Source organism: Falco punctatus, assembly GCF_963210335.1.
Source record: "Falco punctatus genome assembly, chromosome: 3".
In the NCBI taxonomy this organism is placed as follows: Eukaryota; Metazoa; Chordata; class Aves; order Falconiformes; family Falconidae; genus Falco; species Falco punctatus.
Genome location: NC_137582.1, coordinates 9,115,710 through 10,269,142, shown reverse-complemented (window position 1 = coordinate 10,269,142; position 1,153,433 = coordinate 9,115,710). Strand labels below are relative to the sequence as shown.

The 1,153,433-nt window shown below is 37.1% G+C and overlaps 1 protein-coding gene and 2 long non-coding RNA genes across 17 annotated transcripts; 1 reads left to right on the top strand and 2 right to left on the bottom strand.

The window, feature by feature from the left end:
- Positions 1-293,441: 293,441 nt before the first annotated feature.
- On the bottom strand, positions 293,442-983,413 carry CDH18 (cadherin 18). 15 transcript variants are annotated; one of them, XM_080377755.1, is made up of 17 exons: positions 851,356-888,381; positions 722,913-723,009; positions 664,520-685,256; positions 620,758-620,842; positions 540,004-540,100; positions 494,992-497,442; positions 472,039-472,517; positions 436,185-436,479; positions 427,835-427,954; positions 364,978-365,145; positions 352,007-352,194; positions 345,235-345,488; positions 329,434-329,570; positions 316,717-316,838; positions 310,022-310,139; positions 296,948-297,199; positions 293,442-295,399 (listed from the first exon to the last, which is right to left on the bottom strand). In XM_080377755.1, the coding sequence occupies exons 7-17, from the start codon at positions 472,264-472,266 to the stop codon at positions 294,897-294,899; spliced, it is 2,385 nt and encodes a 794-aa protein (XP_080233881.1). In that variant the 5' UTR covers positions 472,267-472,517; positions 494,992-497,442; positions 540,004-540,100; positions 620,758-620,842; positions 664,520-685,256; positions 722,913-723,009; positions 851,356-888,381; the 3' UTR covers positions 293,442-294,896. The 15 variants fall into 15 exon arrangements, with proteins under 15 accessions (XP_080233881.1, XP_080233882.1, XP_080233884.1 ...); XM_080377756.1 differs by lacking the exon at positions 851,356-888,381 and adding an exon at positions 596,803-596,856 and having other exon boundaries at positions 540,004-545,638; positions 722,913-742,310; XM_080377758.1 differs by lacking the exon at positions 851,356-888,381 and adding an exon at positions 596,803-596,856 and having other exon boundaries at positions 722,913-742,310.
- Positions 983,414-1,070,568: 87,155 nt separating this feature from the next.
- LOC308059858 lies at positions 1,070,569-1,100,037 on the bottom strand. Its single transcript, XR_013926466.1, has 2 exons — positions 1,099,944-1,100,037; positions 1,070,569-1,077,799 (listed from the first exon to the last, which is right to left on the bottom strand). It is a non-coding gene; the product is annotated as an uncharacterized lncRNA (long non-coding RNA).
- Positions 1,100,038-1,120,554: 20,517 nt separating this feature from the next.
- LOC308060442 lies at positions 1,120,555-1,139,870 on the top strand. The gene is made up of 2 exons (XR_013926727.1): positions 1,120,555-1,128,916; positions 1,128,971-1,139,870. It is a non-coding gene; the product is annotated as an uncharacterized lncRNA (long non-coding RNA).
- The last annotated feature ends 13,563 nt before the right edge of the window (positions 1,139,871-1,153,433 follow it).

The following is a 1,153,433-nucleotide window of genomic DNA, read 5'->3' as shown; positions in this document are numbered from 1 at the left end:
TAAGGGGTTGCCACTTAAGTTAGCCATCAAGAAATGTTGTTGGTCCCTTAAGGTGCAGCATACTTATGCGTCAGCAGTTCTATGAGAAGACTGTCTGGTTTCAGTGCAATGCTGTTAGGGTCCTCTGGGACCTGGTTTCACAACTGTCTTGGGACTTCTGGGCTCCAGACTCCAGTCCTTCTCCAGGGAGTCTCAATGAACAGGCAGCTGTGACTTCAGATGGGATTATCAAAGGTTCCCAGAGCCCAGCTGCAGTGCAGAGAGATAAATTGCAGTTGCAAGTGGGTCTCTGCCTTTCAAGCTACAGCCTGAAGCCTAAAGCATCCAACCTAAAGCTTCAGCAAATCCAACCACTCAGTAACTGCAGAATCAGAAAACATTAATTCTGTGGCAGCGATGTCTTTAACCAAAAATCCACCCAGCATTTCCATGGATCCCCTTTCTTGCTTTGGGGAAAAATGTAGCTGGATAACTCAGTGAAACTGAAAGACTGAGATTATATGTTTATGATACCACAAAGATGACTTTCTGACATCAATCACTAGCTTTTTTGACAAATTTAATTCCCAGACTACTCGGTAATTTTTCTTACCTTCTTGTCCTAACAAGCATTACTTTTTGTTTGTTGTTCAGAGGTCAGAAATTATGTCTTGCTGATTTTTTTGAAGTACCATGGTGGAATATTTTGCTTGGAGTAGTATTATATTATTATTTAAAAGCAAAAAAAAAAAAAAAAAAAAAAAGCTTTCTTAATTACTCAAAAAAGTATACTGAAACAACATTCAAAATCCATGATAGCAGATATTTATACATAAAATATGCAAACAGTAATATTTGCTCCCGAGAGGTAATCACCTATAGTTGATTACATGGCAAATAAGAACTCAGCATTTTCAATAACGAGAAGTTGTTTATTATGAATACACATTACATTTCATCAGTGTTACTATTATTTCAGTCATATAACAAAGGAACATTCATTTGCTGGGTACAGTAGAAATGGAACCATTTATTCTTTTCTTGCTTTGTAACAGAGTGTTCTTCTGAGCTCCTCCTGTTTACTCTGACTTTTCCCAATGATGTTTTTTTGCTGAGGAATTGAGGTGTGTAAAGGACAGACATAAAAGGAAGAGTAACGATTACTTCAGAAGGGGTAGTATTCTGAGGAAATACTGAAGTTTCTTAAATGATTGAAGGTACTCTTTTCTGTGATATTCAAATTAATTTTACAAGACCAGTTTTGGAGTAGCCAACTGCCACTAAATGTGTATTGTGGCATATCTAAAACCTTAGGTTTGACTTTGTGTACCCTGTTTTGCTGAAGTTATATTCCTGCTGTGGTTTAAATTTAGGTGAAGAAGCAAATGTAGAATTCTTTTGATGTAGCATAACAATTGAAGGGGATGGTGTGTCCTGTTAAATTAAAGAAGGGTATAAAGTTCAACTGAATTGTGAATATGTAATTTTGATATTCCCCCAGTTGCAGCTGTAACTGTGCTTTTAATTAAAACTGTAAGCTGCAGGTACTCATTACCACAACTAACAGATGAAAGTGTGATTAGCATCAAATGAAGGCAAATTGCATTAATTCCTCCTGGGATAGTATGGTAAATCCAGCACACACTCATAGTCCCAAAACTTAGGATATTGGCTGTTGCACTGTAGGAGACACCTCTACAATGAAAGAAGATTTGGCAGAGGACTAGAAAGCCATGGGGGAACATCTAGATTTAACACTTAAAGAGTGCTTACAGTGCATAACACTTTAGCAAGCTCACAAATTCTTTTATGCTAATGACAGTAGGTGTGATGTTTTGCTCTGAAGGATCTGTTCATGACACCTCTGTTTAGCACAGCACAGAGAAGAAATTTCAGCAGGCTGCTCATAATGAGTCACTACGCATATCTGCTGATCAGAATGGTTTGTATGAGGTTGAAAATGTAGCTCGGGTGCAACTACTGTTACTTCACATGATTGAGGGCAGGGCTACACCAGCACAGAATCTGCTGGATAAATCCTTGCTTGTGTGAAGAAATGTGGCAATCCAGCTGGTAAGAGTTACATCCTGGCGTCATGCTATGATCTAGTTCTATGCCCAGCTAAGCACCTTACCTCCAAGCTGTGCACTGTCTTGGAGTGTCTCTTTCCTTTGGATCTCTGAGGCATGGGGTGCTCATCTTCTGCCTCTGAGCTACACAAGTTTTTGAGTCAGAAAAGCTGGCCACTTAGATGGCCAGTCAGACTGGTTGATAGGTTCATCTACTTAGATCTAAGTGAATAGCAAAAGCCTGGAGCCAAGTTCTAATTTGAGCCAATGTAACTCTGGTGTAACTTTGCTGTATCACTGTTGTTACTCTGTATTTACAAAAAGTAGCAGAACAGGATGAACGTCATTGTGTCAGGACTGAAACTTTGGTTGTGTTCTGACAGCTTTCAGTAGCTTTGTCTTAACGAGAAGGAAAATTCAATCACATAGTTGCAAATTATGTAGTTTGCCTTAGTAGCGTGTACTTTTACCTCTCTTCCTTAAAAAGTAAATAATGCAGTAGTCAGGCAACCTATGATGATTACTCAGGATGATCAGTTTTCCTTGACTGTCCTGTTATTTTTGTCTATAGAAAAAAGAAAAGGTGGAATAAAAATGTTTTCTGTTACAGATATTGTGATAATATCTGAACCTCTCCTTCACTTATGTTGACAGAAGTTGGACAGGCCATATGTAACTACTATTTAAAAACATTTACGTTTTCAAGCACATAGGATTTCTATACAAGTGACTGATTTAATTGGGTAATATCCAGGTGACTAAAGGAAAGTTTAATTTTTAGTTTAACATTTTTCTACCTCTGTCAGCTTGTTCTGAAATTAGAAGGCAGCAAATGTCAAACATACCTACTTGCCTGATACGTTGTCATGAAAGAGAACTGTGACTTACATTGCTGTCATTTTCCCATTGAGATTTTCTAGGGTTCTTCCAGTAAATGTGAAAATTAATCAACTATATGACAAATAATTCTAATGGATTTTTGTGGTATGCAAATATAAGTCAATTATCTTATTCTAAAACCAGTGGACAGCCCAGGGTATGTTGAGCTCTCCTGCAAAGCAGCAGGCAGCATAGCAGGATCTCCCCTTCATTAGGAATGTCTCTCAAGGTTACTCCTCGAGGCTGAGAGATTCCTTGCTGCAAAGGATTCTCAGTAACTGATTAACAGCATGCTAAACTTTGAAATCTTAGCTAAGTCATACAAAGGATTGGTTGCACATACATGACCCTTTAGACATAAAATGTTGACCAAGTTTGAGACTAGGATTGGATCCAACCACACCTAGACTCCTCTCTGAGAAGAGTTTAGAAAGCAATGGTGTCCTTTCTGAACCTCATGACATCACGGCAGGGCCTCCCTGACAGTTTTGTCTCACCCTGTCCTCTACGAAGTAAATAGTCAAGTGTACCTTGCCATAAAATCTTGTTAAACCACTGTTGCATTTACCATTGAACTTTGTTATCTCACTACTTTGTATTAATAGAGTATAATGTTGCTTGTCTGTTATAACTGCATGACTCCATCTGCAACAGTGTGATAGTATAACCCTGCATATCATTCTTTTGCTGTTCTATCTGCTGGTGTTCAATTGGTTTTTTATTTCTAGTTTCTGGTTGGTTTTCATAGACAAATCATGGCGGGTAAAGCTGCATGCAAGGCTGCTGAAAGAACCAGCTAATGTGCTGTCAGGGCTGTTCTCTATAATCTTTGAGATATGTGGATATCAGGGTACTCCTCAATGTATGAAGGCAAATGTTGCCCCCATCTTCAAAAAAAGGCCAAAAGGATGGTCTGGAGATCTGTGGAATGGTCAGCTTCACTTTAGCTCTTGGAAAATCATGGAGCAAGTCCTCTCGGGGCTCATTTTGGGGCATATGCAGAAGAGGAAAGCGAGTAGATACAGACAGCATTGTTTTACTAAGGGTAAATTATATATGACCCATTGTCTTCTTTACCTTGTTTTTAGCAAAGCTGTTCCAGTCTGGAGAACTAGACAAGGATGGGTAAAAGACTGGGTGGATAATTTGGCCCAGATAGTAGCGGTTAATGGCTCGTACTCAATATCTTCAACAAGTGGAGTGCTACAGGGGGTCTATGCTGGGACCTTTCCTGTTCGGTATGTTTGTCAATGGTCTAAAGAAGTTTACAGAGAGCATGTTCACCAAATTTGCAGATGACACCAAAATGGGGGACCTGCAGGCAGGGCTGCCATCCACAGGGACCTAGAAATGTCACAGGAATTGTCCAGAGAAAACCTAACGAAATTCATCAAGGACAACCACCAAGTGCTGCCCCTGGGCAGGAGGCACTGGTGCAAGAACATAAGCTGGAGCCTGCTGGCTGGGAGCAGCATTGCAGGAAGGGACCTGGGGGCCTGGCCTGGCTGCAGAGATGGCCAACAGCACCCTGGGCTATAGACACAAGGGTGGAGCCAGAAGACTGAAGGAAGATATTATTCTTCCCCTTGCTTGGCTGGACAGTTTTTCCTACTGTTTATTCCTGGTAGAAAGAAAGAAAGGGCACAACCTGAAGTTTCTTCAGTGCTGGCTTTCAATCATATGACATTTTTTTTCTTAGACTGAGTCAGCAAAACATTATCCCTCAGACTGTTCTGGCTTGGTAAGGATTGATTTTACTTTTTTTTTTTAAAAAAACAATTTAGCAGAATGTCACTGCACCAGAAGTGCTTCTATTGATAAAGTTGACTTCATGGGCCAGAGAACATTCACATTCTCAAGGACTAGTACCATCGCCAGCAAGCTTGGCAACTGATTTCAGAGACTAGTTTCATTGAAGACTATTAAGCTATGGCATCACACTAGTAGGAGGTGTCTCAAGACTCACAGGAAATACATGAAAGAATTAGGAAATCTAAATTGGATGTTTTGGTTGTGTTTTGCTTGACCCAGTATCCTTTTGAAGTCTAGTAGTCACATCCATAATTCAGTGGTTTTCAGTGAAGTTGGTGCTGTCATATAGGACATTCCAAAGAATGTAGGTGTGCTTCTTTTGCTCATGTTTATTTGTTAACTGACAATAAAATTACAAAGCTGTCAGCAAGATGAAATTGGTGTCAGCATCTGAGATTCCCAGCTGTGCAATGTGTCCAGACCTGCACCCTAGAGAAATTTTTAAATGGGAATACAATTTCCTTCTCTTCTGTTTTTTTCCTATTGATTAACTTGAAGATAAATTACTTTGCAGGTACAGTCTGTCAGTGCAGTGTGGTGAAAATGGAGCTGGTGCAGCCAGCTCCAGACATTTCTGAAATCAAAAAGATAAATTAGTTAACAAACAGAAGTTTTTATTTCTTTTCTGATTTTTCTAAGACAAAACTATATGAGAGAGTTTGACGAGATTTGAGTAAATTTAACAAAATTATTTTTCACTCCTAGGTTAACAGAGAAATAATCAGGAGATCTATCCATGCAAAATAAATTTGAGTTAAAATATTTTTTGTAGAGCAATCTTAGGCTATTTTTCTAACTTTATGTGAAAACTTATGGGACATTGATTTTGTGCTGTGTTCAACTACAAATACAGCAGCTACCCATTTCACATGTAATTTTCTTTACCTCACCCCTCCCCCTCCCTCACCCCCCACCCCCCACCCCCACCCACCCCCCAAATATCCAGATAGCAAAAAAAGAGATGCCTTTCCTTTAAGGAAGTCTCAATTTAAAGATCCTGTGGTTGTAAAAAAGATGGAAGGTATAGACAGACATTTGTTAATAAAACTCTGAGTCTATGTGCTCATATGAAATACGAGATGGTCATAGATATTATATCATATTCCTTCCACCGAAATAATATTTTATTTCCACTTCAGCTCTTCTATATGCTTATTTCTTGTTCTTTCGAAGATGAGTAGGGTGCTACCACTCTCTTCTTGTGGTATGATCATCCATTTCAATCACTATAAGGCTTCCTCACTACTCTAAAGCGTCCTTTTCTCAATTCATGAGATCTAAGCTGAACAAAAGCTATCTTAAACAGTTTGGTAGTGTATTAGCAAAATTGTTGCTCCCTCAGGTTCCATCCACTGACAATAAGCTTCTACTTTCAGTCTGTGAAATGTGTTCTTTTATTTTCCATCTCTACTTCTCCAACTTCTTCATTGTCCTTGAACTGTTTTACTGCAATAGTGTTTCAGATTGTTTCCCAAATCTGGAAGAAAAATGTCCAAAATAACTTTCACCACCCCTCTTTCAGAAGTATATTTTAGGAGTGGTAAGGCATGATCATCAGTTTGCAATAATGAATACTGTATCTTCTGTTGAGGCTGTTAATATCTTCCCTGTTTTTGTTAAGGGCCACATTATCTCTAGTTCTTACATGAGTAAGGAAGGATAGAAAGAACAAGGAATCTTTCTTCCCACTGCCTTGTGCATATGGGAACAATTGTTACTGTGATATGCTTATGTGTGCATTTCATGGTGTCATTATCTGCAGCCACTGGAGAACAGACCTGTGCTGCTTGACCATATTCACCCCTAATTTCAAAGGCATTGCTGGACAGAAGACTATGCTACATATTATATAGAAAAATACAAAGTCCCTTCCTGGATCAGATGAATTCTGCTTTGTTTCTCATTTAATTCATTGAAGCATTCATGCCTTCTCTTTCTATTTAATAACTCCTTTGCTTACTGTTTTTGAAGAAGCAACCTATGGCTACCTGTTAAACATTTACTAGTTAATTGTCATGGAGGGGTAGAAGGTTTTCCAGTAAGAAGATTGCTAACTCCTGATTTTCGTACATTGAAGTAAGGATCATGTCTCTCTTTTTCTTCGTCCTGGGCATTATTATCATTAAGTGAATGGAGTTCAAAGGAGATTATAAAACTTACCTTATTTGAACTTAGGCATCCTGAATTTCCTTCTTCTCCAACAATGCTGATGCACTGGATGAACATTGGATGCATGTGGTCTGGCAAGAAAACTCTTCTCCTAGTAGTGTATACATGTGAGAAATCTGAGCTTGACAGAGAGAAAAAATAAAGAGGTTTTTGGTATCATGTAGACTGCTAATTTCCTGACCCTGGCATGTGACTTTTTTTTGAGATCATTATTTTCTCAGTATGAACAATTTTTTACTGATTCACTGTTACACAAATAACAGATCATTTTTACTCCTCTTTTAGCTGCATCAGACATTGATTTATTCCTCACGAAAGAAAAGTGCCATTAAATAATCATAAGAAACTGGTATAATTTTGGATGTCTAAGGATGACCAAAACATCTGCATCAGGCTGGCAGAAATGACACAAGATTCCTGGAGACCTATACCCTTGTGGAAAAGCATCTGGAAGCTAGCTGCATACTTTAAGACTTTGCAAATGCCAATAGCTCCTTTTGTTTAAGTGGTTGAATCCCACTTAAAAATTTGACTCTTAAATAACTAAATGATCTGTCAAATGTTACTTTAGAAATACTGGTTTGAACCATTTATTTTTTCTGGTGGTTAAACTGTAATTCTAACTATTGAAAAAGCTAGAATACAGTTTTGCCGGTTTTGTGTGTCTGATCCAGCTCTGAGAGTAATTTTCTTTCTAGTAGAGGAATAAACTGAGGTGGTATCCTCTGATCTGCATACGAGATTTGTACCTGCCATGAGAAGCAAAAAGATGTTTGACATGAATCATTTCTACGTGGCTTCAAAGGATTTACTATTTAGTTTTCTTGGCTTACTATTTCATGTTTTCATAAACGTCATTAACATTGTCATGAAATACTAGTTCAATGCCAAATACAAAATAACAGTAGAAGTTATTGGTTCTTGCAGAAAGTGTTAAGTTCTCGAGGCCAGAATTTAGAGTTCTCACTCCTTTTGAATAGTGTTGTGCTCAACAGAACTATGCACTACTAACTTCAAAAGAAGTGGAAAATTCTAATCCAAACCTTGCAGGTTGTTTGGATAGGATAAGCTGATAGACTGTCACATATCTAATATTTGAAACAGAAATGCCACAAAGCAGCTTTTCTTAGGGTTAGTAGTGCTTCATGTACTTTCACAGTGGGATTCAGAATTTGCAGAAGCAGCTGAGAAATAATTAAATTACTAAGTTAATATTAGTTTGAACTTAATAAATGTATCTGTTCACTCACAGTGATAATGCAACAAAAATTCCAAAATACTGAGTAAAACCTAGCCAGCTGAGGTCATTGGCAGCTTTTAATAGGTTTAGAAATTCATCTTCTTCTCTTAATGTACTTTATCTGTAGGAGTATGATTTTTACAATCAACACAGAAATAAATTTTGTTTCTTTTAACATTAAAACTTAATTGCTTGCCAGTAAACTGTTGTATGCATGCCAAAAGAATGCCAGTTTCATGATCCGAAACATAAGATGGTTTTTCAAGAATGCTGTGTAGTAGACAGTTATTATGTACTCATAATTACTGTTCAGTAATTACAACTACAGTAATGCATTTGAGGAATGTTTTAGCAAATCATTCAAACGCATTCCCTTTCTCTTGAGAGCTTATAATTTCATGGCCATATTCCATTCTGTCATATCACTACTGGGTTTTTTTCACAGCTTATTGTTTAGAAGTTAGAATTGTTAGAAATTTATCTGATAAGGAGAATAATATTATCCAGTGTAAGATAAGAATGTTTTCTAATACAGAGCAAACATTTGAAAGCAGTTGAGGATCAGGAAGAGGCATGGAACTTTCAAAAGGGAAGGATAACATGCAGTTTATTGAATGAGATGAGTGAAGTTCTGAGAAGGGAAAAAACTTGCAACAGCACAGTATGACATGAGGAGAGAGAGTGAGAGAGAATGGCATCTACCAAAAAGTCAGTCATGTAAGCCCAAGAATATTATTGTTTTTTCTCTTTTTTTCAGCATTCTTCTCTACTTTTCAGCAGCTATACTGTGGTACCACAGTAGGTGGAAAGCTTTGTTTAATGGATGATTTTTAGGAAGGCAACGTGCCCTGGAACGTGCAAATAATATGCTGTTATGTGATAGGAAAAATGTAGAAAGGTAATTAAAACTTTTTTTTATGGAGATCAAAGCTTCAATAAAATTAAAAAAAAAAAGAAAAGAAAAGAAAAGAAAAAAAAAAACATTTGAGTTTGGTGAGCCATCCATCTTAGATTTTTTTTTCATATAGTGTGAAATAAAGTCAAAACCTTGCTGAAACTCTGTAACTGACTTGAAGATCTTCCTTTGAAAATAGCATTGAATTTTATGGGTTTAGTTCTAACTAAAACTAATCTGAAACAGATTCTGAAAATCCTGAAACATGAAGCAATTCCTCTTTATCACATAGTTTTTATTACAAGTATAAGAAGTGTGCTAATGGCATACTGATACTTCCCTAGGATGACATATTTTCTTAACATAATGTTAATATTTTATATGACTACTTATGCACTAATGGAAGACAGGCAGTAATATTTGTTACTGATACTTCACACTGACAGAATTGTGGTGTCAGTATATCAGTGAAAAATGAGATTGCCACCCAGAAAAATATAGCAATTTATAACTCATAGAAAAAGATGTAATGGTCAATAGGTGACAAACAAAGGACTATAAGAAATTTCAATAAGCAAATTGAATATGCAAGCTGCATTTTCTGTGCACATGTCCTGTTTTCTCCCACATTTGCCCACTCCATCAGCATAAAAATTTTGAAGATGCATTTATAAAGGATTTAGGTGCATAACTGGTGTACCCCTGGGATTATCTCACTACTCATTGCATAATTTTTGTGAATAATTGTATAAAACACGGTCAGTGACAATACTTGGAAATGGCACCACCCAATTCCCTAGAGACAATGGGGAGCAGGGAGGCAGATATTATTAGATTCAGGAGGAAAACAGAACAAAGAAGAAATTACTTCTTCAGATCTTTGTAATTAATTTGCTGTCAGATTTCTTTCCTGTGCAGTTAGAAACTGTGTAGGTATAATCAGAACTATAGGATTAATATAGTGATACCTTTCCTGATACGCTTCAAGGAGCAACTGTTTCTGTGCAGTTAAAGTCAAAATGTCTTCTCATTATTTTCCTCATTAGAAACTTACTCTGGCTAAAGAGGCTTGCCAACACTGCTTGCCTTTTGCTGCTATAGAGATTTCTAGAAGTGGTTTGCTTTCAAATTTATTTTGTCACCTTTTCCAATTTATCTAGTTTGTGTGGGAAATATTTGAGTGTTTCTACAGTCACTGTTGCAGACACATGCAACTTGTGCTTGCCTCTACCAAATATGATTTATATATGCATTTCTGTTTCAGTTAAATTCTACTTCATTGTACAAATAAACTTGCTTCCATCCTTATTAAATAATTTCTTCTCTCTGAAAATGACAGTCAATTTTAGTTATAGAGAACTTCCTGAGCATCTAATACTTTCAGTGTAACATACCCTATTCTCTTTATAATATATACCATATTGGTTCTCTTGATTTGATAGCTTAATTTAAACTATGCAACTCCACGGAGTTTTCAAGTTTATACTCCAGGTAAACCCAAACTCAGAGGACACTTTGGAATATCCAGTTATATTTCCCCGCTATTTCCTGATCTCCACATAAGCGAAGGCAGGGGTCAACATGAGAACAGGAGCCAGGGTACCCCAACAAGCAAGTGGAGATGGAATATACTAATTTTTATTTCAGGAACAATCCCCGTATAAAACTGAGCCATCTGTTCAGACTGGCAGGTCCTAGTTTTCTGGTGTTTAGAATCTAATCTTGTAATGCTTGAACCAATCTTCACTTTCCTGTTGTCATACAATTGAGTAATTTCATATCTAACTGAAAGTCTTATAAGCAGAAGTTTGGTTCATATATGTGGCAGCCAAACATTCACAGATATCACTGAACCAATGAGAATAAAAACAACCTATCAAACCCCAGAACAGAACAAATCAAAAGGGCAAAACAAAATTAAGAGAGCAAGCTTTAGGGGAAGGGGAGTTTTCATTGCCTTTAGATTTGGACTTGGGTCACACTTTATATTGTTTACATAGCAGGCAATTGAAACATACTTTAAATTGTTTACATAGCAGGCAATTGAAACATGCTTTAAACCAAACAAAAATAAAGGATGATGTCAGTTGTTCTTAATTTCATAGTTCTAGGACTTCGAGCTCAAACAAAAATAAGTATTGCAACTTTGTCACAACACAATGAGATCCGACTATCTTTTGAAATTCCACCTGATAGATCCACATATTCTTAAAAGTACCGAGTAAACCTTAGAATACATACATCGGTTAGACCAGCAACTCATGTATTAAGTTATTTTGGAAAGCTGAAATGAGAAGTCAAGGAGAGTTCAGACTGCAGTTCATGTGAAGATAAGCAAGGTAACTTAAGTCTTGGGAGCAATCAACCTATAGCAGTGTGACTGTATATAGGTGTATATATATATATATATATACATCTTGCCAAGGACGACTGGAGCACTGACTTAGGCTGTTGATGCATATTCAGAAAATCAAAATAATTTTTCACAACTTGTACCTTTTTTGCCTAATAATGCTTTATTTTAAAAATTAAAACCTTAACAAAACTGATTTGGATCAAACACATAAGGTTCATAAATCAGCATAGAAGAAGAAGCAGGATAGTAAGTTTTGCAAAAGAAAACTTTCTAATTCCTTATGCCTCTTTTCTTCTGAAATATACTGAATTATTGGCATTTCTGCAATATGCTGCGTGTTTTGCATATTTCTGTAATATGTAATTATTTTATTTTGCGTATTATAAGAATATCCAAAATGTAGCATGTTACAGAAATACAGTGTAAATTTCTGTAATGTTCTGAATTACGACTGTTGTACTAACAGAACTCATTTCAACCCAGGATTTTAGTATGTTTTGTGGTCATTCATGCATGAACAACTGTCAACCAGCAAATTTTAACACTGTAGAGCGTACCTGCAGCAAATGCAGCCTGCAGCACTGATACATCTATATTCCACAGAGATTAACATTCTCTTTGAGACATCAAAACAGTTTAACATAAAAAAGCTGCCAGTAAGTCATGACACTGCTGCTGATCTCTGACACTCTATTTTATTACCTGTTTGACCTTTCCTAACTGGAAGTATTGGAGCATCCTTAGTGTCATGAAGTTCTAACTTTTATTGATCTTTTTCATAGGGGAAATTCTGAACACCAGTTCAGTGGTTAAAGGGCTCCTATACTTGTATAAACCTTGGACAACCTAAAATTTTTTTGTTGCCCAGGAAAATTCTACAGCTTCAAGGGGAATTCTATTGTCACAGAACTAAAAAAATTTGAGTGTTCTGTCTTCTTCCTGCCCATGACCTGCAGACATATAAGTCTTGAAACTTACCATCCATAGGGCCTAGAAACCTTGTATTATTTCCCTCTTTATAACTGCTAGTTCATATGTAGAGGTGTTTGACTATGTCCTGACAAAACTAGTTTTTAGTGTGAATACTGGAAGCTGCTTTATCAGAACTGAGAGGTATTGTTGAAGCCATTAAAAAAAAAAAAAAAAAAAAAAATCAGTCAGATGAAATAATTTCATCATTTTGGAAGTGGGGTCCTAAGGAAATAAATCTAAAAATAAATCTAAATGGAAATTTTGAAAGGCTATAACTTTGCTGCCACAGGAAATATAACTTTACTAAATCTCTTCAGTGTAAATAAGTAGATCTGTTGACATGTTTGAAAGATCAACAAAGCTACTTGATTTATAAATTGTTTTTATAAAATTATGAATTAATTTATATTCAGTCCTAGTGCATAGATAACATTCTACATGTTAAGTCAAATTATTAATCTATAGCAGTTTTTACTGTTGAGATTGAAAATCTACCAACTCCTAAATTCACAGGATTCAGCTACAAGTAAGTGCAAGACAAATGTGTCTATTTGAATGCAGTGGCATTCCCCAGTTGCTGTAGACATTGTGAATACTAAAATTTATTCTATTATTCTGTCTTATTCCTAATGAAAACCATAATCTAATTTCTACCAATATTAAATATTAAGTCACATTACAAACGGAAGCCATATCTTAATTAGTTCATTTAATAGCTCATGTTATTGTTGCCAAAGAAGAGCACAATTCAGTGAGGTTAAGAAATAACAGTTACTTTCAGTTTGCAATATGTTGTACTGTTTTTAGTAAGTGGACTAAAGTTTGATGAACAATCATAAAGTTTCTCAACAAACCTTGAAGGACAGCACACCTATTGACAAGACAACTCCATTTTTATAGGCATCAAAGAAGATATTGAACTGTTTCTTTTGGACATTTTTTTTATTTTGCATAATTTTTCTCTTCATTTGAATTTTAGTGATTTTTCAAATTGATATCATCGAAGTCATACTGACACAGAAGAAAAAAATTCATGCCTAGGACAATTACACTGACTTTCACAGCTTTCCAACAGATATATTTGTGGTATTTTTTGCATTTATGAAATTTTTATCTCGACTCTGACTTGTATTACTTTTTTTTTTATATATAAACTATACTGAAATTTGCTAAAAAATTGGAAATAAGTCATAATTTCTGACATACTGGCATCAGTAAAATGACTCAGCCTTCCAAGGTAACATGTTTTCTTTGAAGAACATGTGAATGCCTACACAAAAAGAACCCACTTCATAGAAGTATAGTTGTTTACCTTTGAGAGTATCAAGTATGATTCAAATCAGCTACTAGACAATCTGTATTAACATAACTTCTAAACCTTTCCATAGCATGAATGTTTAACAGTTCTCTTTCTTAAAAAGCTCTTCTGCATTTCTCCAAGTGTTACTGGGGGGTGACCTATATAACAAAATTCTGTTCTGTTATATATCAGAGATTCTGGTAGTATGAAGTCTGATGGATTAACTCATGGTGTTATTGGTATGCTCTAATGTTGCATATCAAAACATTGAAAACATGAACAGTATTCAGACCTGTAAAAAGAAAATTAAAATGTTAAATCTTTGAAATTAGAACCAACTTAATATAAAATAATGTTAAAGAAATAAGAGCATTTAAGGAACTGAAAATCTTAAAAAAATATTTTTTTTTTTCAAGAACATTAGAGGCAGAACTAAAATGGTATAAAATGAAGAAGCCTAAAGTTTAAAAAGAATTACACTAAACACATGAAAAGTGCTCAAAACAATCTCAGGCTTAATTTAAATAATTTAAAAAATATTATGTATTAAAAAATCTAAAGATTAGTCATATTTAATCCCTTTGTTGAGTGCTTGTCTTCCATAGCATTCCCTCTACTGTCCTATCCTGAGCTGATGTTGTTTTGCAGTGTTATTCCATGATGACTTCAGTAGATTTATTCTGTTTTCATGTCATGGTAAATTAAATTGAAATCTGTCTCACACAGTATTTTCTCATTGCAAGTAAGGCTACCAAAGAAACACTGCTCCTTTGCAAGTTATTTTAAGTGTTTTATTTAGCATTTATTATGTATATCAGTAATTCTTTTCCCATCTCACTGTCAAATACAATTTTTATCTGTAAAAATAAATCAGGTATGTTTTGTATATTATTTTGTCATACAACTATTGAACTGGTTACATAAGATAAATATTGGCATCCATAACTTGTTGCTGTTTTTATTTTAAATAAATATTTCTTCTTCATGTTTCCTTATAGAATCTTTCTGTGCTAAAGAAAGAGCTGTTTTTATCAATCATATGTTTGGTAGATACAAAAAGAGAAAAAATAAAAAAGATGTATTGGAGGCAAGTATTATTTCCATGTTTTTCTTTTCTGATTATTTTGTATGCTGTTGCCACATTTGATGTCAGATTCAATAATCATAATGAACTAAGTAAATACTTACACCCAGTAGCAACCATGAATTACATTCTAATTGTACTCTGCATTTGTAAGACTTGTGAAGAATGTTAATGCATGCGATTTGCATTAGTATTGTTTTAACAGCAATGTCTCACCATGCAAATCAAGATACGATGGCAAAACAGCATTCTGTTTGCTTTGCATTGGAGGATTTATTTTGTTTAAATTCATGGCAAAGCTAAAATATATGAGAAATCCAGTTGAGTGTGCATAGAATGATTCCACATGGGAGACTGAGCAAATAACAGATTTCATTAAAAGAGTCACATTTGTGAAAATAAAGTATGTGATAAATTGAAATACCATGTATACATGGGTATAGGTATACTTCTGTATACTTCAAGCACAGTAATTGAATGCTGCTGATACCTTTCAAGATGCACTCAGTCTTCACCCAGTACAGCAGACAATGCTCTTCACTGGGGTGAATGTGTCACTGCATTAATTTTATTTAACCTATACAAATTCTCATGGGCTGGACACTAAAAGTAAGACCTGTTTATACTTTGCATAAGTGCAGTGAATCCTTCCATGAAATCACAGTAATTGCATGTAGCATTTTCGCATTTCCTACCACAGGAGTTTGCGCTGGACTCTGACCCCTGACAGCTGCCATTCACATACGGTCACTACAAGCAAGACTTTAGATGGTGCTGGCAATGTATTTGCCCATATGTTGCATAGATGAAAAGTGAGAACTGGTGTATTATAAGGGACAAAAGGCTTAGAAGTGTATGCCTTTCAGTCCAAAGGGTCTTGTAAGGATCTAATATTGTGGTAATCAGCATTTTTTTGCTTGCAGACAGAACACAATTTAACAAATATTTTTTACTTGAAATTGGCTTAGACTAGTCTGAGTTTTGCAGTTAATAATCAGAAAAAAAAATCTGGGTGCTTTCATTTAAGATCTCTAAAATTAGTTGTGCCCTTTGGATTCTTATATTTAAAATTAATCTTAAATTAATGATGAAATAATGCCCACAGTATTAATGATAGGACAGGCAGCACTATTTCAGTTTTAGTCTTTTCACTGGTTTTTTTTCTTGGTTGTTGGTTGGCTTCTTACTGTTTTTAAAGAAGCGAATCTTTTCTCTTCCCCCCACATGCACACTTCCTCTATATAGTCTTTGCAACATGACCCAATGAACGATGTGATGCATAGTTACAAACAGCTTTTATGTAATCCTCTTAGGAAGAGTGCTAGAGTCATAATGGCCTGAATTCAAGTGCGAATAATCCTTACTGAACTAGAAAGATGTCACAGGTCCTTGACTTAAAATTCTATGAAACATAGAAGGATTCATCATCAAGAATTGCCAAGATTTCCAGAGGCCTTTTCCAGGTTACTTTTGTGTCATGTTAAATGTTTAATTTTGTTTTCCATTGCAAGAAAATTTTGAACTTTAAGGTTTTAATAGTTACCAGAGGAGGTTGTTTTTTCATTATGCACAGATGTCTAGGTATGTTTTGGTTGCCCCAAGCAAAACATGAAAACATTGTTCTGTGGCTTCGAGCCTTTTTCCTTTTCCACTTTTTTTTTTTTTTTTTTTTTTTTTTAATATATTGAAACACTAGTGTTTGGCACAGGTAGAGCAGTACATAAAATCGACCAAGGTTCAGATATATGGCACATTATATCATGTGTGGGCTTTTCCCCTTTTTCCTGTCCAGAATTGTCATTTAGAAAAAGCCTGCATACTTTTTACATTTGTTCTGGCCTTCTGAACCCACAACAGCCTAGCTGGACTTGTGTGTTTAGTCTGAGCAGGAGTCTGACCTGCACAACCCACTTGGAAGTAATTCCAGTATTTGAGGATTTGGTTAGACATATTGAACAGGCAGTAATCAGTTACACAGTACATTTATATGAAATTTAAATGCACAGTACATTTATATGAATGACAGATCTATGTGTAACAGTCATATGCAAAGACAATCATGGGACAGTAGCAAGGTAGTCCTGGTAAAAGCAGCCCTAGTCTGGGCTTTCTCAAATGACCTTGCAGAGTCAGATCATTTTGACCTCTCTCTAACATGAGAATGAGAAAACAGCCTTGTAATATATACACTCTTTCACTCTTGTTTATTATATGTGAAGCTATGTTCCTTTTACTTAAGAAGAAAAGTTGGAAAATGGAACAAATCCATACTTCGCAAACACTTTTACACTACAGTTTCACTGATCAATGTTAATGGATGAAGTGTGTCAAAGACTTCATTCTTTTCATCTCAAACCTGAAGTATTAATAAGCAAAAGGATTACAGCTTTTTAACATTTTGATGCAGTTTTACCTGTATCAAAACATTATGAGAAAAAAGCTAGGATTATTCAAAAATCCTGAATTATAGAAAAAGTATGTGCATTTTCTTGTATGTTTAACATCAGAACTATGTTGAAGCAAAGGAAAAACATGCAAGAGCTATTGTGAAGTTCTTGTAATAGGTGAAATTTCTGAATCTACAGAAAAGAGCAAGTAGTAGAAGTCTGAATAATGTATTTTTATTTGTTTTTATCTGCATTACAGGCAGTTGTAGCTGTTTTCAATAAATAATTATGTTGCTTGTTTCATAAAACCTACATAAAAACATTCATCAGAATGTTAAATAATATCTTTGGAGAAATATTTATAAGCTATAAAGTAACACACGTATTTAAGTTGCAAAAGGCCCTTCTATTACATAGCAGAGAAGGAAGTGGATCACTTTAATAATGTAAACAGAAGATAAACACTATGCATCGAACAAAATTGCTTACTGAGAAATTTATGGCTTCACTCCAACAGTTGCACACAGCTTTAAGTCCCCTGTGAAGAGAGTGCCATTGAGAGATCATGGTACCAACAGTTAGATTTATAAGGTGTTTTTTCTTAGCCCCTGAGCAAAGATTTTATTTCATGAGATATTGCTGGAACATCATTCTATTTAGAGAAGGTATGATAAGTAAGTGGTTTTGCATTCTCCATATTCTGTCTACTTTAAGTTATTTAGAAAATACTAAGGTGAGTCAGCAAAAAATGAGATAATTGTGATGAAAATGCTTTGATGCCTCAATGCATGCTTAGTCTACTAATTTTAATGCTTGTTCACAGTCTAAACATGACATACCTTGAGTAAATTCTTGAAGCATAAATTATTTTTGTAGGGTTGGCATAGCCATTGATGTTCTTGGAGGATTTCTGAGAGTTGCTGAATGTTGGTTAGCTGTCTCTGCCAAAGGATTGAGAGTAAAATAAGTTGCACTAAGAATACGTACAATTATATGTATACACGCAGACACACAGAGACCCACACACAAACCCTTCTCATGCCTAGTAAGTCTTTTAGAAAGACAGACCTCTGCTTGTGTAATTACTCAAAAGAATAGGAATAGAAGCCTTTCAGAAAAACAGGTATGTTATTACTGATGTTGTCTTTCTTTTCACTGGAATCACTGTTGTCAAAAATATCACAAAATCTATCTGCTCCCCCATAATAATGCCTAAACATTCTCTGGGACTAGCTGACCTGGAACAAAAGGATCTCCACATTATTCAGTGATGTGCAGTTACAGTGGACTGTAATCCCCAGATGAAGGAGATTACCACTTGGTTTTCCTGTGAGTGTCCTTTTCTTTTACACATGAAGGCATCATATGGCTAGCTACTTACTTATGAGTAACACCTTGAATCTAACAAGTTAAAGAGATGCAATACACCTCAGTGTTTTTGTTTAAAGCTAAACACAGTTCCAGAGGTTGTATCAACTGTGTCAGCATTTGTTGCCCATTCTTGATAATCCTAATTTTACTCCCTTTGCAAGACAAGTTTCATAAATTTACACAGGTATTTGTATTCTGGCAAAGGTAAAAAAAAAACAATATGAACACCTGCAATTCCATATCGTGATTTACAGATGGCCAATGTAATTTAATTACTCCAATTGTGTAGTACACTGTCCTACTGTGTAGCTACCTGTTCTATGAAAGAAGAAGATTATTTTTTTCAAGTTTACTTTTATTACAGGTGCCATTCCTTCTAGAAATAAAGTGGTAGGGAAGCTGAATGGAACTTCTGTATTCCCCATGTGGTTTCCATACATCTTATCATTAAAAAAATATCATTTAGGATATTATTAGTTAGGCTCAACAGATCTTTTACTTGTCATTGTTTAATGCCAGCCAGCGACTGAGCACCACAAAACTGCTACTTATTTCCCCTGGTCGGGTTGGGGGGAGAGGATTGGAAGGGTAAAAGTGAGAAAACTCACACACTGAGACAGAGACAGATTAATGAGTAAAGCAAAAGCTGTGTGGACAAGCAAAGGAAAACAAGGAATTCATTCACCACTTCCCATCGGCAGGCAGGTGTTCGGCCATCCCCAAGGAGGCAGGGCTCCGTCACGTGTAACAGCTACTTGGGAAGACAAATGCAACAACTCTGAACTTCCTACCCTTCCTTCTTTTTCCTCACAACTTTATATGCTCAGCATGATGTCACATGTATGGAATATCCCTTTGGTCACTTGGGGTCAGCTGTCCTGGCTGTGTGTGCTGCCAAATTTCTGTGCACCCCCAGCCTACTCGCTGGTGGGGCGGTGTGAGAGGCAGAAAAAGTCTTGACTCTGTGTAAGCACTGCTCAGCCATAACAAAACATCCCTGTGTCATCAATGCTGTTTTCAGCACAAATCCAAAACACAGCCCATACTAGCTACCATGAAGAAAAGTAACTCTATCCCAGCCCAAATCAGTAAATTCTTCACCCATTATTCCATACCATTTATGTCATGCTCAGGTCACACGCTATCCAATACATCCTCATTAACCCACACCCACACATCCTTTGATATAATACACAGATATCACTCCCTTAGTCTATGGATGAATCCTGTAAAATGTCCATAAAATGTCCACAAATGTTCACAAAATGTCCATCGAGTTCATTTAGCCCATGAATTTGGGCTCCATCTGTTATGATGGTTACTCAGGCCAGGAAAGCAAACACCTTCACTTAAAATAGTTCCACAGTTACTGAACAGATTTATTTGTAAATTAGCTAAGATGTCTGGGTTTTTTTTTTTTTTCATAACAAAATCGTGTACTATATTCATAAATACTAAATAATGTCTGAAACATAAGAAACTATTCAAATAACACTTTAAAGCAGTAATTAATATACCAGGGATGTACTGACTATGGCAAGAAACCTGAAGCTCATAAGCTTGTATTAGAGAGAAATCTTTGAAAGTAGAAAGTGGTGACAGTTTTAATGATCATTTGTTAATGTATAGATAAAGTCTAAAGGTCCTTGGGGGTATACATATGTGGAACTGAAGAATGTGAAAGGTTAAGTAGGACTTGCCAAAGACGTTGGTTCTATACTTAAAAGACCATAATCCCAAAATCTATGAACAAAGTCTATAACATAAACAAAAAACCCTCTAGGCTGCAATTACAGATTTCTGTCTACTTTGAACTGAAGTTTAGTGAATTCAGGGGGGTTTATTTTGTTTATATCCTATTTTTATTACATCTATGAATCTGTGAATAAATTGTCATGTATTTTGGAGTCCTGGCTGCTTGTTCAAAATTTCACTAGTCTTCTCTAAGGTTCTTGTGTATCTTAAAAAAAAACCAAAACCATACAAACAAAACAAAAAAAAACAACCAAACAAAAAAACCACAAACAAACATACCCTTCCTGCTTCTGTATGTATCTACTTTGCTTGTTTATTTGTGTGGGTATCATTCTGACTTTGAACATGGAATACATGCTGAATTAATAATGGGAACCTCAGTTTGCTGCACAGGGCTCTAACCCTTATCAGCTTGTTCTGATTGCAGTTAAAACCCCAGACTGCCTCATTCAGTAGATCAATGTTAATGAGAAAATTATTGAGTTTTAAAAATACCCACTGTCCCATGACTCAGGTGATTCTTATTTTTCACAGGCTGTCAATAGTCAGATCAACTGCATTGCTGGCTTTCCATGGACTCATATTCTGTTCTCTCACATGTTACCAACTCATATTCCCAGAAGATAATTTATGGAGATATTAATTTGATTTTGTAGTTCTGCTAATCTTCTTAAAGGAGATTGATCAAGTTTTGTTTTCATTTGAGTTTATCTCAAAACGCAGTTCAGGTCTTGAGATAACTGAATTCTGGAAAGATCCTGCTTTGTCTGAAGTAGCCTAGAAACATGTTCCTCTGTATGCTGCATCCAGGTAAGATAGTAACAAACATACTCCAGATTTAAGTTCTGAAATTAATAACAAGTACCTTGACATATGCCTCACCATACATACATACAAAATGGAAAAGAGTAACACTGAAAGAGGGATTGATAACCTTGTCACCTTGTAAAACGAAAAATGTAATTAAAGGAACTTGAAAGTTTTCTGCTGGGTATACGTTCCTCCAATTTGATTTACTCCTGGAGATGAAAACTGCAAAAGGTCTTATTTCTAAAGTTGTATTATCTTTCTGAAACTCCCCTTAGATAAATTAAAGATAAATAAGATGCAATGCTGCACATTTAGTGTTTAATCATTACTTTTAAAACAGTCTTACATGTAGTAAGTATTTTACATAATATACAGAATAGTAAATAAAAATTACTTTGAGACTAAAGTCTGTAGGAAGTAAATTAACATATAGCATAATTTATAAATATTGCAAACAGTTTAAATCTATTTCTAGCATTAGTTTGGTCAAGTGTGAGTAAGAGATGAGTTTGGGTTTTTCAGATAAAAAGGTTAGAGGGAAATATTCAATGCCAATTTACTAAACAATATAATATTTAATTAATTTAGATTAAGATAGGTTTATTAACTGAGATAATAGAATAGGGATTTGATATCCTGAGAAAGCATTTTCCTTTCCTGGATTGTTCATTCCGAGTTCCCATCTGCATATGCCCAAAGCCTTCTAAAAATTTAGTTGTTGAAGTTGTAAGTTATGAAAGATTTTGTGTCCTGACAGATAATTTTTCTATTAATGTTTCCCTGAATCAAATTTTACTCTTGATTTAAAATTCATATTCACTTCTTGATTTTCATATTTTTGTTAATTTTCATTCCTTAGGCACATAATTATCATTTGCATACTTTTCATTTTGTTGTACTATGTTTGTCATGTCATATTAAGCTATTATTCATCTATTCTTTGTATTGTGTAATTGAATTTTTAAACGCATTGTTCTATTACCAGGAAAGCCTCAGTGCAGGTTCCTTACACTATTGCCATTTCTAAAGGAATATCTAGCTCTCAGGATAGGCCTCTGTTTTTTACTACTTCATGAAAAGCTCTTCTTTTGCATTATAAATGAGAAAATATCAGAGGACTTAGAAAGAAACCACTCAACATTGAATATAAATCAAACAACTGCACAGTTAACCAAAATTTACCCAAGTTATCCAAATACCTGCAAAACTGAAAATATCAAGAGAAGTTTAAACTTCTGTACCCTTTCCTGTACTTCAGTTCCATGTCTCCCTTGGACCATGCCTGCATTCCTGTATTTCTGCACATAAGACACTGCTTTGCTAGAGAAAAAGAAAGTTGTTTTGTGGGAAAACCAGCTAACTACTACAGGTAGTAATTAAAGATCCTTTGAATTATCTGATACTTCCTGTATCTGACATCACTACACCATCTCTGATTCAGCATGGCAGCTCTAAATTCTGTCTGATAGTTAGCTTTACATAATAAATACCAAAACCTTTTCAGCATTTTGAACATTTCTTCTTTTGAGCTTTGGATTAAAGTTATTAAACTTCAGGTTTTGTTAATTTAGGAAAACAGAAAGAGAAGTTCAGAGATGTAGTTTTGCTAATGCCTAAAGCTAATTCATGGCAATTTTCTGAACTGTTTTAACAAGTGTGTCTGCAGTACTGGAAAAGAGGTCTAGGAAAATGGTGACACATTCATAGATAGACAGCTATAAGTTTGATATATACGTGTATTGAGTCGTCTTAGTGCAAAGCAGTCTGTTATCTGAAAGCCTCAAACACAGTGGAAGGACAACATAGTGTCCATGCTTGATATTTGGTAATTAATTTGATATAATGAAGCTTTATACCTTCTGGGCTGTGGTGGCTGTGTGTGGCTGGCTACTAGGTGCCCACCCAGCTGCTCTTTCACTTTCCCTCCTCAGCAGGATGAGGGGAGAATAAGATGGAAAATATTTTGAGTGGAGATAAGGACAGGGAGATAGCTCACAATTACTGCCATGGGCAAAACAGCCTCAACTTGGGGAAGAGTATTTTAATTTATATCCAATTTGAAATGGAAATGAAAACAAAACCAAAAAACATCTTCCCTCCTGCCCCCCTTTTCTTCTCAGCCTCAACCTCACTCCTTTATTCACCACTCTTTTACCTCCTCTTCTCTGGGTGGTGCAGGGGAATGGGGAATAAGGGTTGCGTTCAGTCCATAAGGCTTCATCTCTGCTGCTCCTTCACTTTCATACTCTTCCCCTGCTCCAGCTTGTGGTCCCTCCCACAGGATATGGTCCTTCACAAACAGCTCCAACGTAAGTCCTTCCCATGAACTGCAGTTCTTCAAAAACTGCTCCATTCTGGGCCTTTCCTGTAGGGTACGGTCCTTCAGGAACTGACTACTCCAGTCTAGGTCCCCTATCAGACAGAGCTCCTGCCAGAAAGCCTGCTCCAATATAGGCTCTCCATGGGCTGCAGTTTCATTCAGGGCACATCCACCTGCTGTGGCATGGAGTCCTCCATGGGCTGCAATGTGGGTGTCTGCTCCAGTGTGGTCCTTCACTGGCTGCAAGGGGGCAACCTTCTTCATCATGGTCCTCTCCATGGGCTTCAGTGGAATCTCAGGTCTGGCACCTGGAGGCCCTCCTTCTTCACTAACCTTGGTTTCTGCATAGTTAGTTCTCTCATATTTTTTTCTCTTCTCTCACAGCTGCTGTGCATTGTTTTACACTCTTTCTTAAATACGTTATTATAGAGGTTCCACCATCTTTGCTGATGGCTTAGTTTTGGCCAGCAGTGGGTCTCTTTTGGAACCAGCTGAAAATGTCTTTGTCCAACATGGGGCCCTCTCCTGATCTCTTCTCACATAGGCCACACCTACTACCAAAACCTTGTCATGTATACCAAATACACAGGCCACTGTTAAAGATAATGTGGATATGGGTGTGGGTGTACATATGTATTATATAGATGAGATAGATGTAGATGTCATAGGGATAGGGATAGACAGATGACACAGATACAGATGATCTAGACATAGGTGATACAGATAGAAATAGGTATAAATATCAGTGTAGATGTTGATGTAGATCTTAGACATGAGAATGTTCATAGATTTCGTGTTAGCCTCCTGAGGGCAAAATCCTCAGCTCACTCGATGCAAGGACCCAAGAGGCAATGAAGAACAGAAAGTAAACTGCTTGTTCGGATCACCTCTGTTTTGCATGGTGTCACATACTGTAAAGGGAGTCTGGGAAAGCTGTTCTCACTGTCGTCTTTGTAAGAATCTTCACTTGTGACTTTTGAGTATCTCCCATACTGTTCAGCTTGACAATACTGACATGCATTACAGCTTCTACAGGTGCAGGGTAAATTTTCAATACTGAGTGTTATGCTGTCTTCACTGCAAAGCATTGAGATAATTGTCTTTTCTGTTTATTATCAAACTCAAACTTCATTCTCTTATTTAATTTATATTAACAGACTAAGTCACTAGATGTTTTGTTCCAGGATTTTACGTGTCAGTTATGATTAACTTTTACTTCACTTCAGATGAACTTTTACATAAACTAGGGAGCTGGCTATTATATGCCAAACAAACATGTAGCTACTTTTTATTTTAGTTTTTTATTCAACAAATAGTATGTGTAAAAATGTTTTAGGTAATTGCTTAGATAAATTGCAGATTAATTAGGAGTAAGGATGCTTACAATTTCACAGCAGGCAGCAAATATTTTTTTTTTAAAAAATTACTTTAGGACAGACCAGAACTACTATTGCTTAGCAACATTTATCACAAGGTTACTGTGATGTTGAATTCTTGTTAATAGAAGAATAACAGGGGAGAAATATCTGGATGTTGAAGTTTGGTTTTCTAGCGTTTTTTTAAAGTCTTGTAATTACATCTTTTTATGATGCATTAAAAAAACTAAAATCTTTTTAGGTACCTGAAAATGAAGACAGTATTTTAATAGTTACTTCCAAAAAATCACTTTTTAAAGTACTTATTAAAAACAGACTTTTAAATCCATCTATCTGTTCTACACCAATATTTATTTAATTTTCTTACTAAAATACAGATAAATAAAATAACAGGATGGCCATTCAAAGATATTAATTAAGTCAGCATGCATTCAAGCCAAATAATCTAGACAATTATAATATGGAAACATATAGTCCACTGATTTTAGAATATTTTCTGTTGCAAGCATAAAATATTAAACCTCTTACTTATGGAAATGTTTCTCTAACTGCCTTCTTAACTGCTGGCTTTGTTAAGACCATGTCCCTCTGTCTCCCCTCTTAGGCTCTTTCTTTGCTTCATGTTCACTATATAATCATATTACCCTTGCCTTTGAGTCCTTAATGTTTTGGCCCATGCCCTGCCTGTCAGATCAACCTGCATCATTAACCACTTCCCTTTTTTTCAGCAATTGATCCCAGCCTTCACCATACTCCCTCTAATCTATTTCCCCCCAAAACAGTATCTGCAAACCTGTAGCCTCCTCTAAATCTCGATCGTTTGTTTTTTTTCTTGCTGTGCTAACAACAACTTGCAGTCCTTAAAATTGTACTTTATTTGCCTTAGTGATTCTTCCTTCAAGATGCTCATGTTTTTCTTAAGTTGTCATTTGTTTTGTTATTTCGTTTGACATTCGTTCTCTGTCTTCCTATTTGATCTTCGTAGGTGATCTGTATTAAATACTATGATCTAAGCTATATGTTACTCTGTCCACAGCTTGGGCTTGCGATCTGGTTAGGGTTATTTACTTCTTCATGGGCCTGTAGCAAGTTGTTTGATTTCCTGTTTGCTTAATTTCTCACTCTGATTCTTTTTTCCTTTTTTTCCTCTTTTCCCTCCAGAAATAAAAGAGCAGTAATTGTCTTTCCCAGACCTTTCCCTGCCATTTGTCTTTCGCCTGTAAGCCAAAGTGAAAGGAACAGCCTTTCTCCAGCTGCTTTTTTATGCCATTTTGCAAAATGGATCTTGAGTCTTAATGATTTATTATTAAGTGATATCATTCAGCAAATACTCAGTTATTAGGTCATGTTGTAAAGAAATCTGTAGACTTCTTGAGAAAAGTAGCCTTCACCTTACTGCAAAATTCAAAAATGTCTAAAGGAACCAGACAGCAATGGGTACTGTAGCTCTTTACCCTTTCTAAATGTGAAGAATACAACACCAAATTTTGTCCTAAGTACTTCTTTAGAATAATATCTCTTTTATATTGTAATCATACAGTAAATATAATCTGCTATAGAGTGGTTTATTCCATAAGCAAAGAAGGAGAGGCATAATTTCCAGGGTAGTGCTTAGGCAGCCTCATTCAAAATTCACTGAAATTAAAGGTAATATTCCATTAACTTTAATTTTAGATCAAGATAGTGGAGAAAGAGAGAAAGGATCCTAAATACTCTGGAAAGAAAAGAGAAATCCAGAGTTTATTTAGCTTTGTTCATCATGGGAAAAATGGATTAATTGTAGCAGAAAGTTAGAAAGCCAAACATAATACCTGAGATATATAAGTATCATTAATCATGGTTATTATGTTACTGTCTAGGGACTAGACTGTACAATCTCATTGTAAAAACACAGCCCAATAACTTGCATTTGTATAGTAAGTTAGAGTGGTCTTAGCCATCACCTGCAACCTTTTTAAAGCTAATTCAAAGCTCTTGAACCCTCTGTTCCTTACAATGGGGAACTGAGATACAAAATGGTAATGTGTTATTTTTTTCTTCCAATGTTTAACTCCCTTTTTTACTCTAAAGCTTGTTGTACCTACTTCTTGACGTAGATTTTTCCACTAAAAGAACTGCTTTTATGTGCCAATTATCTTTTGGGAGTGCAGCTTCATTAAGAAAGCTAGATTTCTGTGCATGGAGGGAGCTTGTGAGTCCAGCTTCCAGTAATGGAAGGATGTTTCTAGACAACTGATCACTGTTACGGCTCTTCAGCAGCCCCTGATTGACAGCTCCAGCTGATTTCTGAGTTTAGTGGGTGGCTGGAAGCTCTGTGATTCAGAGACATAAGGTCTCACCTTCCCAGCACACAGTATCGGCCAACTCACTGTGACTCTATTGTAATTTAAACAAAAGGACATTATTTGACCAAGTAAATGAAGGTCATCTCTAGCCTCTACACTGTGCAGACAGTGCTGTGCAATGGAACAGACCTTAAATCTCACTCCCAGTGGCACTCATTGTGCAGGATCTGGGACACCTGGCCACCCTGGTAGGCAAGATCTCAATTCTCTATAGGGCTGTAACTGTTTGATCACACCCATCTTCAGCAGTTTCTGAGCTAGAAACTCCCGCTCCCTGGGGGCTGCTGAGCTCCAGCAGCCTGGGACAGCTACCTGATAATCTGTCGTCATTTCTTTGTTGTCTTTCTCATGGAAAATGGCTTTTTCTACCTCCCTCAGTTCTTTTCTTCCCAAGCTACAGGGCTGTTGAGCTCCCACAGAATCAGCCACAGAAGCAGAGTTATCTAGTTCATACCTAACACAGAATTTAAGCACTGCATAACAAAACCTAAGTGATATATCCTTCATCTTTGCTTCATCTTTGCATCTTTTTCCAAAAAAATTATTTGTGCAATGTGTGTAACATTCTTGATATCTTGTTCCTATGTGTGTCACAAGAATGAAAGAAAATGCATTTGTATGTTACAAGAAAAAAACAACAAACAAAAAACCAACCAAACAAACCCCAAACTTCTCCCGGCCCTGCTATTTAGCAAGTGAGAGAAAATGAGAAAGAAAACTCTTTGTCAGTGTCACCGAGTGTCTTTTGAGTGAAGATCCCTTACTGCAGAGGGAGCACAAGGAACTGCATAAGTCTTTGTGTCTATCTTGTGCATGGGGAAGAATAAAATAGTGCTATATCAAGGTGCTTTTTAATGTACTGACATGTAAAGTTTTTGATCTTAGCATTTACTTAAGAAATGTTTTATTTTCCTAAAAGTTTGCTCTGTGAAAGTCCCCAGAGCAGTGTGTTCCTTTCCTCTTGCCTCTTTCAAAACAACTACACTTGGTTCATGCTATTTTGAAATACATAACAGAACTGCACAGCATAATCAAAACTATTTTAGAAAATATTCTACCGTTGGGGATCAACTTTACCAGTTCTTTTCTCTTAGTAATTCATACATTTTACAACAGGCAATTGTTTGTGGAGTCTGCATACCAGAAAGACTACCAGTCCTTAAAGCTATGCCATTTCCATTGTCTTTTATTTTGTATTTCTCCTATTGCACCTTAAGTGCAGCTGCTACTCTGTCATAATTATAATCACTAGGTAAAATATGACTATATCAAATATTTTTGATGAAGTCAAGGGGGTAGAATGAAGACACATATCCAAAGAAATGCAAAGTAATAACTTAAAATTAACCAACTTTGAAAGTTTAAGTTTCTTTTTTACAGTCTGAAAAGAGTAAGCCCAAGGCACACATTTTTAATTTATAAAATTCATTGTGGCAGAAAGACATTCAACATGATTTCTCTCCTGACACCAAGGAATCTCCAGGTGCTCAGCTCCCTTCAAACTACAACTGCAAGGTTGCCTGTGTGCCGTGTGCCCCAGGCTTGGAAATATCTGAGTAAATTTAGCATCCTCTAGAGGTGAGCTAGCACATCAAGTTAACTGTAATGTTTCATTATTTAATTGTGCCTGACTTGTCTTTGCTCAATTGCTTCCCATGCCTTCAGCCTTCTTTTCAGCTCTCCAAAGAAGACATATTTATCTTTGGCCTTTTAAAATATATATTTTAATCTGGGGGGTGTGTGGGTGTGTGGGTGTGTGGGTGTGTGGGTGTGTGTGTCATTTAGGAATCAGTCCCTTGTTTGCAATATTGTTAAAAGGCAAGGGTGGGACATTTTACTAGAGATACTGTGGTGTGTTTTTTGCCTACATATAGGGAGGACAATGGCAAGAATAGGTACCCATCCCACAGAGTTCTCTTGTGCAATTGATGTACGTTTATGTACAACAAAGGTTTGACCTGTAGCCCTTTGTCAGTGGATGTGGCCATGGAGGGGCTTCTGTAGAACTGCACAGAAGGTTAAATAGTAGTTCAGTGGTTAAGGTATCAAATAAAAATGCTCTGGTTAGACACAACAGAAATGCAGGTTCAGACTGAGAGTCTGTTAAGCGCCAAATCATGTGAAAACAAAATCACATGCATACTCCTTCCCAGTAAAATAAACTGTAAAATTCATCTGTAGTCTAATGATCCAACTTAGTGAAGTGCTGAGCATCCTTGAATACGACTACCTTGTCTGAGCAGCTCATCAGATTCACATGGCTAAAGCATGCCAGCATTTGTAACCTGCAGCGTAGTACCATCGATATTTTCAGCATCATGCATGTGCTGCACTTGATTTTGAACTGACAAGGCATCACTCACATCAACAGCTGACTGCTAACCAAGATGGCAGGATTAGGTCTAGAAGTGTCCAGATTTCAGCTGGGATGGAGTTAATTTTCCTCTTAGTAGCTGGTGCAGGGCGGTGGTTTGGATTTGGTGTAAGAACAAGGTTGACAGTGCAATGATGTGTTGTCACACATCAATGTAAGTTGTAGCTGGATAATGTTTATATTTAGGACTTACACTTAGACCAGGACTTTTCAGTTTCTCAGGCCCTGCCAGTGAGAGGGCCAGAGGGGCACAGGAAATTGGCAGGGGACACAGCCAGGGCAGCCCTCCCAAACTAGCCAAAGGGGTATTCCATACCATATGATGTCATGCTGAGGATATATAGGCTGAGTGAAGAAGGAAGAGGGGGACATTTCACATTATGGTGTTTCTTCCAAAGTAACAACTAGGCATGATGGAGCCCTGCTTTTCTGGAGATGGCCAAACACTTGCCAGCTCATGAGAAGTGGTGAATGAATTCCTTGGTTTGCTCTGGTTGCATGCACAGCTTTTGCTTTGCCTATTAAGACTTTTCCCACAAGTTTTCTCACTTTTACTCTTCTGATCCTCTCTCCCATCCCACTGTGGGGGGAGTGAGCGACTGGCTGGGTAGTTGCTGGCTGGGGTTAAACAATAACAAGAAGAAACCAGATCATTTCGTCATACAAATGCTCACTTAACAAGTGGCCACAGATAGCACCATTGAGAAAAGCTACACAAAACTCACCTGTGATTAGATGGTAACTCTGAGATGAGGAAAAAAAAATTATACAAGTTGTTTAAATCTTTGGTGGATTCCTCATTTCACTTTCTGCCCTCTTTTTTTTTTTTTTTTTTTAGCTAAAAAATAGTTAAAGGTACAATAATTACAAAGCAAGATTTTCACATTTGCCATGCTTAAATACAGAAAAGACTATCTGGTCAATTAGCATTAACATGTTCCAGATTTGGCATAAATGCCTACAGTAGACTTAACCCACTGTGCAATTGCAGGTAACTCAGACAGCTTCACTTTGCTGCAACTACAGACCTAGGAAACCGCAGCCTGCTGTGGGGGCTGCTTGGTTGAGTTGCCAGGGGTATGGTGACACCAGCACTTAGACCAAGGCCTACACATGCTCCAAAATTTATACTTGGCAAATCTGCTGACCAAACATACCCTAACTGTTAACCCCAAATGCCAGCTGTATTTCACCCCTACTCAGGAATTTAGTTAAAGTGGAAAATGTGATATCTAATTTACAAGAATGCCATAAGTAGCAATTTATTTTCCTTGCCTCCTATGCTTTCTTTGTCACCAAGGAGATGGCTGTGTTACTGAATTTGTTGTTTCTTCTTTACCCCCTTATTCTTGTCAAATTCCAACTAAGAGCACTGGTAATGGAAGTTACTGCCATCCTAGCAAACATGGCTTTTTGATCCTCTGCTACTTGACTCAGTACATCAATATTTTAGAAACTTTTTTTTGTTTAATAAAAAGCATATTATCTTTATGTTTCCATTGCAAACACCCACACACCCCCTACCACTCCCTCCAGTCTGAAGCACCAAATCCTTAGGCTTGCAAAATTTGTTATTCCATTTTGAAGATAAGAGAATGATAGCACTCATTAACAACAAGTCGGTGAGCTGATAACAAATAGGACACCTGGCTGACATGACAGATGAAGAAATTCTTAAAAGGACATAAGGATGAATGTGAGCAGCAGCAGAGTAAGCAAAAGTGGAATTCCTTACATTATTATCTTATTCCATGATTATTTGAGCAAACAAACAATGCCTTCCTAACTTGATTTTTCATGTCATGTCACAAAGACCCACAGGAAGGAAAGAAAGGGATGGGAAAGGGCTCAGTAGACTTTACTGTCCTATGTCTTAAGAGATAGCCTTAAAATGCTTTCACAATACAACTCATTCCTATCGCCAGGTCTACATATTTCATTCATTTTGGAATCAGTAGGAAGTGGGAAGATTGCTTTTTCAACATAGTACTTTATTTTGATTCCCTTATATATATTTTATTGACTAGCAAATATTTTAATTTTTTTGGCTTTGGAGGAACAAGTCTATAACATTTTTTCTGGCTCAAAGTTTTTTTATTATTATTTTTGCAGTTTCATCAGTTCTGCAATTTGATTTAGTTTGTTAGGAATTTTTCTATTTGTCATCCATTCTTCATTTATCATTGTCTCCAACTTAATAACTGAGCTGTTAGATGTAAATTATTACTGTCCAATTCTAGTAAGAAACTGTGGCCTTGCTAAGAGGTCTTACTAAAGAACTAAAAAGATAAAATAGCACACACAGTCTGTGGATTAATGATACATTAGCACAAACTAATTATTACAGAAATTCATACAATAAAAAAACCCAACTTTAAACAACTCAAGGGTATTCAAAGATACACAGTTGGAGAGTTTAGTTCTTTCTTCTCTGATTACCATGAACCTTCTCCTGTGGTTGCCCAGGTCCTGGGAATCAGGGAAGTCTGTGCCTGGGGGTGGCATGTTTGCCCTTCGTTTAGGAGTGCAGACTGCATGTACAATATCTGAGGTTCTACCACAGAGAACAGAACCAGGCGCCATCTGTTCCTTCAAACACATCTCAGATTCCAAGAGCTCATAGCTTAGCAGACACATCTTGGTTAGTATGGGAACATAAATTTCCAGCAGCAGTATCCCAATAGTTGGTTTGCCTGTAGCGAACTGGTTAGCTATGTCTAGTAGCAGTCTGAGCTTGTGATTCTCCACTCTGTGATGGCTACCTATTCCTTTATCATTGATGTCCCCTGGCACTGATATTGGATGCTCCATGCAAGCTTTTTTGGTTAGTGGGTCTCCTTCATAAGGAAATTCTGTGTGATCATCATGTGCTTGCAGAAACAGCATATTCTGCTTCCATATGTTAGCTTTTCTAGCTGACAAATGGTACTTCGCAGTTATTGCTAGAAACAGAGAGTAATGGGAATCCATATCACTGGAAACTTACCGTACATGTTTTTGCTTCCACAACAGAAAGTCTGGCATTTTGTGTCTTTGACCATGCTGGATGTATAAACATTCCTTTTGGTTTCCATCCAAGAAGCCCTGAAGCAACCAAACACTCTCATGCTGCATTCCCAGTTACGTCATGCTGCTATGACCATTCCAAAATCAGCAGTGCAGCTTTGAAGGGACTCATGACTTGTGACTGGGATTTCAGGGGACAAAGAAGTATTAAATACTAACTCATTTCTAGAAAATGTCAACCCTGATAGCGTGCATATCTACATCTGGGAAATAGGATTCCAAACTGGACACATTTGACAAAGGCTACAGGATGCAGTAGAAATAGGGAGAAAGAAACATCTGGGTTTGGGTTTCTTTCAAGCGAGCTTGTGTCCACAGTTGGGATACACTAACTTATTTTTTTAAGACCACTGTTAATCCCCATTTTGTAACAAGCTGTGCTCGAGGTAGAGTTGTTTGAATTAAGACATATTCATTTCTGGTCCTTCCTTCATATCTCTGACCCTTAAAGAGGCTGAGACATGGAGAGAATTTTGTGAACGTATCTTTCCTTTCTACAGCATCCTACATTTAAATTGGAGAGGAGGCGTTATTATGTAATGGAAAATTTATGAAAGCAGTTATTTTTGTATTATAACAACTAGGTATACTTTTATTCTTTGTGTAGTGTCAGCATTAGTTGAAGGAATGAAATACATGAGATGAGCAAAATTTTCCCCAATAAAAACCTTCATACCTACAACAAAAGGAGAAAACAAGATGTATATAACTGATTAGTTTTTTGAAAATCATTACTGAGCATTACTAAGTTTTCTTCCTCTGCATACACTCTTCTTTAATTCTCAACCTTTTTGCAAATAATTTTGAAGTAGGTGGATGCAGGAGTAAAATAAGGTCGCATTTGACTGTATATGCCTACCAGCAGCAGGAAATTATTTAGTTAAGCTGACCTGCTAATTATTTGAAAAAAATTAACTTGATTTTAGGCCAATTATAGACTTATTAGCATTTGCCCTCAGTCTCACAAAATTAAGGTGATAGGATAAGAAGACAAAAGTAAGAGACAAAGTAAGCAGTAAAACCAGACAAGTTTCTCAGCCATTTGTTGGACTTTCTTTGTCAAATTATAATTAATCTCTGCCTTCTCCTTCATTTTCTCCCTGTCTCGCTCTTCAGTGAATCTGATAACTGGCGATTATTCCTGTGGGAAGTCTAGCAATGACAAAAATTAGTTACAAAACAACCTAGACCTTATGCACTAGCAGCAAAAGTAATACTATGTAATTACCATTATTTCCAACAGAATTGCTAAAAAACTTTTGCAAAGTTTCTAATAAAAAAATGAGAACTTTCCAGTATATATATATAACTGTGAGGAGGAGGTTATAAAGGAAGCATTTGATAAAAAAGAGACTACAAAGAACTACAAGAAAACAAAAAGTTTAGCTTAATGATAGTATTTTAGAAGAGGGTTTATTTCACTTTAGTTTTTTTGTCAGTTTGCAGGAATCATGTACCTGTCTTATGTGCTTAAGCCAACTGACTATCTGACTGTAGGCAGTGTCTGACAGGAATGATGTTTCAGTTCTTCTGACAGAGTAGCAAGTGAGATTTCTATTTGTATCTGAGCAGTAGTTGTACACTTTGTTCTTTCAAAATTTTTAAATTCAAATTATTATAAACTGATACTTTGCAAATACCTAAATATGAGTTACTTGAAAACTGCAGACATTTAGGCTGGCTTCAGCATTCCCATTAAAAAAGAACGTTATACAGTGTGCTACACAGGGACATAGTTTATGGAATGGTATGACGCCTAGAATCATATACAAAAGAAATTAAATTTCTATATAATTTATTTTCTAAAGTAGCTTGGCCTACCAAGCCAATTTTTATATGCTTTTTATTTTAACTCCTCACTTCTGTTTTTTTCCTGGCTTTATCCATGAATAAATAGACACTGATGCAATCCTGGATTCAATCTCTACACTATCATTTAAACCTATATTTGTGAAAGACTGTGAATAAGTGGCTACAAACGTGGCAGTGGGGGAGTGGTAGTAAAGTGTAACAACCTTGAGATTTTGTTAGCCTGTTCCATATGTCCTAAATACTTTCAGCTTTAGCCAGCGTTATGTGGCTTTTTTTACAACTTTCTGTCTGGGCTAGTCATACAAGCAACTACACTAATGCGGGCAGATGTGCACTAGTTTTTAACTGGCACTAGTAGAAAACTATCCACAAAGCCTGGCACAGATTAATGATGGAATACGTACCCAGTTTCTCCAGTAGGTTTTAACTTCTGCATTGATCTTCATGCGGCTACAGCCTATGAATGTAGCACAGACATAGAAAATTCAATCACACAGATTTCTGCAGAGTATCACCTGACAATCTTGCAGATGAGCATGTGGTGTGGACATTCTGACACAAGAATTGTTTCCTGTGATTCTAATTCCCTCTTAAAAATGGGCTGAACAATCTCAACTTTGTTATAATTGCATTGAGTCAACACCTATTAAGGGATGTTTATGTCTTGTTAAAAAATAAAAAAGCCCCACTGAATAAAAACACTGATTTCCAAACATGGTATATAGCTCAGCTGGACATAGAACAATCCAAACTGAACTACTGACACATAGTTTCATTTCAGTCTCTCAATCCAATGTAACATGTTCTTTTCCTTTGCAAGAAAAACACATTGAAAATTTAGGCCTGTTCAAAGAACAGTTAACTTTAAGGGATTTTTGATGTTCCAAAAATTTTTATTTGCATGCGGTTCTCTCTATACTGCCATGGTGCAAAATCTCATATTTCTAAGGAGATAAACCCCAAGAGATTTGCAAAACCAAACCTGTAGCAGAACCTTATATTTGCTTCAACCCTGGGGTGGGAGTGTGTGGGGGTTTGTGTGGATAAAAAGGTAGAACAGAACCACAGTTCAATAATAATAATAAAAAAAAAAATCATGTGTCACAGAATACTTCAGGTGGCAGCTCAGTAGATGACAACATAGTGTGCAAATAAATGATTTGTTTTACAAAGGTCTGCAAAAAAGAGATATACCTCAGCTGAAGTTTGGAAGCTCCCTCCATTTTTTATCTTTAAAAACACAATAAGGTTCACATTTTTCTCATGTACTGGCAGTAAATACTATTAAAAATGAAAAAAAAAACATATACCTTTACTCCATTTGGAATCAAAAGTAGACGGTTTTGTAACATAACCTTTTCACTAACCCTTAAAAGAAGCAAAAGTTAGTTGTTAATGAGCTTCCAGATGGAGAGTGACTTCAATACTTCCTCAGTCAGGATCTCATGAGTGATATCAATATAAGATTTTCAGTTGTGTTTCCTTAGATACTGGGTTGACTTAATGATTCACTCTTAAATCGCTTTTCCTGAAAAGTGAAAATTATTCTGCTCTTAGTCTTTTTAAGTCTACTGAATTCAAGCCATGACTGATAGAGCCTGTAGGGATGGGTAAGTACTTACAAACCGCTAGACAAGAATAATGTATGGGAAAATTGCTGTGGATGAAATAAGATATCCCTTAATCTGAAGCCATTCTTAATGGAAATCAAATTCAGCCATTTAAAGGAAAAAAATGTTCACATGTGTTTCATATATTTTGCCTTCCACATCCAGAAGAATTGAAATACTGTAAAAGAACAGCTCTTGCTTGTAGAGTTTCTATAAGTGAGCACTTCTCTTTCCTGAACATTCAGGAAAGCTAACCAGAATAGCAAACCTGGTTAGTTTAACAGCATTAACACCTTATTTGCAAAATTAGTTAATAAAGGTAAGTTAAAAACATTTTAATTTTAAATCAGTGTTCACACAAAGTTTTAGTGCAGATAACCAATCAATTTTAAATCCTTACCCAGCTTAGTTTGGATCAATTTTACTGAGTGTCCCTGAAGATAGCAGAGGTGTTATAAACTCTAGTAGAGAACCTGATCTTCTGATATTTTCTGGTTTTAGTGACAAAAGAGGTTCAGATAAAAATCTTGATGCATGTTATTGGGACTGAGATCTGAGTTAAAGCTTTAGAGGGTCAAAGCCTATTATCCTGTTTGAAAACCAAACCAAACCAAACAAACCCAAATTTTATAATGCTAGAAGAGATAAATTGAAACCATCAGAACAGATAGCTAGGTTGGTTTTGGTTTTTTGTTTTTTGTTGGTTTTGGGGTTTTTTTGTTTTGTTTTGTTTTTTGTTTTTTTTTAATGATCAGGAACTGCTGTCTTTTAACGCCATAGAAAATCAGTGGTGGCCTTTTTAAGAGAGGTCCTGAATGCTTACACTCACTTACTTGAGTTCTATGGACTACACATTGAAAATGAGACTTCAAGTATTAAGAAGTTTTACACTCAAGAGATCAACATTTACAGAAATATTCCTTTGCATATGACAATTATTTCAATTAGAAGTAACTGTCCTCACTATGATTTCTTATGTGCATTTTCCCTTCTTTTGAAAGATGGATATTTCAATCACATACTTTCATATAACAACAATAAATATTAAATACTATTTTCACATGGAACACAATCTTTTTCTTACTAGTATTAGAGCTTGGAGATGTGTAAAGGTAAGCTGCTAACTAGTAGATGTAACTGAAATTGAGGTTTCTTTTCTACTTTTGTACGTATGCTGTAATTCAATTATTTAAATATATGAACGGGAGACTGAGGCATATGACTATCTAGCTCAGGGTGAGATACAGAACACATAATACTAAGTTTAGCTGGTTTATGTGCCTTAATTGTCACCTTGCATCTTCTGTAGTGTATGATTTGATTTCCATTTATTTTAGGAAAGCAAGAGTTATTGTATCCAAGTATCAGAGGTGAAGCTAGAAGACACATGGATCAGCAAGAAGATGGAATAAGTAAGCTGTTCTATCAGGTATAATTTCATATTGGGGGAACAAAAAGGGATATGCCTTTAGAAAATATGCCTCAGAAATATAAGCTTTAACTATAAGTGCATAAATAAGTGTATGATATTGTCATTGAAGTCAAGGAGTTTCAGGAATGTGGCAGGGTTAGAAAAGTGAAAGGGAGACGAGAGAAATAAGACTAATTAAGTGTAGCCTTGCAGCATATTGTTTTTTTCATATCTCTAAACTTGCATCAAGTTAACAACAGACAATATAAACAAAGATATTGTCTCTATGTTATTACTGAAAATTAGTATGTTTGGTCACTTGATCTTCTTTGGTCAAAACCAGAAAGCATATAAATCTTTAAAGTAAACTCTAATCTTTACAAACTGTATTAAGTTAGAGAAAAATGAAGAGTCACTAATATAGGAAAATATTATCTCATAAGAACTATATTTTGATTTTAATACAAATCAGCAGAATTATTTACAATTAATAAAAATACTAAATTTTCCAAGTTTAAATTTATATCATTCCTGCTGAAGACATTTGTGAAGAATCAGAAAACACTTTGTAATGAAAAAATTTGAATCCAGTGAAAAATTCACAGTGAAATAACTCTAGAAAATAGAAAAGTTTCACCTGAATCTTAAAATGGATTTGAGCCATCATTGTTCCAACAGTAGAAGGATGTAAGAATCAGGAATTATTAAGGCTTGAATAAATGGTGTTTGCTGATGGCGATCTTTTTTCATTCTGCTATTTATGAACATTTCAACAGAAACCACTTTAATTTAAAAAGAAGGGTTTATATTCCTTTAGTTTTGCTTTACTAGAAGGGTGAAGGTCTCCAAACATTAAAGTAGTAGATAATAAAAAAGTGCTTTCTGCAACCATAGTAGCGTGCAGAAATAGCAGTAATCATTATGAATTCATAGTCCCTGTGTTCCAAGTGTATGAAATATGAATTTTATGTAGCAGAACTGTATTCACCTGAGTGGTATATAATCAGCTTTAGTGTCTGCCATAAACCTTGTATGAAATCACAATGCTTTTAAAAATGTAGAAGAATATATGAGCACTCTATAAGTTTCCCAATACTACTTTTGCATAAAGCTCAGAAAGATGAGAGGACTCTCCTAGCTTTGACCACAGGAATTGTATCAAATATAAGTTGTGTTTGTAGACTAAACCAAAAAGGACAAGAAAGCTTTTGCTTGCTCCTTCCTCTTCTTCTTGTTTCACTAAGGTCATATGCCTAGGTACATAACCAGTTAGAAGAAACCCTGTCACTGGTGTTTAAACTTATTTGCAATATTTGTTGAATTTATTCCAGCATCCAAGGCATTTATTATGTTGGGTGCTTCCGTAAATTGCCTGGCATGTACTCTGGCTTACATTGCTCCTTTTCTCCACTGATCCCCTCCAATTGCTTTGTAGAAAGCCAGCCTTATTGCACTGTGCGATGTCCATGGGGAGCTCCTTCAGCTGATCAGCCTTTGGCTTCTGAGGGTAAACCTTTGCCCTGGAAAGCAGACCCAGCATGTGATTTCCCTGCCCCATATTACCATCACAACTACAATAAATTAGCATACATGTTGCAAAGGCACATGGATTCAGCCTACACCACAGAGTGTTCACATTGCCATTTCCCAGAAGAACATGGTAACGAACTTGAAATTTCCATTCATTGAAAAGAGAATTTAATATCCTTGAGGTCTGCCTATGAAGAGACACACTGAGAATATTTGAGCTGGGGTTAGGGACTGGTAAAACCTCAGAAATTTTAGTGGATGATGATGGATGACTGAAAGATGTGGCATATGATCTGGATGTGTGAGCAGGGTAATGACTGATTGGAAAGGTCTCATACTTCATGCAAAAAGCAGTAATAGAGAACTAATCTCAGCGATGGATTATAATGGGCAGTCCACTGCTATTAAATCCATGCCATCTAGGATTTGCGTGATATCCTTGATTTCTAGAATGGCTTGCTCCACTTCCTTGTGGTGGTAAGGATTTATGACTCAATCTCCCAAAGAAGAAGCATTAAGTGATTGAGTATACCAACACCCAGGGCTGCACCAGCACCAAGCCTTGATACTTGGATTCCTAAAGCTGTTCATGAGCCATCTCACATTGCAAGGTCATACTCATTCATTTTCAGTTTATGCAAAAATGATGCAGATGTAATTTGCAAAATTGCTGTTGTGAAAGGAGTATAATTTTGTTACAATTATGAGATCTGGCCTCCACTTTCTGTAGAAATGTCCCAACATGACCACTGCTCTTCCTAGGGCCTGTGTGGTGGCTTGACCGGAGCTGGATGGCAGGTGCCCACCAATGCTGCTCTATCACTTCTCTCCTCAACCAGACAGGGGAAAGAAAATATAATGAAAAGCTCATGGGCTGAGATAAAGACAGCGACATCACTCAGCAATTACTGTCACAGGCAAAACAGATTTGACTTGGGGAAATTAGTTTATTCTATTACCGTTAAAATCAGAGTAGGATAATGACAACTAAAAATAATGCCTTAAAAACACATTCCCTCACCTCTCCCTTCTTCCTGGGTCCAACTTCAGCCCCAATTTCTCTATTCCCCACCCCACCCCAACCCCGGGCAGTGCAGAGTAATGGGGATGGGGGTTACGGTCAGTTCATTACATGTTGTTTCTGCTGCTCCTTCCTCCTCACTCTTTCCCTGCTCCAGCATGGGGTCCCTCCCACAGGAGACAGTTGTCCATGAACTTCTCCAGTGTGATTCCTTCCCACAGGTTGCACTTCTTCACACACTGCTCCAGTCTGTGTCCCTTCCATTGGGTCCTTCAGGAACAGACTGCTGCAGCATGGGTCCTCTGCGGGATCACAAGTCCTGCCAACAAACCTGCTTCAGCACAAGCTTCCCATGGGTCACAGCCTCCTTTAGGCATCCACCTACTCTGGCATGGGGTCCTCCAGGGGCTACAGCACTTTTAATCTCCATGGGCTGCAGGGGTAGAGCCTGCCTCACCATGGTCTTCATCATGGGCTGCAGGGGAATCTCTGCTGCAGTGCCTGTAGCAACTTCTCCCCATCCTTCTACACTGACCTGGATGTCTGCAGAGTTGTTGTCTCACATATTCTCAGTCGTCTCTTCCACTGCAGTTTGTTGCACTGATTCTTTCCTCCTCCTTAAATATGTTATCCCAGAGGTGTTACACCATTGCTGATGGGCTTGGCCTTGGCCAGCAGTGAGTCTGTCTTGGAGTGGGTAGACATTTGTTCTGTTGGGCATAGGGGAAGCTTCTAGCAGTTCCTCACAGAAGCCACCCCTGTAGCTCCCTGTTACCAAAACCTTGCCATGCAAACCCACTACAGCCTGCTAACACATAGCTTAAGCAAGTACAATTCAGTTGCCACCTCTCTGTCAACACAACTTCTGCGATCCGCTCACAGTCCACCATATCCCAGCACTCCAGAGACATTCACAAAACATTTTTTAATTGAAGGGAACATGCAACTGTTTGCTAGGATATCACAAAATGTGCAGGGTAAAACAGTTCTGGAAAGAACTATTCACAAGGTGCTACAACTCACCAACTCTCACGCTATCCTTCTGAAGGTAAGAGAAGCTGCTATTGTATAGTAGAAGAAACCAGCACGCATCATGGGCTTGAATTCTGGAAGTATGACAGCCCACCACTTACCATTCCCTCTGAAAATTATGATTCCAAATTCTTTCTTAAAAAGTTGTGTACAAATTTCTTCTTACCTCCAAAAGCCCATGTTCTCTAGGGCAGTAATGTGGACTGTAAGTTTCCCAATGATGCCAAAAAATAGTCTAGAGTGGCCATAGTGGAATACATGTAATGTGAAGTAACAATAAACAGGGTCAGACGGTTACAGAATGTGTAGAAGTTGCCAGTTTTCCATTTTGCCTATTTTTTTTTTTTTTTTGAACTAGGATGTAGGGGAATCTGGACACAAGTTTTCTTATCAAATACTTCCAGGGACCTGATATTTGGAGCATTAAAGATTAAAATAACGACATAGGGAAGAAAGGCCTCGAAAATTAGCTTATAGAAGGACTATTCAGAGCAGCTGCTAGGAAGCCAGAATTAAAAAATCCAAAATATAAACAAACCATTCTGGATCAAAGTTAGCTACACAACAATTCACAAATAAATGTCACCCAGAAAAGGTGTCTTATGGTGCCTTTTGAACAGAGATTTGCAAACTGGTAACTTCATTCATCCAGTCAGCCTGCAGCAAGTTTCTTCTTCATTTGTCTAATGTCTAATCTTCTAGGGGATTATTGTTATTAATAATACTATTTTTAGGATATATCTGGATTTGTTCAGGACTATGCCTAAAAGTGCTATACACATTTGGCATTAGGCTTTATATTTCAATACTTCCTTTATTATCCTTCTTTGTATCTTTTGGCCTATCACATTCGTAAATTGCTAACTCTTATCTTTTCCTTAATTCTGCTGAAACACAATTTCAGTTGCCTGTAAAAGTAAGACTCAACTGCTGTCCCGGAAAAGGACTAACAAGATCATTATCCCCACTGAATTAAATAAATTGGGTCACATGGAATGGGTCAAGGGGAGGTTTTTCTGCCTTCTTCCTACTTTTTTCCTTTAATAACAATGAAACTCTGCTCCTGTAAAGATTAGGACAGTACATAGAGGCAAATCAGGGTCCCTCTTTTGTAGATGACATCTGCTCTGTAAATCAGGGCTGTGAATCAATCCCTAGTTAAGTTTATTTCATTGAATGTTAAAGGGAGTACAAACTTCAAAGCGCTCTAGTGTTAGTCTAATATCCACTCCAGTTCATTAAATGCAGAACAAAACTGAGGAAAACCTAATGAAAATTGTTATAAGCATGAATATATGGTGGTAAACAAAACAAAGATCTTGCTATGAATAGCAGCATTTCAATTAGTGACAGATTTGACACTTTAGGATTGAAATGTTCAGCTGCTGCAAAGCCATTTCCTGAGTAACAAAACAAATATTTGCTCTTTTCCCATCTGGAAGGGAATAGCAATTGGTTACTCTGCTTTAGCTTATCTCATTGGATTAGTGTCCTGCATACCTCATTGGAAATAGTTAACTCTTTTAATCAAAGCTGTGCTAATATACTGGCCAGGGATTCAAATAGTTTGAGCTTTCCATAACTTTCTTACTCTCTTCTTCACACTAAATGAGCACATCTCTCACATTCTTAAATATTTGTTTTGCTCAGAGGTGATTATAGTCATGACAGCACTTAGACATCTTCTGGGATTTGGTACGACTGCCATCTGCCTCGGGTAACACAAGAACAGTTTCTGAGATTGTTCACAGCAGGAAGCCAGTTCCAGGTAAATATTTAGAGAAGGCAGCTAAAACAGTATGACTGTATTTCACTTGCTGATTTTGAGTGAAACAACAGGTATTTTAAAGAAGTAAATAGTTGAATTATGTCCAGATTGTTTGTAGTACTTTTATTGTTCTAAGAGAGCTTCCAAAACAATAGAAGTCTTCTGCTAGACTGGAATGTTATGATAAACAAATAATCTTTTCACAATGGTTTGGTTCTAAACTTGACTGAAAAAATGAAAGCTATTCTGAGTAACTGAACAGCTGAAAGTTAATCAGCAATTTCATCCACCATGTGAATCAAAATGTCAATCTGAATATACCTGAAGGTTAATTAGAATATAAAGGATAGAAGTACAAGAAGCAGGCACATAGGAATTGTTTAGAATGTCAGTTGTTGAAAATTAGGAATAGAGTAAGAGATATTTATGATAATCACATCTAACGAAAGATAATAAGTACTTTTTTTTTTTTTTTTATAGACTGGCAGAGATGAGTGTAGTTTAAGACTTCAGAAAGGTTTGTACAATTCAAAGGTGATATATTCCAGAAAACTAATTGTGATTTTTTTTAAGCATTGCTGAGACTGAGTGATCTCTAAAATCTGTATTTTCATTTTGTCAAATCAAACAGCCAACTTCACATAAAAATATAAAAATAATTACTTAATGATTAATATGAATCCATAATCTTTTTCTGTTTGGCCATTTATATGTTATCTGGCACAGTTCACATAAAGTAACAAGACTCACAGTTTGTGCAAGAGACATCTCGAATTCTGCAGCAGCATAAACTGAATTCTGAAGCTGTTTTAATAGATTAGGCAGCTGTGTGAAATGCTTATGAAGTCATGCATTATCATTCTGAAGCAATTCTAAAAGTATTACAAAATTTAAATATAGATTCATTGCCTTTTATTTGTATAGCGACTAACATCTGATGGGACTTAGGCTCATACAATGATGTACCTATAAAACCAACTTGAAAATAAGTGATATGAATAGCAGAAATTCCTGGTTTCTGTGGGAAGTTAGCAGAGCAAAAGGCAGCTGCTAATTCAGTACAAAGCTCCATTTTGGCTTTGTATCCCCATGGGTCAAGTTTTTAAATTTTATTTTATTTATTTGTTTTATTTGCTGTTACACAGCTCCTGAGTTGCCCCAGATTCCTGCCCAGTTCATAGGCTAGATTTCCAGGAGAGAAGTCTTGCATGTCTAGGAGCCTACATGTGAACCCACTGAAGATTTTACTACTCTCAGAGAGTATTTCAGTCCTTTTTGGTCCATTGATGCAATCTGCTTAGGCTGGGGTCTTACATGAGAAGATGGAACATTTCAGTGTTTGGGTACTAGTCTGGGATTTGGGAAACGAGCATTCAGTTTCTTCCTTAGTCCTGTTAATACCTGAAGCAAAGAAGTTAGTCTTCCTGTGACCCAGGGGTTAAATTAATCATTGGGCAACTATACTCTAATCCTTCCATATTTAAATACCTCAAAGAATTAAGTTAAGTTGTTAGGGTAATTCAGCATCAGATAGTAAGCATCTGATATTTCAGAAGAATTTGCTGACTGCCTGCAAATTTTTTTCTTCTCTGAGACAATACAGACTTCCTTTGTAACTCCTACCTTCTCCAATCCTTCTTCCTCTGGTGATAATCTTAAGAGAAGAGGTTGGGGAAATCCAATGTGAAGAGAGAAGACAAACTGGTGAACAGAAAACTTAATTTAGAAAAACAGCAAGAATTTTTATTTACTGCAAAACAATATAGAAAGAAATATTATTATGATAAGTCATACTTTGCAATAGACATCATGTGTACATTTTGTGGCAAGCTAATGATTAAAAAATGTATAAATTACCCACTTTATTTCAAGTTTTCTGAAATTATGGTCTTTGTGTAGAAGTCACACACACAAATGTGCAGGTACAAGAAAGAAGGCTTTTCTGAGAAAACAAGGTGGAAATCATATCCCAGACTACCTTCTCTCTACAAATGTATTTATTTCTTTGTCTTTTAACAGAGAAGAACAAGACATGAAATGTCACTCATGTTTCTGATGCTGTTGAATGACTTTATTTTATGATTGAGAAACAGCATAGCATATAACTCCTGTATAATATTTTTGCTCTCTGTGTTTCAGATACTATTCAGATAGTGCCATTTCATTATTTTTATTTAAAAGCGTATTACTAGAATTTATGGCAGATTAGGTTCTAGTCACAAAAAATAAATATCTTGGCACCATCACCAAACAAGACTGCTGCATTTTCCTACTGTCAGATTAAGGTGTTCGGCAGTAATAAAACTGAAAAGAATAAGAAGTGACCTGACAGAACTGTGCAATATAGCTACACATTTCATATGTTGCTAAAATTCATAAAGCTTTGATTCTATCAGCAGTCTAGTAGCCTGTTAGCTATTATCACTATTCTTGTGCAAGTTCATTTTTTCTAAATATTGCTTAATCCAATGGACTGAAATGAAATCCACAGAACAATATTTCTTAGTTTTATTCTCTATGACAGTTCAGCACTTGTATCATGGGCATTTTCTGTACAGCAAGCTGAGCAATGACTCAAAGTTGCATGTGAAACAGAGTACAACCTGGGATGACACATAACTGTATTTTTGCCAGATATGTATTTCTGTACTTCATAAGGTTACACAAACTGTCATAATCCACATAGCTCAAGTGCTCAATTAGCATATTAAAAAATTTGCACATCTAATATATGTTTCTGGACAAGCCTGAATATTAAAAATTAAAAACCATTACCTACATGTATTTTTGAAAACTCTGAATTACCTTAAAAGATAAAATACAGTAATGACAAAAGTGATGTTATCCCAGCAAGTTTTCTTACTGGGAAAGACACTTAAAAGTTCAGATCCCTTTCCCCTGCTGGCAGACGATCTGTTTGGGTCTGCAGTGATTTATCCCCTCAGCACGTGATCATCAGGTAAAATTTAAATTTGTGAACCTTTACCGCTCACTTAAGGCCACTCTCAATGAACATTAGCCAGAGCTATGAGCTGCTGCAAGCAGCTGGAAATCCCAAGCATGCTGTTTCATGAAATCCATCAAAGGCATCAGTTGTGTCTGATTGATTCACCCCTGTATTGGCAGTGAACAAGTTTAGGAGAATGCCACAAAGAAACATTTCCAGAGGTTACAAAAGCTCCAGTGTCTCTTTGGAAAGCAGATGGATTGTTTTGGCATCTTAAGCTTTTATATAAAAAGCCAGAAAGAAATATTGCTGTTCAACTAGCCAGGTTTATTGAACAAAGTCTAGCTAAGTATTTCCACTAGGTCATCTGGGTTGTGGCAGCTTTGACAAGATAATGTCTGTTAAACAAAGTTAGAGGCTCCCACCATGTTTCAAGTTTTTCTTATCTATTATTTTAATATAGTAACCTGGGACACAGACTGAATTTGTGATCTGCCTGGACAGAGAACATGTTTATGTTCTGGCATACATATAAGCATTGCCCAGCTTTTCATCACGAGGTGAGCTGCACTTTCCTGAATTATGGTACCTCTCTCTCTTCTAAAGTAATTTCACTACAGATCAGCTACATAACCAAACTGCAGAAGTTCCCATCATGTGATGGTAGTTTCATGCTATGTTGAGCCATTTTAAAAGAGAGAAGAAGAAAAAAAAAGGGAGGAAGTCTAAGCTTTAAAAGCAATCCACTTAGTGTGGCCACAGTCAAAATACTGTCCACTGCTGCACTGTGTACAGCTTGGTCACTACAGCTGTACACAGTACACTGGGTGATACTGTGGAGGGTAAATCTACCTTAGTCAGGTATGACTGATCACACCTTTTGTTGTCAAAATGCAAACTACCATTCAAAAATCTAGTATAAGTGGTGATAGTAAAGTAGCTGAAAGACCAAAGATCTCAACACAACCTGAAAACTCATCCTTGGGATCCTGAGCCATGCTCAAGTAACTTCTCCACATAAAGTTGTATGTTGTCATGTCCATACTGTTCCTTGGTACCTAGGCCAGCTAGTTTATAACTAACCTGAGTATGTCTCTGCTTTTTCCACATTGAAATAATGAGTCTGCTCGTTCAGAAAAAAACCCAATACCCTATGGATTGTCTGAAAATAAAGTTTTCGTTGATCCATGTCTCTATTCTCTTAGCACCCATAAATAAGTAGCGCTGCTAATAAGCAAAAATGATGTTATCAATATGTCATCTCTGTAGCACCCATGAAGAAGATTTTTCAAATCACTGTACTCTCTCAGGCTGCTCAAATATAAAAAATGAATGATTTGACAAAATACCCACTGCAAATTAGAGAATAAAACAAAATCTTCTGGTTTGAGTTCATTGGGGTTTTTTGTTGTTTTGGGGTGGGGGGTGGGGGGTGGGTTCAATTGTCATTCAATATATTTTCCTTTCAAATAAACAGAATCCACATTTTATATGTGGAGATAGGTCCAAAGACCAAATGAAAATAAGGTTTAAGTGATCACATATTCTTTACATTTGCACTGTTTGTTTTATTATCTGCTAGCTCCTTCTAATATTTTTTAAAATGTTTTGGCTAATTACTACCAAACCATAGAAAGATAAGAGGAAGAAAGGCATTAATCTTCTATTAAGTTTGTGGGAAGAGACAAAGGAAGAAGGGACATCCCACACTGCAGAAAAGTCTGTTTCAGGAATTTTGCCCTATTATATGTAAAGAAATCCACAGAGTTCATCCTTGAAACACAAATCCAGAGGGAAAAATGTTCACCTGGGTGCAACTGCTAATTTTAGCATTTATTTAAATGATTACTTTGCACCCCTTTGCAGATCACAGATATTTGCTGTGCAATATGCAGTCCCTTAGGATTCTATTATTTTAAAACATTACTCTTTAGCATGACTGTGATTTAAGCTTCATAATTGCAATTCTCTGTAGCATTTCATGTTCACCTGATATTTTTTTTAAAAGCACCATGTTCAGTAACAGATTGCAATGCAGAATGCACTGCTGCTCTACAGGCAGTTAAACACTGATTAGCTAAGAGCTGAAAGTCTTCAATAACTTGCACATTTTGTTATAGTGTAAGGTATTAATTTCAAGAATAAACTGTGTTCTCAACCTAGTTATTTGCTTTATTGCAAAATAACTATTGGTTTAGGAAGATTAATGCATTGGTTAATTTAAATATTACTTCATATTAACAACTCTATAAAATGACTAAGAGGCGTTACTTCAGGGGAAAAAAAAAAAAAAGATTGATGGGATGTATATTTTAAATCCTAGAAGAGCTTTGCTGGTGTTCCTAGGGTAACCTAACTTTATAAGCAACACCATGCCAAGCTATGCAAACCATAGGATGTCATCCATGTTAGCAATAAGAAATATTAATATTATTATATTCTTAGGATTTCAGAGTTTTGTTATTAATCATTGGTAACTGATATAGAAGCTTTTTTTTGTCATCTATGCACCTATGCCTATTTCTGTGATTTTTAGTTTCTACAAAACCACTTTTTGAGTGTATGTATGTTTCTGAATGCTAGGATGCAAGGTTCTGATCCTACAAATAAACATGCAACATTATACATGATTCTGCATGTAGTTTGAGATGGTTTTTCAAGTACATTCCATACTGTTAGTAGAATGAAAATTCAATGTGGCCTTAACCGTAGCCTAGGTTTTTTTTCAACCATTTAAAGCTCTTGTTCCTTCTGTAAGCACTGCTAGTTTGATACACGTGCCAATATATCATCTTGGGTTAAAAGGTGCCAGTGGTTTATTTAAACACAATACAGTTGTGAGCTTTGCATACAATTGCAGTAAAAGAAATGTATTAAAGTCTTTTAAAGGAACATATAGTTATGTTTATATTATATATATATATGTAAACATTTATAGAAGATTCAAACTTTCTGCAAAATCAAATAGTATCTACTGTTCTACACTTCAGCAATTACTTTTTCAGGGGACTCACAGCTGTGAAATTTTTTAAAAGAGGGGTACACTACACACTGAATGACAGTGAATTTCATCAGTATGGATATGAACCAAAGTTCTGTGGAATCCACAGAAAGTGGAACTCTATAGTCATGGTAAAAGTCCTGAGCTGAGGTGTAGGCCATATCAACATGGACAGCAATGTTCCCTGACACTTTCCCTAAATCCCTCCTTCTCCCAACACTCCCCCTTTCTTTTAGTTAAACCTGAAAATCGTCTGCCCTGCTCCTGGCTGGGGGAGTGGGACAGGCCTTGGCTGCCAGGCTCAGGTCCCCTGCCGGACCTGGGGAGCCCCCGGTAGTGCCAGTGGCTGTGTCCCAGGGAGTCCTGCAGTGCTGTGGAGCCACCAGACCTCCCAGCACCATGTCATCACCACCATGGCTCTCCAGCTACTCAGTGAGTATAGTATGAGCTCAGTTTTGTCCAAGAAATTGAATACATACAAAATTAATAAAAAAACTGTGGATTCTAAAGGTCTCACAAACAAAAACCTAAAATCATTCTGGAAATGAGATTCTTTCATAGTAGGAGTTTTAAACCACCCTACATAATAGGATGACAAGAATATCCCCCTCTCTCTTTTTTTTCTTTAAGTTGTTTAGAATTCTGCACAAGTTTGTCAGACTCCATTATATTTCATAGAAATTAGCTGTAAGAATCACCTTCACGGACTTTTCTTCTTCAATGTTTTTTAAGGGATGTCAGACGCATTCATTTGCATCTTGCTTTTCAATTATTTTCTATTTTATTTTTTTTTTTTTTTTTTAATCAGTGAATTCAGTGCTGGCTAGAACAGGTTTTGTCAGCTGTCAGAGTTTTTATTTTCTTTCTGGACTGTGAAGTGAGCTAATATTACACATCACCATAGGAAGAGAGTTGCTGGTACCCCAAAGGCCACATTTATGATCTTCTTAATATTTATTCTCCTTAACAAAAATAGAATTACTGGCAAATTTTTCTATGTTTAGCTTTCTTATTGGAAAGCTGACAGATAATTTCTAAGTAACTAAGGTGGCTGAGAAAGGATGAATGATATAGCCAAACATATTACTTTTGTGCAAATATCAATCTAAATTCTCTTTTCATTGTTACAGTTAATGATTTCAGAACACCACAGAATCAAATCCTCTTTTTCTTTTTTCCTTAGTTATCTTAAAGAGTACCTTTCAAACTCATGTTTATTGATACTTGTCTGAAACATTAACTGTGTTTTCTAGTATTAACATCACAGAAAATAAACCTGTTGCAATTTACATTTTATAAATAACATGAAGTTGTTTATATTAACATGTTCTGCAACAATAATGGATAAAATAAGACTTGAATTTCCAAGAACTATCAAAAGAAAGCAGGGCATCAAAGACTGCATAATTATCTAGTTTGTAGAAGCCATGACTACTTATCTAATCACTTCATGCTGCCTGGTACTATGTGCAGTATGAAGAAAAATGCAGTTGTTTTTTATAATCTCCCATTAGCAAAGTACCAAGACATATCTGTTTAGTCATATCTTACAGATCAGGAGGCTTGGAGGACAACTTGTGTTACAGTGTTTCTTACCTATATGTCCTCAGGATGATCTATCAGGGTATTAGCAGGAGATGAAATTACATATATTCTTCACAAAGACCCTTGTCCTGCAGACATCAGCATATTTGATTAACTTTACTATCCAATTGACTTCTGCAAACACTGATAGTAGGAATATGTTGTGTGTACTTAAAAACTTAGTTTCACTGTTTCCAGAAGTGTGACTGCTGTATGAGAAGGTGTATCTCCAGTAGCTTTAATCCTGCTAATTCCAGATACTGAGTGTAGTGGAATGGCAGCAGCCTGGACATTTTCTGCCAGCATCCTAGCCGGTGCCCTGTAGTTAGAGGCACAGGATGTGGTGGCTCACTTTCACTCCAGTGCTTAGGAATTAGGTTACTCAATACAGAAGAAATCTGAAATCAGCTTGTAAAGAGCTTATCCCTACAGAATATGAAACCATAGGCTTTTCCCAGAGTGTGAAGACACATCACTGAAATTGGCTTTAAGGCTCCTTATATAAATCAAAACCACCATGGTCCTGTATCACAAAGGGATGACCCAATATAAATCCACTTCACCAGTTCATATGAACATAGGTTATCTTTTGGTCAATCGGCTTACCTGGCTGGCAGGTAATCCCCCACCCAATTGCTCACTCACTTTTCCCCAGTGGGATGAAGAAGAGAATTAGAAGGTCAAAAGCAAGAAAAAGAAACAAAACAAAAAACCAAGATAGACACAGTTTAATAACAGAAGATAAAAAAGTAGAAGAAAGAAGTGATGCAAAGGTATTCACTAACTGCCAGCAGACTGATGCCCAACCAGCATTTGAGCAACTGCTACTCTGGAGAAACTCCCACTCAGTTTTTATTGTTGAGCACAGCACCATATGGTATAGAATATCTCTTTGGTCAATGGGGTCACCTATCCTGGCTGTGTCCACTCCCAATCTCTTGCATACCCTCAGCCTACTCATTAAGGAGCAGTGTGTGAAACAGAGAAGACCTTGATAGTATGCAAGCACTGTTTATCTACAGGCAAAACACTGGTGTTTCATCAACACTGCTTGGGTTACAAACCTAAAACACTGCACCATGCAGACTGCCATGAAGAAAACTAATTGCATCCCATCCAGAGTCAGTACAACTGGCAGACTTCATGCCAGTCCATACTACCCCACAGACATTTTTATCAGTCAATACATTATTCCCACTCTAACTGTAGGAAACCATTGCTGCCTTAAACTGTTTTGCTTTGTACCCACGCCAGAAAAGCTGGGTTGTTCCTACCTGTAGATTGCATCTGGCACTGAGCTTCTTCACTGACTATTTAACTTAGCTGCCCTGCATCACACTAAGCATCTTTGTTTGAACTTTTGCTCCAATTATGTCATTGTTTCTGACCAGGATGGTTGAAGTCAGTGTGTTAATATGTTTTTAAAGGACTGTATTCTGAGGTTTGCAAACTTTATTTGTTCACATTTTTGGTACTACCACTCTCTAAACAGAGTGAGTGCAATTGTGACATTAGTTAAAACATGAAATTATTTCAAAAGATATTTTCAAGCTTTAAAGTTCCTTTTAACAGGGGAAAAATCTTTATAATATTGACTGCAATTCAATTTCTACATAATATCATCAACCTATTCACAAAAAGCAGATAAAATAATCTAGTATCCAAGAGCATATAATACCAGTAGTTTCCAGAATATTGGATATATATCATGCATGTTCAACAAATGGCATGCAACATGGGCTACAGTGTAGTCCAGTTTCATAATGGCATTAGATTTCCCTTTTTACTTTACTAAGAAGACAGTGTCAAGAAATACAGAACCATTTTTTAGTTATTTATAAACTGAAAGATATCAGCATTTCTATTATTTCCTGCCAATTCTTCACATATCTAACTGTGGTCAACATTCTGACTGTCTCTGAGCTCAGATATGTTTCCTTGTCAGATGGACTCTGTAGACTTAGTTTGCTTTAAAGGTTTGGCTACACTTATTCATAAGTGAAAATGTTGCTCCATTTGAATGAAAAAGACCAAATAGTTATTGGATTGGATTCCACTGCTTCTTGAAAACCTTTCTGATACAATGATTGCCATAGATATTAGCATGCACATAAAAATCAATGCTCAAAATTCAATGCTAATCAAGTACAAAATTAAATGAATGGCTGCTTGTGACAAAGCAACACCCTAATAAAATTTCCATGTTAACTCCTCTGCAATAGTATTCAGGTGAATAATGTTAAGAAAAATGTTATAGTTTTTTAATACTGGAAGTCAGCAGGGAAATTCAGACACTTTCAATTTTATCTTTGCTGTTGTCCTCTGACTTAAAAATACCTCATTAATTCCTAATAAGGACTCTTTTCAGTATTAAGTGGTTTCAAAAACAGTAGTAACTTTTCAGTATTCAGTTGTCTCAAAAATAGTAGTAACTAGGAAGAACACTTAGAAAGTTTTTGTAATAAAGACTGTCTGTTATCTTCCTAAGGTGTCCTTCCAAAGTTTCAAGTTACTGATGGCTTGATTCTTTACCACAAGGGTGAGGGAAAAAAGACATTGCATCTTTTTGCAGGTGAGGTGCCAAAACATAGTCAACTGGTCAAAGACCTTCAGTACTATTTATTATTCCTTTGGCTATTAGGCACTGAGCTCCTAACAGTAATTGCTGAACATCCAGTCTTATGACACAGCATGAGTCCAAGACTAATGTAGAAAATTTCCATACAAAAGGTGACAGGTTTGGGTGAGATGCAGTAGAGTAAAAGTAGAATTGCCATTGCTGTTGCTGTTACACACAGGAATTGTTCTCACATGCAGGAATTCCTAGATGAAGAAATACCATCTTAAACACTGATGTTGAAAAGAAGTGTTCCCTGCCCCAGCTGTTTCACAGTCTGGGTAGGTTGGTATGGAGTTCTTTATTTCCTCTGTTATCTGAGCATGTTTGTTGTTTAAAAAGAATGTTATGATTTGTGTTAATTAAGAAAGCAAACGCACAGTCCATCTCAGTTGGACTTTTCCACTGCAGTATTCTTCAAAAAACTTCTCATGATTTCTGCTTGTTCCATAATAAAGTCTCAGATCTCAATCTAATTCACTAGCATTGTTTTAAATATGACTCCACTTTTCTATAAAATATCATAAGAATTGCATAACCAAGAGTGTATTTTAGCTCAACGTCCAATTACAGACAGTGGCTCATAGAACATATCCAGACACAAGACAAAAGAAATTGCTCAAGTCTCAACCTCTGAAAGTTACAGACCAGTTTAAATACTGCACTACAAGGTTTTCTTACCAGTTTGCTATGGTCATTAGCTGTGGTAAGACTAGATATTTTGGTAATTACCCTCAACATAAAATTTTCCCCGTTCCCATTTAAGTTTGTTACAATTTTATGTTGTAACTATTCCTTTTTATTAAAAGTAATAACTTTCTGTCATGCCAGCAGATGGAGACTGGAGGAAGTTCAAGACGACAATAGATTTCTTGAAATCCAGATCCTTTGTTAGCACCCAAACCCAAGCATTCTGTGCCAGGTCAAACCACAGAAAAAAATATCAAAAATAACAAGAAGGAAAGAACATCAGAGAAAACCGGACTTTATTTGTTTTCAAGAATAACAATTCTTTAGTCCTAGTTTTATGAAGTGTTAGATTTGTCATGCAGTGCCACTGAAGATTTTTTGCCAGCATAAAAAAAGCTTCATAGAAGTTTCATAATCATTTATACTCTAATCATTATGACAGCTAATTAAGAAAAAAAAAAAAAAGAAGAAAAAAAAAAAAGGAAGAAAAAAACTCCCTGTTGATAGCGTACATTTAGGAAATGAAATTAAGACCAAAAGTTTTTTCTGTTGTTTCATACCGCGTGGAGGATTTACCCTTTGATTCATGCAATAATTACTGTTGTCTGATACTACACTAGCTAGGCAACTCATCTCTTCCTTAACATGTTATGTTCCTATCAGAACACCAAATAAAAAGATGTGAGGAAAAAAAATGTGGCTGCTTTCTCTGAAATTCTATCACTTTTTGGAAGTGACATTCTCCATTAGGTTAGTACAATGAGTAATGACTCTGCATAGAACAAATCTGAGGAAACTAGAGAGCTGAAGGAAGTTGCATAAAGATGCCATGTATGAAAGAAAATTCTTTAAACACTCACATGAAATAAGTTTCTTGCAGCTCATCATAGGTCAAGAATCTTTTTCACAACACCAAATATTTTCTTAAATACTAGCACATTGATATCTCAGTTGCATTCATAAATTTAAGCAATATTACTCTCTCCCCTTTTCCTCCACGCTCTACCCTCACCCAATGATATGCACCTTTATTTTCTTGAGAAATAGAAGAGGAAAATGTACTACAACTTATGAGAACTTTGACATTCCAAATAGGTTTATATCACTTAATATGCTCTTCCTTCTTCCTTAAACATTCAGTACCAAAACCCATCGCTGAAAAGCAGTATATTTTGGTGTACATTTCAAGACTGCTATAAACGTGAGAACCTTGATTAAATATTATGACGCTCCTGTCATAAACCAAACACTCACTCAGTAATATGTATTGCTAGTAGACATTGCAAATGAACTTGAACCCCAAAATTGATTTAGAACTTCTTTGACTTCTTGAAATGTTTAGTCCCAGAAAGAAGAAACTTTCTGGCTTAGGCCAATGAGTAAAATTTTTTTTCACCGCATGGACAATTTCTAACATTCAAAATTTCTTGCAAATGAACATGCACTCTTGAAAGCATGTCGAATGTAATGAACATAAGGAACCTGTGGTGTTCTATTGAATTAGAATTTGTGAACCATCAGTTTAAACTGAAGAGTTCTTCACTTTCTTCCATCAGGGTATATTATTAAAAAGGAAAAGGAAGCCTATGAAAAGTGCCTTGACCTGAGTGACTATGATCTTTTGATCTCAGTGATCATCCCCTCCCATTTCTGAACTTCTGAGAGAACGCATCAGCTATGGCAGAGCCTGTATGGTAAGCTTTGGGATTAGAGACCTGTCACGTTGTATATGCAACACAGGAGAGCCCCACTCCTGACTAGGTGATATGCACACCATCAACACCAATAATTTGCAAGTAAAACTATTTGAGAAGACACCTCTGAGGGAACATCAACAGAAGCCAAAACCTTGTCCTTAGCAGAAAGAAGTTATTCTCCTGTCATGAAAATTGCTACAGTCTCCTGGAAAAACTATAGACTGTTTGGCCAATAAGCAGACAAAATTTGTATCAGCTATTTGGTTAATAATATCTGATGGATTAAAAATTAAGGGTGAAATTCTTCATAACTTATAATTTACAGTATAATTTCCACTGAACTTCAAATATTCAGCAATATAATATAGAGATGATCAGGTATTATTTCTCTAATGTGGTTATACCATTTGGAATTCCAGAAGTACTTTCAGCCTTGAAATGTTTATATGTGTCAATATGGGGGGGGAAGCAGAAATACAGTGACTAAATCTGTATGCAGAAGCAATGTAAAATGAGAGAAACTGCTGTTCATGGTATGTGAGTTCTGAGTATACGTTACTATGCAAAAAAAAAAAAAAAAAAAAGTAAAATAAATCATCATCTGAGGAGAACAATTTCAAAGAAGCAATAGGAAGTCATAGCTGGATAAAACAGAAAGGAGAAGCTGAGATACAGAAAATAAGAAAAACATTTAATCAGTTGCCAAACAATAAGCTCAGTTTCCAGAGTAATTTGCAAGTACTGGCTTAGGTAACTATTGCATAACTCAGCAACTATTAAATTGCAAATATAAGGATCAGAAAACAATTAGTAAAAACAAAGTAATATAAATTATACATATCAGACAATTAGACATCAATCCAATTGTCATAACCATGTGAACTGACAAGCATAAGAAGATAAAAGGTCAAAATAAGTCTCACAGTCTTCCACATTTTGTCAAGATAAAGTACATAACCTATTGCTGTTATTAAATTAAAATTGTAGAATTGCTAATTCAGCAACTATATATTTTTATAGTTTTAATATATATTTATTAAAAATACATACTGACATATCTTTCTGTATATATTTTAAAATCTCAAGTGAATATATAGATAATTTAAAAATAATATTTAAAGCAAAAAGGATTAAAAAATCAGGGAAATTTGCATTTAATATTTCTGTATGTATCCTTATTAAAGGATGGATGGACACACACACAGCCCCCGCATCTTTCTTAGCAGCACTTACAATAAGTCAGATTTCTACAACAGAATTAAATGTGTCCTTATTTAGACATGGCTAATTTCTCAATGCAAATGTTTCTATCCAATTTAATAATCTCAGGCTTTATTATTGCCAGTAGAAAGAGACAGACACTTCTAGGGGAAGTTCATCTTATCTGAAAAGAAATCTCTAAAATAAATCAGATGACTCGTACCTTAAAAACATATTTTTTTCTCTATGGGCTGTAATTTTTCCATGTAAGGAAGTCATAATCACTTTTTGTATTCCCTTTTTTATAGAACTGCCAAAGTCACATTATTCTGTTTTATGATCTCTTAGATATATATGCTTGGTCTCAGACTAGTAGCTACAACTTTAGCCCGGCTGTTAGGAACACATAGAAGCATTTATCCAGAAATCTTACTTCTAGAGATGTAAAAAAAAGAAGAAAAAAAAAAGAAAAAAACAGAAGGAAAAGCTTATTTACAACTAAGTAAGGTTCACATTTGTCAAATGGAAAGAAAAGAGAAGAAATTGTGCTACAGCCTGACAACATGAAATTCCTAGAAGCAAAGGTATTTTGCAGAAAAATTAAAAAAAAAATAATTCTTAGGCATTCTAATATATGTGTAGTACATTTACTATCATCCTGCTGCAATGATTTTATTTAAAATGTTGTTGGGTTTGATTTTCTATTTGTGTAATACATGAATTTTGTTAAAACAAAAGATCTTTTATAGACACTGTTATTTGGTATTGAGTAGTTTTATTGCAATTTTAAATAAAATTAAACATATGTAATGTGTGGATGCCTGTATGCAAAACTAAAGATGAAAGTAGTGGAATGACAAGTTGCAATGGTTTTCATCTAATGCAATCAACTTCACCAAAAATAGGTAAAGACAGTTTAGAATCTAGAATCTAGAATATATCTGTACTATGTAAAGGAGTATCATGATTTAACCCCAGCTGGTGACTAAATGCCACACAGCTGTTCTCTCACTCCCCCCTTAGCCAGAGGGATGGGAAGAAGAATTGGAAAGGAATGTAGAACTCCAGGGTTGAGATAAAAACAATTTAATAATGGAAATAAAATAATAGAAAATAAATTAAAATAAATACAATAACAACAAGTAATAATAACAACAACAACCACAACAGTTACAATGAAAAGGAGGAAGAAGGGGACAGGAATAAAATGCAAAGGGAAGTGAGGAAATAAAACAAATGATGCACAATGCAACTGCTCACCACCCACTGACTGGTGCCCAGTCAGTCCCCGAGCAGTGATCCCCAGGCCCCAGTCAACTCCCTAGTTTATATATCAAGCATGATTTTCTATGGAGTGGTATAGAATATCCTTTGGCCAGTTCAGGTCAAGTCTCCTGGCCGTGTCCCCTCCCAGTTTCTTGTGCCCCTTTAGCCTTCTCACTTGCAGGCCCTGAGAAACTGAAAAGTCCTTTACTTAGTATAAACATCACTTAACAACTAAAACACCAGTGTGTTATCAACATTGTTCTCATGCCAAATCCAAAACACAGCACAACTACTAAGAAAATTAATTCCATCCCAGCCAAAACCAGGACAAGGGGACACATACAACCTCATCCCTTCTGTGCTCCACTTATTTTTACAAACTTCCCTCTCCCAGGTTCCTTCATTCAACAGACAGCATTGCTGGATACTACTGACAGTTTTCATACTGCCTTTCATAGTCCAAAACTGATGGAACCATGTTAGTACAATGTCAAGCCTATAGCCAAGCACAACATACAGTATGCCCAAGCTTACGCAATGTTTCTTATTCCTACCACAAGACCATACTAAACACAGCTTGATTTTTTGTCTGGTCTAGGGCATACACAGGGCAAGATCTTATCTGTCTTTAGTTTTCCTTTGGTCATAATACTGATGGAATTTCATCCTTATGGGTCCCTTCCAACTTGAGATTTTCTGTTTCTATGATTCTATGACTTAATTGCCTGCATTCATCAATTATGAAAGAAGCCTGACTATGTCAAATTATATAGAAATCTTTTAAAAATAACTGTTGTGTTCTTTAATATTTATCATCAAAAGTTCATTCTTTTTGACTTAAGCTTTTCAAGCTTTTCCTATGATCATGAAGGCTAGAAATGTTTAGAAGAAAGCTATTATCACAGAAAGTGACAAATATTTCTGGTATTGAAAACCCTGTGACACCTGCTGCCAGTCTAACAGCAAACGGCTGGAGAAAGAGGACCTGCTAACCATGTTGGACTCCTCTCTAACCAAGGCAAAAGCATTAGCTTACAAGGAGCTACCCTAGAAGTGTCTGGGCAACGTTTGCGCATTGTCAGTGGCTGAGAAAATCATGTATCCCAGGACTTATTCTCTACTGGGGGATCTTGCCTACTGTTGACCCCAGGCATGAGTTGGGACTCAAATGATCGAAACATCAGTCCAAGAAATGCAAAGTATTTAATACAAAAATAACCTTTTGTCATCACAGAACACAGCAAACAAATAAAAATAATAAAACGGAAGTATGTAATGAAAGAAATACAAACACATTGTCTGCTTATTTGGTTGCTTTATTTTTTTGTGATGACTTAGACATAAAAGTAACTACAATTGAATTTTTAGTGAATTGTAAACTTGGATATGGCCAACCTGGTGGGGATCAATCTTGCTCAAGTTTCAAATGTTAAGTTGCAAGGAAGTGAAAGCCTTCTTACATGTCCAGGTGGGAATCACAAAATTAGCTTAAATTTATTATTAGAGGAACTAATCTCAGGACAGAGCCCTTCATTTATTTTCTAACCACATCAATTACAAGCATGATGGAATCCCAGTGCAAGACTTGCACTCCTAGAACTTGCTAAAAGATCTACAAGTCTTCAAAAATGCTTCCAAGATGCTCATGAATAATCTGGCTCAATGTATGTGTCAGCATTTTAACTGCCTGGCAGTGACTGAGCTGGTGGGTATTCTCAGACAACTGGTATTCCCTTTACAACAGAGGGTACAACAACCGGATTTGAACTGAACTCCCCAGTATGCTGTTTTCATGGAGGACAAATCTACTATTCTGTCCTTGATCTGACTCTTAAGATGCAGTATAGACAAGCCTTGTGAGTTCTGCTTGCCAGAAAATTGTATGAAAGTAAAGGTTGTGCTTGTAACACCAAGTGGTAGAATAGCAGCATTGGAAGCCAACTAAGCAATCTGGAAATGAGATATTCAAGTTGTCTAGAAAAAAAAAAAAAAAAAAAAACAGGTTAAAAAAAAAACTCACAGCAACAAGGCAAGAAGTAGAGCACAAAGGATAATATTAATGATTAACAAATGTCTTCCAATAGCACAGGCAGCAGAATAGAAATCAGCTTGTTTCTTCTGTTAGCGCTAATTTATTCTTTTTAATGGATCCTTAGGTTTTGCTTTGTTATTGGCCCTGCAACAAATTTGTAATATATATAAAAATTTCACAACTGCTAGGCCCTTTAAGACCACTGTTAAAAACATGGTGTCAGGTATTAGGCATCCCAATGTGATAAATGCGCCTCTATTTTTAGCACTTATGAAAAGATATTTCTAAGCATATTGCTCTCATCAAGATTATGTCTGAGAGCTATTTATGCTAAAGACAGGTAAACTGGTTTTTCTCAACTTCCTTCACAAGGTAAGAAGAACATTGGTGAATACTGGTGAAGTGAACAATTGAGCAAATACGCAAATACTTTAAAATATTTGTTTAGGTCCACCTGAACTAGCAGCAGAGCCTTCAGTGGTGAAAGTATATGTCTACTGTCACCGATGTCAACAGGAAGGCTCTGTGATTTGGTTGCACTTGTGAAATAAAATCTAAAGGCTCAGGATAAGAAGTCGATTCTATTATTCTTTTAAGACAAGATCCCAGTTATGAATTATTTAGAGGTGCCCTGGCATCTGAACTCCTCAGGGCATAGTTCTGCTTAACCTTTTTTAGTGCCGATATGCAGCCCATTAAAATTCCAGAAATGTATAGTATAACACCCACAGCACACAAACCTAAAACTCTATTACACTACTTCTTAGAGTACACACATTCTTTCCCAGTTGAAGGATATGGTGCCAGCGGTTCCAAAACAGATGGCAAATTGCATCCTGGGGTGCATCAAACACAGTGTAACCAGCTGGTCAAAAGAGGTGATTACCCTGCTGTATTCAGTGTTGGTGCAGCCTCACCTTAAATGTCATGTGCGGTTCTGGGCCCCACAATTTCAGAAAGATGTGAAGGCCCTTGAATGTGTCCAGAGGAAGGCAACAAAGTTGGTGAAATGGCTGGAAGGAATGTCCCATGAGGAGTGGCTAAGGATCTTTTGGCTTGTCTAGTTTGGAGAAAAGGAGGCTGAGGGGTGACCTCATTGCTCTCTACAGCTTCCTGAGGAGGGGAAGGGGAGAGAGAAGTGATCTCCCTGGTATCCAGTGACAGGACACAGGGAAATGGTTCAAAGCTGCATCCAAGAAGATTCAGGCTTGATATTGGGAAGCATGTCTTTGCCAAAAAGGTGATCAAACACTAGAACAGCCTTCCTAGAGAGGTGCCCCAGTCTGTCAGTATTTAAGAAGCATTTGGAAAATGTCCTTAATAATATGTTTTACCTTTTGGTCAGCCCTGAAGTGATCAGGCTCTTGGACTACATGATCGTTACACGTCCCTTCCAACTGTAATATTCAATTCTATAATAAAAAGGAATATAATGAGGTCATCAATTGTCACATGCTTTGGCACCTTTGACAAGAGTATTCATCTTCATCAATTAATTTACATTATGTACATGTAAATGTTATCAATATTATAGTTAGTGCTTACGTAGTAAAACACTGAATTTTCATCTTAGGCACACTAATCTCACATTTTCAGTAGATTTATGTCCTGGTTTCAGCTGCGATGGAATTAACTTTCTTCTTAGCAGCTGGTGCAGGGTTGTGTTTTGGCTCTGATGTGAGAACAATGTTGATAGTACACTGATGGTTGTGGTTGTTGCTGGATAATGTTTATACTCAGTCAAGGACTTCTTGGTTTCTTGGGCCCTTCTAGTGAGAGGGCTGGAGGGGCATGGGATGCTGCGGGGGGACACAGCCAGGACAAGTGACCTGAACCAGCCAAAGGGATATTCCACATCATGGTACATCATGCTTCATGTATAAGCTCGGGCATTAGCTGGGGCCTGGGGTTCATTGCTGGGGGACTGGCTGGGCATTGGCCAGCGGGTGGTGAATAGTTGTACTGTGCATCACTTGTTTTCCTGTCTCACTTTCCCTTTGGATTTTTTCCTTTCCCCCACGTTTCCATTATATGTTGCTATTCTTCTTCTTCTTGTTGTTGTTGTTCTTACCTTTTAATTATGTTTAAATTATTAATTTGTATTTATCTCAGCCCTCGAGTTTTACATTCCTGTGAGTGAGGGGGAGTGAGTGAGCAGCTGTGTGGTCCTTGGCTGCTGGCTGGGGTTAAACTGCTACAATTTGTAACATTAAACATAAATGTATTAAGGTAATCTCAGATTGTAAGTCTATACACAGTGCAGGTCTTTGTTCTTTGAAATGGTCTCAATATCTGGTTTCAGAGAGCTAAGGGGATTTTACTGTAATTAGGAGACAATGTAAGAGACTCATTGGTTAAAGGGAAAGACATACATTGGAGGGGGTATTGCATAATTAGAAAGAAGCCTGATATCAATGTTCCAAAGTCACTGGAAGTAACATGTCCTTGCTTTCATGAGGACAATGGTTCAGGACTTTTCTCTGAAAGACCATTCCAGATTTTTTGTATAAATTAGATGAAACCATCAAGCTTAAAAACAGTGTTCTCTCAAATCTGTTCAATTAGATAACAGATTGTCCTAGTTTCGCCTGGGATAGTGTTAATTTTCTTTGCAGTAGCTGATACAGTGTTTTGTTCTGGATTTACTATGAGAACAATGTTGATAACACATTGATTTTTTTAGTTGTTGCTAAGTAATATTTATACTTAGCCAAGGACTTTTCAGTTTCTCAGGCCCTGTGAGTGAGAAGGCTAAAGGGGCACAAGAAATTGGGAGGGAGCAAAGCCAGGAGAGCTGACCTGAACTAGCCAAAGGGATATTCCATACCATAGAATGTCAAGCTGAGTATATGAACTGAAGGAGTTGGCTGGGGCCTTGCAACGGCTGCTCGGGGACTCACTGGGCATCAGTCAGCAGGTGGTAAGCAATTGTATTGTGCATCACTTGGCTTTTTCTTTCCTTTTGGAATTTATTCCTTTCTTCCTCCCTCTCTCCTTTTCATTAAAATTGTTGTTATCGTTGTTGTTATTAATATATCTCGTTTTATTTCAATTTTTAAATTGTTCTTATCTCAGCCTATGAGTTTTTTTCCTGATTCTCCTCCCCATTCCATCGGGGGAGGGGGGGGCAGTGAGTGAGCAGCTGTGTGGTGCTTAGTTGTTGGCTGGGGTTAAACCACAGCAGAGATACAAAAAGTGTTTAAAGCAGATGGACGATCAGACAGATACACAGAATAGTTTCATTACCTTTGCTTCTGTAGAAAAATGGGAGAGATAATTTGTTTTATTATATGCAAAATGAAAAGCTAGCATATACAATATGATATAGTAACCTTTTATTATTTTTGCTGTACTACTCCCCATAGCAGTGTGAAGACATGTAAGATGAACGGCTGATGTCTTGATGACTGGAATGGGATGAATCACTTCCAGAGAATCTGCTCTGAAAGACACTAAAGAGATGTTCTTAGCCTTTCTTAATATCTATTTGTCACCATATGGAAATTTTCAGCAGCACTGTACCTTGACGATCAGCTATTGCAACCCTATTGCCTTCACCAGGATTACATGGCCAATACAGATTTGCATTTACTCCATTGTTTATTTCTTAGAATCTCCTGCCAGCAGACATGTACAAAATCCTTAAAGGGCCTTTTTTTCCCCAAAAATTATTTTCCTTTTCTTAAGGCTATTTTAAGAATACTTAAAATGTTATGAAAAACTTAAAATTAAATATTGCAATGATTATTTAGAATGTTTTATATTGCAGTGTATTTGTATTTCCCAAAGTGACTACATGCAATTTTTCTTACAGAGCTAAATTATACATATTTTTAGTGTCAAGTATTTTTTTCTTGCATTTTTTTTTGCAATTTCTTTGCAATTTCTTGCAAAAAAGCCTGGCAATTTTGCAAGTAATTTATTTGCTTGTTGCAATCAGAGAGGAAAGAAGAGAGCAAAACAGACACCATCTAGTAGAACCATTCTTTATCGGTGTATTCTTGTAGACCTACCCTGTGTAGACTATGAAATCTAATGTTATTATACAAAATGACAAATGAAAAACCTGGAATACTAACTCTAGAAGAGATTTTCTATTTTGTGGGAGTGGGAATGGTTAGGGCAGGAGAAAGGAGAGGAAAAAGGAGGGAGGGAATGTTGTAAGAGAGAAAGATAATTATAGCATGCAGATGGCCAAGGAAATGTCATGAGACATGCTATCAGCACAAGGTACAAATTGTAGTTTTCAAAAAAGCAGCATCCCTCTCTTTTCCCCCTTGGCTTATGATGAGTCCTGATTATGTTCTTAATATGGAAAGAAAAAAAATCAGATTTATATTCCTAATCTGCAAAGAAAAGAAGAGAAAAATTATATTCCCCTTCTAATTGAGAGATTAGGCAATGTTGGAAAGCAGAAATACAGCAGTCATGTTAGTACAGGAGATACAGGTTTACGCTGGTAAAAAAATTTACTTACAGCAAAGTTTAGAAAAAGTCTAGCAGGCTTGTTTCAAATGGGTTTTAGTGAATACTGTTTAGTTTATATCCATACAGGGATCCAATTCTCAATTTTTCACTCAAGTCATTACAATTAACATAACAAAACCAGCAGAATCTATCATTTTGACTTAAATCTGGAAGGTTCAGCTTGCCTTGAAAACAAACCATAACATAGTTTACTTCAGTATAAAAAAAGCAGACGACTCATCTGCATAAACAGATAACTCACTTCACATCTATGAGCCCAATTTGCCTAGTCAATGGACAACAGTTCAACTCATGTATGAATATAGCCTTCTTTTTGCAAGTAATTCACAGTTTTGAGTTACTTGATATAAGCATATTTGTAAAGTTGATAATGTGTACTTTCTAAATATGTAGGAGAGACAGCATGTGAAGTGTTGGCTAGTGATCTTTATTCATTCAGATAGTTTTTATGCCTTGATTGGATGTAGTGTGAAAAACTAGAAGGAAGTCAGAAGATCTCCAAAAAGCTCAAAATTATTAACTGTAAAGGAGAATATAATTCGAGAAATGCTTGTTTTCTTTTCTGGGCCACAAAGCAGAAAGGTCTGCTTCCCCTTCAGATACACTGAGCTGTTGTGAACTCACCTGAGTAGATGCATTTCACATCTTACCTACATTTGCAATGACCAAAGTGTCAGAGGACACAGGTGAGATCTGCTCCTCATGTGCCTTGCTGAGCTCTTAGAAACCGTTCTGCTAGACCCTATCCTTGTTTCAGTCAAATATGGCTTCATCGTACTTCAAATGATGAAAATCTCTACATTTTATCAAAACATTGACCTCTTTACTTTCAAAATTCATTTCCAAATTGTGTTTGTATTTGACTGTAGAATGGGCTTGGGAGTCTTTGATCATAGAAAGTATAGTAAATATATATGTACACAATTCATTCTGCAAATGTGAGGGTATGAATTGTGTACCACGTACATTTAGTGAACAGGCATGCAAAATGAGCTTATTGCTTCAAGGCTTATCTGAAAGTGTGATTATTAAATGCAAATTTTGTTTGCAGCAAAAACCTTGTTCTTCCTGAGTTATCTTTCTATACATATACTGACACATATACAAGGTACTCTGTACTACGTAAAATTTATTGGACTGCTATGTACACTGTGCTGACCAGGATCACATACTAAATTATGGCCCCATATTTGCAGCATTTTCAGTGTCTTTGAGTCACTTGAGGTGCAGTATTTTCAAAGATTTTGTTCAATGCAAGTACTGCAGTGAAGTGTCTCACCACTGCTTTTAAAAACTGGTCCAACCTTAACAGCAGGGAGGAATGAGCCTCAGTTTTGGACTCTCCTGCATGAGAGGAGAGGCAGTACTTAACTCTATGCTGGGTTATGCAGGCACAGGAGAAGATTTGTCTTCAGACCTGTGATGCCTCTTCCTGTTACACCTGCAACTTTCAGCTCATTGCCAAGCCATTCACAAGGAAAGAGATTTGGCTTTGGGGGTAAAATCTGCTTTCCAAAAACCTGCTCCAATTTCATCCAGAAAAACAACAGCCAGGTGGATGGGCTACAGCCTTCAAGTCATCCACTGGGTCTCACTTAAAAGATACCAGTCTCTGATGCTCAGCAAAATATTCTGGGTTTTTCAGAAATTAAGAAACAATGACATTCCTCCCAAAACCAGTCCTCCTTTATTGTCATGGTTCAAGTGCACAAAAATGAAATAATGTCCTACAAAATTAGGGAGGCATTGGAAGAAAATCACTACTGGTATCAGAAGAAATTCTGATATGAGCCTGTAAGTACTGTGATCAGAAGGACGACACTTTATAGAGGAAAGGGAAAGGAAAAAGTACATAAAAATAAAAATCTTACAGCATTCATGATCTCTGTAATGTTTATTACAAACAACTGCTCATGAACAGTCTTGCATACATAACCTATGAGAGAGACAAGGAAAAAAGTTATTGCCATTTCAATCAGATTTAGTTTGTCTATAATTATTCTGAAACCCACACAACTACGCTGAACTGTCTACTGGGTCAGCTTCTCTGGAAACTGCCCTCTCTGCCCTCCCATAGTACTGTACATGGGATTTATTTTTATACAAGGATTATTTTGAAAGCTGATTTGCAATGCTGGAATCGCAGGTTTGATTGCAAGAAGAGTTCATCGAGTCATAGAATGGTTTGGGTTGGAAGGGATGTTAGAGATCACCTAGTTCCACACACACCCCTGCCATGGGCAGGGACACCTCCCACTAGACCAGGTTGCTCAAAGCCCCGTCCAGCCTGGCCTGAATGCTTCCAGGGATGGGGCAGCCGCAGCTTCTCTGGGCAACCTGTTCCAGTGCCTCACCACCCTCACAGTAAAGAGTTTCTTCCTAATATCTAATTGAAAACTACCTTCTTTCAGTTTAAAGCCATTTACCCCTTGTCCTATCCCTACATGCCCTTGTAGAAAGTCTCTCTCCAGCTTTCTTACAGGATCCCTTGAGATACTGGAAGGGTACCCTAAGGTCTGCCCAGAGGCTTCTCTTCCCCAGGCTGAAACACCCCAACTCTCTCAGCCCGTCTTCATTGGAGAGGTGCTCCAGCCCACTGGCCATGTTCATGGTCCTTCTCTGTGCTTGTTCCAACAGCTCCATGCTCTACTTGCCTAAGCTGATCTCACAGACACTTCATCAGCTCTTGTGCTGTCCTTCACATCTTTGTTAAGGCAGTGGAAACCACAACCACAGAAATTATTTTCACAGCCATACCTGCTCACCTGTGATTTGCTTCAATTGTTTAAGAGAAGCAACTCCCAACATGACTAAAATGAAAAGATCTGGTACTGCTTTCATTTCCCTGTTTGAGCTATACTGAACTCAGCTTTCCTGTTTTGTGTTTTCAGGTTGCCGTGTGGATGCATTCCCTCTGGACAGGTGAGGCATGTATGCAAGGCAGAAGGCAAGTACGATAACTCCTCTATTACAATGATATTTACTGAGCACAGGCAGCTCATTCTGTACACATGTCAGTAAATAACCAAACTGACAACGGACCCATGACAAGGATATGCCTTTCTACCCTTTGCCTGTAATCTATTGTGTATATTAGAAATTTAAGGATACAGTTAGTGTTTACTAATCTAAACAGACTTCATGCACAGCCTTTACCACTCTGTAAGGGTGAGTGTTTCAGATTAAGTTCCCTAATTGAAACCCCATGGTCATTTGGACAGAGAAAATGTAATTTCACAGATGGTACATGCCAAACTTTGTTCTGATATATTTTGCAGCCCCATAATAGAAGATGGGCAAAGTAGCAGAATAGAACTTAGTCCACTATAAATGGCCTTTGTATAAAGGTTTATTTCTTAACTCCAACACTTTGTTATTTGAAAAAAAAGAAAAATAATAGCATGCAACGGACTAGCCAAACATCCACTGTTAAATCCAAATGGTTCATAATGGGCATATTCATATTTATTCCACAAATGAAATTGTGACATATACTGATGCAATACTTGAAAGAAAACTGCAGAAAAAAAATGTTTAATCCCACATATGCCCTTCAAATGCTGGCACTGAGGCCAGAAACCACTGCAGCAGCGACATTGCAGAGCAGCCTCCTATTTCCTGTTTTATAATATTTGCAAAGGACCTGTGTTTTTAATATATTTTTGGCTGGTATTTTTAGGGCTGCTGAATGCTAACAATGTGAGGAGTTACATCCAACTGTTGTCTTGCTTAGCCGGAGAATGTGTATTGCTCAGAGTGCACTACATTTGGCCAGCCTTCATAGTACACCGTTAGTATACCTAAAAATACTGCAGCTGCTAGAAAGATGTATTCTTGTTTCATTTCAGTACTGTATGTTTGTGACATTATTTAGTAATCTAAACTTGGAAACTTGCTTTTTGCATTTATTTTTTACCATATTTGCTGTATTATTGCAGGACTGTTATCCACTGTAGTGTGCCAAAGAGTCCTTTTCTTCTTGTTGTTCTGTATTTCTTTAACCTGATTTTGTTCCTGGCTCTATCTTGAAAGAGCTTGCTTTCAGAAATTCCTCATGAGACTTTGTTGCAGTAGCCTTTTCTTGCTCATACAGATAAGATGCAGGTGTCTGTACTGTCACTTCACTGTCACTGACATGCCAGTAGATACATACAGACCATTTTGATATTTCTTTGACAAGCAGGAGTAAAATCTGGAAAAGTAAAAGCAGGGTTTTTTTTCCTGTCTGCAGCAACTTGATTTCTTTAAATAACAGTGGGTTTTTTTTCCTTAGAAAATTTACTCAGTGACACCACCAAAATGAAAAGAATACAGAGAGACACCTAGCTAATACTAAAGGTTACACATACTGTCTGATATTTTTCTCTTTCTTCCCCCCCCCCCCCCCCCCCCCCGTAAATGCATTTGCAGTACACACAAGCTGTGAGACATTTAGCTTGCTGGTGGTAAACCATCCATACTTTGCTTGGCTGAACCAACCTATTTTTAGGAGTTTCTGTCCTCAAATACTTCTAGCATTCATCCCTGAGAATTCTGTGTTTAAACAAGGTTCTTCCATGTAACTTCGTGAACATATTTTTCTCCATAGATTTCACCTTAGGCATTTATTAATAGATAAATAGAAAAACAACTTTTCTATACAATCTTGACTATTTCCCTATATCCTATTTACTTTCTTTTGCAGTTAGATCTTGGGATAAATTATGCCTTTGAATTCCTAAAACCATTATTCTGCAATTAACCTATTCATTCATGATCCCTTTGAATACATCTGGGAAAATATTTTTGTGCTCTGTCTCTCCACAGGATCCTAAAGGCCTTAAACCACATTTATTACTATCTCTAAATACTAGCTGGACATATGAGTTAGACTTCTCTGAAATCCCAAGCCTTCAGAAGCTTTCAGAAATAGAACATTAAAGGCAAAAATCGCAGAAAACACAGCTAACTGTGAAAATACAGTCATATATACATTCTAATAAAAATCATGCTTAATTTCAAACTTTTTAAACAATGTTTCACAGGCATCACTGAATTTCATCTTGATACCTGACATATTAGTAGGGAAAGGAAAAAGCAGAATCATTCTTGGTGAAAAATCTTTTTCTGGCTGGAGGAAATGGGAATAAAGACTACTCCTAAGATTTCAAGTGGCCCTTTATCTTGCCTGAAGGCTGATCTTATTCTTTCTATATTGTAGTAGTCCCTAAAGCAGGTAAAATGTTTTAATACAGATCAAACATCCCTGTGCATGCCAGGTTGCAGATGAACCCCTGTGTCCCTGATAGGTGCTGCACAGAATCACACCGTGACGTCTAACTGCCTGTGCCTAAGCCTATGGCAATTGTGTGGAATCAGATAAAGCACAATCAGAAAAGCAACTTGAACCTGAGCAGTCATCCAATTATCTACTCCCACAGCACACTGTGATCTTTTCATAGCACTGTTAAGTCCTGAAAATACAATGGTATTTTTAAGCACATGTTTATTATTCCTGCAATGGAACGATACAACAGAGTGTGGGAGGCAAGGCTTGCAACAAATGAGGTTCCTTTTATCTAATAAGCAGCCACAGTCAGGCAAAAGAATGAGGGTTCAAAAGGTGAATCAAAACCGAGCAAACAATCAAACAAGACCAACCAGCCGAAAACAAAATGCACACACACTCACACACAAAAAACCCCAACAAGTAACCAAAAACAGGGAGTGTGGTGAGAAAGTATTATTAAGCCACTAAGATGTGGTTAGGATTCAGGCAGTCTTAGGCACAAATCACTAGAGACCAGCAAAGTATACTGGAGATATATCACTAGACATTTGTCCTGTTTCTCCTTCTTCAATAAGGTCCTCATTCTTCACAGGTGTCATAAGCTGAATAACAGGCTAGATGGACCTCTTCTCTAACTTACTAAGTTGCTACAGAATTGAGAAAAGAGACGTATACATCACAAATGGCACTTTGAATGGCAAACTGAGATTATTGTTTAATGAATGAAATCAGTGATAAATTAATGAATAGAATAAGGGATGTATAGTCACACTTCCTCTCATTGACATGTGCTGCAAGTCTCATTGTTATCTAATTCAGGTTGGATCCCAGGTTCTGGGTGAAGTTTTGGTGTAAGTTTTGTCCTTTACCTTTGAAACTACAATCCATACTATAGATTTCCTTCCCCCACAGCCGCCCCTTTTTTTCCCCCCTTACGGCTTCAAAGAGGAGAAATGAAGGACCACACTGTGTTAAGGTATCTTGCACACCATAATACAGGAAAAATAAAACACAATTTTGTTTTGATGGTAGACATATTTGGCAATAAAAACATCAGCTTTTTTTTTTTTTTTTTTCAAAGAGAATCCAGAATGTTTTTAAATTTTATTTTATTTTCCAAACTTGAATGTGTCAGTATTCATAGGCACTTTTAAACTTTTAAAACACCTGTTTACCTTGAGTTAAAATAATACAATAAGACAGAATTCGTAAAGACCATCCAGAGCATAGCATTTTCCATAGTTTTACACTCACTGAAAGACATTGCTTAATAGTTTAGACATTTTTCTTTTTGAAATACTGATTTAACTGAAGTAATTTCCTACAAGAGGAAATGTGGATTTAGAATTTCAGAAAACTTTAACTAATCAATTAGCTACTCAAACTGCAGAGTAATGCTCCCAAGAATTAAGATGATGTTATTCCCATCAGGTGTGACTGCATCTTCCCTTTAGTGTTGCCCTGTGCTACCTGCATATTCCATTCATGCAGTACTACAACAATTAGAGTTTTCCCAATCCTCAAAGGATGCTATGGGAATCTGAAAATATGTTAATAATTCAGACTTTCCTTGCTATTTTGTACAACTACTAGCTCTGCACATAATTGTTGCCTGGAGAGAGTATTCCCACGAGTTATAGAATTATTGTCCCAATAATTTATATGATTACAATGACTCCTTAAAGCCGCTTGTTAGTTGGACATTCAGCAAAAAGGTTTCCAATGGCAAGAGCAGATCCAATTCTCTTAAGAAACTCATTCATGAGGCCAGAGTATTAGGTAAAGTTCCACCAAGAATAACCTTTACTTGTCCTTGATACGAGGAAGTTAATGGGGCACTTCACAGGGCCAGACTTTCCAACTTCTGAAAGAACTGTTTAAAAAAGCTGGTGTTTTTAAAAGGAGAGTTGAGTGCTCTTACCACACTGTGAGTGGCTTTCCTCTGCCTACATTTGCACCTCTACCTTCTGCTTATCAGATCTCACATATGACAAATAGTGTCATATAAAGACGGTCACTGCCCTGAGCTGAGGTGCATTGCTTTCCATTTTTCTTTTTGTTAAAAGCAGAACTCCATCTTTCATATTCTTGTCAGTAATTTTTAGCTCATAAAAACTAACTGCTGCACAGAAGGGTTAGCATGTGGGAAGTTAGCTGTGAGGGGAATGAAGGAGAGATGCAAATGACTTTGTTGCAGAGGTATAATGGAAGAAGAGTAATACAAAAAGATCTAGAAAGCTTGGGAAATACTACAGTAAAAATAAATTAAAAGATTTAATCAAATGGGGGGGGGGGGGAGGTGGAAAGTGGGCTAGTGAAGAACACCTCTTCAAATATGTCTTTTTGTCACCAAAACTTCCTAGGGTACCTATTTATTTATATGCATCTCACAACATCTTTGGGGGTGGCTTCTTTCATTAATCAGTCATCAATGTACATAGATTTATATTCTTATATTCAATATAGTCAAAAGGATCAAATATCTAAATTGTTGGTGTAGATTTTTAGCAAACCAGTCTCATTGTAACCTCCAGCACATTAAAAGGAATGAGCAAAAGTTTTTGTGTTTTTTTTTTTCTTTTCCTCCATTGCGAAAAGAAAAAAATAATGCATATATATGTGCAAAGGACAAATTATTTTTGTCTGATAACTTGTTTCAGCATTAGTTTCACATTTGATGCCAAAGCTCCTCAGGATCCTCTGATCAGCTCATTCCTCCTCCCATGTTTTCCACATCCCTTAAAACCCTTTTGTAGGAACATTTGCTTGTGCAGTCATACAATGAGTGATACTGGAGAAACAGTAACTAGCCTAGCTGCAAAACAGCACCTCTATTTGCAGCAATATTTGCAACTGTATGAATTTGCTGAACTGTTCCATCATATCAGTAGTCATGCTGACACAGGACAGGGATTGTTTAAGCTAAGCCTATAGGAGAATCATGCATGGAACCACAGTTGTAAGACCCAAATTCTTTCGTATTTGCAACTCTAGCATAACTTTATGCGCTCAACACACCTGTTCCTATGCAATCAATAACAGGGGCTACAGATAATTTATAATGCTGATAGCAAAGCTGCCTGCAAGATTCTGTTCAGTTTTGTTGGGTTATTTTATTACTTTTGCATATTATATTTCTCCTATGCTTATTCCTATCACATTTCATTGCAGTACACTTTAAAAAGTTCAGTTTCAATTGTAACTGGTCTGTCTCTAGAATGTTTGGGGTTTTTTTATCCCTTGAGATAGTTGTTTGTCTAAAAAAAAAAAATATCCATCCTACCCAGGATTTGCAAAGAAACGAATAGATATTTTTATTTATAAGGAATTTATCATTGTAGCAGAAAAATCACTTGGAAACCTCAAATTCACAGAAAACCCTGAATCACAACTAAGCAACAGACAGATCTGTGATAACATTTATAACAAGTCACACCACTAGACAGGTAAGAATTGAAAAAAAATAAATATGAAAATTCATTAGGTACAATTTGTTGTCAATGATTACAGCAGGCTTTTCTCAACTGTGCAACCATTAGTTCATAGGCCAGGGATCATTAGGAAGCATTTTCGCTAGCTCAATAACCTAAACATGGTGCCACTGAACATATTCATGAGTGTTGTCTGCACAGGTATTGTACAAACAGCCCATTCTCCACAAGGACATGGGTCTTCTCTTGGCTGTATCTGCCAGCCCTCTAAGGATGTTTTCAGATAACCTAGAGAACCTAAAGGGACACTAAATGTCTGTGTTTGAGCAAAAGAATTGCTGTCCTCATGTTCATAAAGCATATCATAGATACGCTTTTCCAGCAGATGATAACATCTAATCACATTGACTGGATTTTCATTTTTCAGAAGCAGCAACATACACAGCAGCTGTGTTTACAGCAAATGAAACCCTCATCACATTAGCCTTAAATATGCTATACATTCTCAGAAACCTCCCATATTTTGGCTTAAGAGCTATTTTTCAGAGCCTGACTAAGGTTGCCTCAGGAAGCTCTACAGCCCCAGCTGCAGAAGGAATGGTCAGGAGCAGGGCACTGCCAGATGGCTGTTCCTTTTCTGTCTGCGTCTTCCCTTCCTGCCCTTGCAGAAGTCAGGCCCAGTAGTCACAACAAAGTTTAAGAAAATAACCGTTAATCAGTGGGAGCAAGGAAGTGTAGTGTGGGATGAGGGAGGAAGCAGCAAGTACCTGATAAGACAGATGGGAAAAGATGTCTGAAGATACAGAATTAATGGAGAGTTAGGAGAGCTAGTGGGTGTTTAATAAGGGAAAATCTGAGACAAGGAGTAAAATCTAGGGCTGAGAGGAGGCTGGAGGTTTGGAGGGAAATCAAACGGCTTGAGAGTCCAGTCAGAAGAGCCGAGTGCAAGATTTAGTGTGGAGGTGTTTAGAGCAGCTATGCTAATGGTTAGCATAGTGACATGGCTGTCCTACCTGGCTACCACATGTATTAGTGGATAAATTATTTTATGCTCTAACTTGCTTACAACCTGCTGGAAGAATTTCACAAAATAAAAGTCACCTGCGCAAAGGCAACCCAGTGAGGGAGGGTTGTTCTTCTCCCTGTGTTTCCATCATCAGTATTTCTTTCTTTCAGGTTCCCGTGTGGGCCAGCAGCCTTTTGGAGACTTTCTGTGTTGCAGGAGACATTACACAGACCTTTCTGCATCCCCAGGGAGTCTTTTTCATTGCATTACCTCTAATGCTTTGCTTGAATGCCTTACTCTTCTGAGCTTTTTCCTGTTCTCTGCTGTGCTGTTAGGTCAGTGCTGGCTGTGCTTCTTCACACACTTAATCTCCTTTTTTCATGAATGTCCTACCCTTATGGTCTGAAATCTTTTCTGTCCAAACATTTGTCCATTTTTCTCAGAAGCAAATTCTCCCTCCTTCATGTATTTACATCTGACTGTGTGCAGCTGGCTACCTGGAAACACAAAGGAACAACCTTTTTTAACAGAATAGAAGCTAGTACACATCATAAACCACACAGAAAGCAAGCAAATGTTTTCCAATACATTGGTTAAGGACTGGATGAATCTTTGGCTTTCTGTCGTGGCAAGTCTAACCTGAAATAATTTCTTTCCACAACTGTGTGTTCGCATATATGTGTCCAACTTTATGTTATTGATCCAATACAGCCTATTGCAAAAGGCTTGTGTAAACTTCTCTGCACCATTAAGCTTTCTATATCAAGGGATGGCTAACAGCTAATGGCATCAAAAATGAATATTTGCTTCCAGAAAGAACTGCTGGTACCTTATTAGTTCTTTTCCTTTAGAGACCATTATATTTTGAAACAGCTGTTCATTTAATATGACATTTTCTGTATGTTTCATTGTTCCTGGTCATTGCAAAATATGTGTGTATAAAAAGAGTTTATTTTTCTTGTGTTCATTTGCTTCTACTGCCTCATAATCGTAACAGAGCATAATCATAACAGAGGTAGTACAATATAAAAACATTGTTAGTAGGTAAAATAAATTTTTAAATCTCCCAAATGGTTTCAGTTGCTTCTTAATGTAAAATGATGAAACACAGATGAAGATCATTTTGTTGGCCATAGAAAAAGTATTCTCATTTTGGTGTGCAGCCTTTGGTGTTCTGAATTTCTGAATCTCAGTCTACAGGGTACAACTCATCTAGGAGATTAATTTCCATCACAGACCACACTGTGGTGTGTGCAAGACCCCTCAATTTGTGGGAACCTTCCTTAGCAGTACTGTGGAGACATGCATCATGCCAGCTGTACTTTCCCTGCCTTCCTGAGCAAAGACTTCCATCCCTTTTGTAACATTCCTCATAGCCTAAGAAGCTTTCTAAAGAGGAAAAGTGGCACAGAATCAGGTCCCAGTATGCTGAGATATTTGTTAGTAAAAGAGTTTTGTTAGCTTACTGCTGCTGGATCTGATGGCATCATGGCAAACTGATGCTTCAAATGTGAGGAGAAGGACAAGAAAAAAATCTGGGGCAGTTCATGAAATATTTTTGCAATCTACAAATCTGGACCAATTTTTTTTGCTGGAAGAAAGCCATAGTGTCACTGGTAATCTGTGACCATCTGTGTCTCAGAACTGGTTTGCATGTGAATCACAAAAAGAATGGATTTTTAAAAGCCAAAACTCTGGGTTCTGGGCCAGTTTTATCATTAGGAGTCAAGGACAAAATGAGCTGAAGAGGACCCCCTGCAAGATTGCTACATTGCTACTGAATTATTTTCCACAGCCAATGTCTCTTTGTTAATACCAGGCAAATCCTTGCTGCTGAACAGAGGTCATCTTTGTGGATGAATGGCTGGCTGTAATTACAGTTTTCAAAACATGAGAGCTGGAGTACAAAAGTGAGGTTGGAGATATGTGTCATGGTATGTGGACATAGTGTTGTTCTACATTAAAAGGAGCATCACAAGAAACTTTAGAAACCATTCCAGAATACATTGTCTTTTGCTAACTATTAGTAAGGATACTCCCCAGTTTTAATTTTATTCTAACACTGAAATGGTAAAGTGGTTAGCAGTTAAAATACTCCTGTTTCCAATCCTTAGAAAATTTTACTTCTCACATGCATTACACACTCTAGCAAAGGGTAGAAGATTTCCCTTATACCATGAATATAAAGAAGAAGCTCAGAGAATTGTACAGTTCTTTATATACCTACTTCTACAACACTAGTTGGAGTAACCAACCGCTTAATCTGCAGCTGCTGCTATAGATCAGCACAAACAGAGAGTCTTTTCTTGAGAGTGAGTTTTATCCATCCTAAAGCAAGAGTTTGAAGTTCTCATTGAGTGCAGGAAGAGTTCAATTCTCCTTTCCAGTTAGCCCTTTACTCCAGCCTTTCCATAAAAATATAAAGGTTCCAGTAGCTGTACCTGTAGTTCAGTCTTCCTTAGAAATAATCAATGACTTCTCAGGGAGTCTACTTTAAGTATTTATCACCTGTCACCCATGGTGCTTTTGCTTTTTGCAATAAAACCTTCATTGCCATTAGTTGCAGGCTTGGTAGTTACATAGATAGAATACTGGAGAATGAAAAGTCCACAGCATTTTCCTCTTACATGATTTATGCTTGCTGATCTGCAATTTGCAGAGGCTGTTCATCTTGGAAGTGATGAGAAAATGCCAGTCATTTTAATCAAGCAAACTGCCAAAAAGAGAAAAGAAATTTAACCTGTTTTTCTTGTCTGATCACGAGATAACCATAGACCATCACATTTCCAGTTATCTTATCACATTATTACAATCTTCTTGCATCAGATTGTTTGGGGATTCTTCTGAGTAACAGAAGTCAGTGACAGTACTGTAATTTAACTTGTTTTTCATCCAGAGAGTAGCTCATGCTTGGTTTGAGTAAATAGTATTGTCCATTGTTTCTCAGCCTATATAAAACGCAATAAAGCACATGCTGTTTGAGGGGAAAAAATAAAAATCAAAGATTGTCTACTAAAAGCTTCAATAAACATTTTCATTGCCAGACTGATGGGGTTTATCACTAAAAGTTTATTTTTATTTGCATATATCTTTCATGTTTGAAGTTAGGAATTTATGTATATGAAGGGGAATGAGGAATAGGGTTATTTGTGGTTTGGGGATTTTTGTTCATTTATTTGTTTGTTTTTCTTGGGGTATTTTTACCAACATGTTCATACTGATTTATAGACCATCAAAAGATGCTAAACCATAAGATAAGAAATCCTGGTGAGACATAAATCTGATTTGCATATTTATTATAATTATGTTGAATTGTGATAATTATAATGAATACTAGCTAATTTTCCTTCTTGTTCTTTGTTTCCTAATTGTATTTTTCTTCAGTGAATGTCATTATCAGTAAAGGCACAGCCAGTTCATCTGTTTAGTATCTTTCCACTCCAGTAAAAATACAAAGTATGATAAATTACACAGAATAAAAATATTTTGAGCTATGATTTACAGCCCATCATTTAAAATGTATGTAGAAATATGAAATAATTTGTGACAATTAAACAGCCATAATCTAGATTAAAATAAGGGACTAGATGATCACATTCATCCTCAGAGCCAAAATCTTCCTCACTATCCTCCTGAGCCTGGAAACGAGCCAGAAATCTCCCAAAGAACAGACTTGCCTTCAGACAGGGACAATGGAAGAGTGGGAGAGAAGGGAAAGTTCTACACACTCTCCTAGGTGAGTGAAGACCAATGGGTAAGGCAAACATTCCTCACATTTCAGTACTTCCACTTACTCTCACAGCGTAACTTGTAAACAAATACCAGCCAGTCTTCTGGGCCAAGCTTTGTGGGCGTGCTCAAGTGTTTCAACCAGAAAAAAAATCTGGTACAGAAGCTGTAGCAATACACAACTTCCATCATCAAGTATATTAGCAAACAACCGATTTTGAGAACGTGGGATTGTGTTGGCTGCAGGTGCCCAGGAGCTGGCGGCGGTGGCAGCAGCAGCAGGAGGCTGCAGCAGCCACGTGAGGCGGTGCCAGGGCTGTCCCCTGCTTGGCACAGCCGGTTTCAGCCGGTTCCAGCCGGCTCCAATGGCCCCAGCACTGGGCACAGCTGAGCGTGTCAAGAAAATGTTTAGCACAAACTTACTGATCAAGCTTAGAAATAACATAATTGATGAGCATGGGCAATCACAGAGAAGAAGGCTTTTCCAGTAGTTAGGGTGTTATTTGATTCCTCCTTGAAGCACATTACAAACTTCTACTAGCCAATTTTTACACGTTATCAAATTTATCTGGTCAGTGGGTGGTACTTTCTTTCTCATCTTTTAGGATTTAATAGGTTTCTATGAAAAACTCACTGCTCGAGTAGGCCTAAGTAGGCCACTTAGTAGCAGAAAGATCTGCATTTTGGCAACAAGGTGAGAGGGAGCCCTTTCTGTTCATCACAAGAGGGGGAGCAACAGTTAGCACAGACTGAGTTTGTATCTTCTATACTGTCATATTTCTTGATGAATAAAACATTTTAGAATAACTAGGCAAGTGTTTAAAACCTCTCTTTCTTTCCTGAAGGTTAAGACTGTGAGAAGTTTACTCAGTTTTGCCCAAAATGCAAGTAGTCAGTGACAGAACAGGCAGTCAGGCACTGTCCGCTGCGGGCTGTACAAAGCTGGCACATTAGGGCACAGCCTCATGTAACTCTTCTGGTTTTACTGCTGGTGGGTGACTGACGCTTGAGTGAGACCACAGGGCTTCTTTTCTTTTATATGAAGAGTCACAGCGACCATTTCCCACCAAAACAAAGTACTGTGCTGATACATGTCAGTTCCGCTGTTTAATAGTTCTTCCAAGTAAAGGATGGGGAACAGTCATCGAGATGGGTATTTAAATTGCCACTATCAAGTAGCTGAATTAACCCATTGCTTTCATGAAACAAACTGCTGATACTGCTGCTCAGGTGTGTTGTGGATTGCTGCATCTCTTACACTCTCCTTGAGTGGTTTCTTTGTAGCTGAAAGAGCTTAAGATGCTCTGTCTTTTTTTTTTTTTTTTTTTTTTTTTTTGAGGAAATGTAAGATGAGAATTGCAAGAATGCTGGTGAAGCACAAGCTGGTACACAAACATCAGCTGTTCCTGAACCCTGCTTCTGTTGCAGTACAGTTCTGCTTTACTTTGACCGCCAAATTTTTGGTTTACTATTTTTATGAGTTCTTTTACATATCCTGCTTGCTAGCAAGAGCTTCTTCTAATAGGAAAAATGCAAAGCATAAAGGAAGGATAAACATTTGTCAACTCCTGTTTGATAGTATAACTTTCACAATTAAATTTAAAATTATATTTTATAGCGATATTAAGCATTTTATATAAACATGCTACAGTCACACATATTCTATCCTAGTCTGTGTTTCAGAATATCTAAATATTTGCATTTACACTTTGCAGTTATCTGAATATATATATGAATCTTGACATAATGTTAGCTATTTCCAAGTCCACATGGGAATATCAATAAATCATTTTGAAAAAATAAAATTAAGATGGGATTTTTCTGGTAATGTCTACACTGTTTTGCCATTTTGTGCTTTCCAGATATTTATTCTCAGGATTATCTTGTAGGAGCTAATTTTCAAAAGCTGAATGTCTAAATAAAATGTATATATTTAAGTGAACAAAAGCCCATTTAATTATCCAGATTTAGCTTTATTTTCTAATTTATCTAAGTATGTACAGAAAATTATTCTAGTAACTCCTTCACTCCTTAGAAAAGCATGTTTGACACTGAAATTTGCTTAAAAAAAAATCATATTGGAAATCCTTTTAAAGCAGTAGAAATGACAACATACCCCTCTCATGATTTAAACTTGACTGCTAGCTAGTCCCCACCCAGCTGCAGCATTGTGGGGAAGAGAATCAGAAGAGTAAACGTGAGAAAACTCATGGGTTGAAATAAATACAATAATAAGTAAAGCAAAAGCTGCACATGTAAGCAAAGCAAAATGAGGAATTCCTTCACTACTTCACATGAGCAGGCAGATGTTCATCCATCTGTAGGAAAGCAGGGCTCCATTATACATAACAATTACTTCGGAAGACAAATGCCATAACCACAAATGCCCTCTCTTCATCCTTCCTTCCCCACATTTATTGCTGAGCATGATGTCATATGGTGTGGAATATCCCCTTGGTCAGTTGGGGTCAGCTGTCCCGGCTGTGTCCCCTCGCAGCCTCTTGTGCACCCTCAGCCTACTCAGTGGCAGGGCAGTGTGAGAAGAGAAAAGGCCTTGACTCTGTGTAAGCACTGCTCAGCAGTGGCTGAGACACACCTGTGCTATTAACACTGATGCAGTAGAAATCCAAAACATAGCCCCATACCAGCTACTACAAAAAAATCAACTATCCCAGCCAAAATTAGCACAGCCACAAAATTTTCACCTGAATGTACTGTACTCAGGTATGTAAAAGAAATTTTGGTTATAAAATAAAATGCAAAGTTTGATCATGTTTAACAGGCAGGACATAATTCGGCATTTTAAGAATTTCAAAACTTAATTCCAGCAGTTCTAGGTGTCTAACTTTGAGGGCTCTGTTTTTGTCAGCATATCGCACTTTACACTGAAAAGTCATGCACTTTGCAGAATGCTTAATGTACATATATAAACATTACCTGTCATCAGTGAAAATCATATTGCAAGTAGGATCACAAAAATGCTGACCAAACACAAGCCCAATTGCAACTACCAAAAATAAAAATGAAACTTGAGTGCTAGTTTTTGGTAGTGGTATTTTGGATTTATGTTTTGGGGTTGTTTTTTTTCTACAAAATCTACCTTTCAAGTCTCTTGGTGGAGGAAAAAAGGAAGGAAGATTAAGAAATATCAGCTTTGATGTTCCAAGGTCAGCTTCAGTAAAGCACATTCCCTAGTCAGAGTAATGCTTTTCTTATTCTTTATTCATACACAATCTCATTTATTTCAGTAAGTTTCCCTTTGTAAAGTAAGAGTCAAAAATAATTACAGTGCGAATGAGGACTGGTTGGTTTCACCTGTTGTGATTTTAATTATGATGTATATCAGGATCTGTGGTATAACATTTATTAACTGTTTGCAATATGCAGTTCACTCATTCACACAAACTCTGCAGTGGCATTGCAAATAGTATCTCCTTTTCAAAATGGAAAAAATGGACTTGACCATATAGAAAAAACCATCTTGACAGTATTTCCCTTGAAAAAACATCCCGATTATTTGTCAAAAAGGCAAATAGATATTTTTTTTGTTGAGATATAGAGATACAGATAATATATATCTATATATTTCTCTATAATATAGAGAAATAGATAATTTTTTCAATGTAAAATAAATACGCCAACTTACAATTGAGACCATAAATGTACATTCTCACTGGTCAAAATGTTGAGATACTAAGATTTGCTTTAGGTTCTCTTTTCATTAAATCTTATTTAGTGCTTTCTGGATTTTTAAACCTATTTAACAATGTGGAACGATATTTAAAGATCTTTAGTAAAACAATAAGCCTTATTCTCAGGAAAAAAATAATTGCAGTATATATTAAATCGGGGAATTTATTTCTGTAAAACACAAAGCAGGATTCTGTACTGAAAGGGTTATATTTCTTATGAAATAAAATGCAGCAGTTTCTTGTGTGTGCCTGTGTTGCAAATGAGAAATCATCTGAAGCAAAAATATTTTATAGACCTATAAATAATTAGAAAAAAAGCCCAATCACACCTTAGTCACAGCAAGTGTAAACTATTCTTCCCAAAATGAAATTCATATGTCAGGTTGCATCCAAATTGCTTTTCAATGCCTGAGATAGAAAACCTTAAAACAAGGTTTTATTATGGTAATGCATACATAGTTATACTCTGCGCTGCATTGATATGATCAATGTTTAAAGCTATAATTAATTTGCAAACAGAATAAAAAAGATACATTGCCTGTAAATGTGGCAAAATTCCAACCCATGCTCTCACATTTAAAGAGTAGTATCCTTCCTGGGCTGATGAACAGGGTAGATGAGGGGAAGCCAGCTTGTGGCTCTTGGTCTACTTGCATTTCATGAGCTCTAAGAGCAGCTACTTTACCAGGGCTACGGCATGTGCTGACAACCACAGGCTGTGCTGCATTATGAATGCTTTCTTATCCAAATCCTCAGTAAAAGTAAGGAAATGAAATTAATATTATAGGGAAGCCTTGGAGTCATGCTGATGGACCTATTCCTCAGTAAACAATTTAGCCCTTGAGTTTCTATCCATTGCTTCTGAATGCTTCCCAGGGATATGTTTTCCTGGGTCCTTCTCCAGGATATCTATTATGTTTTTATTCAATTATTTGTTCTGTTTTGCTTGCAGTAAAATGCTAAGTGTAGTGGTTTAACCTCAGCCAGCGACCAAGTACTGCACAGCTCAATCCCCCCCACCTAGAGGGGTGGGGAAGAGAATCCAAATGGAATGTAAAACTCAAGGGTTGAGATAAGAACAATTCAATAATTTAAACATAATATAAAGGAAATAATAATAATAACAACTGCATAAACAGTTATAATGGAAAGGTGGGGGAAAGGATAAAATCCAGAGGAAAAGGGAGAAAGGAAAACAAGTGATGCACAGTACAACTGCTCACCACCCGCTGGCCGATGCCCAGCCAGCCCCCAAGCAGTGATCCCCAGGCCCCAGCTAACGCCCGAGCTTATACACGAAGCATGACATCCCACGGTATGGAATATCCCTTTGGCTAGTTCAGGTCAGCTGCTCTGGCTGTGTCCCCTCCCAGTTTCCCGTACCCCTCCAGGCCTCTCACTGGCAGAGCCTGAGAAACCGAAAAGTCCTTGATTTAGTATAAACATCACCCAGCAACAACAAAAACTGTCAGCGTGCTGTCAACGTTGTTCTCACATCTGAACCAAAACACAGCACTATGATAGTTACTAAGAAGCAAATTAGCTCCACCCCATCCAAAACCAGGACAGTTAAGCTTTCAGTATGTGAGGCTGCCAGGCTCCAGAACAAAGGAAAACATCTAGGAAGGGACATTTTAGGAAGTTAAATATATCCATGGCGGATTCAGGGCAAACTCAAAACCAAAAAGAATAATCTACACAAAGCAAAATACAAGTGTTGCTTGACTCTAACCTGATCCAAAACAAATCTTTTCTTTGCAGATATCAGTTCAAACTCTGCTTCAGTGAACTTCTGACAAAACAGCACAGTGTAAGAAGGCAGCTGTTGCCAAGGGACTGTTACAATTCCTGAGTTTTCAGAATGGATCTCCTGCTCCCTGAACCCTGGCAAAGATTAAGGCTGGTTAAAGTGAAGTAAGCCAGTTTATCTCAGCAGAATCAGTACGAATAATATAAATGGTTAAGTCATAAAAATAATAGCAATAATCAAGAAAACCGCAGAGATTTTGGTTTTAAAAACACTACCATGTTAGTGCAATATTGCAAAATCAAGTCTTGTATGAAATTAGATTAATTCTGTAGGAGTTAGAACATTCCAATCCCCATGAAGTGCTGAACTAAATAGCTAGTTTTACTGTTATAGCATGCAGAACTTTTTTTCTATTACATTGATTAAATTACAGTTTAGATTAGCCAAATTATTAAAAAAAAAAACAAAACCCACAAACGAACAAACAACAAAAAAACCCCACAAAACACCAAACAAAGAAACATGGCATCCATAAAGGGCTGAGGAATAAAATGTTTTGGAATTTACCTTTAAAAGCAGGCTTTTCTCACAGCTGAAGTGTTTCTTGAACTACCTGTTGCTATGGCTTAATGCCTTCCTGTATAGGCACTGAAGGGAAAATGGTGATTAAAGGTGACTGAGAGATTTTTCAGTTCATTGTTTTCCTCAGAAAAAGGTTATCACAGATAACAGGTTCAGTCCCATGCTGACAGTCATGACCAAGCTGGAGCAGATGATCATTTCTAAAAAATCAATAAAAGTAGAAATGTGGGCATTGACTAGCCTAACATTGCAGGCTTGGCTTGCATTTCCTTTGGTATTTTCAGTCAATTTATTATCAGGTAATGACACTGTATTCTCTGCAGTTCTTCTAGAAATTTGACCATATCTCATCAATCAATCTGTCACTGCATTTTACAAATTCTACATATTTTTCATATGCTTGGCTTCACAACATAGTTGCTAGAACATTCATTGTCTTCCATTAAAGTCTAAGAATGTCATTAGGATCACTTCTGAAATCCTTCAAGATATTTGCTTTCAGATAACGACTATTAAATGCCAGCAGACATTCAACACATATTAAAAATTCTGGGATGTGGAAAGAATGCAGAGAGCATAATGTATTTTAGAAAATTATTCCTGTGAGCATTGTGCATTTTGTTAGCTTCTTATGAAAGAACACGAAGATAGATGAAACTATATTGTGTGGACTTAAATAGTTTGGTTAAAGACATATTTTAAAATATATTGACTCTGCCTGAGTCAAAATAGTTCTCTGAAACAAAGTAGAAAATGATGTTATTTTTTCTGAACTACTATTTGTAATTAAAGCTGAAGCTGAATTTTGACTGCATGATCTATTTGCTTCTGGTTTGTTTTGTTGGATTTTTTTTTTGGGGGGGGGAGTGGGAGAAAAACTAAATTAGTTTAGGCATTTTTAGACAAAGTTAATGGCGCCTTGGCTGCAGCTGATTCACATTCAAACAAGCAGGAAGCTCACACCTGCCCCTAATCAGTCTGCATAGCTGAATCAATACTTCCCAGCAATAAGCCCTATGTAAGACATCCTTTTCATGAATTATGAAGTCTGGCTTGCAGCACTCATGGATGCAGCCACAGCAGAGCAGACATGCTTTTGTTACTGCTCATACAAGTGTGGAAGCTGTATTTTCCCCTCAGAAATGACATCATAGCAATGCTGAGAAACACAGAGCAAATGATTTTTTATAAACGTGTATTTCAGATTAAAAGGGCCCAGAAAGTTAAAGATGTAACAAAATAATAAAGAATTAAGAACATTTTAATATCAAATAGATCTCATGTTATCCAGAGATCGAGGTGTTTGCTTTTTTGTTGGTTTTGGGGGGGTGTTTTTTGGGGGGGGTTGGTTGTTTTTTTTAAAAAAAATTAAATCCCATCTATTTATCACCTTCTTCATCTGCACCTTCTGATTCTGGAATAAAAATGGTAACTATACCTTTTTTTCCTCAAACTACTTTTATTGGCTTTAATTATCAATGGATAAATACTGTAGGGCTTTTTAACCCTTTATTTAAGTTGTGGACTTACCAGCATTGTCTGGCAGTTCAGAAAAATACACATTCAGGTATCCCAGAGATCAAACTAGCCCAGGAAGATTTTTTTTTTCCCAGTTAATAAATGGTTGTCTCTGCATCTTTCAGACACATGACCCCTGAAAACAAAACACATTTTGTAGAGGATGCTGTCCTTACTAGTTTGGTTTTTTTGGGTTTTTTTTAATGACTAAAATATGGCTTTCCTTGCTAAATGCAAACTCAGTGGTGAAAAGGCTCTGCTATCTTACAGAAAAGGGAGGGCAAGTCAGTTTTCATTTCAACTTGAAGTCTTGTTTTTTCTGTTATCATAATCTCCAACATTCCATATTTTAAAGGAGCTGCATGTTTTATTCAGGGCCAGGATGTATCTCTCGGACAGTTACCATTCCCTTTTTACTCAAACAGACTTCCCGGTGAAGGAGAGCAATGTGTTAAAAGGTCCATGAAACTTTACTGTCTTCAATAATGGCACCAGCCTGGCATGCCTTGAAAGCTAACTATTTTTTTCTTGGATGAAAACTACAAAGACTATAGAATTTTACTGAGGATAAACATATTCCTGCAAAGTCAAATACTGTCTTTAATAGGTCTGCAATATCTATGAGTTGAGCTATCTATGGGTTTTTTTTCTCTTTAGCTCAACATAACAAGTTCATTGATTGAACTGAAGTATTTGGGTACATCTACTGCTGCATGGGATCATTATCAATGATCTGGATGAGGGGATCGAGTGTACCCTGTGTAAGTTTGCAGACAACACCAAACTGGGTGGAGTGTTGATCTGCTTGAGGGTAGAATGGCTCTGCAGAGGGATCTGGACAGTCTGGATCGATGGGCCAATGCCAATTGTATGAGGTTAAACAAGGAGTACTGAGTCCTGCACTTGGGTCATGATAACCCAATGCAATGCTATGGGCTTGCGGAAGAGTGGCTGGAAAGCTGCCTGGAGGAAAAGGACCTGGGGGTGTTGGTCAACATACAGCTGAACATGAGCCAGCAGTGTGCCCAGGTGGCCAAGAAGGCCAAGAGCATCCTGGCTTGTATCAGTAGTGCAGCAGCAGGACAAGCGAAGTGATTGTCCCCCTGTACTCAGCACTGGTGAGGCTGCACCTTGAACACTGTGTCCAGTTTTGGGCCCCTCACTGCAAGAAAGACACTGAGGTGCTGGAGCATGTCCAGGCAAGGGCAACAAAGCTGTTGAAAGGTCTAGAAAACAAGCCTCATGAGGGAACTGGGGCTGTTTAGTCTGGAGAAAAGGAGGTTCAGGGGAGGCCTTATAGCTCTCAACAACTCCCTGAAAGGAGGTTGCAGGCAGGTGGATGTCAGTCTTTTCTCCCGGGTAATGATTTATAAGAGGAGAAGAAACAGCCTCAAGTTGCACCAGGGGAGGTTTAGAATGGACATTAGGAAAAATTTATTCACTGAAAGGGTTGTCAAGCACTGGAACAGGCTGCCCAGGGAGGTGTCACCATCCCTGAAGGTATTTAGAAGACACATAGATGTGACACTTAGGGACGTGGTTTAGTAGTGGACTTGATATTGCTATGTTAACCGTTGGACTCAATCATCTTAAGGGTCTTGTCTAATCTAAATAATTATATGATTTTATGATCATCTAGATATCAGTAGTATGTACTGTTGTTCATTTTTTCTAAAGAAGGGTACTTTGTCATTTTGTTATTAGAGTTACTATTGCTGGGAGGAAATAGAAGATTAGTCCATTAACGCAAGACAACAGTTACCCTCTACTTCAGTGGGAAAACTGCAGTATAACATCCTTCCATTACATCACATTCTAAAAAAAAATCTCACTTTCACAGGAATTAACATTAATGTAAAGAAAGTTATTACTGTAAAATTACTGTAAAGAAGAACATACTGTAATTATAATACAAAGCAACACAATGAACTCTCTGTGAAGCACAGTGAAATTGAGTGTCTGGAAGCTAAAGCTTGGCAAACGAATGTCTGAAAAAGGCAGGAAAATTTTTAATATTCTCTCAGACTTATTTTGAAATTAATGTTTTTCTAAGCATAGTGAATTCAATTATACCTGTATACTATAACACTTTGATATTTAGAGAAAAGTTAGATAACAGATATTGAAGAGCAATGCTCCCAAATTTAGGATCTGAATGCTTCCCATCCTGAAAAAACATATGTAAATAAAAGAAAACTTTAGTGCTTTGCACAAATAAATAAGCAAAAAAAACCAGATTGGTATCCAAGTATTATTAGAAATTAAAATAAATAAATAAACGGAAACACAGCTCTGTTCTCTGTTATTCAGATATACTAAAAGCACAGGTGGATTTTTCAGATACTTTAAGTGCTGCCTTTATCACTTGGATTCAGGAGTTTTGTGAGAATCTGATTCTGAATGATGTGTAGGATTCACAGAACTACTTGACTCAAATGGAAATAGTGGATTTTCAAGTACTTTTGAAAAACACGTCAATTAAAGGGAGTATACCTAAATAATAGGTATTAAAACTTTGTAGAGATGCACAGCTGAAAACTGTTCCTTCAAGTTCATATACATGAATTCATACCTTTCATGTATAACAAAGACAAAAGAAGCTACTTTTGTACAAAGAAAAATGAACTATTATAAGATCCCCTCAAAGCATAAATATTAGGAATCATACAGAAGCTCAACCATTAGTAAGAAGTTTACTTAGCAAACAAATTACCTGTTAAATTCCTCTTCAAGAATCTGGTAACAGGCCAGTTTTCAATTTTACGGGTCCATAATAATGCACTGACCTCATACACCACACAGGAATCTGGGGAAACTGATCGAAAATTTCTGGTGCTCAGTGAATTTATTTTCCCCTCTTAAAGCACAAATCAATTCATTTAATGAACAGCATTTCATTACAGAGTAAATATGAAACATTCAGTAACATATATTAACTGGGCAATATCTGATACCTAGTAAGTTATTTTCCTGAAGTTTTAGTATTTACAGCCCTCTTCTCTGACTTTTTTCATGAAACACCTGCTGCTGATTTCCAGTAGTAACAGCTTGCATGTAGGGGAGACTGACCTACTGAGACTCGGTGAAGTAGAAAGATAATTTAGAAAATAGCTCTCAGACTTGATGGTAAGGAAATACTGCTTCCTGCTCATAATTATACCTTATGGAAAATGTATGTGTTTCTAACTTACCTGTAAAAGAAAGCCTTATTAGAAGGCCCAGAACAGTCACTCTGTGAGTGCAATCACATCCAATCTCTTTCTCAAGCTGAAGAACATCCACTTTACCCATTGAGTTTTTGATTCTCCAATCTACTTTTGTGAACATCACATCAGTCTTCAGTTCAATTAATAAATTTAGCATTTGATATAATTCCAATTTTAGAACAGCCTGCAGAAGGAATTAAAAAGCTATAAAACAACAGGGATCTCTAATAAAATCTGTGTTGGTTGTGCCTTGAGAGGCACAAACATTCCTGAAATTTGAAAAATTGTGTAGACACATGGTCTGTATTTCAAAGTCCATTACAAAATTTTTAGCTTATGGACCATTGTGTCTGTCACCAAATTTTTAAGGTGAACAACCACCCAAGTACATTTAGGCTTACAGGCCTAATAATAAAAATACAGACAGTATGTATCTGCATCCAGCCAGCCACTCATTTTGAATAGTTCTCATGATCATGTGAGTCTGAGGGAATCAGCATACTGGTAAGTACTGAAAACATTAATGGTGACAGTCATCACACATCAGGAAAATAAATAGCATATTAGAGCAAGGCAGGAGGGCACTGACATTAACAGGGGATGACGTGAAGGGAGAGGATTCCCATGCTATAGAGAAGAGCACAAAACAAAATGCAACATGTTTCAGACACAGAAATTAGAACAGCTATTTTAAAATGAGCAAATCATCAGTAAAAGTATAAAGGAGAGTTCAGAAGTATCTGCCAAGGTTGGGAGTGATTATTGACACGGGCAGGGAGAAATGGGATGCCAAAGACTCGCTGATGAGTGTATAAGCATCCACCTGCCAAGAGCCAGGAAACTGACAAGTCATTTAAAGAACTAGGAAAAAAAAAAAAAATCAGGACTGAAAGCTGTCAGGCTCTAAGAAACATTTGAAAGGGTATTCACTCTTCATAGATCCTGTCTTTCTAAAGGTAATCTCACTGCACAAAAAAAATGTGAAGGATGTTTCTCTTTTCAAAGAACTTAGATTTGTCTCTTGCAACACAGACAGTACATGTGACTCCATATGGGAATTATTCACCATATTGTTCCATTTGCATAAGCCATTATTTTGTTTTGTTACAAGATCTCAGCTAATAGAGAGCTGCCTCTTTATAATCACTTTCTGGTTAATTTTGTACTTCACCATAAGAAAAATATTATGATCTTGTACAATTCCCAAGATAATGTATTTGAAATAAAAAGCAAACTTATTTTGAGACATGCAGCAAGAGCAATGTGTAGTTAGCAGGTGGTGTCAGTGTAGTGAGGCTGTATGTTCGCAAATGTTTAGTAAGCAGGGGAGCTCTGCCTTGATCCTGCTATATTTGATCTCATTATACTCACCAATGAATGCACTTTGTGTTGATTTTTATCTTTTCTTTGAGAAGAATCAGACTCCAGGGTTTTTTTATTATGGTAGGCATAAGGAATTACAATTTTTCCCCTGAGAAAAATTTCACATGTAATATTTATTTTCACATTTATTTTCATATTTCTGTGTATTTTTTTCTATAACTGAAATAATTATATATACATATTCTATACTTCTGATTTCATTGTAAATAATTTTGAGTAACAAATTAAGGAAAAGAATGTAAACTAAATAACATGAGTAACTATTCTCAACATCCAAATATTTACATGAAAAAACCTACTGGTTTTCAGGGATTTGTAAAACATTTATAGACACTTCTCAGAAATTAATTTAAGCTATACCAGTTGTAAGCCCTAGTTTTGGAAATGTTTCCTGAAATGGTCCAAGGCTAAATAATGTTTGATCACCTCCAATGACCCCTGTGCAAGATCTCCGTTGTGAATGTTTAAACTTCTTTTTCATGGTCAGTGGAAACCATCCAGGACTGCTTCTCTTATTTAGTTCCACTGCAAATGTTGAACCATGAAGATGCAAAAAGGGATGGTAAATGGCATCCATCTCTTAAAGTGGTGTAGATTAGTCTTTCCTCACTGAAGTAAAGAGTTCTTCAGATTTCTGTCAGTGAGAAGGTGGTGCAGTTTTCTCAGCTTGAACAGTAAGGAACTGAACAGATGATAGTGATTAAATACAAAACCTGAGTCATTCATTGACTCTTGATCTCTGATTTGTGGAGTAAAATAACGACTCAAAGCACTGGACATGAATGACTAGTAAAATAAAATGTAAAATGTTGCAAAATTGTATTTATTAAGCCCTCAACATGTCTTAGAAACTGCATAAGTACAAGAAACTCTTCATTAACTCTCTTCTCAGGAAAGTATAATTATTTTCACCATTTCTCTGAAAATACAGAATATTATTATTGGAAAATTAGTTGTTACAATCAATCCTTCCGTGACTTTTCAATCTTGAAGCTGATTGTGACCCTCAAGTAACAATAATATTTCACAAAGTATAATGTTTTATTATGTATTCATTTAATACTATTTATGAAAAATATTGTGGAAATGATACTATTAGGCTTTTTATTATTATTATTACATCCTTGGATTTCTGTAATAGATCTAATAGATTAGAATACTTGCCCTGTACCTGGATATCACATTTTGAAAATCCTCCTCATATCTTTTTGTGTTTTATATTACAATTGATCATGTCTGCTTATACTGGGCTACTGACGAACAAATGTTCATGAGTCAGGTGTCACTGACTCCAGTGTAATGAGACATGCATGACTTCAGAGGAGGATGCAGATGTGTTCCTGAATTTGGTGTAGGATTCTTCTCTCTTTCATAATGACTAACATAATAATTTGTTCCCACTTTTCTTCATGATTTCTGTGTGATATACTTTATTTATTTATAGAAAAGTATGACATACATCAGCAACTATAATAGATTCTATATTAGGTGTTCTGTGAAGTAAGAAAACACAGTGTTCTAGGCAACCTGACATCAACATTCAGAAAAGTTCTCAGAGCTCACACGTATCCTCGGAATTACAGACAATACAGAAAAAATCCTGATAATTGAAGTGCTACTCAGTTATCTTTAGAAATCTCCAAAACAAGCATTCTTTACAGGTGCATAGTGTTCCCTTCAAATTGACAGGTTATATTTATGTTGAAAAGCTGAAAATACTATTTGACAGTATCATTTCAAATTAAAATGTAAGAAAACTGGGAACAGGGCTGAGGCTGGGTAAAGGATCACATTCCAGAGTTTACAGCCATTTTGCTTTTAATTTAATGTGGGCTTCACACAACATCCTGAAACTAAAAGAAATATCAGTTCCAATGCTCCAAAATTCACAAGTCAAAGTTAGATATTTTCTGTAAACACAAATAGTGTTCTATTAAGAATCATGAATATAATAATTTTCTCTGTTTACCTCATAGAAGATTGACAATGAATGAGTAGGGAAGTTTTTCACAACATGATCTGCACATAGTAATTGTGCAGTTGGAGCATCAGATTTACCATGTTGTCTGTTGGTACACTTCTCAGAAGAGTGGATGCTTAAGAATAATGTTTCATGGGTATTTAAGAAAAACAGTAGTAAGAAAAGAGTCCATATATGGTCAGGTATTTAAAACGTTTCAATACTTGTTGAGAATTCTGTAAATGGGTATAGATCTCTTGTTTTATTTTCTGATAGGTGTTCGGCTGGTTCATATTTTAGCTTCAAACAAAAAATATTATTTGGATTACATTTATTTAAATACTTCTGTATCATGGAGCTTGCAATACCTGAGACTTATAAACGCTGTAAACTGATGTAAAATGTAACCTGCCTGAAGACTAGCAAAGTTCTAAACTTTATTTCTTTTATGGCCTTCTTCTTTAGAACTTGTTTTATTATTCATAAACACCACCATAAAAAAAAAAAAAAAAAAAAAAAAAAAATTAAAAAGACCAGGAAATTAACATGATTTTTAGCCAACAGAAACATTGCAGAATATATCATTTCATCATTTATCCTACTCTTTGTGCCTGGTCACTAAATAGAAGTTTTCCAGAGGTACTATCTTGTTCATCTTGCTGGACTGCTTGATATGCATTTCCATAGAGTTAATATGTGGGTTTTTGCCATGTTTGTCTGATTTTATATGTGGGGGGGATTTTTTTTTTTTTTGAGTTGGTTTTGTTCTGGATGTAAACAATAGTTAATGCATGCTTTTAAATCATGCTTTATATGAACTCTATCCTTTTAAACTGTATTAGGAGAGAGAAAGTGAGATAAGAGAAAGCTAGCAAAAGGACATAGGGAAAGGGATTTTTGAATACTTTTCAAATTATTTGCCCGACCCAGTTGGAATCTGTTTCTATTCAGGTGTGCTGACTCCTAATAAGACGAACGGTCTTTGTGATGGAAACACCACGGAAGAAGACTGTAGGTAGGAAAGCTCCACAGTTCCTTTTAATCTGAAGAGTCTGAATGACAACACTATGCCAGAACTCATAAACATGTTAGAGAACTGTGAGATCAAGAGGTTAGGAAGACACTGGTTTAAGACTAATTGTCAAATGAGGTTTTATCAAACTATCACAGAACGGTTGAGATTGGAAGACTCCTCTGGGGGTCATCTTGCCCAACCCTCCCTTCCACCTAGAAGCAGTTACCCAGGACCATGTCCAGATTTTTTTTTAACATGTTCAAGGATGGTGACTCCACAACCTCTCCCAGGCAGCCGGTGCCAGTGCTCAGTCACCCTCACAGTAGAAAATTGTTTCCTGATGTTCAGAACCCACTGAATGTCCCGATCACAAATATGAAACTGAAATTTGTGACTGGGACTTTGTGGTGTTGCATCTCAACCACTTCCCTGGGCTGCTCTACAACCTCAGAAATCTCTGTTAGGTCTTGGCATTTGAGTAATGGGTTGGACAGTTGGGCAGCCTTTGATCATACCAACAACTTTTGCATGACTAAGGTGGGGTGTGGTACTGCTCATACCAGGAATTCTTGTTGCCTGTCAAAGGTGGAAATGAAAAAGGTAATCAGTCATTGGGATGTTCCTGAGCTGAATCATAGCCCAAATGGAACAGTACCATTGTCACTGAAAAATGACCAACTCAGATAATGGCCAGAATGAAAATTTACAGATGACTAAAGCCGATCACCTAGAACCCTATAAATAACAGTCCAAGTCTGACTGAACTCTCCTGGACTGCAGCAGGCTGTGACCAGCATCTCCCTTTGAGTGGGATGCTACTCAGAGCTTCTGAACTCCTAAGTTTGTGATACCAGGGGGACCGTTGCCAAAAGCTGGTAACAGCACCTGAGCTGATACCCCTGCTTCTTGAGGCTAAACCCTTCACCTGTTGATAAACAAAAAGACATTCAACATGAGTATTTCACTGAACTCGAGGGGAACTTTTAGTATGTATACCTTTGTACATGTATTTCTATGCACCTATTCCTTTTTATATGTGTGCATGTGTGTGTGCACAAACTGATTTAGATACCTCATAACCAATACAGTATAATATACGTATATATATATATGTCAAAAATATACAGTTAGCATTTTGGATCAGTAATCAAATCACTTTTATAATTGAAGTAAATCCTATCAAATCACTTCATAAATGTTAAATTTATTGATGAGTAAGTGCTGCTACTATTTTGTCAACAACCTTATACTGTGTGTAAATCTTCACTCTCAATATATACCCTTAGATATAATCCATTTTCCAAGTCTGAGGCTAAGATTGGATCTAGCAGCACCTAGGCTCTAAAAAGAGTTTAGAAATTAAGGGGGCCCATTCTGAACCTCATGACTTAGCAGAAGGATCTCCTTTACTCTTTTGTCCTACTCTTTATATCTTTTCTTTATATAGACATAAACTGTTGACCAAATCTGAGACTAAGATTGGATCTAGCCACACCTAAACTCTGCCAACGAGTTCAGAAAGCAAGGGGGTGCTCTGTAAAACTTGTGACTCAATGGTAGCACCTCCCTTACACCTTGTGTCTTTGATCCCCCTGTAAATAATTTCGGTTTAATTTTTACTTGATTCTAAATTTGATTTTTATTTTAACTTGATTTTGAATTTGTTTTTTCTTTGTGTGTTCTATCCATGTAATAAGTAAGAGAGTCAACCTGGCTGTCAAACTTTGTGAAGTTGCACTCCACCGAACTTGTATTAAAACTATTTCACTCATATTTTTGATGGTGAATCTTTAAGCAACTTAATCTAAACCACTCATCTGCGACAGACTTTATGCAGTCCCAACTGCAAATACTCAGAAAGTTGCTCTTTTTTCATGTCCCTTTCCTAAGTGATCTTTAGTCAGCATATGTATACACACATATATATATATGTATATAAAAATAAGAATGTGTGTACGTATATATGTATGGGAGTGTGCATACGCATGTGTACTTATGCATAGATTTGTAAGTATGTTTATATGATTTATGCATATGCAAATGTGTGCATATATATGTATACGTGTGTGATCCAAAAGTCCGTGGCACTCTGAGGTTAACATAAAGGGGCAAACTGAAGACCAAGATACTGGAATTACGATCTGAAGGAGAATGTTTTTATATAAACGCTTGGTGACCCATACACATTTTATAGTAATCAATTTCTAAAAGTGCCAAGTCATTTCAAATGTATTTAATGATAATACAGTTAGGTAGAATATTTTGATGGTAATTGTTTGCAGGTGAATGGTAAAGTAGATGAAGACTCTTTAAAATCCTGTATTCATGTTAGCAGCAATTAAGAACCTGGACATAATCACAAAAAAAAAGGCAAGAAAAACTCATTGCTAAAATGCATCACTATTATTGCATTATACAATTTATTTAAGCTATTTTAATGATAGTTAAATGAATACAGTATAAATATGTCATCATAACTAAGAAAGTCTATAAAACTTAGTGGAATTATGTTAAGTGTTGTGCATTATTTTAATGTGTTTGCTTTGAGAGATGATCTATAAAATGTTTATGAAATCCATGAAAATATATAAAGGTGTACCTTGTGATGTAAACAACCCTAAATTGAGACAGGCTGTTGAAAATGTATGTATTTTAGCTTTATAACCCATCTTTATAAGAAGAAATTTAAAAAATCTATACTAAACATAATGTAGTTGCACTTTGTGATTAAACTTGTCACAATTTATTGCTCTAGTGGGACCCATATTTGTTAAAATGCAAACAAGAACCCATAATTATGATCTATTTAAATGAATGTTAATATATTATTCAAACTTGAGATTTCACTGTTTCTTCATTCAAATATTTTTGCATTTGTTGCTGTTATAAGTAGCAATATTTAATTCTCAAAAAGGAAACTTGTTTTTCTTCTATGCTATTAATGAGTTTGGTTTATGTCTTACTGCATATACAATAAACACCCAATAATTTTTTATGAAAAGTAGTCTCAGTAGGCACATTAAATGTGAGGCTAAAACAGATCATTAACCTTATCTAATTTTCCCAGCTATTTAATTCAGTCAGTTGCTAAATTATTTTTTATTTGTGTTTAGTGTCAACAACATGAAATGTGAAATTTAATCCAATTTCTATTTGATGTGAAAGAAAAAAAAAATCTCTAAATTTGCTGAAAATATCTAGAAAACTTGGTTGTCAAGGGGTCTGATTGCTGTATGAAAAACTCATTTGATTCACCAAAGACCCTGAGAAATATTGAGGTGTATTCAGAGTGAAGAATACCCTAAATGTGATGTTTCTAATCTACCATTAGTCCAACTCCATGACATTTTATAGATATCAAATCAATGCACTAGGCTGTTTCACAATAATCAAATTATACACATCATCTAAATTGTCAAAAACAATGTAAAAAGCAGGTGGAAATTTCTGAAATGAAAACCAGCACCCATATTTCTAAGCTTCTGAGCAGAATCTCAGGTATCTCTATTGGGTTGGGGTTCTGCAATTCAAAGATGCTTAGAATTCCCTTCTAAAGGGAATTTGTCTGAAAGCATCAACTCTTTGCTTCAAATTTCTTTAATGAATCTTAACTCCTAAATTTGACAGCTTTCTATAATGTAGAGAAGCTTTGCCAAATGTTTTTCTTGTATTGTTACTTTAAACAACATATTTAAAGTCAGACGTTTTAGAGTTTCTTACAGTACAGCAAAGCCTTGAGTACAACAGAGTCAAGGCTACTCAATAAACATGAAGTCCAAAAGCATACTGAGCATGATGACACAAACAGAAACAAAGATAATAGAAACTGAAAGCTTAACAAAACTGAATATTAAATAAAAACAGATGAAAATTTAAAGGCTTGGTCTTGTTCCCAGTTGACAGTATAAATGTTGTACTGTTTGATTTTGTTTAAGATTGCTTAATCTGTTGGTTTCATACAAGTGTAATTATGCAAATTTTGCTGCAACCTTTACTCATCTAATAGCTATGTATGTGAAACTTGAAGACCTAGTCTTGTAAGATGTTTACAGTTTCTGACTGCTGTCTGAGAAATCCCAGTATTATTTTTCTCAGTTCACCCTGTGTTGCAACCTGTTTTGCAGAGCTAGCAGGTAGTGCTGCTGTTCAGATTGAGTTCTAGGCCCTGCAAAGGTAGTCACAAAGATCTCTGATGTTGACTTAGTAAACGAGGATGTAGCATTTGCATTTAACCTAACTTATCAATAACATAAACTAGACTAAACCATATTGAAAACTGCAACAAGCATGAGGAAATGTGAAGGACTGTGCCACTGGCACACATGATAATGCTTCGGTTTGGATGGAAGAGAGTGGTTCTACATATCATCTCAAAACACAAGAGCAACTGGTGAGGGCAGGACAGCATTGTGGTAAACAAACAAGGAAGGTCTTGACCTAGAATCAAAGAATGGCAAAAGGACCAAACAACCTGTAATCAAACTCCTTTAACCATTGCTTTGCTCATTTTTAACATGTGCTGGAATAATTTTAATGAAAATTGTTTGTTGATTTTGAAATGATACATTGAATAATTGGTCAATAATTTGTCACTGTATTTTAAAGTGTCCATCACTTCAATGTTGGGATAGCTGTGCCCACATTGTAAGGGTTAGTCCAAGAACAGACTAAAGATATTCTCAGCTGATATGCAACAATGTTCAGGCAACAAGTGTGATTTGTGATCCTCGTACCTCATAATTTGTGAAAGTCTATAATTCATCATAGATCCATTTACTTGGTGACAAGTTACTCTCTTGAAAAGCAGTGGTCATTTATTTGGGTTTGAATGTCTTTTTCTGCTGAATGGTATTCTTTCTGAAGTTGGACTATAGCCATACAGCTGGGAATACACTTTGTATCAAAAACATAAGGACTACATGTAGGATCATATTGAAACTGCTTTAGATTTGACGGCAGTTTGCTGAACATGAAATACTTGAGTTATCTATACTATATTGCATTATTGAATGTCATATGAGGAAAGGTGGACAACTCCAGACACCAGTTACCTCCTAGTTTAAGCAATGTACTTTTGTTCACAAGCCTAGCAAGCTCCACTTCTATCCTAGTCAGGTGTTTTGAACCTACTGCTCCAAATTAAAAGCTCTTCCAAAGGTCAATTGTTCTACAGGTGGGGGAACTTCTGACCCCTAGATTAATTTTTTTCACATATATTACTCTTTTTTCTAATACCAATACTGGACTTTAATGTAAATAGGTCATGTTTTCCCTTCATAAATCCACTTTGGACAAATTCCAAAATCAAAACATACATAAATATAAGATCTCCTTTTTACATCAATTTTAGAAGACATACTTATGTAGACACTACAACAGTATTATAGAACGTTACTGAGAGGAAAATTGTTAACTTTTAACTTTTCAAGTTAAAATCTGAAGAAGAAGTGAATAAGGGTTTTCTTTCTACACACAGAAATTGGAACCAATGCTCATTTAAAAAAAAAAAAAAAAAAAAAAAAGGAAAAAGAAAAAAAAAGGAAAAAAAAGGGAAAAGAAAAAAAAGGGAAAAAAAAAAGGAAAAAAGAAAAAAAAAGGAAAAAAAAATTAAAGCATCTATCTTAGTGCCAAGTTCCCCTATCCAGCCAGGCTTTCCATCACAGTCTGTTTTAAAAACTCGTATTTCAGTACAAACCTCAAAAGGCTGAAAAATGCAATGCATGCTGCTATGAGAATGAACAAGGTAGCTTACTGATGTGTCACACACATGAGATAACATCATTAGTTTCCCAGTTATTGTTCTCCATGGACGCACAATTTGATGTATACTCAGTACAGCAGAAAGTGCTTGTTTACTTTGCTGTTTTGAAAAGTTGTGTATCCTTTCCATTAACTTATGTATCTCATATATATCTGCTTTGTCTTTTGGATTTGCCACCTCTTCCTTTTATGACTGTCCATTGTGGTTTCTCCTGTTCCAATATCTATGTGTTTTTGTGATCTTATGTTCTTTGTGGAACAAGGTATGCTTTTCAGAAACTTCTAAGGCAAGCCACTTTCAATTCTTTGTTGCAGACACTGTATGGTCTCTTCTATCGAAAACCAAATCTGACTAAGCATGGACAGCAGGAAATCACTAGAGCAGTTGATACTCAGCCTTTTTTCCTGTTATTCTGATTTGTCTAGGGAAAGGTGCTGAATTTTACTTGTCCTCTGATAAGTTTAGAAGCTGAACTGCGCAGCAAGAAGTTAGAGTCAGAGTCTTGCTTAACTAAAGAACAGAAATTATTGAAATGGCTCAAGTATATTGTTGCAGTTTAATCCTGTCCAGCAGCAATGCCCCATCCAGCCCCTTGCTCATTTCTGGCACATTAGGATGGTGGAAAGAATCAGAAGGGTAAAAGTGAGAAAACTCGTGGGTTGAGCTAAAGACAGTTTAAAAAGTTTGCTTAGTAAAGCAAAGAAAAACAAGGGATTAATTCACTACTTCCCATCGGCAGACAGGTGTTCAGCCATCTCCAGGAAAGCTGGGCTCCATCATGCTTAACAATTACTTAGGAAGACAAATACCATCACTCCAAACATCCTCCCCTTCCTTCTTCTTCCCCCTGCTTTATATGCTGATCGTGACAGCATATGGTATGGAATATCGTCTCGGTTAGTTGGGATCAGCTGTCCTTGCTGTGTCCCTTCCCAGCTTCTTCTACACCACCAGTCTACCCCTTGCTGGGGTGGTATGAGAAGCAGAAAAGGCCTCGGCTCTGTAAGGACTGCTCAGCAATAACAAAAACATCCCTGTATTCTCAATGCTGTTTTCAGCACAAATCCAAAACCTAGCCTCATAGAAGCCACTGAAGAAAATAAGCTTTATCCCAGCCAAATCCAGTACAGTATATTTATACTTTTCCTTCCTTTCAGCATCACTGTCTTTTCTGCAGTGACTCATGAGAAATGGAATATACTATGTCTGCAGGACAAGGCCTCAAGGACAAGAGTCCAAGTACTGTTAGCCTGATGAATAGAGACATGTTAGAACTTGTAGGGCCCAAGCTAACTGCAGACTCTTGAGCCGTTGCAGTTGAGATGGCAACCAGATGGACAAAGAGGAACAAGTAGCCAGATAAGGGAATGGATAGTGCCAATAAGGAACTTTATTAATTAAGAAAGTCACGTAGGAAGAAACCCCCTAATCTTAGAATCGAAATTGTTGCTATGACAAGGTAAACTAATCAGTTCCTATTGTTTTAACGGTGTGCCTTAAATGTCAACCAATCAGTGTTTTTTATGCTTAAGATTTAACCAATCAGTGTGTAATATGTAGAAGATAGAAATATATAAAATTGTAAGAAAATCACTAATAAACGGACAACTTGCTTGCATCAAGCTGCGTCCCGTCTCTTCATTCGCTGCAAATTGGTGACCCCCAACGTAATCCGGTGAAGGATCTGATGTGGAGCGGATCTGGAATCACCTATCTGAGCGACTTGCAGCGAATCCCACAGAACTTTGAATGATCCGCTGAAAGGAAGCAGGAGCCAGCCAGAAATCCCTCCGGAGTTGAGAGGTGAGCTGTGGGAAATCCGTAATGGGGAATCAGGCTTCGTCCCCAGAAAGAGACGTTTATGAGCTTATGAAAGGTCTTCTTAATAAACATAAGAAAAGTATTTCTGGGCAAGACCTTAAAGCAATGCTCAAATGGGTGCAAGTAAATATGCCCGCAGTGACTGCATCTACAAGTTTTACGCGGGAACTTTGGGATGACACAGGGGTGAAATTGTGGGATTCTGAGACAAAAGGCAATACTGAGTCCCACTGTCTGCTCTCTTCATGGAGAGTTATTTTTGAGACTATGAAAGCACAGGAAGAAAAGCCAGAGGAAGGAGAGGAGGAGGAATAGCAAGCTCCTATAGCTCTTTCCTTATCAGCCTCTAAGTCACAGTGCTGTAGACCCCTGGGTGTCAATGCAGTGGAGTATCTGCCAGAAGAAGATCCCTTTGACCCAGGACCGATAGACCCTGAAAAAGAACCTGATTTCTACCCTCCTGTATACCCTCCTGATCTACGTGATGTGTGGACAAAAATTAAGAAACAAGCCTTAAAGGAGGGGGATTTAGAAATGGCTAAAACTATAGTTGCTCCGGTCTTGTATACTCAGGGTCGGGCAGGGGGAGCACAATGAGAGGCTCTTTCTTTTTTGGTTGTTAAAGAACTGCGCCGCACAGTTACGGAACATGGTATTTCTTCTCCCTATTTTATAAGTCTGTTATCTTCTGTGTTTGATACTTATATCATGACTCCTCATGATTTGAAATCTTTAGCATGATTGCTACTAACCCCGCCTCAGTACACCTTATGGGAGTCGCATTGGAGAGGAGGACTTCAAACACTCCTGCTCACGCATGTTAATCATAATGATGCTGCATTAGCTGCACTAGCAATAGAACATCTTACAGGCACCGATGCACGTGCTGATCTGGTAGCACAGGCTCAAAACTGTGAAGAGGCAAAAAAGGCTTTTTTCCAGGTCCCTGACTTACAAAAGCCACAAAAAGCTTTTACTAACATCACTCAGGAATCTCAAGAACCTTATATGCAGTTTATTGACAGGCTAAAACAGGCTTTGGAACATCAAGTAGATAATGCGGAAGCTCGGGATATATTGCTAACAAAACTAGCTGTTGAAAGTGCTAATGTTGATTGTAAAAGGCTATTGAAGTCCCTTCCCATCCCGAACCCCACTCTGGTGGAACTGGTGGAAGCATGTAACCGAATCGGTACAGTTGACCATACGTTTGAAGCTATGGCTGCTGCTTTCGCAGCGATGCGTGGTGTGGGAAATTGCTGTGGTTGTGGTAAGCCTGGTCATCTAAAGAGAAATTGTCTTGCACGGGCTGCAGGGAATAAACAACAACCTTCTGGTCCTGGAGTTTTTCCGAAATGTCGGAAAGGGAGTCATTATGCTAATCAATGTCGATCTAAGTATGACTTCCAGGGACAACCGATACAGGGAAACCGACCACGGAGCATGAGGCAGCGACGCGCGCAGACACAAATGCCACAGCTGACATTTCAACAACCTCGGAGAGAAGTACCAACACCTCAAGTCTCTGTCCAGCAACCTCAGGCAGTGCTGGATTGGACCTGGCAACACAGTAACGTCGCTCGATTCCTCGGTTCATTTATTATCAACAAATGTCAAAGGACCATTACCCCCTGATACACAAGCTCTATTAATTGGTAGATCTTCCACAACATTGTCTGGTCTATTTGTTTTACCAGGTGTTATTGACTCTGACAGTGTGAACGAAATTAAAATTATGGCATGGACTCCATTTCCGCCTTGTACGATACCTCAGGGTAGTTGAATAGTGCAATTGATTCTGATTCCAGCAAGGGTAAGCTCTCTTACTACTGATCACCCTCCGCAGAGGAGAGGAGGTTTTGGATCCACAGGGTTACCTCATATTTTGTGGGTACAATCCATTTCTCCACAGCGACCTATGTATCAGTGTACCCTTATTTACAATGACCAACAAATAGCACTAAATGGGATCATTGACACTGGAGCTAATGTCACAGTAATTTCTCAAGCTAAATGGCCTCCGCAATGGCCACTGACTAATGTCTCTCAGACCCTGGCTGGGATAGGGGGGACTGGTAACAGTCGTCAGAGTTTGGAACTAATTCAAATTCAAGGACCAGAGGGACATGTTGCTTCTGTTAAACCTTTTGTACTGCCTGTCCCTATGGTTTTGTGGGGACGTGATGTATTGTCACAATGGGGAATGTCTATCCGTACACATTTTTAGATGGGGCCATTGAAGTATGCAACACCCTAAAAATAACCTGGAAAACGGATGTTCCTATTTGGGTGGATCAATGGCCCTTCCTTTGGAAAAACTTCGCGCACTTCAAAACTTAGTCTCAGAACAACTGTCCAAAGGACACATTGTACCTTCTACTAGCCCATGGAATTCACCTGTTTTTGTTATTAAAAAACAAACTGGCAAGTGGTGCTTGCTCCATGATCTCAGAAAAATTAATGATGCTATGGAAGATATGGGAGCCTTCCAACCCGGGCTCCTGTCCCCAACTATGATCCCTCAACATTGGCATCTAACTGTCATAGATCTTAAAGATTGTTTTTTCAGTATCCCGTTGCATCCAGATGATGCCCCAAAATTTGCTTTTTCAATTCCAAGCATCAACATGCAAGCTCCATTGCAGAGATATCAGTGGGTTGTACTGCCACAAGGTATGAAAAATAGTCCTACAATGTGTCAATGGTATGTTGCAAAAATACTCAGTCCTGTCTGAAATGCTATGCCTACTGTGTTATTGTATCATTATATGGATGACCTTTTAGTGGCAGCACAACATCACGAAGTCATGGAGAAAGCTGTAGCCCTTGTCACAGATGCTGTGAATTTGGCAGGTCTCTGTATAGCACCAGAAAAGGTCCAAAAGTTTCCCCCTTGGAAATATCTGGGCTGGCGAATAAGAGCACAAACTATTGTTCCTCAACCATTGCAGATCAATACCAATGTAAGAAACCTGCATGATGCACAAAAATTACTGGGAACAATAAATTGGGTTCGAACATTATTGGGAATTTCTAATACAGACTTGGGTCCTCTGTTTGAACTACTAAAAGGGGACACTAATCTTTGTTCTCCACGTAATCTTAACTCTGAAGCAGATACATCTTTACAAAAGGTTGCTTCAGCTATCGCTTCTCGACAGGCCCACCGATGGGCCCCTGAACTACCTTTTTACTTGATTATTTTAAACCCTGCATGACAGCCTCATGCCCTGTTATTTCAATGGGACCTTCAGAACTCAGACTCCTTGTTAATTATTCAGTGGATCTTTTTACCTAACCAGTCTACAAAAAACTATTTTGACACAACATGAAATGTTTGCCTCTGATTGTTAAAGCTAGATCACGCCTGTTAACCTTATCAGGGAAGGATTTTGTCTGTATTTGTCTACCAATAACAACAGTATACTTAACAATGGCTTTATCAGCAATCAGACACCTTTGTTATGGCACTTGCCGACCATACAGGTCAAATAACTTCCCATCCACCTTCACACAAACTGTTTAACATTGACTTTTGTCTGATGTTAAAACCCAAAAGAAGCTAACAACCCTTACAGGCACTTACTGTGTTTACAGATGGATCAGGCAAATCACATAAATCTGTTCTTCTATGGTGGGATGATCAACGGAGACGATGGGACTCGGACATAGAGACAGTCTCCGGTTCACCTCAAATAGTAGAACTGAATGCAGTTGTTCGCGTTTTCTGAAAATGGAATGTACCACTCAACCTTGTTACTGATTCTGCTTATGTTGCAGGTATTGTTACACGAGCCGAAGTTTCTGTGCTGCGGAATGTTTCACATTCACAACTTTTTACCCTGTTACAGGAACTTATTTTCCTTTTGAACTCTTGATCTGTGCCTTATTTTGTTATGCATATTAGGTCTCACACCCCACTACCTGGTTTTCTTGCAGAAGGCAATCGACGAGCTAATCTATTGACGTTACCAGTTCAAGTATTGCCAGACGACATTGCACAAGCTAAACTAAGTCACTCTTTTTTCCATCAAAATGCTGGAGCTCTTAAACGACAGTTTGACCTTACTTCTCAACAAGCGTCAAGTATTATTGCTGTCTGTTCTGATTGTCAAAAACATTCTTTCCCATCAATTGCTGCAGGAGTTAACCCTAGAGGATTACAAAGCCTACAATTATGGCAAACAGATGTTACACATCATTCTGAGTTTGGTAACTTTAAATATATCCACTCCTCCATTGACACATTTTCAGGTGCCTTGTTTGCCTCTTGTCATACAGGAGAAAAGGTAGACATTTAATGCGTGCTTTTCCTACTTTGGGTATTCCCTCAAAGATAAAGACAGATAATGGTCCAGCTTATGTTTCAACAACTATAAAAACCTTTTTTGCCCTATGGGGTATAACTCATATTACTGACATTCCTCATTCCCCCACCGGTCAATCTCTCATTGAACGGTCTCATCAGTCTCTAAAATGTCTATTACAACAACAAAAAGAGGGAATGGGAATGGCTATTCCGGAGGAAAGGTTACAGAAAGCATTGTATGTTTTTAATTTTTTAAATTGTTCTTTAATAGATAACAACCCACCGATAGTTCGACATTTTACTGCAAATACCTCCTTCGAGGCACGGGTTAAAGCCCCAGTATTGGTTCGAGATCCAGAAACAGGTAAAATTATGGGACCATATCCTCTTGTTACATGGGGAAAAGGTTATGCTTGTATCTCCACAGAAAAAGGACCCAGATGGATCCCAGCAAAGATTTTACGACCTTTCTGTGAACCTTTACCGCAGACACCTGATACCGACACTGACCCTACAGAATGAAATAAAAACTGCATGAGGATTTCTGTTTTGCATTAATGTCAGATACCCACATTCAGGATATAGAATCTAGATTTAACTTTTTACAGTGCTTAGAACGAACACTATCACCCTGGATCAAACCACTTAACAAAGGTAATAAGTTTGGACCAGACCAGATCCCCAATGCACTGACAGCACCGCTAGCAGATATTATCTTCCCTTACATCGACTTTCAACGACACCGTCATGAACCAGGTTGGACAGCGTCTCGATTTCTACAGTTATGTTGCTATGAACATGGACCATTCTGTCGACCGTGGATCAAGATTCATTGTGAACTCTGTGATCAGGATCGCTGGCGAGTTGTAAGACTAAGGGACAGATGGGGTCATTGGATGTGTTCTGGGTGTAACAATCAAATATTAAGGTTTAATCAGATACAGTGGGCTGAACGCTTTATGGGAAAACCTCTTTTGGAAATAGAGGGAGTTATAGGATTAGTTTCTGAGATTTTGCCAAACTTAGTTTTTGCAAATTTTTTATCATTGATTGAAAGCCTAGAAGTACGGGCTATTGCATGGTTGTTGTTTCAATATATTATATTAGCAAGAAGAATTTATATTATTAACAAGAACATTATTATAGGATTAGAGTGTGGGCAATCAATTGCAGTGCCTCAGTCGTGGACAGTATGACCAGAAGAATGGCTGGTTGTAAAATGACGATGGAAAAAGAAAAGGAGAAACAAGCGTTGTCATTAATATGGATAATGATGTTCACATCTGGACCTTGGCCTATTGAAGGTAGCTCTTATACCCCTTTTCTACCAAAGGTAAATGTTTGGGTTACGTTGGTGAACTTGACTGGTCAGGATACTCTGTGTCTTGCTATGGCTACTCTGGATCAGCCTTTTTCCACATGTCTTGTGGGCTTACCATTAGATGAATGGCCTATACCTAGAAACCTTCAAAGTCTTTTTCTACCCAAAAACGTATAAAAAAATGTGACAGACAATTGGGATGTATGGACACCCTGTCTCCCACTGTCACTTTGGAACCACAGGAAATTGAACTCCTTGGTTCTGTAAAAATGGATTTTTGCATAAAATTTAACTACACTGGAAAGAATCAATCTAGGGCATGGGACATTTCCCCTATTCATCCTGTTTTTAGAAATGCAAGTATCTGGTGTAATTACACTGCTAATAACTTGTCTAAATCTAGCAATGCTCCGCTCTCACTGCCTGCTGGAGTATTTTTTATTTGTGGGGATCAAGCATGGCCTGTCATTCCTTCTCATATAAAAGGAGGTCCATGTAGTTTAGGGCGACTTTCCGTCCTGACTCCTAACACATCTATGATTTTACAACATCGCTACTCTCGAAGGACAAAGCGTGGCACTCATGCATTTGCCCCCGATTGTGATGATAACATGCAATTTTGGTCCTTTGGCCAACGCTTTACTGCATCTCTTTTGTTGCCTGGAGCTGCTGCAGGAAATGCTCTGGCAACATTAGATAAGCTTGGCTGTTGGCTTGCCAAACAAACTAATGCCACAAGCAGTGCCCTGTCTGGTCTTTTATTAGATGTTGATAGTGTTTGCCACGCGACATTACAAAATAGAGCTGCAATAGATTTTTTGCTTCTGGCACAAGGTCATGGTTGTGAAGAGTTTGAAGCGATGTGTTGCATGAACCTTTCAGATCATTCGGAATCAATTCATGCTAGCATCCAAAGATTGAAGGATGGAGTTTCTCATCTTCAACAAAGTGATACTTGGGATTGGTTAGATAAACTGTTTAGTGGTTGGGGCATTTCAGGATGATTAAGAAGTTTAGTGAAGATGATTATATATGCTTTAGTTGCTTTTTTTTGTTTGTTTTATTACTTATACCTTGTCTTTTACAATGCTTACGAAAATTAACAACTCATTCGATTTCAAGGGTTCTTTTTGTGCAACAGGAAGGGGGAGATGCAGGACAAGGCCTCAAGGACAAGAGTCCAAGCACTGTTAGCCTGATGAATAGAGACATGTTAGAACTTGTAGGGCACAAGCTCTGGGAACAAAGGAGCAAGCTAACTGCAGACTCTTGAGCCGTTGCAGTTGAGATGGCAACCAGATGGACAGAGAGGAACAAGTAGCCAGATAAGGGAACGGATAGTGCCAATAAGGAACTTTATTAATTAAGAAAGTCACGTAGGAAGAAACCCCCTAATCTTAGAATCGAAATTGTTGCTATGACAAGGTAAACTAATCAGTTCCTATTGTTTTAACGGTGTGCCTTAAATGTCAACCAATCAGTGTTTTTTATGCTTAAGATTTAACCAATCAGTGTGTAATATGTAGAAGATAGAAACATATATAATTGTAAGAAAATCACTAATAAACGGACAACTTGCTTGCATCAAGCTTCATCCCGTCTCTTCATTCACCACATATGTCCAGTTTCTACAGTATCAGTGTGCAAGTCAAAAGCCTACACTCCTATTCAACAGTCTTGACAAAATCTGATAAAATACAAAAAGCTTAAAGATCAGCGGACTGTGTTTGTACTTTGAATTTATCCTGACAGAATTTGGGAATTCCTAATGAAAGTACCAGAAGTTTTAGGAAAAATAGCATGAATGATGAATTCTCCATTAATTTCTTGGAAGGAGATTCAATATTTCCCCATTTAAAATATTGCCTTTATTTGGTGAAGCAGTAAAAAAATGCATGTTACTTAGAAAAAAACAAAACTAAAAGAACTCAGAAAAAAAACCCAAGTTTTAGAAAATACAAAACAAAACAAGCAAATAGTAAAAAAAAAAAAAAATATTTATAAATGAGTAGTTCTTTAAGCAATTCATGAAATAACTACAGATAGTAAATGTGACCAAAGTGATCAAGATTCATTCCTGGATCATTTGGAAAAAAAAAAAAAAAAAAAAAAAAAAAAATCCTAGCTCATTTTCATAATCAAGTCTGGACTGTCGTTTCCATCCTTAAACCATAATTACAAATAAATATGAAGCAAAATATTTTATAAGCCCAGTGTAACATATTGCAGATTTTATCTGCTATCTAAAACATAGTCCATGTTTGAAGGGCAGCAAATTTATTCTTTCAATGACTATGAACCAAATAGTTTTTCTTAATTAATTTGGTGATTATTTTTTGAGAAAAAATAATTGCTGACATATTGCCTTTTCAGTTTGAACAACCTCATGTTTCAATTTTGAACCTTATTATGAAAGTAGAAGTTAAGGAATAGACAGCTATGTAAGTCATTGCCTTTCCCAAAACTGACCACCTTCTATGTGATTTCCATACATTTTATGGGTCAAGTATTAACATGGAGCTCTGCATCTACCTCATGTCAATACAGAGACTGTATTTTCCTTCAACCTTTGAAGAATAATAAGCAAAAGAAAAACAAAACTGGATATTCTCATAGTTTCAAGGAGAAAAATGTGCAAGAAGAGACAGGAAAATGCTTTCACTTTTCATCACATCATGCCTAAATGCAGTCAGAAGTTACCTGGTACAATGCAGCATGAGGCCACTAAAAAAAATATGAGCGCCTTTATCAGGTTCTGTGCTATTACAACTGGACTGCTTCTGATATTTAAGTGAGGCTGAATATTTCTGTTTTAAGGACCTATACATAAAAGAGATCCACCTTTCTTATCACAGCTTACGTATAACCTGAATCCTCACCTGTATCTCACACCTATGTACTCCAGAAATGAAGGCAGTTACTCTTCATGTGTAAAGATAAGCACTGTCATTTTCTACTTCTATTAAACTAATTAAATACATTTTCCTCAAAGCAATATGAAACTATGAGCAAAAATCATCAGAAATTGCAGCACGCTTTATATAAAATGTCCCCCTTCAGTTGCAGTATGCATCCATGCACTGTATAGGAGTCTCCATGGCTAATAGAGATAATGCAGCAGCCTTACAATCAACTGGACACGTGAAGTTGTTCTCCTCTGCTTACCTCTTATTTTCAGAAAAAAATCCAAACACTGCTTGGTTGATACCTTTTTTCATCATGATTTTCATCAATTAAAAAAAATTAATGGTAGGAGCTCAGACACAGATAAAATTGTACACACCAAGCTATGCCTGCACAAACACAGGTGCAGGGGGACTGTAGTCTAGGTCTGAGATACCACAAACTGCCTCCAGACTTTACTTGTTACTGTATGGAATGCAGCTCAGACAACAAATGCTTTCCATCATTAACATCATCTAATCTGTATTCCTTTCCTTTCTGCCTACATAGCAAATTGCCCATAAATCTGCTGGACAGTTCCTTTAAAGTGCAAGAAATATCATACAGATTTATCCAAACTGTTGTTAAATAAAAAGCATGTGGGGGAAAAAAAAAACCAAAAAGTTTCAATACAGTCTCCTCAAACAGGAGCAAAACTGGCAAGAAAAGCATCTTCCTTCACTGCCTACGCCTTGTGCTCAGGAGGGAGGAAAGACTACTGCAGTGGACGTGCTTTGCTTTCTGTCACTATTTTAACTTACTGCCAGTGAAAACTAGCACAGCCACTGCTTTCCTGACCGGACTTGTGTATCTAGAAATTATTATCAGAGGATGTTTCTGTTCTTGTTCACTATTTGAATCTTGAACTGTAAGCAGTGTTAAAATAGACACAATAAATTGTTTTCTTCAAGATTTGAATCTTTGATACATTTTTTGCCTGTTGATTTTTGGAAAATTGATTTTGAGAAGTAGAGCAATATTCTTCAACATTCTCAAATGTAGATGATTTAAGGCACAGTCAAAAGCATTTTTGATGTTTCTGAAAGATGCTTAAGCTGTTCAGGATATACAGTTACAAAGCTATGCTTTTTTCTTTTACATAATACTTCCTATGGAAACAAAGCTAAAAAGGAAAATAATCCATTATTTATTTTCTAAAATTAACAAGTTCTTAATTATTTCTTTTGTGTACCAAAATCAGTGTTTTCAGATCTTACAATCTTACCCTAAATCTTGTCATTCCAGCATTCCTCTTGAAAAGCAACATTCTGAATTCTTCAGATTAGCAGGCTCCCCTTTATTTTTTTATTTCACAATGGCCACATAAAAGGAAAAAAAGACAAAACTTTACGAAACCAACTATTTTGCTATTTTTCATTATGAAATGTAAATATTACTGTGCTTTCATGCCAAAGTTAGTGACTGACACTGTCTTTCTACTGAAGCTCTCTAAACATTCAGAGACATATAGTAAGGGGCACACCTTCTGAGAAAATTATGGTCCATTTTCACTAATTAATTGCTTGTAAATAGATTTTGCATTTGCATTTTTTCTTCTAGCTTCATTATCCCTGTTTTATTGTTAATGGCTTATTAATTATTTTCCTTTTAATGGTAAAAAATATTTCTGAAAGTATCTGGGAAGCAAATAGACATGACAATGAAATAAGTCAACACATTAATTCCGTGGGGGTTTTAATTTGTTTATTTATTTATTTATTTATTTATTTATTTATTTATTTATTTATTTTATGGAAATGTGTTTTCTTGATTTCCTATACATTTTTCACTAAAAGCATACTTCCCTAGCTCCCTGAAGTATCAGAAAGGATAATAAAATGCACCATCTGAAATAAACCTCACAGTTCTAGTTGAAAATATATTATCAGTGCATGTAACTCTTTTTTTAAAAAAAAAAAAAAATAATATATTTTTTCCACATCTCCCAGGTACACCTTTGAAAACTATTCTCAATAAATTTTGCATTCAGTGGATCATGGTTCACAAATAAATGAACAAATCTATATATGCACAATCCTGACACTTTGTTTAACAATTGATCTTACAGAAAAAGAGAGCAAACCAAGAAAATTCCACTTTGCCAATCAGCTTCTCATAAACATTTTCAACATGGCTATATCTTGCCTGATTGTTCAAAAGTAACAAATTATATCTTATACCTTCCTGACTAATTTATTTCTGAATTCATGATCTTGTTCCAAGATGCTAGTAAGAATACTTTCTTCAGTGTTATTTCTGGACCTGTGAATTTTAGGAGTTTTCTGCATATGCAGGCACACAAGGGCTTATGTTTGTGTAATACACATAGGCATCTCATTTTCCTTCTGTGAAGATTCTTGAGGAATAAAAAGGTCTGCTTGTGTGTGAAACCAGAGTGACAGCACATTTTGTCTATAGCTTTTCCAGTTATGTATTTGATTATCAATTTTTTATGGTGTCTCCTTAAACTGTAAGCTAGGAGCCACCAGTTAGTGTATTCTGTAGTGTCATGTATTGACAAGTGGGGTTTAATTGTCTTCTAGACAGTCTGTGATTGTGTTTACCCATTTTTTTGCATGTCTGGATACTCTCAATAATGACAGGGACCTGTCACTTTTTATACAGAGTGTGATATGTCCTTGCTAGTAAAAATTATAAATTTCCTCAAGTGCTATAAATCTTTACAGTATAAACCAGACACCAAGCTGACCTATTATTCCTGATATATCTTTATTTATTTATTTGGTGGTCTAAGTAACCTGATGTTTAAGGGGACAGAGTGAATAGTTCCACAGAAGAGTTATATGTTTTTGCCTTGCTGCTCCTGATGTTCTCAATGGGTTGGATTCCAAACCTTGGGAAAAGTAAGCTTTCTCATATACAGCAAATGATTAAAGTGAGGAAGCATTCCAGGGCTCTGAAGGCTGCAGTGTGATTTTTAGTGAAAATTAAAGTCACACTGCCCTGTGCAAGCTGTTTTAGCAAAATTCAAACTATTTTGAAAAAGGTAACGAGAAAAACAGCTCTTGCAGCTGTGGGGTTCTGTCTTCAGAAAGCCATTTTTTTGACTACTTCGTTCCCGTTGTCATTATTGTTATTACCGCAGCAAATTCATTAGTGAAAAAACATAGTTCTTACTTTCACAAAGGGAATTTTATCTTGTTCAATTATTTGGAGAGCTTGTTGAGCTTCTTGGGCTTTAATGATCCAAGAATGTAATTTTAGGACAGAGGTTGAAATCAGAAAATTAGAGCTCAATGAACTGTTTCAAAAAAATATGAGCTGATCTGAATAAACCACAATTAATTCAACTGAACCAAAACGTTATATCATTAATTTAAGTGTTCTGGTTTATAGTCCTGCAGTGTTCATGTCGCGTGCTAGCTGAGACAGTCAATCCCATCTCTCAGCTACACAATCACATTCCAGGCTGCAGAATGGCTGGCATGGCTGTTCCTCAGCTGCCACAGCTCATAGCTCAGCATATTAAGGTATGACATGAATGCAAGTGCAAGCTGATGTTGTGGATTGGGATTTGGGCTGTTTTGTCTCTTTGGCTAACATGGACAGCAGTATGTTGCAGAGGGTGGGCAGGAGGCGAAACATACTGCTTAGAAAGTAGAAAAGGATTGCCTGAGGTTGTGATTGAAAACCCTCAAGGGTTAACACTTACATTGTCACATCACAAGTACACCCTGGAAAGTTTTATCTGTCGCTAAAAGAAGCCTGTTCATTTAGGGAGGAAAACAGCCCAGGAAAGTCAACAGAGCCAGGAAGAATGTTGATACCTCTGCTGAGCAAGCAGCAGGTCTCCTCTGTATGTAGTTCAGTCTCCATTTAGAGCAGAAACTTGAAGATAACATAAACAAGATGTTTTATAATTTTAATTACTTCTTAAATACTTCGTAATACCATTGACCAAACCTAGAAGTGATCAATAAATATTTAAAGATAATTACGTTAGTTACTAAGTATTTCATAGAAAAGTACCTCATTCATTTTTGTTCCTCTCCCTGTAGTTTATACAGCATGTCACTAACTAAGCCTACTTAACTTCCCACTAGTGATTTAAGATGTGTTCCTAATAACAGAAACTTTTTTAAAAAAGGCTATTTTAACAGCTGTTTTTTCAGTTATAATCTTACATTTTGAGGAGTGTAATGAGATAAATACTTGCAGACTGTGTGAAAATAGCATAGAAGATCCCTTAGTATAGCAGCAAGAAAGTTAAAATGGGATGCTAGGGACATTGCCTTGTAAAATATGCCAAATTTAAAATTCAATTTAAAAATTAATTTTTAAATATGCTCATATTCAGTATGTAGAGTGTCAGTAAGGGGAGAGGGCTTCAGCTTCATCCATTCACAAAAGGAGTCTCTGTTGTTGGTATGATGCCGGAGCCTACATCATACTGTTACATAGAGCTGCATCTTCTATAATTTTGATATGTCTGGCTTTGGGCTTATGGTATTACAGCATGTTATCTTCAGTCCTTCTTAAATGGGGATCTGAAAGCCCATACACTAAGGAGGAACTGTCAGTAAATGGTGGATGCCTTCTGGGCATGTTTGAATTGTGGTAGGAATGTGATTCCTAATAGACAAGAATGCAAACATCTCACCATTAGCCATGACCCTTTCCCTGCAAAGGATTTAATTCAGCCTTGAAAAGTCCGCTAGAGCAACCAGTAAAAAGTGAACTACACACAAGAATCCTATCCTGTTTTCAAACATGCTAAATTATGAAATAAATACCCCTGATTTCACACTTCTGAAGGCACATTTTCTGAAATGAATTCATGCACCTCCCATGATTTGATTCTGCATAAGTTATGATTTATCGTAGATTCAAAACTTAATGCATTAAAATTTGGATAATTTTTTCAAAGGAAAATATTCGTGTACATTAACACTTCCATTAAATGCAGCTTCATAATGCACATAAATATAGTGAAATGTTTGTTTTATATTAACATAGTTGGCCTCTTGACAGGCTGTAAGTATAGATTTAATGTTACTATATTCTTAGGTTTATTTCTCATGCCAAACTGTGTCATCATAGCCTGTAAACGAAGAATAGGCTTTGGCCTTTGAAAAAGGTTTTTCTGTGTCTGTTGAAGCTCTAAGACATGCAGTTCACCAGCGGCTACAGGGAAAAATGTTGTTATGCTTTGCTCATACTTTCTTGCCTGCGGAGCACAGAAGCCTCTCAGACTGGTGTCAACAGAATGGCTTTCAAGTTAATTGAAAAGTAGGCTCAATCTTCTTGGGATTTCTATCACTCAGAGCAAAGGGAAGAAATGTATTTAACCAAGCCTTTGTAGTGTTTACGCATGATGTGTTCTAAGTGCCATGTCAGGCCCTAGATAAAAAGTAAACAGAAAGGTAAACAAATAAGAATCCCTTAGAAACGCTGCTAAAAAACAAGTTCATACAGAAAGCATTACCTGCAGTACCTTGACAATGCATTGATGGGATGAAGCCTTTTAGGGCTCCAGTTCAACAAATTCAGGAGCGCTCAGCTGACCCTGATGAAATTATTGTCGTGCTCAGACAGTTCCCTAGGCTGTTATTGACCCCAATGAAGTCATTTATAAGATTCAAAAATCTTACTGATCTCAATCAGTCCAAAAAAGTCATCCATCTTTAGCTTTTGGGGGGAACTTGAGGCTGCTGATACACAATTTTTAAGTTTTTTTTTTTCATGTGCAACAGACATTTTGAATGACAATGAGCAAGTCATCTGATCCAAGTAACTGCTGAGGTACACTGTACCTTTGCTTAATATTGTGTTATGAGTAGAGATCCTTTCATGTCTTTTTGAAGATCAGGTACTGCAGCTAGACATCCAAGAGTGCTTTGGTAAAATTTACCTAAAATCCAAAACTCTTAACCATTTTCTGGGGATGTATCTGTCCTATTTTAGCCTTTTTCTTTCCTATTTTCCATAATTAAAATGGTGAGTGTGATATTAAATAACATAATTTGAAATAATTATTTTACAGCCTTCCAATTTTAAGGATACTCTATTTTTCTTCTACTAAAGTATGAGGTGAAAAAGTTAATTTTACTAGATCATAACTTAATTTTCTGAGCTGTAATCAAAACTGCTTGTCTAGCTGTAGATGTATTTACCATTTAATTCCTATGTGATTCTTTTATAAGCAGGAATTAGGCTTTCATAAACTTTTATGAACTTTTTATGGATGCACACAGTCAGAATTCACCTCAGTAATGCTCCACCTGTGTGACAGCCCACTAAATCAAATTCTATAAACTGACGACTTGAATGGTCTTTGTGATGCCAATCAGTGTATGTACTGTTTTGCACATATTTTTTTTTATCGTGAGGCATATACACAAATAATTTAGCTTGTTCTTTTATTGTGGCCAGCAAAAATATTTATTTCTCTCATAAAATTTTAAATGCCTACTGCATAATTGGCTTCCTGTATTTTTTCCATTCTGCTGCGGTGAACACACTATATCTCAATCCTAAGTGAAAAGTAATGTTAGTTTAAGTAATTTTATGGAGAAACATAATACCTTCTAGGTCTATTTAAATAGCTGGAAATAGCCTACAGCATTTCTGGACACTATTACGTGGCAATTTTAAGACTTTGCATTTGCTAACACACATGAGAATGTGAGAAAAAATGTGCCTAAACTACAAACATAACTATGATGATTGCAGGTGCAAATATATCTTATCATAAATCAAATTATACGTCACATGTATGACAACAGGAGTATGATTGTACAATGGTGAAGGAAAAAATTGACTCATACATGTGTCCCTGAATAGTTTTAAAATATTGAAAACTCACATGGAAAGAACAGATAGCTAAAAAGGATTTGCTGTCTCCTCCCAAAACATGATAGATAGCATCTACTATGCACATTTTCTTTGAACTTCTGACAGCTGCAATACAAAGTTGGAATCACTGCTGTTATCTTTCTAAGGGAAAAAAAGATCACCTTCAGGCTGGCTTATACACTATACTCAAGGCAACAAGTAATGGGCTATGACACAGATTGACAAAGAACATTTTATTGCACTCACCAATTGCCCTACAGTACAGAAAGCTTTACCCAACAGAGAAGGATTATATAAAAATGGGCTTTGAAATACTGCTTCTCTGTATCTATATATATTCTTCTTTTTAATAAAATAATATTTTTTTTTTAATTGAACCTAAGACTAGAAGTGATATTTCTTATTCTGTGTGGTTATTCACAGCAGCTAAGGCAATTGGAAGTGCACTTTCTTACCTTCATCAAATTGAGAAATGGTATTGTCAAGGTAAAACATACATCATCCCCTTACCAGCATTTTTACATGTGCCTTGTTAACAAGTAGGTTTTACAGATTTTGCTAGCCAGGCAGTCTCCTTAGAATGACTTCAGGGTCTGTGAGGAAGAAATTTAGAAAAACAAAGCCTTACATACTGTTGCAAGGCTTCTGCCATGTGTCGAACAAAGCTAAACAAAATGAAAGAAGAAAATTTCTAATGTAACAGTTTAGATCGATACGGTTGTAAGCTTGTAAAATAAAAACAAGCATACATCCTGTATTGAGCTAAATATAAATGGTGTTAATGGCATTAGGACTGTCTAGTGAATATAATTCATGGAATTGAAATGATTCTTACTGGATTTGCAAACACCTCTCCATGGTACCTCTTTTCAAAATTTCATTTACAAGCTCCAAACAAGGGGTACTTCTACCAGACAAACAGGCATTGTATTCACAGGTGTGTAATATTTTATGTGTAAAAGACTTTATAGATTGCACATATTGACAGTAGTTAGCTGAACTATAGCATATTACTCTTTAATCAACAAGGCTTAGATGCTTGCCACAGTGCCTGAATAAATGAAGCTTAAATGCAATTGTAATGCTGACTTTATTAAAAATTTTACATGGGCATCACCATTCTTCTCACAGTCACAGCAGCTCAAGTTGCCAATAGAAAATAACATGATGAGCAAGGCTAATGTCAAACTAGGTAGGAAAACTGCCACAGTCAAGCAAAGATAAAACAATAAGATGATAAATTATGACATACGTTTAACTGTGTTTTTGTAGGAGAACCCAGGGTATTTCAGCTGAATTTCTTGCATAACTGAGTTAATAATATTTGCATTACCATAATCAAATCTAAAAGGATAAATGATCAAAAATAACAGTGGAATTTAATTTTAAAGATGCAAAGATGGTACTGTAAAGGCGCGCGCGCCTCTGTGTGTGTGTGTGCGTGCACACCCGCGCCCGCGCCTCTGTTAAACTTCTGGTCAGTCAATTTCAAGTATATTTGATAGAAAAAAAGCTTTCAAAGATTACCAAGTTTCTAAAAATTCCTTGAAAATTTTCTGTAAATAAAGGAAAGACCCATCTCTTGGAGCGTCACTTGATAGAGAGGCAATGATATGAGGGCATTCCTTGTTAGCTAGGTAACCCAGTCTGGAAGAGGAGCAGAAGAAAATGAGTTTGTAGAGAAAAAGAAAGACTCTTCAACACAGGGAACATTTATTTGGTACACATCAATTCTTAGACACTGAATTCCATGGATGGAATAACGATGGATAATGATGAATATGAATCAAGAGGAAACAAAGCTCCATTTATTCCAGTGCTCATGGACCTAGTTGTTTTTGGGGAAAAAAAATGTTCTCAGTATGTTGAATTATGTCTTCAACACAGTGGGATGGCAGAGGAAGGTATGGTTTGAGCTTAAGTCAAATTGGTTGAGATATTTCTAGTTGTTGTATTGTGGATTTGAAACTCAGAGCCTGGTTTGAGAAAAAGAAAACCACGTGAACTCCTCCCTTGGTAAGGATCAAATAGTAGCTCAGTGTTGAGAAACTTGGGAGACACTATGGACAGAGGTGAAGTTCACTCAGAAACATTGAGTTCAGCTATCTTGGGCACAATGAATTGTCACAGAAAGCTTGTAGGATTATACAGAAAAAATAATTAAGGTTGTCATCCTGCACTAGTATTATTCAGACAGTGGTTAATTTGAAAAATGGCCTTTTTGGAAATAAAGGCATTCTAAAAATGTGAAGTTAACCAGCACAAATCTTTCCTTTTCAGCTCTTCCAAGTTTCCAAGCATCATCAAAACTGTTTATAGATAGTTCTTCAAGGTGATGACCAATTCACCTTTTCTGATGTTAAGATAAATGTGGTTGTCTAAACTGTCTTCAAACACAGTGCAGTTTGAGTATGAAACGCATGAAGATAAATCTTAATAACTAAAACCAATCAGCAACTTTATCACTTTGCTGCTAGATTTCATGTGATTCCCTACTAATTCTTCAATAAAAAGAATTCTGAATTGCTTTAATGCAGTATTCTTCCTTGAAAAGCAAAGATTTTCCCGAATTTATAAAAATCCAGTTTCAATACGTTGTTTACATTCTACCTTCACATTTACAAACTTGTTACCAATAATTGCCCTACTCACAGCATTTTTGATGCCCTCTATAGAACTCCAGCATTTCAGTGTAATAATGAGGAGTTTTAAAAGAACTGGTTTATATATGAAATCTTGGTATATATTTTAGTCTTTTTCAGTATGTTTTGTTTTCTGTGTCCTTCAGAATAAAAATTATTGTATGAAGAGAAAAAAATTCCTCTTCCTAAATAAGCAGTTCAATAGTTCTTTGGTTGTGGTGAGAAGAACTCTGCAAAGGGATGTATTATTTCTCAAATATTCCTTATGACTCTTGAAGTATGTTTCATAACAGATGGCAGTAAAATTTTGTATATAAGCATGCTTTAATTTTTTTCAAGCAATTCAATGCTACAGCACATCACTTATAATCTAGATAATACGGTCTTTGTTCAAAAAGATGAGGACAGTTCAAGACAGCTTCAATAAATTAGCTTTGCCTCACACATCTCAGCTTTTGGCTCTAGGGCAACAGTTGGAATACTAGTAGATGAAATTATCATTGCTTGTCTTGCATTTAGGTATCATAACTACATCCATCACATATTATAATGGTGACAGTCCTACTAGGATTTGACCAAATCTATTAATATTACATTGTGTTGAGGAATGTTCTACAAAAGCTACTATACTACCAGGGTTTTGGTTTTGGTTTGGTTTGATTTGGGTTTTTTTTCTGAAAAATGTCATGGTAATACTAATTTTAGAAGTCTCCATGTAGTTATTTGCATTTTGTTTAAGACTTATTTAGTTCAATAGAACATATTTTAAAGCTTGTAAAGTAAGACTTTTTTTTTTCTTTTTTTTTTCTTTTTTTTTTTTTTTTGACTTGCGCTTGCATTAAGGAAGGAAGGAAGGAAGGAAGGAAGGAAGGAAGGAAGGAAGGAAGGAAGGAAGGAAGGAGAGTCAAGAAACAAGATCTAGTAAAAAGCAGAATGATAGCTAACAGTCCCCTGAGATCTGGGAGATGCACATATAGGCATCCATAGATGCATATTTATCAAGGTAGCAGAAACCCTTCTGTCCTCAGGCTCCTTCTCCTGTGTCTGCCCTTCCTAGCTGTAACTCAGATCTCTGTGATTTCTCACCACCTCCTCCAACACCAAGAAGATGTGACAATTTATAGCAGCAGGTATATGTACATGTGTGTGATATTTTTTTTTTTTTTTCTGTCTGTCTCAATGCCTGTCCAGACATGACTCGGAGCTGGCGGAGGGGAGGCTCCTGAGGAAGAGATCTGTTATCGTCAAGTTATCATCCAGCTCTGGGAACCTGCTTAGGTCATTTTAATCTGACATCAGTCGCCTCAGTTGCCAGATGATTGGTTACCCTTAGCCGAGTCTGTTGGCATGCTTCTCTTGTTTAATTTGTAGTTCTGTTTTAAGTCAAATACTCATGACCAGCTTTTATTGTAGTAGAAAAATGCATGTAAAACACTGAAGGAAAAGGATGGATGAAATGGGTAGAAGGATCTCTACAACACTTGTCTGGCTTGTGGCTCTTAAAAAAAGGCCCTGTTTCTAAACTTGTTCCAGAGGTAAGTATGGAACATACTTTCCTGTCACATTGTCTACTTTAGCAAATGTTCCCATGGTAACTGAGTCTCTTAGAAGCTTTTGATTTGTCTTCAGTTTTCTTGTATATCTTATTTAGCACTTTGCCTTATTCAGTCAGCTTTATACCTTCTTTCTTCTATTTGCTTAGTTTTGGTGGTGTTTACTTGCTGTTTTCCTTTGTTGAATCTTTCCCACTGCTCTTTTATGCCCACATGTTCTCATGTTGTGCTTTCCTGCTGCCACTGAGTTGGAAGGCAAAGGAGAGCAAAAGATATTATCAATGATTCTGTTACCAAAGGAGTATGAACAAATACAGTTTAATACCTTCTTCATTGTAGTTAAGTTTTCCATCGTTGTTCAAAGAGTAAACTTCCTTGCCTAATGCCACAAACCAACAACCAGCACTTCCTTCCCAACATCAAAGAGCTCCATCAACATTTTTAGAATAACAGTTAGAAGCTCCAGTTTTGACATGTTGTGCCTTTTTCAGAAGGAATGGCTCTGGGGTGGTCTGTAGTTGGCCTGCTTGCCCTGGCCTGGCCAGCAGCAAATATAAACTAATTGTAGTTTTTTCTCAGATAAGGTGGATGCCAATCAGCTCTAACTAGGTTACATAAAAGAGTACAAATGCAGGATGGCTGAGAAAAATATAATTTGCCTGCAGCTCAGGGGCAGAACACAGCTGCTACTGCATCTGAATATAAGGACAACTGACTTGTACAGGAGGAATGGGAACTGCTGCTTTTTTTGTTGTTCCTCCTAAATGTTCAGAACATCATAACCTACATTGTCTGCTGAATGATACTTCCCTTGTCAGATGAATTCTGTTTTATTGCCTCGGGTGCTATCCATAGTCTTCAGGGAACACACTCAACTAGCAAAGGACAGTAATCTTATATTTGGGAAAAGTATAGCGCAGTACAAAAGTATCTTGAAGAGAACTGTGAAATAAAAGACTGTGAAGGAAGAATTCTTTCTGATTTACATTGCAAATGAGCCAATGAAATGAAACTAAATGAAGAGGAAGTACAAAACATAATGAGACCCAAGACATTAGCTGGTTATAACTTTTAATTGTTGATTCTAGAAAACCCTGGATCCATCATGCAGTTAGTCAAACATTACTGTCATTGTTTCCATTAAAGACTAAATGAAAATACTGTAAGATGTTTTTAAAAACCCAGAATTCTCTGTAAATCTTCACTAAAAACTCAGAATAATAAAATGGTTTGGGTTGGAAGGGACTTTAAAGATCATCTAGTTCCACCCCTGCTGTCATGGGCAGGGACACCTTCCACTAGACCAGGCTGCTCAAAGCCCCGTCCAGCCTGGCCTGAACACTTCCAGGGATGGGGTGTCTACAACGTCTTGGGCAACCTGGTCTGGTGCCTCCCCATCCTCACAGTAAAGCATTTTTTTCAATTGCTAATATAAATCTACCCTCTTCCAGTTTAAAACCATTACCCTGTAGGCCCCCTTTAAGTACTGGAAGGCTGCTGTAAGGTCTCCCAGGAGCCCTCTCTTGTCTAGGCTGAACAACCTGAACTCTCTCAGTCTGTCCTCATAGGGGAGGGAGGTGCTCCACGTTCCTGGCCACGTTCATGGTCCTCCCCTGGACCTGCTCAAGCAGGTCCATGTCTTTTTTATGCTGGGGACCCAGAGCTGAAGACAGTACTCCAGGTAGGGTCTCATGACAGTGGAGTAGAGAGGGAAAATCACCTCCCTCAACCTGCTGGCTATGCTACATGATCATCATCATCAGGTCTTCAACAAATGAGCAATTCAAACATATCATGTTTTCCCATATTTTGTCTTGAAAGTAATTTTTGTGATTACATTATTATTTATAATAATCCCATACTGACTTCTAATTTTTCTGCCTTTGATTCCTAATCTGAAAAATGAAAAAATCATTAAGGGCAGAGTAACTTTTTTAAAGTTCATAAAGAGAACTCTGATTATCAGCATAAATCAAGTGAAGGAGTGTAATGTTTGAATTTCATTCCTGTTCAGCAGTTCTTTATAAAGTGTATGTATTCCTCCCACCTAGCAGTGCTCTATAAGCAGCAGTTTATGGAAGGATCATGCTAAAATCCTTTTCATGAAAAATTTATTTTTCAGTCTTCCTATCTAAGTCTTAAACCTTATTCAAGGAACAAAAAGAAAGTGAGTGATGGCAAATTTGAAGAGGAAATGGAGGCAGTAGCTATGCAGTTTAAACTTTCTGGTAAAGCTAAAACAATTCTGGATTTTGCAGACTTGGTCCTAACTTCTTCCTTTTTCACTCAGCCAGCCTGTAAACGATTTTAGCCAGTTGAGAGTGAGATAATATTTTCTCTTTAATGTATTCTTTTTTAGACTACATTTAATGGATAGAAGAAGAGATTTTAAGGCAAATCCTCTGAAAAATAAAGTAAGTAACATATAGAAGACAACCATCTACTATTTATATCTCAAATTTTATCCTTCATGTAGCATGCTTTCCTAGATAGGTAGGAAATATTATTTTCATTTTAAGATATAATACATTAGACTTTCTCAATTATTTCAATTCTCAATCTGCAGTTTCATATCTCCACATTTTTGTTTCACCTCTTTGGAATGATCCTCCCTTGTTATGGAGACAGGAATTTTACCTTCACTATATCCCCTATTAAGATTGTCTCTATTATTTTCCTCATAAAACATGCTTGTGGTGCCGTATATCAAGAACAGCATACAAAATAAATTTTTATAACATCATGTGAAGATATGCTATGTCAATCTTTAATATTAGTTTCTACACAAATAAATTTATGTTGCACAACTCCTTGTAGCAAACAGCCGATAAAGTATGGGCAACAGAAATTGACAGGTTCATGTAATAATACTAAGTCAAAATTCAAGGAAATGGCAGAATATGCAGTCAAGAATTTTACATTAAAAAATACCCAAAACAACTAGCAATGCAAAACATTGCAGTAGAGCAAAAAAAATGGTTTTCAATATTCAGGCAGGCAATGGTTGCTGTAATTGCAACACATTTATTTATGCACATGTAAATAATAAGCCTGAGGTCTATGTTGAAAAAGTAGTTCTTATAATACAGTCATAGAAAATATTTTTTTAAGAACTAAAATGCAACAAAATAAAAAGAAAGTTATTATGAGATGAAGAATATGCATACTCCTGCATTCATTCTATACTAAATGTTGCAACTGTGTAAAAATTCCAAAGTGACTCTAAAACAATAAGGATTCAAACTCATAACGTAAAGCTCTCCAAAAATTGAGACCTTCATTTTTCATTGCACTGGATTACATTGCAGTTTGCCTTGAAGGGAAAAGGATTATTTGCCTGGGGATTCTTGAAGATGTCAAAATATTAAAAGTGTCAAATCTTTTGCCTTCAATAAGGTTTGTTATAATTGGTACAAAGCCAAAAGCATCATTAACTTTTGCAATACACAAGGATGCCACCAATATCCCACTGAAATACTTTGTTTAACTAATTCATTAACTTTCCCTGAAATCAATTGACATTGAGATATCCTTGTTTTTTCACGGACATGATAATATGTAATCATTCCTTTAGACATTTGAAATGCTGCTATGTAGATAAAGAAGATTATTAGTCCTCGGGAATGTAATTAAATTCTATATGAAATTATAATGTCCTATTAGTGCCATCACACACACACACAAAAATCCAATTTCTGTAATTTTTCACCTAGTTTTGAAAAGTGTTAATGGGGTAAAAGATGCATTAGAATATAAGGTTGTTATCCAACAAAGTCATACATAAAATATATCATCATTGAAGTTCATAGCAAAATTTCTCTTTATTTGTTTCTGGTTTCAGTTGTGGATTGTTTTTTTGGTTTTGGTTTTGGTTGTTTTTTTGTTGTTTTTTTTTTTTTTAATGAAGCAGAAGCAATGAGGTTTATTTGGATGATCAGATCCTGAAAGTTTCAAGTAACAAGTTCCCATATCCTATGAATGTTACAATTAAAGACTGAATTAATAAATTAATGAATAAATAAATAATGAGAGAAAGAAAGCTGCATAGAAACACAGGGTTTCTATACAAGCAAACAACTGTCACTCTAGATATCTAGGAAAAAATACTCTCATCATATAAGTTGCGGAACTCAAATGCAAATTATGTCAGGCTGCTCTGTACTTGAAATGACTACAGAATACCCAGTACAGTTTCCCAGTGTAGATAGGATATCTGCAATGCAGATCAGAGGAATGAAACTGCCTACTTTACTATATATAAGCCAATGCATGTTTATGTATTACTTACATGCCTGTTTGCACACAGAGTAGATTCTGCATAAATACAGTATTTATTTTTTTTATCTACACTCAAAAAAATAAAAATGGTTGTTACTTTGGCACGTGCCCACGACTATAAAATCTCTGCTAACAATTTCTGTTCTTAGGTATATAAAGGACAGGGAGCAGAAACAGCGTGCATCCTTCCACAAAGCCTGCTCTTTGAGGGGGAGACACAGCCCTTCACAGCTTCCTCTCTTCACTAGCTATTTTGGTGATAGCTAACTCTCTCTCCCTCTCCCTCTCTATCTACCCATTTTTCTATCTGCTTTAGCTTTCATATATGTAGAATTAGTATATTCAAAATTACTATTCACTTGCCTTACCACAAGGCTTCAAAGCTAAGGTGCCAGACAGTTATTTAAGTTCATTGAACACAGCTATGCAAAATGAATGGTGCCAAGTAGTAGAGTAGGTTTCAGGGTGAGTCAAGGTCTAGGTCTGATTTAGATTCAATTTCAATAGTTTTCATTAAAAGAATGGGCTGGGGAAAAAAATGCACATTTCACAAGCTTACCTTTTTCCCTCCAGACTTTCTATTCTCTTACAGCAAATTAAGAAAGGAATGGCTCTTCCTGAAACATTAGAACCACTCAAACACGAGAAAAAGCAACTTTTATTTTGGATTGCACCCAAAGTAAAAGCTACAACACAGGTCCAGCAATCTTTCAAGGCTGCTGTGTCAGGCTGTGTTTTTTCCTTCTGATTGGAGACTGACTGCAGTGTCAGCCTGAAGATGCTGCCTCTCAGAGGAAAAGGAATCCAAGTATCTTAATTGCTGTACTTTGCGTCTGGGTGAGGCAGCAGCTCCCAGGTTTTTTGCTGAGTTTGGACCTCAGTGGAAATCAGGAAAACCAACTATTTCTCATAGATGCCACTTATGCTTTGTGATGGACCTCCTGGTTTTCATTTAAAAATCTGCCTCAGACAAATCCCTCTGTGCTGCCTTTGGCACTTACACTGCCTGTCAGCAGACCCCGCTACATCAGCTGCTTGAAATCTTTCTTACCTGTATACTCAAAGGCACTTAATGAACTTTGTATCAGCACCTCTTTCTTGTCGCTGCCATTTTCTGATCCTCTGATGCTATTATTATAATATGGCTGGTAAAGGGAGGTTGTGGCATGAAAAGCACAGATTAGGAAATTCAAATTGTTATTGGTTAGTGTTCTATATTTCCTAATCATTCATTTCTCCAGTAGCCTCGTTCCCTAAAACCATCTTTTTTCTCCCTTGCACAAGGTTCCTTTCCATTTCTCCTTACATTTAATGGGAAAAATGCTGCAAGTATCTTGATTAGGTAGCTTTTTACTTCATTCTGGAAGAAACACAGATCAGAGTTACAACAGATTTTCCTTCACTAATGTCTCTCTACTCAGTCACCAATTTTTGTTGAATTAATAGTAATAGAATACCCTTAACAACTTTACTCTCAGCCAGATTTAGCTGAAATGACCAACAGATTTTAAAGTTATTAGGAGACATTTACAAATATACAGATGGAGACAGTATGGCTGCATACATATCATTTCTTCAAGATGCTAGGCTGAAAATGTTTCATTAAAACAGTTTGGTATTACAGACGATTTACAAACCTCTGCTCCAAACCCTGTTCATGTGGTTGTCTGATGAAAACTTACTGGAAATAGTGGATCAGAACAACAATGAAATTTAAAATTTATACACCTATACTAATTTGTGAACTCACATTCCCAATTGAGAAGTGTGCCTTGGCCCTTTATTTCTAATAGCATTAAAACTCTCCAGAAAGAAATTAAAGGATCAAAATATTTTCTCTATGGCTTTTTTTAAAGTCCTTTTTTTCTCTTTCTTTACTTTTTTATCTAGATTCATTTATACTGTGTGCTTTACAAAGGTTAACTAACTAAAGATCTCTTCAGATAAAAAAAAAAAAGTCAGAGAGCTGTATGAGAGGAAGTAGAGAACATCATGGAAAATCTGGTCTTTTTGTAGATTTATGTACAATTGGTGGTGATGGCAGCAGCTGAAAAGTCTGACTGGACATTGGTATAGGCTATACATATGCTAGGAAACTAAACAATCCCAGGTACTGTTCCAAGTATAGTAAATCAATTGTTTCTGTTTTTAAGTTATCAAAATGGTCAATGGTGTGCCTGTGGTCCATTCCAATTGCTGCCCTTGCAGGAAATACCTGATTGTGGCTGCAGAGTTAGCACAGGCCAGAAATAGTTAGGGACAGAATTTTTTTGGTCTTTTTTTAGGACCTGTTGCAATAGGACAAGGGGTAATGGGTTCAATTGTTTCTGTTTTTAAGTAATCAAAATGGTCAATGGTGTGCCTGTGGTCCATTCCAATTGCAGCCCTTGCAGGAAATACCTGATTGTGGCTGCAGAGTTAGCACAGGCCAGAAATAGTTAGGGACAGAATTTTTTTGGTCTTTTTTTAGGACCTGTTGCAATAGGACAAGGGGTAATGGGTTTAAACTAGAAAATGGTAGATTGAGACTAGATAAAAGGAATAAGTTGTTTACAATGAAGGTGGTAAAACACTGGAACAGGTTACCAGAGAGGTGGTAGATGTCCCATCCCTGGGAACATTCAAGGTCAGGTTGGATGGGGCTCTGAGCAACCTGATCTAGTTGAAGATGCCCCTGCTCATTGTAAGGTGGGGTTTTGGACTAGATGACCTTTAAAAGTGCCTTCCAACCCAAACCATTCTATGAGGCTATGATTCTATGCATCTGGTAAAACAGAAATAAAGCATTCTTTCCTATCCACAAAGAAAAAAAAATACAGAAACGGAGGTTTGGGTATGAGTTCTAACACTTGCTCAGTGGAATAAAATAGAACAAACTTGACATATATAATGACTGAAGGATCCAAACACCGGAAAAGTTGTTGGTAGAAGAAACCATTGACATAACTATGGGGTCTGAGTATGCTAAAGTTGTATAAAATGAAAGTGGCAGCAGTTATGAAATTAAAATGGCAGTAGATCTGGGAAATTACTACTGACCTTTGAATGAGACAATATCACCTCTCCCAACCTTTTTTAACGGAAATCTTTGGAGTGAAGGATATTTGATTTAATTATTTCTCCTCTTAAGAGTGTGAAATGATGATTTAGGAAAGAAGAGAGGGTGCAATATAAAGCTGATATCTGGGATTACACCTTTTAAGAGATGTTACTCATAGAAATAATAGCCTCCTGGCAAAAAAATAAATCATTAACAACAGGTAATATATTTGCAGCCACCCTCTTCAAAGGAAAAGAGAACTAATTGTATAGATATGGGCCATTCTGTGCCAGACATTGTCATATTGTATACATATACCATTATTGATTTGGTATCAATATCAAGGAAGTAAAGTTTTACTCGTTGAAATGTATTCATAAGATTCTAACAGTCTTCAGAATTAGAGTCTGCAGAAATTACCAGTCTCCTTGTTAACCTTCTGCATGTATTATTCTATATGGAGCAGCACATGAAAATTAATAAAACCTGGAAAAATTGAATGTAGCATCTCAGTTGGTTATTAGAGTTGTGAATACATTAAATCAGCTGTTCCTTTGCTTACTGTTATTCTGTAGCTATCTACATTCAGATCAAGATGCTGTTTTGACCTTTATGACTATACGCTCATGAGATAATGTTGTGAGGAGCAGGCTCTTTCCCACCACCATTCTCCCCCAGTTCAGAACAATAGAAAAAATCAACTTTGAATAAATAGGAGTAAGCAGCAATTAAGGATTCATTGTGAGGCAGTGTGCCTCCCCCCTGTCCCACTCCTGTCCTTTATTTCCGTTACACAATGTTGAAGTGGTGGCCACCACGGCTGCATCAGATCATGAAGGCTGTATCCCACTCAAATTGGATTCAGGGAAGGCAGATAATGACACAATAGCCAAAGGCTAATTTGAATAATGTGCCCACCTAACAGTGTTGGTAAAGGTCTGACTCAAGCCAAGTTTCAAAGAAACTAACTTCTTTAGTCAGTATGCAAATATGATCATGGTCAATTACCTTACTCCATAAATAGTGGACAGCCCAGAGCCTGTTGAGCTCTCCTGCATGGCAGCAGGCTGCATGCCAGGATGTCCCCTTGACTAGGAGCATCTCTCAAGGTTACTCCTTGAGGTTGAGAGATTCCTTGCAGCAACAGATTCTCAGTAAGTGATTAAGCTTTGAAATCTTAGCTAAGTGGTACAAAGGTTTGATTGTGCACATATGATTTAAACCGTTGACCAAGTCTGAGACTAAGTCTGTATATAGCTGTTTACCTAAACTCTTCTCTGAGGAGTTTAGAATGCAAGGGGGTCCTTTCTGAACCTTGCAAGTCAACAGTTTTGTCTGACCCTGTCCTCTGCATTAAATAATCAGATGTACCTTGCCATCAAATCTTGTTAAACCATTGTTGCGTTTACTATCAAACTTTGTTAAATTACTGGTTTATACCAATAAACATATTGCTGCTTTTCTCTTACCAGTGAAGTGTATCAATCCATCTGTGATGTGTCATCATGTGTCTATCTTCATTCAAAATAGCTGAAATCTGACTCCTTTGGGTGATATTGTATAATCTTTGTCATCTTATGATGTGAAAAGAGGGGAGAAAAAGTGTATTTATAAGGTTTTTAAAGGTTTAAAGGTGTATTGATACCAATTTCAGAAAAAAACCAACATTATAACACCAATATTAATGTGCACCAATGATGCACAAACTTTTTTGTTTTTCTAGATTCTGATAGATCTTACAACAGTCTCTTATAATAATGAAAAAATGCCTTCCTAGTACAGGAAGTCACACAGGCCTAGCTATCATATTAAAAATAAAACATAAGTAATATACCCACCTTCCATAGAAGAGCAGATTTCATGTGCAAAGAGGTTAAAGGAAATCAATAGTATGTTACTGAAATCAAACAAAATTGGAGAGAATGGCCTTGAGTTGATGCCTACGCCTAAGTTGGTCTTTATCTTTAAAGAGAAAACAGTGTTGCTTTGGCTTTGAAACTGAAGGTGCCATAGTTGTTAAGTGTGACTCAAAGAAAAAGAAGTTACAAAAAAGGTGTATTTTTTTTTTTTAGTAAGTGACAGGTCAGTTTAAACAATTTTAAATGGAGCATCTGGTGTTCAAGGAACCTAAAACACTAACCATTAGATTTACTCCCTAGGTTATTTTCCTAAGGAAAGTAACTTACAGTGAGAAGTTAAGACCTTAAAGACAATATGACAATAACATTGCTTAGTAAGCCAGATTTAGTACTTAAAAATAAGCCTGTAGGAAATAAAACCTCATTAGATCTGCTGTTTGGGGAGCAATTTGTCTTTCATATTGTTATGAACCGGACTCAGTTATAAAACTGAAGTATACATGTGAGAAATCAGTTGGTTTGTTAACCTTCATTATAGCCATCTGGGCATGGAAATCCAGATGGAGGGCACCATCCCCCTTCTCAGGGATTTTGGTGAGTTATTATTCTTACTGTTACATGGTGGGTGCTGGCAAGTACAACAAATACTGGGAGAAGTACATTTCAATTGCTTTATCCGATAAAAAGCTGTTTATAGAATACATATATAAACAAACAAACAAAAAAAAGGGCTGGCTGGATTAGTGTTGTCACTATGAACAGCTGAAAGTTGTATTTCATACTCTACATGGAGAGTACACCATGTTAAATAAGGTCCCTTTATGATTGCTCACAAATCAGTGGATTATTTTTTTTTTTTTAATATAGCACATGCATGATATATAAGATTCCAGTTTGCTTCCTAAATGCTTCTGTATTTATCACAACACTTTTTAATATGAAATTTTAAACAAGGGATTTCAAAAATTTCAACTATTCAACACAGGATTTTCATCTGCTGTTTAGCAGTGCTTCCACATAATCTAACCCTGCTTGTTGAAGTAATGAGGACTCTGCTTACAGTCTCTGTATATAAAAACTCTGTCTCTAAGAAAGCAATTTTATATTAATAATCATTAGTTTTAGCACTCATTTGATCAATGCATTCTGTCCACGAATCAGGAACCTATGATACATGAGACCTTTCAGGATCATAGCCCAGTATTTCTGACAGTGTAATATACTATTACTTTTATGAGAAATTATATAAATATGAAATAATGGATACAGATACATACTGGTGAAGTCAGTGAGTGGTTTCCTATTAAACAACAGGCTGAGCATTAAATGCCATGATCTTGCCTAAGAACTGCACTGACTGAAATCCTAAAATTAAATTAAATCCTAAACCAAAATAGAAATCCCAGAAACTGATTAGTCATGCTCCACTCAGTGTAAAGAAATTGTTACAGGTGGCTCAAAACAGCCATACAAAGTTTCACAAACTTATTTTTCAGCTGGTACCACAAGATTTTGATTAATTTTTTATTTTGGGTGGATTAATTATTTTATTTTTGTTGAGCCAAAAGTTTTATTTTTATTAAAAAGAGAACAGAATTTCTCTTCTACAAGATTATATTAGGAGATTTAAGCAGTGACATTTTTGGTAAAGACTGTAGTTTCTAGATGCTTTTACCAATTGAACAAAGATCGAAAATAAATGAATTAGTTTATAACAGAAGTAACTGTTGAATGTTTAATACGACTTTTCCTCCAGAGTGATGTCATTCTAAGAACACTGACTGCAAGCCATTTAATTAGCCTTAAGTTGAAATGAAACATAACTTTGTGCTTATTAAATATTCATGCATACCACTTATTTGTATTTGTTTGTTTAATTATTTTAGAAAGGCATCTATTAATGTTGCAAATTGGTACCTCATATTCAATTTAAAAACTTACTACTAAGAATGCATCTTGTACATGGGCAAGTTTGTAATCTAGTGGAATAAAATTAATTGTTTTTCCACTATAGGACTGGGGTGAGAGTAGAATGCAAGAGAAAAGCAAGAAGGGGAAGTGTCATAAAACAGTTTGCCTTAAATCCTCCTGAAAACCAGCACGGTGGCTGAAAGAGAGATATTATTGTATACTGCAGCAGGAAAATATTTTTTCATCTTCTTTCCCAAACTAATGTTTCAATGCTACAGAGTCTGCTACAACTTGACTCCTGATTATGTCTTACCAAAAAGTAAAGATACCTTTAAACACAGTTTTGAAGTGTGCTCTAAAATATATCATTTTGGCTCACTCAGCCAATCAGGCTAAGCAGGTTCTATAGAAAAAGTGGGTTTAAATAAATGATAGATGGATGCTATCTACTTAGAAGAAAAGTGTTGTTCATAATTTTTACAAAAATAACTTCAAGGATCTGATGACAGGGATGCCAATGACCCTCTAAAGTGCAGACTGTCACTTAGTTTTCAAAGGAAACTGCAAACTAGGGAAAGTGATTTGTTCAGGACCATTGGGAATTGGCCAGGAATGTATGCAACCCACCAAATAATCTACAAAAACCTCCCAAAGAATATTGCATCACATAGGCTCTAGCCACTCTCTTAACTATACAAAATTACCACCAGCAAAATAAGTAAAAGGTAACATATCTGCCAATGGTGCAGCAAACCTATTGAAGAAGGTGAAGCTTTTTTCTTTTTTTTTTTAGGCACAGCTGGAAAGGTTGAACTGGAGCTTGAACATTTTTTTTGGAATCTGGTCTTAAAATGGAAGATAATATTCAGAATATGCCTAGTGGCTGAGAACCATTATTTTACTTTTAATTAATATTAGCCTGTCATTGCAGTAATTTCTTAAGATTTCCATTAGAGTTTTAACTCCATTTTGTGTCACCATTTATTATTAACATAGAAAGACCAAAGGAGAAAATAAAGTTCTCTCGTTTAAGAGTAAATTCTCTGTAACCTTGTGTTAGCTATCTTTTAAAAAATACGTTTGTATAAACCAAAGCAAATTGTACAGAGATTTGCTTAACCACTTCAAGCAGCATATGTAAATACCCCTTAGACACAAGTACAAACTTTAATGACTATTATCATTACTACAGACACCCAAGAGTTCTGTGTTTGTAAGAGTTTTGTTCTCACACTGAGTACACATTGGGGATTCCTTCTATGAATCTCCGTAAGCAAAGCAAGAGAGAACTTTGTAGTTTTGATCAAAAATACAAACAGAAGAACAAGCCAATTTTTAATGCCATATTGAAATTTCACCATGGTGCACAGAAAAAATCTATGTACAGTATATATGATAATATCTGTAAGCAGCAACTAACACACAAAGAGATGCTCTACAATTTCCAAAGCTTCACACTGCCAGCATGCTTTTCACTGGCAATTAACTGCAAGAAATGATACCTTAACAAGTGTCAAGGGGAAACAGAGACTTTGATGATGCACAAGCTGTTTTTAAAAGAGTTTGATAATATTCAGGAAAGCCTTTTTCTTTTCCCATTTTCAATACTATTATGTTTTAACACCTTTCTGGTTTGCAACTGTGTCCTGCCACCTTCAAAAAGCTAAATAAATCTATTACATGGTATATACCACAATTCAAAGCTAAAAACATTTCCATCAGAAAAAAAATTTAGTAGTTGCATTCCCCAAACACTAGAAATGTGCCTTCAGAAGGAACTTAATGTTATCTAGGGCCCAAAAAATCTTAACCATTTTCCCTAAATCTCAGGAACAGGGCACTTAACAGTCAACAACATTTCAAAATCAGTGGTTAGCCCAGAGAAGTTTCTCACTATGACTATTCACCATGAAGGTCTTCCAGATTCTAAAATGTTCATTCTGGGCTTACTTCTACAGTTCTTTCTCCGACAAACAGCTCTACCTACATGTGGAAATAGCAAGCTATATAAGAATTTGAAATATATGTAAAATTGATTTTCTACTCAGTTTGTACACCACCATAATCACTACTTAATGTGATTCACCTGTATAAGATCAGAATAATCTAATTTAAGATAGCTAATTATGCATATCCTATGGCTGTAGGACATTATAATTCTCTTCAAAAATCACAAACCTGCTTTACCTATTCACTGCTATACATCTTTATAGCTATAGGCTCCTATTGACTTCACTGTCTAGTAAAAAAGGGCGACCCTTTGTCTATGTCTAGGGAGACTAAGTTAGGAAGGAAATAAAGGAAAAGAAAGAAAATAAAGACGAGTAAAAATACAAGGGAATGAAAGAAAATAAACGTAAAAAGGCAAGGCAGGGAATCAAATAGCATATGTGGTCCCACCATACAGTATGATTGCAACACTCACATATGTGATAACTATTTTCTGTCACATCCCTGAGTGGGAATCACAAGGCTTCTGGAAGAGAGGAACAGGCCATGGGCTGTGATCTGTCAGAATAGTTTTTTCATCCTGTAACCCCATCTGGAGGATCATGAGGCAAGAGACATCAGGGATAGCCAGTGTTTAATTGCATTCCTTTAGAAGAAGTTTCTTTGGAATTTATAATCAAATTCCAAAAATGACATATCTATGGCCCTATCATGATTTTTATGGTAATGTCCCCCCTTCAGCAGAAAGGTCCTGAAGCTTGCAGCCCATATTTCGCAGCATGTTGATTCTGAACATACCATCATTAAACTGAGTACCACATTTTAAGGAATTTTATAGAACTGAAAAACTCTGTAATTAGTAATGGTCATGTGTTTTGAGCATCTTCGTTCTTCACTGTTTATAAAGACCTTTTTACTCCTTCCCAAGAATGAATGGACTAAAGCATATTGTAAAAGTTTAGTGGCAACATATATATTCCTTTTTCAGTTTTAATCACGGAAGCAAAAGTTATGCTAGGGCTAGTCAATTTGTTGTCTGTTTTTTTTATAGAAGTAATTCTGATCAACATAATCAAGAACTTAAAAAAGCAATAAATTAGTATGTCTGCTTTTTCCCTTTGTTTTTAAGACACATGGGGATAATCACATGGATCAGTGGTAATAGGAAAACAATCATCTTTTTAAGGGTGCAAATTAAAGAGTTGTGAAAGAACAGAATAGTGAAAACTTTTTTCTGCTTTCCTTGTTGAATAAATCTTTGTTTCACAAATGCCTTGTATAAACTTAAATTTAAAAAAAAAAACTATTAGATGGCAGCATGCTCTGTTCCTTTTATCTTTAATGATATGTTTTGATTACAAAGGAATAAAAATAAAAATTACAGAGATTAGTTTAAAAATAGGAAAGAATATTCTTCAGAGAAAATTCTCACAACATATTTTTTCCCAGATGTTGTAGAGAGGGAAGATGAGAAAAAAGAAAACAGAAACTATTCATATTGATAAGGATGAACAGGGGAACAGGCTGACAAAAAACTTACTAAGTGCTGGCACTTATCCCTGAACAGAAAGAAAACTCTAGATTCTTATTTTGGTTTGTCAGTGAAACTGCCAGTGGCAATGGAAGGACAAAATCAAACCAAAACCACAGGACAATAAATCTATTTGAATTTAGACACTTATAGTCTGACTAAGCAACCTCTGTGGGCCAGCCTCATTGCCAAAATATGGAACTTGCTGCCTGTTAAGAGACTGCAAATGTTTTCCTGCATATACAGTAATTACAGTGGACAGCTGGGCATAATACACAGAATTCAGTTTTGAACGACTTACTAGTTTTTTATCCAAGTCTCCCTTGTACTGCAGCAAAGCGTTACGTATAGATTCAACCAAGAGCCAAGAAGGGATTACCATGCTAAACTACAAGTGAATACAAGAATGCAGGATCTGTTTCACTTCTTCAACTAACCTCCCAAATTTACATAAAAAAAGAAACTGGATAACAAGGCAAGTGTAAACACTATTTCTTAATCTGTACACTGGTCATGGTTAAAGGTGTATCTCAAGAGTGATTCTAACATTAGAAGAGTTAACAAATTCTGTAGTTCAGAAAAAAAACTTTGAAAATTTCAGTCTGCTGTTCAATTTACAAAAGGATTATGAGTCATAGTAGGTATAACTTTCCCTGTTCTCTATGCAGCAGAAGAAACTAAGTCATAGCAATCCTATACAAGTAGTTTTTAAATCTCACGTGAAAACATTTTCTGATTTTGCAGCCAGTGGTTTTGTGGGATGTGTTTTCTAATTTTTAAATCTTGGGGAAAGTCTTTCCATACATAAATCTTGACGTATTTCAGATGGAAATAGTCTCACATGCATAAGGTGAGGATACCACACCTTTCATTTGCACCTCATGGGGAACACAATTAGCCAGGGTTCCTCCCTTGCACAATACCACTAAACCCAGGACTATTAACTGTAGAGGAATGAAGGTGGGTTAATTAACATTGATAATATACAGCTGTGGGCTGGCTTGGGGTGGGGGTGGGGGGGGGTTGGCTGTTATAGATAAGGTGCAGCTGTGGCTGGTTCTGTTAAGTGGTTAGGCAGCCAAGGAAGAGAGAGGGGGAAGAAACAGAGAGAGTGAGCATATGTGTGTCCTGGTTGAGGAGAGACTAGGAGAAGGCAGCAGAGGGACTGGTGTGAAAAGTATGGTGGTATGTGATGGTAAAAGACCTTGTTGCAGCTTGATAGTTTGGAGAGTGCTGGAGCAATTAACAACCTTTCTTTTCTTTGCTAAAGTCTCCTGCTCCGTTTTTCTCTTGGGAGTTGCTGGAAACTCCCTCTGTACCAGTTCTTTTTAGCATCTTTTGTGACTTGTTTTCTCCCTGTTTTGCACATCATAAAGTCTAGTCATAATGGAGAGATGTGATGTACACACATGATCCAGGAAGGAAATTCATATTCCTCTCGGTCTCCAATTTACTTCTGTACTCTTCTTTCCCCCAGAAGTTAGTAGAAATTACCTCTTTGACTCCTCTCACTTTTTTCTTCCTTTCTACCTGCTACTCTGAAGCATGGTAGCCTGATAAAAAGTTTCTCCATCATATCCGTCTGTGATAAAACTGTAAGCTTCTCTTTCCAAAGCACTTTCAAATGCAGCCTGTACCTTTCAAAGTACCCAGTAGGACCCTGTGATTCCTCTGCGTACATTCTTCTGTATATAACTAGGGCTTTTAAGAGATACAGGCATCAACGTGCCAGAAGGTTTAGCTGATTTGTACCTTATAAGTGCTCGAGTTTTAAAGTTCTTAGTCTTGTGTTGGCAGTGCAAGAAACAGTTAGAAACCCACTATAAGTGTCTTTGTTTTGTAATGAATAAAACTCCAAGCTACAGGAGGTTTTAAAAAACTTCATTTTTCAGATCCAGGAATGCACCTGCAGTGCTGTCAAATATAATGATTTTTACATTGCATTTCTAATGAGTCTTAGGTGCTTGCTACATGGAAACATGGTTAAAGGCTAGGTATGTGAGATTTTTCCCTTATTCAAAATGGATTTCATGTTCTATTAATATTGATAAGATTGAAGGTAACTGGATAAATGCCATTTCAAATTTCTTCTTGTGGAAGTGCAGCTGCTAATAAGAAAGGTGCAAGACCTCCTGGGTGTTTTTAAAGGTACAGTTACCTTGGCCACAAGTAACAGCATTTCCAGTTTAGAGTGCAATGATATGGATAAAAATATACCTGTAAAAAGACCATGAGAGCCATATGCAGAACAAGGAGATGCACAAAAACAGCAACAGAATGGATTGAAGATTATACAGTGGCAGAGGACAGCAGATATAGAAGCAGTACAGAAGCACTCAGCTCTTGAAGCAGTTTGGGACACAGTCCATTATTTTCAAATCTGGATTTGGTCTTCAATGTCCAGTTTTGAGTGAATAACTTTCTTTAAGAAGCTTTGATGTAAATATAATATTTTGCACATATATTTTGCTTTCAGGACAGTTTAAGGAAAATCCTGGAATTTTTTGAGATTAAGTTTGAGACTGCAGATTGCATTGGGCTCATGTTCTCCAGTTGACAGAATGCAAGAAAATGCTAAAACAGTGCAAAATAGATTTTACCATTTCTCTACAGGAAGGACTAAAATCTCTTCCCATCTTCTTTTTCCAGAGTATCTTTGTAGTTTCTAAGCTTACTTTCATCTCATACCAAAGTAGATGTTCTCTGTTCTTTCAACTGAGCCCTATAGATAAACACAAAGGGAATATGAGACAACAAAAAATGCACCCCTTATAATAAGACAAAATTTGTATGGGATGAATATTACCTGAAGGAGAAATGACAGCTTTCTGACAGCCTGAGCTGTGCCAGCATGAAAATTAATTACACTTATAATTTCCAGAAACAAAGAAGGTATCCAGAACATACAGCCGGTATAATAGGAAGTGCTTCTTCAATCCCCTTTAGCCTTATGTTCAGATACCTCCATAACAACCAAATGGATTTTTATAAAACTTTTTAAGCACTTCACCTCTGGATTGAACACAAGTCTTAGAAATTTTCTTCCAGGAGTTAATGGCTTGGAAAGTTATAAGCAGCAGAAATTAAGCTCTTAAAATGGAAAGAACATCTTAACCATGACTATTAAGCCTGTACCTTTGTCACCTCAAGCTGTGAGATCAGATCTCAAAAGTTACGTGGCATCAGGTTGACTCAGTGCTCAGATGAGAGCCCTTTAGGGAACACTGAAGTAGAAATTCAGAACAGCACTGTTCCCACTGAGCTGCTAATGAAGTAGTACCCATGCCAGATGTTTAAGGATATCCAAGACAAGGCAGAATTATTGTCTTATCTGACTAGTGATATAGTTACTCTGACAGTATAGATGTGAACTCCAGTGTCCTGGTCTGAGACCAATTTACATAGTTTCTTTCTATCATCCCTCAGCCTCATTTGGGTATGCAGTTCCCTGCTTCTTGCTCTGGAAGTATCATAGTTTATAAGCAATAATTGTGTGCCATCAGGAGCTAGACATTCAGTAGTCTTCACTGTCATTTTGTAACTGTAGTGGGAGACTACTAACCACAGAGGTACTGCTCGGACCTTGCCTGTGTCCCTGGAGAAACCACACCAAATAGAGCTTTTACCCTGGTATGTGGAAAGCTAGGATTTTAAACAGGGCACTCTATCCTAATTGTCCGGTGTCTTTGACTGAAACAGAAAGGCAGCTCTGTCTCCTTTTAAAAGAACTCATTTGCTCAATGAGGAGTTAAATTGAAGCATCAGTAAGCAAATGGTAGTGCTGAACTTCAGTCAACCTCTCTAATATCCTTCACCCTATTAAGATGCCACAAAAATATTTTCTAGTCTCAAATTTATGTTTTGATTTAATAACTGTATGGATCCTTAAAGGTGTTAGACTGTGAGAATTACTATGTATCTTGCATATGTAGAATAGCTGGTAAAGTTTGAAAAAGACCTTATGATCTATTTACATGGAATTTATATTGCAAACAAGCATTTGTCATTCTAACAAATAAAAGGAGTAAAGGATGTTCATAGAGCTTTATTTCCCAATACACAATTTCATCTGAAGTTAGCAGGAATTGCTAGTGATTTATTGCTTTGAAAATTCCAACTTTGAACATTTAATCCTGTCATTTTACCACTCCAAAACAGGAATTAATAAACTCAGTGTAAGTTCAGGCAGGAGCCTTTGTGCTCTTCCCACATGCCTTGTCATTTGTTCCAGCATTTTTTTTATATTTTTTTTTTTGTACCTGTTTTGTCTGTCCCCTGGGTCATACTAGTTCAGAATAACACCTCACAGAAAGAAATTTAATGGCCCTTGTCAAGTAGTTTGTTCTGCAGACACAGGTACTCTCTTAACATGAAGAACTCATCCTCCTGCTAAAACTATTGGCTAGCATGCCCCTTAAATATCTGCAGACTTCCTTTTACTCTGGTTTCCTGAGAAAATGAAACTTATGCATTTGCATTGTTTATTTATCCATCTATCTATTCACCCTATGCCTGCTGCCTACTCTTTATTTAATTTATTGGCCAGACTCAACCAAACTTGGCAAGAGGAAAAGCCATTTCAAATATAAATAGATTTCTGAGAATATAAACATTAGTCAGTGAGCAGAGCTGCAGTTACTGCAGTGAGAGATGAAGTCATTGTTTTCCTCTTCTGCTAGAGAGAACAATGGGTGCAATTTACACACCCCACAAGGATGGGCATGCCCCACCTTCATCCTCTATGTGTCCAGCAGCTGGAGAGAGATTGAGTTCACCAGGTCAATAGAAATATATTTTTGATAGAAACTTAATCTGAACCTATTCTTTCTCCAGCATTTTCACTTTTATTCCAAGTTTAGTTCTGGGTCATCAGGCAAATCAAAAGTGCTTTTTTGCCATTTAGAATCCAGAAAAGTGTTTTCTTCCTTCCATTTAGAATCCAGAAAAGTGCTATTTTGTATGCCATTATTTCATGAAAATCTGTGGAATTAAGATTTGTTGTTTTCCATTTTTACCAGTATTTCAGTTATCATCTACATAATATCATATAGATCATATGCATATAATACATAAAACCTGGGTGGGAGCAGACACAGCTCAAGTTATAGTGTGTGCCAGGAACAGCATGTTCCCAAAGGTTAGGTTTAGATGTAGCCACTCCATTTAAAAGAAAAAACAAGAACTGTAGTCATACAGACACAAACGTTAATATGCCATGTGGTGTGTCATGGTCATAGAACACACCTTGGCATTTTGTTTTTATAAATAGAGGAACAGCCTTAGGAGCTAAAAGATATTTCCTAAAGTATTTAATATATAATGAAACACACATTCACACACCTTTTCTTAAAAAAAAAAAACAACCAAAAAAACCACAACCCAGTGCCTTTAGTCTTTGGACACAATAATAACAGGGAATCAGATGAGCAGGAATATTTTCATATTTGCCAGCTGTTCACATACCAATTGATTTAACACTTTGTCAAATTACTGTAATGATGCAGGCACTGGACAATAATGAATTATTCTCTTGCAAGTATACTGAAAAATCTGTTGTTTTGTATGGCATATGAAGTCATTCACATATCATTAGAATAAATACCAAAAAAATGAGCAGTGTTAAGGATATTTAGATTGTATTAGTTTTGGAATATCTTGATTTAGAAATAAATTTTAACAGTGTTCACTGAAACAGGTATTTACTGTTAGCATCTGAATTTTATTCATCAAGAAAATATTTTTTCCTCTATGCAAAACAAAAGAAATGAAGTTCAGTTTCAGAATGGAATTTTGTTAATACTGAACATATGGATGACAAACTTATTATTTTACTCATCAGTGTTAAAGAAATACATTATTGAGTAGAAGGAAAAATACTGCAGTGCAGTAACTTTCAGCAATATTCATGCTCATCAGCTTCCTACTTTGTTGTTTTGAAATATTTATACATGCGTGCAACAGGGACCAAATCATCAGGGGTGAAATTCAACATAGTTTTATTGAAAATAAAACTGTATTGTCTCTGAGGTTGAGCAATTTGTGTACCTACGCAAGAAAAGTATTTAAATTTTACTGAGAAGCTCCCATTCCACGCTGTAAACAAAACTACCTTTCCATGTGAAAACGGGGACAGAGGAGGACCTTTCCCTTTAATCTGCTACAATTCCCCTGTGGTGCTCCTTAAGGCAGAGCTGTATAACCAGAGTCCAGAATAAATGCCCGTTCATAAGAGATTGGGTCTGAACTAGTATCCCTGATTCAAAGCCTGTTTGCAGATATGTGTAATAGACTCTAGCCTCCAAACTCCACAAAATAGGGACTGAACTGTAGGGAATCAACTGTAAAGAGCCCTACACTTATTCCTGCCTCCTGACAGGGCAAGTCTTACTCTGCTCTGCTTGAGTTCTGTGTGTGTTTTGCTCACAATGCTCACCATGTTTTTATTCCCAAACAGAACTGCACAGTGCTAAGTACCATCTGGAACCAGGGTGGCCTTTGTCCTGTACATGGAACCTTTACAGGGAAACATACATTAAAACTTCAGTGCCCCACAGAGGTTACATCTCCAGAGTATACTAATAGGGTAATCATTAGTAACCACCAGTGACAACTCCTCTTATATGTAGGATGGAGAACATGCAGAATGAGTTTTGATATACCTCATTACATGTGCCACTTAAGCAAGTATAGGATGTGGAGAACGTAAACAGCCAAAACCAGGACCAGCACCCACAGCCGGGATCCACCATCATACTTCTTTTGCCAGGGAAGCTCCTATGGCAATAATGGTATGTATTCACACATTCTTCACGGCCAGCTGATACCCACATCTAAATAACCAAAGCCATAATCAGTCAATTCATATACAAAACTTATAAAAAACAAACAAACAAAACAAAACAAAACAAAACAAAACAAAACAAAACAAAACAAACAAACAAAAAAAAAAAACCCAGAACCACCAGAGACATTCAGAAGGGTAATCATTACAAATTATTTGGCAAGCTCAGAGAAAGCACTGTGGTTCACAGCCTGTATGTCTGAGCCATATGACTTATTTTTGTGCATTCTGAGGAAGAAAGCAGTATAGAATTAAAATTGCAGAGCTGTTGTTACCAGGATTTTAACACACCAAGTAGTCTCAGGATTTCAGTTTCATCAAATGTTAAACTGATTTAAAAATTGCTTTTATGACTTATGAAATCATTGCCCAATTTGGGATATTTATGTATATTTATTTGGTATATTTATCTTTAGTTCTGTCTCTGAACTCTGCTGTTGGCCATTCCCAGTTAAAGGAGCACATACTTGTCTTTGCCATGTATACTGACAAAAGCACTGATTTCTGGCTTTAGGATGAAATGCTCACTGAAGCACAATATAAATCTATATCTATATTACCTTTTGATGTTAACTATTTTGTGTATAGCAGGATTTTTATGTTTTCATATTTAACTCTTCTGATGTTGCTAAATGATAGATGCTGTGAAACAGCATTTTATTACATGTGTTCAAAAAATAAGGTTGTATAATGAAAGGAAAAGGAAGGGAGGAAAGGGAGGAAGGAAGGAAGGGAGAGGGGAGGGGGAAGGGATGAAGGAAAGAAGGGAGGAAGGAAGGGAGGAAGGAAGGAAGCAAGGAAGGAAAGGAGGAAGGAAGGAAGATCAAAGTTTTTACCCCCGCTTCTTGTTACCCATACTTCCTCCCAATAAAGTTCATGACCTTGATGTAGTACAAGGAAAATTAAGACAATGTGGAGTTCTTGTGAAAATCTCATTCAAAGAAAATATAAGTCCAGGACCTCCCCAACTAGTACTAGCAAGCTTTCAGACAGAGATATTCCAAGTTATCTAAAAAACAAGAAATTTGATGTGCACAGGACTGGTTTGGACTATTAGGGTAATGGTTTATTACTCCCGTGCTGTGCAGAGTTCTTTTTCATATTGATAGAAAGGTTCATGATAATTAGAAGTTAATCTTGGAATCTCAGCATTTTCTGATCATCTTCCTGAAAGCAGGCATGCCAGATAGAGGAAAGAAAGCTATCTGTAAACATCATAGTCTTAATTTGTAAAATAGAGCCTATACATCAATAAAATTAATTTAGCAGTGCTGTTCCAAGAAGAGTAAGCAAAAACCTTAGCCTGTGTCTCAAACTATTTTTTTTCTTCCTAATACTTGAGACAAATGAGTGAAATTCAAGGTGCACTCAGGAAAAACATTAAGGCAATTGGAAAGTTTGGAAATCGCTACATAGGTACCAAAAGACACAACAATTACTGTCAGTAAAATATGATTTTCAGAATGCTAAAAATTTTGCAAAAAATTCTCAACTGCAGAAACAAACTGTCTTAGGTGAATAAAAGGCATAGGGGTTTGCACACATCTGGGAACAAGAATGAATGATAGGATTTGACACAGTATCAAAACTGACACATTCACATAAGAAATTTTAATAGTTGCAGTCTAATAAGCAATTTGGCATGGATTCAGACATGAAGAATAAAATTACCTAAATGCTGTAGTGATTGCCCAAAATGAATACTAAAAAGATTGCATGTGCCTGAAATTACTTATAAGATGGAGAATTTTGGGAAAAAAAAGTCATTTTAAAACTGTGTTCCAATGTAAATAATATGAGTTATATTAAAGCAAGTACACTAGCTGTTTCCAAAGTAATTCTGGAGATATCTGTCAGGAACACATTTCTACTAATTATGTAGAAAAATGGCAATAATAGTAATATCAATAGACCCTGAAACTAAATATGTTACTGCATTCAGGTTCTATTTTCCTTCAGAAGCGATAGACCTCACAACAAAAATTTTAAACATTTTATTAAAATTTACTTGTGACTTGTTAAATCATGACATTTACATGTAGCTTGGAGGCTGAGTGTTGCAGGGGAAAAAAATCGAGATCAAAATATCATGTGATTTTTATCTTTTCATTACAGCTCAAGTTTTGAAAGAGGAATTACTCTTACATTTAATTCATGGTAATTCCATAGAAGTCACTGTCACAAGAAATTTTGAAAGTTATAATCTTAGCCTAGATAATCATCAAAAAGGATTAGAAACCTATGAGAAATACTCATAGAACCACTAGAAATGATGAAAATTTAGGCATGTAAGTATTCGCAAATCAAATCAACCTGCTTTATGAATGCCAGAAAACTGGGATTAGATGGGTATTCCCTCAGTGTCAGAATATTCCATAACTGTTAGGATACAATACGGATATCATACTCTTTAGAAGGATTCGGTACTGTCCACATATTATGAACCAATTAGATTGAATCGTTGTGACTATCTCTTAAATGAAGCAAAAGTGGTGTCTCCTGCTCAGAAAACATTTCAAATAGGAGATATCACAGGTGGCCTTTAATTGTTTGTTCTCAGTTTCTGTATGTCCAAGTTTTAAGACCCAAATTTGTTTTCACAGGGGCAATCAATACTGAAGGGCAAACAAATTGACTTGAAGTTGGAACAATGTAGAAAAATCGGGCTTCTGAAAAGCCAAGCCAAGATTTTGAAGCTGAGAACTCAAATTAGGTAATACTTGCAGAGGCAAACATCCTTTGTGCCTTGCTGTCTTCTCTGCAAAATGGGGATAATTCAGCTGCCCAGTCTGATAATCATCACCAATAATGTTTGTGATTCACTCTACTATTTGAGTTAGAGTAGATTAAAATTGCTAAGGAAAGAGTTTAATTATGGTATGTTTTGATGATGATAAACAAACACTTAGGACTGCATAGTAAATGAGGAAGATGAAAGAAATATTGAATTAATTCACTGAATTAAGCAATGAGGCATAATCATACCTATGCCTAGAGTTAAAATGGCATAGCCAGATTGCATTTGTAGTTTTAAACTGGGCTGCCTAAGAAAATTATGGAATATCATGGTGGGTTAACCTGCTGGCTGCCAGGTGTCCACCAAGCTACACTCTCACTCCCACTCTTGAGTGGGACAGCCTGCCTCACCATGGTTTTCTCTGTGGGCTGCAGGGGAATCTGCTTTGATGCCTGGAGCAGGGCTCCAGCACATGGAGCACCTCCTCCCCCTCCTTCTTCACTGACCTTGCTGTCTGCAGGGCTGTTTCTTTCCCATTTTTCCCATTCCTCACTCTCATAACTGCTGTGCAGAGTTTTTTACCCTTTCTTACACACGTTATAATAGAGACTCCACCAGCTGTGCTAATGGTTTGGCCAGCAGCAGGTCCAGTTGCAGCTGACTGGAACTGGCTCTGTCCAACATGGGGGTGGCTGCCCCTTCTCGTAGAAGCCACCACTGCAGCCCTCTCACTACCAAAACTTTACTGCATAGAACCAGTGCAAAGATCCATCATTCAGGTTTTTAAATAACATTTTATGAAGAACATGTATCATCCATCATCCTCAATTATGATGCAGACAGATAGCAGAAGGTCCGTGGCAATGTCCTGTCTCAAAAAAAAGGAAACATTTCACAGGCAGACTGCTAGAAATAGAAACAAACTCATTTTCTCATGAGGAACCTACATAAAGCAGACACAATTGTTTCATTGTATCAACGAAGTACCTCAAGACTGAGAAGACATCAGAGAACAGCAATAAAGAGAAGTATTTATTCAGGCTGGTCACTCTGCCTTTCTATCTCCTTGGAGGCCAAGGTGGCTACAGTTCTTCCCTACGCATGGCTCCACAAAGTTTCCTAAGTTGTGGAATTCTCTGTAGGTTATACTATAACATCTTTCTCTATTTCCTGTTTCAAAATTAAGGGGATAAAATATGCATCGGTACTTGTCACTAAGGTTTACTGCTTACTGCTTAAATTATATTGGATGGAAGATGACAGCCAGTACGACAGGGTCTATGATTTTAGGTATATTGCAATGGGTGGCCATATAATTCAGTGTAATTCACAGCTAACTCCTATGGAGTCATGAGGCAGTTTATACAGGAGACTGCTTACACAGCTTTCATTTTAACTAACTGTAAGAACAGCCCCCGAAAAGGTATCATACTTGCCTATTTTTTAAAGATGTTGAAGGACAACTACGGGTCAGAAATAGAAATTAAAAAAAAAAAAAAAAAAAAAAAAAAAAAAGTGTGATCATGTGGAGTATTAACACAACAGGGGGTGATTACTGAGGTGGCTTAATTCCAGCAACAATACACACATTCAAGTTATTCTTAACACTGTATGATGCTATTTAGCACATTTAAATATAGATGTACATTATAGTCAACATTGGGAAAGCAATACAGATTAAGATAATGCAGAATCTAGTATATTAGAACAACTGCTCAGTGTATCATATTAGTCTCATAAAGTCAGTTATAAACCCATGAAAGTTTCAAGCCTTTTTCTAGCCCCTGAAGACCTGTCTTATCAGAAAATCAGGGCCTAGATTCCACATCACTGAAGCAAATAGAAAAATGCCTATTGACTTTGATGGTATTTGTATGAATATTTCAAAATACTGGTTTAAGGTTCCTGAAGTTCAACTTTTCTAAGTGACACCAACATTAGTGTTAAGAAATTTTGTCTCAGAAGGGCTTATTATTATATTAGCCTTGAAGAACAGGAATCTTCATGACCTCTTACAGCTGAGCATGGATCAATGATGTTAATCACACTCAAAATGAATATTTCCAATACTTGGATTCTGCTTTGCTCCTTTGATGTAAGCTTGATGACTGATAGTGGGTAGCTTAAGTCTTTTTGGTACTACTCGTCCACAATTCCTCAGCTAAATATCTTTGCCTAAGTATGGGGTATTTTTATTCTTCCATGTAAATATTTGGAGCAGAAGATGGAGTTATATTTACAAATACATTAAGGATTCCTGTAATATGAGTCCATTGCATTTCAAATATATATTAATATTTCATATCTGAGGGTAGTCCTGGTGGCAAAAGTATGTATAATAACAATTCACAATAGTATTTGCAATGTCAGCTCCATTTTTGTTGGGTGCAGGAAGTGGAGGGAATGGGAGAAAGAAGAGCTGTGTAACTGCATCATTTTACTTCTGTCATGCAATGCAGTAAGAGGAGAAGATTGCCATTAATATGATTCACCTCACTCTTCAGTTTCACTTCCAGTAAATCAATCTCAATAAGTTACATAAACCATAATAAGTGCTAGGATTTTTACAAGTAGAAAGGACAGTGATTGTCTCAGAGTACTTACTTCCTACTGTGCTTATTTTGACTGAAGAAGAAAAATGTATGTAAAAAACCAACCTTGGATAATAGAAGAAAGAAGGAGAAACAAATACGAAGAAGAAAACATTTTTAAAGTCAGGAAGATATATGGGGAGAGCAAAGGAAATTGTAAAAGAAATATGTAATCAGTATGTAAGGAATAATTATTATCCTTTCCCTAATGACAACAAATGAGACAAACCTGCTTGGATCTCAGAATTTGTCCAAGTAGTAGAGGCTGGAGAGCTACTGTGGAAGCAGTGTCCTCTATTGTATCTTCTGCTCTTTGTAAGTGTTGTTCTGAGGCTTCCCCTAGCTGGTGTTTTCTTCAACACCATGTACACAAATTACGTCCCACATAGCATCTGGGTGTTTTGCAGTCTTATATGTATCTGTTTTCACGAGGCCACCTCATCATCTTACAGGTAGGAAGCAAAGTGCAACAAAGCCGCTGATTATAGTACCAAAAAGTTGGAAAATTGTACCCTTAAGATTGGCTGTCCTCATTATCTAGGCTCAGGGGAACCAGCAGGGAAATATACTTCCAGATGGTTGCCTGAGTACCTTCCACACAGAGTTGAAAAGAGTGAGGTGGGAGGAGGAATGGCAAGCACAGAGATGTTGGCAGCAGGGTGTATAGTAAAGCTCAGATCTTTTGGTTAGCTGTACACCTATTGCCCACGTGGGTCTCCCATGCTGAATTGCAGACTCCTGGATTTTGGTATTGTTATTGTAAACAGACCAAGGGCACACCTTTATTTTCAAGTCAGAGAGGAATGTTTGTGAAGTGCTTAGTTCTCTTGAAGCAATATTCAAGGAGGTATCTGAATTTCTAGTGATGCAATTTTCTGAGGACAATTTGGACTGGCTGCTTTTGGAAGCAAGGTAGACTCCAAAAGCCTCTGCTGGGGGCAGGATGAGAAAATAATACTCATGGGAGGTACGTTTCCCTCCATTTTTATGATTTAGCCTAGGGAAAAAAAAAAAAAAGAAAAAATATATAAATATATATATAATAAATATAAATAATAAGGCTTAGGAAAACTAGGAAAAGCAAACCATTATTCACCTCATTCTTTATGAGCTGCTATTGTGCTAGCAAGAGATACCATGCAATAAGCCACAAAGCAATAACAGTTTCATTTCCCTCTTCCAAATTCTTCTCTTTTTGGCTACAGAAGTTATTTCTGAACAACAAAATCCATTCTGTGATCTTAATAACATATGCTTCTATGCCAGCATGATATTATGAAAATGATTTACAGTTTCAGTAGGAGCTGGAAGCATGCAGCACCTCTGAAAATCCATCTGTTTTTTAACCTTAAAAAGGAGAAAGTGCCCACTGCTAAGCTATTGCAAATCAAATATAACCAGTTAATTAATTAAGAATCTATCTTCTTTAAAGTACAAAATTAGGGACTCTATGTGCTATAAAAACACTATCAAATTTACTTAGTTTCACTGTACAAGACCGTTATCATGAGTAAAACTATTATGGGTGAGGCTTGCATTCTGAATCAGTAACACACACACACACCTTTTTCACACACTAGTCACAGGGAGGACCATCAAAGGAGGAAAACTATGAATATTTTTATTTGAGAGAGAAGGCAAAGACTAACATAACCTATTTATTTTCAGTGGGGAGGAGGTATTCATGACACAGTCACCTTAGAATATTATTCAGAGTATAAAGGTGATGACCTGGGTTTTTTTGAATAGTTAGTGGAAACACATGTTCCCGGGGAGGATTCAGAGCACCTGTGGTATAAGCCCAAGGCTGACCTTATGAGCATTTGTCCACTCCCAACTCCCCACACACTTTAACCTCGTCCAGTTTCCAAAGAGGAAGCAACTAAAAAGCTAAAACCACTATTAGCAATAGGAGCATATCAGTCATCATGGCTTAATGCTGGATAATTCAGACCATTCATTAAAAGGTCTCCTAGAATACCTATAAAACTGTTGGGAATTGTGTCTTTAAAGGCTTGGGTACTGTCATGAAGTGCAAAAACTGCTGTGCTGCACAGTGCCAATCAAATAGAAATCCTTTGTTAGTGTTAACAAAGGTGTTTTATGTCATCATCTGGCTATGGAGTTATTTCCAATAATTCAAGCAGGATTTGAACTAAAAAGCTTAAAAATAAGTAGCCAAGCTACAGATCCATTTTTAATGTAGGATTTCAACAACCAAGTCACACAAAAGGGTTTCAAAATCTTAATGGCTTTTAGCACAGCATATATCCTATACTGCCCTAAGAGACTCAGAAAATAACTGCCCCAGTCACTCACACACACAGTTAGAACCTGGCAAACAGCCAGACCTCAGAAATCAAAAGCAATGGTTCAGTCCTTTCAAATCCCAAAACAAGTCAAATTGTAACAGCCCATATTTCTTTTCTGTTTAAAATAACACTGATTTTGCCTCCAGAGATAAAATTAATGTTGAAAAATGTAATCTATCACTCCTTAGGAAAAGAAATGCTCCAGCCTCTGAATCTGATCCTCATTTTCAGCACTCTGGCAGAGAAACAATAATATTTACCTTGAATATATTTTCATAATTGTATTGGGTTTTGGTGGCAGGGAAGCTACAGGATAGCTACAGCTTCTGTGAGTTGTCAGAAGCTTCCCCCATGTCCAACAGAGCCAATGCCAGCCAGCTGCAAGGTGGACCTGCTGCTGGTCAAGGCCGAGCAAATCAGCAACAGTGGTAGTGCCTCTGGGATAATGTATGTAAGGGGAAAAACCTGGTGCACAGCAGTAGCCAAGAGAAAAACAGATTTGTGGACACCAAGGCCAGTGTAGAAGGAGGTGCTCCAGACAATGGAGCAGAGATTCTCCTGCAGCCCATGATGAAGCCCATGGTGAGGCAGGCTGTGCCCCTCAGCCCATGGAGGTTCATGGTGGAGCAGATATCCACCTGCAGCCCATGGAGGACCCCATGCTGGGTTAGATGGGCATACTTAAAGGAGTCTGTGACCCTGCGGAGAGCCTACACTGGAGCAGGCTCCTGGTAGGACCTGTGACACTATGGAGAGAGAGTGTTAGCATAGCTTTACTGAATATATACAGTCTTTACACAGGTAATTTTAACTTATTTCTATGTCTGGTGGGTTGCAGAGTTTTTTTAACGTGCCATGCTAATCCAAATCTGGTCAGTTCTCTGCCAAACTTCTGTTCCTTTATCCTGGAGGCATCAGTACTCTGTGAACGGTACACGAATTCACCTTTTGTGAAGACTCAATTATTATTTTTTCTTGTTGAGAAGCCAAGAAATGTCAGTCATGATAGCATTTTTAGTAAGATGTCAACATCTCAGACCAAGTCCTACATGTACTGAAGTCAGGGTTCAATGCGGAAAGAACTGGTCACTTGTCTCACAGGCAGTGATGCATTCCCTTACAGTCTTAATTGGTTTAAGGGGAATTACACAAAATTACAGCAGCTAATGACTGTGCAGTGTTTTTTATTATCATTTTTTGGAGATCCCCTTTGATATGATGTTGTTGCATTTTAGAAGTTCACAATTAATATTGGAGATATGATAGACTTCTCCTGGAAGTAGACTTCACATCTATTCAAAGACATAGTTTCCTTGGAATTTGTCAATACTAGTTTTTCCATTTTTATAATTTTATTTTGAGTGAAAAAAAAAATCTTGGTTTATTTTCACTCTATGAATTTATATCACTTTAAAACAGTAATGTCACATACCATTTAGGAACTGTCATTTTTATCACAGAAAAAAATTATTTATAACTCTTTATAACTCAGCTGTTAAGAGCTGACAGTTTTAGAACTTTGAAGTCTAAAAGGCCTCTTAGACAAACACACCCATCTTTCACACATTTCAGTCACATTTATATTGGTAAAGAAACAGCATTCCAGCAATACAGAAAACATAACTTAGAAAACATAGCAAAGAATTATTGATCTTGGTCCAGGGGTTTCTAGCCTTTATTGCTGGATAAGCCATGGTGCCATGCACAGCATAAAGAAAGTAGAATCATATCAACAAAATATACTTGTCTTCAAAAAAGTTTGAGTTTTATCAAATGCGTGGCTGCAGACTGAGAAACACTTCAATAAATTTTCTCTCTTGCATTACATACCAGTGAAGATGAGAAGCTGGCAACTCAAAACTACTATTTAAAAACAAATCTCTTTAAGGAGACTTTCTCATTGTTGCTGGGAGAGGAAAGGTGGTGAGTGGTAAAAAAAAATAAATCAGTAACTATTTTTTTAAACTAACTGGCACAAGCTGTAAATATACCCCCATAAACCTAAGTGTCTTATTCAAACCGATCGTGAGCTGAGGATCTTTACACAGAGAACATCACAAGTAACAGAAGCACATATCATAAACAGCCTGATGCAAGACTGTTGCAGGTATTTTGATGATAGTTTTAAACATAAACAGGCATAAAACTGCACCTAAGAACTCTGCAGCTGTTTACTTCGTCCCATTGGTTTTAGAAACACAAACATGTTTTTTTACTGCAAAATGTTTCCAACATGTTTTGATAGCTGTAGCTGTGTTTCCTTTCTTTACAGAAATATAAAAATTCCAGACAAGCAAGATGTCACAAAGAACCCTACTCTGAAAACTTAGAGCTTAATATCTGTTTAAAAAAAAAAAAAAAAAAGGCAAGCAGGATTTCTCTCAATTTACAGAAGGCAAATGAAGATGAAGCAGAAAAGGAACATGTTTTCAACATATGGAAAGAGGATGTAATGGGATAGGGCAACTACCAACACATCGAAACTGAATCCAGATCTCTACAGTCGTAGACATTGTTCATTATAAGCTGCATTTCTGAGCAGTTATTTTGTGGCAGCTTTAAACAACCATATTCTTTTAACTTAAATGTTGGAAATCAAGCATTTAAAGGAAAAAAGGACTTCAAACATTGACTTTATTACTGCAACATAGCATTTCAGTGGAAACCAGTCTATTTGAGGGAAGGTTCTCTTGTTTCTCTTAGTCATCACAATGACTTTGTCATAGCAACCCCTTGTTCACAGATTTGTTTGTTGGTTTACTGTAAACCAACAGTGAATGGCTGAATACAGATGAGGAAGCTGCTGTTCTCCAGTAAATTGGAATTAGGACTCATAATTTTAAACAAAGAAACCGTGTTCTGGATTTTCCCCTAGGTATGAAAGTACCTTCATCTATGGCATGATACAGATCTTCTAACTAAAGTATGGGAAGAATGAGAATTATTAGCACCAGTTTTCTGCTGTTACAGTAAAGGAGTAGAATGTATGACTGAGTAGGCTTTCATATTGAACTCTATGGTCTGATTTTCTCTTTAAATTCAAACTACTCCTAGTGCTATCTGTCATACAGTATTCATGGGTTCAAATGCACTACTATGCTTTGCTTTGTGTAGAAGTATAACACTAGAGAAACTTCTTGGATGAAGTCCTGATACCCCATTGATTACAGTATGCTAGAGGTCACATTTGTTAGAGATCATTCAACACAGCTTAATAAAGATGATGGAAAATATAGTTCAATTTCAGGAGTAACTACTGCCTTTAAGAATGGGTCTCAAGCCCACTAAACATGTCTTAGCAGGGTAAGATGATTTTTTTTCCACATTTTTTCCTACAAAGTGAAATAGAAATAGAACAACCCAGTTTGTTTGTTTGTTTGACTCTCTCTCTACAAGCAGTGTCAGGTTTCTTCCAGTTAAATCTAAACCACTAGTATGGCTTTCCAATTTCAGTTGGAGATTGACATGATTTTATAAATACAACATTTTAAAGTAATTCCCTTGACAATCCAATTGCCCCTTTTATTTGGTCTTTTTTTGAATTCAAAGCCCTTGGAATGTTTGTGGAAGTTTAATTTTAAAGTTCTGGTAAACATCCAATTTCAAGCTTATATTAAAAAAGTCTAATACCTATTCCATATGTCATAAAAAAACTACAATAGCATGATTTCATTTGGCCAATCAGGACTAACCATTATAAATTAACTGGAATAAGTATTTAAAAACTATTTCAGTCATCTGTAGTATGTGGCAATTTTCTATAGAGATGGAAACAAATATATACCATAGAATCATTTAGGTTAGAAAATGACCTTTAAGATCACCAAGTCAAACCATCAACCCAGGACTGTCAAGTCCATCACTAAGCCATATCGCTGCACACTGCATCTGTGTGATTCCAGCACGTCCCTGGGCAGCCTGTTTCAATGCTTGACCACCCTTTCAGTGATTTTTTTTTCCTAATATCCAATCTAAACGTCCCCTGGTGCAACTTGAGGCCATTTCCTCTTGTCCTGTCGCTACTTATCTGGGAGAAGAGACCTACCACCACCTGCCTACAACCTCCTTTCAGGGAGCTGCTGAGAACAATAAGATCCCCGCTGAGTCTCGTCCTCTTCAGGGTGAACAACCCCAGTTTCCCCAGCTGCTTCTCATAAGACAGCTCCATTGCCCTTCTCTGGACATGCTCCAGCACCCCAGCGTTCGTCCTGAAGTGAGGGGCGCAAAACTGAACTCTGTGTTCAAGGTGTAGTATTCAATATATTGATGTTAATTTTTAATTCCTTGTTAATTTCTCTGTGGTAAATAAGCATAGACCAATACAATCATCATAGGCATCACAGTATGTAGTTTATTCTTCGTATACAAAAAAAAAAAAAAAAAAATGTGCAACTTAAAAACTATGAAAGAAGGGGGGAGGGGTTAGAGAGGGGGTGCTGAAGGTTCTCATCAGCAGAAGAATGTATCTGCTTTTCCAGCAAACCGAGGGAGCCTCTGCTGCAGTCACACAGTAACCCTTGTTAAGAAGTAATACAGTTGTTGATCTGCTAAGACAACATGTGTTAAAGGAAATCAACAAATAATGCAACCTGTCTACTAAATTATTAAGACTAATACTTAAATTGCTTTTAATGATTAAAAGGTAGCAAAGTGTACCAAAAAACTGTTTCAACAGAAGACTAAACAAGCTAAACTAAATCTGCAGTAAAACCAACTCAACACACTAGCTAATATAAATCAAGTGTTATATTGCTTATTTCTGCAGTACACTAAAGTTAATTGGTAAATTGGTAGAAATGTATCTGTTTTCAACAGGTGTTAATACAGAAAGTTACAAGTAGTAATGTTAACATCAGTCTTGAGCCCCATATTGTTATCTCATAAAATGCTGTTAATGCAGTTATTTGAGAAAACGATGACCAAAAGCAGAAGAGTTGCATTTCAGCAACACATTTGTATTTTTTTAATACAAAATTTTAAAAAGACATCTGCCATCTATTACAAGAGAAATGAATCTAAATTGTCACCAGCTCTTAAAGTTCCTTCCACAGTTTTCCAGTTCAAAACCAACCTTCACAATGCCCTCAGTAGTCAAACGTGTGCTCAGAACCATACCTTGACAATTATCAGACCTGAGCTATTCTAAGTCTGGGGTGAATGTTTATCCCGGGCATTCTTGCAGAAATCATTGTACTGCCTGCTTGCCTCTAAATCAGAGAATCATTTCGCTCAGATACTCCACATATTACGCCAATAGCATCATGACATCAGGTTTCCACCAGTTTAGAAAAGAAACTCAAAGTAATTAATTACAATCAACCCAGAAGTCCAACCAAACATGGCATATTAAAGAAGTAACTGATGTCCTAAAAAAAAGAATGCCAAATTGGACATCACTAGCTGTTTTATTTATAGGACCATCTTTTGAGTGGTTTCAGAGCAAAAAGAGGAAGGCAGAGAGGAAAAGGTAAGGGGCCAGAAATGCAAGTCATGGTTTTACTTTCCTTGCATATCTACTTACATGCTTTCAAAAGAGAGAAAAAGGAGAACAAATGATGACAGGGAAAACAGGTGCCATTTGCCTAGACTGAAAGCATCCCTTAATTCCAGGAATCAGCACATTTGGTCACCAAAAGGTCCAAACAGTCCTAGCAGTTCTTATATAATCTAAATGAATAAAATATGCCACTCTATCACTTCTATAATTCTGGTGTTAAAATGTTCTGTTTTACACTCAAAATAAAGCAAATATCACTAGCCTGCAAATGACCATGGAAATATAGACTATAATATTTATTCCCTTTGTGATTTGCACAGATTAAACAATTCCTGACTTTACATGACATTTAATTTGATTAGCACTATATATTTAAAAGCAGTACCTCCGTGATAAAGAGAAAATATTCCTCTACAACATCACAGTGAAAACTAATACTGTCCTGAGCATGACTTTCAACATAAAGTATTTCAGTAATGTCATGTCATCTATATTACTCTGCTGCCTGTTTTTTTTAATTTTTATTATATTCAAACCTGATCCAGAAGCTGAATAATTGCATGTTTCACTATAGGCAAGGTAATGATACAATGTATTATTATTAGTCTTTGACCAAACTGAAGAAAATGCAATGTGGAGATTTTAAAATGAAAGGGGCGGGCGGGGGGTGGGAGCGGACCTTTGCCATATTATAAAATAAGATCCAATAAATATGAAACTTTAGAAAAACGAAATTATTATAGTTTATAGTTTATGAATTACAATAAGTTGAATAAAACAACAGGGGGAAAAAAGCAAACCCCTTTGGTTATGTTAGTGTTGAAAAAAGAAAGAAGTTATTTGCTTCAGCTAAATTTAATATAGCTATCTTCAGTGCTGCTAACAATTCAGCCAAGGGAGTATTAGAGAATAGCATAGCTTCCCAAGGACTTATCCAGGACATTGGACGGATTTTACATATCACTTGGAATCCCCCACTGCCATAAAATACTATTAAAATTCCTTGATGTAGTTCGCTTAACATTGTCACACATATCTATATAAACTTCAGTTACACCTTTAGATTTCATTGTATTTATATTTAGAGTCTGATTTTTTTAGACATGTCTAATATTTCCCAAAAGACATTTCATAGACCCATCTGTTTCCAAGTATGTACAGTTTCACTGCATATCTGTTCTTCGCCTGAGCTTTTGCCTTGGCTTAATAAGCTGGTAGGCTACTGTTGATCTGCAAAAATAAGTTCAAGTCAGGCATGGTCCTCCCCTGGGGGTGGCACAAAGCAGACTTAGCTGTAAAACAGTGATACTTGTCACGTCCCAACTGAAAATAGCACAAGCTCTTATCCACCAGATTTCCCCAGTGCAGAGTCCTCAAGTTGTTGAAGATCATGTCTGACTAAGCTCTGAAACACAAGTATTCATACAGCCAATGCCAGCCCACTCAGAAGCAGTAGCTACCCACACCCTTTTTCAGCTTTCAAGCCTGACTCTCATCTTGTAACTTGTCCTGCAAAAGGCTTAGGCTGGGGTGCTATCAGGACTATGAAAGCAGAAGTCAAGAGTTTAATTTGTGTATGCATGACAAATCTAGCCTCAATTTCTAGCTCATGCAAGAACCTGTCTAGCAATACAAACACGTCAAATGTTGTCCAATACATGTAATAGTTTAATGCCAGACATTTCAATGTCGAGTTATGCTATAGCTCAACTACTGAGACTTCTGTATTGCAGAACAGGCCAAGGACAGCCAAAAATTTAAATCCCTCCTGTTTCATAGCACTGCTTTTATACACACTTAGGTGCATGAACCTTTTCTTACTAGGGGCTGGGGCAGCAGTTCACCCAGCCATAGAAGACCTATTTTTCAGGTGGGTTTTTTTCATTCCTTTACAGCAAAATATTATATTCTTACTGTTTCCTACCTGTTGTCATTTTTTAGGCTAGCAGTACCATGACCATCAGGCTCTGGTTTCAACAGAGACATCCATAAGATGCCTTGACTTAACTCACTGCTCATTCTCAGTCTAAAGCTACATTGCTTGCAACATTTTTGTTAAAAGAAGTAAAAATCAAGTAACTCTTTCCCTTAGCTTCAAACCAGTTCTAACAAAACTCCAACACAAAACCTCAGCCCCATTCACTAGGGCTCTGATGTACTGTTGAAAATCTCAGTTCAAACTCCTGTTCAATGTTCAATGCAGAATTTTTCATGACTCACTGACCTTTCAAAAGAGCCCAGAATCAAATGTGATTCTCTTCACACATTATTATCAAAAACATCCACAGTTCACAACTTTGCATGTCTTAGACATGAAACAAAAGGAACACTTGTTTAGAGGTTTGTTTTGCCTGTAAGCGTATGATTATATTCCAATCAAAGCAGAACTCACAGTTTGCAAGTCCATGTAGATCAAAACTGACAAAAGATTTGCATGGACTCGTAGGATGTAGGACTGCAGTGTTTTGCATATCGGGTTCACAGGGTGTCACAGTATGACTCATCAGGATGACATGAAGACAACAGGCTTCCTCAGCTGCTGCAGCAGCTCTTTAGAAGTGACAAGCTGACTGAATAATGAAAGCTGCTGAAACCATAGCCTACTTGGAGGAGGACCTAATACTTCAAACTAACTGGCAGGGTGAGTTTGGTGGGTTTTGTTATGTTTTTGTGGAAAGCGTTGTCTCTTTACATAAGCCAAAGACACTCCACTGCTTTCCTTGCTTTGGGGCTTTTGACAGGAGACCTCTTACAATGAATCAGGAAGTTGGCTGGAACTCGAACAAAAAACCCATTTTGAGTTTTTCTTCCTAGACTAATAGTTGAACATAAAACATTATTTGAACCTATACTGCCTAATCATGCAGTAACTTCTACAAGGAAGATCCATCGTATGAAGGTAAGAATAACAAACTTTGATCAACGGCAATACTTCTCTATATTGTAGCATTGTCTGACTAAGTTGGATAAGGTACATTTTAATTGTAAAAGCTAGACAGATTAGTTGAACTAAATCTGAACTGAAAAACAGTTTGAGAAGGCCTTTTTCTTTTCTTAAAACACAGCTGACTGTGAGCTATTATTTTGAGGCATTTTTTAATTTAAACCAGATATGAATCAAAAAGAATGCATCATTGCTAGTAAATCATAACAATTATATGGAAACATCTTACCCTCCCTGGCAAAGGACGTATCCATAAGGGGACTCTTACTGTGTCTACATTACAAAGTAATGCAGAACAGTAAATGCTTATCTGTGACTGAACAGCTGTCACTGACAAGTTGACATTGACACTGTGCATGCTCTAAATGATTAAAACCTATTTCAGCCTAGACCTGTGGACAAACAGCCCCACAGCAGTAGGAGCTCACTGGGCACATTCCCAGGACTCATCTGCCAGTTTAGGCAAGTTTCCACAAAGGGAATCAAGGCTATGGTCTTGACGTATTTTTCATGATTTTGCCCTAAGTGTGGTTCACAGGAGTAACTGGGATATTTACTTCTCCCAGTCCTAACTATACTGCTACTGTAGGTGCACCCACTACTTGCTAAGGTCTGCCTCCAGTGTTTTGGCTGTTCCCTCTGCTCTCCTTTGGCAATGTTCCACTAGCATTTCCACACTACCACCATGAATACTCACTTCTAAAACATGAAGCAGACCTGAAACGAAATGTAAATATTCAGTAAGGGGGCATTGTACACACCTGAAGTAAACCTGAATTAAATTTCCTTTAAGAAATGGAGACTAGGGGAAAGATAGCGACTACATCTTTAATTCTGTCTTCTCTGTGATAGAAAACATGGCATTGCTGCTGGCAGCTGGGTCTTGGAAGCACCCATTGGAACCATTAGCGTGTTCTTTCCTGTCTCTCCACTGATAGACTGCACTGCAAATAAATTTCTGCATGTGCATTTCTGCTCCTTCTTTCATGTGCATAAAATTTGGCTGAGTGGGTTTGGTCTAACCTCCCTTTCCACTGAAATCTCCTCCTTGCACTGTGAAAGCAGCATTTTAGCTCATCTTCCTCTCTGTGTCACGTGCCCTGGAGAGCTGAAGAGAAGTGGAAGTGGTGAGGCAGAGGCACAAGTATCAGTGCTGCTCCTACAGGAAAGCAGGGCTACAGTCTTTTCCTAGCTGTAACTCCATGCTGATGGACCTTTCCCTCTCTTAATGCACTGTTTCCCAGCATGAGTCACATACTGCATTGGGTATGGCAAAATAAATAGATATGGATTCAAATTCTTTCTCAGACAAGTTGGTATGTACTTGACAGCAATGGAGCTGAGAGAAATAATTTGCTAAGTGAGGTAGATTGGAATATCATTATATATTTAATATTCAGCAGTGTACTTGTTAAAGTACAAAATAGCAGCACAAAATAAACTTTGATTACATGCAATTAATTTGCCTTCCTGCAGGCAGTTAATGCAATAAATAAACTAAATAATTTCTTATTAGGGCCTTAAACTTACAGTGAGGTTTTTATTCATTTGATTAATACTTAACAAATAGCCTGCAGTTAGGTAAATCACGTCAGTACCAACTGGCATTTATTAATCTATTTTCTGATGCTTACTTAACATCTTTAAAATGATTTTGTAGAACAAAATGGTTAACATAACCATATTTTCTGGCTGTTCTGATTTATCAGAAATTTTGATTCAGGTGTCCTACCCAGATCCTTCTTTCAATATGTCTTCCTATTGGAAACATCTCAGTTCTGTTCTACCTGGCCACTGCTAGATTTGGTACCAGTTTTACAAAGTCAAAAAATCTTTCAAATATTTGTAGCAGATAGATTATATTTTGTATGATTATTTATTATAATTTCCTAGAGAAATTAGTTTTCAGTTGCCTGACTCTTTTTAAAGAGTAGGCAGCTTGACTGGCTTTTTGTTTTTCATTATTTTTCATTAAGGAGAAAAAAAACCCCAACTATTAAAACTGATTTATTTTGTCCTTAACATCATATTCCTGTAATGAATTAATACTTAGCCCATACATTTATATGTTGCAACTGACTATCTCCTGTCTGTTTCACAGAGACCAAAATTTTCTGCAGCAAATTGGTTAGCAAGGCACATTTATTACCCAGAAATAATATTACCATAAGTGATGAAAGCTTGTAGGAAGAAACAACTAGTTCCTGTACTAAAAAACCTGCCTTAGTTAAAAAAAAAAAAAAACACAAACTTTTATATGCTTATGGGGTCCAGGGAAGTAGTTTGTTCTGCTTAAAGTAAAAGCGGTAAAAGCAATTTCAGCATGTCAGAAAGGTTTGTTGTTTGGGTTTTTTTTTCCCTCCCTAAATGATGTACAGTTTATCTTCATTGAGTTAAGAGATGAAAAAAGTGTGTGCTTGACTCAGCATATGCATAGCAGTACATTAGAGAGTGAGGGAGGAAAACTGAAATCTATTTGGTGGATTTCCCTCCCTGTCAGAGGCAGTGTGTTGCATTAAAATGATTCAAGAAAGAAATGATGGTCTGCATTTTGGGCCAGTGTACCCAAGGTACAGAGAAACACTAATGTACAGAAAACACAGTTTGGGGACAGTATGTAATATATTCAGACCAGTGTCCATAGGCTGAGTATCTAAATAAGTTAATTTTTTTTAATACGATATAAGTATCTGTAACCAGGTATCAGTAATGTTCTATATGTTTCCACTAGAAACAGTCCTGCCAGTTGAAGAAAATCTGTGGTCTCATACACAGCTTATTATGAATATGGACAGCAGAATCAAGCCTTTAATAATTATTTCTTTCTAAGCGTACTGTGGAACTGAACAGAATTTATTCTGCATGTAATATGCATATATATGCATATGTATGTGCAGCTATATATCTATCTCTACAGAAATTCAGGGATTGAGACACCTGATGGAAAATATTGGGAAGCTAATTCAAGAATGTACTGTATCCCAGTTAAGAAAAACTGCACCTACAGAAGTGTGCACTTGCATTCCTCTCTGTCTGAAGTAAGCACCCGCTTTTTGCTCAATGTTTTACCAGTCTTCTTGTGATTTACTTCAATCATCTAAGAATTATTTGGATCCATCTAAATATGTATTGAAATTACTTCTATGCCATTACGTGTATACATCCAGTTTTAGGTATCTTACACCATAATTAAGACTTATTTGGTGAGTTTTTCTTGGTAAAATATGATGTGTACAGTAAAAGCTTAGGCAGCTGCATTGTAGCTGTTCAACTGAATAGGATTGCTTCAGGGTGAAGATAGATGTTTTCTTTTTCTTCCTCTCCCCTCCCCCCACAAACTTGTTTTCTCTAATTTTGCTATACATTTTCATGCACTTTTTATTTAGCGTGATGAGAACAGGAAAGGCTGAACCTATGGGATAAAAAAGCTCCACTTATCTCCAGTACTAGTGTACTGAAAGAATCCCCTGTTAGTAGTATGGCAAGTGTTCAAGAGAAATACCTACTCAAATGCTATGATTTATCTTTTATTATAATTGTTCATTGGTCTAAAAGATTTATGCAAAGGAATATTCAGAAAGATATCATTCTAATGCAGCATGAGACAAATTGCACCAGTGGACATTGATATGCCATGCAGCCCTGTGTTCAGTGTATTCATGCCTAGTAGACCTACACCAGCAATCTAGCAGGGACACCTCTGTCACTTTGCACAGACCTAGTATGGGAGCAGGAGAAGGAAAGGCTGGGGGTGGTTTCACCCTGGCACTCTTCTGCAGTGTTTCCAGTGCCTCTGCCTGTCTCCATGCCAGACTCCTATCTAAAAGAGTCATGATAGTGTAGTGCCTTTTGAAAGGACAAAATGCAACAGAGATGAGCAATACAGTTCCATACATATTTTAATGAGAGGTATATTACTTCCAGCAGAAAAAAAAAAAAATACTGTATTTTTTCATCAAGTGCATAAAAGATGCTTATGCGACAAAACAATGCAATTTCTAGACAGATCTGTTGATTTATCTGTGTTCTCTCTTCGGGTAGTGGAAAACTTGCAGTCCATTTTAGTGGATGGACTGGTACTAAACACACTGAAAACTTTAAAACTTGTTCCCTTCCCTCAGTCACTTAATCTCAGATAATCATTCAAATGCCTGGTTCGTCACATTCTGTGCAGATGGCACACATGAAGACACCACAACACCTCACTTACCTGTAAATGATTAGTACGTAGTAATCTATCAGAAAAGAAGATGCCCAGGAAAAAGATGGCAGTAATATCATGTTATTTAAATAATCATTTTCAGTCAAGTCACATTTTTTAGCATCAGGAAGAACAACTTTTTAACAGGAATTTTGCAGAAAGAGAAATGTGGGAAATTAATTTACCGTTCAAGCATTATTTCATATCTCTATTTTTAAATCATTATTTTAAGGTGGTTTTGTTAGAAATGCTACTTCTCATTTTGATAATCCAGTTTTTAGTCATGTTAATAAAGCCATGTAATTCTGTTCTTCTTTTCACCTTGCCTAAGCAATTACTCATGTTGACACAAATAGGAAAATAATTCACCAATAAATTTAATTCAAAACACAGAATATGGGTTCATTTCCTGTTTATAGATATTGCAACATATTTGGTATGTAAACAGAAAATACTTGTCATGCTTAAGGAAATAGAGACTATCACTGTGAAAACGTAACTATTATTAGGATAAACATTTATCTTTAGTGGCAGACTTGTGTATTTATTTACTTGCTAATGTTATCTGCTGAAATTTCTGTTGGGAAATTAGACATAGGACTACATGGTACATGCAAGCTTTAAAAAACACAGTATCATTTTGATAGTGAAGTCACTAAGCAATTAGAATTGCCTAAACTACGTTTTTCAGATCAAAAAGAGTGTGGACTACACATCCATTTTCTGTAACTAAACCTCAATTTTTAAGACTCTCTGTTTTTAGGTTCAGTTATCATTAGGATGTGAAATATTTGAATAATGACTTTTCATTCACTTTTCCACTTTTCTCCAGGGAAAAAAATCAAACATAGTTGAATCCTACAATCTTATCAATATTGTCAATAAATAGATGAAGTGGGGAAAAAAACATGTTTTCTATAGATGTGAATCCATTGTGGTGACCTTTCACAAGTCTGCTTCTGCAAAGCTTAAAACATCTCTCTGAACTGGAAAGGTTATCTAGGTTTACAGGAGACCTGCAGTTTGTATGCTTCATACATACATTTCCAACAAGTTTTGTAAAATGGAAGAGATAACCACGATCACATCAATAAATGAAAAATATTTCGTTGTGTTCATTTATTCTAATTATCACCCTCAAATGACAGGATCTAATTCTGCCTTTAGTTTTAAACATGAGCTCACTTCTGACATGAGCAATAGAAGTTGGATGTAGGTCAAAGAGTAAAGATGGACAAAGGCTTTCTGTGCAAACAAGGATATGGCAAAGGCAAGAAGAACCGCACTGAGAGTGTGAGCAATTTTAGCTGCAACAAAAGCAGCTATGAAGAAAGTCTTGACTTACTTCATTACATTTTGTACTAAATACACAAATAAGCATCTTGGATGCTCTCTCATCATGAAGAACCAGCAAGATCGGCAAACAGGACTTCAAAGAGATAATTGGTTTTCCCTTTTCTTTTTCTGATTCTTGGACAACTACTTCTATTGCCTGAGCTTCTAATTACTTGCAAGAGAGGAAATTACACACTTTTCAAGTGTGGTTTGGATAACTACCATATTTTGAAATACAACAATTCTTTGAAGACAAATAGCCATGAATAGGTGGATCAAATGTTTACATCGTTAGAGCTGCTCTAATGGAGAAAATGATCTGTAGGTTCTACAAGGTATGCCAAGAAGGAAGTCAAGGCCATATAAATCATTTGATATATGTAAGGGAGATGTCGTGACTTAACTCATTAAGAGTTTATGCAGCACTGTGTGGTATTCAACATTTTCTGAAACTATTTTAAGTATCTAGATTAAAAGACATGATGCAAAGGTATGACCAAGGGCCACAGTATAATTTTTAATAGTAAATCAAACTAATTGACAAAGAAATTACAATTAGTTATGTGAAATATACATGAAATATGCATGTATACCCAAGCACCAGCTTATAAAACCACCAATTCTAAAATGTAAAATGAGATGCTTTTATCCTTCCTAATCTAAAAGAACTTAAATTGTATCCTAAGAAGGGATGTATGCATGCATGGTGGGTGGACAGAGTTGCCTACCTGAAGAATTCAGATCCTCAAAAGAGCTGAAATTTCTGTCATATCAAAGGATATCGGTCCCTGTGTTAATTGTTATGCATACCTGTAAAAGCTTCCTATTTAAATAAAACACAACAGCCACCACCACCAGAGGTGAAAACTTATCCTGAAATCATACTCTGATACAAATATATTTTAGAATTAAATTAGAGACATACTTAAATTCTTCTGGTTTACTTCTTTGCACCCATCATGGATTAGACTACAGGATTCTTAGTAAGGACAAGCAGCCACCATCAAGAAATAGAGTTTGTTAGAGCGGTGTTGGGAAGCCTTCTTTTTCCTCACTTTTTCACATAACCTCATTGATGTTGCTAAATTCTATTGACAGAGTAAGACACATTCATTCATATCAATAAATTTAGATAAATTGGTCCCAAAATATCCTTGATTTTTTGTTTGTTTGCTTGCTTGTTATGTAAATAAGATAAAAGCATCTCAGGAACACTCTTGGCTAAAAAGTCTCATGTGAATTAACAGTGTCTTCTTTCCCTGACTACTTTTTATTGCCATGGAAAACTTCTTTTGAAAGTACGCTTTGGCTGCTTGACCTTAAAGACAGGCACACATGAAAAAAATTATTAGAGTCGATTTGGTGTTTACATTATCTGTAATAAATTATCTCCAGATTTCAAAACATTAATGACAATACATTAAAATACTAAAAGTTCAAACAACAGGTCCTTTTACATTCTGCATGTATAATAACATACACATATCCATTTGATGGCTAGATCCACCAAAACATTACTTCAGTTACTTTAATTTATATTAATGATACAAAGTAGTTGTAAAATTGATTTCTTCAGTCCAGAAAGAAACACTGAACCTGGGGCATATCTAAAACTGTCTCATTGCAGACATGCAAATGGAGAAAGAATGACTCTGTCATTATTTTGTTATAAAAAGGAATGTTATTTATGAACATTTTACTAATGTAGAAGGCACAGACTGGAAAAGACATCCCACAGGTTGGTTGTATTCTTAGGGGAAGCTGAGAGGAACATACTTGCTACTTGTTAAGTGAGGGAGGATGGGAAGACAGAAGCATAACACATATTCTCTCTGTGGTTAATGAAAGCGATTCAGTAGAGGTCCTTAGACTTATCGTGAAAGTTCAACAGACTGAACTGACAGCACTTATAACAATATCACCAAATACCCTGTCTGGATATTCAATCAATTATGTGGCAATTTCAAAACAAATATAAGGAGAAAAGGAGTAAGATTTCATTTTGCTTCTTCCCCTCCATCCACCCTTCTCCCATATCCTTTCTTTTAAATTCAACACTTGTGCAGAGCAAACTGAAAGAAACTGAGAAAGAGAACACAAAAAAATGGAAAGGGAGGTGAACACAGGATACTATCAGACAGACATCAAATACCTGAACTTTTTAAGAAGAGTTATGTTTTAGAAGATGATTAATAAGCTGAAAAGTAATTGAGAATAAAATGGATGGAAAAAAGTATCAAGCTTATTTTTAATGGAAACCTGAGTTTTCAACTAAACAAGATTTTCACCAAAAAAACCCTCCGCTTTCTGATCAAAGTTTAGCTTTCCCAATGCAAAGCCAACTCTTTTAAACTGAAAATACTCCCAGGGTACCTTATGGCTGTAATTTATTTTCTAAGTCCATGAAACACTGTGTGTGGTGACTGCCATAACAAACTCTTTCTCTTATCAAAGGAAGAGATGATGTTGCTTCAGTGTGATTTCAACAAAGACCTCAGACCAAAGAAGAAAAATGGGAGCACATCTGCCTGAAAATGCCTTCAGGGCATCAAAGAAGCACTTCCAAATCATAACACTCAATTTTCCTGCTGAGGTTATAGTGAAAAGTTCTTAGCTTTGATAAAAGAAAATTTTGTAGGAAAAAAGTATTCATTTTAAGTGTGAGATTATGAAGAAAGGATGCTCAAAGTAGGAAATGCTCTAAAGTAAAACTACAGTTCTCAAATCTTTAAACATCTTGTTATTACTTTTTTATTCTTATTTTTTACATAATTGACTACGGTGAGTTATTATCACAACTCCAAAGAAACTCTTCTAAAGGTAGCATGTTGCACCCTTACAGGTGATTGCACTATAGACCCTTACCAGAGAAAGGAAGACGTTTCTGTGAAAGACAGGAAGCAGAGAAGAGGAATGAGCATAGACTTTGAAAGGGCAAACCTAGAAGAATTTTCAAGATAAAGACATATTCTTGTGCACCAGGAGAACGCTGAAATTATTTAAAGGAATGAAATTTCAGCACTTTCCAGCATGAAACATTATCAAGGTCTTCTTATGTTTTTGTTAGAAGATTTATATAACATGGATAGAATTTTTATAGCAACTGAAACACTAGGCAGTAAGAAGCATCTAGAAACATCTAGCAAGCTCAGAGCTTAAAAAGCAAAATGTGTATTTCTTAGAATGCTAGTAGAAACATACCAGAAGTTACACCTTTAATTCTGTGTTAAACCCCAAAAATTGTTTTATAAAATAAAAATAGTTTTCAGCAATATCTTGTAAAAAGACAGAACATTACGGGCTAGAGGTTTGGAGCATTCTGACAGTAAAGATGCAGCTCACACAATGATGCTGAAAAGACAACGCATTAATAGTCACTCCTGTTGTAATGTGTGAATGATTATTGTTTGCAAAGGACTTCTGTCTCCTCCTTCCATCTCATCTTCACAAATATGTCCTGAAAGTCTACCTCCTCAGACCGCTATGTCCACCTATGTGTGATGAAATGACTGAGCACTAAAGCTACAACAGCAGGTTTTGCTCCACTGGCAGTGCCATCTTAAAATTGTACGACTGAAGGGGTTACTCACCCAGGCCAGCTGCCTCCCACCTCTCATGGCTATTCATAGAAGGAAGGCTGAATGGCTTATGAAGCAGCTCCTGAATCATCACAGTTTTCTTGTAGATCACAAGATACAAATAAGGATCCATTAGTGATAGTGCACCCCGCTGAAAATAGTGTTCATTCAGGAACTATTACAGGTTTTCCCTGGTCAATGCCACAAAGCAGAAGAGAAAACACCCATGAGTGGTAGCTCTTTAAAAAACTGATTTTTATTCCTCACTGCATCTATCAGAGCTTTCTAAGAGCTGCTTAAATAGGTATTCTCAGTGACTTCAGAGTTCAGTAAGGCACAAGCTTATGTACCTTGCTGTTATGTCAGACTATTTATTCCACCTGTAAACTAGCTGGCAATTTTGCATATACCTTTATGATTTATTGACTGCAATCACTTACTGTGCTTTCAGAAATCAGTGTTGTTTACTCTGTGGGTACTTTTGGGTTTGTTATGAGCATTAGAAGACCTTTTTCCTCCAGTGTGAAATGCTACTCTTTTTTTTGTGCATGGTTTCAGTAGAACTGAAAAAGAGTATGTGTTCTCTGTGTAGACCTAGGATTGAATTAAGGACATCAGGATAAGATTTTGCTGTCTGCCTTTAATACATGGGAAAGCCAGCTTTAAAAGTGCTTGTCTTGCTAATAGCTTTAAGAAAATGCATTACTAATGTTTCATATTGTTGAATTTTATTTATCAAGTTCTTCCAAGTTTAACATTTTGTTGCCTTGTCAGCATTCTGTCTGGTTTTCTACAACTGCTAAGTCTATAAAAATTAGGATTTGATTGATATTAAGCTGTGGTATAATATTGTTAAGCCCCTCTATATATCAATTAAAACAAAAAATCACTTATAAATTAACTGGAGCTTCAGCAATGTTTCATTGGAGCAAACTACATGGTCTTTAGCACAAAAAAAATTAAAAAAAAATATTGTTTGACTGCTAGTATTTTTTACCTGACTAATAGCTTATTTGCAGAAAGGGAAAAAAAAGAGTATCAGTTTCTGTGGTTCTCTTGCTCTTCTGCTGGCAATTCCCTACATGCAGATAATTATCACTTCTAGATAATGGCTTAGTGTTACTGTAGACATGATCAGCTTCTGGTTTGGAGTTATACACTTCAGAAAATGCAAAATGAACCAATTTACCATTATATTTTAGACTGCAACACCTTTCTTGGTGATATAATATTTTATTTTATGGTGTTATTAGCAGAAGCAATATTAATCAAGCCTTTATGCTACAGCAGTTGAACTCAAAGACAGAACGCTGAGTCCATGCAGTTTTCAGAAGGCTGTATTGGCTGATTAGTCTTTTACACACATTAGTAGCAATAGCACAATTGACTATGTATCGTGTTGGAAAGAGGGAAAAGGACTTTGGACAGCTTTCTTATGGTTCACATTTTTAATGACTTTCAAATTAGGCATATAAACTAAATTTTCTCCTTTTCTCTTCTCTTCTCTTTCTCTTTTCTCTTTTCTCTCTTCTCACTTCTCTACTCTTCTCTTCTCATTTCTCCAGTCAGACTTTGAAGTGTGCTTTTCCAGATTCCAGAGAACTTGAAACAGAGTTTGTTGTGAAAACTTAGCCTCTGTTAACATAGACAGCATTGATTGCTGGTGTTCCCAGTTGTAATAATCTCAGAAATAAATCAGTGCTTATGAAACTACATCTGTCAACAGGGAAAGATTTTCTTATTTTCCTGGACATATGCAAAGGGAAAAAAAAAGGGTTTTTTTGTTTTGTTGTTGTTTTTTTTTTTGCCAGTGATTAACACAAATTGACTTGACATGGGCTTTTATTTCAGTTTCAAAGAAGATCATTGTTTCTGTGATTAGAAAATCCTCCTAGGAGTACTTAGGTCCAGAATTTAAGTATAATGAAGGCCTTCTTCAAAAAGATTGATTGTTAGTTCAATGTCTGGCACAGAAGTATTTTGAAATTGTGCAGATATTAGCAGTTTCAAACCATCAGTTCTGTAGCTGAATAAATGACCTCACTGGAGGCAATGGGACAGGCCCTATCTGACAGGGCGCCTGCTCTGCAAGCCTGGAGATCCCTAGTAGCTTCCAGCCTGTAGGGAACAGCCAACCCTTGCAGCATCCTGACATTGAATCAAAGAACTACTGTTACTATTAATTTCCAGTATTTTTTTCACTATTAATATTATAAAGTTCAGCATTATTTTCCAGTATGATTTAGCAGCAGTCCAACATCATTTGCTTGCTCTTTTCAAGGAAACTTGACAGCGTCACAGAAACTTGGCACTGAATTCTTGGCATCTTTCTGAGCAATCAAACATAGCATCTAAGAAGTAATTTTTCAGAGATGTTTAAGAGCATTTAGCTTAGCAGCTACTAATGGCTTTATCTCCCAAGGTGCATACCCTAACACCTGTTCTGGGCTCTGAACATTTGTCCTTAATAATATTTAGGTTATGTTTTATGCTAAGAGCTCCCAGAGTAAATGCCTGTATAAAGGATAGACTCTATTCATTTCATCAGCCATAACTGGGTATGTAGCGTGCATATTTAGAAATTGGATATGCTTTGTAAATTTGCAACAGGACTGGCAGAATGTGCAACTGTGGCTTCAGGAGTGACATTGATTAATCTGTTGTATTTCCATTATGGAGCAGATCTTCACATATCTGAGAATATTACCTTATTTTTCTCATCTGTTTTTCAAAACCCCAAGACAACATCAGCTCAGTCCACAGAAGTGTATCTGCACTCTGAAGAAACTGAATCACTACCAACAAGGCAGGTAGTATTTGCCTGGTTAAGGAAAATTACTATAGTAGTAATCATGCCTCTTGATTCTTGCTGTATAGGAGCTAAGTTTTCAATAGTTCATTCCACTTTTTCTAAAACATATGACCCTTTCTGAACCTGAGGTATCATGGTGCCCAAGTTTAGAGTAGTATGTCTAACTACAGAACTGACTGTGTTACAGAATGTAGAGTTGCCAGAGAAAAGCATGAAAGTGGTTATTATTCTGTTCTATCATTAGTAATGGGATTATTTAAATTTTTTTTTGAAGCTATGAACAGCATTTTAATCACCTAAAAGACACATACAAGGGCTGCATGATAAAACTGAAAGCAAATATTTGAAGCCAGTGCTGGTGAAGTAAATCAATGTGCTTCAGAGGTATCTATGACTGTCTTCTAAAACAGCTACCCAGAATTCATTGCCCTATGGTTACTTTTCTGCCCAGAAAATGGAAGAATCTGGCATCTTTGGTATAACACCCTTTTTAAAAAATAATACCTAAAATCCTCTGGAACCTAGCAAGAGGAAACTATATTTTTGCTAACAAGTCCAAGCTCCTTTCAACTTGCACTTGACAGGTTTTTCATGTCTAGCTTTTTCTCTTTCTCAGCTGTGCTGCTGGAAATTCAGACATTTCCCTGATACTTTCTCAGGTGCTTTTTCTTTCATTTCATGGAATAGTTACAAAAATACTGGCCAACAAAAGGATATTTTTTCCTTTAGATTCACTGTTAGATAATGACCTGCACTTCTCTTTGGAGCAGGGTCATCAGGCTCTGTTAGTTTCTTACAGTTGTCATAAATGAAGAACAGTAATCCCACTCAATCCATAAGCAGTCCTCTTAAATCATGAACATTTTTGAATGTCACTAAGAACAAAAACTTGCAATAAAGAAAAGGCAATGTTGCTGACACTGTTGTTTTCTCAGACTAAATTTATGCAAAATATTATCACAAAAGAAGGCCAGACATAAAGCACTGACTTTCATAGCCATCTTTACTGAAAATTCATCTGTCTCACTAAAAGAGTTTGCTCATCTCTTGGCTGGTTGCATGCACGTTGTAGATGGGTAATAATTTGGCATGATGGAGAGCTTCACACAGCATTGAATTTAGCAGTATTCTATAAATTATTCAATAAGAATACTGACAAGAATTATTTTGTCTGACTTGCTGATGTTGAGGAGTCCTATAAGGAGATTAAATAGAGGAAGAGAAAAGCCATAGATCAATCTACAGAAGTGAAGATTTGACTGATTAATATCAGATTAATTCAGTAGGAAACAAAGACAAGCTCTGTGTACAAGAATGAAGCAAAAGCTTGTTCATTTTATCTTCACAGTTACTTTGTGTCTTACCATCTGAGCATCTTGATGACCCAGACACTAATGCATTTATCCTCACAAAACCCCAGAGACCCGTAGACAATGCTTTGGAAGCCATACCTCATATAGCTATAAATATAATGTAGAAAGTCTATGGCAAAAGCAGAGGAACTAACATCCCAGTGGAGTAACATAAAGGTATCCTTATAATCACATAAAAATAACAAGCAATTATCATTCATATAAAGACTGAATTGCTTAAACGATGCAACCTATCTTTACACCTGTATTGTATAAATACTGAGTATAAATATTTATTTTCTTCCCACATATTTCATTCCCACTGACAGTATATTTAATATTTTTTTTTTCTTTCATTTCTGGTCTTCATTAAAATGACTGCCTCCCCATATCCTTGTTTACATCCACATATGAATTAAAACACATTGGACTGAGTATTTGTTTCATAACTGATGGACAAGACATTAAACTTGTCTGTTGTTTTCCATGGACAAGTATATAAGCAATCATATAAGCAAGTGAAATAGTTTTGAAATCCTTTGTTTTTTTCCTGTTTGCTTTTAGAGTAGTCTGTAACAGTTATTTTATAAAAAAAAAATTGTAGAGAATTTATTTTTTAATAAATATTTTAATTGAAAAATCTGAAGTGCTGTTCTAGCCTTGAAATAAAGAACTGCAAATCTTCGTGGGTATCAGCTTCACTGTCAGGCTTATTATTGGAAAAATTAGCATTTGAATGGCCTTGCAATGCAGAATAATTTGTTTCTTCCTTGCGAAATTATTCAGCTTTGACAGACTTACCACAGCTGCTGCTTCACAACCATTGGAGATGGATCAGTTAATCAATGGCTTCCAAATTGTGAATGTTCTCATTCTTCTGCTAGTTGTCAAGTCCAATGTATTCTCATATCTATAGATTTAAACACTACAGAAAAAAAAAACACCTACTATTTCCAACAGACTTTCTTCACAGGACCAGGACCTGATATAGACATGGCTATTTATCAGCAAAGTGAACTCTTCTAAATCTAAACAATTGCCACCTGATTATTTAACTATCCTAAACAAAAACTGTGTTCATGTGCACCAATGGTTGTATGAACAGCTCTATAAGCAGTACTGTACTGGGTCAATTGGTAGAAATCAGCAGAAGAAAGCAGGAGAAAGGCAGTAGGGATATCAAGCAAGCTACTTGTTAACATAAACATTTTAGACTATAATACTATTAGATAAAAACAAGACAGTGTGATAATCTATCTCTTTACTGCATTCTTCCCTCTTAAACAGCTAAAATTAAGTAATTATAGGAGATGCTTGTTCCACGAGAGGAAAAAAAAAAAAAAAGAAAAAAAAAAAAACAAGCAAGAAAACCCGCAGAATACTTAATACACTATTCTTAAAAACAAACAAACCAGCAAATCAAATCTGCCAGCAACATCTAATATTCACAACTTCTTTGGCTGGGAATGAACATGAAACAGAATAATACCAAAGATCTCATAATCCAAAAATATATAAAAAACCAAACAAACCCACCATCTGAAACAGGCTCAGCTCTTCAGTTTATATTTTCATTCATGGTCATGTGTGCACCTAATAAACTTGGTACACATTTCTTTTCAACATTCGCAGAAGCACTTCAGTCACTTGATATATCCATTTGAACTCACAACTATCTCAAAGCATGTGATGTGAATGCAGCCCATCTTTACAAATGTTTTCTAAGGCATGTCATTACTAAAAAGTTTACATTGCCCACTGTATGAACTTTCCTGTCTAAGGGTTGCACACATTAAGAACTGCATGATTTTATTATCCCTGTGGTGAAATAATGCTTTCTCTTTGAGGTAAAATATTTTGTTCTATTTATTTCCAAATAAGAAATAGGTAAGGATCCTAATCAGCAAAACCTCTCAAGAACATGCTTCCTTTTCACTTGCTGTCAAGGTGCTGGCAGATCCAGGGGGTCCCCGGGTGGGCAGTGGCAGGGGCTGGCCTCCATCTCACCCCCAGCCAGTAGCAGGGCAGCCGGGGGGCACCGGGGCAGCCCCAGCCCCTGCACCGGGCACCTCCCTGGGGATGGGGCCAGGCCAAGGCTGGACTGGGACATGGACCCACGGGTGGGCCCAGCTCAGTGGGACCCATGGCCGGGCAGGGCAGCGCTGTGGGCAGCTGGAGACCAGCCCCGCTGTGGGGTCAGGGGCTGGTGGATCTAGGGGGCTGACATGGGGTCCCGGTCTGTGGGAAAAATGGGGGAACCGCATGACGTGGGCAGGGACAGTCAGGGCTGGCAGTGCCCTTAGGGCCATGACACTCATCTAAGTAGTAACTTCAATATCCTGCATACACTTAAAGTACACTTAAAAATTCAGTGGCCCCACAGGCACGGTGCTGACCTAGATCCAAGTATGGCAGGGGTTTAGCCTGGAGGCCTTTGGGTGGAGGAAGCTTTCTGAGAGGTGCATTAAAAAGGGCTTAAGACACTTGATCAGAATTTGTATACAAGTAGTAACTAGGCCACTGACAGGATGAAGTGCTGTGCAAAATGACCCCTTCCAGGGCATGGTCTGTGAATCTGGTGTGACCAGAGAGCATTAGGTACAGGCTACTGACCTGCACGAGGGCCGGTGTGGTGTCACAGACAGCCTGCAGCACAACTGTCTTACTGGGCGCGCACAGCAAAACCTCCGCAGCAAACCTCTGCTGTGCCGCCTCTGTTCTCCGCGGAACAGAATGCAACCCCAGACTGAGGCTGAGCAGCATAAAAAGGTATGACAAAATAGTCACAGCCATTGGATTTTCATGGCTGAGAGGAAATCCTTAATAAAAAGAGACACCAACAGGAATAAATATGGCCTGTGCCCTGTCGTCTCATCAAAAATAGTTAACAGTGTCAAGAGGAGTCACAGAGAAGAGATTTTACTTCACAGGAAGACAGCTGACTGAAAGGAGGAAAGCTACTTTCTGAGGTGTAGGAAATGAAGGACATTTTAATACCAACCAGCAACAGAAAATGGAAAATCATAGCCACTAGAGTAGGAGTTAAGTCACAGAGCCAAACTGTGACAATATTCTACAGATGGACCCTTCTGTCAGGTGCTGCAGTTAAGCCTGAAACAATACTTGCTGGAGAGCCAGATGGCAAGCTTGAGTATACAGGAAGAGTATACCCTCATTTCAGGACCCAATGAATCAAGAGCAGCACAGTGGCAATCACCAGATAAACTGCTTTGAAACCATCGACACCCCATTTAGCTAAGCCTTCCAGCTTGGTTCACTTGTTCTCAAAGGGCCTTGGCCCTCTTGAAAGATTTCTTCAACACACACAAGAATACTCAGAAACCTTAACTAGAGAAGCAAAGGTCTTTCTCATTGACTTACTTGAAATAATACAACAATCTCACTTTATTCTATCAAATATTCAATATCCTAAGCAGCATATTCTAGCTCTAGTTCCAGTTTAAAACAGTAATGCATATGAGAAGATCCTTTTGATGGCTTCTAGTTCTACAGTTCTTTGTGCTTTCACTTAGTCAGAAAGAGACTGCTGGTTTTTAGAAATTCTGATACATCATTAAGGTTTGTAATTAATTTCTGTTTTAAGGTAGAAAATCCAGTTTCAGTATCATCCATGTCGATAGCTCCAATTAAAGCTACAGCTCAGTTTCAAATATAACCATAGCTGGAACTATTTACTGTAATTTTTTATTTTTTTTTTTTAGTAATAAAAACCCTATCTACAAGAAAGTAAACTGTAGCACAAGTTAAAACCAGTTAAGTTACAGAAAGCACAATCGTGTCAAGATTAGAGATGTGTCTTTTTTTTTTTTGTTATTTTTTCATTTCAGAGTGACTAGGATGTGATGGCATCTGCTTATCAGATTTACTGACATGATAGCTATTAACATATTATATCATGCAGAACTAGAAAAAAAACTGAATCAAAACCACATATCCAGGACACTAAATCCAAATACTCAGAATTTTAGTGGAAATTTAATTCAAATTTCTCAATACAAATTCTTCTTTTTGCTTTCAATTATGGGTCAGATAGTCTATCATCAGAAGTCTAAACATCATCCAAAGCCAAATGTCAATTCTTCAGTTAATCTCAGCTTATAACAAAATAAACACATTTGATATTAAAATATATGAAATGCTTTAAATCTCAAATTTCACATCAATATGCACCTTTCATCAGAATGTACATTTCACTCTTGCCTATAAGTCAGTGGATATATAAATAATTTACAGAACAGTAGGGGAAAATCAGCATCTCAGTGACAATGGAGATCATTACTTGTTAACTGAGAATTTTATCAGCAGTCTCAATTTTTGCTTTGACTCACTTACTAATCCCACCAAAATATTTTAGTCAAGACTCCATGGCACTTTGAAAAAGTTGTTTTCCTTGACTCTGTTTTCAAGAGAAAAAGAGGAATCTTTGAACAAAATTATTTTCTTGTCCTGATTGTTCATGTATAGGGTTAGATTTAAGTAAGTTTTAATGTTGTAAAAGAAAGTCATGGATCTCATTCAGTAAGCTCAATGATGATTGTTGTGTTAGACAAGAACTTTTGTGGTTCTGCTTACTTCCTGTTAAGCAATTAGATCTGTGAACATTCTTTCTATTATGAATCTTAAAAAATCAAATTGTATTAATGCTGTGTCAGATAAAGAGGAAGTGACTTAATGCATCTGGACATCTAAAAGACAAAGATGATTCAAAAAGAAGTAATGAAAGTCAAATTTATACATCTTGCTTAATATATTTTCTGTATATTTTGTACTCAGACAAATAATATAAGCTATTTGCATATCAAATTATATATATGCACACAAAAACACCTGACCATTTGGAACATAAAGTTTGTATTAACTGCTTAATTGCTGTAAAGTCCCATTTATAGACTTGTAATTTCTCTCCCAATCAAAGTCTGAAGCATTTGAATCCAAATATTGCTATAACCTTGTAAGAATTGAAAGGATAGATTTTGTTATAATTTAAGTCCATTGGTTAAGAAGGACACTGTGTAGTTTCAGTGACTCTGAGAGGAGAAAGGTAGAAGTTGACAAAATTACAAGCCCACATTTAGACAAACATCAGTTTTGGAGGCATCCATATTCTGATATGAATGCAGAGGTTAAAAGCACATTTGCTTTCTAATTTGGCAATAGGACCTGGAGGAGAGATGCCATTCATTCCTGTTTGTATCTCTTGAATGCTGAAGACACTCTATCTCACAAAGGGATCTCTGGTCTTTTATAGTCGCTGTCCTGGAATGGTCTTTTTTCCAACTCACTAGGAGGCAGTGTTAGTGCCACAGAGAAATGGTCAGAGGACAAGCCAAAATGCAAACCAAAAAATCACCAGCTTCCACAAGCTCAACCACTGCTCTCTGGTCACTGAAGACAGACTTCAGTGACAGCATCTTGACTTCCCACCACCAGAAATTGTCAGCCTGCTCTTCTCCTGAGGTAGTCCAAAATTGTCTTCTGTTCCCCTTTTCAGTCTTTCAATATCTAAATGCGGTAGTGAGAACAGCAGGACAACGATGTTTAAGAGACACAGAACTACTCCATAGTTTCCTGGCTACTGTGGAAACCATATACACCATCATACAACTAAAATGGAACCCTGAAAACTGAAATAATAATAAAGACCAAAAAGCACATTTGAAACTGGTATTTGAATTTTGAAACACATTGAATAGTTTTGATTAAAAGATTCACAGGTTATTTAACTATTCATGAGCTCTGCAAATGAAAAAAATATGGAAAAATTTTAAAAGATCACAAAATAAAGGAATAATCTTAATTATTTTAATTATTGATTATTTTTATTAATAATTATTTTAATTCTAGCACCCTGCAACTTGAGAATATTTTGCAGAAATCCAGTCATTTCCTCTTTGTGCTATGTGGTTTAGGGGACTGCTGATCTGAAAGGTTGTAAAGTGAATGCCCTCCCTTTCCCCCTGATTGTCCTTGCACTTCTGTATTTCACCCTTCATATTTAAGCCCTCAGTACTTCTGGTGTAAAGATTAACAGAGAACGCGGTGATAACAACAGTCAGAGGATTAAACACCTCTTATTGGATTTGGTCGTGATTAGTATTTTCTAATTAATATGTTCCTATCCCTGTTGACATCATAAATGTCTGCCCTAAGCACTCCTTGGCTAAATGGGTTCTGATTCTTTTGTTTCCAGAAACAAAACAAGACAATTAAATATGAGACATTGCTATTAAATTACATATATACATTTCAGGTAGGAGCAACCTGACAGATGGAGCAAGTGACTCACTGAGCATCCCTGGCCCAGTTTTCTCAGGAACTCAGGCTTCAGAGTTTCTGGCTGAATTTCTTAAGCTTATTTTTTTCCTAAACTCAATTTATCTCATTTCTACCAAATAACTTTCAAAATCTCCTTCACTCTCCCCAGTAGTTCAGCACATAATAAAGTATCCTGTTAGGGGATGGAAACTTTTTCTGTTTATAAGTAACTGAGACAAATTTCTGAGGAACTCCAGTCATGCCCCCTATCTAGAAAAGGCCAGATGCTCACAGTAGGTGCTGGATTGTTATCTTGTTTGAAAGACCTAACCTATATGCAGACTTCCCTGGACTTTTGCAATAGGACATAGTAATGCCCAAGGTGACAAATATTTTCTGTTTGCATAGCCATTAACCAGTTTTCTTGCAATTTTTGTTCTCTGCTTGTCATTTCTGTACTTCACCTGGAGAATCTTATCTTTAAAACACAAAGTCACAAATATATAGCTGTATCAATGGGGTTTGCTTCAGGGATGATGCTGGGATAACGTAAAAAGACAGTACTACCACCCTTTTAAAGTTTTATGTTTGCTTTTTTGTTAAACTGCTGTGCTAGAATGTATATAGAAAAAAGAGATATAATTAAAGGTTGCTGACTAACATTGCAAAATAAATTTGATTTCTTGATTTTACTTTCTCTGTTTATTTGATACAAAACAGAGTAAATCTTTTCAAATAAGGAGTTAGTTGTCACTTGTCAGGAATTAGTTGTTTAATTTCTACCCTTCAGTGACCTTTTAAATAAAATAATAAAATCTTAAATGCAATTATTTCAATCTTTTTTTAAGTCTAAATTTAAGTCTAAATACATTTTATACAGAACTTAGGAACATAAACCTTGACTAGGACAAGCATTTAATGAAAAGGCAAGCAAAATCATTTTTAGTTAGCAAGAGTTGGAATATTTGACTCAACCAATCATTAATTCAATAATAAAGATCAATCTAACAGATGTAGCACATCAATTCTACATCACTGTGCTTTAGGTTACAGCATAGAATGACTTAGATAAGGAGGCAAATTACTAGAAAAATCAGTAATATTTGATATATGGGTTCAGTTGTCTGCAAAGACAGCACTGCTTAGCATGTGTTTGCATCCATATTTGTTGTCTTAATAGTTATTTAATATTTTTAAGGTTGTGTTTACCAATTGGTCACATGCAATATCTTTAAAATTCTTTGGAATTTCTGCTTCACAATTACTCCCTTTGGAACCTGAGCATCAAGTTAATTAAATAAGACCACATTATTTTTTAAGTGCATTTCAGGCCAAGCGTTTCTCCACTTTATTAACAAAGTACCATTCCTACCTGATAAACAATTTAATATTCACAATTCTATTTTTTGCTCCTGATTCCATCACTCCATTAAAAAATAGCATGTTTCCATCAAGTGGAAGAAACTCAGTACAATATGAATTACTGCTATAGCTGGGAGCCTACAAGAGTTACTCTTCTCTTTAAAACTAGCAGAAAAGGTTTGAGGAGAGGAACAGACATTCTTTTACTTCAATGTCCTACATTTTATCTCGAATTTATTTTATATCATTTACATTTTGAAACGCCTTGATTGGAAGGGTGGGGTGGGGGTTGTTGCTGGCGTTTGTTTTTACTGTTACTCAGTAACAGTGCATTCCTACTCAATGGACTGGAAATAAAAATTGGGCAGGTGACAGAAATAGTACTTCAAGTGGAAGAATTGCTTTGCTCTAAAATCAGTCTTTATTCCAAACTGAAAAAAGTCCGTGATCATTTCAAAATTCATGGTGGATTTTTTTTTTTTCTTTTATAGAGAAATTGATTTTGATAATCAATACTTTAACTTTCATTAAAAAAAAAAAATCCACATTCTAAAATCAATTACAGTGGGATTGAGTGCACCATCAGCAAGTTTACCAACGACACCAAGCTGTGAGGTATGGCTGACACACTGGAGGGAAGGGATGCCATCCAGAGGGACCTTGACAGGCTAGAGAGGTGGGCCTGTGCAAACCTCATGAAGTTCAACAAGGCCAAGTGCAAGGTCCTGCATATGCGTTAGGGTAATCCCAAGCACAAATGCAGGCTGGATGATGAGTGGACTGATAACAGCTCTGCAGAGAATGACTTAGGGGTACTGGTGGATGAAAACCTCAATACAAGCCAGCAATGTGCATTTGCAGCCCTTAAAGTCAACTGTGCCCTGGGCTGCATCAAAAGAAGCATGACTAGCAGGTTGAGGGAGGCGATTCTACCCCTCTATTCTGCTCTTGTGACACCCTACCTGGAGTACTGTGTTCAGCTCTGGGATCCCAGCATAAGAACATGGACCTACCTGCCTGAGAAGGTCCAGAGCAGGGCCATGAACATGATGAGGGGGCCAGAGCACCTCCCCTATGAGGACAGACTGAGAGACTTCAGGTTGTTCAGCCTAGAGAAGAGAAGGCTCCCGGGAGACCTTATAGCAGCCTCCCAGTACTTAAAGGGGGCCTACAGGGAAGGTGGAGAGAGACTATTTAACAGGATGTGTAGTGATAGGATGAAGAGTAACGTTTTTGAATTAAAAGAGGGTAGATTTAGATTAGCTATTAGGAAGAAATTCTTTACTGTGAGGGTCGTGAGGCACCAGACCAAGTTTCCTAGAGAAGCTGTGGATGCTCTGACCCTGGAAATGTTCATGCCAGGTTGGACGGGTCTAGTGGAACGTGTCCCTGCCCATGGCAGGGGGGGTGGAACCACATGATCTTTAAGGTCTCTTCCAACCCAAACCATTCTGTTATTCTGTAATTCGAGTGTCTTAGCAGTTCCCTCCATTTTTTTCAGAAAAAGTAACAACAGTGATCACTTGAAGCATAAGTCAAATACAATGTCAACCTATGTGTTTGGTATGAATGGAGTGATTAAGACATTTGCACTCAAGTAATAGTTTTTGGGATTCTCCAAACTTGCTTTCCAAAATTAGCTGCTGATATCTGAGAATGTTACTTGTTGAACTGAAAACTATTGTTTATATAAGCATAAAAATAAAACAAAGAATGCAGTTAAGAAAATGGGGTGCTAAACCTCTTAATTATCTTTGTGGCAAAAGGAATATAAAGCCTCTATAATTATCTCAATACTTTCCTCTAAGTGAGCACAAAGAAGAGGTAGAGGTACATAAAATATGCCATATACTTTTTACTATGGTGGTCATTAGTGTTCCAAGCTTAATGCATACTTCATTATCTAGAAATTCATGACATTTGCATTTTAACAGGATTTTATTTGATTTTACCCCGTCCCTGCTCATCCTATAATATTCAACAGCTAAAGCAAGACAGTGAACAAGGATTATAGAAATCAAATCTATTCATTCAAATAAATTTCTTACTTCTTCTTAGACAACGCGTATTCTAACACACCAAGAACATCAGATGACACGATACTGATACAGATCATTATTTTATCTGCAAAATTATTTTTATTAATTGACAGGCAAATTTCTTCATTTATACTATTGATTTAAAATCTGTTCTGAGAGTACCCTCTACAGAATTGAAATTTCTTATTCTCATTTGTATGCTAGCTGCAAAGAGTACACACCAATCACATATTATCTTAAGCTTTTTGCATATTTTTATAATAGACCTCAAGTACTCTACCAAATACATTCATTAATGTATTACAAAGCTTTGTGAAACTGATATATAGAGCAACATTGCATTACTTAGTGTCAGCATTCACATTTCTGCTGAGAGGAAAACTATTAGAAGGAAAAGAGTGCTTTTAACAGAACCTCAATCTTCTGTACTCTAACCCATTGCAAGGTTTTTTCTGTTACTCTTAAATCGGTATGTACTCTTGTATAACTTATTAATCTGCAATACCCATTTCTAATACCCATAATCTGAGTTACAAAAGAAATCCAAAATCTTCACTTTATACCTCTGGGCATCAAATTCTATAATTACAAGAGCTATCTCAGTATATGACTATTTTTATTTTTAAAAAATCTGAAGGGAATGTATACTGCTATATCAAAAATATGTTTCATTAATACAAGAGAGATCTTATCTTAAAAGTATCATCTCTATTTTAATCTGGTATCTTCTCTATTAATATACAGTGGTGCTCATTAAAAATATAACTTTATAACAATGCTGAAAATGGGGGGTTATAAGACAAATATCTCCGTCTTAACTGTTAAATATTAATGGTCTTTCTTATCTACCCATGGCCCTTCATGATAAAGAGGCAGCAAGGATTATCTATTAAGGGAGTTATTGTACTCTTTAAAAAGTTATATTAATTTAGCACTGTGTTTTATATAATCAGTCAACACTGGTTATTGCCACCATGAACTTGTCAGACATTTTTCATTAAATAATCCTAAATATATATGAAGAAAATTAATCAACACTGAACATTCAAAATGGGTAAGTCTACAAAAGGTACTTTATTGTTTTCTATTTCTTCTTTCATATTTTGAGTGAACATTAGAAGGATTTTTCATGTTTCTTCTACATCAAACAATGTTTTGATGACTCATTTCACACATTTCTTTGTGGATCCTTCAACATTTTCCCCTTCCTTGAAGAAGTACACTAATTTCTAAGGTATGAAATGAAAGCACGTATTTGGGTGAATAATTTGAAAGTGCAGGATCATCTCCTTTCTCCAAGCATCTGTAGCTTGCAACCTTGTGTCAGCTTCCTACCTGCTTGAACTCACTTTGGAGAAATTTTTTTTTTTTTTTTTTTTTAATCGAACAGAATAAAGGCAGTGTTTTTGTCATCCTGTCAAACTAATGGTCACCTTATATACATTACACCTTAGTAGCCTTGAAAAAAGTGAACAAAACCTAACTCATGAAGGAATAAAGAAGGAGTAAAGTAATACATTTCTGCTTCTTGTTCTCTGTTACATTTCAAGACTGTTTTCCTAATGCAAATTCTTCTAGGTTTTCTAACTGAAACCACCTCTAACATACAAAGGGAAATAATTAAAGCTATAAAAAAACAATTGCAGATAAGCTCTACATAAATGGTTTTTATGGATGCCTATTCAGCCTAAAATGCAAGTTAATATATATTCTTCAAGGTTTGTATTTTCCTACCTTGGCACATGATGTAAACATTTTCAATATTTGCATTCTCAATTCCCTAAGCGGCACACCAGCACCACTAAATACCTTCTAAAACAGCAATAACTTATATATGGTATTAAAATCTGTGTTATTAACACTGATTCAGTAATAACTAAGGTTTTCATATTTTTATTTTGGGTGCTGGACAGAAGCCGGAACTGATGCTTCTGAGAGATTATGCGACAGCAAAAAGGATTCCTCATATATAAAAAATATTATTGTTGATATTATTATTGTTATTGTTATTATACCAGATTTTTTTGAAGCTGATATGCAAAAAAGGAGCAGTCAAAACCTCTCTCACATCTAAACATTAGCTTTTATGGGAGCACACCATGAAACGTGCCAGGTTATTACCATTTTTCAAAAGAAAGCTTTATCTAAAAATCAGTTCATTCAACTGAAATGGCAAATCCTAGAAATAGCTTATTTTTAAAGTATTTTGAATGATAGAACAACCTTAATTCTTAACTGTTCTGAGATAAAATTTGAAAAACTTAAGACCTTAAAACATTTGGGAGGTACAAGAGGTAGTCTGAAGGGAGAAAAAAAAATATTTTAAAAGGATATGAAAGACAGTGGGGGTTGGGGTAAATTTTTTAATATCAAATATCACACCAGTGATCACATCAGTTCTGATTATACTGTATGCTAACTTTTTAATAAGACCAGGATTCATCAATATTTTATTAACATTAAAGTAGGTTTTGAATTTCACCCACTGCCTGTAGCCAGTTTTGAATGGCAGAACTCCTTTTGGGAGAAACCCAGAAAAAAGAATGAAGCAAAATCATGCAGAAAGCAAGGCGTATTGTACTAGATCATGGGGATTTTTTGGCAGTCACTTCTAATTGAAATGTTAAATTTTTATTCTTATTATTGTTCTTTTTGACAACAGTAAACATCATTAGAACAATCCACAACATTCAACCTGTTAGTTTCAAAAAATAACTTCCCCAGAAAGCTCAGTTTGAAAACACATGCTGCATGGTGTTTTATGTCAAAAGCTATTGAATGCTTGTTCTTCACAGAACTTAAAAGTGAAGAATATTGCCAGATAACTCAGAAGAGCTTTCTGAAACTCACAGATAGAAGGATTAAAACATATTCCTTAATATGTATACTTTATGAGAAGCTAGCAGCATGACTGTTCTGAGGAACAATCTATTTCTGCAGTAAATTTTCTTATTAAGAGATATGCACTACTCAGGTCCTCATTTTTACAAGTTATAACATTAAAATCTTGTCCATGGGCAAGTTTAAATACATTTACGTAAGTTTACATCTGAACTTCAAACATGATCTCTTTATGTTGTATGTCATTCTTCACTGTTTAACATATGATACACAGATTCATTCACATATATGCTTCTGTTTAATAAAAACTCTGACCTCTATACCTCAGCACCAAGGAGACACGCCTTGAATAGGAATTGACCATACGGCAATGTCTGACTGTGGAAATGTACCTCATCTACTTATATTCTCACTCATAGAATTTTCTTTTAAAAATAACAAGCTAAAAGTAAATAAAACATGGACAATGGGATAAGCCATATGTGAAGTTTAACACATGAAAAGTTTCCAGAGATTTAGATGGAAATAGTCAGAATAGTAAAAAGCATTTTAAATTAACAGCCACAGTATACTACTTAAAGGTTTTTAACAGAGGACGATCAATTTAATACAATGGTCTGTCATAGTGATTCTCCTGTTTCCAGAGCTGCAAAGCCTAATCTTACAAAGTAGGTTAAGAAAAAAATAAGAACCCTTCCAGCCTGAAAGAATGGTTGAAAACTATGACTGTGGTTTGCTTTGCTTTCCTGGGGCCTCATTCAGATTTTATGGTTCCCTTGCTCTCTTAGTTGCCTTCTTTTCCTGTTGACTGAAACTGCACTCAATATATTAAAGAAACAATTCATGCATGAGAACTTATGCTGCGTGCATAAACCAAACCTGGGCAGAGCCCTGTACCCTGCTTTAGCTCTTCATCACCCCCAGTATGACTGTGGGTGGCAGGGGGAACATTGACTTATGCAGACAACTGTACCTAAGGATGGCAGTTGTACCGCAGCCAAAAAGCAGACATGGAAGTGATTCTGAGATGATGTCAAGCCAGAGCAGCATCACTGCCCAGGCACAGCACTTGGGAGCCCTCTCAGAGACAACTGGATTTTCAGCTGCTTGCCCCATCTTCCCCTCTACTGCCCATGCACAACACAGCCCTTCTGTTTAACTGTGATTGCTAACTATAGACTTCTTTCTGGCCTCTTGAGTTGCTTCTTGCCACCTCATTTTACCTTTTATCAGCACAGCTTCTTTTTACTCTTGCATGTTTTTCCCTTTCCTCTTTGAGGAGTGCAAAGCAGCAGCTACTTATTTTCTTCAGCAGGTGGCTGTAAGGACATGAAGAACCAGAGTCTCTAACTGCGAGCTCTCCCTTAGGATTTGTGACCCACAGGTTCAGAACAGGGATTTAACTCTTGATCTTCCCCTAACTTATACAAGTACCCTGAAAATGAGTCTGTCAATGCAATAGCTGTTGGGATTTTTTTCTTGTGGCTTTTCTCAATGGCAAGAGGAATTGACTGCTTACATTTTGTAGTCACGTAGGTTTATTATGAATTTGCACAGTGTTGTGAAAAGCTACATTTATTTGATTTAGCTATAGTTTTGCTTCCCAGTTTCTAAGATCAGTCTTACCACAGACAAAGATCTGGATGCTGCAGTTGTAGTTTGTAGCAGTGCATGATTTATTTTTTGAAAACACCTACATGCTGAAAAAATAAACACAAAGCTGCAATAAGTTAAATTACTACAGTCATATGTGGAAATCCAACACATGAGCAAAATGAGATTGGTTCCTTACAAATATAGATGAAAAATAATTATATTATCAATATAATTTGATTATCACTGTCTGTACAAAGAAAAGAGAATACTATAGAAAATTAAGTCTATGCCAGAAAGCATGCATTTGAATTCTAAATACAAATCACTTACTAAGAATTTTAATAGGCATAGTTCAACTAATCATTTATCAGATTTTTTAGGAAAATTTGCCCAAAAGACCTAGAAATGTAGTCCTTACATATTTCTTTCTGTGCTATTCAAATTGTAAATTTAAGATTTTTCTGACAGCAACTCAATAAGCTTGAATTTTGCAAATACTCTGATACCCTGATAAAAATGCAGAAATTGCTAAAGGCAATTATTTAGCAATTGCTAAATAATTCAATATTTAATAATCACATAATTACGATATTAATTCAAATAGGCAATAATAATTCAAATAATTTTAGCAATTGCTAAAATTTTACACTTTTTTAAACATTCAGACATCGGACAGAATTACACAGACCTACTGAAAATCAAGATACTACCATGTTACATGAGGTATTGAGATACATGTTTTGCTCTTTTCTGTAAGAGTAGCTGTTATTTGGTTCTTCAGAATAAAATGAACTTCATAAAATAAATGTTCTATGTAGCAGTGGGAGACAAGGGGAGTTTTCTAAAACTTTATGGATAACCACTTGTGCTCATTTATTGGGCAAGGGAGGAGAGAAGGAAGAAAGGAAATGGTAGAGCTACAGACACCCTACCTTTTAACTTGCAATGCAGTATGTACAGACGGCTACAGACTCTAAATTGTAGTTTAGCATCAGCTGAATACACTGACTTGTGTTTCCCTGGGTTACATTGAGACTGTTCTGAATAATGTACCAGGATGTCTCCAAAAGAATCCTAGACATGGTTAAATACCATAAGCCCTGAAGTTGTAATAGATCACAGGAAAAGACAAAGGCACCACTTTTCCTAGGTCTTTCCAGTGTTGAAGATTTGTCAAGTAACATGCCCAGATGTCTCAATGCCTTTTTACTTCTTTTTTTTTTTTTTCAAATCACTTTTCACCACACAGAAATCATGACACATTTTTGCCTTTTATCTCTTTACCAGAAAAAATCAGTGCTAATTCCTGTGAAGAATAAATGGAAGCTCCTTTACTGGAGGCCAAGACACCCAGATCAAGATCTATTTCTAAAAATTGAGTCACTTGTTTGTTAGATCAGTAATAGAATTCTCCCAGACTTATTGTTTTTCCTCCTTTTTCTCATATAATTTTCACAGTATGAGTTAAAAGAGTTTAATAAATCTAAAGTACAAAAAGGCTTATAATGAACCTGTCAAGGGGCTTGCTTGCAATTTGCCTGAAAGGATATTATTTCCTGAGAATGTGATTCTGTCTTCATATAATTCTTCCTGAGATGCCCGATGCAGAACCCTGAAAATGGATGTTGACAATTTTGAGTAACATCCACTGGTAGTTGCTATACTAATATACTGACTGAAATGCCTCAGAGTAAAGATCAGCTATAAATCAACTTCACCTTGCAAAGGAAAGTGATGATTATTTTTTTTTTTCTGAAGTAATTCTTTTCTTCTGAAATGGTTGAACCTAGCAATGTATAAATGTATCTTTCTCCTTGTTAACATGCTTTTAACACAGTTTAACCACTACTGTTCAGGTTAATGCTATCAGCATTTAACTGGTTTTGTTGGGATATTCATCACAATAGTAGCAGCAGTGTAAAAGCAGAGTTGAACAAATACTGTATACCACAATTCATTTTACACAGGCAGGTATTCAGCTGGTGTGTGACTCAGGAATTACTCTTCACTATCTCTTTCAGTGCAGAACTTTGTTCAGCACACTTTGTGCAGAGTTTCTGGGAGTGAGTGAGGCTGGTGCTTCTCTCCCTAATGGCCTATGCAGGGAGCAGGATCATGGGGAGATCTGATTTAGTGCAGCAGCCCTTATATTTTGTAAATCCCAGCTTGTACTCAGCAAGAAACAGAACATGGCTGCTTGCCCTTGAAAGCATAGCAGGAAAGATCCCTCTCTGTTTTCCTCTTGTTTCAAAAAGAGTAGAAGAATACAATACTTTTTTTCTGTAGTACTTCCCTCTGCCAGATATGCTGTAGGCCAAACCTGGTTCTACCTGCCTGCAACTACTTAGTTCTGGAAACACTGGGACACTCCGTGCCTGTACTGTTTCTTCAACCATTTCTCAACTGTGCCTACAACTGCTTTTGAAACTAGGTCTAAACAGCCATTCTAGGATCTTGTAGCCATCCTTTCATGAACAGCCAAATCAGACCCATAACACAGGCCCATATAACCAAAAATAAAAAATTCTCATCTTCAGTAATACAATTAACCTCTTTCCCTTTTAAACCATATAACCTCACTACTATTAAAGTATAGCTTAAAAACACAATTCTTGGAAGTAATAATACATGCTATTTTGTGAATTTAGACATTGATTTTTCAGGCATTTTGATGTTCCACCGTTCCTTGCATATTAACTTAATTTACTCTTTACAAGCTTGGTGTGGGGTGTTTGTGCACCCATATACCAATAAATGTTGCAAAAGTTATTCCTCATAGGATGTATTGGGATTTAATTTGGATTTAACCTATAGGACAAAATCAGCAGATCTAGTCCATACTTAAATGCTTATAATATAGTTCAGCTTCAAATGTGATGTCAGCAATATGAGTATATTTTCTTCGTGTAATACATTTTTTCTGTTCTAAATTTTCTTGATTACATGAAAAGAGATCTTATGAAATATTTTTTTGATGGCTTAGTGCTTTTTTTGAAAATCACTACCACTGAAAAATGGTTGCCTCATTTTCTATTCTCTAGACACTGAGCAATTCAAAGCAATCCAATTATTACACTGTAACTATCCCTGTTTATTACTAATATAACTCTGAGATTTCATTTAGTATCTCATATGGAATAGCAGAGTATGAGATTATGACTAATAGTACACTAATAAACAAAGCTCATTTCAGCTCATAATCAAAATTAGACTGTTGATCTGATCTGGAGCAAGATTTTTCAATATTTGGGGAAGATTTTTATCTCATGTTCTTATTCAGAAACATGTATGGAGAATCATAGAAACACAGAATATAATATATTGATTTCTTCAATGACGTTTACTCTGCTATTCATGTACAAGTTTTCCATGTTGCTTGCCAGGCTCCTGGAAAGCTATCCAACATTAACTGCAATATATCTGTCCTGACAGAGTGAAATATTTCTACAAGATATGTTGTCTGCTTACTTTTTTCATGGTATCATCAAAGGTTTGTCAACCAGTGATACAAAACACACAAATGTGTCTGGACATTAATGACTGAGCCTCTGGCAAAGTTATATTCTTTCTTTACAGGAGCCTTGATGGGTGCTTCAGTTCAGACAAGATATCAAACATTATTCCTGAATGCTGAACCAACTCTGCTGAGGTCAGAACATGTCTGAGACTACTTGGAAAACAGTTCAGAACCTCCTATGCAGTCAGAAAGGAAATGATTGTATGGGATAATATAGGTCTTCTCAAAAATAGTCTTGTAGTTTTAATTTTCTTTACTTAGAAGATAGGTAATTATGAAAGTTTATTTCTCAGACACCTTCTTGGAAAATAAAGTCACATAACTAAAACTATTACTGAACTCGAAAGAATGTTATACTGTGCATTGATGTAATCTTTCAAGTAGGATTTTTGTCTCTTGGGTTGCCAATTTTTCAAAAAATGTAGTGAAACAGTGCGAAAAAGAAAGCCTTAAAATATGTTATGAACAAATTCACTTTTCTGGGCAATATACTTTCTCAGGCAACTGTAGCATTCACTCCATTATCATACACTATTTCTTTCAATACCAAGTCATTCTCCATGAAGGCAACTTTACAGGTCTATTAACTAAATGGCTGATTTCTTTGTTCTCCAAAACAAAGAAAATTTTCTCTCTTGTTTTTTTTCCACCTTTATTCAGCCAACTGACGGAAGCTATTCTTGTCTTCCCAGCCCTCCTCTTCTGCTTCAGCTAGATATCTGCTGATCAGGAGAGAGGCCTGACAGCCAGATCTTTTTGCTAATTACAGCCTTTGCTGGGGTAATCTTGCTGTTTCCTAATCCTGATCCAAATAAAAATGACTAGCAAGCCTGGCTCACCTGTAATCTCTCCTTAAGAAAGAAAAAGGCAGTTATCAAGTCACCTGGACTGGCCTGTCTACTTCCTTCTACCAAATGACTCAAAGACTTACGTCCATTTCCAGAAAGTGGTAGTACTACAGTTGTCTGGTTTCTTTTGCCGGTGGGCCCTGCTATTATTGTTAAGAGCTACTACCACCATCTTTTTAATATTATATAAAGAATAGTTAAACAGTTTATAGCTGAGTAGTTTGCCAAGCTACTAATTATAAGTGATTGGAATAATAACACAGAAAAGCTTATAACTTTTTTTGGACATTGTTACATCCAGAGCATTCATTTCATCGTTTCTGATACTACTGCTTACCACTGGAAATAACTGTGTTGTTTACAACACTCATCTTTTCAAGTTATCAAAAGCAAATGGAATTTTTTTAGAGTTCCACATGTATATCTAATTTGAGAGGCCAAGAAGCCCTCTTGTATCCCACCTATCAGCAAAAGATTACAATTATCTAAAAATCCATAGTTCTTATAAACCATTCAAAATACACATAAACATCTTCTAATTTGTACAAATTTTGCAATATTTTAGTTCTTTACTCAGAACTAGGTTAACCAACCACCAAGTAGATCTGGATTACAACCTAGCCCAACCGAAAATATACACTTCACATTGCTGAATGTAGCATTTTAATCTATTTCTACAGTAGCATAGGAATATAAAGAATACAAATGTCTTTCTACACATACTACAGAGTACGTGCTTTACTCTAACAGAAAAGCTCTTCTCAGTAACATTTGCTCTGCAAGACACTGCCACAGTTATTATTAGCAGTAATAGCTGATCAGTACCATGAAAGATAAGGCCAATAAGAGAAATGTGTGCTGGAATAAAGTGTGCATCTTTTCTGGCTGGTAGTTGCACTTGTGAAAGTCAAACTACAGAGTGTATATAACACTTTAGCTGCATATACGTGTTCCTCAGTATCCGAAAGAAGGCATTAAAAAAACTTATTTCTCCTCTACTTTCTGTGATTACTTTGTCTGTTTCCTTCTGTTCCCTATTTTTCCTCCCAAATAAGGTATTTTGTCTTTCACTTTCTTCCACCAAAACCCACCCTCAGTCTGTCCAGGTCCATCCCCAGGCCTATCTCTGTTTCTCCCCTTTCTCTTTTTGTAATGTGAGGAGCAGCAAGAGCAGCAGCAGAACCCTACTGACAAGGGCACCTGCACAAGCAAGAGATAGTCACATGCTCAGGTGTGCCAATACCAGAACTAAAACTCTCCCACAGGGCTTTTGATTGCCTTTTAGCACATACATGATTGTTTTGAAAGCCTGAATATTGAAGTGTGTCATAATCTTTTTGAGGCTGTGGATAATGGAGTGATTAATGATAGCATGGATTCTAAAGCAGATAAGGTAGCAAATGCTTTCATCATTTTTACTGTGGCAAAACCCCTGGAGCAAAAATATATATTAAGACCCAGTGAAACACACTTTGTTTAAACACAGATGAGATTGTTGCCTCAATTGGGGATCTAGAAAAAATATATTCAGACAGGAGAGATATATGTAAAGCAAGACAAAACTGCCATGCATTTTTAACACCTAGTTCCTGTATTTGCTTTGTATTTCCAATACAATATGACTGTGGGTAGAAAAGGAAAAATGGTAAAGATACCTGCTAGTGAAATTGTCAGACATCACAAGTGGCTTGCTTTTAAACTGTATTCAACCAAAGAGGGAGAGAGAAGAATCATTGTTAGATAAAGACAGATCATGCCTCACCCAGTAGCATAAGAGAGTTGAGGTTGCTGCCACTCCATGTCCCCAGGTCCAAGTAGTAGGCAAGGCTGAAGATGTATTTCCAGTAGGCACACACACATAAGCGCATATATTACACCACATATATACATATATTCATGTCCAGCCACATAGATTGTAGACAGACACTGAGTTAAAAATACAAGTGCTGTTAAAAATACAGATTTTTTTACAAATAGAAAAATATTGAGACTCTCACTTAAAATCATATCTCCACAATGTATCTGCATGTTAAAATAGTTTACGTGAATCTGGGCCAGTTATCATGTTCCTGACAAGTTCTTAATGTAAGATTAATTCAATAGCAGTACTTTGTATTGTTACATTGGTTTTGCCATTTGTTCAGTTATTTTTATAAACTTGGAAGTAAATGCCTGTCAGTTACATTTGATTAATATTTATTATCTTAATTAGGTCATAGAAATCATTGGTTCATTTCAATAATGTATTTTTCCTAGAGTTTTCAATGAGAAGATTATAATTTGACTTGTAAGGTTCAGACCTTACCCAATTATGCAACTCAAACCTTAAACTATAAATTCTTCTCTAAGTAAGAACTTTGATTTAGTCAGTCCTGCTCTATATCACCCTGTATTATTTAGGCTGCTAAATTACTACAGAAATCTCTAGAGAAGATGTTATGCAGGTTGTAGCTTTTCCGTCCACCTTTGTAAGATGGCTTTTCTCTGAATGTTCATACGTCTACTAACTGTGACATTCCTAAGAGGTGAAAGGGTGACATCTGAATTATGTCAGATAGTGTTTCAGCTGAATAGAAGTAAATCTTGCAGGATCATTCTGTTGTCTTCTCATTACTTTCTTAGAAATTTAAGTGTCTTCTGTAGAAGAATATGCATTCACTATAACACAGGATAAATCCTTACCAGTTGCTTGTCATTAATTAAAGGTTTATTTTTTTTTTATTCCAGCTGAATTACATGCATTTTTTTAAGTTGTGCTGAACATGCCAGAACATACCATCTTAGATTTAATTTACCTTGTATTGTAAGTGGACCTAAAAAGTTTGAAGAACTTCATGCATTTGACTTGCATTTTGGGCAAGACAGATAGACATATGTGTTCAGGGTCATGTGATGAAAATGTCCAAAACATGTTGGAACATTGATCAGGGACTTCTCCAAAGGACTCTTCTTCCTCAGAATGGATCTTTCACTTGAAAATTTCTTGCTTCTTGTGACCATGTCAGAAAGGCTGAAAAAGAGTATGTAAAAAACATGGCAAATTTTGTTTGGCGCTACATGCCTAACAGGTTGATATTTTGCCAATTTTTTGTGAAAATGGTTCAGTCATTTCAGAGAACAACACTAAGGGAAATCAGAAGAAATTATTTCATTTCGCCTGAGTCCATTTTTTGAAAAAAAAAAAAAAAATGGAAAAATCTATTGCTATCTGTTCAAGTTAAAAATCATAACCTCAGTAAATATAAAAAAGGACTCTTGAAGCTAGAAACTTAAATTTTCCTCTCGGTCTTGGCCATACTTCAACTCATAGCCAGAGATTTATTTATTTTTTTTAATGTCATTGTGAGCTGGTGCTATAGTTTACAGAGGTTTCAGGATGTTGATCTGACAGTAGGCATCCATCTTTCCTGTATTGCTAAGGACAACTTTGGGCGCTAAAGCAGAACAAACACTGTATTAGACAGGAAAAAAAAACCAGAAAAATAAAAGGTAGGTTTGGATGTGGGTATGGGTTTGAAGGGCAAGGAAGGGTAGGAGTGTTTCATGGGGACTTTATCTAGCAATATCTGTAATACATGTTTCTCTAGCTCAGGAAATCCCCGAAGAGCTGACTGTCAGAAATACAGAGAATAAGAAAGATCATTTTAATAAGCCCTTCTGTTGTACTCTTTCTAATTATCTGATACTGGTTATTCTTCAACAGCTACAGGAGTGAAATAAGGACTGGTTCAGTAGGGCTTTGTTAGGGTTTTCCTGATATAGCCCTGTCCCTAGTGGCTGTCCCTAGGACCTGGAGCCTGCACCCTGACTTTGGCCTCAGCCCTGCTTTACTGTTTGGAGCATGGTGAGACTGTACCCCACCAGGGAAGGGCAGGGCATGTTCCTACCACCTGAGCCCACCTCCCACCCTTGCCTAGCTCTTAGGGCAAAATGGGATCATACTTGAAGAGGTAGGGAAGAAGCATTTGTGTCTAACAAAGCATAATTCTGGCCAGAAAATGTCCTGCTCCAAATCCTGCGGTTCTGAACAAATTCAATGAAAGCTATAAGCAAAACATTGCTTTTGGTCCTGCTTTTGTTCTGGTCTCCATAAAAGCTATCCACTTACTTCTGTTATCCAGTACCTTATTAGGCCAAGTAACAACATCTTGCATGGTGCAAAGGGTTATAACATTGCTAATAACCTGGTAAGTATCAATACAATATTACAAAATGAAAACTGTTTTCTCAGTGTGAGTTTCCTAGGAAATTGCACACAAATTGTTAATACTGTAACAATAAGTACTCAGAAGTTAAGAAATACAAGATCTAATCTCCTATGTAATCTTTATTCAGATGCTTAGTACATATGCATCTTGATTCAGTCTTAATTATATGATTGCAATAGTCTGTTCCCCTGTGTTTAATTCTGTGCTCTGGCAGGATGATGTTTAGTTAGAGAACAGCTGCTCAATATTTTGTCTCGGCCTTGTGCAGTATGTTACTCTATATTGCATTTTCTGTACACTTTTCAATCCCTCTATGAACTCAGAGTTATTTATTTACTTCCAGGGTTTTTTATAGCACTCATCATTACACAGTATTAAAGTGCTTCACATTTATTAAGAATTTTCACAACATCCCTGGGAGAGGAAAGCATAGTATTTATTATCTCATTGTTACAGATGGGACAGATAATTTAATATCAAAACGCCTATTTTTTCCTGGAGACCTGTCTGAGACACTTTGCATGTGATCTCCTAAAGTACCCTTCCTTTTTACAGCACTTAACACATTCAAAGCATCCCCCACTGACTTCAGTTGGGAGTTCTAGGCATTTTTATGAAATTCCAGTCAGGCGTTTAGAAATGAGGAATTTTTTTCCTGTGATAAAAACTATTTTAAGTAGACTGCGCATCAATGCAAAGGAATCCTATGACAGTCTTAAGAAAACTAGTTTCTTAGGGCAAGAAACCTTAACAAACTTATTACATAAGCTCACCTTCTGAAAATGTCCTTTTGCTACACAGATCTACATTTATCTCCAGAGAAATGGATTCTGTACAATGAAGAAAACACTTTCCATCATCGTCCCACTGCAGGTGGGGTGGTGGTGGTGGAGTGGGGTGAATGAGGTAACTTGTAGCTGTAGGAACAAATTTAGGTCCTGATTTTCAGGGTTTGGGTGCTCATTCAGGTGCTTAAAATCTCGTACTTTCATTATTTTAGTTTGTGTATGTGGTATCTGTTCATATTTTATATCGCTTTATATCTAGAAAGGTGCAGATAGATATTTTAGGTAGAAACAAAAAGGTCCAGTTTCAAACTGGAGAAACTGACATTTTATTATGGATGAGTTCATGTCATCCAATCTATGAAAGATTTGAAGGTTAAAAGGCGAATTCCATTCCTTAGAAATTACTCACAGGGGATATTGCTACATGAATTCACTACATTAATTTCAAATTATGGATTTTTCCAGTGAGTGCACCTGCCTGCATGGAGATGGAATATTGGAGACAGGGTTGCAATCACCTGTGAAAAAAGCAAGTGGACCATCACTGCTCCCAAATGCTCAGGAAAACTTTAGTGATGAAGGGCAACCTTTTAGAGGTACTCTTGACTCTTGGGTTTGGAGCATGTCTCCCATATCTGCCCATCCGTCAAACATTCTGCTGATCTTTTCAGTAGATTAACTTCTGCAGGAGCTATACCCCCAGTTGCTTGCCATCCCTGGCTCCCAGGCCATCAGATAAGGAATCTATCCACAGCACTCTCCCTGCCACCTCCTATCTCACTCTAGTCTGATGACAGGAAGGAGTTTCTTGGAAAAGGTTATTCAAGCAACGCTATTCCACCCTTGTGAGGTATATGTAAATACATTCTTCTTGCTTGGGGCAAAACTTACTCTCCACTGAGTGGGAGGGGAAAGGACAGCCAAAGTCACAAAGGTGCCAAGGGAGAACAAAAGAAAAAAAGAGGCGCAAGTTTTGGAGGGAGGAGACAAAGATGTCAGAGAGTAAAGCAAAAAGAGCAAGGAGGGAGTCTTTGACAGTTCTTTTAAAAGTACTTTAATAGTATATAATAGTTTCCTAAGGTGATTTAAGATTACACAGAAGAGAAACAGAGAATAGAGAAGTGGTAGTGTGAGGGTTACAAATTCTTATACAGGTGATAGGCCAAATTTATGCAGCCTGTATATAAACGTCCCGCTCCTGCTTTCACATTTCTATCCATATGCTGATAAAGGAAGCACATTGTGTCTCTGGTTGTCAGGAATGAAAGTTTTTCTCCAGAAACAGAGGCGTAAAGAAAGAAGTCATTCACACATATCAGTAAAAATCATCTTTATTTTGTTGCTGACAGCTTGGAAGTTCGTGGTTTTGTGACTGATCTCACATCCTTGGTACATTAGGAGGCAGGAAAGGAGACAATTTATAAGAATTACTTTGAAGCACGACACTGAATGAAACGCCATGCTAAAATATGGAAGGTGTTACAGTGGATCAGAGTGGTGAAGGCACTATTCACATCTACGCAAGCATGTCTCCCCTAAGTGCTGACCCTCATGCCAAATAAAAATTCTTGGTGCTTTTGATAAATTCTTAGTACATTAATAATTCGTGGTAAAGTATGATCAACACTATATGTGATCTTGTTGGAAGATTTAAAAGAATGCTTCATTTTCTCCACTAATGATTATTAAAAATCATAAAAGCATATAATTTCTGCCTGATCCAATGGCTGATTAAACTACTTGGTATTGCCAGTCTATACAGCATAAAGGCTTTCACCTCTTTGTATCTAAAGTTAGGTACTACACACCACTACTAAACAACACCTGAAAGGGTTTGAATTCTGCTCCAGAATTTTTCCTCATTTAGTTAGTCAAGACAGAGGTTTATGTTTACAGATCTTTCTTTGAAAGCATCTTGCCTCTTGATTTCATCCAGTTGAGACTTGAAGGATAGCTGAGGAAACAAAAGAAATAGCATGGAACACAAACTCCCAGCTAATTTAAGGAACACATAATAAAAAAAAATCAGGAGACAGGCTTACCTTTCGAAAAGAAAACAAACAGATACATTAAGGGGGAGGGGGAAAGTGGTCAGCCAAAACCAACCCAAATAAAGAAGGTTAAATAGTATTACCAATAGAAAAACAGATTTATAAATGTAACCAGTATTAAATTGTAGCAAAGATTAAATGAGAACATAAAGATCAAAGTGTATAAAAACACAGTACTGTGTTTTGTTTCTTCTCATTCTAATATGTAGATAGGTAGTGGCTACATATGTGTGGCAGCTGATGACTATACAATGATGTTAATCTATCAGAATGACTTATTAGGAGCTCATATCTTTTATATATATACATATATATATATGTATATTGCTATGGATAATGCCTAACCTCGGAATATAATCTGACTTATAGTTGCATACATTGTAGAATTATGCAGTCCATTTCATGAAAAATACAGTTAACATAGATCTAGTCCTGCAGTTTAAGCATAAAACTGCACTGAGACCTGAATTTATCCCCAGGAAGAAAAGGACTGGAGAATAAATGGAGTGATCAGCCTTGCTTCTATCATGGCTGTTACATTACCCAGCAAATTATACAGCAGCAACTTTCATGTACTACAACCTTGATGCAACACCAGGCCTGCAATCCCTAAGAGGGTTGATAGCATCATTCCTTTCACATCATTAAGCTGTAATCCTCTTTTCACATTCAGGATATATATCAAAGTCCTCTTCATTTGTTTTGTTTTGCTTTGTTTTGTAAATGTATGCAGATGTCATTTAGTCATATAACTTACCCTCCCACCTTTGTGTCATTTTTTGTTACCCTTCTCCTTCATTTCTGCAATTAGTATTCTTGAGTTAGTAGGCTCTGAAATCATCTGATATTACTCATGCTGAGACTTTTGAGGAAGTGTAACTCATTTCATGCATTCAAACTTTTCATTATATAAATGGGAGTAGATGGTTTTGGGTCTCTAAACAACTTATCATCTGAGTAAAAGTATATTTAGCCCACTGTCTTGCTACCTTACATTTTCCTTCGATACATTTTAGACCACTTCCTATTCAATTTCTATTTATGCCATATATTTCCATCCCCACCAAAGTACAATGTAAATGGGAGGGTGCCTATTGCATTGTTTTGCATATTCAATACCTTTGTCACTCATGGTAGTCTCTGAAAATATAAACATATTTAATTGATAAAGTAAGGCAATCAGCCCTAAAGAAAGTCACAAAGTTGGATATATATTTGTCACTTGCATGAGAGAAAGCAACAATGGCAACCGAGTCTTGAGGATATACAATCTATTTAAAAATACGTATTTTACTTTGCTACAGAAGATTAGCAGATAAACATTCATAGTTAGTTACTGTTGCTAAATGCTGACAATATGGCCATCGCTTGACTTTTGCCCTTAAAGTGACTCAGTGTTAGACCAACATTGTAATTGTAACAATGCAATTAGTAGAATATGACTGGTAATTCAAGTTTAGCATGAGATTGTCTGTGAAGATCTATTCCATTTTTTGAAGGATCAGTGCCATATATAACCAACCTGTCTCAGGACAAAATCCAAACAAATTTTGCTATCATAAATATTGTGGAAGTTTGCAAAGAGGACATTGTTCTAGGTAGATAAAGGATAAGATGTCAGCATATTCAGAAATAATACGGTATTGTCATGGGTTTATAGGACTTATAAAACTGGTTCTGTTGTATGCCAGGGTTTTGGTTTTTTTTCACGATAGTTCTTCACAAATCAGAAAAAGTTTTAAATTCAGATGTTTTAGTGTCTATAGGTTTACTTCTGTGTATGTCACACCTGTGCCTTTTTCAAAAACTTACCAAAAGACAATGATGGTGTTCTATTCACCCTTTTCACAAGTCTGTATGACTACAGGAAATGTATTCCATGATGAAACAGTCCTAGTGTATTTGATGCGACAGTATAGTCCCAATATCCTTCCTCTACACATACCCTGTAGTCACACACCTCTGTGTTTTTCACATGTCAAGAGAAGACACTTATTTAGGTGGAACTGTAAACATAACAAATACTAAGCACACGTTGCAGCATCAGAGTATCTGAGCACTCCTGACTATGCAAACTAAAGGAGCATAACTTTTGATGCATGGCAGGCGTTGCATTTTCAGAGAACTGTCATCATCACATTTTGTAAAATACATTAACTTTCAAAAATTACTTAATATTTTCTGAATACTTTACTGACCCTAATTAACGTAAAATTAATCATTTTGAACCCAGTCACATTAAAGATGTTAAGAGTCTCAGAAAACACAATACTGCCTGCAGCTGAAAGAACACAAAAAAGAGCTGTCAGGTAGAAATAGTCTAATTTGAAATGAAATTTAAAAAACAATAGCCAACTCAAAAGTGGTAATTTTTAGTGAATACTATTGAAATATTTTTTTCACTGTGAGAACAAGTAGTTTTATGGTATCTCAGCAAATAACTCTCTTGTGGCCCTTTATAAGAAATATATATATATATATACTTAGAAGGAGAGAGATATGGGACTTTTCCTTAGTAATCTGTTTTTTACTAAAGAGATAAACAACTTTATCCATAATTTACAAACGTATAGTGAGACACAATGATTTGTCTCCTGTTTAAGACCTGTCTCTGCCTTTAAATATATCTGTGAGATAAATTGTTCATCTTGTGAAATTTTAATGAAAACATATTCACTATGCAAATCGCCACGCAAGTAGATACCTGACTTCAAAAAATGTCTGTTTCCAGTGGAGTTTTCTGTAAGAACATCTATATTAATGGCAATGTCAGGTAATTATACTAAGTACTGAAGGCAAATATATACTTCTAACCTTTTAAGAATACTTCAAATTCTACATCACAAAGACTATAGTTAACATGTTAATCACTTAACTGTATGAAAACTGGGTTATCTTTCAGCCTCTGGCATTTTTTAAGTTCATTAATTTTCTTACCTGTCTTTTTCTTATGTCTTCTTTTTATTGAGAAACTCTAAATATAGTAGCATCATAAAGACTCAGCCCAACAAAGAGGTGAGTAAGGAACAGCATTTACTGAAATGGCATACACCATTTTATATTGCATGCATATAATCATTGTTTAGCCATTCAATTCTTTTCTTTTCCTTTTTTGCTGCTACTTATAGCCAGTTTGAAAATGACAGACACTACTGTAACCTGATACTTCTAAACTGATAAAAGGCAGGGATTATTACAATAAATTATTAAATACTTATTTAATATTCATTAAAGAAAAATAATAATACTTTGAAATATGACAGTATCAGATTTAAATAATAAAACATCCAAGGATTCAGTCAACTGGTAAAACTATACAACAAAGAGACTTATTCTCCCTTTTTAATAGCCCGTGCTGCTAAGCAAGTTGAGAGTGACTCAGAATTAACCAGTTTTAATGAGCACCTTACAAACATCCCACATTCATGTCAGTTATTGCATGAAGCATAACATAAAAGAGCATCTACTCTGAAATATTTTCATTCTCTAGAAATTTCTGAATGAGAGTGCTATGTAACTCCCTTCTACAGTCTTTAACTCAAATTCCCTTTCACCAGTAGTAAGAAAATACTTCAAGGTTAACATGACTTGCTGAGAAGCAGTGGAAACTTGTGAGGTGAGAAATTTATACACCGACAAAATAGTGTCTGCAGTCTCTGCTAATTGGTATCTGTGATCCATCTGCAGAGCTACATATGAACAGTATGCATACTGCTGGTCACAGTATAGGAGGGCAATTTTAAAGCGAGCCCATTGGATGTCCTTCTGCACACAACGTCCTGCATGACCTGGAAGATATATATAGGCTGTACCTGGGGCTGTGCTCACAGTTTCAAAGCTTGGATAGCTGCAAGGCTCATCATCTGGGCAGACTCAGGACATAACATACTAACAGAGTAGGTAGGGGTATGCACTTGAACAGGAGCATGGGGGGGGTTGCCTCTTGACAGCAAGGAAGGCAGCCATGAGATTAAAGTGCAATAAAACATGTTCAGCAGCTGGCATGGAACTAAAGCCTGCTCAGTGCCAAACATATTTCTGTTATTAATTATGTATGTCAATGATGTGTGTGTTTACCAATGCCCTGGCAAGTTCTACTTCCAGTGTTGATAAATGGAAAATATACTTTACACCTTCAAAAAAAGTAATTTAAGCCATTTTAAAGGTTGCATATTAATCATCTGTAGGGAATGCAAAGCAAGTGTTGCTTTAACCTATAATTTAGTTCACCTTTTCTTTACACTTTGATATAGTTGAGTTTGGATCTGGCCACACGTATTGATAAAAGCTGGTTTTCCAGCTGCATACTCAACAGCTGGAATATAAAACCTAATAGTATGTGCTTTCCAAGGAAAATTCAGAGCTAATAAATTAACAAACAGGTAAGAACAAACACGAGACTGCCAAAAGACGTAAAATTCACTATTATGCCTCAAGACAACCTATCGAGCAGTAGCATGTCCCACATTAAAACACAATTATTGATTTTCAGTGTTACTGAGTTTAAATCTGTTCCCTGAAAGACCTCTGAGTTAAATGGCTTTCATATTAACATGTGTCCTGATTGAGTCTCTACCTGAATTTCTGTCTCTTTTATGATCCTATCATTGTAAGAGTTTAGCTGCAGCTCAGCATTAAGATAAGGCATCACAGCTGAAACTTTATCTCTGTCTCTGTTGATGATAGAACTGACTCATTTTGCTTGAAAGTTTATTTTTATATGTTTATTTCTGTGCATAACTTGGTCTGCCCAAGCAACTTGCTATAAAACCTAAAGTAACAGCAGACAGATCACAGGAAAACACTGTCCAATTTATAGCTGTATATTCTATATATATAGTTCTGTATATTATATTCATATATTTACTTTAAAATATTTGATATTGTTTTAACCCTTTGCAAAAAAGTAACAGTAACTGTACTGTAGAGGCAGAGAGAAGAATAGAACCTGGTTTAATATTCCATAATGTTATCATGCATTTTGTTGCTATAAGACTTACAACAGATGAGAGCAAATAGTATTGGCAGCTGAGAACATCCAGCATTGGAAGAGGGAATCCTTAAAGTTGTTTTTTAATCATGCATTAATTAGAAGGATAATTCAATGGTTAGATTTCACAATGGCTATAAAGATTATGGACCGCAAATATGACACAGGGTTTTACTGATTCAAGTGGGCTTGAATTGCTATATTAAATTAAAACAATAAAAAGAATTAAAAAAACCCTAACACAGTCAAAACACAATTATATAGTGTTTTCAGTGCCACAGGTTGCAACACTTTTCTGCATATGTCCTGGGTTGCATGGAACAAGTCATCTAGCCTACCTGTAAAAAAAATGCTGTGAACTTTTAGAGATTATGACATTTCCAAAAGGTAGGAAGATTGGTCTGCCGAGAACAGCTTTTAGTAGCAGAAATTCCTACTGCTGAATCAATGAAACTTAGGATGTGCTATTTTAGTTCAAAAAGATATGCCTTCTCAATCTATTTGCTCAATAAACTTTTAAATTAAAGAAAATGAAGAATGCTAAAACTGGTACTAGACATAAAAGTTTCTGTTTATTTTCTTGTTTTCTATTCAGATCATGGCATTACTGGTGAAGAACCTAAGTTGGTATTCTGTTTAAATCGACACTGAGTGTTTAATTTTTGAGCAAATATGCCTTGTTATTAATTATTCATTTATACAAACATTTCAGATTTCAGTAATTAAAAAAATCATTTTAATAGTCATTATTCATATAAAGGTGATGGGACTGATGTTGATTAAAGTTATCTTTTATTTATGTTAAAAATTAATTTATTTTTGAGAACCTGGAATAGTTTCTATGTTTTCCCTATTTTTAGAATCCAGTGGAAGATTATTTGTTGACACTTCTGGGGATATCTGGCATAGTTTCCTGGTAACAGCATTGCTGATGTTTCCGATGTGTGAACGCAACATCGACAATTATGAAAAAAGCTTCATGATATTTGTGTGACAGCATGTGTTCACCTTCAGTGATACTTTTGACAAAATAACCGATTCTTAAGCATTTTATTTTGGAAATATCACCAGAGTGTATCCAATATAATTGAAATAGTACAAACATAGACTATTGTTACATTCGTTCCCCAAGTCAATGAGAAATCTGCTGACAAAGTAAGACTGGCGTCAACTAAGTTACACAATTCACTACATTGTCCTCAGGGAGTAGTATTGATCCAAGCATAAGCAAGTGGATTGTGAAAGAAACTGTTCACAGCAGTAGGCAGAAACTTCTTGAGGTCTCAAGACTGACTGCTTTTGCAGTAATGTTTGCCTGTCATAAAGGTCTTCTGCTCCCATGTCACACAAGGACTGTTCACTGTAGAGCCGTTATTGTAGGGAATGTAGGCAAAATTTAGATAGGAATATGGTTGGTATAGGGCTAATTCCTCACAAAGTGGTCTGCAGCTGAATAAGAGTTGCACAGATTCACACTAATATTTCAGCCAGTAGAACTCATAGAGAGAGGGAAAAAGCAGTCAGAAGAATAATGAGAAAAGCTTTCCTTGATGTATTGTATCAACCTAATAATTCAAAACCAAGCATATGTGCATTTGTGTGCGTGACTGCATCATACTTATTATTTTCAGAAAAAGGTGATTCGGGACAGAGAAACTTTACCATATTTGCCAAATAGTTTGAATCTACCCCAAATCAACTCCTCCTTAAGAATAAATTAATATGACACTTGTTTTTCTGGTTTTTGTTTGGGTTTTTTTTAGATGAATAGGACTGTGTGCCTAAGTGTTTCACAGGATGAAGAAAAAGGGAGGGTTTTTTAACTCCTGCTTCTGCCCAATAGCTCTGGAGACCTCTCTTCTTGGAGGATTTTTTTTCCCTTGTAGGGAACAGCAAAGGTAATCTGCTCAGAGAGGAAAAGGGAACCAGGAGCTGAGTCTCCACACAAGGCTGGTGAGACAGGGCCAGTCTCATGGTAACTGAGCAGGGTGAGCAGAACCATTCTGCTCACAGTAGTCAGGTTCATCCAAGAGTCTAGATCGCCGGGCACACCCATCACAGTGAGGCAGCTTCAAGGTTAGCCAGGAACCACAGTCAGCAAGTCAGGGTCAGGGTGTACACATCTATCTGAAGGAGCACAGCTTTTCACATAGGCAGTGGTGAAGCATTACTGCTGCAGCTCTGTCTTTGTTTGCCTGAACATCAAGATCACAACTCTCAGATGAAAACAGAAGATGCCAGGGTCAATGAAACAAAAGAATGAATCTTCAGTCTGCATCTCTATTACCTTTTGACAGCCTCCTCTGGGGTGCACTTGCCAAGTCTCCTGCCCTCATATAACCTCTTTATTTTCAAGCCCCTGAACACCAATCTGCAAAAGCTGCAGCTGAAAGGTAGGGAAAAAAATCTTGTGGATACCCATCTGTTGAGATACTCTCCAGTTTACCGTCTTTACAGTATCTGTTTATGCCATAGTCTTTGTGTTATGTGTTATCCTTAAGCCCACAGGATGGCAGAATCACATTTTGGCTGTACAGTGAGTTCATAGGCAAGACTCTGCATCTCCTGCTGCCAGCTGATACTTGCCAGGACAGAGCTCTTTCCTTGCTAGTGGGAATCCTGTCTTCAGCTGCTGTTATTAGGGAAACCTGCAACATGGACCACCTACTGCCTTGCCACCATAAACACATAAACGAGCTGGCAGACATAATTTACATTTTCCATTTCTAACGTGGCTTGTAAATTTTTAATAATATTGTCAGCCAGTCCCAGATTTGTTAGTAGACCCAGGTCTTCCCAGAAGCCCACCAGTTCACAATCTGGGACAACAGCATCCAGTTACATGTAGATGGCCAGTTTGCACATATGCAAATGACTGATGTAATTTTATGCTTCAGCACTCACTGCTCACAGCTCTTACTCTGCATGACTTCCTCACACACACACACACTCTCCTCTATCGAGCAGAGAGGCCGTCTTAACTAGCTATGCCATTTTTGGACAGGAAAATGTACAAACACAATCAGTATATACACAAACAAGCATAAAACCCAGACTGAACTAGTGTTCTTTGCCTAAAAAGCATTCCCCAGACTGCATGGATTCATTTTTGTTACTAGCATCCAAGCAAACAGCAACAAATGTTAAAGAGATGATGGATGGAGCCTATGACATGTACCTGCACTTTGTTTTACAATGTGAGTAAGAGGTAGCCTGTTCTGCTTTCCATTTAGGCAGGTCAAGGCTTTGGATCCAGTGATACCAGCTCCAATCTATGGGGACTGATAAACCCTAGAGCAAATAGGTCTAATAGCTCACTATTGAATGCTTTTTTGAAGTTCCTCCAAATTCAAAATTGTCTCTTTTCCCCTACCTTTTGCTGCAGCATTCTGGGATATAGTAGAGTCACACAGTGTCCTGTATATAGTACTGCATGTGACATCCACAGTACTGGGCTGAGTGGCAGGCAAGCATTGCTGCAAGAGCAAAAATATGGTGAAGGTCTGCTTTGGAAAAGATGTTATGATGGTCCAGGACGCCTCAACATGAAAGACTCTGGAGCATGCCAAAGATTCAAAAACATTCAGTGGGAAGAACAAGTTCAGATTTGTCCTTTAAAATATTTACACCAGGCCAGGACCACTTCAGTACAGACAGGTTCAGTTAGCAGATACACGAATTTATAACCTGAAAACAATTTATTCTGTGTGCAGAAGCTGGTTAGGTAAAACATGCATTGCTCGTGGATGTTGCACTTTTAGCAATGAACTCATTGTGAACTGGTCAGCCTATTTTTGCAGACCTCTATGATTGGAATAATTGAATAACACACTAGCTGCTTATCTGCGGAATACCAAATCCTTAGAAGTTTGCTAAGGTCTGATTCATTATGAAATCCCTGATTACAAATATGCTTTAGCAAATCATAAAATATTGTTGCATTCTAGTCCAAAGAACTTAGGACTCAGCACCCAGCACTTTATAGTCTGTGATTAGTATACCAGTTTCATTACTGCTATTGAGGAGGAAAAACTATGATTTAAAATACAACAGTACAAAAAAAAAGAGAAACATTTTTTTCCAATGGTGTATGATTACAAGATTCTCAAGTACCTTGAGACTGAAATCATGCAGTTTTCTAAAACTTAATTATGTGAAAGTCCAAGTGGTGAAAGAAAACCTGAGTGGATAAATGATCTTTACATTGCACCCTGCAATGTTAGCATACAGTTTCTTAAATATTAGCATTCGGTGTTGGTATGTGTGCTGAAGAGGAGAAAATGGAGATAAACTTCAACGAATTTGCCTTCACCTATAAAAGCTAACTATATAAAACTTCCATAACCTCAGCTGATTTTTCTGTGCAACCAGTACTTTTCCGCTATGATTTATTTTCTTAATAAAACATAGCTACTATTCTATATTCTCTGTGTGGTAGATTTAAATAACATGAACTGTACAACAGAGGTGGGGAAAAATTATTAAAAAGAAAGAAAATTACTTTTCCCTTTAAGTTCTAGCGGTCCATAAGGTTTGCATTTCAATCTCCAATAGGAAAAATTGACTTCCTATCCCTAAGGGAAATGAGAAAAACCATTATCTTTGCTAGAAAATAGGAATTGTTTAATCTTTTTCCATTTTAGAGCCAAGTGGTTCATTCTGATTGCTAAGCAGCACGTTGTACAGCCCATTGTTCTCAAAGTTTTCTATCAGTCTACAGTTTTGATATTTCATACTGTCAGATTTATGCTAGTGACAGAGCATATATCTTCTCATTTTCATCTCAAAATGTGGAAATACTAGATAACAGGATAGTAGCCACAACTCTGATGGTATGTCTGGCCAATTAGTTGGTTTGGGCATTGCTAATTTTAAAATCCTTGTAATTACACAGTCATCTCTATGTACTTTATTTTGTTACAACTTGGTACCTTTTTTTTTTTTTTTCTGTTCCACTTTTTCATTTAATACTAGTCACTGTGTCATCCTGTGGGTTTTATATGTATTGAATATAATCTAATTTAAAAGCCTTTAAAAAATACAGACACTGGCCTTTTATGGTTGTTTTTGTCCCTTCTGTACAATTTGTGACATTGAAAAAGTGACCCATGTGGTTCAAACATGTACTTCAATCTATGCCAGAGAGTGTTGCATGTCATCAGCTGTCACTGAAAGACATTTCAACTTTACCCAATCCTCTTGCAATCAATCTTTGCCCCCAGCTGATGCAGGTAAAATTGAGAGTTCTTCTGCTACCTTCTGGAGGTTTAGAAATGTGAAGAAAAGCACTTGGGGCATTTCATGGGGTGCTCCAGCATAGGGTCAGCACTTGTGGCTGAGGAGGATATTGGTGTTTTCCAGTTCCCTTCACTTAACACAAGTTAAGATAAATATACAAATGCAAAATTTTATTAAAAGCATCCAAACTAGGCAATGCATTTCTAAATGTTTAGGAACATCTAGGTATAAATGACTGAAAATCTATACCTAATCTACTTACAATAGGGTCATATATTGAAAGTTTTCTCTTATCTGTGGAATATGACAGATTTAACAAGTAATTTCTCCTTCCACATCATTAGTTTATTCTTCTAAACTCTAACTCATTTTATTCTTTTTGTACTTAACAGGCAGCCTGGTCACCCACCTAACTAGTTCAAAGTAATTTCCTTTGATAGCTACATGAAGTCTTTTTGTTACATTAGAAGTGATCTCCTGCACTTTAATAGCTAGCAAATAATGATTTGCTTCAATGAATTTTAAAACTCTTGTTCTCCCTTTTTGTTGCCTGTTTAGCATGTTTTAGTGAGAAAAGGATCTTTTACTGATCGTTTTATGTTAAGCTGTATATTACAGCAAGATCCAATACAAACATTTCCTAATTTTATGTACATTACAATTCTTGACTGAGATGAGCCTTGACAGCAATCAACCACTTGGAGTAAACACAAAATGATGATAACATACTTAAGGTGTCTGCTTCCAATCTCTTTCTCTCACATATCTATGACAACATAATCTCACTAAAAATTTTCCTGTTACACACATTATAGTTATACATAAAGCCATAGCATCTAGCCAGAGAAATATTTTACTCATTTATCTAAAGAAATGGAATTTGCATCAGAATAGAGAAGATCCTAGGCTATAAATGCAAGAATGACATCTGTATTCAGAGCACTTGCAGTGAGATAAGAAGAGGGCAGCAGTGCTGGCCTGTGTTAAGCCTCCTGCTCCAATTCCATGCTGGCCAAGGACTTCCAGCTAATATGCACATTTATCAGAAGGACCTGGTGGTACTTGAGGACAAGCGTATTTCTTCCACCCGCCTTGTTGGGTACAGAGAGGGAGCAAATCAAGACCTTCACTCATTCTACCTAAAGGAAGAAACACCACATAGAGCTATCCACCCGTGTGTTATTGAGGACCGTTAACTGATTAACTCCTAGTGTCTAATATATACAAACGTATGTGAGCAATATGAACAAATACAGCCAAGCATTGTAAGTGGAGTTGTGAGAAGAAGGAAATTGGCTGTATGCCTACAATGTTACTGGTTACAACTGTAACTTTGACTTTCCAGGCAACTCTTACTTGTAATACAGTAATATCGTTATTGAATATAGAGGCGGTACTTCTAGGATGAGGCTATATTCTATCTGTGAAGCAGATATTGTCTCCCATACACATACATATAGTGCCCATATAGACAAGAAGTAACGCTATCAGTCATTTGTTAGGTCTGGCACCTTCTAAATGAAGGAAAGTAGAGCATTTTTTGAGGTGGAGACCAGGAATAACAGCAGCAGTAAAAGGCACCATTATGAAAGATTTCCATCCAGTGAAGATAACCACACCGGATAATGCTAAACACAGGCTTCTTCTTTGCTTTTATTTCAGATGATTGTTTTTCACAGATTTTAAACATGAGAAGGAAAGATGTCCATGTGTCTCTGTGGTACATCTTTCACATGGGTTCACTACTTTTCTTATTACAGTGGATACACCATATCAGCTAGATTTATGAGGACTAGAGGAAGAGTGCATAATTATTAATGCAATACTAATTAAATAAACACTTGCCTTGCAACTCACTGAGACCACTTTCTTCATTTTCTTTTCTTAATATTTTCATTTTCTTAAATTAGTTTAAAATTCTTCTAATTTCTTGCTGTTGTTCAGTGGTTAACTTCCTAAAAAAATCTCACCCTTTTGTATAGTTTATCTTTTCTTCATCCTTTTGTTCTCTGCTTTATATCTATCGTCTAATGTTGACCTTCATTTACAGTCTGTACTGTTAGGTCTTTCCCTTACAAATAGTGCCGAGAAGTGGATTTTAACAAAGGAAAGTATTTCCTTCACAGCAATCCATTAGCTTTTTACAAAGGACATGAAAAGCTGCATATACTAATGAATGTCACTGAAGAGATAAAAAAGGAAAATACTTTTCTTTTGATTCAGAACATGTGTAGCTTTGTCATCTCAAGGTCGCTAATCAAGTTTCTGTCAGAGATACAAAAAAGGTAATTGTTCCAAAATGAAAAATGACAGGAAAAACACCTTTTAGAAAGATGGCTTCTCTAAGAATTGGTATTGGGATACTTGCATGACAATGTGCTAATGAGGTGGTATCATTTAATATCAAATTAATGTTGTATGTCAGATCTTTCAATCATAAAATCAGAGAATCAGAATTTTTTGTGTTGGCAAATATCTTTAAGATCATCAAGTCCAACTATTAACCTAATGCTGCCAAGTTTACCACTAAACCATGTCCCTAAGCACCACATCTAAGCATCTTTTAAATACTTCCAGAGATGGTGACTCAACCACTTCCCCGGGCAGCTTGTTCCAGTGCTTGGCAACCTTTTTGGTGAAGAAATTTTTCCTAGTATCCAATCTAAACCTCCCCTGGTGAGATTTGAGGCCATTTCCTTTTGTCCCACCACTTGTTGCTTGGGAGAAGAGATCAGCCCACCTTGCTACAACTTCCTTTCAGGTAGTTGCAGAGACTAATGAGGTCTCTTCCAAGTATGAAGAAAACACATGAAATTGTGTTCTTTTCTCTGTCCAATCTGATATAAGGAAGATTAGAAGCTACACAAGATATATTGAATTGCAGTTTAGATTTTTTACCTTGCTTATCCATAATCAATAACTTTCAATATAAACATTGGTACAGTGAAGTGTATGTGGTATATGTTATATAAGGAGTTAAGGAATATTTATTTTTCAGATATGCACACAAAAATTGCTTTTCAGGAAAAAATTACAAATGTAATGAGTTTGGAGAATGAACGCTTATTCATACTAGAGATGAAATTTAGTTCTCCAATGCTGTATCTTAATGACCTACCAAAAAAGATGAGTATGCATCTATTAAGACAATAGCCATAAGACAAAAGTAAATAAGTCTGTAACACCACACACTTTTCTTCAAGTAAATAGTTATGTCCTGAGTCACTGAGAACATTTTGTTTTAAGGTGGCCTGGCGTCTAAGTTGTCAGACAAACCTGTGTTATCTTCCAGATCCTTCATTCCTGAGAAGGCTGAAAACATGGAATGCCTTTTTGGGTATGGAGGACATAGAAAAGTATGATTACCACAGTCGTCACATTATAAGAGAACAAAGTATGTTTTCCATAAGCAAAAACCTACATCTGTATCAAGCAATTCCTAGAGTTCTTACCATCATGGAAAATCTGATCATAACATACTGGATGTTGCAATTCTTTCTGATGCACTGAACTTCTAAAACTGCCTTAGGAAAGCCTGTGTTGATGCAGACTCCAGGGCTCCCAAATTAATACTATCAGTTCTGGGATAATGAGGACTATTTTTATAACAAAATGCTCTGTAAAAATGAAATATTTTTTCGGAGTGTGGCTGAAAAAACATTAATGAGAAATTACTTGTGCTCAAAATATCCACCCAAAAGATAAACCAGGTTTGATGATTGTCTAGCACAGAACGGAAGATAGCAACTTGATTTTCTTCTCCCTGAAGACGGATTCTCCCTCTATTACCTTCAATGGTACAAAGGCTAGATTATTTAAAACTGCTTGGACTCCTCAGGTTTCTGGGTTACTGACAGTTAACTTGTCAAGTGTTATGAGAATAATCGGTCTTCTAGGTACAGAATGCACACCCAGGACCACTTTTTTCTTGGTCTAGAAGCTGCTTTTTTTCAACAGAGCAAAACGCTTGGTGTTTCTTACAACCCATTGTCCTATGATACTGCTTTGACATGAAATATTAAGAGCAATAGTAATTTCATTTTGTGGCTTAGTCGTCTAGACTGCTCTGTTCATCCTAGATACAAGATCCTTGAATTTTAGCCACCACGAAGTATGGAGAAACTCAGTCACAGATATCAGCACTCTAAACAAGTTAAATATTTGTCTTTTCCTTATGAGTTCACTTTCTCTGATAGCGTATACAGAACATAAGATTTTTAAACTGTTAATCTAAGTCCATCTGTCCCTTGAATTTACTCTAAATTATACGGATTTATTTACTAGCTTAAGAAGCAAATGGAATGAGAAATCATAAGAACTGTTGCATGTTGTGTTAGTGTCGTTCACTGGCATTATAACTGAATTTTACCTAAACACTCAGTCTTACTAAAGACAGCTTCCTAATCTCATTAATTCAGTCTTACTTTATGTCACCTCTTGTAGTCTTTTACAAGGAAACATCTCCCGAATTTCCATCCAAAATATTTCAGATTCATATAGAGTAGTAGATCTAGGTAAATAATGGAGAATATATAATATATTATTATTTTCATGAAATATATTCTGTCTTATTTTCCTCATCATCAAAATCTTCCCAGACCTTGAATTTATAGATGTCCTCAATTCAGCAGAGTAGATAAATTAATTCTTCTCTTCAAGAAGATCAGTATACTAACTGGGATAAAACTTGGAAAGCTGTAAAAGACACTGTGAAATTTCAATATTTAAAAAAGATAGATGAAAAATTGCATTTTTCAAGTTACCTGCTGGAATTTTTATTCCAAGGCTTAGTATTAAGTGACCAGAAAAATCCTATTGATTAATAAATACAGATAAACTTAGTTGAAGCTGCTTGCTCTATCAGACCCGATAGCCTCACCTCCCCCATCAGTACTGCAAGAAATTTCTATTGCATTATGAGGATATTTTTAAAATTCTGAGGGAATTCTATAAAGCACAGAACTTGAAATACACAGGCAATATAACAGAAGTTACGTAACTTTCAAAGTGTGGTCTTTGTTAAGAAACCTAATGGCGTGTTTCATGAGCTCTAGAAATAACAAAGTCTAGTTTCAATGAAATTATGAAGTTAAGTGTTAGCCATATTAGCATGACAGATTTACATGGCAAGAGTTTGGTAGCAGGAGAGCTACAGGGGTGGATTCTGTGAGAAGATACCAGAAGCTTCCCCCATATCCAACAAAGCCAACACCTATCATAGCACCCTCAAATCGAGCCAGCTGCAACAGCGCTTTTACCATCCCATAGCAGGTTAACTTCAATAAGTAGCTCCCATGCCTTGCCCCAGCACAGCCACCAACCCCCCACAAGGTTTCAGAAGTTCATCTACTGTCCATGCTATTTCTTCATCCTCTTCAGGCCAGTCCACCCTGTTCCTTCTCTCTGCTGCATCCCCAGGGCCCTACCTTCGCTTTCCTACAACCAGGGTACTCTCTCTCCTCTCCCTGCTTCTTCCACATCTCTCTTCATCCCCTACCCCTTAGAGCTATTTAACTACTTAGCAGGAACCAGCCACAGCTGCACATTGTCCATGTCAGCCAACCCACCGCCCCTGAAGCCAGCCCACAGCTGTATATTATCAATGCTTCATTCCTCTACAATTCCTCTACAACTGCCAGCTGGCTATAATATGGACCTGCCACTGGCCAAGTCCACTCATCAGCAACAGTGGTAGTGCCTCTGGATCGCATATTTAAGAAGGAGTGGGAGAGTGTGGGAGGTAACCCTGCAGCAGAAGAGAGGGATGAGGCTATATGATGGCAACAATTTGGCAGACACCAAGGTCAGTGCAGACAGAGGACAGGAGGTGCTCCAGGCACCAGAGCAGAGATTCCCCTGCAGCCTGTGATGAAGCCCATGGTGAGGCAGGCTGTGCCCCTGCAGCCCATGGAGGTCTGTGGTGGAGCAGATATCCACCCCGTGGATATCTCAGGGATATGGATGCTCATGGCAGTTCATGGAGCAGGTGGATGCCCAAAGGAGGCTGCAGCCCAAGGGAAGTCCATGCTGAAAGAGGTTTGCTGGCAGGACTTGTGATCTCATTGGGAAGCCATGGTGGAGCAGTCTATTCCTGAAGGACAGCACCCTGTGGAGAGGGCTCATGCTGAAGCAGTGTGTGAAGAACTGCAGCCCGTGGGAAGGATTCACGTTGGAGAAGTTAATGAAGAACTCTCTCCCGTGGGAAAGACCCTATGCTGGAGCAGGGAAGAGTGTGAGGAGGAAGGAGTGGCAGAAACAGTGTGTGATGCACTAACCGTAACCCCCACTCTCTGTCCCCTTGCGCCACTCAGAGGGGGAAGGTAGAGAAATTGGGAATTAAGTTAAACCTGGGAAGAAGGGAGGGTTTGGGGGAAGGTGTTTTTCTAATTTGAAAGGTAATCCATTAAACTAATTACCCCAAGTGGTGTTTGTTTTGCCTGTGACAGTAATGGCTGAGTGATCTCCCTGTCCTTATCTCAACCCACGAGCATTTAATTATATTTTCTCTCCCCTGTCTGGTTGAGGAGAGCAGTGACAGAGCAGTTTTGGTAAGCACCTGGCATTCATCCAGGGTCAAACCACCACAATTAGCTAGAGCACCATATGAACTCCAGATGAAAAATCCTTTTTGAGCTCCTGCTATCTCTTAACTCTTTTTTTTAATCTCCTAACTGTGAGGGGTAAAAGAGATGGCAAGTATTGCAGCTAGTTTTAAGTAGTACAAAAATCATAATCTGATCAACACCCATTTTGACTAGGCACTTGGCAGGAAAAGCTGAACAAGTACTTGTATAAGCCTTAAATTGGATCTTTCATTTATACGAGCCTGCTATTTTCAAAAAAGGTACAGGAACATCCAATGCTTATGATTTCTAACTATCTGTCAAATCTGTGTTAAACTGATGAGTGGGCTCACATGTACTGAGAAATAACTACCAAACATAGAAGGATGAATGGTAAAAATCACATTCACATTAGCTGCTTCTGATGGGAAATTAGACTGACTGAGAGAAGTGCAATGTCTTAGACGCATCTTCTTTCAGAAAAAAGAAGCAAACCCCACCCAAATATAAGAACTTATTAGGATTTTTCTTATAAATTTAAAATATTATAACTCAAAAATAATCAGTATTATCCTAAAGAGTAGCCTAAAATCACATAGCCAATCTATATTTCTTTCATGATGAAAAGAGGGAAACAACTGAATTTTCATTGGGGAATTAAAACAAAAAAAAGTCTGACAGCGTATGTTTCTACTGAATTCTCAACTTGTGTCTGTTTCAGACAGTTCTCTTTCATAGGATGTGACATGCACTAATCCCTTGCTTTAATTTCTTCCAGTGCCTTAGCTGCTGTTACAAATATTTTTGGGTGTGTAAAAATTCTATGATGACATCCTCAGTTGTTACACGCTGTACCCTGTGTGTTCTTGAAAACTACATTCATAGCATTAAGGTATCCACATTAAGTTTGTATAGAAAGATGTTGCAGATGGAGAGTCAACACCATTCTTTGTTCTGTTGCTCAATTGTTCTCTGCACAATACACTAAGAAATGCAGAGGGGACTCTGCTGGACCGGCATCATTACACTAACACAGTATATAGTTAAAATCCATAGCTAAACATTTAGGATGTTTACTGGCAGGTACACGGAAAGGTTCTAGTAATAAGACTTTCAGCATCTTTTACTGAGTATAAAGGCACAGGTCCGTGTATACCACTAACAGCGTACATCTTTACATGTAGCAGAAGCATAGGGCAGTGCTGCCTGTGGAAGAAGTACTCAGCTTTACAAGAAAACCACATTCAACACTTTTCACAAACACTTTAGTTCTGGACTTTTTTTAACGTCTTTTTGAATAGTGAACCAGACAGTGGGAGATAACTCGATTCTCAAAGAACAGAGGAGCAGCAGGGTGTATAATAAAAACTGTGAATGTAATAAAGCACCTCACCACCTAAGGATGCTGTTCAAAAATTAGGTTGAAAAAGCAGCATGATCCTTACTGAGATTAGATGTTTGCAGGAAGGGAGGCTGTGATTCTTACTGATATTGAGACCTCACTGTTTGGTGGTATTGCAGTGCCATCACTTCTTTACACTTTATTCTGTTGGGAATTGTCCCAGCCTTTGTGTGTGTCATGAAATGAGTGGTTTAGGTTAGGTAGCTTAAAGAATCACCATCAAAGGTATGTGTGAAATAGTTTTAATATGGATTTGTAGGAATGTGTCTTCACCAAGTTCCATGGCAAGGTTCACTTTATTACTTATTATATGGATGGAATACATAAAGAAACATCAAATTAAATTCAAGTTAGAATCGAACCAAAATGGTTTACATAGAGATCAAAGACATTAAAGGGTAAAGGAGGTGCTCCCACTGAGCCACAAAGTTTAGAGTAGACCCCCTTGTTTTCTAAATGCTTGGTAGACTGTAGGTGCAGCTAGGTCAAGCCTTAGTCTCAGACTTGGTCAATGGTTTACGTTTAATGGAAGAGATGTAAAGAATAGGACAAAAGAGTAAGAGAGACCCATTGAGTCACAAGGCTTAAGATAAACCCCCTTGCTTTCTAAACTCTTCATAGAGTTTATGTGCGGCTAGATCTAATCTTAGTCCCAGACTTGGACAACAAGTTTTAGATCAAAAGAAGCATAAAGTGTAAAAGGTATCCTGTCACTGAGTCACAAGGTTCAGAACAGATGTCCTTACACTCTAAATTCTTAATAGAGTTTATGTGTGTCTAGGTCAAATCTTATTCTCACACCTGGATAGATAATGGTTTATATCTAAGGAGTGTATGTATAGAGAGAGGTTGTTCACAATTCCAGATTTTTCATAGGGGTTTTAGCAGCATTTAATTTATGATTGTTCTATCATATACAAAGTAAATCAATAGGATTTGTTTAAATTAGAAGATTTGAGATTGTAATCCTTACACTATACTTATAATAATGTATCTAAATCAATTGATGCACATATACATACAAGCACAGGAGTGATAGATATATAGGGATTGTCACTTGAAGATTGGGAGGGAGGGCAACGGGGAGGGGAATCCTCTCAGCCCCGGGTGTTTGATCTGTCTATTAGCGCCCCAGGAAAGCTGAGACCCTTGTGCCCAACCAGTCTGTCAGTGTCCCATTACAGGGACCCTTCTCTGAACAGTCCCACTGCATCAGAGGGCGATTTGACTGCCTTGTTCAGGGAAACACACCAAGAGCATCGGGAGGACCCCTCAGCAGGTCTTCCCATTTTATCTGAATGTTACCCTCTGCCGGCAACTGCTAGCACCCACAGAGGATTCACACTAACAATTTACAGAAAAACACTGTTTAATAATATAAAATTATGACAAATTAAGGTTCATGATAGCCAGTGATATGGACTGTCTGCAAAAACAAGCTTGAAATAATATACAACTAAACTACACACAACAAATTATAATCACTGGTAACAGCTAGCATGAGTTAGTTATTTAGCACACATAAGACAAAGTTCTTATCGAATAGGCATCCCTATGGGGGAGAAGCCTGTTGACTGCTCCCAAGAGTTATGGTGGAATCTTCACTAACTTCTCATCTGTCCACTTTTTATACTTCATAGTAACTTGAATATTGATTCATCATACACAGGATTGGTTACAAGTTTCTCGTTTCTAATGCAAATTAACGTGCATCCTCAGATAGTTCTACTGAAGTTCTCTACTAACTACACATGGTCCTCAGGTGGGTTTTTTCCCTCTTCTGTAGGACAGGGAAAGGGCTTCAGGATGATTTTCAGCTCATCCAGCTAAAGTCATGTTTTAGTTGGGATTGAAATATAATGTATTTGATCTCTTGAAGATACAAATAGGCTCCAAATGAGGAATTAAAGAGGAAAGGCCTATTGAACTCTCTGAACAATCTGTTCCACCATACAGCTTCAGTTCAGAGGGACAACGTCACTGGAACTGATAGTGGGGATAGCAATTTCCTTCTCGTCTATCCCTTCATCTTAAGATTCATAGCAGGAGAAGGGGAGTTCCAGTACAGCTGAGAGCAAGCTGGAAGTGAACTATTTAGTGGGATGATAACGTTAATTTCCGTAGGTCTCTGCAATCTATAAACTATTCACAGTCACTCTCTGGAAAGAATGACATGGAGAGCAGGTGAAAATATAGTGTGAGACAATAAGCAGCACCTTCCTATTCCTCCCTTATAGAGAAGTAAAGACTGAAGCTTTTCCTGAAGTCCTGACTCTGAGGGTTAACAATCAAATCTCACACTTGAGAGCTCCAAGTAGTTTTCTAAAAGGTTGAAAAAGAAATGCTTTTATTCACAGAATCTTAACTGAGTGGGTAAAGGCGAGGGGCTTTTCACTTTCTCTTGAGGTATCACATGGATATCTACAGGTAGAAGCAGGACATTGAGGAAGGCAGAACTGTTTTTCTGGTGATGATCATTAAGTGCTGTTTCTTCACAAGCCAAAATGTTGGAAAACAGATAAAAAGTTACTATAGCATCAAGAACCAGACCTAACTTGTTTCTTCTTGGAAATATTTTTTTTTTGAGGGCACTAATTACAAAAGTAATTTGCAAAAAAGGCAGGTTTATATGGAAACATAGATTCATAGAATCGTCTAGGTTGAAAAAGGCCTTTAAGATCATTGAGTCCAACCTTTAACACAGCACTGCCAAGCCCACCACTAAACCATGTTCCTAAGCACCACATCTACACGTCTTTTAAATACCTCCAGAGATGGTGACCTCCCCTGGGCAGCTTGTTCCAGTGCTTGACAACCCTTTTGGTGAAGAATTTTTTCCATATAGCCAATGTGAACCTTCCCTGGCACAGCCTGAGGACTTTCCCTCTTGCCCTGTTGATTGTTACTTGGGAGAAGAGACCAACACCCACCTCACTACAACCTCCTTTCAGGTAGTAGTAGAGAGCAATAAGGTCTCCCCTAAGCCTTTTTTTCTCTAGGCTAAATAACCCCAGTTTCTGGGCTCTTCATAAGACTTGTTCTTTAGACAAGTCAGCTTTGTTGTCCTTCTTTGCACACACTCCAGCACCTCAATGTTTCTTGTAGGAAGGGGCCCAAAACTGTCCTGCTGCCAAAACTCCTATGCAGTAGAACACCATTGTTGCATCTTCAAAGAATTGTGGAAAAATGTATCAAAGGCATCAGATATATGACCATGTTTTGATCTCTCCTCAGGGAAAAAGGTAAATGAGATGATTTGTGAAGACCAGTTAATGTGCCCTGAACACTGTGCCATACTCTTAAGGAAGTTTCCACCAAAACTGTAGTCATTAGGCATGCTGTATTCAAGGCTGTGAGAAGCAATTATGTAAGCAGATGTTTACTGAATTCCTATTAACCCCCAAATGTCAACAAATTCCAAAAGATTTTAAATAAATAATTTGCATCATGCTAGGCATCTTAGACAAAATAATAAAATTATATATATTTTATATATATATTATATATATATTATATATATAATATAAAAATAAATGTATGCCATTTGCAAATGCAGTTCTTACACAGCTAGGCTTCTCTATTTCAAAATCCTAAGTAGTCCAATAGAAACTGTTTTTTTCTGATAATATTCTATTCCTCCTGTAGAAACAAATTTCCCAAGACAGTCAAACAATGATCCATACAGGTAATTGGGGGGTGGGGGATCTTATTTATTTTCATTTTCCTGATAATGTATTTCATTCAATTGATTTTGGTTTGCTGTCTGTTTATAGTTTCCTTGTTAATATAACAAAACGGTGCGAGTCATTCCCTTATCCACTAGTAACTTTTTTTATTTGGCTGAAGTATGGATAATTTTCTTATTTTCTTCATTAGAACATATTTTTTCCAAGACAGAACATCAGCCTTTTTTCTTTGTCTCTCTCATAATTACTCCTAGAGCTAATGAGCTTATTTTGTAAGAGGAGCCCAAACTATTCATACCCAAAGGAAACTGAATTTCCTGCACACTTATAGAAATATATATGTACACGTTTCTGGCATTTATTAGCGGTCTAGGGGGAGTTTTCCTAGCTGAACATCCACCTGTCTCCTACAATTCCCTTGTCTTATTTTCTGATTTGTTATGTACTAACTCAACTAAGAATACCAGGACAATGTGGTGATTATCCTATTTTCATCAAATGACAGATGTTCCAAATGCTCAGCCCTGTCCTGCAGGGGTTGGACCTGGGAAAATGCATCTGTTGCAATGCGACTGCAGTTAGGCAGCAAAGATGAGTATTGCTTTGGTAGGAAACAAAAAATCTTGCTTCAATTTCTACACTTCCTTTTTAATACAACTTCTCTTTATAGGATTTTATCACTATAAACAGATATTTCAATTGGAACTTTAAGATCTTACTTATACTTGCTTTTGAGACAGGGTACTTCAAAAAATAATTTTGTCCATCTTTCCAGGAAAACCTTTTGACAACGTTCAAGGTAAACAACTGCAGTGCCTATAATTCCTGAAGATGAGCTATTTGCTTGTCCTGTCAGGTGTAGAACTGTATTGCGATGTTCTTACATTTTATATTCTGTGGCTCCTCACTGGTAGAGTTGTGTCATTAATAAAAGTCCAACTCCAGTCACAGAAAGCATAGAGGAAGTTATTCTAGCTCAAAGATAGTCTGCCACCTTTGCTCAGTAAAGTAAACCACTCCATGCCCTCAGGGAGAGGCAGATTCCTCTGCAGATTTGATGGCTCCCATGTGGCCTTTCTCTATAGGATAAACCCAGTCATTTATGCTGACCACTTGCTAATTTTGCACTAGGAACACAGACCAATCCCCATGAGCCTCACAGTCCTGCAGCAATTTTGCACTGTTCTCTGTGATGCTAGAAGAAAGTTCTCACACTTTAATTGGAAAAGATACCATATAAAGCCGCTCAGTTTACTGCAGGGCAAAGTACCATAGGATATATCCACACAATCACAACAGCAGATAAATCTTACAGCTCAGCAAAACCATGGATTTTCGTATGACTACTTGTATCCAGGCTAGATAAACTTAGTTACCAGAACTGTATGTGAATGAACATGTTTAGGTTCCTTTTGTGTACTCATTGCATTCACAGAACAATCTAACATAAACCAAATTTATTCATTACAGACCATTTGTATGAGCACAACCTGGCTAGCAGTTTTAATATTACCTATTACTGGAGTAGTGTGACACAACCAGCTAATTTTTAGAACCTATTTTTAGTCCAGTTTCAGTGTCTGTTTGGGCAACTCTTGTTTTATAAGTATGAACTTTTACTTTGTGGTTTAAGCAAACATATTATGCAGTCAGGAAAGACAGAAAAACTTGGTACCTTCAGTTTGACATTTGGCTCACAAATTCAGCATATGTCTCTTAAAGAATCTGCAAAGTACATGTAGCCAGCCACTGTTAGAAGCGTCTAACTCATGAATACAGGAAAATTCTTCTGTTAGACTCTATTAATGGACCAAACAATTGTAATGCAAACCCTCCTTCTTGTCCTCTATTTTTAATGTGCTACTGATGGACAGAATTGACTTTCATTATAATCATCTTTCAGGTAACAGTACATGCCTAAATAGGTTCACATATGTTGTTGCCTGGAGAGATTTTCACTCAATGAAATACTTAGTCTTCTGGTGCATATTTTCCCACTGGAGCGTTCTTAAAGGGAAAATATGAGTGTTGGAATTCAGTAAGAACATTTAAGTACCTAATTGTTATACATAATTAATCTTATGATTTACCACCTCGCTATCTACTGAGGGAGCAATGTGATGTAACATGAGCAATCCAGGAGATTTCTGGACACTGTCAAAGACAACTGATGATGATTAATGAACCAATGAATTGTTGATTGCCGGGTCAACTAAGGGAGATGCTCATTGTTGGACTGGTTATTCATAAATGAAGAAAAATGGATAGATGTTGTGGAGGTCAATGGCAACCTTAGCAGCAGTAACTATGAGACAGTAGAGTTTAAGATTCTGAGAAAAGTGAGAAAGACAGATGGTAGTCACAGTCTTGGACTTCAGGATACCAGATCTGGGCTTATTTAGGGATATACTCGGGAAAAACAATGGGAGAAGTCCTAGAGGGCAATGGGGCCAGGAGAGCTGACCTCTTCAGAGCGCAGAAACAGACCATACTTTGAAATCAGACTTTCTGGTATTGATTCTATTCCTGAATCAGTCCTCTACACATGCTTCATTTTTCATTACATACCAACACTATAATCCCATTCTACTTTAGCATTTCTATCCCTTCCTAAAAAAAAAAAAAATATAATACATCAGTCTTACATATATGCTCATCTTTTTTATTCGAAAGAACAGATGCAAAAAAATTATTTAATTTTCAGACTTTATCTTTCAGTCTTTCCTGTCCTGTACAATTTCTGCTACATAGCTCACTAAAAAAATGCCTTACTTACCTTCTTATGTACTTTTAACAGTATTGAGGTCAATTCTGTTTATCTTTATCAATGAACTGGTGAGGGGATCGAGCGTACTCTCAATAAGTCGGCAGTCAACAGCAGGTTGATTGGGAATGTTGATCTGCTAGAGGGTGGGAAAACCCTACAGAGGGATCTGATTAGGCTAGATTAATGGGCTGAGACCAACTGTATGAGATCCAACAAGGCTAGGTGCTGGGTCCTGCACTTGGGTCACAACAACCCCACATAATGCTACAGGTTTGGGGAAGAGCAGCTGGAAAGCTGCCTGGCGGAAAAGGACCTGGGGGTGTTAGTCAACAGCTGGCTGAATATGAGCCAGCGATGTATTCACGCAGCAAAGGAGGCCAACAGCATCCTGGCTTGTAACAGAAACTGTGTGGCCAGCACCACAAGGGAAGTGACTGTCCCCCTGTACTTGGAACTGGTGAGGCCGCACCTCAAATAGTGTGTTCAGGTTTGGGCCCCTCACTACAAGACAGACATGGAGGTGCTGGAGTGTGTCCAGGGAAGGGCAACAAAGCTGGTGAAGGCTCTAGAGCATGGGTCTCATGAGGAGTGGCTGAGCAAACTGGGATTGTTTAACCTGGAGAAAAGGAGGTTCAGGGGAGACCTTATCACTCTCTACAACTACCTGAAAAGAGGTTGTAGCAAAGTGGCTGCCAGTATCTTCTCCCAGCAGCAAGTTATAGGGCAAGAGGACACCGCTTCACATTGAGCCAGGGGAGGTTTAGATCGGTTATGTGGAAAAATTTCTTCACCAGAAGGGTTGTCAAGCACTGGAACAGGCTGCCCAGGAGAAGTGGTTGTCACCACCACCTAAGGTGTTTAAAAGACATATAGATGTGGCACTTAGGGACACAGTTTAGTGGTGGACAGTGGTGTTAGGTTAACAGTTGGACTCAACCTTAAATGTCTTTCCTAATCTAAATGATTCTATGGTTCTAAGATGAGATGACTGTTTGAGCAAGAAGAGAGCAGTGGATGTTGGTCACCTTAACTTTAAGAAGGTTTTTGACACAATCTCTCAATTTATCTTTACCACCAGATTGATAACTGACTGGAGACTAGAGGTATGAGGAAAATTGGCTGGACCACTGGGCTCAGAAACTATGCCTAGCAGACGCCAAATGTTTCTTTTTGTGGTATTCATCAGGGCTTGATACTGGCACTGATACTATTTAATATCTGTATTAATAGCCTGATATAAAAGAATGCAACCTCATTAAATATAAAGGTGAATCCAAACTCGTGCTAGTGGATGATATGCTGGAAAGTAAAGCTGTCATTCAGAAAGCCCTTAGAAGCTGAGGGTTTGTCATCTTAAAAGTGAGTTTGTTACCCAGTGTGCAAAATCAAAGAAAAAATCTGGGAATATGAGACACTGCTTTTAATACAAAGTTGCTCAAGTTTGGGTGCTAGGTTAAGAAGCACACCTTGGAAGTATACAATCACCCTTCAGCAAACTGTTATATCCTTGGTCCTATGGCATAGCTTTTGATGTTCAGAATCAACACATCTGCTCCAGTATGAGTGTCTCCATAAGTTGTAATAATTCTCTCAGAACTGGAGCATTCCAATTACATATTACATATTACAATTACAATACATTGCCCACTAGGTGTAATTCACCAGCCATCTTTATTCTTCTTGCACTCCAATAGTTTGGCCAATTTATCTTCCTTTGCTGGATGCTTGGGTGCAGGCATTGTTAATTGAGGAGCAGGAATTAGCACCCAGATCTTCTTAAATGATACTCATTTGGCTGCTTCATCTGCCCTTCAATTTCCTCAGGCAATGTTTGGCTGACCAGGTTGATGAGTTTTATAATGCATCACTGCCACCTCCTTTGGTTCATTAATCTGATCAATTCCCAATCTCCTTTGTCCCTTTGAAATTTCAAATCCAAGGTAAGTCACTGTTTACTTTATTAATTGTGCCTTGGTTTGAGATACTCCATAGCCTGCAAGTCCTAGGAAATTCAACAAACTTACTTATCATTGTTTCTTTATGCTGTTATTCAATTCCAGTTTCTATGAGTAGGTCATCCACATATCGTAACAAAGTAATTGAAGGATTCTTACTCTGCCAGTCTTATAATTCTTTGGCTAAGACATTACCAAATAGGGTTGGACTGTTCCTAAATCTTTGAGGCAACATGGTCCAGCGTAACTGCATCTTCCTTCCTGTAATCTAACTTTCTACAAAGAAAAACTACTCTTGGCTCTTAGTTTTCCATGGGATACAGAAGAAAGCATCTTTCCAGTCCAAAACTAAAATAAATGTAATTTTTCTGAGACATTAGACAACAACCTATATGGATTAGGAACCACTAGGTGTACATCCTCAATTTGTGTGATTGCTCGTAAATCTTGAACCAATCTGTATTCCTGTGAATGATGCTTCTCCACTGGGAGGACTGGGGTATTACATTCAGAACTACATTCACATAACAATAAGAAATTATTTATCAGTGGTTCAAGACCAGTTCTAACTTCTAGTCTTACAGGATACTGTTTATTTCTTACCAGTTTTGAATTGGAGTTACAGTCTTAGCTCTTCTAGGTTGTTCAGTGGCCCATATCATGGGAAACGCTGCATCCAGAATTTCCTCAGGTATTTCTTCGCTCATCTCACTGACAGCATTCTGCAGTAAACATAACTGTGCTTTCCAAGAATTTGAATCTTATTTTTGACAAAGGTTATTTTAGCTCCCAATTTGCTTAATAAGTCTTGACCTAGGAGTGGCATGGGATATGCTGGCATATATAAAAATTCATGTGTTAAAATTCTATTTCCAATTTTACATTTCATAGGAAGTAAGAAAGGCTTTACCTGATGCTTTCCCGCATCCCAATCACTGATATATGGAATTTACTTAATGGTCCTTTAGAACTTGTTACTACAATAATTACTCATGTGCCTACCAAAAAATTCATAGTCTCGTTCCCCAGCTGAACTGGATCCAGGGAATCTGCTGGGGAGATACCTGTTCTATCCCCTGGTCCCCTTCACTCTGAATTGTAAAGTCGCATCATCAAGAAATCAGCCTCGGGCACCTCTCTCTAAGGTGTTTGAAAAGTCCTTCGCCCTAATTTTGGACATTCCTTTTTAAGCACATTGATTTGGGCCTATGGATCAGAGGTTAGTACTCACGAATTAGAAACACACATGCCTCTTTTTCTTCATCCCAGAACACTTTTTTCTGTTGTTTTTTATACAAGCTTTCTGCCATTACCAAAACACCTCCTTCACCCAACAATTTACATGTATTCCTAATCACAGGATCATCCTGTAGAGAGAAAAACAAATCTACATATAGAACTTCATCTTGTCTGCCCTGTCATCTACAGAACAACATTAACTGCAATATAGAATTATAATTCAGAATTCCATTTTCTGACCATTTTTCAATATCAGCCAATTTATACATTGGTCACAACTGATTACAGTATTGTTTCAATTTATCTTTTGTCAAAGGATCCCCACCAAATTTATTCCAATGTTTTAGGATGCATCCCAAAGAACAGCAAGGGGGAATCTTGACAGAGGTACCTGTACCCATATTACCTTGGAAAAATTGTCATAACCAATGTATCATATATTAAGCCTGAGGTTTCTCATGATGTGTTTTTCACTGAAAGATGTACACCAAGATTTTTCTTAACATCTTATCCAAACTAACAAAGACACAACAGCTTTTTCGCAATGTGATCCACATACCAAGATATTTCTTAACAAATTTTCCAAAATAAAAAAGAAAAAATCACAATCAATTACTACCCAAAATACAATAAACGTATTTTCTAAATATTCCTCTGTCAAAAGAAAATCTACCTTAGCCTATATATCTTGATTCTTTTTTTCACCATGATGTTGCCTGCTTACCACCGAGCAGAGGAGAGGAACTGATGGAATCCCCGAAGAATCAGTTTGGTGCTCACTGGGGTCCTGTCGGTCCATTCCCTCCACTGGCTGAAGCAAGTTGATCTGGGCAGCATGCTTTCAGCACAGTCCCATTTGGGTCACCAAAACTGTTGTCTCAGAAGTGAGTTTTTTAAATACTGTGCAAAATCAATGAAAAAGTCTAAGAATATGAGATAATGCTTTTAATACAAAGTTGTTCAAGTATGGGTGCTAGGTGAACTAGCACACCTTGGTAAGTTCCACAATCAGATTTATACGCAATTACATGGATATTAATTAGTCAGCTTCTAGCCCTTTAACACTGATTGGGTGGTAATCTGCGTAACGGCTACACAATCTCACTGGTTAACTATGCATGTTCATTGAGAAAGGGTCTCTTTGCGGACGGGGGTATCTGATGTAGGGGGTGTGATTTTTAGTATTACAGTGAAAGCACTTCATCTAAGGATGAACCTCTTTGGCTTGTCCACCTTGCCCAACAAGTATCAGATACATCTTAATTGCAAGACTCTTGTGTTGCCAACTTTCCAGGATGTAACTGTTCTTCAAAGTCACCTCATCCTAAGAAGCAATTACTTCAGTTAATCATCCTTGAGAGTTCTTTGAGTGGGACATCCTGAGTTGAAATAATGTGCGTGCTCTGTTTCTATACATTCTGGTTACAAAATCTGATAACAGGTTGAATGTTAGTGAGACAAGCTAACAAACCTCCCAGAGCAGAGGACAGTATTTCACTCATGGTGACCTTTTTCGTTTCAATAATTACCAATTTTATTTTTCTTCAGCACCTGACCAAAACAAAATTCTGAGTTACTGTTCTTCATGTCTTCATGATAGTTTTCCTCATAAAGAACCCATTTTGTTTCTGTGAGATGTAGAAAAATAGAAAAACATTGTCTGGGTACACACCCTGACATTTGCCCAACTGAACAAAACAGAAAAAACTTGAAATATGTGATGACTGAAGGTTCCCAGCACTGGAAAACTTATTGGAAGAAGAAATCATTGACATAACTGGAGTGGCAGTATGATAAAATTGTGTAAAATCAAAGTGGCAACAGTTATGAAATTAAAATAGCAGTAGCTTTGGAAAATTATTACTGATCTTTGGATGAGCCAATATCACCTCTGCCAATTTCTTCTAATGGAAATCTCTGGAGTGAAGATTATTTGATTTAACCATAATATTTCTCCTCTTAAGAGAGTTAAATGATAATTTATGAAAGAAGAGGAGGCACAATGTAAAGCTGATGCCTGGGATTAAACCTTTTAAGAGATGTTACTCTTAAAAATAAAAGCATCAAAAACCAAACAAACAAAATATCAGAGTTCTGAAACCACTTATTATTTTTCCAGCACACAGCAACATTGTTCTTTTCATCCTTAACATGGATAATTTTCCTTTACATGGTCAAATTCTTTGCTCTGATGAGAACAAACTTTCCTGGTTATGGTCTACTATATATGAACTAGCACCTATGAAAACTACTTGCAAATATCAGACACTTTTTTCAGATTAAATGAAAGGACAGCTTGATTCAAGAAAACCACAGAAGTCTTTAAGCTCTGCTAATTCCAGTATCCTTAGTCCTTGGTAATTTAATTATTACTCATGAGGGGATTCATCCTTTTTTTTTTTTTTTTTTTTTTTTTTTTTAACTGGAATTCTTGGTTCAGTGGGCAATTGCAGGCTAAAAGCTGCATCTGCAGCTTCATTCTGGCAAATGCCTACCCTTGCCGTGCACCCGTAATGAAGCATGCTTATACCACCTTAGAGACACGGCAGCTATGAAGATGGGAGTAACAGATGTTTTCAGAAGGGCCTGGGGACCAGTAAAAAGAGCCAGATGGAATTAGGGACTTTGAAGGAGGAAAGCAGAAGGGAGAACCTCTATTTTTAAAGTTTTGTTTCAAAATAAATACCAAGGCCAGTACTTAATTAAATACTGTGGGGCTTGCCCCTCCCTCTACCCCTGTCCCAAGATATTTAATATCATCTTAGCTGATGAGGTGACCACTGCTTGTGATAACAAAATATTTGCAACGAAACAATAGTCAAGAATAGGATCTGAGAAACCAGAATATTTGATTGCTTTTCATTAAAATGTTCCCAGCTTTCTCCATCTCAAAACTTAACTTTTACTGGTTTGAATTAGTTCTCAACTATAATGTTTGAGGCAGCCTATGGGAAAGGCTAGGAGATATATTCAGATCACATAATGGAGCACAGGATTTCATTTAAAGCTCCTCTTGCCTGGACTGGTGCAGGATTATCAATGTGTAAAATATCAGGGGAAATTTATTAATATGAGGCAAACTTAGAAGCATACTTGTCATATTCTCAAACATTCCCTAGCAAACCTATCAGGAATACTTCTGTGCTGAATTCAAGTTCGGTTGGCATTAGGAAATTCACACTGGTGCAGTTTAGTTGTTATTGCTGCCCAATGAACCTACACTGATATACTTTAATCATGCTTACCTAAGGCTTTCAGTCTTGTTTAACTCCCTCAAAACAGTATCAGAGCAGATTTCCTTAAAGATAATAACAATAAAGGCCATCCTAAGCAGAATAACATAACCGTCAGGAAAAAAAAAAAATAACCCACTATGAAAATCCAGATGTTTACTGAATGAGATACAAAAGCATGCTCATGATTCTGTCATTTTTCTTTATTTGTCCATTTCCAATAGACTGTGGCAACCCTAATATCCTGTAGAGGGATGTGTTGTCACTCTGAAGGAAATGATCTAATTTTAGATGTCCTGAATACTCTCTTAGCAGAGTACATATAGTCAAGTGCTGGAAAAAAGTCAACGATGGCTGTGGACAGCTCACATGATTTGTTCTGACAATGCGGCATCCTAATCACACACATGGGACAAGGTACTATCCTGGGTACTGTGAACACAACCGGCTCTAAAAGAGAAAGAGCTCTAAACTGCATGAACACAAACTTTTCCAGTTCATCTGGCTTGCAGGCAACAGAAGCAGTCACATAGGTGAGTTTCTCTCCTCATGCAGACATAATTTATATCTTTGCTGCATTTGCAGATGTCTTTTTGGACTAAGATAGCTAACTCATCATCACTTTTCATGAAATATTCTTGAAGGTATGGAGCATGGATCTTTTACTTTGATGTGGCTAGATGAAGAGAACACTGGATGAGATGTGACATTGAAAGAAACACAATTAACTGTCTCTAGAGAGATAAAACCAGATATGCTTCCAATAGCACTTCACATCAAGGAAATTATAGCAACATAAATAAAACATATTTACAGTGAATATGAATAATTTCAAATTATTCTTTAATTAAAGTTTAGATTCTGAAGGACAAAAGAATAGAAACCCACTAGAAAAAAGTATCAGGAAGGGAAGCTGTTGTGAAGCGGTACAATTCCATACCTGCTTGAAATCTTATGAACAAAAGGCCCATTAGGAAATGTCAGGCCAGCAACCCCTTAGTGGCAGGTGAGACGTATGACCTCTGGGCAATTTCAGTGGCAATCCTGGGCTGTAAATATTCCCTTCCAACTTTCTTGTAAAGATAACTGAATTAGAACAAACCTGTAACATCTTCACCATGTATCTCAAGAGTGAATGACAAAAAGATTAATTAGTATCTACAACAATACTGACAAAAGGGAAGTAAATGGCTCTAAATGATGTGCATGACTTTCTGCTTCTCCATTAGGTTGCAAATTATAATTGTGTTTGGATATGGTTATGATATATTAGCATGTTAGTATGACTTTGCAAGGTTTCCAAGTAAAGCATAAGAGACTGAGTCCCAGGGAACAATTCTTTATCTGCTCAGTATTGCAGTGACAGAACTGGAAGGAAATACAGCAATAGCACTGAAGACATCATATTGCTTTTGATATAGATATGGACCTAGAGGTAAACAGGCTGAGGAAACAGGCCTCCAACTTTTAATAGCAAGTTTTTAAATTTAGTAGTATGCAACTATCCTCCAGGAAATCCCACTGCAAGTTAAAAATTTGGAAGCATAGCTGGTACTGTTAGGCTGTTTTTTTCTACTCAATAAAAAGAGTAGTGTTTCTTAAACCATTTTTAAAAGCCTCTTCTAATTTTCACATGCGGCTTTCCTCTGCTCTGGATGGTCTTGTGCTTGACTTGCCAGAGTCACTTTGCCCCAAGCTTGGTTTGTACACGTTGAAATGACTTGCACTGATATTCGCTGATAAGATAATGCAGATTCTGGACTCCCTCTTCAGTGAGCAGTATGCTAGTGCTGCTTTGGCAACAGATGGAAGGATGCCTCTTGGACAGTTGCCTAGCTGCCTTCCCATGCTTCTTTTGCACTACACATATTCAAAGCATTTAACCAGGCCTTTTGCCTAAGTGCTCTTTAGTGATTGTTCTGGTTTGGGCTAGGGAAGAGTTAATTTTCTTCATAGTAACAGGTATGGGGCTATGTTTTGGGTTTGTGCTGAAAACACCGTTGATAACACAGGGCTGATTTAGTTATTGCTGAGCAGTGCTTACACAGACTCAAGGTCTTTTCTGCTTCTCACACCAACCCACCAGCAAGTAGGCTGGGGGTGCACAAGATGCTGGGAGAGGACACAGGTAGGACAGCTGACCCCAGCTGACCAAACTGATATTCCATACCATATGTCAGGGGTCCTCAAACTACAGCCTGTGGGCCAGATACGGCCCCCCAAGGTCCTCAGTCTGGCCCCCGGTATTCACAGAACCCCCCCACCCCCAGGACCCCTGCCATATGTTGTCATGCTCGGCATTTAAAGCTGGGGGAAGCAGAAGGAAAGAGGGGAATTTCAGAGTTACGGCATTTGTCTTCCCAAGTAACCATTCTACGTGATGGAGCCCTGCTTCCCTGGGGATGGCCGAACACCTGCCTGCCCATGGGGAGTGGTGAATGAATTCCTTGCTTTGCTTTGCTTGCATGTACAGCTTTTGCTTTGCTTATTGAACTGTCTTTTTCTCAACCCATGGGTTTTCTCACTTTTACCCTTCTGATTCTCTCCCCCATTCCACCAGGGCAGAGAGTGAGCGAATGGCTGGGTGGTGCTTAGTTGCCATCTGGGGTTAAACCATGACAGTGATGTGAAGTCATGTTGCCTGGAAGTCACCTCCTCATTCAGATGCTAGTCTCAGTCAAGTTTGGTCAGTTGGCTGTTGTACTCATCCATAGTCTATATCTATATGATGAACTGTGTTACTACACCAGTGTAGGGGAACGAAGACAGTGGGTCATAGGCTGTGGCCTTTGATGATGTGCAGCTGTGATCCTACAGCAAAGTGTTTAAATAGCTCTGAGGAGTGTGGGAGAAAAAAACTGGATGAAGCAGAGACAAGGAGCAGTGTGGTCTGGCCTCTGGAGGATGGAGAAACAGCACAGACAGTAGAGTTTGACCAATGGTAAACTTTTTTGCTGCTTACTATTTTATTTGTGTTGTGTTATTTCCTGACTGCTGTAACTCCATCGCAACACACCAGACCAATTACATTCTGTTGAAGCTGTTGGGAGATTGTGAATCTCCTGGTCAGTCTAGAAAATCACTGGGGGGGGGGGGAAGAAACAAACAAACAAACAAACAAAATCCTACTCTTTACAATACAGGTATTTCAATAATTTGCTAAAGGGAGAAAAATGTGAGAAAATGAAATAGTAAAAGTGTCTCTTTTACTGTCACTGGTATTAATTATCATGAGGGCCCAGTTAAGCCCCAGTAGCTGTAAATAATTGAAAATATCTAATGATTTCATTTTGACAAGTACATTATAGCAGGCATAAATAGAATTTTAGATATTTACTTTGATCATCACTTTTTTTGAAGTTACAGGCAGAAAATTGTCATGCAACTTATTCCACAACAGGTAGTTTTGCTTTTGCTTCTAAGAAACAATGCTGTTCTTCAAAAAAAGTCCAGTTTGGGGTTTTGGGGTCTTTTGGGGGTTTTTGTTTGGTTTTTTTTTTTTCTTTCTGGTACATGGGAGGCACCCTCAAAGTAAGGGCTTCCAACAGAATATGATCTGAAATTTTATGTTTTGTTAGTTCCATATTTGTCTACCTTAGTTTTGAGTTTGTTTAATATTTATACCTTTTCCTTTAAAACAATATTTATACCTGTTTACACTTGGATTTGAGGGGAAAGTTAAGAAACAGGCTTATTCAGCTATCACAAAAATATTATTAAAATAAAAAATCCAATATATTAAAACATATTAAAAAAATACAGACCCAATGAATTATAGATATTTTAAAGTATGTAAGCTTAGAATTAAATTGTATATACTTAAACCAACAGAAGATAGGACATACTTACCATACTTTTAAATGATAAATCAATAGTCTTGATATATTTCTTGACATTTTCATACAATTGTAAGAAACGTTAAGTATATATTCCATGTCATGTGAGTCGAGAAAAGTAGTAAGGGCTGTTATCTTTGGAACACAAGGTTTTCAATGTTCATCACTATGGGCATTGCCGTTTTAAGGAGAATGTCTGTCTTGCTCATAGCAATCAGAAAATATCTGAAAGACTTTCTGATTGATAAGCCTTAATTAGGTTATTTTTCTGGTTTGCAGTTACTGTAAAAAAAAAAAAAAAAAAAAAAAAAAAAGTCCTACCAAATATTGACATATAAATAGCAGCATATCTAGAAATACTGCCACATACTGGAAGAGTTATTTCCAAAGCAACTGGTATATGTTACCCTCTTGTCATGAAAACTATAGACAGGGCATCTGCCAATACTGACAGCAGAACTACTACAAATGTTGCTCAGGAGGGTGAAGGTCCAGCTTGCAAAGCATAACAAGCCTGGCATTCAGATGGTTTTTGGCATGTAACCCTGCAAAGCACTGCATATTTGAAGTAACCTATTCCGTAGCACAGAACAATAGTTTTATCCTTTCTGGCTGGTAATAGCTATAAATGGAGCCACTTGGCCAAAGCGAGAGGCACAACAGGATATTTGGAAAAAAGAATCTTGGCGCTTGACCTCTGGTGCCAGAACGGCTATTGCTTGAAGCTGGTTCTCATTTTTTTTATCACAAAATGTGCTGTGGGAAAAATCCCACAGTGCACAGAACCAGTGTTAAGGCAAAAAAGGATAAAATAGCTGCCCGTGAGGCTCATCAAGAGAAAACCTTGCTGTGATTTTGAGAGCAGTGTGAGCTGGCTGTCCAAGTCGGCACATTTATGGCTCATTTACCAGGTAATGGACCATCATGTGATATGATGAAGTTCCTTCTTCCTGTCAACTCTGCACAAAGTGAAGAAGTCTTATAAAATGTTTTGTTTCCTGATGCTTTTTCCCCCCTTTTCTAAAGTTACTTTTCTTTGAAACATTACCTACTCAGCAGCACAAGCATATCCTATGTTAAACATGGTTACGCTATTCATATAATGAACCTTGCACAGACTGCTGCCATAGAAATCATATATTTGGAATCAAAATTACTGCAATCAGATTGTACTGTCGTTTTAAATGCAACTGAAGATAGATACATTTTCCTCCTACTCCTCAAAAACAGAATTCACCACAGAAAAAAGCTATCTCTGTGAATCACCACATTGTTAAATGTAGAGGACAAGTAAGATTTTTGGAAATAACACACTTAATTTCCCTTCAAAATCCAGTTGCAAATGTTGCTTTCTGTGATGGATGCCATCTATTTTGCTCACAGTTAATCTTTTCTGTTGAAGAGCATGGCTGGGCAGAGGAGCACTCCTGTTTTCCTTGTTCTGTGTGCTAACCTTGGCAGCTAGCAGGAACCCAGCAGGGAGCAGGGGGAGAGAAGTCCACAGAGCACCAATGAGACTGCTCAAGTGAGCGATGCTCCTGACATACAGGGGAACAGGCAGTGACCGAAAAAGGGCATAAGAAAGTGTAAGAGCATAAGAAACGTTCTGGAGAACAGTGGAACAAATAAATACACAAATGTCATAAGTGACAGAATGATAAAAGATGATATGTTAGTGATCCAGAAAAAGGGTGTGGCACTTGCTGAAACTCAGAAAAATTGCTGAACTGAATGTAGGACTAGTAAAAAAGACCTTTCTATCAAGAATACAGCAAGCAGGCAGAACAGTTATTTTCAACTCATTTTATTGTTAGTTTTCCCATCAATTGATCTATGAGTCTCTGTTTATAAAACTGAAATCCTTCTAGTCCTTTCCAACAAAACTTCAGCTTTGGAGACGCAAAGTCTTTATGGTACATTCAGTTTCTGGAAATATGTATGAAAATTTTCTTACAAACTCTGGCACAATTCTACAACTATAAAATTTAATAAAGGCCTATCCCTGACATTTAGAAAATGAAAAGCTAAGATTATCAAAATCGGTTCTTCCTCAAAGGAAAGGGTGGGTGTAAATGCTAATCTTGTTGCTATCATATAAGCACACCGGGAATAATTCATTTGTTTATGCTGGAATAGTCTCCCTGTCTGCTAGAGAGGACAAGTATCCAATTCATTATCAAAACAATTAAAGTCTCTGACAGTAATTTGTAGGAAGTCACCTTAATACTGTGTCTTTTTGTTCAGCTCAAGAGTTGTAACTTGTCCATGTGCATCAAAATGTAGGAAAAAGTGTCTTATTTAGTCCGCTACAGTCCTAGCCAGGGGAATTTCTTGTGATAGCATCTCACAGGTTACCAACACAATTATCCAGTTCAACCCGAGGAAAATGAATGGTAGAAATCTTGTGTACAGTATTGTTTGCCAGACTTGCACTACTAGCAAGAACAGAAGGCCAGACAGTGACAGAACATATAGAAAGGTATTTATGTATAAAACTTTCCATATTATTTACCATTCATGATGTAAAATGCAGGATTTAAAAAAAAAAAAAAAAAAAAAAACCAAAAAAACCCAACCAACCAAAAAAAAAAAAAAAACCCCACAAAAAATAAACAACAAATTTCCATGCTATTTTACTTCCAATTTTGTTCAATATTTCAAAGTTACTTTTCAGTTCATGGAGTGAATTACAGCAAATGCATGCTGGCAAAGTGAATTGAAAATACAAAGCTTTTACTTCATACTGTTGCGGCTCATTATATGAGCTCTGAAGGCTTGTGTCTCTACACCCTGCCCTTCAGCTAAGGTAATGACTGTGGGATCAGCTTTGTATAAATACAAATTGAGGAAGTGCTTTAAAGAGACAGGTAAAAGGTCAGTAACAGGTTTTAGAGATTAAACTGGTGGCACAAATGGCTCCGAAACCCTCATCTCTACTTTTAATTTCCATGTCTTATTCACTAGACCAGATCTCTAAGTCCCCTATCAGTAACCTTTAATGGAAAGTAACCAAAAAGTATTGTTAGTTTCCAAGGAGCTGAAAAAAATATGTGTTTTAATCTAAATTGGCTTTTCAAAGAATCAGGAGTCTTCAGCTACTTCTAGCATCTGGGGAAAAAAATAAAAGAAAGAAATATACAAACACCAACTGGGAATCATAAATGTGATTAATAGTCTGCATCTTGAATTTCAGGTGTTACGTCTGTACACACCACCCAAAACTCAGAAGAAAAACATTTGAAAATTACATGTAGACTATACCTTTTTTAAAAAAATGAGCATGAAGTATGCTAAGACATCCAGTTACTTCACCTCTGCAAAGCTAAAGACAAGCTTCTCAGCATGCAAAATTTTTTGTGAAAGTGACTTACACATCATTAAACAGAGATGATTTTCAATTGAATGACATTAAAAGAGGTTCCATGCTTTTAATAATTAAGGAATAGAGACTACATTCCCAGGCTTCGGTCAGCATGCTGATAAAATTCAATTTTATGTAAAATATGGGCTCCAGTACACACTATAATGAAATATAATGGAATAATGAAAAGTAAATGGGTTTATAAATGAGATCTGAACTGGTCTAAAAGGTGACATACATATTTAAAATGAAACAGTTTCCTCTGTTATTTTGTACCTTGTACAACCATTACACTTATTACAAAGAAGGTAGCACAGAACCCAAAACATCGGAAAGATAACTCTGCTTATTGTCTCAATCCTTTCTGTATCACTGTATTTGAAGATGCAGTTCAATGAGATTGGGTTTGGCAGCATGTTCACCTTAAGAGTTTCTCTTTTATTCCTCTGCTTGCTTATGTGTACCATTAAATTTCCCCTCATTTTGTCAAGACAACTGTTTGAAGGACTGTCATGGTTCAAGCAGACACTGAATTATCTTGTTTAAAAAACAAACTCTGAAGAACAAAGTCACGGGAAGGGTTAATATTACCGTGGTAAGCTCATTGTAATCTTGATGTTCCCTAGGTATCCCTTTGGCCTTTGCCAGGAAAAGGCAGAGGGGAGGCAAACTCCAGTGCAGGGACAGGATGAGGGTTGGTGAGAATTTCTTTAGTTAGTCTTACTGCCAAGGTCCATGGCTCATCAAACTACACCCGGAGAGAGGAATCCTGGGATGCTTGTGTTGCACTTTGTGAAGTCTTGAACAGGGCAACACTGCTGAAATTCAGTATAGTTCACAGTGTGGTCATGTAACACACTTTCTCATCCTGTCCTGCAGTGACTGATGGCACAAATCAGAGTGGGGGATTATACACAGAAACATTTAGACTAATCTGAATTTTGTAGGGGGAGAGAATGCTTCATTTCCCTCATGTCATCTTATAAGTAGCTTGATACTTTTAAGTAGAGTTAATTCAGTCTGATCCATGATTTATTTCCAGCCAAACATCTGCACTAATAAAACCCCATATGTATACAGCAATGCTGTGTAACCATGATTAATGGAGTGACTGCTTTCTTTGTTTCTTACAGAAAAAAAAAAAAAAAAAAAACCAAAAACAAACCAACCAAAACAAAAAACTGTACAAAGGTTTTTTTATATCACTATATCCATGCAGGGGAAGAGAAGATTATGTCACTTACTTGTATCACAGTTCTGTGCAGCTTTCTGACAGCAAACCCAAAGGCCTCAGCATCCCACAAAACCTTTTTACACAAATGAAGTTCCTTCAACTTCCTCTGAACTACTTTTTCTGCCCTCTTGATGAGCAAAGATCTATTTCAGAGTGGCTTTCTTTGCCCCTCCATTCTTTTCTTTTTAAAAAAAGGTTTGGTGTGACTGGCCTTGGCAACTTGCCTTATGTCCTTTATCCTTCTGTAGGCAAATCAGGCTCCAGGCAGGCTCTGCCAGCTGTTCCACTTGGGAAGGTGAATAAATTGGCATCTTACCTGCCTTGGAAGAGGTTATGAGCAGTTAATTATACAAGATCCTATGCATGGAAGGCACAGTACATGTGTAAATTATTAGCCTAATTGCAGCAACAGAACAGTAAACGGTAATCAGCAATGAGGAAGCTGCTGCATAGATGTCTAATTGCTTGTATGCAACAGCTGTTGTAATTGAAATTGTGACAAGACCCTGGCATTAATGCAATAATTCTAATAGCTGGACACACAAATGAAACATAAATGAGGAGTTCCCTCTGGCAGGACAAAGTGAAACAGAAACTGCGATTAAGTAACACACCAACAAACAGGAAAGTACACAACATGACGGCACCATAAAAGAGCAAGTTTTGCTAGCAGTATCCTCAAATATTAGACTTTTCTTCCTCCTGTCTTCTGAGATTCAGAGTGCCCTCCCATTCTTCTGAATGAGAAAATATATTATATTCCTCAGTGTTACAGTTCCAGCAAAACCTGAAAATGGTAAGCAGAACTCTAACTTCTGGGGCTATTCTCAGAAGAGGCTCAGTCGAGTGCTAGTTATGTGGATTCACTTAACCTCAGCCATCTGAATGGAGAGGCGATCAATAGTTCCTTGTTATGAAACGTACTTCGTAGCTAACTTTCAGAACACTTAGTTTCACTACTTATTTTCTTGATACCATTGCTATAATGAGACCTTAGGTTATTTTGAATAAAAATTCTGAAAGCCGTAACTGGATTGTAAGTAAAATTAACTGTACATACTGTTAATAAAGATATATTATCTGATGTTCAGATTGTGCTTCGAAAGGAACACATTTCTATGACCTCATCATAATTAGGACTGTATTTTTTTAACATAAAAGAAAAGAGGGATTCAATGAAATGCAAATATGTATCAGTGGAAGTGAATGATCTGGAGCTTCCTTCCACAGATAACACCTTATTTGCAGTTAATTCATAAAAATGCTAAGTATTAATTGTCATGGATTTCATTAAGAAGTTTGTGATATTCATCTGTAATTTTACTTTGGTGCTTGATTTGCTTCATTGTAATATTTTGCTTTATTTTCAGACAGTATCAATGTCACAGAGTATATCTTATATGCTTAAAAGAAAACAGCAAGCCATACTATCCCCAAAATTAAATTATATAAATATGTAGTTTTAACAGTAGCTTCAATATAATACTTCATTTCTAATTTTCTAAGAAATAATATCTATTATTTCACCATTTTCTGTGCATATGCTTTATCAATACTTACACAATAATGCTAGCTTTGCCATTTCCTCTAGTAGGAGGGTATGTAGAGAATACCTTGGTGCAGCCTAAGCTGGGAACTCACCCATGGCGCAGTAATGAAATCACTCTACCAGCTAGCAGTACTGCTGCTGCACTTATATAGGAGTCCTAGTTTTCCCAGATTCTCTCCAAAGTGCTGTGTCTGCCATCTATTTTATCATGACAATACAAACCTCACTGCAGCAAATATATTTTTGATTACCTAGCCTGTTTGCCTGCCAGTGAGTAATTAATACTGTTATCACCTAATCAACTGTTGTTTAAATGCAGAATGTAAACTATGTCCTTGGCTTTGTTCTTTTCACTCTGAACACTGGTAAAAACAATAGGCTCTTCAATAAAGTTTCCTGTAGCTCAGCCTTTTGAAATGTTGGTGCACAGATATTAAAAAGCAGCTGTATTGCAAGAATTTACATATTGCTGTACCGAGAGAATTAAACACTTCAGTACTCTATTTTAGACATTTCCAAACTTGTGGGTTTTTTTAAGATGAGTAAGCATTATTGTTTTCATACATATTTTATTTGCTGATTAAGACTCTTTATAACACCAAATTGTTTCAGTAGACCACTGAGGGACCATTCGGCTCTTGTCAGGAGACTGAATGTCCTCTAACATCATGCACTTGACTTTTAGTATATGTTACAATCTTCTCAGTTATTTCACAGGACTTCAGTGAGGTCCTAACAGACAGATGAGCCATTCCTGTGCCTTTTCTAGAGCAAAGCTCAGGGCTACACAAAGCCACAGCCAAGAGGTCGGTAGTAACTGACAGCAGCATCATTGCTGGGAAAGCACACCCCAAACCCCACACTGGGCTGTGGCGGTACCCTGAAAGTATCTCATCTGCAGGCTTAAACAGCAGCTATAAGCTGCCTATGCAGCTTGCAGCAACACTGGACTGGTTTTTCACTGTGGATCATTCTCTTGTGCTCTAAAAAGTTTTTACACACTCCTGATATAAAAATTGGTAGACAACACAAGACTGTTCTTTTTTTCTTTCTTTCTTTTTTGTTTTTCCCCTAGAGACAGAGAAACAATACTCCTACAACAAGGACTCCTAGGTGAGATGCAGAAGACTCCGAGGGAAGATCATATTCTGAGGTGCTCCCACATTTCAGCTGAGTCTCTTATCTATTGGATAATAAGAAGTAGGTGATTCTCAGTCTCTCCTGATATAAAACAAAATAATGAAAGCCACCTTTGTCATCTGAGAAATTCTGCACCAGAACTTAGAACTTGCAAGAACCACATTAACTAGCAAATCTTCATGCCTAACAGATACTCCATCTCTCTCTCTCACCTCCATCCATTTCATTCTGCACAATCTATTGACTGGTTCCAATCAAGACTCCTCAGAGGAACGCCTGCCAGGGGCCTTTTCACCATCAAGCATCCAGATGGTTACTGCTGGGAGCCTCAGATCAGATCTCTATCTGGATTTCTGTGCTGCAGAGGTCTTTGACAGCTTTTCACAGTAATATGTACTTTACCTCATGTTCAAAACCCTACCATGAACTTTAGAAGTGGTATCTTAGAAGGTCAGCCACCAGAAACAGGGTAAACTTTATTATGCCTGACTATAGGAGATGACAGTAAGAGCTGTAAGTGAATAGCACCAAAGTCCAGATTTAACTACTTAAGTTTATGTAATTAAAATACTTAAGCTGGGGTTTTTAGACACCACAGACCTCCAGAAAACAGACAGGAGCATATTTCTATTTTCCTTCATTATTTACAGTGAAAAGAGTTTTGATTTAGCTATACAAGTTAAGTATCTAAAATCAGAAATATAATCCCTGCATCTCATAATACTGTGAAGCAAAAGATACTTTCACTTCCCTATGTTTATAGAAGTAATGAGTAGACTTAAAAATATTAGAAAAATCAGAACAATTCAAGCACTGCAGACTCCCACAGCTTAAACAAAGCTGTTATAATGGCATTGACTAAAAGGTCAGTTTGAGAACCTTTCTGGAACCCTATCTCATATAATTTTCAGTGAATTCACTATTTTTATTGTCAGATACACAATTAGGAGAGTTCCTGGTGTTTTACTGTTTTGGGTCCTGAAAGAAAAAAGAATTTAAAGACTAATTTCTCTATGCACGTATAAAAGTGTATCAAGTTAAGCTTCGGTTAATACATTACAACACAAACATATACATAGGTTGGTATTTCTGACAGTGCTTGCCTTCTTTGAAGGGTTGGTACATGTTTAAACATTTCTTTTGGAAAATGAAAATTATTCTTGGAAATAAATGAAAGTTATTCTTGATGTTTTACTTGTCTTCTTAGAGCAAATTTGAATGAACACTTCTTAATCTATTGCATTACAGCAACACAAAAATAAATATAGTTAATAAGTAGGTCAATGTTATGTGGTATTTGGTAAAATGTAAGTTCTATAAAACATCCTACTATCTGTTAAAAAAAGCCACACATTAATATCTATAATGATAAATGAAATGTGGCACTAGAATGATGTCATATAAAAGATTTCTTTAAAGTGCAGTCTACACTCCACTAGCTCTTCCCAACATTATCTTTGCTTTCCTGAAAGAGCTTATCCACAAATAAAGTTATTAATGTTTTACTAATGACAATCCATGACCATTTAAGATGATCACAGGGACATTGAAGATTTACCCAGTTCCGCAAGTCTAAGTCAAAACTTCTGATGAAATAACAGAGCAGGTATAAATATTTCCAACCTTTGTTTACCAAGTTCTTCAAAATACCTAAGGTGCCCACGACCCCAGATGCTGTTTCCTACTCATGTTGACACTGACAGGAGGCTGCAGTCATGCTGTTGCCACTTCAAAAGTACCTTTCAAAAAAATATTAGAACAGCAACTTTTTTCCTTCTAAGACATCACACACAGTGAATATAGGAAACCTAACTGAAAGTAAACAGTCTGATCTAAATCTGAGAAACAGAGTGACTGACAAGGATGCCTCCCAAATTAAAGTTTAATAAGCAATGACAAATACGAAAGGAATCAATACTGCAAAAAAGCTGTTTTTCTTGTAACAGAATATAGTAATTACATGCTGTATGTAGTTTCTCTGTGTCCTGGTGGAACAGCATATATTGGATCTATCTGAATTCTAGTGATGCAGAAGATAAGTAATGAATTAGCTTTTGTCAATCTTCTCCATAATATGCTATTATATTTAACTTAAAGTTTTAGAAATCCCAATTTTATGAAAAATGTCTGGGAGAAAGGCAATATATTCACTTCACTAACTGAACAGTAAATAAATTATTAGTGAATCAGACTATTTACAAGCCGCAGCTTACTATTATCACAGTATGTCGAGATGAAAATACTGTTAAAAAAAAAAGAAACAGTCCACTTAAAAGTTGGGGGGGTTTAATAATTGTCAAAGTTATCATTTTGTTTGGGTTTCAGCTGACATGAGCTGTGGAGCTTCCATATGCTGGGCTCCAACCATGGATCTCCTCTGCACAGATGCAAAGTAAATAACTTTACATTCTTGGGGTGTCATGAAGCAGAGCACTCTGCCATATCTGCGTGAGAATTGATGGGAACTACTGCAGTACAGAATGTGTTTCCAGATCCACAGTGTCACCTATCCAAAACATGCTGAATAGATTTGTTGAATGCAGGTGTCAGTTAGCATGTTCAGGTGTCTTACAGGAATCGTAGGTTTTTCAATCTTGAAACTATTTAATTGCAATCCAGCCTGACACTGGTTGCTTCACATTAGACTTAGCTTTACATCATTTACATCTTTTCTAGGTACACATTTGAAGCTGGAGATGTACCAACATTTGGGAGTTCCTGATTTCCAAAACTGGGTAAGAAATGAAAATACAAATATAGTAGCGTTAAATAAGAACTCCTGTTAGATTCACAAGATCAAATGCAACAAAAATTTCCATGCTATACTTGTCCTTTCAACTATCCTCAGAAAATTCCAATAGTGCCATGGAACACTCACAACTTCATTTTTGTAGAATAAACCAACATTTTTTTTTATGTCAAAAGACAGGGAGAGACAGAATTGTTTAAATAATACGATATATAATTGATTAAACTAATATATGCTGCAAAAGACAGACCATCCTAATTTGAAGGTCTAACTAGATGCTACTGCCTTTTCTTTAACTGTACTCCCTCAGTGTTAATCAATAAACTTGCTTTTTAAAGCTTCTTTGGTCACGAATTACAATAAAATGGGAGCAAGAAATCTGGGTAGTATGTTTTAGCAAAAGAGTTGCAGCTTTATTGCACTTTGGATTCAGTTTTCCAAGCATACATAACAGGTGGCTTTGCTAATGATACTATTTGGCTAAATTGCTCTTAAACAGATCTGGCCTAATGTCAGTGCTCAGTTACTGAATGAGAAAGTTTTAACAAACCTCCTAAGCAACAAACTGGTGGACAAAGAAATAACCTCATCCTCCCTCCACTTTTTTTTTTTTTTTTAATTAGGCTTAAAAATTAGTCTAGTATTCAGTGCCTGGTGCCCATTAATAAGGTTGACCCTATTAACAGTCTCCTCATCATAAGTATATTTGCTTCACACAGAGTTGCAAAATTACTGTGTTTGAAGAAAGTGTCATGGCAAAGTTCAACTTCTTGGCTTCTTAATTTTGCTCCAGGGAAGAAGTGACGTGTGCCAGACTCCTATCAGTCTTGACTGCTTCCCTTGGTCAGCATGCTGGGCTGTTTTGCTGGTGTGTTTGCCAGTGGTTATAGAAACAAGCAGTTCTATGAGTAGCAGGACTAATGAAGCCTGGCTTCATTAAGATTTATGGTTCAAAGGATTCTCCTGCACTTACAACATCTCTCCTCTATAGAGTCTTCCTGCCTATCATGAAATGGCCTTATGCTGCAGTATTACTTTTCAGTGAGAGAGGAGGGATTATTTCTGGCGGGGTGGGGGGGGAGACCTTAGCTCTAATAAGGTCCCCTCTTTTGTCTAGATGATGCTAGATGATAAAGGAATTTCTAACCCTTTGTATTCAATTGTCAAATTTGGGTAAAAGTTATTACTCAGTTCTCTGAAGCTGGCATGAAAATCATTGAGGCAGGGAAATATGCATAAACACATATCGCATGTGAGGAGTGCAGCCTCACTAGCCTTGCCTTCTTAGAAAGCCATGGTAAGCGGGCTCTGAGTGCTTCTTGTTTTGCCTGGTCTTGGCACAAAAGCTGTTAACTGTAGGAAGCTTTAGCTTTCTTCTTGTTCTTCTGTGCGCGGCAGCACAGGCGGCTTTTGTGGGGAGTAACACAGTCCCCAGGCAGGCAATGACTTTGCTTGAAACTACTGAAAACACCTGCATGATAACTGGGCAGGTTACTGAAGAACAGGATGCACACATGACTTTGAGTGAAGGTCTATTTGTAGATTACTTTGTCAGTGGACAACAAATCATCCTGGTTCTGAAGAATCTTCCAAAGCATCTTAGTTTTGTTACTTATTTTGGTAAGTCCAGCCTCTTCGCTGTTTAATATAACTGTTCACTGTTACATCACTGAATGAGTAGTGATGTCTCTCAGAATCAGCAAAAGGCTCATTAAATTATCCCTCCCTATTTTGATTACATTATCTTGTTCTTTATTTAAAAAATAAAGGGGGGAGGGAACCCCAAACCTTTGCTGCTTCTTGCAGCATGGTTGGGGTTTTTTTTTCATATTTGCCCTTCCTTTTATTTTCTTTTCCTTCTGTTCTTACTGTTCTCATTCAGCTTAAAGTTTTGAGGTTTTCGCATCTTGCTTCACTAGAATGAGGCTTTGACTTTCACTACCTAGGAATGACAAGACATCTAATGGGATACACAAATATTACCTTTCTAGAATAACCTTCAAACTTTTCCCTATCTGTAAATTTAATTTTGAAATATAAATATACTGCTTTATCTTGTATATTTTCTTTTGAGTCCTTATCCAAAGTTTTTCTGGAGCTGAAGAAAGGAATAATAAATCTTCCAGATCCCTGAGTCAAAGATTTTTACACTGTTAAATGGATCAAGTAATATTCCAGTAATTCATTAAGCCAAATTAATGATAAACATCAGATCTAACAATTCAAGATCTAACTTCCTTATTGTGGCATTCAGAAAGACAAGCAATCATATTGATTCCCTTGAAGCTCATTTCAATACCTGCTATTATATTGTAAAGTACTGGTTTTCAGCTGAATAATAAAATAGAACACATATATAGACACTTAGTTTTAATTGCAAATTTAACTACAGATTTTGCAGTGTATGCACTGAGCAGCAGGCCCTGAGCCAAAGTTGACCTCTAGATGAACCTGCTAACTGAATGTTATATATATGTATATTCAGTGTCCAATCATTAGCAGAATATGCATGATCATTAGTGAAAGATGTAGCTTAGACAGAATATAATCATTAGCAAAGATACAGAGCATCCTTCCTTGCTTAGAGACAGGTAGTCAAGGCTATGAAACCAGATATACTGCCTTGTTTGTAAACTGGTGGTTAAAATCAAGTAGATAAGGGAAACTCCCTTGGTTCCTCCCTGAGCCCTGGCTAGGTTTTGATGGGATTTAAGAGGAGAATGAAACCAGATGTTTCTGCATTTGAAATTAGGTGAGCTTTTTATTCCACAGTACAAAAGCTGGGCCCTCTTACAGTGACTTTGGAGACCTCATCTACAAGTGAATGTGCTGTGTAGGACCTCCCAGTTACCAGGGAATGTTCTCCAAATCTTTGCTGTAAATGGATTTTCCCAGCAACTGCAGATCTAGGTGATGGTGAAGTATTAGGGCAACTGGTGATGTATCTTTCTTAACCATTATAGCTTGTCACATGTAGTGATTAGGTGTGTTATCTTGTCTGATTTTGTTCTTGCTGTATTATTTAATTTACTGTTTATTTCACAGGCTATTCTATTGCTTTAAATGTAAGTAAAGATAAATTCACTTCTTTAACTAGGTGTCTGTGACCTTTGTGCTGACCCTGTCTATTGGCAAAATGATACTTAATAACACTTCATCTGCAAAACAATCTCAGAGACAGAAAAATGAAGGAAAATTCTAGAGCTAGCTGTTGCTGGCTGGTTAGACTGTTGTTCATTTTTAGTATGCTAGATATCAGCTGTTGGTTTGTGTCCAAGATATCCAGATATCTTACAATGCAAAACACAGATTCTGACACCTTCATGTAGAACATTGGCTTACGCTATGTCCCACTCATTTCACCAGAAGAATTTATAAGTCAGGTACTATTTGATATAAATGAATCAAACTCAAGTCCTTTATCCCCAGCACCTCATCCTCTTTAAGAAATAAAATTTGTACTAAAGAATGTTGTATCAACCATTCTAAGAAATATATATCAGATTAGGCAGCATGGATTGCTCTGACAGTTTCTGGCCCTAAATGACAAACAAACAAAAAAAATCAGAACAAAACCAGCATCAATTGATTTTAAAACAAAAGGTTCTGATTTAGAACTGGAAATTCCAGTTCCAAAACAGGAGTATTTCCAATACTCCTGTGACTAGATTGCCTCAAATGCTGTTAGTATTCAAGAGTTTTTTGCAGAGGGGATAATCCATTTAAATCCCTAATTTTGGGTTGTTTTTTGTTGGGTTTTTTTAATGCTGTTCTTGGGTTCTGCGTTTTCCTTCTTACAAGCAGTAGTCTTGGATGGATGTCAGTGAATACCCTCAGTTCTTTAAATGATTTTTTTAAATCTTTTTTTTACAACAGAAGACAAGATAATTTCACATCCTCAGCTTATTTTCTTTTCAAATGTTTCTCAGACTTTCCTTACTGGAGAGCTTGCGGACAGCTTTTCTGAAGAACTGGAACTTAACCTTTTTTGAAAAATACTACAACCCAAAAGAAATGTTGTAAAACACAATCTTAAGTTTTATTGTGGCAGAGCACAATAAAAATGTTAGATTTGGGAAAAAGAAATTCACACCACAGTACCTCTTCCACAGGCAGAATAAGAAAACTGTTTTTTGAAAGGCTAAGCTATTTGGCCAACTAAAATTTTTGGTAATACTCTTCTGCATGTGCATAAAAGCTCTCCTTCCCATTCCACCCAATAAGTAGCCACAAGGAAGAATATGTAACTCATTTAAATTTAAAATGCAGACAGTATTTCTCAATGTCCCTTAATCATTTTTGCCTCATAACAAAGGATGTTGTGAAGCTCAGAAATATAAAGGTATCCCGAAATGGACTAGCCACGCTCATGAAGAAAACAGGTAAATTGTCATCTCTTGTGGGGGTGTGGGGTGTGCAGGCGTTATGTGGGGAGAGGGTGAGACAGATAAAATGAGGGGAGAAACAAAGTTGAGTGGATTTTCCTACAACACCTATTTCCCCTGCAATATAATCCCCTAATAAAGCTGTCTTAGTGTTTTAGACCTATTGTTCTAGTTGGTATAATAATAATTATTATAAATACTAATGCAGAATATTTTAGAATTCTAGAATTTAATGATTTGCTTATAAAGTATTACAAATGTTTCACTTCTTTCCCTAGAAACATCTGACATAAGGTTTAAGAGTTATTTGATTTTTAACGTGTCTGTTCTAATCTGTATTTCCTCAAGAATGCTTACAAAGCCAAATTTACCAAAAGATTATTTTATTTCAAGTTATAATTGCGAACTCTTGAGTAAATATTATTCTCTGTTATGCACCTAACAAAATGTATTCTTACAAAATGTTAATAGACTCAGGTTTCATTCCAATACATAATTTGGGTGTGTTCTACCAAAGCTTTCTTATTTGTGAAAATAGCTTGTTAGTTGTGTCTGAAATACCTTCTTTGCTTATTTAGCTGCAACATTTTGCTGTCAGTGACATTGTAAATGTAGAATGAAAGTTCTAAAATAAAAAGGAGAGAAAACAAATATTTTTTCCCCGTTTTTGTAATTTTGTGCTTACTTGAATATGTATAATGCAAGAGAAGGTATTTGGTTTCACTTGTATAGCGAGTATGTTGCATATGAAAAGCTCTGTGTGATCAGATCATAAGTTGCATCTAGCCCAACTTTATGTCTGTAAAAGTGGATAATTATTGTTGGTTAGAGAAAGAGCTTTCTCCTGCTTTACCCACTTCACTTCTAATTTAGGGTCTTCTAGAGCTCTGAATTTCACTTATATTTTTATTTGTAATTGTCACTGCTTGATCTCCATGTATTTGTTTAGTACCTTTTCAAACCTATTTAGACTAAGCCTCTTAACATGGAAATAAAATTTACTGATCTTTTGTGGTTTTTTTCTGATGTGCTAATAAAGCATTCCTTGCTGAACTTCATTATGATGTTGCATTTTTTTATTAATGTCTACCAAATACTCCAACATTCATGCTGGAGATGTAGTCAGTCTAAGGTTTTCCTTAAAGAAAAGGTGCTACACATTTTATTAATTTTATTACTTCCCTTTTTCATGCAGCATTACAATGAACATATATGATCAGGGAATTCACATGCACGTCATCAGTAACCCCTTGATTCTCTAGCTGAATGCTCTCTGAAGCCAGCATTATTACAATGAATTCTTGGTTGTTTCTTGCTCCTGCAACACCACAACATGCTGCTGTGCTCCAGCAGCCATGACAGCCATGTAAGGCCTACTGTTTCACTGTTGTCTTCATTTAATATTTGTACAGTAGCAGCACCAGAAATGTGACAAGAGCTGTCCCCAGAAAAGGAAGACTGTCCTTCCTCAAAGAGTTTACAGAAAAATGAAAGGCAACAACAACATCAACTAGCTAGGAAAAAAAGTAATTGTTATCAGCTTAAAGAAATATTGGAAGACACAATTATTAGAAGACACTTCTCAAATGCTTAGTGTAGTGTGAGCATCATGTCAATAGACAGTTATACTAGTAAGCAAAAGGAAGACAAGAATCTGGCTCACAGACTATCTGCCACAGTGGGTTTTTTTTCTTGTCTATTGGGTGGTACATGGGAAAGTGCAATGGTGCTGTAGAAAAAAAAAAAATCTTAAAAAATGTTACAGACTGCCTCAAAGATACTGTTAACCCAATGTAGCTGTTGATTATTGTCTGGTCTCAAGGGTCAGAATAAGCTACAGTCATTTTTCTTGTTTAGCTGTTTGTATGACATACGAAATGATACCTTATGGTATTGATTCAATAAATAGAACCACTTCATAAGAAGATGCATTAAGGGATGTATCATTTGACCACTAGGAATTTAAGTGGTTGTTAAATGGTTGCTCAACTTTCAAGCTGACCTTGCTTTGAATGGGGATTTAGAACAGAGATGACACCTCCAAGCTAAATTGTTTTGTGACAGTACAGAAGACAACTGTTTGGCCAAGCTTGCACTGGCAAAAATATTATTCCACTACTTCCCAATTAAGTCAGGAGGTTGTTAGTTTAGTTTAATGTTTCCCAGACCCCTGCTCTGAATGAATAGGAATGTGTAAATTTCAGAGACTACATCTGCATAGCTGTACGTGAGACGAAAAAGGACTATCATACGTTCTCTGTCAACCAAAATAGTTTTGTTTTTTTTTAAACCAGGCTGCTTTCACAGAGAAATAACCTAGCAGCCATAGGGTATAGAATCCCTGCACAGGTGGACTGGGAATGGATCTACTCAAATAAATATGAGAAAAAATGATCTTTCAGATCTGGTTTTGGTATAAATAGATTAAAGTATGGTTTTCTTTCATTTCAGTTAACAGCTGTGGTTTTGGATTATAACTTTTGTACTTGGCTGTCAAAAAAAAGCTAAAAAGCTAGACACCCTTGAATTTGTTCAGCACATTCTAGCTGCTGCTTCAGCCTGTGACAAAACCAACCTTTAAGGGATGTACAGGATATCTGCAGGTCAACATTATGTGTAAAAACACAGAAAACTAAGACTGTAACATACTCTATGCAAAGAGATAGTATGGCAGGGTGAGAAAAACTTTCAAAGGACAACAGTTGCTAGAGGCTTCCGATTAGACAAAACAATGATAAAAAAAAAATCAAGAGAAACTGCCAATGCAGATTGGGAATGGAAGTGTTGATAAATGTAATGCTATCAACAACAGCTACATCTTTCAGGCTGCTACAGTGAAAATACATCAATGCAATATACTGCAGGCAACTTGAACTCTTTCTGCTCACATTCAGAACGATGGGACACAAACCCATTCAGGTTCTGAATGTGATAAGGCACTCACGTTAACATACCTTGCCTCTCAGCAAGATTGCCTTAGATTTAATGCCAATCTATGTGGGTTTTGAAACTTGCAGAGATTTTGTTCAGACATTTTCATAATACAGCATTTGCACATATTCTTCATATCCATCTCCTAAGTGAGCGGCAAAGCAAAAAGAAGAGCCATGTTAGCAAGGAAAGGGCTATAGTAAAACAATCAAAAGTGAAGAAAAAGCTAAGGATTGTAACATACTTGATAAGTGACAATGAAATATGAGACATAACACAGAAAGTCTCTAATGGGATTACAGTGGGATTCCATTTCCAGTAGGGGACAGCAGCAGACGGCATAGAGGGCAGTGGACAGGTAGACACTGCAGGTAGGCAGCTAGAGGACAAGTTGCCCAGAAAGACAGCTTCCCTTAACTGCTTGTTAGTTAACTTTACCTTAACTGGTAAAATCTCATCTTACAAGGCCTACATAGTTCTTTTTCTAAACATTTGGAAATTTGTTAAAAATTTTGTTATACCTGGTCAACGTGTACACCCCTGGTAGCAATTCCTGTCATACAATCAGACAGGGAGGAGCAGAGAAGATCTTCCCCTGGGATGTAAAACCTTGTTACTGTCCCTAGATCCTGGCATAGCCCTATGCCGAGAGGTGAACAGTGCACATCTCTTCCATGTGCTTGCTCCTGCGTAAGCCTTTCCCCTTCCCCTCAATGTGCCAGTTGTACAGTGTTTCTGTAGTACACAGAGTAGGTGAACCATGGTCTGGGAAGTGGGATAGGAGTGGTACTTTGGGAGAGAAGATATTTTGTGGCTTGAGTTGAAGGAGTGAGTGTTGCAATCAGGTGGAAAAAATACACAAGAAGGATAGAAAAAAAATGGAGAATATGGTGTTATTGGAATAATTGGTTAATGCTAGTAGTAGTATGAAAGGTCATTAAATTCCAAATTTGGTTGCAGTTTATGAGTAGCAAAAGTGCACCAAAATGTTTGTTGTGCTAAATTGCACAGTACTATTTTTGAAAGTGACACGATGTTCTTTATACACAGAGGATATTCAGGGATCCTACATATATCATTGCCCACCACGGTCATTCTTGTTCAGATGACGTATCACTGTAACGAGTTAAACCGTAACAACCTGTGTTATTGGCAGGTGGGACTCTGATCTGCAATATTCCTGGTAGTGATGTAGACACATCTTTAGTTTCTCTGCCATAGAAAGTGTGGAAACTGCCTAGAAGGAGAAATAGCGTTCCTGTTTCAACACCTATATTGAGCATCTTGTACAGGGATCTAGTGTTACATAGATCCTTCCATTCCAAGCATGACCCCATAACCCTCTCTCCTGTCTTGAACCAAGACCCCCTTGACACATATTCTGCCAAAGCAGAGGCCTGTTACACGCAACGCAAGTGGTAATCAATATTTGCTTGCCTGAAACTCCAACAAGCACACTAAAATAGTGTAACTGGAAATAGTATATAAGCTTTTTGTAACACTCTAGAACCACTAATAGCATTTTGTAACAGTATTAAGTTTAAATATAGAAATAACATCCATTACTGCAAAGGGAGCAAACGAAAACTTCTGGTATGGTTGCACAAACAAGTGGGAAATATAAGGGAAAACATGAGCAAAACAAGGGAAAATATAAGCAGAGTAAAATCTGCAAGATAAGACCTGAGGATATAGAACAGGCCAGGAAAATGTCTCTTTACACCAAAGTAAGCCTCAGAGCAGGCGGAAAAGGAATCTGATGGAACCAGAATAAGCTTTAGCATAGGTAAGAGACATGCTTGGTGAAATCAGAGCAAGTCCTCATCCTGAAAATACATCAGAAGCAGATAAGATCACCCTCTTTCCTTTTAAGGAGGGTGAGGAACATTAAAAACAAACAATGAATGAAAAACATGGGAAAGGTGGAAGGCACTCCATTTTATTTCTACCTTCCCTCATCAAAGCTCTCTTGGGACTTGTCACTTCAGGACCTTGGTGCCTAACACTGTTAAGGACAACAGACATGACTGAGAACTGAACTGTATCTCTTCCTTTCTTCTGTGTGCTTAGTCAGACAGAGTTTGTTTCTACCTCTGACCATGTGAAGGCTATAGGACTTCATATTGGAACCTGTAATACAGAAACTGTTCAGTCAGTATCTTTTATATTTATCATATCATTTAGGGAGTCCAGACTTAAAAGGAAAAGAATGTGGAAAATAACATTCCTGTGTGATTTTGTAAGTTCTGTAAACAATTCTAAACATAATGAAGTATGGTTGTTCCTCTTGCTACTAAGCAGTAAAAATGACCAGTATGTATATATAAATGCTATGACTATGATTTTACTGTCATATGAAAGATGGAAAGCATTCGTAATTTATATTGTGTTATGTTTTAAGATGTTATGTGAAGCCTTGATGAACTTACATTAGTAAATGCCACCTAATAATTACCTACTTCTGATCCAAACACCGATTTTATAAATTGGAGCCATCAGTCAAGCTAGAATACTTTCATCTGTAGTAAAGTCTTCTGTTATTTCATTGTAAAAAAGAATCACTATGTTTCTATTAGAAACATGACAATAATTTATTTTGAATGAAGTAGCCACAGCTCTGGGTTTGCAAGAGGTGATTATGACTTGCATAAGTACAGAAGAGAAGATATTCCTCCAGCACCCATTAACAGTCACTTTAACATCTCTGGAAAAGAGTTTATATTCTGTTTCATTTTTCAAATTTGCTTTTGGAATTCTGTCAGAGGTTTGGCTTCATCCCACCTGCCAGACAGACCAAACCAAACCAGAGACTTTTAAGGAGTTTCTAGTGAAAGAGTTCAACTAGTCTTTCAGGATGTCGTGTAATGAGTAAAACAACCTGAAATTGGTGTTTTGCTATTATGCTGCAATAGAAGGACAACTATAATATAGCATAGTAAATGTGGAATTTCAGGATGTTCCCTGCTTTTCTCAGCTTGAGCGAGTTTTCTCACTCTTGCCTTCTTACCTATTGTATGCTATATACTAGATAGTACAAGGGCATTCTCCCATTCCACCTTATTATTTTTATTACGTCACTGCATCCAAGACCCTCCTTAACATTCAAATGATAAGAAAATGTATAGACATACATGAAAATAATGCAAAAGGAGCCTAATCCCATTTTACATCTTCCTACAGTTACAGTTTACCACACTAGCCAAAATATAGTATCATGCAGTTGGAAGTTTCCCTATGAGGAGTTTTAGAAAGATTATAAAGAAAAATATTAATAAACCAAGAAAGATAGAAAGCAACAGGATGACTCAGAACATCTCTGAAGTCTTGGTTACTCTTGCTTGGTTACAAACACGAGTTTGGCCCAAGTTGCCAGCTTATAAGGGAACACAGGGGTATTTGGAAGACATTACCTTCAGACAAATGAACCAAGAGCTACTGAGAAAAAAACCAGGGTTACATTTGTGGTGTCAATACTGGTGCCTTATTCACTGTGTTGCCTGCTCATGTGTTAAATTAAGAATAGGTAATCCATGCTTTATAGGTTTTCTTCTCTATCAGGTAAATACAGAACATCAGTGAAGTCACATTTACTCTGTTGTTGCTGAATCTTCTGAGCAGAAGGAGCAGTTTGAACTAGACTTCTTTTTTTTATTGTTCAAATTGCACCATAAGAGCAAGCCTCCATCTACTGTTTCACATTTTGTATAGCTTTGAGCGTACCATCAGTATTTACAAAAGCCTTCCAAAAAGAGTGTTTCAACAACACATTACAGTTTTACCACTTAGTTTGAAAACATTTGGTGCAAAATTTTTCATTCTTTAATGCATCTATCCTTTCCACTTCTATTAGTGTTATGCCTCTGCCTCTAAGCACTGCAAGACAAGGGAATTAGGTAGTTTGTGATAGTAATGATAATAAATGTTTTTTCTTCTTTTCTCCCCCAACCTTAACATTATGACTAACTAGATCAAATTTGCCTATTTCTAGCTGATGTAATCTTATTTGTGAACTTTCTTCACCGATATTCATCCCTATAAAGAAACAAAATCATCACAGGAGAGAAGCAACCTTTCTGCTTTCATTAATTACAGCTGAGCATCCCTTTTTGAAATCCCAGGAGGAAGAACATCAGTCCTATAAGGTATACAAAGTATCATATTATTCAAAGAAGGTTTTTTTTTTTACATACTGACTATGTTTGTTCCAGATTAGCATGAAGAATAAACGAATGAGTACAAAATTTCAAGTCAGGAAAAAATTCTAGAGTTGTATCTATATAGAAAGTGGAACACTACAAAGTTCTTCATGTTAATATATTTCATGTATTGCTTAATATTTTACCAATAAAATACTATTAAAAAGCATATTATGCCTATGCACCAAGATATTTTCCATTAGTAAGACATAATATTAATATTTTGTGCAATTATTTAGGATTTAATTGAGTGATGAATTACAGTCTTTCAGTATTCTGTGCCAACCTCATTGTCAAAATAACTGGTTGACCTTCCTGGTAAATTAACAGAGAAAATATGATTATATACATTTGTAATCTCACCTGTAAAAAAGTCCCCACTCTTCCTACTTTCCTCTGCAACTTTTCTCTCACAATAGTCTCAGACTTCTGGCCTTAGCAGTAACAGGATACAGATTTCCCTTTTTTGACAAACCTGCATCCTCTTTCTACCTTGCAATAGTCATATGAGTTACAAGAGTGAAAAAAACAAACAAACAAAAAAACCCCAAAAACCCCACCCAGACAAAATAACATCTTGTTTACATTACATGTATAATATTAGTAGTATAAGTATATTTATTAATAGCAATTACCTTTGTAAGTGATTTCACAGCTCAGATATATTTACTAACAGTGTAATAACCTAAAAGAACAACCAGAAACTCTCTTGGTTTCAACAAATGTGCAGAATTTCTGATTGTTCTTTCAGGTTATTACACTTTGAAACAGCAACAGGTTTAATATACAGATACTATTTCCTTCAGCTCCAGAGGTGCAGTCCTCAGGTACCCTGAGTTGAGGTTTGAAAGCATTAAATGGAAGAGGAAAATTATGATTTTCAGTGATTGTTATGTTACTGATTTCAGTTTTCAATAATCATCCCTTAAGCAATGGCTAGTTTAGACAGAAGGCAACTTTAATGTGTTCCTGGCAGCACCAACTGCTTACTACTCTGTGATCCATCTACTGTTTTAACTTAGGCATCATTACTATTTTTCTTCTCACTCCACAAATCAGCTACCAAAATTGTATGTGTTGTTTTTTATGACACATATATTCAATGAAGACATTCCTTTTCAGAAGTTACAAAAAGTTTACAGTTGGAGTCTTTGCCTTCTTGCATCATATTTAAGAATTTTACCACTAGTCTATCTACCTTGAGTTCAGTAGCAAAATGTTGACATAAAACAGAGGCACAAACCTGATGATCCAGACCATTGCTTGTCAGGTTATTTGTAGCAGACAGACAGTTATCAATTGCATAATTTCATTTTAAAACATGTATTATCTGATGTTTCCCCTAGTGGCTTTTTTGGGAAAATGTTTCACAAGCAAGACCATGTAGCAAAACAAAGCTAAAACAGGAACTGCAGATGAAGAACAGATCTGTCAGATAAAGTCATGGTCCCAGGAGATTAATTTAGATCTATATAAGCATCAAGAATCTAGCACGAGAAAGCACTTACTAATCAAGCAGCCTTTTTTTTTTTTTTTTTTTTAATAGTCTTCTGAACTATGAATTTATTTATCTAATGAGAGATGACAGATACAGAATCCATTATCTTCTCATAGCTACTTTTCTACAGCAGAGCCACTGGAGAGAATCTACCTGGGGGTCCCAGCTTCCAGTGGGAAGTGTAAACTAACAAGATTTATGTTGTTGCAAAATTAAGATTTCGACTCAACATGGAAATCTGAGTAAGTGGGTGTTCTATATACTTACTGACTGCAGAAAGTATTCCGTTTTTCCCCTCTGGAAGACTGTATTTGATGCAGCTGACAAGAATGAGATGCAGCCACCCAAAAAAACCATTGTTGCATATTTTAGCATCGGTTGCAAAAATAATGTGAAAAAAATCATACTTTCCATGAATTAAACTCATGCCTTATCACCACTTTCCATTCCACCCTCTGAAGTGTAGTGTTAGAGCCTTAATCATGTGAGAGACTCCAGCTTGGAGACTGTCAGCTGCAGGGTGTAACCAACTGGCATCCTCTGTGAGCCCCACAGAAAAGACCTGGATCACACCTGCTGATGGGCTACCTCTACTCCTTACAGACTGTGCAAAATGGCATTTGACAGGAACATACTGAAAGATCAGAGAAGTGAAATCCCAGCAGAGCAAAAAGCCACATTCACGTTGAACTGGAGATTTTTCTCTGTAGTCTGAATCTTTACCATCTTTGAATATCTTCTAAATATATAATAATTCACCTGAATCTTTACCATCTTTGAATATCTTCTAAATATATAATAATTCACCTTTCCTGGCAAAAGAAAGCTCCTTTCAGAATAGAGGTACATGACATTTTCTGTGCAGACTAAGAATGCACCATGAAGGGGAGAATTTCAAGATCTAGGGGCTGGATAAAATAATATACCATCATGAAAAAAATTATTAAGAATAGTATTTCACATTAAAAAAAAAAAAAGGATATTTCATCAAGCTGGGTTTTTTTTAACTTTGCTTACTTTGAAGACAGCTAGTTCCTTTCTTAGGCCCTTGCCAGCCTGTCCTTCTGACTATACAGGTCAGCATAGAGAATGATCAGGAAAAAAAGAACAAATGTGAATTGTGATGGTAGGAAAATTTTAATAGTAGCAATAAGGTTGCTTAAATGAATATTATTTGCTTTAACCTATCTGCCCAACCATTATGCAGCTGCTGCTGGAGGTTTCCCACTGAGCTAGCTGTACTGAATAAAATATTTCTAGAGCCTTTTAGATCACAGAGGAAAGATTTCTTCATTTATATGCCTTCAAGTGGTGCAGCAAAGCCTGTATCTGCCTCTCTGTCTAGTTATAATAAAAAGTCAGCTGTATGTTTTTGCTGCCTTCTTATTTGAGATATCACATGTCCCAAGGCACTCATATATACAGTTCTAAAAATCTACAGATTGCAATTCTACTTGGCTGCTATTTACAGGCTTATCTTGCTCCTTTTTGCCTGACCGTGGTTCCTGCAGAGTAGCAACTAGAACCCGGGCTGTAATTACTCAGCCACCTGCAGATGCGTAGATGAAAACAAGAAAATCAACACTAGTACACAGACAGAGTACAGGCACTTCTGAGTCAAGAGGAATTCAGCATATAGAATCAGGTATACAAAAGATCAAGGTCAGGAAACTTAAGTTGTGTATAACTGGGCCATAAGTGTTGGTCAGCTGTCTTCAAGACGTCTACTTTAAGAATGTCTGAACTCTTCTGTCTATGACTTATCAATCTAAATTTATCAAAGGTAATACATGAACAACACTATAAAAATCCTTTATATTACCCTTAGAAATGCTAGCAAATATTAAGATCTACTTTTTTTTTTTTTTTTTCATTCACTTGTGTTCATTCACTGGTGCAGTGAACCTGTTCCCTTTTCCTTTGCATTAATACATTTTCTGCTTGCTGTGTAACAGTAGTTCATCCTGCTGCATAAATTAAGGCATCAGGAAAGCATAACAACCCAGCCAATTAATATGCCTAGTGGCTAGTCTGTCTGGGACCTATGTATAAACAAGAGAAAGAGCATCATCTAGTGAATGATTTGGGACACATAACTGGCTCCTATGTGAAATTACTCCGTGGTGGAGGCTCTCTGCCTTCCAGCAGAATGTGTGCACGCTAGCCTCTGATCAAAAAGTGCTTAAAGCTAGGTGGTATGAAACTCCCCAGTGTTTTATAACAATGCATGAAAAGGAAATCTTCTGCAGTCTCAATTCTGCATTTCAATTTCAAAACTATACTTTCTGATTTTTGATTAGTAACACCCTAGGTTTAAGAATGGGGCAGGGGAGTTGTTTTTGGAAATTTTGTACAGCAACTGCTGTAGTATGGCCTGGTGGTTAAATAATGCTGATAGGCCCAATGGTAATCAAATGTTATCAGTAGTATAACCTCCATGTTAAACTGCACAAAACCTCTGGTAGCAAACCCTACACTTCTAGAGGCAATATCTAAAGAATCAGCTCTGAAGCAGACTTGCACTTAACCTGTTTCTGAGGCCTCCACCCACCCAGGCCTTTAACCTATCATTACCAGAGCTATTTATAATGCTCTAAAGGCCTGATGAGCTTCAGGTCATGGCTATTTAATTATTGAAGAACTGTTTCAAGCAGTGACAGAGAAATGTTGCCTTCTTCCTTGATGTACTATGGTCATATTGTGGCCTCATACAGAAAATGAGACGGTCCATAGAAGTATTTATATAAGCCAGGTAAAATTATGCAGGCACAGTGATGATGTGGGGTTTTTTACCTGTCTCCTTTTGTTGTTATTGTTTTCTATCTATGCTTTTAGCCCGTTCTCTTGATTCTTCTGAATAATTGATCTTATGGTCTCATATCACAACAAGCGCATCTTCATTTCTTGTTTCTCTGTTTATATGCATTCTTATTTTTGTTGTTTTCTTTCTAAAATGCTAGAAGTCTTTTGCTTGCTTGTTTTTTCCTACTGTTGTTAGTACTAACCAAAGCATCACATGGACTGCCCAGGGATGCTGGGGGTAGGAAGAAGAAGAAAATAAAGCTGTGAAGAAAGAGGAGAAAAATTCATTTTAATTGTCTGGCTTCTGTAAAGTTTTGCTTCTACTGCTCACATTTAATGCTCCACAGGCAAATGTGTTTTATGCCCAGGATCTTTGCAAGTGTCTCCATACCCCCTAAACCTTCTGTCAATCATTCCCTAGTGTCTGGCCCTTCCAAACTAGTATGTAAACAATAATTTCATAAATTAAGCTACTTCTCAGCCTAATTGCTTGAACGTGTTTTGCAGAGCATGGGAAGAAAGTGTTCTATCTCTGCCCCTTCATTGTGGACTTGGTTTATTTTAGATGTGAGTGTTTTGCTGTTACCAATAGGTAAACAAAACTGAGGTAGTGCTCTGCGTTTGTGGGTCAGACCAATTACTTCTACATGTAGCCTTATCATGTGATAATCATTTTAATGCCTGAGAGTCTCCGGCAGTGCATTAAGCAATGTAAAAGGGTCTGTCACGTTTGTCCTCTCAGCTTCAAGAGTCTGTTAGTTGAAATATTGCATAATGGGGCAAAAGCATAGGTTTGATTTTTTTTTGTATAGAAGGGACTGGTTTGGAGGTTTTTTTGTTTGCTTGATTGTGTTTGGGGTTTTTTTGGTTTTGTTTTGTTTGTTTTTTTTTTTTTTTTTAATGAAGTATCCTAAATAATAATACTTAAAATCTTTTAGCCTGACTGGATCAGTCAGCCTAAATTTTGTCTACTACATATTTTTATCCTTGCAGAAGTCCATTGGGTTAGTCAAGCAAAACTGTTGGACAGATTTCTCATCTAGTCTTTCTGGATAATGTCAGGCCAGGCTAAACAGAATTTAGATATAAATTGCATATAGAAGTAATTTCCAAGGAAGGCCCATTCACAGAATATTAAGATTGTGTTGTTCATCTCTAAGAAAGGAAATGAGACCTTTTGTGTCTTTTCACCGGTTTCTGAAGAATATATTGTCACGTGTGCATCTGTGTTTTGCCCATAGGAGTTCAGAACTTACTTAATGCTGCCCTAAACCAGAAAGCTCATGGAAAATGTATTGTATATTATTTATTTTTCCTGTTTGTAAAGTAGGATGATATCTCTTTATTCAGGTACATGTCATGCAGCTCAAGTGACTCTCTTAGGCTTTGCATAACTAATGGATAATAGTCCAAGTGATTAATTACTAAACACATCACAAGCCAATATTTGCAACTCTGTCTAGGCCCCATCTGCATGTTTAGGTGCTCTCGCCTACCTAGACATTTGAAAATGAGACTTTGACTCCTGTGTCAATCACATGTTTTTGTGTAATTTGCCCTAAATATTTTAAAATCCTTTGCTTAGAAGCAGTTGTGGAAGTGCAGAGCTCTTATAAAATATACAATTTTTTAAACTTCTGTCGTTAATATTTGAATATACTTAGACATACTAAAATAATAGTGAATTTCTTTAAAATGTAAATTATTTACAAGAAATCTGTGTTCATTACTTTACATAGAAGGATTATGTAGTTTTGTCAGTAATTGCTGACATTTTTCATAATTCATATCTGACAGTGTGCTAAAAGAGGTTTTTTATATAACTATTTTGTCATGTCTGCTAATGAGGGTGAGCATGAATGCTGTTTACCCATTAAAATGAAGAGAAAATAATATAGTCATGTATTGTCCCTGATCATTCTTTTAGTCTATACATTGAGGTTTTAGGTACCGTCCTAAGTGGAAGAGTTGTAACGGTGTCACAAAATGAGCATAAATTTTCTGTTTAGCAGATCATATTTTCCTGCTTTAGGAAAAGCAATGGGATACACAGGCAAGACACCGGCAGGCTTTTATGTTAATTGCAGGATGCCACAAGGTTTACTGACAGAAACACGTAGACAGACATTACATTAACACGTCCAGGTGAAAAAATGATCTTTATAAACTCTAAGAAATGTTAGTATGTGATACCTTACTGCTGATTGTGAAAGTAAAGGATGCGAACTCACCAAGAGAAAAAGACCCATTCCTAACTCATGAACTTTTCAGTGCCTTAAAGTAGGATCATAGTTTTTCATTCATGATAGAATAACAGACTCTATTTCCTTCTCAGTTCCACTAAATACTTCAGCTTCACAAGACAAGACTGATAAAAATCAATTACTAATATTACATAAATTAATACTTAATATACCTCTAAAGAATTATATTTTTTTAAAAAAGAAAGGTGAAACTTAAAATGAAGGCATATATATTTAAAAAAAAAACAGCAAATCACAATCTTTCTGAGTTTGGATTTGTAAAGTAAGAAAAAATGTATTAATGTTTTACTGATGGTAAATAATCTAGTTGAATCCAGGAAAAAAACCCACAGAAAATAATTGTTTTACTTGTTACAAATGCCTACCAAATTAAAGGATTTATAATCTACAAGAGATGAAACTTCCAGAAAGAAAAGAAGCTAATTATAGTGGAGTTTTTTCCATTTGGAAATCTTCTCAAGAGTCAAAACAATGCATCAAGTTTCTGAGTTATAACTGGGTTGCATAGTAAAAGGTACAACTGAATCCTGGGACATAGAAACACAGGTATTTGTAGCTACAGCCCTAGGGAGATTTTTTTTTAAGGTTTATACAGTGGTATTGATCTTTCTGGAGTTTCTTCACTGCATCATAGTATTGAAACAAAAGATTTTATATTAATTTAGATGTAGTATGACACCACAGAAAGCTGGTTTCCCAAATCTAGTACTTTCATAGGAAGTCATATATCTTTATAAAGAAAACAAAGGTTCAGTTTTGGTAGCCAGTACTCATGACAAAATTAAAACACTAAAGGATTTTAGGGTCAGGCTTTCCCTTAAACGTATTTTTTCCTTGGTCCTGTTTGATCTGCCTCTACTAGTGCATTAATTTACAGGTGGTTATATGATGCAGGTGTATCTGTTATATACCTCATAATGAGAGCTTCATATTTATTTCTTTTTGGATCTGTGCATCTAACCATGGCTGACATCAAGGCAAGTTAGTTCCTTTTATCACTTCATCTTCTTACTTAGAACCAGGACTTGCAAGGCCATGAGAGGTACCCAGCTGGTGCATATGAATAGCGGTGAGAACGCTGTCACTGTCACTTCCAATATTCCTGTAAGGCAAGGACTGCACTTCTGAACAGAGACTGTGGTCTAGCAGAAAGCCAGTCCAGAAGGAAAGGCAAAACGAAACCTCTACTGCCAGCCAGCACAAAGATTTTGTTAACATGCTCGGTGTGAGTCAAACCTATTAAATGATAGCAGTAAATGCAGAAACATTTGGCTAGAACATTGCTATGGTACTAGATGACACAGTCACCTCTCAATTTAAGTCTCTCCTTAAAATAAGTCTGATAAAGGCAGTCACACAACTGAGTAAGGCTAAATTATGAGCTACATCAGTGTTCATCATTAGCAAATCTGTCCATTCATTTTTTTCATTACCAGCCATAGCTTACAGGTTTGTATATTTTTGGAAATCTTCTGTCTAGAAGCATATGTGATTCTTTCCATATATGTATGTATATGTGTATACGTATATATAATATGTGTATGTATGTTTGTAGTAAATTAATCTGAAAAAATGACAAAATTGTTAGTAAAAGCTTGTAAGAACAATGTAGAAAGTAATATATGGAACCATTTTTAATAACTAGAGAAAGCACAGGAAACAAGTGTTTCAGTTGTTCAAAGTAGCCCTAATATGATAAAGAACAGACATTCTTTTTTTAAGCAGAAGAATATAGCAAAAGAGAAGCAAGTATCCTCCAGCACTTTTTAAATACACTTAGAACCAGTGCACAAACCTTGGAACAGATGGTTTTTAGGACAAAATCTAAACAAAACATGAAAACCATAGCCTCAAGTAGGCGATAACCCTAATACCATCTTTGACAGAAATCCTAAGCAGGAGAACATTCCCAGCTACTCTGTGTTTCTTTATGTGGAAAATATCACATTTAAAATACCTTGGGTCATGGGGAGTGTTGAACTTTGCATCTTTCTCTCAGCAAGATAAGAAGAATAAAGACCAGAATAAGATTGTTTTATATTAGCCTACACAGGTAAAAATATAGAGTGCAATATTCATGTCTGATTTCTGAAAATTCAGATATTTAAGGGGGCTTAGGTCAATTCTGCTAGGCAACTTGGAAGAAGCATCTCATCTTCTCCTCATCCTAGTCCTTTGAGGTATTCTGGATCTTAAAAACACTAGGTGTAACCTGCATACTCCCTGATGTTATGTTCAGAAGTTTGTTATGAGCAAAAAGGAAATATACCTCATACAGAGAACCATGAAATTACTAGTGATACTGGTGGTATCATTATGGCTCATATTGATACAGCAGAAGGCACTGCTATTCCAGGTAAAATCACACTCACACAGCGCACCAATAATAAAAAATGCTCAACAAAAATAAAAGGGGTGATGAAAGCAATCATGCAATTAAATCTTTAATATTCTACCTCACAGCTGCCAGTCTGAACTTCTTTCTCAATGTTCTGGTCACGCATGCTTCCCTGGTCCCTGCCTGCCTCCCTTAGGCAAGTGCAGTGGAATGGTAGCTATACTGGTCTGTTAACTCAGTGTTTATGGTTGGACGTTCTTCTGCAGGTCATTTGCAAAATTTTGCAAACTTTTGCATTTTCCTGCAGCTCTTTTTATGTTGATGTTTTTCAGGGTGCTTCTTTTCCATTTGGTCTGCTATTCTATACTTTAAAAATGGTTTTCTTATCATTGTATGCTGGATATTTGATATAAATGAAATAGGGAAGTACCATCGGATAAAGGATAGGTAAGTATTAGCTCAAACCATTAAGCATTAGATTGAAGAGTTTAGTAAAAACAGTTTGAATAAATGCAGAGATTAACAGTAGTGAACAAGGCCTGTAGTTTAGCAAAAACCACCATCTGATTTTGCTGGCAGATTTTAGCCACTGGACTGTTTCATGGCTAGTACAATAAACAATTTAAGATGAATCAAGACCAGACATGGTGCTATACTGACATCCTGCTGAGCTATAAGTGCTATAAAAGAATAGAGGAACCAAATGAAAGAAAAAACTCTCTTAGCGTATTCATGACAAAGGGAAAGTACAATGTCTGGGGTCTTCTTTCCATGCCAATACTGCTATAAATTCACTCAGTGGAGCAACAGCAAGAGCTTAAATGAACTTAAAATCCAACCTCTAGTTTTATTTGAATATGTTTGGCACTTTCTCATAAGAATGCAGAGTTACAGGGAAAGAGTTAAATTTCAGCTCACTTGGGCTTGTGTTCTGCTAGTAATACTTGATATTCTGTCTTCAGAATTAAAAATAACTGGATGAAACTGTGCAAAGGAACCAAGATTTACCTGTTGTCTTTGCAGGGAACTAACATTACAAAGAACCATAAGTGTTCTGGAACGTTTCTGCAAATATTTCATTTGGGTGTCATGTATTGTATCCTAGATTGGACTTTAGTAATAATACTATCAAATGAACACTTTTTTAAAAAAATCCACCACCATCTGGTGATTAATATTGCTTCACAACACAGTGATTTTTCTTGTCAAGCGAGTCTTTTCTAAATCAATATCACTTTAGAAGCCCCATCTATTATAAATAACAACCTTTTACTTATTCAGTGTTTTCATTCCCCTGAGTTTGTTGCAACTTTACTTACCATTCCAGCAAACCTGGTCTGACATCCCTAACATCCTAACCAGTACATGTATAATTAACAGTAAGCAAACAGCGTCAGGAAAATTAATAGTGACAGTCAAAGCACCACGACCTATTCCTCATCTCTTGCCCACAAATATCCAGAAATGTCTCTTACAGTCTGATGTAGATATTACATAGCATCTGAGAATCTCAGAAAATTAGACCTATTTCCAGGAGAAGGTAATATTGAAAAGACTTAATGGAAAAATTAGATTTATCTATAAAGTACCTTAGATTTATCTATACAAGTTGCAGGTCTGGAATAATTTAAATTTTTACTTTTGAAATATGATCTTTCTCTGTCTTTCTAGCTCTTAGAATGTAGTTATTGTAAAGATATGCATTTCTTGTTTCCTGAAAATCTGCAATTCTCTAGAATTTCCACTTTTTTAATATATATATTTAATATTAAAGGCTGTATCTTTAGTTCAAAAAGCAGTCAAGAGATGGAAGACAAAATAAGGACAAGAAACATTCCCCAAACTCTGAAACTGTTGCCTAACTGCTTCAGACTTTCTTATGGAGGCTATAACCCAAGCAATCTTCATAACAACTGTTCATATGACAAAATGCAAAATGTATCTGGGTCTTTGGAAAACAGTTTTGTAAAACATAAGAGGACAGATGACTGATAAGCCATGAAGTATCAGGCATCCAGGGCAGATCAGTAAGCAAGCACACTGGAGGCAGAGAACCTTTAAAGGGACGAGTAATGAAGAAGGATAAGTGAGAAGTACAGAAGGGTAACAACACTTTCCTATTGGTGAGCTACCACCTGAGCCTTTTCACTGATTTTTACATTGAAATGAGATGACTCCTAAAGAAGGAATGGTGTCAGCAATGCCTGCAGTTCTGTCTCTAGATTCTCATTGCCAACAGGTTCAAGTCATCCTTCAGTTAATAATACCAACACAGGCATGATTTCATAGATTAGAACACTAATCTTTAGTGAATATATGTAAATTGGTGCTTTATATTTTATTATGATTAATGAACTACAACAATATTTAAGCTAACATATTTCACTCACCAGTGTAGTCCTAGGGAAGAAGAGATGACTCGCAAATTCAGAACCTTAACATTTCAGAAGTATGCTGCATTGTGTATAAAATTACAATGTTTGTATTCACAAACAGTTCTTGAAAGTGACAAGACTGACATATAGCCTGTATACTTATATGTGCACATATTTTATATCTGATATTCATACCTTTAGATAACAGTCTGAAAAGCTCTTTGCGATCTTGAAGCAGAACAGATAACAAAACATTCACAACTATGGACTCTTAAGAGAACTCCTGGGATAAAACACTTGCACTGAAACCTCCATCTATTCAGGCGGTTGGTTTGTTCATCATTCTTGAAAGAAACAACAAATTTCAGGCTTGATTTGAACAGCCAAGTGAACATTTTGAGAATTTCCAGGAAAAATTACTTCTTACTATATTGCTTTAGAAATGATTACAACTAGTGTGCATTTAATTAATTTTGAAGAAATTAAGGACAGCAAACCAATCCATGGCCAGTAATAGCTGAAGCAGTGGAAGTGTCCACCAGAGAAAGAAGTCATGTGGGCAAAGTTAAAGACTGCAAAAGGGTCAGTCATCAAAGTGCCTTCAATCTACCTGTGGCAATCCAAGAAGAGGGAAGACAGCTGGTAGACCACAATCAGGGTGAGAAATAGGAGGGGAGGATGCCTTGTCAAGGGAGAAGCAGAATCATATTAAGAAATCACAGAAGATACAATCTTTTGATGGAAAATAGGTAAAGGATGAGAGTTGTTATTATTTTCCACATGTCAAGCAAACGTTCATTATGCAACAAACCTTTCAAGAGAAGCTAGCCATCCAGGAGGTTGAGTGAATTAATTGTATAGCTGTGAGGGAAATGAAAGAGAGCTACCTACGCTTGTTCCCCATGTTTTTCCTCTCCACTGGAGGGTCTGGTTTGGGGAAGGTCTAGCAAGGGTTTTGTTTAGTGTTTGCTCAACCACCGGAGCTTTAATTTGATTTGTTTATGCTTGTTTTGCATAACTGTGCAAAGTATCACTTGCACATCATTTTGCTCCTCCTTAGCTGATGGTTAAAACAGAAATTAATAGGATAAAAAAGGATTTATAGAGCACTAATACAAAGTCTAGCTGTTTCAGTTGGTTTTACTTTAATAATACCACTAACCAGTAGAGACAGGAAATCACTAAAGTTGAAAAGGAACTGCATGAGTTTTGATTTTCTTCTATAAGACAAAATAAACAGGCATCTATCATAAGTAGCAAAAAAAAGATATAGGCAAGGAATTTTGTAAAATAGAAGAGATGAGAGGATGAATGATATATTACAAAGATGTCAGTCACATGCATTCCTCTGTTGCACTACAATTATGTAAGTTTCAATTGAAGTAGGTCCTGTTATGTAAAGTATTTCAAGAGGTAAATTCAATACATACAGGTCCTACAAGGCGTTTGGTTACCCATGCATTACAGCATACTAAATATAAAAGCTAAGTTTCTGTAAAGCATCTAAATAATTAAAAAAAAACCCCAAAACTATCAATTCATCCATGCTGCACAAACACCTAATTTTGGCATCTACAAAAAATGTGACCCATTATTTTTTCAACATGGAAGGTGAAATGAGAATTCTCTGCCTACCTGCATGCGAAATTCAGTTTTCAGATAATAATCTGAGTTTCAGAAGTGTGACTGCTTTTATGGAAGAGATCTATTCCATCTAATTTGGTAATGTGTTTCTGTATACCTGCTGTTTTGTTCTTTTGGATGCAAACAGAAGTGCTAACAATACAGTGGTGGTGGGAATGGATCACTCAAAAATCTGCCTATGTTCAATCAAGAAGTTCATAGTTTTCTGAGCTCATACTATTTCCTTATCCTGAGATATAAAATAGCACTATTATTTTGTATATATACAATTTTATTACAATATGTTGTTGTAAAATGCATATATACATATGTTTAATCTGATATGGGAAGGCATCCTGTAGTGGTATACGCACCTTCATGCTTTTTTAATACCAAAGACTAGAAACAGCTAAAGAAAACCAGTCACATACCAGGAATAAACCTGGCAATCAACAAAGACTTCAGAAATAGTTATTCATTTTATAACTTACAGAATAATTTAAAATTTAAATATTTGACTTATGACATGTCAGCTAGTCTGCTAACCATCTTGAACTTATCAAGTGAACATCACCTTTTAATTTTAATCTTTGAAGTTTAAAGATACTTTTATAATTTGTCTTGGAATCAACCACAATTAAGATTTTCAGTAGCAATTACCTAGATTTAGTCTGTTACATTCAGTCTCTGAGGATGCATTCACTTTATGGCATTCTGAACATCCTCCCTATCTGTGTAAAAGAAGCTGGTACTCCAGATATAAAATTGTCTTGTCGGGAAGTAAGAGTGGAAACAGGCTTAGAGTTTTGAAAAACTACAGGAAAATATTGCATAAGATACCAGAGTTACCACTGAAATCATAAAAAGTGAGCAGTGCTGGAACAGATGTTTAATCCTCTCTCAATTATGTTTCTTTCCAAGACATCTTAAATGTTAATCTGCATCTCAATAAAATTGAAGAATGAAACCCTTTTCTACTAAGTCAACGGCAAAAATTTAGCTGATACCTTTTCATATTAAAATCAAGGATCACATCCTCTCAGTGTCGTTTAAATGTATTATAATTGTATATTGTGAATACGACATTAATATAAATGCTATAGGCCTATATACCTAGCATTTAATTGCTTTTCTGCATCAAAACATGCAAAACGTAAGAAAAGCAGTACTCTGCCTTTCATTGCAATGGTCTATAGCAATAAACAGTAGATCTGCAGCTGTACAATGGTATCTTATGCCATGCTTAAGATACCAGTACACAAATGGCATAATGTAATAGAAAATGACACATCATAGGTTATTACTAGCTCACTGACTCAAAGGAAAAAAGAGATCATATTGATTAAAATCAGTGATGGTTTGGAGAGAAGAGCTGCAGAGGAGGGAAGAAGAGATCTTCTGTCCAAAAGGTCTATCATTAGAAGTGATTCCCTTCTGCGTCTAAAGAGAAAGTCTGGTCTGTGACAAGGACAGTCCATTAACTGATGTGACCTGATTAGGCTTATTAATGCTGCTGGCTGTATTATTCAGACAAACAAAAGGTAAAGAAGCGAGGACTCTAAGGCAAACGGATCCCACCTGGGTGGGTGCTCCAGCTTAATTCTTTTTACACTGCATGAGTAAACCAAATGTCCAAGTAACCAAATGTCCATGAGTAAACCAAAGTTCAAGAGAGACAGTCAAGCAAATGATGGGATTATAGTTCAGGATGAAAAGATGTGGGAGGGTAGGGAGGAATGATAAATGCTCTTTCACCAGAGGAATTATAAACAAATTTAATCTTTCTTAATAAAGTATTTAATTCTCCTCCCTGTGTCAAATCATTCAACACATACTTACATGGTAAAAAAAAATATCTTTTTTCAAAATTACAGTTCTTACCTCATAATTTAAAGTATGTGTCAAAACAGTTACTGCGTTTATTACATTTTCCCCAATACATGAAGAAGTATTTTTATTTTGAAACAAGTTACAGAAACAAGTGGAGGAAAATGCAATCTATATTTCTCTATGATAGCAAAGGAAAACAGAATAAGAATATAGAAAAGTTGTAATTGCTAATTTTTCTAATTAATGATGCCCAGACTAAAAACAAATATTCAAAATATGATGCAAATATTACATGAATTCCCGTAACAATCAAATGAGACTGTTGCTTTATGCCATTTAGTGACAGAGACAAGCCAGAAAAAAAAAAAAAAAAAAATCACAGAGGCCATTGCTGTCAGTTTATTCATTGAAAGCAAGAGAGAAGAATCAGTGCATTTGGTTTATGTTGTGAGGTTTTGGTAGCTGGGGGCACTAAAAGGGGTGATTGCTTCTGTGAGAAGAGACCAGGAGCTGCTGCCATGTCAGACAGAGCCAGCTCCAGTGGCTCCAGAACAGACCCTCCGCTGGCCAAAGCTGAGCCCATCAGCACTGCTGGTGGCACCTCTTTGATAAAGGTGTGAAAGGGTAAAACCCACTGCACAACAGCTTTGAGAAAGAGGAGCAAGAAAAATGTGAGAGACGGTCCAACAGACACCAAGGTCTGTGAAGAAAGATGGAGAGGAGGTGCTCCACGTGGTGGAGCAGAGACTCCCCTGCAGCCCATGAACAAGACCATGGTGAAGCGCATTGTCCCTCTACAGCCCATGGAAGACCACAATGGAGCAAATATCCACCCTGCAGCCTGTGGAGGCTACACAGCACCAGGTGGATGTGTCCTGAAGGAACCTGCAGCCCATGGAGAGCCCGTGCTGGAGCAAGCTCCTGGCAGGGACTGCAACCCATGGAGAGGAACCCATGCAGGAGTAGGTTTTCTGGGAGGAGCTGTGGCTTGTGCGGGACCCATGGAGCAATATGTTCCTGAAGGATGGTACCCTGTGGAAAGGACCCATGCTGGAGCAGCTCTTGAAAACCTACAGCCCATGGGAACAGCCCACATAGGAACAGTTCATGGGGGACTGTACTTCACGGGAAGGACCATGCACTGGAACAAGGGAACAGAATGAGAAGGAAGGAGGGGCAGAGAGGAGCTGCTCTGAACTGTTCTGAACTCTAAGCCCCATTACTCATCCCCTTTAGTCACTCAGGGGCAGAAAAGGTAGAAAAGTTGGGAATGAATGAGTGAAGTTGAGTGTGGGAAGAAGGAGGCTGTGGAGAGGATGTTTTTAGTTTTGTTTTTGTTTCTCACTATCCTACTTTATTTTTTGATTAGCAATAAGTTAAATTAATTTTCCCCTTTGATTCTGTTTTGCCTGTGATGGTAATTGTTGAGCAATCTCCCTGTCCTTGTCTTGACCACATACTTACTTTCTGCCAGTGTTGCCAAGGAGGGAGTGAGAGAGCAGCTTGGTGGACACCCAGCAGCCAGCCAAGATCAACCCACCAAGGTCAGACATAGCAGATACAGACTATAATCTCATCCTACGGTTTATATTACTTAAATGTTTAGGGGGTTCTGTCAAACAACTTCTGCTTTTTTGCAGAGAGGTGATCATGCACTAGGACTTATACATAGTACAAGACCTGTTTAGTGAATGCTTAATTAAATGAATGTGTATGCTTAAGTAAAAAGAAATGCAGCTGAAAATTTTGAAGGTTATCTTCTGCAGATCTGCAGATTAGCAAGACAGGTGGAAATGAAAGTATGGTGGAAATGATTTTTTTTTTTTTTTTTTTGGGGGGGGAGGGGATTGGAGTTGGTTTTTTGGTTGGTTGGTTGGTTTTGTCAACCAGCTTTTAAAATACAGCCACTCCTAATGTCACCCCCTAAATGAGTATCTTAACAGATACAGCATTGTAAGCATGTTAAAGAGAGTGACTGCATGCAAAAACAAACCACACAATAACTATATTAATTAGAAAAGGCAGATGATCCTACCATTCCTAAAGATTTTAAAGGTAGCTCAAGCACAAAATGGTGCTTGCTAAGATCAGGACTCAAGAAGCATACTTTTGCTAAGGACACAACGCAGAAATTGATATGTGTACAAGCATGCATCAGATTTGATTACATGCATATTCCGAATTAGGATATTATTTGGCCCCTTCCACATATAAAGGTGATTGCTTTCTAGTCATATGGATAGCATGCATGAAATCAAGAATATGGAGACAGAAATGTCCATGAGCCTGCAAAGATATACTTTCCCCTGTCCAGCTTATATCTGCATAATACAACAGTGTGTAGAGACACAAGTTTGGTCAGAGCTGCGTTTGTATGTTGCCAGGGTTGCACTCATCAGAAGAACTAATTTACTATGTCTTATTACTGTTATTCTTCTGTTTCTAATATAGCTTCATTAGCACTATTTTGTGGGGCCTTACCACATATTTCTTGCCCTGAGCAGGGTTACACTTGCCGTTTTGCAAAACAAGAAAATATGGAGAAAACCAAAATTATGGGCAAGTATGGAGAGGCAGAAAAGGAAAAGAGGGGAGATAAATTATGAGAGAATAATCAATATCAGCAAAGTTAAAAATCAACAAGTAGAGAAAGTGCATGAAAATGTGTAAGGAACCTAAACAGTTGTAGCTCTTGGACCGTGCCTTGCAGAGTATGGCATATTGCCTTACGCAAGAACTGTAAACTTGGCTTACTGGTATAAGATTGCAAAGCACAGAGAAATGTCTGCACAAGGAGGAAGTAATGGTATCCTGGATCAGGACTATCTGCAATGAAGATAACAAGAAGAAAGCTAGTAAACTGGTCCACTTAACATGTTAGACTAGCAAGCATACAACAAGGTGCAACCTATTATGAAGAAAAAAGAAAAAAGAGCATCTGTACACCTTAATACATAGCCAAAATTATAACCTAACTCATTCAGCCTTAGACTGGTGGCATAAATCACATGACTGGACTATTATTCTAAAGAATACCGATTTCTCAAATTCGTAAGATAGGAAAATAAATACCAGCCAAAGGGGGATATATTTCAGGGATACATCCTTCTGCTCAAAGGTCAAGAATATAGAGGAAGATAGACTTTCTGTAAGGTTCTGGGTCATGGTAGATCACCTTCCTTCCTCAGAAGGAACACACCTGGTCTAAAGTAAAAAATTATCAGAAACAACCAAGAATTTCTTAAAGAAACTGTATTAAAAGCACAGATTCAAAATTCCTATTTTGGAAGAAGATGGGAACCCCTAGTGAGAGACCAAGATGTCTGTACCATAAGTTTGTTTCAGAAACCTCACTTGAATACAGACAACAAAGTAGATATTGAATTCTGAATTATAACATGCATGTTAGGACCAAAAATCAAAGTAATATCTTCATTCTCTTTACTCACTAGAAAATTCAGTAGGAAAGTCACTAACTACTTTTATAAGAAAGGGTCAAAGCCCTTCCACTAGTTTCTATTATCCATTAGTATCTATTATCCATTAGTATCCATTAGTTTCTATTTTGAAAATTAATGAAAGATACATAATGTCTCAGAAAACTGGAATTTCTTGGCCTGTCTGAAAGAAAGAAACAAAAAAGACTCAAAATACTATGTATCATTCAATTGAGGCCCAATTTTTAGCAGAACTTTGAAGCAAATAATACTACATACTAGTTGAAAACATCTTAAAAATATTTAAAAAAATGTTGACTATCAGTCACCACCTTGTCAGTGAAGACATTTCTCTGCCTAATCCAATTTCCATCTTGGGCAATGCATTGCCTTTAATGAACAAAGAATAGGTTTCACATATTTAGACACTAGTAAAGTCTGGGATACTATTTTATGTGACATTCCAGGGCAAGTTAGGGGAACATAACCTGGGTGAAAACTCAATCAAATGGATGCAGAACTGGTCAAGAAACTGTTCAGTGAACAGCAGCTGAAGGTCACAGTCAAAACTGAAAAAAATGTGTTGAATACTTTTCTGTGGGAATTGGACCACAATCTTTTGCTATTCAGTATTTTCAAGCTCAGTAATGCCGGACTATCGGGGCACTTATGAAGCAGACATACTGCACCAAACAAGGAGATATTGCAAACTGTGTTCAACAGTATCATTTTCATTTGGTTGTTTACATGGTTGTTAGATGCTCTGCATAGCACTCTGCTTCTAACCCCATCAATCAATGCTTTGTACACAGCCATGCTATGGCCAGCAGTCTGCAGACCATAACTCCTCTGTTTTCCCTTGTGCTTTATTCATTGAATGTTCTTTCCATGTAAGTACCATACAGATAACCTGTCACTCTGGTTCTGTCTTCAGGAGGGAGTGATATGGCATGCTGCAAATCATTGTATGAGCTTTTCTTTCAGTAAATATCGTTAGATTTTTTTTTCTCTGGCTTTTTTTATTCAAAGCCTTTAATATGGATTAGTCTTTAACTAAAATCCACTCTCAGTCACTGTTTCTTTTTTACCTGCACTCCTTTATTAAAAAAAAAAAAAAAAAAAAAAAAGAATACAAATTATAGAGCTACCACATAAGCATGAAATATATATTAAAGTACTAGTATATGCATGAGAATTCTGTAATCATACAAAGGAAAAAGAAACACTAAAGCCTTTTAAAAGAGATCAGCATTAATTCTGATTGGGTTTAGTATTTGGTTATTCAAGGAGCTGGGTAATTACCAACAACACATAGCAAAAAAACCCAAAAAACAACAACAACCCTGGTGACCTGCTAATAAACCCTAAATCCTAAAATCAATGCCAGGCAAAGGGTCACTCTCTAATCAACTAAAGGATTTTAAAGCTGTCAGCTACTTTCAGCTACAAGAGGCCAACAAGTGCACAGAAACAGTTTCAACTTTATTGGCATAATAAGCAAAACCACTGTGTCTGTCTTAAGTAAACACAGTAGTGAAAAAACAAGGAAATTGTGTTGTATCAACACAGAAACATGATTTAAGCAGCTGTAATTTTCCAAGTGTTTTGTGTGTCTATCTGATATATAATCAGTTCACAGAACCAAAGATGAATATAGCAGGACAGCCATTGTTTCTCCAACTCAGCTCTGCAAATTGGTACAATTAATTATCTTATCAGCTGAATTTGACCTATTTTTACTCTTAAAATCAGTGGATTTATGAAAGTGGCTACGCTTCCCAGAACTTGAGATATTACTTTTGTTAGGAAAACTGTCTAGGGAATCAAGCAAGTTTTGAACTTCTGTAGCACGTTAATTCATTTTTTTAAATTATTTTTTTTTAACAGGACTAGATGTATAATCAAGGCAATTCTTTCTAATCTACTTTTGTCTTTAAACCTGTTTCATTTGTAGTGGTCTTTTGAACAGAGACGGACAAAGTAGCAAAAAAGAGCAATTAAATTCACAAAAACCTAATTACATTCTAAAAGCAAAAGTTTAAAATAAAATTGCTGTCATTGAAACAGCAGGTGCACCTTAACACATTTCACTTTTAAGTATTACATCGGTATGGTACTTGAACACTTGAGCAGTAAAGAATTTCCATTTTCCCAGGAGGATACACAGAGTTATCCTAATGTCTTGCTATTGAGCAGGGTTAGATACCTATTTGCCCAGAGTTTGTTCAGGCACAAAGAATGAAAAAGAACTGAGTATGGGTGCCTTCCTTAAAATGCCTAGCTGATATGGTCTGAATATGTATAATTGTCAGTGTTTTTTCAAGGGAGCTAACAGAACTACTAGTGCCAACTTGGAAAGACCACCCATAATCTGAACAATTGCATTCCTTTGACAGCTGCAAGAATAGACGTCATTAGATGGCATTCAGTAGTTCATTTTAATGAGATTCCAACGATTGGTATTAGTCTTCATTTCTTTATCATTCACAGTTGCCTAAGTGTATGAGGATGAAGGAGGGTAATACCTGCTGAATTAGGTTTAGAGTTAGAGGGGAGGAAAAATGTGTGCATGATAAACGGATGCATTTAGACGTCACATTGCTGTGTCTCTCAGATACAATGTTCTGAAAGTGGTTTCCTCTAGGGCAGCGGGACAACCCTCTGAGTGATGATTTAAGGTACACAAAAGCAGCCTACATGTTTGGGGCTTTTCTATTCAGCAAACCTACATACTAAAATTGAACTGATACTGACTGAAATCCTTATCAAACTAAGTCAGCTGCTGTAGTTTTTTTAAACGAAAGTCAGAGAACTTAACTTGAAATCTGAATTTCATTGCTTGCGGAGACGTTTTACTATGCATCATTGAGTCTTGACAGTGTTAACATATAAAGCCTTTTCCCTTCAGTGCAATACTTGAATTTTATTTTTGACAGTGTTAACATAGAAAGCCTTTTCCCTTCAGTGCAATACCTGAATTTTATTCAAAGATTATATTTTTTATTTATGAATCTTGTTCAGGGGAAAAAAATGGATTTTTAATTCAAGCTTCAAATGTGCTGCATGACTACATAGCTAACAAAACACATGGGAATAGCAATTTCTATCAAGTGAAGCAAAAACGACTGAAACTATCTGAAATGTGTTACAAGAGTTTTTTTGAGAGGCTTGATCACTGCTGTGGATAATGAGAGGTAAAGGAGGCAATGTTTAAAATAAAGTAAAGAAAGAATTTCTAGTTACATCTAAAATGTTTCTAGTTGTTCTCTGCACAATTCTACCTGGAGTTTTATAGAACATTCTAAGCAACTAGATTTAAAGGACAAAGAGAATATCTTTTGCCATGCCTGAAATAAAAAGTACGTTGTCTTATAGCAAACACCATTATGAGTGGTGATATCTAGTACCAACTTACTCAGGAAGTAGTTAATGTACTATGCTCTCAATATATGTTATGTAGTATAGATGGCTTAGATGGATGGACCACTTGGTGGATGAGGATATTGGCTGGATGGTCACATTCAAAGAGTCGTGTTCAACAGCTTGATACCCAAGTGGAGAACAGTGACAAGTGGTACTCCTCAGGGTTCTGTACTGGGACCAGAGTGGTTCAACATCTTTGTTGGTAACATGGACACTGGGATTGAGTGCACCCTCAGCAAGTTTAGTCCACCAGCTGGATGGAAGTGATGCCATCCAGAGGGATCTTGACAGGCTGGAGAGGTGGGCCTGTGTGAACTTCATGAAGTTCAACAAGGCCAAGTGCAAGGCCTTGCACATGGGTCAGGGCAATCCTAAGTACAAGTACAGGCTGGATGGAGAATGGATTGAAAGCAGCCCTGAGGAGAAAGACCTGTGGGTGTTGGTGGGTGGGAATATCAACATGGCCTGGCAATATGCACTTGCAGCCCAGAAAGCCAAACATATCCTGGGCTGTATAAAAAGAAGCCTGAGCAGCAGGTCGAGTGAGGTAATTTTCCTCCTCTACTCCACCCTTGTGAGACCCCACTTGGTGTACTGTGTTCAGCTCTGGGGCCCCCAACATAAGAGGAACATGGACCTGTTAAAGTGAGTCCAGAGGAGGGCCATGAAGATGATCAGAGGGCTGGAGCACCTCTCCTATGAAGACAGGCTGAGGAAGTTGGGGTTGTTCAGCTTAGAGAAGAGAAGGCTCTGGGGAGAGATTAGTGCAGCCTTCCAGTACCTCAAGTGGGACAAGAAGAAAGCTGGACATGGACTTTTTACAAGGTTGTGCAGTGACAGGACAAGGGGGAATGGCTTTAAACTAAAAGAGGGTAAATTAGATCATATAGAAGGAAGAAATTCTTTGCTATGAAGAGTGGTGAGGCTCTGGAACAAGCTGCCCAGAGAAGCTGTGGATGCCCCGTCCCTGGAAGTGTTCAGGCCAGGCTGGATGGGGCTTTGAGCAACCTGGTCTAGTGGAAGGTGTCCCTGCCTATGGCAGGGGTTAGAACTAGATGATCTTTAAGGCCCCTTCCAACTCCAACCATTATGTGATTTTATCATTCTTCCACAGTACTGCTGTAACACTGGGCAAGCCTTAGGGGGTCACTGTTTCAGTACAGAGAGATGCGTTATTCTTGTGTGCATAGTAGCTTTTTTTCATGTCAAGTTATGTTTTAGATGTTCCTCTATCTTTATTCCCACCGAGAAATTGCTAACACTTCTGTTTGTGCTTCTTCAGATTTAGTTTGAGGTTCATAGGAATGGCAAAATCTAGTGGTGTGGAGGCAATGCAAGATTTTTCAGCTGTGCAGTCCTGTTTGGTATCTTGGCTTTGTTACCAAGCAAAAAACCAACATATTCTCTGAGCTAGATGTATTAAATCACATCAGCTGACCTCAAGCTCTATTTAAAGCAACAAAATAAGAATAATTAGGTAAACACTGCATCGTCAGAGAGCACTTATTGTCTGGCTGCTAGATGTGAGATGATATTATACGACTACAAGTTGTAGGCACAGTTTGTTCAAAGCCCAGTCCAAAGGGCAGTAACGCTCCTATTGACATTTGTAGAGGTTAGATTGAATAAGTTATGGCTGAGATTAGGGAAAAAAGGAAAAAAAAAAAAAAAAAGTCTTTTGGAAATCATGCAGGATCCAGTGTAACAGAAAAGTCAGTGATTTGTATTAAAAACACAGCCATACTGGGTCCTGCTGTCCAGGTTTTGATAGCAATGGGGTCTGTGGTGGCAGCCCCTGTGAGGTGGTGCCGGGGCTGCCCCGTGCCGGGCACAGCCGGTTCCAGCCGGTTCCAGGCGGCTCCACCGGCCCCAGCGCAGGGCACAGCTGAGCCCCGCAGCCACGGGCGGGCGCCTCGGGGAAAGCCGGGCTGAGAAAGGGCAAAACGGTGCCCGGCAGCCAGGGCTGAGGGCAACGGGGTGAGAAACAGCCCGGCCAGCCCCGAGGGGGGAGCGGGAGGGGGCAGGGGGCTCCGGGCACCCCCGCGGGCCCGGGGCAGAGGAAAAGTGTGAGGAGAACGGAGTGGCAGAGAGGAACTGAGATGGACCGACTGGACCCTGCTTTTGTTTTTGTTTCTCACCATCCTTCACAATTTTTGATTGACAATACATTAAATTAATTTTCCCCAAGTTGTGTAGGTTTTGCCTGTGGCAGCAACTGGTCAGTGATCTCCTTGTCTTTATCTTGCCCCACAAGTTTTTCTGTCGTATTTCTTCCCCCAGTCCTGTTAAGGAGGAAGAATGAGAGCGGCTGTATGGGTGTCTGGCTGCTGGGCCAGGTCAACCTACCACAGCGGTCTGCCAAGAACTAAGGACAGACTGGACAGGAAAACGAATTTAAAGAAGGGACTTGGTAAGTCTATGAAAAAGATCATAATCCACTCATTGATCTAAAAGGACTCTTCAGGTGCTGAGAGGCACGGGGTGGGTGATGGCGGGGCCTGGCAGCCACAGCCCGTTCTACTCCCCAGCCAGGATAAGGGCAGTCAGGGGGGGCACTGGGGCAGCCCCAGTCCTGGGCATCAGGCACCTCCCTGGGGACAGGGACAGGACGGGGACCGGATGGGTGTGGGCCTACAAGCGGGCCTGGCTTGGAGAGGCCCATGGCCATTAAGGCCAGGGCTGTGGGCATTTGGAGACTGGCCCCGCTACAGTGTTACTGGGATAGGGGCTGACCCCAGCGCATCGTCAAGTTTAAAGAACGCATTCACATAAATCATTAGCTGTCTGCCCAAACTATATAGCAAAAATTAATCATGAGAACTTTTAAAGCATCTTAGTTGCTAGTGATTTATTTTGCACTAACTGAAGAATGTAAGAAAAACAGAGAAGTTAAAAAATCATTTTTCTGCTCTAAATTTCCTATTTACTTCTATTTCTGCCATGTCTGAGAGCAAAATCAGAAAATGCAATAGGTTTAAATTTACTTACAAATAAAAAACAAATAATAAAACTAGCCAGTGGAATCGCATAAGGGGAACCTGGACTTGTCCCCTTAGTCTTGAGGCCAAGAAATAAAAAAAAAGCCTCCTGTTAGACAGAATTCTAAGTACCAGACAACCTAAATGAATCTTTAACTCCCAGGTGTAGTGATAAGGAGAAGGCTGCTGAAAGCAGAGCTCCTGATTTCCTCATGCATATGTTCCCGCCATGAAACATGATAAGAAGTTAACAGCCATAACTCCCAAGTGTTGCATTGGGTGACTTCTTTTTGTCATCATACAAAACCCCCTTTCTTATTGTTGTATATCTGGCAACAGTGTGAACACATGGCAGTTGGATATGTGACTAAGAGCAAAAATTCATTTATAAAGCCCTGCTGGGAAGCAGTTTTGCTCCATCCAGCAATACACAAAAGATAGCTCATCATGCCCATCCACAGAAAATATAGGCTTCAGGAACAGCAAGATCCTGATGTAGGTCAGCTTGCCACTGTGTTTTTGCAGGACAGAAGGAAAAAACCCATCATTATCTCTTCTAATACCACAGCCTTGATTTATAGACAGTTACCTGCATTTTGGCTTATCTGCAGTGGTTAGAATAGGAAATTTTTGAATACAAGACACTTGAATTTCACCCATCACTCATATTTTTCCTATACATAATATTCCATAATGCTCTGTAAGGGTCTTTAATAATGTAGAGGCATCAGTCATGGTTAAAACATAGATTGGAACAGTATCTGTTAAAAAAGAAAAATAAATGCCTCTAGCACATACCACCCGCTGTCATTTCTTTCCTAATCTGCTCCCTACATCTTGGAATGCAAAACAGTTTTCCCCCAGGAAGACTATCAGGACAGCATCTTTGAACTGAGAGACAATCTGAGCCTATTATTTCAAATGGAAGTAGCAGAGCCGGTGAGCCATCCAAGAATGAAGTGGTCCCTTCAGTCCTGCAGTTCATGCAAGAATGCTAAAAAACAGACAGAGATACGTGAATATAAATACATCACACAGAAATCTGGCTCCAATGTCACCCCAAATGACTTAGAATTAATATCCCAGTCAGTATAGATCACCAAACACAAAGCTTGCTTTGTTTGTTTGTTTGTTTGTTTTTTTCTCTCCCCAGTTTGATGCAACAGAAGTCCTTGGTTCTACCAAATAAACACAATAGTAAAGATGATGTATTGAAGCTTTTCAGCAGAAGGATAAAAGCTGTGTAAATTTGATACAACCGTACAGAATTTGTTGCTATGCTATGACTTTTGGCTTCTCTCTTTAAAATACTGTTTCTCAGTAGTTTAAACTCTTAATTCAAATCAAGTTATTAATTTTACCATACATTTAATTTTTTTTAAATGGAACAGTATATGAAGGGTGTTTATGTGTGGTGTGAGTCTGTGGAAGGTGTTGATCTGCTTTACTGAATAAAATTGGATCTATAATCAGAACCTTGCAATATAAGGCTTTTATTTTTCTGGTGTTCCTAGAATATTCTAAATAAAATAGGCAAAGGTATTTATTTTTATGAGCAAAATTTTCTCTTGCATTTTGTGCAGAAGCAAATTAAATGCCCGTGACTAAACTGGATTATATGACTATTGTGACCAGTATATTGTTGCAAGTTCGTCATAAATAAGTTGCTAACCATAGGTGGTACCTGTCCCATTTGCAAGTGACATTGACTGAACTAATAAAATGCTTTAAGTTAGACATAAGCTGGTGTATCCTGATAAAATTTAAATACAAGAAACAAATGTTCCACATATCAAGTAGGAAGGAATACAGAGCTCACTGCAACAAAATCAGTCCCCCACAAAATCTCAGTGTGTTATCAATAAACTCTAAGTATGCATGAAATGCAGTCTTCATTCTGCAAAAGGAAGAATTATAAGATACAAGGTATTTACTTTATATGTATATATAGTTACACATATGTATACATAAAGATTTTCAGAGACTTTTATAATCCAAGTACCATACATATATTTTATTATAATCATACTGATTATGCTATGTTCTGTTGAATTGCATGTATGACTTTTTTCCTCAGTAAGCAGCATTTGATATTTTTTTTTTTTAATGCAAAGCAGTCTATTATTACATAGACAGTATAAAATATTATCAGGTAATATGAGTAGTTAACAAATTTAGGTACTGGAAAAAAGAGGAGTAATTCAATAAAACCACTCACTAATTTACAAGTAAGAAGCAAATTCCTATTCTTACACATAATATGAATAATTTATTACCTTATTACATGGGTAATGTAAAAATTCTAAGTTTGTATGCTTAAAATTTGAATTTCCTTTCTTGCAAATTATCACAACAAAATATGTGATAGCTCAATGCGTTCTTCTCAATTACCACTTCAACAATAGATGGATTTAAACAGTTGTCTAGGTTTGCTTTGAATTTCTGAAGTTTTAACATATATAGTAGCGATCTTTAATGTAAAAGTTTTCTTTGAATTACCCTGATAGGGAACAAAGCACATAGCAAAGTTACGTACCAGGTACTTTGTTAGCTACAATCTCAAGCATAATATGAAAGAACCCTATGCATGTCAGAGGAGATGTGATTAGTAGTTGAGAAATATAATGGTTCACATTTCTATTTCTCTTTAAAACTGATTCTCTGAATATTTTATATCATTGCTCTCTAATTTCAGCTCTCAGTAATTTAGTTAAGTAATGACTCACTTCAGAACATGCTGAATAGGATAATAGGTGATTGTGGGTAGTATAAGGATGAGTAGAGGCCAGCAGTTCTTTGACTTCAGTTTCATAATTCATTGGGTTTTAAATGGACTTGCAGGTTCATTTTCATGACCGGTGTTATCTACAGATGAACCAAGACAGCTGAAGAAGGTTCATGAACTACATCTGTAACTGTGTGACAGGCAAATTTTAAAGATACAGGAGGGGATGGAGGTAAGTATTATAGGGTTGGAAATTATTCAATGGTTTCTTCATATTCCAAAGCATTAGGCATGGAATACTGGAACCGGTTTTACCCCTATAGTCATTTGGTCTTATTTTTAGTATCTCTTTCCTTTGCCAGAATCCAGGTTCTTTTTCCATTGCCACTAGGCAAAATTTCTTTGGGTTGAAGGAGTTTTTAAAAACAACCCTAGGAGGGAAGTGCAGGCAGAAACACTGTACCTAACAAGAAATTGCAGCTGTGTGACTTTCAAAGCCACATCTGGTGTAGAAAAGATCATCTCTGTATCCACAACATGACTTTTATCACTCAGTTCTATACCATGTGGAAAAGTATCTACTTTTGTTTATTCTAAATCTGTTAACTAAGAGCTCATTTTATGGTTCCTAGTTGTTCAATTGTGAAAAAGTAGTAATAGTAATTTTTTTTATTTCCTGCGTGACAGTTCTATTATAATTTATTTTCATAATTTGTTATTCTCATCAGTAATTTCTTTTTCATATTGAAGAGTCCTAACTTTTAAAATTTGAGATGAGTGCTATTCCATATCTTTGAACATTGTTCTTGATTTCTGCGTGCTTTCTCTAGTTTTCCTATGGGACCAGATTGTTTTACTGAGTAGTTGAAATGTGGAATCACTCTGGGTTTCCAAAGTAGCATAAATGACATTTTCTAATTGGCTTTCTACTTCTGCTTAGTAATTCTTAACATCAGATTTATTTATATTGCTTTTGATGAATGCTTAGCAGATATTTAGATTAAAAAAAATAGCTCAAAATATCCTCCCTGAGTAATAGCAATTTATTATGAGCTCATGATGCAGGTGCATTTTGGGTAGGTTTTGCCTTTGCTCATTAACTTGCATTTATTTCAGTTTTATCCACTTCAGTACATGCACTAAGTAACCATTGATTACTTTGCAAGTCTTCACAGTTTGCTTTTCTAGACTACCTTTGACTCTATCAAGCAATTCCAGTCTTAGCGTAGTGCCTAACAGCACTCTTTACAGTGAGAAACCTTACAAAGTACTCCTGTACCTTGTTTCTTGTTATTAAATCGGTTTTCAAGATCATGTCGTTCCCTAACAGGTTTGATGAAGGACCTTGTCAAAAGCTTATTGGAAATCCAAGTGTGCTATGTCAATCAGATTATTCTTATTCAAAGGCTTATTGATGCCTTCAAGAAATTCTAGTAGATTAGCCTTCCACATAAACTAGATTTACTTTTCCCTCACTTATCCTACGAATTGCTGTGTGTACTTGATTTTGTTGTTTGTGACAGTTTCTAGACACCTTTTAGGAACACATTAAGAATAAAACAGGAAGAATTTGATTTTTTCTAGCACTTCCATCCTAAGTTCTTAAAGCACTTAGCAAAAAGGGATTTTCAAAACTGGACATTAAATTTGAGCGCCTAAATCACCTAGTTTTACGTTCCAGAATATTAGTAGAAGTCATCACCAGGATGCTTCAGCACCTTTCATTTTAGCATCTTCTATTTCGTGTATATTGATATGGAAATAATTGATTTCAGGCAAGCAAATCTGAACAGTCAGGACTAATTAGTTACACACTGGAAGAAATACAAGTAAGTTGCTTGCCAATAGGCATATATTAGGTTATTTGCTTAAGGACAGATAGGGAATCAATGGCAGAGACAGGAAAAGATTATTTGTTTACATTTCTTTTCCATGGAATAGAATTTCACTTTTATTATACTAAGCTCAAGGAACAAGTTTTCTTCCATTGTTACATTTCTTACTAACAAAATATTTGGCCTTGATTCTACATCATTATATATACAAAGTACTTTCTTATCACTAAATGAACTAAAGTTTCATGTCCATTATTAATGGATCCCATATGGTTATTCCTCTTTCCTGTGTGTATTGTGAAGTCATCCTTTATCATGTTTCAAAAAAACTGTATCAAGGACTTCTGCTCACCCCTAAGTTTTCCATTGTAGATAGCTAGAAATATTCTATCACTCAGATTCATCAAGTTATTTATCCTATTTCTCTTGGAAATTACTCAGTCTTATCTTCCCCTTAGTTATGCTGTCTCTTGACCTTCAAGTATAAAACAGGACCAATTATTCTTTAGTCCATTCATGTTGTTTCTGTCATTAGCTGGATGACAGCTCTTTTCAGCCTTGTGTAGATGCTAGGGTCCCTGAGGTAGCAAATCTCAGCTGGTGTTTATTCAACACTAAGAAGATCACATCCTGATCATCCAGAAATTCTTTAGGTGATACTACCATATAAATAAAAAATGTTCTGGGAATTTCCCATTTAACAAAGCCATTCTCATTCGAGGCCTTTAGAGTACACAAAAGTCCTGTATGCTGAGGATCCAGCAGCATGATTTGTTCACAGTTTTTTCTACAACAGAGCTATAATAATTCTTATTACCAGTGACCATTCAGAAGCCACTGAACAATCCTCTACATAAAAAAACACCAAAACTTTTCTACCATTTGCTCCTTATTCATTACATGACTGATAATATTGTCACCATATTTTTATATTATTTGGCCATTTTCTTTGATTTTTAATTGTGAAATGTCTTGGTTCAGGTTCTACTTCACAATAGTGGAAGCAACATTGCTAAACTTTAATTGCATGATGAGAGGAGCTGACATTTTAAGCTGTATTTTACATAAATCAAACAGACAAAAATAGAGTTACATTATATATTCGGACAGAACAAGTTTACTTTTTGATGAACTCTGTAGAAAGATGTATTCAGATATTGATAGCTGCCAAGGCATGACAGTGTCCCACTCCAGCGTGGAAACACCACCAGTGATGTAGTTAGGGTGGAGGCTAGAGATGTAACACTGTGCTGAATACAGCCACAGTGTTATTATTTGAAAATTGGATAGGTTTGTTTACAGCAACACTTGTCAAATCCTCAAAGTCAAAAAAGAAACTCAGAATAAGGAGTAGACAGGAATATGGTGATCAGACTATCTCTTTGGCAATGTTATCGTGCAGGTTTTCTGTGCTAACACTAAAGTGAGATTTACAAACAAATTTCATGTAAAGCAGCAGTCATTTGGTGATAATCATGTTTGCATTTCTCATTTCCATTTCAAATAGGAACTAGTGACCTTGAACTGAAGTGTTCAGTATTTCATGGTAATTTTTTTAACCAAATAAATTTACCGTCATACTTTTAATAAAAGTCTGTCAAGAATGGGATGCTCCTTAGCAATACGAAGAACCATACAGACTGCACCATCAACAGCAGCTGCAGAAGGTGCAAAGAGACAGATTGACCATCACAAGCTCTTGCATTCAGGATGAATCCTTTCAAGTTGCAGTAATTTCTGACATAAAACACCTTGCAAACAAGGAAAAGTTTTTTACTTTCAGAGGGCAAATATTTTCTTTTCCACTGGAACAAATCATAGCACCATCTTCTTGGCTATCAGAATCATGTAAAAACTCTACGAGACACCAAGTACCCCTTCCACACACTTAAATTGGTATGTTTCTATCATCTGACTCATCCTCTCGTAAGGTGTTCTTCCCTTCTAAAATATAACTTGGCAAGAAGCAGCCTGAGTTCAAGTCTGCTGTCCAAAGTAACTTACTTTTCAGGTGAGATGCTGCACCTTTGTACATACACGTTAAAATTATCATTGCAAAGACATGACAGTTGAGAAGCCAATGTAGAAGTTGAAGGTCCAAACTAGCCAAAGACTTTGCCCCTTCTCACTTTCTTCTTGTAGGGATAAAGCTTTGACAGGAAGCTGAATATAGCATAAGGTGAAAATATTGTGCATTTATGTTCCATGTTTTAAATTATGTCTGTATTCTTTGGACTTTTTTCTACACAAGCTAAAAAAGTATGATCAAAAAAATCATATTAAACTCACGTAATCTAAAATTTGGTTAGACATGAAAGAGCTGGAAAAGATTCAGAGGTTTTATGTACATCATGACAGAAGCTTTCTTCAATGCCTTGTGCACTCTGCCAATATTTTGTGTGGATGCAAGTCAGGCAAAAAGTAATACATTCCTGTAAGTAGACACACGACCATTTTCACCAGCAGCCCTCTGTGTGGCTACAGTCACTGTTCTTGCCATGTGAAATCTTTATCAGAAAAATTAAAATTCTGCTCCAGAAGTAAAAAAATGAAGTAGTTTTCCATTACAAAAGTACAGTCCAAAGCTTCCAGCAGAACAAACTAAATATTTTCAAAATCCATATGTAAAATCAGCAAGCGAAAAGCCTAAGCATACCAGTGGGAATCTGCATGTACCTGACTAATGCAGCGATGTGGGGTACTTACAATATCAGCAATACAAATTAGTGTATATACAAATTAGCTGAATAGTGGAAAGAAACAGAAATAAACATTTAAATGTCTTTTTCCACTGTATTTTTTCTGAATTCATGATCTATCCCCATTACATATCACATGATTTGTTTTTATTATTTATGACTATGCCATAAATCTTGCAGTAAGTGTCAAAATATTGTAGTATTAATTCATGAAGCCTTACAATAATAATTGTAATACATTACTGAAAGATCTGTCCTGTGTCACTACGTATTTTATTGATTGTATGACTAATCTCGGATTGTTTCACTGTCACAGCGCTCTCCAAACTATCAAGCTGCAACAAGGTCTTTTACCATCTCATACTAACACGCTCTTCATGTCAGTCCTTCTGCTGCCTTCACCTCATCCAGGGCTCGCTCTCTCTGCTCTTGTTTCTTCCTCGGCTGCTCTCCCTTCACTGGCTCTCAACCACTTAACAGAACCAGCCACAGCTGCACCTTATCTACATCAACCAACCCACCACCCCTGATGCCAACCCACAGTTGTACATTATCAATGCTAATTAACCCAGCTTCATTCCTCTACAACATCCCCCCCCCCCTTTTTTTTTTTTTAAACATTGCATACCTTACACTTTTAACAGTCATTACAACCTTTTTACAAATAAATTTTTATATAGTCCTCTATAGTTCCCCCCTTTTCCTTTTTAACGTTTCATACGTTAGGTATTTAACAATCATCATAACCTTTTTAAAAATAAACTTTTCATGCAGTCTGGACAACTTGTCCCTGAATTTTTTTTTTTTCTTCTTAACATTTCATAACTCATGTTTTTACCAACCACCACAAACTCTTTACAAATAAGCTTTTCATATAGTTTGGACAACTTGTCCCTGAACTCACACTCATATTCCTTCTTCACTTTTATCTTGGGCTTTTCGTCTTCTGCAGGTTGATCACCTTTCTTCTTACCGGCTTTTGTAGCATCTGGGAATTTGATTTTTTCAGAGGGTGGTTCTGATGAACTTATAGTGCCTTGTCCTATCACCTCTTGGGTCACACTGGACAGTAAACTGAGTGAGCTTTCAGAAACAGCAGAGCTAGAATACAGTACCAACACATCATTCTGTGGCCCAAAAAACTTCTTAACATCCTTGTGGTCGCCCACTTCTACAAGTGGAGACACCTTCAACAGGCACACAAACACCAGCAAGAATACCACCAGGCCAAGCAGCAGCAGCAACACTGGGAGCCACCTGTGGCATAACACTGCTCCTTCCCCCAGCACAGCCATCCCCACTGTCTAGCTGGACCTGCTCTGGACCTGCTGCCGCTGGACCATCTGGCCGTGTACTCTGTCACTATTGCCTGTTACCCTCAGTCTCTTAACTCCACAGCAGTCAGGCTTCCTTCTCTTTGATCCCAACAGCTCACCTCTACTGGTGTCTAATCCAGATCCCCAGGCTCTTCCCACCTATCTCAATGTGATCTGGATCCCAGGCTGTCCCTACCTGTCTCTGCTACATTGAGCACCGCTGTTACTATTCAAAACTTCAAACATCTCCCAGCACAACCACCACTGCTGTCACTTAGTCTCATAACCTGAACACCTCACACAGGGCACCAATTGTCACAGCACTCTCCAAACTATCAAGCTGCAACAAGGTCTTTTACCATCTCATACCAACACACTCTTCATACAGTCCCTCTGCTGCCTTCTCCTCACCTCATCCAGGGCTCTCTCTCTCTCTCTGCTCTTGTTTCTTCCTCAGCTACTCTCCAAACTATCAAGCTGCAACAAGGTCTTTTACCATCTCATACCAACACACTCTTCATACAGTCCCTCTGCTGCCTTCTCCTCACCTCATCCAGGGCTCTCTCTCTCTCTCTGCTCTTGTTTCTTCCTCAGCTACTCTCCCTTCACTGGCTCTCAACCACTTAACAGAACCAGCCACAGCTGCACCTTATCTACATCAACCAACCCACCACCCCTGATGCCAGCCCACAGCTGTATATTACCAATGCTAATTAACCCAGCTTCATCCCTCTACTTTTCACCAGTAATTGTATCTGCCCTTTGATACTTGCTATCATCTACTCTATTGTCCTACCACTGCTCTTCGTGCTTCTTACAATCCTTTCCTCCCTTACAAATCTTTGCTTTGGAACACTGGATTCAGAAAACTTGCCTTTTAAGCCAGAAATGCTTTACACAACTAATGTCATTTTCTATGTGACCTAGGACACTAGGGTCTTGCCCAATATAAATGGTTAATAACACCAAGATTGTTTAAATTATCACAGAAACTGATTTGAATGTTGTATTATTATGCACAGGGAAAAGGTAAGGAATTGGGCTATGTAATGTTCCATTAAAATGTTTGCCCCAGAGTAAAAAAATGAAGATTAGTACATTTCGCATCACATAACACTGATAAATGTTTCCATTTTTCAGGGAGATTAAGTTTTATTCCTAGATTCCCCTGACATTCTTAAGATAAATTACTATACTACAGTGCTTCAAGCATCCAGCACAAAGAGGGGGCCATTGGGGGTAGAAAAGAAAGAAAACAACATGAAAGAATAAAGGGGGATATAAAGTGAACAATACATAATTCACGTTTTCAGGATCACTCAGCCCCACAGAGCTTGACAGAAAAGAAGAATGCTGTTTTACTGAAAAATACTGATTAAGAAATCAGTAAAAATTCCATTAAATTTGTGATGTGGGATTATGATAAAGGGATAATTGAACTGGGAGATTCCCATCTAACACTCTGCTCTGAAGCCAATCTTCCACATCCAGGATAACGTGCTTTGACCACTCTTATTGATTAGTCCTTGCAGATTTTCATGAGAAGCTCGACTTTGTCAGAGAACAGTCCTTCTGACAGACTTCCCATCAAGTTCAACAGAAGTAACTTCTTAATTTTCTGAGGAAATTAGAAGAAAATTTCTCACAAAAATTTAGTGAGTCTTACTGAAGCGATAAAATACTATTGAAAAAAGCATGACAGAGCCACAAGAAATATTCATTTGGAAAATCAAGACACAATATGAAGTGATTGCTATAGAGGGGTATTTTCATTTTTTAATAATGCTACTACATAGGATACAATATGCTTATGGGATGGTGGTTTCAGATCTGCCTGAAGAGTCTAAATTTGTTTTCCTCATACAAGATTTAAGATTTAGTTTGCCTTTCATCTCATTCTCTCAGAAAAATCTTGTATTTGCGGTTATATAACTAAATTAGTTAATGCTTGAAAAGATACTTTGGCATTCTACATTAAAAGAATTCTCTGTATGAAACAATTTTTTAAAAAAATCTGTCTTGGGATGGACAAAACAGAACTAACAGACACCTCATTCAAAGAGATGTTCTGTTTATATGTCAAGTTTGAAACATTTTAGAGACATACAATAGAAGAAATGGCACCACAATTTCTAATTTGGTGCTTTATGATAAAAACAAGTAAGAAAGAAGAAGAACACTGTTAATTTTATTATTAGCATCATCATGTTCAAGTGACTTGCTTTTCAGAGCTGATAATCCAATTTCTTTCATAAATACAGTAGTTTTCAATTTCAGTCTTTTTTAATAGTTATAGCAGCTAGAGATCAAGAAGATTTTAATCTCTGAATCCCTCATCCATTTCCCAGTTGAAAATTTATGTAGCACAAAGTATTGAAACTAACTAGGAAATACAGGTTTGAACAAAAAGAGTGAGTTCAAAGTGTTGCAAATAGTACAGATTGTGAGCTTTACTTCTTTTTTAAGAAAACCAAACATAGTCTTCGTGTCATAATCAGGAGGTGTATATTTTCATGTACCTTTACACTTTCAGCAGTTTTAAATCAGTAAGACCAAAATAACAAAAAATTAGTTTGCTTAGTATGAGTGAACTTTTTGTACACAACCAGTATTTGATTAGTGCCCAACCCAAATCCTATCATGACGTTTGTTGTTAGATATGCTCTGCATGACAGTTCAAAGCAGGGCTGAATTTTTCTTAAAGGTTCTTTGTCTCCAAATCAATTCTGAAGACACAGGAAAGCATTACTTCTAAAGAACATGGATATTAATTCAGAGTTTAAGTAAACAATGTACAATGTTCAGAAAAAAGTGAAGAGCAATGTAATTTGTTTCCAAAAAGTTAATGTGACAGGTAAAGGTGTATATTAGAATGGCAGCATGCCTCAAAATTGTGTTCACACTGTAAGGCTGACAAACTGATCCATTCCTATCCACAACTCTAGCAGAAGATGTGGCAGCTCAGATATTTGAACAGTTCATTTATTTACATGAACCTTTATTGGGCTTTCCCTCAAGCTCACTAGCTATTTGGACATTGAACATACATGATGGCAAGAACCAACATGGACCCAGATTTTGTTCAGTCCTGGCTAGGAATCTAACACCTTTCAAGCTCTGTGTGCCCTATAATCCTCTAAAAGTCCTAATCCCACTGTCCTTTTTCCCCTTTGAAGGTTGCCTTGCTGGATGAGAATGTTTCTGCTGGTACCAACCGCCCACTAGCTATAATATGCTCTACTGCATGTACTTCCAGAACAAACCAAATTTAGAGGCAGCTAGTGTGGAAGGAGTTTCTTGGCTCTTCAGGGCCTTCTTGATTAAATTAAAGGTTGAGTTGCGTTAATGTATTTGTGAGGAGTTACACAACACAAAAACGCTAAACAGAATTGCGAAGCCCACAGAAAACATCTACTAAATACATAAGCAAAACTTTCTAGCTTTTGAAGACTCTCTGTAGCTATGTTTACCATGCATAGAAGGAGTAGTATGGACTTCAAGCAACCTAAAATTTAATTTAACAATAATATACGAAGATAGTAAGCTTTGTAAAAACCAAACAACAACCAACCAACCAAAAAACCAAACCAAACCAAACCAAAAAAAACAACAAAAAACCACCCCAACAAACCAAAAGAAACTTCAATGAATCTTAGATGAATAATATCTTAGTGTTTCTTTAGAAAGAAACACTGCATATGAGGACAAAAAACTCCCCCACAAAACCACTAGCTCCTCCTCTGAACTTGCACTGAGATTCACACTGACAATATTTGTCTTGTAAATACTATTTTACCATATTTTTTTTTTTCCTGGGGATGTGGTGAGGCTTATACAGGAATTGCACAGTATGATGGCACACAATATAAACCGGCCTGCAGGCAATAAAGAGGAGCGAGTAAGGTGCTATAACAAAATTGCACTTTCATCTCCTGTCAGCCTTAGCTTTATTTTTGAATTTTATGTCAGTCTGGGAAAGAAGCTTTTGCATGCAACAAGTTCCTTGTGAACCGTAATCCCTGTATTTTCCAAAATGTAAGTTGTTGGTAAAGCCTGTCAATTCTTTTGAGAAATTATGAATGATTCCTGTGCATGCCTGAGCTTCATCATTGTGAATGTCCTTGCCTGCTTTTCCCCTTCTATTCTGTGTCTACTTCAGATAACAACTCCGGTTGTTAACACCAATCTGGATTCATAGATGTGCAATTCCCTAACTCACTCATGTGGATAATGTATTCATCCTATAATGATGTATCTTAGTTTTAGGAGAGTGATGGCTGGAGTGGAATAGGTGCCACAAGTAAAAATAACGAACCATTTAGCAGTTATAGTGCAGTCTGTTGCAGGGTATCTCTTGGTGTCTCTCTCTCCCCCTACCCATCTGTAGCAATAATAATGTAGAACAGTCTTTGAAATAGTGACACAACTGAGTGACTATACCAGGTGTTAAAATGTAGTTAGTTACCATACCATTTCTGACATTGACCTCATTAATACTGCTGTATCAGATCTGATTCTTAAAGGACAGAGTTCTTTGGTGAGTATAACATACAGGAGTGAAGAGAAAATAACCCATTCTAGCTGTGATGAGGAATACAATAACCCATCACCGTAGCAAAGACCATATTTTATTTGAAAAATACAAATAAAGGATTTTGTCCCTTTTGTTTATTAAAACAAAACGTAACAATTACTTGCATAAGGAGGTATACTTTACATTACTCTTTTGTTAAAAAAAATATAAGTATTTTTGGAGACTTTGGAAAAATAAGGATGGCCCAATATGCTCCTAATGTTCCTTAGAATGCACTGTGCCATTTATATGTACTGCAAGTACAAGGTCTCAGAACTTTATAATCCATAAAGTAACCCTAGGCAGCATAATTCCATATTCTTCTCTGCATTTAGAATATTTCCTTTGTTAACCTTTGTGTAAGTCTATGAGTTTGGTTAATTCCAGACTGGTCCAATAGTTAGGTTTTCTAAAGGATGATTTTACAAAGCCTTAGATCACAGAAAATTTTGTAATTGCTTTTAAATACCAGTGATAATATTTTCACATAGACATTTTCTTGCAGTATTCACAAATTAAACAACTGCTTCAGAATTCAAAATAAAAATTGTTTACAATTATTTTGGTTTTCTAAGAAGAATGCAAAAACAAAGTGCATAACAGAGTGAAATTACTTTCAACTTTTACAGTCTTCTATGTGTATGTAATAAATGGTAAGACTGATAACCAAATTAATTTGTTTTCAATATATGAGTCTTAATCTAATGCCAGTTGAATTCAAGCTCTTTCTTGTCTTTGAAGTGTATTAATTGAAGTTTTTGACTGGTGTTAAGTTGACAACATATTTTCACATTTTAAAATACAGGCAATTTTCCCAGATGATGTGTCAAGATTACAGCGTACTGAGTGCCCTCACCATTACAAGAAAGAGGGTTTGTTTGAAGAATGCAACTAATTAATTTGGTGTAAATGTACAATTAGTTGGATAGTTGTTGCAGAAATAAAATGGTAAATCAGAAAGCCCTTAAGCACCACTTTATGTGTATGTGCCATTTAACTGTACTCTGTATCTTCCAGTGTAAGTAAAACTGGCAGTTTTCAGCATTTAGTTGTTAAGCGGCATTTAGGCTAAGAGGAAAATATTTGGGAATATGAGTACACAAAAGATCCATGAAAGCTTTAAGCAAAGTCTATACAATCAAATGTAACTATAAACTAGGAAAGAGTTTCCCACCATACTTTCACTGAATGTATACTTTGTTTAAATCAGCAATGCTACAAAATGATCATGCCCTCCATGGCATACAGTGTTATTTTTCTTCTAGTTTAATCAATGTTAATGTAGAAATTCTCAAATACAGCTTACATTTGTTTCTAGGATACAAAGGACCAAAGGAAAAATTTGTGGGATCAGGAAAAGAAATCTGTAAACCTGTTCTTTCTGCACCGTGAGGCCTTTTTCTATGGCCCTGAAGATTTAATATTCTGCTATTTGTCATGCAAACAACACGGCACTGTGATGTGTATTTGAGTAAAAAACAGTAAGCATAGCAAGCATGCAGACGTATCATGATAGAAAAGCACATTTGGTGATCACTGTGGATAGGACATACCAAACAGTACACACCGCAGTATCACTGAAGCAGCGTCTCAATAACCCTGCAGAGTTTTAAAGGATTCAGAATTCCTGGGGCTGTGGTTATGATGCGCGTGCTGTACAGCAGGAAAGGGCACCAGGAATGGTGAAAAGGAGATTCTTGTTTCTCTGAGATATGACCTCCTTCACTCATTAACTTAAAAAGGTCGTGAGCATAAGGAGTGGTTATTTGCTTACATCACTGCACTTCTGTTGGCTTTAAGCCTGGATGTTCTCTGATGCAAATAAAAATAAAACAATGGTGGGAACACTGCTTAAAGCACAAAACACAACTCATTTTCCCTGCTTCGGTGTAGGGCCAGAGGGAAGAGACATAAAGAAAACTAATACCTGGCTCTCAAAATTACAATACAACAATGAATGCAGTTTTCATGCAGATGTGGTACAAAGTATTATGGCCCATGGTACTACTAATGCTGAAAGATTTTCTTCTTAGCACTCTATTCATACAATATAAAGATTCACATGTTGGCATAAAGCGAGAGCATTCTAAATCAAAAGAAAATTTCTCCTCATAAAATCCTGCACTAGTAGTTGCTTCATTTGGGACAAAACTGAAACATATCCTAATTCTACCCCCCAAAAATACAATACATAAACCATTATCAGCTTGAGTATAACACTTACTACATTAATGTATCTGTTTAACTTTAGTCTACAATGAGAATGCCTCCATAAATGCATTTCTAGAAGATTTTGTATTTGGTGAAAATAAAATAAATAAATACTTAAATAAATCTGAACACAGATTATTAAACTACTTTTAAACCATCAGCAGGACATTTTAGGGTCTGGGTTATTTTCCTCTCTAAATTGCCTTGTGGGTTCAGATGTTGACAAAAAGGGAAACATTACCATTTTCAAGTTGCAAACAAAACAGTATAGTAAAAACAAATTCTGAAACTATAGTGCAACTAATACTTTTTAGAGTTTGAAAAGTTTCTTACAAAGCTACTTGCTAGTTTCTCCAGAAGGCTGTTTAAACCAAAAGCATCTCAGGACAGAGTTCATAAAAAAAAAATAAAAAAAATTAAAAATCCTGAAAGTATAACTGATCAGAAATTTCAGTCACATCTAGGACCTACTCAACCACACAGTGAAGAAGGGAAGGCTTCTGGTTCACCTGTGTGGCCTACAGTAGGTCAGCAATAAATACAGACCCTTCTCTACTAAGCTGAAGGTAAGTGGCACCTAAAATGTATAGGAAGGAATCCAGTGGAGTGTACAGATCTGTATCACTGTCCACACCAGCCCAGGGACTGAAAAAACAGTACACAGCTTCTGCTCTGCACAGTTCCCCCTAAGATGCATACTGCAAGAAGTCCACTTTCCTAAGTGAGGCTTCAATTTTCTTAGAAGCAGAAGACTGCCATAGATGGTGAGCCTTATAGGTCATAACCTTTCTTGGGATATTTTTTTATTATGAGCTCCTGGTCCTCTCATAGTACTATCACAAGAAAGACAAACAAAAGGTTAAAGTTTGAAACAAAACAGAGGAAAACCTAAGAATTTGCTGGATTAGGTCTTAAACAGCCTGAAGTGCTAGGCAGAACTGTTTAGCAGTTCTGCAATGCTAAAAAGTTACTAACATAAGAAAGCAATTTACTTAATCCATAGGAACCACAATAATGACACACTTTCATTTTTTTTCTTACTCCACTGACTTAAAATGTTCCCAAGCTCCCATGATGCTTCAAATAGGGAGAAAAAAGCTTGCTCTTAGCTGGAAATTACTCTAGGGAAAATTAAATACCACTAGATTGAACTAAAATGAAAAAAAGCATCATCATCTTATTCTCTTTGTTTTATTTTTTGCTATCCCAGTATCTTACTAGTAGTTCTATTTTGCTTTTAGTTACACAGGGAATAGAAAGACATTATGATTAAGAACTCTGTTTTAAACTGACTGTTGTAGCTTCTGGACTCAGACCAGAAAAAGTCTTGAAAAGCTTCATCTACTGACGTAAGTGAAGCACAGTGAACCAAACAACTGTATAGTTTAATGGTGCTGCCATTGTTGTTTTTATTGAAAGAGCCTATGCTTCATCTGCTTTGCTGCATAAAGAGTACGTTGGACCCATTCCATTTAAATGAATGATGTTCCCGTGAAAAGACAAAACCAAAAAAACACAACACTGGAAACAGCAGTTCCTCTAGCACGCAGTAACAGAGCAGGTCTGGTGTTATAGTCTAGAGCCATGTTTGAGCTAACAGCTAATGATGCCTCCCCTCTGTTAGCTGGTTATGGATGAAAAGATTATGAAGGGCGTAATGAAATGACACCATCTCAAGGCAACCTGATTATTCAATAAGATTAAATCATCACAGGACCGTTTATTTAAGAGGACAGTATTGGCTGATCCCTTCTGTAAAGCAAACAGACTGTTAGCGCTTCTCACACTGGTAGTAAACTCCACTGGCTACCTCACATTGGGATCACAAGGCCTAGAGCGTAGCTAGAAATGCAAAATCACAACCACCTGCAAGAGAATTGCTCCCCCGTTAGCTATCTTCCTAAACAGGCATGACCATAAATTTACTGTAGCTTGGAGATGGTAAGCATATTGCAATAAAAATGTCATTGCTTGGCTTTACTTTAGGTATTGTTACAGATACGGTACCACAGACTTCATTGAGCAATTAAAAAATATACACAAGGGACAATAGCTTCTTTTTTTCTGTATTTTTCAAAATTTGACCTTCTTCCAATTGGAGAACCCAGTTTCACATACGAAAAGGGCACTTGTTCTACAGTAACTGCATACAACTTGCTCAGTTCCAAGTACTGTATTCATTTTTTGTTATCGTTGCTGTCATTTTATCTCCAGTTGTTTAGGGACTTCTCTGTTCCGGGAATTACAACTAAGTTGTTCTTTCTGATTCTATTTCCCCATAGAGTTCAGCCAGCTTCTTGAACTCAGGTCCCCAGTCTCCAAGGTAATTGTAATCCTGGTCAGAGTGTGTTGTGGCTGAATCCAGAGAGCTGATAGATCCAGCTTCTGATCTATGACCCTCATAGGCATATGTCTGTAAGGAGTCATACGGGGGCACGCTGGGGTCCAGATCAGCCTCTGCCAGTCTTTGTTTAATGAACTCCTGAACATCTATACTGTCAAGACTCGAGGAGGGATGATGCCTGGGCACAGGCTTCACTTCAGGACGAATATCCCTCCGGTATTTTAGCTCCTCAGCAGCTGATGGATTCCGCAGTGCTGTGATGTCAAATGCTTCTGTGTCTTCTTCTCCACCACCCTCATCATCATATGTCACAACATTTTCCCGAACATCTTCTTCTGAAATGATCAGAGGCTCCTTCTTGCTGCGTCTTAGGGTGATGAAAAGGACCACAATTGCTAAAGAGAAAACTGCAGATATTAGAGTAGGTTTAAAGTTTACATCTGATGTAAGTAGATATACACTGAAGAAAAAGCAGGCACTAAGTCACAAATACAGTGTGTGACTGTAATATTTTCAGGCTAATATTGGTATTTGGAACCATTTACATCAGGCATATGTCTGTAACAAAGGGTCACCAAACTTATCCAACCTGGAAAAGAGCGTACTTATATTCCTAAGTGAGCAATGCCTTTGTTTTGTAATGTGTCACCTGAACATAATTACTGTATGCCTGGAAAGAATCCCATGAAATCCATGCACAGCAACATGCCAAAGTGCAACAGGCTGAGACCACACAACTAAGGGGAAAATTAATAATGCTGTACTGCAACTACGAACTTCCGATACAGCCTGGTCTCCCAAAGGGTCAGTAAAGAGCACTCTTCTACAGTGTATTTTCTTTGTGGGTATTGCTGGGGTTTCTTGAGCCAATAATGGAATCCACTAGTTGGATCATTAGGGGTCTCAAAAAGGACATAAAAGGGGACAACATTTTTTCAGTTAAAGGAGAAATTAGTAACTAGAGCTGACATTTTTCAAAAGCGTTGTTAAGGGCTTTCAGGCTTCATTAAAAACAGTATTTAGCATATGCACTGAACTGAAATATAAAAGGTTTATTTTTTATTTTAGGAATAGTCAAACTTGTATGATAAAATATAAGACTATAAAACTAAATGCGGTACTATAAATTTTAAAACAGCTTTCTGACGAGGAAGTTCTGATATAAGCTGTAAGGAAAGTGGTCCTTAGAGAACGTAGAGCCTTTGGGAAAAAAATGTCCTCAAATTTTCCAATGTGGGTCACACTGTAATTCCCATTATTTCTTGACATCTCTGTAAGAATGCAGAAAACACGAGTAGTACAGAGATATGTACCCAGCAAGTTATGCCTCTGCCAGAAAAAAAACAGAAAGTATATTAACTAATGGGTAACACTCAAACTGGCCTGGGCAAAAAAATGAAAAAGAACTCAAGAGAAAATGCACTTGCAATGGCATTTATCTAATGGAGTCATCTTATAGTCTCATATGTCCCTTGCCCCTGTGGATTATGGTGTGCATTCCTATCGGCTTATCCCACAAAGGTAATTAAGAAATGGCTTTTGTACAGTGCTAATGGTGCTTCTTACAGTGTAATGCGTTTTAAAAAAAAAGCTTTCCTCATCTATTTTCTATCATTTTTTCACACTGTTTTAAGACATGGAATTAGAGCCAGTGGCTTTTTGAGATCGTTCCAAATTACAGAAAAAAGACCTGCAGTGCTAATTATTTGATAACCTCTGAAAAAATTTCCAGTGTTCCTAGTGGATTCTAAATATTCACAAATGTACTTTAAAGGCATTTTTTCCTATTAATTTTATCTAAACCTCTTCCCTGTAATCACAGCTATATACTTCTAATTACCTACTACTACCAGCCAGCCTCTGGTTCAGAAACGGGTCGTATTAAAAATTTCTGCCCTGTCACATTCAGAAAGCCAGTGGAAGGATAGCATTACTTAATAATAAAAGTGGCTTACCAAGAAGAATGATGACACAGAGCAGGATTGCGATTAAAGCTCCTGTGCTCAAGCCAGTTGAGGAGAGGAAAGCTTCAGCATGGCAAGTTCTTACTCTTCCATCTCTTTCACACACACAAACCCTAATTGTGAGAGTACTGCTGCTGCTGAGAGGGGGCACTCCACCATCAGAAATCAACACTGGGAGGTAATAGATATCTTGAGTGGTTCGACTGTATCTCCTTCGTCTTGTCAGGATACTGGCTGTATTATCTACGAATATCAAAACCAGAATATCATTTTAATGAAGAAAAAAACAAATAATGTTATGGACCGTACGTTTCCTGTTGAGTAGAAGCATAGGGCATCTTAAAACTAGGCAGTCCTAATCTGTAAAAATGCACAATCTAGAATTAAAATTTGTCAGGAAGCATATGTGGCCAATGAGGAAAAAGAAGAGGCAGGAGAAAGTAATTAGTATTACATAAATAGGATTATTTAAGCTCATGTACTTTTCTTAGAGTCAAAATGAACTTTGGCAAACATTTTAGGCCCAGTCTGCAAGTGTTTTAATCCCATGTTATGCTGTTGGTAGAATATGGACCCTTGTAAATGTGAATACCTGGAATTCTGAGGATATCTGTATAATTAATCCACAACATATAATTTAATAACATCCCCTTGATTCTTAGAAGAATTTTAAAAAGTCTTTAGTAAAAGTTAAACTTTCCTGTTTTACTGTTTCTGATAGGCTTTATAGATCAAGTGAGCTTTCAAAAAACATCGGAAAGGACAGTGGCCAAAGACTCATGCTGTGGAGAGGTCAGGAAGAAGGGCAAGGGCAGGGAAGGGGGATGGAGGAAGGGAAGGAAAGAGGAAAAAAGGAGATATTACATGTTCTGAACTGGTAGAGGTTAAAGATAAGTAAGCAAAGGGGAGACAGTGATGTAAGATGTTGTCACCATAATGTTACCCACAGGTTCATATGGCATATATTACAGTCAATGAGAATTGTAATGTTATTACACACAAATTGCAAGAGCATTTATAGACACTAATTAGAATAGTAAGCTGCCACCTGTATTCCTTTAAGTCCAAGAATTCAAGGGGCATAAAGAGAGTGCGTGGGAAGAAATGCTACAATAATGTATAGTTAAATCTTATTTTCATATGTCTAAAATTTAATTCCAGTCTGTTGCCACCACTTTAACAGTACTGACCTCTGAATAAGAGCCTACAGATAAATCAAGAATTGAGACAGTGAGAAATCAGACATGAGCAGTTGTGGAGAAAGAGAGAGATGGGGACTGAGGAATGGAAGACACATTGGAAGAAATGTATCTGTAATGCTTGTCCATGATTAACAGCTACACAGTTAAATTGTGGGGTTGTGGGTTTGGAGTTTTTTAGCAAACAGCACAGGGATGGTAAATGCAGAATTACATCTGCTGGGTTTCTCTTCCTTTTACAAACCAGACTATTTCTTCTATTTCCTTACCACTGTAGGTACAGCATTAAATGGATTTATCATAATCTATGGAAAAAATTATGTCTGTGGCACTTTGTGAAAATCTAGTGCAACAACACAGATAGTGTGGCATATTTTAGCCCATAGGACTGATAACTTGCATATTTGAATGGAGGAGTGGGTTTTGTTTAAACTGGATACTGTTTACTAGGTGACTACTCTTCACGCCACATCTTCTATCAAGCTCTGTGCCAAATTTTAAAATTCATTTTAACTCACTTCTCTCAACATTTTGCTTCTGCGTATCATCTGACAGTGATACTGAGAAAAACTGGTGGTATAGCCCCGTATCAGCATAATATCATAACGTAATATATTTAGCAACAGGTTTCACACAAGAAATCCATATGAGGTGGGAAGTGATACCCTTGCTGCTGAGCCAAGAACATCAGGTTCCACTGCACGGAAGTTCATTAGCTTTTATTCTCCACTCCCCTAACTTATATTCTTGGAAATGTCTAGCATGCTGTTTTTTATAAACTCATTAAGTTTTTTTCTTGCTTGCAGGGGGTGCAAAATATTACTTCTATTTATGTATTTATTTATCTATTTATTCTCAGCAGGCCTTGAAGTTCTCTTCCACTTGTTCATGTCAAGGTATACTTTTTATGACTGAACCCCAAGATTCATGCCAACTTCCTCTTTAGAGGCATGACACCAGCCACTTTATATTAATTCTGTTTACAGACCCTTTTTGGAACTGTATTGAGATCAACATATAATTCTTTCATCTGAAAAAATCTACACAGAGTAAGATCATTACACTGTGGAAATTATATTTCCATAGAGATTATAAAATACCTATGGCAAAATATACTGTTTTCCTTACAAAGCTATCACACAGACACACACACAGAGACACAGACACACACACAGACACAGACACAGACACACACAAAAGTGTTTTCAATAACCTGCAGAAGAACCCGAACACAGAGCTGATTAAAAGATGTCCAGTAAACCAGTATTTTCCTTTGGTGTAGGGTTCTGGAAATAATTCCTATATACCTATAGAATATGACATGCACAAATATTTCTACCATTTTTACAAAAACTGCAGAACTTTAGCTGTTCTCGTAGTATTGCTTATTCTGGGCTTGTGAAACCTTATAAAAACATACTGTAGTATTCTCATTCATGCTGCTTTTTTTCATTATCTTATTGTTAAGAAATCAATTATTTCCACATTTTCTGCAATTAGACTAGGGAACAAAGTGTTCTGTGACAGAATTGAGTCAATTCACTGAAGAAATCAAGCTTGATAATCACTGAAATTCAGATTGCTTTTATCGTAGAAAGAAAACTCTCCCCTAAAGCAGAGTGAGCAGTGGCCTTATGACCATAATTACAGAATATGCCCACCCATGGAAGCCCTACTAGGCTTTGCCAGTCTAATTCTAAAATTAAAAAATTCTAAAAACCCCCAGAAAACTCCAAGTCTTGTTTTAAAAATTTGGACCAGCTTGCTCTTTAATACATGTCTGGCCTTCCACTTTTAATTAAATGCAGTACACAAACAATAGCTCAGTGATCTATTTCAAAATACTCCTATAACAAGCAAATAATCTTATGGAACATGGATTACAGAGGTACAGATTAAACAGATGTAGATTGCCTGCAAGTCTTTTAATTTTTGAATACATAATTGGTATAATCAGGGGGCAAAGTAAGCAGCTGTTTTATCTTTCTGCTACACAATGTCACATAAAAATCTTTTGCTTGCTTTTTTTAACAATATCTTGCCCATTTCTTTGTGCTAGACTGTCACTCTCAACTTCCCTAATATTGCTGGAAGACACAGATAAAATCTTCAGTGTTTCAAATAGGGAAACCACCATAGAATACAAAATAACCTGCTGGTCTGCCTGTCTGCTGCCAAAGCAATGGCAGATTGAGCTCTAGATACAGCCCAAAAGCAGAAAAAACCCTCACATATCTGTGATTAGTATGGAATTTCAAATGAATACGTATTTTCCATAAAAAGGAGTTAATGTTAGCAGTATATATATATGAGGTGATGTCTGCTGCTTCTGCCTTTCTACATTAGGAAACAAGCTTCATCATCACTTCCTCCATATGCATGAAAAACTCCACTGACTTTCTAGCTGTTCAGAATCCAGTGTATGATTGCTTTCCTTCCTTGAAATGCAACTTATTACAGATTATTAGCAGGGCTCTTCTCTAACAATTTCTCTTTTTATCTTCTGCAGTTGCAGGTTGTTAAACAAAACAAGGCTGGGGAGCAAGCATGATCCCTGGAACACCAACTGTTCACACTGCTGAAGTTTAGCACTCTCCTTGGTATTTTGTTGGTCTGAGCCAACTAGGACTCTCTCACGTAACACTCAACCGCAGTCAGAGTTAACGACATACACCAAGACCCTTCCCAGCAGGCAGCATGGACAAGAGTGCACCAGATTTGTCTCCCTCTATTTTACACAGTGCTTCAACATCATTCGAACAGCCTGTAGATCCTTTAACGTCCCTAAATGACCTTGTGCGCTACACACTCTGCAGCCCATAACTTCCTTTTGTGACATGCTAACCCTGCTCTTTTGGGTTGCAATACAACTTCAACATTATTTCATAAATTCAGAAGAGAAAAAAAAAATTTATAATAAAAGCTGAGCTCCATTGGGTACTACACAGGGTCCAGAGGAGGTACAAGGCCAAGTGCTATGTAACGTACACAGCCTGGGTTATTGAGCTTCATTGCAAGAGAACAGTCATAGTCCTGTTTTACTTTGTGGATTGCTGTTCTTTTTTCTCAGCAACAATACTGCCACAATAAACAAGTCTGTGTGGTCACCTAAAAATCCCATTGAAGTCATTAGAGAAGTACAACACTGCCCATATGCACTTTTTGGCACAGAAAGAGAAAGCAATTTCGAAGAAGTGACAGTTTTAAGGAGAATTATATTTCAAGGTACAACAAATGAGATGATGACAATCACACAACAAAGTTATCCAGAAATAATACCTTAAAAACTGAAGGATATGTTGAAGAACTCAGCTTGAAATGTAACTCCCTGTTGGTAGTAACACTATCTCCATGAGCAAAGCATTAGTATTAAAAACTCTCATGTCTCCATCCCAAAGGAAAAACATCACAGATCTTATACTGCTAAATTCAAAAGGTGACATGAAGTGTTATTACTAATAATCAGAACAGTCTTTCACTTCTGCTTAATACTCTATTTTCTGTTAGTGTCTAGAAGCCCCAAACTCTTCAGTTCGGGTACTTTGTTCATGTAAGTAAGAAAATCCTACAAAACTTTGTCCACGTGAATCTTCCTGGGCTTATACCCAAAGAAGACCCAGTACTCAAATCTGAGCAGGAATGAGTAACTTCTTCCTTTCATTCTCTGGCATAAACCTAAAAAAGAGTGAAGGATCCAGTATCACCATACAGCTACAGAAGCAGCGATGAAAATGCTGGCTGAAAAGAAAAGCATCAGAGACCAAATATAATGAAGACAAACTGAGGATTCCTGAGCAGTAACCTAGCAGTAATGAAATGATTTAAGCACAGACTACTGGTGAAGATGTAAAGGAAAGAGCATTGACATGTGAGCATGTCTGCTATAAGGCTAACTGTGGACAGATGGGGGAAAAATTGTAAGGATGATGAATAAACACTGTGAGAAAAATACAAAGAAAATACCAAAATGACAACACGGACAAACTAAATAATTCAAATGTTCCAGTAAAAAAAAAAAAAAAAAAAATAATCAGAAGAGCTATAATTAAACCACACTTCTCTGGGGTGGAAGGTCTTGCCAGACAACAAACTGACATTTTTATACCACACAAAATAAATACAGATTGAAAAAACAGGCATTTTTTTATTTTAGTATTGTATTTGTTTATTTAACATTAAATTGTTTTTCTTATATCTTTAACATCATAAAACTAAATATTAGTATAAGGCATAATTTTAGGCAAAGAAGAAGCCAGATTCAAATTTTTAATTTCAAAAATTTGCCACGGTGAATTTATGTTGGTTGTATTCTCTTGAGTAGTAAATAGATTTCTGTAGAAACAGATGTTACATGACACATAGCAGGAGATTCTCTAACAACATACGCAATTATAAGCATTCTCAAAAAAAAAAAAAAAAAAAAAAAAAAAAGCTTTTCCTTCAATGCAATTTCAGAAATTTGAATGAAAATAAAAAGTATGACCATAATTCTTTTAAGACACTGACATGGAATTTTTTAGTTCCCAATAGCATCAGAGGTTTTAATTCTCACTACTACTTTCACTATTAGAGTCAGATACAGTAACTCTTTGTGTATGCCTGTGTGTACATATAAGTCAGTCACTGGAAAGTAACTCAGCCCTCAAGTACTACTCTTTTTCATTGAGTTGTAATATTTTACAACTTAGATCTCTAACATTTTAACAGAGAAGGAAACTGTGTCTAAGAAGTGATTTTCCAAAGATCACTGAGAATCAAGGATTGTGGAAGATGATCAGAGCTAATGACATCGGCATAATACAGAAATCATGTCTCTAATGTTCTAGTCAGAGCTCTATTCTTGAGGATAAATGTATGTAAAGGTTCAACAAAATGGGTAATAAAAATTTAGCCAATATACAGTACTAACTGCATCCTCACAGCTGTTCTGATGTTCTAAGCCTCCATGTTTTTATTGTTTACATTCCTTATCAAAAACTATTGGAGGACCCATTGAGAGAGAAGCTAAAAAGGCGGAACTTTTAAGAGAAGGACCTTAGTATGAAACCAAAAAATCCCAGAAACTGTAAAAGCTACAGGCAGTCAAGTATGAAGACTGATGCTGATGATGTACGAAAGCGTTTACTGAGGAGGTGGGAAAGTTAAAGCAATAAAACTAGATTGAAAGGGAGGACAGGGGTCATGGATTGAGAAACTCCTTTGATACCTGAAAACAGATACAGCAGATAGACAGGGAAGACAAGTGTATAGGACAGCAGCAGTAGCACTAGGATGATGAAAACAACAAATCTGACTCTTCTAGACCTGGAAGGCAAGGCCTTTTTATCTCAAAATATTTAAACTGTAAACTTCACCTCTGAGAAATACGATAAGAACTAGGACTCGCTGGAGATGAAAGGGCTGACTGCTAAGGGAAATTAACAGCTCCAGCATAGGGAAAGAAAATTTATCCAGTTCCTTGTGGCACACATTGCCCCATTTCATGATCTAAACTTTCTCATATTTGGGCTGTGCTTTGCAAATACGGCAATTAGAACTTCAGATTCATCTCAAGTGAATTTGAGGTTACACATGGGAAATTCTGCACAGCTCTAACACAGCAGCTCTTCACACTCCGAAGATGTAGTTTATTAAGCCAGACTGCATGCTTTATACAAGGCTTTATCACATTCCTCTTTCTGTCATCTCTGCCTTTTTTACATAGCTTTGTAACAAAAGAGGGCATAGGAAAATCAAGACAGCTGAGATACAATGAAAACACCATGGAAGGTGACTACCGGAGCACTCTGGAGGATACTCATTTATTATTCACAATTTGAGAATTCCTTTGACATTTTATGCATTACAGGTAGACACAAGAGAAATGGAAGCAAAAAACAGAGTAAAAACCTTTTTATAGCTCAAGAGGTCTTAATTTTCAGCTCTGCTCATATCAGCAGTTCAACTTCTATAAATTTTCTGAGAAGTCATAACTAACTAAACCCAATGAAAGTACACTGGAATGATTTGCATTTCTTATACTTCTAAAGTCAGACCAGTTTATTTGTTTATGTGGCACTATATTGATAGGCATATCTGTTTAATTTCTTTACCGATAACTCTTGTAAATTATTTTCTTTTGTGCTAATTTCAAAGCTATTGCCAACGGGCAAAAAGCTCTTGCCAATTTCTAGTTCAGTGAGTAGCAAAAATTAAAAGCAACATAGAAGACTTTTTGGTCTGAAACACAGTTATTTGCTTATGCACTTGTTTGTAAAACACCAGCAGGTAACAGCACTGAAAAGAAATGCATGAAGAACCTATACGCTATGCTGTAACTTAACTATCAGATCAATCTTTTTTAAATGATAGAACTTTCTCCAATGAAAAAATGATCAAAAGATGTTGCAGAGGTCTGAGGAAGAAAAATGCCTCCCTCTATGGTAGCTAGTCACGGTTTCATATCCTTTGTACTCATGGTACAATTCCTTTTTTATCTTCATACGCTGATTATGTGATAAAACCTGCTCAGGCATTCAACCCGTTTAGAGTAACAGCATTTCTATGGACTGTACTTACAGTCACCATGCATAATGCTAACTTTGCGCTTTCTCAGATACCATTTTTCCCAACTTACAACTTGTAGTCTTTACAGGATGAAATTTCATGGAAGGGCAGTAGTAACTTGCAATACTACATAACCAGAGCCAGGATGCCACTCTGATGTAAATGAAGGCACGAAAATATGTAGTTGTTTCCTGCTCATGTTGGGCTGCAAACCAGGGGGTTTCAACGTGATCTTTTTTTGACACCACCAGACACTCTAAAGGAACTTAGACGTTGTCACGATCTGGTATGTTTATTTGCCACTTTAAAGCCCAGAAGTCTGGCCTGCTACAGATGTCTTCTGCAATATTGTTGGAGAGAATTTTGCACATGTCAGGGAAGACAGTTAAACAGAAACTTCTGCAAGGGAATTCATGCTGGGTGAAATACTCTCTGGATGTTGGTCTCTTCCTAAATAACAGCAATGCCAAGTAAAATTGATTTTGGTTTTACTCATTTTTGATCTGTGACACAAGAAAAACGTTAATTTGCATCACAGGCATGGGTGGATGAATACATTACAAATTTCATTTTATACAGATGCCATTGAACTAATTGTGCTCCAGATTTTACAGTAAACTAGGTCTCTACTTCTGTGGGTATTAAAGTATCTTGTGGCTTAACATTAAGAAAAAGGAATATCCAAAAGGATAGTATCAGAAAAATGTCCTACCTTTGTTCCAACTCCACAACATTCTCCATCAATGGGTAATTTTCAAAGGGCCAGATCTTTGAGAAAAGCGAGCAGAGGGAAAAAATAAAACTGCAAATATTTTTGTGAAATGAAACCTCTGTCCTGAAGAAATAAAAGGAGAGGAGAAAAAATGCTAAGCGTTTTCTAGGGAGTTGTTCTTCCTTGCAAGTAAAGGTAAACTCTGTCTACTTTTAGAAGTTGACAGTCTCAATTTATTACAGTTTGAGAATGTACAAATCGTATTGGGGCTGTTGAGTGAATGTGCACAGTCTCTGCACAAATACTTACGGTCCAGGAAATTTACAATACCCAATGGAGCATCCACGGTATACTGTACATCGTGTGACAAAAAATACCAGTGGAAAAACAGTGCTTTACAGTGCATACAATTCATAAATGTTCTCCTGCACCTACGTGCACTATTCTCTAAGGGTTCAGTCTTTTGCCAGGTCCCTGAAAATTGCTGTGTAACATCTGAAAGAGGTCTTTAATAGGGAACTAAACAGGCAGAAAGAGGCAATGAATTTTTTAAACTCACAGAGAAATAGCCTATGCAAATATGTGTATCTATATATAAACGGTTGGGGATATCATAACAATGACATATACTCACATGCATTTTCATCAAGCTAACAAATTTTGACAAATATATTGATTCTTTAAGGATCTGGAAAACTATTATGATTCTTTCAGGATAAAAATGTCTAATTTTAAAAACTCAGTACTCAGAGGCAGCTCTATTGGGAAGTTCTTTCATTTTTCCTCTGATTCCCCAACAGAAGGTGGTTTTAGTTTCATATTGCCCTGGCAAGTTTTTAATAAAACATCCAAAAGAACATATTTCTGATTAGACAAAAAAATGTAAATTTGAGATATTTCACAAAAGTGAAAAAAGCATTAAAAAATTATCTATGATAACATCCTAAAAAACAAAGTAAGAACACAGATAACAATGAGCTGAGTTACTTAGCATGTGAAATGCAACATAAGAGAATCTCCAGATAAAAAAAAAAGTGTTTGGCTTCTCAGGTTTTAATAGAAATTGCAACATTCTTCTGGATAGAATAAATTGCAAACAGCCCTGTTTTCAATGAAAAGCCTTCATAAGTAAAAATCCCAAAACAAAAAGGCTTTTTCCCTGGGTTTGCCTTCTAAAATTGCAGGAAATTATTACAACTTAACGTGTCTTCCTTGTATAGGAAAGAAATTCTATTGCAGCTCTTCCGTCTTGCTTACATGTGTACAGATAGTGCATCATTTTGTTGGCTGTGCTCTCTTGTTCATACTCTTTAAGTATTTAGTCCCTCTGAATAGTACTTTGTCATATAAAAGAAAACCTCAAATAACAATAATCTACTGTAGCTTAAGAATCTAGTCAGTAGGAAAAAAAGTATCATAGTCTGTTTTTTTTCTGTTTTTGTTTTTTAAATGAAAAAATGTAAATACCAGCAGAATACAGAAGGTGATCCAAGCAGCAGGTTCTGCTGGACTGTGTATTTCATATAGCCCGGTGGCTGTCTCCTGACCTACATTTCCCTGAGGGTTTTAAGCTCTGCATTATGAGGGTACACATTCAAAGGCTGGAGCTTTAACATTGTGGATTGTTACCGAGTAAAAGCAAAAGCTGAGGCCCAGGAGATAAAAAGTTTCACTTGTCATATGATCAACTATCTGGACTGATGCTTTAATAGCTGTTTCCTCTGCTGAAGATATAGAATTTTATTAACCTGAATCATACACATGCTGAGATTGTGTATTGCTGCAGTCTATACAGGTAGGTATGGACAAATTACAGAATCTTCTGCAAGTTCTCTAGATTTCAGTCAAAGTGCATAGATATAAATGTTAATATTTAAAGACCCAATTCACTGTTGTAGAGTCTTTTGATCTTGTCGCTCTATTGATGATCATGGAGTAAGGGAACATTCACATAACAGTGTATTTGGGCTCAAAGAGCAGAATTCTGTTGTTCTCAGTTATGAAAACAAGGGAAGAAAATACCTACTGAGATTTTTGTGAAATTAATCCATTTTCCTGAAGAAATAAAGGGAGAGGATGACTAGATACAAAAATGACTGCAAGAGAAATTTAGCTTTGCAGTGACAGGTACAGCTACCACTGACTACCACTTTCAACATGACATCAAGATTTTTATCATTCTGCAAAACATTATTGAAAACTCTCTTAAGGCAACTGCTGTATTTTTTTTTTCTTTAAAGAAACATAACAAATAACTGTAACCCTCCAAGAATACCAGCCTTCACAGAATTATTAAATTCAAAGGTAAAAATAGTGGCTGTCTTGTGTTAAGGGCATTCTGATTATTTTAACAGCTAACGGTCAAACCCATGAGTTTTCAAAAGTGCAAACTTGTCACAGACATAAGAAAAGCCTCTTCTGTCCACCATCTCTCAGATATTTTCTAGAACAAAAATTAACAGAAATTCCATTTCTGAATAGAAATAGATGATAATGATGAAAGTTGTAAATGCTAGAGAACTGGATATTGTGAATGCACTTTATAAGTGTCCCATTGATATTTTACATATAGATGGTATCACAAAGAAAAGTTCCCAACAAAGGGCTTTCTTTAAACAGTACAATCAAACAGTCATGTGTCGAGCAAAACAGTGACAATGCTTTGCTTTTTAAGATAAATTTCTTGTTATGATTTGAGTTAAACTTGTATTAATTGCATGGGCAAATTTGAAGCTGTGTTTCTGAAGTCTCTGTATGTGTAGAAGTTTTATGCAAGATGCTACTGGAAATGCATACTTAATTTTTTTATCTCCTTAGGTGAAATAAAAACATAATGCACAACAGGCCTCTACCTTAAAAGAACACCTTTCCCAGTTCCTTCCCCTACCTTCTGCTGCCAAATCCAACTCAGGATAGTCCAAACACTGTCTTCTGCTGTTGGTGGTAAAGTCACTGCTCACTGCTCTCAGGGGGGTAATAAGAAAGCAGCAAGCATTTACTGCTGCATACTTATATCCAAAGTCTGACACTGCCACATAAGAGAGTTATGAAAAGTTCTCACCCTCCTATAAAGCTGTGTAAGTAGATAACTTATGCTGACATGCAGTCCTTAAATTATAAAACTAAATTTTCCACTTGTTATAAACACATATAGTATAGATCCCAATTAAAACATGTTCAAAACCATAAAATATCTACTTCATCATGAACCATGATTTTAATAAAAATTATTCAAAAGCATGTCTTGATGTAAGTTTCTTCTATTGAGATGAATGTGGCCATGGTCTCCCGCATGAGACCACTGCCCAGTACTCCATGAGTTTATCTTACTCTTAGACGCAAATACAAAAATACACAACAGTACACTTCCTTTATTTCAGGAAAAATCCTCTGGCTTTTGCTATAACACTCCATCATGATCTGAATGGAATTGATATAGTAATCTGGGAAAGTGCTGGAGTCATCACTTAAAGAATATTTTTAATATGTTAATACGTTAAATTTTGATACATATTGGACTGATCACTTTTGGAACCAGAATATGAAGGCCATGAATCTAGTCTGAATAAATAGCATGACTTGATTTTTTTTTCTGCTGTTAGTTAAACATTGGAACAGATTCTTTAGGAAGATTATGCAGTCACCTTCCCTGAAAGGTTTTATAAACAGATAAAAAATATTTGTGAAGAATACTTTACTTAACCCTGTATGTACCATATGTACCAACGATGGAGTTAATGCTTTTCAGCCATTACAGATGAGTAGTGATCTGTAAGAATTCAGAATGCTTTCCACGGCATTAGTGCAAAAAACCAACTGTAAAACAAAGCCAAGCCCTGGCACTTCCACACATGCACACAAACAAAACCACAACACAGACACACACAAAAGGTCAGGCGAAAAGCTACAGATAAGCAGTAAAAAGTTTACTCTCGTTTTCATCAGGCTGCAAAATGGAAACCATGAAACAATACTCAACGAAGAGTAAGGCTGATCTGTTTTTTTTTTTTTTTTTGAAAGGCTGGGTGGTTCTTTGATTCAAGAAATGTTCAAAACCACTTGGCTGGGTGACTCTAAAGGCCCTTTTCGTTCTGGGCCTATCTGCTATGAATTTCCGATAGTATTTTTTATGCACACTTTATTAGGAAGGGCATGAAATGATAGACTATCATCCAGGAAGCAATGATGCTCTTGGTATCATGTCTGTAAAAGTAAGCATGAAATTCAACTTTTTTTATGCCCCTTAAATTCTTACTTTCTCCTTTAAGCAATAACCGGCAACAACCTTGACACTACCCACTCAGTGCTATTCACCTAGAAACAGATCAAATTGCCAACATCTTTTTTCATGAATCCACTTTTTAAAAACATTCCTGAATGTATGAAGTATACATTCTGAAATAAAATGCAATATAAAAATAAAATGCAGTATCTGATTACTCATAGTTTGCAATATATGTTATACACCATGTCCTTGATATAAGCCTGTTCTATGGTGACAGATACTTTTCCCCTTCTTCTGAGGAACGTATGGAAATAGTACTGTTCGAAGAGACATCCCAGATGAAACAGAGACCCATTTCTTTGAGTTTTGTGAGTTTGATTTACCTTCATTGTCCCTTAGAGTAAAGTTGGGATTCAAAGAAAGCCCTTCATCAAGGGAAAAATGGAATCTTGCCCCATTTGCAGAGTTATCTTTGTCAGTTGCAGTGATAGTCTGAATTACCTGAAATAAAAATTAACAGTGAATGTGTTGAAATTTGAAGTTGACCCAAATAGTGCCTGACCTCAGCAGGATGTTCAAACTTGGCTTATTTCAATTTTCTACTTGACTGCTGCTAAATTCGACCAATGACTGGGCCATTACCCTGATTTCTCTAGCATGGAACACTTTCGCAACCACACTTCAGAGCCTGGTAGAAGCATCTAAAGCATCTATACTTTCTGACATTCTGGTATGGTCAGGACTTGGTACGGAGATTTTCACCATCTGTGTGGCATCCTGGTGGCTTTCACAATTACAGTTTCACCTACATATCTGTTTCTACAGAGCGACAATTCAGCCTGAACCAGGATTGTCTATGAGGAGCATCACCTGCTTGCCATCCTGATAATTGGATACACTTCAGTATCGGTTAGCAAAAATAAACGTTTAACCAAAAGTGGAAGGTGTATAATACCAGCTCTCTGTTTAAAACTCCTGCTATGAATCAGTTTTAAATAGCTGCAGAACAGAAGAGGAAGAACAGCAGCCACTCCTGGGTTTAGTTTTGTTTGGTCAAAAGGAACAGAATTAGGTGTAGCAACCATGTATAGCAGAGGAATTTCGAAAGGTGGGACCTTTGCATTCAAAAGCCCTAGTGGTTTTTAAAATTTACTTTCTACTAAAACTGAGCTAAGCTTTTGGAATGTGTGACCAAGCAATAATTCTACCTCTGCTTTCATTTTCATGCTGGGTCTGGAAGCTCAAGTGCTATAGTAGAATTTCATAAAAAGTCGTTCTTGTGATATAGGCAGTGAAGCCCACACAGACTGCTGCACAGAGCTGATAGATATCCTGAGGGAAACGCAAAAGGCAGAGGGAAAGTGCTTTTTTCATGAGAATTTTTCTGTGCAGTGTTGAGCTGCAGTCTGTCTGGACTGAAACTTAAGCATAAACAGTGTGGGCTCAAGTTGTTTGGTCTGTTTTAAAAGACAGCACACAGTTCTCTACCTCCATTCACATAAAAGAGGCAAAACAAATACATTTTAAAGCCAATAGAGTACAGTGCTTGTTCCATTGTCTTTATACAATACAGAACTTTATATTGACTATACACACCTGAGAGAATTAACAATACTGATGAATAATTGCAGAGAATATTTTAAAAATCTGTTGTAATACTTTTTTGCTGAACTGAAGCAGAGTAAGATAAACCTGAAACATCTATAATCACGTACTTTATCAGTCATGGCAATATGGGTGAAAGAGTTCGGCAAAAGCTACTTGTTCTTTAATGGATTTTGGAAAGGTGTTATATCTGTTATTAAAACAACTGCCATATAAAACAGAAATATAAGATTACCTTAGCTATAGATTACTTAATAATGTTGAAATGCTATGAGGCAAAGTAACATAAAAAAAAAAAAAAAAGTTGATGGAAGAGTATTTTCAAAAGATTGTTTCTATAATTACTCAAATATTAAAAATACTGTGAAATACTGTGCATAACTGCAAAAAATTCACATAAGACATTTAAAAATATACTAATGTATTAAATATTGTTTACAAATCCACAGTGCTGTTTATCAAATATAACATTGTGCCATGCATCTTCAGCTTTTATTTGACAGCCTAGTAGATAAAACTTCTGTCCTGTTGCTGTCTTGTTGCCCTCTTACATAAAACATTTCACAGAATCTTGCTTCAAGAACATGCCATTTTGCAACAAAAATACCTTTGATCAAGGCCTCAGTGCCACAAGACTGGTTTGAGATTTATTTGGTTTTAAAACTAATTTTAAATCTTAACAAAATACACTGTTAATAATATAATTATAATATATATTATATATATATTATATATAATATATATTATATATATTATATATATATATATAAATATATATATATATAATATATATTATATTAAAATATAATAACTGTTATAATTCTACATCCCCTGAATTCATCAACGTATGTAAAAAGTATAGCACCAGATGGTACAGAAATCATAGTTTTCCATGTGGAAAATAGACACTGTATGTGTAATAGCACAGGTCAAAATATTTTTGACAGATACATCTTTAAACAAAGTTCACACTCCTTCAGAAAAGGCTCTTGCTTTCTAAGGAAAAGATTTCTAAAAGACATTCATTCAGAGGTGAGGAACAAGTGTGTCCTCTTGACACCCAAATGTACTGTTAACACCTTTCTAACTAATAGGTTAACTAATTAATGGTCTATCAGCAGACATTAACATGCACCTTACCAAAGCTGTTTAAAATAAAAATTTAAACATAGCACCTCAGCTGCTGTAAAGCTCAGTCCACAGCACTGAAGCAATGAAACTAAAGGATTACGCTATTATTTAAAGGGAAGAGTTAGTAAGAAAAGAGAGAATTTCAAGAACAGAGGAGAGCTAATTGAAGCCGATAGACAGCAGGTGCTAAATTCTACTCAGATCCTTTTCAGAAGTGAATCAATAAACAAGTAAATATACACACAAAAAGCTTATAGCAGAGGCATTCCCTGCCAGCTAACATTGATTTCCTTTGACTATCAGAAATAACAGCATCCAGAGTGAGGTAGCTCATGTTGGAAGCGCAATATTTATACACCCTGATTCTACAAAAGTTGTTTGTGTGTGTGTGTGTGTGTGCGTGTGCATGTGTGTACAGTGTGTACACATATACACACCTGTGTGTTAATTTACAGTGATGGATAGTGTCAGAAAAATGACATTTCACCGCTATCACAACTTCTTCTATTACTCCTCTGAAAAACACCCAGAAAAAATGTTATCTTTGGAGAGATATAGTGACTATGGCTAACAGTTATAGTCAGATTTTAATCTAACCTATTTTAATACATTTATACTCTGCCAGGACAAACACTGAAACATTCAGAAAACTGTCAATGATTCACTCCTTCGCTTTCCAGAACAAAGCATTTAAAGAAGTTGCATTTCAAGAAAAGGAAAATTTAATTTACAAGTTCATTTTGTGGAAGATGGCAGAATTTTATTTTCCTACATTGGCTAAATTTCACAATCATTCACAAAATCAGTACATTTCTAGAAGTCAAGAGTTCTCCATGTCTGAATGCCATCTGAGATCAAATCACAGCTGCTTTATCTACTTTAATATACAGTATCTACCAGGCAATCACCTGGAAGCTGCTGGAGACACTTAGTGTATCTTCTCAACAAGTTGACTGCTACGGGAGTAAAGCTGTCACTGCAGTGTGGAAATTACCATCTTCTCACAAGCATTTTCTGTTCGACATTCCTTAGAGGGGTTCCTTTAAGCACTTAGTTCCTTAAGTTTTATTGTTTTTTGTTGGGTTTTCTTGGGTTTTTTAAAGTAAATAAATTGAGCTGCGGAGGTAAAAAGAAGCAGGAGATAGAGGCTGTGCAATTAAATGATACTGTAATTTCTTTCCATAGAAGCCTCTTCTGAAAACAAACAAGCAAACACAAAAAAAGTCTTCCAATGAGGAAGTATTGGTTAGTTTATCTTGCATACAATTAATTCAAAACAGATGTGCTGAGGAATGAAGTACGTACTCCTACAAGCCATGCAGGGCTAGATCCCAGTCTCAAAGCACTAGTCAAGCAGAAGTGCCTGGCAGTATCTGACAGAACTTGTTCTTTAGTGATAAATCTTATGAATCATTCTCACAAGATGACAGATAACTCAGGCTAAATACTGCCTTTTCAGTGATTCAAAACCATCCAGCTGGGCCTGCTTTTTAGAATATGGAACACTTGTCTTGTTCTGTAATCCTTGTTTATTTGTCCCTCCTTAATATTTGTTGAACATTGTAATTTTCTTTTTTAAACTAGATAGTAAGATCTTCTGAGTAAGTGCCATGTACTTTTGTGTTTTGTTTTTAGTTTTGCTTTTTTGTACAGTGCAATGGTACCACAATCTTTTCTGAAGCCTTGTTGTGCAATGCAAATAAAAATTAGTGTATTTCATGTATGGAAGGGAGTCCTGTTAGTTTAAGAATACAACAGCATGCTGATCCAGCCTTCCACATTAAACTGCTGCTTGTAGAGTCCTTCATGCTAGTGGTAATCTTGGCTGTTAAACTGCAATGCTAGAGGCCAGGAGTCATTCACTTGCAGCAGTAGCTCAGAGAGAAATACAACACTGACCCAAATCAGGAGCAAATGCTTTTACAGTAAAATTTTTTTATCCTTTAAATATCTCACGCAAATTCCATTTGGAGAGCTATTACTGGAGAGTTAAAACTTTCCTAATAACATTAGCTACTCACCAACAGCAACAGCCCCATCAAACAGAGAATTTCTGTGCTAGCTCCACTGCATGCTTTAGCTTATTATTAATTATAACATTTTAACAATGACTGTTAAATCATGTAATTTTAAAAATATCAGATTATGTTGAAAGCAATCGCAAATCGCAATAAATGCTTAAGAGATGTTATTTTTTTTTATTAGTCCTTTAGAAGTTTTAATTCTTCTGTATTTGGCTTGATTTGAGGTGTTCAGAACATTATTTTTCGTTTAATAAGCTTGTTAATTAGAGATATTCAGTTGATAGACAGACCTACTTAGATTTTCAAAAGCTTTGAGTAAGGTGTCTCACTAAGAGCACTGAGGAAAACTATGCAGTCATGAGATAAGAGGGAAGGTCCCAGCACAGGTAATTGCTCAAAAGACAGAAAACAGGGTCTCTCCTGTAAATGGTCTATTCCACCCGAAGAGGAAGTCACAGAGATTTCCTGTTCCACACAGATTTATGCTAGGCCACTTGCTGGTCAGTGTAACAATTAGCAACTTATAAAGACTGTGAATAATCAGGCCACCAAATTGACTTATGGTACTGAGTTGTTCAAGGAAGAAAAGAGGAAGAGCTGGCACTAAAGACCTTCCAATACTCAGTAGCCAGGCAATAAAAAACCAGGTGAAATTCAAAATACATAGACATAAAGTCTTAACTTCACATACATGATGATGATCATGAGCTGACCATTACTTCTAATGATACTGGTGTTATGGCAGGCAGTTTTTTTGTGTTCAGTGCTTACTAGTGGTTAAAAAGCAAAGCCACTGTTAGAAATTTCTAGGAAAGGAATAGAGAACAAAGCAGAGATCCTCATATACTGTGAAGCATGAACTATGATAAGAATTATAAACCACGGCATACCTGCATCCTGAATCATGATTCCCCATCTCAAGGTGAATAGAGAGGAGTTGGAGAAAGTTTAGAGGAGAGGAAGATAAATGATCAAAAGTCTAAAAGGGCTTTCACAGCTTGTCCAAGTTAAGTAGGACTTTTCAGTCTGGACAAGAGATGGCTGAGGAGCAATGTGCTAGAGATTTATGAATGGCACAGAGATAATAAATGGGGATCAACTGCTCCCTATCTCTCTCTCTCCCTCCGCCCACGCCCCAACACAAGAACTGGTAAATATTGATTGAAGAGAGCATGGGAAGATCAAAAAAAAAGTGGAAAAAAAGAAAGAAGATGCTAGGTCTTTCTGAAACATGGAATTAAACTGCAAAATTCCTTGATGCATGAGGTAGTATACATCAAAAGTTTATGTTTGTTAGGAAAAGTTAGACAGATTCATATGTGATGGTTATTAAAGGATTATTAAAACCAGAAACCATGTTTGGATAGGAAACAATCTGTGCAAGTACTTGGGGTAAGTATCAAACATGTTTGCCATGTTCTCATACTCTCAGGTGTCAGCTTTTGGCCACTGTTAGAGAAGATAATTTTGGTCAGCCTGCAGTCCAACAAAGAACAGCATTTATATAGTCTCAACACTAAAACCAGAAATATGCCACTATGCATTTATGTACACTGCTTTTACATATTTGCTGAGAAAACTTTACTACTAGTAATATATTCCTCAGGGAAGATATGAGCTCACAACTGCACCTTACAACCTAACAACACAAAACCAGCACAGAATGCTGGGTAAAAGCTCAATCTATGAACATAGATTTTTATTTTTATTTTTTTTTGCTAAAGCAAAAGAACTTGGTAAAATTGTCAAACCATGGACTGCAATGAAGTTTACTGATCACAGGAGCAGTCGCTGGAATGTGATTCAGCTATTCAGTCTCAGTTCTGACCCTCCCCATCTTAATAGTTGTGAAAAACCTATCCAACATCTTTTCCATAATGACACTGTACAGACAAGGGCAATCACCAAGTAGAGCGAGGATGGCAGCTATGTTAACCAGACATTGTAGTGAGTGTGTTTGAAACCTTGCTACCATGTGGCACTTAGATGAGAGATGTTAAATCTGCTTCATACATTTTGTTCATAATAGTGGTTTGTCAAACTCCATCACTTATCTGACAAAATTAAAGTTTTGCCTGTCTACTAAAGATAGTTTGGATATTTTTTTTGCAGCAACAAGAGAGATATATTGAACAAATTTCCAAATCCTCTTCCTTCAGCCTAATTCAATTAAAAAGTTGAATAAAACATGAAATACAAAAATGAGATCAGGAGGAATTATGACATGTGTTCCCTGAATCAAACTTCTTTCATATGTGGCATTAACAAATGAAGTAATAATTGTTTCTCACTGGGAGAATGATAGGTGTGAAAGTTACCTGACCAGGCTTTGCATTCTCACAGACCACTACGTCATACTCTCTGGCAAGTTCTGGAGGGTTGTCATTGACATCCAGGATTCTAACACCAACTGGAACATGGCTCACTAGCCCAGGATTGTCTGCAAAATACACAGGGGGTATTAAGCCTTTTGAAACACTCAATATTCCGCAACATCCTCAATTTAAACATGGTTTCTTAGCACAATAACTGTGTAAGAATTAGACACACCTGCCAAAATTCAGGTAGCAAGAGGTTGTTCGCTGTCGTTCATTAACCATATCCAAAAATAAATAAAAAGTTGGTGGAAAGTATGGAATGAGTCTTGAAGTCACTGTTATATCAACATAAATGCAAGCTACTCTGGAACTGAAGTAGGAGAAAGTGGTTGGAGTTATTGCATACTGTCACTCTGTGTGCTAAGAAACGGTCAATTTCTTTGTTATGAATGTGAAAGTGTCATCACAATATTGAATAAAATCTGATATGGAAAATAGTAAGAGCTTTTTATCAGTCCCTTAAAGAGTTTTGGGAATAAAATACCAAAATAATAAGAAAATATGAATTCATAGGCACATATAAACCTTTCCCAAGCTTGAGTTCCACTTCCTTAGAAGTTATTATGCTGTTACACAAAGCAGTTAATGAGTCTTGCTTTAGCAGTGACATACCAGTAAGAAAACAATGTTGAAGTAACAGTGTCTTAAGCTATGATCTATACTTTCATGAGAGCTCACCCTCAAAAAGCACAAGAAATAGAATCCTTTCAATGAGAATACACTTTGCATGATAAAATGGGGAAAAAAAACATTTTATTTTATTTTTTTAATCCGTAACTCCCTTGTTCTTATTACTAAGAAAATTTATTTTTGTTGAAATAATTATATATTCAAACTTTTTTATAATCAGCTAACATACACCTTCTGAAGTCTGTAGAAGAATGAATCGGTTATATGACAAACTTAATTTTACTTTCACCAATTAAATGAAACTACCAGTAGAAGATGGCAAAGTCACTCCTTGAAATGCAACAAGATAACAAGATGGAGCAATGGGGTTACATTCCTTACAGACTGACATTTTAAAACTGCGTGTCCCTGGGTGTGCTCATTCAAAGAAAAAAATTTCCCTTGGTTATTTTGCTCTTAATTAATCCACATCATGTTTCTGTCAAAAAGGGTCATCTGTAAAATGCCTCAGATTTGTCACACCTTTAATGGCCTCTGCTTAGAATTCTGAAAAACTCATGTTTGTCTTCAAAGTCACCAGTAATGCAGCCTCCCACTGAAAGAATATTTGAGAATGTTGAAGTTTCTTTTGATAAAGTGAGAGATTTATCCTTCTCGATTTTCATCAGGTATACTAGTCAAAGAGCCTGGGGTTTAGAAGTTCTCTTCAGATTTTTCACATTCTCTTTTTAACTAATATGTCTAAGTTCACCTCATGCTTTTAATTCATTTTTGGAACTTAGTCAATTATTCTCATAAAATGGGAACAGAAAGATTAAAAAACCCAATAGAAAAGGGAGACTTAAGGTAGATAATAAAGGAACCTCTATTCCCAATTAACATTAGTGTTAGAAGAACACACTCAGAAAACATTTATAGACTTCAAAATTCATTCTCTTGATGAATTTTTCCTTGACCATTGATATTTTCCATTTTACTCCAAAACACGAATATCTTTATAACTACTGAACTAAGGGACTACAGTAGGCTTTCTTAATTGTGTTCACGCAAGACTGAGGCTTTCCATTGCTATCCAGAAAACATTTTTAGGGAAAACTTTGAGGAATGTTAAAATGCTAAGAATATATAAAGTGAAGGTGAGGAAGAATGACAGCTGGCGGTTCACTAAGCAGTTGGGAGAAAGGAACCATTCCTCTACCTTTACTTTTATTACTGAAGAAAGCAATCTCCTCTGCACGAGACCCTTTGCAGTATGAGCAAACATAGAAAGATGTTTGGTCCTCCCCTGGATGTAGCTCATGAGATTGTGCAGACCAGCACAAGCAGTCGAGACTGAATATTTCTTACTGCTCACTGGAACACAGCTTACAAACTCATTTAGGTAACCTCCTCAGACAATCCAATTCCAAAACTCCTCTACTTACAATTACCGAACATGATACCTAGCAATAGTTGATCTAGAGATGACCTGTGGTTCAAAGGAGCTTTGTTCTCAAGGCTCTGTTCGGGAGGCCCTCACATAGTTTGTGAGGTACATGACCTAGGAAGTGGTATAAGTTAAAGGAAGGACACAAAGCAGATAAAGAGAGAGCACACAAAAGCATAAAAAGGAGACAGAAGGCAGAGATCACAGTAAAGGGTTAAGGATGAATAAATCCATTTGGGCACAGCTTCATAAACTGTAGTGAAGGAACTGAAGATTTTAATACTTGAGAAGACCCAAAGAAACTTTTGCCAGGAAAAAAAAAAAAAAAAAAAGTTGTGATTATCAGATAATTACAGGATCACTGAAAAATCTTAGTTGAAAGGGGCTTCTGGAGGTCACTGGTCCAGTCTCCTCTCAAAGAAGGGCCACCTTCAAAGCTGTAAGGGAGCATAATACATCTGAGAGGAACGGAGCGGAATAACAGGAAGAGCACAGGGCAGAGGATACCTGAGAGAACTGTTCTATAGGTCCGGCATGTTTGGAATAGCTACTGGGGAAGGAAAAGCAAATGCTTTAGTCCAATGTGTGGCAAAAAAACTGGTACATGTTTCAGTACAGTGTATCAGACCTCTGCCCCACCTTGAATGTGTCCTCTTGTATGCCTGTCACTACCACCCAATGCATTCTTGCTCTTTAGTCTGTTAAATTTGCATTAATTTCACAGAGATTTTATGGAGATTCAGAGAATTTACCTTCATGTGTTCTGCAGCTGCTTTGCAGTACAAAGAATTCATAAATACTTTTCCAGTTCAAAAGAGTTCTTAGTGCATTACTAACTGGAAGCGGTTACCTTAGGATCATTGACATTTACAGGCAAATTTCCATATGGACAGCCTACTTACTACAAAATGCTAACAGAGAAGGTATTAACACCACTTGCCAAAACAGTCTTGAAGTTTGTCAAATTGCGTAAACTACACGGATTCACATGCAAGACAATAGCATGGTTTATAATGGGGGGAGAGAATGAGAATGAATTAAGAAGGGCTTTATAAATTGGGGGTTTTTAGGCTCGGTTTTCTTGTTTTATTATAAAATAAATATAAGTTCCAATCTTTTTCGGGTGTACAACTAACTTGCAATCTCCAAACCACTCAAATACCTGGTCCTTTTAGTAGTACGTTTTTGTTAATTAGGCAAATTTCTTGCAGCAGTTTGGCAGATTTCCATTTTTAAGATAACCAGTGCTGACATGCAGTTCAGGCCTGTGCATTATAAAACAGCCAGATACGTTCTGTGTCCCATCAGCATTGTGCCTCAAAAGTAGGTTTTTCAGAGTGAATGCTCACTGTTTTAAGGGGCAACTGAAGCAGAAATATGGCTCCAATTCACCTACACAAGGGACTTGCTTTCTTATGTTTGAGATTTTTCCCAGAATAAATTGTTCTTTTGCAAGTATACTAAATATCTGTAAAGTGAATCGATTTCACTATCAACCCCTCCACCAGCAAGTTCTCTGCAAACTTACAGAAGTCCCTATCAACAGGCAGCCTAAGGTCTTGAATCTACTCTTCCATTAATTTCTGTGAGCAAATTTTTAAAACCCCTATTTAAGAAGAAAGCTTTTTAATAGCAACTGTTGTCTGAGAATTCCTTTTTGTATTAACAAAATTCCCATGGGCTTTATGAAAAAAAATTGACATAAATTCTAAATGACATTCAGAATAACATTCCTGACATCAACACTTTTGTGGTTTTGGTTTTTTGCTTTTTGTTTGTTTGTTGAGTTGGGTTTTTTGTTTGTATGTTTGTTTGGTTGGTTTTTAAGTTAGAATGGAATAGTTAAACTATTATGAAAACTGAGTTAATAATTTAACCCAGAGACAGCTTGAATTACTTTTAGAGAGAAGGATTTTAGAAAAAAAAAAAAGAGTCATTTTACACGGTTTTGTGACCTAGAATAAAATATTCACCTAGTGTAGGATTACAACGAATGTCTGTGCTTTTGCATCATCAATATTAAACATTGATCTTAATTAATACAATAACAACTTTTTTTTTTTCTTATTTTGACATCTTTTTGAGACCTAATAAGGCAAGGCAATACTTAGGAAGTTAAGTCATCTATCTATTCCAGTATTTTTTAAAAGAGAAGCAGAAGCACTCATCACGCTTCTCTAATAATGACTAGTTTTGACACATTAGAAGACTAAACATAGGTCTAGGAAGAATAAAATATACTATATAAACAGAACTAAAATGAGGAAAGAATTTCTAGTATGTAAATGAGAGCAGTAATATTCAGAAAATACTAAGTTTAATTCAGAATGGTGTATATGAAATAAACTGGCAAGGAGAAGATTATGCGGACTCTTGTAATAACTGTAATGTTCTATTCTGCTTTATTAAGGTAGCGGGTACTTTTAAATATTGTTACCTGAAGTCGGCTAGAAATTGTTTCATTTTTTCTTACAGCAAAAATCTGACTTCTCACTGATGAACACAGACCTGAAGGCACTGATCACTTCTCTTGAATCATGCTAGTAGTGGTAGCAGCAGTAGCAACAGGAGCAATAGTAATAATAGCACTGCAGCAGACTTAAAACAGATCTAGCACTCTCAAGCTGGCAACGCCCTCTGCCTTAATGCAAGCAAAATTCTGCAGCTCATAGACAACACTGGTGCTCAACTCCTGAGTAGATCAAGGCACCACAAAATATACTAATTCTGTGGCCAGAAATATCTGTTTTGAGATTCTGGTACTGATTGACAAAGCCCAGAACAGGGAAATGTTACATGATCCCAAAGACTGTCTCTTCTTTGGGGACCCACCTTGATTGACAGGCGGAGCTATACCCTACACCATCTTCAGATGACAACGCAGGATTATCTTCATCATACCCTTCCTCTAAGATATAGAAGATAAGAAAATCCATCATGCCTAGAAGCCAATGACTAAATAAAAATAAACAGGAAAATAAACATTGAACCTGGAATTAGAAGCATCACTTCTTGAGCAGGATGGAGAACTAACTGTGTTTTGACAACTGGGATTTTTTGAGATAGTTTTAGCAATAAAGCAATAGTTTTTCCTTATTGCATTGATACGTACGTTTACAAGAACAGCAGATTCTGCTAAAAATCATATTATTCTACCTTTATGGTCCATTAGAAGGCAATTTGCAAAAGCTGAAAATAAACTGCATTATTGGAAAGTTTGGACAGGGTACCAGTACTGTGTCTAGCTCTCACCATTAAAAAGATATCAGATATTCAGTTTGTCATTACTCCATGATCAAAACAGTCTTAAAACTCAGACCCTGTAGTTTTTAAGGTCTTCTATAATCTGGCCCACTTTTAGAGAACTACTTTTGTGGAAGATTCTGTTTCTTGGAAGAATAAAGTAGTTGTTTCCAACACCAAAACTTTCTGAAACTGAGCTAGCAGACAGAGTGCAAGTGAGGTCAAAGATGAAGAACGAGTGTGATTTTTTTCTTGGTGGGGACTGGGTTTAAGGTAACACTTTTATGTCTGTTTCTGTAATGTACCTACAGAGATAATCATAAATGTAGAAAGCAATACATATGACAGAATTTCCCTGTACTGATGTTAAAAAAAAAATGAGTGGATTTCATTTTTCAAGTGTACTCTGAATTGTTTAAAAAAAAAACAAACTAGTTTTGAGAAAAAATTATAGACAGAAAATCAGTATAAGGAAATTTTCTATTAATTGTAAGAAAAAAATCACTTCAAGGAAAAACTAAGACACAAAGATAGAAACAAACTCAATGGTATTAAACAATCATCCTGGTGTCCACCAGATACAGAGGGTTACGAGACTGCAACACTATAACAGCATTTTGTTGATTTAGATTACTTTCTTTTAGATCTTGAAAAGGGTTCCTTTTTCTGAAAATTATTTGACACAAGGCATTAAAGTTACTCTTGATTATGGGAAAAAAAAATGAAATGAGAAAATAAATTGTTGTTCTTTTCTAATTCTTTCAATGCTGTACACCACCAGGTAGTACTACTCCATAGACTTATTTCCTTCAGGCAACGTGTATGTTGGTTTTGTTCATTTTAAAATAAACAGAAATAAATTATGCATTTTTGTCTTTTGATTATTATTATTTTTTTTAAATAAATCACTGTGCCTCTTAATGGCATGAACAGGTTTATTGTTTACTTTACAAACTCCACTCTTATCTTCAGTTCTCATTCTCCACGACAGTCATGTAGTGCTATCGAAAGTAACATATATTTTAATCTCCAACCAAAATCTTAGGAATGTCTTTTCTCCTGCAATGGAACCATAAAACATGAACAAGAACTGACAAAGTCTTCTCATAATTAGCTCTTCACTAATGGCAGTATGAGGTGGCAATATCCCTGTGCATCTAAATTAAAGATATAACTGCAGTTCACTATAATTATATACTTAATCTGTTTTTTTTTTTTAATGTAATAATAGAGCTTTCATTATTTATTCAAAATATCAGGAGATTTTATATGTCACTGCTGAAAATTATTATTTCTCTGTGCATCTTGTTTTTCTCCGAGTTATATAACTATATCTCTCTGTTACTGTTTCTGTTCCTAACAAAACTTACTGATGAAAAAAATGCTTATCATATAATTAGAACATGGAATTTTTAAATTTTTTACCCTAATTCTTGAAAACTACATCAAACTATTATTCTTATAAACTGTCCTGCCTTTTCACATATTTAAATTCTGAATAGGGCTTATTTGCCCTCTGTGAAAATACCTCTGAAAGTTAATTCTTTGTCTATTTTTTGTAATGACTGTATTTTCCTGGGATATTTTCAATACCACGTTACTGGGTATTGCATATTTTGTCAGTGAAGGGTTGCTTTAATTCAACACTTTCGTATCTTATCCCCTGCTGAAGATAGCATGAGGAATATGCATGGCAAAGCAAATAAAGAAGACATATAAACAACGACAAATATCTTTGGTTTTTATTCCAATATCTGATTGAGTCTGATAGCCTTAGAGATTTTTGGTTTTTTTCTGTAAAATCAATTGCATAATGATGTCTCTTAAGTGTTTTGATTTCTAATACATGGTGGTATCAAGGCTCTGTACATGTGGTATCCTTCCATATGGTCATTTTTTAGTGTCTCTTGCTATAATTTCTTTAAGTTTAGGAGGCCTGACAGAATCTGGCATGAACCCTATTATTTCAGTTTTCCTGTTCTGCACAGCCTCTCCATGGCTTTACGGATTAGGAATGCTTTAGGGACCCTTCAAAGACAGTTTGTGCATTCATTGTATTCAAGTTGGTCCTTTAGGTAAATAGTGGGAAATTATCTGGTTTTTCATTCTCAGCCATCGCAGAACATTTTGAACATGCACAGGAACATCACAACTTCACCCAAACAGAACAATGTGCTAGTAAACCCAGAAAGCTATTTTACACACTGGTATACTTACCACTCGCATAAGAGTAGTATGTCAAAAATTCCCAATAGAAACTATCTTCTAAATGTCTGAATATGAACTTTTAGATCTGCCCTGAAATATAAGCACTTCCCTTGCTTTCAAAAAATCATGTTTCTTAATATAACCACAGATGTTCTTATTATCCACCTAAATGTCCAGTACTTTATGAATCCCAGTAATCTCTTGATGTTAACATCATCTGAACACCACATCTAGAAATGGTTTGCTGTGTCTACTGAGCAGATATTGAACACAGTCGGTTCAGATGGTAGAAGAAATACCTAAAAGGAGTTTCCTGACACAGTCCTCCTTGCTATATTTCTAACTAGAAATTTCTAGTGAAAGCTATAATCCTCACTTTGATTCTCAAACCAAGCCATTCTCTGATTCCTTCAATTGTCAGTGTTTATACCACCCCGCAGCTTTCATTCCTTCTTATTGAGCGTAAAGACTTCAAGGATACTATTTTTCCTATTTGCAGCACTGCTTTGAAAACTTGGAAGAACATGTTTATTTTTCTAACTGAAATTGGCTTTCGAACAGGCAGAAGGCCATCCATTTTTTAGTGCCACCTTTCTCTTACAGGGGCTGTGATTTGAGATTTTGCTATTATTGTTGCTTTTGCCTCTGTTATCAGCACTACTATATGCTAGAGAGAAACCTTAATTGAATCACACACACTTACTTTTACAGTCACCTATTTTCTTTGAGAATACATCACAATTTGTGAGAAGTAGTTGTCCTTTTTCTTCCCCACATTCCACACATAGCTCCCAATATCACAAAAATCACAGAATCCTTGAGGTTGGCAGGCACCTCCATAGATGAGCAAGCCCAACTCCCCTGGTCAAACTGGGTCAGCTAGTGTACATCGCTCTGGGCCATGTCCAGTTGGGTTTTCAGTATCTCCAAGAACAGAGACTCTATAACCTCTTTAGGTGACCTGTCCCAATTTTTGACTAATCCCACGGTAATAACATTTTCTTATGCTTAAATGGAATCTGCTGTATTTCAATTAATGCACATTGCCTCCTGTCATCTCACTGGGTAATACTCAGATGAGTCTTCTCATCTTTACTAATCTTCTTTACTAACCCCTATCAGGTACTTAAACATATGATAAACTCCTTCTGGGCCTTCTCATCTCCAAACTGAACAGTCCCAACTCTTTCAGCCTCTCCTCATATGACAGATGCTCCAGTTCTTAATGATTTCATGCCCCTTCACTGGACTTAGTCCAGTTGCTCCATGCCCTTCTCATACTGGGGTACCAAATCTGGACCCAGCATTCATGTGTGGTCTCACCAGTGCTGCTGAAGGATCACCTCCCTCACCCTGTTGGCAATACCCTTCCTCACACAGTGCAGGACACCGTGAGCCACCTTTGCCACAAGGGCACATAGCTGGTTCATGTCCAGCTTGCATCCACCAGGACCTCCATCCGAGTACTTTTTTTTGAAAAAGCTGCTCTCCGGTCAGTTGGCGCTGCATGTGTCCTGGGGCACGGGATCATTCCTCTCCAGGTGCTGAACTTTGCATTTCCTATTACTGAACTTCAAAGGGTTCCTGTTCACCCATTTCTCCAGCCTGCTGAGATCCCCCTGGATGGCAGCATGACCCTCTGGTGTATCAGCCACTACTTTCACTTTGTGTCATTTGCAAACTGCGTAGTGATTGATTGGCCTCCAGCTGCGCTTTGGTCTGCTGATCAAACCCTTTGAGCCTGCCATTTCAGACAGTTTTCAATCCTCTTCACTATCCATTTATCTAGCCCATACTTCCATGTGTCTTGTTCCTACATGAGTATCTCTCACTCTTCCTTCATTTTTAGCAGCCGGGGAGGTTATTTGGGAATCTGAATCACTTCCTATCATTGTGTGCTATCATTACAAAGTATTCTAATTGACAGATCCTACACCAGCCCTTAAAACAGCTCAGCCATAACTTCTTCCACTCCCAAAGGAAACAACCAGTTACTATGACTGTATTCCTTTCCTCTAAATCAGTCTTTGTTCTGTTATAGAACTTTGTGCACCGGCACTGTACTTTCCCATTTCCATTACACTTGTCCAAAAACCTGGTCAAAAGCCTTTAATAGTGTTAAATTCTATCTCCTTCCTCTTCTAAAAACTCTCTCATAAACTTTTTCAAAGACGTCTAACAAGCTAATGAAGTGTGAATAATTCCATGTGAAACTGTATTTTACAATCTTATTACCATCAATTTGTAGTTCTTCCCCCTGCCCCAAACATGGTCTGTAGATCCTTCAGTATAACACATAATATTATTTTATCACTTTTCTTATTCCCTAATGCCACAAGGAGTTTTCAGGAAGTACTAGTACTGAAACAATCAAAGCAGTAGCTTCAGTGCTGTGCCCTAGACACCAAAATCCTATTCTTCCTCATTGTATACTACTGTTAAAGAAGAGTGCACGTTAAAAAAAAAAAAAAGGATTGCCTGACCTGTTCTCATGGCAATGAACTCTGGTGTGCTTTAGGAAGTAGCTGCATAATCAGAAAAAATCACTCATCATTACATCAACATTACTCTCACGGAGGGGAGTGGTAGAACTTCCACTGATTGCAGAGGGGACATTGGATCAGTGCAGAGTATATATCACATACGGAGACTAAAAATGAAAGTAAATGCCTTATGAAAGGTTCAGAAACAATAAGGCTGAAGCATGAGGATATTGTACATTCGAGGGTAGAAACAGAATGTTCACTCAAATTTTTTTTTTTGCACAAAATAAACACAGCTACAAAGACCTGCCCAAAGGATGATCTCTAGGAACAACTGTGTCAGCAAAGCAGGCATGAAGTCAACAGAGGAAAACACTTCAAGAAACTAACTATAACCATAATAATACTTCAGCAGAGCACCTCTTTCTGTTGACACAGTACAGTCTTTCTGGGCTGCGCAGATTCTGCTATATTCCTGGCTTAAGCAAATGGTGCCAGAAGCTACAAATACCTTCTACCATGTCACATGAACCTGAAGACTGCCACGCTCACAGCTAAATAATAATTTGGTTATAGCCTTTCACCTAGTTGTCAGCTTTAGTCTAAGTTGTGGAATTCCTTGTGCACGGACCTGAAAGTGAATGCCATCAAAGGCTGTAGATACGGGATAGGTAGCATCTAACATAAGAGTTCTGGCCTTGCTCTATACAGAACACATGCTCCATTTTGCATTGCAGAACCAATTACTGATTTTACAGTGATTTTAGAAGAGTACAGCAGTGTTGCAATTTTCAAATTACTATAGGCAAGAAAATGGCCAGAGAAGTAAACAAAAGGACAGGCTGCCCATGATTTAGGCTGCCTGTCAGTCTGCCTGCCATCCATCTCTTCTTTGCTGCTGCCTCTTCCTTTTATTCATAACCCACATTATAGATTTACTTATCTTTCCAACCCCAACTTTAAAAGTAAGAAAGGCAAAGTGAGGGAGAAAAAAAAAATAATCTCTGTTTTCCTGTAAAAAACTGCACCTGGAATGGAGAATTCTAAGCAGGCTGTCTTAAAAATAAAAGGAATTTCATCCTCATTATTCATTCCATTCTCTTTCAGTTATAAACATAATCCTTCTCCCCTTTCCATTCTATTCTTTCAGCATGGTATGTACTACCACTCATTTGATTATGCGAAATAAACAATGTGTAGAAATCTACACTGAAGTTTAATGCTCTTGAAATTTATTTCTGCAAAATATTTACAATTGGATGGCTTCCAAAAAAGACTAGTGACTACTCCTTTTTTCAGTATCTCCCAATGCGGCTTTTAAATCTTAATGCAAATTAACACTTACTAAGCACCTGCTTATGCTAAGGCTTCAATTATATTTTATTTCATCCTGCACTGAAATAACACGGTATATACAAAGACACTTAAGCACACTGAAGTGTCAGTGGTTACCTTTTTTAAAGCACTAACCATAAGACTAAGATTTTACTATTTAAAATAGAGAATTACTTAGTTCAAAACATCAAGTTAGTTGTGAAATCAGGCAAACTAATAAGAAACAATCTGTTGTCCTTATAAAGTATATACATGATGTAAATTCTGTAACATGTGTTAGTGATGTAGCAGCAGAACAGATTCCATTTTAACCTGGAGATGAAACAGAGGTGAAACCCGGAGGTAAAAGCAGAGGGCGCTCAATAATGTCAGTGGCACCTCGTACAGGTAAAACCTGTATTATGTCATCTGGCAATGACAGAATACACACACAAAAAAAAGATAAAAAAGAAAACATAACGGAATATATATAAAGATTCACAGTTTTGATCAAAATCACTGCCACTGAAAGAGTGTCGTGAAGAGTTAGCAGAACTAGATCTATTGATCCAGGTTGGGGTTTTTTTTTCCATTTCCTTTGTTGAGTTTAACTTTGAAACTTTAAAAAATTCCAAAAAAAAAGACCCTGTAATAAAAAGGTAACTGAAATGTTCTTTAAATTGTCCTTGCCTCATGCAAAAATATTTATCTGGGACTACTCAGTCAGACATTCTTGACTGCTCTTCACTTGGCTTATCCGAGGCAATGGAAATTCATCAGATTTTGAGGCATTTCAAATGCACAGGCAAGTATTTATTGTATCTTTATTTGGCAATTTGCCTATTAAAAGTCCAGAGGTATACCCCCATAATCAGCAGCTACTAGGCACCTGCCAGATATAAATTAATATTAGCATATTTAACATGCAATTCGCTAAAACAGGTTAACAGCAGAATCAAGGAGGGATATATTTCTCACACAGTACTACATAGCGTTATCTTCTAAGATACGTGAAATACGAAACAAAATGGAACAAGCTGTTGATTTTAGGACACTGACGCTTGGAACTGTTCCTGGGTAACTGACAGCCTTTTATCACATACAGAAAAACATGGTAAATTTGCACAGGTGGAACCACACAGGCATGGGGGGGTGGGGGGGGCGGGTTTGTTTATTTGTTTTGTGGAATTAGGGAATTTATGCACACAGAGAAAACTCCCCTTTATCCAAATTCACTAAAAATCCAATGGTGTTAAGAAGAACATCTGAGGACAGTGTTTCTTAAACACTGAAAATTATTATTATCGCTTTTTTAAAAAAAAATTAATACTATGTGCCAAATACATTATTTACCTATCTCAGAAGCAGCCACTGTGATGTTGTACCAAGGCGTCTCCTCTCTGTCAAAGATCTTGGCAGTCTTAATGGTCCCAGTACTGGCATCAATGGTGAAATACCTATCTTCTTCTGTGTTATGATCAATGAAATACCTATGAAGAAATACAACAATAAATATATACTCATTGTAGTATGTATAATCCAAAGCATCAGAAAGCTACATGAAAATATTACTTCCAAGTTTTTAAAATCATAGACATTTTTAAAAACACCCCAAAAAAGCTCTACATTATGGAGACACCTGAAGTAACATGATAGCTCATTTCTTTCATAATTTTACAAGGTTTTTTATACATAGTAAGTTTTCCACCATGAATCACAAAGATATGAATTGCTAACAGGTGATATTTTACACAGCAGTATACAATCCTGTCAAAGGTAAGTTACACATATAAAATCATAAGCTGGAAAAGCAGAAAAAAACCCAGAACGATATTAAGATATTATTCTTCTGCTTGTTTGCTTGTCACTGCAAACCAGCGTGCTTAGTCCTAGTACCTGTCGTGAAGCACGTCTCTCTGACATGAAGTTGATGCCATGATGACACAAGCCGTTTCGAACGGAGCCATTAGAGACTAGTAGCTAAACCAGCTGATTCCCAGAGCTGCAGGTGACACCAGCCTACAGGCAGAACTAAGCAGCCCCACTTATCTCCCTTAGCTCCCGGGCACTTTGCCTAGCAGGGACAGTAAAAGCCTTGAAATGGGTAATGGAAGCGGAGGGAGGGAATACAGGAGGAGAGATTTATAAGGCATTTATTTCTCAAAGCTGGAGACATTTACAACAAGTTTTAACAAATGAAGCAATTACAGACCCTATCAAGCCTTCTTCACTAACTTCAGACTTGATGAAACAAATAAGGAAAAAGATTCTAAGTCTTTTATATACTGTATTTGCTTTTACCTGATAATTTGTCAGCCCTGCTTTCATTCTGTGAAGTTTTTAACATATGGATGCTCTATATAGGTCAAAATGATTTATTTGTCCCATCCAATTGCTCTTATTTTTACATCACCAAAAGTGTAACTGCCAACTAATAAAAAGAGCGGTACACATAAAAGCTGTCAGGCTCAAAAAAGTTAAAAATAACTTCAGTTTTACTTCTCTCACAATGTACTTAGGAAGACTGTTTGTGGAAAGCAAAAACAAGCAAACAAACTTTTCATTGAATGACTTATTGAAGTAAGATATGACATGTGAAAAAGCAAAAGAAATAAAGCACCAGAGGAGAAGGCAGCAATTTAACTGAGGCATCTTAACTGGTCAAAAGTTAAGGACACTCAGTGGAAAAGCCAGCTAGGACTTCATGGCTTAGGTTAGGAGGTTGTTGTTGGTTCCTTCTTGGAGAGAACCTGAATCCGCTTCCCCCCCCTCTGCAAGAAGTATTGTAGATCTGCCTTACAATACGCTATTTTGGCTTGTGGCGTGCAAGTATTTCTTTTCATGCTTCTAGTGTTTTCAGCAATTAAAGAACTGTAGGTCACGCGCTGGAAATTAAAGCAGCCCAAACTAGGCTAGCTCATCTTTCCTTCTGGCTTGCTCTCTGTGTTTCCATTCAACATTGTGAAGAGTGAAGCTGTTCACATATGACTGTGGCAGCTGTTGGAGAGACAGCAGACCTCAGTTCCCACCCATTTTATGTTTCCCTAGAGTAAGGATTTAACTTGTTGTTCCCTATCTGAGCTACAGTGAGAACCTACGTTCAGGTCATTAACTACCAGCACCTGAGAATACTCCGCTTTAAAATACACCAGAAGTGCTCAATAAAGACACTTTGGATGTGCAAGATGGCAGCTGAAGTTGCTTCGGACAAGTAACAGATTACAACTGTCTCCATACTGAAAACAGACTGGCAAGATCTTGATTATGCAGGGGATGGGGCAACCATTTTTAAAAATTTAATTCAGGAAATATTTTTTCAGAGGACGTTATTTAATCAGCATGTCCCAAATTGGATGGAAAAAAAAAAAATCAAAACAATTATGTTGCCAGAGAAAAAACAACAAAAAATTGCTGAATTTCTAAGTGCTGAATCGCAGTGGGCATGCAGGCACCCTTACAAAAGTTGGTATGCTTCTTAGTGTTCAGTAAACTAAGGAGATGAATTAAGAAAGCACTCTTGATCAACATTCATCAGTCACTGACAGTCACAAACTGAATGTTACAGTTGTCCAAGAAAAATTACGTTGCTTTAGAGGAATATTGGAATACTCTGAGGACCCATTACAAAACAAACAAACAAACAAGGACCACACAACTATCTTGCTGGCATTATTTTATGTGCCAGTATTGGCCCAGGCTAGCCACACATCTTTATTTGGGAATCAGGACCTGCATTTCAATGTCAAAGCAATTCATTTTTCCAGTCTCTGCAGGTCTCAGTCTTCCATGAAGCACAGATTTTCAGCTTCTCCAAGTGTATTTGTCATGGAAATGTTCTGAAAGATTGTGCCAATATTTGCAGAAAAGTTGTATCTGATGTGCACCACTAGCCTTACCTTTTATTAGTTACAAAAACTTTGGAGACAGTGCTATCAACCTCTAAAAGTCCATAAAGTTGCCATGCTTGCCATGGAGTTATGTTGAGATTTGAACTTTTTACAGAAGATACATGCATCAGGTGAAGAAATCTCCCCCATGCCTTAAACCTTATGCTTGACAGTGTAGGGAACCTGAGCTTTGACAAAGAGTTGGAACATCTTGACTATACTACCTATCTCTGCCTGCAATATGGCAGAAATAATGAAAGTTTGGTTGTACTGGGCAAGATGGGGAGTGCACATATACACAACTGTGTTTTCCATGATGAACTGGAATGCTGACGGGAAGCATAGGAAGCATAATTGTCCCTCAGTTTTTCTAGGAGACCCATCACTGGTGGAGCTTACAATCAGTTATGCAATGATAAAATTTAATTCCTTCTCTCCTGAAACAGCCTTGTTTTTCTTGACTCTAGGGGTCTCCTGGTAACGATAAGAATTATTGCTAAAGAAAAAAAAAATGCTTCACTGACCTGTTCTTATGGAATATGTACTGCAAATCCCAAACAATTTATAATACAAGAGTCTTGCCCTTGCAAACATTTATTACTGCGGACATTGTCTACTTGTTATCAACATCAGGCACAATGACTGCTCTGAAAGTCAGTATTGAGTTGATCACAGAACCAAAAAAAATAGGGCTATTTAGTACTTTAGATGGTAGCTTAAAAATAGACCTGATTTCAAACTGGGCTGAAATGAGAAAAAAACTTAAAGCAGTAAGAATACTCAGCTGCTTGTTATGTGTGTGTGTCTTACAGCTAATCATTACCTCCCCCTCTGAGTGAAGGACAGAATTAAAATGACAAATATTTGTCCCAAATATGAATTTTGTGTAGAATAACTGAAGTTTGATTCTGTTATGAACTGTGACTACCTAACACTTCGTTTTCATAGACTGATAGTAAAAGATGGTCTTAGTGTTTTAAATATGAACACCTCTTTCTAAATCAGTTATTTAAATGCATTCTATAGAAGCTCAAAGTTCTCAGTTTAAAGAACTTAGTACTGGATGAATAATTTCAGTTGTATTTTCTGTGTCACTAATGGAAATAAAGTGATCCTAAGGTAACTTATTTTACTAACACTTTTAATTCCAGTAACAGTAGAATAATGAAAAATGTTTCTAATTTACCCACAGTAGCATTTCCTCTTTGTGTGCATACAGTCACAGACATTGAAACATTTGCAGCTTGACACATTTCTCTTGATTGTGAATAAGTGTGGCCCTTTCTTATGCATTCCCGTTACAATGTTCAGTTCTCCTCCATTACTCCAGATTCTTTCTTACAATTGCTTTGTCCATCATATCCAAAGCAGCCATTTGCACTGCTGTGCTTTCCAACCTCCATGAATGTCTCAGTAAAACAAATTGCAGAAGATACTCCCACACAATAGAAGAACAAGGAATCCTAGTCCAAAGCACTGATCACAAGAGCTCTAAAAATATTTTGTACAAGAACCTCCCTTGGTAGAGCCACCCATTTCTGTCACATGTAAGAGCCACTCAATTAGAACAAGTTTCACTATATTTAAAAAGTCCTTAACATTTTAGGCCTTTATAAGTATCAGCCACTGATTTATCAACATGTTGAGAATAGAGACCAGGTACATGCATAAATATAGCATATTCCAGAGCCAATGATGGTTTCCTTAGGCATCTACATTTATTTCACCTAGTAAAAAACTTACTTTCAGGTAGATAACAGTGGCAACAAAGATAGTCATACCCTTCCCCTCCTACCCTTCCTTCCACCTCTATTGAGCTGTTTTTCAATGCTTTTTCTAGACCGCAAAAAGCTATAGTGCAAGTTTTGAATTTCAGAGTTAGTTCAAAAGTGAATTTTCACCTTAATTCAGTTGACTGTTTCTTCTTAGAATGCATTCATTTACAAATGAATTCATAATATTCATTGCAGACATTAGTTTACTTTTACTCATGACAATGCGGTGTGAATTAGCATACTTTTAGTCATTGAATCAGCACATCTGAGTTGCATGGCAGATGTTAATAAAGAGACTTAATAACAAGACATGCCTAGATAAACAGCTCTCCATGAACTGTTTGTGTCCAAACCAGCAACAGAAACCAATCTTCAAGAAACTTCATTAAAAAGGATCATGAATATAGAAAACCTATTAGTTACACTACCTGAAGTGAATACGAAGGAAATTAAATACCAAAACTCGATCCTGAAAGCAGTGGGAAGTGCAACATGTACCACCTTTTTTATTAGGCAGAGTCACTCAACAGAAGGGCATCTCCAATTACCACCCATGTCATTATTCCAGCTTCTGACCTGTGGTGGTTTGACCTTGGCTGGAGACCAGGTGCCCACCAAGCTGCTCTATCACTCCTTTCCTCAGAAAAATGGCAGGGGGGGAAAATAAGATGGAAAAACTTGTGGGTCAGGATAAAAGCAATTTAATAAACAAAAGCAAAGGTTGCACGCGGAAGCAAAGGAAAACAAAAAATGTTACTCTCTATTCCCCATCAGCAGGCAATGTCCGGCCACTTCCCAGGAAGCAGGGCTTCAGTACACATAGCAGTTGCCCCAGAAGACAAACATCGTAAGTAACAAATATCCCTCCTTCCTCCTCCTTTCTCTTAGCTTTTGTTGCTGAGCAGACATCATATGGTATGGAATATCCCTTTGGTCAGTTTGGAGCAGTTGTCCTGGCTTGTCCCCTCCCAAGATCTTGCCCACCCCCAGCCAACTGGTGAGGTGAGGAATGTCAGACAGGCAGCCCCGATGCTCTGGGAGCACTGCTCAGCAGCGGCCGAAGCCCTAGCCACTAGCAAGACCATTCTAGCTACCAAGACAAAGCACAGCACTCTGAGGGCTGCTATGGGGTAATTAACTCAGTCTCAGCCAGCCGCAACACAGGACCAAAGCGGGCCCCTGGCTCCTGTGACATCACCCCTTGCTTCCTGTCTTTAGTGAAGCAGTGGTTCAGTGGTGACAGATATTCCCACCATTTTTATTGAAAACTAAAAGCATTTGCAGGAATTAGGAAACAGAAAAATATATATATGCGAGACGGGTCTTAGGCAGAAGGGCACTCCTGGCACATAAACCAGTTTGCAGTATTAAAGTAGTCAGGCTCTATTAATACAGAGGCTGCTTAAAAAAGGAGAAGGTTTAAAAGCTTGAAATGGAGTTTAGGGACATTAATGATTTCCAAAACTTTTAGGAGGGCTTCTGAAGCTAAAACGCATAAGCATTTTCAGAATGCCTCTCCCTAAATTATTCAGTCTTAAGATATTATTAACATCAGTTTGTCGCTTGAGAGACACGTAGCATAGTCTGTTACTATTCCAGTATGTCTTTCTCCACTATTGTGTTTTAAGAGGGAGACGTGAGTTTGAGTTTTTAAATACTTTAAAGTTTTTAACTTGTGGTTTTGTTTGTTTTTAATCAAGTCTTTAGCTTATCCTTTCATTATGCTATTTCTGTTTATTACCCTATTTACCAACTATAAACAAGAACTTTTCCAGAAATTTCCACCCTGCTACAAACCTGTCATTGGTAATAAACTTAAGATGATATAAACTTAATGAACTTAAGACAATGAACAAAAGAAGCCTGAGCAGCAGGTCAAGGGAAGTGATTCCCCCCCTCTACTTCGTTCTTGTGAGCCCCCACCTGGAGCACTGTGTTCAGCCCTGGGGCCCCCAACATAAGAAGGCCATGGACCTGTTGGATCAAGTCCAGAGTAAGGCCACAAAGATGATCAGAGGGCTGGAGCACCTCTCCTATGAAGACAGGCTGAGAGAGTTGGGGGTTTTCAGCCTGGAGAAGAGAAGGCTCTGGGGAGACCTCATAGCGGCCTTCTAGCACCACAAGGGAGCCTACAAGAAAGGTGGGCACAGACGTTTTAGTAGGGCCTGTAGTGACAAGACAAGGGGTAATAGTTTTAAATTAAAAGAGGGTAGATTTAGATTAGATATTAGGAAGAAATTCTTTACTGTGAGGGTGGTGAGGCACCAGAACAGGTTGCCCAGAGAAGCTGTGGTTGCCCCATCCCTGGAAGCGTTCAGGCCAGGCTGGACGGGGCTTTGAGCAGCCTGGTCTAGTGGGAGGTGTCCCTGCCCATGGCAGCGGGGGTGGAACTACATGATCTTTAAGGTCTCTTCCAACTCAAACCATTCTATGATTCTATGAACTCCCAAAGCCACATTTCAGCCAGATGTGGATTCACAGGTCACAGTACTTCTTTGGGCTTTTCTACTGAGACACAGGTAAATAGCCAGCTCTCTAATAACATGTGAAGCCAATTACAAAGCAGCACTTAAAGAAGGTCATGGGAAGAGGATAGATCCTCCGTCAAACCAATTGCACACACCACCTAAAGACTTACCAATTAGAAATCAAATGCCATTATAGGGAAATCTGTTAATAATAATAATTAAAATAATAATAATAATATTAATAAATAAATAGTTAAAAATTTAAGCAAATGAACCTTCTCAGAAACAAATGCTCAGACTGAAATTATAGAGACAATTTTTTCTTGAAATAAAAACAAACAAACAAAAGAAACTCAGAAAAAGAAGCATAAGCAACAACTGCACAGGGTGAGGGAGAGTGGTATACCAGGAGGAACAGTGAGAGAGCTGATCAGCTGCAGCTCTGTGTTTGGCCAGCTGGAGTGCAACAAGACACGGCCCATGGTGGGACATAGTTCTGGTGCGTGCCTTTTATCTTCTCTCTGCCTCCTGGCAGCAGCACTCCTCATGAGTTGGGGAACAAGCAGAATCCCCTTGATGCTGAATGAAGCAGTGGGGTGACATTTCGTTGTCATGACTGTCTTGCACTACACTATCTCCCTTCCAGGATCAATCCGTTTCTCCGTAGTTCAAACAAACTTCTCCTGGAGAGTTAAGCAATTGTGATGTGTGAGTCAGAAGCTGGCTGCCAGTACAGCAGGTAACCAATTTTCTCCCTGCAGCATGTCTGGTAGATTAAGGAGACATTAGATGTTCCAGAGCTCCTCAGCAGAAGGCTACAACTGAGAGCTACAGCCTTTAACTGTGCTTTCCAGTTGTGAAAATGTAATACATTTAAAGACAGCTTAGAGAATGTAATCTCTCTGTTTACCATTCCTTCGGGTTTTTTTCAGACAGGCATAGCATAACTTGAGAAAAATACCGTTCCTCTTGGAGCATTTGCAGTAACTCAGTTTGATATGCTGTTCCCACTGGGTTAGCTGGGGTGCTGGCTGCCATCTGACATCCATCAGCTGATCAGCCGTACCTTGTTGTCTCCCATATGGGACTCCTGGTTCACCTCATACCGAAATCTCAGCTCAGCAAAGTGGTAACCTCTCCTCTCCTTGTCCTAGAAATGTGAGGTGGCGGATGCCGAGGGGCATGGGGAAATTGCAAGCACTGAGCTGCTGCCTCCCGGCAAAGCCTGGGAGAGGTAGCCACTACTGGTTTGCATTGCATGCAGAGGTTGGCTTCCTGATCCTGTTCTCATTCCCATCCCTTCTGCATTGCTAGCACACTGCTCACCTTGGACACTGGAAAATGGGCATGCTGTTTGTTTGAAGGAAATGAGCCATTTATGTACACCCATCTTTTCTAGCTGACATTTTCTGTCTGCATGTTTTAACTACCGATCATCTTTTCTAGCTGATTCTGCCAGTAAATGTAGGTTAAGAACAGCCCACATCCTTAGAGACGTAATTCAGAAGCGAAAGCCAGATAAAGGTTTGTCTTCTTTTCCTGACTACAACTGCCCAAATGCATTTCAAGTAGATGAGTTAATGGCTGAACTGTTATACTGAAGTTACTTTTTATTTGGAGAGATTAACTTCAGATTCCAATGCTGCTAAGAAATAAAGTGCAGTAAGTGTTACAAGAGAATAATTTTTTGTTCCTAAAAGTTTTACTAGCTAAAGAATAGTATTCTACTTACATATTCTTTTTTTTTTTTCCCTCCTTCTACTAAAGACTAAACCAAATAAAACCAAAATTGATAGATGTAGGCCTATTTACTGGAGTTGAATGTCCCTATCAGAAGACCACATTACAGAGATGTTCAGATATGAAGACTGACTCTAAAAACACAAAAGATTTTTAAATACTGAAGGCATTCTGAAACCTGTGGAAATTATAGAAACATAAAGATGGTGTCCTGGCATGAAAAATCAGGCTCTCAGAGTCACCACACAAAGATGATCTGTCAGCGTTTTATCTCACAGCTCTAAGTGAGGGATGGAGGTGGTTCTGGTTTCTGTGAGATTTTGACCACCATCCCAAGCTGGATGCTTCCTAGTCAGAACAGCTGTCAGAACAGCTTACCAGTTCCTGCAGAGAGAGGGATGGACATTTTTGTATGTGGGAGGTCTGGGCCACATTGCTTGACAAGAATCAAAAATAATTTGAGGCCTCAAGGAGAAAAATCTGCAACAGGTCTCTCACCTCAACACTATCAAGAAAGGTTTTAAAATGGTTCCTCCCTGTGAAGACAGAGCATCAGAGAAGAACTTGGAGAAAAGCTCCCCTCTGTCTTTAGCCATTCAAACTAGAGCATTCTTTTTCTGTTCTGATTTAATGACAATCTTAGAGAAGAAGGATACTGGAGGAATACAGAAAGCAAATGAATGAAGGAGGTGAGACGGAGGAGGAAGACAGAGCTCCTGTCTGCTAACAAACTGTGAGCCACTCCCATACCCTGGGAAGATATTAGCGTGTCTCTGTAGGTGTTGATCACAGGATTATGACACTATCATGCTTCCAGGGTCTGAGCAGAGTGGAGGACAGATATCTGCCTTTGCCTCCACAAGCACAGGACTGGCAGGATCTGGGAGGGGATGTTCCTCCATTGGGGATGTGAGGGAGGGACAGTCACTCTATATGATGGCACCCATCTCAGTAGGCTGCTGTAAGTACACCTAACAGCATCGTGTGCACAGGGCAGGAGAAAAAAAAATTGACCTTATTTCACTTATATGACATTCAAAGAGCAAGTAAGACAAATGAACACAACTAAGTGAAAAGGCTTTTACATTTTTCAGCAAGGAAAATAAATTATCCTCTCTCCCTACTGACAGTAGGGGGGGTGGGGTGGGAGTGGTGTAGTAACTGATACTGATCTCAGAGAACAGGAAGAAAAGAAAATATTTACAAAAACAATTTGCATTATACCCCCCCCCGCTCTCTCCTGCACCTCCCTTCAGTTAATATACTGATACTGTGTGACCAAAATTTGAGTGACTGAGTTTGAATCATATTCTACCTCTAGTAAATACAAACTTCACATCAGAAAAATAGACTATAACCAGAATCCTCCATGACATGTTATGTCTTTAAGGTTCTCAGAAAAAATAATAGGAATACATGAAACTTCATGGGTATGTTCTTTCATCTACATATGAACATGCCTCTTAAAATACCATTTACTGAAAATTAACATGACTTTCTAATGGCTGATGCCAGAAAATCTATACCTGTCTTTTACTACCAATGCAGCAAAAGTTAAAATAAGTTCCTTTGCCTGATGCAGGAGTCAAAGAACAATTTCTTACACCACATTAATTGTTATAATCCTATGTACTTGTCATTCATGAATTGTTCAGTATTCTAGCTGAAAGAAAGGAAGAGAAGGATGTCAATTTAAATCAAACCAGGGTAAGGCAACTCTGAATTCATTATAGCTTCTAGATACAAGGTATGGTGTTGGAAAGCATATTTTTGTACTCATTAGTGCATACATGTATCATAACCATTATGATACATTGCCCATTATAAGGCAATACCATAAAACCATTAGAAAAGCGAGAAGCCAGAAACAGCATTGAGATTGTACTTGCATTCTTCACTAACAGCACAAAATTAAAAGTCTGATATTCACACAAACACAAGCACTTTTTCTGACTCTTGGTTATTTTTGTGGCTATTCTGTTTTTATTGTTTTGTTGTTGGTTGGCTGGTTCTGCCTTTCCAGAAGTAAAACTATTATTTTCTATAAAAGGTAACTGTGTGCACCTTTATGTTTCGTATTTATTTCTTCTGTGTGTTACTGCTTTTTGAGCAGTGGTGTCTAGAGCACAATGAAGAAAGAAGTTAATTTTCTAGTGACATCAGGAAGGCACTAAGACTACTTCAGTTTCCTATAGCTAATCAATTTCAGTCCTAGTGAATAAAATCCATTGCAGTAAAGTAGACTACAGACTGGTTAGGGTCCAACATAAAAATAATTTGAATTCCAATGTATTAATGTAACAAAACCTAATCAACCTTCCAAGGATCCCACAAAACATAAGTTTATTTTTAACCATGCCATGATACACGTCATTCTGAAAAGGGAAGGTGTTTATATTTCATATCGTTTGACACTACGATCACACGCAGAGTTCTGATCAGTATCCATGCCCTGTTTGCCAGAAGCCTTCTGTTAAATAGCTGGGAAGAAACCAGTCCTGCCCAGAAATGCAAACAACCTAAGTCAAACATAATAAATGGGAGTAAGAAAAAAGCAAAGGGGACAGAGGCCCTATCGTTAGTGCTCAGAACAGGTATTTGCCTCCTGCACCACTGCATGACAAAGATTGCACAGCAGCAGCAAAAGGAGTAAGCTGATGTTACAGTACTTCTGTAACAGCATGACTGACTTGTCTAAAACTACTCTTACCAGGCTATAGTGTTAACAAATACTTTCAGTTCCTCACAGGACAGGATCAAACTGGGATCAAGTTAATATAAGCAAACTTGCCCATGTCATGCAACTGTTTTCACTATTATAGTGAATTTATTATAGTTATAATTCAGAGCTTCAGAAAGCATCATGGTCTTAAAACTGTTCGCTCTTTTCTGAATCATGAACTCGGAGGAGGCTTGGTGAACAGCAGCAACATTATTTTTTCTGAAAACCACTTCACTGAAAACATACCAGATGCGGCCAGAAAGCTGCAAGGATCATCACAAGCACCTGTTATGGCTAGAAGGAGTCACCACCCAAGAAGCACCTACAGGAAGATGGCAGTTTCAACAGTCACCAACTGCTGCCCTGAGGCAGTACTAGCAGCCTAGGGCTGCACGCAATGCACACATACAACTTCCGAATTAAAGGCTCTCTCCACCCCCTAATCTCCACAGAAGTCTTCTCTGTGTGGGTTCAGGAAGCAAAAAAGTTTTATAAGTAAGTATGGAGAGATTTAAGTTTAATAATATTCTAAGGTAAAATTATAATTTGAGCATGTAATAGTCATGCTTTCTTTCGTATTCTATGGGACTTAAGCCTGACCTTTTCAAGCAACAAAAGATTATGGTATGCAAGCAGACTACTTGACACAATGCAATGAAAGAGGATTAGTTTCTCAAAAATATTCCAACAAGGCAGTAATCCCTGTGAATGAGTTACAATTTGGGATGTTTTCTGTTGATTTAGAACACAATTTTTCAAGTGTCTTTAAATTACTTCAAAAACCTTTAAAATAATAAATGCTGAAGTTTTAATGTCTTTGGGTTTTAAGCTTTCTACGATTATTTTTGCTTTTCTTATTTCAATAGAATAATAATAGTTTATTTCAAAACATAGCATTTTTAAAATTTTTCCATGAAAATGCATTTCTATTTTCTTGGAAAAAAAAAAATCCACTTAAAAAGAAAAACCATTTAAACCAGTCCAAATCACCAACCAGATAATGTTTGAATGAAAGAAGTCTGTAATAGTTCCATTTGTTATCACAGAGGTTCTTTTGCTGGGGTTGGAAGAGTAAAATAGTAGTACAAGCACTGGCACAAAATCAGTGCCCTCTGAAGACTGCTCAGATCAGGAACAAGCTGAAATTTCACTGTGATGAAATTGCAGTGAGGAAATAAGGACAAAAAAAGCCTTCACTTCCCTCTCTACTGATAACAATAGAGCTTGTTATTTATTTTGGGGTTTAGCTCAACTTTTTTTTAAAAAAAATATTTTCCCTCATCATTTTTAATTACTGTAACTATTCCTCTATTATTCTGGTTATAAGAATTATTGTTGCCACCAAAGTAAACTGTTACTGAATTGGGCAGTGTAGAAAGCACAGTACTATATCTCTTTTAGCAACGAGGCAGCAAAGAGGTGATATGGTTGCAACTGTGTATGCCTAATGCTTTATCAACCTCATACACAGCAAAAAGCATCCTCATAAAGTGGAAAGGATGCACAGGTGGATTAGGAAAAAACTTAAGCAAATCACTGCTCTGTAGCTTGTCCTGTAGACTTGTAGCATTTGGAGATGTGTCTGAGCCATTTGGCTGAGGAATCATTACTCCACTGCTCCACACAGATCAGCTGTGCAAGTCCTACCTGCAGCTATCTTGTCTGTGTGATCTGTGCTTTCTGAGAAAGTTACACTGACTCTTGCTGGTTTTATTGTTACGGTCACTATTTTTATTTTCAATGAACTAGGAATTCTGTGGAAACGAAGGATAGGCATGATCTCATTACCCTCAGACTATCTTTCAGACTCACCAGGGTTTCAGATGAACAGTGGAGGCATTTCTTGCAGACCAGCAAAGAAGGACATAAGTGCAGTGTTTCTGAGAAAAACCGCCTCCCCCAAGCCGTGAGCAGAGCGCGGAGCAGGACTCTGCCTTTGGCAGAGCAGCAGCTCAGCCCGGGTTGTTTCCCAGGTTGTGGGCAGTTTCCAACCCATAATTTCCGACCCACAGTTTCCCCAGCCACAGGCAAATCTTAACACAAAGCCCTTCTTCACTGTCTCAGTGTTTGTGTGCTAAGCGAGGTGAGGGGAAGGGGGTTAAAGCTGCCTGTTCCCAGGGCAGCCCTTCTCCTCCTGCAGGAGGAAGCTCCAGGAGAACCTGAGGGCACACCAGCCCGGCTTGGTGCCTCTTCACTCACGGTTCCATGCACCAAGGTGTTAGTCCAGGCCTTAGAGGATCAGCGTCTTCACAAAAAAGCCCGCACGCTCACAAACGGCATTCACTGCCAGTTCCACCGAGGCGATAAAGCCTGGCTAGAGAGCGGACCCGCTCCCAATATAACGATACACCAAGGATAGCTCAGCTGCTACTGCCCTTGCCGAGCCCCTCCAACATGTAACTGAAGGCTGGCTCCTTTCAGAGCTTCACAATTTAGTAAGTTCTGCTCGCACTTTGTTTTTTTCCACATTGAAAGAGAGTAAGATAGAAGGAACAATGTAAAAAAAAGCCTCAAGGGGCGGGCGGGGGGCGGGGGACGACAGGATAGACAAAGGTAAGGACAATTTTTCTCTTTACCTATTTGAATAAAATACATATTTAGCATTCTGCCCTCAATCACTGGTTACAAATTCGTGTTTGGGGCGGGGGGGGGGGGGGGGGGGGGGGGAAGGGCAACACAAAAAGTAAAATATTTGGAAATATTTTTCTTTCTAATCCCTCTTTCTCCAAATTACTGCCTGGTTTTATTTCTGCCTTCCAAGTCTTCTACAAACTGCTGCTGCTTCCTTTTTATGATGGTTGTCTTACCCTCTTCTGGACACAACTCTTAGGACCACAGCCAGTTGAATGGAGAAATTAGTAAAATCTGTACTTGCCCTTCCTACTCCCAAACTACCATGACAGCTAACCTGTCTGACTGTTGTTTTTTTCAGAATTATAGTTTAAAAATACAGGTACTTGGCAGTTATTTTTAGTGAAATTTTCTTATTTATGTTATAATTTAGACACAAATACCATAGTGGCAATTTTTCAAAGGATACAACTTGTCTCAAAGAAATTGTATATATTGATCGTCTGACACTAAACATTTTGAGTCTTAAGACTATTAGCACAAGAGAACCATAAAAACCTGATACTTTCACTGTTCTGAAAAAGTTGTTTCATCATACCAAGACTATTACATACCCAGCAGATATCAACTCAGTAAAGAGAATGAAAATGCCCAATTAGCTTAAGAAAAACTGTTTTCCAACTATATACTCATACGATTTCCACAAAGGTTATACCATTATGTCATAAAAAGGAATAGCATCAAATATGTTTTCATGAATAATTTATTTTTGGAAAAAAAATTAAATCCACTACCACCTTCAAGACAAATATTCATGTATTGTTCTACAAAATTATCACACTGCATGTCAGTTTAGAAAGCAACTCATCCCACAAATGAAGCCAGTAGAAAATGTCATTGGATCCTATAATAGCCAAAAACATGTAATTGAAAACTTTACCCTAAACCAGCAGTGAATTCAAACTCTAATTCCAGAGTGTTCAAGGTTAAAACTAAATGCTTTTATGTTTATAATAAGTCAAATTAACATCAATATATAAATTTACGGCATCAGTGCTTTTCCAGGCTTGCTGTTGGGGGGTATTTCCAGCTTCATTTCTGTTCCTTAGTTCAGACCATGACCTGTTTCCAAGCCAGTTCTGTTATTATAAGAAGTATTCTGGCCAAAGCAGCAACACAGAAATCTTCCTTTCTTTTATGTTCTTTTTCTTTTTAACAAGAACATTTTATTTTAGAATTCCATTAAAAAGACTACGAAAATATTTCCTTCCTGGTATGTTACATATTCATTTAATTTTCAAATGATGTATGTGATCTTCAAGTGCTTGCTTCTCAGTACTTCGCTTTGCCCTAGTTTTTGTAATTGGAAATGATATGACATACCCTTAGCAACGTCAGTGGGGTACATTATTACACCCATTCTATTCTTTTGATACCCCACTAAAACCGAAGCATATTACAAAATAATGGCTTCCTCCTCAAACACAATTTTGCAAAAATTGCACTGTCTGCCTGTGAGGAAAGGCATACCTAATCCAGTTCCTGTCCTGCAGAAGCACCTGGACAGCTACAGTGTGGCAAGCGTGCAGAGGGCCAGCACAATACTAGCATGCCAGGGGGAAAACAGCATTATGATCCTGAATAGATTTACAACTAGTAGCAGGATGCTGACTGGCAGCAGGCCAGTGAAATGCACCATTTTATATCGTGTGGTAACACACTGGCCTTGTTCTATGAGCCGTTTGGAGGTGCTGTTACAGAACTAATGCACACAGACCTTTGCTCAGAGGCTAGATGACAATTTTAGTGTAAACCAACAAAAGGTCAAAGTTTATATTATTAAATCAAATCCATACAGAGTGATAATGACACTGTTCTGACATGTGTTTCTCTTTAGGTACTAAAATAAAAGACATAGTTTCATACATCCCTGATGTCATTAATCCTTTAGCTACTGGAATTCAATCTCATATAATATGGATTTACTATACCTCACTAAACTGTTGGCAGTGTCAGGATCTTGTGCCGTTACTGTGCCAACAGCAGTCCCAATCTTCGCGTTTTCATAAACTTCCATGACATAGGAAGGCATAGTGAAGAGCGGAGGTTCATCCACATCGCCAACAATGACCTTCAGCATTGTTACATCTTTGAATGGTCCCAAGTGTGAAAAGCGGAAATCAAGGTGAGTATTTGCTCCTTCTATATTAAGTGTATATGATTTCTTTTTTTCATAGTTGAGCGGCTGTTGGCAGAAAAAAAGATTTATCAGTGCCGTTCTGTGCTTCAGTTTAGCCTGTTAGCAACCTACCTGCATCTTCTCCATTTAACTTAAAACACATTTCCTCGTGTTACTGGAGAGGGACAATATTCTGTGACATTCTGGCAGCAACTGTCACACCTTGTAAGTAGGAGGATATACATGAAGCAGGATGGATTCAGGTGTTCTCTACAACAGAACTATGGGCAAGGTACCAGTTTTGGAAGAACTTGGGGTTTAGAGTGAGCCTTAGATTCCTCTTCCGTGATACTATTAAGTCTCTGGGTTTTGTCACCTTTGGTCAATGATAAATACTGAAAAAGGTAGAGACTGATGTATCCCAAATTAAATTAACTTCCCAACTTCAATTAACATGTTTAATAGACAGTGATAAGGACACTAAAATTCTTTTGGGCATCTCTTCTCTTAAATCCTCAATTGAAAAAAGCAACTCCTTGCAGGAATACAGTTACCATTAAGAGACAGGAACTTAAACGTGTAGGAATAGCCTAAACACGTGCTTCTGGGCTTTTCTAATCAGAAAGGGTGCATCCCTAAATTCTAGACCACTTTCTTTTCAATTCTTCACCAGCAATGAGAAAGACAACTCTTCAGCCTGTCTTACCACGTACTGCTGTGCTGTACATGGATTATACCATCACAAATGGGAAGAAAGACTGCAGCTGGGGACGTGCCTTCTACAGGAACTAAAGTTTGAATAAAACACAACAGAAGGCACATCTGTACCATCCACCAGAAATGCCACTGCCACTTTAACACTGCCCTGTTATTTAAATCAATGGATTCCTACTAGGAACCCTACCTCTCCACCAGGAAGGAAGAAGCTGGGGGTCTCACTCATGTATCACACAGCATGGATATGTTCTTTCTTAGCAGTCCCATTTCTAGCTTGCTATTTACACGTGAAAATTTCATCTCCCCAATTTGGCTGATTTTCAGATTATTGTGAACTAATTTTACTGACTTGATATGTTAATTTAACACTACATTAGCATGCTTTTACATTGTCTTATGCAAGGTAGATCAACATGACACTCAACTCTTTCACTGTCAGATAGTTATGCAGTAGAGGGGACTAAAAGTACTGTAAAAGTATTTACCTTAAAAGTATGCAAGTAATGAAGTACCTTTAGCAGATACAGAATTAAGCAATGTTTTTACTGGGACCCATGTTTACAAGACCACAACTATTTTAAGTTGTTTTCTTCAGTCTCACTAAAGTAACTGACTACTTTTCACAGAGAGCCCATTGAGACTTTCATGTGAGAAATTATTATTTTTTTAATATATTGTCTGTTCCAATTACTGAAAAAGCTTTTAAAAAAAAACAGTTTAGTTCCAGGCAGTCATAGGACAGATTTCATGTTTCAGATTGCTATCTTTTAAAAATGCTTCTACATTGCGGAAAAGCACTCATTCTTGATGAGAGACACCTCAATACTTACTGAGTTACAAATTTCTGGCTTCAGCCAATTTATAAAGACAGAGAGGTAGATTAATATTTATTATCATACTGAACAAAGCAGATAGTTTGTACATATATATATATACACACACACACACACCAGTTTCAGAACAGAAGCAACACTAAAAGAAGTTGCATACATGTGGAGTTCTTTTTTAGAATACAAATTACTATGATATTATGGCATGGCAGAATTGCACTAAGACCAGTATTGTTCTGTGCGGACCTGACAGCCTGCCTGAACAGAACTCGGTACAAGTATTCAAGCCTTCAATCAAGGCTAAACTGGTATTTCCTACCACCCCAAAGAGTAGAAAAGTGGTACTGAAGGCAAGAAATATGAGGAACTCAATGTGTGATTTCTCAATGTCAGCATGTGTTTTGTAGATAAATTCTACAGTAAATTTGGCTATGATGTATAAGAAAAATAGTTGGTCAGGACTTACATATGTTATGTATTTCTTTGATTTCTCCTCTGTATATTGAAGGACAATTAATTCATTCTGTTAACCCTAACAGTATGCGACTTGTAAATTGCTTTCTCTGTCTCCTTTTTCTGAATGTAAACCATAGAAATTTACCATAGCCTGATAAATCTCTTACTGTTACGGGGGTGGGGGTGGGGGGAAAGGCATAACACTCAATTAGATCAGTTCATAAAGAAATATGTTTAGTAAATTCTATCTGAAGCATATATATTCTAATATTAAACAAGATTACAAGAGGATTGCAAATTATAAAAAATATGCCTTTTTTGAAAATTAACTTAAGTTTATACTGACGATGACTGGATTAGGTTGTACAGGAAAATTAATTTCTCCCAGAAAACACAAGAGGAATAACACAAAATCTTGGTGTTTTTTTTTTTTTTTTTTTTTTTTTTTTTTTTTTTTTTTTTGTGTAGTTATTCAATCAGACAATACCAAAACTTTTTTTTCTCTAGAAATACAAGAATAATTCATTCAGGTAATCAGCAAAAGCTAACATTTCAACGAGAGCCAAAACAGTTTTTTACTTTTATTTTCTTTCTTCTTCTTCTTCCCATAACATTTCTGAATTAAAGAATCAGATACTGAGACGTAAGAGAAAAAGAGCTTACTCTTCTGCACTGTGACTCAGAGAGGTTAAACCCCACTATTTTCAACACTGAGCTATTTCAGACAGAAAATACACAGACTATACTAAGTACTTCTATTACTAGAGGTCACATTTTTTATTTATATGTGTGTGTATATATATATATGTGTGTGTGTGTATATATACAAAATATATATTCCTTTTTTATTGTTCTCTCCTGAGGAGAAATAAAGAGACTTACAAGCAAAGCAAGCCCTGTGATATTCCACATCTTTGTATAACTCAGAATTCCAGGTGTTACATCACTTTTACTTCTGATAAAACATTAAAAAAATGAAATCTGGTTGCAATTTGAATTTACAGAGCTGTATTTTGCTGGGTTTCAACTTAAACATTGTGCATGTGCTAAAATTGACATTTGTCTTACATTTGAAGAACAAATTGGGATGCCATTTATAGCCTCTCTAATGCTGTGCTAAGAAATTTGCTTATAGACTCATCCATTATTTCTGAGGTGTTTGTATGATCTGAGGTGTTTACCAGTAGGAGGTCTTTATTCCCCGCCCCCCCCCCCCCCCCCCTTTTTTTTTGTTTGTTTGTTTGTTAGTAATCTATTAATCATAACATTCGGCTTAAAATACCTAAGGTATTCCAATTCAGCAAAAACTTGGGCATGAAGATGCTAATGCAAAATAATTTATATTTACAAAGGAAATATTTCAACTACCCCACCAGATTCACCATAGGACTCATTTAAATCCCAACAGACAAACAGAAAGATGCGTCTCTGTCCTGTCTGATCTCTTGCTCTCCCCAAGAGAAGTAAATACTCAAATAAATGACTAGTAAAGATGTTCACTTGTAATGTGTAAAACCCAAAGTTTAAATTCTCCCTCATTTAACTCACAGAGAGGCCTTGACTATCAGTCACCTATCTCAGTCATTAGCTGTAGCTATAAAGTGAGAGGCAGCACTTTCCTGTCCCTCTAGAAATCTACATAATTTCTAGATTTAACTAAAATTGTCCCAACACTGAAGATTATTAACTCTTTCCTGGAAAGGAAACAAAACTTTTAAATTTTAGATGGACCTGAACAGAATTCTGTTCACATTTCTGTTTTCCCAAAGAATGTCCTTCCATGACAATTACCTGTGTATCTGCAGTATGTATTCATTGGTTGTCATGATTTTCATGAAAAACTGAAAATACCAGATGTAGCTCAAGTGAACAGTCACAGGGCTAACTAGAAAACACTGCTTTTCTTTATACTGCAGTCTGTGTTTCTAATATCAGACTCCCAAATGGAATAGCAGAATTTTACAAGCAAATAGTTTATCCCTGAACATTTCCAGTCTCACTACACAAAATGGAAGCGACATGGGCTGTTCACATATTTTTTTTCTGGGAAGCCTGAATGATACTTGCTGACCTGAGGTCAGAAAAGTTCTAGCATACTTATCTGAAAGTCACAAGGGGGGAACATGCTGACGAGTCATTCTCTGAAGGATCCAGAGAGTAATGGCTTTCACTATGCTATTTTGTTTTGGTTTCTTCTAGTCTTCAACTCAAACAAGGAATTGCATGAGGCAAAGGGGAAATCCTTCATGACAATTTGCAATGGACCCATTGTGGCAGGATCTTTGAGACAGGGCTTGTCAATACGGGAGACAGTGAAAGTACCAGACACTTTGGGTTGTCCCAGAATGAGACTAGAAAATATTCCTTCCAACAGTCACAGACTTTACATGCCTGTTGAACAGCCTAGTATGGAGGTGCTGAGAAATGTGATTTTTGTATCAGAACCTCAGATAAGTGAAGCTTCGAAAGGTTTGAGGAAAACTTCAGATCTTCAGACACAATGTATTTACTTCTGGCTTTTTCTGATGTTTATACTATGAATTCTGCTAAAGAAGTGTTAAATGACAAATAATTCTATTGTACTGTTACAGAAGGTATTGGCATCTGATATATGAAACAAAACCGATTCTGTTCTTAGTGGGGATTATCTGTTTTAAGTAGGCTATCAAACTAATTCAGCTTCAAACCCAATCTCAGTTAAAAGTAATTAAAGCACACAGTATATTAAATACTTATTGAACGGCATACAAGCTGAGGAAAAAAAAAATGTTATCTCCATTTTGTACTGTACAAGGTGATATCATAACTTCTCTGAGGAAAGAAAGAATAGAGGTATACCACACCAATTCATTTAGCTTTAAGTGCTGAATTTCTGCTCAACTGAAATATAACACTATGTAAACAAAATGTACCCATTCTTGTCTTGATGGGAAAATGACTCAAATCACTGTCATGTGTATGTATAAGAACAGGTAACATATGCTTTTGTCATATTCTAAAACACAGTGAAAATTTCTCTGAAGCTATTTTGTCTGCCAAAAAATGTAAGAAATATGATTTTATACTTTTTATGCATGGACTCTTTCTTGCAAATTCTTCCTTTCTGCTTCATGTTCTCAATATGCATAAATGTTGTATCTAATGAACAATAGTCATGGTGAACTCCTAAACAAAGAACAATGCTCATTTTGAAGAAGAAGTAACAGTTTATGGCATTAGCTACACCAAGGCCAAGAGGAAATGAGTTCAAAGGTATAAAAAACCCCGTTTCTTTTAATGTGGCTGAAAGAGATCGGCATTAGACAACCTTTACAAAAGATACTGAATTAAAGCTTCTAAAGATACTGGGAGAGACAGGAACCATTTATAAATCATTCTGAATTATAAAAATAGCATTTCCTTCAGATACAAAATATTTTTTTTAAGATGTTAAATAAAATTGTACACACATACATATCTATTCAGATGTAAAAACCCACATTCATTATGATAGTTTTTATTTATTCTCTTTTCCTACATTACTCTGGTTTTCATTCCTCTTACTGTTGATCAGGCCCAGAATACCATTACCAAATATGAAGACAAAGTCATTTTTCTTTTTTAGGCTGTATGACTATAATTGATGCCTACAAGACTCAGTAAGAACAAATCCATGTGAGAATTCTAATTTATGTCTGTTAGTCCCTGTGAAAAATGAAATTTTCACTTTTTTTGGAAATTTCTCTTTGTAGGAAAGGATTTTTTTTAAAAAAATACTTAAATATAATAGCCCATCTCTCTAGGTTATTGTAAAAGTAAATTTAAATCTAGCCACAGAACATTAGCGTAAGTTGGCAGACACTTCAGGAAATGTTCACCATGACCTCAGTTCAGAGGACATAATATGAAGAGGAAATTATCTATGGAATTAGATTTGCGCATCGAATTCAGTTAAGAATGAAATTAAATAGCAAGAGCACTTTATAATTAATAGTTTAAATAGACTGGGATAAATATAGGAAATCTGTATAAATGATAACTGTGTGATGGCTTGGCTCAGTTATATTTTGCGTCTTTATAAAAAATTTGGTATTTACACTAAACAGTGCACAATACTTGACCATTTAGCTGTGAGCGGGCAAGTAAGTTGAAGAGTAAGTCCACGAAAACTGAATTATACTTTCATTGCCACATATAAACTTTCTATATCAAGATTCATGCAGTTTGGGGACAACAGTACAAGTTCCAGCCAAATTTTATTTCTTTCAGAGATACGTAACATGCGAAACCATCATTCAGAAAAAATAAACTATCTTCATAAAAAATTCAATAAGATTAAATTTATTATAACTATTAGATATTATTATTCAAAAAGCACAGAAAGTTTAGGTAACTGTTTCTTTCCTTGGATTTATTTTCTCCCTGCTTTCCTGCAAAGATTTAGAGTGCCTCAGGAAGCAACGTGGAGAAGCTTACACTGATGAAGTTCATGGTTCAATAGATTAACACAGTAAAATAGTTTCATCATGGTATCTGCTTATTCAGCATTCATCGTTATGTTTTAATTACATACACAGGGAACTTTCAAAGTCTATTGCTTACCTTCTTCAGGGAAAGGATTCCTTCCCTTGTTTCTTTGTCAGTAGATATAGAGAACACTCCAGAGCCATCGCCATTTATGATTGTGTATTTCATATCTGCATTTGAACCAGTGTCTGCATCATTTGCCTTGATTTTGCCAACTGCTGATCCAACTTGAGCTGATTCAGGAACATACAGCTGATAATGTTCTGAGGGGGGAAAAAACAAACACCACAATAGCTTGGACATTTTCTAGCCAAACTAGAGAACTGTTATGTGCTTGTTACACTTCTGAGTAAAGAGAAGAATATTTAATATGCCAAACTGACAAATAAACCTATGAACTTATTTAGATTCCTGAAATAATTGGAAAGAGAATTGTATTTTACTTGGGATGCTTTCCTTCCCTATTCAAAATCCAAATAACTAATACAAGATTTTGGTTTTCACAATTACATTTGCTGTTCATCACATATCACAGAAATTAGAAGATTACTTCACACCAGTACTTTTAAAAGTTTATCTTCTTCATAACCAAAAATGTCTTTATTTTCACCAACATACCATCAAATGAGTAGTCAAAAGAGTACTTGTGAGCTGGAAAATCTTTGTCTAATTTGTTTTTCTGAAATCTGATCAGTTTTGCAAAACTGCATCAACATTTTGCAACACTGAATCAACACTTTTTTTTTTTTTTTTTCCTACAGGAAAACATAACAAACATGAATATTTTTACCATTACCACTTTGTAGTGGTATTGTTGCAGCACAAAAAACTTTGCACATACATTTCAAATGGTATCCATGGTAAAGGAAAATCAACATAATGGGTACATTAAAGTATTACCCTATTGTACCCATAAAAAGCATCCATAACAACCATGACATCCTTTCAGTGTTTTTATAACCTGTAGGTTAATTATTACTTTTTTTTTTTTTTTTTTAAGATAATTTTCTTAACTGTCTCTATCCTTTTGGATTAAATCTACTCACAGGTACAAGGTTGCCTGGGGGACAGAACGGTGCCACAAGGAGAAAAAAGTGGCAAACAAACACAATGTGAATACATAAACCTCGATTTCCATTGAAACTAGGACAGAAAGACATCTCAAAGATATGTTATCCAATAATGCTAGTGTTGCAGCACAGTAGGGATGCTGAAACCTACCAGCACTGAAGAGGAGAATATGCATTCAATAGGTGTGCACATACCACCCCTGTCACACAACCCCCCATCCAAATCTCTCCCCAGTAGTCTGCACAGTTTACATCACAGGCCAACCACCAACACAGAAAAGAGACCAAAATAACAACTTCTGTTATTGCATATTTTCTGAAAGCCTACAGAATTATCTTCTATATTTATCTTAGGCATTCTGCAATAGTTAACGCAACAGTGCAACACTGAGGAGCAGGACAGTGGATCAGAGGATAATACACATGAAGGCTAACATTTTTACAGTTTGCTGAGTTTAAAGCAGCTGGCATGACTGCAGAGGTGCCCTCAGTAAGCATGCGGAAAAAGAAAGGCAAATTTTAAATCAAATTCAGAGATTAAACCAGCATTATGGCAGAAAACCATAATCTGTTGGATGATTGAAGAAATAATGAATCTACAGAAGTGCAATTGCAAAGGGAATAGATGTTATCACTAGAATAAAACTAACTTTAGACACCTGTTAGAAAACAGAGGACTTTATAATAAATTTCTCTAATTCCTCATGCAATGGTTCCTAAACCTATTTTTAGTCTTGAATTGTTATTGTAATACTAGCTGATAATACTACTACACAAATAGCAGTATGAGAAGGACAGATGAGTGCACTAGACTTCGTTAGTCCAAAAGGAAAGTTTCCTAGGAAAATAAAAAATGTTACCGTGCATTAGGGAAATCTCAAGGGAAACAACCAATGTCCAGCAGAACCAAAGAAATAGGATAATTTAAAATGTAAAAAAAGAAAATACTGTCACTGATGTAACAGGAAAATTGCTTAGTAGTTGAGTCAATTAAAAAGCATAGTTAATTCTTTGATATGCATATAAAAGCTCTCTTCACAATCTTCCAAATAAATGCTCTGTCATACGCTCCTTTGCAGTGCTTTGTGCTTACAGATGATCTCAACTGACACTTTAATATTCCTGGTTGCTTTATTTCATATGTAAATTCATAGTGATGGGATGAGATTCATTTTGGAATTTACGTATTGTTAAAATAAATGTGACATGTGGTCTTTTGATACTTTTGCTCTTACTAATGCATTCAAAAAACGAAAAGTTAGAGGCCATAAAGAATATGTTATGCAGAGGCCATAAAGCATATGTTATATAATCAAGCCACTTCAGGAACTGGAAGTGTTATAAACCATATGATAGGGTGAACTAATTAGAGACTTCCAAATAGTCAAGCTAGTTCAAATATATCCACATGACACTACACTCTGCTTTATAATCACACTCCAAGTGTTAGCCATCTGTTTCAGAAAATCATTTTACTGATACCAGCATCAAACATTATGAAACAGTAAAACGTCAAGCAAAACAAATATTTGAAATCACTCATTAATAATCTGTTGGTATTTGTAGAACTGAGACGTTTCCAAAAAATGAATGGAATTAAAAGGAATCTGTTAAAAAAATATAAACTCTTAGATCATAAGGTCAGAAATGTCTCCCAACAAGTATTTAACCACTGCTTCACAGAGACAGCCTAAAGATGTCTCACACAGACATGAGCCAGGTAGATAATTACAAACGATATTATCTAAAACCAACAAGTGCATAAGAGGAAAAAATTCAGCAACAGGAAGGTTAGATAGAACATATTATAGACATTTATTTAGACTAGTGGTGGAAATTGGAAATGTTCTTACTAAAACATTGTAAACTTTATAACTGGAAAGTAGAGGAACTGACTAAAGACTGAATTGAAAATTTCCTTGGGCACTGAATAATTTTTTATACAAATTAAAAATAATGTGGGATGTGTATACTGCGATTTTATTGTTCTTTATTGTAAGCTATGAGTCTCTTTCAACCCTCTAAAAGTTGGTTGGAAAGTTGAGAGCCCTGAGGATCAGGTAGCAGTCTGTATCAAAACTGTTCTACCAAATCTGTCCGAGTTGAACAGATTGTTCCTACGTTCCCAGCCTCACCGCCTTCCAGGAACTGTTGTAAAGCAGGAATCTCGAACAATCTTAGGGATGCTCTAAATTGTTCTAGAGGAGCTGCCTCGTGGCTTACGGATCAAGACTCTGTAGAGGTTGATTTGGATCTCAATGTTACGTTACCAATCACTAGAGATGTGTTCACATAGCTCATGAAATGAGTAAATTAATACTCTTTTCCATTTAATGTACTGTATGGGACAGTCCTTTGCAGGACTTCATGCTAACTGAAACATTGTTCAAGTACATTGCGGTGATCTTCATCTTTCTTCCAATAAACTATATGACTTACCTGTCATTATAATACAAAATCAATTTATTGATCTCTAGAAAAATTTACTTCTCATTTCTATTAGCCTAGAGGCAACATATAATGCTGTGTTTTATTCCCAGAAAAACAATTTCTGTGTCTGAGAATCTCAAAAAAGGATGTGTGAAAGTATTTATTGCAGCTCAATAAGCATGTTATTTCATTTATTTTATTTACTAATCTATTCTGTTGATAATTTTTACTTACTTTTAGGGATTATAATGACCTCTTGAATCGTAGGAATTGCCTTACTTAACAAAGGGAGGAGAAGTATAATACTGAACTAATAAAGAAATAAGTAATTATTTGTCCCGCTTGTTATTTGTTTATCCAATGTATCTTTTTAGTAACATTATAAATATTGCTTGGTGGTGAACCAACAGAATGCTGTTCATTCATACGGCACAGCTCATACACTGATGTCTTTTTCTATCTACTAGCAAATCGATAAACACAGCAACTGATTGTCTTAACATAAAATACCACCATATCCTAAATGTATATTGAAGGGCTACATAAAGTTTGCTTGAACTTACAACTAGCTAAATACTCAGTTATAAGCCAAATTGATAAAATATGAAAAATAAATGGAACAGTGAACCAGGCTTAAAAACTGATGATTATGAGCACAAAACTCAACTGGCAGCCAATGAACAGTACTTATTCAGGAATAAAAACTGTGGCCAAAACTATTTCATGTCTTAATTAATGACTTGAACGATGGGTTGCATGTACTCACAACAAGCGAGTGGACAATACGGACTTGGCAAAAAGTTGTCAGTATGCTGGAGGGCAGGGCTGCTGTTCAAAGAGATCTGGACAGTGTGGAGGAACGGGCTAACAGAAGCGTCACAGCGTTCAGTGACAGCACTGGGGCAGGAACAATGCCATTCACCAGTACACGCTTGAGGCCAACTGCCTGTAAAGCAGCTTTGCAGAAAAGGACCTGAAAAGAACCTTTCCAAACTTGCCTAGATAAGGCCCTTAGCAACTTGATCTGTCTGAACCTTTGATAAGCAAGGTTTTGGGTCAGATCACCTAGTGGAGGTCTCACATGAATATATATATATATATATATATATACACCTGGCATTTGTCCAGTTACATCTCACATTTTACTGCCAGCCATCTTTGATAAAACTACAGCGCAGCTCCAGCTGTGGACTGTGCTCAGCTTGCTTGGTGGCTTTCTATTGCAAAGTTATTCTTCATTCGCAGAGCTGCTTGTTTTCATTACATGTAATAGATTGTTCTGAATTTCTCTTTTAAGACTGCAGGTTTTTCAGAAGTCCATTTCTCACAGCATGTTTTGGACATTTGTTACATCTTTCTTTACTATGTTTATTTTTAATATAATGAACCCAATTTTAACACATCATCATTATGAATACAGTCGCTTTGACAATTCCAGAAACTTAAGTCAATCTTGTATCTGCTTTGTTCTAACCACTCTTTCTGATGACAACATCCCTTTCATACAGCTAAACTACGGAAGAAAATTTTAACATGTGAGGTTTGGATTATCCTTCCCTGTCAAAAAAAGAGTGCTTTTGCGCTTTCAAAAAATAGTTGCATTGTAAGTGAAGTTACTGCTTATTCGCAAATATGACACTAAAACAATCTTCAAAAGTCATGACACTTTGCTTGCCTTGAAACTCTGGAGATCACAACACTCTTGGGTCAATTTAGAAAAAAAACATTCTTCTTAGATGCAATAGACTCCTCTGGTTGGAAGAAGGCTTGCGCATCCCCATGTCCCTGCTTTTTACATCTCAGTGCAACCTGGGAATTACGTTTGTGAGTTAAGATTATAATCACGAGTTTAATTTATGTTCCATGCAACATTGCCTTTAGAGACAGTAACTAAAAGTACCTGAGAACATTCTGACTAATTCTCAGAGATCAGAAGTATTCTAAGCTGTAAAAAGTGTGACGTTTATGCCACTCATGGGTAAAAGCAGAAACAGAGGAGAAACTGGTTTCTTGGATTTTCAGATTCATTACTTCCCTGTAGGTACTGAACACCCAAATACATATTTTTTTCTACGCAAATGACATGGGAAAAATAACATATACACCCCATAATTATCACTAATAAGAAACTTAATGGTTGAGCATGATCTGTAGCAGTCTTTATATAATTGCGCTGTGTTGAGAATATTCCATGCCATTTAAAGGGGGACCACGGCTACATCAGGCATCTTGGGTCAGCAGAGAGCAATAGCAACACCTGTGAAAGTGATACACTCCATTTAGACTGTGTTTGGTGGTGTTTCTTTGTTTGATTTTCCCTGGCATTAGCACAGCTAGGATCGGGCTCCCACTGGGGTTAAGCTTCATACAGGATGTGAAAATGAAGGCAGTTCTGAAGAACAATCCTTAAAATGGAGCGGTCCTGCTCCAAATTCTCCACTCAGTAAAAAAAAAACAAAGCAAACAACCCCTCTCATTCTCAAAAACATTCCTGCCTCATTCAGAACCCTTATAGAAACAAAATAAGTATTTTTTTCTATCTAGAGTATTTCAAAATTATTTTGATATGGATGGTATATGTAGTGAATAGTCTACCTTATACACAGAAATCTTTGTAGACAATACAGTCAAGCAAAATAAAAAACACTGCTTGACTCCACTGTGCTGTTAGGAATAAAGTTGATGCACATAGCTGGCATTAAAACTCAGTATACAGAACAAGTATATTCTACAAATAGTTAGTCAGACTTTGAAATAATATATTTTTCTCCCTCCCAGCTCCCCTTTCTATTTGAATTCCGTAAACAATTCTGTGATCAAGTTTTATTGTTGTGAATTCTTTTTAAAGGAGAGTTTTAAAATCAGAAACTTAATTACTCTTGAACAGTATTACATGTACTTTGTTTACTTTTTGCAGAAAAAATCTGATTATGGGAATCACACTCATTCTGCCCAGGAAACAGTGTATTATTAAACTTCCTATGTAGTCAAATGTTGTTAAACCACTTGTATCAGATTTCAGAGATAAATGACACAATTTTGCAGCTTTAACTTCAAATGTTGTGCAAATATGAGAACATATCAGTCTTTTCACAAACACAGTAAGAAGACAATTAAACAAAGCACTTCACACATTTTCCAGTCTATAGAAGCATAAACTCAAAGATACATATACTTTATTTCTTAACTCTGTTTGGTACTTAGTACATCACCACCTCTTAAGTAATGTAATCCTCATCTCACATGCCCCTCTCCTTCAGGCATACCATAGATTAATTATTGATTCTAGGATATTAGAAAGATAAAATGTAAGAGAAATTTTACAAAATCACTCAGATCACTGAGGATTATCCTTTTTACCACACTGTTTCCTCAGGACATTATTGATGCTAGCTGCTTTTTAAACAGCCTGCTGTCCTTGTGCAGCAGCCTTGCTAGGCAGGTGATTCTAAATACTTCTGGAGAATCTAGAAACAACTATATTTATCTTACATTTAAGACAAACAGCTGTTGTCTCTTGACCTGACACGTTCAAGTCACACACCTTCACCAGCTAATATAAGCATACAATAACATTTTTCCCCTTTACATGCATTCCTGGCTGTCACAGTCAGAAGGAAACACGTGTTCTGAAAATTGACAGAAATGGAAGCTTTCTAGCTCATATTTACCTGCACCAAGTTCAGTTTCTGATGTGACACTTTAGCTATTTCTAAATAAAGAACAATTAAGGTCGAGGGGCCTGGAGATTTGCGATGATTCTCTGTAAAGGCAGAAAATCAGTATAATGAGCACCAACCGTACTTGCAAAGGAAGTGTCACTCACTGGTCATTCACTTTGGAACCTGAGCACACACTTTATAAACACAATTAATTGAAAAAAATATTCTGGCTTTAAGAACATGAGAGAAGCAAAATACTCATTAGCACCAGAATAATGCTATTATGTGAATAGGCACTATAACCAAAGAATACAGCTTCTAAAATGTATACACCCTATGAAATGCATTGCCAGATTTTTACAGCAACCTTAAACACAGCCCTAACAACATTCTTAACAAAAGAAAATCTTGCTACCTTTCTTTCCTTACACAAATAAATGAAACCTGATTTATGTAGATACCATTATAATGTTAAAAAGAGTATATACCGAAATACTGTTTACATCTGATCAGCACTAACAGCTAGAATTTCCAGGTTACAAATTATTTCTGTCTTTTTTTTATATCCAAGTTCCACTCCTGTTTAAGATTTCCTAGTAATATACTAAAATGTTCTGGAGTAATATTTATGTTTCAAGTTAGATGAGATTAGCATGTTGGGCAAGAATTCAGTTTTGCAGAAAACTCCTGGTATTAACTAGAGGTGTTTTAAGAGCACAGGAAAAGGAATTGTCTTTGAATAGCCATTAAATTCTCTCATGAGAGTCCACCCTTTAAATCCTTTACATCTCATTACTCAATTTCACAATTTGAGTAAATTTCATAAAAAAAAAAAAGAGTTCGCAAAAAAAAAAGTACTGAAAATAATCTACATTTCATTTTTAAGTAATAGCTGCTTTGGACATAAAATATATTTATATAGGCTGCTGTATTTCCTTTTTGCATAGAATTATCTAATTGTCTGGCATTCTCCCTGGCATGTACATATACATTACTCATTTTATCTCTTAATGAGATATTAATAACTGCATTTCAGTAAGTCGATCATGCACACCAGGCTCATCCAGTCTACTATTTACATGCTATTTCTGCAGCTGGCTTTGTCTAGCCACTAGAAAGGAAGAGTGATCCTCCCTAAAACTTACAGATAGAAAAAATAAGCAAACAATATGATTATAATCTATATTTCCTTGGACATCCTGAAACACATATATGAAAAAAAATGTTGTTAATATGTAAACTGTATTTCCAGAAAAGGATATCCTAAATTGTGAACCACCTGCAGAAACAAACATTGAATATGGTAGTACAAAAACCTTATCTGTGGAACACAGGAAGGAAAAAAATGAGAATAAAATAAAATTCCCAGAATTGGTAACTTCACTTTTGAAGAAAGGTAATAAAGTTATATGCAGGAATAAATCTTCTGAAGAAGAAAATACTAGGGGTCTGTGCAAATCTGGCTTTAAATCAACTTTCTACATGTCCCTTTAGCCTGACTTAAAGTCTTACTAAAAGACCTGAGCATCTCTTCACCAATAACTGAGACTTGGGTTTCTGTTCATTCCCGATACATTTTTCCTTTAGTGTATTTTATCTAGTAGCTATTGGGAATAATGACAATTGTAGTAAGTGTTGTAGTATGAAATATAAAAAAGGCATTATTCTAAATATAATGAAACAAATCTCAATAAATAAGTAACATTTACATACAGAACAATTTCTGGAATGAAATGCTATCTAATAATCCCTGGACACTGGATCATTTCTGGACTCACCATCATCACATAAATGTTGTAATAAACAGGGAGCTAGATTACTAGGGACGAACAAAATCTAATTTACAAAGTTGCAGTTGATCAGATGCCAGCAATCTTAAACCAAATCAGTTATCATGTACTTTTTTTGTGCTGTTTTAAATCTGAGTTTCCTGAGGACATACAGCTTCCGTAATTATTTTAATGCAATAGTGTCCAGTAACTTGGAAGCCCTGTCCTATTTCAGCCAAATCTAACAAAAGGGCAGAGGCCTCAAAAACATTATTCTACATTCTTTTAACAATTACTGGCTGAATAGAGGAGGGAGACCTGCTACAAGAGAATCAAAGAAAATTCCGCTTTACTCATCAATCAACAGGCAGATAGTGCTGGACTAGTCACCAGTGGAGGGCAGGAAAGTCTACAGTGCATGGTAGCAGGGCGTGAGAGGGTGCTGGCAGTTACCTATGGGATTCGTAGGAACTGGTGTAGTATGTGGAACTGGGGATAAGGAAAGGACCGTATTGGAGTTTAAATTCCAAAAGAAAATGAACAGCAGATACTTTGGCACTTAATTAGCTGATGAGTTATATTAACACGGCTGGATAGGAGACACCTTAGTAGCACAGAACAGAGTTAATGCCTACTTCTGGGATGGGAGTTTACTTTTTCAGAACTAACTGGAATATCTTCATACAACATTCCTATTTAAACATGGCTGTGTAGTTTTTATACAATGACACTGTATAAAATGAGGCAAAACTAATAATGCATATACATAATCTCACATTATATACTGCCATGAAACAACCAAGCGTTATAAAAAAATGCTTTAAGTCATGACGTGTATTTAAATTCTGATTTATCCTAAAGATCTGAGCTAGATGTATCAAACAATGAAATCTACAAATGAGGCATCAGATAAGTAATTTCCTTGTAAAATCAGACTATACACACAAAAACTACATATCTCCTACACACTGTCCAGAGTGTAATCATTAGCACTTGATTTATAAAACATGTCATTGGAAGCATCTGCCTAGTGTGATGATCTTGATGCAATCAGAATCTATTCATCCTAAACAAAGCACAACATACAGAATCTATTCATCTTAAACAAGACCAGAGAGAATTAATGAAAGAAATCTACACAAAAAAGTCTGATGTAACCCAAAGCTGATAACAGTGTCATCAGTAGATGGAACATTTTCTATCAAATTACTGAAATAAATTTATGACTATGAAATTAGGGCCCTCAGCCATTCAGCCAAGTATTTCCATCAGTGGTAAAACTAACAAGAACTGAGACATGCTGATTATTGAAAAGCAAAAATCTTCCCATGCAGATCATTGTCTGTCAGGTTGCATTAAATAGATAGTTCATTTAGAACTGAACTCTCCAAATAAAGGAAATTTGTCGTGAAGAAGAAAAAGAAATCAGTATTGTAAAAGATGCACTAAAGTCATTGATAAGTAAAATGTATTTGAGGTTTCAGGTTATTCTCCTGCTGAATTCACAACCCCTTGCCTACTTCTCCCACATACTACTGTGTTTTGCAAGCAGAATTGTTCAGCTATGTTTCCTATTCCAGAGATTGTAATTACCATATATTTCAGAACTGCAACCATCAGACTGATAAAATTATGCAGCAATGTTTCATATTCTTTCTCCTAGACTTTTTGATATTTTGGAAAACTGTAGCTCTTCTGTTTATAATTTCTTTGAAAGAAAGTCATCTATATTTAGAGTGAGTACAGAAAAAAACACAGTAAATTCATTTAAGCAGATATATTCACAACCTCTATTTCCAAGTTTTAAAGAGATTTTTAATGTGTTTATTTAAGGGGAACAAATCCTGCATACCTTACTCCATATGCATCTCTAATGAACACTGATCTACTACAGTCTTAGAAAGGTACGATCTTTTAAATATATACAATAAAGCATATTTCTAGTTAAAACGAATAATAAAAGCATCAATAAGATGGGCTTCCCAGCATGTTCTCAAGTAAAGTAATCATACAGTTAAGAGTCAGATTCAAAACTCACAAGTATGGTAACGGAGAAAAGGAAACTAACCAAAAGAAAGTCTGCTGTTTAGCTGAGGCTCAGCCTGTGCCCAGGGTTATACACTTGATATATGCAGTTTTGGTTAGCACTTCCCTTGAATTCAATTCTGAATGTGACAAGCCTCAGTAAGTCTCATTTAGCATTCCGTCTAATAAGGAAATTGAAGAGAAATTTAACTGAAAATCATGGCATACAAAGAAAAGAGAAGAAAAATAAACAGTGAAGTTATTTCTATTAGCGCAATACTCGTATATTACTGTAATAGTTCATGATGCTAAGATGGCCTGACTTTAGATCATTTATACTTTTGTTCTGTATTACTAACAAATAGCTACCGTTTTTTTGCAAAGGGTTTAAATTATACTTGTTGAAAATGAGTAAACAAGAAGTCATAACTGTGGTATAGGGATCCTGTGTAAGGAAAGATGCAAAAAATGTTTGTATTCTACAAGACTTATTCTAGTATTAATATTTTTTAAAAATGATAAATGTTAAAATACCTTTTTTATTTTTGTTTATTAGTTGATAAGTTTTCATTAATTGTGAAATGATGTTTTGTAGTCTTCAATGTTATTTTTTGCAGTTATTAGAATCCCTTAAAATGTATAGCATATGACCTGAACATTTTATATTTCCTCCATTTGCAAAAAAAATATTAAAACAGATGAAGAAATATATGTGCCAACACACATTTTTCCTGCCAGTCAGTTTAATATCCAAACCTTCCATTCAAAATAAAGGAGGCCAATTCTAGACACTTGATATGTAGGGATCCATTTGTCTCTGAGTTTGCAGGAAATTGAGGACATTTTTTCTACTTTAACTGTTTTAGATGCTATATTTGTTCAAGGATACGCCTTACCTTTTGCCTTTCCAATAGTTAGGAAGTATTAAATAGAGTGATGGATGCAATGACAATTCTGTGGAACATAAAACCAAATATACTTTATTTAAGACTGTGTTTCAAAGTCTTTATGGTTTTATGTCTTTGTGAGGCACAGAGAAAGTAGTCATTTCTATAACTCTTTTAACGAGCCTTTTTACTGCGTGACCAGAGTTTACATAATGTATAATTGTCAGGGAGCTCTATTTTTCCCCAGAGCTTTGTGATTTCTATTACTGTTTATAAATCTTCTTTCAAACAGCTTAATGCATTTCCTGCTGGATGTACCTATAGCTACCAGTCCATTATGTTCTACAAGGGCTCACACAATATCTGAGAACAGATTAAAATACTCTTATTGGCCTTGAGCCAATCTGCAAAGGAAAGTAGGTTTAGCTACGCAATTACATTCCAGAAGACTTAAATAAAGTGTTGACTGAAATCAGAATTCCTACAAGACTCCAGCTGCTGTGTCAGATCAATGTGCACCCAACGAGTCTGACAGAAATGAATTTCCTATTAGTGGTCATATTAAGATATTCTAAGAGTATTCTAGCATATACTTTCCATATATGCATGTGTGAACATTCAGTTTGACATCAACATTGACAATTCATTTAACTAGGATAAAGGCAGGACTTCACCACAGATCAAGAACAGTGAGAAACAGCTTAGGTTTTGATCATCTGCAATGTAAAAAGTGGTCTTAAAAGTTTGCATGGGTGTAGAAAAAGAAACAGAAGAAAAAAATTGGTAGATATGTATGGAGGCAGCCAAAGGTATGCTGGATTAAATCTTTTAATGTTACGTCTTGATGTCTACCATGGGAACAACATAATTCAGTTTTGGGATCAAAATCAAACAGTTATCGAAATATACATTCAAAAAGGACTGGAGAATAATCCACATACAATAAAAGTATTCCTTTGCCACCCATCTCACTCTCAGTGTTTAACTGAAAGAAATCTTCGCTGGTTTCAATATTCTAGCTATGCCATCTCTGTGCTTCATCTGAAAACACTGGAAAACTGAAAGATATTGGTGAACTCAAACACTTCCCAAGCTGCCTTGGCCCCATGAATGTGAATACACACTGGATTTCAAAAATAGCTTCTTACTTCACTGAAAATCAACACGATTTTCAAATCAGTTATATGCTGAAATTGTACATACTCTGAGGAAACCTGGGTGGATTGTCGTTGACATCAGTGAGTGTGATATTTACAGTTGTTGACCCTGAAAGCCCTCCGACCTGCCCAGCCATATCTTTGGCTTGAATGACAACGGAATAATGCTCTCTGGCTTCCCTGTCCATGTTGTGCAAGGCAGTCCTGATGACTCCTGTGATAGAAAGAAAACAAAGAAACAAAAGAGAGATCAGGATTAGCTTGTCCAAGCAAGAGGAAAGGCTGGGAACAACCCTTCTTTCCAGGAAAGGTGAAGCGTGGCACGTTGTCTGGAAATGCAAAGCTTTTCTACAATCAAAATAAGCTGGCTTTATTGTTTTTGTCTTATATATATATATAACAATGCCAGATGCTGCTAAACAATCAACTTGCTTGAGGGTATGAAGAAATTAAAATCAGATATATTACAACAACTATTAAATTAATAATCAATCCATCTTATATGAAATTCCATTGCCAAAACTCCAGTGTTTATTATTTATATTTTATTTAAATAGCTCATATTATTTAAATAGCTACTTAGTAGAAATATTAATAAATGGGAACTCTTACCCCACTGAAGAAGACAGAAATTCCTTTTAAGTAATGTTGATTTCTGAATTAAAATATGACATACCTCTTAAAACTACACAAAATCTAAACTTTATTATTATTATTTGACAAACCTCAAAAAGCTATACTTTCTTATTTGATAAGTCAATCATATGTATTTATGTTCATAAGTGTGATTTACCTAATACTTGTCTGTAATGTGAAAGATAAGCTATTACCGTTTTTGCTACAGTACAGAGAGAAACCCAAAACTGAGAAATCCTAAAATACTATTATTTTTATCCATCACCATCAGAATTTTTTTTAAAACATTTAGTCAATAGCATACGCAGAAGCAAAGATTACAACAAAGGAACAGTTAACTTTGTGGGCTCAGTTTCAGTTATGGGAGACTTTGTAAATCAGTCCCGGCTAATTTCTTTGCTCACAGGCTGACAGAAACCTCATGGAATTCAATAAGGGGACATCTCAAGTCCTGTGCCAGGGAACCAGTACATGCCACGGACAGACTAGCTGGGAAGCAGCTTTTCAGAAAAAGGCTCTAGAGAGTCCTTCAAGTTGGACATGAACCAGCAACATGCCTTTGCAGCAAACAACACAAATGGCATCCTGGGCTACATTATGAAAAGCATTGCCAGCAGGTCAAGGGATGGGATCCTGCTCTGCTCACCACTAGTGAGGCCACATCTGGAGTGCTAAGTCCAGCTCTGAGCTCACCAGTACGTAAAAGACATTGACAGACTGGAGTGAGTTATACAGAAATAAACAAACATGTGAAATGCCAAATCTGTTAACATTAAATTTTCAAAACCTAAAATTTTAACATAACTTGGGTTTGGATTCTTAAACTGAGTGGCTGTTACAATTAGTAAGAAAATATACCACAGCATGATCAGATGTTGCTTCTGGGTAAATTTTTAAACATTTAATAGCCGTTAGCACAAAGCGACTTAAGAAGATGATCCTTGCTCTTCTAGACAACCATGATTGTACATGTACATAATGTAGAGCATGATTCTCAAGTTCTTTGGTTCCCACGGTCTTAGATGATGCAGATAGTGACCTCCAGAACATTACTTTTCTTGTGCTTTAAAATTACTTTGCATTTCTTCAGTAAAACCATTTAGCCATTGTTTCATATAAAATGGAAGTTTTCATGTAGCTTATACCATTGTTTCCATTCTATTCTGAAAACAAGTAACACATAAATAAGTAGAACTATAAAAAAATAATAATATTGCAAAGTATCAATGAAGACTCAGAATTATTTTAACACAGTTTTGCCCTGTAAGTTCCTTTTCATAAAAAGCACAGATTCTGGACAAGTTGGCGAAAAATAGTATACCAGTCTGTTTTAGTTAATCAGTGATTTTTCCTTTAAATGATACAGTTAGAAACAAACCTTTTATCACAAATTTCACCTTGATATACTGAGATTAATCATAATTTATACATACTATAACAGAAAGGTATGGAGACATTTGGATAAATGGTACTGATGCAACTTAAATCTGTAGTTTCATCAGAATCAATATGTTCACAAAATCTGATACTATTGTCCTGAAAATCCATTTTACTAAAGATCAGAATATAGAAAAGTATGAAAATTAAAAATGTCCTGCTTTGACATTTTTCAAATAAATTGCTTCATTTTTTTCACATTGAAACCAAATTTATCAGAACACTTAATGTTTATGAATATGCATGGAGTATAGGATTTTTTTTTTTAAAAAAAACCCCTTCCATTTCAATTTGAAACAGATCACATTTTACATAGTGGAACATCTTCTGTACAGTCCTCATAAACTAGTCACATTTTTAAACTCACTTAAACAAACAGAAAATCCTCTGTATTATAATTACTTTCCTCTTCCTTTTTGCTTCAAGGAGTATGGTACTGAATCAATGTTCGTAGACAGTTAATAAGGGTTTGTGGGTGAGTAATCATTTGATCGCTCCCATTTGCATCAGTTTCTTCTTTTCTGAAAACTGAGCAAATGAAAATGGGCAAGTTTTTAATTCCAAAATCTTGTATCCAAATTTTAGAATAAGAAAATTGATTTTTTGCTGCTGCAGGACAGGAGATAAGGGAAGATTCAGTTTTTTCTCGATTGCATATACATATATACATCCTAAAATTAGATCAGTATGAAGTATGTAACTACTGTGAGGACCCTAATGCTCCATCCTTGTCACTAGCAGCTCCACCAACTCTTCCGGCAGTATAGCACTAGAATTATACATAATTTCAAATTTCTCTAATGACGCCAAAAGGTGTAAGGAGAACTTTCTCAGTTCCCGTTTCCTATAACACAATCTGAAATGCTCAAGCAATGCTCTTTCTAAAGGAGGAATTGCACCTGAGTATCTTGAACATACTTGGCAGGGGCTCCTATACATCCCACGAGAAGACAGGAAATTCATATTGAGACATCTCGCTGTCTAAAATGGTGAGGAAAGAAACTGAAAAAGAAAACTGTCAGAGGCTTTTTAAATTTAAACACAGCCTTAATTTTGCCTCATATTTGTTAGGCAGCACTGTGACCCTGTTAACTGACTACTTTTCAGCTAAGTTTCCAATATTTATTCATCTTTACTAAGAAAGGAAAGCAAGGGAAAAAAAAAAAAAAAAAGTGAGATACAGACATCATTACAGGGACACCCCGCCCTGTTTCAGGTATTAAGTAAAGAATTTTTGCAGAATTTTGACTATTATGTCAAAAATCACATGCAACATGGAGACTGAGATCTATTGGAATGGAAGTGAGAAGGAGACACAGCTCTGGACCTCTGGTCTGCTGAGTTTAGTCATACCTATTTCTATCTTAGAATTATGTGAGATGCATTTTCCCACATTGAAGGATCTCCCAGAACACAGCTTTTCTTCTGACTTCTTGGCTAAATTTATTCACATCTATATCACCACCACTTTTGGGTTTTTTCTCTGACTGTTTCTACAGTCTTGGAAAGCACTTTTTCCAATTTGAACTTATCTTCCTTGACCACGGATGACCAGAAAGCTACCTATATTCCAGATGAGATTTTGTCACCACCTTTTCTAATTACAAGTTCCCCCTCCCCCCCCAATTACATCACACAGGTGATTCATCTGATTCATCTCTGTTTGACTAATACACCCAGGACATGCTCCTCTAATGATACTTCAAAATTAATGAAACCAGAATTTCTGTAGAATGACAAAATATTTTGAGTTGGAAGGGGCCTCTAATGATCATGGAGTCCCAACTCCCTGCTCCTCACAGAACTAACTAAAACTAAACAATACACCTAACAGCATCATCCAGACAGTCTTCTTATTAGTCCTGCAACATAATCCTTTACTATATAATACTATTAAATTTCCTTATGTTAATACTATTAAATTTCCTTATGTTCTCCTTGCTCTTGCCCTCAAAGATGTAAGTTTCTTCCTCTGTACTGACAATTCCTCACAACTACTTGCAATCAGGAAATTTCTTCATGATGGTCCTGCACTTATCCTTTAAACATCAGACAAAACTGCCACAGAACATTTAGATGAAAGACTGATATGTCTACTACTGTGGATAGCTCGTTCTCCTTCCTTTTACCCAACACCTGTGGATTTGAGAAAGCCCTGAAAATAAGTTTATTTTTGGCAAGTTTTACTTCCTTCTCCATTCAGGCTCTCTGACTTCATTCTGGATGCTGAACTGCAGTCAATCCCTTCCTCCCCACCCCCACCCCATCCCCCCTCCCCCAGTTTTCTTTAAGATACTTCTATGCTCTGCAGCATCTGACAATGTGTTATGTTGTCTTTTTTAGCATTCTGTGAAGAACCATTTTACTTGCATGTAAAAAGAGATACAACAGAAGGCTCAACTGTAACTGAGACCATACAAATGAACACTTTTAAATTCAAGTGCAGACAATTATTAAGAAAAGTCTGCCACAGCCAAGTGCCCAACTATGCATTTAATGAAGTATTTAACTATGTACTTACCTGACAGTCTGGTACACTTGAAGTAATTTATCTTATTACTTATACAAAACAAGACCTTCTTTTACATTCAGTAACCATTGCAGAACTTCAGTCAGCTTTACCTTACAGCCTACTCCTGCATGATGTGTGAATGGAACCTTCCCAGAATAAACCATGGTTCATTTTAACATTTTGAGCTCAAAGGTTTTCTATCTAGTGGAAAAAAACCCCAACAAACCAACAACAACAAAGAACAGAACAAACCAGCTCAACTTTAATGACAAATTGGTTTGTCATGGGCAATTGATTTTTTTTTTTTTGTTTGCAAAATTTCCATTCTCTTGTTGGATCCTGCTCCTGGTCACCAAAGATTTTATGAAGGACCAGTCAGTCATACTAGATTCTCCATATTCTAGTTTCTTACATATCTGTCTTGTCATGATCACAACCACTAAATGGTTCAAATATAATTTAAAGTATCTATTTAATAACTAATCGTGTGGTTTTACTAATTACTGAGGGAAGTGAACTGTTGCAGAGAATAATTTCATTAGTATTTTTACTTTGTGAATAAAAGCTCTATTTTTATACCTGCTTTCCTTTAGAATATGTTAGGATATTAGCCAATTTTATTGTAACAATATTTTTAACATATTGTATACATTCAAATACATTTCAAAATCTAGTACTACTCAATCCTGAAAGAATTAGATACATCTTGTTTAAGAGAAAGAAGTATGGGGTTTGCATTTTGAGATAAATATTGAGCAAGTACAAGTCAGCAGATGCATTTCTTTTTTTAAAAAAAATATTTAAATAAACTTTGAATCTAGAAATCCCAATAGACTTTGAATTGGATTTGTGATTTAGTTTGAACTATAACTGTAAACGGAATGTGCAGTAGAGATATCATGGTCATACTCCACATACTGAATGCTTCTATAACATAGATGTTTTTAATCTAGGTTTTTGAGTTAATTATGCTTTATGTAACTAAAAGCATACATTTTGTTCCTCTACAGGGACATCACTAGACACTTCATAGCTAAAAGTCAAAGCACTATAGTCATGACAATTAGTGGTCAACTTTCTTCTATGGTCATGATTATAGTACTGAAGACACTATGCCCTTTCTTAAGGAAAATTACCATTGAAATAAAATACATTACTCCATCACTGAAAGACAACTGCTGTAATAAAAGAGAAATTGCTGAAAAATATGAATATTTAAAAAATAAAATAGTAAAGAGTTTTAAATAAGTAGGTTAGATGAGTGTTCATTTGGTATTAAAAGAAGCGGTGGATTTACCAGACACTATATTACAATGGATACCCCCAGGAAATAAATAAATAAATAAACAAATTAATTAATGAAAAAGCTAACAGTCTATTCACAGAATCACTGAATGGTCAGGGTTGGAAGGGACCTCTAGAAACCATCTAGTCCAACCCCTCTGGTAAAGTAGGTTCACCTAGATCAGGCTGCAGGTTGCAATTCACTGTTAGTAAATAAAGCCACCTCAAAAATCTTGTATAAGAGCCTGAATTTAGAAATTGAAAAAGTCTTCTGCTGAAACCTCCTGAATTAAGGAATCTGAAGAAAGCTTCACAGACTGAGTGGAAAATACACCGTTCTTTGTGGCAATTGCATTGATGCCAAATGTAATCATAGCATCTTCCACTCTTTTCATAATGCAAAGCCTATTCAAATGAATCGAATTAAGAATTTGCTGCCATGCTGCCTCCCAGAATGCAGACAAGACACTCTAATCTGCCATATGCAATTGCTGCAAATCAAAAGAATATTTATAGATACCATGCAAGTGACCACCCTATTTGAGCAGGAAGCTGTCATTTTTTCTCTTGCCAATAGCTGAAGCATATGTATATGGATGCCAGGTTTGCCAGCTCTGTTTCAGTTAGCGTGGCTCACAGTATTTTACCTTTCTCTCCACATCATGTAGGCTGGTTTATTCAGCAGGACATTACTATCAGGGATGTTTTTCCACTGAACTGTTGTGGTTCTCCCATTGTCTTCAGATTGCTGCTACTTTCAAATTATTATGCTATGGAAGAGATATTTTCTAGATTTAGTGGTAGTGGACTTTTGTTTATGCCACTGTGAGTCTTGCCATTCCTGTAAACATCAACTTTTCACTCTGGCCTAAACATCTGCATCAAACTTTTCAAGCGATTTAGCATTTAAACAAAAGTGACTTTTTTTGATGCAGACCTCATTATCTATTCACAACCCAAACTCTTCTAGCAAACCTATGTCTGGTGTGGCTTTCTATAGCTGTAAAGGTATAGGAGTCTTTTAATTTATTCTGTTGAGCTGTACAGACACGGTTTTACTGTCTGAGGACCTCTGTGCAGGTTGGACTGTAAACCTGAGTTACACACACAACACCAGTAGTATCTGGCAGGCTGTACGGCTGCAACTTGAAGTACTGTGTATAAATACTTTTTTCTGTGTTTAAAAGTAGCAGAGGGGAGCTAATCATGGCGAGTAAAAGAGTTGTTAGATTGTAGTACAGACAGGATGGGAAAGTATTTTAACAGAAACAGTCAGTGGAAATGGAACAGAATGAGGTGTGCTGTCATAATAACAATGAAGTAAATTACAGAGTCATTAGATTAAGTTGGGTCTGGTAAGACAGACACTATCAATTCTTCACAATATTTTCTAGTCAAAGGAAACAAGCTTCTGTATCCATCCACAAAGAAACAGGCATGAACTGGACTGTAAGAAAAGAAGTAGTCTTCAGCTTCCAAAAGTATTTTCAGATTCTCTAAGAGAAGTCAGCACTGGGTAGCCACCACTTGACAGCTCAAGAGGTGGGGAGGAGTCACTGGAAGCCAGAAACCTGGCCATTTCTTTTTCTATTTAACAAAGCAGTATTTTTTTCCCAAACACATTACTATAAAATACATTACATGGCTTAACATCCAATTAGGTACAGCATTTGTAGTAATTTGAATCTTCAAAACGGAGACTTTTTAAGCAACACTTTGGAATGAAATCAAAGTTTAGCTAACATTTTTAATATAGTTTATGCCATTTGATGCATCCACATTCTTCAAAAATACCAAGATATTAAAGCTTAATGATGAATTCTTTATCTGACAGATTAACTGTTAAAAGCCAAATGGGACCACCGGATCTTCTGTAGAATTGAGGCCATTAACTGAACTACCACTGCACTGAACCTGGAAGTTTGATTTCGGCTACAGCACATCGTCCTGAAAGCTTGTAATTTTGAAATGAACTGATCAAGAGGTAGAAAGTATCACCTGTTTCCTTGAGTGAATATTCCAGACATTAATCATCAAGTCAAAGGTCTACCCTTGATTTGCTAGCATGCACTTTCAATTTCAAACCATTGACTCTTGCTGCCCTCTTTCAGACTATTAGTTCCCAGTATTTCTCCTTGTAAAGGTACTGCTATATTCTTATGAAGATAACCTTTCTAATAAACTGCTAAAAAAAAAAAATAACTCTAAAGCCTTTTCTTCCACTCAAGTGTTACTTGTTCTTTTCATTTTTCCAAAATTTTGTAAAAATACAGAAAAACTAAATTCATATTTCAATAATGCTAACATCACCCCCCCCCTTCCCAGCACCAAACTGATGTAAATTTCACTTTCCTGATATTTTTACAATATCTAAAGAATCTATTTAAGAGTTGTGTTGGGCTTTTTTTGTTTTGTTTTGGGCTTTTTTGCTTATTACTGCTTTTAGTTCTTTGGAAACTCCTTTTGAGCTGTGTTATTCTTAGTTTACATAGTTCTCCTGGATACTGCCTCAGTCTCCTCAGTTCTAATTGTAGGGTGTTGCCTTTATTGTGGCACAGGTTATAAAACAACCTGGATTATTTTGACAGAAAGGACTGTTCTCATCTTTATTTATCATCCTGCCATTTTTGTGTCATCTAAAAATTTTATCAGCAGTAATCTTATGTTTACTTTTAATTCCCACAGAAAGAAGCTAAATAGGGTTGCTCTTACTCTGATCCATGTAGAGCTCTGGTGGAATCTTTTCCTTGCATGATAATTTTGCCTTGACAACTTTTTGCTTACTCCTAGGTAGCTAGTTCATAGGCATTTAATATGTGCTTTGTTGCTACTGCTTATTGCTTTCTATTAAACTAGAATGTCATGTGACATGGCAGTTATCTTTTTCAATATAACTTGCAATTTCATAAAACAAAGAAATCTGGTTTCTTTACCGTGACCCGCTTCCCAGAAAAACACATGGAAAGACATCATTGCTATTTTTATTTTTGTACTGGTTGAATTCTTTCACAGCTCCTCTATTTTTCTTTTTTTCTTTTTGCCTAAATTGGCCAGCCTTATGTTACAGATTTCGTTTTGCTTGGCCTTTCAGAAGACTGACACATGCTTACATTCTACAGATTTCCTTATACATTTCTTTATTCACGAAGAATCCATCACCCTCCCTAGTTTTCAGACTGGACAGTAATTACAGTTCTTCATTAATCTAATCCTGTTCCTAGAAGAGTTAACAATTCATGGTGAAAAATAGGATAAAAGGGCCTAATTCCTCCATTTTCAGAAATCATTTATCAATATGTTATGTCCTGAAAATGTACAAGTTTTTTCTTTTGAAGTATAAATTGCACGTAAGTTCCTATGAATTTTCAGACAGCAAAATAATTTGAACATTTCTTCAAGCAAATACCCTACCTGAGTGGTTTTGACCTCTCCTAAAATTGCTTCTCCGTTATTGAAGATTTTTTTTTTAAACACAAAACATTGAAGATGAGGTATGGAGGAGCTGAAGAAAGCCTTAAAGAAGACTGATTTGAGTAAAAAGATTGTTGTGTCTAGCAGCAACATGCAACTATATACTAGCTCTCTGTATAACTGTGCATGATGAAATACTTCAATTTATAATAGAAGACACTTCAGTGGTTTTGCGCTGACTTGTGATTTCCTTGGAACTGAATCTGAATTAGTGGCACTTCTACAGTTCTGAAGAAACATATGGTTTAGGAGCAAACAGGGCTAAATGGCCAGATTCCCCAACACAAACAACATAGTGGTCAAACTCTGACATGTTCCTGTAAATGCAGAAGGTGTATATAAAGCAGCATGAGGCAAGCCTAGAGCAGTATAATGCTACTGCTGCGTTGAAAATGTATTTTTCTCCTTTGACAATTCAGTTTAAAATGTATTTAAAAACCAAAGAAGAATTTGTACTCTAACTGGGGAGGTGGCATGTGTGTGTGTGTGTGTTAGAGGAAGGTAACTTTCTTCAAACGACTGCTGGTCGTATAATGAAATACGTAAAGTAGTATGTATGAAACATACCTAGATACAGATATACATGACCAACAGATACCTTAATGCTGCTTAGATATTGAGGACTTCTCCGTAACAGAGGACTTGTCATGTAGACAAGCAGAGGAACCAAGCAAATTATGAATGTGAAGATAAGGCAAAGGCAAAGAATGCTCCAAGGGAGGAAATTGCACATTAAGTGTGATTTCTTCAGATATAAACTTCTTATAGGTGTATTTAATCCTTGGTGAGAAGGAACAGACTTACGACATGAGATGAACTAAACAAGTAAAAAGGGGATGCGCTCAGCAACCTTTGAACATAGCAGATGGAAACTAAGTACGGGAATCTTCTCAAAGGGAATCCCATTTGACATGAAAGAGCTTAAAACTGCCTGGAAAACTAATTGCTTATATTCACAAGCTTGGAAATACCTCTCTTTTAAAACAGAAATTGTATTGACTGCCAGTTATCAAACATTGCTTCTTGTAATGTCGCTTACTTTCAGCCTACAGGAAAATGTATTCAATTTATAGCTTGAATGAAAATGACAAAATAATAGACAGCTGAAGGTTAAAGCTGCTAATATCTCACTCCTAATCCAAAGCTACTTGTTACTTTCTTCATAATGGAACGAAAAATAAAGATGGAGCCACAGACTTGACTTCCTATTTCTCATCTACTATTATTAAATTATACGTTTAGGCAAATTAAACTTTTTGTCTTTGTTGAGTACATGAAAATGTATCTAAATAATTGGAGATAATTAACATAGTTTCCCATTCTGTTCAGTAATATTGTGGTTTCTATTCAAAGTAAATCACCTCAATAAGAAGGACAAGAAGAGAGACAGTGACCCTATAGTCATGACAAAAGAACTTTCAAATAGGGTTAAAACAGTGTCTGGCTAATTAAAAAAACTGAATGCAACATACAAATCTTGAAAAGATTCCACATTTAGATGAAATTTAATCTGCTGACTAAATTAATTACAACTGACAGACAAGGTCAAGACATATGATTCAGATTATCTGTTTAAGATAGCTTGCTTAAGAAAACTGGCTTAACCTACAGACCAAACATTTACATGGTGCTTGTGTTCTTTTCTCCCTGTGATGCTCATTATGTACCCATGAGCATCCCACTCAACCACAATGCTTCACTGACCCATGCGTAACTCATTAAGAAATTTCTAGCAGTACAGCATAATTTATAATTGTTATAAGTCATTTAGAGCACAACCTTACTCAGCATTGAAGTATGCTTGTTTGTAAAGTGCAAATGAAATACAATGAGACTGGTGTCCATATGGAAATGTGAAACACTTTCCAAGTAACCTAGGTACTTGAATTACAACGAAACCATTTCTCCTTGACATGTTATGATAGTAGCCATGCAAGCTAACGTCGCTTCGAAGTAAAATCATCAGATTCGACAAACAGCAAAATAACATCAGCAAAATTTCTTCATTTTGGAAAGTCTTCAGTGCTAGATACCAGAGTGTAAATATATATACACACCCATACATATATATTACTACTACAGATACTACCTTACAAATATGACTTAATTGGTTTCCCTACAGGTCATTGAAAGAAAAATCCTAGAAACAAAGTATTATTGTAATGTTTTCAGGGGGGACAGGCAGATGGGACAACAACCAAAAACCAACCAACCAACCAACAAAAAAACCCAACAACTACAACAAACCCACAAACAAAACCCAAGTCAAAACATTTTAATCACCAAAATTTATAAATTAATTGAAACTTCAGTACTTGTACAAAATCTCGATCTATTCAAACAATGAAAAATATTCGTTCAAACTCCCTGTAGGAGAAAAAATGTCTAGGAACTGCACTCTGGATAAACAGTATGCTGACTCAGGAACCGCAGTAGATCACAAACAGATATTTTTGAATTAAGTGTACCACAGTTTTCATAATGTTCTGATGCACACAAAAACCATGAAGCTATGTAAATAAAAAAAGAAACAGTATAATAAACTTCTGATATGTGAATATATGAAAATTCACAAATCTTATTTTCTTACTTAGACCCAGCGCTCACAAAATCTTTGTCTATTAGATGACATAATAGGTAGCAATTGGCTTCTACTGAGATTCAGTCAGGATTTATTGACCTGAGAGTTAGATACTGATCTAGTAAGAGAAAAGATAAATCTCTGCGCAGAGGTATAATAAATCCTACAGTTGGCTGAAACCAGAAGTCTGTGTTGTTCCATTGCTACAGTGCACTGCTATGAAGAAAATGACTACTGAATTAGTGAAGAAAGAGGAACCTCCACACTACGATAAATTAAAAAGCAATCAAAATAAGGTCACACAAAACATAAAGTATGACAATTCCATGACAGGACACGATTTTAAAAAGTTATTTTTCTCTTTTCGATTTGACTGAATACATTATTCTGCAAGGTGGTCAGACACTGGTGTACGTATTAGCATTGAACACCTCTTGATTTGAAACTGAAGCTTGCCTCCATTTGAAATTATTCTGAATTTAGACATAGCAAAAATTTTTAATACAAGTGCTGACTCCTGAAAGTTCCTACTGTAGCAAGAATAACTCAGGAATAACTCCACATACATTTTGTTATTAGCCCTGGGAAAGCCAGGACATTGTCAAAGATCCCACCCACAGTAAGGAGAGTTATACAACTGGATGAACCAAAGTCACACAAGTACCACAGTTTTATACACCATATATTACAAATTTCTATGCTGGGTTCTGTGAAAAAGGAAAAAACCCTAAAATATCCTCTTTTCTTTTCCTCTTCCTACCTACCATTCTCATGTACAACCATTGAAAAATGCAGGAATAACCTTTGCTTTGTTCCTTCAGGTTTCAATTATTTCTCTAAGAAAATAAGGAAACCTGTCAACTTAATGACTTCATTTTCTTGATCAGCAACATCTTAATAAACTACAGTAACATGCATGCCCCCTTCTGATAAATGCAGTATTTATATAGTTGCATAAGAAATGTAAAAACACACCTTTTCAAGCTCAGTTTGAAACACACCAATTTGATTAAAATTTAAATAAGCCTTTTTAACTGGGATCTTTCAAATGTCTCAAACCTTTATATAATTTGGTTATCTTACTGTCAACATAAGATACTATAATATTTCAAACTTGCAGTGAACCAACATCAGCTGTTTCAATCTTCTAGAAAATTTCCACAAGGAAATTTTTACTGACTGGAATGCAATTCAATATTATTTTAGGATACTATTGAAAGACAGTTTTGAAAAAAAAGCATGACCAAAGATGAAGTGATGAAATACAGATTTTTTTATAAATACAAATATTTTTGAAATTGTAACAAATGAAATAAAAAAGGGCTTGGGAAATTCCACTTAAATTTTTAAAATATGGTTTTCCTAAAAATTATATTTTCAATAGTTTACTTGTCTGGATAATGAATTTGTGACCTATACAGGGCATGAAAATAGACTAATGCAGTGTCAGAGAACTTCTTCCTTTCTCTAGCATTCTTTCTAACGCAAATACTTGCCTCATGAGGGCCTGGAAACAATCAGAAAAGTGGACTTCATTACCCTCTGTCTGCCCTTTCAGAAGATCATAAAATTTTCTAAACTTATTTCTGATTTCTCCATTTCATATCAAAAGCCCACTGTAAGATAACTTAGACAACAGATAATAGGTCTACCTTGATTTATAATTTGGTACAAAGAGTCAATGATTTTTTACCAAATGCATGTTCTAACTAATGATGTGAAGGTTCATTCAAAGTTACTCAAATGAAGTTAAAACAAATAAACTTCCAATAAAAACAAGACGCCTGACTTAACATGGTTGACCTGAAATTAGACTATTACTGTATCTTTTGAATATGAAAGCCAAAAAAAAAAAAAATAAATGCATTTTTCTGCTAACATTTAGGAGGAGTAAGAAAGTTTTTAGAAGTTCATAAGGCAGTAGGCTGTCTATTTAAAATTCAGTCCTTCACTTTGCTTAAGTACCTATCCCAAGGCTAAATTATTATTCTTGACCTAATTGTTCTTGAACACTGTGTCAAGGGCTATATATAAGTACTCCCTGCTTTTAATTATTATGACAAAATAAAACAGATTCACAGCAGTGTAGTATTTTTCACTCTAAATCCTTCACCACTTTTATTTACCCAGTGTTTTCTTTGTATATGCCCATAGAGAAAGTCTTTCCTCTGAATTTAATCTACAACAGCAAGACTTTCTCTATATATGTAGCTGTTTTCTAAATCTCCAAAATGACCTGAGGTAATATGAAACAGTATACCTAATGCAATTCACAGGTACCTACATATACAGTATCTGATATGTAAAAAAAAGAGCATTTCACCTCATGTACCAGAAAAGAAACTATAAAAATCCATGGTATCAGGAGGCCAGACACAGGCAACCCTAATCAAAGTGGACAAGAGCTTTCCCCGTAGAGAAAATGCGGCAGTTACGGCTTGCCATGTTTGGAACTGTCAAGCGTTCTTCCTGTCCACCCTTCTCAAGATCTTCTTGAAGTACATACATGATGAAGGTGAGCAGGACCTCACACTGTTGATCTTGATCTGATATAAAACCACATACTTCAACTCAGGATAATGAAGCTACGCTAATTTAAATTGGTAAAGAATCTTACCTTTTATTTTTAGGCAGAAAGCTTCTTACCACGATTAGTTGTCAATCTAGTAATCTAGTTGATGAGTTTTCGCTCTGCAGGTGTTAATGGCAAGGGGCCCCCTCTATCAGGGAGCATTGTCTTATATGAGTAAGGTTGCTGTTACAGCTCCTGAGAATCTGGGCAATAATTACCATTTCTTTATACCATAATATCTCTAAAATCACAGCTGAAGAGTAAAATATGTTATTTGTGAATCTGTGTTTTAAGGTCAGGAACAGGCCACACAGACTGCATGCCTATTTGGGCCATTTGCTTCTTCTTAGGAACAGGCAATTCCATTCAAATCTCTCTACCTCTACTTCCAACCTGGTATTTTTATTTCATGTTTAAATTTCAGACTGTCCAGGGTCTTTCACCATCTCGTCTTATTGGAGAAAGCCCAGCATACAAGTGAAACCCATTATGTGCTACAGGCACAAAGTGATGCTCAAATATACAACCAGGAGTAATTATAAAAAGAGACTTTACAAGCAGTGTGGGTGCTAATGAAACTCTCATGGAGAAATTCAGAACTGCATGTTCTGAGACAAACTGCAAGTAAATGAGCAGTGGGAGCTTCACAAAGAAAATTTTGACTCCCTGAAGCTCAGCTGTTGTAAATTAACCCAAACATTGAAAATTAAATAGGTCTAAGTCAGGAAATACCTACAAAGAACAATTTATTTCCTGGAGCTAGTACAGTTATTTGTGAAACTTACTCGTTGTAACTCTCAAGAAAGTGAAAATTAAAATGAAGCATACGTATTTTAAGGTATTTCGTGTTTGAATAAATGATACAGATATTTCCTGCTGAATTGGAGTGATCTGCTGGTTATGTTAGAAAAATAACTTACAATATATACTTGACCAGAAAGTTGCAATGGTGCATAGTAGCTGCTTTAGCACCAGTAGAGGTTACCCGTTTATATCTTAATTTTGATTAGAACTTCGTGTACACTTGCAAAACTCCCTTTTAATGAGGAAAGTTTTCCTGTGTATATAGGACAATTATCAGCTTGACCTCAGAGGATATACTATCCTAATAAATCCTTTTAAATACTTTCGAAGACTTAGTAAAAAGTTGTATTCTGACTGTTAGGAATCTGAACAGTAAACCTTAAAACATATTCTGACATGCATAAAACTTTCTCATGGTGATCCATTACAGTAACACAATATTACTTGGGGTTTTTTATGAACTGTTTTGCAGAAGCCATTTACAGAAAGATTGGAAAACAGACTTTTATTACCCTTTTCAAGAGATGTCATTTATCAAATGGACAATGACACGTACATCCTTAGAAGCTTAAGATAATTTAATGGTTTTTACATACATAGTTTGCAAAGGACATGGCTATATTACTCAGCTTTGAACATTTTCCCCCCACCTCCCCCCCAAGAACAAGATAGTAAAGGTTTCTAAAAGTCCTCTCAAAGCATTAAATCTACTTTTCATCTCACTCAGAGGAGGGAGGAGAAGAGGGAGACCTAGCACAACAGTTTACATGATAGCAAGACAATATAGATAAAAGGTATAATTTTCAACCATAAATGCCTGAAAATGGCCCTTTTAAAACATGGCCTGCAATTCAGTATGTCCACTTATCCCTGAGAAATCATACCTAACACTGGGCAATGATATTTCAAAATACTGACTGCAGCATTAGTTTCCTGTATCTTAGAAAATGATTTTCAGAAGAATGCAAAGGACAGATTTAAAGATTCAGTCTTGCCGTGTAAAACAGGGGAAAGTGCTTAGTCTTGCTAAACCCTACAGTACAAAACCAGAAGAACAGGGGTTCCATCAATTATTGTAATCATATCATGGATAGTGCTACCACTCATTAACTATCAATAATAGTAATGATTGCATACATAATATGACTAAATAGTTAGCAGAACACTTAGAACCATAGTCCAAACAGACCTGTGGTGGCCTATCACTTGGTCAGTCCATCTTCCACATCAGTGCTGGGTAAGAGCCATCAGTTGGGACTCCCCTGTGCTGGGCTGAACCGATGGCCACGACAGACCTAGTGCTTCACACAGCACCAGCTGAACTGGTTATTTGCTGCACCTGCTTCTGGCCCAGAGCTCCTTCCAATTTGTACATGAAGTACTAGTCTTGATGCACAGCAAAGACTGAGCAACTAAAAAGCAGCTCTGGCCAGCTGACTCCAAAGCAAACCCATAGCTATTCTCCCTTTGCATTTTCAAGCTCTAGAAAGTTGCTGCTCAGAGCGTGACTGCTGCAGTTCATACATACAATACCATTATGTCTTGATATCAGCAAGTGTGCTACACTTTAGAGTCCAGAGATACACAGTGGCTTCCCTCGCAGTATCTGTGGTCATACTCTGCATTTTACAAGTTCTCACTATTCATTTGAGCTTTCGGTACCTAACACGGGAGGAACCTTTTTTAACGCCATCCCAATTCCACCTAAGTGTTCCTAGAGACATTTCTGAAAGCTATTTCTAGCAAAGGAGTGAAGACATGTCTGTGTATGACAGTCCTGCATAAACATCATAAATTCTCATAAATCTGTCACAAAGGCATTTTTCATTTTCTGTGGCAAGACTATTTTTATTACAAAGGCATATAAAAAGACTGACTTGTCAGTACCTGGGATTTATGAATTAAATCCATATTCTATAATGACACAAGAACATCTTGGCAATTATAGATCTGTTTACTGAGTTTACTGAGTGCAATATTCAAAGGGACATACTGAGCAAATAGTAAGAAAATATATGAACAACTTAACCTTCCCCCAAACTCCAAGAAGAGCTTAAATTTTTCTTCACCTGCACATAATATCTTAAAGACTTAATTCCAGAGCTTTATTTTAGTCCTTCCATGAACAGTGATCCACAGGCTGGAGCCCTGCTTCTCCATGTTGTACTACAAAGGACTCAAAACTGAAGTAGAACATTTCCTAATGGCCTGTGATTGCATGGCTATCATTTTCCAAGAAAGTCAAACCCACAATTGTACCAGTACGCCTCTGTAAGCCAAAACTTCCAGATTTGCTCTCAGAAATGTTTTTGAACCCTAGTGAATCTTCCCATTAAGCTATTTCCAGTCTTACCTCTCCAGACAACTGTGTTCTTCTTGTCTAGCTACTGCCAGTGAGAACATAATAATGTGAAGGTTATCTGCCTCTAAAGATTGGTCTCCATGGAAGGACCCTTGTGGTCTCTGACATTAAACACAAACTCCTTATGCAAAAGCATGCCAATCTTACGATTTCTCACTGTGTACCTGGAGAACAAGCACAACTCCCAACAGATGGACATCAAAGGAGAACACCCAACATGAAATAAAACAAATAATATAGATCATTTAACAAGGATTGTAATGTAAAGAAACATTTTAAGTAATTTTATTTTAAAACGTCTTCAGAACTAATTGCTTGTAAAGGTTAGGAAAAACATCAGCTGTGGTAGTCTTACAAGGCTTAGTAGTGCAGTGCAGGCCCTAAACAGCATAAAACGCAAACACTGCAAAATTGAAAACCGAAGACAAACTAAGACCTGTTTGCATATAGATACAATCTATTTTTTTGGAAAGGGACTTTAGAAAACCTCCATCATTGAACTCTGTCAGTGACTTCTGTATTATTTTCCTTCCAGTAATATACTTTTTTTTAAACTGCCAGCCCTGCAGCTATAACCTTAAGTCTGAAAGCTATGACAGTGTTTCGACTTGTGTCTCATTATTAAGGCTACTCTTCATCTGGAGGAAATATGGTCTATCTTTAATAGTGCAAAATGGAAACCAAAACAATACGTCATTATAGTATGCATATATTTTAATGGACAGTTGCAAACAAATGATGCTGTCTGATATTCTAGAAGTGCTTATGCAAGTGCGTAAGAATTTCCACCAACTTTCAATGTCCTTCAGCTTAACCTGAGCAATTCTAAATAATAGAGGGTCACTTGCAAACAGCTTATTCAGGAACACAGCTCATCTCGAGAAATCCACTGAAATATTTTGTATAGATTTTTCTTCATGTTAAGAAGTCGTATTTCGATTACTCAAACACTGCACCAGGTCAGTAACGGTGAATATTTCTGCACTGTAAAAGGACCACTTTTTCTTCTTGTTTGTTTCCTTCTGTGGTTACTTATCTTAGTTTGTAGCACACTGATTTTCCCACTTCCCTGCTTACAAACAATAAAATGAGCTTAATAAAATGAGTTTCTTTGAGCAAAAGGAATATGGGGCATAGCATGCAATGCAAGAGTATCATCCAAAAAAGAAGGACCCATCTAAAAAAAGGAAAAGTGAAAAAAAATATAAGAAGGATATTCCATGCTCCTTCACTGTGCATGCACATGTGTGCGTGCTTATGATCAACTCCTTCCTCCCTCCTTCACAATTGTGGAAAGAAGGGTCATAAAAGGAACATATTTGTCACATGATATTCCAGCCTCCTATTTTCAAAGCTCCACAAATGAGACTCTCATGCTGAAAACAATGCTGCAAGACTTAAATCAAAAACTGAGGAAAAAAGGAACAGATTTCTAATCAGGTCTGCCATCCATACAGGTTGGTGTTTTTTTTTTTCCATTCCAGGAATGTTCTGCATAACCTGTCTGAAATTTTATCCAGACAGGCTTTCAGAATTCTGTCTGTTTTCCAGATACACAGCAAATCTAACCAGCTGATGCTTCAATGGGATGTCCCATACATCCCATTCTGAATTTACTACAATGTACTATGCAAACGATAAGTACCTACACTGTCAGTTTCATGCATCCACGGAGTAAAGAGACCTTTCACTGTAAATTAAGTCTTTACATGCTCCATAGTTTGCTGTATCCTGAAAATTATGACCTCACTAACTATGCTCAGAGCAACTAGAGTTTATATATATAGGTGTCTGACACAGACAAATATATATTTCTGGAAATGTCAGATGTAAATATGAGACTCCTTCCTCCACTGGGTGAACTCTGTTTACTGTCTTCTAATGTTGTCATGTTTTGTTCTTTACCTACCTTTCCCAGCAATCCATTCAGCCCATTCATCCAAAGACAGCTCAGGAGCAAGTATGTTAATTCGAGGCTAGGCTAATCCTGCATCTCAAAACACCCATTCAGTCACCTCAACAGTTCTTGGTTATTTTTTGTCTGCTGCGTTAGAGATTTCTTTAAAAAAAGAGAACTCTGAATTTCACATTTTTAAAGAAACAGAATATGTTTTCCAGGGGGTTAAGGAAGTTTCACTTTTCCTGCGAGCTAAGGAGTCAGTATTCCAACATGAAAATCACTGTGGCAGCAATGAAAGTAATATTGTCTCTATCATCCCCCCTTCAACACATTTATCAGCCTGAATTAGTCTTTAATCTCTATGTGGCTACCATCTACTAGAACATCAGTTTCAAACACCAAGTCTTACTGCCATAGATGGATCTGCCCAAGTATAAAGTAAAAGAATCACAGAGAAACAAGTCTTCCTGTCCTAAGGAAGGATAAACTATATTTGAAACATTATTGACGCCTATTGGTCTAACATGTTTTAAAGATATCCTTGAAGACAGTTGGCATCATTTAACCAGGCGATCTATTCCAGTCCTTTAACAATCCCATTACTATTTTCCCTAATGACTAGCCTGAATCTTCCTAGCTGCAGGACAAATTCATTGCTTCTTGTTACATTTTCCTTAAAACTGAAATTTAGTGAGATATAGGTGGGCTAGAATACACATCACTGACTATAAATACTATTATGTTTTAGGTTTTTATTTTTTACATAAGCAGAGAATCAGTCAGATCAGAATTCGAGTTTAAGACAGATACCTTAATAAGAAAATTACACAACAACATGCTATCATAGGATAGTGCTAATAGTGCTATCGTCTTTTTTTTTTTTTTTTTTTTTTTAAATGATCTAATGAGAAGAAAGGCCAATTTGGTATCTTATTTTGCAGTGTGGCAGCCAGAAATATATTTTCCCCTTTTGACAGTGGTGCTAACTAACAAGAGTTTACTGTACCACACACTTCTTTCTCACATACACCTGTTGAGCAACACTGAAATAGTTTTCCAGACCATTAGGTGCATTCCCCACCTAAAAGACTGAGATGCTGATAATAAAGCAGAGATAATTCAAACAAGTACATGCAGGTGCAAACCTGTCAAATGGCAAAACATTGGAAGGATAATGGGTTTTCAGTCATCACTTACAATCTTCTACTTGAATGAAGTGTTTGTGTTTGGTATTTATTTCCTCTGTGCAGCTGTCCTATTAGTGGACCAGAATAATAAGAGTATTAGCAGAACCAAAAGAATGAAACCAAATTCTGGTTAAATAAACTGACTTCAGCAAGGAATTCTGGAGGGAAGGGAAGGAAGAGTCACCACATTCTTAAAAGCTACATGATATGGTTTCTCCAGTATAAACTATATGACTATATTTAAATGTATAAATAAATAAGGATCTCAACTAGAAATGACAATCACTTGTTTCATGCCCAAGTATGGCTTTATCCCATTATGCCTACTCATCTCTGCAATGATTCAAAACATGAAAAGGAAATGCAATGTCTTTAAATGTACACTTACAAAAAACCAAAGCAGCATAGCTCAGCTTTGGGTATGACTGAAATGATGAGTAATAAGAAATTCCCAAAGGCATAACTCCTCTGAAGCGTTCTCAGAGAGCACCTACTCAGGTGTTTAAAATTGGACAGATTACAGATTCCCCCAAATTTCTGAAGACTTCCATAATTCATATGCAAAATGTCAAAAACAGAATTTTGTAACAGACATCACAGCAAGGGAAATACTGAAAATGTTATGCAGAAGCCTTAGTATACGACTTCCAAAACAATCCCTCCAATGTGTAAATTTAAAACAAAATAATTATTTTGAATGACTGCAGTTAACATCCCTCTTTGGTACTATGGTTTTCACTCACTCTCAGAAAATTACCTGGAGGTGTTAGTCAACAGACAACTGATATGAGCCATCAGTGTGCCCAGGTGGCCAAGAAGGCCAAGAGCATCCTGGCTTGTGTCAGAAACAGCGTGGCCAGCAGGACAAGGGAAGTGACCATTCCCCTGTACTCAGCACTGGTGAGGCCGCACCTCCAATTCTGTGTTTGGGTTTGGGCCCTTTCACTACAAGAAAGACACTGAGGTGCTGGAGTGAGTCCAGCAAAGGGCAACGGGGCTGGGGAAGGGGCCGGAGCACAAGTCTTATGAGAAGTGGCTGAGGAAACTGGGGTTGTTTAGTCTGGAGAAAAGGAGGGTTAGGAAGGACCTTGTTGCTATCTAAAACTACCTGAAAGGAGGTTGTAGTGAGGTGGCTGTCAGTCTGTTTTCACAAGTAACAAGGGATACGAGAAGAGAAAATGGGCTCAAGTTGTGCCAGGGGAGGTTTAGACTGGGTATTAACAAAAAAATTCTTCACTGAAAGGTTTGTCAAGGACTGGAACAGGCTGCCCAGGGAAATGGTTGAGTCACCATCCCTGGAGGTGTTTAAAAGACTCATAGATGTGGTGCTTAGGGACATGATTTAATGGTGGACTTGGCAGTACTAGGTTTGTGATTGCACTCAATGATCTTAATGGTCTCTTCCAACCTAAACAAATCTATGTGTATTTCCATTTTATTAAACTCTGTGCAATTTAGAAGAAGAACAGCTAAACAGTGCTAAAAAAGAATAGAGTTGGGAGTCAGTTCAATGCTGCAGCTCCTAAATTTGCCTTGCATCATCCATTACATCAATTTACTATTCTTCTGAGCCTCACTTTTGTATCATAGAGACAATCTTGAACCACAACAGGACCTGGTTTACAATTTCAGCACAGTCCCTCACATCCATGAGATGAGTTCAGTTTTCAAGCATTCTGCATTTTCCAAAGTAAAGTTCATCTTCTTATTGTAGGAAAGAAGCAAAGGAAGTGCAATTTTTTCAACATACAGGACAAAATGTCCCCCTTCTCCACATCTCTGAACTGGCAAGCTGATACTGCCCATATTGAAAGTGAAAATATTTCAGTTACAAATATTTTTATTTACAATTTACATTGATTGGGTTGAGAAATGTAAAATACTGTACAAATCTTTGAAAATGAAAATAAGCAGTGAAGCTGCTCATTTTGATGAGACAGATTACTCCTCCTAAATAAGTGGTTTCTAATTTGTTGGTTCACTTATCTTTCCCAATTTCATGTATTACTTTGCATGAAACCAGGAAAGATAAAATGCCTGGTGAGTAAATTTGGAGAAATGTATTCAAAATCTCTGAGTTAAGATGAAAAAAGCAGGAAACAAAGTCAGAGGCAAGGATGTTGTACACTGAATTGGCATTATACAGCTCTGAGGACTTGTCTACCTGTAACAATTCATCCATTAAGTGTCTCAAAAAATAATGGCCTGTTTCTACAGAATACCTGAAAGTTAAAAAAGAATATTAAAAATAATGTAATTATAAAATGTCCAGTCGTATGCTTTATATAGTTTGAGCTGCAAGAAAATTTCTGGCAATGATTTAAAGGGAAAGGACATCCTTAACCAGTAAAGTTTTATTTTCACTTTTGATTCAAATTTGTATGAACTGTGCATCACGTTACTATAATGTATTTGTAATCTGATGGGAAACAACCTGTATGATACATGAATTAAATATATGATTTTTAAGTCATAGGTTTCTGTTGATCATGTTCAGTTACAAAATCCACTTTCTGGCTAAAATATATATTTTTTTGTTGCAAAGTAGTTATGGATTTTACTCTTTCAAAGGGAAGCTGTTGCTAGTTTCAGATATGATCTCAACTTGTTTTGCATTTGAACATCTGTCCATGTGAAACATGCTATATTTCTCAGTAGCTTTCCATAACTATGACCACAGTTCTATAGGAAATAAGAAATGTAATTCCTGTTCCTTAAACCATAATCAGAAAATACAGATGGAGCTATCTTTTCTTCTAATTTCATTATTTTCTGCTCAGTAGAAAAACTAAATAAAGTTTGTTCCCAGAAATGGATGAGATTCAATCCCCTTCTCTCTTACAACCTTCAAATATGTTCTCAGCTGTACGTTTGCGTGATGTTACTAGCTACATGCATTGGAAGTTGTGAAAACTGACATATTGCTAAAACATAGTATCATTTATAGTTAGTTATTCCTTAGCAGTACTTCAGTTACTATTCCTTCATGGACACTGAAGGAATGCAAAGAAAAGTGTCCGACTGATTCTTGAAATTATTTCTGACATCTCAAGTTATTTTGAAAATGTATTTGTTTGTATGTAGAAGTTTGAAATGGTAAAATATTTCCCCATTCACAGTCAGAATGAAAGTAAAACAACCTCAGGAATCTTATGAAAAAATATTTTAAAGATCACCAATATTGAAGATGTTTCTTTTAATAATACTAATTTCTTTTATTTTGAATTCCCACTTATAAATATAAAAAATAAAATATATTTCAAAGATCATTTTTTTAAAAAAAATTACTCATTTGTATGAAGTATTTTAATTTCAGTTATCCAGGCTTTTCCAACAAGAATGTATTTTCTAACTGAATCATTGTTAGCTGTCACGGAAAACTGAATATATTCAAATGCATGAGGGGGATTTTTTTTAGTCACAAAATTCTTATTTTTGTATCTTGATGACTTAGTGGGAAAAACAAGCATGCTCACAACTAAAATGCTTGAGTATTGCAATTTCCTGCCGCAGGTGATTGTTGGCAGCTTTACAGTAGTTTTTATAGCTAGTACAGAATATAGCATGCTGGCTTGAAAAACTGTTCAGTCATCATGCCTGTCTCTTAGGCTGGCTGCCTAGAAGGTGAAAGATTAACTTTATATTGTTAAAGTTATTTTTTATTAAAAGTGTTAGATAGCTTAGCCCCTAGCTATCTGTCGGACTCCCTTCTTGAATCTTGTCCTGAGAAGTGACTATACTTATATAAACTTGCTCTTTACAGATCACAGCTAAATCGCCTACTTTAAAGCAAAAGGAGATTTTATCTGTGCTGACACATTTCCTTAGATTTATCACTGCTATGACTTCCATTTCCACTCACTCTTCCCCATGTTACCATTATAATAGTTTTCCTTACTGACCACAGTATTTCTTAATAAGCCTTTTCTGACACTGAAGTGTCCTGATTGCCAGTTTGGCTTAGCTTTTAAACTTTTTGGTAAAATAAATAAATAAATAAATACATACATATCATAGAATTATAGAAATCAGCAAACTGTTTGGATCGGAAGCTACCTTTAAAGGTCATCTAGTCCAAGCCCCCAGACATGAGTAGGGACATCTTCAACAAGACCTGGTTGCTCAGGGCCCCATCCAACCTGATTTTGAGTGTCAGGGATGGGGCATCTACCACCTCTCTGGGCAACCGGTTCCAGTGTTTCACCACATCACCTTAAAAATATTTCTTCCTTATATCTAATCTAAATACCCTCTTTTAGTTTAAAACCATTATTCCCTGTCCTATTGCAACAGTCTCTGCTAAGAAGTCTGACCCCATCGCCGTCTTTCTTTCTTATAAGCCCCAATTAAGTACTGAAAGAGCCTTCTCTTCTCCAGGCTGAACAACCCTAAGTCTGAATCTTTCCTCACAGAAGAGGTGCTGCATCCCTCTGATGTGCCCCTCCACTGGACCTGGTCACACAGATCCATGCCTTTCCTGTGCTGAGGAGTCCAGGGCTGGATGCAGTACTCCATCCCTGTACATGAGGAGGGGTCTTATGAGAGTGGAGTAGAGAGGGAAAATCACCTCCCTCGACTTGCTGGCCACGCTTCTTTTGTTGCAGCCCAGGATAGGGTTGGTTTTCCGCGCTGCAAGTGCACATAGACAGCTGGCTCATGTCCAGCTTTTCATCTACCAGTACCCCCAAACAGGGATGAGTTTAAAAAGTGTTTTTCTTACTAGAGAAGAGATAAAGCAGAAATTGCATTGGAGCATGCAATATTGAAGAAATATATAAGCAAAACTTAGTTCTGCAGCTAGATCCTATTACTGTCTCTGGTAACAAATACACTTTAAAGCCAGAAGTCCAAGACACAGTTAAAACCAAATTTTGTGTAATACCCTTTGCAGTGACTCTATCGGGAATGAATTCAGTGTAAGTGCACTGACTTACAGCTATATAAGCCTGGAAAGAATGAAACAAAATAAAAATTCAAGGACTGCATATGCTTACTGCGGAACTGGCCATGAAGTACATTATAAATGCAGAAAAAGTCTCTTCTCTGATCGATTTAAATACAGTTTGTGGAAATTAAACCATGCACAGGTTTGAAGTGGGTGGGAACTGGCTTGCATAGCCATCTCATCTTGATTATTCTATTATATAATGATTAGTTTCAGCAACATTTGGTTTTATTTTAACTTTCTTTGCTAATATATGTGTAGTTGGTAGGAACTGTCAACGTTTTTTTTTCTTTTAATATTGATTGCCTGATGTTATTTATTAGAATTGGGAGGAATATTAATAAGGAAATTAATATGTTTTTTTTTTTTTCTTCCCCATGTCTCTTATAAATTTGCATCTACAGAACATGGGGTTTTCTCCTTTCAGTATAGGGACAAGGATGAAGGAACTATACATAGTGGCTAAATGTCACATCACACAGCAAAGATGTTCTTTAAAACCAGCTAGAAATAAGCCACGCCTGCTTCCCCAAGGATCAAGTCACAGCACTGCCTGCGGTACAGTTGAGCTGACTGTGCATGTTTGGGAGAGAATAGGAGAGAAGGGAAAAGGGTCTGGTGTAGTGAGTTTATTCATTTGCCACCAGACCAAAGGTTGCAGGGACTGAATTTCTGGGCAAGAAAAAAATTGGAATTTGTTTACAGAATATATAACATTTTAAACAGATACTGGATCTTATATGAGCTATTACACGTACCACGTAAGATCAGCTACTGGCTGATAAGCAACGCTTACAATAACGCTGCTCAAAACAATCTCATTTTCATTGTATAATACCTAAGTGCTAGTTCCCAATTAACCCTTTACAATGAAGGACACTTCTGTTTTTTCCCTCTAATCTGCATGCTGCTTTTCCTCCTAGGACATCAATGCACTTACTCTAAAATCCAGTAAGTTAACCAAAGGCAGACACTGGCTGATACATTCATCATACTAATTATGTGTTGCATGGTATGTTCTCCCATCAAGTGCCTCCTACATATTTGATACAAACCTTTCAAATCAAAAAGAAGAAAAATGAAAACAAGTCTCAAAGCCAAGCTGTGTGATTGAGAGAATCACTTATCCTAGTGTCACTGAACTACAAAATCAATTAATGTCTTCTGTCATCTTCAGAAAGTGCTATCTAACAGGCAGCCTGCAACAAATTACAACAGATAGTCCAAAAAGCAGCTTCTTCTTCCATTTAGGATTAGAACATAAGTAAATTGACCCTTTCTCTACATGTTCACAGTGTAAGGGAACAGGTCACTTTTCTTCCACAAGGCTTTTAAAATGATTCTGAATGCCTTGCTAGGACAAACCAAAGTGTAATTGAAATTCTGGTTGAGGAACTTACAAAGGAATGTTTAACTGAGGTGTAATTTCTATGTAAAGTAACTTTCCCTAGATGCACTAGTGCTTCCTATAATTTAAACAGTGGAATTGACCTTGGCTCTAAATGGATTTAAAGAAAAAGTCAACCCACACAGTGTCTTTTCAAGTAAACAAATTTGCACAGCTACTGCATTACCATATTCAGTATCTCTTCTCTGTTTTCGTTTCACAAATGTGAGTAATAATTTTAGTATCAAGTAGATGCCTGATTCCTTTTTCACAGCATTTTGCCAAAATTCACTTGTCAGTTTATCCAAGTTTCACAGTACAGACCACATTGTAACAATAAACCCTTCTCCCTTTCCTCTATTAGTTTGGAAAAAAACAGTGCTTTTCAGAGTAAGGGCCGGGGGGGGTGGGGTGGGGTGGGGTGGGGTGGGGGGGACGGGACCCCACACCCAAAACTTGCCTAAAAGGCAGGCAATTTCCTTTCCTGCTGTATCACTGGTCACTCACTGTAGGCTTGTGTCAGGCACTTTGACACAACTTCCTTCTGAACATGAGGGTACTTCTATTTACCTTTAAATTTTGTCAGACGGTTTTGTTCCTTACCTGCTCCTGAATGGAAATCAAGTAATTCATTTTTAGCTGTAACTTTTCATCATGTAGGCACTGACAGTCTTAAAGGCTACCTTACTTTCACTCACCATTTCAGTTAGCTGAATGATCTAAGGTAGCATTCACTGACTTGAAGGAACATCTGGAGCTTAAAGCTACATAAACTTCCCCTGTGTGGTAACTGATCTATGATACTGATTTCTCATTTACACTGTGAAGACCAGTATTATGCTATGCAGAAGGGGAAATAAGAAATCTCAGTACTGACTTTGTTGCCTTCCTTTCTTCCTAACAGGGCTCATACTTTTCCTTCTTGCCAGAAGCCTTTTTCCTCAAGTCAGCCTATATCATAACACTGCTGAGATTGTCATCAACAGGTTTCATGGGTGATGTTCTTCAACCTCCACTCGATCTTAAATAAACAGAAATAAATACCACTGCTTCTTTCCTTACGTTGGTAGTCAAGGCAAGGGATAGAATTAAGAACAATTTTACCTCCTGGACCCCTAAGTACTCTACTTGGGGCTGGCTTTAATGTATGATCCACTCATGTTTTGTACGTTTAAAATCACAGCCTAATTTCACTACTGAATAAGGAAGTAAACCAGTCCACCTGCACAGCTACTTCACCTGTATTATGTAAACTACGAGCAACAAAGATATTGCACATATAAATGTCCTGATACAGCTCAAAAATATATATAGCATCCAAATAGCTACGAATTTAGCAGTTAAACACAGGAAAGAAAACAGATTTCAGGAGCTTTTGTATAATCTTCATTTTGAATATGTTATTTGTGTATTTGGTGTGCAGAGCCAAAACACAAATTAAAAATTCTGGCAATATTAGACGGTCTTAAAAAATGAGCAATGGTTTATGGAAGTCTTTAATTCCCCCTTCATTCTCCTTCCTTCTATCCCAGCGGCCCCATATGACTGTGACCGTCTTCCTAGCTAAAAGAGCTTGGATATGACAACTTCAGGTGTCTGCCAGAAAAGGATGCTGCTGAATGACACACAGTTTTCCCAAGATCCAAGGCTTCAGTTTTTCTGCACTAGTGAATATTTATATAAAGGGGTTTTGCTGCAGTAGAACAGGGAGGAGGGAAATACTGCTATGACTTTTTTGTTGGATTTTCATATTCTGTCAAAAATTATGTTCATTATTCTGAAAGAAACAGTAAAACAAATAATGCATTTCGATTTATACACGAGCTCTGCTCATTCACTTTAGCAGCAATCACTCTCTCATGCAAATCCTCTAATTATATTCCATTCTCTTTAGAGCCACTCTATGCTTTACATACATACATATACACAAGCTGCAACATGCTTTTTTTTTTCTTTTTCTTTCTTTCTTTTGATGCTTTTAAGAAGTACTCTCCATAAATCTTTACCTAGTCATGGAAGTGTGAAAAGGTAACTGTGAAAAACTGTAATAGGATTAAAATTCTTACTTTTTTTGTGCTTTCTATGTGAACATCTGCAGGTATGCAAAAGAAAGGGATATGAAAAGTCTATGTGATTTATTGCTTAACTGTGAAGTGGATGCCACCCACATCAACAGTTGCCAGTAACTCTATTCTTAGTACAAATAGCATGCAAGTCACATTTATGTCAGGCTGTTTCTTGGGTAGACAAGTGCTATACTGCGTTGATCTTCCTATTTACAGAGAACTAATGCCCCTCAGGGTTTTTTGTTTTGTTTTGTTTTGTTTTGTTTGGTTGTTGCTTCTTTTCTTTTTTTATGGGGGGGGGTCCCCTTTAATTTTTTAAGCTAGGATGAGATATGAACTGACACAGTGAGAAACTTTATCTTAATAAAACACTCATCCAAGTCAGTTGAGGCTCAATCTTTTTAAGAACTGACTACTTGACATATTCATGGTCAGGAATTAATTCTTTACACACAGGGTTGTCTACTTGAAAAATCAGGTAATAGATCTGAATCTAAATGCTCTCCTTCGATGTAAAGGAGCAATAACTCAGATATTAAAATACCAGGTTCTTCTTTGTTTTTGTGTTGTTATTACTGGCAAATACATACATCATGGATATACGTGCTAAAAAGGACAGTACGTCTTCCGAGTCCTATTCTTTTTGCTAATGAAGATGTGTTCTTTAGTTGATAATCAGAAAACTAACACCCTCATGGGGAAAGAGTACTTCATGGATCTTTCATTTTTCCACCATGCTGATGGAAATTTTTTATTACAATGCACACCAATAATTACTGATTAAGCTGAAAAAAACAGATTTATGAACTATTTTAAAAATGCCTATTAATAGAGCAAACTGATTTTTCTTATAAGCCATCTATCCAAATATTTATGCAGCCATAATGTAGAACTGAAATGAAAATGCAGACATAAACGATCTTAACTTTCCTCTCGTATCCTGCCTTTACTACCATATCAATATGGTAAGGCGTGTAACACTGTAGGCTGATGGGCTTCAGAGTCTGTGCAGTAACAAACTTGGCCTTTTGCAAATCTTAAAAAAACACCACTGTACAGAAACATCACTCACACTGTTAACAGTTTAAATGCTTAGTCACAGTAAATATTCCATGCATTCCTTACGACAGCTCAGATAAGCCTGGAGGAGCTATGGTACATCCTGTAGCATTACACGTATGATTAGCCTGTTTCTCATTTCTAATGCCATTTCATGTGTTGCTTCGTTATTGAAAAAAAAGCACCTCTACCAAGAAGGCTTACGCAAACTGCATACAACAAATAATGTACTTGTTGACTTAATTTAATTCATTAATGTAGTTGCTATTCTATTCTCAGTGATTTCTTTTAGAATTTTAAAATGTTATCCTGTAATTGCTCATGAACTTTGTTCTTAGTCTTGCTTTTTGGTTCATGCTGCCATTACTGTCATATCTATGGATAAATTCAAACAACCGAGTTTATCCAAATGGCCGTTGAAAACACTGCCATAAACAGCATGCTGCTTTCAGCACAAGACATACATGCATAAGCTGACTTGATAGTCTTCCCATTGCGGCTCCTGTATTTCTCACATTTGTAGCACAGTACCTCTTAGCTACTCCAGGTACTGGGTAGCTTGCTCTGCATTTCCCCCACTAGTATCATTTTGAGCCTGGGCTAATAGAGCAGATGAAGGTTTCCCTTCCATGCTGGAAGCAGCCATGCCAGGGGGGGCTTGGTCTTCCCAGTTGCAGCCTCACACTTCAGCCCTCTCCCTCTTTCTCCTTCCCTCCTTTACTCGCTCCCTCCCTTGCTCACTCCCCACACACCACCACACAGCTACAAGGTGCCATGTCCCCCCACGCAAATTCAAGAACCTCACATCAGGAATTCTTACCAGATGTTATTTAATCTGATTTTAGAACCTCCAATAGTAAGAGGTTCCAAACCCTCTTGGATAACCTATTCCAGCATGTAACTGTTTAGCTGATAGGATTTTTTTTTCCCTGTAAAACTTAAGGTGTTGGAAGGGTTTGTGTTTGTTTTTTGTTGGTTTGGGGTTTTTTTGTTTGGGTTTTGTTTTTGTTAATGTTTGTTGTTTGTTTGGGTTTTATTTTAAACCTAAATAAAAGATGGCATTATATGAAATCTGGCAATCTAAATCAATCAACACTTCCATCTGCAACAGACAGAGAAAACAATTATTTTCCTTTTCCTACAGTTCTTTTTCAGATATTTGAAGTCTCTTATCATGTTTTCCCAGTCACTTTTTTTTCTTCTGACCAAACAAGGACAACGTTTTCAATATTTCTTTACAGACTTTTTTCCCAAAGTCCTTACATTCTTGTTAGCTTTTCTGGATCCTTCCAAACAGAATCTGTCATTTTTTGAGTATCAAGAAACTGGCACAATACTCAAGCTGAGGATACATCAAGGCCAAACAAAGTAGAAGTACAGAGGTCCCAGCAAAGGAGGGCACCTGGCTGACAAAAAGGGATCCAACCCACTGGTTGAGACCTGCCCTGATGCTGTAATTGCTTTGCTCTCTTGCAGGATGCTGCAAGAACACTCCCGCCAAGACTTCAGAGATGGAAAGACACAAGCAGGTGGTGGCAGTGGAGAAGTTTAACTATTAGACACATAGGTAATTAACTTTATGTCATCTGAGAGGACAGAGATTAACTTGTCTGCTAAGTGTAAACGTTACACAGATCTCCTAACATGCCTAGAGAGTCAGGAGGTGCAGGGGAGGACTCAGTAGGTATACTTCATGTTGCTATCAGTGATGCAGAAAAGTGCAGGAGGGATGCTCTGGTGTTGACTCATGCCTTCAGGGTCAGGAGACTCAAGTCCAGGATCTCCAGGAATACTGTCAGGTTCAGATGCAGGTAGATTTAAAGTCTCACTATGTAGATGAGAGTATGCTGTACAGAGAAAGAATTCTGGCAAAGCAGAAACCAGAGAACGTTTGAGACAAAAGACACCAGGACAGAATCGTCAGGCTACACTTGCAACGATAATGGAGCCAGACTGCTGGCTCTGAAATAGGTCACAGAAGAGTATTTAAACTAGGAGTGGGAAGAAAGCTGACAGATACAGAAAGTACCCTGTTCAGTCTGGTACAAGTCACAGGGGAGAAACAGCTATCATTTATTGTGCCTATGAAAAGGCCAAGAGGGAAATAACCAGTACAACAGTAAATATCAGAAAGACAACTCAAACCACCAACACCTATACCAGCAAGAAATTCTTTAAGAAGCTAACTGGCCAGAAATGTGAAAGATAAGCTATAGTGTACAGAAATGTAAGGTAATACACTAGGGAAAAATTACCTAAACCCTGCCTATGCATTCTTTGATCTGTTGACAGAACAGCAGGAATTGATGCTCGAGTTTTACAGAATCAGGAAGGAAATGTATTTTGCTGCAGGAAAAGTAGGATTGCTACAACATATTATTTTTGTAGTTTTATTTGTACTGTGATTCAGTATTTCTCAAAGACAAAGAAGTATTCAGTGAAATCTCCAAGTCAGTAGATGACAGTAAGGTCTTCTGGGTAATAAAATGCAAGACAAGATAAACACAGAATTATTATTCATCAAATTCAACCGCAATATAATTGAGGACAACTGATGACATTCATAAGAGAGGCTGGTTTAAAACACACAGAAAATACTTCTTTAAAATGCAGGTAGTGAACTTTTGGAACTTGTTACCATAGGATAGTACCAGCTGGTTCAGAAAATTATAAACTCATGGACAACAGATTCATAAATGGATAGTGTGAGGAGTAGGTAAGGTACCACCCCATTACAGCCCTAATGCAACAGTTGTGGATGCCAGGAAAGTATTATGGGAGCAGACTACAGAAATTGCCCAAACTAATGTGTTCTCCCTAAACAGCATCTTCTCACTGATATTGTCAAAGGCAGGATACTGGACTTAAACACAGCAGAGGAATGAACTTTGTTAAACTGATTAGCTCATTTTTTTTTGTTTGTATTTAGTCTTGAATTTGTCAATAATGAACTAAAAAGACAGCAACCAGTTTAGTCAGAAAGAAATTAATTTGGCTGGAGGTGAAAGTCTGTGTGTGAAAGGCTATTAAATTGGAGAAAAAAAGTCCCTCCTTCTATCCACATTTTTCTATTTACATGAATTAGTACAGTAAAATCCTATTATTAGGGACTGGATTTCCAAAACTTTGTGTTCTTAAAGTTGTTTCCCTTTAGTGCTAGGGACAAATAAAAGCCTAATTTGAAGCTGCACTCCATCTTTTCATGCAGCAGAATGTTAGGATTTCTGTCGTTCTGCAGCCCAGAAAATGGGTTAATGACAACATCTAAGAAATACTACGAATTGACTGTGTTGGCTTATGACTGTATCATAAAGAATAAACACTAGTTTATGATGTTTTATTTACTAGTTATTTACTAGTTTATGATGATTATGACTAGTTTATGGTGTACTGTGTCCAGCCATGGAGTTCTCAGCATGGGAAAGATATGGACCTGTGTGACCAGGTCCAGAGGAGGGCCACAAAAATGATCAGAGGGAAGGAACCCCTCTCCTATGAGGAATGGCTGAGAGAGTTGGGGTGGTTCAGCCTTGAGGGAGAACAGAAGGGTCTGGGCAGACCTTATCGCAGCCTTCCAGTGCATGAAGGGGGCTTAAGAGAAAGGTGGGGGCAGACTTTTTAGTACGGAAAGGGCAAGGAGCAATGGTTTTAAACTAAAAGAGGGTAGATTTAGATCACGTATCAGGAAGAATTTTTTTTTACCGTAAAGAGCTTGTACATGCCTCATCACTAGCAGTGTTCAAAGTCAGGCTGGACAGGGTTTTGAGCAACCTGATCTAGTTGAAGATGTCCCTGCTCACTGCCAGGGGGCTGGACTAGATGACCTTTAAAGGTAGCTTCCAACCCAAGCCATTCTAAGATACTATGTTTTCAAGTGTTATATTTCTTTAACAGAGTAAAAGGTAGCAGACCCTATCATGCTTTTAAAATATTGTCAGCACTTCTTAAATGTGCTGCAAAAGAGCTGCTTTACACCAAAATTGTAGATCTTCTTTCTTTCTTTTATCTTAGTAGTTCTCAAAGGCAGCTGCATCAGACTGGGAGACAGTTGCTTGTTCAGATATCAGTGTAGCTATCCAGATTCACATCAGCTGAGCATCTGGGCATTACCATTCACAAGAATTTTCTTGTCCTGTAGAAGAACCATTCTTCTCTCTGGATGTATTTGTTGTTTGTTGGTTTTCTTTCCTCTTCTTTTTTTTTTTTTTTTTTTTTTTTTTTTTTTGGGGGGGGTTGGCTTTTTTTGTTGGTAGCACAAGAGTTTATGTAATTATGCATTTGTTTTACAGCCTGGGCTCTGCTCTTCCTTCACCTTATAATACAGCTACAATAAGCAATTACAAAGTATTGTGTACCTACTGAAGTAGCCATTGTAACCACCAATAAACCACCAAAATACTTTACTCCATACTGCAGGTATGAAATCATTATAAATGAGAAGTTCCACATTCCTTTATTAAACTACACACTTGCCTAAACATAAAACTTTTAAAATTTTTAGTTTAAAAACTTACACGTTCTGCACAGAAACTTCTTTACCTTGAGGTTGATGAAGCACTGGAACAGGCTGCCCAGAGAGGTTGTAGAGTCTCTTTCTCTGGAGATATTCAAAACCCACCTGGACACAATCCTGTACAACCTGCTCTAGGTCAATTTCCTTTAGCAGGGGACTTGGACTAGATGATCTCCAGAGGTCCCTTCCAACCCTGACCATTCTATGATTCTGTGAGTTTAATCTTATCACAAAAACCAGAAATACTCTAGAATAGAATGGAAAAGAACAGAACAGAATAGAATAGGCTATTTCAGTTGGAAGGGACATAAAAGATCACATAGTCTATCTACCTGACCACTTCAGGACTGACCAAAAGTTAAAACATTAAGGGCATTGTCCAAATGCCTCTTCAACACTGACAGGCTTGGGAGAACCACTGCTCTCTAGGAAGCCCGTTCCAGTGCTTGACAATCCTCTCAGCCAAGAAATGCTTCATAATGTCCAGTCTAAACCTCCCCTGGTGCAGCTTTAAACCATTCCCACGCGTCCTATCATGGATACCAGGGACAAGAGCTCAGCACCTCCCTCTCCCCTTCCCCTCCTCAAGAAGATGCAGAGCAATGAGGTTGCCCCTCAGCCTCTTCTTCTCCAAACTAGACAAGCCCAAAGATCCTTAGCCACTCATCATAGGACATTCCTTCCAGCCCTTTCACCAACTCTGTTGCCCTCCTCTGGATACTCAAGGGCCTTCACATCTTTCTTAAATTGTGGGGCCCAGAACTGCACATGGCATTCATGATAAGGCTGCACCAACACTGAATACAGCAGGGTAATCACCTCTTTTGACCAGCTGGCTACACGGTGTTTGAGGCACCCCAGGATGCAGTTTTCCCTCTTGGCTGCCAGGACACACTGCTGGCTCAGTACGAGCCTGCTGTCAGCCAGCATCCCCAGACCCCTTTCTACGGGGCTGCTCTCCAGCCTCTCCTCTCCCAATTTATATTTGTGCCCGGCATTACTCCATCCTAGGTGAAGAATCTGACATTTGGACTTTTTAAAGTTCATCCCATTAATCACAGCCCAATGCTCCAATCTATCTAGAACCCTCTGCAAGGTTCCTTGTCCCTCAAGAGAGTCAACAGTACCTGTCAGTTTGGTATCATCAGCAAACGTGTTAATGGTGTGTTCAACTCCTGCATCCTGATCATTGATAAATACATTGAGCAGAACTGGTCCTAGAATTGAACCCTGAGGAGCAGTGCTTGTGACCAGTCACCAGCCAGATGTAGCCCCATTCACTACAACCCTTCGAGCTCTGCCCTTCAGCCAGTTCTTCACCCAGCACACTGTGAACCTACTCATTCCACAACTGGACAACTCCTCCAGAAGCATGCTGTGAGGGACAGTATCAAAAGTCTTACTAAAATCAAGAAAAGAAAAACGATATCCACCTCCTTCCTTTCATCCACCAGGAGGGTGACCTTACCATAGAAGGATGCCAAATTAGTTAAACAGGACTCTCACTTTGTGAACCCATGCCGACTGTGCCTGATGATTGCATTACTCTTTAAATGAACTTCATTAGTACACAGTATAATCTTCTCTGTAATTTTTCCAGGAACTGAGGTTAGACTAATATGACTGTAGTTCCTGGGTCTTCTCTTATGCCCTTTTTGTAGATTGGATAACATTGACTAGCTTCCAGTCAGCAGGGATCTTCCCACACTTCTAAGACCCTTAGTAGATAATCAAGTTCTGCCATAACATCTGCTAGCTCCTGCAGAACTCTGGGATGAATCCCATCAGGCCCCATGGACTTCTGACCATTCAGCTGGTACAGCTGGTCCCTTACAATTCCTGTGTCCACAAATGGAAAGTCACTGTTCCCACACTCATGGTCCTCGTACTCAGGGGACCAGGCAGCTCAAGGTCTATCAGTATTATTAAAGACTGAGGCAAAAAAAAACCCCAAACAACCCACACTGAATGCCTTTGCTTTTCCTTCATCCCTGTTATTCATCTGACCATCTTCAACAAGTATTGGTCCAATGTTTTCTTCAGATCTCCTCTTGCTGTTAACATGCTTTCAAAAACCCATCTTGTTAGCAGACAGAACACTGGCCAGTTTCAATTGTAATTGAGCTTTGTCCTTTCATGTCTTCTCCCTGCATATATGAACTACAGCTTTGTAATCTTCCTACGAAGCCCGACCTTGCTTCCAGAGCTCATGGAGTTTCTTTTTCCTCTTGAGCTCCATGGGGAGTTCCCTGTTCTGCCAAACTGATCTTCTGCCCCGCTTGCTTCAGATGCAGTGCAGTTGCCTGCTCCTTCTAAAGGGTGGATTTTAAAGACTGACAAGCACTCATGGACACCTAAGCCCTCAACAGCAGATTCCTGTGGTACTCTGCTAAATAGCTCCCACCAAGCTGTATGTGATTTACTGTTTTCTTGTACCTCGCCTATGAGTTCTCTGTTTAATCCAAATAAGCAAACAGACTGCAGTTCTGTAGTGGCTTATGTCAAAAGCATTATGAAGGTAACATGAATAGAAATAACCTTGGAGTCCTCTGTCTTCCATTGTATTCCTTATAGCCTGCACACCCCTCTCCTTCCTTTGACTGTCCACAATACAACTTTTTCTTCTGTAGATTTCATGCCCCCACTTCCCCAAATGTCTGGTTTTGTTTTACATGGTCTACCTGAGGATGGTAACTTTTCAGAAGGAATTATATTTTGTCTGAGGATAACTTTTAAAGGAACAATACTCTGAAGTGTTAGAAAAGCTACCCACTGGAAAACAACTCCACTAAGGATACAAGGCAAATGTTAATCCCAGATGAAGGGAACATTTCCAGATGAAAGGCTTTAAAAATAATACATAAATTTGCAGTTTCACGTCACGGTATTAATGTTTATTTTTTAACTTGTGTAAAAAAAAAAGTTTTCCAATTCGCTATATCAGAATTGTAGTGTCAAATAAATTATTAATACCCTGCCACTCGCTTAAGTGTTGTTTTAAGCAAATTAAAACATTTCCATCAAACTGTTAATTTTACATGCAAATGTGATCAATTTAACTGGTATTAGATTATTAGCTAGCCTTTCTGAATATAAAAAATATAGCACATACCCACTGTAATAATAATAATAATAATAAAAAGTTGCAGAATGAGAACAGGTTTCCTGTTGAACTGTTCTGTCTCACCTTCCCTTTTTGGCACATGACACACCACGCTGGTTCAGCCTTAGATAAGGAAGGTATGAAAATACGAAATCAAGCCCTATATGTGGCAGTAAAAAAGGATCTTTAAAGAACAGTAATAATATTGGAACCTACACATTCAAAATGGCCATATAAATTGAAAACATGATTAACACATCAAAGATTACAATTTCTCAATTTTAAGCACAGAAATATACCAAAGCTTTGGGAACAATAACCAACAGTGTTCATGAAGTGTTTGAACACGTACAGTTGCCTGTAATTGCCTGTAACAAATGCAGGAGAAATGTAAAATTGTACACAATGAATGCACTAAATTCTGCTTCAAGACATACTGTTGTAAATTTGAAATAATGTTAAGAAATCTAAGGTCAAGTTTTTCATTTTTTCCAGTGTAGTTTACTGTAGCCTTCCATTTTTTTTACTTCTAGGAATCACTGCTCAAACTTCTTCCTCATTTTTATCTCAATGTGTTAATGATTTTTTTTTTACAGTATCATTATTAATCTGGAACAAGCAGAAATACTATCACTTAAGCATTATTAGATAAAAAAAAAAAATGGAAGTCAAATATTTATCTCAGAGAATATATCCTTTAATTTCCCCTGAATAAGCTCAGTAAAGTAACAAGCAACTTTGCATGTTTTATAAAGTTTCATTGTTTTGACTTCAATAGCCATTACTGTATTGGGTGAGACTGGCTAGAAGCATTCTTGACCCTGTCATTTTGCATAAGTGAGAAGGGATTGTAAACACCAACAGCAAATGAAGTATAAAATGGGAATAGCTAATGAGAAAAAAATGTCCAAATGGACAGACAAAGCAGAAAACTAAACTGGTAAAAATAGTGGATTTAGTTCAGTGAAGGCACCAGTTTTGATGCCACAATATACAACTGAAGGTGCTGTATTTGTTCATTTGTATAAATGTTATGTGGTTGTATACACATGGTATAAGAAAACATACATTATGAGAGATTTTAAAATATTCCCTCAGGTGACAGCAAGCTTCATACTGGTGTAATATGAAATACATATGATTATATGAGACACAAAAAAAATGCAAATCACTGACCCTTCATCCAAAACAGAGGTTGTATGAAAAAGGTAGAAGGCAGGTGTAACAGCATATGTGCTTGCAAATGCCACAAATCTCCTTTTCAGAGGAGAGCTTATTAACACGGGAAAACACACCGCCACCTTTTCCCTTCAATATAAAATTATTTATTGATTTGTTTAATTAATTGATTAGTATTAGGATGGGAACAGGTAACAAATCAAAAGCAGATTCACAGTAGTGCCTGATGAGGATGGCTACCTGAGAAGTGAGCCTTGGCGAAAACCAATGCTTTGAACCAGGCAGATCTGAGCTGGGGGTTCCACCTCTCATAGGTATATTCTTCACTGATTAAAGAGTATTTGTTCCAGATAAAAATGTTCTACTCTGATTGGGACACTCCCTGAATCAGTAGGGAAGTGAAAAAAACTCTAATGCAGAAAGCTGAAATACCAAGAAAGAAAAATAGACTACATTTAGTCCCTGCTTCACTGTGGATTTAATTATAGAAGCAAAAGAAAAGAGTGTCAGGAGAGACTGGGACATGGGTATATAGGAACATTTTCTGAGGTTCAGTCAAAACTTTGCAAAGGAAAATAACATGGTTTAGAATTTTAAAAAGATATATAATTAAAATAAAGACCTATACATTGAGAAACCTCAAAATGCTATGCTTCTTCATCCTGGTTAATCAATCGAAACAGCAAATGAACTTTACTAAACTAACTTTTAGATAAAATCATCTTAAAATGGAGCTAAACATTTTATTTCTAAAGATATCTTAAAGAAAATATTGCACTGCAGAAATCTTTCCTTCATTCCTGGCCAAAATAATCATTGCCGCTTCCATATCTTTAAAGAGAAAGTGCAGTTAAACAATAATACTCTAACCATACCTATGGCATTCTTCATGTAGGAAGTATAGGCTCAAATACCTCAACCAATGGAAAATATTAAATTTCATCTCCTACGTGATCGCTTGCTAGATGAAATGGATTGTGAAATCAGCATCTGTCTACTGGCAGCTTTTTTAGTCTAGTCTTCAATTTCTCAACTTTTGCATTATGAATGCATCAAAATTATATATTTGTTTTCACAGACTCCAAACAAATGACTGAACAATTTTTTTTTTTTTTTTTTCAGTTAGGTCTTCACTAAAGGACGCTACTGGAAACAAAATAAACCCATTTGACATTAATTTCTTCCATTCTTTTCCCACCTAATGTGGCAATGAAACAAAATAAATTATTCTCTTAACTCTATATTATCAACATTTAAAGGACTAATCTTTTTCAAAATCAGCTGCCATGTCTTGTGGTTTCACTGATGGCTCCACTTGCTGCTGATATAATTCTGATGAGCTAAACAGATCCATACAATTTGTTCAAGTGAAAGGAAGTATTTCATGCCTTCCTTTACAATTAATTGCAAGTCACATTTTTCAAAATTAAGTAAAAATGTAACTAAATCAAAGCTAGAACAAATAATACTCAATTGCTATTGACAAAGCAGTCAGGCCAACAACTATAAGAGAACAAGAACAGTCAGCTTCTTTTCTATGTTATTTTCTGCATCACTTAATAAACTACAGTAATTTTACTTCAAATTATTCAAGACTTCCACTGATTTCAATGGAAAGAGATTGTAAAGAACTGTGTACCACTATGTAACCTATTTTTTTAAATATTAGTGTTATTTTCAATACAGTGAGGCTGGGAGTCAAAACTGACTTTAGGAGAATTGAAAATGCAAATATTTTATCACAAAAGAAAAGTTTTGCCTCAAAAAAAATATTTGTTAAAGTTAATATTAGCTTTCCACCATACCTTTACTCTCTTGCTTTGGTTTACAGCTTATGACAATGAAAGGGCCATACAGGAAAGTACCTGCATTTATCAGATCATCTGTGGATTTTCCAAGCTGTAATACTGCAGTAATGTCATCTGGAATAGCAAAGGGCTACAGAGGCACTGATCCAACAACCTCCTGTACTTGGATTCATTTATATACACAAATATCTGAATTTGCTACACTGAAGACAAAAATAAAATAAAAGGTGGTTTGTTTGGGTTTTTTTGTTTTTTTGTTTTTTGTTTTTTTTTTATTTGAGAGTGCTATTCCACTCTCCAACAGCAGAAGAAATCTTTCTCTGGAAAACACCTGTAGCCACAATTCTGTTTGGCATCTTCCTAGGATGTCAAAAGTGAGGTGAGTTCACGGCTGAGAGAAAAAGGTTTTATTCAGCTCTGATTTGACTGGTGCAAAACTTACTATTTAACACATAAGCTAGAGTTTTGTCAATATGACATTCTCCTCCCGTCCCCTGCCCTGTATGCACATTCCAAAACAATGAGTTTTCTTCAACAACATGCAATGATAGCACACAAAATCACTGAGGAACAAAGTGCTCCTCAACAGAGAGGGAGATTTTCATCATGTTACAGGTACCAATACCAAATGCAACCTCTATTATGTAAAGATAATTTGGCAGAAGTTAAAACACATCATGTACAAGTTTACATTAGTGAGAGAAGAATTAATGAAGTGGCAAGCTAAAGGCACATGTATCTCCATATTAAACTACAAAATCCCCCTGAATATCCAAGTTGTAATTGTTTTTCATAGGTCTCATAAGATCTGTAAGATTACCAGACAGTCACTGGTATCATTAAGAAGAGTACTAACGTGAAATGACCTACTATTAACATAAAACATGAATGATAAAGATCATAGCTGACACAACGATTTCCTGGAACATATACATCATGAATAATTATGAGCAAATATTGTAAAATCAGAACAGTCAGACTCTGCTTATGATATATTAGCATGACTCTATTGGCTTTACTAGTGTGTGAGGGGTGTCCTGTTTGTCCATGTGAAAAGGAAATCAAGTCAACTATTTTTGGTGTGAGAATAATAAAACACAACAAAAAACCACAAAATGGGTATTAAGTGAGAATGATGATGTGAAAACACATTTTCTAAGAAATCAATGACCAGTGTGTTTTTAAAATGTCAGATGAAATCACTACCTGGTCAAGGTATCATTTATGTAATCTACTGTATCATCCAACCATACTGAAATATTTCATGACCTTCTAAGGTGTGAAAAAGTAAGCAAGTGTTCATCACCAAAGAGACATTATAGAGGAATGTTTTGTCCAACTAAGACCAATTCTGGAGATAGAAAATTTGAATTATTTAACAACAGAAAAGGTGAGAAATTATATAACTTGCTCAATAAAAAAATTATTGGAATTGTCAGAAGAAATGCATAAGGTGTCTGCATTAAAATGATGGATGATTTCACAGGCCAAGCCATGTTACACAACCAACACAATTGTGTCCACTCACACAGTAGTAATGAAAAAGGGGTGCCTGGATTCCCGGATTTTGACTCTGTATTAAATGTACTTCCAGTCATCAGAGAATAAGAGTATGTCAGAAAATAAGATACCAAAACATTTCATAGGACCTGTAGTGCACTTCATGCCTCAAAGTGAGGAAACTCATAAACAGGGGCAAAAAAATCTTTGGTTCCAGTGACTATTTTATTTTGTACGAGATCTGACAGGCAAGATTTTTCTAAGGGTACATGACTTAGAAAGTAAGTAAGTAAATAAATAAATAAATTCAAAGAAAGGTATTGCTTCCATAAATACAGTCCTAAGGGAATGTGTCTCTAGCCTCGCAGACCAACAAGTTATAGCTATTAAAATGAAATACTTCAATTCTACTTCAGCTAAGATCTTCATGCATGATTTCATCCCGTCTTGCCTAGACTAATGCAGTAGTTTCTTTCATGGTTTCTTAAAATTTCATTTTTTAAATGTAGACACCTGAAATACACACAGTTCATAGCCATCCCTGAGATAATTCTTATACTTCCTCAACATCCCATTCAAAATAGTTTTCATTCTTGCGATCCTGAAAATAATAGCTTCCTAACTTTCTCAAAAAGTACACTAGTTGTTTCTCCTACATTCCTATCTATTTCCCAAACCCCTTTTTATTCTTTAATATGGTCATCCTGTTACTGGTAATAACCAAAGTTCCATCCTTTTGAAATAGCTTTTGCATGCTTCTGTACCTCATGCTTCTTAATATTATAAACCCACCCTCAGTGTTTCCTCTCTTATTTGTAATGAAGGCAGATAATTCTAACGTACAAGAAAATATTTTCCTCCTTTTCCTAGAGAGACATCAGGACTGTGTATATGTATGAACTGCAGGAGATCACATGTTGCACTCCAGATTGCAAAAGTTAAAAGAATCCAGTTGCATTAACTTAATCCATGTCATGTACACTAGGGCATTAGCCAATGTAGATATAGGCTAGTAATAAAAGTAATCAACCACACAACTGTTTACAAGATCAGGGCTTTATCTTGAAGTTGCAGAAGTTATTATACACAAACAATAACAAAATGGGAAAAAAAATGCATCTACCACTTCAAATAGGTCTGGATTATGAAAGTAATGAACTGTGGTTGTGTATTACTAATAAACAGAGCTACTGTTGAATGGTTTTGTTGATTTATTCTATCATGCCGAGTATAACTGTAAACACACAATCTCATTTGAGAGAGTAGCTGCAGATAAGAGATTTCATAGTGGATATTATAATCGCATTATATTGTATTGCACAGAATGACTGGAGATACAAACAGGAAGGTTAACTGAAACTGGGATCCAAGATATTGCAATATACCAGTAACCATTTATTCTTCCTATATAGTGCAAATTTCTTTTTATAAACCAAAACATTTCTTTAGAAGTTTTAAGATCCTAGTATAAAGGACCTTAAATCTCTATATGAGATTGTTCTGTCTGCCTTCATAAGTGCAGTATTCTTTTTCACACTGAGAAAAAAAAAAAAAGTTTTCTTGAATACCTAAATGCAGCTCCAGTTCAGATACACACAGGTAACTGTTACTTTCATTTAACTGCAGACAAAAAAAGCATTCTTCTAGATGGTAGAAATACTTTCAAACTAAAGATATTGCAGAAAGAACAGTTTCTGTTTCAGCATGAGTACCACTTAGCTTGTTTTGCTGGCATGCAATGACAAGTGCACCTCATCTTTCTAGGAATACAAAGACAGGAGAAGCTGTGCGTAATGTGATTCAAAAGTACATCATGTGCCAATGAAGAGCACATAATATAGACCTGTAGACATCAGTCTATAGACTTACAAAGTATTACATGGAAACAGCTCTTTGTTCCCCACAAACATTCATTTTTGATTTATCTGTTGTTCTATTAAAATAGAAGACACCAGCAAAAACTAGTTAAATAATAGTTGAGATTTTTATGTTATTTAAGAAAAATAAAAAGTGGTCTAAGTGGTCTAGGGCAACCAAGCAATCAGGCCCAGTCAGCATGAGTTTATGAATGGCAGGTCTTGCCTAACCTGATCTCCTATGACAAGGTGACCTGCTTAGTGGATGAAAGGCTGTGGATGTTGTCTACCTCGACTTTAGTAAAGCCTTTGACATCATTTCCCACAGCATTCTCCTAGAGAAATTGGCTGGTCATGGCTTGGACAGGTACTCTCTTTGCTGGGTAAAAAAACTGGATGGATGGGTGGGCCAAAAGAGTTGTGGTGAGTAGAGTTGAACGCAGCTGGTGACTGGTCACAAGTGTTGTTCTCCAGGGCTCAGTATTGGGGCCAGTCCTGTTTCTTTTATTAACAAACTGGACAAGCGGATTGACTGCACCCTGTGTAAGTTTGCAGATGACACCAAGTTGGGCAGGAATGCTGATTTGCTTGAACGGAGGATGGCTCTACAGAGGGATCTGGACAGGCTGCATCAATGGGCCAAGCCCAACTGTATGAGGTTCAACAAGAAGTGCCGGGTCCTGCACTTGGGTCATAACAACCCCTTGCAGCGCTACAGGCTTGTGGAAGAGTGGCTGGAAAGGCCCCTGGAGGAAAAGGCCCTGGGGGTGCTGGTCAAAAGCCAGCTGAACATGAGCTGGCAGTATGCCCAGGTGGCCAATAAGGCCAACAGCATCCTGGCTGGTATGAGAAAATAGCGTGGCCAGAAGGACTACGGAAGGGACCGAGGATGCATCTTGAATACTGTGTTTGGTTTGGGGTCCCTCACCACAAGAAAGACACTGAGGTGTTGAAGCATGTCCAAAGACGGGCAACAAAGGGTCTAGAGAACAAGTCTTATGAGGAGTGGCTGAAGAAACTGGGGTTGTTTAGACTGGAGAAAAGGAGACTCAGGGGAGACCTTGTCACTTTCTAAGCTACCTGAAAGGAGGTTGTAGGCAAGTGGGGTCTCTTTTCCCAAGTAATGAGTGGTAAGAGGAGAGGAAATGGCCTCAGGTTGCACCAGGGGAGGTTTAGATTGGATATTACAAAAAAATCCTTCACTGAAAGGCTTGTCAAGCACTGGAACATGCTGCCCAGGGAGGTGGTTAAGTCACCATCCCTGGAGGTGTTTAAAGACTCACAGATGTGGTACTTAGGGACATGGTTTAGTGGTGGACCTGGCAGTCCTGGGTTAACAGTTGGACTTGATGAACTTAATGGTCTTTTCCAACCTAAACAATTCCATGATTTTGAGATGCTAAACTATTGTCCTTCCTGTTTTGTTATGCGGGTTTGTTTTTTTTTTTTTTTTCTCTTTGACAGTAGAACCTTTGAGCATCTTTGTCTTTGATTAAGTTTATAGTGGGCAGGGTTTATCAACTGCTTAGACATATCTCCAAGATTTCCAGAGCTGACCTATTGCACTTTCTTAGTCACGTCATTCATAAAGGCCTCCAAGAATCACTTTTTGCAGATCTACTCAATAGCAAGGCTGTGGAGCTCAAAATTATTAAATGCCTGTAAAACTAAAACTGGGACTCACCATTTCCTTCTTCATGTTCAAAAAAGTGACAATAACTGTACTGTTGTAGCTACCTTATACAGCTTCAGCACAAGGCTTAGCACTTTTATTTAGCCCTGTTTAACATAGCTGGAGCCCACTCAGGAAATCCAGTGACAACCTTTTTAAAGGTGCTTTCGGTCATGTGTAAATGACCAGAGTCTCAGAACTCTATCAAACCTCCATGCAATCTTACTATGAAAAAATTATGTCCTTTTAGTTCAGAAGTATTTTCCTCCCAGTTGACAAACTCATTTACTTCAAACCAGAAATGGTTACAAAATGTGAAAAATACTAAAAAAAAAATCTAATTTCCTTCCCTGGTCACATTGTTACAAACTGCTTTTGCTGAACTAACATAATCACCAGACATAACAACAGTTACATAACAGATAATTTCAGATTAAATAATAAAATGTAGCAAAGTCCATATGCCTTATAATGGAAACTGTTAGTCAGCCTTAACTACAGGCATTGCTATCAGCAATGTATTAAAAAAAAATCCCAAACTTCTGAAAGCTAATTTTCTTCCAGTTAGCAGAATTTGTGCTCTACATAATTCAGAGAGTTATCAGCAGTCTAACCTACCACCTTTCAATTGCAATTTCTAACTTTTAACACATTACTTTACATGTTGTGTTCTCAGTACTACACACACATTTCCAACAAGAAGAACAGCAAAATAAGGTTATTACATACTACTACATAAAGAGTTACTGAATCATGGAACATAAACTATCAATATATATGGGAATGGATTGTCTAAGCTGACAAGCAGGAAAAGCAATACATTCAAAAGACAAACTATGAGTTTAGTTGAAAATCTTCAGTAGAAATTGTTTTTCAAAGACAAATGCAATTTTCTCATACACAAGGGGGGTTGGATTTTTTTGTTGGGGGTGGTGGTGAGGAGGCAGGTGGATGAATAGGAAAAGTTCCACCTCCTCACTTTTGCACTAGACAGGGAAGCCCTTGAATTACACTAACCTATTTGAAAAACATTGCGACTACCAATCTGAACGGTGATTCTTGCAAATCAGAGGTTTAGTTTTGAATCAGAGGTGCCTTATTTAATTATTTCATAATTGAAACTTTATACCTACTAAACATGTTACTTACAATTTTGTCTTGATTCAGGGAAACAAAAATAAATATCGTTTTTCACCATTTATTATAAGACAAAGTATCCGCAGCACTAACCAGTTATTTTCTGTTAAAACTATAAGGATAATAAAAATCACTCCATAATGACCATTTAAATATGTTTTCATACGATAGTTTAAAAGAGATTGGAAAAAATAGGGTTTTAAAAAAATTCCTTTCTACTGCAGACAGATTTGATTATTTTTTTTCTGTTTGTATTTTTAATAGGAAAAAGAAGACACCCTGAAACAAAGAAACAAACCTCACATAAAGACAATAAAGTACAGTTAAGATTCTGTGCTGTTGTCTTAGTAATTTCGGATTCGGTACTGAAAGGTTAGACTTCAGAAGAAAAAAATCACTGAATAGTTAAAGAAAATCTCTTTGGAATGAATACAGTTTAACCAGATTTTCTAAAACTGACTTGTATTATCTCTAAGTCACTGCAGTAGCCCATCACTGTGCAATGAAAATGTAGCAATTGTGGATTGCAATATGAGCTACTATGGTCCACCAAGCCATTCCTTCAGAACAGTAACAAAATCATGTATATATTGCCGTGCTTTTAAAATTAAATCTATATGAAACTGTTTTGGAGTGGAAGATCAGAAGCACTTCCTATGAAACCAGATGACACTACAATGTCACAGAAGTACCACTATGATTGCCACCAGATAGGAAATCCTTTCTGCCATGAATATGAGGACTGGTGATCCTCAGAGATACTTCCCTGCCATTTGACATATGGATGTTTAATTGTCCATGTTTTATGAAACTGGCCAGCACAAGGAAATGCTAACACAGAAACACAGAATCATTTAGGTAGGAAGATTCTTGCAATCATTGAAAATGTCTGTCTCCTTCCACTTTGACTAGACCAAAAGACAAATACCAACACAGCCATCTTCTAATCTTCTGTTCTTTATGTACCACACAACGTCTGCAAGCAGAGCACGTTTGCAGCAGCCCACAGCTGCAGGGAACACCAGTTCAAAGGCTGGCTGCTCCCTTCACATATCCCAGCAATGCCTGAGATAGCACAACTACCCTCAGTCCCTGCTTGCCCATGAGGACAGAAAGCATGTATTTGGGCAGGGGACATCAGCGGGTTAGAATATGCTGCAGTGTCCTTCTGCACAAGTAAATTGAGGAAGCCCTGGAGAAGGCCCCAGATATAACGTGAATTGAGCTATGTCACTACAGGGACACAGGCTTCGATATCCTCTTGAGTTGCAGGCAGCTTGCAGCACAGTCAACATCATCGAATGACTTTTAAAAAGTACTACAAAAGCTGCAAGTACTGAAAAAACAGTCTTCCAAGTCTTCTCTTCTGTAGTAAGAAAAAATACTTTCCTCTATATGTTTGTACCAATGAGTACTTCAATTCATATGTTCTACAGGGAGGAGTTATTTGTCATACAACAAATGGTACAAAATTCTTCGCCATAGATAGAACAGATAGCAATAGAGTGAAAAGACAAGGTAGATTAGAAAATCCTAGCACCTAACATGGGTTTAAAAGCACTGCTCCATTTTTACCTATTACCTCTTACACTCTTCCTGTGTGCTACAGCCCTAGTAAAAATGAATTTTTCACTAATAATTTAGGATCTTTTAAGTAAAATAGCTGACTTGAGAGAAAATGTAAAGGACATTTGGTTTTGATTTGTGATTCTGCTTCTGCCCAGGAATATGCGTCAGCAACTACATGAATCGTTTTTAATTTCAAGGCTTTGAAATTCACCCTGAGGACTCCCATCAGAAAGAAACGATCTTCAGATTCAAAGAAGAAAATACTAAGAACAGAGCATCATTGTGGCTCTTACCTGGCAACAGCTGTTAGTTGTATTATTAACTGAAAATGAATCCAGATGAAAAAAAAATAAAATATTAGATTCTGACAAGCAGCCTAATGCTGTACTCTGTGAATGCAGTAGATACCCCACAACTAAGTTTTGTGGAGGTTAGAGTGCTTCTGAAGTCTTGCCAGGGTGTCTCTATTCAAAGGATGTCAAAATTCCTGCAAGGACAGATTAAACCACCTCCAAATGAAAGGTCTCTGTGGGTCTTTCATCTCTTGTATGGTTAGCTGATAAAGACAAATACAGTCAATTCCATTTATTTCAGTGTTTGCTTCAACAGAAGGCAGGTGGTAATGGGTATGTGTTATACAAGACAGTGAAAAATTACTATCCCTGAAAGCCACTCCTATGATAAATAAGACATTAATTGCTCCTTGTATCTTTTAAAGAACAATTTGTCAACACCATTGGAGATCCCTTGGAGATAGTATCACACCTAAGCCAAATCTAAGCTATTTAATAAAAGAGAGACTTATAAAAAATGTCCAGAAGGGCCATACATGTGAGTACAAAGTTCTGTAAAGAAACAACAGGATGAGTTTTGTCTGCTTTTCCTAATTTAAAGTGGTTTTGTTTTTCTCTTTTCTTCCAAAGTACAGAGTAAGCTAGATATTTACCATAAAGGTACCTACTTTGAAAATGGAGGCTTCCTCTCTACAGCACAGAAGGGTACTGTATTTAAGTAAATGCAAAGGATTAGACAAGTAAACATACTCATATGCTCTTTCAGTGATTCAGTTACTTTTACAGAACATTATGGGTCAGATGATTAATCCACTTCATGATGATATTAACTTTTTATCAAAACTGATTACAAATTGATTAGAGCCAAGACTTGGGAAACGCATTCAAGTGCATTGTATTACCAGACCTTGCCACTTCATGTTAAAGACAAAACCCTAGAGAAAACCTCATCATAAGGAGAGATCTCTCAGGAAGAAACAGCCTTAGCTGGTAAGTCCCTCATTTTATTTTCATCTTCCATTCAAGTAAAGTGAAGCCTAAATCACATGGTGGTTTGATATACAGGGAATTGTTGCATTTTCTGTCCAAACTCTTTCAGATGCAATCTATTGATCTGAAATGTATTTCTTGAAAGCACAGTACGGGAGAGAGGAAAACCTCATTTAATCTACCCACTTCCCTTAGGTCTGCTCCCATGACGGCTATATTCATTTCTGTGGCAAGCGCTTTACTAAAGAGGGCTCCCATGCTTATACCTTCCACAATGTTACAGATGGAATTGAATTTTTCCTTGCAAACTTCATAAGGATGCTCTCAAAATACTATAACAGACATACTGAGAATATTCTGCACCAGCTAAGGAAAAAGGAAGAGGAACAGCATTTTTAGAGTATTTTAATATTGTAATCATGACCACAAATCATGCTTTAATCCTAGAACGTGCACCAAGAGAAAAACAAGACAAAACTATGTAAAAAAGAAAACAAAAGACTTCTTGGGGACCTAAATTGAAGACTGTAGATTAGGCTGCATTCAACTGCAATGGGAAGCATACAGAGCTCTGCTTCTCCCTCTTCTAGTGTGACAATTTTCAATGACAGAGACTTTATCTAATGTTTAAAATATTGCATAAGGTACGTACTAGCTAGGAATTTGAAAACCTTTTTTGCCTGAGGGATAGGTTTTGCTTATGGGTTGAAAAATGTGATGAAAAATAATCATTTTACAGACCTTTTTTGACACCACTACTTCCAACAGCGTCAGAGCAGGCTGGCAGCTCCCTGGGGTAGGTGCCTGGGGCTCCCCAGGTGCGTGATGGCAGAGCCTGGCAGCCAGGGCCCGTCCCACCCCCAGCCAGGAGCAGGGCAGCTGGGGACACTGGGGCACCCCAGTCCTAGTCATTTGGCAACCCTCTGGAGACAGGGACCTGCCTTGACAGCGCCCATGACCAGGCAGGGCAGGGCAGGGCAATCTGGAGACCAACCCTGCTGTAGCATCACTGGGGCAGGGGCTGACGGCCCTAGGGGGTTGACACAGGTTCCTGGGTCATGGGAGGGTGGGGTGCCCCAGGGGGTTGATATGGAGCCCTAAGCCAGGGTGCGGGGTCCTGTTCGTGGGCTCCAGACCCTGAAAAGCAGAATGACAAGTCTATATGGAAATTTTGAAAGGGTAAAAAAAAGACAGAGCCTTTGATTCGATAACTGTGTGCCTCTTTCATGTAAGCATTCCGCTTACAGATAGAGTGGCAGACAAATTCTGATTAATGTGACCCTCAGAAAAAAGCCCACCTACTATCATTCACCAATTAAGTTACAGAATACACGTGTAAGCAAAGATAAGTAAAAAGAAACTAGTATTGAACAGTATCCTCTCCTGACAATGAAGTTACAGAGTCTCAGGAAGTTATACTCTCCTAAATTTAAAATTTACAAATACGCTGGCAAATCATAAAGATGGTTACAAAGATATGAGTTAAATTTGCTGCTTATTGTGTTTGATCAGAGCCTACCTGCAGTCTTAAAGACCAGACAAAGCCCACTGTACTGTTTCCGCTGCTGCTCTTGGGCTTCACAAACTCATCAAGGGAATGAAAATGCATTCTGGGGCAAGTTCAGAAAAGATGGACACCATGTAAGCAAAACCCGGAAGCCTTATTGTTGGGCTTTCTGTCCCCTGTTCACACAGGCAGTGATGGTGTGAAGGCTGCAAAGTTGAATACAGAAGGGAAGACAAATTCTGACTCAGCTGGTAAATACCAAATTTCATGGACAGATCACAGGTTTATTGGTGGTTTCTGGAGGTAGTTACTATTTTTTTCCTTCCTATTCGGACAAGAACTGAATTATAGAGGTTCCCCAAATGTTATCTTTATTGTTATCATATTTTAAAATTGCTGCAAAAATTGTTCATAAATACCTTGTGCTTGTTTTTTAAGCAGAAGTTCAATAGATATGGAACTTGATTTTACAAAGCTTTTGTTCAGTTTTTTCTTAGGAGGTATCTCAACTACAGTTGTATTGTTTTTGCTGGACAATACTTCTGGAGAAGCATTGTCTTTATACATAGTTTTGGAAAAGCAACATTACCATACATCATCACCAAGTTTGTTGTTCCCTACGGTTTACTACAAGACAAGATGTTATCAGCCACATTTATTCAGATTGTAACTGAAAATGTATGCATTGTTCTCAAAGATGAAGATTGATGGGAAACCACTGCATGCATGTTTATTGATATAATGTAGATTATGCATTAATTCTGAGACTAGCCATGTTTTTAAATCACAGGATTTGTGTGCATTATAAAAATCTCTGTTTATATGCAACTACTAATCAAAACAGTATCCTCAGTCAATTCTATATCCCTCATTTCCTTTTCACAACTTTACCACTACTGGTCTTTTCCCCACCTCTGGGGTGAACTAAACGTAATTTCTTAAAGTATGGAAGGCAAAAATGTGAACTTACTCAAACTTATTATTAAAGCAACAGCATGATTAACACAATATATCTGTAAAAACCTCATAAAATAGAGACACAAGAAATTAAGACATTGAATAAATATATAACCAGTGTGTCTCCAACCATAAGCAGGCATCTTAGCATTAGCAAACTTGCAGATAATATAGCTCCTGGAATAGTACCTCAGTATTGCTCCCTCTCATTTTCACTGTCACTACAAAGTTTCATTGCACTTCTGAAGCGCATTTCTGAAATTATTATCCTCAGCAATACCAATACCCACAAAAGCTTGTGAAAGAGAAGATTAAACTGGAAAAGGGAAATGTAGATCAAGAAGCAGAGCTGTGTATGAATTACGGCACCTCTACAAAGTTCAACCTAATGCTTTGCTTTTCTGTATCATTTCAGTCCCTCAGCCAAAATTTTAAGGGGAAAAAACAAAGAAGATTCAGTGTCCTAGTAATTCTTTCTTGTAGAACTAGAGATGTCAATAACCTATTGTCTAGAAAAAAAGAACCTGTTAGCACAATTAGAGGCAATAAAGTCACTGTGGAGTTCCACAACTATAAAGAGTGATCTGTAAAATTATTGCTAACATGTGTACTGGTCCTTAGGGGCAGAGTTTTTAAAGAGTCCAGTGCATTAATCCTCTAAGTCAGTGTCTTGGCTCTCACCCCAGTCAAGTTAAAAATTACAGTAATGTATTTGTGGCTTTAGGGTGAAATCTTATTCATTCCCTTTCCCTGAAGTTAAACAAATTTTATCACATATGTAATTTCCACACTTTCTTTGGTTGGAACATCAGCCTTCCTTGTTTAAAAGCAGAGAACTTACAATTAATTGTTCATATATCCCTTGTGAAAAGATCAAAGACACAGAGAGAAACCCCTGTTCACAGAATTCCATTCTGGCAAAAACAGACATTTACACACACTTGCAATGGAATGCTTTTCTCGCACGAAGATCTTTAACTTTCATAATAGATACAGAAAAACATTTTAGACCTTAACACAAGTTTTTTTTAATATTCTCAGTACACCTGAAAAGATATGAATGTCTACAAGTACAGAAACCCAACCCCAACAAGCTTAATTAACATCAACATTAGAAACCTTTTCCAATGTCCCATAGAAGGTAAAAGCAAAACCTGGCAATGGTGAGCAGATAGCAATTTCACACCTAAGAGAACGACTGTAAAGGATGCAGCAACAGAATCCAAACTACATGATCATGCATGTCCCACTGCTTTCACATCAGGACTTTAAATCTGGTTGAACAAATAAACACAGTGCTTCACCAGTGTACCGGTCTTGCCTGGGATAGAGGTAATTTTCTTCATAGCAGCTCATATGGTGCTGTTTTGGATTTGTGACCAAACCAGTGCTGGTAATTCAGGGATGTTTTAGTTATTGCTGAGCAGTGCTTACACAGAGCCAAGGCCTTTTCTGTTTCTCACCCCACCCCACCAGTGCGTAGGCTGGAGATGTGTAAGAAGCTGGGAAGCGACACAGCTGGGACAACTAACCACAGTTGACCAAAGGGGCATCCCACATCATACAATGTCACATTCAGCAATAAAAGCTGGGGGAAGAAGGAGGAAAGAGGAGTGTTCGGATTTAGGATGCTTTTCTTTCCAAGGAGCCATTACACATGATAGAGCTCTGCTTTCCTGAGGATGGCTGAACATCTGCCTGCCTGTGGAGTGGCTAGAAGACAATGGACATATTATGAGCAATCCAGACCAAGTACCTTTGTTGTAATGGCAGGCCAAGCAGGCTGAAGCTGTAACAAGCTGCAGCTGTTGTGAAAGACATATCCAAGGCCAAGAGAGACAAAGAAACTGTGTACTGGCAGAGAGATAAGAAAGTTGGACTATTAAGGAACTGTACGTTGGAAAGAGATAAAGGAGTTGGACTGAAAAATAAGAAAATAGAATGTCCAAACAAAATGTAGGTGAGGAGCATGGATACCACGCCATGACCAATCATAGAGTGCAGGAGAGTGAATAGACAAGCAGCTTTAGCCTATTAGCAACCTAGAAGCAATGTGTGTGCTTTGTGCTAGTGTATAAATTGCTGTGTATCCCTTTATGAAGTGGCACGAACTTGATCACATTGGCCATATAAGTTGTGTTTGAACCTTCTGCATCAACACCTGCCAATGGGAAGCTGTGAATTAATTCCTTGTTTTGCTTTGTTTGCATGTACAGCTTTTGTTTTACCTACTGAACTGTCCTATGAGTTTTCTCACTTTTAACCCTCCTGTTCTCTCCCTCATCCTATTGTGGGGGGAGCGAGTGAGGGTTGAGGGGCCGTGTGCAGCTTAGCTGCCTGCTGGGGTTGGCCCACAATAACCAGACATTATGTTGTAAGTGTAAAAATATTATCTGTGTATTTATAGATAAAAGGTTTTTTTTAAAAAAAAAAAGTTGTCTATCAACAAAAAGAATGCAGTTACCATACTGCAGCAGTCCTGGTTAGGAAGCTAAGATAATAATATGATCTGGGAACTTGCCAATTCCCAATTAGTGGTTACAGAAGCATGTTCCAATTTTTTTTTTTTAAATTATAACTTGTGGCTGGACAACACAGATTGTCTATAGTAGTCGTTCATAATACCAGATGATGAAAGTGTAACAAACACAAAAGCAAACAGAACAAAACAATCAAGGAATAGTTTCTTCCCTATTTCTGAAATCAATCTGTAATACACATGGTACATCTCATAGCACAGGGGGAAAAAAAAGGTTGGAACATCAGGCAGTCTTTTTGCCCTTGATTTTCTGCCTCCTATGCCTGTCCTTTTTGACTACTGATGATTGGTGCTGGAAGAGATAGTGGTGGTAGGTAACCAGCAAAGAAGTACAGTGCCAGAACAGTAGTCCTGGTGAGTGATCAATCCATCTTGTGCTCTTCAAGGCCTGCTTCAGCAGGCGGACCGCAAAATCTCCCGGGGGTGGATGGCAAAAATTGCATCAGGAGACACAGGCAAGACGATGGCCTAGCAAACAGCAGTCATTGTAAGAAACACTGAAGTAGGTTGTACAGATCTTTGCTCTAAAGCAGTGTTGCTGCTTTGGTGTTACACTTGTTATTACACATCTGCAATGCACCAGTTTGCCCCTCCTTTCGGTATACCTCAGGTTAGCACGGACCCTTCTGTGCGGTTTCCATGCTAGTGGAAAACAAGGCGTAAACAGCAAGGTTTCAGTTATACCAATGCCCTCATAAAATCATCAGCTGTACCAAACCGGAACTTAGAAAGCTAACAGAAACAGTGGATTACTCAACTTCTCATATCTCTCTGCCCATCCATCTGATGGCCTGAGTTATCCTTCGAATAACTAAGGAAAACTGTAACAATATATCATTATTTTGAACACACAAGAAAACTGCGAGAATTGAGTCCATTGTTCAGAGTTTATCTTAAAAGTGTGAAAACTGTAGGTGTAGAAAATCTAGTGTTTACTTGAAATTGAAAGCAAAGAACATTACAATATTTACATTACTCTTAGCTGAGAGCTGGCAGATGACGCTCTCAAACAAGTGTTCATGACAACATTTTTAGATGGAGCACCTATTTGTGTTCCTTCAGGAATGGAAGACTGCATTTCACAGTACCTGGTAGAATTAGAAAAAGAGGTAAGACACCTTCAAATTTTGAGTTTAAATTTCTAGTGATTCTCTTGACAACAACCTGTTGACTTTGGCAATTATATATGCTAGAGACGTAATTTCTGTTACAATATATCAGAAATTCCTTGATGGAAAATAAACATATGAAAACCTGAATATGGAATAGTTATTAAAACTTCAAGATAAAATTACAGCGCTATGCGTAAAAAAAAAAATATTTTAATCCTACACAGTTATCAAGATGTACCACTAATAAAAATAACATTCAGACTAATTCTTCACTGTGACCTCATCTAGATATTAAGTGGAAACCAATCACATATAATTAAGCTGGAGTTTTTACTAATAGCTGAAAATAAGCAGTATGCAACGCAAGCACAAGTGAGATTTTGAAGTTTCACCATAGATATTTCCTTACCTAACTCAAACAGGACATGTAATTAGCAAAATGTTATGATTAATGGAATCACCCCTACTGTTTTTTAAATATTTAATTATTGAACGATAACAGTTTAAGAGCTCATATGTAAAAACTTTGATAGAGGAGGTTAAGTTTACTTTAAGACTGCTACAGAAAACTGGGCATCAGCTGTGGTGTCTTAGTTATGGAGTTAGGGGAACATCATAAAAGTATTCCTTTAGAGTAAAAGCATTCAATTTATGTACGATACTTCTATAGCCCCATAAGGTCATTAAAATTATATTGGAGCCACTCAGCATGAAGCAAAGAGACAGTTAAACACAGGACTCTCCAGTTTCAGTTAGCACTCCAATATGAACCAACCAGTGTATCAGGAGAGAATCATTATACCCAGTAAACAAATTTATTTTAAACAGATGACACTAAGAAAGATATTTCAACTAAAAAAACCCCAAGATTTCTTAATATAAAAAAGAAGGATGCTCATTCAAGTAAGTGGCAAAATTTGATTTCTGAAATTATTTTACTAACTAGTATGATTTCCTATGTACGGCTGAGACATAGGGTCATGAAATACTTTATCATTACTCCAATTATTACAGTAGATTCTTGTCTGGGATACCATGACACTGTTCTACTAAAACATGCAAAGGGGACTGGAAAGTCTATACAATTCCTCTTCATGCCAATTTATTTTCTCTAAAATAAGGAAATGAGGTAGACCTTAAACCATTAAATCCGAAATTATTGCCTCAGTATTAAAAGAACTCCATTATAATAGATTCTGTTAATTAACAATGGGGTTTCTAAACATTTATTTAGCAATATCAAATTGGTGAATAACTTGATAAACAATGAATATTTTTTCCTGTTTTACAGAGGAATACACATGCAACTTTAAAATTACATTCTACATACTATAATACAACAAAATCTGTCATTCTCATATGAAATACGGCCAAGAACTTCTAGGAAAGGATAAGAATAATAACTACAGAAGACAAAAAGTCTTGAAATTCAGGGGTTGCTCATTTAGTGTTTATGAGGTGCATCTCTATATTTGGAAGCATCTATTCAGCCACTATATTTATTATTTGTATTGTGCTCTCAGTCAGGAACCAAACTGCATAATTAGCAAATATGTCATTTCTTATAGGGATTCTTGGGGCCGTTCTTCATATTATTGTGAAGACAGAAAGCAGAAGGAGTTTGACACTCTTCTCACACTTCACAATTAGCCTGTACTAATTTGCAGTGATGTTCTTTCATAAATAGGCATACCCATTTATTTACTATTTACTATTTTCAAGACAAAATAACCCAAACAAGCTGATACATGATTAAGATCTTTGTAACATTACTGCTTAACAGCAGATCATTATATATACAAATAAACACAACTATCAAATGTTTTTTCACAGTCATTAAATTAAATGATAAATGTGTTTCTCTCCCATCACACCATTGTCCACATTTCAATTCAAAACTGCAATGTATGAAGGTTTTATCTCTTATTTCATCTGAACTGCTGATTTGAAAGGACAAATGCCCCACAGATTAATTCACTCCGTGTGTTCTGTTCGGAAAGACTGATGCATCTGGGAATGCTTCTGGGAAGAACTGTGTGTAGCTAACAACCTCCAGATATGGGTTTACTGTATAAGCTGTAAAACTGGACTATTGGTTTCACTTTCATTCCTGAAACGCGTCAACTGAAAGTGGGCTGCTATAGCTGCTAGAAAAAGCACACAGTCTAATTTGAGGTTTCCTCAGGAAAAAATGAGCTTCTGGGGTCGGGTTCCCAGTCAAAAGTTCACCGTAGCTTTTTGATGAGCCACACTTGACATAAGCAAAGAATAACCAGTAATACATCATTCAGCAAGTTCGTTGATCAAAAACCCTAAAGGTTTGGTAAAGGTGGGTGTTTGTTTTCCCAGGAAAAGTTTTCATGTATATTTGGGCATTTAAAAAGATAAGTTCTAGGGGGGGGGGGGGGAAGGGGGGATGGGGAACTGTATTACAATACTAAGTATATTAGTACATTATTTGCTCTATTATTCGCTAATAACAACTTTGTATTTTATTTTATTTTTACAGTGACATTAATGGTACTCTAAAAGGATATGTGACTCATCTTTTCTGGAGTTCCCTGAATATTTTGATTTATAAAATCATATAATCCTATACGCATAATCTTTGCAAATATAGCTAGGATCTAGACATTGACTTTTTCTCTATCTTTCATCAGCATTATTAATACATACTTATTTATGAAAAATCAGCAGAATGTTTTGCTACAACTGGGGAGGAAAGCAAACAGGAACCAGTGCAGGCTGTCACAGCTAATTACTAATTACATAGCTAATTATTATTGCATCTCACAGCTAATTACTAAAAGTAATTAATAAATACAAATACAAAACACTTCCTAGAAAGCCACTAGAACTCAAAGGATTTAAAAAATCTTATTTTATGTTCTGATATTCACAGCCATAACAACATAACTGCAGCAAATTTCTACACAGAGTTTACAATTTTTCCTTCCTAGGGGAGAGAAAAAAAAACAAACAAACCAAAAAACCCCAAACCAACAACAAACCAAAACAAAACACAGGCCCTAGAGCCAATCAACTGAAAACCTAAAGATTATTGCAAGTTGCCAGATCTGGTAGCCTGATGGAGATGGGGCTGCTGCAGTTCCCCGGTTTTAACCAGTGATATAGAAGCAGTAGTGAGGCTGAATGTGTGTTCCCAAGAGGCACGCACAGAGATGCAACACATACACACAAGTGGGTGACAGAGAGAGAAACATTCAGCACTCAAACACCATGGCACAAGCAGCTTCATCCTTCCCTGGCAGATCAGAAGGAAGGACGGTTTATATAGCTGGTAATATGTACATGTACTCAACATGGACCTCTCCTGTAACTCATCTTAGACACTTGTTCTGTCCAGTAGCTGGAACCTGGATCCACAGTCTTCACGGTTGCTGGCACCCAGACATACAAGCCTGAGGCCTGCAGCTCCCCTCCAGCTGAAGGGATTCACACATCCCCACTCACCCCAGCATACTATGGATCCCCCAGTATTGGGCTTTACACACTAAGCATACCCAGTAAAGTGGCTCTGGACCTCCTGGACCCCCAATGCCCAGTGGCATCCCCACATATATATTACGAACCCCCAGTATCTGGCTGTGGCACCCTGGAGCCTGGCTCCTGGCTCCCTGGTCTCCCCTTGCCTCATGCACAGAGACACACAGATGCAAACAGCCCTCTCAGTCAACCCACAGATTACACAGTCACTCCAGGCTGGTCTGGACCTCTTGGCCCCTCCAACAGCTGACTCGTGAGCCCTCTGGTCTCTCCAGTATCTGGCCGAGACTTTTGGCCATGTGGATACCCATCACCCAAGCTGCTCATCTGACTCGCTGGCTACTCCATCGTGACACCTGATAGTGATCCCACACTGACATACACACCCATGCAATGCACACAGGCTCTTCACCCTCCAGTTTGCTGACAACACAGACACACAGGCTCCACTGATCCATGGTCCAGCTCCAGTTGCTGGCACTTAAACCTCCATGCACACTTGCATACAGATAGAGAGCCCCTTCTACTCAGGAAAATAGATAGGGAGCATAAGTAGATACAGGACAGACTGTGCTGATCAAGCACAGGGCATGACCAGACAACAGTGCTGAGCGGGAGCCTTTTTACACGAGTGGCCCCTTTTATCCCCTTATCCCTCTATTTTCACTTGTTGCTTCTTGCCTAATCCATCTCAATCCCTCCCTTTTCTTGCCTATGATCCTTCCTCTAAACATGCAAGAACAAGTCTAGCACAATATCATACAGCTCTTCCCTGCATCCCCTAATGTGTCCTGTACCCCTGTAGGCAGTATAGTTCCCTCAGCCTGAAGGGTGATCAGGGCAGCATCTCCTCTTGACTCCTCATGATGGGTTTCGGGCCTGGCCCACCAGGCTGAGGCTTTTCTGGGAGGAACCCAAGCTCAAGTCTCTAACTAGGGCAGGGGGGTTACTGTCCCAGCACTGCACCTTCGCCCTCCTTCTGGTGGGTGGAGACAAGCCTTATCTCAGATAAGCTAACAAAGGTGTTCTTCTGCCAAGAACACAGGTTTTTTTAATTCAAAAATTGTAATTTGGTGCTGACCCACTATTATATTTCAGATGTGTGAGTTCTAAAATCCTGTTTAAACTACACTAAACTAAGCTTCTAAGAATTTCAAGTCTTCAGATAGTAAGTTGTTCAAAACCAAGTTTAGGCAGCACTAACCTAGAAGCAGAAGACTTCTTAAGATGAATATTCACACTTGAGCTATGAACACCTTGGTATCTGCATCTGATAGCTCCAAGAAGCCTGACTGATAGCCATAAAAGATCCTAAGGCTTCACAAATATTACACTCAGTCATGAACGTTGGGAAGTTTCTCTTTCTTTTCTTCCCTTTTTTTGCCCCTTCTCTCTTGAAAGGAAGTTTGTGCATGCAGTGTAAATTCAGAAATCTTCGAGGTAAAAATAAAGTTAAGATGGAATTGAACAATTGAAGCCTTATGAAAAACAGGTCATAGAAATGCTTGCAAATTCAGCCGAGTGATGTTTTTAGAAAATGAGTCTTAAACCCAAGAAATTAGAAGTGAAATTTCATAGTGAAACACTTTATTCCTCAAGACGTTCCCATCATTTCCAATTTTCTTCTTTTTTCCATTATAACATGGCAAATTAATTAACTGTTATTCTGCAATTAAAAAAAGACAACTTATCAAATCAAAATGGTTTCTCCAGGTTTTTTCCACTGTTTCACTGCCTAATTACCTCATAAAATATTTATTCATTTGCTGTTTCAATAGACTAAGGTATGGCATCAGAATCATTTTCATATTCTACACACATATTAAAAACAGTTTAGGTTCATAAAGAATTAGTATGTCTTGTCAAAGCCTAAGACTTGAGAAGTGAAAATACAGTCCTAACTGCTTTCTTTACAACATACAAACAGCAATATAACAATACTATTTTCTTTTGTGATACAGACCTGATACTGAGAACATCCATTATGATTCTTTACTGACTGAATAGCAGCTCCACACTACAAGTTCCACAACATTACAAAAATAAAAATATAGGCCATTGCCTCAGAGTGCCAAAACAGAAGCAGAGATGTAGACCAAGGTCGTATTTCTAAGTCAAACAAGGGGAGAGAAAACTGCAGCAATGTATCACTGTCTTCCATGCCTCTTAGTTGTTACCATGTACCCCCGAGCAGTTTCAGCCTGTGCCAGCCAGTACTCTGCCAGACTGTATTCACACGTGGCTGGGTAAGGTGTCTGCCAGCGTTTGTTCCAGAAACACTGTATGTATGAACAGGACTGCATCACATTTGCCTCCTAGCACCTTGTACAGTCCTTCCATGTGACCCTGTCAGGCTTTGCTCTCTCAGTCCTATCTAACATGAGCTCACAAATTTATAGAATAACTTAGGGTGAGAGAGACCTCTGGGGGTCACTGACTCCAGCCTCCTACTCAAAGCAGGCCCAACCTCTAAGCTAGCTGAGATGGCACAGATACACCTCTCTTGCAATGAAGCAAGCACATACCTTCAAGTTCCAAAGAGATTAAAATGCACAAGCAAAGACACTGAAATGTAAAAATGTTACAATGAAAACTATTTACAGTATACTTACTTCACTTCAGCACATTTTAATAATCATTCTTCCCTACAGTTAAGTGTAGGATCACTGTATTTCATTCTTTCAATATTAAAGCTTTGATATAGATAGGGAAAAACTGTTACAAAATTCAGATAAAAAAGTACTTTCTTAAATTATAATTCATTATTAAGAACTATAAATGCATACTAAAATTGTATCATCATATTAATATTCAAGATAATGCTCTTCAGAAAATCTAAAACTAGTAACAACCCTCATTCCCAAAAGAAATTTCTTCTCTCTTTAAAAAAAAAACAGTTTGGATTCATTATGCATAACTTACACTTTGTGGAAAAAAGGAGAGGGCAATGCATAGAATTTAAGCATAAATATTTCAGCTCGTTCTACTTCTTGATTCATAGAATAAATTTTCAGTGAAATGGCAATACTGCAGTTTTATAAATACAAGAATGATATTAATTTATTATACGTGTTGAAGCACACATTCAATAATCCTCCTAAGCCTACCCTTCAGGCAACAGAAACCACATAAAATCATAATGTATTAGGCACACTCGAGTCACTTCCTAAAAAGAGGGTTGAAAAGATGAAAAAGTGCTATTTGAGTTTCCTGAATGGCTCAGATCATAGCGTGATGCAGAATTAATTCTGTACACAGTAGGCTCATTTTAGTACTCAACAAAACATAGCAACTCTTAAATTTCATAGTGTTAAAAGCAAGAAGTAGGATATAATTGGAAATAAGGAAAAAATAAAATCCCACCCACCTGCATTTTGTACATTGGATTTCATCTACCAGATGTAGTTAAGTGAAACATGTTAAGACAAATCACACTGACAGAAATATAAAATACCTACCTGTTTTAGGGTCAACAGAGAAATATGGCTGTCCCTGAAGAATACTGTACACTACCCTGGCACTGTTTCCGTATGTAGGGTCATCTGCATCTGTGGCTGTCACCTGTAGAACAGACGTACCTGTATATACAGGAAAATAAAAGTTAATTGATAATAAAAAACAACTTTCTAACAAATACAAATATGTCTTTTGAAACCTCTACTGTCTTCAAATTCTACAACTGAGAGATTAGTAACATTTTCTCAGTATGTTATTATTATATCATATTTTTAAAGAAAACTGGTTATACTAATTTGAATATATATATATATATAAAAAAAACTTAATTACATATATAGAGACATATTCATAGTACCTACATAGCAGGCATATCTATGCATGTTCAAACATATACATCCAAAACTTAGATACTGCTTAGACTTCTAAACAACTCACGTTTACAGAATTCAGAGTTATCTTCATTCACAATACAAAACAATGCTGAAGTGCATCTTTAAAATAATTTGCATAAATGCCCCCAAATCAATAAAAGATACTAAGTGAATCAAAAAAATCTAGCTATTGGAAGGCATCAAAGATCTAAAACCAAAATAATTACTAGAACCTTTGTGAGAATTCCAATGACGGATCCAAGTTAGGAAGATAAGGAGTTCAAAAGACAAATATTTGCTGTTAATAAAAGCATTAGAAACATAAAATCACAATTTCTAGCATGTCACGAAGTGGGATAACCTATAAGTAACACTTTTAGAAAAGAAAATGCATAAGTACTGAACAGATAGAATAGAGACAAGTGATTTTACATTTCACTGTATTTTTCAAGACATTTAATCATTAATCTTTTTTGCTATCACTGCTCAACAGTTCACATAAGAAATCAGTCAATGAAAGACTGCAAGTTAATAAAGGTTCAGTCTTCATCCCACTTGTTTAACCTTCTACAGACACTGCTCTCCACAGACTCCTTTGCCCTGTATTAAAATATTGGAATAATCCGAACAGGCTGCTCTTGTGTAATTCTGCATCTGAAAGTAGTTTCTCAGTTAAATTAACAACTGAGGCATCACCTCCACTCTGGGGTGTTAAATTTCCCATCTTAGTTGTGAGAAGTATGCTTTTGAATTGAATCTCTTGATTTCCCCCACTTCTTGTACTTTGATTTGCCTCATGGAACCGTTTCAGACCACATTAACTAGATTCCTTCGGATGAAACTAAACCAGAAGATGTGCTTTAGAAGCCTATCTGATTTATTCTGACTGCTAATGGGCATTTAGTCTCAGACACCAGGAGAGAACTAGTCTGAAATCAGACTTCCCAAAAACATATGGTGCGGACATCAGATCCTCAGTTCCAGCTTCACAGACTGGTTTTCATTGCACAGAACTGTTTGTTAATGTGCACATCCTCAGTGTGCACTGGGAATAGAAATACCTAAAATCATGGAGTCTCACTTTCAGTACAGCAAAGCAAGCATTCGAATCCTTGCAGATTTGCATTCTTCATTCTTTGAGAAACTATTCATTCAATTGTGTCACACAAACTTGGATACCAAAAGTTGCTTTTTGTGTCTCTACAGGAAATTTAGTAAAAGGTACAGGAAATATGCCTGCACACTTGAATGTGGTGTCTTCTGGTCTCTGAGTAGCCCAAATGCATATAGTCTCATTGATAAATATATTCACATGGCAGATATAAGGATACCTTGATGAATTTGAAGTTGAATATTGTAATCAAATCATGCTGGAACTAGTGGTTTGTTCTAGTTAACTAGTTAACTAGTTGTTAACTAGTTAATCGGGAGTTAACGGTAACACTGACTTTTTTTTTTTTAATTACTTTGGTTTTGATTGCATACAACAAAAACCAGCCACTCCAATAGGTATGGTCAGTCACCTACCAGAGTTTGCTACCCAGAGTGCTGGGCAACTTCTGTACCTTTTTATCTATAGATTTTCCCATTAACAGCAGCTACCTACTCATCTAACAGGCTGAGTTCCCATTTGCACTTTTTCAGAAGAAAATACCGATTTCATGGTTCTCTCATTCTTCAGAGACTGGCTTCCCTCCCTTCCTTATTTTAAAAGGTAGGGGTTAGAATCTGAGTGCTTGTATTGCTCATTGATGTGGGACAAAGAAACAGGGCTAGTGAAAGGCGGTATCTCACATAAGCAGCTGACAGGTCATTTTAGCATGAATGGAATGCTATTACAACTTAAAATCCACCACAGTAATTTTCTAATACATCTGTATCTCTCTCCTAAGAAACACCTGATAACAGTAATTTGGTATTGAATAGTGGCAAAGTGTTCTCTTTCCGTCTAAAAGAACACTTGGAATCACAAGTTTTAACTCACCCCCCCTCCCCTCCATCTCTGAAAACCACATTCAGTGCAATGTAGCTCATCTGATGCTTAACGTTTTCACTGTATGACACAAGCACACTCAGCAGCTTAATAGACATATCTATACTGGCCTTCTGCCTAACTCTTGCCCGATTTGCTGAGCAGAGGAAAGGCAGCCTGTGAAAGCTATGGTTTAGAAAGCCTTGTGAGAAGAAAGGTGAAGAGGGTACCTTTACCTTCCAATTCTTCCAATACACCCTTCTAAGTTAGAATCACTCAGCTCATCAGCGTGACAGACAAATCACGATTCCAAATACATTTGCACCATTCAGATGCAGCATCAGTTTTTGCTGTTCAGCTATGTGCAAATGAAGGATTTAGATGGAAAAATATACAGTACAGCTGCCTTGCTGTTTCTAATGCTAACAATTCTGAAGAAAACAATCTAATATAAAAAATTATGATCTAATTTCCCTGGAGACCTTGGAACAGGTATAAACATTGGACCCAGAGGCATACCTTCCATACCTTCTTCACTAACCTACTGTGAAAGTGATTGTGAAGAAAACCTCAAAATTTTTCTGCAAAAGCATTTTGACACTACAGCTGGGCAATAAAAAATATTTTCTCCCCAAAGTGGAGGCTCTGCTTATTCAGAGTATAACTACCATTCCACATGATTCCCTGCTACAGTTTAGAGATTACAGATTGGCAATTCTTAGATAATGCTTTTATACAGAGCTGTGAAATCATCTGATTGCTCTCAACACCACTCTGTAAGCTTTGCCTTTTATCTGCTATCAAAAATAAGGACCATTTTATTTGGGCAACCAAACTGTGGTTTTACCTCACATTTTTTTCTTTGGTTTTTCTCTTTTTTAAAATATGTTTACAAACATTTTTTTGTAAAGTTATATATCAAAATAAAGCTGAAGGGAAATACTTCCATCTGTCTCTCTGAAGAAAAAAACGTTTAATGAGGCAGTTCAATAAAAAATGTCTGTTGAGAATGCAGATCTGTATGCATGACTTCCCATAGTTTGCTGCTCTGTTTAAATCTCAAATGGAACAATACTGAACAAAAACTAAAAGAAGTGATAAAAAGGTGAAGTTTAATGAACACAGGGATTTCCTGCCTAACTAACCTAATTCTTAAAATTGTCTTAAAACACTAACAAGTCAACACAGTGTATTTTAGTCTCATTCTTCATTAGAAAACAGTGATTCCATCAGGAAATCAACACTTCGAGTCCAGTAACTATTACTGAACCAAGCCTTCACTGCAGAAAATCTCAGTGTTGTGGTTTTTTTTTGTTTGGGTTTTTGTTGTGGTTTTTTTTGTTTGTTTTTGTTTTTTGTTTTTTGTTTTTTTGTCAGCTGTCTTCATTAGAAGATAAAAATCAAACAACACCGGAAGATAAATAGGTACTTCTCATACAAATCATATTTATTACCACCATGAATATTAACTTTCAGATTATCTGAAATTATGACTACCTCACATTATAATGCCCTGGAAAGAAGTTCAGAAAAGTCCAGTGTGTCTACTGATTTCCTAAGCAGAATTTATTGGGAATACTCTTCTTACGTATGACCTCAACGCTAGAAAACTTAAGATGCAATATTTCACTCATTTTGGAGATGCCTAAAAATAAGTAGAATATGGAAGGCTTTTACTGATTTAAATATGTTATTTCCTTTTAGATTTATATAATGATGACTCATAAACCTTAAAACAGAGCATAGTTACAGCTCTCAATGAAACTAAGGTTTTTTTACACCGCAGAAGAAATAATTTCAGCTGTAAACATTGGTTCTTGAGCCAACTTTTAGGAAAAAAGTTTCAATGAAGGCAAGGAATAGGCGTTTTCTTTCAGCTCTTTCAACACAGGACATAAAGCTTAAATAATATGTTCACTGTGTGCCACAGTGAACACTGTGATCTAATATTTGGCAAATCAGTTAACAAAACTTAGCTGTACTTTGTTGTCAGTGACCTAAAAAAAGACAAGCCATAAAGGTCCTAAAGCTTTTACAAGTAGATCAAGAAAGGTTCAACTTGTGGGAAAAATACCAGCTAACTTCTTGAGGAGACAGAGAGGAATCTGCTGCCGAAACTAAACAGCATAACAGAGATCAAAAATATCACCTGCCACTCAGCATGACGGCTGTTACAGACAGACAGTAACATTCAAAGTTCTTTAAATGACCATGTAAAAAAACCAAAGAAATTTTCGAAGTAGTGAAGCTTCCTTAGAAATGTATAATATACCAACAAGAGGTTCAATGTATGTATAGTCTCCATATCTAAATATCAAAAACCATGCTAATTGAAGAACTAATAAAAATGGCATAGGGATCTCCATTATTTGACAGAAAAAATGTATACTGTGGAAACAATAATAGATTTAGTCTTCCTGAAACTGCAGACAATATAATAATGCTTTCAGTATGCAACAAACACAAACAATTCAGTAAGGGAATAAGAAAACTGTGATCATAAATTTGCAATGAAAATACAAAGTATGCCTACAGCAGACTGCCTGTATGGCAAGATATGAAAATTCAGTTTTATTCACACAACAGGAAAGCTTTATGGAATAGATATTTTAATGATTTTCCTCAGGTACAACCAGCAAAGTATTTAATCTATTAAAAATATGCATTAATGCTTTATTTTAGCACTAAAACTTTCTTGGTTTACCATAATCCACTCTGGTTTATAACCCAAAATGCCATCCCAGACTGACCATTTGAATTGCCCTTTGGAAAACAGTAACTTGTATAATGTAGTTGTAGAACAATACCAAGATTCAGACTGCTACAGAATTATGACTAACATCTATGTAAGAATACTTACATTCTGAGAGGATGAAAACAAAGACAGCTTTTATAAACAGAATGAACAAACAGTAAACACTTATATTAGCTGCTTCGGACTCTGAGGATAACATTGATTTCCTTTCCACTGTATTTCCTTCTAGGCTTCCACAGGGGAAGGAAATAATCAATTAAGTAAAATGGTCTTCATTAAAGACAAAGGAAACTGTAGAAAGAAGATGACAGTTACGCATTTTTGGAGACAGTTGATAAAGTAAATGAATTTCACATCAAGGCAGTCTGTGGTGTAACAAGAGACAACTGAGATTAAGAGCTTAGATGATACTGAAATGATCTGCAGCTCTAAAAGTAAAGCTTTGTGCCACAGTGAATTACCAGTAACAATTGAAGAGGTTTCAGACAGGCCCACAATATTCTTATTGGGAGCTCTATCCCCTAATTGTAGTACTTCCCACAAAGGTATATTGCTTAAACAGTCCTGGTGTTATGACATTACTCAGAGAACTACTGCCCTTCTGTACTTCCATAAATTTCTCTGGGGATTGATATTTACGATACTATGCTTAGATGGTTAAAATAGGGAATCCTACATTAAAAGCGTGTTCTGTTCTATGCACTAGCATCACTGTGTAGATGGAATGGAGACCTACTTGCTTATAGCTCTGAGAAATAAAAAATTAGAACAAGGAAGTCAGTATTTGAGGGGAAGCTGTGGTTTAAGGGAACAACGGACAATTTGCAAATTATTTTAAGGAATGACAATATATTTGATCTATAATCTGAAAATCTTTATTAGCTGGATCCTGACCAAGTAAGAATGGCTAACAGATTGTTCTTCTGGTAGAGACAAAGGAGAGGCTATTAGAAATAATAATGTTAATAAATAATAACAATAAATTGTGGGAGGGAGACAAAAACTACAAGCAAAGATGAGGTAACAATTCCCAGTTACAGTGAAAAAGGCTGTGGAAAGAAAAAAGTTCATAAACAGGAACCTGAAGGGTAATATGGGAACAATGGCCTCTGAAAGAAGAAGAGAGAAGGACGTAATAGAAGACCAAAGAAAGATGTTTCTCCCTTCATGCACTGTTGCAAGAGGGACCACAGGAAAAAAGGTCTTAGAGTTCTGCACAGCTGGGAAAAGACATCTGAAATAACACACTGTGGGAGGACTTGTAAGAGAGGAGAGGGTTGGAAAGGGAGAAAGATGCTAAAAGTACCCACAAAGAACAAAGTGTTAGAACAAGAGAATTACGATACATGCAGGTAGATTATGTTTCAGATCATCTATGCAGGGCATTTTGAGAAGAAAATCAGGGAAATATTCCTGTGTGTCAGTGTAGTGGCAGTAGCAGTGAAAGAAAGAATGAAGAAGTAGTAATAAGTCAGGATGAAAGAAAGAGGAGGTGGGAAATTTTTTTCTATCCTTTTAAAACATTAAATTTGATAAGCTTGAGAGTCCATTTAATAGAATCTGATTTTACATGGTTGATAGGAAAGGATACTTACTCTCCACTTTATGCAAGATTAATGCCACTAAGGTCAATAAATACACTACTGGTGTAAAAACCAGTCTCTGCTGCTGAAATGTCACAGCCCTGAACTCCATGGTTCAGGAACAAGATCTAATATATTTTGGTCTTTCCAGGTCTGGTATGATTACCACCTGTTTATGCCACACTTCCTTTGTACAGGCAATAAAAATTTAGATGTCTTCATAATGCATTATTTTTACTATACATATCTGTAATGGAAACTGTGGTTTTGGCCTGTTTAGTCTCTCCACATGAAGTATTTCTTTGCCTCCTGTGAAACTGTATACAGTTCAAACAGTATGTAGACTTCCATGGACAGATTAAACTTCTCTCATTACACAATCACATATGCCTGAACTCAGCATAATAATGTCAGGTTAGAAGATGAACCACATGAAGATTCCCAGTTTGAAATTAATTTCACCTATCTACACTGGAGAGCTGTACAAGGTATATTCCCATCCAAAATAATTATATTAACAAAATATTGCACCCGACTTCCAAGTATGGAACAAAACACTTTGTTATTTTCTGATCTATTCACATGAGTTACCATTACTGTTCAAAGTGATCAAATGATAACAAACCATTAAGATGCAATGACAATATTAATTTGTTCTTAAATGATCATTATTTTTATGAGTTGCGTAACTACATGTATTCTAGTATTTTTTCCTTTTAATTTTTAAAATTCTACTCTGCAGAAGTTAAACTCTATCTCCTGCTTATTAGACAAACAGCAAGAAGAGAAGAACAAATTGTCTACTTTTCACTTGGGAAAGTTAGATACATCTCAAATTTGAAGCTTGTTTCTTAGATGGCGTGTGTAGGGATTTGGGGGTAGAAAGGAAAAGTGTGTGTTCACGAGGTAATTATCTGTACTGTCCATTCAGTAGTAAAAGACAGCAAATATATTTCACAAAGACAGTTAAGCTTTCTTAAAAAAAAAAAAATAGTAGTACAAAAGTAATATTTCTATCTGTCTATCCTAGGCTAGTTATGTAGCTTTGATAATGTGACATTAGAGAAAAGTTATAAACTCATTTCAACACCAGAGAAGCCATAAACAAAGAAAACTGGTCACATAATGCAGCGCCTCAAAGAATAAGACTATCTGAAATACATTTCTAACAGGAAAAACCAATTATCAGTATTTTTTCGAACTCCTGTTCACTCTGTAAGAAACTTAATAAAGGTAAATAAACATATGACACCATGGTCTAAAATAATCCAGAAAACTACCATTTTGTTGCATTTGTTTAATTCTGTAAATTGCACAGACTACTCATGAAGAGATAAGAGATTGTCATAAAATGTGTAGTTGAATGAGGATACATGAAGACATCTGTTTCTAGAATGCAAAGCACCATTTGCCCAGAAATGTCTGTTAAAACATTCAAGATTAAGAGTGACTCTCCTCTAGCCAGGGTGCTTGTGTGTGTCTGCACTGCTTTCTCAATAGGAATGTCCCAAGCAACACAGAAGGTTGCATTTGATGTCTTATTGTATCTTCTCAACGGTAATATCTTTTATGTACAATCAATGATACAATAATCAGTCATAGCTTTCTCAAAGAGTATATGGCATTTTTACTTGTTAAAAGATCGTTGAATAAATTTGCTTTCCTTACCCATTTCAGACATCTCTGGCACAGAAACAATATATGGTCCATCTGTAAATTTTGGTGCATTGTCGTTGATATCCTGCACTTTGATTATAAACTCAGATTCAGGTTCGAGTGGCTTGTTTGTCCGTCTATCAATAGCTTGAGCATGAAGCACATAGTGAGTCTTCTGCTCTCGATCTAGGCTTTTGGTTGAATGGATGTCTCCGGTTGTGTCATCAATAATAAATATAGTCCCCGCCCCTTCTCCAGTAAGAATGTATTTGACTGATCCATCACCTTTGTCAGAATTGGAGTGCAGCTGTAGAATATAAACACAAAATCATATAAAATGACATATTAAATTTCATGAAAAGTTATTGCACACTAGATACAAAAACTGTAAAATAACTGCTAGCATCATTCTACACTAGTTTTTAACTTTTACACCTCCTGATGTAATTCCTCACGCACTATTTCTGGCAAGTCAGTCATTCTATTCAGGGTCATTTCCAGCTAGCACAGTTTATTTTTTAAGCTGGGATTTCTTGGGTTCTATGTCCACTCTAGAAAATCTCCCTACGTGGAGAACATTCTAGTATCTGGAGCGGTTTTTATTTTAGTTTGGTTTGGTTTTAGTCCTTCTAGTAGTTGTCTTACAACACTCATTGCTAGAAACACTGCCTTAAGCACTAAGCCTGGAGCAGCCACGCTGACGATTGTTTGCTTCAATGATTGCAGTTCAGTCCCACCACCCACATTACCTTCCCTGGCGCCAAGGACAGCATCCATTACTGCAAAAGGACACAGTGACAGATGTCTGTCCAGGATTACAGTACCCCACAACAAAACACAGCCATTTTCTCTGGTTTTTGTTAATTTGGTTTTAATTAGAGAGTCACCTAATTTGCTTGTATTCAAATTATTTACAATTAAGTAATGAATGATACTTCCAGCATTTTCATTGTTCCTAACACACATTTTGAACCATAAAATAAATATTATACCCCTTCTTGTGTGCAATAAAGCTGATCTTTGGGGGGGTGAGATGGGGGGAAGGAAAAGTCACTAAGTACCCTGGTGTATTAAGAGATAACATGAAACAGCTACCCATTAAGTCTCAGTGCTTCTAACTTGACTTTAAAGAATTACCTGTTTAGATTAAATATTAGCATGTGTTCTCTGAGAAGAAGAGGTGATTTTTTGATAGATTGAGAGGCTTTGTGTTTGGTTTTATTCCTTAAAATGACTTTGAGAACAGAATGTATTTATTGAGGTGCACAATGAGAACAAAGCGATAATGCAGAAATGAACAGCCTCAGGTATTGTGCAGTTATATTGTGATGTTAAATCAGAAGGGAAACATTCTCATTTTAAGAACTCACTCATTCTTATTCTTATGCCATTGCCCTGACTATGTCTCAATATCTATGAAGTTTCTATACAGAATCTGAGCAAAGCAGAAGCAGAATGTGAGATATTATTTTTAGTTAACGGAACACCAGGTGTCAGTTTCCAGACTCCTTTCCCTTTGCAGTTTAGAAACCATTTTGGGTTGGACAGAGAGAAAAATAAGACTTCTGGAGGTACAAATTATCTTTTCTTTTTGTGACTTAAATCATAACATACAGAGGTGCTGGTATTTTCTCACTCTCTCCTTGTACCTTTTCCCCCAGGTCTTTGTCTTGTCTTTAAAAATATCTAGCTTACTATATGTACAAGGAATAAGCATATAGGGCTTGATGACTTTATCATTTTGCCTTAAATTATAAAATTATGGTGTCACACATAATTTATATCTTGTCCTGTAGGAGGGTTTGGGAGGTGGAAGTCTAATAACTTTTAGACTGTCAGTTCATATAAACTTCAGTGTAACTTCAGTCATATACTTCTCTGAGTCACAAGAAGATACGAGTGAATAACCAAAACAAAAAAAGGTCACCACTGTGGATTTTTTTTTAATTTACTTTGAAAATTAAGAAAGAAGCAGAGAAAGGGTCTGTTTGCTTGGCTTTGCCTTTATAGGACAGCAGGACAGTCTTACACATTTCCTTCAGAGCACTGATGGGAAAGTTATGATTACACCTCTTCTTATTCTCAGAATAATACTGTATTCTATTAATAAAGGAATAATATACTAAATGTAAAATGACAGGGATCCAAACTTCCTATAAAGTCAAAATGTTCTCTGAAGTGATTTATTCCTAAAAACATGAATAGCGGGTAAGTTAAAACTATTCCAAACTGGGAAATATCAGAAGGGTCTCCATCCTCATTCTCTCTTTTTAACTGCATGCATATGCATAAAAGCATCTTCAGGTATATCCTATAGAGATCCCAACACAAATCATGGTATTCATAACTGGAATTATGAAAGGATGAACCGGTTAAGGAATTGGTTACATAGGTAGAGAAATCAACAGAATAAGGAACTGCTGTAGAATTTAGAGAAGTAAGCTTCCCTCAAAATCCAAATAGCAAAATAGACATGGCGTTCCAATACCATACCGCAGAAAGACACATTCAGAAATCAATTGTGATAGCATGAAATGTATGGAACGCTTGGAAAAATCAGTAACATTAGCTATTTTTTGTTGTGAAGAAACAACTATTTGTACTTGCCATCAGTGAAGAAAATCCAGGTACATTCTGAGTCAGTGGGCTTTCACATCTAACAAGTAATAAGTTTAAAAACATAAAATATTCTCAGCTGATTGCACAACCGATCAATTATGTGTTATTCCCACTAAACATCATGTTACCCAAAAAAATTCAATGGAAAAATGCAGTCAGGAATGTTGTTAAAAAAATATTATTTGCATATTAATAAACACTGAAAGCATTCAATTTATAACTGGGTCTTTTACAATGTGGTTGTAAGGCAACAACTGAAAACAAGAGAAAGCTAAGAGAAGTTCCTGTTCCTTTACCTTCCTGATATTTCTTATATTGTTTGCAATGTAACGCTTTGACTTTCTCCTTTTTATTTCTAATGCTGAATTTAAAATTCACATAGGAGGATTTTGCATATCACTTCTATTGCATAACTAAGGGGCCTTTCCTTTGTCAGTTTGTTTATATTTCAGTTTTCCTGTAAAGATTAAATAACTGCTTGTCTTTTTTAATACTTCCATCTCAGTACAAATTAGCCCAAGAAGGAAAATGTCAAATGCTTACTTGCAGTATCTGTTGTGCTGAAGAGAGTCCCTGGGAATCCCTGCTTAAGACCATGACTACCAGATTAATGAGAGATCCATGTCCCTGAGCATGGTTGCCCTTCTTTCTTTACTCTGCATACTATGAAATCATCTCCACAACAGGCAGTTTATTCCACAAAAGCATTTCTCATTATAACAAATGCAATACACTGCTTAGGTTACGCATACACAGTTTGAGAGACTGTATTTCTGCAGCTATGTCTATGATGATTTAAAACACAGCAAGGGAGGAAAATCTAGCTGGACAATAGCAGACCTTCTCTCTACTTGGGACTGCTGTGACTATTCCTCTTTCAGATTAATTTGACAGAGAGGGGGATGCCACTAAGCAATGCAGACTCAAGCCAACCCATGTTCTGTTTACCAGTTCAGACATAATTTGTGTGACCCGGGGAAGTCATCTCAATCCAGATCCATAGAAATAGTGTGGACATTTCTTTTTAATGAGATGCCACCACCTCTGCCAATTACTACTGCAAGAACACGTATACACTAGAGGATGAGACACACGTCGTAGTAATGTGAATAAATAGCTTAAACACAAAATGTGGTGTTATTTTTTTGCCTGCTGCACCAGTCAGATACAGGAAGTTGAAACGTTGTGGGAGTCTTTTAATTTAAAAAGAAATACAAACACATCACAAACTGAAATATGATTACTCATAAAGTTGAGATGAGTAACGAGCATTGAAAAGACATACAAGGGAAATATGCCAAACATCACAACACAGCTCTCCGATTTCTGTATCGGTTTTAACTCTGACTATGTAAACATTACTGAAAATGTCTTTCGGTAGGTCTTTGTTTCTATGATAGTCCACCTCATGTGATGACTATATATTGATCTATGCAGTAATTTTTTAACTGTTATTTAAAGAAGCTATTTTGTCCTTCTTAAATTGTTTCAGCTTGCTTCCCTAAGCAACCTCACCTCAGAACCCAAACCCTATTTTAAAAACAACTCTGCAGAGCAAGGGTTTGCCTAGTTAACCACTAGAGAGGAATAAAGCTTGAGTTCACCACTTGGCCCTCGCTACCCGGCCAGGGCTCATCCAACCCTGCCCATGATTCAGGACCTCACTGCAGCCCCTTGGCACCAGTGACCCTCCAGCAGGGCTGGTCTCCAGCTGCCCACAGCCCTGCCCTACCCGGCCATGGGTCCCGCTGAGCTGGGCCCACCCGTGGGTCCATGTCCCAGTCCAGCCTTGGCCTGGCCCCATCCCCAGGGAGGTGCCCGGTGCAGGGGCTTCCCTGTTGCCCCCCCGGCTGCCCTGCTCCTGGCTGGCCCTGCCATGACCCACCTGGGGGACCCCAGTGCCCCAGCCCCTGGGAGCTGCCTCACTCTGCTGCAACCAGACAGCAACATCAATAATTCTCCAACTTCCAAGCACTGCAGGCTTCCAAATTCCTTGTAGAAATGCAGTTTCTATCCTAAGTGATGGACTGGCTCCTGAAAACATTACTTATCACTGCTGATTTGGTTATAGTCCTAACAAGAACACAGCTATTAAATACTCTGAATCTGTCCACGTCAGAAACTGCCAGAAAGTATTTAATTTTCATCCCCTTTTGGGCATTATTCCTGTCTTTATTTTGCTGAATTTTCAGGGAAAGAAGAAACTGAAAATTATAGCTGAAGAGCATATCTGGAATGTCACCTTTATCAACCCAGTGGGCTCCACTTCTTGACATATTTAATAACAGGTTGGATTCAGGATGATTTATGATGTTTCTTCAGTCTTTAACTAGCCTATATCAGCAGTCTACAACTGATTTTGCAGAACAGCAACAAAGGTGTCCTTGTTTTCCTAAGATTTCAAAATTTTTCTTCCACCACTCCATTTAAATAACTCTCTTCTAGTAATCCTGCAGAAACTGTAGAAGGGCTACATTTTCCAAAGGCATGAGTGAAAAAGTATATCAAACATTTCAGTTTATGAGTTTTCTTTATATTCTTATATGAATTTTGATACAAGTTTTTAAAATAATCATAATTTGCTGCACCAGCATATTGATTGCTGTAAAATGAATGCACAGAATGTAGGCTTACAGCCCAGCTAATGCATTATTGTTACTGCTAGTAACTACAAAGTGATCAGGTGGCTAAAGCCTAATTGCAAAACCAAATGGTCAGGTGGCTACTGCTTAACTACTGGCCTTATTCACTACTTTCCATCTTCATACATCTTCTGCATACTTGTTTTAGCTAATGCTTAGCAAAATCATAGATCCAAACATTAAGGCACAGTAGCAAGCTGCCCCCGTGAGCTGTAAGGTTAGCCAGCAGGGAAGAAGGCTGACCTGGCTGAACAGAGAGCTTTGGCTGGAACTTGGGGTGGAAAGGAGAGTGTACCACCTTTAATTGGAATATCAATAAGTTATTGGATTTGGATATAAGATATGCATTGTTTTGTTGAAGAAAAAAAAAAATCATGATGAGATTCCCATACATGTGCTAGATTCAAATCCAAGGCTGATTTGAAAAAAATCAAGAACTGCTGCACTAACCTAATCGATTTAATCAGAGCAGAAGTGGCTATGCACATATAAACTCAAATTATTTTGAAATAACTGCAGAGAAATAATTTAAAAAATAGCTGACAAATAATAAACAATAAAAACGATACGCACAGAATTCCAAAGCAAAACTTAGATTCTGGTAGTGACACTACCACTATGCTTTTGAATAAAGTATTGTCTTCTGTCTGGGGAGCAGCAGGTTCTTTCAAGGAGAGCAGAAGAACCTCCCTTTCACAATTCTTTTGTCATTGTCAATAAGTTTAACAGACAACAAGAGGGCCCCAGCACAACACTACCACAGCAAAGTCTACCAAAGTGCCCAGCCTAGAGGAATGACAAAATTATTCTCAAACACAATGAGCCATGTGCTTTAGCAAAGTGTAAGAACATATTAAAAAAGAATGCATGTATGTTACTTCACTTTTGTTATGCACAACTGTTTAATGCTTCAATAAAAACATCAAAATGTAGATACGCATAAAGAATTAATGGTACAACACTGAAACACTGAGTAAAAAACATTTTCATCTTCTCTAATAAGAACTGCAATCATGTTGACTTGGTTTGACATTTATGTAGACAGAACATGTAATTTAAAAGAAATGATACAATAACTTAGTAGTAGTAAAAAACACATATAAAATTATTCTGAATGGTACACACTGCAAAATCAGAGTCTAGCAGATACTACTGAAATGTTTATTGTGCCTATGCAGTAAAAGTATCCTCAGATTTGCTGCAGACTTGCTTCTTTGGTCTAAGCTACAAAATATGTTTTAATGAAAGATACTGCTCTGGGCAATGTCACACCTTTTGATGGAATTCTCAGAGGGAATCATTAGCCCAGGAGATAACTGTATTATCCATAGCAGTGTCCACAAATCGAGAAGAAACTATTCCCCACCCTTGTCAGAGCAAGAAAACACAGAATTGCAATTGCCCCCATCTGCTGAATGAGCTTTCAGAGATAGAAAAAAATAATTGGTTTGCAATCATCCAGGAAAAACACAACTGAAATAGTATTAAAATCACAGTAGAACAGTATAGCACACAAACACCTGTTCTTGCAAGCTGTGCTTATTTGAAGTCCACTCCTTTGCTAGTGCTTTTGGGGAGACTGGGTAATGGCAGAAGTATGCAGGTGCATAAGCAATCACATCTGAAATAACATCAGCTGTACTAAAGCTGACGCAAGTGGTCAACATTAGCTTTTCTTTTCTCTCAGTAATAAAGGAGGACTGCAGTGCATGACAAGAAAAATAAGATTGGAATCCAACACCAATACAATAAACATTTATGTATAAAACTGTTGTTTTGTTTTACAAAGAACACTATATATTTTTAAGAAAAACAGAATCCAAAATTGTACTTTCAGTGTGTGATGTGTCTAAACCCATATAGAAGAAAAATACTTCCAGTCTACTGAAGTTTTCATCTGAATTCTCTTCAGAGCTATAAGCATTCATTTAAGACATCTTTTACTTGGACAAATGTTACGATAGGCATAGAAACTTTTCTTTTTTTCAAGAAGAAAGTAGGATTTACACAGCATATTTGTTTTACAGGTTTTAGAGAGCTGGACAGGCATCCTGCTGCAGAACATGCTAATCATAAACTTCTAGTGACTTCTAGATAAGTGACTACAGCTCATTGAACACACCTGAAATCAAGTTGGTCTTTTTGTTTGGGTCCTATTTGAAAAAAAAAAGATTTTTTTAAAACAGAAAACAAGACTCCTCATTCCCCAGTACTATTCTATAGCCAGGAAATGTGTTTCAGAGTGGAAGCACACTGCCTTTAACCCATGAAATGCTCACCTGCAGTGATATTTATGCAGGATGGCCACGAGGTATTAGTGTAAGATAAGTACTTCACTCTGTCATATCATCTTGCCTTTATGTCTGACTAATTAAGGAAAATCATGAAAGGCAAGTATCATTATTCCTTTTGCAAAGAGGAGTAATCTAAGTTTCACAGACTTGAAATCCACCCAGAAATATGAGAACAAATCAGATGTTAAAAGCCCCTAACCAGACTTTGGTCTATCCAGTTGCAGTATCATTAGACGATGCTGAACTCTGCAATTCCCAAAGAAAGTGGGAGAGGATGGACACCTGAAGCCATAAAAAAAAAAAAGAAGAAAAAACCAAAACCAAAACAAAACAAAAAAAAAACAAAAACAAAATCCTGAAGGCCTATAGAAGTACAAAACATTTAAAAACTCATCTTTTCCATGCCGTCAGAAAAGCATCATCAATAGAAAAGGGGGGAAGAACAACAACAAACAACAAAAAAACCTACCCACCAAAACTGCAAGGTAAATTAAACTGTGAGAGACTAAAGTTACACTTCAAAAGAATGCTTCATTGTTACATTCAGCCAAATAATTCTGACAATTGAAGCCAGATTTGTGCTAGGATTGTTTGTATGGTAGCCAAAATTCTGGCTTCAATGTGTTTGAGCAAGTAATTAATGCATGGGTTGATGTTATGTTACTTCACAGCATTCTGTTCTGGCAAAGCATGACTCCTTTCTCCCCTCTGATGTTACATGTCACTAAGCCATGCAGAAAACTATTTCACGCTCTCTAGACAAATTTATAGAATTGAGTGGTCTTCAGTTTTCATCATTTTTGCATAATCACTGTCACCAAAAACTCAGTTTACAATCAATAAATCTGTAATTTTGGTAATAACTTGGATTCCTACATCCATGTAGAAGGACCATAAATTTGACTAAGTTTCAATCCAAACGCCTTGAGGATACCCAGTTACTAAAAGAAGCCTTGGACACAATACATCACCATTTGAAGAAGAATGTACTGTTTCAGTTTGTGTTGTTACTAAATTACAATAAGGAGGTGTTACGCCAGTATAAAACATGAGAATCTTGCCTTTCCTGTCAATGGGCACAAGCACACAATAAAAGTGCTTCAGTTCATGGTACTACTCTCTGGCACAACCCTTGCAAACTTCAGCGCTGCTTCGTTTGTAAATGCTGTACTGTTCAGCTACATAGTCAGAGATGCACTAAACCTCAGAGATGCAAAAAGTAGTCCTAGGTATCAGTATAATAACTTGCATCATCTGGAGAAGTAAGCCCACTTTCAAATGAAAGAATGTTTGCTTAAGACATTGAAAATGTCAAGGTCGAAAACCTGTAAATGCATATACTGTTTTTGAAACACCAAGAAATGCCAGAGTTTGGGCCTTGGGGATTCACTGAAGCAGTGAAAAGCTATTCTTCACTGGAAAACATTGCACATTTGTGACAATGCTGGAGTAAAAACACAGTTTCTATTTCCACACACTGTTTCTGCAGACTTTCTACAGATGCCCTTGACCTTCGTATCTGGTGCTTGGCCACTCAAGCTACTCTCATTGCAGGGATTTTTTCTGGTTGTTGTTGGGGTTTTTTTGTTTGTTTTTTTGTTTTTGGTGTGTTGTTTTTTGGGTTTTTTTTGTTTTTTTTTTTTTTTTTTTTTAATGTGCACAAGTAGAGAATCAAACTCTGCTTTTTCTTCCCATTTGCAGTAGAGGGAAAAAAGGGAACACATCGACTGTACCAAGGTCTTCCAAAAAGAAAATACGTATCTGCCCTTACTCAACAAGAATGCCAACCAAACGATTATTTCAGATTTTTTTCCAAATGAGAAAGAACTATTAGTTCTCTAAAACTCTGATCAAGGGTTTCCACATTATGTGTGGTCTCCATGTATATAGCTTCTCCTGATAGTAGCAGGAGTGACAGAAATAGCTCACTGGAGCACAGAGCTGGAAGTGTAATAGTACCCAAACTCTTCATTTGTTTGCTTGTTTGTTTGACAGTGCTACAGCAAATACTGTTTACTCTACAAAAGAGATCTTAAGACAGCATATTCATTTTTAAGCTCTGGAAAAACAACTCTGCAGTGTACCCATGTGATATTCTAAATGACTTCTTTCTCCTTCGCTTTTCTAAATAATATTGTGAAGATAAAAATGAATGTGTGATTTTCTGATGTTGTATTTGTGAGCCATGTAAAATCAACAAGAGAAAATTTTATGCCAGGGACTCAATTACTCAAGTACAGAGTTTGATTAGGAAAGCAATAATAAATGGAAAAGTTCAAGGAGAGATAATTAATTTGCCACCTTCCTTTTATCCCATCCTTCCAAAAATCTTTCACACATTTTTGGTTTTGATGTCTTTAAAGCTAATTTTCTGATAAATTTATAAGACTGTGGAAAGAAAACAGGTTAGCTACTTTCCAATGGCTTCTATTTCAGGTGAAAAAGTTATTTCATTCTGAAGAAACTAAAGGAAGCACGCTACCACGCATTATCAAGAACTGCAGAGATCATTGTTTCAAAAGGATTTAATTCCATATTTTTGTGAGATTCTTATCAATGAATGTTAATGCACTTTTGCAGTTAAAACAAATGCATGTTTTTTATTATTTGAGGGGAGGTTGGTCATCTTATTTGTTAAGAGTTCTCTGTTATATAATTCTTAAATGTTAGAAACTGGTATGACAGTATTGCATAAAAGAATATTGATTTATTGGGGTATTGATTCACCGTTTCTACAGTATTTAACACTTAAAGGCATGTTTTGGTTTTGCACCTAGAATACCATTTCATTTCTTTTGTGTGGCCTACAGCTTGTCTTCTTGTTGGGGAAAATTTAGATTTGTAATAAAATTGCTTCTGTTTAGTTTCCATTAGAAGTCTCACAAGGGATTACTCTTCTGCATCTGCCTTGGAAGAGAATATGATTTTTTTCCAGTCACAGATACTTCCTCCTATAACGTAGTACTCTTGCTGTTTGCTAGAAGCAAAAAGGACTACATAATACAGGAAGAGAGCCCCACATCATAATGATGGAATGGTTCCACGAATTCCTTTCAAAGGTCACTGGTGCCTCAAAATCCATTGAAAACGTACAATGCCAACCATCCCACTTTTGACATCTTTGTTGGGTAAGTCATAAGATCCCTGTTCACAGCAGAAGCTTATCACTTGCCCCTGCCACAGATATAACTCATATAATGTCTGCAATAAGAAAGTGACAAAGTGGTCACGACTTTTACAGTCAATGACTGTGTTTTTACAGGTAGGAACAAAGAAATGGAAATACACCAATCCCAGTGAATGGGAATGAGAACAACTGTCCTTAACTTTAGTTCTGTTTAAAAACTTTTACAGAAGCTTTCTGGATCTCATATGGATGTAAACTGGGGGATTTCAAGAATCTTTTTTGCATATTTCCCTACATCACACATGCATTACCAAGAAGTATAATTGCTGAGCTCAAGGTTTTTTAATCAGGTAATTCTTACCAATGAGCACATTTTTTCAAAGGGGTAGCATGCTACTGCTTCTGTATTCTTCCTAGTCATCACGAACCCCATCTGTCCATACACATCTGTACTGCCACTACTGCAAGGCTTTGATTGTAAGACAGAGTAAAGCCCTCACTTACATTTAGTTCAGTACAACTTCTGCACAAGTAAAACAGAAACTCTGAAAATGTTTACAAATGAATTTTATATCACAATTTATGACTGACTTGCATTTTGAGTTAACATCATTACTATAGAGGCCTTGTGTAACGCATAATCTTTTGCTCCTTTTTCCACCTGACAATGTAATTGCAGGTGCTGCATACCTTTTCAGCAGAGTACAGAGCATTTACACCCTTTCACAGACAACCACCATTCTTCACTGTGACTGACAATGCACATTCTAATGATGAGGAGAAGAAATTCTGCTAGACTTTTGAAATAGCAACAAAGACCGACCCTCCAAATTTCCAGAAACCTGTATTTAAATTCCAAATATGTTTAATTATTCCTGCATTAAATCCATGAAATGTCTTGTTTCTATACGCAGCAGTGGTGTATTTTTGTATACTGGGATACACAAGAAGAATCAATGTCCATGAATCAGGTATCCGCAGATTAAATGGCAATGTAAAATTATATCATTTTAATGATAAAATATTAAATTATATAATTTAATATTAAAATTCTGATATTTTAATATTTCCAAGCAATAATTTTTTCATTAAAATTCTCCCATGTATTAAAATACATAGCATGCGTGCTGAACAGTTTATCTTCCTTAGCTTTGGATATATGGATATTTAAAAATTAAATAAAGCCGCCTCTGCAAAACTCTAAATTTCTCAATGAAATAACATTTATGAAACAGAACAAGGTCTTAAAAAGATTAGTCAGGATGAGTCTGGTACAATGCTCTGGGTGATGCTCTGTGTGTGTTGAGAAAGGAATGTACTCTGAATAATTAGAAGAGGTTATTAGAGGTTCCATCTTGGATCTTAAAGGGATGTACCACTGACAAAGTTAAAGGAATGTGCCCTGAATAATTAGAAAAGATAAGGTGGGCACCTGAAGGAGATAAGGAGACCAGAAATCAAGAAATCTTTGAACAAAGAAAATTGAAAGGTTTACTCCACCTAGATCCCACCTATTGTGAATGGAATGATTAGGTGTCAAAATCAAATGAATATGTATGTAACAATGTTGTAACCTGTCATGAAAACTGTATAAAATACCTAACTTTTCACTGAAAACTTTGGACCTAGTTTGTCCGGTGGAAATTGGCTAGCTCCCCAATGTTGCACAAAATAAATACCTTTGCTGCTTAAAGACAAAATTGGTCTCTGAGCAGTTACTCTGTGCCGTTTTGGCATCAATTATGTTCTTTGCTGTCCACTGTAAAGTCACAAATGTTTGGTAGTTGAAATTGTTTCCACTTGTCTGTGGAACAGACATACCCTGACCATGGAATTATCTTGAATTTAGCACAAGAAAAAGAGAGTTGAGAAATACTTTCTTCCACAGTTAAATTTGACGGTGGTTAACAGAAAAGTGTTTCAACAAAGCAAGTCATAGCCTCACTAATTTACTAAAACAAACAATAATATATTCTGCATGTTAGATTTAACACAAAAGTTTTTTTCTCATTAAACACTGTCCTATATTCATCATCACCTAATTCCAATAGGGAACACTAATGTTCTTTTTATTGACACGTAAGGAACCCCAGACATGCTATTCCATTCACTGCTATTGCTTCTTAAAGTAAGTGATCAAAAAAAGGTCAGTTAAAACTTGACCTTTCTCCAGGACCAGTATTCAAAGTATATTAAACGCCATAAACAAACTGTCCACACTTCAAGGCAACATATTCCTCTCCTTACTGTTTCTTATGTATATGCTGACATATCAATATAGAGATCATTTATCATGAACATTTCAGTCATTTTTCTTCCCAAGAGACCCTCTGACAGCTTCTCCCCTGTCAAAAAAGGTTCAGGCAGAATAGGATTGCAATCTTCTAAAGCTACTGGCTGCCAAGAAATAGTTAGGTGCAAATAATGCAGTATCTGTAAAATGATAGGGGAAATTAATTTAAACAGAGTTCATTTCAGGAAGTAATTATAATGACCATTAATATATCTACTACTAGATACTCTCACTAGCTGTACAAGGAGGTGTCAATAGAGTCCCTGCAGTCTCCTCTGGATGTACAGTTAATTCATTAACATATTTACCCCAACAGACTGTCTCCTTTACATTGAAGAAGCCCAGAAGGAAGTGCCCATATGGCCTAGCAGAAGACCTTGGGGATCTGATTCTGATCTCCCCATGTATTTTTTCTAATCAAATTTCACCAATGGTACGAAGTTCAAAAACATTTATTCTTTTTCAGAAAAAAAAATAATATATATATATATATATAGCTTGGTACTTCAAACACCTACTGAATAGAAGTTTCCACTCATCATAGTAAAATAACTGAATATTACTCATATTACTAAAATACAATTTATTCCACATCAGGAATAATCTAGTACTATGTTCACTGGTGCAGTATAGCCCTAACATCAGAGTTCATGGTACAATGCAGGCTGCTAGTTTGGGAGCAAAAATTTTATTTTGATAAAAGCTCAACTTCCCCCCCCCTCCCCCAAGTGATGATTTTTAACATTATTCAATCATCTGGAAACATGTTCCTTCCAACCCTAACAATTCTGTACTATGAGAACTAAAAAAAACTGAGACAAATGTTGGAAATGTAGTAAGTATCATATTCGCTAAAGGTGTGCTCAAGAAAACTGGAGAAAACCAAAAATGCCTCTTGCCTCCCACTCCCTCTGTAAATAAAATATTTGTTCAGGCACAAATCCACATCACAGAGAATTTCTTGTGTGCAAATGAGGAGTAAACCTACAGAATAATTACTAAGTGTCACAACAAATGCTGACGGAGAAGTTAAGCAAGAAACATCATATCAAAACTATTCCTCTGTAAATGCCAATGAGACACGTTTTGTCTTTCAGAAGGATAAATACCTGGGTTGACCTAACTTGCAGGAAAAAATCCACATTCTGAAGATCAGGCACAAATTATTTCCATGAGAGTCTGGTAACACTAGCACTGAATCAGTTTGGATTTGAGAGTGACTTTTTATCTATCTTACAACTACTTCTAAAACGATTCATATTAAAAATGCTGCAGATGTCTTATATCACATTTTGTAATTTGTGAAAAACATGTTTCAAAACTAAATTTTCAAACTTTCCTCATTTGATGTGTGACTTTTCCAACAGATGTACAGAACTACAAAAACAGAAAAAATAATGTATTTAAAATATGTTTATTTTTCTTTAATCATCAAATGGTTGCTCTTTTTTTTAAAAAACAATAAAAATTAAAAAAATCATACTAAGTACTTTTCCTTACAAATATCCTGTGGTCTGAATTCCACAGGTCCTTATGATTTACACAGGGAGAAGTATTTATTTATTTGGAGTGGGCTCAGAATTGCTGCTTATCACTTTGACTGACACTGTTCCTTTCTTTTGAATTATGAAATACAGAACATGAAGGAAATCCCACTGATGCCAGTGGACTCTGGATCAGACCATAAACACTGGTACATAAAACTAAGGAAAACAGCTATTGTTTCAACAATAAACACGAATTTCGAAGATGTTTTCTTTGATTTACAATGCACATATTATGTATCATATATATATATATATGACAAGATATAAATCTTAAAATAAACCTAGGTAACAACATAAAGGGAGAAACTTGTCATTTCCGACCTCAGATTTTCAGAACTGAAGGAGGGGGTGGGTGGGTGGAGGTGTGGTGGAATAATCTGCTGTGTCTGAGGTTAGATGACCTGTAAAAGAGCACTAAATTATTTAATTATTTGATTATATTTTCAAGAATTTGATTGTTTTACTGTCTCTGAAGTATTTGGCATTTCTGGAGCCAATCACGTTGACATGGGTATGTGTCATGGTTTAACCTCAGCTGGTAACTAAGCTCCACACAGCCTCTTACTCACTCACTCCTCCCCCAGATGGGTGGGGAGGAGAATTGGGAAGGAATGTAAAAATCTCAAGGGTTGAGATAAGAACAATTTAATAACTGAAATAAAATAAAAACAAAAGAATAATATTGATGATAACAGTAACAGTTATAAGAAAGCGAGAGAGAAGGGGAAACGGATTAAATCCAAAGGGAAGGGAGAAAACAAGTGATGCTCAATACAACTGCTCATCACCCACTGACCAACACCCAGGCCAGTCCCTGCGCAATGATCGGCAGTCCCGGCCAACCGCCCCAGTTTATACACCCAGCATGACATCCCATGGTATGGAATATCTCTTTGGCTAGTTCAGATCGGCTGACCTGGCTGTGTCCCCTCCCAGTACAAACACCATCCAGCAACAAACAAAACCAGCATATTATCAACACTGTTCCCACACAGCACTGCACTAGCCACCAAGAAGAAAAACAAGTCTATCCCAGCCGAAACCAGAACAGCATGCAATGTTTTGCCATGTCAAAACAGCACTACTCATAGACCATTAAAGTAATGGCAGGCTACCTGGACACAGATATTAAATAGAGTTGTTCCCTCTTCAGACTCTGGACTAAATTCAAATCAAATTAAAAAGGAATAAAAGGAGGTAACATGTCCTGCTCTGAGGATGAAGGCCTATCGAGCTAACAAATGATAATCCTTCAGCTGTCAGCAACATCTGCAGACATCAGGTAGCTAAACTACTTAGGCACTAAGTAGTACAAGGCTTAATTGCTGCCTGGGGTTAAACCTCCTTAAGTGTTAATTCACACTAGGCCGGGAATGGCAGGATAAGATTGTTCTCAAAACATTGGATGGCTATTACCTTATTAACTGCTTGCTTAGGCCCAGCTGTCTGTGTAAGCAAGGTCAGGACAGGAGCAGTGACCTCTCAACCAAGCTGAATTCTGAGCTGCAGTGTACACGGTGGAAGAAGCTTTCTGAAGTGAAGAGTTCAGAGTTTTCAGAGTTACTTTTTGGCTTTTGGTTGTTTTTTTTTTTTCCAGAAACTGCAGATGGTTTACTTTATTAAATCTTTACTCCAAAATTGCAGAAGTCCCACTCCTCAGCCCAGGATATCACATCCTCATCTGATCAAGCTTTCCGCTCAGGTCTTTCAGGCTATCTTACATCCCTCTATGTTTCAGAAACTACTATCATGGCTCTTCACTTTCTTTTGGTTTTCCCTCATTTACCTTGTGTTCTCCTATGCATCCTAGCTTGTAACACTCATCTGTTTGTACGCTCCATATGCACTACAGTTCCTAAAAGCCCATCTCTAACTGCACTCACGCTGAATGCACTGATAAACTGTGATGCCAAGGGCACATGAAAATCTAAACATCAACCTCTGGTCTGGTGTTTAAATTTTTTGCTGAATGACATGGAGAATTCTGGGAGGATGACTGGGTGCAAAATCTTGCAGTGAACAGAGGGTTATAGAAACATCTATGGCAAAAAAAGTGTAATTTGCAGCAATAGATAAATATTCCTTAATAAGTGTAAGAATTTATGCACTTATCACTCCTGCATGATTCAACACAGAATTTTTTAATAGAAAAAAAAAAAGAAAGAAACAACAAAACAAAACCAAAACTGTATTTAGAATTCTGGTAGTTAATGTGGAATTTTCATTACAGTAAACAATTAAAAGTTAGGGAGTTCTTTGTCTCAGGACCATCTGTGTTTTAGCCTTTCCTAAACACATGCAAAGGCTCCATGGGTTGGCAACAAATGCATTTTCAGTTTAAAAACATGACCTGCCCCTCCACAACAAAAGATTTAATTCTGTGAAGGCAGATGCGCACCTATTTACATCTACAGCACACATGCAATCTTGATGAAGTTGAGAAAGACAGCTCAGAAATACAAATACTTTAGAATACTGAACTCTCATTTTGCCTTTTCTTTTAAATGGAGAATTAAGGTATTTTTCACAATTCTACATTTATTTCTAACATAAAGAAGAAAAAAAGCTTCCAGCACTCAGTTTAAAGCACATGATATGGCTGTGATAACAGCTTTGCAGAAAGACACCAAGGACACAGACATTCAGTAAAGCATGAGTTTGCGTGCTATTTATCTCCTCTCTGGATGTAGTGCTTTCGGTATCATGGTGTTATTCAGAAGATTAGCATTTGAAGGGAATACTTGCTTGTGAAATTATCAAAATGCTCAAGGACAAGTAAAGCCTTGTTGAAAGCAGAATATAATTAATGATGAAATTCCGGAAAATGCTTTCCTGGCTCACAATACATTGGATTAGCACACCTAGCTACAGATTAATCCCATTTCTGTCTTATAGATGTAATGTTATAGCTTTACATTTGTCTGTATACTTTTACTTCTTACATTACAAACACCCCTCATGCTACATTTTGTGAGTTCTGTAATGCTTTTTCTCCTTATTTAAAATAATTATTTTTCAAGTTTCATTTGGTCTGAGAAATGTTCCCAGAAAAAACAGAAGCCTGTGGAATGAATACTACTTGACAATAAATCAGCAGATTTCTTCTAGTGAATATGGATTTTTCATACCTACCTCTGACCAGCAGTAAGCATGGCTTACAGTGTATCAATACATCCAAAAAACATTTTCAACTAGCTTTCAATTTCAGTTCCAGTATATGTTTAGTAAGGAATGGAAGATTTTTGCCAAACTGGTCTGGTCACAAAAAATACTCTTCTCTCTCCTATTATGGAAAATCCTCTCCAGTAATAACAAACTTATTAACATTTTTGTTAATATTATCCAGTTGCCAACAGCAGGGAGTGGAAAAACTTCTATGTTCCACTGTTAAAAAAGCTTGTTAAAAACATAACTTGTTATTGCAATAACTCAAAGGTGTTTTACGTAACACCTTCCTCATCCTCCTCCCCAACCTGGAGTGCTTCCCTTAGTTGTTCACTTCTTTAGACAATAAAACCGTTATTCTTCAAGGTAAAGGAACAAATTATTTTCATGGCTGTGCTCCCCTGCCTCATGCAGAAGGTGAGAGAGGTGATACTTCACAACCTTAGCTGGTAAAGGAAAGTGGAATTTATTATCAGAACTACTACCTACCAACCCAAGATTCAAAATACTTTTTCTCTAATAGTCTATACATGTTCTTCAAGAAGCCTCCACATGGAAGGGATACCTCTCTCTGCAAAAGCTGCATTGGCTTAGGGGTTCCAGAAAACAACCACACGGGCCCTGGAATGTCCAGCATGCACCATACCACACTGGGGACTCTTAGGACAGTTTTTGATATCCTATGCCCTTAACAATCATTTTAAGTTAGACAAAAAATTCTAGCTAATAATGGATATCACTTCATTTTACTTTGTGATGACTATAGTTATTTCGCTCCAGCATCCTCAACTTTTGTACGTATTTTCAGTAGTTAAGCAACTCTGACATATGGGCAACCATCTTAGATAAAAAAAAAAAAACAACCACCAAACAAAACAACCCAACAAAACCACAAAAATAACCACCAAAAAACCCCCCAAAAATGAGAGCACAAGAGAAAATAAATTAATGAATGAGATGATGCAAAAGAGTACTGATTAAATGAGACAGAGTAGACAAAAATCTGTTAGGAAAGTTTCACCATGGCTGGTCTTATAGTGGGCTATGGTTATGGAATGGATGATCTCTGTTGAAGTTTCTTCCTGATCTGCAATACTGTGGCCTTTTAAAAAAAAACATTTTAGCTATTTCACATACAAATCATCTCCTCCTAATCTGTGATCTTGCCTTGATTATAGGTAAACTAGTTCGGTTCTATGAATAAATCAGAGTCATTCTCTAGCATTCAATAGCAGCATTTATAAAGGGGTGAAAAAGGGTCCAATTTTTTCAGGGAATCATTATTTCATTGTATGTCAGCAACACTTGATTTATCTTACAGGCATGAGCGCTGAAATACTACAACATGTTTTTCTTGAGCGAAATAAGATCTGCAAAAAACCAAGCATCTTGTAAGACAGATTGTTCTAGCTCAAATTTCTTAAGAGGTGTAAGGTTTGACAAATAACAGATTTATCCATTTTCTTATGTTTGTTAAAACAGATACTTGTATTTATGTCTAGGATTAGCCCCCATATGAATATCCTTACATACAAAAATAACGTGTGATCGTATCACTAATGCTAGCATTTAGAGCATTGATCATGTGTTAATTACTCTTCTTTCTTAATGATATATATAAAATATACATATTACAAGGCAACGTTCTGCTATATTCTGCACACACACTTTATGCACAATGCAAGCTCATCAAAAGAACTTCACCACTTTTGAAAACAACAACAGAAGTGAGGTGAGGCTTTATTATGGAGGCACATTTAAAGAAAAGAACACATTTTGTACTCACAGGGATACATACTTAATTATTACATGTGCCCTTTTCACTTGCTCACCATTCCAACAGAGAGGTAAGACCTCCCCAAATACTTGGGGATCCTTAGGCATGGCAAAAGCTTCTTCTTTTCCTTTTGCAGCTATCAGGTAGGACAGAAAGAAACAATGCTAATGCTCATAGGCACTTGTACACTGATGGATACCCTAAAAACAGGGGGCATGGGAGGTGGTATTATTATTTTTAAAAAGGGCAATGTTACAACTGTGGAAGATGTCAGTCAATAGGGCTGCTCAACTCATAGATGCTATCAAAAAAGTAACAGTACTGACTCTCATTTAAGTAATACTCCTTTCCACTGTCCTGGTAATCCGAAGATCTAAGAAAGGTGACAGCATAATTTAAATCAGGATCATTCATTCAGGTTCATAATTGCAGCTGGTAATTTGATAGCAAATAAATGGTGAAGTCAAAACTGATTTGAAGGTTTACCCTCCTTTCACAGTGCTCATGCTTCCAGCTCTGGCTGTCAGTCCCTTCTCATCAAGTTCTCTTGCACATAACTGTGCCTTGTCCTTTCTCCCTCTTTTGGCTCATGACTCGCCACTGCTCCATGTGTGGTCCTTCTTGCTGTCCTAAGCTATGAGAGAATGCACTGCTTGCACTGCACAGGAGACTGGGAGCTAACAGTATCCTGGAGCAGGCAAAAACCCCACTGCTGTCAGTCAAGGGAGTACCCTTCAGCCATGCTCTCTGCTGTTCCAACTACTGATTCCAGATGCTGTCGCCTCCCACTGCCACCCTGCCCTCAGAATACTATCAAATTCCTCAAAGCAGAGGATACCTTTCTCTCTTAATAAGAGAGAGAAAGAGTGTCATATCCTATGTAAAAAATACCATGTGAGAATCTGACCCATAAAAATATTATTGACATCTCTGACAAAAGAGGAAATTAAAAGGAACAGTGAAATGTATACAAAATATAACACTCATCTTCTTGTTGCACATCTGTAATTGGCTTAAGCAGAAAAAGAAAAACTTTTCTAATATGCACATTTCATTTTCCAGTCCTATAGTTAAATTTTTAATTTAACTGGGAGTCATTTCTTCTCCCTCATCTGGAGGTTCGTAAACATGTACAAACAATGTCTTCAGCACTCAATATTCATCCTTGTCAGTAAAGTAAATTCACTATTACGAGCCATAAATCAAGACACTCACAACTCACCTAATCAATAAACATGATGGTTAATTAATTAATTAATCATGGTTTATTTGTTGTACATCTGACACATGATTAATCCAGTCACATAGCTTCTCAGTGTGTCCTCTGATAAGCATCCCAGCTCTGGAGAATGGGTGAGAATAGTCCCTTTGCACTGTTTGAAACTCCCTGGGCGTGAGTAACACAGATACTTTTACCCATTACCTCACCCAGGTCCTGCCACCTCCATGTAACAGAAACCTATCAAACAAAAGTCAATTCCAAGTTTAGCTTCTGCTTGCCAGCTGAATGTTAATAAAAACCATAGAACATTGCTGCAATGCTCAGGAACCTTTCTCAGGTCAGTTAGGGTTCTCCAGAACTCACAGAAAGTAGAAATAATGAATTAAGACAAAGCCCAAAGCTTCTGTCGTTTAATTTCATTTTCAGAAGCAAAGCTAATTTCAGATTCGCAACTGTTTTAACTTGAAAGGCAACAAGAAAAAAAATAATCTAGGCAAATCTTGGTGATCTGCAGATTCAGGAAATTTATAGGAATTACAAAACAAGTTCTGCATAGCCAAAGACAAGTCCCATGCACTTCTGCTCCACATGGTATTTTCCACAATAACTAAGAAAAGAAACCAAGTTCTTCACATATCATTACACATGTGCTTCCACAAATATCCTACTATACAAAGCTGATTCATCATCTCCACTCTGGGATAGCTTCATAGACTAAACTTAAAACTGGTTCCTGTCAGAAACTCTTCAGAGGCTTCATTAAATAAACGGCAACTAGGACACAAACTCCAACATAGAACTGCATTGTATACAATTTTCCTTGATTCTCTACAGAACTAGCAAGATCTTCAAATATAATTTAGAGAACAAATCCAATGATATGCCATTTACATCAGCTGAGAAGCCAGACTCTGAAATTCAGATTATTGTCACATTAACATGGTTTGCTAGAGTTGTTCAGAAACACAGTATAACCACATAAATCTCTTTGGTGTGTTAATATTAGATGTAATTAATGATCATAGGACATGCTACTGTCTAGTAAGCTGAAGATCTCCAACACTTTAGTGCTTATGTTCTACTAAATCAAGACTGTAGCAATGAAGATTTCTCTCAGTAGAGTATCTGCACTTAGAAGACGACAAAGAAATGGCAGGTGCACAGCCCTCTTTTTTTTTTACACGGCATGACTGCCTGCTAATTATAAGCTTCAGTGGAGTGATGAACATTTCAGAGTACAACGCTGCTTGTTAATTCCCTTGTTTTATGTTCCAAGATTATGCCTTCAGCCATATTTGAGTACATACTGGTAACAACTCTGCATCTGTCTGGAGTAGAAAATATTTTCCTGTTGTGTTACAAGAGCCGGGAAAACTGACTGCCATTCCGTACATATTCAGGGGGTATGTGTTAGAGCAAGAGGTCTGGAAAGATGCAACTCAACTGAATCAAAGGTGAGGAATAAACTTTGGAATTAATTATTTTTTAATTTTTTTTTTTTTTTTTTACATAAATGCTGGGACAAAAAAAAAACCCAAGCTTCTTGTTACGTGCCTCAGCTGAACTCTTTACAAAACTAAGTTTCAGAAGACTCTTCTCTTTCATTCAGACTCTTGTCACGGTTTATCCCCAGCCAGCAATTACATACAACACAGAAATTACAATAACAATTGTAATGAAGAAGGGAAGAAGAGGAATAAAAGCCCAGAAGGGAGGGGTGGGCACAGACAATCATGACCAACCACCACCTATGTCAATGACCAGCTGGGGTGCATGGAGCTCTGCCAGGGGATGGATGAGGAGCCAACTAAGAGCTCATGGGTCAGGATCAAAGGGAGGGCAGGGACAGGTGACATTATAGCGGGGGTTTGCTACAGGCTGCCCAACCAGGACGACTGAGCAGATAAGGTCCTCTATAGACAGATAGGAGCCACCTCATTCACAAACCGCAGTTCTCATGGGCGACTTCAACCACCCCAATACCTGTTGGAGGGACAACAGAGCAGGGCACAGGCGATACAGGAGGTTCCTGGAATTAGTTGATGATAACTGATGATAACTCCCCCCTCCAAGTGATACACGAGCCAATGAGGAGAGGTGCCATGCTGGACACTGTTCTCACCAGCAAGGCGGGGCTGGTGGGGAATGCAAAGCTCAAGGGCAGCCTTGGCTGCAGTGACCATAAAATGATGAAGGTCAAGATCCTTAGGGCAGCAAGGTGGGCACACAGCAACTACAACAGTCACTACCCTGGAATTCAGTGGAGCAGGCTTTGGTCTCTTCAGGGATCTGCTTGGTAGAATACAGTGGGATAAAGCCCTGGAGGCAAAAGGGGCCAAAGGCAGCTGGTTAACATTCAAGGATCATCTTCTCCAAGCTCAGGAGCAACATGTCCCAACAAAAAGAAGTAGTCAGGAAAAACACCAGAAAGCCTGCATGGATGAACAAGGGGCTCCTAGACAAAATCAAACAGGAAAAGGAAGCCTACAGAGTGGAGAAAAAAGGGCAGATGGTCTGGGAGGAATACAGACAAGTTCTTTGAGCAGCAAGGGACCAGGTTAGGGAAAGCTAAAACCCTGATAATTCAATCTGGCTAGGGGCATCAAGGGCAAGAAGTTTCTATAGATACGTCGTTGATAAAAGGAAGACCAGGAAAAGCATGGGCCCTCTCTGGAAGGAAACAGGAGACCTGGTTACCTGGGACTTGCAGAAGGCTAAGGTACTCAACAACTTTATTGCCCCAGTCTTCACCAGCAAGTGCTCCAGCCGCACTGGCCCAGTCACAGAGAGCGAAGGAAGGGAGACCAGGAGAATGAAGAACCACCCACTGTAGAAGATCAGATTCAAGATCATCTAAGGAACCTGAAGGTGCGTAAGTCCATGGGACCTGATGAAATGCATCCAAGGGTCCTGAGGGAATTGGCAGATGAAGTGAGTAAGCCACTATCCATCATATTTGAGAAGTCATGGCAGTTCGGTGAAGTTCCCACTGAATTGAAAAGGGGAAACTTAACCCTCACTTTTAACAACAGAAAAAAGGAAGACCTGGGAAACTACAGACTGGTTAGTTTTACCTTGCTGCTAGGCAAGATCATGGAGTAGATCCTGCTAGAAACTATGCTAAGGTAATTGAAAATAAGGAGATTATTTTTATTTTTTTGTGACAGTCAACATGGCTTTACTAAGGGCAAAGTGTGCCTGACAAATGCTGGGGTTACAGTGTTGGTAGATCAGGGAAGATCAACTGACTACTTGGACTTGTGCATGGCATATGACACTGTAGCCACAGTAAGGTTACTTCATATTAATGCTGACATTATGTATTGCTACTCTAATAGTACGTCTCTTTTGTGAAAGAAACAGGAATGTTAGTCTAAGTTCTCGATTTCATCAAGTACATTTGTATATGCTGGCTGATTAGGCGACATGTGTTCTTTCTGCTACTACTAACCAATGTAAGTAACTATCAACTCCCATAGTGAAGTCAGAGAAGTCATTATTTTTCAGGGACACAGAAGTGTCTCTAATAAAAACTACTGATTTCTGCAGTGGATACAAAGGGGAAATGATACATAATAGATGAAAGAGTCTAGTTCAAGGTAAATGTTAATAGCTATATTAGTAAGAAAGTAGCCACATAACTAAGAGTTATTACAGAATTCTCACATTTAGTTATGCTTTTTATAAATGGATATATAGAAGGAAGAGAATTCTCAGCGTTGCTGATTTAGGGTTCCTACACAGAGGCTTCTCAGTGGAATCTGATTTTCTGGAAGTACCAAATATCTACTGCCTGAAGTCAAAACTGGAAAGAAACAAATCAAACAAGCCAACAATATGATTCAATTCATAAACAGTGTACTCAATTGGAGCTACTGAGTATCGCTAGTCACTTGTACGATGGAAGGGTTTTTTGGGGTTATTCTTTTTCCCCCACAAACCATAGTTAATGTTATAAGCAATACTACCATGCATACATTTCAGCATTTACCTGGAATCTGCACCCCAACATGATTCTTATGATTAATGATTTAAATAAAAACAAACCTTGAATGAGTCACTGTAAATTGCTAGTTTGCTTTAATTATGAAAATTACCTATAATGAATGTATTTCTTGTGCTCTGAAAGAAACATGTCACAATGATTTCTTATAATATAGAGGAAAAATGGAGAAACTACCTCCTCCAAATGAAACTTAAAACAAGATTTACTCATGGTATTATAGACATGTGCAAGATAAGTTATCTAAGAAGGGAGAATGGACTGGAAATGCTGAGTTCATCAGTAACAGCCTCCAACACAATCAAGCTTGGAATAATAGTTGAAAAGAAATCCTTGTGATATAGGTGTGTGCACGGCAAACATGATTTTTCTTAATATTTATCTGAGCCAAAGCTCAGCTACCATTTATGGATATGCAGCTCTGACTTACTGAATGCATAGATTTTCTGTGAAACTGGATTGCTCTTAATCTCAACATGCTGTGCGTTTTATCTGCTGAATTACTTCAATTCATTATTGAGAAACTACTTAGGAACACTGATGTGGCATTAAACATCAAACCATCCCATACTAAGCAGTTTTACCAATTTCATACATGAAGAACTGCATTATTTTCTTTGTTTCTAGTCTGTCATACTTTTGGGATGACTCCTACTGCTTATGGGAGAGAAGGAAAGTAAAGTGAAAAATCATTCCTGATTCACATTCCTCACACTACTCCTGACTGTCTAGGCAACTATCCAACCCACTTTGTCTCTTTTTCAGTCAGAAGAGCCCTCCCCTAATCAGGTGTTCTTCACACTACTTCCACAACAGTAAAGCAGTTCCTTCCCATAAAGAATCCTGTACTCAGAAACACAAAGGCTGTAAATAAACACTTTAACTAGAGAATTGAAGTTATTAATAGAAAATATGGAGTTTCTCAAATAAAGGTGACTGTTGACAGTCTAATTAGTCGCTTCTCATACAGAAACTGTTCTATACATTAGATCACCCCTGTAGCCCTTCTCAGAAATGTTGCTTTTGCTAGACTGGGGGAAAGGATAAGAACACTGTAATTATGTTTTGCATTTGAAACACAGGTGCCCTGTGGATTTATACAGTAAGATTCTTGGTGGTGTGTTGGTTCTATTTTCCCCCTTCCTGGTTTCTCATATTCGGTTTGTTTATTGGATTGTTTCTAAGCACTTAGTTGATGGAGGTTTATCTTACAGCCCCATATAACCTTACAGTCTTGTTAATGAGTGGTACTTGTCAACTCAGTTAAAACTGCTCAACTCAGCTGCGGCTCATGTGCCCCATTCTACACTTATTTGTATTGAATTTCAGCCACTCTTGGAGGATCCCTGTGTTGCATTTCTTTATGGTTGGTCTCTCCTATTTATTGTTCTCAATAGCTTATTATAATTAATGTAATTTTTCACCTGGCCTTTCACCCCGCTTTCCACAAAGTTTCAAATGTGAAGTGGCATTTCTTTTCCCACAAGCCAGGTTTGGGTGCTTTTTTTTGAGGTTTTTTTGTTTGTTTGTTATATTGATATCACTGCACACTTTGGTTCCCAGATATCAAAGTAGTTTTAGATATTAGTAACTAAAGTTATTGGGTTAGGTATTTCTTCTTGGATTACTGCACTAGGCGCATGTGATTTATGAATCACACATCCTGTTCATTTGCTGATTTGTTCCAATGCCTCTTCCACAGCACCTCAATTTGAGATTCTTTCTTTGATGCATTCATCATAAAATGTCTGCTGTGCTCCCCAGGGTCTCCCACGGTAAAAAAATTATTTAAATTCTTTCAGCTTTCTGCCTTGTTTTTCTCCCTTTATAACTTTTATACCCCAACTGCCTTTTGGCCCAAGACTTTCTGGTAGTCCTCCTCATCCTGATGTTTCTAAAGAAGAGTATTTTTTTTTCATTACAAGTTTTTCCTCAAACTTTCTTTGATGGGTTGCTGTGCTTTACAATTAACATGCAAGATTTCTCAGTCCTTTCTATTCATCTCATTTGGAAACAAGCACACTTCTTAAAAGACTCTGCCTTTATTTGCCCTCTGTACTGCGTCAGCCATTCCAACTTCCTTTAGCCCTTCACGCCTTTCTGGTAGGTGCCCTGCATTTGCTTTAAGCATTACTTAAGGCCAAGTTTACCATTAGTTCTCCTTTTGGAGATTTGATAACTATATAATTTATGAAGCAATCATTTATTATGGTTAGACCCTTTCAACCTCAATGTAAAATTTATCCTTCCTTCCAGGGAGTAAGTGAAGTTCCCCATTACTGCTCCATTTTTCCTGTCTTAGAAGTTACCTGAACACCCTCAACATGTCATCAGCAGCTTTGTTATTCCAGGCAGCAGGGTAAGGACAATGTTTTTATGGTGTCAATATTACATCTGAAACATCCACACAGATGCTCTCCGATTTGTTGAAATGGTTATGTTGTCATGATTTGACTCAAGGCTTTCAAATAGAAAATATTCATATATCAAGGGTGTGGAAACGTTGCTTATGTAATACTTTAGCAGGTCCAAAATGATACATCTTTAGGATAGCATTGAATTTTACAATGAAAGTTTATAATTAAAATTAAGTAGCAAAATAAATATAGCACATACAAACATATTAAAAGCTTACTAAAAACAAAAACAGGATACCCACCCAAGTGCTCTCTCGCTCCCCCTTCCTCAATGAGACATGGGAGAAAATAAGAGGGAAAATAGCTCATGGTATGAGATGAAGACAGGTAGATCACTGACCAATTACCAAAAATATTCAACATGAGAAAAACGCATTTATTTTACTGCCAATTAAAACAGAGTAGGATAGTGAGAGGAAAAAAAAAGGAAAAAAAAAAAAAAAAAGAAGAAGAAGAAAAAAAAAGCCTTTCTCCCACACCGGCCTTCCTCCCAGGCTCACCTTCAGTCCTGACTCCTCTGCCTCTTCCTTCCAAGGGTACACGGGGTGGGGAATGGGGGACGCTCACAGCAGCTCCTCTCTGCCCCGCTTCCTCCTCAGCTGTGCCCAGCTCCGGCCGGGCCCTTCCCAGGGGCCGCAGGGAACCACCCGCCCGCCGGGGTCTGCCCCGGGCCCGCGGGGGCGTCTGTGCGGGGGCGCCCGGAGCCCCCTGCCCCCTCCCGCTCCCCCCTCGGGGCTGGCCGGGCTGTTTCTCACCCCGTTGCCCTCAGCCCTGGCTGCCGGGCACCGTTTTGCCCTTTCTCAGCCCGGCTTTCCCCGAGGCGCCCGCCCGTGGCTGCGGGGCTCAGCTGTGCCCTGCGCTGGGGCCGGTGGAGCCGCCTGGAGCCGCCTGGAACCGGCTGTGCCCGGCGCGGGGCAGCCCCGGCACCACCTCACAGCGCTGCCCCCTTCCCCTCTGCACCCCGCCGTGCAAAACCAAAACATGATGAAAATCAGAACAATGGAAGGAACAAGGCTAGGTAGGAACAAGGCTGGCTTTCCCCACAAACAACTGCTGCTAAAACATTTAAATGAGAAATGGCAGTTCCATCTAAAAGATGTTGGTTTCATCTGCAGAGTTCAATGTCAAAAAAATGTAAAAGTCACAGAACTTCAGGTGCTGGTGTGTCAAAATTGCAAAAAGGTAAAATGTAAAGAATAAATAAAAAAAAAAAGAGACGTCAAGTTTTAGACAGACTTTTCCAGTCCACAAGAATCGTGGGCAAGATTAGATCACCTTGACAAAACTGTTTTGAACCATTAATTGAAATAACATTCTCCACACAGCAACATTTTGCAATATGGAACCAACAGACTGTATAAAGTTTCCCCACAAAAACAGTTACTGCTTTAACACAGCAGATCAATGTCAGTGTTTTGACATAAAAAAACAAGTTTCTTCTTGGTGCAATTCCACATTGACTTGATATTGTATGAATTCACTTTAGGATAGAATAAACCTTGTAGTTAAAATATAATGAATATAAGAAATACATTCTAATGAAACTAGTAGTTGCACAACAAAAGCTGCTATGAAATCCTCTGTACAGCCCTGTACCAAGGCTAAGAACTTATATTTACTCAAAGAATGTAGGTATAGTAATTAGGTCATGTAACCATAGTCTGAAAGAAATTATTAATGAAATAACTGATGAAAGAAGGAGTCTGTTTCTCTTTCTTTAACTTTCTCTAACAAGGGGCCTGTTTCTAAGTTATCTAGAGGGAGCGACTAAAAGAAAGAAGCAGAAGAAACAGATGGTCGACAAGGACATAAATTAGCTCAGACCGATAAGAACACTGCAAACTTGCAAAACCATCACATACCAGGCAAAAGGTGAAAAGTACACCATGAGGAAGACCTACGGCCTTCCTCCCAGAGACCATTGCCCATGTCATGAAGACCCCTGCCCACAATTCTTGGAGGAATTTGCTTAAGCACAAAGGACTGATAAGCTAATTGACATACAAAGTGAGAGTAGGCGGGGTTAGGTAATGAATACGTATAGGCGTTAATTGAATATTCATTGTTTTATTGTATAAATATAAGATAGATAGTTACTTTAGGCATGCACGTTAGGCGGAAGGATCCCCCGTGCATCCAGTGCTGCCAATAAAGGATACTCAGTCACTAAGAAATTTTGACTTCGTTCTTTAAATCAGACTTAAGTGAAGTTAAACCAGGTAAACACTTTATCCCATGTTTTTGGATTAGGTCTGAACTTTGGTACGTTCATGCTTTTCTGTTTGGTCGGTCTATTAGGGCACACTGCCCTTGTCAGTCTGTGCGCAGCCATTTTCTGTCCAAGGGCTGCAGCACCAGTGCTGTGCTTCAGGAAACCTCTAGATACAACTGAACACGGCAGAGGAAAGTTAAACCGACCAGGCTGATGAAAGCACTCTCTTCTCTCGAGTTTGATTTTCCCCCAAATAAACTTTGAATGTTGAGAGATTCCACTTTAAAAGTAATAAAAACAATCTGAAGAGCCACAGCATTCTATGACTTGCAGAGCTTGAGTAATGTGCACTCAACCTCTCAAAAAGTAACCAACTAACAGCTGTTGAATAAAGCTAGGACTACTATCAGCATGGAGGCAGCAAAGGGGGCTGTCTGTGTCAACAGAACTCATAAAAAGCAACTACACGTGTGCATTTTTACTTTGAAAAGTGTTTAGGTTCACAACAGTCTTGAGTTATCTTTTTGTAAAAATACAGTAGAAAACAAGATGGCTAACGTGATTATAGGGCCATATAATGTGCAATAGTGATCTCAGATTTCATCACAGTAGTTAAGATGGAAAGGGCAAATTTCCTCTGTTTCTTGGTAAGGCTGCTCCCTGAGCAACTGTGGGAGACAGAAAAGAAAATAAAAAAATCTGCACTGTCCTATATGATCAGTGTCAGCTTTCCACCAACTCTGATGGCACTGAATCAAAACGTTATTTAGCAACAGTAAGGGTGACAAGAATTAGGACCTGAGCAACCAGAGAGCGGAAAAGCATTAAAAGTTCAAAACAGATTAAAAGTACTGTAAAATCTGAGGTTAGCAGTCTAATGCAATGAAAATGCTGTAATTGGGAAGAACATGATTTTGAGTAATCAGGGAGCAGAAAACCATAAGACAGAAGTAAAGAGAAAGTACTATAAAATCTGAAGTCAGTGACCTATGGAGAAACTGTCACACCAAGTGGTGGGTTTTTTGTTTGTTATGTTGGGGTGTTTTTTTAAATGAAAGGGGATATGTTAAATATACAAACTTCTACTTTTTCAGTGCAAAGACCTATAATCTCAGTCTTGCACAGATTTGCTGAGAGGTCCTTTGGAGGAAGCTGGAGACATATCAGTCTTAAATGGCATTAAAAATCGTGAAGCTAAATCTTTGCTGAAATATTAAGTGTATTCATTCAGTGTTCAACTTTTCCCTTTCTAAGAGCCCTGGAAGAATTAAAAAGTTAATCTTTTTCACACTAGACACATGAAATATGTGAAATTAAAGACTGCTGAGCCCAAATCCCTCTCCTTTTTATTTTCTACATAGGTCTATTGTAGTATAAAATTTTAAAGAAGCAACTAAAGTACATAAAAGAACTGAAAAATCTGTGCTATATAGGTTGTTATTGTTACCACGTTTTAAATACGTATAGAGAAAATAATTTAATCTAAATAATTACTTGTGAGACTGGCAAGCTAAAAGGTAGAAAATGAGATGCGTGTTATTCTAGATGCTAAGCCACTTGTATGCTTTTTTACAAAGGTATGAAAATGGGTAACAAGCCATATGTAAAATCTTTAGATCTACATTTTCATTTTCTTTATCACAAAAGAACAACACTTTTTTATCAGAATAAAGTTTTGAACTGTTTGTTTATATGTAAAATGCTGAAGCATGATATGCTTTATTTTATGTATGCCTCTGACATTGCATAGAGGCACTTTAATTGTAGAACTCCACTTCTGTTTTTACTAAGGTATACTTATTTTCCCCTTACTATCATTAAATCTGAGATGTGAAATTGATATGATCAGGGAAGATTAGATTAACTTTACTGTATTAGAACTAATTTATTGCAATGACATGTCACCGTATGTGAAAAAGAATTTTGAATGACAACTCTGTTATGCTGTATTTCTGTTTCAAAGAGTAAAATAACAAATTACTAGAATTACTATCTTGCAAATCCAACAAAAGACCTGCGATATGCTTCCTAATCTAACTTCCAGTCCAATCATTTCTGGGCATTTTTAAAACTGTTATTTTCCTCTTCCCCTTCCTGTATTCACACTCATTTCTAACTGTTCCATACTTCCTTATCTCCCCCATCAACACAAATCCGAAAGTGTTTTTGAACTCAGGTATGTGAAATGTAAGAACTAAGTAAATTGTCACTCCCCTATCCCCCAAATTTGTGAAGAAAAATGCACGCATATTCAACTCTGTGTGTTTTTTCATGAAAACCCATTCCTATTTAACTTCAGAGGACATCTGAAGTGGATTAAGAGGTATATATTTAGTATTTCAGAGATTCCACAGAGAAATCAAGTGTCAGTCTTGTTCGTTATATTCTTGTGCTATTCCTTCTAATCGCATGACTCACTCAGCCTCAAACCAACACTGATTTTCCCATTACCACTGCACATTTACTTTTCTCTCCAAAGTAAAAAGAACAGTGAATGCGTAGTTAAGATCTGCTTCCAGTGCAAGTCACTTTTTAGAAATATCAGAAGAAACAGACCTTCTGGAGACAGAGAGGTGTGAAAATTCAAAATGAAGAATGTTATGGATTGAAACACGTACTTCTGTTTCTCTTCTTTCCTAAAATTCTTTATTTGTTATTTGTTTTCTATATCCTGACACATGAATTATCTAACCTGGAAGCATGCAGAAAATGTGAGAGAAATGCAAACTATATCAGCCATGGCAACTGAGATATGTTAACACTTGCAGCCCTATATGAGGAATTTTTTTCCCCAGTTTTCTCAGGAGAATTATCGTTCCTCTGAGCTGGTGCGGTCAGTACCGAACACCTCACCAGACCATGTTGCATTCACTAACCCTGCCCCTTCCGGCGCTCACAGCTATGTTTTCATTAGAATAATTTTTGTCATAGAGATGCAGAAGTCAGGAAGTCTCATGTAGCTGATAGCTCGGTTTTGTGCATTAAAACTGCTTAATTGAGACAAGGATACTTGTTCCCACTTAATCAAATTTCCAGTTTCTTCATTGTACCCCCCCACACATACTTGCACCCACAGATGAGGAGTCTCTCAGAACTAGCATTGTTAGACACTATTGATCATTGGAAAGTTTTCAAGAAACCCTCCCCAAATAATCCATCATTTTAGAAGAATAAGTCATTGTAGTTTTATATTCTTTAAAGATACTTTTTTTAACACAAAGCTGTATTTGGAGTTGTTTGTTCAGGAAAACATACACTGAAACATCAAAAACCTATCCCAAGTGCAACAGCAGGGAACAGTTTCAATAATCCCATAACCACAGAAAATACTCAACACCTACAAAAGGATAATTTCTCCTTTCTACCACAACCTCATTTTTCTAGGACCTGTGTTTTGCCATGTTCCTATAAAAACCTTCTGACTATGGCAAACACAGATTAATTTTATACAGATTTCCAGTCTCCAAATGACGTTTTTAGTGAAAAGAAATAATGACTACAGGAACGGGGATATGTTTTATATTAAAATAGAATGATGACTTGTTGTCCTAACACTTGCTGTATAACAGATGATGGCAGTAAATTAATCCATCCCCTTGACAGCCATTTCACAATAAGAATGAGAAACCTTACCATTTTCATTGCAGGCCTACCCTATTCTTGTCCTTGGCGTGCATTTCCATGACAATGACTGTAATCATTATAACAGTATCGTACATAACGACTCTGCTTTCTGTGATGTTACTCCCAAACTGGGTGTGAAAAATGTGAAAGGACAGATCTCAAACGGCAAAACTCTCACCAGTGAAGCAGTCTTCTACAGGATTAGTAATTGACAGAACTGATAGCATGCTGCCACATAACAGAAGCCTGGAATTAAATGGCACCCCTCATGTAGCCTTCCTTCAAAAACTGAGGGGCTTTGCATGAAACCCTCTTGTCAAATTAAAGGCATGTAGAATTGAGACCTTAATGAAGTGTGTACAATTAAATGCAACATCAGTAAAACCACGATTTTTCAAAATGAAAAGGAACTCATGCACAATGACCACTACTGAAATTTCGCTAATTATTAATATTATGTCAGGCTCAGCCGGGCTTTCCTTTTTTTCTGAATTAAAAATATATGCTTGAGCTAATATGATTGAGCTTTGCAATAAATCAGGTCATCAGAATCACTAAAACAAATGGGAAATAGAGTCCAGATGCTTCTAAGTTCCACAAAGCTTGTGCAAAAATGAGCTTACTAACATGAAATACTTGGAGCAGAAAATTATGAACAGCACAGGGAATTCTTTGAGGAAAAGGGGAAAAAATAGGTAAGTACAGAGGAAGAAATGTCCCCAAACAATGCATGTAGCCACCTTCTAACCACAAAGGATTAAAAGAAATCTTATTCATTGACGTTTGTAACTGTAGCATTAATATCACGGTCAGAGGATGAAAGAACGTATATAATGCTATCACAGGAACATGAAATTGAAAGGGACCATCCTTCAGCTCACTGAATCCAGACCTATGTTCTTGCATGCAGTCATGTCTGTTAGTGCTTTCATAAAGATGAGCATGTTTTACTTTGAAATGTCTTCGGATTTTTGTTTTCACTCTTCCTACTAGTAGACTCTTTCAGGATTCTGACTTGTTTTCTTATTTCCATTCTAAATTAAGCCATGGCCACCAAAACCTCATTTTTTTCAAGAAAAAAGGCAAATCAACTTAAATAGCTCTTCTCTTTCCCTTGTGGTTCCTTCTGAAATGTATTTATAGAATAATATGTGCTTTCCACTGTTTGGGGGAGTAATTATACTTTATTCTCCACCACCACCACAACCATAGCATTCAATTTTCTCTGTATAGCTTCGTATATAAATTCATTTCTCTTGGCCAAAAGTAATCAGAGCAGTAAACAGGTCAACATTATCTCCCACAATGGCTTCAGTATCACTTAAACACTATTTAGATTATCTCAGCTTTTGCAGCTTAGTATCATATTTACCTTCAAGATATGACAGTAGAAGCAATAATTAGTCTGGTGACCAGATCTTTCTCTTCCTCTGTCACTTACAACTGGCAACAGTAGCGTATAACAGAAATGCATGATATTGTTCTGTAAGAGCCTTATCACATTGTGGTCCTGAAATTTACTCTGTATCTCCATATCCAAATCTTACTCACGCTACCTAGCTCTTTCCAGACAACATTTTGATTTTCCTGCATAGCTTTGCATCAGCAACATGTTTGTAAAATGTTTCTTCTATTCAAAAATCAGTCATGAAAATATTAATTAATCTAAGATGGGCTTGGTAATGTATCTTCTCATCCCCTTACCTGTTCTAAAAGTTTCTCTTTCAATGCAACCCACTATTTCCACTTAGAAAGGCCCTTCCCCAGTTTACATTTTCTGCACAAATCTCAACAACTTTCACTATGCTGAAATACTTGGTATTCTACCAAGGTTGGCATAACTAAATGGGGTTTTTTTGGTCTTTGTGTTAACAGTATCTTAAATACAGATGCTCCATTTGCTATTTTTAGTTCAGATTTGAAAGCCCCTGTTCAAATTTGAAAGCCCTTGCTACCAGACATCTGTGATTTCAGAAGCTACCGGTTTCCTTGGATATTTTTAACACTCTAAGATAGAATTTTCAGGATTCTCAACCTGAAGGCAAACTAAAAAGGAATTAATTCCTTTTCCATGTCTTCATTCCCATTAACCATGTTTCTTTACCCCTCATATTCAATGTTTTTTGCAATTTTCATTACAGAAATCAAGACTCAACTAGATTATGCAATAAAAAATTCTATCATAAAGCTGAAAGACAGTATTCAAGGGGGAGAAAAGCTCCATCTGTCATATATCTTGCAATAAAGCTATATATACAGTTTTGTGTTATTTTAATGGAAATTTAAAACCCAAGCTATACAAACAACATTACACATGATAAACTAGACTTCATTTGGCCAGCCTACAACTGCATCAGCATGAGCTTTATGCCTGAAGCTCATTATATATGTCAAAACATACATGCAGGGATGCTTGTTCTCACATGCTTCTGAGGAACTGCAACAAGTAACACACCTTTGGAGGAGCCCTTTTCCACCCTAACCTCAAAGTGGAATGACTACCCTATAGAGCTTAGACTGTATTTATAATATTCCCTGAAGTAGAACTGAATCTTATTCTGAAATAGTCCGGCAAAGTCTTTAGCAGTGACATAGTTAAGCCCCATGCATTTGAGGTTCTAGAACCTGATGTAAAAGGATCAGCTGCACTCACTGAAACATTTAGCTGAGCTAAGAAAAAAATGCTATTTTATCATATTTTAAAATCTTTGTCCTATTTATATATATATTATTTTTTTTTAATAATAAACAGAGAAATTATACATAGACAATTGGCAAATTCATTGTGCATACCTGTAGCAATCCAAGAGGTGTCCTCCTTTAAAAAAGGAGGTGCCATCTAAGGAGGTACCTGTTTTTCCTCTATCAATGGCACATTTCAGCAAATGGGAAAACCAAAACCAAGAATAAGACAATGGCCTTACCTTTCCTACATACTGAGGATCTGGTCCCATGTGTTCTTCTAAAACAAAGAACTGATTCCACACCCATCCACGCTTGGGACGATGATGTACTTCTGTTTCACCTTCTATGTGTTTGGTTTGATTTCTAGTCACCTTGATGGAGCCATGGTGAGCAGCTCCATAACACCTCTGCACAAAACAGAGACAAACTAGGACTGGGCAGATACAAGATGTACTTGTAATTCTCATTGTAGGATAAGCTTCCTGTTGAAGGTTTTCTTTCTCTTGTCTTTTACAGCTGTAATCCTTTAATAAGTTCCCAAGACAGAAGGTGAAGCCTGGTTCAGAAATACAGTCCAAAATGTTTTTTTCTGCTTGTTCATGGTTTAGCTGCCCATTTGGGAAAGCTCAAATTATATTTACATTATGAAAAGCTGACTGGAAAAATTTATATTTCTTCTGAGGTCTTCACAAGAGTTCCACTGCCGACCATTTTCTATCTAATAGAGAAAGAAAAAAAAGCCACTTACTCATCACTAAAACCAGAAAATTTCAGGTTTCTGACCTTAGATTACACTCACAGCTGTACTAACCAGTCTTTCAAAGACTCTCATCGTAACTAAAATTTCTTTTCAATCCTTCCTGTAAAAGCGTTTCCAGGTTGTTTTTAAAGTACCTTAAGAATTAGCATGGCTCTTCCAAGCTATGAGAACATTCACATTATGAAAAATTGGATGATTCAGGACTATTCCTTTGGCCATTACCGGCAAATCACTGACCTGGTCTCACAGTAAAATAAAGTCATGGGTACAGTGTCATTAGATAGATAGTGATTCATTTCACATGAGTTCTTGATCTTCTGTACAGAGATCCAACATGGTGAAAAATACCAAGGCTATGATCAGTTTTTAAGGAAAGCCTCCAAAACAGGCTTTGAGAACTCTGAGTCACTATTAGAACATACTGACAGGAACTCTGAGTCAAAATGTGCACTTTTACACCCTGTACTTTACATAAATTCCAACCAATATCATACCAGAACCTCACAAAATTATTTCATACTGACAGAAAGTTCAGGTTGTTTAGATGATCGGTATTACATTTATAAAAGCATCTAAGTTCACAATGACAATATTTTCTCAACTTCAAAAAGGAAAATATGTATTTTTTGTACTGCAATAGTAAAATGTGCAAATGGACATGGAAGTTACTGTAGCACTTAAAGCAAAGTACCTTGAATGAAACAAAATAACTCTTCAACCTCAGAGAAATAGTTACCCTAAAGTAATCGTTTGTTCAGTTATCTGAAAATATCAACAATCAGTCAATCAGGAATCGCAAAACATGCAACTAAACGTACAAAAATTAGAACTTTCTTCCAATATTGGCTTTGTTTGAGCATCATAAAGCCGTCACAAGTTAATGTAAACAGAAACACAATTAAACTAACTTTGTTACTAAATTTCATGGGAACCCAACAGAACAAATTCAAAATCTCTGAAGAACCAAACATTGATGTAGAAATTAGATGGGAAAATACTGCAGTGGAAGGAAGCTTATCAACTGTCTTTTGGCTGCAGTTTTGTTTTTTTCCCCTTTATGCTCTTTTCAAATCCATAATAATACTGGAAGCTCAATCACACTTTCTTCTGTACTCATTTAAGTACAGTTTCTCATCAGAATAATGGAAGAATACTTCAAAACTGCTGTATATTAGAAATAAGCAGAAAGGATATGTTTTCCATTGCTATTGTGCAGTTCAGGACAGTGGGTTATGCTGAAGTGCAAGAACTCCAGTCTCCTGTGGCCGGACAGTAGTTAAAAAACAAACTCTATATGGTATTTTCCACTGAGGGAAGATATTTTTAGACATTCAGTATTACCCTGCTTCTTATCTCCCTATCAGTGTAATCTCCCCTCAACACCCACAAAGACCAAGTTTCACATCCCATCTCAGAACACATTCATACAAAATGATGTATTACTACCTTCTTCAAGTACAAATGTGATTTAATAGGAATTTTTCACACTTATACATTGTATGAAGTCTACGTTATGCCAGGGACAGAATCCAGACATTCTGGGTGTCACATTTGCTTCTAACTATATACTTCCTTGGTTTCCTTGCCTTTTTGCATTCTTTCCCAATTCTTGCTAGAAATCAGGTTTTGCCTTGAGGCATGTGATTTCTTTCTAAAGATGTCTATATCTACAGATGAGCTATTTAAACAGATTAGTCATTGTTATACTTCAGATGTACATTAAAATTAAGGAGTACCTCACAAAATAATAAGGGTGCCGTTTTATCCATTCAAGTTATTATTTTTCTTCCCTTTGTTTCCACCTCAGGAAATACCAGTTCATAAGACTATAAAACAGTGCATGCGTTAAAAATGGTATATAAAGTGCACTGAGATTTATAAGAATGGCATATCTAAAATGTATCTGAAAACATTATTACTGAATTTTCCTTTACAAAAACTGTGGGGATGGTGGTGGTGAGAAATTCTTTCCTTATAAAAGAGTAAATCTAAATGACTGCAGAAGATACCAACAAATTAGGATTTATTATACAGAACTTTGTTTCTCCTCCCTGTCAGCAGTCATCCATAGGAAAAAATAAGCAAATACCAACATGGAGCCTGTAAACTGTGTTATTTCATAGTCTAGGTAATATATGACCTAGAACAAAAAGAAAAAAGTGACAAACTATGAATGGCTTCTTAATCTCAAAAATATCTGTTCTTCTTAGCATTAACATTAACCAGAAGGCATTAAATTTACATTTGGTCAAAACCACTATATTACTCAACTCAATTCAGAGGTTAACTGTTAAACACCTGCCCCCAAAATTAAAATTCTAAAAATTATTTATTCTGAACAAATATTTTCTAAAATAATAGTAATAATATAAATAACAAAAAAGAAAGATTACATTGGCATCTACTTCCTGTTATAATCATGCTTAGAAGTTCAGGTCTCAAGTGTTCCTGAACTGTGTGTGAAGCCTGGAGAACAATTACCACTATGACAAATTCAACAATTAAAACAGGAAGGACTTTTAATGAAGATTCTTTGAAGTGTTTTCACTCTGGTAAACATCTTTGAAAAACAAAGCCTAATTAATGCTCAGCACAAAGGTCCTCATTCTTACTTGCTCAGAACCCTCCTACTAAAGGTGTAGTATAAACATTCATTAAAAACCTGACACACACACACACACCCAAAGAAACAGCAAATCTGCCACGAAGACAGCAAAGCTTGTTTACAGGGGGTAGTACACGTGCACAGAACCTTGAACACAGAAGACAGAGTAAAGCAAAGAACAGACAAGCCTGAACTGTGACTGACCGAAAAAAAAAAGGAATTAACTTCCTGAAATCCCTTAAATTGTTGCCGTAAGCTAACATACTGAGATGCTGAGAGCTCAATGCTCTTGTCTGCAGCTTCAGATTAAGTGACCTGCTCAATGTTTTTTGTTATAATGACGTATGTAACTGCAGTAGACTTGTCTTATTGTTGTCTCCTGAGAGCCCTCATGAAAACGAGTTGTGCATCTTGAGAGACTAAGTTAAAATTTAAATAAATAATTAAATAAGAGGAGGTGGGAAAGTTCCACCCGCATTGCTGGGAATCATTACAATGGAGTAGTTACTGCTTAGTGTGGCAGACGCTCACTATAATGAATTCCCAGGAAACCAGTATGAGCACAGTGATGCAAAATGTGTATGCTTCACCATCATGAGGAGGTTCACCCTTAGGAGCAGAGACTTCTCCTGAATCTCAGTGTCCCCCATCTCCCGTAATCAAATTGACCACATTTGAATTCATCTGAATGAGTCAGTTTTGCAGATGCACATTCAGCACAGCTCTCTTCATCTTTTGTCACATCCCTCAGGGACCCTTTTCATTCCCACAGTGACAGAGTGACAAATAGTTATAGAACTTGTAATAAATTAAATTTCTTGTATACTTTTTGACTTCTCCCTCTGCCCTCTAGACTTCCTCCCTGTCAGAACAAATTCTTGCATTATCAAAATCCCACCAGCTTCAAATCAACGTCATTGTTTAGATATAAGTGACCAGGCAAGAATATATTTATTTCTTTCTGCATTCCCTGTGCTTAGTCTATTGCCAATGTTCAAGTTCCTTCAGCACTGCAGAAATAATGGTGTATTGACCTGGAGACCAAAGACAGAATAATGGGCTAGTATCAGAAAGAAAAATTGGATGTTATTTTTTGTTTTATCCTTCTGAAGAATAGGTTCATAGATTGCCAAAAGAATATACAGTACTCCTGAGGATTTCTGGTAATTGGCAGAAAACAGTGAAATTTCTGGGTAGATGAAGGCAAATGGTTCATCTACAGTTGGTCTCTCGTCTCTTTTCCCAGGGCTGGTAGAGCTGATCTACGGAACCTCACATGAAAAAATCAGGCACCATGAATTTCTCAGCTTGTGCAATACAGATGTTATATATAATCTTCAGTGCTTTTTAACAGTGCCTTCTGCACATGCTAGTCAATCTGACAAAATGTTGTGGTTTAACCCCAGCTTCCCACTAAGCACCACACAGCCACTTGCTCACTCCCTCCACGTTGGGATGGGAGAGACAATCTGAAGAGTGTAAGTGAAAAAACTCATGGGTTGATGCAACAGCAGTAATAAGAGAAGCAAAAGCCACGCGTGCAAGCAAAGCAACACAAGGAATTCATTCACTGCTTCCCATGGGCAGGCAGGTGTTCAGCCACCCCCAGGAAAACAGGGCTCCATCACCCATAATGGTTACTTGGGAAGAAAAATGCCATAACTCCAAATGTCCCCCCTTTCTTATTCTTCCCCCAGCTTTATATGCTGAGCACGACATTACACAGTATGGAATATCCCTTTGGTCACTTGGCATCAGCTGTCCCAGCTGTGTCCCTTACCAGCTTCTTGTGCAACACCAGCCTACTTGGTAGTGGGGTGGGGTGAGTTGCAGAAAAGGTCTTGATGCTGTATATTACTCAGCAATAGTGAAAATAACCCAGTGTTAAAAACACTAGTTACTATGAATAAAATTAACTATCCCAGCCAAAACCAGCACACAAAAGTAGTGTCAAAACTGTTTTGGAAAGCATTTAAAATCTGTCTTACATGTTGTTGCCTTGCCCCTTTATTGTACTTATATCGTAGCTATGTGTGAGACTAAAAACAAACAAAAAAATAAATAAAGTGTTCTTAAAATAGTTTAATAGCAACTTCAATAACTAGAAATGTTTTGACACTATAGATCTGTATTGACAGATCTTACAGAAGTGGTAAAATGGACTACTTTTCCATTTCAACAGCATAAGGAAATTTCCTTTAATTTGTAAGATAACTGCATGAGATACTGAACTCCCAAATTATTGCTGATTTTATATGTCAGTATATTTCAATTCAGAAAGCTATTCTTTATCATCCTGGAACTCATTCAGTTTCCTATAGAAACAGAGAAAAAAAAAAAAGCATTGGATATCTCTGGCCTCGCCTCTAAGCCAACAAACCCAGCTGATGACTGTATAATGTCAAGGGATGTTCTTTCTTGTACCTCTTCCACACTTACACACAGTGTTTTGGTGAAGACCACTTCTAATCACCAAAACCCCCAAAATGTCTACGCTAATCTGTTATTTATTTTTATTATTATATCTGACTGTTATTTCACCTAGTGCATTTTACATAAACTCCCTTTTACAAAATAAATCAAAATAACCACAAAAGAAAGCCTCCTTGAAAAATAAAGCTTGTTCTTTCATATAAGCCAACAGAAATTCTGTTGTGGGGAGAAGGGCGGGGGGAGGAGTGAGAAAATAAAAAGAGATCAAAAACCAATAAAGCAATGAGACATAAAGAGAAATAACAGAAGAAAATATAGAATAGGATACAACAAAGAAACTGAAAAGTCACTGAAAAAATTTGAGATAGAGAAGCAAGTTGAAAGGTTCAAGTGGAAACAGATGAAGCTGTTAAAGCTAATATGTGAAGCTATCAGGGATTATATTTACACGTGTCTGTGTGTAAAAAAACAGCAGTACAATTTCTGTGAAATGTAAGAAACCCAGTTAATACAGTTGAAGATAAGGACTGCTGACATAAAGAAAACATCAAGTGAAAACAAAAATCATGAAACAAAATTAAACATAAAATATATGTAGTAGGTACGCTGAAATTGTCAAGGGAAGTGCAAACCTCGTATTTATTTCCCTGCACTTTTAACCTTTCATATACAAAAGGCTCGCTCAGTTTCCACATTTTCACATACAACTACAGATCAGGTCAACTGATGACACATGTGATTCAGAAAACATATACAATATAAAGTAACATAAGAGTATAAAGACAACTGCATAGGCTTAATGACTACACAATGTTATACAGTATGTGTGAAAAGCTGTAGTATTCTTACATTCAATTTACAATCAGAGAAACACATTCTGTAAAACTGATTCCTTTGATGAGTATACTACTCTTGCTGAGACTGCCCCCCCCCCAAAAAAAAAAATCAAAGAAAAGGAAAAGAAATGCACTCCTTTCCTTTTTTCTTTCTTCTCCCCCTTTACCACCTACACGTAAAGGAACAGTCATCCTAAAAGCCAATGAAGAAGCAAAAACCAGCAATTTATCCTGGGATATTATTAAGGAAAAGAAACTCACACATTCTGGGACATTCTAAAACAGCAAAAAAACAAATTCCCGACAAATATTTTATTTGGAAAAGCAAGTTAGCTGGTCCTCTGGAAAGTAACTTACTATATACTACATAACATAAAGACAGTTTGACACCACAGATATGGGTTTTACATGCTCTAATGTTGTAATTAGATACCCAAAATTAGTAATTTTACCTTTAAAAATCAAGTGGGGAGAGTAATTTACTAGTTCCAGGAAAGGTAGTGTTTAGCTGCAGAGTTAGCATTAAATAATTTTAAATTCATAAAATTATTTCAGATAGTAGTGTGTGATGACTTTTTCAATAGTATCCTGACTGACAGACATGCGTCAAACGATCCCTGTTTATGAGGCTGCATTCCTCCTAGTGGCTTGGAGTTCCAGGGTCAGAATTAATTCTACAGTTTGTATCACATAAGGTTTCTTCATAAATGCTCATAATCCAGGTTACTTTTTAAAACTAAGAATGTCCCTTTTTCTTTCTTCAGTTCTTCCATTCAAGGCAGATATTATTTCAAATTTTCCTCTTACCCTCAGTGATATATTTAATGAGGTTTATTGCTAATTTTATTAACACTTCTGTCTTACTGACCCAACCCAACACTCAGTAGCTTTTAAGTCACAGAAACCAATATACTATTGTTGTTCTGTAAAGATCACAACGCAATATAGCTTAGCCATCCCTTTGCGTTAATAGCTACTATGTTCTTTGTTTTAAATTCATATTTCAGAGGCTTAACTGAAAGTCTGTGGTTTTGTTCTTATTTCTATTATAGGTTTAGATAGTTTGTAACTAAACCTTCAACACAGCACAAGTATGGACTCTTCTTTATTTCTTGCACAACAGATTTGTCTGATCTTTTCCTTTGTATATATAATATATTGTGTTATTAATATTATATATATATAGACTGCAAAAGGAAGAAGATAAAGCCAGAGATGACTTCTTATCCAGCATTAACACACTGACATTTCTCATTTTCTTTTTTAGTTCTATGTTGTCAAGATGGAATAAAAAATTTCAGAACCTTCCTTTAAAATCCTAGTAATAGCCCTAAAAATTAGCCGGTATTTGTTTGAATCAACTTCTAGATAAAAGTTCATTTTCATTTTTCCTTGACTTTTATCTCCAGCATTAAAGCAGTTCAGAATACAGACTCCTTGTTAGCTTAACAGGCCTTAACAAGTTACTTTGCTGCTAGAATAGTTACATCATTTAAAACAGCTGGGGTCATAAAATAGAGTAGGCATCGTATGAATAAAAGCCTCTGAGATTATTTATAGAAGAGACTCCACATTCCTTACAGAAGACATGTGAACTGTAATTTAGGTTGTGTTACAAAGCAAGTTGGAAGGAAAGCCTAGCAGCACCTGCAATTAAAAGAGAACAGAAATGCTGAGCTAGCACGAGGAGCCCTGGGCAGAACTACTTCCTGGTAACACCTTGGTTAAAGTAGATTAGTCATGTGTTGTATCTAGATGGGCTTCTCCAGAGGAAAAAAAAACCACCAAAAACCACAACAAAACAACAAAACCACTGGAAGCCTACCTAACAGCACCATGAGGATGAACGGAGAGTGTGAAAAGCTGAAACAGCCTTAGGAGACAGTCAGAGGAAATATTCAAAAGGTTTTAATGCTGCTTACAGCAAAAGAAACTCCTGAACAGTTATTGGACTGGCACCTGCTTTATCATTCCTTTTTTTTTTGTTGTTTTTTTTTTTTGTTTGGTTTTTTTTTGGTTTTTTTTTGTTTTTTTTTTTTTTTAATTAATAAACAAGACTGTCAAGGCTGTCTTGTACCAAGGTCCAAAAAGTAGCAGCTTTAACAGGAGTTCTTGACTTGTCAAAGAATTTATAAAAGTAATGTGGACTAGTGATCAGGATACTCTCTTCTGATCCTATGTGTAGCTTATCGCTAAACGCAAGCTTTAATGGATCTCTTGAAGGACAACATCAACTGAAGCACCACTCATAAAGAGTAATAATTACCCATGTTACATATAGGCAACTAATCCAGCACATGATAATGCCAAAGGAGACACTGATTCCACGCGACCCAAATAAGGGATCCTAGGCACACTGACACCCAGCATGATATGAAAATAAGGATAAGCTTTTTAATTATTTTTAAAGTGTTTTTCAAAGAGGTTTTTTTTGGTTTTGTTTTAATCAACAACAAGTTAAAAATATGAGGGTGTCCAATCCTTTATATATATAAAAATAAATATCAATTTTTACATACAAACCACCAATGCCCCACAACAAAACCCTGTCGGTCCTTGAAATTCCCATCAGAAAATAGGTTTTCATTGCCAGGCTACAAACAGGCAGGTCGCATAAGATCCTCACCTCCAATGTTATGCTAGAAATACATTAGAACTACTATGGAATTCAAGTCTTATTGTCATAACACGATTTTTGAAAGTGTGTCTAATTGATGCTGTGGTTAGATGTGCAAGATGAGCTATGATGTGCTATGCTGCCTTTAGCAATAAATAGCTCCAGCGAGCAGTTAACTGTAGAGATTATTTAAAAAGATGCATTGATTTTAGAAAAGATATTGAAGAGAGTTATTAGAAGACATTCTTATATTCATGAATGAGTACAGTAAACTATTAAACACTACAAAGCCATGGATTTGTTATCCTGTTGAAAAAGAGTACAAGTCAGTCAAGAAATATATGATCTTCCCTGAACAAAGGGAAATCTGCGAAGTTTGCAAACAAAACAGAAGAGGTACTTAAATTGCAAGCAGCACTATATGTAGATAGGAAATTAATGCTACAATGAACAGTTAGTGAAAATACAACATTAAGACAAAATAAAGGGATTCAAAGCCTGCCCTCAGTTGTCACACAAAACTGTTTTGTATAGAATAAGCAGGCACACAATAACATCAGGATAACAGAAGTGCTCTGCCATAATCAACAACTGAAGAAATATTTATTGCAACTATACCCCTATGATTTGCATAGAGCATGACTGTCAGAACCATGACAAAATAAAACCACAATTAATCAGATAAAATCCAGCCACTGTTTCTGTAACTGTAATTGCACAAACAGCCATGCTAGCCATTACCTGCTGTGAAAGGAACAACCGTGAAACAGACAGATGATTCATAAATCTGAGTCACGTCTCTCTTTTCCTCAACCAGAGACCAAACCATGTACATTTATACCTGAAGTCCATGCAGCTAGTCAAGGATAATACAGATATGTAAGACAGTACAAAGGTCCTTTTACATTCCCAGAGTAGCAAAGACTTTCCTTCTGTGCTGTTTCTCTTCACAAGGAACTTGCTAGCAGAATAAAGATTTCAGTAATTTCCTGAGTCATTCCTACCATTTATAAAGGTCAGGTCCCAATCAGGGAACAAAGCAAATACATGAGTATCTGATGAGCAATTACCCAGTTTAAATAGGAGGAACCTGCAACAGCCCCCTTGTGTATAATCCATAGGTACTGTTTATCCTAACAAATTATTTCTCAAAAATGAATAGCAAGAGATCCTCTGAGTGGTATGGTAGCATCCCAAATGACTGGTAAAAAGTAAAAAAAAGGGAAGGGAGGTCCAATGTAGAAACTAAATGCTTAAGAATGGCATTTGCCTCCCATAGTTTGCTACCAACCCAGTACTGTATTTGAAACTCCTTATAATAATGTACAACGTAAATTCATTGATTATATTATTGTTATGAAAATTTTGACAATACATAATGTAAAATATATATATGTTCCTTAGGTTAGAAGGGTGATAAATATGTTATTGAGTACATAAACTTATATCTCAGTGTTTTAAAGAAAAATATAAAACCTTACTGTTACGTAAAGAAAAACAAACCTTACTGTGTATGCTAGAAATTTGAAAACATTGTTTTTCCAGTGTTTCAAGAGCAGTAAGAAAGTATGCCTAGAATGTGATCTATTTCAATATAGAAAATAACTAAACTACATTTTTATTGGTAAATCTTTCTTTTCATTTTGAATCAAAACATAATTTGTCACCATTGTTTCTAAGATGATCTTTTTTTAAAAAAATCTACTTCACAAGATAGAAAGAAAAACAGATCTTTTGTTCCATTTTTAATGTAGCAGCATTACTGAAATAATGAAGGAAAACTGAGACAAGGTAGATAACCCACTTCAATAAAAATAAAACATTTCTTTAAATAAAATGGTTTAGCGTTTAAAATCAGCTAGGTTTCAAAGCAAAGATAATTTTAATTTAAAAATATTTAAATAGCATATGTAAAGAACGTTGAGTAATTTTTCTCATTGAAACAACCCTTCTATAAAGTTTTGCTTTTCACAAACTGAAACATTGCAGTTAAATAAATTCTTGACTGAAATTTCCCAATAATCTCTTCATGCAATGCATGCAACTTAACAGATTTTTTTCCTCAAATAGTAAACATGCTGAGATTTTACTTATCACTGTCCATGATGATTATGTCTGACTCAGCTTATTTTCTGTATGCTGGATTCAAAACCCCAGTACCCACTATGCGCATTGCAAAATTCCAAGTTCAGCAAAGATAAGCTTTTAACTCTTAAAGTTCAGTGGCACTCAGCACCAACTACTTTCCTCAGTAAGAGAGCACCTTGCGTATCTTTTAATTTTAAAATCTATATTAATATGGTTTGAAGTTATAAATGTTCTAGGACCAAAACCCCACAATAATAACATGGGGAAAAAAGTTCCTTAATTACAGCAATATACAAAAAGAGGAATTTATGAAAAAATATTTCAGTGTTCAGAATGCTTTTTATGGACTTCAGGTTTTGAGAAATCAGCATTAAGATGTCAAATAGAGCCCAAACTTTGACAGGTGAGACCATCTTTTTGGGTCAGTTACTGGCAAAATAATAAAAGATATGAAGATCTTTTCTCTTGTTCTATAAAAAGAATAAACAGTTACCTGATTTCTATTTAGAGTCCAAATTTGTTTTCAGCACTATGTGAAACCAAAGTAAATTGTTCCTGGCTTCAGTGAAAGTGGCATGAAGACTTTATTTACCTGTTTTAAAACATACTGACACAAACCATATGTGTAATGTCACAAAACCTTAAAACAGGTTGGGAAGGACCTTTGGGCGTCACCTAGAGCAACGCACTGCTCAAAGCAGGGTAAGCTTCTAGGCTGGACATGACTATTTAGCTACAGAGAAGTTTGTGAGGAAGAGGATGCATGCACTGGCCTGCAGTTAAGCTAACTGAACAGCTCAGAAACCACCAGATATGACAAAACTTGCTGGACGCAACAAATAACAACATAAGAAGTTACAGTCAGAGCCATGAGGAATGCCTGGATTTCAGAGAGACTGATGTGAGAAGAGCTAAACTTCACAGAGCATTCTGGAAGAATATGGGAGCCTCTTTCGGAGAGTCAAGGTCCGTACTGCCTAGGTAATTATTTCAGTAATACGTTTTTAAAGTTGAGACTACCTAGGAAACACTAACAAAAATACTGAGTTTGGGTGCACTTGTAGAAAGACAAATAAGGAAAAGGGAATTATGAGCAAGTTGTTTATTTGGGAAGGGACATGAAGATGGCAAAATGGAAGAACCTGAAAGAGGGAAAGGAGCAGGGGGGGCATATCAAAGGCAGCAAAAGTATGTGATCAATGTTATTTGGAGGTCTCTGTAGAGCAGCCCAGTACCTCACTGCTGACACTTGGAGCACGGCAATAACCATGGTTTTTGCACTGTGTTTGTGTCTGACTTGCTTCAGCAGTCAGAGGGAGAGGGCATGTCTTCCCGGGAGCTGCTGAGGGAGACCTGGTTGCTCTTCTCCTTGGAACAATGGAGGATTCCCTGCAGGGTACCACCTAACAACTTTGCTCTCTCAGGTCTCCTATAACACACATCAGGGGCTCTCTCTTCATTTTAGACCTCCACAGATTCTGCTACACTTTCAGCAGGCCTAGCTTATTTTTTTATTAGAAATCTATAATTAAGTGGTACCAGTTCCGTTAATCCCTACTCATTATTTCACAGGTGTATGAAGTGAATCAACTCCTGCAACTGCTGAATCAGGTTGTTCCTTGGATCTATATCTACAGTTCAAATAAAAAAGGAATCATGCAAGTCACAAAAAACCTAATAAAAGAAAATCCTTTTCAGAAGTATAACTATCACGCAGAAATCCAACACTAAAGAATAGGAATAATTTTAAATGACACAAAGGTGAATACGAGCTCTGTTCAATGGTCACTGGCAGTTCTAGTATTCCTTTTATGAAGCTATAAAAATCAATACAATAATTAAAGAGAAAAGGAGACATACATATATATTGAGGCTAAATTTGAAGTCTGTATTTAAAAATATGCCTTTTCACATCACACATTAACTGAGATCTCCTTAAGTTTTTTATTTTTCCTGGAACATTACTTCTGCCAAACATACTATAACTACTGTCAACCACACAGCATTGCTGCGAGTATCTTGCTTTCTTAACATTTCCCTAAAAATTATTTTCTTCTACACAGTACCAGCTAGATTTGTCTCTGGCTGCACACATCCTTTCATTGCGTTTAACTTTCTCTTGAACTATTTGAACTATCTTGAAACATAAATACTGAGCATAACTTTTTAGTTATTATTTCTTAAATCTTATCTTCCTCTCTTTTCTCATTCTTCCAGTATTAAACCACCAGGCTTCTCCGTTTACCACCTCCATCAGTAAGTGTATCTGGCTCCATTATAGATGGAGTTATTCATAATTCTTCAAATGGAATGTCACAGCCTCCTTGTAGATCTCTGTAGTGTGCTACCAGTTAAATGCAAACAATGTAACTTAGAAACTCATTTTACAAACTTTCCACAAGTCAGAATTGATATACAAAACTGTCACATAAATTGCAAAGGCAGCTTTGTTCAGACGGATGAATGAAGGGGATACAGATAAAAATGCAAGTGTTTGTGGGTATGTAAACAGGAAGTGTCTGCCTCTAAGTAACAAACAAATGAAAAAGAAAATTAGTGTAATTTGGTGTTGGAATTTTCTATGGATAATTACTGTCGCAAATACAGAAATATGAGAGACACCTCCTTTTGTTATCTTGGCAAGAAAGAAGTCTCTAATAATTAGAAAAATACCAAATGTCTTACAGAATGCTGTCTGAACAGATGAGTAAATGCAATTCTGCATATCAATTTTTAAATGTTCTTTTACTTTGAAAGAAATCACAGCTTTGTTTTTAGTAATATGCATTTTTATTGTCATTTTGTAGTAGAAATGAACACAAGCATCAAGCATTTACTCTTACTTTTCACCCTAGGAGCAAGCTAGACTAGTGGAATGGATTTTTTCCCCAATATGTTATTTTGAAGATCTTTCTTATGTTGGAGGGTTCTCCAAATCCAGATAACTAGTTTTTCTACATTGTGAGACATCAACATGAAAATGTAATGTTTTGTACTACACTAGAAACCACTTTAGTATCTTCCATCATATTGAAATTATATTGAAAATTTCCAAAATATCCCGAAAAAACATTTTCCTAAATTTTTGTTGCTGTATTGCAAATTCAGAAAGGAATGACATAATCAATTCATGTGAAATGCAAACAGAAGAGTTAAATGAAAGAGATCTCAAAGTGAGATTTGAAAAGACATGCAAGTGACTGTGCTATTTGACATGATTTCTTAGGACAGTGTATTTAAATGGGTATGAATGGCTACATTAGAACTCCATCCCAGTCTTCCAATTAATATATACTTTCAGACTTATCCTTTCTGCTATTATAATAGCAAAACATCCTTAATGTCTGCTTAGATACTTTGAAGTCCTCCTGCCTGTGATCACTCCTTCTTTATTCATTTAGTAAATCCATCCCGTATTTTTCAGAAATTTACACAAGCATAATCCAGGACCAAATAATCCATAAGTAAAAAAATCCCACAAATCCACTGAAATCAACAGGAAAACAGTGACTTTAAAGAAAATGCAACTAATTTAGTTCATTGCCGCTAATATTTTTGTAGTTCTAAAGTTTATTTTTTCTAATTAAAGACTAAAACATATAGCTACAAGAAGATTAAAGAAATATTTTTTTTCTTTTTAAAAATACTCTGATTTTTGAAGGCTGTGTAAACACAGACACACACACACTCCACATACATGTATGTATAATTACGATCTACCTATGTGAACAAAATCTTTTAAAGCTCCCACTTCTCACTAGCTACACCAGTCTGTTATAATGTGTAGCTAAAAATTCCCTGATTAATTTTTGCTCACTTTTGCATTTCCATTGCTCTAAGTTATGAGGAAAAAAATCAATCATTAAAACTCAATCGGTAAATAAAACCGAATAAAATCCAATCATTAAAAAATCTTTATAGGCACAATTGATGAATTTCAGTTCAACAGCTGAACTGATTGTAACTGAGTATTTCTTTAAGATTACCTTTTTTTCTAACAAAAAGTAAAAATACTCCTACATGCACGCTTATTTGCACTGTGTGTGTATATGTGTGTATATATATAAATATATATATATATGCATTTTTTTCTTTCCTTTCCTTAGGGGAGGGGAATGGGTACAAAGAATGAGTGGAATATTTTTGCATCTTGAGAAAATCTGTTACATAGCATGGTATTTGAAAAACAGATTAAAACAAACAAACAAACAAACAGCATACTTTGGTAAATAGCGATGTCTAACTAGCAGTGGAAGTCAATACCGAAGATGGTAGATGAAGAAGATAGTAACATGTTCTTTTGCTGTTGATACTATCTGATATCTTGGTTTTTCCAACAGCTACACATTTCACGATCACTTTGCAAAGCAGTAGTTTGTCACAAAAGGACACCGAAACACACAGTATTTCATTAAATTAATTCATGAATGTGAGCATTTAAAAGTAATTTTTAAGAAATGAATTGTGTGCTACAACTAAAACACACAAAGTCATCTTCATTCTCACTCATCTTTTCAAAGACATATTTCCTTGCTTTTATTTCAGTTTGTTCTTTATTGTTTTTCCTAAGCTGCTTTTCTGAGGAAGAGATCCTGTCCTTCAATTCAACCAAGGTAGTCTTTTGTACCTTTTATGCTACTCCTCCATCATTTTTGTCTCGACATAAATCACTTCAATGTTCTTCCTTGAACAGTGCTCCATTATTCTAGAAATGTGAGTGTATATGATTTTTAATTTGAACTGAAGTTGAACACATAATGAAAACCTTACTATTGGTCTTAAGATAAATTCAGGTTTTATATAGCTGACAATTTTCATGTACTAGTTTGTATGAAGATTTAAATAGTGAAAAGTGTTAAATCCATTAATTCTGCCAAATTGCCATAGACTTTGTATATGCAACTTTATTGCACTCTTGTGAAAATTTTAGCTTCTATTCTTGTCCAAGCAACTTCACAGGAACAGATAAGCAGGTAGATAAATTGAGATTTAATGTTCAAGCCATAACACCAGCAAATCCTCAGAAACAGAAGGAGAAGGAGAATCAAGGTTAATCATTGGGATCACATCTTAGGTTCTGATTGTGAAAACAAAAAAAGACTTACTTAACTTTAAGCCTATTAATGAAAAGCTCATTCACATTAATGGGATTGTCTGATTAAAACTAAGCTTAAAACTGAACTTTTTAAAGATTGGGTCATTGGTGTTTTAATGCAAGAGCTGAAAGAAAAGCTTTTGTAGAGAATTAACATTATATACTTACACACTCCAAGACAATTTAAGAATGCAGCATTCACTTTCAAAATGCATTTGTCTTCCATTAACACATTAATAATAGTCTAAGGGCAAGTGAAACATTGTAAGACTGTTTTTATCTTGTTCATAAATAAGAGGCTTGGTATGTGATACTAGGCTTTCTACTGTGGGTTCAAGGTCTTCAAGAAATCAGTCACAGTATGCTAATGAAAAAAAAACCCAAAACTGGATTCTTTGCACCCAGAGGGCAGCTCAAACTGTAACTTACATGTTTTCTGGAGCTTAGCTTTGTTTCTGTAAATGAGCAGGATGAAGGTTTTTCACTTGTCTAGCATCATCAAGACAGTACCACAGTCAGGACTGAACAGCCAGAAAAATTACAGTCTCACTTTAAGAGGGAAAGCATTACACATGAAAGATAAGTTTCCGAGCAAACACTGGTATCTCGGTCTCATTTTGAGCCTTATTTGACAGTGCTTACAACTACAATGTTCCTGGAGCACTCTATTGAAGCCAGCTGTGAAAAGTGCTAGGCTGAGGTACGTAAATGCAACATGTAAACTATCTGTGGACAAGTTATAATTAGTAAGCTACAACTACAAAGGTAGTCATTCGACAGAGTTAGTAGACAGAACATAATTTGATTAGTAATAGAACAATGAGAATGAAATTTAAAATTGTGACAGCTTCCAGATTTTCTTTATAAGGTTTGGAATATCTGCTATGAAAACAATCAAGAGAAATAATACCTCAAAATTGAGACCTATAATTTAATCTCTAACCAACCAATCAAAGTGAGAGTGAAGATTTCACTGGTGGTTGTTCTCTCGCATTTCAGTGTTTCGTGTTTCCTCGCTGCCTATCTGCTACTATTGACGAAAGTAAATTGGTATTTCATTAATAAGAATACATACATTTCCACATATTCTAGCACAGACCTACTACTGATGAAAAGGATTGGGCTGTTGATGAGGCTACTAGCAAACCCTCATCAACCTTTGAGAATTAAAAGTACACAGTTATCAAAATGAACTGCCACGAGCTTCACAAGAGAACAGCAGTATCAAGAAAATAAATTACCCACAGTGATTAGAAAGGCTTAAAAAGCTAATAGAAGTTCATGATCCTGATCTGATGCAAATATAATAGCATTAATGAAGCTTCAGGCCTATTCCTTCTTGGTAGAGAAATTGTTTTCACAGGAGGCTAAAGCAACTTAGCAAATACGAGACTAAGGGGCTACTCCTAGAGGTCTGTCAGGAGCATCTTTAATCTCCAAGTAATGGCTGATAGAACAAAAGCTAGTACAGCAATGATGCTCCATCCCAACCCCCACCCTGGACTGAAGAAACAGCAGTGAAATAGTTTATTTGTTTGTTTGTTTGTTTTCTGATGGGACCTCTCTCTTAAAGGAGCGTGTCCTGGTTTCAGCTGGGGATGGAATTAACTTTCTTCTTAGTAGCTGGTGCAGGGCTGTGTTTTGGCTCTGATGTGAGAACAATGTTGATAGGACATTGATGATTTCAGTTGTTGCTGGGTGATGTTTATACTCAGTCAAGGACTTTTCAGTTCCTTGGGCCCTGCCAGCCAGAGGGCTGGAGGGGCACGAGAAATTGGGAGGGGACACAGCCAGGACAGGTGACCCAAGCTAGGCAAAGGGATGTTCCATACCATGTGACTTCATGCTTGGTATATAAAATGGGGGGGGGGGGGGGGGGTTAGCTGGGGCCTGGGGTTCACTGCTGGGGGACTGGCTGGGCATCGGCCAGCGGGTGGTGAACAGTTGTACTGTGCATCGCTTGTTTTCCTGTCTCACTTTTCCTCTGGATTTTATCCTTTCCCCCACCTTTCCATTATAACTGTTACTATTATTATAATAACCATTTTTATTATTATTATTTCATTTTAATTCTGTTTAAAGTATTAAATTGTTCTTATCTCAACCCTTGAGTTTTACATTCCTTTCTGATTCTCCTCCTCATCCCTCTGGGGGAGGGCAGTGAGCGAGCAGCTGCCTGGGGCTGGGCTGCTGGCCAGGGTTAAACCACAACAGAGAAGAACAAAGCTGGATTTTTTTCATTATTATGAAGTCACCTGCTACACATCATCATGCAGCTTGCTGTAATTTTAAGACTTTCTAAAATGCTGAATTGGTGAGGTGCTGACATTGCTGGAATTATACATGTCTCAGGACTGAACAGAGTCTGTAAAAGATACTTATGTCAGATTTAAGCAACACTGACGCGTGTTTAGTGCTTGTGCATGCTCCTTGCATGATGAAGGGCTCTTATGTGATTATTGTAACAATGCAGATTTCTTATGCATGAAAAGGTAAACAGACACATAAAAAGATACATATACACACAGATGTAACTGTACAGTAAAACCCATCCCATTCAGTGCTTATCCAAAGGTAATGAAAATAAATTAGATTCTTGTAGAATCAACATAGGTCTGAATCAACACTGACGACTTAATAGAGTAATAATATTTTACAGTATTTTCTCTAAATAAAAAAGAGTAAAAAAAAAATCAGTAATCTGTTTTACTTTTCCAAAGAGTTAAATACTCTTTATTCCCCTCTCTAGAGATCCTTCTAATATAAGGCATGAGGTTTAGAAAATAGTAAGTTCTAAGTTTGATAGCAGTACATAGTTTTTGTAACAATTTCCCTAATACTTTCTACAACATTTCATGAAAACAGGTATTACTCACCTCAGTTAATTAAGTCAATAGAGAAGAAATAATAAAAAGGAGTTCAGTATTATAGTATGCTATAATGACATTACTCTTGAAAACACTGGGGAAAAGATTTAAAGGGGAATTATTAATTAAACCGCAGTGTTACCTTTTACAACTGTTTTCGTAATGAATTGTATTGGTCAGTTTCAAATTCAAGCTTTAAACTAATAAAAAGTATGCCACGGTTATTTTTTAGATCTTATCATTCGAATTCTGAATTTTCGTTTACTTTGAAAACATGCAAGAAACAGTTGATATGAATAAGGTGTGTATAATTTAAAGAGAGAGAGAAAGAGAGACAGGAAAACAGTAAACAACCCAAAAAGCCTCTAACATAGCTGCTTCATTGACACTTAACATCTCCAGTTCTTTGGTCTGTACATGGGGAATACATACAAGAACAACTACTTTCTGTAAACAGCAGCTTGCCAGCTCTGACAGCAAAGGGCTCAGCTATATATATTGTATATATACAATAATATACTATATATATATATATATTATATACTCATGATATATACACTGTAAGATAAACAATATACCTTAGATAGCAAATCATTCATATATGCAATCTCCATATCCTACCAAAAACAGCAATTAATTTACTTTATCTAAACGATAAAAACAGTTGCAAAGAACTGATCCATCTCAATAATAGTAGGTTCATAGCATTATCTAGCTGTACTTCTACCATACATCCTATTGTTTTTTGCCATGACCTTTAGTTCTTTTGCCTTACACACATGAAAGAAAAGTAATCTGCAATAAGTAGATTTTGTAAAACCAATTATATAGCTAAATAGAAAAGTCTTGTGTTGTTTTTTGGGGGGTCTGTGCCCCCCCCCCCCCCCCCCCCCCATCTTTTACCCTTCACTATTTTTATTATGTGGGCTGTAACTGATCAAAATCATTGTTTTTATGTAATTAGGTCATATACATACACTGTCTTATTCTAAACACAAGCATTCTAAATACAGGGAAATCTATTTCTGCATTTCTAAAGTCCACTTTCTAAAGGATATCTATTTCTGTTGATAGGAAAAACTAAAATCAGTTCTTCATAACCAAGGTCAGATCCAATAATTTAGAATGAGGAAGTCACAGACAGATGGAGCTCCATCTCACCTACTACAGCTGCTTGGTAATAGCATTGTGGAACTAATGCAGCAGAGACTACTTTTTTTTCTTACTCATTTTTTACTGCATTTTCACCAGAGAGCAAGGAAATGGGACTCCAGGGGAGCTGACTACACACACTAGTAGTAAGACACAGCCCACAAGGCCTCAATCCTTTGATATGTACCAAAATAAATGACTGAAGGCCAAAAATTTATGAGACAGTTGTGCTTTATTTTGACACTCAATCATAAAATCCAGCACGTCGGAAACGTACATGCCAGAATAACATCAAGCACCAGAATAACATCAACACACAATAACAACAGCTCATATTAATTTACCAATATTTCTTAAATAAACACTGACAGTTACATACTAGTGGTATCAATATACTCCCACTTTGCACAGTTACCAACCATCAGAACAAGTGTTCATCACTGATTTAACACGTTCAAAAACCATGAACCTTCTCATATGCATGTGCAAGGCCCCAGATAGCTAATGCCAAAGTAATCTTTCCTTATCCCTGACACAAGCTCACTAAAACGTGTTGTAGTTCTGTGCTTAAAAGAAGTATCTTTCTGGAAATACATGAGGAAACAATCTACAGACCCATAACACAGGTACTTTCTTCCATCTCTTCCATGAAAATCTTTAACAAGAGAATAGTTACTGCCAAATGTGTAGGAAAATCATTAGGTAATAACCCTTGTGATCCTGCTGGACTATACAAGATTTATACCAGTAACCTAAGGTCAGAATCTGTATTTCTAACAATAAGGTCATCAGCTATCTTATTGCCCCCAAAATTCAGGCATTTATCATGCTTTCCAATATTTTATTGAAAACTTTTATTTTTATTTTTATCATTCTTACAATTCAATGACTGCTATCTATCACACAGCCTTGGCATTGATTTCCAGTATAGTAATGCAACTATATCCCCATGGCAACTTGTTTTCAGATAACTTCTCAAGCCATGCATCTACCAACCCACAGGAGATGGCCTATATTCTTACAGTCATTCCTAAAAATATGTTATATTTATTTAAAAACACCCTAATCTTCCATTATCAGCCTACAATCCTTGTAGTTTGTGTAATTTTATCAATTCCCTCACTTGCTTAGTTCCTTCCTTCCTTCCTTTCTAACAATCCTGTATTCATTATTCAGCAGTTGAAGTTAGCTTCCACCCAAAGCCCAAGGAGACTGTAGGAGGAGGTGAGACAGAGGTAGTGCATCTAAATTTCATGGATAGAGGAATGTTGTCACTAGGCAACACATGGTTTCCTCCAACATTCTAGAGCTACCAAAATATGCAGTCCACTTCCTCCAGTTTTCTTCTAATTTCCTGCCTTCTCACTTCAGTCTAGCCCACTTAATGGACAGAAAACCCTTCAGCTTATTTTGCTGAGTCAGTCTTTCTGTGGTTGTGCTGCAGCTGGCTTCCCAGGGGAATGAATAAGCATCAGCCATGTTATTACAAAGGAGAGAGGAACACAGCTGGGAGCAGTCCATCTGGTAGCAATGAGCAAGCAGATTGGTTTGCCTGGGTCAAATCTGCATCTCAGTTACATCCACACAAAAAAAGCATACCCCACACTTCTTCCAGCTAGTCCTACTTAACTAAAACATGACACTGTTCCTTTGCTTCCCAAGCCTGCTGTTTATTGCTGTAAAAGGATCAAGATTCTGTGTATTCAAAAAGCTGCAGAAAGCAGTTTGTCTGAGAGTCGGGAAATCTTACGGCATTCTACTTCCCTGCACTTGTATATAAACAAAAGGCACTACAATATATTAAAGCTATGTTCATAATTCCTAAGCTAATAAAACTACATCAATATTACGAACTTCTGTCTCAGTTGCTTTCATATTTTCAGTCCTAAGGAAAGCAGAAATTTAATTTTTAAAACAATTTGTTGATGTGGTGAAGGTTTTAAATATATTGTATATTAGGTGCAGAGTTGAAATATTTTTTCTTGCATGACTGTCCTCAAATAACAGCTTAAGTGCTTAATACACTTGCAAATATGTCTAAAATTTCTAAGTCCAAGCGTCAAACATTACAGTTCTAGTTTATGTTCTCACATCCAAATCTACCCTGTAAGATTCATTATTATATATTGCTTTCTGCTGCAGGAGTATTTTCTCCTGGGGTGAAATACAAAGCAGTTAACACCTGGATTTTGAAAAAGAAATTTTAATCTGACATGATTTAAAAAAGCATTTGAATTAACAGACAAGCACGGTGCAAACAGAGCTGACAGTCATATACAGTATAAAACAGAGTGACATTTTTAGTAGCATGCAAATAAAGCCGACAGGCATGTCTTTATTCAATTAGTTCCCAGTTTCCAAGGGCAGAGTTGTTTGCACACATCCACACTGCGCCCTCTAATTTTAGAGACTTTCTATACTGAATATTTAAAACTACTTAGTATCCAAATCAATTTAACAGAATGTCACTTAATGTACTTCTCAGTTTTGGCTTTCAGTAATTTACTCTGTATACCTCAACACTGCTCACGACCTCATCCATAATTACATCCAAGCAAATCTCTTGGCCTTTTGTTTTTTTGTTTTTTTTTTTTAAAAAGTATTTCAGTTTCAGAATACTTAGACTTCCACGTGTGCACATTTTTATATGCTTCTCAGGACTATAAAAGTTTCATACCAATCCATCTGTATATCCTACTTACTTCTGTGGCTAAAATAGCAGGTAAAACAGGCACTTACTGTTCAGCGGTTACAGGGCACTTCTCCACTCCTTTTCCAAATGACTTGCCAAATCGAACCTACTGCCTCTTTAGCTGCAGGGAAACAAAAAAACAAAAAAACCCCACACATGTCAGAATTCAAGGAACTGAGGGAGAGGTTATTTCACTATAAAAATCTCTTCCAGAGGAAGTCAAAAGCAGTGTAACATTGGCATTGAACTTTTCCTCGTAACAGGTAATAAGAATCTCTGAAATTAAAAAAGCCTTCAGAAGAACACTATGGTGGGGCATAAAGGTAACACCGAGAGAGAGAGAGAGAGAGAGAGAAAGACAGAAAAAGAGAATGAAAGACAGAAAAAGAGAGAGAAAGAAAAAGAGAGAAAGAGGAAAAAAACACCAAAAAAGAGAAGCAATGATATTAAAAATATACTACTAAATGTAAATGTAAAAAGAGCAAATCCATCACCCTCACTTATCTCAATTTTCTATTTTTTTACAATACTGTGAACCATGAATATTTCAAAATAATTTTTTCTAATGCCTTCTCCAGCAGTCTAGTGTATCAAAGGAATGGCCAGGGTTTGTGCCTACCTCCGCATTGATATCACATTTATTTATTTATTTATTTATTATAATTTGCAAGTCAAAATATGTTGCCCCTCAATACTGAATTAAACTTCTCTGAAGAAGCTTTTGATTTTTGATTTTTTTTTTAAATACAAAAGCTACAAATTTCCATGGGAGAAAATGCAATTGAATAAAAGGCAGCTGTGAGAAGCTTACATTCTCTGAATTACGTGATAGCTGTTGATTACTTCACATTCCCCAAAGGTATCGGTATCAGCAAGCAATGCTGTGCTAACACTGGCCATTCAACAGAGTTATTAATAACTGCAATTCTGGCAGAAATCAAATATGCTGGAATTTTTCCCATAAAATTAGCGTGGTGAAACATCTACAATTTAAAGTAAGCCTCACTTACAGGACAACAGATAGCATCTAAGAAAATTAAACTTTAAACAGTCATTTCAGATGAAACGTATGTTAGAGATGTCACCATCTTAAACACAGACATGTTTCACAAAGCATGTAAAAGCTCATCATGACTAAAACATGAAATAGGAACAGTATGATTTCTAAAAGGAAAGTCAGCAGCATTTTCATACCTCTTGTCAACACCAGACACAGCTTTTAAATGCCCACCACCAGTTACAAAATTTCTGTCTATTCACAGCAGTGGGTGGTGATGCTGAAAGACTACCCCAAGAGCCCTGTTGTGCTATGCACAGCCACTCTTCACACACCACCAGGAGACAGCCCCTGTACTGCACAGGTGAAAATGCATTAAAAAATGTATTTTTGAAGAGAAACATTCTTTGAATGAAAGAAGCCATTATCTCCATCTTACAAACGGAAAAACAAGGCATGCTGAATGTCATGGGGTAAAACAAACTTGAAAGCAGCATTTCGATAAAATGAGGTCTGAACAACATTGCCCGGTGTACTAGTGTAGGTGCGTGCGGGAGAGGAGCACAGATGACCTGCCACCAACTTCACAACCTTCGGGGCAGGAGACTAAGAGGTAGTGGCAAGCCAGCTGGTAACAGCGCCGTGGGTTTAGCTGTGGAAAAAGCCAAAGTGACTGGCTGGATGTGACGGGATCAGCAAGGCCCCTGCTAACCCCCACGAAGGAGGGGGCTGCTGACTCTCAGCACTGAGAGCCCGGGGTGAGGCCTGCAGGGGAGCAGGGCTGCCCCAGCGTCCTGGGGCACGGCCACCACCACACGGAATGGCCTCTCCCCAGCCGGCGGTGCTGGCCATGGCCATGAGCAGGGGCGCCGCGGCGTTGTCAGGTGTGAGCATGCACGCTGTGCCAAAACGGTAAGTGTGTCATACACCCCTGCGCGTACACCCTGCCCCAGCTGTCCTGTGGCAATATCCGCGCAAGCGCAGAAATGGAAACCTGTGTCCGTGAGCTGAGCTGTTCCCTTCTGGCAGCCGCCTCACCCCCAGACTTCCCATGACGGCAACCAACCCGCAGAAGTACTGCAAGGCAGCTGTAGCAGAACGTGAGACAGGTTTTTCTAATATCCCGTCCATTCCAAGTACCTTAGCCACCAACCTGCTTTCCAAAGATTTTTCTTTATTTTCACAGAAAAAAAAAAAAAGAAAATTTACCAATGCTACAATGAAAATTTTATCAAGAAAATACCTTTTTGTTTTTCTTGGGGAGCAATATTTTCAAAAATTTGTGTTATTTCTACTCTTGCACCACAGGAAACCTCTGGTTAGAGGTAAGAGCTCCTGTAACAAAAAATAATGTTTATTTTCTATAGACAGAGTACTTTATCAAGTGCTTAATTAATCTCCCTTCCTCACCTCTTTCAAATTAATTTCATCTTTATCATCTCCAGAACGACACCTGCCAGGACAGCTGCTCTTGCTAGGGGTTTCTCTGGATGCTCAAGTCCTGCAGAATGAAAACAGAGTCGGAGTCAGAACACAATGTTGGGAGGGCACAAACCAGGACAATGGTGTGGTGGTTCCACTGCACCGGGTCCAAAGGCTAATCCATAAAAAATAAAATATTACCACTGCAAACTTTGCAGAAGAGATCTGGGAAGAAAGATCAAGGAATAGAAAGGGCAAACCACTTTTCAGTCCTCTTTTTCAGAACTCCTGGAGAGCTCTAAAGGGGAAGGTGACTGCAAACCACCAACAGAAAAGCAGAAGAGGCAAAGCAAGGCCGTGGTGCTACCAACTGGTTTTGCCATTAGAACACAGGGAAAGCACAAGTGAGAGCTGCTATGAGACCCCTTTCTTCCACAGAAACAACAAGCAATACCTGCCTGAACAGTTCCCTATCTCAGATTCTTCCCTTACTTTCTTGTGCTGGTTCAATCCAAATGATTTCATGTCAACTCTTAAATACAGGATGCATTTACATTTTTTTAATGGGAAAAAGTACAGTATGGAAATATGCAAGGTGAGGTTAAAAGGTTGCATAAGTTAAACTTGTATATTAAATGCTATTCATTGAAAAATATTTTTTAAATATGTTAATAATGCATTTTTAAGAATATTGGAATGATTACATACAAAGCTGGAGACAATACTCAGAACTGATTACTCTGCAAAACAGGATAATAAAGAGAAAAAAATCTCAACAATAAAATTAGAAACTTATAGTCTGAAGTACCATGCTGTCAGCATCCCAAGCCCTACAGTCCCAGTGCTTTTGCAGCATTCCAACATATGCATTAATTAGGAAAGAGTAATTCCAAACTCCTTTTTCTAGACATAAAGAATGTCAAAACTCCATAATTATTTACTAAAGAATTCAAAGCTAACCAGATTTTATTTTCTATTAAAAAAAATCAACCATAAATTTCTCCTACAGCTTTTTATTTCCTCTATCCCTTTTCAAAGGGTTACAACGGAGTTATCTTGTAGAAAGGAAAAAGTTGTTGCTTCTTATTAGCTCTTCATGGCATCCCACAAAACCAACTGCACCAGTGAACATTTATCTAATGATGAACAGAAAAGGAAAATGATTACATTTGTCAATTTGTAATAAAATAAAGTTTTTTCATAGGTCTTAACAAGTAAGAAAATGTTTTTCTCCTTTCTGGATTGCAGTATAATCACAAGACAAAAACCACAGGCATACACAGAAATAAGACATTGTTTTCAAACCAGCACAAAACAGTTTACTAATGCTGTTCTTATTTTTAGTCCTGTAATTTTTCCTTGAAATTATAGGTGGGATCAATATCGTACAGACTTGTTTCATTGCTGATATCCCAATGAGGTTCTAGAGGAACCAGAACACAACTGATGTATTGCTATGCAAATTTTGTAGTAAAGGTTTCTAAACCTCCCAAAACCTATAGTTTGAGGCAATACTGTTACAGCAACTGAAGTAGTGAACTTGCTTATACTTAAATATTAACAACTGAGTTTTGACCTTACTCAATAAAACTTTCTACAGAAAAATGACGGGCTTCAAGAAGTCTTGTTGGCTGTTCAGTGTGATTGTTGTGGAAGCAACTGCTTAGCGTAAGGAAACGGTTAGCTGAGGAACTGATCAGGAAATGAATAAAAAGAGTTACCAAGGAGCTCAGTAGCACCTGGAGCAGTAAGACGTTAGGTAAGTTCAACGGAGTTCAACAAGTTCAACAGTTCAACAAGACAAACTGGCTGAACACTAAATTGTAGTAGCGCAATCTGAAAATGCCCTACTCAGCATTTTGTTATTCTCTGCTTGCTTTTTAGAACTAAATGACCAAAAGAGTGGGCTGAACAATCTACCCGATAGTACCAGGCTTTTAATACTCAATCTGTAATGGCCGGACCTCAGCCCCCTACATGTCTGCTACCTCCTATGTTCCAAACAGTCTCATGTATCTTTTGCATTAAAAGGGCCTGAAGTAATAATTTTAAATCATTTTTAAACTACGTAACCTGCTCTTCCTTCAGTAGCTCATTACAATATAGTATAAAGTGCATTTGGAAATTTATTTCTTTAAAACTGACTAATAATTGGGAAAAAATATATATAAAGAACTCATTTACATTCTTGAGATCTAGCAAAATAAAGCACGACACATTCACCATTTACTGCAACTACAGCCATTTAAATCAAATGCAGGAAAATGCAGCTACTCACAGAGTCAGCAAGAGATATGAGTTTGTAACTCTATTTATAAATATTAGGGTAATTCCTGCATGTTTTTTTTTTTTTTTTTTGGGGTGGGGGGTGGGGGGTGGTGGTGGTGGTGGTGTCTGGCATTTATCTGTCCTTTCTAAGAAGAAAATAATTCTCACAATTTCTAGTAGACACTGTTATAAGCCCAAACACAGTGTGTCTATTTATCATACCAACCCATGAACTTTGCTTATTCCTATCAGTCCTCAACATTGCCTTCCTCATCCTACATCCTTTCTTTATTGTGTAAAAGTTTTATTGATATTATTATAATTAAGACTAGGAATTTAGACTCCAGATATGGCTTGCTTTACCAGTGTTGATTTTATTCTCAGGCAGAAATAAAAAGCCTGTTAAATGACTTCAGAAACCAATTACTTTATTTCAAACTATCCATGTATAGTATCTCTTGGAAGCTGCTGAATGCTCTGGATTCCTATAGATGTCTTTCATAATGTTACCATTCAGGTAGTTCTTAATGAAGAATATATGTAGTATGAACTAGCCATCTGCTTTGTAACATTATTGATATTTTCCCAATTGCTCTGTAGAAAACTACAGCATAGCATCACGAATCCAATAACAACACACATAATGATAACTTCTGTCAACAGAATGACCCTAGATGATCCTCTGGAAATCTAAAATACTTATAAAACATGGGCAGAGTAAACTTATAAAACACGGGCAGAGTGAAAAAGAATACATTTCAATTAACAGAAGTGTTTTGTGTACTTGCTAAAGAACGGCTACTTATATATTCATCGGTCCTGACAGTGACTGACAGAGAAAACCTTTAGGAAACAACTTCTGGGAATCAATTTAAAGTGTGGAAATGCTGGTTCTGAAATGATTATTTTAAAAATTTCTAAAGTCGCCTCTGCCACTGTACGGTAGTTATTATTACCAACGAGGAACAAACACTGTATGTGGTTATTCTTTTCACTTGTGACTAAAGGAAAAAAAAATATTTTTTTTTTTTAAAAAAGTATCCTAAACAATTTGGTACATCTTTTGACCAAGCATTAGACAAAACGGAGAGTGTGTATTCAAAGCCTTTACTTTAACTGTGTGAGGATTCATCCCTTGTGTGGCTCCAGTAATTGCAGCGGGCTTACAGCAAAAACAGACTAAAGCTCATTGCACAAACAGTGCTACTATTTGTAAACTGCTACACATTACTGATCAGAGCAACCAGTTATGTTTTAACTTACATCCCAGCTGTGTCAACAGAAAAGCTCCTGGCAGATTAAGACAAGAAGTTCAGCACTGCCTTCTATGTCTTCAAGCAAATAGAACACACAGATAGCAATTTAAAATAATAGGACAGCTATTATCAAATAAGTTTGAAGTGAGCAAGGCAGGTTTTCCCCTTTTCTCTAATTCTTGCCTGAGATGCAGCAAAGTAAGATCACCAAGATCATTTGCCATTAGCAAAGCTTAAGGTTGGAGGCTTTCTGGTCTCTGTTAGGTGCATGCATTCCTCAGTGTACTGTTCTTGTTTCTATACTTGGCTAGAATCCCACTGAGCAAATGGATTCCATGTGCAGGAGCAGAACGAAATCAGGCTTTTAGTGCGACAGCTTTTCTCCTTACACTGGCTAGGGAGAAATAATACACATTCAAAGTATAAAAGGATAAATATATATAATTTCAGGGAATCTATTTACTGAACAAATATGTAACAGGTTTTAGAAACTCATAACTGAGGTTTACATGTAGTCAACATTAACTACTTATGCCACAAGATATAATCAGTAAAGTTCAAGAAGTAGGGAAAATAAATTAGCTGATAAGCCACTTAGCTACTTAACTCTGTTCAGCAGTGTTTAGTCACCACAAAAACAGAGCAAACAAAATTAGCTCAGTAATATGAACTAGCTCCCGTAGGACATCAGTATTTCTAAACTGTTGGATCCAGGAAAAAAACAGTGGATCCAGGGAAATGCCCTACAACCTCCAGGTTGTGTTTGCATTCCACATAAGAAAGCTCAGGAATCCTAAAACTCACTGGTACCTTGGTGCCTCCTGCTGTGACACTGAGGCATAAACACCTGGTATAGGCAGACTCCCAGCTCCATGGATATAAAATCCAGAGGACCTAGAAAAACTCTGATCTATAACACCCTGACATGAATTCAGGCAAAGGTCTACGAAAACTGTCTACCAAATGGATTAAGCCAAACATGTTTCTGATTAGGTGCTATGACTTGAGGTACTCAATGCCTTTTTCACCTCAACCGTTATTGGAAAAAAAAAAAAAAAAAAACCTTCAGGAATCACAGGCCCCTTAGGACAATGGCAAAGTCTGGAGTAAGGAAGACACCCTTGGTGAAGGAGAATCATGTTAGGGAACTTCTAAACAATTCTAAACAAATTCTTCAGAATTAAACATCCTAATACTGTTTGGGCATAAGTTGTCTTAAGCAATAAAGACAAGAAACCAGTAATTTCTTTAACAACTTTTTTACAAATTTTAATGTATCATGAACACTTGCTTGCTGTTTCCTGTGTTCTTTTTAGTATACTTCCACATTATGTCTAGGTAGGGGGAAAAAATATAAATGGGTGATCTCAGCATGCTATACATCTCAGTCAAATGTTAGCAGTTATCATTCAGTTACCCTGCAGAGATCTTTTTGTCACATACAATAGTAAAGTACAGGTTGCTACAGAATGTTAACATCTAATGAAAGACCCTATATGATGAAATGTAAGAGACCACCAAGAGTGCTTTGTCAATTATCTTACAAAAGCTTCTGAGCAAGTGTAATTTGAGGTTTAAGGCAAGCAGAAAGAGTACAGCCCTGACTGCCATCTTGACAACATGGATATAAGTCAACTCGATGAGGAAAGAACAGATAATTTGACATAAGGCATGTTGCAGCAAGGTTAACTGCAATGTCTTTCACTTCATCTATTTAGCCTAAAAATATTTTAAACTGTGTGGTCTATTTTGAATGCTATAGACAAATGCTCATACTTTAATTTTATCTTTACTTTGCTTTCATTGGGTTTGGTTAGTGATAACGGGATAATAAAGTATTCCTTACCTAAGCATGACTAAAATCTATAAACTGGATCCTGGAACAGCCTAACAAGAATGCCAGACCCAAACCTGCCCCAGCCTCTCTGGGGCTGCAGTGGAGGACTGACATGGCAAGATGCTACTGCAAGGCCCATGGAAGCAGGACCATCTCCTGGTGACTCCCGGTGTCCTTGAGGGATGTCTGGGATACAGTAAGATTTTCAAGCACACACTTAAGTCTCTAGCTTTGTAGGAGTATAACTGTGACAGATTTTGCATTAAGGTTTGATGTTTGAATGTTTTATAGTATATAATAGAATGCAAGTATACAACTTTACAGTAATTGGACCAAGCACAAACTACTGTTTGTTGGGATATCTACTGTTATGTGATTCAAGGATATTGGCCTGTTCCTTTCGGGATGTAAAGATTTTTTCAAAGCTGTAATGTGCTTCCCTAGGAATTATTCAGTGTGTTTTCACAGCAAGATTTACTATCATCAGATCCACATACTAAACACAAATGATTGTTGCAGCCTTTATAAATTTGAAGTTTTGTTTCCTATATATATATATAAATATTTTGTTTGGTTCTGAACACATCTAAATTGAAGACTCAAAGGGAAAACATAGATCTTCACTTGAAACGGAACCCATTAACTTCAATGTTGCACAAAGATAACTGAACAAGGTTACATCCTGAAGCAATCCCAACAGGTAAGTTTATGCTTGTCTGACCTGCCCTGCTTTTGCAAGTGGTGAAAGCACAAAAAGCATTAAAACTTTTCAAAAAATTATTTATTTTCTTGCAATATGAATGTCTATCATACAATAATGTAAGAAAATAACTAATATAATTTACAAATCACTATAATTAACAATACAGGATTTTTTTCTGTATTTTTGTCTTGCCTATAACTGTATTTCAGTAATGTGTTTTATAGCACATTATACTACTTCAGAAAATCCATATTTAAGTATCTTTGCTAATCTTCTATTTGCATGGGAAAATGATTTTTCTGATACTGATTCCTACTCATTTTTTCCAAATAAAACCCATTTATTCCTGTATTTAATTTGGGGTAGAAGCTAGTGCTGCAGATTAATAAGTGGATAAAAACATTTTCCCATTCATATTCCTCAGAAAGCATCTTTCATCAATAATTTTGAAATCCTAGAGGGGGAAAAAAAGAGAATCACCATGTCAGAAAGACTTCAATATATATTCTAAAAAGGTGTGCTGCCAACAAGGTTTAGGGATGTACTGTGCCTTCTATCACTATTCTGAGCAAGGAATGACTCTGCTTACAGTGTCACTGAGACATGTTAATTCAAAACCACCACCCAGAACCTATTTTCCTCTTGTTCCAGGGTCACCATGCATATGGAAAATATAGCTAAATCCTTTTCATTCCTCCCCTTCTCTCGGCTTCCTGGGTGTACATAAGCCCAAATGTAAGAGCTGAATAACCCCAAAGAATGGCAGAAGTGGGGCAGATCTAAAAACAAAGTGACACCTAGCTATCATGTAAGGTTATGAGGGACTTGCAAATGCACGTAACCCAGGAGCTTGACCTTAACACTGTTGTTCTGAACAAAGTTTTAATAAAACATCCAGAAGTGATGGGTAATCAACACCATGAAAAGAAGGCCATGTTTTAAAATGTTAAGATGCAAATTAAAATTCCTCTCTGCAAAAACTTCTGAAGATTTAAAAAACAGCAGGTGAATCAATTTTTACAGAAATATTTTGTTGTTCCATTCTACTTTTTCCTCTTATATTGACAAGGATGTGCTAACTCTGTGCCATTATGGAATAACTTGCCAAAATATTTTGTGTTGACAAATACACCTGAGGTGCCAAATGCTACCTTTCCAAAAATAATCTTTATAAAGGTGCAAGTCTCTACTGCAGACAAAATTATCAGTGAACACAGTTAAGCATAATGGCTTTAAAAAGGTCTCCTATTTTGAAGTCAATCTAGTCACTTCATGGGGATATTTGCTGAGCCAGGAAAGATACTCTTCCTTTGATGGAATGTTCAGCACAAACAAGCAGTTTGAACTTTACAATTCTTCTGAAAAATCTGAGATTCTCCTGCATACCAAGAAATATCCAAGACAATTAAAACGGAAAAAATGTAGGAGAAAAAATGATAATAAAGAAAGATACAACAAAAGCTTTGAATGCTAGAGATGAAGACAATTTAGATGCAAGAAAACATCTATTCATAAATGAAGCTTCTTTCAAAACCCCATCTATCAGTCACTTTTTTTTTTTTTTTTTTTTTTTTACTAATAAATCCCCAACTGGAAAACTATCTCCAGGAAAGTACTTTGGTTTTGTTAGAGAGGGAAATTGAGTTGGAAGAATTATATTCTATGGCCTTCTAAGTGTAAGGGCAAAGTCTGGCAAGTGTGTTTTGCCTTTGGACTAGTGGAAGGTGGCAAGACATTCCCTGAATTTTAATTACTAGAAAAACTTGCGGGTTTTTTCTTTTTTTTCTCTCCTGTGTACATCATGTTCATTGATGCAGTGATTACTCATTTTTTCATTAGACTAAGAAAAGGTCAATAGATGTAGGTAGACAGTGTTTAAACTGGCGTGTTCAAAGATGCCGAGGCCACTTATTGGAGGAACCTTAACACCCTGGAAACATTTTGCCAAGATTTTATGTCAAACTATATCTTCTCAAGTCTGTATTTCAAAAACTAAACCCCTGGTTTGACTTGTAGGTGTTACACACACAGCAGTTGCCAGAGAAGTATCAGGAGACACTCAAAAAATGCGTAAGGATTTAGCCATAAACACTCCTGCGCTTCTCTTAAGAGAACTTCGCTCTCTCATGACAAACTAGAAAGTCTTTCTGCTTCCTTCTTCCTCCCATAATTTTGAGTAAAATTTGAATAGGAGTGGATAAATAAATAAAATGGGTGTCTCAAATTAGAGATACTATCCTCAACTCTGGAAAATTTCTGTTTCCTTCCCACCTCAGCAACTTTTGTGTTTTTTTTTCCCCTGACCTTTGGGGGTTTTTTTTCCAACTTTGGGTTGTTTTCCACCTATCATAGCCCCCTCCCACTTCAAAGAGCTACGAACATGATATCCATAAAAGACTGAGACGTAAGTTGGTACTAAAGGGATACAATCTATATAAATAAGCAAATTATTACCAACAGAATAACACATACCATTTTCAGGTAAAAGTTATAAAAATTTAAGGATTCACACCAAAATATGCTTAGAGTTCCTCATATCCAACACTAATCTAAGAGTAATTTAAAAACAATTTGCAAATAATGAAAAAACATAGCCTGAATAAGGTATTCATAAGATGACTTGTTTAAATGGCACCAGAGACTTGACAAAACCGTATAGATTATGTTTTTACCTTAATCTCTACTTTCCTTAAAACAAGATCTTATTTATTTCAAAGAATTCAGAAAAAGGTGAGCAAAGACTTACTAACACACACAGTCAAAGGTGGCTTTCTAAACTTCTTCCAATTCTAAAGGCACAGTTGTTTTTTTGAGAGAAATATTTTCTATGGAAGTGTTGATCTGAAACCCAGAAATGAAATATGATCACTTTTGTCTATATAGCAGGAAAAAAATCTTTTTAAAAAATGATTCTTCAACTGTCTGAAGTCCTCAAAGAACTGCTTTGTGTAAATCCACAAATTGTATACCTAAAATCTTGAAAGTCTTATATTCAAATGACATACACAAAGACTGCAATGCAGAAAGGAAGAACTATTCATACCAATTTCGGCTTGAAAAATTAGGGGACAAGCTCTGAAAAACTTAAAGATTATATTACTAAAGATTACTCTAGATAATCACTGAATAACATTTCATAAGCAAAAGCTAAAAAAGTGTTAGCCTGTTTACTAGAAAAGAAGATCTGCAAGGATAGTTACCTGGCAAAGGTAGTTAACTGGGATAGTTAACTAAACATAGTTATTCATTAAAGAGGTCAAGTTCTCTGAGTGCTACTTTCATTTTTAGTTTCTTGGGGTTTTATACTGTTGGCCATTTTTCCATCAAACTGTAATTTCCATTCACTGTTCAGTGTTTTCCATGTGGTCCTAAAATCACAAAAAGTAAGGATCAGCAAAGGCAAGATGGTTTAGTGACTTGACATGGTGTTCTTCAATGACTGCTAGTATTCTAACCCTGCTGACATGAAAATGTAGAAGCTCTCATTTAAGTATTAGGGAACTGCTATTTCAAAGAACAGAAGAGAATCCTCAGATATTCACTGTATCACTTCCCTTTTCTTTGTGGGACATCCTGTTCATATTTAAACAGATGCAAGTTGGAAGGAGGAAATGTGACAATGTGTTTTCTTTTTAGCTGAACATGGAGTTGCAACTGGGATGCAGATGGGACTTCAGTTTGAATCTGCACCCTTGGAAATCAGCCTATCCTCCCTCCCAGTCTATGTTCTAAAGCAGAAAGAGCACATGAGCATACTGCTTTTGTTAAGATGTTTCTTGAATAATGGTCTTAAGTGATGACATAGATATTTTATGACCAAGAAGAAGGGACAAAATGTTGACCAAAGACCCGAAAAGCCAGTAACGAGATGTGCTGGGAAAAGTATACAAAAAAAGAAAAGGATTAATTTTCCAATTGCAACTTTTTTAGTGCTTAGAAGAGAAATATCTACATAGGTGCCCCTAATAATTAATGTACATTGTTAAAAAAAAAAAAAAAAAAAAAAAAAAAAAGGCAAAAAGAATTCACAACTGTTTTGTTGATTGGTAAGTTACAGGCAGGAACTCTCTTCTCTTCAGAGTCTTTAAACTCTACCCGCAAGCCTGAACAAAATGAAACATACAGAGTTTGATCCAGCTTCTCTCACAGGGTGGGTCTTTCCATAAGGATCACTGAAACTCATCATATATTCTATGTCAAGTGGCAGGGTTTAGCCTTATAGCTCTACAGGATAAAGAAACTTTCATCTGAATTTCCTACACTGGGCAGATTCTAAAGGCGTTCTCTGTTTCCACTGGAAATGTAATTCTCTCTGATCCAGAAAACCATTCCTTTCCCCCAGCTTACACCCATGTCAGAGCCAGACACCCATCTAACTGTTTAACTCAAAAGACAATTGTCCTGGCTTCCTACAGTTGGATTTTTGCATCTGTGACTGAAATTGCTCAGCAAAGGAATTTCACACTCTTCTTGCAAAAATTCGAGAGGCTATAGGTTCACATAGGCTGTAAGGGACTTAGCACAACCCGCAAATCACCTGCCAAGATCAAAATCTTCCCAACAATCAACTCACTCTCCCCCGCCCTCAGTCTTAACTAAGTAGTTGAGTCAATCAATCAATTTGAGTATTTGTGATCTAACCACTCTATAAGAAGTTATTAGAGCATTCTCAGGTACACCACACCCTGACTGTCAGTCTGAAAGTAATTCACTTGCAAATGCATTAAGCAAAATAGTGCAAACTGAAAATTGCAGAATACAGAAGAGTAAGAGTAAAAAATAATTATCACATGCTGCTTAATGTTAAGACTAGTCCTTTAATATGTGTAATTACAAGACTATTTCTTGTTTCACCTACCTTTAAATTATATTCTCCTTTAAATTATATTCATCCCACGGAGGGCATGTTCTAAGGAAAATTCCCTTCACGCGTGGAACTAACTAAGTTTAATGGGCTTTAAAGTATTTATTTCCTCTCCATTGTGTCATTACTTTCATGTAACTGTCAACTGAATATGCTCAAATATGTAATTTTAGGCTCTTTTATGAAGAAATCTGTGAATAGGATATCTTCCCAACAGATTTCCAACTGACAGCTAATGGGAAGTAAAATGATAGCTACAGTCTCTTCCTCTGTCCTGAAGCAAAATTTTACAATGAATGTCACATAAGGGTCACCTCTTTCAGTCCATCTCTAGGTAGAAAACACCATCACAGCTATCAAATGGCCCTGCCTATAATTTTGACAGTTTTGACAGTCAAGCTCCCTAAGGTTTCTAAGGATGCTGTTGATGTTGCAGTTAGCAACACATAAAAATTTATGTCTCCGGTACTTCAGTGCCAAGAATTACCAATGAATTTCTACAAATACTTCTTTTAATTGGCATAAATAATTTTTGTACACTTTTACTGACAAATCGTAAGTACGTATCATTCATGTACTTCTGGCACATTAAAAGAAAAGAAGTTTAATTTGCATAACTGTGAAAGGCTGGTGACTAAGTACAGTACAGCCACTACAGTTAGAGATGTTCACAAAACTTACAGTTAAGCATTTTGCTCTTCACAGTGATATAAATCTCTGGTTTGAATTTATGTATTTCCTTAGAGCCCAGAACTGTTGGCAAATTAACAGCACTGGAATATTTTGTCCAGATGAGAGTACTTTTCTCAGTTCAATGGATTTAAATAACAAAACAAAACTACCAAAAAACTCAACACCACCTTTAAAATCCAAGTCAGTCTTAATTACCACTGGGAGTTTATTTATATCCTCAGATATTCAGGTATTTCTACTAGGAGCAGAATATGCTTTACCCCTAGAAATATTAATGACTAAGAATGGTTATTGCAGGCTCGCTTTCAGGCTAATCAGGGATGTTTTTGTGGGGTTTTTCTTTCTGTTTAAATAGTGCAGTGAAATGACAAAGTGATATTAAGGTCATGGCTCTACTTCCAATAAAGGCATGAATTCTTTTAATGAAAATGGTTTTCACTGAACGATGTTCTTATGTAACAAAAATGTTTGTCATACAAAAAGCTTTACTGATCTTTCAGCAACTGTGTGAAAAAAAAAAAAAAGTGCTCACAAACCCAGCACTGTGTGATTTGTCTTGCTTCCATTTATTTGTGGACTCATCATAAATAATGAACAAATCTCAATTTTTTTGACAGTAGAGTTCAATTCAGATAAAGTCAGAAGCATCTGCAATGCTTATCCATAACACTTAAATACAGCACATTTCTGGAAGTCAGAAGGGAAAACTCAGGAGCTCTTAACAAGCGCTTTCCCATATGCCTTTCATAATTTCTGCCAGAAATAAACTGGCAATGATGCCTTTCAGACTATTTATCGAGTTACCCAGAAACACAACAAAGCTATACATTCAAGCAATAAAGGAAACTTTAAGACGAAAAGTTAAGTACTGTAAATATTTATTTTATACCCATGCCACCCCCACGACCCCGACTCCCTTTCAAATCACCTAACTTATTTTAAGCAGTGATTACAGAACTGTAGAATTACTTAGGCTGGATGGGACCTTTGCCCAAAACAAGGTCCAAGAGACCAGGCTATTCCAGGACTTGTCCAGTCAAGTTTAGCATACCTACAAGTTGCAGATTCCATACCACCCTGGGAAACCTGTGCCAGTATTTGACTGCTTTCATTACATTTATTTTTTTCTGACCAAAATTCCTCATGCTTCAGCTTGTGCCCATGGCATTTTGCTTTATTGTCATGCAGCACTAAGAATCCATCTCCATCTTCTCTGTACCATCTCACCAAGTAGCTGAAGACAGTAGGAAGACCTCCCTGCTCTTTACCTTAGGGCTAAACTAACCCAGCTCTCTAAACCTCTTCTCATATATCATGTATTCTAATCCCTTGACCATCTCAGTAGCTCCTCCTTGGATCCAGTCCAGTACATCAATGTCTTTCCTGCCAAGGGGTGCTCAAACTGGACACAATGCTGCATATAGAGTCTCACAAGTGCTTAAACAGAGGGAGAAAATTACTCCCCTCAACATCCTGGCTACTTTCTTGCTAATACGCTGCTGAATGAAGTTGGCTTTCTTTGCATGGCTTTCTTTACCAGGATCCGCCCACAGCCTTTTCTGCAAAGATGCTTTCTGTCCTGCTGGCACCAAGCCTGTACTGCTGCATGGTAAATTATTCCAACCTAGATGCAAGATGTAGCACTTGCCTTTGTGAATTTCAGCTCATTTGTCTTGTCTGTCAAGGTTTGTCTGCAATCTTCCCAGGAGTGCAGTCCACCCCGTTTTCCAGATCATTAATACGAAATGACATGAAAAGACATGAAAACAGTGTTGTCGCCAGCTGCAGTCCTTGAGGGACAACACTAGCCACTGGCCTCCAACTGAATATTGCACCACTGCTCACAACCCTCTGATCTTGGTGGTACAGCCTATTTTCACCAATTTACAGTCAACGTTTGCAGTCAGCATCTCAACAAATCTGGCTATAGGAATAATATGGGAGACAGCATTGAAAACGTTGCTAAAAATCAAGGTAAAGACCATTTATTCCCATTGCCTTCAGAGCCAGCCGTCACAGATGACAGTTAAGTTGGTCAGCCATGATTTGCCCTTGCTAAATCTAGGCCGATTGCTCCCAAGCATTATCTTGTCCTTCATGTGATTACACATGGCTTCTAAACTCTCCCAGAAACTGAGGTTAGGCTTACCAGCCCTGGATCCTTTTTGAAGATGGGTGTATGCCCTTCTCCCATCACCAGGAACTGTTGCTGATAACCACAAATTTTCAAAGACAGGAGAGAGCAGCGTCATTGCAACACTGGCCAACTCCCTCAGCACCCTCAGTCAGATGCAGCCCACTTGGTCCCACGGACTGTGGTATGTTCGATTGGCTTAAGAATTACCTAGTTTTATCCACGTCTGTTGAGGGTAAGACCTGACACCCCAGTTTCTGCAGGTAGGCTCAGGAGCCTGGGAGGTCTAAAGGAACAGACCTCAGCAGTCAAAAGCAAGGCAAAAAAAGGCTCCGAGGGCCTTGGCCTTTTCCATGCCCTTTGCCGTTAGATCCTCTTGCCCCTCTGTGAACTGGGCCCAGCTTCTCTAGGCTGCCTTTTGCTGCCAATGCACTTACAAAAGCCCATCTTGTTTCTTTTACAGTCCTTGATCCAACCAAGTTATGGTTTTCCTAGCCTCATCTCTACACACTTGGGCAATGCCTCTGTAGGAAGCAACCAGGAAGACCATCCCGACTTCCACCTTTTGTGTACTTTCCAATTTTGCTTATCTTCAGTTGAGATTCTCCTGTACAACTGTGATGGTCTTCTGCCATATCTGTGCAGCTTTCTGCACACTGTCATAGCCCACTCTAGCTGATGAGGTTGTCCTTTGAAGGTCAACCAGCTGCCCTGGGACTTTTTGTTCTCCAGTGTAGACTCCTGAGGGATTCCGCCAAGATTCCCAAACAGGCCAAAGTTTATTCTCCTCAAGTCCAGGTTTGTGATTCTACTTGTTTTACTGACTTTTTTCAGAATTTTAAACTGTACAGTCTCATGGTCACTGCAATTATGTCCACCACTGACCTTCACACCTTTAGCTAGTTCTTCCTCATTTGTGAATAACAAGTCTGCAGAACATCTGCCCTTGTTGGCTCACTGATCACCTGTGTCAAGAAATGGTCTTCAACACACGAGAGGCACCTCTTGGTTTGCTTGCACTCTGCCATGTTACATAGCCTTTCCAGTAGATACTAAGGTGCATAAGATCTTCCATGACTTTACCAGTCATGAGCCTTCCTTAAGCTGGTCAGAGACTTCATTTACTTCTTCCTTTCGGTCATGCAACTCATAGCAGATGTCTACCACTGATATTCAGGTTGACCTGTGTGATGATCATTACTCACAGCTCTTTACTGGCTTGTCACCTGCACCAGGGCAATGCTCTGTGCATTCAAGCCAAAACTCTGCCAAGAATGTTACGGTTACTTTTATATGTGACGGATAACATAAAGGCACAGTGCTTATACTTTATGGGGACAACTCTTCCTGCAATAACTAACATGTCTTCACCTCAAAGACTGTTCTAGCTTCCAATGTGTTTTTGCAATTCAAGTGATTGATTTTAATCCTACAACTCTATGAGAACAATAACCTCAGGTGGAGTAGGTTTTTCCCCCTCTCTACTTTGAGATCCACAGAGTAAATACACCATGTGACCACACGATTGTTTTATTTTCTCTTTCAGTGGAGAAAAAAACCCAACCCAACCCAAACACCCCCCCACCCATGCCCCCCCGCAACTTAAAATCATATTCCACATATAATGCTAACATTTTACTAACATTTTACTCACAGATGTAATAGGGCTGCATACAAGTGACACATTTATGTCTCCTTATATGTATAACTAAAAGATCTGTGTTTTGAGGAATCATTCATTTCATCCAAACTGGTTTACTAAATCCTATAACGTACATCACTTATCTGAATGAACTGGCTTTTTCAAATTTATTATACCACTTTATTTTCATGTATTAACCCACTGCCTTTGAGTGGCATGCAGATGGTCAGCTACCAGCTACCATACTACAAATGGAAAAGATAGGGGATTTTTGTTTTGGTTTGGTTTTTTTAAAGAATTTTGAAATTTATACACAATTAGAATGACAATTTTGGATTACTATAAAGCAATGAAATTAATAAAGGACAGTCTGACCAGTAATAAACAAGTGCTCCACCGCATCCTCATACTGTCTCATACACTTCATGTGTAGATACCATTCTCCTGTGAGAAGTGAACACAGATACACTTCTTTCCAACATCTCTTTTCTTTCATTTTGCACATTAACTAAAAAATACTAAAGCCTTTCATCACAGAAATATGGCTTATCAACACAGCAACTTTTGTGTGATGCCTCAAATTTTAGTAATTCATACAGAAGCTTAATACTGATAACCCCAAGTACTAAATTATCAGACATCGGTTTTGGGGATGGGGAACAGCATAATGAATCCTGACTTCTTTAGATATGTTTTCTGAGCCTGGACGGTGCAATAAGATGTTTTAAATCTGTCTTACATGCTAAAGGAAGCAGAACCCTGCTGATTTTCTTTTTAAATTCAGGCTTGAATTCTGAAATAAATTGCTTGGTTTCAGAAACCACAGCTTAAGAAAGCACAGGTAAAAGGGGGAAAAGGCATTGATGGAATGCTGTTTTCTCAGACACTTTCAGGAAGAGCTGAGTGGCCTGCAGGCCAAATTATTTTTCCCAAAAATGTCTTTTAAAATAATAGCACGAGGAGCTGAGTGACAGTGTGAAAAAAGGCTGTCAAAGAGAAAAAAAAAGCTCCTATGAAGTATACAAACACATCGGTTCCTCCTCTCTCTTCTCACAGTTGCCCCACACTTATTTTGCTGTTCATTCATCTGTGCCAGCTGGAACATACAGTCTCTGACTTTGCTACTCATTTGTATTCTGCCTCGGAGAACCAAGATACCCTGTATATGAGTCTGCAACTTACTGCCATACAGACTACGTATGGGTCTATGGGCTGGACTGTACAAATGGAGTGAAGATTGTGAGTTTCAACTGCACCCAAAATACATGTTAAGAAGAGGCAAGTCTCCTCTGAATTCTAAATACGCAGTAGGTGAACTCCTTAGACATCCTCCCTGAGAATCTCCGATACCTTCAAGGGCACTGGTAGTGGATGAGAAGGACGAAGATCACAGCTGAGAAAGCTGGATTGTTTCAGTGGAAAGTGTGAACTGGGGAGATAAGGTTCACTACAACTTAGCTCAAATAAAGCTGAAACTGTAACCAAGAATAAAGGAAATAAATATTTTGCATGATTCTTAGTGCCTTTCTTTACTGTATCTGCTAAAGACATAGCTATAAGCAAAACACCTCAGTCCCTTTATTAGTCCACAGATCATCCTGTTCATTTATAATGCACATAAGTTGTACAACTTCCATATGCACTAGAAAGCAGTGGTCAATAGTAAACTCACAGCAGGATATAAAATTATCTCACATTCACATTCCTCGATAAAATAAATTTATTTTTCAAATAATAAGACGGCTCCCCAGATATGAGATGTAAAGTCTAACAACTATGCAAAGAGGTCAAATTATATAGGCTTAAACCTCTGTTTCTTCGCTTCTTTGGACTCATATTCAATTACAGAAATAAAAAAATAATATTTTATTGTACCTATATAAGAATACAAGTTCTCATTCACTAAGCTAATATGCACGTCTTTGTGGTTTACTTTATTTTGAACAGGTTTATAAAATATGAATGAAAGCATCAATAGAAAATGTTAAAATGCTGATTTTACTTTTTTAGGTCTCTAACATACTTACTAAAACACTCAACAGTAAATAAAGAGAAGTAATGCTAATCCTGTTTTCCCTAGTTAGATAATCTCCACAGTGGAAAGACTTGGGCATGATCACAGCTGTATCATTAAAGAAAATTTTCTCTTCTTCTTAGGGCTCACCTCTAAGTGAAAGTTTAGGAACAGCAGTGTTTAAGACTTCTTTAAGAACCACTAAAGCTCATAGGCTGCTGCTGTCATAATTCCCGAAATAAGACATATGTCTGTAAAATAAGAAAACTCTTTCTAGAGGTAAAAATAATCCAATTTATTTGCTTTAACATTCTTTTTTCCCACATTTTCCCCTGTACCAGGAATAAATATTTATTTTGTCACCAAGATATCTCTTTATCATCTAAGTCTACACAACAGCAAAGCAAATAACCATGCTGCAAGACAACACCCAAGTACACAACAGCACAAAAGATTTCTGTTCATCTATTAAACCTAGCTCTCAAAAATAACCTCAAGACAAAATTATCCTCCATCAGATATCCCATGCCCTCTCTACAGCTTTTTTTTATATGCCTTCAGCACGTATGCCTTTAATTTGACAACTGCTGTGAAAAAAGGTTATTACAGAAGTATCTTCAAAAGTGATGCCACTGATGGAAAAGAGTGGGGGGTTTGGCTCATTTGGACAAAGCAAGGTATCTTATGTGTGTAATGATATTTAAACAAAGTTACATCACACACATATAAACAACTGTATTTGTTTGACTTAATGCCCATAACTTGAATGGGCTGAAAAAGTCCTTCAGATATGGCTATACAGAACACAGAACATTAGGTCAAACTAAAACTGAAATCTCTACAAACAGCAGCACTTGCCTCCCTGTTGGACAAAACAACAAAATTGTGGAAGACATGGAACTGGGAAAAGGTCACAAGAGAAGGAAAGAGTGTACATTTTATAATAAGCCACTTATATCTTAATATGCACAAATATCTATCTATCTATCTGCATACATGATATATTCTACATCAATTTTAATCAGGTTTTGGCTTCAGACTGTACTTACATGCCTGCACATAGCATGCTTCTCTATGCCACAGAATATTATCCTCAGTGGTTCTCTCCTACTTCTCCCATTCAGAAACAGCAGACCGTGCAAGGGCACCCTGTGTCTGAGTTTGATGGCTCGCTTACTGGACAAGAAACCCAGTTAGGAGTTCATAACAAAATGAGATTACATAATAAAATACACTTTTTCCAGTTAATTTCAATAAATCCTGAAGTGATTCAGTTGGCACTGCAGTAGTGTGTTTGATCTGCACCAAGTAACATTCAGCTCAAAAGACATCCTACTGCGGTTTTCACATCAGAAGATTCAGGACAGGGATGGTTCTTCCTGCTTCTTCCAGGGGTCAGGTCGTAAAATCAGGATCCTGGATCAGAAGTGGTTCTTTCCACTGAGATCCACCTTATGCCATTAAAAGCCTGTCCTTCATTACTCATTTCAGGAAGCTGAATGAGCAACACAAAGCCCTAACCAGCTTCAGCACTGACCCTCCCTATCCAGGTTATAGGCGTCATTAACACAAAGACAGCATGGTGCACCACAGACTGAGGCACAGGAAACAGAGTTCATACTTCGTGCGGGGACCTTTCCTATGTTTTTTCATTCCTCTCCATCAACACAAAACAATTCCAGCTGTTTTCACATCAGTTTGAAAATATAAAGGCTTTTTAAACATTCTCTATTATTACTACAAGTTCACTTTTTTTCTTCTTCTTCTTTTTTTTTTTTTTTATTACATTTTAAGAGAATAAAAACACTAGGATCCTTTTTACACAAGTACAAACCAAAGTCCAGCACAAAAGACCTTCCTTCTCCTCAGGTCATTCAAACAAACTTCATGTGGTACATGTAAATGCAGTAAACAAATCCAAGCAAAGGAGCAGCCAGCACCTTACTACAGAAGGAACCACATCGTATAAAACCACCTCTGATGACTTTCTGTGCTGAAGGGGGCTTTTATGTTTCCTTCTTTAAATATCTGATCTAAAAAGAAGATAATCACACAGGAAGCAGATTTCTTCTAACTAACCCTTTGGCTTTCACTGTATAGAAATACACAACAGAGTTTGTCAACAGTCATGGAAACAGTAGCATAGGAAGAAGGGAAAAAAATGTTAATAAACAAGGGTCTGCAAGACTCAGGCTCACACACATCAATAAGCCTCTTCATGCCTCAACATCTTCATCATTTCCACGGTGTCTTTGATGCAAGTGTGGAACCACAAACTCTAGACAATCAAGTCAAAATAGAGTAGATGATACAATTCCTGGGTTGGCCCTGCCAAAGGAGACAAGTGTCTCCTTACTGAAGGGGAAGAGCAACCACAGGAGACACCGAGGTAACAGCTGGAATTTTGATGGCTATAATACAGGGGAAAAAAGTACTTTTGGGACAATTAGTTTAAAGGGTATGTGTACACTTAAGTATTACGATTAGTATGATTTAGGAAGCATCTTCTGTCACTTTTTTTACATACCCTGAGAATTCCAAGGCACTTAAGATGTTTCTATGGATATTATAATAAATAAGAATATTTATTTAAAAAAAGATAAAATTAATTAATTTGCATTTTATGAGCTGGTGGAGAAAACCAGAACTCACAGCCTTGTGTCTGTGTACTGTCAAAGAAAATGTTTCTGCAAAACTCAGAAAATATACTTTAACTGCAGATAGCCCTTTAAATCCTACACAAGCGCTACAATGATGACAACTGTTGAACTTATGCCTAGGTAAAACCTCTGCTTTCTCTTTCAGTTATGCCCCCACCCCCAAGGGGTCTGAGGAGGGTAAAAAGATGAGAGGAAGGGAGAGAAAACAAGGATAGAACTCCTTATCTGCAAAAATTTCATGTGATATATGATCCTTTGAGGTTCTAGGTTAAAGGCAGCTGTGCCTATGATGCTGGGAATCATGGCTGAGTGTGCAATGGTCCCAGCAATTTTGGAAATTAGTCTTGGTGGACAGATAAAAGGGAGCCATTCTACAAGTAAAATTCAAACCCCACTGTAACCAAATGTTCTCTGCCAACTAAGGTGGCCTCCAGCCCAGCTATTTCTCTTCTAAAATAGGTCCTGCAACTGCTTTATCACACTGTGGCTGATTTTGAAAAAGAAAAAAAATGTTCAATCAAGCTAACCCTAAGGAATTCCGAGCACTTAGAAAAAAAATAAAAATTACAAGCTCTAATACCACATTTGAAAATGCAGAGTACAGCATTGTCAAAATATAATAAGAAATCAGCAATACTAAATAACAACAAACTGAATGCAACTAATATCTAATAGTCCATAGGGTTAAAACATCTTATGTTGGGAAAGTTTTTCCTCACTGGAGTCACTTTTGTCACAGACTAGCAACAAAGCTATAGTTACTTATGCAGTAATACATGAGAAAGTGCATTATTTTTCAAAATCAATAGTTGCATTCAGTTAGACTACTGAAAGTCAGAAGTGAACAAAGGCAATATAATAATGCAAGGTGGGAAACATACTCCATTGTAAAGCTCACATGATTAAGATATCAAGAATTAAAGGAAAACAGAAGACAATGTTCCTACTTAGGTGTTTGTATGTGGGGCAAACATACTGACAGATATATACTTAGAGAAAGAAATTATGTTCAAATATCTTTTCCTATCAAAACTGAGATGTAACACAAATATTATGAATATTACTAATCTTATTAGTGTTCTGCTAAGAGATAAAATTGGCTGCAAAAATTTGATGCATCTGTAGTTTTCAGGCAGGCAATAAGAAAACACCTGCTTTTTCCATGCATGACTAACATTAATGTCAAGCACCTCTACTACAGCTTGGGATTTTGATAGTAATCAGAGCACCCTACCAGAACCCACACTGCTCAGTGCTCCAAAATGAATGGCTGAGCTGGATAAATGCCAGGAGCTTAAGGTATCCGTTTTCTATCTTCACAATTAGTGAAAAGGCATGAACTGAATACTTAAAAAGGAGTTAAAATGTTCTTAGACTGATTCTTAGTATGCAAAAATTATCCTACTAAATTATCTTCTTGGTTGACATTGTTAAATGTGTGATCTCGCACAAGGTATAGCTCCAGCTCTGCCTAAATGAATGTCTAAGTGAATCTCACAGTGTTATAGGAATGGAATTATACTGTTCTGTGATAGCTCTGAAAATAAAGCGTGTCAGTGTCATGGTCAATTTTTTTATGCATAAGATGCAGAAAAGAACAAGCCATTTGTTCAAAGTACTCAGTTAATTGCAGAAAAAATACTCCCCAAAATAAAGCAGATTCTTTAGTGCATTTATTGAGGATGCAGATTAATTTTACTACTATGATGTATATCGCATTTTCTAACATAGTAATTATATATGGCATTATGCCTCTTTTCCCACTCACCCATTCTGATCTGAAGGGAAACATGTTCACACAAAACCTTGCACTTCCTACGATACACTAAAAGCGTAACTTTGTTTAAACTTGAGAAGGGATGAAGAGCTAGATGTAGGTATAACTCTTCGCAAATATATCAATAAAAAAAAACCCCACAAACAGCAAACATTTGGGAATTTGGGAGGACATGAACTTCTGGGTATTTGTTGCACAGTGCATGGATGAGCAGTGCCAATACAAGCCTGAGAGAATGTGATAAAGGTGATAGCTAAAAGCTATGTCTCTACGTTTATGAAAAGATGTAATATATACCATTAAAAAAAATCCCCAGAAAAAAAAATATCACCTTCTTCATGTAAAAGTTTCCACTGTCACTACAAGATCGTCCTAGAGATTCCATTTTTGCCTTAGTGTTAACTTGGCTATTCTTTCAGTAGAATACCAGTACTTTGATGACAGGGGATGTTCAAAACTTGGTAGAAATGTTACATACTCAGGGAAAGTAGCTGGTGATCTTAAAAATGTAGCTAAAACACTCCTTGCACTTCATTCTCCTTGTTTTGTAATGTTTGGTACCATGTTTCATGTAATCCAGGGCCAATACCATAAACACTCACTTGAATCTTATTTTCTCTCACCTTCAGAATTAAGCACAGTAACTCCTCATACAAGTGGGAACAATTTTCTAAGTCTACAATGCTAAACATTACTACAAGAAGTATTCTGTAGTACTAAGTATATATTTTGGAATACAAATAGAGTATTTTACTTATTCTTATGTTTAAACATTTGTTTTGTTTTAACCCCAGCTGGCAACTAATGACCATACAGCCGCTTGCTCACTCCCCCCACCTCACCCCTGGTGGGATGCGGAGGAGAATCAGAAAAAGGTAAAACCTGTGAGTTAAAAACAGTTTCATAATTGAAATAAAGTAAAACAACAACAATAATAATGATGACGATGACAATGACGATGATAAATAATAATAATAATAATAATAACAACAACAATAATAATAATAATAATGATGATGAGAAAGGAAGATTAAAAGAGAGAGAGAAATAAAACTCGAGACAAAGAAGTGTTGCACAACAGAGTTGCTCACCACCTGCTGCCCAGTCAGTCCCCAAGCAGTGATCCACAGGTCCCAGCCACCCCCCTGCAGTTTATATACTGAGCATGACATTCTATGGTATGGAATATCCCTTTGACTGGTTCAGGTCAGCTGTCCTGGCTCTGCTCCCTCTCAGGTTCTTGTGCCCCTCCTCACCGGCAGAGCTTGGGAAACTGAATCAGAGTCCTTGACTTCGGGTAAGCACTACTTAGCAACAACTAAACCATCAGTGTGTTACCGACATTATTCTTACGCTAAATCCAAAACACAGCACTGCACCAGCTACTAAGAAGAAAATTAATTCTATCCCAGCTGAAACCAGGACAGCACTGTAAAAGAAAAGGTATTCAAAACTATGTTTCTCTCACTTCCCTCCCCCCCAAGCAGAAAATATTGAATTTGATCTTTCTTTCAATTGAAACCTCATGAGTTGCAATCACTTATCTCAAAGATGACACACTGCAGTCAAATATTTGTTTTCATTGGTTGCTATAGAAATTAAGTGGAAGGTTCATTCCATAGTCCTTTCTGGTTTTGTTTTTTTTTTCTTTTTTCCACCTTAATAGGAAAATTAGTTATCATAACCATTCTGCAACCTATTTTTCTTTCAGATGGTTATAGCAAGTGTCTGACAGAGATCATTCTTATTTCCTCACATCAATATGTCTTACCTACTTATCTTAGATAATACAGATGGTATATCCAGGGGTATTCTTAAATCTATTTGTCAGAATACTAGTTATTCTCATGACCAAGATATAAGCTTCAAATCAGCCTAATACTCACATTCTCCAATCATGTTCACCTGTTAAATCGGAAGTTTCTATTTACCCCCTTGCTTTCACCAATCTGACTTTAACATAGTGTGCTGGTACAAATCCAACATCCATTTCTCATTTCCTGTAAAGGAATCAACAACTACTAGTCAATCTGGTTGAGAATCTATGGATTCTTTAAAAATAGCAAACACAAAAACCTGAGAGCTTTATAATGCTTTCAGATGATGGAGTGAGAAAAACAGCCTAAGAATTGCATAAATTTATTTTCTGAAGAACAAGAAACAGTCTTATATAAGCTATGATGGCTACAGACCCATAGATGGCTTCCTGAGCAAGCAAAGAACTTAAAATTCCTTTCCTGTAACACCTCGCAGTCCATTGCAAATGTGCAGTGTACACAAGACAGCAGTTTAAACAACAGGAGCTAAAACCCTGTGAGGCATTAATTTCAACATTGTAAGCTCAATAAAGTATTTCACAAGTAGATTCAAAAGAAAAAACATTTTGATTAACAAGAGCTGGATATAATTCTGAAATATCGGGAAATCACAGACACGCAGAACTCCCCAATAGCCAAAAGGCTATATAGCTATTTTACGTATATATACATCTATATATATCTATATAAAGCACAGTCATCAAAACTTTTGTTTCAGAGGCCTTAGCAAAGCAAACCTAAAGTATGATTTACATAAACCCATGTTCTTTCCTGATTCACAGAATACAGAGATTCAACATGTGGAAAGTGTATCTGAATTATTTTCAAATGCCTTAAATGCATACATTAAAGACATCAGCAGTGTGATAATTTATTATTCACAATCATGTTTCACCCTTGGGCACAACTGTAGCCCAGTGAGAATGGGATCTCCATTCCTGTGGACAAACCTGAGGAAACCTGAACTGCAGACATACAGCCTAAGCCTTCAGTTGTGCTTCAAGCTGAGATCTGGATTAACTTGCCGTGGTTAAGTGCAGACCATCCCTACAGAGGACAACTCTGAGGAGTCCATCACTCATCCCTGCAGTGCTGTTGCTGTCCTAGGAACAGTAGTGTAAGACAGGAGTGAATGATTTGGCTACTGATTTCAACTTTCTTCTTTGCAGAATAAATTTTATCTTGTTTGTGTGTTCTCCAGCTTCACAACCCCAGAGTACCTTTTGGATCAGCAAATTTAATATGAAATTAATAGGGCCTCAACTCATTACAGCATCCTTCCCATCATCAAGCAGGCTAAAAAGAACATGGAGTGAAAAACCACATGCTTTTTTTCTCTGCTTAGTATATCAGCAAGTAACTGTTCCGAGAACAGCAGAGAAAATACGCTGAATTATTATCTGAGCTGGAATAAATTACTCGTTCCATATAGCAAAAGAAATGCAGGTGCTTATTTTAGAGGAGAGCAGTGTGCTCTGGTGTGAGCTTAATAAGTCAATCAGACCCTACTGAGACAGATTGAAGATTTCAGTTGTAATGTACCTACTACCAAGAATTCTGTTTATCTTACATTCTCCAAATACTTGTATCATGTTTGTCAAGGCTATTTAATTTAAATCAACTCTTCGGGAGCCAGAACCACAACCAGCAAAAACCTGTAACTATATGGCCAGCAACAGCGTTACACAGCTATCAGCTCAGTATGTCAGTCATAATAAAAGGCTTAAAAATGGATTTGAACATACCGCTGTTACTACTTCTTTAGCAAGAAGAAAAATGTGGAGCCATACAGAGATTTGCTGAACAAATAAGCACATGGAAAACCAAGTTACTAAGGCAAGCCTGAGAGAAAATGTAGATATTCTGCCCAATGCTTTCTACACAAAACTCATTGTTCCCTGTACAGCATATGATCGCAATTGCAGAGGCCATTCCATCTTGTACAGGGCAGTACACTCTTAATGCATAATGAGTAACATTAGCAATAGGCAATTGGTCAAAGTTATGAACTATGGTGTCTTTATCCAACCACTTATCTCGCAGAAAAAGATGAAAAATTTAGCAGTTTATATTCTGGAAAAGATACCCTGCTTGCACAACATTTGTGCAAGGGAATTGGGTGATCTGGTTGATGGCGAGATCAGTATGAGTCAACAGTGTGCACTGGCACCAAAAAGGCCAACCATACCCTGAGCGAACTGAGCACGGTACAGCTACCGGCTGAACCGAGCGGCTGCCCCACTACGCTCGGCGCTGGTGAGGCCTCACCGCAAGTAGCGTGTGCAGTTTAGGGCTCCACAGTATAAGAAGGATATAAAAATACTAAGAATCTGCCCGAAGGAGGGCAACTAACACGGTGAAAGGTCTAGAGGGCATGACTTACGAGGAACAGCTGAGGATACCAGGTTGTTTAGCTTAGAGGAGACTGAGGGGTGCCCTCACTGCTGTCTACAACTTCTTCATGGTCCTGGTTTCAGCTGGGATAGAGTTAATTTTCTTCTTAGTAGCTGGTGCAGTGCTGTGTTTTGGATTTGGTATGAGAACGACCTTGATAACACTGATATTTTAGTTGTTGCTAAGTAGTGCTTACCCTAAGCCAAGGACTCTTCAGTTTCCCATGCTCTGCCAGTGAGGAGGGGCACAAGAACCTGAGAGGGAGCAGAGCCAGGACAGCTGGCTTGAACTAGCCAAGGGGATACCCCACACCACAGAACGTCATGGTCAGTATATAAACCGAGGGAAGAAGAAAGAAGCTGGGAACATCTGGCATTATGGCGTTTGTCTTCCCGAGTAACCGTTATGTGTGACAGAGCCCTGCTGCCCTGGGGATGGCCGAGCACCTGCCTGCCCATGGGGAGTGGTGAGTGGATTCCTTGCTTTGCTTGCGTGCGTGGCTTTTGCTTTACCTATTAAATTGTTCTTATCTCAGCCCCTGAGTTTTACATTCTTTTCCGATCCTCCTCCCCATCCCGCTGGGTGAGGGGGAATGAGTGAGCGGCTGCACAGGGCTGGGTTGCCAACCGGGGTTAAACCACAACACTCAGGAAGGGGAACAGAGAGTGAGGTGTTCATCTCTTTTCTCTGGTGTCCAGTGACAGTATGTGAGGGAATGCCTCCAAGATGCATCAGGGGAACTTCAGATTGAATATCAGGAAAAAGTTCTTCACTGAGAAGGTGGTCAAGTGCTGGAACAAGCTCCTCAGGGAAGTGCTCATGGCCCCAGGCCTGTCAGTGTTCAAGAAATGTTTGGACAAAGCTCTTAGATACATGGTATGACTTTTAGGTTTCCCTGTGTGAAGTCAGGGGTTGGGCTCAATGATCCTTACGGGTCCCTTGCAACTCAGGATATTCTATGATCCTGTGAAACATAATGGCTTCAAAAACTTACACCTCCTTTTCTAAAATACATCATGTAGGTTTTCTTAAAAAACATGTTCTCAAGACCTTAGGTTGGTTGGGTTTTTTAAAAAGATACATTTTTACTAAACACTTTTGAAAAGGGTGTAATTTCACACAAGTAGGAAGCAAGTTATTTTCATGTGACAATAACTTGCTGTTACAAAGAAACACAAAACTACTTTCATATTTCACTAATAGAAGCTTTTTCATATCAAATAGTAGGAGTGCAAAGAAGGTTAAAGAGATTATTAAGAAATACATATTATTTAAGTGATGGCAAATACCATAGCCAAAACACAGGATGAAAAAAAAAAAACCACCTTTAGCTTTTAACATGCTTGAAGTCCATTGTACAATCCAGGGCTGAAAAGAAAAGTTTGTGATTTTTATTTTGTTTAGCCACTCAGACAGTATATGGAACACAACAGTTCCAATTAAATCTGAAAAAGTATATTACTTTTTATCTACGTGTGCTCAGGTTGCATCCATCTATTTATAAAGCAGTAGCTTTGTTATCAGAAACCTAGCAAAACAAAATATTTCAGTGTTGAGATGCAAAATTCATTGCCATTTTTGGTATTAAGAAAGATCTCAATACCAAAATACATACAAACAATGTGTTTATCAGGGTGCCTGCAAAGAAGCTTACTGGTTTATATAAATTGCACTCCAGAGGGAATTGAGAAAAATCAGTTCATCAGCTAAACAAGGTATTGAAATCAACACTATTACTGTGGCTTCTTGATAAATACACAGTTCATTATTGACTTTACTCACTTGCTGGTTTATATTGGCGATAAGCATGCAGCTGATCAGTCAAAGGCATCTCTTTATGCAGCTGACTGCAGAAGTAACTTTATTTTTATGGAAAACTCTTGAATACCCAAGGTTAACATGTTTGGTTAGAGTGGATCACCCAGCAATAGCTGTTGAAGGAATACTGTCAGATGCTAAAATGTTTTAGATGATTTATAGGGTTTAAATTGTTTATTTACCAACACATACAGTTCATGGTTAGAAAAGAAGGCAGGCAACCATTCCATTTCCATTGAGACTGCAGTTATATCATTTTGCAGAGGTCTAGTTGGAGATACTCCATTAACATTCTAATGAAAAACAATTCCTAAAATGTAGAAGTAAAATATACTATCACACAGACATTTTTTATTCAAGATTTCTGTTCCCTTGAAAACACAGACCACAGACCAAAGAAAGAAGTAATTGTTATCAAGTACAGTGAAATCCAAAACGGAAAAGTTTTCAGGTACTTACATACACAATAAGCATCATGCTCATCTTCTGGCTTACAGCAAGCAGTACCTTATTGAAAATAATTACAGCAGAATCATCACCAGTGGGCAATTGTCTAAATCTTCACCACAGAGAGTTTCCTGGCTAACTAATTTAAGTGCAGAATTAATAATCATGAAAGTTTCCATTAAACAGGAAACTTTCAAACTCCTCCACTAGTGAGGAAAGCAAAGAAAAAAGCTAATCTTGGTTAGGTCATGTAAATGAAATGGCATGACATGAGTGGTGGAAGGTTTTCAGCAACATCTAAATAATCTAGGTCCTTAAGTCGTGTTTTCAGAAGACAAGTAGCAAGAGCTTAATCACTTTAAATAATAATTTGAAAGCTTCAAAGTTTTTCAAGGTCTGATATTCTTCACTCTAAGAAAAAATTCAGATTATTGCTTTGCAAATATTTGTTTACTGAAATATTCCTAAATCAATGTCCTTTATAGTACAAAAGTCCAGCTCTTTCAGCCAGTGTTTCTTCTGTTTTCTTTTTTCTATTACTTGTGTTCAGCATTGAAAAAGTACATAAATCCATTCCCTATACACACACACACAAAAAAAAACCCTATTCATTTTTCATCCTATATCCAGAAAAAAGTTTGTTGATTCTGGTAACTGAGTATTTACTTGACAGTCAGTCTGTGAACCACAGTTCCGTAGCGTGCACAGTCCTCTATCTACTGCTCAAACACCATCTATCACTCCAGTGTTGAACAAACTGCTATTCAAACTAAACCATCTTTCATTTTTGGGTCATGCACATTTGGTCTTTAGTAAGTGACTATCACACAAAGTCCTTCATTATTGCATTTTGATGGTAACACTATGTTATGAATGCTATTGAGACATCATTAAGTGACTCTTGCCTATATAAAACCAGAATATCTATAGTTTGCCATACTGAACAAAAATTGCAGAAGTATCACCTTTTGGTTTTATCTGAAACACACACACAAATATTATTTTTTTAAATTCATACCTCTGAAAATAACGTCTTATAAATACAGATTTGACAGTAAAATGGTGTTCCACATGATGAAAATAATGTTCTCTTAACATTATTTTCCATAAGCTTCTAAAATTCTTATTTTAACAGTCCATAAATTGTCATCCTTCTGGCAGTTTCTTTCTCCTGTGCCCAAATTGCCAAGTATCACTCCCTTCACCTGATAGTCAAGAAGCAATTCTACTCTCGCTCAGTTTTAAGATTTTTCTGCAGGTAAAGCATATGTTCTTACTGTGTTCTCATATTAGGAGATTCTAAATACCCTAAGTATCTAGAATTGTTTTCCAGTTATCAGCACTTCATTCAGAATAGGATTTTACTTCGACTTCCTGATGATATTTTCTAATTCTGATTTTCAAATTGTATTTTTAAAAGTTGCTACATAGCAACAGCTATTTCTCATATATAAGCATACTGTATGAGAACAAATAAATAATCATAATAATTTCCCAGAAATTTCAACAAAGTCCAATAAAGCAAATAACAAAATCTCGTTTCCAATGTACTAGCATAATTCAGAAATAACTTCACCATTTTGGTGATAAACTCTAACACTGAGGTTAGAGTTTAGGTTTGAGTTAAGCATTTAGTTAGGCATTTAGGTTAGGAATGAATGAGAAGAAAAAAAAACCAACACAACACCCTTGCACAATTTCTCTCTAACATATTAGAAAGTTTGCAAAAATTGAGTTATTAATTAGTATACAAGATTCTTATCCTATCATATCTTTGCAGCAGAAATGACAAAAATTTGCCAACTGAAGCCCTTTTAATTGCAAACCATTTTAACTTTGAAGACTGTCCCTTTGTGATACAATTAGCACCTTCTTTTTGCACCAGCCTTATAAAGAAACACTCTTCATAACACTACATGCTCAGAAATAGATAGCTATATCATAACAACAAAATCAAAATAACTCAAGTAGTTTCCTGATTGTGGGTTATTTAGTAGAAGGTGCTATCACACACAGCAGTCTTTTCTCCTAGAAACAGTACGTATTTTTGTAAAATTTATAGGAAACTTCACATCTTTGAGACTTCTAACCATCTGTGGAATTTGGCAAGAACAACTGGCCAATGGTTTAAAAAGTTGTTAGCAGTGGGGGAGGGCAGGATAACAGATATACATACATACACAGACAGTACGTATTGTATAGATTGAGTTCCTTTTCCTTTACATGCTGCAGCAGTGTAGTAATGTAAAATATATTTAAATACACATTCCAGATTGTCCCTACTCTGTCTAAAATTTAAGATTTTGCTAATCGGGATCGAATTCAGAATATGGCATACATGATGCTGAACACGTGACAACTTTAGAATATTAAATCTAAAACATGAGAAAAGTGTCCTCCTGGTTACAACTTCCTTTGAAGCATCTACATATGAGATGATTTTTTCTGTTTTGGAACTTACTCAAAGAAAATCTATGCAATTCCTTCATTATTCAAACATAAACACAAAGTTAGATTTCTAAAGAAACATATGAAGTCAGTCCATACTCAGAATTTCCACTGTGTAGAATATGTCAGGAGTTTTGCATCTGTTTATTCTAAATGGTAACGTATCAAAATTCAACCTGAAGACACATCAGTTCTTTCTAAAAATAGAGTAGGAACATACAAACAATTACACTAGGAAGATGCAAGACATACAATCTGTATTTTAGTTAAAATTACTTTTTATTGTCATATGGAAATAATTCTTAATAGGCATGCAAAAATTTAAAGAAATAAAACACTGCCAACACACATGGTCTAAGTCAGGTGTGTTGTCCCCTCCTTATGGGAAAGCATAAAATAAAGACTATAAAAGAAATCTAACTGTATTTATCTTAGCTTGAGTATCAACCAAATACCAATACAAGTTTTTTATAGAAGAAATTGCTACAAATAAGATATCCATAATCACACCAGCTATATCAGAATTAAGATCAGGTCTTTTGGATTCATGCCCTTTACTGATAAAGCATCCTCCTGTGTACAGATAAATACTGTCTAATCATTATACGTGCAAAGTGATCAGAGTATCACACAGCAATACCCAATGAGGATCAAGGATGACTAGTACCTAAACCAGTCTGTGACTTATCCAGTAAACAACTGATCATGATCTTTATTATGTGCAAGCTGCTTCTAATAAGCAACATTTGGAACGGGGATATCTAGGAAACACATATTCAAGTCCTTGCCAAGAAACAGGTTTCACCGGTAGACAAAACACTCTGAAATGGTATTTTAGAACTGCAAAATAGTTGAACAACTGATACTACTATCTGCTTCACTTTGTTCATTAGCCAGGACAGATCCCATAAAATTTATACTGCTATGTAAGCAAACAGTACATACTATTTCAAGTTATAATTATCCACTAGATACTAGAAGTTTCTTCATTCCAGGCAATTTAATTAGTTGAATAATGTTGTCTCCTTTCATAGTGAGTACTCGCAAAAAATCATCATAATACACTAAGACAAACTCTACTGTTCTTTAATTTCCAGGACAAATGTAAGATCATAGTGTAAAGGGATTACCATTTTCCCGTTTCTTGAGAGTAAGATATAGAATGATATTGTATGTACGTGGCATGGTACTACTAACAGCACATTTTTATACTATGAGAACAAACAATAATATAAATAATGTTATGAAGTTATGAAGGAATACAGGACTTTTAAGTATGTAAGATGCTTCTCACAATTCAAATGTACATAAAGATGTATAATTGAGTGGCTTGGTATGCCTGAAAAAATAGCAGAGAATAAGAAAAAGAGGAAGAAGAGCAACAGTTCAGGTGCTAACCACAATACAGCCTTTTCATGAACTGCTTTAGACTAATAATGTTTTATGAGCTATGGAAAAAGGAGAGCAGTGTTATAAAATAAAATGTTTTTAAAAGGTGCCAGGATATGCCTGGACTTTAAAATTTGTCTATGTAAAGATACGTTGGATTACCAGATTCTTTAGGAATTTAGGTCGTAGTATTTGTCAGGAATACTGGTTTTACTTAGTGTTTGGAAAGGAGACTTATCCTTTCCCTTTCAAATGCCATTGCAGCCATATTCTGTATCTGCTCTCAGTGAGACAATGTTCTGTGGAATAAACTTCGTACAAAGTCATACCGAAAAGACCTGCAGAAATAGCAACTGCTGCAGAGTTCATTTAATAAATAGGATACTTCTTACACTGTACATTATTTCAAGTTAATGCTTTCATTTACCACCTCTGAAAACTGACATCATTTGCAAACCTCATCTGCCAGACAGCCTGTCTGCATCTCTTTTCTTACAACAGTATTTGTCATGATCACAGGCTTTTCAGGTGAAAAAAACCCCTCCAGTCTGTGTGACAAATAACAGGATATTTCAGTTGAAAAATATTTTGCAAATCACTTCCTTCCTAGATCTGATGATTCATAGGACACAATACAAAAGCCTTTTCCCAAGCATAATGGGCAGAGCAAATGGAAAAATGCAATTTTGAAAGGGTGTAAACCGGCTGTTTTTGTTAAGATATACTCTACTATCTGCTCCTCAGTAGTGGTGCAGCACTAAACAGGAGCACAGCCTCCGCACATCATCCAGTACAAATTCAGTATCTTTTTGTAACTCACCGGTCTCTTTTTCCAATTAACAACTGATAGGACAAGAAAGAGGAACCAGCTTCAAGTTGCACCAGTGGAGGTTTAGGTTGGATATTAGGAAAAAATTGTTCATTTAAAAGGATATCAAGCATTGGAACAGGCTGCCCAGGGAAGTGGTTGAGTCACCATCCCCAGAGGTATTTAAAAGATGGGTAGACACGGCACTTAGGGACACAGTTCAGTGGTGGACTTGGCAGTGTCAGGTTTACCATTGGACTCAATGATCTTAAAGGTCTTTTCCAACATAAACCTATGACCTTTCAAGCCTGCCCCTCAAATGTCATACATCTACTATCCCTGACTAGAAGCAACAAAATGAGGAAACATCTTCTATTAACAAAAATACAAACAACTGCATGATCACCTCAGCTAATTCTCCCTTCTAAGTATTAGAAAGATCTGTAAGATCAGTCTGAAGTGGCCACCCCTCTCAGAGGACACTTCTCTCACTCCCAGCTCTTGCTAGATCAAGGAAAGGTAGCTTTTTCCTTTCTTTTCTCCTAAATTTTCCCTTCTCACTACTCCTTCTCTTCTACTGAGCAGCATTACAATTCAACTTTCATTTTAGTAACGGTCTGGGTCCAACAACCATCATCTATTTGCTGAATTTCCAAATAAAACCCTCTGAACTTTCTCTCATGTCCTACTTCACGCTCACAATTTCTCCATAAACATTATTTCATTCTCCAGGATTTAAACTGCCATTTACCTTGATCCTACATTTAAACATGCCTTTACCACCATGCTAAAAAGGAAGCCCTTACACATTGTGCTGACAAACATCTTTATTTTCTGTAACTCCTGATTCTGTCAGCAATCATTTGTTGTCCACACCAGCTTTGCTAGTGATTTGCCCTACTCATAAATTTTCTTTCAAACCCGGAAGAATTTGAATTTTGACTCTTTTGAGCTGTGTGCTAGAATTTTGACAATAATATCAGAACCAAATTAAATCATCCACAACAGGAAACCAATGAATTTTAAGTTTGAGATTGCATTTTGTCTTCATTGCAAAAGAAAAGCTAATGAATGATGCAATGTGGCACACAGAAATTAAACAATCAAGACGCTACTACATGGCTTTTCAGAAGTCATTTTACAAAAGATATGTTGCAAGTTTTCAAAGAACTTATTAGCAGTAATGTGGCTATTTATGAGTAGTGACGCCGTAAGTAGTTCATTAGTTTCAATACTAAGAGGGTGTGAGATCAAATTAGCTATAAACTTACTCAGAGTGCAAAATTCTACTATCAATTTTGTATGAATTCATTCTAAGCAGTGTCTTTCATAGCTTTATAAAAGAAATTATCTTCTTCCTTAACTCCATTAAAGCATATTTACTGAGTTATTGGCTCCACAGCACAAAAAAATTAACTGACTGAGTTCAAATTCCTAAATATTGATTTCTCTTGACTTTGAAAACATGGTGACATCTGTGTGCAATCATTTCCAGATTGGTAACATTTAAAGTAGCCCTACTGGAAAAGGAAAGATAAAACCCTGTAATGTCACATCTTTGTCACTGCTATGTTACCAGTAATGTTGAGGGAGGTGATCCTTCCTCTCTAGTCAGCACTGGTGAGGCCACACCGGGAGTATTGGGTCCAGTTCTGGGCTCCCTGGTACAATAGAGACATGGACATACTGGAGAGAGTCCAACAAAAGGCCAGAAAGACGATTAAGGGACTGGAGCACCTCTCAAAAAGGAAAGGCTGAGAGAGCTGGGACTGTTTCGCCTGGAGAAGAGAAGGCTCAGAGGGGGTCTTATCAATGTGTAAAAAGACCTGAAGGCAAAGAATGAATAAGAGGGAACCAGACCCTTCTCGGTGGTGCCCAGTGACAGGACAAGAGGCAACAGGCACAATCTCAAATATTCCAAAAGAACACCAAAAAATACATCTTTACTGTGGGTATTCAGGTTGCCCAGTGAGTTTGCAAAGTCTTCATTTGTGGAAATATTCAACACCCAAATGGATACGGTCCTCGGCAACCCCTTGTAGCTGACCGTGCTTGTGTAGAGAGGTCAGACTAAATGATCTCAAGAGGTCCTTTCCAACCCACACAATTCTGTGACTCTGTAATTTTTAAAAGGTCTTCTATCACTTCTGTTAAATATACATAAAGGTATTTCTAGACAGCCCCACATGCAAAATCACACAACTAATTATATTTAAATAACAAATGCTGTTAACGTTAGAGTATAAAGTACTATGAGACACAGCAATTCCAACAAACACTTTTTATGTTTAATTCTATCAGTGCAATACCCAGCCCCATGCATTATCGTTAACAATGGCCTGTAGTATCAGAATGCAAATAATATATGAAAGATTAATGGCCATAAAGCAAAAAAAAAATAAAATTAAAAATATCATTTTTTGGTTAGTTTACCATCTGCCTATGAGAGTATTAATGCAAGTTTTTACACTGTATCTGAAATTTCTTCTTTCCATACCATACCTCTAAAGAGCTTTAAGCAATAATGATCAAATGTTTAGGAATATACAGCACAGTAAAAGAGAAAAGAAAATCTTAACATTTCTTCAGTGTTATCAGAATCCAGGTGAGATTTCTCTGAGCTTTGTTGGCTTATGTCAGATGTCTTTCAAGCCTCACAGATAAGGTTTTAGAAGTGTATTTCTGCACAATACTCAACTGTACCACAGATAAAGAAAACATGAACAACAGCTCCTCACAGTAAGCTCTAGGTAATTAATTAGCTTATGCCTTTGATATAACTAGCCTGTTATACATTATGGAACAGTTGCACTGAGACTGATAAATACTATCCCAGCCCAACAGGAAAGGAACAATCATTCTGATCAGCCTAACTCTTCAGAGGAAAAACATTCCCAAGGAAAACTAAAGCCTACAGCCTAAAGGAACCTGTACATTTGAGAGTTTGACTTAAAAATTCTCCCTGTATATTATCCCAGTTCCTAGATGTCAGGCTCACACTTGCGGCTTTTCTTCTACTTCTCTACAGGAAGAACCAGATTGCATTTTAATCAGGTGAATATAAAGTCTGATTTAAAGTTTGCGCAGTAAGGGTAAGTGATACAACAAAAGAAAATAATATGTGAAATGAAGTGGGTGAGTAGCGAAGATGGTGAGAATTGTGGCTGGATATGTCTGAGATATTTTATGACTAAACAAACATTCTTTTTAGCATAAATACGTCTCTGTAAATCAACATTGCCATGCATGAAATTCCGTGCAGTGGCTGACATAACCTAACACTTTCTGTTACCACTGTACCAAGCAAAACCAGCCAAGAGGTTCAGAAGTCGACTCAGGATTCCTCGCAAATTTTATTATAGTGTTGAACTGGATAAATCCACACTGGATAAATCCAGACATTCCTGATCATCAACACGCTCATTTTCAATCACAGTTTTACTAGACAGGAGGGACAAGAAAATTCCACACCATTGCCACGACTAACATTTTAAGCATGTGAATCTACAATAAAAGCTTTAAGTTGCTACAGTTTTATTACAAAATCACTTCAAAGCTGACCAGTTTTTCCTCTTGGGGGGAAGAAAATAAATTAATCAAGTAAAACAGACAACTTGCTTAAGTTACCACTTATAGTCATACTTCCACAAATGGACACTGGCTGCGTTACTGGAGTAGTACAAGTTATGTGCATATTTTCTGTCCTTTAATTTGTACAGAAACACTGTATCTCAGACACCATTTTGTGGTAAAAACAGATAAAGGATGACATGGAATGTCAACACCTTTCCATATGCTATTCACTAAAAAAAGATGTGCTTTATATATATGGGAAATAGATCCCATATACACAGACTAGATTGTTCCTCAGCACTGGCAATCAATGGGGCTGAGAAAAATCTATGCACTTTGCATGTCTGCCATCCTAATCCTTAAAAGACCTTGCTGACAACATGTAAGAAAAATAGGCAATGAGGAGAATTGTATTACTAATTTTAATAAAAAAGAAAAGATTTAAGGCATACTAAAATAAGCCTCAGAAGCCAAAACAGATAAACAAGTGTATACAAATGTTAACAGAGTGCATCATTTTGCACAAATTGGCCTCAAAGCACAAAATTAATATCTTAGTTTGTACATTAAAAGATACTTTTTTATTGTAAGATGGACTAAAAATGTAAAAACATCTAGCAGTTCAAGTACCCATGAAATCTAAAACCAAAAATATAGTACTTGCAACATTTTAAAGAGCACAGGTTTTAGATAGATTAACATCATGGCATTTTTGAGAAGATGTAGTCAACTGTGAATCAGGCGTTTGTTTTACAGGCTAGGTAAGACAGTACTAGCAAACCATTTAAGTGGTTAAAAGGCAACAGATTGAATTTAGGTAGACACCCTTTCCAAACATCATATAGTAAATCATCTCATGATATAAAATGCTTGTCACTATTCAAAAATGAGGGTTAGGTGCAATTTGAAATGTCCTTTCTCTGGCAGCATGTAATACAAAAGAACCTTATTTATGACTTACATTCAAGCAAAGAGGTAGGAAACATGATAAACCATGGCAATTCACAGTAGTACGTATCAAACACCTGAATAACCTCATTATATAAATGTTGACTGTTTTTCTTTCCATATTCTGTTCATTTATGGGATGGAGCAAATCAATACAACAAACAAAACACTGGATAAATTACGGAAGTGTTGACATATGCTACTGAATTAGACCACAGCAGCGTGACAATAACAGCTGAGAGTGCTGAGCTAGGTGCTGCTGCCTGTCACTCAGGCTCATCCGAAATACAGTAGTCTTTATATCTGTCAGTTGTTTCCTTCCTTTCATAAAATGGAAATAATTGATAAGAATGTCCACAGCCAACATCATTCATAAGTGACTCTTATTAAACCATAAGCTAAGATCTTTTGACTATATCATTATGAAATAAAATGCACCTTTGACTTGCAAATCAAGACGTTGTATTGTAGAATATGAGGTAAAATCACTTATTTAGAAATATCTAACACATTTAGAACAAAAATGACCCCTATTTACTATCTTAATGAGAAGTTTTGTGAACCTTAAAGCCAGTGGTGGATGTTAAATACTTGAAAATATAACTTGACAACATTTGAAAAAAACTAATCATGCAGATGGGCTAAATCTCCCAGTTCTTGATTCTTTCTACATTTGTAACCATGCATTGGTCTAACCAACCATCACAATAAAGGAAAAGATTTGTAATTGAAGAATTATCCCTGTAATAGCTAAATACGTAAGCAGGTCATTCATCATCAATAAAAAATACTAATTCCTTTCAGGTTTTCTTGAGACAATAAAAAGGTGCTTTGGGGGGTTTGTTTCTTTTTTTACTTACTTTTAAAAAATAAATACAAGTGTTTCATACAGTTATAAGGAAGCTGCACATTTTTCTTTTCCCTGGAAAAGCTTTGCATACCAGGTCTTAAGGCCTACTGCAAAATTTTAACTAAAATACTACAATGTCATGCCAAAAGTTTATTCCCTATGATATAGGTTATTTTTGCACTTAGGATTAAAACAAAATAAACCATATATATATAAATATACTACATCCAAATCCTGAGATAATTACTGAGTTTAATTACTACCAAAACAATTCTTCCATGTATTAAATTGCTTTTGTGCAGTGAGATTATCCACTGAGGTTCATTTTCCTCCTTTTCTTCCTCTGATTGCTTCGTTGCTGTTACTGATACATACTGGATTAAAGACCTAAACAGTAAATATTTTTTAGGGTATTAGTTACTTTCAGATTTTGAGACATACTTCATTTTTTTGCTTCTCACACAGCATAAGATTTCAGGAATTTGGGGAGTTTGAATTTTCTTCAATGCTAACATTAATCAAGACATTTTTTTTTCTTCAAAATATCCCGCTTCCCAGGAATACTGAACTGCACCCAGTATAACCCAAGTCCTACTATAATGAATTACATTCCTTCTTCTTGCCCACTTTGACTAAGAAAAGATGAATGAGGAATTTGATATTTGTTAAGCATTCAAGGCTTCTACAGAAATGTAAAATGTTATTTTGATGTCCTGAATATTACCGCATGTTTTTGAGTGTTTTGCACATATGCAAGCATCCTCTTAATGACCACTGGAAGACTTTTTTTTTTCCTCTGCTAATGTTTTCATGCAAGCTCTGAAACTAGTCTACGTGAAGTCTTTTACCTTTACAAACTCCAGTGTGCTAGAAATCCCTGCTTGTGGTAACATGCTCGCTAGTGGCAACATGCTCAGCAAATCCAGTTCCTTTTTTTGGTTTTGCATTTTTAAATAAAAACAAAACCACAAAACCACAGTATCATTAAAAGTAATCTTACAAATTTACAAAACAATGCACTTGTAAAAGAAAAAATGCTTAACCTGTTCACAACAAGGCTAAATCTGAACTACAGCCAGTTGACTTGCTTTATGCTCTTGCTGTATCATTACTTGTATTTCTCAGAAAAAAACCTGTTCATTGTGGAGGAATGTTAGTTTTCACAGCCAAACTGTATTTTGGAGTGAAGCCCAACAGACCTAACTTCTTTCCCTTTCACTTATGCACTCTTGAAAATAACTTTTAACCTATCCAGAAGACATTTTTGACATCTTGACATTTTTCAGTCTTTGGCATTACTTTAAGCATTGTTTCATCTCTTTAGATGTTACCCTGTTAGACAAGGTTAGCCTACAATAGTAATCAGCCACTTCAGGTTCTGTGATAATAGAAAAGTAGAAAAAAATAATCTTTCTTCTATATAATAACTAAAGGATATCCTTGGCCAAAAAATCAAAGATTTTCACAAAAATATTTTTCCACAAGTTTTAGTTGCTAAAACACCAACAGCCCAAGAACCATCCATCTGAGAAGAAAATATGACCTTCTACTTTGCGTGCCTTTTATCTTCGTCATGCTTTGTGGGTACTTTTATAGATCTAAGAACTGAACCTTCCTGTATCATGTCAAATACATCACATATATTGTAAGGAAAGAAGCTACAACATTGGGTCTTAGATGCTCTTTCAGCCTTTGTCACTTACTGCCCGGTAGGTTACCCAATATCCATTCTCTGCAGGTTTATCTGGATGCCCAGCATTACAGAACAACTTGTCCCACCACTGGAACAGAATCAGTCACACTACATAAAGTTAAGAATCTGTTAAAGTAGAGATCAATGCTTACATCTTCTTCCCTCTATGATTTTCCATAAGGCTGTAACACTAGACAAGCATGGTCAGTAACTCTAAGATTTTCTGTCTTTAAGTTCTCTGTTAGGAAACTTGATCTGTATATTAAAAGGAAAGTTGATCTGTATATTAAACTTCCTGTGATTACACTGACTGCAAAATATTTGTGTTCTGAAAAACTGTTAACTAAGGTCAAAAATAAGAAGTGCTGTTGCTAAGGCACAAAACTGATCTGATCCAGGAAAGAAATCTACGATTTTATCAGCTCCAAACAGTTATCAAAATCTACTGACAAAACAAATGAAAATGGAACAGTCTCTCGAAAGTGCACTCTGCAGGCCATAAACATTTTTTTCCCTTAATAATTAGACTGGTACATCTAGCTACAAAAACACCTCTGTTTCATTGTTTAATGAGTCAGCTCTAGGCCCGTTAGAACATGGGAACTATATATACAATCTTAGTATTCCCCTACAGTAAATATATATTATATATATGTTGTATACAGTAATATGTATATACACTGTATATATACAATATACAGTAAATGCAAGCACTAAATAAATAACTGTAATTTAAAAGGGCTATTATTATTATTAATGTTAAAAAAATAATACTGTGGTGAGACACAGACGGTGCAGCACCTGTGTCTTTACACATGTATATTTTTTTGTGGGTGCTTACCAGAAAGTAAGCCTTCATACGAGCACAGATAACCACAGACACACACAAACATATATCCATATAGATTTATACTCTTTTTTTTTTTTAATCTTCCCATGTAATTCCGCATTTCTGAGAGGTATGCCAAAGAACATTTAACCATATTGCCTCTACAACAGTACTGGAAACAACCATGATCAATGCCTCAAAACTTCCAGGGTAACATTTGGCTATAAGTTTTTAAAGGAAAGAAAAAATAAATCTTTAGACTCAACGGACATTATGTCAACTGCACTATCTGCAAGCCCAATCATGACTTTTGACAGCCATGACGGAGACCTTCAAGTACTAGGAAATACTTGAAGGAATTAAAAAAAATTGCCAAAGAAAGATTTCTGCACATGTTCACAAGCTATTTCTGAGTTACATTCTATGCAATAGTTTTGACTTCACTATTGCTGCATCAGGCATTAATCAGCAAAATTTCTGGCTCATTATCTTCAGAGTTAATTTTAGTGAGTCCTGCACATTAAGCAGGGTTCGTTCCCCAATTCTCTAAGATGAAATTGAGCATTTAAAGTAAAAACTAATTACATACTGAGGCATCAATGCCTACTTGCTCACCAGATAAAAATATAGTGTTATGTGGTGGTAATCTTGCATTTGGGGCCAATCACAGCAGGACAAGAAGCAAAAAATAAAGTCTAGAAAAAAAAATATTTTTATTGTCAAACCTATGACCTATTTTGCTAGATTTCCACCATCTTTTCACACTTCTATAACTACACAGTTGTTACTAGATATCTTTTTTCTGATAGTGAGTTAAGTAAAAAGTTATCTTCCATGACCTACCCCGGCTCCTCATTAACATCTATCCGCTAGCTTAACTGCATGCATAGCCAGTCCTGGTGCCAGCCAAAACTTTGAGTATCAGATTAAACTTTGGGTTTAAATGCAGGTTATTCGACAAGTTAAGGAGAGGCTACCAATGCAATTCTATGTCAGACAGCAGGATACAGCAACTTCGGGCGGGATTTGGTGAACAGCAGCTAAGGTAGGCTTGGAATGTAATGTTGTGCCAAGCTCAGTGGCACCCAAGAATGCATTTCAGACCATAACCTTAACGTTTTGGAGGACAAGTGAGAGGAAGAAGTGGCGGAATACCACAGACACAACAGTAAACTCTATTAGAGATTGGCCATGGCTTTAAGAAAAATATCTGCCTTATGAAACTAAAGAAGAGAACAGAACTCCTCAGATTTCTATGCTATCTAATGTTTATGGATTAACCCAAACCAATACAAATATAAAACTAGGAGAATTCTCACAGGAAGGTAGCAGCATTTGATAAAACTATATCCTCAAAAGGTAAGACTTATTCCAGGACTGGCCACATTCACACAAGGAAGCTGCTTATATGAGGCACCTGCTGAACCCAGCAGAACTTAAAATTTACTGTTCAACTGAGAGAAGGTGCTGTGAGTAGGGTCCCTTAAGGAGACAGTCCAGATACTTTTACTTGGGGCTTCCCGATTCTTCCCCTTCCTCAGTCATCTTATGGCCACAACAACCAGCCCCAGAGCCTATGAGTTGGGTACATGTAAAGCCTATCTCTAAGAGCTCAACTTGTTGCCAAGTCACACAGAACCAGTGGTAAAAATCAGGCAGTAATTCAGCCCCTTCGGATACGTATCTAACCAAACTGATCATTAAATGCAAGTAAATGTTACCTGCTACACAAGCTAAAAATTGCTCTGCTGCAACGAGTAAGAAAAGAATGAATTCACCTTCTTCTTGAGCTCCAGACCAGTGCTCTAGCCAGAAGGCTGTGCTTCTCCTCGGCTTACTTCAAATAAAATTCATTCTCTGCTCATTTCACAACACCTAGAAATGAAAAAAAAAAAAATAATCTTACTGAGATAGCACGGGAAATATTCTTTTAATTTAGTCTCTTTTCAGTAACTGGACTAGGATGTGTTTTAAGGCCTGGTTCTGGACAGGAGATCGTACATTTCAGAAGGAAATGTCAAAGGCACTTGCAAAGCAATGTTACTGCGATGCTAACTTGGCATCTTTAACCCTTCACATTATAAAAAAGACAGGTAATCTCTAGTAAACACTAGAATGATGCCATGTTTTCTTTCACCACGGTCAGCAATCTGTAATTAATTCAAACAGATGACACACTGCTTCCATGGAAAAGAAAGAAAGGTAGGAGTGAAGTAGCTACTCTCACAATTTCTGCCCGGATAGAACACACTCTAATTGGATTTCTATGCTGGGAAGAAAAAAACAGCTAAATTACCCTTTTTCATTCAAAAAAGTAGAAAAAAAATGAGCGGTTTCTAGGAGACCCTGCAACAGCAAAAATGATGCAGTATTCTTGCCACTTCTAAGAAATAAAAACATTTCATTATTTTGAAGTAGCTGGCCAGAGCTGGCAGTTGAACTCAATTATGATTCCATCAGGTGCCAGCTGATACATTCAGTAGTGTTTGAGAGAAGTCCATGCAAATCATAACAGAAAGTAATCTGACTAAGCTGATACGAAGCCATTCCTTGCCTAAGAATAGGTCTCACATTCCAGATAAAGAAAACTTACAATGTTAAAACTAAAGGATGAAATCAACTTAGCAAAATAATTCCAAAATAATTTTGTTTTAGAAACACACTCCCAAAGAACTCAGAGCCGACCAACATATAACATGGTATTATTCTTCCTGGAAAATCTCACAAATAATGAAAAAGATGGTATCTTGGTTAATGCAATGTCCACATTGTTTTCTGTCTCCATCTGCAACAGACCTTTTTTCTCCATGCTATTTAGTATATACTGGGGCGGTGGGGAAATAAAACGGTTGTTTGAGATTTCACTGAAGGTTGCAGGATGCACTACGCACGTTGCATTTACTTAGGATAGCAAATGCAGCTGCATTGGAAATCGGGAAAATCGTAAACATCCACAGAAGTGAAGCAGTAGACTCGGTCCTGCAGGACAGTGGGTGCTCCCTTCTGCTTAATGCCAGGTAGAGCCCCACTCACTGAGAAAAGCACTACACACCAGTATTTTGTGCCAGGCCGTGCTGTAAATCAATGTACTTAATTGTAGTGGCATGCTGTTCGAGGGGAAAAAAGAATACTCTAAACTCAGACAAATCAGAAGAATGACTTCAAATTCTGCCCTACTAAATAAGAGGGCTATCTTACAAATTAGGGTAATACTTTAAGCACACAAAGAAGCTTTTTTTCGTCATTAATTTCTAGAACACACTGTTGTCCATCTGAGTCATTTTCCTTCATGGGGCTTCAACTTCTTTCCTCCACATACTACCCCAGTGTCAAAGAAATCTTTGGTCCTTCTAGTAATCAGACTCTTATTTTCTGTACCTTACCCCAAGATGACATAAACAATTGCTTCATCTTCACAGGTTCATCTTCTCCTTAGGCCTTAAAGACATCCAACTCTCAATTTGCTCTTGCCATTATGACAAGCAAGCCTGACTTAACCTTCCTGTGGCTCCAAGTCTTGAATTTTTCCATGCACTAATGCTCTTACCTCTCCACATACACTCTTAACTCTCCACAAAAATATATTTCTGGAAGAAGGGAACATGACTTCATAATCAGTGGAAGTAAAATGTATCCTCCAAAAGTGAGTCTATCTAATCCTCTAATCTAGTTTCTCCAGTTACCGAAGTCTGGAGAGAACATTCACATCCAAGGTGACTAAAAATAAGCACTTAATAGATACAATATATTCCCATGTCAAGACTACTAAAGAAGTGTATTGCAAAAGACTTGGAATTGGATGTGATCCCTGTGAAATTGCCACATAGCTTCACAGCACATTTAACATTTATTTTTAAAGTGGGGTTTTTGTGGTTTTAATAGCAAACAGTAAAGTAAACACTGCAAATAGCACTTCAGACTGGACAATAAAAACAAAAAAAATGTAGGTTGAAAGGAACTTTTGGAGATCATCTAGTCCAGACTCCTCAGGGCAGAGCTAACTTCCAGGTTAGGCTGGGTTCCCTTATGGCCTTGTCCAGACAAGTTTTAAAAACCTGCAGGGATGGAGGTCCCTCTCTAAGCGACCTGTACTGCTGCTTAACCTCACTGCCTGTGAAAAGCTGCCTCCTTATACCCAATGTGAGTTTCCTTCATTGCCACTTATGGCCACTGTCCCCTGCCCTTTTGCTGTGCGCCTCCCAACACAGCCCGGCTCTGGCTCCTCTACTGCTCCTACCACCAGCTCCCTGCCGTGCCTTCTCTCTTGACTCCTGGCAAAACAAATCCTCTAGCACCTCAGTTGCCTTCCACTCAACACTCTGCATTTTCCTGACCTCCTTCGTGTTTTGGAGCACTGTAACCTGGGCACAGCTATCCCACTGCAATGAAAGAGAAGAATTCCCTGCCCCAGCCTGCCAGCTGTACCTGGCCACCAGGAAGCCTCCCCTGCTGCAGGGGTGCATGCCTCACCCGTAATTCGGTGCCCACCAGATCCCCATGTCCTTTCCAGCAGGACTGCTGGCAGCTGGGCCCTAGCGCTGCGCTGGGTAATGCCACACCAGGAGCATGACTTCTGCTGAGCTGCCTGTGTGAACAGCATCTGCACCAAGTTTTAAGACAGATTGTCCTGTCCTAAGAAACTTAAGCCTAAACTAGGTGAGACAAGTAGATGAGACAGGATGAAAAACAGCTGTTCAAGAAAGGCAACCCATTAAAAAAGAGGCCAGTTAAAAGTTTCGAGCAAGATTCTGAGGGAGCATAAAGACAAACGCAAATTCAGGAGCTTCTGTTCAAGGTGTGAGAGACAGATAATTGAGAGACTCAAACCCAGAAACAGATGATAGGGATAAATAAAGCAATAGTATTAGAGGGTTACCTGGCCGCAAGGTGTAAGAATAGGAGGATGATTGAAAGCAAAATAAGATTATGTACAACCTTAGGCACACAGCTCACCTATTCATTCAGTTATTTATTTTTTCACTTCTCAGATTCCAATTAGGCAACATCAAAGATACCACAAACCACTTTATGTATAAAAAGGTCTTCAAAAGCAAAAGTCGTACTGCAGTCTGTCAGAGCTCCCTGACAAAGACAAGTTCAATAATCCTCTACTGCACTTGAGCAATGAGGAGTGAGAAGTATAACCTTAAAATATAAGTAATAGAAAGAAATAGGTATGTGCCTGAAAGGAAATCTCAAATTCATCATGCTAAGCTTTCAAAGACAAACTTTAAACAAAATGGAGGTAGCTGAAAATACCTATTCATTTTGCTTGTGAGAAAAAAGAATCTCTCATGCCTTTAGGCAGTGGAGAATTATGTGGTCTTTCAAACAGAAAAAGTGCAAACTGTAGAGGATCAGACTGAATAAACGTTAAGATGCCAGTCTTACAGGGCCTTTGGGAATCTACTCAATAACAATATTTTTGAGACGCCTCACACAGGAATGGTGTATTTGTTATAGTTATTTACACCTTGCAGAGAAACCTAATAAAAATGAAAGGATGTGTTTATGCACTAAGGAACAGAGACAAAGAAATATCTACATGAGAACACAACAGGTATAAACAAACCAGTCATTTTAAAGCAAGCTGAAAAGGAAAAAAGAAAGAAAAAAACACTCAATGAACAAACCAAAAAACTGATAACTTTCAACTGTAACATACTGTAAATAAGATTGATGTCTTCCACTTAGCATCTTTCAAGTGTTGAAAAATTAGTCTGGTTAGTAGGGCTCTTTCCCTCAATTTATGCAAAGAGTTGAAATGTAGAATTCATTTAGTCCTTATAGCAAAAAGAAACCTTATCATAAAAAAGGCAGAGGCAAGCAATTGGATGGAAGAACAGTTTCCTAAGCCTGTAAAGGCAATTCCAACACTACTATTACAGCTGTTGCAGATGGGACAACAGTAGTATCCAATAACCAAAAAAAAAAGAGATGTAGATGTCTGAATCAGGCTTCTTGAGTAAGCCCTGGTGTCAACCCTGCTGCAAAGACCTGCTTCCTGAATACAAGGTTTTCGTGCATTTTATTCAGCATGAAATAATGATGGTACCTGTGGGGAAGCCCCTTGGTTGGTACAATGGGAAGGTTAATCCCAAAAGAAGCCATCTCCATGGCAAAAGTTCTTTCTGTGCTGTTGAGCAGGAGTGCAAATAAAATGCTGAGGCCCTTGGCTGAGGATCTCAACACATCTCAAGGTTGGGATCCAACTCAGTATGCAAATATATTTTGCCCTGGTGAGACAAAATTAAGCAGAAGATAGGTATAATTCTTGATATCTAGTATATTGCTCATAATATCCTAAAAAGGAATTATAAACACTAATTATTTGGTCTAAGCCTGTAATCCTCTTTAGGAGTAAGACATCTACTGCATAAATAGCTTCGGCAGGGGGTGGGAGTGGGGGGAACCACTACCACCCCCACCCCCCAAAAAAAAAACCCAAAAATACAAGAAAGCCAAACAACTTCATAATGTAGCAACCTATAAAACTAACTACATCTTCTTGTGAAAAGAAAAAGATGAGGCATAAAAGAGCTGACTCTAATTGACACCTTTACTACAATAATCTGGAACAATACTTCAAGAGGAGCAAAAAAACAGGTTTAGTCATGCCCTTCTTTTATTGTACCATATCCAAAAAAAGGTTTCAATCTTTTTCTTAAATTACATACTTTTACTTCTTTATTGAATTCTTCAGTTCATCTCTTTTATCCTTTCCTTTCTGCTTTTTTTAATCAATTGCTAAAATTACTCAGCAGAATTGCACATGAGGTATACAAGACTCCCTTTCATTGGCTTGAGGTATATGGGAGACAGGAGTTTAAAAGGTCAGTCATTATGTGCAGTCCGTAACCTAACATTTTCTGCAGACAAGATATGTTCACAGTTACAGCAGGAATGGGGCCAAACTGGATTCGAACTATCCATTTAAAGTTCTTTGTTTCTGCAACTAATCAAAGTCCATCTTTGTTCCAAATATAATGTTCTCTAGCGTCAGGTATATTGAAGACTCCATCAAAATGGAGCAAAGAACTCAGACCTTTAATGCAGCTACAGGTAAAATAAAGATAGAAGTGAAAATATAGAGTGGGCAGTAACAAAAAAGTAATGAAAAAGTATAAAATATCATGAAAAAGTTTAAAGACATGAGAAAAAATAGTGGGGAGTTGGGAAGACAAAACCTAAGCAAAAGCAACAATTGCCCCATCCTCAGCAGCAATGAAGACTCACAGTTCCCCACCTGAGTGGAAACTGGTGTGCAGGGACTCAGGAGGAATCCACATTCCAGTTAGCTGGCATTATAATGTTCTGTCCAGCAGCAGGTTAGCCTTACCTACCTACTGTTTGTAGCAGCCAATAAATAATTGCTCTGCACTCATAAATTCAGTAATTCCTTCTTGCAAGTCTCTGTGGATGGTAAAAGATGTTCAAATAAAAGTGACACAGTAGAGGAAGAGTACAGAAAATAAAAGTACGGTTTGATAAAAGATCCATCTATCAGTTTGAATGTACTAATACTGTGGGTTTTAAAATAAGAAAATGAAGGTGGCCTTCAGGTTTCACAAAGGATAAACAACTTTTGCCACGTTGGAAAATCAGTTCATGTTTTTAAGTCTGAATGTTGATAGAACACTATTTTTCATACAGTCTGCCTCATTTTGAAGCTGCTTCTGTGGCAACATCAGGAGATGATAGAGAAGAGCAAAGTGTTTCCCTTTAGGGCTAACACTGTATGTGGACATTACAGGAATGTTGTTATCAAAAGCTTTGGTGTCACAGCAAGATCACCAGCAATCTACAAAGATTGACTACACAGACTGGCAGGCTGAAGACCTTGTAGACAAATCAATCTGTATGGCATTCAGTTTCTGGTTCTGATTTTCCTGAATACAGTGATGCCAGAATGTCGATGACCTCAGAGGACAAAAGCCAATTCTGTTTTAAGTTCCTTTATTTAGTTTACAGATGCCATAAACTTAAATGTTAATTAATGTTTTTTTCTAAAAATATTCACAAGCTTTTATTTTAATGAATAATTGAAGTCCTGAGCAATATTTACAAGCTGTCCTTTAATACAAAAGCCTTTTAATAAACCCACTCATCTTTCACCTGGTATAAAATATGAATGCTAAGTATAGAAGCATTCACGTTTGTGGATTTCTGCAAAGTTAAGAAAAGTAATACCCTATATCTAAAAGCAAAATTACAGCTACATGTTCAACTAAGTACATGCACACAAGTCCCAAAACGTGCAACACATCCATTTAAATGAGACACGTGCACAGGGACATTCTTGAGTTTTGCTCTGTAGGGGAGTCACAACACTCATTAAAATATAATAAGCTCCGCAATGAATAGAGCAAGTGCTCATTATAATGTAATGAGCAATAATTATCACACAACGGTCCTGTGGAGTAAACTCATTGCATTCCAAGAATGTTGTACCTTTTTTTTTTTTTTTTCCTTGAAAAAAACCCATAAATAGGAGCTTCGCCCATCTGGGTTCAGACCTAGCAAACATACAGGCATGTTGTCATAACACAGTGTATTTGACCAAAACCACTCCCATAATGTAACAACACAAGCCAAACTGACTTCAGTAGCAGAGTGGGCATTAATTGCTTTAGGAAATCAGGCCTCACCTGACCTTACGCAGTCTGAAACAACTCAAGTTCATTAGCCTTCAAGTCACAATGCAAGGCTACATGGTCGTCAAAGCTCTCCCTCCTGGCTTTGCTTGAGAGGTATTTACAAACCTCTCGAATAGGTTTCTGTCTAGGAAGCTACTTTACAAAAGCATGTACAAAGGAACATCCCTCTGGTCATCTTTTCATCTGCCTCATGGCTAAAGAAAGGTTACTGAAATAAAGGTGTCCTATTCTTCTTTCCCCACATCCAGCCTGCTGTTCCCCCCATTTTCACCACATTAGATCTGGAACCTGCCAAGCCTTTATACAAAATGACATAGCTCTCTAATCTGGCAGAAAATTAATCCAAGAAAAAAAATAAAACCCCAAGCCCTACAAAAAAGCAGCAACCTGTTGGTTAAGTCATCTTGCATAAATTCCCCATAAGCTCCTCTATGCTCTCAGAGGCTTCCGTCCTCAGTAACCTATCTATCTACTGACTCCTCCTTAAGAGGTCAAGAGGTCTCCAACGTTATGTTTTTCACTGAACAGTATAAAACACATTAGGTATCAGCATGATGCAGTTGTTTGAGATGGATCTGAGAAACAGAAAGGCCTCCTTTGGGACAAGATTCATGTAACAGGATCATTCCTAAAGCCTGTAAACCTAGAGCATCCAATTTACAGCACACAAGCCACACGCACTGCCACGCCAACACGTTTATGCCCCAGCAGCAAGATGGAGACCGATCCATGGCACTCTGCCGGCACTGGGGACCCACTCCTTACCTATAACCCACACACAGCCTGCATGCCCATAAAGCACCTGGTTAACACCTGGGAAGAAGGTGCTGCTGCTTTAGCAGGTCACATCATCTGCTCCAGGAACAGTAACCACCTTCCCACCATGCCGCTCCCTGGGGTAACTCTGGGGCACCCACTGTGTTAATGCACTGTGAATTTTACGCCTAGGATAGCTGTCCTGAGAATATACAGAGTAACAAATCTAGTTTATTTAGGAAACACTAAACCTTGTATGAATCAATTGTACCGTGAATGCTTCGCAGTCTTTACCCGACACTGAAAGAAGTTCAACCAGCTAGAAATGATGAGCACCACTTGAAAACATGTTTGCCTGCAGATTGTCTTACCACTTTCCAAAACCACTTAGAAGGGTTTCTAATACAAAGCTACCCTGGATTTCAAAACATTAGTTGTGCATTCATTGAAAATGAATGAGTATAAGAACAAGCATTGCATTTCCTCAGCAGTTTTCTAAAGAAGTCTTAGATGGTTCACAATTTAAAAAAACAAACAAACAAACAAACAAACAAAAAAACAACAACAAACAACAAAAAAACCCCACCAAATAACCCTCATCGACACCAAAACAAAAACCAAACAGAAATAAACCCAAACTTAACATGCAACGCTAAATGAACTGATTATTTTACACCTTCTGCCATGCAAATACAAAAATATCTAAGAACTCTCTAGGCTGAACAGGCAAGATAGTAACTGTGAGCTCAAATTCCCTAATATGAATGCAAGAATTCGTGCTTCAATGAGTGGCAAATACATAACAAATTTTCTTGATCAGCAAAGTATGTGGAAATTTCATGTAATCAATGATGTGTAGCTTATTTTTTTCACGACTCCAATAAGCAGGCTTATTATTTATTAGAAAGAACAAAATGTAAAACATAAAGGAAACTGTGATTGAGGACTGTAATCCAGACATAAATTGTTTCCTTTTTATTTTTAAGTATTGGAAGCTCCCATGAGCAGTTAATAGCTGCCATGCTACAGTGATGCTCATATGCCCTAGTTTTTTTTCACATCTCCTGAAAGCCAAGATTTTACACTTAGAAGAGTCAGCAGTTCCCAGGTGCTAATACAATGTACCAGTGTTAAAAATACCTCCTCACAGTCAAATTAAGTCTTTATTGAACAACCTAAAGAAGGTACCTCCATTTCAGCAGCAACTTTTTTCCTTCAAATATGCACAAACATATGCATATGCACTCCAACACCCTCAAAATTAAGAGCAGCACTTTTCCTGTCCTGCCACCATGGCTAAACTATTAAATTTTTTACCAACTATAGGAAGGTTCTTTACTGAATGAGCACTTGTACTTTGCAAATAGTACAGGATTCACTGGGACAGGGTCTCCAACTTGGTTCTGAGTATCTCAAATGCTTTGCCCTGCTGCTACAGAGATGGTGTCTATGTTGCTATTTATTTTTTTTAATTATGTATTCTATGAATTTGAGTACCAGCAGCAGCAGAACGTCACAGAAAGTTTGACTGAATCCTAGCCAGAAATCCAAGCCTGAGAAAGTTCGCCCCCTGCCCCAATTCAGTGTTAGCTTAAGCCTCATTCTAACAACTAGCAATACAGAAATTGTGTATACAAGGAAAAGACAAAACAAAAATATTTCCTCTGGGCAAGGCAGAATTATTGACAATGAAAGGCACTTCATAGTCTCCTGGACCAAAATATTTTCATTCACAGCTCTCCCACCACACCCAATAAGAGTAAGATGTGAATTAAACAGAATTAAAATCCAAACGTGTAACTTTGGTATAACAGTATATTAATCATTCAGTAAAGTGGTCTAATCATAGAATATTATACAAAATGAAATGCTTAATATAATTATGAAAATGCACACTCCCATCCATGAAAATAAGCAGGCTTTGGCCAAAGAACAGGTCATAGTACTGCCACATGATGTGATCAGTAACTTTTACCTGCTTTTAACAGTACCAAGCATCTCTCTTTTTAAAAAAGCTGATTTCCATTTCTTTGTACCTTTCCAAAGAATGTGTGTGCATCAGTAACCATGTATGTGTCCATAACTGTGGCTATAAGGGCTTAATGGCAATTAATTATGAATCAATACAGTGCATGATGGAGACACCGGAACAGGCTATCCAGAGAAGTTGTAGATGCCCCATCATTGGAAGTGTTCAAGGTCAGGCTGGACAGAGCTTTGAGCAACCTGATCTGGTAAAAGATGTCTCTGCCCATGGCAGGGGGGTTGGATTAAATGAATTTCAAAGGTCCCTTCCAAACCAATCCATTCCATGGTTTTATGACCCACCTGGAAACACCAAAACAGGGAGTCAGCCAAATACAGAGTTGGTGGTTTTCAACAGGAATACTGCCCAGGAAGAAGACATGATGGGCAGTGTTTAGCCCACCTACACTGAGGCAAGTACTTCAGTTCAGGCTGCCTGTGTTATCAGCAGGGAGAAGCAGGTTCCTCCACAGAAGTTCAAAACAATTCAAGTGCAAGGCCCCACCACAGCGCATGAAAAACCTGAAGCTGGCTGATTGGCAATGCCCAGCCCACCGCCCCCAGCTGACAGGGGAACTGGATAAGGACACAGCAGTCCCCAGTTCCACCACCACCAGACTGTCCTAAGGAAAAACATGTCCATCCTACCACCCCACTCCTGCCATCTGCTGTCGAGACAACTGGACTGATCCCTCTTGTAAAGAACTTCCAGGGTTCAATGTTCCAGACTATGCAATACTACACAGACCAAAAAATCTCACAGGCTGCCTCAGTCCTATGCTAAAAACGCAGCCAGTACCTGAGCTAGCTTGGTATTTTTATACATCACTTCAGAAACATGCTTTAAAAAGTGTCCATGTAAGCACTGGATAAATGATACTGAAACCAAGGTGAGGTAGAGTGAGGATGGAAACGTATCTCTGTGGCCTAAATATATTCCTCCTTGCAAGAATATTTGCTTAAGAGGCAAACAGTTTCATAAAGAGCAGGGAGTCAAGTTTGCAATTGTAAAATAATGCTCTATCTTTTCTATCACAACAAACCCAGCCTTAATGCTGCTCAGGTTTGAAGTAATTCCAGAAAAATATAAATGGCAATCGCCATCATGCAAAATCACAATTCTTACAGGCCTCAGGCATCTGTTAAATATATTCACAGTATACAAGAACTGTAGATGTGCAAATGCCAACAAGTTGCTTATCACTTACAGAGCTACATGACTATGTTGTTCTGGTTATGCTCAATGCATAAAGACACATTACTTAAAAAAAAAAAAAAAAAAAAAAAACAACAACAACAAACAAACCCAAAGCAACAACTCCCTATCCCACCCCAAAAACCACCCCAACGCCCAAACAGGAGATTAGGCTTATGCAGCAGACCTGGGAGATCTGAAGGGAGGGTAGTAACTGTAGCAAGCATAGTGTTACCTCACTCCTGTCAAATCCCCAACTGGCTTCAGCTAAATTTCTATTGATTCTCCATCTATATATTAAGACCAGCCCAAAAAAATAATGGTACATTCTTTAAAGCACCTCACTATCAGCAGTTTGTCTGAGAAAGTTTGGTTTTGGAGGACAAAAATCTCATTCTGCCAGTCTTTCTTCTCACTTACGGGAGACATGAATTTTTTGGTTCCCAATTCAGGAGCTTCTTAAAAATTCTACTTCAATTCTTGGATTAATTTCCAAATTTCATGTAGCTTTTTTTTTGCTGGAAATGGAGAGCAAAATTGTGTTTAGAATCAAAACTGATATACAAAGCAATGGAGACACTAACACTTCAGTATTATTAGGCTCTGCAATACTTCTTTAAAACAATATTGTGCAGTATTTGTTCTGTAATTACCTTGCAATGTTCATGTCATACATGAAGTTACAGAGTGCTTCAGGGACTTGTCTAAGATTGCCCATCAAGTAAGTGGTGAAATTAAAGCACTTCACCCTGATCTAGCACTGGACTATACTCTCTTTAAGCTAGAACACTGTTAACCAAGGAAAAAGAGTTTTCTACTATAAACAATGCTAGTGAGATTTACACACTGGATTTTAAAAACCTTTGTAGGCAATTTGAGGATTTTCATATTATTTCCACTTAAGAGCTTCAAATATATACATCTCCTTCCTCTAGGAAAAGATGAACAGAATCTCTTCTATGAATAGAATCATTTTATATTGATTTTATTCACTATGAATTTCCTCCCCTTCCTGTCATTTCAGTTGCCAGCTTTATTTTGCATTGCCTACAAGCAAACTGTGCCCCAGCCCCTCAGGATGGCTGATTAAGCTCAGGCGCCTTTGCAGGACAGGTCTGTCAGAGCTAACTAGCTGTTAATTGTTCAAGCAGGAGCTCATGTTCAACTGCATGGAATAGATGACTCACTAGTATTTGGCTGGTTTGATTCAATCTGATAACACTGATAATTTTCAGCAGTACTTGTGTTAGCAGAAATGTAGTTCTTAACCAGAGCAGGGTCTTCCAGATGTGGAACAGGATTTTTCATACCCTTGAAATTTCATTTATCAGCCTGAGATGCAGCCTGAAGTCTTTCATAAAACTATATTGAGAACTAATAACTCAATTACTCACATTTAAAATGTGTTTGTTTCTAGTTGCTGATAAATATCCAGTCCTTATTAAAACCAATGACTAAACCGAGTTCAGAGACATTTTTTTAATGATTTTTTTTATATATATAATCAATTTTAAATAAAGGTTGTTCCCTGAAGGGTATTATGTAAATGTTACACACAACAGGAATGTCAGTCCTGGCATGTACACATGCACTCGCACGCACTTATTCTGGACGTTGAAGACATTTATCCCCTGTTGTTTTCTAACACTGCCTATGTCACTAGAACTATTACCATGAGCTAGCACAGCATGCACCAACAAAGTGGTTGAGTTAGTGTCTCTGCATTGCAGGACAAAAACAGTAGACAGCAACAATTTTAATGCAGGTAGTAAAAATGCTGCTCTCAAATTAATCTAGCCGGGCAATTAAACTGATCAAAGTATAAAACTTCGACTGGCATTCTGTCCTAATAGCGGGGCAGCACTCCTACCCTGGTGAACCCTTATAGGAGCATCAGCACCTAGAAATGGAAGGAATTTAGGTTTGAATCTCATCTGTAAACGGTTCAGTCGGCAACACAGTGCCCCCTAAGCCAGGCTTGTGCGCCCGATCGGCTCCTATTTAAAGGAAAGTGCTGCCTGACACACTATTGCTCCTGTCATTCTTTGGAAGGAGCAGGTAACAGGAAATGGTTCGTTGGGTTTAGTTTGTTTGTTCAGGTAGAAACGAAACAAAGTTATCTATTGCAGTCCTTAAGTAGGATGATTAGTATTTTGAACTAACTACAAAAGAAAACTATAGGTACACTTTATTCTTTCTTTAAAAAAAAAAAAAAAAAAAAAAAAAAAAACCACAAAACAAAACAAAAAAAAAAACCAAAAAAAAAACCCACACAAGACTGCAACACCTTAATTTGAATTAGGTAACTATAACATACCATGTCTTCTTCAGAAAAGTCTGAAATGAAATATTCTGTTAAAGGCAGTGGTGTAGGTCAGGGAAACCTTGGGGTTAGTTCTCTAAATCAGTCTTCTTACCTTTACAGTTAGGCAAAATGCCAAACAGGCCAAACTTTTAAATTAATTTAATATTTCCCCCTGAAGACAAACATCTACTCTCATCCAGCAGGAGGACAATTCTTGCAGAATGGAGGCTTCAGTGTTTTGACACAACTGTATATGATGGACTGCAGCACAGAAATAAAGCTTTGGAAATGTAGGAGCTATGCTTAGTGTCTTGGAATGAAAAATAAAATCTGTACCTTGAACAGAGGCAGTGATTTTACCGCCTATGCCGAAAGAAGTTGTAATTTCACCTGTGTTTTCCATCATATTTCTTTTGATCATGAAAAACTAACGAAGCATTGATGCTCATGAAATCGAATTTATCCCATACCCTAACCTGAAAGATGAACTACATTAACATATAAGAAATATTCACACTGCTTCACAGAGACTCACTCAGAGAAATACATACAGGGATGTATGTTTGCCACGTTTCATTGGCTTCCTTACCCTGTCCTCCTTGTATCTTGTCAGTCCTGTACACAAACCAGACTCTCCCTTTCACAAGCACACACACATACACACACATACACATACACACACACACACACAGCTTCAGGACTACCCTGTTTTCAAAGATACACGTTAGTGAAGTCATGCTGAGGAACTCCTTGCTTGCAAAAGCACTCAGTTCCAGACCACTGGCAGTGCAATTGGTGAAAATGTGGTCTGAACTAAAGGCACATAGTAGGTTTTGTCCATTAAGAAGGATACCATGGGGGTAGGTGAGGAGGAAATGAAGACAGGATGCATTTCTAGCTGTGCATTATTTACAGTGCCCTTCACACAAAGTAAAGTTGGGTCGCTGCTTAAGCTGTAACAAGCAGCTAAAGGTAAATCTGCAAGGAGTCTTTTTTTTTCCTGGGATTTCAATCCTCAGTTATTCACATAATATTACAGACATGAGGGGGGAAAAAACCCACAAAACTAAAATTGCTGTTCAAATATCAAGCTTAACATGCTTCACATGCAGTTTCACATGACATGCTTTTTCGTATAGAAAGGCTCACATACGTGAGTGAGTGGAGCTAAAGAATCTGCCTGCCATCACCATTAAAATGCATCTGCACAGTACTCCCGTAAGTTAAGCAGCAGAACTGTAGGTATTAGGAACACCGTCACACGCAAACACATACACAGAGCACTGCTACCTTCCTATGCCTGTATTTTGCAGGTCCCTCTGTAACTGCCTCAGAAAAGCAAACGCGATTGATTCTAAACCACCGCAAGGCTAAGGCTTACAGATCAGCGGTAACTTTAAGACAGACAAATTACAGGTTGTGGACCCACTGAGGCAGCGTTACGGCACACAACATTCCGCACTGCTTAGCAGGCTGTGTTAGCAGCACCACTGTCCAGAAACATCCATGTCGCTACATATTAAAGTGTCATTTTATTCAAGCCTTACCTTGGCTGACTTGCCCTAACTGGTGACAAGGCACTTTAATTTATAAGAAGCAAACGGGCACTTTTCGCAGGCTGGCGGCACAGCTGCGCTCTGTCCTCCGAGCGGCGCCCGGCCCCGGCTCCGCGTCCCCCGGCGCCGCCGCTCCTGCAGCGCCGGCACCGGGCGAGTGGCTGCGCCGCCCCCCGCCCCCGCGCCGCTCGCCGCCCGCCCCCGGCCTGCCCCCTCCCCGCCTTGTTTTCCCCTTCGCCAGCACTTCGGGGCCGCACGACGCCTCCTGCGCAATGGCAGACCCCGGGCAGCCCCGCCGCTCGGCAGGAAGCGCGATCCATCCGCCCCCCACCCCCCCGCCCACCCCCACATACCGGTGGAAATGGTGCGGACGGGCACGTCTTTGTCCGGCCGCTGCGCGGCTGCGAACCCCACCTTACCCCCACCACCACCGCCGCCGCCACCCCCCCACCACCCCGCTTTCGTGCCAGGGCTGCTGAAGAAGGACGGCTCCGGCTTGGGGGCAGCAAGTCACCAAACTGGGAGCCGGGAAGGGAGGCTGGGGGCCGGGGCTGGGCTGTCGGCTGGGGTGGGAGCGCGGGGAAGGCGCTGCTGTGGCAGGCTGGCGATAAACGCTCCCATTTCTGTGCAAAGTCGTCACAGCCTCGTAAACATTCAACTGCCGGCTCGTTCATCCGCATGGTCCGACGGTGGCTGCAAGATTCAGATTGAGTGATGCCCTTTAATGCCTCCTGCCAGTCCCGCTGGGGCACAGGAGGCTTGGCACTGGCCACCTGTGCCCTTCCAGATCAGCCCCAGTCCTTTAAAGATTTCCTGCCCGTTAACACTCCTTCCTACATTCATACCAGTACACCATAGACTGTAAGTTGGTGGATAATTTGTGTCCTTTCAGGCTGATCTGGATCAAGGCAGGCCGGCTGATGCAAAAGTCATTCAGAAATCTGGACCTCGTATGACATCTCTACTCCAAATACACATTATTTGGAATTATGGCATTCTTCTGATTCAGGGTTTCAGTACATGGAGCAAACTTGTCAGACTGCTTATCCAGCCTACTAAAGCAGTGTATTACAAATGCCATTAACATGTAAGTGAAAGCCCTGGCACATACCCTGCTGGTGCAGAGGAACCTTGCTGCTAGCCAGCAGGACGTGTGCCCTAGGGTGAGCCATGAAAGCAGAGCATACGTGAGTCCCAAAGCCACAGCACCAAACTGCAGGACAGGGGAAAGCTACTGGTTACCGGTGTCAAGGGACAGCAGCGGCATCCAAAGTATAAATGATAAGTACCCCATGTATAAAATTATCCAGATTGGAAAAGTAGAGGTGAAAAGAGTAAATCTACAATGTCACATAACCAGAAGGGAAGCTGTTACACCAGATTAGATGGAAGGAACAGCACTGTGTACCGAGGTCGCTTAAAACTAAGTTGGGATAAAATCCAGTGCTTGATTTTGAGAACTTTTCAAACAAAATCACTCTGACCTGCCCCAGGATATACATTAAAAATGATTTTGCAAGCAGGATAGGGAACCAAAAGCAAGCAGCAGCTAGTTGTTTGAATTTGGGAGGTGTAAAAGCTCTTGGAGGGAATGAAATAGAAGCTGTTTCAATTTGCTATTTATATGTCCTCTGGCTTGCAACTGTAGTACATATGAATCAATGCTTTAATACACAGTCTTCAGAATGTTCTCTCTCATGCAGCTTCTGCTGGGTTTCGCATAGCTCCAGATTCAGATCTCATGATCAGAGGGATGGGCTGCTTTTGCCCAGATGCTTTCACTGTTTTACTGGACTATGGGAGACGCAAAGTTCAAATCTCCTTGTCAGGGAGGTAGTTACATTAGTAATGTGGAGGGAAAAAAGGAATGAAAAGACACCCTTTCCTTTTCATTTGCTGAAGGTCCACAAAATTTCACATGAAAAAGAACTCACGCCAAGCCACTCTCCAAAGATGCCCCCTGCACTGCTTAAAGTGAAAGAGATGAGACACAGGGTTACCTTTCAGCCTACCAACCATTGGATGAAATGCTGCTTTAGGTGTAACAACCCAAGGATTCAGCTGAAAACAAAACATTTTATTTTAAGGTCCTTTTCCTGCAGTTTTCAGTGAATAAGGCAGAATTATGAATATTCACCAGATACTTCGAGCATAAGTCATCAACTCATTTCTTTCTGCAATAAGAAGTATGACAAGCAGAGTGAAGTCTTGATGCACCAGAAAAGCATTTAAAAGGTAAACATCTACAGAGTTCTTCTTTCTTTTTTTATATATATATAATAAATACATGCATATACATTCATATCTACATATTTCAGAGACTTCTCTCAAGCAGGAGCAAAGAGTATAACCGTAAAGAGATTATAACCAGTATTGCAGGCTAATTTGGTATTAAATGGTCAAAGATTTTCTCAACAATTCAAAATTATGCCATTTCAAGGAAGAAGATGACAGCAAAAAAATTAACCTCAATGAACTCTTGACATTTCTTTTAAGCCTACACTTTAAGACTAAATACTGAGATTTGGTGTTATTGATGTTAGGTCTATCCTTTCATCAGTTTGAATCTTAAAAGAATCTTAATTTGTCATGGGAAAAAAAAGCCTCATGAAAAGAACCTCAAAATGAAATTATTGTCTGGGACTGCTGCAGTATTGCCAAAGGAATTGCAGGGAAATTTAGGTATAACCCTTGAAGTCGTTGTGTTCATAGGATTTACCTTGGGAGTCCAGACTTATACAATTCTAGCAGTATATCAAAACACAGAACTTTGTCGATTGCATTCAGAAAGTTCCCTTCCTAGACTTGAAAGCTTGTGACAGTGATTACAGGGGATAGAAAAAGGAAGGGGCTTTTTTTGTACCTTCTAGCTTGTGGATTAATTGTATATTTAAAAGCAATACTGAAAAGGGGGTGGACTAAGTTACAAAGGAGCATATATAGCTGTACCAAAAAGTAATCAAGTTTCTACATATTAAAAAAAAAAAAAGAAGTTATTTTTTTGCTGCTGTTGGAATTCTCTTTGTTAGTTAACAGCTCCAGTTGATCATTTATAGGGTATGTCCGCAAAATCAGTCTCTTTTTGTTGGTGCTTAATATGCTAAACATGTATTGATCATCTTGCAGGTAACTGCTAGAGAACTAATCATTCACCTAACATTCAACCAGTTATAAACAGACTATGTAGTTCATTAATACATAAAGTAATGAAAAATCCAGGTAATTTTTAGATTGCAAATTTCCTGTACCCTAGATACATTAGGAATGGTTAAGACTGTATTGGATAAGAATTTTGCCAAGTTCATTCAACTCTTCCTTGTTCTTAGGCCCGTGCACTCCAATAGCTGGAGTCAAAAGAAAATGAGCACATCCCTGCCAAGAACCTCTGCTCACACACTGAGGCCAATTGTACCAGGATTTTTCACATTCTTGTTCAAAAGCACCAGGGAATATCCCAGTTACACCCACCCCCAGCAGCAGCTTTCCAGTCTTATAAACAAATTATAAACACCTTTTCTTTTTCCTAGAGTGAAAAGGGAAATCAAAAGTATTCTATCATTGTGTGCCTCCAGTTTCACAATGCTTGAAGAGGAATACCACCACCTCTGAAAACAAATGCCAGTTAACACTAACTGTGTAACTGCTTGTGTTTTATCTCTTTCCCATCCCCCCCTAGTTTAAATCATTACTGTTCTCAGCTGCAGTACATAAAATCTAGTCCCAGCAATATTCCTGAGAATAATGACTCTCTCTCAAATCACTATTTATCTTCTTATTTGATAAACATTTTTATTCAGTTATTAATAAATATTTTACAACTACTAATATATGCAGAAATTACTTTTATTTAAAGTTCATGTCATCTACTAATGACAATTTTTTAGAAACTATCATCTACAAATATTTCAATAAGTGCAATTAACAATTAGTCATCAAAAGTTTAAAAATAATGTGTCAAGTAGGATATAAAAATAATGTATGCCGTTTGATGATGCATCACAATTGGACATAATTGACTCACCATATCACTGCTATTTCTATGTAGAAGAGGACCTAAAAGTAATAAAACATAAAAATGCAAAAAATATTTTTGAAACAAAATGGATTCAAAATATTGTTCCTTTTCTATCTTTAGATTTCTAATAGAAAATAATATCAAAATTGATCACAGCAGTCAAAGTTTTTATTTTTATCCAGACAACATTTTCTGATACAAAAAGGTGGGACAGAAATTTTTAACTCTGTCTAGTGAACTCCCAGTTGAGCCATCTTCATATTCCTGATGAAGACTCTTTGGAGGGTTCTCAGATCAAATATGCCTGCTGTATATTGGGTTTTGTTTTGTTATGTTTGGTTGGGGTTTTTTGTTGTGTTTTGTTGTTTTTTTTAAACAAAAAACCAAACTTGGTAATATTCACAATATTCAGAGGGAATAAGATTAAGACAATTCATTTTGATTATGGTCTCTTGGAATATTCTTTAAGCCATGTATTTCCTCTAAAAAATCTAAATAGTTAATTTGAAAAAATAGATTTTTAATATAGGTTAGCAAACTCTACACAGTACTAACCACAGAGGGAATGGGAATGCTGCTGATACTGCCTTGGCTCCTTGTGCACTAAGCATCACTGGAGTATTTTCTAATAAAACAACAACAGCTGTTCCTAGATATAGGATGCCAATAACAGTTGCCAGTCACAGAAAACTTGTGATAATATAGTCATTTGCCTTTAGTATTGCATGAAATGACAGGTAAAACATACTGACAGAACTTGGAGAAAACAATACAATACCTGGCATTTTGTGACCTGTTAGAATATAACTCACAGCTAATCAGTCTGTCTCTGAATGCAGGAAAGCACAGACAACATATAAAGGGCAACAAAAGAATAGCATGGTGCTTCAATCTCTCAGTCTCTGCATCACAACACCCAAGGAAAGACAAGAAAGACAACTCAGCTAAAGGCAATGAAGTGATTGACTCGGGTATCAGTAGCTCTTTCTACCCATTCTGTGGAATTTCACACTAGCATATATAATAGACACCATTCAATCAAAGAACTTGCTTAATTGGGATGTTTCCTAGGGAACCAATATAACCCTGTAACTGTATATAATGCAGTGACCACTGTAAAACGGGATGCGTCCTGGTAACTATATAAGGTTTACATGCAATAGGCAGCATTTTTGTAAGTTTAAACCCGGTAAGAAAACTACCTTGATGTTTCTAAAACTAATATAGGCCAAAATAATTTTTTTTCAATCACAGGCTGATATTAAATCCTCACAGGTCAGGGTTCTCTCTGGATTTTTGCAAATGGTTATTTAGATACTCTGTTTCATATAAGGTATTAGCTGATTAAAAGATGTCTGATTTCAAATTATGAACATTATATTTGGCAGAACTTGATGGCTCTTACAGCTGGTAATGAGATACAGCCTTCTTCCCTGCTGTAGCAGAAGCTTTAATAAATTTTTGCTTAGAGGTAGGTAAATACTAACAGGCAAAGGCTCCTGGGACATTCTAAAGACAGATTTTCATAATATCATCCTAAAGGACATTGTTTCTGGGGCACGTTATGTATTTTTATCTTTACCAAGATGAAGAAATTGCTTCTCTTAGACTCAGTATTCATTAGGCTAACAGCAGATCAAAAAAAAAAGAGAACTCTAAAACGTTAGAAGATAGGATGAGGCTTCTATTAAAGTGAAAATATCCTTTCCACTGAAACCAGAATACTGAAGCATGCTGAAGCTACACTAAGGCAAAACTGGGTAACTGCTGATGTAGAGTTTTCATTGGAACTTAGGAGTCCTCCATGTCTCCCATGTACTACATCTGCATGTCATACTGGCTGTTCTTTTTTACCATTTTTTGCCAATATGAGGATGTGTCCAGATATTGTTTTGCTCCTTGCAAAAACGTACAGGATCAATGACATGTTTAAATATAACAATAGGTGCTCATTGCTTCATGCCCTGTCACTGGGCACCACTGAGAAGAATCTGGCTTGTCTTCTTTACCCCCACCCCTTCATCAAGTATTTATACATATTGGTAAGATCATACCAGAGCCTTCTCTTCTCCAGACCAAACAGTGCCAGCTCTCTGCTTCGCCTGGTATGATGGCCCTTCGCTGGACTTGCTCCAGTACATGCACCTGTCTTGTACTTGGGAGCTGGGAACTGGACTAAGCCCTTTGGATGAGTCTCACCAGAGCTCAGGATGGATCGAGTCATCAATGGATGGCCTCCCTTGACCTGCTGGTAACACTCTCCCTAATGCAGCCCTGGATGCTGTTGGCCTTTTTTCTGCAATTTGTACTGTATTTGTAGTAGTTATATTTTGTAATTGTATCGAGCACTAACATAGGACCAGAGTTGAATTTTTAAAAAATACTGAACTATTTAGCAGAACTCTTAGTTAATGAATCACCTACTTCTTGTGAGACAACGGTATTTAGTACAGGGTTGTAGAGTCAATTACTGTCTAATCCCGGTGCTTCTATTACCTGGATTAACATAGTTTCTGATTAAAGAAAGAAAAATCATAAATCTGAGGAGATTTCTGAAAGAGGAAGAAGCTGAAGGGAAGTGAAACAAAAGATAAACTTCTTGGTCACTCCCAAATTCTGACAGCTTACACTGACAGCATTTTCATTTGGAAGTGTCAAATGAGAAAACAAGGTTATAGAGTAGTCCACAAGGGCAGCCTTAATGCACCGGGGTCCTGCCCCACTAAGGGCCACCGTGTAGGCACAGCATCCTTCCTAGTCTGCAGTGCCAGGCCTGGTGCTAGTATGTCCCCGTCCGGTGTGCTTAGCACCACTGGGAATTCAGAAGATTTTACTGAAGGTTTTAAAATTTCAGTGAAGATAAATCTCTGATATAACCCAGGTACACCCCACCCCCACCCACCCCCCAAGGCAATGACACAACTGAAGAAGTAGAAATAACAGTCTTGAAACAAACTGATTCTTATTCTCCTTGTTTCTACTAGAAGAAACATTCCAGTTCCACCAGCCAAGTACATGCTCCCATTTAGGAAATGTCATGACAGCCATTTATTTAGAGTTTTTTAAAAACAACACCTACCGGAATGCCTCTCATGATGTGCTTTTTTCCTGCTGTTTGCTTATTACTGCTCACTAGAATTCTTTAACATTAATAAAAATGAATAAAATCACTAGTATGATCCATTCCATAGGCCAAACAAGCAACAAGAAATAACCTTATGCTAGATGGTGACAAACAATGAAGCAGAGACATATGTTTGTTCTGTTCCCCAAGCATAAACAGAACACAGAGTTTCCCTGACTAATAAATTTACTTTCATTTTAATTAAAATGGAACATTTAGTTACATTTCCTCCGTTCTGTCAAAGAATTAAATAGATAAATAGGTAGCAGGGGAAAAAAATGACAACATTTTCTTTAGTGCCTCTATTGTACGCATAATCGATGACTACCCATCTGTTTACTGAAGGTGTAGGAAAGACACATCATATAAAGTCTTATTCCCATAAAAAGGCTTGCTAAAGTACTTTGCTTTTGATCCCATATCTTCCAAAATGAAAGCGGTTTTTCACAAGTAGAATCTGTCAGTTCTCTTTTGGTGTAACGTTATATAAACCATTGTCACTATTCTACGCTCTGATTCTTTCTACCATTAAATCAAAAGTACTGAAGAGTGGCTCCCTCCGCAGAAACGATCACAGTGGCAACTGCACAGATTCTAACCGAGAGGGAACAATTAAGTAACAGTCATGTGCAAGATGAGTTTAAGGACTCCACTCACTTTCTCTGGTAGTAAGCCTAATGAATGAGGTTTGATTAATGCATGTGGTCCGGGAAGGTACTAGTTCTGCTCTAAGGAATTCAGGAAATGGATTGTCAGCCACTTCCCTTGGTAGTTTATTCCAGTGGTTAATGGCTTCTGTATTTGGTCATCTTAATTTACTGGCTTTCAGTAGTTTTTAAGAAAACTTGTTCAATCTACTGATAAAATGTGCCATCCTTCTGGTCTCTAATTCTTTCAGACTTGTTAGAGATATGTAGGTAAACTGGAAAAATACAAAATGGGACAGGATGCATCCATCAGCGTTGAGTGGAGTGACTGCCATCACTGGGGAGACACTCCTTGCTATGGAATCATAGAATTGTTTGGGTTGGAAGGAACCTTAAAGATCGTCTAGTTCCAATACCTCTGTAATGGGCAGTGATACCTTACACTAGACCAAGACCCCATCCAACCTGACATTCAACACTTCCAGGGATGGGGCATCCACAACTTCTCTGGGCAATCTCGTCCAATACCTCACAACCCTCACAGTGAAGAATTTCTTCCTTGTATCTCACCTAAATCTACCCTCTTTCAGTTTAAAGCCATTACCCCTTGTCCTGTCATTGCAGGCCCTTGTAAAAAAATCCATATCCAGCTTTCTTATAAGCCCCCTTGAGGTACTGGAAGGCTGCTATAAGGTCTCCCCACAGCCTTTTCTTCTCCAGGTGAATGAACCTAACTCTCAGCCTGTCTTCGTAGGAGAGGTGCTCCAGCCCTTTGATCTTTTTTGTGGCCCTCCTCTGGACACAATCCAGCAGGTCCGTATGTTTCCTGCACTGAGGACTCCAGAGCTGAATGCAGTACTCCAGGTGGGGTCTCACATGAGCGAAGTAAAGGGGGAGAATCCCCTCCCTCAACCTGCTGGCCACACTTCTTTTGATGCAGCCCAGGATACGGTTGGCTTTCTGGGCTGCAAGCACACATGGCTACCTATTAAACAAGCAGAGGAATTCCCCACCAACTGAAAATGGCAGACCATGTCCATCTTCCAAAAACAGTAAGAAGAAAGACTCACAGAACTACAAGGCTTATCAGCCTTACCTTAATCCCTACCAAATTTATAGAGCAAATCCTCCTAAAAAGATTTGCAGGCTTATGGACAATAACCTGACTTGGAATAACAAGTATGGATTTACCAAGAGCAAATCCTGCTTGACCAACTTGTCTTCTGTGACAAAATTACTAGATGTAGACCACCACAGCAGTGCGGATATCTTTCCTTGACTGTAACAAGGCTTTTGACATGGTCTCCCACAGTATACTCGCAGCCAAACTAAGGACGTATGGGTTGGATGGACCACAAGGCAGTTGATGACTAAATGGACTGAAAGACTCCTGGAGCCATGTTTCTCAAGAGTCAATATGGATCCAGATACTATTTAGCATTTTTGTCAAAACAAACAGTAGGACGATACGCAAGTTGACAGATGATACCACGTTGGAAAGAGTAGTTAATGCACTGTAGGGATGGGATGACATTCAGAGCAACTCCAACAAGCTTGGCCGTGGCCACTGGGGTGGTTTGAATGCTAGAAGATCATGCACACAGAGGCTGCATGGTCTGGGTCTGTTTTGCCTGGAGAAGAGAGAGAAGATGCAGTAGGGATCTAATCACAGTCTGCTGTACCAGAAAGGGAGCAGTAGAAGAGATGGAGCCAGGCTCTCCTGGGTGGCGCACAGCAACAGAATGGGGCAATGGTCACAAGTGGCAATAAAGGAAACTCCCATTGACATAAGGAGGCAGATTTTTAATGGAACAAGTTTAAGCACTGGAACAGGTTCCTCAGAGACATACTACAGTATGGAAAGATTTGAAGATTTTCAAAACTCAACTGGCCAAAGTCCTAAGCAATCCAATTTAATTTTGAAGTCAGATATGCCTTGAGGAGCACTTTCTATCTAAACTTTTCTTTGAAACTTCAAAACTAGGCTAGATATTTTAAAAACAGAGCAGTCCTTTCTTTTTCCTTTCCCATATTGACAGTAATAAAAATATTCTCCTAATTAGACACCTGCATTTGGCTCTGCATTCAAGAGAGTAGCACAATGAACCAGTCTCTTTACTCTCAATTGGCTGTGCTGAAAACCATAAAGTCAAATTCTTGACTTCATAGGATCAGCAATGAGAAAAAAAAAATAGCAGAAACTTGCATTTATTACTGAAAGGGCCAGTCAGCCGTATGCATGGAGGACATATCTAAACGGCATGAAAATTATGTGGTTTACAATATTCATATTTAGTGTAGCAGAAAAGCATGATCTAAACCTATAACAATATTTCAATTTATGATTGATAAGGAAGAATTATGATTGGTAAGGAAGAATTAGCCAGTTGATCTTTAAAGAATTTTTAAAATAGAAAAATTAACGCCAAGTTTTTTAGAGCTAAAAGTTTATTTAGTATTTCCTTCCCATTTTTTATAATATATGGCTATAGATTACTGATCCTTTCTCATTCTTCTAAATGGTTCAATAAATGTGGGAGTTCTATGCTGTAAATAAGTGTATAGTATGCATATATTCACATATCTAACATTTCACTGCTTGTCTTTTAACACTTGCAGTATGTGGTCTGTTCAGATGATTTAAGTTAATACTATTTGATATTAATTTCATTTAATATTAATTTGGGCTTTACCTTACTTGTGCTACATAGTGCCACATCTAAAAATATTTTTCAGCGGCATGTAATGAAATCAGTGCATCACCGTAACCTAAATGAATAGGCAAAAAATGATCTCTGGCATTGTCCTGTTCTGTCGCAATGCAATGTCAGTATTAATAAACAGATATTATTAAATTCCAACAGACATTATTAAATTTAGAATTTTATCTCCATTGCCAAGACCTAAGTCCTTTAATATTCCTTTTAATTAATAATATATTTTCTAATTTAATTCCTTTTATTGTGGTGTATGTTTTTTAAACCTATCCATTGTAAAAGTTTCATAAGTATCACCACAGTTGGAAGATAAACACCTCTTTGCCTAACATTACAGAATACATTTTCAAAACCAGGGGACAAATCAAGACTTTTTGGTCTGGAAACAGCAAAGAAATCTCTAAAATTCTCATACCACTAAGGAGAAGGAAGAAGGATCCAGATGCAGAAACATTGCTCGAGAGCAGCTGCCTTCCAAGGCTGTCCAAACTTTCCCAGGCCTAGAGGGGGAAGCCGGAGGAGTGCTAGGTGCAGCACGCAGCTGCACTGGGGTAATCCCGGGGGGCACTGCCAGTCTGAGGGCAGCAGGCTACCTAGGATCAAACTGCTAGCACTGTATGCATTATGCCGCCTACCACACTCTAACACAGGGGTGGACACACGCAAGCAAAAGAAGCTTGAAGACCTGTAAGCCATGTCAGGGACTTACATTTACAACATACTCATCTGATACACTGAACTTTTCCTGTTCCTTCTTTTTCCTCTCCATTTATCTATCTATCTATTTATTTATTTATTTAACCTGGTCACACCTTTACCTCCTGTGGCTAGGGTTTGCTCCAGGATTCATTTTTACTATGGGCAAAAACTTCAGAAGCCCTTGCTGGATTAGATTTACTCACTGAACCCAGCAGTGCAAGACAACAGGGAAACACACAGCCCTTGACATCTCCTAAGGGTGAGCAAGCACTGGGGACAGCTCTGGTGGGGAGCATAACAGAAGGCAAAACTGTCCGGCTTTCAGACCAGCAAACACCAGCTTCAGAACTGACAGATATTTTGCCCTTAAACTGCTGATAGTACTGGTAAGCGTACACACAAATGGAGGAATTTCAAAGTACTGCAAAAATCTACAGTCAACTTAAAAAGCCTTGGTAGAACTTGGATAAGAGTTAGGAGAGGGAATCAAAATTTTTTGCAAAAGTTGTCTCATTCCTTTCACTCAACTCTTCCCTCAAACAAAACCAGTGACATATAAGGCAATAAATTTGTAGATAAAACCAAACACTAGTGTCTGATACAGATAAAAGAACCATTTTATTAATAAACTTTACATCATTTAAGTATTTAGAGCATCTTAAATGCAACTAAAGCATAGTAGTAACTGCACAGTAATCACATGTAGAAAGAAAAATCTGCAAATGGAAAAACCACTGAATAGTTTTAAAAAAAATGTTTTTAAAACAAATTTCACAGTAATACCTGAAAAGCAGGTTTCCTTTCTAGTTATACTCAAGACAAATATTAGTTTTATTCTGTAATGGGAAGAAAGCCAATCACCTGTATACTGCAGTTGGTTCTGGTTTTGAATTTGCAATCTCCTTATCTATCTTTATCTTTAGTGTTGCATTGTTATGTTTTGTATTTTACATGGCTTATCAAAACAGTATCCCATGTCTTCAGTGCTGATACTATCTTGTAAGTTATCTAAAAACTTCACAGAATAGACCCAGCTATGAAAAAATGGGCCAGAAATGATTATTGATGCATAATATGCCAAAATTTAGGACTCTTAAATTGATGACTCATGTCAAGCCTACTGTTATTAAAAATTGTCGATTGGCTTGTAAAATGGACAGCATTTCATAATGTCAGGGAAATATCAATAAATAAACAGCAGTCATAGCAGTCATGACTGATTATTTTTACAGTTTGAAATCTCATTAATGCCTCAGAGATTCCACCATTTGTTACGAACACTGAAGTAACATCCCATGTGTCTCTTAGGTAAACCCAGAAAATTTCTCAAAAAAAATTCTGGCTTACCTTAAAATAGAGAAAATGTCTTTATAACATGTTGCAAGTTTCAATGTATTTTAAGCACTAGTCTGTCTTCAGCTAGCACATTTTCAGTGAAGAGTAACATGTTGAACTAATGTTTTGAGTGAGAGGCTCTAGAGACAGAACGATCAAAATGCTCTTAATTGACAATGTTTAAAAGAACAAAAACATACTGGAATGATTACAGAGATTATACTCTTCTAAGTTGGATATAACTGACAATATAGAAGTTGAAAAATAAAAAAGTTTAGTCAGTGTCACAGACATCATCCTCAAAATTTAAGACACTCGCCCCCATGTTGCATAGCTGCCAGCTGAAAGATGCACGAACATCAACATACATCCTTTTGCTCTTTCTTATAGAGGCAGTCTGCAAATAAACTCTCTGAAATCAATTTATTTCTTTCCTCTGATTAAGGAAAAAGGCAAAACACACTTTAAAAACTTCAGTTGTGGAATTCTTATTTCTATAGTATCTGTAGCTTCATTGTCACCCTTTCCTTCTTTACATCTTCAACCCTTGGTGCAATTCTTTGGTTTCTCAGAATATCAGAGTATCAGTACATTTGGTATCTCCTGTGCTCCATTGCTTAATAACACGTGAGCTGCAGTATCAATTGTATAATGAAGCGCACAGATGATTTTTATCACTTTTTAGAGGTTTTAATTTTGTTTTGGCAGTGAAAAAAAACCCACAACCTTTAAATTCCAATGATTTCAATGGCATCACGCAGCAGAAAAGAGACATGTACTTTTACGAGAATGATGCTTTATGTAGTTTTAGGTTTTGTGATCATAATACTGGATTAGTCCCAGAATTCTGCAAAGATTGGTATGTATGGCATGATTATTCTACAGTGAGCAGCTTCCATGATTACAGTGGGCAAAATTGTGTCTCCATGTGCTTGCAGGATCTTTAAAATGTTACTGCTAATTTTCTTGCAATAGCACACTTTTCAGACATTTGTATAGTTTAGATTTTACAAAATATATCATATACTTAAAACTTTCAGAAACATGCCACTATGTCTCAATTAATTAAAATACTGGGTTTATATTTAGTAGGAATTACTTGTGACAAAAACTAAAAGTACTTGTTGGCACATGCATATTTCCTACAATGTTAAAAGAATAATTAATACACTCTCCAGCAGCAACTGGAGATCATTTAGCAGTGATCACTAGAGATATATTAAAATAATCTGCGTTAAATGTTTTACAAGCTTAAGATCAAGTCCAGTAAGGTATTACACGGAGGAGCCCCATAGCACATTCAATTCTCCATTAACTTCACTGAAGCTACAGTAAGCAAAAGTTCACCAACTCTTTTATTTCGCAACCAAGATTTAAGTCATCTGCTTTGAACTGTGTCAACATGATTAATTACATAAAGAACTCATTAGTGAGACCTTTTAAAAATACAGAGATAAATGGAATGAGTGTTTGGAATCAGATTCTGCTGCTGTTAACAAATTTCAGTGCTGTTTGCACATATCATTTACAAATTTACATTACAGTTGATGGCCATCTAGCAGTTGTATCACTACAGAAAGATGGCAATTTGCTGGCAGATTAAAGATAGACAAAACAACACTTATATCTTCAGCATACAATTTGGATGAAAAATACTCCTACTGTGGAGATTTATTTTTTCTGTGTTAAAAGCATTACAAGGTTCTGCATGTTCTAGGAGTTAACAACCATCAGTCGGTGTAGCTCTGCAAGGATATATATGTACATATCTGACTGCCGAATCAAGAAAAAGACACCTGGGGACTACACCATGCTAAAAAGAAGATATTTAGAAATACTCACATGAGTGATTCACTGAAAGAATTTAAGGTAACTTCTCTGTATCTCTGTCAAAGGATCTTATACAGTATAAAATATTTAGGTTTTTTTCCAGCCTAAAATTTAAGCTCAAACTGCTTCTTTGAGCTACATACTACCTACTACCTTGTCTTTTTTTCTTTCATATAGCCAGGGAAAATATTTTTAGAATTATCCCTCTGCAATTTCTCTTTCAAGTCCTCCATATTGTGTGATTGTCCGTAATATAAAAAAAGTGCCTGTTGGGGAAACCACAGAAGTAGACCTCTCCGTCTTTCAGGATTTGCTTTTTTTTTATTTTATTTTTTTTTATTCTTGTCTCTTTTCTATGGTTGAAACAGAGATCCTGTGATATATTTGTATTTTATTCCCTTGAAAAATTATCCCATTCAATTCCCTAGTCTTTCTGATAATGGCTTCTTTTTCACAGAAATAGTAAAACCTTATTTTTAAGCCTTTTTGTCTGCCACTAGCTCTTACAGTAAAATAGTATAGTCCATATGGCCTTATCATAAGAATTTCATCTATATCTTTCAATTTTGATGCCTTTAATAGGTGTTAAATAAAGTTAGATTCAGAGTTTTCTGGTATTTTTACTCATACTACACCCTCCCTGTCTATTATTGTCACTGTAACTTTAAAATTACTTGATTATTTTTCTCTATCTGTATTTTTCATTTTTTTCCTGTTTACATTTTTTCCATTAGTTCTCAGTATGGGAAATGCAAATTTTAAACTATTTACTGGTTTTGTCAGTGGCCATTTCTTTTGTTTGCTCTCACCTTTTGAAAATCACATAATTTCTTACAATGCATTTGCATTGCTGGTACATTTTTAGCCATTTTTTTCCTGCCTGAGTAAGACTACTATAACATTATGTTATTCCTTGGAGATCAAGAAAAGACCTCTTTTTGCTATAAGAACTGTCTCAGAATAAAATTCTTATTATGAGCTTCTTATACATGCTCTTCCTTTTCAAAGAAATGGGTGGACTAAAAAGTTAAAAGAAAAAGGTTCTGTCCTTTTTCCCTCTTTGTAATTTAGGCTTCAAACAATTATTGCTGAATACCAAGATTCTTTAACGTTGCCTATACTGAAGAGGGGAAGAATGTGATTGAAACTTTATTCCTCAAACACAATGGGCCTTTCTGCTGCCACAGCAGAGCTCCCTGTGGTCTGTGCAGAGCTTTCCTGAGAATTGACAGGGGCCATAGAGCGAACCACTACTTTCATTACATTGCACTTAAAATGTAAGATGCATTTATTCAGCTGCATCTTCTGTAACATAAACATAAACCTAAATTTACTTGTGAATTTCTACACAAAGTAGTACATCACACACATGCTTGTAAGATGAGTGACAAAACAGTAAGAAAGACTCTCTTTTTGCTTTAAGTGCAGGCTAACGCAAACATAAATGCTTGAAATTAGTTTAGGGCTACCGGTCTTTAGAAAATGTTGTTTCTCTATCAGAAAGGCACATAAAAATTTCCATGAAGTCAAAAAACATTACATGAAAATTTTCAAGGGAAATAATCGACTGATGAGGCAGGAATTATACATATTTATTTTACCGTAAGGGGAGAAAATATTTTTAGGATGATCTAAGGAGGCAGAAACAGATTAAGTCATCCCGTATGAAACGTTCTCTAAAAAAAAAACAGAAAAACAAAGAACCCAGCCCCCTCAAATACTGTTTTATTGTTTCCGTTGCAACAAAGTCTGACTGACCACTCAGGCTTGAGTATCTGTTGTCCACTTAACACAGATATAACAAAAAGGATAAAGAGTTTGTAATGTGACATACCATTCCAATTTAAATGGACTAACTGAGGAGTTCAACCTTTGATACTGTGGCTTACCCTGTTCTTCAGATGAAAGCATAAAAATCAGATGGTTTGGGGTACTTATTACCTCTTACCTCTGTAATACAATACGAAAGCTTATTGGTTGAAATAAATGGGATTTAATTATTTCATTAAATCCTTTGTTGAACATGCAATTATATATTTTTAAAAAAAACATATCGGGAAAAAAGCAGAAAAGGAAAATGCACCTACAAGAAGTTTCTTTATCAAAATGGGTGCTAATTCACAACTAGTTACACACAATAGGAGCTACATCAAACAACTAAATGATGCAGTGATAATAAGATGATACAGTTGTATTTTTCTAAGTAGATCCCTTTTTGCATGCCTCCAAAGCTCTGGAACCAAGGTTATCTTATCAATGTATATAAATACCTGAAGTGAGGGTGCAAAGAGGACAGAGCCAGGTTATTCTCAGTGGTGCCCAGAGCCATGATCAGAGGCAATGAAAACAAACTAGACACAAGAGGTTCCCTCTGAACATCAGGAAACTCCTTGTTCCTATGCGGGTGACCAAGCACTGGTGCAGGTTGCCCAGAAATGTGGTGGAGTCTCCATCCTTGAAGATGTTCAAAAGCTGTCTGGACACGGTCTCGGGAAACTGGCTGTAGGTGGCCCTGCTTGAGCAGCGGGATTGGACCAGATGACCTCCATAGGTCCCTGCCAACCTCAACCCTTCTGTGATTCTGAGATTTTGTTCCTTTGATCTACAACATATTATTTCTGTTTGTCACAAAATGATGCACTCTAATGAGTCTAATGTACTATTTATTTAATGAATTTCAGTCATCAGCACATTAAAGACTATTCTTATCTGGGACAGTCCTAGCAGCTGTGGTTGTGGTCTGTGTCTGTTTCCCCTCCTTGTTCTGATACCATCTCCCCTTGAGCAAAACCCAGCAAGTATTCCACCGGGTACTGGTAACCACTAAGACTTCCTGACACTCCTCAACTCTCACATTTTTCACCGCTTTTGCACATCACTGCTCCTACCCAGTCTTTTTTTTTTTCTCCCTCCCCCCTCCCCCCCCCCCCCCCCGCCTACATTTCCAGCAGTGCTTACCCATCAGTTTCCCTGTAAAATACCACTCTCTTCTCTCTCCTCAGGTCACTTGTACCTAACAGGAAAATCTGAAATTTAATCAAATTAGTGTAACAGTTCCCATACTCTAGGTGAAATGCCAATACAGAACTTATTTTACAGTGGGTATCTGCCAACATTTCTTGCATGCGCTATTAAGTAATGCACTGTTTACTGCACCGGGGCAAGGAGCGCACAGACAAACAAGGCACTTAAAGCCTGGGTAAGTGAAGCATAAGCTTGAACCTGAATGTTAGAGGTGAAATGCTAATTGTGAGCTTATTCTCCATATTCTCCCCTCTGCCATACTGGCCTGATATTAAGAAACTCCAGCAAAAGGTTCTGAGAAAAAGATACTCTCAAAGTTTCAGTTTTGTTTCAAGGTACAGGTATTTCCCAGTCTCTTTTCTCAAGACTGCTACTAAATCCCTTGACTGAACCGCCAGTGAAGTTGTCGATTACCATTTTAAATATAAATCTTTAAATATATTCCACAATCTTTTTTATACTTTCTGTATGTAATTTTATTACCTTCAAATATTTTAAATGTAGTTCTATGGCTACTACACTGCGACAGAACAAGGACAGTATACAAAAAATAAACTTACACCAGACATAGGATGGAAGGTTAAAAAGGGATTGCTTATTCACAAAATCTCCAACCACAAACACTTCCTCTCATCCAGCTCTTGAACAACTCGCAGGGTGTGAATTGCACATGATCCGAAAGGAAACCTGAAGTACAGCACCGGTTCTTTATGAAAGACACCCTGTCTTCTAACAGATGGTTAAAATACTTTAACAAGCACAAAGTCCTTACAGTGGAGAAAGCACAGAAAAGCAAAAGAACTCAAGAGATTTTGGGCACTGGAGAAGTCAACCGTATTCTGTATTTTAGTGATGCTGCTGTAATGACCACAGGTGGAAAAGCTGAACCCATGGACTCAAGCTAATAAACAAAAGCACAATAGGAAAAACAAGAACAAAAAAACCATAGTACGAACAGATCATGAAATGCACATTGGATAGTCTACTCTGAGCACACTATGGCTGCTTTGTAGATCTGCATTGTCACAAGCCAGAGGAAACACTGGATCTCCTAATCTGACCTGTTGTAAACCACGGGCCAGTGATTGTAGAATGAAACACATGAGACTGAACTCCAGTAAAACAGAGCAAAAAAAAGAGGAGAGCCCTGGGCTCTACCAGGAGCTTGAGAAGTTCTAGGCAGGGGCAATTGAGCAGATATGCTTGGCTGACCCATGAGGGCAATCCAAATCCTGGGTTGAAGAAAACAAGTATTTATTGCTCCCTCAAGGCTCCTTAAACAAGGTGAGATCAAATAAAATGATATTCATTTTCTAGCTGTAAATCTGCTTATTAGTGTGATCCTGGCTGTGTAAGAAAGATCTATCAGTCAGATGCATGCTGCTTCAGTGTACTGGACCAGCCCTATTCTATGTCCCGTATTCAGCCCAAAGTAAACTGGAGAAAGTCTTGGGGAAAACATGTATCCCATGCTCAGAAAAAAATCTTTCATTGGTTGTGCTTTGGAAATGAATCCTCCCTGAACCCAGCAAATAACGGACTAAAGCCCTGGAGCCTTGATGTGATTATAGTGTTCTTATCTAATGAGAGTTGGAAATGTTTTGATGAACATGTGAAGGCAGAATTGAATGATGCTGTTTTCACCTGGGCTTTTGAAGAATGATTAGGGTAACTCAGATACTGAGAAATTCTGAAGCTATAAGGATAAACAGCATTACCCAACCCAAACATCTGCACCATTCAATCTGACAAGCCTTGGCAGAAAAACAAAGGAAAAAATCACAGAAAAAAACCCAGACTAAACCAAAACCAGAAGTTTTTTCCCCCCAAAACCAACAAAATGCAAAAAAATACCGGATTAAACCTTCTTTTTTTTTGAAACATTCTTCATTTTTATAGTAGTAATATGCTTTCTATGTTTCCTACCATTATTAATTAAGCCTCATTAATTATGCTGACAGCTAGAATTCATATGTTAATAAAATGGTAATTTTTGACAACTTTCAATCAAGCATATTGTTACAGTTCTGTTACCAAGGCTGAAAAAAACACATAATTTTCAGCTATCTTGTCTATCAATATTGTAACTGTACTTAAAGATCATGCTGGAATAAACTGAACTCTTCAACTCTCATTTCAGAAGACTTACTTTTCTCATCTTGGATAATTCTTTTACCTTCCTTTTAGAAGTACTGTTTAGGTCTCTTTACATCTTGTTGGCAATAAAAACACTTGAGCTATATACTATATTTTAATAATGGCCTTTCTGTGTGTGCACAGACAGAAGATGACTTTCTCTTTTATTTTCTTTGGTCCCATTCCTACATTTTCAATGGCCAGTTCAGTCTTTTTTGCCATAGCACGGCACTGAAAATGCTTTTTGGGGCAATTATCTGTGGTGATTCATTAGCATGTTCCTGAGAGAGTATTTTTGGAAAAATGTCTGCCTTCATAAGGGAAAACTGGATCATAAAAGAAGTGAATCTTGCAGTATTAAATTTCCTTCTGTTGAATTGTTCTACTTTCATTAGAAGATAGATTAGAGGATCACTCTACAAGCTGTATCTTGCCTTCCTCATAATTTACTATATAACCAATATATTTTCCACCTGCATGTCATCCCAGTATTTGTTTGATCTGGAAACTACCAATAAAAGATTATGGACAAGCCTTACCTGTTTAGACTTCTAATAATAGTTATAAAGTTGCCTTGATTGTTAGGTAGCATTTTTTTGCTTTCCCCTCAGGTAGTCCTGAAGTCACTCCTTTAATGAAAAGCTTTTACTATTTCATTTTTTGGAATCTGCCTAATGAGACAACAACTGTATACAAAACAAAACTGCTTGAAACGTAATATTGCTGGTAAAGCAAATAGTTTAGAGAATTTGAGTATGCTGTATCAACTCACACACATGTATTAATCAGACGTTTGACATGGTTAGCAGGAAGTCTTGTTTATAAAGACTTAATTCTATACAACTATGGTTGGTTCACACCAATACCATACACCATTTTCTAAACTGTAAGAGATACATAAATGTCTTATGACACAAATGACACAAATATATTCCTGAAATTTGCATCAGACAAACTAGTCTATACAAATCCTAAAGGTTTATCCCTTTCTGTACTCTCCCATCTTTTAAGTATTCAGCACTGTTAAAAAAATTAATACTAGCAGCTTAACAACATTGAAAACACTCTTGAAATACATGTCATCTCAAGTTTCTCATGGGCTCCTGTTCTGAATACCTTTAATTTTAGCTGGTGTTACTTCATGTCCTTCATTACAGATTAAACTTTGCAGTTATATGAAAAAAAGAAGGCCCGTGCTTATGTTCACATACCTGTCAAGAATGAGCAAGGGGAATAGTCTACATCTGGCTACTCTGCCTACATAACAATTATGGAATCAGAGCAGACTCTGGGTTTCCTCAGTTTGTCCAGTGTCGGTGTAGTAAGGCAAAACTTAATTCTGGCCTTAAGGCAGGGAACAAGACCAGCTGTCAATGCAGAGATGAAATAAGCATTTCTAAGTGGGAGTCAGTTCCTCTTCTGTTTGAAGAAGACTGCTATAAAAATATCCTAGTCCAATATAGTTCTATTCCAAGAATATATGGCATCAATTTTAAAAAGAGCCATCATACAAAGTTGAGAAAACAGTTTTATACAAATTTAAGTAGGCAAGAAAACAATGCAATTAGCATATACAGTTAGGATAAGTTTAATGAATGGCACATCTGTTTTCAAAATGTGTTGACACTTTGAATGTAGAAATTACAAAACTGAAATCTCCCTATGTATAAATTCTACATTTAGGTAAAACATATGTTGATCCAGAATTCACTTTACGAAGTCTTTCTTCAATAGGGCCTGAAGTTAATGCAAAAGGTGTAAGAAAAGATATAAGAAGTTAAAATGAAATTTACTGATGTCAAGAGACTGTCCCCCATGCTAGTAAGAAAAAGCAAAATATTTTCATTATGATGAGTTTGCACTAGAATTCAATTCAGTCTTCAGTAAATTAAATTATATTTAAAAAGTAGGATGTGTAGCAATTTTAAAATTATAAATTAAGTTCCACATAACAAAGATAGAATGTACCAGTTTTGAAAGAAATGAAATATGAAAATATGCACTATAGCTACAAAAACACTAAAAAAGTGGAATGTATCTGACTGAGTTATCAGAGTTTCTATTCACCCTGTTCAACTCCTATAGGCTGATTTCTGTCTGCAAAATATAAAGCAGCCAAATCCAAATTGTGATACATGGTGGGCACCTGAAGAAGAGTGCTGGCTTACATATTCCTAAGCACAGGCTCAGTTGGTAGAGAAACTCAAAACTTTTTTAAAAAATTATGCATGTACTTGGATTTCAGCCACAGTTCTATTTTATTCCAGCACTTCTTAGGACACATTAGTCCCTTCCTGTAATTTATTTTCTTGATAATCTCTCACATTTTAGCTTCAGATTTCTTAAACTCATGATTTTCTGTGTCTTGCAGAAATAAATACTTTCAGGCCCATTTGCTTGTATGGGTTTTTTCCATATGGTGAGATTTACACCATCAGTTGGGAGAGCAGTGTGGGTTTCTAATCCTAACTGTTCAATGGAGTGTGAGATTTGTTTTGGTAGATTCAACTTTTATTTTTATGATCTGAAATGTCTTTAACTTTCATAACTCCTTTGTGCCAGCTCTTTTTTTTTTTTTTTTTTTTTTTTGAGAACAGAAACCCCAGTTACATTAGATGACTTTTTAGGGCCCTTTAAATCTTGTAGTTTTTCATTGTATCAATCTGGTGGCTGAATGTTTATTATTTTTATTAATGTGAAAAACATGATAAGAGGGCAGGCTAATTACCTCTCAGCACAGGTAAGGGCGGTTATTTTATACTGCTAAGTACCAGATGGTAGCTGGCTTTTATGGTTGTAGACAAGTGAGAAATTATTAGCAGCTTTGGTTCTCTAGACAGCACAAGGGCTGTCTATCACTGCAGTGTCTAGCTTCATACAAGCAATGACACTAGGATTCAAACTTTCACATTTAGGTGGAAAAAGGGAAAGATATGATGACATCTCCGTAAAGCCTGCAGAGTACTTTGACTAAATTGTTCTGACCCAAGCAGAAAGGGAGACCTGGCTGGACAGTGAGTTCAGGATTAAGAAATGAAGAAAAAAAAAAAAAAAAAGAAAAAAAAAAAAAAAGATAAAGGAAAAAAAGAGAAAGATTAAGTTCTTTCCAAAGTAACAGTCTTTCCAGTGCAGCACTTCCCCATTTAAAAAATATGGCTGCTACCACTTTCTCATATTTCTGAAATGTGCCAAAGAGAAACACATCGTAAAAGGATGAGGATCCAAGTATCACAATATTGCACATGTTGCAGAGGTGTTGAGGTGTTGTAAATCCAATTGGCCTCCATCATAACTCAGATGTGAATTTGCACCCTACAAGCCCAGCTTGCTTCCCAACATTCCTCATGTAAATTAATTACTTGCCTTCCTCTCCCAAATTCCCATGCATTCTCCCTTCTGCTATCTTGGAAATATAGGAATTAGTAAGAAAAAAGTATGTCATCTCAAAGCAAAAACTGCTGCTAACATAACAGCAGTAAACATATTGTAGTTCAGAAAAAGACTTGAGCGTGCTGGTTTTAATTATACGACTCTGGATTGATTCAGATTGTGTTCTGTATCACAAAAACCTGCTAAGCAATGACGCACAGGATCTTTGGGTTTGATCAGTTGGTTACTAACATGGCAAAGGAAGGATTTTGTTTGAAAAGGATTTTGATAGCACATTACAATTGTTATTCCCACTTCCCTCTCATGAAGCAAGATTTTTGTAACAGTTCAACAGATACTCCCTTGGAAACAAATCAAAAGCAAAGCAAAGCATAGCCAAAGTAAATATGATTCTAGAAATAAATCCAAACAGAATAATGACCATTTTTTATGCATTCATTTCATCAAAAATCTATCTAATGCTCATACTACTTATCAGCACAGAAACTGTAAAAGATGCCTAAGTTGTGGCTAAATATTGCACTGGCAGACACAGCAAAAAATTAAAAACCAAAAAAACGAAGACTATCAAAGCGCTAAAGCTCAGCTACACAGCACTAGTTCAAAATTAAAGAAAACAATACAGCGTATAACCCCAATTATCCGGCAGTCTAGAGGGACATAAAAAAACTTCAGATAATTGGGGAAGCCAGCTGGCAGGCCTTTAAGTCCCCTGATCCCAAACACAGAGTTCACACTTGCTAACAGCCTCTCCTTCAGCTAGGTTGCCAAGGCTCAGTGAAAGCAGATGCATTTGGCTCGATAGTGCAAGCCTTGAAAGGAGGATCAAATTCAGATGTAATGGCCTGAGCACATAAACTTTGCCATGCTCACGTCTGACCAGTCCAGCCTTACGTTCTGGAGTAAAGCATGAAGAACAGATCTGCTTCCTACAGCTACTTAACATCCTGAAGATTAGGAATTTGAATAGGTCAGCAAATGAAAGAGTTTAGGAAAGCAAGAGGGTGCCAAAGAAGTACAGTCATAATTGTAGTGTTATTTAAGGCAATGTTATTTCTGACGCAAACTTCAGTGGACTTGAGATTCCATTCCTGGGTCTCATGGCCAAAAATTATTAACTACATTTAGATATTTACACAAATATCTCAACGTGGCAAGGTACCAAATACTCACGGACACTGAACGCATCTTTCTTGATATGTACACAATCCCTAGTTCCACAAGGTAACATCTTTACAGTCCTCTATATACCTGCATTTGAACAAGACTCCTCCAGCCTATGAAGCTTTGCCTGTTCTATTTGGCATGTAGGGAACAAGACGACAGAGGAGCAGAGGAAGATGAAGCATTTACACAAAGGTCAAAAAAAGCACCCCAAGGAACGTCTGTTCTATCAATCCCTCAGGCAGCTCACTAGCTGCCAGCTGTCTGGTTTTTAACAAAGGCTGCTCAGAACCTCCCAAGATGGAAGGGTGCAGAAATGTTGGCTCAGACTTTGAAGTTTTCTAAAAAGTATAGCCAGCCCCAAGTACTAACTTTCTGTTACTTTGGATAAATGTCCTCAAGTGTTTCAACAGTGCCAGGTTCTTGCTAAAGAACAGAATTCTACAGACAAATGTTTTTCCCCTCTTGGAGGAAAGCCAGGGCTTTACTGTTCCTCAGGTACTATCCAGAATCAATTTAACCTTAAGCTCCTCTTGCTCTCGCTGAACGATAACTTTTGATTTTTATTTGAGTAAAAAATCCAAACCAAAACACCCAAAAATGGAACAAAATGTGATTGATAGCTGTGCAGGTTATTTCATGTCATAAAATTAGGAAGTGGCTTTTAATCCTTATGAATTCATTGTATAAAAATACAAGGATGCCTATCTAAATTGCTATACGCACTATCAGCAAATGAAGTATCTATGCATGCTGATCTGTGCCACTCAGTGATGTAAAATGTTGAGCAGAAAGTTCTCCCCTTCACATCATGAAGATGCAGCCCCTGTGCTTTGATACAGTCATGATGCAGCTGAGGAGACAGGCTGCATATGACAGCTGGGATTGAGGATTTAGAGAAGGCTGCTGAACTGTGTTGGGAATAAATGGGCTGCTATTGCTCAGCTCAGAGATAGAAGTTTGAGGCTAAAATCCCTATAGATCCTTCCTAAATTATTTTTTTTCAGTAAATGTACATCTGCATACAAAACCTCAAACATGAGAAAGTGAAGAATAAAGTTGTATCTTATTACCCAAGGTTGCTCCCGAACACTCCTGAGATCAACACCAGACAACTACCACATTATTCCCCAAGAGACTAGCAGACTTCAACAAATCTATCACGTATAATTTAAATCTCTGTTCCCTTCCCACAATTCTTTTCTCAAAGCTACTGTAAACCACAAATTATGCCTGAATAATGTGATTTTGGAAAGAGTTCAAACAAATTGATAGAATTTTCAGAGAATCTGAGTCTGAGTAAGTACAAGAATATTCTTCCGTCCTCTTGCCATTTTCTTGTGATTCATCTAGTCCTGAAGTTGTTAGAAATGACCCATTTGATGTATTAATTGTGAGCTCATACCCAGTACACTTAAGCACAACTAATACTCAGAAGTACCACTGCCAGAAGATAAGTATCAGACCATAAAAAACAGCACGTGGAAGCTGTGATGCCTCTGCTTGCACAGAGGCTTCTTCACTGGACTGAGTCTGTTTCTGCCATCTTTGGGGAAAGCTGAAAATTAACCTCTGCCAAATACGGGAGAAGAGTACTGTAGGTTTTTAAAGGTGAACATCAAATACATTTTAAGATGCAAACCGTCTGAATCAAACTAGAAGCAACAATCTTTTCTTTCCTGCATGACTGGGTCATTGTCACTGTTAAGTGAATTAAATGCATAATTTATTAAATGGTCTCTCTGAGCACTGAAATCTGTCGGAATTTAAACAGGTTCAGTTTGCCATCATTATTTTGGAAGGAGATTACAGAGGTTAATTTTAATTATTTTCTTCATTTTTCTGTTCAGCACACTCCACAGGATTCTTTTTACAGCCATCGTTCAGCTGCTGTTTTATAAGGGAAACTGAAGTGTGTTTTATTCCCAGGAAGCGAAATCTAGGTTTTTTGAGTCCTAACTTAGAAGTGCTCAAGGAAAGAGTTCCCAAAACACTTTGTGGGCATGACATATTGATTGCCTCATTGATAAGTGGCGACTGATGTTCAGAATTTATCCTGAATTCTTACTCTACCCAGTTCTCAAAAGCAAATTATAGTCCTTACACCGATAAGTCAAGAAAGGTAACTTCAACGGAACGACTCTTGCAAGCAAGTTTCACACTAAGCTGCAATGACACTGACAACAGTAACGTTCAGATAAATGTAAAGACAATACAATGCACCAAGCCACAAACTGTTTCAGTCTAAACTCTTACAGGAAGCAAATACTGCTCTCACAGTTGGCAAGAAAATTAAGATAAATTTATTTATTACTGGTTTTAACTTCTCTGAGATTGCTTTGGTCTGGCTGTCATGTAGGTAAACCCTTCCTTGCCCTCGTGAAAGCACCTGCTTTCCCAGAGAGGGCTCCCTGCAGAGCCGGCATGCTAGGGTCAGCAGCTGGCAAGAGGAGAAGAAAAAAGGGAAACACACTAATTCAATACACTCCTTGGTCTGCCTTTGGGGAGCACCCAGGAGGGCTGACATTGCTTTCCCTGCTGAAATCCCAGTCTTTCTGCTGTTGGCCTTTTGCCACCTTATCTGTTAGAAAGCAAAATGATGAGTTCAGAACACTGATCTGTTTTCCGATGTCTCAAAGAAAGCAATAGATTTTTGACATTTAATACAGATGGTGAAAACAGGCACCTGGTTTGAACTTAAGTTTCTTAGTGCAAGCTCTGGCTTTAAAGCATATGCACACATACATACGCCGTTCTTTCTGAAGAATAAGAGAATCCCATTCACATTTCAAGATAAAACTATTCTTTATAAGAAAAATATATGTGAAGAGGAAACTCAAATTCAAACTTAATATTGGGTGTTAAGCTGACAGATTAGAGCTCAGTTTTCCTCAGCACTTTTCAAAGAAAAGGACTTCAAGATTTAAAGAAACCCTGAGCAGGGGAAGGAGGATGAAGGGCTGAGGAAGCTGCCCTCAGGTGCTGTCTTTCTCTTTGGGCTTATATATAGCCTTCTTCCATCGCCTGGCAACACTCCTAACTATGCTTATTGATAGGACAGCCTCAGCCCTGCAGACTCAGTCAAAAACTAGGTGGTGAATACTGCTGCTTGCAACAGCTGCACACTCCTCTGAAGCTCTATAAATCCCTCTCAGGCAAATGCTCCAACTTCCCAGATGAAGAAGTAAATCCTGAGTGCAAGTGATTCTTATGACTAAAGCCACACTAACTTGCTTTGCCATTTAGATGAGCCACATATTCTGCCCCCTTACAAAAAGATCACCTTTCATGATTTGTTCCTCTTAATATCATGAGGGAAAAATTGAAATTTCTTACCACATTGCTATCATAATCAAAAAAGTTATACAAGTGTTACTAATTAAGATGAAGTGGAAGTATTTCCTGGGTTTGGGGTTTTGTTTTGGGTTTTTTTTTTCCCCAAAGAGATGCAAAGACATTGAAATTAATACTGGAGTTGTCAGTATACATTAAGGTAAAAAAGAGTAACGAAGTTCACATTCACCCAGTGACAGCCCAAGGCAGCATTAAAAATGTGCCAGTCAAGCAGAATGATGACAACGTACTTATTATGCCGCAAATAAGAAAAAACTAAATTCTGTAATTAGAATATAGCTCTCTTGTCCTCCACCCCTACCCCTTATAAACATCAAAACATTATCTGGCATTTTTCTGGGAGGGAGATTTTCTTTCTTCTGAGGGCAGCAGGAAAACAGGGGTTTGGGATTTCTCTTTCTGTTGTTAAAAAGGGAAATGCACAGGACGTTAAAAGAGTATTTAGAAAAAAAAAAAAAAAAAAAAACCAAACAAAAAACCCAACAACCTTCACACCTGAAGATGAAAGCATCTTAGTTTTATCACAGCCTGTCAATTATATAGAAAGAGCAAAACAATATCACCAGGTTATATTCAGTTGGCTAACATGTAACCAAGTTTTTTTGTATGTGTGTGCACGTGTGTGTGTCTATCTTTAAGTACATTAGGAAACTATTGTTATAAAGTGATTCTTCATTTAGGCAAATTGTAACTACTTATCTCCTGTTTAATTCCTCTAAACAGGACAACATCATATCCTTTAACTCCCGTAGATCAAATTCAAGCAATTTTTTATGGGTTTGTTGTTGTGTTTTTTTTTTTAAATAAGTAACACTTGGCCAACAAAGTACAGGTTTTAGCTCCTACCTATAAACAGCCATACATACAAAATCAAATGCCTTCTCTTTCTCCCACAAAATGTAACATTTACACAGGCCCAATCCAATCTCAACAAGAGCCAAAGAGCTACTTCCTCTTTTTTTTGATAAGCAACTTTATGTCATTAGGCATACAACTCTTTACCACTATTTTCACATTTATGCTCTAGATGTAGACAAATGCTGTTACAGTGTTTAATTACAGCCACGGTTGTGAAGGGATGGAGTATCCAGAAGTACTATTACTTTTAGAGCTAGGGGCTGCAAAACTTCATAGAATTTGTATTCAGACAGTGTAGTTTTTAATGAAGCTTCTGATTACCCTTATTCTGCACTTCTTTGTGAGAAACTGACTGCAGCAGGAATCACATCTTTGCATCCTCTTCTGCTCATTCATGCTATTCCACTGTTCCTTGCTTCCACCCTCTTTACCGCTCTAAATGTAATATAGGTTTCTAAAAAAAGCCTATCATAGTGTTTTTCAAATAAGTTTAACGATCTTTCAACACTTAGTGGAACTATGATACTCTCCTGATATCACTATTATGAAAATTCAAATGGTATTCATTATTACAAAGAGTTTCTTGCTGAAATTGAGTAACCTTAGAGGTATTTTCCAGTTTGAAAAAGGAATTGTGATTCACAGTAGGCTTTAGATATTAGCAGTCTACTTCCAAGGTGAATGAGAACATAAAATTAAAAATGAACCCCATCTACCAGTTTAATTAAGTAAATCATGCTTGCTGACTTTGCTCTTCACTTCAGAGCAGACCACAGCCGTCTTGCTTAATATCACTACTAGCAGTTACCCTTATATATCCTGAATAATACTACTTCAGTAAGATTGTCCTCAGCACGCTGCACCATGCCTTGATATCAGCTCCATCAAATAACTTAATAAAGTACAAAATAATTCAGCTACATTTACTGATTCTTTGGTAATTCCATATGTGGGGGTAGAGGCACTATCATTCCATTTATTGCCACACGCCAGGCACATGCCTGCCCTCTCCACTTTAGATACACAGCCCAGCACTGCCCATTATAAAAGACAAACTTCAGTGATGCTTCAGATCACTTGCTTGTGTTAAGTTACAGATCTAGTGCAGTGCTGCCGAAACTACTGAGGAAAAGGAAACCACTGCAGTTGCCTTTGACTGTGGCTTTTTGAAATTTTAAGTATTTTGAGCCATTTCTTAATAGAAAGATTTTGCTATTGCTAGCTCCCTGCCCATTCATAGGATTACTTCCACTCTCCACTTACACAGTATTGCTCTGGCAACTGTAATTTTTCACCTAGAAAAGCTATCTATGTTTAGGTTCTCCTAGTGGAAATAAACAGTTGGAAACAAGAAAGCACCCCACTGAAGCCCTATACATTTCACATGTATTGGTGGCCCTTGTGCAAGTTTGAGGAAATGCCCGAAAAGAGATCTTTCTTTGCCCAGAAGGAACATTCTTGTATGTATTCGGATGGACTAATCATGCTCCTCCTTGTAAAGACCATCAAATTCTTTCTATTACCTTCCAGTTTATTCATAGTATTGGCTAACAATAGTCATCTTGTGGATATTTTCCATGCCAAAGACACTGATTAAGAACGCGGGGGGATGGATCAAACAGCATATGTTCATGGCACAGAGGATACCTAGAGAAGGCAGCAAAACTGTGGTTGCATGTGGCAACTTTTATTCTGAAAGTTCTGAGAATTTACCAGAGCCCTATACCAATCAGAACCTTTAAAAAAAACGGTCTGCCAGTATAATTTCCAAGATATTGTATCTCAGAACTCCTGGTGCTACTACACTGAAAAACTGTGCATTATTAACGATGTTTACATAGACAACAAAATTTAGTATTAGTCATGGCAGACATCTGTAGAAAATTAAATTCAAAATCCCAAGCATTATCCTAAGAAATCTGCTCAAGAAACTCTCCAAACAAGGAGCAGTAATTTACCACAAAATCTGCATGATGGATAAAAAAATAATTAGCAAACTCAACTGTCAAATAGCAGAAACTCCAACTAATTAGCCATAAGCAATTGGAAGTGAAGGAATTATTAACAAAAACAATTGATGTAGTCTCCCATAAATGATCCCCTAAATTTCTTGTGGCATTACCATTAGATGTACACTCGCAACCTGAAAAATCATATTAAACAAAACACAAGGAAGTTGGCATGTTAAATGATAAAATTACAGAGCAACTGAATTTCCATTCAATGAACCATTTTAGCTAGTTTAATCACAATTAAATAAATTTCTGCAAATTTGACCATCGGCCACTGTTTATATTAAAAGAGTTGGAAAGAATTATAAGAAACAACAAAATCCAGGCAATTATGGATGTCAAAATCACTATATTTTGCAAAACATCTATTTTTAGAGAATAGAGCAGTATCTTCTATGACATACGATTTCCATAGTGGCTTATGATGATATTACACAATTAATTTTCCTTTAAATTTATTTCCCTAACATGTTTATTTAACCAAGTAACAACATTTTTGGTGTTTAAAAACTAGATAGTTCAAAAATAAATTAAATATCAGTGTATACTCTTTGATATACAGAATAGTTTCCTATGTGAAGTAAAGCAATAATACTGGCATGAATTTTAATAGACATTGATTCATAAAGAGCAGCTTTCTGAATTCTGGATGCACTGCCACAACTGCAAAATTAAGCGCTAGATGTGAAATATGCTTTTAAATTTCCACATATTAAACCTATGGAATGTTCTTCAGAGATACCAGAATGGGGAAGCTGTGCCTAGTGAAATCTGAACTTCAAATAAGAGTTGAGCCATTTCAATTGCTTAGAGCTCTAAGGTAGCCCCACAGTCTATCCATTTTCAGCTCAGAAAACTAAATGCCTCCCCCAAAGTAAGAAAATACAGAAATAAAATACAAGCAGCAATTTTGTTACTGAGATAAAATATAATGATTATATATTTGGCAGCTTAATGTAGATGCTCAAGATTTAGAAAAGTCGTTTCCTGGTAGTCCATAATCACATACAGGAACTTTTCCTGGCAAGGAAACTCTTTATCTTTGGGCTGTTTCTGCTGCTGTTGGGCCATTCTGTCCATCCAGCTCGATCTCTGTTCTTGCGTAACACCAAACAGACATTATCTGCGTTACGAACTTTCTCATGTTAATTCCCATGCTTTCACTATTTCATTTTGCCACATTTTGTTGTGTATTGTTTTCATTTTGCATCATGAGGCTGCTACTTCTTTGCGTTAGTAATTTAATTTCAGTTTTACAAATCACAGTATTAAGAACAAAATATACTGTTTAAAATTGACTTTGCCTGAAGTAATTAAGTGCTCTGAGTATTAAGGCACAAGTATAACTGGCTTGAAGGAGGTCTTATACTAAGGTGTCTCATATAAAGCTAGCCATGTCAGTACTTAATTTTCCCTGCAAATGATTTATATGGCATACAAGGAAGAAAAAAATAACCACAGTAAGTAAGGTGAAGCGAGAACAAACAGTCTGGGCCTCCTCAGCTTGCAGGTGCCTGAGGAGGGCACAGCCATGAATACGGTGGGTAAGCTGAATACACAAGGGTTACTCATCCCATCCTGAGAAACCTAGGTGGTGCCTGACAAACTGGTTGGAGATAGCTTTGGGCAGAGGGAAGAACATCCTGCTCTAGACAGCAGACACAGAATGGCTGCAGCCTGGAGCCCTGGCAAGTCGTATCGGCAAGCTCAGAAACGAATCTGTCCAACAGCAGTGTCAGGTCAAACCAACAGATGCCAGTGCCAGGAGGGCACTGGCCCACAGGGAGCGGCCAGGTCCACCCGCCTTCCCCTCCTGCCTCCCAAGTACCTTCCTCTGTCACAGGTGCAGTGGCACAGGAGGGCACTTCGGTACTTCTGGCTAGTCACAGGCCCATCCTCAGAGGCAAAGCACTGCAGACAAGGGAGCACTGTTCTGACACAGCACATCCCGCCCGGCTTTCTCATCCTGTCCTGCAGTGCTCACCACAGTACTGAGTTCTTCTTTAATCATTAATTTTGCTGTAATGCTTGAATGTTTTGGAATGTGAAGAAAAAAAGAGAAAAGAAAGATCACTGCATTCATTTTTAAAGTAAAAAATAAAAATTAAAACTTTTATTTCAAAGTGAAGAGACCATCACAACTACGTGATGTGCTCCTATTTGCATTCATTTAAATAATTTCCTCTATTCATTAACTGATAAGAAAATGCAACAGACTGATAAATTATAGTGTTACGACCTTGTGTTTTACACTACAACACCATGCCCAGAACTGATATTCTCTTCCACTGCTGTAAGATATGACACCACCTTCCAAAATACAAACCTAGAATACCATTACTGTTTTCAGACATATATCATTTACTCATCTTACAAAGTTAATAATCATTCTTGTACAGTACTATTCATTCACTACTGGTTTTCTATTAGACCACGATAGATGTATATTAGACTGGTATATTTATAGGTTTACAAAATAGATCCATTTACTTATATTTGTGGGACTTTTTAATGGAAAATGGGTTGCATTTGTTTTTTGGGACAGCACGCACTGTTATATTCCAGAAGGGAATATTTTTAAATGACAGATACCTATCCACTCCTAAATTTAAGCTGCCTTTGAAGCAACTGATTTGGTAAAACTCCCAGCTGCACTGTTAGGTAATCCTAGTTGCTAAAAATGAAGTATTTTCTGCTTCTAAATTTTGTCCTAAGAGCGATTCAACAAGCATACAAAGATAATATTCTATTGACCATCCTGATCTAAACACATTCCTCCAAATTCCTTCCATCTACAAACACCAGAGAAGTGTCAAGCCTTATTCCCAGAGGATACTTTTCTCAGTCTTCCAGAAATACTCAGAAATGTTGACACTATTTTTCTAAGGCATTTTTATCATTGTTCTCAGTTAGAATTAATGGTTTGGGGTTTTTTTTGTTTTTTGTTTTTTTTTTTTCAGGCCAGTTATTTACCATTGGTAAACATAATATGAAAAGATTAAGCATTACAAGAAAGGCCTCTGCAATCTACTTAGGTTTCTAATATTTTTTTTTTTTTTCTGCTTAGCATGTCTATCAAATTCTCAACAACAACTGAAGGACCTGAACATACCAACTGAAACAAGAGTCTGTGCTGCGGAAGTCACACCAATACTATTCTGACAAAAAGGACAAAGAAAGATGAGTTACTATCCATTTGATTAATGAAGTTTTTCTTATAAGCCCTAATGCCTAAAACACCTGGCACAAGAAAACACATATAAATTTTTGTTTCTTAAAAGGCCTATTTCACATTAATTGTCTGTAGGCTTTTCAATTTCCAATATATCACAACAGTAAAAATCCTGAAAGAGGATTTATATTCAGTACAACTGTAGAATGCTAAATTACGTTTTCTTGCCATAACTGACTCCTTTGACAACTATGAAATCCTTAATGGAATTTCGTAACTATTAGCAGCACTTAGCTCAGCAATATGAATTTAACCTAGAGAGAATAACCTACAGAAAAGCAGGAACTCCAAGAATGTAGTTTCTGTGTCTCCTAAAGTATCTATTGAGTGTTCCCACTGAAAGTTGGGTTTTCCTCATTCCTGCTTCTACAGTGATATTTATAGAGACTATATATCTACAAATCTGCATACTTCAAGTATTCTGACACAGGTTAAGAATTATTTCTGTAGATAATCCTTGGCACTGTTTTATAGAGTACACTTCTTACAGGAGTTGCAACATGCAAATTTCTATGAAACCATAGAAACTACGACAATCAAACTCTGTGATAAATAGTACTCAGGAGATGGAAGTCATCACCATAAATAATAGCTGAGGAGCTGAACCTTCTTTCTGTATATATTTTCTCCTCCCTGCCACCGTGCTGCAGTGAATTGTGGCTCAAGAAAATATACTGGGAAACCATGAAGCCCAAAGATAAAGCCTAAAAGATATAATTGAAGCAGGCCATATTCTTCTACATAAGGTTAACTCATGGAGAAAAATCTATCTCCATTCCTGTATGTCCCAAGACAACAGCAAGATTAGTAACTGCTTAGTAGAAATGGAGGCATTCATATCTATCTTGCATCTCCATTAGTTTGCAGGGGGCAATATAAGTAAAAAGCAATGAAAAAAAAAAGATTACAATGAAATTCAGCTATATTTCAGCTATACATGACTGCCTAAACAGCAGAAGTGCTGGTTCAATTGCACTGTTTTTTTAAGAAAATTTAAAAATGAATGACCAAAAGATACTAAATTATAATCCCACATATTTGAAGAAATTGCATAAACCTGAAGTTCTTTTTCATCACTCTCACTGTTTAATAATTATGCTCAAAGATGTCCAAAAAAGATTAAAGTTCAAGCATCAAAATAAAGAAGGGCTTCTTATCAACTAATTACCCATAAAATTAACTCAAACGACTTCAGACTTCTGGTTCCTTCTAAATCATTAAGAAAATGCATGTTAAGTGATGTGACACAGTAACCTGGCACAAAAATAAACGTTTCCAAAAGTTTTACAACATTTTGGTGAATATTGCAATAAAAGCAAGAGCAGCAACTTCTGATATACCAGCCAGTGTCTGTTCTCGCTGCACTCTAAAGGCAAGCTATTCAGTTTCCATCATTGTAGTGATTCTGACTCTCAAAGAAATTTATACAAACTTAACTGAGATCAGAAAAACTTTTGTCAGTGTCATTTCTTTAAACTGGTATTGATGTAACAGGATTAGAATGTGATCCTAGGAGATATGATCACCCCAGCCACCTCTGGCAAAAGAATTCCTACATGATGTAATAAGCATGAATCCAATACCATCTGAGAGGACTGCAGTGTATTTTACTGTCCATTTTCTTCCACCTCTTCTGTCCAAATCACAAATCTGATTTTTAAAAGATGACTGCTGAAATGGGATCTCCTGTGATGATAGCCTTTCTCCCATGAAATTATATGAATAATGTCAGAAAGCAGCATCCTGCATGCTTGAACTTAAAAGAGTTTGATGCCAGTGGTAACCTGTATTTTCACTGCTGTCTTGTGATCCACAAAGCTATGTCAGTTCTCACCCTGTGATTGCATTACACCTGTAAATCTACAGCTGATTATGTCCACCTGATCTGTATGATTTGCTTACATTTCCCCATCATCCACGTGCCATGGGGATCTTGGTGAAACTGCAATCTCCATCACAGGACCAAAACTTTACATTGCAATTGGGGCATATACTAATAAGCCTTAATTGCCCTCACCAGCCTCACCAGGGACCCCCACCCATGCACCCATGGACATGTGTCCAGGGGCACCGAGACCTGGCTTGAGCTGTGCTGGAGGCACACCTCCTCCCAGTCCTGCTCCTGGTTGTTCCAGCACTTTCACTGGGATTTCTGAGGCTAACCTCAGACCTGGCTTGTTACCTTGCCTTTTTCTGGATTGGTGACTGCCGGACTGTCAGTGGGACTTGCCACTAACCCGGCTTTGCTTGCCCAGCTGCTCAGGCACTGTGGGATGGATGGTGCCCCACTGGTGACGGCCCTGCCCAGCCTGGGTGGGAGTCACTACCAGATGCCCCACCCTTGCAGACCAGCCCCAAAGCCCATGTTGGAGCAATACAGAGCTAGTTGGCCTTCCAGTGTAGGCAGTCTGTTTGGCCACTGACTGACAAGGTATTTCACCTTTGTTAATGTAACTCTTAATATGCATCACATTATCAATATTACCTTTCTCAGTTTCGAGCTCCTTATTCACCTTTTTATGCTAAAAAAAATCTTTTCAGAAAAAGAAAGGAAGTTATGCAATATTTTTGAAGCCTTTGATTTGGTAAAAAGTGCTTTTCAATTCACTTTACATAAAATATTGATGAAGTACATGACAGTAAAATACCATATTTAAGCCCTTTGAAACTGCAAAAGAGATTTTTGGTTATTTTCATATAAATCCAATACTAAAAGATATTGTAGGTTATTGGTGACCTTGTGTAAATGTTCATTAAAAGGTCTTCATGCAGACTGCATAGAAGTTGCAAAGAATTACATCATCAATTAGATTTTTTTAAGTGCATGTTAACAGATAGTTTAAGAACATCTATATTCTAGCATCTAAACTACTTTGATGATGATGATTGGAGTTCTAGTAAAAGAAAGAAAATGCTATTAAGATTTTCCAACCTTGAAAACACCTTATGTCCTACTTTCACATATCACAAGTATTTAATATCACCTTACAGCCAAAGCTAACAAAGACGTTACAGTACATGTAAATATATTTCTTAAACTATGAAGCAAATTTATCTGTTAACAAAACCTACTAATTTCATACAATTTACCAGAAATTGAAGGAGAAGGGAAAACATGGATACAAGAGTTCAAGTTTGATCTCACCGTCCTATGTACAAATACTCCCAAGACCCCCATGTGGTTCTCTGGTCACTTTTGTGGAAGGGAGAAGGCTGGGATCAATCTTTTGAAGACATTGTCTCCAACTTCCCAAGACAAGTTCTTAGTGAAGTCAGTACCCCAGTGAAGAACCTACAGCTATGACTATGGACAGACAGACAATACCACATACAAAAAAAGACTTTCATATCTGCAGGAAAAGAGCAGGAGCTAAGTAGGCAAAAGATACATCATACGAGAGATGCACTGTGATGCTTACACTTTTGGGGAGGACAGAAGTAAAGCACATTACCCGTCCCTAACCGCTAATGAAGGAATACATAAGACTCTTAAAAAAGATTATGTTTATGGTCTAGTTATGTTTTCACAGATGCTGTAAGTATCTTAGGGCTTTCTTTATAAACAGGCATGTATAGCATGCCAGGAGTTCTAAAATATGGTAAGATTTAATGGGCACTTAAAAACGTCCTGGTCAGTTATCCAAATCGTAAGAGACATGTCCGAAAGCACAAACAGCAGACATAGGTACCTAGTTCCTATTTATTGCCTCTGTAGATATTAAGAGTGTTCTAGAGCACTAGAGAAAGAACATCACCATGCTAGGCTGCAAAACTCCAATTCAATTATATCCATTTACCATCCTATCAAACTCTAGCAGCTTTATTGGTCTTCAATCAGAATTTCAGTAATAATTCTGTTGGAATCTCAATCAAAAGAGAGAGGAATGGATATGGTCAAAAAATGCCTGAATAAGTATAATATCTTTTCATCATCAGATATTCTCAAATCTTCATTTCATGCTTAAAAAAACCCAGACAATGATTCTGCATGAAGCCACCACAGGGAACTGAATCCTGTAGCTCTGAAATAGCAGGAGCATTGGGACTCCTGCACTTAAGAGAGGGAAACATCAGCCCCTTTTTCTTCACTCTTCTATTTTGGTATTGGTAGTGCTGTGTTGGAAAGAAGTTAAGTGCAAGAATTGTCAGTATGACTGGGAGAAAACATTGTGGGATGACTCGCATGACTGGAATTCTGCAATGGATAGCTAGAAAATCTTCAGAAGGGATAGACAAGGAAGGAGAGGCCGTGAAGGAGCCATGTATGTAAGGGAGTGTTTTGATTGTCTAGAACTTAATGATAGTGACTATAGGGTGTTCATGGGTAAGAATCAGGGAGAAGGCCGACCATGCAGGTAACACGGTGAGAGTCTGTTACAGACTACCCAACCAGGATGAAGAAGAAGCAGATGAAATATTCTATAAACAGCTGGGAGAAGTCACCAAATCACTACCCCTTGTTCTTGTGGGGGACTTCAACTTACCAGATGCCTGCTGGAAATACAGTACAGCAGGGACTAAACAGCCTAGGAGGTTCCTGAAGTTTGTGGAAGGTATCTTCCTAACACAGCTGGTGAGTGAGCCAACTAGGGAAGGCAGCCTGCTGGACTTAATGTTTGTGAACAGAGAAAGACTTGTGGTTTATGTGATGGTTGGAGGCCTTCTTGGGCATAGTGATCATGAAATGATAATTTTTGATTTTCAGAGAAGTACAAAGGGGAGTTAGCACAACTGCTACCCTGGGCTTCCAGAGGACAGACTTTGGCCTGTTTAGGAGACTGGCTGACAGTGTCCCTTGGGAGGCAGGCCTGGAGGGCAAAGAAGCCCAGGAAGGCTGGACATTTTTCAAGAAGGAAAGCTTAAAGGCAAAGGAGCAGGCTGTCCCTATGTGCTGAAAGAGGAGCCAGCAGGGCAGAAGACTGACATGGCTGAACAGAGAGCTTTGGCTGGAACTCAGGAAAAAAAGGAGAGTTTACTGCCTTTGGAAGAAGGGGCAGGCCACTCAGGAGGACTACAAAAGCGTTGTGAGGTTATGCAGGGGGAAAATTAGAAGGGCCAAAGCCCAACTAGAACCTAATCTGGCTACTGCTGTGAAAGACAATTAAAAAAAAAGTTTCTAGAAATACATTAACAACAGAAGGAGGACTCCATGCTTTACTGGATGCGCAGGGAAAAATAGTGACAAAGGATGACGAAAAGCCTGAAGTACTTAATGCTTTCTTTGACTCAGTCTTTAATAGTGAGACCAGTTGTTCTTTGGGTACCCAGCCCCCTGAGCTAGAAGACAGGGATGGGGAGCAGAAAGAAACTCCCATAATCCAGGGCAAAATGGTCAGCAACCTGCTACACCACTTAGACACACAGAAATCCACAGGGCCGGATGGGATCGACCCTAGGGTATAGAGGGAGCTGATGGAAGCGCTCACTGAGACTCTTTCCATCAGCCATCCTGACTAACCTGGGAGGTTCCAGTTGACTGGAGGTTAGCAGATGTGATGCCCATCCACAAGAAGGGCAGGAAGGAGGATCCAGGAAATGACAGGCCTGTCAGCCTGACCTCGGTGCCAGGGAAGGCTATGGAGCAGATCATCCTGTGTGCCATCACGTGGCACGTACAGGACAACTGGGGGATCAGGCACAGCCAAGTATAGGTTTATGAAAGGCAGGTCCTGCTTGATGAACCTGATCTCCTTCTACGACAAGGTGACCCACTTAGCAAATGAAGGAAAGACTGTTTGATGTTGTTTACTTGGACTTTACTAAAGCCTTTGACACCATTTCCCACAGCATTCTCCCGAAGAAACTGGCTGCTCATGGTTTAGATGGGTGTACTCTGCACTGGGTAAAAAACTGGATGGCTGGGCTGAAAGAGTTGTGGTGAATGAAGTTAATTCCAGTTGGCAGCCAGTCACAAGTGGTGTTCCCCAGGGCTCAGTATTGGGGCCAGTTCCAATCAGAATCTTTAGAAATGATCTGGGTGAGGGTATTGACTGCATGCTCAGTAAGTTTGCAGATGACACCACACTGGGGCTAAGTGTTGATTTGCTTGAGGGTAGAAAGGCTCTACAGAGGGATCTGGACAGGCTGGATTGATGGACTGAAGCCAGTTGTATGAGGTTCAACAAGGCTATGTGCCAGGTCCTGCACGTGGGTCACAAAACCCCCCCACAACACTACTTGGGGAAGAGTGGCTGGAAAACTGCTTGGTGGAAAAGAACCCTGGGGTGCTGGTTGACAGACGGCTGAATATGAGCCAGCAGTGTGCCCAGGTGGCCAAGAAGGCCAACAGCATCCTGGCTTGTCTCCAAAACAGTGTGGCCAGAACTAGGGAAGTGATTGTTCTCCTGTACTTGGCACAGGTGAAGCTGCATCTCGAATAGTGTGTTCAGTTTTGGGCCCCTCACTACAAGAAAGACATGGAGATGCTGGAGGCTGTCCAAAGAAGGGAAACCAAGCTGGTGAAGGCTCCAAAGCATGAATATTATGAGGAGTGGCTGAGGGAACTGGGGTTGTTTGGCCTGGAGTAAAGGAGGATCAGGGAGACCTTATCACTCTTTACAGCTACTTGAAAGGAGGTTGAAGCAAGGTGGGTGTTGGTCTTTTCTCCAAAGTAACAAGCGATAGGACAAAAGAATATGGCCTTAAGTTGAGACAGGGGAGGATTAGATTGGATATTAGGAAAAAATTCTTCATTGAAAAGGTTGTCAAGCATTGGAACAGGCTGCCCAGGGAAGTGATTGAGTCACCATCCCTAGAGATGTTTAGGTGATGCGTAGATGTGGCACTTAGGGACGTGGTTTAGTGGTGGACTTGACAATGTTAGGTTTATGATTGGACTCAGTGATCTTAAAGGTCTTTTCCAACCTAAACTATTCTATGATTCTATGCAGAAGCAGAAGAAAGTGGGAAAAAAAAACTCCTCTTAGTCACCCTTTTCTCTTTGAGCCTTCAGTCTTCATTGAAATCTATACTGCCCTTTTGTCTTTAGAATTGTTGAGAAATTTCTGCAATATCTCTCCAATGCCACTTTAAAAACAAAAATTTGCAAAGCATGTTTTCTTCTGCAAGGTTGTCCTCAATTCCATAAGAAATCAATTTAGTCATAGCACCATAAGGCCTAGAAGATTTTTTAAATTTATAGTCTCCATAGCTTTACACATAGCGAAATGACACTGTACCACAGCAGTGAGTGATCAGCAAGGTACCTGATGTCCCAAAATGAAGCTGGCCAGTAACTGCCGGGAAATAACTTTACCATAAACAGCATCCTCAACAACTCATAATGGAAAAATTAGAGAATAAATCTGTTTCATGCTTCTATCAGTCTGAAGTGCAGAACATGATTTTCACACAATCACTAGATACAGAAAATATTAAAACAACGCAGGAAGGAATGCACCTCATCAAGTCCAACCCCTCCAGCTCAAAGCAATATACAATGACCACAGTTAGTAACCTAAATGGGGGAAACACAGCATTTAGACTTGCATTTTGAAGATGCTCTATTCCACAAAAGTGAAATAATAATAGGCATTTAAAATTCATCTTGCTAATTGAATCAGGATATAAAACTCCTATCTTTATCTCATTAACTGGTTAACCTTGAGTATAAAAGCAGAGAGTGCACTGCACTGTGCATCTTCAGCAGAACTGAACATGGAGAGTCGATCTGACCCCTCTTTGGAGTACTACAGCCAGCTAAACAAAGATAGTTACACTGGAAACGAAATTCCTGTTGTACTGTTCATATTCATCCAAGATTCCCATCTCAAACTGCTTCTGATTTCTCATATAGTACCTGTTGTTGGTTAACTGAAATTAAATGAAAGCACTGTAATGATTAAAAACAAAAGCGTAAATTCCTCACTAATAGACAATATTATGTTGTTCTGTGACTACCAGCACTTAAAACACACTCCAGTTTTAAGTGAATGTTTTGAGGAAGCTAATGCTTCAGTTTCTTCATTACGTTTCTATTCATTTGAGTTCTGAAATACAGCGAGTGCTAATACACTGGCTCTGCCACTGGTACCCTTTCCAAGCTTATTTCACTTATTGAAGGATTGACTTCTGTTACTTGAAAATGCACTTTAAATCAAGAGCAAAAGGAAATGTAAATTCCAATCTTTTATGCAACTCTTGAACAAGTTCAGGGAAAAAAAAAAAAACCACAAGCTTAAGGTGTTTTAGGAAAAAAAGTTTAAGATTATAATTATTTATCAAGCACTATTTCCATTCCTCGGAGTAGTAAGACTGGGAACACAGAAGCGTTTCAGAGATGTGTTTCTTTAAAATATGTCTAATCCCAACTGGATGCAACATCACAGCAAAATTAGAATGCTTATTTTGCAGCGACCATTGTAGTCTCAGTGTCCAAAATAGTTATTGAGAAACTAAAAGGTAAAAATACCAAACCAATCAAAGAACAAAACAACACCCAAAAAACCTTTAAATTTTCATTGTGTGGTAGCGACAGTAGAAACTCAAAATTGAAAATTTTAAAGATGCTATTCTCTAGCAAATGAATAATGCAAATGTAAACTTACGTTTCAAAATTACACCAAAATTTTGCTTTGACGTCCACAAAATACAACCAATACCTACAAACAAAATAAGATAAACAAAAAATTTCATCTTTTATTTGAAATTCAGATCCAGAGAATGTTTCTACATAGAAATGGTTGAAGATTTGTTTATCTATTTATTTAATGCAGAATACTAACTGGAGTTATTTGTTGCTGTCCTTGATAAAAACCTTCACTGAGTTGTAACATAAAAAAGGGTCACTTCTACTGTAGCACATCCATATGTATCTCTAGTTGAGGATCTCTATTGCTTTTTTACCACGTGGTAGTACCAAAATATAATTCATCACTGTGAAGAGGTCAACATGAAAAAGAACACAAGCCTTTTGGATATTCATATTAAACAGATAAATACATAATAAAACCCCAGAATAAAACTGTTCCCTAGCATTTTATTACAGTACACTTGCAGAATGTCCCCTATCATCAGTACATGGTCACGGTCTACAATATGTAGTTACCACAAAGGGTCCTTTTGCCAAACCACTGGCTTGTTGGTCAAAGTACAATAACTTTTCATACCCAAACAAATGTAGGAAAGAAGAATAAAACTATCTCAAATTACACATACATTGTGATTATACAGCACTTTGAGGTCTAAATCAGAATCACTTTCTACAGCAGTTTAACCAAAGCATGGTTATGGCAGGGAAAAAAGTCTGAATGTTCAGGCTAATGAAAATTCACAAATGTTACAAAAAAAGAAATAAACAGTTAGCTTTCAATAATTACGCAGCTTCATTTACAGACTGCATAACAGATTACTGATTTAAGTTCTCAGCCTTCCTGCTTGGAGGGTACAATAGCAATAGCTACAGATACTGGCTACACGAGAAAGTGGGATAGAAGCAGATTGCAGAGCAAAGCTGTAAGCACTGTTGGTCACTGTAACAACAATATACACGTTTCATGGGATCTACTTGTAATCTGGTCCTGTGAATGAAGTGTCAGCTGGAAAACACAGGGCCATGTGCTACCAAAGCACATCTTCCAGTTCATTCTTCTCTAGGAGGGTACAACAGTGAAATTGCTCAGTGATGCAAAATAGAAAGTAGCAGTTGCTAAAGACAGACCTGCTTAGCATATACTCCCACCAATATTTTGCAAATGTCTAACAGGTGAAATTTCGGAGTGAACATATTTAAACCTTGTAACTTTCTGAGTGATCTTATTTAAGCCTTACAAAAATCTATAAGCAGGTAAGAATGGTGCCTTTGTTGACTGACTTCTGTATGTCTTTAAATGAAGCTCAGATCTGTGGAAATAATACTGACATCTACCTTGACAAATCTTATCAAAAATTAGAGGGACTGAATTCTCACATTTTCTTAAGAACAAAAAATCTCACACCTTTCTATGTCAAAACACCTAAGGAAATTTATAATATCAAAGAGCAGATCAAGTACTACCAAATTATCAGTACATATGTATTTAAATTTAGAAATCTGAGACTGAAAATGCTGAAATGTTATTGTAATGACTGCAGCTGATCTGGTCAACAGTTTGCAGATCTCCTACTCAGCCCCTGAGAAGAATAATATAATATATAAACACTGTCAATTTATTTAAAAAATTCTGGTGAAATACTCAGAAATATTTTAAATTATATTTCTATATCACAGTTTGGCACAATAATAGATGTAGCTGGGTTTTCACAAATGCTGAACCTATGAATATTGCCTAAGGTCAGAAATGTCTACAGTAGAAAAAAATATTTGAAAATATTCTGTATACTCTCTACAAAGAATTTTTTTTTTTTCAATTACAAGTAAACACCTATGTTAGACTTTAAGACCTAATTAAACAGTGAAGTCTTCTACACTGCAGGAGATTTCTGTGCACTTCAGCACATACCCCTTACTCTTAACAAGCTAACCTTGAAAGCAAAGTGTAGCACCCTAGAGATCATATGCTTATTATGCATGTCAGAGGAGCTCCAAGAAGATTCAGAGAAAAACTACCACCTGAAAGCTAAATTCCAAATTCTCTGGAATTCTTAGAAGTGAAAGAGCAAGTCACACAGAATTTTAGTTCAGATCTGATTTCCAATTCCTGATACATTCAATTTTATGAACGGTGACTTTGGAGACATTTTCACTGGCCTCGGTTATGTGATCTTTCATCTATATAGTTATAGTTTGTTTTGTCTATAATAAACAAAACTATTCAACTATGCAAATATCTTATTTTCAATTATACAAAAATATAAACCCTTCTGCACTCTCATATCACATTTTTCACAGTTATCTAGGGAAATGAGACATTTTCACAAGTGAAACAGTGCCATCTTGTGTATTATGGACTTCTTTTGCCAAAGTAGGAATATTTTTTCTCTAGGGATGTTCACAGATTTTTATTTTTTTCCCCTGAGAATGATACAAAGTGCCACAGATAAAATTTGAAATTTACTGATGAAAGTAGTTGTTCAAGTCATTCAAAAAGCCCTGTTAAAATAACTTAGTATCTTGAGACTGAAGCAATCAAAATTCAAGCCAGTTTTCAATTGAAACACCACTGGAAAGTTAGATTAAGTTCTCCACAAATACGTTTTACTCATGTAATATCTTAGTCTGCAGACTTGCTAAATAAAAGTTCAAGTTCAGTTTTAATTAACAGCTTTAAAATTTAACTTATATAGGCTGAATCTCCACCCATTTATTGTCCTTGAATACCTATGCAAGTCCTCATCAAACAGTTTTTAAAGTATTGTTGACCATCATTAAAATGAACAACACAGCTTACAAGAGTTCATTTTCAGTTTATAGATACTACTCTAAACTATTATTGGTTTAGACAACTGGAAATAAATAATTGGTACTGTAGCATTCCAATACCATGTAAGAATGAGCAAGTAATAATTTTTAATTAAGAGTTGACATTTACATTCATTTGAATGCTAAAGAAAAAAACCCAAACAACAACAACAAAAAAAAAAAACAAAAAAACCAAGAAAACTGTCTAACAAACACTAATATGGATATAGAGTAATTAATAACTGTAGAGCAGCTCTTTGATGAACACTTTTGTAATTTTAAAAATGCGTGGTGACATGTACTGCCTATAATTTAGCTAGACACATGCGCAGAATGCAGTTGTTTTATCAGCTGATAATTCAATGCTTTTTGCATCCATAAAATTATAAATTCCTGCTGATTATCTCTAACTTTGCTCAGAAAAGCAGGCTGAAGGACATAGCTGTTTATAATACCAAAAATTCAGTAGCAGTGATAAACAAATATTCCTGGTCCATTTTTAAAGTAATGTCAACTATTTCTATAATTTTTTAAAAAAATCAGTATGTCCCAGGCTTATTGCAAGTTGGCAGAAATATTACAAAGCTTTTAAAACATAAATAGATGATTTCTGAAATCGTAGATAAACACACTGAATTATGCAGCCTGACAGATTAAAAAACACCTGTCAGCTGAAAGGAATCTTCCTGGGGAATAAAACAGTATAGACAAATGGCAAGACTGAATGTCAAGAGTTGGTATGTACCAGAAAGGTAATTATGAACTTAACGATGTTTACATTAGGAAATAAAAACTCTTATCTATCATAGGTATAATCTCATGAATGCTAATGTTGCTTTTTTAACTTGCTGATAGAAATGTGAGATCATAAGAATTCATATACAGATCTGTATTTCAGGGCCAAATATGATTTGGCACACTGCACAGTAAGGAGTTGTGCCGAGATTAAGGAATAAGGAATAGAAACCCCTACGTCTTCTATTTCCCATGCACTGTGTCATGATTCAGACTTTACAGCTATTTTTATAAACAATTCCAAAAAAATGAAACTCCAGCAAGCAAGACTCATTTTCTGCTCATACCTTATTTTCCAACCACAATCCTTAAGTCTTCTAAAATTTTCAGAGAATAAATCAATCACTTAATTAAGGACAGCAATCCCTCAAAAATTTCAAATTTATATTAAAACACTTTAAAATATTAAATATGTCAACTCAAGCCACTAGAACCACCCTTAGTTGTGGGAGTCCCAAGCCCTGACACTGTTTCAGGTATTACACCACTAAAATTAATCTTCTCTGGGCATGGGTTGGCACTAGGGAAAAAAGAATACTGAAGCAGACTAATAATGAAATTAATAGTAGTTGCACTTAATGGGGGGAGGGTACTTGCTCTAGGTAAATAAAATTGCTTTGTATGGAAGAGATAATGGACTTGGGGAGAATGAAACCAAGTGTCTCTGGGCAAAGACTTAAGAGACCTGAACTTGGTTCTATTCTGCTAATTTTTTATGACTGTTTGACATACCCACTATTTATTTCTGCATATGTATATACACACACACACATACATCTGTCTTCTGTGTATATTTACAACATGTATACATATTAAGTCACAATACAAAAATGTTACAACTTGGACACACTGTTTTCAAGAAGAGATCATTCAGTTGGGCATGAAGCTACTGATTTCACTGTCCAAAATGGTTTGAACAACTTGTCTGGTATTCACCACAGTCCTGTCCTACCTGTGCCTCTGTTTTGCAGACAGAGAAAGGGCTTAATAGGTTTCCTTTCTCCAGCTCATATCTGTGAAATCTAGTTAATTAGTCTGTTGTGTGTATGACTCTGTTGCAGTAATCATATAGAATTTTGACAGTAAAAATGAACTACAATCACCATGAAAAGGCAAACAAGTCCACACAAGGTTTATACTTTAAAAAGAAAGAACAAGTTTTAAGAAGTTGTTTCATACATCATTAGATCAAATCAAAAAGTGGTCACTAAAGAACTTACCCATTAAAAGAAAGCAGAAGCACACCTAGAGAATTTTGATTTTATTTTTAAATCACATTCCAACACATAGAGGTCATGTAATTGTTAAGATAGAAAAATAAATCATTAAGGACTAAAAGTGAAGTAGGTGAACAGTGCAGATTGTTCTAGCTGTACTGCAGGTAGTACAGTCCACACCACGCTAATCTTCTCAAGTTTCTTTTAAAAAAAATAGAAAAATTCTAATTCTTTTTTAGTCTCCTACTATTATCAAATGCTCTGCTTATGTAAATAAGTTCAATATTAAACTACATTTTACAAGCATCATTACAATATGCTTGCTTAGTTTGCATGCTACTGTTCGGAATTCACAGAAATACGAGTAATTCAATTGTGTGATTACATGTGATGACTAACTTGACAAACATCAGGCATACATTAGAAAGAAAATAAGTGCTACTCTGCGAGCATGTAGTGATTGTATTCAGATTTTAGTCAAGCTAACACAAAAAGTGAGAGGCCCACATTATGGTTATAATATGCAATGTTTTCTGTATCAGCTGCAAAATAAGACCTCATCACAATAGGCAGAAGACAATAGTTTAAGCTCAAAGAAGCATGCACATGCAACTAGGACCTCAAAACATGACAACTACATATTTGCACAGCTCATATTCAGCCAAATGGTCCTGTATCTGGGGTATTTGTTATTTAAATTATTACATATATATTTTCTGAAACAGTGTCGGCCATCCTCTTGAAATAAGTCAAAATACTAAAAGGGATGTACAAGGCCTGCCAGGAAGCTCAAGAACTGTTTGTATCTTTATAATTTTATATTTTTCTTTTTTGTTTGTCTATCATATAGTAAAGCTTTCTGACAGCATAACTTTTGCTGTAATATTGTATATATTTAGGTTACCAAGGACCATTTATTAGGAATTCCTAAGTAAATCATTCACATATCAGTCTAATATTTGCACAAAAAATTTTTCTCTAGGATGTTAAAGTTGGTTTAAAAATAATTCTCAAAACATTGCTGATTATGTCTTTATTTTGCTTTACATCTTTCAAACATGACGAACAACATCTACCCTGAAAATTTAGGCTACTTGGAAATAACTTGCAGCAAGGTGGGTGCCAGTAATGGCCTCAACTTGCGCCAGGGGAGGTTTACATTGGATGATAAGAACAATTCTTCACCAAAACGGTTGTCAGGCACTGGAACAGGCTCTTCAGGGAAATGGTTGGGTCGCCATCCCTAGAGGTATTTGGAAGATGTTTAGATATGGTACTTAGGGACATGGTGTAGTGGTGGACTTGGCAATGCTAGGTTAACGGTTGGACTCAATCTTAAAAGATCTTTTCCAACCGAGACGATTCTATGGCTCTATGATACCGAAGTAAGGCATGGCAAATGGCACCTATTTAACAGTGTGCCATCTGACACCTCTATATCTTAGCTACTGTAGCTCTTTGTGTCGTCTCATATATCTTATATGAAGAGTTCAAAGAAGCAGAAAAAATCTGATAGTAGAGAAGTAAATGAGGTTATATCAGCTAGCAGAATACGTCCTTTGTGTTAATTTGACTGGCAAAGGATTGGTAAAATGATTTTTCAATACAATTTAAATATCTGAATGATCAATAGAAGTTCTTTACCTCTAACTAATTTACTACATACACACATCCATTGTGCCTATTGCTAAGACAGACAGTTACCCTTTCACACATTTTCTAGGTCTAACCTCCAGTAAAAACAAATTTTTAAAAAGAGGGCTTTGCACAAGAGGTTGGTAGGAGGAATGGTAAATTTTTTTCCATGTAATGGAAATGCATGCTGTGGCTAAAAGCAGATTACAAGAGCTTGGTTAACAATATAGTACTGCAGATATTGGAAAACAAATTTCAGTGCAGACTGTCAATAAGCCACACATTTCAGATTAAAATGTGTAGTAACACCGAAACCCACTAGACGTGGAGAAGAAAAATATTGCCTGTAACATCACCTGGCAACAGCAAGAGGGCCATATCCTAAGGTTACTGATTAATAAGATTCAGTTCAACCTTTTAGATTTGCTTAATTATTTACTAATAACATTACTATTTATATTATTTACCAAAATTGTTTGCAAACCAAGTCCTAAAATTATTCTGAAATCTGTGAAATGTAAAGATACAAAATAAAGAGGACCACTCACACACTTTCAATAAATAATGCACATGCCTAAGGAATTTGCTGACTGATTGCTACAACATTTTGTCAGATACAATATCCATTGGAGGTCTCCTAAAATTACTGTAGGAATGATGTCTAGCTTCTCATACATGTTTCTTCAATATTTACTTTTTTCCCCCTTACAGATAATAAAGCACCAAGAAAGAAAATCTGGCATGAAATCCATATATGAACTAATATCATTGACTCACTAATGATTCCGCCACACCAGTTCGTATCAGTTGGCCCCATTTCACAACCTATCCTTAAAAGGTGCCACTATCTTAGATGTTACATAAAATCAGCACATAACTCCTTTAAATGTACCTCATGCAGAATGGAATGCTTTTCAAATCAGGTAGTTCTGTCCTCAGCAATGGTTCCCAATATTCATTGCTGTAACATCAGTAGAACAGGAACTGTGTCTGAGATGGGAGAAGTTGCACAGACAGTAACATTTCACCTGTAGAGCTACTTAAAATACAAAAAAACCCACAAAACAAAACCAAGAAACCTACTGGCAACAGATACAGCCTAGTCTGAATCGAAGTTCAGCACTCAAATTTACTGTTCTTTCACATAGTATTTTGCTGCAGGAAAAATGATCAAGTTGCTGTCCTAACCCCAGTACAATCTTTTTTATCAAAACCAAAATATATGATAAGCTATGTCTTCACTGTATTACTTACCAATGAGATGTGTGAAAGCCCAGTGAATATCACAAATGACTACTGGGAAGACCTACTTCAAGAGTTATCAGTTACTGTGACTATCAGAGTGTGAGGGGGAAAAGACTGGTAGCAGTGGCAGCGCATTGCTTGAGACGGAACGTGACTTGACCTGCTCAGCTCGCTTCAATTAGTCCACTACACGTTGGTGAAGAGCACAACACTGACTTTATGACAAACGGCAGACTTCTTATTTTTATTAGCTACCTTTCCACATAGATATCTTTCAAAATAATGAAGAGTCTGTACATGAACCTAATTTTCTCTTTTTATCAGTGTTTTTGCTAAGACTGTTATTACCCAGTGTTACAGCATGTTTGAACTCGCATTTTAAGGAGATTTTCATGAGAAGCAATAAAGCTCATAAACTGCAGACGATAAACATAACTAAGCCAGTCTTTCCAGTCTCCTCATCTATCATTCACTACATATCATGTGATGCAAATATGGCACAGTATTACACACTAAGTGAAATACTTAAGATCAAATTAGTTCTTAGAACAAATACACATATGATTAGAACAAATATGCTGAATATTTGAAGAGCATCTGGAAACCATGAAATAAAACTATAGGTAATTATGTATTACAAACATTTTTGGCAGAAGATATTGAAAACATAAACACAGTAAGCCTGAGACCAGTACTGCTGTTGACTTGAAATAAAAATCTTGTGCCTTAAACCAGGCCTCTGGGTTATGTCCCTGAAGAATATATTATGCTAGTTTTGTCTTTTCTAAGGAGACTACTGTTTAGACATTATAATGACAATAACGACCTACTTATTTTAGACACAGGATGAAGAAGCAAGAAACACAAAATTTCTAAATACACTTGTTAACACTATCTTTTATTGTCTAAAATAAATACACTTGAACTAAACCCAAAAAATTTCTACACTTATTGCCTAATCTGAGGAAGATAGTCTAGTTTTTAAAACTGACTTTGACAATCACTCTCAAAGTACATACCTTTTGGGGTGCTTAGTACAAAGGAAAAATCTCTCTGGTATTTCAAACTGTGATCATTATTTTTCAAACATAGGCCTTAACCTCAGATTAATTATAAAATAATATTGATACACCATAGAAGATTTTTTGAGGAGGGATTAATTATCTTCGACTCAAAGACTGACTATCTTCTGCAGCTATGAGGCTGGTCTAACTTCTATAATCTCAGGAAATTTGCTTTTCCAGAAGTGGAGAATCCAGATTTTATTCTAGCCTCATCACACATCACAGCACATTTCCTGAAGAATGATGCCAAAAGAGTATCTTCTACATAAGTTTTATTTAACAGAAAGACAAAAAGATGAATCTTGACACCTCAAGCGAGATGTTGGGGCAGGGGGCGAGTGACTCAGCTTTTGTATTAGAATGAAAGAGACTAGCATCTCCGAAATACAGACTGCAGCTGGAAAGAATAGGTGAAGGAAACTGAAATGGGGTAAGAGATGTACAGAGCTAGATGTTCTTCATACTGATGCATTTCAATTAATCTTCTCCTATACAATTTCATTCATTAAAGGAGAGCAAGCTAGTGCTCTAACTGACGTTCAAGTGCATGTCTTAAATGGCATTCATCAGATGTTATCATTCATATTCTTGTAAATATTCTAAATACATCTTACTTCTAAACAGATATTTCTGCCACTTTATCATCTTTGCATGGAACTTTTTTCATGTATTTTAGAGAATAAAGTTAATAAAGCAGGCTTCTAATATACCATTAAATTCAAGTTCTGGAAATACACTTGAAGAGCTTCAAAAATACCGTAAAACAGATTGTCTGTCTACTTTTTTCTGCTTCCCAAATAGAGGGGCTTCCACTATTCCCCTTAAGCATTCTATAGCAGCCCTTGTTTTGGGGATGTCTTGATAGTCAGCTTTGTATCTGCTGTTTCTGCAGTGTGCCTCAATAGTTAATGCCAACCTTATCTTTCCAGTAGTCCAAAGGACTGCACATTACAAATCTATTATTCAAGTATAACTGCCTAAATTCACCCTTATTCATATCATTCCTGATTAAAACAATGGACTGCTGATACTGAAAACAGGTGGTAGGTAGAGCTCTAGTGAGATATGCTACAACAGGTCCACCCATAATTAGACTCGCTAAAACCAATTTTAAAATTCCCTAGGTTTACCAGCATGTTGCAGAATACGAAATCCACCACACATGATCAACATGGTTTCTGCAGAAGATTAAAACCTAAACTTATAAGACATGTTCTGATGTACAGCAGTGGGAAAAAATACCTCATGCTTCATTATGTATGGTTAGATTTGGTAATTAAGAGTATAAGCAAACTGTGATCAATGTTATGCACTATGTTTCTGAATACTTCATTAAATCTATCATACCAGTACTTCAGGTTCAATTAAATTTCCAATACACAGGCATTATGCCCATTTGAGCTGTCAATGTGTCCTAGAACTGCTGCTCCAACAGGCACCGGGTCACACACAGACTCTTTGTTTCACTGTAGGGGTGAACGAACACTGTTATAGGCTGTGGAAATACCGGCATCCTTGGAGATATTCAAAACCTGAGTAGACACAGCCCTGGGCAACTTGCCCTAGTTGACCCTGCTCTAGAGTTTCTACTACACTTTCTCTCCTCCTTATCCTCTTTATGTTTTATTGCGACTAGTAATGAGATCTGGGCACTAGCAGATGTGAAAAAATATATAGGAAGGGAATTCCTTGCATAGTGAGAAGTCCTGAAGCAGCATGTGAAGAGTAGCCAGCTTAACTGCATTACTAAAGGAGCTGGCCAAACCAGTGAAGCAATGTTTTATCTCTTCTTCAATACAAATGTCCCCAGCTCTGCTACCATGTAATATTCTTTAGAGTGAAGAGCTGTAAATTTAGGGCTTGATGACATAATTCTTTGAAAAATACGACAAGAGCCTGTCAGTTAATATTTGCCTTTAATCTTTCTTATCTCCTTAATACCAAAAATAGAATGTCATTGTTTTGAACCTGAGTTATGAGGTAGCAGGGTTTGGTAGCTTATTAACAAGGCTGTTGCACAGAGAGAGGCAGAGTAGAATTCTGCTCATTTTGTTTCAGTGAAGACCTTTTTATGTTTCATTTTTTTTAGGATTCAGTAACTTGTCCCTAGTAAAGTGGCGTTCCACCTCTGCTCATCACTGCTTTGAAAATTGGCTAGTATTTAAAACATGGATCAGTGAAAAACAGCACTGTATCATGTCAAAAGGAGGTGTCTGGTGAATGCTGCTGGGATGAGTGCTAGGTCATGTTTTAATTAAATTCCTCATTAGTGATCTGAAAAAGAGTATAAAGAGCATGCTAATGAGATTTACATATCTAAACTGGAAGGTGCCTTACAGTCCAAAAAACACAGAGAAGTTTGGAATGTGGGGGAGGAAAATCTCCTTTCATTGATTTGTAAAATTTTCCATTATCTGGCAGTTTAAAAAAAAAAAAAAATCAAGTATAGAAACGAAATTTGAACTCAGCTGTTTTTTCTTGGTGGTTTTGTTTGTTTGCTTGCTTGCTTTTTTTTTTTTTTGGGGGGGGGCGGGGGTGTTGTTGGTGGTGGGCTTTTCTTAATGAGAAATGGAAGGCTGTTGTAACAAAAAGTATCTTGGAGACAGTAGTGGTGGACTGGTGGACAGAAAGTTAATCAAGTTTTTTTCAGTGCCATTACATTCAGAGCTGGACAGCCCAGACCACAGCAGAGGGAGGAGGGAATGCTCCACTGCTGGTCAGATGCTCTAACATCATGTGATTGAGACCATGCACACCCTAAGAGAGTGCTACTGGGAAGAGGTCATCCTCCACACAATCACAGAACCATTTAGACTGGAAGGGACCTCCAGAGGTCTACAAAGTCAAACTTCCACTGCCGTCACACCCTGCCACTCATCCCTCCCCCAAATCTGCATCATTTTGTCTTTGCATCGAAAGAGCAAAAAGCACCTGTGCATAGGCATATGGGCACAGGCACAGCATTGCAGAACAAGTCATCTGAGACAATTTAGTAGAACATTTAAGTCTACACCTATTAGTATCACATATACTTAACAGCAATTTTGTATTAAAGAAAAACTTATAATCTGAACCACTGTAAAAATGACCAAGGACAATAGATAACTGAAGGGTCAGTGTAATTGAAATGTAAGGACAGCATAAAAAAGTGTCCTAAATTTAGACTGACATCACTGAACATAGTACGTTTATAGCAGTCCAAGCTGCGACTCCTGTTACAGATTTTCAACATTCTTTTTCACCTTACCGGGGGAAGAAGCATCAGATACTTTTAGGAATTAACTCTTTGCCAAAATACATTTTAGTATCATCATGACAGAAAAGCCATGTGAATGGTAAGATATTTTCAAGGGTTAGGTGAAAAGCATGTTGCTCTAATGCAGCTGCATCAAAGTGTATGTTTAAAGTTACAGAACCAAACCAAAACCAAATATGAGCATTTATAAGTTTAAGATAGTAAAATGAGCCTCTGTGTTTCCTTATTATCAGATCATTATACTTTCTAAATATTGCTAAAATTGATGGTGAACTTTTAGCTCCACTGAAGTCAAAGGTAAAGCTTACCAGCCCTTTGCTTTTTATAACTTCCTGAAAGTGATAGTTTAGATAAAATACGAATTTAGGCACTAGTAACTATCAAAGGTTACCTGTTTTTCCAGAGGTACTAAGCAAACATCTTTTAATTCAGTTCACTTTAGGAATTTTAATTTTAAAAATAATATCTGAAATAACCTAAAATCTGTGACAGTTTCATCAGTATTTGCAAGAATATTAACCCTTATACCTAACAAAACAATGCATTACAAAAGGCATGAAATCTGTGTGAATTTTGTCAACTATAGTGATTTCATAAATCTCTATTTACTTTTGCTTTCAGTGTACACAGATGATGAAAACGAATTTTGAAATTTCTTGTCAGTTACAGTTCAAGCAATCTCTTTCATGCTACACGAATTGGTTTGTGCTTAATTTACTTTAAACAGGAGCTAAATTTCTATAATATTTGCAGTTCTGTTAACACTTTTTCCTAATCAGGAATCTTAATGAATTTCTCTTTCTACCACTAAATTACATGGATCTATATTTAATTATGAGAGCACTTACTAAATGAAATAGTGTGTAAATGAACTCCCATTTAACCTTAACACTGCTTTTAAACCATAGATGTCAAAGATGAATAAGTGTTTAAAGCTTCAGCCTTCTTCCTCTAGATTTGCTGAAGTCACTTCATCAAGGAGAAACATAATGAAACTCTGTTAGGATTTGGAAGACTATGCAACTGTGACCAAATTATTACTTGTTCTTCTCCAAAAGGTAGATCATTGACCATGTGACCTATTAAAATGAAAAATATTCAAGCAGTTTAGAAGTATCATGTCATAGAATTTTCAGATTGCCTGAGGAAGACCTTGTTGAAAGATAATATTACCTTGCTCCAAAAGATGCCATGAAAATGAAAGCCTGGCATTACGTGTTAATCTGAAAGCTCTTCAATAACAGAGTAATACAGAATTGTTAAGTTATTACACTAAGCTGATTCAACTTGCAGAGGTTTTTCTTAGTATGTATATTTTCCATTTTTCTTTCCTTTGCAGTAAATACAGCAAAACACCAGAATTTTAGCAATCCAAAGTACTTCAGATGAGATAGAATGAAACAGTGCTACTGAATGCAGGGTCTTCAATTAATTTGACTTATTTAATGCTCTGTAAGTTAATTATTTAATTCTGTATCACCTTCCCATTGCAATATATAGATGTTCCTGTCTTTAAAAAAAAATAAGATGAAAACAGACACTCCTGTCATGTTACACAAAGAAGCCGTATCTATTGATCATAGCTACTGTCCAATTCCAAAATCAATGACCTTATAAGGAAAAACTTCTTGAAATACACAAATACTAACAAAAAAGTTTCAGTACAATAAACCTGTTGTTTTTCTAAATTAGAGGTTATCTATATACCTAACATTCCATAAACAACTAATTTAATATAAACAAACATATAATAAATAACATGTTTCCTTCCAGCTCTGTTCCCTTCTAAACCAAATATTGTTTTCAGTTTGCAGGGTCGGGAAAGGGAAAGCGGGTACTATAAAGGACTTTGTGTTGCACCTGGAATATCAATAAGCTGCAAACTTCTCAAATTTAGAAAAAAACCAAACACCACCACCACCCAAAAACCAACCAACCAACCAACCAAAAACCGCAACAAAAAGAAATGTGGATGTAAATGACTCCCCTTTCTTAACCATCACTTGCTGGTAAGAAATTTACCTATAATATACATGCACTTTAAAAATGTTTTTGTATGTTACTTGGAAACAGTAATAAATACATTATCTAGGATTTCTCAGATTAATTGATTATTTCTTTATTTATTTCCTTCAAATGCTTCAGCTGCAATGTTCAGTCAGCTGTCAATTATCAGCTGTCAATTGCTTTTGAAAACATAAGCTAGCTTGGCTACAGAAGCAGTGTAGGTATGTTTCTACAGCAAAATTATATATACATAAAGCCTTGCGTGGGTGCTCACTTGGGGATGTTTACGTTCTAGCCTCATCTGCACCACTGATCTTCTGTTTCTCAATTAAATCCTGTATGTCTGTTCTTAAAGCCTTTAGTAATGTGTTGTTATTATCCACGGTTTTTGCTTTATAACTCCAGTCCTTTATTACTTTTGAAAATTAAGACTAGTTAGTCTCCCAAAAAATATGGTCACTCAGCCTTTCCCTCCCGAGTCACAATTTTAAGATGATGTGTAAATCACCTTGGACAAGTTTAAAAAACGTGTTTCACCCATTGGTAGGGTATATTAATTCCATTTTTTTAATTTACTTTAAACATCCACTAAAACCAATTTTGCATCACATCAGGAAAGATCCCAAGAATAATTATTTATTGTGAAATTTAGCAATTCAGATGAAGACTACAGAATCAAATCAGCTGCCAACGTTTAGCATAAATCATTTTAATAGGGATTACACATGTCTATCAATGGCAGAACAGAATATTAAACCCTTTAGGCATAATGCATTTTTTTTTTCCAAATTTGGATGATGTCTGAGCCTTCTTTGGAAAACAATTACTTTTGTGTATCCACTTGCTGCTCTTGAAAAACAAAGTTCAGTTTAATTCAGTGGGATTAAGAAGAGGGGCAAGAATTTATGCAGTTGGGTCACTGACTTCTATCTTCCAAATACCCAGAACTATTTCAGTGGTGCCACAGAACATATTGCAGGGCTGAACACAGAGTCTCCCCATTCAGACTCCCTGAGGAATTTGAGGAACTAAACCAAGGAGAACTGCAATTCTTTATATACTCTGAAAAAGTCTGACTTGAATGAAAATAAGAAGCTCCTTACTGCACCTATGTATGAAAAATGTAAAACAAACTCTTCATTAATAGATCACTAGTTTCATTCAATTAAAAAAAGGTATTAAAGTATTAAGTTAGTATTCTGGCATGCACTTTTTTCAACTTACTCTTTGCAATGAGGAGAGATGAATTAAGATATAGGTAGTACAGGACCTTAATGGAAGCACAGCTTGTGGGATCATATGATTAGTTCATAGTCTACCCTTACATGAAAAAAATGAAAAATCAATATGAAGAAAGATCCCCACGCATTGCAAAGTGTGCTGCCAGTCAAGGTGAGTCTAGAAAAGTTAAGTGCTGCTAAAGGAGCTACAACTCTGTGCTGGGACTTGCACTTTGGAGGGCTGCACTGGCATTAGCCAAAGCCAGCAACAAGGACATGATAAAGAAATGTCAGTAGAAGCAAGTGAGGGTGAGCTATCAGAAAAGAGTCCGCACAGAGGGGCAAGGAAGAGGGGCTGATGAAGTTCAGGAAGGGGGTAGTGAATATCCCTTTAGAAAAGGTTGGAAACAACTGATATAAAAGGTGGTTAAAAAAGTGAGAAGCACGTACAGTCAAAGAAACACCTGCATGAGTCCACAGCGAATCTGAAAGTAACAGACTGTCTCATTTATTTCTGAAATGTCAGCACAAGGTCTCCTGAATCAAAACGTTTGAGAAGAGTGCAACCTTGCCCGAGCAGACCAGCAGATACTTGCTGCAGGTTGTCAAACATCAATGATTTCTCCATCAGCCCACATGTGTGCTTCAAGAGTGAAGGAAGGTGAGAAAGGAGTGTGACATCTGCCCATCCACAAGTTTTAAACGTTTTAGAAAAACATTAGGGTTTTTTCTTGTTTGTTTTTTTTTGTTTGTTTGTTTGTTTGTTTTGGGGTTTTTTGTAATGTGATCCTGTCTACTCCTGAAAGCCACAGGAATTAAACTAACGATGACACCTATCTAACTCTTCCTGTGAAGATGACATATTAGTCAGACTCCTCACAGTGTAAAATAGAAAAGTCCAAATATTTATATTAATCTCATTAGACTGTATGACGTTTGAAGCTTATCTCTGCCTTATCCATTCAAACTACTTTATGGCTGGAAATTCTGGGCAGCAGCTGTCTTCTCACTCACGACTCAAGTTCTACTTAGAATTTGAACTCTGGAAGTAAATGAGATAGAACCTTTGGGTAATGATGATTAAGATGATTTGTCAAGGGTTGTTAGTATCCACTGCTTCCCCACTGTCCCCTCCCCTTCCCCTCCAATAATATTGATGATTACTAGACAAACACTGCTCAGAAACACAGGTAATTTTAGAGAAGACTATTTTGTGAAGCATGGTGTTTTACTTAAATTCACTTCTGCTTTCTCTCCGTCTACTTGAGGAAAACTATAACAAGTTTTGATGCCTTTAGATCAGTTATTAAGCCACTGGCTAACAGAATGCAGCATTATTTTAAAAGTGAGCATAGAAGGAGAGACTTGGGGAAAAATATGCCGATGACTCCAGCCGTAACAATAAAATGGATGCACCCAGCTGTTTTAAATCTCTGAGAAACACTTTATTTCTAATTTCTTCTGCTGCTGCTGTCAGATCAGGTGCCACTAAGCCATTCATTTTGTTCATTACAGCTTCTGTATCACTTTGAATTAGAGCTTGCAGACTTGGATTAAGCCTATTCTTAGCGCTTCTAAATCAAACCTGTGTATTTGAGTTTCATTTTGTCAAGAGCAGTACTGCAGCAGGATTTCATAGGACTTCCTTACTATTTCCTACAACAAACCTGAACTAAGAACTCTCAACAGAAGTAACTTGAAAACTAACACAGCTGTTAAAGCAAAATGTCAGTGCATTTCATTGAAGCTCAGAAATTACAAGTGGCAAATAGATACATGATGAAAGCCTTTATTAAATAACATACAAATATTATATCCACCATCTTTCCTAATTTATTTGAAAACATATATGCAAGTCAACTTACTTACTGCAGATGTATGAGGATTGTTTGCACATGCAGTACAGAACATCAAAAAGATAGCAAACCTTTTACATGTAGCACACATGAACTAAGTTCCAACTCACAATTCTAATAGAAATCCCTGAGACTCAACTCCTGCACCATAATCATTCACCACAAAACTTAACAAATTTTCTGTTTCCATAGCCAGGCATTTATTGTGCTGCTCCAGCCTACTCCTACAATCAGGTGTAAGTTCTTATAGCCATGTCTGACGTGGTTCCTCATAGTTTGGTCTTAAGTAAAGTTCATCTTATACCACAGCCAGCAGTCTCTCTCAAGCACAAGTTATATCTTAACATGCAAGATCAGAAAAATACACTTCCTCAGTTTTTCATTCTTTTAACAACAAAAATCCTAAAATCTCAGAGTTGTCTTTTTAAGTATTCCATCTTATAAATTAAAATCAGTGTTGGGCAAATAGTATCCCCAAAAAGTAAAAGTCTGAAAAAAAGAGATAGGCTGCCTGACAACAAAATTAAAAGTCCTAATGGTGGCATCAAGTTCTTTCAACTGCACCATACAGCAACTAAATTGTAAAACATTTTATAAAGATGAGTTAAAGGTTACTACTGGGTTGTGGTTTTACACAGAAACACCTTTGTATGTTCAGTCTGAAACATGGCAGCTGTTTTTAAATTAAGAAGCAACATTCTAAGCTGTGTCCTTTGCTGCATTTATGAGTTTTCTATGTACAGAAATATGTATAAGGCAACCTTCTCATTTTTTTCTTTCCATTCAATAAACTGTCTTTGAATAGCACACTCTTTGGGCACTCACTGATGTCCTCTCATGCCAAGATTCATTTACATTTGGCCATGCATTATAATAGTTGTCTTCTTACTTCATCTCAAAGCTTTTTTTTGCCTCACATTTTCTGCTTAAGCATTCAAAATACGTCATCATTTTACTCACAATTGTTCCTGTCCCAGCCTAGTTCTGTCATTGTTTCCCTAAACCAAACTTGTTCACACGCACGGGCTGCAAGCTAACTGTTCTCTTTTCACATGCTCCCTGTGCTCTTTCTTCTGTTAGTCTCCATTTCATTGCTATGTTGGTAAATAATTCAGCCAGTGTCAAGACTGCAACTGGTGTAATTAGTTACTATTCTCTGTCCAGGAAGTAGAATTTTCTATGCATCGACATCTTAATCCCTATTAGGGAATGAAGGAGAGGGTGATGTCACCCAGGAAGCTAAGTGCTGATATCAATCAGTCCTGTGACCTAATTACAGACCCATTAAAACTGACACAGAATACAGAACAGAGAGATGCTCTGTGTATTGCACATATTTCCTTCCTGGTTTTCCAGTTTCCCCCTTTTCCCCTCCAGTTAATTGTGTGCTATCTATAGATGGCTGGAACGTTATCTTAAGAGGGGACTGATCAGCTTCAGCATATAAAAACTGATCAATCAAAAATAAGCAGAAAAATTCCACAGAGTTTGAGCCAGATCTGGACACTATAATTTTATAATATTTAGAAGAAATAAAGCTAGTTCATATTCCTGTTCAGGCAACCTTGCAGGTTAATATAAGCACTATTTTGTTATAACTTGACTGTCTTTTAAAACTAAACTCATTTCACTGTAAGAAACAGAAATATCAATTACTCTTTCCTGCTGAAGAGATGTCCTTTTTTAATGCATATTTTTAAAGAGTTATACTGCACTATTTTGCTGTTATAATAAAGATTCTGTGTAAAAGAAACACACCTGAAAGAAGCAGGAAGCAAAATTCACAGGGATAATCAATATTTGTTGGGAAAAGTAATTCATACTGCTAGAAAAACCTAAGAACTAACAGACCACAGAAATAATAAAATTTTGGATAAAAACTAACATGCATTTGTAAATCCTAGTTCTCAAGTGCTGTTAGTGAGAGTTAAGCTGTGCTCCCATGTGTTCTGAAAGAAAAAAATAGGTCTATGTATTTCTGCTCACTTCCTGGAATTTCACTGGGGAAGGTAAAAACCGTAACCATTTTGATTTGTATAGTTCCAGGGAAAACTGGAAATAGAAGTCTCAATGTCAGTGTCTTTTTGGATCTTTTAGATTTTAAATACATTCTTATAAACAAAACCAAGCACTGTGCAACCACAAATAGCAGGTTAGCAACGCCAGAACTAGCTAATTGTAACCCAACTGCTGTATACAAAATAACTGACCCCCTGCCGATTAGATCACACCTACTGGATGCGTGGAATGCAGGAAAGAAACCCACCTTCCACTCTGAAGCTGCTTCAAAGGGTGGCTTCTGCAGCAAAGCCCACATGGCAGCCCTGCGCCACTGCCAGGCGCCTGGGCCCTGGCTCACCTCCCTGTCCCCAGCAGCTTGCCTCAGCCCCGGTGTGGTGGGACTGTGCCTGCCAGGAGGGGCAGGGCAGAGCCCTGCCAGCCTTCAGTCACCTGGTGCCCCACTGCCCCAGCACACTGATATGCCTCCTCTGCACAGAGGGGTTGGCAGCTTGGACATTTTGATTAGGAAACTTAAGTCACTTCCTTAAACTGAAGTGATAAACGCAATTAATTCTTTGCTGCCTTCGTGATTCCTCACACTGTTACACTTCACAGGCAACCCCCACCTGTAGTTCCGTAGGAAGTACGTGCCACTGAATTCGTGTAAGAAAGCAATTTGATGAGTACCCGATGATTTTCTTTATGACCCCAAAACAGAGCACACAGGCTGCTTGAAACTGAGATTGATATAGCAAAAAAATTACAGAATACCTAGGTGCTGTACTTCTAAACAAGAATGGTTGCACAAAAGAAAACTACAGTTTCAACTAAACTGGCTTGTAGTCCATGCTGGTCACAATAATGACTGACTTTTTACTCCTAAATTTTGATGTTGTGCTTTAGAAATTTACCTTGAAATCCTTCTAACATATTTGGATGAGATGGTTGAATATCTACTGTTTTCATGGCTTCCAAGAACAGTTACATATTGTGGTTGCTATGCAAAAAAAATCCAAATAAAAATTATGACCGACATAATCTGAAATGGTCCCACAATTATTTTTCTTTTTTGAAGAAATACAGGGTGAAAATTTCTGATCAACTGCTTCTCCCTTTTACATCATTAGCACAAATGTAATCAAATACTCTGAAAGCTGAGCAAAACATCGATCTGTTTATACTGACACTGAAACCAGAAATGTGAATTTGTGAAATATTGTTTCAATATTTTCAATGTTTCAGTTTTAAAAATTACTTTCAGAGTAGAAAACCTTGAAAAGCTTCGGATATTTATTTTTATATATCCAAAATTTAAGTTGGCTTTTATTTGTAAACTTCAACCAACTTCCTCCTTTAAAATGTTTTTCAACTTAATTTGACAAACCACTCGAAACATTCTGCAATGTTTCTGAATTTTCAGGGAAGTAAAATGTCAGTTATTCTCACAGTACTAAGGGAGACTAAAATCCAGTGTTGACTAAGAGTCTTATTTCTTTAGGCCATTCATTTCTTGGTTTATATCTTGAGAAGTGAGGCCAGCATCCAGCAATATCGAATCTCAGTTCTGTATTTCAACCTTGCAAGAATGATGAGGGGGTTTTTAGCCCCATTATACACGCACACTTATATGTATATGTATATGCAATAAGGTAGCTCTGAAAGTTCCATTTGCATCTATCAAGTCAGGTTTTCACAGAGACATACAGAAGGTTATCAAAATTTAGGGTGCTCCATGTATAAATTATTTTCATATATTAATTTTTAAAAGGTAGATTCATCAAAAGGATGCAGTATGCATTCTGTACTATAGTAAAACTGTACACACGCTTTATGTGTGTATAAGCATATATAAAGACAATGTATGCCCAGGACCACAGGGAAGACCAGGTAACTTTGTTCTAAGTCACAGAAATTAAATCACTGGGTTTGCTATGGTTTCCCATTCTCCACAAGTTCTGCTCTAACAGTTGTCAGGACATCAAAAATCTTCACACAGAGAAGCCTACGGGTTCAGACAGTCTCTGAGCTCTACTTTTTAGAGAACACCTTATGTTCTCTGAGTGCCCAGAACAGACAAATGTAAGTTGGAGTACTACGCGTGGAGTAAACAAAGATAGATATATAAGGTACATAGAGAAGTTTCACTCAACATCTGGTACAGAGCCTCTGTAAGCCAACAGTAACATGTACTCCAGGTTAATTAGGAACAAGAATAGTTTAAATGCATTTACAAGTTTCCATTTATTTATTTCATTAACTTATATAAAGTACAACTTCAGATAACCATAAAATCACTTTTTAAGGTCCAGTGTGAGGACTCAGAGGAAGAAGAGGTATACATATATACACAAAGAACAATTCTTGGCTACAAATATTCTCTCTCCCATACTCTGATTATTATATAACATAAAGATTCTCACATAGGAAAGTCAGAGTCCTCTCTGCCACCGAGAGCTATGTTTACCATGGAAACTACCATTACTGAGTCATTTGAAGTCACTTGGGTAACCTGACCATAACACTATTCTGTAAAGTGTCAGAAATGTTGAACTGTAGATTAAATAATCCACTCAAAATCTATTTAACATCACATGGCAACCGGGCATTCACATAACTCCATGAATGACAGAAATACTAAACTGAACAAGGTTAAATAATGTGCCAGATTGAATGAGAAAGGACAGACATGTTTTGCCTTTTTTTTCTCTTTTTTTTTTTTCTTATAATGGATTACATTTTGCCTGGTGCTTTACAATTATGTCTCCAGAACTGAGAGAAAATGAAGATTTTAAGAAGGCTTAAAAAACTATATAATAACAAAAATTGCATGAAAATAATGACAGATCAGGCTAGACAAACATATATCAACTTCACAAATACATATGAAGCTAAAGCATACTGATTACTATTAAATATTTCACTTGTTGTCTTGCTTCAGCGGGCTGAGTAAAATGAGATACTTTTTCCTGTCAATGTTTGCTCTAATGTCTGAATATAGAAATACTGCCTTACCATGCTTCTGAAAGCTCAGTGCTTTTAACAATGATACTATGAGCTTTTATCCTTAGACAACAAATCAAATACAATCTGTGAGACAAATTGTGCCCCGCGGAATATGTAAGTATCTCAATGGGAGTCACAAAATGGGAACAAAGATTTTTCATTTATCAAAAATCATTGTTCTTAGACATCACTGCCACATGTGTAGAGCCTCACCAGAAGTTCAACAACAGTCTTATTTTTTTTCCAATATAAAATGTAGGTATGCTGTCAGATAAGCAAATAATAGGTTAAACATGAAAATATATTTGCTGATTTCTCTCTCGTCATTTATTACAGTACTTCCAATACCGCTTCTCCAAGGAAACAAGACTCACATTAAAAGAGAGGTATTTGCGGTTGCAAATGCTAGGAGGTAAAAAAAGTGCTCTGAATGTACTAATTGTGAATAATATTATACAAAGATAGCTTACAGAACTCAACTTCTTAACCCTGAAGTCTGCAATCCTGTTACTAAACATCTAAAGCAAATGAAAAAGGAGGAATCCTAGAGGTCAACACTCTTGGGCAGGTAGGCATTTTTTAAAGAAAGCTGAAATAAATACAGCCTTTGAAGATTAGAGGGAGGATGAAACCAATAGGGGTTTGGGTTTTTTTAAAGCAGAAAATAATGCTTTTAGACAAAATGTATGTATCGCATCATAGGCTTGCATTACTAACAAGCCATGAGATAGCTGTGCCACTAGCTGAAACTCCAATGTGGTCTTTCTATCAAGTCAAACATGAACAAAATTGCACAGATCTGATGGTAATGTAGGAAAGACAAAAGTCTATCTGATTAGATATACCTTCTGCAAAAAGAAGGGAGCTTCAGGTGAGGACTGAAGTAATCAAAGACAGCTGAATTTGAGTATGACTGTTGGTGAAAAAAATGCCTCCTCTAAGAGAAAAAAAACTTGTCCTTTGTAACTTGACGTATCAAAGAAAAGAGAAAACTAGGGTTTGGACAGAGTTGCAGAAAAGTTAACTTAAACAGAAATATTTCCCATGTGTAATTGAAATACCAATTTCCGGGGCCCAGCATTTTTGACTGTATGAAGACGATAACTTGCTCTGTTAAAGCTCCTGAAAATGCTAAGTGATAACTACATCTAAAGCGAAATTAGAAACAACTCCATTTTCTTAGTACCCCACTAGCTTTGCTGGTACATTTACAGAAGTGGAATCCAATTTACTGAGTTCAAACAATTTTTGTACTGAAAAACAGTGTTAAATAGGCTATTTTAAAACCCGTGGAAAGGCAATGATTAATTTTCTTAGTGTCTCCTTCATTACTCAGTCTACCTACTGATGACTGGCTCCCCTATTGAGTTATTTGTAATTTATTTCCAGATCATGCTTTGCTATACATCTAGATGAAAGAAATCTTTCTCGTAGCTATTTAAAACATAGAAATCTATATTGCATGCAAAATGGAAAGTGTTTACAGCTTTTTCCAGAATATTCTTATTTGTAAATTTTTCACAGTAACTATGGCGCATAAAGAAAGCTGTAAGTGTAAAGTCACAAATAAGACAGAATCTTTTAGGTTTTTAGATTTTCATCTGGTTATATCTAATTTTCTAGACAGAAAGACCGTCCCACATTAAAGAGAAGATAGTGCCAGATAAAAAAGAAGCAGATATATAACTAATTCCCCATGCTTATTTAAAAAGGGAGAAAAAAAGTATATTTTGGAGTTTCCTTTCAAATCAAGCTACATCTGAAGATCTGAAAAAGTCACTAATGTTCAAAAGCACTCACCGCTATTCTTATATGTAGCAGAAAGATTAATAAATAATTAACAGCATTTCTAAAACAAACATACCTCAAAAATACTGGTATCTTAATTCTTCTGAAGAAGAAAACCTTAGCTGCCGTTTTGTCTTCTGGTCTTGAATTTGTTGTGTAGCCTAGGAAAAATAAATCTCAGCTTACTTTCAAACTGAAAGCATATGGCTAGACCCAAGGAAAAAAAAAAAAAAACAAACCACAACAGCCAACTTAATAGCATTGCAGTTAATTCCTCTGTAATCCTACCTCATTATCTTAAGCAAATAAATCTCTGAAAAGGATTGCCTTATTAAAAGCAAATTAGAAAACTGAATGTCATCTGTGCAGGGAGACATTCTCTTAAAATGCAGTCAGCAAGGAGGCTCATAAATAGGGCACTATATAAAAACGTTCCTATCAGGCAATCCCTAGCAGATTTTCAACAGATGTGTATGTAACTATGATTTCACATATTCCTAAAATGAAATGTATCAACATCATTTACCACAAACTTTCAAGAGTCTAAAAAAATGTACTCATTTAAATTCTACAGAAAGAACAATATTATAAAGTTATCTAAAATGCACATCAGTAGCAAGAGTAGCTACTGAATTGCCATACCTCCCGCTCTTGGATGTCATTGTAAGGTTTGATTTACTGAGGAGAATTAAATTTATTTTTTTTAATTAAGGTTTTGTTTTTACTTGTATAACCAGGTAAAATTCAGGTTATTCAGCACTCATTACACATTTTTAGAAATGTAATGTATAAGCAGTGAAGTAGTGGATGCTATAAAGAGAAAAAACTACTACAGTCACTATCATTGTTAGATTGTTATAACTTTTCTCAGAAATTGTTTCTCCGCTACAAGCATTTATTGATATATTAGTTAGAAATAGAAAACATACATGGGTTATCAGATCCTTGGGAGAAAAAAATCAATACTATTACAACAAAGATTTTTTTTATTAAGTTACTTTATTATTAGCTTAAAAAATATAATAGATATCTGTAGAAACAAATAGTCCTTTGCATTTTTAGCTTCATTAGTACTGAACTTCTCAGCTTCACTTTAAAATACTCTTATCTTAATCATCCTGTCAGTTATTCCTTACTTCAGATTATTTTGTTTCTGTACAAGCAAGTTATTTTTAAAGGAAACAACACAGAAAACAGCTTTCTTGAAGGCTATGCAAGGATAACAAAACTATATGAACCCAACTCTGGAAGATGATTGTTTTGTGTGAAAACTTAATACAAAGTGGAAAAAAAATAATGAAGACAGTATTCAAATGAAAGTCATAAAGGGCAGACGAAGCTGAAGCAGAAATTAAAAACGACTGAAAAAGATTAATCAGAGCTTCATTCATACCCACAAGTCAGCAATGTAGCAAGTCAGAAAGAATTTAGGAAACTAATTTCTGAAAATAGCTGGTTCTAAGTCCTCTACTTCAGTATTTCTCAAAACAAAACAAAACAATCACACATACGAGTTTGAACACGTGAAAGCAAATACATTATCATGTAAGATTAGGAGACTCTATTTCAGGACCACAAAATTAAAATAATCACTGCTACCATTAGAGCCAAATCTTGATTTATAAATATCTATAAGACACAGTGGCCTTGACGTGGGGGTTTTGTGTTACTTTTTCAAATGGTAATAAAATGGAATATCACCTATTTTTGTTTATATTACTCTTTGATAACAATTTTTTAGATTTCAAAGGTTCAAGCTGAACTGATGTCTGCATCTGAGAGCTGTTTTCATCCGAGTGCTGTAACATTTACATGGTACACTGAAAATGAGATAAAAGACAGAAGTAAATAAATTCTTGCTTGAATTCTGCATCATTTAATCAATGTTTAGGTAGAAAGTAGCAACAAAACATATCCTTTCTTTCATACTTACATCTTTCTTTTCCTTATTTAGATACTTTAAGAAAGTAGAAGTCTTCAAATGTGTTGTTTCATGGCACAAGAGTGCACATTTGTTTGTAATCTTTCACACAAATCCTTACACCTTTGTATTGCTAGATTAGGTGGAGTATTTAATCACATTTATTGATTTTATGGTGTTTGCTGAGAGCTGAGAAAATGCCCAATTCTTTCAGTCTGCTATTTTTTCTTTTCTGTTTCTCTTCTCCTGAATTTAGTTGGTTGATTGGTTGCTTGGTGTTTGTTGTTTCTGTTTGTTTTGGTATTTTAAAAACTGCTACTAAGTTGGCATCTCTGTTATTCATCTATATATTCACAGCTCTGAAATCTGATGTTTTCTTCTCTACTGTGCTTTAAGATCCACAATTTCAGTACTGTATGTATCTGTATTTGTCAAATATTTTAAGAAATATATATTCTTAATGGTATCAGATTTAAACAAACCCATGGATTTAGTTTAGTCCCTCAAGACATTTGAAGGTCCATATTTACTATCAGAAAGGCTTTGCTCTTGCAAAATGACAGTCTTAGGTTTGCCTTGTCATCATTTTATTCCTGTAGTACACAATTGTATGCAAGGTTGTAAAGAATCACTCATCAATTTGTACTCCAATATTCAGATAACTTGAATTTTAGTGGCATCTAGAGCCCTAGTTTCATTCAGGAAAATTTCTGACACAAGAAACTGTTGTCCTGGTTTAACGCCAGCCAGCAACTACGTACTACGCATTGGCTTGCTCACTCTTCCATCGCAACCTTGGTGGGATGGGGAGGAGAACCGGAAAAAAGGTAAAACACATGGGTTGAGATAAGATCAGTTTAATAATTGAAATAAAGTAAAATATAATACTAATACTACTGCTGCTACTAATAATTGTAATAAAAAGGGAGATAAACAGAGAAAGAGAAACAAAATACAAAAGTGATGCACAATACAATTGCTCACCACCCACTGACTGATGCCTAGCCAGTCCCTGAGCAGCGATCCACCCCCTTGGTCAAGTCCCCCCAGCTTATATACTGAGCATGACATTGTATGGTATGGAATATCCCTTTGACCAGTTTGGGTCAGCTGTCCTGGATGTGTCACCTCCCAACTTCTTATGCCCCTCCAGCCTTTTCACTGATAGGGGCAATGAGAAGGTGAAAAGTCCTTCACTTGGTATAAGCACTACGCAGCAACAACTAAAAAGATCAGTGTGTTATCAACATTATTCTCATATTAAATCCAAAACACAGCACTGTACCAGCTACTAAGAAGAAAATGAACTCTATCTCAGCCAAAACCAGAACACCTGCATTAAGAAAAATTATTTTAATTAAAAAAACCCCGAACAAACAAACAAAAAAACGCCACCCACCAACCAAAACCAACAACAAAGCAGTTTATTCATGAAACGCAGAACTGGGTTTGTTCTGTTATTATTGTTATATTGTTATTGTTAATGTTGTGTTATGAAGTGTAATCATATGAGTTCAACTCTTGTTATTGTGGTAATGACTTTATTCTTGGAAATAATTTGCAGGTTTCAGGAAAAGAGTAAAAAAAATCCAACAAAACCAAATCAGAAAATATACTTTCCTTACAGGTTTTCCACTGCCTTGTGTCATGTGGAATGACAAGTTATGTGGCTCCAAAGTTAGAAGCGCTACTATGAATAAAGACACACTGTTTATATTTGTAACAGATGTATATATCTCTACAAAATTAAAAAAAAAAAAAAATCAGAAGGAAACACAGTTAATCAGACCAAAGGAGTACAATTAACTACTTTTTTTATTATTTTGATATTGTGAGGACTTCACTAGTGTTACTAGTTCCTATTCTCATCCCCTTTTTCATTAAACCTTAGTTTGTTTAAAACAACATGACTAGTAGACACTATGTGTGTTTCTATCATAGTACACATATGAAAGGGATTTCCTCAAGCTAACACAGCTAGAGAACAGAAGACAGCTTTAAAACCTCGATTTTCTCTTGGTTTTCTCAGAGAGATCAATACTCATTTTTTAGTCTCATAAACATCTTGTCATATATTTACTTGCAGAATAATAAACTTACAGAAAACACTGACAATACAGCTGAAGTCTTCAGCTATGGCTTACCTGTAACCTAAAATCTGTTACTTGTTCTCAAACTATTCAAGCTACAATTAGAAATAATTTGATTTCTGAACACAAGGAACTAAATAATTTTACTTCTAAATATTTGATTTGCAACCACCTGACAAAGGAAAGAGCAAAAAGAGCTTAAGCACCAACATAGAGGAACTGTGTGTATATAGGTGACATTAGCATCTTAATTGTCTCTACAACAAAGAAAAAAATGATGCATCTTAAAACCAAAAAAGTCTGATGTCATTAAAGAGAAGACAAAATAATAAAAGGAAAATCCTTTCAAATACCTGTTGATCAAAGCCATGTGCTAACCAAGGCAGGGACAGGTATAGTTATTGGGCACGCTTAAACAGCCAAAATGAATTTACAAGATTATCTTATGAACTATATTCTATGTACAAAACACTAGCCTCACAGACCTGTGGAGGATTTCAAGCTTAAATAGTGTGAAAAAAACACTAGTTGACTATATATGCTCTTTTTCTTAGTTGCTCACTTTTCCCACCATTATTTTTCCATTAAATTTCTGAAATACAGACTTCTACTTGGATTTTTTGTTAATATTTCTTATAATGCCATAGAAGGAAAAGTTAATATTAAAATGTTCCATATGAAAACAAGAATTGAGATGCCTCAAATCAATATTTTTTTTGCTATCAGCATGATTTTTCTTTCTCTTATCTTCATTAGAAGTTGCTCTTCATTAAGTGCAGAGCTGAACTAGACACAAAGGAGTATGATGTCTCTTAAAATCATTCTATTTCCAAACTCCAGGGATGCTGTAATTGAAATTCTTTCCTCTCCTGTTTCTACTCAAAACAGAGTATCCTGATGCTGTTCATAGAACAATTTGGGAGTTTGAGAAAAAATTTAAAATATTTCAATTTGCACTCTAGAAATATATTTTCAGTAAACTTAATGAATTCATTTTACATCAAAATGCACAGCAAGGCACTGGGTACCTGAGACCCCAAACAGTAATGCTATCAGGACTTAACTTTACTTGTTACTTTTCAGGTGATACTTTCAACTAAATTTCCGTTATAATGAAATTTTTATTCTAGGAGAAATATTTATACATTTCTAGGTAAAAACTGCCAGATTTTAAATTAAACTTTACTAATTTACTTGACAATGACAGAACCAATTAACATAGTTACAGAATAGAACAGGCTTTTTCAGTTTGAAGGGACCTAAAATTATTATCTAGTCCAGGGGTCCTCAAACTTTTTAACCAGGGGGCCGGCGCGCGGATGAAGTGGCAGGCAGTCATCTGCAGCTGTTTGGTTCCCCCCCCAACCCCTGGCGGGGTGGGTGGGTGTGGGGGTGTGTGTGTGTGTGTGTGTCTGTAAATACCGGGGGCTGGACTGAGGACCCGAGGGGGCCGTATCTGGCCCGTGGGCCATAGTTTGAGGACCCCGATCTAGTCCAACTGCCTGACCAAGTAAACCCATATTATTAAGGGCATTGTCCAAATGCCTCTTCAACACTGACAGGCTTGGGACATCAACCACTGCTCTAAGAAGCCTGTTCCAGTGCTTGACAATGCTTCATAAAGAAATGCTTCATAATGTCCAGTCTAAACCTCCCCTGGTGCAGCTTTGGACCATTCCCATGCGTCCTATCATGGATACCAGGGACAAGAGCTCAGCACCTCCCTCTCCCCTTCTCCCCCTCAGGAAGCTGTGGAGAGCAATGAGGTCACCCCTCAGCCTCTTTGTCTCCAAACTAGACAAGCCAAAAGATCCTTAGCCGCTCATCACAGGACATTCCTTCCAGCCATTTCACCAACTTTGTTGCCCTCCTCTAGACACAATGAAGGACCTTCACATCCTTCTGAAACTGTGGGGCCCAGAACTGCATACAGCATTCAAGGTGAGGGGACAGCAATGCTGAATACAGCAGGATAATCACATCTTTTGACCTAGAAACACATTTGTAATTATTTCTTACAGTTTTAGTTCCACAAAGCATAAGTAACTATAAAACATAACCTTACTTGATACCTATCTTGCCTGAGCAAAAGGCCTGGAAGTTAAATAACCTGTGGTGCATCTTTTTGGTGGTGGTGGTTCGTTTTTTTCTCCCTCTTTCCCCCCCCCCCCTTATTTTAGATTGTGTAATTAAGGACATTTACTATACAGGCAAAACTCTTGATCTTTATATGACATTAACATCTGTATGGACATGGAACTCTTTAAGACAGAGAACTTCCGTTACTCCTATTACTTGACTGAAAATGAATGCAGCATTCAGGATTTTTACCTGTACCTACTAATGACCCCTTAAACATTTTGCAGAACTTCTCTTCACTGTGAAGAGCAAATCAAGCAAAGTACTTCTGTTTCACCAAATCCAGTATTTCTACTCACTTCTGAACAGGCGTTCTTGAAAGCTTTTTCCTCATATACCTGATTCTGTAAAGATCAATAGAAATACTCAGAAAATACGAAAATTATCTATAACACTACCCAATTAAGCTTTAAGCATATGAGGTCAGGGATGAAATGTTAGTGAATATAAATGCCACTATATCACTGAAGTGTATACATGATACAAAGGAATATAAGAGGTTCTTGAAAACCATGTACACAGCAGTCGAAGAGAAAAACAATCTGGAAATCAAGTGGACCAACAGAGGAAAAACATACTGAGTAGAAATCAAAACTATGAAAGTATTAAAAATATTATTTATACTCTACAGCCTCACATACTTAAGATTCCTAAATAATTTCTATAAAATGAGAGGTTAGTGCTACTCTTTTTCTAAGATATTTTATTTTTACTTTAATTCAATCTGTTAGAACACAGGTTTTTTTGTTGCGAAATACATAGCCTTGCTTTCTTCCAATTTCAGATATACTTGACTAAAATATGATCTGAATTATTAGGAACCAGTGTATCACCAGGCAATCTTCCCTGGGTAAAGAGCAATGCAGTTGTTCACTGACCGAACAAACTCCAGCCAGTATTCTAACTCAAATGTTGGCCACGATTCTGTCTCTGCTACTACTCCTATTTGTGGAGAGGGAAGCTGTATTGATTTTTCTGTTTTGTTCTTATAAGCAGGCTCAAATTTATATTCAGAGATATGCAAAGGAGAAAGGAATTGGAGAGTGAAAAAAAGAAATCCAGATTTTTTTTATAAAACAGCAATTAAACATTATTGTTATATTGGGGGGTTTTATTCTCAACAAAAGTAGGAAAAACTTGACTGAAGTCTTCAAAAACTTACACTTTTAAGTGCTTAATAGCATTTTACTGTTTATAGATTAATTCTAAAGTGTGAATTAAAAATGCTATCTCTAGGTTTACAGACTTCTATGGTTTACTTTATTCATCATTTAAACTGTTTATGATTTCAAGACCAGAACGCAGTATGCTAAATCCCATTCTCACTTAAACACTTCGCTTAAATGAGAAACCACAACCACTTAAATCCATACTACTGAAACAATTCTTGTCTATCCAAACATCCCTTGGTAGTCAAAAAAATGGAAGCATAATGTGGGCATAGACAACAGTGTTCAGGTATCTGTAATGACAAGACAATTTACTAGAACAGTCCCACAGTCATTTGCACTAGTACTTACTCATGTATATACATTAGCAAACAATATTTAGAGATCCCATTAGAATTCCACTGGAAAAAGTGACTCTTCACTTACTAAAGCATTACATCTAATTTATGAGGAAGCCATACTAAATTAGTTAACTAAATCTCTGGCTGAAATACAGATGTGTCTCACCAATTAACCTTTCCATGCACAAAACCCCAAATGGTTTCTAGTGATTTTGTTTGCAACTCATCGTAAATGGGAAGTGTTCTCATTCATGCAGTACAACTCAACCACTGATCTCAATTTGTTAAAAAAATGTTATTCATAAAAAGAGACAGAAAAGAGAAAAACGAAAATATATTTTAATATTTTTAGAAGAAATTTATTTCTATAATTTACTTTTATCTGATTACCTGAAGTAGGAGTTCACAGTAAAAAATACTGTTGGTGGGAGGGGATAATCACTATAATAAAACTTAGCAATACAAACTTCTGAATAAATGGGAAGTTTATTGGAATGCTTCATTTCAGTTTACACCTTCTGTACGTTATAGATACAAGCACACACACGTACAGGTAACTACTATATACTTTCACATACCTTACGTGTTTGATAACAAAGTCAGAAAAAAGTAAGAACATTCAATCCTGCTATTATCATAACCCTGTGCAGCTTCCCAAGAAAATTTGATCAAATTCAGTGTAGATGGCTTTAGCAAAGTTGCATTTTCTGACACAAACGTGTATACTCTGTTGTTTAACCATGACTTACTCTCAAATCAGATAACAGCCTCAGACTTCTGGCTGCACTGACATTTTAATTTATATTACCGAAAGGACAAAACTAAATGTCTTGCATCAAGACAAAACTAGAATTCCTAAAAAGCAAATATGCAAGAAAGAGGAAAACAGCTGTATTAAGGAGAAACAGGACAAAATAGAAAGCAGAGGGAGAGCTTTGTATTCACCACAGCAGTATCATAAATTTTCTTCAGAGAATAGTGAAAACAAAAACTGGTATGAGCTTATTTTCCTGTAAAACAATCAAGAGTGATAGCAGATAGCTCCCCTTGGATATATAGAAGTAAAGCTCTGCTTTCCTTCAGACTGCTTGATGTCTGATGATGTTCTTCACATAAAAAGAGACATCCCAAGATAAAGGAAACAAACAATATTTTTAAGCCACCACTTAGAAGATAATTTCTGAGCTCACAGGTCTCGCAGCATAATCTAAATTACACACTAGCACACAATCTTTTCTTCATAAAGTGTAATTGTGTCTCAGTCTGCTTAGTGAGGTTACAAAACCATTTTCAATTTCCCACAAATTGACTCTATGTTGAAAACAATCTGTGACTTGAGGGACAGAAATGACTGGGGGCTTTACTGAATGTACAGTGCTGACTGCGGTTGTCTGCGTATCAGGAGGGCAGGGCAGCCAGCTAGTCTGGCTGAGGAGCAAAAAGGAAGACATGAGGATACAGCAGTGCTTAAAGTAGAATATCAGAAATTTACTTCATTTTCCTCAGCCAAGTTCTAGCTGTGATTACAATGTTATTTAAATTCCAAAAATACAGTAAGTAGAAAGAAGAAATTAAAATACCTGTCAACTGGAACACAATTTTGAGGTGAGACAACTCTCTGATTAATAGTCTCAGAAATGATTTACTGCTGTATGATCACGAGCAGTTTAACCAGATAATGCTTCAGTTTTCTAACATATTAAGTACGAATAGCAGCATTTCTTTTCCTTGTGTTTTATTCCCTTTCTTTGCCTCATGGGTGGGTCAGCCAATTGGCAGGGCCTGTGTAGGGTGATACTGAAGAACTACCATTGGAGTTCGAGTATACCACGATCAGAAATGTATTATGAACAAAGGATGATTATCTCTTGGGACAGATACAAAGACTGTATTTAAGGCTTAAATGTTCATTAAGTCAAATCTGAATGCTTAATAAAACGGATTGAAAATAACATCCTCCTTCAACCTGATATATTCAAACAATTTTTTTTTTTTTTTAAGATAACAGCACAAACACAGAAAAGATTTGTGATTAGAAAACAACATAGTACTGCTGTCAAGTGCTTCTCTTTCAAGAAAGTGCAAGGCTGAAGTGGTACAGTGTTCTATTAGGTACATGACATAATGCCTAAAAATGGGACAAAGTGAATCAGAATCAGAGATATTTTTTAATTATACAGAGAGCATGCCAACCTGTCTGTATTGAGAATTGCTCACCTTATTTGGAAGAAATCAAGGTGAAAACCAAACAAAATTCCTCTAAGAAAGCACAGATTTGCTTGCTTCACTCTTTTGTTTGGAATTTTCTTTCTCTACAGCAAAGGAGTTGCACACTATTTAGAAGATTTAAAAGACCTGATTTTAGATTTCTGAAGTTTACAAACGTCTCCTTCAATAACTTTAGAATACAGTACTTACTAAAGAAAACAGACTTCTTGGAAGAAAGATATTTCCATTTTCCACTAATATTATAGGACAGACGTACACTCTTATTTCTCCGGCTGACCAAGGAAAAGAAAAAGAAACTGAGATGCTATCGCTTCTAGCCAGCCTTTTCTCTTTCCAGTTTGGAACAGTATACATCAGAGTGTGCAGACACAAGGACAGTGACAGTCTATTCCAACTTGCTTTTCAAGAAAATCACAGTAGTTGTTAAGGAAGCATTCTCAGTACTGCTATGGACATTTTGGAACAGACTAGGAAACATGAGAAGCAATATTTAAATCTTAGGAGGCTACTAATGTTATACCAAACCAAATATAAGTTCATATACATAAAACAGTAAAACAAAGTTACTTAAATCATCATAAATTCAAACCCTCCCACACCAATGGAATCTTCTGTGTATTCCTTTCTCCCAGATAAGCTTTACCTGTTAGCACTGTATTCTTTTATTTGTTGGCTTTATATTGGTTTGTATCTGTCTGTACACATACTTCTTTATACTGATCTGTTTATTTGGGTTTTCCAAATCTGTTGTGCAGGCTACACAATTCAGCTGTAACAAGACTTCTAAAGCAGACCAGGACATCTTCAGCCTTCTTTGTGTTTCACTTTGTGTCCACTAGAATCCCCAGGTCCTTTCCTGTCAAGCTTCTTTTGAACTGATCAGCCCCCATCGTATACTGGTGCCTGGGTTTGTTCCTCCCCAGGTGCAAGACTACACTTCCCCTTGTTGAACTTCTTGGGGTTCCTCGCAGCCCATTTCTCCAGCCTGTCCATATCCCCCTGGATGGCAGCACAATCAGCTGGCCTGTCAGCCACTCCTCCTAGTGCTGTGTCACCTGCAAAGCTGCTGAGTGTACTCTTTGCCTCATCTTCCAGATCATTAATGAAGACATTAAGTAAGACTGAACCCAGTGTTGACCCCTAGGGTACACTGCTAGTTGCCTGCCTCTAACCACACTTCATGACACTGACCACCACGCTCTGGGCCCAGCGATTCAGCCAGTTTTCAGTCCACCTCACTGTCTGCTCATCCAATCAATACTTTTATCAGCTTCTCTATGAAGATCTTACACGAGACATTGTCAAAAGCCCTGCTGAAGCCTAGGTAGTCCTGGTGATGTCCACTACTCTACACTCATCCACCAAGACAGTCCTTTCATCATATAAGGTTATCATCCTGGTCAAACATGACTTCCCATCTGGGCCCATGGACATATATCTGTCCAGTTTGCTTAAATATTCCTTGACCTGATCCTCTTCCACCATAGGTACACCTTCCTTGCTCATTTACCCTGTCTTAGGGCCTGAGATTCCTGAAGGCAGGTCTTGCCACTAAAGTCTAAGAAGGTAGCATTCAGAACCTCAGCCTTTTCAACGTCCCATGTCAGCAGGTCCTCTGCCTCATTCAATAGTGGGCCCGTGTTTCCCCTATGCCACCTATGTAGATAGAGAAGACCTTCTTGTCTTTTGACAGCCCTGGCCACATTCAATCCTGTTTTGGCTATGCTCATCCTAATAGCATCTCTGCAGGCTCAGTGTCTCTATATTTCTCTCAGATCACCTGTCCCTGCTTCCACGTTCTGTATGCTTCCTTTTTGAGTTTGCCCAGGAGCTCCTTGTTCACCCATGCAGTGCTCCTGATATTTTTTTCTGACCTTCTGCTTGTAGAGATGGACCAACTACAATAAAATATAAAACAGTTAAAAGTATTTATCAAATGGTTTTCTCAGCAGTGTAACCCATGGAAGACAAATTCATGAGTCTATGCATACAAAGACTCCATGTAATAATATTTAAGTAAAACTTGTAGGAAATCAACATAGACAGGAGGTAGAGTCTACATTGATAGTACTGTTCTCATTTTATTCTAAAGTATACTGTTAAAAGAAAAAAAAAAACAGTGTACCTGCTAAACAGATTAGGGGAATATAATGGAACCGTGAAAAGCTGTTGAAGTGTTGCCTCTTCCAACTTAAAAACCCCTTTACTATGGTATTTCTGTGAGTCACTTATTTCTAAGGAGTGTTAAAAAAAGATCTCTCCAAGGACTGCTAAGCTTCAACAACTGCTGTACCATCCTACTGCCCAAAGAGCTAAGAGCTTTCAGAGAGTGCATACAGGAGAAAATGTTTGCTCTTTACTACTAATTCGCCTTTGCTTGAGTGCCCAACTTAGTGCTTTTCAGACTGCAGGTAGTTAGTTCAATTCCCAATAAAGTAAGGCTTTATATACATTCAAGAGGTACTTAAACTAAAGCAACTGATTTAATGCTGCTGTCTGGATCATTAGTGTGCTAGCAGGGGACTCCCAAATCACTAGTTTAAGAACTGCTACTCAGTCATTAAGGAATTTTTCAAAGTGCTGCACCAGCACTCAGGGAACTTCAAAACAAAGAACTTGCTCTGTACCCAGCTAGTTACTGGCACTTCTCAATTACAGTGATGTTTTACACGCATTTCGCGAAAGTGCAAGAACTGCACAATGTGAGGAAGAAGTAAAACATAAACCTGTAGGTACTCAAGTACTGTAATTGCAAAACTGCAGTTACCCAGACTGTTCTGTTGTGAGCCGACTATGTGACCACTCCTAAGGGATACACAATATTACAGTGAATTAATGAATTAGCACCTCAGACAGACTACCAAGTCCGTTTTGTGAAGGCCAAAATACATGTACAAGAAGGGCACAGAATACGGGCAGTGACTGCGCTCTAGCAGAGAGCATTCTTTCCATTTTAAGGTTTCCTTTCTTGGTGCTGATGTGAAATCACCTGATTAACATAAGTAAGCCGAAAAAATGTTATCTGTGTAAACGCATCCACACGCATTTCATATCATGTACTCCCACACTTATATAGACAGCATCTTGATAATTTTGAATGAAAGTGTTGTACTCAGCACAAGAAGAAAACTTGGCTGCTAAACCCATAAAATACCCATATAAACCCATTTATTAGAGATCTTAACATAAAATGAAAGTATGAGAATTTGGGACAAAGCATGGCAAGAAAGTCACCATCACCACCTGCTGCTGCACTAGAAAGATTCCATCATTTTAAAAAAGGACAGCTTGAAAGAGGTATGTAAATTACTATTTAGCTTAGTTAATTAACTTACACATTCCGTTATTAGTTTCAAATTAATCTGCCATTGCTGAAATCCAAAAGTCTGCTTTTGCATAATCTCCATAAAACCTGTGTGCACCCTGGAAGTTGGTTTTATCTTCTCTGAAATAAGAGCACACAACTTCCACTCACAATAATTCCAAATAATTCTGCAGGGATGTTGACTGTAGGCAGGTAACATATTTGGTTTCCCTTTCAATAAGCTTTCTAAGCAGCAGTCTCTTACGACAACTCAAGATAGCTCCTGTCTTATTCCTCCCATGTGCCTGGAATACCACTAGCTGATAGAACAGAAATCAGGTTAAGTACTAAAAACAACAGAAAAATACAGAAATTATAGCTGAGAGGTTGCTACTGTTTTGTTCTCTCATTTTTCCTAATGGAGTAAGTTCTTATTGGGGAAAAAAAAGTACAGCAATATAGAGTGATTGCCACTTGCAGGGGAAAGGGGATGCTTTTCATCTTAGGGACTGAAAACACAGTGAACAACATGTAAAACAGTAAAATACTGGAAATGCCCCTCTCCCCCCAAAGAAACTGGAAGAGAACAAAAATTAAAATTGTAAGTATATAGAAAATGTAAACAAAATATATGAAATCTCAGTGTGCTTGTTAAAAAAGATGAAGCTCTAGATTCATTCTGGTTTACTAAGGATTTAGATTCCCAAGCTACATTACAGTACCTCCTGTCTGTGGGTTAAAACTCTGCCCTTCACATACTCAGCACCATAAAGAGTTGTTACAGTCAGTGGCAGCTGAGCTCTCAAAAGTTCCCACGAGTATGGAAACAACAGTAAAGTTCTGTACAAGTTTTAACCAAATATAAATTAAGAGTTAACTTATCAGGTTCTTCTAATCATTTCTTTCCTTGCCATTGCAGCTTCTACATTTTGTAGGGTGTTTATCTTAATACAGCACTTTTTAAAATACAATTGTACTAAGTATCTGAATTTATTCATAACATTATTGGCATTAGCACATTCAAAGGGTTCTGAAAATAGAACTTGGTAAGGGTTGTTTACACACACACTTTAAGTCTCCGTGGAGTGTCTTAACAGATAGGGTGGATTAATCTGCCAAAATTTAGACCTTTAAAAATGTCTTCATCAACTAGTCATAGTCTCTTTAGGCTCAGTGGAGGGAAATAGGCATCTGTGAAACTAAACCTAATGCAGGTGTCTGTAACAGGTCAGAGATGTTGCCTAATTCTTTCCAGCAATTATAAAAACTATGACCAGCCTCACCAGCAAAAATTAATTTTAGGTAAATGTTCTGGTCCTTATGCTAGACCCTGGAGATCTTTTTAACATGTGAAGCTTAAGTTCTAGCTCTGCCTCCCAGGAACTTCAGAACAATGTTACATCTACAGTTCTGGCAATTTTTATTGCCTCACAACAGATTAAAAGTTTCCAGAACTGAATAGCTGAGACATATTCTCTCACATGTGCTTTACTGTGGCTGAAGTCAGTCTTGGGAGGCAAACCATATGTAGACAAATTACCAGTATCGGGTATCGTGCCCTGCCTCTAAATGAGTTTCTTAGAGGTTGTCATGAGTGCTGACCCCTCCTCCAATCTGTTTCTCTCTAGCATTATGTGCTGTTACCTACTTTTTCGGTGATATTCAAAGTATGAATAAAACAATGCAACACATATCACACTCTAAAAATCTTGCATGCCTACTTAGAAAGTCTTTCAGAATTAAAAATATCTCATTGGTCCATTGTTTTAGACGGGCATAAGTCCAATGAAAGCACAGTAGGGTTTTTGATTCCTGAACATTTCCAGTTATCATTAAAACCACAGTATGAACACATTGTTCCACAAACAGAGAAAAATATATAAATTATTCTTCCTACAGATTTGTATCTCTTCCTATTTTTATGACAATGACATCAGCTTCCCAACATCCCTATCACACAACTACTAAACAAAACATTGCACATGCTGTGCCTGCAGCTATCTGTGCACTGGAAGGACAGTTAAAACAAATACGATGCCTGGCTGATTAGCTGCTGCAACCAGCATGTGTGATGCTGAAGTCCTGTCCTGCCTGTCCTACTCTCAAGGAAACACTAATGCTGCTTTCCAATTCAACTTGTTAACTAGTTTTCACAAAAATATGGTACAAATATTGTGACCTTTGAAGCTTCTTCCTTACTTTCACCTTCAACAGAAACTGGCAAACCGATTCAGAAGTCAGGAAGGAGGGACCGGCTGATAGAAGCAGGCAGTCTCATTCAGTTACATTTAAAAAGGAAAACAGGTCAAGAACAACCTAAGTATGCAATGAAAATACAGATGAAGAACTAATTTAATGGAGAAGTTAAACTGTAGGACAATACACACTGATAGTCTATAATAGCTATGCAGACTTTGTTCTGCAAAGACAGTGTTGATTGACTGGGCTCAATACAGCACTGTGCATGAGAACTAGCTACAAAAACTGTTCTTCACACTATGCTTGCCCTATGTGCAGGCCTTTTGCTTAAATAAGCTACATGAGGTGTCAATACAATTTTAGCACACTTGAAAACAGAATGCAAATTCAAAGCCTATGATTGCATCCATATGACCATATGGTCATAACCCTGGATTATATAGGGACATGTAATAGGTAGTCCAAAATTTTTACAGAACTCTAATATTAGCTTGAAAGATAAACTTAATAATCTATCACTTGAATTTTTATCAGTCAATATTATTTTTATGAAGTGGCACGGGCACAATACAATAAATCAATACAATGTCTTAAGTAACAGAACAAAACCTAAAAGAACAAGTACAAATCTAAGTGTGTCTCAAAGAAAATGTAATAATCCACACAGTTTTAAAAGAAAAGAAGATCTACTTTTCTAACTTGGAACTCATCATGATTATTCCTGTTATTTCCCCGAGTCATCTGTTTAAAATTTATTTTTTCCCCTCATCAACACTTCAGCTGAACTTTATTCTTTCATAAACATTTTAAGTAAAATGAGTTATTTCAAATATGGAAGATGCATTTTGTAGGACAGCATTCTTGTTTTATACTTCAATGTACAAAGAAAAGAAAAGATGCAATTGTGCCTCCACTTGAATATTTTCCAAATGACTGTCTTTATTTAAGCCAATATCAAGTGCACAGTCTTAAGAGACTGCAGCTTTACCTGGTCTACCTTCTTCAAGGATAAATATACAACCTTTTTATTGTTTTTCTTCTCTAGTAGTTTGGAGAAACAGGGATCAAATACAAAAATGGAGTTGGAACATTAAGATTTTCATTAAAAATTATCAAAGAACAGAAGTATGTTAACACTGTACAATACTATGGTAATTTATCTGAAGAAGATCATTATCATCAAAATCTTAGTACAATAAAAGTGAAACTGAAGAGTTGATTGAGCCAAAGCTATGACTCAATTAAAATAGAAATCCAGGAGGAAAAAAATCTTGATTATTGAAAAGCACATCAGAATGAAACATGTATAAATGCAAAAATAAATTTTCAAGACATTAGAAAAATTTTAAACAATCTTTTCCTTCTGTTTTAAAACAAAAAAATACTACTTTTGAGATCAAAACAAGTATTTTCATTTAGAGTAGTGAAATAAATGTTAATTAATTACCAATATCATTTGTAGACTGTGTGCAAAGAACATCCTAGTCAACAGTTTAAAAAGTTGCACACAGTTATCAATGTACTGGTCTATTTATTTAAAGAGTTTATCCTATTAATAACAAATAATGAAAATTACTCTTCACAATCACCGAATAATCAGCTTGTTTCAGAAACTGGTAAGATCTACTAATTTCATTTCTGTGTGATGACAGCAGTCCTACCCTAGAAAAATAAAGCCACTTTACATTTTCTTGTTCTTGCTCTCTTCTTAAAAAAGGAAATCTGCCCTCTAAATCTTTTCCAACTTCCTGTCATTAGGCCAAAGGTAAAATCCTGGCTTATTTTCTTTCCCGTCCAGTTTACAGATCTTTCAAAATATACTCAAAGCTGTTTCCCTCCCTGGAGTGATTAGTCAATTCACTACATCATAGGTAGCATTCTGGTGCTATCATAAATAAATGCAGTTTGCCAAACAATCTTGATATGCTTGACTTCATCAGTTAAACAGATTTTCTCTTCCAGTTCAAAAACAGCCATACCAACTTGTTAAGTGTCAATATTGCAGCATCCTTCACACTACAACTATCTTCAGCTGTTTGTCAGTCAGTCAAAGTCTTTTCCATTGGAATATTTTTTTATACCACTATCACACAAGCTTAAAATAAACAAACAACTCATAAAAAATAATATGCATTGACATTTGCATCTAAAATTTGATCCTTCCAGTAGCTTATATTCAAATAAATGTACAACAGAGAGAAGTTTCTGCAGCAGTCTTAGCTTAAAAAGTACCTGGCAAGCAATCTTATTTTATGCATTACCATTAAGGATGGAGAGGCAAACTTAGTAGTGTTGCAGAAACAAGAGTGAATTTCAGTGGTGAAATGAAAAATAAGTTAAGCAAGGAGTGAAACTATTAGGAATGACTGAATTAAAGAAGAAAAAAAACAACACCAACAAATACACAAACAACAAAAAACTAATAAAAACCACACTTAAACAAAACAAACCACCATTCACAACCCTCAAAAAAACCCACACCTGCACTTGTATCTTCAAACCAGTCCAGGAAATTTAGAGTAGCTTATTCCCCAGAGACAATCTATGATAAGGATAATGAATGAAATTAAACCATTTTATTATCCACCCAAGTACTCCATTTTTCTGAGATGTGATACACAGTTATGCATATTCAGGAGTTGTCTGAACTTCAAATCTGTGGCTTAGTTAAGTAACAGCATACAAGGTGTGGAAAGCATACCCTCAATCATGCTACAAATTGTATACAGCTGGCAAAAGAATTAGCCACAGCTGCAACTAAACTGGTACAGAACATGATTTTACTTTGTCTTCCAGATGAATCATGCTTACAATCTAACCAGCTGCAACAGTTAAGAGTATTTATTTTGTACTATACATGACTTAAATCTGAGTTTATGAAGTTTTCAGCAAAAAAGTGTGTTTCTGTATGCTTGGCTGACATTTATGAGCATAAAATGCAAATAATAATTAACTAAGTCAATGAAACTAGAGTATTAACCCCACTAGCTTGCATTCTACATTCCTAAGTCTCATGAAGGAAACATTAATGACTGCAATTTGCAAAGGGCTGAAATTCATGTAGCACTATGGCCTTTGAAAAAGATATGCAAGACAATCTCAGCAATACCTATGATTCATCTGATTATATGTAAGGCTGAGTCAGAGCAGAACTGATGGATTACTTTCCCCAGTTCATTACTTAGTAGAAAAGCAGTCTGTTGGGCAAGATTTATTTTTTTATTTTGAACCATTCTTCACCAGAAAACACTACTTAATAAGCCCCCAAAAAACATGGAACAAAATTTTAATGGATTGTCATTACTTTTTCTTTGCTGCTGGGTAGCAGCAAAGTCCCCCTTTCACCCCAACAGCATTCATCTGGAATATTACTCAAATAACAGCAAAAAATGCTATTGTATTTATTGCTGCTGCTTTGCACAGTTCTGATCACTTTTAAATTTTATGACCTATCACTGAAGAACATTTGTTGAAAATCAGTAATAAACAGTTATAAAATTTTATTCCCTGTTTTGAGACAAAGGGAAAAAACCCATGTATTTATAAGTATGCCTATTTTTAAATTCTTAATTTAATGTTAATTAACAGGTTTCATTGGCAGTTCTCAGCTCTTCAGCTGCTTAACTAGAAACAGAATTAATTTCTACACACAGCTGAGTATCATTACTCCGAAGGCCCTTAGACACAAGATTCAGATATGTAAGATACGTAAGACATATTCACATATGTCTTGTGTAACAAATACTGGTTATTGAACAATGAATTTAATCGCTATTTTTACCTTTGACTAATTTATTTATCTTTTTAGAAAAAACAAATAAACAAACACACCCACATGTAGCTTACCGAAATTCTCAATACCTAAGATGGGTTTATTTTTTTTTAAAATGTAACCTCAGATCAGTTTTTGGAACTATTACATCCATTTTTTAATAGCTATTGCAATTTTCTATTTTAAGCGTTATTTAGTGTGCTTTCAACTTACTTTAGAAGATTCTTACCCTTCCAGCCCAAATCTCAAGGCTGGAAGAAATAACACGAGCTGAGCATTGTTATTTGGTCTCAGTTTTATGTCTTTAGTGTCATTAATTTCTTTATAGTCATAAAAATTGGATATCTTTAAAAACTGCATTCATGTAACTGTCTTTTTGCATATCACAATTTCTTGCATATATTCAAAGACACTAGGAATCTACATATGCAAAATAGGTTAATCTGAAGAACACTGTATTTTTACCTGTTCATCGTTGATACCAAACAGCAAGCTGAAAGCTAATACAGAATTTTCCCAGAACATAGGGCTACTCCAAAGCAAGAAACACCCCTAAACTACTCTAATACTCTCTATATAGGATGAGAAGGAGGGAGTGCTATATCATCTGCTGTTCCTGTCACATGGGGTTTCATTAACAGGTTAATTTACATGGCTGCTGCACAGATTGTTTAATCTTTGAAATCAACCCGGTTTTAATATTCTTTAAAAAAAAAATAAATAAATAAAAAAAGGAAAACAAAAGCAACACAACACATTTCTGAACCTAAAACTCATTCCCTAACAAATATATGAATAAAAATCTGTCTTATACTTTCACAGGTATTTGAAGACAAAAATAGTATGAAATAAATTTTCTTTCTATAGCCAAAGTAAGCGTGACTTAATTTCCCCCACTTTTCAAGTGACTCTCACTTGACAGTTAATCACACCTAAAGTTCTTTTTCTAAATATTCTAGGGACAGAAACTTCTAATCTGTTAAAGGTGAGTGATTTGTGAACCAGAACAGTATTAGAGTTACCATCACTTGATTAGGAGAAATTCCAAATAATTTCTTTAGACATTACTTCAAGGCTTCATTACTTCTAAAGCCACCACATGTAGTCTTTTTGAACATGCCTCAATGTGTTTGATTCATTGGTCCCAATTTCTCTTCAAATAGATATTTACTTATTGCAGCTGCTTGATTTTCTGAAGGCAGTGACAATGAGGTTCTTTTAAATCAAAAGTGTTGTACGACACAGGCTTCTAGAGTAACTAGCATTGCTCTACCTACGTTTTTATCTGCTTAATTACAAAAAGCAACAAAGTATTAACAAATAAGAGAAGCTATAGTTTAATATTCTTATGTTCACAGAACAGAATGATAAGGATTTCAAAAGCTTCTGATTTTTTTGTGACAGAAATGCCATTACTGACAGAGAATGAAAAGTCTGTATTTTATTCAAAGAATCCCAAACCTGCCAAATTTTTTAAAAAAAGATACCCAACACAGACAGGCCCAAGGCTTTGAGTAAGTTTATGTTCAGTTATGTAAAAAAAAAAACAACCCAACCCTAACAAAAAAAAACCCCAAACAAATAAACAACATTGCCTTGCATGACTCTTCTTAATCAAGTATAGCCTTTTACAGTCCACATGCAGTCAGCTCAAATAGTCTGGGAATTCCTGAGAAAAAAAGCAAGACTAAAACCCACAGAACTTAAAAGTTTTCCACTTCCTCCTATATGCAGCTAACAAAGTTTCACATTTAATGATTCATACACTACTGAATATTTAAGTCTGTGTATAAAGTACTGTAGTGGTCTGCCTGTGGGATATAAAGAATGTATTTTGCTGAAACGATTAATCTTATCTCAAGCCAATATATATTATTTTGATACACTACAAACTGTCTCTTGAAATCTACAATCTATTGAGATCCACTTATACCAAGCCGTTGATTTTGATGGCATCATGACATTCTATGGCAGCAAAGAATTCATCCAGTAATCATATTACTTGTTCTGATACATAATCTGAAATTCTGCAGAAATGACATGAGTATACAAAAGCAGAGAGACAAACTCAGACCACTAAGCAGAAAACAGCTACCCCAATGCAGGTCATTCTTCATTTTCTTCTTCTGATGTGAACAGGCCAAAAACCTAGTAAATATCTACAAGTGTTTTAAGCTACATTTTAGCAGTGGTTTGGAACAGAAATATAATTGTGCCATTTATTCTGTGTAGAAAGGAGTAACAAATTATTCTACCGGGGTGTATCTTCAGGGTACTCTAAATAGTCATCCATTTGCAAATTTCTTCTGCCATGCTCACTGCCAGTTTTTCTCTTACCTACACTTTTTATTACAGACTTTAACTTAAAGAAAGAATGGAGTATCCCAGCAAAGAAAGAAAAGGGAAAAAAAAGAATCAATATCTTCATACGAAACACTGGTGATCTTTCACCAGTGTTTTGTCTAGAATATTGTGTACAGCATTGGTCAATCTGCCCAATGCATCTGGACTCAAATAAGAGCCCAGAAAAGCTAGTTATATATGAATGGAATTGCAGGGACTCTTCAAGTAAGAATACTAAAGGAGCTCAACAAAATCAAGGGCAAGAGGAAAACAACTGTTCTCTAGAAATCCATTAAATGCCACAGATTTGGGACAGAAGAAAGTTATTTAAAGTAAAAGACAATAAAAATAGTTAAAGGTAGCTTTAAAAATAGGTTAAAAACCTCCTAGTCTCTCACAAGCAGAATCTCTGAGAGTTCCACATGGACAGTTTCCGGCCAGAAGCCACAGTCCTTAATGTCAGGTATCCCACTGTAGCAGGACACTTGAGGTAATCCACTGACTAGAGAAACCACTTGAACACCTAGAAGTAACATATTAATGCTCTTGATTAAACTAAGGTGTTCCCATATCTACCCAAAGCCACATCTAATTCAGTCCTGAACACTGACTTCACACAGTTTTGGCCAAGCTTTTAACAGATCATGTCACCCACCCATTGCCTAGCTACTTGCCCATGCCAGTACAATTACAAAGCAAGTATTTCATCAGCATCTTTTCCCTCTCCACCAAAACCAAGCCATAGGCAGGTTTTGCTGCACATTGCCTCCAGCTCTGCAGCTGAACTCCTGCCCTGCCCTGCAGTGCATGAAGTGCCCTGGGGTAACTGTGGGAGCTGGAATCTGCCCAGTGTGCTCAGGGAAAGGGAGCGTCCCTGGGGCTGGCTACAGTAGCCAGGGACAGATTCCACAGAAAGGATGAGAAAAGGCAGATGCTGCAACCACTTTTAAAAAGTGCCAAAAGAACAGTCCATTAAACCCAGGGGCTGGTGAACCTCAATTCTGCGCCTGGGAAAAATCACAGAGCAACTTCTCTTGGTCTGCAGCCCTTCTTCAGCCCTCCAGACTGAGCCTTAGGAGATCGAAGGGCAGGGGAAGAACATCAGAAAAAAAGAGGTAGATACTTAGAAATTTTGTATTTATCTCATTTTAAATGAAAATACTGAACTGCAAGTGTTAACATTATTGTAACTGGATTAATAAAATTCTGCTTGTTAGACTAAAAATTAGACTACAGTGCTCAACAAGATTGTCTCTTTCAAATTGATGGGAATTCAAGCAAGCTAACCTGAAACTTGAATGCAACAAATTGGCAACAATTTTATACTTAATCATTTTCACTTCCCACTCCACTATCTTCTTTCAGATTAAAAAAAACCCAAACCAAACCAAACCAACTAAGTAATAACATGACTACTGAAATGCTTTATCTATATCTGACAACTCTTCCTTTTGTCTTATGTTAATTTCCTATATCAATGCTATTCTAATGAAGACCTTTTCCTTCTGATAAGGTAAGGACATATTTGATTTGTGATAGCTTGAAATAAGCAAACTAATTTAAATACTTTTAAAATGTTGATCATTACTGTCTTATCATACAGTCACTCTTACATATTTGTTCGAAAGCTGCTCCAACCACTTAGGGAAATAAATACATGCTTATATTGGGAGGTAAGGAAAGTCACGATGTGGTTTCACAACTGTCAGGATCTCCTGACTTACACAAGGGATGGACAGTACTAATAAACTGAATAGCAAAAGCTTGAAAACTGGGTAGGGGCATCCAAACACTCTTGAGTTCAGAAATCATCAGGACATGTGCAGCCAAGAACTGTTGCCTGGCAGAAGCAAGAAATTCTTAGGGAGGTGACTGGGACACTCTTGAGCACAAGCTGTGGTCAACTGGAGAAGCTGCCTTTCCTTGAGCGGAAATTCAGGCAACCTTCAGAAAGATGAGGTTTTGGTTCCACAGTTCCCCCCACTGTTGACCATCTTCAAATGTTACAGCTCAAACACTACTTTGAACAAGACTGCTCTTCAGCATTTGCAGGAACTTTGTGGAAGCAAGACCTGTCGAGTTCCAACAGACATAATGAGTAAGGTATTCTCTTCACAGAATGTTATCAAAAGGCAGGAAGAATTTCAGTAATGTTTAAAATTAAAAAACAAACAAACAAAAAAAACAACCAAACAAAAAACCTAAACCAAACCAAAAAACTGGAAAAAACAGATGATGTGGCCACAGTTCAAACACTATGTATGCACACATATACACTACCTATACAGTCAAGTTTCATTTTATCTGTTGTTCTTACAACTTTAAAAAGACTAGTATCAGTGTTCACTGAGGTCAAACTTTTGATCTGGTCTCTAGTACATCTTGCTTAGTTTAGCTCACAACTGCACATAGTACAAAATCTTTTCTGCTATCAGAAAGAATCAGACTACTACAAAAAAGAAAATTTATTTCAGTAAATGCTGCCAGCATTTTTCACTGGGGGAGATTCCTGTATCTTCACACTAATTAAAAGAAAGCAAAACCAACTCAGTAATGTCTAACAGTAAAAACACCAAACACAGTGCTCGAATGAAATTATGGAAATGCTCATGAATATTCCAGGCAAATTTCAGTGTCAAGGGAAAAAAATCATAAAATTTGACAGCCTGAAGACGTGATTAACTTTTAGAAATAGTTCCCTTTTACTGAAACACAAGAGATTAACTGAATACTGCAAAGTGAGGAGTTTTAATGTGAGAACCAGGCTGTTCAAAGTACAGGATGGTACTCCTTTGAGATGTCTAACAAAAATGGTTGAAGCCAAAGCATGTGTCATGTCACTAGTTAATCCTTGAGTAACGGCAATTATTGCAAGGTTTTACTGGAGATACAGGTTTTCCAGCCACACTCCCCATCTCTCTGTGGAGAGAAACCCAGATGTTAAGCAGGTATTTATCTACATCTTTCTAAAACTGCATTTACAGTTAAAAAGGGAAAATATTTAAGCAACAGAAAATCATCATGCCAAGGTAATATTGCTTTAGATTTGCAAGGCCATATTTACCTTTACATAAAATTTGGAATGGTCATGCCCCATAGGAACAGGGACATAATCAAATAGCTGCAACCTGCTCTTTGTGGCAGATCAACACTGCAGTCCCTTGAGATCATAACGTGATAAGGAATTTTCATGGCTGACATTAACTTAAAAAGTCATACTTTTTCATTGCAGAATGAAAAAGTGAAGTGAAAACCAACTAACATTCTGCTTACATATAGTCTACCCAGTGAAACTCCATAAACCCAAACTTCTTCAAAATTGGTGCCTCATACTCTGAATGCTTCGTTTTTCGTTTAAGTCTGGCCTCTCCTTAGAAAATCCAAAAAATTTGCAACTAAAGGAATGCATCAGTGCCCCTGAGAAGTTGTGACTCTCACATCTGTTGAACTAGACAGTTTATATTATTATATGCACATGTAGGCAGGAGATTTAAAAGCAGTTTGGGTTGCAACGTTGATTTTTGCTCCCTGTCCAAACAGATAAGTATTTCTCCTTTCAAAAGGCATATGATTTCTTTCCTTCATGGAGATATTTCTTTCCTTCCTGAGCTATTCCTTTAACTGCTTTCAATCACTGGGTTCTGAAGTTTAGATTTTTTCCCTGCCTTTTTTAGTTTGTATTTGCAATACATAAAGCTAAATTGAGCATGGTATAATTCAGACAAATTCTCTCTTGTTTCTGCTTTTGAAGTATATATTACTGAAATTGAGATCGTATTACTGATTGGACCAGATTGCAGTTTATCTTGTCTTTTTAATGTATTAGTATTTTATTACAATTATAAATAAAAACATTCTCTTGCAATGGGAAGAGGTCATCTGGTTCAGGCACAGAAATTTACTCTTTCTAGTGGAAAACAACAATAAATGTACTGATAAAAATATGATGTTATAAGGTTTGCACTAAATTATCCACAGATACATTTAACATAAGTACTTTACTACCTGTATGCTTGCTTTCAATTTTGGCACAAAACAGTTACTTCTACAACCAAATGCAGCTTTTAGAAAATAAGAGCAAGCTTTATTTATTTAAAGATGTTATTTTCAGTTTAATTAAGGAAAAAACCTTTGCAACAGTTTTTAACTGCAGCATGCCATAGCAATCTAAGTTTTAAGTCCCCATTCAGAACTCTCAGGGTTACACGTGAATGTGCTAACGGAGGCAGTTAGAAAGGAAAGGCTGCAGTTTTGCGAATTCCTCTTTAAAATACCCTGTTCCACCTAAAATGGCATCAGTTAGAGGGAACTTTTATGGATAATGATGTTGTCATATTCTTCATTTATGGTTCTATTGAAATAGTAGTCTTTGTTATTTTTTTCCTTTAATGGAAACAATAGTGCTTATCACATTTTCTGTGCTCTAGGGAATAACCGTTCTCTGATATAGTTTGTTCATTAGAAAGTTCTCATCTTTATAGTGGATTCACTTTAGGATAATTTAGTATTATTTTTATTGAAGAACATTCAATCAACAACTCCTTTGCATGTTGAAATAAAACTGCAGGAGTAAAAAACAGAGGATACAAAGCACATGAAGAGAAGAAAAATCAAACTTAATTGATTAAAATAGTATCCACAGAATTGGCATTCCAGCCATTCAATGCCACATGCATGATGTGTAAATAAAATGGATGGCGAAGGACAGTTGTGCTAGTGTGTTTGGAAGAAGCTCCTTTTCCCTAGCTGCTGACTCATGTTCAGCAAGAATTTAAATCCAATACATACTGGCAGTACATGTTACATGAAAACACAACTTACGCTTCAGTGAGCTTAAACCTTTTTTGAACTTGCACCAAGATGGTAAATTGATAGGAAGACTAAGAACCTGATGACAGGTGGACAGAATATTTTCGTTTTGCTAGTTATCAACTAGTATTCTGTGATGGCAGTTACCTGCTTAACGGGATATTTCAATACATTTCAAAAGTTATTTGAAGTTAAATATTAATTTTTAAAAGACCTTTTTTTGACTGGGAAAACCCCTAAAACATGCTGTGGTAAAATCAATCTTTTATCTCTATTTGAACCACTCACTCATCTAAGTGGCATTCCATTTAAAAATATAATAATCTGTCCTCAAAGCAATAGAATTAGGAATTATTCCAATGCCTTTCTGGTTTTGTTGCAATCTCTAACTAGAATCACAATCTAACTAGAATAAAACTTATGAAGAGCAATTCTGGGAACACAAAACCCAGCCTGATCTGTAAAACACTCATAGAGGAGACATAAGCCAGAGATCCTGAACATTCTTCTGATAAATTTCTCCCTTAACTGAGTGGGTGAATTTTTATGATTTCTTTGTGTAAGTCTAGGTACTTTACAAGAAGCTCTCAAAACTCTTTTTTTTTATTAATCTACTTTGATTTAGTATTCAAGAAAGATGTTTGGGAGAAAACCCACAAATAATAACAGAAAGGCTAGGTACTAAAGCTGAGATAATTTTATATACTTTGCTTGAAATTCACAGGAAGATGTTGTTACAGATACACAGACATTGATCTCTTACGAAAATGTACCCTTGCCAGTGCCCACACACAACATCGGACAGGCTGAATTGCACTTTTGCTGGTAACACTGAGAACAGTCATTTTGTAGTGGGTTTGCATGGCAAGGTTTTAGTAGTGGTGGGCCTACAGGGGTAGCTTCTGTGAAAATATGCTAGAAGCTTCCCTCATGTCTAACAGAGCCAATGCCAACCAGCTGCAAGAGGGACCTGCCACTGGCCAAGTCCAAGCTAATCAGCGAGGGTGGCAGAGCCTCTGTGATAGCAAATTTCAGAAGAGGGGGGGACGGGGATCAGCACCAGAGATAGAGAGGAGTGAGACTGTGTGAGAGCAGCAACTCTGCAGACACCCAGGTCAGTGCAGAAGGAGGGCAGGGGCTGCTCCAGGCACCAGAGCAGAGATTCCCCTGCAGCCCATGGTGAAGCTCATGGTGAGGCAGGCTGTGCCCCTGCGGCCCATGGAGGGTAACGGTGGAGCAGATACCCACCTGCAGCCTGGGGAGGACCCCACACCAGAGCAGGTGGGTGCCTAGAGGAAGCTGTGACCTGAGGGAAGCCCAAGGCTGGAACAGATTTGCTGGCAGGCCCTGTGACCCTGTGGGTGACCCATGCTGAAGCGGTCTGTTCCTGACGGACTGCACCCCGTGGGAGGGACCCCACACTGGAGCAGGGGAAGAGTGTGAGGAGGAAGGAGAAGCAGAAACATTGTGTGACGTGACTGTAACCCCATTCCCCTGCACTGCTTGGAGGGAGGAGGTAGAGAAATCAGGAATTACGTTAAGCCCAGGAAGAAGTAAGGGTGGGGGAAGGTGTTTTTTTCTGATTTGAATGGTAATAAATTAAACTAATTTTCCCTAGGTTGAGTTTGTTTTGGTCATGACAGTAATTGCTGAGTGATCTACCTGTACTTATCTCAACCCATGAGCCTTTAATTATATTTTCTCTCCTCTGTCTGGTTGAGGAGAGCAGTGACAGAGCAGCTTTGATGGGCACCTGGCATTCATCCAGGGTCAAACCACCACACATTTCAAGTATTAGGGTAGGTAGCCTGCTGCCCAGTGAAACTCACTGTGAAATAAAATTAACCATATCAGCAGAGAGCATTTAACATAAAATGCATGTTCCGGACCATTAGGGATGCGTCCATCCTAGGATGGTTTATTTACTCCCTGCAATGACAAGCGTACAGTATAAAAGAGGAAAACACAACTATTCGTAGCCCAGGCAATGCAATAGTAGAAGTTTTCAGTTATAACGAAAGACCCTCCTGCTTTTTCTCTTAAATATAAAACCTTGAATGAAAGAAAATTGATGGATTCACTTTCATTTGGGTACTTGCCTCTCTTTTTGCCAATGCTCATTTTGAGATGCAAGATCTCCTTTCCAGCAGATATATTTTCATTCAGTAACACCATTCCAAGTGTACTGCGTGGGAGTTCTGCAAACCTATACATATCTTCCTCCCTTGTTTTATACTTACTAAATGTTCATTCCTTAGAAATATTTATCTAAAAGCAAAAGAAGAAAATATATACAACACACATTCATGTCAAGAACTAGGAACTGCATTTTATAAGAATGTAAGTTTGTAGCTACTATGTCTGTTATAAAGCTATCCCCTTACAGTTTTAAAGATTTTTCAACTTCAGAAAATTATTTATTTATGCCTCTGTTTTATTAGGTATTAGATCATCCTAAATAATTGTGATGTTATAACACATATGCTAAACCATATATATCAAATCCTGGAATTTTTAAAATGAATATGACAACGTCACAAGATCATACTGGGTTTATACTAGTTTTATGAGGTGGCAACTGAAATCACTGAAACTGAAGTTACCCCAGCAGACATAGATGAAACATGAGATTGCTAATATAGGTCTCATAGCCACAAGATGTTTTGGAGGCCAAAACTATAAATGGGTTCAAGTTCACAAGGACAACATCGGCAGTGAGTAGTAGAATTTTTTTCATAGAAATCGACAATATGTGGAGTACAGAAGTTGTGACGACATATGAAGAAGATCGCTTTGTCTATGCTCCTTTCTTATATTTTCCATAATCATCAGCTACTTGCCAATGCTAGAGATGCAGTGGCTACCTATACATAATGTTAGTTTGACGGTGGCTGACTAGTCTTATGTTGTAGTTCTGTGTTTATATCATGATGCTTTCTTACAGAGGGTGCTCAGCAAAATCTTTGTTATATGCACTCAGTCCACAGTGGTAAAACCTGCCATTGTGAAAATACATTTTATTTTGAATTTCAAAGGGTATTTCTATTCCAAAGAAAGAGAGACAGTCCTACATAATTTTAAACCTGTAAATGGGAGTCCAGCATAAGGACCCTCATATGTATATAAACCAGTTTAGGTCTTCCCCAGGTTATTAAGTCTGCGTGTTTCCACTGCTTCAGAGATGTCTGAGGCAAACCCATTGCACGAGATAGATGCCAAATTTTGACTTTGCAGAGGGGGACATTTTCACAAGGAATCAGACTACAATTCAGTCAAGGGATATGTTGGTTTTTTGGTTTTTTTCTTTTCCTGAAGAACACATTTCAATGCCTTTCAACATTGTTATAACGTTGTTAGTCATAATCCAGCTCTATAAAAACAGGATTACTGGTCCATAAAAATTGTCAGCCTTGGATGTTCTGTGATCAGTAAGTGTCCTCATTATTAAAAGTAACCAAAGTTTCCAGAAGTCCACAGATTTTGCAAGCAACACAGAACAGTTAGCATTATTACTGCTGTTACAATGTACCACTATAGACAGAAAGTACCAATACTATATGCAGTTACCAGGCTGTACTGTCAGAGCTGTCAGCAGTTAAAATCAAATTAGATTTGACAATCAGGATTTCAACTGCAAAGTGATCTTTGGCAATTAATGCAATTAACAGTATGAAACACAGAGAACAATATACTAGTACCATGGACATATTATTTGTTCAGATGAATCATTTTCACATTGCTGTTTAATTGATGTGACTTTTGCTTCAGATACACTACAATTACCATGTCATGTCAGAGTAGACAGAAGGAAAAATTGGCTAAATTACTGTCATCTTTTTTTAAGGACAAAAGTTTAATTAACAGTTATAAAACCTTCCTGCTCAATAATGTGAAGAGCTATACACAAATGTTGATCATCTATATCTAAAACTCTGTTTCAACATAGAAATACCAATGCTGCCAAACAACATGCAATATATACAGAATATTGTCACCAGCCTACTTCTAGAGAGTAAAACTTCACAGAATTGGCAAGGCTAACCCTGTTGGAGAAAGAAAATTTTCTAAAAGAGAAGTAAATTCAACAGCACTTATGATTCAGGAAGATGGCAGCAGAAATCTAGTATACTTGTATAAGCCCAATTACAAAGACAAACTTAAAGTTGTTGCCATTTCATTTCTTAATTAGCACCGACTCCCATATCTCCATAACACATTCTTCTTATTTCCTCAAGAAAGAGACAACACAAAGTGCTGCCTAAATCATATGAAGAAACTAAGTTAAGATATGCTTCCACAAGGGTCTTCAGCAAATGACTGTCAAAATACCATGTTTACGGTCACAGTAACATCTGCTCCACAAATCATCACAGGGAGTAAGTCAGTCGCTGCCACAAAGCACTAAATATCTATGGTTCAAACCAAAGGACTTACCTCTGGGAGACCCAGGATTTTATCATGAGAGAGGGCCAGGAGATAGCATGATCAAATGCAATTAATCAGTTCTGACTAGGATAGAGCCTTTTGCTAGACAAAGATCATGTGCAAGAGTTGGCACTCTATCAGGAATTCAAACTCCATCAAAGTGCCATTTTGTTATAAGCCTGTTGGCGCACCGACACATGTAGTCACAGAGACACTGTATGTACTTCTAACCCATAAACCATTCCAGAAGTTGTGCTTAGTCCTTTGATAACTATCAAAATTAGGACTTTAAAAAAATGACTGGAATGAGAGACAAAACAACAAAGAACAATTAACCAAGAAAACTCCTCTGCTGTTCCTTATATTTTATCTGGGGAAAAAAAAAAAAAAAAAAAAAAAAAAAAAGGAAAGGAAAGGAAATCTGAAAACAGAATGGAAAGTTCTTCTGAAAGAACAGACTCCAGTGTTGCTATTTCAGTGGTTCTTGAAAAGCATAAATCCTTTTAGAAATCATGGATAGAAAGCAACACATGCCAAAAAAGTTACCTTTATTTCCTCCCCCGCCCTCCCCCCACCTTTTCTTCAGTTACTTTGAATGGTATATAGAACGTAGAAGATGTTACCAAAAAGCCAGCAAATCGGATCCAATAAATACATAAGTATCTTTCTTGACCAGAAGCTGTGAACACTCTAGCGATTTTTCATTAACTTTCAGAGAATACACAAGTATTTATTCCAAATCCAAGTGCACTATAGAAAGGAAGAATCTTTTCAACCTGGATTAACAGGGATATTTTCAGAAATCCAGGGATTTGTGTTGCACTGGAAGTGTACATATGTGGGCTTGAGAGTCTAAACAGATACCAAACTGCATCAACACTGACTTAAGAGAACACCGACGTTTTAAAATAGGGCAGTATTAATTTCACAAAGCCCTGAATTCCACAGTACTTCCCTTTCTAGACATAATTCTGCATACTACTACAGCATACCATTGCTCTGCATGGGACATCTAGATGGCCTTCACTGGCTTCAAATTACTATGAATAGGAAACTGAAATTAGTTATTCAAGCAGCTTCTTTCTTAAAAGCTCTATGTTTTTGAGTGACATTGTTCCCACAGCCAGGCTGTCCCCTAGTGCCCCTTCACAAAAACTGATCACTCAGTCCCCGCCACAGTCCACAATTTGTCCTCGTTTCATGCAGCAGGAGTGCACGCTTTGCTAGAGGCTGCACTGGTGCAACTTACAGATGAATCTTAAATTCCTTGCAATAGTCATTCTTTATCTCAGCCCTCCATGTTGCCATCCTGTTCCAGTCAGTGCAAAGACCCTTTCTGTGCGCCCAGCTGGTTCCACATATTGGCGATGATAATTTTAAACTGGCCAAGAATCCCTACCGAGTCTCTGTTCTGATGGTAAATTTCATTTAAAGATAAAATATGTTGCTGGTCTGAGTGAACAGGTAAGAAAAGAGCACTTTAAAGCTATTTTGAACTATATGAATTAAAGCAAGGAACAGTTCAGGTGAAGCAGGATAGCAAGAGATGGATGGCATAAAATGGTTGATAGCTGGGAGACAATTAGTAACTCCAGTCTAATGATGCATTCCAGAAAGCAAAATTTAAAAGATAAAAAAAATCAGTAGCTTAAAAACAAACTATTTCTAATTTTCCAGAAAGACTGGGGTTTTGCAGCAGCAGCAAGACAAAATACCCTACAGGAATTGGAGAGCCAAAATTCTAAATCGACTTTCCTCAATGTTGTCAGAAGCTGATTTTCATCTCTTCATTTTGCTGATAAAGAAAGGTTAGAAATGCCTATTGTTTTCCACCCACAGCTTGGAAAACAAGGCAATTTGAGACTCTGAACTCAGTGATTTTTCTTCCTATAACAAATGATCTATAAGTTTCATTACTCTATGATCTTTGATTCCTCCGGCAGAAGTTCTGTTACATAAAATAAGCCTCTTAGAAACTGAAACAAAACCAGACATGCACAGAATTCCAAGCAAACAAAACCATCTCAACTAAAAGCCTTATTTCAGTTTATCTACTTAACTGTGCTCTGCCTGTAGAGCTACTACCCATTGCTGATTTGCCAGTAGGTGCTATATTCATTCAATTGGTTCATTCTTAAGAGCAAGTTTTTTCTTAAAAAAATAAAATAAAACAACCAAGAAAAAAACCACCCCAAACTCCTCACAATGAAGAACCAAACAGTCCAAACACCTGCCTCTGGCAGCATAAGCCATTTTCTTTTAATTGGCTGACATGCTCAAAGCTGTTTTTTCTGCTCCTCTTATGTTTGATTTCTCACTACACTGGAGGACAGGCATAATGATGTAACTTACTGAAGATGAAGGTAAAAAGAACTTCAGTATTTTTTGAAAAAGAAAAGCTGCAAAATAGGCTTCTAGTTCATAAATTTGCATAGAGAGACTATGAAGAACAGATCCCATTGCCCCTTTTAACAGATTAGCTCCATCAGAATGTATTTGCTGTCATTATTGAAGTGAGAAAAAAAATGGAAATATTGAAGAGAAAAAAATTGGAAATATTTAACAATTCAAGATGAGCTGTTTATTACCAATGGATTTTAATTCACTGTGGTCTCATTCACAAATTGCTGTCGTGATTAGTAAAGTAGCTAATTTGTTATTCTTTTCAGCTGTTGCTCTCTGGGGACAAATGAAAAAATTCAGTAGTTATAAATGTGTACAAGGGTAAAAATAGCAAAACTATCTAGTGAACTGCAGTAGCACAGGTAAGCAGTGATTGCTCCTAAACTGCTTTTGATTTCATGGCCTTTGTCAGGTGTACTGACCAAGTCAGAGAAGAGTTGCTTTTAAAGTAAAGTATGAGAAGGTAAAAATATTGAGGAGGAAGTGTTCCCAGTTCTCAGATTATAATTTTAGACAGATTTCCATTAAACAGAAAAACTTCTATAGAAACAGAAGTTTTGCTAGAACAGGAAGACAAGTTGAAGTAAGCACATTACAGGTTTTGGAGTTCTGTTTAAAGTACAGTATGCTGAAAGATAAAGACTGACAGGACAAGTGGCAATGAGCACAAATTGAAACGGAGGAAATTCCATCTGAATATGAGGAAATACTTTATTTTGAGGGTGACAGAACATTGGAACAGGCTGCCCAGAGAGGATGTGGAGTCTCCTTCTCTGAAGATATTCAAAACCTGCCTGGACGTGATTTTGTGCAACCTGCTGTAGGCGAACCTGCCTTAACAGAAGGTTTGACTACGTGATCTCCAGAGGCCCCTTCCAACCCTGACCGTTCTGTGATTCAGTGAAAACCAAATTTTGCCTCTTTCCTTTTTCTTATTTCTATATACCTTTTTTTATATACTGATTTTATTCGCCTTTGGCCCCCCAATTTGCCCACTGAATACAGGGGAAAAGGAGGTTAAAGAGTGAAAACATGCATAATCTAAAACATCAGAAGTTTTTGAGTTTTTTTTAAAGGCAAAATTTAAACAAGACTTCTTGTATTAAAATACAGATTTTAATTCCAAATATTCAAGTGTCCATCTGCAAAACAAAAAGGCCCAAATCAACCAAGTTTCAAATTACTGGCTTTAACATTGCACTGAATTGATAAAGCAATATCTGTATTGCAGAAATACCGATCTAGTATCAAATGTTGTTGCAGCTATTACTCTGATAAAATACCATTTTTAAATGTTAGTGACCATGAGAAAGTACTTGAGTTTGAGACTATATATTTCCCATTACAAAAGATGACAGAAATATTTTATCAAAAATAACACATGAAACATTCTATGCAATAAGCCTTAATTAAACTGTTCTGTTTCTTCAACAGTCATAAAAATGGATCAGTGGAACGATGTTATTCCCAGTATTTTTTCATGAAAGAAAAGTAATTAATGCACCTTTATAAAACCACTCTACTTAGCCCCACATGCAATAATGGAGCTGGCAGAGAAATTCATGCTCGGTGCCGTGGCCCTGGGGGTACTGCCGGCACTGTCTGTCCCTGCGCATTCCCCTGAGCCTCCTCTCACCCTGCCATCAGCCCAGGACCACACTTTAGCCCTCAGGGCTGTCAGTCCCTGGCCCAGTGATGCTGCAGGATTGCCTGATCCTGGTCCTGTCTCCTACACTCTGGCTCACAGAATGGATTTCCTTTAAAGACCCTGGACCTTCACTGAGGACAACTTTGTTCCCAGCGCTGCCTTAGCTTTGCCTCCTGCTGCTTCTGACCAGATCCTGGCCATGGCTCATCAACTCACATGACCAATGGTGACAGGACCCCATTTCCAGCACAGCCTTGCTTGGGTGCTGCAGTTCTGCACCCTGTCCATGATGGCCCTACCAGTGTTTATGGGTACCCTCAGTGCCCAGCTCATCCTCCCTGGTGGAGCAGCCCTGCTCTTGCTATTCCCAAGTACTCAGTTCTCCGTAATAATATATTATTATATATTTAATTATTATGTGAACAGTGGACTAAAAGCAAAAATTCTTGGTCATTAAAAGTTTTTGATGTACTTATAACTGATTTCTGTTAGGTCTCTCAAAGTGCTAAGTGTTTAGGAACGACAGGATAAAGATGACTATTACATTTTCTTTTAGCTGATATATAGGAAAGAAGAAGGAACCAGAACACAGATGAAGTAAATTAGAATTCCGTCCCTGAATTCAGTTTGATCATGAATTCTTCATAGAACTTTTCATCAAGCTTATAGTTAGCTCCCAGTTTTAGCTGAAGCTGAAATCAATTGAATTTACGTTTCAGTAGTTCTTACCTAAAGGTGGTATTCCCCTGGTCCTCCCCTCAATCACTTGAGAAACTTTCATTTTAACCCTATTATTATTATATTTTCAGAAGGCAGTAAAAATGTCAATAATCAGTCAGAACAATTTACAGTTATAACACCAATTCCAACCCTTTAATTAAAAAAAAAGAAATTGATTTTGCTGTCTATCACTTTATCCAGACTTGACATGTTCACTGTGAATATACTGCTCTCTTTATTTCTGTAAAATAGGAATGGCCAGAAAAATCTCTTTTATAACCTTGTTTAAACACTAACATCACTAAATGGTTTTAAATGCTTGCTTCCATCTTTAAATTTTTAATTATTTGAATCTGAAGAAAATAATTTGAAGTCCAGTGAAGTAGACGCTCCTGGTGTTACCTTCTATTGAAATAAAGTATAGATTAATAGATATTTTACATTATTTGTTAAATTTAATAAAATGCAGTTATGCAAAGAAGATACTGGTAAAGTATTGCATTGCTATATTGTGAAGCACATGCATTATTCAACTTACCTTTGGAAAATTAATTCACGATATAGCACACTGTCAAAGATATATGATAAAATAGCAAAGGTAACATTTTCAAAGGATAGCCTCTAATGTTACACAGACATTCCTGTCACAAAAGCCAGTTATATACTCATATGTTCGCTTACAGAAATGCAATCAGTCTTACAGCTAACTAGAAAAAAATGCCCACTTCAAAATTTTACTTGAAGAAATGCAAAAATATTACAGCTTTTCTCTCTAGCTACAAACAGGAGCTAGTTGGATTCCCTGAACACAGATAGGATACTTAAGCAACCAGCCAGCCCTTTATGCAAAAGAAATCCAGGTACGGCTAGAAATAGGGGCTTCCCTGTTTATTTAACCAGTGATCATACATATAAACAATTTCCATGTGCAAATAGCATGCATGTATGCCCGGTGCAAGCAGTTCATGGTTCACAGAGACAAAGTAATCTTTTGTAAAGTGAGAGCAGCTAACTGAAGAAGTACCCAAACCAAGTCCAACTGCAGACAGTGCCAGTGAAGGACAGAATGAGCAAATGGACAAGTTCATCAAGAGACACTGTAAGGCCAGCATACTTAGCACTTTGGAGCAGAAGACAAACCTCACAGCAGTGGAAACTGAGCTGTTAAAGCTGCTCCACTGGAAGACTGTCTGGTACCTGTTGAACATTAAAGACAAACCCCCAGAGCTTATCTTTCTTCCATTTTTTTTAAAGTAACTTCCTTATTTGTCTACCACTCTATTACTTAATGAAAGAGAAGGACAAAAGACAAAAAGATGAAGCTATACATGAAGTGATGCCAAACACAGTTGTGAAACTGGAAAAAAATGAGTTTCTTCACAGTCTTCAACTGAAATGTTAATAGGTATTGCAACATACCACATTTGCATCCATAAACTGATAGTATGTCTCAAACTCTCCATTTCATGACTCTTCAAAGTAAATTCTGTTTCCTGCTATAAGGGGAACTGTAATCAAGCCTTTTGTACGCACTTCTACCAGATAGTCACTACACTTCACATACTTGTGCTGCTGCATCCCTCTGTCCCACAACCCAGCATGTCGGGTAGTGCCAGCTGACCTGCCTGCAGCCTGTGAACCCGTGCAGGCAGGTGACCCGAGTGCTGCACTGCAGCTGTCAGCACGTTGATGAAGTGAGTTGTAGACTGAAAGTAGTCCAATAAAAGGAGTATTTCTCAACTGTACATTTAGGCTCTGGGTTTTTACCTATCTCTGGAGGACATGCAAATGCCTAGTATGAATACACAGCGATCCATAATAGGTCTGGTTGCCCAAATGGTCAGGTGCTTGTCTCTCACGTGGCCATTGACACACAAAAAAGTGGAAAGTCTGCATTTACCAAGTGTGTTACGGTTTAATTTTTTCAAAGCAGGAAGCACTTAAACTTCAAACTCAGTTCTGGTCACCAGTGCCATGAAGAAAGAGGGGTGCTTCAAAAGTTGGAGAGTGTAAATTTGTATCTGTTGCACTATTTACATCTTTTTCAGGGCAACCTCTACCATTAAACAAAATGAACTAATCAGATGCCCTTTACATGTTTACATTAGATAAATTAATGATAGGGAGCAAATCTTTCAAAAAATTAACTAATTACAGAGATGGATTCAGTAGATTTATAAAGGCTGGAAAGCAGTCTGGTGTGAAAAGACCTCAGGGTGCTGGCTGACAGCCAGTTGAACATGAGCCAGCAGTGTGCCAAGGTGGCCAAGAAGGCCAAGAGCATCCTGGCTGGTATCAGAAACAGTGTGGACAGCAGGACAAGGGAAGTGACTGTCCTCCTGTGCCTGGCACTGGTGAGGCCGCACCTCAAACACCGTGTTCAGTTTTGGGCCCCTCACTGCAAGAAAAACATGGAGGTGCTGCAGTGTGTCCAGAGAAGGGCCACGAAGCTGCTCAAGGGTCTGGAGCATGAGTCTTATCAGGAGCAGCTGAGGGAACTGGGGCTCTTTAGTCTGGAGGGGAGGAGGTTCAGCAGGGACCTTATCGCTCTCTACGACTACCTGAAAAGAGAGTTGTAGGCAGGTGGTGGTAGGTCTCTTCTCCCAGATAACCAGCGAAAGGACGAGAGGAGAAGGCCTGAAGTTATGCCAGGGGAGGTTTAGATTGGATATTATGAAAAAATTCTTCACTGAAAGGTTTGTCAAGCACTGGAACAGGCTGCCCAGGGAGGTGGTGGGATCACCATCCCTCAAAGTGTTTAAAAAAAGCATAGATGCAGTGTTTAGGGATATGGTTTAGTGATGGACTTGGCAGTCCTGCTTTAATGGTTGGACTTGATGATCTCAAAGGTCTTTTTCAACCTAAATGATTCTATAAATCTCAAATTCACTAAATTTCAATTTAATGTTCACAAGATCATCCATTTTGGTAATTTACAACCTTATGTTGGATTTTTTTCTAATTTAGGAATCTAACAAGCTACAAAACAAGAACAAAGACTGGTAATATGATGTGGTATTCTTAAAACCAAAAATATATCCTCCAGTATTTTTCTTATGATCTTCTGTCTTTAAACATATTATGTTTAAATTTCATCCCTAGGTTTTCTGTTTTGACCATGAAATTGTGAGTTACAGAGCAAAAACCAGTTAATTATCTTAAAACTGTCTACATCCTTTTTATCTGTGTAAGACTACAGCAAAGGATAATTACCATCAGATGTGCAGGGTCTGTTTCATTTTTTATTCTGGTTTAAGAACTTCGATCTATTAATAAACCAACAGAGCAACAACCCATTTCATGTAAGATGTTATCTAGTTCACTCCGCAGTAACACCAATTGTAACACTTATTTCCAAAATTTCCATAAAAGCTGGGATGTGAGTCATGCCGTGCAGGACATATCAATAATACATATAGTACTGTGAAAATGAATAATATAGGATGGTTTCAGAAGGTAATGCTTGGGAGAAGCCCATCATGCATTCAACAGCCACCTGTAGTTCTACAGCTGAAATCTCTTCCAAATACCAGTGATGCATGAATTTATCACTCTCCACACAGACTGAGTTGGTTTTTTTTATTAACTCATGTATACATGTTCTCCTATAAATAACTCATCTACTTAAAAAATTTACTTGATATTATTACCTGTGACAGTGATACCACTATTTTACATGCTGCCTAAAGAAATATTTTCATTCACTTGAAATGTAATATATTTATTGGAAAGTACCCTATCTATAAAGCATAAAAAGGAAGGTTGTTTTGTGGGTTTTTTTTGGTAATACATTAACTTCTGAAACATGGCTACAACCTCTACTGAAATTCAGTATTGAACACTTCACTAATAAATACAAAAGTAAAATCATCCTAATTTTAAAAGTCAGCAAAAAAAGAAATTGAGAAGAAAATTGCTCCATTGCCAAAGCAATCTCTAGGCAAGTACCTTTTAATGAACAAATATAACTTCTAATATGTGGAGTATATTTTAAGATCTTTTCAACTGTGAAGTATAATCATCTTGGGGGGGCATGCCTCATTATTTCTTGGCATTCAACGCTGACAAAATGAAATATCTCCTGCAATTCTGAAACTGTTTTGGCAGGTGCGGAAAAATGATTGCAAACTTAAGTTACACAACCTTCAAGAATAAATGATGAGTTATCGCTACTGTACTTCACTGTATTGCGCAGTACAGAAATCAAGCAATTAAGTGTAAGGAAATATTCATTATAATTCTCAAGTAATTTATATATGGAGTATTTTTTTCAGAAAGTCAAAGCTCAGTTTGGTACTTTGATCATAAATCTTTTTCATATTTTCTCCATGCTTTCAGTTGCCTAGAAATTTTTCAGGTATATTCCAATATAAAATAGTATCTAATGTTATACTTTTGTTGGAAGTATCAGTGATGTGAAGGATGTGAAGGAAAAGTACACTCTTCTTCAGCCAAATCTATCATAATTTTTGTAACTAAAGAGGAGTTAACATGCTGTTGGTAATACACAAAGCAGTTTCTCCCACATCCTTTACAACCTTCTTTCACAGGTGAATGGCAGAAAACAAAACTGTTTGATTTAGGTGGAAAAACAACTAATCTGTTTCAGTGACTATGAATCATGCTATTCCATGGTTTTATTTGGTGCAGAAGATACCTTATTTTCTGAATTTTCACATTTCTTAGAAACATTTAAAGCTTTCAACATTTTGCATCTTATAAGATACACCATAACTATTTTTCATTACTCAATTCTGTCTTAGATTCCACAATGGAGACTTCTTCTGGATAAAGCACAGAAAAAGCCTTACAGAAGCTATTGTTTTCTCAACTGATCCATGCAGTGTCTTTTTTCCACCAATTAAAGGGAAAAAAGGAAAAAAAAAAAAAAACAACAAACGCAGAGTTTCTTATTGCTACATTTTAGGTGATAAAAGTAGAGGAAAGAGATGGAAGGCAAATGGAAAGGAAGAAAAGGAAGCAATGGTTCACCTGGAAATGCAACTTAACCAACTAAAATGTAGTAAATGTTAGACTCAACTTTAGTTTAGGATCAGCGCTGAATGTCTTTTATGTGGTAGGATAACATAAATCAGGGATCCTCAAACTACAGCCCGCGGGCCAGATACAGCCCCCCAGGGTCCTCAATCTGGTCCCCAGTATTTACAGACACACACCCCCGTGCCGCTCCCCCCCCCCCCCCCCCCCCGGGTGGTTGGGAGGGAAACCAAGCAGCCGCAGATGACTGCCTGCCACTTCATCTGCACGCCAGCCCCCTGGTTAAAAAGTTTGAGGACCCCTGATATAAACCATATTGTGTGTCTGTATTCTATCACACAGATACTTCCCTGCGCAAAACATGCAGCATAAAATAAGAAGCCTGATCATAACAAGCAGTCCTAATTCTTATTCTTCTAGATGGAATACATATACTGGAAAATACACTTCAAATGATTTTTTTAATTTCATTTGTGGGTTGAAAACACTTATTCTTGACGTTTCTGATGACAGAAAGGAATCTAGTTTTAAAGCTGCTTTGTAAGCATTATTTGAGGTCTAGGACACAAGGTGATCCAAACAGCAGCAAGTGATTCTTGGGAAACAGCAAAGCAGCTTAGACTCATTTATTCAAAAAGTCCTTCAGAAGAGGTAAAAACTTACACTACTCCTCCTCCATTATTCCTAGTTTCTTGCAACCTGAGCTAGCTTTTCCAGTTTATAAGCAATGTGCCCAGTTTAAAGTATGTATCACTCTCCACCAATTTTGGAGAGTCCTTCACCTCACTCATTCTTTGACATTTTCACCAAGTCCCTATCTTAAGCTCAGAGGAAGCTCACTTCTTTTCACTGTTATACTGCATAGCTTTAACCCCCTCCTATATTCTCCTCAGTACCTGGCAAACATTCAGAGCATATAACAGTGATACAGAGTAGCATCTTTCTTCATTGATATGCTGCTGAGACTGAAAGAAATTTTGCAAAGAACTCTGATAAGACCTTCACCTAAAAACTTTCAGGGTCTAGTACAAAGAGCTGACTTACTACCCACATTTACAATTCCTCTCATGCACACACTGCTCATGGAGCTTGGTGTCCGTATATAGAAAAGTATTTGTAGGTTGTGTATATATTAATCTTCTAGCAGTTGTTTCCCTGGCATGCCATGTCCTTCCATGGTAAAAAGTGCAAAATGAGGCACTCGGAGGAAAACATGAATTTTAGGAGAAGGAGAGTAAAACATGAAGCTACTGCCACAATTTTATTTCAGATGTAAAAATTGCTAGGTTTTGGAAATGTTAAATTACCATTGTACTTTTTTCAGATCTTAGGGTTGGGATGAAAGAAAGATGTCAGAATGCATTCCTCAGTTCACTAACAGAAGAAAACAAAAAAATCACCATGCAATCTTTCCATCTTCTCATACACAAAGTCTTAAACCGATGCTCTCATTTTAAAAAATAGTTAACGAGTTCCCACTTTTCCTTCTTCCCAGCTTGCCCATCCCATTGATGGCATTTGAACAGTTCTATATAATTTCCTGTCTACATCTACTACAACTCCATTTCTGCTGTCAGTCTTGTCCAATACAAATTATTTCATCCTTTCCAAAGGCCAACAGACCAGGCATCCTCACCTCACTATGCCCCATCTCATTTATATCCAGATTTTCTTGCTATTGATTTTGTATTCTATGTGAGCTAGCATTGCAACAGCTTCTTTAAGAATATCCTTGCTCCTTAACAAGAACTGAACGCTAAATGAAATGCAACTCTTGCAGGGCTGAAATTATCACAGGAGATTATTTTATGCTGCTTGCTATGATCTGAAGAAACATGAATAAAAAAGGAAAAAGATGCCCCTTTTTTAAAGTGTTTAAATTCGTTGTAATATGAAAAATGTTCCAAGGACAGCTTTATTACATTATATTGGTACCAATACTGTTGTATATGACATTAGTACATAGTCTGTGTACAGGGCAAGTCTTACAGCACATCCTTTTTGCGCATTGTGACTCTTCAAATACAGTAGAGTATAACATCTGTCATAATAAGAAAATTAACGTTCTGTAACAGATGATTAGGCAATAAGACCAGATTTCTTGGTAACAGGAAATATCCTTATACTATTCACATTAGCATTCAAAGGAATGGATTTTTTAAAAAAATGGAATTTGGATGTTAAAGTATTCATTAAATAGCATTTAAAATTATGGTAGGTTACAATAGATCTCAATCAATGTGGACATCTTTAAAAAATTCTTTCAACCTTTGACTAAAGTCTTTTCAACAAACAGGAATAAAACCATAAAACAAGTAATTATTATTACCATATTCCTCCTGCTTACTTAAAGTAGAATAGTATCTCTATTCTCATTTGTCACCAGTGATAAATTCATCACCTTCAGAATTATCTTCTGTCCTCCATGAAAGTCTGAATTAATTTCTACTCGGGAATTAGTTTAGCCATGTTTCACGTCATATTTTGTTGCTTGTTTCTTATGTGAAAAGTTCTTTGTTATGTATAAAAGCCATTTCTAATAGTAGATTCCCGTGCACTTTCTTTCCCAACGGAAAGGCTGCACAGCTTGTTCAAACTAGGAAAGCCCGCAGGTGTCACAAAGCGACAGCTGCCAGTAGGAGGCGCACTCTTTCCCTCATCCGACTTTCCAGGGGCTCTCAAAGGGTTCACTTCTGGAGAAGGAGCTACTGGCCTTACCTGCTAAGCCCTGGCAAGCTGCGCTGCTCCATAGTTAATCTACTCTGTCATCATTAGCACTGATAAGGATTGAAGTGGCTGAGCTTTCAGAGGAAAAAGTAACAAGTGAGTGGGAAGAAATTCATTGTGCTTCCTTCAGATATGTAGATACCTAATAAACAAAGGAAACCAAACTCTGTCTGTGGTGGTCGTTGAAGATAGCCTAACAATCCTGTTTCTCCTGAATACTTACATTTCTGCAATATGTATCATAGAGTTTAACTGTATCCTAAAGTATTGTCAAAGCTGGAAAATTCAGATACTTTTCTTTGTGACCTCTGATAGGTTAACCTTGGCTGGCTGCCAGGCACTCACCCAGCTGCCCTCTCACTGCCCCTCCTCAAGAGGACAGGGAGAGAAAATAAGATTAAAAAAAAATAAATTCGTGGTTCTTTGGGAGATCTCTGACCAATTAGGGGGGTGGGCTAAACAGACTAGACTTGAGGAAAGTAATTTTAACTTATTGCCAGTCAAAATAGAGTACGATTGCGAGAAGAAGGGGGAAAAAAAAAAAAGACAACAAGCAAATACACATTTCTTTCTCCCACACCGGCCTTCCTCCCAGGCTCACCTTCAGTCCTGACTCCTCTGCCTCTTCCTTCCAAGGGTACACGGGGTGGGGAATGGGGGACGCTCACAGCAGCTCCTCTCTGCCCCGCTTCCTCCTCAGCTGTGCCCAGCTCCGGCCGGGCCCTTCCCAGGGGCCGCAGGGAACCACCCGCCCGCCGGGGTCTGCCCCGGGCCCGCGGGGGCGTCTGTGCGGGGGCGCCCGGAGCCCCCTGCCCCCTCCCGCTCCCCCCTCGGGGCTGGCCGGGCTGTTTCTCACCCCGTTGCCCTCAGCCCTGGCTGCCGGGCACCGTTTTGCCCTTTCTCAGCCCGGCTTTCCCCGAGGCGCCCGCCCGTGGCTGCGGGGCTCAGCTGTGCCCTGCGCTGGGGCCGGTGGAGCCGCCTGGAGCCGCCTGGAACCGGCTGTGGCCGGCACGGGGCAGCCCCGGCACCGCCTCACAGGGCTGCCCCCTTCCCCTCTGCACCCCGCCGTGTAAAACCAACATGACCAAAATGAAAAGCAGAATGAAGCAGCATAATTCCCGCTAAATAAGAACTTATTATTATTTACATTTAAATTCTGTAGATGTAAAATAAAGTTCCCTAATTGCCAGTGAGATGAAAACTTCAGGAAACGGACATTAAGCTTTTTATGCCCCTGGGTTATTTATCAGAGGGCAATAGCCACACTAAGAACCATAGAACAATTTCTTAGCATAAAGGTTCTTTTTGTTTTGTTTTGTTTTGTTTTTTTTAAAAAAAAAAGACTAGATTTTGTCTGTGCTACAACCTCACCAGTTGATTTCATTGACCAAACCCCCGTGCAACATAAGCAAACCCTGAAAGACCCAAAGAACTCGAATTAAATAAATAGAACCCCTGCTTTGGTGTAATGAAAAATTCCTTCATGCACATAAAGCTGGAAACCAAATCGTACCGGCATCTATGAAAACACTTCAGTTTTATGCTGTTAAGGGGAGACCTTTTAAAGTCAAATGAATTACTATGTATGGTTGGGAATTTTTGGTGTTAGGTATAACCTAGCGTATGACATTGCATTGGGATATAAATTTTTAATTTTATTTTTTTTAAGAGAAGCAAAATTAAATGGTTCTGTGTTTCCTAAAAATATTGATATTTTGAAAGCAGAATCAGACACAGTTGCTTCCTGTTTTCGGAGAAAGCCACAAGAGACCAGGACTCAGCAGGACACCCGGGGCTCTCAGGTCACCCACCTGAAACACAGCGCTCCCGCCTCAGCACCTGCTGCTCTTCTCCAACTACTGTGCATTGATACTTTCAACAAGCCTTCCATCTTGTCTTGATATCAATACTTCCAAGGTTTTCAAAGTATTTTGTAATACTAAAAGAAGGTAAATTCAACATCTATTTACCTTCCCAGTATGCTTATTACTGTGCCTCAAGGCATAATTTTTAAATGTGTCTGTGTACCTTAAAATGAACACAGGAATGAAATGTGTTTTCAGAATAACAGTTTCAGTGATCAACTCAAAGAAGACACAAACGTTAGCAGAAAAGGCTGGAGAATTTCTGGTGTTTCTTCATGTATTTTGATACCTTTGGAAAAAGGCAGTCTTCAGAGCTACCTCTTGAAAACCAAACTCCACCTACCTCTGTAATACTCAGACTACAAAGTCACCACAGAGCCACTGAATAACTTCTAAGCTTTTGGAGTTCTTTGGTTTTAATTATTTCTATACATGCACCAGTATCCACAAATCTATATACAGAGTCATACCTACTGTTCCTATAGATTGGGATGTTTAATCCCCTATATGCAGTAGATCCAATGTAGTGGATCTATGCCACTGCAAATTGCACATAACTTGCCTCTTAAAGGGATGTACAGTAGAAAAAGTCGTTAAATTTGAGCCGGTATAATGATACCTTGCATCCATAATGATAAATAGAAATTAAGAGTCAGTAGCAGATCTTAATTTCTATTAGAGTGGTACATAACTGAGAGATTATTTTCATTAAATACATTGGAAGAAATATATTAATCAATTTAAAAACAGAATGTATTAATAAAATAGGATAAGCCCAAAATCACACAGATCCATTAAGCTAGAGCAGGTTTTACTTAACAGTATGGCAGGAAAAGGGATCTCTCTGGTCTGTTCTATTGATTACAAATGCACATTGTCAAAGTACTTGAGCTACTTCCCTTTATTTTTCCATTTAAGCTGCTTTAGGACCTTAGTCTTAATTATAAACTTTAGTTTATTCTTGTTAAATTCAGGCTTTTTGCTTACTGTATGTCTTACCTTATGCTCAAGATATGAAAAGAGAGCAATCATTTTGCCCCTTCTCCATCATTTTTCTAGACTTGGTAATTTAAGTCTCAACTGGAAAGGAAGACTTTCTGTTTACCTGATCATCATCTTTACAAGTTCATCTCTCCTGAATATAGGGACAGTAACACCTTACTTAGACAGGCATGTAAGCATTTTCTATCTCTACTTCTATCTGCTGATAAAACTCCTTTTAAAAGAATGTGATTGCTTCTAATTTCAAAAAGCAGGACTTGCATTTTTTCCCCTACTTCATTACGCTTCAATTCTTCCAAGCCTCAACATCATCACTTTTCAAAACCACTTTTCTAGCCAAAATGTCTCAAATTTTCATGTCAGCATTTCTTCACACTCCTTGTTTTGGAGACAAAGTCATTAAATATAATATTAATTAACTCTTAAATAAGGAACAATTAAATAACTATTCTTAAATAAGGAAGCTATTAACTTCTTTCCAGATAAGTATTTCTTCTTTAAGCATCACATAGTGCCTCACCTCTAACCACTTCAATCAATTTTATACCATTATGGAATTATCCATTTTTTCCTCACTAATTGTTTTCTATGGTGCATCGTAACAAGTGTGTTGCTGAAGTAGAGAAATGAATCTCTAGTATTTCCTTTTAGATCTCAGAAAAGAAGTCAACCTCATGTAAATCCTTGCAATGTTTAACCTGAAATAGGAGTTATACCAAGCTGTCCTCCAAGACTTCATTACATTGCTCGCAGTTATATGTGACATTTTTGTTTATGTTCATATTTAGGGAAGTTTTAAAGATTGTAAATATATGAAACAGGCCTTTCTAAACAGTTTGTAACTGATACTTTGTTCCTGTATTCCTTAAAATTTTGTCACAGAAAGACACTAAACACTATTAAATAGAAATGAAAATGTTTTCATATTGAGTATCTGCTAATTTCTAGAAGAGCTAGTTACCTTCCGTTCTTTTATAGTTGGATACAAACTCCTTACAAGGCCTTAAAAATCTTCTCATGAATGTGGTGGTTATGTAAAGGAAATTATCACATTCTAGTCCAGCTTAACCAAAAATGCTTAATAACATGCACTGATTTCAGTCTGTAAGTTAAACTTCAAAAGTGTCACTTTGAAGCATATTTGGACTTGGCTAAGGACCATCCTGAGTATTGCATTAAAGCTTGGCACAGCCACAAGGGGCACAGAAAAGAGTAAAAAATCTGCAGAGGTAATAGATAATTTGTAGCAATATGTATCCATTTGGATTCCCTTAGAAGTTTCCCAGTTGAGGGTCAAACCACTGAGTTCAAAAACACCACCACTTAATTTGGAAGATGAAAGTAAACAAATGTAAGCTGATGGATCAAAGCAGTGTTGTCTTCAGTCACTTTTGCTTTTCATCCTTGTTATTATTTACAGATCTTGCTGAACAGCAAAAAGCATTCTCAGGTTTTTTTTGTAAAAGCCAGCATTAAAATACTTTCCATTAGAATTAGAGCTAAATAAATATTTTCAAAGTAAACCAAAATAAACTAACCTGTGTCCAGAAGTAACTACTTCCTAAAATACGCATGAATGTTGCTGATATTTCTCAATTCTGGGCAAAGGAATAAATAAGCTTTGACATAATATTGAGTGAAAAAAAATATTATTGCTCAAAAATAATAAAAAAAATATTTTAACAAGGAACAGGTATGTTGTTAACACTTCTTTTAACACTGGTCACACCATTACCAGAGAATCCCAGAAAATAAGGATAGTTCCTTAAATTAGAAAAAAAGGCAAAACAAAATTTCACTTCATTGCAGAGAAGTGGCTTACCCACTTGTTTTTTATTTTAAACATTTCAGTCAAATGTCAATACTCAGTTGTAAAACGGCCTAGCAAAATATCCAGAGCATAAAGCACTAAAATCATCAACTTAGCAAAAGACAACTTGTAAACCACTTAAAACAGCATTTCAGGTTTTCTAATGGCTATCTTTTACAATGTACACTGAAAGTAACACAATGGGTTTAGATGGTGAGACCTTTTTGCTTGTTTACATCCCATAGTCTCACAAGTACTTGGAAGTCAAGAAGTGAAGAAATCATTGAACAACACCAGAGCCAGCAGTCGGAGAATGTAGCATTTGCAGGACTGATACAGGAGATCCCAGAACAGCATTATAAATATGTCAATACAAAAATGCACTCACAGTTTAAAACAAACAAAAAATCCCTAATGAATAACCACCCAGAAAAACAGGCATTGAATCTGCACTTGCCAGTTTTGGGAGATGTTTAAAATGAGATCAAGATCTAATTTACCCTCACCTCTGCCAACACCAACCCCAACCAAGATTTGGAAAAACTGAGATTACTTTTATCAATAATAGAGAAGTACAGCTAATCTCTGTCTGTCTGTGAAGAGTCCACTGTAAAATAATGTATACAATTCAAGTGCAAATGTTATTATGAGTCATAAATCATTGTAAAATAACACAAAAGGCATGAATTTTGAATAAGTGAAGACAAATACTTGACTTGAATAAAATGAAATGTGATATTTACCACCACTGAGCGTTCAGCTTGGAAGTATGCAATTATTTCTTTATCATAATAAATTACCTTTCTAGTAGATAATTACAAGCTTGTTCATATAAATGAAACAGTGGGGGGAAAAAAAACCCAAAAAAACAAACCAGCAAAAATCAACCCAAACAGCAGCAGTGCACAGAAATTCCATAGCTGAAGCAATGGAGACTATAACAGGACACAAAATTCATCTGTCTTAACTGACTGCCTGTAGTATCTGCAAAATATCACCTTCTTGACGGAGAGTTTTAACTAAAGACATTTCTCTGTCATGGACTTGGTACATTAAGAAAATATTTGGATCTCAAGCAGCTTCCTAGAAATCATGCACATCATCTGCCTCACTTTTAAAAGGGAACTGAACGTTGTCCTGGTTTCAGCTGGGGTGGAGTCAACTTTTTTCTCAGTGGCTAGTGCAGGGCGGTGTTTTGGTGTGGGAACAGTGTTGTTGGGGACCTTCTGGTTTCTCAGGCCTTGCAGGTGGGAGGGCTGGAGGGACACAGGAAACTGGGAGAGGACACAGCCAGGACATCTGACTGGAACTAGCCAAAGAGGTATTCCATACCATGGGATGCCATGCTCAGTATATAAAGGGGTGGGGGGGACAGTTTTGGCCAGGGCTGCAAATCATTGCTTGGGGACTGGCTGGGCATCGGTCAGTGGGTGGTGAGCAGTTGTATTGTGCATCACTTGTTTTCTTTCCTCCTTTCTCTTTGGATTTCATTCCTCTCCCTTTCTCCCTCCTTTTCATTGTAACTGGTATTGTTATCATTAATATTGTTCTAGTTTTATTTTATTTTAGTTATTAAACTGTTCTTATCTCAACCCTTGAATTTTTAATTCTTTCCAATTCTCCTCCCCACCCATCTGAGGTAGGAGGGAGTGAGCGAGTGGCTACGTGGTACTGAATTATCAGCTGGGGTTAAACCACAATATCTATCACCAAATAATGCCTGGAGTTGTGAACACTGCAGTGATTGCAAAGGGTCTTGTTATTTCAAATATTTCCTGTGTTCATAAAAATCTTCCTTAGTACTCCCAATGTACGTTTAACAAATAAGTGGCCCAAATCACTTTCTCCTATATGTAGATTTTACTACTGCTTTTATATAACCACAGCTTTTCTAAGCTGTTTGAAAAACTTGTGAAGTTGGGTCTGCATTTGATTTTAGGGCTTAGGCATTTATAACAATTTTACAGCTTTTACACAGTCACTGATTCATTGCAGCCAACTATCCTCTGTATGTTGCAATTGCACATTGAAATGAAATGTGTGGAGATGACCATCTTCAGTTGTATTGCCTCTTGTTCACTGTGTGAACAGCATTGTTTTCAGTCTTTTATTCTTATGATTACATACCGATCTCTACAGTCAAAAATAAGGTCAGTTGATATGGATGAGTATGTGTCCACTGATGAAAGAGAAATGTCATTAATCTTTGTTTTAAAGACAAAGTCTTCGTTTTTGTTGTCATTATACATCTGCAACTTTCAGTATTAATGAATGCATTATATAAATGTAGACCACACTGAACACTTAGCTTGCTTTTTTTTTTTTTTTTTTTTTTTTAACATGCCTGACATTTCAGACTCATATTGAAAGATACACATCTGCCAGAAATAATGGGCATAACTCAGATCTAGCAAAGGACTAAAAGCAGAAATCACAGAATACAAAACTAAAATGTAATGAAGGAAAGAATCCCTGAAAGCAGGGATGTATCAGAAGCATACTTTATTTTTATTTTCTTCATTTTTCTCATTGCAATTCTTTACACAGAGAATTTTTGCATCTTAAACCCCCCAAAAAACAGTTGCCCTAACAAAATTACAGTCAATCTGTATATTTCTGGAACATGCACTCACTGATATTTTAATTAGATTTAGTAGAATTGGGATTTTTCCACTCTATCCACCTGATTGTCATCTATAACCTCTCCACATCACATTGGTAATGTTGGCTAATAACACACAACAAAAACTGAATTATGATTAAATCTTTTCTTCACTTTTTAAAATAGATAAACTTTTAAAATAATGTTGTGGTTGCGTTTTGGGGGTGGTGATTATTTTTGTGGGTTTTGTTTTGTTTGTGTGAGTGAGATATATTGCTAATACATAGCGGAGATCATTCAATGCCTTACTTCTGACTGGCATTTCTGAAGAAACAATCTCATTGCAATTTATTTGGGAAGAAGCATAAAAGTAATAAATAATTTTAACATCCTTTCATATTATATATATATATATGTATTCATATATGTACATTTCTAATTTCCTACCATCATTTTTCAATTAAACTTGGTGCTCCTATTTGAAGAAATAGATCCTTAGCATTTATAACAATTGGACCCTAAGTGCTAGGGATGATCAGCTTTTATTTTGGATACAATTTCCCCCACCCACATCCCACAGGAAGGTTTTTGGCTATTTCAGAAATACACACAGAAGATTTCACATTATCAAAGTACCTTAGTTGTACCACAGCATTTCTCAAGTGGTGTCAGTATCAGGAATAACATTGATATTTATGAGGGGGAACAACTGTTTAGATAAATAATTAAGAGGAACTTTTTAAGGACTAAGAGGGAAGTACTTTTTTCATACTGCACAGTGCTCCCTGTCCTAGAAAACAATCTTAATAAAAAAGCAAACAATGTGACATGAATTTTGATATTTCTGTGTAGCTTTTTTTGAAAAAGTAACATGAGCAAGACTAAAAAGCTACTTGTAGATGTTGATGCAAGTTTCTGATGCAACCTTTATGTATGTCTGCCATTGTAGTTATGAAAAAAATCTTGTGAATTTTTCTGAAAGAATAAGCGAGAAATTTCATTTCACAAATGTATTCTTATATGCTTTCATTATTCATAACCATCATATACAGCAAGAATGGAAGCTACCCATAAATGGGATTTCACTGATACACAATTAGTATTAAAAGACAAAAATACTGACATATTTTTTACAGTTTATTTCACCACTGCTTTTTCACACACTTGAACCAATCCATTCTACTTATGGCAAATGCATTTCTCTATAATCTCTCTGATAACTACACAAACTTCTCTGATAGTATGAATCATTGCAATGAGTCACTAGGCATTTTTATGCCAAAATAAACACTTTCAAAGTATCAGAATAATGTCATTCTGTCCATGTGAATTCCACCACTGTAATTTTATTGTGTCATTGAATGAGACCTACTGGATGCTACTGGTATTTTTTTTTATGTTCCACTGTTGTGTTTCCTTTCTCTCACATTTTAAAAACTTCTGTATTTAAATGGAGCAGAGCAGACCAGATGGTTCATGCTGCATTGTACCTTTCAGGTCAATAGAAATAATAATTAAAAAACAAACAAACAAACAAACAAACAAACAAACAAAACAACTACTACAGTAAATTAAGTTTTATCAAATTTTGTCAGCAGGAAAAAAAAAATCTCTGGCGGGTATAGGAAAGGGTAAAAACGGACTAAAAAGCCATCAAAAGTTCTGGGGAGATGTATTAGTGGGAAAAATGAAGCTGAAATGCTCTGACATGTATAAATATCACAGTATCTCACATGGTTCCGCAGTTTGCTACCTGATAGGTACTAAATTATGTGATGTTTTACACAGTTGTGTAATAAATTGCATGGATGCTTTGAAAAGTTTAAGTAGCAACAGAAAATCATTGAACAGACTGCCAGCTTCAGGAACAGATGGCAGGACATTTTGAAAACTCTGAATTAATGAACTATTTAAACCAGGGTGACTTAGAATCACGTTACAGATAGTAAAAAAAGATGGAAGTAACTTTTCGTGTCTTTTTTCTCAGCTAAGTAGAGTTCAACTTAGAACACTGGACTGCTTTGAAAAGCATATGTTGCAAGGCAGTATTACCTGTGGTTTCAGGTTGCCTTATTGCAAGACAAATTTATAAGGTAAGGATAGAATTCAGGTTTTGAAGTTTTATAGATATGCAAAAAGCAAGCAAGGTACAACATATGAGGCTCTGGAACCAGAAGTCTGTCATCAAAAAATATGAAGAAAAATAAAATCTTTGGTTGCAGATCTGACTTGAAAAGAGTTTTACATTTCACTGCCTAAAAGGCAAAGATAGTGTCTGTAAAAGTAATATCTTGAGGGGAAAAAAATATATATCTCATATTTAAAATGCTATTTAAATAGAAAATGCCCATATAACCCCAACACCACTTGTTACCAATTACAAAATTCAGTGAAAAAGAGACAAAAGAGATGCATTCATTAAACATAAAACTGTAAGACTGTAAGTGAATTTCAGATGTCAACATGTTTACTGGGTAAGGCAAGGGAGGACAAGTGAGCTGTCTTGATAGACTTTGATCTCCACTAAAGAGGATTCCAGCCAGCTTCTAGATAATGTGAATGAATGTTCATTATTATCACACTTAGAAAGTTTTTCCTAATGTCAAAATATTTTTTTTTCCGTTGAAATTTGAGTTCCTTGTTTCTTGGTTTGTTACCAGTAGACATGGACAATGCTGATCATTATTTCTTCTGCTCCAGCAGTTCTCAGTCTGTTGCTATGCACCAACATGCTGTGACTGTGAGCACACATTCAGGCAGCCAGTCACACCAGCAATGGAAATATTAATTCCACACCTACAAATCAAACCATCCTTATGATATTCAACTTCCAGCGTTTTTTGGCTTCAGACTAAAAAGTGCCATCCCCCCAACTTTTTCTTAGCAGCTGTTAGTTTGTAAAAATCATTCTCACTGTGTTCATCTGTATGCTCTCCAATTTGCTTTAAACTGTTTGAAGTGTGATGCTCTGTTTCATATAAATTTTACAGCCTAATTTGCCTGCATTCTCCAGCAATCTGTTGTACTCCAACTTCTGCAGTTTATGCGGCCCGAAGAAATTCTCTTTCTGTGCAAGGCAAGAATTTAATAGTAAATGAACTAAAAACCAGTCCAATCAATTAACGATGACTACCCCAGATTTTATTATTATTATGAAGAAAAGACATCTGTAACATAAAAAATTCTCCAGAATTATAACACAATCAAACTTAGTATACAGACGCTTGTATTCTATCTCTTAGTCCTTGATATTAACCTCATCCTTCCCTGGTCTTCTTGGGATTATGTGAACAGGTGAGTGGTTGCTCTCTCCTCACTCTATGACTCTCTTGGGATTATTTTTGTATGACTTCTAACATGCTTACACCTTGATTTCTTCACTGATCCACAATTCTGTATTACATCCAAATGTATGCAATCAAGCATGTTTTATATACACATGTTCTTGATATTGATTACAACATAAAATAATACCTTAAAACACTTGTTCTTTGTTCTATGTTCCCTCTCTGATTCCCAAAACTATTTTTTCCAAGGCTGCATTACTTAAGGGATCAGTAATGGTGTGCTGGTGAGCTCTCCACAGCCTTGGGGACTCAGGTATCACCCTGTGTCTTTATCTGGGTGCTCCTGTTATCGTCTTATGCCTGTACCTCTTTATCTTGCCTTTTTATTCACGAGTCTTAGAAAGGGCATTTTGTATGGAGTAACTACTTGTTCCTACTGTTTATTAGCTACAGAAACATAACTATATTATTAAGAGTAGATGTTGCATCACATGATCACATAATGCTAAACTAAACCTGAACAGATTTGGTAGCAGCTCTTGGATAATTATATAATTGCTAACATAGTTAAACTAAGTTTCAGGCAAACCTAAAGCAAATTCCAGGCAAAGCAAACCTGCAAGTCCTAGTTTGCAAACCTTGCAGACTTAACATAAAAGCCTGTGACCAGCTATTAGCAATGGTAATCCTTACTGTCTACATGATACTCCAACTAAAATATTACCACAAATAGGAAGAGTCAAATAATACTCTCTCAGCTATGTTGTATGTGATGACTGTCTTACTACATTCAAGAATACAGTTGCATATTACTCATACTCACTGCTTATCACATTTAAAGATACAAATTGCCACTCATAAAAACAAATAAAGCCCACACATTCTTGGTCAGTAATCACTCTGTACTCTGTAACGGCTCCAAGAATGTTTTAACCAGTAACAATTTAAATTATTTCCTCTCAAGTACACAACTCATAAGCGACTAGAAAGGAATGATATTAGATTTAAGCAAGATCTACAGAAGGAAAAATCAAATCACACACTGACTGCAATGATGCTCTCATATAAAAAAATGGAATGAAATTCTGGCATAGTTTTCAGTAAAGCCAGAATTTCTTGCCAAGCACTTTTACAATTCTCATTAAAACCTCCTTTAAGCAGAGATTCTTACCATCATGGTAAAAAAAACCCCAAACATTCCCCATCCCCTGCTAAAAGCAAAAATCCCACCTGAGACCTGTTTACACACTTACTTATCTTCTCCTATATGCCAAAATACACACATGTGAATTTCAGATTATCTTGTATCTGATCATTAGGGCGAAAACAAAGAGGATGAACACTGTATGATTTCTTTAAAGATACTTAATATTTAACTTCATTAACTGAGATTCAAATTGTACTATCCACTTACCAAAAATTTAAGGGGTAAATAGTTGGCTATATTACTCGGTTGCTGAACTGAATGTTGAACACAGTATCCTGCATTCGTATTACACAAGGATGCATGGTTGGTATTGTTGGTTAGTGTTGGTTTTATTTTTTATTTTTTTTTATTCTGGAATGAATTTTGCTCTCTATTGAGTGAATTTAGCTCATAGAAGTACTCTAATAAAGAAGCAAAGTGTTTGCTTGCCACATTTCTTTCCTCCTGAAGTTAAACACCAGATCTGACATCTGGAGGTCAGAAAGGAATTTTTCTTTGAGATGCAATTTGTAAAGACGTGTGATTTTTACCATCCTTTGTATTTAACAAATCTTCTGACAGTGCAAAATTGTGGTGCATCAGGTACATTCACGATGCCTTCAGCCCTTGGTGCTTCCTTTCTATAGCACATAATACCCATTACTTTTGCTCTTTTACTGTAGAACTTTGGTTAAAAAAAAAAAAACAGTAATATCATTGGAGAGCGTTTTATGTTCTCTGATGGTGTGTGAGTGACCTAGCAACTTCTTTAAATTAAACTTTTAGTATGTGTCTGCTGATGATTGCACTGAAGTCCATTTTGTTATTACCTTTTCATTATTATTTACAGCTACTTTGGGCCTGATTTTTATTTATTCCATATATTTATTTATTTTTCCAACATACTGGCCAGCATCCATAAGGTGACTTAGACATCATTTCAAGCCTACGTGCATTATTACATGAGTATAGATGGGCTTAATGTAAACATATTTTTTTTTGCTTATTTAAATGCTACCTTTAAATAAATGAGTAAACTCAACAACTAAATAAGTAACATATACATAAAATAAAGAGAAGCCAGCTACAATTTCAAAATAAATGTAAGACACTTAAGTTCTTTGAAAGTATTAATAAAAATTATTTGAGAACAACTGAGAGGGGAATTATCTATACACTCACTAATATTTATGGCTGTTTACGCTATTAAAGCTCATCTTGCTTTAGAGAAGCTATTCAATGCTGTGCAAAGTCCAGACACAAACCAAAGTGCACCACTGAGTAAGAGCAATCAAAAGACCAGGTACGTTTAGTCAGTGGCAAATAAATAAAATTAACCTGTCACCATTTTAATTACTGAAAAGTGTTTGCTAACTCTAAGTACAGGAAAAAAGGTTAAAAATCTATCATGCTTTTCTTGCAGGCTAACGCAGGTTTTACTCAATAGTGCTAAATTATGATGAACCAGTACAGAACAGCAAGTTATTTACACAGATATTGTGCATCCCCAGACACAGACTAACTTCCATCCTCTCCACAGCAGCATTTTCTACATAGTCATTTTTTTTTCTTTAATATCTTCCAAGACCTGCTATTCCTTCATCTTTTTGACAGGAGTGCTATGTAACTGCATGCACTTAGGATCATATTGCTTTATGCTGAGTAAATTTAAATTATGCTATTCTTAATATATATTTTATCTGAAATTGTTTTTTAAACAATGGAGCATTATGGCTCAAATCTACTTCATAGACTGTATAGAAATACTAGATTCTTTACTATTGTAACAAACAAGGTCTGTTATGTGACTATAATAGGCTGAAATATAAGCTTAAGTCCAACAAAATAATATTGCTTTGGTATTCCTCTTTGAGAGGCTCATACATGAAGGGACTAACTATTCCAGCAGGGCTGCTGTCTATGGAATCAGAGTTTGAATTCAAAAGCAGCTTTATTAGGTAATATGAAAATGATTCACTGAAAGGGAAAATGGTAACTGGTGAAGCACTATTCTTATCCAAATAAAGCCAAAGACAAACACTGTGAAGAAAAATGTACTTCAGGAATAAGCACAAACTAATTTCCACAGGTGAAGAAAAAAAAAAAAGAAAAAAGACAAAACCTCAAAATAGTCTGCTGACTAATTACTAAAAGGAAGAAGAGTCATTGTTCCCCAAACAATGGAGCCTTTGTGGAGCCACACATAGTCCAGGGTACGATGCAAATCCCAACCAAGAGAAACGTGCCTTTGAGATTTAACATGTGCTGTTAGTCAAACAGGTCCAGAAACAGTGGGATGAAGTACGTTTGGGAGGCAGGATCAGAACTACAGCTCAGAAGGGATGGTGCTACATGTGACTGTTTATCACATGATACCAGCAAACTTGTTTCAGACTGATGAAATTGAAACCACACTGTGTGAGAAATGTTTCTCATGATTTGTAGAAGCTGGAAGACAGCACACATATCAATAGCAAAAATACTTAGCATTTATATATCCTTAATATGTAAACTGTTACGAAAAATTCTGGCAGATAGTAGCGTTTTCTTGTCATCTTTATAGCCCACTCACAATTCCTGACTATCTGCCAAGAACTTTTATAACAGGAATAAAAGTCCTAAAGCAATCCACAATCATAATCTAAATGGAAACCCATAAGCAAAATTCACAGACTAACACTAATACGATCTATGCTTCTGTGTCATGTATTTGACCTTGCAAATTAATAAAAATTAATTTATTTAAATAAAGCATATTACAGTTTCAATGAACACTTTTGGATATATATAAGATGTTCTATTTTATTAGAGCTATGTTATTTTAATTATTTTTCTACTACAATACTTGACTCATATTTTGCATGTAAACTGACTACCTCTGAATGACACTTATTGTCCTCTGTATTAATTTTGCTAATTTTCAATGAATTACAAAACGGGTTAATTAAAATTGTCTAATGTTACTGAGTAGACAACATAACCTGTTTACTTTCTTCTCAGAAAATTAACTGAATTGCAGCATCTGTTTCACTGAAAATAATTACTGATTTCAACAGGGACAAAACATGCAGGAAATACAAAATGATGAATGTAACTTATTTGTGATACCACAGTGTAATTACTTTACTTAGGAAAACATTACAATAAGAAGATTTACTTTTTCCTCCTGAATTAAATGTCCAAATGAAGTTATATTTTACTCTAAGCACTTCATTAATTTTGGTAATTATTTCCTTTACTGAATTCCTTCAATATTCTTGTTTGATTCTGAATATTCAGTAGTGCTTGCTACTGAAACATCACAGTAGTAATAAATCTTAAAGACCAACTATGAACTAGAAACAATTAAGACTCTCAGGTGCATTATGCTTCTTATCGACCATAGAGCTCAACATTATTTTATCTTAGTTATGCTTATCTAGACATACTCACATTCTGATTGTGTTACTTTGACAGCTCCTGACCACAAGCCTATTTGAGACAATTTAAAAAGTGTCACAATAAATGAAGAGCCCTTAGCTTCATCCTCTAACACAATAGACGTATATAGATCAAATCTGTCTCCTCCCTCAAATACTATTAATGATGAAGTATGAAAAGGAGAAAGGCATACAAAACCTGTTTGGAATTCTACATTTATTATAGTAGGTGAGGAAGAAAAAAGGACAGGGGAGGATATTTCAGTACTTATATTTGAGATTACATTCAACAGCACACTTTCTGATTGTTACAGAAAGATCCACAAGCTCTGTAATGTGAAAAAAAATCATGATTGATCAATATTGTGCAAAACATAAGAAATAATAATAATTTTTACTTTGAGTGGATGACGTGAAGAAGACTGTAAGACTCTGTACTATCAATATACAATTTTTCATTATTTTTTTTGTTTGTTTCTTGCATAAATTAAACATTACTGTTTCCAAATTCCACAGCTAGAAGCCAACAGATTACAAATATCCACAAATTATTCTCATGTGTAACCATGAATATACATTATTAAACTATGTATGGTGAATGATATTATTTAACTATGAGTATTTATGGTTGGTATAGAATAAATCATGAAAATAAATGCTGTATCAACCTACATACCTTGATGATTCTAGTATTGCAATATGCTGAAGAAGTATCGACAGTGTATTATAGGTTTTAGCAGTAAAGTATTTAAAGTACTTCCTCTTTCAAACTTGGGAGATAATTTGCATTCTAGCAAAGAGATTAGTCTCTCCTTTTTTGAGTTTAAAGAGAGGATGGACTGGGAGCCAAGGTCAACCCACCACATTGATAAACAATTATAATTGCCAAACAGTGGAGACTTATGACAGTAACAGGATACTCTGAGCTACTCAGCCTGTCGGATACAAATACACAGTTTTCATTTCAGTACACACACATGAGAAGTTATATCACCAAAAATGTTCAGAAGACTGGGAATCAATTCTGAAAAGCACTGCCTTTGAAAACAGCTCCAGGCTAGTATGAAGCATTATCTAGAAGGTACAGTTTAATTGTGTTGGATCTGTGAAGTTTTTGTAGAAATGGTTGTTTTACCACTGTAATTGGTGTTGCTGCAATCACTATGATAGTAAGGTCTAGTGGCTAAATGTGAATGTAAATGCTAATAAATCAATCAGGACTCAAAAGATAAAATTATTAAAGGACTGGAATGTATACCTCAAAGAGACATAGACTTAGGAAATTCAATCAGGGTCTTTGTGGCACCATTTAGTGGCCATTTCTGATGGAACTATAAAGTGGGGAGAAGTCACTTCTGAGTAAGCAGAGGTCATGTTCAGACTTTCTAGAATTAATTTTATCTGCAGTTCAAACAAAACGTATAAAATGACTGCCAAGTTGATATACCAAACAAGGTCAATTTAAAATTAGTGATTTAGACCTATTCAGAGATGATATTAGGAACAATTTAATTATTAAATTGAGTATTAAGTATTTAAATAACATTAAAAAGTGCATATTTGTTCACTTCAAATTTTAGAGTTTTAGAAAGCTTCATATCTGATTCCCTCAGTCTTAAGTGAATAGAAGAAGCCCAAGAGAACAATGTAAGTAGAGAAGCACATCTCTATGTGAGTTCAAAAGATCAGTACCTGATAATAACAGCACTTTTAATAACCAAGGGCCTTCCAGAGAAAAGTAAAAGAGCAGCAACTTCTCGTCTCAGTGCCCTCCACATTTTCTGCTGAGAGAGGGAAGTGCGTGCACGCATCTGTGCACATATTTTGGAAAGGAAACTTGCTTTCTGCTCAACACAGAAAAACTTGTGGGCATATTCAGCACCAACAAGTTCTTGAAGACTGTAATTCCTCCCTGATTCATATAGACAAGGTTGAAGCCATGCTTAAAAACCCCAAACACCAAAAACGCAACCAAAACACCCCTCCCACCCTGCTCCATTTACTGGAGCATTAGCTCGGCTGTACAGAAAGCTACTTTTCGTCACCAGAAATGTGTTTTTCATATAAAGCTTTCCCTGTATAAATACTAGTATTCAGCCATATTTTAAAGGGCAACTCAGGAAATAGAGGCAAACCCAGACAACCAGTTATCTCATTCTGCAGATGACGTAGAACAATGTCACCAGTAGTCTGTCCCAAGTATCCAAATATTTGCTTTACATTGATTTAGTTATTTCAGTTGTCAACTGTAATAATTGGTGCTGATTTGAGCCTAAATATACCCATTCACCACTTCCTTTAGAATCATTTTTTTTTTTTTCCAGACTTCTCTAGATACACAAACTCCAAATCTGTAGAGTATACATCTGCATTAATTTTCCCTTTCTTTGCAGCTCCTACAAACTGGTTACAAATCCTCAATGCAAAACTCAACTGCATAATAAAAACTGAGAAGACTAATCTAAAACCAACTAAACATTAAACCAAAAATGCTTTCAGTAGAATATTGTTGGAATATTTCTTTTAGCAAATAAGTCAATCTAAATTCTTAATAAGTCATAGAAGCTGCTACTTGAAAGAATGATACTTTTTTCGTAAGACAATTTATACAGTTACACTGAGTTCCGAAGGTGACTCAAATCAGCATTAACATCACACCTTCAATGCACATAATTATACTGTGCAAGGTACTAAAATATTACGGCAGTGTGAAAAATAACAAACCGAAGTGAAAGTTAATACATTGTTTCTCTCTGCCCTCTTCATGCCCTGTAGTTTTTATAGCAGAAGCTTGAAAACAGTAATGAAGTAACAGCCATTTCATCTTCAAAAGCATCATTATGACTGTAGAAAATTCCAAAGATAAAGATGCTTAATGAAGAGATGTTTTACATATAAGTATATACCTCTGTATCATACTACCAACAGTATTAACTGTTCAGGAAATATGAAACCATATTTTATAGCATAGCTAGTAATGGTTTTGGTTTTTGTTTTTTTTTTTTTTCCCCGTACTCATCAAATTCAGAGATTCCTCCAATAAATTATCATCAATGAACACATGAATAGTCAGCACATTGCTGTACAATCCTTCCAGATTCTTGTCCACATTTATGGCCCCTGACTGCAATTTGTCACTCTGCCCAAATTGTACCCGGCATGCCAGTTACTAAAGAGGAGGAGGCAGCGCTCAGTAGATGATGACTGTCTCTTGCTTAAAGTCCTGTATTACTGCCCTGTCTGTCATGAGACTTCAAATGAGGGTGTCCTTCATGTCATCATGCTAGGCAGGTGGGGACACTTGAGTGAGGAGAGGACATACATTTCAGCATCACGTATGAACTCATAGCTACACGCTTCACAAGCCTACTCTGTAGTCTGCTTTCACAATGCATCAATGTCTCCCTATTGGTTAATTATACAAAGTTCTAGGTTGTTTTGATTTGAAGGTTTTGCTTTTTCAAGCCCTTAATTTTAACTATTTACAATATGTGAGGTAAAGATAGCACTCATTTTTTCCTTTTCTCATAGTATGATTTTTTTTAGTTATATGAAGGATATGAAGAAACCAGTATTTTAAGCAGCAAATAAATTAAGAAGCTTATGAGGTTAAACAGTATTATTTCCATGTAGAAAAAGAGGGCTGAATTAGTCAATGGTGACTCCCTGGGCACCAGAGAAATTGTACCTGGAATGACTGCACACTTCATCTCTGTTTTCACATCTTCATTTAAATGGTTTTGGTTTGGAGTTTTCTTTCTCAGAACAATGTTTGAGAGCAGACCCCATAACACTGCTAGAATCTTTATGCAGAATCCTCTCACCTGAAGAAAACCAAGGCAAAAGATGGAATGTACATTCTTAATCACAGCTATTTGATTTACTCCGTGTAACATGTAATGCTATAACTCTTTCAACACAACAGTCAATGTATTGGAAATCGATCTAAACCAAGGAATTGGATTGACCAATGGAAGAGTTTTACAATTACAATGTGGGAAATATTGAGGATCATAATAGCAATTTCGATAATCTACAATCAGACTGGAATAATTACTTGGAAGAAAAAGGTCAAACAAAAGAATCTTAGAAAAATAAAGAAGCATAAAATTAATTTTTGCTGTTTAGCAAACTATTTGTAACTCCAAAAATAGTATTACAATGGAGTGGTGGTTCTATGCTAAGTAAGGCAGTTAAAATGTAAAAAAAAAACCAAACATTAACTGATTCAGAAAAAATGTGGTTACTTTTCTTTTGCAGGTGACCCCTTAGAGTGGCAGGCATTCACAAAGACAAGGAAAAAAAGGCCCACTGAAGAGTCTAATTTAGATTTCCAAAGACTGAAAGAATTGCATCAAAGCCTGGTATTGTTCATGAAGTCAAACATACCACAATCCTAAAGTAGGTAGTCTTGTAAAGCTGGGGTGCTTGGAGAGAACTAGCCATAAAAAGAAATGAAGCAGAAATATACATACTCATCTGTAGGAGTTCATGAGATACAGAGGGGATAGCAATATTGCCAGAAAAGGAAATTTAGCCTGTCCATTGTAATTAAGACTTGTTACTTCTCAAGCTAACAAAGATATGTCAGAATAAACAACAACAAAAAGACTTCTAATTCAAAACAAAACAATTTCTTATATCCAGGTGCCTGAAGCTAGGCATATTAAAGTGATAAATGCTTTGTATTGTTCCAATGACTGGTCTGCCGTTGTGTTGCTCATTAAAGTATTGCTAAAATACTGTGGTGGTGATAGCCAAGACCTTTATAAGATGATTTGACAGTGATTCTGAAAGTAATTTGTTCCATTCACAGTCTGAAAAACAAACAAGATGGAATTTATATTTTGTGAAAAAACAAAACAAAATAACCTAGATATTGTCTCTTACTAGGGAAAAATTATGGCTGTAATACAGCTTCACTAAAAGCCACATTCCCTATTACCAGACCAAAGGTGCAATTAAATGGTAGTTTTCTGCAACAATATATTTTATAACACTACAAAACCCCCCTACGCTAATTAGCATTACACACACACCTCACTTCAATATTTATCCTCCTCATGCACTCCAACAGCTGGTCATTGTTCAGGTAGGTATATGGAGGTTGTGTATATAAAAAAATTTGTCTAAGAAGGACTTTACATACAGTATAATTCACTTCATATAAATCATGCCTGTTACTCGTATATTCTTATGTTACTAGCTATGCTTAAATACTATTCGCTATCATGTTATGAAGCAAATAAAGTATTTATCAAAGTATTTACGTGGTAACCTGCTATTTAACATTCACATCAGGAGCCCCTACTGCAGTTTATTATTAAACTGCATCGGTAAATGTCCTTAGAGGAAAAGTATGAAGTGTCTGATAGTCTTTTATAGCTTCTTTACTCTTAGAAGAAGAGATGGTATTTTGCTTTTTATATTTTTTGACATCTGAAAATATGCTGTGGCCATAATTTAATTTTGTTTTCCACATCTGTCTGTGTAGTTCTCACAAATTTGGAACTTGCTCAGAATTCAGCCTCAGAACACCCTTTTCACTTTAAGGATTTTTTCAGTAATGTTAGAACTTTGGAATCTTTTTGTTCACAACACTTATTGTGTTCCTCAAAAGAGGTTTCTTACTTCCTGAATTCCTGCTTCCAGAATTTCACTGTAGCTATTGGATCCATAGTATTTTATAGTTCTTATAAACAGGAAAAATAATCTCCTGTTTCATCAATGATTTTCACTTTGTATCAAGTGAATCAAAAAAGCAATGAAGAAAAGTAACAAGAAAAATTATTTCCAGTTAATGTGTTTATCCAGTAACTAAAAAGAAATAATATTCGGTGTGTTTCATAATTTACTTGGATTCTTCTAATTTGTCTGGCCTACATGTGTTCTTTCAAGTTGGTTGTTCAGCAGCTATATGCTGTGTTCAAGTGGTAGTAAGTTTGCTGATTTGACTGTATTAAATAGAAGATAATTTTGAAATACAAACTAATAATCACAAATAATCCCAGCTTAAAAAATAAAGTGTATATATATGTGTGTGTGTGTGTATATATAACAGCAAAGTATACAATAGCAATAAATACCTGATGCAGGGGGAGTAAAAGAGATGGAACAGACTCTTCTCAACAGTATCCGCTGACAGGCCAAGGAGCGATGGGCACAGACTGAAACACAAGAGCTATTGAAAACCTGATGGGACAGAGTCCTGCTCAACCTGCTGTAGCTGAATCTACTTAAAGGGAGGAAGATGGACTTGGCAGTTGCCAGAGGTCACTTCCAACCTCAACAATTCTGTGATTCTGTTCATCTTAGGGTAGTAATCTGAAACAAGTTATCATTTGGTTACTGACAGTGGCAGCTATTTGTTGATTCCTTAGGCATTGAAGGCAAATACATTAAAAAGCATAAGGACAGGTCTTGAAAATGCAGATACAAAACAGAAGACAAGACTGTGGAATGCTCTACAGTTGCCTTAAAGAAATGATGATACCAGGGAAATCAAGAGTAAGGGTTTGCAATTATGGCGTTTTAAATAATAATAACAACAAACAACAACAACACGCTAACAATAATAACAACAACAAAACCAACAACAACAATAATAATAACATCAATAATATAATAATAAAAATTAATATTAATATTGACATTACTAGACACTTCCTGGATGGGGGGAGAAATGAAAGAATACATTTGTTTGCAATGGAAGCAAAAAATGATGCATTTTTCAAACACTATTATTACCAATTTCATAAAATGCCCAAAACATCTAAATAATTTCTTTATTCATACAACATCAACTTTTGAGCAATTTATATAGGATATGCCTGAATTTTATGTGTGACAAATTATTACAGTTTGGGGAAGCCAAATTTAAGTAGCCAAGCTCAAAGCACAATTTTAGATGCAACATTACTAACCTATGTAATCCTTGAACTAATAGGCGAGTGGATTATATTACTGTATTAATAGTCTTAATGAAAATGCTTCTGAAATCAGTCTCTGACTCATATTTAAGGTTATTAAGCAACAGCAGTAAAACCTGGGGCTTATTGCATTTTTATTGGCTAATACTTCCTTCAACACGAAAGAAAACTGGAACACCTGCTGAAGGCTGGTAGTTCCTGACTGCCAATATAATGCATACCACAGCAACATGCATGCACAGTTTCACAATCAGTCTTTTATTTTTACATGAAACAGAAGAATGGGGAGTTCTAACCCTCTTAGGAATAGGAGTAAAATTTAACTCTGTCCTGCTCACATCAAAGAGAAGTGCCTCTCCAGTATCATCAGAGCTGCCCTTTCCATCAAGAAAACGGCATGATTTGATTTTTTTTTTAAAATATTTTTTTTTTAATGCCAGTTGGGTGTGAGGCCCTTAGAGGGAATCTGACTACTGCCCCTCTATCTGTTGGTCTAGCAAGATCTCTATTTTTTTTTTTAGTTCTTAAGTGTCTCCAATGCAAAGGACACCGTACCAGCAGAAACAAACAAAACCTTCTGAACATCAAACACACATGGAAGCTTAAACTGGATAAAGAGCGACAACAAAAATCTGCTTTAGAAGGGGGTTGGAATAGATGATCTCCAGTGGTCCCTTTCAAGCCCAGCCATTCTGTGATTCTGTGAAAACATACTTGAAAGGATTTTGGTTCTTAAAAATTGCTACTGCATCATGTAAATCTATCCACTGGGGAAAACCATCATGCACAGTGTTAGGAAGATCTCACGCATACAGTGTCTCCACCATACATACCTATTTTCATATGTTTAAATACAGGAGCTAATCGTGCTCTTGGAAATTTTGTCTCAGAAATCTCCGGAAGAAAAATAATTACAGCAGGTTCAGACAGCAGAGCCCAAGGACATATTTAACAAGGATTAGGGCACTTAATGTCACCTGGCTACTCACATGGTGAAGTTTTAGGAAACTGTAGCTCCTAGGAACAGCAAAATCACTATAAGCTCAGTGCAGAATGCTGCTGAGCTAGTCTCATCTCCGCCTCCTTACCCAACCACTACCAAATTAAATGATCAGCATTCATGAATGGCAGTTGCCTTATGCAGGTGTACAGCGGTGGCAGTGCTAGTCAGAAAGGAGGCAGAAAAACAGGTGAGGGCAGGGAACATCCCCTTTTAGCAGCAGTCTGTGTTTATTTTGGTTTAAAGTGAAACTATTTGTAGGTAATTAAAAGGTATTCAAAGTTCTGTTTTATCTAGGATGTCATTACTGATTGTTCATTGCTATTATTTTTACACTTGCCTAGGAAATAACAACAGGGGAAACCTAAATTGTTGTGCAGACATTTGTCAGAGATCAAGGAACAGAATTAAAGACAATTTTAGACCAACACTTCTAATTGATCCAGGTTGATTAATGAGAAACATACATTTCAAAAAGGATTCAAAGTGATTTTAGGAGTTACCTTCGCAGGAGATAAATGATTCATTTGCAGTTCCTCAGCAGTTACTTTGATTTCTTGAAACTGTCATTTTTTTATAACAAAAATATCATATTTCTTGCAAATAGCCTGTTACTGTTGTTTGTTGCTACTGAACTGCAGTCATCATTCAATTCATCATTCGATACTGACAACTGCAAGCATTCAGAAATTACAGGACAAATCACAAGCTTTTATTTAAAATATGAGACTTCAAACAAAGGCACCTTGTTTCTCTTGAACCATGTTTTGGGATTTATTTTTTTTTTAATTAGTATTAGTTCATACTTCCAGGCCACTAGAAATTCAGAACTTCTAATTTAAATACGTATGAGCCTAGGATCTGAAATTTTGAAAATGTGTTGAGTGACTCATGCTTACATCTTGAAAATTGACTGAAATCTCAGAACTGCAGTACTAAAATGTGTATTTACTTTGCAACTAACAGCAGAAATAATATCCAAATTATTTCACAAGCAAAAACTGGCTTGTAGTTTTATGTAACACCTTGGGATGATAAAAAGCAATACAAACATACATGTAGCTCTGAGGAATCAAAGCAAATACTTTAATTACATAAGAAAATGAACATCTATATAGCAATTATTACCAAATTCACTGACACTCTGAAGATGGCACAGAACAAGGCCAAAAATCATTTCCTTTCCCCTGGACACTAAAAATCGGTAAAATGTATCCACCATTCCATATTAATTGCATGTTTGTGAGACAACCAAGAAATTCTACTGAAGTTACATGGCTGACAATCGTATTTCTAAATAATAAATACTAATGTATGATTAATTAATGTATTATTCAATTTTAAAAGCAGCAAAGGAAATTTCCTGAAGCTGTATATTTGCACGCTTGTAAAATTTCGAATATTTTCCTCTAGAACTGGCACACTGTCATGAGATTTTAAGTTGTCAGTTTGTTGTGGGTTTTGTTGTTGGTTTTTTTTTCCAGTGTAATCATTACAACTGGAATGTGAAGGAAACAATGCCAACTGAAGACAAATAATGTAGCAAAGAAATGGTATTACTTATTATAAAATTATTGGTTGACAGAGAAAAGTAATTATATGTTGTATGTCATATAACCTGAATCACAAAACACAGTATATCTAACCAGGCTTCCATGGTTGGAATAAGGAATACCCATCTGTGATAACAAAAGTAACTTTTATATCTTCTTATTTTTTTTTAAATCTGTAGACAACAACAGATTCTAAGTATTTTGCACTATAGAGTTTAAATTCCTGCTAGCACAGACTTGATAAAGAAAAAAAATTAAAATATAGGTTTTCCATGGTGGAAGGACTGAATTTTCTTCATTCATGTTTTGATATTTGTTATTGGCACAAATTGTGTGTAATTTTAGTACTGAATTTGGGAATGCCAGGTCTTCTCAGGATTTATTTTACCTTGACAAGAACACTTAGCACTTGTTCTTTAATGAAGGTGTTTCAGGAAATGTTTCCAAAATTTATCATTCTATGATTTTGAAAACATAAAATGATATCACCAAATTGCATAAATTGATAAACAAGCCAGAAAAGAAAGTGTACAAGAAAGTGAGAAAGTCTGCTGACAACAATATGTTAGCTACCCAGGGTAATTAGGAGAAGCATTGACTGCAGTGAATTACAGGAAGACTGTACAATACCCCATGGCTAGCAGTAAAACATTACATGAAACTGAATGCAGATAAATGTAAAATGCAAGTAAAAGAAATCAATCCCAGCTTTACAAATAAAATAGTGGATCCTGTGCTGTCCATTAACAAATTCAGGCCAAGTTCTTAAGCTGTTCACAGAGTTTTCCAGAAAAAAGTCAGCTTTCTTTTTAACGATAATCCAAAAAGCTAATTAAATATTAAGAAATACTAGGATGGGAGAGGGAGAGATGCATCCATAGGTCATGGGAATTCTGGATTTTGTAAAACTATGGTACTCAGTTCTGTTCCCCTATCTTGAAAAGAATGTAGTAGAACAACAGAGAAAAATGAATAATTTTATCAAAGTTATAGAAAACTTTATACAGAAAGAATGATCCACATGCAGAAAAGTCAAATGAGAAAAGACAGACATATCATACTATGTAATTAAAGCACAGCACGTAAGCGATGGACAAGGATTGATTATTCATGGCCCTCCAAGGGACCATGAAATAAGGGTTGTAGGAACCAGGCTCCAAACAAATAAAAACAGATGTTACATGCAGTTGGCCAAAAAAAACCCAACCCAACCCAATGAAAAAAAACCCTACAGATACATAAAATTTACATGGATTCAACAGGGAAAATGGAAAAGCTCATGGAAGACAGACCCACTGATGTTTAAAAAAATACATAGATACCACATCCAGTATTTGAGAACACCTAAAGGCTGAGAAAATACTAGGAAAAAATTCATATAGACCTGGTCAGTTTATATATTTCTTCCATAAACATTTGCTTTTGGCCAGTTCTAGACACAGGTTGTTGAGCTCGTAGAACCTTATGCTGTTTATAAATGTAAAAATCACAAGAAACCATCATTTTTTTCAGGCTAAATTAATAGCATCTGATGAATTGTAAATATACTTACAATTACTACAATCTTTGGCTACATGTCAAAGCCCAGGCTTTGGAAGGAAGACATTCTACTTTGGGTCCATCTAGTTCTGAAATGATATTACAAAGCTGATAGCCCCTTGCCCCTTTCACTCTTGTTCTCTTTATTAATCACTAGTATCTTCCTTAAGGTTTTTGAGTAGAAAATATAACATATAAAAATACCAGATACAAACAAGAAATTTCAGGAAAAATGTGCCTGCTGTAAAACATGAATTTAATTTGATCTTAAATTGTACTATTTCAAAGCACTTTCACTCAGCTGTGCAAACAGCTCAGGAGGATGATACCTGCAAACTCTCTTAAGTCACTGCATGTGAGAAATGACTGATTTCGCAGCCCACTTTTTATTTTTCTTCAATTATTAAGTAGAGTACCTGGATTTTCTGGTCTTAAACCAGTATCTTGTAGAAATACATTGATGAAATCAATGTATTTCTACAAAACACTTTAGCTTCATACAGTCAGCTATTCATCATTGTAAATAGTCAGAAATTTTATACCTGGCCTTTCTCAAGTTGTTACCTGGTATGGTTGAATAAATATTTCTGCAGTACATAATTATGTTACTGAAAGAGAATATGATTAACACAATCAATTGAAAATCAAGTAAATATTGAAAATAAATATTTCCCAGTCTCACTTCCTTCTCATCTTTTTGTACATTATATTGGTCAGCCTATGAAACACCTTTATGTTATTAAAAACAGGCACAAGCATACAAGCCTAATGTTACCTAATTTTTCCTAAGTAAGATCAGAATTCTTGTGATTCTCCACTGTAGAAAGTTATTCCAGGCCTTCTGTGTCAAAGCACAGACTTCCAACTTTTACAGCTGTATCTATTTGATATACTTACTTTGGAAGAATAAGGCTTGATATCTTTAAGTAATGCATTAATAATACATAAAAGGTAACAAACAAAAAAAGGTTTCCAGTAAAATGAATAGTTTCTCAGTAGTTTCTAGAAGAAAGTGGATTAGATGAAAAGTTGATTTCCACTGGAATTACATACTTTTTAACAGATGGCACTTAGACTAGATATTCAGCTCATGCATTTGTATTTGTGCCATTCGTTACAAACATGATTTAAAATGTAAATCAGTTTTAACCTTCATAATGTCACACAGTTTAATTTTGTTTGGGTTTGGAAGTTGTTTTCTTACAGTAGTAACAGGTAACGACATGAAAGCTAAAGCAAAGGTTCTGGCTTTGGGACTTTCCACTGATACATAAAATGAGATCAGGGAGGAGGTGATCACAGTACAGTAGATGTGTAGGCAGCATTAAAAGGTTGGGCAAAAGTCAAATACTTCTTAATCACAATTTTAAATACAAGGTGCTAGCCTATGTTCTTTCTATAGAATACCTATGCTAGATACTACATATTCTGTGTAGTATATAGTTTTAACATGGAAGCAATTGGACTTGTTCAGGGAACAATCGCTAAAGAAAGAATATTTGAGGAAAAGTTAATATCAAGGACATAGTACCATCCATTTATTAATTTTTTTCAATAAATAACATTCTAACACACTTAGTAACTCTACACACACCACAATAGCCTTGAAAAGATACGGTGTCTTTTAGTGGAAAAATTATAAACGGTACCAAGGAAAATGTTAATATACTCTTCAAAAGTCCAATGGGCCTGATACAAAATGTACTAGGCACTTCTGGTTTTATCTCTTTCCTAAAAAAAACCCAACCAAAACCAAAAAAACCCAAACCCTAAACAAACACACATTCCTTTATACTCACAGTAATTTTAAATATGTCTATATAGACACAGGAGTTTTTAATTTAATTTATATCTTTAATTATATGTTAAAATCTATCCAGTGAAATTCAAGCATACACCTCCATTAGCTGTTCTCTCATGTTCTTTTCTTTCCACTACCAACTCTTCCCCCACAACTTTTCAGAAACAAGACCATGCACTCCATGACTTAAAACCAAACAGGTTTAAGTCTATTCATACAGTCACATAGGGATGGCTGAGAGGAGATATGGTGAGGAAACTGCAACTAAACCTCCCTAATTTCTGACTTGACCTCTTCAATATGATATATGTTACACATGAGGGCAAATCGACTTGACACTAATTCTAAGGAACTGAATTTTTATGTATTTAAAATGAAAGGAATTGTAGCCTGGGGATAGAAGTTCTACCATATGGATAGAAAAAGTGCTATGGTACAAACTGAGGCTTTGAACTATGCATACCATATAATAAAACCCAGAGATAAATATATTAATTCACATTTATATACTTATTTTTGTGGGTTTATTTTATGTATTTCTCTGTTTTCTCGTACTTGCACCCTAAAAGATGGAACTATACTCATATATTCTGAGAACAAAGCATATAAAAACTGGTAAAAATATTAATTTTCTTATTCTAAAACAATTAAGAATTTATTTAGAAATATTTTCTTTTTTTAAACACTTCGAGGGATGGTGATCCCACCACCTCCCTGGGCAGCCTGTTCCAGTGCTTGACAAACCTTTCAGTGAAGAATTTTTTCATAATATCCAATCTAAACCTCCCCTGGCATAACTTCAGGCCTTCTCCTCTCGTCCTTTCGCTGGTTATCTGGGAGAAGAGACCTACCACCACCTGCCTACAACCTCTTTTCAGGTAGTCGTAGAGAGCGATAAGGTCCCTGCTGAACCTCCTCCCCTGCAGACTAAAGAGCCCCAGTTCCCTCAGCTGCTCCTGATAAGACTCATGCTCCAGACCCTTGAGCAGCTTCGTGGCCCTTCTCTGGACACACTGCAGCACCTCCATGTTTTTCTTGCAGTGAGGGGCCCAAAACTGAACACGGTGTTTGAGGTGCGGCCTCACCAGTGCCAGGCACAGGAGGACAGTCACTTCCCTTGTCCTGCTGTCCACACTGTTTCTGATACCAGCCAAGATGCTCTTGGCCTTCTTGGCCACCTTGGCACACTGCCAGCTCATATTCAGCCAGCTGTCAGCCAGCACCCCCAGGTCCTTTCCCACCAGGCAGCTTTCCGGCAACTCTTCCCCAAGCCTGTAGTGTTGCGTGGGATTGTTACAGTGCAAGTGCAGGATCTGCCAGTTAGCCTTGTTGAACCTCATACAATTGGTGTTGGCCCATTGATCCAGCCTGCAGAGCCTTTCTACCCTTCAGCAGATCAGCACTCACACTCAGCTTGGTGTCATCTGCAAACATACTGAGAGTGCACTCAAGCCCCTTGTCCAGATCGTTGATAAAGGTATTAAACAGGACTGGGACCAATACTGAGGCCTGAGTAGCACCACCTGTGACTGGCCACCAGCTGGATGAACTCCATTTACTATCACTCTTTGGGCTCAGCCATTGAGCCAGCTTTTTAACACAGAGTACACCCATACAAGCCATGAGCTGCCACTTTCTCCAGGAGAATACGGTGGGAGACAGCGTCAAAGGCTTTACTAAGGTCCAGGCAGACAACATCCACAACCTTCCCTCATGCACTAGGTGTGTCATCATATCGTAGAAGATCAGGCTATTCAAGCAGGACCTGCCTTTCATAAACCCATGATGAGTGGGCCTGATCTCCCAGTTGTCCTGTATGTGCCACGCGATGACACTCAGTATGACCGGCTCCATAACTTTCCCTGGCTCCAAGGTCAGGCTGACAGGCCCGTAGTTTCCTAGACACTCCTTCCTGCCCTTCTTGTAGATGGACATCACAGTGGCTAGCCTCCAGTCTTCTGGACCACCCTGGTTAACCAGTACTGTTGATAAATAATGGAGAGCAACTTGGCAAGCTTCTCCATCAGCTCCCTCAGTACCCTTGGGTGGATTCCATCTGGCTCCACAGACTTGTGCATGTCTAAATGGATGAGCAGGTCACTAACCATTTCCTCCTGAACGATATTGCATGAACATATTATTACAGGGTCTGGACAGTGTAAAAGATCAACTAACTGATAAGTGATGTAAAAAAAGATAAGTCAAAACCATAGGTGTGTTATCACTGATCAAGGACAGTGGAAGGGAACATGATAACACTGGCATATAGTTGTGACAGCAAAACACCAGCCCCATTCATACGGCATGAGACCTCCTCAGGCATCTTGACATCCAGAGCATCCTGGCTGCATGGCATTGCAGGTCCAGCCAGATGAGTTTCAGTGCAAGAACTGATTCCTACTTTGTCCTATTTACATGTTCTATTTAAAATTCTGGCTTAGGGTAGAATCAAAGTCTGCTAAGGATGACTGTCAAACATAAAAATAATAGAATATTAATATATAATTAAATATTGATATATAATTAGAACACAGAATTAATACCTGTGTTACTGAGGCACAAGCAGTGATACTTTTAGAGATATTATCCCATTGTGTGCAATTATTTGCTTGCAAATCATACACACTTTTTTCATCTGCAGAGACAAAAACTGTTCTTCGGAAAGGGCCACATTCCAGCACAATGGTGCCTGTCCCGTTATGGGACTCCCACCAAGACATATACAATGATGCATGTCCACGTGTCTGGCAGGCAAAGGATACAGCATTAAGCTGTGACTGAGATGATTGTACTTGGCAGGACCCCTTCTTCTTCTAGAATACATGTACACATGCACACACCCCACCCACCTGCCCAAGCACAGCGAGAAAACAATTTCTAGGAGCACGTAATGTCAGTTCCTTGCTAACATACTGCCTTCTCTTCATATTTTTTGTCCCATGAGCCAATGCATGGGAAGGTCTCTGTGGAAGAATGGAAATCAGAGGTTGGAATCACAGTTCAGGAACATTAAGATACAACTTTCTGAAACTCCTTATTCATCCCTGTTTTTCACTGTGTGTCAAGACATAACGTAACATGAGCGGTTTTCTGGTAGCTATCAGCACAAATTTTCCCTACTCAAGTTTTCATTAAAAGAAGATGATGATTTAACAGTGTTGGTTTGGCTCCTCCTCTGTCTCAGTGGATACATTAAGAAATTTTCATTAAAGAGTTTCATTATACCTTTTGCCAAATAAGCATTTTCTGAACTATACTTCTTTAAATCTTTTTCACAAATAAGACTAATATAATACTCTTTCTTCTCATTACCTAGAGTTAAAAGTTGAAGAGTTCTTCAAACACCATGTGTTCCTTTTGTACAGAGAAACTTTAATGCAACATAGCAATCTGATGGATTAAAATTAATCTCAAATCTAGAAGTATTTTTGCATTCTTAATATTTAATATAACTTTATTCTATGCACAGCAACAGTCTTTCCTTCTCGTTTGATAACATTGCTCTGAATGAGATGAAAGGATGTCATTGCTATTGCTCCCATTTTTTTCTTGTCCTTTTCACAAAACTCAAAAATGTAGCAATGGATGGCCACACAGATTTTTTAAATTTTGGTAAATGGCAAGTCAGAGAAAGTTACAACAGAGATACTAGCACCTATGATTGTGTAAAACATTGACTTGGATGGTCTGCATTGTAGAGATAAACATAAATTACAATTTTATGCCTTTTAGATACAGAAACTTTATTTGCCACAGAGAAACATTTTGATAGTTTTCATTTGTAAATATATTTTTGTTAGATAAATATATTTAGCCTGAAAATCTGAATAGAAATCAAAGCCTTTTTACTGGAAATGTTTTATAGAACTTCATTATTCTAGAATAGAGGAAAATGTGCATCCTTGACAGATACAGTTCTTGCAAGTGGGACAAAACTAACTTACCTAATTTTTCAATCTACTTAAACCCCATCTATCTTCGATACATAGCTTTTGCTTTCTGTAAGACTTCTTATACTTTATAACAAATGTTTCGAACGAAATCAGACAGCCAAGGTTTTAATTAACACCGAATATTATATCACAAAGTACTTCAGAAAATGTAGGTTATTTTATGAATTAATTAAGCTTTATTTTCTAGAAATTTGTGTTCCACATCTCCACGGTCCCCTCCCCTTCCCAGCTGTCCTCGTGCATCCACCACACCTGGTCCCCTGGCTCCCTTCAGATTCCCCTTCCGCCACCACCCATGGCTCCCTGGGGAGCTGGGCAGGCAGGGTAAGTGCTGGGCAAGGCGGCAGCTCTATGCAGGCTAATCAGCTGGCTGATTACACAGGTGGCTAATGCCGACCAGAAATTGTGACAGTTACGTTCATGCTGCACACCCTTGCTCATCTGGTCTCATGACAGAATTACCACAAAGCATTTATTACCACAAAACATTTATTAACACAATAATTTGCTGACTACACACACCTGAATAGGCCAATGGGCTTCACATTTTTTGTGGGTTTTGTCTGTCATATTAGGGCTCCCAGGTTCTTGCTCGAAGGTACAAGAGTGGGGAGAACAGTCTAAAAATCAGTATCATTGCAATCACATAAGTATTTTCAGAAAGTTTAGGTAAAATGAAATTCAACTATAGAGGTCAGAAAGAAAACAAATCAAAAATTTAAAAATTATGTATATGAAACCAGAACGGTATATTTTGTACCAGTAATTTTTGTTAAGTGAATTATGTGAAATCTGTATAAATCATGATTATAAGGAAACACCGAAAATCTGAACATGTTTGGTTTAATCATACAGTAATATATGTAGGTTTGCAGAGTACATGAGTGAATAATTTCAAGTAACAGAACTCATTCTTGTTAATGGACACTAAATCAGATGCCAGTTATGATACTTTAAATGTCAACATCATTAACCTTTTTAATTCTTTCACTGTTGAAGGAAGGGTAAAAGAAAGTATGTACCGTATTAAAAAGAATCACAGAAGCTACACTTGAAGACTGCTCCTTAAGGACAGGTTTTAAAATAGATGGCGAGGCTGACAAAGCAGAGACATTTTAAACACCCTAATGTTAATTTTCAAGCAGTTATAGAATATATTACTACTCCACTGAATGTTAAAATAAATGTATGTCCAGAATTCTCTCATATCAAATTAGAAACCTTACCAATTAATATATCCATTATAGGAGAAGTGAAGAAAAAGAAGAATTAATAAGAATGAATGGTTTAAGAAGACAGACAGACAAGCAGACTTAGTCAAGAAAAATTGTTTGTCTCAAAGAACAGTTCAAGATTTCTCCTTCATTAAATTATCTTTGTACTTTCATCAATCCCATCTCACTACACACAGGCACAGACACACATTACACTCAGCGGTGCCCAGAGACAGGACAAGAAGCAATGGGTACAAATAGTAACTCAGGAAATTCCATTGAAATATAAGAAAACACTTTTTTTTGCTGTGAACGTTGTTCACACGTACACTTATGTGTGGTAAATGTTAATGACATTAAGTATTTTTTTAAAAAAAGTATGAAGTGAAAGACTTCTTCATCTAACTGGAACAAGTGAACAAAAATACTGAAACATGACCCAAGGATATTGATTTCAGTGAGCTTGGGAGTAGCTACTTAATGTCTTGCTTGTTTTGCGACCAATATGCATAGAAAATGAAAATAAAAATAAAAACCAATGATGTGCCCTTAACAAAAAGTAAAATGCTCATTTGAAGTGACACTGAAAAAAATTATGTTTTTCCCTTTGGAAAGAGATGAATAAAATTAAGAATGACAGATGAAATTTTGAACAGTGCACAGAAGTTGGATAAGAAAGTTCTGTTCTGTGTCTCCCAGCTCAAGGGGAAAAAAAAAAATTTGGTTCCAGTTAATAAAAAATTTTCTTGTTGGATTTTTTTTTTTTTACTTTTGCATATATGTGCATATATTTGCTTTGCCTTAATTACTATGACACAAAAGTGTTCTTATACAAGAGTATTCTGCATTTTTATATCCTAAGAAGATAAACATAGTACTACCTGGTTTAGTTCAGATTCTGTGCTGTAACTGTCATGTATGCACTAATGAAACTTACTAGAAAGCCTCAATAAAAAGAAAAAAAAAAAACAAAACAAAACACATTTGGCTAAGTATTTCTGTTACATCTCTGAAATTCCATATACGCTTTATTTAAAGTTGCGACTGACTTCAAATTCTGAGTAATTCACTCAGATAAACTATATAATATGTAACACCTGTTCCAACTTACAGATTTTACCTAGCTGGATGAACCACTTCATTGTGATTACAATCCACAGAAAACTCTTCTCTACAATATGTCTCATTATCGCTTACTGAATCATTCTACATGCAGACGTCATAAAGGTAGAATGTCCAGTGCCATCAAAATAAGCAAAGATCACAAGAAAAAAGGTACTAATTTTGGAATAAAAGCAAATCAGAGCTATTTAATCAGCAAAAACTCCAAATGTAATCAAGCCCTTAAAATCTGATTATCTGGTCAACTGAAATGCATTTGGTCATTGTTTAATAATACTACTAATTTATGTAATTCCTATTTGATTTACGTTGTTTCTTTTAGGTTTGGTACAGTCTTAATTTTATCTTTGCTTACTCAACTGGTATTTACCAGGTTTTATTCCACCATTCAGACCTATCTTGAAAACTTTCAGGTGGTTACTTGCTCTTTCCTATATCAAAACCAATTTATGAAAGTTGCTAACTTTAGCTATGTATTATAAACATATAAAATTAGGAAAACATCAAAATCATGAAAACATGGAAACAAATCATAGATGATATTATGCCATCATACCTAAGAAAACAACTTTGGATAATCTTTATTGTAAACGATAAAGTCAGATAAATATAGGTGACAGAAACAAAATGTAATAGCAAAATACTGAAAAGAAGGCAGAAGAATCAAGGAAACTAGCAGAAGAAAAAGTGGAAAGAGACCCAAGCAAGATGTTGCAATTTTTCTAAACCAAATTTTCAGAAAACTACATCCCCCTTAATCTGATCCATGCCATAGATGGATACTCAGTCTTTGGTTGATAGGTAAAAATGCTAATATCTATTCCGTGCAATGACTCAACCTCCTGCCTTTGTCAAATTTACAACAATTTAATGGTCACAGCTGTTCTCAGGAACGATGAATGTCATGATCATAACTGGCCCAAATTAACAACTACATATCCTAATATTCAGATTTGCTAGCTGTGTGATTGCTTCTGCCCACAAGTTAGTTTAATTCTAGTGGTGCATTCTTACTGCAGATAATTGCGCAGGTGATAGTCCAACAAGGCAGGAAGCACTAGGCACTACTGCTGTAATCACCCACAGCACAACCTATAGCTTTATGTAGGTTAAGTGGCTCATTTGTTATAGTTTAGTTAAATACAAATCTGTCTGTTAAATCAGGATTTGTGGTACATGTTAAAACTATTCACTGTTGAATCGAAAAACTCAATCAAGTATTACGCTTCACCTTCCAGGTCTTATTAGCACCATATTCAGAATTCATGAGATCTGAAAAGAGTCAAAATGAGAATGGCACAAATCTAAGCCCTCCCAGTACTTCTGCTGGACCTCGTTACTTCAGATACAGAATCATTTCTCAGTCTCCCTGGCAAAGGGGCAAGACAATGCATGTTCCTGCAGTGCCTTCCACGCTTCCACAGATGAGGGCTTATTCTGGTGCTGCACCACTTGGCTGGAACCACCCATTTATTGCTGACCAATTTACACAGATACATGGTTTTGTTCTTTCTGTATGTTTCCTCTGTTGTGACTTACTGGAAGCCAAACTATGTCCAAATTACCCTACCACTGGATATGATGCATAAACAAACTACAGTACATGAAAGTATAAAAATGAAAGATTCTTTAGTTTCTTTTCTTGTAAAACAAACTGCCTGCCACGTATAGGGATATGTTGTTACTGGTATCTTGCTGCACCCTCATAACCAGTAATTACAGTCTCATTCACATTGAGATACTACTCCTGTGTCTGAGGAAGCAACAGTGACTACAAATCCCCCTAGTAAATTCCAGCCAGCATTACAGCTTAAGAGTGGGAGAGTTACTAAAAACAAAGCTGCTGAAGATGTATGGTTTGCAAACAAGCAGGTTGCTGAAAAAGGACCATCTCCACGAAGATGACTGTTTATTATTTAGAATGAAGAAAACAAAACAATATATAGTATAAATCCTCTGAAAAAAGTTTTTGCTGTTAGACAATTCAGACTCTGCCACCATATATACTTTGTTACTGCTACCAATTTCTAGCCAAATAAATATAGCTTATTTATATAAAGATCTTGAGAGTGAAAGGCAGTTCTACTAGGAACTGAGAAAGCTGAATCAAGAAATTTCTTGTGGAGACATGGTTTACAACATAAACTTTTTTCCACTGAGAAATCAAAGCAATCCAACTATTAAAAACAATTCCCTTTTTTATACAGTTTCAGTGTTGCAGAATCACAGAATGTTTGATGTTGGAAGGAACCTGTGGAAGTCATCTAGCCTAACTCCCTGCTCAAGCTGGCCCACCTGGAGCAGATTGCTCAGCACCATGTCCAGTCAGCTTTTGAATATCTCCAAGGATGGAGAGTCTACAGCTGCTCTGGGCAACCTCACCCTCATGGTAAGGAAGTTTTTCCTTGTGTTCAGTGAATAGAAAAATAATGATATGGTATTATATTTGCTGAGATTGACTGAAATTATTTGCTCGTAAGGTAAAAAAGACGCTGGAAGCTTACAAATTACCAAGCATTATGGAATTTTCCCCAGGAGATACAAGCATGACGGCCAGGGCAGATGATAACCTATGCTTATGGTATTCACAAAAGCTTCTTGTCCCTGTTCTACAATCATGACATCTAATTAACTGTACACAATCCAAAGTTTACTTTACATTTAAATGAAACAGAATTAATCTTTCCTTCAGTAAGATTTCATTCTGATATAATTCCCAAACCAAACTCAGACTACCCCATCACATCCACGCATTAAATTGTAAGAATCCATAACTAAAATAGCTTGTAAGGATTCACCTGGCATGTAAGCAGCTGAAGACTGATCATTAACAATAGTACTATATAAAATACAGAAGCACACAAATTATTTTGTCAGACATCAGGCTTTTCTGTTGTGATTAGAAGAACTGTGCAGAATGTAGCACACTGTCCCAGCATGGATCTTCCCTTCAGTTTTTAGTTCATTATATAGACACAGTTACTATTTAAGTTTCATGTTTCCTTAAGTTGAATACTAAGTATATTTCAGGCTTATCAAGAGTATCTCTTCTAATGCCTTAGCCCCACACATGCAACAGAAGAAGGCATTCTTTCTGATTAGAAATGGCACAAGTCTCTTTTTTCTTCTGTCTACAAGGGGGCTGTAACTGAGAAGAAAAGTTATCTTGATCCTTTCACATTTGAAAAAATGTAGCTTTGTAGATGAAGGTTCTTGGAATATTATCTAAGCCTATCACTTCCAGTGAAAAAGGAAAACAAAGTACTGGTCTGCTACTGTAGCTGACATATTTTCTTGACAAAAAACAAAGTACTGTATAAAAAAAGAAGGTAGCTGAAGTATGCTCAGCAAAGCTGTAGGATGGAGACTAGTAAAGGAGAGATAAAATGCAGTTACCTTGAAAACAGTGATGGCTAGAAGTTTTGCAGACAGAAATATTTAATTTGCTGATACCAGTGAGAATTTTTCCATTGACTGCACCAGAGAATGCTTCGCTAACACTAGTAACATGAATAAACACTTTGAAATTTGTGTTACTTTCCAACAGTAAGTCTTCAAGAGAAATGCTATCCACTAAAACATTTACATTGGTAAGACAACAGCCTACCTTAATATCTGCATGCCTGTATTTCACAGGATAATTTACATATTTCAAGGACAGCCACTCCATATCCAATAATCCTGATTAGCAGAACTAAAGTTATTTGAGACTGTGGTACAAAAGAAATCCCAACCTATTAATTACATCAAAAATGACCTTGGCATTACAGATACATTCACTATCCTCTGTGACATTCACATAAAGTTGACTGCACTGTATATCAAGCACCAAGATACTCTGAAGTACAGAGTCATAAATCTGTACCTGTTTATGTATTTACTGACTCATATGCTAGACAAAATCAAGTGCTTAATACTTCCAACACTGCTATGCACAAACACACTCTGATGAGAATGCATTTATGGTGGACTGCATCTAGTCAGTGAAAAGTCCCAATGGAGAAATAAAAGATTGCCAGAAATCATCCTGACTGCTATACAGGACCCAAAGGTCATTTTCTTGTGGACAAAACTTTGTAGCATCTTATGCAGAAAATATATTCCCCTATAAATTCGTGCACCGAGAAAGAGTACTATTTTATGTGCAAGATTTGAAAGCCATTCTACAGAGAAAGAATCACACAGAATTATGTTCCAACAATAAAACTGAAAAGGTTGTTTTGAAATCCATGTTAAAAGGTTATCAGTCCACACTGAATTCTTCAAAATTCTTCAGAGGCAGAAACAAGCCAGGAAAGAAAGACAAGAAGGCAGCACACCACTGGTAGGACATTTAAGATGACAGCAAAGGTAAAAGAAGACTATGACCTTATGCAGACAGGGCAGACAGTACAAAGTTCTGAAAAGGCAATATATTCAACAGAAAAACCACGTGCAACAAATAATCTAATATTTGAAAATTATGACACACATCTGCTGAATTATCTCTTTACATAAATTTGCAATGGGGCGACAAAAGGCAGAATAAAAATATAAATATTCCACTTGTCTCAAAATTCTGTCTTTGCTGATATGATTTGTTATTGAATATCAATGTAGTTCGTTGTGCTCCCTCTCTGATTTTCTTCAGCACTAAAAAGGAACTCTTTCAGTGCAACTTTCTAGCTGAAGACCTAAAAATTGAGTAGTTGAGAAACATCACCTACAACATATACACCAAGTATACAAGGACTTTATTTAAGTTCTACTAAAATTAATGGAGATACCTTCTGACACAGCAGAGCTCCGTCAAACATACATCTATCACGTAGTTGTCGACATTAGACTTGTTACTGATTTCAGTAATTCCCTATCTGTAAAAGATTCAATGTCAGGCCTAGATTTTAAATCTCAGAGCAGTTAACTCACAGGAGTTTTATATTTATATATTCTGAGCAGTGTTGGTGTACATTCTTAAATAAAAGAGAGCAAAAATATCATGCCTACATTTCTAAAACTTAGTATTGTAAAGGAAGCTGTGGGAGCCAGTGGAGTCCTCTGATGAAATTGAAGTAACATCTAAGATTGGAAAGAGCTCTTTGGTTTTCCAGCCTGCACCTTTATTTGTTTTAGCATTATACCACATATTCTCTTTGGAAAACTACATAGGTTTTGTTTCCCTCATCATTCTAAAAATGTAATCAAAGTAAGGACACAGCAGATAGAAGCACATGAATGAAAGACAATAATGCCAAATAAATTTGTACAATGTTAAAAAATCATGTAACTATTATTATTTTGTCCTGTGTTCTACTGCTTTCATCTGCCTGAAGCTCACCTGTCTTTTCTGTTGCTAGAGGTTGCTGTTTTCCCTTTCCCTTACTGTTGTAATCATGTTTTTATTTCTATACACACATATTCTCTTACCCCAGTTCTTCTCTTCCACGTAGGTTCTTGAGCGATGTTAAGCAATAATGCAATTTTTGAAGCCATTTACATTTATTTTTTCATTGTTTCCAGTCAATAACCACTCATATATTTTCCTGCTTTCTATCTTTAAAAACAGTAAGATGTCTCCCTCTCTTTCTTCCACTTGCCCTTCCTCTTTTACAGGCTCAAATGAAAATTCCCCTTTTTTCGTTGGATTTGCCAACTGTTACTGTTTGCCTTCTTAAGACTTCTGTCTAGGTCAGGCACTTCTAACTGGCAGTTGTAAGCAAAACCAGTAGATGCTTCTCATGCCTTTAGCAATAATTCTTATGCCTATTTATATCACAGAAATCTTGTAATACAATGTTTAAACTTTTTGCTACAACCACACTGAGCATGCTCAAAGTCACTTCTGGAGAGAGAGGACTTGTTGCTAATTCCTCAAGGGCAAAACCTGCAGTTCAGAAATTACTGGGCTAATTATCAAGACCATCTGCATATGCATGACCATCAATGTTTCATCAGTAAGAATATATAAAAATAATAATATTATTTAAAAACAAACAAAAAACCCACCCAAGAAACTGTTACAGCACTGCATGCTGTCTTGTAAGCCATTGTAAGTAGAAAGTACTCTTCTCCACTGGCTTAGGTGAGGATTTTTTTACTGACCAGCCTTATTCTCTGGGTGTGTATTAAATAGAAAACTCAGATCTGATTATCTATGTAAACAGGGAAATCCAAAGCTTAATATTAGACTCTCACTGATTTTATTAAGCTCTGGTACAAGACTATTTCTATTTGTAGCAAACTATTAGAATCATTTCAGTTTGAAAAGACCTTCAAAATCATTGAGGCCAATTTTTAACCTAATGCCACCAACCTAGTCTTACAGCTTACTTTATTCTACATTATACACAAATTATGCAAGAATAAAACCAACCGAACCACATTCCTCTCTTCTTGCTGTACTTGCAAGATATAAGCCTGACAACTGTAGGTAATTTTGTTCCTTGCCTTACAGAAAATTATAGCTTCCTCCTGCTGCTGAGTTGCCTGGTCCCTGCAGCGTCGATGATGATTCTGTGTTTGCTATTATAATATACAATGTAGGGAACCATTGACAGAAATCTTAGGAAACGCAATTTCTTCTTCAGCAATGTTTATGGCATTTGTTATTGTGGCAGAAAGCAGACAGAAATGGGATTTTGCCACTGTTGAAAGGACTGATGTAGGAAAACTCTGAGATGCCAACAATAAAGAAGATCTCAAATTTACAGCAAACATACACGAGAATAAAGGCTGGGATCCTGGGCCACTTTGAACATGTGATTATTACACCTGATTGGAAGAACCATTCATTCACTGGCCAGTAACTTCACCATTTCTTTACAACAGAGTGCTGGTTTTGGCTGGGATAATTTTCTTCACAGTAGCTAGTAAGGGACTATGTTTTGGATTTGTGCTGGAAACAGTGTTGATAATATGAAAAAAATGGATGTTTTCATTACAGCTGAGCAGTGCTTACACAGAGCCAAGGCCTTTTCTGCTTCTCGCCCCACACCACCAGCGAGTAGGCTGGGGGTGCACAAGAAGCTGGGAGGGGACACAGCCGGGACAGCTGATCCCAACCAACCAAAGGGATATTCCTTACCATGTGATGTCATGCTCAGCATATAAAGCTCGGGGAACAAGAAGGAAGGGAGATCATGTTCAGAGTAATAGCATTTGTCTTTGTAAGTTATGCATAATGGAGCCCTGCTTTCCAGGAGATGGCTGAACACCTGCTTGCCAATGGAAGATAGTGAATTAATTCTTTGTTTTGCTTTGCTTGCATGTGCAGCTTTTGCTTTGCCTATTAAACTATCTTTATCTTAACCTACAAGTTTTCTCACTTTTACTTTTCCAATTCTCTCCCTGGTCCCACTTGGGGGGATGAGGGAATGGCTGTGTGGTGCTTAGTTGCTGGCTGGAGTTAAACCATAACAAACAGCTATACGGCAGTATCACACGCAAGTTCACACAAGCAAACCTGGAAAGATAATGCAGCATCAAGATCAAGTTATTTCCCATAATACTGTAATTAGACAGCAGAAGAAAAGTAAAAGCTTTAACCTTAAATGTTTAGTTTCATTACAGGGAACATGGACTTTTCCCAAAGCATGAAAACCAGCTTTCCTATATATATGGGTTGTTTCCTACTAATTGTGAACTTAATAAACAATGCATACATCAATATTATCTACACACATATTTTTGAAAATAAACCCAATGTGAGACAATGAACATGATGGTTTTAAAGTATCTTTCAAAGGAGTGTCTGGAAGAATTTCTGTTTGCTCACTACTGTAAATACTGGTAGATTAATTACTATGTTAAAACTTGCATGTGCACACAAAGCAATTCACTTAGATAAGGTTAAGTGTATTTAAATACATTTAAGTGTTTAGAAGAGAGCTGTATTGGAAGGTTTTCCTAACATTAGGGCCAGTTAGGGGGAATAAAGAAAGTCTTCTGAATCAAAAGAATAGTGAGAATATACTACGGGCTGATATGTTTGTTTTTTCAGTGTGACACATCACAGAAGCTGAAATAGTGGATTAAATGAAGCTGTACTTCAAAGCTGCATCGTGATTAAAGTGAAGTGGTTAAAGAAGCTGATGGAATGTAAGAGATTATTTTTATCATAGAATAGAATCATGGAGTGGTTTGGGTTGGAAGAGACCTTTAAAGGTCATCTAGTTCAACTCCCCTGCAATAAGCAGGGACATCTTCAACTAGATCAGGTTGCTCAGAGCCCCATCCAACCTGACCTTGAATGTTTCCAGGAATGGGACATCTACCACCTCTCTGGGCAATCTGTTCCCATGTTTCACCGCACTCACTGTGAAAAACCTTCTTCCTTATATCTAGTCTGACTCTACCTTTTTTAGTTTAAAACCATTACCCCTTGTCCTGTCACTACAGGGCCTACTAAAAGGTACGTTCCCTTCTTTCTTATAAGCCCCCTTCAAGTACTAAAAGGCCACAGTAAGGTCTCCCCCACAGCTTTCTCTTCTCCAGGCTGAACAATCTCAATTCTCTCAGCCTTTCCTCATAGGAGAGTTGTTCCATCTCTCCGATCATTTTTGTGACCCTCCTCTGGACTCAGTCACACAGGTTCATGTCTGTCTTCTGCTGGGGACCTCAGAGCTGGACACAGTACTCCAGGTAGGGTTTCATGAGAACAGAGCAGAGGGACAGAATCACCTTCCTCAACCTGCTGGCCACACTTCTTTTGATGGCAGCCCAGGATACAGTTGGCTTTCTGGGCTGTGAGCACACCTTGATGGCTCACGTCCACCTTTTCAACCACTAGTACCCACAAGTTCTTCTCTGAAGGTCTACTCTTAATTCTTTGAAGGTCTACTCTTAATCCCTTCATTCCTGAGCCAGCATTGATACCAAGGACTGCTCCAACCCAGGTGCAGGACCCTGCACTTGGCTTTGTTAAACCTCATGAAGTTCACATGAGCCCACTTCTCCTGCTTGTCCAGGCCTATCTGGATGGCATGCTGTCCCTCAGGCACGTCAACTGCACCACTCAGCTTGAGGTCACTCAGCTTGGTTTTCTTCAGGCAAATAAATGTGACAGTTGTTTATCACTGTATATGGTATACAAATGTCTTCCTTTTCCATATATTGTATACAATTTACTAATCTTTCATCAAAATGTCATGGTCTAGTTTAAGTGTGTTGTTTTGGCAAATGTTCTAGGTTTCTATCTGGTTTGAAATGTGTTTTTACCCCCACAGTTTATAATTTAGTTAGTTTTGGTTGGGTTTTTTTTCCCTTTGTTGGGTATTCTCCTGTGAAGTTTTTATCATATCTACAAGGTCACTATGGCAGATGACCTAATTTGCATCTTCTCCCAAGTAAATATTTTATTAGAATCCTTTCTAATCACAGCAGAAGTCAAAGAAAGGAAACTGAAAAATGAGTAGATTGAAACTGCAATCCCTTGAACTAAACTCTCGACATCTTCAATGGAAAGAAGAATTACTCTGTCATTTCTACACCTGCTTTCATCTGCTCTCTGGGGTTCTCCCTGCTGTGAACACCCTAAAGGCTATTTCTCCTCTGAGTACATAGATCTCTTTTTAAGCTGCCGTCTTAAGCACTTAACATTCTGTGCACTTGAGTGCACTTACCATTTGCTTTTTGCTGCAGCTATAAATAACGTTAAGAGAATGTCAGTGTCTAGATGTCTTATCCACACATATGCAATGGGATTAGCAGGTTTTACAAAACATTTATCAACATAACATTTCGAGTTTTCACTCTGCTTTCCTTTGGAAAAGCAAGTGCTGCTACAAATGGTTTTCTCTAGACAAAGTGGTATTCAATTATTCAAATTAGGCTATAATAGTTGTACTAAGCATTGTTCATTTTATTAAATTAATGTTGAATGCTGCCAACATCTTAAATAGAGATATTTTAATTCACCACTTAGACAAAGATTTGTGAGTAAACGTAACAAAGTAAACAAGCAGGTATGGCTAATTTATGAAAATCAAGCAAATATATACCTAGCTTGCTAAACTGATAAAGTTTTACTTGAAGTTAAATAATTATGTTCTAATGCAGACTACACATTGTATAATGTAATCAGATGTTAATCATTAACATTTAAAAAAAAAAAAAAAAAGAAAAAGAAAAGAGACAAGAGCCTTGCTATTGTTTCTGTTAATTTCAAAACCCTAAAATGTAAAAATGCAGAGCATGGTGCTTGCTATGGAGCAACTGAACACAGAATCATGATTTGCAAGAGCCTTTCAGAACAAGCATTTTCTGTTGGGGAGAGTAGGCCAGAATCAGTCCACAATGTATATGTGCTGCAAGCAGGAGAAGGGAAGAAATTTGAAAATTAAGTCAGAAATCTTTAGTTCTATAACCTGCCTAAAATGGAACTGCTATGTATCCTGAAATCACACCTCTCCTACCTCTCAAGGTGCCATGCACTGTTCTGCAAAATCAAACGATAAGCATGTTTTTCAATACTGAAGTTCAAATAAGGTAATACCTGTCTTAAAGAAAATAATGCATTCCTTAAGTTACTCCAAGTTATCTAGGTACAAGATTTCACTATCTTTACTCAGATGGCAGTACCTTATGCCTAGGGACTTGCCTTCTGAAGTCAACCAATCTCTGCTGAATCTCTGTAACAGTCTCAAAAAACATAATAGTTTTAATCAAATGTTCTGCCCAGTGGAGTATTTGCAGATGTACTCTTTAAACCAAAACAAAACCAGTTTGTGGTTTGAATGAGGCTTTCAGAAAATGCCTCTCACATTACCTTCATTTATACAATGAAGTAATCTGCTGGCAAGAACCAAGCTTTCCTGTAGTCTCAGTATTGCTGCTTCACCATTTTGCAAAGAATACAACACCTGAAGAAGCAATGAGATTTCTGTTTTCGCCAAAGATGACATTCTCACCAGCAGACTGAAGACTAGCAAAATTGAATACATAAGAAAATAGATGAAACTACCTCTTCTTCCCAAAGGAGTAAATGAGCATCATATTTTCAATTCTTTTTTCTCCAGACTTCAATACATCAAGCCGAAGTTTATGACCTTCAGTATTAATCTTTTGAGCAGTAATAATAAGCACATTAAAATCTGTATTTAAATATATATTTTAAAATTGCAACAGCCCAAGGTAAAAAATCTCTAAAATACAGAAGAGTTGAAAAGCAAAAATCATGTTGTAAAATCTTATGTCTTTCTATTACACTGCTCTTAAGACTAAAAATCATTTAATAATGCTTTCAATAATGCTGTTATTCAGATAGTATAGCTTGGACCTCGGTAATAATACAATCATAAATTTCTGTTAATCATCTTAGCTATACTTTTCATGTAGGTTAATATATAGGGACACTAGTTCTACTCATATTTTTAAAATAATAATGTGATGTACTCAGTCGAACACTGTAGTCAGTTTCCATAATTTTTCTTTTACTTAAGGTTTTTAAAACCATTTATTGATTATTTCACTTGATCAAGGTTGCTATGTAGATTTAATATCTATATTTTAAATTACACATGCACGTGTAGCTGATAAAAATACAATTAAAGATCAAATATTTAAAACATATTACCCTGGAATTGTTTGCTGGTTTTATCAACAGACACAATTGTATTTTAAATAAATGAGAATGATAAAAGTCTCTCCCATAAGAAGCAACACAGAAACAGACTAACAAAGCAAACCAGTGGTGACATTCTACAAATGTATACATGTGAGCAAGCTCCTCTGCAGTAATCTAACAATACAGAGAAATATCACAGAATCTGATTATAAAATAGTCTTTCAACAGGAAAAAAAATAATATCTGGGGAACAAATGAATCTCACTTTCATTTATTAACTCTATGACAATTTGGGCACAGCTATGTAATTTTATGTAATATATCATCTTATTTTAGATTATAATAAATTTACTTCTTTTTGGTCTTATTTACAATTTCCACTTAAGAATTTCAAAAAGAAAAAAAAAAAAAAGTCTGTTTTATCTTTATGGAAGGTTTTTATGTAGATAAGAAAAATGTTATTTCTCAAAGTTAGACTTCTTTAGAAGATGACTAGTAGTACCATATCCTCGCAATCACTGGCACAAAAGTTACAGATACATGAAATTTTAGCTTGGGAAGTCTGCCCTTAGTAAACACATTTAATGCATGGACATGGTCTTCTGTATGCTTACGCCCATAGCCATCTGCTGTGTGGGCACTGTTCCCGTTCACAAGTTGACTGGAAATTTTCCTTAGAGTATTCATGGCAAGCAACAGGAACAATAAGCCAAGGCTTTCTCCTTCGACCAGAATCCCTTTTTTTGCTGTTCATAAACAACTGACACAAATACTTCAATTAACACACTGGGAAACTAGCTTTCAGATAGCAGTATCTGAAAAGTAGCAAAACGTATAATGAGAAATAAAACTACTGCTACCAGTAAGTTTCGTTGTAGTGGCAGCATAGGGAATAAGAATAACCATTTTTTGGTGAGAAGAGTTCAAGAAAGTATTGATATGACAAGGCACTCTCCGCAAGTAAAATTCTATGGCAGAAAACAGCATTAGAAAATAAACTTTATTCCAGAGATGAGGAATATTCTCCAGAAAAAATAATCTGAGTAACTGTACATCCATAAATGAATTTGCCGTGCTGAATTCTTTCATACCTGTGTAATCAACCTCAGATTGGCAGATCCCAAAACATTTTAGAAATGCAGGGTCTCAAAATTAACTGAGTAAACTAAAACTGAGGAAACCAAATTAAGCAGGAACCTGCTTGTGAACTTTTTGGTTACAATGTCCATGAACTAATAGGTCTGAATTCACCACTGAATTACATGGAAAGAAGTTATAGTTTGAATATATGGTAAAAATGAAGCTGGTGGTGTAAGAAATGTACTTTTCTTCCTTATATATAAAATTTCTATTTCTATCAATGTGGACTGTTTAATACTGTAAGAGTATGATGTTGATGAAGGTCCTGAGCAATTTCCACTGCTACTATTTTAGCATCTTCCAGACAAAAACAGGCAATGAACTCAATTAGTGTAACTGTGAATAACTTGGGGTAGGGGTGGGGGGAGAAACTATGTTCTCTTTTTGGAAAGAACACAAAGACAGATTGAACTACCTCTTGATGATGAACATGTACATAACTGAGGGAAAACTAAATTATAAAGGCATAATGCTGGCTAGGAAAAAAAAACATTAATAAACCCACTAAAATGGTTTTGAGGGAATGTGCTCTCGAGCTGTTACCTGCTGATAGACCATTTTCATTACCTAAAAAATCATACTGCTGTTCAATACAGTTCCTACTTCATTGTATTTTATATTCAAAAGCCAAGCAACTTAATTTTCAGAGCACTGGGGAAGAAACCATTACTGATGTTAATACTCTGACAGCTTATATAAATCACTTTCTGCTTCTGGGAGTCAAAACAGGGGCTCATCAGCTGCGAAGCACATTGGTATTTCACTGAATGACTCAACACCACACAGCACTTTATTACATGAGCTACATCTGTTCCAATGGAATACAAAAGGCTACTATTCTAATTTAGTACAGCTATACTCTGGTTTGCTTTGGAATAAATGTCCAAACAAGAGTAAGGTAGTACAGATCCCAGTCTTCAAAATCCATGTTTGCATTTTGGCTAGTAGCAAAAACGGAAGCATGTTGAAGCATTTCATACAGAGCAAAGACATGCAAGCAGGGTGGGTTGCTTGCCTTGCACAACTTGTAGAAGAAAAAGTAGAAGGACCACTGACTTTACATGGCAATCTTTTTAAAATAATACATGATAAATAATGTCAAAGAGCCAAGTACTCACATTTGTGACTATCTCAAGTCCTACTGCTTGAGGTCAACATATTACCATAGAGTATCTTTTAAAGCATACTAATAAGAAAAGGGGAAAAAAGCAAGTCTAACATGAATTTGCGAGAAACTAAGTGTAGAGGGCTAATGAAAATATAGTATGTTTGAAATTAGGTCATGGCCTTAAAGCTGTATGTTGCCTTCAAAAGGCAATCTCCGCAGTGAAAAAGAATCTGGACTCTGAAGAAAAGCAGATACCCAATGATCTGTCCAAGACGAGAATGAACTGTCCAAGAAGACTCTGGTTAGGGTAACTTCACACACAAAGGTGTATACGTGCAACCTGGATTGAGTCTCTCTTAGGAAATCTCATCTCTTTAAAAAAATTTTGCATGAGTTAGACATCTGTAACTAAAAAGCATACCAACATAATGATTCAGTCCTGGTACTTCTGCCCATTCTTTCTCTGTCCTGTAATAGAAAACTCACTGTCTGAGAACCAGAGTGCTTCACATTCTAAATCAGAAAAGCAAGTACACTAGACACATGCTGTAATTGCTGTCCACAGAGCAAAGGCAGATTATTTATTCAAATCCACAGCCAGTATTTAAACATTGGATGGTGCCAATTTACTTTATGAAAACATAACAGCTTTAATATGTATATGTATATGACTAAAAATAAATTATTTTCTTTTCACATTTAGATAAAAGTTAAGCACGTATCACAAGTATTCTGAAACAATCTCTCAAAAATATTTTCAGCAATTGTGGTAACTAGGTACAATTCAGGAGTCCACCAAAAGATACTTAAATGTTTCTAAATGAGTTAATCATGAAAGATTGCACATAATTAATAATGAACAAAATCTGCAAATACATCTGTGCACCTCATCCTTATCAACTGGTTATGCAAAAATGGCATGGAAAGCCTTAGAAAGTTACAGAATTTTACTATCATTCCTTGTGCTATGTACTCCTTTAGGAGCAATAAACATCAACAAAAATTCAGCAAACTCTTGCTCTCTCACTCTTCCTGCTCCATTCTGACAAAAAAGTAGGAAAATATTAAAATAAGTTAATGGATTAAAATGTGCTTCAATCTAAGCAGATCCATCAGACCAAGCTGCACAGAAAAAAAAACAGAAACCACCCCCTACATTTTTAAGATATGATGGTGGTAATGGAATAGTCCATATTCAATAGTAGGTCAGTGATTTGAGCAGTCAGTTAAAAACAAGAGCAACCTGACTAGGTTACATTCTTCTCAGCTGAGTCCTCTTGATGTCCCAAGAGACCCAGCCGTGGATCTGCTGTCATACCTTGTGCCAGGAGGGAAAATCATGGCCCCTCTTTGCCTGAAATTCTGTTAAATTCTGCCCAGAACACAAAGACTCATGGGGCCAGACAAAGCATGAAAAAGGAAGTACATAATAAAAGATATACTGACTTAAGCTCTGGGGTAATAAACTAAATTTCATCTTGTAAATTATTTTTTTTTTAAATGTTTCCTTGGTTATTAGGGGAAATTGGGAGCAAAATGGACAGACATTTCTTAGAAACTTAAGAAAACCCCTACACTAACAGGTATTTACAGAATCACAGAAACACAGAATGGTCAGGGTTGGAAGGGACCCCTAGAGATCATCTAGTCAACCCCCCTGCTAAAGCAGGTTCACCTACAGAAGGGCTCACAGAGTCATGTCCAGGTGGGTTTACTCTCTGGGCAGCCTGGTCCAGTGCTCTGTCACCCCCAAAGTAAAGAAGTTCTCCCTCGTATTCAGATGGAACTTCCTGTGTCTCAGTTTGTGACTGTTGCTCCTTGCCCTGTCACTGGGCACCACTGACAAGGGCCCGGCCCCATCCTCTGGACTCTCACCCTTAAGGTACTTGTACGCATTCATAAGATCCCATCTGAGCCTTCTCTCTCCAGGCTAAACAGGCCCAGCTCTCTCAGCCTTTCCTCATAAGAGAGATGTTCCAGTCCCCTCATCATCTCCGTAGCCCTCTGCTGGGCCCTCTCCAGTAGTTCCCTGTCTCTCATGAACTGGGGAGCCCAGAACTGGACACAGCACTCCAGATATAGCCTCATCAGGGCAGTGCAGAGGGGAGGATAATATGCCTCGACCTGCTGGCCACACACTCAAGAAGCTGAACAAGACTGGATCCAGTACTGACCCCTGGGGACCACCGCTAGCTACAGGCCTCCAGCTAGACTCTGTGCCACTGATCACAACCCTCTGAGCTCTGCCCCATTCAGCCACTTCTCAATCCACCTCACTGTCCTCTCACCTAATCCATAGTCTCTGAGCTTACTTATGAGCATGTTATGGGAGACAGGTAGAATGCCTCGCTGAGGCCAAGGTAGGAAACACCCACCGCTCTCCCTTTGTCTACCCAGCCAGTCATTCCATTGTAGAAGGCTATCACTTTGGGCGGGCATGATTTCCCCTTGGTGAACTCATGTTGACTACTCACGATAACCTTTTTTTTTCTTCCACACGCCTTGAGATGACCTCCAGGATGAGCTGTACCATCACCTTTCCAGGGACGGAGGTGAAGCTGATTGGCATGTAGGTTCCTGGGTCCCCCTTCTTGCCCTTTTTGGAGACTGGAGTGACAAGGGCTTTCCTCCAGCCCTCAGGCACCACTCCTGTTCTCCGTGACCTTTCAAAGATGATGGAGAGTGGCTTGGCAATAACATCTGCCAGTTCCCTCAGCACTCAGGAGTGCATCTCATTGAGGCTCATGGATTTGTGGGTGTCTAGTTTGCTAAAGCGATCTCTAACCCGATCCTCCTCAACAAAGGGAAAGCCTTCCTTTCTCCAGACTTCCTTTCTGGAAGGCCACCCTTGGGAGTAAAAGACCAAAGCAAAGAAGGTGTTCAGGAACTCTGCCTTCTCTGTGTCCTTCACCACCAGGGCACCCACCTCATTCAGCCGTGGGCCCACACTTTCCCTAGTCTTCCTTTTCCTATTGATGCACTTGAAGCCCTTCCTGTTGTCCTTGACATCCCTCACCAGACTTAATTTCAAATGGACTTTAGCCTCCCTTGTCACATCCCTGCATGTTCTGACAAGGTTCCTGTATTTCTCCCAAGTGGCCTATTCTTTTCCCACATTCTGTAAACTTCCTTCTTTTGTTTGAGGTTTGCCAGAAGCTCCTTGCTCATCCATGCAGGTCTCCTGCTCCCTTTGCTTGATTCCTTACTCATAGGGATGCACCTCTCTTGAGCCTGGAGAAAGTGATGCTTGAATATTAGACAGCTCTTTTGTACCCCTTTACCTGTCAGAGCCCTATCTCACGGAATTCCTCCAGGCAGGTCCTTGAAAAGGCCAAAGTCAGCTCTCCTGAGGTCCAGTGTTGCAGTCCAACTTAATTGTCCTGCTTTCTGCATGCAGGAACCTAAACTCCACTATCTCATGGCTGCTGCAGCCAAGGCTGCCCCCAACCTTAATATCCCCAACCAGTCCTTCTTTGTTTGTTAGTACAAGGTCTAGCAGCACACCTTGCCTCATTGGCTCCTCCACTGCCTGTGTCAAGAAGTTACCAGGAATGCTGCAGGAACCTCCTGGTCTGCATGTGCCTAACTGTTATCTTTCCCACAGGTATCAGGGAGGTTGAAGTTCCCCCATGAGAACCAGGGCCTGTGATTGTGAGTGGTCATCCAGCTGTCTGTAGAAGGCCTCATTGGCTTCCTCTTCCTGGTCGGGTGGCCTGTAGTAGACACTCACAGCTGTATCCCCCATGTTGGCCTGCGCCTTAATCTTTATCCATAAGCTCTTGACTTGTTCTGCATCTACCTCTAGGAAGAGCTCGATACATTCCTGTTGCTCCCTCACATAAAGAGCAACTCCACCACCTCTCCTTTCTGGCCCACCTTTCCTGAAAAGTATGTAGCCATCCGTGACAGCATTGCAGTCACATGAGCTATCCCACTATGTCTCTGTAATTGCCATGAGATCATGGCCCTGTGACCACACACAGATCTGTAATTCTTCCTGTTTATTCCCTGTGCTGCATGTGTTGGTGTACTGGCAATTTAGAGAGTTATTAGAGCATGCAGCCTCCCCAGGAGGGGTGCAGGAGGATCCACCATAGCCACACATACCCTTGAGGTGTCTGGACTTCTGGTTTTCATGTTAGGCGGTGGCTAAGGAACATATATCGTTGCTCTAGTTGGCCTAGCTTATTCCCCAGTAAGATGCAACGGTGTGAGCATTGCACTTTAGACCCTTCCCACCAAATGCTTCAGTTTAAAGCCTGCCTCACCAAGCTAGCCAGCCTGCTGCCAAAGATTCATGTACTTCTTCTAGACAGATGGATCCCATCCTTCCCTAACAGTCAAAGAATGTCCCATTGTCATAGAAGCCAAACCACTCATGATGGCAGCAGACACAAAGCCAGAAGCTGGTGTGCATTATATGTCTATTTCTGGCTGCACCCTTTCCTCTTACTGGTAAAACAAAAGAAAAAAATCACTTGGGCACCAAAATTTTTCACTTGCACACCCAGGGCTTTATAACCTTCCTTGATTCTGACCAGATTCTGACTTGTGGTGTCATTCATGACCATGTGAAAGACCAGCAGTCTGTGCTCTTGACAAGTTGTGGCCGAGTCTTGGCAACCTCTCCTTGGCATCCAGAAGGCAGCACACCTCATGTGACTCCCTGTCAGGCCAGCAGATGGGTGCCTCAGTGCCTCTTAACAGACTGTCACTCTTGAACAAGCACTTAACTTTTTTGGTGGGTTTTTTTTGTTTTGTTTTGTTTTGTTTTTTTTTTTTTAACCTAGTGCTGCTAGTGTAGTTTCTCCTCGCAGACCTTGCTTATGGGGGTCTATAGCTGTTAAAGCTTAATTTCTGGTTTTGGTTGTGATGCCAAAGGGTGGAGACTGAAGCGGAGTCCTACTTTTGTGGGTTACTAGGTACCAAGATGCTTCATCCTCTGTTATGTCTGCCACAGAAGCATGGCTCTGAAACCACCTGTCTATCTCTTTCTCAGTCCCTCCAATACTGCACAGCCTTTTAACTGTTTCCTGCAGCTCGATCACTTGTCATAACAGATCATCAGCCTGCAGGTGCTTACTTTTTCTGCAGGAGAAAGGTCTGGGCACTTGTTGTAACTTACCACCTGTACCAAAGTCTACTTTCTTACCAGTTCCAGCTGGGTGGAAGTATCAGATATCACAGGGCTTCCTTTGCAGAAACACTGGCTTAAACTCCAAGAAGTGTGCCTGCTGTCATGATAGAGACCTAGAGCACCTACTTCGCTGAGCTGTGGACCTATACGCAGGGTGCAGGGCCCTCCCTGCACACCCCTCCTGGGGAAACTGTCATGCCAGGCCCTGGCTGCCCACCATGCTCCTCCACGCCAGTGCTCCCCAGGGCCGTTGAAGCCTGCCATGGCTGCTCCTGGCAGCACCCAAGCCATGCCAGCCTCGCTTGCCAGAGCTGCGGCTGCTGGTGGGGCTCTCACTCAGGCTTCCCTGGCTCCAGGAACCCCCTGTCCAGCTTGATCCAGCACTCAGCACAGAACTTACCATTGCTGCTGCTGTGTACCTTATTCACCTGCTTTGCTGCTTTATTTTACTAACTGCTGTAATTTCTCTGATTGTTGAAATTTGTTCAGTCCTGCTGTGTACTTCTGGCACACACAAAAAGAATAGACTTATTTTATCTAGATTTCAGACACACTTACCTGAGATTTTTAGACACACACAGAAACCCCAAAACACCACACAACAACAAAGTGCACAAAAAAACCTTTGCGTTCCTCTTCTCATGGGTATACATTCTAAGAGGCATTAAATTTTTAATCTCACAGGGGAAATAAACCCACCAAAAAACAAAAATAAAACAAAAAACTAAACAAAATTGCTTGCTGCCCACTTACTGAAAAGACACTATAATTATACCCTTTAATAAGCACACAGATTCCTGCTAATCCATTTCTAACAATTTAAAATTATACAGGATTCATCACAGCCTATAGGAATACACAGTTCTAGACAGATATTATGTTAGTAAAAACAGAAGGAATATTTTAAATAATCAAAGGCAAAACTTCTTCTGAAATGCATCATTCTCTCACTCCCAAAACACATTACAAATCAATATTAATTCTGTATGTTTTTTCCAGCACATCCTCTGCACAGTGTTCAAAGAGCTTTTAATGAGTCCTGCACTCTACGCTTACTATAGCTTTCTTTGTATTTCCAGAAAGGGCCACAAAAAAAGGAAATTACAGCAGACAAAAATATAAGGTGTGTTAGGAGGAGATAAGTTACTTTCAGAAAAGTAATTTCTATTATTATTAACAGTCTGTGCCAGTGTTGCTCTGTAGTCTTCAAAGAGTACTTGTAAGAGCAAAGACAACATTTTTTCCACTGTCAGCAACTGTAATTCTGCAGGAATTAGCTGATATGAACCACCATAGAGATGAAAATAGCATTTGTACTGTGAGTGCAGAGGAAAATGAGATGCTCTGTCACCTAAATTAGTAGAATTAAATGTTCATCAGCCTCGCTGAATATTAATCACCCACAGAGTTTGTCTTCATATTGCAATGAAAATCTTCCCTAGTTCTCAAAGCATGTCTACCTCAAATTCCTTTCCTTTTACATCTATTTAGAATTATATAACCTGATTCAAGATATTTCAGTCTAGATACAAGTCATTCTAAAGGAAAAAGGAATAGTATGTCAACAGTTGGAATACACTGTAGCATTTATCATTGTAATTTACCATTCAATCACTCCTTTCACATTAGATTTCTACAGAAAATGTTACACTCGGAGCATGGAAGTGTCTTTCTAAATACAAAGCTTTTATTTTTTTCTTCTTAATTAAAAAAAAAAAAGAAAATAGCACTAAACAAACAAGCCAACCCTTAATCTAAACAGCTTGTCCTAGTCATGAAATCTAAAGTTTGCAGTACCTGAATAGCACACCTTACAACTGGGAAATTCGATGGCATTTGATTTTATTTTTTTTTTTTTTAGTTATTTAGAAATAGTGAAAGTTAATTTCATTGTGTAGGTTTTTTATATCTATAGGTTTATAAATGATATAAATTAGCATCTTTTCCAGTTCTTTTATAAATGGTTATAGGGCAAAATCCAAAATTGTGCTTAATTATTTCTCAGGATGTATTTTAGGAAAAGTGGTAAAGCTTACTAGGCTGCAAGCATAAAAGATGCTATCTACCACTTCCACAGAAGAGATGATAACCAAAAAGCAGAGCATTGGGTCCAAATGTTGATGAGAGACTATGTTCTTTAAGACTCCTCATTTTTTAACAGACTGGAAAAAGTGGTTAGCTGTGTGTATTTTGTCAAAGTTGAAATAATTTCTACTAGCTACTTTTCTTCATAACCTCATTTGCTGAATATATTTTGTAAAATCAACTCATCGGGTTTGGACTGTGCCTGGATCCTGCAGCGTATTATCAGAAACAAAACAGCAAGTCCCCTCTGCCTGCATTACTTTAAAGCTGACTGGGTTTGCCATCTGGGTAGGACTTGTCTCCTGTCACTGTTACATGTATCAGTCAATTAAGTCTTAGCATACCATGCTTCTGTGAAGCTACCGCATTTTTAAAGATACATACTCACTTCTAGGCAGGACCTTTCACCTTGTTTGTTTCAACATACAACAAGCTGCCAGTTCCTAATCTAGTGCTCTATTACACTCCTGTGACAAATTTAATTGAAAACCCATGTTACAAGTGCTTCCACCTACTCATAATTCACGCATGCATTTTTTAAATGCATCTTGCGGTTTAGACTGTTTACATTTCTTCAGGATGCAGCAGAGCAGCTGGGCTACACCCCAGTTCATGTCAATACATTTTAGAGAATCTTAAACTGTCCTGGATCAGATGATGATTCCCTGCTGCTGGGAAGACTTACTATACCATAAAGCCAGTATAGCTGCATGCAGACCAACTCATCCTTCCTGGTCAGTGGAAGTTCTTCAAACAAAAGTTATGAAACCCCATAACTCTTCTGATGATATTAGAAACCAACACTACAAAAATGTGTCTTCATTTCTTCCATGGCCCATTTTGCCTTCAAATTAAAATAACTGAATGGCGCCAACAGCTACTTTTTCACTAAGCTTAGGAGCATCAAGTCCTGCTGTAGTACCACTGATGGCTTAATCTTTCATATTTTAGTACAACATGCTACTTATTGTCAGTGTAATGTTCTACTTACGTGCAAGAGTGTTTTTACTAAAACAACAAATATTTGTGAGAGATGGGATTTTTTTTTTTTCTTTCCTGAAAGCACATAATGGGTATTTACTGAGCAAATACAACCCGCTGTCGGTTCACTGGACAGTATCAAGTCCATAGAATTCAGTCCTGAAAGTAATAATTGTAATAGAAATTTTAACACAAAATCAGATGGAAGTAGTTTTGTTCCCTTTGTAACTAGTGATCCAAGCTCCCCAAACCAAATTTTCTTCTTTTCTTCCTAGTACAATGAAATATGAACCAAGAATAAAATAGTAGTAGCAATGAGATATTTCAAAACTGTTCTTAAGTGTTCAGGGAATTATATTATGTAAAACTATAAATTAAAATGAAACGGCTAAGACAATATGAAACATTACACTGATAACTCATCATTTGCTTCATTACTTAATGAATCTACTACTCGCTTAAACATACTTTCAGAATGTATAACATGCCATAATAAAAGTGATGAATGTCACATTTGCTCAGTAACAAAATATGTGAAAGTCCGCCAGCTAAATCTTATCTTTGCAAAGCATGTTTCCTGCAGACATAAAAGGCAGCTGCACAGCTAAAGCTCTTCAAAGGCTTTGAAGATGTACACCATTGTAATGGTCATCAAAAAGATCATGAATTTGTTAGTGTGTGATCTGATGAGTCCTTCATAAATGAATGCCTTCATTCCACCTCTCCATGTTACACTTTCACCTACTCAGTGATACCATGCACAGTGTCACACCACTCAAGCAGTAATGTATTAACTCTGGCTCAGTGATATCAATCACTCTCGTGCTTTTTTAGGACAGCGGATAAAAACCTGGCTTTGTTCCCTCTACGAGCTTTTTTGCTTTTATGTTAATATGATAAAAGAAAATACAGAAGAAAAGTAAAATTTTTCAGCAAAGTGTTGAAAATAGAAATCGCTACATTCAATGACATTGAAAAAAACACCTGTAGCATTCCTCTGGTTAAAATATTCTTCTCCTCTAACTCAAATGTACATGTGTCAGTGTACTGACACAATGCACACAGCAGTCACTTAGATGTAGTACCAACAAAAAAACCCAAAATCCACTCATGATTTCTGTTAACTTTCTCAGGCTATGAGCAGGTGTATGACTGAATATGTTCCCTTCTTCTATGTGTCTGAAGACAAGGCATGTAATCATTTTGCCTAACTTTTTGACTGACACAGATGTGCATTCTAATGTAGTAATTTCTGCACCTGTCACTTTTATTAACTTGTAGAAAAAATACTTTAGTTTTATGAACCTATACATTCAGAGTGCATTTACAGACTTAGAGGGATATAAAATCCCAAACATCCACAATTAACAAATTTCTACAGCTACTCTCACCCTGGCTTAAGATAGCCCATAATGATAAAATCTTTATTTTTATTTCTTTGATTTTTAATACTTGATTCCTGTTTCCTTTTTCACTGCGTTTAAGCTCAATTTTGCTTTCCAACTTCAGGTTAGATATTGCCTTCTTCTATGAGAACTCACTGAAACATTTGAATTTCATTTCACCATCTTTACTGCCAATTCAATTAAGATCTGTTTTTGTTAGGTTTAAATTAATAAAACAGTATTAAAAATGAGGACAGAATTCTCACTTTCTTTAAGTTGAGCTATCAAATTCTAAAATAAATAATCTTGGCACTTACTCCCTACAGATAAATAAATCTTTATTTTTTATATTGCTAGGTGGTGCATTTAGATTATATTATTGGACTGACTAATTGGAAAATATTTCCATCACTAAAATTGTAATTTCTATTTAATCAAATAGCAAATAAATAAATAAATAAATAGATAAGCATTGCTAGTTTTTGTGGACTATGATTGTTTAAGAACAGAAGAATATTTTGTAAACAGATCCAAATACATGTTTTTGATATCAGTTCAAATATTGCAACTCAGACTAAGGTAATTGGCAAATACGTATTATTTTTTTTTAATTTTTGACTGAAAGTTAAAAAATAACATTAATATATTTTTTGGGGAAAAACCCCAAATCACTATGTTTTCATTAGAAGTGACCTAGACCTTGCATCAATTCTCTAATTTCCACCAGCATAATTTTTAAAAGGTTAAGTCTGTTTTCTGAGCCAAATTTGTAAGTACCATTCAAATGTTACAGTTAGCTTCTTAATTTTGCAGTTTCATAGTTTGGGTTTTTACCTATAAATTTCCCACTTCAAATCTTAAACTTCTTGCTATCCCATCAGCCCAGATTTCTTCCTTAGTTTTAGAAACACAGAAAAAGAACAAGAAAGATTATTATGCCAGACCACAGGTACAGCAAAACCACAAGAGCATCCACTTTAAATGCGTGGCTTACAATTTTCCTAAAGGATTTAAAAAAAATAAAGGCAATATTGGTGTGAAGAACAAAATATGTAAAATAGTAAGAAATATCAGATAATCTGAAAATCATTCAGGTGGATAAAAAAAGAATGTAGATGTTCAGGCACCATTTAACTGGATTTACCAACTCTAGTACTTCATAGCTAGACACTAGTACTAGATTGCTAGTCTTTAAAGGAGCACCAGACAAATGCTTTTATCGAAAAGGCAGGGAAAATAATGGTGAAGTGATTTTAAAGTGTTATTCACCTAAGACAACCCAAACACTTCATTGAAGGTGAATGAAAACTATGAAAATATGAGAAGCTACTTACTAGTTGATGACTAACCAAGAATTTGGAAATATGTTTTCTGTCAATCTTGTGAGCCTCCACTGAAGATATCAGAAATCTAACAATTCAGCAGCTTTCACTGAAACAGAACAAAGTTTTGCATTTGATCAGATAATAATGTTTCTGTTTGCATGATACTTAAGTAAACAGACGATAGCATAGGCATTGGACTGTCCTTTGAAGCAGGCTTGAAGAAGTTACAATATTTATCCTGGCAAATCTATGAAGTCAGTACAAAAGTAATGCAGGAATTTTTATTTTTAAGCAGCTCTTCAAAATTGGAACTCTCATTGAAATAATTTTCAAGGCTTTTAATCAGCTTAGGAGTAATTAATGATTTAATATCTGCTAAATTTAGGAAAATGCTAATCTGAAAACCTTTTGATTTTATAACAATGATTAATTACTGTCATAGATAAAGAAATACTGATTCTGAAAGAAACTGTTCAGAACACAGAAAAACCACTCAAATAACAAAAAATAATCCAAGCCTGATCTTGCACAAATTTAGAACTAAATCTGTTTTAGAGAAACCTTTTCTTCATTTATATACATCATCAGCCACTCTCAGATATATGCTATACTGATATAATATGAAATGTTTTGACTTTTCACACCTTTTGTTACCTAATCTCACAGTTGATGATCCTAAAAAAAAATGAGTCAACAAATAAAAAGTTAAATAAAGATATATTAGACCACTAAAATATTTTCTGCATTATCCTGTATACACCCTATCAGAAAACCCCATGACATGTATGCAGATTCTTAATTAACGTGAAACCATAAACAGAGTTTAGGAAAATCTTGCAAAAACTGCAAACAAACTTACTTATTTGATTTTATTTTTTTTAATCAGCTTTAGTGTCTGTAGATCTATGACACTGGAAGAGTATGCTATATATGGAAGACTACAAGTTAAAAAAAATCACGAGATAGAGCATCATTCAGTGTACTGTAAATTCTACCAGTTGTATTTGATCTTCATTTACAAAGAAGCTTTGTTAGCTTTCTTAAAAAAAGCTTTCTGTTCACTTTAAACTGCTCATGAGTTGTTCATGATAAGAAGCATGACAACCACCAGCAAGCCTAGCCCTCTGTTCCATGCTGAGGTGTTTTGCTTTTCTGCACAACAAGTTATCATCTCTGAAGTCAAGAAACCTTCTTGCTTTTGACAGGGAAGTCCTCAAGTATACCCCAATGTCCTTGAACAAGTGTTTGGGTCAAGGTATTAGAGGAGCTGCAGAAATAGCTTCACAATTACATGATTTTTACTGTTCCTTGTTTGCCTCCATCTAATATATTTGGTAAGTATCAAAGATGTCTAGTCATCCCAAAGGAACTACAAACAGTAACAACTGGATTTTACCAAAACCAACAAAAAAGCAGCACTAGCCATGCTGCACAGTGTAAACCAATTACCGATTAAGTGTCAAGTGCACCAGAATTAGGCTGCTGATTCTTGGTTAGCATCTGGGACGCATCATCAATGACCTAACTTTTTTGCACACAGGCCTATAACTCTTGGATACAACAGAAACAGGACCAGTTTTCTTACGTTTGCCCTTTAAAAATGTTAGAATATTCACAGTCTGTTCTGTTTTTACATTTTCTTCTTCAGAATTAGGAAATTTCTTTATTGCTAAATTCTCCAGTATCACCTTTGCTAGCCTTTTCAGGTCACTTCCACTGATCTCACCCTTAACAGTTCTCTTGCAATCACAGAGCAAGAAGACAGATTTGCTTTTAACATTCCACTAGGATAATTGGCCTCTGGCTAGTCTTAGAGAAACTATCATCGATAGCTTTACAAATTATACTTCCAGTAGGAATGACAGCAGCGTTGTTCTTTGTATGCATGATCGTGATGAGTTTCTTCATAGTATAAAGGTTCTGGTTGTACATTGAGATACATACAAGTTGTTATTATCTATACTAATCCTAAATTGTTGTTGTGTCCTGGTTTTGGCTGAGATAATTTTCTTCCTAGTAGCTGGTGTAGTGCTGTGTTTTGGATTTAGGATAAGAATAATCATAGAATCACAGAATAGTTTGGGTTGGAAGGAACCTTAAAGATCATCCAGTTCCTCCCCTCTCCCCCGCCTCCGCTGCCATGGGCAGGGACACCTCCCACTAGACCAGATTGCTCAAAGCCCCATCCAGCCTGGCCTGAACGCTTCCAGGGACGGGGCATCCACAGCTTCTCTGGGCAACCTGGTCCAGCGTCTCACAACCCTCACAATAAATCATGTTCATAACTAGTTGTTATCCAGTTATTAGTTGTTGCTAAGCAGTGTTTACACCAAGTGAAGGACCTAGGCTTCTCACACTACCCCACCAGCAAGCAGACTGGGGTGCACAAGAAGCTAGGATGAGACACAGCCAGGACAGCTGACCCAAACTGGCCAAAGGGATATTCCATACTATATGACATCATGCTTAGCATATAATCTAGGGGGAAGGCTGGCTGGGGGCCACTGCTTGCCATTGGTCAGCAGGTGGTGAGCAATCGCATTGTGCATTACTTTTTTTTTTATGGTGGTGTTGTTACCCCTTCCTTTTCTGTCCTGTTAAGTTGTCTTTATCTCAACCCATGAATTTTTACTTTTTCCCCAATCCCTTTCCACATCCCACTGGTGGGGGTGAGTGAGCAAGCAGCTGTGTGTGGTTTAGCTGCCTGCCAGGTTAAACCACAACACATTGTTAGGTCATTCTGTCACCTTTTCTTCTTCTGGTTTCAGAGCTCATTTCCTCTAAGCTACACAATTCACATTCAGTGGAACCAAAACAATACATCAAGCCTTTGTATTTTTTATTATTTATTTCTGTTAGTGTATTTTCTTAAGATCCCAAATTTTCTCAGGAGTTTCTCTTACTCCTATTACACTATTTCTTGGAAATCCAGGATCCAATTTTTCTTCTTGATGCAATTACTTACCTGATATTAGACTGGTTGTGATCTGTAAAAGCACAAATGTTTCTGGGCTTGTAAGCATTCAGCTCAGCATAAAAAATAAGCCCAATATGGATAATAAATTCTGACAAGTGTCATAATAGAGAAAACCTGTCAGTACGTGAGAAATTAATGGGGGAGATGGGGGAAGGGGGGGGAGTACAACAGACACTAGACCACATATTTTCTCCTCTTTTTTCCTTATTTTCTTATTAGAGATAATAATAAAACCATAAATATATTCCCTTTTCTTGTTTTATGAAATATTGTGGCTGAATTCTTGATTCCATGAGAGTGGACAGGAAAACTCCCAGTGGCTTCCATGTGGAGAGTTTTTATCCTGTATGTATTGGACAAAATCTAGTGGTTACCAAGCACAAGAGGAAGTCAGGACTGGAGTTTTGATCACACGCATCCATGTCACTGGCACTGTGGTTCTTAGCAAATATTTCCATATGCCTTAAAGCGTGTAAGCACATGCCTTCACTGAAGCATTATGGGTACCTACCATAGGACAGCCTGCTAGCATGCTCAACATTAGCGACAGGGTGAACTTCGTTTCATCAGATGAGATTCAGAAGTTTAATACTTAAATACAGGTTCATGTTAGGGGATTCAACCACAAAGCAGAAGTTTCACCTTGTGAGTAATATCACAAAATATTTCAGATGCTTCTGGTCTAAATTCTTATCACATGTGAAACTACAAAAACATCAGCAAAGACAAAAAGAAATTATTGACAGCTACATCTACTAATGCTTTACTAGGGCTTTCATTTGTACCATCTCTAAAGTGAATCATCTGTTAAATCAACATTAGAACTCAAATCTCATTTAGAGGTCTTTCTTTCATAGCTGAGATTGGAATAGGCCAAGAATATAACCTGGTCTATCTGCAGGGCATGTGAAGGAATTTTCAGTACTTTTCTGGCATTAACACTCTACAAAGCACATACTGCCATCTTTCAAGCCTCCAGTGCCAAAGGTTTACTAAAGCAAAACCTCTTTGTAATGGATTTCTACATTCATTACCTTTTAACTCTCTTCAAAGTAATTCTTTTATGTGGGAAATACTGTCTGCTTGACATCTGAAATAGCGCAGAAATGGTGCAGTGGAGAGCATCAGACAGCTCAACGACCAGGATAAAGCAGGAGTGCTCATGAAGCTTGCTGGAATATCTGGTTTGGGTTTTTTTGTTTGTTTTTAAAACACTTGTAAGAAAAAAGAAAGATTACTGAAGGAGAGAAAAAGTGACCCTAATAATGGAGAAAATGGCAAAAGTTAAAGCAGAGGCTGCCTGTGTCTCTGATACACGCATTCTGCTTCAGTGGATAACTCATGGAAATTATTTAGGAATGGAATTGAACCTGATTGAGCCTACATACCGGTGTGAGTACCTCAGTCTTATTGTGATAGTATTTCAGATAAAGATCTGAGAATAAAAGAGAAGAGAGGAACTAATTGTCCCCAAAAGACTGGGGGAAAAAGAATCCAATGCAGGACAAGAACACCATAAAAGAATAGCCTATACAATCATCTACAAATGCTCAGACAGGAGATTCACTCAGATTCACATTAGCTCCAGGAAAAGCAAGTCCTGCTTAAAAATTAGCAATGGGATAATCTACATAATAAATCCAGACAGCAGAAGGGCATGTTCTCTACCAGATATGTGTAAAAATAATTATTAAGAAAAAAAAAAAAAAAAAAAGATATCTAGTACTTCTATATATTGTAAGTGTATTAAGCAGGGAAAAAATCATAAAAGTGCCTTAAACCTAAGTACAGTGAAATGTACAACCAACAACAGCATATTAATATTGTGTAACACTGTGATAGCATGACCACAAAATGTACAAGCATTTTGCATCAGTGACTAATGTTACAAACAAAAAGAATACAGAGCTGTGAGCCAGCCAAGAGACAGAATTTGGAAGATAAAAAACTAACAAGCAACTAAGTACAACTCTACAAATAGGCAAAACCCTGCCAAACGCTTATGAGGGATGTCTGGCTAAACCAAAATGAAGATAAGTGGCACAGGGAACAGCTGAGAACTCCTCTGGATGTTCTCAGGACAAGTAGCACAAAAAAGTCGGGCATAAAGAGGAAAGGAGAAGAAAGATGAGTAGCTGGCTTGCATTGAGTTTTCTCATAAACCTCTTGGGCCTGCTACATTGACTAACACCATCAAGCACTGTAGCCATTAGCTCTGTGCTACCCTATACTCATAGCTGATTTGTGTTATGACTTCCAAAGATTATTTTGTGTGTGCAGTATTAATGATTAATAATACAAAATAACCAACCATTGGCACAAAGGGTGTCATCATTGAATGGATTTGGTAGTTTTGTTTTAAAAATTTTAAACTGACTGTTCTAAATATTCTTAGCACAGTGATCTATTTACCCAAATGAGACATATATACACACACACATATATATATATTCAATTAAAACAGATGGTACTATCAGTTCTGAGTTATAAGAAAATGGATTCTTAAAGGAGCAGAGAAAATTCCCCTACTTTTCCTAGTAAAATGCAGAAATCAAAGTTCAATATGCTCACCCAAAGAAACAGCTGAAATAAATAACAGGTGAACTTAGGTGGATTTCTAAAAATTTCTACGAAAATAAGGCACGCAATATTATAAACAAGGAAGTGAAATGTAGAATATATAAAATTCAACGACCAACAGAAAGTGATCACCAGAAGAGGACTATTCTAGACAGATTTCATTGGAAATTGAGAAAGGTATGAGTAGTAAGAACACATCAATCAAGAAATAGGGATAAACATTTTGCCAGAGTCTGAAATGATGTGATGAATATCTAGTTTTAATCACTAGAAGAAGAAACGTGGTTTAACAATGGGAAAAGTAATGGATCTAGAACTGCATTCATTTCCAGCACTGAGGAAGAAAGTACTTATACTGAAAGAAGGATGTAAGTCGTTGGTACACTTAGGGACTAAGTGTTGAAGTGAGTCTCTCTAAGAATAAAGATATTTTTAAGAGAAATAATGAAAGAGTTATCTATACCAGCAGTTTAGACAATATAATGCAGGGGTTTGAAATAGTAGTGCAGGACACACAGAAGGGGAAGCCGGGGGGCCAGAAGAGGAAAAAAAAGCAGGAATGATAATAAAAACCATGGGGAAATACTAAAGGTGCTACAGCATCATTATTGAATGATAAATACCTTAAGGAAAAACAAAGGTAAATAATGATTATAAAAATATGAACAGAACGTGGATATATAGGTTATAAAAGTAAGAACAGGTCATATGGAGCAAAGAGTCTGAGTGTCAAAATAACCTTAGAAGTAAAAAAATAAGAGGAGGGGTGGGCGGTGTAGAGAAAAGAAAAGAAAAGAAAAAGACATTTTGCTGGCAGCTGGATTGTTTAAACCCTTCCTGGAAAACTTTTGCATTGGATCAACGAATGTTCTCCCCACTCCTCCCTCCCGCACGGTGCAGGAGGCAGCACAGCCCCCCACAGATGCAGCCACCTGTTCTGGTGGCCGGAACGGCTGCTGCGCAGCGCAATCTTGCCAAAAGCAAGTAGTGCCCAAGCGCTGGGCCCAGCACCAACGAGCTCACTAGGATAGCTTTAGACTCAACTGTAGTTTTCCTGGTTACGTTAAAAATTAACACACATATTTGAAATGTTTCTAGTAAGTGGATATTAACTTTTCCCAAGAAATGTCTCTTCCTGAAGTACATCGCTGGCCAAATGGTAACAGGTACAACAAGGCCCATTTACCTCTGAAAATATCAGCTAACATTTTGTTTACCTGGAAGTCACTAAATTGATAGGAAATTATTTCATAAATGTTATTGATGAGCACACTAAAGAAAACCTGATTATGGAAAATAATTCCACAACTGTGTTGAGAGTTTGAAGGGTCTAACATTGTCAGGGACATAGGCTCCATCTCTAAGTCGTATATCCTTACATCTCAAACAGCAACTATGTACTTGTGGACAAAGACACTAAATGAATTAATGCTTAACTGGATAATTCATCTGAAAGAATGCATTTCTGACACCAGAATCAGAGTTATAATGTAAAAATTATCAAAACCAGAGATAAATTTTGCAAATAAAATAAAAACAAATGTTCTTCACCCACAAAGATTCAGAGAAGAAATGTAAGGCTCGTCAATAATGACAGCAGAGTAGAAATTAAAAGCCATCTATATGTTCCCAAAACTAGATTGCGCCTTGTCTGTTTGAATGCAATTAATGAAGCAGACAAGAGGGCAACATGAGTAACAGGAAAATTAGCAGGAACTATTAGTTTCAAGATGAAGAATACTAAAATGATCAAGGTTCTCCTATTTGCATTCTAGAATTTTGAAACAAATAGTATACTAATACATGAAAAGTAGATTCCGTTATTTAGCTTGTGTTATTTTATCCTGATAGCTCTCTTTGTTAAGGAAATTTATTTTTTAAGTAAAAAACCAGAGTTGGTCTCACCTATCTAGTTTTTAGATATTCACATGATACAATATAGCATTAGAAATTGTTACTTAAACAGAAGAATATGTGAATTCGGGCCAGAATTTTAAAATTAATGAGGAAGTAGTAAAAAGAGAATAACGTGTGCTCTGGTTTCAGCTGGGATAGAGTTAATTTTCTTCTTGCTAGCTGGTGCAGTGCTGTGTTGGAATTTGGTGTGAGAATAACGTTGATAACACTGATGTTTTTAGCTGTTGCTGGGTAACGTATGTACTAAGTCAAGGACTTTTTGGTTTCTCAGGCCCTGTCAGCAAGAAGGCTGGAGGAGCGCAAGAAACTGGGAGGGGACACAGCCAGGACAGCTGACCTGAACTAGCCAAGAGGATAGTCCATGCCATAGAACGTCATGGTCAGTATATAAACTGGGGGGAGCTGGCTGTGGCTGGTGGATTGCTGCTTGGGGACTGGCTGGGCACTGGTCAGTGGGTGGTGAGCAATCGTGTTGTACATCACTTGGGTATTTTTTTCCCCTACCCTTTGAATTTTATTCTTCTCCCATTCTCCCTCCTTTTCATTACAACTGTTGTTGTTATTATTATTATTATTACTACTACTATTATTGTTATTTCTAATATTTTAAATTATTATTTCAATTATTAAATTGCTCTTATCTGAATCCTTGAGTTTTACCTTTTTCCCTTCTCCATGCTCCAGGGGCAGGGGTGGGGTGAGCAGCTGCATGGTACTTTGTTGCCAGCTGGGGTCAAACCACAATAGGTTAGTGGTGAAAATTAAGATTAGAGAAAAATTCCTACTAGACCATCCCAAGGACTTCTATCAGATTTGTATTTTTTATTAACCTTCCCTCAAAATGCAGGACTGATTTAATGAAAAGTACAAATGACGTATTTAGGAGTTACTGTTAGAGGACTGGAGTATCATACCTAGAGAACTATACAACCTTGAAAAAGATAGTAGACTGGTGTCTACTGCAGACTTTCTAATTTCTTTCACTGTTTCATCTTCAGCTTGACATGCTTGCACGAGAACAAACAAACAAAAAACCCCCAACAACGGGTTTACAATCGCTCTACAAATCCTATCTCCTTTTTTTGCCAGATATCCTCAAGAGGTTGCTCACATTTCAGAACATCTATATACCAGAACTCATGCTGTTCTTTGTCCAGCAATGAAACGTCTCCAGAATTAAGACACTTAATCCACAGTGCTACACAAACTACACAGGTACAGGGATAGGTAACGTGACAGGTACTTCTTCTTGGGGAGATCTGTCAACAGCATTTTTCACTCCGTTTAGCATTATAACACAAAACAAACTTGAAAAACAACTTCAAAAGGGATGCTATGTAAGCATGACATCACTATTTTATTAAGTATCTTTTGTTACTGCAGGATTAAGTTACTTGGGGCAACCAAATATTTGGTCAGTCTTGATGCTTTTATTTCAATATGACAAAGAAATGTTTCTGCTAAAATTGCCAGTTATGAGTAACAGCAAAGCAAGATGATGATAGATTTTCATTATCAAATTATTTAGCTGCATGCTGCAGAAAATTGTACTTAATTTTATATCTAAAATCAATATTAATCTCAACTAGAAAGAACAACAATAAACACCTGCAGCACTTGCTCAAGGACAAATGAAGCAAATGTTGAATGCGGTGAATATTTGCCTATCAACCTTACTCCTTTTAAAATGTTTCAGACTCAAATTTTGTATCAGAAAGCAGTATCAGTATATCTTGCTAGGAAAGACATACCCTGAGCAAGTACAGATATGCCTTCTTAAAAATCCAACATAATTTGTTTTGCTTATAGTTCTTGGTTGTAGTCACTAAAACTGTAATACACTTTCAGTAGCCAGCAAATGTGCCCGATCTAAGTTACAAAATATATTCTCTTTGTAGATGTTTTACATCACCTGAATCTACCTATTTCCATGTACACACAAAACTTTCAGTTTTTAGAAATTAACAAGATTTATATCCTAAAAAATACAGATCTGACCTCCTTATAAAAAAGCCCACAACACACTATGTGCCTCTCTGCACCCCCCAAAAAAACGCCCAACCCCAACATCAAACAACACACACCCAAAACCAAACCACAACAAAACAGAACTAATAACAAAACCCACACCCCACATTCACGTTTCTGAACAATCCAGTAATTTTAATATGAAACGTAGAAAATTTTCCCTATGAAAAGCTCTTGATGGCAAAAAGAAATATATCTCAGGTATCTGAGATTAGACATGGGAGAGGAACAACTGAAAATGTGATCCAAAAGCAAAACCACTGTTGTCCAAGAAGATTTTTCATTGTATAGCTAAATAAATGTCTGATAGACTGAGTAAATAGTAACATATGAGAGGGTAAGGGCTTCTTATGCTGTTGGCTTATAAAGACAGAGCATTAATACTGATTCCTACATGTGATACCAGCTTATTACAGAAGAGAACCAAGGGACTGGTTTTCTCATTCTCCCTCTCTGTTTTTTCTTCTCTCTTTGTGACGTGAACACTGTATATTTCTGTACAAATAGAATGGAAATTGAGTTGATCTAGTTACCAGAAAAATCTGCTTTTGACTTGTACTACGTAGTTATGTCTGTACCAGCGAATTAAACAGGGCCAGTGCACAGGGCTGGGCAATGTTACACAACTGCCCACAGTGTTTGATTACTGGCACACCTCTCGGCATATTTTTAATTCATGACCATTAGGTCCCTCCTTGTGCAAACTATGCACAGCATCGAATGCTCAGCAGCAGTTGTTTCCAATAGGCAGGTGGATAAACTACCATACTGTCCTCAGAGGGGTACCGACTACAGTTGTACAGGCACAAACTGTGCCATGCTGCTTGCCCAGAGAATGAAGAAAACAAACCTTGACATTTTCTTCCACTAATGGAGCACCACTTTCTTAGGAAGCTCATGGCTGAGTTTAGCCCTGCCCTGGCTTTAGCCAGCAGAGCCAAGGAAGCTGATGGGAGAATCCTTAAAGACCAGCAGCCCCCGACTAACAAACCAATCTTTTAGAATCAACAAAATCAAGTTTAAGCAGTTCTTTCTCAGTACAATTACAAAATAAACAAACTAGCCCGCTAGTTTATTCCCATGTACTCGCAAGCTGTTTTCATTCACAGCTGATATAAAGATGAAAGCAGCACATTGTTAGCAAAATACTGCCCATAGCTTCTGAGAGGCGCTGAAGTTTTATCTTAATTCACAAAATAGATGAAGGCCCATGAAACAGCCTTGTTCTTATCCATAAAGCTGAACTCTCCCCCTCTTGCACAAAGTTGGAGGGACCTTGTTCAGACTGGCAGCTGGGAATGGTCTCTGGCCCATGTTATCTCCTGGCCATTCCCAGGCACTCTCTTGGCACAACTGTGTCAGAAATTAGCTAATTATGAAAACACTATGAAAACTGTATGCCACTGATTAAGCCCAGTCCCTATTTTGGTAAATACTATAGACATACTTATTCTGAGGTACTAAAACTACCTGTTTTCTGGCAGTGTTTCAATTAACTTCCTGATTTTGCTACCTGTCATCTTTATCGTTCATTAAAAATAATTTCCAGTATGACTGGAAGAGCAAAAAACCCCAAACCTGTTATTATTTATAGTTTGTTCATTATTTGTGGTGATCAGTGATCATGATAAACTTTCTTGCAGCATCCACAGACTCTTTTCTTCCATGAGAATATAATCATAAATACAGGCCAAGGTTGGAGGAACTTGCTAAAAATAACCACAAGATTCGGTTCGCTCGAAACAAGCAAGTAACAATCACTGAAATAGAAAGCCAAAAGAAACACCGGCTATTGCTTCACTGTGGTCAAACTACACAGGCACCTGCAAAAGGTGCATCAATTCAAAGATCGTGTTTTCTGGGGATGCCATAGTCTGGTAAGTTTCCATAAGTGATTCCCAATGCAGATAAACAACACTCTGCATTCATTTTGCTAGGAGGAAAATGAAGTAGTGAGAGTCTGACTGAACACCCCTTGTTCACATAATCCTCATGTTAATGCTAATGGCAACAGGCTTTAAGAAATTAAGTGATTAATCTCAGTAGGCAGGTGGTTTGAGTCCCTCATGAATAAATTTCTTATGTAATTCCCCTATATAGGTTGCACGCTAAAGTAACCTAAACTGTTAAAGCTTAGAGTTCTTCCTGTTGGAAAAGGTATGGTATCTTTGATTAACCATGCAAGGAAAACAGCTTTGTGCCTGTGATTTGAAAGAACAGCGAGTGGTTCCTCTCCACATTTTAACATACAGTATAGTGTTTGCTGACTAAGCAATTACTGATTGTTCAAAAAATAAAGACATTTGGAATTTATTTACCAACATATATCTGTGCTCAGTGTTAAAAGAAATAGATCTATTTTCAAGAAAAATTCGATTTTGTTCTGTGTCATAAAAATATGGCTTCATTTTCAGTTCCCTACAATGCTAACTATAACCATTTACTTTAAACTTTACAATTGCTTACAAATTCTTTGTAGCACCAAAAATAATTGTCATCAATTCATTAGATAAAGTAAGTCATTAGAATGGCACATAGAAAAGAAGAACAAACATGAATAATTGCTAATATAGAGTAGTGGCTCAGATGAAAAACAAAAGAGTTTTGCTTTGGTAGTATGGGTTGAAAACTGAGGTCCTCAGTAATATCTGCTTACTTTCAGTTCAAGGTTCTTAACACTGATATCCATGCTATGATCATCCCAAAACAGCAGGCTGTAGCTTCAGGGATCACATTGTATAGTATGCAATACATTTTTCTATACCACAATGGAAAAAAAAAAAAACCCAACCAAAACCACAAAAACCCTCAAAACTTTTCCACACTGTTACTATTATACTATTAAATATTTCTAATGAGAATGTATATTAGGATTATTTTATTAAGATTCTATAAAGTATTAATAACTGAAAAAAAAAAAAAAAAAAAGAAAAAAGTCCTGTAACCATAGGTAACCTAGACCTCTTTAGAAAAAACAGTATTTGCAATACTGTTCTTGGCAGCGAATGCAGTTGAATAGCTACAGTCCTATCGTCTATACTATACACATACATGTAATCCTCAAAGAAGAAAATGGAGAAGTGTTAGCTCTTGAAATGCCAACCCACATATTATTCAAGTAAAATACGCAAACCTGATTAGGTAAATCAAAGTAGTATTGATTAGATGTCAAGACTCAGAAAACTAAAATGACATTTTAAATATGACTAACAACTTACAGTGCAAAAAGCAACCTCAGTGATCCCACACTATAGTTACATGAAATGTAAAGTGAAGAAACCTCACTATTTATTCTCCAACTTAGCTCCTCTCTGCTTCCCTGGAGAGGGATCCGATTACATTGTTTTTAATAAAGTAAAGCAACCTGGTACTACTCTTTGTCTTACTTTGCAAATGAACAATTCACTGCTACATACATAGAAAATATTCCCTTTGTGTAGCAAGCTGACAAGTCCATCAGCATAGAGAGTATTATAAGCAAAAAAATTAAAAATACTAAAATGCAGATATCAAAATTATTAGAAAATGAGATGAGAAGGTTCTTCTGCAGTACTGATACTGTCCTGATGTCAGAAACGCAAGTTGACTTCACTGCGGACTACCATTGTTCAGCTCCGCATAAAAGTAGGCACAATAGATTTTAATATGGCATGAATTTTGATAAAATTTATCCCACAATACTTCAGAAAACATTACACCTTCTTCACAGAGAAAAAGGCTAACACATTTTAACAATTGAAGAGCCATCTGGAAGACCATACTCGCACTGTAAGCACGCACATCTACTGGCTGCTCTTTCCCCTTCTAGCTCTGCAGCTGCTTCACAACTGCTCAGGCAGCAGCTTCATCAGCACACAGAAGGTCCCCAGACGTCTTCACCTGCTCTCATCTTTGTGGCAGTTTTATTTTAAAGTCTAGGGAGAGTGCTGGCTCCCTCGAAGTCTATGTCACCCACACAGTGTTCTTTTCAGACTGTCTTGGCCTCTGCTTTCCATTATGGCCCTCAGGATGGACAACCTTACTGGCCATTCTGGTATGAAGCCATAGAGAAGCCTATTGACTGCTGGTGCCGTAAGCTGCTGATCAACAAGGCTTGTGACCTGCTAACAGTCCTCCTGAACTTGTGCTGTTTATTCTCCTCTCTGCATTAGCATGAACTCTAAAGTATGGGGTGTCTTGAATGCCTGTGTAACGAGCATATACAACATATTAAGTACATCTCCCTCGTTTCAAAAGAAAAAAAGGAAAAATAAAGCAAAAGCAATTTGTTGACCTACATACATGCAGGGGATGAGTTTCAACATACATGCTGGCTTCATTTCCTACATACTATATCACAACCTGAAACACTTGCTCTAAAATTAATATAGCAACCTTTTCTCTAATGTCCCTATCAACTAAGGCAGGGGTGGGGGCAATTTATCCCAACTCCCATCAGTTATTCCCAATTTAGTTCACTGAGCTGTTGTGTGAATGCATAGGTTGGCTCACAAGACTCAGAAATAAAGAAGAAACGATGAGGACAGGTTAGAGAATAAGATCATGGCATCATCACTGGATTAGGGGGAGAATAGTATATTGGCATCAGAATGACAGCTTAGTCTTGAATATAAAAGAGCAAGATGATCCGAATTTTCTCCTGGAAATGCACAGAATGGAAGATTAATTGAATTGTCAGGTCAATTTCTTGATTTAATACTATAAAACCTGATTTGATTTTGTTTTTTTTTTTAAAGATATCTTTATAGCTTAGGTGAAATATTAATACAAAAGGAACAATAGTAAGCCGTGGTCACAGATAAAGGCAGACAATTAGTGGTCAAAAAACTCATTATAAATACAATTTTAGTTATAATTTGGACATGTATAGAGGGAAAATAAAGAAAATGGCATTAAGTTATTGAAATAAAACAAAAAATGCCTACAGTAATAATAACTGTAGATGTCTGTTGATGAGGTAATTTGAAGAAGGGCATATCAGAGACTGCGCTATACTGATATTAAATCACAATGAAAAAGTTATAAAACTTGAAATGAGCACTGAAGTCCTAATTCTTATAAAAGCTTCTTGAATAATGCTTCTGTTTGATAATATACCCACAGAGTTTTGAGGAACATAAACCAACAACAAGTAAAGCATTTCAAGCACTGACTAGAGACCTTTCCATTTTTGCCAACATCACAAATCTCTGCAGTCTTCTTGATCTGATAGACTGTTGATGAGTCATTAGTAAAAATTTAAAAAAAAATTTAAAAAACCCAACCCACACAAAACCAATGCATAAATATCAAGAAAGAACACAGTGTGACTTACCAACTCAAATAAATCTTTCTTACTGAAATTAAATATTCCTTTCTAAAAAAGAAAAGCAAAGCAGATGGAAACTTTTGCAGTCCACTAACTTTTCAAACATGAATTCTCCTCATCTGTTTTTTATTATAGTTATAATTGACATAACTAAGCTAAAATTGTTGGGAGGGTTTTGGCCATTTTTTCATCTTTAGTTTTCTGTTTTCAAAAAAAGAACTTACTCCCCCCCAAAAAAGGTAAGAAGGAACCAAGTATGGTTAAATACACTAAACAAAGTTGGAAAACCCAGAAAATTTACCTTCCATATCACTGTAATTGTCCATTAGAATATACATTGTACAGTTAATGCCACAGTGCTGAAGGACAGACTAAAATTTAAATGAGCTGGCAAAATAAATGAAAAATATTTTTAAATCTTGCAAATCAGAGGAGAAACAAAATTCATGTTGTCTTGCTAAACACTGCACCTTTCCTACCTCCATGCCTGTATAGTTTTACTTAAGAGCTTCAAGAAAAGAAAAATTACATTAGAAAAAAACCCAAAGCTTATTCTTTCTTTCACACACACAGAGCCCAGCTAATTTGGAAGTGTCTTACGCAATAATGAGATGTCTTCAGTATGCAGAAGTAGAGAGAACTGGAAATACTCCTGCAATTAGAGATGGTGGGCAGGTCTCTGAAAAGAGCCTACATTTCACAGTGATAACTAGTGCTCCCAAATCTGTGTATATTCCCATCAACAAAATCTGAGACCACAGGATCTCAGCAATTCATCTTGGTGATCTGTGACTGTAAGCTACAACTGTCTTGGCATGAAATCCACAATGAAGATAATGAGAAACTGTTTCTGGAGCAAACTGCAGGTATATCAAGTGGACTGCTCTCTTAAAACTACATCAGATGCAACAAATCTCAGCAATGTACCCAAGACTCCATTCACTGAGTCTGCAAAACCAAAAGGCAATGCTGTCAGTTACAATTCTTAACTGCTGCACTGAAACCCAGCAGCTTTCCTGCACCCAGCCTCCCCGTTAGACCTGTATACTACCAGAACTGTGCTATCAGATTCTTCTATAAAAGCCTAAAAATCACTTGGATTTACAACACAACAAACAATAAAAACTCTGACACTAATTAACCCTGGGAACAACCATCTCCTTTTTCCTGCAGGCTCCTTTTCTTGAGCCGAGGAGACCTGCCCAGGATGCTTTGTGCCTGTCTGAAAGACTATTTCCTTAACTGCTTTCAGTATTGAGACTAGCTGAACAGTTTGTAATCTGAAGTGTCAAGTGTGAAACATTGCAGGACATTTTCACTGTAAAGTCCTTAACTATGTTTCTTCTTGGCAGCATGAATTAGTCCCAGTCACCATCTTTTTCCATTTATTATCTTCTATTCTGCAGCATGTGGATAGTCCTGACATGATAATTCTTGTAGAGATTTGAAATAAGACAAGGTTCAAGAAAGGCACATTTAATTGCCGGTGTAGTGAACACAAGAAATTTCAAACATGAGATTATATGTAGGGACCCAAAAAAAATCATCACAGAAATCTCTGTATGAATAAGGAGACAAAAGACAGTAGAAGAGACAGTCTATAAAGGCAGCTGAAGCACTAATATAAAAAAGGTAATAAAATTATTGGGAGGACAAGTTAGCTTAGAGACAATTCCCTTTTGCTACGAACCATTTAAAAGAGAGTTAAAACTAGGCAAGGTGAACTAAAAGGCAGAAGAAGACCAATTTAATTTCACTTACAGAAAGTGAAGCAACATTTCAAATTGCCATAAAACATTTGTTGTTAATTGCCATTATTGATCATTTCAGTTGTGTGGCTGAGTTCCAGATTTCCTCTGTTACTCAGCTGTGCTGTAAAATGAGACATGCTTCGATTCATGCATTCTTAAATTGAAACTGAACTCCAGATTTTCAACGTCTATGTACTGTGCCTACCCTACAATTCAGGTCTTCTTAGCCCAGCTATTTCACTTCTCTTCATCCATTCTGAACAAATGCCGCTATTCTTATTCAGAATAACCTGCCAGTGAAAATGAAAGGAACACATTCTGTTCTCCCTTTCTCTGGGACACTCTGAAACACCCTGAAGATTGATGCCTGCAGCAGAACAAGCTGACAAGTCAGTAATGACATTCATTTAAGAATGCTATTCTTCATGGAAAACTGCTTTGAATTTTTTGAATTATTTAACTTATTATTAAACAGCGACTGAACTAGAACACTGTAATGCATTTTTTCCACTTGATTTCTAGAAACAAGGTAGACTAAGAGATGTCAGTAATACTGCACACTCAGGGACTTTGTGAATATGTTAACGCACAACTGAGGCAGAGCTTGAGTTTCAAGATCAAGAACACACAAGAAGTTACTGAGCTGAAATTTAGAAATGTATCCAAAGCCAAAAAATCCAACAGATAAGCAGTAAAGCAAACAGAACTCGTATCATTCTTATAATCAAAGTAGAATTCACACAAAGTATGTTATCATTATACAGAACATGTTTGTGCAAACATAGCACATTGCAGCATCAGTTATGAAGGCGTTTAAATAAATGCTGAGCTATTTGGACAGAAATCCATTCCTGAAATGCAGACAAAAAGCAGAGCAAAACCTATAAAAAGAGGCACTGATACATGAGTAAAGGAATGGTGCCCAGGTGAGGTGCACATCCAACTAGTAACCTACCATAATTACAGAGAAAATGCATTAGAATTTCATGCAGAGGATTTAACCAGGTCTAGATTAACCTACGCATTCTTTGTTAAATTATTATAGTATTCAAAGCATCCTGTTCCATAAGGGTTATTAGTCTCTGACAATTTTAACTTGGTATCAAAAAACCTAGAAATTGAGTATGGGCTTTAAACTTTAAATGAATAAAGTTTTGATACAAAAACATGAATCCCAATTTAAATAATTATACTCAAGTCACACAGTAAAACATTTCTTTTTCACTTTTACCCCTTTCACATCAAAGATAGCATGAGTATGCGTTCAGGTTGTCTTCATCAGAAATTAGAATATGCAGATGTACCTTCTTCAACTGTGGTCTTTGTACAGATTAAGTACTGCAATGCTTATTTAACAACTTTACCCCAGGCTAGCATTTCCTCTTCTGCTTTCATGGTGTCATATAGAAAGAAGTATATGCAGTAGACAGAAATACTGTAAATCCAGAACCATTAAACCAAAACAGTGTTTTAATTCAGAATCGCACTCCATAGACTGAACGACTGCAGGTGTCCCCTCCATGTCTTCACTTTTTTTTTGCTAATGCACAAATACTGAATTTAATTTTTTCAGCATAAGAATAAAATGCCATCACCACATTTGCTTTTCCAGAGTAAAGGGAAATGTTGCTGTATTACCAGTGTAACTGACCAGATATGCTTAGGACTTCCAAATAGCTGTACAGATCAGAGAACTCACTGTGACACAACTATGAGGACACCATCTGCAAGCAAGGGAGTGTAGAGGAATGAAGCTGGGTTAATTAGCATTGGTAATATACAGCTGTGGGTTGGCATCAGGGGCGGCGGGGTGGCCAATGTAGACAAGGTGCAGCTGTGGCTGGTTCTGTTAAGTGGTTGAGAGCCAGTGAAGGGAGAGCAGCCGAGGAAGAATCAAGAGGAGAGAGAACACATGCCCTGGATGAGGTGAGATGAGGAGAAGCTAGCAGAGGGACTGTATAAAGAGTGTGTTGGTATGAGGTGGTAAAAGATCTTGTTGCATCTTGATAGTTTGGGGAGTACTGCAACAGGGAAAATGCAGTTTTCAAACTAGTTAGTCCCAAACTGACATGTAAATTTAGTCATCTAAATCCAGCGTTACTTTAGTGTGGGGATATATAAGAAACCTATGTTTTACCAGTAGCAGAGGATTTCGAAGCTTGTTTATCAAGGTGGGGGCTTTTTAAATATATATTAAAAACCCCATGTCTCTCATTTTAAGATCAAAATTAATATTCATTGTTTCATCAATAAAAAGTTTTATTTTTAATGGGGACATATAAATTACCAGGCATAGAGCTGCAATCTATGTACTGAACTGTTCCCTAGCTCTTCAAAAGAATAACAAATATGAAATTTTCCCTCATTTCCTGCCATACTGCAAGTTCTCTTAAGAGCTGTTCCGTAACATCGGAGAAAAAGTTAAAATTCTTATTAAACATTAATTGAAGATTTAGCTCCTGAATAAAAGAATTCTTGATTCTTTAGCAAATTTGTACAGTGCCCCTGAGGTATCACAGCACACTTAAACTAAAACTAGCACTAATAGCTTTATGTGCATATCTGCCTGTCTATACTAATACATTAAGGTCAAATTACAGTATATCAGGTGCTTTTAATAATTAACTGTGGTCCTGAACCAACTTCCACAGAAGTAAATACAAGCTTTTGCTGGTTTAACCAGGAAGTAGAGTGAGGCAGGAAATTTAGGATAGATGTACACCGAAGATGCAAAATAAAGATTATTGTGATTGAAAATCTTTCCTTTATCCATTTACTATAGGTACTGACTTTGCAGGATACTGTATGAATTGGTTTTTTGTTTGTTTTTTTTTTTTTTTTTTTTTTTCCTAAAATGTCTTGTTATTCCAATACAGAAGACTATTTTTTATTTTCACATTAAGAACCAGAAATATCAAACATACTATGACTACAGCTCCCATATTTCAGTTTATACCTGTTTACTTGTCTTAGCTTTAGCTGCACAGCACAGCATAAAGCCACTCTTCATGCATGTTCTTATTTAAATCCCTGTTCTCTGTGGGTTCTAGACTGTCCAAATTATGTAACTCATATGGCACATTACAAAGCTTCAATGTTCTTGCTGACTTCAAGAGATAAAGGTAGGAATGGAGAGAATGCAGCTGTTTCCTTCCTAGAGACAGAAGTGGTGAAATTTATTTATATTCTTTTCAGGCAGGGTGACCGTTCTGTTCTGAAGCTGGGGCTTTTCCCTCTCTATGCCCCTACAGGAAACAAACATCAGCTGGCTTATAAATACCCACAAGAATGCACATACTATGCACACACTCCATTAAGTGAGGATAAGGAGAAAGCATTGCTAATGATAGGCTGAAGAAAATAAAAGCTTTTATTGAAAAGCCAAAGAAAACACTTGTTTCTTATAGCTCATAAAAATAGATAGATTACAACACATTTGAAAAAAAAATCTGCCCACCTATCCAGGTGTCTGCTTTTTCCTTTCATCCTTCTAATCCTGTAAAACTGATACACAGTCCCTCCTAAGACAGGAGGGAATGAGAAAGATGCACTGTAATTCTTACAAGACAGTATAAGACCTTGTTATTTAACATACATACATAACTTGAAGACAATGATTTCTCACCTATTACAGCTTAAATGATTTCTCACCTATTATAGCATTACAGCTTGCTTGTTTTCACCAGTAAGGCAGAGATGGTGGGGAATATGAATGTGAAGCTCAAGGGCATCCTTGGCTGCAGCGACCATAAAGTGAAAGTCAAGATCCTTTGGACAAGGAGGAGGGCACACAGCATGATCACTACCCTAGAATTCAGGAGGAGAGATGCTGGCCTCTTCAGAGGTATTTTCGGCTGGTACCTTCAGATACCCATGGTATCCTACCAAGGGATAAAGCCCTGGAGGCAAAATGGGCCAAAGAAAGCTGGTTAACGTCCAAGGATCACCTCCTCCTAGCTCAGGAGCAACATGTCACAAAAAACCAGGAAGTCAGGGAAAAATGCCAGAAGGCCTGCATGGATGAACAAGGGGCTCCTGGACAAACTGAATCGCAAAAAGGAAGCCTACAGAGTGGTGAAAAAAAGGACAGGTAGCCTGGGAGAAATACTGAGAAATTGTCCAAGCAGCCAGGGACCAGGTTAGGAAAGCTAAAGCCCCGAAAGAATTAAATCTGGCCAGGGACATTGAGGGCAACAAGAAAAGCTTCTATAGGCACATCACTGAGAAAAGGAATACCAGGGAACACATGGGCCCTCTCCAGAAGGATACAGGAGACCTGGTTACTTGGGACATGAAGAAGGCTGAGGTACTCAATGACTTTATTGCCTCAGTCTTCACCAGCAAGTTCTCCAAGCACACTGCCCCACTCACAGAAGGTGAAGGCAGGGAGACTAGGAGGATGAACCGCCCACTGCAGGAGACAATCAGCTTTCAGACCATCAAAGGAACCTGCAGGTGTGCAAGTCCGTAGGACCTGATGAGATGCCTCTGTGGGTCCTCAGGGAGCTGGTGGATGAAGTGGCTAAGCCGCTATCCATCATATTTGAGAAGCTGTGGCAGTCTGGTGAAGTTCACGCTGACTGGAAAAGGGGATACATAACTCCCATTTTTAAAAAAGGAAAAGAGGAAGACCTGGGGAACTATAGGTTGATCAGTCTCACTCCTGTGTCTGGAAAAATCATGGAGCAGATCCTCCTGGAAACTATGCTTAAGGCACATGGAAAATAACAAGGTGATTGATGACAACCAGCATGGCTTCACTATGGACAAGTCATGTCTGACAAATTTGGTGGCCTTCTATGACAGGGTTACAGCACTGACAGATGAGGGAAGAGAAACTAACGTCATTTACCTGGACTTGTGCAAAATTTTGACACTGTCCCACAAAACATCCTTGTCTCTAAACTGGAGAGACCTGGTTTTAAGATGTGGACACTTGGTGGATACAGAATTAGCTGGATGGTCACACGCAAGAGAATTGCAGTCAACATATCGGTGTCCAAGCAGAGACTGGTGATGAGTGGTGTTCCTCAGGGAACAGGTGCTGTTCAATATCTTTGTGACATGGACCGTGGCATCAAGTGCACTCTCAGCAAGTTTGCCAACACTAAGCTGTATGGTATCATTAACATGCTGGAGGGAAGGGATGCCATCCAGAGGGACCCTGACAAACTGTAGAGGTGAGCCCAGGTGAACTTCATCAAGTTCAACAAGGCCAAGTGCAAGGTCCTGCATCTAGGTTGAGTAAACATCTGGTATCAATACAGGCTGGGCAGATGATGGATTGAGAGCAGCCCTGAGGAGAAAGATGTGGGGGTGCTGGTGGATCAACAGCTCAACATGGCCCAACAATGTGCAATTGCAGCCCAGAAAGCCAACCACATCCTGGACTGCATCAAAAGAAACATGGTCAGAAGGTCAAGGGAGGTGATTCTCCCCCTCTACTCCGCTCCTGTGAGACCCCACCTGCAGTACTGTGTTCAGCTCTGGAGCACCAGCATAAGAAGGACATGGACTTGTTGAAGTGAGTCCAGAGAAGAGCCATGAAGATGACTAGACACCTGGAGCAACCCTCCTATTAGAGACAGGCTGAAAGAGTTGGTTTTTTCAGCCTGGAGAAGAGAAGGCTCTGGGAACACCTTATAGCAGCCATTCAATACTTAAATAGGGTCTACAAGAAAGCTGGACATGGACTTTCTACGAGGGCCTTTAGCAATAGGACAAGGGGGAATAGTTTTAAAACGTAAGAGAATAGATTTAGCTTAGATATTAGGAAAAAAATCTTTACTGTGAGGGTGGTGAGACACTGAAATAAATTGCCCAGAAAGGCTGTGGATGTCTCATTCTTGGAAGTGTTCTAGGCCAGGCAGAATGGGGCTTTGAGCAACCTGGTCTAGTGGAAGGTGCCCCTGCCCACGGCAGGGGGGTTGGAACTCGATGATTTTTAAGGTCCCTTCCAACTCAAACCATTCTGTGAATCAATGATTCTGTAAAACTGGTCGTAAGTAAATTCCATCAATGCCCATGCATAAATATCACTTACTGCCTTTCTAGCAGTCATGCTTTCTAACACCTATCAAACTGTCTCACATGGAATGTAATATTTTCAGACCCAGTCTGTGGGTGTACTAAATGCAGTAGGTGCACTGTAAATGTACTAATTACTGTCTTGCTAAACTACAAATGATAGCAGATAAGCGTGAGTACAGCCTGGCAGTAGTTCTGTCCTTGTATCACATAACAACAGTACCCACCTTTCTTTTAACAATGACGGTAAGCCAAAAAAATGCCTGAAGCCAACATCCAGGCACTTTGTAAAATCAGTGTTGTGGTCCACTCAAACATGTTCTTTCACAATTACACTTGCCACCCATTCTCTTTTTACTTCTCTGGGAGCACAATACTATTGCAGCGCACAAAGAGAAGGATCACGTCAGGCAGCCTCACAAGCATCCCAGAAAAAAAAGGTTAGCCCGCTTTGCCTGATTTTCCCAGTTCAAAAATCAACAGTATCTCAAGTCTTCAATGACTTGGAATGATCTTGACCTCAGTAAGAATTGCAAGACTGTACACTGTATTTTCATTACTAACCACACTGACTAATTGTGTAATTCCAATATTTACATGTATCCAGAAATGCAAAGCTTCTGGTTCTTAATACAGGAACCTTTCAAATCCAATTAATCATCTTAGTGGGTTTATGTTAAAGTTTATTTTGAGGTCATTCTGAGAGGTATGATGAGAATGGAGAAAAATCAGCTTTCTAGCCCCAAAGACTTTTCCAGCAGACCTTATGTTTGTTTTTTTTTGGGGGGGGGGGTTGTTTGGTTTTTTTGGGGGGGTGTTTTTGTTTTTTTTTTTTTTGTTTTGTTTGTTTGTTTGTTTTTTGGTGATGCAAGCAAGCGTCAAAGAAAAAAAAAATGTAGCAGATACAAGGTACCAGTACTAGCAGTACTGTCGCTGTCCACTTGCCAAACAGTGCTTTACTACTAACAAAGTTATTCTTCATCACTAACAATTCAGATTTCTTGATCTCCTTGAAGGGAACTGAATTTACATCTCTGTCTATCATGTTCTAACCAGTTTACTACAAATCATTTTAGGGTCATCAGATTAAAAGTTTTCATATGGAATCTATTCTTGCTTTGCATTACAACTATGTATACCACAATGGAAGAGTATAAATTTATTTTGTGTGCGTACAGATACAGAAACTTAAATATATTTATAATTTCCTACCATTTTGTAGCTCAGATTGTGTGCAATTTTGTGTTTAAATCAAATTCTTGGGGTGGGGGGTGAATGTTAGATAAAGTACAGATCAGTGGTGGCAAGGTGCAGATCTGATTCCAACCCCTTTTCTCGGTCCTAAGGGACCAAGACAGAACAATCAGTAACAGCATTCAAAGTGGGGGATGGGGTGTGGGGGTGTGTTGAAGTCCAACAGGGAGAAAGAATAAATTATTTTCCAGTTTACTGAGATTTTAAGTCCTAAAACTAAATAAGAAGTGAGAAAAAAATACCTTCCTTACCAATTTCATAAATAGTGTATAAACATAACTCTTCAATCTGTTTTTTTTCAATAAAAATCCTAAATTAGAAATAGAAAAATTTAGTTCAGCTTGCTTTAGTTTCAATTCAGTGAACATGACAAACAAGAAGAGTAACTGGCTTACGATGAGTTGAAACTCATCTGCTTTTTAAAATAGACCTAGTTATTACTCATATTGAGTAAACAAGTATAATTAAGCTTATCTTAATACAGGAGGCTGAAAATTATTTCATTATATATTATGGAACAAATCTTTCCTTTTATCAGCCTAACAAATTGGCCACAGATGTAATTTTTGTCAGTGTCTTCTCTGCAAGTAATTCCTTGACTAAAATTTATTTTTGAACGCTGACTTCTTAATTCAAGGGGTTTTTGTCTAGATAGAAGTGCACATGGGAAATCTGTTCTCTAAATGAATGACAGTAACTCCAAGGATAGTAATCTGGGTGTGACTACTCCAATTTAAAGATGAGAAATTAATTTGTGGGAAAATCTGAATCATTTTTCTGTATTCACTGTGTTTAAAAACAAATAAAACCTGAAAGCAAGTTAATGTGCATGGCAAATAATTCAGGTCAAGGAAATTTTATAAGCATGTTGGAGGAAAAGAACGACAGGTATCTTAGTACGGTATTATTTGTTATACAGTACCTTGAATACCTCTATGGGTTTCTTCCAGAATCAGATGATTTAATTTAAAAATTAAATTAAAAAGCTGTTTTCTTACTTTAAAGCATGTACCTGGAATATACACTGTTTCTTATTCTGTTTCTTTAGTTTTTCCTTGTGTCTACTGCTTCAGAGTATGTTAGGAACAAACTTCAGTTGGATAGAAACAGTCAATAATTTATTAAGCACTACATTGTAAATGCTTCAAAACCAAAGCAATGCTTTTTTTTTTTTTTCCAAACAACAACAAAAAAAGAGAGAACAAATGTAAATATTAGATCCTTGTTGAATAATTTGCAATGAAAAACTAATTCATCTATTTACACTTTTTCTGCTCATCAACTGTCTGCACACATTATATTTTTTAAGACATATTGTTCATCCCTAGACTGCATGTTCATGCAGATGAAGTTCACACTGAACTTTGTGGTCACCTGCATTATATAACCCATTAAAACCATAGTTCTATTAACACTGGAAAACATGCATTGATAATAAACATCATATTAAGTTAAAAAAATCTAATAAGGCAAAAGCATGTGAATGTTGTTGGACAAGAAACATGAAAAAGCAAAGAAAGAATGTAATTTAAATTAATTTTCAAAGATCAGTAAGTTAAAAAATATTCACATATCATATATATAGATCAGCTATACTTCAGAGACAATTTATATTAGGCATACTATTTTTCCCTTAGTTCTTATTTGAATTAACAGATTGCACAGACTTTCTTACACATTTCTTAGTTATACATGGAGTAAGTACTGATCCTGTTCAGCTGTGCTGCTTACCATCATTGCAACTGGCCCCTTTCTAAGAGATCCCTTATCAGAAACACAAAGGAAAAACAGTCTTAAGAGTTGTTCTAGGTGCTACATATAAGTGAGCCTTTCTTTTAGGACAAGACAGAAGATTGAATCACAACGGATTTGTACTGTAGAAATTAAGACCTGTCTCTACTATCCCTTATTAGATCACTGGATCTCACTTCTCCAAAATGCCTAACAAGTTTTCTGAATGACTAAACATAAAATGATTTGTTGATTTTCTTGTATTGCCTTCCCTTTGTCAAGAAAACAAATCAGACACACTCTTTTTGACTGCTCCTGTGCTGCAGAAGTTTCCCTGCTTTGTTGCAATTGATAGGTGAAAGTCCTACCTACACACAGACTTTTCACCTTTGTTAACTACTGACCACACTCATATAATATAAAATAGATATTCTACCTCAGGGCATTGCTTATGAAAAATTAAAAAGCATTGGCCTAGGGTCATACCAGCTAAACTTTTCTTCACAGAGTTAAAACTGGCTTATGCTGTACAGCATACTGCAGTAGAACATTCTTACTAACAAATAAGGAGATCATACACTCACAGTGTGTACATGGGAAAAATAATCTTATTCTCAATTTGTAAGAGAACATGTGCAAACAAATTGAAGATGTTTCCATATTATTATTTTAAAGTTTGTTTCCATACTAAACACACGAACATTTTTATACAGTCAAAGGTAAGACGTAAGTATCTCCTGGAAACAATTTATACAGAAAGGGATGCTTTACTGTAATGAATGTAGTAAAATTAAGCTTCTGAATTAAAACACCTCATAAATGACTACAGGAGTGACGGTGATCCTTCCACAGTAGTACCAGCCTTGGCAGTGACATATATTTGGACTGGCACAAGCCTCAATAAATTACAGTGTTCCTTAAGTAATTCTGGCACCAGTGACCAAAAGGATTAGCCACTGCTGGCCTTAGGATAGAGGAGATGAATACGAACTATCCATTTTCATACTGCACAGGTCTCTTTTATCGGAAGCAAATTTTTATTTCTAGGTCATTCTGTAACACACAGAGCAGCTACAGTCATTGAATCTAGTAATGCAATTCCTGTTAAATGCTGTTTTATGTAGAAATGTGTTGATTTTTTAAAGATGGTGTGTTATTTTTTTGTTTGTAAAGGTATCTATTCGTGTATTTTGAAACAAAATTATCTAGGAATGTTTGTTTAAAACATTTAAAGCAGATCTTACTCTGAAAGAAGTTTTGCTTAGCTGACACTTTTCAGTCAGATCAAGTCATCAATATCAAACAATAAGAGCTGCAAGAGATTGTTTTGATAATCATTATCATATACCACCATCGCCAGTACTTTACCTGTTATAGGTAACTAAGTTATAGGATTATGTTCTCATGATACCTAACAGCAGGGTAAGATCTACTTGTGTAAAAGAGCTGGAGATCTATTGTATGTATAATCTTATGCATGTTAATAGAGAAAAGAGAACATACTGGCTAACAAAAATTATGTGAAGACTTGGAAACATCCTACCATTATCAGCATTTCATGGGGAGACATCAGGGATGTACTTTTAAGGAACAGAACCCAAAGAGAAATTTTACTCTGCACCTTTTGCTGCACCTTGTACTATGCTTAATTGCATTTGTATGTATTGCTTTATTAATCATAGTAGTCATAGTGTAGCATAAGAAGCTTATGCTTACAAGTGAATGTAATGATTATAGATCTAATGAAGTGCCAGTGATCATATAAATTGATAATACTGTGAAATGAACTTTGATAAAGATGGGTGGAGACCTTTATGAATATCTACACCACTGATAGAAGCCACTGGTGGGTTCTAAGTCCAGTCTAGCCAACCCCAGTCCAACCCTTTGCTTCAGAGTATGCAGCCGGGGTTCATCTCCCAACTGTTGCCCATGAGTTAATGTGTGAGCAAACATTTTAAGAGGCTGCTGTCTGACTAGCTATGTAGCTAATGACAGCTTGACTCAACTGATAACATGTTTTATTTACAAAGCTGTTAATAGAAATATCAGTTGTAATCTGCCCTCCCAACTCCTACTCCCTACACCTATTAAGGAAAACAAAATGTAGAAACAGGGAATTATGTTTTTTGGGGTTTGTATTTATATACCTTGATATTAGTTCTGTAATGAACACAGCTGATTTCAACCACACTGACCATGTGCACACAGTTCAGAGCACACACCACTCCCACTATCAGTGCTTGAGTTTGGAACAGTGTTGTTCCCACTGGCTACTGTTAGCATAGTTAAGTAGTTTTACAGAATAGGAGATGTGTTTAACTCCATCCAGGGACTGAAATATCTGCCACCAGAATTAACAACACATACCTATTTGAGCAGGAATTATTCATTGACTGTGGCTTGGGGAATAGAGTCTAAGTTAATCTCTGGAACACAAAGTTGGTAATCTCATTATTTTTACTCATGGCTTCAGGTGCTATACTTTTCTTTACATTTCTAATATATTTGAATTTCCTTTTCATTTCATAATAACCCCACACACTGAGTTCCACATACAAACTACAAGTGGATTGCTTCAAACTTTATCATGCAAATGTATAAAGAGAAAATGAATCCCCATCATACCTGCTTAAATCATGGGAAGGCAGCAGTCTCACTGATGGGAAGAAGTGAGTGGTGGGGGGCAGGGAGAAAGGGAAGTAGGGAAAAGACTAAATTTATAGCTTTGTTACATTTTCCAGCTACAGCTGCAGGCTAAACAAAACACAGGAGCAGTATGTTCCACAACATGAAAGTGAAGGCATACAATCCTTCTCTATCTATATTAAGGGATAGAGACTGGGATCAGATCTGTTTGCTGCCTAGTTTACTTCTGCCCTTCAATCACAATCATCTTGGTCTTACCTATTCTTGCCATTTACATCACCTCTTCTGCTTCATGACTTGAGCATCTCATAGTAACTAATAAATCCCTGCAAAATTGATCAAAATGTGGCAGTACTAATAACTGTATTTTACAGTTTGAAAATGTGGTTTGTACAATATCCTATAGACTACATACAGGCAGAAGAGAGAACTGACTTTCAGAGGCTAGGTAACAGGCTAAGCACTAGGTCATCCTGCCTCTGTATTTGTTGAACAGATGCATCTCTAAATGGATAAATATTTAAAGAGTAGCCTAAAGTATCAGTGAACTGTAGCCACCATTAATCTGATCTCACTCTTCTCAGCAACTTTAAAAGACCTTAACATAGCCACAGCCCCCTGAGAAACCTCAAATTTTCATTCTTTTCATAGCAACTGGCACACAGGTTAGATACACATATATGCTTTTACTGAGCACACACAGTGTGAGCCTTCAAGCATGAAACAGTGACATATATATTTTACCTGCAGCCTATTTAATCGTATTACCTGCATTTAAACATCTGTTTCCACTCTGATTAGAAGCAAAGGAAATTGCATCAAGAATGAAAACATCCACAACGTTTGATTAGATTTGAAGGGATTGCTAACCTCCATCAAGCATGTCAGAGACACTTTCCATTTATCTTTTATGCAAAATGACTTGCAGGTAATTGCGCTCTTTTCAACTAATATAAAAGTATTTTCCCTAGGACTACCCACTGCGCCAAAGGTGTCATTCTGACAAATTGCATTTGACAGCAATTCAGCACCACTCTGAGAAACCAATTTTAAAATAATCCAGAGGTATTGGTAGAAAGGCACAGTGAGATACACCTAGTATGAAGTAGCCTAGTCTTCAACTATGAAGCACATACTCAGAAGAGGTAAGCACTAAAGAGATACAAATGTGTTGTTTAAAGCTACTGACAATTTCTTATCCATTTCAATGAAAGAAAAGAGAGACTTAAACTAGGCACTCTTCATAGCAACTTACTTGTATTGTGCAAGAAGCAGCCCCAAAATCAGAGGCTGTTACAGAATCAAAAGGAAAGCAACATCTCAAGCACTGTTGAGAAAGAGAAGTTACAGTGTTCTGCTCATGAGCCCATGGATTCTGATACTTAAACTCACCCTGCTTGAGGGTGCTTCTGGCAGGACCCCTGGATGCAAGAGATTACTTCAGATGAGAATCAGTGATCATCATGAGACCAGAGCTGTTGTCAAAGACTCTTTTGCACTGACTGGTGTCTGGCATAGCGTTTTAGCAGCACATTGTAATGGTATACGCTTTTCAGATGTTCATGTTAAGCCCCCCTGAAGTATACTATCCCAGATTTAGACTACCCACAGGTTTATAAGGTAGTGGCACCTATGAATTTGGTTTTTATATATTATATATATTTATATATACACACATACATACATAATTCTGCATCTAGATGACACATACCTTTGTAGCAAGAATCCCAACATGTTGAATCAAAGCTCCTTTCAAAGTTTGTTGTGCTACAGAGCACTTATTACACCTTTGTTGTGATTCCAGATCATTTATTTTTTTTAAATGGTTCTTCACCTTCTCAGGAACAGGTGAAATATAGTCTTGGCTTCATTTTTCAGAAGGTAGATAATATGACAATCATATATGAGTAAATTTCAACACTGGCCAAAAATATTTAACAAATACTCAACAAATTCATCCTGTGGTTTCTAAGGTCAATGAAGCTATGTTTAGTCTGAAAGCCTCTCCAGGTACCAGTGAAAAAAATGGGGACATAACTTCCACAGAACTTTTCAGGGTTTTTTTTTGCTCCTGTCTTCATACTGAAGCTTCTCAATTTAATAATCCATTCTCTCAACTTCATACTATAGCATGGCAATGACTCAATTTTTTCTGGTACTTCTGAGAAGGAGCTGCCTCACATACTCAATGCAAAGGAAAAAGTGTTCACTAGCGCTCCTCAAACTGACTAACACTTCTTGTTCTTTAAAAATAGTACTAGGGATGTTTTTTTCATAAAAATTAAATTACAGCTTTTATTAGAAGTTTAAAAAAACAGTTAGGTTAAGATTACTCCTGCAAGAAGGCTGGATTTTTAAGTATTTATTAGCCCAATTAAGTTACAGTGAAAGCCAGCTGAGGTCAACAAATACCCTTACTGATTTCAGTGGCCTTTGGCTGAGATCCATAGCAGTGCTCTCCTTTTTGCACTATATACCATTTCTCTGTTTATATATATATAATATTAAACAAATCTCAGTGGAATATGGCATATTTTCCCCCTTTTTAAGCCTTTTTGTTTCACTGTTTACACGTAAAAGGCCCAATCCACCAAAAAGCAATCAATATTCTTATTGATACCTTAAAAGAAGCCACTAAGTACAACTGCTTTACTACATTATTGAGTAGTTGCAGGCTAACAACTCATTTACTTAGACACACTGTAAATCAAATTAAATGGTGAAAGAAATAAAATAACATATACAGAGAAATATTAATTTTGTTTTCCAGCTCAGCTGTGAAGGCTTTTCCACTGGATGCTTTTAAAACAGCTCTCTTAGTTCATCTGAAGGCTCCCCATGAGGTTTCAAATCAAGAGACTTTGACATCGTGTATGACCAACTGCCTCACTGAAGTGGAAGCAAGTGTTCCTGTTTCACTCTGCCCAACTGTTCCCTCAGAAGACTTCTGTTCCACTTATTTTAACTCTAACGCTGACTTTTAACATGTAAACTTCAAATCAGACTTTTCTACTTTTCTCTTAGCATTGTGAAGAAGTGTCTAGGTGTGCATGTAGATAAACACCTTAATGATTTCTAAAAAAGCCATTCCCTATGCTGTCAACTCTTCTCAGTAAAATGGTGTCCCAGCTTTTTATTGACTTCTGTATATTTTTAACACTGGGCATGTTAATAGTTCCTTGAAACACATGAGACTAAGCTCAATTCCTTAAAAATTAATATTGCTGTAATCTTTGTTAAACTAGGTTTAAACATAACAGATGAGACTTTAAATTATATTCTCATGTAATGGTAACCTGACTTTATTTCCCAGCTGCTTAACCCTTCCACTCTTCCTGAGTATGTAAATAACTATACTGCCAGAATGCTGGAAAATCATTAACAGAATTTGCGGAACAGCCACATTATATTAACTACCGAGCAAAAAAGTAGTTAGTGATCCTTACCCTTTCTTCACCACTGTTTGAGGCAGCCTGTAAACCTTTTGACTACCCTACAGTTCCCCAGTCTGTTCTCCAGTTCCCAGGGAACCTAACCAGAACCAGTTACAAAGCCCATTTTTCTATCAGATGCTTACGAACTTTTCCAGATGCAGCCCCTATAATCAGAGGGTAGAAGGGTTCCCTTAAGATTGTGAAACCCACCAAAACCTAAGTTACAGTGGTCTGCTTTGAAGGGTAGCTGAAATTAAAATTACTTCATGAAATTCAAGGAACATCCATAATTCCTTGATGTCTCTTCCCATTAATTCCTTGGCTTTGCACTACAAAAGTAAATAGAAGGTATAGGTCAGTTTTCAAAATGAAAAGATTCCAGCTGAGGTTAAACTGTAAGAAACTGACTCACATCCTCACTGAAAAACAAACAGGCGATGGTTTAGAAGGATAGCGATTATCCCATTTTCAGAAATGCACATGGGTAGATACACAGGCTGAGGCTTTTCAAATCACTGAGATTTTTGTTTCCTCTGAAAAATAATAAAAAAAAGATGCTAAAGAGTGTTTTGGGCATGAAAGTAGTGTCACTCAAGAAGCTGCTGAAACGTGGACACTACTTTCTGTATTGGAGGTTGTTGGTGATACTCAAGATAATGCTGAATCCCATGAATTCAACTATTTAGTTATCTTCTCATGCATGATTGTTTTCACTCTGCTCAGATTATATAGGCTTGTGGGACTGATTCCCCCTCACCCCCCTTTTTTGCAATGCTTTGCTGAGCCTAGTATGGGGCAAGGCAACTACAATTTTTCAGTTATTAAAATAGTGCAATACTCATACTTAAAAAAAAAAAAAAAAAAAAAAAAAAAAAAGAAAAAATACCCCAAAATCTCAAAACCAAAATCCACCACCTTCCTACAGGTTTTTAAGATGTACAGTATCAGATTGACTTGCAAGCCTGTCCCTCAGGTGCTCCTGTAATTTATGAGAGTGAAAAGAGGCAATACCTTGTCAGCATTTACTTGCAAATAGGAAAAGATGACAGAAGCTGACACCTGGCTAAGCATTTAGGAGCTCTCCTAGATAAATGTGACCTTTCATTCTTGTTCTGTGCAACTAAAAAGAGCAAGCAGGGATCCCAGAGTGTCAGCTTGGAATTCTTTAGCAATATAATTTCTTCAATACCATTATACCTTTATGATATAGAATATCACCTGTCTCTTTATTTCACTCCATAATCAATAATTGTTTTTGTTGCAGTTTACCGGGCTTTAAAGCATCTGATGTCCTTTGGGGAAAAGCAATGAAGGTATAACAAAGACCACAGGAGAAATTACGTGCATTTCAGTGTGCCTTCATTTTATATTGCAAATTGCTTTTCTACAGCTCTTATAACCTTTTCCCTGTGCATCCTCTTTATACTCACCTGCTGTTCAACTAAGAGTCTGTTGGGATGCACACCTGCAGTGTCTGTGAGTTTAGACAACTGCTTTGTAGACTTTGTGATCACCTATTACAGCAAGTGTCCATACAATCAAAGAAAGGGGAAAGGCGGAGGAGAGAAGAAAAAAGGGAAAGGGAATGGGGAGAGGGGAACAAATCTTCACTGGAATTATCCATATTGTACCTAGAGTTTCATGCACATGTCATCCAGCCCACAAGCTCAAAAAGCGTGCTCTGAATAAATTTCTTCTTACAGTAGTTTCTATGGACTGACTCTTTGCAGAAATTTCTCAGTAGACCTACTCTGTTTTATTAGAAGAAACACTAGATTCCTATAACAACAATTACTATAAATTTTATGAGGCAAACTTTTCCCTGGAGAAAAAACTCTGTGAGGTTCCCAGGAACAGCCATATCCATCTCATCAACAATTTCTTCCAGAAGTGAGTTTTAGTCCATCATCCCACAAGCAGCAGCAACCATCACAGCATGCCTTCAGATCTCAGTGGGGGGAAGTAACACCATGACCACATAGCTCTACCCATGCACACTGCACCTTTCGTGAGAGAAGGTCTTGTATACATCTCCAAACACTTTTCCATTTTTGTCAACTCTTCAAATCCTATATGTGAGGCAGAAAATATATCTGAAGCTACAGCTTTGTACCTTTTGCTTGTTGTACACATGCTGTTCCTGTCCCAAACAAGAATATACTTGATTCCCCAGGAATAGCTCAGCATTGACAATGAGTATAAAATCTGGCAAAACACTATGAAATGTGCTTTTGGAGTTGATGAGAATGATCACAATTTATCTTTAACATCAAATGCAATGTTAACTTTTTCATGGTAAAAGGAAATCAGCTAAAAAAAAAAACCCAAAAATGACAGAACAGGATTCTCTGCGCAGACAGTTCAGACTAGAACCATCTACCAGTCTGTTAATGCAACAGAAGAAATAAAAAAATTTCAGATGATGCTTGGATTTTATGTCAAGTACTGAACACCTCATATACACTTGAATAGAAGGTGACAAGAATAACAATGCTTTGCCTTTGGTTTTAAAATTTTGTTTCCCTTCCTGTCCCTAAAATAGAACCAGTTAAACATACTGTGGCATTACCTCAGGCAGAATATGCTAACATAAATTGCCAAGGGGAAGTAATTTTTATTTCCACTCAAAATCTCAAGTGTTCCTAGACTTTAGATTTTGAGATTTCTTTCCTAAGAAGGGCTCTTTTCCTTTATCATGAAAATTTTTACAGATTGATCATGTTCAAGCTAAAATATTCATTTAGGTTCAACACCAGCAACATCGTACATGTTTTTTTCTTATGATTCTGGATTAACTATAGAAAGATGTGCTGCCTTTTTGTAATTTTCACCTAGTGAAATATGATTAAGAAATATTTGCTAACTGTAAGCATCAATGATGCTTAAACAACTACAGATTAAAAATGGACTACACTGCAACATCTTGCATAAAATCATAACATCCTTTCAATTGTTCCTAAATACTCACAAGAAAAGTCCAAACACTTCTAGAAATTTAAGCTCCATTATTACTGATCTGTCTTTTGCAGACCTGTTTTTTAATGATAAGAATCTGGCTTTGACCTAGACAGCGGTGTCACAGATATTAAAATCGGGTTTGGTGGGGAAAAAAAAAATAATCCTAATTATTTTAATTTCCTTCTCCCCAACAAATAACAGACTAAAAAGCAAAAGCAGGAAAAGAAAAAAACCCTACTCTTAAAAAAATAACTGTTTACTTTTATGATTTTTATTTTGCTTATCATGGTTTTATCTCACCCTGGGAGTTTCCTTTCATTTACGTGACTGAATGACTTTAAAGCTTTACATAATTATATTCAACAAGTTGATTTTTCTCTTCCATCCAAAAAAAAATCTGACTTTGAGAATCCTTTTACATGTTGCTCATAAGTTACTTTTGCTTATAGTGGCTGGATATTGTCAGTATAATATTAAAACAATTTCAGTTTAAATTTGGAATCCTGCTGAATTTTTATTTCGTATTAGACTTCTTGAACTGAGTCAGCAGAAGCCTGTTAATTTTAATAATTAACAAGCTGTGACCCTCTAGCTCACAGCATAGATTGTAGCTGTGTGTCTAGATAAGTTAAAGAATGAGGGGGAAAAAAACCTAACAACAAAACCCCCAAAACCACGCAGATGACTATCACACTGACCTCACATTACTGAGAATTATGCTGGTTCAGAAATTACCATTCAGTGCTGGAGCACCATCTGTATGGCAACAATGAATTGTAAGCACTAATACTTTTATCTAATAACAAGCACAAGGATCTTTTTGAAGTTTTAATATGGAATCAGCAGTCGCTATCTGAAGTCTAGTTTGTTAGTAATTTAGATTCCCCTGCCCATACTTAAAAAAGTAGCTAAAATAGAGAATGTGGCATAACATTCAAGACAGCATCATCATTTGCTCTTATCACAAGAGTATTTTATAATTAATCTGCTTTAATTATCTTTATTTAGTCAGGGGGATGGAGAAGAAATCTCATTTTGCTATTACATTAATTGTGTCTTCATGCTCTCCCAGGACAACTTCTTCTAGGTTAGCAGGGAAGTTATGGTCAGCCCAAGCATCTTGCTTCTTGACCAGCACAGTGACCCTGGTCCCAAGTTTGTTGTGCAACAAGAAGCTGGTGATCCACTTAATATAACACTTGAATTGGTCCAGGCTCATGCTGTCCTACATGCACAGCTGACACTGAGGCCAGTGGTGCACATCTTCCATGGCCACAGGATAAACTTCGTCTTTGATGGTAACAGAGGAGCCTGTAAGCAGCTCCCAATCAGTACCAGTGATTCCACCACCTGCTCATCCTTTACATAAAACTACAGGAAGAAATTCTCATGTGGACAAGCTTTTCCTTTTGACAGCAGAAATTATGAAAAGCATTATTTTTTTCTAAGAAAATCTTGTAAGAATTCGAACAATTAAAAATTGCTTCCACAGACAAGATATACTACAGCCTAATGCGAAGCCCGTTTAAGGTTGCACAACTTGGGGTTGACAGCACCTGAAGGGATGTAAGATAATTGATACTGTCCTGTCTTTATGGTATTATCAATAATAGGTGGCATTTTAAACAATACTTTACAGTCTGAGTGCCTTTCTCACTTGCATGAAAATGAAACAGCTCTTCCCCATGCAAAACAACCAGTTACCATATTTATTCACAAAGTCTGTAACAGCCATAGCATGTAGGCAGCACCAGCAGGATACAGAGGAATATGCACAAACAGCAGCTCTCTTTAATTATGGCATCATATGACTGTGTGCAAATGGTATCAGATAGTGGTATGAAGGATGGAAAAGGAGGGCTAACAGTGCTTTTTATTCCTTCCCATCCATTTTGTGCATGATAATCCTAAGTATAATAGTTTCATATATACTTATGTGTATTTGTGCAAGAAAATCCTAAGTATAATAGTTCATATATAATTCAAAATTCAATTCATATATTCAAAAATAATACTTTTTATTTTTGGAGACATCTGCAACAGACTGGCATGTGAGAAAAGTAGGTAATTTTCAAGTCTGACCTATTAAAGATCTACTTATTCCGACAATGTAAAGTGGCATAAAACCAAAAGGAAGTCAGGTGTTACTGTCAAATTAATGATCACTCAGAATGGTACAGCGAAGCCAAATGTTATTTAAAAGGCTGAAACAGCTATCTCAACAGCAACAGGGAAAAAGCAACAATCCACAACTTTGAAATAAAATATTAATCTTCTCACCAAAATTCCCATTACTGTTTATATCACACAAACTCCCTTTTCCCTCCTGAGAACACGATATCCTATTTCATCTCATCTAACTCTTCTCATTATCATTTCTGAAGCAGAAAGCCTTTCCAGGGATTAGGACCAGCTCTGCTCCTTTTTCAGCAATGTGTGTGACATTGGGCTGTTGCAGACAACCCTGGAGAGAGGACTTCATTGCCCCCAGGCTTTCACCCTGTAAACCTAGCTGCTCAGAGTTTATTTTTAGTGACTGACACAAATGACCTCAGATGCAATGTTGTTCATAAGTCTCAAATACTACAGTTCATATACCAAATGTGAATTCAGGATTAAAATACAAAACAAGACCGAAAACTAAAAATGAACAGCTTCTAAGCAAGTGTTACCAACAAACCTCCAAAGTGTATTTTCAACATGAGTGTTCCCTGGGATTTACTAGCTGTTATACTGCCTAGTAAACCCACACATCCTTGCAGGGAAACTTTTAAAATAATCTCCTTGCCAAGAACCAGCAGAGAATTAAATCTAGGCTTGTAAGACAGAACAAAAGTTACTGTATAAGTAAAACTGAATAGAAGTCCGATTAAGAATCATCACATGTTGATGTTCAGAATGTATCTAAAAATATTAAGAGTATTCATGTTTTGTACTTGGAAATACAAAACATTATAAATTATATAAGTCATTTCTTGGGCATTTGGTAAAGCTGAAAAAAAATTATCATCTGTTTTAGTAAACTACATAGATATCTTGTCTTTTACAAAACCCAGCAAAAATTTGCAAAGAAGGTATTCACAAGCACAAAATCCTCAAGGAAATTATTGTTTGGATTCAAGAATATAGACACCTGAACAGAACTTAATTATGCCAAATATGTTTAAACGCAAGATGAATGCAAAGCCTATTTAGCAGGACATACACTTTCACCTCACAAGCACACTGATATTAATGGATTCATTCAATATTGGCATGGGCTAAATTCATCAAATATCCCTGCCTGGATTATACCAGCCGTACCTGGTCGTCAGCTCAGGTCTTGGGTCTTTGAAGATGCTGCCTTCCCCTCCTCTTACTTGCCAGCTAGCCTGGCTTGAAATTTGTTAGTAGGTCCCATCTCTTCCAGACATAGAACAGAAATCACATAGAAAATAGGTAGGAACAAATCAGTAAGGCAGGACAGATTACACTGATCAGGCACAGGGCTGGGACCCACAAGCATACTGACCAGTTGCTTACATGCAGCTGGCACATTCTATCTCACTTCTCTACCTTCCCATGCTTGCTCCTTTCTGATCTACCTCAGTCCCCGCCTTTGGCCCTTCTAAATATCATATAAATTCTACACATTCACAAAATCTCCTCAGAATATCCCTTGATGTTTAATACAATCCCCAAAGCCCCCTCAAAAATCCCATAAAAACTTTGTTCTTTCCCATGAGGCCCAATAATAGTTTCCTCTTTTCAATTACAAAGGTCTAGTTATACTTCATCAAAGTTCTAAATGATTCCTTCAGTTGTCCGCTGATTAATGACCAGAGAGGTGTTTTTAATTTTCTCTATTATCTTCTCTTCCTTAGGGTTTACATATCTGGGTATCTAATTTATTACTTATCTTGTCCCTTGTCTTTGCCTCTTATGCTGATGAGATATTAACTATGTATTCTGACAAACCCTATACCCTTACATTAGCTTTAGCAGACTAAGATAGTCATCTTCAGGGAGTCAGACTTGCACTATAAATACAACTATAAGATTAAAGGTGTTTTACCAAGTTTCTCTGACAAAAAAAACCCCAAACAAACAACAAAAGAAACAAAAACCAAACCACGACTTACGCATCAGTAAAGCACAAATCTGCAAGTATCAATTAAGTTTCAGTTATGTGAGTATAATATAGTACTTCTGCTTCACACACAAGTATGCAAATGAAAGCTGCGGTCTATTGCTGAAGCAAACATTCCTGACATGAAAAATTATTGTCAGTGCCAAGACAAGTGTAATTAAAGTGAAAAAACCCACAGGTCTGATATTGTTCATTCTTGTGCTCAGTGGTGTAAGAAGGCAAAGTGTTATCTTGCTTTTAGCCTAGATTCTCAAGTAAATGAAATATACAGGATTGTATTATCAGTCTTAGATTACTCAATTTTTGACGCTTCAGGTGATTATCAATCAACTTTAATGATGGGCAGATAATTTAAATCCCACAATTTGTTTGAAATAACACCTAGTAGCCACATATTGAAGAGAGATACAAATCGATGTCCTTACTAAGGAAAGGTAGGAAAATGACAACAGTTTTTGCTCTTAGTAGTATCTGGCTAATGAGTTGCACTACAGCTAGCAGTCAGCTTGCCATAAAGTACATGCTCAGCTCCATAAAGGTCTCGTTGTTTTGTCTTTTCTCTAGCGAGAACATCATAAAACACATGGGTGAATTTGGACTTGCTGCAGCACAGGACAGAGGTGAAATGGAGCCAATCTGTACCAAAAGACACTCTATTAGTTTTGCAGATCACAGACTTCATCTTCACAATTAGTCGTCACGCTAAAATAAAACCAATGCTTTTACTGGGGAAAAAAAAAAACAACAAACCCAAACAAAAAAAACCCAAACCACCAAAAAACCAAAGGTCGTTCTTTGCAAATTTATGTAGAGGGTGTGTTTGGTTTAGATTTGGGTTGTGTGTGTGAATGTTGTTTGTAAACGGTTAATTCACCGCATTGTAAGTTACTGAAAAGCATATGAAACACAAATTAATAAAAGACAGTGTAAGATCAATTTCCAACAGTTTCATTATGAGTTAGGCTTCAGCATTCTGATACACAAGCCCAGCCACATAACCCATCTGTGTACACCTACACAGGCTTTTTTTTTTTGTTGTAGCATCATTGCCTCTTTACCTTCAATTACAGAAAGTGTAGAGGATAATATAATAATCATGACTTCTCACCATTACAAATACAGTTGTTTGTCCCCTGTATTCATACCAATATATGGAACAGGTGACAAAAAAATTCACTTATTATGTAGCTGGCACAATAAAGAATTCATTGCCTGGATTCTCTGAACACTAAGGGAATCAAACTTTAATTTTCCTTTTATCATATGGAAGAAGAAAAAAAGGACATGCTGCCACAAAGTATAAAAGTCATTGTCTGGTATGATCTAAGTTTTTAAAAAAAACCCAACACCTATCACAGCTACAGCTCTTTGTTTACTCAGGAAAATCAGGATTATAACATGTAGTATTTCTGTAAGTACATGCCCTGTCTCTTCTGCTTATAATGACGCAATGAGATGTAGAACTCTTCAGCAAATTTCCTGTTTAAAACTGCCATTCTATAAGGAAATGTAGAGGGCTTGAGCATAAAGTGTAAATTAAGGAGAGTTTGTCATGAAAAAAAGCAGTATAATTTCTGTAAGTATAACCAATGGAGACACTCAAGGGTAAAATCTGGCCGCACACTGAAGTTGTGAACAAAACAAAGACATTTTTGGTGTGGAATAAGCTTCCTAGTCAACAGACAGCCTGGACTCCACTTCTTGCTCCTCCATTATTCCTCGAGGGAAGAGCACTACCCGTATTCTTTCCATCGTATTCTTTCCATCGTCACCTCAGTGCAAATAGCACACACACACTACACTGCTCACCAAAACACAGCCCTAAGCTATCACAAGCCAATGGCAGCTGTCCTGTTTCTCGACACAAAACTTAACCACACACCACACTCTTCTGTAAGTAATCAGAGGTGCTGTCTGTGCAGGAAGATGAAATGGAAGTGCACAACAGAAGAAAAAAGAACTTTGTTTAGCAATTCACAGCATTAAAAAGGAAAGGTGACCAGACAGTATAGAAAAGTTTCTGTCAAAGTCTCACATTATGGTAGGCTCCAAATAGAACACACAAATTGTCCTCACACAGCCAGCAATTTGTAAGTTACACCTTTCATCATATCAAATTACCAACTTCTGAAAAGATTAATATATAATCAGTGAAACACAAAATAGTGGAAACAGTAAAATACATTCTAAACCTGCCACATTGCTAAGTTGGGGGAATTCCCACCAGGTCTTGCAAGTAAGCTTTCTTTATTTACCTTCGATTTCATAGGAGTTCCATCTGCACATTGCTTTTTGGTACAGACCTCAATCCCATGGAGTCTCTTTGTAATCCAACATTGCTTCAAGAACATGCCACAAAAAAAGTGGGGCCTGTAGCCACCAGAATAATTCATGTAGCAGTACAGCAACTTAGTTCTGATCTTCATCTTTCCAAGGGATCTCTCCCACAATAAACAAATGGAAAGTGTCTGCAATTGTGTGTGCGTACATATATATATGTATATAAAAGCAGACTGACAGCACCAAGGAAACAGAGGTCCAATGTGCTGCCAGCCACAGAGCAATTCTTCTTGCTCACCTTTTATTTCTTACACTTTTCCTAAGAGAAACTGAGACTGAAACGAGGTTGGACTGACCATGCCAGCTACCTGTACACAGCCTTAGGACTGCCTGCTGTGCTGTATTTTTTCTGATGGGTTTTATAGCACAGAGAGACGACAAAACAATTATGAGGCAGTACCAAAGAAATGTAAGTGATACGGTTCACTGACAGAGACTGAAGTGCCATAACTGGAGTTAAAATTATAACGTAACTGCAAGACTGAACACAATGCCCTGGGGACACCATAGCTGGGGCAGACTGAGAAGGCCTCCTTAAAAGCTGAGCACCTTTGCAGAGGCAGACTGGAAAGAAGATCCTGTAACAGCAGCAGATTAACAGTTCAGACACAGCACTATGTCGGTGCTGCACACAGCAAGGGCGGGATATCTTTACCCGAGGAAAAAAAACAGAGAGTAGCTGCACAGTGATGTAAGACAGCATTTTAGCAAATGTCAAGGTCAAGTTTCAGCAAGGTAGCACACCATTTGGCTCGGCAAAGAGGAGAAGAGGTGTGGCACGTGGAAGCGCACTAGCAGGGCACCCTGTCAAGGGGTGGCATGTTAAGCTCCAATGAGTACAGTAAGCAGCAGACCATGTTCTCTAGCAAAGGCTTAGTTCTCACGTCCCTACCATATTTGTAAAAAAAACCCTTGCTTAATTTGCAGATAAAGCACGGCCTGCCATTTTGCACACTTTGATGAAAAGCATATAAATGGCATATCCACAGAATAAATCTGGGGGGAAGGAAGAGAGAAATTTTTTCTAATTCTCTCTCTCTCCCCCACCCCAACCCCTATTCACAACTAAGTTACCTTCTTCTGTCTTCTTACTTCATATTTGTTTGATCAAAAATAATGAGGTTAAACAAATGTGCAGATAAAAATGTTCCAACTGATCCATCTGAACAGTAAGAATGGTGTTTGTATATCTGAGCTGCTTTGGAATAAATTGTTAATATATACAACGTAAAAGACTATGAGTAAAATTCTCTAACTATTAAGAGCCTACTATATATACAGCACCCTGCTAAAATCCCAATGCCAATGTCTTTCTATGCTTTCTGGCCCTCCCTGACATTAACTGTTTTTACAGAAATAAAATACATTCTTTGTATTACATATTGTGCTCTTTTTGAAAGTTGTCTTCGGCAAACCTTGGTTTTGAAATTGTTTTGCATAATATGTGCTATAATTAATACCCCCAAAACTTAAAACTCACCAATCCAGCCATCTGCAGTCTGTTTTTCCAAGCACTACAAATATTTTTAAATATATGTGCCAGGAGTTCTGTATTTAAGAAACAGATAAATATATTACATTCAAAACAAAATTAAAAAGAAAACAAAACCAAAAAGACCCACACACACTTCCTTTCTTGTCCTACAAACAATCTGTAGGCTGCATTCCAGTAATTTCTACTTTTATTTCTTCTTTATATCAGAAATAAATAAAACCTAAGTAGTTATTTACAGTTACTAATTAAAATACAAGTGTACATTTAAAAAATTATACTTGTTAATATGTAGTAAATGTATTATATATTTAAAAGCTCAGATATTCTTACTTAAAATGCATCTAAACATGTATTGTAATAGAAATAAAACAGATTTTGTAGCTCCTAAAAGTATTAAAAGGCTGCAAAAAGCTGGCAGAACCCATGAAATTTGCTCAACTGTGCATCTGTTGAATGAGCGAGAAATTAGTCAACGAAAAGAACTTTCTCTGTGTATTTTATACAGAAACAGAATTCTGAGGAGTGCATATGACATCTACCATATCCTAGAATCAGAATTATATGGTTACCTTTCTCTTTAACCCAGAAAAGGTTACCTCCTTTGTGTCACATTTAATTTTTTTAATCTGTCACCAATAAAGTTCAAGGCTATTCTATAATTTTTGTGTAACAGTAAGTTTAATTTTTACTGTTTATTCAATTAAAATTAGCTTGAGATTACTTTTTTTTTTTTTTTTTTTTTTTTGGGGGGGGGAACACACCACAAAATAACCCCCCAAAACCAAATAGTATAAATGCTAATGATTATTATTTAGTGAAATTGAACAAGCAATGTTTTGCTTAATATGAAAACATTTATTTCAAGACCAGTAAACTTCATCCTGCAACTTTGTCAAAGAGACAGCAAAGATCCCTCTGCTATAATCATTGCTTCAGTCCCCCACAGCAGTGTGATTTTGTGAAGGTATGACATCATACTGAATGGACTGAATACCAAGAGTGACACCTGATGTTCTAGATACTTTCAGTACAGAACCAGACATACATTAGAACGAATAATTAAACCCTTCTGTGGTTTGGTGCCAAATTTATTGGTAAAAAGCAATGCAAATCATTTTGTTGGGGATCACCAAAACTTAATAGATGACACGTGTGACTGAGTGAATAACAAAAAGCATTCAATCCAATAATGTTGGAATTACTGCCACAGATGCTACTGATTAGGTAGGAGCAATAACAAGTTTAAACTTTTAGTGTTTCCTAGCCAAATTACTCCTTTACGTATTCAACACCACTGAAACAGTGTGGATAGACATTTTACAAACACTCTTAGAAGTAACACTGGTTCCGAGTAGTACATACGTTATATTACCCTACAACCCATATGCCTTACCAGAAGCAGTATGAGCACTAAAACCAAGGGATACACTTGTTCCGTGCTCAGTACACTGAAATATGTCCTTTAAGTAAGTTGCAAGAGGTAAATCCCATAGTTTAAAAATTACACTGCCAAACTTCGCTTTGGGTGAACTTCCTTCTTGGGTGAAAACATTGTGAATGACTTCAATAGATTTTTAAACTGCTCCCCAATCCTTGTGAAAGATATGGGAACAAAAGCATCATCACTAGGTCAGGGAGGGATATTTATATTGCCATTTAATAATATGATACATGAGAAATTGGGAAATTAAATGTATTGGTTTGGAAAAATAAGGAGTATCATTTCAACTAGCCTGTGTTTATAAGCATGATTTTTGGTTGAGAATGGTAGCATAAAATGTTAGGAACAAACTGTTTCAGTTAAAACTATTCCAAAGTCATTACACAGGTACATGCAAAAATGCAACGTTCAAACAATAATCCCAAGGATTTGAAGACTTCCAGTGGCGAGGTGAGTGTGCCCCAGGACTAAACACCACAATAGTATGTAAACTTCTCTGAAGTTTAAAGATTTATCAATTTTGAAATACCTCAACTAGATAAAACAAGGTTAAAATATAATGGGCTGGAATTCTTTACCAGTTGGACAATGTTTGAGTCAAGTGCTGTGTTTTGCAAGGCAGGATTTTCCTTTACTGTTACTGAGATGTGACAGCTATTCCTGCTGATAAACACTCTATGAAAGGATGAGTCCTCCAGGAATGATTGCTAATTTTGAGAAGAGTCCTTGTATTCTCAAGACTATGTACTCATTAGAATATAAAATAATTATAAAATTCTTTTATTTCCTGTTTTTCAGACATTTAAAAAAGTGTTCACTAAAAACTGGAGAAGACAGAAGTGGGGTGGAGTGGCACATAATCAAACAGATTAGTGAGGTGAAGTCCTTTTAGACTTTGCATTGCCTTTAAGGACGCATGCTGAATAATCCTCATTAGTCCAAAATACTGCTTTTGCAACTCTCCACCTGAGAGAACATGCTCAGTTAGAACTAGAGTCTACCTCCTATCACTCCTGCGAGACAACCAGCAATTGCCGAGATGTTCACAGAAGGCTCAATCACTTTCAAGGAAGACGATTATAGCCAAAATAATATCTTTCAAAACTTAAACTTTTAAAGAAGTTCAACTTTTCTGTCTGTTTTGAGCCCTACATCAAGTGAGGTGGCTTAAAAAAAATAAATCACACTGTATAGTGAATTAAAAATTAAATGAGACTTGTAAAGGTGAATGTTTTAGATTCTGAAACCAACAAAAGGAATAATCCAAAAAGCACAACTCTTCTGTTTGTTGACTTTACAGTACACTATTTAAATACCTGTAATATAATGGAATTACTGATCCACAGGTTTCAATCCTGAAGTAAACAACTGGTTTGATACAAATAATTTATTATTATTTATCCCAAATGAAAAAAAAAATATCTGTGATGTTACATTTTATTCTGACTTTTTATTGAACATGCACATCCTGACACAATGTTGAATAATTCCTTTCAAGTCGTATCTTAACCAGCTGAGCAAACAGCACTCATATGGGCTGCACAGTCAAAGGCATTTTCTAAATTTACATATCCAAACATACAGAGAAAAATCAAGGAGACAGAATGGGAATGTTTTAAGACTGAGTAGTTTTTAAACATACTGTTAAAATGAAGAACAAAGAACGTTAAGAAAACTACGTAGTCATTGCAAAGTAAAGAGCTGATCTGCCTAATGAAAGCCTAGGATAACGAATAGCTCAATGTGAAAATAGTCAGTCCTACTAAATAAAAGAGGGTGTCAGGAAGAGTAAAGAGCACTTTCTGAAGAAAAGTGGCAAAGCCGGTCATTAATTATGTTTCAGTACTGAAACATATGATTCCTTCTGTCTTCTTTTGAAGTATTTCTTTTGAAAAAGACTGGGCAAAAGAAGATTCTTGAAGAAAGATAATTCTTGCCCATGTAGCCTATAGGTTGATTATTGACATCTGCTCTAAGTACATTCTTCCTTTGAGATTTATTCTTGCTTAATTTTAGAAAAAATATCTAGTCGTATTCATACAGTAATAATTCAATAGATTAATATTACAGGATATATGTTACAGAATAATCCATGACAAAACAGACAAATCTTAAAAACAAATACAAGTGGCAGTTTTATTTCAATTTCCTTAGGTACCTTAAGTGCTTTAAAAGATGTGACAGTTGATCCCCCCCTCTCGATTCATTAAATTAAAAGGAAAAGAAGTTAAGGCTTTCCTTCACAAAAGAAGACAGCGTTAGTAATTTTAATATGTATAATTTCCAGCCCCACTGACTTTTCTAGCTCAGATGTCCAGACAGTTGACATTCAGATCCGACTCCAATTACATTTCTGTATGAAAGTCACTGTGCATGTAAGAGCTTTTAAAGCTGTTTTCTTTTTGTAGTCAACTTTGTTTTGAAAAGCTGTACCATTTCTGTTGTTCTCTCCCAACTGAAACATATTCCTCAAATAAGACTTGTGACTTTCTTCAGGTCCAAAGCCTAAATGTGTTCAAACATTTGGCACTGGGCTGAACCGGAAATAAAAGATACACTGACCCGGAAAGAAAAATCCAGTGTATATGCTATTATGTTTTTTTAAAATCTTGACAAAACAAACAGGGTTCCACTCATGTTTCTTGCTGTACATTTACGCACCATCATTCCTTGGAAATAATTTCTATCAGCTAAGCATATAAAGGTTTACAACATAGGTTCAGGCAAACTAACAGCCAAATTAGTTTTAGTCAAAACTGCAAGAGCCCTATTTCCTGTCATTCCCTCTCGTTTGCACATTGGTATGAAAAATAGATGTGGCCTGTCCCTTAAAAACCCTATTTCCATTTCTTCAGCCTTTGCATTACAGTTTCTTTAAGACCAGCGACAATTTGCATGAAGCACAATGTAGCAGAGAAGACATCACATAAGCCAGCTACCTTGTAATACGATGTCCTCGAGAACATACATGTCCTGAAGACTCTTTAATGAGCCATGGCCTTTCATGATGCTCCTCCAGTTTTCATGCTCAGATTTTTTGCCAGAGAAAGGTGGTGAGGAACAGGGGCAGGAGGCAAGCAGTTGTTGGCTCTTTTACCAACACGCTAAGACAAAAGTCAAACTCAGTAGCTGGAGAGTACTTCCCCAGTCTCAGAGTTTATATATAGCCACACGACCTGGGAATACAGCACTTAAAGTTGCTCATGATTTTTTGAAAACTATTAAATGGCCACCTTCTACAAACCTTAAACAAAGAAAATTAAGTGCAATTTTTTTATACAATATAGTAACTGTAGGATTAGTGAGCTATTCAGAATACATACATATAGGAAAGAAGTGTTATCACCTAACAGCATACCTAAACCTGTCAGGACATTTTTTGTTGTTTTGGTGAGAATTTATTAAGTCTTTAGGTGAAGGCAACACATTTGTAAAAATTTTACTGAGGTCTCCAAATGGTATAAGTATCATATGTATCCACAGAACACTTTCTCTAAGTAACTACCTTTCATGTAGTATTAGACAGCGGGCCAAGGGGGAATGCATGTAGACAGTGCAAAAGCACAACTGTCTATTGTGCTTGCAAGAAGTATAATCATCTTGCATTTATAGGTAACATGGCTATTCCCTGCCCAACCATATAGCATGCATTTATTTTGTATACTTCACTATTACAGCTCAGTGATTAAACAGGAAGAATCATTAATTTATTTTTTTTCAGTGTTGCAGAATTTGTGTTCTGTTGGGGGTCTGAAATGTCTTCACCATCTCAAAGATCTTGAAACACAATCTTTTTGAAGGATGGGCCACAGATATTCAAAACAGCAGCTGTGGTATTTAGCTGCACTTTGTTTACTGAGTCACATTGCCCTAATTCTCTTTCCGAATTCATCAAGGCACTTGGGAGTTCTTGCTTCAGTGACAGGACTCACTTGCTTAAAGTAGCCAAGCTGTTAATTGCTAAATATCCAGCTTCCCATGTAATATCAAATACTTAATTGTACATTTCACATGCATGTTGTACTAACATGAATAAAAGGAATATCACAAAAATGTGGTCCTGGTACTGAAGGAGAGTAGTGACATGGAAAATGCTGAGGTAATCACTGCCACCATTGCCTCAGTTTTCAGTGCTGAGGTTGTCCTCAGGTCCCCCAAGTTTCCACACTAGGGGGCTGATCTCCAGGGAGAGAAGGACTTTGGTAGTATGGGAAGAGTAATTTAGGAACCAACATATACCAGGTGGGATGCATCCACAGCTGCTGAGGGAGCCACTCAGTTAATGTGTGGTCACTCTCTACCAGCTTCAAAGGGTCATAACAATCAGGGGGGGGATCACACCATCAGGAAAAAAAAATAGGAAAAGGAGGTAAAGGGAAAGGGGTGAATCCAGGGAACTGCAGGCTAGTGAGACTCACTTCACCGAGTTACACAGCAAGGCCATTTATGGGAAGATATTTTTAGCCACTTGAAAAAGAAGGTGGTTGGGAACAGCCACACAAATTGGCCAAGGGAAATCACTCTTGACTAGCTTTGACTGCTTTCTGTTTTAAAAATCACTGTGGGCAACGGGAGATCAGGGGATGTTGTGTACCTTAAGTCTAGGAATGTCTTTGACGCCATCCCCTAGACAACCTCGGTATTCAATCTGGGGAGAAATGGACCATATAGAAGGTTGGGTGGAAAACCAGCTAGACTCCTGAGCTCAAAGAATAATGATCAATGGCTTGAAGTTCAGCTGGCAGCTAACTACTAGTGGCATTCCTCAGAGGCTGTTATTAAATGCAGTATTCTGTAACTTCTTTATTAAAACCTGGACAAGAAGATAGAATGCACTCTAAGTTTGCTGTTGACACCAAATATGGGGAAACCATCTGTGTGTTGCAGGGTAGGGCTCACAGGGACCTCAATTAGCAGAAGGAAGGGGCAGACAAAAGCCTTTTGCCATATACAGATATATACACACACACACACAAATTTATATATATATATATATATATATATAAGTCAAGTTCTGCACCTAGGACAAAGACAAACCAAAACAAGAAAACAAACAAAACATGCAGAGAGACAGGTAACAGAATAGAAAATTATTTGAAGCTCCAGTGGACCCCGGATTCAACATGGTCATCAGTGTAACGTTGCAGCAGTAACGGCTACCCACTTCCTGGGCTGCATTACCAAAAGCACAGTCAGCGATCAAGGGCAGTGATTCTTCTCCTCTGTCTGAAACACAGGAAGGTACATGGGGAATACTGTGCACGTTATGTCCAGTTTGGTGTCCTCCAATGTGAAAGACAGATCAAAAGATGAAAGATTCAAATGGAGGGCTGCTAAGACAGTGGGAGAGCTGCAGCACATGAAATAAAAGGAGAGGGTGAGGAAGCTCAGTTTTGCCTCAAGATAAGCTTATCTAGGGATCTAACAGCATGCTTCTGCTACCTAAAGGTGGGCTATAAACATAACTGAACCAAACTCTTCTCAGAGGGCTGTCTGGCAGTGTGTGTGTTTGTTTTTTGGATATTGTTTTGTTTTTTCACTAGGCACTAAAATAGCTTGGACAGGAAGACTGTGGAATCTTCATCATCTGTGATAGTGGAAGTTTGACTGAACAAGCCCTGAGCAACTTGATCAAACTTCAAAGTGCACCTTGCTTTGAGCAGACTAGCTGACCTTCTGAGGTTCCCTTCCCACCTAGATTATTCAATGATTTGAAACTTCTGTCATCATAATACAGAGGCATCTAAAGGATCTATCTGAATTGTGAAAACAAATCCGTAACAAAGGTGGCACCTACATGTACCTCTTCTGTTATAAATGGCCATGGTATAAGATGTTACAGTATTAGTTATGAATTAGGAGAGTATCCTTAGTGAAAGGAACTGAGCTTTCACTAATGCCAGTCTGACATTTGAAAAATTGATTTGTTTTGACATTTACAGCACTTCTATAGTAGTGTGGACTCATGTCTGACATTAAGCAAACTAAATTACAGTGGTTTCGCTTAAAAGCTTCCAATAGAACACTGTTATTTTACAATGCAGACAACTGTTCTATGAGAAGCAGGCATGTTTTAAAAAATAGAGCAGGCATACTGACTTATCTGGAAACAGGGTCTTTAAATGAAGACTATCTAAAGCATTAAGTGTTGGTTGCTGAAAATAAATGAATGCCCGCAGAACTTGAAGACTTAGTCATAAGACTTGGAATCCAATTAAAAGTTTGAGGTAATCCATCAAGAACCTTAGCCACATTTTTATCTTAAGAGAAAAAAAAAATGGCTTCTATCTTAAAAAGAAATGGAATAACCTGAGAGAGCCCAAAAGAGACTAGTTCAAACATTTGAACTCTTATTTTAGCAGTACTACAGGTCTTTTACTCATCTTGCTTTACATTTGAAATACATAAATTGATCACAAGGCAAAACAGATAAAGTCAAAAAGGATGGCTTATTTCCCTCTAAGTGAATCTTATATCTGAATGTTCATCTAATATTAAACTCTGTAGTTTTCTTCTGATATATTTTAGTGATTCCAGTGTTACCTTGGATTAAATTTGCTATTACTTAACCAAATACATAACAAATCACAGGGTTCTTCTGGGATTTATATCTGAAAGGTACACAATGCACGATCCAAGATTGTAATCCACACTATTATATTCCTTTTCTTACCAATTAAAACTCCAGGAACTAAACTCAAGTAAGCTTTATAATTAATCATACATGCACTGAATATCCTAACAAAGATCTGTTCCAGTATGCCTTCCTTTTGCCACACTTTTATCCTTCCATGGTAAAGGCGGAGATGGTATGAAAGCACCACTGCCCCGATAGTAATCACTTGAGCAATACCCACATTTTGTGGGCTCCTCAGTTAACCATGGAAGGTTTCTGTTCACTGGGTGCCTTTGCAGGCCATACCCTGTACATTATATATAAGCAATGTAAGCAACTTACTCCCTCTTAGTTTTCTGTCAGTTCAGCAGTGACAGATGGAGCCTTCCAGCCCTTTTGCTTTCTGTATTCTCTTCTGGTTTATTTGCCACTTTCCCAGGATTTCTAGATTGTTTCCCAGTACTCTGCTAGACAGATCCTGAACTGCTTAATTTCCAAGATGAGTTGAAATCAAATTAACGTGGCCAACGTGTATTGTACACATGCAGATGTTAAATGTCTTAATGTATTCCTTTCCTAAACTTTCATCTCAATAATGTCAGTACCACAAAACCCCATGAAGAATTATGCAAGGCTGGACTTTGGTCTATTTGTTTCTTTCCCAACTACACAGAGCAAATGCGTATGCGTGTGTGTGTGAGTGGTATTTCACATTATGATCTTTTCCCTATCTTATAAAATGACTGCACCATTTAACAGTGGTAAGTTACATCTCAAGATGGGTTTCAACATAAATGTGGTATTCAAGATGAAATCTTGCCACCAGCTCTATGACATTTATTTTCACAGCTGCTTTCCAAACAGTTTTGTCTCCACCCCAGTATTTCTTGTCTGCTCCTTCACTAAACTGTCCACTAGTGGACATACAGATCTTTCTCATAATGCTTGCAATTAACTTTAACTTACATCTTGGAAATATGTATTAACTGAAATTATTTGTTCTGAAGCAAACTGCACTCCACTTGCCAACTCAACAGACAACCACCACCCTGTTCTTTATCCTGGATCTTCTTTCCCCCTATTGTTATCCAGATTTAACCAAATTAATGATTTTGTGAGAGCTATGACTTCTTTCCTTTTAGAATATTCTCTTTTTGTTTGCTATCATAAAGGAACATGTAACATCAAGCCTGTGAGAACTCAAATACCATTTAGTTTATTCTGAGGGATAGCTCTAGAACCTGCATTATCTATAGCTTTTCAGCTTTATTTCTTTTGATAAATGTGACAGAAAGATCCTAACAGTACGTCCTCCTCTAGCAGACAGGCTTTTTTACATCAGTTCATTTTCAGAAGCTTACATTTATTTTTAAAAGGGTACTTACAAAAAAGTAGTAAAAGACATGTCCTATTAAAAATTGAATTTAAACCCACAATTAAATTTTGTTTAAACACTGTTAATTTAAAAAATAAAACAACCTCTATCTGATTATTCTTAAATAAATGATTATTTGATTTAATACCTTGTGGACAATTACAGGTGCTTGTTGGGGTTTTTTTGTGGTTTTCTTCAAGGATGGAATGAAACAGCTCAAGGGCTGAAATACATGAATTTGCATTTTAATGCATTTCTAGAGATTGATATGCCAAGCCAAGGACATCATAATAAGTTTGCTCAGGCAGAGTGAATCAACATTTGTTTACGAAATTTCAGTTTAAGAGGGAAAGGACTTTATCAAAGCTATTTTATATACAACTCCTAGTTGATATTTTTCACTACCAATATTATGACTGTAACTGAAGTTCAGGAACCATTGAAACCTTAAAGCAGCATTACTGAATATCAGTAGATAACTATTAAATTGATAATTAACTGTGCCAAGAAGAGCTTAATAAAAAAAACACAACTGCTTAAGACTTTTTTTAACCTGCTGTTTTCATTGCTCACTAATGAAGATGTAAAAAATGAGTACAGCATCACTTCCAACGATGTTAAAACATTGTCCTTGAGAAGACAGTTATTGTAGTACTTAATATGTGCCTCTATTGATCTGAAAGCAGTATCACTTGTATTTTCTAATCATGCTAAGAAATCCATAAACATTTGAAATGTTCCAAATTATGCACTATTGGTTTCCTTGCAATTTTCATTTCCAGTGACTAATGAACATCAAAAGCTGGGGAATAATTTAAAAGTCCACAGACAATTACTGGAAAGTAAACTGGATTATTAGTCTATGACTTTTACACTGAGTAAACTGCTCAATAAATGATTGTCATTGTTATTCAATGCTTGTAGTAGTTGCTTTACCACAGAATCAATAAGAATTTGCAGTCTATCAAGACAGGTAAATTTGGATATTTCAGTATCACATTAAATTTATATTAATAATGTTGCAATTACATATAATACTGTCTTTAGTGAAGTAACACAATTGCACACCATTTAATAAATGGATAATATATTTAGGTTAGTTAAACACACTGGATTGTAGTGCTTGATTTCTGTATCTATTGGTGGTGGATGCATTTGCACTTTGTTCTTAAAATTTATGTTAAAAATTAAATGTTAATGCTTCCAGATCTTAAAAGAACTTTTGTTGCTGATTTTAAAGTATTTGCCACTCCCTAAACTCAAACACTTTCAGGAAGTGTCTCAAATCTGAACAATGATACAAATACATCTGAAGTGAGCTTCACGTTAGCAGACCTGATAGTGAACAACTCACCATAAATGCCCATCTGTGGTGCTTGGAGGGAATAATAGAGCTGTGTTCAGCCTTTGCTTGTATTTGCCATCACACTGATGCTGCTTTACAAAGCAACCCTCAAAACCACCAAAAAACCCACATTTGTTGAGGCTCATGTGCATTCTATCTATAATGAGTAAGCGTCAGAAAGAGATATTTACTAGCATTACGGTGTATACCAGCCTCTCCAGATCAAAGTCGTAAGCAATTGCACGTGTTCAGTTTCAACATGGTATTGCATTAACTGCAGAGGGCTTTCTTAGGTTGATTAAAGGCTAAACTCCTTAAGCACAAAGGAGTACAGAGGAACAGCAACAGTCTGGGGAACCCCAGTAATCCTGTCACAGCAACCGAAGGCCCCTGATGTGGCTCCTCCCAGGGCTGTCAGAGCAGAATGATCAACTGACCTTTTGTCCCGGAGAAGCACCCCTCATGATGGAAGAGGGTCCTGGATCACCTCACAGAAAAACTGGGGTTCCTGCCTACTGCTTTCCAAATAAACAACAGCTTTGCTAGAATCTTTCCTTTATTTTTTGAGATTTTAAAGATGCCAATATTATTTAGCTCATGGAAAAAGTGCAAATCAGCTGACAGAACTGAAACTCATGAAAAGATTATACTTGGAAAAGGGGTTCTGTTGAAAAGAAGAAGTTTGGCATAAGAAATTTACTAATTCAAGAATTTAGGGAAATTTCAGTTAGCTTTGACACAAAGAAAAATCTGTCATTATTTATATAATACAAACATTATATAAACATACTATAATTTCTTTATTTACCCATACACCTTTATAAAAAGGTATACTTGGTTGTAATGCAATAACTTCTAAACTTCTAGAGCTGTTCAGTTTTCAGCTAAACAAGCTCTGTAACCAAATGCCATTATAAATACTATCTCACATGAATTACCTTGTCAGTCATCTCTGCATCAGAAGAATGCACACAGCAGACATACACATGTTCACATGCTCTGTTTTGCGTTTCTAAACTTACTTTCAATTTACCTAGAAAAGGGAAGGAGCTCTGAAGTATTTCCAAGTGAAGAATCCGATCAGAAAATGATTCCCCCCCCAAAATCACTAGCAATGCTAATAGTCACAGAGTTTTCTCTGGAAAAAGCTAATAGGTGTCTGAGCTCTCCACATCCACTGGTAGGATACATAGTAAATTACTGCTTATCAAAACATTTACATATTCATAAAGTAACAGCTCAGTATGTAAAAGATCATATGGTAAAATAGAACAACACAGAAGAATGCAAAATTTTTATTATATTAATGACTACACATATACACACACTAATAAAGTAGAAAAAACAGGTGGGTCACATTCTTACCATATAAGCACATCACCCAAGTAATAAATGTATAGGTAAAGCAATAATTTTCAGTGTTATAGAAGCTGAATGCAAATGATGATAGAATTCAAAAAGATATCCTCCCTCTTTACACAGTCAAAAAAATATCAGTTATTCTCAATGCTTCTTCTGAATTATTGTTGTTTAACCCCAGCTGGCAACTAAGTACCACGCAGCCCCTCATTCACTCTCCCCACCTCACTGGGATGGGGATGAGAATCAGAAAAAGGTAGAACCTATGGGCTGAGAGAAGAACAGTTTAATAATAATAAATAATATTACCATTGCTACCACCAAATTAGTAATAATAATGGTGATGATGATGATGAAAAGGGAAACAACAAGAAGATAGAGAGGAATAAAATCCAAGAAGGGCGAGTGATGCTCAATATAATTCCTCACCACTCGGTGACCAATGCCCAGTCCCCAAGCAGTGATCAGCAAGCCCGAACTCACCCCTGATTTATATATCAAGTAAGATGTTCTATTGTGTGGAATATCCCTTTGGCCAGTTCAAGCCAGCTGTCCTGGCTCTGCTCCCTCTCAGGTTCTTGTGCCCTTCCTCACTAGCAAAGCATGGGAAACTGAAGAGTACTTGGCTTAGAGTAAGCACTACTTAGCAACAACTAAACCATCAGTGTGTTATCAACATTATTCTCACACTAAATCTGAAATACAGGACTGTACCAGCTACTAAGAAGTAAATTAACTATCACAGCTGAAACCGGGATGTGAATGCATAAGCAGTAACCTCTTAAATACCATGGGAACACTTAAATACAAAATAGTAGTAGGATAAGAGGAGACATGATGAACCAGTAATCATCTATACTTCATGATGTTCTACCTTGTTCTGTGGTAGAAAACCTAGAGTCAGGAACTCTTAACATTCTAATGGATTTTTTTTTTAAAAAAAAAATCTAATTAAGCCCCACTTCTTTAACAAAACCAAGTTCTATTCCATTGTGATTATTTCTTACTAGAAACGAAGGCAATGTTTTTTACTTGCCAAAAAAGCTGGAATAAAACCACAGGCCTTGATTCTCATGTACTTTCCTTTGACAGCCATGTGAACTACTAAAACTGTCATTCAAAAGCTATCAAGAAAAACTCCCAATGCTGCTTACTGTGCTCTATACAAACACTAAGCACATACAAATGAAGTTGTATGGCATAAGCAGACAAGAAAGTCTCCTGGGTTGTCCAAATTAAAAGCAGAGGCAGAAGTAACTTCTGTGAGGACAGTTAGTACAAAATATAGCAAGTCCTTAAATAAAATGAAGGGAGAAGCAGTGGTAGGCATATTTCTGACAGCTAAAGGGTTTGAGTTCATCCTGTACTTTGCACAATATACAGCCCTAACAGAATGCAGATATGGCTCCTCACAACCAACAACTTATTTTCTTCCCAATATGGACCTCAAGGGGGTAGGGAATAAAAACGAAAAACAAATGACCAAAACCACCTGATCCCCCCACCATCACCCAGAATAACAATCCCTGCATATTACACTGCTATTACTGTTCAAGGAATAAACCTAAATGATTCTTTTGCATTTTGACACCATCAGATTATTTCTGTTTTCTCCGAGACAAGTTTAGTGACAAGTGATTTTGAAAATAACTGAGTGGCATAAGAATGTCAGTCAAAACCAAATAATTCTACCAACTCCAACAGAAGTTCAACCAAAGTTCTCCTACTCCAATACTGAATGTCAGTGTCAGCAAAACCGAGACAAAGCAGTCCCCATGTTCATTTTACGCTTGTTTTCTTGCCCAAAAATGCCTGCTAAGATGCCAAGTACTGCGAATCTTATACTGAATTTTATCATAAAGACACTGTTGTTCCACAGAGTATCTCAACATAACATACAGGCTATTTTTTAGTTGATAAATTCATACTAAAGCTACCTAGAGAGGAAAGTAAATTCTTTTTTCTACAGCAAGAGATTAGAAGAAAACAATATTCTAATAGGTAATCAATACTATAGTAATGAATTCTAAAATACGAATGCTTTATCTTTGTTGATTCGTCATCAGAATTGACAGTGAAATGCTTTACTGAAAAGGAGGGTAGTGACATGTATGTAACGTACTGGAGGATGATCTTGACCTACATTTAAAATCTGCACATCCAGTTTGCAGGAATTTGGAAAATTATGTAAAGGTTTTTACATTACTATGTACACACAAAACCAATACATTTGGAGTAAAGAGATCTGTTTTAAATGTATGGGGTTTCCTTTCTACTCTAAAACAATTCAAACAAATGCATTTAATTTCATCCATAATATTCAAAGATTGCTAAAAATACAGGCTACTCTAGCAGAAAAAACATGATCAAACCCTGTAACCAAGCAGATAATTCCAAATTGGTTAATATGCATTGATAATGAAATCAAATGAAAGAGAGAAGGGGAAAACTTAATACACAGACAGAGCAGTCATGGGAGGTGGGGGACTAGTTCAGAACACATGGAAACAGTAATTCCTATTATGGGGATTCTTATTAGTCCCATAAGAAATCCACTCTAAGTGTGATTTTTTTTCTATTCTAGAAATCAACCTTCTGAAAATCAGCTTTGGCCTGTTACCACCCACTCACTTCATTTGCTGACTTTTCATACTCAGCACTTCCCCACTCCATAATGCCTGTTTACATGACAGGAATTTAAAACAATGAACAAATATTAATGAAGTCACTCAAGAATATAGTGTAGTCTCTAATGAAAAGTAAGGTTACTCTAGATATGGTGTAAAATGACTGACACTAGAGGCCAGATTCAATGCCCACTAAAGCAAAGGTCATTCTTTTCACATCTTGCTTTTATGTCTATAAACCTCAAAACAGAGATGTTTCATTATATGAGTGGACACATGATTATAATCCACTTCAAAAAATTAAAGAGAAATGTTGTAATGAAAATAAGAACAGCCAAAAATCACAGTGTTGACAGAGTTTTTTTGTACGTATTTTAATTTTTTTAAAATTAACAGTTGAAGAATGAATTTTTAGAGACAGAGGAATGGCAGAAAGAACCAAAGGAGGCTCTAGACTTTCCCCATTGTAGCAAATGAAAGTGAGTAGCCACTGAGTAGAATAACGACCAAGAAAAACCTCTGAGTCCATCATCCCTTTCAGACCCTTCAGGGAGGGCTACAGAGCTGCCTTCTCAGACACATTCAGGAAGATTTGTTTGGTTTGTTCTGCTTACATTCCAAACTGGCAGGAAGAACACCAGCCAACACTGCTCCAAAAAACATGTACACAAAACTACTGAGACATCATCATAGAACGGTTTGGGTTAGAAGAGACTTTAAAGATCATCTAGTTCCAACCCCCTGTCATGGTTCCACCTTCCACTAGACCATGTTTCTCAAAGCCGCATCCAACCTGGCCGATCCAACACTTCCAGGGATGGAGCATCCACAACTGCTCTAGGCAACCTCTCCCAATGTCACGGCACAGAAAATATAATATTTTAAGTTCTGTGGCATAGCTCCAGTAATGATCCAGATCAGATAAATTGATGCAAACATGATAGTTGCTTTCATTAAGCCAATGGGCACAAATTCCAAGTATGTATAAGCAGAGATTGTGATGTAGCTGGTATCTCATTGCAGATCCCTTTCCTAAGCCAGTATATCTTTATTTAGAATTTTACATTGTTAAGTATATGATGGACTGGGATTTTGAAAACAAACTGATTATAAAGTAAAAAATTCCTCACCACAGAAGGCAAGGATGCTGTACACAAAAGAAAACTCCATGCTCTGCTAATAATTAAAAAAAAAAAAAAACAAAAAACTAACAAACTTTTGATCATGTAAAGAAGTCTTACATTCTTTCTGAAACTCATTAAATTGAAACTCCTTCAAAGAACAAGTTCTGTGTATGTTGGCTTAACTGCAGAGATTTTAACTGCGGTTCTTCCTGAAGTGCCCAAAATTACTTATGAAACATTCTTGCTGTTTCAAAAAAAACCAACACTAATAACAAAACCCCCAACCCCAAATAAGCAAACAAATAAAAACCAAAACACAAACAAAACAGAAAGCCACTGCAGCCTCAGCAGAACAGCTAATTTTCTTTCCCTTCCCTGTATACATCATGCAACTTCGGAGGATAATGGATGCACTTGGAGCTGCTGGTATGAGGACACATTGTTAACCATTGCCAATTATCTGTTTCCACTTAGAGGGAATGGAAGTTGAAAGCAGCTGGCACTGCAAAAGACTGGAACTTTAAATTAGCCATAAATTGCAAGGCAGTAGACAGAAATTGCTGTCCTTACAGTCTTAATAAATACTGGCATGTACTGAAGTGCCCACTACCCACTGCCTTCCGCAATGCAAACAGCCTGGCACTGCCCAGTTGCCACGGAAACTGCAGGAGCGCTCCTATCACACCATGCTCCCCTTTCAAATTCTGCTGCAGCCCTGAAGCATCATTTCCACTGCACAACAGCTCGTTTATTGCCGAAGAATTCCACTACTACATCATCACATTGCAAGGTCACAAAAATAAGGAATTTTACAACACAATTCTGTGCAATTTTCAAGTGATACCAACATTAGAAACAATCTTATGAATAGAAAAGTGCCACCAACATTCTAGGCGACAAAACCCAAACACCAAACCATACCACTCCTTTGTTTTTCTGTGGGGAAAGAAAAGCTATTCTCAGTTGTTTAATACATAAGATTTTATGAACATCAACATTCCAAACTACATGTACAGTGTCATTCTTGCACATTTGGAAAAAAACCCAAGCTAATACACAGGATACATTGTAGTAAGTTATTAAAATGGGTGTTACATAAAAAGAATGTATGCTTGCTATATGAGACCCATGAAGCCTAGATACTGATACTATAACCAGCTTCTCACATACTGTATGGTCATGAACTGCTGTGCTTATGACTGCTCCAACAGAAAAGAGCAGCTGAAAGGTTGAGCAGCAAGCATAATATAACCTTAGCATGGCAAAAGAGAGAAGAACTACAGTCAGCGTACACCTTCTTTCTATCCACTCATCAGCCATCTCAGACTTTATACGATTTGTTATAGAAAGTTCAGGTCAGATGTAATTATTGCAATAATAATTTTGAATGAGACAAACGTGCATTTCTCTATGTATCAGCCATTGCTATTTCTATTCTTACATTACTATAAAAAACTCATTTCTGGTGCTAAGTATTAAAACCTCCCTTGGTCTTTCACACCAAAATATATACGTGAGAAGTGACTATAGATCTAACAAGGCTTTATTTACATGAATGAGTAGACTGCAGTAAATAGCATAAATGCAAGCTTGGATAACAAATTCACTGCAGCTATTCTAAGTCCTCCTCAGCATTTTTCTTTCCAAAAAGTGTAATAGATTTAGCATTTCACCACACATACTAGACAAATATAATGCTTATTTACTAACTGTTCCCAATTCTATTTCTCCACTCCTAGTGGGACTTCAATCCCCCAAAACAAGGTTATTATGCTCAGAACTTCAAACATAAATTTTTATGTATCTGATGTGTTTTACAGTCCCTGTAGCTTCCAGAACACCTGTTGGCTGCTTCTCTTGAGTTCCTGTGATGTCCCATGTTAGAACACACTACGTATTAGAACTCTTTATATGCCTCAGAGGTTAGGACAAAATCCCCAGACACTGTCTACTTAAACCACCTCACTGGAAAATTCAACAGTATGATCTCTTATACCAATGCTACAGCACAATTAAAAAAAAATAAGAGAGAAATTGGTTAATTTTTATTTCCTTCTTGGTGTATGAAAAAAGCTACATTTCTCAGAACAGCAGTCCAAAGAACAAACAAAATTTAAAAATAAATGGGAATTCTACTTTCAATTTTCTAATAAAGAATGAAGCAAACAGGTGTGAGTCCCAAAACAGTCCCATCTTCAAAATCTTGTTGTCTCCAAACAAAGTCTTAAATCTTCCCTTTGGAATAATTCTGGCTTTTCTAATAAGATGTTTTTAAATATAGTCAGTAGCTGTATACAGAAGCTCACACACTTACACAGAGGGTAAAAATTCTGGGTTTAAATCAGTACTCCTAGAACTTGAAACTGTGTCCCAATAATAGTTGTGTCCTGATACTAAAGACAAAGTATTTTCCCAGTCATGTTCTAGAGCAAAACCAGTAACAGTGATTCCATTGTCACTACTAATGAACTCATTTCTATAAAATATATGCTAAAAGATTATATTCCTCTATGACTGTAAATGTATTTGGTAAAGTATGCTCTAATTATCACAGTAATTAAAGTTATTACTTAAAAATGTACAAGAATGTGGCGTTCACAGCCTTAAATGAGGGAAAAGCCACAAAAATTATTATGATATATATGCAATCAGTGTTGGCTGTTCACAAAAGAAAGCAGGTGTTCATGCTTATCTCAAGCTTCAATAATCAAAACTTCCTAAATGCTTTTTTGATATTTTAGGTAAAACATTCACTGGTACAAAACATCTGAATTTATGACTCAATTGATCACTATGTTTACTGTGAGGTTTTAAGTGTAAATAACCCACTTCAAGGCAAACCACATGTTGCCTTTTTCTACGTATTTTCATCTGTAAGAAGAAAATACAAGTTGAAACCAGAGCACATTTCTGAACAGCTGCTTATTTTGGACTTCACCTTTAATGATCAAATAGTAACACAAAAGAGACAAAAAGGACAACTATGTGCAAGGGAAAACTTCCCGCTGAACTATTTTTACAATGTATGTATGGTTCCAAGAGTTAGAAAACAGTTATCTAATTAGGCAATCATCAGTGCAGCAGTTTAGTTTAAGCTGCCTTAACCTAAAGATGCTCTTTGGCAGCCTCTTAAATTTACACATCTTCAAGAACATCCACACGTAAAGCACATCATACTTGCCAAGGCTTTTCAAGTAGCTGCCTACCAGCAAGATATCAATAAGAACCATTCTGAATGTATTTCAGACTACTTGAGAAACAGCACAGTGATTTCAAAAGTTGAGGAATGTCAGAATATATATTTTATTTTTTTTTTAACTGAGTATTGCCAATAATTTGTAGGGTTATTTTTTTCTTTATTTCCAAAATCCTCATCCTCACAGTAGGGTTTCTAGAGCAGCAGCAGCAGCACCACATAATAGAGAATAAGTATCCTTTGCTCACTTATGTCATTCCTCCATACATTTTTCTGTAAGACAGTGTTAAGGAAGAAGGCAAACTGTAGCTGTTCGGTTTACCCTCAACTTCTCTCTAAGAAGAAGAGCATGTTTCTGTAAGGGTGCTAGCTACACAGCATGAGTGTTGCACAGCAACAATCCTGCTATGAACATGAGTCACTGTGGAAGGTATCAAGCAGAACAGACTAATAGTGCTTTTACTTATACTGACTTCTGTCCCTCAGAGCTGCCACACGACAGGTATGTTCACAGAGAGTTAATCTGAAGTAGACTTTGAGACCCTACCCATATCTCAATGTCTCAATTTAAACTCACCCGGCCATTCAGTAAAACCCTGCTTGACCCTGCAAAATGCAAGGCATGAAGTTGGCTGGTCAGCCTCACAGATACCTTCTGCCTCTGGAACCTGTGCACACTCCCCATCTTCTTGTAAAACTTGGCTGTAACTTTCTAATACTATTTCTGTGTTCCTCACCTATGTTGTCTCTACTGACCAGAAAATCAGAGAAAATGTAAAAAACTCTCCAAACCACTTCCTAGAAGGCCTTTCACTCCCAGAAGAAACAGAAGGAAATGGAAATCTAGATGTGAGCTATAAGCTGTGATGACAAAGACAGCCAAGATTTAAGTCTCATTATGTAGAATCCTGCATAGAACTGAGCAGCTTCTACTGATCAACTACTGCTGCTTCATAGAAGTAGTACACAAATTTTCCCCAAGTTTTCCTCTCACAAAGAAAGAAGCACTGTTAGTATCTTCCATTTCCTAGACAAAAGATGCCTTCCTGCAACTGGGTAGAACTCCTCAAAGATAGCAACACATGCCATATAGTACCGTAAGGTCTCAACAACATAAAGTCACCTCACACCTGAAGAACTAGCTTAATTTATCCAACAGAACAAAATTAAGTAATCAATTTTCAAATGAGTCTTGAAGATGATTTACATTTAAGATACATTAATGAGCATTAGCATGCCCAAGATAGATGTTTAAATATTTTATAATGAAAATTAGTACATAAAATCAATGGTATATTATATCCTATGGAAGGAGTTCACACTAATTCATTATCCTATGTGAACTCTTAAACCATCTCCCATCATAAATCCAAAATCTTTTTTCAAACTGTGGTTAGTGCAAATTACGCCACTCAAGCATAAGTTAAACAAAAAATCCATCCCTTTAATCTTCCTTCTGAAGCAGGAATTAACTAGAATACAATTTATACATTTAAAAAAAATAACTACACACTTAACAGTTCTGCATTATTTTCTAAAAATCACTGTGAAGTAAATTTACCTTGAAAATTTCACTTGAAAATTTACCTCCTATAAATAAAACAAGTGTCATATACTTTAACAGATCCACATGCTGAGTTATACATAATTATTTAAATAACAGCTAGTGAATTTTTTTATGATGTATACACAATGACTGTATAATCCCACAAAATAATCAGGTAATTTAGTTTGGATCACACCACAACAAAAGTTGTATTATTCATAAGGAAGTTAATCCCTGAAGTTCATAAATATTTGAGGCATTCCAAATAACTTTAAAGTTTTAAAGTATGCAACATCATAATATTTCTTAATTAAATCATGATAGTTAATTGCATACAGTTTGAATGTAAGTCATAGGAAACAGTTATTTACATATACTAATACTATTGAATATTATGGTCTGTGCCCTGAAATTATAACAGTATGATTTTTTTGTGGAATTAAGATTTCCAAGTCAAAAAAGGTATGCTCTATAACTACGAATAGCAGACTGCTGATAAGACTAGTTTTGGATGCTTTCCACAACAAACTACATTTCTCTTTGAAATTTGTTTTCATGCTGCATCATATGCTGTATAGTAACGGGTCGAGTTGCAGGTGAGAATGCAGAAATGCAGAAAGAGATTGAAGTTATTTTCCTGACCAAAAAAAATTTATGATTGCTAGCACTAAGGAAGAAAACAAAAGAATGGCATAATTCAACACTTCTCAGCATAAAAAGGTGTGTTGCACTGTAAAACAACATGGTATTCTTTCATCTACAGCTATTGTTCAGAATACCTTAAGCCACCCACTGGACACACTTCATAGCTAAGAAAGCAGTGTGAGGACCTAGTTGTTGTGTACATATTCCAGAATTCTGATGTACTTAATTTTTTATAAGGTGGCAAGGAACATACTTCTGTTCCTGTTATGATTTACTCTCCCCTCCTTCTGCTGCCATCTCCTCTTACATATTTCTTTCCCATCTTCTTTACAACAGTTCCTGCCCCCCGCTTATCTCCAGCTACTAGTGTCCTACTCAGCTTTTACCACTACTGACAGTTCTCCTTGTACAGCCCTCAATTATTGCATGATAAAAAATATCTCTGAAATAGTTTAACAAGAATTTAGACTTTCCTGTTTTAATTATTTAGCTGTGATGCATGCCAAAATATTACAAGACATAACGTTTCAAAAATAGAAAAATCTTCCTATCTATGGACCACATCACATACTTGGAGTTCATCTTAAAGTACAACTGTACTCAAACAGCCTTTTTTCTTCTACTTATATGACTTAGAAGATATGATTTCTAAAAGAAACCGATGAATGAACTATTGACGCACACATCCAGCACAGATTCAAGCCCCAAACTGGGAAGCCTTTCTCACCTAGCCCAGGGCCAACTACTGTCATTGCTTTGTTTCAGACAGCAGTAAAATCCATCGACATGCTGGAAGATGAACACAACTTCCAAAGGGGTTTCAGTACTACATCATCAGATTTCAGTCTTACTGAAAACTGACTTGACATTTTTGGCACATCTAGATATGCTATATATAAGTAGTTCATAACACAAGCAAGAAAAATACCCAAACAAACTTAAATTAAACCCCCCAAAAAAAACAAAAAAGCAAGTTTAGGAAAAAGTCTTAACCTGATTAAGTGTTTCATTATATATTGAAGCTCCCAGCTGATCTCTGTGAAACACTTAGCCTGTTTGCTCTGCAGTCCCTGACCTTGATCCAGTGCTGTTAAACTCTACACCCTTCTATTTAAAATTGACTCCTACATATGACATTTTCAAGACATTCCAAACATAATCCAGTGAGTCAGAAAGTGAGTTGTTATAAAAGCCTTAAATCCAAAATTAATCTCCTAAAGCTAATTAAGTGAAAGTTACATGAACTTTTATATCTGGATGAAGTGATGAACCAGCATTACTATTTTCTGCATGATATACTAGGCATAGAAAAAATAAAAGACTTTAAAACTCTCCATTTGGTACAACTGAATGCCCTTTGAACAGCAAAAAGCAATCTAGTTTCCATTTTAATTTCCTGTTTTCCCTTCTTAACCTACATCCTTGCCTCCTGACTGCCATCTCATTATTCTGTGATCTACTCTTGTTCCTCTTGCAGTGTTTCTCAAATGAAATGATGAAACTGGAAGCAGAACGACCTAACCCGCTAAAGACAGGGAATGAGATGAGAATGATGGATCACTATTCCCATGCATCACCTAGGACTGCTGATGTACTTTGAGGTACTTTTGCAGGATTAAGCAGTCATCTCCTGCTCACCATACTGAGAACATTACTGCTTTTGCATACTCTTCTGACTGCTTTCCCTTGATCGTTACATATGAAGTTTAACACGTAGAATATTTGAGACTGGGAAATACAAATCCATTTCATCTAATAAACTATGACCCTACTTTTTTTTTTTTTTAGCTAACCTCTTCTGTACATTTGTAGTCCTGCACAAGATTAGAACTTTTGTTTCCTCTTTTTACTAGCCCTATGAACTCTCAACTAACTTTTTTTTGTTAAAAAAAAACAAAACCAACAAAAGATCTTAGTTTGTTTGATTTATCAGACTCTTGTAACAGACAACAACATAATGATAAACTGCATCATCCTTTATCATAACATGGGGGAAAGTATCTTATGCTTTTGGGAACCATTCACAATCCAACAATATAAAAAAGGACAGGCTTATTGCAGTAAAACCATGGAGTGTATAATAATTTAGTTCATCCTTTACCTTAATAAAGATCCTTCTGAATTGTTTTGGGCTACAAAAACATTCACATGTTCAAAACCAAGCGTCTCTAGACATATGTCATGAGAATGTGACAGCCATACAGCAGCTTCCATCTGAGGCTCTAATTACTAATGCCCATGTCAAACAATTTCATTATTTCTGTCCCCTTACCTGATACATAGAAAATCCAAGATCCACAGTTCCTGATTGGAAAGAACCCAGAAGTTCTGACCACCAGTTCTGGGAAGTAATCTAAAGAAATTCTTCTCTCAAAGCAATTATATATCAAGTAGCTTCTCACATCCTTAATTTATCAATTAAGGAAATTTTTTTCATTTCAAAAATAATTATAGAAAAATAAAGAAAACGTAAGTGGAAAAGAACTTTTTCATTTCTGTTTTTTAACCCATAAATTCAAGTTCCAATTGTTTTTCCAACTTTTTTTTAAGAAAAGCTATTTTTTTTATTTAATTACACCTCAGCTATTGAAAAGCACAAAAGAACCCCCACAAATACAACAACATACATATTATTGATTTTAAAAACCCCAAACAAACACCAAAACACAAAAACTTGTTTAAGTTACTCAAACCTCTAACAATGCACTGACTGGCTTAATATAACACTGCAGTAACAGAAGTAACATCTTCAGAGTCACTCATTTGAAACAGCTAATTTGATTTCTTATCATTCGCTTGAAATATTTTATCTTATTTGTGAAATCCCGTTCAGACACAGTATAGGGGAAACTAAGGAGAAAAGGTTACCTCCACCTTTAGACTGACAAGCATAACACATGATAAATTAGAAAAGAGGTTTCTGCTTTAGGGTTCTGAAGTTCTAACATTCCCTTTTTACAAAAAAAAAAAAAATTAATAAAAGCAATACAAACCCCTATTTATAGAAAAGGTGGAGACTTTTTTTCTAACTAGTAACTGCAATAATGTAATAGAATAACTGAAGAATAACATAACATATTTAAGAACCATCTTATAAATTGTCATTGATAAAACCCACTGCCATCACCTTCAAATCACTACTGAGAGCCTTAACATGTCAAACAAAATGTGCATCCTCCTGAAAAGAATGCACATGTGTCCTTGGTGGTGACTGGTTGACACAATCCAGCACATTCTCACTCACCTAATGTAGGACATGCCCAAGCAAGATATACATCATCCCCCGATACAGAGAATTTCCACACAGTAGTATTTCTTAAACAAATCAGATACAACCACTTTGTTTTCTGTTGAAAAAGGGGGCTTGTCAACTGGAAAGCTACTGAATTTTAAGATATTTCTCCTTCATTTCAGGATTTCAATCTGTTGGACAGACCTTTTAGAAATTTTAAAGTTTTAACCGTAGTTAGCCCTAGCTGCAAGACCTCTTAAAAAATGCATCTTATTGTTACAACTTTGTCATTTTTATTTAGAAAAATTATGAATGTGTATTTTAGAGATAATCAATTTATAGTAACAAATGTGCTTTAGTGCACAAATTTCACAGTTGCATGCCATTATTGCATAAGGTCTGGTTTAGTAAATATCACTTCTGTCTAAAATACTACCAGACTTTTACAGTCTGTACTAAGGGAAAGATTCTTTCCTTGGACTTGGCTGTATTATTTGCCATTAAAAATTCAATTTTAGAAACAATCATAGCGGTTACCAACATAGCTATGGACATAAATATTCAATTTTGCCTCTACAATGCATACAAACAAGTAAAAGCAAATCTTTTACACTTTAGCTAAGTCTTCCAGCTTTAAGATAGATTTTTATAGTCCATTTTTTTCTAGTTAGGCAGTCTTTTTATTTGAAAATATTCAGGGGGAAGAAAAAAATATTCAGACAGTTATGGACAATGATGGGCAATGATGTCTTGGTACATTCAAACCTTGTTGTCCATCCAGAGAACTGATACTTGACAGCAGTACTGAAACTTTTCAAAAAAACCCGAACAAACTCTCATCCCTGTGCTGAATCAGTGACTGTTAATGGCTTCTAAGATCATTACAGAGCATTACAGTACTTTAATGTTGCGAGGGCTAAAGTAAATCTTCCCTGAATTTATTTCACTGTATAACATTGCACTTGACCTTTTGTGTCCTACCATATAATTTTTATTTTTATTCTATCAAATTGTACAGAGAATGCCTTTCCTTGTTTACATTATTAGAACTGTGTAGTATTAAAATCCTTTTATAGTGAACTCAGGCTTTTATCCTTCATACTCTTTAAAAATATAGACTTTCTTAATACACATATCTATATACGCAAGGCATCATCCTTCTCCCTTTTATTTGAGTGCTTTAGGAAGCACCTCCAAGAAGCGGAGAAAATCTTTTTATTATGCAGAGATTTGCAGCGCACACTGATTTGTATAATATGGCCATTTTTTTCATTTGGAATTTCACTATTGGATCTTCAGCTCTAAAGAGCTGCAAAGATGTGTGAAGTTATCAGTGTTGGAATACTGCATCTATTCATAAAACAGAGAAATTCAGAAAAAACAGGGGTTCAAATTCCATACAAAATGGAACAAACATTTTTAGTACAATGCTTCACAGTTCTGAAAGATCATGACATATAGGTTACTGTCTATCACTAACTGACAACAGATCTATGTAAGAGATATCTGTTGAGATTTGTCTGCATCAATAGGCTATCACAACTGTGGACTTCAGTTAATGCCAACAAATATATATCCAATATTAAACAACAAAATTAACCTTCTACCATTTGCATAACTGATATTTTCATGGCTTGAAATAATCAAATATAAAGACATGTTGTAATATATTGTGCTATAAAATTCAGAATCTTCTGAAAGAGGGGTTCAAGAAGGAAAAGAGCTTACACAGCAAAAGCTTACGTCACTGAAAAGCTTGTGCGACTCAAACACTTCTGAACTTGAAGTTCTGATATGAAGAGCATTTAAGTATGACAAGGACAAAAGTTGTATCTAAAAGGAAGTTTCCCATTGCACATAGTACTTCATGTATCTGTATATGTGTTCTTTGCTCCTTTATCTTCCTATATAACCCTTCATATGTAATTGTGCTTTGACTGATACAGTAAGGCATTGAAACAGTAGTTTTCTGTATTATAAGACAGTTTGAATTAAAGAATGACTTCCAAGACTCCTACATACTAACATCATTTGGGACATACACTACAGGCTGACTAACATCTCTAGCAGATTTCCCACCTTCTTACCAAGAGCTGATACCCCTTTTCTTGAAACCACACATGAATTCTTTTCTTTCCCAATATCAATTTTATTAGATACAAGTTACACCATTTTCCACCCCCATGCTTTACTCTTAAGCTACACAGTTAGGTAGAGTCCTTGTCTCTTCAAATAATCAGCTGGGTTCAGCAAGCTGCATTTGCTGCTAAAGAAGTAAGGGTACACACAGTGACCTAAGACCTCTGCTACAGTCAGATCAGATGGATTTGTGTCAAGCTGCCATTTTGAGTTTGATGTTAGATGGCTGCTCCCTATGCTGCACTCTAAACCCAACACATTTTGTACTGAAATGGAATGGGGTTTAACATTTTAGAAATGTATAAAATGGATGAAACAAAGTACAGTGTTATTCCTTGACATAATCTTTAGCTTACTCCACCATTCCATGAAATCACAGATGACAGGTGATGTAGACATTGCTACCAATTTTTGTAATGAGAAGAACCAACTTCATCAAAACACTTCTTTTAGTCTGCTCTTGTTTCTTCTTCTCATAGCTAAATGTACTGTGATTTAGAAACAAAATATTTTACCTATTTGTTCAATTAAAGACAAAAAGCTGTCTTGAAACCCATAGTACACCAAAATATTTGAAAGACATCAAATATAAGAAATTAAACAGTGTTAGATCAGAGTTTAAACTGATGCACATCAAGAACAGCCCTTTTGCAATCCAAATGTCCCTCTTCAGTTACCTCGGTTGATGAATAAATTGATAAAACTATCCCTAGTAACTCAGCATCACCTTAATGGGAAGCCTACGGGGTTAATGGATGGCTTTCCCCTTGGGTCATCATATTAAAAAAAAAAAAAAAAAAAAAAAAAAAAAAAAAAAAAAACCAAACAAAAAAACCACAACTCATCTAAATTAATTTTCCAGTTTGACAGACCAATGAAGTCAGACAGATATTTGATGGTATGAGGCTTGTGGTACTGCTAAAAAAACGTAGCAGTTCTCATTTGACTGGGGAGAAGGATAGGAAATATTTCCAATTGAAGCACTTGTGCAAAAAGCTTTCAGATCAGTCAAAAGAAAACCAAATCCACACAGAACCTCAAAGAAATATAAAAATCCAACTCCTGATCTTTCCTCGGTACTCAATGAGCTTCAAAAACAGCGAGCTGCATTATGCTGCTGGTATTCTAAATGTTGAACACCATCATCTTGAAGTGAATGTGAATTTGTTCTCATTAAGTTCCCACAATTTTATATGGTGTCGTCAAACCACATATGAAAACATCTTTCCAGAATACTTCTGAGAATCTCAAGAACAAATAAATGGAACATTACACTATTTAGAGACCACAATGAATGTCAAATACAAATATATTAGCCTCAACATTTCTTTAGTTTGGTAAGAAACGTTAATGAGATGTACACAGACTATTTACTGAAGAGTACTTCGAGGAACACATCAAAGAATATTCTTTTTCACTAGCAGGCAATTGCTACAGCTTCCAAAACAATTCTATACAAGAATAATATTTGATCCCTAGTGAACAAAAAAACCCCCAAAACAACAAAACAAAACAAAAATGAAATTACACCAGTTCTCCCATTTTCCTGTCTGTGGAAAGACAAGAAGGTGACCAATGGGGAAAAAGCATTGGAAGAAGGCAAATCACAGAGAGGAACAGCTACAAACCAAGGACAAAGTTCAATTTTGCTGCCTACCTCTAATTACAGCAACATTTATTTAAAGAATTTGCTTTCTTACAAAACCCTAAACATCTGGAAAGGGACATCAGTTTTGTGCTGGACTATTCCTACCAGGTTGCAGTCTCATTGCCAGCCACAATAAAACCAAGATCTGAATCTCATTAATGGCATCTTAAATTTTGGGGCTGTGCCACAGCTCGTATAGTAAACTAATTGCTCATTTTGTACCTATTCAAGGGAGGGTTTTAGATTTCAAAGGATTCACTTTCCTGGAAAATAATCTGGACAAATCACTCAGATTATTTTCAAATGATCAAAAATTGACAGAGAGAAATATGGTTTTGTTGCATTTTTCCTGTGTACAAGAACAAAAATAACGGACACTTGCAGCATGATATGGACTATATTTCTCTCTTATTACTTGCTGCAGTCTACAGTGGAAAAAACTGTAATGAGATACTGCCTGGAAACAGAATGATGCACAGGGATCGCCATCAGGTTTTTTACAAGTCAAGTTTTTTTACAACTTTTGTCCAAGTTAATATTGTCATTGCACTTACTACAGCAAAGGGAAGACAGATGAATGAAAGAAAACCATGCAAAAGACTAAAAAGAACATGACAAATTAATTCTTTGAAGAAGTTAGTTATTAATAAATCACAAGGACCACAGACATGCTTTGCCTCAGAAGAATGCTAGGTTACGGTCAGTGTTACTTTCATATCATTTGGAAATACTTCAACATAGTTTTGAAAATAGACAAATAACTACAATGTAAAACGGTACGCATTCTGCTGCTCAACAAAGAGAAAAAGCAAACTTTTTTTTGGCTACTAACAGCAAAGATAAAGGTAGCACCTGTTAGCAGAACAATTGCACATGGGATTATTTTTCCTTATTGGTACATGCATTAATACTGCTTTTAAAAGATGTAACAATGAAACAAAAGAATGGGTTAAATGAATACAGAATTACATTCTGCATGATGGAATTGACTAGCTAAGTCACAGAAAACACCTCATAGATCCATTAGAAACTAAAGACAGTCTTACAGTTAAGTCTTAAATTAGCTGGCATTATGAGACTGGAAATAACACTGGGGAAGACTAACACTGACAAAGTTTCAGCAAAAAAGGAAAATACAGCCTCTGTGGTTCTTCTAAAAATGCTAAGTATATCTGTATAGTGCCTGCCTCCAACCATATTAACAATACCACCTCTGATTTATCTGTATGGGAGTAAACTCAGCCCAAGGTTTGGTTTTTTTTTGTTGTGGCGTTCCGTTTTGTTTTCAAAGGATTTTGGGTTTGGGTTGGGACAGAAAGGGGGTGTTGTAATGGTATTTGATCACCACTACTCACCAGCACACCATGATTATACTCTACAAATATATTTAAAGAGATATACAGATTTAATGACCTATACTTTTTCTGTTCCAGTATACAGAAAATGGTTTCTTCTAGAAATTCTGCTTTTCACTGGTGTGAGTCTCACATAGCAAAATAACTGCTTGGTCAAAACTTGATTCAGTTATATAAAACAAAATAAAAAATTAAGAACTGCAGTGTTTCCAAATGAATGAACAACAAGAGCAGAATAGCTTCTGTCATCTAGTGAAAAGTATAAAATTCTATTATACCTTGAAACTTACACATTACATACAAAGAATAATTTATGCAACTTAATAATTTACAGCATAATAATGATTTGTAAAACTGAATCATTGATGAAAAAATGCTATTCTTTAAAGGAATAATAAATGAGAACATTCACTCCTATATCCAGCAGTTTCACCTTATTTACAGAAATCATATTGTACTCAAGTCTCCTCCTTATGATAGTAATTACCCCACAAGAATGCTCTTCTCCATGAATAAGGGGCTACTGCCTGCAATAATGTGTACTTACACAACAAAATATATAATGCATTATCTATGTTTTCTTTATGAAACTGTATTTTTTCTACTCCCCACTGTTCACATCCTTCCACTGTTCGCACTGATGTTCCTTTCTTCAGATTTGTTTACACTTCACTCCATGCATTAACAGAGCTTCTACTGAAAGTATAATTTACCTTGCCTTAGGGGGAACAAAAAAATAAAAAAAAAGTTTTATGGATTAGTTCAGTAACTCAGTTCACCACAAGATCACATGCATCAAAAGCAGCAGAAAGCAAAAATCACTTGGGAGCACAGAGAGACCATACATGTTGGCATAAGTTGGTCATGGCACCACAGACTTGGATGGCTTCCAGAGCCATGCCCAACCCCAACAGTTAGTGTCAGGGTCATGATGGGAAACGGAAATCCTTGATAGAGTCATGAAAAACCTTCCACATGAGATCCATCACTAGATAGGCAATCCTTTAGATTAAAAACAAGATGGAGCACTGCAGGGGGAACCTGACTCATGGATTTGATAACATGCCAACAAGAAGCCCAAGAAACTCTAGTTCCTACTCCCTGTAGAGGTACTTCATACTTACTCCAAGATACTACTGAATAAAACCTGCAACTCCAGCTCTACACTGACCATCATTCAGAGAGTAAACTACTTGTCCTATCTCCAGCCTCAAAGCAGTATCAAAATCCCTACCTGAATAACAACTTCCCTGTTGCAAGGGGTTATTTACTTGGCATGCTGCCTTTTCTATGCTGGGTTTCTAGGTTTCCTGATAATTTAGTAGCCATATTACCATCTTCCCCAGTATCTCTAAGTTTCTGGTATGCCCAGAAGCAGAAAGAGTCAGGAAATATAAGGAAAAGAAAGGTAAAGTCACAGGCACTAGACTTAGAAGGGAGTTATTATTTAAGCACACCTAGGAGAGCACAATATACCAGAAACCTATCTGTCTTTGTAGAGTAAGGTGTCTCAAATCACTTCAATGCCTTCTCCCACTAGTGTTAAAAACAATAAGGTACCAGCCCAGTCTTTGGTAGGCAGCCTTAGCTTTGGTTCACAATCACTTTACCTGGATATCAACAATGCATGAGAGGCAGCGTTAGCCATCAAATTAGCTATACTTCACTCATTTATAAATCTTTTACTCTGTTTTGAACCAACAGGTCAACATAAAAAAGTCTAAACATATGGCAAGACCTTGTGCCCTTGTTAAATATGGCATTAAATTCCAAGGGCTAAAAAGCTAATTCGAGGTTTTGTTACAAGAAAATTCCTCTTTCTGTGCCTTTTGAGCTATATATCTGGTGCTATTATGTGAAGATATAATCCCAGCTGTGAGCTTTACACCAAAAACATGTAAAGCTTTGATCACTTAAGAGCTGGAAGTAAATAAACCATGAATTTCATGTAAGAACTGCTTTTATATATGCCTGGAGTGGTATTTCAAAGGAAGGTAATTCTGCATATCAAAAATAAAATATTGCCAAAGTCACTGAAACAATATAAAACCATGTATTTTTTGTGGGTTTAGTAGGTTTTACTTAAAAGATTATCAACATAAATGGGTATTTTTTTCCTTATAAACAATCATAATAGGAAATGCTCCACACGAAGTCAACAGCATCATTTGCTCAGAAAGTATGAGAAATAAGAATTAAAGTTTTTTCTTAAAAAAGTTTCAAATTATAACACATACTTTATAGTCACATAAAGTAACTAGAAACATCCATGATGTCACAATGGATGTTTTAATCTAAATATTTTAATCCCCTCCAAAATTGCAAAGTAGCCCCCAAAAACAAAATTCAGGCTTTAATTAGTTCTATTATTAATTTTATCTTAAGCAACTTGGTCCAAAGAGACACAGATATGAATTCCTTCTAGAGGTATGCATGCATACCATAATCACAATACTTTATTCTTCTTTTAAATTTTCTGGTCTTCAAATATTCTTATATAAAATCATGTGGTATTAATGGGAATATACTGCTGAGGTCCCTACATATATTGTTAAAATGACATCTACCACTGAAATAACTACTCCTCTGTTAGAAAACCAGCCAAGGGGACAATAAAATCAAGTCTCTAAAACTGTGATGAATTAACAGTAGCTGGTTCTCTGGTATCCGTGTGCTTATCATGAAAAAGTCTCAGTTATTCCAACATTTTACACACTGAATACTCTGCCAGCACATGTTTAATGGATCCAGAGAACTCAGTCCTAAACCACAGAGAATTACCTGAATATCACAAAAATGTTTAATTTTTGGTTTTAGCATTTGTTCTCCATCTAATCATTTTCACATCTTCAGCATGGTTTGAAACATCGGATTAACTTCCCTGCTTCTAAGAAGTCCTGGAGAGAGTTGAAATGTAAAGTAGAAATTTCCACCACCACCACCCCGCAAGGCTCCCTAATACACCTGAAAGCTGGGCAAAGTACTATTCACTGAGATAGTACAGGCGCATCCCTTCCTTTAATAGAAAGTGTGTAGGGGCAGAACTGCTTGTGCACCTGCCATCTCCAGGAGGCGGCAGTAAATTTGCAGTCTAGGGAGAAGAGACATAGGATCATTTAGGTTGAAAAAGACCTTTAAGGTCATCAAGTCCAACCATTAAGGCAGGACTGTCAAGTCCATCACTAAACCACATCCCTAAGCACCACATCTATGTGTTTTTTAAACACCTCCAGGGATGGTGTTTCTACCGCCTCCCTGGGCAGCCTATTCCAGTGCTTGACCACCCTTTCAGCGAAGGATTTTTTCCTGTTATCCAACCTAAACTTCCCCTGGCACAACTTCAGGCCTTCTCCTCTTGTCTTGTCAATAGTTATCTGGGAGAACTACTTCCACCTGCCTACAACCTCCTTTCAGGTTGTTGTAGAGAGCAACTGCTGAACCTCCTCCTCTCCAGGCTAAACAACAGTGGTTCCCTCAGCCACTCCTCACAGGACTTGTGCTCTGGACTCTTCACCAGCTTCGTGGTCCTTCTCTGGACACGCTCCAGCACCTCAGTGTCTTTCTTGCAGTGAGGAGCCCAAAACTGAACACAGAATTCGAGGTGCGGCCTCACCAGTGCTGAGTACAGGGGGACAGTCACTCCCCTTGTCCTGCTGGCCACAATGTTTTGGATACAAGCCAGGATGCTCTTGGCCTTGGCCATCTAGGCACACTGCTGGCTCATGTTCAGACGGCCATCAGCCAGCACCCCAAGTTTGTTTTACGATAAAGATATTAAACAGAACTGGCCCCAATACTGAGCCCTGAGGAAGACCATTTGTGACTGCTTGCCAGGTGGACGTAACTTCATTTACATAGATGGCATTTACATCCATTACATCCATATATACATGGCTGGTATCATTAACGTGATGAAGCCCAAGAAGCAGCATAATATTCTGCCAATTAAATTTCTGAGTTTTGCATCTTCCGTTGAAACTCAAGTTCACTTGCCCCAAGACACTGAATATATTTTCTTTTTGTTAGCTCTTACCTCTAGTATCTTCTTTTGACAAAAGTGTTAGTGTTCTTTATAATTTTTTATTATTTAAAACCTCAAATCTATTAGAAACCTAGAGTTATTGTATTGCACACCCATACATTCTGAAAATTTGTAATCTTTCACCATGTGATTGCTGTTACTAGTGCAAACCAAATACTTTGAAAATAATTTCCTTTACAGTACAGAACATTTATTCTCCTTATCACTTATCCTCAAAGGTTTATCACCCATAATTTTATGAAAAAAACAGCCCCTATCTCCCCTTTCATCTCATTTCCCTTTCTCCTGGAAGAGACAAGAGGCCAGCAGTGTCCCTCAAATTCTCAATCCTGCGCTGTAGGCTGCAATAGCTAACTGATAAAGCCAAACTCTTTTCTTTCTGCCACAGACAGGCTTTTCTCAGCATAGTACTATCAGGACCTCAAAGCCAGAAGAAACCCTAGGTGAAATCTTACTGAAACATTCTTGTAGCAGTTCATAGTAGATGAAGAGTTTCTGCATGCTTCCTATGCCATAACACATGGCTTTGATTATACTTCGTACAAAATGCTCAAAGGTATTTCTTTGCTGGGATAATTACAAACACAGCATTGTAAAAACAAAACCAAGATTTTAGATTTAAATACAAGAGTCCAAAGATCACTTTTAATCCCTAGCTCCTAGTACTTATGCTTTGATCTTAAACTCCCTTCCAGTCTGTAAATTAAAATGAGTCAGGTAACAAGAGTTCTCCAAATTCCACATCCATCCATTTTTACACACTGTAATAATTTTCCACAAAACAAGCCTATATTATAACTATTAATGTTTTGTAAGCTAAACAAAGGTGTTTTGTTTTTTTTTTATCCCAAACCAGTGAAGAATAAATATAAAACAAACACTGTAAAACAGGTATCAAGCTTTTAAGGAGTGCTCTCAAATACACTGTCTTTTAAGAAATTAACAAAGTCTGCAAAGAGACAGCTAGGGAGTGCTTTAATGTCTAGGCCACAAGAGTGGTTCAGGGAGTACTTCAGCTTCTAGAACACACAGGAAAAGAGCACAAAAGGTTCCTAAGTTCACACAGTCCAACTCAAGGCTGAGAGACCAGTTACTTAGAACTCAGTCAACTTTAACTTTGATAAACTGACAAAAAATAGAAAACATGCCCTTAATTGCCTATTTGGCATGGAAATGCCACCTCACAATTTAAATTCCCTATGTATCTCACAGCTCAGACATCTGCACCCCTCTAATTCTCTACCCTCTTCCCCTTTATGAGATCACAGTTTGTCATAATTGGAAGCTGTAGCACACTGACAGCCAATTCAATCACGACACGATTTCTGGACGTACAAGGTGAAAAATAAAAATAACCTGAATATTTAGCCTAATTTTATTAGACGTTCTTTGTCAGAATGTGTGGGCTGTTTCCAGCCCCTCTATTCTTATTATCCTATCTACCAAATATGTAAAAAGACTAAAAAAGAAACATGGATTTACTACATAATCACATTATGATCCACAGAAATCCAGTAAGTAACAGCTCTAAACATACATAGGCTGTATATACAGCTGTAGTTGAGAGTTAAATGCTTTTCTTTTGGTAATTACATACAGTTTCAAATATAACACATATTTTATACTTTATTGAATTAGTTTAGCCTGCTACTTATTTTAGACAAGTAATCTAAGTATAGCACTCCCTTCCCCTGCCCCCTGCAGTAATTTCTGTAGCCATTAACATCTGACAATACAATAAACTTGCATTGTCTGTTTTGGATAAAAGTACTTTTACTCGCATTTTAATTCAACATGTCTTAAGCAGGAATAAAACCCCATCCCTCACTTAGTAGAGTTACAAGATTTATAAGATGTAGTGAGGCACTTCAAAAAGTGACCTAACTCATTACCATTCATTTGAAAGAGTAGTATTAGTTCTGGCCTGACCACATTAGTCACAAGAAAGAAAACATTGCAGCAACTTGTAATAACTGAGGACACAGGCTTTCTTGTATGTAGGAAGATAATGGCAAACACACTTGAATCCCTATGAGCCACACAGAGCATGTCACACTGTGATGCTTTATCTGCAGCTGTGGGCCAGATTCTCATATGTTCATATAAACTTACAATTTAAATAAATGTATGTCATTTGAATACCTATTTATATACGAATGGGCAAATTTCTACTTAGTTCATTTTCACAGGGAGAGACAACATTTTTTGGGGGTTTTTTTGTACCTAGTCAAATTGCTTTTCTTTAATGTTTGCTTGAGAAATTGGTTGGAAAGGTAGCAAGAAATATTCAAAGATTCCCTCCTCGCCTCTGCTCCAGTAACTTATTTTTTTCATTCCTTTTGTAGACTTTTGCTATTGCTGCATGTTACTTTGGGCCTCAGCATATGCCAAGCTTTAAAAAACTAGCCAATAAAATAATGGATTATTTTTGTGCTATTTCATTGGGCTTTATTCTAATATAATTAAAATTTTGTAATAGCTAATACAGCATACTGCTGAACTAGCACTCTATTCAAGAGTGAGGTTCACACTGCTCTTGTCCCAGACACCAGACAGAGAACCAAGGGCATCAGGAACAAGAACAAGTTCCTACAATAACTAGACTAACTCACTCATGTAGCAACCTCTCTGAATTCCTGCCATGTATGCATTTATATGGATACAGAAATGGTAATGCAATTATCAGCTGATACAACTCCCCATATCCAAAGAATGGAAAGACTCAAAGAAGCAACAAACTCTTTCAGAATAAGATCTCTGTGTGTTTCATCCAACCTGTACATTCTATGTCATATTTATTTATTTTTGTTTAAAAGAAGCTTAGAAAGGGAAACTTAAAGGCAGTATTCATGGATTTCCCAGCACTATCAAGTCTCAAAAGAATACATACAACATGTGCCCATGATGATGCATCTACTGTGCATGCAAGTTTACTCGATCCAAACAGGCTGAGTTCACAACATACTTGCAGGATGACGTTAAGGTGAGTCTGTACGGGTCATTTTTCTGAGATTTTACCTGAAAGCATCTATGTCCTAATGAAAAGGGGGATGAGGGTATGTGGAAGAATCTGGTTAAACAAGCATATAACAGAGGTAAAACTACACACTGAATTATGAACAATGCAGTTTCAGAAAGTTGTAACAAAAAAGCAGCCTGAAGCCAGGATATGCTAATTAGGGCATTTAATTAAGTACTTAGTTAAATAATATTAAATAGGTAGATGGAAACAAGCAAAGAAAATTTATTCCCCTCTCCACATAATATTATATTGTGCCAAATCATAGAAATAAAAATAGAATTCAGCAGTCTGGTTTACTTTTATGACAGCACAAAACAGTTTAATTCTACCCTGTCTCACCCTCCCTATTAAGCAAAAATGGCCCATCTAAAGAAAAGATGAAAGATTATGCTCATCTACCCAAGAATTACATTTATAGTTAAGCACAACAGCAATATGGGAATATTTTATATAACTCCTCCATTGCTGCTTTTAAATAAATGCATAATTTTATCCTTAATATGGTAGATTATGAAAGTAACCAGCCAAGATGTTCTACAGGACTTTCGAACACTGAGAACCACTGCCGTGGAAGAGGGAGAGGATGTCTGTCCCCAGATGCTAAGACTCCAGTTCACTAGGGACATCAAAAGTGTCAAACACCCCCCAGAGATTTTTCTAATCTGCCCTACCTTTCACTGACCAGGCAGCCCTCTACCCAGCTTCTACACAATAGCTTCCTCAGTCATTAGAAATGTTAGCTGTCCTGTTGCTCCTTTATTAGTTACACACACCTAGACTTCCTCTTCAACAGTTCAAGAAGATTTGAGTAACACAATGGGATCAGGCCAACTGCTTTACTCTAACTTTGCAGACCTACAACTACTGAAAAACATAATACTAAATATTTTACTATTTGGAAATACAATAAACATTAACTACACTGTAAAAATGTGTAGCAGATTTATGCAAATGAAGACATTTACATCTAGATAATACACTGAAAACTTCTATTAAATATCAGATATTCTGCAAACGTAGCATGAGCTGCCTTAAAATGGAAAGCAACAGTGGTAGACCCCTTACTGATCTTATTTCTAACTACAAATGACTTTCAGTTTGCTTGAAATAACTTGTCTTGCTCAAGAACATGTCAGGTATTCCAGATGTACAGAGCAAGACTGAGTTGATATATTTTGAGGATACATTCTGATTATAGTTCTTAACCCTGAGAAAAGATGTTGTCATTTCATAATCAATGACAAGCCAAGGGCTTCCACCCTTGCAGTAGACAAAAGGATCTCCTAGAGCTTCATAAAACATCCTCTAAATTCACTCTTTTCACATTTAAACCTTTTCCTTTAAAAGCTGAAACAGTAAAAACTATTGAACACAGTATGTGACTTATATAATTTACCTGACATGTTCCTAATAGATAGTATGATGTTCCTGCAGTTATCTTGTTAAACAAAAACAGAATCTTCCTATACAGGCCCCCTTTCCTAACAGACGCCTTTGCCATTCAGGATGTGCTTACATAAATTCTACCCTGTCCACATACCATAAATTTCAATTGCCCAAAGCTGTCATGAAGATCAGCATTTATAAGCACTCTGTTTATTTCCCCCCTCATGGGGCAATCGTATAACTATGGCATTCACTGCAGAGTCTTTGATCACAGGATAACAAAAACTACATACTGTGATAAGAAAATGCGTCAGAAAGAACCAGTGTGCTGTTTCCTCTAGCTCTTTGATCATTTAGATAGATTTCAGAATTAGAAAATAAGTGCCTGGAAAAAGCCATTACTAAGTCTAAACACATTCAACTAACTTTATTAGTCAAATAATGACTGTTTAATGAAATACATTAGAAACATTAACAGTAGCAAACAAGAGAGAAAAAATGATAACAAACAAAAGTATAAAAACTTGGAAAGACAAAAGCAAACTCATGTTTGCTTGTTTGTTGATTTTTGAGTGGTTTTTTTTTTTTTCTTCTGTTTGGTCAGCTTTTTGTTTGTTTGTTTTAATTTAGACCATGATTTAATATCTTTATCCTCTAAGAGTATTTCAAATCTCTTTTTTTCTGTTCACAGTTCAATTTAATGAATAAAACATATATTACCATACAGGAAGAAATGAGATTTAATACTACACTAACCCACCGATTTTTAACACTTTTTTTTCATGTTGACTTTGTTGTTTACAAGCTTTTTTCCCCCATCTACTTCAAATGGAAACCCAAATAAAACAAAACAAGATCAAGCACATTCTTCTTTTCAAAGCCTCAAAGCCAATATTGCAAGAATCCTACTCTGCACATATGCTATCCTAAAACATGTTAAGTCCCAATATGTAAGGAACTTGTAATTAATTCAATCCAAACCTATGTTTGGTCTATTTGTACCTATACTTTGAAACAACAAATTATTTTACTGGATATTTATACACACATGTAAAATATTAAAAGTTGTCACTAGAAATACATGCCTTAAATGCATAAATATGCACTGCTGCTATTTTGGAAAACAACTTATTTCTAGGCATGCTCACAGCCATTATCTTCATGTATTTCCCAAAAATGTTTTATCAAAAACTATTTTGCTTTTGCCTCTACCTGCCTGAGTGACTTCTGAGCTTTTTCTTTCTCAGCTTTTCATTTATGGCTGAGCTCAGAGAAACAGATTGCACTTCATGGTCTAAATACATTCCAAATGTTTACAAGATACACACAATATTGTGAAAATGAGTTATTTCTTCACCACAATATTTTTTTCTGTTTTCTAAAGAGATTACTATTTGTTTCTGGGAAATAATGTATAGCAGTTACAGCAGCTGTATTTCAGGGAAGAAAATTTCTGTTCTGATATTTCCCATATTCAAATCAGTACTTTCAGAGTTTAAACTGTTTATTCAAGATTCACTGGAGCCTTTGTATAAAAACACTACACCTTTCATTTCACAGACTGCCACTGTGTTTAGACATCACGTAGAATTTATCTATGGTGTTTGGAGTCAAAGGTTGAACGGATTGGAGGAGAGTAACCAAGTGAGATGTCAACACATTCAAGTTCAAGCAGTAACTTCCTGAAGGAGGAAAGGAGAGAAAGCAGCATAGCAGCTAGTGCTCAGTGACAGTCAGTTTTTAAACAAGTGGCTCTACTGGACAAAGCCAAACTACCACTAACAGCATCCTGTTTGAAGCAGCAAGCTGGACAACTGTCAATCCCTGAACACACCTTGGCATCTCAGAAAACTTAATTTGGAGGGAAAAGTTTTACAGAACATGCTTATTTTTCCTCAGCAAGCACAGTTCTATGCAGAATTCATTTCTCAAAAAAAGAAAACCCCAACAACCAAAAAACCCCAACCAACACATTAGATTTCTTTAAAATATTGTTTTGTGCCAGAGAGCACTGAGCATGATCTCCAGCATCAATTGGAGCAGTTACCCCCACCACGCCAGAAGCCTTGACTCAGAGATCCACGGGGAGGATGCATTTCCTCAGGTCTTAGGCAGGAGAGAATACCTGGGATCACTCCTTGAGGTTAGGATAGAGGGAAATATATCCTTTCCTACAAGAGGTGTGCCCTGGTTGAGGAAGTATGCCCTTGAGTCACAGATTTGTCAAAGGAAAGCAGACTGTGCAGCATCAGAGGAAATGAAGGTGCATCTTCTCCAAGACCTCATAGACAGAAGACTGAAGCATCAAATGCACAGAAGGAAGGAGGAGCAAGCCTCTGTGGTTTTTTTGAGTGGCAAATGGAGATTCCCAAAATGTGGAAGCCTGGAGGGCTGTGACTTCTGGTAAGAGGAAGACGTTCTTTCTCCACCCAGAGGCCTGCAACTGCAGAACAGGTTCAGTGCCCTGATAGAAGATTTGGGGGTGGGGGTTGAAGTGTCAAGCGTGTAGAATATCATTCTGGTGAAACATCAAAAACCGATGACCCTGAACCATGCAGCAGCATTAAAAAGAAATGGCAGGTGCTCACTGCATGATACTCCTTCACGCTAATGACAGCTTGTGAACCTGAGCTGCTGCAGAGGGAAGCCTTGGATTCAAGATACTGCAGAAAGGCTGATGAAGCTTGTCCTCAGACTATTAACCCTTGTGACTCATCCATGTGGGCATCAGTGATACTGCCAGGGGAGACACCAGGTGTGTCAAGAGTAACTACATGGCTCCAGAAGTGAGGATCAAGGGCCCAAGGTGGTGTCTCTTCAATCCTGCCAGCACAGAGAAAAGACCCGAGAGAGAAGACAGATCCTGGAGATCTGTACAATTAGCTGTAGACAACACACAGTTGGCTCTTGCAGCCACAGGGCTTTCCTTCAGGACTGAGGCTACTAGGCAGAAAGGGGACCCACCCGATAAGATGAAGCAAGAGCATCACTGGCAACAGGCTGACAGACTTGAGGAAAATGAGCATCACAGTTTAATGCCAGCCAGAAGGTAAGTACCATGCAGCTGCTCACTCACTTCTCACCCCACACCCCCCAAGGGATGGAGAGGAGAATCAGAAAAGAAAGTAAAATTTGAGGGTTGAGATGAGAACAATTTAATAATTAATATAAAATAGGAGGAAAAAACCAAATGAAGCAACAATAATGATACTAACAACAATTATAATGAAAAGGAGGGAGAAGGGGAGAAGAATAAAATCCAAAGGGAAGGGAGAAAAAAACAAGTGATGCACAGTACAACCACTCACCACCCACTGACCGATGCCCAGCCAGTCCCCAAGCAGCAACCAGCAAGCCCTGTCTAACTCCTCCTAGTTTATATACTGAGCATGATGTCCTATGGTATGGACTATCCCTTTGGCTATTTTGGGTCAGCTGTTCTGGCTGCGTCCCCTCCCAATTTCTTGTGCCCCTCCAGCCTGCTCACTGGCAAGGTCTGAGAAACTGAAAAGTCCTTGACTTAATGTAAGCATTACCTAGCAACAACTAAAAATCTGAGTGTGTTATCAACATTATTCTCATACTAAATATAAAACACAGTACGGTACTAGCTACTAAGAAAAAAACTCCATACCAGCTGAAACCAGGACAATGTCTAGACTAGGAGTGACAAAGGAGCAAAGTTACAACTCAAAGTCAAGTTAGAAAGTGATGAACTGGGCTGGAAAGCAAAGGATGCAGGGCAACAGGCATTAGAATGACTTCGAAAAATTAAACAAGGTGGAAGGGTATCCAGCTTATGGGCCTATAAACAAGTCCATACAGCCTGGGAAACAAGCAGTAGGAGCTAGAACTTTGCATGTGGTCAGAGAAAAGCAACATTGTCAGAATAAATGAGATGTGGCTGGCACAACTAGAGTGCTGTGATAGACAGATACAAGCTCTTCAGGAAAGACAGGAAAGGAAAAGGAAGAGCATTTACCCTTCACAGAAGGGAGCAGCTCAAATTTACAAGCCGCCTCTATGGGAGAGGTGAGGCACTGGCTGAGAACTCGTAGGTCAGGATCCAGGGAGAGGCCAGGGAGCACAACAGCGTGGTGGAAATGTGTTGCATCTACCCAAATCAGGGTGAGAAAGTCAACAGAGACTTCTTCAAACAATTGGAGAAAATGTGGAAATCACAGAACCTGGTTTGCATGGGGAACTTCAAACTCACTCCCTAACACCTGCTAGAAGGGCGATGTGGCAGGATGCAAGCAGTCAAGGAGGTTTCTGGGCAGTGTCAGAAACAACTCCTTGATGCATGTATGGATGAGCCAAGCCAGGGTGTTGTACAGCTGGTTCTACCGCTTTCTACAAATAACTGGGATGTCATAATCAGCAGAAGTCTTAGCTGCAGTAACTATGAATTGGAGTTCAAGGTCCTAGATGGAGTGAAGAAGGTTAGTAACAGAGTACAGATCCTAGAATTCAGGAAAGCGGTCCTCAGCTTCTTCTGAAAACTTCCAGGTGGGAAACCATGGGAGGCAGCTTTAAAGAGTAAAAGCTGCGGGACAGGCAGGTCTTTAAGGAAAGCATCCCGCAGGTCCAACTACAGTCCATTCTGATAATCAGGAAGACAAGCAGATGCCTGAGGAGACTGGCTTGGCTAAGCAGGGAACACCTGTCAAATTCCAGCAGAAACTGTGCAGCACACAGGAGGTAAGTGCAAAGATAAAGGATGAATTTGGAAATGTTGCCCAGACCTATAGGGATGGTATAAAGAAAGCCATAGCTGAACTGAAGTTTATGATTTCAAGGGTCATATGGTAGCAAGAAGAGCTTATACTGCTAAATTACTAGTAAAAGGCTGAACAAGGAAAATGTGGGTCTGCAACTGAACATTGCAGGTAATTTAGTGACAGCAGACACAGATAAGGCTGACATCCTATGTAATTTTTTTCCAGTCTTCACTAATAACACTCCTGTGTTTAGTGAAAGGGTTCAAAGCAGAGAAAAACTACCAGCAGCAGAGGAGGATCAAGTTGGGAAGTATGTGCCACACATCCAAAGGTGCTGGGAGAACTGCCCCATGTCTTGCAAGATTGGGAATGGTCAGTAAGGATTTAGCAATGGTGAATCATGGCTGACCATCATGATTGCTTTCCATGATCAAATGACTAGATGTGTGGATAGGAAGAGGTTGTGCACATCATTCACATCAGTTTTACAAAGGGTTTTATTACTGTCACCCAGATTATTCCTATATCTGAGTTAGGATGTCACACTGGGCAAACCAAAGCTGAACATGCACCAGCAGCATGTCCTGACCACAAAGCAGCAGCACAGCCAGGAGATGAAGGTGAGGTAGATTGCCCCTCTACTCACAAGCACACCGCTCAAATACCAGCTCTGGTTTTGTGTGTCCTAATACAAGAAATACATCAATAAGCTAAAGCAGGTTTAGCAGACAGCCACCAATATGATCAGTGGCTGGAGCATGAGACCTGTGAAGAAAGGCTGAGGGAAAGGAGCTTTTTTCAGCCTGGAGAAGTGATGACTTCAGGGGGATCAAACAGCAGTCCGACAGTGCCTATGAGGAAGTGATAAGACCACAGACAACTGGTTCTTCATGGTGGTACACTTCAAAACCACAAGAGGTAACAGCAGTAAGCTGAAATAAAAGAGGTAAGAGACAAGATAGAAGGAAAAAATCCACATTTTCACTCTGAGGACAGTCAAGCAGTGGACCCAGTTGTCCAGGCAGGCTATGCAGCTGCCATCCTTTAAGACCCAAATCAGATTAAACCCTGGGCAACTTCATTGGATCTCACAGTTGATCTTGCTTTGAGCAGGAGGCTGTACTAGAAACCTCCTGAGATACCCTCTAACCGGGATCACCCTATGATCCGATATAAATAACATGAGCTATAAATCATACTCAGAGTTGTCTGTTCTTTTTTTAAACCTATTTTCTTTTCAGGCTTTCCAATTATACATCACTTGATATTCTTCTTTTTACTATCCTTACATGCTGAATGGCTACCTGCATAACAAAAGTACAGATTGCACAAAGCTTACCTATCATTTAAATCCCATATAACGTGGTGTTCTGTGGGCTTAAAAGTCTTCGACAATGCACAAATACCAAGCTGACTTTCCAGAGAAAGATGAATTGCATATTATTAATGAAGATGTCACTTAAAGAACTCAAAAGAACCTGATGACTTACTTCAGTATACATGCAGTGGCATACTAACCGTAAAAAGATATTGTACATAAACACATATACATAACAAATAGATATCTAGCTTTATATGCTTGTACACACACACCAGCTATAATATATTTGGATCTACCTTCTTTTGATATAGTCAGATAGTTGCACATGCATTTTATATCTACCTAAATAAAAAATGGAGGAGAGGACTTGCCTCTCAAGTAGTTTAACTAAAAAATTTGACACGTCCTCAATTCATAGTCATTTATCAGGCCAATACAGTAACATGACTGTGCTGTGTGGGGAACCTCACATTGACAAAGTAGCACAAACAGATACAAGACAACTCTTAGTCTTAATAAGAAGGCATATTAAGAGCACATGATTTCTGTTTAACTTGCAAAATTGTATTACTGTGATTTTTGGCAGTTAAAGGACTCAAGGAGATTAAAAAGTGACAGCCTGGAGATGAAAGGTAGAAGTGCAAAAGGGAATGTGGCCAAAGGAATAAGTTAAAATGTTAATTTCAAAATTCAGGGTAGTACCGAATACATGAAAAACAAACAAGAAACCCCCCAAAACCACAACACCCCCCCCCCCCCCCCAAAAAGAAAACAAAACAAAACAAACCCCCCCCCCAAAAAAAAAAAAAAAAAAAAAAACAACCAAAAAAACCCTTACATGTAAGGTCTTGGAGGAAGTACAGTATGAGAGCTATAATTGTGAGAAAACAAACAAATCTAAACCAAAGCCATAACTCAGTACAGAAGTCATTCAATGGGCCCAGAAGAGGACATTTTCATGAACTAGAAAAAGTTGTTCAACGTGTACATACTAAAGAAAGAAATAAAAACTCAGCTGGAAAATTATTAGAAAGCTCAAGTAATAGAATGAGCACAAAACATTCAACTGGAGGAATTAAAAGATAGTAACGGTAACAACAAATAATATATCATAATTTGTCCACAAGGAAGAAATGTTCTTTGACATCATCTAACTCCTGACTTCATAAAAATGCTTATTGCGTTTAAGCTGCATCTGATCCAGTTATACAACAATCACAATTGTCTACTCAGGCAAATGTGTAACACATATGATACACCAGTTTACTCTGACAATGTATTCAATGAAATCCATGGATGAAACAGTTGCAAAATCTGTCATCTTAAAAACTTCCTGGAAAAAAAGTGCATTAAACACGTCGTTTTATGCCAGTGTCAGAAGACTAGATGCCTATAGGGCATCTAAATGAAAATGACCAAATTCCAGAAAGGCCAAAAGTGCTCTTCTACTTAGAGTACTTACACTAGAAATAGTTTGAAATGTAACTTGCAGAAAATCAGAAGTGAACTGGAATCCAGTGCCTCATATCCAGTAGGCATTTTTCTAGCGAAGGTTACACATTGGTCACCCAGAAAAATGTTAGTTCAAATAAATTTATACATATAGTGGAAGGTAGGATGTAGAAATATGAATACATTCTAGGTAATTGACAAGTTTCCATAAGGTAGATGTGGCAGAAATGCTTGACGACAAAATTCTAGGTAGATGAATGTGAGGCTTTCCCCCACAATTCAAAACCAGAAGATCAAAAAGCACCCCCTGCCATATACCTTCATATTTATAGTATATCTTGCAAATCCCATCTCTTCAGTAAGCCAGAAATTTTCATGCTTGTCTGTACCAAAGGAATTGCAAATGGAAGGTTTAAATACAGTAAAGATAATTAGAGGTTTCAGTAGAGAGATTAGAATTTACCCTCTTTTTCCCTTGCCTCTAAAAAGTGGTTTTCACTTGTTCTATACATTGTCAACAGTTTTATATTCAAGAGGTGCTACAATTATGAGGCTAAAGAAGAGACAAGAAGTCATTTTTTACATAAATAATTTGAATAGCAAGTGGTCAGTACACAAACACTGAAAATATATGACCTTAAGAAATCAGTTCAGGGGATATTTTGTTGGGGTATTTGAGACTCAAGGGTGGGGGGAAATTATGAATCTCAGATCTTCTTGGCACATGAATAATACTAAATGGTACGCAAAAAACACTAAATGGTACATGAAAAGTAGTAAGGTTAAGAATAGCTTCTGACATCAGAAATTTACCTAAGAAACTACCTTAAAAAGACAGCGTAGTGTAAGCTCACCATTCTGCTCAGATTGACTAAACCAACTGATTTTCACCAACACTAATAGACAATCCTTTAGACTTTATACCTTTCATATTTCCATCCCATAACAGGTTTGAGAAATTACTGAAATAATCATATGCACGTAACCTTATCCGGTGTCAAATTCTCTTCTGAGTACAGGGCATTGTGTTTCCTATACTCTGTCATGCCACAACTACATGTTCAAGTACAAAATAACTTTTCCTTTGGTGCTCAATTTGTTTTCAAAATACCTTTATGAAGGTGGCAACAGTCCTGGGTTCACTGTTTGTCTTCTCGGCAACAGAAAACCCTGTTGTCATGACTGTCTATTGCCTTATGCCAGGAGTATAGGTGGCCTATGAGTTTTGGTATTTTTCACTAAGTATATTTGGTGTGGGTTAAGGCAGACCTGTACCCAGATACTATATAATGAAATTCTAGAGTGTAAACATCGAATTGCATAAAAGTCTGTAGAGGTAAGCTAGTATTCCACACTATTCTTTTTTGTGACTCCCCTAGAAGGTCTCTTGTAATATAATCAAGTTAAACTTCAATTTAGTCTTAATATTAGCTCCTGCAACATTTGTCACCAAATTTAGAACTTATTGATGTTTAGGGGTTGGAAAAAGAATGAAAAGATGACTTTTTTTCCCAAAGGCCTTTTTTCTTCCCTCATCACTTCAATGACTCATAATAGGGGAGAAAAAAATCACTTCTATTTCATCCAGTAAAAAAATGCTTCAGACCTTTAACTTACAGCATTTGTGCACTGAACTGCATTACTGTAACAAAAGCCTTGGACCAATAATTTAGGCATTTTGTGGCACCATGACTCTGAGTATGTGTCATATTTATTTAATAATATGTTATTACAGATTAATAACATGACCATAAAATGCACTCTCTTAGTCAATTGCATGGCTTATTCTCTCCGTCATAGAAATCACAGGATTGGGCTTAAGACATCCCAGAAACAGAGAGAAAAGTTTGCTAAATGAAAGGGGGAGGTGAGGAAAGAAAAGAGAAACAGGATAAAGAAGGGGAAGAAAAAAAAAAAAAGAGGGGGTAAAGAGATAAGGCTGTACTTGTAATCCTCATTCTTATACTTTTCCCTGCAGACTTTTAGTTATTTTAATTTATAAATATTAGATAGGTTGGATGGATTTGTGTCCCCCATCACATATTAAATAATCTAGTGTGAGCCTCAATATTTTTTTTTTTTTGGCACAACATATAGGTTTCAGTGAAATTTTCACTATGGCTAATGAAGGTCCAAGAGAACAAAGCAGGAGAAACATAGCAAACAGCCATTCACAAAGTACCTAGGGTATTCAAACAGATGACAGAGCTGGTGTTTTATGTTTCTAGTTAAAATCAGAACAGAACAGGTTCTGATCCCAATGAATAATTTTAAGCTAACAAAGTCTCAGCAATCCCACACTTCACCTTTCCTTCCTGAAAAACATGAAAACTTTAATCAACCCAATAGTTTGCAAAATATCTGGAAATTAACAGAAGTTCCGTAAGATGGAAGAAACTTTCCATCTTGACACATTTCTATTCATCAAGGCCACTTCAATCAAGTATGCCTAAGAGATGTAAATTGACTTGGAAAGTAAAGCTATAGATTTACCACAAATTCTCTTTGTTGTCATGTCCACTGATATTCACTACATCTTTCCTAGTGAATGCTTCACCAATCACAACCAAATTTGAAAAAAAACCAAAAAACAAAAAAAAACCCCAGTGTGTTCACTGATAGCCACTGACTTTCAGCAGTCTAAGTGGTGTAAATAATAGCAACATTTAAATTCATTTTACAGAGTAACAGCAGATTGAGAGTATTGTATTTCAGACCTGAAAAATTGTATACTACCAAATTTTTCATTCATGTGAAATGCTTCATCTTCCCTGCCATGCTTAATATATGGGGTGTTGCAAACATGAAACCTTTCCCAATCATCACTGGAAACCCTGGCTCATCTGCCTTTTTTTAGTCATAAATAATGAGCCAGTTTGCATGATTAATACAGGAAGAAGACTTTGTACAAGCTGCATGGTTTAATTGATCATGCAGCTGGTTATAACTTAGAACTATTATAATAATAAATGATTATATTTTCTGTACTTGCTTTGCATGCTTAATATAAAACTAAATTAATGCTAGTCTTGTAGACGCTACATACTGGTGGTTGTAATCTGCTGCCAAAAAGCTATTAATCTAGCTGGCAGGTGTTTTGTAATGTTGAAGTACCTATGCTTTGAGAAATAATTATTGGTGAAAAGCCACAAAGAATCCCCTGTTCAGTGAATGAATTCAAGCCTATAGTTTACTCTAAACATAAAAGTAGTCCTACCATTTACACAAAGGTCCTGGGCACACAACTCACTTCCTCCTTCCATACTCTTAGAATTGTCATTTAATGATTTGGCAACAAAGTCACTTGGTTCTGATATTAATTTCTTAGAATCAACTATATTCGATTCAAATTTATCTTCTTGATTCAGAAACTACCACAGGGAAAGTATGTTTAAAAATATGCCACACTTCGTAACACAGGTTTATGGGTTCTTTTGTAGCAATTCAGAAAATACATACCTAATTGTGTACTCTGGAAACTGTTAAAGGAGGAAGGTTCCTGAAGTTTACTCACTTAAGTGCCCAGTCATTTTGGAAATTTTCTTCTAAATGCAGATGTCATATACAGAGGAAAAATTTCTATATTAACAGAATGACAACAGTTTCCTTTCTGCCGCAGACAGGCCAATCCATTAACAAAAAAATAAAATAAAAAAAATCAAGATTTTTGAAAGCCCTATTTTGCACTTTGAAATAGCATAATATCATAACATAGTACTGTGAGATACTTTATTGGTCTGTAAGGTGTTACGGTAGTAATAATCTGTGAATGAAATTTGAAATTAAAGTCAGCCAGGGTATTGTGTATCTAGTTGCAATTTAAAACTAGCCTCAGATCTCAATGGGTTATTCCTTCAATTTTATTTATTTATTTATTTTTAGCAAAGCCTGTCCTAGCATTAAGAACCTCAGCATCTTCCACCAGTATGAACACTGAAATCCTGGGTCATCAATTGTGGAAGTTAAACCAAACTATAGACTTTTTCAGAGCACAGGTGCTTAAATAGCACAGCACAGGAAGAAATTCTAAATCCTGCAACTACTAAAACACAGAAACATATTCTACATCATTTTTGAGGACTCACCCTCCAGAGATGATGAGCTTTCTTAAGGTTCAAGTTAGGCCAATCCACTAAGGTTGAGATCAAATCAAACTGGAACACCAGGACTTATTAATTGCATCATAGAATTATCACAAATGACATGTATCTTTATCAGCTTGGCAATACTTTGCATGATTTCTGTAAAGATCATTCCTCAGTTGTTATCCAGTGCCCAGGAAAATGAACTGAGAAAGAGTGGATGGCTATCCCTACTTCCTAGCGTTTTTGATCAAGGCATTTCAGATGAGAACTTGCTTTTTCAAAGAGAGCAGCCTTCTTTTTCAAGAAGCATTAGGAAATGTTGGGAGTTCACCTCAGGATGTCATGCAAGAATATCACTGCTAAACTAACACTGAGTTGTCAAATGAAGTGCTGCATATCCCTCTCCTTTCATGGAAAGGAAAACAATGAATCCCCCAAACTGTTAAAAACCTAGAATATATACACTTCATCATGAAAATCTTAAGTCAGAGAGTAAAAAGACTTTCCTTCCAATATTTTTAGCATCAAACACAGGCTTCCAAGTGAGATATCTCACATTTATGTCAAGGGTAAGAGTTTCTGTGGCTATCCCTTTTGCAGGATCACTAAGGATCATTCATACAGTTACTGTCCAGAGTAAGAATCTTAAAGCTCTCACTTGGAGCCCTCTTCCCTCACAATCTTAATGCACATAAGGCTTAAATAAAGCAGATTTCATTGACCTTTTCAAGTCCATTCTAACCTCTTTTCCAGGTTATTATTATATGACAAGTGCTATAGAGTAAGAGAACTAACTACCTTGAGCTTATTAGTTCAAGACTATTAAAAAAACCCCCAAACAAACCAAAACCAAAAAACACACCACCACCACCCCCTACAAACCCACACAGCAAAACGAACCAACGAGTTATTTTCCAAATCCCCCTACAACTAAAATTCTTTTTCACAAGGCATCTTTGGGTGAACTGTAAGGAATGCATTCCACTGATTTTTTAATTTATTTTTTTTTTTAACTTAAGTTGAATACAATAGTCACATGAAACTGCTAAAAATCAAGTACTGAGAAAATTACACTCGTAGTGTATAGAATATATAGAGAATTCATGTAGAATACAGTGTACACAATACATAGTATAGAATAGTTGAAAAGTAGATTGCTATATTAATAGAAAAACTATAGTATATATGCATATACTTACAAAATACAGCAAACCACCAAAGGACTGATTTCACAAATTAAGTAATTATCATGACTAACTTAGTAACTCCTAGAAATAGTGAAAAACTACCTTATTTCATGAATGTGGGAGGTTTCCAGAACATAAACTATATGTCCTACGATGAAGACATTTTCATTTTCTATAACTACCTCAATTGTAGAGGCAAGAAAGTCTAGGATTATAATTTCAACTTTCTGCTTACTTTGACTAAACTTCTCCAAGTCGTATTTCTATTGAGCTGAAGAATAAATTACAATAGTATAAGCTCTGCACATTCTGTGTATATATATTGTATATATATATTTTACCACACTTTCTTCAGAAAGTTAAAATTCTTGCAAGTTATTAAAACGATCTGTGACTAGAAGAAACATTTTCAGTTTGTGTACACATGGTTGTAAACAATGCATTATAAAAGATGTCCTCATATTCAAACTCACTCATTGTGCTATGGATAAAAATTGTTGAACTTGCAAGTATATGTTGTATGTGAAAACCTTCATATCAAAGTTTGTGTGTATCAGCTTTTGCATTTACTACTCACCCGATTCATCCTTCAATAGTGTAATTTACAAAGAAACTGGCAGCATTTCAATAGTGTCTGTTTGATCAACCTATGTATATACAACAGGTAGTAGGATTTCTCCAAATTAACTATTGACCAAGTTTATCAGCTGTGACTTATGTTAGAGTATCCGCTTAGAAAGTCATTTAACTTGATTTTACTATTTCCAGGGTCACAGTATCTACTGTAAGTTGTCCCAATCTTCATTAACTCAGATAGTTCATATGAACTCCAGGAGCACAGCATGCTCTATTATAACCTACCAAGTGCATTAAACAGAACCAAGCAAAGTTCAGCACAGTTCATACCATATTGTCACCCTCACAGCAATGTGAAACACATTCATTATGGCACATGGCAAGTTGTATTGATTGTCTAACCACTTAGCACTGTAAAACTGTGTCAAATTTATGTTAACAATTTTATTTTTAAAACTGTCAATCTCGTATTGAAAATTAGGTGATTTTCCCTGCAAGTGGTGCTACTTAACCAAATTTGCTTGGATGGATATATATTTACAGGCTTTTGTAGTAGGAAAACAAGTGGCCTAATTTTTATTGAGAGAAGATTACAAGTTCTGAAATCAGACTGCTTCTTCAAGCAATTAAACTTGAGCTTGAATGCCAACTTTTGGGATGTCACTTTGACACCCTGTCTTACATGCAGCACTTTGTTGGGCTTACTCAAATCGACAGCTCATCAGGTAGTGAGAAAACAAATTTTAGAAATTGCCTTTACTCACTTAAAGGTTTACTAGTACTCCTGTATCTGTTTCTGACACCACCAGCATTAGCAACAAGCTCTTTTTCTTCTGCATAATAAACCCTGAATAGTTTTCTGCCATGTAAGACTCTGCAAAGACTGAATGGTGTTCCTAACTGCCAAGCGGAAAGGAGTCAAAAGTGCTCAGAATGTATCTGCAAAGTCTTAGCAAGATGTGGTAAAACCACAGTGGATAGCTGGGCGGGGTAGGGGGAGAGAAAGGAGGGGGCAGGAAAACAGGTTTTTGTTATACTATGAGAAAAAAGGAATCTATAACATAAGGTGATACAATACAAAAAGTTTTCACTTTCTTAGAAAAATTAATTTAAGTTCCTCTGGAGTGTCTTGCATACAATAATGCTGATTAATGAAAGCTATGAAGCTTTAATGACAGGACATTTTTCAATAATAAATTTCTACTAGAGGATTAAAACTGTATTCACTGTTACAATATTATTTATAAACAGTTTTAAAAATCTGAGTGTATTAAAAGCCATAATAAAAATTTATATATATATGTTATATACAAATCTAATGAAAATAATTATAAAGTTGGATAGTATATTTGTGCCATTTATTCTAATATTAAAACCATTGATCAATATGATACAAAGATAAATATAATTTCAAAAGTACTGTCATCTTCAGTTTAAGAGACAAGACATGGCTATAACAAAGAAAGAATGACCACACCCAAATCCCATTATCTGCTAACAAATGCCAGCTACAGTTATGTTGGAAATAAGGATAGTTCAGTGTATCCCAGAAGAGTTTGATAACCTTTCTAACAGTATATGAAACTATGTTTTTACTGCATGTAGAAGACATTCCGAGACTAATGTTTACTTTTCTGGGGAAGAGTCTGCTTCACCATAAACCCAAAATTCTGTAGAGCAGTAGCTGAAATAGACCATTCATTTCTTATGGAACCATAACTTGTTTGTTTCCCAAAATTTGTCTACGGTGCTAAATAGTGTCCCTCATTGCAAAATCAAGATAATTTTTAAGACAAAAGCTACAGGAAAAACAAGGTACTGATAAAAACAATAATGTAATACTTGCAAAAACATTGAAAAGAAGGACAAGAACAAATTTTCCCTACATTTTGATGGCGATAATAACTCAAATTAGCATATAAAATGTACTCGTGTTTTGGAAAATAATATAAAAAATAATTGAGAATGCAGAATAACTCTATGCTAAACAACTCAAGGGATTTAACTGTTGGGTGGAACACCTCTCCTGTGAAGAACAGCTGAGAGAGCTGGGACTGTTCAGCCTGGAGAAGGCTCTGGAGAGACCTTGTTAAGACCTTTTGATGCCAAAACGGCACAGAGTAACTGCTCAGAGACAAATCTTGTCTTTAAGCAGCAAAGGTATTTATTTCATGCAGCATTGGGGAGCTAGCTGATTCCCACTGGACAAACTAGCTCCAAAGTTTTCAGTGAAAAGTTAGGCATTTTATACAGTTTTTGTGAGAGGTTACACAACTTTACATACATACTCATTTGATTTTGACACCTAATCCTTCCATTCACAATAGGTGGGATCTAGGTGCAGCAGACCTTTTCTTTTAATTTCTTTGTTCAACGATTTCCTTATCGCCTTCAGGTACCCACCTTATCTGTTCTAATTATTCAGAGTACATTCAGTGGAACCTTTTCTAATTATTCAGAGCACATTCCTTTCTCAACACAAACAGGGCATCACCCAGAGCATTGTACCAAACTCATCCTGACTAATCTTTTTATTTTAAGACCTTGTTCTGTTTCACTTTCAGTATGTATAAGGGGGGCTTGTAAGAAAGACAGACACCTTTTATCAAGGCCTGTAGTGACAGGACAAAAGGCAACAATTTTAAAAAGAAAAAGGGTAGATTTATATTGCACATGAGGAAGACATTTAATTATTTATTTTAAGATAAGGGTGGCGAGACACTGGAACAGGTTTCCCAGAGATGTTGTGGATACTTCATCATTTCAGGTGTTCAAGGACAGGTTGGATGGGGCTTTGAGCAACCTGATCTAGTGGAAGGTGTCCCTGCCCATGGCAGTGAGGCTGGAACTAGATGATCTTCAAAAGGTCCTTTCCAACTCAAATCATTCAACCATCCTATGATTTCTTGTAGTAAAGATGTGATTAATTTGATTTTCATAATAATATTAAAAATAAGCTTTTTTAGAGTAGCTTTTAATAGAAGAATCTACTTACAAGATCCCTGTAAAGTGAGCACCAAGGAAATTTCTAATATATATGGGACTACACACAAGACTTCACAGCTTGTAAGATTTATCTTCTTTAATCCTAAACCATGATTAATATATAAAAAAAGTCATAATAATTCTCTAGATACATTCTGTGGTAATTGGTATGTGAATCTCAGTTCTCTGGTTTTGCTGTTAATATACAGTATAATTGATGTTTGAAAGGTAAGCTTTAATAAAACCAAAAGCTATTATTTCTATTCATTTCCTGTGTGGGGTTAACTTTAGCAACCTGCCAGACCCCCACCCAGCTACTTCCTCACTTTTACACCTCAGCAGCAGAGGGGGAGAAAATAAGACTGAAAAGCTCATGGTTCACAATAAGGACAGGAAGATCACTTACCAATTCCAATCACAGCCAAAAAAATGCAACTTGGGAAAAAAATAATTTGCTGCCAAATAAAAATAAAGCAGGATGGGGAGAAACAGGGAGACTAAAATACTTTTCCCCAACCAACACCCTTTCCATTCAGGACACAACCTTCTTCATTCCTCATTAACTCCTACATCCTCCTGCCAAGCAGCACAAGGGGATAGGAAAATCCCTGAAGGATTGAAATTGGAAGGAACTTCTAGAAGTCAACTGGTCCAAACCCACCCCACTCAGACTGGGCCACCTAGAGTCCTTTGCCCAGGATCATGTCCAGAGAGGTTTTAATTATGTCCAAGGATGGAGATTACACAACTTTCTTGGGAAGCCACTGTGAATGCTTGATCACCCTCCCAGTAAAAAAGTGTTTCCTGATGTTCAGAGGGAATCTCCTGTGTTTTAGACTGCACTCATTGCCTCTGATCCTGTCACTGGGCAGTACTGAAGAGACAGTCAGGCTCAGTCTTCTATGCACCATTCCTTCAGGTATTTATACATATTGATGAGATCACCCTGAATTGCAATTTGAGTTAAGATGGACAACAGATATTGCAATACACCCATATCAATTAGTTGTCAACAGCTCACCTCTCACAGTATCTATCATGGGTCACAGGTTCTCCCACTTGTCTCAGTATGTTAGGCACCGGTTGCAGTTGGAGTCCCACTCAGCCTCACACACGGAACCAATTGTTGCAGCACAAACTAGCAGGCTACAACAAGGTCTTTACTGTTGGTCAGATTCTACTGTCCATACTGTTTCTTCTTCCTCCAGAGATCAGACCACACTGCTACTCCTCCTCCATCTGACCACCTATCCCACAATCCCACAATTAACCACTTAGTGGGAACGAGCTACACCTGCACATCATCCATGTCAATCAACTCACTGCCTCTGGGGCAAGGCCACAGCTGCATGTTATCAATGCTGATCAACCCACTGCCCTCATTCCTCTACAACCCTGAGACTTCTCTTCTCTGGGTTGAACAGTTGCAGTTCTTTTAAGCCCTTCCTCATAGAAGAGGTGTTCTAGTCCCTTTGTCATCTTCATGGTCTTTCATTGGACTCTCTCCAGTAAGTTCATGTCTCTCTTGTATTAGGGACCCCTGAAATGGACACAGCACTCCAGGTGCAGCTTGCTGCTAGTGCTGAGTAGAGGGGAAGGATCATCTCCATCAATCTGCTGGCAACACTTCTAAAACATCCTAGGATGCCATTTGTCTTCTTTGCCACAAGGGCACATTGCTGGCTCACGTTCAACTTGGGTGTCTAACAGGACTCCCAGGTCCTTCTTTCTGCCAGGCTTCTTTCCAGCTGGGTGCCCCCCAGCATATACTGGTGTATGGGATTGTTCCTCCCCAGGTGTAGGACTCTGCACTTCTTATGCTGAACCTCAGCACCCACACACCCCACAAAATACAGATATCTCATTACATTGTACTTTACATGTTGTCAGAAATGTCCTTATTTAACAAGAGTGATCGGGAAGCTTTCCTTTAATATTTCATTTGATTCATAATATTTTGTTTAAACATAAATAGAAAATAATATGTTAAATGTTTTCAGTCATCCAGCATTTGCTAAAACACACACAAAGTCCTGTATTTTAACATGTGTGTCAGAATTTCAAGTATTCTGTAATAGCAATTGTACCTACATCAGAAATGTCATGATACTGATTGGTCACAGATTTGCTATAGTATGTAGCCTATGAGGAAACTTGGGAGAAAGAATGTAAACTAATTATTTTATAATCCTCCAGCTATGCAGTCTGCCTAAGCTCCTGTACTATTGAAAAGCAAGAAAAATAAAACATAAGCCTCCTGAACCTAGGTGAGTGCACATCATCTGTCCCCTCCTGCTGTAAGGTAATTAACTGGCTAGGTAAGTCATCCTAGTTAGAATGAATGATTAATTCATTTGTCTCCCTCCCCCCTCCTTATTAACATATAATTAATGGCAATTTACAAGTCACATGTTATCAAAATATAAATTCTATAGTGGTGCAATCTCTTGTGTTAGACAGTAACATATAAAAAAACTTTTTATGGAGTTGGCCACCTGAATTGTCTAGGTTACAGTGAGGCGTTTATCAGCTTTTTCCTCACAGTGTAATAGAAAAAAGTCTGAATCACCTCACCAACATCTAGTTAGTAATACGGTACCAAGGACATACTATCTATTTGATGGAATGTACAGTAAATATGTAATTTATATGGTATCTGGAATTAGAAGTTATTATTTTTTGGGTACATAAATAAGGTGAACTTTGCTATTCATTCAAGACCACTGTGAAAAGTCTTTGCACTTAATTAAAAATACCAATATTTAGCATTAATAGCTCATAGGTTTCAATTGGTATTATATCACTCCAATTACAGAATTTCTTTGTGCAACTGAAGCTAAACAAAGGCCATATTAAAATTACTTTGAAACAAAAAGGCAGCAGCACCTCGAAAAGTAGTCTGAAGAATTGTTCAGTTCTTTTTTACTATCACTTTATTCCCCCTTTCATATTGAAATAATATTTTTAAATAAAGCTAATTCAGCTTTTATCCATTTACCTTCTTGGGTAATTCAACAGAATACACCACAAGTTACACATTCAGCATTTAGAAGTGTATTACTGAAAAATACAAAGCTAAAGGTTAACCTTTAGGTTTTTATCAAGACATATGGATGAAGGCATACATATTTAATGTAGCATCTTTCCGGAATAATGACAGAAGAATCATTGGGGCATGAAGCCACAACCTGAAGAGACTTAATCACAATCATTAGTCGCTACGCTACATTCTTTTCTTTTGTTTTGTTCTTTCCTAGATGGAAGTGCTGACAAAAACCGACTTCATTTTTTGTTTACTGTATAAATTAAGTTCAAAACACCATCACACCTTGTTGATGATCTGGAAAGAGAACTTAAACAGTGTGCTTTGTTTAAAGACTGAATGTCTCATGAACTTGAATGTTTCACAAGATAAAAGAGTTTTTCAACTCAAGGTTGCTGGTTCACAGCCAGATTAGACCAGCTAGTGCGGCGAATGAAGAGACGGGACGCAGCTTGATGCAAGCAAATGTCAATTCATTGTACAGAAGCACGAGGTTTTATAGACTTTCAGAAGCTGCGCGTTTTAAACAGATTGGTTCTTGAAGCTAAGCCTTGCATACTAGGCAATCCCTGATTGGTGGTTAACTGCCAGCAATTAACCGCAAGGTGTTACCTTTCCTTGGCGCCATCTGTCCCCCACTCCCCTGTGCTCTGTAAACACGTCTCATCATGTTAATTGTTGTGTCTATTCACCCTCCTTGTCCTCCCAGGGTTCGTGACCTACAAGCTCGAGCACATTCCCCTCAGCTAACTGATTGCCATGCATGGTCCTAGTTTGCAGACCGCTCCTGCATCTCCCCCTTCCTGTTGCACAAAAAGAACCTTTGAAACCGAACGAGTAAAAACAAGGTATAAGTAATAGAACAAATAAAAAAGCAACTAAGACATATTATCAGTGTCAAAATAACCCACTGTCTCTGTTCCGTACAATTTTACAATTTCCCCTTTTTGTTTTTGAACAGCTAGTACCAGGTTTTTCATGTTCTGCAGGGCCCTTGCAAACATGACAGCAACCAAGGTAATAGCAAACAAACAATACTGCCAATTGATTGAATGAATGCCAAAAAGGCTGAAATTTTCTCAGATTTTGATAACATGTTGCTGCAATGGGGCGCCTAAAATCCACGCAGCGCATACCATCAAAATCCTCACAGCCATGTCCTTGAACCAACAACAAAAAGCAGTGGCAATTTTGACTCGCATTCTTAATTGCCTACCAAACAAGGTGATTTAACTCTAATGCTTTCCCTGCTGTTACTCCGGATAAGAGAAGAACCACTGCAATACGTTCCCATCATAGCCTCCTACTACATTAGCGTCTACAAGAAGACAATGATCGACATTCAAAGTGTAAACAGTATCATCTTCTTTTGGATTAACATTATACATAGGTGGAAGGGCACACCAAACAAGAACTAGTTCAGTCAAAAAGTTTGAAACATAGCATACCTTCTCTGAACATACCTCTGGGGTCATTCCCTTCGTTCCCTCTTTTTTTTATGCAAAGAGAAATACTTTACCATAACAGAGAAGCCCCTATTTACATCTCTGAGCCCGGACACAAACCGCAGCTGTATGCTCCACCAGGCTCAGGGCAGGAATCATTCATGCAGTTACAATGCTATATATCTCTACAAGCATGCAGACACCTATTAAACACTAGATAACCATGTTTATCTTTCCTATTCTCCTTCACAATACCTAGCTGTTCTCTCATCTCTTGTTAGGTCAAGTATTCTCCAGTTTCCTCTCCTGTATATCTCTTCAGACATTCTCTATCCTCCCCTTTTTTGCTTGTTAATTGCGAGGAGGCAAAGGGGGTACACTGTGTAGCTGGGTGACCATGACCTGATTTATGTTACAATCAACTAAACACTGAATACAGGGAAAAAAAAGCATGGGAGACATAAGGCAAACATCAATAAGGTGGTTAAAGATAATTATAATAAATCCTGTAATACTTTTGAGTCATGGCCCAAAGTTTCCCAGCTGTGAGAAGAGACCAAAGGCATCCCCCGCCCCTGGCTCTGTTGCAGATCTTTGTTTTAAGGCTTTTGAGTTTTGTATACTTTTGTAAATTAATTCACAGTGGTCACTCAGATTCACCTAACACATCCTATCAAAGTCTTCACACTTGTGTCCCTGTGCTAATAATAAAAATCAATAGCAACTCGGTTCTGTAGCAACATATGATGGACAGAATCAACATCTGTTAATAAGCCAGAAAAAAAAAAATATTATTTGTAGTATTACTTTGTTTAGCAAGCTAGCAGCCTAATTTACTAAGCAAGTTAAAAGCGTGTACTATTCTTACAGAAGAGATTAGAGAAGCAAAAATCTGTTATGCTGCATTCCACTACTCAGCCTGAGAATTACAGTCTGCTGTGAGTTCTGCGTTACAATCATTTGACACATGTTGGGGTTGCGATTGTGAAAGTTGCCCGTTTACAATTTTCATTGGCATTATCACAGCTAGTTGTTTTAAAAGCAACCCTTGAGCTTCCTGATGTTCAGCTTGTTGCAAAATGTTCTGAAGCCAATCAATCAAGTTAGTATTAAAGTTAGTGACTCTCTAGGACCCTGCAAGACTGTGGCAAGACTCCCGCATTCGGACTGCCTTAATAGCCATCTCATTCATTTGCAAACAGTTGTCCCTGGGATACCTTGCCTGAGTCACAGAATCGGCACAATTAATTTTCTCCAGCCAACTGCTCATAGTTAACAGCAATTCCCCGATTAAGGTTTTCAATCAAGGCCACTATACATAGCTCACAAAAATCAAATAACCACATCATATACTGTATCAGTTAGTACCATACAAAGCAATAACTTCCAATCATGCAGTGTGAGTGTATAAGGCTCTGCCATCACTTCAAGAAGGAACATAGCAAATGTATTATGAATCCTCCCTTCCCGCACTGCTTTGCTTAACCCTTTAACAGCCTCGTATTGCACAGGCTGCCACTCTGCAGGTTGATTTGTCTGACAAAATACTGAACATGCCATAGCGACTCCCAAAACCCATCACTGAAGTGTTTCCCACTTGCATTCCTGTCACCAATCCCTCAGACTCCCTTTCACCCTCCCCAGAAATACAATCAATGCATCAGGAGAGACAAGGGGGTGGGGGAAAGGTCTAGCTCCTTTTCCAGATCTATAGGACCTGGATCAAAAGGTTTATCAGTGTTAATGGAATCATTGTACGAGTTACCCTGTTCCCGTGCTTGGTCCTGTGTTGTGAGGGTCGCTGCAATCAGTGACAGAAGCTTTGAGGGCAGAGGACGTGTGGACAGAATCGCCATTGCTGACGGTGTCTTGAGAAGAGTCGCGCTGTCGGTAGAATTTACAGCTTCCTCTGGTTTAGCACCGTTAGTAGAATTAGTCCACACTTGGCAAAGAGTAGTCAGAATTTGCCACCAAGATGCTAAATGCATTCCCGACACGGAGTTCCCCCCCGCGGCAGCATCATACAACTGGCTGCTGTATGTGCACACTTTCATTCTTTCAAAGTCTCTAAAGTTTCTTGGCTGCTCACCTGTCTCGATGAATACAGGTGTTATCCTCGGGGTTTAGGTTGTCCGCCTGGTCCAGACATCAAGACGATCGTTCAGCCAAGCCGTCTCCTCCGGAACGCAGCCCTCTTCCACGAGCTGTCTTTTTTATCGACCAGTTCCGTCCTTATTCTTCCAAGGCTTCGGGACACCACCATAGGGGTCACCATTTGAGGAGACTGAGGCACGGAGTCCCTGATCTGACTAGAAGACCCTTCATGAGTCCATATACGTCTCTTTCTGGGGACGAAGCCTGATTCACCATTACGGGTTTCCCACAGCTCACCTCTCAACTCCGGAGGGATTTCTGGCCGGCTCCTGCTTCCTTTCAGCAGATCATTCAAAGTTCTGTGGGATTCGCTGCATGTCGCTCAGACAGGCGATTCGAGAGCCCTTCACGTCAGATCCTTAAACGCATCACGTCGGGGTCACCAATTTGCGGCGAATGAAGAGACGGGACGCAGCTTGATGCAAGCAAATGTCAATTCATTGTACCGAAGCACGAGGTTTTATAGACTTTCAGAAGCTGCGCGTTTTAAACAGATTGGTTCTTGAAGCTAAGCCTTGCATACTAGGCAATCCCCGATTGGTGGTTAACTGCCAGCAATTAACAGCAAGGTGTTACCTTTCCTTGGCGCCATCAGTCTCCCACTCCCCTGTGCTCTGTAAACACGTCTCATCATGTTAATTGTTGTGTCTATTCACCCTCCTTGTCCTCCCAGGGTTCGTGACCTACAAGCTCGAGCACATTCCCCTCAGCTAACTGATTGCCATGCATGGTCCTAGTTTGCAGACCGCTCCTGCAAGCTAGCACCCAAATTTATCATTACTCAGTACTTCTAAATCACAACTGCTCATGAATATCCAGGACATAACAAAAAGATGTCCTAGTCAACAAACACATACTTAACTTTCTAGGTATTCTTAAGTAGCAGAGAACGAGGAAGAATAAAAATGGAAGTCACCACATTCTTTGACAGGAGTGAACTACCTATACAGAGACACTAAATTGTCATCACTCTTGCTAGCCCATTTTGTGAATGACGCAAGTTATAAGCTGCATGTTATATTATCATAGTAAAAATACCCAAACCCTACCCAAACAAGCAATTTCTCTTCCCTGCCAATCAACTTCATTACTGCATCTTAAAGCCAATAACACAAATTTACTTAGGAGAAAAAAAAATACTATGCATCATTCTAAACAGTAAAAAGGTTTGTCTTTGTATTACTAAAAAAATAACTTGAAAATTTAATATTGTAATATTGATGCAGTTTTAAAAAGGCATTTTCTTTTCATTTTAAGCTTTAAAAGGTTTTATTTTATGTAGCATACAGTGGAACCTATGAAAAAGGAAGAGGGAAGTTTCTTTTTTTTTTTTTTTTTAAGTGCATGAAAACAACCATTAATCACACTGCACAAGGGTGACAATTGCAATCATCAGATGTGCTGTGAACACCATCAGAAAAAGTTTGGGGGTGTGTGAAAGGAGGGATTATGGTGTGTGTTTGTTGTTTGATTTGCTTTTTGTGGGGTTTTCTTCAAACCAATGCACAGACCTAGACAACCAAACAACCAGCCAGATGCTTTTCATAATCTAGGAAAATACTTTTGAATAATGTATTTGCACAAAAGCATGCCTTCACTCCACCAGTGTCTGTGTTCCAGATAAGCTGATGATTTGTAGGTCAAGCCAAGGAATCAGTAACACTGTTGTTTCTAAGTGGAAAATGAGCTGCTGAAATGGCAGTTAGTCCATTTCTCTTTCTCTCAAACATTTATGAGCATTTCAGTCTAAAATTTTACTTGCCTTGACAGTGACTTGCACTTTAATGTTACAGAAGTTGTAGCATAATTTCTTAGTAAATCAACTTGGTAGGACTATTTCTTTCTTACTAAGCAGTGCCCTTAACAGAACAGCTGAAGGAGGATTCAAAATAATCTTCAAGTATGAAGTTAAGCATTACTGCTTCCGCTGAAAACCAGTTATGAAGAAAAAAACTGCAGTGTTTAGATGAACAAAGGAAGACCTAAAACTTTTGCCTTTTTACTCTGAATTCTGGCATCAGATACTCACTAGTACTTTTGATTTTAAAATGGTTTAGTAGCCTTTTAGCTCTGGGCAACACTTCTTTTTTCTCCTGGGAAAAAAGTGTTCTTGAATTGGTTGAAGACCCTGCAAGACTTAAGATGACTGCAGTCCCCTTTGTTAGATCTTCCTAATGAAAAATTATAAACAGAGGAAGGACAAAACACTTCATGGCTTTATAGTTTCTATGGAACTTAAGCCATCACATAAAACAGCAAAGATATACACCACTATCAAAACTAATGCGTTAATTATGACATCTTAAACATTTAACTTTTTGCAATGTTTATATTAAGTCTGAAGAGAGACGACAATCTTGCAAACCTATTCCATGTATGGCTAATTTGTCTTTAACTACTTAGAATAAAAGCAGTTGACGTCTAACTATTTCTTTTGATTTCTTCAATTTTATTGTAATGCCTACAACCTCCTTCCCCTCCACCACCCCCTTCCAATTTTCTAAAAGAAACTTTAACATCTCTTCCTCAACACTGACTTTTACTGCTCCAGTTTCATACTATTTCAGTCTCAGATGGGGAGTGAAGTAAGGGAAGTTGCACAATGAGGGAAAGAAAACAAATGAAAAATTCAGAATTCCTGCCACGTTACTGAAATCTTAGTCTAATTACTGCATAAAACATATACAGAAAAAAAAGATATAAAAAAGGCTTTATTTAATCTGCCTTTGTGATGCCAGTGATGTCTTCCAGAAATTTTAAAGGAGTTTCATAGAAGGAGGAAATTTTATAGTATTTAAAAAATATGTTTGTTCTCAGCATGGAAGTGTTATGCCAAGTGAATAGTTCCATTGAGCAACAGGCAAATATGAGCTTAACGGAATTTTTCTACATTTTGTTTTTGTCACAGTTAAAAAAATACCAAACAAACAAACAAAACCAAAACAAAACCAAAAAACAATCCAAAACTTAAAGGTGTCACTTGGACATCAAAACATCACACAGACTGCAAGAAAAAGAATTCTGCAATGGATTTCTAACAGCTTCCCAGTAACTGCATGTCACAAAACACTGACATTCAACAAAACAAAAGTTTACATTTTTAAAACAAGGCTCAAGTAATAGGTACAAAAATACCTTGATTATCCAGTATGTTCTTTCCCAAAGGATTTGAAATTGAACAGGCTCATTGTTTCTTTGAAATCATCCTATCAAACAAGGCAATGTCTAGACACTTCCAAAGGTGGGGCAGAGATGTGGGTTTCCCATCACACAATTCATGAAAAATTTGAGCTCGGAGTGCTTTCTTGCACCCTTTTCCCCAACACTTTCAAGATTACAGTAGCTACAGACCAGATGAGGACAATGTAAGAGCATGCTGCTGCAATAGAAAAATTCAACAATTGCCTAAGCTTATATGTAAACTTTAGATAAATATTTATGATTAAACTTGTTCACCAGATTCATCATTAGGAAGCAATACTCTCCTCTAATCTGACAGATTGTGTTTTAAGCATTTTTTATTTTCATCTGTACCATAAAGTTCCTTTCTTCACTGAAAAGAGTGGTCAAGCATTGTAACAGGCTGTCCAGGTAGGTGGTGGAATTACCATCCCTGGAGGTGTTTAAAAAGTCTGTAGATACACTGCTTAGGAACATGGTTTAGTGGGGATTTGGCAGTCCTGGTTAATGATTAGACTTGATGATCTTAAAGGTCTTTTTCAATCTAAATGGTTCTATGATTCCATGATACAATCATCTGAGAATTTTATCCAAGACAGGGACATGTTATGTTTGAGCTCTGCTACAAAGTACTAGGGCTGCCCTTTACAGTATCTTTATTTTTATTACTGCTCTGCCACCGAGCGTTCAGAAGTGTTCGGTGGTCATTCATTAACCCTTCTAGGCTGAGTATCTCTTGTATTGTTGCTTGTGGTACCACAGGACAGAATGAGATGGCAAGGCCTATACGAAAGCTGAGATGCGATCACAAGCTCTAGAGGGTTAGCTCATAACAAATGAAACAGCTCACCTAAGGATCTCGCACATTTTCTGTTCTCTACATCCTCCTTTGTCAGATCTATGTCAAGCTCTAAATGATGTTTGGGAGATACTGAAACACTATCTTGTAACTGATGATGCTTATACACTGGTTAAGGCAGAAGTATGAACAGGTAAGAAATTACCACAGACTTCCTTGTCACTACAGCTCTAATAATGTATACTGTCTAATAACGTTCAGATTCACAACAGCTACTTTTAACCCTCCATTCACTACTCATCAGTTTCACAGTGGTTCATTCTGAGAAATGACACCCTACCACCTCAATACTGATTTTGCAACAAAGGAATTAGTGTGAGCAAAATTACTAATAAAACACAAATATGAAATTGTATTGAATTGCAGGAAGTCACACTTCTGATTTTAGTGGCCACCTTTTGCTTTTCTTAAGGTGCAGAATAAAAAGTAACTACACAGAGTCTGTAAGTGAAAGCTGAAAAAGTAGGTAACAAGATACAGGTCTACAGGACTTTTAAGCCTCTTCCCTTCTTATTCTTCTTTCCTAACCATGCTAATCCCTTTCCACACTACTGCCTGACACTATCGGCCAGCTTTCCCTACATGTGCATGCAGCATTTGTCAAGTTCTTTCTAGTCAAAAACTCCACATTTAACAAGTCAGGCCAAGGCTCACAAAATATATGGGGTAGGGAAAAAACCCACAACCTGCTAGTCCTCTGCAGCAATATGACTTTATTTTTTATTTCTTCTTTTCTCTTCCAATTTCCCTTTGGTAGCAGGGACCAGCTGTGGCGATGCACTTCTTCCCCTTCACCAGGCTGTTCTATGGCATCAGGAGCTTCTGGCTAGGCCTCAGTGCCTTGAGTAATGAGTTGGATAGTTAAGCACCCCTTGACTGTACCGGTAACTCCTACTGGACTGAGGCAGAGAACACCACTGCCTGTGCTGGAACTCCCACTGACTGGTCAAAGCAGGGGAGAAGAATGGAGACAAACAGTTATTCTCTGACAACCCCAGAATGTTCTTACTAGATCATAACCCAAGTGGTAACTGAGCAGAACAATATATCGTTCCTGGAATTTCTTGAGAAAATTACCAACTCATTTTGCGGTCAGGATAGAAATTTCCTGATGACTAAAGCAAATCATCTCAGAGCCTTGTAAACAGTGGTCCTAAAGTGAGACCCTGGACCACAGCAGGCTGCAACCAGCACGACACTGCTCAGAGCTTGCAAACCACTAAGTTTGTGATACTAGGGGGACTGCTGTGGAAAATCAACAATGGGGCCTGGACTGATACCCCTGCTCCTCAAGGCTCAACCCTTTGTCCATTTAGCAATGCAAAGGCATAAGACGTGAGTATTTCACTGAACTCAAGGGCAAACTTTTAGCAGGTATACCTTTGCTGTAATATACATTGTAAGCTTGCAGTACTTAGATTAATTATGTAGTTCTGTGATTTAAAACAATTTTTATTGATTTGCTGCTAAAATTTTATGGATGATCTTGAACTGTGAACAAACTTTCTTTTTTTTATCTCTCTGTCCTTTAGATCTAATCTGTTGTCAGAGACTAGGAATAGATCCAGCCACACCTAAACTCTTTGAGAGTTTAGAAAGCAAGGAAGTCTATTCTGAATTGATGACTCAGTGGTAGAATTCCTCTTACCCTTTATATTTCTCTAGATCTAATCCATTGTCCAAGTCTGAGACTAGTAATTGATCCAGACACAACTAAACTCTGAGAGTTTAGAAAGCAACAGCATCTACTCTAAAACTCGTGACTGAATGGGAGGATCTCCTTTACCCTTTTATACCTTGGATCTTTGCAAACTGTTTCTAACTCTGTTCTGACTTGATTTCAGCTTGATGTATCTCTGTGCATTTAATCCACGTAACAAGTAATAGAGTGAACCTTGTCATTGAATCTTGTGCAGTCACATTTCCACAAATTCTTATTAAACCTACTTCACTTAAGCTCTTTGGTGGTAATTCTTTAAGTGACCTGACTTAACCACTCCTTTCATGGCACCAACCCCCTCTAATAATTTTCTGCATTTCTAGAGTTTCAGTATCTCAAAACTTGTCCCTATGAAGATTAAACTGTTTTAGGAATACCTAACCCTAGACTCACAAAAACTGGAATTCTTCCTTTACATTGCAGATATCATTTGCTGTAAAAAAGAAGTAAAATATCTTTGAAATGGAAGAAAACAAACAAAACCTGTGGAATTAGTCAAGGGATCATAAACACAGAGACTGCTTTAATCATCCACCAACTGCAATCACTTCTTTGAGAGATGACAACATAACCAGAAAACAAACCTTGTCCCTTGTAACATTGCTGCAGCATGCTTGCTACGTTCCCAAGATACACAAATTGCCTATGCAGTTACAACAGTTACAGTACAATGGCTACACAGTTATTTTCAATCTTTTGTTTCACTGTGCACAGTTCTTTTGCTTGTTCTTAATTATTCCTGATGACGCAAGTGTCCACAACAAAACAAAAAATAAAACATGAAACACACAACACCAAATTTATTAATAGGCTGCTGCATCTGAATGCATCTTGCTCCCATATGTTGTGTTTTCTGGTGGTATAACTGCACCTGGGAGGGAGAAGTGCTTCAAGAAATTTCGAGTCACTGAATCTACAGAGGGCATCTGGCATAATGGATGGTTTTCTCCACCCTAAAGGTTAATATAGGGCACCACCTTGTGCTCCTTCTACATAACTGCAAACTTATTTTCCTGCTTGCCCCTCAGTGACCACCTTAAATCTACCACAAACTTCAGGTAACATTCACATCTAGCCTAATCGTATAAAAATCATGCTTTTATTATTGAAATCCCGTATAAACCAGCTAGTTCAATGATCCATGCCTTACAAGCACAAAAATAACAATTCTATGGTGTAATCTCAGAGCTTGTTTAGATTTTGAAAACTCCTGATTTGAGAGAAATCACTTCTTTTTTTTTTCTTTCCTCCCCCTGGCAAATACATGATGTCTGGTAATGCCAAACTGCACAAAAGTACTTACAGAAATTGTAATTTTCACAGCAAGTCCCTCAACAACTAAGGGACAGTATTTCTTAAATATTCTCATTATTTAGGAGAAAAATTGAACAAAAATTTTGCAGACTATACCAAATAATTCCTGTAAGGCATAAACAAGTAAAAGATTACTTTCAGAAAGTTACACAGTAGCATTGCATATGTCTTTAATTGCCCTTCACCTTCAAGACAATGGTATGAGATAATAATATTGCAAGTACATTGCACTGCCTACCTTCTATGAAAACATAACTCAGAAGGACCTGAGGAGTAATAGCTGTGCTCTTCCAGCCTACAGAAATATGCAAGGGCTTGTACATTCTAGAAAAGTGGTTTAGAGCTTTACTAAAGAGTCCTGGTTGTGGCTGGGATACAGTTAATTTTCTTCTTAGTAGATGGTACAGTGTTGTGTTTTGGATTTGTTATGTGAATAAAGTTGATAACACACTGATGGTTTAGTTGTTGCTAAGCAGTACTTACCCTAAGTCAAGGACTCTTCAGTTTCCCATGCTTTGCTAGTGAGGAGGGGCACAAGAAATCAGAAGACAGTAGAGCCGAGACAGCTGACCCAAACTGGTCAAAGGGATATTCCATACCATGTGATGTCATGCTCAGTATATAAACTGGGGGGAGTTGGCTGGGGGCTGCCAATTGCTGCTTGGGGACTGGCTGGGCATCAGTCAGTGGGTGGTGAGCAGTTGTACTGTGCATCATGTGGGATATTTTTTTCTTTTCTTGTGTTTTATTCCTCTCTTTCTCCTTCCTTTTCATTACAATTGTTGTTACTATTATAATATTTTACTTTATTTCAATTATTAAACTGTTCTTAACTCATGGGGTTTACCTTTTTCTGGTCCTCGCCCCCATCCCACCAGGTAGTGTGGGTGTGGTGAGCCAGCAGCTGCATGTTACTTAGTTGCTGGCTGGGGTCAAATGACAACACTTAGCTTAATAGCTGAAGTAGTTATCTTCCCTTCCTTTTCCCCAAAGTTTTGGGGTGTTCAATGCACAGTGTAAACACTTATGTTTATTGTCCTCATCCAGGAAAACAGGCATGATTTAAAAAAAATAATTAAATATATCAACATTTGACAGATACCCTGAGCTACCTATCAATCTGGAATCCCCACCCAAACTTCCTGGTTTTGGAAGGTGTAACTCACTTGTTGATAATAATGTCTTCTTCCTTTCTTCAGGCAGAAAAGCACCAAAACATATAGCAGAACACTATAAAGATAGCTGTATAAATTTTATCTGATCCAATTATGCTTTTTTAAAAAAAATCTGAATGACATAGAGCTGAGGTAAAACCATTATGACATAAAAAAGACCAAAAACATTAAAGGATTTGATCTATGAAAACAAAGAATAAATTAAGAGGAAGACAGAGGAAGTCATCATGACAACCTTAATTGATCCTCTTGCATAGCATAAAACCCAAAAGAAACCAACCCAACCAAATAAAACAATCAGACAACTTCATCTACTCTGTTCTGCATGAAAAAAAACTCCAATATATACTTAAACTGTACTATAAACCTTGAAAGATATTCAGTCTTTATGTAAAACCTTCGCATGATGAATAATCCATCACCTCCCGCAGGAAGTAGCTTTATGTTAATTAATAGCAATTAGTGTTAGAGTTTCAGTATCAATACATGTTTACAGATTTGTATTCCACGTACACCTTTGACAAGATTTGTGCCTAAGGAGTAACATGGCTTTACATGTTACTAATGCTGCTACTGGTAACATAATACTGTAATTTTGCCTCAGAATCAATGTTAATTTGCCAATTTTGCAACCCTCTCTGACAAAGGAAGATTCTGCAATGCAAACTGGAAGATATAAAAGCTTATCATACCAATTCCAATTAAAAATCGGCAGCTACTCAAGATCCCCTAGTCTATGTAGCATAATTCAGTAATTATATCATACTCTCATATAGATTAGATTAGAATTTAAATATAGTGGTGTATACCAACTTTGAGTTTATACTGTATCAGAGTATCTCCATTAGCTCTAGGAAATTGTAGGCTATTATCTAATCATTTTGCAGTAGAAGACAATGTTCCACAAACACAGCTAGAAAGTTTTAAGAGCACATATAAAACAGAATCAGATTCATTGAGGGAATTTTTCTAAATAACCACTGCTCTTATACCTGTTCATCTTTCCTACTGATTTGCAAAGAAAGCCTTTGTTCATTTTCCCCAAAAGGCTTTTTCTGTGAATGCAGTTCAGTATTTGCTCTTGTTGACTGCCACAAGTATCTCTGACAGGAAAATAACACCTGGGATGCAGTGTTATAAAAACACAACATAATTTAACTGGGAATGGAAAGAAAGTATTGTATTACAAGTCAAAAATATGGGCAAGAGTTCAGACCAGGAGAAAATTAAAACACGAGGCAGCCCTATAAAATAAGAAATAATATAGATAAGTAACAGCTCCTACACTGACCATGTCCCACTGGTAATTTTGAAAGAACAGATGGAACAGCTCGGGGTATTTCATCAGCATTTGGTAATAACTCATAAGGCAGTTCTGAAAATTATTATTTGAGTGCTTGGCTATTGTATTAAAATCCGCCATGGACTGGAAATGCTCTTAAGAATAAGGTTCTTAACCAGTTGACTCCAAGAAAGCTTCTAGAATATGCATAATTTGAATTCAGTGAATGGCTGCATGTAATAGCACCTGTTACTGAAAAAATACCAAACCCATATGGGTGTTTCAAAAGCCTGCAAAGAACGCCACAATGCAGTAAAACCCCTGCTCTCACTTGTCAAATAAAAACCTAACAGTCACAATTTAGTTTTAATTTATGAACCCTATTCTAACAAGAAGTTGAAGTATCTTCAGATAGCGGACTTTTCATTTGATCCAAGATAAGAGATGACAAAAGCTCTGAAATTTCAATTTTTTTTTGTCCTTAGAACAAAGCAAGGAATTTATTTTCATTGTTTTTATCTAAATCATGCTCCTTTCTACTAATTCTGAGTAGTAGAAAAAAATCTGAAAAAAAAAAGTCCTAAAGTCTTATCCATCTTAACATGTACTTGAAGAAAGAATCTCTCAACAAACCTACAAGCTGTACTCCTCAATGGCATTGGAGTGAAGAGACTGTGCTTTTTACTATCACCAAGGTCCAAGAAATATATTAAATTTCCTTTTCACTTTCCAGTCTCCAGAGAAGTTTCAAAATCCATCAAAAGACCTCCAGAAATCACTTACCTCTTCTTTTACAGTCCCATCCAAAAAATCTGGATAGATTAATCTTTAACAGAAGATTGCTTTCTAAAGCCTTTCTGAAAATCAGAGAACTTCAGTGACTCCGAAGAAAAAAATTAGAGGCTGGCAGAATTTAAATCTTACACACATTTGTGAGTGATTCAATAAAGACAGAGACGAAGAACAAGAATGCATTTTGGGTGTGTTTGAAGAGACTTTTTCAACAGTCTATAAATCTTCAGGTAGAACAAAATTACCCTTTTACGGGACAGGAAAACTTTATTTTCCCACTGAAATAAACTTAAATTCCACTGAAAACCCATCCCCAGCTAACTTCATTTTTTTCTTTTCCAGTTTAACATTTGATGAAGAGTGAAGAATTTGGTACTATGTGTGAAAGCTTAGCTTTAATATAGGTTTCTTTATTTCAGTTATCACATATGAAAAAATGCTAGAGTTAAGTTGATGTCACTCAGTAATATTAAGTAAACATTTTAATAAAATCTTGAAGTTAACTGTTCAACTATATTTAAGTCCCTGACACTACACCTAGGGAGTGAGGACAGAAAAAAAGGTTGTTTTCATTCCCATGATAAATTTTTTCAAACAGTATTTTCACAACAGTAGCTGAAATTGCATCAGTTATGAGTCCATTAATTCAGAAGCATCTTTCCCAGTGAACCTGGGAATTGCAGGAAAGTCCTATCTCCAGTTCAGGTATAACTTATTTTGAGATCAGTATCGCATAATGTGTTTGAGAGATGGGACAAAATTAATTTCTGAAAGTGAGCCTATGTCATGAAGTCACTGTCATCTCATGAACTGCCCATCATTTTTCTACTTTTTTGCAACAGACTGACAGCTTGAATAGAAAACAATTCTGGAAAACCAAAGACTTCTGCAACAGCGATGTCATGGACAGTTAACACAGTGCCATGGGAATTGCCTGCAAAAGGTCTGGCAGGAATGAGTAATGACAGCTTGTTCAAGGGTTACTCTGGCCACTGTCAATGGGCTGGCAAGATTAAGTAAGCCAAAGGCCAGAGACTCCCTCCATCTGTCAGCAACCTAGCTAAATTAATTCCCAGCACGAGTCCCTGAAACATGCATCAGCTGCACATCTCTCTGAGGTTGTTTCATTTGGATTTGCACTCTGAACACAGATAATGCACTGAAAGTCTGAAATATCTTCACCCTTGCTCTAATTAGACTGGTTTACCAGCAACGTAGTAGAATTTCATTCAACAAACTTTAAGATTAGGGTAGAAAGAGGAAAGTGAAACTAAATACAAACCTACACAACCCTAGTCTTCAGAGCTGAATACTTTTTACTCTTTTATCTTGCCTTCAATCAGATGCTTACAGGATATAATGCAGCCCTAGAGCTAAGGATCAACAACATCACCCTATCCTGAAAACAGTGTCATCAACTACAACTCTTAGACTAAAAGTCTGGTCCTCTAGTTCCCCTGCACCCATCTTGCCTCCCTCCACCACCATGGTCTGCCCCCACCTCCTCCCCGTTCCCCTTCCTTTCTCCTACAACACTTCTGGTCTAGCAGAAATTGATCCTTAACAACTTGCATCTCACCCAACACCACCTTGGGGCAAAGAGGTTTTGGCTACAGTGCCCCAAGTGAGCTTTCCTGAGATTTAACACGCCAGATGTGCAAGGCCTCGCCCTTGGCCCCTCCGAGGTCCTCACCAGTTGCAGCCAGGACCCCCAACACTCTCCTAACAGCGAACACTGCAGAAAACCAGCCTCACCCCTGGCGCTGGGGTAAGTCACAGAAAGGAGAAGCAGACTGCAGCTGCACAGCCCTCTAAAACAGGGCCCCGCACCCACTGTCAAACAGAACGAGAAGAAAGTGTAGAAAGAAAAACGAACAAGCCACAGGGCTCACCCCAGCTATTTGCAGCACAGCTCCTCACCTCCCCCTTCTCTCCCTGACAGGGCCGCCCGCTCCCACAGCCCCTCTGCCCCAGGAGAGGCCCCTCCCGCACCTGCCCCGCACCGGCCCAGGCCCCGCCTCCAGGGCATGTGGACAGCCCTGCTCCAGAATGTTCTGTGAGCTGCCCCGGCCGCCGCACGGTGGAGCCTTACTCCTCCCACTGAGGGGGCTCAGCCGGGTCTGAAATGAAGCGGGAGAGGGCTCACTGGGGTGCTCCCAGAGAGCCTGGCCCTTTGCACGCATACAAGGTGATGTCCAGTGACGCGCAGGGGAGGTGTGTGAGATATTCTGTTGGCGTTTTGCTCTTTGTTTCACCAGGATGGAGGTATTTGGTTTGTTCGTTGCTTTCACCAGGGAAAGATGTTTCAGGGAAGATGTTTTCCCTGACTTGGAGTCGTCTTCACCTCTGTTTCCGTTATCATTAAAGCAGTCATGTTATTGATGAATGCATCTGTCAGAGTCACCGAGGTTAAAAATGGGTATTTGCTGTTGCACTGTGTTCAGGTGCAATGTATCACTTTTGAATACACCCTTTCACTTCTCTGTAAGGTGTAGAAGTTGCAGAGGCTGGCAGAATTTCTGATTGTTCGGTGAATATTTAACAATAGCAGAACAAATTTCCTCAGCTAGAAGAAAACAGTGAAGACTAGTTCATCCCATAGTCTACCCAGAAGGTTGATCCTTATAAATTACTTTATTGACCCATACCTCTGCTCAGCATCCTCTGCTTCAGTGAACCGAGCAATCAACACATGCTAAATGTAGGCAAGGGGGCCGTTCACAGCAAAATATTACTGCTGAACAAGCATGCCATTTCATCACGACACACTGTTTTTGTTTTAGTTTCTTTTGTGGATAAATTTTAGGTTTGCAAGTCCTGGACTATTGGGACTCTTCAGTTTTCAAATAGAAGCTTCTGGATTGTGGATATATGGACACAGGTTGTATAGTTGTAGGTATTTATATGTACTTGTTTGTGTTTACACATAAACAAATTGTAGTTGTAATTCCCAAAGAGATTACATTCTGGCATGTCAAATACAATTCTCAGTCTAGATAATACAGAAGAAAATAAGTTGTTCATCTACATATGACTGAATATAAATCATCAAGTGTAATTCATTATGGCTCACCAAGCCCATATGCAGTCTGGTGAAACAAATGATGGGACAGGAGCTCTTTGTGTTGTACAGGCAACTGCAGAGGCAGTCACGTTAGACATATTTGTGTCATTATTGCATCAGTGCAGAGTTTAAATTAAGGCACCTAGAAAACTGAGTTGAATTCTGTTTTGTTTTGTTTTGTTTTCTCTCACAGTACATTAAGGGGAATATTTTCTTGGTAATTCTAGCACTATTCTTGAATTTTTATTTTGTAATTGGCAAAATCACCAATATTCAATGGAAATTCAAAGTAACAAGAGGAGTCTTCTGGATTTACTCTGAGTAATTTTTAATTTAGGTCACTAACTTGAGAAGCAAATATTGTATTATGAGAGAGGAGCGTGTCTATCCCTACATGATTTCAATAGATCAAATTTAGATTTTGAGCAGGGTTTTTTGGTTGATTTTATACAAACGTAGTTGTATGAAATAAATCTGGCATCTCTGATGATGTGTATATATTAAAGATTGTTTCACATCTTGACAATTATAAGCGGCAGTAGAACATTTTCAGCAGTGTTCCTGGACTTTCTGAACATTATGAATTATATCTACAAGAATCAGGTTTACAGCTACTCTCCAAAAGCATAATACCTCTAGGGCTATCCTGTTCTTGAGGAGGGAAGGGGAAGAAGAGGACTGAAATATCCATTACTGCAAAGGAGTGACATGGAGATTTGCCAGAATGTATAACATGGATAGAAAGGTGGCTTTATATTTCTTTGGTCCTTGTCAAGGTAAACAATCCTATGGGTCTGGTTCATGTGAAAATATGATTTATTGTTTGAGAAAGAATTGCAAGATCAAACAGCAATAAAAATTAGGGCCTTAATTACATCTTGCTTTCCATTTCCTAAACAAGGGAATAATTTTCACCTCATTTGCAGATTTTTTTTTTTTTATTTGCTAAAAAATTGCTCAAAATCTCTAAGAATAAATTCTTTTTGTATCTAATATTGTGAACAATAGCACACAGTGATAGGCACCCGTGTTCATGATGAAAAAAAGACACTGAAGACATGATGAAAAAACAACAACCTCAGTGTAGTACAAAATTATATACTTAAATCACTGGTGGCTTCACCACTTTTAAATATGATTGAATAAGTATAATTAAAACTAATGGAAATTATGATGACAATGTATCATCTGACGTATGGTACATTAGCCAAAATTTAAATGCTGCCTTACGCCAGAACAGTTTTTCTGCCTCAGAGGAAATAATCACCCTGGTTGTTGGAACATTGGAGGTAAATGTTTAGGGTCTGATTTCAAAAGAAGTAGTCTGTGGCTTAGAATTAATGACTTAAGTAATTTAATTAGTGACTTTAAGTATCCACAATATTGGGGGGGGTGGGAGAAATTTCCAACATAGACTCTATTTTACCTGTTACAAAACTTAGAGTTTTGGGTCAAATGTTTTTTGGCTGATTGAGATCTCAAAACAAAATTCTGTTGGTGCTAGACCTAGTTGTGCTTACATATGCATCTATGATGGAACAGAGATTTATAAGGATGTAATATAAAACAACAGCTGTGTACTTTATTTATGTTCAAGATAACGCTACCAATCCAAGATTATTTTAAAATATTTTTTTGGTTTGTACACTGCTGATCTCTTAAAACTCCATAACATGGCATGACTACATGACAGCATTAAGACAGGATGACAACAAAAGATTAAGTGAGTTTTATAAAATTGTGGTGGGGATATGCTCTGCTGTCCCAAAGGTAAAAGCTGACTCTGAGTAAAACAATGTCCTACTAGACTTTTAAGTCTCTTTTACATTGGTACACTGACAAAATACATGAGTCACCTAATTAAACAAATACAAAAGTAAGGTAGTTGAAATTTTATTTTTAAGTAGAACATTGTAAAGTCTCCTAGTTCAAGCACTGGTTGTGATTTTGAACATAGCTTTTTTTTTTTTTTTTTTTTTTTCCCATAAATTCCGTAAGATTTCATTTATTGTATTTCCAGATGCATATTATCATTAGTGAGACTAGGGCACCTTATGTGAATGTTGAATTTTCCTAGTGGACATATATTGAGAAAGCAAAGAACTGCAGCTAAATCCAGAGTGGTTAAAGTGTTATCTACAATAAAGGCATGATACAGAGTGACCTAGTTAAAGTAATATAATACGCAAGTTCAAGATCCATGGAAGGGTGCTGAGATTGCACAAATTCATAGATAAACAGTCCTAGAAAAGGCAGAAGGATTGAGAAAAGAAACAGAACACAGCATTTTCCGCCCACATGAAATATTTATGTAATCAATGTATAGAGTACCTAGAGGGTCATCTCCAAAAACAAAAGAAGAAAAAAACCCAACAATGCAAAAAAACAACCAACCAAACAAAAAAACCAAACTCAAAACAAACAAACAAACCCCAAAACAAAACCCCCAAAACCTTCAACAATTCTTGTCCCCAAAAAAAGAAATACCACATTGCTACAGGCTGGCATGGCTGACCATATGTTCTTTTCTTAATGAAGTATAGTATTTTTTTCTGACCTAACCACTCTGCGTCCCACCCCAAAACAGGAAAAAAAAAAAAAAAAAAAAAAAAGAGAGAAAAAAAAGACAAAAATCCATTTCCAAAGAAAAGAAAACCTGAGGAAAGTGATACACTGAAATAAAATAACCCAACACAAAACAAAACAATAACAACAACCACAAAATAAAATCCTAAAGTTCTGTCAGGACACTAGCAGCTTTCTGGTCCTGGGTACAGGAGACTTGCAAAAAATATTTTTTTTAAAAAATATAAGTAAATATATATATGAATATATAACAAATAAATAAGGAAGTTATCTTCAGTAGAGAACACTTCAAGCTGATTTTCCAGCATATCATCCAAAGAATGCCAGTGCTTTTCAGCACAAGTTTTAGTCTTGCAAAATTGAGTAAGATCAGTGGCTGGTTTCTCAATATGTAAGGGCACTTAAGTACTCACCCAATAGAGATCTAAATACTATGGAGGCTGAAATAACTGATTCCATCTGTATCAAGTAATTAATGGCGAACTCATTTTTAGTTCTTCAGTATGGTTTTTGCTTTTCATTTTCACTTTCAGATACATAAGTGTTTCTTACATGTAATACTTTCATATATTGCACATTTCTCTCTGGATTTTAATGTAGATCTAAAACTTCTCCAGTTGTCTTATGAAAGTAGTGATGATGAATAGTTAGAAAAATAGGAAACACTGTAGTGATATTCCTTGGATTTGCATAACCAGAAAGACTGGACTTAGAATTGCTGTCTGAAAAATGTATACAGATGAAGCATTCAGTGATTCCTCTTGAGAATGTTAAATTATGACAGAGCTGAAGGAAATACATGAAGGTAAACCAGAATGGACAATTACAGCATGTCATTGATTTCTGAGTAACTATCTATATATATACTGCTGTGTTAAGTTTTATACAAAGCAATGAAAGATACCTCTCCTCAATGAAAGAATTTTGAACTGTTCTGCTTTATAAAAGTTTGTGGGTGAGTTAATCATGACATCATGTAACTTCTGACATTCTCTTCTTGGACATACCAATGTGTACCCATCACAAACTATCAGGAGTTCTTGCATCAGGGCTTCTCCAAAGTTTTGACAAGAACACTTAATTATGAAAACAGGTGAAGAAGTTAGTGGAGATATATATAGATAGATAGATATAAAAAAAATAGATTAGTAGAAAGTTAAATGCTTAAGAGAATTATATAACCATCAGACAGGATTTAATAACTGTTTTTTTGTCATTATTGTTGTTTAGGTTTTAGATTGATACACAATATAGTTAGATAGGATTTTTACAGACTGTTTTCCCTCTGCCTAGTACCATTTGATTTAATTCTTTATTAAGAAGTTTGATGTGTCCCAGGCATGTTGCATTTGCTCCACTTGGGCAAGATATTGAAAGAGGAGCTAGAGTGGGTAGAATGCTGCACCATATATGGAGGCAAGGGTGTATAATTATCTAATTGTTCTCCAGAAAAGTGAAGTCACTTTACTCAGCCATCTTAGAATAAGGTACAACTTTGATTTGAACGATTTTCCTCAACAGTACGAGAATAACATGTGACAAGATCTACTAATTGTATCCCTGCACCACTGTTGCCATCTTCCTGGTCCCTTGTATCAGGGAGTTAGTCAGGTCAGATAACTGGTAAGCAGTTGCCCAAGGTCTTAAATATGTTGTGATAGTCAATCAATACGTAGATGTGCAATGCAAAACAAGCACGTCTGTCCCCAGTGTTCTCTCTGACCTTCAAAGAAATGTCTGCATGACACATTTTCTTGGAGAGGCTTCTGGCCATGCAATCCACATATTTTCCTTTTTTAATGGACACTGTAGAGCTTTCACAGTTTGCTCAGGTTTTTCTAGTGATAAGCAGCTTCATAACAGTTATAATTCTGGCCACTGATACTTGTTTTATTGGCATAAGGTAATAGAGTACATATGGCATTGCTGCAATTTTGTTAGTTAAATTCTTTACTTCACTACAAGATGCTATTTGAAAATCAAGGAAGTGCTTGCTGTACAACTGTGTGTAGTATTAATGGGCAACCATCCAAGATTGGGTACCTTGAACATCATCCAGGCTTACCTGAAGCTGTTTCAGATTTTCTGTATCTCAGAATACGGCAGGGATCTTTCCATGTGAGGTGTTTATTTGTGATTTCATTTAAGAAGATAATTTCAAATGCTGATTTCCCATAGAATATTGAGAAGGTATAGTCGGTTATAAGTTAAATGACAAAAATATGAAGGATGTATTTATATTATTTAATCTAACTCAAGAAAATTCACCAGATACAAAAATTGTCAGATGATGTAAAAAACCACCCAAAATACTAGTGTCCATTCACTTTCACTTGTTACATATTTTCCTGGGCTGATGTTCAAGCCAGTGAGTTTATTCTTATTTCCAGTTGAAATCTACATTGATTTCAGAATTGTCCCTATATATGTATCAATACAGCTGTGTCACATAGAACTAAGAACTGTCGATGTGTCTTAGGAAGCAGAGAAGAGTAAACCACCACAATGTATTTTCAGTAATTTTTAGAACTCAATGAAGTCTATGTACCCCTGTGAAAAACAGATTTATGTAACAATTAGATTAGATAATGTATTGCTTTTTTTGCTTTCTGACATACATAATTTCCATAGGCTGAATGTTTACATATGAAAACATTCATACTGTCATTGTTAAATATTCTGGGCCACAAAGAGCTTTTATTACTGGCTACTGCACAGTATTAACGAACCTTTTGCTTCACTATGCACAAGGAAAAATTTTATTTCAGTAATTTTTCACAGTTGACTGTGCTCACCTTTAACACCTTGCCCAAAGGTGAATTTCTGGGGGGTTTGGTGTGGGGTTTTTTTGGGTGGGATTTTTTTGCTGCTTGATAACTGGAGGGGAGAAAAAAAACTTCAGTCCCATCTCCTAAATCAGTTACAAAAGTACTGGGGGAAAAACGAAGAAGATGTATAAATAATTGAGATGTTGCCATAGCTTTTCTACTGCTGTAAGCACATTAATTCTCAGTGTTACAAATCTGCCAGATAAGGACAATGAGATACTTCTCACTATCAGCTTCTCTGCAGGACTTTGTTCACTTACTTTGTACTCCACAGATCAGCATTAATAATTGCTGTTCAGAGAAAGATTTTTCCATTTTGTTCCAGAGCCAAACATAATCAGTGTTTTGCAAAGCAACAGCACTTTTGGCTCAGTTCTAAATATTTTGGAATTCAAGTAAACACAGAAATTTTAAGAGCTTTTCTCTAAACTGTACTGCATGCTTCAATGGTATTTTGTTGCATGCTGCACAGCAAAGCCTTTCTGCTATCTCATTGCATTAAAGCAGATGCTGTTAACCAAATACTTTCAATATCAGGTAAAATAACATTTGGTTGTTGGGAACCTGGCATCTAATGATCTGTATTTCTTGGTCGCACCTTTCTTATAACTTCTCCCTTTAAGTGGCTTCAGATCACAAGAGATAAACCCTTCTCTTCTATATAACACAGAGAACATGGTTGGGTTCTTGATGGCTGTATTGTTAAAAATTGCAAATTCCCTGTAATGGGTGTGTATACGTCTGTGTGGAATACAGGCAGTAAAGGAAGATCTTAGATATAGATCAAAGTAGAGATATGTGCACATATACGTATTTAGGTTTAACCCAGGGATTGTATGCAAATATGAGGAAGCTACAGGCTGTTCTTTCAGTGCAAGTTACATTAACATGAGTTGGGAAAGACACCCATTTGCCAAGTTATGTTACTTTTTCCAATAAAGCAATTAAAGGCAAAGGCTTTTGCTTTTCATTACATTATGATATGTATTTCAGTCTGGGCTGTTATTATTTGTCTTTAAAATACTTTGACAATACATACATGAATTACTTTTATAAGCTTATCTATTTCTAACATCTAGACATACGAAATACGATTCCCTGCATATATTATAGAAAAGCATGAAACAGGAAAAAAAAAATCTGAAGTATTTCTTATTTGAGTACATGTCTGAAAAGCTGGCTTTTATCAGTCTTTAAACATTTATCAGAGACAAATGATTTATTCATGCTTATTAGAGCATCCCAGGCTGTTGCAGGTTGCATTAGCTGGAGTTCAGGTGACTTCTGTTTGCCATAATAATACTTTACACTTATACAAAAATTTTCATTCAAAAGTGCTTCAAAGTGCATTGCATAGTGTGTGTATATAAGGGATAAATTAACCAACCGGTAAATTAGACTTACCTCTGGAGTGACGCTCTGCAGAACCTTTGTGGCAAGAATCTTGTATGGGTTTACTTTTCATTTTTTAATGAAATTTCATTGATTTCAAGGAAGCAGAGCATACAATTGAATTGAACTGTGTTTTATAGAGAAGAAAAGAGTGTTATGGAGGAGAAAAGAGCCTTACGGCTAGGGCACTTGACTCCAGCTAAGAAGTGATCTCTGTTACTTCGTTCTGCCACAGACCTGTCATCTTCAGGCCCTTTGCTTATTCTGATTTGGGCCTTAAATAAAGTCAGGATAAAAAATAACTATATCAGCTTAGCTTTGGTGACTGTTTATGTACATAGTTAATTACTTGAAATTCCAGTGACTCACACTTAACTTTAGCTATCTTTTAGCTCTGTATCTGGTATGCGCTAATAACGCAGTTACTGAAGATCATCTGCCATGAGTCTGAATTATCAGTTACATATCTCAGAAATACTGCTTGATTTAGTCCATTTTTTTATAATTTCATTATATTGCATGAACCTCAACCTAAGCCAGTTCCCCTGTCTATGCAGCAGTAAACACAACATCTTCAGATCCCAGTTGGAATTTCTAGGTGCTGTTTAAAAGAACAATGCTCTACCTTGCGTATCATAAGATAGTTGTTGTAAGTGTGTGCATAAATTGAGAGACTATTCAGATCTGTAGTAAACCCCAGAAAGGACGTGATTTTTTTGCTTAAAAAAACCCAAACAAACAAACAAAAAAACACCAAAAAACCCAAACCCCACCAACAAAACAATTCCATCTTGGCCAGCTTATTCTCCTACATTATGAATGTAGAGCACCACAATGGGTGTCAGTCTTTTTTTTTTTTTTTTGTCTTTTTTTTTTTTTTCTCTTGAATGGAGCTGGTACTATTGGAATGTCTCCAGACTAAACAATGTAAAGCAGCAAGTTGGTCAAGGTGGGTAAAGTCATCTACCAATATGCAATTTTTTCTTTCAAGGTTAGCGTGAATAAGAACATTTTTCAAAAGTAGAACAGGTGGACAATTACATTCCATGTCTTTTGACACATGTTTCTCTTGGCCTCACCTCAATATGCTGCTGCAGTGCTTGCAACCGCCTTGCTATCGCTATTGTTAATGCTATTGCTATTACTTTTTCTTAATCTGCATTCAGGTACTCAGTAGTTATTTCTAACTTCCACAAGAAATAGTACAAAATTCACAATTGATTTCAGGTACAGTGCTACAATGAATTTACAGGAACTACTAAAGGCTTAATAGGCAGAAAAAACGGATGTTAGAGTCTGGTTCACAGTTAACTTCAGTGCAGCTGCTGACATGAGTAAATGTTTGCAGGATTGAAACTAAATTTCTCAATTTGTGCAGTGAATGGACATCTGAAAATACTGGTGACATACTCTGCCCTTCTGAAAACAAGCTGTGTAAGTGAAGAGTATGTCCATTCTCAATAAATGAGGTTCCTATCAATACAATATAACAGTACTCAACAGGGTAACTTCTTTTCAGTGCTAGCTGCACTGTTAATCACAATTACTGGAATAAGTAAACTTAAGCTTTTTGGTGCTTCATATTCAGTCTGATCAGACTGTTGATTTAGTAACCCCAGAGATTAGATTAAAGTACTGTATTCCTGCTGAACATGTCCTCTGCTTCGTCTTTTTGGGGCACAAGATAACTTCAAAACATAACCATCTGACCGTAAAAGAACTATTCTCTTTTAATTAATCTGCATTAAATAAACACACATACACACACACACACACACACAAAATTGTTTAGCGTCTCTGTGTTATTAAAATGGTCTACACCCAGAATAAGTTCAGTCAAGCAGGATTTTTTTTTTGATAATGGGTCTAGTAACCAGCTACATCTGTTTAGTTCAGCTTGCTGTGTGATATCATAGGAGGAAAGAGCCCCCTAATGGCTTCAAGTTATCTAGGAAAATAAAAATAAATTTCGCTTTCTGTGAGTTCAGGCTGGAAAGCAATGCAAAATTAGTTTCAAAAAAGCCAGATTAGTCTTCTTGAGAAAAAGGTGTTATGACTGAATCAGTTTAAAGTGTTGCAGAAGGTCCAGATTACCAGCATTATAGGCTTGAGAGAAAATGCACAATTTGTAATATGCAACCTTTTAAACTCTTGCTGATTTGACTTTTTTTTCAGCTATTTTTCCTGAATCTGACACAAGAAGATGCTTACACTGTAAATCTGTAATGTGTAAATGAATAACATATTTCATGAGTATAAGCTTAACTATTTGGGCTTTTGAATTTTTTTGTGTTTTCTTTTTCTTTTTTTTTTTTTTTTTCTTTTTTTTTTTTTTTAAACCCCAAATGAAATATTCCCTTTAAAAATAAATACTTTCTAGCATTATTTGGATTTTCATGGTTAGGATGTAACCCGAACACTAATAGATAGTAATTTGGAAGGCATCATACAATTGTCTTTGATATCACAGAATTAGCCTGATCAATCACAAAATTATAAGGTAATTTAAAAAGCATAGGTATAGTAAACAAGGCTTTTCAGAGAGAAAAGCGAGAGATAAATGAGAACTGTAATAAAGCTTTTGAGCAGACATAAGTGATTATTTTTGCAATTCAAACTGTGTATGAAATATTTCGAGAAAGGCTTTAGTTTTGTAAGGAGCCAAAGTGAATTAGGCATCCAATTATCTTAGCTCCTTATAAAATTCTGGCTACATTTGGTAGATCTAACTCTAGATATCCAGGTCTTTGTCTTACTGTTAAAATTTTCAGTCAGTTAATTAAAATATAAAGGGTTTCTCTCCATTATTTATATCTAATACTCTGACTCCATAGTCAATGTACACAGTCCTCACCTCTGACAGTATTTTATGGAGTAAAATACCACTCAATGAAAGCTAATGTGGCAAAATGTGCCCCCAAGTGATTTTATTGCTATCTGGAAAGATTTTCAGATGGAAATATTGAAATTGCTGACATGGATCAATTGTTTATATAAAAACCATCGCAGACATTATTCACAGAGAAAATATAAAAAATAAAACAGCACAGATGTTATAGTTTAAATCAGCCTTTGGTTTTGGCTTATCAGTTTACTTCTTGTTTTGCCAGTCCTTATTCATATAACACATTATAGAAGATGAAGCTTTCTTAAGCACTAAATATTTGTTCATGTGGTCAGTTAGGTACCACTTCAAATTATTGTTAGTTTTTTTAAAAATAAATCTATATATGCTTAAGATCCCCAACATTTATAATGTTTTTTATAGATTATAAATAATAATTCTGGTAATTGTGGGAATTTCTCTTTGCATTTGGGATATTAGACATCAGTAAGTATTTGACTATGGTGCTTTATAGAAATTCATAAAAAATAACTTGGTAGAGGAAGGAGAGAAAGTACTTTTCTGTATTTGTGATGTTTATGTCACTGGATAAAGTGGTTTGCAGTTAGGGCATAGGCTAGCCCATAGCCCTATGGGGTATGGGCGGTTTCTTAACTGGAGAAAGCATTGGGAAGTTGTACTTGGTTGGGTGTGAATCTGCTTAAACACTTGGGTTAATAGGCTGATGCCTCTGCTTCACTGAGAGGGAGTAATCACCATAGCTTATATATGAAAAATTCCCTTCAGTTTGGAGTATGGAGCAGAAAACACAAACTGATGAGGAAGGAGGTGTGGATTATCACAGCTGGAAGGAATGCGTTACTAATGAAGTAACACTTCTTAGCATTATGCTCCCGTGGCCTATAAACTCCAAGTCAATCAACTTTCTGATTTGCCACCTAACCAAAAGCTGGGTTATTTCAGTTTTAGCCTGTCACCTTCAAAATCACAGCAACCTATCACAATTTATCACAACACATCATCTATAACAACAAAACTATTTCCAACAGAGCCGAAGGAAATATATAGAAAGTTTATGCAGAGCTAGGCAGTTAGGAGACAGTAGTGTCAATGTCGCACCAAAATTAGTAATCAGTCCATGGGATGGCTGCTTCAAACATGCACCACAGCGTAACAGAACATCCTTTATTTCAGGTCATAAGCCTTGATCTTCTCTTTGCAGGCAGAATGTTAGCAATAAGTGCTGTATCTATAAAAAGATGGCAGTCTAATGCCGTACTATTTAAGGGAGATTATGTTTGTGCAGCAGAGGTAAGCTTGCAGTCAAAAGACAGATACTGTTTCAAACTACAGACAAGAGCTGAGAAATCCTCCAGGTAAATGTTCTCTCTACCTGGCTTCACTACATGTACAATAATGAATTAATAATATGAAAGAGCTTGTGTGCTGTTACTACTCCAGACTGGTTAGCATGTGTGGTACAAGTTACATTAAAACATCACACTAGTAGTTAGAAATCGTATTTTCAGACTGTTTCATTCTCATTTACTTGAAGGGTTAAGCATGATAAATACAATGCACAAACCATGTCCTGTTCTTAATTGTCTTTGAGTGTACATAATATTTGATACATACCATTGTGAGTGAAAGAAATTTAAGTGCAATAAATACATTCTGTAAACAGATGCCAAAGCTTGTATTTAACATGCAGGAGACAAAAAGAATAATTCCTTTTTAGCTGCTCAGAAAAGCAAAGGATGATTTTCTTACCTGGAAGATCAAACTGTTTATCATCACATCAGTATTATTTGAGCTAAGGGGACAGGATGAATTTTTTTCTTCTGTAATAAGCCTTTCTTCAGAGATGCAGAACATGAGACATGTAAGTAAAATGAACTATTCCAATGTCCAGTCTGTTATCAGTTGCACTCGCTTAGAGCTGGCATCCTCTTGGAAATGAAAAGGGTAGCTCAGCAAGTTGTCCACTGAAGGAGCTGGATATCAGCATGATCAGGCATCAGCAGTCACATACTGATGCTATAGTGTGTACAGTCTCCCTCTATTGCGCGCTTTCTCTCGCTTGCTCTCCCTCTCTCTCACCCTGACGTTCACTCGGCTCTGAGTCTGAGCTCCTTCTGCTGCTGTATAATCAATCTAGCCTGTCTGAATCTAATAGGCCTCTATTTAACCAGCCAATCAATAGCACAGATTCCACTGCTGCTCCCCAGGGTCTTTTCCAGAAGTGGTACAAAAAATAAGAGTTTGGCCATCAGGTTAACCGAGTATTTTTCATTATTTTGCCTCCTTAAAGCAAAATTGTTTAGGAGAGCCCAGGTTAAAAGCTATCTTTCTATGTTTTTTCATAAGAGTTATATAAACATGCACATTGTACTACACTAGCATTCTGAATGCTTTTAAATTTTTAACCATTCTATGTATTTTAAAATACATATTAAAAAAAAATCAGAAAGAAAGAAAAGAAAAGAAACACAAATAGTCACTCCACTCCCCCAATCTAGAAATGAACCCGCATGGCAAGCCTCAGGCTTTGTGTTCTGAAAAATCCAGCAGCAAGTTTTGTAACTTGGACTTGTTTATGGCAGGTGTGGAAATTGGGTGTAAACCAAGAAGCAGGTGAATTGTACTTCACAGACTGTGCTTTTAACTTCAGTCATCTGGAACTACCTTCTTTCCTACATTGTTCATGTTTCAGCTGGTATAATTATTATATTTTTTTAAATTAATTTGTCTATGTGGAAGCAATATAGATTCAGATAAGGGAGGCATTGGAGGTACAGTATCTGCTCAGCAACAGGATCACATGGGACAGCTTTTTCTGCTAAAACAGTGATCAGAAGCAACTGAAACTTGGAGTTAGCAACAAATAGCTGTTGTACCTTAAAAGCATACCCTACTTTGTGCTGCACTGTGTTCCCCATGTATGCAAGCAATAGACATTTCTTTAGTAGCTAAAACCAAAATTTCAGGATGGATATTATGCAAAGTGAGTATTTTTATTGCAACAGACTGACATTCTTTTTCCTTTTTTTTTTTTTTTTTAATTATTATTTTTTAATTTAGCAACACTAAATCATAAGAACATTGGTTTGCAACCTGGTCATTCTGGTTGCAGTTTGAAATTATGAACCATCTTTCAAGCTGAAGCAAACTGTGGGAAAGTACCTACCATACTCCTGAGGACAGGTGATATGTTTCATCAGTCACAGGCGCTTCCACATCACAGTTATTATATTGCTGTACTATCATTTGAAACAGCAACTGTAACAAAAGAACACCATCAGTACAATGCATTCCATGTTTTTTGAGAGAACATACTGTCCCATTCTTGGTGATGCCCTCATGTATGATTCTTCCAGAAATTCATCTGATTGCTGCCCAAGAATGCAGAAACAAAATGAGAGCTTTGATGTTCTGCCTCTTCGGTGTTTGGACTGTCCATTAGTCAAAGGATCTATCGACACACTCACTGCATTAAGACCTTGCACCTGGGATCCTGTCCTGAGAATTTGAACTTGCAGTCCAACTCTCTATTCCATGGTTAAAACTGCCTCCTCAGAGAGTTAGCACAGGTCAGACCTCTTACTGAAGTATGAACAATGTAGTCTAACATCAGGATCTGACATAAGCACATAAGCAAGTAGATGTACTGATAATTAAAGTTTCTTTTGACAACCTGTCTGGTAGGGGTTTCTACTTGACTCACACGTTTTCTTGTGTAAGCTCTTAGGAGTGGTCAACAAGGGTTGTTACTTTCCAGTCCCTTTACCAGAAAACACCCCATTAAACACAATTACAGAGCCCTGTCAGATGGTTTATTGTAGGGGTCTGCAGACTAGTTAGTTGACTTTAAAGAATTAGTGGTGTACCTTTAAGGCAGCCACAAAAATGTCAGGCATGTAAACAGGACGTGGAAACCCAGAACTTAGAACTGCAGCATGCGGGCACATACAGCAACAGCAAATAGCCAGCAAGAAGGAAAAGTCAGAAAGCCTATCAGCACCTGACACATGTACTATCTAAGATATATAAGCAATATGTAAAAACAATAAAAGGCCATTTTGGCCATTTTGTCTGAGCCCAGCCACGCAGATAGAGTGTTTTTGAGTCCATTTCAACTTGTGTCACCACAGTTTATGTTCTACGTAATCTACCTAGCAATCCAGACTTCTTCAATGAATACAAGCTGGTGTTACCAAGCCATCAATTTTATGTTATTAGTCTCTTGAAAATTCTCATCAAAGACTGAAATGAAAAGGCAGCAGGAAGAAAAAGACCCACTATTAAACTGGAGTTTGCAACACAAGAAAAAAACCAGACGGTGTTCATAAACATTAAAGGATACCTCTAAAGCCTATCCAGAGATACAGAGCTAACAGGAAAACAGTTCTGTTTAGTCTGAGTGTTTACACAAGAGCATACATAAGGTCATATAATGGAAGAAAATAACAATACATTTATGCACTTGAATCTCTTTCAATGCATATACAAAAAAAGAGATTCCAGGAAACAACCAATGAAGTATCCGCAGCAGGTTCAGCTTATCCATCCTTAATGGGAAATAGCACAGTATCAACTAATAATCTCTGATTCCTCCGTTGCATATGGAATACCTCATTAATTTCAGCCTACAAAACATGTCATGTATGTCTCAAGTGTTTTGAGTGGTCTGTATCAGATAAGTGATGACCGTGGATAAAGAAAAAGATTAAAATGAGCAAATAGAAATGAAGATGGATAGAATTATGGTTGTACGATTGCATGAATGAAGATCTGGTAGTGAAAGTGTGTAAGGCCTGTATAGTCCTATATGTTAGGAGAAGGACAATTAGGGTAGATGCCATTCTGCCCTTGGGGGGAGGCTGGAAACAGAGAGGGGTAGGGCAGTCCAAAATTTGTTCCAGATCTCAGTGAGAAAGGCCCAGTAACAAATGGTGTAATAAAATTGCTGTTTGAATAAGAGAGAATAGTAAGAACTATAGCTAGAGAGCACATCTTGCATCCCTCATATGCTGGCAAACCTGTCATGCAACACAGGTGGAATTCCCTACAGCATGCTGTGCAGAGACATCCATGGAGAGGTTCTTTTCTCCCTCCCATGCTGTTGTGCCCTTTATTCTGTAACAAACAACCACATACCGTCTCCTGACAGGTTGGGATGTTATCTCTGCCATAACACCCACCAGCACAGCACAGGCTGGCACAGGCATGCCAGTAAGGTTTCCTTAAAGCAGCGGCTCATGCTAACATATGGGCTGCTCAAGCCTAAACACGAGGCCCAATAGAGCCGGCACAGCTTGTTCAGGATCGCTAACAATGTAGAGTGCAATGTCTTCCACCAGGCTCCCAATACAGGTGGAAGGAACATTGTGGCAGATACTGGAGTGGAAGAAGCTCACTTTCCAAATAGCCTTTTGAATTTTTTCTTCCTGACAAAGTCCTCACTTCTTTCTGCATCTAATCTAACCCATGCAAACCAAACAGTAGTTATATATGAGGTACTACTACAAAATTATGCATTGTGCAATTTGATATTTTAGTGTTTGGGTTTTGCTTTTCAGCTGAAGGCAGGACTGTCAGGGTCACATTTTTAAAAAGAGGATGGCTATGGAAATCTCAGGGTCTAGCCTTTTATGCAAACACTGAATTAATGATGGAAAATATATTTACTGAAATTTTAATTGTACTTTGGAAATACATGTTGACACACAGTCATCTACAGGGTAGCTTTAGATGATACTTATACTTTATGGAGCTTGTGTACATTAGAACACATTTGTATTGAATGTATGTGAAAATATCTCTTTAGGCTTCATGTCTGTTGTGGAGTATGATAAATTGTTTTAAGAATGTATAGATGCAACATATCATGGTATGATGATTTAGGACTGTATATGTGTCTCTTCAGTGGATAGTAGAAATGGTTACTGTCTAGATAAATAGACATTTAATACTACAGTGTTTAATATTGAGACCAGTGTAAAAGCCTGAAACATTGAAATTTTGAGCTAAAAAATGTCAGAATAGTTTAGAATAAAAGGCATACTGTATATACTTAATAACAAGCCCTGTATTCTAGTAAGAATCCACCTGGGTTTTTTTGTTTTAATTTGATTGGTTTGTGGAAAAATAAGGTGCAATTACATCCTAGAGCACTTTGTGAGTATTATGTTTTTATACATTATTAAGTGTAGTTGTATATGAGGAATTGGTTTTAACTATTACAGATTTAATTAACAAAGAGGAAATATATGTGCTTCCTGCATCATGATTCAAGCAATAATCAAGGTAGTCATCTTGTAACCAAGTAATCAAAGAAAAGCCAGCATACGCAGTTCTGTGAGACTAAGTCTTGTGAACATCTAATGATGGAACAGCAGATGTTGTCTATACAGAGAGGTGCCTTTGATGGTTTTTCTCATGACAAAAATAAAAATAAAAGTCAGGGTTGTACTTTTAAAATCTCCCTCAGAAAGAATTAATTAAATGGGCTTTCTGCATTGAACATAAACACTGGTTCTGTTAATTCTACAGTTGCTGAGTGATATTTTATTGATATAGTTATCATTCAGATATCAAGTCCTGCCAAGTCTTAACACATTGTTAAAATGCTCAGGCTATTCACACACTTAAAATTGAGTACTACATACTCAGGTATGTAATGTAGAAACCTAAAACATTATTTATAGTGTTACTGATACTCAGGAAAAGACTTTCCACAGATGGGGTACAACACTGTCTTTAAATATTGTTATAAAGTCTTAAATTTAAATGCAAAGATACCGAAGATTTTTTTCAATTTAATTTATTGTTTTCCTTGGAAAAATTCCCTTTTGGGTCCTGAAGGGCATCCTTAGGAAAGAAGTCAAGATACAGGGTATGAGAAACAAATGAAATAACAATATGCATATTCTTGTGTTCTATATAGTATTTCTCATTGTTTCTCATAGAGTAGGTAAATATGTTACAGTTTTGCTTGAAAGCTTTCTTTTTATTTCAAGCTATAGAAGCTAGTATTTAAGTTTTGTAAGTACATGATTCAGTGTCTGTAAACCTGTTGAAGCATAAGAGAAGGTAAATTCCATTTATTAAAGCTTTGACTTTAGCCATGAAAGTTATGTATACATACCTGATACAATGGAATACATGTCCATAAACCACAATAAACCTTATTTTCTGTCTGAATGCTTTAGTGAGCTTCAGAATGAACATTGCTATAAAAATGCAAACTAATATAATTTAAATTATTTATTATCATCACTGATAATATATATTGTATTATGATGTTTCTAGGTCATACTAATAATTCTTCAGAAAAGGCACTGATAATCTATTTGTGAGGTGGAACACAGTTATGGCTACAAAAAAAATTTTCAATGTGTATCATTTCTAGAGCTAATTTATCTTCTGCTTCTCCATGCAAAAATTAGGATCATTCATTCCAATTTTAGAAATATTTCTCTTGAAATTTACCAGATATACTTTACCTTCATATCTGTCTGTGATGCATTTAACACGACAGGAATTGGTGTTTTTGACAGACTTCAAAACCTTCAAAGGACCACGTTGACCTTAGTGAATGGAATCGGCTGTACTAGCCTCAAGACAATCTGATGTGGAAAAGCTCGCGTCTATACAGCTGAACATTTTTCTTCCTCAGAACACCATGGCCACATCTAAGCTACCTCTTGGAAATGTTTGTGATAATTCCTGAATTTTGCATAAGCCTTGATTGGAAGAGTTGTCCAAGGCCAAAACTTTTTATAGACATTTAAAAATATGGGCAAATACTGAAATAATTTATGCAAATTTCCTGAGTCACAGTATGATACAATTAAACTTCTCTGAGTTTTCAGTAAATGCAGGAAAAGTATTTAAAAAGAACAGGATCTTCATGAAAATTCACAGTTGCTATAGGGCATCTAGCTTCACAAATTACATATTTGCATGAAGACCCAATTCTCATTGCAAGTAGTTTCTGTTCCCTAAAACACTGACAGTAGTGAAGTCTGAAAGTGACTTCAGTGAAACATATACATCACTAAGATACATTTAATCTAGCAGTATGACCTTCAGCCTCTGACTGCAAAAGGCAAAAAGGAAATGCTCTCTCCCCATGCCAGTATTTGCTCCATCTCTTGTCATCCCATGCCTGTACTCTACAGCCTTGTAGATCTCTGCATCTCAGGGGTTCTGCTATCATACCAGACTATCTTACATCATTATGGTATAGTCATAAATAGCTAATTCTAAACAGAATAACTATTTGCTGCTGCTATGCTTATAAAACTAATGTCACACTATACAAAGATAAGCAAAAGAAATCAGCCATAACCACCTGGTCAAATAAACCCAAAAAAACGACAAACCTACTGTAGCTAAACAAGCTAAATCAAAGTTCAGGTTCAGACAGAGCAAGCGTGACAAACCTCAGTTCTGAGGAGCAGGAAGTTTGATATGAAGTCTGAGTCCTGTTACTAGCAATGACAATGCTGTATGACAGGGCTGCAGGTTGCAGAATTTTCTTACAGCCTGTACTTCTGTAGTTCCATTGATCTTGATACTGAAGTCTTGCAAAATAGAGGTGTTCTGGTTTCAGCTGGGATGGAGTTAACTTTCTTCTTAGTAGCTTGTACAGTGCTGTGTTTTGGCTCTGATGTAAGAACAGTGTTGACAGCACACTGATGGTTTGGTTGTTGCTGGGGTGATGTTTATACTAAATCAAGGACTTTTCAGTTTCTCAGGCCCTGCCAGTGAAAGGGCTGGAGGGGGACAGGAAATGGGGAGGGGACACAGCCAGGACAGGTGACCCAAACTAGACAAAGGGATATTCCATACCATAGGATGTCATGCTTCATGTATAAGCTCGGGCGTTAGCTGGGGCCTGGGGATCACTGCTTGGGGACTGGCTGGGCATCGGCCAGTGGGTGGTGAGCAGCTGTACTGTGCATCATTTTCTTTCCTTTCTCCCTTTTTCTTTTGGATTTTATCCTTTCTCCCACCTTTCCATTATAACTATTGCTGCTGTTGTTGTTATTGTTCTTACATTTTATTCTGTTTAAATTATTAAATTGTTCTTCTGTCAACCCTCGAGTTTTACTTTCCTTTTGGATTCTCTTCCCCATCCCTTTGGGGGGGAAGGGGGGGGGGGGCGGAGTGAGGAGTGAGTGAGCGGCTGCGTGGGGCTTGGTTGCCGGCTGGGGTTAAACCATGACAAGAGGAGAACTAGTTGGGCTGTCATTGTCTTCAATATCAGCTCCCAAGCACAAGAGACATAGTGAAAGATCTTTTTCTAAGATAAATGTAGTGCAGCTGCCTCAGAAAACTGCACACTGATGAGGAGAAAGAGCTTTATTAAGGATCAAAAGATGGAGGCTCCATTTAGTGGGGCTATGCTAAGCAGCATTACCTTGCAAGGTTTGCAAGTTCCAAACTGATAACATTGAAAGGAAGAACTCAGCAGCAGAAGTGCTGATTCTGCAGGGAATTAAGGAAGTCACTTTTCCTGCAGTACCAGTCACTAGCAGACTGTGTCCTGCATCATGTCATGAGGTTGAAGCTGCTGGTCTGCACACTCTCAACACTTCTTTATTATGATAGGGTTGTGTTGTCCAAGAAAATTTTATGTATTTTGATTGAATTCACATTATTTGGTGCTTTGTAAGAACATGAGTTTGTTTTGAGTAGTGTGTTACATCAATTTTCATGCCTTTCCACAACAAATTTTTAATAACAATGTATTTTTAGATTATGTGATTGTCAGTTTACAACTTGTACTGGTTTTTAAATTGATGTCAGTTTTTCTCTGGGACATGTGTGAAGCTTGAATTTCAGAAGAAGATGTATATGGATGAAAGTGTGACTTTAACTTTCTTTGGTTTTTATTATTAGTGGTGCTGCAGGAGTCTAGATGCTGTGCACTGTACAATGCTGTATTACAACACAGTACAGTATAAATAATATTTAGCTGAAAATGTGCTTACTGCACAATAAGGAGCAAAATGTAATTAGTGTTGTAGCACAAATAATCCCTCCCTATGCTTCTGTGAAATATTTATTGCAATATGCCATTGAATTAGGCTTGCAGAATTTGGCTTATGTGTATCTAAAATAACAGATGTCCTATGAGTTTTTTGTTGGGGTTTCAAATTCTGGAAAACAGACCTATCAAAGAGAATTAACTTTAGCCTGTGAGATTCCTGTCATCCAATATTTAGACTCACAATATCCAAATATTTTTTCTATTGAACAATGAAGACAATAGATAATACCCAAATGCTCCAGGCACAAGAGTCAGAGAAGCTGATAAAACACAGCTAATACCCAGAATTGAGTCTGTGTTATATCATCAGTTTGAGTATCATATATGTTTTTTCCTGGTGTATGCCTGAAAAAATCAAAGATGTAAATACAAACTATAAATCAAGAAATTCTTTAAAACAGATTTTTAGTTTGTTTCTCTAGCTTGCACAGATCAAGCCCAGGAAGAAATTACTCTGAATTGCTAATGGATGACAGAGTTACACTGTTGTTGAAAATAGGACTTAATAATAGAATGCACCTTTATAGTGAAGTGAAAGATAACATGCACAGTAGGCCAGTGTATTTCCTACTGTAGGAAATTATGTATGCTAGGTAGCAGCTGTAGTTAAGTGTAGCTAAAAAGCAGGAGAAAATGATAGCCATCCTTCATTGCAAGTATTCACTGACTTTTTCATTTCTTAAACTCATTTTCAGTATCTTTCTGATTTAAGCTAGATTTTAAGTTTTCTTGGAAGTTTAATTAAAAAAAAACCAACAAAACTTAGCAGACCAGTCTTGTTTTAAGTAGAACCACCTTCCAAATGGAGAATTTACCTACCAAATAGGTGATGTGATAATATATTTCAATGTAGTAGTAACTACTTATTTAAAATGTATTTAATACTGAGAAACTTACAAATTTAACATTGGAAATATTTCTGAACCACATCAGTGACTTCTGTCATTGAAAATGAAACACAATAATGATGAAAATAAGATGCATAGGATTTTGCTTAATAGTCTAGATTTGAATTTTAATTAATTATAATGTATGTTTATTCTCAGAAAGACCTATTTTTACATAATCAGGAATGCGTAACAGAAGATAGACACTTGCCCATCAAGAAAAATTATGGAAGTTCAGTAGAGTTTCTAAGCTGCCTAGAAGTCTGTCAGGGATCTAAACCCTAATCAGCTACAACAGGTTTAAATTTTGAGGAACAGAAATGTCTCTTCTCATACAGTGGAATGCAGAAGAGTATTACCCAGAAGGGTAATAGAGATAAGACTGAAACAGAACAAGGTCTTAAAATAAAAAGATTAGTCAGGATGAGTTTGGTACAATGTTCTGGGTGATGCCCTGTTTGTGTTGAGAAAGGAATGTGCTCTGAATAATTAGAAAAGGTTCCACTGAATGTACTCTGAATAATTAGAAAAGATAAGGTGGGCACCTGAAGGCGATAAGGAGACCATCAAGTCAGGAAATCGTTGAACAAAGAAAATTAAAAGATCTGCTGCACCTAGATCCCACCTATTGTGAATGGAATGATTAGGTGTCAAAATCAAATGAGTATGTATGTAAAGTTGTGTAACCTCTCACAAAAACTGTATAAAATGCCTAACTTTTCACTGAAAACTTTGGAGCTAGTTTGTCCAGTGGGAATCGGCTAGCTCCCCAATGCTGCATGAAATAAATACCTTTGCTGCTTAAAGACAAAATTTGTCTTTGAGCAGTTACTCTGTGATGTTTTGGCATCAAGACAGAAAAAGTAAGAGTAATGCTTAATATGTGAGCCTTTTTGTTTCTTCCTTGGAGACAAAGAAAATAACTGGACTTACTTTTATTTGGTGGCTTTGTGATTTGCAGGGTGTTCCACTGAATCCTGTCCAGCTGGCTGCGTCTTTGCCTTCAGCAGGCTATGATAAGTTTTGTAGGAGTTTTTTCTTCTTTGAAGAAGCATTTATCTTAATAAGAATTCTTAAGTTATGTGTCAGGACCTGGAGTGCACTTCCCTCCCTCTAGGAGTTTAGCTGGCTGCTTCCAAGGCCAGCTTGCTGAGTGGGAGGAGCTGCTGTGAAGAGCTGGAAGAAGCCTCACCAGATGCCCCCTTCCACCACCTTTGCTTGGGACTTGCCTGCAAGACCCCATGTCAAGTACACTGCCTGCCTGCACTTGCACTGCATCTGCACTTGGTGTTTACACCTCCCCGATCCTAAACTGTAGATTTGACATATTTATTCGGTCCTGACCTTGTCTTCTCACTGTAATCTTTCTGTGTGATTGCTGATCCTAGATGTATTACAGAACCAATCCCCCTGCTCAGACTCTGTGGGACTGCACCCTTTTTGGTGAGATCACTGCCCTGCTGGCTGTGCAGCGGTTCTCTGCTCCTGGCTCATCTTCCTTTGCAGACTGGCCCCTTCTTATTGCTTTTTGACAGGTAGTTCAAGTGGGAGCTTGGAACAAGAGCCTCAGTTTAAAAGCAGCTCCTAAGCAAAGAGGGGAGCCCCCACTGAGGTTTCCTCTGGTTCTTCAAAACAACTTTTATTAGAAAGCTAACCCTGAATGCAGCAAGGTAATCTTGTGGAAGGGGAAAGTGCACTTCTGGCCCTGACAATGTCTCTTACATTAGCATTTCCTCAGAGCAGATTCTGGAGACAGTAGCAAATAATTTTTTTTTTTTTTTTTTTTGCCAAGCTTTTTTTAATGGTTGATTTTTTTTCTTTCAGTTTGCCTTACAATTTCAAAAGGCATGTCTTTTGTGGATTATTTTTTATTTATTTTTCTTCAAGGAGATTAGTAAAATGAGATTAAAGATTAGAGATTAGTTTCTTCTGTTCTCTGGGTTAGGATTACCTTGAAGGTATTAAAGTACCAGCTTTGTTGTTCTGCATTTTTTTATACCAAAGCAGGAAAAAAAGAAAAACAAGGAAGAAAATCACTGCAATAGCCCTATCAGCTTTTTATTTCCTCCTCCTTCACCCTCCCTCCCCACAACACCCCGAGGCTTCTCTTCTGCAGGCTGAACAGTCCCATCTCTTTCAGCCTTTTATATGACAGATAATGCAGTCCCTTAATCATTTTATGGCCCTTTGCTAGACACATTCCAGTATGTCCATGTCTTTTTCTATACTGGGATGTCCAGAAGTGGACCCAGCACTCTAGGTGTGACCTCACCAATGCTGAGTAGAGAGGAATGGTCACCTACCTTGACCTGCTGGCAACACGCCTCCTAATGCAGCCCAGGGTGATGCTGGCCTTCATGCTGCTGGGACACATTGCTGGATCATGTTCAGTTTTTTTGTCCAGGACCCTGATGTTATTTTCTTCAAGGCTGCTTTCCAAACTATTGCTCTTCAGCATGTAGTGGTGCAGGAGATTATTCTGAATGGTGCCTCTGAATGGCAGTGCAATCATGTGCTGTATGAACAACTTCCCCCAGCTTTGTATCATCCAGAAACCTGATCATCATTCAGGTCATGAATGCAGATGTTAAATAATAGTCTCCTATATCAGCCCCCAAAGTACACTGGTTTTCCTAACCTCATCCCTGCCAGCTTTGACAGTATCTTTCTATTCCTCCCAAATCATGTCCCTGCTTCCACCACTTGTATGCTTTATTTTTTAGTTTTGTCCAGAACCCTTTATTTATCCATGGATACTCATTGGAAAAGACCAGTTCTTGGGCTTGGAGGAGGTCTTTGAAAATCAACCAGCTCCTCTGGACCCCTTTTCTATCCAGGGCTGTATCCCATGGTATTCTTTCAAGCAGAGGTGTGAACAGGCCAAAGTCTGCTCTTTGGGAGTCTGGGGTTGTGGTTCTGCTTTTTGCCTTGCTTCCTTTTTGTTTGTCTGTAGAGCTATAGCTGCCTGCATCAATGGGATTTTCTCCAGACAATTGTCGCAGCCATAACAGCAGCCACCTTCAGATGTTGTGAAGGAAACTGCACCCCTATGAGGGAAAGGGGTCTGTGATTTGCACTTTATTGCTTATATCCTCCAAGATGAAGGTCAATCCCACATTCAGAGTGTCTCCAGTGGGTTGCCCAGAGGGGCTGGCATCAAGGCTCTGGCTAGCAATATGAAGGGAAGACATTGAGCAGCAGAGGTTTAAGGAAGGAAAAAAAATGTGCAAGTCTTCTCCAGTGCCACAAGGCAATACAGGATTAAATGATGTACAATTAAAATGCAGTGTAATTAAATATCCTTTACACAAAAACAATAATGGAATAATGATTACCTATGAATGAAATTTTGCCTTCTATTCATAGGATCACTCTGCTGTCCATTGCTTTTGTATTTTATAATTTAGATATGTAATATGTTAAATGAGTAATTGAGAATTGTCTGCTGCAGTTTTTGAACCAGTATATCTAATGAGAATTTGTTCACAAATAATCTTGGATTCTGATTTTCTAGTTCCATTTGGGCAGTACTTCCACTGAAACTAATGAAAGTTTTCACAGGGTAGATAATAGGATTTGGCATAAATATCTACTGTGTTTCCGATTTGCCTTAGTGCCTGAGAACACCATTTGCACCAGGGGTAGTGTGTACACCAAAACCATCTCCCTGAGCAGACCAAAGACATAGTTAAAGCAGAGCAAGAAAGTTGATATATGCATGGTTCTTTATAATTGCCCAGGAGTCACAATACACTGAATATTATACTTTGCTGAGAGAACTTGGGGTCAAGTTTGTTTTGGTTTTTTCCTTTAAAATATTTCAGAGAACAAAAGTCATTAGAGGTCTTCCCTAGCAAGTACCTGAAAAACAGGATCATTCACCTCTTGCCTCACGTCTGTAGTTATCCTTGAGCTGTTGCTTCCTAGCACATTAACTGTGGAGGCAAAACTGTTCAACGGACAAGGCTGGCTGAAATCAAAGCTTGAGCCCGCAGGACTAGAGAAATACATAATAGATGAGGGAGCAGTGAACGCAGCTAGTGTGAGAGTGAAGAGACAATGGCTTTTATCAGTGTATGTTTTCATCAAATCTGAGGCAGCACAGCCCACCTACTCCAAAATTTTCCCTATCTTTCAAGTTTGTATGAGATGTTTTGGTGTGTTAACCAGTAACTCCAGCTAAAACCAGCTTTTGTGAACATGGACCAGCCCTAAAATTGTTGGGGCTGTGTTGATTATTTTTTTGTGTCTTAGATAAGTTTTTCCTAGTTGACTTTTGTGGTAAAAATTTATTAAATTGATTACTGCTTATGAAAAGGCTTTTGTCTTTAATTAGGGATTGCTTAACTTAAAGAGTATGCTCAGGGAGCTCAAGGACAAGTTTAATGAGCAGGTGGTGTTTGTCTTGAGCCCCTTGAACAAGCAAGATATGAGCAGGAACATCCAGACAATAAATATTGTGTGCAGCTATGTCATGACAGTAACTCCACCATGCTCAGGTGTCTGGCCAACATCCCTGGTGTGTGTGAACCTTATGAACCTTGAGATAGTGCACACCTACACTAAGCCTACTTAAAAGTTTGCATACCACAAGTGCGTAAACTATTTTTGTTTTTCACTGAGTACAAAGGTGGGCAAGTTCTGGGACTGGGCTAGAAGCCTCACCCACGAGTGGACGCACCACGTAGGAATTTTCCCAGTTAGTGAAAGGCTCCTGGCATTGGCTGCAATGGGGCTTCCCAGCCAAAGTGTAAGCCTGTATGACGTTAAGGTGCTAGCTGGTGATGTATCCTTTTCTTAGTCTTGGTAGTGCTTTGCAGCAATGATCTGATGCTTTGCTCCTATTGCTCTTTTATCATATTGTGCATAATAACTAAAACTGTTTTCTTTTATCATATTGCATGTTATTTTTCCTTTATAGTATAATATAATAAACTGCATTTATTCTTTTATTTGATTTAGAGTTCATTTTTGCTTGGTATCCAGTCAATCAGCAAAACAACTTTCAGTCATAATACAAGAAGCTTTCCTGAAGAGTCATTTGAAGCTGTTTTGAGTGAGAAATAGGAATGATAGGCCTTTTCCTGATTTGGAAAATCTTCTATTGTCACCTAGCTATGCATAAGTAACATATGACCAAACATAATTTTGTTTTCTTGCAAAGGGGATTTAGATACAAGAACAAAAATATTGCTAGGCTAAAATATACATTACTTGCACAGGTAAAATCTTGACCTGCCAATTGTGTCTCGTGTTTACTTTCCATGTCTTTTCTGATGGAGATGGTACTGCTAAGGCACATTTGAGAGTGCTGAAATGCAGTTTATCTTAGGGTGACACAGCTGATCCCTATGGAAGAGGCAATATAATACTTTTGAATACATTGAGGAGGATACAGTGAAAAACCTGAATTCACTGTTTTGCCTGCAAGTTGCAGATTAAAAGCCAGTAAGTGTCTTAACACTAAAAAGGGCTTAGCAAGCCTCAGGGTAAAAAAAAGAGTGCTTGGGATTCTATTGCAAGACCATCTACTGCTAAATTCTGAGTTTGCAGGACCCTATAAAAAAGGGCTATTAAGCCCTTCTGACTGATGTTCAGGTCCATTAGGGAGGAAAAGGGCCTGTCGCTGTCTGATATACACTCATTCTCACAGGACAGTCTCTTTTTTTTTTTATTTCTGATGGTTACTTAATGATTCCCATTTTCCTTCTCTGTCTGTAAAAAGTAAACAGCAAATCTCTTGCCCTTCTCCCAGCCCTCTACTTAGATTTCAAGATGATACACAAAAGCAGGGTTAAATATCTCCTGCATCACCTTCATGGCACCACATTTTTGTTTTAAAAGGGACATTTTTTCTTGACAATCTTACAATAAAATATAGTGTTGCTAAAAGAAGCTAAGACGCTTCAAAAATAATTCTGTTTTGATTTTAGCTAAAACAGTGGTAATTTGTAGTGGCTAGTCCAGCTTTAATGCAGATGCAGTTATGAAGGGTGACAGTTGGAGGTACATCTCAGCTACACTGTACCTGGTTGCTACACTGTACATGCGCTACCAGTCTCCATGGCACAGAAACCAGTTCTTTCAGATATGAAGTCTGGGTGCAGTTCTGGTGATGATTCCCTATTGAACTGCCCTGAATACACTAGCTTGGCTCCTCATGACTATATACTTCTCTAACTTGCTCTTGGAGTTCCTTGGAGTATTTCTTTCAAACATCCCTTTATGTTATATCAGGTCGCATAATACAGAACCTCAACATCTTGCCATGAAAAATACTAGCCTGATGGGCTGCAGTGGAACCCTCCTCTACTTTTGGTAGTTTGGACTAGAGTGATAGAAAAGCATGAGGACAACAACATCTTGGAGGCAGTGATTTCAGTGTCATACTGTGGGCATGCAGCCGGTGTGCTATATCAGGACCTAATTGTAAGCCACGTGGAAAAAAGCAATTCTGTACCAGTTAGCTAGAATGAACTATTCCCTTAGATGAAAAACTTCAGCAAACTTCTCTACATTCTTTTCTATAATAATATGAGGATGCACTTCTAAAGTACTTATGTAATCTTGAATGGGCTCAATGAAATTAACATGTTTTCACATAGTAAATGAAGTTAGGCATTTGTGTAAGTCATGCAGAATCATGACCTTCATATGCACAGTATGCACATAACTAAAATAATATATTTCCAGAAATATATATAACTATATGTAAGTGCTGTAATTAACTCCTAAAGTAGTGACAAATCACTGTGTAAAATAAAAATTGCTAATCTTCAGTAACGTTGTGACTTTAACTCAACCTATTATTTGGTATTAAAAATAGTTTAATTTGTACCTGAATGTATTGTTTTATTCAGAGCCCCTCTCATTCATCATGATGCTGCTAATATCCACGCATCTGCAGATGTCAGCAGCTTTTGACTGTTGAACTGAAATACGGAGAGCAGCATCGGAAGGCTTTTTACAGAAATTTGCAGTGCTGAAAATTATGTAGGATGAATGAAGAAGTACAATGAATTTGTATGAATACCTAAGACTTTAACTTGAGTTAACAAAGCTACTTGGCTTTGTTGCCTTTCTGTGTCCAGGTGCTGTTCTCTTCAATGCTTTCTTACTCACTGTAGTGACATAAACATCTGTTAATTCTAAAACATGTCCAAAACTAGCAGTAGGACTGGCAGTTACACAAGTATCTCATTATTGAAAATGGAGGTTTTCATTACATAGCAGTGTGTACCTACAGATGGATGGTATGTGTTATACCATGGAAAATGTCATGTTTCCTAAACTGCGTCACCTTAAAATATATTCTCTTAATGATAAACAAAGGCTTATTAGAGTAAGATCATCAGATGTATCTTCTTCACATGCCCTTCTAGGTAACTTACAGAGACTATGATCAGTAATTTGGTCGTCCAGACCATTACACCAGCACCTCTTCTTGCTAAAGGAGTCATTGGCTGCACACTGACCTCTGTGAAATGATATAATATTCATGTAAGTTCTGCACAGAAATGCACACATTTGTCTGTGTGAGAAAAACAGCTTCTTTCAGAAAAAAAAAAGTTTTTGAAACTGAGCCTCATTCGTGTATTGGTATACAAGTAAAAATTATTTTGCTCCTTTTATGTGATGTTATGTGTATTATACTTGAATAAATATCTTACATGATATCATAAAATCATAGAACCATAAAATGGTTTGGATTGGAAGGGACCTTAAAAATCATTTAGTTCCAACCCCCCTACCATGGGCAGGGACACCTTCCCCTAGACCAGGCTGATAAATCCCCATCCAATCTGGCACATCCAACACTTACTGGGTTGGGGCATCCATAACTACCCACAGCTTCTCTGGGCAACATGTTCCATGGTCTCATCACCCTCAGGACAACTGTAGAGCCACAAATTCACAGGGCTGCAAAACTACAGGTTGTCTCATATCTTCTCAGCTCAATGCTAAGTGGTATTACTAGACATTTTTTTCCCTATACAAACATAGCTGAGTTTCTTGCTGATTAAAAAAACGATACCAACTTCGTATTTGAAGATATAAACAATCTGACCAGGTCAAATAAAACCATGAAGATGTCTGAGGTATGATTGTCTATAACATTTTATTTTGCCTGGAAATACGGTTACTAAATATCACACTTATGTACCAAAAATCCAACAGCACACTTCATTTGTTACTGAAGGAAATCTGATTGGAAGCAGAATTTAAGAGATTGCGGTACTGTTTGGGAACAGATGCAACCATGAGTAATACCCAGGATTTTGGTGAAAGATAATGCAGTGGCATTTCACAAGGCATATACTCCTACAGCATATCTGTGAGATCTTGCCATGTTTCAGAGTTGGAAGGGTTTTGCCATAGATGTTAATGGTGTTAGGATTTCAGTTGATGCTCTTAAACCATGAAAAAACCTGAGTGCTCTTTAACTGAAAAGTCAGTAAAAAAGAGAAAGAAAGAGAGGGTAAGCAAACAGTTTTTACCTTGCCAATACTTAATGTAAGGTAATTGGCTTTCACCCTTCAGAAACTGGGTAGTAGGTAGATGAAAAGAGATCTTTGGAGAGAAGGAAATACATTTAATGAGGTGTGCAACTAAAGAAGTGGTATTGTAGGTCACAAAGAGAAACGTGCCTGCCAAAACAGCAAACAAAAAAAGAAAAGCATAAAGGACCTAAAAAAAAAGGATGCTTGGACATCCCAAGCCTCTGAAACAAGCTGTGGGGAAGTATAATCATCATTTCATGGAACCTGTAAGTGTGAGTTATTCGCTACCCTGCTACATTAAGAGGAGACTTAATTGCAAAAGGTACAGGAACAAAAAGAGAAAAGTAGCATTCATAATATAAGAAAGGCACTCTGTTTTTAAAATGCAAGGCTTTGGAGTTTAATTACTAAGAAAATAACTTGGATGGTTAAGCATAGGCTCCTCATACCAAAGTACAAAGGAATTATGAATGGAAGTGTGAATTATGAATGGAAGTATGACTCACCTTTGAGTGTAACTTAAATATGTGTGTGCTGGTTTTGGCTGGGATGGAGATACTAACTACTCTGAAGAACATTCATGCCAGCCCAGCCCAAACCAGCACAATAAGGAAGGCCGGCCGAGTTAAGGAGTAAAAGCTTTAGATGTTTCCACAAAGCATTAGCAGTCCATAGCTGTTGCCCAGAATAAGCAAAGTGAAAATAAGATTGGAAGGATGTGTTAAGAGAGCGCTATATGGAAAAAAAAAAATGAAGCGACTGAGGACATACACTCCGTTTCCATACGCTAACAAAAATCTGCATGAGATGTTCACACTGGTAACTAAACACAAACAAACAAGAAAAAATGCATTTTAAAAATATTTCCACAGCATCACAGAACCATAGAACGGTTTGGATTAGAAGGGACCTTAAAAATCATGTAGTTCCCACCCCCTTGCCGTGGGCAGGGACGTCTTCCACTAGACCAGGCTGATCAAAGCCCCATCCAACCTGGCCCATCCAACACTTCCAGGGATGGGGCATCCACAGCTACCCACAGCTTCTCCAGGCAACCTGTTCCAGGGTCTCACCATCCTCACAGCAAAGAATTTTTTTCCTGATAACTAATCTACATCTACCCTATCACAGTTTAAAGCCATTCCCCCTTGTCCTGTCGCTAAAGGGCCTTGTAAAAAGTCCATATCCATTGTCCATGGGATTGACAAAGATGTTGAACAGCACCGGTCCCAGCACAGACCCCTGAGGAATGGCCGCTCATCACTGGTCTCTGCTTGGACATTGAGTCATTGACCACCACTCTTTGAGTGCAACCACCCAGGTAATTCCTTATCCACTGAGTGGTCCAACAATCAAATCCATGTCTCTCCGCTGTAGAGACATGGATGCCGTGTGGGACACTGTCGAAGGCTTTGCACAAGTCCGGGTAAATTGCATCAGTTGCTCGTCCCCGATCCGTCAATGCTGTGAGCCGACCATAAAAGGCCACCAGATTTTTCAGGCATGATTTGCACTTAGTGAAACCATGTTGGCTGTCACCAATCACCTCTTTATTTTCCATGTGCCTTAAGCGTAGTTTCCAGGAGGATCTGCTCCATGATCCTGCCAGGCATCACAGTGAGACTGACCAGACTGTAGCTCCCTACGTTTTCATTATTTCCCTGTCTAACAATGGGAGTTACGTTTCCCCTTTTCCAGTCAGCGGGAACTTCACCAGACTGCCACGGCTTCTCAAATATGATGGATAGTGGCTTAGCCACTTCATCCACCAGCTCCCTGAGGACCCGCAGAGGCATCTCATCAGGTCCTACAGGCTTGCACACCTGCAGGTTCCTTTGATGGTCTGAAAGCTGATTGTCTCCTATGGCGGGCAGTTCTTCATCCTCCCAGTCTCCCTGCCTTTGCCTCTTGCAACTTGGGCAGTGTGGCTGGAGCGCTTGCCGGTGAAGACCAAGGTGAAAAAGTCACTGAGTACCTCAGCCTTCCTCATGTCCCAGGCAACCAGGTCTCCTGTATCCTTCTGGAGAGGGCCCATGTGTTCCCTGGTCTTCCTTTTCTCACCAATGCACCTATAGAAGCCTTTCTTGTTGCCCTCGATGTCCCCGGCCAGATTTAATTGGGGGGGGGCTTTAGCTTTCCTAACCTGGTCCCTGGCTGCTTGGACAATTTCTCGGTATTCCTCTGTCCTGGTTTCAGCTGAGATAGAGTTAATTTCTTCTTAATAGTTGGTGCAGTGTTTTGGATTTGGTGTGCGAATAATGTTGATTTCTGCATAGTGTTTATACTAAGTCAAGGACTTTTTGGTTTCTCAGGCCCTGTCAGTTAGGAAGCTGGATAGGCACAAGAATTGTAGTGGGGATACAGCCGGGACAGCTTACTAGTACTAGTTGAAGGGATATTCCATACCATGGAACACCATGTGCCGTACTTAAATTGGGGGAAGAATGAAGGTGGGACATTTGGAGTGGTGGTTACTTCTGAAGTAACTGTTATGTGTGATGCAGCCCTCTTTTCTGGAGATGACTTAACACCTGCCTGCTGATGGGAAGTGGTGAAAGAATTCCTTTTTTTTCTTTGCTTATGTACATGAGTTTTGCTTTACTTATTAAACTGTCTATCTCAGCCTATAAGTTTTGTCATTTATAGAGTTCCAATTCTCTCCGACACCCCACCATGGAAAGGGAGTGAGTGAACAACTGTTTGGTGCTTAGTTGCTGACTGGGGTTAAACCACAACATCCTCCCAGGCTACCTGCCCTTGTTTCTCCCCTCCTGTAGACTTCCTTTTTGTGTTTCAATTTGTCCAGGAGCTCCTGGAGCTCATCCATGCAGGTCTCTCGGGGTTTTTTTTATGTGTTTGAATTCCTCTTTCTTGGGACAGATCACTCCTGAGCTCGTAGAAAGTCATCCTTGAATATTAATCAGTTTTCTTGGGCCCCTTTTGCCTCCAGGGATTTATCCCATGGTATTCTACCAAGCAGATCCCTGAGGAGGCCAGCATCTGTGCTCCTGAAGTTCAGGGTGGTGATCTTGCTGTGTGCCCACGTTGCTGCCCCAAGAATCTTGAACTCCACCATTTCATAGTCACTGCAGCCAAAGCTGCCCTTGAGTTTCACATTTCCCATAAGCCTCTCCTTTTTGGTGAGAACAATGTCCAGCATGGCACCTCCCCTCAGTGGCTCCTCTATCACTTGGAGAGGGAAGTTATCATCAACGCATTCCAGGAACCTCCTGTATTGCCTGTGCCCTGCTGTGTTGCCCCTACAACAGATATTGGTGTGGTTGAAGCCCAGCATGAGGACCAGGACTGGTGAATGTAAGACTGTTTCTATCTGCCTATAGAGGACCTTGCCCACTCAGTCTTCCTGGCTGGATGCCCTGCAGCAGATCCCCACTATAAAGTCACCTGTCCCTGCCCTCGCTTTGATCCTGACCCATAAATTCTCAGTCAGCTCCTCATCCATCCCCAGAAAGAGCTCCATGCACCCCAGCTGGTCATTGACATGGAGGGTGACACTCCCTTCTCATCATGCCTGTCCTTCCTCAAAAGCCTGTATCTTTCCATTCCAACACCCCAGTCATAGGAGCCATCCTACCACATCTGCATGATGTCGATGGGATCATAGCCTGTCAGACGTGCACACATCTCTAACTTGTCTTGTTTTTTTTCCGATGCTTTGTGCATTTGTATAGAGGCAGTTAAGTTGGGCCCCTGATGAAACTGAATTACTGACTGGGGTGCCTGGGATTCCTTTGTGCTGCTCGTCAGATGCTCTCCTGCTGCCCTGCAATCCCTCCCCAACTTCTGAGCATCTTTTGCTGGCATTGGTGTTAAACTGAGAAGAATGGGATGGATTCAGGTTCCCTTCTCCCAGTGACTTTATTTTAACTTTAGATTAATTTTAGTAATATGATAAAAATAAAAACTTATTATGGTGGAACCTATTAATATATACTGCAGTACAACTAATGATGGCAAAGGTTGAGCCTTACTCATCAGGGTTATAGTAACCATTTGTGCGTGATAAACATTTCTCATATTTACCAAATAATCTTGTCTGCATTGCTACAGATCTTCTCATTGTAAAATAAGATAGATCTGCCCTAATTTGATGGAAAAGATTAATAAATATTGACTTTTAAAGTACTGAACTGTGTTACATTTGGATAGGCTGTAGAAGCAGCGGTGTTATCATCACTGTATGCATGAATGCTTAAGACTGAACAGTAAAAATGAACATTCATTTTTCATTGGTAGTTTTTTATCAGAAATCAGTTCCTGTGTTTAAATCATAATGTGTTGTGAGATCATACTGATTTTTACAAGCTTTTCAACAGAAAAAATGATTACAGAATGCCAAGTTTTCCAAGAATGCCAACTGATGCCAAGTTTGCCATCTTTCTATTACAACTTTTTGGAATTTTGCCTGCATAGATAATCCTAGCTGTGAGGCTTCGAGACTGTCACAGAGAATCTTTTCAGAGGCTTCAGTACTCCTGATTCTCTGTCTTTTAGGCTCTTTTCACAGACATAATAATTCCAGGTGGAAGTTTATTTCCATTTTTCTAACATAGGTGTTTTCAAACTTATTCTTCTGTAAACTTTGAAGTTAGAAAGTAGAGCACCTGGAGATGTATGTTTTTTACCTTTTTTTATATTTCAGTAATTCTGGCATCTGTTTTAATATGGATATAATTTAGGTAAGGGAATTCTACCTGCAGCTTCTTACAGTGTAAGTATTGGGTGGACTGTCTGTGCTTTCTAATGTTCAGAATTGCCTCCATAATCTGAAGAATTATTGGGAAAAAAAGGGGACTTATTGATCTCTTTATGAAAATACCATTTCCTTGAGACCCTGTGCAGGCCAGGTTTGAATAATTCAATATTATATTATATAGACGACCATTTCACTTCAGTATCTCTATTGAAAGAGAACTGTATCTTTCAAGGTAATTTCTCAAAGTATTTCCGCTATTTAAACTTATTGAAGAAAGCTCAGCAGAGGAAGGACTCTGTTGCTGTTTACCATGAGTGCAAAGGTAGCAGAAACATTTATTGTACCAATCACCATTCATGATATAGACTCTTTCAAAGATTTGGACAAAAAATAGCAGCTCAGTACCATTGAAAATCTTCTGGTGGCTTTCACGCTTCAGTGTTCATACAATAATTTTTATGCCAACGTCATTAGATCAGCTTTTTCTCAGCTCAATTTAAGCCAGTAAAAACTTCTTTTCCTTGTTGTCCTTCACTGCAAGTATTGTTCTCCCACTTGGGTCCCTTATTTAGACACATGTCATAATGCTAATAATGTAAAGCTCACACAAACCCCAGTATTCAAGTTTTTTATTATTATTTTTTAAATATTACATCTTTTTACAGTTTCCTACCCTACCATCAAGTTGTAATTGCTGTAGAGTATCTTCCATAATATAAGCAGGAGGCTTTTTCCCAGTTTCTCTCCATGCATTGCCACTGCAGTTTGAATTTTGCAAACACCTTAAAAACTGAAATATTCTAGTGTACCTCAGAAAAATAGCAGTTTACTTTTTTAAGATTAAATTTCCTGTGCTTTGATACCTTTCATGTAGTAGTTTAGAGGTCTCCAGGACCCCATCTTCCTAAGTTTGTCTTGTTCTAAGCCCTCTATTCCCTCTGGGTTTTTTGTGGGTTCTTTTGTTTATTTGTTTGTTTGTTCTTTTTTCTGGCTTTACCCTAATAATACACTGGTGAGAAGATTTTACTTTTACACTATAGGGACATTTTTGTTTACTTGTCATAATCTGATAGAAAAAGTGAAATGTTTGTACAAGATTTTTATTCTAGGAGTTACTTACTCAAAAAAGACACATTGTAAAACAAGATTTTGAATGCAAAATTGCATCTTAATTATTATCTTAAGTATCATTAAGTGGTACTTAATCTGCATAAATTTATGGCTCATTAAAAGAACCTTTTAGAGGCACAAACTTCTTACTCAGATCAACAGATCATGAAAAAGATTTCATGTGAAAATATTCATATTCTCCACTTCAGTTAAAGAAAATCCTGTTTCTGAAATCAAAGGAAGCAACAGAAGTGTTAAGTGTCTAAACATATTAGCAGAGAAGAGAAAAAGTTATTTCTTCAGCTCTTAAAAAAAGCAGATTCTCTTTTGAACTCTGTCTTTCAAGATTTATTGAAAATACTGGAACATGGTAGAAATAAAGGTTAGAAAAATGTTTTTTTCTGTAACATAACCCTCAGACATTAGGAAGACACCACTTCTTTACTGGGGTAAAAGACTGAGTGAGAAAGAAGAAGACCAGTTAATTCCAGGCTAATAAAAGAACTCTGCCTGCAACTTATACAACGAAGGGGGAAAAGTAGTCAGAAAGAATGTGAAGATTTATTTGTGTTATTGAGATCATGAGAATCAGGAATACTAGTACAATAATGGCAGTCTACAATCATTTGATTATGGTTAGACAGACACTGCTTCAAATGTGATGTGAAAGAACCACATGGGGCTCAAATGGGGAAGCACAGGAATGGTAACATACTTGCAAGAATATCAGAACTATTTCTGTGGTTGTGTATATCAGAAAATACTCAGTATGTCCTACATTCTCAGGACAAAATTTCTGTCTGTAGAGAGTTCAGCTTTCAATCTGATCAGAATAGCAGCCTTAGAATTGAGCCCTGTTAAATGTTTGCCCGATGCTTTATGCATATTTGCTAGTTTTTCAGAGAAGAAAACCAAGGCAGAGATGAGACAGTAACAATGCACAAACTCATGCTGCAGCATTTTATTCTTACAGGAAGAAGATGTAGGCATTTGAATGTGTTTCAGTGGCATGTCCCAAAAGTATTGAGAAGGATCCATGAGTCAAAAAAAGGATCTTTATTTTCTAATGAATATGTGACATATAACTCACAATATTGACAAGAACTCTTGGAAAAAGTACATGTCTGTGTGAGTATTATGAGGAAAGAAGGAAAGGTGAAAAAGCACAGCAGGGGATGATACTTGGAAAACTGAGAATAATTTTGCAAACCAATTAGTTTTACACTTTGAGGTGTGGTTAGGATAGTAAGACTTATAATAGTTTTTAAAGTTCCTTTAAACAGGGGTCATAGGATGAGCATAGTTCATACATTTTTGTCAGGTAATTTTTGCACTACCTACTGTAGGGAGAAGGTATAGCAGAGAGTCTGTGATGAAAAGATCTTGAGGGTATGAAGGGTTCTCTCTTAAAATAACAGAAGAGAAGGCAGAGTGCTGCTGGCATTCCTCATTGCAGTTAAATTGTTAAAGGACCAGTTGCTGTAGAACTTGTACATATCCTCAAAGGTAAGTGTAGCTTCATGATCCAGAATTTGAGAGTTAGATATGGTTTTTTGTTGGTTTGTTTGTTTGTTTGTTTGTTTTTATGAAAAAGAATGTGGGTTTTGTTGTTGATGTTGTTTAAGAAAAAGGAGCATGTGAAGATTTTCCTAATAGCTTTTCTGAGAGAATGAAGAACACCAAAGCAATGCTGGGGTACTCCAGCCTGAAAAGGAAGTGGTACTTGATTTTTTAAAAGACCATTCTCCTGTTTCAAGGAGAATGAAGAAAACACCCTGCACTCTTTTAAGGGGCTGGGGTGGGGGGTGGGCAGGGGTGGGGGGGGGTGGGGAGGTGGGAAGAGAGATATAGACAAAAATTTACAGATTCTTAGAACAAAGTTGGTTTTTATAAGAATGATTGTATAAACGTGTCTAAGATTTTCATGTTGTACACTCATCCTGCACTTCTAGTGATTTTGGACTAAATTCAACTTCTCCCTCAGGAACATACCAAGACTCGTTTGCCATAACAACATGAAAAATGTGAGATATGTAGGTCCAGAATGCTAGGTCAGCTAATAGGGTGAAGTGTTTAATTTATATTTTCTGGAACATTTTCAAGGCTATTATACATTTATTTCCTGGACTATGACAACTTCATTAAAATAAGGTTTCCTTGTCCAGCTTTTCTTAGCAATCAGATTAAATATTAACTGTCAGAAACAGCATGTTTACATGATCATGCCCCACTTCCTAGGTATCCTCTCTCCCTGATAAATAGGACCTCTTCAAGTCACTGAATTGTGGAAATCATGGACTCCAAAGTTCCATCAGTCATTACTTCAAGGTACACGAGAACACAATGATCTTGACAGAGCACACACACTCATTTCCCAAACCACCATTTCCTTACCAGAATTATAGTAGGTTTCTCCATTTGGAAAATGTTTTTTGTTAAACCATCTGAGCTTTGTTTGTCTGCAACAGTGTTTTGTTTTGTTTTGTTTTGTTTTTTTTTTTTTCCTTCATTGGTAACTCTACATATGGGGCAAAAAAAGAACTCATACTACAGAACGTCATTTTCTTTTCTTTCCTCCTGGTAAAGATTTCATTATCATTGTGATTCTCGTTGTTGAACATTTAAGGACTTGTACTTTTTAACTTTTTAATATGTCCCTGGTTCTTTAATGTGTAACCATTGGCAAAGAAATTGAAGTCCATCTTGGAAAGAGAAATCCATCTTATTCCTCCATTCTTTCCAGATAAAATGTTTGTATTCATAAAGTTTTATGATTGATATATTTAATAGTGGAAGTGGTACTTTCATTCTCAGTAATCTTAACTCAGGAGTGCAATGAAAAATAAAGAAAAACTCATTCTTATATGTACAGATGGAAACAGACCATAATAGCAATCAGGAATTTTAGAGTAACACACATTCACTTTTGCCCACTTGCCATATATTGAACATCTCATTTGATAGTGTTAAAATTCATTATGTACATTTCAGTAAGTGAAAAATACCTCAGCTATAGAAACAGGTTTGGTACAGAGCATGCAGGAAAGCCCACTCAATGAAAATCTGATTTATATATTTGATTAACACAGTGCAACATGTTTTGGGAATAATATTAAATGTAGATTTGTGTGAACTATTGAGAATAAATTGCTTTAATGTGTCAGTGAAACTTATCCTCTCTCTCTGAGCTGAAGTAAAGGTTGAACATTTTTACTTTTGAATTAATTTTTTATGACTGTGCACACAGGAAATATCTTCCACTTAACAGTCTCCCATAGAACCTGTTACTTACTTCAGGACCTTAGCAAATTAGAGGAATATCCAAGCAAACTATCAGTGGTTGTGATGCTTTTAGTCATGTGTATGTATGCCCCATTTTCAGTAAAATAAAGGGATTTTCAATAGCTTTTGAATATATTGCATACTTTCTAGATGCAGTGTATCCTTTTCTTGGTTCGCTTAACTTGGACAAAACTTCTCACAGTATGCCTGTTCTTTGGTGGGAGAGTACTGGCACTAGAATCAGTTGAGAAATATGTGGATGTTGACGGATAGAACGGTGGGTGTTGATTTACAGAACGGTGGAGCTGAAGAAAGAAACAGTAGCCTATTTTTCCAAACAGATTCTGAAAGAGTTTCTAACATTCTTTGCTCAAGTGTTGCAGAAAAGAAACATGAAATAGAAATTGGAAGCAAGACAAGTTTTAAGAACTGATAATATATTTGTCCTCAGAAAGGTGTCAGGGAGAGATTCAGCGGTATAAAGCTGGCTGAACCCCAGCGTACAGCCACTGCACTGCAGACACAGAGAGGCATGGAGTGCAGCAATAGCACAGCCTGAAAAAATAAATACATGAAAAGCCTAAACTACTGAGTGCTCCAGACATGACAGTAAGTTTGATGTGGCAGATATAACCTTTGCCTTGGAACTGTTCAAAACGGGAATGTCTAGCAGCACCACATGCCTTTGCAAGCTGTTTAGAAGGCAGGAATTGGAAGTACAAGTAGCTACTCAGCTAAATTCTCACCTAACTCCAATGAATGGTAGTAAAATGAATAATTAGTGCATCTTGCTGAGGCAAAATGTGATCAGAAGCCATTCAGAGGGCAAAAACCTCTTATTTCCTGAAACTAAAAATATTGACCTTGATTACAAGTATTATTTTCATATTTGTGTACTGAGACATTAGTGTTATTTACTTTTGTCTGGACTCCCAAGCACTGGGATGAAAGGAAAGGCTGTGGAATCATTACGTCCTGGCAAAACCATTGAGTAGTTGTGTACACCCTCTTCGTGTGTTGTGTGATACAAATTTCTGACAGAACAGTGGAGAGACATATGCTTTCAAGAAGATACCATTTAAAAACTCACACTTGGTTATTTTTCTCAAATCGTTACTCATTCTTTTTTTATGTTACTCCATGGTATTAATGCAGATTTAATTTGTTACATATCAGCTTGCTCTAGAAGACTAGAATATGAAAGTAGAGAATTAAAATTTATATGAATCAGTAGTACTTTACTATATGCTTTCAGTAAGATTGTATCAATCTAATTTATAGTTGATCAGCACTTACTTTTCTAGCTGTCTGATTTTCATATTAATATACCACACAAATCAGACTAATGTACTAAATATAGGAAGAACTAAAAACATGGCAGTGTATATTTTAAATGAAATGTCTTCAAGCCAGCAGTAAATGTGCACATTAGCCTGCGTTCTAAAAAGACTAATTTACACACACTAATGTGTTTTTAAGCGGTTTTGATTTGTGTTGTTTTTTTGTTCTGTTGGGGTTTTTTTGTTTTTTTTTTTTTTTTTTTTTTTCCTGTGAAACGTTTTGTTATATTAAGCATAATTCTTCATTTAAATTAGAAAAAAGCTGCAAGTATTCAGCTTCTTTATAGATTGAGTATAATCTTTTAGCTCATTTAATTATGAAAGTCTTTCAGGAATAAGAACAAAGGTGTTTAATTGCATGGATAGAAACCCTGAATATTCTTTCCATCTTGAGGAACAGAGCTTAAATATTGCTGATAATCTACTCATTGACTACGATATGACTGCAAAAGACAAGGCCTTGAGAGGAAAAAGGGGAGAGAAAAGTAATCATTTGTGCTTATCATGAGAAACTGATGAGGGCTTTCTTACAGAACACAGATCAAAACAGGAGCATGTAAAATTCAAATTCTTTTTAGTGTATAATGGAAAAACAGAAAACACGATGCTGCACAGTCTGTTTAGATGTGGGAGTAGGCCAAACCTATCAAGAACTTGTCTTTGGGCTCAATACTTGAATCAGAATGACTGTCTCAAAAAATCTGAGTTCTATGTAGTGATGCAAATTTAAGCAGTTTATTTGCCTTTCTTAGACTTCCAGCTCAGAACAGAATCTTTCGTTACTCTTAAGATCATTCTCAACATGAATTTTTCTGTTTAACATCGAGCACGTGTTTGAATGATAACCTAAATTTAATCTGAATCTTATATCTCCATTTCTGGTAATTGATTAAACAGTTTATGAATTTTAATGATCATTAAAATACCAATGCAATAGCTGTCTGATTAATAAAAACAAATTTTAAGTAGGTTTTAAAGAAATAACTGAGCTTGAGTACCTTCAACTTTACAACTATAAAAATATGGGGGGTTCTAGCTGGCAAAAAAACCAATCAGATGTAATACTTTTTTTACTTGCTCTTTATCAGACTAGATGAGCATCACAGGATTAGAAACTAGTCACTTTCATCTACTGAGAGAAAAAATACAAATTATCATCTGTTTTCCTCTAACAGTGTAAGATTTCACATTAATTTTGTTGAAAAAGGAAGACACTCTAAAAAGAATTTTAAAATATGCTTTCAGATTTCAGGAATATATCTTGAAATTGTGGGCAGTGTGCATTTGGTCAATAGACATTTCTAGGAAAATTACAGCTATTATCATAGACTTTTCTTTAAATCAATTGCAGAAAGTCTTCTGATTTCAGGTTTAAATTACTTTTTAAAATTGAAGATCAGAGAGAGATATGGAAGGCTAACATTTGTGGATAATGTTGTTAAGACATCATCTTCATCAACAATGGACTAAAATTCTGGTCATCTAGTACCCATGCTCTGGATCCAACCTCACAGAGGTATTTAATTGCAGATGAATTAGAATTTTCTTTCTTTCTTTTTTTTTTTTTTTTTTTTAACCATTTGCTATAATTCATCATTGTGAAGAAAAATCTTGAAAATGTGACCATGTAAAAATTCAGACTCGAAGCTTTCAGATTTTTCCTGATGGCAAAGGCAGCCAGCAGCATCCTGGGCTGCATTTAGAAGAGGGTTGCCAGCAGATTGTTCCCTCCATTCAGGACTTGTGAGGTACATCTGGACTACTTGGTCCAGTTCTGTTCTCCCCAGTGCAAGTAAGATGTGGTCATATTGGAGCAAGTCCAAAGGAGGGCCATAAAAATGATTAAGGGAGAGGAGCATCTGTCAAATTAGGAAAGGCTGAGAGAACTGAGACAGTTCAGCCTGGGGAAAAGGGGGTGAAAGGGGTGTGATACCAGTCTGTAAATACCTGAAGGGAGGAAATGAGGAACAAGGAGCCAGACTCTTCTCGCTGGTCTCCTGTGATAAGGCAAGACACAATAGGCACAAATTAAAATATAAGAAACTCCATTTAAGCATGAGAAGAATCTTTTTTACTGGAAGGGTGATACAGCAGTAGAATAGGCTTCCCATAGGTTGTGAAGTTCTTGGAGATACTCAAAACCCAAACGAACATGACCCTGAGCAACTTTATTGTGGTTGGCCCTACTTTGAGCAGGAGAGCTGGACTAGATAACTTCCAGAGGTCTCTGTTGACCTCAGTGACTGATTCAGGGCTATGAACAATTTCAGCTTTAGTCTGAAGACCTGAACAAGCTGATAGCAGGAGGTTAGCCCTCCAACCTTGCCAGTTCCATGATGTAACTGCTGACATAATTAAATGCTCCAGTTTCCCTGCCATATTTTACTCCTCTGAAACACTTTTTGCTGCCAAGCCTTGACAGAGCAAGGCCTCTTTGGTGCTGTGAACATGTGGGGCTACTTTCAGTTGTCCTTTGATTCCTATTCAACCATATTCTGAAAAATTCTTTCTGCTGAGATTAATCATTTTTTTGTTATCCGACTGATAAAGAAGCCCATGGGGAGAAGTGCTATGCTGGACATTGTTCACAACAAGAAGACAACAAGCGGGATTGGTAGGGAATGTGAATCTCAAGGGCAGCCTTGTATTTAGTGAACATAAAATGGTGGAGTTCAAGATATTTAGGGCAGAAAGTTGGGAACACTGCAAGGTCACTTACCCTGGAATTCAGAGGAGCAGAGTTTGCTGTCTTCAGGGATCTGCTTGGTAGAATACCATTGGATAAAACCCTGGAGGCAAAAGAGGCCAGAGAAAGCTGGTTAACATTCAAGGATCATCTCCTTCTAGCTCATGAGCAATGTGTCCCAACGAAAAGTAAATTCAGGTAAAAATGCCAGAAGGCCGGCATGAATGAACAAGAGGCTGCTGGACAAATTGAATTGCAAAAAGGAAGCCTACAGAGTGGTGAAAAAAGGACAGGCAGCCTGGGAAAAATACCGAGAAATTGTCCAAGCAGCCAGGGACCAGGTTAGGAAAGCTAAAGCCCCCCCCCAATTAAATCTGGCCGGGGACATCGAGGGCAACAAGAAAGGCTTCTATAGGTGCATTGGTGAGAAAAGGAAGACCAGGGAACACATGGGCCCTCTCCAGAAGGATACAGGAGACCTGGTTGCCTGGGACATGAGGAAGGCTGAGGTACTCAGTGACTTTTTCACCTTGGTCTTCACCGGCAAGCGCTCCAGCCACACTGCCCAAGTTGCAAGAGGCAAAGGCAGGGAGACTGGGAGGATGAAGAACTGCCCACCGTAGGAGACAATCAGCTTTCAGACCATCAAAGGAACCTGCAGGTGTGCAAGCCTGTAGGACCTGATGAGATGCCTCTGTGGGTCCTCAGGGAGCTGGTGGATGAAGTGGCTAAGCCACTATCCATCATATTTGAGAAGCTGTGGCAGTCTGGTGAAGTTCCCGCTGACTGGAAAAGGGGAAACGTAACTCCCATTGTTAGACAGGGAAATAATGAAAACGTGGGGAGCTACAGTCCGGTCAGTCTCACTGTGATGCCTGGCAGGATCATGGAGCAGATCCTCCTGGAAACTACGCTTAAGGCACATGGAAAATAAAGAGGTGATTGGTGACAGCCAACATGGTTTCACTAAGTGCAAATCATGCCTGAAAAATCTGGTGGCCTTTTATGGTCGGCTCACAGCATTGACGGATCGGGGACGAGCAACTGATGCAATTTACCCGGACTTGTGCAAAGCCTTCGACAGTGTCCCACACGGCATCCATGTCTCTACAGCGGAGAGACATGGATTTGATTGTTGGACCACTCAGTGGATAAGGAATTACCTGGGTGGTTGCACTCAAAGAGTGGTGGTCAATGACTCAATGTCCAAGCAGAGACCAGTGATGAGCGGCCATTCCTCAGGGGTCTGTGCTGGGACCGGTGCTGTTCAACATCTTTGTCAATCCCATGGACAATGGATATGGACTTTTTACAAGGCCCTTTAGCGACAGGACAAGGGGGAATGGCTTTAAACTGTGATAGGGTAGATGTAGATTAGTTATCAGGAAAAAAATTCTTTGCTGTGAGGATGGTGAGACCCTGGAACAGGTTGCCTGGAGAAGCTGTGGGTAGCTGTGGATGCCCCATCCCTGGAAGTGTTGGATGGGCCAGGTTGGATGGGGCTTTGATCAGCCTGGTCTAGTGGAAGACGTCCCTGCCCACGGCAAGGGGGTGGGAACTACATGATTTTTAAGGTCCCTTCTAATCCAAACCGTTCTATGGTTCTGTGATGCTGTGGAAATATTTTTAAAATGCATTTTTTCTTGTTTGTTTGTGTTTAGTTACCAGTGTGAACATCTCATGCAGATTTTTGTTAGCGTATGGAAACGGAGTGTATGTCCTCAGTCGCTTCATTTTTTTTTTTCCATATAGCGCTCTCTTAACACATCCTTCCAATCTTATTTTCACTTTGCTTATTCTGGGCAACAGCTATGGACTGCTAATGCTTTGTGGAAACATCTAAAGCTTTTACTCCTTAACTCGGCCGGCCTTCCTTATTGTGCTGGTTTGGGCTGGGCTGGCATGAATGTTCTTCAGAGTAGTTAGTATCTCCATCCCAGCCAAAACCAGCACACACATATTTAAGTTACACTCAAAGGTGAGTCATACTTCCATTCATAATTCACACTTCCATTCATAATTCCTTTGTACTTTGGTATGAGGAGCCTATGCTTAACCATCCAAGTTATTTTCTTAGTAATTAAACTCCAAAGCCTTGCATTTTAAAAACAGAGTGCCTTTCTTATATTATGAATGCTACTTTTCTCTTTTTGTTCCTGTACCTTTTGCAATTAAGTCTCCTCTTAATGTAGCAGGGTAGCGAATAACTCACACTTACAGGTTCCATGAAATGATGATTATACTTCCCCACAGCTTGTTTCAGAGGCTTGGGATGTCCAAGCATCCTTTTTTTTTAGGTCCTTTATGCTTTTCTTTTTTTGTTTGCTGTTTTGGCAGGCACGTTTCTCTTTGTGACCTACAATACCACTTCTTTAGTTGCACACCTCATTAAATGTATTTCCTTCTCTCCAAAGATCTCTTTTCATCTACCTACTACCCAGTTTCTGAAGGGTGAAAGCCAATTACCTTACATTAAGTATTGGCAAGGTAAAAACTGTTTGCTTACCCTCTCTTTCTTTCTCTTTTTTACTGACTTTTCAGTTAAAGAGCACTCAGGTTTTTTCATGGTTTAAGAGCATCAACTGAAATCCTAACACCATTAACATCTATGGCAAAACCCTTCCAACTCTGAAACATGGCAAGATCTCACAGATATGCTGTAGGAGTATATGCCTTGTGAAATGCCACTGCATTATCTTTCACCAAAATCCTGGGTATTACTCATGGTTGCATCTGTTCCCAAACAGTACCGCAATCTCTTAAATTCTGCTTCCAATCAGATTTCCTTCAGTAACAAATGAAGTGTGCTGTTGGATTTTTGGTACATAAGTGTGATATTTAGTAACCGTATTTCCAGGCAAAATAAAATGTTATAGACAATCATACCTCAGACATCTTCATGGTTTTATTTGACCTGGTCAGATTGTTTATATCTTCAAATACGAAGTTGGTATCGTTTTTTTAATCAGCAAGAAACTCAGCTATGTTTGTATAGGGAAAAAAATGTCTAGTAATACCACTTAGCATTGAGCTGAGAAGATATGAGACAACCTGTAGTTTTGCAGCCCTGTGAATTTGTGGCTCTACAGTTGTCCTTAGGTCACTAAAAGGAGAGAGAGGTGGTCGTAGAACTCTTCAAAAGTTTCAGGATCTTCCTGCATAAGGAAGAATTATGTTTGTACAAGAAAATTTTAAAAAGCTAAAAAATAAAAATATATCAGTTCTGTGATTCCTCCTGGGTACTCACAGGTGATGTAGCCTGGTAAAGTACATGTTAAGTGTCAACTATTAAAATCAAAGTCTGTGTGGTTTTTTTTTGGTACAATACCTAAATAGATAAACAAAAATTTACATGAATCTGCTTTCTAGGGTGACTGATTTCCATTCTGTGTTACATGTGTTGAAATATCAGGAATACAGAAAAACTAATTAAACACTAAAGTTGTTAATCTAAAATTAGAACAAATACTCAGAAAAATTCAGAAGAAAAAGGAAATGTGTTATAAATAATATCAAGTGATACTAATTTTCTCATCGGTATGTACAGTGCAAGTTGGGCTTGGTCTTCATTTTTTTTTTTTTTCACTTGCCCTCCCAGTGGGGTCAAGAGCAAAGGACTCAAAGGGCACTGAGAGCCATTGACATCAATTTCCTGCTCTGTACCTTCTGACATTTAAGAAGCTTCATATTTTAACTCACATTCACGTTCTTCCCTTGCTGCAAAAATGTATTTTCTGTTAGAACTAAGAGGAGGTACCCATATGCATCAAAGAGAGAATATGTCTCACAAGCCCAGTTTGAAATAGGACTATCTGGAAGACATATTTGCTAGATCTAGCTCCCCTCATGCATTATTCTTGCAGGTGACACTATAACTACTGATTTTCTGCCAGACAGGAAATCATTAATGGCTCATTTTCTAATTCATTTCCTGATTTGGATAATTTCTTTCATTTTCATCCACCTCCTGCTTATCTCTTTTGTACTCAGAATGCTAATTTCCCTTTCAAATCAAGTTCTGCTGAAGTCAGCAGAGATCTAAACAAATGGAATTTTTTTAAAAAAACTGTGTTCCATGTGGAATCAACTCTGATTTTCCTGAAATGTCAAGACGATTAATTTCTTTATCTATGTATTTTCTAACACATTTTTTATCTAAGACCTTAGCTTCAACATATTGGCAGTGTGCTAAGGTCATTGCTAGCCACAAACAAGAGAAATTTTTTATCAGTAACTAATGACATATATTTCCCCTTTTGGATTTTCAAAGTTGCTTGAAAGAATCTAAACTAGTATGATTTTTTTTTTTTTTCAATTTGGATTTCTTTTCTTTGTCAGAAGCTTGCTAATGTAGCACTCTCTTCTTTCTACTAAACCAAAAGTCATCATTCAAACTCACTTTGGAATGAAGACAGGAAATGTGCCTGCATGCAATTTTTTATTCCATTGTAAAAATCTGAAAAGCCTGTGAATGTATCTTTCTTAAAGTTACTGGTCAGTGGTCAGCAAAGATGCTGGCTTTGGTAAACCTGGATTGTGATACACATAAATTACATTTAGTGGAATGTTCAGATTTCAGGTTTGATCCTTTTTTAAATTTTTCCCCATCATTATTAATGGCATGAAACTGTTCATCCAAGATTTAATTTCAGCTGTATCTGAATGTTTTCTCCTGTTGCATTTTGGTGCTTATTTAAAATGCCCAGCACATTGCAGATGAGATGCAAAAGGAAATGTTTGTTCCTCAAAGCTTTATGTTTTACTATAAAGGAAAAATAATCTGCAGTTTTCTCCACTAGGCTACTACTTTATTGAAAGAAAATTTTGCAAAAAAAATTATTAAGATTAATCGTTAAAGATCCATAGTGTTGGAATACCATACCCTATAGACTTTACTCCCTAAAATTAAATGGTCTTCTCTTGGCAAATTTATGCCTGTGTTTTGCATTTTTGACATACTGACATCTACTATGACCTTCCAAAGTAAGGTTGGCATATACATCCATCTTGCCTCTGTCTTCAGCTGCTCAAATTTACTGTCTCAGTGTTTTTGGCATACTGTTCATTTTGCAGTCTTTAAGGTGCTTGTTGTATTATGTTACTTTAAGAAATAATTTCAGTTTCTGTAAATATGCACACCTCAAGTTGGTTTTTGTTAGCCAGCTGTTTCAGTTTCTATTAATGATAAATGAACACTCACATATTGTGTTCTCATTTAGATAAAGAGCTGCCATTTTCAAAACCTCATAATACTACTTTTCTCACAGCCTTTCTTCATTAATTTTCATATTGTGGCTTTTGTCTGTCTTGCAACATTTCACAATGCAAATATATGAATTTGTAGATTTATGCTTGTTTTTCACTATAAAAATGTAGTTCATGTTTTTATAAATTAGATATCCTTTGTTTTCTTTGTTCCTCTGTAGTAAGGCAATATATCCCCGATTTCTTGTGGTCCTCGTGTCTTCCTCCTCAGTCTGCCTATGATATAAGTAAAGCGCTCATATTATTTTTAAATAAACTAATATATATATATAGGATGGATCTAGTATGGATTTAGCATGTTTTAAATTAATACAAAGAAATGTGAAGTACTTATAAATACGTAATATCTTTTCCATGTTTCAAAAATATATTTCAACTTTAGCATGAGAACTTTTATCTCCCTTGAAAGCATCCTCACAAGTTTCCTTGAGCCAACCAGGTAATTTTAAATTTTCTAAATTTTGTGGAAGTTTTGGTCAACATGGATAACCATGCATAAATCCATATCAAAATGTGCCTTCTTTTTTCATGTTCAAAGAAAAAAGAAAAAGGAAGAAGAAAAAAAAAAGAAAGACAGCAACAAAACTGAGAGGGTACACACAGAAGATTGCTGTTCATATTTGAAATCAGACATAGGCTTGAACTGTGTTGCTCAGATCCAGACTGGAATTTCATCTAAGTTCAAGGTTACATCCATTGCAGATACAGGGAATGATGAAGGCTGGCTCTGCACTAACATATAGGCTTTTTATTTTGCATTTTGCTTAGAGACACTATCTTGGGGGTTTTAACATTCAAATTACAGAACAGTAAAAAAAAGCTGGTGCCCCCTACTACAAAGATTTCTCTTTAAGGCCTACTTTTCATTTCCAGTGAATCAGTGCATTTTCTCTAGCTTCATAAAGAAAATTTTTAAATAGTTTTAAAGGTAGCTGCTTACCAGATACATAAGTCTGTTGTCAATTTGTTAAAGAGTTGAGATCAATTGATTTTATTGGTTTGATTAACTGATTTTATAAAATCATTTAATAGAATTAAAATATAGAAGAATAAGAAAATTTTTTTATAGGAAATTTATAGCTATATAGTAGAAGTAATGAGATTTTTTGTACGTTTTGTACCAAGGCTAGAAGAAGGGCCTGGAACTATTGTTGAAGCTTAAGTAATCATTTAGGGTTTGAAAGGTTTCTTTGTATCTAACTAGTCTTCTGTATATAGAAAGTATATTGAGATGTCAGAATGTAGGATTAATGGGAACTGGGGAGAGTCAACTGGAACAGCTTGTAGTTACCTGCCAAGAAACGGTGAACTTTAGTAAAAGGTAATTCCGGCAGGGGGAGATCGCGACCACCGACTCATGTACCACCTACCCAAATCGTACCCCAGACCCATTTTTGGACCTTTCTAAGCTTTATTGCGCAGAATCGGATATGGGAGGAGAATATGTTAATGATTTTTGGGAAATGTTATGATTATGTATAAATACTTAATGAATATGTATGAATAAGTTTTATATATGGTGTCTGATTTTGAGACCTGGCGTGCGTTGATCGTGAGAGTACTCACTCACACACCCGGCTGTCAATAAAGAAGTGTCTGCTTATCTACATCACATTGGTGTCGATAAGTTCTTCATTCTGAGATTTCGGTAACAAGTCCATTTCCTCTGATTGTATTTTTTAGAGAAAAAATAGCATGATACATAATTCAGCTTTGCTCACTCACTGCATATAGCACATAACACCGAAGATGTTTAGCAGAAGACAGTTTCAGGCTTTTCTCCTGAACCCACAGAACTGTCAAAACCAATCATGTACACAATAGGATTGTACTACAGTGTTTCAAGACTCTACTATTTTTTCCTAGTAACCTGGCATTGATTTTTAAGACATATGTTATTATTTTGTTACTTAAAGCAGTGACAGTAAATGAGCAATTGAGGCATCACCAGTTTAAAGACAGAAGTTACTTGACCATGACTCATTAATGAGGTTGTACCAGTCTCTAATCCTTTTAGGTATTTATACTGCTCCAATTTCGTTGTACTTCAATGTTTGTAGTATTCATGAAACAATACTCCTAACATCTACAACGTCAGCATAGTTACAATGTTTTGTAGCAAAAAAAGGACCTGAGACACAAAGAAATGAAGATTTCCAAAAGTCTTTCAGGCCTAAAGCAACAGCTGAATCTTAACTGTTTTTTCTCTTCTCCCCATTGCCAGCATCAAAGCTGGTTAGGGCCCTGAATATCCCCCTAATCTGATTAGCACCTTAATCTCTTCCATAACCACAAGGCAACTAACACCATTGACTTGAATGCTCACTGCAAGCTCACAGTGCATATTTGCTCTGTACTTGTCAGCCTGGTGAGCCTGGTGGTGGAGTCTTTAAAAAAAGAAGAGTAAACCCTCCCAGATCGCTCCAGAGGGATGGCTACTAAGAAGAGGAGTGCTTTTTCCTAACCTGGCTGATAAATAAATAAACAGGGACCAGTGGATAGGCCTTAAACATGTTCAGCTTGCACTGAACATTTCTAATTGTATATCACAAATTTCTATTTAAAACATAGGTCCACCATAAAGTACAGGGAAATACCTGGCTGAGACAATATGTAAAAGTCTAGGAAAATTATTATGTCTAAGCATACCTCAGGCAAAAAGGTGCTCAAATATGAGGCTTCAGTATGCAAAAGGAGGTTAGAGCCATAGATTATGAGAGGAGAAGAGGTAAATTTATACAAAAGTAACCCCAAATATGGCAGGGAAATATGTTTTCTGTGCGGCTTACTGTTGCTAAAAAACAAAAATCACCAACATGAGCAGGTAGTGATTAGCGGTGATTAAGCAGAGCAGGCAGTGGAGCACGAGTGGCAGTTGCTGTGGCATGGCAAGGCTTTGCTACTGGGCAGGATCCAGGGCCAAGCGCAGCAGCCAGCACAGAGGGAGGTGCCGCTGCAGGAGCTGGAACACAGCAAGCTGCCACGGCAGGTACCTTAAAGAGAATACTGAGTATTTAAATATTCAAATGAGCTTTAAATAGATTATACCATTGAACATTGGGGCATGAGTAATTATATATTGGTCTGTTCATGTCTCTTGTTATATTTTTATTTTATTAGTATAAAGTATATAAGTATTAGTAATGAGTTAAGTAGTATTACCCTATTGAACCATGTATTGTGTAGTTTCTGCAATGAGTATGCTACACCTTATTTTTCAGGGAGCTAGGGACAACGTCTGACAAGCACTGATTCCTAGAACATGAGGCCTACGCATAGCATAAACATCTCAAGGTCAATATGGGCCTGAAATTTGCCTGCCATTGTTGGCTTCTAACAGCAAGTGGACAACATTTCTTTGCAAATTTTGATTTGGCCTAGGCACAGAGAAAGAATGAATCTACAGCAATTTTAACTGTTTTTGTAAATAGATTTTCTGCCTCAGATAGGATCTCTTTTCTGCTTGTAACCCACGGAGAAGCAAGTTCTTTCAAATAACCAGCTTGCCTGTCAGCAGCCAGAAAGAGAGAAAGCTGCCGCACATGTGCAACAAATTGTTTCTGTTTCAATTAGCTTTGATCAAAGGCTCTGAGACATACTTTTCTGAGATTGCAAGTGTAAAGTTTCCATCTGCTTAATAACAATTCAGTGTAAATGGCAGGCACGGAAGAAGAAGCCACCATCTTCTGTGTCATCATCATCCCCGTTATTCAATGTACAATAGACTCCTTTTTAACTCTAGCAAAGTTGTAATCAGCATTTATTTGTGTTCAGTGTTAGAGAAATCTGTGCCTGAATGCAGAGACAATTGTAAGTTAAGGAAGGGTTTCCAAGAGAAAAATTCTTTGGCTTCATCATGTTTTCCTTAACAGTCTGCCAACAAATGGTACATCAGATTTGTTATTTCCTTATGGCCAAGTCCAATCTAAGTTGACATCTGAAGTGGTTTTTTTTTTTTCATTTTGGATTCTTGTTTGGATTCTTGTTTTGTTTGTGTTTTTTTTTGTTCTCCCCTCCCCCCACACCCCCCCCCACCCCCACCACCCCCCCCACCCCACTCGCCTTTTTTCCCCATCGAAGTGACAGTAACACTGTTAGAGATGTACAATACACCTATGGTATGTTCCATAAATGCTCTCCAAAGACTGTTTAAACCAAACTTGTTTATTGTATAGTATATTCACCGGTATTGTCACAAATATTGCTTCTCCTGAGTGAGAAGTTTTTAAAATTTATAAAAAGAAAGGGGACATAGATATTCAGAATATATACATCTCCAATATTAGCAAGACTTTTCCTCTGTATTTTCTATATCTGATTAGTTAATTAAATGACTCATGTTTCTAAGATGAACAGCACTGATACCTCACATGGAACAGTATGGCAGGTGGGTGCAGAATATGTAAAAGATTGAATCGAGTAATTCAGAATACAGTTTAATCACTATCATCTCTTTCTCTGCTCAGAATATGGCTGCCAACATATTATTTTCTTCTTGAATTTGCTTTTCAAAAACACTTACCAGGTGTTTTGTATGAAAAATTATTTGACAGGATCTTGTTAATGAGCAGTTTGTTTTGACTACTTAATATCTGAAGTTCAGTCTGCTGTGACTAAACACTGGAAAACTGAATTAGAAAGATACTCATATTCTAAAAGACTGCTTAATCTTAGTAATATGGTTGAATTTCAGTTAAGAAAAAATGGGGATTATGTATCCATGATTAACAGAGTGGCGTTTTGTCACTGGACAGCTAGGAATACTTCTATACAATTTCTTCTTTTAAAAAAATACTTCAACTGATAATATCTCTTGTAAAGCAATCTTATATGCACTTCTGGGGATTTTGCCATGTAACAGAGAAGTGACTCTCAATACATTTGTTCAACTGTAGGGACAAAGAGTACCAGAGTAGCCACTAACTTTCAAAATGGGGACTATTACAGGCAATGAATTACCAGAAGCAACTTTGTATATCTCAAGCATATCTCAGCACAAACTGGTTACATAAAAACATATTATCACACAAGTCTTTGTAACAAATTTAAAAATACAATGTAGATTTCCAGTGACCTGATAAAAACAAATAGCTGTGCAGGTGTCCTTTGTGTTCTTGCTTTAGGTTGTTAGGTATTGTGGTTACATTTGAAGCTGATTGCCATAACAACTAATGCACAATGAGGTATATCCAATCTTTCACTTAATGGTTGTTCCACCTCAGCTCTGAGGTGTACAGTTATCAGCATTTCCAGTTCAAACACCACACTTACCTGTTGGCCTTCATGGATTTATGTGTCATAGGTCTTACACAAACAAAAATATGTTTATTATGCAAAAAGAGAAATATGAACAGGCTGATACAGTTAAGAATTTAAATGGCTTAAACTTATGTATTACAGTTAACTAGAGTGAAGCTTGACCAGCGAACACCATTTGAAGAGCTTGTTTATACAGCTATGAATAGTGTATGTTGGTGATTTTTTATTATTATTTTGAATTGGGTAGGAAATAGAAGAAAATGCATAGGAAAAAAACACACAACACACATAGGCAGAGGAGTATACTAAAAAAAAAAAAAAAGCTGTTGGGAACAAGCGTTGTATCAACATTTACTAGTAAGATCTAAGCTGGAGACATTTCTTGAACTTGTTACACAATGAATCACTTTCTTGAAAATGTCTACTTACATGGCCTTGAGTCTTATTACAATACCATGCCACATCTTGTCAGTAGCATAACAGTTGTACCAGTAGAATCATACAAAACCCTCTCAATTCACAGCGTTCTGCAGTGCAGTGAAGCTAAAATATCACAGGCAAAAGGTGTGAGGTAAATAGTTTGTGCAGCCTGGCAAGCACACCCCCCAGTCAAAAAAGGGTTCAAGTATTAGATTTCCAGAATCTTTCCAAGTACCTTGTCTGTATGATCCACAAAATAAATCCACAGAAACCAAACAATGTCTGTAGAGTACTAGTATTTTGGTCATAAATAAAAGAAGTCAGATTTCCACTTAGATCTTTTTACTATGCTTTAGCTGATCATGTCACTGGTTTGGTTGTGTTAACTGCTTAGGGACTGCAGTGCCTTTACTTTGTCAACATGTTAGCTGTGCCATGCTCTCCTCTGCTTTGCTCCAAGACTCTTTCATGTCTTAGATTAGAAGAACACTTTGATAACCAATATTTTAAAACTATTAATATACTATTACTTTTTCCTACTTAATTGTAATTATTAAATATGAAAAAAGACAGAAATTTCAAAACCCTTTTGTCTAGTGTTCAGAAAACATGGTTGGTCACAAACCAGAATGCAATCATTACAAAAACATTAAAGCATCAAGCAGTAATACTAACAAATTGCATATGTGATGGAAAAGTGTTTGCTGAATAATCATCTTGTCTAATAGCTTTAAGCAACCAATTAAATATTAAAGTCTGCTTTTGGTAATCCATAAACATGAACCAGTCAGGCTATTCTTTACACGTAGCAATCTGCATCTGAGAACTAGCTGAGAAGTACCATACAGGTACAGTACGCACAGACAAATTCTTCACTGACTTGAAAATCTTTAATTGGGGATATCAGATATAAGGGTTAGAAGTGTACTCATAAAGTCCAGCACTGAGAGCCTGGCTGTATCTTTGGGTTGCCACAACATTCTGTGTTAAACCAGCATTCACTTTTTGTTAGGCATCTCATCCTGTCATGGTATCTTTCCTTAACAAGAAAGTTCTGACAGAATGTTTTTTCAAGACAGTATGTAGCTATGCAGTCTTCTGGGCTTTCATTAGCTTTAGTAACAGACACAGTGATAAAGCTATGTTTGCCTTCAACTAGTGCACTTAGTGTCCGTACAGAATACAGTAGATCTCCCTGTAGTCAAATTCTATTTAAGTTTCAACATGGGAATGCTGTAACAGAATAATGGGCAGATATATTCTGAAAAACTGCTTCATTGCTACTTTTATATATAAAATCATTTTTTATATGGTTAATTTTACTGAATGGCAGTGATTCATTCAGAGAAATTACAATTAAAATATCTGAACACCCAGGTAAAGGTGATTTAAGGAACAAATTACTGAATAAAGGATCAGGATTCAATATTGTCTTCCAAGTTCTACTATAGACAAGATCATAGGGGAAGGCAATTTTAATCTGGTATTTTATAAACTTGAAATAGCCTGGTTTAGTTAGCACTTTAATTGTTCTTAGAAATGTACATTGTGAGTACAAGTCAATTGGGAGGCAAAAAGACATAGAAAATCTTATTCCATCATCAACATGTACAAAATAATGAAAGGGGAATGTGAAAAACAACTTATGGCCTAATTTTGGTATGAAGGTGAGGGTTCATCTATGGCTAAAGCCACTATGTTTTACTTAGACTATCAACAACACTCATACTACTGAAGTCAGCAGGAAGTTAGCAACATTCCACCTGTAACAGAAATTATAAAAGATGAAATCAGGTTGCAAATGAAATGATACTTAGGGCAACATTTAACTATTTATAATGCCATATACTCTACTCTTCAAATTATGTCCAGGCCATAGGTATGCAAGAAAATCTGTCTGTCTTAGAAAAAAATTTCCAACATTTGCTGATTGTGCACTGGTGTCTGATAAAGTGATATTTGAACTGGCCTTAGTCTGGGTCTAAGGCAAGGTAGGATGTCAATATGCTTGGTCAGTTTCTACTTTATGGGTGCAACAGATCTATGCTTTGCCTACTATTTACACAAATTATCTCTCTCCTCTGTTCCCAATGCACCATTTTCATACAGTACTGATAAGAACAGATTTCTCTGGAATGTTTCTTTTAAATTACTTTTCCAATGATTCTAGTAGACCAGAAGTGCATGATTTTCCTCTGCAAAAACTAGCTTTTTTTTTTGTTTGCTTCTTCTTTTTTTTTTTTTTTTTTTTTAAATGTATCAGTGACTTCATTACTCAGTATTTCAGTATTAGAATTTTAGTAATGCTCTTAGGGCTAATTACAAATTATTGAACTATTTTAAAAAATTAACAGGTGATTGTCATAGTCATTCTATGAACTTCAACAGACTGTTAATTGAAGTGTCATATATTTATCTGTGGTAATCAAGATCTCATCTTACAGTTCTTAGAATTCAAAGAAGCAGAGGAACCCCCATCTCACTTACAGTAAGTTAGACCTCCAGTTGTCTTCACAGAACCTAATTTCCCAAGGTAACCAGATCTGACTGACTCACAGACCTGGAACTCAGAGCGCCACAGGTCTCTGGTGGTGTTCTGTAGCATTTTTTCAAGACCTGTTTGTTAAAACATGGTTTTTAAACCAGTGATAACACCAGTTACAGTTTGATGGATTAGGCTTTGAGGCCACATTCATTAAATGACTGCTAAGTGCTAATTAAAGTCTAACTAACTAAGTTACTTTTCCACAGCACTGGGGATTAGCTGATGTTTTCCCACCTCTCTCTCGTATATGAATAATTTTTAGAGCAAATACGTTTATACCACTGGTGTTTGAAGAGTGGCTTACTGAATACTAATTGCTAATTCTGGTACATAACTAAAATATCTCTTAAAAGCTTCAACAGAAAAGAAGCTTTCTGAACATCTGGCTTCCTCTCAACTGGCAAATAATTTACTATACTGCTAAGACCCTGAGCTTCCCTCAGTGGAAAATACTATGCTAGAAATCAAATAGCTTTTGAAATGCTAGGTATTTCAAAGACATTTGCAACAAATTGCTTCCAGAAAGAATATTTACTTTAACTAGCTTAACTGAAAATTACAAATGTTCAATTCTGCCTTTTCTGCATCTATATAAATTAAAATGTCACTCAGGAAGTAAAAACTAAATTTCATTAATTTTTCCTGGTTTTTCTTTTTTATATATTTTGTGATAAAAGTTTAGCAATAAAAGCAGCATAATGACAAAGTATAATTTAAAGGACAAAAAATAATTGCAAATTACCCCCCTTCATAACTTACCCAAGTATAAGCAGTGAAATAAATTTTAGTTATTATTCACAGTGGCACCTAAATACCCCAAATGAAATTAAATTCTCCCTGTAACAGATGCATACGGTCAGAAAAAAAGAAAGCCTCTTCCAAGAAACATATTTTCAGTTTAAATATGTAGGAGAGATCTTTTTGTAGAGCTCAGAATGAAGAAAGACACCCTGTTCTGACAAAGGACACATGTGTCTGCATACATTTCTAACCCTCCATGAAGGCATACTACAGGCAACAATTTCAGTTGAACATACCAGTATTTTGCATTTTGCTACCTTGGAACTGCTCAGGACATAGCTTAAATAAATTGTCTAAGTTCACGTAGTATCAAAACAGTGAATGAGCACTGATCTCCTGAACATCTTCTCAACATTTTCATAATTTTTCTCCATATAGATAACCTTTTCTTAACTGTATATTTTAGATGTAAATTCCTAAGCCAAATTCCTTTTAGTGTAAATCAAGCAGAAATTGTCGTCTTCTTCTGCATCTTAGAAATATATGCAGTACCTTGGACAGTGTCCACACAAAAATGAAAGCCTAGCCTTCTTACAGAAAAGTTTGAGAACATGAAAAAGAAAAATTTCAAGAAGTGTGTTTTACAGACAATATTTTACACCTAAGTTCTTGGGAAGTGATCCCTTGAGCAGTATAGGAAGAAGTTCTGTGTTGCTGAGTATTACACTTACCTACAGTGACTCCTCAGTGCCACTCATTTACTTGCTGGGTTATGGGGGACTTCAGCAATTTAATGTAGAATCTTTTATAGAAAGATTCTTTGCTTCTAGTTTTTCCTTCAGTCACCTGAATGGCTTCCTGAATTGCAGCAGACCCTGTAGAGCCACCTTTGGTGCCTAGGACGAATGTCAGCCAAGTCAGGCCATCTGCTGTCTGCAGAAGACTGTGCTTGAATGGAAGCTCTCAAATCTTCTGCAACTTACTTCTTTTACAAGCTCTCTGGCCAAGAGTCTGTCTGAACTTCAAATATCTCCCTCCTTCCCTTTGACTGCCAGACCCTGGGACCCCTAGAAATTTCTCTGCTTTGAACAGATACAGTTGGCAGTAGGGAAAGATGTGTTTTCTTCTCCTTTTGGGAATACCCCATGACTCAGCACTTCCCTAAAAGGAGTGAATATTTATGACATACACAGTTGAGGAGAAATAACCAAACAGATGTCATCCATTAAGCAGATGATTACTTGTATAAAATTCAAAGGACTGAATTAATTTCTCTTCCAAAAGACAATACATAAAAGTACACACAGTACAGAAGGTGTCAGACTGTGAAGCAACAGTATATGTGTTTCTTTTGCCTCCAGATAGGAAACCCATTTTTTATTTTAAAGTTTCAATGAACCATGTGGCAGAGTTAGTGTGGACAGCATCTACTTCATCTTTGTTCTCTTTTCATTTTGGGGGGAAGTATCTGTAGTATCTCCAGGAAAAGCTATTGCTTGAAACAAAATGTACTTTTTATTGGTTGGCTTCTTTTTTTTTTTTTTTTTTTTTTAGTTGTTCCTGTCTGTATGATTCAGAGAAAGATGTTCCAGTGCTCTGTGGCATATCATAGTAACACAGCTCTTGAGGGAACCAGACAGCATGTGGAACAGGAAAGAGTGAATGGACCCTTGGACTTCCCCCGAATGGTTCTGACCAGTATGGATTTCCAAAGGAGTCTGCAGATTTTAGGGTAAGTCCAGTTTTCAGAGGTCAAACCTCTATTTGCTGTGGGGTTTCTGTGAAAAAAAAAAAATAATAAAAATGTGTGGATGGTACTGTCTAGAGAGAACTTTAAGAATCTCTGGCTAGTACCCTGTAAGACATGCAATCTAGTTCTAGATAACCTAATTTAGGTATAAGAAGCAGTACAGCTGAAGTGGTTGTTAAATGAAAATATTGGACCATAATAAATTAACCCCTTAAATACAGGGTGGTTTTTTTTTTCATCTTTTCCTACTACATTTATGCAATCTGATTTTGAGATTGCGAGGAATACAGTTAGTTGTGGGCCTTGTCCCTGGAATTTGTTTCCCTTCACTAGCAGTACAAAACCTCATCTTTTTTGAAAGATATTTTGTCTTAGTGCTGGTTAGCCTTTGAGTTTCACCCCTTAGTTTCACAGTCTTCCATTTAATGTAAAGATAATAAAACTCCTTTCTGTATAAACCAATGTTACATGATGGTATTTTTAGTTTACTACAAATGAGCTCCATTTGCTCAAGCCTATTGTTTTTTATTACTTTCTTTTTCTTAAACTTTGTTGGTTTATCAGAATAAGCTAAAATAGCACCAACATTGTTGTCATTAATTGTCCGGTAAAGAAATCTTGGTAATCATGTCTAATATTGGGTCATATTATTATTCAAAGCATTTCTTCACATATTTCCATTTGTGACTATGAAGATCTAAAAAATTACATAATTCTTAGTCTTAATGATTGTCAACAAATTATATTGCGGTGGCTACCTTTTAAACCAATCATGGCCTAGTTCTATCTCGAAAGAATTAAGCTTGTGTTTTCTTTTTGGGTTTTTTTTCTTCTGAAAATGAATATATTATTCCACAACTGTGTATCAATTATAATTTTATGAGCTGATCTGATGACTGATTTATGATTTATTACTTAATGACACCTTGCAGCAGTAATTCTATCTGTTTTATTACCCAGGATCCTGGTTTTAATATTTACAGATTTCATTTACTTTTTTCTAATCACTGCATCCTATTTCCCAGATGGTTTGAAAGGCCATTTTATTACCAATGATATCATCTACCTCACTACTACAGACACTGAAATGACACATTTGTCCATCTTCATTAACTTTGCAGTACACTTTTAGAAAACTATCCCACTTAATGTGGGATAATCTGCTATGACTATCTTCCCCAGTATTTAATTTTTACCCTTTATCCTTTCTATTAACAATTGACTGTAAAGTTTCTAGCATGCAGAAATTTTGGTGGATTTTTCCCATTCTTATGTTTTTTCTTCCATTTTCACTTTCAGCTGTACATCTTGGATGTTTTACTGTGGCCTGGCATACCTCTGTATACCCAGGTGTCCTCTGTTGTGAGACAGTTCTTAAAGAGTTCACAATGACTCGTTCCTGTAATTCTTAACATATAGATAATGCTATCTTCATGGCTGGAAGAAATTCTTATCCTACTTCTGTCCAAAATGTTAACTTTCAGAAAGTTGTCTCTTGAAGCTCCCAATTTTGTAACCTTTATGCTCTACCTGGAGCATTATGTATTCAAAGAAATACTCCCACTCGTATTTGAGTTGCTTGGATAAATACATTGGTACACACAAGTATTACTCAGTCTGTCTCCTCATTAATGACACTGCAGCTTCTGTAGGAATGAAGAGGTAAATATTAATTCTGTTGATAATAACAAAGGTTCAATACTTTCCTGAATTCTTTTATTCCAACCTTGCAACTTAATTCAACATTGTTGTGGGCTAAGAGAAAAAAAAGATAGAAAACCCATATGACAATAGAGCTGCTAGTAAATTTTAAGGAACATTTGAAACACAGAGATCTTTGACATTCCCAGCAGCTTCTCAGAATGCAGGCTCAGGCAGTCATGCAGTTTTTGTGAATACAGTCTCTAACCAAATTGATATTTTAGATGGAGTTTTATTGCAGGCTTGATAAGGAAGGCATTCTGACTGGAATACAAATTGATTTTTCCCTAAAGACATACTAGCATAAGTAATACAATTGCTTTTCAACCCTTTGCACTGTTCTTTTTTGTTTGTTTGTTTTTCTTTTGTTTGGTTTGTTTAGTTTGATTTGTTTTTTGTAGAAGAATTTCAATTAAAATTACAACTACTGCTAGCTGTTAATCAGATTCACACTCTGGCAAACATACTTCTATAATCCTGTTGTTAACTGATGTTTGTTTCATTTAGGGCTGAATAAGACTTTTTTAGCATTTTGCATTCCTTCTAGAATGTTTGGTATTTATTTCATTATCAAAACTAATAGATAGCTTCACAGGTCTATCACTTGGCTCTAATTCTTTGGCAGGCCTGAGAACAGTGCATACTGTGAATTTCCATAAGAAACAGTGTTATTTAGATTAAGACATGATGTCCACTTATCCTGCATAGATTAAGATAACTTCTGTTAAAACAGCAAAAGATGGTATAACACTCCAATTGCATTGCTTTGCTCTTAAATTTCTGCTAATGAAGATACTTTCATCTGTAGCTTCCCAAATTCTTGTAACTTAGGTACTTAAGTAAGTTTTCTAGTTTAATAAATAACTTTCCTATTATTTTTCCTTGGAAAAAATCATCATTCCACAGTGTTTACATAGTCTTTTTAAAAATGTTGGGGTTTTAGCTGTATAGTCATCAGCTACATACATTTCCTAAATAGCACTGTAGCACAAGAGATTGCCAGGTCATATGTTTCACAATGTTCTTTGTCTTTGTTTATTTATTGTATTGTGCCATTTAGCTGTTAAGTAAATTTTTCTTATTTATTACCATAAAATCCTGGTCTGTTTCTGTTGGGTAACTTGAATTCCCATGAATTCCCTGCTAATATATGGAGTCAACAGCATCCAGTCAAGAAAAAACACAATGTCCTTTATGCAGTCCAGTTTTGTTGACATGGAAGCCATGACATTGCTGGAAAGATGTCTTGAAAATCAGAAAAAAATATCAAAATATCATTCTTCCCCAATTATACAATTCTGTTCCAGTTCTTTCCTTCCACTATAGTAAACCAGTAGAATTTTCTGTGGGATATTCTGAAGCTAAGCTTTTGTTGACTGCAACTGTTTTGCTCTAATCTCAATTTGAACTAGATATTTAATTTCAGATTTACAACTTTAGATATAATTTGAAAGCAACATGCCAATTTAAAGTGGACATCCTAATTTCAAGTTGATGTTGACATATTTAATGTCATTTTTTGTTTACAAATGTGTAAACCCACTTTTTCTCCTTGAATAAAAATGACAATATTTGGATTTTGATCCCGATTAATGGTGAAGACAGATGTTTAAGTACCTGAATATTTCTGGGAATGTAGATATAATTTCCTGAAATTTTCACACAATATTTTGTGGACTTTTTTCCCCCTAATTTAGACAGAAATAAGCTGGTATGATAGACACAAACAAGGAAAATAAGGGTTACCCAAGGAAAAGGAGTCACCTTAGTTATAGCAATGAAGGAGCTAAGTATTTCCCCTTATGTAGCCAAAGAGACAGGTAGAAACATCTGTTGTAAAAGCCTACAGCCTAGATATAATGAATGGAGAAGCAGAAGAAACTGTATGTTACTTTGGAAAGAGCTGTTGAACTGTGGAGGCATTAGAGGGGGACCTGTCTAATAAAGGAGACTAACTGAGAAAGTAAGAACCATACCATGGAACTGGGCAAAAGTTCATAGATGTAGTCTTTGGTTATTGAACGAAAGGACAGAACTGAAATCCAAAGGAAAAGCTGCACCTGTTTTTTCTTACATTGCCTTTTCCCGCAGAAATAGAAATGAGAGCTCTGCATGGAAGGGGTTAAGGACTCATTAACCTACACAGGAAAAAAACTCCCCAATAGCATATAACCTTCTAAACCTTGAGCTTTGACTTGAACTTTGTTGCCTGTGAAGTTGGAAACCAAACTGACTACAGTGACAAAAATTGGACAGGAATGATGGAATATAAAGTCTGATCAAAGTGGTTACCGTTTGGTACCACTATAAACTGAAAAGAAATTCCTCTGTAGGTGCTTATGTCTTCTGGTGTCTAGAGACTGCAGAGCATCTATACGTCAAAGCAGCAGTCTGCTGCTCTTCAAAGCCTCTTACATGGAAAACAGTTTTATCTGCACTAGAAAGAGAAACTTAAGACAACTGGCAGGAGTAGCATTTCCACAGAGAGTGAATGTCAACTATAAAATGCACCATTGGTTTAAAATGAAAGACTATATTGTTCTATATCAATAAATTGATATGTATGTCAGCAAGTCCATTCATCATAGATGTGGTAAAAATGATACAGTGTCTCTCGAACAGTTAAAACTCAGGGCTAGAACAAAAGCAAGCACAAAAGGTAATGGCAGAAGAGATGTAAAGAACAGAGAACTTGGAAAAGGAGCATTAAAATGACTCGGAGGATAGGAAAAAAAAAAAAAAAAAGAAACCAAACCAACAGACTAAGACTGATGGAAGTTGAAAAAGGCAGTTAGTGGATACAATTAATGATTGAAGCATGTCCAATCAGAACACTTTAAGAAAACAATGAGAGTAATTCCTCTGACCACTGGTGACATTACTTGGTTTTGATAGTATTATGTAGAAAAATATGTATGAAGTCCAAAAAGGATGGAGTCAAGGCAGCCTGAGGGAGAAGATATATTCCTGTCTTTAAAATATTGATTATTTTCATTAATGCAACTGCTTTACATTCACTGTATGTCTGTTAGTTTTCATAAGTTTTACAGAAGTTTTCCTTAATTTTATCAGTTAAAATTATATATATAAATATATATAGGAAAAATAGTAATATAATTCAATTCAGCTAGAGGAAAGTAAAAGTTAACGAAAAATTGTATTAAAATATAACAGAACTAAAGTTTTTACCAAATAAGGATGTGTTTTGACAAAAAGAGGATTACCTCTCTCCTATATGGAAAGGAAAGGAAAAAAAAGACCTTGAAATGTGCAGTAATGTAGTACTTAGAACACGTACTAAGGATCTGAAATATCCAGGTACTATCAAGAAACTTGAAACAAGAAACATGAGTCTCCTGCATGCGTACAAGTTAACCATCAGAAAAATGACTGTGAAGGAAAACAAAACTCATTTAGTCTCTGTTTCGGAAGAAAACATCTTGCAAGGCTCCAAATGGGTGAAATGGAACTTATGTCATACTTAAAAAAAAAAAAAAAAAATAAGTGAAAGGAAGTAATTAGCTGATACACTCCAGATGCTGAAGAATGAAAACATGTATTTCACATTAATAGAGCTTTAAAAAAACACCAAGTGAGAAAGCATTAGATTCATGCTCAGTTCTAGAAGTAATAAAGCGTGCTGTCATGAGTCCTTTATATATTATTCAGGCAAAATGAAAAGCTAAAATTTGTTAGCAATTTATTCATGCCTTTGGGGAAATAAAAGACATGAATGTAAAAAGACATTTTAAATGAGTTTGTGTCCTGGCTGACCTTTGCAAAAAAACTCTTCCTTAATAATACCAACAGAGCTGATTATCAAATAAATTAGATTTGTCCAAATACAGTTGCACAGTTTCCAGTTGCATGTAATTATGAATATAAGATTCATTGTTACTAGTGACTGGTAGTAGTAATGCTTAATCTAAATAAAATCCTCTGTCTTGGGCAAATATGCACATTATCAAGAGAGCTTTCTTCCTTGAACTGTTTACAGTCTAAGACCTACATCCCAGAAACACTTATGCAGGAGATTAACTTCAAACTTTCATACAAAGTACTATTCCATACAGAATATAATACCTTTCAATACAGAACGGACCTTGTACTAACAAGCAAGTAAGGTCTGGTTGGGGATATGAAGGCTAGGGGCAGCCTTGACTGCAGGGACCATGAAAAGGTGGAGTTCAGGATCTTGCATGGAGAAAGCAGGGCAATAAGTAGGACTGTAATCCTGGACTTCATGAGAGTCAACTGGCCTCTGTGGACCTACTTGGAGGAATCCCATGAGTAAGGGCTCTAGAAGGCAGAGGGGTCCAAAAATGCTGGCTAATGCTCTAGCATCACTTCCTCCAAGCTCAAGAGAGGTGCATCCCTATGAGTAAGGAATCAAGAAAAGGGACCAGGAGGCCTGCGTGGAGGAGCAAGGAGCTCCTGGCCAACCTCAAACAAAAGAAGGAAGTTTATGGAATGTGGAAAAAGAAAAGGCCAATTGGGAGAAATATAGGGACGTTGTCAGAACTTCCAAGGATCTGACAAGGAAGGCTAAAGTCCATTTGGAATTAAATCTGGTGAGGGATGTCAAGGACAACAGGAAAGGCTTCTTCAAGTACATCAATAAGAAAAGGAAGACTAGGGAAAGTGTGGGCCCACTGCTGAATGAGGTGGGTGCCCTGGTGGTGAAGGACACAGAGAAGATGGAGCTACTGCATGCCTTCCTTGCTTCAGTCTTTACTGCCAAGGCCAGTCCTCAGGTATTCCAGACCCTAGAGGCAAGAGATTAAGTCTAGAGAAAGGAAGGCTTTCCGCTGGTTGAGGGAACTGGCAGATGTTATTGCCAAGCCACTCTCCATCATCTTTGAAAGGTCATGGAGAACAGGAGTGGTGCCTGAGGGCTGGAGGAAAGCCCTTGTCACTCCAGTCTCCAAAAAGGGCAAGAAGGGGGACCCAGGAACCTACATGCCAATCAGCTTCACCTCCATCCCTGGAAAGGTGATGGTACAGCTCATCCTGGAGGTCATTTCAAGGCGTGTGGAAGAAAAAAAAAGGTTATCGTGAGTAGTCAACATGAGTTCACCAAGGGGAAATCATGCCTGCCCAAAGTGATAGCCTTCTACAATGGAATGACTGGCTGGGTAGACAAAGGGAGAGCGGTGGGTGTTTCCTACCTTGGCCTCAGCGAGGCATTCTACCTGTCTCCCATAACATGCTCATAAGTAAGCTCAGAGACTATGGATTAGGTGAGAGGACAGTGAGGTGGATTGAGAAGTGGCTGAATGGGGCAGAGCTCAGAGGGTTGTGATCAGTGGCACAGAGTCTAGCTGGAGGCCTGTAGCTAGCGGTGGTCCCCAGGGGTCAGTACTGGATCCAGTCTTGTTCAGCTTCTTGAGTGTGTGGCCAGCAGGTCGAGGCATATTATCCTCCCCTCTGCACTGCCCTGATGAGGCTATATCTGGAGTGCTGTTTCCAGTTCTGGGCTCCCCAGTTCACAAGAGACAGGGAACTACTGGAAAGGGCCCAGCAGAGGGCTACGGAGATGATGAGGGGACTGGAACATCTCTCTTATGAGGAAAGGCTGAGAGAGCTGGGCCTGTTTAGCCTGGAGAGAGAAGGCTCAGATGGGATCTTATGAATGCGTACAAGTACCTTAAGGGTGAGAGTCCAGAGGATGGGGCCGGGCCCTTGTCAGTGGTGCCCAGTGACAGGGCAAGGGGCAACAGTCACAAACTGAGACACAGGAAGTTCCATCTGAATACGAGGGAGAACTTCTTTACTTTGGGGGTGACAGAGCACTGGACCAGGCTGCCCAGAGAGGTTGTGGAGTCTTCTCTGAAGATACTGAAAACTCACCTGGAAGCTATCCTGTGCAACCCATTCCACGTGAACCTACTTCAGCAGCGGAGTTGGACTAGATGATCTCCAGAGGTCCTTTCCAATCCCAGCCGTTCTGTGGTTCTTCATAGTCCCATAGTTCTTCTGATTTTGCACTTGTTGTCAATGTAATCAAATACTTTTACATTTACAAGATAAGGTTCCACATAAACAAGACAGGTAAAAGGGATGGGGGAAATTGCATTTTCCTCGTCATATAATGAGGGAGCTGAGAAACCACACAAGGTGTTACGTTAATGTTTTGGGGGAATCATATTTCCAGTTAATTCTTGGAAATCAGAATTGGAATCCCAATGAAATTAGTGCATGTAACAGTCTGCATCTGGTTCATGTACTCTGGTTTCATCTTCAAGCCTGAGGCAGAGAAAGTGCTCTGTTCTGGGTCTGATACAGAGCTGAGACAGCACATGACCAAGCACCTGGAATCCAAGGCACTCAGAAAACCTCTGGGTATGGCAATGCAAATATATCCTTAGGTAGCTAAAGAATGAAACTGAGTCACAGTATCACAAAAATGTCTCTCTTTCCTTTGTGTTCTGATGTTTAGACTGGGAATTCAGAGGCTGGTTTTAACTGTGGAATTCTGCAGGCAGCACAATGCACACAGTAAAATAATTATTCTCTGGAGGTTTCGGGGATCTTTTTTTTTTTTTGAAAAATGTTTACAAATTTTCAGATTTACAAATAACACAGAGAAGTACCAACTTAATAATAATAAACTCTGGAGCTGGGAGGAGTGTGAGGGTTCCAGTTCAACCAGTGAAAATCAAACATTGAAAGCTTTAGAAAATAATTGAATTTTTACCTAAAGATAAACTTTCTTCTCAGACAAGATTAAATATACTTCTAATTCTATCACAGACAAGGGGGAATAGCGGAAGAAAAAAAAAAAAAAAAATTGCTCCATGTCTGTTTTCATTGTCTCTAGTGAAGAAGGAAGACTGCTGCACATTTGAGGGAGTTTGGCCATGGGAAAAAACTCTTCTGGAAGCATATGTTAGAATAGGAACTGTGCTTCTCATGGGCTAAGGTTTCTTAAAATTACTTAATAGGAACTGTGGGTGCAATGATGTTGAAGTTAATGCAACTCTGAATGAAATCAAGTAGCAATCAAATCTCTAAGCAGAGCTGCACTGAGGTCCAGACTCCACCCCAGCTGCAGTGCCTTACTATCGACTTGTTTTGACTTTTAGAAGCACTAAGCCATTGGAAGACCGATGGCAAAAGCCTTAGTGGAAATTAGGCCATCTGAGTCCACATCACAGGCTGCAGATGACTGCTTCACAGCTGGTGATTAACTCACTGTCAAAACCCAGTGGCACACAGACAAAGAGCAGAGGCTTCCTGCCAAAAGAGAAAGAGAATGAAAAGAGTACTACAGAATAAGAAATATTTTCTTTGATCATATACGTGTAAGGAATATCATTCACTGGAGAAAACATCAGTGGGGATGTTATTTCAGGGCATTATGTCCATAAGGAGTTTTTTTAACTTTTCCATTATCGCAGATGTCATATTTGGCCCTTCTGTCTCCCTCTCATCAAATACACACTCAGTGATGAGGTAGAAGAAGCAAAGAGAAATACTTTTTTCCTCTATGTCTGATATTTCAATGGTGCAGTCATGAGATCTGAGGAATTGCAGTAAGATAAATTGTGAGACATTTTATACTAAGGGCTAAAATAAGCACTTGTGACCAGTTTAGATAATTTGCCCAAAACATTATCTTTACCTTTTTCATTTTTCTTCCTTTTCCAGTGTTGTTCTTCATTCTGTGAAAAAATGTGAGTGGCTTTTGAAATAGTCTGAAAAAGACTTGTGAAATCACAGATCGCAGAATGAAAGGTATTGGAAGATGCTGCCAGAGGTCATCTGGTCCAGCTCCTGTGTTCAACACTGGGCTGATGTAGGGGGGGTTTCTTAGGGTCATCTGAGGTTTCACCCCCAAATACTACTACATGTATTTCCTTCTGTCAGAGAGTGTATGGTCTCAGTATATGAGGAGAAATGCCAACTGGATATTATTATCATGAAAGAGTAAGAGACTGGCTTACCCTAAATGGGATACAAAGCTGTGCATCATCAGTATGCAAAGGTGTATCATGATTCATATTAGAGTTTTTGAGGATTGAACAGGATCTTTGTCCTTTCTGAAATGAAATGTGGGAGGGTAAAAATGGAATATAATAAAGTTTAAACGAACGGTAAGATACCTTTTGGATTAACCCACTGATTTTCTTGTTATTGCAGGATTATTCATTATTCTTTCTGGTTTTGTAGTTCAAATTTAAGAAATAGAAAGACGTCTTTCATTTTCTTGGATGCTATGACATAGCCTAAACCATTTTCCCCTTGGAAGTTTTATTTCCTATTCTTAATTTCATATTATCTTAAATTCACCATTATTTCCATACTCTTTGTTCCTGTGTCTCTCAGATGTAGCCAGTAGTCCAAGCATAGGCTCATGCATCAAACAGTAAAAGCAGGAAATTATTCATAATGTACTATAGAAAGAGGTGTGGGGAACCAATTTTTTTTCACTCTTAGTCACACCACTGACTCATATTTTCTTTAAAAATCTTTTGCATTGTGTGGAATATTCAAATCAGATGCCTGCTTCTTCAGATGGATTGAAACCTTCAACACGATAAAATTCTGTGTTTGAATGCAGCAGTAACATGACTTTCACTGACTGCCTGATATTTGTGCATGTGGCAAAAGAATTGTTTCAACAGTAAAATATTTTCAGAGAAATTGTGCATTTTGAATGAAAGGTAGCAAGCCATGTCACTGCTGAAATACTATACATTGGCCTGTTGTTACCCACATATTCTCAGCTGCAGCATGAAGAAGGATCTCAGTTCCAGCATCAAGGAATAAAGCTATCCTTTGCTGTAGAGGAGTAGCAGGTAATATGATAAGAGTGTTAGGGAAGAGGTGGACAAATAAGCTTTAGAGACTATCTGTAGGGCTGATCCCTTAGATGCAAATTAGGGCAACTGTCAGGAAGTTTCCTGGGATCCGAGTGAGCCATTGTAGTAGTGGGACATAATAAGACACTGTGCACGTTTTATATCCACTACTTCTCACAGTAGAATAAACAGTATTTCCTAATCTGCTGTAGTTTGTACTGGGCAGAACAACCGTACTTGGAAAGGTGTCATGCGGCGCACAGTACAGTATTTTGGTCCCTTTATTAGCTTTTGTTTTCTTCTTGTTACTCTTCCTCAGTTCTTGAGATCAGCTTGTTGTTCACAGTCTCAGGGTGGAGGATCACTTTGGAGTGGAAGTTACTATTGTTTCTCTGTTGCTGCTAGATTTGTTGAGCTTGGTATCTGTGGTCAACTATGTCTGCTGAAGGGCTACTGTGCAGCAGTGGTGCAGTGCTAAACTGCAGCTCACAGCCAAAGAACAGTGACAAATAATGCCAGATAATAAGTTGTCTCTAAATTCTAAAAGAATAATCAGTGAAAAATTAAATATATCTGACAAGAGATAGGTTTTCTTCTGAGCTTCAACACATGTTTGTTCTTGCTCTCTCATTAACATCGCCTCTTTGCACTGCTTTCTGAAAAAAAAAAACCCAAAAAACCAAAACACCTAAGGACACACATACCAGTGATTTATCAGTAAATTGGCAGATTCTCTATTTGTAAACTCTAGGATGTATAGAAATGGAACATTACACAAATATTTAGCAGTATTTTACATACACTCTTTAAGGAACACCTTGAATGATTGCATATTACCCTGTAGAGGTAAATCATGCCTATATTTATTTAAAAAAGCCATTTCAGATGGAGAAACAAAATTAATTGTTCACCAAACTACAGTAACAATTTAGATCTCTCATATATCACAAATTGTTATGAGATCTGACTATCCTACCATAACCTTACAGGTATCTTCTAAGGAGTGTGGTGGGTTGACCCTGGCTGGATATCAGGTGCCCACCAAGCTGCTCTATCAACGCCCCTGCTCAACTGGACAGGGGAGAGAAAATACAGCAAAAGGCTTGAGATAAGCACAGGGAGATCACTCAACAATTACTGTCACAGGCAAAACAGACTCAGCTTGGGTAAATTAGTTTAGTTTATTAATCAAGTCAGAGCAGGGTAATGAGAGAACCAAGTCTTTAAATACCTTCCCCTGACCCCTCCCTTCTTCCCAGGCTCAACTTTACTCCTGAATTCTCTACATCCTCCCCCTGCACAGCACAGGGGGGACAAGAAATGGGGGTTGTGGTAAGTTCATTATGTGCTGTCTCTGCTGCCTGTTCCTCCTCGTGCTTCCTCTGCTCCAGCATGGGGTCCCACCAGAGACAGTTCTCCACAAAATTTTCCAGCATCGGTCTTTCTCATGGGCTGCAGATCTTCACAATCTGCTCCAGCATGGGTCCCTCCCACAGGATGCAGTCCTCCAGGAACAGACTGCTCCGGTGTGGGTCCCCCACAGGGTCACAAGTACTGCCAACAAAACTGCTCCAGCATGGGGTCCTCTCTCCATGGGTCCACAGGTCCTGCCAGGAGCCTGCTCCAGCTTGGACTTCCCACAGGGCCACAGCCTCTTTTGGGCACATCCATGCTGGAGAGCAAGTGGGATTCTCCACAGGCTGCAGGTTGATATCTGCTCCATCATGAGCCTCCATGGGCTGCAGGGGCACAGCCTGCCTCACCATGTGCTTCACCATGGGCTGCAGGGGAATCTCTGCTCCAGTGCCTAGAGCACCCCATCCCTCTCCTTCACTTGACCTTGATGTCTGCAGGGTTGTTGCTCTCACATCTTCTTAATCCTCTTTTCTGGCAACTGGGCAGCAGTTTTGTCCCCTTTGCCATTATGTTATTGCAGAGGCACTGCCACGATCACTTATTGTCTTGGCCTTGGCCAGCAGTAGGTCTGTCTTGAAGCCTGCTGGCATCGGCTCTATCAGACATGGGGGAAGCTTCTGGAATCTTCTCATGGAAGCCACCTCTGTAGGTACCTACCCTGCCACCAAAACCTTGCCACGCAACCCCAATATAAAAAGGCACATTGTCCCCAGCTTCTCAGTGTTTTCAACAATCCATCTGGTAGCCCTTTATATGGCCAAAAAGTATAGTGTAGCATATAACTGAGAAGCAAATAGAAGATTAAAGCCTTACCCAAAGTAAAGACTTCTTCACAGCAGTTCCCATGCTGGCCACCATCAGCTAGCTTTCACTTGTGGCAGCAGCTCTGGGAGTGCCCGTGCAGGTACTGCTCCAGAGAGGATAGGGAGCACTTTGCCTGCAGAGGTGTGCTTCCAACTTGTGGGGCGAGGCAGGGGTTGAATTCTAGCTGTTGTTTCAAACTCCTGTGCATTACTTTTGCACTCCCAGGACAGAAACATTTCTGTTTTATTCTGAACACTGGTTTTATTACATTGGCCCTTGTGTGTATCTAGCTAAATAAAGGTCTAAGTCCAAGTCTGTCTTGCTTTCATGTTTAGTGCAAGGGTATGTCTGAAGTCCTGGGTATGCTGGAGAGAAACATAAGCCTATTTAGTATAGGCTTTCAGCAACACAACACCAAGTTTAGCCTCTCATTTTCTATCTGCTCTTGGGATGTTGGTAGAAGGCCAATGCCGGGGTGACACCATAGTCACAGGCCTACAAACCAGCTGGAATTTGGAGGAATCCTGGGCTTGGCCTTTCCTTGTAGTATGTTGGATGCACAAGGCCTGAGTGACAATGCTTATATAACAGGTATCGGCTTGGAAGTCATGGACTTCCTTTGATGTCCTCCAGTTTCTTCCTGAAGACTTTTTGATGGAGTGAATGTGGTCTAGCAGACCCTTCTCTGAAGTCTTGTAATATAACCTATTTTTCTCAGAATATTTCATTAGCTACTGATAATTCTTTCAAATTTTATATGACAGTTTTTTTCAGATTTCTAACCAAGATTGTTATCTCAGATTTATATTTCAGATCTTTTAATGATTCTAATTATTTTACATAAATCCTTTAGTGTTTGGTAGTTTTGCAACTGTCTTCTGCAGCTGTAGTAGCTTTCTAATTAATATAAGTCAGGCCATCAAAATCTTCCTCAAACCTCCATGTTTTCTGAAAAGCTGCAGCTATTGTGTAATGACTACAGGATGGCTATTCATGGTTTTTACCAAAAAGTTTCAACCTTTATGTTTGAAGTCACTGTCAAGCTTTCTGTCTGGTTACTGTTCGGTGTTAAATAGTACATCAAGAGTTTCATGATACAGCTGCCTGACTTCCTAAAGCAGAAATCTGGAGTCCAGATGCAAGATGAATGAATGATAAATTAAAGATTGGCATTGCCCTGTTTGGAGTTGAAAGTGATGGCTCATCTTGTTCCCATCTGCTTGACTTCTTGTAAATTCTGTTATAAAAGCAATTTGGAAATGGTCATACTTATGCCTTTAACACTAGATCTTTATATTTTATGACAATACATTTACACTGAATTGTTAATAATAATACCATATGGTCAGAATGAAGAAATCTCACTAAAATATTTCAAAGCATTAACAGAAAACAGAAAATTGAGATATTTTCCACTGTTTGGGAGGAAGACTGGAAAAACATCTCAGATATACTTAAATTCATAAAATGAAATTTTAATTGAATGAAAATTTCTGTAGTGGACTAAGCAGTGTTTTTGGTATATCTATGTAAATTACACTACAGTCTATTTTCATGTTTCATATTTGGAAACTCTAACAGTTATTTTTTTCCAGTTTTACTGTACCTGATTATATGCCCATAACTATTAGAGTGACAAGGTAGGTTATCATACTTCCTTTTCCAGCAGGAAGGATTCATTCTAATTCCTTTAGATTTATTATATAGGTTCCAAAAAGTGTGTAGCTTAAAGATCCCTTTCTTATTCTTTTATATGTGTATTTCATGCTTATGTTTAAACGCTTGATATGACAAGCTGGAAATACTTTCAGTACAGATAGAAGTTTTGAGATATGCCCAGAATGAATCCCTTGTTATGCTTAGCTTAAAGAAGAGACTTGTCCTTTCATTAAAGAATATTTTTATTGAACAACAATTAATTTTACTTTATATGAGATAGCTAAAGTGCCTTTCCTCAGATTTTCAGATCTTTCTTTTAGGCAGTGGTCAGATAAAATTTCAGCTAAAGATGCTGATGTTTCAATGGCTTTTGAACAAAGGTAGGCATTCTCATTGCCCTGATTTACTTGCAAACAAACAAAAAAATAATGGGTGTAAAACATAAGTAAATGTGTTAAGATTTTTAAATGGCTTACTTTAGAGGAGCTCTGTTCTGACAGTAAGTTATTATGGGATTTTTTTACATTTATATGCTGCTATTTAAAAATTGCTAAACTGGCAACAGGTAGTCAGATTCTATTATTATTTCTGATCTCTCTGTTAAGTTCACCCATCCAAACACTCACAAATAAAGTTAGAAAGAGTGTGGTAGACAATTCCTTTCTCACAAAGCAAAACATAGATGCATAAAGTTAAGAGAGCTGGGCCTTGCAGGCCAGGGATGTCCACGTGAGGCAGCAGCAATAAGGCTGGTGCTGGTTCAAGCCAGGCAGCGGTATAGTGTGGCTGTTGTGGCTGGGGCAGCGCCAAGGCCAAGGGCACCTTTCTCGGTATTTACAGATAGAGATTAAGTGTCATCTGACTCTGTTTTACAGACCGCAATTTGATTTTACAGCTCAGAGGAGTTAGAGTTCTTTGTATGCTCTAGTGCAAAGCCATCTAGGCTGGTTTAAGCAACCTTTTAGAAATTTCAATGGGATACTATGACTCACATTGTCATGCAGTTTTCAAAATGTTTCAGTAGAAGGAACTTAATGTATTTCTGTGCGTATTTCCTACAAGGCAAAACTTTGCATACACCAGTTGTACACATTAATCATGTTTAAGCCTAGTTCAAATTCAATGAAAGTGATTTTGGAATGTTACCTATTCCACTTAATTCAAAATACAGAATGACAAGAAAAAGAGAACGGCAAGCCTGAAGGGTAATTATAGAGCAGAGAAGCTTTGAACAACACGGTAGCTGCTGCAGCCCATGATTTAGTCCTCTAGTGAACAGCCTACAACTTTCCACCTGAGTAGCTGTGGTTTGTATTAATTGTATTTTCCTGAAACCAGACTACAAAAAGGCATAGATTGTGCTTTTACTAGAAACAGATCTAGGTTTGCTAATTTGGAGGCCTGGAGGAATCTGTCACTTTTGGGAGCCCCATAAAGAATTCAAAGCAACATCACCATAGGGCTGTTTCTCTTGAGTAGTTTAACAGAACTGGAACTACTTGGCAGTTCTTTCTGGCACCAGCCCCACCTTTCCTCTCTGCATTCAAGTTGCATAAAACCTAAAGTAAAATCTAAAAACCTGTGTGTTTCCATGTAAAATGTAACTCAGGTGAGGCACCCTGCAAAGCAGTTAGCCTTATGAAACCAGTAAATAGATTAATATTACTGAAAACTATACTGATATGTACAATTAGTACAAGGAGTCTATTTTCAGCATATATAACATGGTAGAATTTTAAATTTGTAGATGTAAATTTCCCAGGTAAGTGAAGGCATGGAAAATACTGAAAGTAAATTGTTTGTGTGCATTACAGCCAATATACTTGCAAAAGGACTTCTCTGATTTCTATCAAGTTAATGATCTTTTAAGGACAGTATGTTCCTTTCCCAGCCTTGCAGCAAGGGAGAAGCTGAAAAACAAAGAAAGAGATTTAGAATCATGATGTAATCCAAGGTTACCTAAACCGTCCTTCAGAGATCACATCTATGTGCTAACCATTCCTTAGAGCTACAGTTTAGCCTTGAGAAATAAACTGACTTGAAAATATTGAATTTTTTATTAACTAACTTGAATTAAAAGCCTCAGGAAGTCAAAATGTATATTTGCCTAAATATTATGTAAATAATAATCTAATATTGTTATTAAGAAATTGTTTCTTTTTAAATTTTCATTTTAAATATAATAACTCCCCAGTCATAGTTTAATTAGGCTGTGCATAGGCCTACATATTCCCCAAAGAGGGTTTCTGTTGCTGCTGTTGAATTGGTGCCCGATTTCTTAGAGCATCACTGACTTGAGACCCTAAGCTTTAGATAAAAAGAACAATACACTTTATTTCCACAAGTGCAGTCATTGCTAAATTTATAAGTTTAATTTCATATAAGATATGGTACTGCAAACATTTCAGAGTGACGTGAATCCTGGTTCATATTCAGGCTATCAAAATTAAATACCCACATGATGGAGTGATGGAACATAATAGATTGTAATAATAAGGATGAATAACTGCACTCTTTGGAGGACATGCTGTTTCAAAATAAACTAATTATATGTTACTGTTACATAGTAAGAATTGTAAAATGATTTTCTCTTTTGAAGGAATGCAGCAATATTCTGAAAACATTCCCAAATACATAATAAAGCAGCTGAACCTAGGAAACAGTACTCAACTGCTAATCAATGAATATTCTATCTGTGAATGCATTTTAATACTTGCATATATGTCCATAGCTCACAGAATTTTTAAGTAAATGCAAACAAGCACTCCCTATAAAGTATTGAGTATCTTAATTGTTAGAGTGACACGTGACATCTCTGCTTCTTGGCTCAGAACCTAACTCAGAAGATGAGTGGTATCTCAGCTATGTTTGTGTTGTTAAGGCTATATGTATATATGTTTATATACATATATATACACACATATAACTATATATATGTTTATCTAAAAGTACTTGTTGGCTCTCTCTGATCTTCAGGGTGATGTAAGCAGAGACAAGAAGATTAGTAACAGGTATGATCTTTCATGAAATCATGAATTAGGGTCACAATGTGTAGTAAAAGTTCATATTTACTCTTTTAGAAGACAGAGAAATATTAGTGGCCTCTCCAGATTTTTGTATAGGAACTACAGGACTTAAAGAAGCTTACAATTTACAGCATGCTGAGGAGTGCTGAAGGTGGGGAGGGGCATACTCCTAAAACGGTACTGAAAAGTTGATCTTATTTCCAATTATGTGGAAATCTATCATCTGAATCATCTATCATCTGAAACAACTTTGTTTCATTGCTTCTGTCAGTTTGGATTTATACCAGAAGACTTGAGATTCAAAAAGAACACAAGGTATCTTAATATGGGCTAAGGACAATTTTAAAAGGTTCAAATGTATTCAACTCTTTTTTTTTTTTTTTTTTTTTTTTTTTTTTAATCACAGTGCTTTATTATATCATGCTAATATTCTTGTTCTTTTGTAGAAACCATTGTGCCATTGCCTCACTTCTAACTGCTTTTTTGTTAATCTAGATTTGTCAGCGTGCATCCTACTCACTTGGGAATTATTACCAGCAAACTCTAGCTGCTTCAGAAGAATAGCACTCTCTTGATGAATTGTTGTAGTGTACAAAACTGCAGCAAAATTTCTAATTTTTCTTTGTTAAATACAAAAATTAATAATATTTTCAAATTTATCTGATTTTTTTTTTTCATTTTCTTATTAAAGGTCATTCCTTTTTGCTAACGGTACTCATTCTCAGTGGTGATCCTATGCTTAAACAGCAGATGTTGGTGTTAGCCAGTGTTTTATCCCGAAGAAGGCCCTCTATCTGAAATTATTTTGAATTGTGGACACAGAATGACACTGCAGAACTTGTTAATATAGTAGAACAGCAGACGTTCTTGCCAGGCATGTTGCAAATTTTATTTAATTACTTAGATTTTCTGCAAAGTAGATAAAGTTAGGTTTCCATCACTAGAAAGCCATTCCCTTAGTTTTTTTTCCAATTAATAGTGAGTGAGCTAATTAAGTTTTTGGACATTCTGTACTTGCTACAAATCTACACTGATTTAGTACCACTGACATGAAAGTTAATTTCCAAATTCATATAACTGAGGAAGAGTTGTGTTTGGAACATCGTTAATGGGGAAACAGTGGCAGTACACTTTATCACAGTAATATTACAGATTTTGTTCCCATTTGGGTCTGACAAAATGTTCTTAAGCATGGTCTTATCAAAGTCATAAGCCTTCATAAGGAAGGCTTTCTTTTATAATTCAAGAAGGTTCTATTTGGGCTCTTTTTCTGTCCTTTCTGTGCCACTGTACATAGGAGAGATTTTGTCCCAGTTATATTGACAAGAAGAATTTTTTATCTGTCTTGGAGGGCTGAAAGGGTGAAGTTTGCAGTCATGCAGTCAATAAAATTTGTGATATCAGATTTTCATAACATTTTAGAATCATATTCCAATATAAATTAACCTAATTCAAGACACTTTATTTTAAGTATTTAAAATGAAGAGGGGATAAGAATTACTCTTTGCTGGCCTTTGATGTCACTTGCTAAACATTATAGGTTGGTTTTTTTTATAATTGCAATACGCACTGAAAAATATTCCTGTACAAAATGTGATACTTTTCACACTCTTCCAGTGAGGAAACATTCACCATTTCATTCTAATATTAGGTATTTTCATGTGCAGTATGAATAATTTACTTGACTAAAATATGTTACAGTATATTTTTTAACTCGAGTCATAGTTTGCTGAAGTAACTGAATCAGTCTTCTGGCATGACTTTTCCATGCCATCTGTACAGTATGGGGAGAGATCTGTGGATGTCTGCTGCCTCTCCTGTTTTCTGAATACAACTGTGTGACCAGTTCTGAGCCTGGAAACACAACAGAGACATTTCAACACAATAAAGCAGACAAATATAGCAAAATAGTATGGTATTTCCTATCACCCAGAACCACAGCTGGAGTGAATTTGGGTAGCACCATTCATGTAGGTGAAAAGCAGTAGAATATGTGACCTAAGAAAAGCTGTGTTGATGCTTGATAAAGCTTATTCACAAAACGGCATGTTGGTATATTAGCACAACTGTGGACAAAACTGTAGGGAGGGGTTTGAAAGAAAAAAAATGTGTTACCCAGCCTTATTTTTTGCTGTAATATCTACAACACGTTTTTATACTTTTTATTTAAAAGCTTTTTTCCTTAGCTTCTTTTACCTCTTTCCACCATTACACAAAAGGTTACATTTCCATATTCAAAGCAGGTTTGGAACCTGCAGAAATATTTTATTACTATTGTATCTCTGTATATATGCTACATTTGCAATCATTGCATGTCTTCTGTTTACATTCAATACCACGTACTAAGGCTGTATTCAATAAAACAAAAAATATTTGCATTCTTAATAAATATCAGGCTTACAAATTTATGCCATGGAATGGAGAAGTGACAATTTGGAATTTTGGTCTGAATGGCCAAAATGTTGTTTGGGAGTTTTCACAAATAGGAATAAGCGGTCTTAAGCAAATGGTCAGAAGTGATAACAAAAAAGAACCAAAAACCTACTTGCATTGTATAACATTTTTCCTTCTCTTCTGCAGTGCCCATTTCTCTAAAAAAAATACAAGAACTGTGCTGAGAGACACCATAACTTTATTTTTGAAGTACTGTAATATTTAGTCTGAAGATTTTTGTAACATTATCACCACTCCAGTGATGCTCTGTATTTTCTTTGAAAGTCTAGGTTTTGGGAGTCCTTTAAGCACATGTATTAGCCTTTGTTGAAGAAAAATACAATTTAAAAAATCTTTTTGCTAGCAGATGGGGGCATGACACAAAGCCTTTGATGCAAAGGCAACCTTTGTGTTCCAAAATTTCTCCAATAGAGAAAGCTTCTTCTACAAGAACAAATGATCAGACAGAAAAGCTTCATGACAGTAAGTTTGAATTAATATGTGTTTAAAAGACTATGAATCAAATCTTCATCTAGAGATAAAACGTGGTGCCTCATAGTGAAAAGTGATAAGCAGGATTAATGCTTTGATTTGACGAAGCATTCCTGACAGCAGTCAGAAACCACTTATTCTAACAACCCTGGTTCTGTGGTACTCAGGCACTGAATGAAAATCTTGTGTTCTTTCCTGGGGATACTCACAGAGTTAGTATGGAGCAAGGATAATTACTTTCATTAGTCAGACAGAAGATGAATGGAACTGAACAGTGGAGTCTGAAGAATGTTGTATTTATTCAGGTAACAAATACATCCAAGCAATGAGTGTACTATGTACAGTCTTCTGAAACATACTTTAGTCCATCTCTGCTCATCTGTAGAGACTTGCTTAATTAGCTTGTGAATGTAGCTTCCTTTTGATGTATTTATTGACAGTCTGTGTGTCCTCTCTTTTGAGATCAGTAGGTTATTGCTTTTCATTTAACAATCAGCTTTTTGTGAATTCTAAGAAAAATCCAAAGGCTCATCCTGTAGCATGAATAAATAATAAAGTACAAAGCTGTGCTTTAAAAATGTTATTATGAAAACCATGCCACTTCTCAGTACAAAGCTCAGAACTAAAGTAATCAGGCAAAAAAGCCAGCAGTTCCTTAATGACTTTTCTCTAGCGTTAGTATGCCTTTGTACATGCAATCTAAGTTTTTTTTCCTGCAATAGTCCATGAAGGCATCATGTGTTCTAATGTGATCCCCCTTCAATGACATATTGATAATTAGTATAAGACACACAGGCATCCTTAGATTTGGCCATCCACTTTCCCTGTATTCATTTTTCTGGATAATACACAGCTGCAATTTTACTATGATGAAGATTATTACCACTTCCTAATAAAGTAATTGTCCTAGCCATACTAAAAGCAGTATCTTGCATGTATATGTGTCAGAATGTAATAGTAAACATGAAAGAATAGCTGTTTATTCACTGAAGAATAAAGCATAGGACAGTCAAGAGCAAAGGGTAGGGGGCAGAGATCAGTGTGTGTCCGTATGCAGAGCAAGTTCATCTTCATCATCTGATTTGCCAGTCCGCCGATAGCAAAATATGGTGAGACTTGGAAGAAAGAGACATATAACAAGGCCCTGTTCCACATCATCAGCTTGAGAAATAACAGATGCATGAAACTTGTCATATTCCTTTATAGAGCAAGCTATAATTATTTTACTAGTTCTGAGGCTGCCTTATACTTCAGCAATGTGATCTACTTGGATGTGTCTTGGTTAATATTGCAACTTCTAATACTAAAACCTCAGAAGTACTTGAAAGTTAGGCTGGTGCCGATAATTGTCTGGTAAGGCCACAGAGAGGTATTTTTGTCAGAGCTGATGCCTTTGGTAACTGCATTTTAGAATTTATTTGTATGTAAAAACTTCCGTTAGGATTATCTAGACAATTTCTGTGAAATAGACTGGTCTTTGGAAATAACAGAATTTTTCATCAGTATTACTAGCTTGAGGTTAGATCAAACATATGAAAACAGTCAACCACATTCCAGGGATCATTTTGTCCTGTAAGGAGGTTTTGTACCTTTCAGTTAAGAATCTTTGAGAGACATTGTATAGCATGTGCTTTTATTACCAGGTGTTATTAGATCTAGAAGTAGAATCACAATCTGTGATCTCCATTTCTGCACTGAAATTACCTTCTGGCTATTGTGAAACCCAGGAGTGCCAGAATTTTAAGAAAACACCACTGTGATACAATGTTTAGATATCAGTATATTCCCCAGTGGCTGTAGGCATTTTAGAAGGAATTGTAGGTGCATCAGAGGAAACTGTAAGGATGTTTTAAAGGCAGAAGATGGTTGGGGTGGGGGGGTGGGGGAGGACGAGACCCTCAGATTTTTTTAGAAACAGAATATCTTGTTGTTGAGGTTGGTAAAGCATATAAGTTCTGTCTGTGTTTGTGTGAAAAATGATTGTGTTTGCATGTATATCTGTTTGCATATTAGCATCACAGTCTACTAATTATATGTCACTTAGAGGGAGAAAATCCCCAACCCCCAAAACAAGCTCCCTTTTACCAATGGGTAGTACATTGACAAAATAAGTTTTTCCTTGTTTGCTTGTTTAACCTGTGTTTCTTCGCTTTCATGTGATCTCTGCAAGGTATGGAATTTTTATCATCTTATAGCTTCAGGGAGCAAGTAAATGTTTGATTAAGTCATTCAAGTCTTGGGAGGTAAGACATGCTCTGATGGATCAGAGTGAACTGTGTGCACATAAAAGACGTGTCCTTTCTCTGTGGGATAGGTTTTACCCTTAGTACCCTTAGTTTTGTTTTGTTTCTGGGGGTTGTATTTTCTGAGGGATTCTTTTGCTTGTTGATTTTGTTTATTTGTTCTTCATTAGATAATAGGGTCAAAAGGAAAAAAATAATTGTAGGTTGGGAAGGCATTTAAGTGCAATAGTGAAAACTGGAGAAAAGGAAGTACTTTCTATCTTGATCATTCTTTTCTTTTTCGTTTTACATTTGTTTACATTTATTTTATTTTTTAAAACAGTGAAATTAAGTAAATTATTCTAAAAAAAAAAAAGGAAAAAATCAGACAAACCCAAAACATTACAATTTCATGAAGGTGGCAGAGGATAATAGATGTTTTTCTCTAGAGGACATGGTAGAATATGTCTCCACAAGCATTCTACTCAGTGTTTGTGAGGCCATACTTGGAGTACTGTGTCCAGTTCTGGTCTCACAATGCAAAAGACACAGACAGACTGGAGACTGTCCAAAGGATGGCCATGAATATGGTAAAAGGGCTGGAGACCCTGTCCTATGAGGAAAGACTGATGGTAGTAGGTAATTTCTTGATGGAGAAGAGAAGGCTCAAGGGGGACACAACAATATTCCAGTATTTAAAGGGCAGCTACAAAGAGGACAGTCTCCCTTTTCACATGTAGGCACGTGAAGAAGACAAGGAGAAATGGGTATGTTTCACCAGGAGAGGTTTCATCTCAAAACAAGTAATTTGTTTTTTTTCCTTACTGTAAGAGCAGCAATACGGTAGAGTCCTCATCACTGGAAGTTTACAAGATGTGACTGCACAGCATGTTAATATAATCTCATGTAGGCTTCCTTTCCCATAAAAAGGTTGGATCAGATGATCTTTCAAGGTCCCTACCCACCTGAACTGTTCCATAAGCATGCTTAGTGCACCTGGTCAGAGGGGAGTTTAAAGAAAAATCCCAGAAGGAGAAAACAGTACTTTGGAAGGATCGCAGCAAACATTGGTGCACTCATCCCTAAGTACTATGTGCAGTTCTGGGTCCCACAATTTAAGAAAAATGTAAAGGTCCTTGAATGCATCCAGAGGAGGGCAACTAAGCTAGTAAAAGCATTGGAAGGAATGTCCCATAAGGAGTGGCTAAGGACTTTGGGCTTGTCTAGTTTGGAGAAAAGGAGGCTGAGGGTGACTCTTTGCTCTCTACAGCTTCCTGAGGAGGGGAAGGGGAGAGGGAGGTGCTGAGCTCTTCTCCCTGGTATCCAGCGATAGGACACATGGGAACAGTTCAAAGCTGCACTGGGAGAGGTTTAGACTGGACATTAGGAAGCATTTCTTTACCAAGAGTGTGGTCAAACACTGGAACAGCCAGTCAGTGTTGAAAAGTGCCCTGAAAAACATACTTTAATTTGGCCAGCCCTGAACTGGTCAGGCAGTTGGACTAGATGATCACTGGTAGGTCCCTTCTAACTGAAACTATTCTCCCCTCCCCTCCCCTCCCCTCCTGCTCTCCCTCCCCCTCCTCCTCCCCTCCCCCTCCCCTACCCCTCCCCTCCCCTCTTCTACAGGACTAGGAAAAAGGCATTGATTCTGGTGCTGTCTTCTATATAGTCTCCTGAAAAGTTTATGGGAGGAAAAATTTTTACAACTTCAGCCATAAACATACAGATTAACTCTTCAACTTACTACAGTTTTCTGCATTAATGTGACTTGTTAAAGGAGTGTGAACATGAAAAGTGTCCGAGAAGGCAACATTAAAAGCTTTTGTGGAGTGGAACTGGAAGGAGCTTGTACTAGATAGTATCCAGGGGAAAATCTGGTGTAGCTAGGACTGAAAAGAGATTGACCTCAAAAACAAACATCCAGAGAATGGTCGGTTCTGAGAATAAAATCATTTCAGAGAAAGATATAGCAGCTGAAAAAAAAAAAAAAAATGGCTCTGAAAAGGAATATACCAGCTATGAAAACAGAAGGAACGTTAATTTTCCTTCCTCATAGAACAAAAGACCTGATGACTCAAGCAGTCACAAAATGGCACAGGAATCCATTTTACTGGTCACTGAAACTATTATAGCTAAATCACTTCATCATTTTCCATAGGTATGAACCAAAAAGTTACAGTCTCTGTCCAAGGCAGCTTCTGTGGAGCCATAGTAGCTTAGAGTTTTCAAAAAAGTTAGGGACAGATATATTTTCAGTTCCTACTTTGTTCCAGACATTGTCTTATCCCATTTTCATTGCCATAACCTTTCAGTGGGTTTAAACACTGCATTAAATTATAAGACTGAAGATCTCCCACATATGGTTTGATCTCTTATGATTTCCCTATGTGTATTTATTTCATATGCTCCACTGATACTAAGTGGTGATAACCTTCTCAACTTTTTCAGCACTCTATTTGCCAAGATTCCATAGAAATATAGCAACTATTTTAGTTTATTTCAAAATACTATTTTGGATGAGAATCTGATTATCTTTCTATCTGTCTAAATAAATAATTTCAGATAAATGCCTTAATTTTAATACTATTGTGTAATAGGCATCAGAAACTGGACACTAAAAAGTTAATTTCTTTGTTTTGTTTTGGTTTGGGTTGGGTTGGGTTGCGTTGGGTTTTTTTTGCTAGATGTTACATTTACAAAGGTTCATAATACTCATTTTTCCTGCAGAAGCATATAGTTTTTTAGCACTGAAGAGTAATCATAAATTAACATTAGAATGAGGGAAAATAACTTTCTAAGTCTATTGTTGAGAACAGTAGTCTCAATGAAAAATTAAAATAAACTCCATGGAATTAGGCAAATCTGAGAAATCTGACATCCTGGCAAGGAAATTTAAGAAACTCCCAAACAGTCAGGTGTTTTTAGACTTTGTAGACTTCCATAGTTTCATTGCATGTGTTGTTTTACCATTAAGATACATTGTGCAAGTGTCTGAAAAGAAAAAGATCAAACTATTTTCCAAAGAGACCAGAGGATATTATAACACTTTTGGGGAAAGACGGGATGAAGACGATGAGTACAACGTAACAGTCTAAAAATCTAATCTGCTGGGAGAAAGAATATAGCAGCTTTGAGGGTTTTGTTGTCATGTGCATCATGGGATAGCTTATCACATTTATTTTTAGAAACCAATATACTATTTTCTGATAACAATAAGCATTTAATTTTAATATAGCATTCTAATATAGTGTAAAAGGACTTGACTGTTTTATATACAGTCAATTAAGAACATTGCTTTGTTGGGTTGAGGTGTGGTTAGGTATGATAAATGAAACACAATTTCATTGTAACATTTCCATGTTTTGCCCCTTGGAGAAACACAATAATACAGGATGACTTTTTTTTTAATTTGCATGTGTGAATTTGTTTTCTGCTGACTGACAAAGCAATTTAAATGTCAAGTGAGTGGAACTGCATTTCTGAGGTGCAAATGCAGATAGATGTGCTAGCAGCCTAAATGAAACTATTCATTTTGCTGCCCAGTAAGCTTAATAACAGCCATTAAAAAATTTTAAGATTTTTTCTGAGATAGTAAGTTAGAATTGTCACAAGAGAACTGTTTTCAATATAGCTGTGACTAATGCTTATGCAACTGGAAACTCCATTAGTAAGAAAATAATAATTCTTAACACCTTAACATGAAACAAATGGTTACTTAAAATGAAAAGCTTGGGCTCTTTTCCTTTGTAACTCAAAAATAACATGGATTCAGGAAAGTCAAATTCTTTTCTGTTAGAAAGAATTTTTCTAACTAGAATTTGCTTGTCTAAAATAAAATTTCAGGTACCTTTTTCCAAATATTTTATCAGCTGCTGTACTACATATAGACGTTTCTTCCATAGAACTAGGAAACTTTCACATAATTTCAGTGTGAGAATCATTGATATACTCTTGGTTTATGTTACCTAAAATCACTGAGATTTCACAGATTGTACATACCAACAAAACAGTAAAAGTCAGGAAGCTTAAGCAGCAAAAACCAAATGTTAATAGAGAAAGAAGTAAAAAAAAAAAAAAAATCAAAGTGAAAATCTAAGTGACATAGGAAAAGAGAATGAGGAATGAGAATAGGTTTATATTTTTTATTTTTCACAATTTTTTGAGTGTTTTTCCAGTACATACAATCTCTTTGCTTTTAAAAAAATAAATCTGGAAGTCACTTTTTGAGGTGCCTTTCACTTTCACAGTTTTTTGAGTTAATACAGCTTTGTAAAGGTTCTGTATTTCTTTTATCTGAAGAACCGTGTGAATTAAAACATTCTTTGATAATGAAGGTGGAAGGAAAGAGGAAACAGGAAGAATTCAGAGTCCCTCATTCAGTTAAATTTCTTAGAGACTTTTTAGCTGGTGCTAAACACCTTAATGTTGATAGTTGAATTAAACAATCGCTCTGTAAATTGTCCCTTTTAAGTCTGCTTTCTCAGCCATGTGAATTGTATTTCCTTTACATCGCTAGTCATACAGTAGCTAGGACCTTATTACCATCTGCAGAATTTGAGAGAAAATAGTTTAAGTAGAAGAGTGAATCATAAGTGACAAGTTCCTGAAAACAACCCATGACTTTTACCTTGAATTATTCATGGATATTTTTAGTAGGCAAGTATATCTCATACCTCAATAATAGATACATTCAACATATTTTGGCTGGAAACACCTTCATTTATTTCTATTCCATTAATTTAATTAATTCATTTTGTTTCCTTTCCTTTCTAGTATAATCTCTGCTAAATTGTTTTTTTCTGTGTGGCTAGCAACCATCTTTGAGATTTTCCTCTATCTTCTCAGAAATGAGAAGTGTGATTGCTTGATTGTCTTGTATTTCTCAGCTCTCTGTGCAAAGCTGTACTGATCGACATAATGATCCTCTGCTGAAATCACCATTGGACTGAAAATATAGAGGCACAGTAGTTAGTCACCTCAGCCAGAGTCACTGAAATCAGATGTGTGGGCTGAATCAAGATTGTAGGTTTTGTATTGAGGGTAATCCTGGAAGTACAGCTGCTGAATATGCTCACACCTGACTGTTCTTCCATATTCTTGAAGGTGGTTCTGTTGGTTGCTCACTTAAAAAAAAGACCATTTGCGATCAGGAAAGTACAGTGAGTGAAATTATTAGCATAAATGTCTTAATGGAAAAAAGCTAGGGCAGACCCACTGATTCTTCCAGGACAGCTGCTTGAGTATGCATTTCAATTTTTTTCCCTTTTCCCTCTCATGTTTTGTTTCCCAGACATCTGGTGGCAGGAGCTGCTTTCAGCATCAGAACCAGGCTGTCACCAATGTCTTGTAGAAAGCCCAAAAGTGGAATCATGGATCCACATACTAGAATCTGGGCCAAAACTTCCTACCTGAGAGGAGCAAGGTCCTGAGGAGTGGAGTGAGTGCTTCTGCTGTACCTTCCAGATTGACCTGGTTCTCTGTCCTGCTTCAGTTATGTGTGTGTGCAATAGCCCTTTCCTGTTAAATGGAAACAATCATCTCCTGAGCCCATGTGCTCAGAGAGGTTCAGTTATTGTATACACTGGTAGATGGATGAAATATGAGGAGGATGCAGAAATTTTCAACCTTCAAATTCAATATACATAGCAGAAGGAACAGATATTAAAAGGAGGAGATTTCTAGAACAATTCTAATGATGTGTGTGTATATATATATATATGAAATATAGCTATATATTCATTATATTCCTTTTAATGATACTGGTTTGATTTTAAAACAAAAGGAAAAATCCTCCTAAGAACTAGTAAGTGACTACTCATCAGTCTGAAGATCTGTGGTTGGCAAACAGAAGGATCAGTAACTAGCCTATCCTTGGCCATTAGGAATGAGGTGGATTAGCCTCCTCCTCAACATGATAATTCTTTGCAATGAATAAATTTTTAGGAAGGTCTTTTCTGGTCTTTATTCTAGCAATTAACAATCTTAGTGCTAAATAAAAAGTTTATTGGTCAGGCAGGTGCTGGTTGAGAACATACACTGCTGTTAGCCTGCTCTGAATGCCTCACACCAGGTCTATATGAAATCACTGCCTCCATCCTGCATACCTTGTAGGCTATCATCTCTCCAAAGTATTTTGCAAAATTACTCTTCCCCTTCAGGGCCAATGTTTGCCTCGAGGCCAGTGCTTGTGTATGTTTGAGACACTATTTTTATCTTCTTGAATCACTCCATTGATCCTCAGTACAGTAATGACTGCGAGAATCAAACTGCACAGTCTAGGGTGCTCTTTATGCTACAATGAATTATTGTCAGAGGAAATAGATTTTAAAGCTGAGAGAAATCATTAGATCATTAACCTGTTTTCACAGTATATCACAAGCATTATATTTCACCCAGTTATCCCCCTAATAGATTTCTGAGATTAAACTTTGCTAAAAGGCAATGATTCTTTTGGAGGAAGCTCCACTGTTTCAGTTGTAAAGATCTTTCTTATGTGGATAGCCTCTGCATGGTCCTATGCAGCTTTTCAGTTAGGAAGACTATTTTTCACGCCATGGTTGAGGAGTTCTAGTTCACACAGAGCATGTAGCCATAGATGCTAATTAAAAACTGAAATGACATTAATAAGTTGACATAGTCTTTAAATTGTCACCTTTTTTTTTTTTTTTTTTTAGAATGATATATTCTAACTCAATTAGAAGTTACAAAAAGTATTACTAGTTGAACTTTTTCTCTGTTAGAACGTTTTCTCTGTTATGTGGAATATCCTATTAAATTGTCACAATAGTTTCTTTGGCTGTTAAAGTATAAGCAGCTGGAACTTCTGTTACTGTTAGTAAAAGAAATTGAGACTTAGCTTCTGTTCATTCTCTGTTGCAACTATTCAAATATAGACTAAATAAGCTGTAATCATTTTTATCTCCAGCCACTTTGGTAACAAGCAAGTAGTGTTAAACCATATGTTCACAGCTGAGGGAGGAAGCCTCTATCGCAGTTTGTACTTCAGCTGCACTTGTGCTGTATTTTGCCACCTTGCTGGGTGAAGGGAATGAATGTAAAGAAGAGTCATCTGAAGATAGTGAACAGCTGACTAAGCATTAAGTTTAATGAGAGCATTGAGAGCTAGCAGGAGCTGTTAGAAGGGGAAAATAGCACAGATAAACCCAGTCGTTTACATCCAAACTAACTGTGACAGTAAATCAGGAAGTTGGGAAACAGCTAGGCCATATACCTTGAAACAGAAGCAAAAAGAAAAAGACTAAATGATTTAGTCTAAGGACCTGACAGCTGAGGTGAATGTGTTTTCTTTCTATATGACTGTCACAGAGAAGAAAATCATGACATGGGTGAAAGTGAATTATGTACTTGTGGTTATAAATATAGCTTGTGTTTAAAAAGCACTGAACTAAGGCTAGAATCCTAACTGTTATTTTTAATGTAGTGTTTTAAAAGAAGGTGGTTTCTAGTTTGCTCTTCCTTCCAATGTTCTTCCTTCTGTCTTATTGGAAAGCCCTGTCATGTGGAGCCCTCCTGCTGAGCCAAGGACTAACCATGCAGACTGCTGCCATTTCAGTTAATGAAGTTACAGAGGTTTTCAAGGGAATTAATTCGGGCCTTTTTTTACTTCAAGTATAAGAAACAGAAGGTGTGCTGATGAATGTAAGCTTCCTCCTATTTTACATCAGTGTGCTCTTTTTCCAAATGGTTTCCATCCTGTATCTTTTCACCTGTAGTTCTTATCCCAGGCTCATTCTCCTTGTGTCTGTAATTTCTAGAATTTGGATATCTCATTCCACCTCCTTCAACTTCTTGTTCCTTTTTTCTTTACTCACATAGACCAGTTTAAACACTTGCATATTTGACACACTTCCCTTCTCCCATGTTCTGTAAAAGCTTTTCCCTAAAATTTCTCATCTAACTGTTCACTGATGGTTCTTGTTGTCTACTTTTTATGCTCCTTATTCTGGTCTCATTAAATAAAAGTTTCCTTTGCTTTCCTGCACGTTTTAATACAGCCATTCCAGCTCTCAGCACTATATTCTTTTACCCACTGTTGGCTAAGATGGCTATAGTCTAAGACCTCTGCATCAATCTACCCTTGCCCTCTTTTTTTCACAGTAATCCAGACACTTTTTTGGCACATTCCTTAGTCCTGAGAGAAGACATTCTCCTTAATCTTTCTTGAGGTATTTAGACCGTTCACAAAATGGAGCATTTCATTGCTGCCAGGGAGATTCTAAGTGGTTCTGCCCATACGCATATATTTGTCTGGAAAGTATGCAAGGGGACAGTGTGGAATATGAATAAATCCTGGATAAATTTATCAAACCGGCAGTCTTCTGCTTTTTTATTCTCTGTGCAGCCTGACACTAACTTACATTGGAGGTGGAAAGGAAATGTTATTTTCCTGTCTGCCATGAAAATGAGGCAGAACAGGTATGTTGCAGTTTCTGTGTAGAAAACTTTATTTCAGTCATTTTATGTGGAAGCGAAAATTTAAGTTTTGTTTAATATATTTATAATTATGTAATTATTTTATGTTGAAAAAGTTGGTTTACATGACTATGTTCAGCACCATTTCTGAGTTTCAAGTTCCTCGGGGTTTACTTTTTATTTCTGTGTTCCCTGCTAATCTTAGTATTGCAATTTATAAATTTATAATACTGAGAAGACTTTTTTTTTTTTTTTACTAGTAACGTACTGATGACAACTTACAAGAAACAAGTATTAAGGTAAATTTTCACTACTTTATTTTCAGCTAAGTGTATAGCATATATTGTTATCTTAATAATTTCTTATATGTTCTTTATTATGTTTTAGTTCATGAAAGAATTTCTTAGGAATTATAAATTAAGAACAGTATAAATGATTACCAAGACTTGCTACCTTAGAAGTGGCTGATGGAAGTCAGAGGGCAATGTAGCAGAAGGCACAAATAATCCCTTAGAGTGAACTATGCCAGGCAAGTCAGAAAAGAGTCCTCCTCCACCTGGACACCAAATAAGAGAGTGAGTTGAAACTTGTCAGAATAAAGAAGTAAGTCTGAGAAGACATGAGTTTTTCCCTCTTTTCCATGGATCATCTTTCTTCATATCATGATTTCACTACAGGTTTACTCTTCTGCTAAATTAGTTTTGAGAACACAACCTAGATTAAGGAAAAAAAAAAACAGTTTTTTTTGGGGGGAATACCATTATGAGAAACAATTTATATATCTTTTATGGAAAAAGGACCTCTCAGACAGGAAAAACACTTTAAATAAAACCAACACAATTATTCTACTGGTTTCTAATCAAATAGTTTTGCAAGATGAATTGTTTACAAATAATATCTATTGCTCCTTATCCTTAACATTCTACTACCGTTTGTTTTGCTTATTTCAGTTGTCACAAACTCAAATATAACTAATTTAATTTTTAAATGTTCTGAGGAAATTGGTTCTTATGGAATAAAATAACAATATTTTTTCTTTTTGCACTCACTGATGATGGCAGCTCAGTTCAACCATTCTGATGCCAAGAGAAAGCTTCCTGTAATATGCAAGGACTGTTCTTCATTGGATACTGTTTTGCAGGTCTGTTAACATGACTTGTTGCTGCTCTAATGTAGAAAGACATCCATGAAACTGAAGGCAAATAGTTAAGGCAGCTTTAAGTTACCTTTTACGTTTTCTATTCCAGGGCTATTCTGCTGCCTGTGACATAACAAAAAGTCCTGGGAATTCATTCTGTAATGCATGCCTTATGTACCAATATGCAGTGCAAAAGCTCTGGAGTCCCGCAGTACCTTTTTTACTCCCAACCATGTTACTGGCTCACCAGCTCTGCCTCTAGCCAGATTTTCAGATGCTCATTAGTGAGATGCCTTGTGGCTGTTTTCCTCAGTGCCTGAACCAAGGGAATCCTCCCACTGCTAGAAATAAGACTTTGATAGCTATTCTGCCTCATGGGTCCTTGGTACACTGTTTATGATAAGTTCAGCTCCTGAACCAGAATTCCATAAATATAGCTATTTTTCAAAAATGTCATCTTTTTGGGGAGAGGTTATAAAGTACTTGCAATTCAATTAGTGTTCACAAATATAAGTCCTTACCAAATAATCTAGTGAATATACCCCCAAATTATGAATTACTGCTAATTAAGAGCTGTGCAGAAGTTGTGATTCTTTTTCAGAAGAGAAACAGCAAAGGCTTGAATGAATAAGCTCACAAAGTCTCAATTCCAAATTGCTTCAGTCTTTGTATACAACATGTCTTGGTGCAGCCAAGCCTTCATGATTAGTATAGCTGAAAAATGAGTTTGGGGCTGGTGTGGGAACGCAACTCATAGCAACTCAGCCGGGATGTGCTTAATCTGATCTATTAGTTGGTTTGATATAGATATAGCCTTTGGTATGAGAAGCATGCTGTATTCAAGGTGTTGCATGGAAAGAAAAAAATTATCTTGTTTGATACTTCAAGTGACGATAAAAATTGCATGAAACCACTTGGTTTTAGGAAGAAGTTTGTTAATTTAAAGAGACCTGGACAATCTATTTAGAATCACAGAATCATAGAAATATTTAGGTTGGAAAATCCCTTTAAGATTGAGTTCAACACTGCCAAGCCACGACTAAACCATGTCCCTAAGTGCCATATCTACATGTTTTTAAATACTTCAACAGATGGTGACTCAACCACTTCCCTAGGCAGCCTGTTCCAGTGCTCGATAATCCTTTCAGTGAAGAATTTTTTCCTAATATCCAGTCTAACACACACACATACACACACAATGCAACCTGACACCATTTCCCCTTCTCCTATCGCTTGTTACCTGAGAGAAGAGACTGACATCCATCTCGCTACAACTCCTTTTCGGCAGTTGTAGAGAGCAATAAGGTCTCCTCTAAGCTTCTTTTTCTCCAGACTAAAGAATTCCAGTTCCCTCAGTTGTTCCTCATAAGACTTGTTATCTAGACCCTTCACCAGCTTTGTTGCTCTTCTTTGGATGTACTCCAGCGTCTCCATGTCTTTCTTGTAGTGAGGGGCACAAAACTGGACACAGTTGTGGTTGTTTGACCTTGGCTAGACACCAGGTACCCACCAAACTGATCTATCACTCCCCTCCTGGAAGAAAATAAGATGGAAAAAAACCTCGTGGGTCAAGATACAGGCAGTTTAATGAAGCAATAGCAAAGGTTACATGTGTGTATGCAAAGGAAAACAGATTATGTTATTCTCTACTTCCCATCAGCAGGTGATGTTCAGCCACCTCCTGAGAAGCAGGGCTTCAGTACATTTAATAGTTGCTCCGGAAAAAAAATACCATAAATTACAAATACCTTCCATTCCTCCTCCTTTCTCTTAGCTTTTATTGTTGAGCAGACATCATATGGTATGGAATATCCCTCTGATCAGTTTGGGTCAGCTGTCCTGGCTATGTTGCCTCCTGAGATCTTGCCCACCTCCAGCCTATGGGTGAGGGGGGCGGGGAATGCTGGAGAAAGAGCTTTGATGCTTCTCAAGTAATGCTCAGCAGTAGCCAGAACACTGGTGTGGCTTTCTAGCTACCTTTCTAGCTACCAATACAAAGCACAGCACTGTGAGGGTGGCTATAGGGAAAATTAACTTCATCTACGCAAGACCCAAAACAACCGCATTCGAAGGGCAGCTGGCTCATGTTCAGCTGGCCATTATCAGCACCCCTGGCTCCTTTTCTGTCTGGCAGCTTTCCAGCCACTCTTCTCCAAGCTTGTAGTGCTGCATGGGATTTTTTTTACCCAAGTGGAGGACCTGGCACTTCTCCTTGTTGAACCTCATGCAGTTGGCCTTGGCCCATCGGTCCAGTCTGTCCAGACCCCTCTGCAGAGCCTTCCTGCCCTCAAGAAGATCAGCACTCCTGCCCAACTTGGTGTTATCTACAGACATACTGAGAGAGCACTCAATCCACTTGTCCAGATCATTGATAAAGATTATGAAACAGGACTGACCCCAATACCGAGCCCTGGGGAACACCACTTGTGACTGGTCACCAACTGGAATTAACTCCATTCACGACAACTCTTTGGGTTTGGCCACTGAGCCATTTTTTTACCCAGTGAAGACTACACCAATCTGAGCCATGAGCAGCCAGTTTCTCCAGGAGAATGCTGTAGGAAATGGTGCCAAAGGCTTTACTAAGGTCTAGGTAGACAACATCCACAGCCTTTCCCTCATTCACAAAAGCAAGTCACCTTGTCATAGAAAGAGACCAGGTTCATCAAGCAGGAACTACTTTTCATAAACCCATGCTGACTGGGCCTGATTGTTGTCCTGCAAATGCCACACAATAGCACTCAGAAAGATCTGCTCCATAGCCTACCCCAGGTCTGAGGTCAGGCTGACAGGCCTATGGTTCCCTGGATCTTCCTTCCCTCCCTTCTTGTAGATGGGCATCACATTTGCTAACCTCCAGTCAACTGGGACCTCCCAGGTTAGCCAGGATTGCTGATAAATGATGGAAAGGATTTTCATCAGCTCCCTCAGTACCCTAGGGCGGATCTCGTCCAGCCTCACAGACTTGTGTCTAAGCAGTGTAGCAGATTGCTATCCATTTTCTCTTGGATTATGGGGGCTTCCTCCTGCTCCCTATCCCTGTCTTCTAGCTCAGGGGGCTGCATACACAGAGAACAACTTATCTTGCTGTTAAAGACTGAGGTAAAGAAGGCATTAAGTACCTCAGCCTTTTCCTCAGCTTTTGTCTCTGTGTTTCTCCTCGCATCAAATAAAGGATGGAGATTCTCCTTAGCTCTCCTTTTGTTGGTCTTGTAGTTATAGAAACATTTTTTTTATTTTCTTTCATGCCAGTAGCCAAATGAAGCTCTAATTGTGCTTTGGCCCTTCTAACTTTCTGCCTGCATGACTTCACAACACCTTTGTAGTCCTCCGGAGTGGCCTGCCCCTTCTTCCAAATTCTCTTGTTTTTCTTGAGTTCTGGCCAAAGCTCTCTGTTCAGCCAGGCAAGTCTTCTTCCCTGCCAGCTTGTCTTTTGGGACATGGAGATGGCCTGCTCCTGTGCCTTTACAATTTCTTTCTTGAAGAATGTCCAGCCTTCCTGGACTCCTTTGCCCTCCAGGACTACCTCCCAAGGGACTCTGTCAGCCAGTCTCCTAAACAGGCCAAAGCCAGCCCTTTGGAAGTCCAAGGTAGCAGTTCTGCTAACCAACAGTTAAGTGACCATGTTCTCACACAGTGTTTCAAGTTTATTTCTATGTTTTTCATTACTATTTTTTTAATTCTCTCATTGTTTAGTGATGGTTGACTCCTACTGTTACTGCATAATTATTGTAACTATAAAATTCAGGTTGTTTTTTTTTTTTTTTTAAATCTTTCTTATTATAAAGTCTATGAAGTGAATTCCTTAGCTAGAGTAAGGTGTCATGCTTCATTGTTTTCACTTCAGCAGAAGTGACTTTTGCAACTGAAAAACAAACCTCTTCAGTTTCAGTAAAACATGCCTTAAAAGAAATAACATGCCTGCTTAGACTGCCTAATGCTTAGAGACAGTATTGCTCCGTGTATTTCTGAATAATATAAAGTAATATTAAAAAATATTTTTTGCAGGAAAATCTTTAAAGACAATTTTATTAACTATGAACTTACTCGGTTTTTTGTATTATGAGTAATTTCAAATTATGAAGTTATTTTTAGCTAAAAAAAACCCAGCCCAAATGTTTATTTCGCTCTGTTGCTTAAAGAACAGAGCAGAAACAATATGCCTTATAACTTAGAATTGTATATTTCACTGAAGGGCTGTGGCTAAGATTTCTCCCTGTTTTCTTTCTCTATAATGTTATACTCTGCTATGCATAGCCTAATATTTAAGTTTTTCTTACAAGTGTCAATGGAAGACTCTAATGCAGGGCAAGCTGATGAGGAAACACTGCTTTGACTATTTATATGCTAAGTGCAGGGCAGGTTGAGAGATCTGAACTAGTGCCCACAACGTAACTGGTTGCGTAGGACAGATTGATCTGAAGCATAGGGTCTTGGAATAGTCAGGCTATGGAAAGCAAAGAGAATCTTCTGGAAATCCAGTGGTCTGTTGGGATAAAAGACAGGATGTAGCTATGATGTCACAGCAGGGTGTTTCTCAATGTCATTTATTTTTTCTGTCTTGTAAGACTGGAGATACGTTTTTTAAATAGGTTTTTCTTCCAATTTCTTGTAAGTGCTGAGCCTAGTTCTGTGACCTTTCTCATGATTTTGTGATGTGTTGGCTCTGAGGACAAGATCTGGGCAGATCGATTACCAAGCTCCATCTCACTGTTCTGTTACAGGAGTCCATTGTTAAACGTAACCTCTTGTAGGTGCTTTGTGTTTTTCTTTAATCTCTTTTCTTCTGTTGCTTGGTGCTTAATATGACATTGTATTTTCTGTTGTTATTCCCCTCCTGTGAGCTAAAAATTTATTCTCTTGAGTGAAATAACAGGTACAGCTTTCTGAGCTGAGTCTGACTTGTAGCTGCTACCAGAGTATTTCCCTCTTCCCCCACTTCCCTTTAAAAAAAAAAAACAACCAAACCAAACCAAACCAAAAACTTAAAAAGAGCTGTGACTATAAAAGTTTTGCCATCTATAAATAAAAAGGGACTGATGACACTTTTTGTATTTACTAACAGTAGTTGTTCAATTTCTCAGCCTTGTGTCACTGTACTTTTGTTCCCGATTGGCAACAGGGGAGGAATTGAACTCTGCATGGATTGCAGGGCTGAGCCTCATCTATTTCAGTGGGACTTCATGCAATATTAAGGATCTGTGTTCATACAAAGGTATTACAGAACTGAAATCTTACACTGCATATAAATTTAATAGAAAGAGCCAAGCACAGGTTGCATTCAGCACCCTTTGCAGTGATGCTGTTACCGCTGTTAGCTGATTTCCTGCCCTCTCAAATAAGAATTCAATGTTCAGTCACTAATTATATGTAAAAATCGTGTGTTACAGTTTAATCTGTTGGTGGACTCAGATTGTGAGAAATGCCAAGGATAAGGCCAGCTATAACGTGCTTGACTGTGCCAAGAAATGTCCTGTTCAGATGGACACCTATATATTGAGTGAAGTATAGCTGTCTCTGTGTCTTCTGCAGTGGATTTAACTTGTGCCACAGTATGGAGCTACAGAATGTGTTAACAAACATCCATAAGTTCATTAAAAGAGAAATAACAAATCCAAACATACTGTATGTGAACAATTTGTTACCAGAAAGTAGCAACACAAATGCAGGTGATCTTATGAATATTCATACCACATAAAATCTATACCTTCACCTATTTGATTTCTGCAAGAGCTACAAAGTAATCTGGTTATGGACAAAGATCAAACCTTGGAGAATTTGTACTACTGGTCTCTTTTAAAAAAAAGATAGTCAAAAGACCCATTTCAGTTCAGGCCAGGGTGCTCAGGCATGTCCTAGGTTATGCTGTGGTTATGCTGTCACTGAAATTAAGAATATGAAACTCCTTAACACCAATGTAGCATTAGGAAGCAGGATCTTTATTGCAGTGGTAGATGCATGGGGGATCGCTCCATCTAATGTGCATGGCTTTCTTCTCTCAGGTAGGTCTTTTTATGCAGTACATGTATACATATTCAACAAATTTCCCAGGAAAAACAAAACCCATACATATTCATGAGATTACCCACGACTATTTATAATATTTGCCCTCTCCCTCATGCATGTCCATTTGTTTGGAGCAGAGGTCTTCCGTGGTCTCAAGGGTCTGCAAATACACCCACTCCTCCATTCAGTTGGCTAGAGTTCTCCTTTGTAGTCCCCATATATGATCTAAAACTAGGTCATCTCAGTCTCTTACTCTTTCTTGGCCTGAAATCACTGGCCTTGGGCCAGTTTTCCTTCATCCTCCAGGGCTATTTCATTGCTAGAACCTGAATTCATTGCTTACAGGCATATAAAGTTTCGTTTTGAACAAACAAGGTACCTTAACACTAAGTGTTCGAGCCTAACATGCATGACTACTTCCATGTTCTTAAGACTAAACCTTAACCCTTCTGTAACAATGCCAGGGGCTGGTCTATTCTCAAGCTGGCCCTGAATAGTCGTTGAGCTTTCATGGATTGACCTCAGTTCTGTCTTGTTAACCTTGCCTTGGGCTGAAGTTCACAGGACTGTCATTGGAACCTGTTGTTATCACCATCCAACACTGCTTATCCTGCTCAGGTGCTGCAGGACAGCGCCCTGGTAGTGCAGGCACTGCCTGTGCTGTCACTGTTGATTCCTGCCTCATCCTTCCTTGAAGTGCAAGCCCACTCTTGCTGATCCCTGATAGAAGTTTCCAAAACCAGACCCTAAGTTACTTCTTCTACAATTAAATTGTTAGCTAAAATTCATGCAAGCCAATAACCGAAGCAGGAAAAGACATGGGGAATCAGTCTGTTTGTGATCTAGCTAAGCTTCATGATTTACACAGTCTGTTCTTCCTGTGAGTCCCTGACATCAGAGTAGTACAGTTCACTGTCAGGACCCTCGGTGCCTCCAGTTGCTAGGAGGGAATATGTGGGTTGAAGCCAGCTCAAGCCTGTTGCTCTGTTCAAAATTCTGTTACTACTTGTCTAGTTTTTATACTTTGTGGTGGTCTGGGCCACTCCTCCCATACTGGTCTGGCTGATTCTATGAGATATTCACACTCTTTTAATGAACTCAGGGAGAAACATTTACACCATCAGTTGATCCATTCAAATGTTGAAAGCTGTTTATCTAAAATAAAGGTCACCCTCCGGTTCCCTTTGAGTTGAGATACAGACAGCTTCTTTGCAACACCTGTCACAGCCTACATTATTCCCTGGGATTCATGGGCACATTTCCCTTGCCCATCTCCTCTGAGCCTTCTTCCACTGTAGTGGTGTCCTGGTTTCAGCTGGGATACAGTTAATTTTCTTCTTAGTAGCTGGTACAGTGCTGTGTTTTGGATTTGGTGTGAGAACAACATTGATAACACACTGATGGATTTGGTTGTTGCCAGGTAATGCTTGTACTAAGTCAAGGACTTTTCAGTTCCTTGGGCCCTGCCAGCCAGAGGGCTGGGGGGCACAGGAAATGGGGAGGGGACACAGCCAGGACAGGTGACCTGAACCAGACAAAGAGGTATTCCATACCATGGGACGTCATGCTTAGTATATAAACTGGGGTAAGAAGAAGGAGGGTGGGGACATCCAGCTTTATGGTGTTTGTCTTCCCAAGTAACCGTTACGCTTGAAGGAGCCCTGCTGTCCTGGGGATGGCCGAGCACCTGCCTGCCCATGGGGAGTGGGGAATGAATTCCTTGGTTTGCTTTGCTTGCGTGCGTGGCTTTTGCTTTACTTATTAAATTGTTCTTTCTCAACCCTCAAGTTTTACATTCCTTTCTGATTCTCCTCCCCACCCCTCTGGGTGAGGGGTGAGAGAGCAAGTGGCTGCATGGGGCTTAATTACCAGCTGGGATTAAACCATGAAAAATGGTCAAAGGCGAATAAAGTCTTTTGAACTTGGGTGGTGTTTTTTCAAGTAGTGGAGTTACTGTTTTTCCTTTGGGTAAAGCTTTCCCTCCTCCCTTCAACCTTTTTAAAAATTATGAGGAAAAAATGTAGAGTAAGAAATGCTGCTGAAACACAAGTGAATTTTTGGTCTTCAGATGGAAGTGATACTTTTTGAATTAATATAGAATTTATAGGGTGGAATTTTGTTTAAGGAGTATTGTGAGACAGGAGGAAAAAAAAGGTGAAGGCAGGCAATGTCTAGTTTTAGTGAGATGCACAAACACAGGATAGATATATTTCATCCTGGTGTTCCTCTAGGAGTCCACTATGTAACATTGCCTCATGACTTGGCATCTTATCCTTGGCAACCCTCTGCACTGAAAGGCTGATATTTGTGTAATTCTGGTGTCTGCAGCTCTGCCACCGCTCTGCACAGGCAGGCTCTGCCCCCACTCTTTCTCGGGCCCTGCTCACAGAGCAGTCTGCAAAAGATGGCTGTGAGGAGTTCATCATCTCTGTCACCTGTGACATCACATCTGGGATGATATGTTTGGTTCTGAATTCTCCAGTACAAGAAAAGACAGTGATGTTCTGGAGCGTGTCAAGCAGAGGGCCACCAAGATGGTTATGGGGCTGGAGCACATGACATGAAAGTAGAGACTGAAATAAATGGCCTTGTGTGGTTTCAAGGAGAGAATGTGGAACGGAAATGTTAAGTCTGACTACAACTACTTTTTTGGAGGACATGTTGAAGATGAAGTCAAACTCTTTATAGAGGTGCACAGTAGAAGGATGAGACACCACTAACACAGGTTGCAATGTGGGAAATGCCTGCTTGATGTAAGGAAACTATTTTTTACAATGATGATCAAATGCTGGAACAGGTGCCTCAGGAGGTTGTGGGATCTTCAGAACTCAACTGTATGTGACCCTGAGCCACCTGCTCTAACTCCACATGCTTTTAGCAATGGCTTGGACAACATGACTTCTGGAGGCCTCTTCCAGCCTGCAGGGCTCTGATTCTATTCCCTTTCTTGGAGAAATGTGACATGTCCGAGATTCTCTCTCAGTGGAAGTAAATTATAAAGAGCTTTGTTATTGAAAAGAAGAACTTTGAAGAACTGAATTAGAAAAGGATCCTACCCTATTTGATAAATTGTGGGCTTTGTAAAGTTGTTTTAGTCTCAATAATTTGCTTGGACAAAAGGGACACAATTTCTGGGGAGGGTGTTCATCAAAGGCAAATGCATTGAATATTTGCTATATTTAAAAGCTGTAATTTTTAGTAACAGTAGGATGTAATAAAAGCAAACTGCAATCTGTAATCTCTGCACAGAGTGAAAATATTATGGTTTTCTTCAAAAAGCAGTTTTTGTATCAGTCTCCACGAGCTGCTTATAATTTTGCATCAACTGACTTTATTTTTCAGTCCTCTACATACTGGATACAACTTTAGTTTTTCATAGAGTGATTTTACTTGCTATGTAGGGAAAATTGTGTAAATGAATAGTTTTTTAATAGCCTTATACTTCAAGAATGATTATGAAAGGAAACAACTTGGCATCAGTTACATGGATAGAAACAGCCACTAGCAGTCTCTCATATAAATAAATAATTTGTTATAAATACAAATATTCTTCTGATCACATAATGTACTCAGTTCTGATTTGCATTGTATCAAACGTGGCTCTCAGGAAATACTTTATTTTACAATTGCATAATTTGTGAGTACTATGGTAACTAAGGCAGAAGTACTACTTTGAACAAACCTGTAAAAGAGAGATCTTAAGAATTTTGTCTTGTACTTTGCAACACTCTCTTAACAATGCTAGAAAATAAACGAACAGTCACTTTCTTGGAAGGGGAGTGTAGACTAGACAAAACATTAAACAAATAACAGCTTTTGCACAATTATCTCTGCTGCAATGTTTTGAATGTCTCATTATGTGAAGTGCAGTGATTTACTGAACAAATATTTACACTGTCTTTTTCTATCTTTTTGCTAATGAAAACATATTAAGTTCTGATTAACTATTCTTCATTGTAACAGCTGAGAAACATATTCTACGCACACATTTTTCATGTTTGACTGAGAAAGAATCAATTAGACCATGTAAGTTTAAAAAAAAAAAAAAAAAAGAAAAAGAGGAATGCTTAATTTATGAGTCTCTGCTTTTTTTCCAGAAGGAAAGCTTCAGGCTCCTTACCTTATGCAGACTTTTTCTAATTTTTAGTTTTGAAAGCTGCATAAGAACAAACTGTTCAGGTACATATTCAAAGCAGATTTATCAATGCAATTGATATATCTATATCTAAATCTATATATATATCTATAGATCTATATAGATCTATAGAGAGATATATATCTCTATACAGATATATATAGATAGATCTATATATAGATAGATCTATATATATCTATATATAGATAGATCTATATCTATATCTATATATCTATATAGATCTATATAGATCTAGATCTAGATCTAGATACAGATATAGATATAGATATAGATATAGATATAGATATAGATATAGATATAGATATAGCTGTATTTGATTTGGAATCATGACTACATTACTTAAGGTTTCCGGTGTCTTACCTGAGAACCTTACCTACCAAAACTGTAAGGTATGACAGAGTATTGTAAGTAAAATTTTGATACTTTTCAGTTACTGGATGCCATCACAGGCAGGAAGAGACTTAGAATCTCTCATTTCAGCCTTCAGTCTAACTCTGAAGCCCCTGTCTCCAAACCTTTTCTGAAGAATAGGTGTTGCCAAGTATTGTCATGCTTCCACCCAGGTTAAGACTACTCTTCTGGTATTTTCTCTCAGAAGGAACTACTGTAGGTACCAAAGAAGGAAAATCTGTTGTGCAGTAAAATGTGGCTGAAATGGGAATAATATTCAGCTGAAATGGGAACAATACTCAGCTGGCATTAGACTGCTTTGGCAATCTACCAGTAGTGATTTGCTCTACTGTAAGCAATATAGCTACATCTTGTTCAGTCCTAGATGTTATGTATTTCTCAGAAAGAATCCTATATATTCTATGTAAACTATAACCTTGTGGCAGACATTAGTATAGTCCTCTTTTTCCCTATAACAAACTGTGTGAAAGTGGTCATGCAAGCATATGACAAATGCTCCACACTAATATATAGTAGAACAATACCTCAATCTGTATGAAAGTGATCTAATTATCTGAAATTGAAAACTCAGGGCTTTTTTTTTAACAATACTTGCTTGAAACCACAAGAGTTTAAAGAGGCATTAGCATCTACCATGGTATTGTTCTGAAAAACCACAAGTTATTAGTTGACAGTTATTATGAATTTTCCTTCACCAGAAGCGTAGCTAGAGAACAGGTTAATTTGAGAACACTGAGTTATATTTCTTACAAGATTTCACAGAATGAACAAAAGAGAAGGTGAGATAATACCTATCTTTTAAGGTAGATGATACGATGGACTGCGGAAGCTGGGGTACAACCCACTGAAAACTTTATGTTCATAGACTGAAGAAAGAAAAACCCCAAATATACAAATCCACTTACCAGTTGTTAATATCTTTAAGAAATAGTGTCAGCAAAAGCTTAATATTGTTACCATTCTAGTACCCAATGGTACTAGAATAGACTAGGTTGCTTGAATGTTCATTTAGTTTGCTGTGCTACAGTCTGTACATTCTGTGGGCCAAAGGAACACACCCTACATACAAAGCCAAGAATTTAGTGTTAGCCTAACATTTTAAAGGTGTAATCAAGGAATTAATATTGGTCTATTTGCAATGATGATAACACTGAGCATTCAAATTTTATACCATTACAATTGTATATACATAACTTTTTTCTTATCTACCCCTTCCTGTGGCGTTCTACTCCCACTGCTCCTGTGAACATTAAGGCCAGTGGCTGCACTTTGGGGATGGGGTTAGCAGAAGCCTTCAGCATCCAGAGTCCTTCACCAGGAGAAAAGTGAGGGTGATGGTTTCTTCCTCTTCACTCCTCTGTCTGCCTGTGGCCCTTTTAATCTGTTTGCTGACAACTTTTTCTTTCTTCTCTAGTTTTACAGTTCCCCATTACACGCAAATCTATTAAATACAGTGTCTTACATAGATACTGAGGGTTTTTTTTCATTTTTTGTTACCCTTAAAACTGTTTTTGCCAGTTCCCAGGGTTGCATTCCTTTAACAAGCAGTAAAGGACCACTGATGGATGACCTGTTCATAGTCATTGGGCCTCTTTTGCTTGTACTCTATATTGCCTTTGATTTTAGAGTCATAGATACTTCATTCTACACAGATTAATTATGTTACTGTCAAGGCCCTGAACACGACCTCTTCCCTCCACCTCCCATGGCTCTTGTGGTCTGGGCTCAGGGCCAGGTTTTGGTACAGTTGTGTAATCTTGAGTCAGGCTGTTGGTGAAAGGGATAATTGTGCAAATAAGCCATGACAAGTGTGTGCTCAGGAGCCATGTTGAAGCCCTGGCCCATGGCCCACCAGGGCTGCCCCAACAGTTATTAGTATAGTTGTATGTACAAAAATAACTATAACATAATTGATAAAGCTAAGCAAAAGCTAGAAATACAGAAGAGTATAATAATGAAGCAGTGATTAGATAATTGCTGTTACAGCTACAAAAGCTAACACATAGCTTCAGACAAGCCAGGATGATTCTAAGCAAGGCCTGACACCACCTGAGGCTCATGACCTGACACAAGGCCTGTGGCCTGTTACTAGTAGTGGCAGTGCCATCCCTTGTGGGCTACAGGGCTATACTACCTTGCTTGTTTTCAACACCCTCACCTTTATTCATCTTCATTATAGTCTATGTCTTTTCTGTTAACCAGATAAAACACATAGTAAACTTATGGGGAAAAAAAAAGCTGTGTTTTGACACTGCAGGGAGAGTGGTTATCTTTCCCTGTTGCATGAAAGCTAGAGTCAGAGTACATTCTGACCTTTAAAAATGTGATTCCCCTATTAGAAAAAAAAAAAAAAATGACAGGGAACGTACAGAGTCATGCCTATCCTTAAATGACTAGTCAATCTTTTATTTGGGTTTGCCTTATATTCTTGATTCTAAAACCCTGTGGGGCTCATTTCATATATTTCATATATTTGCCTATTTTCTGAGTGACTTTGGTTATTTTCCCCTGAAGCTAGTATAATTCTTTTTTACTGTTTTTTTCACAGTATCAGTATTGTTGATGAGAGATCCTTTCTCTACAGCCTGTGCTGTATTCTGTCATATCCTTTTTTTTCTTTTCTTTTTTTTTCTTCTTTCCCCCCCCACCCCACCCCCCGGATTAATTCTAAGTGTCAGAAATCTAGGGAAATACATCTGTTGGCTTCAGGGGGTTGATTCTCTTAATTCTGATTTGCAATGCATCATCTTCCTGGGGAGGGCTATTAAAGTAATAAGAATGGGAAAGGAACACTACTTAACTTTGGCATCTTAATTCTGTAAATTTTTAAAATTTTTATAAGATCTTGCAGAAGATGAACTGATGCCCTGAACTACTAAAGTTTTAGGTAGGTGAGCAAGCATTCTAGCAGCTGCACAGCAAAATTAATTTGGGAATACCAGCTATTGCAGGTAGTTTTTTCAACATGATTATGGATACATGATTCAGGTGGGCTATGCGATTTGGGTGGCTGGCCACTTGCATTCTTTGAGACTATTCAGCCTGATGTGAAAATTAGTCTGGGCAATGGTTTGTCAATTGCTAGAAGTATTTTGATAAAAAGTTCTTGGGTGCCAGTACATGCAGGTCTCTATCACCTATCTTAGCGCACTTAGTATGTTTTCTCCCTTTCCTATTTTCAACAGCCTTTCACATGTTTCAATACTATCATCATGTTATCTGTTGCATGTGTACCAATGTCTTCACTGACAAAGTCTACTTCATTCTGTCTTTTCTTTTGTTGCATTCCTGGGAAACATTTCTGTTCATGCTTTTCAGATAGGTTTGTCTTACTCAAAGTTCAGCATTAAGAACTATTCACAGTATTATACCTGAGTATTTAATGAGATACAGTCCTGTTTATTTTCCCAGTGTAGCATCTGTCTTGGTTAGAACATTATGGCAATGTTGACTTCAATTGATCTTATGTCTTGCTATTGTTCATGGCTTCTTTTTCCTGAACAGCTGCAACCTAGGATATTGTTCCTTATCCTACAACCATACAACTGATGATTTCTGCTTGGATATAATATTTTGCAGGTGGTCCTGATGAATTCTGTCAGGTTTATTTTTCCTTTCAGGAATCTGAAAAGGTACTTCAAGGCTCACCTTTGTGGTCATATAGAGTGAACTGGACCAAGTGTTTTTGCAATACACTGTGAGCCAAGTTTGACATGTCTTAATTTTCAAGTCTACGGAGTACATTGTAAGAAGATGTGTTCTTTTAGCTTGATAACCTTTCTATGAGGTTATATGCTTTATATTTCTAAAGAACCTGATATGCACCTTACATACCCTTTTGCCTTGGGTGCAAAATCTGTGAGATCCTGTGCACTTTAGACATGTTCATGTTGCATGCAGGTAGAACACAGGACAAGACTGAAGTCAGTTCAAAGGAGCTGGTAATTTTCTTTGTCTTCAGTTTGAGATTAGGAATGAGAAATGTTACATGAGGGTGATTTTTTGACTTTTTTCTGTAAATACAATGTCTCAGTCTTACTGAGAGCCTCTTGGTTTTGTCATTATAGGCTTTTAGGTAGAGATAAAACCCCTTTCAGCTTATGCACAGTACCAGTTTCAAAGGTTTAATGTGTTACTTTTTTCCTTGTCCCAACCAAGTAACTGTAAAAAGCTTCCACACAGATGAATAAGATGCTTTCTGGTCACATACCTGCTAAATTATACTTGCCAATCGACTCTTTCCTATATGTGAAATTTTTGATAGTCTGGTTGTACCACAATTTCTTTCACAGTTATCCAGTGTTAATGTTTAACAAAGGATATTGCTTTTTGTTGGCTTAAATTAATTTGTGTGCTGTATCTTCTGTAGATAGGCAGAGGTCTTGACACTTCATTAAAGAAGGTTTCCTATTATATAAACTACAAAAGTAACTTAATTTGTTTTTATTATTAGATATTCTTCAATATCCTTCCTAAACCTAATTCTGCTTTCTGAGCAGACTTTCTAGAAAGGTTATACACATACAAACTTAGATTGATCTAATAAACATCTGTTAATTATGAGACTGGTTGTAATTATATTCTTAAAAACCAAATAATTTCAGTAAGACATAAATAGAAAATACAATATGAGCACGCCAGGAAAGTCAAGTGTATCTACAACTATATCCGCTATATTCTCTCCTCAGTTGTGGTCACTGTACAGTTCTCTTGAAACTGTTAATACGGTATTCTTTTTCTGCAGTGAACTTTTTTTTCCTAAAAATATCAACAACTATCTACCTAGATATGTAGCACTACTGTCTGTTTAGCTGAGGCTATTGCTTTATTTATTGCTCAGCTTTATTCATAGAAGGCTTTGTCAAGCCTCTTAATCTTGGAACTGACCAACTATATTTCACCAAGAATATTGAACTGTGGTTATTTCAGGCCTGGTTAGCTGTAATTTTTCAGGGAAGTTGCATAGTATTTTTCTTATTCCTTGACTGGAGTTTCATAATTCATAACATTCAGAAGACTGAAGAGCATTTGGCCTCTGAACCTCTGAAGAAGGAATAATGTGAACCGAACTGGGAATTTTATGTACTTTAAAAGTGCTGGGTTTTTTTTTTTTCTGAGCCAGAAAGTGGTATGTAGTGTATCATTCCTAGAGAAAAACAAAGGAGTGCCTCAAAGAGGAAGTTGTCAAAATCAAAAGTAGCTTTCTTCCTCCTGTATTTATAAGTTGTCCCCTTTATTTGAAAGACAATAGTAGGTGATAATAGCTGCTTCAGTCAGCCATGAGAGGGATGCATAATTGCATGCATTGGATCGAAGTATGTGAAGGAGTAGGAATATGGATTTTATTCTCTTGGCTACTCTGCCTGGTTTCGAAGTGAGAACTTGGTCTTGGCCCAAGCTGTGGGGTGCATGGATTTTTTTTTTTAACTGGACTGCTGTGAAAACCCTAGCAAGTAATGTCAGGAACTTGGCTGTTCTGCTGCGTCAGTTGATATCCTATCCCATGTTTGCTTTATGGAACGAGACAGGAGCATGGGGCCTCAATTAAACTGAACAAACTTCTGACTGTGATAGTTTATGTAAAGGTAATTCAGTGATACATTCCTGAAGGCAGTTGAACTAAATAACTGCCTTCCAGAAAAAAAACATGTCCTTTACATGGTCTTCGATGAGAGCTTCATGTATGCGGAGAAGCTTCTTCATTCTACTTCACAGAATTAAGTAACTCAGATTTTATCTTTTTTTTGCAATTTATGTATTTCCTCTTGGTATGTAACTATAGCATTCAGTGGAAGACAGAGGAAACACCATTGTGGGTCCCCCAGGTGTGAGGAAATGGCTGTAGAGATGTACCACTCACTAGGTAGCCACATAAAAAATCCTAGGTAATCTAGTGAGACTACCGGTTTGTTTTTTTCCCTGAGGTTTGGTGTGTCATTGTACTGAGTTTTCTCAGCAGGAACCACTTGGCTGACTGGCTCTTACAAGCCAGCCAGATGTTGCATGTGCTTTTAGTGTCTATAAATAATGGTAAAGTGCTGGAAGTACTTCTGAGAAAGAAGGAGAATAATAGGAAATAAAGGATCCCTTGTAGGAGCAGAGATGACATTGTTTTCATCAGCCATTGAGGGACCCATGCAAAATTCCTTCCCAGTCAGGACTGGAATTGGATGCAACCTTTGCATAGTCACGCTAAATGTTAATGTTCTCAGAATAAAGAGAAGCTACAATTAACTCCAGTCATTTTTGAGGAAAGGAAATTTTGCAATGAATTTGTTACTGGTATTGTCAAAGTGCACATACATGTTGCGGTGAAATTTAGTAAATGTTAAGAGAGTATGTCTCAATCTGTTTGATGTAAGAATTACTTGGTTTGGGTACAAGAGCCGCATTAATAGTAGTTGCTGGAATTTGAGCAAATGGCAGAAAGATTCTTTAAGACTGCATTGTGACAGACACAGGAGATGGAGCCATGTGTCATGACAAACCTGTATGGTCTGAAAATAAAGAGGAAAATTCTACTGGCTTCTGATAGCTATGTTTTGTATCGGTTGGTCCAATTACTACAATATGTGGGCATCTCAGGCTGTGTAGCTTCAAAACTTCTATACAACTAAAACTGAGTTTAAAGATCAAAACCAACTTCTTAAAAAACACTCAGAATATAAGACTGTTCCTAAGAAGATTTTGCCTACATAAGGAAGCAGGGAGTTGGATTTGGTGATCCTTATGGGTCCCTTCCAACTCAAGATATTCTACGGTTCTGTGATTCTATGATATCTGAGCAGTGCCTTGAAAATTAAGATGTCGGAATTTTATCCACTTCCTTGCTTGGTACACATATGATATCTAATGCAATGAGATTTAGGTGTTACTTTAGCTGTCATCTTCCCTTAAGATGCATTTTGGGTTCTGAGAAAACAAATTCATTCTATCCTTCCAATCTCCACCTCCAAGGAGTGTATTCATCCTCTCTCACTTCCTCCTGTGTAATCTTTTTCTCCCTGGCAACTTTTTACACTTCAGCATGGATATTGTGTACATATCCTTTCCACGTAAGCAGACAGTGGTAGAAGATCCTTTGGTTTGGAGCTAGCTGGAAGGCATGGCAGTGTTCCCCCTGAACAGTACTCTGGATTCATTTATATTACTCAACCCAAAAGTACCTGCCGGGCTGTTGCCTCCCCACTGAGAGTTAACTACTGTTATAGTACTGAAAACCAATATGGAGTCAGACCTATGCTCTTCCAGGCTTGTTTTCTTTTAAAATTTAATGCATTCAAATTGACAGATGTGGATACAAAATCCTTCACAGCAGAGAGAATGGACTCATAGTTAGAAACAAGGAAAATAGAATGAGTCTGCTTCTTCTTTGGTTAAAAGCTTTAAAATTTTGAAACTAATGGGAATTTAATAACTTTGAATAACAAAGCTTTGATGGCACTGATGATCAGTTTGTGGTATTTGTCAGTACGGGTAGCTTAGGAATTTATATGTATTTTTTTCACTTTTGTGATTATGTATGCTAGAACAGCTTCTGTGACCTATAAGAAACTAAAATGCTAAGCCTGAGTCAGGCTAGACATAGCTCTAGTCTGCAGCTGTGCAGCTTCTCCAGTCCAGAGTTGCTGCCAGTCACATGCCCTGGGTGAATGTACCTCTCCAGGCAGCAGTGCACCATCGCACTTATATACAAGCTTGTCTGAAAACAGATGCTTACTTTTTCCTAATGTCACATTGCAGAGGGACATTGAAGGGCTTCTGAGTATACCAGATAGGATATCTTTCCTGTCTGTAGAATGCAGAGGGAGAAAGTAACATAGCAAAGTCACGCCAGCAATAAACTATGTCCTTCCTTACTCTCTCATGCTTAATAGGCTGCAGGACTTTGGCATTATTTAACCCAAATACAGTATTTTATTTATGTTCTTTCTCAGATTTGAGTTGTTGCGGAACTCTTACCTTTGATGTCAATGACCTATTTACTTTTGAAGTTTCATAAGTAAGTAAATGCTTGTTTAATTCCAAAAGGAAAGAAAAACAGAACAAAAGCAAAACTAAAACCAACTCTGTGCCAGTATTAAGTCTGTAGAATTGTCAGGAGATACCACACAAGGGTGCTTTGAGCATTTTGAACACTCTCTTGGCACCTATATGAATTAGTACATATATAATGTAAATTAATACATATTTAAACATCAGTTTAAATATATTATGTCTCCTATCATATAAGCCCCTCTGCTTTTAAAAGAGGACGTAAATACTGCAGGAAGTTGTATGTAAAAGTTACAGAGCAATAATTTGCTTTTTTCCTAAATTAACTGCTCCAGTAATTTCTATGGACTCTATTTGTACAACAGTACTTAACTTTTCACAGTCAAAATTTAGCAAAACAGATGCATAAATCAAGTACTTCCAGTGTTTATATGAAAATAACAGCCATGATAACAATGGTTCTATGCTCTTCTTTTTACTTCCTGGCAATGTTGCTGTTTGGGAGGAGGAATGGGGATCAAAACTATGTAGCACAGGTCTGCAGAAAAAAACTTAATAACAGTAGCTTAGAGTACATGTAAGAGTGAAAAGTAAGTAAATGCAATGTGTATCTGAAGATTCCGTTAATCAGAATAAAGATTTTGGGGCTTAAGAAGATATGCAATGTTTTAATTGAAACCCAGGATTTGATAAAACCTGAAAAATAGATTTATACAGATTGAACAAAGATATGTATTGAAGCTAGTCTGCATCTTTATATATGTAAATGGCAATCTTATTCCATATTGTGAAATGTTTTTGACTTACTCCATTTAGATGCTCTTTTAACACATATTTCGGTATTCACCTTTCCTAAAGCACTGTTGTTACCACAACTGTAACAATATTCTTAGATGTTATCACCTTTATATCACCTTTGGGAACTTCAGAATCTATAGTTTTGCTAACACTAAGTATATTGCATATATTGTTCTGGTGGGTATTCCCCTGTTTTTTTCATGAGGGGAAACATGAGCTCATCAAACTTAATGGTATTTCTTGTTTGCTACTTATGCAACTTAGCAGGGATAATCTAATCTTCTTTTTGTTAAGCGTATAAATACACATACCTGTGGTTTTTACCTGCAAAAGGAATTCATCAAGGCTGAGGAATTAAATTTTAAAAATTCAGCAATCCTGTAATAGTTGTATTTCTCTTTGGTCTTTTAAAGGATTAAATGTCAAAATCTTTAATGAGTATTTTATTAAAATAGTGCACAAGGCATATCCAGTACTAAGAAGATCTATATGAAATAGAGAAAGTGTAAATAGCATTGTATACATGATTTTCTATTTAACTTTTTTTTTGCTTTTATGCACAAAAAGAAAAGTTCTGTAAATAATGGAAGACTAGTTTTGTGTATTATATTTCAGCTTTAAAAGATTACATAAATGCAGGGAGTTTTACAGGAATACTTCCTTTCACTTCCAAAAATAGAAGTTCATGGTATACAGTAGTGAATGACTATGACAGCAATATAATATCAATATCCAGCACTTTCAATCAGAAGATTTTTTTAAAAGCCTTGGGATCCAATTTTGAGTCAATCATTAAAGCCTAGTGAGATAGATTAACCTGCCATTTAGATCCTGAGAATTAAAGATAACATTATTGATTTAGACTAGATTTCTCTTCCTTAATCTTGCAGAGGAAACACACTAGGCATCTTGCTGTTGGAAACACATTAACATTTTCCTATGTTGCAAAGGAAGTATTAGTAAATTTAGTTGCCTTTTCAACAGGAACTTTCTGTGTTTGGGACTTGGAAATAATTTGTCTAGAAGCTGAAAGTCTGAACACAAGCAAATAGTAAGTATTTCAAAATGACTTAAAATGGAAAATCTGTAATTAAAAAACCTTTATTTTCAGCAAATTTTGTTTGTTTGTTTGTTTTTAAGTTAAGAAACTCATGTTCTTTTTAAAAGAATAGACAGAAAGATAAGAAAGTGATAAGGAAATTACTGACAGTGAGTCAGATACAAGAAATCCATTACTGAATTCAGAAAATATTTTAGTTTTATGGACATTGGATCAGGCTTTACTACATTTCCTGTACAACAGTACATACACTTAAATGTATGCAGTCTTGGATACTCTCTAAGGGTATCATAAACTACTCTTTTTATGAAGTAAATCTGAAGATGCTGGGGTGGTTGTTCAAAATAATGGATTGTTATTTTGCTGTTGCAAGAACTGAGGTGGTTAAAATTTACTTGTGATGAAAGCACTGCATTGACTACCCATGCAAGGCTTTTGCTACACTTCATTAAAGAGTCTGCACCTGTTCTTATTAATTTGATTTTATAAAGATTGGATTATTATAAGCATATTACTTGTGGATAGGACAGTGTTTAGATCCCTTTCTTCCAGTTCCAGCATCCATCTTTCAGTCCAGAGGTGGACCTGACATTTTGGAAAGTCTCAATTAGAATAAATTCTCAAAAAAATAGAGTGACTGGCTGTTCCAGTCTGGGATAGCCCGAGCCAGGGAGGTTCAGTGTTACACCCAGAGTGAGATGAAGATGCAAATGAGGTCAGATGTTGCCAATCAGGAAAGTTTATTGGAGCAGAGTGTTGATAAGAAAATAGCAATAGGAAAAGGAAGAAAAGATAGGAAAGAAGGAAACCTAGCAAGCAGTTGGGATAGAGTTGGAAGAGATAGTCACTTCCAAGGATCCAGAGCCTTTCTGTTGGTCCGTAGTTTCCTTGTCCATTGGTGGTAGGGTCTCTGGATTACCCCTCACTGTTTGATGGTGCAGTCTTTTATAGGGTATTTGAGGAGACTATTTCCTGGGCAACAGCATGTACTGCATGTCCGTGCATGCTCCCCATCTTGGCACACTGGTTCCAAGGGGCACATGCATCAGCTGCATGGTCCTGTGTCATGGATGGCATATGCCTTGGCATGTTGAGGTGGTCAGTCATGTCTGGACATGTCCCCCAAAACAACGGAGCTGTTTCTTAACCCCAGCCGATGCCTATTTTCAGTGACTGTTTGGTCCTTGTCTGGTCCACAACTGCTGAGTTTGGTTAAACTGCCAGGTAGCTTTGCACCAAGCCCAGCAGGGATGTAAAGAAGCTTTGAGGCAGTCAGCTCACAATATGGTCTCCCACACTGGCACTCCCATCTTCCTTCTCTCTCATCTGGAACTCCTAGCTGGAGAAGACAGAAGCACTAGGCTATCAAAGCTGTTGTTACAGAAGAGATGAGGAAGAGGAACAGCTTTCTTTTCATGTCTAGGAAGTTAGAAAAGAGATGCTGCCATCTCACCAGTGCTTCTGAAATGGTTCTGCTAGTACTGACTCTCTAAAAAAGGGTCAATGAGATGTTTCTCGTTTTGCTTTACCCAGTAGCAGAATCTTGTTGCTGACTGTTTTGCAAAGATCAGGGTCAGATGATTTCTGTGCATTTCACTGATGGTGCTATTAATGGACATGTTCTCTGTTCTACATCCTTCACCTCTTGCTTAGTGAATTGAGGTTACTAGATGTCAGTGCTCTGAACCTTAGATATCTTCATCACGCTAGATTTTTTTTTTATAAGTGTTAGGCTTTTGCATGATTTACATATAAAATCTGTGATGTTTTTTGCCCTTCAACAGCCATAAAACAATGTCACAATAATAAAGAAAATAATCTCTACTTGCTGAATGCTGATTTAAGCATTTTTTAACAATTTTCATAAAGCACTGGCATGCTGATTTGGTGTATTTGGTTTCTGACATATTCAAAGCACACAGAAAGTGAAGGTGAGGGGAGGAAACCATTTTGTCTTGTAACTCAGCATGACAGGTATAAGTTCTCTGTTACTCCTTGAGCAAGCTACTGATGTAGTTGGTCACTGAAAACTTTGAGCCTGAATCTAAATAATAAAGGTATTGACTTTGAAAAGACCTAAGCATGCAAATAACGTTCATCTCATGAATACTCCTATTGATATTAGTGAGACTGTAGAAGTTCATAAAGTCCTGTAGGTGTGTAAGCTTTAGGATCCAAGCCCGTGGCCAGAGAAGATCTCATTATTTTACTGTTTGAGATTCTGGAAGGCAACAAAGAACATCACAATTCAGTTAACATTTAGCAAAGGTGTTTTCTTTTTATTACTTTTTCCTTCCTAGAAATTTCAGTTTTAGCACAGATAGACTGAAAAATGACACAAGTCAGAATTCTGTCTTTGACAGAGAAATATTTTGTAAAGAAAATCAAAATAGCTCTTAGCCATATTGATACAAATCTCCAAATGATGAAGGTGTCAGAAAATATTAAACATGCACTCTCTAAAGAATTGATAATTACATTATTAATACTATAATCACCTCTTGTGGAAGGAAAGATGTGACAACCTTTTGAAGTACTAGGCATTTCTGAAGTTGAACTAAGCTGTCTTAAGCTAATTACTAATAATTTAAATATCTGTGAAGACAATTGCTCTGAAATCTAGGTGAGTTAGACTACTTTTTGACCCTGCTAATTCATGATCTGTTACATATCCATATACTGTGTTACTCAGCAACAGCTATCCAAAGGACCTCATCTTGTTCCTGAAGCACGAAATGTAAATGAGAGATGGAAGCCACAAGACTCCTTGACCTTTGTCAGCCTTAGTAAGAAACCAAGGGACTGTGTATGTATAACAGCCATATGTAACATTCTAGAAGTCAGCCTTAATGGCTGGTGTATCATATTTATTTATGATACCTAAAAATATTATAATGTATCAAAATAGGTACGTTACCAAAGGATACTTCAAGTTATGGTTCCTGAAACTGACCTTTATTTCTTATTTTTGTCTTTGCTGAATCAATATTGTAGTAGTCTGTACATTTAGACTGCCTAAAAACATGGAAAGAGAAAATAGAGGTGCTTCTTGTGCATTTGATATGACTTCATCTGATGATTCATTGTGTCTGTTTTCAGTATAAAAGTAGGTAATGTGCAATCTGACGTGTATTTATTTGGAGAACACAGGTGGGCAAGGATGACAGTCACTAACTTCAAACGTCAACGTGAATCTAAACTGGCCCTGCAGTGTCTGGGTGATGGTGATGCATTTGTTTCTATTCCACAGAGCTAAGAAATACTTAGCTTTTTGTCTGCCACAAAAAACCAAGATTCACATCCAATAGCTTGCTATCACTAATAGCAATCAGAAGAGGTTCTCTAGTCTGAGCTTAACTAAAAGAAAGTTGTTTTTCTATGAGCCACTTAAATCCTAATTTGCTTGATTTTTTGGCTGAAATAGCTTGATTCTTTTCTAAAACTTCTTTTTGTGGGTTTGTTTGGATGATTGGTGTTTCCCTTATGAACATATTTTTAATAAGAAGGCAATGATGTAAAGTTAGCAAAACTATGTGACTGAAGGGTAAGATTTTGAATTTTTCAAAATTCTGTGGTTTTGTTTAGCTGTCCATTATTATTACATTCTTACCATTATTTACAAGTTGGAGCACAAATTCCTTCTATTTCTTTTGTAATATGAATTCAAAATATTGAAGAAGTAATTACCAGTTGTATACTTCTTCCTTTTATACTTAAACTTTGAATTACATGGTATGCTTGTTTTGCTTATGATTATGAGAGTTTTCAAGCAGCATGGTGGAAAAAAATTAATGAACTGTTTAACCTCCTTTTTTTTCTACATTGCTTCCATTTTTGAAAACAGTATTACCATTTCAATTAGTGAGAATTTCTTTTTAAGTTCGACCTTGAATGAAGCTCATAAGCACTTTTCAAATTGGTGATTGAAATTTAATACCTTAATCCCATAATTGATAAGTAAATTAAAATGATGCAACAGTTGAAGGAATACTGCATGTTTGAATTTAAATACTTCTTTTTTTGGCACCCAGTATTGGGAACTTAGGCTTAGAGTTTTTTTTCCATTTGCTTTCAAACACTTCCTGCAGATTTTTACAGAACTGGAAACTGCTTTCAGATTTGATGAGTATAACTTTAGTCACGGGTTTTATTGCCACAAAACCTAACTGCATTGCAGTATAGGCTGTACTTCTTCCTTATGGTCTTTTGCTGCTATTGCTGTTCACATACGTTACTTCCAGACTGAATTTGAGTCCATGAAACCACTAGGGGCTTAATAAGGATAATTTTTGCTGGTCAAGATACACCACATTCCTGAGAAAATAACTTGTCTGTGACATAGGTCACAAGAAGTGAGAACTGCACTCCTTGATTTTAATGTCTCAGGCACTCAGAAGGGACTGAAGAATCCATGTTGAATGTGCGTTAGGTGCTGGGAAAGAAACAAAAAACAAATGGAAGGAGGAACCACCTTTTTTCAGAGTAGCAAAATAATAATAATAAAAAAGCCTCGACAAAGATGAACTGGTCTTACTACTGAAAATACCAGCGTTTTGATGGCGGCACTGTAAATCCTAAAAAAGAATCACTAAAACTATTTTCACGCGATGAAGTTTCAAAAGGAAAGCTATTGGCAAGCACAGACAGTAGACACAGACTGCATTAATTGACCACCTCTTTCTGCTGAAACATTTTCAGGCAATTAAAAGATTAATGGCAACAGAGAGAGGTAACATATTCAAAATTCTTACAGTAAGAGCTCCACAATGATGTTGAATTCTTTGGATACAAATTGTTATGCATCACAAAAGAGTAGCTACAATAAGTAGAAGGCAAGTTGCTGACCTTGCTGAAGATTAAAAATATATAATAATTGACAATGGCCTTATTGTAATATAAAAAAGAGTGCACATGAATTAGTTTGATTTCATAAAATAATTTCTTAAAGTATTTCAGTGTGTCCTCTTCACTCAGTGTACCCCTATTAATGTGGACTTATGAACCATACTTTCTACTATCTCTGTTTTGTACTTCAGCTTAATATACCTTATTAAGAAATATTCAGCACCTGAGGAACATCATGAATTTGCCAGCATGGTTAGGTGTTCTGTTCACATCACACTGGAGTTGGCCATTTCGTATATTTTATATGCTTTCTCTTCTGCAAAATTTTTAATTATTTTTTTAATACTATTTTTTATTTTCTTCATAATACCTATGTTCAGCATTTCTTGTTACCTTTTCCTTTTATTTGAGTGCAACATAGCTGGGAAAACTTATAAAAAAACTTATACTGATGGATTCGTTTTAAAACAATATAAGCCAAACCATTTTTTATTTCCTAGGCTCACCTTTCACCTCAGAATCTTTAAAATGGCTCATAGCAAATCTGCCACTACATTTTTATAAAATCAATTAAATTTGGATCTGTGGACATGAATTATACTCCATTTTTAGTGAAGTTCTATACTGGTCTTAGCTGGGATAAAGTGTTTTTTTTTCATAGCGGTTCATATGGTGCTGTGTTTCGGATTTGTGACCATAACAGCGTTGATAATACGGGGAAGTTTTATTCATCGCTGAGCAGTGCTTACACAGAGCCAAGGCCTTTTCTACTTCTCACCCTACCAGTCAGTGGGCTGGGGGTGCACAAAAAGTTGGGAGGGGGCACAGCTGGGACATCTGACCACAACTGACCTGACGGACACCATAAGAGGTTGTGTTTAGGAGTAAAAGCTGGGTGAAGAAGGAGGAAGTGGGGATGGGTGGTGGTGGTGGCATTTGGAGTGATGGCATTTGTCTTCCCAAGCAACAGTTCCACAGGATAGAGCCTTGGTTTTCTGGGGATGGCTAAACATCTGCCTGCCAATGGGAAGCAGTAAATGAATTCCTTATTTTGCTTTGCTTTACCTATTAAAGTTTATTTATTGTTATGAGTTTTCTGTTACTCTTCCCATTTTCTCACCCATCTCACTAAGCAGGAGTGACTGAGTGGCTCACAGGCAAAGCTACTGGCTGAGGTTAGGCCAAGGCTTCTATATGAAGTATGAACACTTCATACTTTGACTTTAGTCAGAAAGGAAGTGGATGAAGTTAATAGGAAATTTTATATTCAGTTTGCTATTGTTTTTAATTCTAGATAACTTGAATAAGTACTAAACCCAGTTGGATAATACAACTGATTATTGTCTCTACTACATCTGCCCATACTATCAATTTAAATGAATTCACAGAATTTTACTTTAAGCTAAAAAAAAAGAAAAAAAGAAATATTTTAAAATAAATTATTTATTTAATAATAGTATGTTTTTCTTTCTCTTACAAATACGCATGGTATGATATAAGAACAACCTTAAGGTTTTCATATCACTATTAAGTAAGGCTGAGGAGCTTTAGATTTAATCCAGTCTCCACAACTTTATGGTAGTCATCAAATGAAGGCATACTAATGTACTCTTTTTAGCTGTCAGTGGAAGTTAGTAAGTTCACAAACCATGCCTAAATCTCCTCTGAACTATTTAATAAATTACTGTAACTAAATTGTGCAGGTTTCTTTGGCTTCATAACATATCAGTAAATGGTTGTTTGTAGCTGTGGAACAGCTAAAACAAAAATTAATAGCTTTGCATATTAATAGAAACTTCTTTTCTTATCCTGGTTTTTATGTAATTGCATTACTTGGAGTTGTTCTTTTAAGCTGTGAGAAGATAAACACTAGGTAGTGTTCATCTCAGATCATGGTAGTTTTCTAATTACCTGAATAATTAAAATGGGGACCTGCGCTTTGCTTTAGTTCTGCATAACCATTTTTCAAAATTAGCAAAGTAAGACAAACTAAAATTAAAGTTTAACCAATATTTCTTTAGATTCAGTCCTTCTATTGTCTCAATAACATGCACACTAGGCATGTTGAATGACCATCTTACAGGTGCCTTGAAAAGTAAGACTTACAGATACAATTATCTTTTGTCCTCTTTAACTAACTGTGTACAAACCACAATGGAATTAATTCAATGAAAAATCATAACCAAGAAAACTAGTTTTTTAGCAAATAATATCTAGATTAATGTTGCCAGCTGCTTAAAAGAATTACGTGGTATCATGTAAAACTCCTTCTCTTCAGTGTGCTAATTAGCATTGCCAATGCCCTCTGCTGATTTTTGGTGAGGAGAAGTAGACCAGGTAATATTTAGCTAGCAATAATAACTGTGTGAGAACTCTGGAGTAACATAAACTTTTCTCATGTATCCACATGACCACTGCATCTTTTGGCTGTGATGACATGAGCTCCTGTCAAGTCATTGCATGATTGGGAGCAACATTTTGTGTTTCCAGGAAGATGTAGTTGGTGAGCTTATTCTTCTGGTCTTTATTTCTTACAAGTGCTTTTTAACTAAACAATTTTAGTTGTTGCTGCTTCTCTTCTGCCTATGATTCCAGCCACCCCCTGAAGTGCAGCGTATCTTGTTTCTTTATTAGATTTTTAAAATGTAAATTTTCTTTTTATTAATGCTTTTTTTGTCCTACATTCTGCCCTACTACCAATGCCTTAATCTGGATAAATGGCAAGGAACCTCAAGGGCCAAAAGCTTTGACTAGACTCTCAAAATTTAGCATCTCTAGTTAACAGTTCATAACCAAAAATAATATTTCTGACTGATAGAAAATAAAATTCCCAAATCATTATTTCTTTCTAAAAACAAACTAGGGAAACAAAAAAATCTCTACTCAGATTCCTATTGGAGCATTCAATCCAGAAAGTGAAATATACGTTGAAAGCTATACCCCTGAATTCTGAAGCCATATGTCAAAATCTGGTAAACTTAATTTCCAAGTCTTTGAGCATTAGTGTATTTTCACAGGGCGAAAAAAATAGATGCTTCGGAAGCTGTGGAAAAAGACAAGTGAAGAAATAGGTCTGCAGCTCACAGTGCATATTACCGCACACAAAATATTTTGCCTAGATACAGCAGTTTTATATCAATCTTTATTTAAAGTTCTTAAGAATCTGGAATATAGACTCACAGATCCTTTACACAGAAAGAATGTGCTGTTTTCTGCAGCTGGAACTTTCTGTAGCATTCAGGCTTGCACCCACCCTGGTAGTACTGTGGTCGAGGCTTTCTTTGGCAGTATGTCCTGGAATTCTGTACAGCACAAAAATTAGAATTATGACTCAGTATAAATATAAATTCCCTATGGTGGCACACTGTGTTGAATCATGCCTCTTTATTTCATTTTGTTCTGTCTCTTTGTATCAGCAATCAGACATCCAAGTGAGCGATGGAGTCCAAACCCTCACCCAAAAAAGCTTTCCATGCCGCATCTAAGATGCTAAAATGTAACCATTGTGCCATCTGGAAACATATTAATGACTTGTATACCACATGCGTTACTGAAAAACAACATGATAATCTGTGGTTATTCTTTTTTATCTTTTATGTTTAAAGGGAACTGATAATTCTTCATGCACTACAGTTGAGACTGCTGCTTGCTACAGCCTGTCTGTATGATTAGTCAGCTTAACAAAACTCCTTACTACGTGATATCTTGGTCTGATTCAAGCCTGGCTGGGAAACAATTAGCCTACTGTGGGTTTTATTTAATCTCATCAAGTAACCTGGTTAGATGACATACTCAGATTTGAAGCATTTCTCAGCAGAAGCAACATGGCCACTCAGAAAACGTTTGCAGGAATCAGAGAAATGAGATTCAGTTCTCTGCTCTTTCACTCTCTCTGTTTTGTGAGCTGTGGGTGCATTTCAGCTTTCAAGAAGGTTAATGAAGTATATCCTCACACTTAGCATGAAGTAATTATTTCCAGTCTTCAAAATAAACAATTCAGATTGTTCTCAAATTAATCTATCTTCCTCTTAGTCTAAATATAACTGTAAGTAAAATGGCTTGTCCCGAACTCCCTTGTGTTGCTGAAATGGCAGACAGAAGGTGAAAACTCAAATATGGTTAGGTTGATAAAAGAAACTACATGAAAATAAACGGCTACTTTATTTCTGTACTTTTAAATTCCTCATATAACAAAGGATAATAGAAAGAAGTTCCAGCCTTTTCCAAAATGATGCATTACCCAAAATAATTTAAATGTATTAACAAAAATTATTTACTTTTAAAGATTAGGGATCAAAAGTCTGGGGATTTCATTCTCTGCTGGACTGTCTGACAGGCATAATGAAAGAAACATCTTGGCACAGTGAGAAGAGGAGCTTGACATAACCTTGCATTTGCCAGTCTAGAGTCCTAGATGGCCAAAGTAGATACTTACGAAGATCTCATAATTATGAAAATTTGTGTAACTTATGAAATTGTAATTAAACCAAGAGGTTAACATGTCCCTATATTCTTGAAGTACCATCACTTTTTTTTTTTTTTTTTTTTTCTCTGCCCAAATTGATACTTGAAATTTAAAGGTAACACTTCTTACGGTATATCGATTTGAATAATTAGTTAAAAATTTCTCTATTTCTAAGTTTTACTAAAAATGTTTTCTTTATGATGGAGGAGAAAAGATGGTGTGGCAACAACATTCCTAAAAACTTTAAGAATTATGAGTTTCAAAATTCTATGTGATTCCTCTGGAAGAGAACAGCAATGCATTTCATTTTGGGCAATATTTCTTCTTCTTGAAGTAAGTCTTCTCCATTGTTCCTGATTTGTAGGGCATTGTTGTGAGAATGTAAGAGAATGCAAGTTTCCATGTTTTCTGTACAGTTGTAACCCCTGTATATCCCTTAGATCAAGTATAGGTATAGCTTGTCCCAGTTTTCCCAAAGTTACAGTAGAATCTGCAACTTCATTGAAACTGAATGGAGGACTGGCTGGAGATCATGGTATTTGAGCAGAAAAACAATTGGACAGATCTCTACATCAAAGCCCTTCAATTTCTAAATAAGGAGAATTGCCAGGTCCTGCCCTTGGGTCACAACAACCCCTCGCAGCGCTACAGGCCTGGGGCAGAGTGGCTGGAAAGTGCCCAGGGGAAAAGGCCCTGGGGGTGCTGGCTGATGGCTGGGGGGACATGAGCCAGCAGTGCCCAGGTGGCCAAGAAGGCCAGCAGCACCATGGCTTTTCTCAAACAGTGTGGCCAGCAGGAAAAGGGCAGTGACTCACCCACCCCCTGTACTCGGCACTGGTGAGGCTGCACCTCGAATACTGTGTTCAGTTTTGGGCCCCTCATCTCAAAAGTGATGTAGAGGTGCTAAAGTACATCCGAAGAAGAGCAACAAAGCTGGTGAAGGATGTGGAGGACAAGCCTTACAATGAGCAGCTGAGGAAACTGGGGTTCTTTATAGTCTGGACAAGAAAAGACTTAGGGAGATCTTATTGCTCTCTACAACTACTTGAAAGGAGGTTGTAGGCAGGTGGAGTTAGGTCTCCCAAATAACTAGTGAAAGGACAAAAGGAAAATGTCTGAAGTTATACCAGGGGAGGTTTAGATTGGATATTAGGCAAAATTTCTTCACTGAAAGGGTGGTCAAACACTGGAACAGGCTGCCCAGGGAGGTGGTGGAATAACCACCCCTGGAGGTGTTTAAAAAACACATAGATGTGGTGCTTGGGGACATGGTTTAGTGATGGACTTGGCAGTCCTGGGTTAATGGTTGGACTTGATCTCAAAGGTGGTTTTCAACCTAAATGATTCTATGATTCTATGAAATTGCAGGTACATGCTGCTAGTCTGGACTGCACAGTGTTTTTTAGATATCTGTTCTTATCAACAGTACAAAGTATATGTGTTTTATAGCATTTTATAGCAAGTCGCCAGATGTCAATTGTGCATGTGTGCATGGTTTGGTGGCTGCAATAAAAAATGTAACTGCTTCTTTTTGAGGGGGTTGGTTTGTGGTTTCTTTTGTGTGGTTTTTTTGGTGTGTTGTGGGTGTGGTTTTTTTTGGTGGTGGTTTTTTTTTTTTTGTGCAAGTCACACAAAAGATCTCATTTGACCCAAATGAAACATGAATTAGCAGGTATTTTATTACTGCATTTCTTCTGTGAGTAGGTCTCTCCATTCAGAAATAGTTCAGAAGACTTTCACTTCCACTTTGGGTAAATAAATTATTCATCTGAAAATTTCCTCACAATCTTGATTAGCACTGCACAGCATTAGACTCCTGAAGCCCAAATATACTAAGCTTGATTGCTTTGGTTCGTACCTTTTGAATGATATACATTCCCTAGGAAACTGCTGTGCACAAAGCACAGCAGCCCCATTATTTAGCAAGTCAGGTTACTGTGAATACATCCTCAAAGTCTTTTGTACTCTGTTCTGGGGGCACACAGGGACCCCAGTGAGGGTTTTAACTTTAATATTCAAAGCCCTTTATGGGACTGGATCATGCTATTTCAGACACCTGGGTAACACTTTCTCTTCCTCAGGTTAACCCTGATTATTGGTACAGCCTGATCATAGAAGGGTAGAAAATTCCAGAAATATTGTAATGAATGTCAATTTTGACCTTGTTGTTCTACTGTAATATCCTGTCTATTTTATTAAGCAAGGTTTGTGAAGGTTGAACAGTTTTCTGTGGTTGTAGGGAATAAACACACGTTATTTTTTATTTATTTATTTTGTTTATGTTATCCAGGTAGTGTTCATAGCATCCCTGACAAGCATCAGATTTTGACAAAAAATTGTCACACTACAGGGAGGGGCAAATGTGCTCTTAATTTGACTGCTTTGATCTTCTGATATGTTGTCTGGAAACCCAGGCAAGAATTCAGCAATTTTGTCTTTCATTGGGATATCAGATCTATTAGAAAACAATAGGAGTCAGCTGCATTCCCTGAGGCTTCTCACACATCAGATTTCCCTCTCAGTAACCTTTCAAAATTAGTCACAAATGGTCTTATTCTAGATCGTACTGGCATCTAACCTTTGTAAACTCGGACATTGGAGAGAATTAAAAAAGCAAGTGTAAAAAGAGATATCATCTTCCATTTCAAAATGTTATAAATTCTGAAAGCAGCAACGATTTCATGACATATAAAGTTCGAAGTTATGCTAGTTTACTTTTCCCTTCATTTTTTTAACCTTGATAATTGCTCATGCTTGTCCATATTAGCTCATAATTTGTCCCACTTCAAATGTTTTTAAAAATGCAGAATAAATGCTTATATGGGAACTTTAGAGTTTATGCTTTCATGGACAGAGAATTCCACAATATTAGTTTGGGCTATAAAGTCCTGGGTTCTGGGTCATCCTAGGAGATGCTGAAGAAAAGAGAGCTTGTGTTGAAATACACTGAACTACTCTAACTTACTGCAGCGGGCTGCACGGCCCCTGATGTAGGTAGATCTGGTCACAGTAGCAAAGTTCAGTCTCTGTGGTTCTTCAAAACACTGGCTTCCTTAAGCAAAGGGACATAATAATGTATCGTATTTAACAGATGACCAAAAAGAGGAAAATTGGGCAAACTTTTTGTGTATTCTTGGAATTTTTTCCTTAAAATATGTATACTAACATTTACACACACACACACACACACACACACACACAAAGTTGCCAAAATCTTTAAATTCATTCCAGACCTCTGATTTCTTCATAGCAGATAGTTAAGGATAGTGCAAATTCACAAATATATCACAAAGTTTCAGCCATTGCAGTCTTGTCCTCCCTTTCCCCCTCATGCAGTTTGTGTATGATGTCTTTCTACCTTGTTTTAGGGCCTTGTGGTGTTCAAAAAACAAATATTGAGAGGTAAAAACAGCATAATTGGAAAAACTGTATTGCCTTACTAATACCCCTCATGTATTTAAGGTCACCAGTGCCAGCATTGTCAAATACCTTTTAAAAGGGAGAATAGTAGTTATTCAAGCAATCTCTTCAAGATAAATGCATTTAAGTGTCACATTCATAGGTCGGAAGGGATCGATGTGAGCTTTGATTCTTACCTTCTTTATGATGCAGGCCAATGCATTTTGTGAGAATTCTAACAAGTACGTATTTTGGAACATTTTCTGTATGGAAATTTATGGAAAAGAGGAAGGGAAAGATCTGTGGTAGATACAGAATGGGAAAATGGCTTTGCTTGCTCTGCTTCCCACACTATTTCCCTACAAATCCATTTCTATTGCAATTCTTATCTCAACAGACCTTTGTCCTTATGCAGTATAGAAAATTTTGAATAAAGCAGCTGATCTTAAGTACACAAAATTTGGATCATGGAAACTACATTGTGGGTATTTATCAATTATGGCAGTAGTTAATAAATAGTAGACAATAAGGGACAATGTTTTCTTGCATTAAAAGATTTTTCTTAGCATTTCCTTGAGTTCGTTCAATTTCTCATGCTGCAATTTTTACACAGTAGTAACAGTTTCTGTAGCACACATAAACATTTTATGTGACAGAAATATTACCTGAAATCCTGAGGGACATCCTGAGCAAGAGCACACAGTATTTATACCTTACTTTATGGAGCACAAGGAGGAAGAGAACAACTGCTAGACCCATATTGTTACTGCACTACTCCCCTTGTAATTTATGCAGGCTAAAGAAACACACATAATATGTAGTGCATGTGTTTTGCTTACCTGCACGGCTTTTGCTTTCCCTATTAAGCTATTTTTATCTCAACTCAGGAGTTTTCTCACTTTTATGCTTCCAGTTCTCTCCCCCATCCCACTGAGGAGGATTGAGGGAGCAGCTGAGTGGGGCTGGGGTTAACCCACAACTTTTGGACAGCAGTCCACAACACAAGCCAGAGATACAGCCATAGCTACCAAAAGAACAGCATGATCACAATATAATCTAGTTATTAAAAACAACTCAAACCCCAAACCCACCAAAAACCTGTTATAATTCTTAGGTGCTGATGTGAGTTTCTCCAAGACAAATATGTACAGGGATCTGGCAAAATAAAATATGCATTCAGAATTCAGCAGAATTGTAATTTTCCCTGATATCAAAAGATATCTCCCCTGATATAAAAAAATACCACTTCTGTTTTATATTTTGCTTGAAAAACAAGGGAGGAACACAGGGGAGATAAAGAAAAACACCTTTTTCTTCTGACTTGGTATTTCCATTTTGAGCAGATACATAATCTCTCTGGTGCCATGGTCGGCACAACTAGAGAGTAGCCACATGAAAACAGCTCCCATCAAACTGAGATTAGTTCCTTGGTGAGAGGGTTTCTAAACTTCACAGACTCTTGTTGCAGGGCGGTACCTGTCTTCAAAAGTCTCTCTGTCACCTTTCAGTCATACTGTTGTTACCTTTTATTTCAAAAAAGAATTAAATGGGGGAAGAAAGATAGAACAGATAGCTAATGTTTTGGCTGAAGTCATACCCTTATTGCAGGGTTTCTACCAAGCAGAGGAAGGTTTACCAAGCAGAGGAAGTTTGCTTTTTTTTTTTTTTTTTTTTTTTTTTTAAAACAGTGTTCAAATGTTGTTTTACCAAATTCCTGTCATGATTTCATGAAATAGAGTTTGTCATACACTGGATAAAGATGTACCATGTAACCATCTTGTCTCCCTGAATGTTTTCTTTCTCCTTTCTGTGGGATTTATGTAGGTTTTGTTCCAAAGTTTTATCCCTAAGAGCAGACATTGCATGGATCACAACGATGAGAGGCAGAAAGAACTGGTGAAAGGTAATCTTACACATGCATCATGCATCTCATGACACTACGAAATTTTAACTTTAGAATTCATTCACAGTATCTTCTGCAATTTCTGTAGAAGTGGTAAATGATGTATGAAATGAAATATTTTTGTTGACTGATTGTACTGAGAATTCAGATAATAATGTTATATTCACTGCTGAAGCATATTTACCTTACTTGCCACAACATTTGATATTAAGACAAGTTGTCAAAAGTTTACTTGAATCAAAAGAGTTAGAGAATGAGGGCAAGGGGTTTTTAGGGCAAATAGACTATTCTAAGGAATAGCAAAAGAGAAGAAAAACAGTATTGTCACTGAATAACCCAATTGTTAGATCTCATCTTGGAAGTAGGTCACCTTTTCTGAGGAAGGATGAGATTGCCCTAGAGATGGAGCCATGTAAGGTTAAGGCAAACGATTCAGGCATTAAAAATGTCTATTAGAAAAAAAAAATTGCACCTATTATGAGAAACAGGGGTTAGGGTCTATAAAATTATGTGGTTACAGTTATATTTACAAGTGAAACAGAGAATGTTTAACATTTATTTGCTACATGTAAATCAGTGGTTTCTGTGAGTTACTGTTCTGTTTTTTCTGGATTAGACCCTTAAAAGTTTTTCTTTTTATGTCCAGAGACTTATAGGCTCAAAGCAGCCTACTGACAATAGGCTAGCTTTTCTTCAGCAGCTTGTGTGAACCACTAGGACTTAAAGACTTTATGAACAGTAAATTTAAAACCATTGTTCTGGGGTACTCTGTCTTACTGTTTTAAATGGTAAGTTAAGACACATACATGCATGTAGAATTACATCTACCTTCAATTTTTGTAATACAATCTTCTCACTTGATCTACTCAGGTTTGCTTCCATCTTCAGAAGTGTTGTGACTCACATTTAATGTTACTGTTGTTGAAGTCCTTACCTTACTAGTCTTGTGTTCTCTGTTGCTTTTTTGACTTCTGCACTTGAAACTGTCAGCACAGAGAACTGACAGGTTTTTGCCAAACCAAAAGCAAAGGCTTCTTTGCTTCCTCAATATAATTATTTCTTCTTACCCTGTATAAACCAGAGATTAGGAGAAGAGGTGAAAAAAGTATGTATCAGTGCAATAAATAACTTCTGGTGCAGCCATGATTTTGTTGTCGTTGCCTTTTTGCAGAGACATTAGCTTTGTTTTATAGGGGAGAATGCTGCTGCATTTAATATAGGAGTGGAAGTGTTGACCTCTGTGTTCTTTCTCCTTCTCCTTCAGACTTTCAGTAAAACCTTTTTGACTTCATTGTTTGGTCTTTAAAGCAGTTAATATATCTTGTGTTTTAATGATACTTGGAAAACTTCCTGTGAAAATCGCCTACCTTGTTCTTTGAATTCATGACTGATGGGTTTATATGGAGAAGACCTAATTATAAGAAAGCAAATATTGTAAGATGGAGAAATATGGGAATGTTCCTACTTTTCTTTGGAAAGGTCGTTTTTATTGGGTTAGGCTTTCTGCAAAAGGTATATTTCCCATCCCACATATTTCTGGAATCTCAGGGGGTAAACTAAAATTTACTATGGAAGACATGGTAAATAATCCAGAAGATAGATTCCAATGTAATTTTTTTTTTTCACTTTTCACAAGAAAGTGAAGAAATATGTAAAATCCTACCCTTGATAGTTCTTAAACAAAATAATATAATTAAAACAATTTTTACTCTATTTCTTGTTCCGTGGTTTCCTCTCCGTTTTTTCTTCTTCTTTTTTTTTTTTTTTTTTCATTTTAGTTGTGTTTTTTCTGTTCTTCACTTAGTAATAGCTGATGTTGTACTCTGATAAACTTTGTCTCATTAAGTGTTAGTGTCTGGTACAGCCCCAGTAGCCCTCAACAAGACTCATTGGAGGCACGGAGCAGATCGAAAAGCAATTAGCATTCTGGCTTGTGATAATTACCCACAGTATGGGAGGCTTATCCAAGATGTAGTTTCCACTGTGTCTAATAATAGGATTCTTTAAACACTGATATATTTTCATGGACACACCAGTGCTCTCATTTCATTCTGTCACTTATCTCAGATAGGGGAAATAAACATCCCTCACACATTTTTTTCCTTCATAAAGTACACCACTGTTCTGACAACTTGTAGTGTCACCTAAAAGTCACCTTGATTCGTGTTTTAATCAGCTGGAACAAGGCAACATCTCATTTATTTCTGCAGTTTCCTTGCTCTGCAATGCACTGATTGCCGAGACATAGAAATCCAAATTGAGCTCTGATTAAAATGGAATGAGGATGCAGATGCTGCTGTTGGTTCAGAGGGGCACTCTGCTCTGTGCTAGGAAAGGTCAAGGTGATTCAAGTTCCAATTAAAACAGAAAGATTTGCTACAGTTTGGGAATATGTTGCATTATAACAAGTTTATGCTGTGACAGGTTGAATAATTTCTGAATCATTTGTCTGATTATTAGGGGTTTTTAGAGCAAGAGCTTACTTAAAACCAAATTATTTTCCACATACTGCAGCAGGACCCAATCCTGTTCTGATAAAAGTACTGTTTCAGAAGCTTGGAAATCATACGTTATCCCCCAAACATAGCCAGTACTGTGAAAAGATTTGAGCTTTAGGTGAATTTTGATTTACTGCCAATTTTCAGCACCTGGAGAAATAAATTATTAGTTCAAACACATTTTTATTTTTAACTAAATCTAAAGGAAATGCATAAATCAATGGGTGGTTGTCTAGTTGTGCTAGAGATGAAGTATGTATGTTGCCTTTAACTCTTAGCTAAATATAGCTAAAGAAGAAATTATTACAATAATAACCAGTGCCATATAGAGATTTTAAAAACAGATACTGATGGGTGAGTTGCAGATACAGAAATCATACCTCATTTATACACTTCAGGCTATGTCTGTTGTAGGACAATCCATTTATCGGTAACATCTTACAATGCATGAAATTGCCTATTGACTCAAATGCACTTCTGCTGAACAACCCTACAGCCACTAATATGAAAGAGACAACATGATATTATCCTTAGCTGCAGAAATCATGTTTTGAGTCCTGGGAAAGCAGTTATGCCATATTATTGAGGCAGAAGCTGTAATAATACCAGGTGAGTTTTAAATTTACTATCTGAATCCTTCCAGGAAAGAGTAACAGAAAAAGACCGATTTTTCTTGGAGACTAAAACCAGATAATGTTACCACACTGGAAGAATATTGTAGGGGATTTTTTTTTGTTGTTTTTGGTTTTTTGTGGTGGTTTTTTTTTTTTTTTTCAGGGTTGGGTTTTTTTTCATTTATTTATCTATTTTATTTTTGCTGAAGGTATTGACAATACTGACAATATTGTAATGGAACATTTTTCTTAGTTAGTATTGCACAGCTTCCTTATTCTTACAGGTGATCTGAGATACCATACAGTCTCAGCGTGGTACCTCACCCTCACGATGGAGGAGACAATAAGAAAGGGAAGAAAAATATATCTGAAAACGTTTCATAGATGGCTCATGAGATTGAAAGGGTGATAACTTATTAATGAATAAAATGTGAGAGCAGCTCTCCATTTGTGGACTGAAACTATGCAAAAATACTAAGCAGGAAATTGTTAGGAGCAAAGAAAGGGCCTTGATGAAGATACCCATGGGAACAGATTTCTGAATATTATTTCTTACTGACAATGCAACAATGACCCCATTGCAATCAGTGATTTCTGAAGAGAGAATGGAGAACCATGCTAACTTTACTTACTGTAAGGATACATCAAAAAGATTTTTCCCCCCATTCTTTAAGTTCATTTGCTGTTTTTTTTTCTGAGAAGCTGGTAGATCAAAGGTTCTGTATGACTTTGCTTGATCTAATATCTTATCTTCTATAGCCTATGTGTGGTGAGATTGCTGACCTGTATTTTCAGTCCTTGACAGAGAGCATTGTTCAGAGAAAACAGTACTTACGCTGCATTAGAAATTAAACTGATCCATCAAACATTTATTGAGTGGTCTGTCATTGTCACAAACTGCAGACCCCAAATAACAAAAATGTGCTCTGATCTGGGTAGGCTTGGGATGACAAATTAGTAGTGAGCGTTGAAGGTATGCAGAGTGATTAGTTATACAATGCCCATTGTGCCTCTGAAAATCTTTCCCTTATCCTATAACTCTTTTTGACATTATAACCTATTTACAATGTCCTGTTCAAATATTTGGGGATGCTAAATTACGTCTCATTTTTCTAGATGCTCACAAAGGTGAAAATAGATTGCTTGAATCTACAGACAGTAGAAAAGAAAATATCCACCCCTTTTTTAAATGGATGTTTTCCTATATTTTACTCAAAAACTGTAGTATTTCTCAGCCCTATTTTCCAATGTCAATGGAAAATATTTACCACACTAACATTAGTATTAAATTCTTCTATCCATATTTGAATATCACTAATGATAAATGAATTATGTTGAATATTAATGACAGTGACCAAATCATATAATGCAGAATTTGACTAGCATAATACCTGATAGTTTAATAGTATTTAGGGGCTTTAATTTTGAGGCTGACTTCATACTTTTCTTAATTGAATACTTTTAGCTGTTCAGTTAACTTTTTCAGTGGTTTTTGACTACAATGAGGCTACAATCCCTGTAGTAAACTAAGTTGGCTAGAATTAATTTTCTGGCCCTGACAGCAAGTGGCGTGCTAACATTTTTGTGTGTACCCTTTTCCAGACTGCATTTCCTGGGGTTTGTTTGTGCATCTTCATATTTTACTGCATGCCAAAGACCTTTCCATGTCAACAGCAGTCCCTGGGGGATGCATCTGCCACCCTAGCCCCAGTGACACCACTTCTTCACCGGGCCCATATGTCTTAAGTGCTGCTACCCTTTGGATGCATTGAATAATAGGAAGCTGCAGCCCTTTGCTATACTGAAATGTTCCAGAGTCTTGATTTATAGATTTGGCATGCCTTTGAGGAAGAAGTACATTGTTGTTAACCAGGCATCTGAAATCACACTTGGACTAAGTTAACTCTCAGTGTTCCTAATGCAAAAAATTGTTGACAGCCTATAAAACCAGACAGGCGTTACAAATGTCTGTTACAGATGTAGAAAAAGAAAGAACAAACTATACTTCGTCTACTTACACTAAGAAAGTTTTCTCTCTTCATTCAGCTCAGTTCATATTTCCCTGTCTTAACTGAGACTGACTTTGATGCCAGCGATTCGCTTTGAGTAGTGGTGGGTTTGAGGAGCCTTTCCAAACAACTTCTTTTTTCAGCGAAATCATAATGTGTCCTCACATTTTAACTCACTTCCCTTAAAAAACAGGTAATCTCCAGAAAGGCAGCAGACAAAAGTCCTTGGTCCCTGCAGTCTGTCTACAGATGGTATCTGGGAAGGTGCTAATTTGATGTGCTCCCGTGCCAAAGAGAAGGCCAGCAGTTAGGCAGTGTGGGTGATTATATATGCCAGCACTTAAAACTAAGACCTGACCATATATACTTTACCAAAACAACCAAAACCTGACAGTACAAAAATTTAATTCTTGGGGTTTTTTTCACACCAGGAAAATAATAGTGTCAGACTTGAAAATTCAAAAATCTTGTGGTTTCAAACCGTGCTTCCCCCCGCCCATCTTCTTAAATGCATTCAAAATTTATTTTCCATGAAAAGGATTTATCATATTCTGCTTTTGATTTCTCACAGCCTGAAACAAAATCTGTTGCTCTTCAAATACTGTCATGATCACTGGCTATAATCAGGGAGGGATTATAGGGATCAATTACACACTGAGTTTCTTCAAGGTACTTGTGACCAATTGTGTTCAAAAAACAATGTTTTGTTCCATATTAAATAATCTGTCTTTTATTAGGTTGTGTGTATGTGAGAAAGAAGAGAAGGTTGTCTTCAATTTTACTTGTATTTATTATAATTTTTAAGTCTGGATAATCAACTGTAATGTTTGTTGTACTAGCAATTAGCGTCAAGCTTACACACAGATGGTGCGTTGTTCCTTTGCTACAGAAAGGACCTATCTCTGAAGAATTAACAGCAACACTGATTGCTTACATGCTGAATATTCAAAATTCCAGTTGCTTAAGAAAGCTGATATTAAACCAATTGTACATCAAAAATTGGCCTCATTTACCACTCTACTCTTGCTGCTGCTATTTTACTTGCAAAAGCTGCATTGCAGCTTATAAATTAAGATGCAGTTTTACTCTCTGAACAAAAGAATATGAACTCAAAGCTAGGTTACAGTGCCTGCTCTGTTACAGATTTGTTATAGGATCTGGGGGTAGGGAACACTTCAGTAGTAGAGATCCTCAGGTGATTTTGTACTGTATCTCCACTGGTATGAGTTAAATATCTTATGTGCTTTACTACAGGCCCTAGCCTCACTAGTTATTTTTAAGCTGTCGCTTGAAATGTGTGTGTTGCAATGAACACTGGAATAGGAAACAAAGCCCTGAGATCCACAGGAGTTTTGTTTTTCCTTCCACCCTGCTCGCTATTAGCTGTGTTGTATTTGGGTTCAGAGCATCTGTGCTGCAGAGAAGTCTGGATGAGCTTCTGATGCTTGTTATGGGTTTCAGCTGATTAATATTTGGTGCACCCTTGGCCAGTCTGTGCGGGGTTCGTAAAGGGCCCATTCTAAAATGCTGAGGATGGTCACACTCCCCTGCTATGAAGAGGTATGGCTTGTGACTCTCCAGAGCACATTCTTGTATGTATATGGATGCTGAGTAGTTGTCTTCTCTTCAAATTGCTCTGCACATCCCCACCCCCTCACCCCCCACCCCCAGCAATTCAGGCTCACAGTTTGTACCACCTTATAGTGTACTTGCACATTGTTAAAGCAGATTAGCTTCTACCTCTTTATCTCATACATTAACAGTCTGTCCTATTTGAAGGGAAAACCTGTCCATTTGTGAAGACTTGTGCCATGTAAATGCTGTACTTTTTGGTTTTTTTTGTCCCCTATATAGAAGAAAATACTGTCTTGGATACTATGAGCTCATGGCTTAATAAATATGACAGCTGCTGTAATTGTTTTCTCTTCTGGCACTACTCTAATAAGAAAGGGCTAGATGACTGGTTCTTCTATACTTTTATCTATTTTGGGCTGCCAGATGCAATAAGATCGAGCTTCAGTAAGTTAGAAAGATTGAACTGATATAAAGTAAATATTATCTTAGATTATTTAATCCTTGCACACTTTACATAATAACTGCGTCTTTCCATATTTCCTTTGAATTGTTGGTAAAGCATAGAGGATATAGGACAAGTTCCTACTTGCAAAGATGCCTCTTGACTGATTTAGTGTGTAAATATTATAATAACTGGGATATTTCAGGAGGATGTTTTGTAATAACTGAACAAACTGCTGGAAATTATCTCAGACTTTAGAGATGTGATCTTGTAAGACTCAGAATTTTGCTTCATTCTTGTAAAGATTCAGAAGAAAGTAAGTGCTATTGATATGGATAAATATTAAATATAAGGCTTTACATTGCCAGGTGGTGTAAAGCAATATAGACCTTTTTACCCTGAGATTGTAGAATGCATTTAACCTCTGTTGAGACTCCAAGACCTGTAACTTTTCTGCTTTCTTGTATTGTAAGGTATGAGCTTACCTAAATTTGTTCTCATAAACTTTCCTTGATTCAATGATAAAGAAATCTGATTATATATGGCATAGACTAACAGCTGAAGGACTAGAATGTATTACTTTACAGAATATCTTTAGTAGTCTCCAGCTCCTCAGAAAGATTAATGTTGCACTTAAGCCTTCTCTCTTTCTCCCACCTGCACCTCACCCCCCCACACTCCCACCCACCCCCTGTTACAGAGCACTCAGTTATGGCATAACCTTACTTTTATGTTCAGTGGTCTGAGTGAGAATAGAATTAAGTTAGCTTTAAATGCTTTGAAAAATTTTTATAACATATCTGGTTATGCTTTCATTATTGCAAAATGTTTTCTAAAATTGTTAAGTTTTTAATAGTACTTTTTATAAAATAGGATTTTTGTAAAAGAGCTTTTCCCTGGTAGTATGCCACTACTTCTGCAGAGAAAGCAGAATTATCTAGGGCCAGAAGGCAGACTGGTAGTTCTAAAGTTTACTGATTCCCACTTTAATGTTTTGGCAACAATTTTAATTTTACTGGTATAGTCTCTTCTAGGAAACTACCATAGGAACCTCTGCTATCTGCATAGTCAGTGAAGACTTTAAGGCAGTGTTCTCATTGCAAGCATGATTCAGGGGCACATTGCTCTTCATTGTAGGTTTAGAAGGTCTCAATTCCTAACAGATTAGATACTTAAAGCAAATAGTATGATAGACACATATATTTTAATACTGACATGATGAGGAATTGTAGAATGTGGACCATTATGTGCAGTCAACCATAGCATATGTTTGTGGAAATGCCTTTACTTGGTCTTTTTAGGAACTGCAGCTAACATCATGTTATTCATTAAGTGATCATTAGATTAAAAAGAGGAAGAAATGTCTAAAAGGATGATAACTCTTTTTAAATTTTTATTGTATTATTAAAACATCAAGATTAATGCAGAGACAGAAATGTATATTCTGTAGTGGCAGATGAAGCTCCAGTAGGTTCAACATAAAGCCAATGTACATTTACAATAGTGTTCTAAACTTTTCAGATATTCTGACTTTTGAACATGTAGGAAGCTTTGAAGAAAAAAAAGGCAAAAGAGTAATTGTGAATAATTAACAAAAATGTGCAGTGTAGAATAGTTGTCAACATTTTGGATGCTTACATACATTTAGGAAGCAACATATACATAAATATAAATACTTTGCATTCTCCTCCAGAAAACACTTAGTTGTTCATTAATGTATCTAATTAGTCCCTGACTCTTAACAAGCAGCACCTTAAAAATATGGCATGGCTTACAGCATGGAAATGGAAATAATTTTGTACCTAAAGTCAGATAAAATTTAGGGTCACTCCAAAGCATAGAAATAAAAAATCAAGAAGGGCTAACTCAGATGTGCAGAATTACTAAGTTTATAGTGATTGGTTTGGGTACATCCTCTGTACTCTAATGCAGCACAGAAGAACAAAGGGTTTTTAAACAAATGGACAATAATTCTGGGGGTGGGATGGGAGAAGGAAGTTTATCTCCTGTAATATATAAACCAGCCTGTGAATGAGTAATTCATTTTTCAAGAGATTGTTGAGTCCAGTAGGATAGGTAGACTTGAAGTATGTCTAACACCACAATTGTGCAAATTAAATGAAGGTTAATAGAAGCTCAAGCTTCATATCATAAGATGCTCACTTTCTGGGGCAAGAAAGTTTTTTTCCTTGTGCAGCCTTGTATACATTGGCTAGCTGGATTACTGGGAAGAGTTTAAACACTAATTGTTCTTCAAGTAGAAAAATATTGATTTTCTCTTCATTATCCTATTCAGAAAGACCGAATACCCTGAACTGTTTAACAGCTCAAGGAGATGTACATTGTGTTATCTTCATGGGTCTAGGAGAACAAGGACATATGTGTGGAATATACTCTGCAGTTTTAACTCCAGTATAAAAATGGTTTTCTCAACAGACCTTCTGAATCTCAGGGGAGAGTTCAATTTTTTATTTTTGTTTTACAATGGGAAGGATCTTGGCTCTGAAATGTGTAACTTCTCTATGAGACTCAGGAGACCTTATGTGAATTCCTAAAAATATGTATTATTTTCTTCTAGTTCTTTGTCACCAAGACAGAGAGAAATTAATGTGCCATATTAATAGCAGTTTGTGAACTTCTGAGTCTTCATCAGAATGGACCAATGCCAAACACATTAACTAATACAGGAGTTCACTTGTAAGAGTGGCTTTCTCTGAGCAACCAAAGACAATACACCACTTATGACCTCATTAGAAATTTAGTAACTTAAGCTTTTTGAAAAATGTGAATATTTTAAAGATATTATATGCTTTCATCTAAAAATACAAAATGTGAATAACCAGTTTTGCCTTCAAGTGCTCCAAATTAGTTTATAAGCTTAATAATGTTCTGAATTACTACTGAAACTGTACTTCTGAATATAACATACATTTAGTTGACTATACAACTCCACTAGTCAAGTGTATCTTTTTTTCTGTTCATTAAAATTAACAGTTTACAAAAATTCCCATTCCCTACTTGGATATAATATGGAAATTTTGTATGTTTCTTAACCATTAAAAAAAAAAATATTTAAAAAAAGACAGATATGAACTTTCTCAATTTTGATATATTGGAGGTGAGGGTTATTCTATTAACATGATTTTTGGTAAAAATGCCAGATAGCTACTTTTTTTTTTGCTTGTTTGGAAATCATTAATATTTACTGAGGAAAAGAATAAAGACTATAAAATGCAGTAATGAACAATTGCTTTGCAAAAAGTCCTTTCAATCTAGCATTTACTTGGAATGCAAAAAAAAAAAAGAGAATTCCCTCTGTATTTCTAAGGACAGTCCTGATTCAGCCATGCCAAAGGAAGCCCTCCAATGTCTTTGTGTTTCAAAGATTCAGGTAACATCTTGCAAGATTGACTGCACTATTGATCAGGTACAACAGATAGCAGCTTACTTTAGAATACTAGTGTTGAACATTAAAATGAAAACCTTTATCAGAAGTCTTACTTTTTACTAAGAATGAATCCTTGTGCCAATGAAGTATTTTATTATAGGGTGCTTTAAAATAATTAAAAAATATTTTTCATCATTATTATTTTATTTCTATTATTAATATATAACATATAATATATAATATATTATATCACATATAATGTAATATATTATGTATAATATATACTATATATAATAATATAATTATATTATTAATATTTAATGATTAAATAATTAAAATTAAAAATTAAAAATTAAAATAAAAAATAAAAAAAAATCCTTTGAGAACTAAATTGTATAAACCATTTAAAATGTAAAGAAATGTATACATTATTCAGTGAAAGGTCTCTGTTGTCTGTACCTCCATGGGAACACAGGTTTTGCAAAATACGTACCATTTCTTTATGGTAACATCTAAAATAGCAGTGTCTTTCTCTTGAAAGCTATTTCCACAAATTCTAATTACACAGTTTATCTTTTCATGTATTTGAAATAATTCATGAACAGAAGCCGACTGAAGATATTGGCAACCATAAATAGATTCTTCCTAATAGCAGGCTTCACACAAAATATAATCTCACATTTATGATGCAGCACTACTTATTAAAATAATGTCTTAGGTCAAAGCTGGATTAGTTTCTTTTCTTGTTTTGGATTTTAACCATGGTATGGACAAAAAGCTCTGTCTCACTATCTCTGTTCATGAATGGCAGATGTCAAGCTCCATTTTTAGCTATATCGTCCCTTTGGTTTCTGGTAACATGGAAATGTATTTTAAAATATCTTCAAGCAGTGACACATGAGTTCAGAGTGACACTTCAAAAATAACATTCCTGGGAAGAAAATTGGTTTTTAAACCAAAGCATTCCATAGAAATCATTTCGATCTCCAAATCATTCAATAAAATGTTGCTGTGTATTTGCTGAGTCAGTCAATAATACCAACACATTTTTGAGAACAGTCACATTTTCTATGTCGTGTCACTTTGCAGCTTATTTTTTTATTCAATACCTTTGTCTCCTGAAGTTCATTGTATGTATCTGAAAAAAAAGAGTCATCTGCTTATCCGCTGGAAACTGGGAAAATGCCATATAGTTTTTCATAGTCTTTGCTATGAGCAAATTAAACTCCCAGTAGAAACACTTCCATCTGTTTATTCATATGTTTGAAAACTAAAAAATGAACAGCACAAAAAGTCAGTGTTAGTTTTCATGTTCCCACTATATGTTCAGCTGACATGCATTTGTGCATGTATATGTATACACATGCCTATATGTAAATATGCATTTATATCTTTGTTTGGTTTCTTTTTTTTGTTGTTTTTATTTTTCATTTTTTTTGTTTTGTTTTGGTTTTGGTTTTTTTTTCTTTTCTTTTTTTTTTTTTTTTCCATAGGAGAGAATTTCTTTCCAAAGCACTTGGTATCTCTGGTTTGTTTTCTTCAAAAATTTGCAGCATTGACTCATGCCATCTTTAGACACACATTTCTTTCATAGATACACTATTTCTTTCTATTTATGAAATCATAATTAGTTAGAGAATGCAAGGTATTTTCACGTGATGATATAAATCATTACATTAGGTAGTTAGTTAATCTGACCCACTCACATGGTATTGCTTTATGACAAAGCCATTATCAATGAAAAAAAAATCTTATTTGCAGATGCTAAAAGAAAGCCATGTGTAACACTGGTGCAAAAGAATTCCTTTTCTGAGTAGTGACAGCATATACAAATGACGTTCTTTTAATTTTAAACCTTTTTCCTTGGTGTCACCATTTTTAACATAAATACAAATTTAGTACAAATGAGCAAGACAGTACAATGCTCATTAAATTGACTGGATATATTCTCACTGAACTTAGTAGAAAGCACTGAGCCTAAAACTGATAGATAAGTTAATTTATGGGAGCAAAAGTATAAGAACCCTGGTTTCATGGAATGTAATTGGTGAGCTGATGATCAGTGCTACAACAGTGGAAAAAATATTTCACCTCAGCTTCCCTTATTTTCACCAGCTCAACAGTGCATGAGTAAAAGAAAGATGTTTAAGAGCACTCCAACACCAACTAGCCTATAAGCCCTGAACTCTGAAAATTGCCTAGTCACAGCATAGACTTGGCAGGCTATAATTTTGTTTTATTTGTTCCTATTAGCCACCTCTGCATAATTCCTCTGTGTGAGCTGCAGGTGGTTGAATTTTTCTGGTTCCAGCTAGGAAAGCAACTTTGCAATAGGGCAACTGATGTAAAGAGTTGCTGGTTACTGGAGCTATTTGTCTTCTAGGCTGAATGCCACTGAAACCAGAAATCAATACAGCCAACAAAGCCATGTGAAAAGACTTTAGTGAAGTCTACATATTTCAGAGGGAGCTTCTGGTCCTTCCCTCTGTGATATATTAAGACTCTTGATGTAAATATGTTTAAAGAAGTATTTAAGTATTTATAAATGCTTTCCCTGCCAAAGAAAAATGGAAGATTTAGGTGCCAGTATACTTAGGTTGTCTTTTCCCGGAGACACCCTTCTGGCTGTTTTTTTTTGTCTATTACTTCATGAGACTCAGGACATGCCAAAACAGCAGGTAGTTGGAGTCAGTGTCAGAAGCTGAACAGTGAATGACGATCACTAGGAACAGTGTTTTTTAAATGGAAGAGGGGAAGATTATGAAGTTCTACAAAGAATGAAGGGTGGAGTTTTTGTTTGTTTGTTTGGTTTGGTTTTGGGTTGGGGTTTTTTGTGTGTGTGTTTTGTTTTGTTTGTTTGTTTGTTTTGTTGTTTGGGTTGTTTGGTTTTTTACCCCAGTAAGATACGATTGCTGAGGATGAGAAACTGCATTGGGAAAAATAGGAAAAGAAAGAACCCAACCAAATGATTCTTCAGTTAGTGGAAGGTGAGCTCTGAAATGTAAGTATTGCTATCACAAAGGAGATTAATGTTATATGTATGATTGCATTGGGTCTGCGTGGCACGGTGTGTGTGTGTGTGCTACAGGGATGGCTTCTGTGAGAGGATGCCCGAAGCTTCCCTCATGTCTGATAGAGCCAATGCAGCTGGCTTCAAGATGGACCCACCAGTGGCCAAGGCTAAGCCTATCAGTGATAGTGATAGCACCTCTGTGATAACATCTTTAAGAAGAAGAAAAAAGTTACTGTGCCACAGCAACTGCAGCCAGAGAGAAGAGTGAGAATGTGAAAGAAACAACTCTGCAGATACCTAGATCAGTGCAAAAGAAGGGGGAGAAGGTGCTCCAGGTGCCAGAGTGGAGATACCCCTGCAACCTATGGTGAAGCCCATGGTGAGGCAGGCTGCTCCCCTGCAGCCCATGGAAGTCCACACTGGAGTAGATATCCACCTGCAGCCCAAGTAGGACGAAATGCTGCAGAAAGTGGATGCCCAAAGGAGGATGTGATCCCATGGAAAGCTTGTGTTGGAGCAGGCTCCTGGCAGGACCTGTGAGGAGCTCACACTGGAGCAGGTTTGGTGGCAGGACTTGTGGCCCCATGGGGGACCCACGCTGGAGCAGTTAATGAAGAACTGCAGCCCATAGGAAAGACTCGTGTTGGAGGAGTTTGTGGAGAACTGTCTGCCATGGGAGGCATCCCATGTTGGAACAAGGGAAGAGCGTGAGAAGTCCTCCCCCTGAGGAGGAAGGAGTGGCAGAAACAACATATGATGAAATTGCTGCAACCCCTATTCCTTTTGCCCCTTGCACTGGTGGGGTAGGAGGTAGAGAATTCAGGAGTGAAGTTGAGCTTGGGAAGAAGGTAGGGGTGATGGCAATATGTTTTTAAGATCTGAGTTTATTTCTCATTATCCTACTCTGATTTGATTGACAATGAATTAAGTTAATTTCCCCAAGCTGCGTATTTTTTGCACGTGACAATAATTGCTGAGTGATCTCCCTGTCCTTATCTTGACCCATGAGCCTTTTGTTATATTTTCTCTCCCCTACAGCTCAGGAGAGGAGTGATAGATTGGCTTGGTGGGCACCTGGTGTCCAGTTAGGATCAACCCACCACAATGATGTAGTAATTATTTTCTACTTTCTCAAACATTTATTTTTAAGTGAATTGAACCAGGGTCTTGATGCTTTTATGTGGAAGAAAATAGAAGTTCTGCCTTTAGCTTTGATCCTACTTCCAGATGTTCACAAGATTTTTTTCAGTTTTCCCCCTACTGAATTTCAAAAGCAACAGCTCAATTTTTGGCTACAGAGTAAAGGAGTATTAAGAATGGCTCGTGTGTTAATATGTATGTGTATCAGCACATTTCTTTTCCCTACACAGACTGTTTTACTGATACTTTCAACTTGGCTGAATGGAAGGAAAATATTTGTGTATAAACAGATGGTGTTAACTGAGTGAGAACTACTTTCCATGACAGTGTAATATTAACAAACTGAGTGTTTACATTATAAAGAAGAAAATTGAATTATGATTTTGAATAAGAGGGTTGTGGAGCCCTTTATACTGAAGTGGCTGAAGTTTGTGGCCATCCCATTCATGCCAATGAAGTACTGATTCTTCATATCTGTAGGTGCGAAACCATAATTACTTAAGACAATGACTTAAAGTCCTAACTAACGATGAAAACTCTGTTTCCTTTTTATCTAATCATACTCAGACACATCCCTTGCCCTAAGAGTTTATGTCTTTAAAGAGACTGAAAGTCTCCTAGGCTACAGAGGAAGCAAGAATTAAAAAGGAGGGTGTTTCAAGAAAATTACAGATACAAAGTTGTTGTATAAACTGGATTTATATTTCAGTTGTGAATGACACGTAAGCTTCATGCATCCCTATGGCATCTTTAGTTCCCTCTGATAGCTTTCATAAAGTCCTTCCAGACAAAAATAGATTAGGATTTGCTGTGGGTTTCCCTGAGTAGACCTTTGCTATAGACTGTCAGATTTGGGTGAACAATTAGAAAAGTCAGAGCTCAACTGAGACCTTAGGCAATATTTGATATCTTGACACTAGAGGATAGAAGATATTTCTGTGAATGTTGAATGTCTACCTGAACTCTTCTGGAAGAAGTAGGTCAAACAGTAAACAGTTACCCAAAGATGCTTGAATTCAGAAAACTTGATTGGATTGCAACTTACTTGAAGTACTGAGTGAAAGAAAGGCTGCCAGTTGTTTTGGAAAGGGTAGAGTGGTTCCCATGCAATACTTGAAGAGTTAAACTCAGAAAGGGAGGTAAGATCATAAACTCAGAAAGGGAGGTAAGATCATTTGGAAGGCTGAATTATTGTTTTCAAACAATAGCATGGATAAGCGCATCACCTCATCCTTCACATGTGAAAGGCTGCTGGTAGCTGGATTCAGCCTTGGCAGCTTACAATGTCAGCAAGCTTCCTGATAGTAAGCATAAGAAAAAAAATATTTTTTTTCTGTGCTACTCAGGCAATGATGAAGGGCTACATGGACCTAGAGACTTTTCTGACATGGTTAACCAAGAAACTGCTATCAAGGTGCCAAGTAGGTTCTGTAGTAGTATGTACTGACTCAAGTAATAGCAGCAGTAAGATTGCACTACCAGCAGCAATTTATGTGAGACCGTATTAGCAAACCAGGGTAGCAATATAATATCAACAAATGTCAGCTTTCTGTATTTCTGTATTTTTTAGACTCTGTCCAAATCATAATCTTAACACTGAATTTATCATTTTCTTGATACTAGCCCTATAACCCAAACTGGTCAAATTTCTGAAGTTTCACCCGGGTAAGTGAAATTCATCCAGTGGCCAGTTCTACTCCAAAAGCAAGAGGAGGAAAGCAAGCCCTTGTGGGTCTTCTGAGCATTTATATGTATATATACAAATGTGGCTTACAACAAAACTTGGTTTTAAGCTCTCTGGAAATCAACACAGGTTCATACATATAAAAATACAAGAAAACCTCCCAAATTTTAGATTTTGTATCATAATGCCTAAATGATTGAAACAACTTACAATAGATAAATGGAATTTATAATTCTATTTAAAATGAAATTAAATATCTGCAACAAAGGAAACATTTTAATATTTTACATATTCTCTCTGCAAATGTCAAAATAACTTCAGAAAATGTGGGTTGTTTTTCTGTGGACTAGAGATAAAGGTCAAACTTGGGGAAAACAAAAAATAAGATAAAAATTCTCCATATTGTGTGCTCGCTGTAACTATTAAGTTTTTTCCCAGCTGTAGCTCAGATAGATGAGTCAAATGACATTAGAATTAGCTTTCCAGTTATGCAGAGTTGTCTTTATATTATAGACAATATTACAGACAACTATAAAATTGCACAATTTTCCAGAAACTCTGTGATTGGCAATTACTCTGCCATGCTATCTAGACAGAAAACAGTATTTCATTATAAATTATTTCAGTGTGCAAGAGAGAGGTTGTCTTGAATATTTTTAGCCCAAAGGAAACTGAAACCGTACATGTGTTTTCAGACTACTACAAACATTGATCTGGATGAACCTTATGGTAAATTTCAGCAAGACTTTTCAGCCTTGAAACATTTGTATTGCTTAAGTAGGTAATATGAAACTAAAATCAGTGCAGGTTCAAGTGTGAATATAAGAAATGGACTACTGTTTGATCTGTAGAAAAAGTATGGAGCATATTCATAGCTTGTTTACAGCAGGAGGCCTGGAATTTTTTGCATTTCATATTTAAAATCTATTTGAAAAAGAGTTAGTAACAATGATGCTTCAAGTCAGCTTTAGCAAAATGACAGAGGAAAATAAAAAAAATTACTTGCATTAAGTACCAACCCATGTGCTCAGAAAATGTGACTAAGTTCTACCAAATCTTATCACCATAGAAACCATTACAAATACAAGAAAGATACTAGACTATGTGTTCAGTAAAAGAAAAACAGAGCCTAAATCAAATTATGTCTAAAAGTACTTTAACTCAATTGCAGCTATGCTGTTATTACCTGATGAAGTTACTCTACCTGGTGTCACTAAAACTCATTAAATAAGCACCAAATAACCATGGAACTGAGGTAAAAATGAAGAAATAACTTACTCACACTTGAATGTGCTAGTGATTATCTCTGAAATTATGAGTCTGGGACAAAGCTGAGCTTTGAACACGTAGTACTTTTTTTTTGGCGGGGCAGGGAGATGTTCTTTGGCTTTTTTTACTTTTATTTTTTCAGTAGCTTTTTATTCCTCACCCCCTCCCAGTAACTGTTTATAAGGTGGGTGTGTTACTCAATTTATTTATTTGGTCCGGCTTTTGTTTTTTAATAAAGGTCTTTTAAGGTACTTCCAGTAGCTTCCAGAAGCTTCTTCAGGTCACTACCTGTGTTACAAGAGAATAGAATAATTTCAGTTGGAAGGGACCTACAATGATCATCTAGTCCAACTGCCTGACCGATTCAGAGCTGACCAAACATTAAAGCATGTCATTAAGGGTATTGTCCAAATGTCTCTTCAACACTGACTGGCTTGGGGCATTGACCACCACTCTAGGAAGCCTGTTCCAGTGTTTGACCACCCTCTCAGTAAAGAAATGTTGCCTAACTTCCAGGCTAAACCTCCCCTGGCACAAGTTTGAACCGTTCCCATGTGTCCTATCGCTGGATACCAGGGACAAGAGCTCAGCACCTCCCTCTCCCCTTCCCCTCCTCAGGAAGCTGTAGAGAGCAATGAGGTGATTGCTCTCAGAATCTGGAGCAGCTGGGACTACCTGGTGTTGGTGTTGGCTGAATATAAGCTGGCAGTGTTCCCAGATGACCAAGAAACAAATAGCAGCCTGGCTGGTATCAGAAACAGTGTGGCCAGCAGGACTAGGAAAGCGATTGTCCTTTTGAACTCAGCCCTTGTGAGGCCGCACCTCGAACCCTGTGTTCAGGTTTGGGCCCCTTGCTACAAGAAAGACATGGAGGTGCTGGAGTGTGACCAGAGAAAAGCAACGAAGCTGGTGAAGGATCTGGAGTACAAGTCTTGTGAGGAGCAGCTGAGGGAACTGGAGTTGTTTGGCCTGGAGAGGAAGAGACTCAGGGGGGACCTTATCACCCTACAACTGCTTGGAAGGAGGTTGAAGTGAGGTGGGTGGGTGTCAGTCTCTTCTCCCAAGTAAGGAGTGGTAAGACAAGAGAAAATGGCCTCAAGTTGCACCAGGGGAGATTTAGATTGGATATTAGAAAAAATTTCTTCACTGAAAGGGTTGTCAAACATTGGAACAGGCTGCCCAGGGAAGTGGTTGCATCACCATTCCTGGAGGTATTTAAAAGACATGTAAATGTGGCATTTAGGGACGAGGTTTAGTGGTGGCTTGGCAGTTTTAGGCTTACAGTTGGACTTGACGATCTTCAAGGTCTTTTCCAACCTAGATGGTTCTATGATTCTCTGAAATATTGCAGCAGGGAGGTGAGAAGGCTATGTGCCATTAGGGAGGATAAAAGGGGGGGTTGACTGGGGCTTCATAGAAACTTTGCAGAAGGAAGAGCACAAATTCTGTGGTGTAGAGAAAGATGGACATAAACAGGCTATGTTTGAGTGACTCATAGATGGAGACCTGACAGATGGGGGAGGCTTGAAGCTTTTGACTTTCAGGAGTAGGAGAAAGGCTGCTTCTTTGATATCAGATCTGAACTTAGAGGAACGGACTGTGCTGTACAGCTCTGTGCTGTACAGAGCAACAGGCTTTGTTAAGGAGGACTTACAAGAGAGCTGGGCCTGAAACAGAGTGCTAGCACCAAGATGGACATCTTCTGCTAGGAATAGAAGCACCTAGCTGCTGACTAGGCATGCTGTCACAGAATGGTTACTGCCTGCCACAGACTTAAGGCCTGGATTTGTGGTGTCAAAGAGAGACTGCAGAAGGCCTGCGGCTGTTAGCTATTGCTGTGAGAGGTACTGAGAGAATTGGCTGATGTTGTCGTGAGGCTGCTTTCTGTCATCTGCAGATGGTCACAGAGGCCAGAAAAAGTTGATGACTGGAGAAAGACAGACAGGCAGACAGGTGTTGCACTCATCTTAAAGGGTAAGTGGGAATATTACTGGAACTGCAGGTAGAAGCTGGTCAACCACACTTCAGTCCCTGGTAATACCATGATGTGAACAGAACACATACTGGCCATGTGAAGGTGTTGGGGAATCTCTAGCATAAATTTACCAAGGGTAAATCAAGCTTCACTAACCTGACTGTCCTTTATAATAAAATTATCATTTGCTGCTGGGTTTATGAATGCAGGGAGAGAGGTGCCTGTTTTCTGCCATGACTTGGAGAGTTTTTGACCATCTTGATCAGATCATCATTGTATTCAAAGGGGGATTTTACAATGTAGGTGGGTGGGGTAATAGTTTGGTAGAGTGCTGGCAGGGTGGTTGGGCCCAGAGGGAAGGGGTTAACACTTCATACTCAACAGGATTTTGTTTCCTAGTGAAATTCCTCAGGGGTTTATCTTGAGGCCTATCCTTTTCCGTGTTTTGATCAATAACCTGGACAAGGTGGAAAAATGCACCTTAATCAAGTTTGTGGATGACACTGAGCTCTCTTTTACAGCTGGTATGCTCCAGAGCAGGGCTCTAAATGACATCTCTGCATAGATGAATGGCGTTAATTGTTAAAGATGTAAGCAGATTGGCTTGGCTTGGGGACCAAAAGCTATTCTTTGTTATGCTCTGAAACTTGTTACTTCCATGACAGTCAGTCCAAAAAATTTTATTTTGCAGAAATTTTGAAATGAGCTTAAGGTAACTCCTGATGACAAGCCTTTATGACCATGACTTTAAGTGCTGTTCATGGAACATTTGTGCATTTGTGCTTTGATCTGTATTTTAGCTATATATAAATGCACACACAGAGGCATGTGCTCATATATAAAATGGTGTATCACTATAAATTATAAAGATTAAGTGACATCTGCTATAGATATTTTTTTTTTTTTTACTGAAAAGCCAATCAGTTCTTTTCATCGCAGTAGTTCACTTCTTCTTAAATAAGGCATAGTGGAACACTCTGTTTTTAAAACTGGTTTGCTGAAATTTTAACTTTGAGGGAGTGTTTCCTGTGTGTTGGTTCACTACATAAGTCAGTATTTCTAGTTACCAAAGCTGTGTTGATCATTATTTTTTGGATAACTTGGGCTTGTTACCTGAGGAATTGAGTATGGTGTAACATTCTCTGAACCTGTGTCCAGTGTGTTGGTACATTTATATACTTCAGGGCAACAATGTGGATGTTAGATTAAATTCCAGAAACAGTACAAACGTGCTGGCATGGCTAAGGATTCCTACTCATTTGTTTGGACTTTTGTGCTGTCCAGAAGTAGCTACATTTTTTTCAATTCTAAAGTAAGTATAGTCATTTAATTACCATTATGTTGATAACATCAGTTTTCCATCATGTAGATGCGATGAGTTAAGTATAACAAAGTAAAGCTACTATTCCTGTACAGAGTTCTACAGTGATGTGATTTACATCAGAACACTGCAAAAATCTGGTTGCAGTTCTGAGAGCTGGCTTTCAATCTTATTAGTACTTGTCAAAATAATTGAGTATAATTATCTCTGTAGAAAAGAAGCTTTCTGCACAATTAAAAATCTAAGTTGTTAGCTATTTTAATGAATTTTTTAAATGGCTTTTCATCAAGCTGGGTGAATTTCACATTACATTTTTAATGTCACTGTTTATACAAATGCTCTCATAACTAAAACCCTTTGCAAAAACGTCAATAGAAAGTTAATACTCTGAACCAAGGAGGAAAATACATGTAATTATTTCTAATAAACTGTTACAACTACACTTCCAGTATGGCAAAAGGCTGTTCTAGTTGTAGAGTGGGACTTCCCTTGGTTTTACTAAGTGCTTATCCCAGGCGTGTATTCTGCAATTCTTAAGAATCAACTCCTGAACAGGATAGAGTGCTGTGCGGGAAACTGCAGTGATGTAGGGCCTGCAAGGAATTAGTTGCCTGATTATAGATACCTAGCATCATATGAGATGCTAAGGTTACCCAGCCAGGCTTCTGGAGACTGTTCAGGAAGAGCCTAGGTCTGCTGCAGGTCCAGTAAAATACTGGGCAGCCTGTGGTAATACAACTTCATTAGATGCTGTGCTGTTTATTGGCTGGGATATAGCTGGGTTGGGGTTTTTTGTTTTTTTTTTCTCCATAGCAGTTCATATGGTGCTATGTTTTGGATTTGTGACCAAAACATCGTTGATTACACAGGCATGTTTTAGCCATGGCTGAACAGTGCTTTTCTGCTTCTCACACTGCCTAACCAGAAAGTAGGCTGGGGGTGCACAAGAATTTGGCAGGGGACACAGATGGGACAACTAACCCCAACTGACCAGGGGATATCCCCCACCATATGATATCGTATTCAGCAATAAAAGCTTGAGGGGGACACGGACGGAAAGGATGGGACATGGGAATATTTGGAGTTACTGCGTTTGTCTTTCCAAGTAACTGTTAGGCACGATGGTGCCCTGCTTTCCTGGGAATGGCTTAATGCCTGCAATGGGAAATAATGAATGAACACCTCATTTCACTTGTTTGTGCATGCAGCTTTTGCTTTCCCTATTAAAGTGTCTTTATCTCAGCCTACAAGTTTTTTCACTTCCCCTTCTCTCCCATCCCACTGTGGGGAGAGTGAGTGAGTGGCTGTGTGGGGCTCAGCTGCCTGCTGGGCTTAATCCAGAAAAAAATATGATTTGAAACCAAAATTAAGTATGCATGCCCATGCACTCTCAAGCAGGTGGATGGGGGAGGTGAACTGATACACAATCCCAAGCAAAAGTTTCTTGTCTCTGTGAAGGCCCTGGAGAATATTCAAAGTTCACAGACCAGGTTATATCCTCCTTGATGGATGGTTCTTAAAATTAACAGGAGTACAAATTTTAAATCCAAAACACTTACCTTTAATTACAGATATGAGGCACCTAATCAAATTTGATAAATAAGTATTAATTTTCCTTGTTGACTGCATACAAATTGTAAATTATAAGGAATAATTTATATCAGTTTACTAGGATTTATTTGCTTAATTCTACCATACTTTAGTTGAGTTCCAGTTCAGTTGGGAATTATGAGGATTACTTAAATTTACAACTCCAGGAAAATCATTGTGTGTAGAAGCAGGACTGTTGAGAACATTGGTATGATTAAAGAAATAAAAATGTGTGCTTCAAGTACTCTTCTTCTGTAAACAACTCTTTTGTATGTCATTCTTTAGGCCTTCATCAATCCCAGAAATTAACAGGCTTATTTCTTCCTATTATACGGTAACTGCGGTGTTGAAGAGACAATGATTAATTTCAAAAGTCTTTATACATAGATGTATAAAAACAAATTCAGCAGTGCCATAGGGTGAAAATAAAAGAATGGACTGGGGGGAAAAAAAAAAATCCCTGCACTTCAGGAAAATTGTATTAGAGGCCAGTAAATCTTCACTAGCCAGAAGGGTAGCAGTGTAAAGTGCCTCCCACTGTGCTGGTGGTTCAGAGATGGACTGGACCACATGAAGGAACATCACGGGGAGGGAAAGCTACCTAACAGCCAGGACAAGGGAGGGAGAAAACTTCAACATCCTTCCACTCCCAGGAACGAAGAGAAAAAAGAAATGCTCTGCATGAATATCACACTCTTCTTGTGAAGTCCTTAGGGTATAAATAGTTTGCTCTAATTCCCCCTGCTTACCCTCCCCACATGCATGCCTGCACACATAGATCCTCTGGATGAAGGAGCCCTACAAGGTTGGTGTTGCGGTCCAGGAAGACCTGAGCCAGGAAGATTCTTTGTTATATCCAGAGTGAGACTAAGACACAAATGAGGTCAAATGACACTAATCAAGGAAATTTATTGTGTGCTTATATAAACAAAACATTCACATGTTGTGGTAAGAAAATAGCAATAGGAAAGGGAGGGAAAGATAGAAAAGGAAATCTAGCAAGCAGTTGGGATAGAGTTGCAAGAGACAGTCGTCACCATGGATGCAGCAGCGTCCTGTTGGTCCATAGTCTCCATTTACGTTGTTGGTGTGGGTCTTTGAATTGCCACTTATTGTTTGGTGACACAGTCTTTTATAGGGGGTTCAAGGGGGTAATTTCCCAGACAAGGCCACGTACCACATTCCTCCGTGGGGCACAAACAATTACTGCATGGGTAGGGGTGATCGTCCATGTCCAGGCACATCCCTCACAGCAGCGTGGCCTTTCCTTGACCCTGGCCAAAACTGATGTCAGGTACCTGTTGGTTCCTTATCTGTTCACAACTGTTGAATTATGCAGGAGCTCAGCTAACAAGCTTTGAGACAGTCACTTTGAGATACGGTCTGTCACAGTTGGGCATAACCCAAACTCAAGGGATAGATACTAGGAGGGGATGGGTGAGTGGGAGGGATAGTATGGATTTGATTTCTATATGAAATGGTATAGTTTCTGAGGCTTTTCTATGTGCTTTTTACATTCCTGGAAGTATCTTGTGTCAAGTCTGCTCTTTTTTTATTTCATTTTGTGTGTCAGTGTGTGTGTATCTGTGTATGTGTGTGTTTTATTGAAAACCTGAGGAAAGGGAAGAGACAGTTTTTGTTTTGGTCTTTCTGGGAGGCTGCAAGTCCAACTGGGCAAACTTTGTTATGGAAAGGAGGCAGCAAAGGTGCTGACAGTTTTACAGCAAAACCTGAGGGAAAGAGAACAGAAGCAGCCCCTGAAGCAGCCTGAGAAGAGGTTAGGAACCATGTAAAAGACCCAGGGTTGCTACAATGTGGTTTCACTGCCTGGTCAGAGTCTGAGGAGAACAGAGGTCTCTGTTTCCCATTCTCTTCTGTGACCTGGTTGAATCCAGGTGCTTGGTCTGTTTGGCAGGCTTTTCTGTAAACAAATGGAAAGAGCAGAAGGCCAGGCACATCTATAGGGGAGACAAGCAAGGAAAAAAGCAAATTCCCCCACTCTCCTGACCCCATCCTAGATGGCCACTCTGCTACTAAATGAGCTTTTGGTGCTGAGCCGAGTAAAGGGGTTGTGTGTTGGGATCCAAAGCCCTGGGTCTGGCCTTCTGGTATGGGGGATCCTGGAGTTAGAGCTTCCATTGTGGGGAAAAAATGTAAGAAAAGGGAGAGAGGACTGTGGCACAGGAGGAAGGCTATCTTCTTACCAGGAAGAGGGAGGTGGGGGGGAGGTGGGTGAAAGTTTGAAACAGAGGATCATAAAGTGCTCTTGATACATAAAGAGTGCTGATTCCAGTGGCACGCAGTTAACTTTGAAAGTCAGGCAATACCAAAAATCATTGATTAGTGATGCTTTCCTGTATTAAAGACTGTGGAGTATTAGGATATGAATGAATCAGTAGTTTCTTTAGTACCAGAGGCATGGTGAGGTACACTTTGCCTATACCAGGACTCTCTACTAAGCTAAGGAAGAATAAAGCATACCTTTACCAGTGTATTCAGCACAGACAATCATCATTTCAGCCTGTTGTAATTCTTTACAAGCAACACTGAGAAACAGTGCTGTCCTGTTCTTCCCAATCAGCCTTACTTCAAATCTTAACTGTACTTGTGGACATGAAGTTCATTAGAGGGTTAGTCTTGCCATGTTTCCCTTCCAAGTAAGATGCATGAACTTTAAAAGGGAGTAACATACACTTTCATGTCTGAAGTGTCTGGACTCTATTTATAGGATCTGCATATACAAACAATTTTAGAGCAATTTATCTGTTGGAGGTGAGGGCGTTTACTTTTGTGTGTAGTTAACTTGTTGCTAGAAGTATGTGACTTGTTCACTGTATATACCTATTTGTCTCCATCACCCACAAAGTAGTCTGGGCAGTTGTTTGCAGTGTAGACATTGATGGAAGAGTATCAGCCCCACTCCTGCTGACTTTGGATTTTGGCTGTGATCATTAGTATGTCTAACAGGAACATGATTTCTTGGGCTATGTGATCATTTTTGACTGCATTTTTTTTTGCAGTATTGGAAATTTAAATTCTATATCCTTAAAACTTGGAGGAAAAATCTCTTCTCTGTGAATGGAAAAATAAACCCAGTATTCTTATGGAAAGAATTACAGCCTTTCCCCATGGATTTTTAAAAGCCTGACAGCAAGCACACAAGACTTTCTGTCCTCTCTGCTATTACTAGGTCATATTTTTTCTTGCATTTAATTTATTATATCTTGTGCAAATTACAGCAACTTAGTTTAAATCAGATACCTTTAACTGCTCTTACTGACACCTCATCATTAATTAGAAATAAAAAAAAGTTTGGAATGAAAACAGTATGTTTGTTCATATGTAATCATACATGTACATGAACAGAAGTCAGAATTTCTAAGTGTGTGCAGCTGAATATGTGAAAAACAATAATGAAAACCAGATTTCAAATATAACTTTTATAGATTCAGTTAAAGTTAAGTGTTAAAGGGGTTTTAACTTATTCCAATTAATTTTAACATATTTTCTAGTTGCAATGGCTTTTTAGTTTTCATTGATGATTTAATTTTCATTTTTTTTTCTGTAGAGAGATATAAGGATTAAGTCATAATGTTTGGATTTTGCTTATTGCAAATGTTAGAGTAGGTTCTCTGAGTCCTTAGCACCATTAGCTTTCACTGAAGCTAGTGAAATCTTACTGAGAACCCAACTTAACTCATGAATTAGCAACTCCTAGTAAGTAGTTTGATGTTAAAAACGTGCTTGTGAGGTGTTATTTCTTACTACTACAGTTTCAGTAAATCTCAGCTCTACCTATGCTATTCTATTTCATTGTTACGGGTACCAATTATGATAATTTATATTAATAAAGTTGAAGTCAGAATCTAACTAGGAAACTGATAAACTGATTATAACTCAATTTGTGATGACTTTACACAATGGTTGTAATTTGTTCATGGACTTATATATGCTGCCTTTGGATAGAAAGTAAACTAGTATAAAACCTTTCCAGTATCTGAGGAGATAAAATTAATAACATAATAGCTCTTCTTTAACTGTAGTACTTAGTTGGTTTCAGTAGCTGTAGGTGAATGTAACCACCCAGTACAGTTCCCAGTAATACAGCACAAATGACTGCAAGTGTGGTGAGTTTACTGAGGTAACAGGATCTGTGCAGCTCCTTGGACCTTGGCTCTGATTAGGGAGGAATGCCAGATGTGTTTTTCCTTGGCTGTTTCTGTACTTTCACTGCATATGGCTTAGTCAGAAAGCTTTACATACCTCAAGTGGATTTCTCTTACCTGTTAAACTGTTGCGCTCAGAAGGTGTTTTAATATCAAAGTACGCATACTTCAAATCCATGATTAGGTACAATAACAATTGTGTGTATGAAATCACATTGCCTGTAACTTAAGCTACCATTTACCTGCAGTCTGTGGTGTACTTCCACTGTGTTTTGGGATGCTTCAAATACTCAGAGCCTCCCCTCCCAACCTCCAGCTCCTTTGCATTACTTTTCCCATGCTGTATTTGTTTCTATTTGCTTCTGAGGAACAAACATTCTTCTTGCTAGGGCTCTTTCTGAAAGGATTTTTGTTTATGTAGGTCATGTCTGTTTTCTAGGCTTGTATAACCTTGAGTATCTGGAATTGACCATACTGGCTGAGATGGAAGTCCGGATGCTAAATCTGCATTTGGCTATGCATCTTAGAGATTGCAACTACTATTGTGTTGGTTTTCCTCCTATAAAATACAGCTGGCAGCAGTGAGCTGTGCATCTGTCTCTGTATTTTTAAAGGCTTCCCCTAACTTCAATATAAAGTTTGGAGCTTTGGCACATACGATCTTTCAAACCTGGCTGTTGTGAAAGCTGTTATGAGAGCATCCTGAAAGGCTGACTAGTAGGGTCTTCCTCCTGCTGGTTCTGGCATGAGCAGTATTGGAGGGCAGGTATTCATTTCATCAGTTTGGGATTTGTGTCCTTTATGATTAGGAGCTTCTGTGGGGTAACCTTTCCTGCCAGTAGTATGACTGCATCGTTTTTTCTGGGTCTGGGATAGCCAGAAGATTTAGAAAAAACTTGGAACAGAAGGACTGTCAGGGTAGATCTCATGGTACGTGAGGGTATAAATTCGTTCTGTCAGTGTATTACAAGCTTTGGCAAAATTAGCATAGTGTTTTTCCAGAGTGAAATCTGATCTCCAGGCTAGTGTTTATAGGCTTGCTTAGAGATTTACACCTCTTCTGTCTAAAACCTACCTTTACTATAATATAGGACCCACTCTGGTGTCTAATACATTTAACAATGTTCTTTTCTGTCATTATTATTACAGTAGGGGTTCTGTTTCCTCATGCACAACAAAGCTCAGCTGAGACCCATGAGACAGGCTTCAATGGTAGCAAATTTCTTACACATTTACTGAAATTATTTGCTTGCATCCTGAATCAGAAGAGTAGCTTTTTGTACTGAACATCTGCTCCACGTTTACAATGTGTCTCCATGCATGTGTCCTGTTAAAACCAGGATTATTCTTTGAATATGACAGTTAGGGAACACGAGTAAAATCAGGAGAAGCATACAAAACAAATACAAGAAAGTGTTTCTTTACAACATGTTTAAGGATACTATGCAGCCCCTTGCTGCAGAATAATGCGTTTTACTAATGAGGTCAGAGAACTGGCCAAAAATAATGTAATCATAAAGCATCTAAAGCTATTGAATGTGGAGGTTTTCTACATCTGACTTATTTCAAAGTTCTTTATGCAAGGAGCCAGTATAATGAACCCTATTTCACAGAATATCCTGACTCTTACAGAGATTAGGTGACTTGCTGAAATCCATGAGCACTTGGAGCCAAGAAGAGAATCTAGTCCCAGTGGTCTTGTCCAGTGAATCAATGTATCATCTAAATTATATTTTATGCCATCTAAATCACACATAATCTAAGATGCACTGTCATCCAGGCTATCCCTATATATGTATTGTTCATATGGCACCTCATAATTATTCCCCTTCCCAATAATAGAACCGTTAAGAGTACTGGTTTCAACATGTATTCATGCTACCCACTCCCTATGACTACAACTCACAAGCAAGTGTTCAGTTTATAATTGAAGAATATGCAAGCCACACACACATAAAAAAAAAAAAAGGGAGCTTGGCCTGGCAACACTGAGTCTTATCCCAGCTGAACTCAGTCAGATGACTGTAGTTAAGTCTGAAAGATAGGCGAAGCCAGCCGTAGGCTTCTGTCTCTTAAGTCCTAAAGTGACTGGAAACTGGTTTATGATGTTAACTCTGGTCCATGGCCTTGCTAATACTTTCTGTCTTCATCACGGCGTCTCTTAGTAATGACACATCAAACTCAGTTCCTGAAGCACTAAGGCTCGCATCTGATGAACTGTAACTTTTGTGGTGCATCTTGAAAATTTAGCACTAAAACTGTCATATTAAGTCCTCAGCTGATGAAGGATGGTATCTGTTCTTTAATTCAACAGTGAAATGCTTCATAAGAAATTCTGTCCTTTGGTGTATTCATTTAGACATACGTTAAATACCAAAAGGTTATATTTAAATGGGCAGTTTTATAAAGTTAAATGAAACCATTAAGATTACTCAGTTTGAATTTCTCACTTGCTTAGGGAAGAAACTGAGCTCTCTACAGCTCAACTGCATATGCATATTGGCAGTCAAAAAACAATCTTTCAGTTATATTGCCCTAAAAAGTCAAAGATTAATTTTTAAAATTCCAACTACATTTGTCAGTTAATAATTTAGATAATTCATCCCAATTAGATAAATGATCTAACAAAAATCTTCAAATGGTCATGTGGTGTCAAGCCATATCCTCATGTAGCCTAGCATCTTTATAACAGTGGCCTTGAGCAGTTGCTAAGAGAAGGGGAAAAGAGTATAGTGATTATTCTCAACCACTCCTGAATCATAAAAATGTAAGGGCACTGTAGTCTTTACTATTGTGAAAACAGTAATATTTTGAGTTAGTCAATAATTTTCATATTTGTCATCCAGGGAGAAGAGGCTAAAAGGAAAATGTTTAAAATTTGCATTTATTTACTGAAAATGAGGCTTTTAAAGTGCTCACAAAAATATGAATTGGGAAATAAGATTTTTGAGTTGCTCTGCAAAAACCTTAAGCTTTCAAATACAGTTTTACTATTTGCATGATTTCTATTTTTTATTTTAAATTATTGGTTTAGTTTCAGGTGTGAAATTACTTGCATGAGTAGGCGTTAAGAGTGTGTAAAAACCTGATGCTATTGCTTGTATTACATTTGTGCTTAAAGGAAGCAACTGAGAATCTGTTTGCACTTCTCTGTCATATCAGCTAAGATGGTTCCTGCTCCACAAATATTTTCTAGTCCAACTAGAAGTGATATAAAATGCTGCTAAAATGACAATATAGAGTATATGCACTATGAAGCTTGAAATGTTAGGAATAATATGATGTAAAAAGTGTGACCATCTCAGCCTTCAAGTGACTCTTACAGCCTTTGTCAGGTGAATTTGCCTATTTAATTTTGAAGGTGTGGGAAAATTACTTGAGGGGGAGTGGAATTAGAAAAAACTGGGACCTAATAGAAGCATAATATTACAAAAAGCTTTTTTTAGGGTAAAATACAACTATCACTTTCGGGATGGTTGGTGTGCATGGAATCTACATCACCACACTTCCCTAAGCAACACACCCTGCCATCTCAGCACATGCCAATAGGAGTGACAGAGGATGGAGCGGAGTGGATACACCACAGCCAGACTCTGTTGTGCTCCCTGCAGGAGTGGGAACTTGATGGCACCCCACAGCTGATAAGCTGCATAGCAGTTGTCATGTGAAGAATCTATGAGATGTCCATGGCTGAGCCAACAATTGTGGCAAAATAACTTTCCTCAGATGAAATAATCTCATTGTAATACTAAATGCACACCTCTGTCTCAAAGTTATCTGCCTCCAAGGTGCTGCTACACCTCACTGGCCACGTGATATCAGTCAGTAACAACAACATGTATGACTAGAGTCACTTAAGCTCCACATAAATGTGAAGGAAATGGACTAGTCCTGGACTGAAATAAGTTGAGATGGGGGCGGAATTGTTATCTAAACTTCTGGTGGTTTAGTGTTCACTAAGCTCGGTCAAGCTGACCCACTCTTTAAGTTGTTACAAATGAAAAGTCTTCTAATTGAGGGAGTCAGCTGTGGGAAGGATGAGAAGAAAAGATCAGACAGTGAAAAGAACACCATTATCTAAGTTTTGCAGAAAGAAGCCTTCAAGTGAGGACAGTTCTGGCTATAAGAGGATACAAGCTGATAAGGTGTTGTAATTCACTGACATATACACAAAATTAGTTGAAAATAGGAGAAATATATTTTTGGTAGTGGGAGATTGTGACCTCTGACTCCAATAGCACCCGCTCTGAAAGAGGGCAAACCCCCACTTGAGGAGAATATGTAGTTAGGAGAGAACTTCATTAGTGCTGCCTGAGGATGCACACTAATATGCATCAGAAACAAGAAACTTGTAACCAATCCTGTGTATGATGAATGGATATGCAGCATAATATGATGTATAAAAACTGGACAAATGAGGGGAGAAGTTAGGGAAGACTCCATTGGATCTTCTGGGATCAGTCTACAGGATGAATCTCTCTTCTTCCCCATAGGGACACCTACTGGGTAAGAACTTTTTTATGCTAGCTGCTATTAGACATATTGTTTTAAGCTTGCTTTGCATTCAGTGCATTATCACCGGCAACCTTTGAACCTTATTCTGTCAAGATTTTATATTAATAGAGTGTTATTTTGTAAGCTGTTAGTCTTATCCTTTGTGGGTGCTAGCGGTCACTGGCTGTGGGTAACATAAACAAAGTGGGAAGACCTGCTGAGGAGTCCCCCTGATGGTGTTGGCTCATTTCCCTGATCAAGTCAGTTGAATCGCTCTTCAATCCAGCAGGACTGTTCGGGGAAGGGTCCCTCTAATGGGACGCTGACAGACTGGTCAGGCACAAGATTCTCAGCTTTCCTGGGGTGCTAATAGATTAAACACTAGGGGTTGAGAAAACCTCCACCCCACCGTACCCACCCCCACGTGGCAGAAGGAAGATGTTCTACATAAGACTTGGACCACTGTTTTAAGGAACATTTTAGGAAGATTTTGACTTGCTCAAAATTAGTTGTGATGTGGCGATGCAAGTAGAGATGGACACAAAAACACTTCATCTGCATGACTGAGTTCAGACAAATTGGCCAAAATGGTGTTTATTATTTTTACATATTGCTTATATATCTTATATAAGCAGATATTTATGATAGATATATCAGGTGCTGATAGGCTTTCTGTCTTCTTGCTGGCTATTTGCTGTTGCTGTATGTGCCCACGTGCTGTGGTTCTAAGTTCTAGGTTTTCGCATCCTGTCTACATGCCTGACATTTTTGTGGCTGTCGTAAAGGTACACGACTAAGTCTTTAAAGTCAACTAACTCATCTGCAGACCTGTTACATACACCAACATTGTGAACTGACTTCTTAGAAGATTTCATAAAACTATTGAATTAGATATATCAGACAGAACTGTTTATTTCACTGCCTTTCCGTCCTACCACTTGTACTGGTAAAACTTGTGGAAAGCCTGATTACAGCAGAATTTTAATGTGAACTCCTCTCACAGTCACACTCCAATGTTACTGTGACCCCTGTAAACTGAGACATTGGTCTGGGTTTACTGCCACACTTTCACAACTGCTGTTTATTGTTCTTCTGATCAGTTGCATTTTGACAATCTTTGGATCTCCATTGAACTGTAGAAGATCCCTGATTTTAACCTGGTTTTAGAATGCAGTCCTATGTTGGCTATGATACTAAGAAAATTAAAAATATGTCATTGCTTTTATTGAACCTGATCCCTAAAAGAACCAAAAATCACTCTGTGGGCATACCTTAGTTTGCACTTGTTGCAGCCAGCCTACTCAGTAAGGGGGTTTTGTACAGAAGGCTGTGTTTCTACCAGATAACCTCAGTAACAACCTTTGCAACTTGCCTTCTATTATCGTCTCTGATTTCTAGGATTGGCTCAGATTACTCCTGTTCAATGCAACATATTGGTTCATACTACCAGTCTCTTTGTGAAGTCTTTCAGAAGTTCAAGAGAACATTTCCTTCTGAAACTTAATCTTTTCTGTCCTACTGTAAGAGACAGGCTTGTTATTCTTAAACTGTTTCTCTTAGTATGCAGATGCATCTTTGTGAAAGAAGGAGCCAGCTGCTCAATTTACATGGCTGACAGTGAGCTTCTGCCTTAAAAAGTCTGTCCTCTTACCCACTGGGATGTTACCCCTAATGGGAAACATGACTTAAACTTGCATGAGTCCTTTCATTCTGTATCAGTTGGTTAAGTTTCCTTAGTTTATAAATTGGATAAATATGTATACTTACCACAAGCTCTTGACAGAACACAGACATGGTTTTAATTAATCACTCTGGGGTGGCAGTGGATTAAGGAATCTTGATCCCTAATGTCCTTAGAAGGATGTTATACACACATGGTGTTGCCTTGTTGACTCTAAATTTCATAATTAAGGGATTATAAAATAAGATTATAGTTAGAGTTTATAAGGAAAAGTTTGAGTGACAATGGACTAATGTCCTAAGCAATAATACAGAATCCTTGTTGCTTGAGACAATTAAAACTAGACAAGCCAGCTGACCTTTTCCGTTTCTGAAACCTGTGTTTCAAGCTTTGATTTTGTACAGCCTTGTCAAGCATTTGTCTTTGATATTTTTATTTTGAACAACACTTTTTTGCTGTTCAATAAAACTTACTTTGGAAACAATACACAAAGAAAAAGTTTAGGTTTAACAATCTAAATATAATCATAATCCCTTTTGGTTGAAAATGTAAGACATTTAATGTTTGTATCACTATTCAGGAGAGGCAGTTAATTGAAAAGAGGGATAACTAATTGAAATATAAAAAGACTCTCTGTGTATTATGTTAATATTGTGGGTTTAATACTGCATTTATTTTTGTTTATGGTACCTTTAAAACTACAGTTTTTGATAGAAAGTAGCTCTGTATTGTTTAATTTTTTCCAACTGCAAGCTTTATCATGGAAGAACTAATTCATTGGGAATGTGCAAGGCACAAAGAAAGTGTGTGTACAAAATTGAATTCTAATAAGGATGAGCTTCTGAGAAACTTCTTTCACAGAATGTGTGTTTCTTTCTAATTCAGCTGGGTTCAAGTAGAGAGGGAGGGCTATTAAATTCCCCACATTTGCAGCATCGTGGAATACTGTCTTACAGATGTCATTCTTTTGAATAGTTGTTTAAGAAGGGTTCTTTTGAGTGCATTAGTAACAAAGGAAAACGTTACTGTGCAGAAGGTAAGTATTTCTATAAAATGCAGTGAATCACAGTGGTTTTGGAACTCTATAAACCATGTTAGAAGACTGTCATGGTTTAACCCCAGCCGGCAACCAAGCAGCACGCAGATGCTTACACACTCGCCCCACAGTGAGATGAGGGAGAGGATCAGAAGACTAAAAAGTATGAAAATTTGTGGGTTGAGATAAGAACAATTCGATAAGTAGAGCAAAAGCCGTGCATGCAAGCAAAGCAAAACAAGGAATTCGTTCACTATTTCCCATCAGCAGGCAGGTGTTCAGCCATCCCCAAGGAAGCAGGGCTCTATCACGCGTGATGGTTACTTGGGAAGACAAACCCCATAATGCTGAATGTCTCCTTCCTTCTTCTTCCCCCAGTTTATATACTCAGCATGATGTCCCATGGTATGGAATACCTCTTTGACTAGTTTGGGTCAGCTGACCTGGCTGTGTCCCCTCCCAAGTTCTTTTGCACCCTCCAGCCCTCTCGCTGGCAAGGCCTGGAAAACTAAAAAGTCCTTGACTTAGTATAAACATTACCCAGCAACAACTAAAACCATCAGTGTATTATTAACATTGTTCTTATACCAAAGCCAAAACAGAGCACTGCATAGCTACTAAGAAGAAAATTAACTCCATCCCAGCTGAAACCAGGACAAAATCTCAAATAATAAAGGAGATTCTTTGGTATCTGTAAGAAGAAGAGTAAAGAACAGAAGTACCACCAAAAAGTATATACTCAGTGTTTTAATTGTAATCCCTCTGTCAACTGTGCTGGAGAAGATCCACTCAATTAATTCCATGTTTCAATAATGAATAAACCCAAGCATATAAAATGTCTCAAAGTTTGTATTAAACATATGTGCAGATAAAAAGGGCTCATGAACTTGATTAGATAGGAAGAGTGGTTATCAACAGAATTTGCAGAGAATAAAGTGTGAATAGCTGAATAGAAAGACATCTTAAGCAGATTACAAATTGGATCGATGACTGCATGTGTAAGGACAGATTGTTTAGGGACCATTTCTTCCATGAATAAATTAATCAAAAAGGAGTGGTATTCCAGCTTGCCAAGTGCAGTCAGACTGTAAAGTTGATTGTTGCTAAAGACTCTGCAATACTGCAGAATAAAATGATGGAAAGCATTGCCATCTTTGCTGTGAAACAGATCGCTAGACTGACTGTGTAGCTATAAAGCTCCAGGTACATAATATGTGAGTAATGTGTCCTGTCCATTCAGCTGGAACCTCCTGAACTCCAGCATGGGGCAGTTCCATCCTCTCCTGCCTGAGGCTGCTCCTGCAGTCCCCCTGCTGCCTGCATCTTGTGATCTAAACTCAATGCAGACAATCATTTAAGTCTCCTAAGGCTTGAATACTTTTGAGTGTGGGCTGTTTGTCGCTTCACTGGTCAGACAACGGCAACCACACGGATATTTCAATTATGTATTTCAAGACGGAAAGCCTCTTGCTTTTCTTGTCACTCACTTCTGAGTGGAGTCTACTAATGAGAAGCTCCTTATTAAGGCAGCCATCTTCCAGGCCCAAAGGTTGAAGTGCTCTGAACCTAGCAACTCATAGACCTATTGGAGGAAAAGGGTACTGCTGTCTGCTCTTGAATACACCCAAAAGAGGGGCTAGGGTGAAGTGTTATCCTCTTATGGGCGCTGCAGCTATGGACAGGAAAGCAGAAAAGGGAAATGGAAGCTCTGAACAGTCTGACTAGAAGTCTGCAGGCTAACATAAGCTTGCACAGAGGCAAAGAGTCCAATAGCAAGAGAGGGATAAAACTACTTGGAAGAAAGATCTTGAGAGAAAATCAATTGTAATGTGCTGAGAATAGGAAAAGTAATTGATCCATGCCCAGGGCCCTAGTCCTCATAAGAAGCAAAGCTGGGAAGAGTGACACTCGGTATACATTTAGGGTGCCTCTGTCACTTTTATTGAGTTCTTCTGCCTTGCCCATGTGTGTCAGAAGTGAGAGGTAAAGCAAATGACAGCCACTTCAGGGTTGGAAAGCATACAGTAAATTATGAGATTATTAGAAGACTGAGAGAGTAGAAACTTTGAAAATCATTGTGCTTCAGTTTCAAGAGAGAGTATTGGTAGGCTTAAATCAAACCAACCACACATAGAGACTGTTGGTATTTTTTTCTTTATTCTTTTGCTTCTTCTTTTTTCCTTTTTTTGATAGGGTTATATTTTGTTTTGTGGTATATTTGGGTGGGTTTTTTTGGTTTTTGTTTTGGTTGTTTTTTTTTTTTTTCTGTTGGGGGCATGAGCAGTGAAGAATGTAACTGCAATTGGCTTGTATACAAATGGAGAAGTGATGTATGTGTCCCAGTTACATGACTGGGAGCATGTGTATGGGAGGAACTGGTAAAAGGACTTTCACTTTTAGTGAGTTTGAAGCCTCAGTAGAAGACACTGGATCTGGGTTTAGGGTTCTGATTTTGTAAGTTCACAACTACTGTAATATTTAAAAATGTTGCACATCAAATCTGACTCATTCCTTCTGTTAATCAACTGTAGTTGAAATTTCTTATTAATGTAAAATTCATTACTGGCAAAATAGTGCTTTTTTGATTGATTTCAATTGAAGGTAGCAGAAAATATCTCCCCATAAAAGAGGAGAAAGAAGTGAAGAGAAATATGAGGTGTCTGACTAATGCAAACCAGCAATTTCTGTTGAATTTGGGGGAATAGTTGCCAAGGCTGGGAGCTGGAACTTGTGAGGTGCAGTTAGACTTCTGTTGTGTCTGAGCAAGGAGCTTGTGAAGTATCTTGACTGCATTGTATTTCTTCTCAATATTTTTTTATTAAAAAATGTCTCATTTACTGTAGTGGTTTCCATGCAAGTTAAGTATTAAATTACTTTACTTCTTTAAAGTTGGACTTGATGATATTAAAGGTCTTTTCCAACCTAAATGATTCTATGATTCCATGATCTTGCATGCAACAAAAACTGTCTGACTTTATTTCCTAGGTAATCTTGAAGAGAACTCAAGGTGAATTGACATTAGTGATTGCCAAATAGACAGATGAATTTACCTTGCTGTAACATAATTGAAGCCAACAGAATCATGTAACAGATTAACTTTATTCACAGTGTTGCTACTTTTTTCTCTATTGCATTCTGTGGTTTGGCATGCAGCTAAAGAGCATATATCTATTTATCTCAGTGTTTGAATATTCTTATGCATTCTTTCTGGGTGGAACTGCAGCCTTCACTTTTGTTCTTGTGACTTTTCTATTCTTAATCTGTATCCCACCTTTTCCCCTTAAATAGACAAATTAACTTGTTTGTTTTAACTTTCAAAAGAATTTCATTCTCCCCAAGGGCATCAGCCATACTTGGTTATGCTTTTTTGAGTTAAAATAAAAATCTCTTCAAAACCAAAAAAGTCTATGGAGGTTATCTTGAATATGGTGGAGGGTGGGGAGTGGGGGGGAGAAGGAAGGAAAAGGAAAAGAATTCTCATGATTTCCTATTTCCAGTGAGACATGGAAATAAAAAAAGAAACAAACTTTTTAAGTGCAGCATCCCTGCTGGAAGGAGAAGAAAAAAAAAAAAAAAATAAAAAAAAATGCACAGCAATCACCACTGTACCACAGGAGCTATAAAATCCTGAGTGCCACTTTGGATTTGCTTCTCAAAATAACTGTCCCTGTGGCAGCCCTGAAGCTTGAAATGCTTTGTTCTCAACTGGAGAGACAGACTTGGCTTTATTATTGATGTTCAAATACTTTGCATCTCAAGGAAGTGATTCTTTAAGAAGGCTCATGGGGATTTGCTTCTTCTGAGAGATGGATCAAAAACGGCAGCCACATGCAAGTCTTCTGTCAAATTTCTATTGTCATTTAAATATTTTAAGCACTGTATAATTCAAATCTATATAGAAAACCCCTGAGAAACAAAGTATTTTGTTTCAAGTGTGTAATAGATTAAGGAAGATGTACATACTTTCCAAGAAATGAGTTATCGAAAATATTGAGTTCCCTTACCACAGTATTTGCATTGCATATGTTTTATTTGAATCAGTCATGAGCTACTGGATGATATATTGTGAAAATGTAAACAAAACCTTTGTCCTTTATAATTGTGGTTGAAAATTTGGAGATGCAGTTGCAGAATTTCAGGCAGCTGCAACTTGCAGTATTTTTTTCTCAGTATCTGAATACAGGAGAAAATAAAGCTAATAGCTTTTACTATTCCTTTACAGTAAGACAGTGACTCCCTTTGTTGATGTCTCACTGTGATATGTATTTATAAAGCCCCTAAAACTTGTACATTGTAAATAACTTGGACAACAGGAGAGGCATGTGAGGGCAAGTTAGTTGTGAGAATTGGCTGCATGCCTAGGTCTATCACAAAGCTCAACATTGATCCCAGCTTTTGGTGTTTAAAAACAGAGTCTTTGTGTTCCCTTACTCTTTTGTAGATAACAGTTGCAAAGTACAGAATTAAAGGCTACTGAGATAAAGGATACTGACCCTTACACTAGTTGAAAGCTAAAACTAGCAGTACTGTGAGTTTTAATTTCTACAAAGCTGTCTGAAATTATGGCTTTAATATGTTCTAAGGTAATAAAGGCTTTATTTTATTGTATTTTTTTTATGGTGCCTGTCCCTTAAGCAATGGTTTCAGTGAGAAAAGTGCACCTCTAAGAGATCTGACCACTATTTCTGAATTACCTGTATCCAAGTATATTAAAATAGACCATTGTACCAAAAGATGTGGAAGCTGACTTCAAAAGATGAGGAGACAATATAAGCATAATAGACTACATTGCATAGCTAGCGTTGTCTTGTTTCAGTAAAACGTAGTTTAATCTGTATGCTTGTTCTTCAGTCATAAATGGCATTTACTGAAACTAACAAAATTTTGCTAGTTTTCTCAGTATATTTTCTGGAGGGAGGTTTCATGTTAGACATGTAGATTCTGTTTTTGCACAGGTTTCAGTATTTTCTTTCATATCTTATTCTTCTGTTAAAGGCTCAAGAATCGCAGGGAAAAAGAAAAAAAAATATCTTTCCTGACTTATGAGTATACCTATTGTATAATTTTTTAGTAAGAAAGCAAAATATTCTAAAGTCTCAAGCATTAACAGTCCGTGATACACACTATTTTAGGGGAAAAAAAATCAAGGAATAATTTCAAGTCACCTTCTTAACTAGTGTGCATTCTGTTCTGTAATTCAGCTTGTATGTGCTTTTATATATACGTTTAAATTATACGTTCATTCAACTTAAAATAGTTATGGTGAAATTTATGCATATGTACAAAAAAAGTCTATTTCAATTCTATCCAAAGTCTGGGGTTATTTTCAGCATTTCAGGAGGCAAATATCAACATGGTAATTTTGAAAGAGAGTAGCTATAAGCAGTTGTATCTTTTTAGCTGCTCTTAGGAGTAGAAGAAAATAAATATTCTGTATTTCCTTTTCAGATATTGAATGCTGTGAATTCGTTATGTAAAATTACTATTAACTTAGAACAGCCTAAGAAACTATTGTTTTGGTGCTTAGTATCTTTAAAGCCCTGTTAGTATTTTTGAACCTAGGCCATGGTTAGTTGCTTTTGAATCCATTGAACTCAAACATTCAAAATTTCTTTCCAGATACTGAGTGCTTCTTTTGATTCAGCTGAGAATGATTCCTATTTAAGATAAACCAAAACAAACTTAATTAGGAATAAGTGTTTCTTGAGCCTCTGTGATCGTAGAATCATAGAACCATTTAGGTTGCAAAAGACCATTAAGATAACCAAATCCAACCATAAAACTTACACTGGCAAGTCCACCACTAAACCATGTCTCAAGTGTCACATCTACCTGTCTTTTAAACACCTCCAGGGATGGTGAATCAACCACTTCCCTGGGCAACTTGTTCCAGTGCTTGACAAAACTTTCAGTGAAAATTTTTTTCCTAATATCCAGTCTACATCCCCACCACCCCCCAACCCCCACTCCCACCCCTACCCCATCCCGGAGCAACTTAAGGCTAATTCCTCTTGTCTTCATCACTTGCTACTTGGGACAAGATAGCAACACCCACCTCACTCCTTGCTACAACTTCCTGAAAGAGAGCAATAAGGTCTCCCCTGAGCTTTCTTTTCTCCAAGCTAAACAACCCTAGTTCCCTCAGCCACTTCTCATAAGACTTGTGTTCCAGGCACTTCAGCAGCTTTGTAGCCCTTCTTTGGACACACTTCAGCACCTCAGTGTCCCTCTTGCAGTGAGGGCCCCAAAACTGAACACAGTATTTGAGGTGCGGCCTCACCAGTGCTGAGTACAGGGGGATGATCCCTTCACTTGTCCTGCTGGCCACACTGTTTCTGATACAAGCCAGGATGCTGTTGGCCTTCTTGGCCATCTGGGCACACTGCTGGACCCTATTCAGCTGGCTGTTAACTAACACCCTGAGGTCCTTTTCCTCCAGGCAGCTTTCCAGCCACTTTTCCCCAAGGCTGTAGTGTCGTATGGGGTTGTTGTGACTCAAGTGCACGGTCCGGCACCTAGTTGAACCTCATACAATTGGTCTTGGTCCATCGATCCAGCCTGTCCAGATCCCTCTGCAAAGACTTTCTACCCTTTCTCCCCAGGTGTGGTGTCATCTGCAGACTTACTGAGGGTGCACTCAATTCCCTCATCCAGATCATCAATAAAGATAATAAACAGGACTGGCCCCAATACTGAGCCCTGGGGAAGAGCATCTGTGACTGGCCGCCAGCTGGATTTAACTCCATTCATCACAACTCTTTGGACCTAGCTATCCAACCATTTTTTCACCCAGCATAGAGTACACCCATCCAAGCCATGTGTAACCAGCTTCTCCAGAAGAATTCTGTGGGAATGTCGTGTGATGTTTTAACCAAATTGATTTTAAACAACATTTTCAGTGTAACAGAAAAAAAACCCCAACAAACAAACATGTATCTTCAGGGTTCAGAAGACTAACTGTCACAGGAAACACCAACACAGTGCTGGCACAGGCGATGATACCTTAATAAATCAGAGCGAGTTTATACCTTTCCTCTCTATGGAAGGAAATGCTCAACAGAAGGAGTTTACCTTTAATATACAGGTCAATAAAAAGAAAACGTTAACCAGACTCCTTTAACATGTCAGTTTTCTAAAGCAAGGAATAGTTTTTCCTTTCTTCAGTTGATTGCTCTACAGGATCAGAATCCTGCAGGAAGCCATTCAACTTCAGTATCTCTGCAGGTGCTGCACTCATCATTAATATTTCACTAGAATCAAGAAGAATTGATGCTGCAGTATGTGTAAGCTAGCAGCACTGTGTATCAGACAACTTTATGTCAGCTTAGCTTGGTGCACTTTTCCTTTAAGCCAGGATACTTAAATAGAGGTTCTTCAAACTAGACTTGAAGAAACAAAAAGAAAAGACATTTCAGATGTTTATTTTCAATTACAAATAAAGCTGACCTTTTCTAAAAAAGTTTCTAACTTTCCTCAACCCAGCACTTCAAAAATTACTGTTATTGCTCCAAATATCTGTTATATGTAAATAGTCTGAAGCAGGAGTGTAGATATCCTGTAAACACTTCCATGTGTTCTGATTTGAAAAAGAAGGAGAGGCACACAGACATGAATTAATTTGTTTAGACTTAAAGTGTTCAAATATATTAAGCTACCAGAGTTTGTAAAATTACAAAGTACTAGCTGATACATGGTAACTACATATTTCACATGTAAATAAGCTAAGACATTCAGGATCAAACCTTTTTCACAATAGTATTTCCTGCTGCGCTGGGGTTGTGTTGCAAGGTTTTGGTAGAGTGGGGTTGCAGGTGTGGCTTCTGTGAGAAGATGCCAGAAACTTCCCACATGTCCTATAGAACCAGTGCCAGATGGCTCACAGACAGATCCACCACTGCCCAAAGCTGAGCCTATCAGCGATGGTGGTAGCACCTCTGTGATTCAAGAAGGGAAAACACTGCTGCAAAACAGCAGCCAGAAAAGAGGAGTGAGAATATGTAAGAGAAACAGCTCTGCAGACACCAGGGTCAGTGCAGGAGGGGGAGGGCGTGCTCCAGGCACTGGAGCAGAGGTTCCTCTGCAGCCCATGGTGAAGACCACGGTGAGGCAGGCTGTGCCCCTGAAGCCCATGGAGGTTAAAAATGGGGCAGATATTGACCTGCAGCCCATGGAGGATGCCACACCTGAGCAGGTGGATGTGCTGTGGCCCTGTGGAGAGCCTGTGCTGGAGCAGGCTCCTGGCAGGACCTGTGAGATGCTGTGGAAAGGAGCCCACACCGGAGCAGATTTTCTGGCAGGACTTGTGACCCTGTGGGTGACCCGTGCTGGAGCAGTCTGTTCCTGAAGGAGTGCACCCGTGAAAAGGACCGCTGTTGGAGCTCTTTGTGAAGAACTGTAGCCCATGGGAAGGACTCGTGCTGGAGAAGTTCATGGAGGACTGCCTCTTCTGGGTGGGAGGCCATGCTGGATCAGGGGAAGAGTGTGAGGAGGAAGGAACGGCAAAGATGGTGTGTGATGGTGTGATGAACTGACTGTAACCTCCATTCCATGTCCCCTTGTGCTGCTCGGGGTGGGGAGATAGAGAAAATCAGGAGTGAGGTTGAGCCTGGGAAGAAAGGATGTGTGGGGGGAAGATGTTTTAGGATTTACTTTTATTTCTTTTTATCCTACCCTGATTTGAATGGTAATAAAATAATTTTCCCAAGTTGAGTCCCAGTGATTGCTGAGTGAATTCTTCCTGTCCTTATCTTGACCCATGAACCTTTCCTTAATTTTTCTGTCCCCTGTCTAGTTGAGGAGGGTGAGTGACAGCAGCTTGGTGGGCACCTGGTATCCCGCCAAAGTTAACCCACCACACCTACCCTGCATCTTCAGTGGAAAACATTCTGTCTCTCTCTCATGAGAACCCAAGCTGAATTCACAGGTTTGAGCACACAAGACTGTCTGTCTTCTCTTACAGAAATAGTTACCCATTCTGTTGTTATTTTCTAGATTTAAAAAAATATAAAAATATTGTGCCAGTTGTACCCTTGAAGAGGCCTTCAGTTCAGCATTTTGGGTGGACAGAGATGAAGTGGAAGAGGTCTGAGTGTACCTCTTCAGTTTTCTTTCTCCAATGAAGTATAATAAAACTTTTGTGGCTTATGTTTATAGATACTAAAGGTAGCTAGCCTCTCAAATGAAATGCAACGGGTGGTAATTGTTCTAACTTTTGAGAAATACAGGATTAAGGTCTTTCTTACTTATCTTTCTTACTCCAAAAAGAGGGAACTGGCATAATACATGGCTGAGGTACAACAGAGGAATGTGGCAGGAGAATTCTCCCGAACAAGTTGTACTGTACCCAGTGATTTGGGCTTTGCTATTTCTTTATGATTGAAGTAACAGAGGGCTTTTTGTTTGTTTGTTTGCTTGCTTCAGCTCTCCTCTGCATGCTGCTTGCATTTGGAAGGACCAAGCATAATAGAACTAAATTCAGGCAACTCCTTAATCTTTTTTGCTTAAAGAAATTTTACTATAGGTTTCTCCATCCTGGTGAAGGCAAAACTACAATCTGTTTTTATGTACTCTAAAAAACAGGCTGGGAATTGTTCACATGAGATTAATATTTTTCAGCTTTCCTGCAGTGTAATGTTTATTTTCCTGGAATTCATGGCACTACCAGAGAAGAAATGGAATAAGTACAAGGAGAATAGGTGCAATGTTTGAAGCTAAAGATGATTTTTATTTATATGAAGCTTAGTTTTCTCTTTCATTCAGAAGGCAAGTTTAGTGGGAGACATTTAATTTTACCTAGGCCCACCTGTTTATATCCACCCTTGCAGGGTCTCTGTCTCCTTTGCTGTTGATTGATAGCCATGCAGTGGGAAAAATCTGATTAATGGCTTTACAGACAAGCATAAAAATTAATGTTTGGGTTTTTTTTTTTTTTTTTCCAAGAAGCAATCCACTCTGTAAACCAAGTTGGAGGGGAGGAGATGATGTCATTTGGCCCTGTTAAAGCTGGGAGAAAGAGAACAAGATCACTGTCAATAAAAGATAACAAGGGTGTGTTAGCATAACACCTGTCTACTTGGGCATGACTATGGAGTAAGTAATAGAATCCCTTTACAGTGGTAGAACAAGTGACCTTTTGGAAATAATCACAAGATGTAAATAAATCCAAAAAGAAGCAGAGCATAGCTACAGAAAAAATATATATATATATATATATTTTGCCTCCGGGTAAAATCTCATTTGTTGTCTCATTGTTATTTACTGAAAAGGTTTATGCTCTAATTCTCAGTGAAGATATTTTGTTCTTAGTGGTCAGTGTTTTTAGTATTAGCCTGAGGTGTTTAATTTTTACTTATTGAATACTTAGCTATGACTAAAGTAATGATGTCTGAAATGCATAAAGGAACACCTTTTTTGCCTTTTCTATCTCTTTCTTTGTAAGAAGAAATTTGTTGTTGTAGAAGCCATATGATAATTCTCTTCTATGCTAAGCGTCTCCTGGATGTCAGTTCTTGGCATGTTTTTACTGACTGCTGGGAAGTACCTGTGACTGTTGTAGCTTATTATTTAACTTTTGAAATCAATAATCTAAACATACTGTATTAATATATTTTTCTTTATACCTTCCTGCCCACCTGAAATATAGATATATTCAAATGTTCTGTAAGACAGAAGAGCATTTTCTCTATAGTTTTTTGTTGTGCATTACTGTGATTCTGTTTCTCAGCTAAATCAATGCTAGATCACTTGACCCTTACAGATCCAGGTCCTTACAAATCCAGCCAAGGAATAATCCAGTTTGCAGTATTTATTCACTAGATAACAAATCCTGTCAGTTCAGGATTTCCAACTTTTTCACAATCAATTTTTAGTTCCTTTTGAAAACCTTTTTTTCCCTAATGTAGTTCTTCATCAAGGGGATGGCAAGGAATGATGGAAGAGAAAACATCTTACAGGACAGCATTGCATCAATTTAAACTTACATATAATGGAAATGATGGAAGATTTTAAAAAAAAAAAAATATATGTGAGTTTGGGTTGGTTTTTTTTGGGTGTGTGTGTGTGTATTTTTTTTATATATATGACTTAATGCAGAAACTAAGATAAAACCCTGGAAGGAAAAGATAGCAGCTTCATGATCTCACTTTTCATGAAAAAGAAGTGGAGAGGAAATTACTGATGGAGAAGAGTAAAATGTAAAAACCTTCAAGGACCTTGATAGTTGTGTTTCTGAAAAGTAGAGGGTTATAACATGAGTCCTTTGTTCTTTGCTTGCCCCCATCCAAAGAAGCCCTTTGAAGGAAAGCTCTTTTCTGTGAAGGTTTGTATTTCAGGTACCCATGATTGCCATCATGACAGCATTGCTACTTCTTCCAACATTTCTTAACACTTTAAAGCTCTACTTGGAGTTCTCTTGGAAAGTGGTAGCTGGGATAGGGTTAATTTTCTTCCCAGTAGCTCGTACAATTCTGTGTTTTGGAGTTAGAATGAGAATAGTGTTGATATCACACTGATGTCTTAGTTGTTGCTAAGTGGTACTTACCCTAAATCAAGGACTCTTCAGTTTCCCATGCTTTGCCACTGAGGAGGGGCACAAGAAGCTAGGACAGAGCAGAGCCAGGACAGCTGACCTGAAGTAGCCAGAGATATTCCTTACCACAGAATATTATGCTAAGTATATAAACTGTGAGGAGTTGTCTGAGGGTCACCGATTGCTGCTTGGGGATGGTCTGGGCATTCATTAGTGGGTTGTGAGCAACTGTATTGTGCATCACTTGTTGTCTGGGTTTTTTTCCTTACGTTTTATTCCTCTCTCTGCTCTCTCCTTTTCATTAGAATTGTTTTTAAGATGATGATGATGATGATATACTTTATATCAATTATTAAACTGTTCTTATCTCAACCCATCAGTTTTATCTTTTTCCGATTATCCTCCCCACCTCACTGGAGTTGTGGGGGAAAGTGAGTGAGTGGCTGTGTGGTACTTAGTTGCTAGCTGGGGTTAAACCACATTGAGTCATTCAATGTACTAAGAAAATCCAACCATTGTCTTAAGGTACAACTATAGGCAGAAGAAGGGGGAGTATTTGCCTGGTTTTTTTGGTGTTTTTTTTTTTTTTTTTTTTTTTTTCCCAGGTGACTTTTAGCATGAGGTGTGTCATATTTGGTGTGACACAGGGATTTATTAAATTCTGAATATTCTTCAGAATATTCAATTCTATTGATAATTACTTAGCATCATATCTTTGGAAAAGTTTTAAGACCTTGGAGTTATGTTTAAATTGTATATTAACCTTGGAACACACTAGTGAACATGTAATAATAGTAAGTCCTCTAGATCTATTATTATCCCTCAAAAATATGGAAAGATATTTGTGCATTCATTCAGTACAGAGCCTGGCTGACACCCTTCACTCATTTTGAGATACTGTAGTTCTGTTGCTCTATATGCTTCTGTTAAACTTTACTGTAGCATTTTTCTGATTTCTGTTCAAATACTTTGATTTTAAACTTGTGCTGCTGTGCTCTGCCTAACTCCTTTCCCAAACTCACGGCAAGGGAATAGACAGCAAAAATGGAGATTTCAAATGCTCAGTAGATTTGTCTGATATAGCTCCCATTAACTTTGTGCAATAACATTGCTGTACAGAAAGAAGTTTGCAACCATAAAGAATGTACTATCTCTTCAGATGTCCATAGTCCTACTTGGAACAATAGCTAAACATAAAAGCTCATGATAATGCTGTTATGAGCAGCACAATAGGAAGATGTTTGGCTGTTAACACAGTACAACTGAACAGCCTTTTGCTATTTCATTTAAGAAATACATGGCAAACTGCTTCCAAGCCACGGTCTGCTCATTGGTCCTCCCCAAGTTCCCATACATTAAATCAGTTCCAGTGTATTTTCATGGTTTAGATCAGTCCTTTCATTTGAAATATAAATCTTGTCTTCTTGCGTAGATTCACTAAGAATAATAGTATAATTGAATAGATTTTTATATGAAATATACATGAGATACTTTACTGTTCATTGGTGTTGGAGGTACTTGCAATTACCCAGTTGACTTTTGCTATAACAAGGCTTTTTTTCAGCTGATAGATAGTTGAGCTCTGCAAAGAAAGACATCAACAAACCTTGCATTTCCAACTCTGCATTGTAAATAGGGATACTGAAATAACTATGCACTTCCCTGATTTTGTATATTGTCTTGCAAATCTGTTTTATTTGCTTGTCAAAACCAGCAAAGCAGGAAAACTAGCTTTGAATAGTGATCTGTGGTGCAAAAAGGGAAGTTGTTTTACCTGCTACAACCATCATAAAGGCTCTCAGTGTAAAACCATTTGTGCTGTAGTTTTGAAGCCACTGGAATGACTTTTGAAATAAGATTATATTCATTGTCAGCTAGAACAATGGGATTTTGACTTGTTTGTATTTATTCTCTGTTAAAAACATTCTTATTCAGTGAAAGATTTTTTGTTTGATATTTTACTTCAGGAATGATTCATGATGCAAGTATGAATGCAAAAATATCAATTAATGACTTACGCTATGAAGTTTTTATCTATTGAAACTGAAATGAGTGAATTTATTAAATAGTTGTATTTTTTGCAGAACAATGCAGAAGTGATTGTGTCATGTATGTGTATGTATATGTGTGCGGCTGTTCACACTTAAGTTGTGAACACACTTTGGTTGCTGTTTGTGTGAGAGATCAGCTGGAATGCATGGGGCTCTGGGGCTCTGCCTGGGCACAGATAATGAGCCAGCAGAGGACTGGTAGGTCAGGATTAAAGGGTAGACCAACATGTGTAAAGTTGTAAGAACATCTGATTAGGAAGTAACATCTGAGGTCTTCTTCAGACAACTGGAAGAAACCTTGTGTTTGGAGGCCTTGGGCCTTATGAGGAACTTCCTGACACAGGTGACCAAGAGCTTATGGGGAAGGTGCTTTGCTGTACCTGATACATACAGGCAAGGAAGAGCTGGTCAGGGGTGTGAAGGGCAGGGGCATTCTTGGCTGCCTGCAGTGAACATGACATGGTAAAGCTCAGGATCCTGAGAGAAGAAAACAAAACAAATAGTAGGATCACAATTCTGAACTTCAGAAGAGCAGACTTTGAGCTGTCGAGGAATTTGCTTAGAAGAATACTGTGGAATACAATCCTGGAGAGATAAAGGGTCCAAGAAGGCTAGTTGATTTTCAACATTCCTCCACTCCAAACCCAAGAATATTCCATCTCTATGTGTGGGAATTAAATGTAGCAGGAAGTTTATATGGATAAATAAAAGGCTTCTGAGAAAACTCAAACACAAAAAGGTGGAGGCAGGATGAGGTGATCCAGGAGAAATATAGAGACACGGTGTTAGAAAGAGTGTTACCACTAAGTCAAGGGAAGTGATTCTTTACCTCTACTCAGCCATGATGAGGCCATGTGTAGAGTGCTGTGTCCACTTCTGGGCTCCACAGCGGAAGACAGACATGGAGCTAGTGGAGAGACCGAAGGGCTGCTAAGTTGATTAAGGGAATGGAGTATCTCTTTTATGAGGAAATGGTGAGACAGCTGGGACTGTTCAGAGTTTATGACCACACAACACAAATATTGTAGTGCTCAAAGTCTCGTTCCAGCATTAAAACTGCTCTGTGCTGAGACTACCTGGAACTGTTGGCAGGGACAGTTATGATGTAAAAGATATTATTTTATTCTGTTCAGTGTATTTGTATGATCTACCACTCATACCTCAACCAGGAAGCTACAGAAGAATTCAGGGTTCAAAGTCTGGTCATATGGCTGGTCAATGGTCATTTGAGATTATTAGTGTTAGATGAGGGAAGTATTTTGAAATTGTATCCAGAAAAGTATATTCTGTACTGAATAATTTTACCTAGGCTAAAAGTTACACATGCTGAAAAACCAAGCATTCAGAAGTAAACAAACAGTATTGGCAATGCTATTTCTGCTTAGTTCACCTGCACACATACATTTTAATCTTATAATACACTTTTCTCACAGGTTTCTGGTCTGTTTCAGTTCACAAATTGGTATCTGAAAAGGCAAGTGCATTGGTTGAAGAGATAATTGTAAATACTGAATTTTTTAACTCTGAAATATTCTGAATTTTAGATGTTTACCACTTGAACTAAACCCCTTTAAACTTTAGCTACCAAAATATATAACTCATAATGAAAATTGGTGGGTGTTGTACTTGGGTGCAAGATTCATATCTGTGTAAAATGTCACACGTGTATATTTTTCTGCAGAAAACAGACTGACTAAGAAGATGACTTCTGGCTCTCTTCTTGGACCTTTTTTTCCAGTCTGAATTAACTTAATGAGATAAACAGGATGAATTAGAGGTAGTTGTGTTTCTTCAGTACAGGCTGAATATATTTAAGTATCATAAGTTATTGATTGTTCTGTTTTTCCTCAAAATATTCTGTGCATATAGGCTGAAAAGTCCCAGTTTATAACTGGAGTTACATGATTTGTGTAGAATCAAAGCCAGGAGCAACGGTGCCATCCTACAGCAATTTATACCTTAAACTGGATTTTCCTGGTTTTGAAAATCACTGAAGAGAGAGGTGGTTTGGCTTGTATTCACAAATTCTGAGCCAGGAGAGATTCCAGCTGTGCTCTGTGTTAGTCCACTGGAACTAGATACAGATGAAAGGTATATTTTGGGGAGAAGTCCAACACTTAGAAATTTTTTTACCTAGAGTTTTTCAGAAGTTCTGCACTCATCTGGAACTTTAATTCGTACAGGGTTTTCCTTCCTTTTTAAATTACTCTCTGGAAACAGCATGTTTTCCATGGTATGTGATGGTATATTCTGTGGTGAAAAATTCCTTGTCTACAAAGATTTTTAAACTTCACTACCACTGTGTATAACATGAGGTTTCAGGAATTAAGTTTTTATCCTTTAAACTGCTCATAATTCTTCTGTAATGGATATCTAGAAATGTTGGGGTTTGAGACCTGCAAAATAGCAGCTGAGTCATGTTCTTAGCTGGCAGAGAAGACTGCACTTCGGGTGGGACACTGCAACCTGCTACAGGGTTAGTGGATGCCTGTGACATCCAAAGTATTTCACAGAAGGAAGATTCAAAGAGACATTGGACTTAAATGAGAGTACTGAACAGATTGTTCATTGCAGAAAATCAGGTATTGCACCAAAGTGTCTTTCAAGTGTTCTGAATGAAAAGCTTTGCATCTTTTACTTCTAAAATAAGGGTTATTAGGAATTTACAGCTTTTACTTTTTTTTCAAGTTTGGTTCTTTCAGGAAAGGTATGTAAAGCCTGGTGTGGGGGAGTGAGGACAGTCTACCTTTTACTGTTACTGCTCTTACTGTGACAGCCCCTTAACAGGCTCTGAATGGTCAGTGAACCCAGTCTTCTAACTATCAAGTCCATAACAGACTGGCTGCAGGGCTTTCAAGTTACCTGAATTACCGTGTTGAGATGGAAGGCAGAGATGGGTTTTGTCATCAGTGCTTCATGCAACAACAGATTGGGTGTTTGGATATTACATGGCAATAATCATTAAGATTAAAAATGAAAAGTGGTTTACACTGACTTGGAAATTACAGGAGATAATGAAACGTAAAGGAAGCTATCTATGAAAAATGGGAAAGTAACGCATGTCTGAGTATTTTGATTAAAATTCATCTGAAATGCAAAACAAGGCTTCTGGTCACCCAGGCTACACTAGTTTGATTGGGCACATATAGCACCACACCACTTCATTGCACGCTTCTGTTCAAAAAAACAGGCACAAACATAGGTTACAGAGCACAGAATGTGTATTTCTGCACAGGCTGGTAAAACTCTTCAATATTTATCCAGTGCTTTGTATTGTTGCCATGTCAATCTGATAGTTCAGGTTGTTTCAGGAAAAGATGTGAGAGATCTGTCAGATGAGGAAGCTCTGTCAAAAGAACGACACTATGGGTCTCTCTTATTGTAAGGGCTATGTGTACATCTCAAAGCAGGTGCTCTCTGTGATGTGCCCTGCATTTCTGATTGCCTAATTATCCAAATGAAGGTTCTCTGTCATGCACAAAGTTCCCTTTCTGCCCCAATCCTGTGTAAGCAGGATGTGGGAATTTAAGTTACAAGGTGCTCTCTTGCATTTTCTTGATTCACTGATAATTTACATCTACTGTCATTACATTTCCAAGCTTTAAGCTGTCCTTTCTATGAACATGTATAACCTGGTATTTCTTACTATTGGTCTACATGTCAATCAATACCCATTGTAGTTCTCCTTTGTCAATACCAATATTGTAATACCACAAGCATATTTTTTTAGCAAAAGTAAGTATTTATTGTCATGGTCACTGAAAGGAGCACACCAGTACCCTGTTCTGCCTGCAAAATGGCTTGTTTCAAATGCCTAAAAAGTAGTTTGTCTCCTTGTTCTTGTCTTACTCTTTCGGTATCTTTTCTTTTCCAATTTGAATCACTCCCTGTTTTGGTGCCAATGTGGTGTGAATGCTCCATTATTCCCAGGATTCTTTAGCAGTCTAGCAGTGACGTTTCCCCACAAACAGTGTAAGATGATTCAGCTGGTCTAGGAGCTACTTTAAAGGGCAGTACTATACCACATCTCATCCCTTCTGCCTCCTGACATGCTCCAACACAAATCAACAGGCAGATGCACTTTCAGCATTATGTAGTAAAAACAGATGTATGTCAAGTAGCTAGGTAGCCTTACCATTTTGGTATGTTATAAAAGGTTTTATAGGATGTATTTTTAAAGTAAATTAGGTCCTTGAAGAGTTTACAGAAAGCTCAGAGAGACGTGGCTCCTACTGCAGTCTACCTCAAGCTACCTCGGAGCAAAAGAAGTGACATCTACCTTCACAAATCTGCTGTATTCTCCATAAGAAAAGCAACCTCAGACTGAAAGTTGGAGTGGAGTTCAGAGCAATCTCAGTAGAAAAGAAAAAGAACTGCTAAAAATAGCATGTTAATGACTGTCATAAGGTGGCCTGCTCACATGGAAATACAGGGAAAGGAAATGCGTTTTATAGGATGTGACTGATCTGTCAACAAAGTTTTTGAGTGTAAACTGAATTTGTAGTATGCCTTTCTATATCTGACAATATTAATAAAGGAAGGGACTGTTGATACAACAGCAGATGTGTTGTCCTTTTGCTTTCTTATTCATATCTCCCATGTAAACTGATTTAATTTCCCCTTAAACTCTTTGATATAATGAGACCACCTATAAGCCCTGGGAGAAGAGAGTGTGCAAGTGGGTTAGAGATGGAAGAATGGAACTTTAAATGGGAATTGAAATAAGGGAGTTCTAAGACTAGCTGAATACAGGGAGTAAGTGAAAGACCTGGTGGAAACAGGGAAGACAATGTTTGAATACAACATCAAATAAAATACTACTGATTTTTTGCAGTGTTGAAATAGAAGCAAGAAATCAGAGGTTTTTTTTTTTTTTTTTTTTTTTAAAAAATATGGAAAGGATACCCAAAGTAAAATAGGTTAAGGTGTATAGGTAGGGTCAAAGAGTTGGCTAAAGACAAGGTGTACAATATGAAAATTAAATTATGCTAAATTATACTTTTAAAGTTTACGTCCCAGTGAAATATCTTCTCAACAGTAGTTTGTTTAGTGTTGCCTATCTAAAGTTTCAAAAGAAGGGGAACTGAATTGCTGTCTTACTGTCCTGCTAGATAGAATTCAGTCTCTTTTCTGGATAATGTTTATCTTATTGATTTGTTTTCATCTTTAAAAGTGTTTTGAAGAGTAGAATTTTGAGGTTTTGATAGATTACATCTGAAAAGCAGCTGACATTTTTTCCCTGTTACATATAATAAGATATGCCAAAAAGACTGATCACAGATCTTTGAAGTTCTTTTTCTGTAGTTGCTCCATTTTCAGGATAGTCTTGAAATCATAAAAAAGTTTAGAGATTGTTTGGAAGGGAAGCAGGATCAGGTGAATAGGAATTAGGTTTTCTTATTAAGTTTTTCTGTTTATTTATTCAATCCATTAAACAAGACCTCACAGGATATTAAATTTTTATAGTGTGTGTTTTATTCTATCTCAAAGACCTAGCTTGATATGTAGCAATGGGACATGACTGATGCTATTAATTCCCATTACTACGAGAACCAGCCCACTTCAGATGAGAGAGCTGTGCTTTGCCTGAACAGTCTGGGAATAGTTTCAGTTTATGTTGTCTTCTTAGCAGCCTCTGGCAAATTTCAGATTTCAGGTATTAATCTTTGCAAATGAATGTGAAACAAAAATATTTTTTAAAATGTAGGATGAGTCATTAAGTTGCAGCATTAAAATTTACACGTGAGAACACTAAAAAATTAGATGCTTACTGGAAGTTTTTCTGAGGCCAGTAGATTTGGATCAATAACAGGCTCCATCATACAAATTATTGATATTGCCACATAAGATATATCTACCTTCATATTATATTTGTATATAGGTAGTAAGGCAGATGTTTAAATGACAAAGAGGAGATAAAACTGTGTACTTGAAATTAAATAATGCTTTTGCATACTCTATCGTTTTGTATTTACGAGGTAAGACTGTAACAGTGTTTTACTGAAGGCAATATAGTGATTATTTATTTATTTTAAAAATAATAATTCATATCTGGTAATGTTGTTTAGCAGTTGAAATTTAGCTAACCTGAAGCTTAACTGGATTTCTGAACATACTGTTGTCATATATCCAAAGTTTACTTTGCCACCTATTCTGGATGACCGTGTATTTCCTTAGGAAAAAAAAAAATATATATATTTACAGCGTATTATTCATCAACAGGCAAAACAGTGTTGACTTAGTGACAGTTATAAAGTGACTTATTCAGCTACTGAAAAGCAGACTTCATTCAGCAACATTAAAATCTTACATATTTCTTGGGTATAATTTGGTGTGATTGAGAATTACATGTAATGGAAAAAAAAGATTAAGGTCTATTAAAAATCCTAGTATTGCAGATATCATATATTTCTGTATACTGCACGTTCAAGTAACTGATTGAAAATGTGTTTTTTTAATAAGTATGGTAAGGATTTTCGTTCATAGTGTGAGTGCAATTTTCTCATCAGCTTCCAGGAAGAAATCAACTTCACTTAATAAAACACTCTGTTGGTGAACAGTGTTAAATGGCCAAATAGCTCCTTGTAATATCTTCCAGCTTGTATGTCTGTGCTTATATATTCCTTCAAACTAGCCTTATTCAGATTTTTTTTTTTTTCTTAGACCTCTGTGAATTCTGGAGAAGGATGCATCTTCACATTGCAATGGACACTTCATCTCTTGGGCAATCTACAGGCTGAACCGTGTATTAAAAAGTGAGTATCTAGAGGTCTTATTTTCTACATTGTTTTCATTTATAGAATAACACATATTGTGACACATAGATAAATTCAGTAATCTCAGCAGTGATGAATGACTTCCTCAGTGTTACAAGAAATGTGAAAAAACCTGAAAAAAATATTGGCTTCCTCTTTGTCATTTAAGTGGTTTTATGACAAAACAGCTATCTATGTTTGAATAAGACAACATTTACTGGAATTGTGCAATGAAACAATGCTATAGGGAACATTTTCATCTCTTTTAGCACCCAACTGTGACTAAATTATAGTCTATTACCCTAGTTATTGGGGATGGGTGTAGGGGAGAAAACAAATCAATTGAATGGAGGGTAACATTCCTCCTGTGGAGATACACAACCTAAAGAAATATCATATAGGCTTTTTTACAGTTTTCTGTATGAGACTGGTGGAACCCCGAGCTAACTCAAGACCTTTTCTGAAAAATTTGAAGTAGTTTGGTGTAGGTAGAAAGGTAGGACTTTTAAGTAGGAGGTAGTCTAGGAAGGTCCAACAGAAAATGAGTACTATAATTATAGTCACATTTCTGTGATTCAAAAATAACATTTCAGAAACTCAAAAAGATTTCACTTTTTATGATTAACCATGTACATTATAATATTTTTCTTCTATTAAACATGTTAAAACTTGACTTCCTCTTGACACAAAAAGAAGGTATTTTAGTATAGTTTTGTTTGAACTTTTAAAATCTGTCAAATTTTTAATAAGCTTTTGAAATATGATGGGTTTTTAAAGTTTGTGAGTTTTTTAAAATAGATTTAGAAATATTCTGTCATGGAAGTCCTTTCAAAACAATTACAGATGTTTACTGAAGTTTGCTGGGAATTTCACATCTCTTCTATATGATTAGAGTTCATTAAGGCAAGAACTCTGTTGTTGAACTCACAGAATTTCAATCATCTCATTTGCAGCATAAGTGTATGGGAACTGGGTCTTGTCCCCAAAGCCAGCTTGGTGTATCTGACTCCCAGAATACTGGCTTTGCTCCCCTCTTATTAGACACACAGGCAACCAAATTATGCTCTTTTTAGCTCCTTTCAACAAGATATTACCTAGCTTCCTAGAGTTCTCCTTCTTTTCACCTCCACAACTTCTATTGCTAAACTTTTCCTATCTCAAAGAATGGCAAGAAAATTTTCTTGGGGTAGAGCAGAAGAGCAAACTTAGGAATGCAATGCAAAAAGAGTTTGCAGGTATGCCCTTCATAATCATACCTGAATTTGCTTTATCCAAACAGAAGCTGTGTGGGCTGGCTGGTGAAATAAGCTTCATAAATTCTGCAGTTTACTACATGCAATATCAAGCAAAAGCTAGTGCTTCTTGCTGAGAGACAAGCTCTAGTAGTTACAAGTATAGAGAGCCTGAGAGGGAATCTACAAAATCCTTCTGAGTTTAACATCACATTGCTTATTAAAAACTTTCATAAAGATTAGTTCTAATGACCATTGTGTTTAGAAAATGTTATACCCTTAATATAATGCATGTAGTTTGTTTATCCTACCATAATCATGGAGCTTAACAAGGGCTTCTGAGTACCAGCCCAGGATGGTGCCACAGGCCCCCATGAGACCTCAAAATGATCGGTTACCATTTACTAAAGGAATAGACCCTTGAGAACTGAGTACAACTGTTTTTTGGATGCAACAAGGAGAGCAAAACATATGTCCAGAATATGTAAAATATGACTTTGTAAAAACAAAAAGGGAGATGACAAGAAGATATAAGGGATAGTGATAGCCTCTACAAAAACAGGAAGAAGGAAGGACGGGAAGTGAAGGGTTTTTCCCACCCTGGCTCCTGTGCTTGATGACACTGCCTCTCATCATTGATGATACAGGAAGTTCTCCCTTTGTGTTCATTAAAGAGCAAGCACAGTTTTCTGGTTTGTCTCTTGTGGGTTTTTATTCTGCTCATACAATTTGCCATCAAAGACTTAAAAAGCAGACATAAAAATTTGATCTTTCACAGTGTAACTGATTGAAGCAAATGACAGTTTTAAAGAGGAATATCTATGTATGTTCTGCACTAGCAGAATCACAAGTGATTGATACCACCACAACAAATCTGAGTAAACATAGATGGAGGAGTGTTTTACAGTTTTTCTCAAAAGCTGCTTGTAACAGGTGCAAGTAATGAGAATGTTCCCGACAAAGCTCTGAAAATGCTGAACGTGGTCAAGTTGGGGGAAATTGCAGGATTTCAGTTCTGTAAGACTCCTCATCCATAATATATACATCCTAAAAACCAGACAGGCTAGAAAAACAATTTCAGAGTGCTATTTGTAATCTTGAGAACACTAAGTACTGGAAATGTGTTTTTGTGACATCTTTAGAACACAGGCCAGTGAGGAAATAAGAAAACAAAATAAAACAAAACAAAGCAACAACTAGTATTTATAGAGGGTGGGGGAAGAGAGGCAGGAGAACTGTAATTGTGGAGAGTATGAACTAATAGGTAAAAAAGGGTGAAACAGGTGACCTACAGCATGTTCAACCTTTCAGCCTATGGTGGTACTATTCAGTAGGTGAATGTAGTTTCATTATTTGTGAAGCTGGAAAGTTTGTGTTCCCATTGTTAAAGAGATTTGAAGACTAAGTTTGTGGTATGAGCTACCAGCCTTTTCCTTTTTAATTGGTGGGCTGGGGAGAAAGAAAGAGGTGGAAAAGGAAAAAGTGTAATTCTTCCAGCTTCTGAGTGCCTGAAACTAACAATGGACTAAAAAGCTTGTGTTAACAGTTAAAATAGGAATAAAGAGATATTCTTTGCTTATAGTCCTGGGCAGAAACAATGTTTTCTCTAATTTATGTTGAAACCATTGCAGAATTTGGACATTTTCTGGTTCTGAGGTTCTGGGAAATATTCAGGAAAGATCAAGAACTGAGCTGTGCTGCATTTCTAGTATCCCTTGTGACTATGCTTTGAATGACATTACAAAAGAATGAAAATGAAAATAACCTATATAGTTAGTTACAAGGGAAGGTTATCAACAGCAATATAGTCAAAGTTTAATAAGAGTCTAATAGATGCTTTGAAATTAGTATTTTAAAATAAATTGCTTATAATAAAACCTCTTTCAGACAGTGTTAATGGATTGCATTCATACAGAAGGGCTGTTCAGAGTAATTTGTATATCGTAATACCTGTACTTCTGTTGTCAATACAGAATACAAAATGAGTCTTAGCCAAGCTGCATTCCTATAATATAATATTTAATGGCTCAGTTCATTATTCTGCTTCAATGTTTTCTGTGATGCACTGCCTACCTGGTTTGTAGGTGTTTCATCATTCAGTCTGCAATTATTAGGGAGGAGTCAAGGATCTCAAAATGTATAGAGTAATACCTATTATAGCAAGAGATTTTCTGTTTCAGTAGAAGCATGTAAGCAGCAGAATCCTTTACCCTGCTGGAGGCGAGTGCTCATGCCACTAACAAATGGTGATGCGGAAGTCAGTCTAACACTTTGATACATCAACATGTTATCTTTTTCATTCTTCTACAAAACTGTTTAAAGCAAAAATCCTCAGAATCCTTGTACTAGTGGGTTCTGTGTTTTACAGAGCTAAGTCCATAGAGCATGAATGCTAGGAAGATTTATTAGACTGCATTTGTGCCAAGTATATGGATCTGCTCTGAACAGAATTCAAGGGCTTGGCATTTTGAGTGACTAGCACTGTGAAACTACTTTTTCATGTCATATAATTACACTATGGCTGCACAGAACCCTCTGCTGACTTCACAATGCCAAAAGTAAATGTGTATATATACTTTGACCAGTTCCTTGAAAGACAGGCCGCATCAGTACTGGCATTTGTATCAGTAACATCATTAGCCCACGGAAGTAAAATTCATGTTGTTTCTGTTGGGACGTATTTTTCCTTTCTTTTTTTTATGACCTTCAAAAGTATACGTGTAGCAGGATGCATCCAAGAAGGTTTTGGAAACTAGACAGACCATGACTAACTTCTGTACACCCCCAGTCTCATAACATATGCGTACTTTGTTTTGGAATCAGTGCAGCCACTTTTCTTAAATTCTATGCAAGTAACATGACAACCTAACCCTGATTCTAGATTAATTGATAGCAAAGTCTTGTTTAATTTATATGTCAGTCTATATAATCTGACTGGTAATACCAGCCTTTTTCAACCACGTATTTTTATGGTCCCTTTTTGAACCTACATTGCAGTCTAATTGCATTTAGTCATTTAATAACAATGTTTAGAACTGCCTATCATAAATGTGAGCTTTTTATAATGATGGCTATTCTAAAACATCATAGAACAAAATAATATCTAAAAGTTATCAGTGATTGGGATGTAACAGTTCAGGTCATTAGCTGAACAGAATACAAAATTCTGGGATGTTCTTAATCAAGACTTTGAACAACTGAAAATAATGTGAATTTCTTGTCATGATAGCTAGGACCCTGTTAAGCATACTATTACTCTAAAGTGTCAGGAGTTGTTTTATGTAGAGGTTTGTAATAGAAATGTTAGATATAAATAGAGAAAGAAGGGGAGTGTCTAGTTGTGACATCACTATATGGCCAAAGTTTCAAGAATGGCTGGATTTTGATAGCTCCTAGATTAGCAGGGCTGGATAGCCCTTGTCACTTGTTATTGGCATTGTTAATCCTGACTAGACCACTGGATATATGTCTTGGTGGTTCAGTACTGGCCAGACCCTTGGGTTCATACATCTTGCAGCCAAACTACTGTCCAAACTACCAGGATCCAAATCTTCTGGTGGTTGCTGATACACATGACAGCATGATTGTGAGTGAATGAAACTGGTTTTGTTTTAAAATAAACCCACCTGCCCCTGCTGTAAGATCTCACATTGACCTTTGCTACATCTCTGTTAACATTATAGTATTTCTATGTATATAAAATGACCTATGTCTTTTAGACTTTCTGAATTCAGTTTTATTTTTAAACAAGAAGATCTGCATATCTGCAGAAGGCTCTTATGAACAACTGGATAATTTTGTGAATGTATTAAATTACTCTATTCCCCAGGGAGTATTATGTAGCTACATTTCTAAATTATTTCAAACATAAGGGATTAAACTAAATTCAATCTGTAATAATTGTAAATATTTTGAGGCTGTAGTTTATCACAAGCCTGCATTTAGTACACTTGGGTACAGTTTCCACGTGAGATATTTGACATGGATGCTGGGGTTTTGGCATGTCTTTGTATGCATCTGTCTGCTAGACTGTCTGTATGCTTGGTCACCAGCTAGTAGATAAAGAAATTGAAGTGTTGTTATTTGTTCATGAGAATCCCTATGGTAGCAAGCACTTTTAAATAAGGAGCACATTTGTAACTAATGAAGGCATTCTGCTGCCAAATGCTGATCGTCCCTCCCAGGTCATGCTCTCTCACTGATGTATCATTCCTGAGAATGAAGACTGCAAAGGAGAAATGTGTTGTAAATACCCTCTTTGAGAGAACCTTAAGATTTCTAAACTATGTTTTGAGGCTTTGCACTTTGAATTTCAAATCAAATTTTCCTATCTCTTATTCATAAATCTCAGTATTTCTTTTCTTCATACTTTTTCCCTGAATCTACAGCTTCCTTGACAGAATTTTAAGATTCAGCTCTGCTGAAATGACAAGGCCTAGTCACATTGCTCTGATTTACAGTTTTAAATACTAACTTCTGTTAACTGCATATTTATGACAATCAGCCAATGTGCAGGTGGAGAGCTGAGAATGTATGTTATTAGGTGTAGAAGAAGATTAATTTATTTCACAGTTTGGATCAAGCTAGTGCTACTAACTGTCATGGAAGAGCGTATTTTTTATAAGCTCTTTTCATGAAAAAAATGTTGGTTTCCTAAGATAGTATAGCTCCATTAAAAACAGCAGAAATGTGCCCATTTTACTCAATGTTAATATTATAAATAATTGTTTCTGGCTGAACTGTAAATGATACATCATTAGTGACTAAATAATAGTAATTATTTTGTCATTAAATTTAGTTTATTTGCCCTTCCCCTTTCCTTTCGGTTTTGATAAGGATGCCATATGCTAGTTCTTGAATTCTAGTATCAAAGGCAACTGAATATTTGTGACATTTGGCTGAAAAAAAAAAAAAAAAAAAAAAAAGGCTTATTCATTTAAGTTAATGAGTCAAGGTATTCTTGGACCAATATGACTCAAGGTTGAGAACAGGTGTTAGACAGCAAGAGAAGGACTGCTAGTTGGTCACAGAGCTCTGGTGGCAGTGTGAGTATGCCACATATGCTGCTTCATTCTCCCTTTCTTGAATGCATGAGGAGACTGGGTCAATTCAGTGATCTTTCAAATAATGCAACACCAACGGAAATTAATTACATTATTCCTATCGCTAAACCTAAAATCTCTGCCTCATTCTTAAGGTACGATGCTTAAATTTTTTCCCCCTTCCAAAGTATAGAACATGTATACCTTTGTGTACATGAATATAGAAGTCTTTGTAGTTTCTCCAGTGTTTGCATAGGATTCTGCAGCTGAGGGACGTAACTAGCTAAGAGTCTTGAAAAGTTTGGCCTTGGCTCAGACAGCTAAGTAGACAAAGACTATATACTTAATATTAGACCATCTCTTTAGAAAAAAGACTGCCCAGATGCCACACTCACTTCTACATATATCTAGAAATGACACAGCATGGCTTAGAAGCTGTGCAGAGACAAAGATACACAAGTACTTGGTGGTCTAATCCTTGCTTCCATATATCTATGATAATTAGGAGATTTAGTAATCAAAACAATTTCTATACTCTTTTCATTAAGAAAATGTTATTCAGATAAATACCAAGAAAAAATTTTGTAGATGAATAGATGTATAAATAAACCCACAGTCACATAAGTTAAATAAATACCACTTGTAGCTATTTTCAAAATGTTATTTTTTAAAACATTGGGAATTTCTTTTATACAAAAGGGTAAAAGGATGCCTATGATTTTTCTGGACACACACCCACACACCCACCCCCGAACAAAGAAACCCAACTATATTTCCCTTTATAATCAGGACTGCAAAGTCCCGAGTGGTGCAAAATGAGTAAGACAGATGCATTTTTAAAAAAAAAATGAATGGCTGAGGACAGTCAGAGTAATTGTTGTATAGTTTGAATAAATTTTTTTATAATTTTTCAATGAGTTTAAAGAAATTAACTGAAAGAGAAACTATAATTATAAAATTAAACAGGAGATTTGTGGCAGAGAAAGAAAAATGTCCAAGTTGTATAGACAATTGAAGTCAGATTACAAATGCTTAGCTGAATAATGGCATAAATTAGTGACATTATATTCTATTTGTTGCCTGTGAACTTCAGTAGCAAAGAATGTTTCAGAAGGTGATACAAAAAACAGCTATGTGGAAAAGATTGGTGAATGAAATCCAGAGAAACTAATGTACTTGCATGTATACTTTTTAATTTCTTTGTATGTTTATATTTTCAAACTTCAATATCAGAAGAGGCTTGTAATCCACAGTGATATAAAGACCAGCTGTTTTAAAAATAATTGAGAATGACATAATCAGCTGCCAACATGGGTTTACAAAGAACAGGTCTTGTCAAAGTCTCTGATAGGAGTTTTTGAAAGGTTTTCAAATATAAATCTCAAGAAGAACATGGTATAGATTTTATTAGAGTCATTAAATTGTCACTTAGCCTAATCTAAAACATCAGAAGTACGAGTATTAATTTTTGGATGGAATCTTTGGTTAAAAGCTGACTAGAAGAAAGAATCTAGGATATTATAATTATCCGTATCAAGTTGGGATTTGCAAAGCTGAGCACTAGCAGCAATTTTACTGAACACCTTTGTTGAAATAATGGTTTTTGAACCTGGTGCGAGCTGTCATAGGCACTTTCAGATAGCATTTAAAAAAATGAACAGAATAACATACATCAAAGTTCTGTAAAAGATCAAGTACAGAATGAAACAATTTCAAAATGTGGAGACATTCATGTCAGCAACATCCGAGAATAAGCGAAAAGAGTAGAATGAAAAGAAGTAAAAAGACTTTCTGGGGAATTACATTCATATTGTACACAACATGCATTATGAAAACTATAGTTTGTGTCAAGTGCAGGAAGTACAGCTAAAGGAATTGCATTGAACTTCATAGTCAGCTGCAGTCTTCAAGATGGATATTTATGGATTCTGTTGCTCAGCTAGATATATGGCCTGTGGGATAAGAGGCAGAAGAAGTGAAAAAAAGTGTGGATTCAAAGAAGCTAGACTTACAGTAACTTAATTAGAAAAGGAAAGATATATTTCTGTAACAGTAAGTGGCTATACCTTGTCAGGTTGATAAAATTATATTTTTAAAATTATTTAGTTTGTGCTGAGCATCAAGCTTTCACTCTAACCAGACTGCAAATTAGAGTTTTTGAGGGTGGAATATTATTGTAGTCTGTCTTGTCTGTGTTTCATTTACAGGGCTAATATTTTTTATGGAAATGTGCAGATGCATGTGATGTGGATTTTTCCTGGAGAAAACTGATGAAGTACTTTGAGCATACTAAGTATATTTAACCTTTCACTAAGTAAGATGGAGAGCTTATTGAAATTAAGATCTTTCTGTCTGGATTTTTCGGTTTGCCTGCATCTCAAACATACCCACATAGAACTTCATCATTTCTTTGCATTTGTTTGTGATTGCAGAATCACTCTTGATGGAAAGGGTGAACTCTCAGTGTAAGAATCAAGAAGTGTTTTCAGCAAGTTAAGTGAATAAGTTTACAACTTGGCAAACATAGCACTGGCAATGATTAAGTGCATGTATGTGTGTTTTGTCTTCTTCACTGATTGACTAAGCTGCAATACATTACATAAAAGGTTAACTTCTGAATATTCAATATGTCTTCTCTGCCTACTGAAATAAAAATAAGAAAATAAATCATATGCATTTTGTTGGCATATATTAATGCTGACAATAATGATAGCAGAGGAAAGAAATTGAACTGTATTATCTGCAGAAATTAATTCAGTCGGTGAAGTGACTTACTTTGATGCTTCCTGTGGTCAATTACACAACATTAAGAAGATATTAAAAGGTAGAAGTCATCAAAGGGTAAACAAACTCATACAATGGACTACTTTAAAGAGCTGAGTCAACTAAAATGTTTTTGGGTTTTTTTTTCATTGTAAGGGGAGAAGATTAATGTTCTAAGGTGTTTTTTAATCCAGTTGTAAATATAAAATCAAGGATGCATTCATATTGAAGCAGGGCAAGATATTAATGGGGTTTATACCCCAGTTCTTTACTATTTGGAACTTACTGGATTGGACTGAACATATAAATTCAACCATATATCTTAAAGGATATGGAAGTAAGTAGTGCAAATCAAATGTATCGGAGACACCATGCCAGATTCTCCTCTTTTACTGTTTCTTGTTTTGACAACGCTAGATTTAGCAGACGCAATCTGATCGCCCATAAAGCATTTGGTATAGTGTCAAATGGGAAGTAATGGACTAAACTGAAGAATTAACAGTTGCTGTGTGAATCTCAGTTTGAAGAACTGGCTATATGAGACAACAAGGGTTTGCACCTAAAGGGAAACTATTGGGGAAGGTTCCCAATGGATATATTTAACAAACTTAGTCTTTGGGAAGTGTGTTTTCAGCTTACAGCCTTCACAGAAAGAAAAGTAGAAATGGGCTAAAGACACCTGCAGGCACAAAGTTGGGAAGCTTTACCGAAGCAGGGAGGTGATATCAGCTAGGAAGAATTGAATAGCCTGGAGAATTATGATAGTACAAGTGGCATAACATTGACCACTATAACACTTATAGAAGAATAACAAGAGTATTCACTGCAGACTGAGACCTTGAGGTGTTTAATAGGGATGAAAAAATCTGGGTTCTTGTGTACCACATCATAGATCTAGGCCATCAATATGATGCTGTTATGAAAAGAGCAAGAACGCAATCTTAGTCTGTGTAAAACATTTACATAGACACAGGGAAGTATAAATACCTTGAACAAGGTGCTGGAATACCTTTGTGTGGAAGGAATACCATGAACAATTTTTGTGACATGAATTCTTAAAAGAAGAGGTTCATATATGTATGTGCGTATATATGTATACACACACACACACACAGATGTATGTATAAGTAAAAAATCCTATACTGAATAAAGCCAGTGAGCTGCTTGTCCTGTGTTCTGGCTTCTGTCAGCAGAATGAGATGAAAAGTGCATGTTTAGTTAATTTATCAGACTGACATATCATACCACTAACGTATCAGACTATGAGAAGATCCTATCACTGAATCAGCACTGAAGGTAGGGGAGTGTAATGCCAGAGAGAATAGCTGTTCAACTAAAGGAAAAGAGTAGCATGCAAGTAGATTGGACTGGCCATGGATGTTCTAGAGTAAGCTAGGAGGTATTTGATTAACAATAGTACAAGACATTTCTGATGGCATTTTCTGCAAGAAACTTGGAGGTAAATATCTTAACAAACATGATGCACATATAAGAGAAAATATGCAATGAATACCTTTGGTAGTAGTAGATGAAGTTGATTCAGGGTGTTGGGTTTTTTTCTACCATGGTGTTCATGCATATATGCATATGTCTAGGGAAATGCAGACAGAATTTAAAGGGAGTCTTGGATTAAAAATTCTTGCTTACACAGCCATCTAGTTTTCCTCTAGGCAGAATGCAGAAGCAGGAAGTGTCTGCTGGAAATTGTTTTTCCTTGTGTCTGGACAAATTAAAATAGGATACTGTAAAAAACCAAACTGAAACAAACAGCTGCTCAAAGACAGATTGTCTGAGGTGGAATAGGAATGTTCTGAAAGCAATAAGAGTACACTTGATATGCAAGTGAGGAAAAGAGGATAATGCAAGTATATTTTGTAGATTGTGCTAGAAAATGGAATCAGACCACAGAAATAATAACTGTACTGTTAATTTCTTTGTGAACAATATAGATTTTATGCGATATAGTATCAATTGTGCTTTTTGTGTTAAACTGTGGCTTTATTCAGCATATGAATCTCACTTCAATAGAGAGGCACATTTTACATGATGGAAGAACTTAGAAAGCTGAAATTCTGGATTCAAAGAATTACCACTGTTATATTAATTTTCAACAGTTTAAAAGTAATTATTTTATAAAAATTCCTCCTCAAAAGAATATGAATATTTTATATTATAAGGCAAAAAAAAATGTTGGCTTTATTAAAGGGAAAACTTTAAACATACTTTTTTGTGAATATCTTGTGCTTTGTATTTTAAGTCACTACATACTTCTGTGCACAAACCTTCTGCCTTCTTTGCTTGTTTATATCCTAAAATCCAATATTACACATAAATTCAATTTTTGCCCAAAGAATCTGAGGTAGTTGCTTCAGGGTTTTTTTTTTTCCCCCCCATTAACTCAAAGATCATAAACTATCAATGAGGCAACTGCTTCTGCCTGCCTTGTTATGCTCAGATCCTGGCTCCTCATCCCTTCCAGAAGCAGCCTGCCCTTACTGTTGACTGATAGTCTCCTGATTATTTTGTGTAGAGAAAAAATAAGTATGAGTTTATTCAGAATGGTTTCTTTATGATCCAGAGAAGGAAATAAGCCATCCTGAATGGCTGACTACTCTTAAGTAGGACTAAGGAAGTTACTGGTAAATATAAAGTGCCTGAATCTGATGAACACTTGAATACTGCGGGTACAAGAAGCTCTGAGCTATATTATCACATGATATAGCAGTGCAAAGAGATTCAGGTTTTACAAACTTAACAGGAGAAATATAGTAAGATAACGTGGCCTGATTGGCAAATGGGGAATTAAACTAATGATAATTTAAAGCAAAACCAAAAATACCCCAAAACATAACAAAATAAAACCCAGACTGAGTTCAGTTGACTATCTTAAATGAGAAGAAAAGGTGACTGGATGAATTGAAAGTAATAAAATTTTCTAAAATAGCTATGTATAAGCGGTTAGAATAAGGAATACTTGAAGATGTTGAGAACATAAACATTACCTGAGATTCAATGGTGTGTAACTTGGAAGATAAAAATCTTGCTCAAGTAGATTTCAATTGATCTTAAGAGCTGACATCACTGATTTCAATGACAGAATGATTTGAACAAGATAAACTCTGGAAAATTAGTTTTAGAACCTTGCAGGAGCAAAAGAAATATAGCAAAACTAGAGAAATACAGAAGCCTTTATGAAGATGGCAAGAAATACTTAGTAGGTGTCTTCATAAACTAAAGAAAAAGAAGAAAAGAATCAAAGTATTTGTGCTAAATGCACATACAGAACTATTAGAACTTGGGAAGTAAATCTAGTTGCTAAATAATTATGTCCCTGTTCTTAATGTCATATCTCTTGAAATAACCTAAAATTGTGCAAAAGGACAGTAAAAATTGACCTATAATTGAAATTGAATAAATCCATGATTCAGCTTCTCTAATCATTCTTTTGTAAAATGAATAATAAATATTTTTTTTTTTTTAAGTATAAAAGTATATTTTCATGACAATATATTCTTTATATGTACTAGGAACAGAAAATGTTTCCCACAAACACTGTTTTTGACAGATTATGGAGAGATCTGTTCAATTGGATACTATAAAAATATTGCTATCAAAATATTTCATATTTTGGTGGTTCGGGAGCGAGAGTAAATATGTTAATGAAATTCAGAGATGGTATTTAAACTTATGATGTTGAAATAGCGGTGATAACAAAAATTTACTTTCGGTTTTAAAGATGTGATAGGAAAATCAACAGAATAGGACTGTATTAGAAAAAAAGTTGTTTGGTTTTTTTTTTTAAGAAAGATTTTCTGTAAAGAAAACAAATCTAAACGATAGTTTTTAGAAGGCTCTGGTCATGTGAACAACAGATTGAACAAGACCATGCAATAAAATATGGCCAACAGAGTGACCAGTACCATTTACTCAGCTTTACTGGATAACTGCTCACCTATAATGATATTTATGGTCTCATCTAGCATAGGAATTGGAGTATGATATTAGTATTTATTGGGTAGTCCACTAGATGCTATGGTATAATAATAAAACCATAGTAAGGTCTTTGCTATGCCAAGTTGTTGGAATCACTGATATACACTACCTAGAGTATCTACTCCCTATTTCTTGCAAACTAAGTTTGTCCTGTAATATTTTGTGTATGCTGCAGTTTTTTGAATTCTAATCAGAACCCTCATGAGACAGATTAGTCTGTAAATCTTAAGAAACATAGTGTTCATAATATCCCAGTGGTTAAACATGGGAATACTTTGAGGAAGAACTTTAACTGGAAACCTTAAAATGAGTTGTGACATAATCATTTAATAACATGCTTCTATGTCATTTGCAGAAACATCAACAATGGTGGTGTTCTGGTAACATTGCTGCTCCTTTTATTTAGAGATTTCTGTTTCTGTTGTCAACAGTATTACCTTTTAATGAATTTCTAGTGATGTAAAAGTCTATTTAGAAGAGAGAAAGCATGAAGTATGTCAGACATTATATGTATATGTATGTGTATATGTATATGTATGTGTATGTGTATATGTATATGTATGTATGTATATAATATATATATATATAAAATGGCACCACTGATACCCAACTACAGAAGTCACAGAAAAAAGTAAGGATAAACTACATGTTATCTTGCAAAAATCATACTTCCAATAGGAATCTTGTTGCTAGGACAATGTATTAGATGGGTACTGATTCTAGCAGAAGGACCTTCTTAGTAAATGTAATGATTTCCTTTATGAAAAGTTTTTCATAATTAAAGAGACACAGCCTTTCTTTTAGTTTAAGCAAGACCACAAATGCGCTTGTGTGTTAAGAATCTGGACAAGGACATCCAGTCCAGGATATCTCTTCATATTACGTGAGTTTCAAAACATTTAAGAGCTCCTACTTAGACACTGAGATGCTGAAACTAAGAAATGGCACGGAATCCGGGGGGAAAAAAACACCCCACTTCTGAGATCTTTTATAGGTTTTCCAGATAATGTAACTTCCATATTGTAAGAAATTTTATTTCAGGAACTTTTCTCTCATTTTCAGAATTGTTCTGTTTACATTCCAGGAAGACATCAGCAGAGTTTAGGTGGGAGGGTGTGTTTTTGGCATTTTACCAGCAAAATCAGTGTGTTATTAGTTACTCAAGATTAGTATTACAGTCCTAAAGTTAGAATGTTTTATGGTCTTCCATTACTATGTACATATTTGTAAGTTTAAAAGGAATCTGTTCATGCTGATTAGCTAAAAGTGTTGGAGGCCCAAGCAATTTCAATGAGATTACATCTTCTGAGATTTTGTTTCCCAGAGCTCATTAAAAAAAAAAAAAAAAAGTTTTTAGCTTCTTGTATTATTAGTGTCATGTGATAGTTCACTTCGCAAATCAGTATTCATTTTCCACATGATTTTCCAGAAACATGTTTACTGTCAATGCTTTTTTATTATGCAAAGATTTTTTTCTATGAATTTTAATGATGAAATTTTAAATGTCCCATTTACAATCATGTGGCTTAGAAATTATCTAAAATTTATATTCCAAATGGAATTGTCTCTATTACAGAGCAAATTGTTTCAGTATAAACTTTCCATTCAGTGGTTCACAGTGGTTATTTCTGACAATACTTTGAATTATAAAATAGTTCTGTACTTGATGTCTATTGGCTCCTAAAGGGCTAATATTTATACTGTTTTGTGTTTTTGTAGATTTTGAATTAATGTAACCGTAGACATTGTAGCTATAATACAGCTAAACCATAGATTTTGAATTAATGTAACTGTAGACATTGTAGCTATAATACAGCTAAAGCATAGTGGGTTTGGAATCAAACCCATCTAACTAATAGAATAATTAATCTCTAAAGCCTCCTCACCTTCATGCAATAAATATATAATTTATGTATGCTTCCCTCCTGAGAAACTATTTTTTCAAAAATTATTATTATTGATTTTCTATTCTGGCTAGATTGCTAACACATTACTGTTGGAGTTTTGAGTCCTGGTCTTTTATTATTCTGGTTTAACAGGTCTCACAACTTGGAAGGATACATTTGGTCTAATGTAGCTGCTGTACAATTGTCTTCTGTAATCTTTTTATATGTAATCAGCTGAATTGCAACTTTGTTATCTCAGAAAATCTAAATCTCAGTAGTTTTCCGTGAGTTAAGCAACATTAAAATTCACACAACAGATACAAAGTAGTTATCTGCTCTTCATTTCATCTGCGAAACAGTTTCAGAGCTTCTTAAGTGAGCTTCCTATTCATTGCTGCTCGGCAAATGATCACATAGCATTTTTCTAGAAGCGTACTACCTCAGTGCCTGAGTGCACTTGTTAGAAGTGTGGGGTAATAGAACAAGAGTCAGCAAACACAAGCTGTAGCAATGGAAATTCTTATTAGATATACAGAAAGAATTTTTCCAGTGAGGGTAATCAAATGTATTGGAATAGGTTGTCAAGACAGACAGTTAAAACTTGACTGAACAAGTCCTGTTACAACCAAGCAAAGAATTGAACTAGATGGCTTCCAATGGTCCCTTCCAGCTTACATTATTCTATATTTCAATTGAATATTAAGATAAACCATTTAAAGAAAGATTTTATAGAGGGACATAACGTTTACTTCCCTTGTTTGGACTCAGTCTTGCATCATTATTAAAGCAGTTGGTTTTTTTCTCTGACTTGAGCAAGAATATAATGAACACTTTTCTTGACTTAACTTACATGGTTTGAATTAGCGTAGGTGTGGAGTAGTCACGGCTTCTGCCAAGAATGAGAGCTGTGAATAACCAATAATTCTGAAAAAAATTATATATACAAAAAATATATGAATTTGAAATTTATTCCCCATGATATTCAAATAACATATCTTCAACTAAATGCACAGACACCATCTGTGAAATAAGAACAATAATAATTCCTTGCCTAATGGGTGTGTTGTGAATATTGAACTCTTTAAATTATTAGGAAATAAATTAATTTAGGAATTCTTAATAATAGGAAATTATTAATTCTATTATTGGTCCTACATTAGTATGGGAAATAGTAAGGTCTGGTTCTACATATTGGATGTTGAAAATACAAAATAAAATTGAAGACCAGCCTCATTCCCTAAGTGCTTTTTAGCCTAGAGGTGGAATCAAGTAGAAGACAAGAGATGAGGAAATATTATTTCAAATACTGTACAACTTGCCTACCTAATATGCCACTTTCTAAATATGAATTCTTCACTAGGTGCTCTTAAGCATAATGTGAGCATAAGTTTTCCAGTGTAGCAGGTATTTCTGGTACATCAAATTAAGAAGTTATTGCTAATAGTATGAATGGTTAATTTCAGATTTAAAAAAAAAAAAAAAAAAACACACTCCAAATGTTATCCACACTCAAAAACTGGGTAATATGAACTCAATAAAATAAAACATAAGTTTTAAAAAGAATCACATTAGATTAAGAAAAGTAACGCTTGGTTTAGGCAGCTATGCAGTTTCAACTCTCATGTTAACACTGTCAATGAATGTTGGTGCTTTTAATATCAGTTTCAATTAATTTGAATTTACAGTTGTAAGCAAAAAAAATTAGGGCCAAAACTGAAGCAAAATTAAGGTTGTATAGTTATTTTTACCAAATACTTTTTCTCTAGGAATCTGTTTCCTTAGTATGGACTATACTTCCCTTAGAATCCTCAGCTAACCCTCCGTTAATTTTCAGTGACTGAAGCGCAAATCCAACAGAAGCAATATAATTAAACTACCAATATATGCCACAATCTCACTTGTAGGCCCTCAGGCCAAGCAAGGATGGATGCCCCGAAGCGGCATGAGTCGTGCAGTTGACAGCCAGAGCAGAAAGGCTGCATGGAAATTGTCTCAGCTGTCTTTTCTGGAGCAGTCTCACTCTTAAACTGCACCCAGGAGCTTGTTCAGAGAATGATGCTTGGCATGGGGCCAAAATCATACCATGGAGTGCTTTAATCATCGACTAGTATAGACAATTGCATTTCTATTTGGTTTTCCTCTTATGGTCATAATGTAACTCTGCAAAAGGTCAGGACTTTACTGGGTGTAAACTTCCATAAATTTCATTCAGTAATTAAAAGAAAGGATATGGCTACATGGCACAATACAAAGCTGTACCCCCCAAAAAAAAACAACCCACCCACCCACCCTCCCCCCCCCCAAAAAAAAAGAAAACCAACAAAAAAAACCCCAAAACCCCAAACACACACACACACACCAAAACAAAAACAAAAACAAAAACAAAAACAAAAAAAAAAACAACAAAAAAAACAACAACAACAAAAAACAAACAAACAAACAAAAAACAAACCCAAAAAAAAACCCCACCTTGCTCAGAGCCCAGATTCAGGACTTCTATGTTAGAAGCAGTTTAACTCATTTATAGTGTTGTATTAAAGTCTGCTGAAAGACTTTTGCTTTTTAAAGGGCTAATCAGTATGGGCAGAGCTCCATATTGTTTTCTCTGCCTAATCTATTTCAGATATCTTTGTTCAGCCCTACTTTATTCCCTGAGATCAAATGAGTTGCGACTTCTTGGAGTACTTGACAGATACAGTGCAAGTATAGAATGCAGTGCATTACTGCAGATATGGAATAGTTGTGATTTTTTTTGGATTGGCAGGATTGGGATTGCCATTAATTTGTATAAAAAAGTGAGGATGAAACACTCATTTTACATGCTTCTCCAGAGGTTTACAGATTATATTGCATTAGAAGAAATTAAACAGACTGGAGTGAAATGGAGGTTCCAGGAAGCCCAGAACTGTTCTGGTTTTTAACCAAATTAAGGTGCAGTATAGGCAGCTGTAGGCACAGTCACTGTGATCTGCATTGGCTTTGGGTCTGCTGTTGAGAGGAAAGGTGCTAGGGTAAAAAGAAAATCTTCAGAAGTGGAAACAAAAAAACAGATGAACGATTTTGCAGCTTTTAAGGAAAATATATTTTCCTAATAAGAGGTACTAGAAGAGTTAATCCCTAGAAATGATTTATGAATGGGCACGTGGACATATGCCACAATACATCTTTAACTTACAGCTGTGTAAGTGTAAGTTTAACTTACAGAGTGTGAGAGCAAAAATTTTTATACCTTTCTCTATTCTCCCTACTCTATTTTTTTCTTCCTTATTTATGTGACGGTATCTTTAGGGTAAGGACTTTTCCTCTTAGTTTGTATAATAGCCAGTATAAATCTAAAAGCCTTTTGGGGCTACCATTCTACAAGCTATATAAGTAAATAATAGCGAGGCTTACATGGTACATACAATAAGGGTGGGCTGAATTTTTCATAAGATGAACACATTCTATATTCAGATATGATACACATAAACTACATATACTTACATATATTTTCCCAGTATATTCATGCATACTGCATTCTGAAGAAGAAATGCAAATGTGTTCCTAAAATTTTATTTAAGAGAAAAAGAGGAAATGAAAACTTACAGAAAATAACATGCATAGTGAGATGATGTGTGCTTTGTTACATACAAGCAGGCTTTGTTGTGAATTTTAGTCTTAGAATATTTGTATCACATTGTCTTCTCCTTTTCATTTTAAATTTCCACTTCAGCATTCAATGAAATCCTATATTCCTCCATCCCTATAAATTTTGAAACTGTTTTTCATCAATTTGGCTAATATGCTTTGTAAAGTTGACGTGAATAAAACCACTGAAAATTCTGTTATCTTTGTTGCGGTTTCAAGGTTTATATACTTATATTTTCATGGACAAGTACAGATATTAAGAATGCACATTGATATTAATAGTTTATTTCACAAAATGGTGATGTGTTTGGAGTTTTACTGATAGAGTACAGAACCATGTTGCAGCTCTTTGTAGTAGTTTTGCTTTTGGTTTATATTTTGGTTTTATGCTTGCACATAAATTTTTAGGCACAAGAGACAAATGCTTTTTTAAGATTTTAAATTCAAACGTCTGTATTTATAATAATGAACAGTTAGCTGAATCTGCAGTTCTCTTATCTTCTTTCTGTCCTTTGCATGTTCTTATCTAATTTTGCATGAACTGATTTAAAATATTTTGAACTTTACAACAAATATTCTTCATAGCTTGATATATGTAAATTTGTTTTAAATGTTAATATGACCATTCAGAAGGTCAAAATTGTATATTTTTATCTGCAAATATAGTAGTGCAATTAAACAAATCTGCTTGACATTTTAAAATGTTAACCAGTGTACATTATTGCCCAGTGTAATGAATTAACTGGCCAAGAAATATAAGTAGATTTTATTTTTGTTTATCTAAGTGCGAATAGGACTGTGTGAATGATAGCATTTTACTGATATTGACGATGTAGAAGACTACTAAGCAAAAAGATTGCCTAATAGTAAAACTTACAAACAAGACGGCCATAGACCGCATTAAAGATCTAAGCAAGAAAAATTGGTTGCATTAAGGGGAAAAAAAAACATATTTTTTTTGTCTTCTAATGCAACATATCATTTTCTGTTACATAAGTAACAAAAGGTGGACTGTAGTGCCAGTTGCCTTTGGGAATTTCCCGAAGATGTGGGAATTTTGTTTGCACTCTGGTTTTGAATCACAATTACACAGACATTTTAATACCTGCCTCTTTACAGGGCTTGTAACAAAAACGTGTTTTTGTTACAGGGCTTGTAACAAAAACATGTTTTTGTTATGTTATTCCTACCCACACAGTGCTCCTATGGTTCTAAGGTTGACAGCTTCAAGTCTTCTTTAGGAAATAGGATTATTTTCAATTGCTTCATAACACCATGTTATTTCCTAATTTACTGTCTATGGATACATTGGACAGCTGTTCTTTGTTACCCCTAAAACCAGTTTTACCCAGTTTCCAAAGCTGTATTCCTAGAACCATTAGTAACCGTTAGTAATTGACCACCAGTAAGTCAGTGTATAAAGTCTTGGAGTGTCTGGTGTCATCTTCTGCTTGTAGTTTTGAGTGGTCCTGATAAAATTCCCAGTTCTGGAGCTTTCAAGTTGTAGTCTCCTGACAGTGGAACTAATACTATGATAGCCAAATGTATTTGTATATACACCCTTGCTCTAAGGTCATTAATAGTGCAATCAAAGTGTCTACTAGTTATGACAATATCACTGGTATGTTCTCAATATTTGCACACTTTACTCAAGTGTATGAGGATGTTTCTTTCTACCACATAAAAAATGCAGCTGACATGTAAAACATCTGGAGATGGGTTCACCTGAGGAAGGATGAGTTATTTATTTCTTAAATTTAAAGGTTTCAGTACATCATATTGCATAGTTATAGGGAAAACCCTGAACAAAGACTTTTGAATAAAACAGAAATGAAATTAGGCATGATAGTTGCAGTCTTTCATTAACATATGGGTAGTTAAAATACAAAATTACAGGTAGAAATCCAGTTCTATCCCTCACTACCTTTTTATAAAGTGGAGTTATGAAAGAGTGTGCTATATAAACACATATGATGCATAACCTAATTTCAGAGTCAGAAGGCTAGACTACTGCTAGGCTAGCTAAACTCTTGTCAAATCTTAGTGGGCTGTTTAAAAACTATGGGTTTTCTACTATTTTATTGAGCATTACAAAACACAAAATCTGAATTTTGTAATGACATCATGGATTTTGAGTAACAGTTCCCTATATCACACATAACCCCAGAGTATTAGGTTGGTAGGACTTACAAGATCACTAAGGTGTACAATTAATTTCTTGCATTTCAGCTGATATGATTAATATTTCTTCCCTGAGGAGAAGTGTTATTATTAAATAATTATTATCCGTTAATAGAAATCACATTACACAAAATAGCTTTTAAGTAGGACAATAGTTTTCTGCAAACAGATTTTGTAAGAGATTGGAATGTAACCATGTTAACATTTGTACTGTAAATTGTACATACCTTCTGTATAAATGGGAAGAAAATTACGCAAAAGGTTTCTTCTACAAGCAAAACTGCATTCACTGCCACTAAAATTATGAGGGTTGTTTTTTGTTTTGGTCGGTTTGTTGTTGGTTTTTTGTTTGTTTGTTTGTTTGTTTTGGGTTTTTTTACAAAATCAATTTATCCATTTTCGCCACAGCAGAAGGCATTGATTCTTACACACACACACACACACACACACACACACACGGCTTCAGTCAGCTGTTCTCACTGTGGAAAAAAGTACAGCTTCATTTATCTTTGAATGTTGGTGGGAAATAAAAGAGTGGACTAAACATCAGAAATAATTTTATGTCTATTTTGGATTTTAGAAGGTATTTTCCCCGCCGATTTTTAATTGCCCCTTTGTCTGGCTTTCCTATTGAGCCACCATTGAGGTGGGTCTGATTGCTTCCACTTTCTTACAATGGTGAATTTATACAACTAAGTCAAAGTGGGACTGAGTGTCTGCAAAGACTCAAACAGTGTAGGAATTAAGACCAATGCATGCAATTTAAGTTCTCTACATAGAAGCTTATTTGTGGCTTTTCTAGTGTTGTTCCCAGAATCTGCTCACTGAACATAAATCGTACTTTAACGTTCTTCTTTTTCCACATTGCAGAACCAGCTCTATGCGTTATTCTCTCTTAGATAAATTTCAGTATTTGCCGTACTTCCACCTTACCATCTTTCTTCTTTTTTTTAATGTTATAAATAAATTTAGTGGACTCTATTTTGTAAAAACTTGGCATTTTAGTTTTCTGCTAAAGCTGCTGCTACCAAAGCCTACATCTACTGGGTCTCCATTAAGCCTGCATTTCCTTCTCTGTTTCCCCAGCATTCTTTTTTCCTTAAATATTTGAGAGTGTATATTTTTTTTCTTATTGTTCATTAATTTTCCCAGTGTTTGCTTTTTCCCTGTATCTAATTTTTTTTACATCTTCATGTTCCTTTACTATTGTCTTGGGTTTGTGCTTTGGTTTGGTTTTAGATTACTTTTTAAATTATGTCATGTAAATCTCACTTTCTCCAAATTCTCCAGTGTCATTTTTTCCTGTGTTTTTAGATTACTTTTTAAATTATCATGTCATGTAAGTCTCACTTTCTCCAAATTCTCCAGTGTAATTTCTTCCTGTATCCTCTCTTTTTTCCCCTAATAGATCTGCTCTCTTTATTTTCTCATTATTTTTTCGTATCTGACCTTATACAATATGCATTCCAGTTGAATCCATACCTTCACTACTGTTTAGCGTAAGTAGGAGTGACAAAAGGTTTTAAGATGTGTATAGCTGTTGATCCCAAAGAAGGCTGTCTGCTTAAGGACTATAGTTAAAGACTTTAAAAATCCTATTGAAAAATATTATTTCTTGGTTTTTTAGTAGGAATATGGTAACTTGCTAGGAGAAATCATGCTACTGCTGGCTGACAGAGGTTTTCAGAAGAGTTACATGATTTGCCTGTTCTGTTGGGGTTTTTTGTTGTTATTTTTTGGTGTGGTGTTTTTTTTTTTTTTTTTGTGGGTGTTTTTTGTTTTGTTTTTAATGTAAATGGGTTTTTTACTAAGTTTTTGAAAGAAATGTTTAGTCAGTGTAATACACACAGGCATTTCATTCACAAGTAAGAATTGCTTTAGTAATAATGTCATGGATTGAAGTAAAACTTTCAGTCAATGAAACACATTTTATTACAATTCTTGTAAAACCCTTTACTATAATTATATGTTCATGTATTTCCCCTGATTTTGATTTAAAGCACCATGTTACAATGCAAGCTTTGTTACATATGGACAACCTACCTGGTTCTGTAAATCAGTTTCTTTTTTGAAAAGCCTGAACAAAATACGCTTTGGCTAGCATTTCATACAACCAAAACTCAAATTATTCTTAAAATGCAAAGATTCATAAACTTTGATATACTATAAACAATGTTCCTCTATGTTGCTATCATTAAAACCAAGAAAGGCTGAATTCTTTGTTTTACATACTCTCGTGGACAGCAAAGACAATAAATTATGTTCCATTTCTTAACATTTCCACATCTTACATTTGCTCCTGACTGTCAAGCTAAATTAAATTTGTTGTGATAAATGTTTTATCTTCTTTCTTCTTCAGTCAGTCCCAAACCTCTGACCAGTTTCCTTATTGAGCCCTGGAGACTTATAACAATTATTGCTATCATATTTTTTTCCTGTTGGTTTGGTCTATCCTCCCAGTTTGGGCAGCATATGCCTTTCCGATCATTTTGTACAAGATATTTCTGAATTGAGAGCTACATTAGATATTATTACTTTCCGTCTGTTGTTCCTTTCATCCAAACTGTGCATTGGGCTGATCTATATCTTTTACAAACAGCTTGATGTCAAAAGCAGCTTCTAGTAACACCTCATCTCACAGAGGCACTATGATTGTTGAAGTTCATACGTAGACCACCCACCGCAACTTATTAAGCAAGTGACAAAAGTCACTGAGTCAGACCAAAAAATCAGTTGCTCAAGTATTTTCTCTCTACCAGAGGCCAAGCCCACTAAGCCAAAATTGCTGTGAGGGTAGGGAACATAAGAAGAAAGAGCTGTTTCTACAAACTTTTCTCCAAGATGATTACTGTCACTTACCAACCACTTACTCTCATCATCTTAGGACAGCCAAAGTCCAATTGGAATTTAATCTGGTGACAGAAATAGAGGGAAACATGGGGGACTTCCACAAGTACATCAACAGCAAAAAGAAAACCAGGGGAAATCTGCTGCTGTGTGGGGCAAGGGCCAGGGTGTCAAAGGACATGAAGAAGGCTGAAGTTCATAATGTCTTCCTTACATCAGTCTGGAGCAATTAAAATAGCCTTGGTGGAAGAGGATCCAGTTAGGGAGCATTTAAACAAATTGGACATGTGTAAGCTCATGGGATGTTACAGGAAGCACCCACAGTGCCAAGGGAGCTGGCTGATGTGACTGCAAGGCCACTCTCAATTATCTCTGAAAGGTTGTGGTGATCACGAAAGGTTCCTTAGGACTGGAAGAAAACAAATTTCACTGCTGTCTTCAAGAAGGGTAAAACCAAGAATCTGGGCCACAACAGGCCAGTCATGCTCACCTCAGTCCCTAAAAGGGTGGGCAAGAAAGTGACTGGGAGGATGGATTTACAAAATGGAAATCATGCTAACCAATCTGATAATTTAATGTAGTTTAATCATCATCATCATTCACCGTCATCACTATTAGAAAGACCATATCTGGCATGTCAAAATAAAATAACTAGTGGCCAACCACTGTTAACTTTGCCACATCAGCTGCATCTGATCCTGCTCCCTAATCCCTTCCCTAGAAGGAGAGGGAGAAACAGTCAATGTCATCACTGTTGCCTAATGTCACTGTGCTGTCACCTTTGTCACTACCACTCTTATTTCCAAGGTCATTCCTTCTAACTTTGCTCTCATCTCCGACTGGGCATTATAGCTCATACCTCTTAACTATATAAACTATGTATGTTAACAATGTCTGTGTCTCCCCTCTATCCCCTGCCAGGGACCCTTCCCCAGCTTTGGCTAAAGTTCAGTTCTTGCTGAAGCTGTCATGGACAAGCCAACAAAAATGATTGGGAAAAGTCCTTTGTGGTTGTAGTCCAACAAATTAAATGCTATCATTGCTAGTAACAAGTCACAGGTCTTGTAATAACTTTGCAAAGCCTCAAGACTGAGGCTTGCCAGGATTGCTTTATCTGAACTCATCATAGCCTGCCTGGAGCTTTGGTTTTGCTTGTTGAGCTGTAATGGCAGTTTATTTAATAATACCTGATGATTAGGTCGTTATGCTTAATTTTTTGTACTTTTGCTTAGCTTTGTGTGGTGTAGCCACAGGTTTTATATAGATAGTACTAATGAGTAGTTCGGTGTTAAAAAATATTTACAACATAGTGATGCAGAGGAATACATGCTTGATATGATATCAGAGGCCTTAAAATTGGTGGGGCAGTGTCGATGTGTACAGATGTAGAATGATAATAATAGGAACCCATGCTTACATTGCAGAACCTGGGATTTTAGAATGTTCAGTAAAAATCAGTCAAAAATTCAGATCTAGGAGCAGGAGTAAACTGGTTAGAGGGGTAACGATGAAGTACAAGTATTTAACATACATACATGTTGCACAAATGGTAAATTTCAATGCAACATGGACTTGCAGACAGTGGAGAAAACAAGGTGTAGAATGTGTTAGTACACAGGAAAATGACCTTAAGGAGATTATAGAGGAGGAGGAAACATCAACATGCTAAAAAAACATTAACCTCCCATCAAAGAACTAAGGACCTAATGTGTTTGAGCTTTATTGCCTCCCCCCAGTCCAGACTGAAGATGTCAACCTTAGGGCCTGGCAGAAGAGCAGAACCGTGTCTACAACATTGGAAAAAGGACCTATTGGGAAATGTGTGTAGCTTTAACTGTATTATTATTATTGTTATTGATATCATTGTTGTTATTATTGATATTATTAATATTATTATTTAGGAATTTACATAGAAAAATATTCTTTTATTTTCTTTTAATTTTCTTTTTCTATAATTAGATCTGGGGTCTTAGTAATTAATTGATCCGATTGTTAGGATTTTAGATATACTAACTAATTTTTTTTTATATATATATAACAGATCTGTTTCTTTTTTGCCTATAGCAGTATCAAGTATAGCTCTTTAACTAGTTCCTTGTTATTAAAGAACCCAGATTCGAGCAACCTGAACCATGTATACTGAAAAATTCAGTTACAGGATAGTGACTTTGTGAGGATAACCCCTTTGTTCCAGAAAAAAAGACTGGTTCCCATTTCTCAATCTGAAGCTTATTTCCAGGTCTCTAACAGTTCTTTGTACTGTAAATGCCTTAGATTTGCAATAGGCCGGGATCATTATCCATTCAGGCATATGGCCTTTGTTATTCACATGGCACTGAATGTATATAATGAGTAGGTGTTCACTGACATTTGTAGTTCCAGTGATAGCATGCTGTAACCTTCAACCTGTCACTTCAGACCTCATTTAGTGTAGCACAGTGGTGTGTAACTTTTGTTACAAAGACTGCTGCTAAGGCATGAGAAGGGATGTGAGCTAAAGCCATGTATGACAATACTGAAATTGCTGAAATGGTGACCACAGCTCAAGGATTCAAGAGAAAAACTAAGAATCTATGAGATGCTAAGGAAAAAGCAGTGAGCCACAAGACAGCAATTTGGCAAGAATGAGCATCAGCTTATTCTGAGTGGCAGTGGAGGCCACCTTTCTCTAGTTTTGTGAGACTGGCTGGCCACCGGGTACACTGATAGTGTATATATATCAGTATATATACTGATAGCAGAGTTTTCCTGCATGATGTGGAAGATACCTGAATAAAAGTGATACGGGGGTAAGGTTATGATTCTTAAATGTCAGATGTTGAAGGTACATCCCTGTCTTGATAACTGGCTGATAAAAGATGAATGGATTTTTTTTCCCAACACAGTGAATTCCATGAATGAAACCATAGGAATCCTGATTTCTCTGAACTGCAGTATGAATGTTCAAAAATCACATGTGGCACACCCAGCAGATGGAACTCCTAAGAGTATTATTAAAGCCTACAACACCTAGGACTTGGATCAATCTCATGCTGTTTGCATACCCCAGCCACCATACACCCACAAAAGACTCTCATGTCTCTTGTCTACATGGAGGTATGCAGTTTTGTGTCCCGTTGGTGCCAGAAGGAGCCCCTTCAAATTTGGCTCTTTTAAGCATCAAATATTTGCTCCATAGACATGTTAATTCATGTATAAATCCAAGCACTGGAAGAAAAGACCTAAGCAATGTCTGAAAAATATGTCCTTTCACAAAATCTTATCCAGCCACAGGGAAAACTTTCATTCATCCATACTTGGGAAGGGAGCACAGAGAGAAGAATGTATAGGCCAAGGTCTCTGTACTATGAAGACCTGTCAATCATATGTAATTAGTGTTCAGAAACTCACACTGGTCAGGTATGTGTATCCACATTTCTTCCAGATATTGCAATTTAAAGTACTAATGACAATTAGCATTGCCATTGTCTATTACTGCAGTAGTAAAAGAGGTGATACAGTATTTTGCAAATAAAGAGCCACTCTTTGAAGTTGGAGAGTGGGGCACATCATCCATGATCTAAATCTGCCTCTTGGATGTTTAGCAGTCCAGCAGATATCCTCAGCTGTTGCTGACTCCAATAAATGATATACCAACAAATATCCTGACACTGATAATTTGAGACTAGAGTATTGCCAGAACCATACTCTTCATGTCAGTCCATCAAAGGATGTTATGTTTTCTGGCTCACCAGCAAAATATTTCACTTGAATTTCAGTGGTCATCATCTAAGTGCCCGGATGGTGATGCATCCTAGGATTAGACAGTGGCTTTTTTCTGCTGGATAAAAAACACTTTTTAATAGTAAAAATGAGTTTATCATGTTGATCTAGCAAAGCCAATGGAAGACATCTGCATCTGGGTTTTCTTTTAAGTTCCTCAGAATCAAGCTCTTTCCCTTTTCCAGAATAAAGGAATCTGGTCTTTCAGTTGGTTCAGTAAGCAGTATTTCAACCCTGGATTTTCAATCCAAGGTTACAGAACATTATTCTGTTTTCTTCTTTGAAAGTGTTTTTTATTTAAGTCTACCTAGGGTTCACACTTTACTTTGGGACCCTATTTTTTAGCAGCACTTGGATATCCTACCTGACTAGCAAAGTCTTTGCATTTATAGCCATTTTTTGCTGCTATATTTTTCTCTGAATGCAGCATTCCTGTACTTTTTATTTCTTCAGAACATCTTTTGCAAGATTCAGACTTATTAGTGATGAGCTTCAAAATGTTTTCATAACAGCATCCTTTTCTGACTTATGTCACATGAGGAAATTGACTTGGCTTCTCTGCCCACCCACACTCCCCCACTCACACCCAAATTTCAGTCTACTTCTTGCAATTTGCTATGTTACTGTATTCTACACTCAAAAGGAATTATTAGAATGAGGGTTGCAATTTAATTCTGACTATTCAGCTTTATTTCGGAGCCTTTTGGGGAAAATAAGTAAACAGGAAAAAATGCAAAGTTTCTATTACAAGGTGAAAGATCTTGAATATTCTCAGTGAATTATTTTATTTTATTAACCTGAAGTTCAGGTTGACCATCCGTATTTGAAATTTTTACAAAATAGTATATACTTAAGTAATGATTGTATTTTCAGATATTTGGTTGTTGGTTAGCCATTAGCATTTATCCTGCTAGGATAAGTTATGTAATTGTCATCAAAGTTGTGTTTGTTATTGGCAGTGCTGTGTCCTGGAAGAGCTGAGTTTAGAACTTCTTCCACTTCGTTGCTGATACCTTTGTGTGCATATTTGGTACAATTTAAGTACTTAGTGGAATAAGAGCCCTATGAGATTTTCTGTATGAATCTAATAGACAAAAATTGACACGTCATCTCAGTTTTGCATAGTTGTCATGTTCAAAACGTGGTATAGTGCCTCCTCCTTCATTTATTTATTCATGTCAGGCCATGCTGGGTATAAAGCAGTAGGCTAAAGAAAGCTTGATTTAAAAAAATGATTTCTAACTTTTGAAAATGTAAGTACAGCTGGGACCTACATGTTTTTCAGTAATAAAATGAAAAAAAAAATGCTAAGAAAACAGTTCAGAAATGAATCTTGGTTTTAATCTTGGTGTTTAGCCTGTTTCAAATATTTTATGTTAGCAAATCTCATTAACCTTAATAATGTGTTATAAAAAATACAGTGTTACCAAACTGTAGGGTTTAATATGTTATAGGTGCAGAGATGAGTGTATATCATCATATTTGCTCTATATACTTTTTTTTCCTCACTTTCAAGTACCCAGTTCTTGATATTTGTTTGGGAAAGCTTGGTATCCAGCATTGCCTTTAGAAGCAGCATAGCAAAACTCAGCAACAGCTGAAGGGGAAGTTGAAGACTGTAGACATGATGTTACCTCTTAAAACAAAAAAATCATAAAAAAACCCCACAAAAAAACACAAACAAACAAACAAACAAAAATCCCCAACCAGGCAACGAACAAAAAAAAACCCTCAACAAACCAATGAAACTCCTATTCTGACAGCTGCTCTAAGTATGTTTGTCTGTGTTTCTGTTGTGGTTCAACCCTGGCTGGCAACCCAGCCCCAGGCAGCTGCTCGCTCACTCCCCCCCCCGAGGGATGGGGGGAGGATTGGGAAGGAATGTAAAACTCGAGGATTGAGATAAGAACAATTTACTAGGTAAAGCAAAAGCCACGCACGCAAGCAAAGCAAAGCAAGGAATTCATTCACCACTTCCCACAGGCAGGCAGGTGTTCGGCCATCCCCAGAACAGCAGGGCTCTGTCACATGTAACAGTTACTGGGGAAGACAAATGACATAATGCAAATGTCCCCCTTTCCTTCTTCTTCCCCCAGTTTATATACTCAGCATGATGTCATATGGTATGGAATACCCCTTTGGCTGGTTCGGGTCAGCTGTCCTGGCTGTGTTGCCTCCCAATTTCCCGTGCCCCTCCAGCCCTCTGGCTGGCAGGGCCCAAGGAACTGAAAAGTCCTTGATTTAGCATAAACATCACCCAGCAACAACCAAAACCATCAGTGTGTTATCAACAACACCAAGTCCCAAACAGCCCTGCACCAGACACTAAGAAGAAAGTTAACTCCATCCCAGCTGAAACCAGGACAGTTTCCTTCCCAGCTCTGCCCTATGCTGATATGCTGGGGTGGTGGCAGCCCAGGCACCTCTGGGTCACCTCCCACTGCTTCAGGGAGCTTCCACTGCAGGTTCTGATGGCAGTGTGGCAACTTACAGGTAGTCTGAGGCAAGCCGGTGCTGCCATACCGTGTTGGACACATACCCGAAGTTACTGCTATTTCAAAGTGTATTTGTGCTTTGAATTTTAAGCAGCTTCTGGGTACCTGATTAATTGTGCTGGTTTTGAAAATTAAATTTTGCAAAGTATTAAAAAATATAGAGGCTACACTTTAACAGAAAAATAAGATGCTTAAAACAAAAAGTGTATTTCAGTAGATTCCATCCTGAATTCAGTGTAGGACAGGGAATATCTCCAAAGTGCACATGGGTCTTTTTTTCCAGGATCTGACCATGGGGATGGCAAAGCTTGCTGTCTTGTCTGTACAGGAAGGCTCAACAGAAGTGGTTGCTATAAGGAGGGGTGAGTTAGCAGGAGTTTCTCAATGCATTCTATAAGAGATGCTCTGGCTTGAGGTCTGCCTTACACGTATTTTGAGGAAAAAGCAGCTCATTCTGTTTGTAATTTCATTTGTGGAAAAGTACTTGATTAAGCTAAGATTTTTCAAGCTTGTTTGGCATGATGTTACAGACTGAATATTTGTTTCAGAAAATGTTCCTTCCTAAATTAGTTTCCTGGGCTTGTGCCTTGTTCTTTCTCCCTCTGTCCTCCCTTCAGCTTTGCTTTTTTTGTAAAGCAGTACTTGTTTCTATTAGCTGTGCAGTATTATATTCCACACCTTGAGGACTTTTCCTCTGAAAGCCTTACAGCTTTATCCACAGCAATGGCAGGAGCCTGGCTGTAAGGTTGGGATGCAAAACAGAGATACAAGAGGACTGAATGTCTTATGTGCTCTGGGAGGATTTTTTGTAGGATTTTAAGCAATCTTTGTAATTCCTTGTTTCTTATGTCCTTATCTTTAAAATAGGGAGGTAGACCTGGAGTTATTTTGAAGATTACCAAAGCTTATATAAAACAGTTTGAAAGTGGTAATCTCTCCTAGAGAGCTAAATCTGTCTGTGACTTGGTAGATATGTACAAAAACATATTATATATTAGAAATCCTAACTCAGATGCAGAGATATGAACACACTCATAAAAGCTGAGCTGTTGAATAACTGGTCAGTACATGGCACTTTAATCACCGAAGTCTAAAACCAGTAAGACTCATCTAGAGTTCTGTCGTGTCTCTTGAAGAAAATTACTGTGGGAGTTGGAAGACATTGCAGAAAAATACTAACACTGCAAGTTTTTAATCAAAGTTATTTCAGAAGAAACTTCATTACTAATCTAGACATATATTAGATTTCTCCTTTATTCCACTAACATTTAAAAGATAGAATAACATTTTATGTGACTAAAAATGTATTAATTGATCTTATGCAATACAGTATAGGGGTGTTGCATTTTTCATGCTATTTCATCAACAAAGTTTAGTTGTATTCAAAGCATGAATCACACAAATACACTTTTATTCATGAAAACTTTGTGCGTGTTTGCCACTGATACTAAGCAGAAGTCTGCAGGGTTTTAAAAAGGTAAACACTTTACTTTTACCATGGAGAGGGGTGATTACTGAGCATAACAAAGAACTTCCTGCTGAATTGGATTTGGATTTGTAATCTGCTAGAAATGTGTAAAGGAAAAAGTAAAAGCATTTAGCATACTGTTTTCATAAGAACAGCTGAGTCTCCAAAAAATGGTATATGCCTTACGGTAGATCATATTCCTACAATCCTTTCTCTAAATAAAGATCACCACCTTTATTATAACTTGTTGTAATTATTTATGAATAATTATATTCATAAGCTTTAACTGTTATTATGGTGTGCTTTTTTTTAAATAAACCCAGTTTTTCATGGAGGTAAACCATAATTGCTCTGAGATTTATCTGTTATAGAATATTTTCTTTAGTTGATCTTTTGATTTGTAAGGACAGTACTGAAGAGAAAATTTTCAGAGGATCTAAGGGAATATGCAAAAAAAATCCCAACCCTGGCACGCAAGGCTGATGATGTAACAGCCTCTTTGTTATAATTGCTTTTTGTAGTCATGTTCCAGATAATTCTTGTAGAATCCATTCTGAACATAATTTAAAGACATAAATGCAATATTCTTAGTGATGCCTTACAAAGTTCCTGCGCTGCCTTCAGCAACAGAAATATTTATAGAGAATTTGTTCTTTAAATCATAATCATGGATCTTATTGATCGCAATGTCACACGGTGGATGTGATTAACAAAGGTCATCAAAACTTATACAGACTTTGTTTTTATTTGTAACTCTTAAGACTGAAGTTTTGTTACGGCCTATATAATTATTTGATTACTTTATATTGTTCCTACTGTACATCCTGTTGGGGTAGATAATCACTTGCTAATGTTAATAGCATATAACTTTTAGACTGTTTTAGTTCTGTACAATGTAGTCAGCAGCATTAGTTTTAGTTTACTTAAGCAGGCTGAATTAGTGGCTTTTGTATGTGCATATGGATTTGTTGAGAAAGAACACAAACTGTTTCAGCTGTGAAATGCTGATTGTGTAACAGCACAGGTGTGGAGGATGTCAAAGAACAGGAAGGGATTTTTATTTACTTGTATTTCTTTCTGGAAATATGGAGTCACCCAAACCTGTGATACTGTATATGTAGGTAATAGGTTCTTTTCATTCAAAGGTTGAACTAGGATATAATTGAGGAGAAAAAACTATTGGGTTTGCTTGGTGAGAAATGAAAGGTTTTCATTGTAAGTGACCAAATGGGGGGGGGGGGGGGGGGGGAGATTAATTTTTTACTTTAAATAAAATGTTGAACTTGTTCAAGTTGTATTTAATTTGTTATCCTTAAAAATTTATATGATGTTGAACTATAATTATTTCAGGATTGAATTTGAAACCTTTTCAAAAAATATATTTGCAAAATATCACAACATAATGTTTTTAGTTTTACATTTAAATATAATTCACTGGACATTATTTAGTTAACTTTTCATACAGGTATGAAACTGAATGTTCAACTAATAACACATTTGCCAAAACTTACTGAAAAAGGAATTGTTCTGAGCAAGTGTATGTCTCTTAGTAAGAGTAAAAAAAGAAACAATCCAAAAACCCAACCAAAACCCAAATCTGTTTTATTGCAGATCACAAAGCCATCCTAAATTCCACTAGAAGTCACAAGAAGGGCTGTCATAGCTTTTCTAAGCAAACCATTTTACCAAGAATATTTTGGTTAAGGCAGGGCCGTTTTCAGTACCCAGGTGCTAGTGCATAGGTAGAACTGGAGGTGGCACAGTGGGCAGCAGAAAGCATCGGCTGCCAGATGAGCTCAGCCCTCCCCATTCAGGTCCAGACTACAGCTCATGGGCAAAAGGAGTTGTCCATGGCAAAAGACTTGAGTATGGAGGAGACTAGGGATCAGCTAGTTAGAACAGATCATCTTAATTAAACATCTGCATGGAAACCAATCATCAGTCCCTGAGCACATCAGGAGGCTTTGGTCTGCACCACCTTCACTGACATCATCTTCCAGCAGCTTTGGGCAGCTGTGCTCACAGCTACCTGGGAGAGGCATGGGTCCTGGTGAGGATCTCCACAGGGGCCTGGGGGCTGCACTGAGCCTTGAGCCTTGCTTTACCTAAGCCATGCTGTAGGCTTGCTGGTATGTCTCTGGCCTTGATATTTCCTTGACCCCCCAATGGCCTGGGACTTACCTTGTTGCTGTGGCTTTATCACTGCAGCCTTGTTGGGTGCCCCATAGCTGATCCCAGGCCCTAGCCCCAGCCCTGGTCCCTGCTCAGCTCACTGGGTGGGACCGCAGTTCCAGAAAACCTGTTCCTTCTTGCAGAAAATGTTGGGTGAAAATGTGGCTCTAAACCAAAGAGTGGCTGTAAGCTAACAGATGTGCCCTCAGAAAACTGAAAGGGGTGGAAATAGTAATTCCCAAGAGTTTGCAATTTGCTGGCAGTTGTGACCCAAGTTAGCTCCAGTTGCTTGACCTCCTAAAGGTGCTGCAACTCAGGAAAATTCACGGTAGGAGGTCAGATGGCTCTTTAGGTGCTCTGTACTAAGTGTGTTTCTGGAAATGGTTGCATCAAAACTGTTTGCAGCTGGCTATCGACAGGTCAATAAATTATGAGATGAGACAAGAAGATTCAAAATGCATGTTTCCATTGAGAAGGCTGATGGTTATACCCAGCCTGTCACATTGGGGAGTATGTGATTTGAACACACAGTATGAGAAATGCTTGGGTTTTCTTTTCTGTTGTGGCACCACATTTCAGTGAGAGAAAAGTTTCTGTTTATATCCTTGTGATCGATTGCACTATCATCTGTAATGCTACCATATCTAGAGTCCATTAGTAAAATTCTTTTAATCTTGTCTTTCAATCCTCTACATTCTCTGTAATATTTTTATTTCCAAAATAACATGTAAACCAGTTCATCTAGGGTTAGAAACATAGGAATTCCTGGTTCTAAAACTGTTGAGAATACTTTTTTCTTTTATCACACCAGATATGATAAATAATCCCTGTTGTAATGTGTAGGTTTAATGTGAAATGTGTGTTGCTGAATTGTGTACTTTACAGCTTGAAATTACATGGGTAGCTAGTACACTAGCTATGTATTACTACCCAATTTGTAGCACCTAAAACTAATCATGATTTATTATTAATACAGTAAACTAGAAGATAGATGTACTTATCAGATACATGTGGGGTTATTTTTAGCAAATAGATACTACTGTATGAGAAATAATTCCAAAAGGTCTGCTTTGCTAGTCTTGGGGGTTGTACTTTACTAAAAGACTTAGTTGAAAGCTCTGGAGATACATTGTTGCAAACATTTTTTATCAGAAAATAAGACAGATAACCTATCAAATTCAATTGTCTTTAAAATATAGGGAGGAAGTAAAACAAATAGAAAACATCAAATGGGCATGTAAGTCCAGCCATGTTCTTGGTCACTAAAAGAGTGTAAAAATCAAGCAGGATTTTCAGAATGTATTATGTAGAAACACCCAGAAAACAGAAGATTTCAGTAAAGCATTCTACCGTGTTGCAACTCGCAGAATCCTTGAAAATCTAACCATTTGCTTTTTTTCATAATGTTTATTTACATTTTTAAATGTGACTGTACCTGATAGAAAATTACTGAAGTGAATAGAATTGGTATCTCCTCAGAATAGACTACTGTTCTGCAACATGAACATGTATTCTCAAATCAGCACATTATGAAACCAGACTTTTATTGTTGTACATAAAGAACATCCATTCCTTCCATATAGCCCAGTGCTACTAAGATCACTGGGAATCTTTCTGTATTAGAACATCACCACAATTAAAGTTTTATCAATAGAATTATGTATCAGTCACAAGATAATTATATGATCAATAAATCTGAAGACAGTCTTGCCATTAGAAGTTATAATCAAGCCAAACCAGATGAGAAATATGGATTACAGTAATGAACAAATAAAACAGTGTGATTGAGCTGCATGGTATTAGTATAAAAACTCATTAGTATAAAAACTCACATATTGACTATTTTGCACAGTCTTCTTGTTCTAATTACTTTCTTGGAATTTTATCTCAACTTTTAGGAAGGATTCAAATTATAACTTTTTTTAAAGGAAAAGGAAGCAATAGAATGAGAAGGGACTTGAAAGAGAAACTGGAAACAATATATAGCATTGGCAGAGAAATCCAATAAATTTATAAACAGAGAAAAGTAAAGAGAATTCAAATAATTAGATTGAAAGAAAAAAGATGTAAGAAAAGCAGGTGTGGGAACACTTACATAAATTGCTACTTAAGTTTCATTTTTGCATGCTCTTTACTCCTTTTGGGCGTTCAATAGGAGAGATCTCCAGGTCTTAATCAATTACAATGAATTATGTTTAATTTTGGCAAATACTTTGATCTTAGTACAGACTTCTGTGGTATTTCACTTGTTACAAGCCTCCTGGTAGAGTAGAAATCATTAACCATGATCCTCTGAGTCCAGCCATCCACCCTTTTGTTTTGTGCATCTAGCAGTTCAACCATGCAGACCTAAACGTAGGAAAGTGTTGAAAGCCTTGTTAGTGTCAAGACAATTGGCATCCATGGTTTTCCCCTTGTCTACAATCTAGTCATTTTGTTATATAAGCAGAATATAATCCTTTAGGAAGGCAGTTGAAGACCAGGACACCTGCAGTAGCATTCTCTTAAATTCTCGTAGCACTCTGTGTTGTTTTGGAAACCAAATGAAAGGCAGATAGTGCCTGACTTTTGAAGGGGTGGTGAGCAAGGATTCAGATTCTTCAGTGACTGGGGATGCCTCTGTAATAAAGCCTATACATAATGGGCAAACTTAATTTGAATGAAGAACTAAGGCTTTTGAAATTGAACACTGACTAGCTTATATGTAAATTTAAGAGCATGGTAAAGTCAGTAACAATGATAGAGAGCATTATTCAGTGTAGAGTATCTCTTGTTGATGAAATCACAGAAATTCTGTATCCTTGAGAAAAGATGCAACTGGTCTGAAATCTTCACTTATAGCACCTCTCTGTAACAATAACTGTGATGAGTTTATATGCAATGTCCCTGTAGATGCAATCAAAAATCACTTCATCTCTGCTCAGTTTCAAAAAGGGAAGCTGCATGAAAACAAGATGAGCAAAAGAATTCCTATATTGACAGCAAATAGCTATTCCAGTTTACCTTGACAATCCCAAGTACAGACACAGTGACTCAGTATGTCACTAGTCATCTAATGTACAATTCACTACCAGAACCTACAGAATATGTTAAGTATGTTAAAATAACATATGCTACAAGTAACGGTATGGTTATGTACCATGTAGGTCACTTAAAATTGTTATCTTATGTCCTGTGTTCTGGAGGCCCTTCCTGGATGCAAATAGATCAAGATTTTTTGTTACTCTCCACTTTGGTAACTCCATCAGAGATTTTAAGCTACTGGGTGCTTTATAAACTCCATGGGACTGGCTGCCTGGGATGTTTTGGATACTGAAGGATGGTGTGATAAATAGTCACATAGATTAGTTAATTTGCATTGCAGCTTGTGGTGTGCTGCAGAAGACTTGTGAATCTCTAAAATGAAACCTCAATTGTGAGACAAGGGCCAACTGATGAACTGTAGAAAAATCTTGAAACTCAGTTTCCAGATAATAAAATAGAATTCAATATAGATATATTTAAAGTGATGCTGATGGCAGAGAGAGTGGACAAAACTACCTTGCCATCATTGCGGTCAGATGGTAGATTTCAGTTACGAAGTAGTGACGCTCAAAGATGTAAGTATGCACATCACTGGCAGTCACAAAATAATTTTTAGGGATTATTAGGAAGACAATAGAGATCAGATAAAATAGAACAGAGAAAATCATGAAGCCACTGTATAACTGCATACTTTGACAGGCGATGTATACATTGTACAGTTCTCCCTTCGCATGAGAGAAAAGAATTATATAAAGTTGAGAAATTTAAGGAACTGCAGTAGTGGTGATCAAAAATACAGAAAAAGCTTCCACCTGGGAAATAAGTGTACTACGGTTCTTCAGTCTTGAAAAGAGATGTCTCAGAAAGGATATGACTAAGAGGTTTATTGAGGTTTCATATGGGTTACATGGGAAGAGCAGAAAGGAATGATTCTGCCCTCTCTCTTCTGATACAAGAACCTGGGCTATCAATTTATACTAATAGGAGTTGCATTAACAATAAACAGAAAAGAGCCGCTCTTCATGTATTGGTTAGTCTAGCAATGGAACTTGTAGCCACAGGACATTGTGGCTCCTAAAAATATACAAACAATTGATACAAAACAAAAGCAATTACAAAACATTTTCTAATCTGTTGGGTTTTAAAAAAAATATTTGTTAAATTATTTCTGGCATTCAAATGATATTAAATGATTTTAAAAAACCTAAGCATTTGTTACTCTGACTATTGAGACTGATTTGAGAAATGAGCTGTTTTAGAATGTATAGTTGATTTTCTAAGAAGGTAAGAAGGATTCGAAGTATGTGCTGAGAACAAACCTTTGAAAATTGTTTGCTTTTGCAGATTACCTATTATAGACTGCAAATTATTAGAACATTTCTAGATAATGAAACAAAATCAAATGTTATGGTTTTTTTCTGTAAGCTTTTCATTCAAAGAACACACAGAGAAAACCTTATGTAATTCTCAGACTGTATTTTCTATTTCTTAGCAGTTCTAGCAACCTAAATTTAAACATAGCACGGAAACCATTGTTCTTACCTATTTCAATTTCCTAACAAATGTGACAACGTATTTCAGGTTTGGCTTTTCTTGGAAAACGAAGCAAGCTCTGAGGTCTGCATTTTCTATTTTATGTGTATTAAGGTCTTTCTTGATAATCCTCAAATGCAATAAGGTTGCCAAAAATCTGTGTGAAAAGACATTCTAATGAAAAATGAGTAAAATAAACTTTGCTTGCAACAGTTGAAGTTTAGTGTATACAACTATGGGAAAACACAGCCAAAATGGAGCTAAATAAAAGAAACAGGGAAACATGGATTTGACAGGGAGAGAAATTTTTCTAGTTAATCTAATCCAATGCTTCTATTCCTCAGTACATTCCAAAATGCAGCTGTTAACTAACTTTGATGTGAAAAAATATGTTTTTAATTAACATGTGCTGTAAGCCATAACAGCACTTCTAAATTTTCCTAAATTACACGATGGATTATGAAGTCATTATGAAGCACTGGTGATTCAGAACAGTGTTTCTACATGTAGGAATTTTAATAATTTTTAGATTTAAATAAAATTATTCTTTCAAGCGTACTGAAGTTTTTTCAGCAAACTCTGCTGATACTGGTCTACAAAGTTATTTTTTGCTTTGCCTTTCATTACTGCTCCTGTAATTTATCCTCTGAGTTCGATAATGATTTCATCTAGTAAAAAATCCTTAAAAAACATATTTAAGGAAAAGTAAAATCTTGAGTTTCAAGACTGTAGTTTTTTACTTTTAAGATGATAGTGTGGTAGAAGTAGCCATGGCTGCTATGACTGATGAGTCATGCTCTACTTTATATTCATGCCTATGATTTTAAATTGCCACATATCTTTTAATTAACGTAATATTTAGAGTTGCATGTACCTATAATAGCATCTTGTTCAGTCAAGGGTCTTTTTATACTTCTGTAATGAATAATGTCAGAGCAAGTACTGAGTTGTAAATTAGTAATAATTATTTTTTCCTGGAACTCAAAATTCAAGTTTGGTGGGGTTTTTTTGGTTTTTTTTGTTTGTTTTTTTTTTTTTGTTTGGCTGCTTGGATTTTGTTGCTGTTGTTGTTATTTTAAATAAAGATTTGCATACAATTTCCTTTCTTGTCTGGCCTCAGTAAACTGTCTTGGAATAGTAAAAAAAAAATACTAAAAACTGTTGGGGTTTTTATTTTAGAGTTTTTTTTGCAGAGCTGGAGAGAACAGAATTGAGGTGGCAGAAGTAAAAAATAAGTCATATACTATAGCAGTTTATTTGTACAGTGCGAAAAGAATTTAGGAGGCATTAATTTTAATAATCATTGGGACTTGATTTAAGTAATGTGAAATAAAACAAAGAAAAATGTTTAATTTGTAAAAATACATGTACTCATATAAAGCGCTTCTTCTGAAACTTTGCTCATAGATAAATTTCAAGCGACGTGTTCTTTTCCAGTTCAGTGTAAAAACTAATGTGAAACAGAAGAATTTCTTGTGAAGTGGAAATTCTTCTTTCCAGCCTGTTTGGTAGTGAATTTACTGAATATGGAAATGCTACAAGTCTAGCTAGTTTCCCAAAGGCCAGAAACTGAACTATCACTTGTCTCTCTTGTGTGGTCTTTGAGTGCAGGTTATTCAGTGTAATTAGGACTATAGTGCAATAATAAGCCATACAAAAATATTTTAAAGCTAAGAAAGGTGAACAAATATTTAGCCAGGACTTTATGTCTGGTTGTGTCTTCACCTATTTTGAGAGACGTCAGCCTACATTTGGTGTGATTTAATTTTGCATATTTAATTCTGCTAAGGTAGTCTGTGTCTGTGCTTATCCGTAGTCAGGGGTGGGAGCTGCTGCTGCTGCAGAGCCTGGGGAATAATATTCCATGTGTGAGTGGATACACGTCATTGGGTTGTGCTTTCATTTTAATTTAGTTCTTGGTTCCATCATTCTTTGAAGTGGAAAGCATGCTTGATGCATGCTTGATGCCTGTTTGAGACGGCTTGTGAAGCTGAATATTCCTTTTTCTTAGTCGCTGAGCATTGGTAATTGGTCTGATACTAGCCTGTAACAGTTGTTGCTTGAGTTCTTACGCATACGAAGTATTTATTTTTGGAACCACAAATTCAGGATTTATCTGAAAGATTTGTTGCAGTCATATTAACCTGTTGCTGAAATTGAATTTTAGATTTGACTCTGTGGTGGGTTGACCCTGGCTGGACGCCAGGTGCCCACCAAGCTGCCCGATCACTCTCCCTTCTCAAGTGGACAGGGAAGAGAAAAGATAAAGCTCGTGGGTCGAGATAAGGACAGGGAGAATTCACTCAGCAGTTACTGTCATGGGCAAAACAGACTCAACTTGGGGAAATTAGTTTAATTCATTGTCAACCAAATCAGGATAAAAAGAAATAAAAGTAAATCCTAAAACATCTTCCCCCCACACATCCTTTCTTCCCAGGCTCAACCTCACTCCTGATTTTCTCTATCTCCCCACCCCGAGCAGCACAAGGGGACATGGAATGGAGGTTACAGTCAGTTCATCACACCATCACACACCATCTTTGCCGTTCCTTCCTCCTCACACTCTTCCCCTGATCCAGCATGGCCTCCCACCCAGAAGAGGCAGTCCTCCATGAACTTCTCCAGCACGAGTCCTTCCCATGGGCTACAGTTCTTCACAAAGAGCTCCAACAGCGGTCCTTTTCACGGGTGCACTCCTTCAGGAACAGACTGCTCCAGCACGGGTCACCCACAGGGTCACAAGTCCTGCCAGAAAATCTGCTCCGGTGTGGGCTCCTTTCCACAGCATCTCACAGGTCCTGCCAGGAGCCTGCTCCAGCACAGGCTCTCCACAGGGCCACAGCACATCCACCTGCTCAGGTGTGGCATCCTCCATGGGCTGCAGGTCAATATCTGCTCCATCTTTAACCTCCAAAGGCTTCAGGGGCACAGCCTGCCTCACCATGGACTTCACCATGGGCTGCAGGGGAACCTCTGCTCCAGCACCTGGAGCCCCTCCTGCCCCTTCTTCTGCACTGACCTGGGTGTCTGCAGAGCTGTTTCTCTTACGTATTCTTACTCCTCTTTTCTGGCTGCTGTTCTGTATCAGTTTCTTTGCCCTTCTTGAATATGTTATCACTGAGGCACTACACCATTGCCAATGGGCTCAGATTTAGCCAGCAGCAGATCTGTCTTGCAGCCAGCTAGCATTGGCTCTATTGGACATGTAGGAAGTTTCTGGCATTTTCTCACAGAAGCCACACCTGTAGCCCACACACTACCAAAAGCTTGCCATGTGAGTCCAATACATACTTACAGCACATACAACTCATTCTTGCTTACTAAGAGATTTTTGGAAGCTTTCTGAAGAAAGGCAGGGGAGAAGCAAAATCAGCTGTGTGTTTTGGTGGGGGTTCTGCTTGATTTAAAGTTTTCTTTTGCCTTAACAGAATGCATGTATAATATTGGAATGACAACATATATTTTGCCACTTATTTCACTTTCTAGTGCTCTGGGGTGGTCTTGTATAAATCAAGATTGAATGAAAAGGCTTTGGCCTCGGGGATGTTTGTGTACTTCCTTTCTTTCTCAGGTATTTGTTAATTGTTTGTGAAGCAAGGACATGTGGGATCTGATGTGGTATTCTTCCACTCTTATTTTTTTATATCAGGGATTCAGGAAGTAGTTTTAAATGTTACTTGTAATGCAGATATATCTGATGATGGAAATCTATGCATGTAGTATTTTTGTAAGCATTTCCTATATTTTAAAACAAGATAGTGTCCAGATTTAAAATAAAAAATAATAACTTTCAAAGAGTAATTTTATATTTTCTTTTGGGGTTATATTTGATATACCATCAGGGTTGCATGAACTCCCATATCAGATTTTTGAAGGCTTTCTTCACCTCTTACATAATTATGATTTTTTCATGAGTATTTCAGCAGGTTTTAATAACTGTATTTAAACTTAGTTAATTGGATGTCAGGATTGTTCTTTGGAATCCCGTGCGTAGGGTTAGGCAATGTTGTACTGTCATTTTACTCTCATTAGAAGCTGGACTGGGTTATAGCTATTGATTTAGAAGTACAAGGACATAGACAGTTTAGTAGGACTCAAAAGACTTCAATTTCAGATGTACGTGTTGAAGAACCAGGCATATATTTGATGAAGATTTTTTTTTGACTCCCAGAGAATTCCCCAGTCAAACTGGGGATGTTATGGGGATGGAGGAGGAAGAGTGATCAGTGTAAGCATGAAACGTGTGTGCTGTACCTCTGTTGGGCAGCAAGACCAGTTAATCTGACAAGATTTTTGGTGAAGGCTTAGCCACGGTGTTCATAAATTACTTCTCTGTTGTCTTTTTCCCATCTCTTTTACCACCACTGAAGTAAGTCCTGAATCCTGCATTCTGGGACTGAGGTACACAGTGTGTCTGAGGTGTGACAGTTTTATGATGCTAACCCTCAGGTTATCTAACTCTGCTCCATGGAGGCTATGGAGTACTCTGTCCTACACAAAGGAATCCTTTCTTGATCAGAGCTAATCCACATGATCACCCCAAGTCTTTAGTCCCCTGCAACAGACTTCCCAACAGATGTGTAAAAAAGGGCAGCTCCTTTCTCATCTTGATGTGAGTAGAAAATAGTCTCAGGAGCATCTGTGTCATATCATCTGTAGCTGCCTCATTTCACCAAGCAGGACCATACCAGGCTTCCCCTGAGCTGGAAGGAGCAATACTGACCTGGTGATCATTACCACTGCGCTCTCTCTCCCTCCTTCTCTCTCTCTCTCTCTCTCTCTCTGATTCTAATAACTTTAAAATTTATTCTTTCAACTTATGTTTAAATGAACTAACATTTATCAGATATTTAATTTGTATTAAGTTATTTTAATTAATTAGTGGTAGCTTACTGTATGCAGAACATAGGCTGGTAATTATACAGTGATGTGGTAAAATTGCACAGACCCTTCCATATAATATAACATGTCTTTCTCTGGTTTGCAAAATTCTTTCAGTATTTTTAGCACACAGAAACCTTTACATAACACTTTTTTGTTTAGGATGCCTATCATTTTTGCTCTTTTGAATTGTGAAAGATTGCTTTGTAGCTTACAGACTGTATTATGGAAGTCAGTTTCATTTAGTGTGCTAAATGATGATCGCTACTGTTAAAAAAAAATCTTAATTGGATTAGGTTTCCAGGTCTTGTGGATGTAATAGATCAGATGATCTTATAAGTTCCTTCTGAATTTAGATCTAATGTAGCCCTGTTAAAATCATGAAAACCCAAAGTGGACTAGTGTGTCTCTCACTGTCTCCTTTCCCATCAGTGCTGTGTACAGCTCTCCCTACCTGATGCAGCAGCAGTTGCACATCATACCCCCCTTGCAATCCTGTTTCCTTCCCTTGTTCAGTCTAAATTGCATTCCCCCTTAGGTTTTACTGCTTGAACATGTTGATTTAAATTATTTATCAGGTTTAATAGATTTAATGGGGTATTTTTGTAGTGTTTCTTTTTTTGCTGTTATTAAGGGTTACAAGTAAAAGAAGAGGAAAAGAAAATAATATATGCATTCTGATGAACAAGTTCCCTGAGGGTTAAAAGAAATGTCAGCATTTTCACTGTAGTGCTGTGACAAAGAAACATTAACAATTCCCTATGTGCCAAAGTCCCAGGTGTGCAGCTTTCAAAATCAACAGATACAAAACCAGCAGCATTTTTTTCTCATTCATCAATTTTGTGAAACCAAATTGGCTTTCTGGAATCCCCACAGCAATTTGCAAATGATGTATGAAATGAAATATTCCTACCTGCACACTTCACAGGAAAAAGAACAAAAAAGAAAAAAGCTTTCCTATCAGTGCTCTGACATGTTATTTCAGTGATACTTGGTATCCAGTCAGAAACTACCAGAAATAAGATACTAGTTCAAACACTGAAAAAATATACCATTTACAATAATCTTCTGCACATTTTTCTTCTTCAGCTTTCCTGTTTGTTCTCTCAGCACCATTAACCTTGATGATTTTGTCTTTTAAAAACCCCATTTGTTCATGCAAGTCCATCTCAATAGTTTTCAGAAACTCTGGAGTGATTTTTCTCTTCTTTTTCTGATTGTGGCTTAGGGAAGTGTATGAACTTGAACTGGATGACCTCTCAAGGTCCATTGCTTTCTCCTGTGATTCATTAAGATTACCCACACATCTTTTTTCTCTGCTGTTTTGCTTATATAGTGTCTATTTCTTTAGATATTTGCCAGCTGTGCCTGTAGGCAGAGTAAAAACCATTTTCAGTGTTAATTTATCTTGTTTTCTATTGTTCTTAGAATTTTAGTAGTAAAATTATAGGTTTTCCTTTCTATTTCAAATAAAATAATCACTATAGCAGAGGTTTGCATTATATACTATCTCAGATTACATTAAATTCTTAATTATTAATCTTTTTTGGGCTTAGAAAAAATACTTTCCTTTTCAGTCACCCCCCTCAAAGGTGACATGGTAGACTTAAACAAGTGATGCATTATTTAACATGTGATATGTCTCCAGACTTTCTTATCATTGCAGATGCTACTGATAAAGACCATTTATTTTCAGATCAAATATGAAAAAGAATATAATAGGGCAAGAATATTGTAAATGTTGTGTCATTAGACCAAAAACTTACAATAACAATCTTTTTACACTACCTAGCCAGGACAGGTGTAATGAAAATTGGATATGACTGGCTGAAATTTGATAAATGAAAAGAACCAACCTTTCCTATAGAATATAAATAATACTTGATGCTGGTTTTCAAAGATAACTGAAGGTAAGACTTTAGCCTGAATAAAAGATAGAAATACGTAGACATACGTAGGTGACAGGTGGCTATGGTCAGAATGACCATACTCTAATAATGATAACTCTAATGTTATCAAGTGAAAACACACGTTTTTAATTTGAGATTTGAAAGGAATTCTTTTATAACATGTTAACTCCCTAATCTTCAGGGGTTTGTACACCCATTTCCAAGAACTCTGAATGCTTTCGAAAAGAAGTGCCAACAAAATGCATTAATTAAATGAGGCAATTCTTACACCTCATGCAATTGCCGAAGTCATTGGGCATCTCTGGATGTCTTCTCTCCTTCCAGACAGGTAGGAAGTACTGTCTAGTAGTTAGTGGAGTCAGTGAACTACTAAAGCAAATACTCCTTCCAGGCATTCAGAATGTTCAGATGCAGTCACCAACTGTATAGATCTATGCCACTGCAAAACCTGGTGAATTATTCTGCACAAATCTCCACACAAGCATAGCTATATTACTTCTGATACCTAAGAAAAGTTGTTTCAACTTTTCTCAGGTGATTCTTCGTGGCACCACATCATACAGAGTGGTAAAAAAAGGGGACTGTCAAGATTTTCTTCTTGGGAAGTCCCTATTGACCCTGCAGCATTCTTTTTTACTTTTGTATTCAGCTTTGAGGGAGATGAAACATCTTCAAGAAGGAAAGAATTTATTGTTATCCTTCTTTTTTTTCAAGGTTGAAGGTATTTACCTACACACCCTAAGATTTTAGTGACAGAATTGCGTGTGATCTGGGTTTTATGATTTTATAGCAAGAATGTCATAACCTGAAAATGAAATAACATTATAAGTAACATATAAAGGAGTGAATCTGGGTTAATTATCATTGATAATATACAACTGTGGGTCAGCTTCAGGGGTGGTGGGTTGGCTGATGTAGATAAGGTGCAGCTGTGACTGGTTCTGTTAAGTGGTTGGGCAGCCAAGGAAGAGGGAGTAGCCAAGGAAGAGAGAGGAGGAAGAAGCAGAGAGAATACGTGCCTTGGATGAGGTGAGGAAAAAGCAGCAGAGGGAACAGCACGAAGAGTATGCTGGTATGAGATGGTAAAAGACCTTGTTGCACCTTGATAGTTTGGAGAGTGCTGTGACAGTAATGAACGCTATCATCAGTGGTGGGACTTACTAGGCACACTATTCTTTAGAAATAAAGCATGATCAGATTTCCTTATGTCTGATAAGGTATAATGCTGTATTAAATGTATTTTTGAGCAATTTTGCTCTTTTCTGGCTGGGTACTTGATGCCTGAAGGGGAATGTTTTTGAGCTGTAGTCATCTTCTGAGCATAAGCAGCAATACACTCTCTCTTCTCCGCCAGGCTTCCTGCTTTCACAAAGCTGCTAGGAATATAATGCATTTGAGATTGCTGTGCTTCTGGTACATAGTGTAAGTTTTCTGTGGGACAACAAGCTAAAAAATGTTTGCAGGGCAAACTTTGATTATAAGCTATTTAAAGATGTCTCATTACAGATATTTACGCCCTGTTTTCCCAAACTTTTTTTTTTTCTCTCTTGATACTTTGATTATCCATGCCCATGCAAAAGCAGGCATCCTTTTAACCTGAATCCCTAAATGGATCCTCAATTTGAATTCAGGCAACCAGGATTCATGCAATTTAGTTTATCTTCTTGGTAGTAAACTTACTTTTCTGCTGTCTGTATGGGTAATGGACTTTAAGGTGAAATTTTGTATACCTGACAGATCAGTAACTCATTAATATATACCATGTACATGTAAAAATAACTATTTACTTTGAAATCTGTTTTCCAAAGACTAGGGTATCTTTCTTTATCAAAGTCACAAAGACATATTTGAGACACTATGTATAGTATATCTCATTTATAGCTCATATTGTCCCAAGTCCACAATGCCTGTTTGAGCACTGCATCAAGCAAAACTGCAAACCAAACCATACAAACAATGTGTATATGGTGTCTAAGGTGTTTATTTTCAGATCACCTGTTATATTTGGGTGTAAGAAGTCCTGATTCTGTCTACAACATCAAACTTTTCTCTCCATCCTTTGTAGAACCAATAGAGAGAATCCTGCTGAGAGTTAATCCATTAAAATTCAGTTGCTTTATGTGATACATGTAGCCCATGTAGGAAAAAATGGTAGTTCAGCTTTTGACTGTCTTTAGTATGGATCAAGTGGGTTTAGGAAACATACTGTTAACGTAAGGAAATGTATTTGTCACACATATTGAAATGAATTCCTCCTATAATCTTCATGAAGGAGTAACCTTAACAGACTATGAACAGTTACATTTATATAAAATCTCCACAGATTAACCTCATGGTCCTCTTGGGGAGAATAAAATAAGTAAGAAAAGGATCTTTTTCATGTTACACTGGCTTGAATTATCTCCCATTTAGTAACAGTTTCTCCTTAACTTCCTCTCCATCTTCCAAAGCGAAGCTAAGTCATTTTACTGTAACCACAAAGCAGTTGTTAACAGTAGTTATGGGTGCTGGTACTTTTTTTTTTTTTTTTTTTTTTTTTTCCTAACAATTGCATATAGAACTAGATTCTGCTTGGTTTTGTCATCTGCTTTGTTATCCACTAGAACCTGTGTTATCTGCCTGCTTTCTATTTCTATGGAGATACAGATTTCTTGTATATACATGCCCACACCTGCTGTATGACTTCTTTCAGCTGACAAATCCTTTAAGGTGAGGAACTATCCTTTAATGTATATATTTGCGTTATATATTAAAATAGGATTCCATTAGTTTTATGTAAGGAAAAAAAAAAAAAAGGTTAAGAAGGTATATGAAGGCAACCCTACGCTCATTGTTACTGTCTGGTAAAACATTAATTTCCAGGCTGTGGGTGTGTGGGGATTTCTTGTTTCATTTCATTAATGCAGCAGTACAGAGAGGAAATTTTCTTATGGCAGATATAATGTGAACTTTGAATAGTCAATGTTGATTTTGCTCAAATAAAATTTAAGAGTACAAAGGTGATGTGTTAGCTGAGGTTCAGAAAATGGCATTAATATAAGAGAAAAAAGATTGTTGTGGGTTAGACCACAGATTCATCTAGCCTACTAACCTGTGCCCATTGGAGTTTGTAAAGCAAATATCTAATAATAAGGACAAGGCACATAATGGTTTTAATTTGAACTATTCTGAATTTTGAACTGGTTTTGGCTCACAAGACTTTCTGAACCAAGTGTGGTTGCAGTGTGTTTTGCTTCCATGTAATTTTACAGTTTATCCTGCAGTCTCTGTAAACTTTTAGCATTCACAAAATCTTGCAGCACTCTTGCATTGTCTGAGTGACACCCTCCTTTGATATAAATCTGGCGTATGCTAGTTTCATCTTATGCCCCCAGGTTTTTATACTGGAAGAGACAGTATGTAATTTCTCCATATCTACTGTCTCTGTGTCAGCTTGATTTTCTAGTTCTCTGCTATCTCTATCTCTCTTTTCAAGAGAGGAGTTTTTTGAAGATGCCAAAACCAGTCTATTGTTTTTCATATGGGAAGAGTCCAATGCCACTGAACGTTCTTACCAATGTGCCCTGGATCTTTCCCTGTCTTATTAGATCTTACTTTGTAGGACTTAAATAGCAGCATAATAATATTCTTGCTTCATTCTCTATGCTTTTCCTAATGTTGCATTTGAGCTTCTGACTGCTAATGAGTACTAAGCTGCTGATTTTACAGAGCTATCATAATCCCATCATCCCTACCTAATCAGCGCGGGGTCCATCATTTCCTTTGTACATCACTTATATATGCACATTTCCTTGCACTTCACTTTAAATTTACCTGCGCATATACATTTCTGCTGCTTCTCTCTCTGTTCCAGATAAGTAAGACCTGTGTGCTTGTCATGAATAGAGCAAAGCAATCACAAACCTAATTAACTTGCTTATTTTTTTCCCTCCTGTCAGGCAGTTTGCTTCTCCAGGGTTTGAAAATGCTGATTTGTCTGCTAAGGAGCCAGTACGCAGACAACAAACACATTTGTATAAGGAACTGATGCTGAAACTTGAGGTTTGTTAGTTCCAAACCCACAGATTTCAGACACCTGCCCTAGTGTTTCTTCCATCAGTCCTTTCCTGTCCTTGGCAAATCCGCAGAACAGTGTCATGTACTATATAAAGCTGCTACCTGGCTCTGGTTGTCATATATGCTCCAGATAAGTAGCATACACTTAGCTCACTGCTGTAATTGGTAAATTGCCTTTTAATTATAGATTTCTTTTTCCCACATTATTATACTATGGTGTTTATATATAGTATTAATGTTTTTTGTAAGATTTAATCAACTATTTCCTTAATGATACATTATTTCATTCATCTTTTTCCCTATTTTTCATTCTCTTTTTTTTTCTCTTAGTTTACCACTAATATTGTCCAAGGAATTCTGATCAATTTCACTAAGAGTTTTATCACTGTCATTCTAGCAAATTTTTTATGAATTGGTCTTAAGAACAGAAATTATTTAGATGTTTTTAACAGCACACTACCAGTGCCTTTTGAATTGATATTTACAGCTTTCCCTGAAGGCACAGAAAGGTCTTAGTGGTGTTTAACATACTATTAAATGTCTCAAGTGCCACAATAGTGTGTATTTGTTGTACAATGTCTTCAGGGAGGGGGAAAGAATGATTTATCCAAGTCAGGTCTTATAGTCATTGATTGATTTTTAGTTTGGGTATTAGAAAAATTGCATCTGTTTGAGGAAGTAGCTGCTCAGGTATCTGATTCAAAAGTCTGAAAAATACTATTTATTGTATATATTGGACTTTAACAAATGTATACCACAACTCTAAATATTATATACAATTATTCATTGGTTTTTTCCCATTTCATTTGGGAGATTACTTAAAAAAGTATTTCTTTACAGCTCTGAATATTCAGATTTGATTTCTTTGCACAGCTGTGGAATTGATCAGAACCTCCTTTCATCTAGCAGTGCACATGCAAACTGTTTTAAAGTAAGGAAAAATGGTTTATTTGTACAATGTTATTTCTGTTACATTGTAAAGACTTTGTCAATATTCTATCTTCCTGCTTTCCTTGTAGAAATTTATGTAATTACAGAATAATTTAGACTAGAAAGTACCTCAAGAGTTCTCTAGTCCAACCTCCTGTGCAAAGCAGGGCCAGCTACCATGTCAGACCAGGTTGTGTGGGGCTTTATCATGCTGAGTCTTGAAAATCTCCAAGGATGGAAACTACACCATTTCTCTGGGTAACCTACTACAGTTTCCTCGGGTTAAATTTTCGTCTTCTGTCCACACCTTACCAGCCGTGACTCCTGCCCTTCCACCAGGAACTGCTGTGAAAAGACCACCTCCATCTTCTCAGTAACCAGGTATGGAAGGCTGCTGTTAGGTCGCCCTGAAGCTGTCTCTTCTCCAGGCTGAACAAGCCCCCACTCCGCCAGCCTTTCTTCACAGGACAAACACTTCAGCCCCTGGTCACCCTAGGGTTTCTCTGCAGGACTCACTTCAGTTAATTGACATTCTTCCTGTGCTGGTGCATCCAAAACTGAAAGCAGTTACTAGATGTCACCTCAGGAGTGCTGATTAGAGGGGGATAATTTCTGTTGACATCCTGGCTGTGTCCCTGTGAATACCAGCAGGGCACACTGCTGGCTCATGCTCAGCATTTACCTTTTTTCAGTCACTGCTAACTTTCCCAGATCTTCACTACTTTTCCAATATGGTAGTGGCCTCTCTAGGAAATTGTTCAGCTCTCTCAGCACCCTTGGATGTAGTTTGTCAGGTCGCAGTGACTTCTGAGGGCTGAGCTCCCACACATGGTCCTCACCTACTGCTGGTAGTTCCTTTCCTCCTTTAACACTTTCACTATGCACAGAGGCCTAGGAGACTGTGTTGGTCAAGACACAAGGAAGACATGAAGTAGCTCAGCCTTATTTGTGCCTGCCGTCACCCCAGCCAACTGTCCCATAAAACAATACAACCATGTTTTCCTTTGCCAAGCTTTTACTATTAATATAGCACTAGAAGCTCTTGTGCTTGATACCCCTTTTAAGTATCAGCTCTAGGTGAACCTTGGCTTTCCTCACACTATCCCTGTGTATCCTGGTTTTGGCTCAGATAGAGTTAACTTTCTTCTTAGTAGCTGGTGCAGGGGGCTGTGTTTTGGCTCTGATGTGAGAACAATGTTGATAGTACACTGATGGCTGTGGTTGTTGCTGGGTGATGTTTATACTAAGTCAAGGACTTTTCAGTTCCTTGGGCCCTGCCAGCCAGAGGGCTGGAGGGACATGGGAAATGGGGAGGGGACACAGCCAGGACAGCTGACCTGAACCAGCCAAAGAGGTATTCCATACCATGGGACATCATGCCTGGTATATAAGCTTGGGGGGTCAGCTGGGGCATCGTTGCTCAGGGACTGGCTGGGCATTGGCCAGCAGGTGGTGAGCAGTTGTACTGTGCATCACTTGCTTTCTTTTCTCCCTTTTCCTTTGGATTTTATCCTTTTCACCACCTTTCCATTATAACTATTATCATCGTGCTTTCTTTTTTATTTCAAATTATTGATTTTTTTTTTTATCTCAGTTCTCAAGTTCCTTTCTGATTCTTCTTTCCGTCCCTCCAGGAGTGGGGAGCGAGCAAGGAGCTGCATGGTTGCTGGCTGAAGTTAAACCACAACACTGTGTGTCTGGGCAATATTAATGTAGTGCTCCCTTGTAGCTTGTTCCTGCTTTCCCTTCCTGTGTGCTGTGTTTCCATATTAAAACACAGTCATGAGTTCCCTTTTAAACTGATCTGCTAATCTGTTTCCTTTTCTGGTTATTACGAGGGACTGTTCCTGAGCTAAGAAGGGATAGCTGTTAAAGACCTGCCAGCTCTTTTACCCTCCAGAGTTGCCTCTCTCAGGTTACTCCTACCAGTTTCTTGAATAAGCTAAATTCTTGACTTCTAAAGTCCAGGGCCTGTAGCCTGCTACTTGCTTTCTTCTCTTCCCTCCCCTGGGGATCTTGAACTTTTCCAGTTCATGGTCACTACAGCAAAGATGCCATCAATTATTATCACCCCAAGCAGTTCATCCTTTTCAGTGAATAGCAGATTCACCTGTGCATCATCTGCAATTGCATCATCTGCAATTGCCTCATCTGTTACTTGCATCAAGGAGGTATCCCTGACACATCCCCAAAAATCTGCTCAATTGCTTGGCTCTAGCTGTGTTGCCACTCTAGTAGCTTACAGCAAGATTAAAATACCTCCTAAGAGCTGGGATCTATAATTTAGAGACCTTATTAACGTGTTTAAAGAAGATTTTTTTTATGCTTTCTCATTCTAATGGGTGGTCTGTAACAATCTCCTACTACAAGAGCACCCTTACTGGCACGTGCTTTGATCCTGACCTAATCCTTTGAGCCTGATCCTTATGGGGAAGGATGGGGAGAGCCTTTGAAAAGCCTGTTATTAGTAGATTGACTAATTGCCATTTGTATCATTTTAGAATCTGTCTTTAAAGGCTAACCACACACGTTAACCGTTTGTGAATACTTTACAGTATATGTTACTAATAATCCTAAAACTTTTGTTAGCATGATTATATCTGTTTAATAAGGAAAAATATGATATTCATATAGCTTGTGCCTAACCTGGTTTTGGGGGAAACTCTGGAAAACCTAGTCTAAACATCTGCCTAAATAATATGCATCTTTCTCCTATGTCAATTGTAAAAGATGTTAAGGAACTATTCGTGGGTTTTTTTGTAGCTAGGTAACACAGTGACTCATGAACACATAGTAGCATGACTGAATTTTGTAATTAATAAAACTAAAATGTTACTGATAGTCTGAAGTTATTTTAAGATAGTCTGAAGCAGCACTAAGTACAGTGTTTTCACATTGCTTATGCAAGATGCTACTCATTGTCAAATCATCTATTTCACATGGTACAGTACTCATCATGCCTTGCTATTCCTATTTGAATTTGTCAGCACTTTCTTATATTCCACATTTTATTTCATCTTTTCTTGACTATCTTTCCAAATTCAGGAGGTCACTGATTTACAGGGTGGGTTTTCACATGGTGTCTTGGTCTCCTCTTCCATACATGGGGTGAGAGCTGAAGTAACAGTATAGTGGTAGTCTTCCTTTATTGAACAAAAAAAAGCTAATTTATTCAGTTCTTGGGTTTGTTTATAGCAGTGAATTAACATTTTGTTCCATGCAGTGCAATTTAAATTCACTTTTCTGTAGTTCTCATCTTTATAGATGTAAATAATTGCTATGTGAAAAATGAATACATAGTAGGATTTTTTTAAATTAGTATTCTCTTTTTAAAAACATTTACTCTATTAGCTACTATTTATTTATTTGAGAGTACTTTATAGTGTTACGGTGTATACCCTGGGGCACTAGGAATCCATTGGCAGAGAGTTTTTGCACAATCTATTTAGTTTCACCATGAATTTTAGCAGATCCTGGTGTTTCATATGTAAGTTTTCTATTTTATGGAAATAACTCGATTCCTCAACTTGATTCAGTCATTCAATAGCTGAGGAGATGACAGATGTTAACCTTCTTCTTGAAACAGACTGAAACTGCAAGTTTCAAGAACAATAGATAGATAGAGGTCTGAAATGGATCTGTTCTTGGCAGAAGTGTAATACTGACAAATGCATGGATGGGTGTAATTAACTATTTCCTTGTTAACCTCCTGTTAATATCTCCCTGAGATATTAAGCCTGTGTTTTTGTCCCTGCTGAATCTTCTACTGTTGCTTGTGAAGTTTGCTCTTTTTGTCAAGAAATAGAGAAACGTTCTTTTAATGAGCCTACAAGGTCATGATATCATTGCAAAGCTCCTTTTCATAAGAACTTTTTCTTGAAGACCAACTTCTTGTATACGTATTTCTTGAGAGTCCAGCTGTGGCTTCACATTTGTAGCTGCTTGGCAAATTAGCTGTACTAATAAAGTGATACCATTGTTAACAAATGAAGAAATTTGACCTGTCCTTGACCCTCACCATTTACACATGCTGACTCTTTTGTGTTCCTAAGCAGGTGATGGTGGAAAGGGGGAATGTCAACCATAGGCCTTAAAAAAACAACAACAACAAAACCAACCAAAAAACCCCGCTTTTGGTTTTTGTTGTTCTGGGTTTTTTTCGCCCCTTCTTTCTGCTGCTATAGAAAGAGGAGTATCTCTAGACTTTGATATTCTACACACAGATTCTGGATATGTTACTTCTGGAGTGGAATAGGATGAGAAAAAGGTTTCTGGCTAGAAAAATTTACCAAGATTCTAAGTATTTTTAGTTTTGCATCTTGGAAAGGTAAGTGCAATAAAAGCTAGAAGAATATAGGTTTGTTTATTTCAGAGGAGGGTTTCCTATGTGTTGGGTTTTCTTTCCCCTTCTGTTTTTCAGATACAATACTGAAATGCTGAAAAACCCCACATACTTGAAAATGGCTTATAGATTGCTTTTTAATGCTGGGCTGTATTTGAGTAACTCCAGAGTTAACTTCTCTTCCCTGGAATAACAATATATTCTCTGGTTCCTTTTTCATTTATTAAAATGCAATGATGGTAGGTGTGATTACTAAAAGGAACTGAAACTATCTCTTTCTTTGTTCTGAGTACTAAGATAATCCGTTTAGTCACTCTTTTTACTTTTTATCATGTGTTTTATAATATGTTTAGTAAACCAGGAAATATCAAGAGGGTATTGACTTGAGGCATGTAATTTTATACTGTATTTTCTCATATTGAATGAGAATTACACAATATTTTCATAATTTGGGATGTAATTTAAATTCTTCAGTTTAAAAATATAGGACATTATCATCAGTTTTAATTTAAGTGGTTTGTTATTGATATACCCTTGATACATATTAACTTTTCAATTACAGTATTACAGTTTTTCCAATGTAAATGCAGGCATTTGCAATTTTAGAAGCAAATTGAAAGCTTTATGATTTTGTGTAAACTTTTGTTCTTGAAAGTACTGCTTTTCCAGTTTTTGTGGCTGGGTTTTTCAGGTTTGCATTGGGGTTTTATTTGGATGTGTTTCGCACATTTTCCTACTGTTCTAGTCTTCAGTTCATCTTAGCGAATTTCTTTATTTTGCTAAAGAAATAATTTCTTTTTTCCTTCTTTTTTCCCTTTCACTTTGCTTTTCTGTGGAATTTAGAAACATACCACTGCCACAGATATATTCTGTTAGGCTCATAACCCATTATAAGTTATTGTGAATGTCTTGAATGTGATCATGAAAGCATAAAATAGATGTATTCTGTTTTCTTGTTTGGTTGGTTTTACTATGTAAAGAGCAGATATTTCTCTTTTATCCTGTTTTTGGTTTTAGTGTACTGCTGTGGAGACTAAAATAAAACACACACATAACCTTCCCGACTCCTACTTCCAGTTGTTCAGAGGCTTTTTTATGGAATCAATGAGTTTACAACTTCTGACCCTGTTCAGTAAAATTCAAGATACAGCTTTTAGTTTTAGCTGAAATGGAGGGTAATGTGATAGAACTCTGCTGTGTTTCTTTATCTTTTCATGTTTATCACATTTGGATAGCTTATGCCTTTTAAGCATAGCATTAACCTTTTGATGCAATGGAGTACCTGAATAAAAATACTCTTTTATATGAAAAAGTAAAAGGAGTGCTTACAGTCAAACCAACTGTGACATATCATTGAGTTTCCATAAAAAAGCTTTTCATGATTGGATCCTCAACTCTGTATCAGACTGAGCTACGCAGAAAGATTTTCACTCCTTTCTGAGTGTGCTTGGTTCTTTGGTTATGTTGCTATAGGCCAGTATCATTTGCAGGGGAGCAAAAGGAACAGCGAGAGGCCAATGAAACAAGCTTTTATTTACTGCAAAATATCCCTATTATCCTGGCTTCATTAGGAAGTTGGGAAGATGCTCTGTGCAGTGGATTGGACATCTGCCCTTCAAGAGGTATTCCCCCTCTTTCTTTTGGACACCAGCAAGGAACAATGGTCTAGGAGAGAAAAGTATAAACTCGTCTAAACCCACCTGTCTTGAACTGGCACATGTGAATGTGGGAGACCATTTCAAGACAGTTCGAGCGGCTTCTCTAGGAGTTTTTCAGGAAGGGTTTGGTAAAGTACAGTATTACATACACATACGTGGTTGAAATAGCAGGTGAATGAGTTTTACTCTCCCTGGTAAGTAGAGATATCCAATTTAACTTTGGCATTATTGTCAAAGTACGTGTTAAGTAAAGGCACAAAGTTAGTTGTGAACACATTAAAGTTCAGGTTCTTATATATCTACATATACAGAAAAAATATTTTAAATGGACAAAAAATATCTGCTTAAACAGGAAAATTCTATTCTGTGTTTGCAGTTAACTTTAATATATTACAACAAAGAGCATGTGTTTGTTACTGTAAGTTTTGTGCATACCTGCATATTGTGTGCAGGTTGAAGATAATCCTTTCAGGAAGTAGGAAATGTAGAAAGACAAAAGCAAGTTAGATAAAGATTTAATACTTGAAAAATGCTTTGTTTTAGTGATAAATGAGTGAGTTTGAGCTACCTTTCCCAATGACTTCAGAAATGTGATTGGGGAGTTTTCAAAAATTTCTGTAAAACAACAACTACGGAGTTACCTGCATGTTTTTGTAGCATGGATTTGGAAGTCATATATACGGTAAAAGGAACACAAGTCAAATTATGTCTCTGGCAGCAATTTAGTAATTGCTTAAACAATATTGAAACATGAATTTACACCATGTTGTATTGGGATCTGTTAAAGGATCTTGAATAAGAAAAGCCACATAGTAAACCTGTTTGAAATTGCATGGAAGACCTCGATGACAATCCTGGTTCATAATCTATCCTTGTATGCTGCTGGCTGCATGCTACTCTTACATACCTCAAGTTTGCAGCAATTTAGCATCATTTACTTATTGCTACTGATGTAGGCCACTTTGAATTTTGGAAATCAGGTTATGGGTATCATAACATCCTTTTTTGGATCACAGGTTATATTTTATTGTATTAATTAATGTAAGTTTTCAGTGTCAGATTGACTTCAGAAAGTGATTTTCGTTTTTGTGGAAGAGGAATTTAATGTTCCTGCCAACTTACAGATTACATGATATGGGGGAAGTAAGCAAATAGGCATATTGCTGCCAAATGGAAAATCTTGCATATTCTGTGATAGAGTTGTCAAATCTGAATATGTAACCTTTTTACTAACCGAGTTTCCAATGATAATTATCTGACATACAGGTGAATCACACTGTCTTAAAATAGAATTAACGAGCATTTCCATTGAGGGTGCAATCTACTACATTATTAAAGAGCATCTGTGTTCTTTCAATTATGGTAATTTCACTGTTTTAAATAGTGTTTTACATTTCCTGATGGGAATGTAACTATACTCAGCCTATGCTTATTAAGTCACTTAGCAAACATAGTTGTATTAATAAAATCCTAGGTGTGTCATTTCATTCTATATTCTCAAACCCTGCAAAATATAAACTCCAAATACAGGAGTCACAGGTAAAGTGCAGCCTATTCAGGACAAGTCCTGTCCAAGTACTGGGAAGTCTAGATGAGTGGTTTTTATTACTTCACAGTGTATTCTCATGGGGTTTAAAAACACTAGCAAGGGAGGACCACTGGAGAGCCTGCCTATGTGGAATTTCCAAAGGGATCTATCTATTCATTAAAAAATGTTACAAAACTGTGTGTCTTTTTGGCTGCAATTGTATTTGTTAGAGGGGAGCAATAATTGCACTGGTATTGTGTATTATGGGGGGCAAGTTCTAAGGGCCAAGTTTTCCTTGACTGAGAAGAATTTGGAAAGATCCTCAATACCTTGAAAACCAGTAATGTCTAAGAAGAAAGTTGAGAGGTGTCCCTGGAGGCCTGGGCTGTGAACAAATCTCTTCTGTAGTTGTGCTCATGGGATAGAAACCTACCTGTGCCTTGTAAATGCTGGCTGGAGCTCAGTAATGCTGGAGACTGAAAAGAAGGATGTAATCTCTGGAGTAAAGTTAAAAAAAAATAGTTTATTTTATAGCACTTAGAGGCGTAAGGAAGAGCTGCTTAGTGAAAATTGAAAATGAGGAAAGTTCTTTGGGTGTCCATGAGTCAGAGCCTAAGGGGAAAAAGACTGGTAATAAGGGAAAACCTGGGAACTCTAGTACCTAAAAGCCAAACTTTCTATTTGTCTCCTTCTGAGACAAGGATCTGAATCATGCCACAATACATCATCAGTGGGTTGCTGAGCTAATCCAAGACTGTACAGAAGACATTTTAATAATGTCTTTATTTGCAGTAAAGTTGGTAGGTCTCTTCCATGGCAAGCATCTTGCTCCTCAGTTAGACTTGCAGTTGTAACCAGGAGTCCCACCATAACAGATCTGTGGAGCCAGGGTTTGTTTTACAGTCCAGCAGGGAACTCCATGCCCTAAAGATAAGGGGATGCAAAGGCAAAGTGTTTTTTCCACAAAGTAGTATACATGATATTTAAAAATGTTTCAAAATACTCTCCAGGTATGGTTGATTTGTGATTTATAGTATGTTGTTCTGCTACTGCCTGATGGTAGCAAACTGGATCTTGACAGCTTTTTATAGGATATTAACATCACTAATATCTGGGACTAATTGACAGCAAGGACAGCAACTTAAGTATTTCTTTTAAGACATTCATACCTGAATGGTACAAATTTGCTTTCAAATATCCCATAGTAGTATTTATTTAAGAAAAAAAAAAACCCACCAAAACCCAACATAAATAATAAAATTAAAAGACTCAAGGGAGGCAGGTGGGATATGGAGTCACAGCAACGCATGAAAATCCAGGCAGTTATTCTGTATATCTTTGTGGAAGTGTGTTGCTTTGAAAATGTATATCCCATGTAATTTTGCTTCTCATTTATAACAAATAATAAACACGATAATTTCATTTGTCAAATATTTTTCCAGAAAAAACTGAAATGCATCAGCAACTTTTACGTAGTCTGGACACCTTAATACCTCACTTGAAGGAGCAGTGTTTATTTCTCAGATAATTGGTGCAATTCAGAGAATCTGCAGAACCCAAAACTTTTATTAAATACGGTACTTATTTCAAGAACATTCAAAAATTTCATTTGTTTGTCATACCTATGTAGATACAAACTGTCTTTTTTCTTCATATGCATGTTTCTGCCTTAAATTCTATAGGAATGTGATCGACTTGTATTGATAAACAATTCACTATAGATTGATGGATATGATGAGCAATGTTAAAGTGACTGCAAATGCCAAACTTAGGTAAAACAAAGTGTTCTTTTCAGTGAAGAGCCACAGGTAACTATATTATGAGACATAGTAGTCTGTATTATGAAGGATGTTAGCATAGACCTTCTGTTCTTCAATGAACTTTAAAAAATAATTTCACTTTCGAGAATATGCTGAATCTTGCCCATTTTATCCTGAGTTTCATAAAACTAAATATTACTTCATAATAAATGGCAAAATATTTTTAACTTTTTGTTAATTTGTTTATTCAGGATGTAAGTGGATTTTAAATTCTACTGATACACTGAGTAGTCAGACCATAGTACGACAGTTATTTATGTAATGTGAATAGATTTAGTGACAGTCACAAAATTACAGGAGAGGTACACATGAATATAAATCCGGCACTAGATTTATTTTTTTTTTTTAATCATTTTGGCCATTAGTAAAATTATTCTCGAGGTAACATGCCAGTTCTTTCTGTTTTCATTTGATGTAAATCCAATGAAATAATTTTGAGTTCTTGTGTATGACACAAATCCAACTTTACCATTCCTCACTCATTCTTGAGTTGGACCAGTAAGTTCATTACAAAGCACCATGTTTTCCTAAGTTGCTGCATACAGTATGCATCCCTTTGCAGCAGCCTTTGCATCCTGCTTTAACACTCCTAGTCAAAGAATGAATGAAACAATCTTCCTACAAGCCATTTTGTAGTTCTTATTGCTAAAACATTAGTTTAATTGCCATATTAGTTGGGAGTATTTTTTTAAAGAAAATTTGTTACAGACTGGGGCAGCTATAAATCATACATGTTTTATGCATGTGTTTGAAAGCTACAGTTTATAGACAAGAATGTCAACTTAGGTCACTTGCAGACATATTTAAGATAAGACCATTGAATAAGAAATAATTATCTCTGGTTTCATCATCAAATTATTATGAGAGATGTATCATTCTAATAAAAAAAATTAAATTGAATAATAAACTGAGAGTGTTTTCTATATGGTAGTCTTTGAATTAATCAACTGGGATTTCAGTAGCCATTGAGGGCAAATGATTATTTAAGATAAAATAGTAAGATTCCTTTAGAAAAAATGGGGGGGTGGGAGGGGTGGGGGGGAAAGAGATGGGGCACCCCCAAAAAAAACACCCTTTAAACTCTACAGTTGTTCATATGGGAGGGTTTTCTGGCAGCTTTAAATAATTACACCATATAGGGAAAGTATGACATACCATGAAGAAAGGATAGCCTTTTCAGTTTATCTATCGAGAACTTATGCATTGTTTATAGGCCATATATTTCTTTCAGGTAGCTAAGTCAAAATCACCTTGATGCACCTGAGTCACCTGAACACAAAAGCAAATGCAGACTTTGTCATGTGGAATGTCTTGGTAATCTGTTGGAGATGTTTTTGTTGTTGTTCACAGTTGATTATGAACAAGCTCATCAAGCAGTTGTAAAGTGCATAGCAAACTAGATGTAGATTGATAAAATACATTTATTAGAAATAATCTTTGACTTGTACAGTGTGGATAAACTATTTCTATGAATAAGACAAATTGGAACAAACCACTAATCCCATTTAATTCAGATGTATTTCATACATTGTTACTAAATACTTTAGCGTCAGATGCAGTACTGCGAGTGCATGACCCAACAAACTGGAATAAAATTCTTTAAATGGTGTGGCAGTGCAGGGATGGTTTTCAATATGCATTGTCATTTCTGCAGATAAAAGCCTCGCTGACTGTACATGCACTGAAAAAAAGACTTACCCATTGTAGCCTCATCCAACAGATGTTCAAACTGACAGCAAAACTTCAGTATAGTAAAATATTTCCTGGCAAATATTTTAAGTTAGACTTATAAAAAGTATTTATCCAAATGTAGGAAGGAAGACCAGCTGAGGTAGTTCAGCAATTGCTCACTGTAACACATCTTGCTGTAAATATATTCCTGAAATCCTAGTATTAACAGAATCATTCTCTCTTGCCTACCTGCACTCACTGTTTTGTCCTTATAATGGTGGTGCTGTGGGGGGGGTTGCTTTTTACTTTTTTTTTTTTTCCACTCTTTTTTTATTTTTGATGTCTAGATATGCAGTATTTTTTAAGATAAAACGTTTGTTCAGCTATCTCTATTTTATTGAAGATGTGAGAAAGTAGAGTTATTTTACTGCTTTTGGAGAATCTCTGTAGCCTACGAAATCACGGAAGACGTGTTAATTCTGTTTGTTTCACTTTTGTGATGCTACTGTCAAAAAAGCACTTAAACATGTAACAGCTTGGGAGCATAACTTCAAATGTAACTGAAGCACCTGCTGTTAGGTAGAATTTTCTGTTTCCTCTTCAACTTTTTTTCAAGTTTGTTTATTTTGTCTGGGTTTTTGTTTATTTGGTTTTGGTTGGTTGGTTTTTGTTTGTTTTTTGTTTTTTTTTTCTAGAGCTGAGTAGCCCAGGGATCATCTTGCACTTAAAAGCCACTTAGAATCCACAAGAGGTGTCTTTTCCTGCAGCTATGCTAAAATGCATGCTCTAAATATTGCTTAAAATATGTTGAGGGAAGAATTCCTATACAACTTCAAACTGTGACAATTTTCCCCACAATGCTGAGCAACAGATACATTGTTTCTCCTTTTTCCTCTATCTAAAGTTTCAATAGCAGTAGAGAACTTCCTGGGTGAAAAATATCTCTTCCATAATGTAATTGAAATCCTAATCTTCATGCCCCAGCAGCACATCCCTCACCCATATATTCCACTGTGCAAAAACAACTCAAGATTTACTGAGCCAGAAAAGAGTGAGCATAGCTATAGAGTCTGGTTCAGACTTTCACGTGAGAGGAGAAATTTGTGATGTTTTTTCATTATTTATTTGATCTTAATGATTCTTTAATGTTTGTGTTATGGAAATACAATTAAGACTGTTGCCTTAGCTATGCAAGGGGAAGAATTTTTGAATTGGCAAAATAAATTTGTAGGTAACAAAAACTACAGCAGAGGGACTTGCCAGGGAAAAACTGGCAGGGTGGAAAAAATGTGAAGAATGTGATGAATAGGAGAGATTCAGCAAAGTGCTGAATGGGAATGTAGATGCTATCCCCAAAAGACTGAAAATAAAGATCTGTCTGAGGTGGATGATGCTGTTAGAATATGACTTGTATGCCTCTTGAACATCCACCACTTAAAAGTAATATGGAATTGTACATATTTTTTTTAATACTTCATAGAATTCGCCTAGTCTTGATTTCTCTAGTACAAATGTTCTGTTTTTCTGATTCTTTGTGCTTATTGCTTGTAGTTATAAGAAATAGTATTAGCAAGGTAGCTGGTTTAGTCACTCACTAGTGAATACTGTGGGGCTGATGGCAAAGCAGTCCTAAGACAGAAAGTCTGTTAATATCAATGGGTTTGCCATGTTAGACATTCACTGGTTTGCAAGAATTCAAACATCCAGAATTTCTCGTATTTCTGCCAGGGAATTGTTTCAGGAATGCTGGGAAAATTAGTATGAAAGCAGAGCAAAGCAGCATGCTGTCTCTAACTAGCAAGGTAACAGTCCTGATGAAATTCTGGTCCACAAATTCTTTTCAGAATAAGGAAGAGAAAATTGTTCACCATTCAAGTTGCATTTGCATTAATTACAGCTGTTTAATTTTTTATACAGTTATAACTAGGTTTTTGCACAGTAATGCAAACTGAGCCTTGTTTTCCTAGATTAATACTTAGCAATATAAGTCATGTACATGGTTAATAAAAAGTAAGAACCAAATACATAGTTTAGATTTTTCATGGACCACTGGACATATATAATCTTTGGACCTGCAAGACAACATAATTTAGTATCTCCATTTTACAGCTGGTTAACTTAAAACATTGGGAAGTGACATTAGCGTTCTTTCATGAATTGCTTCACCCACAGAGTACTGGAAGCAATACATCACTTTTATTAGTAATAAAATGCTGAAGTTTATTATAATCACAAAACCAGTTTTATGCAAGGGCAGTTTATTGGTACAAATATTAGCTTACTATATGGTAATATAGAACAAGTTATGAAAATTAGAGAGGGGTGTTTAGCATGCTGAGGAACTAAAAATATGTTTAGTTGTTTTGTTGATCTTCAATGTGACACAGTGAATATGAAATGGAAGCTCATTGTGACCAGGTCCACAGGGCTAAAAGAACCCTATTATGGAACAATTGGAAAGGGGAAACAAACTTCCTCAACATTTGTGGAGTCACTAGCTTTGAATTTAGCTCAAAATAATTTATCAATGGGCTTTTTGTTACAGAGCTCATTTGTGGAACTAATAATCTAATATTATAGTTTTATCTTTCTAAATATAAAATAACTTTTATAATTTTTAGCTTATTTTTGGAAGCTAGCTTAGTGACGTTAACAGCGTTAAGCCAAGGTTCCTTTTAGAAGATAAAAATCTAAAACAAGCTGTTCAAAAAAGTAATGGCCTATGTTTCTTCACGAGTTGGTGTAGTACTATGATGTTCTGAAGTATTAATTATTTTGGATCTTCCTTCAACATCAAAAAACCCCCAAATTTTTTAACATCAGGAAGATACGTATTTCATGCATGACTTTTTTTTTTTTTTTTTTTTTTTTTTGGGGGGGGGTGTTGTTGATTTGTTTTTCTTTAACTGCAGCAATGTAATACATTGTGTGTGTATAGAAACTCATGCACACTATCTGGTATGTAGCCCATACTGAAAGCTGAAATTAATTCTTTTGCAGTCAAATAACGTAAGAGTATTTATTTCATAGCGTTCTTTTTAGGAAGGCAAAGAAGTTTAATAAATAGAGTCAGCATGAGAAGGAAATAGGAAATTTCAATGACTTAATAAGGAGCAATGAAGATGAACAAGTTTTCTGTAAAATGACTACATACTGGAGAACTATGAAAAATAAGGGGATAGTATACATCTAGCTGGTTTTATATGGAAAAAAAACTAAAACTGCTCTTCAATACTTTCAAAAATTTTTTGTATTGCTGTAAAGATTGTCTCCCCTAAATCTAGATATGTGTAACAAATGGATCTTGCTAGATTTCTACAGCAAAATAAATAATTCCTTGCTCTTAGACATTGTTTTGTATCTCTAATTCAATGTTAGTTTTCCTTTTCTTGTTGGATCAATGTTCTTCACTTCTGTAGCATTTTTTTAAATGTGAACTAAATCCTTTGAAGTCTACACCATTGCTGTGATTTAACCCCAGACCTCAACCAAGCACCACACAGCCACTCACTCACTCCCCCTCCCCATGGGTTGGAAAAGAGAATCAGGACAGTGAAAATGAGAAAATGTGTGGGTTGAGATAAAGACAGTTTAATACGTAATGCAAAAGCCGCACACGCAAGCAAAGCAAACCAAGAAATTCATTACTTGCCATCAGCAGGCAGGTGTTCAACCATCTCCAGGAAGGCAGGGCTCCATTATGTGCAATAGTTCCTTGGGAAGACAAATGTCATTACTCCTAACATCCACTTCTTCCTCCTTTTTCCCCGAGCTTTATATGCTGAGCATGACTTCACATGGTATGGAACATCCCTTTGGCCAGTCGGGGCCAGCCGTCCCTGCTGTGCCTCCTCCCAGCTTCTTGTGCTCCCCACACCTACTTGCTGGTGGTGTGGGGTGAGAAGCAAAAAGGCCTTGGCTCTGTGTAAGCACTGTTCAGCAATAACAAAAATATCCCTTAGTTATCAACACTGTTTCCAGCACAAATCCAAAACATAGCCCCTTACTAGCTACTATGAAGAAAAGTAATTTTATCCCAGCCAAAACCAGCACAGTCACAAACTGATTGCAGTGTTTTATCATATGCAGGCACCTTTGGAAAAGACAGAATCTCTAAATGCGGTGTTGTATCTGAATGTTGTTTAAGTATCACCTTTCATGTTCCTGTAAAGAAACATGGCTTAGTGTAGTGTTATGTTTTGAAATTTGTTCTTTCAATAGAAATTTACATATGATCCTCTGATAAACTGCATTACAATAGTTTGACTTTCAAACGTTCAGTGCATAGTGAGAACGCTGACTATAATATACTGGAAGCTTTGACTACTATTTCCTTATTTTTGAGCTTTTTATAGGTATTAATATGCATTTCTTCTCATTAATCAGACATTTAAAATACTCAAAATGCTTTTCAAGTTTAAATGCATGTAAGAAGCAACAAAATAACATTACCAAAAATACTGGCAGAAAAGTAAAGCACAAAGAGGTACACTGGCAATGTTTTTCTTGAGTTCTTCCGTGTATTACAGGAGTCATGAAATTGTGGTTGGAAGTTGCTGGTAATGACTAGACTCTTATGACAGGTACAGTTCCACAATGTCCCACAGAGACTTACTTTCTGTGCATCAAGTCCTGTTTCCCCTAGTATCTAACACATCTTCTTCTAATGACAGTGCAGTTGACAGGTTGCACAAGAAGAATCTATTGGAGTTAAAATTAGAACTGATAGACATTAAAGTTTTCCCAAGTGTGGGACTGACTGATATCCACTCATCCATTCATCTGTTCTTTCTACTCACAGTTAATTCTGTAGAACAAGTCTGTAGTGGAAGGGAAAACAAAGAACACTATGGAGGTCATACTCCACCTTCACTTCTTCTGTGATCGTATCCACTACAGCAGCATGTTCTCTGTGGAGCACATAGTATCTCATATGTGGTCATTTTATTCTAATGCAGAAATATAGGTGTGGGGGGTTTCTCTCCACAGAGCTGCTGTTGGCCTTTTAGGAACCTGACGTATTGAAAAGATACTTGATATCATGATGAAGGAGGGAAGTTTGCTTTCTAGGACAAATGGAGGATGTTGGGTTTAGTTCCAAAATCTGACATATTTTGGTTCATTTGTATGAAGTATAGCTCAAACGTGAAACTAAAGCTTTAGAATTGGGGAAAGTGAACTGATATGGGAACACATTTTCTATTCTTCTGTCTAAACATGTAAATATCCATAAAATGAAAACCTGGAAGCAACACGAATCCAAAAACATTTGTCTAAAATGTGTGTATTCTTAAAGACTTTGAGCTTCAGAATTTCTTTCCTCTATTTTCCCCTTTCAGCTGTAAGCTAAAGAAGAAAAAAAGAGTAGGATCTATTTTAAACTAAGATAGGAAGAAAGAAACTTCGTGGAATATTATTTAAAATAATATAATTTTAATTGTGGCAGTAGTTATGTGACTAGATTGTACGTCATGCCAGTGAAAGCTATTCATCCAGGAAACTTAGTATTAGCTGTTTGATAAATTATTGCTCAAACTGGATTATTGTCCTGTGAAATAGAACAACCCTCCCATTATTTTTTGGCTCACCAGGAAACTCAGTAACATATAATCCAGTGCCATAAGCTAGGACAGTTATTGTGTATAGTTTATATTCACTGTAAAGTGTTAGTTTCTTGGAAGAGTGAGATTTGATTTAAGGCAACAGATTGACAAAAGGAATATAACAATTAGTAGATATTTTATGCTGCACTGATTTTCATGTCTTGTAACGGAAGTAATTTCGTGGTAAACATCTTCAAAAGAAGAAATCACTGCTTTATCCCTTGCTCCTGGGGAGATAAGTTGTTCTTGGATGCTACTACCAAATACTGAAATATTCCTATTTGAAAATGTAGATTATTCTCCTTTCCATCTCTATAATGTTACAGACTTTGCCTGTTTTAAATGAATTTTGCATATGAGTCACTGAATTCAGAAATAGGGGGGAAGAATCATAAGGGGAAAAGAAAGTCTTCCATAGTTTTTTCTAAAGTGAAATTTTATATTATTTACTGAGATTGAGTTAACGATTTAAGATCCAAATTCTATTGCACTGTAGTATCATGTGATATTTTTTCAAATAACATAGTTTTTTCACGCATTTGCACTCGATGTTATATGACACTATAACCACTAAGACACTAATAAGCATAATGCTTACACAAGCCTTTGCATAGGTGTTATATTCCCTCATTTCACCAAAGAAATGTCATTCCTTTCTGCACCAATCCAATTAATTTGTCATTGCACAGGTGAATAGGTGATACCTTCTATAAACTCCAGTGAAATAGTCTATACAGCTTCTTAACATTTTTTTTTTCAAACCACTTGAAGACAAGTTTTCAGTTTGAATTCAAATTCAGGAGACAGCTGCATGATGACTATGAATGCACATCACTTTTAGTTTATCTAGAAAAACATTCTGAGCTTTGTCAGATTCCATGCTAGGGTTTGCTTTTTGATAGTGTCTCTAGGAACTTACTTTTCTTAGGTGCAGAGAAGTGTTTGTGCATGAACCTGATCAGCGATGCTGATCTCTTCTGCCCAGTAACCTGTGACAGGATATGTGGGAATAGTTCAAAGCTGCATCAGAGGAGGTTCAGACTTGACATTAGGAAGCATTTCTTTGCCAAGAGGGTTTTCAAACACTGGAACAGGCTTCCTAGAGAGGAGATTGATGCCACAAACCTGTCAGTGATGAAGAGGCATTTGGACAATGTCCTTGATAACATGCTGTAAATTTCAGTCAGCCCTGAAGTGGTCAGGCAGGTGGACTAGATGATTGTTGTAGGTCCCTTCAAACTGAAATACTTTATTCTAGTGCCAAAAGAAGTTGCTATCACATTAAGCAGAGTCGGCTGTTGAAAAGATCTTTATCTTCTCTTCTGTCTTTCGGGGCGGGATGGGAAGCACTTTTTGAGTAGAAGGGTACCAGCTGAAAACTGCTGAACTTTCCCTAAGCTGCAGAACTGCTGCAGTTAAATGTGAAGTACACTGTAAAGGGACTCTTTCCCTTCTGCCCTGCCACCTTCTACAGTAGCCTCTACTCTTTGCAAATGCATTGCTGGGTGTTGCTTGAATGCTTCTGGCTTCTACATTTCTGTGAAGTTTCAGCCCAGATGCAGCTGTTGACTGTGTCACCACACAAATGGAATTTTATTTCCCTTTTACTCTTTGCACTTTTTTCAACAGAAGACTGAGTACTTTCAAGTTGTCTGACTTATTCTTTGGTTCTGCGTAGTTATGTTTAAAAATACATCTTTCATAAAACGCAGCCTAGCACCATCTTCAGGGATAGGTACTGAAATACTAGTGGAAAAAAAAGGGGGGTGTGTGTCCTTTTGTTTATTGATTAGTAGCATATTGTAGGAGGATGAAGACAGGGGGTTTGATGGTTTGCAGCTGGGGCCTTGATGTTTGACGTTGATGGTGTGCAGCTGAGGCCTTGCTTTGATGATGTGCAGCTGTGATCCTGCAGAAAAGTGGTTAAATAGCTCTGAGGGACTGTGGGGAAAAAAAACCAAACAACAACAACCTAGATGAAGCAGAGACAAGGAGGAGGAGAGGCTGGCTGGAAGAAGAGCACAGGATGAAGAGAGAATGCAGATGCAGCTGAAAGCAGCCTGTGGTGGGCAGCAGCTGGTTGCAGGGACAGTAGAGTTTGACCAATGGTAAAGCTTTTGACCGTGTGTGTACAGAGTGTAAACTTATGGAAGCTGTGGCTGGCTAATAGTAAAGGTTGTTGCTTCATCATCCTTGCAAAGTCTGTGCTATCATATGCCACAGTAGTTCTCTTAATTCATGAACTTGCATATTATCTAATTTCCTATAAGCAGCATGAATACAGCTCAAATGTCACACATCCACAGGACAGATATATCTGTACTTTAAATACTGGCTGGACTGTTGAACTATTTCACCTTTTAACTGCTAAAAAGAAGGATTACTACTCTCTATCCAGTGTAGGTGACTAAAGGAGGCAGCTAGGCTTCATCTGCTGTTGGTGGAGAGGGAAGCAGGTTTCTGACTTGAGGCTCTGAAGAGTCCTGCATAGGCTCCAACCTTGCTCTGCTATAAAGGGACTCCAGAGTTCTAGCTTGGATGATTTGGATGTCAAGGAGCAGTTAGTGCACATCTTGTGAATGGTTTTGTCTTGCTGTCTTGAACAATAAAAAACCAGAATGTGTGGCTGTTAAATCATCCACGCTTGCCCCTTCTCAGTGTTGGTTCAATGCATGAAAACCATAGGAACAGTAAAGTGCATAGGGATGTTGAATATCTGAAAGGAACTTGACCTAGGTCTAATGGGTTTATATGTACTGGCGTTGCCATCTTTGTGGGCAGATATTTGATGTAAAACAGGACTGGGATATTTGAGCTGTTTTAAAATACTGACAATCACAGAAACATAGAATAGAATCGTAGAACCATTTAGATTGGAAAACACCTTTGAGATCATTGAGTCCAACCATTAACATAGGATTGTCAAGTCCATCACTAAACCATGTCCCAAAACACTGCATCTATGAATTTTTTAAACTGCTCCGGGGATGGTGATTCCACCACCTCCCTGGGCAGCCAGTTCCAATGCTTGACTCCCCTTTCAGTGAAGAAATTTTTCCTAGTATCCAGTCTAAACCTCCCCTGGCATAACTTGAGGCTCTTTTCTCTTGTTTTATAGCTTGCTGTCTGGGAGAAGAGACCTACTCACACGTTGCTAAAACCTCCTTTCAAGTAGTTGTAGAGAGCAGTAAGTTCCTGCCTTAGTGTCCTCTTCTCCAGACTAAAGAACCCCAGGTTCCTCAGCTGCTTCTTGCAAAACTTGTTCTCTAGACCCTTCAGCAACTTCGTTGCTCTTCTTTGGACACGCTCCAGCACCTCTACATCCTTTTGGAATTGAGGACCTCAAAAATGAACACAGTATTCAAGGTGTGGCCTCACCAGTCCTGAGTGTAGAGGTATGATCACCTTCCTTGTCCTGCTGGCCATGCTGTTTCTGATACAAGCCAGGATTCTTTTGGCCGCCTTGGCTACCTGGGAGTGCTACTGGCTCATGTTCAGCCAGCCAGCCATCAACCAGCACCTACAGGTCCTTTTCTACCAGACAGCTTCCCAGTCACTCTTCTCCAAGCCTGTAGTTTTGCATGAGGTTGTTGTGACCCAAATGCAAGACCCGGCGCTTCTCCTTGTTGAACCTCATTCAGTTGCTTTGGCCCATCAATCCAGCCTGCCCCAATCCCTCTGAAGAGCCTTCCTGCCCTCCAGCAGGTTAACATTCTTGCCCAAATTGGTGTAATCTGCAGACTTACTGAGGGTACACTCGATACCCTTGTCCAGATCATCAATAAAGGTATTAAACAGGACTGGCCCCAATACTGAGCCCTGGGGAACACCACATGTGACCAGTCACCACCTGGATTTAACTCCATTCACCACAGATCCTTGGGCCCAGCCATCTAGTCAGTTTTTAACTCAGAACAGAGCACACCCAACCAAGCCATGAGCACCCAGTTTCTCCATGAGAATGTTGTGGGAAACTGTCAAAGGCTTTACTAAAGTTCAGGTAGAAAACATCCACAGCTTTTCCCTCATCCACTGGGCAGGTCATCTTGTTATAGAAGGAAATCAGGTTTGTCAAGTAGGACTTGCTTTTCATAAATCCACACTGGCTGGGCCTGATCCCCTGTTTGTCCTGCTCATGCCCTCTGATAGCACTCAGAATGATGGTGCTCTGTAACCTTCCCCAGCAATGAGGTCAGGCTACAGGCCTGTAATTCCCTGGACTCTCCTTCCTCCCCTTCTTGTAGATGTACATCACATTAGCTAACCTTCAGTCTTCTGGAACCATTCCGTTTTGCCTGGACTGTTGATAAATGATGGAGAGCAGCTTGGTGAGCTCCTCTGCCAGTTCACCGAGTACCCTCAGATACTCTGTAGTGTTCCTTTTAAATAGGGTCCGATGTTTGGTAGGGAAATAACTGGTTATTTAATAGCATGGTTCCAACAGGTGTGTCTAAGTGGCAGTCTTTGGGTTATGGCTATATGTAATTACCATGAACTGTCAAATATTAGAATCAAAAAACAAAAGGCTCTGAGGAAAGCCACTGAATGTTGCCAGCAGTTAAGAAAGTGTAGAATGGATAGAAGAAAGGGAGGATGACCGAAGTTTTGCAGCTCCATTAAAGCAATCTGAGTAGTAAGTGTAACGTTGTGCAGTTTACCATGCAGCAAATACCTATATCTACTTCATCTCAGTTATGAAATACTGAAGCTGGCAGACTCTTACTGGATTAGTGTCTTACTGTTAACACCATGATATAGAAATGTAAATAACAACACTTCTGTTGCCATTAAAAGATGATTCTCCAGTTAGCACTGGAATTAGCCCATCATTTCTGTCCTTTATTCTGATGTTAGAAGGGTGTAAAGTGTGAAAGGTAAAGGGATTTAGTTATTTGCATTTTAATGAGTAAATAACTGCTTCTTTGAATATTGTTTTACTGAAAAAAATGGTCTAGTGATATTTATCTATTTTTTACACCTATTGTGTGTGAATTAGGGATAGATATGCTAAGTAGTAAAACTGAATATTTATGGAGTGTTGTTTCTCTATAAATACAGAAAACTAGTCATTATCACTGAAGATGTTTGTTAAAATTCAGAGCTACATAAATAGCAAATAGTAGCTTATACATTGATATTTTCTCAACTGTAATTTCTTTTTTTTGTTGTTGGGTTTTTTTGGTTATTTTTGTTTGTTTGTTTGTTAATTCTACTGAGGACCTGGAGCTGTTCTGTCTCAGTTAAGTACCTACTATGCACTCTGTCTCTGAAAAAGAAAGAAAGAGGGAAGGGAAATAGTTGTAAAACAGTTGTCATGGGTAGTTCCACGTAAAGTTCCACATAAAACTTTGCTATTCCTTCATAAAGAAGTTGTGCATTGTGGACATAAAATACCTGTCATCTAGTTAGAGTAGGTCATGTGGTCTAATTTAAGAGTCAGACTCGGCAGCTCCTGACTTTTTTCCCCTGGAGTTTGTGCTTTTGGGGTAAGTGTGCTCCAAAGACTGCTTTCCTTGTAGGCAGTATAAATGCAAATTCAGTTCCATGCAATTAGAAAGCCCATAAAAGGGCTGCTACTTACATGATCTTGCACCATCCTGTCTGTCTCGTGACATACAAATGGTACAAACAGGTAGGCAGGATCGCTGGCTGTGTTGGGCCAAGCACAGATGTTCACATGTATGGTATCCACAGGGATTGCACTCGTGTCTGTGCTCTGTGATAACTATATTCAGTTGAGATCTGCCTTCCTCATGGTCAGATGTGAGGTCACTCCAAAGGGAGCTGATGTAAATGGATGATAAGTTTGGCCTCCAGCCTGGACCAGAGGCTAATCCTTCAAAACAGTGGAAATGAATCCACTGAACCTCTTCCTTAATTTTTCCTGATTTTTAGGTTTGGGATTATTTTTTTTTTCTTCTTATTTTAGTGCCACTGAATTTAGCTAAGTAATTTATATTTATATTATTTCATTTAATGGAGAAGAATGTGTTTAGTAGTTAGTCTTAAGATTCAGAATTAAGTGCCTCGCATGCAGCTCAGAAAAAATTGAATTTCAAAGGTAACCTTAGAGCTTTTTGTGTGAAACAAGAAAATTCCCACTAGTTTTCTTTTTGCTTCACTCTTGTGTATAGTATTGGTGATCTCAGCTGATTTTGGGCTGTAATTACTGGCAAGGTCCACCCATCTGATTTATTTTTTTCACTGTTTTCAAAACAAATATTACTTCATTCTTTTTTTGTTATTTATGAAAATGTTAGACCATTTGTGCTGGGGTGATACCTGATGTAGGGGCAGAATTGTCATGGCTGTAAGTATAATAATGACTTTATGGACTATTTTTTAGTTTAAATATTTTAGTCTTAATCTAACTGTTCACAGTGCCTTTTATTGTGGTCATGTAACTTATTTTTACATATGAAAAGTCTTTTTATTTCTACCAAACCTTTACATCATAATAACCTGAGACATTTAATGATAATAACAATTGATCATTGATTTATGCAGAGGTCTTAGAGATTAACGTTGACTGAGGTAAAAATGAAATATGAGTAATTTTCTGTATATAAATTTGTCTCTGCAATGTCAGAAATATAGCAGAGTTTTTGACAGAAACTAGTTAAGTTGGGATAAAATCTGTGTTGTTTGTTGGGTCTTTTGTTTGGGGTGTGGTTGAGTGCCTCAGAAGAAGGTATCGGCATCATTTTGGCTTATGTGATTAACACAATTTTTGAGATTTTGTGCATTATTTCTTTAGGAAAAGAAGAAATAATGGTGAAGGATTTACTTTTTCCCTCCCTCACCTGGTTATGTTTCATGCAAGAAAAAGGATATAAGGTTTTCTGAAGTTCTGCATAGAGTAGAAATCATATAGCAGAGACAAAGTCGTTATTTGTATTTGTAAAACTGTTCAAGTAATTTTATCCACTTTTTTTCCTCAAGCTAACATAAGGGAGTTTCAGGGAAGCACTCCCCTTATTTTCAGTAAGCAGCATTGTTCTTTTAATTATGTATGTGCCCATGTGCATGCACAAGAGAAAATCCAGTCAGTACTCTGACCTTGTGTTTTGTTAATTCTCAGACAAAGCTTTTGGATTGCATGGCCTAAGGTTGCTCACAGCTTTGTGCTATAAAGGTGTGTGTATTTTTTTTTTTCCTTTTCCAGTTTTGTAGCTTTCATTAAAGTTTGTGTTATTTTTTTATCAGCAGCTTTCCAGCTTAACAAATTTAGAAAAAAATATGTAATTCGTTAACTCATTGTTCTGTACCGCTGAAACCTTAACTAATAGGTGTCCAGTTATCAACCAGACTCATGTAGCAGTGCATCCTGCCCCTGATACCCATGTCAGCTGAAGAAAATGTAAAGTGACCAGTTTATTGTCATTGACACTTACAATGCACATGAAGTGAAGTGAAACTGCCTGGTTAAAACAGATGAAATGTCATTGCTACCTAAATAGCTGCTCTCCTGACTCCTTTATGGTGATTTGAACAGATTTTTCTTCAGATATACTCATTAAGAGAAAGAATTGATCCTGTAAGATGTTTTGTCTAGATTCCTGATGAATTTAGTGGAACGTGATCTCTCAGTGTTAGGCACTTCTTATCCTACCTTAAGTAATTAAACAATTCAAACCTGTCATCAAGGTGTGTACTTTGTGACTGATGTAGGCATGGGATGCATCTGTAATTCAGTTGACAAGTTTTCTGCAAATTAAAGTGTATTCTGCTCTTGGAGAAAGTACTTTAGTCTGGATTCCATGTTTTTGTCCCCATTATGAGAAACCCAGATATAAGGTATAAAAAATCCCTCTGACCTTTCCCTGTAAAACAATAATAATTGACACATTTTTATTCTGGTTATCAAGTTAGGATTTAGCAGATCAGAGTATTTTCCTTCATCAGCTGGGGAAAACTGTTGGGGTGAGATAATCTTGCTGCTAATCTCTAGGTGCCATTTTATGGACCCCAAGTGCAGTTCTGTGCCCATGCGTAACACTGTAGCATGGCTATCTGTGCTATCCTGTAAAAAAGCAACCGCCAGCAGCATATTTTCAGCAACAGTGTGCTAAATTTAAATACTATGTCCTTGCATAAATATCAACATCTAATACACTACACTACTACTCTTTTTCCTAGCACTCTATCTGTTGTAGATGTATCTTTTGTATATGTTTTAGGGGCATCTTACCAGATGAATTGAACTTCACCCACATGTTCTTATGTGGTTAATGCATCTTGTCTAAGAGGGTGTAAGCCATTCCTTTGTTATTATGGTCTTTTTATTCCCAAGGGACAAATCCCATGCCATTCTCATTTAGAATAACTTGAAGTGGTATAGTCTTTCTAGGCTTTTTTTTGGTTTTCATCAAGCAAAATAGAAGTTTATTATCTCCCATCCTAAAACACTTAAGGTTAATGCCTTCTACTCCTGTTTCATCTTGGTAACATACCTAACATTTTGTATTAGGTATCTACTTTTTGAAGGAAAAAAAATGATAGAAGATATATATATTTAAATTTATAGTGGCTGCAGCAGAACATACACAACTAAAACTTTTAGAAATGCTGTAGCTTTATTCATGTACGAAACAGGCAAGGTCTGCACAAAACACTACTTAAAAGATCTAGTTATCTAAGAAGCAGAAACATGTACTTTAAACTTACTTCATATAGTTTTATTTGTTTCTGAAGTTTATACTGTATGATAACTAGATGCTGTTTATAAGAAAAGAAAAACTCACTTTCCCTGCAAACAAAAAACAACGTAGAAGCACAACTCTTAGAAAAAAACCCCTTCTTTTTAAATATTTGCGTAGTCTGAGTCTTAGTACATATTAAAGCCCTTGACAAACTACATTATTGTTTATCTGCCTTATCTCAAATTGTGCTTCTGATATGACTCATAGCAAGCATATGTTATCTATAACTTTTAAGCCAGATGCCTGACACTTCAGGCATGCCCATAAACAACTTTTAATGCATTCAAATGAGATTGTTTAAGACGTGTTCTTCTGTTTCTCATGTTTTTGTTGTTTTGAGCTGAACTAGCGGATATTAAAGTGAGAAATAATTATGAGCCCAATCTCATGGGGCACTTGGAGTACTTAATTTACACTGACTTCAGGCCACACTGCCAGGAGAAAAAAAGCCAAAGAAGCAAAATCTAATGAGATCTGAATACACTAATTAAACTTCCCAAGCCTAAGGGTTCATATTTATAAACAACTGCTGTATTTGACACTGCTCTATTTCATTATTGTTTTTTCTGAGTATTTCTCAATATCCTTGGGTGGCTTTCAAGTCACCTTTTTGTTCAGTGCTGTCAATAATACTTTTTGAGGGGAAAATATTTGGGGTGGTTTTGCCCTTTTTCATGGGTAATGAAACAATTAACCTGTGCTGCAACAGCCTTCAAACTTTTTAAGATGGGTTTTTCTTATCAGGTCTAGTAATTCACTTCTATGGAACCTTGATCTATGTGCTTGATATTTTCAATAAAATGGCAAGTCCATGTGGAAACAGATGCAGTGAAGCATCCAGTCATGAACTTGACCTTTTTTTTATTCTTCTGGTTTGATAACATTTTTACGATATGAGAAACCATTTTTAACTCAGCCAAAGTGACATTTTTACTTTTTCTATGTACAAACAAAAGTAGAAATGTAATTTCATTGTGCCTTACTTTTCCCATTGAACTGGCTAGACCTTTTCAAATACCTTTTTGGATTATCGAAAGAAAAAAAAAAAAACACCTTACTGTTTTCTGTATTGCAATACAGTATTGTTGTATTCTCACATAGATGTTGGTGGAAGTATAATTTAAGAATTTACACAAAAAAAGTTACTAAAACCAGCCAGCTTTTTCTCCCAACTATGTTGTGATAATGAACAGAATATATTATATTATAAAATATTTATAAAAGATATCTAGGAGTCTACTGAACATATTTTTAGCTAAAAAATATAGACAAAAAATATACTGGCCTTCTGCAATAAAATTTCTTTAGCTTGCTTTTAATTTATAAGTCAGTACTCTGGAAGCATCTTCAAGTATTTTTTGCAAAGTTGCAAAATGGCTGAGGTTGGCAGGAATAGCTGGAGTTCACCTTGCCTAATCTCTGCCCATGCTCCAAGGCAGGGTCAACTACCAGTTGTACAGAACTGTGTCTAGTTGGGTTTTGAATTTCCCTAAGGATGGTGAATTCACCATCCTCACCAGCTTCTCTGGGCAACCTGTTCTGGTATTCAATTACTGTCACAGCAAAAAGCGTGAAGTTAATTTTGTTTCTTCCTTTTTTTTTTTTTTTTTTTTAATGTTTAGATGTAGTTCTCTATTATTTCAGTCTGTGCCTGTTACCTCTTGTCCTTTCACTGGGTAATAAAGAGAAAGTCATCTCTCTTCTTTCTCAAGTATTTAAATACATTGAGATCTCCCTCAAACCTTCTCTTTCTGAAGATAAAGTTCTCTCAGTTCTAGTTCTCTCAGCCTCTCCCTGTATGACAGATGCTCCAAGCCCTTAATTATCTTCATGGCCTTCAGTCATGCCACAGAAAACTGTTTCTGTGGCACAGATGCAAAAATAAAAGCTTCCTAGAAGACAATATATCTTACATAACTATTTTTTTTTCATTTATGTTAATGCAGCATCTACAGAATTCTCTTAGTTCTACTGCTATTTGAAGCAAGAAAAACAAAGCAAAAACATCACCTGGTCTACCTATTTTTTTCATGATATTTTCCATTAAAACAAATGCACAAGCTACATCCAGATGACTGGCTGTTGAGAACAGCATTGTGAAATAGGAACCGGCATTCAAGTGACTGTCAAGTGGTGAAGAGATTTTTTAATTGCCTCAGCACACAGGAAAAGGGCAAGGACTAAGACAGGGGTGAAAAGCTTTTGCCGAAAGGAGAGGCATTCCAGACTGGCTTTCTAATAACCAGAGAAGGTGACACAGGGAGATGAGAATTTGATGCAGCATGCAGCTGGGAAACCAGACTGCTTTTTGGTCTCAATGAACCATCTTGCCAGTGCTCTTGAGGTGTGCCAAAACAAACAAGACAACTGGCAGGATTTTTTTATATCTATCTAAACAGACATCTATATACATCTATCTGTTTGGTTCCTGGCAAGAAGTGTTATTATGGTGGTGCAGGGAGAGTAGCTGAGCAGCTGCTATCCTCCTTTGGATCCCCGTAACTGTAGTGCTGTGGAAGGAGAGTAGGTACGAGATTCATAGCTCTTCCTTCCAGCAGGTTCTATTGCTGTGCTATGTACTCAAGGAGGACCAGAGGGTAGTGTTTATGCTTGTTGTGGTCATGCTTAAAGATTCCTTTTAATCTCAAAAGAATGTGAAGGTATTGCTGCTTCTTTGTCTCTTCCTTTTCTTTAGCCCTCATAGCCAGGGACAGTGGGTCAGTATAGAATCCATAAAGTACATAACATCTCCTTAGCTTCTGTAAATGTAAGGAAGGGGAATGGAAGGGAAGAATTCATCTGCAGAGCTATAAATTTGGGAAAGAGACAATACCAAATTTGGAACACTAGACTGAGAAGTATGTTACTGTTAATGTTTATTACTAGCCAACAGACTAGCGGTGATTGAACCTCTGGTTTCTACTGTCAAGTTATTTCTTAAGGACAACAGATTCAAGCATGGCACTATAAATAGAGTTAATCCTAGAAGATATATTCCATTAATTTAAAGATTGATTACCTCTTATTTATAACCTTGACAGGGCAATTAAAAATACTGTCTATTTTAAACAAACTAGGAAATCTAACATCCTTTCTAAGTGATAATCCTACTGTTAAACAACAGCCAGGATATTACTCCCTTCCTTACAGAGTGTGGTTTTCTTTCTCTCTACATAACTGTCATTTAAAAGAATCCAAGAAATTCCAGAGTGGGAAAAAACCCTGGATCTGCAATCTCTGTATGGAATACCTGAGAAACTGTTGTAGATTCAATCCTTATTGCATATAAATAATCATAATCCGTGGTGCAAGTAATTCCCGTCATGTGCATGAAGAAGGGTTAAAGCATTATGCCCAAAGTGCTATCCCTGTTCCCTTTGGGCTTAGGGGATGCATCAGCAAACGTGAAAACCTGGTGAGCCAGCACAATTCAGCTCTAATTGCTTTAATCAGTAGGGTTAAAACACAGTCAAATTGCCAGTGATATTCATGGCTCCACAGTCTACAGGCTTTTGCAGTAAATATAAAATATTCATGTAGGGTCTGTGATGATTCACTTTTGCTACAAAGTCTTGTAAATACAAGAGTAATTGCCAATACAGTAATAAATTCGAAGGTCACACAACTTTTTCAGAAACTTTTAGCAGTTTTATCATTTATTACTGTTACTGCATTATGTACACATGGTCTTACTGTCTAGCAACTATAAATCCCATGTTGCAAACTACACCGTCTCCACTGCCAGAAACAAAACTAGGGCTATGATTCAGTGAACAACTACAAGTTACAGCATTTAACATGAGAAGTGCTTAATCCATACACTTAAATATTAGACATGCATTTAACAGCATGTTGAATTAGTGCTTGGCTTAGGCACAGGAAGCTTATATGTCAAGGTCAATATGTATTTAATGGAAAAAAAAATACAGGAAGAGTGGAATCATCATCCAGAATTACAGGATCTTTTTAATAAGCCAATATTGACTTTTAATATTAAGATTTATTGAATTAAGAGTTAAATGTGACCCGATGATAGTGCTTTCTTCCTCAAAGAATGATGAACCTTGATTTTTGTTTTTCTTAAACCAGAATTGAAAAGAAGGAAATCAATGCACATTTTGGTGCGTAGGTTCACTACTGCAGTCATTCACACGGGCGAGGTAACTTTCATTTTAAGTGCAAAAAAGCAGCTAATAAGGTTTTTCTTAAAATAAAACTTTAATAAGTGAAGGAAACTGGAAGTTTATAAAATGTTTTCTTTTTGTCACTGAGCAAAGAAATGAATAAACAGGCTGATTACATTGCATATGGTTATTTTCCCTGAACTTATTTTGGGTTACCTCGTAAAATTATTGTTTCTCATATTGATATTTAATAGTCTTAGAAGGAATAAACAATAGAAATTTAAGAATTCCAAAATGTCTGCCAAAATTTCTCAAGGGATGCAACAAGAAATAGAAATATTAACACTTTACATCTCACAGAATTTTACTTGAGATGATATCAATTGGCAAGTATGTTAAACCTAGAGGATAAGTGGACCACACAGAATGAAATCCGAGGCATACAAGGCAGGGCAGAACAAAGACTAGTGCTGCATAACGTAGGTGAGAAATGAAAACTACATTCATCTGTGCTCTTTGGAGTTTGTACATTCTTATGCTAGATAAATTCTTAAGTTTAAGTCTTATATAAACCTAGTTGTACAATGGCTTCACTATTTTCTATACTTACCTGTTAGTATTGGTCAGCATACTTTTTTTTTTTTCCTTTTTTTTTTTTTTCTTCATTTTTAGTGGAATTTTACCAGTAATCTGTAAAACTTAAGTTTCATTTCAACTGGGCTAGTGTTAACTGGACAGTAGTAAGAAAGTAAATTGTAATGAGACATAATTATGGAAAATCCTCAGGTCTTTTGGAAACACTTCTTATTTGTGTGAATGTATGTTAAGTAACAAATTAAAGATTATCGTTAGGCTCAGCTTCCTCCTGGTGAAAACAAGAAACAAAGGCACCTAATCTCAATATAGTGAAAGGACATTAAATACTTCAGATAATCTTTTCTACTAGATAAACATTCTTGCCTTACTATTTTGAAATCACATTGAATATTGCAGACAGGTCTAGAGGCAGGAGTGGTGAAACTAATAATCTTGGTAGGTTTTTGTCATGAAAAGTGTCCAAGGTCACAGCGGGGAGTTGTGGCAGTCATAGTGTGTCAGCATTCTGCCCTGTAAGGCACGCTATTAATAAAGAGGAAAAAAACTCTTACCTCTTGAGGGCTTCCTGGGTGAACTGAAGAAAACTCTAAAATGTCAGATACTACTAAGAGAGATAGTGTCACTCTGTCCAGTGTGCCGCATGAACAAATCAAACAAGTTGGAAAGGGAATTCCAGCAGTCATGGTCCTTTCTGTTCCATGTCCCCCTCCTCCCCTGCAGCGGTCTGAAAGACTTTGAAGGATCCCTGAGATCTGGCATGGAAAGTAACAGGCTATGTTATGTTAAACCTAAAGGATAAGTGGACAGCACAGAAAGAAATCTGAGGCGTACAAGGCAGGGCAGAACAAAGACTAGTGCTGCATAACATAGGTGAGAAATGAAAGCTATATTCACCTATTGTGAAGGGGAAAGATCTGTAAGGACAGGAAAAAGAGAAATGTGTACTTAAAAGAATTGTCTGGGAATTTAATGTCTCTGTTGAGACATGCATATCTTCAAAACACATTCTGTATATCGGTGGAAGCATTTATTTTTATGATTTCTCTGACCTACTTTTTTTTTTTATTCTTCTTCTTATTATTTTTTATTATCCCTAACAAGAGTTGGCAGGACTAATAGTCTTAATAGTCTTATGTCTTTGGCATGCTTGTTTCAAATCCATTAACTGTTCCATCACCAAGTGTTTGGGGCTGGATTTCGTGTTTTGTTAAGCAGCTTTATGGCAGGAGGCACATAATTTTCAGTTTTAATTCTTGAGCAACTCTGATAGGTTCAGATAAGTGTATGTCATGTCTTTTTGATCTGCTAGGGTGCTTTGTCTTACCTCTTACTGCTTTCTAGAAGGATGATTTGGAGGCACTTGTAGATTTGATTTGATCTGATTTTAATACTTACCAGATGTATTTAATGTTAAATTTGATGTAAATCACAATGATTTGTTGGATATATCCATTCAACCATCGTGCTGTCAGGTTAGAACATACTTGCAGATTAAATTCCAGTCCCTTAACTCCACTGACTGATGCACAGAGATTTCAGCTACTGCAAGTTTCTGAGTAATTGCGTATCTGTTGCAGTGGTGCTTAGATTTGAACTTGTGATACAAACTGACCCTAAGCTTCTGAAAGTTACTTATAGCTATTGTGAATAAGACAGTATTTTTCCCGTAATATGCTTGAAGGCCTTAGCAGTCTTGCCCTGCACAGTTTTGGTATGCCAGCCAAAGCCATTCTTCCCTCTAGAAGAGACTGTGACAGTTTAGTGTATTGAGAATACTAGTCCCTAAATGCAAATAACCTGAAAGAAGATTTGGTACATATAGGAAGGACAGAAACTCAGCTAACTTGGTTATTACTACCGTTCAGCAAAGTTTATGCTTAAACAGTAGTACTTTTCTGATTGCAAGAGGAGTTCAACCAGTTTGTGGGCTTCCTTTTATTCACATTCATTAATCCAACCATTATGTAAATGCACACCTATATTGTATATTTTCCTACAGGCACTGTAGGAAATATGGACCTTCCTGTTCTGGGAAATATGTTGTTTTGCCCTATGTTCTTACGGAGGCTTGTGAGGACCTCTATGTTTTATGTTACAAAGGAGATTTTAACTATGAGAATGTTCTTGCCTGTTTTGTAATTTTTCCGAGTAATAAACAAAATATCTTTGTCTATTGCATGGTGGTTGGCTTTTTTTCCCCAAGATTGCCTTTGTAGAAGGGACTTGCAATGGACAGGAAAAGCCATTTATGAATTATGGACTCTAAAAGAGCAACTCTTTGCCTTTTCAAGAGCATACTGAACTCCAAAAGATACCCACTTTGGTTCTGAAAACATCTTTATTTAAGTTAGTTCTTAGTGTGTTAACTTAGAAATTTGTTAAGGCATCTGGAAAAATCTAAGGTGTACACTGCATACTGAGTTGTGTTGCATAGATAATTGACTGGTTATTTAAGACAGCTGTTTTGTATTTGGGTTGAAAAACGCTTAGAGTTGTGTTTTATTTCGATGAAGAACCCTAGCTTATTGAAAACTGTTGCTGCTGCTGAGGACTTTCATGTCTGAGACGCTTGCAGAAACTGCAGAAAAATATTTATAGAAGAAAAATACAAATCACCAAACAATAAAATCTATAAATGTGAGGAGAAGAATGTACTATAATTTGTCTTACTTTTGGTTTGTTTTTTTTTTTTTCCCTCACTTTACATTTAGCTTTCATTTCTTAGCTAGGTGACAGCTACTTTCCAGCTTAATCTCATTCTTTTTTCCTTTTTAATTTTTTTTTTTTAAACTGCAATGTGTGTGTTTAATTCCAGTGAAAAAAGCACTTAGTGTAGATTTTTACTTGAATAAACCAATGATATATCTGGCCGCAGCTCTTTGGTGTTGCTTTTATTTACTTCCTATATAAATTAGCATCTTGTGTACATTCTAACAGATTTATGCCTGCTTAATTAGGTGTTAGACATTTAGAGATGCCACTCACAGCTCCTCATGGTTCTGGGAGATGAAACACTGAAGTAAGCTGCAGGCTAATTAGGATTTCCTCATTGAGATTAATTTTTTTCTCTCCACTCTAAGGTAGGGAAAATGGATTTCTTGCAGCTCTTACAAAAAGGTACTCTAATGGTAACAAGGCTTGGGGCAAAAGCTTAAATTTAGGGCTACTAGCCTTTCTTTAGAGTTATTTCATTTTATACAAGATAGGTTACTGGATTAGCATTTGAAAGCATGTATAACAAGCTGCCTTTTAACATTATTTCTTTTTCTCTTTCACTTCTGTTGGAAGCATGTCACAGAATCCCTAATAGTTCAAAATAACTAGTAGTTTTCCTTGAAATTTATAGATAAAACATTGATAAAAGCATCAGTCAAGGGTTTGCATGTCTTCTTTTTTTTTTTTTTAAAAAAAAGATCTTTACAGCTTACATTCCTTCATGTTTCTCTATATGTAAGCTATTGCTCACCCACTCTTCACTAAGCTAATCAATAGAAGGTCTTTTAGCCTTTCTCATGTGATTAAACCCTTCTGTGTCCCAGGTATCTTACTAGCTCTTCCCAGACTGTTTTCCAGTGAGTTAATCATTCCGGAGTAATGCATTACCAGAATTGTGCATAGTGTTTTTTCAAGTGTCACATTAAGAAGGGAGGCTCCTGAAACCCTTTACATTTGATCAGCCTGTCAGTTTCCCAAGAAAGATGAGACCCTTGCGCCTGACCAGTCTGTCTGCTACCCGGATTTTGACAGCCTACCATATCGGAGGGTGATTCGACTAACCTGTTCAGGGAACCCCTGAGAGCGTCGCTCAGTCATATCCCTTATATAAGCTACTCAAATCTCCTGAGATTTACACAAAATGAGTTTCAACTGAAGATGTTTATTATACAAGGTGCAAGTTTGTGACAGAATAAGGTTTAAAGGCTGCTGGTGGTAAAACACTGACTGCAAAACAAGCTTAAAACAATACACCTAATAACAGATACCATGAGCTAGTCATAGAATAAAGTTCTTACCCAGTAGGTGTCCCTATGGGTGAGAAGACAGGTTCAGCCCGTTGATTGATCCCAAAAGTTATGATGAAGGTTTTGCTAACTTGCTCCCTTATTTGTTCAGCTTTTATACCTCATAGTACATTGCATGTTCATTATCACACACAGGATTGGTTGCAAGTTTCTCGCTTCTAATGTAAATTAGTACGCATCCTCAGATAACACTACTGAAGTTCTCTACTAACTACATCTTGAGGTGCTTTTTGTCTGACACTTTTTTTATGGAATTGTGTATCTTTCCTCCCTGCTCTTGTAGCAGCCAAAAAAAACCAGTTCTTGACTATAAAGGTAACCAAAACCAAAGGAAAAGGTGTTCTCTTTTAGCAGGTTCTTCCCTCACTTGTGCCAGTTGTTATCCTGCTATGACAGCTGCAGAAATATGAAACTTAAGTTTCATTCAGCTGACCAGGTAGTTCTGAAATGCCCACAGGAATAACTGTGTTCCTGTAGAGGTATAAATTCAAAATATAGATTGGTGTGCCTCGAAGAGAAAATGACAAAACTCTAGCCAGTGTGATTCTCAAAATTGTCTGTAGAAAAATAGAATGATGGACGGTGACTTCATTGAAGTAAAAAATCAGAGGGAGAAGGGAATCCTTTTCTGTAATGGTTACTTGCAGGAGATGCATAGCTGTGATAATTCACTCAATCCATGCTACTGCAGTGTGACTTCAAGACAGAGCCAGAGTGGTAAAGATTTAAAAAGCATGGCAGGGACATAATGATTGCATTTACAAAAAACCCACCTTGAAAACCATACACACCAAACCCTCAGATCCTCAATGTCAATTAGGTATTTTGATGCAATTCCAACTACCATAAGATCTACAAATCACAGAATACAATTTGACTTGAATCTGGTAAACTTGATTTTATTTTAGAAGTATGGTTCTGGATTGTTAAAAGGATAAACTTCCTGATTTCTAGTTCCATTTTGCTTTGTGTAGATTGGAATAGGGTGAGACTGGGAGTAATTTGCAAGGATATCTTGGCTACAAATTGTTGTGGTATCAAGGGTTGCACTTTGCATTACACCATAAAACAATACAAATGAGAGAGATCAGAACAACCAAAATGCACACTGGTGATATGCTCTAATCCAGAGACTTTTCTTTAGCTACTTTGCTGTTCTTAAAATTTGTTTTATTAGCTTATACTTTTAAATTATTACTAGATGGGAGAAGAAATGTATACAGTGAATCTGTCAAATGCTTTGAGCTTTAGAGCCATGTTTGAGCAAGCATGTTAATCCTTGTCTCATAGAATTTCCCTATTTTGGAGTGCCTGTCACTAACATTTGTCCATAATATTGGGGCTCTTACCAATTAATTTATTTGGATAGGAGACAGTTTAGAAAGCAGAGAGGGAGGTAAGTGACCCACTGGTCAGTAACTGAATTTATCTCTTGCAGGAGAAACCAAGCAAGCTGAGGGAGGGCTAAAGAATAAGGGGTTTCACTTCAGAGGTAACTGATAGGGTCAAAGGAATCATGTGGCCTTGCAGAATTGGGCTTCTGAGATTCAGTAAAAAAAAAAAAAAAAAGAAAAAGAAAAAGAAAAAAGAATTCTTAAGAAGTTGTGATGAGCAGTTTTAAGAAAAGAAGGTGGAAATCCGGTTAGAGTTTTCATAATGAACTTGGAGAGGCATTAGAGTAGGTGTGGAAGACAGGATTATTGATCATAAACATGAAAAAGAAGTTATGAAGTAGAAGTTGGAGGAAATCCTCTCAAAAAGGCTGCTTTTACTGTGATTTTCTACTTTTTACTATTTATTTTTATAACTCAAATTGCTACTGCTGTCTTGTGAAAACATAATCACATATGTGAAAATAAGTGCAAACAAGTAAAAAACACATTTAAGGGCTTCTGTATGTTTTGCCTGTCTATTAAAGTGCTGTATCAATATGAAGAACGCACTGAGGATGTTTCTATAAATATCTCACATTGCTGTATTACTGTGGTAGACTCATAAATATTAAACTCTCCAGGAATCAGAACTTCTTCTGTGGGGGCAATTCTGTTAGTTTAGTCTTTTCTTTCCACTGTCTTGTAATATTTCCTCACAAAACGATATTTTAAATATTTTGCATTTAACGATTGTAATTGTCTTTTATGTGTTTTATTAAAATTTGGTAACTAAGTCTATTTAAAACATTCAAGTGCTCTTTATGAAAGAGACTTTATTAAAAGCTTTGTCTCATACCAAACAAATTCAAAGAGAAAAATGGCATCAGATGGAAAACTGTTCAATAAAAATTAAAAAAAATCAACCAGTTTTTAAACATATTCTTACAGATATATAGTAGTAAAAGTTGAAACTGCATTTGAACATAGCTGTCAACACAAAAATACTGATACTTCTGGGGTCTGAGGTTTAGAGATGTTGGAGTACTACTTCCGTCCCATGTGCTCATTCCAAGATCTTGCTGAAAACATTGGCAGTTTAAATACCCAAAAGGAAGAGCAAAAATAATTGTCAAGGAGTGTGGGAAATCCAGGAAATTGGCTACCATGAGATTTAAGGCTTTGGTCAAGCAGTTCAAGACAAAAAAAGTCTGTTTTTATTACCCCCCACACACCTTGTTCGCTTTGTTCATGTTCATGTAATAAGATGGGAGCTTCCAAGTGTGTAAGGCTCAAAAAACCCCCAAAACAACCAAACCCAAAAGCAAAACAAGCCAGAGAAGTTTGTCTCAAAACAGTGAAGCAACTGCAGAGATCACCATGATGACCAAGCCAGTTGGCTGAGGGTATGGTAACTTTTTTAAGGATAAATTGGAAACCAAGCAGGTGGAGGCCTGCCTGAATTTCAGTAATTGTGTAGTGGTAGAGGGAAGTGTATCCTCCACACAGGAGGTGCCTTCCTCAAAGATGAACATTCTGGAAACTTTAATTACACGTGCAAGCTAATTTACATGAAAAGTGGAGAAGGCGTGTCAGGGGTAGAGAAAGACCATCTATAAGAGGGGGGTTTCCCAAAGGTCTGGGGGGCTCTTCACACCAGATACACCAGTTGGGCAGACCAGTGCTGAATCCATGACTGGTGAATTATCTTTCTCAATTCTATCCTGTCTCTTTCTCTGTCTCCTTACCTTCTCCTATTCAATACCTTTCTCTCTCAAAAAAAATGCAAGGCTTACCCTTATAAGTCATTCATGATTGTGAAGTATTTTCATTGCCACTTCGTTGTGTGAACCTAGAATAAAGACCTTGTGCTTATGGACCTTTGGTGTCATTTTACCTTAATCCAACCAGGGGAATGTGCGAATCTGAGTCACTCCTCCCTCCCTCTATGGGAGAGTGAGACCTGACAAGGTGTTATAAAAAATCATAGCTTAAATAAACGTACAGACCTTAGTGTGGATGCATATTATTTTTTTCTGGTGGTGGTTCTGCTTTGTCTTCTGTCTGTTTAGTTAGTAATCCTTGGCATAGGCCATAGGGCCCAAGAAATCTACTTTTCCCTTTTCAGTTAATAATGTCCTGGTGCTGAGTCTCTCAGGATGAAGTGATACCTGCTTGGTTCCAGACTGCTCCTTTCAGTAAAATAAGCTGATAACAGTTCTTGCATAGTATTTTTTGTGTTAGGAAATCTTAACAAGTATGTGTGAAGCTATTTATCTGGATGCTGATGCTCAGCTGAATGTCTTTGGGGGAGGAGGACTGCCCCCCCCCCCCCCCCCCCCCCCCCCCGCCCCTCCATCATCCTTCTTTTTGGAGGGATTCTAGCTAATGGGTACATTGCTTTAGGATAGTGAGTATCTGAAGCATAACAGAAAAGTGTTACCACTTTGTTGCCCTGATATCCAGACTAGGTTACAACACAATGGTCAACCCCAAAGGTATATGTGGAGGACAGAAAATTTCCAATCTATGCAATTCCTTAGTAAACTAAAGTTTACTGGTTAACACCCATATTGCTTGGTGATGTATGCATATGTATATATCTAAATTCTAACTACATATTAATGCTCAGTCTTATACCTTTTCCTAATGGCTGTCATTACTTTTCCTGCTTTGGGTAAGCTGTTGTGTGGATATATGTATCAGTAGCTCAGCACGGATGAACAGCAATCCCCCTCCACCAACGTGTGCCTGTGCTGTCTGGGGGTGTAAAGGGGGAGGCCCACAGGTACTGTACTGATTTCAGGTGTTTCCAATCTCAGGTCAAGGAAAAGCCTCCTTTCCAGTTGAGCTGATTCAGTTGTCTTGTTTCTGGTCATCCTGAATTAATGAATACTGTTTTTCTCCCTTGGTTTTCACTTTGTTCCCTTTTTACAACCCAAACAAGCTCCAGGTCTCAAGGGTGTATTTCTTAAATCACCAGTAATTAGTCATTGGTGGGTTGTTTACAGCCCTGGTTGTTTGTGCATGTACTTTCAAAGCCCCTACTGTCATCCCATCCTTTATGCTGCATTTTTATTTCTCAGGTCATAGACACTTCATGTTACAAAGAACTTGTTACCACTGTTGATTACAATATACATTATATGCATTTCACCTTGTAATCACATTGCTGCCTCCCAACTGTATTGCATCAAATATAAGAAAATAATGATCATATTTCTCTAAAATAATCCTCAAAGTGTGTTCTTGTTCTCTTAAGTGTGTAGCCAGGGTTTTCCTATTCTTTCACTTTTGAGGGACAAGAACATTGTGTAAAGACAGAATGAGCTGAAAATTGCCAGACAGGGCAACAGGTCAAAACACTCCCTTTCTATGTTTCATTCTGCTCCTGTATGCTGCATCTGTCACCACTGAGAGGGGTTCTCTTAATAGTATCTGTTCTTCCTACAAGTCTAACAAAACATTCCCCCATCCTTTTTCAGTCACTTAACTATGGTCAGCAGAGAATTAAGAGACAATTGTGTGCACCCAGGAAGACAGCAGTGTAACTTTGTAGGGAGCTGGCCTGAGGGACTGAGCTGATCTGCCTTTGATGTCCTCAGTCCCTGAGCCACCCAAAGACAACCATCAGTAGTAGGACTGGAACAGCCTGACAGTGTCCTGAAGTATGCTGGTTGCTAATGGCTACAGTGAAAGCAAATTGAATTACTAATCATTTAAGTGCCAGGATCTATCCCTTAACCTTTCAGATGGTTCCTGTGCCAATATTGAGGGGTTTATTAACTACCCTGAAACTAATTTGATGGCAATTTTTTATTTCCCTAATTGTAATGGGAAGAGTGCTTGTGCTGTCCTTGGCTGGGATAGAGTTAATTTTCTTCATAGCTGCAGTGGTGCCATGTTTCAGATTGGTGACCAAAACCGTGCTGTTAACACAATGATGTAAACACCATGAATAGTGTTTACACAGTGTCAGGGTCTTTTCTGTTTCTCAGGGTGCCCCACCAGCGAGTAGGCTGGGGGTGCACAAGAGGTTGGGAGGGGGAACAGTCAGAACAGCTGACCCCAACTGACCAAAGGGATATTCCAGACCATATGATGTGGTCAGCAATAAAAGCTGGTGGAAAGGAGGAAGGTGATGCTCAGCAATAAAAGCTGGTGGAAAGGAGGAAGGTGATACATTCAGAATGATGGCATTTGTCTTCCCAAGTAACAATTACACTTGATGGAGCCCAGTTGTCCTGGCAGTGCCTGCCAATAGGAAGTAATGAATTAATTCCTTATTTTGCTTTGCTTGCATGTGAAGCTTTTGGCTTCCCTATAAAACTGGTTTTATCTCAACTTACAAGTTTTCTCATCGTTACCCTTCTCAGCTTGATCCTACTGGGGGCGAGTGAGCGAGAAGCAGCGCCTGCTGGGGCTAACTCACAATGGTGCTACAGCATCCAAAGGAATAAAGAATAAATCTCACCATATTGCATGTTGGACTGAAACTGCCTTTTGCAATGTGCATAAGGAATAGGGTCGATACCTTTCTCATCAATATTAACATGACAGCAGAGTGTAAAGTGCTTAGGTTTTCTGCACAGCAATTAGTAAAAATTGCTACTTTCTCATGCTCTTTACACTACATTTAAGTTTTTTATTTGTTTAAGTGTGGAAAATAAAGCCTGCAATTTGCTCATTACTTACTGAAAAGTAGTCAGGAGTTTACTTTTGGGTAAAGGTTTACAGATTGACTTTTTTTTTTTTTTTTTTTTTGCTATTGTCATTCAGTTTCCTGTAGACTTGAGTGTGAGACAGGATGCTTTGAAAGTTTTATCCACTACTGATGAAATGAAACATCTTGTAAAAAAAAATCAGAAAAAAGTGTAATATATGACAGTAAAACAGCCATGTTTCTCTGTATTTTTAAATCTCTATTTAGGTGGAGATATTCTTTTTTAAGGATAGCTGGACGAGGGGAGGAAGGAACCAAAGCAAAATCCACAAGCACAAGAAAGTGAAACAAAGTGGATATGATCCTAAAATGCAATTTTCTTAGTGAAACTTACTTGAGTGAAGCTGAAAGAAAATTTTTGCTAATGTGCCTTTAGAGCTACTGTTTTAAAGATTTCACTTCTTGGCCCCTTTGCTGTGTTAGTATTACTTCATGCAAAGCCTGGGTATAAAGTTTAACAGACTTGCTTAGTTGGTGATAACACTCAAATCTGTAACTGCCTCTAGATCCTGAACAGTACTGAAATTAAACTGTTAGCATTTGCTCTAATGCTTACCCCAACAGTGGTCACATTTTTTCTCTTGGAGAAATAATCAGCAGAAGGACAAAATGGAGATGTATTTGGAGATTTAAAATGCTTACCTCGTGCAAATCTCAAAGGCAACCGAATCAAGGTCTGGTGAAAGAAACCATGTTGCCCTCTGAGAATCATCAGGCACTATTTCTTTTTCTAGGTCTGAAATATCTAAATTCCCTTTTGTATTGGGGAATTCCTTCCCAGTTTGGATTTATGGACGAGTGAAAAACAAGTCAGATTCCTTGGGTACTACCACCTTAGGGGTAGCTAGATTTTCATTTTGCTTTTATTTGTACAGGCTCTAAACAATGCCTGTCCTTTGATAAACAGGGCAGTTAACACTGTATCTGCATTTCTGTTCTTTCTGTTCTCTCCTGAAGAAGTATATTGGAGTTCTGCAGTAAATCAGACTACTCAGCATAGTTGTTTTTCCTGACTTGCTTGCACACCTTCCTGAGCACATCTCCCAACTGGATGCACATACTGATAGTTGAAGGAAGGGAAAAAAATATTGATGTATTAATGAGTGTATTTTTTTTTCCATCAGAGGTTGCCAGGTCTTATTTAAAAAAAAGAAAAAAAAAATCTCGAGTGCCTAAAATATTCGGAAAAAAATGTTTTAGCAGTCATTGAAAATATGAAATTTGAAGAATGCCTTCATCAATGCTGTGATATCAAGTACATAACATGGGTATTCATTGTAATCACTGTACTTGGAATAAAACCTCTTACTTTTGGTTTTAATTCTGACAGTGAAATCCTGGACTGGTTGAACACAGTGGCAAAACTTCCATTAACTTCAATAATACAGAACTTGGCCTAAGGAATTTCTGCTACAATTAGTAAGTAATAGTGGTAGTAGCCTCCATTAATTTGGTCAAGGTCTATGAAGATCAAGTTCTGTGATGTGGCCAACTAGTAATATGCAGGAAGCAGAGGGAGCTAACACAATCCTTCAAATAGTGCAATGTTCTAAGAAGGTTTTTATTCAGTACACAGCTTCATCAAATTAGAGAAATAATACATGTTTGTTCAGTACAGTGGTCCCATTCTCCAGTGGCAACATGCTACTCCCTGTCTTTCAGAAGGCTCAGAACAACGGCATAATTTTTTAAAGACTCGGTATTATGGTTAGAAACCATGGCAGTGCTTTTTCTATATTCTGAATATGTTCTCATTCCTAACTAGTTTAGCTGTGTTCATCAAATAGCAATCTGTTTCTGCACCTGGGTGCTGTGGATGTAAAATCTGTCCCTAAAAATGGAGAATTGGTCTCACTTCTCTCTTAGCTACTGGAGTGCTTATAATAATTCTTAAAATGATTCACCCTTGAAAATATGTGCTAATTAAAAGCACTGTTATTCCAGGTGGGTGAGACTTCTGAGACTAATGTTAAAGTAGGTCCTCATGTCTTTGAAATAAACAACAGGTTTGTTGAGTTTTATTTGTTTTTTTTTTTTTTTTTCTTTCAGTATTGGTGTTATAATAGGGAGTCCAGAATGTACTTGAAGATGGAATAGTCAGTTTTAAGTATTAAATTAGCACAGAAGGAATCTAAGCCTGGATCTGTGTTTTGGATTAACATCTTCAAGGTTGCTTTGATTAAATTTTTACCATTTGCATTTAAGTGTATTACCCCATTACAGCATCTTACTCCAGTGTACTGAGACATATATTTTTTAAAAAATTTCCATAAATGTCTACACAGATTGCATCAAACATACCTTACAGTCATCAACCCTTCAGATGACTTTTAAAAAGTATGGAATATTTTAGTAGACAGAAACTTTCTGATGTTGATGTGTTTATAAGGAATAAAGATTTTTCAGTTTTGGTCAGAATGGTGTATCCATCTGACTATGCTACTTCATTATTCCCCTGTAACAATTCTTGATTTTGGATGGAACTGTGAGTATAGTAAATACGGTATATATTTAAATTATAAAATCATTACTATGTAGGATGTCAGCGTGTGCAACAAGTATTTCTTGTTTGATACATTTTTCACTTCATGCTTAAAATATTTCTCTTAGATAAAATGGTAGATCTATAGTAGTGACAGGTGATTGGAAGTGTGACCCTTCTACTCAACCTGATAATGCACCTAAATAGCTGTCTTGAACAGTCCTACTTAGATCTGTGAGATGACTAAAGCTAGCAAGGCTTATCTTGGAGCAGGTTGTTGGTTGCCTACATAATCTGAAGGATCACACCTCCAACAATTTTGAGTTTCCTGACACTTTCATAGTGTTTCAGTTTAATTTCTGTAAGAATAATGCCATCTACTGAGTTATCCTGCAAAACATTTTTGGCATTGACCAAGCAATCTTTTTTATGTGCTGTTCCAGTTGGGTCTTAATTTGTGAAATCTAAATAGGCTTTTCAGTTTGCTGTGCAGTCTTGTCTGCAATTTTGTCCTCTTTCTCGTAACACCCTCACTAGGTAAACTAACATTTTATTGACTGACAGAACATTATGCAGTTGCTGTGAGTTGTCACATTCAAAGTAAAAACTTTAGTGTAGTCTCTGTATAAGACAAATAAAAATAAGGGGGTTTATTTCTACCTGATAAAAGGTCCAGTAGCCCTGTGGCTCTTTCTTTTGTATTCTGTAGACAATTCTAACTGGAATAACACTAGATATACAGTAGGTGGTTATACTTGCTATCTCAAGCAGAATTTTCAGTAATGAATTATTCTACTTTTCTCAGCTTTTCATAGGAATGATATATTGTGCTGACAATAATTATGGAGAGTTCAACTGTAGAGGTTTGTGAGTACAATCACCTAAAATTAGCATCTGGTTTGCCCAAGAATGCCAATCTGAAGAGGATTAGTGTTACATTTTATATATATATATATATATATTAGTGTTACATTTTATATATATATGCATGCATGTTAGTAGTTAAGCTGCATTACATGAAATTCCATCTTCCAAAATGGAAGAAAGAAAATAGAGAGTAAAAAAAAAAAAAAAAAAAGTACTTATTTGAAGAAATTAATTGCAAACACATGAATGACAGTTATTAAGGCAAATACTTGCAAGCAGAATATGTTTCATCTTTTTTAACAAGTTTGACCCATTGTTGTCTTCATCTTTTAAAAATAAACTCCTTCATTATGCGACTTCATTGAAACGTTTAGTATAAAAATAGAAAGATTCTGGCACAGAACTGTTAGATTGCAATATTGGATCAGATTAATCTAAGGAAACAGTGAAGAAAAACTCCAATAGTAAGGAAAACAGAAACATGAGACTGAGACCTGGAGTGGTGACATGAGATTCATAGAAACAGGGCTTCAGAAAAAACATCATAAACCTTATTCCATAATTGCAAAGCATACTGACATAATACCTCTAAAGCTGCAAAGCCAGCAGGGACAGCGCATGGTAGATGAGTAAGCAAGCAGAAAACATATAGCACAGAAAACTGAATACAAGATGCTTGAAAAATTGTTTTTGACAAGGCACCTGTAAGTGAGATGTGAATGGAAAGCACAGCATCATACGAGTTTGAAATGAAAGGTGAAGAACTGCATGTTTATATCAGAAGAAGTAATTCTATGATAAGGTAAAGGTAAGTGTAAGCTACCAACAAATAATTGGTGTCAGACAGTGCCAGATTTTTGTTTCTGTGGCGGAAACTATATATACTTGTCCAGCATAAGCAAGTTCATTTTCCACAACTGCTTTTGTGTAGAGTGAGATCTAGTGGCAGCCTTGTCCGTTTAGAACACCTAAGCCTTCTGGATGAAGGGTCCAAGCCCTGTGACTGAATGCATTTCTAGTTGAGCAGAGAACCTGTACAGGTTTTGACCCGTATAGAAATGTGATGATAAAAGGAGATTGTGTCTGCAGCTGACTGCCATAGGTGTATGCGTATTGGGTTTGTGGGACAAGGTTTTGGTAGTGGGTGGATGGACTAGAGGGGTGGCTTCTGTAAGAGGATCACAGCAGCTTCCCTCTTGTCCTATAGAGCCAATGTCGTCCAGCTCCCACACAGTCCTGCTGCTGAGGAAGGCTGAGCCCATCAGCAATGGTAGTGGCACCTCTGTGACAACATATTTGAGAAGGGAGGGAAAAGCCTGTGCAACAGCAAATGTACCTGGAGAAAAGAAGACTGAGAATATGTGGAAGCAACAACTCTGCAGACACCAAGGTTAATGAAGAAGGAGGAGGACATGCTTCAGGCGGTGGAGCAAATGTTCCCCTGCAGCCAATAGTGAAGCCCACGGTGAGGCAGGCTGTGTCCCTGCATCCCAGAGGTCCACAGCGGAGCGGATACCCACCTGCAGCCCATGGAGGACACCATGCTGCAGCAGGTGGATGCCTAAAAGAGTCTGTGACCCTGTGAGAAGCCCATACTGGAGCAGGCTCCTGGCAGGACCTGTGACCTGTGACCTGTGAGAGAGGAGCCCACACTGGAGCAGGTTTGGTGGCAGGACTTGTGACCCTGTGGGAGACCCACGCTGGGACAGTCTGTTGCTGAAGGACTGCACCCGGTGGAAGGGACCCATGCTGGAGCAGTTTGTGGAGAACTGTCTCCTGTGGGAAGGACCCAGCACTGGAACAGGGGAAGAGTGTGAGGAATCCTACCCCTGAGGAGGAAGGACCAGCAGATGAACTGGCCACAACCCCCATTCCTTGTCTGCTTGTGCTGCTGTTGGAGGGAGGAAGTAGAGAATTTGGGAGTAAAGTTAATCCCAGGAGGAAGGGAGAGGTGGTGGGAAGATATTTGAAGATTTGGGTTTATTTCTTATCCTAACTCTGATTTGATTGACAATAACTTAAACTCATTTCCCCTGGGTCAAGTCTGTTTTGCCTGTGATGGTAATTAGTAAATGATTTCTCCCTGTCCTTATCTCAACCCATGAGCCTTTTGTTATCTTTTCTCTTCCCTGTAGAGTTGAGAAGGGGAGTGATAGAGCAGATTGTGGGACCTTGGCCTCCAGCTAGAGTCAACACATGACAGCATGACACAATGTTCTGTAGATAAATTCCAGAAATCGTATCTCTCCAATTGGTGTGATGGATGGAGAGCAAAACTATAGAGCAATGTAGGAAGTATAGCCTCTCAAAGAATACCAGTGCTCATAACATCTCCCACGGATTGTACTAAAAAGTCAGTTTCCTTTTTCACTTTTTTTTTTTTTAAAAAAAAAAAGGAAGAGACAAACTTGGATACAAGGCTGAATTGATAAATTCAGTGCTTTTGTTATGCACCTAAAGTCATCTAATATGGCTCAAAAAATAGCAAGAGTGCTGCAACTCCAAAAGGCTACATAGGTAGCAAACATTTTCTATGAACAGCTTGACTAGAATATTCCTGCCATATCTTAGGGCAGAAAAACAGGTTTTATGTGTTGCCTGTGTTGATCCTTTAATGCACTGGGCAAGTCCTTCCTGGCCCCTTTGTTCTTTGTAGTGATTTTTCATCTTCCTTTGTTCACATATTCTTTTCTTCTTCTTGACTGGAGGTGAAAAGCTAATATTTTTATCATTTTTTTCCCCATTCAAACTTTATTCCCTGATGCAATTCCATTCATATATTGATGTTCCATAATATTTCATTCTCAGCAGTCAGAATTAGTTTTGTGACCATCAGCCATCCAATACTCATTAGTTCCAGAGAGGAAATATAAAAAGTGCATGGGAAGGCATTGATGGTGTGAACATCTGTATAGGGAATATCTCCATTGCAGACTCATCTGAGTTAATTAGTACTGGGATCAGAGTGTTCAGTTAGCCTATCCTGAGTATAAGTACTCCCACAGCAAGGCTTCTGTGTGTTGCTGTCCCTAAACCGATCAATGTATGTGCACGCACAGGGGAGCAAAACCTTGCTGCTTTGTGCTGCAGTGTTCTGGGATTTGCTCCTATGCAGCGGAGTCAACTGTGAGAAAATATCTTGACTGTCTGACTTTAGAAGGGGTTGTTAGGACAGTGCTAGGGTATTCACATGTCTTTTGCATCTAAAGACAGGTTCTGGGCTAAGCTAAAGGACAGACTAGACCTTGATTCATACATATAATTGAAAGCCAGTGTGCCTAGGGTCAAATAAGCATATACTGAAGTTGTTAACAGGTGAAAGTAAGGGTTAGCTGAAAAAAACTTGTATGACTAAAGCCCAAGTCTCTAGTAGATGAATATTCTTGTTTACCTACTTTACAGCTCGATTCTGTTCAAAGTTATTAAAAGAACAAGGAACAGTCAAAAATATGACCAAATGAAGATGCCTCCATTTAGTTTAACTGTCCATCTTTACACTAAAGAAACCCAAGTAAATATATAACGAAGACTATTTTATTGCCAAATGCAACTGAAGGTTACCCAGAGCTGTCCTGATTTCAGCTGGAATAGGGTTAATTTTCTTCTTAGTGTCTGGTGCAGGGCTATGTTTTGGATTTGTGTGAGAACAATGTTGATAGCACACTGGTTTTGGTTGTTGCTGGGTAAATGTTTATACTAAATCAAGGACTTTGGGGGTTTTTGGGCCCTGTCAACAAGAGGGCTGGAAGGGCATGGTAAATGGGGAGGGGACACAGCCAGGACAGGTGACCCAAACTAGCCAAAGCGATATTTCATACCATGGAATATCATGCTGAGTATATAAACTGGGGTAAGAAGAAGAAGGGTGGGGACATCCAGCTTTATGGTGTTTGTCTCCCCAGATAACTGTTACGTGTGATGGAGCCCTGCTGGGGCTGAACACCTGCCTGCCCATGGGAAGTGGTGAATGAATTCCTTGTTTCGCTTTGCTTGCATGCGCGGCTTTTGCTTTATTTATTAAATTGTTTTTAACTCTGGAGTTTTAAATTCCTTTCAGATGCTCCTTCCCATCCCTCTGGGTGAGAGGGGAGTGAGCTGGTCACTGTGTGGTTGCCAGCCAAGGTTAAACCACAACAAGAGCGTAATGAGTGATGTTATTACTATTTCTATTTTTTACATTTAAAATACTAGGGAAAGTTCAGGGTAGTATCTAGTAAGAGTTGATAGCTATTTGGAGCAGAAACAAATCCAATAATGCTGATAGGCTAATTTATTGACTGTTTAGGTTTTTTAATAAGCTGATAGTTTCTAATCACTTTCAATTAATAAGTATCCATAGTACTAAATCTTTTTGGAGTAACGTATTTGCCCTCAAAAGCCAGAAAGAAGAATTAATTGATCTCATCTCTCCAAATGAAATTGCAGAATCACAGAATAGTTAAGGCTGGAAGGGAACTCTGGAGGTCTTCTGGTCCAACCCCTTCCTGTTCAAGCAAGGTCACATACACCTGGTTGATCAGGTTCACATCCAGATATCTTTTGAAGGACAATCCAGACAGTCTCCAAGAAGGGAGACTTTGCAACTTCCTTGGGCAGCCTGTGCCAGTGCTCAGTCACCCTCACAGTAATAAAGTGTCTGCTGATGTTCACAAGGCACCTTCTGTGTTTCAGTTCATGCACATTTCTTCTGATCCTGGCACTGGGCACCACTGAAAAAAGCCTGGTTCTGTCCTAGTTGTGCTCTCCCTTCTATTTACATACATTGATAAGAACCCCCCCTGAGCTTTCTCTTCTCCAAGCTGAACATTCCCAGCTCTTTCAGCCTTTCCACATAGGAGAGATGCTCCAGTCCATCATCTTCATGACTTTTTGCTGGACTTTTTCCAGTATGTCCATGTCCTTCCTGTACTGAGGAGCCCAGAACTTGATGCGGTACTCCATACTCCAGGCTTGGCCTCACCAGTCCTGAGAAGTGGAGAAGGATCACCTCCCTTGACCTACTGGTAGCACTGCTATTCATTGCAGCCCACGACCCCATCAGCCTTCTTTGCCTCAAGGGCATATTGCTGATTTATGTTCAATTTGGGTGTCCACCAGGATACCCAGTCCTTTTCTGCCAGGCTGCTTTCCAGCTGAGCATCCCTTAGCATATACTGGTGCAGGGGCTTGTTCATCCACAGGTGCAGCACTCCACGCTTCCCTTTGTTAAACTTCATGTGATTCCTGTCATCTCATTCTCCAGCCTGTCCAGGTCCCTCTGGATGGCAGCACGACCTTCTGGACTATCAGCCACTCCCACCAGTTTTATGTCACCAGCACAAATACAGTTAATGAAATACTAATTGAAGAGAATGATGTAAGTTTTAACCAGCATATTTACTAGTTGCTGAGAAGGATAAGGTGTAATGATGAATGAGGTCAGTAATCATACAATTAAATGTTTTAACTTATAGTAGAATAGGATATTACAGCCAATAGAAAAATTCCTGTTTAACTGGAGTGTGTATCAGGCCTAACTTTTGTCAGAATCAGGAGTTGTGTCTCTGAAGAAATGTGAGCAGAAATGAAGGATGAACTAATAAATGTGTAATGGAAAAATTACATCTATAAAAGTTGCTTGACAGGCCTCCTGATAATAAAGAAAAAATAAGATTTGCTATCGTGAAAGGAAATACCAGATAGGTGCTGCTAGTTATTATCCTATGAGAAAATACTATTGAAACTAAAAGCTAGCAATATGGTGGAAAGGTCAGCAGTGCACTGCTTTTAATGACAAAGGCAACAACTTGTCATAATAACTGCTTACCATTTAAAAAGAAAATAAATATAAAAAAATAAATAAAATACAGTTTCATTCATGGTTCTGCAGTATAAACAAGAATTGAAGTTAAGCAATATATTTTTGCAAAAGTAATTTACTTGTGGATTTTTACAGTAACCACAACTTAAAACAGCTTAAAGTAAAATGAAATTACTTACAAAAAATGTATTTTTGCCTGACTAAAATTGCATTTAAGAAAAACATGATTTAAGACATGTCTTCTGAGAATGATGTATAGTGAATTTATTTGGAGTCACTGGTCAATAACAGCTATGTAAAATTTCACATTCTTGGTTTTTTGGACCAATGCAAGGCTGGAAAAAAACCCACCCATATATTTACATATTTTCTGGGTTTAAGAAAAAAAGAAAATAATGGGTCTTGCCAGTTATCCCGGACCATCTGAGAACTTGATGTCCTCAGACTGAGATGAGTGAAAAAGGGAAAACTAGTGGAAAGTAGGAGAAAAGGGAATGTTGCCTGGAAAGAAAAGAACGCATGTCAATCACTAATTCTAAGTTTTTCCTTAGTCTGCAAAATTCACAATGTAATAAATTAAATATTATGTTACACATTACACATAACTTACGTATACATTATGTACAATACATATAACATCCTAATGTAATATTTCTTATGTAAATAAAACATTGAAAATAAAAGCTTTTTTTTACAGATGTGAAAAGATTAAATGTTATGATGGGTTTAATAGTTGTCTAATACACAAAACCACTAAACTGTTTTCAGCTTTTCTATTCTCTTTACATCTTTCTTTTTTTTTTTCCATGAAGTTGTTTTTTCATCCTGATCCTTGAAATTTAACTAAATTGCAGCCTGTGACATTTCCATCCCACAACAGTAGTGGCTGAATGTATTTCAAGATAGTGTGTCTTTAGCCTCATTATTGCTGAATTCGAGTCCACATTTTGTGTAGAAGTGATTGACAATGGAGAAAGGTAATAAAGGTTTGGAGAGGGAAGGGTGCTCAATTGGTCTCTAAATTGGTCCATATTTGGGGATATTAAAATATGCATTCCTTAAGGGTCAATCCCTGGAACATTTTAAGATTTCATATATCAATATAGATTATCACCTTTGTTTAAGTAGAAAACAGCATTTCTGCTTCTCTAACTTGATTCGAACTTCTAAGTAACATTGTGTAAAGAAAGGGACAAAAAGAAATATTTCTAGGAATAAAATCTTGAGTGTTGCTAACATACCCATTTCAAGCCATAATAGACAAATACTTCCAGTGGCTCATTTTTAGAAAATCTACACAATAGGGCCCTAAATGGTATTTATGCAGAAAATTTTTTATGAGATTTCTCTGCATGAATTTCAAGTATATGTTTACATGTAATTAAGTTAGTGTTGAAAAGGCAAGAGCATGTGTTTTCTTTGGTTTTGGGTTTTTAATTGCTTCTGGTGATGGTTCTTCACCATTAATTCAGCAAGCCATAAAGTCTTAGAGAAAAAGAATAAAGCTACCCAATGATTGCAGAGGGTGTGTGTTTCATATTGCTGAATAATGCAGTGGTTTCCAAAAGGGCAACCCCCTTTGTCTTTAAATAAAGGCAGTGTGAAAGTCAGAAGATTTCACTCTGAGTTTTAACTCTGAGCTTTATACTATTAAACAGTCTATAGCGAGCACTGTTGTGTAATCCTTTAAACTACCATTTGTGGCTAGCTGGTTTTCCCTAGGGGGGCATAGATATATAGGTTTCTGTAATAATCTCATGCAGGAAAAAACTTCTAATCTCCACATATAAAGCCAGGAAAACTTTTTTTTTTCCTCCCAGCCCCCCCCGCCCCCCCCCCTTTTCTTTTTTTTTTTTGTTTTTCTTTTTTTTTTTTTGTTTTTTGTTTTTTGTTTTTTGTTACCACAGAGAGAATGGTTAGGAATGCGTCACACATCTGATGGTACAGTTGTTCTTCAAAACTTCAGATATGCCCATCAACTTTAAATAACCAGTCTGGATAAAATGGTCTTTTATAAAGTACATGTTTTGAAAATTCTTTCAGCCTACTAGTGAATCTAGCACTTTGCTAGTTGGAGTTCATGTTGCCCATGAATATCAGTAGGAGGAAATGTGAACTACTCATTAAGCTTTTATTTTGGTTTTTTTTTTTTTTTTTTCTTAAAGTAAGCTATAAGCAGTATTTTCATGAAGAGATATCTGATACCATTCTATATCCAGAATAAAACTCTTCTGTAAAGGAAGAAAACCACCCTTCTGGTCCATGATGTCTATCTGGGCATTCTTGCAAGAGTACCTGTACAAATCCTGTACTTCTGCCTTTTATGCATCATCTGACCTGAAAGTAGCTGAAAAGATTTGGTCATATAACGTAAGGCAGGCAAGCTGAAACTTCCATGGGCTGCATTGCTGCCATTTCCAAATAGAAATCTTTGTATTTCTTACAATAAAATGACCCAATCTTGAATTTTGGGAAAGTGATTTATTGATACCTTTTACAGGAGTTGCTTTTGGGTAAAAACATTCAATCCAAATAAAGGATGAAATGAATTAAATTAATACTTTTGATCAAATCTTAAAACATTAATTTGGCAGGGAGTGAGACAAAGAAACATGCTAACAGATGTCCAGGTGGGTTTGCCATCTTTTGGTCTTAGTTTTTAAATATGCTTCCCTAGATTACATTTGTTGCATTCCAAAGTGTAAGGATGCCAACATTTCTGCAGCTATTGCTTGCTGATGTTACTTACGCTGCCAAGCCAGACTATACTGGCAAAAGGAAAAAAGATATTGCCATCAGTACAGGTGGATTGTCACACGGTGTGTGTGAGAGTACACTATATAAATGTATATTTATATTATGGTAATGTCTCTCTGTTGATCTTTCAATTGCTTTTTTTAATGTCTAGCTCGTTATGGCTCTGTTGGTTTTATTTGTAGTTCTTTTCTTCTCCCTAAATACCAGTTTCCCCCCTTCCTTTGATTAATATATCACAGTTGTCTCCTTTTTATTGTGTGCTTCCTTTTCAATTTCAAAGAAGAAAATGATACTGAAGGATAATCAAGTCTCTCTGGTTTTGCTAGTGGAGAGCATGATGGAGCAGAAATGGGATAAATCTTTTTCTCCTTCAGTGTAAAATAGAGGTTACCCTCAAGCTGAACAGAGCTCATCCTTGAAACCACACAGAGAGATATTGTATTTCTCATGTTGAGAACCCAAGGGAAATATAGTTTCATACTGTCCCAAATCCTTCTTCCAGAAAATGTGGTTTGTTTTTTTTTTTTTTTATAAATTTCTGTCTGGTTTAGAAATTGTAGAAAATTGAAGTTTACCTGTATGTTTATATTAATGGGCTTAACTCCTTTATGTTATACTTGAAACAATTATATTTCTGAGGTCACAAAGAAAATAAATTAATGTTATTGTTTGTCATTTTGGGGCTGGGGGAAGGTAACCATTTCTGATCCTTTATTCCACATCTCTACTGCAAATCTACTTGTTTTCATGCTTCCCTACTTGTTAAATGATCAGCCTTATTCCTCCTACATTGACTGTTTTTGTTTCAGATGGCTTTTTGGAATATATATAAGTATTAAATGAAGTGTGAAATGAGTAATAGCAATCAAGGTATTATTTTATCTCAAACCATTACTAGTAGTGTGTTTTGTAAGAATAGCATATAACTTTGTAACAGCCAAAAATCCAAAATAGTCTTTCAGATCAAATTTCCACCTTACGTTTTCAAAAACGTTTGTGTGTGGAAGCAATAATAAATAATTATGGGTCCAGTCTATCAGTCTTCTTGAGGTTCGTATGTTGGTTTTGGCTATAGTTAATTTTCTTCATAGTAGTGGCTATGGGGCTACATTTTGGATTTGTGCTGAAAACAGTGTTGATAACTCGGATGTTTGTGTTACTGCTGAGCAGTGCTTACACAGAGTCAAGGTCTTTTCTGCTTCTCACCCCACCCCACCGGTGAGTGGGCTGGGGGTGCACAAGAAGCTGGGAGGGGACACAGGCAAGACAGCTGATCCCAACCCACTAAAGCGATATTCCATATCGTATGACGGCATGCTCAGCACACAAAGTTGGAGGAAGAAAAAGGAAAGGTGGGGGGAGGGGAGCTCAGAGTTATGGCATTTGTCTTCCTAAGGAACTATTGCACGTGATGGAGCCCTGCCTCCTTGGAGATGGCTGCACACCTGCCTGCCAATACAAAGTAGTGAATGAATTACTTGTTTTGCTTTGCTTGTGTATGAGGCTTTTGCTTCACATATTAAATTGTCTTTACCTCAACCCACATATTTTCTTGCTTTTACTTTTCTGATTCTCCCCCCCATCCCATCGCAGGGAGTGAGTGGGTGGCTGTGTGGTGCTTACTTGCTGACTGGGGTTACACCACAATATTCCACATATGACCGAAGCAGAGAGTTTGGGTGCGTAAAACCTGCTGGAACAGTAGTGTAAAGCTATTTAGATGCTATAGGAACCAACTGGGACTGCTGGTGGCTGGGTCTTTCAATTGAACTATGCTCCATACCTCACCTAGATTTTGTTTTGGGGACAGGAGCTGGGGGGTAAGGAGTCATTTTCCTTGGATGGAAGCTAAGAGTGAATGAACATGCATGCAGTATGTTTGATAATTGAACTGAGATTTGGGAAAGAACAGAAATGAAAAACTATTTGATAGTGTATATGTAAACAGAATATACCTTTCATATGCATAAAAATTTGTTCTCTGTATTTACCTGTTCTCTGTATTTACCTGTTCTTTTAAGCAGCCTTCTTTTAAGGGGAAGAAGACTGAAGCTTATTGTTTGAAATCAAAGAGTTATTAAAAATTGATGTAGTTATTTTCCACACATTTGAATGTTTTGTGCCTCTCAAGTACTGAAAGAGCAACTATGTCAGATGCTATTAGAAGAAAAAAATAATTACTATGGAAGTACACTTTGGACACGTAATGAACTTATACTCAAAAATTTTACTATTGTGAAAAGCCATTAGCTTAAATTTATTCTGCCACCCCTCCATCAGGAAAGTCTTAAAATATTTTTTAGCAAACTTGTCTGGTTTGGTTTTGGTTTTTTTTTCCCTCAGTAACTAATCAGATACTTAAATATTTTCCATTAAAAAAATAAGATCTTTTATTTTATTCATGTATTTTAATGACATAGCAAGTATGAGATGCCTTTGTGAAATGACTAAAAGTAGACTTCCATATAGCTAACAGATTTCGGATGGAATTTACTTTTGACATATTTAGTCCTTTAATATATGGCTATATGTGAAACTCATCTCAGTTACTGACTTAAATGGTCCCCAAAGCATTTGATTAAAAACAAAAGCAAAGTGTTGATTCATCTTTTACCTAAAAAGTAATCTTCCTGTCATCAAGTGAAGCAGAGAAAAACTTTTACTAAATCTAGAAACTGTCTTTTTCCAAACCATTTGCTAAAGTTTCAGGGTGGGTTTTGTTGGGGTTGTTTGTTTTTTTTTTTTTTCATTTTCACTCTTAAGAATTCAATTTCAGAAGACTGAAATTCTCCTTGGAGCGATTTAAAAGATTGTCAGAAGCCTCTTGGGTTTCTAGTAAATATGTGGCTTATTTTTTAGTTATATGATTGGTTTTCTTTTCAGATTTTTTTTTTTTTTGTTATGTCTGTGCTGTAAATCAACTTAGTTCAAGGGGATCTGTAATGATTTGTAGACAGAATGTTTCATTTCATATAAGTGCTTTGTTGGCTGTTAATTCTATTATTGGGCTTTCTGGATTTATTTTTTTTAATAATAAGTATGTAATATTTAGGTCTCATCTGTTCATTCTTTTTATTCCCCCCTATCAGCTTCTTCCTTTCTGCAGACATGAGACCTACTCTCTTAATCCATTGTAACTCTCAGCATGTCTACTTCAACGAAGAACTTCTATCACTCTTGGAAACTGTTCTTTCTCATAGTGATGAAACCATACTTTACAAATGTTAGGTGTTTATCAAGATCAATCAGCTCTTCCACCTCAAATCCTGTAATGCTTCAAAGCCTGCTAGAACAATTTGGGGGTGGGGGTGGGGGGTGTATACTGCAGCAATGACAACATAGCTTTCTCTTCAGTGCTGTCTTATTTAGTCACATACATTTTCCTGCAAATGTTTTTGCTTCCGTTGCAGGGAAAAGGATAATGCCAGTAATGACTAATTCTCCCCATGAAGTCCCCGTGATATCAGTAGAACCTGAATAGTGAACTTGCTGCAAAATGAAAATTTAGAAGCAAATGTTTAATTTGCATGCTTGTGATGTTTTCTGAACAAGCTGTGTGAGAAGTTTGAAATCAGTATTAATCCCACTACTTCCACCAACTGCAGGGACTAAATACATTAGAAAATTAGTAACAGACATTCTGTGTTTGAACTGGATTATCTGAAGGTGAGTGGATATAATTACTCTGTTTCTCTATAAAACATTACTGTGAAGAAACACCATGCCATATAGCATGATATACAGGAGAAAGGGAAAAGCAAACTGCCTAAATTCAATGACCTGAATAAAACGTTAATTGTGAAAAGATTAAATTTCTCTTTCCTAACAAAGGCATTTCAAGGAGAAGGTGCTAAGTTCTTTCATGGGCTATTCTTCTGATTATATGGGATGTTATCTGAGAAGTACAAGGAAGGCAATGTTTTAATTTAGTCTGTTTAATGCTTTCATTTAAGTAGCCTAGGAAGTAGCAAAAGTTTATATTATAAAGGGAGAATGTATTTATACGTAGGTATGAATTTGCACTGGTGCAGATCAATCAGTTGTGTTTCTCTGGAATCCCATCCAGGCTTTTAAACATTACTTTTAAATACACCCACGGAACGGTTGCGATTCAAACCCAGGTGTTTATTAGCCATGCACTGTGGACTTTGTGCTAGAGCCAGGGAGGTGCGTTTTAGTGGGGCCACATGGACCTGAGCTGAACATGCCTTTACTGGAGATGGGTTTACTTACTTTTAGATGAGACACTTTTTCCAGCATCTCATATTCTTCCCTTTCAGTTAATAGTCTGTGAAGGCAATTGGTTAAGGCTTGTGTTTGCACTATTTTTTTTATGCTGAGCTCCCAAATCCATTGATTGCTTTAATTTTGCCTCACCGGTATGTATCAACATGCTTTAATACTTTGTTTCTCCAGATTATTGGGTTTTTTTATTCTTTTTTGAAAATTCCATTTGAATATCAAACTTATCATTTGTTGGGGTCTGCAGATGAGTTAGTTGACTTCAAAGACTTAGCCGTGTACCTTTAAGACAGCCACAATTTGTCAGGTATGTAAACAGGATGTGAAGAATCAGAACTTAGAACCGCAGCATACGGGCACCTACAGCAACAGCAAATAGCAAGCAAGAAGAAGAACACAAAAACCTATCAGGGTCTAACATCTGCGCTGTCTAAGATGTATAAATAGTTTGTATAAACAATAAAGGCCATTTTGTCCAAACCCAGCCATGCAGACATAGTGTTTCTTTCCAGTCCGCCTCCACTTGCATCACCACATTTGGTGACCCCGACGTGCCGATGGGATCCCAGTAAAGGGTATCAAAAACAGACCCTGAGACTGTGCCAATCTGACCCCGGTAAGGGGTGTCAGGAGCGATCCTGAGGCTGTGACCAGCGGGTTGCTGGCGAGGCAGAGCCTGGTGAAGCGGAGTAGGGCAGCGAGTGGCTGCAAGATCCCAGGAGAATGTGACACCGGTAAGGTGAGCCACCAGGGACAGCATAGGGAGTAAGTTATCTAAAGAAGATACCATGGTGCTATCTTGGGGGATATCATGGGGACAAAAAGGCGCTGGGGCTTTTGCCTACATGGGGACTGCTTAGACATGTTATAGGGGGCTTCAAAAATCCCCAAAATGCAAATGGGGGCTTGTAAAATCAGCAAAATGTGAGTGGAGATTTGCAGGGTCCGCAAGACGCGAGTGGGAGCTTAAACAGTCAGCGAAATGCGAGTGGGGGCTTGCAAAGTCCACAAGATGCAAGTGGGGTTTAAAAAGTCAGCAAAATGTGAATGAGGGTACATCGTTCAGACCTCCCCTGTATCCCCCTCCAGAATACAGACAAGAGGATGAGGGGTTGGGGGAGGGGGAGAGTCTCTGTCCCTTACCAGGCGCCACTCCCCAATGCCCTGAATCCCCTAAATCTCTCCAACTGCATCAACTTATACTCGATACCGATTCCGAGGACAAGGACGACAAGGAGAAACCTTGGTGGACCGATCCCAGCCCCCCTGACTCCCCCTAACATTTGTGCCAGCCCACACTCCTTCCTCCCTCAGCTCCACCACCCCCCAGCCCGTGCCCTCGGCTCCAGCCCTGCCTGTGCTGGATGGAAATGCCGAAAACTTGGATTCGGGTCCAGCTACGACAACGTTATCAGTCACAGGCAATGAAGAAGTTGGAGGTGGTAAAAATCCAGTTTCCGGTGGTACAGTAATAACGCTCAGCCCTCGGCGATTTTGGCAGGCTGTAAGAGACAGGGCATTAAGAGACGGAAACTGGGATTTCGTAGAACGGGTAGGCGGACCGTTCCTTGATCTTCCTACTCCTTCCACCGATGCACCGCATGCATATCCTATTGTATTGGGAGATGCGGCTGCTGGTAATCCTCACATTCATGCACCATTTACTTGGAAAGTAGTACAGGACTTGCAAAAAACTGTTTTGCAGTACAGGGTGACTGCGTTCTGTCAAGCACAAAAGCTGTCTATACTGTATTACAGCAGTTGAAATGTATTTTCTGGTTTTTTTTTTTTTTAAAAAAAGGAATTGTAGAATTGTACGGAACAACGGAACAGAGACAGTGGGTTATTTTGACATCGATAATGTGCAGTTTTGACCTTGCTTTGACGATGTGCAGCTGTCGTCCTGCAGCAGAGAGTTAAATAACTTTGAGGGATTGTGAGAAGAAAAACTAGGATGAGACAGAAACAAAGGAGGAATGTGATCTCACCTCTAGAAGATAAGGAAACAGCATGAACAGCAGAAAGTAGCCTGTAGTGAACAGCGCTAAGGAAAGCATATGAATTTGACTGATCACTCAAACTCTATTCATAAGCAGCTTGCTGAGTTAAGAAAAAATGTACAGGCCATAAAGATTGAGAACGGGTTAACGGACTGGCTACAGAGTTTAGAAATTACTGGATGGTTAAAAGATTTGTTTCTGCATGGGACAATGGTATTAATTGCCACTGTAATCTTTTTAATGATATTGATCTGTGTGTGGAATTGCTTTATGAGAATTATGAACAGAATAATAAAAGGGGTCTGGATCGCTCAAAAACAAAAAGGGGGATTTGTGGAATGGCTGGAAGACAATGGACATATTATGAGCAATCCAGACCAAGTAACTTTGTTGTAATAGCAGGCCGAGTAGGCCAAAACTGTAACAAGCTGCAAGTGTTGTGAAGGATATACGCAAGGCCAAGGGAGACAAAGAAACTGTATTTGCAGAGAGATAAAAGAGTTGGACAGAAAGATGAGAAAAAACAGGATGCCTGCACAAGGGGGGAGCAGCGTGTGGGCACCACACTGGGACCAATCATAGGGGAGATGGAAGCGTGTGAATGAGTAGTTTTAACCTATTACCTTTTAAGTAACAAAGCCCGTATAGCATGTGTATTTTTAGCTGGGGGTATAAACTGGTGTGAGTCTATTAATAAAGTGGCACTTACTTAAAAAAAAACAACCAAACAAACAAAAAACAAAAAAAAGGGGGAATGAAGGGAATGACCCCAGAGGCATGATTAGAGAAAGCATGAAGGTGTCTTAGTACACATGAAAAACCCTCGTACCGGGCATTGGTTGGGACCGCATGAATTGTTAACTTGGGGGAGAGGTTATGCTTGTGTTTCTACAGATGAAGGTCCGCGATGGATACCTGCTCACCGTGTGCAGCCTGAGCTTAGCGTGCCGGATCATGGGAGCGCTGCTGCCACCAGTCAACCCAACAGCTAATGTGTGGCCTCCTTACTGAACCAGTCCTTGTTTGGTGTGCCCTTCCTTGAAACTGACTTGCAGACATCGTTGCAAAAAAGTGAACGTATGCGGGGAATGAAGAATCTTACTGAAAGTCTTGATATTTTCAATAATTGATTACCTCTGTATAATGTTAACCCAAAAGAAGTCAATATCGTTTGCACTTTGAATGTCGATAGTTGTCTTTACGTAGATGCTAATGTAGTGAAAAGCTACGATGGGGCCATGACACCTGCATAAATCAACATGTGAACATGTTGACAAGCATAATGTGTTTAAACGCAATATAACTTTGGATGAAGCATGTAATGATGTAGTTGATTTATGGAACTGATGGAAACGTATTGCAACGGTTCTTCTCTTATTCAAAGTAACAGCAGGGAAAGCATTGAAAAGTTAAATCACCTTGTTTGTTAGGCAGTTAAGAATGTGAGTCAAATTTGCCACCATTACATACAAAACAGAGCAACTATTAGCTTTTTGTTGTTGGCTCAAGAACATGTCTGTGAGAATTTTGATGGTATGTGCTGCATGGATTTTAGGCTCCCTGTTGCAGCAACATGTTACCAAAATCTGAGAAAATGTCAGCCTTTTTGGCATCCATTCACTCAGCTGGCAGTATTGTTTGTTTGCTATTACCTTGGTTGCTGTCATGTTTCCAAGGGCCCTGCAGAACATGGCAAACCTGGTACTAGCTGTTCAAAAAACAAAAAGGGGAAATTGTTGGGGTCTGCAGCGGGTCTGCAGACAAGTTAGTTGACTTCAAAGACTTAGCTGTGTACCTTTAAGACAGCCACAATTTGTCAGGTATGTAAACAGGATGTGAAGAATCGGAACTTAGAACCGCAGCATACGGGCACCTACAGCAACAGCAAATAGTAAGCAAGAAGAAGGACACAAAAACCTATCAGGGTCTACCATCTGCACTGTCTAAGATATATAAATAGTTTGTATAAACAATAAAGGCCATTTTGTCCGAACCCAGCCACGCAGACATAGTGTTTCTTTTCAGTCCGCCTCCATTTGCGTCACCACAATCATTGCTATATATAAGCACCTCTCAGCCTGTGTCAGCAAAACCTTTGGAAGTACAGCAGTGTATCTGTCTTCTTGGTGTTGCAGAAACTTTATGAGGTTTTTTCCGCTGAGTTGTGTGTCTCCAGTGTCTGTCTAGCTTTGTGCAGAATAGGAGCTATTAGCTGTATAGAACAGGAAAGTTCAGATATACATCAGAATCTTCCCTTCCTTTACTCTGAGAACGTAAGTATACCATACAGTACTGTAGCAAGCTCTGAATGTGATCAGGACTTTGCAGCCCAGGCCCACTCATAGCTGATAAATGTCCTCACATCCATTCTGCTGCTGGGCATCGCGAACTGAAAGAAAAACAGCGATAAATGGTGAAAAATTCTAAATATAGGGGTAAGTTCACTTATGTCGCTTTCTCATACTTCATAGCACACTAGTAGGACCCAGCATTCATTTAATGTATATTTCTACATATTGCTTTGCTCTTTCTATCTGTAATTCCAGCCTGGGGCAAGGCGCCCGCCCGTGGCTGCGGGGCTCAGCTGTGCCCTGCGCTGGGGCCGGTGGAGCCGCCTGGAACCGGCTGGAACCGGCTGTGTCCAGCACGGGGCAGCCCCAGCACTGCCTCACGGGGGCCGCCACCTGAGACCTCTGCTGCTGTGGTCACCTTGTCAAGTAAACCCAGTACAAATTAAAAAAGTTACTTAAAAATTCATATTTTCCTATCTTATCCTTCTGTGAGACACAGAAAAGGGGAGCAACACCTTCCACCTGTCAGTGTGTCAGTGGCCCTTGTCAGAGGAGTGGGGGCATGCTCCTTTGCCTTCCTGCTACCAAAGGAACAGCCACGCCAGTGGGAGGGTACCTGGCACATCCCCTCATGCTGAGGGAAGGACGGCAGTATCTAGAGTAAGTGTGGTCATGGCTGCCAACCAGGCTTTTGTTGTGTCTGAACCTGTTGCAGTAAAATATAAATTGACTGCTTTCGAGCTGAGCTTGCGTTAATTCTAGGCGCTTCTTGGTAATGGAAAGGGTATTGCCTCTGAAAAGTAATTAATTCAGTATGGGGAATTTGTATTTCTCCCTACATTGGAACACACTTTTGAGCAGGAGATGAGTGCTCAGCTTTTTGGAAGCTGCCCTTTCTCTGCATCCAGCATCAAGAATCTGGTTTCTGACTTGCTGAAGGATGGGGTTACATATGCTGTTTTAGGCACAAGTGTAAAAAGGACTAATTTTATACTTCATATACACTTAACAGTGCATGTTTATGTGTATATGTATATACACACACCCCTACATATTTATATGTGCATTGGCATATTCTATAATTTTTTTTTCAGTTTTACTCAGTGGCTTATTTTTCAAATCCCTGCATTTATTTTTATTTATTTATTTGTTTGTTTATTTATTAATTTATTTTAACCATACTACGTATGTAGTATGTATGTAACGTACTACTGTTGTAGAGTATGAGAATTCTGATTAATTTTACTTTTCCATTGAAGCAACATTTCTGCCTTGAGCAGCTGCTGTCTAACTCACTGAGTTGTGTTGTTCACATATTGCTATGTGACCTGTTATTAACCAAATGCATTATGAAGTGTAACAACTATACTATTCACAAATGTGCACTGAGATGGTTCTCCACATGTCATTACTATGAAGTAGAAAGTTAGAGAACATTACCGCTATAGATCACAGCAACAGATGTATATTTAGCTTAGTCTGCTCTTTTTGGATGTGAGGATTTAACAGAAAGAAGCCTCAGAAGTCTAATTGTTACTAAAAATGATCTGCTGATCCCCTGCAAGTAAAATCATTAACTGATGTTCAAGTATCCTTGATCCTTTTCAATATCAAAGTACCTGCTTTGCATTTTCGATTAAATGAGCTTGTCTAACTTTGCTTTTCAGCTGTTGGGTCTTAATGCAACTCCTAAGTACCAAGTTTCTGCTATTAAACTTCTATTCCATTGGAGGTACTTCCTACTTGTAAACAAATAATCTTTATAATCTTTCTGATGTGTCAAATAGATTGAGCTCCTGAAATACTGTAAAGCATGTTCTTTGGTCCTTCTTTTTACAGTGATCTTACTGTAGTTTACCAACAAAATTTTTGCAAAAAGTATCCCATTATACTCCAAGATTCCTTTGTAATAACTTTGTTTGATACTTCTTAATACTTAAGCTAAGTAGTCAGACTTGAGATACTTTATAAGACAAACATTATTATTTTTTATTAGTGGTATTACATAATTGTCTTCTAAAAAAGCATCTTTAATATAGTTTGTTTTCTTGTGGGGTTGGTTTGTTGTTTTTTTTAATCTACAGGTATGAAATGATGCAGGAGGTGTAAAAAAAATACCCAAACACACACATCCCTCTCAAAAAAACTCCAAAACCCAAATCCAAAAACAAACAAACAAACAAAAACCAAACCAAAAACCAACCCACTGAAAAGGCCTCTGTATCAGCAGACTTGCCTGCCAGTGTCATGCATTATGAAACCAAGCAAAACTCCCTTGGCTATGTGTATTCTTTCATCTCTCAGGTTAATCCTGAATAGTCTCCTAAAGATTTTTTAGAATATAGCCACTCATTTCTTTCACTTTTGGTTTCAGTCTGTATTGTTGATGTGTTTCCTCCCACTATGAAAACAATGAGGTTGCTTCTGAAGTATGGGAGGCTCGTGTCTAAAAGGGAAAGGTAGAAGATGTAAGCCGATGTGTTCCAAAATAACTGGCCAACCATTGATACCAAAATGTTGGCAACTTTCTGAGCTAAAGGAATTCTGTATCTTCTCTAGGTTCAAAGTACCTGACTGTAGGCTGAGAAAATCAAAGCAATGTAAAGTTATATACAGAATGTGTTACAAACTTTTCTGCCCAAGGGGTTACCAGATATAATTATCTTTTTAAATTAAGTCTTACTTTTGGCAAGCATTGGCAACATCACCAAGGAAGTATTGACACAGAATAACATGAAGTTTTGATTTGACCTTATTCCTACCATCACAGTATTCTTCAGTTGTAAAGTTCTTGTAGACTGAAAATAATTTAATATGGACTCTTTAGAAACTCCAAAGCTGCTGTCTTCTTTCAAACTAAAATGATGAGTAAATGCTGAATGGAAAAGCATGTTTACTGGTTTTATGACAAATACTTTCTTTTATTGTCCACCTGTGCCTTAAGCTGGACCCTCTGTCTGTTGCTTGCTGAAAGGAGAGAACATGATAAGCAAAATAGAATTGTTTCAAACAGTGATAAAGTCAAGTGTGCTAGACAAAATAAGCTCTCACATGCTAAGTCCTATGTTTGCACAAGGATATTATGTAACTCTGTGTGTAATTACCAGTTTATATTAATGGCTGTCATATTCTTCTGGACATTTCTGGATTCTGATGTCCACAGTGGAAGCACATTCAATTTCTAGATTTACACGTTATCTCAGAGTCAGGGTGACCTGGAAGATGCTGCCAATATATCTTTTACAGTGCTCTCCACACTGTTGAAGCTGAGCAAAACACATTATGTACAAAGTGCTTCTTGCAAATCACAATTGCTTTTTAAGAAGAAAGATCCTTTTTAGAAATAATACAAAAAATATTTTTAAAAACCCATTAAAAAAAAAAAAGCAGGTCAAGAAAAGGATAGCCTTTTCAAACACACTTTAAAAAATCATGTTAAGTACCACTTAAGTGGCAGAAAGCATTAAAGAAAGCATTTGTGCTTTATTTGATGTCCTTTCATCCGCTGATTTCCAGTATATAAAATAAATTGCAGAAATTAAAGTGCATAAATTGGATAAGACACTTGAGTTTTAATATTTTTGTTTTGTTTTTTGGGGTTTGGATGTGGGCATTTGGATTTTTGTTGTTGGAAGAGGGCATTGATTTTGGGGGTTTTGGGGGAGAGGGGTTGAAAAATCAAAGTGAATGATGGCAGCCTCTTACTGTTCTCTGGATACTGGTTAGGTGGCTTTTCAGTGATCAGGATACTGCACAGAAGAGTATCGCTGTACAAATGTCTGTTTTTCAAAAGTGTGTTTTGTGCTTGTTGAGACACTTCTGCAGTTATGATGCCAATTTGTTGGGTTAATATATAGAGAAAATAATAAATACTTTAGAGAACTGCAGAATGCAGAAATGACTGTAGCAAGTCCATTTTATGACGAGATACATTATATCATTCTTTTCTTGTGTTTTAAATGCAGGCTTCCTCCTTTTTTAGAACAAGGAACTTCAAACTCTGAGCTTAACTGAGAAGATAGTTAATAGACTAATAAATAAACTTATTGTCCAAAGCATACATCTACCTGCCCAAAGAAAGCACACAGGGTATGGGATAAGAAAGACAAAGGCATTGAGAAATGCCGATATGAATACTGTTAAATTCAAATACCTGAAGTAGATGTCTGCCCTATTACTTCATGACTTGGTAGGTTAAATCTTAAAATCCCTGACTATGCCAACTCTTGTTGTGGAAAGGAAAATAAAAATTATTAAGGGCAAGATTTTTAGAGATATTCAAGCCTGTGATAATTTAACTAAATACCTAAACTTTTTGAAAATACATCAGAGCTTGGCTTTTTTTTTTTTGAAGTCAATGGTAGGTTAAACTTGTAGGCTTTTCTCAAAAGCTTACTAAAAACCTATTGCATCAAGTGCTTAAATGCTTTTAAAATCTGACCCTCTGCTGTTCCTCCTTTTTAATGTATGTAATAATGATAGCAGTAAGTATAGCATGTGCTGCTATAATGAAAATTTGTAACAGCAAATTTGTAACAGCAGAAAACCAGCAAACATTGCCACAGAAGAATAAAAAATAAAGGCTTTTCCTGTGAAAGTTTCAGTTACGTAATGCTGAACAAATCTGATAAACCTCAGACTGGAAAAATGAGTGGTGAAGGTGTTTTACTCAGCCAAAATGCTACCAGCATTTGTTTTTTTTTCTGTCAGTTACTTAAAGCTAAAAACCCTAAAAATGGAGATAGGAAGATTACATGTAACATGGTAGTTACACTTATTTCAGGTAATTATGCTCTGAACTGGTTTGGAGATTCCTCCCCCTGCATACAATTTGGGAATGCTTGGTATACAGTTGTTCACCAAACATAGGCCTTATCCTGTAATATATTCAACAGTATTGAGTTACTTTCACAAGCAAGAGCTTGGAGGATTGGACATCCAGTCATGTACAACTATAAGCAGGACTGTAGAAGGCTTCTCATCTGTATGCAGTAATAAAGGAAAGCAAATATATCCCTGGCAGAAGCGCACTGCTTGCAATAACATCCTCCCATCCCTCTCCCAAACAAACCAAGAAGGTAAATCATTTGACTCTGTCAAAACCAAAAGCAATTTTATGGTCAGAGAGCATTTTATAAATTATTTACATTGAGGGATACGGTCTTTGAAATGTGGCAATATGTGGGGACATCTGAGTTATTTCTTCTGTGTAAGACTGTTAATTACAAAAGTGTCAAGATAAATCCTGTATTTCTGGAGGTTTTATGTAAGCTTAATACAGTTAATGCAATTGTCTTCATAACCCAGGCCAGCAAAATGTTTAAGCATATTCTAAGTATTCAGTAAGTCAGTAATTTCAAAGAAGTCCTGCTTCTATTTGTGGCATATGATCTGTAATGCAGTGTCAGTTTTATGTGATGAAGAATTTTGTCCTTAGTCTTGGTAGGAAGTTGGATACCACAGGGATGGATATGAATATGAGGACTTGGAGCTTTTAAATTTTCAGAATTTAAACAGCATCATTGAATTTAAATGAATTGCTAGTGAGCATAGTGATAAGCACATTTCTGTAACCAGGTTTCTTTAATTATTTTACAGCCAAATTCTGCTTTAATGCATGCCAAGCATCTCTGTAAATGATAATAAAATTTTAGGGCTTTAAAAGAGGATGTCCTCACTTCTCTTAATGTATATATCTCTGGTATGAATCACACAATCAGAACTTTCTTAGAAGATGCTGGAAATGTGCAGATGCATGCCTATTCCTAAACACTTCAGTGAAGTTTTGAAAAATCTGAAACTGCAGAAATATTTTGTGAATCAAAAGTCACAGTTGTTTGCTGTTGTGGTTCAACCCCAGCCAGCAACTAAGTACCGTGTAGCCGCTTATTCACTCCTCCATCCCCAGTAGGAAGGGGAAGGAGAATCAGGAAAAGGTAAAACTGGTGGGCTGAGGTAAGAACAGTTTAATAATTGAAAGAAAGTAAAATATAGTACTACTAGTATTAATAATTGCAATGAAAAAGGAGACAACAAAATGAGAAAGAGAAATAAAACTCAAGGAAAAAAACAACCAAACACACAACATGATGCACAATACAATTGCTCACCATCCATTGACTGAGCATTTCCCAGCAGTCCCAAGGCAGCAATCTCCTCCAGTTTATATACTGATTATGACATCATATGGCATGGAATATCCCTTTGGCCAGTCTGGGTCAGCTCTCCTGGCTGTGTCCCCTCCTGACTTCTTGTGCCCCTCCACCCTTCTCAGTGGCAGGGCGTTCTAAGCTGAAAAGTCCTTGACTTAGTATAAACATCACCCAGCAACAACTAAATCATCAGTTGTCTTATCAATATTATTGTCATACCAAACTGAAAACACAGCACACTACCAGCTACCAGGAAGAAAATTAACTCTATCCCAGCTGAAACCGGGACATTTGGGTACATACCTGAAATGTGGCACTTCACTGCAAGTCTGTAGATGCATAACCTGTTCTTGTGAATTACAGTATCAGCAAAGTTGTTCTGAAAGCTTATGATTTTTTTCATTATGTTCAAACTCCATTTTCTTTATGATTGTAGTGGGAAAAAAAAAAAAAATATTTCTATATTAAAACACTGAAGATCTGGTCTTAAATTCTGTATGAAGCTTTTCTGGAAAGGCAGATTCTCTTTTTTTTTTTTTTTTTTTTTTTTTCAGTGAGGAGGATTGTGTGAATGCATTTCATAGAAAACAATAGAAAAACTTATTGGGAAAAATACAAACCATCAGATCTTTCCTCCAAATTTCTAAAGCATATTTTGAAGGATGGAAAATTTATAGGCTAATAAGCACTTACTCAAACATGTTTGTCCAATGATACAAATGGAAACTGGACAGTTCTTTCTGTGACCAAAGCAAAAAAAAAAAAAAAAAAAAAAAAAGATGGGCATTTGGGGCATTTAAAGTAGAATCACATAGAAATTAACACATATTTTCTTAGAATCACATAGAAATTAACACATATTTTCTTTGTTTTCTTTTTAGATAATCTGAGAAATAGCAAAATTAGTGGAACTAATTTCCTCTGTGATCGTGTGCATTCAGATTTTTATGGGGCAGGGACAGACCAGAGCTGTATATTTTTTATTTCTTTTTCATAATTGTTGGAAAAAATGAAGTCCTGATGGATCAATTAATTAGAATCGTAGAAATACACATTTTAATTTCCTCTTTAAACAAATCAAGGTAGATCCTGCTGCTGTGACTTCAGAAATAAGCACCTCACCCTGCAAGTGTTTAATGAAAAATGATGGAAAGAAGCATAAAGCAACATTTAAGCAATATTTTACATACTAGAAATGAGTTAATTTCTCTAAAAGTGCTGTATTCAGTTATTTACTTTTACTAGAACAAGTAAGAACAAAACCTGTTTCTTGTGAGAAAGATTAAAGGGGGGGGGGGGGGGAATAATTCAAAACCTGATTTCTGTAGTTTCTAATGCTGATTTCTTACTCATTTTGATGCTTCATTATACAAATGGCACTTAGTTTTTCTATGTTTTTTCATGCTAAACATGATATTTTGATACACAGTATTCAAACCTTAGTGATATTAACAATCTGTATTTCACAGTCAAAAGCATTTATTTCTTTTGTTAATGTACCAGATGATTCCCCCTCACACACATGCTTGCATTTTATGAATTGTAATAATACATTAAAAGACTAATTCAAAGTGATTACTTTGTAGAACTTCCTATTTGAACTTTTGAACTCGTGGAATGGGTGCTGCATTCCATGCTGGACATAAAATATGTGATACAATTTACTAATGCTACCCAGCATATGTTTCTCATATACTTTTTCTACACGCATAAACAATTTACATTGACTTTAAATAAATCTCCTTTGAAATTGACTTTACTGAATTGATACAACCCTGGTTCTCCTGAATTAGAGTGCCTTAATTTAGCTTGTTAGAGAATTAAGCTAGATCAATATAATTCATTTATACTGATTTAAGAGAGTTAAATTGATGCAATTTTCTGGTGCGTATTGTTTTCAACTATCGAGAACAAATCATAGAATCATTTAGGTTGGAAAAGAGAAATGTAGGGAAATTCATGTAATTTTAATGTTTTCTGGTCTTATAATTGTTTCTTTCACACTTTTTTTTTTTCCTGTAAGAAACCAGCTAAATTGGGAGTTGCCTTAGAATAAAGTAAGAGAGAAAAAAAGACAACATAAACAACTGGTGTCCAGTATTAGCCCATGTCAGTCATGACTTACGTAGAATTTCTTGGACAAGCTGCCCCTTCCCCACCCTCCCAAAAGAACCCAACAACCTGCAGAACATCAGAAATATCAATCTATATCTATCTTAGAAATTAACATAGTTCTAATAATCTCCTGTTCTTAAATTTCAGTGTGAATTACAGATGGTAGAGGAACTTACTGGATCTATCTAGCACTTTGACACGATATAAAATATAAAGGTATTCCATGTTTCATAATAGGATAATGGGTTTAGAGGTGTATGAAAATTTAAGCTTAATAAACTTAGCCTTTTTAGTAAAACAATGATCATTCTAATTTCCTCGCTACCTTTGTCATAGTTCCATTAAGACTTGGAACACTGTCTAAATTTTTGCTTTTCATGCATATTATTTATAAATCAATGCAGAACTGTAATCAGCAAGAAAAATTACCTTTAAATTTCTTTGAAACCATGACAATTTTCTTATTTTTTGAGGTTTCATTAGGAAAAATATTCTTGATCGGGAAAAATGCAAGATTTAAAAAACTTATGTGGCATCAGTTTAATCTTGGAATTTTGACAATCACAAAACTTTTTCTGTATAGCTGCACAGATTAGAAGCTCAAAACCCGTATTTGAAATATAGGATGACTGTTTTCATAGCTGGTTGTTATATGCATATATATTTTTCTACTGAATTAATCTTAAAAATATTTAGATAAATAAACCTGAATTATTTTAACTGAAAATTTAAGTGAACTCAAATTTTTGGTCTTTACTTCATGTTAAATTTAAGAAAAAGAGAAAATTCTTTCATGGATTACAACGTAATGGTTTCTGCTTACCTGTTTTAATTTCTTTATTGTCTTTTTAATTGTTGACTTTGAAATATTATTCATGGTTTCCTCTGGCTTCAGCAAACTATTGCAGAACAAACTTATAGGGGAAAAGGTTACATATTCACTGCTAGTATCTGAATGTCTGTAATTTATAGTATTTTTTAAAGATGAAAAGAAATTTACTGTTTTGTCCCTGCTAATACCTAGCTATAAAGCAAATGAAGTAAATTGAATTTTTAAGGTAGTGAGTTTGGGGGGACTCATTTGTAGTGCTAAGCAGATATCATTTCAAAGATCTGGGGTGGCTGTGTGGAAAAGCAATACTGTTAGGGATGTATGGCAAGATCTACATATCAAATAATGGACAATGATCCAGTTAATCTTCACAATTTAAAATAAATCGTGCATATTAATAATGTATTATTTATTATTATAGGTACTACACAACAGTAGATGTGAATACATGTTGTATATTATATAATAAAATATGTTATATACTATTATTCATTATATATTATTATAGTTACAGAACTTCCTTGTTCTTAATTTCTACATACATTTTACTTCTGATTACCAACTATTTATAGTGAGCATATTTCTACTACTTCTAACAGCAATTCAGTGTTAAATAATCCACTTGTTATGTCCATTCCTAATAATGGATCTTAGGGTCTAAAATTAGATAAAATCATTTTACCTGAAATACGCAGTGTTGGTAGTACATGGTGACATGCACTACGCATAGATCCTCACAAAGAGGAAAGACATTCAGCATTCAGGACTTACTGTGCAAATTTGTTGTATATTCAGCAGCAAGTACATCTTTTTTTTTTTTTTTTTTGTTTAAAACACACACACACACACACACACACACACCCCAACCACTAAACGCTGAAACAAGCAAGGGAACCTGCTGAGCAAATAATACTCAGTTTTGTTATAAAGCACTGCTTGCTTTCTGTTTGGCTGAACCCATCCCCTCTTCATATTATTTTCTAAATATTACAGCTAGAGATGCTACTATTCCAGGCATAATACAAGAATGTTCCTGGAGTTTCTTTGCTCTACATTGACATTTAGATCATTAAAGCTGCTTTGATGGATGCTTTCCAGTGGGCAAATCTGTTGTACTTGAAACTGGTGATTGTAGTTGTTCTACAGCATGATCCTATATTATTATCCTTTGTCATGTTTAGATACTGCATTGGAGCATGGATTGCAACGATAGTGATTTTTTTTTCCTAAGAACTAATGTATTTACTCTCCAATTAAGTGACAGTCTCTGTATAAGCAACTTCCCCCCTGCCTCCACCTCAGTGAAATTACTTCCAGCTTATGAACAGAAAATAATGTACTTCCTCACTGACTTCTGAGAGGATGTGCACCTAAATTTCATTTTGTGACATCAATCTGAAAAAAAAAAACAACATTCTGAAATCAAAGAAGAGGCATAGCACTCACTCTTGAATATCCAGGAAGATTCTTTAGACACTTAAATCTGCTTTAGCTGAGATTTAGTTTTTGCAGGCTGATCTTCTGTGTAAGTGTCACAACTAGTGCAAGGTGGAATGACTGGTAATTATCTGCAGTTTCCAGAAGAAAAAGCATTAATTTTCTTCTTTCAGCTTGAGCACAGGGTGTTTTGCCAAGGATAGTACATTGTTGTACATACTTGGCCTACTCTGACAGTTCAGAATTTCTGATTTGTGTTCGCTGACTGAACATCAATCAGACTTGGCTGCGAGCCCTCTGTCTTGAAGTGACTGTAAGCTCCTTTCCCATCCTTAAAGGAATACCTAGTCTTTACTATAAGTGATTTGTTTTGTTTGGCCACAGCCTTTACACTCTCCATGCAGTCTAAAGGACCCCTTAGGTTGCAGTGTTTCATTGCCATCTCATCTATTTATGCCATACCTCAGAGCTGATGCATTCTGTAGTACACTCCATGTTGTCAAGGACGGTTCTTCCCCTCTGGCCCAAGGATACACATAAGAAAGGCATTCACTAGCTTTCACGAACATGATTCATGAGAAATAAATTGAGATGACTTCTTGATGCCAAATAGAAAGCTTAGCAACAGTTGATCCAAATGCCAGGGGGAACAATTGATACTCCCCCCTCCCCGCCCCCCAGGTTTAGTAGAGCCATATCAGATGGTAGATTTAAAAGAAAAGAAATCAATGTGCCATCCACCCCTCTGAAAAAACTAGGGAATTAAATCATGCTTAGTACATTGAAAATCATACTGCTTAAACTGCCAAAAGGTTAAACTTATACCTTTATCAGACATACATGGGAAAATGCCACATGTGAGAAGGATGATGGTTATGAGATAGGCACCTCTAATACTTGTTTTGAGAGTCCACTATACTGCTTCTGTTTTAATTCTGTCTGTCAAATTCTAATTCCAGAAAGCAGATTGAAGAAGCCTAAGGAATGGAAAGGTGAGGGGGAATAGTCCATTTTGGTACAGTATACACAGAGGACAGAGAACATGATGGACAGAAAATAAGTCTTCAAAACCTCAGGCTTTTTTTCCTTCTCTGCCAGCAGACACCTGGAACATGACAAGCTTATGTGCTACGACTGTTGTCTCAGCCAGTAGAATTTGTGACTATATTCGTGACAGCCCTCATTTGCAAATTGCAGTAAAAAGAGCCTTTTTTGGCAACAGAATGAAGAATAAGTACAAAACTGTCTGGGTTTACCTCTTATTTATTGTTCACACAGTTGTTCAGAACCGTTCATAATTGTGATACACTTTTAAGACTCAGATCAGGATCCAGGCATTCTGTTATCTTTTCTGAAACTCTGAAAGCCTGGTGACTGTTCCATCCTGTAAGCCTGGACCTAGTGGGGCTGGAGTCTTTTCTTTCTCCTCTTTTCTCTGTCTCTCAGAATGAGCCTGGAGGCTCTGTGACATCTCCTAAGGTCTGGCTGGGAGTTTCATCACCCACTTATACCAAGGGGAAACATTTCCAACTGCAGCGTAGCTCTAGGGCTACTTTCAGAATTGTTAGTGGATAGATTTTTCTGTTCTAATCTGTGTTTCCTGCCTGTTTGGGAGGAGTAAGTTAGAGGGCTTGGAAGGGGAAAATGACACCCATGTTTGAACCATTTATATTAGAATTGATGCAACAAATTAAAACAGCTACACTCCTACCTGAGGATGACTTCTGGGTACTCTTTTACAGCTGTCAAGGATAAGCCTTGAATGCGGCTTAAGTTATAGTTTTAGCAGCATTTTCCTGTAATATGAAGTACTACTTCCTACAGAGTTCAGGGATCTACCTGAAGCATATTTCCACCGAACAAATCTATGAACACTCATCCAAAATGCAATCTAAACCAATTCATTAATGATGTGTGTGTGTGTGTGTGTGTGTTAAGTCTGTAAATTAATATTTGAAAATAAATTTCCTTATCAATATATTGGGTGCACTGTTCACCATGTGTCCAAATAGTGTCATGTATTTTCTTAGAATATATTCCTGTCTTCCATCAGCTTCTTGGAATCATGGGGTAGTTCACATAATTATTGTCATGAAGTACTGAACATCAGTGGCATTAACATAAGAAACAGAAATTTGAGTGATCTATCATACTTGACCATAGAGCTCTATAAAGAAAGGACTGTACTGAAGTAGCGATTTTGCCATGATATATTTCTGATTCCAAAGCAAAAACTGGCAAAGAAATTTCACTTGCTCTATAGAATAAAAATGAAAAAATATGAATCCTTAAGAATGAAGGACACTTATGGCTTCATTTTTTGGGGGAAAAAAAAAAGAGGAAAAAGGACTGGTTTTGCAGCAACTGTGGCCTATGCACAAAGTTGCTTCACTCTCTGCACTGAAGGAAGCAGTGACTCAGACTGGGACTGGGGATGAAAAATAATTAGACTGTGTGTAAGTTGTGTCTAAGTGCACATACAGGTGAGGCTAAATTACATAGGTATGTTCTTGCTCTTGCCTCTTGGTGAACACAGAGAACAGCATTTCAAATTCAACCAAATCAAAACAAAACCAATATCAACCTCTCCATGAAAACATTATCTTGTATTTGTACTGAGTTCAGAGTAAGGTTACAAGCAACTGTTGGGAAATAGCTGATGTTCTAGGTTAATATTCTGGCTACATCTATTTCTGTGTCCATATTCTTAATTTAGTTGGAGATGCTTGCCTTAAGTCAGTTGTGCTTTAGGACAGTTAAATAAGGTGCTGGATTAATATAACTCCGGTGGGTTTTTAATATTTTAACATCTAATTCCTAAAGAACCTCACCGGTTTGATTCACACCTCAGCAAATCTCTAGCTAACCTATAGAAAGTCCATCTGCTTTACCACTGAGTTCTCCCAAGCTCTTGACAAGGCATTTCTTTTCTGGAGGGGTGATGATATTCAGCAGACTGAGCTGCTTAAGTGATGGGGTGATTGATGCAGACTGTAGTGGCTCCAGGCAGGAAAGTCCATTTCCTTTTGTGAAATGAGAATTTATGCTGGTCATTATGCAAATAAAAACATAAAATTTTAAGCTCCCTGCAGCTCTCAGTTCAGAGAAGTAGTTTATTAGGGAGTACGTCTGTCTGGCTTCCCTTATCTCCCACAAAGAATTACCAAGTTTTCTTCTGCTGGGTTTATGTTCACAGTCTCTGTGAACACAGCTGCCTGCTGGCACTTGCTATTGCTAGAGCAGCAGGAGTTTGTGAGAGGGGATTTTGACAAGCCTAATTGCTAGAAGCGTTGGGGCTGCCTGCTGCCTATGATGTTCACAATATCTCTAGGCTCTTTTCTTTTTCTTTTCTCTTCCCCTCTGCCCTTTTTAAAGGAAGACCCTCCCTCTTCTAAAAAAGTAATTGGAACTGTAATTTACAGTTCAGCTGCTCATATATCAGCATACTTATAATATAAATTTTTAAAAAAATTACCTAAAAGTGTTAATAGAAAATTGGCAATTTAGACTCCAAAAGCTTTTATGCCAGGTCTCTGACATCCTTCCTTGTAACTGCTAAGATTAGTGGAGTGGGAGCTGCTTGTAGGGAAGGAAGACCTGCTGACTTTTTTAATCTTTCATCACACCATCTGCAGATAGTAGTATGCAAGAAAAATGCCTTGTCAGATAAGCCTAAAACTTATTTAACAGATTAGAATCTTTTCTAAAATAGCATATGTTAAATGCCAAACAAGTCTGAATGGTTATGAGCATAAAGTAATACCAGGCTAATGTGAGAAGATAAAATAAACAGAACCATTTTTCAAGTTGTGCTCAGAAGAAATACAGACTAAAACACTGAAAGTAGGTAGTTTCAGCTGTTACTTTCTGTTTGAGGTTTGTAATTTCAATGAAAAATTATGTTTACTCTTTCTGTTGGTCTTCTGAGTTAAAAACTTGTTTTATCATGTTCTGTAGACCACATGTGATAGGCCAGCTAGAGCAACAGCTACAAAATGGAAGGAGAATGCATAGGTGGGTTTTACCTGGGGCACTGGGGAGGTGTTCTTTTGTTCAGTAAATAACTGCAAAAGGTAAATCCACACAGCTAAAATATCTGCAATAGGAAAGAAAACCTTGGCCTTTTCTGGATGCTTTCCCTGCTGGAGTCTCCAAAGGGAAATCTGCTAGATGCTGCTATTTTTTAAGCTTGTTGATGAACTTTGGAAGTTTCTCTTGACCAATGAGACTCTGCTGCTGGATTCCCTATAGCTTCCTGGTAGCTTCCTTGAAGGTGCAAGTAGTCCAGGGCATCATTCTACACAGCAAATAAGAGGAGCTTTAACTGAGTGGAATGGGACCCTGTGTAGTGCCAAGCTAGTTCTCAAAAATTTCTTTATGATGGTGGTGGAAGCTAAAGCATTGTGGAACAACAAGTGGGAGGAATGCTTGATTGTTTTCTTGTTGGGTTTGGTTTTTGTTTTTGTTTTTTTTTTTTCATATTCCTTCCCAAGCCAGGCCTATAGTGCAGTACTCAGGAATAAATAATACAGATTCAGTCACTGACCAGATGTTTTGGGTTAATACCAGCAAGCAGCTAAGCACTGCATAGCAACTTGCTCTCTCCTTGCCCAGTGGGATGAGGGAGAGAATCAGAAGTGTGAAGTACATTGATAAAGACACTTTAGTAGGGAAAGCAAAAGCTGTGTGCTCAAGCAGAACAAAGTAAGGAATTCATCCAGTACTTCCCATCAGCAGGCAGGTGTTCCGCCACTTCCAGGAAACCTTTATCATGTGTAATGATTTCTTGGAAAGACAAACACCATCACTCCAAACATCCCTCCCTTATTCCTTCTTCCCCCAGCTTTTATTGCTGAGCACAATGTCCATATGGAGTGGGATATGCCTTGGTCAGTTGGGGTCAGCTGTCCCAGCTCTGTCCCCTCCCAGTTTCTTTTGCACGTCCAGCCTACTTGCTTGTGGGGTGGAGAAGCAGAAAAGGCCTTGATGTTCTGTAACTACTGCTCAGCAATGGCTAAAACATCCCTGTGTTATCAACACTGTTTTGGTCACAAATCCAAAGTAGAGCACCATAGCAGACACTATAAATGCTGTTAGCTCTATCCCAGGCAAATACAGTACCCCAGATAAGAAAAAAGGCTGGATAATCTCAGAGAAAGATTTTATGCATTTTGTATCACCAGGAAATAAGGTGGGCCTGGCCTGTCAAGTACACAGACACATTGCATAGGGAGCCATGTCCTGTAATTCGATAGATGACCAAGCTTGTCAGCACTACTTGGCCTGTGTCCCACTGGGCCCATTGAGAAGCTCTTTCAGACTCTCACACTGTCAATGATTGGGAGCTTTCTTCTAGTCACCAGCTTGATTCGTTCAGACCTTGTTCTTCTGCCAGCCTCTTCGCTGAATTATTAGCTGAATTATTTCTATCTCCCTGGTATGTGCATCCTGATTTACTTGCAGCGAATGATTCTGTTCTCTCTTGGCCTTTGGTGTGGTTAATCAAGCCAAGTTTCTTTAATTCATCTACGTCAATATAATTTCGAGAAAGATTAACATGTGTGACAGAATTACAGTCAGCATTCTAAACAGGATTTTCCATCTAGCAGTCATATGGTCTTGGCAGATGTAGGTCTGCTAGAAAAGCTTTGCTAGATATATCCACGGATTTTTTTGTCTTTTCAATAACTGTATCACAGTTTCCAGGACTGACATAAGCAAAGTAGGCAATTTCCTTGAGCACCAGATTGCTGGGGTAATTAAATAGGCATGGCCTGTTAATTTAGCCCTTTTTTTTGCCTACATTGTGAACAAACCTTGAGCTGAATGACTTTCTGATCAAGTAACATATACAGGGTTTCTCTTTTCTGTGGAGCTTAGATAGAAAAATCCTATTTTAGCTCTTAAGGATGTTGTAAAATTCTGGCTGATGTCTGTTCTTCCTGGCCAAAAAAAAATGATACTTTTGGTTTTTATATTAAGGTGCCACTGAAGCTTGGATCAGAAGTGAATGCCTTTTTTCCTATTTGGAATGGTAGTAATTTCAGATAGCACTACTTCTGTATTCATCCACATAAATAGATGCCTTGCATGAGATACTTGAATGTTACCAGACCAAACCCTCTTGAATTTGTCTGTCTTGCCACAGATCTAGGAGAAAATCATCAGATATCTTTTCCTGATGTTTTCCGATTTTTGCTGCTTTGCTGCATTTCTTTAAGCTATGAATGACAATATTCTTTTAGTGTACTGTGAAATTTCCTGATTTTAGCATTGTGTAAGAAAATGCAGTTTCTTTGTATTAGGTGGACATGTCACTGGTGTAAAACAACACCACATTTAAGTCATAACATGAAATACACTTATGTATTAGTGACTGACTTTAAATTTAACAATTTTACAGGGAAGTGGGAGAATGTTAATAGAAAGGCAACTCTTGTAGAAAGGTCACTTTCATGGTATAACAAAATGGAAGAGGTTGGAGATCAGTCACCAAAAAACTTTTTCAAATTGCTAATTACCGTAGTATAGGGTCTTCAACGTTAAAATGAACTCATCTAGGTATTTGAGTCATGCATATTTTTAATACAAAGATTAATACGAGATGTAAATTGCAATGAAAAATGCATTCTGCAGTGAAGGATAACAAGCAGCTATGAAATGTAAATCAAATGGCTACCAAACACATTTTTATTAAGTGGAAACAAGAAAAGTCAAACAAGGTAATTAAACACAGTACTGGTACTCAATTCTTAAAGTATAACTATACCAATAATATTTATTGTGTTTAGAGGAAGCAACTACTAATGTCACCTAGTTGTGTTTTCCTTTTTGTAATAATTGACACTCGTTGTTCAAGGCTTTTGAAGTCTTGATGGGGGATAAGGCTGCATTTAAACTGAGCTGGTATATTGATCTCAACTGGTTCTGATTTTGCTGCTTTTCACGCTACCAGCCCCACTGCTTGCTGTTGTGCACTACCCATTGCTCTGTTTAGCCCTTTAGCCATGCTTCACACAACTTTCCTACCCACTCACTGCTCCCACTACCTCTGCCTCATACCTCTACTCTTACTAGCTGTGCTTCATAGTGCTTTTCTTCCTGTTTTCTCACCTAATTTTCTTCACTGTGCCATTTCTAGCCACGTTCAGCAGCTTTTCTGGTGTAGTGGATTGACCTAAGCCAGCAACTTAGCACCCACCAGCCAGTTGCTCACTCCCCCAGTGGGGGATCGGGGAGAGAATTGGAAGAGCAACAAGAAAGACTCATAAGTCAAGATAAAGGCAGTTTAATAAGTGAAGGGGAGAGAGGGGTACAGAGAAGAAAACAAAAGGGGGGTGTGGGGGAGGAAGAAAGAATGAAACCAAAACCCCAAAAAAACCTCAAATGATGCAAAAGTAATCACTCAGGACAAGCACACAGATACCCAGCTAGTCTCTGAGCAACATCTGCTTTGGAAAAACTCCCTCCCAGTTATTGCTGAGCGTGATGTTATATTGTGTGAAGCAAATCTCTTTGGCCAATTCAGTCAACTGTCCCACCTGCCTCCCCTCCCAGCCTCTTGCCTGTCCACAGCCTATTTGGATGGGGTGGGGGCAGAGTAAGAACCAGAAGGCCTTGATGTTGTGCAAGCACTGTTTGGTAATAGCTAAAGCATTTAGTGTTACCAACACTGTTCTGATCACAAGTATAAAGCACAGCACCATATGGCTTAATACTGTATCTCCTGCTTCACAAGAAATTGTTCTGTTAAAGCCAGAGCTTTTCTTTTTCCAAAATATCTTCTTGTTCTTTCTCTAGCATTTTTATTGTGACACTGGAAACTAATAACAAAGATTGCTGTTATCGTTTATCCCAGATATATTTAGACAGGCATTAGAACTGTGTATTAATGTAAACACAAATCTTTCTTACTCTTCTTCTAATAGAAATTCCTCTCAAACGTTACAAAACACATGCAAAGCAATAGTGCCTTACGTTGCTTATTGATCCTCCCCCTTTGCCTTCCCTTTGCTTGCTTAATTGTCATTAAGTAGGCCCCTTCGCTTCTCAGCATTCACTGCTCCAGGCTTCTTGGAGAGGAGGGGAGATGTGGTAGAATTTTCTTGCATTCCCGTCTTCAGCCAACACCCTTTCCTAAATAAGGGGAGCAGTCTTTATTATAAGTAAAGGATTAGCCAGGCTCTCCTCAAATAAGTATGAGGCTGAAAAAACCTTGGAACAAAATATGAAGTCTGTAAGGACTGTCTCAAAGAAAAAAAGTCACAAAGGGAATATTTGCCACAAGAACTAACACTCTTCACGATGAGACAGTTGGATGAGATGAGTAGTACTGGAGGTGTCCTCTAACAGGAGTGCTCCAGGAGACTTTTTTCCTGTGGGTGAGCTTAAAAAAAAAAAAAAAAAAAAAAGTTCCACATTTTATGAAAGTTTTATGAAAGGTCTTGGAGAAGTACTGTTTAGAGACCAGATAGTAAGTGCAAAAATTTTGGTTTGAGATTCTTTGATCCCTTGCAGAAGGTCAGTCAGTATTAATCTCGAAGTCCTTTTTGTTGTTAGGAGCTATAATTCCTGTGACAAATAGGATAGAGCTCTGTGTTACACGCCTACAGTGTTCTGGACTTTGAGGGCTGTGCAATATATGCTAACCAAATTGCCCCCTGTTTTATGCACATCGCCCTTTTGATTATGTTAATAATTATGAACAACTTAGTAAAAGAACATTGAAAATCTTAATTCTAAAAATATTTTTTATACTGTTTAATGTATCTAACTGAAATAGTATAGTGTCTAAACTATTTTCTTGACTTCTTAATTTATATTCTACCACACCCCACCACCCCAGTTAGTTTTGGATTTTTGCAGCTCAGACGTCTGGCCTACCTGTATAAAATATCTTCCGTGTAATTAAGAATATTAATATGCTAAAAAATATACTGAACGCATATTCAGTTGTAAGAAGTTATTGTATCATTTAGTATGCTTCTCTGCAACTGTAGACTTCTTGGCATAATGTTCCACCTACATGTGGTGCTATAAAGTATATATTCAGAGAAAGGAAAAAAGCACTGTGATTTATGAGTCATTGGTAGGAGAAAAATCTAACTGTTCTACAGTAATGTACATATTGTCTTGCTTAATTTGAAATAGATTGTTTGCATATTAATTATTTTCAATGTTAAAATTAAAACGCAACATTTTGGCTGCATGTCAAGATGTAATACACATATATTAGAATATGTTCAATCAACCACTTCCTCGAAGATCTAATCCAGATGGTGACTAGACAATAGTTGCTCTAATTCTTCAGTATTCTGCAGGGCAATTAAGTGCAAATGCAGTTGTCCCATGCCCTGATTTATCACCTTGTTCATGCTTAGTCCAATGAAATGACAAGTATGTTTTGGAAAGCCTTGTGTGGCAGGGTTTCTTTTATTCTAGCAAGGGATGGGGACAAATCCATAGTCAGAGAAATCCACCTAGAAATCACAGATTTCTGGTGTTTGATCATGTTACGTGGACTCTATGCAAACTCAATGGCTAGCAAAATGTTTTAAAGAGTAAAGGTTTAGAAGTATTTATATTTTGGTGGATTTTTGTATGTATAAGCCTTTGTAAACATAGAACACAGTGATTTAAGAGGCTACATAGGCAGCTGATTTGTTTGAGGTCCAAATTTGGGGAATTATATGTTCTGAGAATCTAGGAAAAATCATACCAAAAATATTTATTATCTTTGTTGAAAAGGTAGCTTATCTTTTGAAAGGAGAACCAATAAACTTTGCTGTAATCTTTTTCAGTATCTCAAATCAGCCATCTGTACGCCTTCCATTATGACTGAACAGGAGTCAAGTCATCAAGTACCTTTGCAATGTACCAGAAAAAAACACATGTATATTGTTTGTTTCCTTTTTTGATTAGTGTATTAGATGTGCTGCTTATAACAGCCTTTCTCGTTTTTACCCTATCACTAGTGCCCAGAGTTGAATTCAGAATGGTGTCTTAGCACCCGAGGTCCATAGCACTCTTCTCTTTGCCAGTCTTCTGAACTCTCTGTACCCATGAAAGCACTGCTGTGGGAATGGTCCCTTGCTGAAAATATATAACAAATGTAAGGTTTAAAAATTGAGATGACTGAGAGACAAGAATGATCAACTTGGGGCACTTTCCCTTTACAGAGCATTGCCTCATAGCAGCCCTCACAGAGCTGTGCTTGGTATTGGTAGCTAGAAAGGTGGTGATAACACACCAGTGTTCTGGCTACTGCTAAGCAGAGGTCCCAAGCATCATAGCTGTCTTTCCAACACTTCCCCATGCCCCTCCTCTCACCTTTAGTCTGGAGGTGGGCAAGACCTTGGGAGGGGACAGAGCCAGAACAGCTGACCCAAAGTGACCAATGGGATATTTCATATGGTCAAGAAAACCTGCATTTGTACGAATTAAGCTCTTTTTTATCCTTCTGGTGCTATCTGTCTGGTGGCTTGTCAAGCTGGTGAAGAGGGCTTAAAACTAAAGTTTCTGGGAAAGGGGAACCTCAGTCCATCCCACTCCTACCAGTTTGATGCCAGTGCCAGCAAGAGATGCCCAGTACTTGGAGAAGGATCACAGGGCAGCAGGAGAGCACCTGAATAGCAGCACAAAGGAAATCCAGCTGCTTCACCCAGCAAGTCAGCTTCATCAGGGGCCCAGCTTAAATGCCTCTATGAAAACATATATAGCTTGGGAAATAAACAAGAGGACTTAGAGATGTGCACATGCCTGCAGGGCTATCATCTTATTGGCATCTCAGAGACATGGTGGGATGGCTGCTATGACCGGAGTGTGGGAATGGAAAGATACAGGCTCTTTAGCAAGGACAGGCAGGGGAGAAAAGGAGGTGTCACACTCTATGTCAGTGACTAGCTGGAGTTCATGGAAATCTGTCTAAGGATAGATGAGAAGCTGACTGAGAGCTTACGGATAGGGATCAAAGAGAGTGCAGGGAAGGGTGACATTATAGTGGGGGTCTGTTACAGGCCATCCAAGCAGGAAGACTGAGCAGATAAGTCCCTCTGTAGACAGATAGGAGCAGCCTCACATTTACAAGTCCTGGTCCTCATGGTGGGCTTCAACCACTATCTGTTGGAAGGACAACATAGAAGGACATACGCAACCCAGGAGGTTTCTGGAATACATTAATGATAACTTCCCTCTCCAAGTGATAGAGGAGGCAACAAGCAGAGGTGCCATGCTGGACCTTTTCCTTGCCAACAAGGAAAAGCTGGTAGGGAATGTGAAGCTCAAGGGCAGTCTTGGCTGCAGTGACTATGAAATGGTGGAGTTCAAGATCCTCAAGGCAGTGAGAAGGGCATACAGCAAGATCACTACCCTGAATTTCAGGGGAGCAGATGTTGGCTTCTTCAGGGATCTGCTTGGTAGACTATCATGGGATAAAGCCCCTGAGGGAAAAAGGGTTTAAGAAAGCTGGTTAATATTCAAGGATCACCTCCTCCAAGCTCAGGAGTAATGTGTCCCAACAAATAGGAAGTTGGGCAAAAAAAGCCAGGAGGCCTGTGTGGATGAAAGAGGAGCTCCTGGAAAAATGGAACACAAAAAGGAAGCCTAAACAGGGTGGAAGCAAGGACAGGTAGCCTGGGAGAAATATACAGAAACTGTCTGAGCAGCCAGGGATATCAAGGGCAACAAGAAAAGTTTCTATAGGTATGTAAGTGATAAAAGGAAGACTAGAGAAATTGTGGGCCATCTCCAGAAGGACACAGGAGACCTGGTTACCTGAGATATGGAGAAGGCTGAGGTACTCAACAACATTTTTGCCTCAGTCTTCACCGGCAAGCGCTCCAGCCACACTGCCCTAGTTGCAGAAAGTGAAGGCAGGGAGATTGGGAGAATGAAAAACCACCTTCTGTAGAAGAAGGTCAGGTTTGAGACCATCTAAGGAAGCTGAAGGTGCACAAGTCCATGGGATGTGAAGAGATGCATCCGTGGGTCCTGAGGGATCTGGCAGATGAAGGGAATAAGACACTATGCATCATGGAATTTGGGAAGCCATGGCAGTCTGGTGAAGTTCCCACTGATTGGAAAAGGGGAAACACAACCCCCATTTTTAAAAAGGGAAATAAGGAAGACTTGTGGAAGTATTTAATTCCCAGCATGATCGTGGAGAAGATCCTCCTGGAAACTATGTTAAGGCACATGGAAAATAAGGAGGTGATTGGTGACAGCCAGCATGGCTTCACTAGGAACATACTGTGCCTGAAAAATTTGGTGGCCTTCTATGAGGGGGTTACAGTGTTGGTGGATAAGGTAAAAGCAACTGATTTCATCTGCCTGAACTTGTACACAGCATTTGACACTGTTCCAGGCACAGCGTCCAAGAGGAGACCAGTGACGAGTGGCATTCCTCAGGGATCCATATTGGGACTGATGCTGTTTAACATCTTTGTCAGCAACATGGACAGTGGGATTGAGTGCACCCTCAGCAAGTTTGCTGACAACACTAAGCTGCATGGTGTGGTTGACATGCTGGAGGGAAGGTATGACATCCAGAGGGACCTTGACAGGCTGTAGAGGTGGGCCTCATGAAGTTCAACAAGGTCAAGTACAAGGTCCTGCACGTGGATCAGGGCAATCCCAAACATAAATACAGGCTGGGAAGAGGATGCATGGAGAGCAGCCCTGAGGAGAAAGACTTGGGGGTGTTGGTGGATGAGAAACTCAACATGGCCTGGCAATCTATGCTTGCAGCCCAGAAAGCCAACTGTATCCTGGAGTGCATCAGAAGAAATGTGGCCAGCAGGTCAAGGGAGGTGATTCTCCCCCTCTAGCCTGCTGTCATGAGACCCAACCTGGAATAATGGGTACAGCTCTGGAGCCACCACCATAAGAAGGACATGGACCTGTTGGATCAAGTCCAGAGTAAGGCCACAAAGATGATCAGAGGGCTGGAGCACC

Coding starts and splice junctions, on each gene's coding strand:
- CDH18 (XM_080377755.1), bottom strand. CDS start 472,266: ATGAGAATTACAAGTACATCTTGTATCTGCCCAGTCCTAGTTTGTCTC. Junction 427,955..436,184: donor GCCAGAGATGTCTGAAATGG/GTAAGGAAAGCA, acceptor CTGTATATACAG/GTACGTCTGTTCTACAGGTG. Junction 329,571..345,234: donor ACTGCCAACAGTTTAGTGAG/GTATAGTAAATC, acceptor ATTTCTTCATAG/GTATTTCATTGATCATAACA.